The sequence below is a fragment of the Erinaceus europaeus genome, chromosome 1, assembly GCF_950295315.1.
Source record: "Erinaceus europaeus chromosome 1, mEriEur2.1, whole genome shotgun sequence".
Classification (NCBI taxonomy): Eukaryota; Metazoa; Chordata; class Mammalia; order Eulipotyphla; family Erinaceidae; genus Erinaceus; species Erinaceus europaeus.
The window spans coordinates 158,465,483-159,497,378 of NC_080162.1; the positions used below are offsets into that span (position 1 = coordinate 158,465,483).

At 39.0% G+C, this 1,031,896-nt stretch overlaps 2 protein-coding genes, 1 long non-coding RNA gene and 1 other non-coding gene across 4 annotated transcripts in view; 3 read left to right on the forward strand and 1 right to left on the reverse strand.

The window, feature by feature from the left end:
• Positions 1-10,932, forward strand: part of RP1 (RP1 axonemal microtubule associated) — a 180,182-nt gene extending 169,250 nt beyond the window's left edge. The window contains exons 22-23 of the mRNA XM_060198887.1: positions 8,842-8,900; positions 9,202-10,932. Coding sequence (XP_060054870.1) covers positions 8,842-8,900; positions 9,202-9,401 — 259 coding nt within the window. The 3' untranslated portion in view covers positions 9,402-10,932. The remainder of the gene's footprint in view (positions 1-8,841; positions 8,901-9,201) is intronic.
• A 423,790-nt stretch (positions 10,933-434,722) lies between these two features.
• On the forward strand, positions 434,723-939,864 carry XKR4 (XK related 4). The gene is made up of 3 exons (XM_060198888.1): positions 434,723-435,589; positions 729,627-729,826; positions 938,439-939,864. Exons 1-3 carry the CDS (start codon positions 434,772-434,774, stop codon positions 939,383-939,385), a joined length of 1,965 nt encoding a protein of 654 aa, XP_060054871.1. The 5' UTR covers positions 434,723-434,771; the 3' UTR covers positions 939,386-939,864.
• Positions 937,674-937,780, reverse strand: LOC132542724 (U6 spliceosomal RNA). The gene has a single exon (XR_009553698.1). It is a non-coding gene; the product is annotated as a U6 spliceosomal RNA (small nuclear RNA).
• Positions 939,865-939,970: 106 nt separating the features above from the next.
• Positions 939,971-956,896, forward strand: LOC132540594 (uncharacterized). The gene is made up of 2 exons (XR_009551790.1): positions 939,971-940,581; positions 950,791-956,896. It is a non-coding gene; the product is annotated as an uncharacterized LOC132540594 (long non-coding RNA).
• Positions 956,897-1,031,896: the final 75,000 nt, after the last annotated feature.

The window sequence follows — 1,031,896 nt, forward strand, 5'->3', positions numbered from 1 at the left end:
TAGTGATGTAATATTGATTTACAGAATTACATATCAACATGGGTATAATACCATACTATTCCCACCACCAGAGTTCTGAATTCTCAATTCCTCCCTTGCAAACCACCACAGTTCTCCAAAGGTTGCAGACATGGGTTAACTGCCATCTCTAAAACCATCTGTCTACATTTGTACATAATTGCCCCCAGATCTTGTCCTCTTTTCCCCTCTAAGCCACACATAACCTTAGTACTATGTCCAAGTGTCCCTCCCTTTTTCCTCCTTTCTCTGTAGGTCCTGATGGAGCTGGAATTCAGAGTCCTTTTATCCTCTTCCTCCTATCACTTCTCCCCCACTGGGAGTATGGATCAAAATTGTTTTGGGGGTATAGAAAGTAGGACTTCTGGTTTCTGTAACTGCTTCTCTGCTAGATGTGGGCATTGGAAATAATAAGGAAATATTCCTGTTTGCTCTTTCTGTTTTCTATGACTGTCATAACAAATTATCACAAACTTGGTAATTTGGAGACCAGGGACTCAAACCCAGATCTTTGCACATTGTAACATGTGTGCTCAACCAGGTATGTCATCACCCAGCCCTTAAAAGGGTTCATTTCAAAATAAGGTCACATTCTGAGATTATGAATGGATATAAATTTTAGGAGAACACTTTAATCTGGCATATCTGAGTGAATCTCACAGAGTACCATACTGTAGAGTTTATTTACGTTAAGTATTTCTAGGTTTCTCTGAATGTTAATAAACTTGGTGCAATATTGTGTACATGTGTGTATGTGTTCAGAGCCTTATATTAATAATTCAATAACTAAAAGGATGTTACTATCTACCTCTTGTAGAGAGGTATATACTTATATTTTCACTTTCAGCCCCTACCATGGGCCTGAAAATTCAAGAAAATCTCCTTGGCAGAAGTGACACACCTTTTGCTAATTCATCATGAAACACCCCAAGGAAACCTCTTAACTCTGGGTGCTAAGGAGGATCAGGAGTTAGGGCACTTAAATGGGTTGGCCCTAGTTACAGAGATGAAACTGAAGGTTAGGCTGGAGTAGAGAAGAACCATGGCTGTCAGACTACCAGCCCGACCTGACCGGGGTCAGTGTGTGGCCAAGATCAACTAGAGATTTTCATGGAATCCATACCAATGGTGTGAGGAATACTATCTTAACTTCCTCTACTCAATACTATCTTAGATTCCCTGTCTCACCTGCCTATAGGGTTCATGATTATTTCAGTAGAGTAATAACCACTCTTTTCAACAATCTGTAAGAACACACTGAGGGACTGCCTGCTTTGTTGGGCTCATGACTTAGGTTAGACAGCCTGCCTCCATACCCCAGTCTCCAGTCTCCTCTGTACTTGAAACAGTCAACCCTTTGCAAAAATAAATAAATAAATAAATAAATAAATAAATAAATAGCATTGAGCATTATGAGATGTTAATCATGGATCTAGAAATGATGTGATAGTCCACATGCAAAAAGTATCCAGGAGTTCCTGGTGGTAAATCCTATTTTATCCATAGTAGAAACTTTTTTCTACCAATTTTGCATAAATAACCTCATCTTTTCTTTAAAAATAATAGATAGTAAAGAATTCTGACAAGAATTGTGGTTGGAATACTGCAAAAGCATTAGCTGCACTAGCAACTCTAGGGAGCAAAAGGCACCAACATCCTGTCCTTACACCTTAAGAGTGATAACCTTCAGGTAATGCCACCTATCTGACCACAATTCAGTTTTGAGAGGACAAAACTGTTCATGCTGCTCTGCCTTGACATGTCAAGTTAGGTAGTTCTGAAAAAAAATACCACCTATTTGTATTTAACTTTTCAGTTTCTGCATCCATAAATTTCCCTCTATTTTGAACTGACCTGTACAGGACCTTTGTTCCAAATAACCTGCTCCCTCAAGCTCATGTCAATGTCATTTCCCAAACATGTCAGCAATAATGAAAGGTAACAATGAGCCTCTTGCCTTACTTGTCTTCAGGCTGAAGAACTTTGCTATTAGATATCTGGAAATCAAGGCTCTACTATATCATGTGTGCCAGCAAACACATTCATAAATGACTTTGTCTCTACAAGAGGTAGATACTTATAATACTTAATTCTTATAGTTAACACAGGAGTTAAATGATTATTTTATCCCTAGTATAGATTATTTTAAAAAGGATTTATTCAGAGAGAGAGAGAACACAAGCGAGATTAGAGCACTGTTAAGCTTTGGCATTATGTGGTGTGAGGAACTGAGCTTGGGATCTCCTGCATGCAAATCCTATGCACTGATGTGGTTCTAGATCTCTAGCTTCTGCCTCTGGTATAGATTCATAAACAAATATGGTTTACTAGTTTCAGGATATTGCTATCTTGAGAAAGTGAAATGACTGGTTGATCAACCAAACAGGGAGTTCTTTGCTTTTATAGTCTGACAGAGATGAGTTTTTCTATGGCTCCATCTCTGTGGCCTCAAGAGGTCCTTAAACAGAAGCAAGTCTACTAGTCCCTTTCCACTCTCACATCATTACTCACAAAGCATTTTCCTTGCTTAACTGCTTTATGCCAGCTCTGGTGGTTATTCTAAGACAATTACACATAAAGACCTATACTTTTAGGAAGTTATAATCAAAGACCTCCAGTGTCTATAAGACAAACCTCTAGCTGATACTCAGAAAGTGTGTATTAGACGGCTAGATTTGGGAATTAATTACAAACTAAGTCATGTACAGAGCAGTCTTGAGAATACCATTTGTGGAAAAGGTTAGAAAAAAACCCAAACAAACCAGGAGCAGCCTAAGATAAACAGCATTCTTTATTGTATCATAGCAGTTGACAAGGGAATTTCACACTGAGGCCCCCTGTCTGTGACTGTCTTAATTTACGGTGCCCAGTTTTTAAGGGAACCTACCCTTCTTGCTTTACCATCAACTTTTCAAGGCTTCTCTTCCAATTCTTCCTAGTAGGGTACATTTTGCTCCCTTCCAGAGAGAGACATACTGTTGTCCCTCAAAGGTTTTTTCCTTATTTTTTTAAAGTAGTGATTTAATAATGTTTAAAAGTTTATAAAAATAACTGGAGTGGGAGCCAGGCGGTAGTGTAGTGGGTTAAGCACACGTTGCGCAAAGCGCAAGGACTGATATGAGGATCCCGGTTTGAGCCCCTGGCTCCCCACCTGTAAGGGAGTCGCTTCACAGGTGGTGAAGCAGGTCTGCAGGTGTCTGTCTTTCTCTTCCCCTCTCTGTCTTCCCCTCCCCTCTCCATTTCTCTCTGTCCTATCCAACAATGATGACATCATCACCAACAATAATAACTACAACAACAGTAAAAAAAAGACAACAAGGGCAACAAAAGGGAAAATAATAACTGGAGTATAGTTCCATAGCACACCCACAATCGAAGTTCTGCGTACCATGGTGGAGGAAGACTTCATTTGGTATGGGCGTGGTGCACAGACACCTATCACAGGGAGCTAAGAAATTGTACTCATGGCCAACAACTGTCTTGCAAATCATTAACCCCCAGTATAGTGATTGAAAAATAAATAAATAGATAAATAATGAATTTTTTGGTGTTGAGGTTTAGACATAGCTCATCCAGTAGAGCACACACTTTACGGTCTATGAGGACCTGGCTTTGAGCCTACAGGCTTGAGCCTTAGCTACCATGTGGGAGCACCATGCCCAAGGGCTTCTCACAGCTTCTCAAGTGAAGTGATGTATTATGGTCTCTCTATTTCTGCCTCTCTCTCTCTCTCTCTCTCTCTCTTATTTTCTATCTGGAAAAAAGAAAATGTTCACAGGGAGTGGTAGAATTACCTAGACATGAGGTCCCAGAGAAACCATGGTGGTAAAGATTTATACATACATGCAATTTTCCAGTGATTTTCTTAGAACTATATGCAGTACCACATAATGTCACCCACTGTCATTACTTTTTAATGTGCTTGTCTCATGCACTATATATTCTTGAAGTTAGGGTCTCATACATTTCAATAAAAATGAAAATTCATTTGTTTTTTTAAAATTTTTGTTTAAACATTTATTTATTCCCTTTTGTTGCCATTGTTGTTTTATTGTTGTAGTCATTGTTGGATAGGACAGAGAGAAATGGAGAGAGGAGGGGATGACAGAGAGCGGGAGAGAAAGACAGACACCTGAAGACCTGCTTCACCGCCTGTGAAGCGACTCCCCTGCAGGTGGGGAGCCGGAGCCTTGAACCAGGACCCTTAGCCTGGTTTTTGTGCTTTGTGCCATGTGCGCTTAACACGCTGTGCTACTGCCCAACTCCCAAATTCATTTGTTTTAATGTCCAAAATAATTTATGTATCAAATACGGATTTGGAAAGAAAGAGAGAAAGGGGACTAATGAAACACAATGGAATTTCAAGTATAAAGAAAACTTAGCAATCATATGATCTTAACATGAATTCTTCTATAACATTTTATACATATCACTGAAATTATCGATGTATTTATTTATTTTCAAAGTAACTCAGTCTATGTACAAATGCTCTTTATTTCTTTTTCTGGGAAGTAAGTGGATGATAAACAATAAAGGTAACTAATAATATTACAATTTTGATAAAATGCAGACATTTTAAATGCTATTTTTATAGGGAAGAGGATAATAAAAATTATCATGAGACAATGAGCAATCGTTTAACTTTACTGATTTTTTTTTCCTGAAAGAGGCCAGTATTAATCATATCTTACTATTCTGAGCATGTATTTGTACTGCTGCAGATTTCTGTGCTCTTCTTTGTCAGTTTGAGCCATTCCTTGGTACAAAAGTGACAAGTAGTGATGGTGGAAAAACTGACAGAATGAGGCTCAAGCATGAGTCTCACTCTTTTTTTTTCAGGGTGAGGGTGGAGATGCAGAATCTTATTACAAGCATTTAGTATTTATTCTGCCATTTTCCATGTGAATGAGTAGTTGCCATTTACAAAATGAATCTCAGACAAAATTCATAACCTTTTACTGTATTTTCCACACCAAAACAAAACAAACAAAAACAACCCATATGCTTTAGGGAAAGATCACTCAAGCACAATCTAGTTTTAAAAGACTTAAAAAAAACTAGTTGTCTTTGTATTTGTGTTTTCTAACTAGTTCAGTGTAAAGGAAACTTTGTCATCTGGGGATAGCTATACATGCATTGCTGGTTGTTGCAGTTGTAAAGGGGTTCTTGGGAAGACAAGTCCTTCACGCTTCTTTTTTCTATTCCATTACTTTATTTATTTATTTATTTTAATATTTATTTATTTATATTATTGGATAGAGACAGAGAGAAACTGAGAGGGGGAGTAGATGGAGAGGGAGATAGAGAGATACCTGCAGCCCTGTTTCATCATTCATGAAGCTTTCTCCCTGTAGGTGGAGACTGAGGGCTTGAACCCAGGTCCTTGTGCACTTTAGTATGAGCACTTAACCAGGTACACCACTGCATGGCCTCCTCTATTCCATTACTTTAATGTCATCATATTCCTTTCATTCCCCCAGAGCATTGGTCGTCTCTGGCTTAGGGTGGTGCAGGGGATTGAACCTGGAACTTTGCAGCCTATGGCATGAGAGTCTCTTTGTATAACATTATGCTATCTACCCCACCATCATATTCCTTTCAACACATACTGCAATGTTTCCATGTGTTCACTGAATTTGGGAGAATTTCTGTGTCCTAATGAAAAAGTTTGGTTCAGAATCCTTCATGAGTAGATTTGGCTAGTTTTCAGGATTTTTTGTAGCACATTCTGGGACAGAAATTCAGGGCCAGTTGTGGACACACGCCTAGACAGGTGAAAGTATGCATGTGTTACAAATAAATCTTATTCAGAGCAAATAAAATCTATCTGATTAAATACAAAGGGTCTGTGAGTAAATATCTAATGATAATATAAATTTGTCTTTAAAGATTTCCAAATAAATTATGCCCACTAAAGGAATTAATATATAAGTGTTTAAGAAATAATAACCTAGTAATATATAGAGGAATTTATTTTCATTTTCTTTCTTTCTTTTTTTTTTTGCCTTCAGGGTTGTTGCTGGAGCTCGGTGCCTGCACTACAAATCCACTGCTCCTAGAGGCCATTTTTCCCATTTTGTTGTCCTTGTTGTTGCACTTGATGTAGTTGCTATTGTTGTCGTAGCTGTTGTTGTTGTTGGATAGGACAGAGAGAAATCGAGAGAGGAGGGGAAGACGAGGAGAGAATAGACACCTGCAGACCTGCTTCACTGCTTGTGAGGCAACCCCCATGCAGGTGGGGAGCCAGGAGCTTGAACCAGGATCCTTATGCTGGTCCTTCCTTGTGCTTTGCGCCATGTGCGCTTAGCGCCATGTGCACTTAACCTGCTGCGCTAAGGAATTTATTTTCAGTTTATCCAGTCTTAGAAAAGTTCTGTGGCTTTTAGAGCCAGAACGTTACTTCAGTATAGTATCTTCTGAGAAAAAAATAATTCATAGCAAAAAATTTTCTATAGATGGAACAAACATGAAATAAAAAACAGAGACCTAAGAAGTCCTGTTAGCTCTATGTGCTTATATCCTGTATCTTGGCATCTAGTGACTTCAAGACCAGTATGGTTGAGTTAGCCCTACAACTTGCCTCCACATCCCTCGGCATACTCAGGCCCAGTGACCACCCCCAGTGTTATTCCTGTGTGGGGCCCAGTCGCTTACATGTTTTATCCAGAAATCTATCCTTCAGCCATACGAAGCCTCATTTCTCAGACTCTTGCCAAAGCTATTCTCTCTCCCTATTATGCCCTTCCTCACCACTAATTTGCCTATCAGACATCTTTTTTACCACTCAAGTACCACTGCTTTGTTGAAGTTTGTTCTTCACTCCTTTGTACACCCCCATTATTGACACTCACATTTGCTCAGTATTCTTTTCTGCACACGTAATGCCAGTATTTCTCATACCACTACCAGTGCTTTGTACAGTCATAGTTTAATTTGCTGCTTTTCACACTGAAATCTCCTTCACCTCAGGTTCCTTTTCTGTATTATTGTCCTTGTATCCCCAGCATTTAGCAGAGTGCCTGTATACAGAGTGTACTTTGTAAGTGTTTCTTGAATGGATGGATAGATGGAAAGAATATAGGATAATAATGTTTGTGGCTATGGTATTTTTTTATTGTCATTGATCACTGGGGCATCACTACTATGGGCCAATATATATATATACATATACATATACGTATACGTATACATATATATATATATATATATATATATATATATATATATATATATATATATTTAAATGGGAGAGGGAGAAAGAGACAGAAAGAAATAGACAGAGAAAGAGACCACAGCACTGACATTTCCCCCCAATGCCTTAGTACTTCCAGATGTTATACCTAGGGCCCCAGCCTTGGTTGTGTGCATGGTAGGGCAGGCATCCCCCCAGGTGGGCTATCTTGCTGACCTTTATTCTGGTATTAGAATAACATTTGTGTACCATTTAGTAATATCAATATATAAAACATTTTTACATAATTACTCATTTCAGCTTCACAACAGCTCTGTGAGGCAGATAATTAAATCAAAGAAACTTAACTTCAAGAGTGTAATGTCACAGAACCAGTGGAGTAATAAAATTGGTTTAAGTTCAGCTTGATCTTTTCTGCAACCAAGATCTTCTAATATCGTAGTTTGGTTCAAAAGGAAGCTTGCCAGATACTATTACTCTTTTAGGCACATTTTCCACAGTGTGTGTTTGTTTGTGTGCCTGTATATATAGTGAAGGTAATGTGATTCTTTTTTTAAATTTTTTAAGTTTTATTTTTATTTATTTATTCCCTTTTGTTGCCCTTGTTGTTTTATTGTTGTAGTTATTATTGTTGTTGTTATTGACGTCGATATTGTTGGATAGGACAGAGAGAAATGGAGAGAGGAGGGGAAGACAGAGAAGGGGAGAGAAAGACAGACACCTGCAGACCTGCTTCACTGCCTGTGAAGTGACTCCCCTGCAGGTGGGGAACCCGGGGCTTGAACCAGTTCCTTAAGCTGGTCCTTGGGCTTTGCGCCACTTGCGCTTAACCCGCTGTGCTACCGCCCGACTCCTGGTAACGTTATTCTTTTTGGAGACAATGAGGGAAAGATTACTACAGAATGCAAAGCCCAAGGACTGGCATAAGGATACCGGTTCGAGTCCCCGACTCCCCACCTGCGGGGGAGTCGCTTCACAGGTGTTGAAGCAGGTCTGCAGGTGTCTGTCTTTCTCTCCTCTTCTCTGTCTTCCCCTCCTCTCCATTTCTGTCTGTCCTATCCAACAACGACGACATCAACAACAATAACTACAACAAGGACAACAAAAGGGAATAAATAAATAAACATAAAAAAGAAAAGAAAAAAAACTATAGAAAAGCAAGATACCCCCCTGTCCTGCCTTCATTGAGGACAAAATGGCAAACCTTGTTTCTCTGTGTCAAATTCTCCTAAAACTAATGAGCAGGTCACATTTTTTTTAAGCCTAAATAGGCATCAGACCCTCAGTCTTAGATCTGCCCATGCCTTTTTTTTTTTTCCCACAACTCAGTAAGGAAAATGCTCTGCTGGCATCCCAGTTGCTTTTATATAGATGTTAGTGATCAAGGATAGATAAACCTGGAGAGGTAGAAAATTCCCAGGTTCGGCATGTTACAGGTTCTGATGTTATTACTCTTTCAACTACAGTTACAGTGTCATTGCTATCACATTGATGAGTGCACAGTAGACTAGAATGTGCTTGACCTTCCAAATGGCTGTTTTTTTATAGCTATCTTCTAAAATCAAACTTATTGTAAAAATTATAAAAAACCCAAATTTATTTTTTTTCTCTCTTTTCTTTCTTTTCCTCAGATGGCTTCCCTTTATGTCCCAGGGAATAATACATTCAGAGATTGAACTTTATCCTCAAGGTGAGGATTACTGAAACCTTCAGTAGAAGAAAATGCATGATGATTTTGATACATATGGAAGTCATGGAACATTCTCCAGATGTCCCTTTTGACAACTTATCCTTCACACTATATAGTTATTTTTCACAGTGAAAATCAAAACATTTGTGGATGTATCTTGATAATGTTATATACCCTCCTGTAAGTTAAAAACCAACCTAAAGATTTGCTGTTAAAAAGTTAAATTTGCACTTCTTGTTTCTCCCGCTTGTAATGTCATCAGACAGATCTATTAACTGTGCTTCACTTTTATTTTTTGCAGAAATGCAAATAAATCATCAACTTAAAACACAAGAAGAAGCAAATGGTAAATTGTTGCCACTTTTTTTTTCTTTTAATCATCTGAAATATTTTTTTCTGTCCCAAGATTACTTTTCTTATACAATTTATAGTATGTTCTTGCTGAGTTTAAACAATGATATAAAAATATTTAAAATTACTATAGGAACAGGTATTTGCTAGTAGGACTTATAAAAACATTTCCATAAGCAACTTTCGTCTCAAGTACTTTTAAATGCTTTTTTCCTTAAATAAAGATTTGTGAGAAGGGGCCAGATGGTGGCACGCCTGGTTAAACACTAACATTACAGTGTGCAAGGACACAGATTCAAGCTCCTGATCCCCACCTGCAGGCGGAAAGCTTCATGAGTGGTGAAGTAGGCTGCAGCTCTCTCTTAGTCTCTCCCCCTCTCAATCTATCCATCCTCTCTCAATTTCTCTCTGTCTCTATCCAATAATTGAATAAATTAAAAATATATAAAAATTGTGAGACAGAATAATTTTCCCAGTGATTATTTTTGTTAATTATGCCTTTCAACAGCTAGTTATGCACATTGTTTTTGTTTTCAGTTTTCCATTTAAATCTTTTGAGATTTAAAACCTTTCCTATTAGATCTTCAAATCAGCCTGCAATTGTGTTGTTAATACATTTTTAAAGCTGATCTAAATGACACGGTTAGATACAAAATACTAACATGCCTGCCAGTGAACAGATCTTTATTTTTAAAACTGTTTTACTCACTAGGGAAAGATAGAAACAGGTTTGCTGGTATGGATCAATCTGCCAACGCCCATGTCCAGCAAAGAAGCAATTACAGAAACCAGAATTTCCACCTTCAGCATCCCATAAATTTTTTTTTGTCTATATTGGGAGAGGGGGAAATGTTAGGTGAAAATGACCAGAAGGTTCTGAACTCTAATTCCATCAGTAAACATTGATAGATAGTTATAGAAATAATAGTCAACCCATCTCTGTGGCCTTGGGAGAACCACTGCAGTTTTTCCAGTGGAGGGAATGGGGATACAGAACTCTGGTGGTGGGAAAGGTGTGGAATTATACCACTGTTATCTTATAATTTTGTAAGCCATTAAGTCGCTAATAAAAAAAAGGAAAAAAGTCTTACTGTGTGTAGTGATTTTAAAGTAGACAAGGGTTAATGCTGACACTATTATTTTTAGAAAATCCTTGGTCAACTAGAATATTATCCACTGAAACAGAAATATATCCACTATGCCAATTAGGTTAATCTAGTTTTTATACTTACTAATGTCAGAAATTGTATCTTGGCTTTCATTTTATATTTTATCGTTGATTAAGAGAGGAAACACCGTGCGTGTGTAAAACTGTTGCATTAGCGTGATTTTGCTTATGTTCCACAATCTTAGTAATTTGAAGAGCTTCAAAAATCTCTGTGTCTTGCAGCATGCCCATAAGTAATAAAGCTGGCAGTGACATCATAAGCAGAAAAATAATCCATTAATTTCAGAACTTGGTGGGAGGAGATATAAATAATTTAGGTTAATAGTTTAAAATGAAGAGCATAATTAAAGATAAAAGTTGGAACATCCTCTGTTAATACTAAACTTGTAATCAACATCAGTGATGATAATGAATACAATGAAGTTGAGTCATATAGCAGAGATGTTTATGTAGAAGTTTATTGGATATCTTTTATGAGTGTGATTTTAGTTAAAATAAAATATTTTAACATGTCTTCTTGTAGTTAATTATTTCTGTTGTTTTAGTTCATGCTATGACCTCATTAAAATGTATTCATTTTTTTATTTATAAAAAGGAAACATTGACTAAACCATAGGATAAGAGGGGTACAACTCCACACAATTCCCACCACCAGAACTCCGTATCCCATCCCCTCCCCTGATAGCTTTAACTCTCTGGGAGTATGGACCCAGGGTCATTGTGGGATGCAGAAGATGGAAGGTCTGGCTTCTGTAATTGCTTCCCCGCTGAACATGGACATTGACAGGTCGATCCATACTCCCAGCCTGTCTCTCTCTTTCCCAAGTGGGGCAGGGCTCTGGGAAAGCAGAGCTCCAGGACACATTGGTAGAGTCGTCTGTCCAGGGAAGTCTGGTTGGCATCATGCTAGCATCTGGAACCTGGTGGCTGAAAAGAGAGTTAACATACAAAGCCAAATGAATTGTTGACCAATCATGAACCTAAAGGCTGGAATAGTGCAAATGAAGAGTTGGGGGGTCCTCTATTTTGTAGATAGCTAGTAGGCATATTTTAGTTATATTCCAAAGGGCCTGTGGCTATACTAGTTTTAATTAATATGAGAGGGGAAAATTGATTGCATGTCTCAAACTTTTAAAAAAAATTTTAAATTTTTTTATTTAAGAAAGGATAAATTAACAAATCCATAAGGTAGGAGGGGTACAACTTTTTATTTAAGAAAGGATAAATTAACAAATCCATAGGGTAGGAGGGGTACAACTTTTTATTTAAGAAAGGATAAATTAACAAATCCATAGGGTAGGAGGGGTACAACTTTTTATTTAAGAAAGGATAAATTAACAAATCCATAGGGTAGGAGGGGTACAACTTTTTATTTAAGAAAGGATAAATTAACAAATCCATAGGGTAGGAGGGGTACAACTTTTTATTTAAGAAAGGATAAATTAACAAATCCATAGGGTAGGAGGGGTACAACTTTTTATTTAAGAAAGGATAAATTAACAAATACATAGGGTAGGAGGGGTACAACTTTTTATTTAAGAAAGGATAAATTAACAAATCCATAGGGTAGGAGGGGTACAACTCCTACCCTATGGATTTGTTAATTTATCCTTTCTTAAATAAAAAATTAAAAAAATTAAAAAATAAATTTTGAGACATGCAATCAATTTTCCCCTCTCATATTAATTAAAACTAGTATAGCCACAGGCCCTTTGGAATATAACTAAAATATGCCTACTAGCTATCTACAAAATAGAGGACCCCCCAACTCTTCATCTGCACTATTCCAGCCTTTAGGTTCATGATTGGTCAACAATTCGTTTGGCTTTGTATGTTAACTCTCTTTTCAGCCACCAAGTTCCAGATGCTAGAATAGACTGAGTCTTTTTAATACATAGGCTGAGTCTTTGATATGTTGACTCTCTTAAAAGCTTAGACCAGGCAGAATAGAAGCAACCGGTTGCACAGCTATATACCAGTAATGTCAAAGGACATAAATTATGGTGATGTTGTGTATGATACAGCAAATCCGAACAAAGGGATATTTCTTTTTCTTTCTTTCTTTCTTTCTTTTTTTTTTTACAAAGGGATATTTCAAAGTTAACTCAATTGCCAAATAATGTGATTAAAGCAATAACTATCTATTGTCGTCTTAAACTCTAAGAAAGTAGGAACCTCCCGTTCCTCTCTAGAGCCTATATTTCCCCCAGTCCTGGAACCTCTAGGATGGGGCTCACTTTCCTGCTTGCTTCTCTCAATGTCTTCAATTTTTATAGTACTACTGTGACTTAATCACAGACTATTTAATTAGTTCATGAGCCACTGTCACTATTATCACTACCACTACTTATAGTGGTCCTTTTATTTCATTTTGAGTTCTGGAAGATGAAATTTAATAAAATTTCTCATGATACTTATTGAATTATCTATGAGGCAGCTATATCATATGTGAATAATGAATGACACATCTTCCTTGTCCTAAAATGCTACCTAATGCCTTGATACACTATGAATTACAAGCAGCAGTGAAGACGACATTAGTAATAAAACACTTAGGATTTGCAATGTAAACTGATTATTTTCCATATAACAATATTTAATTCTCATAATAATCCACGAGTTAGGTGATATTATGAGTTAGGACAAGGTATTTTTTTCCCAATATATAAAAATATTTTATTTAGGGGTCTGGGTGGTAGTGCACCTGGTTGAGTGCACATGTCATAATGTGCAAGGACCTGGGAATTCCCCAGTCCCCATCTACAGGGAGAAATCTTTGCTAGTGGTAAAGCAGTATTGCAGGTGTCTCTGTGTCTCTATCCTTATCATCCCCTTCCCTCTCTATTTTTGATTTCTCTGTCCAATAAATAAATAAATAAATATAACACAAAGAAATTTAGAAAGCATTCAAAACTATTTATTTATTTTTGATAGAGACAGAGAGAAATTGAGAGGGAAATTGTAGATAGAGAGGGAAAGACACCTACAGCAGTGCTCCATTACTTGTGAATTTCTCCACTTGCAGTGCACCATTGGCACTGCTCAGTTCTGGCTTATAGTGGTGCTGGGGATTAAAACTGTTTTTTTTTCTTTTTAAATTTTTTATTTAAGAACCTCAGATGTGATTTTTATTGTGTGTGTAATCATTATACTATCTCCTCAGTCCCAATAATTTTTGTTTTGTTTTGGTTTTTTTCCCCTGTTTTTAAAATGAATTATTTATATTATGAGAGAGGGAAAAATCCTAGCAACATTTCATTTGAGCATATACTGTGCTGGACATGAAACCTGGGACCTCAGCCTTGCAAATCCTGTGCTTTAAGGCATGTCAGTTCTCTCCTCAGACTTAAGATACAGAAGTTGTTATTGTTGTTTTTTTAAAGATTAAAAAAATTTTTTTTAAATATTTATTTTATTTATTTATTCCCTTTTGTTGCCCTTGTTGTAGCTATTATTGTTGTTGTCATTGTTGGACAGGACAGAGAGAAATGGAGAGAGGAGGGGAAGACAGAGAGGTGGAGAGAAAGATAGACACCTGCAGACCTGCTTCACCGCCTGTAAAGCGACTCCCCTGCAGGTGGGGAGCCGGGGTTTGAACCGGGATCCTTATGCCGGTCCTTGTGCTTTGCGCCACCTGCGCTTAACCCGCTGCGCTACAGCCCGACTCCTGTTGTTGTTGTTTTTAACTTGCCTAAAGTCAAACAGATGGCAAAAAAAATGCATATTTAGAGCTTGAATTTAAGTGGTTTGACTCCAAGGTCTATACTGTTTTTGCTTTAAGTGATTCTTTTTTCCGATTGTTCCAGTCAGTAACACTGTCTGTATTCATGTGTGCATACATTATCTATGTCTTTGAATTAATTTAGATCTTTAGCTTTCAACCTGATTCCATACTCAAGGGAAAGATACTTTTTTAAAAAAAGTTCTAGTGTTTATTTATTCATTAATTTTTTATTATTCTTTTTTTCTTATTTATTTGCTATTTATAAAATTATAAGATAACAGAGGTATAACTCCACACTGTTCCTACCAACAGTGTTCTGTGTTCTCATTCCTTCCACTGGAAACTACAGTAGTTTTCCAAATGTCACAGATACGGGTTAACTATTATTTCTATAACTGTATTTGTATATACTTGCCTATTTTTCTACGGTCTTGCCTTCTCTTTCTTTCTAAGTCATACCCGCGTATTGCTGCTTCCAAGTGTCCATCCTTTCCCCCTCTTCTCTCTCACGGTCTTGATGGAAATGAAGTTGAGAGTCTTCTGATTATCTTCCTCTAATATTTCTTTCCCTCTCTGGGAGTATGGACCAGAATTCTTTTGGGGAGTGCAGAAGGTTGGCAGTTCTGGCTTCTGTAATTCCTTCTCCACTGGACATGGGCATTGGCAGGTTGATCTATACATACCCCCTGCCTGCTTCTATAGGAAAGACTTTTAAACAGAAGAGGTAACTATTTTTGTTGTCCTTATTAATCTTTTTTTTTTTTTTTTTTTTTTACCTATAACCTTTGTGGAGAACTTTGGCTTATTACTATCATTAATATCACTATTATTGTTTTACATTAGGTCATTTTTCTTCCTTGAAAATGAAATACTATACAAAAGGCTCATATAGTTTTTTTTTTTTTTTCAGTTTATCCAAATTCTTGTGATGGCATGGTGAGAGCTTTAAAAAATATTCAATGAAGGGCCAGGGGTGGTGGTGCATCTGGTTGAGCGCACATGTTACAATGCGCAAGAACCTGGGTTTGACCCCTGTCTCTTCACCTACAGGGGGAGGCTTGGAGGGTGGTGAAGCAGTGCTGCAAGTGTCTCTCTGTTTTTCTCCCTCATTATCACCCCTTCCTCTTGATTTCTGGCTGCCTCTATCCAATAAATGAATAACGTAATTAAAAATATTCAAGGAAACTGTCAAAAAAGTATCAAAAAAACTTGTCTTAAATCAAGAAATTAGCAAATAAAAGAACTGGTGTTGGAATTTAGATCTTAAACATTATACGAAACCATTTTAAATAACAGCTTCCTACATGTTCTCAAGGGTTTTTGACTTGAGACACTAAAATTCTTAGAGCCCTTACTTGTTTATTTAGAGATAATGCCAAGTCTTTGCAGGATGATTATTAGCAACTTAGTGAATCATCTGTGGTAACGATTATTGTAAAATATTTTCTTGATTCTCCTCTGTACATGCTCACTGGTGTCATTACCTATATAGTATTTGCTTGAGAAAAGAAACTAAAATGTAACTATTAGCCCTAGAGCTATATAATTAAGAGCCCAAACTACTCTGTAAGATCACTGTACATTCTAAACAAAATGTAGATGTTCTTTTTTAAAGGCTTTATTTATTTATTAATGAGAAAGATAGGAGGAGAGAGAGAAAGAACCAGACATCACTCTGGTACATGTGCTGCTGGGGATTGAACTCAGGACTTCATGCTTGAGAGTCTGATGCTTTATCCACGGCACCACCTCTTGGACCACAAAATTTTAATTTGGGGGGGGGGTAAGTAAGCACTGCTCTGCTCTGACTTATGGCAATGTGGGGGATTGAACCTGGGACTTGAGAGCCTCAGGCATGAAAGTCTCTTTGCATAACTATTATGCTATACCCCCACCCTGTAGATGGTTTTGACTACTCTGTGGTCTATTGTGTATAGCATGAGTTTCTTGTAATTGTATGTAAACGAAGTGATCGTTTGACCTTTCTGTAACGTCAGTCTCATTTCTTCTCATTTGCTGGAGAAGAAAACATACTGTGGATCTTTGGGAATCTGGGAAGATCTGAGGGCTTATTGTCTAAGAGCCCATCATGTGTGTAGCTGGGATATCCACCAAAGAAATCTGTTTCAGAATTGTTGCATTTTCCAAACACACATATCCTGAAACTGGGTTAACAAATTCCAGTGGGACTAAACAGGAGGAGAGAAGTCAGTGTGTGAACAAGTTTGGAACTAAAAGGAGGACAATGGGCATAAAGGAATTATTTCTAGCAGAGAGCAGGTATTAGCTGTGACTTGCTGTTTGGTGACCAGAATCTTCTATGTGGATCTGCCAAGAAGGGTTAAATGAGAAGCCAGGGAGATGATATAATGCTTCCTAAACCCTCTACTTGATGTTTATTTTTTTTCAAAGTATTTATTTAGGTAATAATTTCAACTACGTTAATCCTAGAATACTTGTTCACATCCTTCTCAGACTGAGACCTAATGCCCCTATCCAACATGATAGCTGGAGTGGATTTGATTCTAGGACAGTTAACACTACGATTTGAATATCTTCAGAACGTTTAGTAGGTATGCAGAACACTGGTCACAAGAAACCTAACTCTCAGCAACTTTGTATTTAGAGATAAAGCAGCCCACTACAGTTTGGGGTGTGGTGGTGAAATGGAACTAATCAAGTTTCTCTTACTTAATTTGAGGCAAAGTTTACAAACTTGAAATAATTGATAGTTTATACTGGATAGTTGTGGGCAGTTGTCAGGTACATTATAGGATCTTAAGTATAGTCTGGTTTCTATGCACTAATGTTAACAATATCTCCTCTCCCGATGGTCATCATAAACCATATCTGCAGTTATCACCAAATGCCCCCTAGATACAAAATTACCCCCAGTTGATAATCACTGAACTGAAAAATAGTGGTAGAAATGTTAGAAATGTTGAAATGGGCACATCTGAAAAGGCTTATTTGTCAGATTGTAGTTGCTAAGAATATCTATCGGGCCTGCAAAATAACTCACCTCACCTAGATAGTGCTCTTGCTTTGCCATCTATGCAACCGGGTTCCAACTCAGTCCACAATACTTTGGAGAAAGCTTTGGAGCTAAGGAGCCTCCCCACCCCTCTTTTATATTTGGAAACAATACTTTTTAATTTTATTATTATTTTATTAGTGACTTTATATTGATTTGCAAAAATTATAAGATAATATGGGTATAATTACATCATGTTCCTAGCACCTGAGTTCTGAGTTCTCATCCTCCTTCACTGGAAACTGCAGTCATTTGATTTTGTATCTATACCCACATCTGCATCTATGTATCTTTCTATTTTTTTGGCTATTTTTTCTAAGTATTGTCTTCACTTCCTTTCTAAGTCACACCTACACCTATCACTACGTTTGAGTGTCCTTCCTTTTCCTCCTCTGGAATAAGACAAACAGTACCAGGCTTCCTCTAGTGTCTTCCAGATTTGCTTCCCTTTCTATGACGGTCTAAAAACAAAATTCTTGGTGACAAAGGCTTCGGGTCCTGGTGGAATTGGGATTAAGAATCCTTTGGTCTTCTTTCCCTATCTTTTATCCCTCTGGGAGTATGGACCAGAATTCTTTTTGGGGAGCAAAAGGTGGAAGGTCTGGCTTCTGTAACTGCTTCTCCACTGGACATAGACTTTGGCAGGTCAATCCACACTCATAACCTGTTTCTGTCTTTCCCTAGTGGGGTAGGGTTCTGTAGATGTGAGGTTCCAGGACACATTGGTAAGGTCAACTGCCCAAGGAGGTTACGATCTGCAACTTGATGGCTGAAAGTCAAGAAGATTTTAAACAAAATGCTTAATAGTAACCAAAAAGTAGGGGTGGAGGAGATAAGAATAGGGACTTGAGGGTGGTAAGAAGCTATAAAGAATGTTCGTAGGGGCCCATGATTTTAGTAAACTTTTCTTTGAGCTTGATAACATGGAGGTGGACTAGTAATGTTATCTGGGGAGATGGATTCAGAGTTGAGAATAGAACTAGAAAGCTAGATCGGGGGCAGAGATTAGCTCCCAAACTTGAAGAAAATATATAAATACAATTAACAGTTTACCACATCAGTCTGATCCAGGGCCCATATTTATTCATATTTAGTGCAGGGGCTTTCTGACCTCTGAATCCCTGTCAACTGAGTTCACAGTCTATAGCTGCAGCTAGGAACATTCTAGGCTGCACTCATTTCAGGACTAATCTATGAGTAGCAGAGTAGGGTGGCCTTCAGAGAGTGGGGAAGTCACTACCATTGATAGTTTATGCTGAGCATAAGGTCCTAGAGAGACCTACTAAAGGATTTATGTTGGCAGTCCTGATGGAAATGACCAGTGATAGTACGGACCTTTTCTTTTTATCTGCAAAAGTGTTTTCAGAGCAGTGAAGCCCCAGCAGCAGCAGCAGCAGCAGCAGCAGCAGCAGCAGCAGCAGCAGCAGCAGCAGCAGCAGCAGCAGCAGCAGCAGCAGCAACAACAACAGCAACAAAAACAACAAAAATGTCTGCCAGTGTGGCAGTAGTCTCTGCAGCTAGCTCTTCTCTGCCAACTTCTGTAAACTGAGGTGACCTTTACCATGTCACACAACAATAAGTAATAAAATCATAAAATGGTAGGAGAGTCTCCCTAAACCATAATCAATAAAAAACAGATTCATTTTTGTTAGTCCTTTATGATTTTTTTCTGTGCTTTAAGTATGAGAAAATTGAGCATTGTTTGAAACCATTTTATTCTAGAAAGCAAACTGCTTCTACTTTTGCTCAAATTTATCCTAACTCCTGCAGTCAGCAGAACTTAATTCCATTGTGCTTTACATGTATAATAGGATTAATGATATTTGTCTCTTGGAAGAATAGAAATACTTGCAAAGGGCTTAAATTGTTTTTTTTTAAATCTCATGATCATCTTATGAGGTTATATCTTGAAGTGCTTGTGAGTGCACATACCTACAATTGTTTGCAGATAAAATTATCAGAATTGGAATAAAGTGATAATTTGTCTTGTTTACAGTGTCCTTATCAAATCTCAGTAAAATGTATTTGCATGCCCTTCAAAATAATGTGGGTGACACAAGGTCAGTATTGTTTCTGTTATCTTTGTACTAATGGCAAGACCAATTATGACACAAATAACAATGCCCTTGTCTTTAAAAAAAATAAAAGGCACTAATGGTACCTCATCAGAAAGATTTGTTCTTTGCTAATTAAGATATAGTTATATTTTGTACTGAAATATCCTTCTTAGTACTTTGCATATTCTTTCTCACACATGTTATCATTATTTTTCAAAATATTTAATACATTTTTCAGAAACTACTATGTAGGCATTAGATAAATTTAAGGGTAAGACTTGTCTTTCAAAGGACTTACAACCTGGGTAAGTAAATAGGAGGCACAGAGAGAAGGCAATAATTTATGAATTTATGCATAGAAGTGTACCCAGCAACCAGTAGGGGTGTGGATATAGCGGTTTATTCTAGTTGTAGGGAAGAGTGCCTGAAAATGTTTCTTGGAGGGTGACTTTTGAGCAAAGCCTGGGCATATAGGTATTCATATGGAAAGAGAAGAGGTAAGGAAAGAGAAAGAGGAGGGGAGAAAAGGGGGTGGGGGAGGACTGAAGAGTGAGAAGGATAGAACCTTTAGCAGAGGAATTTTTGGCAAAGTCCTAGAAGTGAGAATGAGTCTATAAGGACAGCTTAAGGATGGTGCAAAGGAGATTGACTGTGTAATGAAATCCCCAGGAACTAGAGGCTACTTTGCGCTGCGGGAGGGAGTAGACATCAGTATTATAAACCGAGTAGAATTTAGCACTTTGCAGGCATGCCAAACTATGCTTTAAAACATCACCATGAATGTAAAGATGGAGAGGTTTCACTTTTCCTGACCTCCTCAAGGGATGCAGGGGCTATAGATGGAATTCGTCCTTCCTTCCTTCCTTCCTTCCTTCCTTCCTTCCTTCCTTCCTTCCTTCCTTCCTTCCTTCCTTCCTTCCTTCCTCCTTCCTTCCTTCCTTCCTTCCTCCTTCCTTCCTTCCTTCCTCCCTCCCTCCCTCCCTCCCTTCCTTCCTTCCTTATATTATTATTTTTTGATAGGACAGGGACAAATTCAGAGGGGAGAGGAAGATAGAGAGGGAGAGAGAAAGATAGACACCTGCAGACCTGCGTCACCGCTTATGAAGCCGGGATCCTTGCGCAAGTCCTTGAGCTTTATACTATATGTTTAACCCTGTGTACCACCGCCTAGCCCTTCTGGTGGGAGGAATTCTTAGACTTACCACCTAGATTCTTGGGGACTCTCAGAGAGCTCCAAGAGGTGGGTGTATCGGCTTAGTAGGACTTTTTTTTTCCCCCTCCTAAGTTGGCTACAGTTCTTTTCCATATTTCCCTTCCACTGTGTTCTACCTGTGCTAATAAGAATAGAATAAACTTTCCATGTTGACCTTCATAAGCTGCCTCAGCCTTCCCTTGATGGTATTTAGGGCAGTAGGAGGTTGTAGTTTGCAATGGCACAATGGGGCTGCTCATTGTTGCTGCACCTTACTGTCCCTTGCTCTGTTTTAAGTGTCACAGAAATAAACCTGCCTTGGGAGTCGGACGGTGGTGCAGCGGGCTAAGTGCACATGGTGCAAAGCACAAGGACCGACCTAAGGATCCCGGTTCGAGTCCCTGGCTCCCCACCTGCAGGGAAGTCGCTTCACAGGCAGTAAAGCAGGTCTGCAGGTGTCTTTCTCTCCCCCTCTCTGTCCTTTCTCCATGTCTCTCTGTCCTGTCCAACAACGACACCATCAATAACCACAACGTTAAACAACAAGGGCAGCAAAAGGGAAAGTAAATAAATATAAAAAAATTTTAATAAAATAAAAAAAAAGAAATAAACCTGCCTTCCTCACAGTTTTGACTTGGCATTGTGGTGACTTAAGACAAGTAGATTTAAGGAGTCTTTTCCTTAGTATTCTGAACTAACAATTACATGATAAAAGCATAATTTACATGCATCCTTCCTGCATTTCTTAAGGAGTATTCAGTGAGTAGTTGCCAAGTAACTGAAATTCTGTCTAGATACAAATGTGTTTCTATATTCAACATTGGGGTCAATTTTCTGAGCTACAGAGTCACAAAAGCCTGTAACCCCTGTAATAAAACCTATGGAACTAAGTAAAGAAAATATTAAGATCTTAAAGAGGGGCTTATTGAACTTTACTAGCTAAATGAATTGAGTTGCCTGAAAAGACTTACTCTTGCCTTACTGGAAATAAGCTTCCAATTAATAAGAAGACTTTGGTAAGGAAAAGGTTAACAGCGGGCCTGCCTGCAATCTGTTTTTCCCCTCTACCTGGAAAATAAAAGGGATGCTTTAGTCAAATCCCTCTGCATTCTTGCTAATAATCAGACCTCCTGGTAAAAACACTAATGGTATTTATAAGTCAAAAGATAATAGAGAGCTCTTCTAGGTGAAATGCTTTCAGCAGCTGCTCCAGTTTTCTGTTGCTGCACAAGAAACAACTTAGTTACTCAAAACAATAAAGTGGTATTATCCTTCATCTTTCAGTGAGCTGATGTGGCTCAGCTAGGTGATTTTCCCCCTCTTTTTTCATTAGTGATTTAGAAATGGTTTACAAGATTATAAGATTACAGGGATATAGTTCCACATCAAATTCACCACCAAAATTCTGTGCCCTCCTACCCTCCCACAAACAAAGAAAACCACCTTATTCAAAGTTTTAGATACTGTTTTATTGCGTTTTGTTCTCTCTTTGTTTTTGCAAGTTCTTATGTTTCAATTCTCTGTATTTCCCATGTGAGTGAAACCATCTCATAGTTGCCTTTTGCCTTTTTACTTATTTCACTAAGTGTAATCCCCTGCAGATCCATCCTTTTTCCCACCAAAAGACACTATATCATCTTTATAAATTGCAGAGTAGTATTCCATTGAATATATATCCCATAGCTCTTTATCCAGTTAACGGTTGTTGTGTATTAAGGTTGCTTTCACTCTTTGGCTAGTGTGAATAATGCAGCTGTGAACATAGTGGTGAATATGTCTTAACCTGATGGTTTATTTTTGTAATGTTTTATGCGATTTTATTCAGATAGTAATGCAATTACAGGCATTTGGATATATAGCTGGTCTGATCTCTAGGGTGGCTCAGTCATACTGCCAGCTGATTAAGCTGGATCCCAGCTGTGGGATAAATAATAAAATCTTATTTTATTATATTTTTAAAGATTTATTTGTTTATTTATTTATCTGCAAGAGGACTCTCCATGTGCCTTGAGTTTTCACAGCAGACTCCTGGGGCTCAACTCACAAGAGTCAACAGACACAGATCAAAGTTGACTTCAAAGAAGCTGAATGATACTTTGCTATAATGGATTATCCAAGAGCAACCCACACTCAAAGTGAGGGAAAATAGTTACCATTCCTTCACAGAAGCAGCAAAATGGTCACATTTTCAAAAAAGTAGGCTGGGAGATATAAAAGAAGCCCTCTTTCTGAAATGTAGCCTTATGCAGCAGAACATGTCCAGCTTGTCTAGGTTGCACAGTAAATAAGCCTGGTATTTATGGGTTTTGGGGGGCATGATTGATGACTGCTATGTAAACTAAGAAGTTAGTGGGGTTTATTAGCTCTGCATGCATGGTTTAAATATGAACCAGCACAAATTATAATGCAGGCTTGAAGGGATGATTTTTAAATTATATTGGTCATATAGGTTAGGGGCACCAGCAAACTTTTTGGGCAAAGGTAAGACTACAGAAAAAAAAAACTTATAAAGGGGTTGAGACAGGCGGTAGCGCACAGGGTTAAGTGCAGAGTGCAAAGTGCAAGGACTGGTGTAAGGATCCAGGAGGGCTGTTTTTCAAGCAGTGAAGCAGGTCTGCAGGTGTCTATCTTTCTCCCCCACTCTGTCTTCCCCTCATCTCTCAATTTCTCTCTGTCCTATCCAGGAGCAGTAACAACAACAACAACAACAATGGAAAAGAGATGACACTAGGAGCAGTGGATTCCTAGTGCAGGCACTGAGCCCCAGCAATAACTGTAGAGGCATGATAATAATGATAATAATATAATAAAAAACTTATAATGATTATATGCATAGTAAGCATTATAAAACTGTAAACATTTTTTAACTCTGATAAAAATAAACAATTCCTAAGGACCGTGGAACTTTTAATTTAAATATAGATACAGAATGTTCCTCTACTTTATTTCCTACAACTATGTAAATTATTTTGTGTTTTAGGTAGTGAGGTATTCTTTTTTAAGATTTTATTTATTTATGAGAAAGATAGGGGAGAGGGAGAAAGAACCAGACATCACTCTGGTACATGTGCTGCTAGGGATTGAACTCAGGACCTCATGCTTGAGAGTCTAGTGCCTTAGCCACTGCGCCACCTCCTGGACCATGGTAGTGAGGTATTCTTAAGTGATTATATTTTAAGGGTACACTAAAGAAAACAGTGGACAATACTTACTTGTTTTCTACTTTGACAAAATTATTCCCAGGGGAACCGGACAAACCAGCAAAGATAATTAGCAGAAATTTTGCTTGTAACTTGACTGTTAGAGTTCCTGTGATAACATGCTAATTCCAAATGGGAAGTACACAAAAAGTCTCATGTAAAACATTGGATCATTTTTCTCTATTTTAGTAATTAGCTGTCAAAGCCCATGTACAAATTTATCCATGTCTCTCTCTCTTGCTTATAGCATGATACAGTAATTACAGGGCAAACTCAGTTTCCAGTAGCAGAAGGCTAGAGTTGACATCAGAAAGAAGATTTTAAATAATATTTATTTATTTACTTATTTATTTATTTTAATGAGAGACACAGATTAAGATCAGAGCACTACTCAACTCTCATGGTGGTACTCGGAATTGAGTTTGGGGCCTTAGAGTCTCATGCATGAGAGTCTTTTGCATAACCATTATGCTGTCTTCCCAGCCCCAAGAAAATTTTATTGTATTATTTTTTTTTCAAGATTTATTTATTTATTTTAGAAGAGGTGATGGATAATGTATGAATGAAGGAAATAATGTATGAAAGATGGGAAAGTTCAAAGATATTAACTATTTTAACAAATACAAGTTTCTATTGCCGTCACTGTTATACTATCTTCTTACTATGCCCTTTCCTCTTAATTTTTAAAAAAAAATTTCTTTATTGGGGGATTAATGTTTTAAAGTTGACAGTTCGTACATGCATAACATTTCCCAGTTTTCCACATAACAATACAACCCCCACTAGGTCCTCTGCCATTGTGTTCCAGAAAATTTTATTTTTAAAGGGAGACTTTTAAACTCTTTAACTTACGGAATTGTGCATCAGAGCACATGTGGAAATATTCCTGTACGAATTAATATAGTGAGGGGACTAGGTGGTGGTGCACCCAGTAAAATGCATATGTTACTATGTGCAAGGACCCAGTTCCAAGTCCTTGTTCTCCCTCCACCAGGGGGCAAAGCTTCATGAGAGGTGAAGTGGTATTGTGGGTTTCTATCTTTCCTTCTGTACCCCTATTTCCTCTATGTTTCTCTAAATAAATGACTGCCAAGAGTGACAGATTCTCCCTGGATGGCAATAAAAATAATAGCGAAATAAATAAAGAATTAATCTAGTTATAGGATTGTCAATGGGACTATAGCTAGAAATTTGCATGCTTCATATTGTCCCATGTGGAATGAAATTCTGTAGCTAATTGGCTACAGGGTAGAAGTAGCAGAGAGCTCCCGTTTCAGTGCTGCTCCTTTGGCATTTTCATGTTGAAGCTTGAGTTCCATCCTTTTTCTGTCCTCATTTTAAAATATAGCTCTATGCAAAATTTACTTAATGAAAAAATTGTTAAATTGGACAGGAAATGTCAAATTATGTAGTATCATGTATTAAAACAAAGATGATGTATCTGTGGAGGAGTTACTGAGAATTTCGCTGCCCAGAAAAGTGGTTGGTCTTAATCACATTTTCATTATGGGAAAAGACTCACAAATCTGTTTGTGCTTTGGAGAGTTTGAAAGCAACAATAAAAACATTTTCAAATGCTCCAGTCATTCCGGGATGACCTGTGATGGACTGTACATAAGGTTCTCATGGACACAAGTTTATCCTGTGCTGTACTTATGATGTGGTGTGGGCTCACTCTGAGAAGGGTTTACTGCTTGCAGGCTTGATCGTGTCATTGGCAAAGTGCAGAAAATGATAAAATCAACACTCTCAATTTTCTTTCCCAACTAAATCAATCATAAAGCAACTCATAGATTGTTTTAAAAGATGCTTCCTGTCATGCTCTGCTTGTTTCAGCCTCCTCATGCTCCCCAAATCGGCAGGAAATACAGTGATCTGCTCTGCTTTCAAGACACATAGTCTTTCTCTATTTCAGATGCATTTTTTCCCCTTTGCCCTTTTGCTAAGCAAATCCTAAAAAATCTATTCTTTGACTCCTTATTTGTTGGTTCATTCTAATCTTTAGGGAATTTTAACCAATTTAGCTTGTGCTTTTTTTTTTTTTCCTGCATTCTTTTTTTTTTTTTAAATATTTTATTTTATTTATTCCCTTTTGTTGCCCTTGTTGTTTTATTGTTGTAGTTATTATTGTTGTTGTCATTGTTGGATAGGACAGAGAGAAATGGAGAGAGGAGGGGAAGACAGAGAGGAGGAGAGAAAGATAGACACCTGCAGACCTGCTTCACCTCCTGTGAAGCGACTCCCCTGCAGGTTGGGGAGCCGGGAGCCTTATGACGATCCTTGTGCTTTGCGCCACCTGCGCTTAACCCGCTGCGCTACAGCCCGACTCCCCTTTTCCTGCATTCTTACTGTAATTCTGTTAAGCCTCACCAAACCGTGTTACTGGTCCCAGTTTGACAAGACTTCTAGTTAGCAATATGTCTGCCATTGCTTCCCATTCAAACATTTGATAGTGATGTCTAAATAAATTCCTCAGTACCTCAATTCAGCATTTTGACCCCAATATTTACTGACCTGAATAGCCTTATCATGTATTTTCTTTGTAACTAAAATGTTGCATTTCCAAAACTTTTCCCAAACGAAATCCATATTAAGCAATTACTTCATGATTTCACAAATTATTCATTTCAGGGTGAGATCTACCCAATAGGTTATTTAGTAAAATCGCTCACTTCCTGTTATTGATGTTTTCTCCTACAAATTCATATTGCTTTCTTTTTTCCTTTGCAGAGGGAGATTGGAAGGTGATTGTTGTCACTGGGGATTATGAAAATGCTGGCACTTCTGCAATAGTTTCCCTTTTTGTCTATGGAGAAACGAGATGTTCAGGTCCAATTATTTTGGGATCTGGAAAACACCAGCTGTTTAACCCCAACAGTGCAGATATATTCAAGGTACATCAGTTGACATCTGTAAGTTGCTTGCTGAGCTATATTACAGTATAGATTGCCTAAGATGGCACAGATATATTTGTTGCTTGTTTTGGTAAAGCATCTGTATTACATTTTCTTGGTAAACATGAAATATCATATCCCAAAGGAGTTATGGAGCAGGAATAAGAGTAGGAATAAAAGATTTTTGTTTCTTCCTTACTTCTTAGTTGTATAAAAACAACAAATGAGGGAGTCGGGCTGTAGTGCAGCGGGCTAAGCGCAGGTGGCGCAAAGCACAAGGACCGGCATAAGGATCCCGGTTCGAACCCCAGCTCCCTACCTGCAGGGGAGTCGCTTCACAGGTGGTGAAGCAGGTCTGCAAGTGTCTATCTTTCTCTCCTCCTCTCTGTCTTCCCCTCCCTCTCTCCATTTCTCTCTGTCCTATCCAACAACGACAACAACAATAATAACCACAACAATAAAACAACAAGGGCAACAAAAGGGAATAAATAAATAAAATAAATATATAGAAAAAACAACAAATGAAATGAATTTTAAAATCTCTAACAATTAGAGTGGAAAAACTCCTTATCCTGCCATACAGTCAAATATTTCCATTTTGAATCTTTTTCTAGTCCTTATCCAAAGGATATGATGGAAAGATACCTTTTGGGAAAAATGGATAGAACTGGAGGTGATTATGTTTAGTAAGATAAGTAATGAGGTGAAAGATAATTATCATGTGGTTTTGCTTAAAGTTCAATTATAGATAATTAAATCACAGAAATAAGCAAGGAAAAAAATGTAACCAACTTGTCTCACAGATTCTGTGAGAACTATGGTGGTTATCTGAGGTTGGGAGCCCAGAATTTTGGTGGTAAGTATTGTGTGGAATTATATCCCTGTTATCATATAATCTTGTAAACCACTATTGGATCACAAGTTAAAAAAAAAGTAATGTAGAGAAGAGTTAGTGTGGGACTAATAGATAACATAATGGTTATGCAAAAGGATTTTGCTTGTGTGAAGCTCTGAAGTCATAGGTTCAATCTGAGGCACCAGTATAAGTCACAGCTTAACAATGCTCTGGTAGAAGAGAAGGGCAAAGAAGAGAAGAGATAGTGTAACTTAAGAGTTCAGACATGGTCTAAGCAGTCAGATGCAAATAAAATATACAAATAGAAATATTGGCTTTGCCATTTTCTACCTGGGTGACCTGGACAAGTCTCTTACTCACTGTATAACTCAATAAACCTAAGATTCAACTTTAAGAATTTTCATGAGTATTAAATGAATTAGTCATTGTAGGATGCGGTAGAGTGCTTGAATACTCGGTGACTGTTATTAATGTTATAATGCATAAACAATTTAGTATTTTATTTATTGCAGGACTATATATTGTTAACTTATAGTTTTTATAATAATGTATTATATTGATTACATATTGAGTATATAAAATTTGTCATGGGCAGATAAAGCACTTCCTTATTGTTTGACATTTAAATGACTTATGGAGCTTTACTATTACACAGAATGTTATAATGAACATATATTTTTTTTTACCTTTGTTTCTTTTAATTTTTCTAACCAAAGCTTATTTCTTAACAACAAATTCTGAGAAATAGGGTTACTCTTGACCCATTTTGACAAAGTACTTTGTAAAAGTGTCTGATATATAGCATAGTGCCCAGATAAATGTTAATTGTCATCAAATCATTACTGCACACCCCCAAGTCACAGTATGTATTTCTGCCATGCACAGTCACTCATATCTGTTTTTTCATTTATGGAACCAGAACCTTGTACTTGCACGGATTCATGATTCCTTGCAGAATGGTTTTCCATTCAGGTAGTGAGACATATCAAGAGACAGAGAGGCAGAGAAAGACAACTCAACATCAGGTTTTTTTTTTTTTTAATTGTCTTAAATTTCCCATGTGATGAGAGGACTCATGTATGGCAATGTAGGCATGTTACCAGTGAATTCTTTCTCTAGCCCCAACAGTGTTTAATATCTTTTATTTATTTATTGGCCATCACCAAGGCTTCATGACTCTGGGACTGACTTTTTCAGACAGAAAGAGAGCACACCAAAGTTTCCCCTAGTGTGGTGAGGGCAATCTCAAACCTGGGTTACGTGCATGACAGAACATTCCACCTCCTAGATGAACTATCTAGCTCATTTTTTTTTTTTCTGGCTCACGTTTCAATTTAAATTCTTTACTCCCTATTTACAGGTTGCATCATTGCTAGAAATTACCACAACTTCTTACTTTTCTGTTAAAGACAGATTCATGTAATTCACACAACAACCACTCATTGGGAGTGTAGAATTCATAGTGCAGTATTTGATATACTCTAACTTTAGAACATTTTCATTACCCCAGAAAGAAAGTCTATATTCAGCCACATTATCTCTCCCATCCCTGAGACTTTAGATCAACCTGGCTGCAAACTAGCCATTTCCTCTCTTTTCCACAGCTGGAAACATACCACAAACTCCAACACAGCTAAATAACACAGCACAGAAATGACCCAGAAGCCCACACAGCCTCATCTTGCCCTCAGGGCTCTTTCCCACCCTCCAGCTAGCCCCTTACCCCATCTCAGAATCATCTGGGGTTGGTTCAGGTCACCCTGCTCAGCCTGTACCTTCCTACAGCTCACTGGGTTCCAGCTGGAGCCTTGCTGCTGGATTCAACCTACTTTCCTGCATTAGTGCACTTTGTGTACCGATTGCTCAATTCCAGCTCTCCCCCTTGTCTTTGTAGCTGTAATCTGGTTCAAGTTAGAGGCTTACCACCCACTGCCCCAGCAATTTTGGTGGAGAATCGATCATAATGGGAAGAGCACAGTTCACCTATAGTAGTGGAATAAGACAATATCTCAAAAACAACTCCAAACTCAGCAGAATTATCTAAACCTCCTCGTGAAGACTTTAGTGCTATAGGCTTAGAGATGCTCACCAAAGTGAGAAGAAATATGGAGGACCAAAACAAATTCAGAGACATAATGAGAAACAATACACAGAAGAATGAAGAGTGAAGTGACAATGTATCACCATAGAACACCTGGAAGAAGACAGAAACTACAGACCAAAGTTGAGAATAAGAAGTTAAGGTAATGTAAGTAACTCAAAAAAGGAAAAAACAAACCAACAAACAAACACTAAAACACATGAAGATAATATAAGAATTCTGAGACAGCTTTAAGAAGAACAGCATTTGTGTAACTGGAGAAAAAGGAGCAGAGAAAGTAAAAGGGACAGAATTTATATTTGAAGAAATTCTAGCTGAGAATTTTCCCAAATTAAAGAAATTGGTTAATCCCTAGATTTAGGAGACTCAAAGGTACACAGTAAAAATAAACCAAGTTTACCAAGGCACACAGTAGTTAAAATGACAAGAGCAAATACACAGATTATTGTGAAGACTGCCATGCCAAAGAGAAGCAAAAAGTCACTTACAAAGGAAACCTTGTGAAACAAGCAGCAGATTTCTCAACAGAAAAACTAAAAGCAAGAAAGCACTGGTATGATATATTCAAAGTTCTGGATGAAAAAGACCTTCACCCAAGAATACTTTATCCTTTTAAGTTATCCATAAGGAGACACAAAGTACTTTTCAGATAAACAACAGCTGGAAGAATTCATCACCTCTAAACTAGAACTACAATGTAGATACAAAAAAAAGTTTCACATGATTTTCTGTATTTCTTTGGTGTCAGTTGTGATACCTCCTCTATCTATAGGCATCTCTCTCTCTTTTTCTATCTTCTTTTCCTCTCAATTTCTTTGTGTCTACCCAATATATAAATAAATATTAGGTAAAGAAACACTGATGATCTCATTAGTATCAGACTGGTGATGATTTTCCTTTAGTATAAGTGACTAATATTGTATGTGACAATGTGGAACAACTAAAATGTTCTCCTGACCAACTCACAAATTTATGTTAGTTAGTTTGTTTATTTTTTTATTACCGGAGTAATTTTACACTCTGGCTTATGGTGGTGCTGGGGAGTAAACCTGGCACTTTGGAGCCTCAGTCAGGTATGAGAATCTTTTGTATAGCCGTTATGCTATCTCCCCAGATCCTCAGAGTACTTGAAGAAAAGTTTCACTGTAGGATGGTTAAAAATAGTAGGGGAGGATTCTAACTTCCAATGAGTGCTCACAAAATTATAGTAGGATTTGTAGTAATTTTGATAGCTAAACTTTAAAGTGAACTCAATAGGAGAAACTGAAATATTTCTGAACATTAAACTGAAGGAAATTTTTTTCCTCAGGAAAAAAATAAAAAAAAAATGTTTAAAAAAAATCAAAGCAAAGAGTTTATTACAGCAAGTAGTTTGAAGCAGGCAAGAGTTGATTTTAAACCACAGGGATCAGACCTCATTCAGCAGCCAACTCTTGAATTTTACCTAATTGACTGACATAGATCAGAATATCATGAATATCTATTGAAAGCATGAAAGTTTAATGAAAATGACTTTGGTAGGCGAGTGCTCTGCCCCTCCATACTCCCAGAGGGTTAAAGAATAGGAAAGCTCTCAAGGGAGGGGATGGGATACAGAGTTCTGGTGGTGGTAACTGTGTGGAGTTATACCCCTCTTATCCTATGGGTTAGTCAGTGTTTCTTTTTAATAAATAAAAATTTTAAAAAGAAAAAAAAGAAAAAAATAAGAAAATGACTTTGATGAAATTTGCTTAATATTTGCTGATTTCTCTTAGAGCATGCATTGTTGAATTTCCCTTGTGAGCATTCCTACCTTAAGGGCATCATGTATCTTATATGGTTATTATTTACGTATAAGCTTGGCCAGAGATTTAGCCAAGATTTTTATTGCATTTTTTTACAAATTGAAATACTAAATAGTACTCTATTCTGTTTGGGAAAATTTAGTGGTTGAGCCATTCACTATTAAGAAAGTAATTTCCTTGCAGGGGTAGATAACATAATGGTTATACAAAGAGACTGTCATGCCTGAGACTCCAAAGTCCCAGGTTCAATTCCCTGCACCACCATAAGCCAGAGCTGAGTAGTACTCTGGTTAAAAACAAAATAAAAAAAAATAAAAATAAAAATAAATAAAGTGGTTTCCTGCTTCTACATTACTATGGTACAAAGTCAATTAATTTTGTAGATAAATAGGTTTAATATTTATTATGAGTTCACACGGCATTTGCAAAGTCATTTCAGTACCCCTTATATCCCTAGGATAGAATGCATAATGTGGGAGTCAGGCGGTAGCGCAGCGGGTTAAGCGCAAGGACCAGAATAAGGATCTCGGTTCGAGCCTCCGACTCCCCACCTGCAGGGGAGTCACTTCACAGGTGGTGAGCAGGTCTGCAGGTGTCTTTCTTTCTCTACCCCTCTCTGTCTTCCCCTCCTCTCTCCATTTCTCTCTGTCCTATCCAACAATGACGACAACAATAAAACAACAAGGGCAACAAAAGGGAATAAATAAATAATAAAAAAGAATACTGTAAAAAAAAAGAATGCATAATGTATTTTTGACTTTAAAAAAACAATTTATATCAGCAGTGTCAGGAAATTGTGAGGGTGTGGTTGAGCAAGGCAGGGCTCACAAAGCACCCTGCATTCCTGATACTATGGCCTATCTACATAATCATTGCTTTGCCTGAAAGGTCCCCACCCTTTCCATTCCTTTGATCTATCTTTCTACCCTCAAGGCCTTCCCTGCCTCCAGGGTATTAATGAATCCGACCAGTTAAAACCCTCACAACAGTTGCTAAGGAAGTTCCTACCTTTCCAGCTCCGTTTTGCCTTTCTCTGCCCCTTTCCTAGCCATTTTCTGTTTCTGACTTGCCACTTTTGGGTCAGACCTTTAAAAGCTTTAGCTCTCTGATCAATAAAGACATTGCATTGCCTCGCCATGAGCTTGGTTCCTGAGTCATCTCCCTCATGTTGCTGAGTAGCATCCCAGGCTGGCTCCAGTCAGGTTCTCTTCAACACAGAGAACACGCGCCCGGGAAGAGGCATTCCCACGCTAGCCCAGCAAGCAGAAATTATAAGGCCTATATTTGAATTCCAATTCTGATCTGTACTCTCTGTTAAGGAGATATAGATAGACCACTTAACATTTCTATTTTATAAATTATTTTTATTAGTGATTAACAAGATTTGAAAGTAGGGGTATAGTTCTTTTTAAAATTTTTTATTTATAAAAAAGAAACACTGACAAAAAATGTAGGATAAGAGGGATAAAACTCCACACAATTCCCACCACCAGAACGCCGTATCCCATCCCATTCCATCCCTTCCCCAGATAGCTTTCCTATTTTTTTTTATTAATGTCATGGAAATATGTTTCTTATTTTATATTTTATTTTATTTATAAAAAAGAAACACGGAACCATAGGATAGGAGGGGTATAAATCCACACAATTCCACCACCAGAACTCTGTATCCCATCCAATCTCTTTCCAATTTTTTAACCCTCTGGGAGTATGGAATGAAGATCATTGTGGGGTGCAGAAGGTGGAAGGTCTGGCTTCTGTAATTGTTTCCCCACTGAACACAGGCATTGACAGGTCGATCCATACTCCCAGCCTGACTCTTTCTTTCACTAGTGGGGCAGAGTTCTGGGGAATTAGAGCCCCAGGACACATTGGTGGGGTTGTCTGTCCAGGGAAGTCTGGTCTGCATCATGTTAGCATCTGGAACCTAGTGGCTGAAAAGAGAGTTACATATAAAGCCAAACAAATTGTTGACTAATCATGGACCTAAAGGCTGGAATAGTGCAGCTGAAGAGTTGAGGGGGGGTTCTCAGTTTTGTAGATAGTTAGTAGGCATATTTTAGTTATATTCCAAAGGGCCTATACTAGTCCCCCCTCCCCTGCCCTGCCTGAGCCTGAAATCTGATATGCAGGTGGATCCAAGTTATTGTCTGGGGAGATGATGTCATGGCTGGGAAAATGATCAGAATGCTGGATCTGGGAATAGAGTAGCTCCCAAATATGGGAAGCTTTCCTATTCTCTCTCTTTCCTCTTCCTCCTTGTCCTACTCCTCTTTCTTCTTGTATTTATAAAACTCAAATGAGTGATTTTCAGTCTGTTGTTAAAAGCCATTTTTTGCCTCTTACTTTAAGTATTCCTCATAAGTTTTTTTTTTTTCAGATAATTTAAACTTTTAAACAGGAAAATAAAAATTCATGGATCATTCAGGCAAAGATATAAGGCTCCATTTAGAGCTTATGCTTATTTTTTTAAATTTACTTCTAAGACCTTGTCTCTCTCTTTCCCTATTGGGGTGGTGCTCTGGGGAAGTGGGGCTCCAGGACACATTGGTGGGGTTTTCTGCCCAGGGAAGTCTGGCTGGCATCTGGAACCTGGTGGCTGAAAAAGAGTTAAGATATAGAGCAGAACAAATTGTTGACTAATGATGAACCTAAAGGCTGGAATATTGTAGATGAAGATTTGGGGTCTCCATTTTGGAAAAAGATAGTAGGTCTATTTTAGGTATATTACAATGGGCCCATAACTTTATTAGTTTTTCCTGAGCCTGATATCTGATATGCAGTTGGACCCAAGTTATTGTCTGGGGAGATGATGTCATCGCTGGAAAAAGGGCTAGAAAGCTGGATCAGGGTAGAGAATTGCTCCCAAATATGGGAAAGGTGTATAAATATTGTTGACTGTAAAACACATCGGTTTTATCTGGGGTTTACATTCATGTTCAGCATAGCCTATGCATCCCTGTAGCTCTAAGCTCCCATTCTGTGATCACGAGAAGGGACATTTCAGGTTGCACCACTTTCAGGACCCATCCTCCTCAGGTGGTAGGTAGAGTATGTTATCCAATCTCCCTTCGGAGAATGGAATGAATAGTTTCTTCCATTTTTGATCCACATTGATGGCAAGGTCCTATGGGGGTAACTATAATTTCTACAATTATCTGTCTATATTTGTCACTTTCCCCCCTATGCTCCTATCTTCTCTTTCTTTTCAAGTCACACATACACCTGTTACTACATCCAAATGTCCCTCCCTTTATCCTCTCCTCTTTCTAGATCTTGATGGAGTCAGAGTTCAGAGCCCTCTGGTCATCTTGCCCTAACATTTCTCCCCCACTGGAAGTATGGACCAAAATTCTTTTACGGGTACAGAAGGTAGGAGTTCTGTTCTGTAATTACTTCTCCACTGGACATGGGCAGGTCGATCCATACCCTCAGCCTTATTCTATCTTTTCCACTATGGGGCCAGGCTGTAGAAAGATAAGGTTCTGGGACACATTAGTTAGGTCATCCAGAAGAAACATTTGTCTTAGAACTTTTCAGTGTTTAAAGGTCATATGTCTGTGCAGATCTAAAAATTATTAACTATTAGCTATAGCGATGCCAGGAGGTTATTTTGATTTTGATGCAACTCTGTATGACTTTCTTCTTAACATATATATATACATATATAAGTATATATGTATATATATACATATATATTTCATTTAAATCCTCCTTCTCTCTACCCCTCTTTATCTGGTTTGCTTTTCCCTGGCAATTAGTTAATACGCTTGACTCCATCTTTCCTTTTATGAACTGTTGCACCAGGCAGTGTTCTGCAGACACATCTGACTTTCCTTGGATATCAGGTTCTTAGAAGAAATTTAACTAGATATTTTTTCTTAGTTACAGAGGTTGCAGCAGTTTCAAATAGCATCTGCATTTTGGGCTACTGCATTTTCACTTATGAATTCTTATAAAGAAAAGTCAGTAGAGTTGTTCTATTTAAATACAGAATAAGCAGCAGAAGCCACAAGCCTAATGCAGAATACATTATAGAAAGCAGATAATCACTTTTCAGGAAAACTAGATTTTATCAGAAGGGTTAAAATTAAATACAAAATAATGTTGGAATCAGAGGGAAAGGTATAAGTACCAAAGCTTCCTGCAATGCAGTGGGGCCAGGCTCAAACCTCGGTAGCTCATGGCAAAGTAGGCACACTGAACAATTTACTATCTTGCCTGCACAAAATTTTATTTATCTGAGAGAGAGAGAGAGAGAGATAAAGAGAGAGAGAGAGAGGGAGAATGAGAGAGAGGAGACGAGATGAGAGAGAGAAAGAGAGAGAGAGAGAGAGGAGACACTAGAGCAATGCTCAGCTCTGGCTTATGGTGGTACCTGGGATTGAATCTGAGGCCTTAGGGCTTCAAGCATGACATTCTAGTCACCACTGTGAAATCTCCCCAAGCTTGTTTGTTTTTTTAAAAAACTTTTCTGTTACTGAAAAAAAAAAACAACAAACCTGTGGATTTTTCCATTACCTAATTGGTGATACTTTTGCTACAGCAGCCTTAGAAAACTAAATAGTAGTCAAGAGTCAGATGCCTTATAGGAAGAAATAAAACAAAACAAAAAAAATGAGACTGACAGATTTGCCAGTAAGGAAGATATTGGTTTTTTCATGTGAGCTCTTTTACTAATCTTACTAAGAGAGGTTATAGGGAAGTAACCAAAATTTCATAATATGAAGAAAAATTGGTGGCTCTAAATGTGGAGCCAATTTCCCCTTAAGTGTTTTAGTTGAAGAGAGAAACAAGTGATTACACAGAGGACAAACCAAGTAAAATGTAAAAGGTAGGATGCTTTAAAATCAAACTAAGTGTCCAGTTTTGAATAGGAAGGAGAAGATGGCAATGGGAGCACATTTTTTTTCCTCTCAAAGTAGCATTATTTATTTGTAAATAGAATATTTTTCATAGTTGGAACACAGAAAACCTGTTTATGACCTTTTTAAAAAAGTTTTTTATTTATAAAAAGGAAACATTGACTAAGCCATAGGATAAGAGGGGTACAACTTCACACAATTCCCAACAGAACTCTGTATCCCATCCCCTCCTATTCTTTAAAGATTTCCTATTCTTTAACCCCCTGGGAGTGTGGACCCAAGGTCATTGTGGGATGCAGAAGGTGGAAGGTCTGGCTTCTGTAATTGCTTCCCTGCTGAATATGGGTGTTGACAGGTCGATCCATACTCCCAGCCTGTCTTTCTATTTCCCTAGTGGGGAAGGGCTCTGGGGAAGCAGAGCTCTAGGACACATTGGTGGGGTTGTCTCTCCAGGGAAGTCTGGTTGGCATTATGCTAGCATCTGGAACCTGGTGGTTGACAAGAGAGTTAACACACAAAGCCAAACAAATTGTTGACTAATCATGTACCTAAAGGTTGGAACAGTGTAGGTGAAGAGTTTGGGGTAGGGTCTCCGTTTTGTAGATAGCTAGTAGGCATATTTTAGTTATATTCCAAAGGGCCTATGGCTATACCAGTGTTTTCTTTCTTTCTTTCTTTCTTTCTTTCTTTCTTTCTTTCTTTCTTTCTTTCTTTCTTTCTTTTTTTGCCTGAGCCTTAAATCTGATATGCAGGTGGATCCAAGTTACTGTCTGGCGAGATGATGTCATGGCTGGCAGAAGGACCAGAAAGCTGGATCAGGGAAGAGAGTAGCTCCCAAATATGGGAAAGGTATATAAATATTGTTGATTGTAAACTCCATCGATTTGATGTGATCTGGGGCCCATATTCAGCTTATGAGCCTATGTGACCTCTGCATCCCTGTAGATATGAGCTCACATTCTGAGGTCATAAGTAGGAACTTTCCAAGCTGCCCCAATATTCCTGAGGTGAAGCATAGAGTATATTGTCCAGCCTCCCTTTGGAGTATGAAAGGGAACACATTTTTACATATAAAATTTCCAGAACTGTGGCTTTTTTTTAAATCAAAAGTTAGATAATTTCTGACTTATTTCACTCAACATGATTTTTTCAAGGTCCATCCAAGATCGGCTGAAAACGGTGAAGTCACCATTTTTTACAGCTGAGTAGTATTCCATTGTGTATATATACCACAACTTGCTCAGCCACTCATCTGTTGTTGGACACCTGGGTTGAAATAAGTCAGAAACAGAAGGATGAATATGGGATGATCTCACTCTCAGGCAGAAGTTGAAAAACAAGATCAGAAAAGAAAACACAAGTAGAACCTGAAATGGAATTGGCATATTGCACCCAAGTAAAAGACTCTGGGGTGGGTGGGTGGGGAGAATACAGGTCCATGAAGGATGATAAATGACATAGTGGGGGTTGTATTGTTAATGGGAAACTGGGGAATGTTATGCATGTCCAAACTATTGTATTTACTGTTGAATGTAAAACATTAATTCCCCAATAAAGAAATAAATTAAAAAAAAGTTAGATAATTTAAGAGAAAAAAAATATCTATTTATTCCCTTTTGTTGCCCTTTTTATTGTTGTAGTCATTGTTGGATAGGACACAAAGAAATGGAGAGAGGAGGGGAAGACAGAGAGGAGGAGAGAAAGATAGACACCTGCAGACCTGCTTCACTGCCTGTGAAGCAACTCCCCTGCAGGTAGGGAGCTGGGGCTCGAACCAGGATCCTTATGCCTGTCCTTGCGCTTTGTGCCATGTGCGCTTAACCCTCTGCGCTACCGCCCAACTCCCAGAAAATGTTTTTAATGAGGGTTTATTTATAATTTTTTTCTTAATGATTTAATATTGACATACAAAATAATGAGCTAACAGGGGTATAACTCCATACTGTTCACACCACCAGAGTTCTGTGTCCCCATCCTCTCTGTTGGAAGCTGCAGTAGTTCTATCAAGGTCAAAGATGTGGGTTGACTATTATTTCTATAACTATCTGTCTATATTTTCATATATTGTTCCAGGTTTTTTTATTATTATTTCTTGGATAGAGACAGGCAGAAATAGAGAAGGAAGGGGGCAACAGAGAGGGAAAGAGACAGACACCTGCAGCCCTGGTTCACCACTTGTGAAGCTTTCCCCCTGCAGGTGGGGGAAGGGGGCCTGAACCTGGGTCCTCTTGCACTGTAACATGTGCACTCAGCCAGGTGCGCCACCACCCAGCCCCATTATTCCAGTTTTTTATGGTCCTACCTTCTCTTCCTTTCTATGTCACAGCTACACCTATTACTACTTCTGAATGTCTCTCCTATTCTCCTTTTCTCTCTCTGGGTCCTGATGGAATTGGAGTTCACTGCCCTCTGGTCATCCTCCTATCACTTCTCCCCTTCTGAGGGTATGGGCCAAAATTCTTTATGGGATACAGATGATAACAACTACTGTCACTAATATAATTGGAAGAATAGATTTTATAAAGAAGAAGTATTTATTTATTTTTTTTACCATAGCATTACTCAGCGCTGGCTTCCTGTGGTGCAGGGAATTAAACCTGGGAATTTGGAGCCTCAAGTATTAGAGTCTCTTTGTATAATCATTATGCTATCTACCCCTGCCCTAGGAGGGCATCTTTGTATAATATTTGAAACTATAAATTAGGATAAGGGATAACATGTACTAATACATGTGAAAGTAGAAATGAGAAGTTGAACACAAGGGCCAAAGTTTCCTTCATTGTGGCAGGAACTGGTGTGAACCTGGGTTGTGCACTGGCAAAGCAGTGTGCCCTGCATTCAAGCTGTTTAGCTGGCCCTATTGATATACATTTTATCCACAAGAAGCACTAGGTATGTGAAGAAATTTCTTTTTTTAATATTTATTTTCTCTTTTGTTACCCTTGTTTTATTGTAGTTATTGTTGTTATTGATGTTGTCGTTGTTGGATAGGACAGAGAGAAATGGAGAGAGGAGGGGAAGACAAAGAGAGGGAGAGAAAGATAGACACCTGCAGACCTGCTTCACTGCTTGTGAAACGACTCCCCTGCAGGTAGGGAGGCAGGGACTTGAACCAGAATCCTTAAACTGTTCCTTGCTCTTTGCGCCACGTGCGCATAACCCGCTTTTCTACTGCCCCACTCCCGTGAAGAAATTTCTATCCAACTGAAACAGATGCACAGGACTATAGAAAACACACACAAACACTACCCCCCTCCCTGCCTTATACACATCTAGAGTTTAAACTTTGGTTCCAGTTTCAGATAGTCCTTTTCCCAGTACTTGACAATAATTTACAAGTTACTGTTCTTTCCACACATACTTTTTGTTTTTTTTTGGGGGGGTCTTTTCAAAGTTCTTATATATTTCTTTTAAAAATAATTTTTATTAATGATTTAATAATGATAGACAAGGATAAGAGGGGTACAATTTCCACCATCAGAGTTCTATAGGCCCTCCCCTCTACTGGAAGATTCCCTATTATTTTTTTTCTTTTTTTAAAAAAAATTTATTTATAAAAAGCAAACACTGACAAAAAATAGGATGAAGGGCTACAATTACCACCACCAGAACTCCACATCTCCTCCCCTCCCCTCCCCTGATAGCTTTCCTATTCTTTAACCCTCTGGGAGTATGGACCCAAGGTCATTGTGGGATGCAGAAGGTGGAAGGTCTGGCTCCTGTAACTGCTTCCCTGCTGAACATAGGCTTTGACATGTCAATCCATACTCCCAGCCTGTCTCTCTCTTTTCTTAGTGAGGCAGAGCTCTGGGGAAGCAGGGCTCCAAGACACATTGGTGGAGTTGTCTGCCCAGGGAAGTCCGGTTGGCATCATACTAGCATCTGGAACCTGGTGGCTTAGAAAAGACTTTACATATAAAGCCAAACAAATTGTTGACTAATGATGAACCTAAAGGCTGGAATATTCTAGATGAAGATTTGGGGTTTCCGTTTTGGAAATAGCTAGTAGGTCTATTTCAGGTATATTCCAAAGGGCCCATGACTGCACTAGTTTTTGCCTGATCTGACATCTGATGTGCAGGTGGACCCAAGTTATTGTCTGGGGAGATGGTATCATGGCTGGAAAAGGGGCTAGAAAGCTGGATCAGGGAAGAGAGTAGCTCCCAAATATGAGGAAAGTGAACAAATATTGTTGACTGTAAACCCTATCGATTTGACTTGTGGCCCATATTCAGCGTAGGAGCCTATATAACCTCTGCATCCCTGTAGGTCCGAACTCACATTCTGTGGTCATGAGTAGGAACATTCCAAGTTGCACTAATTTCAGGACCCATCTTCCTCAGATGGTAGATAAGAGTATGTTATCCAACCCCCCTTCAGAGGATGGAACATTCTCTACCATTGTTGATCTTCCTATTCTTTATCCCTCTGGGAGCACGGACCAAAGATCTTTATGGGTGCAGAAGGTGGGAGGTCTAGATATTGTAGTTTCTTTTCCGCTGGACATGGGCATTGGCAGGTCTTTCCATACTCTCAGCCTGTTTCTTTCTTTCCCTAGTAGGGCAGGGCTCTGTAGAGGTGTGGTTCTAGGGCACACCTAGAGGTCAATTGCCCAGGGAAGTCAGATTGGCGTCATGGTAGCATCTGCAATTTGGTGGCTGAAAAGCATTAAGATATAAAGCAGAACTAGTTGTTTAATAACCAAAAACCTAAAAGTAAAAGAATAACATATGAAATTTGGGGTCTTCATGTTGGAAGGAGCCAAGAAGTCTATTTTAGGTATATTCTGAAGGACCCGTGACTTGACTAATTTTTGCCTGAGCCCAAAACTAACATGCAGGTGTGCTAGTTCTTATATATATATCGTAACCACCCACATGCAAAAAGAACTTGCTGCCATTTTGATTAGGTTCTTATAAAAAAAAAACTATCACTGACAAATTTATTGAGTGTTGCTTCCCAGTATTGTTCTTCCCACAAACCTCATGTATTTTATTGTATGACTCTTTGTGTGTGATTGTTAGGAAGGCAGGTATTGCATTATACAACTAGCTATTCATGCAAAACTTCTTCCTTGCTGATCTGATTTCAAAAGCATGAGAAGGACCAGTATTTTCTACCAGTGAAATTCAATTTGCCCAAAGTGGTCAGAAAAGAATATAAAAGATTACAAAGCATATTCAGATGCCAGTTATACCTTTAAAAAAAAAGGATAAAAAGAAATGAAGCTCTTGCAATGTGTTCATTCTATGTTCTATTTATTCCCTGGAATTTAATTATCAAACATAGTCAAAGATTATATTATGTAGATTAGACCAAGTAGTAAATTGAGCTTATAGTTAAAAGTGACTTTAAAAAAATTCATTTACTTTAATGATAAACAGAAAGAAGCCAGACCACTGTTCAGCTGAGGTTTATGATCACGTTAGGGGATTGACCTTGGGACCACCAGGCCAGGCATGTAAGTCTCTTGGTATAACTGCTCTCTTTCCAGACCTTTAAGAGACATTTAGATATAAGAAAAAAAGGGAAGCAAAATTACTATGCTTGCATGATTTATTTGCCTGATAGCATAGTTGAGTTGGATCAATTTCAGGACAATTTTTTTCTAGAAAAATTTAATTTATCACAATGTATTCAGAAAATACTCATCTTTTTGGTTGTCATTCAAGGAAGTAAAAGGGAAAGGAAGCTTTAAATTTGTTCATGGCCTGGTTTCACAATGTCACATAAACTTGGATATCTTCATTAGTTCTTATTTCACATCTTCTATTAGCAGATGAGATATTGGAATATATGATAGTTTGTATATTTATTTTTTATAGACTGACAATAACAAGATTTATCATTATTGTTATTTTGATATCAGGGTTATTTATGGGATTTTTTTCTCTGCATAATTCCACTGTCCCCTGAAGGTTCCTTTTATTCTCATTTTTATTATATTATTTTAGAGAGAGGGTGAGAGAGACAAGGAGAAAAGAAGAGATACCACAGCACTGGTCCACTGCTTATGAAACTTCCTCTTTGTGTGGTACTCTATGTAAAGGCTAAATTGTGCATAGTGAAATGTGTACTTTTCAGCCTCCAAAAGTTCTTTATTTTTTAGATATAATTATTGTATTTAGTATTTTTAAATTGTTTTTTTTAACTATACTAGCCTATACATAATAGGTTCATAGGAATAAATATCCCTATACATTTTGAGATTAAGTAGAAAATAATTTTTAATGAGTTAAAAAACTTGATTTTGTTATTTGATACTATAATATAAAAGTAAAATTATAAAGAATAGAAAGTCATGAGATGTTGAATTTTAATTCTATATAAACTTGGCGATATTTTCTGATTTTAATTAAAAGTGAAATAAATCTCACATTATCCCTAGATGAACTTTTTCAAAAACATTTCAGACACTATTTTCCAGACACTATACCGACATTTTAAAAGTTTTTTAAAAAAAAATCTCAGAGATATATATCTAGATCATTACAACTAAAGTGGGTCTGTCAAATAAATATTACAGTTATAGTGTAATCTTGCTTTTTTTTTTGTTGCTGTTGTTCTATTTGGGAATTCTTGTCATTTGACTATGTTTAGACCATTCATATATAGAATGACTATTTAATTTTGTGAAATTAAATATACCATCTTCCTAGTTTTTTTCTATTCCGCTTATTAATTCTTCCCCTTTTATCTTTGTTTTCCTGGAATTTAATTCACTTGGGCAATATAAACTTGGTTTACTAATTGGCCTGATATACATGATATAATCTGTGATTGTTTGGTAATTAAATTCAGGGAACAAATGAATCATTTCTTTATGTCATACTTGAGTCTAGTCTTCATTACTGCTTAGTCTGTTCAGATTAGGAGTTTCTTGCTTTTTCTCATTTCTGGTAATTTTTCCTTGGAATCTGGGTATGTTGACTAGGACAGCAGTATTCACTCAGGTGAATACTGCTCAACATTTGATGTAGAAGTCTGTGTTAATATAATTGTAAAATCTGGACTAGGATTAAAGTCTGTTGCTTTTAGTGTTATCCTCAATGTTTGAGAGTCTTCATAGTTCTTTATTTACATTTCATGTTTGGACACAGACTGTTACATCAGAGACGTTGTCTCCATTGTTGTTTGCTCTCTAGTGGGCTTGAATTTCCCTATTTGGGTCTGACTGTCCAGTCTATTACAGCTCTCCTAGCTGAATTTCGCTGTCTCTGATTAACCTTTTCTTAACTTGGTACTATGCTCTTGGGTTTGCAGGTGTGGTCTTTACAAGTACCCCAGCCCATCTTCAGGTAGAGTGGGGATAACATATATTTCCCTCCTCCTCCCAGATCAAGTACTTCCTTCTTTCTTTCCTTCCTTCCTTCTTTCTTTCTTTCTTTCTTTCTTTCTTTCTTTCTTTCTTTCTTTCTTTTTTCTCTTTCTTTCTTTCTTTCTTTCTTTCTATCTTCCTTTCTTTCATCTTTCTCTTTTTTCTTTCCTTTCTTCTCCTTCCTCCCTTCTCTCATTTATTTTGTAAAGATGCAGAAAGAATTTCAGAGAGAAGTGGGAGATAGAGAGGAGGGAGAAAGAGAAAGACACATATAACACTGCTTCATCACCAATGAAGCTTGCCCCATGCAGGTGGGGATCGGGGGCTTGAACCTGGTTATGCATGCACTGTAATTTGTGCACTCAACCAAGTATGCCATCACCCAGCCCTGAGTCAGCTTTTTCTGTTCTTATTTTTTCATATTTCTCTGCCTTAACTGCATTTGGCATCTACCAGTCAATCCATACTCCCAGCCTGCCTCTCTCTTTCCCTAGTACGGTGGGGTTCTAGGGAAGTGGAGATTCAGGACACATTGGTCTGTCCGGTTTTGGCTGGCATCATGCTGGCATCTGGAACCTGGTGGCTGAAAAGAGAGTTAACATACAAAGCCAAACAAATTGTTGGACAATCATGGACATAAAGGCTGGAATAGTGCAGATGAAGTGTTGGGGGGTACTCACTGCAGACTCTTGTGTACTTCTGCTTTCAGGTATATATTTTCCCCTCGTTTATGAACACATGTGAACATATGCTCTATCTCAGGGTACCTGGTCTATATGTAGGTTTTGGGACTTTGTTAGGGAGTGAACTGCCTGGAACGGAGTTAGAGAATACTATGAAAGGAAAGGTCTCACCCGAGTAATGAAGCTGAAGGGTTGTCATTCCACACCTGAAGTCTCTGGACACAGTTTGAAGTGAAGCATGCTGAGGTGGTACTCATTGCGTTGATTAGGCTGGGATCGGAAAATGTAATATTATTTGGTATGAATTAAGAGAAGGATGCAGGAAAGTGTGCCCCACCCTAAGGTTCCAGGACTGGAGGAATATAAGCTTTATTGTGAAAATACGAGGTTCCTGCTGTCTTAGGGTTCAAGAAGACAATAGATACTTATTGTTATAATCATAGTATTTGGTAATTGGATTAACTTTGAAAAGTTCCTTTGTTAGGATTTGCTGTATAATACCCAACATCACCATAATTTATGTCCTTTGACATTATTTGTATATAGCTGTGCCACTGGTTGCTTCTGTTCTCCCTGGTCTAGTCTTTTGAAAGAGTCAACATATTAGACACAGCCTATGTATTAAAAAGACTCAGTCTGTGCTTTAAAAAGTTTGAGGCATACAATCAGTTTTTCCCTTCTCATATTAATTAGAGATTTAGACGACTACAAATTAATAGGAATGTACATAAACACCATTCCCACCACCAAAAGACTGTGTCCCATTCCACCCTTCTACCTCCTCTCCTCCCCCTACTGCCCCAGGAAGTGGAATATCCACCCTCACCCTCACCCCAGGCTTTTTACTTTGGTGCCCTACTCCAAATTTAGTCAAATACTGCTTTTAGTTTCCCTTTCTGTTCTTCTTTCTCAACTTCTGTTGATGAGTGGGATCATTCCATATTCATCTTTATCTTTCTGACTTAGCTCACTTAACATAATTCCTTCTAGCTCTGTCCAAGATGGGTCAGAGAAGGTGGGTTCACTGCTCTTAATAGCTGCATAGTATTCCATTGTGTATATATACCACAGCTTTCTCAGCCACTATCTGTTGTTGGGCACCTGGGTTGCTTCCAGGTTTTAGCTATTATGAATTGTGCCACCAGTTGCTTCTGTTCTCCCTGGTCTAGGCTTTTGAGAAAGTTAACATATCAAAGACTCAGCCTATGTATTAAAAAGCCTCAGTCTGTGCTTTAAAAAGTTTGATATTTGTACATAGGTGTACAAATATCTTTTTGACTGGGTGTTATGGAGTCCTTGGTGTATATCCCCAAGAGCGGAATTACTGGGTCATATGGTAGGTCCATGTCTAGACTTGTGAGAGTTCTCTAGACTGCTCTCCACAGAGGCTGGACCAGTTTACTCTCCCACCAACAGTGCAGAAGTGTTCCTCTGTCTCCACAGCCTCTCCAGCATTTGTTGCTGCTGTCCTTTTTGATGTATGCCATTCTCACAGGGGTGAGGTGGTGTCTCAGTGTTGTCTTTATTTGTATTTCTCTGACAATCTGTGACCCGGAGCAATTTTTCATGTGTTTGTTAGCCTTTTGGATCTCCTCTATAGTGCTAAAACTTTTATTCCAAAGCAGGAGCTAGAGAAATAGGTCTGAGGGTCTGGTGGATGGTACAAGTAAGTTGACAACATATGTTACTGTGAGCATAAACCTTACTCCATTCCCCACCTGCAGGGGAGAAGCTTCATAAGTGATGAGCAGTGCTACTGGTGTCCCACTCTATCTCCCATTCTCCTATCAGTTTCTCTCTGCATCTATAAAATAATACATAAATAAATTGAAAAAGAGAGAAGTAGTTCTAGGCAGAGTTTTTAGCACTGCTTGCTATTCTTCCCCCTAGCCAGCCGTGGAGGGAATCTTTAGTGCTCTCTCACCTCCCTACAGTGCCTGCTGTGGCTTCTGCTAGAAAAGTCTGCAAGGAGTTGCAGACTCTAAAGCTTACTTTTTTTTTTTTTAGAATTTTAAAAAATATTTATTTATTTATTCCCTTTTTTGTCCTTGTTGTTTTATTGTTGTAATTATTATTGATGTCATTGTTGTTGGATAGGACAGAGAGAAGTGGAGAGAGGAGGGGAAGACAGAAAGGGGGAGAGACAGACAGACAACTGCAGAACTTCTTCACCACCTGTGAAGCGACTCCCCTGCAGGTGGAGAGCCAGGGGCTTGAACCGGGATCTTTAAGCCGGTCCTTGCGCTTTGCACCATGTGCACTTAACCTGCTGCGCTACCACCTGACTCCCTAAAGCTTACTTTGAGCCTTTAGCAATTTGTTGAAAATTTCTAAGTGAATTATTTCATTGACTTACAGGACATCTGTTGGCATCTTTCTCAAATAAGCAAATTTGGTTCCTCTTCCTTCATACAGAAATATCACCTTTCAGATGTTGGGTTCATTTTTATCCTGGGTCCTACTTCTTAAGAAAATCATTTATTTAGGAACACAACAAGACAAGACTCTGAATACTTTGGGGGACCCACTAGGTCATGGATGAGTGCACACACTTGTGGCTCATAGATAGAAAGGGGCCTAAGGAGAGATTCCTGGGGCTGAAAGAAGGTACCTACTGGGGACTGCTGACAGTCCCACAGTTTTCCAGCTGAGGCACCACCTCTGGTCTGAGTTTTATTAACAAATAAACTGCTGACAGGAGGAGAAGATCCCCTAAGGCTCACCAAATGCAACTGTGAATCTCCATTGCTACTGTCCCTGGAGGCTAGAGCAGCAGCTGGAAGGCTTGCATAAGCAACCTGAATGGGGACCTGAATGGGGAACTCAGAAGAAGACTCAGTGGTCTGGAAGTGGGGCTGTATAATGGCAGCCTTTACACATTGCTCTCCTAAAACTTTTGGAGACACAATAATTGCCTTAGAACCCATGGAGTATAAACAGGATTTGTTTAGAAACTCACAGGGCCAAGGACTGCTGCCTTTTTTGCTCTTAACTGCTGTCAGAGAAGCTGAATTGTGCCTGGGGCTTTGGGCCCTTGGGGCATGGGAATTTCTTTGCATAGAAACTGTGCTATTTCTCCCCCACCCTGTTATATCTCTAGGTTAGGAGTGAGTGATTAAGTTAAAAAAAATCTACATATAGTTAAAAGTCCACAGGCTCCCATAGCCTATAGGGAAGCTAAAGAAAAAAAAGAGGGTTTAAAAGCCATCATGCTTCACTTCAAGGGTTGAGACAGCATTGAAACAACTGTTAATTTCCATAACTATGAGCTATTTAAGTACCTTATTTAGACACAAGTCAATCCAGGCAAGTTTGATTAGTGGGTTGAATAGTACTGAGAGAGTGGTCTCATAACACACCATATACAATGGTTAAACCAAGAGGAAACATTGGAGAAATAAACCAAGAAAAAATTTCAGATTACCACCCCCCACCACACCCCAAAGGTAGAAGCACATAAGAATGAGGACAAAGTTCAAACACAACTGAGGTATTAGTCATAGGAGTGAGGAAAGAGTTTGGAAGTATTATCAGAAATAGAGAAACAGCAAAGGAGACTCTGCAAAAAAACACTATCTCTATCTGGAGATAATTAGAGAGCCGAAAGTGGAAATAGGTGAGCTAAGAGCACAACTAGCTGAACAAGCTAATATAGTATTGCAACAGGGTAACAAAATAGCTGAGCTACAGAAAACAGAGTGGAGAGAGACTAGAATAAGTGAGACAGAAAACAGAATTAGTAAGATTGAGGATGAATTACAGAAAACTAAGAAAGAAGTAAGAGATTAAAAGATACTGAAAGCAACAACAGAGACATATGGGATGACTTCAAAAGAAGTAATACATTATTGGCTTGCCAGAGGAGGAAAGAAAGGGAGGGGAAGAAAACATTCTACAGAACATAATGGATGAGAACTTCTCTAGTCTAGACAACACAGAAGATAGAAGACATAAAGGTTCAAGAAGCTCAGAGGGTCCTAAACATAATTAACCCAGATTTAAAGACACCAAGACATGTCATATTTAGAATGAAAAGGAATAAGGATAAAGAAAGGTTCTTGACTGTAAACCATTAATTCCCCAGTAAAGAAATTAAAAAAAGAAAGAAAATCATTATTTTAGATTTTCCAAATTTTTCTTGGTTGGTAAACTGAGTGTAAATTTTCTTCCAACTCTCTACAGATTTAAATTTAAATTCAAGCTAAGAATATCTATGTAAGCAAATTTATTTCCTTTTTGATATATATTTCCTCACAATTCTAGTCACCAGAGCCCTAAAGATCATATATAAAATTTAAAATGTAAAATATTCAATAACCAATTGAACAAATAATATGTTACTCGGGAAAATAAGCTCACAATACCTCATTTTTTTCTAAGAAGAGAAAAATGACAGAGTGAAGCAAGATATATTAAAGTCAGGAAAGAACTTCTAAATAACAGAGATAAAAATATCTTGGGAAAATATATTACATTTTCTTTTCTCTGACAATATTAGACAGAATTGGGACATTTTCAGTATCTCCTGATTTAGGTAAATCTATAAATAAGAGAATAGGCCTATAAAAAACTGACTAATGATAGCTTTCTTATAATTCATTCATTCATTCATTGCTAGGGATTTCTTCCTCAGATTTACTGTTTTCAAATAGAAAGAGAGAGGAGGAGACAGGGAGACAGAGAGACTTCACTGCTCTGAAGCTTCCTCATTGCTGAAGTGCTTCCCTGTAGCATACTAGTGCCTCCACCCTAGGTCATGCTATGGCAAGGCTAGCACTATCCTAGGTGAGCTATCTCACCAGCCTGATTAGGATTCTAATGTATGTTGTTCTAGAAGCTTAAGAGTGTATATTGTTAGTGAGAAAAAATAATGAAAAGTACCTGCTTATAGTAAAGAGAGCAGAAAACCCCTATCAAAGTTCTTAGGGAGGATAGAATAACATTTCAATCAAATGTTTCATTCAGTTTTTTATAAAAGCATTTTCACAAACACTAATTTTTTCTTTTCTTGCAAACACAGGGTCTTCAAATGGTGTCTTTCCTTTTCTTTTTTAAAACATTTTATTTTTCATTGGATAGAGACAGACAGAAATTCACAGGAAAAAGAGGAAATAAAGGGAGAAAGAGAGACATCTGCATCTCTACTTCACTGCTTTTGAATCTTCTCCCCTGTAGGTGGGGACTAGGGGCTAGAACCCGGCTCCTTGCACCTTGTAACATGTGTACTCTAACAGGTGTGCCAACACCTGGCTCATTCTTTGTGTTTCTTGAATATACTATTAACACCTCCTCAACAGTAGTAATTATGCCTTTGATGAATATATACTACATACTCATAAACCTATCAGCCACCAAGACTACAAAATATTATTTTAAAATAATTTCACTGAAAACCGTGTTTTATATTTTGTTATAGTCAGAGTTGAAATTTATAGTTAGTTTTCATGACCACTTTGGACCTCTGTGTGATACATGTGCTGGGGCTCTGTGACTAAGCTCCTCTTGTGGCAAAGTTAAAACAGATACATGGACAAAATTTGAAACTACTGATAAGACAGTTGACATCATAAATGAAAAGATACCAGGGTATCCTAAAGATCAAGAAAAGTGTCTTGATTCTAGGAACAGTTAATGAATTAGGTGTAACTGAGGACTTGTCTAAGAAAATAAAGATACAAAACTATGTGTCAAATAGTAAAATATCATGTGTGAGTTTATTTTATTTAAGAGCTCAAAACAGGGGAGTCGGGTGGTAGTGTAATGGGTTAAGTGCATGTGGCCCGAAGTGCAAGGGCCATAAGGATCCCAGTTCAAGCCTCTGGCTTTTCACCTGCAGGGAAGTCACTTCACAGGTGGTGAAGCAGGTCTGCAGGTGTCTCTCTCTCCCCTTCTGTCTTCCCCTCCTCTCTCCATTTCTCTTTGCCCTATCTAATAATGACATCAATAACAACAACAGTAATAACTACAACAATAATAAAAAGGGCAACAAAATGGAAAATTAAATAAATAAAACAAGCAAATAAACAAAAATAGTTTATTTGGTGATATTTTTAAAAAATAACATTCAGTATTAGGGCTGGAGAGCTTGCACAGTGACAGTACACAGGACAGCCCTGACACTGCATAATATCAGGGCTGAGTGGTACTCTGGTCTTTTCTCACAAATACATACATAAATCCTTTTAGAAGTTGAATATATTAGATATCACAGGAACTTAAGAAATGGCTTGTATATTTCCTTCTTGAACTTTTGTTAAGAAATTCTTTTAAAATTTGTTGCAAGTAATGGGTGAGAATGAACGTCCCTTGAGGACAGAGGGATAGTTCTAGGCCCAAGACAAAAGATTATCATTATGGCTACTGGATGCTGACACTTTGAGGTTTAGAGTAAGCCAGAATTCCCTAAGTCAAGCTAGCCCTGTGTTTAAAATATGATTTTTGTCCCAGAGCTAGATTTTTGAGACGAAGATGAACAAAATAAGCAGATTTTTGGTGGTAAACATTTCTCTCTCTCTCTTTTGCAAAGAAGTGTCAAAATTAATACTTATTGACACCTGCAGAGGGTCAGGTTTGTTGACTTTCACATATGGCATCTAATTAAAATTTCCCCTGTGTTCTGTGATGTGGGCCACAAAAGGGCAGGTGACTTGGAGGGAGCAATGAGCATACCATTTGGGGATCCAAATCTCTGGAGCTGTGTTAGTTTTTCATTATGAGATAATGCCCATTCTGGTTAGATACAAAAGGTACTCTAACAAGTCTCCAAAAACCAGGGCAGGGTGGTAAGTGGCTCTTTAAAAAGCAAAATATGTTGGACTAGGAATGACGTTTTTCTGGTTTTAGTCAATAGTAACCGCATTCATAGGTGGAGATGAAGAAATAAAGAAGGGAAATATAGGCTAAAACTCAACTAGATACAGTCTATTGCAGCAGGTCCAAGAACTCTAAAGGAGGGAGGTGATGTAAAGTGACCTAGAAAACACTAATTATACTTAACTACAAAGTTGTAGACTTACCTTCCTAAAATGTGCCACATCCCAGGCCATCATTTTACTAAGTCTATTGATCATTTGAGTATATATGTACTATAAAATAGCTGAGGCATTAGATGTGTCTGATTCCGGTGTCTGTATCTGAGCTTGCCCCAAAACTTCGATAAATGTCTGGGTGTAGTGCATTTGAATTAGGGTTCTTTAAAGAAACACATTAACACGAATATTGGTAAAGTCTATAGGTTAGAGCTATAAGAAAGACGATGTTGCATTCTGGGGCTGTCTGTTGGCAGAACTTTCTTGCTCTGGGAAGGCCAAACTTTTTATTCTTGTTGCTCAGATCTTCAGCTGATTGGTTCACACCTATACATATTATGGAGTACACTCTGCCATACTCAGAGCACAATAATTAAAAAATTAATTTCATCTCCCAAAATGCTTTCTCTCATATATGCCCAGAGTAATGTTTGGCCAAGTGTCTAGGCACCATGGCCCCCTGAGTTAACACATTTCAAATAGCTTTGAAACTACTTCAACAGTCAAGTAGAGAGGGTCTAATTGGCTATAGAGTTTATTGAGATAGGATAAAATTCTTTTTTTTAATCCAGAATCAGTAGTGGAATGCTGACAAGTTTATAATTCCTCAAGGAGCCTTTGCCCACAGTAAACTAGAGTCAACTGGGAGTCGGGCTGTAGCACAGCGCAGCGGATTAAGCACAGGTGGCGCAAAGCACAAGGACCGGCATAAGGATCCCAGTTCGAGCCCCGGCTCCCCAACTGCAGGGGAGTTGCTTCACAGGTGGTGAAGCAGGTTTGCAGGTGTCTATCTTTCTTTCCTCCTCTCTGTCTTCCCCTCCTCTCTCCATTTCTCTCTGTCCTATCCAACAATGACAACAACAATAATAACTACAACAATAAAACAACAAGGGCAACAAAGGGAATAAATTTAAAAAAACACTAGAATCAACTGTTCAAGGTTTACTAGCATTTCATTAACTGGACTGACTTGCTCATAGATCTATACAATCCACACTCAGCATGCCTATTGGACACAGACAATGATATTATTATTATTGTTATTATTACCTCCAGGGTTATTGATGGGGCTCGGTGTCTGTACTAGGAATCCATTGATCATGGAAGCCATTTTTCCCCTCATTTTTGTTGTCCTTGTTGCTGTTATTACTATTGTTTCTATTCCTGCTTTTGTTGTTGTTGTTGGATAGGACAGAGAGAAGACAGTGGGAGGGAAAAAAAGGCACCTGCACCTGCTTCACAGCTTGTGAAGTGAATCCCTGCAGATGAGGAGCCAGAGTCTTGAACCAGGATCCTTAAGCTGGTCCTTGTGCTTTGTGCACATGGATTTAACCTGCTGTTTTACTGCGCGGCCCCTGAAGATACTACTTTATTTTTTTTAAATTTTTTATTTAAGAAAGGATTAGTGAACAAAAGCATAAGGTAGGAGGGATACAACTCCACACAATTCCCACCACCCAATCCCCATAACCCACCCCCTCCCATGGTAGCTTTCCCATTCTCTATCCCTCTGGGAGCATAGACCCAGGGTCGTTGAGGGTTGCAGAAGGTAGAAGGTCTGGCTTCTGTAATTGCTTCCCCGCTGAACATGGGCATTGACTGGTCGGTCCATACCCCCAGTCTGCCTCTCTCTTTCCCTAGTAGGGTGTGTCTCTGGGGAAGCTGAGCTCCAGGACACATTGGTGGGGTCTTCAATCCAGGGAAGCCTAGCCAACATCCTGGTGGCATCTGGAACCTGGTGATTGAAAAGAGAGTTAACATATGAAGCCAAACAATTTGTTGAGCAATCATGGATCCCAAGCTTGGAATAGTGGAGAGGAAGTGTTAGGGAGGTACTCACTGCAAACTCTAGTGTACTTCTGCTTTCAGGTATATATTTTGCAGTAGTTTATGGGTACGTGTGCACATAAGCTCTCTCTCACAGAAACTGGTGTATATCTAGGTTATGGGACTTTGTTAGAAAGTGAACTACCTGAGATGAAATTAGAGTGTACTATTAAAGGAAAGGTCTCACCCGAGTAATGAAGCTGAAGGGTTGTCATTCCACACGTGAAGTCTCTGGATACATTCTGAGGTAAAGCATGTTGAGGTAGCAATCGTTGCTTTGGTTAGGTTGTAATCGGCAGATGCAATGTTATTTGGTTTGGATTGGGAGATGCGTACGGGAAAGTGGGCCCTATCCAAGGGTTCCAGGACTGGGGGAAGTAGGGGCTCTATAGTGAAGATGTGAGGTTCCTGCTGTCTTAGGGTTCAAAAAGACAACCGATAGTTAATATTATCATCACATTATTTGTTAATTGGGTTAACTTTGAAAAGTCCCTTTGTTATGGTTTGCTGGACAGTACCCAGCATCTTGTATATAGCTGTGCTAGTGGAAGCTTCTAATCTACTTGGTCTAGGCTTTTGAGAGAGTCCGCATATCAAATACATAGCCTATATATTAAAAAGATTCAGTTTGTCTTTTGAGAAACTTTGAGACATACAATTGATTTCCCCCTCTCATATTAATTAGCTACTGATTTATATGTCTACATTTTGCTAGGAGTGTACATAAACACCATTCCCACCACCAAAGGACTGTGACGCATCCCTCCCGCCCACTCCCACCCCCCACTGGCCCAGGAAGCTACATGCCTACCCCTCACCACTGGGTTTTTACTTTGGTGCCCTACTTACAATTTGATCAGGTCCTGCTTTTAGTTTCCCTTTCAGATCTTCTTAGTCAGCTTCTGTTGATGAGTGGGATCATCCCATACTCATCTTTATCTTTCTGACTTAGTTCACTTAACATAATTCCTTCTAGCTCTGTCCAAGATGGGTCAGAGAAGGTGGGTTCATTGTTCTTGATAGCTGCATAGTATTCCATTGTGTATATATACCACAGCTTTCTCAGCCACTCATCTGGTGTTGGGCACCTGGGTTGCTTCCAGGTTTTAGCTATTATGAATTGTGCTGCTATGAACATAGGAGTACACACCTCTTTTTGGTTGGGTGTTATGGAGTCCTTGGGGTATAACCCCAGGAGAGGAATTATTGGGTCATATGGAAGGTCCATGTCTAGCCTTGTGAGAGTTTTCCAGACTGCTCTCCACAGAGGCTGTACCAATTTACATTCCCACCAGCAATGTAAAAGGGTTCCTCTGTCCCCACATCCTCTCCAGCATTTGTTTCTGCTGTCCTTTTTGATGTATGCCATTCTTACAGGAGTGAGGTGGTATCTTAGTGTTGTCTTAATTTGCATTTCTCTGACAATCAGTGACCTAGAGCAGTTTTTCATATGTTTGTTAGCCTTTTGGATCTCCTCTGTGGTGAATGTTTTGTTCATTTCCTCTGCCCATTTTTGGATGGGGTCATTTGCTTTTTTGCGGCTAAGTTTGCTGAGCTCTTTATATATTTTGGTGATTAGTTTCTTGTCTGATGTCTGGCATGTGAAGATCTTCTCCCATTCTGTGAGGGGTCTCTCTGTTTGTTTAATAGTTTCTTTGGATGTGCAGAAGCTTTTCAATTTGATGTAGTCCCATTGGTTTGTTTCTGCTTTGGTCTTCCTTGCAATTGGGTTTGATTCATCAAAGATGTCCTTGAGGTGTAGGTGGGAAAGTGTTTTACCAATGTTTTCCTCTAAGTATTTGACTGTTTATGGTCTGACATCTAGGTCTTTGATCCATTTGGAGTTGATTTTTGTTTCTGGTGAGATAAAGTGGTTCAATTTCATTCTTCTGCATGTTTCAACCCAGTTTTCCCAGCACCATTTATTGAAGAGAGCCTCCTTTTTCCATTTAATCCTTTGGGCCCCCTTATCAAAGATTAGATGCCCATAGGTGTTGGGATTTACTTCTGGGCTTTCAATTCTGTTCCACTGGTCTGTGTGCCTATTTTTGTTCCAGTACCATGCTGTTTTGATGATGATGGCTTTATAATATAGTTTAAGGTCTGGGAGTGTGATGCTTCCATTTCTGTTTCTTTTCCTTAAGATGGTTTTGGCAATTCTAGGTGTTTTAAGGTTCCAGATAAATGATTGTAGTGTTTGTTCTATTCTCTTAAAGAAGCCTGGTGGAACTTTGATGGGTATTGCATTAAATTTGTATATGGCTCTGGGGAGAATATTCATTTTGATGATATTTATTCTTCCAATCCATGAGCATGGGATATCTTTCCATTTCTTGGTATCAGTTTCTATCTCCTTGAGTAGCGACTCATAGTTTTCAGTATACAAGTCTTTCACTTCTTTGGTCAACTTTATTCCTAGGTATTTGACTGATTTTGCTGAAACAGTAAATGGGAGTGATTTCTGGATGTCTTCTTCTTCAGATTTAGTGTTTGCATAAAGAAATGCCACTGATTTTTGTACATTGATTTTGTAGCCTGATACCTTGCTATATTGCCTAACAACTTCCAGTAATTTTCTAGTGGATTCTTTAGGTCTTTCTATGTATACTATCATATCATCTGCAAATAGTGAGAGCTTGACTTCTTCCCTTCCAGTCTGTATCCCTTTGATTTCTTTCTCTTGCCTGATTGCTATGGCAAGAACTTCCAATACTATGTTGAAGAGTAACGGTGACAGTGGACAGCCCTGTCTAGTCCCCGATCTGAGGGGGAATGCTTTCAGCTTCTGTCCATTGAGTATGATGTTGGCAGTAGGTTTGCTATATATAGACTCCACTATCTTGAGGAATTTCCCATCTATTCCCATTTTTTGTAGAGTTTTGAGCATGAATGGGTGTTGGATTTTGTCAAAGGCTTTCTCTACATCTATTGAGATATCATGTGGTTTTTGGCTTTGCTTTTATTGATGTGATGAATGACATTGATTGATTTACGGATGTTGAACCAGCCTTGCATTCTGGGATGAATCCCACTTGGTCATGATGAACAATCTTTTTGATGTGTTGCTGTATCCGGTTGGCCAAGATCTTGTTTAATATTTTGGCATCTATGTTCATCAGAGATATTGGTCTGTAGTTTTCCTTTTTTGTTCTGTCCCTATCAGCTTTTGGTATCAGGGTGATGTTGGCTTCATAAAAGGTGGAAGGGAGTATTCCTGTTTCTTCAATCTTATGGAATAGCTTAAGAAGTATGGGTATTAACTGTTTCCTGAAAGTTTTGTAGAATTCGTTTTTGAAGCCATCTGGTCCAGGACTTTTGTTGATGGGGAGATTCTTAATAACGGTTTCAATTTCTTTGTCTGTGATTGGTGCATTTAGATTTTGTAGTTCTTTTTGGTTCATTTTTGGAAGGGCATAGGTTTCTAGGAATTGTTCCATTTCTTCCAGATTCTCTAGGTTGGTGGCATATAGTTCTTTATAGAAGTTTCGCAGGATTCTCTGGATTTCTGTGGTGTCAGTTGTGATATCTCCTGCATCGTTTACAATTCTATTAATTTGAGTCTTCTCTCTTTTTTGTTTGGTGAGTCTGGCTAGGGGTTTGTCAATTTTGTTTAATCTTTCAAAGAACCAACATTTGGCTTCATTGATCTTTTGTATGGTTCTTTTATTTTCGATGTTGTTTATTTCTGCTCTAACTTTAGTGATTTCTGTCCTTCTGGTTGCTTTAGAGTTCCTTTGTTCCTCTTCCTCTGAGTCCTTGAGGTGTGTAGTAAGGTCGTTCATTTGGGCTTCTTCTTGGTGTTTAATATATGATTGTATGGCTATAAGTTTCCCTCTCAGTACTGCTTTCGCTGTGTCCCAAATATTTTGATAGGTTGTGTCTTCATTTTCATTATTTTCCAGGATCATTTGAATTTCCTGTTTGAGTGTGTCTCTGACCCAGTGGTTCTTAAGGAGCATGTTGTTTAGTTTCCAAATTCTATGTCTTTTAATAATTTTCCGTTTGTTGTTAAAAGTTAGTTTTACTCCACTGTGGTCTGAGAAGATACTTGGGATGATTTCAATGCTCTTGAATTTATTGATGCTGTCTTTGTGGCCTAACATGTGGTCTATCCTTGAGTATGTGTTATGTGGATTTGAAAAGAAGGTGTATTCCAGTTTTTTGGGGTGGAGGAGTCTGAAAATGTCCAAGAGGTCTAGTCTGTCAATCTCTTCATTCAATTCTCTTGTATCTTTATTGGTTCTCTGCTTTGTTGATCTGTCTAAGTGTGAGAGTGGGGTATTGAAGTCTCCCACTATTATTGTATTACTATTGATGTATTTTTGAAATTCTTTCAGTCTGTGCTTGATGTATTTAGATGGTCCCTCATTGGGTGCATAGATGTTAATGATTGTTAAGTCTTCTTGGCTGATTGATCCTCTAATCATTATGTAATGTCCTTGCCTATCTTTTATTACTTTATTTAATTCAAAATCTATCCTGTCTGAGATGAGAATGGCTGTTCCTGCCCTTTTTTGTGGACCGTTAGCCTGTATGATAGTTTTCCATCCTTTCACGTTAAGTCTGTGTTTATCTTGTTGTGATAGATGGGATTCTTGCAAGCAGCATTTGGTTGGATTATGTTTTCTGATCCATCCCCCAACTCTGTGCCTTTTGATGGGTAAGTTTAAGCCATTAACATTTATTGATATTATGGATTTAATGTATTGTAGTGCTATTGTTGAAAAAAAATTTTTTTTGTTTGCTCTGATATACTGCCAGTATTATAGTGATGTTCTTGTTTATAAGAGGTCTTTTAGAACCTCTTTCAGGGCCGGTTTGGTGATGGTTGCCTCCTTTAACTGTTGTTTGTCTAAGAAGGTTTTGATCCCTCCATCTAGCTTGAATGAAAGTCTAGCAGGATATATTATCCTTGTTTAAAACCCTTTTTAATTCAGGGCTCAATAGATATCTTGCCATTCTCTTCTGGCTTTTAGAGTTTGAGTAGAGAAATCTGCAGATAATCTTATGAGTTTTTCCTTGTATGTGACTTTTTGTTTCTCTCTTGCAGCCTTTAGGATCCTTTCTTTATCCTTACTTCTTCTCATTGTGACTATGATGTGTCTTGGTGTCTTCAGGTCTGGGTTGATTCTGTTTGGTACTCTCTGGGCCTCTTGAATCTTGATGTCCTTTCTGTTATTCAGGTCTGGGAAGTTTTCTTGTATTATTTCCTCTAGAATGTTTGCTTCCCCTTCCTCTCTTTCTTCCTCTGGTAGGCCAATTATACGAATGTTACTTCTTTTGAGATCATCCCATATGTCTCTGTTGTTGTTTTCAGTGTCTCTCAATCTCTTTTTAAGCTCTTTCACCTCTTTCTTAGTTTTCTCTAACTCATCCTCTGTCTGACTAATTCTGTTTTCTGCTTCTGTTAGTCTGCTTTCCCTTGCCTCAGCTTCTTTCTTGATTAGAACTATTTCAGCTTTCAGTTCTCTAATTGCCTCAAGATAATCAGTATTTTCCTTGGGGGTCTCAACTGTTGTTTCCCTAATACTGCCATTCCTTTCTTCCAATGTTGTTTTCATTTCTGTGATTAATAAGTTTATTATTGCTTGCATACTTTTCTTATCTATGGTTACTTCTGACTGATTTGTGGTTTCTTCTGGGCTCTTGTCTTCATTCCTTGGGGTAGCAGTTTTATTTGTTTTTAATCTACCCATTTTTTTTTATTTATGTGTTTCTCTCTTTTTTTTTATGCTCTGTTGTTCCTCAGTTGTTGTGTTTTGAGCACAAGTAACACTGTACTAAATACCTTTATGACAATTGGACTCACCAACCTCCGGAATTACAGTAGCAACTGAAGTAAGTATTGAAGGAGTTTAATCGTTACCAGTTAGCCAAACAATTTCTCCAGTCGTTGCCGACGATGCGATCAGAGCACTCGCTGTTAGCGACTTCTCAGTCCGCCATCTTCCTAACTCCCCCGATACTACTTTTTAGTTCCTTCACCAGCATTGCTTAACTACCAAGAGAGTGAACACACCACAGATGTGCCACCTTCCTAAGCATTGAATGGTTCTGATTTAATACTAAAGCCTGTCACTTGTAGGTGAATACTAGTCCTAATCTTTGGAAAACTGCATGGATTGAAACATCTATTTAGTAGTAACAAATCATAATTCCATCATTATAATCTTTAAGAAATAACCAAGATGTGTTAAAGTTTTTCTTTTCCTAGCCCTGTTCAGTTGGGATCATCTGCTTACTTTTTCTTTCTTACATAGATACAAAACACTCTAGAATTTAGGCTGGTCTGATGTATGAACATCAGTTGTTTAATTTTATTTCTTTTCTAGTTGAACAGTGTTGTGTTATCTGAATGTTGTCATGGCCATACCCCATTCAGCCTAGGTTACCTTTGAAGAATCTATTGAATTCTATAATTTCTTTTGATCTGCCAATATTTCTTGTGCTGCAGTAGAAATAATTAATAAATGTAGTTTTATGATGTGAATGTAGAAGATGAGGTATGTATGAATATGAAAGCTCTAATTCTAGCAAATATTCAGAATTTAAAGTTTATCCAAAGAATTTTACTTGGCACTTAAATTTTATTAATTAAATAGACTACCTATGTCTTTCTAAAGTCAGGGCAATTGTATTTAGTTCCTTCATTACTTCTTCATTGCATGTTCCTAGAAGGGAATGTGGTTCAGTATTAGAGATATTTCTCAAGTTCAGATGTATATCCATACAACTTATTAGGACCATCTCATGTTCTCATATATTAGCAACTTAAATCCTTACACATATATTCTTTTTCTTTATTCCATAATGTAAAACTTGGATCTAGATTTGTGAGAGTTATATGTATGCTTCTGAAAGAGAACTAATTGTCACAGGACATCAGAATAGCTTGATGAGTTAGTATCAGCAATAGGAATTCAGTGAAAGAAATGGGCGAGTCTTCTACTGACATTTGATTTAAGTAAAAGACAAATCTGTGTAGTGTGTAAGTGGTAGGAGACAGTGCTATTCACAAAAGCTTAAAATTCAAACTTTTCTTTGTATTTATTTCATCCTTATTCCAGAAAGACATGTTGTATGTAAAGATGACTGTTTCTTTCACTGCCGTTGTACTGTAAAAGAAATAAAAATCCATTTAGTTTGGTGATCTTGATGGGAAAGAAATAGAAAATTGTGCAATATACCTTGATACTGAGAACTTTATGCACGGCATTTGCAGTGGTTAGGTCAATGCTAAAAATTAAGTAGCAACTTCAGCTGTATTACTCAAGGTGGGAATAAGAAAGTCATTTGTAATTCAGTGTGATAGTGAGAGCATTTTCTTCCAAAATGCAGTGTTAAAGAGAAAGTTGAAAAATGTTTGACAGTATTCCAGTTGGCAAATGGTAGCATATTAAGTCAATACTGCTGAGAGCAATGTGAAAGCTTATCTAAAAGTTAAATAAATTGATGAAAACCCAGACCAATTAGAGCAGTCACAGTTCTAAATAGAGTTTACCTATATGTTTAGATCACATGTGTGAATAACCTTTTAAAATAATTCACACATTTGACCATATGTTCTAGTGAATGGCGTTCAAATCACTGCCATGGTTTTCTGAAAGAAATAAACATAATTTGTATTTGGCACCAGCATGAACTTATAATTATCTTGGAATAAAAAAGACACTAAGCAATATCTTAAAATGACTTGTACACTTGTCTGCTTCTCAGAAGGCAATTAGTGAGAAGAGATAGGGACTATGGTTATTGCTTTGACTTTATTATTTTTTTTAATCTAAGATTTTTAGAAAGTGCATTTCTAAAAACTTGTAACACTTAATTATGCTCTTTGGAGAGTTATTGCTTTACTTACATTAGCTTATCAATTTTTATTTATGATTAATAGTGGGTTACAAGATTGTAAGATTACAGGGTATAGTTCTACACCAAATACACTATCAGGGTTTTATATCCTCATCCTCCTACATCCCAAAGATAACAGATAACCACCATAGTTCCCACAAAGTCTTAGAAACAGTTTCCTTCTCTCTTTCTTCCCTTCCTTCCTTTCTTACTTCCTTCCTTCTGTAAATTCATGTGTAATTAATGACTACAGTTTTCTAGATTCCACATATGAATGAAACTATCTGATAGTCGTCTTCTCTTTGTTTTGATAAGCATAATCATTTCTAGTTCCACCCATTTTGTCCCAAAGGACATAGTATCATGTTTATTTGAGTAGTATTACATGGAATATATATCATAAATTTTTTTTGCCTCCAGGGTTATTGCTGGGGCTTAGTGCCTGCACTATGAATCTACTGCTCCTGGAGGCCATTTTTTCCCTTTTGTTGCCCTTGTTGTTTATCGGTGTTGTTGTTGTTGTTGGATAGGACAGAGAGAAATGGAGAGAGGAGGGGAAGACAGAGAGGGGGAGAGAAAGATAGACACCTGCAGACCTGCTTCACTGCCCGTGAAGCGACTCCCCTGCAGGTGGAGAGCCTGCTGCTTGAACCGGGATTCCTTCCTCTGGTCCCTGTGCTTTGTGCCACATGCGCTGAATCCGCTGTGCTACTGCCTGGCCCCCATACTATTACTTCTTTTGCCAGTTATCTCTTGATGGATATTTTGGCAGCTTTTTATACACTTTGGCTATTGTGAATAATGCAGTTATGAAACAGGGATGCATTTCTCCCTTTCAGTTAGTGATTGCTTGTCTTTTGGATAAATGCCTCTAAGAGTGATATTTCTGGGTCATAAGGTAACTATGTTTTTATTTGTTTGAGGACTCTCCATACAGTCTTCCAAAGGGGCTGCACCAGTTTACGTTTCCACCAGATTATCTCTTTTAAAAATTATTTTAAAAGCTCCACCATTCTCTCTTTTGCTTTTATTAGCATCTTCTTCTTATTATTATTAAATTTGATTGTCAGTTTCTGGATGGTTTCTCTCATATATGGAATCTAGAGATTGGATGCATATGAACTTGAATAATAATAACAACAATAATAAAAGCAAACAAACTGTTTCTAAGACTTGTGAGCATTTAGGTGTTTATCTGGGAGGTTGGAGAGTGGGGATACAGAACTTTGGTGTTGGGTGTGGTATGGAATTATACATTATAATCTTATAATCTTAGACTATACTGTTAATAACAAAAAAATGATTGTCAATGTGTTCCAAGAAAATGTTCAAGTCTCCTTTGCAGACACCAGTCTCTTAAAACTGAATATACATAGACTTAAATTTCTTTCCATTGGAAAACAGCTGGAAGTAAATCTACACTTAACTATGGCTCTTAAGTAAATCCCACAAAAATCTCTGTGTTCTTTTTTATAGAAAAATAAATTTCACATTATTGCAACAAATGAAACCTAATGCTTGCACTGCTCCTATGGAAAAATCCCCATTCAAACCTTGTATTTGATCTGTCTAATGTTTCTTCTAGAGAAAAGAGAGCTATCTATGCAACATGATGTGGAAGATTCACAATTACATATCACAGATACTGATCATAGAAGTGTGTGGAGGCTGGCACTGTGGCTTTGAAACAAAACCTATTAGCAGGCTAATTCTTGTTTCTGTCCCTCCAAATTGTAACAGATTCAAATGTGTGCAAATGCACAAAAAAGAAACAAAACATACATGAACTGGTTGAAACACAAAACAGAGAGTGATTGTCTTAATCCGTTCAGGTTATTTTCATAAGCTACTCTGGACTGGGTGATTACAAACAATTATATCTTCCCGTCAGTCTGGAGCCTAGAATTTCAGGATGAAGATGCTAGGACACTCACATACTGGCCCTCTTCTACACTGCAGATTGCCGGCTTTTGGGGGTTTGTTTTCTTTTTTGATTTTTTTTTAAATTACTTGTTATTGGATAGAGACAAAGAGAAATTGAGGGGGGAGGAGAAGGTAGAGTGGGAGAGAGACAGAGAAACACCTGCAGCCCTGCTTCACCACTCGTGAAGGATCAGGGGCTTGAACTTGGGTCGTTGTGAACTGTATTGGGAGTGCTTAACCAGTTTTTTGTTTGTTTGTTTTCATGGTGGGAGGAGGAAGAGAGAGTCTCTGGGGTCTGCTTAACAGGGACACTAATCCTATTCATGAGGTCTTCACCCCCATGACATTTCCTGAAGGTCTCACCTTCTAGCACTATTATTTTGCAGAATTAGAATGTCAACATTGGTATCAATCTTTGAATGCCACTGTATGTATGGGTTTTTTTTTGTATCAAGAATAAATATCTAATAGAAATAAACCCTTGTTTTCATGGGGGGAGGTGGAAGAGAGAGTCTCTAGGGTCTGCTTAACAGGGACACTAGTCCTGGGTGACTCATGAAGACCTCATGAAGACTCATGAGGTCTTCACCCCCATGAAATTTCTAAAAGGTCTTTCATTTTTCTTATTTCAAAAGAACCAAGACAAGACCTAGCTTAGAGAAGTGAGAAACCCTCAGATATTGACAAGCATGTAATAGTTGTTTCTATTCATTTTGCTTTGCTGTGATGTACAGTTGTGCAGCCTTCTTTGTAATGGTTATAGCTTCCTACCTAATTCAGACATGGCCTTCTCAAGTCTTCACTTATGTAGAATTCTTACTAGAAGACCTTCCTGCTAGTCTTTTTTCTATAATTGTTTATTTCCGAAACCCAATTTCAGCCTAACTCCACCAATATTATTTGTAATTTCAATCATAAAATGTGATGTTTTAACCATAAAATGTGACATCATAGATTAGTTTAAATCAACGTTTTCTCTACCTTCTCTTTGTAGCACTAATTGCATCTGTAACTATACTTTTTTTTCCTTTGTCTCCAGGGTTATTGCTCGGTGCCTGCACTATGAATCCACTGCTCCTGGAGGCTATTTTCTCCCATTTTGTTGCCCCTGTTGTTGTTGTCATTATTGTTATTGTTGCCATTGATGTTGTTGTTGTTGTTGGATAGGACAGAGAGAAATTGAGAGAGGAGGGGAAGACAGAAAAGGGGAGGGAAAGATAGACACCTGCAGACCTGCTTCGCTGTTTGTTCAGTGACTCACTCCCCTGCAGGTGGGGAGCCGGGGGCTTGAACCAGGATCCTTACGCTGGTCCTTGCGCTTTGCACCACCTGCACTTAACCCGCTGTGCTACTGCCCGACTCCCTGTAACTATACATTTAAAATTTTGTTTGTTGGATAGACACAGAGAAGACGAGTAGGGAGGGTGGCGTAGATAGAGAGATAGAGAGACAGAGAGACACCCACATCACTGCCTCACTGCCTGTGAAACTTATCTTCAGTAGGTGGGGACTGTGGGTTTGAACCCAGGTCCTTGCATTTGGTAACAGGTGTGTTCAACTAGGTGTGCCACCACCTGCCCTCTGTAGCTATAATTATAAGACCTGATGGATGTTTGAGCTACATCTAGCTTTCTAAGTACACATGACTGGTCTCAAATACCACTGACGGAGGGGTAAATTTGAGAGTAATAGTAAGATTTATTTACTTACTTACCTATTACCAGACCACTGCTCAGTTCTGGTTTATGGTGCTTCCAGGAATTGAATCTGGGTCCTTAGAGCCTCAGTCATGAAAATCTATTGTGTAGTTGCATTATTATCTCTTTAAAACCTGGTAGTGAGTTCTTAATGCGTATTTGAAAGTTTAGATATTCCTTAACATTTTCTTAGCTGATAGAATCCAGGCATTTGAATGGCTGAGATAGGGAGTGCTATAAATTTTCCAGATTCCAGTTAATCCAAGTTTATAGTTTGATTCTGATGGTTTTCATTGACCTCACAGTTGATTGCAAATAGAAAGATCACTATGATCTTTTTCTTCTCATCAAAGTACTCGGCAAGGCTGGAGTTTGGATGCTCCCCATCAGAGGTTTGAACTGGAGTCTTGGAGAGAGGGAGTTAGATTTGATTTGAAAACAATCTCTGTGGAGTCAATTTCAAGAAGATTTTATCTAAAATGAGTCTGTAAATTACAGAATGGGCACAAGTGTATTATATCAAGATTAAGAGAATAACTAACAGGTGTCATCAACCCTAAAAAATATATATATTTGCCAGATATTTATCATAAAAAGGCATGTCTTCTGCTAGTTTCTAATCATATTAATAATCTGATTAGCACGAAGGTGTCTCATGCATAGTTTCATAATCATTCTTTGAAATATCTGTAAGTTTATTTAATGTTAAGTGTTCATTTCTAGTTTCCCTTGTCTTCTGAGTATATGTCAATTTTGTACTTCAAAAGAAGCACAAGTGAATTCTCATTTACATGACTCTAGATATTTATATCATCTTGTCCTTAATATATATCATTTATTTATTTATTTATTTAATTTGTTGAATTAGAAAGTATAAGAAGTAAGGATGGTATTCTCAATAACCTTTGAAAGATTCAAGTTAATATTTAAGTTTATTCCTTCTTTCCTTCCTTCCTTCCTTCCTCCCTTCCTTCCTTCCTTCCTTCCTTCCCTCCTTTCTCTCTTCTATAATATCTCCCCAGGTGTACTGTTTATTTTTAATTTAATATATGGGGAGACAGAAAGGGAGAGAGACACAGAGAAGGAGAGGCATCACCACATCTGTCATGCTCAGTGCTCCAATGTGGCAGTGAGTACTGGGTTCTGGGGCTCTAACCTAGGTCCTCACACACGGTATAATGGGAGATTTTTTTACTGCCTCCTATTTGCCATCTTAAAAACTTGTGGTGATATACATAGATAGAAGTTCAGAAATAAGGATAGAAAGGGGAAACATAAAGTAGCACTTAGACTGGGTTTGGCCTATTGCACCAAAGCAAAGGAGTCTGGGGAGGAGAGGTGGCTTTCAGGTCATTGCATGATGGTAGAGGAGGACCTAGCCGGGGGGTGAGAGTGTTTTGCAGAAAACTGAGAAGTTTTGCCCATGTATAAACAACTGTATTTACCGTAAGCCATTAATTCCGCCCCCCCCTCCAAAAAAAAGCCTGTGGTGACTCATTTTGACTCATCTATCTGGCTGGCAGACTTGACTAGTATCAGTGCTTCTGGCTCACAAGTTATGTTTGAGTTCTTGTTTGCTCTGAGAATCTTAATTTTGGTAATGGTGGAGACTGGGGTGCTAAGGGGAAACCCAGTTCAACTTTTAGACCAGGAGCATGAGTCACAGTTCAAGCATAGAAATGAAACTTCAGGTGTTGGACTCTAATTACAACTAAATTGTCTCCAGCAGTTTCCCATGTTTAGTAACAGTAAGCAACCCAATCAATATGTACATGGTTCCCATGGAATCTTTCTCACTCTCTTGTGGCTGGAGTCAGTAACTAAGTTAATTGATATCAACCTAAGCTGCTAAGAAAAGAAGTTCAGACCTTGGTTTAGTCACACTGTCTTGGGTGTGGGGTGGGATGGGGGTGGCATTGGCATCTTTGTGAACAACCTACCCAGGAAGCTGGGAGCTGCCTCTGCTCAATGATGATCTGAATCCTTAAGTCTATAGACTTATGTTTTCCTCCCCAGGACACTCTGGCTGAAGACAGTTCTGCTTCAGCCAGTAAATCTGTGTTTTGTGTAATCATGCCAATGCTTTACAGTTTAAGTGTGCCATAGTATAGCGTCGTGAAAGCATCTAGAAATAGAGTGCCAGGGAGACTCCAGGCCACTGTCTAAAGAAGCAGGAGTGGCAGAATAGTTATGGTCAGCCCACTTTAACTTAGAACAAAACACAAAAAACCTTCCTACTCAGCAGACACACAGGACATTTTAATTTAATTTGTTTTTATATTGCTTAATCATTTGCTCTTGCAAATGAAATATTATTTACTACAGAAGATGTGTGTGCTAGTTCACATGCATGCATAATCATATACACACTATTTATACACATTCATTTGGTAAACTTGGGCTGTGTCTACACAGGGTGATGAGGTAGTGAGTGAAGGGATAGGAAGGGAGGGGAAATCTTTATTTGACTTGTACATGTAAAACAACAGGGATATTTGTTGTTTCTGTTTTGTCTTATGGACAGGGTTCACAAGATTTACCTCTCAGGAGAGAGTTGTCTAAATGTTTTAGTGTGATGAGGGGTGGAAAAGACAAGCACTGTGAAGTATAGTCATCTTGAATTAAAATCCTTCTTGCACTGAAACTTAAGAGAACACAGGCTTTGGGGAAACGACAACCTCTTTGGAAGTCGGTGTGAAAGGAAGAAGACTTGCTGGTATTTCGCAGGATTTTTATAGCATGTAAAGAGGTTGGCTGAGAGCCTCCTTTCTTCAACAAACAGTAATCTTCATTCTTGTTAATTAGGCTAACTTTGCGTCCTGAATTTTGAGTTGGTTTTGGTTGTAAGACTGGATTTATTTTAACCAGAAAACTCCAGGTTATTGTAATTCTGAAAATGAATAGATTCAACCAAGTCTCTAAAGAGCTCATTGAGTACCAGTCATGAAGAGGGCCTTAAAATCCTGTTACCCTAGAATGAATGGACACTAAAATAACTAAAAAAGGAAACTAGAAGACTCAGTATAATTGCACTGTCCTTGGATACATTTCAGTCCCTAGCACCATGTGACATGGGATAGGTTGTAAGTTTTCTGTTAAGAAATAGGCATAAAGCATGGAACATCATTTGGACAGATAAAGGCTAGTGAAGTTTTTCAGAGTTCACGCAGTAAATTCTATAAGGAATAAACCATGGAATACTGTATGTTGGCAAGAGGCTTGGACAAAAGCTTAGCTTTCCCATTTTTGTTCCATGATGTAAAAAACTAGGTTTTTGTGTTTTCAAAGCCCTTCCCCCGCCCCCATGTGCTAGATACTTAAAAATCTTCCATTTGGTAGACACTTAGCTTTGCTAAGCTGACATTTGCTGCTTCTTGAATTCTGTCAGTTGTTTTTGTTCCTCTCTTTAGAGGGTTTCCTGTTGATCACAAAATGATAGTCCCCCTGGGTACCTTGAAAACAGTGGAAAAATTTCCCCTAAAATACCTCAGCATATGGTCTAGCATTTCTTTTGTTGTTTAGATGATTTAACAGATACAAACAGTTCCCCCCTCCTCCAGATTCACCACCATGAGACTCCAGCCTGAATTATTCTTTGATAAACCAGATGATCTATGGCAGAGCTATCTTTAAAATAGTTGATGGCAAAGGCGGCAAAACAGCTCTTTGGATAATGTGCCTGGTTTGCCATACATGTTGCCCAGATTTGAGCATTGCTCTCAGCACATTGGTGGAATATTTGATACTATTGAAAAAGTTATCCTGGGTAGTGAAGTCTGAGAGAGACAGAGAGAGAGAGAGAGAGAGAAGAAAGGCATATATGTTGAATGATCCCTAGGACTTAGAAAAGCTTGCTTTTAAGGTCCCAAGTAAAATCAGATCTTTTGAGTAGACATTTACTTTTATTTTTAAGTATCATATACTAATGAGAGAGAGAGGGGAGAGATAACTAGGGCATCACTCTCATGTATGTGTTGCCAGGGATCAAACTCAAGACTTCATGGTTGAGGTCTAATACTTGATCCACTGTACCACCCCTCAGACCATACATAGCATAATTTTTATTAATTATCTCTTAAAATTAAGCACTTTCTTATTATTTTTTAAAAAATATTTCATTTATTTATTTTCCTTTTTGTTGCCCTTGTTGTTTTTATCATTGTTGTGGGTATTATTATTGTTGTTATTGATGTCATTGTTGCTTGATACGACAGAGAGAAATGGAGACAGGAGGGGAAGACAGAGAGGGGGAGAGAAAGACAGACACCTGCAGACCTGCTTCACTGCTTGTGAAGCGACCCCTCTGCAGGTGGGGAGCTGGGAGGCTCGAACCCGGATCCTTAATTCGGTCCTTGTGCTTTGCGCCATGTGCGCTTAACCCAGTGCGCTATCACCCGACCCTCCACTTTCTTATTATTCACTGGATGTAATTCCTAATTAATCTTTGCTAATTAAAATTTGCTCTCAGACTGGGAGTATGGGCCGACCAGTCAACGCCCATGTTCAGCGGGGAAGCAATTACAGAAGCCAGACCTTCTACCTTCTGCAACTCTCAACGACCCTGGGTCCATGCTCCCAGAGGGCTAGAGAATGGGAAAGCTATCATGGGAGGGGGGGGATTATGGGGATTGGGTGGTGGGAATTGTGTGGAGTTGTACCCCTTCTACCTTATGTTTTTGTTCACTAATCCTTTCTTAAATAAAAAATTTTAAAAAAATTTGCTCTCTTTCTTTTTCTCTCTTTTAAAGGGCAGAGAAGCAGAAAGGCAGAGAGTGAAAGAGGCTGCAGTATCAAAGCTTACTTCAGTGTGATGGGGCACGGCTTGCACCTGGGTTGGGCACATGACAAAGTAGCACATTACCCAAGTGAGCTGTTTTGACAGTTGAAAAACATGTTCTTGATTGCATTATATGCTCAAGACATAAGGTTTTCTACTATTTAATCTTTTTTTTTTAAATTTTTTATTTAAGAAAGGATTAGTGAACAAAAGCATAAGGTAGGAGGGATACAACTCCACACAATTCCCAACACCCAATCCCCATAACCCACCCCCTCCCATGGTAGCTTTCCCATTCTCTATCCCTCTGGGAGCATGGACCCAGGGTTGTTGAGGGTTGCAGAAGGTAGAAGGTCTGGCTTCTGTAATTGCTTCCCCGCTGAACATGGGCGTTGACTGGTCGGTCCATACCCCCAGTCTGCCTCTCTCTTTCCCTAGTAGGGTGTGTCTCTGGGGAAGCTGAGCTCCAGGACACATTGGTGGGGTCTTCAATCCAGGGAAGCCTAGCCAGCATCCTGGTGGCATCTGGAACCTGGTGATTAAAAAGAGAGTTAACATATGAAGCCAAACAATTTGTTGAGCAATCATGGATCCCAAGCTTGGAATAGTGGAGAGGAAGTGTTAGGGAGGTACTCACTGCAAACTCTACTGTAATCCTGCTTTCAGGTATATATTTTGCACTTGTTTATGGATACGTGTGCACATAAGCTCTCTCTCACAGAAACTGGTATATATCTAGGTTATGGGACTTTGTTAGAAAGTGAACTACCTGAGATGAAATTAGAGTGTACTATTAAAGGAAAGGTCTCACCCGAGTAATGAAGCTGAAGGGTTGTCATTCCACACGTGAAGTCTCTGGATACATTCTGAGGTGAAGCATGTTGAGGTAGCAATCGTAGCTTTGGTTAGGTTGTGGTCGGCGGATGCAATGTTATTTGGTTTGGATTGGGAGATGCATATGGGAAAGTGGGCCCTATCCAAGGGTTCCAGGACTGGGGGAAATAGGGGCTCTATAGTGAAGATGTGAGGTTCCTGCTGTCTTAGGGTTCAAAAAGACACTCAATAGTTAATATTATCATCACATTATTTGTTAATTGGGTTAACTTTGAAAAGTCCCTTTGTTATGGTTTGCTGGACAGTACCCAGTATCTTGTATATAGCTGTGCTATTGGAAGCTTCTAATCTACTTGGTCTAGGCTTTTGAGAGAGTCCGCATATCAAATACATAGCCTATATATTAAAAAGATTCAGTTTGTCTTTTGAGAAACTTTGAGACATACAATTGATTTCCCCCTCTCATATTAATTAACTACTGATTTATATGTCTACATTTTGCTAGGAGTGTACATAAACAACATTCCCACCACCAAAGGACTGTGACCCATCCCTCCCACCCACTCCCACCCCCCACTGGCCCAGAAAGCTACATGTCTACCCCTCACCACTGGGTTTTTACTTTGGTGCCCTACTTACAATTTGATCAGGTCCTGCTTTTAGTTTCCCTTTCAGATCTTCTTAGTCAGCTTCTGTTGATGAGTGGGATCATCCCATACTCATCTTTATCTTTCTGACTTAGTTCACTTAACATAATTCCTTCTAGCTCTGTCCAAGATGGGTCAGAGAAGGTGGGTTCATTGTTCTTGATAGCTGCATAGTATTCCATTGTGTATATATACCACAGAAAAGATTGTTCATCATGACCAAGTGGGATTCATCCCAGGAATGCAAGGCTGGTTCAACATCCGTAAATCAATCAATGTCATTCATCACATCAATAAAAGCAAAGCCAAAAACCACATGATTATCTCAATAGATGCAGAGAAAGCCTTTGACAAAATCCAACACCCATTCATGCTCAAAACTCTACAAAAAATGGGAATAGATGGGAAATTCCTCAAGACAGTGGAGTCTATATATAGCAAACCTACAGCCAACATCATACTCAATGGAGAGAAGCTGAAAGCATTCCCCCTCAGATCGGGGACTAGACAGGGCTGTCCACTGTCACCGTTACTCTTCAACATAGTATTGGAAGTTCTTGCCATAGCAATCAGGCAAGAGAAAGAAATCGAAGGGATACAGATTGGAAGGGAAGAAGTCAAGCTCTCACTATTTAATCTTTTAATATAAAACCTCTTATGTACTCACTTCTGGACTTTTTACTTACTTGGACAGTATAAAGATTGATTTTCAAATATTTTGTTGTTTGTGTACCCCTGTTATAAGATTATCAGGTAGAGAGACTGGACACACCAAGGTTTTAATGCATGAAGCAGTGATTTATTTATTTATTTATTTATTTATAAAATGGAGATATTGACAAGACCATAGGATAAGGGGGATATAATTCCATACAGTTCCCACTACCAGAACTCATTATCCCATTCCTGTAAAAAATAAATAAATAAATAAATAAATAAATACATAAATAAATAAAAGCTTTACTATTTTTGTCCCTCTGGGAGTATGAACCCAGGGTCATTATGGGGTACAGAAGGTGGAAGGTACGGCTTCTGTAATTGCTTCCCTGCTGCACATGGGCATTGACAGGTTTATCCATACTCCTAGTCTGTCTCTCTCTTTCCCTAGTGGAAGCAGCTTTTATAGAGTTATTACCTTTCCCATAGTAACTAATGGCAACAAGAAATTATTATTTTTTCTTTCTACGTGAAGGGAGCATACTTGTTTGGGTTACTAGCAGACTCTTTTTAAATTTTTTTTATTTATAAAAAGGAAATACTGACAAAACCATAGGATAAGAGGGGTACAACTCCACAAAATTCCCACCACCAGAACTCCATATCCCATCCTCTCCCCTGATAGCTTTCCTATCCCTCTGGAAGTATGGACTCAGGGTCATTATGGGATGCAGAAGGTATAAGGTCTGGCTTCTGTAATTGCTTCCCCACTGAACATGGGCATTGTCAGGTCGATCCTGCCTCCCAGTCTACATAGTGGAGTGGGGCTCTGGGGAAGCAGGGCTCCAGGACACATTGGTGGGCTGTCTGTCCAGGGAAGTCTGGTTGGCATCATGCTAGCATCTGGAACCTGGTGGCTGAAAAGAGAGTTAACATATAAAGTGAAACAAATTGTTGACTAATCATGAACCTAAAGGCTGGAATAGTGCAGATGAAGAGTTGCGGGAATCTCTGTTTTATAGATAGCTAGCAGACTTATTTTTAGTTCTATTCCAAAGGGCCTGTGACTATACTAGTTTTCTTTTTCTTTTTTTGCCTGAGCTTGAAATATGATATGCAGGTGTATCCAAGTTATTATCTGGGGAGATGATGTCATGGCTGGAAAAAGGGCCAGAAAGCTGGATCAAGGGAAGAGAGTAGCTCCCAAATATGGGGAAAATGTACAAATATTGTTGACAGAAAACCCCATCGATCTGATGTGATCTGAGTCCCATATTCAGCTTAGGAGTCTATGTGGCCTCTGCATCCTTGTATATCTGAGCTTATATTCTGTGGTCATCAATAGGAACTTCCCAAGCTGCCCCAATTTAAGGACCCATCTTCCTCGGGTGGAGCATAGAATGTGTTGTCCATCCTCCCTTTAGAGGATGGAATGTTCTCTACCGTTGTTGATCCAAGTTGAGGGCAAGTCCTATGGGGACCCACAAAGGAGTCTATTGTGTTGTTCCCGATAGAGATGACTGGTAATATTGGGGAGAGGGATGTATTTGAGGTCTAGGCCCATCATGTCTGTTTGGGAAACTCAGGACTCCTGACTAGGGCCCAGATCAGCAGACTCTTGGGCAGAAGCAGCATCACTGTTAGGGCCTAGTTTTTGTGGACACAAGCATGGCAGGGTATGCCTGTATAATAAACTCTGCTTCCTGCCTTTAAACCTTGGAAGCAGTTTCCGAGGCTACTGACCAAGGCCACTTTGATTACAGCACTAGAAAGCCCTGTGTAGCTGAGTGGAGCGGGAAGATTGTGCCCAATAGTATTTTTCTTTTTTTTTTTCTTTTTATTCTTTATTTTTTTACTCTATTTGTTGGATAGAGACAGGCAGAAATCAAGAGGGTAGGAAGAGATAGAGAGGGAGAGAGACACTTGTAGCACTGCTTCACCACTCACAAAGATTTCACCCTGCAGATGGGGACTAGGGGCTTGACCTGGGTCCTTGCGCATTGTAACATGTGTGTTCAACCAGGCTAGGTGCCACCTGGCCCCCATTTTCTTACTCAAATTGGTAAGTTAACACTTAGTTTCTCTCTTGAGAAGTTAACCCTTGCTTGCCTTACCCCTTGAACTTTTCAGTTTTCCTTTGTTCTTTTCTCGTCTGCAATTCTAGTGATATGATATATTTCCATATAAAGCTCTTGGATAAGCAGAAAGTAAACCTGAATGGACAATCACATTAGATTCCTAAGTTTTTTCTCCAATACCATATGTTTTAGTCATTTTCACTAACTTTTTATTTGCTGATCTATGTCTTATTTTTTATTAGTGATTTAATAATGGTTAAAATCAAATCTTAAAACTCTCTTTGCAGCTGTATGTTAACTCTCTTTTCAGCCACCAGGTGCCAGATGCCATCAGGATGCCAGCCAGGCTCCCTTGGACTTAAGACCCCACCAATGTGTCCTGGAGCTCTGCTTCCTCAGAGACCCACCCTACTAGGGAAAGAGAGAGAGAGAGGCAGACTGGGAGTATGGACTGACCAGCCAACGTCCATGTTCAGCGGGGAAGCAATTACAGAAGCCAGACCTTCCTACCTTCTGCAACCCACAATGACCCTGGGTCCATGCTCCCAGAGGAATAGAGAATGGGAAAGCTATCAGGGGAGGGGATGGGATATGGGGATTGGGTGGTGGGAATTGTGTGGAGTTATACCCCTCCTACCCTATGGTTTTGTTAATTTATCCTTTCTTAAATAAAAAATAAATTTAAAAAAAATTAAAAAATTCACTTCACAAGCGGTGAAGCAGGTCTGCAGGTGTCTATCTTTCTCTCCTTATCTCTGTCTTCCCCTCCTCTCTCATTTCTCTCTGTCCTATCCAACAATGATGATATCAACAACAACAATAATAATAACTACAACAATAAAACAAGGGCAACAAAAGGGAATAAATAAATATTTAAAAAAATTAAAAACTTGACTCTTTAGTTATAAACAATTCCAAAGAGAGAAAGGGGAGCAACACTTGATAAAGTCATTGTGACCTTAGAGAGACTCCTTTGATGGACTAAACTTCTGGAAAGTGGTGTTCTAAAATGTGTAAAGGAGGAAAGTTTAGAACACAAAAATAGCAGGAACTTTCACAAGAGATCTCCATAAGGCTAAATAAAACCGTACACAATGAAAAATAAATAGGAATTACTAATGGGCATTAAAAGTAAATAAAAAGGGGTGGGGTAAATAGTATAATGATGATGCAAATAAACTCTCATGCCTGAGGCTCCAAAGTCTTAGGTTCCACCCCCTGAATCACCATATGCCAGAGCTGAGCAGTGCTCTGGAAAGGAAAACAAACAAACAAACAAACAACAACAACAACAACAAAAAAACAAATAAAAAGGGTTGGAGGAGTGGTGTCCAAACTTACATCAAATAGATAATGTGAACAAAAACCAGAAGAAGAGTTTTGACTACAAAAGTCTCATAGACTTCAATGAGAATAACCTCTAACCTGTACATTTAAAAGCCAATAAGGTAAAACTTCATCTAAAGCAATGAAGGATATGGTTAGATAAAATATATGGTACAGAGTGTACCAGCACATATGATTGTAACCTTCCTCTTTTGTTTCATTTCTGTTTCCAGCACTTTGTCAAGGGCATTAAAGCTATCTCGCCCAGATTAATATGCCGGTCTATTAAATAGTCTCCTTGTTTTCATGTACCCTTTTATAATCTATTGCATACCAATCAGGTAAATCTTTTTTAAAACATAACACAGATTGTACTCTCTCACTTACAATTCCATTCTTGATAGTCAGGTCATGTCTATCTCGTCCTTCACCCATTCTATATTTCTCCTTGGTTACCATAGTCCAGGGAACTTCCTCCTACTTCAGGTTCAAAAAATCCAAATCATTCCCACATTAGGGCTGTAAAAAGGTCATGGTATCTGTGTCTCTGCTGTCTCCTCTAGTGCCCATTGACTGAGTGTCTCTTTGACATTCAGATCTCAGCCTGAACATCTCCTCAGAGAGGCCTTTCCTGAACACTCATTCTAGAATAGTCATCCATGTAGTCTGCATAGAGGACTGTCTACATCATTATTTTCCTTCTTATTTGTCTTTATTATCCCTTTAGCCCCATTATATTCCAGCAGGGGAGATAATGTAGATTTATACAAAAGATTTATCCATGCTTATGGTTCTGAGGACCCAGGTTCTTTTTTTTTTTTTTTTTTTTTTGACTTTTAAAAAAAATGTTATTTATTTTCCTTTTTCTGGCTCTTGTTTTTTTTAATTTATAAAAAGGAAACTGACAAAACCATAGGATAAGAGGGGTACAACTCCACAAAATTCCCACCACCAGAACTCTGTATCCCATCCCCTCCCCTGATAGCTTTTCTATTCTTTAACCCTCTGGGAATATGGACCCAAAGTCATTGTGGGATGCAGAAGGTGGAAGGTCTGGCTTCTGTAATGGCATCCCTGCTGAACATGGACATTAACAGGTCGATCCATACTCCCAGCCTGTATCTCTTTTTCCCTAGTAGGGCGGGGTGCTGGGGAAGCAGAGCTCCAGGACACATTGGTGGGGTTGTCTGTCCAGGGAAGTCTGGTCAGCATCATAGCATCTGGAACCTGAAAAAAAAGTTAACATATAAAGCCAAAAAAATTGTTGACTAATCATGAACCTAAAGGCTGGAATAGTGCAGATGACAGTGTCTGCTATATGATAAATTTTCAATTAAAGTTTTTGGATGACTGGCTGAATGAACAAATAAATGATTAAGAACTGAGAGGGATTCAAAGACAAAGGAGAGAAAGGCAAGTTGGGGCTGGTGTCTTTGGGGATGGTTTCGGGAGAGAAGGAATATGGCTGGAACTTTATTTAGGATATGAAAAAAAAAATGGAGGTAAGAATGGGCACACCCTGTGGGCCAGGAAACTGGTAGAGGAGAAGACATTGATGTCCAAGGCCCATTCCCTTTCGGAGCCTGCTTAAAAGAAAACATGTGTGACAGGACGTGATGAGGGATGAGAGTGAACAGTATGGGGTCTAATTCATGGCAGGAACATTGGAAAGCTAGGCAGGAAAAGTTAATAACTGAGCAAAATAGAGTATATTGTGTATGTAAAGTAGAACTGTCTTTAATATTGAGGAAAATAGCATAGCTTTCTAAACAATTTCCTCATTTTTATAGCAATTTTTTTTCCTTAAAGAACTCTAGAACATCTTATTATTTTGTCTGTTAATTCTACTGATGTTGGCATATTTGTGAAGTAAAATGTCTTTGTCTAGGAATAGTAAGAATTCTATTTTAGGATAGAATTCTAAAATTCTTCATTTTAGTTTATTAGATTTGGGTTGTTCTGTTATAACATTCTTCTTAACAGAAAAACATCATTGAAATATAATCTATTTTATTTTATTTACACACACACGCACAGGCACACGCACACGCACGTGTACCCCTATGAAGTTCATTTGTAATTGAGAAGTGAGATGTTTCCTCACAGAATTTTGTCATTATTATATACCTTCATCAGCCTAATTGCTCATACCCAGAATTTTTCTAGAAAATAAGGAGAAACAAAAATGCTCACTCATTTTTAATACTACAAAGATTCAACATGTTAATAAAAATTGCTTAAGCAGTTTTTCATGCCAAGGTCATTTTAAGCTGCTGTGGTTAAGAATGAATGTGATTGACAGTTTTGAGCCAAATGTGCACTGGAAGCCTGCCTCTGTAATTTGAATGCTTCCCATGCAACCTTGGACTAGCTACTTTAGCTCAATTTCTTCAACTGTGAAATGGATTCAATAAACAGTGTCTTTGCAAAAATGCAAAGTGTAGCTGAAATAAGCCTTATGCTAATGATTGCTTGTTCTGACAGGAGATTTCCTGTCCTCTCACTTCTATCAGCCAGAGGAAATGCTATTTTATTTTTTTAAAAAATCTGATTTATTTAGGTCGAAACTTTTTGTTCAGAATAACATCTGCCTGTAAACATGAAGAGTCAGTAACTGAAAAAGCTCAACTTGAGAACTAAGTTTAAGGACAGAACCATTGGTGTAGAACGACTTCTAAGAGAAACTGAGAGGCATACAGACTCAGCTTGACTGAAGGAAACACAGTGTCCCTGCATGGACTCTTTCTCTCAGAACCAAAATGTCTGCCTAACATATTGATAACAAAAACACCTACTATTTCTAATAATGAAATCTTTCTTGCTGTATCTTAAAGGACTCATATTAATGAGGATAAGCCAAAATGAGATGGATGCATACCAGATAATCTCACTTATAGGTGGAGATAAAGAAATTAAGAAACAAACAAAGAAAGAAAAGCACAAGGTCAAACTTAATCTAGCTGTGGACTATTGTAGCAGAGCCAAGGACTCCAGGAGAGGAAGACAGTGCAGGGGTGGAGGTGTGTAAATGGGCTTTGGGGATCCAGTACATGATAATAGAGTGGTGTGTGGACACCTATTGCAGAAAAGAAATTGTACTCATGTGTCAGCAACTGTCTTGTAAATCACTATCTCATTTAAATAATTCAGAAATGAAAAACAGAAACAAACAACATGTCAGCAACCTAGTTGGCAAAATAGCTCACCTGGATAGTGCACCTGCTTTGACATATATGTGATCCAGATTCAAGTTCAATTCCCATGGAGGAAACTTCTGTATCATGGTGTCTTTACCTCTTTCTGGACATAGTTCGAATTGAAGCATGCTGAGGTGGTACGCATTGCATTATTAGGTTGGGTTCAGCAGATGCAGTATCAGTTGGTATGAATTGAGAGAAGCATGTAGGAAAGTGAGCCCCACCATAGAAGTTCCAGGACTGGGGGAAATTTGGGCTTTATAGAGGAAGTGGGAGGCTCCTGTTGTCTTAGGGTTTAAGAAAGCAATAGATAATTATTGCTATAATCAAATTATTTGGCAACTGGGTTGATTATGAAAATCCTGTTGTCAGGATTTGCTATCTCATACATGACCTCACTGTAATTTTTAAAAATTATTTATAAAAAGGAAACATTGACCCAAAACCTAGATATACACCAGTTTCTGTGAGAGAGAGAGCATATGTTCACATGTATCTGTAAACTACTGCAAAATATATACCTGAAAGCAGAAGTACACTAGAGTTTGCAGTGAGTACCCCCCTAACACTTCCTCCCCACTATTCCAAGCTTTGGGTCCATGATTGCTCAACAATTTGTTTGGCTTCGTATGTTAACTCTCTTTTCAGTCACCAGGTTCCAGATGTCATCAGGATGCCGGCCAGGCTTCCCTAGACTGAAGACCCCACCAATATGTCCTGGAGCTCCGCTTCCCCAGAGACCAACCCTACTAGGGAAAGAGAGAGGCAGACTGGGAGTATGGACCGACCAGTCAACGCCCATGTTCAGTGGGGAAGCAATTACAGAAGCCAGACCTTCTGCAACCCTCAATGACCCTGGGTCCATGCTCCCAGAGGGATAGAGAATGGGAAAGCTATTATGGGAGGGGGTGGGATATGGAGATTGGGTGGTGGGAATTGTGTGGAATTGTACCCCTCCAACCCTATGGTTTTGTTAATTAATCCTTTCTTAAATAAAAAAAAGGAAACATTGACAAAAACCATGGAATAAGAGGGGTACAGCTCCACACAATTCCCACCATCAGAACTCCATATCCCATCCCCTCCTTTCATAGCTTCCCCATTTATTCCTCTGGGAATATGGACGCAGGGTCATTATGGGGTGCAGAAAGTCTGACTTCTGTAGTTGCTTCCCTGCTGAACATGGACGTTGACAGCCTGTCTCTCTCTTTCCCTAGTGGGGTGGGGCTCTGGGGAAACAGGGCTCCAGGACATATTGGTGGGGTTGTCTGTCCAGGGAAGTCCAGTAGGCCTCATATTAGTATCTGGAACCTGGTGTTTGAAAAAAGAGTTAACATATAAAGCCAAACAAGTTGTTGACTAATGATAAACCTAAAGGCTGGAATAGTTCAGATGAAGAGTTGGAAGGGGTCTCCATTTTGTAGATAGATAGTAGTCCTATTTTAGCTATATTCCAAAGAGCCCATGACTATTCTAGTTTTTTTTTTTTTCCTGAGCATGATATCTGATATGCAGGTGGATCCAAGTTATTGTCTGGGGAGATGATGTCATGGCTGGAAAAAGGAAGACAGTAGCTCCCAAATATGGGAAGGTGTACAACTATTGTTGACTGTAACCCCCATCAATTCGATCTGATCTGGGGTGCATATTCAGCCTATGTGACGTCTGCATCCCTATAGATATGAGCTCACATTCTGTGGTCATGAGTAGGAACGTCCCAAGCTGCCCCAATTTCAGGACTCATCTTCCTCAGGTGGAAGACAGAGTATGTTGTCCATCCTCCCTTTGGAGGAAGGAACATTCTCTACTGTTGTTGATCCACGTTGGGAGCAAGGTCCTATGGGGGCCCCCTAAGGAGTCTATTGTGTTGTTCCTGATAGAGATGACCAGTAACAGTGGAGAGAGGGGTATATTTGAACCTCACCATAATTCGTCCTTTGGTGATATATATGTTATAAAGTAATGCCACCAGTTGCTTCTGTTCTCCCTGGTCTAAGCTTTTAGGAGAGTCAACATTTCAAAGACTCAGCCTATGGTCTGTGCATTAAAAAGTTTGAGACATTCAATCAATTTTCCCCTCTCACATTAATTAAATAGTGATTTATATGACTGAAAGTTAATAGGAATGTACATAAACACCATTCCCTATCTCTTTCTTACAGTCAGTTCAAAGTGGCAAAGCCCAGGTGATGGAAAAATCATTTTTTTAAATCAGCTACCTGTCTTAACTACTATGGAGCTAGCTTGAGAGGTGAATTAATATTTTCTCAGACTTTTTCTTCAAGAAAGAGATTCTTTCTGCAAGGATCTTAGAAAACAAGACACAGAAGTCAAAATCCCAGGAACCACAGAACAAAGTAATGGGAAGAAATTGGCAGTGTCAGAGTGCATTCTGTGGTGGTGTCATTAGGATTGAAGCTTACAAGGTAGGGCAGAGAGAAAGAGAGAACCTGAGACCCATGACTGCTTATTGCATGCAGACCTCTCAGAGAAGGTGTGTGTGTGTGTGTGTGTGTGTGTGTGTGTGTGTGTGTGTATGTGGGGGTGTGTGTTAGAGTGGGGGAGGACCATGGAGAGGTGGAAGGCAACACTGCATACTGTCTTCCAGGAATACGATTAGATGATTGGTACCCTCAAAAGAGAAAATGAAGCCAGTCTCCAGGAATCCATAAGAATATGGATTCTGCACAAACCAGTGGGAAGAGACCCATATCCAGATACCCTTTGGCTGCTTTTTGGAGTGCTAAGGATAATTTTACAAATGCCTGGTAATAATAATAATGACAATAGAGGGCTATCAAACCATAAAATAATTTACATGAACATATTTAGATAGATCTTCATTGTTGAAAGACTTCTAGTAATCATGGGTTTGATGACATATTCTTTTTAAAAATTTATTTATTGGGAGATTAATGTTTTACAGTTGACAGTAAAATACAATAGTTTATATATGTATAACATTTTGATATAATAATATAACTCCTACTAGGTCCTCCTCTGCCATCATGTTTTGATGTCATATTCTGTCATAATCTAATAGATACCAGCTCAGTACTTTCCAAAATTCTACCTTCTGTTCTGTAGAAAGGCGAGGAAATATTTAGCTCTTTGGTTATTTAAAGCATCAGAATAGTTGCCTTAACAGTTGAAGAAATTGACATGCTATGAAATATAGAGAGAGCAACTTTATCCCTTAGAATGGAAAAACTAGGGCTTGGACTGTAGCATACTCTGTTGAGTGCAAGTGTTAACATCTACAAGGCCCAGGTTCAAGTCCCCATCCCCACCTGTGTGTGTGGGGGCCTCAGAGGTTGTGAAGCAGGGATGCAGGTGACTCTCACTCCTCCTTTCTCAGTCTATCTATTCCTTCCATTTCAGTTTCTTGCAATCCTATCAAATAAATATAAATATTAAAAAATGGGAAAACTGGTGTAAATTCATGACCTTAGAAAGATGTGTGTGTTCTCATCTGTCACCACCAAATTGTCCCAATAGCAGCATTTCTATCCAGCGCCAACTCTGATGTATCATCTAAGGCCCATCAATGGTTGATAGTTTATTTACTTTACTAAAAAAGAACCAGAGAGGTACTGGCTGGGAGACCAAATTCATATCTTCTAGAAAAATAAGTAAGTGTTGAGGAAGAGATAGCTCACCAGGTGCATTCCTTGTCATGTGTATTGCCCAGACGTAAGTCCCAGCACCACATGGGAGGTGCTATGACATTTAGGGGAAGATTGAGCACTGTGGTTTCTCTCTCTCTCTCAATGAAAATGTAGCCTAGGTGTAGTGAAAATACACATGTGCAAGACCTGACTCTGCAGGGAAAAAAATATCAAGGTCAGTGTTGAAGGACAGAAAAAGCAAATTTAAAGGGATTTACCCTGGCTAGTCTCTAAGATCCATCTTCATAAGAGACATATAATTATCATAGGAGGTAATTGAAGTAAATGAATACTTTAAAAAGGCATGAATTAGTAATTGCATTCAAAAGAGAGAAGTGAATATAAAAACACACAAAATGTAGTTGTAATATTGAGGATACATATATATTAGTATACCTTTATTTATTGGTTTTAATAAATAAATGGTTGTTAATAAGTGAAATTCTTGTAAAGTTCTGTGCCATTAGAAATTTTAATAAATACATCTCTATAAAAGATGCAAACAATTTGCAAAATGCAACAGAAAAAATTACCCAGGGACTAACATATTTGAATTCAGGAATCTTATCTGTTAAAGTGCCCACCATAATTTCTCTGCCATTCAATATTGTATAGACTTTATTACCTAGAATGTAAAAGAAAGAAGTTAGAAAAAATGAGTAATAGTTTAATTTTAATGATGGTTAAATTTCATCTCTCCTATATTTTGCAAACTTAGTAACTTATATAGATGCAAATGTATTAGAGTCTAAGCAATCTATTTATTTTATGGGTATCTTGAATATATGAGTATTTTGTTTCTTAGTTATGTATCTGTTTGTAAGTACAAAAATGCAGTTATTTATGTTCATGTGGGAAAAAAATGCAGACTTGTGAGTAGTGAAAATAATCCAGAAAAAGTTAGGTGTTGTTTTAGGTTAAAGGAAAACCTTCTGGGCCCCTGGACATCACAAAAGTAAGAGGGCAGGTCACTATACACCCTTAACTAGTGAGCAAGCCAACTGTCTAGAAGAGAACAAAATAATACAGATAAAAAGCTCTCATCTCCTTGGAGATGTGACCTCTAGATGCCCTTGCTAATTATAACAAAATGCTGAGAAGAACATCTTAAACAACTTTTTACTAAGAAAAAAAATAATAGATACATAGGAAATTGCAAAAAATACTACAGAGTGATTCTATCTACACTTCTCTCAACTTACTTCAGTGACTTCATCTTCCATTAATTACAATTCGGTAAAAACCAAGTCTTTGACATTTCACAATCTATCTTTATGTATATATAAGTGTGTATGTATATGTATAATTTTATCAGGTTTATAGATTCACGCAACCCTACCACAATCAGAACAGAGCACTCTGGATTTTCCCTCCCCACCCTCCAAAGGGTAGAGATTTTTCTTAGATTATTTGTTTTTTAATTTTATTAGTATTTTAATAATGATTAACAAGATTGTGGGATAAAAGGGGTACAATTCCTTATAATTCCCACCATCAGAGTTCTGTGTCCCATCCCCTCCATTGGAAACTTCCTTATTCTTTATCCCTTTGGGAATATGGACCAAAGATTTTTATGGTTCACAAAAGGTGGGAGATCTGGCTTCTTTGATTGCTCCACTGGATCTGGGCATTGATGGTTCAGCCCATACCCCCAGCCTGTTTCTATCTTCCCCTAGTGGGTAGTGCTCCAGGGAAGTGGGGTTCCAGGACACATTGCTAAGGTTTTCTACCCAGAGAAGTCAAGAAGTCAAGGTGGTGTCATGGTAACATCTGCAACTTGGTGGCTGAAAAGCATCAAGGCATAAAACAGAAGAAATTGTTTAATAATCAGGAACCTAAAGGTAAGAGTATAGCAAATGAGATGATATTTGGGATCTTTATGTTGGAAGAAGCTATGAAGTTTATTTTAACCATGACTTTGCTCATTTTTGCCTGGGCTGGAGAGTTAACAGGCTAAAAATATTATATGGGAGGATGGTGTCAGAGTTGGGAATAGGACAAGAAAGCTGAACCAGTACAGAGAATAGCTCCCAAATACGGGGAAAGTATATAAATACCACTAACTGAAAACCCCATCAATCTTACCTGGGCCCATATCTATTTGTATTTTGCAGAGGATGTTGTGTGACCTTTGTATCCTTGTTGGTCTGAGCTCACATCACATGGTCATAGCTAGGAACATTCTAAACTGCACTAATTTTAGGACCAGTTTTCCTCAAGTGGCAGAATGTGTTGACTAGGCCTCCCTTTAGAATATGTTGATTAAGCCTGCTCCAGAGAGTGGAGCAATTTCTTCTTATTTTTTATTTTCATTTATAGAATGGAAATATTTACAAGACCATAGGATAAGAGGGGTAAAATTCAACACAGCTCTCACCACCAGAACTCCCTATTCCCTACCCCCCTCACCCTGAAAGCTATCCTGTTCTTTATTCCTCTGGGAGTATGGACCAAGATTATTGTGGGGTGCAGCAGGTGGAAAGTTTGGCTTCTGTAATTGCTTCTATGCTGAACATGGGCATTGACAGGTCAATCCATACTCCCAGCCTGTCCCTCTTTCCCTAGTGGAGCAGGAGCCTGGGGAGGTGGGGCTCCAGGACCTGCTCAGGGAAGTCTGGTTGGCATCATGGTAGCATCTGGAACCTGGTGGCTGAAAAAGAGTTAAGATGTAAAGCAGAACACATTATGAACCCAAAGGCAAGAATATTGAAGATGAGGATTTGGGGTCTCTATTTTGGAAAAAGCTAGTAGGTATATTTTATATTTTAGGTATATTGCAAGGGGAGTGGGGCAATGCATACCACTGTTGTTGTACATTGAGGGTAAGGTCCTGTAGAGGCCCACAAGGGGGCTTATGATGTTGTTCCTGATGGAAATGACCAATGATGGTGGAGAAGGGGATCTGTTAGAGCTCTAGGATCATTATATCTGTGGGGGAATCATAGGATTCCCTAACTAGGGCTCTGGATGATGGGGTGCCTGATAGTGACCAAGAGAGCCATCATTAAAGTGTGCCAGTTTCTTGCCCTTATCCAGCTTTTGTAGCCTTTACTTTATCAGACTAGGGTGACTGAAGGAAATGAATTAGGAAGTAGATTATGAGGGTATCTAGGTTTAAGTAGATAATATTTGATTAAGTACTTTATAGTGCCCTTTTTATAAGGAGACATTAACAAAACCATAGGATAAGAGGGGTACAGTTCCACACAATTCCCACCAGTCGATCTCCATATCCCATCCCCTCCCCTGATAGCTTTCCCATTCTGTATCCCTCTGGGAGTATGGACCCAGGGTCCTTGTGGATTGCAGAAGGTGGAAGGTCTGGCTTCTGTAATTGCTTTCCCACTGAACATGGGTGTTGACTGGTCGATCTATATACCCAGTCTGCCTCTCTCTTTCCCTAGTAGGGTGAGTGGGGAAGTGGAGCTCCAGGACACATTGGTGGGGTCGTCTGTCCAGGGACGTCTGGTCGGCATCGTGCTGGCATCCAGAACCTGGTGGCTGAAAAGAGAGTTAACATACAAAGCCAAACAAATTATTGAACAACCATGGACCTAAAGACTGGAATAGTGCAGATGAAGTGTTGGGGGGTATTCCCTGCAGGCTCTTGTGTACTTCAGCTTTAAGGTATATATTTTCCCCTAGTTTATGGGCACGTGTGAACATATGCTCTGTCTCAGGGGACCTGGACTATATCTAGGTTTGGGGACTTTATTGGCGAGTGGACCACCTGGAATGGAATTAGAGAATACTATGAAAGGAATGGTCTCACCGGAGTGATGAAGCTGAAGGGTTGTCATTCCACACCTGAAGTGTCTGGACACAGTCTGAAGTGAAGCATGGTGGGTGGCACTCGTTGCGCTGATTGGGTTGCGATCTGCAGATGCAATATTATTTGATTTGAATTGAGAGAAGCATGCAGGAAAGTGGGCCCTACCCTAAGGTTCCAGGACTGGGGGAAATATAGGCTTTATAGTGGAAATGTGAGGTTCCTGCTGTCTTAGGGTTCAAGAAGACAATGGATAGTTATTGTTATAGTGCCCTTTTTAGGTCTTTCTACTTGCTTGCTGTACTTCTCGAGTCACTGTAGAATAATGCACATTTTTACTTTAAGGTATTTATTTTCCCTGTAAGTTATGGACACATGTGCACATGTGCCTTATTTCATGGTCCCTGGTCTATATTTAGGTTCTAGGTATAGCTCACACTACTCTCTTCACAGATTCCAGCTCCAGATTCTGGAGAGATGATGATAATGGGAGGTGAGAATTGGATCCACAGTACTGGAAAATGAGATATTTGATTTTAGTTTTTGGCAAGAGCTTAGGAAGATTGCTTAGTCTTCAAATCAAGAAATACATTTTTGAAAATGCTTAAGAGTGTCTGTATTGAGAAATGTGTCTGCTTCAAAGTGTTTGAATTTATCAGACTTTTTTCTTTTTCTTTATTTTTTTTTTTCTAAAATAACTACTGGAAACAGATAGCTAATTTTGGATATAAAAATCTAGGCTAGGATAAGTTAAAAATAAACATTTAGGGTGTTGAGCAGTGGCACACCAGTAGAGTGCACATGTTACAATATTCAGAGGCTCAGATCAAGCCTCTGGTCTCCACGTGTAGCGGGGGATCTTCATGGGTTTCTTTGTTTGGGTGATGGTATCTTTTGTTATGCAGAAGCTTTTCAATTTGATGTAGTCCCATTGGTTTATTTTTGTCTTTGTCTTTCTTGCAGTTGGGTCTGTATCATCAAAAATACCCTTGAGATTTAGATGGAAAAGTGTTCCACCAATATTATCCTCTAAGTATTTGATAGGTTCTTGTCTAACATCCAGGCCCTTGATTCATTTGGAGTTCACTTTTGTTTTTGGTGAGATAAAGTGGTTCAGCTTTATTCTTCAGCACATTTCAACACATTTTCCCCAGTATCATTTACTGAAGAGACCTTCCTTTCTTCATTTAATAGTTTGGGCTGAAAGAAAAACCACACCAAATCAAAATCCCCCCCCAAAATAAATCACAGACAAATACAAGTGAATAGAACAATACCAGCAGCAAAAGGAAAGATTGTTCAAATCAAGCTCCTCCCACAACAGAGAGCACAACCAATCACCATTCAATACAACAACAACAAAAGCAAATCTTAGTTAATCTAGAGAGACGGGAAGACAAACCAAAAACCCTAATAAAACAGAGTAAACTATACCAAATCAATTGCACAAAATCCCTCCCCCCACCCAAACAAACAATTATAGAAAGAGTCCAGGAGTCGGGCGGTAGCGCAGAGGGTTAAGCGCAGGTGGCTCAAAGCTTAAGGACAAGCAAGGATCCTGGTTAGAGCTCCGGGCTCTCCACCTGCAGGAGAGTCTCTTCACAGGTGGTGAAGCAGGTCTGCAGGTGTCTGTCTTTCTCTTCCCCTCTCTGTCTTCCCCTCCTCTCTCCATTTCTCTCTGTCCTATCCAACAACAACAACAACAACATTAATAATAACTACAACAATAAAACAAGGGCAACAAAAGGGAATAAATATTAAAAAAAAAAAAAAAGTTCTCTTTGTCCCTTCCTCTCCTGCTTCTCTCCCAGAAGTCCTCTGGAAATCCTGGAAATTCTCTCCTGCTGGCCTGGAAATCCTGCTCTCAATAGAAACTCCCAGGTTTAAAGTGACGTTTTTGAGGAGAGTATGTCAGGTGTTCTCAAGCCGCCATCTTGACACTGCTCCCTCCTAGATTGTTTTAGTTACAGCTGCATCTCCATCTTGCCTGCTGACAATCACTACTTATTTATTATGTTGTTATTTTAGGTGTACAACCTGATGATTTGATTTTTGTATGTACTGCAAGATGGCCATCTTAATAAGTTAACATTCACTACCTTACACAGTTTAAACAGTGATAACTTGTGATAAATGTGATATCATTTTCTTGTGATAACTGTCAAGATACACTCTGAGGACCAAGAAGATAGCACATACTACCATTCTTGAAGTCCAAGAGATCCTAGGTTCAATCCGAGACCACCATAAGTCAGAATATTTTTTTTTCTCTTTCTCTCCCATGACTATAATTAATTTGGGGGGATAGAGTAATAGCTCACCATAAAGGGTATGTGCTTCACTATGTGCACACCCCAGTTTTGAGCCCTGGAACCACCTAAAAATAGGCATGGGGTGGGGGAGGGGACACCTCTAGTGCTATGGTGTTTTCTCCTTTCTCTTTCTAAATGAAAAAATTGACCTAGGAGTGATGAAATCATATATCCTGAAGATACCAACTACGTAGAGGGAAAAGATGTATTCTATTATTATTCTATTAATAACTTTCAGGGAAGCAATACAGTGTAGCAACTATAGTCACGTGTTAGAATTATAACCCCCTGTGTAATGTATCTTATATCTAAAAACTATACCTTTTGATCTCTTTCTTCATTTCTTTCTGGCATCCACCTTTCTGCTCTTTGATTCTATACATTTGATACTCTTAAATATTTTTTAAAAAGTATTTGTCTTTTTCTGTAAGACCCTCTTATCCCCATCCTAGGTACTCCTCCACCATTGTTCACCAGGACTTAAAAATACTACTACCCCAGAATATTTTTTAAAATTTTTTTACTATATTTATTGAATAGATACAGCCAGAAATTGAGAGGGAAGGGGGAGATAGAGAGGGAGAGAGACAGAGAGACACCTACAACCTTACTTCACCATTTTCAAAGCTTCCCTCCTGCAGGTGAGAACCAGGGGCTCAAACCAGGGTCCTTGCACAGTGTAACATGTATGCTGAACCAGGTACACTACCACCTGTCTACCTCTCTACCCCAGAGTCTTTAGCTTTGTTGCAACACACCCTATCTTTTGACTAATTTAAACAATACTACAATAAATGTGAAAAGTATTTGCCTTTTCCAGGCACTAATTTGGGGTGATAGAGACAGAAAGAGAGAGGAAGATGCCAAAGCACTGCTCCGCCATCCATGGTATGTCCATGGTGCTATTCATGGCGTTCCCATGTGGTGTTGGGGATTGAGCTGAGACTTTCGTCGTGCATGGTAAGAAATGTACTTTATTTGTTGAGTCACCTTATGGCCCTACATTATTATTTAATCACTTTCCTTCAAAAATAATAGGGCAGCTTCAACTATTTAGCTCATCTCTGTTGAACTCTGTATATATGCGCCCTGACCAAAGGGAATTTTAGTCCAGAGGACAGAATTTAATCAGGACAATAATCACCAGTCCAGCAACTGAAAATTAATCAGCAGCTTAAATATTAGAAATAAGTGACAAACTCTGCATAAGCTTTAACAAAGCAACTTCTTATGGCCATTTGAATGTTTATGAAATAACAAAGAAGTTGTGGGGACGGTGGCAAAATACCAAGCTACCTGGTCAACCCTGGTTTAAATCCAGAAATGTGTGTGGTTTCTTGCCCTCAGAGTCCCAATTTAATGAGATAAATCCAATCTAATATAGATATCAGAAAATTAAATGATTGTGTTCTTCCATCCTAGCTGATGAATAGTGTGCATCAGTAATTACAATAAGACTTTTATGTTGCAAGAGAATTATAATGAGTTGCAAGAAAAAAGTAAAGAAAACTAATTGAATTTAGTCAAGTTGTTTGTCCATAGTGAGTGGACTCATTGGATATTACAGCATTTCATGATCTTACAGGTAAAGTTCTAATGGAAACTAGTAAGAAGTCCATGAGGAGGAAAAGTTGATGTTCTGAAAAAAATGAATAAGAAATTTTCATTTTGAAAAAAAAGACTAATTGAGGGATTTTTTAAAAAAAATTTTTATTTAAGAAAGGATTAATGAACAAAAACATAAGGTAGGAGGGGTACAACTCCACACAATTCCCACCACCCAATCTCCATAACCCACCCCCTCCCCTGATAGCTTTCCCATTCTCTAGCCCTCTGGGAGCATGGACCCAGGGTCGTTGAGGGTTGCAGAAGGTAGAAGGTCTGGCTTCTGTAATTGCTTCCCCGCTGAACCTGGGCGTTGACTGGTCGGTCCATACTCCCAGTCTGCCTCTCTCTTTCCCTAGTAAGGTGTGTCTCTGGGGAAGCTCAGCTCCAGGACACATTGGTGGGGTCTTCAATCCAGGGAAGCCTGGCCAGCATCCTGGTGGCATCTGGAACTTGGTGATTGAAAAGAGAGTTAACATACGTAACTCTAACAATTTGTTGAGCAATCATGGATCCCAAGCTTGGAATAGTGGAGAGGAAGTGTTAGGGAGGTACTCACTGCAAACTCTAGTGTACTACTGCTTTCAGGTATATATTTTGCACTTGTTTATGGATACGTGTGCACATAAACTCTCTCTCACAGAAACTGGTGTATATCTAGGTTATGGGACTTTGTTAGAAAGTGAACCACCTGAGATGGAATTAGAGTGTACTATAAAAGGAAACGTCTCACCCGAGTAATGAAGCTGAAGGGTTGTCATTCCACACGTGAAGTCTCTGGACACAGTCTGAGGTGAAGCATGTTGAGGTGGCAATCGTTGCGTTGGTTAGGTTGTGATCGGCGGATGCAATATTATTTGGTTTGGATTGGGAGATGCATACGGGAAAGTGGGCCCTATCCAAGGGTTCCAGGACTGGGGGAAGTAGGGGCTCTATAGTGGAGATGTGAGGTTCCTGCTGTCTTAGGGTTCAAAAAGACAATCGATAGTTAATGTTATCATCACATTATTTGTTAATTGGGTTAACTTTGAAAAGTCCTTTTGTTATGGTTTGCTGTACAGTATCCAGTATCTAGCTGTGCTATTGGATGCTTCTAATCTACTTGGTCTAGGCTTTTGAGAGAGTCCGCGTATCAAATACACAGCCTATATATTAAAAGGATTCAGTTTGTGTTTTGAGAAACTTTGAGACATACAATTGATTTTCCCCCTCTCATATTAATTAACTACTGATTTATATGTCTACATTTTGCTAGGAGTGTACATAAACACCATTCCCACCACCAAAGGACTGTGACCCATCCCTCCCGCCCACTCCCACCCCCCACTGGCCCAGGAAGCTACATGTCTACCCCTCACCACTGGGTTTTTACTTTGGTGCCCTACTTACAATTTGATCAGGTCCTGCTTTTAGTTTCCCTTTCAGATCTTCTTAATCAACTTCTGTTGATGAGTGGGATCATCCCATACTCATCTTTATCTTTCTGATACCAAGAAATGGAAAGATATCCCATGCTCATGGATTGGAAGAATAAATATCATCAAAATGAATATTCTCCCCTGAGCCATATACAAATTTAATGCAATACCCATCAAAGTTCCACCAAGCTTCTTTAAGAGAATAGAACAAACACTACAATCATTTATCTGGAACCTGAAAACACCTAGAATTGCCAAAACCATCTTAAGGAAAAGAAACAGAAATGGAGGCATCACACTCCCAGACCTTAAACTATATTATAAAGCATCATCATCAAAACAGCATGGTACTGGAACAAAAATAGGCACACAGACCAGTGGAACAGAATTGAAAGCCCAGAAGTAAATCCCAACACCTATGGGCATATAATCTTTGATAAGGGGGCCCAAAGGATTAAATGGAAAAAGGAGGCTCTCTTCAATAAATGGTGCTGGGAAAACTGGGTTGAAACATGCAGAAGAATGAAATTGAACCACTTTATCTCACCAGAAACAAAAATCAACTCCAAATGGATCAAAGACCTAGATGTCAGACCAGAAACAATCAAATACTTAGAGGAAAACATTGGTAAAACACTTTCCCACCTACACCTCAAGGACATCTTTGATGAATCAAACCCAATTGCAAGGAAGACTAAAGCAGAAACAAACCAATGGGACTACATCAAATTGAAAAGCTTCTGTACATCCAAAGAAACTATTAAACAAACAGAGAGACCCCTCACAGAATGGGAGAAGATCTTCACATGCCAGACATCAGACAAGAAACTAATCACCAAAATATATAAAGAGCTCAGCAGACTTAGCACCAAAAAAGCAAATGACCCCATCCAAAAATGGGCAGAGGATATGAACAAAACATTCACCTCAGAGGAGATCCAGAAGGCTAACAAACATATGAAAAACTGCTCTAGGTCACTGATTGTCAGAGAAATGCAAATTAAGACAACACTGAGATACCACCTCACTCCTGTAAGAATGGCATACATCAAAAAGGACAGCAGAAACAAATGCTGGAGAGGATGTGGGGACAGAGGAACCCTTTTACATTGCTTGTGGGAATGTAAATTGGTCCAGCCTCTGTGGAGAGCAGTCTGGAAAACTCTCAGAAGGCTAGACATGGACCTTCCATATGATCCAGTAATTCCTCTCCTGGGGTTATACCCCAAGGACTCCATAACACCCAACCAAAAAGAGGTGTGTACTCCTATGTTCATAGCAGCACAATTCATAGCAGCTAAAACCTGGAAGCAACCCAGGTGCCCAACACCAGATGAGTGGCTGAGAAAGCTGTGGTATATATATACACAATGGAATACTATGCAGCTATCAAGAACAAAGAACCCACCTTCTCTGACCCATCTTGGACAGAGCTAGAAGGAATTATGTTAAGTGTACTTGAGGGATTTTAATTTCCCCTTTTCCTACTGTATTACAGATTAATCTTCAAGATATTGGTGAAATCTATAAGAGACGTATTGGACATGACAACAATGGAAAGGATCCTAGGTGGTATCTGGAGGAAATTAGACTTGAAAATATAGATACATCTGAGTTGTTTTGTTTACCTGTTGATTCTTGGATAGCTGAGAATGAAAATGATGGTGATATATGGATAGAACTCCCCATCCTGAGAACTAATAAAGCTGCCTAGCCAGGTATGTACTTTCATTTCCTTTGTGGTCGTTAGTAAAAAATTAAGAGAGTTGAGATATTTTAACACAGAGATACACAATTCCTTTCTGAAATGGACCAAACACTGAGAATATTTTGCTTTGTGGGTCATGAAGTCCCTTATATGGCAAAAAAATATCTGGTCTAATTTGTATGGTCCACCTATGTTTATTATATGGAATTTATGACTGACACTTGTATGACTTGTCAAAACTAAGATGGGAGATTTTTAAGCTTTTGAGATTTCAACCTTTAAGGATTTTGACCTTTGAGATTCTGATGTTCAGGATTGTATTGTTCAGAATTAAAACCCATTCTTGATAAGAAACAGTTCCAATGTTATATAATTGCTTTGAGTACATGTGATAATATACTTAGTCTTACAATTTAGTTCCTAACACCTAATATGAATAATCACCATCATTAATATTAAATATCTCTCCAGCTCTGACCTCCATCGCATGACATCACTCTAATATATACTCTACTTCTTTCTCAACACTCGCCTCCATATCCATCACTGACTGCACTTGACAATGTCTTGCACAGATCATGTCCTCCTTTGAGTATAGGTCTAAGAGCATGATCCACCTCTGCCACTGTCCTATATCATTAATTCTGCATGGGAGAATAACACCTCTTTATTTTCAATCCTATTCGTCTTGTTGCCAGGAATCCCAGTACCTAATAGGCAATTCACAACCTCACCATCTTCAATATCCACTCTCATAGTTTACTTTTGCAACCATTCCATATAAATAAAGGTAAACACATGTGTACCACAAGGCATTTCCATGCCTTGTATAAGAAGTGAGGAAGATATGAAGATGATGCAGATGGAACTCTTGCTGTCAAAAAGCTGCCCCCTACTTATGACTTCTACTAGCACCTTCAGTGTAATGGCTCCTCTCTGCCCTCTTTACTTTCTTCTTTTCAGCTTTCCCCAGAAGGTTTCTCTCTGGAGCTCTTTAGTGTTTTGAGCTCATCACATCACAAACTAATGCTGCCACACCTTACCCATCAAAACCTGCATGAACAGTCTGTTTCATACTAATTATCTTATCTCTCAGCAGGGGATCCATTCTACACTTCTCAATTCCTGTTCTGATACAGGGCACCAAACATATGGGCTGTGTACTATAGAAATACTTGCTGGGGGCTGGGTGGTTTCTCATCAGGTAGAGTGCACATACCTCCTAATGCTTCAGTTTCCAAGTTCAAGCCACTGGTTTTCACCTGCAGGGGTGAGGGGTGGAGCAGTAAGGCAGTGCTGCAAGTTACTTTCTTTCTTTCTTTCTTTCTTTCTTTCTTTCTTTCTTTCTTTCTTTCTTCCTTCCTTCCTTCCTTCCTTCCTTCCTTCCTTCCTTCCTTCCTTCCTTTCTTTTTTACCAGAGCACTGCTCAGCTCTGGTTTATGGTGGTGCAGGGGATTGAACCTGGGACTTTGGAGCCTCAGGCATGAGAGTCTCTTTGCATAACCATTATGCTATCTACCCCTGCCAGTCTTTCCTTATTTCTGCCTGCCCTCCCAGTCTATTTCTCATTCTTTATGCAAAAAAAAAAAAAAAGGTCACTGGAAAGAGTTGGGTTATGTAGACACTGAACCCCAGTGACAACCCTAATGGCGAAAACAAAAAGAAATATTTGTTGATTAATACAAATATGGCAAGAAAAACTAAAGATGAAAAGGAAAATATTTATGAAAAGAAAAACATTGAATAAAACCAGGTGATTATATTTATATGTATTTTGACAGACTGCAAAAGCCTTTTCTCATATTGGATATCATTTTCAAATTAAACTCCAAAGTTTAACATTTTAAATTTTCTTACCTTCACAATAAATGTCAATGGTCAGCTCTGCATAGAAAACACTAAGATGAAAAGGGAAAATTCTAAGAGGGGCCAGGATATCCCTTACCCAGATGAGCACATCCCTTACCATGCTCTAGGTTCTGGAGTCTAGCCCTGGCACCATATGGGAGCATCATAGACATTACCAGGGAAAGCTTCATGGATGGTGGCATAGTGCTATTGGTGCCTTTTCTCTTTTCCCTTCTCTAAATGAAAAATGAAAAAAGAGCATGGAATATTGCTCGGTGGTATTGTACATGTGCAAAACCCTCAGTTCATTGTTTAGCACTACATAAAAAATAATGGGCCTTAAGATTTTTTACTTTGTTGCAGGACAGATAGCTCAGCATGTTAGAGCCTTAACATGCCTTGAGGCCCAGGAAGTCTCACGATCAAATTCTTGTACTACCTTATGCCAGATCTGAGCAGTGTTTAAACATTCCTTTCTCTCTCTCAATCCTTATTCTTTTCATTAGTCAGCCAATCAAATTTTTAAAGAATAATGTCCACTCTGAATGTTCCAGAGTATTTTTTCATCAAATTTTGACTTTATGTAAAAAATCCATTCTGCCTTTTAAAAACAATAGAATTTTGTAATCTATGATATCAGTAAGAAGCAAAGGAAATTTAAGTTATTTCTTAACTTGTAGTGCTTTGGATGGTTGCATATTTCAAAGTGAACTTTATTTACACTCAATTAGATTGATGCTTTGTATTTCTTTCAATAGTCTCCTACCTGATATATATACAGTTTGTTTCTTGTGAAAAAAACAATGTGGAAGGCAGTTGCATGGGTTTTAAAAAATCTAAGATACAATAGAAACTCCATTGTACTTTAAATGAACTATTGATTTTTGGGTTCATTTAACTTGAGCAGCAGTAAAGACTCAGCATGTGTCTCCTATATCTCTCTGTTCATCCTTTTCCTGAACTAGCTAATGAAACTTTACCCATTAGCATTTCCTGCTTAAAAGGATAATTTCCAAGCTGAAGCACACCAACCATTTCTTAAGGCATTTTCTCTTTCAGGGTACATAAGCTGAACTGATCCAATCTCATTTTCCTACATTTTGATAAATCAATTTAGCTGCCCCTTTCTCAGAGTAGGTATTTGCTCATATAGAGGTAAATGATTAAAATAACAAAATAAAAACAATGATACCTTAATGTTCAGGATATAACTAGAAATTAAAACCTACCAGTGAGCAAGGACCAGTAAGCCTACTAAGTATCACTCTTGAAAGGCAAATCTTGGTCCCACCATGAGATTCCCATTCTATTACTGTGATAGCAAGGGAAGTCACAGCATATCCAAACTATTGATTGATTTGTGGTTTGGGATTGAAAATCAGAGCAAGAAAAGGCTGGTTAAAAAAATTGGGATCACCTACTCATCTGTCAAGACATTCTAGAGCCAGTCAGAGAACACACACACACACACACACACACACACACACACACACACACACACACACACGATGTGGAGGAGCTTTTAAAAATTAAGTTAAGATATCCCAGGAGGTGGCATAGTAGCTATAGCATTACATTTAAAGACATGAGGTCCAGAGTTTGGTCCCCAGCATCACATATGCCAGAGTGTGCTATGGTTCTCTCTTTCCTCCCCTCATGTTAATAAATCTTAAAACAATTAATTAAGTTACTTATGCTTAGGGTTTCCAGACTAGATGTAGTCCTGGGGACACATTTGAAGGTGGTGTGAGTGTATTAATTTAGCAGTGTAGTTGATACTTATATTTTATACTCGGAACCAATTAATTCTGTGACTTTACTTCTTATTTTTAAAAGATTGTTGGAATGTTTTCAAGAGAATGAGGGTTTGAAACTATTAGTCTATAAATCATCACTCTTCAGGGGCTGAGCTAAATTACTGGTGGGATCAGTGATCTCCTCCTAGGAACTAGCAGTCCCAAGCAGATCTTGTATGCACACACACAAACACAGTTTCATACCTTCCTATGATTTGCCCACCAAGCAGCCTGTTTGTGGATAAGGGCATCTTTTCCTGCTCTCCTTTGTCCTTAAGAATCACTAGTTAAGGGGGTGCCAGCGATATCCAGGGTTGATAAGAATACCATCTCAGCTCATACTTCACAGATTCTAGCTCCAGGTTCTGGAGAGATGATGATAATGGGAGGCAAGGTTTGGACCCACAGCACTGGAAAAAGATATTTGATTCTAGTTTTTGGCAAGGGCATAGGAAGACTATTTAGTGGTCTCCTTCAAATCAAGAAACACATTTTTGAAAATGCCTAAGAGTGCCACTATTAAGAAATGTGTCTGCTTCAAAGTGTTTGAATTTTTCAGACTTTCTTTTTTGCTTTTTAAATCAGAGCACTGCTTATGGTGCTTATGGATCTTTGGCTTATGGTGGTGCATGGCAACTGAACCTGGGACTTTGGAGCCTTAGGCATGTGCGTATCTTTGCATAACCATTATGCTATCTACCCCTGAATTTATCAGACTTTAGTGAAAAAACAAGTGTCTTTCTAAAAATAACTACTGAAAACCTATAGCTAATTTTGGATAATAAAATCTAGGCTAGAATAAGTTAAAAAAAAACTTTTAGGGTGCTGGGCAGTGGCACACCAGTAGAGTGCACATGTTACAATACTCAGAGGCTCAGAACAAGCCTCTGGTCTCCACCTTTGGGGGTGAGGGGATCTTCATGAGCAGTGAGGGAGTGCTGCAGGTATCTATCTTTCTCTCTCTCCCCTCTATCTTCCCCTTCTCTCTTAATTTTTCCCTGTCTTTATTTGGTAAATAAAATACTAAAAAAAAATCCCCAAATGCTTCTGCCTTTATCAAATATCCACATTTGAGGTGGGATATGCAGTCTTTTTTTATTTATTTATAATGAAAGAAAATAAAAGGGAAGATAGCACAGCTCAGCTCTAACAAAAGGTGGAAATGGGGATCAAATCTGCAGCTTCATGGGCCTCAGGCATGCAAGTTCAGTGCTCTAATAGGCTGACCTGTCTCATCAGCTGAGACAGATTCTCTGATTAAGACAACTGAAGGCAGAGTTGAAGCTCAATTTAAGTCTCAGTAACTGACATTGTGCTGTGAATTGGGGTTTTACACAGACTTTCTGAGTCTCAGTTCCCGAGATAAGATAACATGACAACTATGATCACCATATAACCCACCAGCCAAATGAGAATTCTTCTGAGAGAAAAGAGACTTTCTTAATACTTAAGATAGTAGACACCTTCCTAAGCAGAAAAGAGATGTGGGCATCCCAGGAGGAGTATATGGAGGATGTGATACAGTGCTACCTTCTTTGGCTTGTCATCCCCTCCTACTTCTTTCACAGATGAAAAACAGTAAACATTTCAGCATTAGAACAGTTCTTCCCCCCCCATCTCTCTCATCACTAGGGCTTTATTGCTCAGGGCTGACTTTTTCAGACAGATACAGAGAGAGTCAAAGGGGGAGAGAGAGAGAGAGGAAGCAAACACAGCACTGAAGCTTCCTCTAATGCAGTAGGGGACAGGCTTCAGCCTGAGTGGTTCATATGGCAAAGTAGGCATATCATCCAAGTAGGCTATCATGCCAGGCTGGGCATGCTTTTCTCAGTCTTAAATATCATATTTTGGCTTTATTTTGCTTGTAATTTTCTAGGGATTTTGCAGCTTACTATGTGTAAAATTCAAAGTCGTTACAGTGTCATACAAGGGCTGCTCAGTCCTCACCCCACTTCAGCCTTTGTGCTCTCAGATAGTGATGGTGCCAGGAAGACTGGTGCTTCCACACTTTGTCCTTCTGTCACCTTTGCTGTCCTGTCTTCTGCCTCCCCTAGACTCCTCCATAGCCAATCTCTCGCTTTTGTTTAGGAAGAACCCAACCTCTAAGTTGGCTTCTCAGTGGTGCTTCCCTAGTGGCCTATGGAGTTCCAAGAAATTCCACTTTATTTTTCATTCCAACTGGCTCTTCTTTTCTTTCTAGAGCTCATAAGTATATCTTGCAGAAATAAGAGGAGTATTTTAAACTAAGAGATGCAAGAATATGCAACCCCAGTGTAAATGGTCCTGGGCCTCAAACCATAGTGCAGACTGAGGTATGTACACATGCTTAACACTGAATTTCATTTACCATCTGTTTCTAAGATCAGATTTCTCTGGGCAGTTTGTAGCATCAGTATCACACCACACTAGCATGCTGAGAAAGCTTGATTCCTGGTGACCTGAGAGGAAGCACTAAAACAGTTCATTAATTAAGTCACATTAAAGATTCAGCCTAGGAGGTTTTCTTAGGGAGCTTCAGCTGTGCTGCCTGTGGAGCTCCGCAGGTACCAGAGCAGGGACAGATCCTCCAGAAGTGATTGCAGCAGCCCTTGGTGCTCTCCACCATTGTGAAAACCCAGTACAGGGAGGGGCAGGCTCACTGAGTGGATCACCAGCACATTTGCCATGGCAAAGCTGTTCAGTGGTACTTAGAAACATTCAAACATCATGACCAAAAATGGTAGTAGGGATGATCCCCAAACATAAAACAATATATATATATATGTATATATATGTGTATATACATATATTTATATTTCTGACTGGACAGTGTGCAGAATACAATAACAGACTATGGTCACTGGAAAGATTAGTGCATTTTATCAGGGAAATAAAACTAGTATAGCCACAAGCCCTTTGGAATATAACTAAAATATGCCTACTAGCTATCTACAATACGGAGACCCCTCCCCCCATAACTCTTCATCTGCAATATTCCAGCCTTTAGTTTCATGATTAGTCAACAATTTGTTTGGCTTTATATGTTAACTCTCTTTTCAACCATCAGGTTCCAGATGCTAGCATGATGCCAACCAGACTTCCCTGGACAGACAACCCCACCAATATGTCCTGGAGCCCTGCTTCCCTGGAGCTCTGCCCCACTAGGGAAAGAGAGAGAGAGAGAGACAGGCTGGGATTGACCTGTCAACACCCATGTTCAGCAGGGTAGCAATTACAGAAGCCAGACCTTCTACCTTTTGCATCCCACAATGGCCTTACTCCCAGAGGGATAAAGAATAGGAAAGCTATCAGGGGAAGGGATAGGATATGGAGTTCTGATGGTGGGAATTGTACCCCTCTTATCCTATGGTTTTGTCAATGTTTCCTTTTTATAAATAAAAATTTAAAAAAAAAGAAAAAAAAGATTTAAGGACTGTGGTCTGGGAGGTGGCGCAGTGGATAAAACATTGGATTCTCAACCATGAGGTCCCGAGTTCCATCTCTGGCAGCACATATATCAGAGTGATGTCTGGTTCATTCTCTTTTCCTATCTTTCTCATGAATAAATAAATAAATTCTTTAAAAACAGTTTAAAGAACCCATGAGTTTCACTGGGCTGCCAGTGTATTTGTTTCACAACTTAAGACATGGAGGTGTATTTGTATGTGTGTGCATATGTGCGTGTGTTAGGAACACACGATTCATTATGCCTGTTAAAGCCAATAAACAAAGAGGAAGATGGGGCCATATTGCATAATTAGCAGACATAATTCTAGCATTAGCATATGACACAACAGTGTAGGATAATACAAGATTAGAAAGCTACTTAAGAAGTGACTTGAGAATGCTTAGCTCCTTGGGGAAGCTGCTGTCACTTGGAAGGTGTGCACTTGGCAACTGAGTGCTGGAGTATGGACAATTAAAGACTTATGATAGGAGCTGACTGATGCCACATGGATGCTGTTAGGCCTTTTTCTCTTTCACCTATTCTAAGTGTAACATAGATTTATTTATTGTCCATAAGATTTGAATGTAAAACTGCTGCTGTGGGTTCCAGGAACCCCACAAAACTTTTTTTTACTATATCCAAACCACTGGTGTCTCTCCCTTACTCAACAATTAAATAAATAAATGTTTATTTAAAGGTTTGATCAATTCTACTGTGTAAAGAGAGAAGAAGGCATTTACAAAGGGATCACCTAAAAATGAGATTATCTGGTATTAATCTTTCTCCTGGTTTATTTCATATATATACACTATTTCATATATATATCACTAACATATGTATATATGATTTACAATATTACAGTATAATAGGGGTATAGTTCTACATTATTCCCACCACCAAACTTCTGTGCCCTCACACCCTCAGTGCTAGCTACCATAGTTTTCCCAAGGTCTTAGATATGGTTTGATTATATTTTTTCAAGTTCATATCTTACAATCCTCTATATTCCACATATGAAGTAAATCATTGAGTAGTTGTTCTTTACTTCCTTACTTACCTCACTAACTTAATCATCTCCAGTTCCATTCATTTTATCCCAAAGGACACAATGCTGTCTTTTTAAATTACTGAGTAGTACTTCATTGAGTATATGTCCCATAATTTCTTTATCCAGTAATCATTTGATGGGCACTTAGTTGTTTCCATACTTTGGCTACTGTGAATAGTACAGCTATAAACACAGAGATGCATTTTGCCCTTTGAATTAGTGTTTTCATATCTTTGGTGTAAATCCCTAGGAATGGTATTATTGAAGCATAAGGTATTTCAACTTGATCCTTTTATTTTAAGTTAGAAAAGAATTTCATATTGTCTCAAGGGTCAAGAAAAATACAGAGTTAGAATATATTGTTATAAATTTAACGTTTTAAAAGGCTCTACATGCTTTTGTTGCAGAACTATGGAGATGTTTTGAGAATCATGTTATGTAATACAGTTAAATTTGAGAGCAGTTCTAGCAAAATATCTATTTCTGTTAGTGGATTCAAATATTTTATTTTAATTTTCAGTTTAAAGTATGACTCCTTTTCATTTGATTTAACAAAATGTGTAGGGCTTAAATATAATAGCTATTTCTATTTAAATATATTGTATATTTGCCTCTATACCTTTGAATTTTAGATGGCAAGTCAGTCTTTCCCCCAGTAGGCATATAATTAATCTTGATTTATAGCATCTTATGGATAGAGTGTTGAAAATTATCTGAAGCATATGCAGGTAGTATCAATTTATTAATAATGTACAAATAGTTGAATATTGTACTAAAACTGAAAAACTGAATACCTTACTTCAAAATTTAAAGATCAGCCTCTGCTTAGTGTGTATTGCTTCCATACCATCAAAAAGCTAAAAATCTATAAAACAATTCACTGTACAATGGAGAGCTTCTATAAAGTAGTTGAAGGAAATAGTGTGTTGTTTGTCCTGAATGTATAGACTCTTTATAAATAATTTTAGTATGTACTATAAGAAAAACATAATCACATATTTATTACCTTTACTTTATATGAGTTTTAATGTCCTCATTAAAAAAATTGTGGGGAGTTGGGCGGTAGCACAGTGGGTTAAGCACACATGGTGCAAAGCACAAGGACCGGTTAGCGTCCTGGTTCAAGCCCTGGCTCCCCACCTGCAGGGGAATAACTTCACAGGCAGTAAAGCAGGTCTGCAGGTGTCTCTCTGTCTCTCTTCCTCTCTATCTCCCTCTTCTCTCAATTTCTCTCTGTCTATATCCAATAACAAATAAATAAATAAATAAATAAATTGCGATCAAGTTCACTCTGTCAGAAATCAAGAAGCAATTTTCAGTAAACGAAAAGTTTACTCTGAAAAGAATTTTTTTTTAAATTTTATTTTATTTATTTATTCCCTTTTGTTGCCCTTGTTGTTTTATTGTTGTAGTTATTATTGTTGTTGGATAGGACAGAGAGAAATGGAGAGAGGAGGGGAAGACAGAGAGGAGGAGAGAAAGCTAGACAACTGCAGACCTGCTTCACCGCCTGTGAAGCGACTCCCCTGCAGGTGGGGAGCCGGGGTTCGAACCGGGATCCTTATGCCGGTCCTTGTGCTTTGCGCCACCTGTGCTTAACCCGCTGCGCTACAGCCCGACTCCCTCTGAAAAGAATTTTAATCATGCTTGTCTCCATAATTGTTTTTATGAAAAACTGACCTCAGTTCAGTTACACAGGTTGTAAGACCAGATATTCTGTATAAACTGTATAAGCTTCTTTTGGTTGTCTTGAATTTATGAGAAGTGTTCTAATTTTCTGCTTAAATTTTGTTGAGTTTCACTCTGGGGTATTTTAGAATATGTAAGACTACCCAAAGAAACTGATTTATCTTCTCTGCTTACACCGGTTCCCAATACACCACATTTGTCTTTTGAAAGGTCAGGCATGATGGAAACAGGCAATATTTCTCACTTACCTGTTTTCTTACTTGTTGGAGTTTTGTGTTTGAGTTCTTTGGATATATGTTAATGTGGACTTCTATAAATGCAACTGCTCAATTCACAGAGTATGATTTATAAAGAGTTTCAGAATCTTGGACTGAAAATGATTTGTTATTTCCAAGATATTATTTATATTTATAGTATTAGTAAGAGCATTCTCTTTTCTAATTAATGAGTTCTCCCAGTGTCTCAGAAACTGCCTTATTTTCAGGTCAAATATATTTGGTTATAATTTGATGGTACATCACTGGGATATTTAAAAAATTATATTTAAATTTGCATTTCTCTTAAATATTTATATTTTTTTCACTCTTGAGAGGGCTGTTAAAATCTCCTTTATTGAAATAATAATCCCTATGAAGAAGTAGTATGAGTGACCAGCTGTGATTAGACCAGCTAAACTTCAAAGATGGGAATGGCCACTTTCATCTAATTAAGAGAGAAGAGAGGTTCTCTTTCTTTAAAAAAAATTTTTATATAACTTCTCATAATAACCACGAAAGTGTCATGGTTAATGAAAGTGTATAATTTCTAACAATAATTATTTTGAAACAGTGGTTCTGGGAATAGCCCAAAGTCTACCTAAATGAAGTAAACATGAAATTGCTGAGAGTGTGTTTGAATAGAGGTGCACAGAAGGAAAAGGGCTGAGGCCAAGTACTACAGAATATCTCACATCAATTCGATGAAAGAACATTCTGATTCCCTTTCCAGACAGTCTGAGTAAATTTAAAGAGGAAATAAAAATAAGAACAATAATATCATATTTCTGACATTTCAGTGGTGATTTATGAGATCTACCTACACACTGGCAGGAGACCCGGTGCAGAGACGGAGGCAAATGTGTTTATCAACCTCACTGGCACCAGAGGAGACTCAGGGAATCGAAGGCTACATCAATCCAAAAACCACAAAGTCAAGTTTCAGCGTGGTCAGGTAATAGACAGATGCTTACTGATTTGCATTCCACCATTCCTCCAGGTTTTGTAACTCAAAAGATGCATAAGCAGAAAGCTTCCACTTCCAAGATTCTCTTTCCTTTTTTAAATTAATTGAGGGGGGGAAGTAATGGTTTACAGTTGATAGATGAGTAAAACTTCTCATCTCATCCCCAGCCTAGGCTGCTTTCCACCATCTTGTACTAGGACCCCAAAGCCACTCCCCACAATCCCAACCCCCTCTCTTTCTTTCCTGCCCAGAGTCCTTTGCTTTGGTGCAATCCACCAAACCCAGTCCAAGTTATACTTAGTATTTTCTTTTTCTGTTCTTGTCTCTCAAGGCCTTTCCATGAATGAGATCATTCCATAATTATCCTCTTTTTGGCTTATCTTACTGAACATGGTTCCTTTAAGCTTCATCCAAGATGAAGTGAAGAAGGTAACTTCACCATTCTTTATGAATGGTATTCAGTTGAATGGTATTCCTTGATGTCAATAAGGAAGTACAGGGGACATGTGGCCACTTCTGGGCCTGTATCTTAGTGGGACTTCACCAGGAATAAGTTTCAATTTACTTTTCTACTAAAAAACAAACAGTAGTGAAAGTAACCAAGATTTTATTTCCAGCTAAGGCAATCTACTGAGTAGCTTGTAACAAAATAGTTGTTAAACTGACAACTGGAAATATTTGATAGACTGGTAACGAAGTTGGGAGGGATCCTACATTCTATCCACTGAGCCTCCTCCCCAGTCAATTATAATGACACATTGAAGGAAACAAATTCCTTAATGCTTAAAAAGGTAGGTCGGAAGGAATGTTTGATAAACACTTTTTAAGATTGGTTTTAAAAGCATTTGAGAGATGACAGAATAGATAGGATTTGAGGGCTCCAAATCCTGGAGGTGCTTTGGTAAATACCATAATGTCTATGCAAAAGACTTTCATGCCTGAGACTCTGAAGTTCCAGGTTCAGTCCACAGCACCATCATAAGCCAGAGCAGAGCAGTGCTTTAGAAAAAAAAACAAATTCTAGGGAGAAAAATATGCATCAAGGAATCTGATATTCAACATAACACCCTGCCTTTTATAAAAAGAAACTTATAAGCAAGAAGCTAATCATGAAATGGCAGCCTGAGCTATTGGGTAGAAATTTAGAAACTTTCATGGGCCTGAGATGCAATCAGACACAGACCCTCATAAACTCCCTTCTGAAAAATAGGACCTTAGTATGATTCCTTCCAGAGCCCAGCCTGGGCAGTCCTGCAGATTGTTAATGGAGCAGGAGAGGAGATTCAGTAGAAGCACAGAGAAGAAATGTAGCATTGGAGATAAGCAAAAAGGAAGAACTGAGAGATTACTCAAAGGAATTGTTGAAACACTCAGTAAAGAGAGTGTTTGCCATGTGCATGACTCAAGCTGGACTCTCAGCACTACATGGGAAACCCCAAATCACTGGAGGAAGCTTCAGTGCTGCGTGCTTCTCTCTCTCTCTCTCTCTTTCTCTCTCTCTATCTGAATGAGAAAAGTGACCAGAGCAGTGAAATTCTAACTCTGAGAAGAATGAAGGGTGAAATGGGAGAGAGGGATGGGGCAGAGGAAGAGAAGGAGAAGAGGTAGAACAAAGAAGAGAAGGAAGAGAAGGAGAAGAGTAGCAGCAAAGAGAGATGAACACTGTATGCCTTCTGGAGGCCACTTTTCACACAAAGGGTTCTGGGTTTCTGAAGTATCTCCGGTAACAGAATGGGCACCATTAGCAATGGAGGCTAAAATAGACTTGGGAGAGAAGAATGTCCCAGATAGGTACATAGATAGCCTCCACCTATGCCATGTAAGCCATCATTCAGCAACAGCAAGACCTCCATGTGAAAAATTACACAACATTACTGGAAAACTTAACAAAAGCAAAATTGATAAAGTATATAATAGTCCTGGATTAAAAGATTCAATATCATAAAATTCCCACTTCTTTCCTACTTGATCAGCATTAATGCATGCCATGCAATGCAAATCATATGCCTAGAAATAACTTTTATGGAAATTAGCAATCTAATTAGAAATATTTTTAATAAAATAAAAAATTATATGGAAATGTAGAGAGTCAAATCTATACCAAATAACCATGAAGATTATTAATCTTGAGAAAAACAGAGTTGGAGGATTTATAAAAACATATATCAATATCTACATCAAAGTTAAGGTAGCAGTAATTGGTCTGAGGCAAGAAAAATCGAACAAAGAAACAGAATAAAGTCAGAAAATGATCCACATATCCTGCTGTGAAGCTTCAGGGAAAAGACAGTCTTTTCAATATCCTCTGAGAATAAATTGAGCATCATTATCAGAAAAATGCAAAAAGAGAAGTATAATAAACTCTTATTTTATACTAAACCCCAAAAATCAATTTTACAAAAATATAGGTCTTATATGATTGGTAAAAATAAATTAACATCCTTAGAAAGATATTGTAAGAAAACATCTTTATGGATTTGGCTTAGGCTAGAATTTAAATAGATTTTAATTATGATGAAATATAGATAAAATGAAATTTTGCATCTTAACCATCATAAGTGTAGGATTCAGAGACACTGAATATATTCACAATGTTGTACCATCATCATCACTATCTAACCCCTAATTTTTTACTTTATAGAACTGAAATTCTGTACCTGTTAAATAATGAACATCTGTTCACTAGGCAAGGGGTCTCTGCCTTCTCCTCAGTGCTAGCCCTGACAGCCATGTTTCTGTTGTCTGTCTATGATTCTGACTCTTATATGTCTCAGCTAAGTGAAATCATGCAGTGTTTGGTTTTTGTTTGTTTGTTTTGGTGATTGGCCTATTTCATTTAACATAATGCCTTCAATGTTTACTCATCTTGTAGCATATGACATGATTTCCTTATTTTAAAAGCCTGAATAAAATTCCATTGTGGGGACTTCTGGGAAGCGTGGCCATGGAATAACTAGGATTAAATCACCTCTCCTCCCAAAACAAATAAATACAACAAGAGACCCAACTGAAGTCATAATTTATAGTTAAAAGTTTTGCAGCCTCGAGTGGGTGCTTGCGTGCGGTTGGAATGAAAAGGGGTGCAGGTGTGAGCTGAAGAATAGCAAAGTCAAATTAGAGCTCTGGGTGGCATGGGCACTGAGCTGTGTCATTTTGGCAATTTCACTTTAAACACAGCAAGCAAGTGATATTGTTCCTGAGACAGGGGCTTAAAACCTCTCAGTCTTTGACTCAGGGGGGCTTTAGTCTTCTGGATTCAAGGCAAGGGAACAACATAAAACAGGGCATTTGTAACCAAAAGACAGCCCAAAGCAACCCCCCAACCCTGGCCCATACACCACAGATCATACAAACAAGAAAAATCTAGAGATCACAATAGTACCACCTGCTGGCCATCAATAACCAGCACAAAAAATGCACAAGCAGAGAAACAGAACTAAACAGCCAGTTATGCCCTATTAGCCAGCCATAAATGAAACAGAGGAAATCCAAGGAATTACAGACTTAGAGAAATTCTCAGAGACAGACTACACAGAGCTCATTATGAGGACTCTCCAAGAAATTAAGCAAGAATTAAAAGAGCATGTTACTATGGAATTAAAACACATAAGAGAGGAACTTATAACAGAGATCACTAAGAATCTTCAAATTTTGGAAGAAGAACTTCAGTCAGAACTCCATGGAGTAAAAGACACCCTAACTGCAATCCATGCCCAGGTAGAAGGTTTAGGAAGTAGATCCACACATTCAGAAGAAATAATCTCCAATCTAGAAGATATGGCCAGCCCACTCTTTCAATTCAAAGATGAGGGAGAGGAATGGTTTAGAAAGACTGAAGCAACTCTCTGTGAAATTGCAGACTCCATGAAAAGATCGAATATAAGAGTGATAGGTATATCTGAAGAGGAGGACAAGGCCAAAGGCCCAGAATCCACTTTCAGTGCAATTTTAGCTGAGAATTTCTCTCACTTAGGAAACTATCAGAACATTCTCATCCAAGAGGCAGAACCTAGATTTATAAATACAAAAAAGACCAACACCAAAGCACATTATTGTAAAACTGTCAAAGTTCAAAGACAAGGAAAAAATTTAGCTGGCTCCTAGGGAAAGGAAAGAAGTTACATACAAAGACAGAACTATAAGGCTTTCATCAGATTTCTCTTTTAAAACTCTAGAGGCAAAAAGAGAGTGGAATGACATATTCAAAGTTCTAAAGTAGAGGGAATTCCAGCCACGAATACTGTATCACACAAAATTATCCTTCAAATATGAGAAGAAATAAAGGTTTTTTTTTTTCAAATATTCAAGAACTAAAGGAATTTGCTACAATCAATCCCACCTTACAAAAACACTGAACTGAGTCCCACAAGAAAGGAGGAGGCAAATACACATCCCAAACACCAAGTTGCAGATGCTACCATGATGTCAACCTGACTTGCCCAGACAGATGACCTCACTAATGTACCCTGGAACCCCACCTCTCCAGAGCCCTGCCCAATTAGGGAAAGAGAGAGACAGGCTGGGAATATAGATCAACTTGTCAATGCCCATGTCCATCAGAGAAGCAATTACGGAAACGAGATCTCCCATCTTCTGCACCCCATAATGACCCTGGGTCCATGATCCCAGAGAGATAAAGAATAGGAAAGCTTCCAATGGAAGGGATGGGATATGGAACTCTGGTGGTGGGAAATGTATGGAATTTCACCCCTCTTATTCTATGGTTATTTATTTTATGGTTATTTCATATAGAAGCAGAGTATTATTTTCTATTTTACAAATAAATTAAACTAAAAAAAGATAAAATTCCGTTGTGTGTCTATGCCAGATTTTGTGTATCCAATTTCCCACTAGTGGAAAAATGCTGTTTGGGCTGCTTCTGTCTTTTGGTTATACCAATAAATACTTCTGTGAACTTGAATGGTAAAATATAGCTTAACATTTATGAAAGTTAACATTAACCCTGTGAAAGTTCTCTGCAGAACACTCTCACCTATGACTTAGGTCCTTTTACACCATTATACACAAGGAACCCAAGATTCTCTTCAGCCCCACCTTCCTTCTATTTCCCTAGAGTCCAGCTTCACTTTGTGTTCTACATTGTCCCTATTTAAGTCCCACCTACAAGTGATATCATTCGGAATTTGTCCTTTTATTTTTGACTCATCTCACTTAATATAAAGTCTTCAAGTTACACGCAAACGAAGCAAAGGAAATGATTTAATTTTAAATATATATATATATATATCACAATTTTAAATATATATATATCACAATTTTCTAGCCACTTATCTGTTATTGGACATCTATTTTGCTTCCAAGTTGTGGCTATTACAAATTGTGCAGTTATGAACTTAGGTGTACATAGATCTTTTCTGGAAGGTACTTTTGATTTTATTGGGTAAATCCCCAGGAGAGAAATTACTGGGTCGTAGGGTAGGCCCATTTATAGTGTTCTGAGAAATCTGATAGTTTTCCACAGGGTTTGGCCAATTTACATTTCCATCAGTAATACAATGCCCCTTCTCCCTGTCCCCACATCCTCTCCAACATTTGTTGTTACTGTCTTTTCTAATGTATGATACTCACACTAATGTAAAGAGGTATCTCATTGGTGTCTTTATTTGCATTTCTTTGATACTCAGTGACTTTGAGTATTTTTTCATATGAAATGACATTATTTTAATACTAAAGACTTTTGTTTCCAGAGTGCCCATTAGGAAAGTAGAAAAGTAAGTCACAAAGTGGGGAAATACATTGTAAAATATATAGTGGCAAGGACTGTGTTTCCAGACCACACCCTGCACACCTACACATCAAGTAGCAAAATGTTGTGGAAGTAACATGAGTGTATCTCACAAAGGCTAATAGATCAAACCAGGCAGAAAAAGAACATACACACTATGAATTTGGTTTATGATCCAAGACCTGGAAAAACTAATTAAAAGTGATAAAAGTTAAGATACTGGTTATCATTGGAAGAGATAATGATTGGAAAGAAAAAGGTCTTGGAGTATTATTTACTGTGGGTGTATGTATAAAGTGTGTTGAACATTTGTAATTTGCAGTTTTTATCTAGTAGTTTATTTTAAAACTTTATATATATATATATATTCACTCATGTACATACTTCAGTTCACATTTCATTTAGAAACAAAAGCTACTGAAAGACAACCTACAATGGTGGCAAGGATGCCACTTAACAGATGTTAAACTTAGTTCTGTAATTTTACTCTGTCTCTCTTATTTCCTTCAAATATAAAATTAAGAAATATGTCATATCTAACTCATGGATTTCTATCAGGATTAAATGAGTTAATACATAAAAAATATTACAAGAGTTTGTACCATGGTGAGGACTGAGGACTTGACTATGCATGCTATTGTTTTCACTAATAATGATAGACTGCAAATAAATGTTGTGATTTAGTATGTAAATTAATTTTTATAAACTCCAGATTGAGTTGGACAATATTTACATATACATAATTGTGTAGAACATTGTACACAAAATAGTAAGTGGTAATTTTTTTGTTTATTTTTATTATTGGATAGAGACAAAGAGGAATTGAGAAAGGAGGAGGAAATAGGGAGAGGGAAAGAGACAGAGAGACACCTGCTGCCCTGCTTCACCACTCTTCCCCTCTGCAGGTGGGGACCAAGGGCTTGAACCCAGTACTTGCACACTGTAATAGAGGCACTTAACCAGTTAAGTAACCACCTGGACCCCATAAGTGGTAATTTTTATAGTAGTAGTAGTAAGATGATAGTATGTAGCAATGTGGTAATATACTACTCATAGAAATGCTGTTTTATATTATTTCTAGAGAAAAATTTCCTAGTGGTCACTTAGTTTATTTATTTCTTATGTAGGTTGATGTTTTTTCCATTGAGGCAGTGTGTCTTGGGGAACTGAAGAAAGTTCTGGTCAGTCATGACGGATCAGGTCCAGGTAAGATTTGCTTTCATGGGGAGATACTTGTTTAGCAAATTTATTTTAACAAATGCATAAAATAAAAGACCAATGTATAGGTCATACAAAATTGAGATAAAATAAATTTAATGATTATAGTTACATTATGTTTTGGTGGTGAATATAATCTTAAAAACTTGCTGATATATTGTTTTGGAGAAAAGTTTCTGCTAAGTATATGAACTCATTCACCTCAGAAAATCAACAGCTTGGGGATCATCCTTGATACTCCTTTTCTCTTGTCTTCCTCCCCCCCTTGGAACTGTTAACTAAGTCTTGTCAACTCTACTTTATTAATATCTTATTACTTCCTTAGGGTTATTAAGTTCAAAGTTTTGTTTGACTCTAGAGTCTCCCCCCACCCTCTACAGGCTCCATCCCTCTAGAGTTTACATCTGTGTGGTTCCTCTGATCCCAGTAGACTTTTTTTTTTCTCCTTTTCATTTCAGATAGAGATACAGAAGGAGAAAGAGAAAGAGGGAGATACAAAAAGGAGAGATAACCAAACACCACTCCACCATGCATAAATTATTAGTTTGCATTTTTTACTGATACAACAGTGCATGATTTAACTCACATTATAGTACCTAAAAATTTACTATGTTTATTTCTATAATATATTTTTACTTTTATTAGATTTTCTTACTTTTAATTCTGACATTATACACTATTCATGTTTATTTTCCCCATGCCTAGTTGAGTGCTTAAATAGTGTAGAAATTTAATTAATGGTAATTTATTGAATGAATTAATTCAATTTCAGTGAAATGAGTTAATGTTGAGTTATGTAAGAGCAAGGCAGATAACTTACGTGGCTTTTTACCAGAAATAAGCACATGTATTTGGGATACAAAGTAAAGAAGATAAGGAAATTAACAAGGTATAGAAAAAAGGTAAACTCATGATAAAATGTGTTGAGGAGCTTATCGAGGAAGCCTTTAGAGGGATACAGAAAGAAAGAATTGCACAGAGGGAAGGAATATAGAATGTGTTGCTCTCTAATCGTGGTGTCATTGTAGCTTGACATGACTGTACTGTTTTTGTGATAGATACTTACAGTGAGATTCCCTGCCCCCTGCTTCTATTGCCCAAGCATACTGCAAAAAGTACATGGATTTGCACAAGATGAATCTTAAGACCAGACTCTGACACAGATCAGAACAGAGGAGTGAGAAATCTTCGGCTTAACGGTCTTTATGGTATATTATTATTATTATTATTATTACTATTATTATTTATTGGATAGAGACAGAGAAAAAGAGAGAGAGAGAGAGAGAGAGATCTGTGCCCTGCTCATGAAGCTTTCTACTGCAGGTGGGGACCAGGGGTTTGAATCTGGGTCCTTGCACTTTGCAACAAATTGTGCCACCACCTAGCCCACAGACTTTAGTTCTTAGGATTATTTGTAGACATATCTTTGTGAAAAGGGAAACAATGCTAGATAATCTGACCCCAAATACTGAAAAGAGCTAATGCTGAGGAAATGTGAACTGTAACAACAGAGCAGTCATTTGAGGGTTACTTGATAGGGCACAGTGGACATTTGAAGGGTAAGATGCTAATTTTTATTACTAAGATATAAATAATAGAAATAACAGAAAGAAAGCTGGCATAATGGCGTCTAACCCCCCCTGTATTAGAGGAAAATTCAGAGATGTGGTATCTTCCCTACTCTCCTAGTGCTTCTGATTCTCTCTCTTTCTGGTTGCAGAAGTTAGTTCAAAGCAGAGAATATCCAGAAATGACAAAAAAAAAAAAAAAAAAAAGGCAAAAGTAGTGACCCAAGAAGTAGTACATTGGCTAGTGTGTTGGACTTAAAAGTATGAGGTCCCAAGTTTGAGTCTTTGGTGTTGCATGTGTCACAGTGATGGCCTGGTTATCTCTCTTTCTCAAATAAATAAATAAACCCTTTAAACTAGGACAGAAGGCAACATGACAGAGTGTGGTAATTTTAAACTACAATTTAAAATGTGTTTTAAAATATGTTACATGGAACTTAAATGTATTTGAAGAATCAAATTACACATATAGGAGAGATTTCAGAGGGAGAAAACAACAAACTTCTAAATGCTGTTTTTTTTCAATAAAATATTGATTAACAAAACATATGAAGGTATGGGAAAGACTTCAGCTAAACTCTCAAAGAATATTTTTTATTTACTTTTTTTTGAGAAGCTACTGGCAACATTTTCCCTTTAAATTGAACACAGTCATATCTGTGGGTGTCGAACCTCAAACAGAATAAATAGAAATCCTCAGTAGAGTCCTACATTTACAGACAACTTGGTAAAACAGAACATTTAGGATTCACCAGAGTATATTAAAACAAACAAGTAAGACTCCTAGGTCCACTTCAGAGATTCTGATTCACTAGTTATTGAGTCATCAGGAATAATGCCTTTTTAAAAAATACAACTAAATTGGGAGGTTCTGATTCATGTGGTCCTCAAACCAGTGATTAAAATAAGAACAAGGAGTTGGGTGGTAGCGCAGTGGATTAAGCGCATGTAGTGCAAAGCGCAAGGACTGGCATCAGGATCCCAGTTCAAGCCCCTGGCTCCCTACTTGCTGGGGAGTCGCTTCACAGGTGGTGAAGCAGGTCTGCGGGTGTCTATCTTTCTCTCCCCCTCTCTGTCTTCCTCTCCTTTCTCCACTTCTCTCTGTCCTATCCAACAAAGACAACAACAACAATAACAATAACTACAACAATAAAACAAGGACAACTAAAGGGAATAAATAAATAAATATTTTAAAATAAAACAATATAAAAAACCCAAACAACAACAAAAAAACTCTTTGATGTTTTCTGACCTAAGAGATCCTTGCAGAGGGTCTGTTGTGCTGCACACACATTGGTTTATAATGAGTAAACAGGCTGGGGGTAAGGATCAACCTGCCAATTTGCATGCCCAGTGGAGAAGCAGTTATAGAAGCCAGAACTCTCACTTTCTGCTCTCCATGAGTTTTGGTCTGTACTCCTATAGTTGGAGAAATGTAAGGGGATGATGATGACCAGAGGACTCTGAGCTCCAGTTCCATCAGTACTTGGCAAGAGAAGGGAAAAAAAGGAAGGACATTTAGAAGCAGAAGCAGGTGTAGGTGTGACTAAGGAAGAGAAGGCAGGGTTGGGCAGTGACTCAGTGGGTTAAATGAATTTAGTGCAAATCACAAGGACCTGTGCAAGGATCTCTGTTCAAGGCCCTGGCTCCCCCCTGCAGGGCTCCCCATCACTTCTCAACTGGTAAAGCTAATCTGCTGGTGTCTATCTTTTTCTCTCTTTTTCTCTATCTTCCCCTCCCCTCTCAATTTCTCTCTGTCCTATCAAAAAAACGGTCACAGGAGCAGTGGACTCATATTGCAGCACTGATTCCCAGTGATAACAATGGAGGAGGGAAAAGGAAGAGAAGATAAGATCATAGAAAAAATGGGCAAGCATATATAAATATAGTTATATAAATATTAGTCAACCCATGTCTATGACTTTGGGAGAACTGCAGTAGTTTCCTATGGAGGGAATGGGGAAACAGAACTCTGGTGGTTGGAACAGTGTGGGATTGTACCCCTGTCATCACATCATTTAAAAAACTATTTATTTATTTACTTATTTACTATTGAGTAGAGACAGAGAAATTGAGAAGGTGGTGGGGGACAGCGAGGCAAAGAGACAGAGAGACACCAGCAGCCCTACCTCACTATTTATTCATTTACTTATTTACTATTGAGTAGAGACACAGAAATTGAGAAGGGGGTGGGGGACAGAGAGGCAAAGAGACAGAGAGACACCAGCAGCCCAACTTCACCACTCATAAAGCTTTTCCACTGCAGGTGGGGACTAGGGTCTTGAACCAGGGTCCCTGTGCACTGTAATGTGTGCATTTAACCAGGTACACCACTGCCTGCCCCTTCTCATAATTTTGTAAATAAATATTTAATTCATTAATAAAATTAAGAAAAAGAAAATTAAAAATAATAAACAAACAAAAAACAGAAACTGGAGCCAGAAGATAGTTCGCCTAGTTGAGTACAAACCTTGCTATTCACATAGGTTAGGTTCAAGCCCCAGCACCACATGGAGGTATCATAACACCAGAGGAAGATGTGGTTCAGTGTTAGGTCTCTCTCTCTCTCTTAAATAAGAAAAATAAAAAATCCAGCTCAGAAGTCTATGTGTATGCACATCTATATATTCATAGAACCAAAATGGGCCAATGTAGTGGATCTTCTCCACTATCAGAGTTTGTTGCTGCAGCTTCACTGGTTTTCTGTTACATAGTTCGTACACAGAGAGCTAAGCATATAGTTATGTTGGTTCTTTGTCTCTCAGTGACAAATCCCTGTGCTACATTGTAAAGTTGTATACATCACAGATGAAAGCATATCAGAGACATAAACAATAATACTGGGAGTGAAGTTCAAATGAAAGAGAACTGAAATCGTAGAAGAAATACCTACCAATGAGAATGTCAATACTGCCACTGTGTGAGGGTTGTCAGGTAAATACACAGAGAGATGTAGTGAAGGGACTGATGACCATAAATGAGGAAGTCTGCTGTTAGACAAAGGATGAACATATCCCAGAGGAGGTGATGCTGGGAAAAGCTACTCATTAAAGAAGCTCTCACAGATATTTTAAGACATTGAAATCTCAGAGGACACAGTGTTGGAGTCTGATGAAATCTCAGAAGCTTGACCATTTGTCTGGATCTAGACAAGAGACTTGCTTTCTACTATAAACTACATGGCAACTACAAGGCAAGAAACTACATTACACTTTTAGAACTCATTCTGATGAGTTTTAAAATTTTTTTTTAATTTAACTCATTCTAATCAGTTTTTTTTTAATTAGTGGCAACTACATGGCAAGAAACTACATGAGAATTTTAGAACTCATTCTGATCAGTTTTTTTAATTAGAAATAGATATTTTAATCTTTTAATTTTCATTGTTTCTAAACCTTTCAAATTATAGCAAGTTAAATATTATTTATTTTATTATATATTTTTTGTTAAAAAAAAAAGCTTAGCATTCTCCTCTGATTATTAAGATTGCTAAGCACGGTTTAAGTTCTGCAGTTCTGTACAGAGCAAAGACTTTCTGTATATATATTTCTTTCCTCCAGGGTTATTGCTGGGCTCGGTGCCTGCACCATGAATCCACCGCTCCTGGAGGCCATTTTTCCCCCCTTTGTTGCCCTTGTTGTTGTAGCCTCGCTGTGGTCATCATTATTGCCATTGTTGATGTCGTTTGTTGTTGGATAGGACAGAGAGAAATGGAGGGGAAGACAGAGGGGGAGAGAAAGACAGACACCTGCAGACTGCTTCACCGCCCATGGAGCGACTCCCCTACAGGTGGGGAACTAGGGGCTCGAAACGGGATCCTTACGCTGGTCCATGCGCCTTGCGCCACATGCGCTTAACCCACTGCCCCACAGCCCGACCCCCGACTTTCTGTTTTAAGTCAGTGCAGTAATGCTTTTCAGTCATCTAGGGGATAAACCACCCAGTATAGCATTTACCTTATTTTGTGTGTAGTCTTTGGTTTGAACCCTGGCACCATGTGGGAACACTGTGGCACCAAGGGAAACTCTACAGATGGAAGAGCTGTGCAGTGGTCTTTCTCCCTCTTTCTGTCTCTACTGAGATAAAAAGAATGTAAAATCTGTCCCAGATTGAAGGAATTACTTGTACGTAGGTCCCCAGCATCCTGCTGTCCACTCCCCCCCCCAACAAATATATATGCCAAGTCAAAGAGCAGACAGCATAGCCTGAGTTCAATTCCTAGCACCACACATGGAAGCATGATACACTAGTTTGTTCTCTCTCTCTCTCTGTCAATGAGGGGATTTTTTTTTTTTTTTTTTTTTTTGCCTCCAGGGGCTCAGTGCCAGAATTACCAATCCACTGCTCCTAGTGGCCAGTTTTTTCCTGTTTTATTGGATAGGACAGAGAGAAATTGAGAGAGGAGGGGGGATAGAGAGGGAGAAAAAGACACCTGCAAACCTGCTTCACTGTTTCTGAAGCTTTCCTGTCGGCATGTGGGGACCTGGGGCTCGAACCCGGATCCTTGTGTAGGTCTTTGCACTTTGTACTATGTATGCTTAATCAGGTGCACCACTGCCAGGCCTGCATGAGGAAATCTTTAAAGAATGTACTTCAGTTATATGTTCTGTTTTATATATATTCCATCCATAGGACAATTTACCTATGGCAATACCAATTCTGTATTGTCTTGATTGGTATAGATTTGTAATGCTCTTTTATAACTAGTAGGACAAATTTTTGTAGCCATTCAAGACTGTAACATATATATTGACTTATGTATCTCTTTTTTCTGACCAAGAGAAATATAACTGATTTTTGATATTTATTATAATTTATCCACCCATTTTTCTTCATTTCTCTTAATTCTCTTACTTTATATACTTATTTTTAATTTAGTCACTTTACATATGAATAATTATAGTTCTTTTCTAACACATTATTTTTAAGCAATTGATTGATTAAATACAGGGAAGAGAGAGGAGAGAGAGAGCAAGAGAGAGAGGGGGAGAGGGAGAGAGAGGAGAGAGAGAGCACATTGCTCGGGTTTGGTTTACAGTGGTGCTGGGGATCAAACCAGGAATCTCAGAGCCTCAGGAATGAAAGTCTTTTGCTTAAATATTATACTATCTCCTCAGCCCCACATTATTTTTTAATTATTTTCCCATCCTCCTTCCTTCCTTCATACTCTACCTCTTTTTTCTATTAATTTGCACTAGTTCATAATGTTCTATTAATTTGCACTAGTTCATAAATGTTCATCAGTGATGACTACTGTGGTTTACATGATTAAAGTATCAGCTATCTCTATATAGTACACTGAAAATGCATTATGTGAATTTGCTTCTTTATCCTTGATACGTGAGTGATTATTAAAGGATGTAACAGCAAGTTGTGTCCTTGATCTAAAAACTTCTCTTTTCCTCTCCTTCTACTACTCTGAGTAATTAGGTTTTTCAGTTGTGCTTTCATCTCTCCACTGGTGTAATTTAGATGTGCATATCTTTCTACTCAAATTGCCTGGCAAGGGTACTTAAAAAAGAACATTTGACAAGTCTGAATAAAATCAAAATACTAGTATATTTTATGCTAAAGAGTCAAAGTGATCTCCTTTGTCAATTTGCACAGGTAATGGATGGTTTCTTGAGAGTATTGTAGTTAAGTCTGAAGAGGAGGATGACAATCAAGAGGTGCTGTTTCCATGCAGCAGGTGTGCTGTTAAATGATGCTACATTATGTAAAATTATGCTGCCCTTTGTCCAGTTCACTCCAGCTCCCTCATCTACCCACTCCTTCCATCTGATTATATCATTCTCTACTTTAAAAAATCGGAGCAGAAGGACCTTCTCTCCTAAGGAAACTGTTCAACACTCGTGTCACTCTTTCTTGATTTGTGATCTTTGTTTTGCCTTTTCTCTTCTGGGATAAGCATTGTGAATTGGAAGGAACTGAGTGGACTCAGAAAATTTGTTCTTATTGTCACTTACTAGTTCTGTGAACATCAATACTATTGTCAGTTTCATTGAAGTTCATTTTCTTTCTGTATAAACTGGAAAAAAATACCTTGTTCTTCCTAGTTCTTTTGAAGCCTTTAAAATCAAATTAAGGGGGTTAACCCGTACAGTGGTGCACCCTGTTGAATGCACATGTTATAATAAGCAAGAACCTAGTTTCAAGCCTCCAGTGCCCACCTGCAGGGAGAAGCTTTATGAGTGGGGAAGTAGTGCTACAGATGGCTCTTTTTCCCCCTCTTTATCTCCCCTTCCTTTCTCAATTACTTTCTGTCTTATCAAATTAATAAGTAAATTAAAATTTAAAATTTTTCAAAAGAGAGGGAAAACCAAATCAAACTAGGTTATATGTCTAAACATTGAATTCTAAACCATTCCTCGAATATGGTGTGGATTTAATATAAAGTAAGAGAATTACATTACAATGGCTGATCTATAGACCATTGTTCATCTGTGGGTGTCTCACATTTCAAAATCTTATGTGAGTGATTAAATTAGATCTAACAACTTTGTAGGAGTACCATGAATAGCATATACCTTGAAACAAGGTATACAGAAAATTATATAGAAATTATGGAATTAACTTCTTTTCATTGCTAATTAACTTGTAGACTATGCTGATTCATTACGCAATTGAAGTAGAGTAGGCAGTTGGCTGCACTGACAAGGAGATACAATCCTTTCCTGCAAGAAGTTAGTGGTTTCCCACCTGAGAATAAACATTAAGGTTCTTGATGTCATGGCAGAGACCTATGTGTGAGCTCAGGCAAGCTCATGTGACTGTAGGTTCCCTGAATTGAAAGAACTCATGCACTATTATTATTCATGCAGAAGCTTTGCACTTCACCTAGGTATCTGGAACATGCCAATTTCTGGATGTGTAGTGATAAAATATAAAGATAGTGAGGAAGGACACAGTACTAAATGGAATGAGGGAGTTCAGTATCCAGATATTATTGTCTTCTAAAGATTGCACTCTCAGACTGATAAGATAGCTCACCCGGAGAGGGTTCCTGATTGGTCTTGCACATGATCCAGGAAGCTTGGCCCCAACACACTGGAGGAAATTTAGTGCTATCATACCTCTGTCTCTGTCTCTCTCTCCCTCTCCTCTCTGTCTCTCTCTTTCTCCCTCCCCCCCAACCCCCCCCCCCCCCCGAAAAAGGTGACCTGAGAAGGTGAATCCCTGGCAGCAACATTAAAAGACTTCACTCTCAGACATGTCAAGAAGCATATGGCTTGACTAAGGGAACTTTAACTTATGGTAGTTTTGAAATACATTCTTTTGAAACTTAGTAATAAGTTATAGTCTGTCTGAACTGCAGTGTAACACTTCCCCCCCCCCCCGATTTTCTTAATACACATTAATTTAAAATGTGCATTATAATACTCATTGCTGCTTTATAATGTTCTGGCTCTGAGACCTTATTTAATTTTTTAAAGTTTTTATGCGAGTTCTTTATTAATGAGGAGTAAAAAGAGAAAGTCTCAAGTTTTTCAGGACTGAATTTGAATTACAAGCTCTGGAGGTCTTACTTTATTCTTTTGTCAAGGAGTGAAAAATACACCTATTTTACAGTATGGTTTGTGAAGTCCTCAAACCATACTGCAAAATAGATGTCATTTCTTTCTGCATATCTACGTTGTTTTTTTGTTTTAAGGAGAGGCAGAGGAAAATAAGAGAGAGAGGGATGGAGAGAGAAAGAGACAGAGAGAGAGAGATGGAAAGAGACCAGAACACTGTTTAGCTCTGGCTATAGTGGTGCAGGGGATTGAACTTGGGGCAACAGAGCCCCAAATATGGAAGTCATTTGCATACTATCTCTCCAACCCATTACAAGAGCTTTCTGTAGTCCTGTTACTGCAGAACTACCCTCTTTTCACATTTCTTTTTTGGGCTAAATGAGGAAAGTTATCATCATCTTAGAATTTCTCAGTAGTGAGCTTTCATAACTAGAGTCATATGCTTTATTTGTCTTGATTAGAAAAGTCTGTTAAGTTCTGATGAAAAGATACCCATGGTGATAGGGTAACAGGAGTAATGCTAACAGTAGTATGATGGCGTAGGTAAAAATAAGCCTTTTTGTTATTGTTCCCAGAATGTACATAAAGGTTATTTTACTAAAAATTGAAAGGTTTCATAGGCAGGGAAAGGGCAAGATAAAGGAAAAGGGCACTATTTCAGGTTTAAATATCCTGCCTATTGGGAATAGGAAAACTTCTCCTGGTTGATTATCCTTCGGGGAATGGGAAAGATGACCTCACTAGCACTAGCCAGAAAATTCCATACTGGTCAGAGAAAATTATATTGTGGGAAGGTCAAAGTCATAGAGGGCTTGAAACTGGATGCAGTTAGGTGAGGTAATGCTTCTTACTGGATTTAGTGCAAGTGCTTCCATATGAGATCCTTCATTTTCATTTTAATATATGTCAAAGAGATCATCTTATTAATGTATTAGGAATAAATTATTAAAATTAATATGTTAAATATCTGTCCCTACTTTCAAAAATAATTTTCTACTAAAATGTAATTGTATGTATTTTTTGTTTTGTGTATTTAGGACTTGTCTTATGTTTCTCTTAAAAAGTGCTACTCTGGGAGTTGGGCAGTGGCACAGTAGGTTAAACGCATGTGGCGCCAAGTGCAAGGACCAGCATAAGGATCCCAGTTCGAGTCCTTGGCTCCCCACCTGCAGGGGAGTCGCTTCACAGGCGGTGAAGCAGGTCTGCAGGTGTCTATCTCTCTCTCCCCCTCTCTGTTTTCCCCTCCTCTCTCCATTTCTGTCTTATCCAACAACAACGACATCAACAATAATAACCACAACTATAAACCAACAAGGGCAACGAAAGGGGAATATTTTTTAAAAAGTGCTGTTCGGGAATCTTAAGTTTTAACTGTTGTAAACACCTGCCCGCTACATGAAGGGATAGAAAAAAGGTATTCATTGAGGAAAATTGTGTATATGTACCACAGCTTGCTCAGCCACTCATCTGTTGTTGGAAACCTTCATTGCTGAAAGCCTTTTGATTCCTTTACATATATTATTTTCCAGTCTAAGTAATAGGTCTTCTGTCAATACTCTCACAGGCTGATGTGGAGGCCCACCAACATAGCACCTGCTCTGCATGCATGAGGCCCTGGGTTTGATGCCTTCTCAGGTATATACAAGAAAGATAAAAATAAGCATAACATTACAAATGACACAGCAGAGACTTGCTCTTTCTCTCTTGTAATATAACAAAGTAAATTTCAATAGCAAAAAAAGAAGAAGAAAGAAAAGAAAAGAATATTGTCTCCCATTAATTACCTTCCTCTTTCCATGGCAGATGGCTAGATGAGTACCAAGATGATGGCAAGACTGAAAGGGAACTGTTCCCAGAGAAGAACCATGGCTGTAACACCCCAGGATAGTCTAGATCTGTGGCCACCTGAATGGATCAGCTTGGATCTGTTGCTCCACTGTGACTTCAAAAGGCTTTGTTCTGACTGTAATGATGTTTCCTTCCCTTTCCTTGTACTGGAGCACATCTGGGGAGGGCTAATTTGTCCTGGACATATTCATTGTGTTGACAACTTTAAAAGTAGTCTCAAACATCAACCAAAAACTTATTATGTTCTCTTCTAAATGCATTAATAAGAGTCTGTACCTAACTAAAGTGTTGGAGTGGTCTATATATTAGATAAAAATTGTCTTTTAAGCATTCAGTGGTTTCAGACACATACTGGTTACCCTTCCATTTTAGTGATTCATACTAATTACTAAATAATATTTCAAGAAACAGAAGATTTTTTTGTAGGTTACCTTTTAAGAACCCAAGGCAGAGGACTATTCAAGTTCTTAAAGAGAATATACTTAACATCTGAGTTTGGGGCTAGTGAGGAAGGTCACATGGGAAGGCATCTGGTCTGCTGTGCACACAATTCAAGTTCCAACCCTGTTCCAACTTCGCTGAAGTTTCAGTGTTGCAGTCTCTCTCTCTCTCTCTCTCTCTCTCTCTCTCTCTCTCTCTCTCTCCCTCCCTCCCTCCCTTCCTTCTTTCCTACTTTCCTTCCTTTTTTTCTTTTATTTTTTACTAGTGATTCAATAATGATTTACAAAATTGTAAGATAATAGGAGTATAATTCCATACAACTCCCACCACCAGAGTTCTGTGTCCCATCCGCTCTATTGGAAGCTTCCCCATTCTTTTTTTTTTGTTTTTTCTCCAGGGTTATTGCTGGGGCATGGTGCCTGCACTATGAATTCACTGCTTCTGGAGGCTGGTTTTTTATCCCATTTTGTTGCCCTTGTTGTTGTTATTGTTGCCATTGTTTTTGTTATTGTTGAATAGGACAGAGAGAAATCGAAAGAGGAGGGGAGACAGAGAGGGAGAGAGAAAGATAGACACCTGCAGATCTATTTCACCGCTTGCAAAACGATGCCCCTACAGGTGGGGAGCCTACGGCTGGAACCTGAATCCTTACACTGGTCCTTGCACTTTGCTGCTGCACTACCGCCTAACTCCCAAAGCTCCCTTATCCTTTATGCCTCTGGGAATATGGACAAAAATTATTTTTAGGGTGGAGAAGGTGGGAGTTCTGGTGTCTCTAATTGCTTCTCCACTGGATATGGGCATTGGCAGGGTGATCTATACTCCCAGTCTTTTTCTAGGGTAGGGCTCTAGAGAGGTGAAACCAGGACACATTGGTAAGGTCTTCTGCTTAAGCAATTCAGGATGGAAGCATAGTAGCATCTGTGACTTGGTAGCTGAAAGGCAGTAAGATATAAAGCAGGAAAAATTGTTTAATAAATAGGAACCAAAAAGTAGGGATAGAGCAGGTGAAATTAGGGGATTTATATGAAAAAATACTTCAAGTCATTGGTTTTCAGAGACATGTAATCATGTTTTCAGAAATGCTTTAACAATTTAAGCCCTGTGTCAGAATTCAATCAGTTTACAAATCTGAAAGTCTTAGACTAAAGGAATTGTCAGAACTTTCAGAACTGAAATCTAGACATTTAAAGAACTTGAGACATTCAATCTAATTTTCCCCTGGCATCATGATTATTTTAGTAGACATACCTATAAGCCTGTTAGCTTGCTTGGGACTGTCTGTAGCTCAGATCTAGCCAGTGACGGTCACATGGATACCCGCTACATTCTGAGAGAAGGTTCACCCTTGGACTCTTGCTTGATTAGTATGACTCCATGTGGGGCTTCTTTGTCTTTGACTCTTCCTGTTTCCCAAATAAACCACCTCTGGTCTGGGAGATGGGTTTGGGGGTGCAATGGATAGAAGATTCACTACTTAGTTCTCCTTTGTCTTTTTCAACAGCCTTTTTCCAATTTATAGATGGGTTATAATTTTTTATCGTGACTTCTCTTTGTCTCCTCCCCTGTAGTTTCTCTCCTCTTATCCTGGAAACCCTGCTTCCATTTAGAAGTGCCAGGATCTGATGACATTGTTTGAAGAAAGTCAACGTAGGTGCTATCTTTATGCAGCCATCTTGACTCTATCCCTGTCTCTCTTTCTTTCTTTTTAAATTTTTTGTTTATAAAAAAGAAACATTGACAAAAACCACAGGATAAGAGGGGTACAACTCCACACAATTCCCTCCATCAGAACTCTGTATCCCCTCCCCTCCCCTAACAGCTTTCCTATTCTTTAATGCTCTGGGAGTATGGACCCAAGGTCATTGTGGGGTGCAGAAGGTGGAAGGTCTGGCTTCTGTAATTGCTTCCCCGCTGAACATGGACATTGGCAGGTTGATCCACACTCACAGCCTGTCTCTCTCTTTCCCTAAAAGGACAGGGCTCTGGGGAAGCGGGGCTCTAGGACACATTGGTGGGGTCATCTGCCCAGGGAAATCTAGTTGGCATCTTGTTAGCATTTGTAACCTGGTGGCTGAAATGGAGTTAATATATAAAGCCACAGAAATTGTTGACTAATCATGAACATAAAGCCTGGAATATTACAGATGAAGATTTGGGGTCTCTGTTTTGGAAAAAGCTAGTAGGCCTATTTTAGTTATATTCCATAGGACCTATGACTATACTAGTTTTTTCCTGAGCCTGACATATGATATGCAGGTGGACCCAAGGTATTGTCTGGGGAGATGATGTCATGGCTGGAAAAGGGGCTAGAAAGCTGGATCAGTGAGGAGAGTAGCTCCCTAATATGAGATAGGGGTATATATATTGCTGACTGTAAACCCCATCGATTTGATATGATCTGGGGCCCATATTCACCTTAGCAACCTATCTAACCTCTATATTCCTGTAGGTCTGAGGTCACATTCTGTGGTCATGAGTAGGAACATTCCAGCCTGCCCCAATTTCAGGACCCACCTTCCCCAGGTGTCTCTCTTTCTGCCTGAAAAAAGTCAACCCAGAACAGTGAAGCCTCTGTGATGGAAAAAAAAGATATTTTCTTTAACATCTGAGTCTGAAAACATATAAAGGAGGGCTGACTCAGTAGAACACACACATTACCATTCTCAAGGATATAGAATGGTAAGATGGTGCCCAACGTGCAGGGGGAAGCTTTACCAGCAGTGGAGCACTGCTGTTAGTCTCTCTTCTCTGTCTTTTCCTCTGTTTCTCTTCTCCTCTCTATCTTCTTTTTGTGTTTTATTTTTTAAATATATTTATTTATTTTTCCTTTTGTTGCCCTTGTCATTTTTTTCATTTGTTGTTATGATTATTATTGTTGTTGATGTCATTTGTTGTTGGATAGGACAGAGAGAAATGGAGAGAGGAGGGGAAGACAGAGAAGGGGAGAGAAAGATAGATACCTGCAGACCTGCTTCACCGCCTGTGAAGCGACTCCCCTGCAGGTGGGGAGCTGGGGGTTCGAACCAGGATCCTTACTCCAGTCCTTGGCGCTTTGTTCTTAACCCACTGCGCTACCACCCGACTCCCCTCCTCTCTATCTTTACCCTATATCAAAAAGTATCATTGAGACCTGTGGAGTTGTGCACAAAAATCAACTTTCAGAGACAAGTGTGATGACAGAAAAAGAAGGAAAGGAAGAAAAGAAAAAGAGAAGACAAAAAACTTAAAAGCCAGTTAAGATCAAATCTTTGATTTAAAGTTTTAATAGTTGTTCTAAAACAACCAGTAGGATAATACAGGGGTCAGAATAATCTGTGCATTACAGGCAGACTGTGGCAAAGCCTAGAAAACCACCTTATCCTGGGAAGATGCTTCCAGATGATATCCAGTGTAAAGCAGAAATTGAGGCTCCCTCTTATTAAGAGAATGCTTGTTAAGCATTTCCTGTGTACCAGACCCAAGGAGGCACTCGGGATCCACTGGCAAATCCTGCAGCCATTTTTTTTTTCTGCTCTCAGAGGGACTGATGGCCTGGTGGGGACTGGAGTGAATCCACATTCATGCTGTTCAGCTGCTAAATGATATGCTCTTTGTAGAGATCATCATGTGCTCTTCTTTGCGTGTTTCTTTTTTGGCTTGCTACGTGACTCAGTAAGTGCTCTGTACCTATTAGATGCATCCATGTCTTCCAATATAATACATATTTTAAAATGATTTGAGTATTAAATTGTACCTGGTTCAGCTTGTATTTGTATGGGAAGTGTATTCACTAATAATTGCACTCAGTTCTTCTATTTTTACCAATTTTCTTACAATGTGTTTCAGTTCTGACTATAATCTTGCCCCTCTGCCACTTCCACACAGACTGAAACTGGATGTTTCTTCATTCTATCCATCTGTGTGTTTACAGTCTTTTTTCCTGAGGAGGCAGTAAATCATGATTGTTTTGTGTGGACTTTCCTTTACTTCATTACTCTAGTTTTTTTTTTTTTTTGGGGGGGTGGGGTGGGGGAAGAGCCTGATTCTGGGACTAGTGTAGCCTGACTCCTTTATTTAATGGCTATATTCTTTTATTTATTTATTTATTTCCTTTTTGTTGCCCTTTTTATTGTTGTTGTAGTTATTGTTGTCGATGTCGTTGTTGGATAGGACAGATAGAAATGGAGAGAGGAGGGGAAGACAGAGAGGGGGAGAGAAAGACAGACACCTGCAGACCTGCTTCACCGCCTGTGAAGTGACTCCCCTGCAGGTGGGGAGCTGGGGGGCTCAAACTGGGATCTTTAGGCTGGTCCCTGTGCTTGGCGCCACATGCGCTTAACCCGCTGTGCTACAACCCGACTCCCCCTATGGCTTTATTCTTAAACATGGAGGAAGCAAGAGTGAAAAGACATAGCTGTTCCTGGGTTTACTGAAAACTCAAACATTGTTAGCAAGATTGCATAGTACAAAGAAAGCAAACAAATTCTTTTAAAATTTTTCTTGATGAAATTCTTTATGTTATTTTTCATCCTTTATTGAGGATTAATGGTTTATAGTACAGATGTTGACACATAGGCACAACCTCTCATCTCCCCATGATAGCTATCTACAAGACACTTGCTTTCCCAACCTATTTCCTTTTGAACTATCATGCAGAAGGACTCCAGAGCCCCTCCATTCCTTCTCTACCCCTCCTTCCCCAGAGTCCTTTGCTTTAGTGAATCACATCAGCAGATGGATTCTTAAGGTAAAGACTATTTGGGAAAACATTTCTATTTTCCTCTATTTTTAATTGATGGGATTAATGTTTTATAGTACAGTCATTGACACATGCATACATTTTCAATATGTACCAGGCCACCAAAGTTTTCTTCTCTTCTCTCCCCCTCTACCCGGAGTCTTTTGTTTTAGTGCCATAGAGCATGCCCGGTCCATATCTCACTTGGTGCTACCCCTCCCCATTTCTTTTCAAGCATGCATGCAGCTTATTTTTATCCCATGAAGTCACAGAATCCTACAGACCTATGTCCTATTTGAGAAAGCATGGTGATCTATATGCTCATTTGGGTGAGCCCTCTCTCTCCTTCCCGTTGTCTGTGGTTAGTCACAGTTTGTGCAGTCCTATCATGGCTACCCACCTTCCCCTGTGCAGGCTAGCTTAGTTTCGTGAGTTCTTGGTTCTGCTCAGATAAAAGTGGTAGCACTTCTGACATTTTATGCCTTTCTCTAAGTTGGCTTTGTCTTGTGACATGTCACAGGTTCCCAGATGATCTTACATGTTGTGGGGGTACACCTCATCCCACCTTCTGCATCCTGTCTTCCTCTGTGGTTACCCTTAGAATCCCACTATTCCAAAGCTCGCAATCATATTTTTAGTTTGGTAAAGAAATCATCTTATTTTTGGAGTCCTAATTCATGATGGTAGAAAGGGACCTAGGTTGAGGGAGAGAGTGTCTTGCAGACACCTAATCATGTAGAGAGAGACAAGAGGCTGTACTTATGTGTCAGCAACTGTACTGTAAATCATTAACAGCCCAAGTAAGTGGGAAAAATTTAAAAAAGAAATTATCTTCTTAACCTGTGCCTGCCCCTCTCCCTGTCTTCTACTTAATCACAATTCTTTTGAATAATTTGGCTTTCCATAGAAGACTGGACCTTGTTCCTAGCATGGACAAAACAATGCCAGTTAAAATAATAATTTGGGGGCTGGGCAGTGGCAGCACCAGGTAAGCACATATATCACCATTCACAGGGACCCAGGTTTCAACCCCCACTCCCCACCTGCAACAAGGAAGCTTTGTGAGTGCTGAAGCAGGTCTGCAGGTGTTTCTTTATTGGGAGATAGAGAGAGAGAAAGAGAGATGCCTGCAGCACTGCTTCTCAGCTCATAAAGCTTCTCCCCGCTACAGGTGAGGTCTGGGGGTTTGAACCCTGGTTCTTGTGCATCATAACATATATAATCTACCCGGTGTGCCACCACTCAGTCCTGCATGAGGCTTAAGAATTGGTAGGTAAGGGCTGAAGAGATAACTCACTAGATAGTGTACATATGTTGCGATGAATGCAGCCTAGATTTTCATCCTGACACCACATGGGAGTACCATGGCACTTCTGTGTCTTGACATTTGGCTGTAAGAGTCAGCCTGGAGGAGTCAGGCGGTAGTGCAGCAGGTTAAGCACATGTGGTGCAAAGCACAAGGATCAGCTTAAGGATCCCAGTTCAAGCCCCTGGCTCCCCACCTACAGGGGAGTCGCTTCACAGGCGGAGGCGGAGAAGCAGGTCTGCAGGTGTCTGTCTTTCTCTCCCCCTCTCTGTCTTTCCCTCCTCTCTCCATTTCTCTCTGTCCTATCCAACAACAACAACATCAATAATGACTACAACAATAAAACAATAAGGACAACAAAAGGGAATAAATAAATAAATTTAAAAAAAAATTTTAAAAAGAGTCAGCCTAGGAGTAGTGAAGTTGCATTGTACAAGACTCTAAGTACTTAAAAAAAAGGCAGCTCTATGTCTATGTGAGATCTTATATGAGACATTTAGTTAACACAGTATTTTTGTAAAGATTTCTTGCGATTACACACATATTAGTAACACACACAAATTACCCTATTGAGACAAGACAGGGTGAACACATCAAATTTCAATCTTTGTTTTCAATCTTCTGGCTCAACTATTCTTTTTTTATTATTAGTGATTTCATAATGCAAGATAAGTTGTTGTAGGATAAGGGGTGTAATTCCACACAAGCCCCACCACCAGAGTTCCCTATACTCTCCCCTCCATTGGAAGCTTCCCTATTCTTTGTCCCTCTGGGAGTATGGACTGAAGATCTTTATGAGGTGCACAAGGTGGAAGGTCTGGATTCTGTAATTGCTTCTCCACTGGACATGGGTGTTAGCAAGTCAGTCCATACTCCCAGACTGTTTTTATCTTTCCCTAGTGGGGTAGGATTCTGGGGAGGTGGGTTTCCAGGACACATTGGCTAGATCATCTGCCCAGGGAAGTCAGGTTGGCATCATGGTAGTATCTGCAACTTGGTGGAGGTAAAGCATTAAGATATAAAGCAGAACAAACTGTTTAGTAATCAGGAACCTAACGGTAAGAATATAGCATATGAGATTTGGGGTCTTCATGTTGGAAAAAGCTACGGAATATATTTTAGGTATATTCCAAGAGGCCCATGACTTTACTAGTTTTTCTGGCTCAACTATTATCACCAGTCATTCTATTGCCATAACTTTTGCTGTAACATAAAATTAAAAGGCTTTTGGCAGGTTGACAATGCTAGTAACCTCCCCCCCCCCCCGTCCCAGATTTAGGACTTTGACCAGGGCAAAAACTAGTAGCCAACTTCTGAATATCATAAGATAAGGCTTCCATACCTAGCAATTGAATAGGACAGAGAATTTCCCCTGACACCAATGTGGCTACCTATACATCCCTTCCCCCTACTTTCCAACAGACCCAGTTTTCATTGAAATGGATATAACCAGCATACTCCTGCCTCAAAGAAGGCTGTGAGCTCTCTCCTTGTGTACAGGCTCACCTTTAAGGCAGATGGTCCTTTATACTGTCCAGCTTTCTCTTTATGACTATTTATTTTCTAAAATTTTTATTAGTGGTTTAATACTGACTTACAAAAATGTAAGACAAAGAGGTGTAATTCCACACCTTTTCCATCACCAGAGTTCTGCCCCCATTCCTTCCACTGGAAACTGCTGTAGTTCTCTCAAGATCATAGATATGGATTGACTATTATTTCTATAACTGCCTGTCTGTCTATCTATCCATCTATCTATCTATCTTCCCATTTTTATATGGTGTTTTTTTAATATGTATTTTTTCCTTTTGTTGCCCTTGTTGTTTTATTGTTGTAGTTATTATTGTTGTTGTTGGATAGGACAGAGAGAAATGGAGAGAGGTGGGGAAAACAGAAAGGGGGAGAGAAAGACACCTGCAGACCTGCTTCACCGCCTGTGAAGGAAGAACACTGCAGGTGGGGAGCCGGGGCTCAAACCAGGATCCTTATGCTGGTCCTTGTGCTTTGTGCCATGTGCACTTAACCCACTGCGCAACCACCCAACTCTCTATATGGTGTTTATGTACACTCCTATTAAAGTGTAGTCATGTAAACCACTATTTAATTAGTATGAGAGGGAAAAAATTGATCATACGTCTCAAACTTTTTAAAACACAGACTGAGTCTTTTTAATACATAGGCTGAGTCTTTGATATGTTGACTCTCTCAAAAGTCTAGACCAGGTAGAACAGAAGCAAGCGGTGGCACAGCTATATACAGGATGCTGGATATTATACAGCAAACCCTAACAAAGGGACTTTTCAAAGTTAATCCAATTACCAAATAATGTGATGATAATAATAACTATCTATTGTCTTCTTGAACCCTAAGACAGCAGGAACCTCACATTTCTACATTAGAGCCTATATTTTCCCCAGTCCTGGAACCTTAGGGTGGGGCCCACTTTCCTGCATGCTTCTCTCAATTCATATCAAATAATATTGCATCCGCCTATCACAACCTAATCAACGCAACGAGTGCCACCCCAGCATGCTTCACTTCAAACTGTGTCCAGAGACTTCAGGTGTGGAATGACAACCCTTCAGCTTCATCACGCAGGTGAGACCTTTCCTTTCATAGTACTCTCTAATTCCATTCCAGGTGGTCCACTCCCCAATAAAGTCCCCAAACCTAGATATAGACCAGGTCCCCTGAGATATAGCATATGTTCACATGTGTTCATAAACCAGGGAAAAATATATACCTGAAAATAGAAGTACACAAGAGTCTGCAGTGAGTACCCCCCAACACTTCATCTGCACTATTCCAGTCTTTAGGTCCATGATTGTTCAGTAATTTGTGTGGCTTTGTATGTTAACTCTCTTTTCAGCCACCAAGTTCCAGATGCCAGCATGATGCCAACCAGGCTTCCCTGGACTGACGACTGCACCAATGCATCCTAGAGCTCCGCTTCCCCAGAGACTCACCCTACTAGGGAAAGAGAGAGGCAGACTGGGAGTACAGATCGACCAGTCAATGCCCATGTTCAGCGGGCAAGCAATTACAGAAGCCTTCTACCTTCTGCAACCCAAAAGACCCTGGGTCCATACTCCTAGAGGGATAGAGAATGGGAAAGCTATAAGGGGAGGGGATGGGATATGGGAATCAGGTGGTGGGAATTGTGTGGAGTTGTATCCCTCCTATCCTACAGTTTTGTTAATGTCTCCTTTCTTAAATACATTTTTTAAAAAAACTTCTTGTAACCCCTCTTCCTATCAAGCTTAGCTGTGGAACTAAAAATAATATGCTAGATGAGTTAAATTCTCAGAGCCTTCATTAATTTTGTCTATATTTCCACTGTATGTCAACTATTTTCCCTTTATAACAACACCCTACTTAAAAAAAATTCTTTCGAGGTTCCCGGAAGATGGCAGACTGAGAAGCTGCTAGTGGCTTGAGCTCTGACCACATCTTCTGGATGGTAGGATTTTATGCCTTTAGTAGGCCAGTCAATAAGGGGTCCTAGTGGTGACACCAAGGAGGTGATTATAACTTAATTTGGGTTAAGAAATAGAGTAGAAAAAAAGGGGGAAAAATTCTTTCCTTTTAATTATTAAGCACCCCCCCCCCCCCATAATCAGTCCCTGGGGACCAGCTCCTAGCAGCCTCCCCTGCTAGGAACCTCTTTCTTTACCAAATTCCTGTCCCACCAGGGAGTATCATTCATTCTAAGTCTATACCCTTATGAAACCTCTGGTCTTTTTTCTTTCTAAGTAGCCAACCCCCCCACCTCACCCCGCATAGCTAATTAAATAATTAAAAATAAATAAATAAATAAACTCTTTCCTTTCACTGCTCTTTTATGACTGTTCTTTTTATTATCTTTTTCTTTTTTCTCTCTCTCTTTCTTTTTTTTTTCTTTTTCTCATTCTTGTCATCCTTTCTTCCTTAATCCTATAGCTTCCAAAGCCACAGGCCCCAGCCCCCACACCACCAAACAGTGTGCTTTTTTGAATTCACCGATACACATTTGGGAATTATTTTGGGGAAGAATTCTGACTCAGTGTGGACTCTCACTGTGAGTGTCTCTGCTCAACTTCCCTTCCTCCTTTAGCCACCCCTAGAATATACAGTGGATAGTAGATTTGCATAACTGTCTATTTCAGCCATCCTTGTCTAGTCCTGAGGTTTTTTTTTTTTTTCTCATTCTTAACAATCAGCTGCCTCTGATCACGAGATTTGAGGTAATCTGGGGCAGGTTTTTTTTTTTTTTACCCTGCTCTATTTTATTATTAATATTATATAAAGGCATATATCTTCCGCCCTTTAGGTTGATCAGAATTAACTCTTAGGGTATCTTTCATTGCTAGGGTAGTGGGCATCTTATCTATTGTGGGAGGAACTTGTCTCCTTACTCCTACCTCCTCTACAGACTCTCCCCTCCCTTCTCCTCCTAGCTAATTAAAAAAATTAAATTAAATTAAAAATAAAGTAATAAAAAAACCCATTCCTTTCACTGCTCTTTAATTACAGCTCTTTTTCTTATCTTTTCCCTTTTCTCTCATTTGTCTCTTTTTTCTTTTTCTTTTTTTTTATCTTGTCATACACTTCTTCCTTCCTTCTTCTTTGCCTTTCTGAATTTGTGAATTATTTTGGGGAAGATATCTGACTCAGAGTGAACTCTTTATGTGTGTATCTCTGCTCTAGTTCCCTTTCCCCTCTTGTTACACTTAGAATATACAGTGGATAGTAGATTTGCCTAACTGTATATTCTTGCTATCCCTTCTTTCTTTTCTCTTTCTTCTTCACTGGGATTTGGTTACTATTTTTTCATGGACTGGAGACATTGTTTGGCTAACTGGTAGTGAGTAAACTGCTTCAATACTTGCTTCAGTTGCTACTGTCATTCATGAGGTTGGTGAGTGCAATTGTCATAAAGGTATTTAGTACAGTGTTGCTTGTGCTCAAGACACAACAACTGAGGAACAACACAGCATAAAAAAAGAAACACATAAATAAAAAAAATGGGTAGATCAAAAACAAATAAAACTGCTACTCCAATGAATGAAGACAAAAGCCCAGAATAAAATACAAGTCAGCCAGAAGTAACCATAGATAAGAAAAGTATGCAAGCAATAATAAACTTATTAATCACAGAAATGAAAACAACATTGGAGGAAAGGAATGGCAGTATTAGGGAAACAACAGTTGAGACACCCAAGGAAAATACTGATTATCTTGAGGCAATTAGAGAACTGAAAGCTGAAATAGCTGTAATGAAGAAAGAAGCTGAGGCAAGGGAAAGCAGACCAACAGAAGCAGAAAACAGAATTAGTCAGACAGAGGATGAGTTAGAGAAAACTAAGAAAGAGGTGAAAGAGCTTAAAAAGAGATTGAGAGACACTGAAAACAACAACAGAGACATATGGGATGATCTCAAAAGAAGTAACATTCGTATAATTGGCCTACCAGAGGAAGAAAGAGAGGAAGGGGAAGCAAACATTCTAGAGGAAATAATACAAGAAAACTTCCCAGACCTGAATAACAGAAAGGACATCAAGATTCAAGAGGCCCAGAGAGTACCAAACAGAATCAACCCAGACCTGAAGACACCAAGACACATCATAGTCACAATGAGAAGAAGTAAGGATAAAGAAAGGATCCTAAAGGCTGCAAGAGAGAAACAAAAAGTGACATACAAGGAAAAACTCATAAGATTATCTGCAGATTTCTCTACTCAAACTCTAAAAGCCAGAAGAGAATGGCAAGATATCTATTGAGCCCTGAATTAAAAAGGGTTTTAAACAAGGATAATATATCCTGCTAGACTTTCATTCAAGCTAGATGGAGGGATCAAAACCTTCTTAGACAAACAACAGTTAAAGGAGGCAACCATCACCAAACCGGCCCTGAAAGAGGTTCTAAAAGACCTCTTATAAACAAGAACATCACTATAATACTGGCAGTATATCAGAGCAAACAAAAAAAATTTTTTTTTCAACAATAGCACTACAATACATTAAATCCATAATATCAATAAATGTTAATGGCTTAAACTTACCCATCAAAAGGCACAGAGTTGGGGGATGGATCAGAAAACATAATCCAACCAAATGCTGCTTGCAAGAATCCCATCTATCACAACAAGATAAACACAGACTTAACGTGAAAGGATGGAAAACTATCATACAGGCTAACGGTCCACAAAAAAGGGCAGGAACAGCCATTCTCATCTCAGACAGGATAGATTTTGAATTAAATAAAGTAATAAAAGATAGGCAAGGACATTACATAATGATTAGAGGATCAATCAGCCAAGAAGACTTAACAATCATTAACATCTATGCACCCAATGAGGGACCATCTAAATACATCAAGCACAGACTGAAAGAATTTCAAAAATACATCAATAGTAATACAATAATAGTGGGAGACTTCAATACCCCACTCTCACACTTAGACAGATCAACAAAGCAGAGAACCAACAAAGATAGAAGATAATTGAATGAAGAGATTGACAGACTAGACCTCTTGGACATTTTCAGAGTCCTTCACCCCCCAAAACTGGAATACACCTTCTTTTAAAACCCACATAACACATACTCAAGGATAGACCACATGTTAAGCCACAAAAACAACACCAATAAATTCAAGAACACTGAAATCATCCGTATCTTCTCAGACCTCAGTGGAGTAAAACTAACTTTTAACAACAAACAGAAAATTATCAAAAGACACAGAATTTGGAAACTAAACAACATACTCCTTAAGAACCACTGGGTCAGAGATTCACTCAAGCAGGAAATTCAAATGTTCCTGGAAACAAATGAAAATGAAAACACAACCTATCAAAATATTTGGGACACAGCGAAAGCAGTACTGAGAGGGAAACTTATAGCCATACAATCACATATTAAACACCAAGAAGAAGATCAAATGAAAAACTTTACTGCACACCTCAAGGATTTAGATGAAGAGGAACAAAGGAACCCTAAAGCATCCAGAAGGACAGAAATCACTAAAGTTAGAGCAGAAATAAACAACATCGAAAATAAAAGAACCATACAAAAGATCAATGAAGCCAAATGTTGGTTCTTCGAAAGATTAAACAAAATTGACAAACCCCTAGCCAGACTCATCAAAAAAAAAAGAGGACTCAAATTAATAGAATTGTAAATGATGGAGGGGATATCATAACTGACACCACAGAAATCCAGAGAATCCTGCGAAACTTCTATAAAGAACTATACGCCACCAAGCTAGAGAACCTGGAAGAAATAGAACAATTCCTAGAAGCATATGCCCTTACAAAACTGAACCAAGAAGAACTACAAAATTTAAATGCACCAATCACAGACAAAGAAATTGAAATCGTTATTAAGAACCTCTCCAACAACAAAAGTCCTGGACCACATGGCTTCACAAACGAATTCTACAAAACTTTCAGGAAACAGTTAGTAGCCATACTTCTTAAGCTATTCCATAAGACTGAAGAAACAGGAATATTCCCTTCCACCTTCTATGAAGCCAACATCACCCTGATACCAAAAGCTGATAGGGACAGAACAAAAAAGGAAAACTACAGACCAATATCTCTGATGAACATAGATACCAAAATATTAAACAAGATCTTGGCCAACCAGATACAGCAACATATCAAAAAGATTGTTCATCACGACCAAGTGGGATTCATCCCTGGAATGCAAGCCTGGTTCAAAATCCATAAGTCAATAAATGTCATTCACCACATCAAAAAAAGCAAAGCCAAAACCCACATGATTATCTCAATAGATGCAGAGAAAGCCTTTGACAAAATCCAACACCCATTCATGCTCAAAACTCTACAAAAAATGGGAATAGATGGAAAATTCCTCAAGATAGTGGAGTCCATATATAGCAAACCTACAGCCAACATCATAGTCAATGGACAGAAGCTTAAAGCATTCCCCCTCAGATCAGGGACTAGACAGGGCTGTCCACTGTACTCTTACTCTTCAACATAGTATTAGAAGTTCTTTACATAGCAATCAGGCAAGAGAAAGGGATCAAAGGAATACAGATTGGAAGGGAAAAAGTCAAGTTTTCACTATTTGCAGATGATATGATAGTATACATAGAAAAACCTAAAGAATCGAGCAGAAAACTACTGGAAGTTATTAGGCAATATAGCAAGGTATCAGGCTACAAAATCAATGTACAAAAATCAGTGGCATTTCTTTAGGCAAACACCAAATCGGAAGACGAAGACTTCCAGAAATCACTCCGCTTTACTGTTTCAGCAAAATCAATCAAATACCTAGGAATAAAGTTGACCAAAGAAGTGAAAGACTTGTATGCTGAAAACTATGAGTCGCTACTCAAGGAAATAGAAACTGATACCAAGAAATGGAAAGATATCCCATGCTCATGGATTGGAAGAATAAATATCATCAAAATGAATATTCTCCCCAGAGCCATATACAAATTTAATGCAATACCCATCAAAGTTCCATCAAGCTTCTTTAAGAGAATAGAACAAACACTACAATCATAAATCTGGAACCTGAAAACACTTAGAATTGCCAAAACCATCTTGCGGAAAAGAAACAGAAATGGAGGCATCACACTCCCAGACCTTAAACTATATTATAAATCCATCATCATCAAAAACAGCATGGTACTGGAACAAAAATAGGCACACATACCAGTGGAACAGAATTGAAAGTCCAGAAATAAATCCCCACACCTATGGACATCTAATCTTTGATAAGGGGGCCCAAAGGATTAAATGGGAAAAGGAGGCTCTCTTCAATAAATGGTGCTGGGAAAACTGGGTTGTAACATGCAGAAGAATGAAATTGAACCATTTTATCTCACCAGAAACAAAAATCAACTCCAAATGGATCAAAGACCTAGATGTCAGACCAGAAACAGTCAAATACTTAGAGGAAAACATTGGTAAAACACTTTCCCACCTACACCTCAAGGACATCTTTGATGAATCAAATCCAATTACAAGGAAGACTAAAGCAGAAACAAACCAATGGGACTACATCAAATTGAAAAGCTTCTGCACATCCAAAGAAACTATTAAACAAACAAAGAGACCCCTCACAGAATGGGAAAAGATCTTCACATGCCATACATCAGACAAGAAACTAATCACCAAAATATATAAAGAGCTCAGCAAACTTAGCACCAAAAAACCAAATGACCCCATCCAAAAATGGGCAGAGGATATGAACAAAACATTCACCTCAGAGGAGATCCAAAAGGCTAACAAACATATGAAAAACTGCTCTAGGTCACTGATTGTCAGAGAAATGAAAATTAGGACAACACTAAGATACCACCTCCCTCCTGTAAGAATGGCATACATCAAAAAGGACAGCAGAAACAAATGCTGGAGAGGTTGTGGGGACAGAGGAACCCTTTTACATTGCTGGTGGGAATGTAAATTGATAGAGCCTCTGTGGAGAGCAGTCTGGAAAACTCTCAGAAGGCTAGATATGGACCTTACATATGATCCAGTAATTCCTCTCCTGGGGTTATACCCCAAGGACTCCATAACACCAACCAAAAAGAGGTGTGTACTCCTATGTTCATAGCAGCACAATTCATAATAGCTAAAACCTGGAAGCAACCCAGGTGCCCAACAACAGATGAGTGGCTGAGAAAGCTGTGGTATATATACACAATGGAATACTATGCAGCTATCAAGAACAATGAACCTACCTTCTCTGACCCATCTTGGACAGAGCTAGAAGGAATTATGTTAAGTGAGCTAAGTCAGAAAGATAAAGATGAGTATGGAATGATCCCACGCATCAACAGAAGTTGAGTAAGAAGATCTGAAAGGGAAACTAAAAGCAGGACCTGACCAAATTGTAAGTAGGGCACCAAAGTAAAAACCCTGTGGTGAGGTGTAGACATGCAGCTTCCTGGGACAGTGGGGGGTGGGAGGTGGTGGGAGGGATGGGTCACAGTCTTTTGGTGGTGGGAATGGTGTTTATATACACTCCTAGTAAAATGTAGTCATATAAATCACTAGTTAATTAATATGAGAGGGGGAAAATTAATTGTATGTCTCAAAGTTTTTCAAAACACAAACTGAATCTTTTTAATATATAGGCTGTGTAATTGATATGCAGACTATCTCAAAAGCCTAGACCAAGTAGATCAGAAGCAACCAATAGCACAGCTATATACAAGATACTGGGTATTTTACAGCAAATCCTAACAAAAGGACTTTTCAAAGTTAACCCAATTACCAAATAATGTGATGATAACATTAACTATTGATTGTCTTTTTGAACCCTAAGACAGCAGGAACCTCACATCTCCACTATAGGGCCTCTACTTTCCCCAGTCCTGGAACCATTGGATAGGGCCCACTTTCCCACATGCCTCTCCCAATCCATATCAATTAATATTGCATCTGCCGATCACAACCTAACCAACACAACGATTGCCACCTCAACATGCTTCAGTTCAGACTGTGTCCAGAGACTTCACGTGTGGAATGACAACCCTTCAGCTTCATTACTCGGGTGAGACCTTTCCTTTCACAGTATACTCTAATTCCATCCCAGATGGTTCACTTTCTAACAAAGTCCCAAAACCTAGATATACACCAGTTTCTGTGAGAGAGAGCATATGTTCACATGTATCCGTAAACTATTGCAAAATATATACCTGAAAGCAGAAGTACACTAGAGTTTGCAGTGAGTATCCCCCTAACACTTCCTCTCCACTATTCCAAGCTTTGGGTCCATGACTGCTCAACAATTTGTTTGGCTTCGTATGTTAACTCTCTTTTCAGTCTCCAGGTTCCAGATATCATCAGGATGCTGGCCAGGCTTCCCTAGACTGAAGACCCCGCCAATGTGTCCTGGAGCTCTGCTTCCCCAGGGACCCACCCTACTAGGGAAAGAGAGAGGCAGACTGGGAGTCTGGACCGACCAGTCAATGTCCATGTTCAGCGGGGAAGCAATTATAGAAGCCAGACCTTCTACCTTCTGCAACCCACAATGACCCTGGGTCCATGCTCCCAGAAGGATAGAGAATGGGAAAGCTATCAGGGGAGGGTGTGGGAAATGGAGATTGGGTGATGGGAATTGTGTGGAATTGTACCCCTCCTACCCTATGGTTTTGTTAATTAATCCTTTCTTAAATAAAAAATAAAAAAATGAAAAAATAAATAAGTAAATTCTAAAAAAAAAAATCTTTCTTAACTATGAGCTCTGTTTTCCCTAATCCTCTTCCTCCTCACCATTGAAGACAGGCTTGTAACCCAAACAAGGCAAATACTTTAACTTTGAGTCATGAATGGCAATGAGACCTAAAACAGGCATTTAAGCACAAGCCAACAAAGGTTTCCCACCATACATTTGTTGATAAGATTTCTTCACTTGTGTAAAGAAGGATTCCTGGGTACTTCACCTGGAGGTATAGGCTGGCTTCCAACCAGAAGCTGGTCCTGCACATATCTTCCCACAAACCCTAAGTTATCAAGGATCAGTGCCATTTCCCTGCAGCTGAATGGTTCTTATTCTCACATTTCACTCAACCAACTCTATCCTACCTCCCTTTCAGATTTATTTGTTTCATGATCAGTGTATCACTCTGGCATATGCAATGCCAGGGATTGAACTCAGGACTTCCTGTTTGCTAGCCCATAATTCCACCACTATGCAACCTCCCACTCAATTCTTCTTCTTCCTTGACTTCTTTTCTGCATGGAGCTCTTCTCTCACAGACCTCCTTCTATTCCCCTTCCCTGAACTTCTGCCTCCAATGTGTATGCAGGCATAGACTGCTTTAGAATGGGAGCTTTTCAACAGTAAGATTGGGTAGTGGCTACTTGCTTGTTCTTTTACATGACTTGATGATGTACATGACCTGGACTTAAACAAAGACCATACCGATGAAAAAAATAAAGATTGTTTATTCAGGGCTTGCATATCTCTGATATCTGATTACTGTAAAAAATGGCGATTAATCCCTAGCACTGCAAAAACGGTATCATATGTTTTCCATCTACACCATGCCTCAGCCTCGTGTGAGCTTAATGTGCAGCTTGACGATACGAGAATCCGGCATGAAGCCCAGCCAGTCTATCTTGGCGTTACTCTCGATCACACTCTGTCATTTCACGAACATCTCATAAAAACTGCAGCAAAGGTGGGTGCGAGTAATAACATCATTGCAAGACTGGCCAGCTCCTCATGGGGCGCGAGCGCTTCCACACTGTGATCATCATCTCTGGCATTATGCTATTCCACTGCAGAATACTGTGCCCCAGCATGGTTCCGTAGCCCCCATGTCCACTTGGTCGATTCCAAATTATATTCCTCCAGGAGGATAATTTCTGTAACTATCCGTTCCACCCCGGTTCCATGGCTGCCAGTTCTTAGCAACATCGCCCTGCCAGATATTCGTCGGGATGCGGCATCATCTAAGTTCATTTCCCACTTCTACGTTTGACCGGACCTGCCAATATACGCGGATATCTTCACCCACCCTGTCCAACGCTTGACGTCTCATCACCCAATCTGGTCCCCTACTCCTACACTGAACTTCTCTGTTCCAGACTCTTGGAAACAGAGTTGGCAGTCAGCTGAGGTAACGAACAAACACCTCATCACAGACCCCTGCAAGCGTCAACCCGGCTTTGACCTAGCACGTTATGATTGGGCCCTCCTCAATCGCTATCGAACAGGCCATGGCCGGTGTGCCACTATGTTCCAGCTATGTTCCATCGCTGGGGAGCCAGAGACGACCCAAACTGCCCCTGCGGCTACAGACAGACTATAGACACGTAGTCAACGACTGCCACCTCTCCAGATTCAAAGGAGGTCTCGAAACTTTACATCAGGCTCAACCTGACGCTGTTGACTGGCTACGGAAGAAGGGCAAACGCTAGAAGAAGAAGAAGTAGCAAGAGTCAGTGTCCCTCTTTCGCTTTTGGCAACAGATGTAACCAGCACCACTATGGAAGAAGAAGAAGGTTCCCTGTGCATCTTGATGGAGGCTGTGGGTCTAGGGAGCAGTAGGTAAGCTGAACAAATGGCAGCATTATCTGTGATTAACTATGGGTGTGCATTTTGCCTTTTTCCCTGCTCAAGTTGATCCTCAGTTGCAAGGAGGGACAAAATTAGACAAGTTGGCAACTATCCATCATGTCTGGGGCAATTTGCAGTCATTATTATGAAAGGAGGATATGATTTGGCTTCTTATGCCAGTTGCTGGTAGGTTGTGGCTCCATTATGCTGTCATATAGAGGGTTTCTGTTGTCTCTGTTATCAGTCTCACAGCACTCTAGTTTGTGGTATAGATTTTATTTATGTTTAAGATCCTTCCTCTTTTATTCTTAAGTCTTTTATTTCTATTGGAATGCTAAGCAAAAGAAATTCTAAAAGAATATAATCCTTTGTCCAAAGTCATCTATTGAAACCCAGAGGTTTTAGTTTGCAATTTCTTTCTTTCTTTCTTTCTTTCTTTCTTTCTTTCTTTCTTTCTTTCTTTCTTTCTCTCTCTCTCTCTCTCTCTCTCTTTTTCTCTCTCTCTTTCTTTCTTTTTTTCTTTCTTACCAGAGCACTGCTCAGCTCTGGCTTATGGTGATGTGGGAGATTGAACCTGGGAATTGATGGAGCCTCAGGTATGAGAGTCTGTTTGCATAACCATTAGGCTATTTACCCCTACCCAAGTTTGCAATTTCATATCATCATCATTGTTATAGTCATCATCTTCATCATTGAAACCAGGATTATGGGAGTCGGGTGGTGGCGCAGCAGGTTAAGCGCACATGGCACAAAGCACAGGGACCGGCGTAAGGATCCCAGTTCGAGCCCCCAGCTCCCCACCTGCAGGGGAGTCACTTCACAGGTGGTGAAGCAGGTCTGCAGGTATCTATCTTTCTCTCCCCTTCTCTGTCTTCCCCTCCTCTCTCCATTTCTCTCTGTCCTATCCAACAACAATGACATCAACAACCACAAGGGCAGCAAAAGGGAAAATAAATAATTTTTTTTAAAAAAAAAAAAGAAAGAAACATTTTTTTAAAAAAAAAGAAATAAGGATTACTACTGGGGCTCAGTGGCTGCAGGAAGACTCCACCATTCCCAGAAGTCATTTCCTTTCCTAGAGGGTGAGACAGAGATAGATAGAAAGGAAGAGAGGGAGAGAGATAAAAGTAGAGACACACCTGCAGCACTGCTTCACCACTTCTGATACTTCTTCCCTGGTGGTGAGAAAGGTAAACTTTAAAAAAAATTATATTTGCATTTCTTTTCTTTAAATTCTTTATTATCTTTATGTATTGACTAGAGAACGCCAGAAATCAAGAGGGAAGGGGATGATAGACAGAGACAGCTGCAACCCTGCTTTATCACTTGTGAAGCTGTTCCCCCTGTAGATGGGGGCTAGGGGTTTCAAACCCAGGTTCTTGCACATTGTAACCTGCGCTCAACCAAGTGTGCTACCACCTTGTCCCCAGGAAAGGGGCTTCCAGCTATGGAAGAGCATGGCTAACCTCCCCCACCCCGCTTACCTTTTGGGCTTACCTTCGAGTAGAAACATCTGACTCCAGGGATTGGATCACAGGCCTCTAGCTTCACATCCAGCGACTTAAACCTCTCAACCACAGCCGTCAACCATGCTGGGGGAAGGTTTCTTTCTTTTTTTTTTTTTAATTTCTTTATTGGGTAATTAATGTTTTACATTCAACAGTAAATACAATAGTTTGTACATGCATAACATTTCCCCAGTTTCCCATATAACAGTACAACCCCCACTAGGTCCTCTGTCATCCTTCTTGAACCTGAGAAGGTTTCTAGTAATCTTAGCTTCTATCCATAATCGTGAAAACGTGCAAGGACTCACTTCCTGTTTCCACTCACACCTTTCAGATGTTTTCCATTCTCCATCTCACTCTTGCCCTCTTTTTTCCCTTTCCATGCCATATCTCCACAAAGACCAAACCATCCCTATGTACTCCACTTTTTCAAAACATCCCTACATACACCATCATTTCTCCTCTTTTTTCTTATTAGTGCTTTTGCTATTTTTGCTTTTTAAAAGGGATGCTAAGAAGCTGACCTCTTCCATAGCTTCCAAGAGCATATGGAAGCATTGATATATTGAGTGGGCCCTCCCCTGCAGTTCTGTGGGTTAGTCACAATGGCATAATGGAGATCCACCCCTTGTGGGTGACCAAGTTAATATGGTACTTCTTCACCAAGATACCCCTTAGTGTCCTCAGGAGAAGCGAGATGCATGGCCAAGCAGGCATCTGGTTATACTTGGTTCTGACCAGGACCCCACCATTTGTGACATCATTACAGGGAGGGACACACAGGGAGGGACAACTTTGATTCCTCAGAATCAAAGTCAACTGTACTTAATTGGATTATCAACTATTTCAAAGGGGCTTACTACAATAATTGTTTACATGTTTGTGTGTTTGTTTTGCTTAATCACTGAAGTCTGGCTCGATTGTCTAAAAGTGTAATTTTAAGAGTTGAAACCATCTGCCTTGCAAAAGATGAAAGATTTAACTTTGAAGCTACACTCTTATCAGGCAGAGCTGAACACAGGAAAGAAAAAAAAAAAAGTAGTGTAGCCAGAGAATTCAAACTGGCAGCAGCTAAGTAGGCCAGCTGCCGTTTATCACAGTTTTTTTCAGTGACTCTCCCTCTACTGACAGGGGATGGCCTAAAGAGGGGCATTCCAGATCTGCTGGGTCTCCTGAGTATCTGAGGTACTGAAAAAGATCAGTTTCCCTATAGATTCATGGTTAGTATTTGCCATGTGTCCTATACCCTAGATTTAGTTTTTCCAGGGTAAGTAGGGACAGGATAGGATCTTGGTGGCCTGTTCTTCACCAGCAGGTGGCAAAAGCAAGAAAGTAGAACAAGGAGCTGCTTTCCCTGGTGATATAGGCTGGCACCAGGTATACTAGAAGAGGGCCCAAATTTGTAAATCGGAAGTAAAGTGTTTGGGAATCTTGACAGCAAGAGGACACTAATCCTTGAGCACAGAGAAGTGAAAGAGTAGAGAGTTTCTGGATGCTACTAGGTTCTGTCCAGGACAACCCTCAGCCTCGGGCAATAGCCCTGCAGGCCTTGGCTTGGGGTGGGCCCTTTTGTTTCTCCTTAAATGCGTGGCTGTCCCTCTCACCATCTCATCTCCTCTCCCTATTCCTCTCCTGGGGATATCATTAGAAACCAAACACACCTATCCAAAAAGATTTGTGTACACCTATGTTCATAGCAGCACAATTTGTAATAGCCAAAACCTGGAAGCAACCCAGATGTCCAACAACAGATGAGTGGCTGAGTATGTTGTGGTATACTCAGATTAAAAATTAAAAATGGTGGATTCACCTTCTTTACCTCCTCTTGGATAGAGCTTAAAGGAACCATGTTATGTAAATCAGAAAGAGAAGAATGAATATGGGATGGTCTTACTTATAGACAAAAGTTGAAAAATAAGAACAGGAGGGAAAACACAAAGCAGAATTTGTACTGGATTGGCATATTGCACCAAAGTCAAAGACTAGAAGTTAATCCCTGGCACCATTATAAGTCAAAGCTGAGCAGTACTCTGGTAAAGATAAAGTATATTCACTTATAATTCTTTCATATTAAAAAAAGGCTTTGAAAATTGTAAGTGGAGTTTTAAACTGAAAAGTTAACTTGGAGTCATTTAAATTACAAGTATGTTCTTTCTTACCAATATTTTTCAACTTTGTGAACCCTCTTGAAATAGAAGGATGATAAATCATTATACCTGGAAGCTATTGATGTTGCAAAGCATTCACCATTTTACCTGTCAAGCTGAGATGGATTATATAAACGAAGACAGTTGAAGATAAGAGAACCTCAAAAACATAAGAGAATGCAAGCTGTTTATGGTTCAAGAGGAGGAAGTTAAGACCTTCCCTTTAACCATGCAACCCGAAAGAAAAATCTTCCAAGAGTTAACAGAGAATTCCTTGGTTGTCACTAAGAGACAGTCTTTGTAGACGGTGGAAATCCAAGAGCAAGAAAGTGATTATTTGTTAGAAGGGATCTGGCATGCTTTGGATTCAGGCATTTTGTGTGCCATCTGTGTATTTTAAAATTACAATCAGCATTGTCTGTGTGTGCTTGAGTGTGTATGTTAGCTTGGCAGCATATGTGGTTGGTTATGTTACAGAGCAGATGGTCAGAACCATTGCATAGATTAACCCTGCTTTGAGATCACTGAATCATCCATTGGGGGCTACATGGTAGATCTCCCCAAGGCTGCCATCTTCTCCCTCACCAGATATCATTCCTAGTGTCACCAGCATACAAAGGGCATTGTGGGACAGTTTCAGTCCTCTGCTTTCTCCCATGTTCTGCTTTAGATAACTTCTTTTTTTCTTTTTTTACCCCTCCCTTTTATTTTTTTCCTTAGGTTAATGGATTGTTACTGAGGTTAAATTTTTTTTTTTTTTTACTGAGGATTAATGGTTTACAGTACAGTTGTTGGCACATGGATCAATTTCTCATCTCACCAAGAGAGGTCTGCAAAATACTCTCATCTGTTGTTGAGGTGGTCTGGTGTCGGGCTGCACCGCGGAGAAGAGAGCGGACGTCCAGAGCAAAGGGGTACACAGATCTTTATTATAGGATGGGGGGGGGAGGTTTGGTTCAGACCATGTGGAGCCAGCCAGCAATGTCCGACCACGGGGGGAGAGCAGGGAGCAAGACCTCCGAGAGGGAGAGCCGAGAGCCCAGAGAGAGAGAGGGGAGGGGTGAGGGGGCTTTTTATTGGGCGACAACCAGGGGTGCCGTGTAGGGCCAGGATTGGTTGAAAGGGGGCACTCTAGGATTTAGCGAGGCATAGAAAAACCTGGGGGCGGAGCCAGGATTGGTTGAAAGGGGGCACTCTAGGATTTAGCGAGGCATAGAAAAACCTGGGGGTGGAGCCAGGATTGGTTGAAAGGGGGCACTCTAGGATTTAGCGGGGCATAGAAAAACCTGGGGGCGGAGACTGCATCAGAATAAGTCCTCAGCAACAGTGGGACAGTTTCAGTCCTCTGCTTTCTCCCATGTTCTGCTTTAGATAACTTCTTTTTTTCTTTTTTTACCCCTCCTTTTTATTTTTTTCCTTAGGTTAATGGATTGTTACTGAGGTTAAATTTTTTTTTTTTTTACTGAGGATTAATGGTTTACAGTACAGTTGTTGGCACATGGATCAATTTCTCATCTCACCAAGAGAGGTCTGCAAAATACTCTCATCTCCAAATTAGGTTCATCATCATGTACCAGGACCTGAAAGTTCCTCCTCCTCCACCTCTCTCCCTGTCCTCCTCTCCTAGAGTACTTTGCTTTGCTGCAATACACCAAACCAGTCCACATTTTACTTTATGCTTTCCTTTTTTGTTCTAGTGTTAAGTTTTGTCCATGAATGAGTTCGCCCCATATTCCTCCTTCCCTTTCTGGCTTATCTTACTTAATATAATTCCTTAAAGTTCCATCCAAAATGAAGTGATGAAGGTGGCTTCATTATTCTTAATAGCTGAGTAGTGTTCCATTGTGTATATATACCACAATTTTCTTAGCCACTCATATGTTGTGGGACACCTAGGTTGATTCATAGTTTGAACTAATAATACAAATTGTGCTGCTATGAACCTACCTATAAACAGATCTCCCTTGTTTGCCTTCCCTGTCTCTATCCTAAATAATGAAGTAAAACGAGAAATTTAAAAAATTGGGAAACATTTTCCTTTTCCCACTTATTTTCTTCATCTTTCCCCTTTAACTTCATTGGTTAAGTAAATGAAACATCAGACAAATAAGAGAAAAGTATAAAATTAATTCTGTACATATGAGAATTCTGCACCTATGTGATTATAAACTAAATGGAACTAAAGGAGGGTTTAAAATTATTTATTTATTTTTTAATAGGGTAGGAACTTGTAACATGCCTTCAAGACATGAGGAGGGAAGTTTATATGACAAAATTCAGATGCTGTATAACCATATGATTGCCTTGTCATATTAATAGATTTCTTTAAGGGAAAGGTTATTCTTGGAGATAATGCCAAACCTTGGCAACATCCTTAGTCTTTATTCTTTACGTCATTAGGGGGAGTAATAATAGTTTCTCTTGAAGCCTGAAGAGTCTAATTTATCATTAGCTCAAAATCATCCATATACCAAAGGGATACATCTTGGGGAGGCCTGCCCTGGGCCTCTTGGGGCATCCTGTCATTTCGAGAATTGAGTAATAGATGAGTGATTAGAGCTAATCAAACCAGATTGCTCTTCTTTCCAACTAGGGTATCTTTAAATTGTGAATATCTTTAAACTGAGATTAATATTTTGTCAAAAAAAGAGGAAGAGAAGAAGAAGAACATGAAGAAGGAAAGAACAAAAATTTATCCTGAACTCGAAGTATAAAACAGCAAACACTGGTCGGACTATCCTCCTGAAACTGCCTCTCTCTGCTACCATGGTTGACTCTCAGTCCTCGGTGAACTAGAAGATCAAGTGTAAATGACAGGACCTTCTCTCAAAGGTTTTGAACTTCAGTCTCTTCTGTTGTGGCCAGAGAAGGTTCTCTTCTTTCAGAATGCATACATACAGTTAGCAGTTAACCCTCTCTGAAGTGGCATTGACTTATAATGGTGAACTCACTAAAACCTTCCCTTGTCTAGTTGTAAATCCAAACTGTATTGTCTTAGCACCACCTCCATTTAGACCCTAGAGCGTTACTTGCAAGTAGGACAAGTTCCTCCCTTTGGTTACTGATACTCCCATAAGTGGCTGTGGGTCATCTCATAGTCTGTCATATAAAATGTATGAAGCCTAAGAGTCTGATGAAAAAGAATAGATGACAAACATGATTAGATTTAGTCAGCCTCGTGGCTCTCAAATCATAAATACTTTCTTCAGTTTTCTACCACTAAATCATGCTTCAGGAGAAGACAGCTCAGCAAACTGTGATCTTTTATTTTGCTTTTGATTTTGTGGTATAGTATTTTTGTCCACATTTGTTTTTGGACAGGTAACTCAAGAGGCCAATTAGAAATATAATGCCACACTACTCCTTAGCCAAAATCTGCAAGAAATGGAAAATATTTTTCACTATTATCAGTACATGATCTTGCCTGAGTATTAGCATCCACAGATTGATCATTGTTTTTTATTTAAATCTTCACTTTCTGAAAGAATTGTGATGACTTATCATTTTGAGATACTATACAGTAATCTGAACAGCAGGGTACAACATTAGCAAGTTGATATTTCATGGAAACTGGCCTAATTAGCAAGAATTCAGTACATATGGTACAGTTTTTGCTAGTCATTTTTGCTATCTTTATCAATAAAGATTTTATGAGAATGAGAACATTCATTTTTGAAGGAAACTGGGAGCACTCTGCATATGATGGCATGGGGAATTGAACTTGGAACCTGGGAGCCTCAGGCATGAGAGTGTGTTTGAATAATTATTATTATATCTCCTCTACCCTGCATATGACGGTTTTTTAAAAAAATATTTTATTTATTTATTTATTTATTCCCTTTTGTTGCCCTTGTTTTATTATTGTAGTTATTATTGTTGTTGTCATCATTGTTGGATAGGACAGAGAGAAATGGAGAGAGGAGGGGAAGACAGAGAGGAGGAAAGAAAGACAGACACCTACAGACCTGCTTCACCGCCTGTGAAGCGACTCCCCTGCAGGTGGGGAGCCGGGGTTCGAACTGGGATCCTTATGCCAGTCCTTGTGCTTTGAGCCACCTGCGCTTAACCCGCTGCGCTACAGCCCGACTCCCCATATGATGGTTTTTATCTGGGGGATGATGCTGATGTTATAAGGAACAGACTGGGATCAACTCAAATGGGGAGTAAATCCTTAACATGGTAAGAACCTAACAGAGTAAAGGTCTGAAGAAGTGTTAGATCAGGGGAAAAATTGGAAACTTAATTATGAAAAAAAGAAAAGTTTGATATATTCTGAGTGAAAAGAAGGAAATATGTGATGAAGTTATGGAGATTAACAAATTGCCAGAGGGCAAACCTCTGATGAATTTAACTAAAACAGTAAACCATTAAAAACCTGTTTATCCAAGAGCATCTTAAAATTAATGAGTAGGAGGGAAATTTTGTTGCAAATGTGCCTCTGCTGCATATGTATGCTATTAAGATTGCCAAGTAGAAGCCATGACTTTGGGAATTAAAATAAAAAAACGTCATTTTGATGAAAATTCAAATTATAGACTAGAGAGAGATATTCTTTATGTCCTAAATGTGTTGTTTTCAAATTCATTTATCTCAAAAAAGGGAGAACAGGTGCTGTTCAACTTCTGGCACATGGCAGTGCTGAGGATTGACTTTAAGGCCACAATCATGCAAATCCGAGGCTCTAACACTGTGCTGGTTCCCTGACCTTTATTTTTTTTAATGACTTCTAGGTGTTTTCTAATGATTGTATTCATGGTATATGACTAGTTTATTCTGCAAAAGAGAGGAAACTGTATTCACAAAGATATTGTTCAAAATTGCTTTTATTAGTAAGAACTGAAGTTGAAGAATGATTGTTAGCTTGCAAGATGTTCTCTCCCACGAGTGGGCTAATTTTCAAGAATCATTATCTTCCCCAACTAAGAGATCTAAAGTTTTTTTTTTCTTTCTGAAAGATCTAGTGTGACATAAAGTTATAGGCTGAGAACTGAATCTAACAGTATGAAAGATACGGATTTTAATGTTTATGTCAAAGTCACGCTAATTAAATCAGAGAAAGAATGAATGGTTTTCTTTTTTTTTTTTAAATTTTTTATTTAAGAAAGGATTAGTGAACAAAAGCATAAGGTATGTCTTAAAGTAAGAACCTGGTCATGGAGGCAAAGGGTGAGTGAAATAACTCATTGCAGAGGGTGAGTAAAATAACTCTTGGGTAGTGCACCGCTTTGCTATGATTGGGACCCAGTGTAGAGCTCCGCCTCCACCATATTGGAGGAAGTTTCAGGGCTGTGGTCTCATTCACTCACTCTCTCTCTCTCTGCTTCTGTTTCAGTCTCTCTCTGTCTGAAAAAGTCATCCCAGTGCTATGAAATTTCTATGATAAGAGGAGGAGGAGGGGGAAGGGACAGGGGAGAGGGAGGGAGATGAGGAAGAGGAAGAGAAGGCGGAAGAAGAGGAGGAGGAGAATGATGCTGGGCATCCACTCTGAAAATCCTCCCTGTCTACATTACTCCATTTATACTTTCAAGAGAGAAGGAGAAAAATACCCCACCCCCTCGAGGTTCTTCTAGGCTGACAAGTCATCAAATTAATTCAGATAGATTGACAAGGAAAACAAAAACTAATAAAAGAAGTTTAAAAGTAGCAAAGGTATCAAGGGAGGGGATTGGATACAGAGTTCTGGGGGGGATGGTAATTGTGTAGAAATGCACCCCTCTTATCCTATAATCTTGTCAATATTTCCATTTCACAAATAAGAATTAAAAATATCAATTTTTCTATTTCTGAAAAAAAAATTGGGAGATCCTTATAAAACTGGGTAACTCCACCAAATGACTTGTCACCTCTTATTTATTTATTTATTTATTTTTTCCTCCAGGGTTATTGATGGGTATTGGTGCTAGCACTACAAATCCACTGCTCCTGGAGGCCATTTTTCCTATTTTGTTGCCCTTGTTATTGTTATTGTTGCCATTACTGTTGTTGTTGTCATTGGATAGGACAGAGAGAAATCAAGAGAGGAGGGGAAGATGGAGAGGAGGAGAGAAAGATAGACAAATGCAGACCTGCTTCACTACAGGTGAAGTGGCCTCCCTGCAAGTGGGGAACCAGGAGCTGGAACCAGGATCCTTACATGGGTCCTTGTGGTTGTGCCATGTGCACTAAACCTGCTGTGCTACCACCCAGACCACACTTGTCACCTCTTTAAAGAACTTTCTTTAAGACAAAGAATGAGATAAGCCATGGAGGTGACCTGGGAAAGCACAAACAATAAGAGCATGGCAATTAACAGACTTAAGCTTTTTCCATTGCTAGCAGCTAAAGAGATTAAGTCTGCAATGGGGGAAGGAATCTTCATAGGTGTTGCTTGGAAAAAGGGTAAACTCCTTCCAGCTTTCATGGTCTCCACCTCCACCCCTCCTATAAAATAATTCTTATGCTGAAGAGATTTTGTTAGGTTAGCAGGCTTTGTTCCCCTGCCCACCTTTTTCTCTTTGCAGTCTGTTTATAAAAGTCACTTTGTTATTTTTCTTTAAAATTCAAAAACTCTTTTTAGGATTTTATGTAATGAAACTTACATTAACAATTTGCACAACCTCTAATTAGAGAAGAAAAAGAAGAAGAATGAGAATAAGTAGGAGAAGAAAAGAAGAAGGAGGAGGAGGAGGAGGAAGTGGAGAAGGAGGAGAAGGAGAAGAAGGAGAAGGAGAAGGAGGGAGAGAAGGAGAAGAAGAAGAAGGAGAAGGAGGAGGAGGAGGAGGAGGAGGAGGAAGAGGAGGAGGAGAAGAAGAAGAAGAAGAAGAAGGAGAAGAAGAAGAAGAAGGAGGAGGAGGAGGAGGAGGAGGAGGAGGAGGAGGAGGAGGAGGAAACCTATTGAGTTCCCAGTTAGAATTCTCACACATTATCTGATATTCAGTAATCCTGTTTCAGTATGTGTTGGTTAAGTTTTCTTTACAGTCACAAGTAAACTTAGGCAATGAAGACTTACCAAAGAGCAGGAGGGGTAGTTATGCAACCGATATACAAAAGCCTTTTGTGCTTGAGCCTCCAAGGTCCAAGGTTCAATCCCTTGCACCACCATAAACCAGAACTGAGCAGTGGTCTGCTGAAACAAGCAAACAAACAACTCCAGCCCATTCCTTGTCTGGAAGTTATTCTTCCTATAACCTACCAAGGTCATGGTAAAACATTTACTGTTCTGATCTCAGCTCTATAATGTGATGTCCAACTTGCCTTGTAAAGTCATTTTCCCTCTCCAAGATTGGTATTTTTCTCTAGAAAATGTGAATAATATTGTCTAGCCACTGAACTTTTGGAAAGAGCAAAGTGAGAGAATGCATGTGAAATTGTCCTCACATATGAAAATGTAAATAATGATTGGTACTAGTCATAATAGAGTCCATTTTATTATTTTGAATCTGAGTACAGACACATCTCTTGCCGGGCACAACTAATAATACTGGTGGCAAAAGTCAAAAGTCTCCTAATTCCTTCCCCTTTTGAACACAAATGACCAACATTTGTGTGGCATTCAGTTTTACTCTTGATTGCAAACAAGAGTAAGGGTTCATACTGGATAGTCTAAATTAAACTGCTTTATTGAGATGGGAATTCTGAAAGCAAACTATCTAAAGATGTATCACCACTGCCAAATTGCAGCCATGTAAAATTGTTGTCAGGATGGAGTAAAATGAAGCTCCCTGCATCCTAGAGAGGCCAAGCTCTTCTTTTCTTCATATTTACTTTTTTTTTCTTAAATAGAAGGTAAATTATGTGGCACCTATAAACATTTAATTTATCACTTCCACCTCCTGAACCCCATAAAAATTTTGGTCCATACTTCTAGAGAGGGAGAAATTTAAGGGGAAGTGACCAGAGGGAGGGTGCTCAACCCTAATTCCATCAGGACCCAGAGAGAGGAGTTGAAAAATGGAAGGACTTTCAGAAGTAGTAATAGGTGTAGGTGTGACTTCGAAAGGAAGAGAAGGTAAGGCCATAGGAAGAAAAGGGCAAATATATATGAACATAGTTAGATACAGAAATAGTAGTCAACCCATATCTGTGACCTTGGGGGAACTACTATAGTTTCCAATGAGGGGAGGGGGATGCAGAGCTCTTGTGGTGGGACTGGTGGGGTATTATACCCCTGCTGTTTTATAATTTTGTAAGTCAATATTAAATCATGAATAAAAAATAAATATATTTAATTGATTACAGTGGTATGATTATAGCAGCCTGTTAATAATTCAATATATGGATTATTAGCAAAATTATAAAGGTAGAGTCTAAAGTATTTAAGTTTTTTTATACAAGAGTGAAGATTAAAACCCTAAAAGTAGTCCCTGATGATGTGACCAAATTTCTTTTTTTAATTAACTTTATTTATTGATTAGATAGAGAAAGCCAGAAATTGAGAGGGAAGAGGGAGATAGAGAGAGAAAGAGAGACAGAGGGACACCTGCAGCACTTCTTCACCATTTACAAAGCTTTCCCCCTGCGGGTGGGCACCAGGGGCTTGAACCCAGGTCCTTGTGCATTGTAGTGTGTGCGCTTAACCAGATGTGCTACCACCTGGTTCTGATACAACCAGATTTCTAGCAATGAAACTGAAAGATTGTTAGAATATATCTCACATGTCACTCCAAGTCTATGTGATCAAAGATTTATTAAAGACAGCATTTTTACTGGAGCTCATTGTTGTTGTTATGAAAATTTGTCCAGGACTGGAAAAATAATACATACATAGTATGATGCTTTGCTATGAATGTGACCCATGTTTGAGACCAACTCCCACCTTATTTGTGGGTTACTTTAGGTCCCCTGTCTCCCTGGCCACTGGCGATGGCAGTTGAAGCAGCCCCTGGGAGGTCCAAGGAGAAGACTTGAGGGACGGGGATGAGCATATGAAGGAAGAGAGACCACACATTTGGGAGATATTTCAGGGAACAACTCATTTTATTTGGGGGTACAAGCAGGCAGATATACTCAAGGGTTAGGTTTAAGATAATCATCAAGCCACACACAAAACACAGGGTTAAGTCTTGACCTATCAGGTGAAGTTACCATATAAGGTCTGGTCATGAGCTCACCATGCACACACAGGCTTCTCTCTAAAGGTAAATCATGAGCACCTTGGGGCAGGGGGGAAAGGGGAAGTTGAGCAAGACCAGGTTATTTGAGGTGGGTTTCAGTTGGCCATATATGACCATATATGGCCTTTGTTCAGAAGGGAATGAGGAAGCATGTGCAAGAAAGTCCCTGGCCTGGAAAATTCCATCACCAGCCATGGTTGTCAAATGGGGACCTGTCTAATGACCCTCCTGTGAGGAGGAGGCTCGGGGTTAACCCTCTCAGACTCTCATGGAGATAATGACCTGGATTTCCCAGACAGTGGGCCTTTCCCCACACTTATTATTATTGTTTTTTATTTTTATTAGTTACTTAATATTGATTTACAAAATTATGAGATAACAGGTATAATTACACACTGTACCTACTGCCAGAGTTCTGTGTACTCCTTCCCTCCATTGGAAATTGCAGTAATTCTCCCAAGGTCACAGATATAGTACACTATTTCGGTAACTATCTATATATATACTTGTCCATTTATTTTCTATGTTCTTCACTTCTATTCCTTTCTAAGTCACACCTACAACTATTTATACTTCCAAATATCCCTTCTTTTCCCCTCTTCTCTCTCCGGGTCCTGATGGACTTGGAGTTCAGAGTCCTCTGGTCATCTTCCCCTTCTTCTTCTCCCCCTCTAGGGATATAGACCAAAATTGTTTATGAAGAGTCCCACCCTGATAAAGGAAGCATTGGTGCTGTGGTATCTCTCACTTTTTCTTTGTCTCTGTCTCAAAAACTTGTCCATAGACCAAGAGATAGTTCAATAAGTAGGGTACATGTCTTGCCATGCACACTGCTAAGATTTAAGAACCAGAACCACATGGGCATGACATGTACTGAGGGAAGCTCTGGTACTGTGACATATCTCCTTATCTCTGTCTCTTATATGAACAAAAATGTCATCCCAGAAGCAGTGAAACTGGGCATACAAGAGGTGCAAGCTCCACAAACAAACAAAACATCCAGTCTTTAACTTCATCATCAGATCATTAAAAATAAACATATAAAACATCCAGAGACAATTTATCATCGTGGCAGAGAGGCTGATAGTGAGCCCTAGGCAAGTAGAACCATAATAATTCAGAGACTTTGGAGTCTTATCCTCCAGGGGCACTGGACGAAACTGAAATACATATAAAGTTTGTGAATCTCCTGGAAGTCATTCCATAGTTTTTCACCACCCAGGACTGAATGGAAGCATGTAAAGAAACAGAGAAAGTCATTCATGTTAAATTTCCACTCAATACAAGTGTTCAACTTGTGTCTGAAGACCTGCTCTGTCTTTAAGTTCAACCATGCTTTGTTTTTGTTTCAACAAATGTTTTGGTGTCCAGATGGTATGCTGCACTGATAAGAAATATAAATCTTGTGAACCACTTAACACTCAACAAATTGACTTTCTCAGAGCTTTTAATTAAAGGAAAAGCCCTTAATTGGACCAAAAAAAAAAAAATACATCTCTTCAACGAGTTTCCGCAATCTATCAACAGAAGACAATGGTAACAACAATAATCACCATCACCACAAAGGAAAATTGCCATAATATGCTCAACTTCTTATAAGCAGCACATGAACCAATCATGGTTAGAGACTAAATAAAAGAGAGAGAGAGAAAAAAAATAAATAAAACTTGGCTGTTTTTCCCATCAGCATAATGCAAAGACCTCACTCAGTCAACTTCTGAGTGGTTGTCTCCATGGAAACCAGACAAACAATCTCTGTATTTACTTTGCCATCAGGGTTATCTCTAGGGTTTAGTGTCTATACAATTCCACCACTCCCAGTGGCCACCTGTTTTATTTTGACACAGAGAAAGATAGGGTGATAGAAAGAAAGAGGTGTGTCACCTTAGCACTGTTCCACCACCCATGAAGCTTCCCACTGCATGTGGGGGTGGGTGCTTAATCCTGGTTGTTGCACATAAAGATGTGTGAGTTCTACTGGGTGAGTCACTAATTGGTCTCACCAGTTTGATTGAAATGGCTCATTGCCTTTATTCTTATTACTCTTTCATGGATTCTGAGGCATGTGGACATTTTGGGAGGGGGGTGAGTCATCTTTTTAAAATTTGTTTACTTAACTGTTTTATTGAGTAAATGTTCTCCTATGAGACCATATCTGTCTCAAGAGCACATCTCCCCAAAATATATGTTAGCATACTGCTCAGCACCCAAGGTCATCTCTGTCCATCATTGGACATTGAGCTTCCTATGGCCTTGTAACCCTCTTCCCCTTTAGTACTCTCACTTCTAGACACATAAACTAAGGGCTTGGTTTATTTTACTCTGTCTTTACCTTTGTTTTGTTCCTTATCTTGAAATTAAATCTGAAAGAGAATCCATGTATATATTCTTTATAACACACAACTGGTGGTAAGGAAAAGAAAAGTAGAAGTATTTTAAATAGAAAAAGAGAAAGACACTGGCCAACGAGGGGAAAGGAAATAAAATTCTTAAGTCTTTTTCACCCCTCTTCTTGCCTTCTTTAATTAGTTTTTCTCCTCTTGTCTAAGTATATGACTGCCAGTTTTCACATGTAAAAAGGTAAAGCCAGGTGTTTTCTTCCAAGAGTTATTCAAAAGGTACTGAACACCCATACATATTTGAACTATAGCAAGTACCCATATATATTCACACTTCAATAAACACCAGTAGATATTTGGACTAGAATTATTTCTCCCCACTCACGTTAACAAATGTGAATTAAAATCTATTTCTTAAGACCAAATTTTCCTTCGTAACAATATAGATGTTAACTAGTTTTCCTCTCCCCATGTTCCAATATCCCATGTATGAATTAGATAGTCTGGTATTTGTCTTTTTCCTTCTGGCTTATTTCACTTACCTACTTCCTACAGTTCCCCTCATATTGTAGCAAACGTTGAGGTTTCATCTTTTATCAGGGCTGAGTAGTATTCCATAGTGTCTATAAATCACAACTTCTTTAGCTACTCATCTGCGGCTGGGCACCTAAGTTGTTTCCAAACCTTAGCTACTGTGACTATTACAGCAGTGAATGTAAGTGTGCACAAATCCCTTTGGACTAGTGTTTTGGTATTCTTTAGATAGATACCTAGGAGAAGCCTTACTTGATCATATGATAGAGTTATTTTGTTCAATTACTGACAACTCTCCATACTATTTACACAGGGGCTGGTTCAATTTATATTACTACCAGTGGTGTAAACACGCTCTCTATAACCTCAAATTTATTGACAAAAACATGATGTGACTAATTCAAACATTATAGACTAATATTACATAGTTCAAACATGACTATTTAGCTTCACAAATACTAGGTTGATTACATTGGCAGCTAGTAGTACTTCTAACAGAAGCTGATCGTAGTGTATCACATGGCTAGTCTTCTCCATATGCAAAACAGTCACAACTACTTGAAAATATGACATTTTCTAGTGTTAATTTTAGTGTCATATTCTAATTCCATTTTCATGTAGTTTCAACAGTGTAAGGTCCTATACACAATCTTCACATTAAAAGATGGCACATAGTTCAGTATTCAAAAGCATAAGTCATCATTAAAACTTTATGTTTAATGCTTTGAGGACTGGGCTGATGATATAAATGTGATTATTATAAACCAGTGATGAGTTGTTTTATTATCGGGGTTATTTAAACAATACTTCACATGGTCTTGTTTCCAAAATACATTAGACATACTCAACTGTCTGTCTAAACTTGTGATAAATTTTTGAACAAAGCTAAAAGAAAAAGAATAATGAAAGAACTTACACTCTTCTGCAGTATAGACAGAATTATTATTATTTTGTTACATTTATTTATTTATTTATTTATTTATTTATATTTAACCAGAGCACTGTTCAGCTCTGGCTTATGGTGGTGCAGGGGATTGAACCTGTGACTTTAGAGCCTCAGGCATGAGAGTCTCTTTGCATAACCATTATGCTATCTACTCCTGCCCTTATTTATTCATTAACAAGAGAGAGGGGGAGAAAGAATCAGGCTATCATTCTGGCATATGTGATTCTGGGGGTTGAACACAGGAACCTCATTTTCTCGAGTCAGATGTTCTACTCACAGTGCCACCTGTTGGATAGAATCTTTAAAATATATTAAAAGGGGCCAGGTAGAAAACAATTCTTGCATTTTCAAGACATTGTATTCAGTCCTCAGACTGAATAAAATGGCAGAGCTGTGCTATGGTCTCCCTCTCTTTGCCTCTCACAATCAAGGAAAAGAAATATTAAAAATATATTAAGAAGTTAAGATATCACTAGGTCTATTTTTTTTTCCCTCAACATCAAATTAAACTATACATGGCTGAACTGGACAATGGTAAAAAAAAAAAAAAAAAAGAGAGAGAGAGGAAAATTGACTTCTGTTCTTTTAATTAAGGAATCCCACTTGACATCTGTTGTTTTTCAGCTTATACCTTTCATCATGCTCATTTTTTCCAAATGGCAACTACATTTATTTCAGTCAAGGATGTCAAAAATTCTGTTTCATTTTGTAATTTTAATTATTTTTATAGTAAAATGCTTTCCTTTTGAGTATTCATTTCAAATTTACAAAACATCTTGCATGTATTAACGTTTCTGAGGTATGAAAATAACTGAGCATTAGGCATTAGATTAAGTTAATGTAAGACAAACCTTAATATCTAAGTGGGTTAAGACCTGTGAAAGATCACATAGTATGTAAAAGCTTGAGCTGAGAGTGAAATTATGAATTCTTAATTATCAGTTAAGAATTTTAGTGTCCTGGTGGTGGCACACCTAGTTGAGTGCACGTGTTACAATGCATAAAGGCCCAGGTACGAGAGCCTGGTCCCCACTTTCAGGGGGAAAGCTTTGTGAATGGTGAAGCAGTGCTGCAGGTGTCTGTTTGTCTCTCTCCCAGTTGATCTCTCCCTTCCTTCTCAATTTCTGGTGATCTTTATCCAATAAATAAATAGATTATACAAATTTAAAAAAAAAATTTAAGTTGCACATTTGTAGTTGTTGCTGGGGCTTCACTGCTCCAGGCTGACCTTTTTTTTTTTTTTTTTTTTTAATTAGACAGAGAGAAAGAAAAGGAGATAAATCACAGTTCCAAAGCCTCCTTCAGTGTCAAAGTACTCCTATGTGGTAGTTGGGATCTCAAGCCTAGGTAGTATGAATAACAAAGCAGGCACCCTCTCATATGAGCTGTCTCACTAGACTCTAATATGGATGATTTTACCTCACATTAATCAGAAACTGACAAAACATTTATGATGATAATCTGTCCTCCTTTCTCCAAATATCTATCTCTTCTAATTAAAAAATCCCCTCCCCCTCCAGGTGTCCTCTCCCTCTTCTACTGCTGCTGCCTTCATCTTCAGCTCCTGGTGCTGCTTGTGTGCTGGTTTACTGCGGGTCTTGTACCTCTTCTATGAACCGGCTACTGAGGAGACCCCAGCATTCACCATGGCTGACCAAAAGCTCAAGGAAGAAGTCAAGACTGAGAACAACAACCTTATTAATCTGGAGGTAGCAGGTCCAGATAGTTCATGTCACAGTTTAAGAGTAAGAGGCATACATCACTGAGTCAACTAATTAGAGCCTATTGTGAACGGCAAGGATTATCAGTGAGGCAGATCAGATTCCAATTTGATGGGCTGCCAGTCAATGAAACAGATACACCTGAACAGTTGGAAATGGAGGATGAAGTTACAACTGATGTGCTCCAGGAGCACACAGGTGGTTGTCTACTAAAAAGAAAACCTGCTACTTCCCTCCAGAACTCTGTTCCTCCAGACCAAGAAGACATTCTCAGTTAGAAGACTGCAATTAAGTTCCACCACACCCTGACTACTACAGTATAGATTTTTTCTATTCTTTCATTTTACCCTTCCCCAAACCTTTATTGTACATAAATTAACTGGTGTATGTGCATAAGCTATTACTTTTTTTTAAAAAAAGAAAAAACTAAGTGGCCAATGGTATGTTTCGATTGACATGAAATGAAGATGGTATGGGGAAAAATATTGGTTCTGTGAAAATACCCCCTTTCTCTATTAGTGACATGCCCATTCAGCTCTTATCTTTATATTCCAATAAGTTATTTTGCTCTCAACATTTACAAAAAGAACAACATAAAAATTCTTGTATACCTTGTTTGATTAGAGAATAGAAATGTTTTTTATTTTTCATTGTAAAATGAAGGTCAGTTTTCTTCTGATCTTGTTTTTCAACTTCTACCTGAGAGTGAGATCATCCCATATCCATCCTTCTGTTTCTGACTTATTTTACTTAACATGATTTCTTCAAGCTCCATCCAAGATGGGCTGAAAATGGTGAAGTCACCATTTTTTATAGCTGAATAGTATTCCACTGTGTATATATACCACAACTTGCTCAACATATTTGTTTATAAGAAAAAAAATGAAAATATCCACAAAACCATAGGATAAGAGGGGTAAAAATCCACATATTTCCCATGACTGGAATTCCATATATAATCCCCTCCCTTGGAATATTTCCTGTCCTTTATCTCTCTCGAAGTATGAACCCAGGATGATTATAGGGTGTGGAGGTGGAAGGTCTGGCTTCTGTAATGGCTTCTCCACTGAACATGGGCTTTGGCAGGTCGACCATGCTTCCAGCCTATTCCTATATTTTCTTAGTAGGGTAGGCCGAGCCATCTACGCCAGATCGTGTCTTGCGGACGTTTATCATACGGCCTCTTCGACCTTCTACGACTCCATTACTATTGGAACTATTCAGCTCGTCAACGTATATAAGCCTCCCAGTGCCTCATGGGATAATGAGGTCCTGCCTAGCCCCAATCACCCAGCCGTTTACGTTGGAGACTTTAATAGTCATCACCAAGACTGGGGATATTCCTCCACTCATGCTGACGGCTCTATCTTAGCCAACTGGGCTTCAGCGAATGACCTCTGCCTATTATACGATCCCAAACAGCCAGGCTCTTTTCACAGTGCTAGATGGAATAAAGATTCGTCACCCGACCTGTGCTGGATTAGCACAGTCAACGGCCAAGCCTTTCCCGCTACGAGACAAGTTCTCAAGATCTTCCCACACAGTCATCACTGCCCAGCTATCATCCACATTGGTCTTCCAGCTCCCACTGATTCTGTGCTCGGCGAAACTAAGATGGAACTTTAAGAAAGCAAACTGGCGTCTGTTCAGTGATCTTACCAACAAATCTATTCCTGCAATTCCAATTAACTCTATCCCCTCTGAAGATTCCTACAGGCGCTTCTGCCAAGCCATCTTCAAAGCAGCTTCCCAAGCCATTCCTCATGGGAGATGTGCTAACTATATGCCTTGTCTTGATGCTGAATGCGAGCAACTACTAAAGCAGTATGATGAGTCGGGCGATCCAGATGTGACTGACCATCTCATTGTCTCCCTGGATGCAGCACGCCAAGCCCGCTGGCAACAACTCACGGAAAGTCTGAACTTCACCCACTCAAGTAGGAAGGCCTGGAAGCTTCTTCACAGACTGGGTGCCGGTAGCCAACCGCCTCCCATCTCCCATCCTCCCGTATCTCCAAACTCAGTGGCCAGTCACCTAACTCAAGTTGGACATGCTAAGATCGACCCAGTCTGGAAAAGAGAAATTTCCCATGAGTGGTCATCCCACTTCCGGTGATCTTGTCCATCTCCAAAACTCTCTCCCTTTACACTGTCTGAACTGGAAGACGCTTTGAAGAGGGTTAAACCAGGAACACCTGCTGGCTATGATAACATCACCCCAGAACTCATTCTTAACCTGGGTCCCACAGCAAAGAAGTGGCTTGCTTCATTCCTGTCCCACATCTTGGAATCTGAGTCTATGCCCAAAGTTTGGCGTCGTGTGAAGATTATAGCGGTATTGAAACCAAAGAAAGACCCAACACTGGCCGCCAGCTATAGACCAATTTCTGTCCTCTCCGTGTGTTACAAACTCCTCGAGAGGCTGCTTCTGTCACGTATTTCTCATCTTACAGAGAAACTCCTATCACCTGCCCCAGCTGGTTTCCGCCCAAGAAAATCTACCTGCGAACAAGCCCTGGCCCTCTCAACTTACATTGAGAATGGATTCCAGAAGAATTTAAAGATGGGTGCTGTCTTTGTTGATCTCACAGCAGCCTATAACACGGTCTGGCATCGTGGTCTCCTAGTCAAGATCTCAAGATGCCTGCCTCCATGGGTGGCCAACACTATATCGTTTCTTCTCCAAAACAGAAGATTCTGGGTGCATCTGGGTGACAAGTCTAGCAGATGGAGACTTGTCTCAAGTGGCCTCCCCCAGGGCTCTGTTCTGGCTCCTACGCTATTCAGTATTTACATCAATGACCTCCCAGAAACTTCTTCAAGGAAGTTCATCTACGCTGATGACATCTGCTGTGCAACTCAGGCATCAAGGTTCGACATCCTTGAGGAAACACTTACGAAAGACATGTCTCTGATATCTGATTACTGTAAAAAATGGCGACTAATCCCTAGCACTGCAAAAACGGTATCATCTGTTTTCCATCTACACCATGCCTCGGCCTCACGTGAGCTTAATGTGCAGCCTGGCGATACGAGAATCCGGCATGAAGCCCAGCCAGTCTATCTTGGCGTTACTCTCGATCACACTCTGTCATTTCACAAACATCTCATAAAAACTGCAGCAAAGGTGGGCGCGAGGAATAACATCATTGCAAGACTGGCCAGCTCCTCATGGGGCGCGAGTGCTTCTACACTGAGATCATCATCTCTGACATTATGCTATCCCACTGCAGAATACTGTGCCCCAGTATGGTTCCATAGCCCCCATGTCCACTTGGTCGATTCCAAATTATATTCATCCAGGAGGATAATTTCTGGAACCATCGGTTCCACCCCGGTTCCATGGCTGGCAGTTCTTAGCAACATTGCCCTGCCAGATATTCGTCGGGATGTGGCATCATCTAAGTTCATTTCCCACGTCTACGCTCAACCAGATCTTCCATTATAAGTGGATATCTTCGCCCACCCTGTCCAACGCTTGACGTCTCATCATCCAATCTGGTCCCCTATGCCTACACTGAACTTTTCTGTTCCAGACTCTTGGAAACAGAGTTGGCAGTCAGCTGAGGTAAAGAACAAACACCTCATCACAGACCCCTGCAAGCGTCAACCCGGCTTTGACCTAGCACTTTATGATTGGGCCCTCCTCAATCGCTATTGAACAGGCCATGGCCGGTGTGCCACTATGTTCCACCGCTGGGGAGCCAGAGACGACCTGAACTGCCCCTGCGGCTACAGACAGACTATGACCCACATAGTCAACGACTGCCACCTCTCCAGATTCAAAGGAGGTCTCGAAACTTTACATCAGGCTCAACCTGATGCTGTTGACTGGCTACAGAAGAAGGGCAAATGCTAGAAGAAGAAGATGTGGGGTAGGATTCTGGGGAGGTGGGGTTCCTGGATACATTCATCTGCCCAGGAAATTCAGGTTGGCATCATGGTAGAATCTGCAACTTGGGGTCTGAAAAAGCACTAAGATATAAAGAAGAGGAATCTGGAGGTGGGGCTATGGAGCAGCAGCAGCTGTGTTTCTCGCCAGTCCTCTCTCAGGTCAACTAGTAATACCAAAGGAGACCACCTTGGACCACCACAACAAGAAAGGACTAGAATAACTTCAGGAAACTACCAAATCACCAGTGAGAGCAAATAGCTGTGACTCATGGACAGACAGGAGCCTAGGGAGAGATTAAGTGGTTGGTAACAGTATGGAAGTTTACCAGTTGAGACAAAACCTCCAGTATGTTTCACCAACACAAAGATGGCTGAAGGGAGGAGAGGATTACCTTACTCACCAAATTCAACTGTGAGTCTCCATTGCTACTGCCCTCAGAGGCTGAAGCAGCAGGGGGGAGGCCCACTGACACCAGTGGAAAGAGAACTAACTAGGAAAATCAGGAGGAGATCTATACCTCTGTGGTCTAGAGGTGAGGCTGTGAGTCTCTTTGCATAACCACTGGATTATCTCTGCCCCACCCTGCTTTATCTCTTGGTCAGGAGTCAGTGATTAATTTAAGAAGCCTACTTAGAGTTTAGAAGCCCTCAGGCTCCCATAGCCCACAGGGAAGAAGAAGAAGAACAAAAGAGGCTTTTAAGCCACTGAGTTCTAACTCAGGGATTAAAAAAAATATTGAAACAATTGTCAATTTCCACAACTGTGAACCCTTTAATTACTTTAGTTAGACACAAGTCAATCCAGGCAAGAGTGATCAGCAATTTGAAAAGTACTGAGAGATGGACCTCAGAACATACTATATAAAATGGTTAAACCAACAAGAAGAAATATTGGAGAAATGAACCAGGACAAGAGTCCAGCTAAAAGACCCTCAAACACTGAAGCACAGAATAATGAGGTCAACATCAAAGCATTAGTTAAGGAAATAATCACAGGAATGAGTAAAGAGTTTAAAAGAATTGTCATCTGAAATGCAGAAACAACAAATGAGACTCTGGAAGAAAACAATAATTATCTCAAGGTTATTAGAGAGCTGAAAGCTGAAACAGCTGAACTAAGAACACAACTAGCTGAACAAGCTAAAACAGTATCAGAACAGGGTAACAAAATAGATGAACACCAGAAAACAGGAGAGGGGAGAGAGAATAGAATAAATGAGGCTGAAGACAGAATTAGCAATATCAAGGATGAATTAGAGACAACTGAAAAAGAAGTAAGAGTTCTCAAAAAGAGATTAAGAGATACTGAAAACAACAACAGAGACCTATGGGATGACTTCAAAAGAAATAATATATGCATTATTGGCTTACCAGAGAATGAAAGAAAGGGAGGGAAAGAAAGCATTCTTCAGGCCATAATGGCTGAGAACTTCTCTAGTCTAGACAACATCAAAGATATAAAGGTTCAAGAAGCCCAGAGGATCCCAAACAGAATTAACCCAGACTTAAAGACACCACGACACATCCTATTTAGAATGGAAAGGAATAAGGATAAAGAAAGGATCCTGAAGACTTCAAGAGAAAAACAAAGAGTCACCTACAGAGGAAAACCTATAAGATTAGCAGCAGATTTCTCCACACAAACACTACAGGACAGAAGAGAATGGCATGATATCTATTGAATGCTCAATGAGAAAGGCTTTCAACCAAGACTACTGTATGCTGCAAGACTGTCATTCAGACTAGATGGAGGCATAAAACCCTTCTCAGACAAGCAACAGTTGAAAGAATCAACCATCACCAAGCCTGCCCTGAAAGAAGTTCTGAAAGATCTCCTATAAACAGTCAGACCACCATAAAGAGGCCATCTATCAGAACCCTCTAAAACTCTACAATTATGGAGTTGAAAAATCTTCATTTTTTGATATCAATAAATGTCAATGGCCTGAATTTACCTATTTAACATCACAGAGTAGGAAGATAGATCAGAAAACACAACCCAACAATATGTTGTCTACAGGAAACACATCTAACTCAACAAGACAAACACAGACTCAAAGTGAAAGGATAGAAAACTGTCATACAAGCCAATGACCCACAGAAAAGGACAGAAATAGGTCTTCTCATATCTGACATGACAGCCTTTAAAATAAATACATTTTAAAAAGATAGGGATGAACATTTAATGCTGAGAGAATCAGTTAACAATCAAGAGAACTTAACAATTATTAACATCTATGCACCCAATAAAAATCCATCTAAATACATCAAACATCTACTGAAAGAGCTACAGCAATATATTATCAGCAACACAGTCATAGCAGGGGACTTCAACACCCCACTCTCTCAACTTGACAGATCATCCAGGAAGAAAATCAATAAAGATATGAGGGAGCTAAATGAGGAGATAGATAAACTAGAACTAGTGGAAATTTTCAGAGTCATTCATCCCAAGAAACTGGAATACACATTTCATTCAAATCCACATGGGTCATTCTCAAGGACAGACCATATGTTAGGCCACAAAGACAGCATCAGCAAATTCAAGAGCATTGAAATCACCCCAAGCATCTTCTCAAACCACGGTGGAAGTAAACTAACACTTAACAATCAACAAAAGATTAGTAATAGTCCCCAAATTTGGAAGCTCAACAGTACACTCCTTAACAACTACTGGGTCAAAGAGGAAATCAAGTAAGAAATCAAATGTTTTGAGAGTTCCATGAAAATGAAGACACAAGCTATCAAAATATTTGGGACACAGCTATGGCAGCACTGAGAGAGAAGTTCATAGCCATACAAGCACACATTAGGAAACAAGAAGAAGCACAAATAAATAGCCTGATTGCACATCTTAAAGACCTAGAAGAAGAAGAGCAAAGGAATCTTAAAGCAACCAGAAGGACATAAATCACTAAAGTTAGGGCAGAAATAAATAACATTGAAAAATAAGAAAAACATACAAAACATCTACAGTAAATGTTTGTTCTTCAAAAGAGTGAACAAAATCGACAGACCTTTAGCCAGACTCACAAAACAAAAAAGGAGAAGACCCAAATAAATCAGATCATAAATGAAAGAGGAACTATCACAACAGACACCGTATAAATTCAGCATATCATACGAGACTTCCAGGAACAACTATATGCCACCAAGCTAGAGAACAAGGAAAAAATGGATGATTTCCTAGATACCTATGAACTTCCAGAATTTAGTAAAGAGTAACTAGATAACATGAACAGGCCCATCACAGCTAATGAAATTGTAACACTAATCAAAAACCTTCCCAAAAATAAAAGTCCTGGACCAGATGGTTTTACAAATGAATTTACAAAACCTTCAAAGAAGAACTAATACCTCTACTTTTAAATGTCTTCTAGAAGACTGAAGACACTGGAATACTCCCTTCCAGCTTCTATGAAGCCAACATCCCTTTGATACCAAAAGCAGACAGGGACACAATCAAAAAATAAAACTACAGACCAATATCTCTGATGAACATAGATGCTAAAATATTGAACAAAATTCTTGCCAACCGGATACAGCAGTATATTAAAAAGATTGCTCATCATGACCAACTGTGGTTTATCCTAGGCATGCAAGGTTGCTTTCATAGATTGTTCATTATGTCTAAGTGGGGTTTATCCCAGGCATGCAAGGTTGGTTTAATATACGTAAATCAATCAATGTGATTGACCACATCAATAAAAGCAAGACCAAAAACTACATGGTCATATCAATAGATACAAAGAAAGCCTTTGACAAAGTACAACGGATGTTTTGTAATCAAAACACTACAAAAATGGGAATAGATGGAAAATTTCGGAAGATACTGGATTCTATATATAGCAAACCCACAGCCAACATCATACTCAATGGTGAAAAACTGGAAGCATTTCCCCTCAGATGAAGTACTAGGCAGAGCTGCCCACTATCACCATTATTATTCAACATTGTGTTGGAAGTTCTTGCCATAGCAATTAGGTAGGAGCAAGGAAATCAAGGCATACAGATTGGAAGAGAAGAAGCCAAAATATCCCTATTTGCAGTTGACATGATATTATACAGCAAGAAGCTTTTGGAAATCATCAGGCAATACAGTAAGGTGTCAGGCTACAAAATTAACATACAAACGTCAATAGCATTCCTTTATGCAAACACTTAGAAGAAGTTGAAATCCAGAAATCAATTCCTTTTACTACAGTAAAAAAAAAAAAAACCAATAAAATATCTAGGAACAAACCTAACCAAAGAAGTGAAAGACTTGTAAACTGAAAGAAATGAGTCACTACTCAATGAAATTGAAAAAGACACAAATAAGAGGAAAGAAATTCCATGTCCATGGGTTGGAAGAGTTAACAGCTTCAAAATGAATATATTACCCAGAGCCATATACAAATTTATTGCTATCCCCATCAAGATCCCAGGCACATTTTTTAGGAGAATAGAACAAATGCTACAAATGTTTATCTGGAACCAGAAAATACCTAGAATTGCCAAAACAATCTTGAGAAGAAAGAACAGAACTGGAGGTTTCACACTCCCAGATCTCAAATTATATTATAGGGACATTGTCATCAAAACTGCTTGGTAATAGAACATGAATAGACACACTCACCAGTGAAATAGAATTAAGAGCCCAGAAGTAAGCCCCATACCTATGGGCATCTAATCTTTAATAAAGGTGCCCAGAATTAAATGGGTCAGGGGAGTCTCTTCAACAAATGGTGTTGGAAAAAATGGGTTGAAACATGCAGAACAATAAAACTGAAACACTCTATTTCACCAAATACAAAAGTAAATTCGAAGTGGATCAAGGACTTGGATGTTAGACCAGAAACTAACAGATACATAGAGGAAAATATTGGCAGAAATCTTTTCCATATAAATTTTAAAGACATCTCCAATGAAACAAATCTAACTACAAAGAAGACTAAGACAAGCATAAACCTATGGGACTACATCAACCTAAAAAGCTTCTGCACAGAAAAAGAAACCAATACCCAAATCAAGAGACCCCTCACAGAATGTGAAAAGATCATTACATGCCATACATCAGACAAAAGTTTAATAACAAAACATATAAATAGCTTGCCAAACTCAACAACAAGAAAACAAGTAACCCCATCCAAAATTGTGGGGATGACATGGACAGAATATTCACCACAGAAGAGATCCAGAAGGCTGAGAAACACATGAAAACAAGCTCCAAGTCTCTGATTGTCAGAGAAATGCAAATAAAGACAGCAATGAGATACCACCTCCCTCCTTTGAGAATGTCATACACCAGAAAAGCAACAAATGCTGGAGAGGCTGTGTGTTCAAAGGAACCCTGCTGCACTGCTGGTGGGAATGTAAATTGGTCCAACCTCTGTGGAGAACAGACTGGAGAACTCTCAGAAGGCTAGAAATGGACCTACCCTATGATCTTGCAATTCCTCTCCTGGGGATATATCTAAAGACCCCAACACACCCAAAAAATCTGTGTACACATATGTTCTTAGCAGCACAATTTGTAATAGCCAAAACCTGGAAGCAACCCAGGTGTAAAACAACAGATGAGTGGCTGAGCAAGTTGTGGTGTATATATACACAATGGAATACTACTCAGCTATAAAAAATGTGACTTCACCGTTTTCAGCCAATCTTGTTTGGACCTTGAAAAATTCATGCTAAGTGAAATAAGTCAGAAACAGCAGGATGAATATGGGATGATCTCACTCTCAGGTAGAAGTTGAAAAACAAGATCAGAAGAGAAAACACAAGTAGAACCTGAACTGGAGTTGGTGTATTAAACAGACGTAGAACCTGAACTGGAATTGGCATGTTGCACTAAAGTAAAAGACTCTGGGATGGGTGGGGGTGGGGGAGAATACAGTTCCATTAAGGATGGCGGAGGAGCTAGTGGGGGTTGTATTGTTATATGGAAAACTGGGAAATGTGTGCATGTACAAACTATTGGATTTACTGTCAAATGTAAAACATTATTTCCCTAATAAAGAAATTTTAAAAAGATATAAAGAAGTATTAATTTTTTAATAATCTGGGATCCAAAGGCAACACTATAGCAGATGAGATTTGTGATTTCCATTTTGGAAAATGCTAGTAAGTGTACTGTACATATATTCCAAGGGACCCTTGAATTTACTAATTTTTGCCTGAGCCTGACAATTAACATGCAGGTGGGACAAATGTTAATTGGGGAGTTAAATGTTATCTGTGGAGATGGTGTCAGGCTCAGAAATAGGATTAGAAAGTCAAAACCCTAGACCAGGGAGAACAGAAGCAACCAGTAGCACAGCTATATAGAAGATGCTGGGTATTATACCCCAAACCTTAACAAAGGGACTTTCCAAAGTTAACCCTATCACCAAATAATGTGACGATAACAATAACTATCCATTGTCTTCTTGAACCCTAAGACAACAGGAACCTCACATTTCCATTATAGAGCCTATATTTCCCCCAGTCCTGGAACCTTAGGATAGGGCCCACTTTCACGCATGCCTCTCCCAATCCATATCAAATAATATTGCATCCGCAGATCACAACCTAATCAACACAATGAGTGCCACCCCAACATGCTTCACTTCAGACTGTGACCAGAGACGTTAGGTGTGGAATGACAACCCTTCAGCTTCATCACTCGGGTGAGACCTTTCCTTTCATAGTGTTCTATAATTCCATTCCAGGTGGTCCACTCCCCAATAAAGTCCCCAAACCTAGATATAGTCCAGGTCCCCTGAGATAGAGCATAGGTTCACCCGTGCCCATAAACTATGGGAAAAATATATACCTGAAAGCAGAAGTACACAAGAGCCTGCAGGGAATACCCCCCAACGCTTCATCTGCACTATTCCAGTCTTTAGGTCCATAATTGTTCAACAATTTGTTTGGCTTTGTATGTTAACTCTCTTTTTAGCCACCAGGTTCCGGATGCCAGCAAGATGCTGACCAGACTTCCCTGGACAGACGACCCTATCAATGTGTAGTGGAGCTCTGCTTCCTCAGAGCCCCACCCTACTAGGGAAAGAGAGAGGCAGCCCATGTTCAGCGGGAAAGCGATTACAGAAGCCAGACCTTCCACCTTCTGCAACCCACAACGACCCTGGACTCATACTCCCAGAGAGATATAGAATGGGAAGGCTATTAGGTGAGGGGATGGGATATGGAGATCGGGTTATGGGAATTGTGCGGAATTGTACCCCTCTTATTCTATGGTTTTGTTAATGTCTCCTTTCTTAAAAAAAAAAGTTAAAAAAAACCTGACAATTTCATAGCAAAAAATAATATATATATATATGAAATAGGATTAGAAAGCTGGATCATGGAAGAGAGTAGCTCCCAAATCTGGGTCAAGTATATACATATCATTAACTTTAAACACTATCAATTTGATTGAGGGCTATATACAGTGCAGGAGCTTGCATAACCTCTGTGTTTATATAGGTCTGAGCTTGAATTCTATGGTTATAACTAGGAACATTCTAGGCTTCACCCATTGTCAGACCCATCTTCCTCGAGTGGGAGGATTTTGGCCCAACCTTCCTTTCGAGAATGGGGCAGTCCCTACCATTGTTGATCCACGTTGAGGTCAAGGTTCTGTAGGGGCCAACATATGGGTCCATTATGTTATTCCTGATGGAGATAACCAGTGGCAGTGAACAGAGGGTTTAGGCCTATCATGTTTGTGTGAACCCAAGGATTCCCTGATTAGGGCCCTGGGAGATGAGGTGGCCTAGTAGTAAGCAAAAGAGCCATCTGTTGTTTCACTTTTAATTGTCCTATAGTTCTAGGCTTTTCTGTTCTGTGTTTTTCATTATCTTATCTCTTCTTTTTGAGAAGTTTCTATTGATATATATTCAAGCTCATAGATTATTTCTTCAATACCTTCTTTTTTACTAATAGATTCATTAATACTAATTATTAATAATTCATTAATGATTCATTAATAATAGTGTTCATTTTTGCTATACTGCTTGTTTCTTTTTTAAAAAAAGTTGTTGTCTTTATTTATTTGATAGAGATAGTCAGAAGTCTAGAGGGAAGGGAGAGATAAAGATGGGGAGAGGAGAAAGACACCTGCAACCCTACTTCACCACTTGTGAAGCTTTCCCCCTGCAGGTGGGAAGCAGAGGCTCAAACCTGGGTCTTTGTGCATTGTAATGTGTGCGCTCAATCAGGTGGGCCACCACCCAGCCCCCATAATGCTCATTTCTAGAGCTTCCGTTTTATCATTTCTTAGAATTTTCATCTCAGTTTACATTACATCTGTGTTTTTATGTAGTCTATTTTTTCCATTAAAATCCTTTGCATTTTAACCAAGGATTTATTTGTTTGTTTATTTATTTATTTATTTATTTCCAGAGCATTGCTAGCCACAGCATTTAGCAGTGCTGGGAGCTAAACCTGGCAACTCAGAGGCTCAGGCATGAAAGTCTATTATGTGACTATTTTGCTATTGCTTCAGCTTGTCACAGATATTAAAACAATTTTTCTTTAAATTCTCATCTGACAATTTCAGCATTCTTCCACACCTGACTCTGTTCTGATGGTTCACCTTTACACTGTGTCTTCTGCTTTAAGCACCCTTTGTGATTTCTTGCTGAAAAGGTGAATATAATGTTCTGGCTAAATAGAACTTTTGCAGACATGCCTTTAGTAGCATAATGTGATGGAGAAGTGTTTAAGAGGAGAAGTGTTCTATAATCTCAAGATTTTATTTTTTTTGGAGACTGTAATCTTGCATTGAATTATAAACTTCATTAGTGCTTTTAAGTTTTCTCTTTCTTATGTGAGACAGGATGACTGGAGTGGGATATTTACCTTCTCTGAGTTGAAGATTGCCAGGCTAGCTTCACAGGCGGTAGAGAAAGACGACCAGGGACTCATGGCTGAGTGGTACGCAGTTCAGTCTTTATTCATTTGGAATGCAGCACAATCTAAGCTATCTCTAATCACAATCTTGTCCTTATATATCCTGAGGCAGAAGAGTCAGGTCCTAAGAGGATGTACGTAGGATGGGGGTAGGGAGAAGGAAAACAACGAGGATTAAACCAATGCCCTGGAGGCAGGGTAGTGCTTAGTTAACAGTGGTTATGTAAATAGAATACAGTGTTAAGCAGGGGGGATTAAACCAATGAAACAGAAGGGGTCTTAGAAGCAGAATGTAGGACCCCATTAATGTGTACTGGAGCTCTGCTTCCTCAGAGCCCCACCAATGTGGATGATAGCTGGGCAGTGATGACTGTGTGGGAAGATCTTGAGAACTTGTCTCATAGCGGGAAAGGCTTGGCCGTTGACTGTGCTAATCCAGCACAGGTCGGGTGACGAATCTTTATTCCATCTAGCACTGTGAAAAGAGCCTGGCTGTTTGGGATCGTATAATAGGGAGAGGTCATTCGCTGAAGCCCAGTTGGCTAAGATAGAGCCGTCAGCACGAGTGGAGGAATATCCCCAGTCTTGGTGATGACTATTAAAGTCTTCAACGTAAACGGCTGGGTGATTGGGGCTAGGCAGGACCTCATTATCCCATGAGGCACTGGGAGGCTTATGTACGTTGACGAGCTGAATAGTTCCAATAGTAATGGAGTCGTAGAAGGTCGAAGAGGCCGTATGATAAACGTCCGCAAGACACGATCTGGCGTAGATGGCTCGGCTGTGTTTAGGATGGAGATTATAGCATATTAAATCGAATCCACTGATGGTGAATCGAGCAGCTTCATCAACTGCTATATGTGTTTCTTGTAGGCAGATAACATCTGCCTGATGCTGTATCGCCAGTTGACCAATAAGAATGTGTTTGGCAAAGGACAGCCCCTCAACATTAAGTTGGAGCACTCGAAGAGCAAGACCAACAGCTTGAAAGCTGTCAGGAGCTGCTTGTTGCTGGCTTTGAAAGTGACTGGGATCCATGTGGATTCAGTCAGCTAGGAAGGATCTTCAGTTTCCCCAATGAATGGGTACTCATGGGATGCACCACAGGAAGGTCGATCCAATGCAACCCACATCCAATCATCCACATTGGTCTCCAGCTCCCACTGATTCTATGCTCGGAGAAACTAAGATGGAACTTTCGGAAAGCAAACTGGCGTCTGTTCAGTGATCTTACCAACAAATCTATTCCTGCAATTCCAATTAACTCTATCCCCTCTGAAGATTCCTACAGGGGCTTCCGCCAAGCCATCTTCAAAGCAGCTTCCCAAGCCATTCCTCGTGGGAGACGTGCTAACTATATGCCTTGTCTTGATGCTGAATGCGAGCAACTACTAAAGCAGTATGATGACTCAGGCGACCCAGATGTGGCTGACCATCTCATTGCCTCCCTGGATGCAGCACGCCAAGCCCGCTGGCAGCAACTCACGGAAAGTCTGAACTTCACCCACTCAAGTAGGAAGGCCTGGAAGCTTCTTCACAGACTGGGTGCCCGTAGCCAACCCCCTCCCGTCTCCCATCCTCCCGTATCTCCAAACTCAGTGGCCAGTCACCTAACTCAAGTTGGACATGCTAAGATCGACCCAGTCTGGAAAAGAGAAATTTCCCATGAGTGGTCATCCCACTTCTGGTTATCTTGTCCATCTTCAAAACTCTCTCCCTTTACACTGTTTGAACTGGAAGACCCTTTGAAGAGGGTTAAACCAGGAACAGCTGCTGGCTATGATAACATCATGCCAGAACTCATTCCTAACCTGGGTCCCGTGGCAAAGAAGTGGCTCGCTTCATTCCTGTCCCACATCTTGGAATCTGAGTCTATGCCCAAAGTTTGGCATCGTGCAAAGATTATAGCGGTTTTGAAACCAAAGAAAGACCCAACACTGGCCGCCAGCTATAGACCAATTTCTCTCCTTTCCATGTGTTACAAACTCCTCGAGAGGCTGCTTCTGTCACGTATTTCTCATCTTACAGAGAAATTCCTATCACCTGCCCCAGCTGGTTTCCGCCCAGGAAAATCTACCTGCGAACAAGCCCTGGCCCTCTCAACTTACATTGAGAATGGATTCCAGAAGAATTTAAAGACGGGTGCTGTCTTTGTTGATCTCACAGCAGCCTATAACACGTCTGGCACCGTGGTCTCCTAGTCAAGATCTCAAGATGCCTGCCTCCATGGGTGGCCAACACTATATCGTTTCTTCTCCAAAACAGAAGATTCTGGGTGCATCTGGGTGACAAGTCTAGCAGATGGAGACTTGTCTCAAGTGGCCTCCCCCAGGGCTCTGTTCTGGCTCCTACGCTATTCAGTATTTACATCAATGACCTCCCAGAAACTTCTTCAAGGAAGTTCATCTACGCCGATGACATCTGCTGTGCAACTCAGGCATCCAAGTTCCACATCCTCGAGGAAACACTCACGAAAGACATGTCTCTGATATCTGATTACTGTAAAAAATGGCGACTAATCCCTAACACTGCAAAAATGGTATCATCTGTTTTCCATCTACACCATGCCTCGGCCTCGCGTGAGCTTAATGTGCAGCCTGGCGATACGAGAATCCGGCATGAAGCCCAGCCAGTCTATCTTGGCGTTACTCTCGATCACACTCTGTCATTTCACAAACATCTCATAAAAACTGCAGCAAAGGTGGGCGCGAGGAATAACATCATTGCAAGACTGGCCAGCTCCTCATGGGGCGCGAGAGCTTCCACACTACGATCATCATCTCTGGCATTATGCTATTCCACTGCAGAATACTGTGCCCCAGTATGGTTCTGTAGCCCCCATGTCCACTTGGTCGATTCCAAATTATATTCCTCCAGGAGGATAATTTCTGGAACCATCAGTTCCACCCCGGTTCCATGGCTGGCAGTTCTTAGCAACATTGCCCTGCCAGATATTCGTCGGGATGCGGCATCATCTAAGTTCATTTCCCACGTCTACACTCGACCGGACCTGCCAATATACGCGGATATCTTCACCCACCCTGTCCAACGCTTGACGTCTCATCACCCAATCTGGTCCCCTATGCCTACACTGAACTTTTCTGTTCCAGTCTCTTGGAAAGAGAGTTGGCAGTCAGCTGAGGTAAAGAACAAACACCTCATCACAGACCCCTGCAAGCGTCAACCTGGCTTTGACCTAGCACGTTATGATTGGGCCCTCCTCAATCGCTATCAAACTTATAAGCTTATAGGCCATGGCCAGTGAGCCGCTATGTTCCATCAACGACCCGAATTGCCCCTGCGGCTACAGACAGACTATGACCCACATAGTCAATGACTGCCACCTCTTCAGATTCAAAGGAGGTCTCGAAACTTTGCATCAGGCTCAACCTGACGCTGTTGACTGGCTACGGAAGAAGGGCAAACTCTAGAAGAAGAAGAGTCCCACCCTACTAGGGAAAGAGAGAGGCAGGCTGGGTGTATGGATTGACCAGTCAACGCCCATGTTCAGCGGGGAAGCAATTACAGAAGCCAGACCTTCCACCCTCTGCAAGCCACAACGACCCTGGATCCATACTCCCAGAGAGATAGAGAATGGGAAGGCTATCAGGGGAGGGGGCAGAATGTGGAGATTGGGTTATGGGAATTGTGCAGAATTGTACCCCTCTTATTCTTTTTTTTTTTAATTTTAATTATTTTATTTATTTATTCCCTTTTGTTGCCCTTGTTGTTTTTTTATTGTTGTAGTAGTTATTATTGTTGTTGTCATTGTTGGATAGGACAGAGAGAAATGGAGAGAGGAGGGGAAGACAGAGAGGAGGAGAGAAAGATAGACACCTGCAGACCTGCTTCACCGCCTGTAAAGCGACTCCCCTGCAGGTGGGGAACCGGGGTTCGAACCGGGATCCTTATGCCGGTCCTTGTGCTTTGCGCCACCTGCGCTTAACCCGCTGTGCTACAGCCCGACTCCCATACCCCTCTTATTCTATGGTTTTGTTAATGTCTCCTTTCTTAAATTAAAAAAAAAAACCTTAAAAAACATAAAAAAAAAGAAGCAGAATTTAGAAGTAGACCAACAGAAGATAATTGAGGTCTCTGTGTTTTGAACACTTAATCAGTTCATACTCTTCAAGCTGTTAGGAGTCCTTGTCTTTCTAATTCCCAAACCCTCTCTTATTCACCCCCCCCACTTTCTTCTTCTTCTTCTTTTTTTTAAAGCAATTTGTTGATTCTTAAGATGTCAAACCAGTAGTTTTTAAGGTAGAATGTATAATCATGAGATAATTATTGTAAGCCTTGGATTATAGTTTGGTGGAGAAAGAAAGCTCTGGAAGAGACTTAGGATTTTTTTTTTTAACATCTCTGTACTAGTATTTTGTGGGAGAAGGAGTTGTGTTAAGGATGATGGCCCTACATTTCTTGGAGGGGTTATAAAATATTTATTTTTGCGAAATCAAACTTTTATGCTAAGAGAACAAGCTGTATAAAAGTTATTAATGACAATTTATCACAAGCACGAAGAGTCCCTAAGTGAAATGGCAGGCTTTACCCCCTCCTTTTTTGTTTTCTAATAGATCATTTTGGGAGGTTAATTTTAAGAATAACTAATGCCCTTTAGCAAGTTTTTTTTTCTTTTTTAAGAAGAATTACACTTGGCAACAAGATAAAACCATCTTGGAAAGTTTAAACATATCCAAGAAGACTCAAGTATTAAATCATTTTTCAATAGATGCAGTACAAATATGAAAGGGTGATCTGGATAAACTATTGTCATAAATTCACACAACCTGTGAATACTATGTCCTTTAGATTTTCTAGTGCTCATATTTTGGGTTATGAATTGGACACCGAGCAAATAAAGCATAGACTGCTGAATCTTTTATGGATCTTGGATCAAAAAGAGATACCCCTGCATCTCTTATAGGACATGTAGTACAAACCACACAGTGCAGCCTTTGCTTATTTACTGGATGGCTATCACCTATGAATGCTTTAGGACTCTCCTGACTCATGGAAACATAACTTCCAGATTTTATCACCTTGTTGAGTAATACTAACTAATAATACTTAGCCTTACATCTCTCCCAAACTATATGTGTGTGTGTATGTATACACATATGCCTTAAAGTATCTTTACCCTAAAGAAGATATCTCCATGATTCCAAATAAATGTGTTCCATCACATTTTTCTCTCAAAGGAGTCCTTAACACCTGGAAAAGACTTCTGTAAAAGAGCACTACCTTATAAGAGTCAGTCCATATCTATGATCTTGGTAAAACTAATGCAGCTTCCAATGGAGGGAATGAGATCATAGAACTCTAGTGATGGGAAAAGTGTGGAATTATATCTTATAATTTTGTAAATCAATACTAAATCACTAATAAAAGAGGAGCACTACCTCCATAGAGCTAGGTCTGAAACCCAGAACCCATTGGATGAGATGTTTCACTACATTTCTCTCTGTTCATAGTCATTAAGGAAAAAGTGCATTTTAAAGTTGATTAATTTCTTAGAAACAGAATTATTGGCTGTAATGGGAAATAAATGATAGGAAAAAATTTTTCTAGGTTTATAATCTTGTGCTAGTCTTTTCCTGTTTACAAACTGGAGTTTATCACTGACTTTTTCATTGCTGTTGCCAGGGACAGCATTCATCTCTCTGTGCCTACATTTTCAGATTGAAAAATTAATGATAGATATATAGATAGATAGATGATAGATAGATAGAGAGATAATAGATAGATACTTGGCACCAGCATCTGTCACCCACATGGAAAAGCAGGCACCCTCCTAGGTGAGCTACCAAGGATCACTTTTATTTTACTCTCTCCCTTTTTATCTTCCTTTCCCTCTCAATTTATCTCTGTCATATCAAATTAAAAAATAATAAGTAAATAGATTTTTTAAATATTATAGTACTCCTGGGAGCATGCTTGCTTTGCCATGAACGCAAGGCAGGTTTGAACTAGACCCCACCACCGGGGGGAGTTTTGGTTATGTGGTATCTTTCCCTCTTTTCCTCTGTCTCTTGCTCCCTTTTTTTCCTTTCATAATTTTTAAATTTATTATTGAGAGAGAGACAGAGATAGACACAGAACTAGACTGCTACTCTAGCATGTGTGTTGTCAAGGATCAAACTCAGGACCTCATTTGAGTATATTATGGACAGATGTTCTTTTCTTTTCTTATGTTTTTTTAAAGATTCAATTAATTAATTAATTAATTAATTAATTAATGAGAAACATAGGAGGAGAGAGAAAGAGCCAGACATCACTCTGGTACATGTGCTGCCAGGAATTGAACTCAGGACCTCATGCTTGAGTCTGATGTTTTATCCACTGTGCCACTTCCTGGACCACCAGATATTCTTTCCTAATCATTATAAAAGGTAGCATTTTTTCCCCTTTTGCTGTTTCTTGGGATTCATGGCTCTGAGTTCACTTTTTTATATTGATTTAATAATGACTGACAAGACTGTAGGATAAGACATGTACAATTCCATTCAATTCCCACCATCAGAGTTCCATATCCTATCCCCTCTGTTGCAAGCTTTCCTATTCTTTGTTCCTCTGGGAGTATGGACCTAGCTTCATTATGGGGTGCAGAAGGTGCAAGGTCTGACTTCTGTAATTGCTTCTCTGCTGGACATGGGCATTGGCAGGTCGATCCATATTCCCAGCCTATTTCAATCTTTTCCTAATGGGTAGGGCTCTGGGGATGTGGGGTTCCAGGACACACTGGTGTGATCATCTGCGTAGGAAAGTCAGGTTGGCATCATGGTTGCCGATCTAGCTTCATGGGTGGGAGACAGATGACCAGGGACTCATGGCTGAGCTGGGAAGCAGTATCTTGTTTATTAATCAGATACATCACCTTTTATGCGTCTCTTCACCGGAAGTAACAAGGGAAAGGAAATGACTAGGAGAGGGGGTGGAGCAAAAAAAAGAGTGAACATAACATAGAAAGCTTCCATCTAACCAGTGGGGATTAAACCAATACCCTGCAGGCAGGGTGGGACCCAGGTAAAACAGTGATTATATAAATAGACCACATTGTAAATAATACAAGTGAACCTAATGTGATGATCAAAACAGAAGGTCTTATAAGCAGAATTTAGAAGCATACCAACACATGGTAGCATCTGCAACTTGGTGGCTGAAAAGCACTAAAATATAAAGCAGAACACATTGTTCAATGATCAGGAACCTAAAGGTAAAAGTATAGCAAATGAGATTTGAGGTCTCCATTTTAGAAAAAGCTAGGCAGTCTATTTTAGGTATACCCAAAGGGGCCCATAACTTTACTAATTTTGCTTGAGACTGACAGCTAACATGCAGGTGAGCTAAAGGTATTGTCTGGGTAAATGGTGTCAGAGTTGGAAACAGGACTGGAAAGCTGGGTCAGGACAGAGAATAGTTCCAAGATATGATAAAAATATATAAATACCATAAACTGTAAATCTGATTGGTGCCCATGTCTGTTCATATTCACCACAAGGTCCTATGTAACCTCTGCATCCCTATAGGTCTGAGCTTGTATTCCATCATCTTAGTTAGGAACATTCTAAGCTACATTTATTTCAGGACCTATCTTCCTTGAATGACAGAATGTGTTGATCAAGCTTCCCTTGGAGAGTGGGCAAGACCCTACCATTGTTGTTCTACATTGAGGGAAAGGCTCTGTAGAGGCCCATAAGAGGATTTATGATGCTATTCCTGATGGAGATGACCAGTGATGGTGGAGAGAGGAATCAGTTAGAGGTCTAGGCCTATCACATCTATTTGTGAATTCCATATGTGAATTCCTTGACTAGGGTCCCAGATGAGGGGGTGGCCAGGTAGTGACCAAAAGGGCCATCATTAAAGTGTGCTGGTCTCTTGCCCTTATCCAGGTTTTATAGTCTTTCCTTTATCTGAGTTGGTTGGACTTAGAGTGATTGAAGGAAGTCTCTCTCTCTTTCTACCTAAAAATCATCATCATCACAATAAATTGACCAATAGTTGTGAAACCCCAGTTAGCACAGAAACAAGAGATTTCAATGGGTTTTATTAGCTATATTACATAAATATCACCATGGACACTTGTCAAAATACAAACTACTTATCCTACTAACTGAAATCTATATTTACTAAAGAATATTACTATACTACTTCTGTTTTTGTCATTATTGTTGTCATTTTGTCAGAGCACTGTTTAATTCCTCTTGAAACAACAGAGACACAAGAGTCTGTTATTTAAAACACAGTATTGTTTCCCCAGCCAGAGCAAATACAACATTTATGAAATCTTATTCTTGGAACTACTAGGCTTGTTTTGAGATTCAAATCTCAGGGGTTCATTTCTTTTTGTAAATAATGCTTTTTTAACAACATTTGAAAATATGTTAACTACTTTTGAAATATTCATTAACTTCATATACATTCTTCATTGTTAATTTAATTCAAACATCTCCAGATCAATTATATTTTCACAGAACATGAATTCATGAAGCCAATAAGAAATTACTGTATTGCTTCTCTCAGAGATTTACAGTGATTTTAGAGATATTGTATTAATTGTTAAATTTCAAGTTTCTGGAGTGTAGTGAAATGAACTTATTACAGTCTGCTGTCTACATTTTTATTTCCTTGATCAGTGACTTTTTATTAAATCGGAACCAATAGAAATGAGACTGATGAATCTTATGTAATTAAGACAACCATAATATACTCCCAGCTATTGTCAGATGGTTCACTAAATAAGGTATGACTTTTTTATATTGCTTCTGAGACTCATTTCCTGGGAGTGGATTAGGTGGGAGGAAGATGTTAGGTCCATGTTCTCTGGTAATTCTTTGGTAAAATGTTGTTGTTTGTTTCCCACCACAGTTATTGCTGAGTTTTGCTGCCTCCTGCATGACTTCAGCTCTCCCTTCAGCTGTCATGTGTTTATTTATTATTTTAGATAGCTGGTGAGAGATAGAGAGATAATGTGAGAGAGGAAGAGAGAGTGTGTGAGCATTGGAGAGATAAGGAGAGACCCTGTAGCACTGCTGCAATACACTGCTTGTGACACTTCCCCACTCTGACACTATGTGGTATCCAGGGCCTCCTACTCTGGATCCATGAACATGTTTTGTGTGTGCTCTACCAGGTGAGCCACCTCCCAATGCAGAGAACTTTTCCTGTCTTGGTTGTTAAATAGAAATATTTAGAGCTGGGCAGTGTCCTAGTTGAGTGCACATGTTACCATGTGGTAGAATATGGGTTCAAGTCACTGGTATCCACTTGTAGGAGGGAAAGTTTCTCTGGCAGTGAAGCAGTGCTACAGATACCTCTATTTCTCTCTCTCTCTCTCCCTATCTCTTCTTTATATCTCTTATTTCTCTTTGTTTCTATCCAATAAAATAATAGACTCCTAAGCTGACTATGGGCTCCAGATCACATCAGATCAGTGGGGCTTACAGTCATCAAAATCTACACACCTTTCCCTTATTTGGGAACTACTTTCTTCCCTGATCCAACTTTCTGGTTCTTTTTCCAGCCAAGACATTATCTCCCCAGATAATAACTTGGATCCACTTGCATATCAGATTTCAGGCTCAGGGGGAAAAAAAAAACTCGTATAGCCACAGGCCCTTTGGAATATAACTAAAATATGCCTACTAGCTATCTACAAAACAGACACCCATCCACCCCCACCCCCGCAACTCTTCATCTGTGCTATTCCAGCCCTTAGGTTCATGATTAGTCAACAACTTGTTTGGCTTTATATGTTAACTCTCTTTTCAGCTACCAGGTTCCAGATGCTAGCACGATGCCAACCAGACTTCCCTGGATAGACAACCCCACCAATGTGTCCTGGAGCTCTGATTCCCCAGATCCCCACCCCACTAGGGAAAGAGAGAGGCAGGCTGGGAGTATGGATTGACCTGTCAATGCCCATGTTCAGCAGGGAAGCAATTACAGAAGTCAGACCTTCCACCTTCTGCATCCCACAATGACCTTGGGTCCATACTCCCAGAGTGTTAAGGTATAGGAAATTTATCAAGGAAGGGGATGGGATATGGAGTTCTAGTGGTGGGAATTTTGTGGCGTTGTACCCCTCTTATCCTATGGGTTTGTCAGTGTTTCCTATTTATAAATAAAATTAAAAAATAAACAAAATATTAGAAGAAATGTATCCTGTAGTCTGTTATGATATAGTCAGAGTACCAGGGGGAAAATCTAGATCCTACATAGTCACTTCATAGGTTCTTAACCTGAATATAAAGCAGACAGTCCATGTTGTGTCTTGAGCCAAAACCACTAACTTGCCTAACTTCCTGAAAAAGAAAAACAAAAAACCTGAAATGTTTTTCCAGTTGGAAAATGTTATCATGGAAACTGTCTTTGCTTTTATTTAAGAACATATATTTTTAATTTTTATTTATAAAATGGAAACACTGACAAGACCATAGGATAAGAGGGGTACAATTCCATATAGTTTATACCCAGAACTCCATTTCCTATTCCCTCCCTGTTAGCTTTCCAAAAGACCCAGGGTCACTATGGGGTGCAGAAAGTGGAGGGTCTGACTTTTGTAATTGCTTCCTCACTGAACCTGGGCATTGGCAGGTAGACCCATACTCCCAGCCTGTCTCTTTTCCTAGTTGAGCAGAGCTCTGGGAAAGTGGGGCTCCAGGACTCATTGGTGGTGTCATCTGATCTGGGGAGTCTGGTTGACATCATGGTAGTATCTGGACCTGGTGGCTGAAAAAGAGCAAAATTATAAATCAGAACAAATCGTTGACTACTGATGAATCTAAGGGCTGTAATATTGCGAATAAAGATTTGGGGTCTCCGTTTTGAAAAAACTAGTAGGTCTATTTTAGGTATATTTTAAAGGGCCTATGACCCAACTAGTTTTTTGTCTGCCTCTGACATCTAATATACAGGTGATTTAAGTTATTGTCTGGGTGGGGGATATGGTGTCATAGTTGGAAAAAGGACTAGAAAGCTGGATCAGGGGAGAGAGTAGCTCCCAAATATGGGAAAAGTATATAAACATGATGGGCTTAGACCTCTAACAGATCCCTTTCACTATCACTGGTCATATCCCTCAGAAACAACATAATGGACCTCTCTGTGGGCCTCTATAGGACCTGGTCCTCAATGTGGACCAGTAAGGGTGGGGAATGTTTCATTCTCTGAAGGGAGGTTGGATAGCATCCTCTGCCCATCACCTGAGGATGATGGGTCCTGAAACTGGCTCAGCCTGGAATGTTCCTAGCCATGACCATGGAATGTGAGCTCAGACCTACAGGGATACAGAGGTTACATAGGCTCCTGTACTGACTATGGGCCCCAGATCCAATCTATGGTATTTGCAGTCAATAAAATTTATATATTTAAGAATCTTAGAAGTTGTTTTAGTATCTGTGATCTGTAGGGTTAGGAGATGTCTCACTTGGTAGAACCTACATTGTACCAGGCATGCAAGCTTGAGGACCCATGTTTGAGCATCTGGTCACCACATGGGATCACCTGCATTGGGAAGCTTCAGGAGGGGTAGAGCAATGTTGCTATGTTTCTTCTTCTACCTTCTACCCTCTGGGGGGAAAAGAGTCCTTTGGAGTGGATGAATCATTCAGATGTGGAGTCCTAGAGGTAATCCTGGTGGCATATAAATATGTATATAATTTATTTTAGGTAAGTGAGTGAAGCCTATGATTTCCATAATGTGGAGACAGAGGATACTGGGATCCTATTTATGAATTTATGTTGTAGTAATAGCAGTTCAAGGAATATTCACCAGAGCTTTTTGGCTACTCAAAAACAGATAAACAACAATACTGAGCCCTTTATTTTCTTTATCCTCTCAAGGAGGAATAATCAATATGCCTCAAGTAGCTGCAAATTTTTTCAATGCCCATCCCTGACTGAAATTGAAGGTGGACCTGGAGGACTTCATTGCCATTCACTGGGAGATCTGGGAAGCTCACAGACCCCTTTGGAGAAGTCTACACCTCTAGAAAAGTGAGTATAGGAGCTGGGGAGATGGTATAATAATTTTGTGACAGAATTTCATGCCTAAGGTTTTGAGGTTCCAGGTTCAATAGTTAGCATCACTATAAATCAGAGCTCTACAATGCTCTAGTCTTTCTCTCTCTGTATTTCTCCCATTAGGGTAAAATATATTTATATTTGCATTTATATGTATGTGCTCGAGAAGAAGTTGGACATGAAAGGACCTGGCGTCCTGAACCCAGCTTGCTAGGTAACTGTGCTATTTCACATGTTTGTATGCGAGATCATAAGCCACAAAGAAACAGAGACTAACACATACCTGAAAGAACAAAAATGACACATGTGAGTGAAATTTAATTGCTTTCTAAAGCCATCTACAGTTGATCCTTGAACAGTACAGGTTTGAACTGTGCAAGTCCACGTAGACACAGATTCATTCAGTCAATGTGCTATAGTGCTGCCCATGTATTTTCTATTTCTTTTGATTTTCTTTTCTAGAGTTTACTTGATTGTAAATATACTGTATTCAGCACAGAGAACACGCATTATGTTAATTCTTAAGTTTTTTAAATCAATAGTAGACTGTGAGGGGTTAACTTTGGAGTAGGCAAAAGTAATCTGTGAAATTTGAACAGGTGTCAGGATACCAATCTTCGCATTGATCAAATATTAGTTTAGTAAGACTTATAAAGAGTATAACTTTAGTTTTCTACTCAGAAAATAGCTGTCAATGCCTCTGTATTGGATTAGTGTTTTTTTAATGCTGTATTAATAGGCATAACTAATAACACATATAATGGTTGTACCTATTCATGTAAAAAGCTATAAAATAATGTTTTCTAGTTACACTGAAATGTTGTCTTCCCTTTCATTGCTCTGTTCACTTTATAATGCATAAAAATTCAGAACATTCTATTTTCCTTATAGCTGTGTATTCTTCTAGGCACTACCCCTCTTCATTAAGTGTATTAATTCTAGATTTAACCTCCTCTCCCATTAGGGATTAACTTTTTATTTTAACTTTGTCAAGATTATGCAAAATTGCTTCTTTTCATTAGCATTATATTCTTTTTGGCATTTTAGAACTATTTGAAATGAGTGCATAAGATGTCATAATATTTGGAATTGAGCCCTTCCATTATATCATTCACTATGAAAAGCTTATGAACAGAATGGCAAAGAGATATTTAAAAATAAATAGCTTGCAGACATATACCTTATCATCTATCAACCAAAATAATTGGCATATATTGTTTTGTCCTTAGCTCCTTACCCCCATCCCCAATTGATTTAGACTAACTTCCCTAGTCCATTCTCTCACAAATTTTTCACACATCCAATTAAAGGCATGTTTTGTTTTAAACCTTTAGTTTGAGTGAGTTAATTAAAAATCACCTTGTGATCTCTATTAAACTAAGATCTCCTGGAAGGCTGGGACTGGGGGGCATTTTATGAATTAGATACATGGTCACAAAATTTAAATAACTTTCTTTTAAAGTACTAGATTATAGCCAGACTCTAAGCCCACAATAGCTTTGCCACTGTATATTCAATAGTGAATTGTCACTTTTTTCTCTTCCCTAAAAATTCCTTCTAGGTGGGAAGATGACTGTGTGCACTGCTCCAGAAAACAGAATCACCTCAGGGCAGAGAAAACAAGACCCGTCTCTCAATCTATTTTCTTGTTCTTGTTCTGAATGTTGTGGCGACTTTGAAGAGTAGCAAACTATCAGTGGTAGCATTCCACAGTACTAGCTCCAAATCATTAGATCAAGTATTTCTAAATCACACACTTAAGAAGAGCTGTTGAAGTAGATAGAACTATGAAACATAGTTCCAGTTTCTGTGTAGGGAGGTGCTCCCTTTGACTGTTCTCCTAAAGGTAGATACTCTGAACTTCTTCAGGAAATGCCTATTGACAAAAGCTAATCTTTACTCAAAATACAAAAGAGAAGGTAGCTCACCAGCATAGTGTGCTTGCTTTGTCATACAAATGATCCAGGTCTGACTTCAGTTCCCATACAGCTCAGGGCTCAAGGGTAGTGGGGAGGAACTCTGGTGCTTTGGTGTCTCTCTCTCTATTTCTCCTTTTTATTTTTAAATGTTTTTATTAGTGATTTAATATTGATTTACAAGATAGTAAGGGGTATAAATGTAAGAGTGGTGTAATTCCACAAAGTTCCCACTACCAGAGTTCTGTGTCTCTTCCCCTCCATTAGAAACTTCCCTACTGTTTATCCATTTGGGAGGATGGACCTAAATTCTTTTCTGGGGGTGCAGAAGGTGGGAGTTCTAGCTACTGTAATCGCTTCTATGCTGGGCTTGTATATTATCAGGTTGACCCATGCTCCCATCCTGTTTCTTTCCCTGGTGGGCTAGGACTCTGGAGAGGTGAATTTTCAGGAAGCATTGGTGAGGTCATTTGCTCAGGGAAGTCAGGATGAAATCATAGGAGCATCTGGAACTTAGTAGGTGAAATGCAATAAGATGAAAAGCAGGACAAAATGTTCAATAAGCAGGAACCATAATGTAGGAATAGAGCAGATCAAAGTAGAGCACGTAGGGTAGAAAGAAGCTAGGAAGTCTATTTTAGGAATGTTCCTAGGAACCTGTTTTAATAATCTTTGCTTGAGCTTAATAGCTAACATGGAGGTAGACCATAAATATTGCCTGGGAAGATGGTGTCAGAGCTGAGACTAGCACTAGGAAATAGGATTAGGAAATAGCACTAGGGCAGAGAGTTGCCTGAAAACTTGAAGAAGATATATAAATGCGATTAGCTGTTTACCATAATGATATAATCCAGGGCCCATACTCATTTATATTTATCACAGGAGCACGTACAACTTCTGAGTCCCTCTCAGACTGAGCTCACAGTTTATAGTTACGGTTGGAAATATTCTAGGCTGAACCCATTTTAGAGCTAGTCTTCCTTGAATGGCAGAGTAGGATGACCCAGACTCCCTCCAGAGAGGGGGGCTATCCTTACCATTGTTATTTCATAGTGAGGGTGTGGTCCTAAAGAAGGCTACAAAAGCTCTTATAATGATGTTCCCAGTGACTGTGACCAGTGCTTGTAGAGAGAGGGATCTATTAGCAGTCTAGGCCTATATTACCTATGGTTTAATGTAAGGATTCTGTCTAGGACCCTAGGTGATATCTCCATCTATTACTCTGTTTTTCTATATTAAAAGATCTGCTTAGAGCAGTGAGGAACCAGCAATGACCAAAAGAGCAACAACAAACAAGACAAACCAAACAAAAAGACTTCAAAAGAATTAGTTTATTATTCTGAAGTCTTTATAAATCTTAAGTTACTCACACTTCTCTCTAAGAGGGATCTGAGTTGTCCCTATAGAAAGTGAACTGAGTAACTTCTAGTACATTCTTACTCTGCCTGCCCTCCTTCATCACCTAGTTGTGGCATGGTGGGTATTGGAGCAATGTAGTTAATGGTTTCAAGGCGAAATTCCCCTGGAATAATCAAGCCACTTTCTTAACAAACCACAAACATTTAATATCCAAAATAAATTGCTTTAAACATTTATTTATTTATTTATTCCCTTTTGTTGCCCTTGTTGTTTTATTGTTGTAGTTATTGATGTCGTCATTGTTGGATAGGACAGAGAGAAATGGAGAGAGGAGGGGGAGACAGAGAAGGGGAGAGAAAGATAGATACCTGTAGACCTTCTTCACTGCTTGTGAAGTGACTCCTCTGCAGGTGGGGAGCCAGGGGCTTGAACTGGGATCCTTATGCCGGTCCTTATGCTTTGTACCACCTGCACTTAACCCACTGTGCTACCACCCAACTCACAATTGTTTCTATTTCTAATAGACACACACACACAACACACACACACACACACACACACACACACACACACACACACACACACACACACAAATGCATATACACAGAGGGAGCCTTTTATGGTTTTGGAGATTTTTACAGTTTATTTTTCTGTTAAAACTGGATCTCTATAAATGTTCAAGCCTTTCTTCTTGGCTTCAGCTCACTTATGAGTCAGCTAGACTTACATACTCACTGCACAGCCACTGCCAGCTGCTAGTTTAAATGCATTATCTTACTATCATTGTAAACTACTAAATCTTTTGCTATACCTCTAAACTTCAGTTTTTATTTCCATCATTTAGATGCATGCCATAACACTCTGGAAAATACTTCTTGGATGTTAGCAAAATAGTTCACTTGGATAGTACACTGCTTTGCCATGTAGTTGAGCCAGTATTGAACCCAGAATCCACTGAATTAAAGAAAACTTTGATGCTGAGGTATCTTTCCTTCTCTATCTCTCTGTCTATCTGAAGAAGTCAGTCTGGAGCAGTGATGGCTCAGAGATGACAAAAAAAAAAAATAATGACGATGATTATAATAATAGTAATGGTAATAATAATAACAATAATAATAACTACTCCTTTTGACTTAAAAACTTGAGAAGACTCATCCTGAAAAGGAACCTATCAGCTCAAAGAAGACATCTCACCAGACCAGGATCATAGATGGTCTTATGTTACTGAATGAACATGTTTATAAGCTAAGGTTTCAGAAAGAGAATGAAAAGACCTGGATATTTATAGTTTTGTTGCTGCTCTTCTCTTCCTTAGTTATAAAATGAGCCGGGGATTTTGAGACTGTGAAGTGCCAGGATTCTTTAAACATCCTTGGAAACACAAGATCTAGACCAAATTCTGATGTGCAAAGAGAGAAGAAATGAAATATTTAGACCCACAAGACATGGCTGTATAATGCTTTTCTTTTCTTTTTCTGATGAAAACTTACCTGCTGCATTTAGACAGGGGTAGTAAAGTCAACAATTGATTTTTGATTAGAAGAGGTATTTTTCTGCTTTGTTTTATGTGTGCTGCCTAGAAGACAGGAACATGATTAGTTCTAAAAGATTAAATATGAATACTAGAGAGCTAAAAAGATATGTGCCTTCTTTAATACCTATCAAGCAATGTGATACCAGAATTCAGAGGAAACCTGGGTCTGATTCATTAAATGTTCTTTGATCTTAGTGCTTATTATATAAATTATAAAATAGCATAGTCACTCCAATTAAAACAAGAGGCTTTAAAATGACTTATAAAACAAACATCCCCCCAAAGTTTAAGGCATTTGCTACTCATAAAATTGTAACTCTGTTGTTCATTAATGATCAGCATGATGGTCTAAGTACCGATAATTTTCTAACTGCATCTAATAAGCATTGTTATTTTTCCTGAGCCCAATATGCAAACAAACTAAACAGAAAAAAATAAGTATGCTCTCTTTAAAAAGTAAAAACATAATCTTTTAATATAATAGACCATTAATTTTTATCTCAAGTGTCATTTTTGTGTTAAAATGAACTTTTAGTACAATTTCCAATCTTGGATCTCAACTAATGCCCCATAAAGTTGTCACTTTGTACCCATGACAAGTTGATGAATTTAACACTTTTTTTTTACCCCATCTCTTTGTTTTGAGGAACTTAATTTTATTGTATGAACCCAGTCCTCAGACAAGGAATCTCATCATGTAGATCTTAGGGTCTCATATTGATTTTTTCTCTTCAAGGAAGCTGTCTGGTTGATTCCAGCTCCTTCAGTGTCCCTGAAGCTGAGCCTGATAACTCTGTAGACACTTCTGGTCAGCCTGTACTCTTGGCCCATTACATTATCATCAAAGAACAGGAGACATTACAGGTACACACTGACAACAAGCCCTTTTCTGGGTTTTTATTATAGCTTTTAATCCTTACTGGCTAAGGCTGCCTCACCACAATCTGTTTTATGGTTATTTGAGTGGAAGATCTAGTCTTGTTCCCAGTTAAAATAGAATAGCCTTCCCATTCTTCTTTGCCTGTTGTCAGCAGGCCTCTGGGATTTCTCAAATATATTATAGGGGGACTTACTATGATAAATTTCAGATTATATTTTCCTATTGACCAAGGAAGGAATGAATGTATAATTAGATGCATGAGCAGAGAAAATGATAGCTGATTGTATAGCTTGCTGTATGAACCCTTTAAAATAATTTATTTGAGGTTCCATGTGCTACATGGTTTTATAAATATATGAACTTCAATGGAAACTATACTCAGTAGCTGGTATTGGAGTTTCTTAGAAGTCTTCATTTCTATCCCAAACTACTATTGTCAAGACCATTCAATTAATATGTATTATTAGAAATTTTTTTAGTTCTGGTGTAATTTAATTTATATATTTTTAGTTTAGAATAACATTATAAATAACAGCATAAATAATATTTATTTGGTTGTATAACTGGGGCTTTGTGCATGCATGATTTCACCTCTCAAGTTACTTTTTTTTTTTTTTTCATTTGGAGAACGTGCATGGCAGTGACCTCTGGCCCATCATAAAACAAACAAACAAAAAATTTTGTGTTTTATATGTGCATATTTAAGAAATAGCAGAGTTCCATAAGTGTTTTGTTGTTGTTCTTATTATTTGGCTTAGGCTTTCATAGAAATCAATGCCTGAGCCCAGTTTGAGTAACAGTGAAATCTGCAGGCTAGGAGGTGGGCTCAATTGTTTTGGCATCCTAGATGCCAAACAGGGTCTCTGTCATTTATGTTTGCAGCTATTCTTACATGAGTTGATGAGTAGTGTTGGAAAGACCATTGGATTAGAACATCCCGAGTCCTGGGCTAGCTGTATTGCTGCCGAGCTATATGCTTAGCTCTCCAGCTCCCATACAGAGCAAGGGAAATTCCTCCTCCACCCCTGCCACCACTTATTGTCTTCAGTTAAATATAATTTGTATAAGACTAGGGAGATAACTTGGTCTGTTAGAGCATGGAATTGGCATGCCTAAGACTTTGGTAGTTTCAGTGTCAATCACAGGTGCCACTTTATGCTAGAGTTGAGAAATGTTCTGACCTCTCTGTCTTCCTCCTTAATATCTCTGTCTCTCATAAAATAAAAATAAATATATTTTTAAAATGCATGTAATCTGTAAAACACCTTGAAAATATTTGAATCATCACTTTCTCAGAGCTTTTGTAAAGGCATTGTTTATTAGCGACAATGAAGTATTTGGGGGGATGGAGCAGGGACCTAAAGTATGGAATATATATATATATGTGTGTGTGTGTATGTGTGTGTGTGTGTGTGTTTTAAAAATAATTTTCATTAGTGATTTACAAGATTAAAGATAATAGGGGTATAATTCTACATCACTCCCACCACCAAAGATCTGTGCCCCTATCTCCTTCCAACAATAACCACCATAGTTCTCCCAAGGTCATAGATGGGGGTTGACTTTATACATATATTTTTTTCTCTTTCCAAGTTCATGTGTTTCAATTCTCTATGTTTTACATATGAGTAAAATCATCCCATAGTTGTTTTTCACTTCCTTCACTGGACATTATCATCACCAGTTCAATTATTTTTTTCCCAAAGGACATGATAAAGTCTTTTTTTTTAAATTTCAGAGTCCTATTCCATTGAGTGTATATTCCATGACCTCATTTTTTTCATTTTTATGAGATGAAAATGAATGATTATTTTATTTCATTGTTAAAGCCTCCCCCAACTCTATCTAAGCATTCCTCATAGGCTTTCTCCCCCAATATTTTAAACTTTCAACCAGGAGAATGAAAAGGCATGCACCAGACAAATGCATGGGCCATTTGAGCAAAGATGGAAGATAACCCTGTGTGGAAGTGGATGCCTGCTTTTATTTACTTCTAAGGCTCTGTTTTCACTTCTTTTTAAACCATACAACTTGCAGTTGTCCTTCCTTTTTACTCTTCCCTTTCTGGTAAGGGAAATGGCCTGATTCCCCAGGAGTTCTCTAAATTCTCTTCTCCATCAGTGATGGGGCAAAAACAAAGGTTCTTGGTCACTAGAGTTCCAGGTTCCAGTGGATCTAAGGTTCAGAACTCTCTGGTCATCTTCCCCTAACATTTCCTTCTCAGGCATATAGACCAAAATTCTTTCTAGGGTACAGAAGGAATGACCATCATAAGTGAACCAGTCTCTTGTCCTTTTCCAGTTTTTGTAGTCCCTTCTTTGTCTAACAAAGAATTTTCTGCCAGTTATTAAGGCCTTAAAGACCATTTGTTATATCCAAGCCAGTGTTATATTTTGAGTCCAGCCTTGAGTTAGGGAGGACATAGATCTACATTTCTAGTGGGGTCAAAGTTAACCTTGATTTTCTTGCACTTATTTGTTTGATAGTTATAATAAATGCCGACTAAGGGATAATTGTCTTCTACTCAATGTATATTATTTTGCCAGAAATCTCTTGGCAAATTGTATACAGTGTCCCTTCTAAAGATAGGCAAGTAGTGACAATAATGTTGATGCCCTGCCAGATTAGATTAAATGATGGGAGAGTGAACATTTTATACTATTTCTTGTATAGTTAGTTGAATAGCTAGAGTGTATGAGATTCATTAAATAGAGGATAGAAGAGGAAGATGTCTAGGATCAAGTAAAAAGTACTTAATTGAAGAATTTATGATTCTGACAGGACCAAATGATTTTGCTACATCTGGCCTAAGGTTGTAGGTAACTTCAGAATTTTAGAAAAAAAAATAGTTGCAGCTTCTTAAACAGTTTTGGCCCTTCCAGGGACCTTGCTGTCTCCATAAAGCAGCGATGATAGGGGCTGCCCTGCCTCTCAATGAAGACTGGTTCTGAAATGACCACAGCTGGGAACATTGCTGGCTGCACTCTCCAAATGCATCTTTGATGTTAAGATTCTGAAGGGTTTCACTATATGTTCTATGTATTTTATGGTTTTATGTCTAATATCTGGCTCTTTGATAAATTTTGAGCTAATTTCACTGCATAGTGTTAAATTTAAGTGTAAAACTGGGAATTGTGATGCCTCTATTTTTCTTCTTTTTCCTCAGGAGTACTTTTGCTATTTTTTAAATGCTTCTACATGGACTTTTAGATAAGTTGTTCAATTTCCTTGAAATACAGCATTGGAATTTTGATAGGGATTGTATTAATCTATAGACTGCTTTTGGAAGGAAGGACCAACATTTTAATAGTATTTAATCTTTTAAAAAATTATTATCTTTATTTATTTATTAGATAGAGACAGCCAGAAATTGAGAGGGAAGAGGTTGATAGAGAGAGAGACACACACCTGCAGCCCTACTTCACCACTCACAAAACTTTCCCCCTGCAGGTGGGAACCTGAGCTTAAACCCTGATCCTTGAGCACTGTAATGTGTGTGCTCAACCAGGTGTATCACCACCTGGAACCTTTACTCTTCCAATCCACGAACAAGAAATATTCTTCCATTTTGTGTGTGTGTATGTGTGTGTCTGTGATCATTTATTTCTTTTAACAATGTCCCATAGTTTTCATTGAAAAGGCTCTTTTGTTATATTTATTCCCAGCTATTTTATCTTTTTCGGTTCACAAAGGGTGAAGTAGCATGCAGGTATGTCTCTCTCTCTCTCTTTCTCATTCCCTCTCCCTTCTCTCCTCCCCTCCTTCCCTCTCTTCCAGCTCTAGTTCTCTCTGTCTCTATCCAAAAATAAATTTAAAAATTCAAAAAAATAGAAGGAAGGATAATTAATGCAGCTCCAAGGAAGACACTGAACATTGCAAGAAGATAAAAGTCAACATTGCAGATTTGTATAGATCCAGCTGATAATATTTAACAGATAGCTATTTCAACCAAATGCCAAGGGACATTAAATTCATAAGTACTAATGGTGTTGTTACATTATGTTTCCTGAAAATGTTGAAACTCTAAAAAGCAGACAGGTGTATTTTTGTAATTTGGCTGGAAGCCTTTGGCCATAGTCAATATAGAGACCCAGTTATCTGTAGATAATTAATAGCAATATGCTTTGGAATATAATAGTATCCCAAAGTTCTGGTTTTCTAATGTCATATTCTTGGTTATCTATTTATTTATTTATCTATCTATCTATCTATTTATTTATTTTTGCCTCCAGGGTTATCATCTGCACTACTAATCCACTGTTCCTGCAGGCTTCTTTTCTTTTTCTTTTTATGCCCCCCCACCTCATTTTATTGGATAGGACAGAGAGAAATTGAGAGAGGAGGGGAAAGCAGAGAGGGAGAGAGAAAGATAGACACCTGTAGACCTGCTTCACCACTCATCAAGTGTCTTGGCTGCGGGTGGAGAGCGTGGTCTTGAACCCAGATCCATCCTCTGGTCCTTCTGCTTTGTACCATGTGCATATAACTTGGTGCACCACTGCCTGGGCCCCTCTTCATTTATCTTTGTATCTATGTGCAGACTGTAGCGAAGGTGACTTTCCATCTTACAATGATACTTATACATTTGTATTAGAAAATCAAGGTACTTAGCTCTATCAGCACACTGAAGTTTATCAGTATATATACCATGAGTTGGGCAATGCACCATCACTTGAGAAGTCATTGACAAGTAAAACTGTCATTCCTACCTTAGAAAGAGTTCAAAGAAAGCAAACTATAGGATGAAACTTAAACTTGCTGTGGTCTGTGACAGCAGAGACAAGGATTCTAAAAAGTGAGGGAAGGAGGGATAGGTGGTAGTGCACCTGGTTTAGCAGACATATTACCAAACACAAGGACCTAGGTTCAAGTCTTTGCCCCTCACTTGCAGAAGGAATGCTTCATAAGCACTGAAACAGGTCTACAGGTGTTTATCTTTGTTTCTCTCTCTCCATCTTTTCCTCTCCTCTCTATTTCCCTTTGTCCTATCCAATAACAAAATAGAAAAAAATGAATAAAAAAAGGCATATGGAAGTTGTGGTAGGTGTAGATGTGTCTCAGACAGGAAATGAAGGGCACAGAAGTGAATAAAAATGAGTGTGTGTGCATACATACACACACACACACACACACACACACACACACTCTTAGGGATAGAAACTAGAAGTGTAATTGTAAAATCATTCAGTTATAGTAACCAGGGAGATTAAGTAATGTCTCCACTTTTTTTTTTTTTTTTTTTTTTACTAGAGCACTGATCAACTCTGGTTTATGGTGGTGCAGGGAACTGAACCTGGGACTTTGGAGCCTAAGGCATCAAAGTCTCTTTGCATAGCCATTATGCTGTCTGTCCCTGCCTGACATATCCATTCACACATACATCAGATACTTGGGAACCAAAGGAACACTGGGCACAGGTGAGTGCCTGTAGCTTGGCATTGTACCTTGTTTCAGGGGACTGGTTTGGTGGTGACAGGAGAAAAGCAAACCCATGAGGTACTTCTTGCATCAGCTTGCCCATTGACTGACCTCACCCACTGGGCTAAGCCTCTCCCATCTAGCTTAAAGTCGTAAAATGCAGATGAATTCAGATTTGTGTACCAGGAAAGAGTGGCTAAGAGTAATCCCTTCAGGGTCTGCCTCAGGACCCCTGGACCCACTACAAAAATCAGATGACTTGAAAAAAAGACTAAGTAGAATTAGAAGAAATAAAATATACTCTGTGAAATGTGGGCAGTACTTACAGAACCTACAGCTGAAGATATGAGAACACACTCCCTTAGCAAATGTAATCAAATTTACAATCAAATGCAAAACCAAAAATAAACAAAGAGTAAACTTGATACTTCTGTACAGGGGCAAATATCTGCTACCCCCCCAAATATGTCTATATCTAAAGGGTTAATTTCACAAGGTCTCCCTGAGGCAGAATACAGATTAGCTCTGAAGTGAAGGTTTCTTTTTCTTTCTTTCTTTCTTTTTCTTTTTTCCCTTTTTTTTTTTTTTTTTTTGCCTCCAGGGTTATTGCTGGGACTCAGTGCCTGCATCATGAATCCACTGCTCCTTGAGGCCATTTTTCCCTCTTTTGTTGCCCTTGTTGTAGTTATTATTATTGTTGTTGATGTCGTTCATTGTTGCATAGGACAGAGAGAAATAAAGAGAGGAGGGGAAGACGGGGGAGAGAAAGATGGATACCTGCATGTTGTTTTTGCCGGGCTATGTTGTTTTCGCCGGGCTGGCTTCACGGGCAGGTAACAGATGATCAGGGACTCATGGTTGAGCTGTAGGCAGTATCTCTTTATTCATGCAGGACGCAGCACAATCTAAGCTGAGCTAAGCTAAACTAACAACTAAAACGAACAATGTTGTCTTATATATACTTCCCAAGAAGGGTGTGAGCAGGATGTGACATAGAGAGGGTGGAGAGAAAAGTGACTGGTGAAAATCAGAGTGTGACAAGGAGAGGGGGCGGAGCAAAAACATATCATGAACCAGTGGGGATTGAACCAATGCCCTGCAGTGGTTATGTAAATAGAATACAGTAGTTATGTAAATAGAATACAGTGTTAAGCAGGGGGTATTAAACTAATGAAACAGAAGGGGTTTTTAGAAGCATACCAACACCTGCAGACCTGCTTCACCTCCTGTGAAGTGACTCCCCTGCATGTGGGGAGCCTGGGGCTTGGGGATCCTTAGCTGGTCCTTGCACTTTGTGCCACTTGTGCTTAATCCGCTGCACTCCCGCCCGACTCCCTTTTTTACTTTCTTTCTTTCTTTCTTCCTTTTTTTTTTTTTTTTTTTAAGATTTTTAAATTTATTTATGAGAAAGACAGGAGAGAGTGAAAGAACCAGACATCACCCTGGTACATGTGCTGCCGGATATTGAACTCAGGTCCAATGTTTTACCCACTGTGCCTCCTCCTGGGCCACAACCCCCCCTTGATTTTTCCCAACTGAAATGCTTTCTTCCCCCTTGTGGGGGTGGTGGTTTCGGATTGCAGAGCTGGCCAAAAACAAGCTGGATCTAGGAATCTGTTCTCCGCCAGGTACAGACAGGCTGCACTGAGTTAGAAGAAGCCCTCACCTTCCCGCAGCGCCAGGACGCTGAAGTGAAGGTTTCTAAGGAGAATGTGGTCTGTGTTGATTGCTCTGCATCACCACCCTGTAGCGTTGCTGAATCCAAGTCATCTGAGACAATTTGGAGACATTTCTTGCCCTGGTGCTGCCTTAGTTTTCACTGATGAAGTCCCTTCAACTTCCTAGAGAAGGTGGGTCAGAGCCTGGGAACACACCAGGAGCTTTTCAAGAAAGTATAGGACTCTCCAAACATGTGCAGGAGGTAAATGTGTTGTTAATAAATTTATCTTTAATTTTCTCTTGTTGGTATTCATTATTTATTTTTGCCCAATTTTGAAGAACCCAAAGGGATATATATTTTTTCTTCTCCAATTATTAATAAAAACATACATAAATAATTTTAGGGACCCCTCAAAGCAATGAGAATTACAAATTATTAAGAACTGAACAATAAAAAATTACTATATATACACATATATTGAAATATTTTAGATGCCAAAGAATTTTTTAAAGGAAATTTTCTTAAGTGTATATTCAAAAGGGATAAGATAAATAGTATATGCTCTCCTCATTAAGAAAAGAAGGTTGGATGTGAGGGCGATCTGGCTGTGACATGTCACCCCATTGACCGCCAGGGGTCCAGGGGGTGATTCAGCATATCTGGCTGACTAGGCAGGTGTCCCCTTCCTCCCTCACCGCTCCATGTGCATCCCCCGGAAGCTGCCCACTCAGTCAAAGAGGACCGCCTTCCCTGAACAGAGACTGACAGGGTCTTAGGTGGAGGGTATAGGAGTAGCGCTCCCCTGCTAGAACCTCCAAACAAGCTCTCAAGAAAAGAAGGCAAAAACATAAAACAAACCCAAAGAAAGGTGAAGGAAGGAAATAGTCAAGAAAAATCAGGAAATGATTTTTAAAATCTAACAACTAATAAACAGCACTCATAAAGCAAAAAGCTAGTTCTGTAAAGGAATCATAAAAACAGATAAATTTTTCTGCACCTAGCAGAAAAATAAATAAGAATATTAAATATATATATCTTCTTTAACACAGAGGCATCTTGTGGAGGACACATTAAAACCTACACATTAAAGTGCTCAAGAACCTGGGTTCAAGACCCTAGTCTCCACTTGTAGGGGGGGAGTTTCATGAGTGGTGAAACAGTGTTGCAGATTTCTCTCTCTCTCTCTCCCTTCTTTTCTTCTCTTTTCTCTCATCTCAATTTCTCTATCTCTGTTCAAAATAAATAAAAAATATTACATATATATATATAGTATGTACTTTACATATGTGTGTAAGCTTGAGTGGAAATTATAAATATAATATTTAACATTCAGTGATGATGACCTTAATGTGCAACAAGATTAGTTCTGTTCCAGAAACCGTGAGAGACTGAATACTAGAAAAGCGTGCTGAATTCATTGCTGCACTACCTGAAAGATTTCTTAGGTGTCTGTAAGACCAGAAGATGCTGCCAAAAGATGCAGTACTTCCAGGCCAGATCCTTTCTTACTACTTACTGATCTCTGCCCCTTTGAGTTCCTATTTTTTTCCTCTGTTTTTGAGGGTAGAGGAAAAGGGAATTAATTTTGTGGTATCATTTGGGGATTATTTGACAAGAGAAGGATATATGTTTTAGCAAAATCTACTAGAGATTCCTCACTCCTGAAAGTTCATTTATCTAGGAAGAGGGAGTCAGAGAATTTCCATTTTAAAGAGAATAGTTAGTGCTTCACTTTATATTGGTTTTTTGAAGTCCTGTATCCTCTCTCCCAACATAAGAAGTCTTAGTGAGGTAGGAATAAAGCTAATAGTGTTTAATTTTACCCTTTATTTAATCCAAGACAATTCAGTTGAACTGATGTATTGAAACCTACGAAGCAGGGCTGGGTGGGAAACAGCTCATACTCTACCATAAATCAGGATCTGGGTGACCATATGGGGAGCACTTGCTCTGAGAAGCTCCACAAACAATGGTGTGTGTGTGTATGTGTGTGTGTGTGATGAGGTAAGACACAATGGTGTATGTGTATGTGAGATGAGATAAGACTATGTAAAACTCAGTAAATCTATTCCACTTATGTACTGACTTCTAAGTTTATAAAACCAAGGAATACAATAATGAGAAATAATTATTCTATTTTTATTATTTATTACTGGATATAGACAGAGAAATTGAGAAGGGAGAGCAATAGAGGAAGAGAGATACCTGCAGCCCTGCTTCACCACTCATGATGCCTTCCCCCTGCAGGTGGGAATCAGGGGCTTGAACCTGGGTCCTTGCACACTGTAATATGTGAGTTTAACCAGGTGTGCCACCATCTGACTCTAGAAATGATTATTCTATTTGCCTCAAGAATAGTGGAACATGAGCCTCTCTGCTGGAATAAAATGGACTATGATTGTAATTCTGCATCCCTCATCCTAGGATTAGTGGGTCTTCACATATTTTCTTATCTCTCTAAACTGCTTGATTAATAAATGATATCTTCCTGTCTTTCTGTTCTGCTGCTTCTCAAAAATGTATCTCCAGGATGAAATTACTTTTCTTCTCTCTCATATATCCTGCCTCTGATAATAAGATTACATGGTTATCTAAGTTTTTCTTCTCTTCTATATCCGTTGCTTGCTTGTTACCTGCTGTGAAGACTTAAAATCAATTCTAAATCATTCTACTTGCCCCTATGAGCTCATGCATGCTGAATGCAGAGTATTTAGAGGCTGTGATAATTGATGGGGCCTCCAGCTCTCCTTAAAGATCCACTGCCTGTCTTCCTCCACAAGCAGTCATGTGTCATCTCAGTTATATGTGTCGCAACAGCTGACAAGCAATGATATGCTTAGTGGAACTTTAAACAGAGCATGGGAGCTTCTGAAAACACCATATATCATTGACAGTGACAGTGCTTAAAATTCTTCAGTACCTCTCACAGTACTGGATTTGAGAAAAACAGAGTGAGGCTCAGGGTACCTAAGTTCCAGTTATCTTTTTTTAGATTTATTTATTTATAAAATGGAAACACTGACAAGACCATAGGATAAGAGGGGTACAGTTCCCACTACCATAGCTTCATATCCCATCCCTTCTCCTGATAGTTTTCCTATTCTTTAACACCATGGGAGTATGGACCCAAGGTCATTATGTGGTGCAGAAGTTAGAAGGTCTGGCTTCTGCAATTGCTTCTTTGCTGAACATGGGCGTTGACAGGTCAATCCATACTCCCAGGCTGTCTCTCTCTTTCCTTAGTGGGGCAGTGTCTGGGGAGGTGAAGCTCTAGGACACATTGGTGAAGTCATCTGTCTAGGGAAGTCCGGTTGGCATCATGCTAGCATCTGGATCCTGGTGGCCCAGGCAAGACCGAGTTCCTCCCTAAGTTCCATTTCTGACTTGCTTCTAAACATGTGTACCCAAGGACAGCTCATGGAGAGTCTTGTGCTTAAGTTTCTTCATCAATAGAAAGATTCCTAAAAGGCTGAAAAATAATTGGATTATGCAAACTGTATGAATGCTGCATTTTTACATCAAGGAAATCAACACAGGATAATGGTATGCAAAGATATATGTGAAGTACCCCCCACCAATGGAGAGGGAAACATGCTCTTTATGCTCATCAACTGGTGTACTATAATGGGATACTTCTCTTTTAGTGTTTTCAATGTCCATTTCTTTAATTATAGTGAAGGCCTTCTTTACTGGAACAGTGTACTCTGGGAAGCTGAAGCAGGTTATGCCATGTCCCAGCATTTTGAAAAGGAGAATGTATTTTTGAAATAGAAAGTAATTTAGACAGACTACAATGTTTTCCACAAATTTAGGTATATGGGGACAACTAATTTTAACCACCTTCATTATTTTTAGATGAATTCCACATCGTTATTAAGTTATGACATATGCAATCATTTTCAAGGCAGAAATTTATCATTCTCATCTCAAGTGAAACAGAGTATAATAATATAGAACTGTACTGATCACTATAATTTGACCTCTGTCTAGTTACTTTTATTGTTGTTGATCTCATAAGAAACTTTAGTGTCCTTCTTTTTCTGGGTTTATTTATTTTTATTTTTGATAGAAAGACAGAATGAAAGAGACCACAACACCAAAGCTTCCTTCAATGTCCCTGGGACCAAACTTGAATCTGTGTTGTACACATGACAAAGCAGCACACGATATAAGTGAGCTATTTCATTGTGCCTTGCTAGGTTTATCAGCAAAGTTTTATGTGATATTATTTAGACTACAATAGCCCTTTGTTTTCTAAAGCAAGTGGGGGAGAAGGAGGAAAATTCCAAGACATCACATAGATTGCAGGGATCATATGTTAGGAGGTTGGGTTATACTTTAAATTGATGATAGATTTCTAATTCTCATAGCCTTTAAAAATAAATCTTCTTTAAAAATGGTTTCCTTTATTTTTATATTTGATATGACAAAGAGAAGTCAAGAGAGAAAGGGAGATAGAAAGGGAAAAAGAAAGAAAGACACTTTCAGTACTGTCTTACCACTCTTGAGGTTTCTTCCATATAGGTGGGGACCAGAGACATGCACCTGAGTCCTTGCACATGATGATGTGTATGCTCAAGCAGGTGCCCTGCCACCTAAACCCTTGCTAGCCTTTTTTTCATATGAAAATTTCAGTGTCCACTGAAGAAAAGAGTAGTGGATTTTCTTTCTGAGTAACAAACCAGATGGGGGGAAATCATGGCGAAAACAGCTGAGATTTTCAAACTGTTTGCCAGACTTTTTTGTACCCAAGACTGCCTGCATTTTAAATTTTGATTTAATAAAGAATAAACCCTCAAGGAAGATGTTATTTATGTCTACTTGTTTTTTAATTTCAATCTATAAATTGTTTAGATTACTAAAACTGGAGTCCAGATGTAGACTGGTTCATGACCTCACACATGCTGTGGCAGGAAGACATTTATTCTGTGTTATTTTTAAGGTGCATTTTTGCCTTATGCTGCTCAATTATTATAAAGCAGAAATCAGAATATTTTTAAGTGTAATTAGTAGTATTGAGAGGAATTTCCAACTATCTATAATTAAAATTTAATATTGAATTCAAATGCTAATGCTTGAAAAAGATAGATGCACGAGAAAATTGAGTTGATTTTTCAAGTTATTTTTCTTAAATATGGTATTCTGAAATTTCTAACAGTGACATTTGGATTAAGGAGCTAGAGTAGTCATGACACAACAGCAAAATTGAATATATATATTCAATATAAATATATATACATATATATTTAATCACACAGTGAAATGGAATATAGCATAAGCAAGAAACATACTTTGAATTTTCCCACAGTGTCCTGATTCTACTTAACCCTGAAAAAATGTGTTGTGTGAACCAATAGCCCCCTGCTATTTTATTATGCATGTTAACCTGCATCAAATTGTGAGGCATATGTGGGAAACAGATTATCACTTTCATGAGAATTACTTTTCAGTGGCCTCCCATATAAAAGTCAAATGAAACACTAAGTAGGAATTTTTGCAGATGACATAGACTAAGTCCTCCCCCAGCCCTTATGTAACTCTTATCTTCAGTACAGAGTTCTGATTTGATCCTGGATTGCGTATGATAGATCAATAGAAGAAGGTGGTTTGATAAAGGACTGACTTAATAGAAAGGTCTTGAGAGATATTCTATTAATGCAAAGGCCCAGGGACTGCTAAGAGGGAAACATTATATGAGCAGAGATCAGCAGTGTCACTTCAATTATAATCCAAGTGCACCTTTTGGTCAGTTTCTGTCGACAGCATACAATAAGTCTGTTTGTATAGATCTATTTCTGGGAGAGGGTGAGTGCTATCCCTCCTCAGTATAATCATACCACATATCAACAAGATGTACCATCGTTAATCCCTGGATTAACTGAAATATTGAGATGACAATGCCTCTTTGGTTTTAATTTCCAGCTTTGTATTTCAAATACTCTGTGTGGCTCTTGGCTTTGGTCATACAGTCATGCTCCTAGAAACCGCAAACATTAAGGGGGTACCATGAGTAGTTTTCCGAGGTGTGATTAATTTTGAGACTTGTACATTTATTTTTGCCAGCATTTTTTTTCTCATCTAGCTCTTGGCATTCATCTCCAGAACTTTGGTAGATAAATGTTATTTTTGTACCGAAGAAAGTGTTATCTCTTTTTTATGGCCATGCATATTTTGAAAATAAAGAACTTAATTGTTTACCACCTCCAATAAAGAACCATTTTCCTTATTAGAAGCCCCATAAATCAAAGACTGCAATGAATACTGACAGTTAGTGGTAGATTTGACACTAAGGTAACCAAATGGAATTTTTAACAAAATTTTTAACAAAACTGTAAAATATGACTGTTACATGTTTTCAATTTATGATTGTTTTTCTTTTGTCTGATTTATTTAAAATTTAGCACAATGCAGATTTTTGAGATATGGTACTGTATTTTATTTCAAAAAGCAGACCAGGGGCTGGCAAAATAACTGATATAGATGGTGTGTCCACTTTGTCCTGTGCTGGGTTTGAACCCAGCCCCATTATACTGGTGGAAGATTTGATGCTGTGGTATCTTTCTCCACCCTCTCTCTCTAAGAAAAAGCCACCTCAGAACATGTTAAATTCTGGTATTGACAAATAAATAAATAAATATGTGATAAATAAATGGAAAGGCTTTAAAATCATGCTTTTAGTTTTTGTTTCCCATTTTATCTTCCTGATTACTTCCTAATGTAGTAATGTATGCAGCTTGCCTGATGTGTGAGTTCAGCATGCTGATTGGGAAAGGAATAAAGCAGTTGTGAGCATGTGCAAATAGTTGGAAGCTCACATTTACAAGTTTTCATGCAGACAAAGGGTGAAGAGAGAAAGAGACAACACACTCCCAGAATCATGACATCTCCCATATGATTTCAGAGTTTGACCCTGGTCACATGCATAACAAAAGGCTTGCTCTACCTGGTGAGCCTATGAAATATTGACTGACTTGGTGGCATCTGTATATATAAATAAACAGCTTACGCCCAAATTACAGAGACCAGCAAAAAATACAAAGAATCACAACAGTTTAGACTTGGTAATCAAGCACTGAAACTTGCAAAGCCACCTGTATGAAGGAAGGGCAAGCTCAACTTTAAGTGAGAAATTACTAGAGGCTCTAAGAGGACTAGTCAGAAAGTTGAACACTATAAAAGGAGATATCTAGGAAAGAGTTCAGCTGGGAGAGCACAGGACTTGCATGTCTGAGGCTCCTGGTTTGACTCTAAGCATTGCATGTGACAGAGTGGTGCTCTAGCTTCTCCCCATCCCCAACAACCGTGAGACTTTATCTCATGAAATAAACCCAAGAACTCTGGTGGTGGGAATGGTGCATAATTACATCTCAGTCATTTATAACAGTTTTTTAAATCAAAATTAAATCATTAATAAACTTTTTTGTCATATTAGTAAACTGAAAATTATTGAGAAAATAATTTTTGAGCTTGAGGATTTATCAATAGAAACTTCCCAAAGTGAAAAATCAAAGGCTAAGTAAAACAAAATGCAATATTATTTTCCTCCTCCTTTAAGAGCTTCTTCTAACGTTTCTTGTAAGGCAATTCTACTGATGACAATTCCTTCAATTTTTTAAGTGCTTTAATTTTTTTTCTTTTCTTCATTATTTGATAAGACAGTGACAAATTCAGAGGGGAGTCAGAAATAAAGAGGAAGGAGAGATAGAGAGAAGCCTGCAGACCTGCTTCACCACTCATGAATTTGTCAGTCTTATCAAATAAAGAAGAAAAGAAAAAAAAATTAAAGCACTTAAAAAATTGAAGCTCTTGATGTAGGAGGAAAATAATATACATGAGGAATTTGTATCTTCATGAAGATACAACGGACATTGAATGTATTTGAAAGTAAAGCAAAAACATTCCTCTTGTTCTTAATTAATCTAACAGATTATAGCTTGTTCAAAATAATAACAGCAGTGTATTTAATTATAATGTCATAGGTAACATAATAATCCTATTAGCAATGCTTTCATTGAGGAAATGGGAAATGGCAATCATATAGTAGACAGAAGGAAAGGACACAGATCACTTCATTATAAAGGGCTCATAATGTTATTTGAAAATGAACTTAGATTAGTTGTAAATACACATTTCAAACTTTATATTTATATATAAAATCCTTAAAATTACATATAGCAGATATTAGGGAAAATAAAATAAAATCCTATAAAATTTTTAAATAAAAACCACAGAAAGCAGCACAAGAGCAGAAGATAAAACCATAAACAAAGAACTGAGGCAAATAAGGGTTAATTTCTCAAGGTGAATATAAGTCATTCATTTAATAACATACATTCTTCCTCAACGTATATGAAATCTTCATCAATATAGAACACATTCTTGACCATAAAATTCATTTTAACAAATCTAAAAGAAAAGAAACCATGTACTGTCTGCCCACAGACCACAATGTAACTAAACTAGAATTCAATAACAGATCAATAATGGGAAAAAATCCAAAAATACTTGGGAAGTGAAACAGATTACTAAGTAACTGAAATTAAAGAACAAATATCAAGATAACGGGGGCCAGGTGGTGGCACACCTGGTTGAGCGCACATGTCGCAACGTGCAAGGGCCTGGGTTCAAGCCCCTGGTCCCCATCTGCAGGGGAAAATCTTTGAATGGTGAAGCAGTGCTGCAGCTCTCTTTCTCCCTATCAACCCCTTCCACCTCAGTTTCTGGCTGTCTCTGTCCAATAAATAAATAAAAATAACAAAAAAAAAACTTCAGCAAAAAAAGAAATATCAAGATAATTAAAATTGAAGAAAAACAAAAGCTCTGCTTATCAAAATTTAGGGAATGAAGTGGTAATACTGTTTAAAGACAAACCGATAGCACTACATGTACGTTAGAAAAGAAGGAAGAACTTAAACAAATAATGTAAGCTTTCACCTTATGATATCTTCTAAAAGAACAAATTCAATGTAAAGTAAGTAAAAACTAGAACAAAGGGGCTGGGTGGTGGCGCATCCGATTGAACATACATCACAATGTGCAAGGACCCATGTTCGAGTCCCCAACTTCAGGGGGAATGTTTCATGAGTGGTGAAGCAGGTCTCTGACTCTTTCCCTCTTTATCTTCCCCATCCATCTCAATTTCTGACTGTCTCTGTCTAATAAAGATTGTAAAAAAACAAAAACAAAACTAGAACAAAATTAATAGAATTGAAGTTGGACATCAGTATGTGAAAATCAATAAAACCAAAAACTGTTTCTTATAAATAATAAATAATAAATATAAATAAAATAGATTTAAATTAATGATACCAGAGAAGAGAGGACTTCACACAAAAAATAATAATCTGGAGATCCACTTCCCTAGAGCCCTGCCCCATTAGGGAAAGAGAGAGGCAAGCTGGGAGTATGGATCAACCTGCCAACACTCATGTTCAGCGGGGAAGCAATTACAGAAGCCAGGCCTTCCACCTTCTGCACCACATAATGACCCTGGGTCCATACTTGTATGAGGTTAAAGAATAGGAAAGCTCTCAGGGGAGGGGAGGGGATATGGAGCTCTGGTGGTATGAATGGTACCCCCCTTTAAAAATTATTTATTCCCTTTTGTTGCCCTTGTATTATTGTTTTAGTTATTATTGTTGTTGTCACTGTTGGATAGGACAGAGAGAAATGGAGAGAGGAGAGGAAGACAGAGAGGAGAGAGAGACAAACACCTGCAGACCTGCTTGACTGCTTGTGAAGTGACTCCCCTGCAGGTGGGGAGCCAGGGGCTTGAAGCAGGATCCTTATGCAGGTCCTTGTGCTTTGTCACCTGTGCTTAACCCTCTGCGCTATAGCCTGACTCCCGAAGTGTACCCCTCTTATCCTATGGTCTTATCAGTGTTTCCATTTTATAAATAAATGCATTTAAAAAATCTCAAAGATATTAAATAAATTATGGTTAATAATCATCTAAAGACTAGTTTTAGTTCAACGCCAACCATACAACTGTATCTTTTCACTCAGCTTATCCATCCTACTTCATTTTACATTCTGGAAATCTAGATTGTGTTCTTATAGCCTAAGAGAGGTTATTATTATTATTATTATTATTATTATTATTCATACTTTTGTTTTCATTCTTTATCACATATAAATAAAATAATATTGTGCTCATCTTTTTCTTTCGATCTTATTTCACTAATCATAATACCTTCTAGATTAATCCATGTTGTTGCTACTAGCAGAACTTTTTCTTTTTCCCCATATAACTGAGTTGTATTCCACCATATTTGTACTTATTTGGGAAGATGCTAAAGTAAATATAATTGTTTTTAGCTTAAAATTCCACTTCTGGGAAGGGAGGAAGATGGCGGACTGAGAAGCTGCTAACAGCGAGTGCTCTGATCACATGGTCGGCAACGGTAGGATTTTCTGCTTTTAGCAGGCCAATCAATAAGGGGTGACACCAAAGAGGTGATTATAATTTAATTTGGGTTAAGAATTAGAGTAAAGGTGACACGGACTAGCGGGGCTCCAGACTTCCCAGGCGGCGCTGGGCAAGGCGAGTGCGCCGGGCATTGTCCTCCGCCCGGGAAGGCGGCTCCTCTGCCTGTTACAGAGCATGGCGCGTGGTGGGCAGAGGACCCGGAGAGAGCACTTTAGCTCGGGGGCTTTCTCTTGGGAGTCTCCAGGGTCCACCGCGACCCTGAGGGCGGATCCAAAGACTTCTTGAATATAGCTCTCATTGGATCAAAGGACTTGGAGCTAGTTTCCATTTTCGAGAAATCCTTTAAAAAAGTCTGGAGGGGGGGATTTCCCGGAAGCTGCTAGCCTCTGAGCTCTGCAAGCACTCCCCTGAGACAATAGGATTTTCTGCCTTTAGCAGGCCAGCCAATAAGTTGTCCTTAGACACCAAGGAGGCGATTATAACTTAATTTGGGTTAAGAATTAGAGTAGGGAAAAAAGTTCTTTTTTCTTCCTTTTAATTTTCAAGCATACATCCTTCCCACCGCCCCTCCCCCCCATAAGCAGTCCCTGGGACCAGCTACTAGCAGGATACCCCATACCACCAAACAGGGTATTTTTTTTTTAACTCACTGATACGCATTCGGGAAGTTCCTTACACTGCTCTTTAATTACAACTCTTCTTCTTATCTTCTCCCTTTTCTCTCCTTATCTCTCTCTTCTTTTTTTTTTAATCTTGTCATACACTTCTTTCTTCTCTGCCTTTCTGAATTTGTGAATTACTTTGGGGAAGAAATCTGACTCAGAGTGGACTCTCTATGTGTGTATCTCTGCTCTAGTTCCCTTTCCCCTCTTGTTACCCCTAGAATATACACTGGATAGTAGATTTGCAAAACTGTCTATTCTTGCTAGCCTCTCTTTTTTTTCTCTTTCTTCTCTGGGATTTGGTTACTATTTTTTCACGGACTGGAGAAATTGTTTGGCTAACTGGTAACGATTAAACTACTTCAATACTTACTTCAGTTGCTACTGTAATTCTGGAGGTTGGTGAGTGCAATTGTCATAAAGGTATTTAGTACAGTGTTACTTGTACTCAAGACATAACAACTGAGGAACAACAGAGCATAAAAAAAAGAGAAACACATAAATAAAAAAATGGGTAGATTAAAAACAAATAAAACTGCTACTCCAATGAATGAAGACAAGAGCCCAGAAGAAACCACAAATCAGTCAGAAGTAAGCATAGATAAGAAAAGTATGCAAGCAATAATAAACTTATTAATCACAGAAATGAAAACAACATTGGAGGAAAGGAATGGCAGTATTAGGGAAACAACAGTTGAGACCCCCAAGGAAAATACTGATTATCTTGAGGCAATTAGAGAACTGAAAGCTGAAATAGCTGTAATGAAGAAAGAAGCTGAGGCAAGGGAAAGCAGACCAACAGAAGCAGAAAACAGAATTAGTCAGACAGAGGATGAGTTAGAGAAAACTAAGAAAGAGGTGAAAGAGCTTAAAAAGAGATTGAGAGACACTGAAAACAACAACAGAGACATATGGGATGATCTCAAAAGAAGTAACATTCATATAATTGGCCTGCCAGAGGAAGAAAGAGAGGAAGGGGAAGCAAATATTCTAGAGGAAATAATACAAGAAAACTTCCCAGACCTGAATAACAGAAAGGACATCAAGATTCAAGAGGCCCAGAGAGTACCAAACAGAATCCACCCAGACCTGAAGACACCAAGACACATCATAGTCACAATGAGAAGAAGTAAGGATAAAGAAAGGGTCCTAAAGGCTGCAAGAGAGAAACAAAAAGTCACATACAAGGGAAAACCCATAAGACTATCTGCAGATTTCTCCACTCAAACTCTAAAAGCCATAAGGGAGTGGCAAGATATCTATCGAGCCCTGAATGAAAAAGGGTTTCAACCAAGGATAATATATCCTGCTAGACTTTCATTCAAGCTAGATGGAGGGATCAAAACCTTCTTAGACAAACAACAGTTAAAGGAGGCAACCATCACCAAGCTGGCCCTGAAAGAGGTACTAAAAGACCTCTTATAAATAAGAACATCACTATAATACTTGCAATATATCAGAGTAAACAAATTGTTTTTTAGAACAATGGCACTACAATACATTAAATCCATAATATCAATAAAAGTCAATGGCTTAAACTCACCCATCAAAAGGCACAGGGTGGGGGGATGGATCAGAAAACATAACCCAACCATATGCTGCTTGCAAGAATCCCATCTGTCACAACAAGATAAACACAGACTTAAAGTGAAAGGATGGAAAACTATCATACAGGCTAACGGTACACAAAAAAGGGCAGGAACAGCCATTCTCATCTCAGACACGATAGATTTTAAATTAAATAAAGTAATAAAAGATAGGCAAGGACATTACATAATGATTAGAGGATCAATCAGTCAAGAACACTTAACAATTATTAACATCTATGCACCCAACGAGGGACCATCTAAATACATTAAGCATCTACTGAAAGAATTTCAAAAATACATCAATAGTAATACAATAATAGTGGGAGACTTCAATACCCCACTCTCACACTTAGACAGATCAACAAAGCAGAGAACCAATAAAGATACAAGAGAATTGAATGAAGAGATTGACAGACTAGACCTCTTGGACATTTTCAGACTCCTCCACCTCAAAAAACTGGAATACACCTTCTTTTCAAACCCACATAACACATACTCAAGGATAGACCACATGTTAGGCCACAAAGACAGCATCAAAAAATTCAAGAGCATTGAAATCATCCCAAGTATCTTCTTAGACCACAGTGGAGTAAAACTAACATTTAACAACAAACGGAAAATTATTAAAAGACATAGAATTTGGAAACTAAACAACATGCTCCTTAAGAACCACTGTGTCAGAGACTCACTCAAACAGGAAATTCAAATGTTCCTGGAAACTAATGAAAATGAAGACACAACCTATCAAAATATTTGGGACACAGTGAAAGCAGTACTGAGAGGGAAACTTATAGCCATACAATCACATATTAAACACCAAGAAGAAGCCCAAATGAACGACCTTACTGTACACCTCAAGGACTTAGAGGAAGAGGAACAAAGGAACCCTAAAGCAACCAGAAGGACAGAAATCACTAAAGTTAGATCAGAAATAAACAACATCGAAAATAAAAGAACCATACAAAAGATCAATGAAGCCAAATGTTGGTTCTTCGAAAGATTAAACAAAATTGACAAACCCCTAGCCAGACTCACCAAACAAAAAAGAGAGAAGACTCAAATTAAGAGAATTGTAAATGATGCAGGAGATATCACAACTGACACCACAGAAATCCAGAGAATCCTGTGAAACTTCTATAAAGAACTATATGCCACCAAGCTAGAGAATCTGGAAGAAATGGAACAATTCCTAGAAACCTATGCACTTCCAAAAATGAACCAAGAAGAACTACAAAATCTAAATGCACCAATCACAGACAAAGAAATTGAAACCATTATTAAGAATCTCCCCAACAACAAAAGTCCTGGACCAGATGGCTTCACAAACGAATTCTACAAAACTTTCAGGAAACAGTTAATACCCATACTTTTTAAGCTATTCCATAAGACTGAAGAAACAGGAATACTCCCTTCCACCTTTTATGAAGCCAACATCACCCTGATACCAAAAGCTGATAGGGACAGAACAAAAAAGGAAAACTACAGACCAATATCTCTGATGAACATAGATGCCAAAATATTAAACAAGATCTTGGCCAACCGGATACAGCAACACATCAAAAAGATTGTTCATCATGACCAAGTGGGATTCATCCCAGGAATGCAAGGCTGGTTCAATATGCGTAAGTCAATCAATATCATTCACCACATCAATAAAAGCAAAGCCAAAAACCACATGATTATCTCAATAGATGCAGAGAAAGCCTTTGACAAAATCGAACACCCATTCATGCTCAAAACTCTACAAAAAATGGGAATAGATGGGAAATTCCTCAAGATAGTGGAGTCTATATATAGCAAACCTATAGCCAACATCATACTCAATGGACAGAAGCTGAAAGCATTCCCCCTCAGATCGGGGACTAGACACGGCTGTCCACTGTCACCGCTACTCTTCAACATAGTATTGGAAGTTCTTGCCATAGCAATCAGGCAAGAGAAAGAAATCAAAGGGATACAGATTGGAAGAGAAGAAGTCAAACTCTCACTATTTGCAGATGATATGATAGTATACATAGAAAGACCTAAAGAATCCAGTAGAAAATTACTGGAAGTTATTAGGCAATATAGCAAGGTATCAGGCTACAAAATCAATGTACAAAAATCAGTGGCATTTCTTTATGCAAACACTAAATCTGAAGAAGACATCCAGAAATCACTCCCATTTACTGTTTCAGCAAAATCAATCAAATACCTAGGAATAAAGTTGACCAAAGAAGTGAAAGACTTGTATACTGAAAACTATGAGTCGCTACTCAAGGAGATAGAAACTGATACCAAGAAATGGAAAGATATCCCATGCTCATGGATTGGAAGAATAAATATCATCAAAATGAATATTCTCCCCAGAGCCATATACAAATTTAATGCAATACCCATCAAAGATCCACCAAGCTTCTTTAAGAGAATAGAACAAACACTACAATCATTTATCTGGAACCTTAAAACACCTAGAATTGCCAAAACCATCTTAAGGAAAAGAAACAGAAATGGAGGCATCACACTCCCAGACCTTAAACTATATTATAAAGCCATCATCATCAAAACAGCATGGTACTGGAACAAAAGTAGGCACACAGACCAGTGGAACAGAATTGAAAGCCCAGAAGTAAATCCCAACACCTATGGGCATCTAATCTTTGATAAGGGGGCCCAAAGGATTAAATGGGAAAAGGAGGCTCTCTTCAATAAATGGTGCTGGGAAAACTGGGTTGAAACATTCAGAAGAATGAAATTGAACCACTTTATCTCACCAGAAACAAAAATCAACTCCAAATGGATCAAAGACCTAGATGTCGGACCAGAAACCATCAAATACTTAGAGGAAAACGTTGGTAAAACACTTTCCCACATACACCTCAAGGACATCTTTGATGAATCAAACCCAATTGCAAGGAAGACTAAAGCAGAAACAAACCAATGGGACTACATCAAATTGAAAAGCTTCTGCACATCCAAAGTAACTATTAAACAAACAGAGAGACCCCTCACAGAATGGGAGAAGATCTTCACATGCCAGACATCAGACAAGAAACTAATCACCAAAATATATAAAGAGCTCAGCAAACTTAGCACCAAAAAAGCAAATGACCCCATCCAAAAATGGGCAGAGGAAATGAACAAAACATTCACCACAGAGGAGATCCAAAAGGCTAACAAACATATGAAAAACTGCTCTAGGTCACTGATCGTCAGAGAAATGCAAATTAAGACAACACTAAGATACCACCTCACTCCTGTAAGAATGGCATACATCAAAAAGGACAGCAGCAACAAATGCTGGAGAGGATGTGGGGACAGAGGAACCCTTTGACATTGTTGGTGGGAATGTAAATTGGTCCAGCATCTGTGGAGAGCAGTCTGGAAAACTCTCAGAAGGCTAGACATGGGCCTTCCATATGACCCAATAATTCCTCTCCTGGGGTTATACCCCAAGGACTCCATAACAGCCAACCAAAAAGAGGTGTGTACTCCTATGTTCATAGCAGCACAATTCATAGTAGCTAAAACCTGGAAGCAACCCAGGTGCCCAACAACAGATGAGTGGCTGAGAAAGCTGTGGTATATATACACAATGGAATACTATGCAGCTATCAAGAACAATGAACCCACCTTCTCTGACCCATCTTGGACAGAGCTAGAAGGAATTATGTTAAGTGAACTAAGTCAGAAAGATAAAGATGATCCCACTCATCAGCAGAAGCTGACTAAGAAGATCTGAAAGGGAAACTAAAAGCAGGACCTGATCAAATTGTAAGTAGGGCACCAAAGTAAAAACCCAGTGGTGAGGGGTAGACATGTAGCTTCCTGGGCCAGTGGGGGGTGGGAGTGGGCGGGAGGGATGGGTCACAGCCCTTTGGTGGTGGGAATGGTGTTTATGTACACTCCTAGCAAAATGTAGACATATAAATCAGTAGTTAATTAATATGAGAGGGGGAAATCAATTGTATGTCTCAAAGTTTCTCAAAACACAAACTGAATCTTTTTAATATCTAGGCTGTGTATTTGATATGCGGACTCTCTCAAAAGAAAGCCTAGACCAAGTAGATTAGAAGCATCCAATAGCACAGCTATATACAAGATACTGGGTACTGTACAGCAAACCATAACAAAGGGACTTTTCAAAGTTAACCCAATTAACAAATAAAGTGATGATAATATTAACTATCGATTGTCTTTTTGAACCCTAAGACAGCAGGAACCTCACATCTTTACTATAGAGCCCTTACTTCCCCCAGTCCTGGAACCCTTGGATAGGGCCCACTTTCCTGTATGCATCTCCCAATCCAAACCAAATAATATTGCATCCGCCTATCACAACCTAACCAAAGCAACGATTGCCACCTCAATATGCTTCACCTCAGACTGTATCTAGAGACTTCACGTGTGGAATGACAACCCTTCAGCTTCATTACTCGGGTGAGACCTTTCCTTTAATAGTACACTCTAATTTCATCTCAGGTAGTTCACTTTCTAACAAAGTCCCATAACCTAGATATACACCAGTTTCTGTGAGAGAGAGCTTATGTGCACACGTACCCATAAACTACTGCAAAATATATACCTGAAAGCAGAAGTACACTAGAGTTTGCAGTGAGTACCTCCCTAACACTTCCTCTCCACTATTCCAAGCTTGGGATCCATGATTGCTCAACAAATTGTTTGGCCTCATATGTTAACTCTCTTTTCAATCACCAGGTTCCAGATGCCACCAGGATGCTGGCTAGGCTTCCCTGGTTTGAAGACCCCACCAATGTGTCCTGGAGCTCAGCATCCCCAGAGACACACCTTACTAGGGAAAGAGAGAGGCAGACTGGGAGTATGGACCAACCAGTCAACGCCCATGTTCAGTGGGGAAGCAATTACAGAAGCCAGACCTTCTACCTTCTGTAACCCTCAACGACCCTGGGTCCATGCTCCCAGAGGGCTAGAGAATGGGAAAGCTACCATGGGAGGGGGGGGATTATGGGGATTGGGTGGTGGGAATTGTGTGGAGTTGTACCCCTTCTACCTTATGTTTTTGTTCACTAATCCTTTCTTAAATAAAAAATTAAAAAAAAAGGATTAAAAAAAAATTCCACTTCTTGTGGTAACTATGGTGGCTCTTGTGGAGGGCAGGTGGGCCGGGGAGGGGCAGTGCCGTAAGACTTTGCAGGTGGAACTTTAACATTCTATTCTGATAAGAAACTATTATTAAATCATTCATACAAATTTTAAAACTAAATAAAATTCCACTTGCTCATTGATAATTTATGAGGAAATATTGCCTTTTATATATTAACCTAGTATTCTGCAGCTTTGCTTTGATCACTCACTAGAACAAACTGGAAAGAACTCAAAGAAAACACCACACCAAGACTCCATTGTAATGTAAACTAGAGACCTTGTGTGATAATGAAGTGTTAGTACAGTGGCATCTTTTGTAGCAAATGTGCCTTCTTTGGGGGGACATTCACAAAGGGGGAGGCTGTGTGCGTGGAAGAGGCAGGGTGCATGTAGGAATCTATCTATTCCTTCTCCTCAATTTTACTGTGAACCTAAAATTTCTTTTTAAAAAGAAGGCTTTTAAGAAATCTAATATCACTTTATTTGGGAAATACTGATTTAAAGGATTTTTGTTGTCACAAAAGTACATTTCTACAGTTATCTAAATCAAGTCTGAAGAAATGACCCCTAGGACTAGGAATGTCGCTCAGAGTATAAAGCAAATACTTTCCATGTGTGAGGTCTTGGGTTCCATTCTCTGCATCACAGGAGAGTACTTAGGACAGAGACAAACTCTCTGCTCCATGAATGGTAAAATAGTGCTTTGATCTCTTTCCACCTCAGCCCCACTCCCCTAAATAATGCACCATAGAAATACTGAACTGGTAGAGGTAGGAGGGTGGTGGTGCATCTGGTTGAGCACACACATTACAATTTGCAAGGACTCAGGTTCGAGCCTCTGGTCTCCACCTGCAGGGGTAAAGCTTTTCAAGTGGTGAAGTAGTACTGCAGATTTCTCTCTCTTTTTCTCTCCCTCTCTATCTCCCCTTACCTTTTTGATTTCTGGTTGTCTTTATCCTATAGATAAAGATAATACAAAAATTTGAAAAATGTTTGAAAAAAAAAAAAGTTGAGTTGCAGTGAATCAGTAGTGAAGCACATGCAAGAAATCTTAAATTTGTTGCCCAACATTGAAGTTTTTTTCAATGATTCATATATAGTCCTTTTTTAAAAGTAGGTTTAATTTGAATATCTTATCTTTTTTTTTTTTAATATGCCACCTGGGTGGCTAGGTTCCTGCGCAACAAATCCACTCCTCCTTGTAGCATTTTTCCTTCCCTCCCCTTTCCTCTCCTTTCCTGTCCTTTCCTCTCCTTTCCTCTCCTCTCCTCTCCTCTCCTCTCCTCTCCTCTCCTCTCCTCTCCTCTCCTTTTCTTTTTATGGAGACAAAAAGAAATTGAGAAGGAAGGGAGGATAGACAGAGAAAGAGAAAGACACCTGTAGCACTACTTCATCCTTGTGAAGCTTCCCTCCCTTGCAAGTAGGTGCCAAAGACTTAAAACTGGGTCACTGTGTGTGATAACATGTGTGCTTTGCCTGGTGTGCCACTGACCAGCCCCTCCTCATGATAATTTTTAAAGAGAATTTGAAAGGACAGACTGAAAAAGAGTAAGGAAACATGACATCATACCTCTCCCCAACATTGTGTGACTTGCTCTAACCAAGGCAGATCAAGAATATAACATAATCAGGATTGTATTTGGAATTCTCAGAGATTTGGGTATGTAACAAAACAAACAGACAGACAAACAAAAAAACCTCAGAATTGTCTAAGAAGATTTATTTTGTAACAATAATGCCAAATCCCAAACACCAGGGACTCTTAACAGACTCCTTAATAATTTGGTCTAGCTGCTCTAAATCATTTTCCAGAAACTAGGCTCTGTGATGTTACATGCAACATTGTTGAAAGGAGGCAAATTGCTCAGCTACCATTCTATTGTAGATAAATGCCAAATTCTACTTTGGAAAGACTCTTGTTCACAATGCTTTTCCATTTGATTTGCAGTTCGTACTGTTGTTATTGTCATTTCACAGTTGTAAGCTGAAGGCATAGCACTGTAATTAAAATTTCTTTCCTATTACTTGACTTACATTTGAAGAGAAAAATTAAGGTAGTCAGGGCATTATTCACTATTACATATTAATTTTTAACTTAAGTGGACAACAGGAGGATATTGCTAATAGATACATTTCAGTTTTTCATAATGTTTAATTAATTAATTAATTAACAATTGCTACCAGGATTATTGTTGGGGCTTAGTGCTAGCACTTTGAAAGACTACTCCTAGTAGTCATTTGTTTCCTTATTTATTTGATAGGCTATAGTAAAACTGAGTGGATGTTGGAGGTAGAGTGGGAGAGAGAGATAGAGGGAGAGAGAGAGAGGAAGACCTGCAAGCCTGCTTCACTAACTCATGAAGCTTTTCCCATGAAGGTGGGGAGCAGGGGATCAAACAGGGAGTGTGTATGGTAAACTGTGTACTCAACCAGGTATGCCACCTCGTGAGTGTTAGTACTGATAATGAAATTAAGGTATTTTCTATAGTCAATGCAACATTTCTTCTTGTAGAAGGAACTCACTTCCCTATCTCATAGACAAGGTGATAAAGATCTAAATAATGTAGTACTTTGCAATTTCCATATTAGAATAAGATCTTTTACAATCTGATTTAGAAATTTTCCAAGATAGCTCAATTTTCACCATGTGAAATTGAGTTCTATTTTTTTCTCAAGAAAAATAAAAGAAAATTGTGTGTTCCCTACTCTAAAGTGATTTAATTCATGTAGTAAAATAGCTAAAGAGGGCCCAGGTGGTGGCTCCTCTGGTTGAGGGCACATGTTATAATGCTCAAGAACCCGGTTCAATCCTCCAGTCTCCACCAGCAGGGGGAACGTTTTGCAAGTGGTAAAGCAGTGCTGCAGATGTCTCTCTGTCTCTCCCTCTCTATTCCTACTCTCTCCTCAATTTCTATCTGTCTCTATCCAATAAATAAATAAAGATAATAAAATTTTTTTAAAAGAAAAAAATTTTAAAAATAGTTCAAGAAAAGTCAGGCTAGACATGGACAAGGGAATGCCATTGCTTTATATGGAAAGGTATGCAGACATGTGTAACAGGATATGTAAACATAATAGCCAACTGCTTCTGTACTGCCGTCTTGCTTGCTATGCTATGCACCAATGGGATGGTGCCAAGTGACTTAGAGACCTGGGGCTATAGATATAAATGTCCTATAGAACAGAGGCTGGGGGTTGGTGTCTCTGGGGCAGACCTGACACCAAGCCTGCTATTGTTAATGCAGTTTCTCCTTTTCCAAACTTTTCCTTCTCTGGTCTCATTTGCCTTTCACTACCAGGAGTGAACCCCTGTGAAACTAGCATGTACTTTCCTCAAGCACTATTTTTAGATAAAGAAATTTGGTTTCCTTTGAGAATAGTAGATTTCATTTGAGGCAATAAAAAAGGACTGGGGTAGAAAGCATAATGGTTATGCAAAGAGTCTTCCATGCCTGAGGCTCCAAAGTCCCAGGTTTAATCCTCCACACCACCATAAACCAGAGCTGAGTGGTTCTCTGGTAAAAATAAAATAAAATAAAATAAATCCATAAATATCTTATTGTTGCAGGTAAGCACCAGCAGTTAATAAAATGTCTAGAAGGGATGGGGTGCAGGGGGTTATGCAAAAGATTTTCATGCCTGAGGCTCCCAATAACCAGTTTAATTCCTGGAAACACCATAAACCACAGGTAAGTAATAAACTGTTTAAAAAAAGGGGGGGGGAAGAATGTGTAAGGTAATGCTGAAATATAAAAAGCCATATTTAAACTGAAACCACTGAACAAGGTGTAAACATTTGTACACTGGTAAGAAAAAAAATTATCATTAGTTTTAACAACTTATGTCCGTGTTTATGAAAAACTGTATATTCATAATGATATTGAAACAGAATTTTGAAAATAAAGTATGTAAGAGCTACTTTTATGCAATTGAAGATATTATCAGAGGGCTTATTTCTATGACCTTCAGCTGAGTGTGTGTGTATTGATGCATGTGAGAATCTGATTTTTTCTGTCAAGTGTATATCTGTTTCTAAAATATTGAAATGTATTATTTTTTTCCTCTGTGAAGAGAGATGCTGAGACACTGGAAAATTTGAAGAAGTGGAATAGTTCTAGAAAAAGAGGGGGTTGTTCTAAGCATAAACAAATAACAGGGAGCCAGGCGGTAGTGCAGTGGGTTAAGCGCACATGGCACAAAGTCCAAGGACCTGTGCAAGGATTCAGGTTCCAGCTTCTGGTTCCCCACCTGTGGTGCCCCATCACGAACGCCAGGGAGCCTGACAGAGTCATCTCCTCTGGACCTGCATTCAGACTCCGAGGAAGCTGGGCAGAAAGGATGAGAATGCATTCTCCCCCCATTATTGTTACAAATAATTATACTGTCACAATTGATTAATAACACTTTGGCAGTGCCTGGTGGGAATGGAGAGTCAGAAGAACCCCCTCTCCTTTACACAGGGGCATATTTGAAAGTTACATTATGAAAGTGGGGAAGGTGGGTAAACATAGACGGACAGAACAAGTCATGTTATGACCTGAAAGAATGCAGAGATTGAGGCCTCCCAGGTACAAGTTGATGTATTGAAACAAAGAAAGATTAACAGTTAAACTGTACCAGACCTAGATGAGCAGTGGTCCACAACTAGGCAAAGATCCGTATGCCCCCCCATAGAAGATTAATGATAGAAAGAGCCCTCTGCAAAAGTCAAAAACAATTCTGGGTATGACCTCCCCTGAGAACAGGGTGATACTAAGTATTGTGCCATTCTTTACAATAATAGGGGAGTAGCATGTATCCTACCAAAGCCACAAGACTATGATACTTATTGCTACTTCCTTATGAGCTAGTTGTTTAGGCAACCTGAATGTAACCTGAAAAAAATATAAAAGCTAATGCAGTTTCACTATTAAAATGAGTCCAGATTCACCCTCCAATAGAGTGTGGTGTCTATCAGTTCTCCCTTGTGCCAACTCCTGACCCACCGGGGAGGTTGCCTTTGAGACCCCTGACCCTCCTGCTGCTCATCCACTGTGGTGGTCCGCAGCACCCACCTGCAGGGGGGTTGCCTCATAACTGGTGAAGCAGGTCTGCTTTCTCTTCCCCTCTCTGTCTTCCCTTCCTTTCTCGATTTCTCTCTGACCTACCCAACAACAACAACAATAAAAAAAAAAAAGGCAACAAAAGGGAAAAGACAGCCTCCAGGATTGGTGGATTCATAGTGCAGGCATTGAGCCCCAGAGCTAACCCTGGAGACAAAAAAAAAAAAAAGAAAAGAAAGGAAAAAAGAAGAAAAGAAAAGAAATAATAACAAATGATCACTAGAACTTCGAAAGGGTAGAAAGGGCACCACTATGAGGGGTGAACTGATTTGATAATCACATTGTTGAGGGACAACTGCAGGACATAGGGGGTTGTGGGTCTGCACACATGGAACTGGGATGCACACTATAACTTTTCTGTTTCTACTGTTTGCACTTTTTTGTTTTAACTGAGATGCACATTGGTGTTGGTCTTTCTCAGTGTACTATATGAAGCAGGAGGCACTTACTCCAGCGGGCTGAGGAAAAGTGGGCCCTGGTATGACTTAAGGATTATAAAGGAGTGGGTCTTGTACAGAGAGGGGGATTTTGGCTTTGGTGTTTTGGGCTTTTGCTATATTGATTAGGACCCTCTGCAAATCTATCTCCAGAGCCTTATTATTCTAACTTTACTTTTGCACGACTAATAGAGCACAAATTTAGAAACCATGCGTGTCCTTTAAAATTCATTCCCAGTGAAGCTGTGTCAAAGCCAACAGAAAAAATTGTTTCTCCGCCAAAACCCTTCAACAACCTGTCCAGACAAGAAACTACAGGGCTAGAAAAATAGTTCACTTGGATAGTGTGCTGCTTTGCCATGGGCTCCACCAACCTGTACATTGAAAGAAGCTTCAGTACTGTGCTGTCTTTAACTCTCTTTCTCTGATTTTCTACTTATCTCTATCTGAAAAGGATTGAAGGAAGGAAGGAAAAAAGGAAGGAGAAGGGGGAAAGGGAAGGGGAGAAATAGAGAGAGACAGAGACAGAGAAAGAGAGAAGGGAAAGAGAAGGGGACAGGAGGTGGCACATCAGGTTAGCACATATAGTACAAAGCACAAGTACAACTGTAAAGCTGGTCTGCAGGTGACTGTTTTTATCTCTCCTTTTCTATCTCTTCTAGAATAATAGTACTATTGTAAGAGATGGTTAGGTCTTCAAAGGAATATTAATAGAACAATTGATAGAACATTATTTTTCAAAATTTTATTTATAACTACCTGTGCTCACTAGTTTTGAATTCTTTAGGTTCAGATAATATTTATTTGCAGAACTTGCTAATCCTTCAACAGAGCCCCTCAGATTTTCTTCCTTTCCTTGTTTAAGCAACAGGGAGACTGATCTTTGAAGCCCAGCCAGAGTGGAGAAAACAGGTCTGAGTCAGGTATAAGAGAAAGGAGAAGGGGGTGGGGGGTGCACTGCCTCTTGACTGCCACTGCTGGCTACACATCCTTTTGCAAAAGAATAAACACCTTGCTTCAACTCCTTATCTTTTGCCTTGACAATTAATTTTAACTGGATGTTATTTACAACACTAGTTATAATAAAATACTAATACAATATACATACATTGCAAAGCTGCTAAAAGTTTAAGGTCAGGAAATACAAAGGGTAGGAGCCTGGGCAGGAATTTCCAAAGTTCCATGGAAGTAACAAAGGAAATTTGTGCATAAAATGAGAATACACCAAGAAAACCAGAATTAAGACAGAGAACATGCAAATGCAAGTTGACTGTTAAGGCTGCAGCAAACCGTGGAAGGTACATAGACAATGTAGCCCTGAGTTCCATAGGAATAAATGAAACTTAAAAATAAGCCAATAAACAGAATGTTGTAGCTAATTCCACCGAGGCAATGCTGTATGGAGATGGTAGGGGCCACCATCATGTGGCTCTGTAACTCTCCACTGCACCCCAGGTCCCTTCTTGTCTTTTTAGACTATAAAGGAGTTAGTCAGTCTGCAGAATAGAAAACGCTAGCATTTCTTTTTTTTTTCCTTTTTGTTGCCATTATTATTGCTTGTCATTGTTGTTGGATAGGACAGAGAGAAATGGAGAGAGGAGAGGAAGATAGAGAGGAGGAGAGAAAGAGAGACACCTGCAGACCTGCTTCACAGCCTGAGAAGCGACTCCCCTTCAGGTAGGGAGCCAGGGGCTCAAACCGGGATCCTTATGCCAGTGCTTGTGCTTTGCACCATGTGCTCTTAACCAGCTATGCTACCCTAACCCCCAAAAGCTAGCATTTCCCTCCTCCACACCTGGAAAGCAATAGAAGATAATCATGAGATGAACTAGCGTAAGCCTGGGAACTGGTGCAACCAATTCCCCCAGGGCCCTGGGAAAAACAACAGGTGGTTCATTTGAGAAGAGCCTTATGGCAAGTCCCTTTGAGTTGGACACCTGCAAAAAAAAAAAAAAAAAAAGAAAGAAAAGTGTTGGTATGCTTTTAAAAACCCCTTCTGTTTCATTTGGTTTAAATCCCCCCTGCTTAACACTATTCTATTTACATAACCACTTCATTCTATTTACATAACCGCTGTTAACAAGCACCACCCTCCCTCCAGGGCATTGGTTCAGTCCCCACTGTTTCATGATATGTCACATCCTGTTCACATCCTACTTGGGAAGTATATATAAAGACAACATTGTTCGTTTTAGCAGAGTTTAGCTTAGCTCGGCTTAGATTGTGCTGTGTCCTGCATGAATAAAGAGATACTGCCTACAGTTCAACCATGAGTCCCTGGTCGTCTGTTACCCGCCCCTGAAGCCAGCCCGGCAAAAACAACATAGCCCGGCGAAAACAACATATGGCGCCCAACGTGGGGCACGAACCCACGACCCTGAGATTAAGAGTCTCATGCTCTACCGACTGAGCCCCCTGCTTAACACTGTATTCTATTTACATAACTACTGTATTCTATTTACATAACCACTGCAGGGCATTGGTTCAATCCCCACTGGTTCATGATATGTTTTTGCTCCGCCCCCTCTCCTTGTCACACTCTGATTTTCACCAGTCACTTTTCTCTCCACCCTCTCTATGTCACATCCTGTTCACACCCTACTTGGGAAGTATATATAAGACAACATCGTCCGTTTTAGTTGTTAGTTTAGCTCAACCATGAGTCCCTGGTCGTCTGTTACCTGCCCGTGAAGCCAGCCCGGCAAAAACAACATAGCCCAGGGAAAACAACAGAAAAGAAAAGAAATGAACAAACAAAAAAATCAAAGAACTCACAGGCTTGTAAATGGACAGGTGAAAGAAAGAATTAAAGGACTTCTGCCTTAGGTGGATGGCCCAGAGCTCCCAACTCCAACCTCCACATTTGGAAACAATGAAACATCATTTACATGGAATGGACTTGCCTGACTGCAAGGCTGAATATTGTAAAAGGGATCTGGAAAACTTTAAGAGGGTAAAGAAGGTCACTGTGTATGCTTATGTGAGAAAGGGTGATACCCTTGCCCCACATTCATTGTACAATATCCTTTTTTATGCTTGCCCCCCTTCTCTCTTTAGTAAATATTTTTTCTAGCACAAATGAGGGTATAGAGTTCTTACAGGCAAAAGGCAGGCAAAGTCGGAAATGACTATCATTTTGGTTTTATTACTGATGTTGTTGTTGTTGGACAGGACAGAGAGAAATGGAGAGAGGATGGTAAGACAGAGAGGGGAAGAGAAAGATACCTGCAGACCTGCTTCACCGCCTGTGAAGTGACTCCCCTGCAGGTGGGGAGCCAGGGGTTTGAACTAGGATCCCTACGCTGGTCCTTGCACTTTGCTCCACGTGAACTTAACCCGCTGCGCTACTGCCCAACTCCCTCTCTTTCCTTTTTCTTAACCAGAGTACTGTTCTGCTCTGGTTTATGGTGGTGCTGCAGATTGAAGATCTCAGAGCCCTAGGCATAAAGTTGTTTGCATAACCATTATGCTGTCTCCTCAGCTCCCTATTTAGGTTTCTAACAGGACAGGAATCTTAAAACTATTTTGAAATTTGGAAGAACAGTTCTCCTTGTGTCTGGAGGGGTTACCACTCCAACCTTGTAGATTTCTGACCTCTCCAGAGGTAAGAGCCGAGGACCATGGAATTTGGATTTATAAGCCACAGTTGAATGCCATTTCCACTACTTTTGTAGGCTATCAATTTGTTGTCTTGTTACTACCAGATGGTTTCACTCATATATAGAATTTAGAGATTTGATTTATGTGAACTTTCCATCCCCCCACCCAAAAAAAAAAAAAAAAAACAGAAGCAAGCAAACTATTTGTAAGACTTTTGAGAACTATGGTGGTTATCTTTGGGAGGTGGGAGGGAGGCGATGCATAATTTTGGTGATGGGTGTGGTGTGAAACTATAAATTGTAATCTTACAATCTTGTAACAAACTATGAATAACAAAAAATTGTCTTGGAGACTTTACTGGTGAAATGGGTCTGTGTATACATTTTCTAAGATAATTAAATGACTAGGGAGAGAATATGCATGAGTTTCCAGCATTCTTGAAGAGGCAGTAGAATTTAATGTCCTCGGGAGACAGGCGGTAGCTCAGCAGGTTAAGCGCACATGGCACAAAGTGCAAGAACCAACATAAGTATCCCAGTTCAAGCCCCCGGCTCCCCACCTACAGGGGAGTCACTTCACAGGCGGTGAAGCAGGTCTGCAGGTGTCTATCTTTCTATCCATTTCTCTCTGTCCTATCTAACAACAATGACATCAATAACAACAACAATAAGAAAAACAACAAGGGCAACAAAAGGGAAAATAAATAAATAAATTATTTTTTAAAAATCTAATGTCCTCATCTCTTTATGCTAGTTTTGCTATAACTAGCACCTGGAAAGACCTAGCCCATATTTCACTCAGAACTGATACTGACAATTCAGTCTCCTGTCTTCCCATTGTCTAGATTTTTGTCTAGTTTCTTTTATTCTCCTCTGACTTCTCAGTACCCAACCATATTATTAGAGAGTTAGGGATATTACTTCTAATACCACCACTAATACATATTGCCATTCATTTATCAAGTATCTATCACATTCCAGAAAGTCAGAGGTTTCACAAATGTTGTTTCATTTCAGTCTCACAACTCTGAGAAGGTCATTATGTTTATTGTTACCTTACCGATGGGGTCAGTGAGAGAGGATACCTCTGGTAGGGCTTCTGGCAATTTAAAGGTTATGTAATGCCAAGAGCTGAGAGTCTGCTCTTTGTTTTGTTTGCTCATTTGTTTTGCTTTAAATAAAAGGGCTGTGCAATGACCAACCTGGGTTTCTGATAACACTCATGTTCCAAAACACTTATTTTTGCTATTCTATTATACAGTTTCCCTCCAAGTGATCACAGTGTGCAGTGATTGAAGTCTGTTTAAAACTTAGGTTAAAGTGCAAGGACCAGCGTAAGGATCCTGGTTTGAGCCCCCATGCTCCCCACCTGCAGGGAAATCACTTCATAGGCTGTGAAGCTGGCCTGCAGGTGTCTGTCTTTCTCTCCCCCTTCTGTCTTCCCTTCCCCTCTTCATTTCTCTCTGTCCTCTCCAACAACAATGACATCAATTACAACAATAATAGTTACAACAATAATAAAAACAAGGGCAACAAAAAGGAAAATAAATAAATATAAAAAATTGGGTTAAAATTGCTTCAGTGGCATGAAATAATAACATTAGAGTTCATCACACAATATTACTTTATAAGGATTTTGTTTGCATGTGTGTGTTAAAGAGAATAAGATAGCAGTCTAAAACAGATTCTCATTATTGTCTGAATGAAAACTGCTGTGAAATCTTTGCTATAGTACATGTCAATTTTACCATTTACTATCCTAAGATTATACATATTGGCAAGGGATGGGACTAGATCCAGTGAGCTGTAAGAAGAGACTCTAAGGGATGTGTGTGTGTGTGTGTGTGTGTGTGTGTGTGTGTGTGTGATGTAAGATGTGCTTTGCAATTTGACCTAGTGAATGTGAAAATTGAAATAAAACAAATTGATTTATCATCAACTTTAAACTAAATAAATATCTGTGAATGGGACAGGCACTCCAAAAAGAAGAATCCTACAAAGAATCCATTAACTAGAGGTGAAATAACAATGTCAGGCAATGAGAAGCAGCTATATTGCCTCTCTACACCTGCTGTTTGTTGGCTATATTATAGGGAATAAATGAAAAGAATTTGAAAGAAGTTATGCAAAAGCACAAGTTAGACAGACTATAAGCTAAACTATCAAGAAAAATTTGAAATTTTAGTCTGCACTCACTATCCTTAATAATGTTTGTTAATGTATATATTGTACCTTCTGGTGTTAGTTAAAAAAAAAAGTAGTATTAAATTATGTCAGCAAAATGTACAAGGAAAGCCAGAAAAATATCTCACTTGGATAGTGCCCTGATTAGGCACATGTACAACCCAGGTACAAGTCCACCCCACAGCACATGGAAGAAAGCTTCAGTGCTGTGGTTTCTGTCTCTGTTTCTCTCTCTCTTTCTCTCTGTCTCTCTCCCTCCCTCCCTCTCTCTCTCTCTCTCTCTCTGCCTCTATCTAAAAAAAAGACAAAACAAACAGAAAGTACATGACACTTAAAACACTAGGAAGTAGATTAGGAAAAAACTTAATATTTTCACCAAACTGAAATTATTTGGTAAACAAATCCACCTCTTATAAAACTTCACCAAGCTTTATGATAAGGTTTAAAAGTTCATCTTGAGGTTTTTAGTAGCAGTGGAAGATGAAAAGCCACATACTTTTGAAGAGACATGTTTTTATTATAGCCATTAAAGTAGCTGTAGTAACAAATGGAAAACAACATAAAGAAGATACATTAGAGTGTTTTATTCTGGACAAATATTTATATTATTGGATATACAGAAAATATCACTTAAGTCAAAAAGCACCTTAGAAATAATTGGACAATTTTTGGCACTTGGGGTGGGTGGGTAATCTAACACAACAACAACAAAACAAGAAAAAACATCTTTTGTGAATCAAAAAGGAAAGGGCTTCCCTAGAGAAAGCACATGAAGTGAATTATGTTTTAATAAAAATATATTTTGTGAAATAATCTGTAAACATAATGAAGCAGTTGCTTTGACTAGGATAGAGAAGAATATCAGAATAAGGTAATAGAGGTAGGGCCTCACAATATTTAGTCAATAAATTATTCATAAGCAAGTTATTGTGGACAAGTAGCTGAAGTCAGGAATGTACAAGATTCCACAAGATACATCTATACTGATATAGTTAGAGCATTCAACATGATCCTTAAATATTTAGGCTATTCTATAATAAAAAAGGAATGATTGTTAGATATTTTTGACACAATTCACTTATGGCAAAACAGACAAAAATTAGTAAAGTAAAATATGTTTTCTTAAATAAAAAATTGCCATATATAGACATTTTCTACAGTGTCATTGATCAGTGTTATGTTACCAAATACAAATTTTTAAAAAAATCAAATGCATATGATCACTCTTGAATTTAAATTTATTTTAAAATAAAAATATATTACATTTTCAATTTTTTTAAAATCCATATTCTAAAAAGAGATTCTTAGACATGACTGAAAATAGTTGCTGAAAATAACAATACACATTATTTGTGAAAAATATGTGAATATAAAATTAAAAAAACCTTTTTTTCTATTTATTTATTATTCCCTTTACTTGCCCTTGTTGTTTTATTGTTGTAGTTATTATTGTTGTTGTTATTTATGTTGTCGTTGTTGGATAGGACAAAGAGAAATGAGAGAGATGAGGAAGGCAGAGAGGGGGAGAGAAAGATAGACACTTGCAGACCTGCTTCACTGCTTGTGAAGTGACTCCCCTGCAGGTGGGGAGCCAGGGACTCAAATTGGTATCCTTACACTGGTCCTTGAATATAAATTTTAAATTAGTAAATCATTTTCTGACTTCTGTAAAAACTTCAGATGAATATCTTTGATGGATATTAACTCTCTTGACAATATAGATGGAACACCATCCCTGTCAGTTTTCTAAAAGAACTGATTGACATAGTTGAATTTCAACAACAACGTAAAAGTCTTTGAAGTGGGTGGAAGAAACTGGAAAATTAGTATCAAAATCTGGTTAGCACAAACAATGATGCACTAGCTCCCTTTGGGTTTATGTGTGATATAATGAAATATCCTCCCTAACAATGATGACTATGACATCCAGATATCAAAACAAATCCAGTGAAAAATCAAAATGCTATTATAAGTATTGAGCTGAGAATATCATTTAAAATAACTCTAATTGCAGTTTTACATTATTCAAACAAAGTGACCTTTTAACAGTGTTTTCCAATCCAGCACAGAAGTCCTGGGAGAATAAGTAACTTTCTTTTTTTCTGTTTGGCCACCAGGGTTATTGCTGGGGTTTGGTGCCAGAACTATGAATCCATTGCTCCCAGTGGCCAGTTTTTCATTTTTCCCCCCTTTTCCTTTCTATTATCATTGATAGGACAGAGATAAATTGAGAGGGGAGGAGAGTTAGAGAAGGAAAGAGAAAGATAGATACCTGCAGACCTGCTTTGCCACTCATGAATCATCCTCTCTGAAAGTAAGTAGTAGGAGTAATGGGTAACTTTATTCCATCCTGCAATTGAAGGAATCTCATTCCTCCATTCCCTGACTCCATTTTTTTTCTTAGATTTCACATCATATGCTGTAAACTGGTAAAAACATGAAATGTAATTAGGAAAAAAGTTTTTAAAAACTTCACACTAGAAGTGCTTCTGGATAAACAGGTTACTCATATGTTTAAAATTTCTTTTATTTTTATTTGAGGGAGAGACAGAAACAGAAAAGAGATATCAGAGCAGTATTCAGTTCTGATTCATAGTGCTGTTGGAAATTAAACTGGGACGTGTCTTGGAACCTCGCCTTTCCAGAGCTTTACCCCACTAGGGAAAGATAGAAACAGGTTAGGGGTATGAATTGACCTACCATTGTCCATGTCCAGCAGAGAAGCAATTACAGAAACCAGAACTCCTACCTTTTGCATCCACAAAACAACCTTGATCCATACTCCCAGTAGGGGAGAAGTATAGGAGGAAGAAGATAAGAGAGCTCTGAACTCCAACTCCATCAGCACCCAGAGAGAGAGGAGGAAAAAAAGAGGGACATATGGAGGTAGTAATGGTGTTATGAGTAACTTGGAGGGGAAGAGAGTATTGGATCTGGAGGAAAAAAAGGGCAATTTCATAAAAATGTAGACAGATAGTTGTAGAGATGGTAGTTGGCCCATGTGTACAACCTTAGTGGAAGTGCTGTAGCTTGTAGTTGGGAAACAGAAGATTCAGAGCTGTGCTAGTGAGAATGGTGTGGAACTATACCCTTGTTGACATGTAATTTTGTAAATCAATATTAAATCACTAATAAAAATTAAAACAAATTAAACTGCAACCTCCTGGCCTCAGGTATAAAATTCTAGTGCATAACCACTTACCTATCTCCTGGTAGCACAGTGGGCTAATCATCTCTACAACTGTCTGTCCACATTTATACATAGTTGCCCCTTCTTTTTCTTCAATACTCTCTTCCACTCTAAACCACTCATAGCATTGTAGCTACCTCCATATGTCCCTCTATTTTTCCTTCTCTCTCTCTGGATGCTAATGGAGCTAGAGTGCAGAGTCCTCTTATCTTCATCCTATCACTTCTCCCATGCTGGGAGTATGGATCAAGGTTGTTCATGGGGATCGGAAGGTAGGAGTTCTGACTTCTGTAGCTGCTTCTCCACTGAGCATGGGCATTGACAAGTCGATCCATACCCTCGGCCTGTTTCTATCTTTCCCTAGTGGACCAGAGCACTGGTGATGCGAGGGTCCAGGACACATTGGTGAAGCCGTCTGCCCAGAGAAATCAGGGTGAAGTCATGGTAGCATCTGTAACTTGGTGTCTGGAAGATGGCATGACCTAAGATGAGACAAAGAGGTTAATGAACAGGAACCAAAAAGTAGGATCAGAGAAGATGACATTAGGGATTCTGGTGTAGAAGAAAGTTAGGAAAACCTTTTTAGGTGGGTTCCTGTGGGCATACAACTATAGTAGTTTTGCTTGAGTTTGGTAGGTATCCTGAGGCTGGATGAGAATACTGTCTGAGAGAATGGTGTCAGAGTGGAGAGAAGGGCTAGAAAGTTGGATTAAGGCAGGGTGTAGCTTCCATTCTTATATACAAAAAAAAAAAAATCTGTGGCTAAAATGAACTATTTACCTCCATCCACCTGCTCTAGGGCCCATATGTAAAGATATATTTATATTTAGTGCCAGAGCCTGTGGAATCTATAAGTCCCTATTAGTCTGAGCTTATAGCTCATGGTCACATCTGAGGAACATTGCAGGCTGTAATCATTTCAGAACCAGTCTTTTTCAAGTAGCAGGGCAGGATATCTCCGGCCTCTCTTCGGAGACTGGGGCTATCCCTACCATCATTGCTTTATAGTAGAGCCAAGGTCCTGAGAGGGCCCACAAGATGCTGTTCCTTATGGAAATGACCAGTGGTATTAGAGAGAGGGACACTTTAGGGGTCAAGGCCCATCATATGTTTAAGGAAATCCAAGGTTTCTCTAACTAGGGCCTCAGATGATCAGATGGTGTAGTGTTGACCAAACAGGTCATTATTAAGTGGGCAAGTCTCTTGCCCTTACCCAACTTTTGTAGTCCTTTTTTTCTCTGATTATCTTAGATTTTCTCTCAGTTGTTTAGGTTTTGAGTATCATTTGTTGAGCCCAACTAGAGTTAGGTTTGGGGGATCTGTCTTTTTTAGGCCTTTCTGCTAGTCTGTCCTGCTAATTTGGTCTAAATCGAATCAATTACAGAATTTATGATGCCTTCCTTAGGCACTTCAACCATTATCAAGCACTTTGACTTTGAGTTATATGATTGTCCCTTGTTCATTTTTGATAGATACACCTGTATCCATTACCCTAAACCCTAGCCTAATCTGGTATCTGTTACTTAGTTAAATGGTGTGCCATCTAACTTGGATGTAGGTAGTCCTATGTGTTAGGAAAGGTCTCAGCAGATTTGAAGAGTTGTGAGGTTGACTTCTTAGGCTGGGATCTCTGGTTACAGCCCACAAAAGGAATTCAATAGCAGCATAATATGGGGTGGCAGCACCAGTAGCGATTTGGTTGAAGTCGACAAAGTTGGTGTGGCGGTAAGGAATCATAGAGAAGGAATTTCAACAAGTATGGGCATAGCCTAGAGGTCTAGTGTCTTTTTCTTGCTTCACTTCTACTCCCTCTCAATTTCTCTGTCTCTCTAAAAAGAGATCATTCCAAAAAGAAGTCAATTCATTGTCTTGTTACCTGTCATTAGTGTTCGGGGCTCCAGCAGGCCGGGATAGCTTCACAGCGGTAAACAGAGACTTGAGGACACACGGCTGGGCAGGGAAGCTGTATTTCTTTACTCACGAACAATGATTCATAAACTAACCCAAACTAATCACCACACTCTCCTACATCCTTCTCCTCCAGCGGTTCCGCCAGAACTCCCGCACTACGTAGCATAGGGGGTGGGGAGAAAAAGAGGCGTGAAACTAGCAAGGGCCGAACCAAATCTCTCAGAGGCGGGGGTGGGGGGGAGACCAAACCAATGTGAAGCATACAACAATTCCCCCTTTTCTTTTTAACTAAATGACTATAGTATCAGGGGTGTGGGGTGAACTTCTTATATCATACAGGCATTTTCAAAAAAGAAACTGGCACAAACACGAAGGAACATGTAAGCAAGCAACAAGAAACAGTGTGCTGCCAAGGGAAGGCCTGAGGGGTACCTTTTTTTGCCTCTGTGGGGCGTTACTTGCCTTGATGGGCATTTTTTAGCATGGGGGCGGGGAATGGCCTAGAGTCCCAAGGCATTTGGCTGCTTTCAGTCTTTGAGAAACCCAGCAGCATAAAGGGAAGCTGCAAAGTGTCCAAGAGGTGTACCAGTGAGTCCGATAGAAATGCCAGTCCAAAGCAGATGTCCACGGAAGAATGCCAGGGAGTGGAACATTGTATGAGGAAGGTCAGCTGCTGGAATTCCGCTTTTCTGTAGAGAACTTGACAGCTGCAATTTACTTGTTATGAAACAAAACTTGTAGCAGGTTAGAAGTTTATCACAATTGATAACTCTATTACAATCATTAGCATAACCATAGCGCAATCTATTTAATCTAATTACGTTTTTAATTGAGAAGGAATTTGAGAATTTTACATATCAATAAGTCTATTTAACCTTTTGTTACACCCATTCAAGATGGAGACGCAACATAGGTGTGCGCAGGTTTTTTTTTTTAAACTACTTAGTTAAAATATATTGATTTTTAACTAATTTTTAACTCAGACTTTAAATGTAAGTTAATTTTTGTGAGAACTACGTTGAAAACCTTTTTCATTTAACTCTGTCTGGTAAGAATATAGCCTTAAAGTTACATTTTTAATCTTAAAGTTAATATTTACCAAACTTTAAACACACACGTAAACATGGTCTTTAATACACAAGGAGAGAAACCTTTGTTACGAAGACATGTCATTTTAAACACGAATTTAGATCTATACTGTCTTAGTTGTTGGGGGAGTGCGTTGTCCAGCGGTGGCCTCTTGAGCAACTTCAGCTTCAGGAATTTTAGGTAGCTATCTCTGGACGAATCTCTGCATATTCTAGCTCGTCTGCCTTCAGAGCCAAGCTGGAGATCTCGGCCAGGGGGCCCAGTTTTGGCAGGAAGCCTGCGGTCTCCAGGTGGTCTGGGATCTGCCCAGAATTCATAGCAGGAAGGTGGGCGGGCTAGCCATGCAGAAGGTGCGGGCCGAGGTGCCCCAGGGTGGTGGCCATGAGAGGCCTTGCCCGCCATGTCTGCTGCCCTGCTCTCAGCGGCCGAGCAGAGTGGGAGGAGCCCACGCCCAATGCCCCGCGCCACACAGCGGAAAGCCGGCTCATGCGGGCTGGCATTGGGCTCCTGCGGGTTGGTATTGGGCAGAAACCACAGAGTGGTCCAGAGATAAATGTTCCAGAAACAGCGAAACAGTCTCGTGAAGAAAGGGCAGAGGCCTTTGGAGATCTCTTCACAAGAAGAAGAGAAGGCCATAGTGCATAGGTAGCCAAATTGTCTTCACTTATCTGAGAGATGCGCAGGTCAGGTCCACGTGGGCACCATTTGTTGTTAAAATTCGGGGCTCCAGCAGGCCGGACTAGATTTGTGGCGGCAGACAGAGACTCAGGGACACACAGCTGGGTCGGGAAGCTGTATTTGTTTATTCACGAACAACGATTCATAAACTAACCCAAAACTAATCACCACACAGATCTGTCCTGCATCCTTCTCCTCCAGCGGCCGTGCCAAGAACTCTGGAACTCTAGCATAGGGGGAGAAAAGAGGCAGAGGAAACTAGCAAGGGCCAAACCAAATCTCTCAGAGGTGGGGGTGGGGGGAGACCAAACCAATGTGAAGCATACAACAGTTACCCCACTGATAATTGCATTTATGCCTGATTGTAATAAAATAATTTTTTATTGGGGTGATTAATGGTTTATTGTCAACATAGTTGTTGATACATGTGTATAACTTCACAGTTTTCTGCAACACATTCTCACCCTCAGCTTAGATCTTTCTCCACCATCATGCAAGTGGACCTGAAAGCTCCCCCCACTCCCCAGAGTCCTTTGCTTTGATGCAATACACCAAATCTAGTCTAAGTTCTACTTTGTGTTTCCCCATTCTGTTCTTATTTCTTAACTTCTGTCCATGAGTGAGATCATCTATATTCATCCTTATCTTTCTGGCTTATCTCATCTCACTTGATTCCTTCAAGTTCCATACAAGATATGGTGAGGAATGCAAATTAACCGTTCTAATAGCTGCGTAGTATTCCATTGTGTATATATACTACAACTTACTCAACCATTCTTCTTTTGCTGGACACCTAGATTTCTTCCAGCTTTTGGCTATTATAAATTGTGTTGCAATGAACATAGGTATACATAGACCTCTTTGGATGAAAATGTGTGATATTTTAGGATATATCCTTGGGAGAGCAATTGCAGGATCATAAAGTAAGTCTATTTCTTACCTTTTGAAAGTTTCCCAGATTGATCTCCACAGGGATGGACCAATTTACATTCCCACCAGCAGTGCAAGAGGGTTCCTTTAAATGCAGAATCCAACATTTGTTGTTACTATTTTTTCTGATGTATGATATTATCACAGGAGTTAAGTGTTAATTTATTGTCTTAATTTGCACTTCTCTGTCAATCAGTGACATGGAACATTTTTTTTATATGTCTATTGGTGTATCTGTCATATTGTCTGAAAACAGTGACAGTTTAACTTCTTGTCTTCTAATCTATATCCTTTTATTTCTGAATTTTATTAGTGATGTAATGATGATTGACAAGATTGTGGGATAAAAGGGGTACGATTACATACAATTCCCACCACCAGAGTTCCATATACTCTCCCCTTCACTGTAAGGGTTCCTAGACTTTATCCCTCTGGGAGTATGGACTAAAGATTTTTATGGGGTGCAGAAGGTTGGAGGTTTGGCTTCTGTAATTGCTTCTCTGCTGGACATGGGCATTGACAGGTTGATCTATACCCCTAACTTTTTCTATTTTTCCCAACTTTGTCTAATTGCTATTGCAAGAACTTCCAACACTATGTTGAATAGTAACTGTGATAGTGGACAGCTCTGATATCTAAGTGAGAATACTTTCAGTTTCTTATCATTGAGTATAATGTCCACTTTACATTTGCTGTATATATGGACCTCACTAGATTGAGAAAATCTTCATCTATTTCCATGTTTTGTAATGTTTTGATCATGAAAGGAAATAGGATTTTGTCAAAGACTTTCTCTGCATTTATTTAAATAATCATGTAGCTTTTGGTTTTTCTTTTATTGATGTGGTGAATCACATTTATTGATTTATGTATATTGAAGCAACCTTACATTCTTGGGATAAATCCCTCTTGGTTGTAATGTGCAATCTTTTTAATATACTGCTGTATCCTGCTGACTATAATTGTGTAGAGTATCTATTTTCATTAAAGATATTAGTCTTTAATTTTCTTTTTCATCATTGTGTTTATGTCTGTTTTTGGTTTCAGGGTGATGTTGGCTTCATAGAAGGTGAAGTGTAGTATTTCTGTGTCTTCAATATTTTGGAAGAGCTGAAAATATGCATATTAGTTCTTCCATGAAGTTTTGGTAGAATTAATTTGTAAAACCATCTAGGCCTGGACTTTTTTTGTTGGGAAGGTTCTTGATGATTGTCTCAACTTCTTTGGCTGTGATTGGCCTATTCATGTTTTCTAGTTATTATTGGTTCAGTTTTGGAAGATTATATGTTTTGAGGAACTTCTCTGTTTCTTTCAGATTCTCTAACTTGGTAGCACATATTTGTTCATAGAAGCCTTGTATGACATTTTGCTTTCAGTTGTGATATTTCCTCTTTCATTTATAGCCCTGCTTATCTGAGTATTATCCATGGTTGCAATAACAAAATTAAATTTTTATAAAATTAAAAGATATTAAAATAAATGGCAAATTTGGAAAATTATTTTTATTCTTTATTGGGGGATAAGTGGTCCATAGTCAACAGCAAAATACAGTAGTCTGTACATGTGCAACATTTCTCAGTTTTTCATATAACAATTCAATCCCCACTAAGTCCTCCTTTGCCACAGTATTACAGGACCTGAACCCTCCCCCACCCCTGAGTCTTTAGTTTTGGTGCAATATACCAAGTTCTGCTTTGTATTCACCATTCTTTTCTTATTTTTTACCTTCTGTCTATGAGTGAGATCATCCCACATTCACCCTTTTCTTTCTGACTTATCTCACTTAAAATGATTCCTTCAAGCTCCATCCAAGATGAGGTGAAGAAGGTGAATTCACCATTTAGATATTTTTTAAAAAAATGTTTTATGAGGAATATTTTGATGTAATTTCAAAATTGATGTCTGATTATATATAATTAAAATTATTATGCTAATGTGACATTTTGGGTATGAAAAAAGTATCATGTCCATTATAGAGAAATGTTAGATGATAAACACTTAAATATGTATGTCTGTAACTTATGTACTCATGTGTACACATGTATCTAAGCATTCATCCATCTATCTATCTCTACAGAGAAAGATAAAATGAATGTTGAAAATGTTGCATTTGGTGAATCTATACACAATGTGTAGAGGTGTTCACTGTAGTCAGTTCTTCAATTTTTTTGAATTTTTTCAGAATAAAACAGGCTCAGAAAAACAGCCCATCTGATTAGTGCACTTGTTTTGTCAAGTCATTTCCACAATCCAGGTTCAAGCTTGGTCCCCACTGAAAGAAGCTCTGGTATCTTCTCTCCTCTCTCCACCTCTCTTTCTCCCTATCTCTTATTGTTTGAAACCCTCCCCCCAAAAAGAATTATAACAAGAAGAAGAAAGAATGAATGAAAAAAAGAAAAAACATCCAAATAGTCCAGTCTTAAGGAAAAGCATTAATAGCATAATTGTTACTGTAGATCATTACTTGCTTGATACATTGATGACACATCATTACTACTGGCCTTCAGAAAATACAAAGTCACACTTGTAATTACAGCTAAAAATTCTGTTTACATACATGAATTAATTTAAAAGATTTTTAGCACACTTCATCATACCACTAGTTTGGAGATTAAGGATTTCCATTTTCTTGGTTCTGTTTTAGAGAAATAGAATTTTTAATTAAACACCTTAAATATAAGTAGGCACATTTTTTTCACCATAAATCTCTCTTGTTTAATGGTTTTTGTTATTGTTCCCAGGGCTTTACTGCTCTAGACTGATTTATTCAGAAATAGAGAGAGAAAAAAAAGAGAAACACAGAGGGAGGTAGAAAGTTAATACAACACTGAAACTTCCTCCAGTGCAATGTTAGCCTGACTCAAACAGAGGCTGTGTGCATGGTAAAGCAGAAGACTATGCAAGTTAGCTGTTTCATTATTTATTTTATAGTTCAGTGCCCAACCTTCACCCCAACAAATCAGGAGAAGACATGTTTAGTACAAATGGAGGACATTTTGAACAGTTATTTTTGTACTGCTTTTTCATTTGTGACCATCTATGTACAATTCCAGTTCGCACACAGAAGACACAAAGGCATTTTTGTGGCCCTTAGAAAAACTGCTTCTGTATGTTCACTTGGGAGAATCCTGGTCCATGGTGCTGCACAGAGCTGGCTGGCCAACTTGCTTCAGAGCCAAAACATGGTGAGATGTTATCATGGCAGTTAATTCTACAAAAGAGCTCCTGCAAGCCTTGCTAAAACAGTTCTGACAAGCTGCCCAAGGAGTGGGTGCTGTCTAACTAGATCTTGTCATGTAGAAAACATAGAAATGATTATTACTGTCCAAGTGAAAAATATTAATGTATTATGATGGGAAGGTGGCAGCCCCTTTCTCAGACCACTTTAATTGGAGATGGCAGTGATTACCTCCTGGAGTGCCCAGGCTAAATGCCTCTAATTTAGAAGAAAGAACAGAACTTCTTCATGGTGAATTTTCATTCATAAAGTTCTAGAGGAGGTGAGTGAACAACAATTAGCCAAAGCAAGGGAATATTTTATACTTTCAATACTATTAATATTCTAAGTTGGGCCTTGGGAAACATCTGATAAATGGTAGGATAAAAACTCATAAAAGAATACTGAATGTGATATTTCAGTCTATAAATCTTCTCAGTAAAAACTTTAACATTTATGTAGAAGTTTTAGGGGGAAGCAAATATGATGATCTCATACTTCAAGGGGAAATGATTTTTTACAAAATAATTTCTGTTATGAATTCTGAATCCAGGAGTTAGTATGTACCCCTTAAGAAACTTTGTTTGTTAGCATTTGTGTTAGTCATGGCAATAAGACTGTTTCTCTTTCAGTATTTTTCTGTGGTTTACTTGCTCACTGCCCAAACACAGGTAAAGCTACATCTGGAACAAAGGGATCACTATTGCCTATTTGAGTAACATTATCTTTCCTGTAAAATAAAATTTAAATATTGCAGCACAAATACACATTCTGGAAAAGAGGAGGTTAGTAGAAACCCCAGAAGGTAGTTACTGTGAATGCAAATGAGAAATGTAAATCATGATTCTGCCTACCTAGCATTTGCTTATTTCCTTAGCAAAGACACTTAAAAATAAATTTACTTGAAATTATATTTTAACATGTGCAAGAGAAAAATTTGACAATGAGTCTTTGGAAATGTTAATATTTTAAGCAAGGGAAAATTCAAAAACTGGTAGGAGTCTTTCTCTTTCTCATTTTTGTTGCTGTTTTCTAGTTAGTGATATTTAGACTGATGCTGCAATGAGGATGCAGTATCAAATCTTGAAAAATTAAAGGATGTATGAAGTACCTATGTAAACACAGAAAATTCATTTTGAACAATGAAATCAAATTCTGGCTGAAAATAGCAAAGACACTAAAATCACAAGGCAGTATACAATTCTCAATGGGAGAAGTCAAAACAAAGTGGTTTGCTGATAAGAAAGTAAACCCAGGAATTCCTTAAAAAAGATATATATCAAGTAGGAAATGAAGAAAGGTAGAAAGAAAGAAAAAAGAAAGGAAGAAAGGAGGAAAGAAGGAAGGAAAGAATGAAGAGAGGAAGGAAGGAAAGGAAGGAAGTGAGTGGAGGAAAGAAGGAAAGGAGGGGAGGACGATAAGAAGGAAGAAAGGAAGGTAAGAAGGGAAAATATGGCTGCTGGGAGCTATTTAGTTGTGCAGGCATTAAGCCTCAGCAATAAGCCTAGTGCCAAAAAAAAATCAATAATACAAAATATAACTGGTAACATTCAGAAAAATATTTAAGAAAAATTATAATCAACACTAATATGATACAATTTATGCTATCATCTTGTAGAGTTACTTTGCTTCTTTTCTAACAATCTGATTCTCAGATCATTCCTTATTTTTTCCTTTTAGATTGTGTAATACTCATTTCATGACTTCCACTTTTCTTTCTTTTTTTTTGTAGGTATAGATCTCTCTTTTTAAATTTTTTTTATTTATAAAAAGGAAACATTGGCTAAACCATAGGCTAAGAGGGGTACAACTCCACACAATTCCCACCACCAGAACTCTATATCCTACCCCCTCCTCTGATAGATTTCCTATTCTTTAATTCTCTGGGAGTATAGACACAGGTCATTGTGGGATGCAGAAGGTGGAAGGTCTGGCTTCTGTAATTGCTTCCCTGCTGAACATGGGCATTGACAGGTTGATGCATACTCCCAGCCTGTCTTTCTCTTTTCCTAGTGGGGAAGGGCTCTGGGGAAGCAGAGCTCCAGGACACATTGGTGGGGTTGTGTGTCCAGGGAAGTCTGGTTGGCATCATGCTAGAAACTGGAACCTGAGAGAACAAGAGAGTTAACATACAAAGCCAAACAAATTATTGACCAATCAAGAACCTAAAGGCTAGAATAGTGCAGATGAAGAGTTGGGGGGGGGGTTCTCCATTTTGTAGATAGCTAGTAGGCATATTTTAGTTATATTTCAAAGGGCCTGTAGCTATAATAATTTTTTTTTCTCTGAGCCTGAAATCTGATATGCAGGTGGATCCAAGTTATTGTCTGGGGGAGGTGATGTCATGGCTGGAAAAGGGACAGAAAGCTGGATCCAGAAAGAGAATAGCTCCCTCACATGGGAAAGGGGTATAAACATTGTTGACTGTAAACCCCATAGAGTTGATATCGTCTGTGCCCCATATTCAGCTTAAGAGCCTGTGTGACCTCTGCATCCCTGTAGATCTGTGCTCACATTCTGTAGTCATGAGTAGGAACATTCAAAGCTGCCCCAATATCCACCCATCTTCCTCAGGTGTAGCATAGAGTATGTTGTCCATCCTCCCTTCAGAGGATGGAACATTCTCTACCATTGTTGATCCAAGTTGAAGGCAAGGTCCTATGGGGGCTCACAAACGGGTCTGTTGCGTTGTTCCTGATAGAAATGACCAGTACCAATGGAGAAAGGAGTTTATTCGAGGTCTAGGCCATCATGTCTGTTTGAGAATCTCAGGACTCTCCAAATAGGTCCCCAGCTGATGCTTTGGCCTGATAGTGACTAAAGAGTCATCATAAAAGTAAGCCAGTCTCTTGCCTTTATTCAGCTTTTGCAGTCCTTGCTTTGATAAGGTTAGCTTTGATGTGAGTGAGAGAACTGTAATAGGAAATAGGCGAGGAGGTTATCTAAGTCTAAGTAGACACTATTTCATTATGAACTTTATACTGACTTACTACAGACTATTGTGTATTTTTGCTTTCAGTTATATATTTTGCCCTAATTTATGGATACATGCTAACATGTGCTCTATCTCACGGGTTCTGGTCTATATCTAGGTTTTGGGACTTTGTTAAGAAGTGAACCACCTGAAATGGAATTAGAGAATACTATGAAAGGAAAGGTCTCCCCTGAGTAATGAGGCCAAAGGGTTAACATTGCATGCCTGATGTCTCTGTACACAGTCTAAAGTGAAGCATGCTGAGGTGGTACTCGTTGTATTGATTAGGTTGGGATCAGCAGATGTAATATCATTTAGTATGACTTGAGAGAAGCTTGCAGGAAAGTGAGCCCCACCCTAGAGGTTCCAGGACTGGGGGAAATACAGGATCTATAGAGGAAGCAGGAAGTTCCTGCTGTCTTAGGGTTTAAGAAGACAATAGATAGTTATTGCTATAATCACATTATTAGGCAATTGGGTTAACTTTGAAAAATCCTTTTGTTAGGATTTGCTGCATCATACACAACATCACCATAATTTATGTTCTTTGACATTATTTGTATATAGCTATGCCACCGGTTCCTTCTGTTGCTTCTGAGTCTTTTTAATACATAAGCTGAGTCTTTGATATATTGACTCTCTTAAAAAGTTAGTCCAGGGAGAACAAACTTCCACTTTTCAAGGGGGAAAGAAGATGTAAAAATTAGTATCAGAGTACAAATATTCTTTTTAGGTAGAGAGGCAGAAAGAGAATGAGAGAGACCATAGCACTGAAGCTTAACCTTATTATCGTGGAGGGTTCAAAACTGGTTGGCACACATAACAAAGCAGCTTACTATCCATGTGAGCCATTTTACTGGCTCACAAGTAAGTTTTATGGAATTATTTAAAAATCTGCTTTTAGTCTCCAGGATAAGGTGGGGAATCTATGAATTTTACTTTTCTTAGGACTAGTTATTGGAAATTCATATGCTAATTCATATCATTTAGGTTAAAATGCTGCTTTTTAAAAAAGGGAGATTTAGTAGAATGTGTCATAATTGAGATTTTCTTTTTTTTAATTTATTTTTGAAATTCATTCACTTATTATGAAAGAAATCATGAGGAGAGGTGGACCAGAGGACTGCTCAGCTCTGGAATAAGATGGTACTGGTCACTGAACCCATGATTCCTAGGGTCTCAGGCATGTACTTAGTGCCCTCATAGCACTGGTTGCCTCCCTGGCTCTTGATTAATACTCTTGATCAAGACAATGAAAATCAAAATTGGTTCTTTTGGCAAGTTTTAAATAATTAATCATCTAAACTGTTTAACTAAAATATATAACTTGCAAACAGAACAACATCTAGCAATGTACAACACTAAAAAAAATATGACAGTCTCCTGAATAACTTGCCATGAAGATCTGATAGAAATCTACTACCTATATAGGTTCCAACAGAGCAGATGAATGTCTATAGATCAATAACTACTATTACTTTCATTTATGAACAATTGCACTTAAGTTGCATTTTAATATTACCATTGATTTTTAAAGTACATTAGCATAGCATGTAAAGAGAGAAAATAATAGAATTGATATTTTAATTTCACTGCTTTTGGTGTGGGTACCCTGAAATACAGGCCTCAGGATGGTCTGAAGTTCAAGGTAATTTACAAAGGAGAGAACAAAAGAAGGTAACGAAAGTCTTAAGACTACAATGCCTGAAAGAAAGAAGAAAAGAAGAGTCAGTTAATAACTTAAACTCTATGTAGAAGAGGCACAAGAAAGATTACAGCAGATCATTATGGAAGAGTAGAGCAAGCCAGAACAGAATATCTTGCTATATTCCTCAGAACTTCCTATCCACTATATTCCTCAGAACTTCCTATCCCACCATTCCCATTCATAACTGAGAATAGTTAACAGAAAGTGTTGCCTAAGTGCTCACTGTGGTGGACCCAGAGGGTCACAGCAGGAACCATCAGAAAACTCTGTTTTCTGCAGAAGGAGAACTGCGTTTTTTTGTGTCCACCACATTTGATTCCTCCATTCAGGTTTGGGAGCAGATTCTCCACAAAAACCCTAACTTAGATTTCCTTAGACCTTCTTTCTCTTTGTCATCCTTCTAAATTTTTTTCTTTCTTTTTATTCCTTCCTCTTTCTTTCTTTCTTTCTTTCTTTCTTTCTTTCTTTCTTTCTTTCTTTCCTTTCTTTCCTTTCGTCCTTTTTTCCTTCTTTATTTTTGTCCACTTGACCATGAGTAGGAGTCCAAAATAACTTAATAATATACATAACTTGTAATTCAGAAGGATCCTTGTAATGCCACTTATAATGTATGTGTCTTCAGGTTCATGATTAGTCAACAATTTGTTTGGCTTTATATGTTAACTCTTTACCAGCCACCAGGATCCAGATGCTACCATGATGCCAACCAGACTTTCCTGGGCAGATGACCCCACCAATATGACCTGGAGCCCTGCTTCCCCAGATCCCTGCCTGACTAGGGAAAGAGAGATAGGCTGGAGGTATGGATCAATCTGCCAATGTCCATGTTCAGTGGGGAAGCAATTACAGAAGCCAGACCATCCTGTAGGGCAGCCCCACCCCCTGCTCTGCTCCATCCTCCATTGCTGATACTATGATCTACTTACATAATCATTGTTTTGCCTGAGACCCACCCTGCCTGCAGGGTATTAATTAATCCCACTGGTTAAAACCTTTGCAACAGTTGCTATGGAAGCTTTCTACCTTCCTTCTCTCTCTTTTCTCCACCTCCTTTCCCAGCCATCTCCGTTCAGACTTGCCACTTCCGGTTTTTACCCTATAAAGCCCACTTCTGTTCCTGTTTTTGTTTTCTCTTTCTTTCTCTCCAGCATCCCGACCTGGAGAAGGACTGGCATGCAGAGCGGGAAGCAGCTGTTGCAGTTTGGCGTCACATGGCTTAACCTGCTGTGCTCACACCCGACTCTGGGATGTCCACCTGAATAAAGAATTGTATTGCCACACTGCCACAAGTTCCTGGTCTCTTACCCGCGAAGCTAGCCTGGCACCTTCCAACTTAGCACCCACAATGACGCTGGGTCCATACTTCCAAAGGGCTAGAAAATAGGAAAGCTATCATGGGAGGGGATGGGATACAGAGTTCTGGTGGTGGGAGTTGTGTGTTGTACCCCTCTTATCCTATGGTTTTGTCAGTGTTTCCTTTTTATAAATAAAAATTAAAAGAAAAAAGAAAGTATGTGTCACCTTTTTTCCAGAATATTTTGAACAGAATTATGGGAATCTGAAGATTTAAATTAAATGATGGGTCATTGGGAAATATGGGAGAGCCATACATTACTCCTATTGCAAAATAAGTACATGGAGATTTTTGATTTAATATATCTATCACACTTTGAAAAATATTCCCCTCCCACTAACACTAACGCAAAAGTTTTACCTTTGACCAGTCATTTAGCTCCTTTAGAAAACTGTTCTATTGCTCTATGATATTCACTGCTTTCAGTATGAGATATGAGCAGTGGTTAAAGGTCATAGGTACAGACTCCTCACTTATTTGCTGTGAAATGGGTCCTCTAAAGTGTGCTATATTATTTTGGTGTCTGTGCTATTGAATCTAGCCTCATGCTAGCCCTGTACCATGGTGATGACTGAAGATCAGCTTGTAAGAAATCCAAATGTATGGCCTATTTTGGTCTATGTGATCATTTTTTTACCCTTTAGGGACAGAAAAAGCCCAATGTAGGTAATTTGTCCAGGTAGCAAATTGTTCTTCTTGAGCAAATATTCATTACCGAAACTCAGCACTGATATCTACCGCTGAGAGACATTCAGAGCTTGCAGTAGCTACACCAGCCTTGGTAAGTTGGAGTCCAAGCTGTCAGACCCATGCTTGGCCTTCCTTTCTGACACCATGACCACCATGTGTTCCCTATGTGTCCATTGTACTAGCTCTGCTGGTTCCAAGGTGTCACTGACAATGACTGACTTTAGCTAATGAGTTACACTATTTTTTCTATGTGGCTATTGGGTGACTCCACTGGTGGATGTTTTCTGGAGGTAAAGATGTAATGTGGAGGTCTTCACTCTTAATTTCCCCTCTTCTATGCCTGTATGCCTCTCTCCTCTCTTTGTCTCCAATCTTCAATTCTCTTTCCTTTTTCTGGTAAACCAGATCACTATTCACTGGATATGACTTTTTTCTTGAATTACTTATCTTTCCACTCAAACTAACTGGTTAGGACCCCTTTTTGTGATTCTGCTAATTAAGACGTACTTTTCTCTTTCTGTTGTCTTATAAAGATTCTATTGTAACGAAATCTCCATTCTGGGGAAAACAGTGTAATCATTTATGCAACAGATTTTTATGCCTGTAGTATCAGAGATCCCAGCTTCTGTCCCTTTTATCTCCATAAGCCAGTGATGAGCAATGCTCCATTTAAAAGAAATGTAGAGAAAGAGAGAGGAAGAGAAATCTCCATTACTTTAAATTTACCCCCCCATGTCCTCAGAAGACCTATTTTTAAAACAAACTTGGTATTTTCTCCTTCTGTATTTCTCCTTTGGGGACTCTCCCACCTATATGACCATAGGCATGAACTAGATAAGGTACTGAAAACCTATTAAAAGTGACATGGTGTGTGGAAGCTTATATATGCTCTTTCATTCTGCTCAGACTCAATCCTAAATGTTCCATATTCACCATATGACAATGGGGTGCTTCTGGGTATAAAGTGACTTTATGATATTGTGGGGTTCACAGAATTTTGTTCTGACAAGTCAGTGCTGTATATTAGTCATTTTATATTTCATGTTCCAGAGTTTCATCCTTGGCAGGATACAGAAATACTTCAGATTCTCAAAACCTATGATTCTCTTGTGCTCTGTTTTTTTTCCAGAATCCCAGAGAACTGAATTATGACTTTCACACCAGTATCTGTTTTTCACTCTGTACCTCACCTTTCCCACTACCAACATGGACCCAGTCACAGGGATATTTTGCTAGTACTGACTTCATGTGGACTTTTTCTGTCTTATAGAGTCACATAAAAGGTGGCAGCATTGGCTGGAACACTATTCTCAAGTGTAGAGAATGCTGTGTTATCAGAATTGTCAAAGGGAACACATTCTGTGTGTGTGGTGTGTGTGTGTGTGTGTGTGTGTGTGTGTGTGTGTGTGTGTGTGTGTGTGTGATTAGAAGTTAAATGCAACAACTTGTTAAATTATATTTGATGGGAGATTACACAGTAACAAAGGCCCAGGGGGTTAAAATATGATATCACTGAATTATCAGGTGCCTTCATCTTTACCTGCTCACTAAAGTAGACATGATTTACCAAAGTATCTAGAGTATAGGGCTGTACTTTGACAGAGGGCAGGAGAACTGATATAGCCTGTAAATGATGTGTCAATTCATGTCAATGTGAACAATTTATGACCCTTTTTATTAGCTGGACTAGAAAAGAATCCACATGCCAAACCACTGCCAATATTCTACATGTGATCCTTTAAAAATTTAATCTAGTAATGACACTGTGACCAGCACAGCAATTATAATCAAGGCTGCAGCCTGGGTGAGCTGATAGTAGTCATCATTCATCCTCTAAGATCCGTCAGATACCTCTGGGCATCAGATTGATGGATTATACTTAGGTACAATTGAGATCCCCTATAGTAGTTCCTTGAGGTTGCTGTAACATTTAATAGAAAACTTGGGGTGTTAAAACAATATAACTATTTTCCCTAACATACTTGTATTCCAGATGTCCAAAATTAAGGTGTCAACTGAGCACACTGCTTCTGAAGACACTAGTGGAAAGTTCATTATCTCTTCCAGATTGTGGTAGTTGTTTACTTAGTTGCAAGATGTGTGACCACATTTATCTGCTTTGTTTTCAAATTGCCTTCTCCACCTTTGAATTTTCTCTTCTTTATTTTATAAGGATATGTGTCAAAGAATTTAGGGCCCACCTGGATAGTCCATATGCTCTCAACCCAAGATGCTAAACTTTATTATATCTGTAAAGAACTATTTCTCCAAACAATATTATAGTTATAAAGTTTAGGTATTTAAATGTGACCCTATTGGGGGAGGGGTGTTTCAGGATTACACTACAATAATACACACTCCATTCTACAGCTTTGTCTCCAGTATATTATTTATCTCTCATCCCTTATATAGTACCATACTGCCTTTGATTTACTATCTTGATCAGAAACTTGGAAGGATGGTTTTTAAAAATTTTTATTAGATTTATTTTTTTATTTGCTAGAGACATCCAGAAATCAATAGGGAAGGGGGTGATACAGAGGGAGAGACAGGGACTGGGTGGTGGCACACTTGGTTGAGCTCACATGTTACATTGCACAAGGACCCAGGTTTAAGCCCATAGTCCCTACCTGCAGGGGGAAAGCTTTACAAGTGGTAAAGCAGGGCTGCAGGTCTCTCTGTATCTCTCCCTCTCTATCTATGCCTTCCCTTTTGATTTCTGGTGGTCTCTAGCCAAGAAATAAATAAAGATAATTAAAAAGAGAGGGAGAGAAACGGAGAGACACCTGCAAGACTGCTTCAATACTTGCAAAGCTTTCCCCCTGCAGGTAGGGACAGGAGTTTGAACCTGGGTCCTTGCACATTGTAACATGTGTGCTCAACCTGGTGTGCCACCACCCAGCCCCTGGAAGGAAGTTTTTAGAAGATTCTGCTTGGTCTTTCCCACTTACTTTAAAGACCTGAGACTCAATGTGAGGATTTCTCTAACTGCCAATTATATTGATTTTAATTGTACATTTGGAAGCTGAGAGAAATATCACCAGGATTGTGTGGGTTCAGTTTTATTAAGCACCCCAATAAAGTCTTGAATTCAACAAAAGATTTTAACTTTGCGCCTGTTTGTGTTGTAAATGCCAAGCAGCACCCTATTTTACTTCTAGGCATATCAATCTGTATTAACCTCTACAACTCCCTGGAAGTCAAGCCTCCCTGGGTACTCCTCTGCCCATGCTGCTAGTAGCCAATTGCTATAACAAGACTTTATGATTTGAGGGAATAATCATAACAGTCCAGTCTGGGAATGCCTTTGCTGTCAGTGGACCTCACATCTTAGCGATGCTGGTGTCCTTCCCAGTGTGACCCCCATGGGCTTGATCAAAGACATATCTTTTGAACTCTCCTGTGGAATATAATTTCCGGATAGGTCTTCTGACTGCAAAGATTTCACTAGTAAGATATGAACTGACCTATATTTTTGAAGTTCTTTAATAGCAACATGTTGTAAAAACTGCAACCTACCTCTCATAACTTGCAGAAAGATGTTCAGTTGAAGCAATGCTTTAGTGATAGATGAGCAATTTATTCTGTAGATATTAAACTTATACTTAACCAACAACATTGTCTGCAGTCCTTTGATGTAAGTAATATTTTATATTAAATGAGTACATATATGTGTATTTTTCATACATAGTATGAGGGTAAAAGGACCATTTCTCTCCACCAGTTTTTTTTTCCTTTGATGAGTGAATGTTGCATACTGTACATACACAGAATTAAACTGCCATGTGGTCTGACATTGCAAAGATTCCCTCATATGTCAATATGTAGAAGAATTAATATTTATATACTTGGAACCATGTGAAGTAATTTATTTATATTTGCCTCCAGGGTTATTGCTGGGGCTCAGTGCCTGAGCTATGAATCCACTGCTCCTGAAAGCTTTTTTTTCCTTTTTGTTGTCCTTTTGTTTATCATTGCTGTTATTGTTATTATTGTTGTTGTTGAATAGGACAGAGAGAAATTGAGAGAGGACAGGAATGCCAAGAAAGGGAAAGAAAATTAGACACCTGCAGACCTGCTTCATCACCTGTGAAGCGACTCCCCTGCAGGTGGGGACACGGAGGCTCAGCTGAGATCCTTACGCTGTTTCTTGTGCTTTGCACCATGTGCACTTAACCCACTGCATTATTGCCTAGACCCTGTGAAGAAATTTATATAAGCCATCACATTTTATACTCGCCATAGTGTTATAAATACTATTATTTAAAAATTATTAGTGACTTTATGTTGATTTACAAAATTATGAGACAACAGGAGTATAATTCCACACCTTTCCCACCACCAGATTTCTGTGTCCCTATTCCCTCCATTGGAAACTGTAGTAGTTCTCTCAAGGTCACAGATATGGGTTGACTATTATTTCTATAACTATCTAAATTCATATATCTATTTGCCCACTTTTTTTTACTGGCCCTGCCTTCCCTTCCTTCCTAAGTCACACCTATACTCATTGCTCATATACTCATATACTCCCAAATGTCCTTTCTTTTTTCCTCTTTTATCTCTAGGTCTTGGGGTCTTGATGCAACTGGAATTCAGAGCCCTTTTGTCATCTTCCCCTAAGATTGCCGCCTCCCCCACCCTACCTTTTCCATATCTTGGGGATATAGACCAGCATTCTTTTGGGGGAGCAGCAGGTTGGAGTTCTGGCTTCTGTAATAGCTTCTCTACTGGACATGGCATTGGGAGGTTGATCCATATTCCCAGACTGTAGGCTTATGGAGAGGTGAGGTTCTGGGATTCATTGGTGAGGTTGTCTGCCCAAGGAAGTCAGGATGGGATCATAGTAGCTTTTGCAACTTAGTGGCTGAAAGGTGGCAAAATACAAAGAAAAAAAAAAACAATAAAACTGAACGATAGAATTGAGCAGATAAGAATAGAGATCTTAGTATGGAGAGAAGCTAGGAAGTCTATTTTAGGTATGTTCCTAAGGGACCATGACTTAGTAACTTTTGTTTGAGCTTGATAGCTAACATGTAAGTGGACTACAAACATTGTCTGGGTAAGATGGATGGGGTTTACGACTAACGTTATTTATGTACTTTTCGCATATTTGGGAGCTACTCTTTGCCCTCACCCAGTTTTCTGGCTCTGCTCCCAACTCTGACACAATCAACTCAGATAATATATCTAGTCCGCCTGCACACTATCAGGCTCAGGCAAAAATTAGTAAAGCCATGGACCATTTGGAATATACCTAAAGTAGATTTCCTAGCTTCTCCCAATATGAAAACCCCAAGTCTCATCTGCTATATTCTTTTTTTAATTTAATTTATTTATGAGAAAGATAGGAGGAGAGAGAAAGAACCAGACATCACTCTGACACATGTGCTGTCAAACTCGGGACCTCATGCTTGAGAGTCCAAAGCTTTACCACTGTGCCACCTCCCAGACCACTCATCTGCTATATTCTTATCTTTCAGTTCCTGAATATTAAAAAAAATTGCTTTATTTTTTAATGCTTTTCTATCACCAAGTTGCAGAAGCTACCATGATGCTAACCTGATTTCCCTGGGCAGCCGATCTTACAAATGAGTCCTGGAATCCCACCTCTGCAGAGTCCTACCTCACTAGGGAAAGATAGAAGCAGGCTGGGGGTATGGATCAATCTGTCAATGCCCATGTCAAGTGGAGGAGCACTTACAGAAACCAGACCTTCCACCTTCTGCACTGCATAAAGATCTTTGGTCCATACTCCCAGAGGGATAAATAATAGGGAAGCTTCCAATGGAAGAGGCGGGATGTAGAACTCTAGTGGTAGGAATTGCAGGGAATTATACCCCTTTTATCCTATAATTTTGTCAATCTTTTACTAAATCACTAATAAAATTAAAAAAAAACATATGATCAATTTCCCCCTCTCATATGAATTACATAGTGGTTTATATGACTACACTTTAATAGGAGTGTAAATAAACACCATTCCCACCACCAAAAGACTGTGTCCCACCCCACCCACCCACTTTTTTTAAAAAAACATTATCTGGGAAGAGTTGAGAATAAGTCTAGAAAGCTGGATTAGGTTAGAAAGTAGCTCCCAAACTTGAAGAATGGAATACTATTCACTATTCCAGCCTTTAGGTCCATGATTGGTGAACAATTTGTTTGGCTTTGTATGTTAACTCTGTTTTCAACCACCAGGTTCCAGACACTAACATGATGCCAACCAGACTTCCTTGGACATACAACCCTACCAATATGTCCTGGAGTTCTGCTTCCCTAGAGCCCTTCCCCACTAGGGAAAGAGAGAGACAGGCTGGTAGTATAGAACGACCTGTCAACGCCCATGTTCAGCAGGGAAGTAATTAAGGAAGCCAGACCTTCTACCTTCTGCATGTCACAATGACCTTGGGTCCATACTCTCAGAGGTTTAAAGAATAGGAAAGCTATCAGGGGAGGGGATGAGATACAAAGTTCTGGTGTTGGGAATTGTGTGAAGTTATACTCCTCTTATCCTATGGTTTAGTCAATATTTTCTTTTTATAAATAAAAAAACTAGTAATGAAAAAAAAGCTTAGACCAGGGTGAACAGAAGCAACTGGCAGCACAGCTATATACAAATAGTATCAAAGGACATAAATTATGTTCATGTTGTGTATGATACAGCAAGTCCTAACAAAGGGATTTTTCAAAGTTAACCTAATTGCCATATAATATGATTATAGCAATAACTATCTATTGCCTTCTTAAACCCTAACAGTAGGAATCTCCTGCTTCCTTAATAGAGTCTATATGTCCCCCAGTCCTAGAACTTCTAGAGTCGGGCTCACTTTCCTTCATGCTTTCTCAATTCATACCAAATGATATAGCATCTGCTGATCCCAACCTAATCAATGCAACATGTTAAGTAAGATAGGTCAGAAAGAGAAGGAAGAATATGGGATGATTTCACTCATAAAAAGAAGTTGAAAAAGAAGAACAGAAGAGAAAGCACAAAGCAGAACTTGGACTCTGGGGTGGGTGGGGGGAAGGGCTCAGGTCCTGGAACATGGTGGCAGAGGAAGACTTAGTGGGGGTTGAATTGTTATGTGGAAAACTGATAAATGTTACACATGTACAAAGTATTATATTTTTCTGTCAACTGTAAACTATTTTTCTTCCAACAACAAATTTTTAAAAAGTTCCTGTAGCACATCTACTGCACGGTGAAATGCAATACACACACTGAGCATGAATTGTCATCTTTTCTTTCTTTTTTTTCACCTTTTCCATGATCAGAAAAATCACTTAATTCTGAACCACTCTGCCACTCATGATTAAAAGATGAATATTCTCAAAAAGTCAAAAGCAGAAACTTCATATGAATGTATCACCTTTCTTCTGTGCATTTACCCCAAGAACACAAAAACACTAATTTGAAGAAGTGTATGTTTCCTCATGTTAGTTGTAGCACTATACAAAAGAGTCAAGAACTGGAGACAGTCTGTGACTGTCAACAAATAGTTGAATAAAGGTGACTGAATCAGGGAAAGATTTTGTATGAGTGCACAGTAGCTGTAAATAATAATAATAATAATATATATATGATGCCCTGCTATTTGCGACAGCTGGAATGAAGCTATAAGAGGATGTGTAGTGAAATAAGTCAGACAGAGCAATGCAATGTATTATTTCACTCCTATGTGGTAGATGAGGAAACAAAACTTATGAGCAAAGCCCATTCTTATACTATAATAACAAAACAACAATCACAAGAAGGAAAAGGGTGGTTAGTTCTGGTAAGAGCAGTCATTAATGGCAAAGGATGCAAATGGCACCTTTTGGTGGTAAAAAATGTACAGATGCTGATTTGTAGCACTGCATGTCTCAAACCTACATGATATTATGAACTGGTGGTACCTCAATAATGTTTATTTTTTAATCTTATGACTTTGAATATAATGTCTTTTCCCTAGTTCTGTAGTACAGCAAAGAATATACAAAATATTGCTAATTGGGTGGGGGAGATAGCATAATTGTTATGCAGACTCTTATGCCTGAGACTCTAAAGTCCCAGGTTCAATCCCCGCATCACCATAAACCAGAGCTGAGCAGTGCTCTGGTGTTTCTCTCTGTGTCTCTCTCTCTGCATCTTTCTCAAAAATAAAATAAATAAAATATTTAAAAAATATTGTTAATTGACTTTACATTACCTATAAGGCCAATCAATGACAGACTAGTAGTAATTAAGTTTAGGGAAAAGTCAGGGGTTATATGTATATGTTCAAATCATTTTTATTAGGGTAGCTTAATGGTTAACATGGAAGTCATTGACACATGAATTCAATTTCTCCCTGTGAAAGTTCTCTGCAGAATGCTGTCAGCTACAACCTAGGCTGTTGGATAGTATGCCAGCTCCCCCTGGCTTAAACACCAGTATGTCTATATGAGATTAGTTTGATCCCACTCAAAGCTACGGTCTATTTACATAAATCACTTTTACATTTACATAAAGCACCACCTTCCCTCCAGGGCATTGGTGGTTCAGTGGTAGAATTCTCACCTGCTCCGCCCCCTCTCCTTGTCACACCCTGATCTTCCACCAGTCACTTTTCACTCCACCCTCTCTATGTCACATCCTGTTTCCACCCTACTTGGAGAGTATAAATACAGCTGCTCTTCTGATTAAAGACACTTGGAAATTGCTTTCTGGCTCCGAGAGTTCCAGAGTGTATCTCCTGCGAAGATAGTGCGGCATGAGTTCCTGATCCCTCTCCCACGCAGCAGCCTAGATGGGCTCCAGTTGAGTTCTCTCCAACCCAGAGAGCACTAGCTCAGGAAGAAGCACCCTCAGGCTATCCCAGCACTAGGCCTTTTATAGCATTATGCACCAGAACTGCAACGTGCTCATTCCCTCTCCTTCCCTCTGCTTCCCCCTCCTTCCCCAAAGTCCTTTGCTTTGGAACAATATGCAGTATGGGGCCAACAAAATAGATCACTTGAATACTGTGCTAATTTGCCATGTGATCAATCCAGATTTGAACCTGGTCTCCACCACATTGGAGAAAGTTTTAGTGTTATAGTCTCTTTTACACTCTCTCTGTCTCTATTAAATAAATAAATAAGCGATAAAAGGCTATCCTACGTAGAGTTAATGCCCACAGGTCAGATCCAGACCAATAGAAAGGAGTCCTTGTGTCCTTCATCGCCATACACAGTGTGTTGGTCACTGGACATGGAGCTGCCACAGAAAAGCTATAAGCAGCAACATTAGGATATGTCCAAGTTATATTGGATTGTTGGGAAAGTCATGATGTATTTTTCTATGTTTTTTCTATACAAAAATGCATCGTGACTTCTTAACATGCCAGGGTTGTGTTTGCCTCAGGTTTGCACAACCCAGGGCCTAAATACTCTGCAGGGGTGACAATTTCTGTAACTTCTCTGATGTTAACTGGTGTCTGTGGCGGCCAAAGCTTCATACCAGAGTATCTCACAACAGCATGGAAGGCATCTGAGGTGAACGAGGAGGTAATAACTTGTTGGCCCTTGCAACCATGTATCTGTTAAAATTCTATTAGGAGTAATTGTTAGAAGCAACCTTGAAATATTGTGTGTTGGGACTTGATGTTTTTGCTGTTTGTTATCTCTGCAGCAGCTCTTCCACAGATGTCCCTTCTCCATTTTGTTGTCCACTGTTAATGAATTAGTATGCTTTTTGATGGTCTAAGCTATTTTAGAATTCCTTTCATGCATCCTGTAAGTAACTCATAAAAAGCAGAGGAGCCTGTTAGTTGCTGTCATACCATTTGCTATCTTCCTAAAGGACAGCAAGTATGTGAGCCAAATCAGGGCCACAAAGTCCAGATTCAAGTTTTTTGGTAGTTATTTGTTTTCATGAATCCCTATGTGGAGATTTAAAATGAGGATAGTGAACAAATGAACACTGCTAACACATCTGTTAGCCGAAATGGCAGAAACGAGATTTCTATCTGACCTCTGTTTCACCGAACTCATGAGGGGGTATCTGGTTCATCAGATTTGAATCTCATTTGGAGTCTTAGCTTGACAGAAGTCTGAAATGGGGAGCCTTTTGGTTTCCTGTCACAGCAACATGGGGAAGCAGCTAGACGCATTGCAGGTAGGTTCAATATGCCACCTCTATCAGGAACCACTTAGAGGGAATACTAAGACATTTGTGTATTTATTCACAGAATCAAAGGCACTAAGGAATGTGAGAGAGACAAGGGAGCTGATAAGATGGAAATATAACTATTTCATTATTACTGGTACTAGAAAATAGATTTAAAAAACAGTGGTCTTTTGCCTTTGCAGTGCAGAAGGTGGTATAGTAGATAAAGTGTTGAACTCAAAAGTATGAGTTAAAGAAGCTTCTTTTGGATTCATATAACAGGGTATAGTTCTCATTGTTAATTTTTATCACAATCATAATTTTAAGTTCTCAAGGTATTTATTTTATATGTGTTTCACATTTGTAAAGATATGTATAGATATTCACTGGAGCAGTGGCAAGAATTTGGAGTCAATTTAATTGCTCATCAAACATGGTACTCATATTGTAAGTTATGATACATAAATACAGTGGACTAATGTACAGAAGTTAGAAGTATAAAACATGGGGACTGGTATATATCTAGCCCTGTAAAGAACACACTTTACCACCCATGAAGTTCTGGGTTAGAAACTTGGCATCACATTGTAGGCATCACAGTGTGGAAGCTCAATAAATGGTGGAGTATTGTCATGGTGGCTATTTCTCTGCCTGTCTCTCTTTCCCTGTCCCCTATATACCTGAAATTAAAGATTAAAAAGTTGGGTAGGAGCAGGGGAATAGTACATGTATCAGGCCCCAGAGCCACAAAATAAATAAGTAAATAAAAATAAATATATAAAAGTGCTTTCCTCTCCTTCTTTTCCCTCTCCTTCACTCCACCTATCCCTTCTCCTCCTCCTCTTTCTCTCCTCCTCTTCCTCCTTCTCCTCCTCCTCTTCCTTCTTCTTCTTGTACTTTTTGCCACTAGGGTTGTCACTGGGGATCATTGTCTTTTAGAACTGCAACATTCTCAGCTGCCATTCTTTCCTTTTTTTTCTTTCTCTTGATAAAAGGTTAGAGACAGATAAAGATAGAGAGAGAGACAAATAGAGAGAGAGAAAGAGAGAGAGAGAGAGAGAGAGGGAGGAAGCACTTCTCTACCCCTCCTGAAGCTCTCCTCTTTCAGGTGATAATTGAGGAAGTGAACTCAGGTCTTTTTGCTCATGGTAACATGTACTTTACCAGTATGCTACTGGTGGCCCTTATACATGGTGTTTTTTCTCCCAAACCTTGTCCAGGGTAAGTGACTAGGAAAATGGTAGTGTCTAGATTTTCTAGGGACTGTTGTTACTGACTTTAAAGAATTTTTATGCCTAGTCCCCCAAATATAGTAGAAATAGATATATTGGTAATCAACAACACTAAGCATTGGTTCTCAGAGCCACTGAGTGAAGGTAAGCGAAGAGCCAAACTGAAGTGGCCTCTAGTTCCCAAACAACAAACCAAAGACAATACTAAGGCAGCTGTGGAGTTTTTGCTGCCATCAACACATTGAAAGTCACAGGAGTAGTTATTCCTGCCATATCTCCATTTAATTTGCCTTTTTGACAAAACTAAGGCAGATGGATGCTAGGGAAAGAGTCTATACTACTGAAAACCTTATCAAGTGATGATGCAATCACATCTGTAGTTCCAGATGTTACCTTTTTATTACAGGAATAAACATAACCCTCGACACCTATTTGCTGTCAAAAGCTGTGCTTTCCCCAATCCTATCAGCATAGGTAATCAGAAGCAGTGTGTCTTCTTCTGGCAAAGAGTAATGTAAAAGCATTTACATCAAAGTAAATGCCTCCTTAACTCCTCTTCTCTTTGTCATAATACAGCTCTGGCCTCAGGTGACTAATTCAATAGCCACTAGTTACACACAACTTTTGACAATATTAATATGACTGGAAAAATAGTACAGATATTCTGTGAGAATAAATTATACACCATATGGTCAAGATAGTGTGAAAATATCATTACTATATATATTTATTGCATATTAAAATTGTAATACTTTGAATGCATTTGTCTAAATAAAATGCATCATTTAGTTTATGTTTCCTTTTACTCTTTACTGTAGGTACAAAGAAACCCTACTTTTTAAATATGTTTCACTTATTTTAATGACAGAGACATACATAGAGAAATATACAGAAAGAGAAAGAGAGAGACCAGAACACTGCCTAGCTCTGGTTTATGGTGGTGCTCGGTATTGATCCTGGGACCTCAGTACCTCAGGCTTGAAAGTATTTTTCATAACCATTATGCTATCTCCCTAGCCCTAGGAAAATCTACTTCATTTATTCCATCCTTTAGCAAGATGATAGGACCTCACATATGAGTGGTATATCATGTCAGAGTCAACTTTTTCATCATTTTTAATTCTGTTAAATAAACCACAACACCACACCACCATTCATGGAGCTTCCTCCAGTGCAGTGGTATTTCTATGTGGTGTTAGGACTTAAGTAGTAAGGTACATGCCCCTTCTAATAAACTATCTCCACCTTCCTATTTTTATTTATTTATTTAAGAAAGGAGACATTAACAAAACCATAGGATAGGAGGGGTACAACTCCACACAACTCCCACCACCCGATCTCCATATCCCATCCTCTCCCCTGATAGCTTTCCCATTCTCTATTCCTCTGGGAGCATGGACCCAGGGTCATTGTGGGTTGTAGAACGTGGAAGGTCTGGCTTCTGTAATTGCTTTCCCACTGAACAAAAGAAAGGTCTCACCTGAGTAATGAAGCTGAAGCATTGACAAAACTTTAAATTATAAAGTTTAGGTGGAGACTTATCTCAGAGGTTATTTCAAATAGAATGTACTAGATCAGACCTTACTGAAGGGAGATGACTTGAATGGGGCTCTTAATAAAGTAGAAAACTACAGAAATAATTATTGCCTTCTTAAACCCTAAGACAGCAGGGACTTTCCGCTTCCTCTATAAAGGCTATATTTTCCCAGTCCTGGAACATCTAGAGTCGAGCTCACTTTCCTGCATGCTTCTCTCAATTCATACCAAATGATATTGTATCTGCTGATCTCAACCTAATCAACGCAATGAGTACCACCTCGGCATGCTTCACTTCAGACTGCATACAGAGATGTCAGGCATGGAATGTCAATGCTTCAGCTTCATTACTCAGGTGAGACCTTTCTTTTCATAGTATTCTCTAGTTTCATTTCAGGTGTTTCACTTCCTAACAAAGTCCCAAAACCTAGATGTAGACCAGGTCCCATGAGATAGAGCATATGTTCACATGTATCCATAAATTAGGGCAAAATATATACCTAAAAGCAAAAGTGCACAAAAGTCTGCAGTGAGTAAGTATATGCAACAAGCAAGTAGAAAGACCTAAAAAGACACCATAAAGTTCCTAATGAAATAGTGTCTACTTAGACTTAGATATCCTCTTCACCTATTTCCTATTATACTTTCCTCACTCACTCCAAAGCTAATCTTATTAAAGTAAGGGCTGCAAAAGCTGAATAAGAGCAAAAGACTGGCTTACTTTAACGATGACTCTTTAGTCACTATCAGACCACCCCATCAGCTGGGGCCCTATTCTGGGAGTCCTGAGATTCCCAAACAGACATGATGGGCCTAGACCTCGAATAAACCCCTTTCTCCATTTTTACTGGTCACCTCTATCAGGAACAACACAACAGACCCCTTTGTGGGCCCTCATAGGACCTTGCCCTCAACGTGGATCAACAATGATAGAGAATGTTCCATTCTCTGAGGGGAGGCTGTACAACATATTCTATGTTCCACCTGAGGAAGTTGGGTCCTGAAATTGGGGCAGCTTGGAATGTTCCTACTCATGACCACAGAATGTAAGCTCAGATCTACAAGGATGTAGAGGTCACATAGGCTCCTAAGCTGAATATGGGCCCCAGATCAGATCTAATTGATGAGGTTTACAGTCAACAATGTATATACCCCTTTCCCATATTTGGGAGCTACTGTCTTCCTGGATCCAGCTTTTTGGCCCTTTTTCCAGCCATGACATCATCTCCCTAGACAGTAACTTGGATCCACCTGCATATCAGACATCAGGCTCAGGAAAAAACAAAAACTAAAAAACGACTAGTATAGCCACAGGCCCTTTGGTATATAACTAAAATAGGCCTAAATCTATCTACAAAATGGAAAACCCCAACTCTTCATGTGAACTATTCCAGCCTTAGGTTCATTATTAGTCCACAATTTTTTGGCTTTATATGTTAACTCTTCTTTGAACCACCAGGTTCCAGATGCTACTATGATGCCAGCTGGACTTCCCCGAACAGAAAAGCCCACCAATATGTCCTGGAGCCCCACTTTCACAGAGCCCTGCCCCACTAGGGAAAAAGGGAGAAAGGCTGGGAGTATGAATCAACCTGTCAATGCCCATGTTCATCAGGGAATGAATTATAGAAGCCAGACCTTCCACCTTCTGCACCTCATAATGACCCTGGCTCCATACTCCCAGAGGGTTAAAGAATAGGAAAGCTAGGGGTCAGGCAGTAGCACAGCAGGTTAAGTGCATGTGGTGCAAAGAGCAAGGACAGGCATAAGGATCCCGGTTCCAGCACCCAGCTCCCCATCTGCAGAGAAGTCTCTTTACAGGCAGTGAAACATGTCTGTAGGTGCCTGTCTTTCTCTCCCCTGTCTCTCCATTTCTCTCTGTCCTATCCAACAATGAACAATATCAACAACAACAATAATAACCACGACAGGCTACAACAACAAGGGCAACAAAAGGGGGGAAAAAAGGCCTCCAGGAGCAGTGGATTCATGGTGTAGGCACCGAGCCCCAGCAGTAACTCTGGAGGCAAAAAAAAAAAAAAAAAAAAAAAGGAAAGCTATCAGAGGAGGGATGGGATATGGAGTTCTGGTGGTGGGAATTGTGTGGAGTTGTACCCTTCTTCTTATCCTGTGGTTTTTGTTAGTGTTTCCTTTTTATAAATAAATAAAATAAAACGGAAAACAGTTCCAAAGATGCTATAGGAAAGACTACCTAGGCAAAGTGAAAGTGAATCCTTTCAGAATGGGAGATCTCCACATGCCATAAATCATACAAAAGAATAATAACTGAAATTCAAAACTCAGTGAGAAAGGCAAGGTAGTATCTGCCACAAATTACCAGTTAAGCCTCTTGTACTAAACAACCAAGTTGGGAAAGGATGAGAAAAGACTTTGCAGGAAGTTGAAAATGTTAATCTATAGTGAGCCAACAAACACACAAATGATAAGAAAGTGAAATGACCTTACTTCTGATAAGGAAAAAAGTTTGTGTTATCTGGAACTAAGATCCCAACCACAATATTGCCTTAACAAAACCAAAACCTAACCCAGACTAAGGCCATTACTCTCTCCATTCTTTGGAGACCAAGAGAAAGAAGTCAAAGAAGAAAAGTTTGATGTTAGTAGAAGTTGGCTAGTGAGGTTGAAAAAAGCCACTGCCGCGCAAAGCACAAGGACCAGCATAAGGATCCTGGTTCGAGCCCCGGCTCCCCACCTGCAGGGGAGTCGCTTCACAGGCGGTGAAGCAGGTCTGCAGGTGTCTGTCTTTCTCTCCTCCTCTCTGTCTTCCCCTCCTCTCTCCATTTCTCTCTGTCTTATCCAACAACGACGACAACAACAATAATAACTACAACAATAAAACAACAAGGGCAACAAAAGGGAATAAATAAAATAAAATAAAAAATTAAAAAAAAGACACTTAAAAAAAAAAAAGAAAGAAAAAAGCCACTGCCATTATATAAAAGTGTCAAAGGAAGCACTGAGTACTGATGCCGAAGCTGGAGCAAGTTGTCCAGTAGATGTAACTAAGGCCACTGATGAAAATGGAAACATAGGGGCCAGGTGGTGGTGCACCTGGTTGAGTGTACATGTTACAGTGCTCAAAGATCCGGGTTTAAGCCCTTGGTCCCCACCTGCAAGGGGAAAGCTTTGTGAGTGGTAAAGTGGGGCTGCAGTTTTCTCTGTTTCTCTTACTATAACCCCCTTCTCTCTCAAATTCTGGCTGTCTCTAGCCAATAAATGAATAAAGATAAAAAACATTTAAAAAATAAAAAGAAATTTAAAAAAAGAACATGGAAACATAAAACACCATGTTGCTAATGTAAACAAGACACCTTTACATGCCAGGTAGTATTTCATAGCTCGGTTTAAGAAAAGTCAGTGCCTGCCTTCAAAGGCCAGTCTACCTCCTTTGATAAGGGATGAAGCAACTGGTGAGTTTAAGTTAAAGCTAGTGCTCATTCACCATACAAAAAAATCCTAGGGATTTTTTTCCCAAGAAAGATATAAAATATAAAAACAGAGAGGGAGAGAGGGAGATAGAGACAGAGAGACAGAGAGAGACAGAGGGAGAGGAAGAGGAAAAGAAGGAGCACGTGAGAGATCTCTTGAAGATTTCTTCAGTGTGATAGTTGTGGAGTTTGAACATGGGTGATGCAGGTGGCAAAACAGTGCACTATCCAAGTGAACTATTTTGGTGCACCAAACTTAGGGCCTTTAAAAAGTATGCCAAATTTATTCTGCTTGTACTCTACATATGGAACAAATTCAGCCTGATGCTACTTTTGTTTACAACATGAATATTTTAATCTCACTATTGAGATTTGCTGCTTAGGAAAAAAAATTCTTTCAAAATATTACTGCCTGTTGACAACACACCTTGTCACTCAAGAGCTCTGATGGACACATACAAGGAGATTACTGGTGTTTTCATGCCTGCTAACACAACAGCCATTCTGCAAGACATAAATCAAAGAGTAGTTTCAGTCTTAGATTTTACTATTTAAGAAATGAAAGGGACTTGGGAGGTGGCAGAGTAAGTAGGGTGCTGGATTTGGAAGCATGTGGTCCTGAGTTCCATTCAAAGCACTTCATTTGCCAGAGTGATTCATTCTCTCTCCCCTCTCTTTCCTCTTTATCTTGTCTAGTAACTAACTAACTAAATATTGAGGGGGGGGCTTGTTGGTGGCACACTTGGTTGAATGTATTTTACAGTGTGTCAGGCAGCCCCCCTGCTCCATGCTCCATTGCTGATACTGTGGCCTATTTACATAATCATTATTTTGCCTAAAAGATCCCCACCTTTGATCTATCTTCTTTCTTTTTTTTAATTTATTTTTTATTTAAGAAAGGATAAATTAACAAAACCATAGAGTAGGAGGGGTACAATTCCACACAATTCCCACCACCCAATCTCCATATCCCACCCCCTCCCCTGATAGCTTTCCCATTCTCTGTCCCTTTGGGAGCTTGGACCCAGGGTCATTGTAGGTTGCAGAAGGTAGAAGGTCCGACTTCTGTAATTGCTTCCCTGTTGAACATGGACATTGTCCATACTCCCAGTCTGCCTCTCCCTTTCCCTGCTAGGGTGGGGCTCTGGGGAAGCAGAGCTCCAGGACACATTGGTGGGGTCTTCAGTCTAGGGAAGCCTGGCTGGCATCCTGATGACATCTGGAACCTGGTGGCTGAAAAGAGAGTTAACACACAAACAAACAAATTGTTGAGCAATCATGGACCCAAAGGTTGGAATAGTGGAGAGGAAGTATTAGGGGGGTACTCACTGCAAACTCTAGTGTACTTCTGCTTTCAAGTATATATTTTGCACTAGTTTATGGATACGTGTGAACATACGCTCTCTCTCACAGAACCTGGGCCATATCTAGGTTTTGGGACTTTGTTAGAAAGTGAACCACCTGCTAGAAAACCCTAGCAGCGGTTGCTACAGAAACTTTTTACCTTCCCATATTTCCTTTTCTCCACCCCCTTTCCTAGCCATTTCTTTTTCTGACTTGCCACTTTGGGTTCGAAATATATAAAAGCGTAGTCTCTGATCAGTAAAGAAGCATTGTGTTCCCGCTCTGCCATGAGTTCCTGGTCTCTCTCCTGCATTGCTGAGTAATAAGCAGCCCAGGCTGGCTCTGGTCTAGTTGTCTCCAACCCAGAGAGCAGGAGCCTGGGAAGAAACACCCTCACGCTAGCCCAGTAACAATGTGCAAAGACTTTTGCTCAAGCCCCCAAAGCTTGAACATATGGTAGGGAATGCTTCACTAGCAGAAAATCAGGCTTGCAGGACTCTCTCTCTCTCTCTCTCTCTTTCTCTCTCTCTCTGTCTCTCTTAATTTCAACCTGTCCTATCAAATTAAGTTGAATGGAAAAATGAAATGAAAAAAATGTCCACTTGGTGTGGTGGATGCATAGTGCTACACTGAGCCCCAACAGTAAATAATGAACAATTCTGAAATTTGAGTGGATAGAGAAGATGTGCCATATAAACACATATAATACAATATAGTTACAAAAAGATGAAGCATTATTTGCAACAGCATGGATTGATCTCTAGAATCTGTGTGAAATGAGATTAATCAAAGATAAATTCTGTTTAATTTCATGCACATATGATACATAAACAAGCAACACAAATGAATTAATTAAAAAAGAAATAATAAGATTTTATATTAAAAAAAACTTAGTCATTACCAGAAGGGAAAAGTGGTAAGTAAATTGAATCCATGGAGTCAACTCTATGGTGAAGAATTAGAAGAGCACTTTTGGTGGTTAGCATCATGTCTTATATACCCAGATGCTAATTTATAATGTTGACTGCCTGAGACATATAGGGTTTAATGAAAGCAATGTTACTTCAAAACTACATATAAAAATTGAAATGCTTCTTCCTAGACTAATGAAATCCTCCACATTCTAAAAAGTCTGGCTCCAGGAATAATGGAAACTCCCCTATGGAATACACAACAGAAGAATATTAGGAGTTCCCTTTCAACATGTTGAGGAGTGTAGTTCTAGGACTGAACCAGAAAAATCATTGCTATGATATATTGGGGATTTGTGAAGTTAAATTGTTGAGTATGAAATTTAGTAAGCCCAACAACAAAAAAATAAAGTTGAAGAAATTAACTGTAGACAAGATGGAAAGATTTCCCCCAAACCTACAGTACAGATTGCATCAAGAGCTGTCCACTGGCTGAATTGTGCTCCACTCAGAATTCATATGTTGAATCTCTAAGCTCTAAAAATCCACTATGTGATTGTATTTCTAAACAAAGCCTTAGATGAAATAACTTTTTAAACTTTTTTATTTATAAAAAGGGAGCACTGACAAAGCCATAGGATAAGAGAGGTACAACTCCACACAATTCCCACCACCAGAACTCCGTATCCCATCCCCTCCCCTGATAACTTTCCTATTCTTTAACCCTCTGGGAGTATGGACCCAAGGTCATTGTGGGATGCAGAAGGTGGAAGGTCTGGCTTCTGTAATTGCTTTCCAGATGAAATAACTTTACAAACAACTATACGCTACCAAACTAGAGAATCTGGGAAAAAGGGAAAAATTCCTAAAAACATATAAACTCCCAAAACTGAATCAGGAGGAAGTACAAAACATAAAAAGACCAATCATAGCCAAAGAATAGAAACAGTTATCTAGAACCTTTCCAACAATAAAAGTTCAGACCAGATGGTTTTACAAATGAATTCTACAAAGCCTTCCAGGAAGAGTTAATTCTTCTACTTTTAAAGCTCTTCCAAAAGATTGAGGACACAGGAATACTCCTTTTCACCTTCTATGAAGCCGACATCACCCTGATACCAAAATCAGACAGGGACATAACATAAAAAGAAATCTATAGACCAATATCTCAAATGAATATTGATGCTGAAGAACTGAAAAAAATCCTAACCAACTTGATACAACGGTATATTAAAAATATTGCTAGATCACAACCAAGAATAATTTGTCCCAAGGACAAGACTGGTTCAATATACATAAATCAATCAATGTGATCTACCACATCAATATAAGCAAAACCAAAATCTGCATGATAATTTCAGTTGAGGCAGAGAAAGCCTTCAATAAAATGGAACATCCATTCATGATCAAAACACTAAAAAAATAGGAATAAGTGGAAAATTTCTCAGAACAGTGGAGTTCATATACAGCAAACCTGCAGCCAGCATCATATTTATTGGGGAGAAACTGAAAGCATTGCCTCTCAGATTAGGGACTAGACAGGGCTGCTCACTATCATCATTACTCGTCAACATGGTGTTGAGAGTTCTTGCCCTAGCAATTAGGCAAGAAAGGAATCAAAGGAGAGTCAGCGGTAGCGCAGTGCATTAAGTGCACATGGCACCAAGCACAAGGACTTGGAGTAAGGATCCTAGTTCGAGCCCCCCGGATCCCTACCTGCAGGGGAGTTGCTTCACAGGCAGTGAAGCAGGTGTGCAGGTGTCTGTCTTTCTCTCCTCCTTTCTGTCTTCCCCTCCTCTTTCCATCCCTTTCTGTCCTATCCAACAATGATGACATCAATAACAACAACAATAACTACAACAACAATAATAAAATACAACAAGGGCAACAAAAGGGAAACTAAATACATAATAAAAATTTTTTAAAAAGGGAAAGGAATCAAAGGAATACAGATTGGAAGGGAAGAAGTCAAAATCTCACTTTTTGCAGATGATATGATAGTATACATAGAAAAACTTTCATAGAAAAAAATTCAGGGAAAACTTCTGGAAATTATTAGGCAATATAGTAAGGGTCTGGCTACAAAAATCAGTGACATTCCTTGATGCAAATACTAAGTCAGAAGAAGAAGATAATCCAGAAATCATTCCCATTCACTGTTGCAGCAAAATCAATAAAATATCTAGAAATAAACCTAAGCAAAGAAGTGAAAAACTTGTATACTGAAAACTATGAGTAAGTATTCAAATGTGTGAACTTACTGAATTCTGACACAGGACTTAAATTGTTAATGCATCCCTAACAATAAATTTTTTTGAAACATTAAATCACCTATAATCTCAGACCAGGAAAATTCAGAAACAACTGGTTCTGTCAGTATCTAAGATACAGTTACTTGTAAATAGCATTAAGTGATGTAAGTCATGGTAAGCTCTTCTACGGTACAGTAAATTTTGGTTTATTTTAAAAGTAAACTAAGCTGCCAAATAACTTGATTATAATAATAATTATATATTATCTTTTTAAACCTCTGGCTGGGGCTTTGCTTGTTGTTCTTCATGCTTCTCTTGATCCACACCATTTGATATTGCATACGCTGATCTCAGACAAATCGATGCAACCAAGCTGCCTCACTATGTTTCACTTAAGACTGTCCAGAGATACCAGACCTGGGATGTCACCCTCAAGCTCCAATACCGTAGTGAGATCTTTCCTAACTGATGGGACTCCCTAGTTTCATTTCAAATGGCACACTTCTTTTTTTTAAAAAAAATTATTGAGTTAATAAAGACAGACAAGACCATAGGACAAGAGGGGGTACAATTCCCTACAATCCCCACCACCGGAGTTCCATATCCCTTTCCCTCCATTGGAACCTTTCCTATTCTTTATACCTCTGGAAGCATGGACCCATGATCATTATGAAGTGCAGAAAGTTAAAAGTCTGGCTTCTGTAATTGCTTCTCCCCATGACATGGGTGTTGTTAGGTTGATCCATACTCCCCGCCTGTCTCTCTCTTTCCCTAATGGGGCAGGGCTCTGGAGAGGTGGGGTTCCCGGGTGCATTAGTGAGGTCATCTGCCCAGGGCAGTTGGGTTGGTGTCATGGTAGCGTCTGCAACTTGGTGGCCAAAAAACATTAGGATGTAAAGCAGAACAAATTGTTTCATAATCAGGAACCCAAAGATAAGAACAAACAGATGAGATTTGGAGTCTCCATATTGGAAAAGCTATTAGGTCTATTTAAGGTATAGTCTAAGGTGGCAATAACTTTACTAATTTTTGCCTGATCTGGAGAGCTAACATGCAGGTAGGCTAAAGGCATTGGGGAGATGATGTCAGAGGCGGAAATAGGACTAGAAAGCTGAATCTGGGCAGAGAGTAGCTTCCAATCTGGGAAAAGTAAATAAATATTATGAACTGTAAATCCCATCAATCTGATCTGTGGCCTATTTTCAGCACAGGGTCTTGTGTAACCTCTGTTATCCCTGTAGGTCTGAACTCCGATTCTGTAATCACAGCTAAAAACATTCTAGGCTGCATTCATTGCAGGACCTGTCTTCCTTGAGTGACAAAGAATTGTTGAAACAACCTGCCTTCAGAGGGTGGAGCAGTCGCTACCAATGTTGACCCATCTCGTGGGCAAGGTCCTATGGAGGCCCATAGAGGGTCTACTATGTTGTTCTTGATAGAGATGAGCAGTAACAGTGGAGAGAGGGATCTGTTAGAGGTCTAGGCCCATCATGTCTGTGTGGGAATCCCAGGATTCCCTAATTAGTGCCCTGGATGATAGGATGAGCTAGTAGTGACCAAAAGAACCATCATTAAAGTATGCTATCTCTTACCCTTATGCAACTTTTGTAGTCCTTACCTTGTCTGACAAGGTTAGACTTGGAGTGATTGAGGGAAGTGAAATAGGCTGTAGGTGAGGAGGGTATCTAGGTCTAAGTAGAAACTATTTAAGTATTTTAATTAATAAAAATAAAAATATAAGTGACTTTTTTAGGTCTTTCTACTTGCTGCACTAATTGAGTCACTGTGAATTATCATGCACTTTTACATGACGGTACATATTTTCTTCTCACTTATGGATACATGTGCACATGTGCTCTATCTCATAGACCCTGGTCTATATCTAGGCTCTGTGGTTTTGTTAGGAAGTGCACTACCCAAAATGAAACTGAGGAGTCAGTCCTATGAGCTAGGTACAGTCTCATCAGAGTACTGGAACTAAAGGGTTGACATTACATGCCTGATGTCTCTGGATACAATCTAAAGTGAAATGTGTCAAGGTGGTACTGGTTGCATTGATTTGGTTGAGCTCAGCAGATCCAGTATCAAATGGTATGGCTAAAGGAAGTGTGCAGGAAGACAAGCCATGCCCCAGAAGTTCCAGGACTGGGATAAATATGGCTTCTGTAGAGAGTGGGGAAGGTTCCAGCTGTCTTAGAGTTTAAGAAGGCAGTAGATGTTATTATTGTAACCAAGTTATTTGGGAATTTGGTTTGCCTTGAAAATCGCATGGTTAGGATTTGTTGTATAATGTAAGACTTCACTATGATTTATGTCATTTAATGCTATTTACATATAGCTGTATCTTATATAGTGACACAACCAGTTGCTTCTGGTCTAAGATTACAGGTGATTTAATATTTCAAAGAAATAGTCATTGTTAGAAACATGTTAAAACTTTAAGCCCACTGTTAAAATTTCAGTCAGGTTACCAATCTGAAACCCTAAGTACTTAGTTTGAAGGAAAATATACTCAGAACTGGGGTCTATGCATCAAAAAGTTTGAGACATTCAATGTATTTTCCACTCTCATATTGATTAAATAGTGATTTATAATACAATAAGTTAATAAGAGTGTATATTAGCACCATTATTGCCACCAAAGGTCTGTGTCCCAACCCCCACCCTCCTATAGTGAAGGTAAAAGTCTACCCTCATGCTCCACCCAGAATTTTTTACTTTGGTCAAATAGCACACTTAACAAAGTTATAGAACCATGTGATTATAACAGTAACTATCCATTGCCTTCTTAAATCCTAAAACAGTAGGAACTTCCCTCTTCCTCTATAGAGTCTATATTTCCCCCAGTCCTGGAACCTCTAGAGTGGGGCTCACTTTCCTGCAAGCTTCTCTCAATTCATACTAAATGATATTGCATCCGCCAATCCCAACCTAATCAACGCAACGAGTACCACTTTAACATCCTTCACTTCAGACTGTGTCCGGAGATGTCAGGCATGGAATATCAACCCTTCACCCTCATTACTTGGGTCAGTCCTTTCCTTTTATAGGATTCTCTAATTCTATTTCAGGTATGTCACCTCCTGATAAAGTCCCAAGACCTAGATATAGACCAGGTCCTGTGAGGTAGAGCATAGGTTCACATGTATCCATAAATTAGGGCAAAATATATACCTTAAAGCAAAAGTACATAATAGTCTGCAGTGAGTTAGTATAAAGATCCTAATGAAATAGTGTCTACTTAGACTTAGATACCTTCCTCACTTATTTCCTGTTTTACTTCCCTCTCTCACTCCAAAGCTACCCTTATCAAAGCAAGGACTGCAAAAGCTGAATAAGGGCAAGAGACTGGTTTACTTTAACTATGACTCTTTAGTCACCATCAGGCCACCCCATCAGCTGGAGCCCTATTCGGGGAGTCCTGAGATTCCCAAATATACATGGTGGGCCTAGACCTCAAATAAATCTCTCTCTCCTTTGTTACCAGTCATCTCTATCAGGAACAACAAAACAGACCCCTTTGTGGGCCCCCCATAGGACCTTGCCCTCAATTTGGATCAACAGTTGTAGAAAATGTTCGATCCTCTGAAGGGAGGCTGGACAACATACTCTATGCTACAGAGTTTCTACTGATGACCGCAGACTGTGAGGTCAGATCTATAGGGATGCATAGGCTCCTAAGCCCCAGACGGTCCCCAGATCAGATCAAATCCATGTGGTTTAGAGTCAACAATACTCATACACTTTCCCCATATTTGGGAGCTACTCTCTCTCAGATCCATATTTCTGGTCTTTTTTCTAGCCATGACATCATCTTCCTAGACAGTAACTAGGCTCCACCTGCATATCAGATTTCAAGCTCAGGGAAAAAACAAACAAATAAAAACAAAACTATTAGTATAGCCACAGGCCCTTTAGATTATATTTAAAATATGCCTACTATCTATCTACAGAATGGAAACCCCTCCCAACTCTTTACCTGCACTACTCCAGCCTTTAGGTTCATGATTAGTCAAAAACTTGCTTGGCTTTATATGTTAACTCTCTTTTCAGCCACCAGGTTCCAGATGCTACCATTACGCCAACCAGACTTCCCTGGACAGTCAACCCCACCAATATGTCCTGGAGTTCTGATTCCCCAAAGCCCGGCTCCACTAGGGAAAGAGAGAGGCAGGTTGGGAGTATGGATCGACCTATTAATGGCCATGTTCAGCAGGGAAGCAACTACAGAAGCCAGACATTCCACCTTCTGCATCCCACAATGACCTTGGGTTCATACTCCCAGAGGGTTAAAGAATAGGAATGTTATGAAAGGAGGGGATGGGATATGGAGTTCTAGTGGTGGGAATCCTGTGGAGTTGTACCACTCTTATCCTATGGTATTGTCGGTGTCTCCTTTTTATAAATAAATAAATAAATAAATAAATAAATCGCCCTCTTTGAAATGAAAAAAAAGTAAAATAGCACAATAGTCTGCAATGAGTAGATTTAGACCCAATAACTGCAGCAAGCAAGTAGAAAGACCTAAAAGAAAGGACAACATAGAGAAAATATAAAATATTTTAAAAAGTAATGTTAAACTTCAATTTATTAACATTTTAGAAGACATTTAATAAGCTTGGTTGACTATCTTATTTCTCCAGTATAAAGTCAATCTTATAAACTTGCTGATAGTCTTCAAATGTCATTTAAATTTTTATCATAATTCCAAACAATATCCAAAAGCAACTCTTAAAATGGGGAGATCAGTGAGTCGATGACCAGTCCTTCGCTGTGCAAATATTTGTTGTTTGTTTTTACCAGAGCACTGCTCAACTCATATTTATAGTGGGTGAGAGATTGAACCTGGGGCCTGGGAGCCTCAGGAATGAAAGTCTGTTTTCATAACCACTGTACTATCTCCTCCACCCTAGAAAGTGTCTTTTCTTAAAAGATATCAACTTCTCTGCTTCTCTGTCTCTTATATTAATAAAATAACAATAGTAATTATTATTGTTGTTGTTGCCATTTTTAAAATATTGTCAGCTGAGCAACAGAGAGATGAAGGCAGACTATGATAGTTGTTCCATTCAACTAGTCCAAATAGACAAAAAAGCTTTGGACATGTAAAACTGCAACTGAAGGGTGGAACAGAATGATTCCATATATACCTTTAAATTCATATTGTCTAAGTACTCAATTATTTTATTTTACTTTATTTTTTATTTGTTGTTAGCAGTTTGTTGTAAGATTGTAAGATTACAATGTATATTTCCACACTACACTCACCATCAACATCCTGTATTTCCATTCTCCCAACTCACAAAGATAACCACCATAGTTTTAATAAATATTATGAATAGTTTGATGCTTCTTGATTGTTTGTATTTTTTCTTTTGGCAAGTTCATGTGAATCAGATCTCTAGATTCCACATATGAGTGAAACCTATGCCTTTCATATCTTGACTTATTTCACTAAGCATACTCACCTCCAGTTCCATCCATTTTGTCCCAAAGGACACACTATCATCTTTCTTGATTATAGAGTAGTATTTGATGGAATATATATCCCATAACTTCTTTAGCCAGTCATCTCTTGATGGACATTTAGGCTGCTTCTACTCTTTGGCTACTGTGAATAATGCAGCTATGAACATAGGGATGCATATGTACCCTTCAAATTATTGCTTGAGTGCCCACTGGATAAATGCCCTAGAGTGACATTGCTGGATCATAAGGTAATTCCATTTTTTCTTTTTTAAGATATCTCCACATAGTCTTGCAAAGGGGCTATACCAGTTTGCATTCCCATCAGCAACAAAGCAGAGTAGCCTTTGATCCACAGCCTCTCCAACTCTTGTCCTTTCCTTATTTGCTGATGTAAAGTCCTTTGCTCAAGTATGAGATGATATCTTAGCAAGTAAGTGAAGTGGAGCATTTCTTCATGTGTCTGAAAGCCATTTATATCGCTTCTTTAGAAAACTATCTGTTTGCTTCTTTGGCTCATCTTTTTATTGGATTATTTTTGCTTCTTTTGTAGACCTATTTACAAGAGACTTTTTCAAGCTGACCTTGGTTCACCAATATTAGACTATACCACTCTATTTTGTATGTGACTTTCTTCTTTCCCTGGAAGCTTGCACTATTTTTTCCTTGTAGTTAGTTTTTGATAGTTTTATAATAATGTGTCTTGGTTTGTATTATTTTGGATTGAGAAATTTAGGTATGTGTTCACATTCTTGGATTTCTATATTCCTCTTATCAGAGGTATCATGTAGTATAAGGAGGTAAGGACTGGGGAAGAATCAGTAAGAAACATAAGGTAGACCAGTCAGACAATCTAAATATTAGAGTTATTTCAAAAGTAAAGAAATGATTTCTGTGTGTCACTGTCTGGTCGTTTCCTTTAAAATATTTGCTCACCAACAGACTCATTCCTTTAATACCAGCAATTTCCTTAAGGAAAACATCTTTTTTATTCACCCACATAAAATACTAGGTTTTGGGAAACAACAGTAGAAAACACAAAGCCACAACAAGTAGTTTCAAAGGCATCAGTTGAAATGTTCCGTCAAATTACCTTGTCAAGTTCTTCAACTGATCTGTCTTTGAAATAGCAAAACTTAAATACTTGGTTCACTTTGAAATGGAAACAAAACCATAATTCTTTGCATTCTTGTATCTGGTGAATACATGTAGAACTACTGTATTGCAAAACACACTCCAAACTCTTTCCATGAGACATTTTGATTATTTTTTGGTTATCTCATTCAGAGAAACAAGTAAAAGTAAGTTATCACCAACTCTGGTCTGGCTCCTAAAGGAGCACGGTGACTGAAGTCTACTTGTCTACGGAATGGGTAGGACACCTGTTTTCCAACTTGGTTATGCAGCATGTGTGAGCTTGGACAACTTACTTAACCACCTTGAACTTCATTTTCTGTGACATAGTGATGAAAATATCTAGGCTTATGTATGACCACATTAGAAAAAGTGTAGGTAAACATTACAACTATATTTTTGGATGGGTTTAAGGAAGTGGGAAGCACAGAAATGAGAACAGAACAGACTGAGTCCCATCTGATAAAAGGTACAGAAAATCATAACAATTACTATGGATTTATTTAATATATTTTTAGGTTTTGTTTTAATTTATCTCATCATTAGCAGAGGTGGGGAAACTTTTCTTTAAATACCGTTCATGGACCATATGTAAACTTAATCTTGTTATGAAAAAAGCTCCTAGATTTAGTGAATTTCCAGTCCCACCTGCAGTTGCCTTTGCAGGACCAGACTAGTGATTTTAATGATCCTACACTATGACAAACATTGATGGAACTGTAATATACAATGGTCCCAAAACACAGCTATATTTTTAGCACTATGTCTTAAGAGAATTTTCATGTCACTACTTATCTTACATTCTTTATATAGGTCAAAATATATATTTTTTAATTTTTAAATTTTTAAATATTTATTTGTTTATTTATTTATTCCCTTTTGTTGCCCTTGGTCAAAATATTTTAATTGAACTGTTTATCTTACTTATTTTTGTCTGCCATAGCTTCATATTTGTGGAATTTCACAGCCCCTACTGGATTTTTTTTTATACTAAGGGGGGATTAGTGGTTTATAGTAAGTACAGTTGTTGATACATGTGTAAAATTTCTTAATTTTGAGCAAAACATTCTTGCCCCAACCTAGGTTCTCCTTCACCATCATATACCAGGTCTTTTATGCCCACCTCCCATCCAGTACTTTATTTTGGCACAATATAAACCTAGTCCAAGCTCTACTTTGTGTTTCCTTATCTGTTCTAATTTCCCAAATTCTGTTCGTAAGTGAGATCATCCCATATTAACACTTCTCTTTCTGGCTTATCTCACTCGACATGATTCCTTCAAGTTCCATGCAGATGAAGTGAAGAAGGAGGATTCATTATTCTTAATAGCGGAGTAATATATACATCACAACTTTCTTAGTCATTCATTCTTTGTTAAACACCTAGATTGCTTCCAGGTTTTGACTATTACAAATTGTGCTGCTATAAACATAGATATACAGATATCTTTTTGGATGAGTGTGTTTGATTCCTTAGAATATACCCTAAGGAGAAGAATTGCCAACTCATAGGGGAAGTCCATTTCTAGCCTTCTGAGAGTTCTCTAGACTGCTCTCCACATTCCCACCAGAAGGGCAGGAGGGTTCCTTCACTCCAGAAACCTCCCTAGCATTTGTGTTACTATCCTTTCTGATGTCTGACATTCTCACAGGGGCGAAATAGAATGTCATTGTTGTCTTTATTTATATTTCTTTGACAACCAATGGCATGAAACACTTTTTTATGTTGTTGACCTTTTGGATCTCTTCATTATTATTATTATTATTATTTAAGAAAGGATTAATTAACAAAACCATAAGGTAGGAGGGGTACAACACCACACAATTCCCACCACCCAATCTCCACAACCCACCCCCTCCCCTGATAGCTTTCCCATTCTCTATCCTTCTGGGAGCATGGACCCAGGGTCATTGAGGGTTGCAGAAGGTAGAAGGTCTGGCTTCTGTAATTGCTTCCCCGCTTCTTCTTCTTCTAGCGTTTGCCCTTCTTCCATAGCCAGTCAACAGTGTCAGGTTGAGCCTGATGTAAAGTTTTGAGACCTCCTTTGAATCTGGAGAGGTGGCAGTCATTGACTATGTGGGTCATAGTCTGTCTGTAGCCGCAGGGGCAGTTCGGGTCGTCTCTGGCTCCCCAGTGATGGAACATAGTGGCGCACCGGCCATGGCCTGTTCGATAGCAATTGAGGAGAGCCCAGTCATAACGTGCTAGGTCAAAGCCGGGTTGACGCTTGCAGGGGTCTGTGATGAAGTGTTTGTTCTTTACCTCAGCTGACTGCCAACTCTGTTTCCAAGAGTCTGGAACAGAGAAGTTCAGTGTAGGCGTAGGGGACCAGATTGGGTGATGAGACGTCAAGCGTTGGACAGATATCCACATATATTGGCAGGTCCGGTCGAGCGTAGACGTGGGAAATGAACTTAGATGATGCCACATCCCAACGAATATCTGGCGGGGCGATGTTGCTAAGAACTGGCAGCCATGGAACCGGGGTGGAACGGATGGTTCCAGAAATTATCCTCATGGAGGAATATAATTTGGAATCGACCAAGTGGGCATGGGGGCTACGGAACCATCCTGGGGCACAGTATTCTGCAGTGGAATAGCATAATGCCAGAGATGATGATCGTAGTGTGGAAGCGCTCGCGCCCCATGAGGAGCTGGCCAGTCTTGCAATGATGTTATTCCTCGCGCCCACCTTTGCTGCAATTTTTATGAGATGTTTGTGAAATGAGGCTGCTTCTGTCACGTATTTCTCATCTTACAGAGAAATTCCTATCACCCGCCCAAGCTGGTTTCCGCCCAGGAAGATCTACCTGCGAACAAGCCCTGGCCCTCTCAACTTACACTGAAAATGGATTCCAGAAGAATTTAAAGATGGGTGCTGTCTTTGTTGATCTCACAGCAGCCTATGACACGGTCTGGCACCGTGGTCTCCTAGTCAAGATCTCAAGATGCCTGCCTCCATGGGTGGCCAACACTATATCGTTTCTTCTCCAAAACAGAAGATTCCGGGTGCATCTGGGTGACAAGTCTAGCAGATGGAGACCTGTCTCAAGTGGCCTCCCCCAGGCCTCTGTTCTGGCTCCTACGCTATTTAATATTTACATCAATGACCTCCCAGAAACTTCTTCAAGGAAGTTCATCTATGCCGATGACATCTGCTGTGCAACTCAGGCATCCAAGTTCGACATCCTCGAGGAAACACTCACGAAAGACATGTCTCTGATATCTGATTACTGTAAAAAATGGCGACTAATCCCTAGCACTGCAAAAACGGTATCATCTGTTTTCCATCTACACCATGCCTCGGCCTCGCGTGAGCTTAATGTGCAGCTTGGCGATATGAGAATCCGGCATGAAGCCGAGCCAGTCTACCTTGGCGTTACTCTCAATCGCTTCCCCGCTGAACATGGGCGTTGACCGGTCGGTCCATATTCCCATTCTGCCTCTCTCTTTCCCTAATAGGGTGTGTCTCTGGGGAAGCTGAACTCCAGGACACATTGGTGGGGTCTTCAATCCAGGGAAGCCTGGCCAGCATCCTGATGACATCTGGAACCTGGTGATTGAAAAGAGAGTTAACATACGAAGCCAAACAAATTGTTGAGCAATCATGGACCCAAAGCTTGGAATAGTGGAGAGGAAGTGTTAGGGGGCTACTCACTGCAAACTCTAGTGTATTTCTGCTTTCAGGTATATATTTTGCAGTAGTTTATGGATACGTGTGAACATAAGCTCTCTCTCACAGAAACTGGATCTCTTCTATGGTGAATATACTTAGCATACCCTTTTCCCCAATTTTGAATGGGATCATTTGTGTTTTTATTGCTGAGTTGGTGGATTCTTTATATATTTTAGATATTGGTCTTTTGTCTGATGTATGGCATGTAAAGATCTCCAACTCTAAAAGGAATCTTTTGGTTTGGATGGCAGTTTATTTTGCTGTGCACAAGCTTTTCAATTTGATGTAGTCCCATTGATTTAGTTTTGTTTTTATCTTCTTTGCAATTGGGATTGTATTATTGAAGGTGCCTATAAAATGTAGATGGAACACAGTACTGCCAATATTTTCCTTTAAGTATTTGACAGTTTCTGGTCTAGCATCCAAGTCCTTGATTCATCTGGAATTTACTTTCATGTGAGGTGGAATGTATTGGTTCACATCTATGGACATTTAAATATTGACAAGGGGTTCCAAACCTGTTGGACTTTTTTAATTCCTTTAAAAAAACTGAGATAGAAACAGAGGAAGAGAGAATGGGAGAGAGAGAGAGAGAGACCACCACAGCACCACTGCATCATGGAGTTTTCCTGATGCTTTATGTTCATTTTTAATTTAGTCCTTATGCTTTCATGTGATGACAGGAACTCAAACCTAAGTCTTCATTGCTCTGCAAGAGTTGTGCTTTCCTGGGAAAGCCGGCATCCAGCTCCTGGACTATACAATTTGTTTTTTGCACATAATACTCAATGAATATTTTGATTTCTTTATGATATGCCTAAGCAAGTTATATATGAAAGTATATGATTTTTTCTCTTTAATTTTTTTATTACCTTTATTTATTTATTGTATAGACACAGCCAGAAATCAAGAAGGAAGGGAGACAAAGAGGGAGAGAGACAGAGCTGCTTCACCACTCTCAAAGCTTTCTTCTTGCAGGTGGAGACCAGGAGCTCTAACCTTGGTCCTTGCACATTGTGACGTGGTTTACCACCATCTGACCCCACATCTCTAGTTATCTTTAAGAAACTCATGCCTTTTACTTATGACAGTCTGCTTTTACTCTAGTATGTGAAGATACTGTCTGAAAAACATGGCAGTCAAAGAACCTAGAAGAGAGCAAAAACTTAAATACATGCAGTTACAAATAATAACAGTTATAGGGTCCGGGTAGTGGCACAGTTGTTTGAGCATACTTGTTACAATGCTGAAGGATGCAGTTTTAAGCCCCTGGTCCCAATTGCAGGTGAAAGCTTTGCGAGTGGGGAAGCAGTGCTGAAGGTGTCTTTCTGTCTTTCTCCTTCTATCACCCCTTTCCCACTTGATTTTTAGCTGTCTCTATCAAATAAATAAAAAGTTAATAAAAAACTAAAAAACAAAAGACAAGTTGTGCTAGGATGGATACTGCATTAAAATTATGTGGCAAAATTCATCACATTATTCATGAGAAGTGCAAGATTTACACTTTACAGCCTTCACCTGCATTCTGTATTATAATAGTCACATATGATGTTGAGCGCTTGAGTTTAAACTAGTCCACATTCAAATGTACTGTCAGTGTAAAACACCACAGATTTCAAACACTCATCATGACAAAAACATAAATGCAAAATCACTCATTGATAGTATTATGTTGATTAACCCCAATGATAATATTTTAGAACAGTGCCACTATATTGTTAAAATTAACTTGTATTGTTAAAATTAACTTCATGGTTTTCATGTGTTTTTCAATGAGTCCACTGTAAAATACAAAATTGCAAATGTGGGGTATATTCTATTTCAGTTGAAAACCATTGTTCTGTATCATTTTAGAGCATTGCCAGAGACAGATACAATAATCTTGTAACATCATGTTCTTCCAGGTACTCTCTCTTTATTTATTTATTTATTTATTTATTATTGGATAAAGACAAGGAAAAGGTGAGAGGGAGGGGGAGATGTAGAAGAAAAGATACAGATAGACAACTGCAGCTTTTCTTTTTTTTTAAGTTTTTATTTATAAAATGGAAATACTGACAAGACTATAGGATAAGAGGAGTACAGTTCTACACAATTCTCACCACCGGAACTCCATATCTCATTCCCTCCCCTGATACCTTTCCTATTCCTTTTTTTTTTTTTTTTTTAGCTTTCCTATTCTTTTTTTAAAAAATTATTTATTTAAGAAAGGAGACATTAACAAAACTGTAGGATAGGAGGGGTACAACTCCACACAATTCCCACCACCCAATCTCCATATCCCATCCCCTCCCCTGATAGCTTTCCTGTTCTCTATCCCTCTGGAAGTATGGACCCAGGGTCATTGTGGGTTGCAAAAGGTGGAAGGTCTGGCTTCTGTAATTGCTTCCCCGCTGAACATGGGCATTGACTGGTCAATGCATACTCTCAGTCTGCCTCTCTCTTTCCCTAGTAAGGTGGGTCTCTGGGGAAGCGGGGCTCCAGGACACATTGGTGAGGTCATCAGTCCAGGGAAGTCTGGTCGGCATCCTGCTGGCCTCTGGAACCTGGTGGCTGAAAAGAGAGTTAACATACAAAGCCAAACAAATTGCTGAACAGTTATGGACATAAAGACTGGAATAATGCAGATGAAGTGTTGGGGGGTACTCACTGCAGACTCTTGTCTGCTTCTGCTTTCAGGTATATATTTTACCCTAGTTTATGGATACATGTGAACATATGTTCTATCTCAGGGGACCTGGTCTATATCCAGGTTTTGGGACTTTGCTAGGAAGTGAACAACCTGGAATGGGATTAGAGAATATTATGAAAGGAAAGGTCTCACCCGAGTGATGAAGCTGAAGGGTTGTCATTCCATACCTGAAGTCTCTGGACACAGTCTGAAGTGAAGCATGGTGGGGTGGCACTAGTTGTGTTGATTAGGCTGTGATCAGCAGGTGCAATATTATTTGATATGCATTGAGAGAAGCATGCAGGAAAGTGGGCCCCACCCTAAGTTTCCAGGACTGGGGGAAATACATGCTCTATAGTGGAAATATGAGGTTCCTGCTGTCTTAGGGTTCAAGAAGACAATGTATAGTTATTGTTATCACATTATTTGGTAATTGGGTTAATTTTGAAAAGTCCCTTTGTTAGGGTTTGCTGTATGATACCCAGCATCTTGTATATAGCTGTGCCACCAGTTGCTTCTGTTCTACTTGGTCTAGACTTTTGAGAGAGTCAACATATCAAAGACTCAGCCTATGTATTAATAAGACTCAGTCTGTGTTTTAAAAAGTTCGAGACATACAATCATTTTTTCCCCTCTCATATTAATTAGTGATTTATGTGACTACACTTCACCATTCGTGAAGCTTTCCCCCTACAGGTGGGGACCATGGGCTTGTACCTTGGCCCTTGTACACTGTAGTGTGTGCTTTTAACCAGGTTCGCCAATGCCTGGCATCTCCAGGCAGTCTCTAAAGAATGATTGCAACAACTTGAAAGTAGAGGTTAAGTTTATCTTCATAATTTTTAGAAAATGGAGAGTCTATAGCCAAGGTTACAGATGTAAGAAGTTTACTGTGTTTTGTTTGGGGACAAACAAGAAGTTAGGAAATGATTATGGAAACTAATGATGTTCCTGACAAAGTTTGAACCCTCAAATGCCCTTTGTAGTTTTCTATAAGCAGTGTTTTTATGTGATAGTGTTAATTACAGATGGTTCCCTTTGGAGAGCACAGGTGTTCAAGAAAGCAGTCCAGAAGATGGGAATGTGGGCACCATAAACAGAGGTTCTGCACATCAGAGAAGCTGAGTGGAGAGAGTTGCCCTGGCCGTCAACATAAAAAAAATTGGGTGGCGGGTCTGGGAGGTGGCACACCTAGTAGAGTGTGCAGTTATAGTACACAAGGACCTGGATTCAAGTCCCCAGCCCCCATCTGCAGGGGGAAGTTTTACAAGCAGTGAATACTGTAGGTCTCTCTCTCTCTTTTTCTCTCTATCTCTCCCACTCTTCTCAATTTCCTCTCTGTTTCTATATAAAAATAACTATTAAAAAGTAAAAGAAAAAATGGGTGGTGACTCACCTCATTGAGTGCGCTAGTTATAATTCAGAAGGACTCAGGTTCAAGTCCACAGTTCCCACACAAAAGGGGGAATCTTTACTAATAGTAAAGCAGCATTATTACCACCACCACTCCTTTCTCTCTCTCTTTCCCTCTCTATCTTCCATTCTCTTCTCAATTTCTCTCTGTCCTATCAAATAATTTAAAAAATTAAAGTTAAAAAAGAAAATAAACAGAATTAAAAAATAAAGACTCAGTATTATTTGACTGGTTCTTTCACAATAGTATTAGTGGCAAGCATTACCACATCAGGGTCTCAATCATAAAAATATCTTAGCTACAAAGTCACTACACAAAAGATGGAATATGTGATGAGAAAATATGCATGCCTATTTTTATTATAAGAGCTGCGTATTGAAAAATTATTTCCAATTAGGAAAGGCTGCAGGTGGGTTGTCTGTAAAAATTAAGTATTGGCCAGGTTGGGAGCATACATCGACCTACCAATTCCCATGTTCATCAGTGAAGCAATTACAGAAGCCAGATCTCCCACCTTATGCACCCCATAGTGACCCTGGGTCCATATTCCCAGGAGGATAAAGAATAAGAAAGCTATCAGGAGAGGGGATGGGATACGGAGTTCTGGTGGTGGAATTCCCACCAATTTGTGTGACGTCATACCCCTCTTATACTGTGGTATATCAGTGATTCTTTTTTTATAAATAAAAATTAAAATATTAAGTCTCAGGAGGTGTGGCTATGGAGTAGGGGCTGTTTCAGATCATGCTTCTGATAAATTAGAAAAAAAATGACAAAAATATCACCTGAAAACTCAACAAGATACAACCAGGATCTTTTCAGGAACTCTCCAAATCACAGCCACCAAGTTACAGATGCTACTATGATTTTATTTTTAACTCCCTGGCCAGATGACCTCACCAGTGAGTTCTGGGACCTCACCTCTCTAGATTCCTAGCCCATTAGAGAAGGATACAAACAGGTTGGGGGTATGGATTGACCTGCTAATGTCCAAGCCCAGCAGAGAGGCAATTACAGAAACCAGACCTCCCACCTTTTGCATCCTATAAGGAATTTTGTTCTATACTCCCAGAGGTTTAAATGTTAGAGGAAGATGACCAGAGTACTCTGAACTCAAATTCCATCAGGACCCAGAGAGAGAAGACGGAGAAAAAGAAGGAGGAAGAGGAGGACACACAGAAGGAGAAGTAGATATGCATTAGAAAGGAAGAGAAGACATGACCATGGGAAAAAGTAAAAAGGGCAAATATATGTAAACATAGATGGACAGTTATAAAAATAATAGTCAACCCATATCTGTGAACTTCGGAGAACTACTGCAGTTTCCAATGGATTGAATGGGAACACAGAACTCTAATAATGGGAATGGTGGGGAATTATACCCCTGTTATCCTGTAATTATGTAAATAAACATTAAATCACTAATAAAATTTTTTAAGGCCTCAGAATCGTCCCCCCATCAATCCATTTTCTCTTTTGTGAGCATACACAAGATTATTACCATAATTCCAAACTGGCGGTTATATGTTCTGACACAGAATCCCAAAGAGACAATAAACTGGAAATGCCTTTTGACAAAAAATGTCTGCCACTTTTGTTGATGGGCTAAATATGAAATGAATAGTTTGTGTCTGAGATGCTGAAGGTAATCCTCTGATCACAGCAAAATTGCTGTGCGGGTTCTGCAATAGTAAACAGATTATATCCTAATCCATTTACCCTGACAATAAAGCAAAAGAGGAAGGAAAAACCTCTCCTTGAAAGGCTTACCAGCTTGTACCTAAGAAAATCTTGTTGTTTTCACTTTGTAAAATAGAAAGAAAACCTCTTTATCATTTAAGTGCAGAAATGTTAGCAGGATGAAACAAATAGCAAACAGTAGCCTACAGCCCAACTTGCCAATACCACCTTCATCTCCAGCAAGAGACCCTCATGCCAGGTCCTCTGGCAAATTTGAAAGTAGTTTTAAGGGCTGCTCTCACTAGCTGATGGGTCATAATAGGAGACAGATATGCAGGGCTAGAACTTGGTAATTAATTGCTGGCACAGGACCCGTAGTGAAAGACAGGGGTGATTCAAAGCCAGATTCAAAAGAAGTGAGCTTCTCGAGTAATAATAATAATTCAACCTGAAGGTCTTCACAGCTGGCATGGAAATTTGGCATTGCCTTGAACTACTGAGCATGTCAAATATTCCCGTGACAAAAACAGAGGGGAGGGTCTCACTGCATGGAGTGTTCAGGTCTGAAGAGCTTAATGATAATCATAGTCATTGGGGTCTCTGTCAACCACAAAGGAACAATTAGCTAATTGACCAGAAAACTCTTTGCAATGAATAAGCTCAGATTCAGAATCCCAACATGCGGGCATCCATTTGATGTAGTGTTGTGAATATTCAAGATCAGCCTAACTATACAAGGCATAGAATGATGTCATTTATGAATGCATTGTACTTTTAGGTATAATATAATTCCTTCAAACTCACAAGAGATTTTTATTTGTTTGTTTGTTTCATTGTTTTCTGTCAGACTTAACTCCTCACTCAATTTATCATAAAGGACAATTGTTTTCAAAATACTGCTAGCAGTATTTGATTATTTTAAATTAAATTTATGTTTTCCTTTAGTCATTTTATTTGGGGGTTTGTTCTGTGACCCAGCAATTCTTTTCCTAGTGATATATTCAAAAGAGATAAATACACTCTTCCAAAAAGATCAATGTATACTTATGTTCATAGCAGCACAATTTGTTAATCCCAAACCTGGCAGCAACCTAGGTGTCCAGTGACAGATGAGTGGCTTTGATTTCTTTTTTAAATATATACTTGCTGACTTTATTTTCCTTTGATATTAAAAGGCATAATTGCTATACAAAAGATTTTCATGCCTCAGGCTCTGAAATTCCAAGTTCAACCTCTAGCATCATCACAATGGTAGTCTTCTGGCATCTATCTGTCTGTCTGTCTGTCTGTCTATCTATCTACCTACCTACCTATCTACCATATACCTATCTTTCTATTTCTCTCTGTAGCTATCTCATTAAAATAAATACAATGTTTTATACCAGGCAATTCTTCTTCTAGCATTTGCCCTTCTTCCGTAGCCAGTTAAATGGCTTTGAAAGTGACTGGGATCCATGTGGATTCAGTCGGCTAGGAAGGATTGTCAGTTTCCCCAATGAATGGGTACTCATGGGATGCACCATGAGAAGGTCGATCCAATGCATCCCTACCAGGCAATGAGATACTCTAGATGGGGTGTGGAGATGTGGAGGCATTCGCTCAGTTCTACTCAGTTGAGAAGTTGTGCTGGAGGGTTGGCAATGGTATTTCCCAATTCCCAATCTAGTGTACATCTCACTTTGTAATTAAGCTACAGTGAAAATGAAACAAGCACACCTTAACTGAGGTCTATTATCAGTAAGTCCACAAAGAGGGCATTATGAATCCACTATTGCAGTTATTACCTGGTCCACTAGTGACTTCCAGCCTTTCTGGGGACCACATCCTAACAGTTTGTGTTGCCCCCATGACATTCTAGACTGGAGGATATGCTCAGTGTTGCTTTAGCTACACAGTTTCATTGCTTCCAAAATAGAATATGCCCATCTGGGAGCACCTGATGTTATGAAGAACAGAGGAACAAGCACAGAATAATAACAAAGCCACATAATTCTTGCCAGAGGCAGACCAGTGCTTCAAGGTCTACCATTTGGACACTCATAAAGGCCTTATTTTTATCTTAGTCATTTAGCAACTAGTACATTATCTTGTTCAGCCTTGGTTTTGTTTTTCAGAACAAAGACTTTGTAATTGAAACTGGATTTTTTGCCATAGTTCTGGGTTCACCATTTGGATACCAGATGTTATACAGACTTATTATCTTTTCCTCTCCAAGGGAATGGATTCCCAGAGTGTGAATAGCAGTGGTGGAAGAGTGACTAGTGATGTTGAGAATAAAACTAGGGAAGCCAGTCACAATGGTGGAAGACTTGAGTGGGTGGTAGGAGTGATGTACTTCCAACATTGTGTTGAACAATAGTGATGAAAGTGGGCATCTTGCAGCCAGGTGGTGACAAACCTGGTTAAATGCACACATTACAGTGCACAAGGACACAGGTTCATGCCCCTGGTCCCCACCTACAGGTGGAAAGCTTCATGAGTGCTGCTGCCGAGCTGCAGGTCTCTCTCTCTCTCTGTCTACCACCCTATCTTCCCATCTTCTCTCAAATTCTCTCTGTCTCTCTCCAATAACAAACAAAAATATTTTTTAAAAAGAAAGTGGGCATCTTTGTCTTCTGCCTAATCCTGAAAAAATAACTTTCAGTTTTTCAATACTGATAATGATATTAACTATAGAATTTTCACATTAGACCTTCAGGAAGTTGAGGTAACTCTCACTATCCTTATTTTGGTGAGAGGTTATTATGGTTATTACAAGTGAGCACTGGATCTTGTCAAAGACCCTGCATTCACCATATGATCATGATCCTTATCTTTCCTTTTGTTGATGTGCTGTATGGCACTAATAGATTTGCTTCCTTTGAATCATCCTTGCATTCCCAGAGTAAATCATACTTGGTTCTTCTTCTAGCGTTTGCCCTTCTTCCATAGCCAGTCAACAGGTCAGGTTGAAAGCTGTCAGGAGCTGCTTGTTGCTGGCTTTGAAAGTGACTGGGATCCATGTGAATTCAGTCGGCTAGGAAGGATCGTCAGTTTTCCCAATGAATGGGTACTCACGGCATGCACCAGGAGAAGGTCGATCCAATGCATCCCATCATACTTGGTTGTGATACATAATACCTTTAATGTATTGCTGAAATTAGTTCACTAAGATTTTGTTGAGGATCTTTGTGTCTATGTTCATTAAATATAGTGGTATGTGCTGCTTTTTGTGTGGTATTTCTGTTTGCTTTAGGTATCAGGACTGTTGGCCTCAAAATATTCTTACAAAAACTTCTCTCTCTCTCTCCTTCCTTCTTTCTCTCTTTCTTCTGAGTTTGTGAAGAATAAGTAATAAGTCATCTTTGAAGGCTTTTTTAAAACTTTTTTTATTATCTTTATTTATTTATTGGATAGAGACAGCCAGAACTTTAGAGGGAAGGAGGTGATAGAGAGGGAGAGAGACAGAGAGACACCTGTAGCACTACTTTAATACTTGTGAAGCTTTCCCCCTGCAGGTGGGGACTAGGGGTTCTAACCTGGGTACTTGCATGCTATAACATGGGTACTCAGCTAGGTGCACCCCCCTACTCAACCCCCTTAAGATTGGTTAACACCTAATAATAAAAACATTTTATACTGGGCTTTTGTTATTGAAGGAGACTTTTGATTACTTTTTCAATTTTCTTGCTTGTAAATGGGCTAATAAGATTTGCTGTGTCCTCCTGATTCAGTCTTGGGAGAGTCTGTGCTTGTAAGAACTTGTCTACAAATTGTTCTACAACTTAGGGGTATAAAATTTTTCATAGCAATCCCTTTGAGCCTTTGAGTTTATATGGTATGTCCATTTTTTTTGATTGATGAATTAAGGACATCTGTGTTTAGTCATGTTTTTGATATCAAATAATTTATTGCCATTTTATGAAGTTGATACTACTGACTGCACTGTCTCCAATTATAGAAGTCCCTCTACTGTTTTTTTCAGGAATTCCCCAAATCATAACCAACTTGAGATGGATCCCACAAATTACTGTCCTCCTTCGCTGTCCCAAAGCCTGCCAGACTCTTCCCCCACATCATGACTAACTGGTACTGACCAACTCTCCCAGTTTCGGGAGGTATGTGGGAGTGCTTGCTAGTTGTGAATGTGCAGTTAAATTGATAGCAGTTAGCTGTGCACTGGCCAGTCCAAGACTGTTTTTCTCCAGCAAGCTTAGCTTTTAGTTGGAGGATGGTGAAGCACTAATAGAAGATTCCCATACCCCCAATCCGTGACTATGAAAACTGAAATCCAATATGGCTCCCAGCATCTACTCCCAAAATGGTTATAGAAGTAAGACAAAATGGCATCTATTAGTGACTTGCATTACATTTGTACCCTATAATTCCTGCCTCCAGTTCAGTGTCTTAAGTATAGAACTGTAGGGTTGGAAGGTTTCCAGGGTTTAGTGAAAATCTCATGCTTGTTCCTCTAAGAAGGAAAGTTATGTATCTTGGCAATATCTTCCAGATTTCTGCTCACTCCTTTGTGATGTTTTTATTTTTCCTGGTGCAGACATCTCTCTCTTCTCTGCCTGGAGGCTCTCTCTTCATCACTTGCTGTGGGAACTCTGTGCACAAAAGTGTCAGAATAATTTCTGTGTGAATCATTCCCAGCTTTGGTTTAGTTTTACTGTGTCCACCAGAGTAGGTAAACACATGTTCTCCACAATCCATCATTTGAACACCACCTGTATGGCATCTTTTAGCTTTAAGAATTGATTATAATCTTGGCCTAGTAAGTCAAATTTCTGCTTTCCAGGGAAAGTTTTTGTCCATTTTTTTTTTTTCCTGTGAATGAGTCATCCTTTCTTGCTTAATTTCAAGCTTCATTGTTTGGGGATTAAAAGTTAACTATTTTGAATACTATAACATGATAGTTTTAGAATTTAAATACTTTATCTCTCCAGGGTTAGTTTTCACTGTGTGCTTTAGGCTGAAAATGTTTTATTAATAAGATTTATAAAATATTTTGATGTAATAGCCCCTTAATAACACTTCATAGGTTTTAGGTTTACAACTTCTACCTTAGTATCTATGTAGATTTTGGCATCTACACTACATCACACCGCCTACCAAATAGCTAGGCATAGATAGTGTGATCCACTGGAAACTAATGTGATATCTCTATGAACAGGTTATTTAGTGATGTATTTTCTCCTTCAAATCATCTCAGGTGGTTCACTTTCTAACAAAGTCCCAAAACCTAGATATAGACCAGGTTCTGTGAGAGAGAGCATATGTTCACACGTATCCATAAACTACTGCAAAATATATACCTGAAAGTAGAAGTACACTAGAGTTTGCAGTGAGTACCCCCCTAACACTTCCTCTCCACTATTCCAAGCTTTGGGTCCATGATTGCTCAACAATTTGTTTGGCTTCGTATGTTAACTCTCTTTTCAGTCACCAGGTTCCAGATGTCATCAGGATGCCGGCCAGGCTTCCCTAGACTGAAGACCCCACCAATGTGTCCTGGAACTCTGCTTCCCCAGAGCCCCACCCTACTAGGGAAAGAGAGAGGCAGACTGGGAGTATGGACCGACCAGTCAACGCCCATGTTCAGCGGGGAAGCAATTACAGAAGCCAGACCTTCTACCTTCTGCAACCCACAATGACCCTGGGTCCATGCTCCCAGGGGGATAGAGAATGGGAAAGCTATCAGGGGAGGGGATGGGATATGGAGATTGGGTGGTGGGAATTGTGTGGAGTTGTACCCCTCCTACCCTATGGTTTTGCTAATTAATCTTTTCTTAAATAAAAAATTAAAAATTAAAAAATCCCAAATATTCTTTTTTTTTTTTTTAAATCCTGATCTTGTTGGACCACCATTCTTTGAGAAGAAGCTGTTGTAAATTAAGATTTAATGTTCTATTGATCAGGTCTTAGTGCCACCCACAAGGAACTGCACTTCTGGTAGAATGTAATTACCAAGGAACCCAACTAATTCATGAGACCAATAGACCTGGCATATTAGCCAACAGGTTCTAAAGCTATGTGATCAGTCCAATGATGGTGATTATATTAAACCTGACATCTATAAATTAATTAATATGAAAAGCAAAAACAAGTGCTTTGAGATAAGGCACACATATCATTTGTCCTCTTAACAAAAATGTTAAATTTATGTATGGCTGATGTGTGAGAAATAATAGAACTGACAACCACTATATAGAACCAAAACTAACATAAAATTCAAGATCTGTTCTGTCATTCTTGATATACGTATCAAAAGAAAGCTAGTTTTTGTTGCTTACAAAATTATTTTCTCAAAACCTGTCTCCTAGTGCAGGCATAATAGTGAACTTGGGCAGTGCTCTTGCCTTGTCTTGAGTGATACATGTTCAAGCCTGCCCCCCACTACACTGGGAGAAGCTTCAATACTGTGGCTTCTCTCTCTCTCTCTCTCTCTCTCTCTCTCTCTCTCTTTCTCTTTTGTTTCTCCATCTCTTTCTTTCTTTTCTCTTCCATTCTTTCAAAAAGAGTGACCCCAGAGTAGCAAAATTCTAGTGACAACAACAAAACCCTGTATATCTATGCATTCACACTTACAGTGGCAACATTTTTTAGAAATATTTTTATATATTTATTTACTTATTTCATTTTGTTACCCTTATTATTTTATTGTTGTAGTCATTGTTGATAGGACAGAGAGAAATTGAGAGAGGAGGGGAAGACAGAGAGGGGGAGAGAAAGATAGACACCTGCAGACCTGCTTCACCGCCTGTGAAGCAACTCCCCTACAGATGTGGAGCTGGAGATCAAACTGGGATCCTTATGCCAGTCCTTGTGCTTTGCACCACGTGCGCTTAACCCGCTGTGCTACCACCCGACTCCCACAGTGGCAAAATTTTTAAGCCATGCCTACTCACTTTGTTATTCATCTTGACTGCTCACTGAAACTTATCCTGCTAAACCAGTCATGGTTCTTTCATGTCAGAACTGTAAAAGGAATGTGAGAGAGAGCCAGAATTGTCTATCATATAATTGTTCCTATTGTATTTTTATATTTCCAAGGAAACTTAAAGTTTTCTTCTCCTTGGGTTCTTAAGAGTGAAAGGCGGGCCAGTGAAAACATTACCACCCCCAAAATTTCATTACAATGCCAGATTACGCCCAAAGAAATATGTTCTCATTTTTCTTGAGCCATGGCAACAGCTCTCCAAGAAATGTGCTTTTATTCCTACTATCTCAGTGGAGGAGAACAATCTATAGACAAAGCTTATCAACCATAGAGGTTATTTTCTTAACTTTGATTTTACTTTAATCTTAAAATAATGTAGTGGTCTGAGTAGTATATAGCTGCTTGTTACTTAGGATAGCATATATACCAGTGTAGCTAATTGCTATGGATACTTATTTTCCATCTGATCTACTTAGATATAAGTGATTCTACTTAGAAGGAAAGGGAAAGGAAAGGACGGGAAGAAGGGAAGGGAAGGAAAGGGAAGGAAAGAGAAGGGAAGGAAAGGGAAGGGAAGGGAAGGGAAGGGGAGGGGAGGGGAGGGAAGGGGGGAAGGGAAGGGGAAGGGAAGGGAGGGGAAGAGAAGGGAAGGGGGGAAGGTAAGGGGAAAGGAGGGGAGGGGAAGGGAAGGGGAAGGGAGTGGAGGGGAGGGGAGGGGAAGGGGAAGGGGAAGGGAGGGGAGGGGAGTGGAGGGGAAGGAAGGGAAGGGGAAGAAAGGGAAAATAAAGGGAGGAGAGAAAAGGACAGTAAGGGAAGGTAAGGGGAGAGGGAAGGGAAGGGAACCTAGGATTCATTTTTCTGAAGCTCTTTACACAGTAGAAATATATACAGTAACAGGCTCAGTTCCTACCACCTGCCATTCTTCTTCATCATATTTGCAATGTGTTGGAGACAAAAGACTGAAAGATCAAACAGTAGTTTTCATGATAATATTTTGAATTTCATAAAAGGATATCTGTCATCCAGTGACCTAGTGAGCTCTTACTTTGGTGTGTTTTGCTCCTATCAGAACTTTTACATCAGCATGGAATACAGATACTGTACTTGTGGGATATGGGATCTTTCTAGATCTTTGCTTCATTACCCATAAAACAAATAAGTTGGACAACCAATTTATAAATTATAGTTTCAAAATTCTTTTTTAAAATAGCTTCTTATTTTTATTTTTTTAATTTTAATCTGTTATCTTTATTTTTATTGGATATAGACAGCCAGAAATTGAGAGGAATGGGGAGATAGATAGATTGACTGATTGATGGAGAGAGAGATGCCTGCAGCACTGCTTCACCACTAGTGACGCTTTCCCTCTGCAGGTGGGGACAAGGGGTTTAAACCTGGGTCCTTGAGAACTGGAACATATATGCTCAACCAGGTGTGCCACCACCCAGTCCTAATTGCAAAATTCTTTTTTTGTATTTATTTATTTTCCCTTTTGTTGCCTTTGTTGTTTTTTATTGTTGCTGTAGTTATTATTGTTGTTGTTATTAATGTCATAGTTGTTGGATAGGACAGAGAGAAATGGAGAGAGGAGGGGAAGGCAGAAAGAGGGAGAGAAAAAGAGACACCTGCAGACATGCTTCACCGCCTGTGATGCTACCACCCTGCAGGTAGGGAGCCAGGGGCTCGAACCAGGATGATCATGCCGGCCCTTGCACTTCGCCAAGTGCGCTCAACCCGCTGCACTACCACATGACTCCCTAATTGCAAAATTCTTAAGTTTACCTTACAACACCCAAAAATTTCCTTGGTGAAGGCAACAGCTATGTATGTATATGTGTATTACTTACTGGCTATTTATAGATAGAACCTTAGTGGGATGACAGAAACCACACATTCCAACAGTATACTGAATGGAATGGAGTACATCATGGAACAGGTTTTAATTTGCTAAATGCCTACTCATTAAAATAATAAAAATGAACCCTCAATTGCTTTCATTATTTCTCTCCAAATACCTTGAAAGCGTTCTCTTTTTAATTTAAAAATATTCTATTTGTTTATTTTATTGCCAGAAAAAATAAATTTTATTGGAGTTCAGTGTCTACACAACAGACCATGCATGGTGGCTATTCCCCCTTTCCTTCCTTCCTTCCTTCCTTCCTTCCTTCCTTCCTTCCTTCCTTCCTTCCTTCCACTCTTCTTTCTTTCTCTCTTTCTTTCTTTCTTTCTTTCTTTCCTTCTTTCTCTCTTTTAGTAGATAGGATAGAGAGGAATTGAGAGGGGAGGGGGGTTAGAGAGGGAGTCAGAGAGAGAGATAACCTGCAGCACTGTTTCACCACTTATAAGCTTCCCCCATGCAGGTAGTGTTTTATTTTTTATTATTTTCTTTTTTTTCCATTTCTTTTTTTTATTTAAGAAAGGAGACATTAACAAAACCATAGAATAAGAGGGGTACAATTCCGCACAATTCCCATAACCCGATCTCCACATCAGGCCCCCTCCCCTGATAGCCTTCCCATTCTCTATCTCTCTGGGAGTATGGATCCAGGGTCGTTGTGGGTTGCAGAGGGTGGAAGGTCTGGCTTCTGTAATTGCTTCCCCACTGAACATGGGTGTTGACTGGTTGATCCATACTCCCAGTCTGTCTCTTGCTTTCCCTAGTAGGATGGGGCTCTGAGGAAGTGGAGCTCCAGTACACGTTGATGGGGTCGTTTGTCCAGGGAAGTCTGGTCAGCATCTCGCTGGCATCTGGAACCTGGTGGCTGAAAAGAGAGTTAACATACAAAGCCAAACAAATTGTTGAACAATCATGGACCTAAAGACTGGAATAGTGCAGATATTTTATTATTTTCTTAATGAGAGATACACACAAAGAGAAAGTTACAGAGGAGAAATAAGAGCATTGTTCAGCTCTGTCTTATTGTAATGCTGGGAATTGAATCTGGGACCTCAGAGCTCCAGGCATAAAAATCTTTTTGCATAGCTAGTATGTTGTCTCCCCCCACCCCAGAAGTTTAGATTACTCATGCCACCTGGACATAAATACTTAAGTGTGTTCTAGAGGTGAACAACAGGAAATGAAGCTTTGCCAACTCGTCTGCTATAGGAGTTCTGTGGTTATGGGAAATTGTCTGACTTTTGTAGGTCACTGATTTTACATGCTGTTATAAGTGAACATCAAAATAGTTTGATTCTCAGACAGCTTAAATAGATTATTTGGATAGTGTGCTGCTTTGGCATGTGCACAACCCAGGTTTGAGCCCAGTCCCTGAAGCCCTGAAGGAAGCTTCAATGCTGTGGTCATTCTCTCTCTCTCTCTCTCTCTCTCTCTCTCTCTCTCCCTCTCCCTTAAAAAAAAAGTCTATTCTCAAATTGCCAATAGCATAAGAACTCCAGTCTGAAACTACAATTATGTCCATAGTCTTTAATTTACATATTAGTGGATTAATTTTACTCTTACAAAGTTTCCTGGTGCCTGAAAAGTAGAAGAATGCAATGCAGTCAACAGTGTTACAAGGAGAAAGAATAAAGAAAACAGGTCAGTATTTCCACAGATGAGTAGCCTTTTAAATGAATTATTAATCTATTCATTTCAATAGAATGAAATTGTATGTGTACAGACGGTCCCTGAATTACTCTATTTTGACTCAGCATCATTTTTTACTTTGGTGTGGTGTGGACACAACAAATTGAAACTGTACTTGACATTTTGAATTTTGGTCTCTTCCCTGATTAGTGATTTGTCCTCCGTTACATGCTTTGCATGCTGGGCAGAGGCTGGGAGCTGTTCCAGGTCACAAGGGGAGAAAAACAATACTTCACCGACTGTTTTTCACTTCCAGTACAGTATTCAATAAATTTCATAGTGTTCAGCATGTTACTATAAATAGGCGTTGTGTTAGGGTCCTTTCACTCAACTGCAGGTATATTACAAATGTTGAGAAAATTAAAGGTAGACTAAACAATGATGTATAAGTGGGTTAGCTGTATTAAATGCATTTTCAATTTATATTTTAAGTTTTTCACATGCTTATCAGGAGATAATCTCATCATAAATCAATGAATATCTGCACTTATATACATTCAATTACTTTAAACTTGATACTGTTTTGTTTTGTTTTGTTTTGTTTGTTTGCTTGTGTGTGTTTTTAAGATAGAGATAGAATGAATAAGTGAAAAAGATCACAGCATCAAGTCTTACTTCATTCAATACCTTGAAGAAGGGGTTAGAATTGACTTGATACCCCCCTCACTCTACATATATATATTCACCAGGAACAGTGGAGTCAGGAAGGTGCCAAGCCCTGGTGGCTCTGGTGGCAGAAAAGAAAGAATTGTAGAAATATGGAAAGGAAGGAAAGAAGGACAGAAGGAAGGAAGATAAAGAAGAAAGAAAGAAGGCAAGAAAAAAGCAAGAAAGAAACAAAGACTTTTAAAAATAAAAAGGAAGCTGATGGAAACTTTCTCTGTTTGTCTGCTTGGAGCTATTTTATGTGCTTGAGCTGCACCTGCATACATTCCTTTCACCTTTAAAAGGCAAATGAATTCTTTAAAACTGTTGTCACATCCTTTAAGTCATATCTCATTGCTCAACGATCACAATAAAATGCCACTGACCTAAATGGGATAAAACCCCTTTAAAGCACAGGTGTCTTCCTCCTTGAAACTGAGGAGATTTGAAAATTATCAGACTTTCTCGAAACACATCAAAGTTCCAGAAGGATATGTTTCCTTGGGTTAGATAGTCACTTTGCTGTGAGGCTCTCTGAATTTCTCTCTTAGAGATAATATTGTGTGGCTGTGATATTAGTCAACTAGTAGAACAGGGGCCTTGCCTGCCTGAAGGTCCCAGTTCTATCCATGATACCACATGTACCAGAATTGCATCTTGTTTCCTCTCTCTTTCTCTCATGTGAAATAAGCAAAATACATATTTACAAGAAGAAAATGTGTTGCCTCTGAGGATACTAGTCTCAATATCTTAGCATTGTTTCCTTCCTGGCATGTTCTGAATGATTAGAATTCACTGATATCAAGGGCAGCTAAGGAATACACTGTGACCAACTGATGGCAATTTATTAGCTGAAACAAATATCATTTTCTCCCCCCTTTCCTATCTGAGAGATGCCTTTATCTTCCTCCTGAGAAGCACTATAGTTTATTCTAGAAGTCCTGGCTCCAGCCTGGAAAGCTCAGAGGTAGATAATAAGTACAAGTTAATCTCAGACTTTAAGAGGTTAATCTAGAAGGCAGGTCCAGAACCTGGAGGGCCAGTTCATTGTCAGGATAGTGGCCAAGGATAGTCGAAGCAGGAATATTTCCATGGCATCTCTCTCTGTGTCTATTTTTTTGTGTGTGTTTGCCTGTGTCTATGTAGCTTTGAATTTAAGAGGAGCTGTTTAATGACTGAAAAATAGCCAGTGTAAGGTTGTTGACCCTTGATTTCTTACTTTTAGAAACATTAAACCTCAGGAGCCTGCAATGCCCAAGGATGTCTTTCAAATCCCTGTTCCATCAGACATGTCAATCTGAGTGGCTGTTTCTGAGGAAAGACACCACTGATATTTGTAGACAGGTTTTAGTTTGAAACTTGTATTTCAGGATGAGGTAAACCAGACAAGCCCTTGCTTTGCAAGATATCTGAGATGATGAGGCTTTGAAATGTCACTTCCTGTCTTTTAAGTATAATCTCCTGCCTTGGAACTAGAATCTTTTTATACTCCCTGGACCACTCCTGTGTAAATTAGTGCCTTCCCAAGGGAAAGGAAAACCTCTGAGCAAGCTCTGGCAGTGGGAGGGACTTACCCTGGGGTGCTCTGGTCTAAAGCTCTAAATAATAAAGCTCTAAATGAGCTGGGCAGGAGCAGGTGGGAAGTTGTGGAAAAACTGGTCACTCTTTCTCTTCAGTCACCAGCAGGATTTCAAAAAGGATTTGTACCAATTTAATGTGGACTGGTCAAAGGATTGTCAGATTTACATTTGAGAGAAATAAAGCAAATTTTACTGAATTCTTATGTGATAGGTAGTAGTTTAAGCAATTATCTATAGTAAGAATTTAATCTGGTGGCACAGTGGGTTAAGCACATGTGGCATGAAGCACAAGGACTGGCTAAGAATCCTGGTTTGAGTCCTTGGCTCCCCACCTGTAGGGGGGGTCGCTTCACAGGTGGTGAAACAGGTCTGCAGGTGTCTAAAAAAAAGAATCTAATCTGTGTTTTTCTAGGTAGCTCAGTAGATAAAGTATTGGGCTTTCAAGCATGGGGTCCTGGGTTCAATCCCCAGCAACACAGGTACCAGAGTAATGTTTTGTTCTCTTTCTCTCCTAGTTCTTTCATTAATAAATTTAAAAAAGTATATATTAAAAAATAATTTAATCTATAAAATAATACATAATTCAAACATTATTGATATAGATAAGAAAAACCAGGTACAATTAAGTTACATATCCAATTATTAGGAATAAAATATAGCTGCAAGGCAAAAACAAACAAATCAAAAGAAAGCTCAAGGTTGTGGTCCAGGAGGTGGTACAGTGGCTAAAACACTGGATTCTCAAGCATGAGATCCTGACTTCAATCTCTGGCAGCACATGTACCAGAGTGATATCTGGTTCTTTCTCTCCCTTCTCTTATCTTTGTCATGAACAAATAAAATCTTTTTAAAAAAAGAAAGAAAGAAAGCTCAAGGTTTGAACTCTAGCATTAAATCTAACCTTAACTGTATTTCTAACTCTAAATCTAACTTAACCTGACTCTTATTCTAATCATAGCACTAATTATAACCACTGTCTCCAGAAACTACACTCAATCAATCATATACTCTCTATATTTTCTTTTCTCCTTAAAATATATTTGATCATCTTCAGGGATTCATCACATTGGACTGACTTTTTCAGATAAAGCAAGACAGAGAGACAGAGGAGCAAGGGAAAGAGACCATAACACACTGTACCTAGTGGGGGTTGTATTGTTATGTGGAAAACTGGGAAATGTTAGGCATGTACAAACTATTTTATTTACTGTTGACTGTAGAACATTAATCTCCAATAAAGTAATTTTAACTAAAAAAAAAGATACTATAACACTGATGTTTCCTTTAATGTAGTGGAGTGTGGACTTGAACTTAGGTCACACACATGGCAAAGTAGTGTTCTATCCAAGTACTATCTTGCTGGTCCCCAAGGCCCCACTATGTATTTGTATATTTACTTATCTATTTATCTATTTATTTATTTATTTTATTGCCATCAGTATTTTTACTGTAGCTCAGTACCAACTCTATGAATCCACCATTCCCAGTGGCCTTTTTTTTTCTCTTTGTGTTCTACCTATTTTATTGGATGAGAGAGGAGAGAGAGATTGAGAGGAGAGGGGGTGATAAAGGAGACAGAAAGACAGACACATGTTTCATTGCTCCTGAAGCATCCTTCCTGCAGGTGGGGAGTAGGGACTTGAACCTTGGTCCTTGAGCATGGTAATGCATGCACTCATTTGGGTGCACCGCCACCCAGTCCCCCCAAAATCTCACTTTTAATGATAGATAGAATGATCTAGTTTTAAAGCTATGGGTTAGTGAATTGAAAATACATTTGAAGATTTATTTGTCATTCATATCTGAGTTCTCCCTAGTTTTCAAGTAAAAAATAAATTCCAATAGGACTATAAAGAAAAGTATTTTGCAAGGGTAACAAAAGTAGGATTTTCATTTTAAAGTTGTACTGTAATTCTAAGAAGTGTTCTTTTATCTTGTAAGACTTTTTATTTGTCTGCATGATGTTAGTGACCAATAATTATATTTTACTATTGAAACAAAGCTCTGCCAAAGCATTAAGTTAGTTATATAACAATCTGGCTAGTGAGAACAAAATATTAGGTGTTCTACATCCCAAAGATTGGTAAGGTGAAAAGCAGAATGAAAAACATCAGCATTCAAATGAATTGGCCATGAACTGAGAATTCATTATAAAAATGATAGATTCTTCTCCCTTGTGAGCTAAACACCAGCTGTAGGGTCAATGCAAATTAAATTTTGCATTCAGTTTTGTATTCAAAGACAGTAACAACAGAAATCAAATTTAGGATCCACAAATAGGTAAAGTGAAAAAAAGGAAAGTGGTAGCAAATTATATTTCTCTCACACTACCCACCCCTGGAATTTTCCCGTAGTAACCTCTGCAACAGATCTGAAGGTATCAACATAGGAGATTAAATACTTATTTGTTGATTAAATATAGGAAATAAATCATCATAGCAGATTTGCATGTTTGAATATAATGAGGGATAGAAACAGTTTAAAATATTGACAAAAAACATATATGATTTTAATCAGTATCATCTTTGATGACTATAGTGGGAAGATTATATACTGTTTATATGCTTTCTCAACTGACAAACCAACTGCTTCAACTGGTTACCTAAAAATCATTCTTTGATAAAAGTGTTCCCTCCTAAATAAAATGTATGTATAAATAGTTATCTTTGATAGCTATCCATCTATATAGATTGACCAGATTATTTAAATTGATTATTTTAAGTGGAAACTGTGAAAAATAATGTAGCAAGTTGTGGTGACACATATACCGGTGACCATGGATGGAAGTCCCAACACAGTGCTGACGTCAGCCTTGACAACAGAGTAAGCAGTGATCTGTGCAGGAGCATGGTGGACTGTGGGTGGATCCTGTCTGCTGGTGTACAAAGCATTGCTGGTGGGCTGGATAGACTTAAAAGTAAAACCAGCCAGAAGTAGCGCTCTCCTTCTTTGGCTGCTGCTTCTTCTCCTGGTCAGAAGCATCTCGGAGGAGGTGTGTCATGGCTACTTCTCCTGGGTACTGAATATGTGTGACTCTGTTAGCTGGAAAAGTTTTAGACCCCTCTACAGCCATGAGCAACCTTTATCAGAGCTGATAATTGTTCATCTTATGGGACTAAACTTTTGATAACTATATTCAGACTTTATGGACCTAGTGTACTCTTACCCCTTGATGATAAATGCTTATTTTGCCTTTTACCTGTTTCACCCTAATAAACCTTGTATTGTTTAAACCAGTTCCCAGCTCCCTGCTGTGAGTCCTTTTATGGGCAGCAGCCCCCAAAAGCTCTTTTAACTTAAATAACTATAGCAAGTTATAGCCTCTTTTAGTGTTTACTCCCTTATAATCACAGAGGATCTCTGTGGAGCATATCATCTATGTGTCCTTAAGGAGCTAACTCAGATCAATCACCCTTACTCTCAGATTTTTCCATAGGCTGAGCACTAAGTTCTATGGTATGTCTAGATTCTAACTCATTTAGCACATTATGCCTTGTATTTACCTTTTTTATTGGTTTCTTTCATCCTCAGAATAAAAGCATAAACTCTTTTTTTTGTTCTTATTGATTTAAGATAACAGGGGTACAATTCCACACAATTCCCACTACCAGAATTCCATATCCTCTCCCCTCCGTTGGGAGTTTCCTTATTATTCATTCCTCTGGGAATATAGACCAAAGATCTTTATGGGGAGCAGAAGATGGAAGGTCTGGCCTTAGCAATTGTTTCTCCACTGGACATGGTGTTGATAGGTCAATCCATACCCCCAGCCTGTTTCTGTCTTTCCCTAGTGGGGCAGGGCTCTGGATATGTGGGGTTGCTGGACTCATTGGTGAGGTCCAGGGAAGTCAAGTTGTCATCATGGTAGTATCTGCAACTTGGTGGCTGAAAAATATTAAAATATAAAGCAGAACAAATTGTTTAATACTCAAATTGTTTAATACCTAAAGGTAAGAATACAGCAGATGAGACTTGGGGTCTCTATCTTGGAAAAAGCTAGGAAGTCTATTTTAGTTTATTATAAGTTTATTCCAAGGGGCCCTGACTTTACTAATTTTTGCCTGAGCCTGACAGCTAACATGCAGGTGGGCTAAAGGTATTGTCTGGGGAGATGGTGCCAAGGTTGGAAATAGGACAAGAAAGTTGGATCAGGGAAGAGAGTAGCTCCCAAATATGGGGTGGGAGGGGGGAGCTTAAATTCTTGCTAGTGTTAGCTGAAACCAGGTATGAATGCTTTTCTAACTAACTGAGGAATCATTTTTTGTTCATTTCCTTCCTTCTTGAGAATTAATATTTCATCAATATATTTTTTTTGCTGATATAGATCCTTTTTCTTTTTCATTTTTCACCATTTATAACCGTATAGCTATTTCTTTTTAAAAAATTTTATTTGTATATATTATTGATTGATTGGATAGGGATTGGCTGGATAGAAAAAAGTTGATAGGAAAAAGGAAGATAGAGATAGAGGGAGAAAAATAGACGCATGCAACACTTCTTAACCACTCATGAAGCTTCTCCCCTACAGGTGGGTGACATGGATTTGAACCTGGGTCTTTGTACATTATGACATGCATACTCCACCAGGGAAACCACTAATTATCTATTTTTTTTCTTTTTTATTTATTGGGGAATTAATGTTTTACATTCAACAGTAAGTACAATAGTTTGTATATGCGTAACATTCCCCAGTTTCCCATATAACAATACAACCCCCACTAGGTCCTCTGAATCCTTCTTGGACCTGTATTCTCCACACCCACCCACCCCTGAGTCTTTTACTTTGGTGCAATATGCCAATTCCATTTCAGGTTCTACTTGTGTTTTCTTTTCTGATCTTGTTTTTCAACTTCGGCCTGAGAGTGAGATCATCCCATATTCATCCTTCTATTTCTGACTTATTTCACTCAACATGATTTTTTCAAGGTTGATCCAAGATCAGCTGAAAATGGTGAAGTCACCATTTTTAACAGCTGAGTAGTATTCCATTGTGTGTATATACCACAACTTGCTCAGCCACTCATCTGTTGTTGGATACCTGGGTTGCTTCCAGGTTTTGGCTATTACAAATTGTGCTGCCAAGAACATATGTGTACATAGATCTTTTTGGATGAGTGTGTTGGGTTCCTTAGGATATATCCCCAGGAGAAGAATTTCAGGATCATAGGATAGGTCCATTTCTAGGCTTCTGAGAGTTCTCCAGACTGTTCTCCACAGAGGCAGGACCAATTTACATTCCCACCAGCAGTGAAGGAGGGTTCCTTTGACCCCACACCCTCTGCAGCATTTGCTGCTGTAAGACATTCTCACAGCAGTGAAGTGGTATCTCATTGTTGTCTTTATTTGCATTTCTCTGACAATCAGAGACTTGGAAAATTTTTTCATGTGTTTCTCGGCCTTTTGGATCTCTTCTGTGGTGAATATTCTGTCCATGTTCTTGCCCTTTTTAGTGGGCTATTGGCTTGTATGATAATTTTCCATCCTTTCACTTTAAGTCTGGGTTTGTCTTGTTGAGTTAGGAGGGTTTCCTGTAGACAGCATATTGTTGGGTTGTATTTTCTGATCCATCTTCCTACCCTTTGCCTTTTAATAGGTGAATTCAGGCTATTGACATTTATTGATAGCAAAGATTGAAGATATTTTAACGCCATTCTTGTAGAGTTTTAGAGTGTTCTGATATATGTCCTATTTATGATGGTCTGACTGTTTGTAGAAGACCTTTCAGAACTTCTTTCAGGGCAGGCTTAGTGATAGTTGATTCCTTCAACTGTTGCTTATCTGAGAAGGTTTTGATGCCTCCATCTAGTCTGAATGACAGTCTAGTAGGATATAGTATTCTTAGTTGAAAGCCTTTCTCATTGAGTACTCAATAGGTATCTTGCCATTCTCCTCTGACCTGTAGTGTTTGTGTGGAGGAGTCTGCTGCTACTCTTATGGATTTTCCTGTGTAGGTGACTCTTTGTTTTTCTCTTGTAGCCTTCAGGATCCTTTCTTTATCCTTATTCCTTTCCATTCTAAATATGATGTGTCTTAGTGTCTTTAAATCTGGGTTAGTTCTGCTTGGGACCCTCTGGGCTTCTTGAATCTTTATGTCTTTGATGTTGTCTAGACTAGAGAAGTTTTCAGCTATTATGGCCTGAAGAATACTTTCTTCCTCTTCCTCTTGTTCTTCCTCTGGTAAGCCAATAATGCATATATTGTTTCTTTTAAAGTCATCCCATAGGTCTCTGTTGTTGTTTTCAGCATCTCTTAAACTCTTTTTGAGATCTATTACTTCTTTTTTAGTTGTCTCTAATTCATCCTTGATCTTGCTACTTCTGTCTTCAGCTTCATTTATTCTATTCTCTCTGCCCTCTACTGTTTTCTGGAGTTAATCTATTTTGTCGCCCTGTTCTGATACTGTTTTAGTTCAGCTAGCTAATTATCTATTTTTAACCTATCAATTGCCTTGATTCCCATTTGATCTAAACCATCTAAAACCACCTTGTCCCATCAACTTCTTTTTCTTTTTTTTTTTTGTCTTGAAGGTTATTGCTAGGGCTTGGTGTCAGCACTACACATCCACTGCTCTTGGCGGCCATTTTTCCCATTTTCTTTTTTAAATTGTTATTATTGGATAAGACAGAAAGAAGTTGAGAGAGGAGGGGAAGATAGAAAGGGAGAGAGAGGGAGTCGGGCTGTAGCGCAGAGGGTTAAGCGCAGGTGGCGCAAAGCACAAGGACCGGCATAAGGATCCCGGTTCGAACCCCGGCTCCCCACCTGCAGGGGAGTTGCTTCACAAGCGGTGAAGCAGGTCTGCAGGTGTCTATCTTTCTCTCCTCCTCTCTGTCTTCCCCTCCTCTCTCCATTTCTCTCTGTCCTATCCAACAACGACAACAACAATAATAACTATAACAATAAAACAACAAGGGCAACGAAAGGGAATGAATAAATAAATAAAATAAATATTAAAAAAAATTAAAAAAAAAAAAGAAAGGGAGAGAGGAAGACACCTATTGATCTGATTCACCGCTTGTGAAGTGACTCTTCTGCAGGTAAGGAAGGGGGGCAGGGGCCAGGGCTCAACCGAGATCCTTGCACTGGTTCTTGCCCTTCTTAGCACTATTTGGCTTAACCCAATGCCTCACTGCCCAGACCCCCCATCAATTTTGTTATATCCATGCAGGATTAGTTCTGCCCAAAACCTTCTCCAAAAGCCAAGCTCTGATTGATCATTACTTTTAACTATTATTATATTGATAATTCAGTAAGAGAATTTTCCACAGGTGATATTCATCCTTTTATGTCATGTTCTGGTTTATTTCCTTGGGGTAATTTTTTCATTCATTTCACATATCTTCACAGGTATTGGGGGAAGAGAAGGTGACCAACACAGAATCTGTCTGGCCAGACCAAAGGAAGAAAACTCTATGTACTCTTGGAGATGTAGTTAAGCAATAAAAGAAGAAAAATAATAACCTCAAATTGGTAAGGCAAGAATCTGTAAAATCTAATTTGGAGAAAACTTCAAAATCTAAATGAGAGGCTGTTGGTCCTGTGCAAGCTTGCCATTCAGTCAGTGTTTGATGAAGGTCTACTTTCTGCCAGACACTGTTAATGGTGCTGAATGTAAAGAGATGGGTAAGTTCCCAGGGAGTATCAGGACTAAAATGGAGAGTGCCAAGCCCTCTCTTGGGAGCCATGAGGATATTCTCTGAGTAAGCAAGCATTTCAAACTCAGACTGTGTCTCACTTCACTGGAGATGCCACTCCTGGGGCCACAGAGGCCTGGACCATAATCAGCCCATTCTTTTTTCACACCTGCCATAGTTGTTTCACATCTGCCCTTTGATGGCATTGCTCACAGTCTCACTGTCTACCTGAAAGCATTCATTTGCAGTTGGAATCTTCAGGGTAGGAATATATATATATGTATGTATTTAAAGGGTAGAAATCTAATGCGGTATTCTTTAGCATTAAAATCTGGATACTGTTGGGACAGTAGGCACAGTGGAATGATGGTTCAGATTCTCTGAGTATTCACTGAAGTCACCAAATCTGACTTTGGAGGTGCCAGTGGGTACCAGACTGGGGATGAACAAGCCCTTCCTACAAACTGAGAATACCAGGGCTTGGACTCCCACTCCTGGACTCCTATGTGAACCATGCCTCAGGGAAGGGCTCTCACTGGAGTAAGGGACAAGGGGGCCAGGGGACAGCTGATCCAGTAGAGATCATGCTTTATCATGTGTGAGTACCCACGTTCAAGACTTCCAGTCACTGTGCAGGAGTACCATCAAAGGGAAAGTTTCACAAGTGATAAAGCAGTGCTCTGGTTTCTTCTCTCTCTCTCTCTCTCTGTCTCTGTCTCTCCCTCCCTCCCTCCCTCCCGATCTCTCTCTCATCTCACACTAGAACAGAGGAAAATGAAATGGAATGGCTGGGCAGTGGTGTATCTGGTTGACTGCCTATGTTACCATGCACTAGGACTGGGGTTCAAGCCCCCAGTCCTCACCTACAGGATAGAAGCTTCAGGAGAAGAAAGCAGTACTACAGATGTCTCTTTCTCTCTCCCTTCTCTGTCTTTTCCTTCTCTCAACTTCTCTCTTTGTCTTATCAAATTAAATAAATAAATATTTTTAAAAGAAAAAAATAACTCCCCTCCAAAAAAAAAAAAAAAGAATCACTCATGTGCAAAGCACCAGAAAGAAAACTCTGATGCAGAACAAGAGAAAAGAAATGAATTTTTCTTTGGTATGCCATTCAGAGGGGCTAGTTCTGAAGTCAGTTAATCTGCTTTACATGAACAGTTTATGACTCCAGAGTCAAACTGTTCCTTTTATGATCCAATATACTGCTTGTTCTTCCAGGATACTTCATATCAATGAGTTCTCTCAAACTTCAAGTTGTTACTCATTACTCTGGAAATGAGAAGGAACATATGTTAAAATTGCACTTAAAGGACTTTTAATCACTATAACCATTGTAAAGGATTGTCATCTTGGCTGTTTCTAAATTTGAGTATCATATAGTACATAGAACTTTGGGAGGAGGAGATAACTCACCTGCTGGAGTGCATGCTTTACTGTGGAGGAGGACCCAGGTGACCACGTCCCAGCACCATGGAATGGACAAACTTCAAGAGAGGTGGAACAGGCTATGTTGCCTCTCCTCTCTCTGTCTCTAATATTATATCTTTAAAAAAAAAGTCTTTTGGAAGTGGTGGCATGAAGGCATGAAGTCTCAGTGATAACTGTCAGATTTTTTTTTTTTCTTGACTAGGAATTTTGCTGTAGTATGTCACTTTCTCCTTTGAGTTGTGGCTTTGGAGATAAAAATCCTTGCCCCTCCCCTCTTTATCTAATCTGTATTTTTCCCCTCAGAATATAAGTATTTTGAGGTATCACAGGTTATTTCCATGTATATCATACCTACTTAAGAGTTACTAAAATAATAATTCTAAAGCATCATTCTTTATCTGTCCCCATCTCCATAAAAACTTATAATATTTTTAAAAACTTTAACACAACATCAATATTATAATGCAACAAATACTCTCTTAAATATAAGTGAAAACAGTCCATCTCTTTTCTCACACTTGAGAAGAATAGATTAAAATGTGTCCTTTCTCCTTCAAAAAATAATGGCACAGGAACATTTATTTTCCTTTGCTCCTCAGATTTGTCTTTTAGTAGTTGAGAGAAGATGAAATCTTTTATCACTATATTTAGACATCAACCAGGCAGGTCGATGCCATGGCAACAGCTGCACGAAGAAATGTTAGCAAGGGAGGCTCATGCTAGTTCCAAGGAGGTGCTTACTTAGTGCCACTCCTGTGAGAAGAAAGATGCTGCCCAGCCAGGTCTACATGCCCAGCTGCTCTCATGTCCCTGCAACAGGGGAAGAAAGCCCATGTGAGTGAAGTTCAAGAACTAGAAATGATTGAAGAATATATGTAAAGAAAACCTCTCTCATGTAAACACTTCTGGTTCCAGGCTGCTCTGTGATTCCCAGCAGCACTGTCTGTATAAAAATCCTGCTCATCTTGAGCCCCAGGATTATTCAAGGTGACTGCTTTATATTGGCCTGTCTGAAAAGCCATAAAGTATTTTTCTGTTTTCCTATACAAAAATGTGTCATGACTTTTCTGACAATCTAATAATAAGATGTAGCTAAAAGAAGTTTATTCAATTACATCTGCATGCCATGTCCTTCCTGTGCCCAGTCTTGTGCTGATAATTGTGTGAACTCTTACCATTGATCCATCACTGAGTTTTCATGTTGTGTTTTTTTTATGGGAAATAAATCAAATATTTATTTTATTAACTATAGGCAACAAATATCAGTAATATAATAAGGACCTGTGATCCAGAAAACACAAGCTTTATTCACAATGAACTATTGATATGGAGATTTTGACCTAGCATTTGCATTCATCACTGCTTCAAATATGTAGCGGTTATTAGATCTGCCAGTAGACAGTATATTTCAAAATCATGATGCACTGTATAACTATAACACAAATTTACTATTTTGGTAATTTGATTTCAATGTGATTGGTTTCCTATACAGCTCTTGTCATTGAGATTTTCCACTGCTTCAGTGGTAGCTAGCTGGGCTCAAAGCTGGGTATCACATATAACAAAACAGGCATACTATCCAGGTGAGCTATTTTGCTGACTGTACACACACACACAGTTGTTGCTATTACTGTTATTTTTACCAGAGCAGTGCTCATATCTAGCTTACGGTGATGATAGAGATTGAACCTGAGAACTTGGGATCTCAGGCATGAAAATCTTTTGCACAATCACTATGGTATCTTCCTGTGTTCTAGACATACATTTATTATTATTAATATCATTAGCATCATCATCTTCTTCATCATCTTTAGCATTATTGCCACTAGTGTTGTCTCTGGGGCTTGATTCCTGCACTATGAATACTATGAACCCACCATTTATGGTAGCCATTGTTTTCTCTCCTCCTTTCTTTCTTTCTTCCTTTCTTTTTTAAATTTCTATTTTACAAATAAAACAGGGAAACTGAAAGGGGAGATATAGAAGCAGAAAGAAAGACACCTGAAGACCTGCTGCACCACTCATACTCATCCCCCCTGCAAGTGGGGAGTGGGGCTGGTACTTCAGTCCTGTGCATGGTAATGTGTGTGCTTAACCAGTGTGCCATCACTAGCCCCCCAACACACATTTTTAAAAGCTTTGCTTTTAAGTAAAGTAAAGACTATCCAGTGAGACAGTTTTCAAATACTGGGACTAAGCTGGTGGAAGGAGTAGTCAGGGAAGGTTATATTGAAAGACCTAATACTTGAGTTGTGATCTGAATGGCAGGCAGACTAGCCATCCATGAAACAGAGAACACATTGCCAGAAGAGCAGCACAGCAAAGGCTCTTGGGAGAGAACAGCCCTGCCACATCTCAGAGGCAAATATAAGTCTAATGAGGTGTGAGAGTTGTAAGGGTCAGGCAAGTTCCAAATCAAGTCTTTCTAATCTATCATGTGCATGCTCTTTAGAAATCTTCCAGCACCCCGTGAATGGTCTTGGGATCCCCAGGAAGCAATCTTCCATGAAAGCTAAAGTTAATAGAGCATGTCTAGCACCAAAATGCACCATCTTCATTCTTCCTTGAGAGTGCCTGCTCATTGCTGCTGGGCAGGGTCCCGGAGAGACACTTCTGCCCTCAGTGTCTGTCAAAGACGCTGTCAGAGATGCAGCAGGAATCACTGTGTATCCTGCTTAGTGACCAGGAGGTACTGTTTGATGGAGAATTCATTCAGTTCCACAGCCTCCCTTCTTACAATATGACAGCATCTAGCTCACAAACACCAGATTTGCTCTTTATTGCTGGGTATACCATTTGCAACTCTTATATAACAATGCAAGAGTTCTAACAACAAAGTCTTTCATTTGTATCATCGCTGCCTGGGAATCTTCCTTCCCTAGGACAATGTCACAGAATTTGATGATTATAGCCAGAGACATGCTGCACAGTAAAATGCCTGCCTGGCTTAACATCTTCCTTCCCTTCCCATGATCCTTAGCTTCCAACAACTTCCCCTTCCTTTTGAGTATCTTAAGTCTTTTCTTTTTGTAGAAGGTTTTTGTAGTTTCTCCTCTGATGAAACCTCACTAATCTTTAAAGGTACAGATAATTCTAAAGTTAACAATGAGGCCAACTTGAGTTCATATAGCCTTTTTTGTTGTTGTTGATAATCTCATTTACTTTTTATTTCCATTGTTTATTGGATAAAGACAGAAATAAATCAAGAAAAAATGGAAGATAGAGAGGAAGAAAGAGAGGAAGGAAGACACACACACACACACACACACACACACACACACTGAGAGAGAGAGAGACAGAGAGAGAGAGAGAGAGAGAGACTGCAGCACTGCTTGACTCCTGATCACTCACTCATGAAGCTTTCTCTCTGCAGACCAGGGGCTTGAACTTGGGTCCTTATGCACTTTAACATGTGCATCATCATCCAGCCTCCTCAACTTGATATTTTATCCAAGAGTATTTAAAGGGCCCAGGATGTGCTCAGCCATAAATAAGTCTCATGCCTTACCACCTGTGATACCCTTGGGTCAATATCTGGCACCACTTGGGAATACCAAAGGCCATGCCAGTATAACTTCATACATAGATGGTGGTACAGTATTTTGGTACTTCCTCCTAACTGCTTGATCTCTTCTTCCTATTCTGCCCAGGGAATATCTCTTCTCACTAGTACTCAGAAATGCTCAAAATGCAGGTGGACTATAGGAAGTAAGCCACAGAATTCCATTCTACTTCTTCAAGGGCATAGAAAGTCACTGTTTTTCCTTTCCTGAACGTGTGGATATTCTCCTTTTGTTTGATTCCAGAAGGCTTGATAGTGATTTGGGGAGATATAAATTCTCACTCTTTATCATCAGATTTAGGAAGAATAAATATCTCAGGAGGAACCCAGTGGTGGTGCAGCTGATTGAGCACACATATTACATAGGATGCTTAGAACCAGTTTCAAACCCCTGGTCCCCACCAGGAGAGAGGGAGCTTCACAAGTTGTGAAGCATATTTCAGGTGTCTCTCTTTCTATATCTCCCAATCTTCTCAATGTCTCTCTGTCATATCAACAAATAAAAATAAAATAAAAATAGGAGAAAATAAAGGAGAAAAATGCATGCATGATAGTGCAGTCACCGTGACACAACAATAGTACTAATAGCAATTTCAAAAAAAAGTCTCAGAAAATAGTTTTTACTGATAAAAATATTACTGTCCCTTCAGTTAATTTCTACCTAATTAGTTTTCCTTCAAGATTATATATATATATATATATATATATATGTGTGTGTATATATATATATATATATATATATATATATATATGGGTTGGGCAGTAGTTCATCAGATTAAGAGCACATGGCGTGAAGTGCAAGGATGGACATAAGCTTCAGGGTTCAAGCCCCTGGCTACAACACCTGCAGCAGAGTTGCTTCAAAGGTGGTGAAACAGCTCTGCAGATGTCTCTCTTTCTCTCCCCCTCTCTGTCTTCCTCTCCTCTCTCCATTTCTTTTTTTTTTTTAATTTCTTTATTGGGGAATTAGTGTTTTACATTCAATAGTAAATACAATACTTTGAACATGCATAACATTTCCTAGTTTTCCATATAACAATAGAACCCCACTAGGTCCTCTGTCATCCTTCTTGGATCTGTATTCTCCCCACCTACCGACTCCAGAGTCTTTTACTTTGGTGTAATACGCCAATTCTAGTTCAGGATCTACTTGTCTTTTCTGATCTTGTTTTTCAGCTTCTGCCTGAGAGTGAGATCATCCCATAATCATCCTTCTGTTTCTGACTTATTTCACTTAACATGAATTTTTCAAGGTCCAGCCAAGATCGGCCAAAAACTGTGAAGTCACCATTTTTATAGCTGAGTAGTATTCCACTATATATATAGCACACTTGCTCAGCCACTCATCTGTTGTTGGACACCTGGGTTGCATCCAGGTTTTGGCTATTACAAATTGTGCTGCCAAGAACATATGTGTACACAGATCTTTTTGGATAAGTTTGTTGGGTTCCTTAGGATATATCCCCAGGAGAAGAATTTCAGGATCATAGGGTAGGCCCATTTCTAGGCTTCTGAGAGTTCTCCAGACTGTTCTCCACAGAGGCAGGATCGATTTACATTCCCGCCAGCAGTGTAGGAGGGTTCCTTTGACTCCACAACCTCTCCAGCATTTGTTGCTGTTACCTTTTCTGATGTATGACATTCTCGCAGGAGTGAAGCGGTATCTCATTGTTGTCTTTATCTGAGTTTATCTGACAATCAGAGACTTGGAACATTTTTTCATGTGTTTCTCTGCCTTTTGGATCTCTTCTGTGGTGAATATTCTGTCCACGCCCTGTCCCCACTTTTGGATGGGGTTATTTGTTTTCTTGTTGTTAAGATTTGCAAGTTCTTTATGTATTTTGGTTATTATACTCTTGTCTGATGTATGGCATGTAAAGATCTTCTCCCATTCTGTGAGGGGTCTCTTGGTTTGGGTAGTAGCTTCTTTAGCTGTGCAGAAGCTTTTTAATTTGATGTAGTCCCATAGGTTTATACTTGCCTTAGTCTTCTTTGTAATTGGATTCATTTCATTGAAGATGTCTTTAAAATTATGTGGAAAAGAGTTCTGCCAATATTTTCTTCTAAGTATCTGATAGTTTGTGGTTTAACATCCAAGTCCTTGATCCACTTGGAATTTACTTTTATGTTTGGTGAAATATAGTGGTTCAGTTTCATTCTTCTGCATGTTTCAACCCATTGTTTCCAACACCATTTGTTGAAGAGACTCTGGTTTCCCCATTTAATAGTCTGAGCCCTTTTATCAAAGATTAGATGTTCATAGGTGTGGGGACTCATTTCTGGGCTCTAATTCTATTACACTGGTCAGTGTGTCTATTCATGATCCAGTACCAAGAAGTTTTGATGACAATGGCCCTATAATACAATTTGCGATCTGGGAGTGTGGTGCCTCCAGTTCTGTTCTTTTTTCTCAAGATTGTTTTGGCAATTCTAGGTCTTTTCTGGTTCCAGATAAACATTTGTAGCATTTGTTCTATTCTCCTAAAAATGTGCTTGGGATGTTGATGGGATTAGCATTAAATTTGTATATGGATCTGGGTAGTATATTCATTTTGATGATGTTAATTCTGATCACCTATGAATATGGAATATCTTTTCACTTCTTTGTGTCTTTTTCAATTTACTTGAGTAATGACTCATAATTTTCAGTATACAAGTCTTTTCCATCCTTGGTTAGGTTTATTCCTAGATATTTTATTGTTTTGTTGCTATAGTAAAAATAATTGATTTCTGGATTTTAACTTCTTCTAACTTAGTGTTTGAATAGAGGAATGCCACTGACTTTTGAATGTTAATTCTGTAGCCTGACAGTTTACTGTATTGCCTGATGAAATCCAAAAGGTTCTTGCTGGATTCCTTAGGTTTTTCTATGTATATTATCATGTCATCTGCAAATAAGGAAAGTATTACTTCTTCTCTTCCAATCTGTATGTCTTGAATTCCTTGCTCCTGCCTGATTGCTATGGCAAGAACTTCCAACACTATGTTGAATAATAATGGTGATAGTGGGCATCTCTGTCTAGTACCTGATCTGAGGGGAAATGCTTCCAGTTTTCACCATTGAGTATGATGTTGGCTGTAGGTATACTATATATAGACTCCACAATCTTCAGGAATTTTCCATCTATTCCCATTTTTTGTAGTGTTTTGATCATAAAGGGATGTTTTTTATCAAAGGCTTTCTCTGCATCTATTGATATGACTATGTGGTTTTTTGCCTTGCTTTTGTTGATGTGGTAGATCACGTTGATTGATTTATGTATATTAAACCAACCTTGCATGCCTGGGATAAACCACACTTGGTCATGATGAACAAACTTTTTAATATATTGCTGTATCTGGTTGGCTAGAATTTTGTTCAATATTTTAGCATCTAGGTTCATCAGAGATATTGGTCTGTAGTTTTATTTTTTGGTTGTGTCCCTGCCTGCTTTTGGTATCAAAGTGATGTTGGCTTCATAGAAGCTGGCAGGGAGTATTCCAGTGTCTTCAATCTTCTGGAAGACTTTTAAAAGTTGACGTATGAGAGAGATATGTCACTCCTATTTATAGTAACCTATGATTAAGTACTAAAGCTTTTGACTTAATGTTTTGCTATCATATGCTCACCCTCTTCCTGGCTTTTGTGAAACAATCTATCACCAACGATTTTTTTCTTTTTTCCCACCTGCAGTAGGGAAAGCTTTTTGAGAAGTAAAGCAGAGCTGCAAATACTTTTCTATCTCCCTCTCTATCACTCCCCTTTCCTCTCAATTTCTGGCTGCTTCTGTTCAATAAATAAATAAATAAAGATAACACCAAAAAAAATAAATAAGGGACAGTCAGAGAGACACAGTCCCTATTTTCATGATAATCATAATCTTTCTCATGGGTAAGCAGTTACCACAGTCAGGAGATGAGTTATGGTGAGGTTATGAAGATAGGTTAGAATTGAGTGTAGAAGAAAAATAGGGGAGGAAGTGTTAGGGGGGTACTCACTGCAAACTCTAGTGTACTGCTTTCAGGTATATATTTTGCAGTAGTTTATGGATACGTGTGAACATATGCTCTCTCTCACAGAAACTGGTGTATATCTAGGTTTTGGGACTTTGTTAGAAAGTGAACCACCTGAGATAGAATTAGAGTATACTATGAAAGGAAAGGTCTCACCCGAGTAATGAAGCTGAAGGGTTGTCATTCCACACGTGAAGTCTCTGGACACAGTCTGAAGTGAAGCATGTTGAGGTGGCAGTCGTTGTGTTGGTTAGGTTGTGATCAGCAGACGCAATATTATGTGATATCGATTGGGAGAGGCATACGGAAAAGTGGGCCCTATCCAATGGTTCCAGGACTGGGGAAATAGAGGCTCTATAGTGGAGATGTGAGGTTCCTGCTGTAATTTGGTCAGGTCTTTCCTCTCCACTATTCCAAGCTTTGGGTCCATGATTGCTCAACAATTTGTTTGGCTTCGTATGTTAACTCTCTTTTCAGTCACCAGGTTCCAGATGTCATCAGGATGCCGGCCAGGCTTTGCTGGACTGAAGACCCCACCAATGTGTCCTGGATCTCTGCTTCCCCAGAGACCCACCCTACTAGGGAAAGAGAGAGGCAGAGTGGGAGTATGGACCGACCAGTCAACGCCCATGTTCAGCGGGGAAGCAATTACAGAAGCCAGACCTTCTACCTTCTGCAACCCACAATGACCCTGGTTCCATGCTCCCAGAGGGATAGAGAATGGGAAAGCTATCAGGGGAGGGGGTGGGATATGGAGATTGGGTGGTGGGAAATGTGTGGAATTGTACCCCTCCTACCCTATGTTTTTGTTAATTTGTTTATTTCTTAAATAAAAAATAAAAAAAAAAGAAAAATAGGGAACAGAATCTATCAAAAAGGAAATCTGAGGAAAAGTATTTTAAGTTTTTTGATTCTGAAGGGGTACATCACCAGCATAATATATTACATCTGGAAGTGACCGTTGAAAATAAACTTATGATACTATAGAATCACTTTCAGAAATATGCAAGGATAGACATTCCAGGAGACAGAGGTCTTTGGGGGACATCTCAGAAGTTGTTTTGTTGAAATAAGATTGTATCAAATGATAATGCAATGTCTATATGACAACTATTAATAAAACACTTTGAATCATCAAAAAAAGCATAGAAGTATTAGTTCTTCTTTGAATATTTTGTAGAATTCATTTGTAAAACCATCTGGCCCAAGACTTTTATTTTTGGGAAGATTTTTAATAACTGTTTCAATTTCATTAGCTGTGATGGGCCTGCTCATGTTATCTACTTGCTCTTTATTTAGCTTTGGAATTTGCTAGGTACCTAGGAAATCATCCATTTCTTCCAGGTTTTCTAGCTTAGTGACATATTATTGTTCATAGATGCCTCACATGATATTTTGAATTTCTGCAGTGTCTGTTGTGATATCTCCTCTTTAACTTACCATCCAATTTATCTGGGTCTTCTCCCTTTTTTGTTTTGTGAGTTTGGCTAAAGGTTTGTCAATTTTGTTCACTCTTTCAAAGATCCAACATTTACTTTCATTGATCTTTTGTATGGTTTTCTTATTTTCAATGTTATTGATTTCTTCCCTAACTATAATTATTTCTGTCCTTCTGGTTTCTTTAGAGTTCCTTTGTTCTTCTTTTTCTAGATGTCTTTAAAATGTGCAATCAGGCTGTTTATTTGTGCTTTTTCTTGTTTCCCAATGTGTGCTTGTATGGCTATGAACTTCCCTCTCAGTACTGCCTTAGCAGTGTTCCAAATATTTTGATAGCTTGTGTCTTCATTTTCATTGAACTCTCAAAACATTTTGATTTATTCCTTGATTTTCTCTTTGACCCAGAGGTTGTTAAGAAGTGTATTGTTGAGCTTCCACATTTTGGGACTATTACTAATTTTTTGTTGATTGTTAAGTGTTAGTTTACTTCCACTGTGGTCAGAGAAGATGCTGGGGATGATTTCAATGCTCTTGAATTTGCTGATGCTGTCTTTGTGGCCTAACATATGGACTATCCTTAAAAGTGACCCATGTGGACTTGAGTAAAATGTGTATCCAAGTTTCTTGTGATGAATAACTCTGAAAATGTACAATAGTTCTAATTTATCTATCTCCTCATTTAACTCCCTCATATCTTTACTGATTTTCTGCCTGGATGATCTGTCCAGTTGAGAGAGTGGGGTGCTGAAATCCCATACTGTTACTGTGTTGCTGTTAATATATTTCTTAGCTCTTTTAGCAGATGTTTGATTTATTTAGATGGCTTCTCGTTGTGTGCATAGATGTTAATAATTGTTAAGTCCTCTTGATTGACTGATCTTCTGAGCATTAAGTAGTGTCCATTTCTATCTTTTTTAATCTTATCAATTTTAAAGTCTATAATGTCAGATATGACAATAGCTCTTCCTGCCCTTTCTTGTGGGCCATTGGTCTGCATGATAGTTTTTCATCCTTTCACTTTAGGTCCGTGTTTGTCTTGTTGAGTTAGGTGGGTTTCCTGTAGACAGCCTATTGTTGTGTTGTGTTTTCTGATCCACCTTCCTACTCTTTGCCTTTTAATAGGTGAATTCAGGCCATTGGCATTCATGGATATCAAATATTGAAGATATATTAATGCCATTCTTGTAGAGTTTTAGAGTGTTCTGATATATGGCCTATTTATGGTGGTCTGACTATTTATAGGAGACCTTTCAGAACTTCTTTCAGGGCAGGCTTGGTGATAGTTGATTCCTTCAACTGTTACTTGTCTGAAAAGGTTTTTATGCCTCCATGTAGGCTGAGTGACAGTCTAGCAGGATACAGTATTCTTGGTTGAAAGACTTTCTCATTGAGTACTCAATAGGTATCTTGCCATTCTCCTGGCCTTTAGTGTTTGTGTGGAGAAATCTACTGCTAATATTATGGGTTTTCCTCTGTAGGCGATTGTTTGTTTTTCGCTAGCAGCCTTCAGGATCCTTTCTTTATCCCTATTCCTTTCCATTCTAAATAGAATGTGTCTTGGTGTCTTTAAGTCTAGATTAATTCTGTTTGGGACCCTCTGGGCTTATCGAACTTTTATGTCTTTGATGCTGTCTAGACTAGAGAAGTTTTCAGCTATTATGGCCTGAAGAATACTTTCTTCCTCTTCCTCTTTTTCTTCCTCTGGTAAGCCAATAATGTGTATATTCTTTCTTTTGAAGTCATCCCATAGGTCTCTGTTGTTGTTTTCAGCATCTCTTAATCTCTTTTTGAGATCTCTTACTTCTTTTTTAGTTGTCTTTAATTCGTCCTTGATCTTGCTACTTCTGTCTTCAGCCTCATTTATTCTAGTCTCTCTTCCCTCTACTGTTTTCTGGAGTTCATCTATTTTGTTACCCTGCTCTGATACTGTTTTAGCTTGTTCAGCTAGTTGTGTTCTTTGCTCAGCTATTTCAGCTTTCAGCTCTCTAATAACCTTGAGATAGTGTTTTCTTCTAAAGTCTCATTTATTGTTTCTGTATTTCTGATACAATTCTTTCAAACTCTACTCACTCCTGTGATTATTTCCTTAACTAGTGTTTGGATGTTGACCCCATTATTTTGTGCTTCAGTGTTTGGGGGGCTTTTAGTTGGACTCTTGTCCTAGTTCATTTCTCCAATATTTCTTTTTGGTTTAGCCATTTTATATATTATGTTATGAGTTCCCTCTCTCAGTACTTTTCAAATTACTGATCACTCTTACCTGTATTGACTTGTGTCTAAGTAAGGTAATTAAAGGGTTCACATTTGTGGAAGTTAACAGTTGTTGCAATAATATTTTAATCCCTGATTTGTAGTTCAGTGGCTTAAAAGCCTCTTTTCTGGTTTTTCTTCCCTATAGGCTATGGGAGCCTGAGAGCTTTTAAACTATAAGTGGGCTTCTTAGCTTAATCACTGACTCCTAACCAAGAGATAAAGCAGCATATGGCAGAGATAATCCAGTGGTTATGCAAAGAGACTTTCACAGCCCCACTGCTATGCCTCAGAGGTATAGGTCTTCTCCTGAGTTTCCTGGTTAGTTCTCTTTCCCCTGCTATCAGCCCAGGGCCTACCTGCTGCTGCTCCAGATTCAGTGATTTGGGGGGTTCCTGAAGTTATTCTAGTCCTGTCTTGTTTCGGTCCCAGGTAGTCTCCTTTGGTATTCACAGTTGATCCGGGAGAACTCTCTCGATTTCTGTCTTTCCTATCCAACAACAATGACATCAACAACAATAATAACTACAAAACAGCAAAACAAACAAACAAAAAACCAACAAGGACAACAAAAGGGAAAATAAATAATTATATATAAAATAATCATATATAAATGAGAGAATGGATACCAGGCATCACTCTGGAATGTGCAATATTGAGGATAAACTGCTGATGAAACTCTTCATGATATTTTGCAGGTAAATCAGAAACTCTACCTGCTGCCATCTTCCTAATTCAAGGAAATAATACAGAATGTAGAGGAATGTGGAAGATGGTGATAAGGACAAGCATTTCTTCAGTCATGCTGCTATTTTCTCACTGTCCACATGAGGCGTATCCAAAGAGGTGAAAGGCATAGTGACTTCACACAAGTGGAATTTCAGTTGTAGACATCCAGTTTTCAGGCTAAAATTGATATTTTCTTCTGTCTCAGATAAGTCTGTTATTAAAATTTGCATATGGTAAATACCTCTTTGAGATGCTAACCCTTAAAATTGAAAATTTATTTTTCTCACTTTGATAGGAAAGTGCAGTGAGTCATGATATTTAGCAACAACTCAAGAAATATCATGATATATCTCCCAAGCAGAAGACACTGTGCTAGTACTTTGGGTTGGTTGAGTTCAAGCAAGGGTAGAGTACTATTGCTCCTCCACTTTCTCAATGTACACTGACTGAGTGCTACTGAGTTCTGCTAGCTTATAGCTGTATAAATAACACTTTCCCTGGGTTTTCTTGTGAGAAGTAAATAAAATAAACTTTTCCAACAATAAGAGGATAGGCAAATATTTATTTTCCTGGCCTTTTAGTACTTTCAAGATAAAGTAACAAATGCAATGATGTTTAAGACTTTCAAAAATAAAGACTCACAAACATCTAGCCAGTCCTATTTCTGTCTAGGATACCATATTTAACATTAGAGTATTAATGTGCTAGGGCTTCCAGAACAAAGCACCACAGACTGGTGACTTAAATAGCAGCAATATGCTAGCACATAGTTCTACAGGCTAGACTTACCAAATCAAGTTATTAGCCAGTTTGGTGTCTTCTAAAAGCAGCAAGGAAAGGTATTTGCTCAAATCCTCTCTCCTTGGCTTATGGAAGTCTGATCTGTCTTCACAGTGGCATGACATTTCCATGTACATACATTTATGCTCATATTTCCAAGTTTTATACTAGCATTGCTCATACTGAACTGGGATCTCTACAGTGATCTCATTGTATTTTAATTAATTTCTAATACTGCTATTTCATTAAAAAAATTATTAGTTATTTAACAGTGGTTTATAAGATTACAAGTCTACAGCATTACAGTGTCGCACTACACTCACTAAAGAGTTATCTGCCTTACCACCCAATCAGTTCTTCTTCTTCTAGCGTTTTCCCTTCTTCCGTAGCCAGTCAACAGCGTCAGGTTGAGCCTGATGTAAAGTTTCGAGACCTCCTTTGAATCTGGAGGGGTGGCAGTCGTTGACTATGTGGGTCATAGTCTGTCTGTAGCCACAGGGGCAGTTCGGGTCGTCTCTGGCTCCCCAGCGATGGAACATAGCGGCGCACCGGCCATGGCCTGTTCGATAGCGATTGAGGAGGGCCCAATCATAACGTGCTAGGTCAAAGCCGGGTTGACATTTGCAGGGGTCTGTGATGAGGTGTTTGTTCTTTACCTCAGCTGACTGCCAACTCTGTTTCCAAGAGTCTGGAACAGAGAAGTTCAGTGTAGGCATAGGGGACCAGATTGGATGACAAGACGTCAAGCGTTGGACAGGGTGGGTGAAGATATCTGCGTATATTGGCAGGTCCGGTAGAGCGTAGATGTGGGAAATGAACTTAGATGATGCTGTATCCCGACGAATATCTGGCGGGGCGTTGTTGCTAAGAACTGGCAGCCATGGAACCGGGGTGGAACGGATGGTTCCAGAAATTTTTCTCAATTATCCCAATCAATGATAACTGCCATAGTTCTTACATAGTCTCAAAGTTTTAGGGATAACCTGGCTATTTTTCAATAGGATAGTTATAAATTTAGAGGAAGAGGGAGGTAGAGAGGGAGAGAATGTGAAAGAGAGGGAGAAAGAGAGAGAGAGAGAGAGAGAGAGAGAGAAAGAGCGCTACAGATCTGCCTTACTGCTAGTGAAACTTCACCCCCTGCAGGTGGGGAGCAGGGGTTGAACCCAGGTCATTGCATATGGTAATGTGTTTGGCCACCTTTTCTTCCCCCCAAATTTATGTGCTTCAATTCTTTATATTCCACATGTAAATGAAAATGCTAATAAATGTCTTTCCTTACTTACTTCATTATGCATAATCACTCTGGTTCCATCCATTTTTGTCCTGAAGAACACAATATAATTATTTTTTCAATTGCAGAGTAGTAGTTCATTGAATGTATGTCCCAAAACTTTTTTTTTTTAATCTGGTCATCTATTGATGGCCATTTAGGCTGCTTTTGAGTTCTTGGCTATTTTGAGTAATGCAGCTATAAACATAGGGTGTACATATCCCTTTGGATTGGTTTTTGTATGTCCTTTAGATAAATGCCCAAGAGTAGTATTGCAAGATCATGAAATATTTCCATTTATATTTCTTTGAAGACTCTCCATACTGTTTTCCAGAGTGGTTGCACAAGTTTACATTCTCACAACATAAATAAACTCACATCCTAAGGCTCAAAGATTAGAACTTTAACATATGTTTATAGGAGAAACAGAAGAAGTGGAGACAATTCATCCCATCATAAGTGGCATTGTTGTACTTGCTTTATCAGAATATGCCTTATTCTTCTCTACCTTCTTGTTCTTTATACTTTTATAAAACTGCTTCTTACTGAAATCTCTTTTACACATTGAGTCTAACTCAATGCTTAATTCCTTGATTAAGTAATTTTCTGTTTTCTTTACCTATAATTAACTTATTCTCTATGTAAATGCAGCTATTTTACTTTTTAAAAATAATTTTATTTATTTAGTAATTATTTTATTGAATTTAACATGTAACACTGGATAATAAATGTTTTGAAGGAATGAAGATGTTTTATTTTAAATAGATTCTTAAAAAATCTCAAAATACAAAATCATATTTACATTTTTTAAACAATTGTGTTTTTTAATGTAGAAACTTGTAAGTAAAGTAGACAAACAAAGAAAATGCTCAAATGGGTCAGAGCAAGTTCATCTAGGAAATTCTTTGAATCAAGAGAACCCCAAAAGGTGACATTTTCCTGGCAGACTTTGATAAATACAGCAGATAACTCTTCACCTGGTTAGTTTTGAAAACTAACTACACAGTGAAGGAACAGTGGCTTCATCTTGAACAAAAAACACATGAATGAGCTTAATGGATAAAATTAGATCATTGATTTATTATTTCACAGTGAGAAATGAATTGTTGTAAAACACTGAAGAGAAATGTCACCTGGCTAATCCTTAGTGGAATGCCAGATATAATCAGCAGTTTGCTGGATGAACATGAAGTTAGGTCAAGAGAAAAATCAATAAATGATTTTAAAATTTAGTGACAACAGAATAAGAAAGTCTGATGCACTGATTTCCATAATTGTGAGTATTTTTGTCAATAGAATAAAATTTTGAGTCAATTGTCTAAACTCATGTCTAAATTAACAATGTTTGGATTTTGAGCTATTCTTACCTCAGTGTGTAAACTGGTTATGCTGTTTTAATATCTTCTAGACTTATACATTTCTTTTAATATCCAAATAAAATGCTTTATTATTCCCTTATGGTGCTTCTGAGAATTTCCTATCCTGGATATCATTTATTATCGCTCATCTGCAACTACTGCTGTTAGGACTTATTTCTCAGTCATTTCTTGCCTTCTCACTATACTCTTTATCTGTTGTTCTATGTCTCACCAATCTACTTAATCCCAAAAACTACATATATGCTTCTCCTTATCCCTCAGACAAAGAGAATCACATGATTATACTGGTTAACTGTCTGGAAATTTAATCATAAGGTAGTTTCAAACTAAAGGGGGAAATGATGAGATATGGTTCCAAAAGATTACTGGCTCAGGTCTATCACAGATCATCTATTAGTGGTATTTTCTCTCCACTTACATGTTCCTAAACCTTCTATTCTACCCTATCCTTTATCTTTTCTCTTGTTCACACCAGGCCCAAAACTACTTTTTTGCTTTCCCACTTAAAAAAAATTATATCAAAATTCTTTATTTTCAAAAGCCGTAGTGTTATTTGGTTTGATTATACCATAATCTTCAGAAAATTATTCAATGTCTACTATGTGTCAAACAAACATGACCTATATTCTCAAATGCTAATTAAAATAATAATATAAATGAGCCTCTAATTATGCAGTGAGATTAGTCCTCTGAAGAAAAGGAAAGAAGATACTTGGGAGGGTTAGCTAATGGCATCTAGACAGTGTAGGCATCAGAGCTAAGAGTTTTGTCAGAAAGTCGTTAACACTGATCAGTGGACAAGTAATATGAGAAACACAGCCAGAAGGGGAGGATAGAGAGAAGCAGGCTTCCAAGCAGGAAAACATTATACAGAAATGTGCTCTGATTGGAAATCATGGAGGGCAGGAAAGAGTGGTATGCTGAGACTGGAGAGAAAGGGGAGAAACCAGACCATGCAGAAACACACAGGCTCAACTATGAGTTTTCAGAGATGAGTCATTCTGTCTGCAGTATGAAGAATCAACTAAAGGTAAACTGGAGTCTACACATGACAATAATTCAATCTGAAGATGATGCATATTAGAACTAAGAACAATTCTCAGCTGAAGTGGAAGAGAGAAAGAATTTGAGACTCATTACAGGGAAAATATCAGTAAGCATTGCTGGTATGTTGGATATTGACAATGAAAACTAGAACAAAAACTACAATCATTTATCTGAAACCAGAAAACACCTAGAATTGCCAAAACCACTGTGATGAAAAGAAACAGAAATGGAAGCATTACACTCCCAGATCTCAAGCTATATTATAAAGCCATCATCACAAAAACAGCACGGTACTGGAACAAAAATAGGCACATAGACCAGTGGAACAGAATTGAAAGCCCAGAACTAAATCCCCACACCTATGGACATCTAATCTTTGATAAGGGGACCCAAAGTATTAAATGGAAGAAGGAAGTTCTCTTTAATAAATGGTGCTGGGAAAACTGGGTTGAAACATTCAGAAGAATGAAATTGAACCACTGTATCTCACCAGAAACAAAAATCAACTCCAAATGGATCAATGACCTGGATGTTAGACCAGAAAAAATCAAATACTCAGAGGAAAACATTGGTAAAACACTTTCCCACCTAAACCTCAAGGACATCTTTGATGAAACAAACCCAATTGCAAGGAAGACTAAAGCAAAAACAAACCAATGGATCTACATCAAATTGAAAAGCTTCTACACAGCCAAAGAAAAGAAAAAAAAAAGAAAGAAGAAAGGCAAAACAGTGTTTAGAAAGGCTCTGTGATAAAGAAAAAAAAATATTATTTAAATGCTTTTGTAATGAATTTAAATCCAGATAGACACTATAAGTCTGGTAGTGTGGATGACTGTAATAGAAAGAGTGCATAACTATAATTTCTGGTTCTTTGGGATCAAAACACTGTTATAGGGAATAACTTTGGATCAGGGAGGAATACTTCACAATTTAAGAAGGGTGGAAGATTTGAGATTTAAAGGATATTTCAAATGATGATAACTTTCACTTTTTTGTTGTTTTCTGCTAAGTGGAAGGCTTTAATATCTTTTTTCTTGGTGAGAAGCTGGTTGGGTGGAAGGGAAACAATTTTTAAAGTAATCATTGGAGACAGATATGCTAAAAATACTGTTTAGGAGAAAAATAAAAACATTTATATAATAGAGGAATATGAACTCAACTTTGGGTAAAAAAGATTCAAATGAAGCATTAGAAACAGCCAGGAGATTGAGAAACTAGAGAATTAGTCTTAGAAGGTATAACCCTGTACATTGGGGACCAATGACAACAGCAGGTAATAAGAAAAAAAATGTAGGAAGAATTTAAGACATTGAGTAGTGAATTGATTTCAAGTGGTGACAAGTTGCTGTGTGATTTAGAGAGTGTATGACTAAAGTGAAGAGAAGAAAAAATTTTCAAAAGGAAGAAGTCCAGGAGCTGAGATGTTGGGAAATTGTGCAGATGTGGTTGAACATTGGCAGGGCCCACAAACCACTATATTTCCATGCAAGTATTATTTACAAATCCCCACCACGTTATCCCCTCAGGGTATTGCTAATTCAGTGAAAACCATTGCAACAGTTGCTAAGGATGCTTCCACCTTCCCAGCATGCCTTTTGCCTCTCTCCACCCTCTTTCCTAGTCAATTCAGTCCCAACTTGTCACTTCCAGAATTCTCCTATAAAAGTCACTCCTGTTTCCGCTTTCTCTCTTTCTTTCTCTTCCACATTCCAACCTGGAGAAGACCTGGAGAAGGGCTGCCGGGCATAGTGGGAGGTGGCCACTTTGCTATCTCCATGTGGCCTACACCCACTGTTTTTGTACCCAACTCTGGGGCTCCTGTATCAATAAAGAATTATTTTACCACACTGCCATGAGTTCCTGGTCTCTTCTCTCTCTTCGGGGTTGCACCCAGACATTGAGACACCCAGATGTCTGGATTAATCATAGCTCACTTAGTAGGGTTCTAATCTAAAAGCTCCACAAAAATGTTTGCCCAATGAAAAGGAAATCATCGTCAACTCTTATTTCTATCCTTAGTAATTTTCCTCTGCTACTACATATGTAGTTACATTTTCCAACACCAATTCTCAGATAACTGTGTAGACTAAATTCTTGTATATTACCTCAAATCGTTTGTTAAAGCCCTGATCCCTCTATAACTGTCACTGGAGCAGATATTTAACTAGGGCTATCCTTGGTCATTAAATGTTGATACACTCAGATTAGTAACCTTGTATTCAGAAGAGACACCAGAATTTTTGCTTTCTGTCTCCACCCCCTTTCTCTGCACACACGAACGGAAGAGAGACCATGAGATGTGATAGGAAGAGAAGAATTATCTGCTAGTCATGAAGCTTGTTCCTAACCAAGAGTGATCAGCCTGGTACTTTGATCATAGGGTTCCAGAACTATAAGAAAATACATGTTCAGCCAGTCTATAATATTTTGTTGTAACATTCCAGGCAGACTAATGTATGTAGTCAGTGCTGACCTTGTATGCTAAGATTAGTCCCTCAAGATTGCTTTTGTGTTGGAAGCTAGTTGCAAGTCCCAGGTTCCCCAAGTCACTGTACGTCATGCAGAGTTGGTGACGAATTTGGGAATTCCCATGACACCCTACTATTTTGGTAATTTATTAGAGTGACTCACAGAAATCAATGAGACATCTTAATTTGTAGGATAGAACTCAGGAATTGGCAAATGGAAGAGTTGTTAAGGACAAGGTATTCGTGGGGGTGGTGGGGGGAAGAGCTTCCACTTACTCTAGATATGCCATCTTCCTCATTTCTTGCTATGTTCAGTAACCTGCAAGTCTTCAAACCTGTTGTTTAAGGATTTTTTAAAATTATTATTCTGGAGGTTTCACTATAGATACATATTGACTAAATCACTGCTTATTGGTGATTTACTTCAATTTTCAGCTCCTCTCTACTCCCCAGATGTCACCTGGGCAATGTGGGGTGAAGGACTAGAGTTCTAATCATGCCTTACTCTTTCCAGAAACTAGTCCTGCTCTGAAACTATCTAGGAGCCCTCAGGAGTTCCCCTTCTTGGTGTTGGGCGATGGCACACTTGGTTAACACATGTTACAGTGAATAGACTTGGGTTCCTATCTGCTGAAGGAAGTTTCACAAACTGAAACAGTAGTACATTGATCTTTTCTTATCTCTTCCTCTTTATCTCTGCCTCGCCCCCTCCAATATCTCTCTATCCTATCAAATATAAGGCAAAGAAAATAAAGTAGTAAAAATAAATAAAAGATCCAACTCAAGCCCTTGGCTCCCCATCTGCTAGGGGAATGTTCAAGTGGTGAAGCAAGACTGCTGTCTACATTTCTCTCTCCCTATACCCTCATTCTCTCTCAATTTCTCTCTGTCCTGTCCAATGAAAAGGAAAAAAAAAACAAAAAAACAAAAAGGTTGCCAGGAGCAGTGGATTCATAATGCCAGAACTGAGCCCCAGCGATAACCCTGGAGGTAGAAAAAATAGAAAATAAAAAATAAGTATGGTTGGAAGAAATCTCTGAGGAATAATAGATAATGCACCTACGACTCAGAAAATTCCAGGACTTTTATATATTATGAGCCAACAGAACTGTGGTGGTGGGTATGATATGGAACTATATCCCCTGTAATCTTATGATCATGAAAACCATTATTAAATCACTAATAAAGGTAAATTTTTAATAAGTTATATGCCAAGAACTAAGGGGAAGACCAAACACACACAAGAGTACATACATACATACAAACGTACATATATATGTAAATGATTACATTTTCTCTAACTTTTAAAAACTGATTGTAACTTTCATTACTGTTTATACAGTGCTTAGAAGTAAGTTGAATTTTGTGCATACATGATAACTTTGTGCAGCTTCTCTGACCCATTTTATAAAAAAAAATTCTATATTCTATTTTATTTCATTTTTCAGAGAAAGAAAAAGGGAGGGAAGCACAAAGAGAGGAGAGATATTACAGCACTGTGCCATTCTTCATGGTGCTCCCATGCTGTTCCAGGACTTGAACACACATCTGTACACATGGGTGTCTGCTCTACGAGGTGAACTATCTCCTGACTACTTCTAATGCTTTTTAAATTGTTCTGTATTTTGTAAAAACAACAACAACACAAATCCCCACTATCTATGTTTTAAATGAATAAAGATTATTAACTTTTGTTTTATGTTGTTTAAATAAGCGTATGTAATAGCAACACCTAAAGACACATCTATTTGACTTTTGCCTTTTATTTTTATTTCTTTGTTTTCTGTGCTCAGAGGAAAACTGTATTTAGATCTGATTGTCGTCAAAATAACCCTTGTTTCATGTAACAGCAATATCCGAGCATGCAGACAAGCACCTTGGGATGATAGAAACCACTCAGTGACTAACAATCTTAAAATTCTTTCAAAGAAATGACAATTCATCAGAACAAATATGTTTTCAATTGATAAAGTATCTTTGTATTTCTTGTCTAATGCTTTTCAGAATGTAAGTTGATAGTCCTAACTAGGCTTACATTTTTCACTTGGTTTTATGAAAACTGACATACATTTAAAAAAATCCTAATGCTGAACAAAGGTAACCAAAGTAGAAGGGGACACAGGAGCATAAGAGTGGAGGAAATCTAATAGGCTTTAATGGAGGAATATTTGTACTTTAGTGGCAGATGTTCATAGTGACATACAGCATGAAGAGGCATAAAATTCTTTTTTTGAATTTTTTATTTATAAAAAGGAAACATTGACAAAACCATAGGATAAGAGGGATACAACTTTGCACAATTCCCACCATCAGGCCACCGTATACTAACCCCTCCACTGATAGCTTTCCTACTCTTTAACCCTCTGGGGAGTATGGACCTAAGATCCTTGTGGGATGCAGAAGGTTGAAGGTCCGTCTTCTGTAATTGCTTCCCCGCTGAACATGGGCATTGACAGGTCGATTCATACTCCCAGCCTGTCTTTCTCTTTCCCTAGTGGGGAAGGGCTCTGTGGAAGCAGAGCTCCAAGGCACATTGCAGGGGTTGTCTGTTGTCTGTCCAGGGAAGTCTGTTCTCATCCTGCTGGTACCTGTAACCTGGTGGCTAAAAAGAGAGTTAATATACAAAATTGCTGAACAGTCATGGACCTAAAGGTGGGGATTAGTGCAGATGAAGTGTTGGGGGGGTCCATTTTGTAGATAGCTAGTAGGCCTATTTTAGTTATTTTTCAAAGGGCCTGTAGCTATACTAGTGCTTCTTCTTCTTTTTTTTTTTTTTTCCTGAGCCTGAAATCTAATATGCAGGTGAATCCTAATTATTGGCTGGGGAGATGATGTCATGGCTGGGAAAAGGACCAGAAAGCTGGATCAGGGAAGAGAATAACTCACTAATATGTGAAAGGGTTATAAATATTGTTGACTGTAAACCACATCTATTTGATGTGATCTGAGGCCCATAATTACCTTAAGAGTCTGTGTGACCTCTACATCCTGCTAGATCTAAGCTTAGATTCTGTGGTAAGGAGTAGGGACATTCCATGCTGCCCCAAAATGACCCATCTTCCTCAGGTGCAGCATAGAGTATGTTGTCCATCCTCCCACTGGAAGATGGAACATTCTCTACCTTTGTTGATCCAGGTTGAGGGCAAGGTCCTACCCAGTATCTTGTATATAGCTATGCCACCAGTTGCTTCTGATCTACTTGGTCTAGGCTTTTGAGAGAGTCCGCATATCAATTACACAGCCTATATATTAAAAAGATTCAGTCTGTGTTTTAAAAACTTCAAGACATACAATCAATTTTCCCCCTCTCATATTAATTAAATAGTAATTTATATGACTACACTTTAATAGGAGTGTACATAAACACCATTCCCACCACCAAAAGACTGTGTCCCACTCCACCCTCTCAACCCCACCTGACGACCCAGGAATCCGCATGTCTACCCTCCCACTCACCACAGGGTTTTTACTTTGGTGCCCTACTTTCAATTTAGTCAAATCCTGCTTTTAGTTTCCCTTTCTGATCTTCTTTCTCAACTTCTGTTGATGAGTGGGATCATCCCATATTCATCTTTATCTGTCTGACTTAGCTCACTTAACATAATTCCTTCTATCTCTGCCCAAAATGGGTCAGAGAAGGTGGGTTCATTGTTCTTAATGGCTGCATAATATTCCATTGTGTATATATACCACAGCTTTCTCAGCCACTCATCTGTTGTTGGGCACCTGGGTTGCTTCCAGGTTTTAGCTATTATGAATTGTGCTGCTATGAACATAGGAGTACACACCTCTTTTTGGTTGGGGGTTATGGAGTCCTTGGGGTATATCCCCAAGAGAGGAATTACTGGATCTTATGTGAGGTCCATGTCTAGCCTTGTGAGAGTTCCCCAGACTGCTCTCCACAGAGGCTGGACCAATTTACATTCCTACCAGCAATGCAAAAGAGTTCCTCTGTCCCCACAGCCTTTCCAGCATTAGTTGCTGCTGTCCTTTTTGATATATGCCATTCTTACAGGAGTGAGGTGGTATCTCAATGTTGTCTTTATTTGCATTTCTCTGACAATCAGTGACCTGGAGCAGTTTTTCATATGTTTGTTAGCCTTTAGGATCTCCTCTGAGGTGAATGTTTTGTTCACATCCTCTGCCCATTTTTGGATGGGGTCATTTGCTTTTTTGGTGCTAAGTTTGCTGAGCTCTTTGTATATTATGGTGATTTGTCTCCTGTCTGATGTATGGCATGTGAAGATATCCCATTCTGTGAGGGTTCTCTTTGTTTGTTTGATAGTTTCTTTGGCTGTGCAGAAGCTTTTCAATTTGATGTAGATCCTTCGGTTTGTTTCTGCTTTAGTTTTCCTTGCAAATGGGTTTGTTTCATCAAAGATGTCCTTGAGGTTTAGGTGGGAAAGTGTTTTACCAATGTTTTCCTCTGAGTATTTGATTTTTTCTGGTCTAACATCCAGGTTGTTGATCCATTTGGAGTTGATTTTTGTTTCTGGTGAGATAAGGTGGTTCAGTTTCATTCTTCTGAATGTTACAACCCAGTTTTCCCAGCACCATTTATTGAAGAGAGCCTCCTTCATCCATTTAATACTTTGGGTCCCCTTATCAAAGATTAGATGTCCGTAGGTGTGGGGGTTTAGTTCTGGGCTTTCAATTCTGTTCCACTGGTCTGTGTACCTATTTTTGTTCCAGTACCAGACTGTATTGATGATGATGGCCTTATAATATAGTTTAAGATCTGGGAATGTGATGCTTGCATTTCTATTTCTTTTCCTCAGATTGTTTTGGCAATTCTCACTGTTTTCTGGTTCCAGATAAATGACCGTAGTTTTTGTTCTATTCTCTGATAGAGGCTTGGTGAAACTTTGATGGGTATTGCACTAAATTTGTATATGGCTCAGGGGAGAATATTCATTTTGACGATATTACTCTTCCAATCCATGAGCATGGGATGTTTGTCCATTTCTTGTTATCATTTTCTATTTCCTTGAATAGTGACTCATAGTTGTCATTATACAATTCTTTCCCTTGTTTGGTCAGCTTTATTTCTAGGTATTTTATTTATTTTGCTGCTACAGTGAATGGGAGTGATTTCTGGATGTCTTTTTCTTCAGATTTAGTGTTTGCATAGAGAAATGCCACTGATTTTTGTACATTGATTTTGTAGCCTCACACCTTGCTATATTGCTTAATAACTTCCAGTAGTTTCCTGCTGGATTCTTTAGGTTTTTCTCTGTATACTATGATATCATCTGCAAATAGTGAGAGCTTGACTTCTTCCCTTCCAATCTGTAGTCCTTTGATTTCTTTCTCTTGCCTGCTTGCTATGGCAAGAACTTCCAATTCTATGTTGAAGAGTAATGGTAATAGTGCACAGCCCTGTCTAGTCCCTGATCTGAGGGGGAATGCTTTTAGCTTCTGTCCACTGAGTATGATGTTGGCTATAGGTTTACTATATATGGACTGCAATTCTTGAGGAAATTCCCATCTATTCCCATTTTTTGTAGTTTTGAGCATGAATGGGTGTTGGATTTTGTCAAAGGCTTTCTTTGCATCTATTGAGACAATCATGTGGTTTTTGGCTTTGCGTTCATTGATGTGGTGAATGACATTGATTGACTTACGGATGTTGAACCAGCCTTGCATTCCTGGGATAAAACCCACTTGGTTGTGATGAACAATCCTTTTGATATACTTCTGTATCTGGTTGGGCATGATCTGGTTTTATATTTTGGCATCTATATTCATCAGAGATATTGGTCTGTAATTTTCCTTTTTTGTTGTGTCCCTATCTGCTTTTGGTATCAGGGTGATGCTGGCTTCATAGAAGGTGGGAGGGAGTGTTCCTGTTTCTTCTATCTTGTGGGAAAGTTTTATAAGTATAGGTATTAACTGTTTCCTGAAAATTTTGTAGAATTTGTTGTGAAGCCATCTGGTACAGGACTTTTGCTGTTGGGGATATTCTTAATAGCTATTTTGATTTCTTTTTCTGTGATTGGTGCATTTAGGTTTTGTAGTTCTTCTTGGTCAGTTTTGGAAGGGCATATGTTTCTAGGAATTCTTCCCTTTCTTCCAGATTCTCTAGCTTGGTGTTGTATAGTTCTTCATAGAAGTTTCATATGATTTTCTGGATTTCTGTGGTGTCAGTTGTGATATCTCCTCTATGACTTACAATTATATAAATTTGAGTCTTCCCTTTTTTTTTTAGTGAGCCTGGCTAGGGGTTTGTCAACTTTGTTTAATTTTTTAGAGAACCAAACATTTGGCTTCATTGATCTTTTTTTTATGGTTCTTTTATTTCCGATGTTGCTTATTTCTGCTCTATTTTTAGTGATTTCTGTCCTTCTGGTTGCTTTAGGGTTCCTTTGCTCCTCTTCCTCTAAGTCCTTAAGGTGTGTTGTAAGTTCATTTACTTGAGATTTTTCTTGTTCTTTAATATGTGACTCTATGGCTATGAGTTTCCCTCTCAGTACTGTTTTAGCTGTGTCTTGGTGTCATCAGGTCTAGGTTGATTCTGTTTGGGACTCTCTGGGCCTATTGAATCTTAATGTCCTTTCTGTTGTTTAGGTCTGGGAAGTTTTCTTTTATTATTTCCTCTAGAGTGTTTCCTTCCCCTTTCTCTCTTTCCTCCTCTGGTGGGCCAATGATACAAATGCTGATTCTTTTGAGATCATCCCATATGTCTCTGTTGTTGTTTTCAGTGTCTCTCAATCTCTTCTTGAGCTCTTTTACCTCTTTCTTAGTTTTCTCTACATCATCCTCTGTCTGGCTAATTCTGTTTTCTGCTTCTGTTAGTCTGTTTTTCCTTCCCTCAGCTTCTTTCTTTAGTTCAGTTATAGTATTAGTTTATTCTGCTAATTAGCCTTTTAGCTCACCTATTTCAATTTTCAGTTCTCTAATCACCTCGAGGTAGCTAGTATTTTCCTTGAGTGTCTCATCTGTTGTTTCCCTACTTCTGATAGCCCTTTCCTTCATAGTTGTCTTCATTTATGTGATTAGGTTTGCTATTGCTTGCATACTTTTCTTATCTATGGTTACTTCTGACTGATATGGAGTTTCTTCTGGGCTCCGATCTTGATTCATTGTGGTTGTAGTTTTATTTGCTCTTCATTTAACCATTTTTTTTATTGATGTGATTTTTATTTTTCTGTTCTGTTATCCTTTAGGTGTTGTGTTTAGAGTACAAGCCACACTATGCTAAACATGTTTATGACAAATTCAGTCACAAACCTCAGAAATTACAACAATAGTAACTGTAGCAAGGATTGATGCAGTTTAACCAATACCAGTTAGCCAAACCACACCTCCAGTCCAAGAAATAATAGCAACCAAATCCAAGTGAATGAGAAAGGGAAAGGAAAAAAGGAAAGGCAAGAATAGACAATTATGCAAATCTACTGTCCACTGTAAATTCTAGGGATAACAAAAGAAGGAAGGGAAGTAGAGAACAGAGACACACACAGAGAGTTCATTCTGAGTCAGATTTCTTCCCCCAAATATTCACAAGCAAGTATCAGTGAATTCAGGAAGCAGAAGGAGGAAGAGGGAAGAAAAGAAGTTAATATCAATATGAAGAAAAAAAAAAGCAGTGAAAGGATAGAGTTTTTTTTTTTTAATTAGCTAGGAGGAAGAAAAAATGGGAGAGTGGATGGAAGAGGTAGAATGAAACAAGTTCCTCTCACAATGGATAGGACATCCAGTCACCTAGAAATGGAAAAAACAATAACAATTAATTTTGGTCAACCTGAAGGAGGGGGAAATGAACACACGTGTGTATATAATAGTAATAATAAAATAAGATAGAGTAGAAACATCTAACAGTCAGTCTGTAGCTTGGCAGGCTCAGGATTAGCTCAGGCAGCCTGAGAAAAGACAGCCAATTGTAAAAAAAAAAAAAAAAAAAAAAAAGTAAAAAAAATAAAATAAACCTCCAGGTAGTCTTTCCCAGGAAGGGGTGAGGCTCTGATTGGTCAGATATTTTGTTGCTCACTTAGATAAAAGAGAGAGAGAGAGAGAGCGAGAGAGAGAGAGAAGGAAATCCAATAGGAAAAGAATTGAAATGACACCCCTGTTGAGCCAGGAATCTTGGTAAAGAAAAAAGCTCAGTTGGGAGCCTGCTAGTAGTCCCTGGGTTCTGGTTATGGGGGGTGGGGGGAGCAGTGCACTTCAGAAATAATCAGATTTCCTTTCTTTTTCCTCAGTTTTCTAACCCAAGATTGAGGTATAGTCACCTCCTTGGCGTCACACTTAGGACCCCTTATTCACCGTCCTGCCGACAATCCAATATTCTATCCTATCCAGCCACTGTTGTTGGAGTTCACACCAGCAGCTGCCTCCAAGTCACCATCTTGGCTCCACCGCCCCCTCCTGAGGCATAAAATTCTATCCTAAGACATATAGCATGGTAAACAGACATTACCCAAATAAAAATATCTTATTTAAGAAAAAGTGTCAGTAAATGTTGGTATGCATGAGACCCCTTCTGTTTCATTTGGTTTAAATCCCCCCTGCTTAACACTATTCTATTTACATAACCACTTCATTCTATTTACATAACCACTGTTAACAAGTTCCACCCTCCCTCCAGGGCATTTGTGGTTCAGTGATAGGATTCTCGCCTAATCTGCCCCCTCCTTGTCACACTCTGATTTTCGCCAGTCACTTTTCTCTCCACCCTCTCTATGTCACATCCTGTTTCCACCCTACTTGGGAAGTATATATAAAGACAGCATTGTGAGTTTTAGAGTACTGTACCTTGAGTTTAGCTGAGCTCATCTTAGATTGTGCTGCGTCCTGCATGAAGAGATACTGCCTACAGCTCAACCATGAGTCCCTGGTCATCTGTTACCTGCCCGTGAAGCTAGCCCGGTGAAAACAACATAACCCGTCGAAAACAACAAGTAAATGAGTTTTGTAATTATTTAATATTATTTTTATAATGATATACAGAGTGAAAACTAAAAGAAAGAGAGAGAGAGATCAGAATACTGCTCAGTCCTGGGAGAGACACCAGAATACTGCTCAATCCTGGCTTATGGTGGTGGCTGGGATTGAATTTGAGCCTCAGTGCTTCAGGAACAAAAGTCTTTTGCAAGACTATTATGCTGTCTCCTCAGCCCTAAAAAAAAAAAAAAAATGTTTTAAAACTATTTTCTTAAGGCACCGTAAAATTTAGAAATAACTGTAAATTTTGGATAAGTGACAAATCTATTGAGGAATTTTAAGATTGGTATATGTTATATATTTCAGAGTGAAACTTACTGTAAATGTACATAATAGTTACTTTATTAGTTATTAGAATAAACTTAGTTTTTTTTTTAATCTTGGGGAAGTCTTCACTTAACTAAGCATTGTTTTATAAATGAGATTGTTTTATAAATGAGATTGCTAGTGTTGAGCTCAGGTTAGGCTACTTCAAAGCTACCACTTGGCTCGCTTCAGAATTATAGCAAACTTTGAAGTAATTTATCAACACAAAAACATGACTACACACATCCATATCCAGAATTCCTATATCCACCTTATAATTTGTGGGTAAACTATTCAGAAGTATTTTTACTTTTTAAGTACTAATTCTTTACTTTAATATTTTTACAAGAGAAAGCAATACTCAGCTCTTAGTATATATGGTCTCCTTGATGGAACCTGGGACCTCTGATATGCAAGTCCTGCTCTGTGCAGCAGAGTTTTCTACTTAAACCCTAGGATACTTTATAATATGTGATGTGTGTGCCACGTGGTGGTATACTAGGTTAAGTGTACACATTACAGTGTAGTGTGCAAGGACCTAGGATCAAATCCCTGGTCTCCACCTGCAGGGAGAAAGCTTTTAAAGTGGCAAAGCAGGGCTGCAGGTGTCTCTCTTTTTCTCTATCTTCCCACTCTCAATTTCTGCTTCTATCCTGTAATGAATAAATAAATGGTCATTTTTAAAAACAAGTAAAATAGGTGCTGTGAGACTTTAAAATTAAGTCAAACTATTCTCAAATAGCTCAAAATTTCTATATTTGATAATGATTATTTGCTGCTGGGTCATAGTGTCAAGCAGTAGACTTTAAAGCTGTGCAAATAGGAAGCAGTGAAGTCTGTGGGACAATAATGAACTTTAAGGCAGGTGGGTCTTCCTTTGGAGTTCTGGCCTCGTAGCCACATGGCACAGAGGAATCACAGTTCTCTGAGGCATAGCATGTCAAATGAAAAGCCCGTTGGTTACGCAAAAAGACTTAAGTGCTTGAGACTCTGAAGTTCGAGATTCAAGTGTCCAGCACCACCATAAACCAGAACTGATCATTGCTCAGGCATCACTCTCTCTCTTTCTCTCTCATAAATAAAAAATCAAAAGAAAATAAAAACAATACAATGCTTTTGTATTTTTTTTCTTTTAAAAAAAATCTTTTCATTCATTTATTATTGAACAGAGACAGAAATTGAAAGGGGAGGAGCGGATGAGAGAAAGAAAGAGACAGACACCTGCAAGTCTCTTTTAACACTCATGAAACTTTTGCCCTGCAGGTGGGCACCAGGGGCTTGAGCCTTGGGTCCTAGCACATTGTGATGTGTGTGCTTAACCACATGTGCTACCGTCTGGCCTCTGCTTTTGTATTTTATAAGACCTAAGTGCAGAATGTCTAATATTGGTAGTGGATGTATAATAATGAAGAACTTTCAGGGTTCTTTCTATATTAAAGGTGTCATTTGTCAGACTTATGAATGGAGCAAACTACTTAATTTCATTGAGTCTATGTACCATTGTTAGCAAAAACAGAAAATAATGTCAACCTCATATGACTGTCATAAAGTTTAATGTTATAAAAGTATGTCTAGCAACTATCCTTGTTCATGTTTCTTACCCCTTTTCTCTCCTGTCAATAAATTATACTGGTTAATCTAAACTATCAAAACTTTCAGATTAAAATTTATAGATTGGAGAAATTTGGATAGTGAGAGTGTTTGTGTCACTTTTAGGGATCAAGTCATTTGCTCCCTAAAGTAGAAAAAACACTGTAATGACAATGACGAGTATTTTTTTTTTTGTTTTTTTTTTAATCTCCAAAGTACTTCTTTCAAGGAATTTCTGAGAGATTCTTACATCACAGAAACTCTAATTCAGGGGAGTCAGTCAAGCATGTCCCCCTTGGGAAGACTGAAGGATCCAGTAGTCCTTAAAAGGATTTAGCACAAGCTAGTTCATCTCACAAAGAGAAGCTTGTGCTTATTTCTTGGCTCCAGAGTCACCTGTTTCCTTTGAATGGAAATTCTGTCATGCTTCTCTCAAGGTGCAGATGAGGATTTCATCCTTGCTAAGTGTGAACCTCTGTCAGCTAGAAATGTTCCAAGTGAAAGTAGTTGTCTTTGTTCTTCTGAAAACATTGAATGTGAAAAGAGGGCAGGGCCTAGACTGCATTTGGAAATGACTGTGAGGGAGACTTCCTGGAGGAATGTAAAGGCACTGTTCTTCTAGCTCATACCAACTGAGAAACAGGGCAGAATATTCACTGATGGTACTTAAAACCACAGGTGATACCATTTTCCTTCTATTAAAAAAATGTATCCTCACAGCAATCATTATTTTGTTCACAGTTTTCTAAGGTGTATTTGATAGAAAAGTGCTATGACCAAGTGTTTTGTGGTAACTATAAGAGACCATCATAACTGTTCCCATTTTGTAACAAGAGTAAGAGCTAGGGCTAGACTCAACATAACAGATAAAGCTGGAGTCAGCAGAACTGGACATGACTTCCAATTTTGGAGTTCACTTCTTATATGAGCTGAAAAAAAAAGACAATGCTTTCACTCTAGCAATAACAAAACATGGATTCTCTGAGGTGTAGCAACTGAGGATGGTGCTGTTTAATTGAATGATCTGTGCATGTGAAACCTAGCACTAGACCCAGCATCACACACAGAACAAATCTGACCTGCCTCTTCCTTGTTTAATTAGGAAACACAATCGGAAGCTAAAGTCTGGGGATCTATTAGATTATTTAATGCTGCTCTTGAAAGGTCCCAGTGTGATCCAATTGCAAGCAGCAAAGTGCCTTACATCTTGTGGATTGTATGATTTATTTACGTTGTAAGAAAAAACATATTTTGAAGTTGAAACAGTGTTATTTCCACAAGGCAATGATATGACCAGCTATAGTTACTTCTATGAGTATATTATGTAATTTTAATGATATTGTCTTAATTATATTACATTTTTTTAAGGAAGTATTCTCACTGGCATCTGTTCATGGAAAGTTAAGTTGCAGACAATATGCTTTTAAAAACCTTGAAAAAGTCTTGATGGCTTAATAAATAATTAGTCAAATCAATAGTTATTGCAAGCTCTGTGGGAAGTATGTTTTAAAGAGATTTATATACTCCATGGACTATTACTCTGCAATCAAAAAGATGACGTCTTTTGGGACAAAATGGATTAAACTGGAGGTAATAATGCTTACTGAGATAATTACAGAGGTGAAAGACAACTACTGCAGGGCTTCACTCATAAGTGGAATTTAGAGAACTGAAGTGCATAGATTTGCAAAACAAACAACAACAACAAAAAGATCCAGACAACTAATAAAATTGTCTTTAAGACTTTGTGATTACTATGGCAATCTTTTGTTGTTGTTGTTGTAGTTATTGTTGTTATTGATGTTGTTGTTAAATAGTACAGAGAGAAATGGAGAGAGGAGGGGATGACAGAGAGGGGGAGAGAAAGATAGACACCTGCAGACCTGCTTCACTGCCTGTGAAGTGACCCACCCTGCAAATGGGGAGCCAGGGGCTTGAACCGGGATCCTTACACTGATCATTGAGCTTTGCGCCACGTGCACTTAACCCACTGCACTACCACCCGAATCCCAACTATGACAATCTTTGAGAGGGTGAGGGTAAAGAACTTTGGTGTAGAACTATACTCTATCATCTTATCATATTGTAAATCACTATTAATCACAAATAAAATAGCTTAGAATTTTAAAATATTAAATATATTTATTACACTTGAGAAAGAGATATTTTCAAATGAATCAGAGAAATAACAACAGGGTTCAAGCTGACCAGGCAAGTTTGATGCTCTGGCAGTTGAAGTATCTCCCCAGAAGCTGGTATGATGTGCTTCCTGAACTTGAAGAACCCAAGGAGCTTTCACTGGCCCTATCATAAAACCACACAGAGAAAATCACATTTTATTGTACAGTTGTATCTTGTTGTGATTTAAGTAATTAATTTGGTATTAGAAGTATCTGATTAATTCAGACACATGTAAGCCATTGACAGCAGTAATTATGTAAATGAAGCATAAATAATTAAAAATGAGGAATAGTGTCTAGAGCTACATAATATTGTGTGTGTTCTAGAACCAACTTGTTATGCAGTGCAGTCTTGAGGAGAGTAAAGTTAAGTAGAAAATCACATGGTAGCCTCCTCAGTTTAATCTTAATCTAAATGGTACTCAACTGCATAACCACAAATGAATATACATGCTCATTTATCGTCTAGATACTGTTTGGCCAAAACATTAATTGGATTTCAATCTCCTTTTCAATTAAGAAATCCAGGAAAGCAGAAATGTAAAAGCTTGCCATTGAAACACCACTGTTGGAAATCTAATGCTTTATCTGCTATGGATACCAACATTGTGCCAGCCAGGTCTGATCTGGTTTACATGCTAGCTGTTAATATTTACATGAGAATGAACTTTTGCAGGACAGCCATTTTTTATTTACTTCATACAGCTCAAAAGTAGAGCTATGCTTAGAGTTTATTTCCCAATCAAAACACACAGTTTTTATTTATTAAAGTAAGTTATTTTGGTCCTCATATTACTCTCTTGTAAAAGTTTGATCCGAAAGGAAACATGAAATTTCTAAAACAGCTCAGTGACCATAAAAGTCCGCTTTAAAATAGAAGTGATATAAGTAAAGAAAAAAAAAAACTTTGTTGAGTGCTGTGTTGTACAGATAAAATACTTGAGTTGAAATAAGATGAAACATATATTTCCTTTTCTTAAAAAAATTTTGTGACTACAGTTTTTTTTGTAATTAGAAAAGTACCTTTCATTTTGAAATTTTTAATGTATTTTAACCACAAACTTCCTGGAATATTGTCGGGCTGGTTAAGCCATGTGGCACAAACTTCAATGGTCTCACATATCCCAGATGGAATAAGAAAGCTGGCAAATTGGAAATGGCCGTGTATACAGACTAAATAATTAAATTAAATTTTTGGTTTCAACAGTCAAGTAACCATGGAAGGAGCAATCTAGAGTAATAGAATTTTTTAAAAAGACTATTTTTCTCTAGTTATTATCACAAAAATAAAAAAGTGACTTTGCCATCTATATCACCAAAGACTGTGCAGGGAGCCTAGATTTCTACTCTCAGGCTATCATAAGATACCCCAACCTCCTGAACCAACAAGACGGAGTAAGAAGTTAAAATATTTATTCCCGGTTGATGGTAGAGCAGTGCTGTAGTCTCTCTTTTTCTCTCTTGCTCTTATTCTAAGAAGAAATAAGACATCATAATCACACCTAGGAAAAATGAAAACAAAGTAAAACAGTTTGGAAGCTGTCAGAGAGAGAGAGAGAGAGAGAGAGAGAGAGAGAGAGAGAGAATCTTAACTTTGAAAGAAAGACAGTTTGAATGACAGTGAATTTTTTATCAGAAACCTTGGAGACTAGAAGGAAGTGGCACAATATTCTCAAGCGCTGAAATTGAAGTGTCAATTAGAATTCTATATCCAGAAAAAATGGCTGAACAGACCCATATCGTGGGTACTCAATACAAAGGAATGTAAATAAATAAATCAATACAGAATATAAATGGAGCAACGTGGGGAAAAAATCCAAGATGAAAACAACAACAATAACACTGTGTTGTTTCCCATTTAATTCAGTTTGCACAACATTTTCAAAATATCAAAATTATAGAAGTGAAAAAAAAAAGTAATGTAGGAGGATAGGGATGGTGAGGACTAGGGAGATAAGAGTGATGAGAATGGCTACGAGAGGTCAGGACACAGAAATTTTGTGGTTATGGGATTGCTGTATATCTTGATTGCATGGGTGATCACAGAGACCCATATGTGCAGCAACATCACAGAACCATTCCCATGCTTTATACTACTGTCACTTTCCCTGTTTTGATCTTGATGCATAACCAGCAGATGGAAACTGGGTGAAAGACTACAGATGCCTTCTGTCCTTTCTTTGCAATATTTACTATACTTCTTTCAAAACAAGCTTCAAAGAAGAACCTTAATTTGGTTCTACTACTCTACAGAATTCACCATCTATATGATACCTTGTATTGCTGAAACAAGAAGACATTTAAAAAAAACATATAATTTTCTAATCAAAGCCTGGACTGGAGTTGGTATATTGAACAAAAGGAAAAGACTCTGGGTTGGGTGGGTGGAAGGAGAGTATATGTCCTGGAAAAGGATGACAGAGAATCTAGTGGGGGTTGTATTGTTATGTGGAAAACTGAGAAATGCTGTGTATGTACAGACTGTTGTATTTACTGTCAACTATAAAACATTAATCCCCAATAAAAAAAAGCCTGTGATTTTTTTTACCTTTTTAATTTCTTGTTTTTAATTAGTGATTTAATAATGATTGACAAGATTGTGGGATAAGAGTGGTACAATTCCATACAGTTCCTAACACCAGAGTTCCAAGTGCCATCCCCTCCATTATTTAGTTATTTTTTTTCTTTTCTTGTGAGCTTGTCCAATCAAATGACAAACTGGATCACTACCTTCTATGTTCTTATCCCTTGGACTTACTTCTGAGTAATGAAGTGATCACTCCTTGCACTGAAGAGTTTGGAAGGAACATCTGTTTCTTCATCATTTTAAAATGAAGACTAAGGCAACACGGGATACTCCTAGTCATTCTATAAATAAAACACTTCCTCTTTCTTTTAATGGAGACTGATGGATTGAGTCCCTGCTGAGTGGCCATTAAGGGAAGTGCTGTCTGGTAGGTATATATCTAGTTGAGTGGAAGATGATAAATGGTTTGGAGCTAATATCATTTAATAGACATTTTGCTCAAAGTAGTACATTTCTTATGCATTTAAAAGTTCCTGGAAAGCCATCTATTAAGCCTTGATTTAACTCTAATTAAACTGGAATTCATTAGTTTCTGTTTCAGAACCAGAATAGCTATAGCAAGTTTACTTTTTCACATAGCAAGATTTTTGTATAGTCCATAACTAAATGTTACTTAGTAAATCACCCTAGTTTCATCTCCTTTCATATCCTTTGGTGCTACTTCTGATGCCAGAGTGGCCCAAATTATAGCATTCTAAAGGTTCTTAGACACCATCTGGTCTAGAAGGCTCAAATTTTCAGCCAATAAATTCTCTGTTAATTTAAAAAAAAGTTTTAATGGAATTTGAATGACTTAGGTTGGTATGAAATATCCCCTTTACTGCAGTCCAAACCAACCTCTCTTGGTCACCTTCACTGCTTTTCCACAATCTACTCCTCACTTGGAATGTGAGTGTGAAACTCCTCTCTCATGGTTAGTACTCTGATCAGCGAAACAACACTAGCCATAGGATGTTAAGTTATCTCATTAAAGTGACACAGATAATTCATTGCAAAACTGTGTCTACACCAAAGTTCAGACTATTCATTTCCTACTTAGTTCAAGGTCGTGTATAACAGAGCAAGTGTTTAGAAAAAGAAAAAAGTCAACACCTGGGGAAAGACACAGAAAATCCTCATGTGCAGAAGAATCTCCTGTGTATCCAAAACAAACAAACAAAAAAACAACTCGAAGGACAGCCCAACAGGAGCCCCAGAATTCAGGATGAGCCCTCTACAAAATGTGGATCAGATTCTACTCTAAGCAATAGCCCACATCTCTGCCAGCTCTCTCTCATTCCCACCCTATCCAAATTGATTTTATGCTTCCTGTTTTTTTGTGCTTGACAAAGAAAGCAAAAGTAACATGCTGTCAGTGGAGAGCTGCCAAAAAAGCAGAGTGGCCTTAAAAAAAAAATCACTTGCTTCAAGTTTGCAACAGTGGTTCAAATTTGCCCTCTAAGCAGATACTACATTATGCTAATAATATGCTAAATCATTAAGGTCTCTTTGTTTGTCTATTGATTGTTTAAGTAGAATATTATGACAGGGAAGTATTGGTGCTAGGAGTATCGACCCAACTTCAGTGTGTTCTTAACCAGCAACTCTGGCATCTACATTGCACTAACTCTGATATATTGCATGTCAAAAGCCATTTTATCATGACCCTTGATGCTGCTCTGAGACAGCACTTTGGGAACTTATAGCATTCTAGAAAAATTGAGAAATATAGCCATATAATATTAATATTAGTAACCACTTATTATTTATTGAGTGTATTCCCAGAGCCAGAAACAGCACTAGTAATTTTTAGCAATATCCTTTCTAATATAGCAACACTACCAAGAGAGATCACAGCCTTTCTTGTAACACTTTATGAAAATAAAGCAAAGAATTTGCAATCATTCCTCAGAACTCATGGCTGATGATGGCTACTATAAGAATTTGATTCCACTGAGTTGAAGTTCAGGTCCTCAAAAACGTCTGGATGTTGCATTAAGATTTATTCAAATTTAATTGCTTTCTCCTCTCCCTCTCTCTTTGATCTTTGTGATAGACAAAGAGCAATTATGGGGATTCAACTTTTAGTGAGGCCAGTGCTCACATTGTGATAAAGGGAAGCATGTTAAGGGCAAAGAAGGGCAGTCTTTAGCAGTGCCACTTTCTCTGTGAAGAAGTAATGAACACAGATAATGTAGACACATATTTGGCAACTCCCACTGTCCAGTACACACCCACTGGTGGTCTGAGTATCCGGTATTAACTGCAGAATGGGTTGCAAGCTGATGTCAACAAACCTCCCAAGAGGAGGCTGAAGAAAGACTCAGGCTGTAGAAGCGAGGAAACTGACATTGCCTCACTTGGAGTCCCATTTGGCTTCCAGAACAGCAATATCTGTTGGTCCTTATGCATTACAGATAAGGTAGAGTCATTGTCCTTTCTAGAGAGTGCCTGAACCATAGTACACTATTTTATTTGTTTATTTATTTTGCCTCCAGGGTTATTGCTGGGGCTCATTGCCTGCACCATGAATCCACTGCTCTGGGAGGCCATTTTTCCCCCTTTTGTTGCCCTTGTTGTTGTTATTATTGTTATTGTTTATGTCATTCATTGTTGAATAGGACAGAAAGAAATGGAGAGAGGAGGGGAAGACAGAGAGGGGAGAGAATGAGAAACACCTGCAGACCCGCTTCAGCCCCTGTGAAGTGACTCCCCTGCAGGTAGAAAGCTAGGGGCTTGAACTGGGATCCTTATGCTGGTCCTTGTGCTTTGCACCATGTGTGCTTAACCTACTGCTACCACCCGACCCCGCATAGTACACTGTTTATAAGAGGTCTTTTAGAACCTCTTTTAGGTCAGGTTTGGTGCTGGTTGCCTCGTTTAACTGTTGTCTGTCTGAGAAGGTTTTGATCCCTCCATCTAGTTTGAATGAAAGTCTAGCAGGATATAGTATCCTTGGTTGAAACCCTTTTTCATTCAGGGCTTGATAGATATCTTGCCATTCTCTTCTGTCTTTTAGAGTTTGACTGGAGAAGTCTGATGAGTCTTATGGGTTTTCCCCTGTATGTGACTTTTTGTTTTTCTCTTACAGCCTTTAGGATCCTTTCTTTATCCTTGCTTCTTTTCATTGTAACTGTGATATGTCTTGGTGTCTTCAGGTCTGGGTTGCTTCTGTTTGGGACTCTCTGGGCCTCTTGAATCTTAATGTCCTTTCTGTTGTTTAGGTCTGTGAAGTTTTCTTTTATTATTTCCTCTATAATTTTTTTACTTCCCCTTCCTCTCTTTCTTCTTCTGATAGGCCAATTATAAGAATGTTGCTTCTTTTGAGATCATCCCATATGTCAAAACAAATTGTTGACTAATTATGAACCTAAAGGCTGGAATAGTGCAGATGGAGATTTGGGCATCTCCGTTTTGTAGATGGTTAGTAGGCCTATTTTCCTTATCTCATTGTTGGTTTTTTTTATTTGTTTTTATTTCTTTAGTATCATTTATTAAATTTTTTGTGGGGATTAATGATTTATAGTAAATAGTAAATTAAGTTGTTGGTATATGTGTAAAATTTCTCAGTTTTTTATAAAATATTCTAAACACTCCTCCACCATTGTGCACCAGACCTAAAAGCCCCCTTTCCTTCATAGCCCTTTACTTTGGTGCAATACACCAACTCCAAATGGATTATGCACCTGGATGTTAGACTAGGAAATATTAAATACTTAGAGAAAATTTGGCAGAAGTCTTTTCCATCTAAATTTTACAGGCATCTTTAGTGATACAAAGCCAACTGTAAGGATGACAAAACCAAAAATAAACCAGTGGGACTACATCAAATTGAAAAGCTTCTGCATAGCAAAAGAAACCTAGTCCCAAATAAAGAGACTCCTTATAGAATGGGTGATATTTACATGCCATGAATCAGACAAAAGGCTGATAACCCAAAAATATAAACACTTCACCAAAGTCATAAACAAAACAAAACAAAAGGTGAACCTATACTAAAAATGGGGAGAAGATATAAACAGAATTTTCACCAAAGAAGAGGTCTAAAAGGCCTACAAACATGAAAATATGTTCCAAGCCATTGATTGTTAGAGAAATGCAAATAAAGACAACAATTTTATATCAATTCTTTTATGTGAGAGTCTCATAGATCAGAAGGGACAGTAACAACAAATGCTGCAGAGGTTGATGGGGCAAAGGAACCCCTCTGCACAGCTGCTGAAAATGTAAATTGGCTCATCACCTGTAAAGAGCAGTCTGGAGAAATCTTCGAAGGTTAGAAATTTATCTACCCTATGGCCCAGCAATTTACCTTTCTGGAGATATATTCTAAGGAACAAAACAGATCCATCCAAAAAGATCTGTGTATACCTATGTTCATAGCAGCACAATTTGTAATAACCAGAACCTGGAAGCAATGTAGGTGTCCAACAAAAGTGGCTGAGGAAGTTGTGGTATATATACACAATGGGACACTATTCAGCTATTAAGAATAATTAATTCACCTTCTTCACCTCATCTTGGATGGAACTTGAATGAATGATGTGAAATAAAACAAGCCAGGGAGATAAGGATGAATATGAGGTGATTTCACTCATAGACAGAAGTTGAGTAATAAGAACAGAATAGGTAACAGAAATCATAACTTGGGCTAGATTTGGTGTATCATTTAAGTATCATTTTCTTAACCAGATCTCCCTCTATTTATTCCTAAGAACATGGTTCATGCTTTCTGTTTGTAAAATTCATCTTTTCCCTGACCCTACGCCAAACTATTTTTACTACACCCTGAATTCTGTTCAGTCTTTTAAAAATATCAGCTTTCTCTTCTTTCCTGGTAAAACAATATACTTAATGCATTTAGAAATGAAATTTCAAGTCTATTTCCCAGAAGTGACTCTCGTCAGCTATTTTCCTTAGGGAAGAAGAATGCTCCATCAAAATTAGATAGAAGATTCTAATACTGATTTAATTTCAGTTAAAGAAACTTTTGTTGCATGCCTCCTACTTACTAACTCATGTGCATGGTACATAGACTCATAGGACTCAAATAAACAACTCTGGCCAGGAACCTTTTAGATGGGCCTTTTACAAGATGTTCTCTATAATCTTAATTTGGACATCTTACTCCACGTGGACACAGAAATCTCCATTGCCTACATTAAAAAAACAAAACACACAAATAAAGTGAAATAACACATCTCATTCCCAACCTTACCCAAACCCAGATATAAGTGATGCCCTCAGCTTCCAATCAGCCTTTAAAAATGGTAAGTTGGGGGCTCAGCAGTAGTGCAGGGGGTTAAGCACACATGGCACAAAGCACAAGGACTGCTGGCTCCCCACCTTCGGGGGGTCGCTTCACAGGCGGTGAAGCAGGTGTCTATCTTTCTCTCCCCCATCTTCCCCTCCTCTCTCAGTTTATCTCTGTTCTGTCCAACAACAACAATGGCAACAATAAAACAACAACAAGGGCAACAAAATGGGAAAAATAGCCTCCAGGAGCAGTGGATTCCCAGTGTAGGCACCCAGCCCCAGCAATAACCCTGGAGGTAAAGCAAAACAAAACAAAATTGATAAGTTGCATTTCCTATCTCCATTCTTTCTACTGCTAGTCAATGTTCTTGCCCATTGCATTATAATATAATAATTATTATAATTATAATAATCTGTTATTCGATTCCTTCTTTAATATATATGTGCTTATATATACACATACCTACCACTTATTATTTATCCCATTTATATATTAAGGTAGAACTACAGTGATTAGTATGGTGACAGGTGAACTACCTTTCAATGGCTAGGAACATTGAATAAATATATAATATATACTATATATTTTTTTCATACATCCAAATTTTTATTCTTATTACTTTCCATTCTCTTTCAGGTATCTGCTTATCTCTGCATTCTGCTTCACTAGTCTGAGTACAGGAGGACATAAGTTATATTTACCTACTAGGCCAAACATGTAAATTTGCTGCTTAAATTTCTATTAACTGTCTTTAACTTAAAAGTAACAGTGAGTCTAATCTACTCTCTGTCTATATTCTTAGTCCCACTTCCAGGGGTTGACAGAAAGTTTATGCTCAATAAATACAAAAGAACTGAATTAATCTTTAAATTATTCCCACATAAAGGAATTGTTGATGGTGGCATAAGTGTTCCAATTGACAATTATTTGCAAAATGCATCTTCTGTTAAGTATATTGTTCTAAAAAACTTGAATCTAATTATTTTTTTATTGGCAGGAAGAGTTATCTATATGAAGAATATAATATACTATAAATTTTTTAATGCTTAGGTATTCAGGCCATAAGATAATTCAATCAGTAGAGAATGTGCAATATCATGCACAAGATCTTAGGTTTGAGCCCTGTCACCATGTGACAACCACCACTGCAATAACAGGGAATGGCCACAGATACTTTACAAAGGCAGAGCTGTGATTTTTCCTTCTTTTCTCTTGGTTGCTCTCTCGTTATCTAAAATTGAAAGAGGACATATGATTTGCCATGTGCAGATAAGAGAGAGAGCAAAAGAGGGAGAGATAGATGGGAGAGAGAGAGAGAGAGAAATTACTGCTCAGCTCTGACTTATGATGGTTTTGGGAATTGAACCTGGGACCTCACAGCCTCAGGCATGAAAGTCTTTTTGCATAACCATTATGCTGTCTCCCCATTCCAAGCTTATTTTTGTATGTGATGATATGTAGTAGTCCAATTATGTTCTTCTGCACATTTCAACCCAAATTTACCAGCACTATTTGTTGAATAGCTTCTTTCCATTTAATATTTTTGGCATCTTTGCCAAAAACTAGATGCCCCTAGGTATGGCAGTTTGTGCCTGGATTTTCAATTCTATTTCATTGATCAGTATGTCTATTATTTTGCTTCTAGTACTAGGAAGTTTTGATTATGGTAGCCCTATAGTATGCTTTAAGGCTGGGTATCATGCTGAGTGAGATAATCCAGAAAGAAGGACAAATACCAAATAATGTTACTCACAGGTGAAATCTAAGAAGCAAGAGCAGTAATGGAAAACATAAAGGGAAACTTGGACTGGGTACAGTGTATTACACCAGAACAAACAACTCTAGTGAAGGAGGGAAAATATTGGAATAGGGAAACTCTGGAGCCTTGCTGTATAATGTGTCAAAAGGACTTGGGTTTAGGGAGCATGTGACTTACAGACTGCAAGATGCCTATCATGGGAAGATAAGAATATCTATGTGAGAACAATCACAGTGCAAGTCATTAATTCTCCATCAAAGTGTGTGTGAGGGGTGGAGGGATGAAGAAGAGTTAACTCCTATACTAAGTTTTGTTACAGGTTCCAGAAGGACTTATCATATTCTGGAAGCCATGGTTCAAGAGGCTAGAAGACCTGAGAGCCTGTACTCCTCCTTTTTGCCTCCAAAACCACATACTGGCTCTTTTTTAAAATTTTTATCATAAAAAGGAAACACAAAAAAATAAGGATAAGAGGGGTATAATTGTACACAATTCCCAACACCAGAAATCCATATTCCATCCTCTCCCCTCATAGCTTTCCTATTCTTTATCCTTCTGGGAGTATGGACCCAGGATCATTATGGGGTGCAGAAGGTGCAAGGACTGGCTTCTGTAATTGCTTTCCCACTGAACATGGGCGTTGGCAGGTCAATCCATACATCCAGCCTGCATCTCTTCTTCCCTAGTAGGGTGGAGTTCTGGGGAAGCAAGGTTCCAGGACATATTGGTGGGGTTGTCTGCTCAGGGAAGTTCAGCTGGCGTATTGTTAGCATCTGGAACCTGGTGGCTGAAAAAAGAGTTAACATATAGAGCCAAAGAAATTGTTGAACATGCCCATGTTCAGTGGGGAAGCAATTACAGAAGCAAGACCTTCAACCTTCTGCATCCCACAATGATCTTAGGTCCATATTCCCAGAGGGTAAAAGAATAGGAAAGCTATCAGGGGAGGGTATGGGATACTGAGGTCTGGTGGTGGGAATTGTGCAAAGTTGTATCCCTCTTATCCTATGGTTTTGTCAATGTTTCCTTTTTATAAATAAAAAAAATTAAAAAAGAAAGAAATTGTTGAACAATCATTAACCTCAAGGCTAGAATAGTTCATATGAAGAGTTGGGGGGTCCTCTGTTTTGCAGATAGTTAGTAGTCCTAATTTAGTTATATTCCAAAGATCCCATAACTATACTAGTTTTTTCTCCCCCAGAGCCTGACATCTGATATGCAGGTGGATCTAAAGTATTGTCTAGGGAGATAATGTCATAGGTGGAAAAAGGACCAGAAAGCTACATCAGAGAAGAGTAACTCTCAAATATGGAAAAGGTATATAAATATTGTTTACTGTAAACCCCATGGATTTGATCTGATCTGGCGCCCATCTAGGGCTTAGGAGCCTATGTGACCTCTGCATCCCTGTAGATCTGAGCTCGCATTCTGTGGTCATCAGTAGGAACATTCCAACCTCCCCCAATTTCAGAACCCATCTCCTCAGATGGAAGATAGAGTATGTAGTCCAGCCTCCATTCAGAGAATGGAACATTCTCTACCATTGTTGATCCACATTGAGGGCAAGGTCCTTTGGGGGCCCACACAGGGGTCTATTGTGTTGTTCCTGATAGCAATGACCAGTAACAATGGAGAGAGGAATCTATTTGAGGTCTAGGCCCACCATGTCTGTTTGGAAATCTCAGGAATCCCCAACTAAGAGCCCAGCTGATGGGGAGGCCTGATAGTAACTGAAGAGTCTTTGTTAAAGTATACCAGTCTCTTGCCCTTATTCAGCTTTTCCAGTCCTTGCTTTGATAAGTTTAGCTTTGGAATGAGTGAGGGAAGTATAATAGGAAGTAGGTGAGGAGAGTATCCAAGTCTAAGTAGACACTACGTCATTACAAACTTTATGGTGTCTTTTTAGATCTTTTACTTTTTTGGTGCATATACTGACTCACTGAAAACTAGCGTGTACTTTTACTTTCAGCTATATATTTTACCCTAATTCATGGATACATGTGAACATATGCCCTATCTCATGGGACCTGGTCTATATCTAGATTTTGGGAATTTGTTAGGAAGTGAACCACCCAAAATGGAATTAGCGAATCCTATGAAAGGAAAGGTCTGTTCTGAGTGAAGGGTAGATAATACATGTCTGATGTCTCTGGACATAGACTGAAGTGAAGCTTGCTGAGATGGTACTCCTTGGGTTGATTAGGTTGGGATAGGCAGATGTAATATCATTTGGTATGAATTGAGAGAAGCATGCAGGAAAGTGAGCCTCACCCTAGAGGTTCCAGGACTGGGGGAAATACAGGCTCTATAGAGTAAGCAGGAGGTTCCTGCTGTCTTAGGGTTTAAGAAGGCAATAGTTACTACTGGGTCATATGGAAGGTCCATGTCTACCTTGTGAGAGTTTTCCAGACTTCTCTCCACAGAGGTTGGACCAATTTACAGCCTCTCCAGCATTTGTTTCCACTGTTCTTTTTGACGTATGCCATTCTCACAGGGTAAGGTAGTATATCACTGCTATTTTATTTGCATTTCTATGACAATAAGTGACCTGGAGCAATTTTTTTATGTGCCTGTTAGCATTTTGGATCTCTTCTGTAGTGAATGTGCTATTCATATCCTCTGCCCATTTTTGGATTTGGTCATTTGTTTTTTTGTTGCTAAGTTTGCTGAGCTCTTTGTATATTTTGGTTATTAGTCTCTTGTCTGATGTATGACATGTGAAGATCTTCTCCCATTTTGTGAGGGATCTGTTTGTTTGATAGTTTCTTTGGCTGTGCAGAAGCTTTTCAATTTGATGTAGTCCTATTGATTTGTTTCTGTCTTAGTCTTTCTTGAAACTGGGTTTGTATCATCAAAAATGTCCTTGAGGTTTAGGTGGGAAAGTGCTCCACCAGTGTTTTCCTCTAAGTATGTGATAGTTTCTGGTCTAACATCCAAGTCATTGATCCTTTTGGAGTTGATTTTTGTTTCTGGTGAGATAACGTGGTTCAGTTTCATTCTTCTGCATTTTTCAATCCTTTTTTCCCAGCACTATTTATTGAAGAGAGCCTCCTTTCTCCATTTAATACTTTGGGCCCCCTTATCAAAGATCAGATGTCCATAGGTGTGGGGGGTTAGTTATGGGTTTTCAATTCTGTTCCACTGGTCTGTGTCCCTATTTTTTTTTCCTGTACCAGGCTGTTTTGATGATGTCCTTAAATATTGTTTGAGATCTGGGAGTGTGATGCCTCTATTTCTGCTTCTTTTCCTCAAGATTGTTCTGGTGATTCTAGGTGTTTTCTGGTTCCAGATAACTGTAGTTTATGTTCTATTCTCTTAAAGAAGCTTGGTGGAACTTTGATGGGTATTGTGTTACATTTGTATATGTTTCTGTAGAGAATATTCATTTTGATGATATTAATTCTTCCAATCCATGAGCATGGGATGTCTTTGCATTTCTTTGTATCATTTTCTGTTTCCTTGAATAATGACTCATATTTTCAGGATAGAAGTCCTTCACTTCTTTCATAGTTCTCTGCAAAAGTTTCACATGATTTTCTGGATTTCTGTGGTGTCAGTTGTGATATCTCCTCTATCTTTTACAATTCTATTTATTTGAGTCTTCTCCCTTTTTTGAGTATGTCTGGCTAGGGGTTTGTCAATCTTGGTTAAATTTTCAAAGAACTAACATTTGGCTTCATTGATCTTTTGTATGGTTCTCTTATTTTCAATGCTATTTATTTCTGCTCTAATTTTACTGATTTCCCTCCTACTGGTTGTTTTAGGGTTCCCTTGTTCCTCTACCTCTAATCCTTACAGCATGCAGTAATGTCATTTATTTGAGCTTTTTTTTTTTTTATTCTCTAATGTGTGTTTGTATGGCTATGAGTTTCCCTCTCAATACTGCTTTAGCTGTGTCCCAAATATTTTGATAGCTTGTTTCTTAATTTTCATTTGTTTCTAGGAACATTTGAATTTTTTTCTTGAGTGTCTCTCTAACCCAGCAGTTCTTAAGCAGTGTGTTGTTTAGTTTCCAAATTCTGTGTCTTTTAGTAATTTTCTGTTGTTGATTATTAGCTTTACTGTGGTCTGAAAAGATACTTGGGATGATTTCAATGCTCTTGAATTTTTTGATGCTGTCTTTGTGGCCTAACATGTGGTCTATCCTTGAGGATGTGCTGTGTGGATTTGAAAAGAATGTGTATTCCAGTTTTGGGGGGTGAAGAACTTTGAAAATGTCCAGGAGGTCTAATATGTCCATCTCTTCATTTAATTCTTTTGTTTCTTTGTTGGTTGTCTGCTTAGCTGATCTGTCTAAGTGTGACAGTGTGGTGTTGAAATTTCCCACTATGATGGTATTATTATTGGTGTATTTTTGTAGTTCTTTCAGTAGGTGTTTGATGTATTTATAAGGTCCCTCGTTGGGTGCATAGATGTTAATAATTGTTAAATTTTCTTGGTTTATTGATACTTTAATCATTATTTAATGGCCTTGCCTATCTTTTATTACTTTATTTAATTTAATGTCTATTGTGTCAGAGATGAGAATGCTGTTCCTGACTTTTTTGTTGTCTCTTAGCCTGTATGATAATTTTCTGTCCTTTCCCTTTAAGTCTGTGTTTGTCTTGTTGAGTCAGGTGGGATTCTTGCAAGCATCATATGGTTGGGTTGTGTTTTCTGATCCATCCTCTTACTCTGTGTCTTTTAATGAGTGAGTTTAAGCCATTGACATTTATTGATATTATGGATTTATGGTATTGCAATGTCATTTTTAAACAATGTTTCATTCTCTCTGATATATGGCAAGTATTATGGTGATGTTCTTGTTTATAGGAGGTTATTTAGACCCTCTTTCAGGGAAGGCTTGGTGACTTGTTGCTTCCCTTAACTGTTGCCTCTCTGAGAAGGTTTTGACCCCTCCATCTAGACTTTGAATGAAACTCTAGCAGGATATATTATCCTTGGTTGAAACCCTTTTTCATTGAGTGCTTGATAGATATCTTTACATTCTCTTCTGACTTTTAGAGTTTGAGTGGAGAAATCTTCTGATAGTCTTATGGGTTTTCCCCTGTATGTGACTTTTTGTTTCTCTCTTGCAGCCTTTAGGATCCTTTCTTTGTCCTTACTTCTTCTCATTGTGACTATGATGTGTCTTGGTGTCTTCAGGTCTGCGTTGCTTCTGTTTGGGACTCTCTGAGCCTCTTGAATCTTAAAGTCTGTTCTGTTGTTTAGCTCTGGAAAGTTTTCTTCTATTATTTCCTTTAGTATGTTTACTCTCCCTTCCACTCTTGTTTCCACTGGTAGACCAGTTATATGAATGTTACTTCTTTTGAGATCATCCCATGTGTCTCTGTTGTTTTCAATGTCTCTCAATCTTTTTTAACTCTTTTACCTCTTTATTAGTTTTCTCTAACTCATCTTCTGTCTGGTTAATTCTGTTTTCTGCTTATGTTAATCTGCTTTCTCTTCCCTCAGCTTCTTTCTTCAGTTCAGTTATAATATTAGCTTGTTCTGCTAACAGACCTTTTATCTCAGCTATTTCAGCTTTCATTTCTCTAATTACCTCGAGGTAGCTACTATTTTCTTTGATTGTCTCATCTGTTGTTTCTCTATTTCTGATAGCTCTTTCCTCCATAGTTGTCTTCATTTATGTGATTATTAGGTTTATTATTGCTTGTATACTTTTCTTATCTATAGTTACTTTTGACTGATTTGGAGTTTCTTCTGGGTTCCTGTCCTGACTTATTGTGGTAGCAGTTTTATTTGTTCTTGATTTATCCATTTTTTAATTGATGTTGTTTTTATTTTTCTATTCTGTCATTCTTCAGTTGCTGTGCTTTGAGTACAAGCCACACTAGTCTTTTCAGAAATGTAGCCACAAACCTCAGAAATTACAATAGCAACTGAAGCAAGGATTGATGAAATTCAACCAATATCAGTTAGCCAAACAACACCTCTAGTCCAAGAAAGGAAACAAAAATACTAGAAAAATAAGATAAGGGAAAAAAAGCAAAGCAAGAGTAGATAATTATGCAAATGTACTGTCCACTATAAATTCTAAGGATAGCAAGAGGAGAAAGGAAAGTAGAAAAGACACACACACACACATACACACACACACACACACACACACACACACACACACACCACTCTGAGTCAGATTTCTTTCACAAAATAATTCACAAACTAGTGTCAGTGTATTCAGAAAGCAAAAGAAGGAAGAAGAAGAAAAAGAAAAGAACAGTGAAAAGAAAGAGATTTTTTAAATCTTTTAATTAGCTAGAAGGATAGAAAAAGGAGGATGGAGGGAAAATGGATAAACAAGTTTGTTCCACAATGGATAGGACATGCTGTCCCCTATCATTGGAAAAAGCAACAACAGGTAATTTTGGTCAACCTGAAGAGGAGGGAAAAGGGACACACGTATATAATGATAGTAATAATAAAATGAAACAGAGTTAAAAAACCCTACCAGTCAATCTTTAGCTTGGACCACTCCAGAATGGCTGCACGCAGCCTGGCACCCTTCCTAAATGAAGCAAAGTGAACCAATTATAAGAAGTATCAAAAAGAAGAAGAAGAAGAAGAAGGAGAAAACCAAAAAACCTCCAGCTAGTCTTTCCCAGCCAGGGCTAAGGCCCTGATTGGTCAGGTATTCTGTCACTCAAATAGAGCTCCAGCCCCCTTCATAAATAAAAGGAAAAGCAAAAGAAAAAGGCTTGGAATTATTATACCCCTTCTGAGCCAGTAATCTTGGTAAAGAAAATAGTTCCACAGGAAGCCTGCTAGGAGTGCCTTGCTAGCCCATGGGGGCTAGTTCTAGGGTGGAGGGGTAAGGATGAGTTCAGAAATAATCAAGTCATAAATCTTCCTTTCTTTGTACTTTTGGCCTGTTTGCCAGCCCAAGAATGGGTTATAGGACTCTTTTTTGGTGACACTCTGACCGTCCACCCCACCCCTTAGTCACCCTTTCATGGAAGGTCCAGATATCCTGCCCACTCCAGAGAATCCCAGGTTATAAGCTGCCTTTTTTGGAGTTCACATCAGGTGTTGTCTCCAAGTCGCCATTTTGGCTTTGCCCCACCATGTGGTAAACTTCTAACCTGCTACAAGTTTCGTTTCATAAGTAAGTGAATTACAGCTGTCAAGTATTCACATGAAAAAGCATCTGCTCAAATGAAATCCCCAGAAATCCATTTGGACCCCTGTTCTCTGACATCGCCCACAAGATGGCATGACAACAATGCACCCCCGGAAACCAGTGATGTGACCTGGCACGACCTGAAGAAAAAGATTCACAGACTCCAAAGCTCACTATCTACAGAAAAGCGGAATTCTGGTGGCTGACATTCCCCATCGAGACAGATGTGCAGTGTTTCATCTCCTGGCATTTCTTAAGTGGTCATCTACTTTGGACTGACACTTCCATCAGACTTACTGGTACACCTCTTGGACAACAGTTTCCTTTTATGCTGCTGAGTTTCTCAAAGACTGACAGCAGCAGTCCATAGACTTTGAAGCCAGAGTCTTGGGACTCTATAGGCCATGCTCCCTCGCCTGCAAGCTCTGTCTTCAGAAGTAGGAATCACCCCTTCTTACTAGGTCATGCCCACAAAGGTAGGAAATTCCCTTTGAGGCAAGAGATGCCTACAGAGGCAGGAAACACCCTTTGAGGCAATAGATGCCCCCAGAGACAAGAAATGCCCTTTCGCCTGCTAGGCCTTGTCCTTTGAGGCAGGAAACACCCCTCTTTCAGGACTCCCCTTGGCATCACACTGGTTCTTGCTGCTCCCCTATTTTGTTCCTCCATGTCTTATGCCAGTTCTTTTGAAAACACCTGTATGATATAGGTTTCTGTTCACCTCACACTCCTGATACTATGGCCATTAGTTAAAAAGAAAGGGGGGTATTGTTGGTATGCTTCTAAGACCCCTTCTGTTTCATTGGTTTAATCCCCCCTGCTTAACACTGTATTCTATTTACATAACCACTGTTAACTAAGCACTACCCTGCCTGCAGGGCATTGGTTTAATACCCACTGGTTCATGATGTGTTTTTTCTCCACCCCCACTTATAGTACACCCTGATTTGCACCAGTCACTTTTCGTTCCACCCTCTCTATGTCACATCCTGTTCCCACCCTACTTGGCTAGTATATATAAGGACAGGATTGTGATTAATTTTTAGTTAGTTTAGATGGCTTAGACTGTGCTGCATTCCTCATGAATAAAGAGATACTGCATACAGCTCAGCCATGAGTCCCTGGTCATCTGTCTCCCACCCGCGAAGCTAGCCCAGCACCCCCACATACTGGCTTTATGTACATGCATCATTCTTACCTCTGCTGTGGATTTCAGTGAAAGCAAATGAGTATTTCTTTTTTGGGGCAAATATTGATGTAACAGTATTTTATTTTTTCCAAATTAATAATAATGATAATAATAATTATTATCTTATGCTATCCCAAAGTTATTGCTGTGTCTTATTACCAGCACTTCAAATTTTCAAATCTATTGCTTACAGCATACATATATATATATATATATATTTCCCCCCTTATATATTACTTGATAGAGCAGAAGGAAACTGAGAGGAGGGATATAGAGGGAGAGAAAAATGCCAGACACCTACAGACCTGTTTCACTGCTCATGAAGAGTAAATAAATAAAATATATTTAGAAATAAATTCCAAATAGATCAAAGATTTGGATATTAGGTAATGTAAGCTTTCAATTTTTATTATTTTGAAGGGACAAAGGAACATGAATAGCTTAGACTATGTAAGTCCCTGTTCAATTGTTATTTATTTTCAAAATTCATCTTTAGCACATTAACTATGCTAAAGTTGCTATCTTCCTCCTGTTCCATTTAGTAAACTTAGGTCACTTTCTCCTACTAAGACCATATGGGCCTCTCCATCCTTCTGAACAGACAGATATTCCTCTTCCTGTTGGTTTCATGCCATGCTGGTTTCTCAGCCAAATACAAGAAGCTGGTGCAGTTTAAAAGGATCACAAGTGGTTTCTTGCCATGGTTTAGTCCAATCCCACTTTAAAATGCCTCTAGTGAGGTCAACTTTTCTTCTGCCTTTCATTCTCCCTAGGAAATGCATTTCATTTTTTCTTTGCTTTTAAATTAATAACATCTCCCCAACTTTCTACTACATGATTTAATCACCATCCTAGATGTTCTTGTTGAAAGTCCTTTTTTTTTTTTTTTTTGTCTTGTGGGCTGATAAACTAAGAAAGTCATATCACATGGACAGCTACTTTATATTATTTATAATATAATTCTGGAATTTAGAAGCATTAAAAAATGTATCCAAAACAGATTTCTGGACATCTGAGCATTCTTCAGTTCAGACATGGAAATCATCATCCAGACATGAAGACCAGTGTCTGCTCTAGAGATTGCACTCCTGCTTCCCCAGCCTCCCAAATACTGTAGTAGTATGATGGGAGTGATCCACACTATTGTGTACCTCAGTAGCAGGAAACACACACTGGGCAGGAAAGAGAAACCTGTTCTCTCTTTATTGGACTTTGAAAAGAAAATGAAGTGACATGAGAAAAGTGGGACTGGAGAGTCAGAAATCACTTAAGTTGAATCTGGTTCTATAATCCATGGACCGGTGCTTACTGGGATGTTGGGAATCAGCCCATGCAGTGATTCAGTGACTTGGCTCCACACTTTGAATTTTATGTCTATCACTTAGCAGTCTTGCAATCTAGGGAAAGGTGTCCAGCTTTCACTGATACCTCTATCAAATGGTAATAATTAAGTGCACTTTTATGGTAATGAGATTAGTCATAATAATGTCTAATTATTAGTTGATGTTTGAGGAAGTGTGAACTAGTCATAATTTACAAGCAGCTATTGATCGTGCTATGATGGCCTGGAAACACAGAGTAATATTCCCTTAAATTCAGCAGTCGAAGACATCTAGATCTACTTAGCAAGTAAATGCAGATTTAACTGTACTCCTTTCTGTGATTTAGATATTGAAGCAATACATCTGGAGGGAACTTACAGAACAGTGCTCATTTATGTTTTTGAATTGAATAAATAAGTCTGATCCTTAAAGCTCACCAGACAATCTGTTGTGTAGGAGCTTGGGGGAACTTGAAGCAAATGTTCCGACTTCTAACTCTCACCCATATGTGAGAAAGGCAAGCTGCCTTCTATAGGGTCAAATGCTTTCAGAAGTCTCATCAGGCAAATTCACTTGCTACAGAGACTGCCTAAAAAATGGGCATAGAAAATAATAAGATTTTCATGTTTTAATATTTATTTATTTCTATTAGATCAAGAATGGCAGAGAAAGACCTTAACATGTCTCTGCTATATTCAGTGATAGAGATCACATCTGGAGTCCTTACCTTGCAAATCCTATACATTGACACAGTGCTATCTCCATGGTTCAGAGACTAAGATTCTCTTGGATGACCTCAATTATAGGTGGGGCCTAAGAAGCAAAGAAAGAAAAAAGACATGGTGAAACATAGAGTAGCTGTGGGCTACTGCAGCTGAGCCAAGGACTCTAAAGGGGTAAGGCAGGTGGGAATATTATGGGTGTTGAGAACCCAGTATACTGTGGTAGAGGAAGATGTCAGTTAGTGGTGGATGTGGTATGCTGACACCCATCATGAGAAATGAAAAAACATACATAATTTGGGGAGATAACTTACCCAGTAGGTAGTTCATTTTACCATGGACAATAATCCAGGTCAGGCCCCCAGCTGCCACATAGGAATACCATGCAAATTGGAAACTTCATAAGCAGTACTGTGGTGGTGTTTCTCCTTATCTCTGTATCTCTCTGTCCCTTTCTGTCCTTCACCCTCTATCTGAAACATAAAAAAACAATTCATTGGGAGGATTAGGATTGCGCATGCATGAGCCAAGGTGGTAAAAAATAATCTCTGACAATCGGTGTATTGCACCAAAGTATGGGGGGGGTAGTGTGGGGGAGAGTTCAGGTCCTGGAACATGATGACTAAGGAAGACCTAGTGGGGGTTGTATTATTATCTGGAAATGTTATACAGTACAAAGTATTGTATTTTACTGTGGACTGTAAACCATTAATCCCCCAATAAAGAAATTAAAAAAAAACTGTGACAGGAAGGAAGGGAGAGAGAAATAAACTGCAGATATGACAATGAATGTCTTGCAAATCATTATTTCCCAGTAAAGTAATTTAAGAAAAAATACTAAAGACTCCAAAATATGACTGTTTCCCTTAGTCCCTACAATTGCTTTTGCAGGGCACATTGTTGGGTAGTTGCCATCTCCCCTGGCTTCTTCTTATCCATATGGCTATATAGGGATTTACTGATCCAAAGGTTTGGTCTACTTACATAAATCACTTTTACATAAAGCACTCCAGGGCATTGGTGGTTCAGTTATAGGATTCTCGCCTGTTCCGCCCCCTCCTTGTCACACTCTGATTTTCACCAGTCACTTTTCTCTCCACCCTCTCTATATCACATCCTGTTTCCACCCTACTTGGAGAGTATAAAAACAGCTGCTCTTCTGATTAAAGACACTTGGAAATTGCTTTCCGGCTCCGAGAGTTCCAGAGTGTATCTCCTGCGGAAGTTGGTGCAGCACGCGTTCCTGATCCCTCTCCCACACAGCAGCCTAGATCAGCTCCAGTTGAGTTCTCTCCAACCCAGAGAGCACCGGCTCGGGAAGAAGTACCCTCAGGCTATCCCGGCATCTGGCGCCCAGAACAGGGACCCGTAAGCAGCAGATTTACAAGAAGACATCTTAGATAAGTACACACCTTTTGGGTATCTGCAATATTGTGTTAAGGCACTGTGATTTTTTTTTTCTTTTTTATTGTTTTCCGGAGATCTTTCCACCATGGAAAATCTTTTCCAAATCCTGCATTCTTTTTCCAGTATACAATTTTTATATATCTGGGACATTTTTCTCGGGGCTTCACCTTATATCCTGTTGATCATCATAGCAGCTTTTAAGGGATATATAGGGCAACCTCTCAAAAGGCTTAAGAAACTAGAGGCTGAGGTCCAAGAGATAAAGGAAGTAATCATAGAACTTAACCAGCACCTTAAAAACAAGAAGAAGCAAAGGCCTGTCGTGATCTTGACCCACCCTAATTCCTCTGCATCTTGCCCTGAGGCCCCTATTTTGGCATCTTGCCCTGAGGCCCCTATTTTGGCAGACACGTGTCCGAATTCTCCTTTGGACTCCACAGCCACTTCTTCGGGAGCGATTAACACCACCCATGGGAGCAGCCTCAGCCCCCATTCTCTCCCTGCAACAAGAACCTGATGAATCCCTCGCTAAATTCATTGCCAGGGTCCAGTCGAGTTTGGAAAGGAAGATTTATAATCCTGACGCTCGTTTTCTCCTACTGCGATCCATAGTCTGGGATGGAATGCTTCCGCATTTTCGACAGGCCTGTATCACTCTTAAAAATGAACACCCAGATACTTGGATTCTAGCTACACAGGATCTCAGATCAAGCTCTTTTCAAGGACATATGTTACAGGCCTATGCAGCTACCTTACATAAGCAAAAAGGAGCTTGCTTTCAGTGCAGTCGCCAAGGACATTGGCGTAACCAATGTCCAGAAAATAGACCGCGACCCCGCCTCCAGTCAGGGCGACCCCACCTCCAGTCAGGGCGACCCCACCTCCAATCAGGGCAATCCCGCCTCCAGACAGGGAATCAGAGACCACGAATGCCTTGTCCCAGATGCCAGAAAGGATTTCACTGGAGGAGAGATTGTTGGTCAAGGTTCCATAGGAACGGCACGCCTCTGCCAAATGTAAACAGGGATTTAAACTAGGTATGGGGCTTCCCTTAGCCCCGCCCCCAAGAGGGAAGGAAGCAGGTCGCCCGCTTGGTGCTGTGCCCTTCTTCCACAAACAGAAGCCCAGCTTGGGACCCAATCCGTCGCTATACCCACCATGCCAAGTAACAATAACAGAGGGTGAGCAGAAGGAGGAACCCGTGGTATGTGGGAACTTCCAGCATAGAAATAACCGGCTGGAGCAAGAGAACAGCTCGAATTCAGAGCCTGAGATTTTATGGACCACCCCTGTTTTAGAAAGGGGTCACCCAACTATGACAGTAAAGATTGGTAATATTCCTTTTAAGTGTTTGATTGACACGGGAGCAGATAAGACAATATTAAGACAAGCAGAGGTTCCCCAGAGTTGGGAACTCCTCCCAGGACCACGCTTACATGGTGTTGGAGGATTGACTCAGGCATTCCGCACACGAGATTCCCTTGTGTGGGAAGATCCAGAAGGGACTACCGGACGCTTTCAGCCTTTAATAGCTGATATAAGCACCAATTTATTGGGAAGAGACTTGCTGGAATCTTTAGATGTAGTGATATCCTCAGACACCTCTGCAGGACACCACACTCACTCCTGTGAGACTGCTAGACCCAACCAGCACCCCCAATACTAACTGCCACTGTTCGTAACAGAACTCCCCGCTTAGATTGGCTTTCTAATGAGCCTGTCTGGGTGGAACAGTGGCCTTTGCCTAGGGAGAAGCTAGAAATTTTAAAAAAACTCGTCCAAGAGCAGTTATCGTTGGGACACATTCGTCATTCTCGGAGCCCATGGAATACTCCAGTCTTTGTAATTAAAAAGCGCTCAGGAAAATGGCGCCTCCTCCAAGATCTTCGTGCAGTTAATAAAACCATGCAGGTTTGGGGCTCCCCCCAAAGGGGTTTGCCTCTTGCTTCCGCAATTCCCACAGGAATTCCAATCATAGCTATTGATATACAGGATTGTTTTTTCTCTATTCCCTTACACCCACAAGATTGTAAACGTTTTGCTTTCTCTGTTCCTTCTATTAATAATGCCAGCCCTGCCGATAGATTTGAATGGGTGGTACTGCCCCAGGGCATGGCTAATAGTCCTACTATTTGTCAAGAGGTTGTTAAATCTGCCCTTTTTCCATATATTCATAAGGGCCTTAAGGTTTTTCATTATATGGATGACGTGTTAATATGGGGAGAATTAGATACAGATCTCTCCGCCCTACGTGATTTTCTAATCCCTGCCTTAAAGAGAAGTGGACTTAATGTAGCTCCTGAGAAGATACAACTAATCCCTCCAATATCTTTCTTAGGCTCAGAGATTTCCCTAACGCAGATTCGTCCTTTAAAACCTTGTGTTACTTTTCCTTCTAATCTCACTCTTGCTTCTTTACAAAGTTTTCTTGGAAATTTGAATTGGCTTAGGCAGTATCTTTATCTGCCTACGAGCTGCCTGCAACCACTGTTCGATCTGTTAAAAGGAAACAAACAGCCCTCCTCAAAGCGTATGTTAACCCCCGAAGCATCGTTGGCTCTGGAAAAAGTTAACCAGGCTCTCCAGGACATGCACCTCGTTCGATTCTCCCCCTCCTCTCCAGTAAATCTTCTAATCTTTAACTCCACCCCCACGGTAGTGGGGGCATTGTGGCAGAAACATGGCGTTCTCGAATGGCTTCATACGCCAGTAGGCGGAGCTCCAAGACTCCTTACCGAGATTGATGCCTTAGCATTTATGGTTCGCCAAGGAAGAAACAGATCGGTTCAGGTCTTAGGAAGGGAACCAGATTCAATCATTCTTCCCTTTTCTCTCACTGATACAGAATGGCTCATATGCCACCATTCTCGTTTTGCCATAAGTTTAATGGGTTTTCCAGGACAATTAGATAATCATTTTCCCTCTAATAATTTGATAGCTTCTTTACCTCTGTTGCCTCTACTAGTACCTAAACTTTTCTCTCGAGATCCCATCCCCTCTGCTCCTACAGTGTTCACTGATGGTGGAAAAAGGGAGCTGCTGCCCTTATATATTATCCAGACCAGCAATACCCCAAACCTCTCTTTACTGAACTTCCTGATAATTCCCCTCAGTACAAAGAACTTTATGCTGTTTTCCTTGCATTAAAAGCTGTACCAGAATCCTTCAACCTTTTTTCTGACAGTGTGTATACTGTTAACTTACTTCCATGGCTTGCTCGATCTTATGTAAGAATTGATGACAACCCACTTTCTCCTCTTTTAATTCAAATTGCCTCTATGCTCTGTTCTCGAACCCATCCACTGTATGTTCAGCACCTACGTTCCCACAGCCCTCTTCCTGGTCCCCTGTCCGAAGGGAATGCTGCAGCTGACCGCCTTGCCTCCACAGGAATTCTCCTAGCCTCTGTCTCTAATCCTGCTGACTTTCATTCCCTAACCCATGTTAATCTTAAAGGTCTTCGAGCTCGATTTCCTGATATTCCTCTGCCACAGTTAAAACGTATTCTTGCTACATGTTCCTCCTGTGCAGGTCTAATCAAAACACCTGCTATTCAGACTCTGGGGGTTAATCCTCGAGGTTTAAAAGCCAACGCTCTTTGGCAAATTGATGTTACCCACATACCTAACTTTGGCAAACAAAAATATGTGTTCGTCTCAATTGATACCTTCTCTAAGTTTATGTGGGCTACAGCTCAGACTGGAGAAAACTCAAAAAAGCTTATAAGCCATATGCTCTCCTGTTTTGCTGTAAAGGGCTTACATCTTCAACTTAAAACGGATAATGGACCTGCTTTTACCAGCAAACAATTTAAAGATTTTTGTTCCCTCTGGAACATTACTCATACTACAGGCATTCCGTATAATCCACAGGGACAAGGCATTGTTGAGAGGGCCCATCAAACTCTTAAGGCTCAATTAAATAAAGAAAAAGGGGAAATGTACCCCCCTAATATCCAGCTGGCAAAAGCCTTAACTACATTAAATCTCTTTAATATTTACAAAAACTCCGACCAACCTCCTATAATTCTTCATTGGCAAACACCACCCACCCTCCCAGCTATTAAAGTCAAATGGAAAGACCCACTTGATAAAATTTGGAAAGGACCTGACCCCCTGTTGACTATGGGGAGGGGTTTCGCATGTATTTTTCCACAAAATTACTCCAAGCCTGTTTGGGTTCCTGCCCGCCATGTCCGGCAATACCCACATGATGGTGCTGATATCCCTGAAGAACAAGAAACACTGCAAGAAGACTGGCTGCAAGAGGACTGGCTACAGGATGCACCCCAGGATCCATAATACAGCATGGCAGAATCAAAAAAAAAAAAAAATCTGATTCACAGAACTCTCCCCCCCCCCCCCGAATGAATGTCTTATGCTATGACTGGCCAGTTGTGTTTTTTGAGTGAGTGAGTGAAAAAAAAAAAAATTGAGTGAGTTGAGTGACCAAAATTTTTGTATGACCCATTGTGCTCAGAGTACTCTGAAAGTTAACTGACTTTATATCAAATGGCTGGACGCAGCCATGGTTTCTGGAGACATCCAGAAACAGTCCAAAAATTGTTCATTCCCCCTTTTGATTTCTTTTTTAAGTCTTGATATCAATATGAAATGTTTAGTCTTAAACTGTGTGAGTAAAGATGGTTCAACTATGACAGTAGTTCTAAATTCACATTTGAAATGATATATCTTATTTACAAGTTTTTCTCCTCCTGTGTGTTATAAACTATATGTTTAATATGCGTGTTTCAAATTTGGTAAACATTAACTTGACAGTTAAATCGTAACTTCGAAGTTACATTTTTACGAGAAGAGGTAAAATCAATTCATTTAAGTAACTGAGTGTTTAAGGTAAAACTCTAAATATTCAATGTGACAATTCATCATCTCCTAAGTTAAAATACAAATTCTCTATACAGGACATTTTTGGAGGGCCCCCAAAAATTTCCTGTAAGCTATCTTGTGGAAATTAATCCACAACAAATTTGGCATCAATCTGATATTGTAAATGTACCAAAAAAAAAAAATTGTCACTAAAATGTGTTAACTCTAGTAACCTGAGTTTGCTTAAAAACCCAATGTAAAAATAGTCAAGAATCAATATATGTAACTTAAACTCGGTATGAAAACTTTGCTATATAAAGACTGCTACATGAGGTCACGTAAGATGACCTTTACACAAAATTATAAAGATACCTAAACCAGTTATAATCATTGAGTTATCAATTGTAGTAAACTTCTAATTTGTTACAAAGTTTTTTCATAAGTAATTGACTACAGCTATGACAAGCCTTCGCATAAAGAAGCATCTGCTCATATAGAATCCCCAGAAATCCATCTTGGACCCCTGACCTCTGACATCACCCACAATTACAGCCATCCCCAGAAACCCATGATGTGACCTGACACGATCTGGAGAACCTGATTCACAGACTCCGAAGGACAAGACTTTCCTACTGCCTTTCTCTCAACCATCGGTGTCTGCTCTTCCTGCTTCTGTTTCGCCCATCATGTTTTGGCGGTTCCAGGTCACTCTCTACAGAGAAGAAAAGTTCCGGTGGCCGTCCTCCTCCATCAAGATAGACGTGTGGCATTTATTTCCTGGCCGTTGACATTGGACTGATGCTTCTATAGAACTTGCTGGACACTCCTTTTATACTCCTGGACTTCTTGAAGAATGACTGTAGCAGGATGACTCGGGATTTTGCAATGCCAGATCACCCCTCTAGCCCCTCGGCTTATCAGGCCCCCACTCCTCCACCCATCAGGCTCACTCTGTCTCTTGCTACTCTTACTTATCCCTCCGTCTTGTGCTAGTTCTTTTTAAAGACACTTACACACTATCATTCTGCTTTCTTCCCAACAGGTTTCCGTTCACCCCTACACTGCTATTCCCCTGACAGAGATGAAGCCTTTTACAGACATTGACCCAGTTATATATGGCCATTAAGTAAGAGGAAGATGTTGGGGAATTGTGAGGATATGGTTGAGCTTGGAAGGGCTTGAGCCTGAGGGGTGTGTCAATCCTGTTAGTCTCTCTCTCCACGGAGAGGTTGAGCAAGGAGGGACAGTAGAACCCCAAAAAAAGGTGTGCCTCTTATCAGTCTCCCTGCCTCACAAAGTGCCCCACACTCCTGATACTATGGCAAAAAGTTAAAAAGAAAGGGGGAGATGTTGGGTAGTTGCCATCTCCCCCTGGCTTCTTCTTATCCATATGGCTATATAGGGATTTACTGATCCAAAGGTTTGGTCTACTTACATAAATCACTTTTACATAAAGCACTCCAGGGCATTGGTGGTTCAGTTATAGGATTCTCGCCTGTTCCGCCCCCTCCTTGTCACACTCTGATTTTCACCAGTCACTTTTCTCTCCACCCTCTCTATATCACATCCTGTTTCCACCCTACTTGGAGAGTATAAAAACAGCTGCTCTTCTGATTAAAGACACTTGGAAATTGCTTTCCGGCTCCGAGAGTTCCAGAGTGTATCTCCTGCGGAAGTTGGTGCAGCACGCGTTCCTGATCCCTCTCCCACACAGCAGCCTAGATCAGCTCCAGTTGAGTTCTCTCCAACCCAGAGAGCACCGGCTCGGGAAGAAGTACCCTCAGGCTATCCCGGCAGCACATTATTGGGGCACAGGTAGAAGTTTCCACAATGACATTCCCCATAAAATTTTCTCTATGTATAAGGGAAAAAACTGAAGTTTTATTCTTACACGTTGACATAGAAAACCAGTTACTGGTGGGAATGGTGTTTATGTACATTCCTACTAAGGTGTAAACATATAAACCACTATTTAATTAATATGAGAGGGGAAACTTGATCATATGTCTAGAACTTCTTAAAACACAGACTGAGTCTTTTTAATATATAGGCTGTGTCTTTGATACGTTGACTCTCTCAAAAGCCTAGACCAGGGAGAACAGAAGAAACTGGTAGCACAGCTATATACAAGTTGCTAGTTATTATACCTCTAACCGTAGCAAAGGGACTTTTCAAAGTTAACCCAATCACCAAATAATGTGATGATAACAATAACTATCCATTGTCTTCTTGAAGCCTAAGACAGCAGGAACCTCACATTTCCACTACAGAGTCTATGTTTCCCCCAGTCCTGGAACCTTAGGGTGGGGCCCACTTTCCTGCATGCTTCTCTCAATCCAAACCAAATAATATTGTATCCTCGGATTGAAACCTAATCAACGCAACGAGTGCCACCCCAGCATGCTTCACTTCAGGCTGTGACCAGAGACTTCAGGAGTGGAATGACAACCTGTCAGCTTCATCACTCCCTTGAGACCTTTCTTTTCATAGTATTCTCTAATTCCATTCCAGATGGAGTGTTGTATGCTTCACATTGGTTTTGGTCTCACCACCCACCCCCGCCTCTGGGAGATTGTGGTTTAGCCCCTGCTAGTTTCATGCCTCTCCTTCTCCCCTTCCCCTACCCTACCTACTTCCTGAGTTCCTGCCCCAGCAGCTGGAGGAGAAGGATGCAGGACAGATCTGTGTGGTGATTAGTTTGGGAGTCCCTCTCTGCCACGGGAGGAGAAAGATGGAGGAGCACATGTTTGCCCGCTCGTGAATAAAGATTAAACTGCGTTCTCAGCTCAGCCATGTGTCTCTGGTCGTCTCTGTTACCCGCCCGTGAAGCCAGCCTGGTAAAAACAACATATGGAGCCTATAACGTGGGACGTGACCTGCCCATCCCCCAGATAAGTGACAATTTGGCTACGTATGCACTATGGCCTTCTCTTCTACTAGTGAAGAGATCTCCAAAGGCCTCTGCCCTTTCTTCATGAGACTGTTTTGCTGTTTCTGGAAGATTTATCTCTGGACCACTCTGTGGTTTCCTCCCAAAACCAGCCCTCATGAGCCAGCTTTCCGCCGTGTGGCGCGGGGCATTGGTCGTAGGCTCCCCCCATGCTGCTCGGCCGCAGAGAGCAGGGCAGCAGGCATGGCTGGCAGGGCTGCAGCCCATCCTGGCCACCACCCCGGGGCACCTCGGCCCACGCCTTCTGCAAGGCCGGCCTGCCCACCCTCCTGCAGGGAAGTCTGGGCAGCATCTTGCTGGCATCCAGAACCTGGTGGTAGAAAAGAGAGTTAACATACAAAGCCAAACAAATTGTTGAACAATCATGGACCTAAAGACTGGAATAGTGCAGATGAGGTGTTGGGGGGTATTCCCTGCATGCTCTTGTGTACTTCAGCTTTTAGGTATATATTTTTCCCTAGTTTATGGGTACATGTGAACCTATGCTCTATCTCAGGGGACCTGGACTATATCTAGGTTTGGGGACTTTATTGGGGAGTGGACCACCTGGAATGGAGTTAGAGAATACTATGAAAGGAAAGGTCTCACCCGAGTGATGAAGCTGAAGGGTTGTTATTCCACACCTGAAGTCTCTGGTCACAGTCTGAAGTGAAGCATGTTGGGGTGGCACTCATTGTGTTGATTAGGTTGTGATCCGCAGATGCAATATTATTTTATTTGAATTGAGAGCAGCATGCAGGAAAGTGGGCCCCACCCTAAGGTTCCAGGACTGGGGGAAATATAGGCTCTATAGTGGAAATGTGAGGTTCCTGCTGTTTTAGGCTTCAAGAAGACAATGGATATTTATTGTTATCATCACATTATTTGGTAATTGGGTTAACTTTGGAAAGTCCCTTTGTTAGGGTTGGGGGTATAATACCCAGCATCTTGTATATAGCTGTGACACCGATTGCTTCTGTTTTCCCTGGTCTAAGCTTTTGAGAGAGTCAACATATCAAAGACTCAGCCTATGTATTAAAAAGACTCAGTCTGTGCTTTAAAAAGTTTGAGGCATACAATCAGCTTTTCCCCTCTCACATTGATTAAATAGAGATTTATACGACTACAAATTAATAGGAGTGTATATAAACACCATTCCCACCACCAAAACACTGTGTGACATTCCACCCTCCCACACCCCCACCTCCCCCTGCCTCCCAGAGAACCCGAATATCCACCCTCACCCCAGGGTTTTTACTTTGGTGCCCTACTCCAGATTTAGTCAAATCCTGCTTTTAGTTTCCCTTTCTGTTCTTCTTTCTCAACTTCTGTTGATAAATGGGGACATCCCATACTTATCTTTATCTTTCTGGCTTAGCTGACTTAACAATATATACCTAAAAGCAGAATTACACAAGAGTCTGCAGTGAGTACCCCTCAACACTTCATCTGCACTATTCTAGTCTTTAGGTCCATGGTTGTTCAACAATTTATTTGGTTTTGTATGTTAACTCTTTTTTCAGCCACCAGGTTCCAGATGCCAGCACGATGCCAACCAGACTTCCCTGGACAGACGACCCCACCAATGTGTCCTGGAGCTCCACTTCCCCAGAGACCCACCCTACTAGGGAAAGTGAGAGGCAAGCTGGGAGTATGGACCGACCAGTCAACGCCCATGTTCAGCGGGGAAGCAATTACAGAAGCCAGACCTTCCACCCTCTGCAACCCACAATGACCCTGGATCCATACTCCCAGAGAGATAGAGAATGGGAAGGCTATCAGGGGAGGGGATGGGATATGGAGATCGGGTTATGGAAATTTTTCGGAACTGTACCCCTCTTATTCTATGGTTTTGTTAATGTCTCCTTTATTAAATAAAAAAGAAGAAAAAAAAAGAAAACCAGCTACTATCATAAAGATCAATTCTGGAGGTTGGGATCCACAGGGCCTATTTTTTACATTGCTCACGGAAGAGCAATGCCGTCATCCTTAAGCAAGAGTCACCTTGTGTTGGGTGACAGGCAACAGGCAACCATCAGCAACACCTGGATCTGATCAGGAAGGAGTGACTAGCGTAAGGGGAAACATGGTTTTTGTGGCAAAATAAGTTGTATAAGCAGGGCTTTTCTGGTCTTGAGGTTTGTTGTGTTTTACTGACTTTCTCTGTATGATCCAAACCCATAGAGAGGCTGAATGCTTTGCTTAAACTCATTAGAGCTGGAACTGTGTAGCACTTGCAGCCCTGCTTAACCACTCATGGAGTTTTCTCCCGGCAGATGACAACCAGGGGCTTTAACTCAGGTCCTTGTGCACTGTAATGTGTGCACTTAACCAGGTGCATCACTGTCTGGTCCCAAGTATAGAATTCTTAAGAAGAAGAAACAAAATGAAGAAGAAGAAGAAGAAAAGAAATAAAAGAAAAATAAATTAATATTATGCAAGACTTGGGCTCCAGATCATACTGCAATCTTTTCCTGTGATGAATAGTACTGGATCAAAGGATGAACTTAAGTCTCCTTATTTGAAGTCATGTTTTCCTAATCCTAGCCTTATCTCTGATTCACCATGGAAAGGTAAAGCCACCTGGCCCTTAGTGTGAGGGTTACATGGATAAATCCTAAATCACCTCTGGTTGGGAGGTAAACTACAAAAGGAGGGGAAAAAAATCCATAATGGAAATGTGGAATCTAAACAAGACAAGAGAAAATTGGTATTTTACAACCAGAATTTCCATACAAAAGCAAGGACTGAATTTTTTAACTTAAAATCTCTTTTTTTTTTATTTAAGAAAGGATTAATTAACAAAACAATAGGGTAGGAGGGGTACAACTCCACACAATTCCCACTACCCAATCTCCATATCCCACCCCCTCCCCTGATAGCTTTCCCATTCTCTATCCCTCTGGGAGCATGGACCCAGGGTCATTGTGGGTTGCAGAAGGTAGAAGGCCTGGCTTCTGTAATTGCTTCCCCGCTGAACATCGGTGTTGACTGGTTGGTTCATACTCCCAGTCTGCCTCTCTCTTTCCCTAGTAGGGTGTGTCTCTGGGGAAGCTGAGCTCCAGGACACATTGGTGGGGTCTTCAATCCAGGGAAGCCTGGCCAGCATCCTGATGGCATCTGGAACCTGGTGACTGAAAAGAGAGTTAACATACAAAGCCAAAAAAATTGTTGAGCAATCATGGACCCAAAGCTTGGAATAGTGGAGAGGAAGTGTTAGGGAGGTACTCACTGCAAACTCTAGTGTACTTCTGCTTTCAGGTATATATTTTGAAGTAGTTTACGGATACGTGTGAACATATGCTCTCTCTCACAGAAACTGGTGTATGTCTAGGTTTTGGGACTTTCTAACCAAAAATCTACCCAATAGTCATTTTATATCTTGTACAAGGCCAGAAAAATACCCTCAACTCTATAATTTGACCTGATCAACTATGCCAACCATCAGTCTGCAAGGTTACTTTAAATAATGGGAATTGGATTTTAAGACTAAGCTTAAAAATAAAGTAATGGAGACCATGAATTGCACAAAATTTCCATCAACTTACTTCTTATTTAGCCATACTCATGAATTCATTCTTCGAGGCCCTCTGAGCAACTTAGAGACACCAAAATTAAAAGATATACAGAAAAAGCCTTTCCTCTCACATTCTCCTTTTGCTCAGCCCTGGCCAATGGATCCAGTGGATCTCATTCTATGTTCTAGTAAGAAACAGGATCTCTGGCTCAGGTCAGCTGCTGTTGGAATTAATACAGTTTCTTCAAAGATGAATAAATCATTGCAAACACTATGACCTTTCTGCTATTTCATTTTTTGGAGCTATGTGAATGTTCAGTGGCCTGCAATCACCACTGTGATTCTAAAAACCATAAAACACAAGTGATTTGAGCCTGATGGCTCCTCTGTAGTAGCCGGCATTTACTCTGCATGTAAGAACCTTTCGTAGAAATGTATAAGGGGGCTGTTCCTAGAATCATAATTATGCTCCCTCTTCAACCCATTTTCCATTTCTACCTGTATAGGAAAATAGAGAAGTGCTGAAGAAAGAAAAAATTTATAAAAGAAGAGAGAGAGAGAAGGCATTTTACTTTATGTTTATAGCAATTATTGAGGCTCTTCCACCATTGGATTAAAATGCATGAGGGAGTGGGATGAAGAAAGATAACGTACTTGGGGAAATGTGTGCTTTGCTATATATGTGACCCAGCTAAAAGTCTAAACCCCACTACACTGGTGGGAGCCTTGGTGCTGTGGTTTCTTTACCTCTGTATCTCCATCTCTAGCTACTATCTATCTATCTATCTATCTATCTATCTATCTATCTATCTATATCTGTATCTATATCTACATCTATATCTATCATCTATCTATCTTCATCTATAATCTATCTATCTAACTGAAAAAGTCATCCAGTGGTAATGAATCACCAATAACAACAACAAAATTTTAAATTTATTTGGATTAAGATTCCATAAATAGTTGAACAGCAAAAATATTCCCCAGCTATGCAGACTGCTTCTGGTTGAGAAAATGTCTTTAGAAACACTATTTTCTCTCCCTTCCTTCCTTCCTTCCTTCCTTCCTTTCTTTTTTCTTATTTATCTATTTATTGCCAACAGGGTTATTGCTGGGCTTGATGCCAGCACTATGAATCTACCTCTCCAGATGGCTGTTTTTTTCTCCTGTTCTTTTTTTATTTTTCATTGTGAAATTGAAAAGCGGGGAGCATGCAGTGGTGTACCTGGTTAGGGACACACATTACAGTGCACAATGGCCAAGGTTCAAGCTCCTGGTCCCTACCTGCTGGGAGAAAGCTCTACGAGTGGTGAAGCAACGCTGTGAGTGTCTGTCTGTCTTTCTCCGTTTCTACCTACCCCTTCTTCTAAATTTTTGACTCTCTTTATCCAATAAATAAAGATAATTAAAAGATTTTTTTTCAAAAGAGAAATTGAAAAGGGAGGGGGAGGTAGAGAGGGAGAAACATAGACACCTGCAGAACTGCTTCACTGCTGGTGAAGATTTATCCCTGCAGGTCAGGAGTGGGGGTTGAATACAGGTCCTTGCACATGGTAGTATGTGCACTTTAACTAGTGCACCACTGCTGAGCCCCAGAAACACTATTTTTTTCTAACTAAACTTTAGAAACTTTAAATGCAGACATCACTAGCCCTCAGGCCTTCCCCAAGGCCTTCTTGTTTCCTTTAGCATCCTTAGTAAATATTTCAGGAACATTTTTATACCTTTCTTTTTAGCTTCTCCATCTCTAGTAGGTTAATCTTGTATTGAAAAAGACTTGTAGTTTTGGAGAATCTTTCTCCCCATGAACATTTGCAACAGACAATCTTTGAACTAAACCTATGACCCTGCATTTCCCAGGGGAGGATTGAGAGAAGGACAAGTGCTTCCAAAAGACTCAACTGAAGTCTCCCCTTAGAATCTCTGCCTCTAACCAAGAATTTTCAGTTTGGGCATGATAATTATTTTCACTGGGAAATTTTTGAAAACAAAAATACTGGATTAGCAAAATAGCTCACTTGAATATTATGCTGTTTTTCCATGTATATAACCCAGGTTGAGCCCAGCCTTCACCACATTGGAGGAAACATTGGTGGCTCCCTTCCTCTCTCTCTCTCTCTCTCTCTCTCTCTCTCTCTCTTCTCCTCCTCTATCTAAAAGAAATGAAGTACCCCCCAAAAAAAGAACAAATTTCTTCCAACAGTCCCAACAGTCCTACATTATCATTGTACCTAGATGACAAATAACATTTTTTTCTGGCACAATTCACCCCAGCACTGAGAGAACATCACTTTCATTGACAACCATCATTTTCCTCATCTTCTGAGTAAAGAGAAATATCTGGAACACTTGATATTAAATACTTCAAGAAATAGAGCAGTGACTGCTGACATATCCAGTTGAGTTTAGGTAAAAGAGTAAATAGAGTAGAGCATGCCAGAAGTTTACTGCTGAGTTAAGAGCTTAGTAGCTTTGGGTGAATGTTTATTCCTTAGAGTTATATCCCAAAGTCTCACTTTGCTCTTACTCTACAGCCATGTTTTCCCCTTCATTCTTGACTGAGACCTACACAGGATTCTGGGGCTGAGTCCCCACCCCCCTCCTGCCCACAATGTATTGGCAATCAGTTCCAAATCCTTCAGACTCTTCTCTAGTGAGAAATGTTTACCTTGACAACCACATTTAAAGATGTTATCTCCTGACGTAGTTTTATGAAGAAGACTGAAATATGAAGACTAGTGACAAGGTTCTTTTAGTAGTAGTAGTAGTAGTATTTATTTAGTATTGATTTACAAAACTGTAATATAACAGAGGTATAATCCTATACTGTTCCTATCCATAGATAATCCTATTATATATCTCCATTACCTCCATTAGAAACTGCAGTAGTTCTCCTAACATCCTAGATTTGGTTATCTGTCTACATTTATATATACTTGCCAGACTCCATTTTTTTCCCTGTGGTTCTTGCCTTCTCTTACTTTCTAAGTCACATCTACACTTATAACTATTTATGAATTTCTTTCTTTTTTTCTTCTTCTCTCTCTGAGTCTTGGCAGATTTGGTGTTCAGAGCCTTCTGGTCACCTTCTCCTCTGGGGACATTCTTTATGGAGTACAAAAGGTGGAAGTTCTGGCTTCTATAATTGCTTTTCTGCTGATCATGGATGTTAGCAGGTCGATCCATACCCCGAGCCTATTCCTATCTTTCCCTAGTGGGGTAAGGTTCTGGAGAGGCGAGGTTCCAAGAAGCATTGGTAAATTTGTCTGCCCAGGGAGGCCAGGATGGAATCATAGTAGCATCTGGAACTTGGTGGCTGAAGGGTAGAAAGATATAAAGCAGAACAAAGTGTCAAATAAATAGGAACCAAAAAGTAGGAATAGAGAAGATGGGAATGGGGATTTTAGGATGGAAAGAAGCTAGGAAGTCTACTTTAGGTATATTCTTAGGGATCTAGGACCATAGCATTTTTTTCTTGAGCTTGATAGCTAACATGGAGGTGGATTAAAAATATTGTCTGAGAACATCGTGCCAGAGTTGACAATAGGACTAGAAAGCTAGATTAGGGCCTAGAGTAGCTCCCAAACTTAGAGAAAATATATCATTATAATTAACTAGTCATTTATTGATCGGAGCCAGGGCCCATGGATATTCATTTATTGAAAATATATTATTATAAAATATTATTAGAAATTATTAGAATAAATTATTAGAAAATATATAATTACAATTAACTAGTCATTTATTGATCAGAGCCAGGGCCCATGGATATTCATCTTTAGCACAGGAGCCCTGAGTCCCTTAGTGACAGGCTTCTGACCCTACTTGTAAACATTTCCAAATGCCCAAATACCAGTGGCAGGCTGGAGAGAGCTCACTGACTTGTACACATGCTTGGTCATGAGCCTGACCTAAAGTAAAACCCTAGCACCACATAAGAGTTGCCATGATATTGGAATAGTCCCAGACAGCCTGGTATCTGACTCTCTGCTTGAATGAAAGCATGGCCTGGAGCAATGAAGCTATATATTCACAAGTCTAGGGCTCTGGAACAAAAATCAAAAACAAGAACATCAAAAAAATTTACCTGTGCACAAACTGACAGGGATTTCAAGAGGATGTATAGAAATCATGGAGACTGCAGGAGGACGGCTAGGATGAGGATTTGACATGGGGGGGGCAGGTCTGGGCAGTAGTGCGCTGGGTTAAGTGCATATTGTACTAAGCACAAGAACCTGTGCAATGATCCAGGTTTAAGCCCATGTTCCCCACCTGCAGGGAGGACTCTTCATGAGCAGTGAAGCAGGTCTACAGGTGTCTGTCTTTCTCTAGCCTCTCTATGTTCCCTTCCCCCTCTCAATTTCTCTCTGTCCTGCTCAATAAAATGGAAAAAGAAAGGCCTCTAGGAGCAGTGGATTTATAGTGCCAGCACTAAGACCCAGTGGTAACCCCTGAGTCAAAAACAGAAAGGACTTGACGTCCAACTGGGAGACCTGAGATTCCCATTCTGAAGTAGTCTTGCAGGTGCCAAAACTTCGTTGTAGTCAACTGCCTGTAGAGTCAGACTTCATTCTTTTGTCTGTATTTTTACAGTACTTTATTTTTTATAGAGACAGAAATGGAAAGGAAGGGGGGTGATAGAGAAGAAGAGATAAAAAAGAGACACCTGTAGCACTGCTTCATTGTTTATTAAGCTTCCCTCCCTCCTGGTAGGGTTGGTGACTGAGGTACTTAAATCTGGGTCTTCATCTAGGATAACATCTGTGCTTAACCATGCATGTATGCCACTGCTTGTTCCATATAGTACTCTAGAAGAAAAACTGGAGTGTGAATTTTATCACCATAGTTTCATGAGCAGATAAGAAATAAACTTGCGTTTTCAAATTAAAGGGGAGCAGGGCCAGCTTGAGAGACATGGTAAATTTTGCAGAACTTATTCTACATTGCTCTTTCCTATCATTAATCTCCTTATGTTTAAGGGGACCAATCAAAAAAAGTAAATTATCTGTGCACTGAACATTTTTCTTTAACTACAGTTTTAGCCATTCCACTTTCCTGCCTGAAGGCTTCAGACCCAAAAATGAATTCCTTTCATATAGAGACCAACCTTCTCTTCTAGTGTTTTTCTGTTGAGTCTGAACTAACTTTAATGTTTCCCAAGTCAACCTGTTTCCCCACCCCTATCCCCTCCCCTGCAGTTCCCATCAAGTGATTTGAAAAGCTTTGTCTGACAAAATATTATTAATTCTTTAAGAGTCATCTCCAAGTCACCTCATGTTTTCTTAATGAAAAACTCAAACTGTCACTTTAGTGTGTGTGTACATGTGTTCATTCTGTCCAATATTATAAATTATCTGTGCAGTAATGAGCCTGTCTCAATTCAAACACCTTCTTCATGATAGAGAGGTAGGTGTCTTCATTATGTGGTGCTCTGCACAAACCCTAAAAATGCAGGCTGTGCACCTTTGATAGCACTACATGCCTGATTGCTGAGACTATCTGTCAAGTCATAATGGAACGGAGACCACATTCTCTATATACCTCACTTCAAAGTTAAGAACTGTCAGTTAATAACTTGTAAAGTATATTATTCATCTTTTAAAAAATATTTTTATTATTTGATAAAGACAGAGAAATTGAGAGGGAAAAGGGAGATTAATAGGGATAGAGACAGAGAGTTAACTGCAGCACTGCTTCATCACTAGCAAAGCTTCCCCCCTATAGGTGGGGCCAGGGGCTTGAAATCAAGTCCTTGCACACTGTAATGTGCTTAATCAAGTGTGCCACCATCTAGCCCGACATTCCTCATCTTTAAAGACAGGGCTATTCATTGAACAAAAGTTCACACAAAAGCACCCTGTAAACCCACCAGTTGGTACAGTCTCAGCCCTGAGCCAACAAATGTCTCAAGTTTCAGTGCTCTTCACATTTCTATATTTTAATAACTCCCATCTATTTCTATTTGAAATGGTGTGACATTCTGTATTAAAATAAGGAATCTGGGGCAACTAGCAAGAATGGAATTGGGGTGTCCTGGAAAAGGACTCAGTATTTTCTCCTTAAGGAAAACTGAACTTAATTTAGAGTTATCTAAGATTATTTATCAGTGTTGTTTCATAGCCAAAGATAGCCCCTCTGACTATGTTGTTAAATATGTGCATGAAGAAGGCTGAAAAGACCAATGTGACCAGCTGTCCTTGCTGCAATGCATTTGAATGAAGGCTGTTTTCTTTGCAGCAGCTGTAGATTCTGTTTGCTGAGCTTGTTGCTATTTTTGATTTCTCCTTCAAAAAGAAAAAGATCTTAAAGGAAAAGTTATCATCTCTGATACTCCCCACCCCCAATATCCTGTAGTGTTACTGCTCTATTTGCCTTCTTAATATTTGGGATCCTGGGTGGGGGTAGATAGCATAATGATTATGCAAAGAGATTCTTATGCCTGAGTGTCCAAAGTCCCAGGTTTACCTTATGGTGGTAAGCCAGAGCTGAGCAGCGCTCTGGAAAAAAAGAAGAAAAAAGGAAAGATAAAAAGACTGGCATTCTAAATCAGCATAGACTTCCATATTTTCTGTTACTCACTTGCTGTTCATTTTATTGCAATTGTTACTGACTCCATGGTGGGACATTTGCAATTGTTACTCACTGAATCCACAGTCATACATTAGCTTAACATCTGGAGCAGTGAGAGAACTTTCACTGGCTACATTCCAAGGCTTCAGTTATTTTGCAATGTACCAGTTTATTAATAAACTGAGTGACACTACTTAAACCATCCAGAACAATGAATGTGAAGTCTGAAGTGAATTCAGGCTTTCCAGTCTCAAGGCTTTAAATCCATTGTTCATTCTGCATTTAAACTTTCAGCAGCCTGAAGCCCCACTTTTCCCATCAGTCTCTCTGCGGGTATGTCAGCCATATTGACTGGTGTAATTTTATCTGTTTATGAGATATCTTGTTCCCCTTCACTTCCACATCCTACCCCAGCAGAGTGTAATACTACATCCAGATCTTAGCTGATATAAATCCTTAGTTTTGTAACACCTACTTCCATTAAACTTAACTCTCTGTCTTTCTGTGACTGACCAACAGAGCACCATTTCTTACATAATCCTCCAGGCTCTAGATAGTTATGTCACTGGCCTCTATTCACTGATACTTATTAAAGAACATACATTCCTACCCACCAGGGTCCTTCTCCTCTGTCCCTAAAATATTTTTTTTCATCTGAGTCCATTATTCCTAGCCAAGCAGTTCAAATATTTTGTTCTGTGATCTCTCCACATGATCCCAAAATCTTACTCATCTAATCTCTAACATCCCAGAGAGAAGAGGACCCTCTAATTTTCATTCTAAACTGTATTCAGTGGAAGTCATTCTAAAATATTCATACTTTTAGAGCAATTCACTGTCTTTTAATATATTTATTTTAATGAGGAAGAGAAATACAGATAGAAAGACACAGAGAAAGAACTATCAGAACAAAGCTTAGCTCTGGTTTATAGCGGTGCAGGCAGTTGAACTTGTGACCTCAGAGTCTCAAGCATGAAAATCTTTTGTATAACCATTATGCTATCTCCACAGCCCATTCATACACAATTTACAAACTTCTCATTGTCCAAGTGATAGAAACCCACAAGATACTGCATGGTCAATTGTAGAACTCCTAGCAGTTGGCACTGTGGTGTCAAGGTCAAGGGAAACCTGTTGCTACAGATGGGTGACCTGGATTCATCATTAGACCTTTACACTTGTGAGCCTCTGTCCTTTGAAAACAATTTACTTTCTCTCTCTCTTACATTATCTAATGAATTAGCATCTATAAAATAGGGTTGCTATGAGAAATAACTTTCTATATGTTCAAATTGAATCAATAAAGATTAATTACTTAAGCTATTGAAAATACTCATCCATGGTTGCCTGGAAGATGGTTCATCTGATAGGTAAAATACACACTTCATCAAGTGAGTCCAACTAGGTTCCAGTCACCCCAACTAACCACCACATAGGACATCATACAAAAAGAAAGCTTCACAGTGATGGGACAATGCTGTGGTTTCTCTCCTCTCTCTGTCTTTCACCACCTAACTAGGGGAAAAAAATTCATAAAGAAGAGTAGAATTGGGAAGCTCTGGGACAAAAGGGTGATTGGAAGGTGATGGACTTAGTTGATTCCATATGTTATCAAGCAGAAAGACCCAGATTCAAGTCCCTGGTCCCCACCAGTATGGTGAAGCCTCATAAGTGGTAAGGCAGTGCTGCAGGTATCTCTTACTCTATCCCTTTCTAGCTCCCTCTCCCCTCTCAAGTATTCTCTGTTGAATCACATGAAATGAGAGAGAAAAAGACATGGTGGAGGAATAAAGTAAAGAAAAATAGGGAAATGAAAATAAAATAAAAGAAAAAGAAATAGAGGAAAAAAAGAGAAAAATTCCACAAAATAATTTTGTGGGCCGCATATAAAAATCTAAGAAAATTACCAAATTAGTAGTAGCTCAGATTATGTTAACTGATCAGGGTAATGCCAGTAACTGTAAAAGAGCTTCCTCAACAGCATAAAGATCACAGGAAAATAAATAAAATATTTAGGCATCCCCTTCTACCCATGAAGTGAAAGTATAAGAAGCCAATTGTCTGGCTGTCTTTGTGCAGGTTGTCTGCAGCCAATCAAGGAATTCAAGTTTTAGACTGACTGTTAGGGGCTTTCTACTTTATTTTATTTTATTTTATTTTATTTTATTTTATTTTATTTTATTTTATTTTATTTTATTACTATTATCACTATGTACACGTATCCCTATTGTTTAACTTTTAAACAACCTTAAAATCATACTAAAAAAGACTTCCAATTGTAATAGAGTTATCAATTGTGGCAAACTTCTAACCTGCTACAAGTTTTGTTTCATAAGTAAGCGAATTGCAGCTGTCAAGTTCTATACGGAAAAGTGGAATTCCAGCAACTGACCTTCCTCATACAATGTTCCACCCCCTGGCATTCTTCCGTGGACATCTGCTTTGGACTGACACATCTGTCGGACTCACTGGTACACCTCTTGGACACTTTGCAGAAAACTAGCAGCTTCCCTTTATGCTGCTGGGTTTCTCAAAGACTGACTGCAGCCAGCTGCCTTGGAACTCTAGGCCACACACCCCCATGCTAGGTAATGCCCACAGAGGTAGGAAAATGCCCGTCGAGGCAAGTAACGCCCCCCAGAGGCAAGAAAAGCCCACAGAGACAGAAAATGTTCTTTAGCTGATAAGCCTTGTCCACAGAGGCAAAAAATGCCCCCTCAGGCCTTCCCTTGGCAGCACACTGATTCTTGTTGCTCGCTTACATGTTCCTCCATGTTTGTGCCAGTTTCTTTTTTTTGAAAATGCCTGTACGATATAGGTAGGTTTCTGTTCACCCCACACTCCTGATACTATGGTCAATTAGTTAAAAAGAAAAGGGGGAATTGTTGGTATGCTTCACATTGGTTTGGTCTCACTCCCCCGCCTCCGGGAGATTGCAGTTTAGTCTTTGCCTTTTCACACTTCTCCCTTCTCCTTGCCCCCTATGCTACGTACTTCCGGAGTTCCACTCTGCCACTGGAGGAGAAAGATGGAGGAACACATTGCCTGCTCGTGAATAAATATTAAACCGCGTTCTCAGCTCAGCCGTGTGTCTCTGGTCGTCTCTGTTACCGGCCCATAAAGCCAGCCACGGTAGAAAACAACATATCCCTTTTCCATCCACCTTCTTCAAATTGACCAAAATTAACCATTATTTTTTCCATTGCTAGGCAACTGGGTGTCCTATCCATTGTATGAGGAATTTGTTTCTCTCTACCTCTTCTGTCTACTCTACTTTTTCCTTCCATCTAGCTAATTAAAAAAAAAAAACCTCTTTCCTTTCACTGCTCTTCCTTTTTTCTTCTTTCTTTCTTTCTTCCTTCCTTTTTTTTTCTTCCTTCCTCCTTTAGTTTTCTGAATTTATTGACACTCACTTATGAATTATTTAGGGGAAGAGATCTGACTTGGAGTGGACTCTATGAATGGGGGTCTTCTCTACTTCCCTTTCTCCCCTTTCCATCCGTAGAATTTATAATGGACAGTAGAATTGCATAATTTTCTATTCTTGCTCCCCCCTTTTTCCAGTCTATTTCTTTTTCTTTTGTTTTTTTGCTGTTTCTTATTGGACTGGAGGTGTTGTTTGGCTAAATGGTATTGGTTGAACTGCCTCAATCCTTGCCTTAGTTACTATTGCTGAAATTTCTGAGGTTGGTGAATACACTTGTCATAAAGGTCTTTATTACAGCATGGCTTGTACTCAAAACACAACAACTGAAGAACGACAGAACAGAAAAATAAAAACCACATCAATTAAATAAAATGGTTAAATCAAGAACAAATAAAACTGCTGTCACAATGAATCTGGACTGGAGCCCAGAAGAAACTCCAAATCAGTCAGACGTAACCATAGATAAGAAAAGCATGCAAGCAATAATAAACCTAATAATAACATAAATGAAGACTACTATGCAGGAAAGGGCTATCAGAATTGGGTAAACAACAGAGGATAACCTCAAAGAAAATACAAGCTACCTAGAGGTAATTAGAGAACTGAAAACTGAAATAGCTAAACTAAAAGGCCAACTAGCAGAAAAATTTAATACTATAATACAACTGAAGAAAGAAGCTGAGGGAAGTGAAATCAGATTAACAGAATCAGAAAATAGAATTAACCAGACAGAGGATGAGCTAGAGAAAACTAAGAAAGAGGTAAAAGAGCTCAAAAAGAGACTGAGAGACAGTGAAAACAACAACAGAGGCATATGGGATGATCTCAAAAGAAGCAACATTTGTATAATTGGCCTACCAGAGGAAGAAAGAGAGGAAGGGGAAGTAAATATTCTAGAGAAAATAATAAAAGAAAACTTCCAAGACCTAAACAAAAGAAAAGACATTAAGTTACAAGAGGCCCAGAGAGTCCCAAACACAAGCAACCCAGACCCGAAGACACCAAGTCACATCATAGTTACAATGAAAAGAAGCAAGGATAAAGAAAGGATCCTAAAGGCTGCAAGAGAAAAAAAAAGTCACATACAGAGGAAAACCCATAAGACTATCAGAAGATTTCTCCACTCAAACTCTAAAAGCCAGAAGAGAATAGCAAGATATATATTGAGCCCTGAATGAAAATGGGTTTCAACCAAGGATACTATATCCTGCTAGACTTTCATTCAAACTAGATAGAGGGATCAAAACCTTCTCAGACAGACAACAGTTGAAGGATGCAACCAGCACCAAGCCTGCCCTGAAAGAGGTACTAAAAGACTTCCTATAAATTAGAAAATCACTATAATACTTGTAATATATAAGAGCAAATGAAAAATTGTTGAATAATGGCATTGCAATACCATAAATCCATAATATCAATAAATGTTGATGCCTTAACTCACCCATTAAAAGGCACAGAGTAGGAGGATGGATCATAAAATGCAACCCAACCATCTGCTGCTTGTAAGAATCCCACCTGACCCAACAAGACAAACACAGACTTAAAGTGAAAGGATATAAAACTATCCTACATGGTAATGGATCACAAAAAAAAAAAGTCAGGAACAGCCATTCTCATCTCTGTCACAATAGATGTTAAATTAAATAAAGTAATAAAAGATAGGCAAGGCCATTACATAAAGATAAAAGGATCAATCAACCAAGAAGATATAACAATTATTAACACCTATGCACCCAATGAAGAACCATGTAAATACATCAGGCACCTACTGAAAGAACTACAAAAATACATCAATAGTAATACAATAATAGTGGGAGACTTCAACACCCCACTCTCACACTTAGATCAACGAAGCAGAGAATAAACAAAGAAACAAGAGAATTAAAAGAAGAGATGGACAGATTAGACCTCCTGGACATTTTCAGAGTCCTTCACCCCCAAAAACTGGAATACACATTCTTTACAAATCCACATAGCACATCCTCGAGGATATACCACATGTTAGGCCACAAAGACAGTATCAACACATTCAAGATCATTTAAATAATCCCAATTGTCTTCTCACCACAGTGGAGTAAAGCTAACATTCAACAACAAACAGAAAATTATTAAAATTCACAGAATCTGGAAACTCAACAATATACTGCTTAAGAAACGCTGGGTCAGAAAGACACTCAAGCAATAAATTTAAACATTCCTGAAAACAAATGAAAATGAAGACACAAGCTATTGAAATATCTGGAACACCGCTAAAGCAACACTGAGCGGGAAACTCATAGCCATAGAGCCACATATTAAAGAACAAGAAAAAGCTAAAATAAGTGACCTTACTCCATACCTTAAGGACTTAGAGGAAGAGGAACAAAGGAACCCTAAAGCAACCAGAAGGACAGAATTCACTAAAATTAGAGCAGAAATAAACAACATAGGAAATAAGAGAACCATACAAAAGATCAATGAAGCCAAATGTTGGTTCTTTGAAAAATTAAACAAAATTGACAAACCCCTAGCCAAAGTCACTTAAAAAAAGGGGAAAAGACTCAAATTAATAGAATTGTAAATGATAGAGGAGATATCACAACTAACTCCACAGATATACAGAAAATCATGTGAAAAATCTATGAACTATACACCACCAAGCTAGAGAATCTGGAAAATATGGAAGAATTCCTAGAAATATATGCCCTTCCAAAACTGAACCAAGAACTACAAAACCTAAATGCATCAATCACAGACAAAGAAATCAAAATAGTTAATAATCTCCCCAGCAACAAAAGTCCTTAACCAGATGGTTTTATAAACAAATTCTACAAAACCTTCAGAAAACACTTAATACCTATACTTCTAAAGCTTTACCACAAGATCGAAGAAACAGGAACACTCCCTTCCACCTTCTATGAAGCCAACATCACCCTGATACCAAAAGCAGAGAGGGAAATAAAAAAAAAAAAAGGAAAACTACAGACCAATATCTCTGATGAACATAGATGCCAAAATATTAAACAAGATTCTGGCCAACTGGATACAGCAGTATATCAAAAAGATTGTTCATTACAACCATGTGGGATTTACCCCAGGAATGCAAGACTGGTTCAACATATGTAAGTCAATCAATGTCATTCATGATATCAATAAAAGCAAAACCAAACATCACATGATTATCTCAATAGATGCAGAGAAAGCCATGGACAAAATCAACACCCATTCATGCTCAAAACACTACAAAAAAACGGGAATAGGTGGGAAAATTCTCAAGATAGTAGAGTCCATATATAGCAAACCTACAACCAGTATTATACACAATGGACAGAAGCTGAAAGCATTCCCCTTCAGATCAGGGACAAGACAGGGATGTCCACTATCACCATTACTCTTAAGCAGAGTATTGGAAGTTCTTGCCATAGCAATCATGCAAGAGAAAGAAATCAAAGGAATACAGATTGGAAGGGAAGAAGTCATGCTCTCACTCTTTGCAGATGATATGATAGTATACATAGAAAAACCTAAAGAATCCAGCAGAAAACTACTGGGAGTTATCAGGTAATATAACATTGTCAGGCTACAAAATCAATGTACAAAAATCATTGGCATTCCTTTATAGAAACACTAAATCTGAAGAAGAAGACATCCAGAAATCACTCCCATTCATTGTTGAAGCAAAATCAATAAAATACCTAGGAATAATGCTGACCAAAGAGGTGAAAGACTTGTATATGGAAAAGTATGAGTCATTATTCAAGAAAATAGAAAATGATACCAAGAAATGGAAAGACATCCCATGCTCATGGATTGGAAGAATAAATATCATCAAAATGAATATTCTCCCCAGAGCCATATACAAATTTAATGCAGTACCCATCTAAGTTCCACCAAGCTTCTTTAAGAGAATAGAACAAAAACTACAGTCATTTATCTGGAACCAGAAAACACCAAAAATTGCCAAAACAATTTTGAGGAAAAGAAACAGAAATGGAGGCATCACACTCCCAGATCTCAAACAATATTATAAGACCATCATAATCAAAACAGACTGGTACTGAAACAAAAATAGGCACACAGACCAGTGGAACAGAATTGAAAGCCCAGAACTAATCCCCCACACCTATGTACATCTAATCTTTCATAAGGGGGCCTAAAGTATTAAATAGAGGAAGGAGGCTCTCTTCAATAAACGGTGCTGAGAAAACTGGGTTGAAACATGAAGAAGAAAGAAACTGAACCACCTTATCTCACCAGAAACCAAAATCAACTCCAAATGGATCAAGGACCTGGATGTTATACCAGAAACCATCAAATACTTAGAGGAAAATGTTGGTGGAACAGTTTCCCACCTAAACCTCAAGGGCATCTTTCATGAAACAAACCCAACTGCAAGGAAGACTAAAGCAGAAACAAACCAGTATGACTATATCAAATTGAAAAGCTTCTGTATAGCCAAAGAAACTATCACACAAACAAGGAGACCCCTCACAGAATTGGAGATCTTCACATGCTATACATCAGACAAGAGACTAATAATCAAAACATACAAACAGCTCAGCAAACTTAGCAACAAAAAGCAAATGATCCCATCCAAAAATGAGCAGTGGATATAAACAGAACATTCACTACAGAAGAGATCCAAAAGGCTAACAAACACATGAAAAATTGCTCCAAGTCGTTGATTGTCAGGGAAAGGCAAATCAAAACAACACTGAGATACCATCTCACCCCTGTGAGAATGGCATACATCAAAAAGGACAGCAGGAACAAATGCTGGAGAGGCTGTGGGGACAGAGGAACCCTTCTGCACTGCTAATGGGAATGTAAATTGGTCCATCCTCTCTGGAGAGCAGTCTGGACAACTCTTAAAAGGCTAGACATGGACATTCCATATGACCCAGTAATTCCTCTCTTGGGGATATACCCCAAGAACTCCATAACATCCAACCAAAAAGATATGTGTACATCTATGTTCATAGCAGAACAATTCATAATAGCTAAAACCTGGAAGGAACCTAGGTGCCCAACAGCAGATGAGTGGCTGAGAAAGCTGTGGTATATATACACAATGGAATACTATGCAGCTATTAAGAACAATGAACCCACCTTCTCTGACTCATCTTGGATGGAGCTAGAAGGAATTATGTTAAGTGAGCTAAGTCAGAAAGATAAAGATGAGTATGGGATGATGGCACTCATCAACAGAAGTTGAGAAAGAAGAACATAAAGGGAAACTAAAAGCAGGATTTGTCTAAATCTGGAGTAGGGCACCAAAGTAAAAACCCTGGGGTGAGGGTGAGGGTGATGGTGGATATTCGGCTTACCTGGGAGGCAGGGAGAGGTGGGGGTGTGGGGGGTGGGATGTCACACAGTGTTTTGGTGGTGGGAATGGTGTTTATGTACACTCCTATTAATTTGTAGTCATATAAATCTCTATTTAATCAATATGATCGGGAAAAACATTGTATTCCTCAAACTTTTTAAAGCACAGACTGAATCTTTTTAATACATAGGCTGAGTCTTTGATATGTTGACTCTCTCAAAAGATAAGACCAGGGAGAACAAAAGCAATTGGTGACACAGCTATATACAAATTATGTCAAAAGACATATATTATGGTAATATTGGGTAGTATTACAGCAAATCCTAACAAAGGGATTTTTCAAAGTTAACCCAATTTTCAAACAATGTGATTATAACAATAACTATCTATTGTCTTCTTGAACCCTAAGACAGCAGAAACCTCACATTTCCACTATAGAGCCTATATTTCCCCCAGTCCTGGAACCTTAGGGTGGGGTGCACTTTCCTGCATCCTTCTCTTAATTCATACCAAATAATATTGCATCCGCCGATCCCAACCTAATCCATGCAACGTGTGCCACTTTAGCATGCTTCACTTCAGACTGTGACCAGAGACTTCAGGTGTGGAATGAAAACTCTTCAGTTTCATTAATTGGGTGAGACCTTTCCTTTGAAAGTATTCTCTAATTCCATTTCGGGTGGTTCACTTCCTAACAAAGTCCCAAAACCTAGATACAGACTGGTCCCGTGAGATAAAGTCTATGTTCACATGTATCCATAAACTAGGGCAAAATATATACCTGAAAACAAAAGTACACAATAGTCTGCAGTGAGTACCCCTCAACACTTCATCTGCACTATTCCAGCCTTTAGGTTCATGATTGTTCAAAAGTTTGTTTGGCTTTGTATGTTAATTCTCTTTTCAGCCACCAGGTTCCAGATGCCTGCATGATGCCGACCAGACTTCCCTGGACAGACGACCTCACCAGTCTGTCCTGGAGCTCCACTATCCCAGAGACCCACCTTATTAGGGAAAGAGAGAGGCAGGCTGTGAGTACGGATCGACCTGTCAATGCCCATGTTCATCAGGGAAGCAATTACAGAAGCCAGACCTTCCACCTTCTGCATCCCACAATGACCTTGGGTCCATAGTCCCAGAGTTATAAAGAATACAACCTATCAGGGGAGGGGATGGGATATGGTGATCTGGTGGTGGGAATTGTGTGGAGTTGTACCACTCTTGTCCTATGGTTTTGTTAATGTCTCCTTTTTAAATAAATAAATAAAGAAAGAACATAGTGAGAAATCAAAAAAAAAAAAAAAAAGAAGAAGCCGATTCTCTAATTTGGCAACAACGTTCTGTACATACTAATGTCTTTACAGAAATATTACTATGCAGGATATCATCTATAATAGCAGCACCATAGATTTCAATTAAATTTTAGTAAGCATTTGTAAATGTACTTACCTATGCATGAATGTACTATTTACATCATGTGTTTTGTCATAAATCAAATCACAAAATTAATGCCTCAGCATTTCTCCTTGCGGCAGTGATGGTAGGAAAATTCTTTTCTTAGGTTTAGTAAACACCAATCAACTAGACGGCCATGATCATTTTAGGCTACGAAAACAATCATTCACGTTTATTACATGCTTGGAATAGTTAAAATGTTAATGAAGAATGAGAGAATGAGGTTTTGTTTTGTTTTTACCAGAGCATTACCCAACGCTTTCTTATGGTGGTGCTGAAGTTTGAATTTAGGACTTCCAGTGCCTCAGTCATGAAAGTTTGTAATGTTACAGATGATGCTATTTCCTCAGTACAATTTTACACTATTCTTTGGGATTAGTATTGACATATGTATTAGTAGGAAATCACAGTTTTGACAAATTCTAACTATCATAATTTTAAAAATGAAGTAACTAAACTTGAAAGAGGTGAAACTCACAGAGCTAAACAAATTAGCTGACCTCAGTGCTTTGTCTCTGTGAACAAAGTAACCCTCAGATAGAAAATACAGCTGTTTTTTAAGGGTTCGATGTGGATATCTGGAATTATTATGTACTTACCAAACATCTTAATTATATTAGATGAATAAATGCAGTTCAAAGCCCAAGGTGATGATGTAATTTCTCTAAGTTTGGTCTTCTCAGAAGTCTTTTTTTCCTTTGAAAAACAAAACCTCCCATGACTGCCTATCTTTCTGGCCAAAAATCACAAGATTTACATCATTAGGCACTGGCAACATCCCTTTATACAATTTCACAGTAAGATGAAAAGCCACAATTGAAATGTAAAAATTTGTCTTACATGTCTTATGTTATTAATCTGATGTGATTCACTGAGCCATCTTAAAACATATACTTTAAAAGAGATTAGTTGTATAGTCAAAGGATAAAACTAGAACTCTAAGGTATGAATGTGAAAAATTGGATCAGTTTTCAGAACACAGGTGTCAGAGAAGATACATGCTCAAATACCAGCTCTGACAACTCAGCAATATTGTGACTCCTTACTTTTATTAAGTCAATTTCTTTCTCACTGGATTATTATAAGTATTTAGTGAAATACTATATGTAAAAAATATGCCATAATCAAGAGACCTGCGTACTTAAAAATATATTATCTTTATTTATTGTATAAAGACAGCCAGGTATCAAGAGGGAAGGGGGTGATAGGAAGAGAGACAGATACCTATAATACTGCTTCACCACTGGCAAAGCTTTCCCCCTGCAAGTAGGGACCAGGGGCTTGAAAGAGGGTCTTTGCACATTGTAACATGTGTGCTCAATCAAGTGTGCCATCAAAGGGCCCCAGAGACCTGCATACTTTAATGATAACTCCTTTGGTTACTACCAAGCCACCCCATAACTTAGGGCCCTAGTCAGGGAATCATGGAATTCTCACATAGACATGATGAGCCTAGACATATAACAGATCTTCTCTCCACTGTCACTGGTCATCTCCATCAGGAACAACATAATGGACCCCTTGGTGGGCCCCTATATGACCATGCCCCCTATAAGGATCAACAATAGTAGGGACAGCCCCATATTCTGAAGGGAGGTTGGGGCAACATACTCTACCACTCTAGGAAGATGGGTCCTGAAATTAGTGTAGCCTAGAATATTCCCAGCTATGACTACACAATGCAAGCTTAGACCAACAGGGATGCAGAGGTTACACAGGCTCCTACAATGAATATGGGCCCCAGAACAAATCAACAGGATTTACAGTTAACAATATTTATATACTATTTCCATACTTGGGAGCTACTCTCTCCCCTGATCCAGCTTTCTAGTCTCATTCCCAACTCTGACTCTATCTCCCCCAGATAATACCTCTGGTTCACCTGCATGTTAATTGTTGTGCTCAGGCAAAAATTAGTAAAGTCATGAGCCCCTTGGAATATACCTAAAGTAGATCTACTAGCTTTTTCTAAAATGGAGACCCCCAAATCTCACCTGCTATATTCTTTCTTTAAGGTTCTTGATTATTTAACAATTTATCCTACTTTATATCTTTTTATTTATTTTTTTTCCTTTTGTTGCCCTTGTTTTTTTATTTCTTTATTGGGTAATTAATGTTTTGCATTCAACAGTAAATACAATAGTTTGCACATGCATAACATTTCCCTGTTTTCCATATAACAATACAACCCCCACTAGGTCCTCTGTCATCCTTCTTGGATCTGTATTCTCCCCACCCACTCACTCCAGTCTTTTACTTTGGTGCAATATGCCAATTCCAGTTCAGGTTATACTTGTGTTTTCTTTTCTGATTTTGTTTTTCAATTCTGCCTGAGAGTGAGATCATCTCATATTCATCCTTCTGTTTCTGACTTATTTCACTTAACATGAATTTTTCAAGGTCCATCCAAGATCGGCTGAAAACAGTGAAGTCACCATTTTTTATAGCTGTGTTGCTTCCAGGTTTTGGCTATTACAAATTGTGCTGCCAAGAACATATGTGTACACAGATCTTTTTGAATGGGTTCCTTAGGATATATCCCCAGGAGAGGAATTGCAGGATCATAGGGTAGGTCCATTTCTAGCCTTCTGAGAGTTCTCCAGACAGTTCTCCACAGAAGTTGGACAAATTTACATTCCCACCAGCAGTGCAGGAGGGTTCCTTTGACCCCACAACCTCTCCAGCATTTGCTGATGTTACCTTTTCTGCTTTTCTCACAGGAGTGAAGTGGGATCTTATTGTTGTCTTTATTTGCACTTCTCTAATAATCAAAGACTTGGAGCATTTTTTTCATGTGTTTCTCAGCCTTTTGGATCTCTTCTGTGATGAATATTCTGTCCATGTCCTATCCCCATTTTTGTATGGGGTTATTTGTTGTCTTGTTGTTGAGATTTGCAAGTTCTTTATATATTTTAGTTATTAGCCTCTTGTCTGATGTATGGCACGTAAAGATTTTCTCCTATACTGTCAGGGGTCTCTTGGTTTGGATAGTAGTTTCTTTAGCTGTGCAGAAGACTTTTAATTTGATGTAGTCCCATAGGTTTATGTTTGACTTAGTCTTCTCTGTAACTGGATTCGTCTCATTGAAGATGTCTTTAAAATTTATGCAGAAAAGAGTTCTGCCAATATTTTCCTCTAAGTATCTCATAGTTTGTGGTCTAACATCCAAGTCTTTGATCCACTTGGAATTTACTTTTGTATTTTTTGAAATATAGTGGTTCAGTTTCATTCTTCTGCATGTTTCAACCCATTTTTTCCAACACAATTTGTTGAAGAGACTCTGCTTTCCCCACTTAATAGTCTGGGCACCTTTGTCAAAGATTAGATGTCTGTAGGTGTGGGGGGCTCTGCTTTATATCTTAATGCCTTTTCAGCCACCAAGTTGCAGATGCTACTATCATGATGCCAACCTGACTTCCCTGGGCAGATGACCTCACCAATGTACCCTGAAACCCCACTTCCCCAGAGCTCTGCCCTAATATGGAAAGAGAGAGACAGGTTGGGAATGAATTGAACTGCCAATGCTCAAGTCTAGCAGAGAAGCAATTACAGAAGCCAGACCTTCCACTTTCTGCATTCTATAATGATCCTGGGGCCATACTCTGAGAGCAATAAAGAATAGGAAAGTTTTCAAGGGAGGGGATGGATGATGGGACACAGAGCTCTAGTGGTGGAAATTGTGTGGAAATGTACCCTTCTTATCCTATAATCTTGTCAACATTTCCATTTTATAAATAAATTTTGAAAATATAATACCATAATGTGATGTCAGATAAACTTTTAATAAGTAGTCCCCATGGTTTTCAAGAATGTCATAATTATTATTATTATTATTATTATTTTATTACTGCTTCAGGTTGACTTTATCAGATATGCATGTGGAGAGAGAGAAACACCATAGCACTGAAACTTTCTTCAATATGGCAATGTGGTTTAGGCTAGACTCAAGCCTGAGTTATCTGCTTGGCAAAACAGGCACACTATTTAAATGAGCTATTTCATTGGCCCTATTTCTATTGTATTTCCCCGCAGTTGTTTTTCAAGTTGAGAATAAAGTGTGATAATTTAGGATGTCAGAACCCTCTTAAATTAAAAGGCCAATGTTACAAAGACATATATACTGTCATGTATATGCATAAACATCTCTTACACAAGAACTCTGTATTCTCTTATGTAGTCTTCAAAGCCTGCATTGAATTAGATGTCATTAATATCCAGTTTTCGGGTAAGGAAGATGAACACTCAGTGGGACTATGATTTTATTGGGTCTCATAGCCAGTAAGTCGTAGAGACAAAACATAGATTTTCTCATAAAAAGGCTGTTACCTCTTAATTATACCACACTGTAAAGACCTATTTTTCTAAGAGCCCAGCATGTACTAAATATATCCTTGCTAATCAGATAACAAAAGGTTTGAGAATAGTGGCCTGAGAAGACCCTTAGACTTTTCACTAGGTCATCATGGTTTTAAACATTTTTACCAGGAATTGTCTCAGAAGGTGATGAGAGCTGGCAAGCTGTGAACTGTTTGAGAGCAAAGAGAAGGGCAGTCAAGTAAGAAGAAGGGAGAGAAGCTGGGTGAAGGAAGAAAAGGATGAAGATGAAAGTCTGCCTTATTAGAACTACTAGGAGGCTAAAGTTATTTTTTTAAACTTACTTCATATTTGGTAAAAGAAAGCAGGTTATCCTTACTTGATAAGATTCAACAGTTATTTGCTATCAAAGTTAAGAAAGGAGAAAAATAAATGCTATGGACCATTTTTAGAAAAGATTATTTCCTCTTTAAATCCTTTATAGTGTACGTTGAGAAAGGTAAATTTTAAGGGTTTCTGTAGATAGGAATTTATATTTTTATTATTTTCAGTTTACTTTATTCTGCTCACACAAAATGCCTGAATTTTTACTTATATCCCATTATCAAAATGTTACCATATAAACCCCTATCCAGTATAGATCTAATGAAGTAGGATTTAATTATTGCTCTAAACCTGATTTTCAACTTTCATCAGTTTTATCCAATATTTCTATGTCTTTTAGGAGTCTTGAAGTTCTCTGGAAGAGCAGCAGACATAGGTATGGAATAGTCAACACATAGTTGAGCTTGGGCACAGGTAAAAGTTACCAAGAGATGGCTCTAAGCCAATAGCTTTCCCCCGCCACAATTTGTTTATTGAATCATTTATTTATACCACTTTGGATTCAAATATATATTTTATATTATTTTCATGTAGTGCTATGTTACTTAAAGTCTTCTTTTATCTTGTCTTCTGTGTTCTTTGTTTTTCCAATTCCAGCATCACCTTATTGAGGAAATGTTGATTTACAGGATTCCTGTTGTCCCAAGGGATAATTTCCACATTTCTCCAAGATAAGTATCAATACATTTCACCTTCAACCAAATTATATTATTTCACTATAAAGATTTAAACCCATGACTTCCCTTTGGTAACCTCCTTTCCTCTTTCTGAATGTCCAAATCTGCTGCAATATAATTCATTGAAGATTCACCACGTACTGTCCTTTGCTTTGTTTCTTTCTTTTCAATTTATTTTTATTGGAAGATTAATGATTTACAGTTGATAGTAAATACAATAGTTTGTATATGCATAATATTTCCCTATTTTCCATATAACAATACAACCCCCACTAGGTCAAAGCCAACAGCTTTTATGTATGAGACCATAAATTCTATCCCTGACCACAGGTGAGCACTGTGGACAGTAAAAAGGAGGCTCCATACAGTTTCTCCCTCTCTCTTGCTCCCTCTCTCTCTCTCTCTCTCGTGCAATAAAAATTGGTTGGGAAGACGAGTTAGCTGGAGTGTATATGGAGTCCTTCATTCACTCCCCAGCACTGAGTAAAGAAGAAGGAGGAGGAGGAAGAGAAAGAAGAAAAAAATATAACAACACAACCATGAAGGGTTAGGTAGTGGTGTACCTGGTTAAACGTACACATTATGATATGCAAGGTCCTGGGTTCAAGACTTTGGTCCCCTCCTGCAGAAGGCAAGCCTCATGAGTGTGAAGCAGGGTTGCTGGTGTCTCTCTGTCTCCTTCCCTACTTATCTCCCTTCCCTCTCTCAATATCTCTCACTGTCTCTATCCAATAATAAATTTAAAATATATGTATAGAACAAAATCATGAGATGAAATCACAACCCTATAGTACGAACTTTTTATTTGTATTTATTTAAATTCAGTTGTATCTTCTGACTGTCAGTGATTCTCTTCCTTACATATGCATGCAATAGTTGAAAGATATAAATGTCTAAACAGAAGGAAGGTTGTAAATGGGTGTGGCCCATTTACACTCAGTAGTTGCACATGTTATAATGCTCAAAGAGACCTGTGTTCAAACTCAGTAGTTTGAACTACTGAGTGGTCGTAGTGGCCACTCAGTAGTGTGCACATGTTATAATGCTCAGATACCTGTGTTCAAACACCTAGTCCCTGTCTGAAGGGTGGAAGTTTTACAAGTGGTAAAACTATGCTGCAAGTGTCTCTCTTTCCCTCTCCCTCTTTATCATCCCTTCCCTCTCAATTTCTTTCTGTCTTTATCCATGAATAAAATTAAATTATATATATATATAAATATATATATCAGTCATTTTTTCAATCAAGCAATATTGTACTCAGAAGATAAACAATATGATAGGCATATATAATCTCCAGATAGATCAATTCACTCTAGTAAGGGAAAGGAGGTATTGGCATGCAAATTTTATTGTTTTATTGATTTAATAATCATTGACAAGACTGTAGGATAAGGGATACAATTACACAATTCTCACTACTAGAGTTCCATATCCCACTCTCTCCATTGGAAACTTTCCTATTCTTTATCCCTCTGGGAGCATGGACCCAGAGTCATTATGGAGTACAGAAGGTGGAAAGTCTGGCTTCTCTAATTGCTTCTCCACTGAACTTGGGCATTGGCAGGCCAATTCATATCCCCAGCCCACTACTATCTTTCCCTAATGGAGCAGGGCTCTGGAGAGGTAGGGTTTCAGGGTACATTAGTGAGGTCATCTGCCCAGGGAAGTCAGGTTGGCATTATGGTAGTAGCATCTGCAACTTGGTGGCTGAAAAGGCATTGAGATATAAATCAGGACAAATTGTTAAATAATCAAGAACCTTAAAGAAAGAATATAGCAGATGAGATTTGGGGGTCTCCATTTTTGAAAAAGCTAGTAGATCTACTTTAGGTATATTCCAAGGGGCTCATGACTTTACTAATTTTTGCCTGAGCACAACAGTTAACATGCAGGTGAACCAAAGGTATTGTCTTGGGAGATAGAGTCAGAGTTGGGAATGGGACTAGAAAGCTGGATCAGGGGAGAGAGTAGCTCCCAAGTATGGGGAAAGTATATAAATATTGTTAGCTGTAAATGACATCAATTTGATCTGGGGTCCATATTCATTGTAGGAGCCCGTGTAACCTCTGCATCCCTGTTGGTCTGAGCTTGCATTCTGTAGTCATAGCTAGGAACACTGTAGGCTACACTAATTACATGACCTGCCTTCCTTGAGTGACAGAGCATGTTGACCCAACCTCTCTTTAGAGTATAGGACAGTCTCTACCACATTGAGGGCAAGGTCCTGTAGGGACTCACAAAAGATTACATTATGTTGTTCCTGATGGAGATGACCAGTGACAGTGGAGAAAGGAATCTGTTATAGGTCTAAGCTCATCATGTCTATGTGGAAATTCCAGGATTGCCTGACTAGAAACCCAGATGAAGGGGTGGCCTTGTAGTGACCAAAAGGGCCATCATTAAAGTATGCCGGTCTCTTGCCTTTATCCAACTTTTCTCTGGCAAGTTTAGCCTTGAGTGATTGAGGGAAGCAAAGTAGGCTATGAGTAGGGTATTTAGGTCTAAGTAGAAACTATTTGATTAGGTACTTTCTGGTGTCTTTTTTTAGGTCTTGTTTGCTGCACTTATTGAGTCACTGCAAACTAGTGTGAACTTTTACTTTAATCTATATTATCTTTCCCTAACTAATGGGTGCATGTGCACATGTGCTCTATCTCATAGACTCTGATCTATATCTAGGTTCTGTAGGAAGCATACCACCTGAAATGAAATTAAGGAGTCCCATGAGCTAGGAACAGTCTCAAAAGAGTAATGGAGCTGAAGGGTTGACATTGCACACCTGGCGTCTCTGGACACAATCAGAAGTGAAACATGTCGAGGTGGTACTGGTTGTATTGATATGGCTGAGATCAGCAGATGAAGTATCAGATTGTGTGGACTGAGTGAAGTGTGCAGGAAAATGAGCCCACCCCAGAGGTTCTAACAATAACCTGCTGTTGGCCTGCAGGTGGCACTGGGTTATGTTTTTTTCTTTTTCTTTTCTTTTCTTTTTGTGAATTGCAGGCAATGGGGAGGAGCTCTAGGAAAAATGAGACAACACCTCAGGAGACACTTCTTTCTGCATTAGAATAGCAAATATCAGAATTATAGGGGTCTCAGAAGGAGAGGCGAGAAAGGGAGCGGAAACTACATAAACTATATCCAAAAATATAACAGCACACATTTTTCTAATATGGTATTTGGTTAGGATGTAGAAGTTCAGGAAGCAGAGAGAACTTCCAAATTGATAAACCCAAATAGGTCTACACCAAGACACATCATTGTGAAATCAAAGGCAAAGAAAAAAAATATATGATGCCAGAGGAAAGAAGAAAGTAACTTATAAAGGCTGTATAGTCAGACTTGTGTCAGATTTTTATTCCAGAACTATGGAAGCCAGATAGAATGGAGTGGTATATTTAAAAGACAACCGCCAGATATACCTACTTTATCCTGCAAAAATATCATTCAAATATGAAGGAGCAATCAAAACAGTACCAGACATACAAAAACTAAAGGAGTTTGCCATTATCATACCTGCCTTGTAAGAGTTACTAAAAGGAGTGCCACAGAGAAAGAAATAAAGAATATTTAAAATTCAACAAAGTGATACTGAGTAAAGCAGACCCAGAAATTCAAGTCATAGAAATATAGGACAAATTTAAAGTATGAAAAGAAAGGGAAAAAAGACTTTAAAATTTTTTGTTTATTATCTTTCTTTATTTGATAGAAACAGCCAGAAATCAAGAGGGCAGGAGGAGATAGAGAGGGAGAGAGAAAGAGAGACACCTGCAGTACTACTTCACCACTCTAGAAGCTTTCCCCCTGCAGATGGGGACCAGAGGACTTGAACCTGGGTCCTTGTGCATTATGACATGTGCACTCAACCAGGTATGCCGCCATCCGGCCCCAAGAAAGATTTTCTTAGATGTGTTTATATATAATATGTTTATATATAAATTATATGTATAATGCCTTTGTATATAACACATTTACATGCATACAATCCTCTTTGGAGAACACTTAGTGTTCTCATTTTCTCTTTAGTGATTTCTAATCTTTATTACATCCGTTTTTTATAAATATATATATATTTATTTATTTTCCCTTTTTGTTGCCCTTGTTTTATAGTTGTAGCTATTGTTGTTGTTATTGATGTCATCATTGTTAGATAGGACAGAGATAGGATAGGAGAGAGGAGGGGAAGACAGAGAGGGGGAGAGAAAGATAGATGCCTGCAGACCTGCTTCACCACCTGTGAAGTGACTACCCTGCAGGTGGGGAGCTGGGGGCTCTAACTGGGGTCCTTACGCTGGTCCTTGCGCTTTGTGCCACAGGTGCTTAACCCACTGCACTACTGCCCGACTACTTATTACATCTGTTTTATACTTTTCTCATTCTTTCCATCATATAATACCTTAAGGTTCTTAATTTAGTGTTTGAGTCCAAGGACTCTTGTTGCTATAGTTTACATCTGTTACCAAATGACCTACTTTTTTTCTGAAAGTCAAGTACTAGATACTTTCATCCATATGTGCAATATAAAGAACTAAAACACATAAACTTTTTTTGTAATGTCAAACTGTCACTGAGTGTGAAAATTATGGTATTTATTCTTCAGGTAAGGGACACATAGAACTATGGTGGTGAGTACAATGTGGAACTATATACCTGTAATCTCATGATCTTGTAAATCATTATTAACTCACTAATAAAAAAAAAACATTTGAGACAGTGAAAACAACAACAAAATGAACAAACAACCAAAAACTGAGTTGGAATTTTGTCATCAGGATGACTCTGATCTTATCAAATAAACTGGAAATTGTTTCCTGTATTTTTGGAAGGAGCTTCAGAAGTATTGGTGTTAGCCCATTGTTTACACCTGTAAGATATCAAGTCTTGGACTTTTTTTAAAAAAATGTATTTTTTGTTCAATCTGCTTACTTCTTAAAAGCCAGTAGCTTGTGGATTTCTAGGAATTCGTCCATTAAATGTCTCTTCCATCCAAATAGCAATAGAAAAACTGAACTAAAATCATAGGGTCAAGTATTGCCCCACATATTCCAGAGACCCAAGCTCACTAAAAGTCTTCTTTTGAAGGAAACACAGAGGTCTTAGGAAAACCCATAAGGAAAATAATCTCCAATGCTACAAAACAACTCTGTCAGATTCATCATGGACCATATCCTTGCTCCCCCCTCTCTGACTGTCCTCTAACCTGATATTCCATTTCCTCCAGTTAACCCTTTATGCCCTCCTCCTACAAGGAGGAGGATATGAGTCCCACTCAAAGCTTTTGTGTTGGGAGATGCTTCCCCACAAATACAGGGAGTTCAGTGTTTCTCCATTCATACCTTTCCTCAAGTGTACCTATCAGAGACTCCCTCCTCAAAGACCTAAGTAAAACAGTACACACCCCATTCCTATCTTTATTATGCTGTTTTTAATCCCCTCAATGAATTTATCTATACTCCAACTTGTATACATGTATAGATGATCTTAATAAGCATTTGGAAGATGGGAGGTAGGGAGTCTTGTGTTCAAATTGAAGAGACAAGTGGATGATTGGAACAGCAAGATGGCGCCTTCTTATGCTGAGTACAGCTTCTATAGCTTTGACAGGTCCCCCCCTCACAACTTTTCAATCCACTGGTTACACTTGCCTGTGTTGACTTGTGTGTAAGAATTCACAGTTGCAAATCTCAACAGTTGTTATTGTTTTATCTCAGTTCCTAAGGTGAAGCACACTAGCTGTTAAGCCCTTGCTATGTTGTTGGTGACTTATATGTTATTTATCTTCCCTGCAGGCTATGAGAACCTGAGAGGATTTTTTAACTATAAGTACATTTTTTAAGCTTAATTACTCACTGGTGACCAAGAGATAAAAAGGGCACAGGGTAGATAACACAATGGCTATGCAAAGAGACTTTCATGCCCAATGGTCCAAAGGTCTACCCCCAATCTCCTGCTCCACCACCAGCCAGAGCTGAGCAGTGCTCTGTGTCCCAATGAGTATCTGAATAAATACTGGTTGTATTTGGTGAGTTTTGAGGGAATTCTTTGCAGTTTTTCCTAGTTTATCAGGAGAATGATGTGAAAAGACTCCCACTCCATAGCCATACCTCTGGACCATGAGGAGGCTATATTCTACCTGAGTTACCTGGCCAGCTCTGTGCCCCCAATATCAATAGAAGGTTTTCTGATGCTGTTACAGCCTCTGAAGGGCAACAGCAGTGGAAACCCACAGTTGTACATTAGTGAGTTTTAGGTGATTTTCTCCTCCCCTTATCAATATTTTTATTGCTACAACTCAAACCGGAAGTGGCATTAGCTCCTGAAAACAGCATTTTAGCCCCAGAAATCTCTCCTTCTGTCCTCTTCTGTTCAGGATCCACACATGTTTGCACTCACCCATGGCTTGGTGGTTTTTTTGAAGAAGTCCTAGTCTTATCCTGTGGAGTTCTCAGGTAATCTTCAGAGCTTTTCCTAGTTGATCTGCGAGAGGAAAATTTAGCTGTTGTTACTACATAGCCACACCTCCAAAATTTTCCATTCTCTTCTTTCTGAGTGAGTTTACATTTTTCTCCTTCTTCCAACTGACATCTAATTTACTTTTCCTATATGACATTGAAGATCTATAAATCAATGGCAGGTGACCAGTGTAGCTCTGCAAATGATTGTGTTCAAGTGATTATCTCCATCTTCTACTCTCTACTCTGTTTCTTAGTTCAGGGACATTATATATCCACCCAGTCAGAGTTTTTGCTTGTTTTTTTGATTCCTAGTTCTGAGGTCATTGTCAGGTATGAAGAAGTGGTGGAAAGGGTTGCATGAAAAGATGAATATGTGACAAGAAGGCAAGAAACAGCATTTCCCTTATTTAGAGCACGACGAAGAAGGCAGGAGAAGTAGGTTGTAAAGTAATTTGGGATTAGATTGTGGACATTGTTTTTTTTTTAATATTTATTTTATTTATTTTTTCCCTTTTGTTGCCCTTGCTGTTTTATTGTTGTAGTTATTATTGTTGTTGTTGTTGTTGGATAGGACAGAGAGAAATGGAGAGAGGGAGGGGAAGACAGAGAGGAGGAGAGAAAGATAGACACCTGCAGACCTGCTTCACCGCCTGTGAAGCGACTCCCCTGCAGGTGGGGAGCTGGGGTTCGAACCGGGATTCTTATGCCGGTCTTTGTGCTTTGCGCCACCTGCACTTAGCCCGCTGAACTACATACAGCCCGACTCCCGATTGTGGACATTCTTAACATGCAGTTAAGGACTGTGGATCTAATGAATCTCATGCAACTGGTAGTCGTGCATTTCCAATTTGATAGAAGAGCTTTTAGGTCTGATTTTCTATTACTAAAATATCTAGAAATATATAGGCTGCAATAATCTGCTTGAGTTGCTATAACAAAATACTGTGGCTGGATAATTTAAATAGAAATTTGTTTTTTACAGGTCTATAGACTGAGAAGTCAAAAACTGAGGTGCCAGTTAACACTCTTTGAGTGCTCACTTCCTGATAGGGAGATAAATGCCTTCTTTTTGTGGTCTCATGTGGTCTTTTTTCAGTGTGTGTGCACAGAAAGAGTAAGAGAAAAAGAAAGAGAGAGAGAAGGAAAAGGAGAAGGAGAAGGAGAAAGACAGTGCTCTTGTGCTTGATTTTATGATGAAAATAATTCCATCATACAAGGACTCCACCACCACAACTCACCTAACCAATATTATCAATACCTTTCAAGACCATATCAGATCATATTGAGGAGTCTAGGATCAATAAAAAAAAAAAAAGATTTCAAGGTGATATAAACATTGGGCCCATCATATAGTCCAACCCAAGTACAATTGAGGTAAACATAACTTTATATCAGTCATCTATCTGATAAATATCTGTTTGTTGTATGCAATGTGACTTACAGAGGGGATTATGTTGTTGTTATTTAACTTAAAAAGGAGTTTTGGAGGCTGCTGCAGCACGTAGAAGGATTCACAGCGGGGGGCTAGGGACTGGTTTAAATAATACAAGGTTTATTAGGGTAAAACAGGTAAAGGGCAAAATAAGCAATTATTATCAAGGGTTAAGAGTGTGCTAAGTCCATAAAGTCTTAGTATAGTTATCAAAAGTTTAGTCCTATAAGATAAACAATTATCAGCTCTGGTAAAGGTTGCTAATGGTTGTAGAGGGGTCTAAAAGTTTACCGGCTAGCAGAGTCACACATGTTCAGTTCCCAGGAGAAGTAGCCATGGCAGATACCTGGAGCACCTCTGTTGAGATGCTTCTGACCAGGAGAAGAAGCAGCAGCCAAAGAGAGTGACCTGCTCAAAGTCTAGTGTTTTTATACATTCCCTTCTCTGTCCCACCTCACGGTGAAGTCATTCATATGCTAACAGTCCCAAACTCCTGTTGGGGTCACAACAGACTAGAACCCAACATGACAGAGTTGGAAAATTTAAGTAAGAATCCAACATTGACAGGCATTCTGTGTAGTCATGTCCAATTTAAATTTTCCCAGTATTTTCTTCAATTAATGCAAAATATGAACAGTACTGTTCTTACCTGAAATGTTCCTCTTAAGCTATTCTCCTGACTCCAATGTGGCCTTCACATCTTTATGGATTGCCTCTTCTTACTGCCTCTTGAAATGTGTATAAATCAGAAAGGACACTTACAGCTCAAGGACTGTTGCATTTATAGGGAGTATAAAGTGAAAATTTTCTCTTATTGTGAAATATCTAAATAATCTGCACCTCTCCCAAAAGAAATACCAAATCTCACAGTGTCTTGCTTTGCTTTCTTCAGTCTTACTTCTCAATTGTCTCATCTTTGTGCAACTAGTGTAAAATCAGAAAATAATCCATGTCTGAACGAAATACAAAAGGAAAAAAGAGAATGAGAATTTTCTGAACACCTTTATGACAGATATCACTATATATATGTTGCCAGAGCACTGCTCAGCTCTGGGTTTTGTTGGTACTAGGGACTGAATCTGGGACTTTGGAACCTTAAGGATGAAAGTGTCTTTGCATAACCATTATATTATTCTTCCAGAATATTTTATATGTATTTCATTTAAAACTGACAAAAAGGAAACCTGCAAAGAATATTTTAACCTCTTCTCTGTACAGATGATGAAATAGGCTCAGAAAGTCTTGTTTGCCTAAACTTACTCACTAGTAAGTTCACTAGCCTAGGAGCCAGTTGATCATCCAATTGTTTCACAAACTGTTGTTGATGGTTTTTATCCTGATCCCCTTAAATAACTGCAGCACTCACACCTAAAGGTTTGTGCTTATTTAAAACAGGCTGACGTCTCTTAACAAGCCCCAGCCTAGCTTTATAATTCTTTCTAGGTGAGAAATCCAAAAAACACTGCTTATTAATTCTCTAACTCACCTAAAGGTGGAATGAGATTGCTATGGGAGGCTTTTCAGGTCACTGTTTCAATCATGTTTTATCATGGAGGTCTGCTTCTAAATTCTGCTTCTAAGACCCCTTCTGTTGCATTGCCTGATGTTGTAGTCTATCTACATAATCATTGTTTTCATTGGTTTAATCCCCACTGGTTCCCGTGCTATTTTCCTTCTCCCCACCCCCTATCCTTTGTACTTCCTCTTCCTGACACTTCTGCCTCAGGAGATATAAAAGACAGGGCTTTCTAATGTAGGCAGATTAGAAGAGATTAGATTGTTGAACTGCATCCCCACTTGTCAATAAAGATTGAACTGCATTCCCAGCTCAGACATGAGTCCCTGGTCATCTGTCTTCTGCCCACAAAGCTAGCCCTACAGAGGTATTTTCAGTACTCAAGAGGGCATTTTAGCTCCTCCAGGGGTCCAAAAGTTCTTCAGTGCAGAGGGGGGCAGAGCACACAATTACCATCCACAATTACCTTGGTTCAATCCCCTAGTCAGGGATTTCCCCTGGAAGGCGAAATCGTGTGTGTGTGTGTGTGTGTGTGTGTGTGTGTGTGTGTGATTAATAGTAGGTTACAAGATTGTAAGATTACAATGTTTAGTTCCATACCACATGTACCAACAAAGTTCTATATCCCCTCCCTCTCATTTCCTAAGGTCCTCACAAGTCTTAGAAACAGTTTGCTTGCTTCTGTTTTTTTTTCCATGTTCATGTGTATCAGACCTCTAGATTTAACATATGAATGAAACTATTTGGCAGTTGTCATTCATCTCTTATTTCACGAAGCATAATCACCTCCAATTTCATCTATTTTGTCCCAAATTATATAATATTATTTTTTAATTTTATTTTTATTTTATTGGGGGGATTAATAGTTTACAGTCAACAGTAAAATACAGCAGTTTGTACATGTAACATTTCTGTTTTCCACATAACAATTCAATCCCCTCCAGGTCCTCTTCTACCGTCATGTTCCAGGACTTGAACCCTACCCCTAACCACAGAGTCTTTTTACTTTGGTGCAACAATATCATTTTTATATGCAGAGTAGTATTCTATGGGATTTATATCCAATAACTTCTTTATCCAGGCCTATGTCAGTGTGCATTTAGGCTGCTCCCAATCTTTACCTATTGTGAATAAACACCTATGAACATAGAGGGGCATGTGCTGCAGGGGGGAAATCTTTCCTAAGTGGTGAAGCAGTGCTGAAATTTTCTGTCTTTCTCTCCTTTCTCAATCTCTATTTGACTTGGTGCTTCTGCAGATGAATTTGGCACTCTGGCTTTGACTCTTTTTCTCATTATTTCAAACTACATTTTCAATGCAAGTTACATACGCCCCTGAATTTACAAAAGTATCCCTATATCCTTTAGTGAATAACTGCCATTAGCCTACATAACAAGCCCAACTGATATGTTCAAGGAGCCAGGCATTTATTCCAGCTGCAGAAGTTTATGCCAAACAAATGCTACTTGAAAATACAATACAATACAATGAAGTTCTTCAGCAGAGTCCCAAATATTTCCTTTCTATCTCCTTGGGGCATCTAATAAAACTGAGAGCCAAAGGAGGTTTTCAATGGGTAGATATTACATGTGTCATTTGGGGGTGGTGTCAGGTGGAAAGTGGCTATTTTTTTTTTCTTCTGTGTGGAGGTTGAAATACTAGAAATAACAATTTAGTCCATCTTCAGGGCATAAGCAGGATGAATTTTTGGTTTCTGGTGAAGTGTGCATTAGTCCTCACAATTAGTAAACATATTCTTTCACTGTCGTACGGTTTCGTATAGATAGGTATGTTTCCTTTCCCCTGCTTAAAACAGGAGAATATGAGAGCAGTGAACTCCATGTGACAAAGCTTTACTAGTAACTTTGCTTTTATTTTTTACCCAGTATTCATTATCCATGTACTTCTCTTTCTTTCAAGCAAATGCTAATGCTGTTTCCAGACTTCATCCTATAAAATTATAAGGGTACCATAATTATTTATGAAAGATGTCAAAACAATGCATTAATAACACTGTAGAGTTTAAAGTTTTTAAATATGTAATCCATTCACAGGCAATACTAAGCACTTTGCTGGAATGATATGTAAATAAACAGCAAATGAAGATACATTGTACATTTGTTGCCTCAATATATGTTTTACATATTCAATCTGGCTCCTCTTTAATTCATTGAACTAAGCCATTGACTTTTGTTGAACATGGATTGTTCATCAAATGTTAATGAAATGCCATGAGAGGAAAATGATCTCACAAGGGTGTAGATTTTTTTCAAAAATATTTCATTTATGGGAGTGGGGCGGTAGCACAGCCGGTTAAGCGTATAGGCTCGAAGCAAAAGGACCGCATAAGGATCCCAGTTCAAGTTCCTGGATCCTCATCTGCAGAAGGAGTCGCTTCATGGGCGGTGAAGCTGGTCTGCAGGTGTCTTTCGTTTTCTGCCCTCTCTGTCTTCCCCTCCTCTCTCCATTTCTCTCTGTCCTAACAATGACGACGTCAGTAACAACAACAATAACTACAACAACAATAAAAAACATGGGCAACAAAAGGGAAAAATAAATAAATATAAAAAGAAAAAAATTAAGAAAGATTTCATTTATTTATTTATTTGAACAAGAAAGAGGGGGGAGGGCAATAGTGCACCAAATAGAGCACATATGTTATTATTTCAAGGACCCAGTTTCAAGCACTGCATGGCTCCAGAAATCTTCATAAGCAGTGAAACGGTTCTGTAAATGTCTCTCTTTCTCCCTCTCTCTCTCTCTCTCTTACCCCCCTTCCCTTTCTTTTTCTTTCTGTCTCTATACAAATTAAGATTTTTAAAAATGATCACCAGCAGTGGTGGATTTGTCGTGCAAGCACTAAGTACTACTGATAACCCTAGTGGCAACAGCAAAATAGGGTGAGGGTGGTACAGGGAGGGAGATAATCAGAGCATCAGTTTGGTATAATTAGTGTTGGTGATCAAACTCAGGACCTCATACTTGGGAGTACAATGCTTTGGTCACTGTGCCACCTACAGGGCCACTTTTCTTCAACCTTTTCTAGGTCTCTGTGGAGAAACATAACAATGCATTCCATTTATAGCAATGCACAGTGGAATTGGACATTTGTCAAAATACCTTGCTTCCTTCTCTTGCCATAAACTCCCAGTTGTGCTGTTTGAGTGAGACTGCCCTCATGCCCCACTGAAGGAGTGAGCCTGAGTTACTTCAGTCTCTGTGCTCCATCCCACTGGAGGGTGTTAGTGAAGCTATATGGCTTGCTATACTTACTGAAGGGTCTCTGGGAAAAAAGAAGCCTTTTTTTCCTTTTTAATACTCTTGAAGATTACAAAGAAAATTAAAAAGGAGTGCAGGGATTTGTTCCTGCTCTCCTGGAAATTCCTAGTTTCTTAACGCAGAGTCCCCTGGCCTTTCATTACACTCTATTGTATCCTCACTTTGTCACTAACTTTTGTAATAATGATGGTGCCATTATTTTTCTCAAAATTTAATTATTAAGCCACTTTGGTCTTTAAAACTGGAAGCAGAAAGCTAGCAAAAGTCAACTTCCCTACAAATTTTCTAGCTCTTTCTATTTTCAGACAAGCTAGAAATACCCTGTGAACAGCCTTTCTCAGAAGATTTGGCAGCTGCCTCTTGCTATGATCAGAAGTAAAAAGTGCAGAAATTGGAGAAAGTTAACCAGAAAAATATACCTAAAAATTCTTAGTTCTGTAAACACACGGGGACTTCCAGATACCAGCCTAGACCCTGGAGGGAGGTGTATTGAAAGGTTTCCTTTCTGTTTCAATTCATTGATTCCTGAGACAGTGCAATTAGATAAATGATATCATAATATTAGTTCTTCAGAGACACAGTGTTCTTTTTGTGCTACTGAAATAGGGTCTGGAATGAATTTTAACTCTAATCCCAGGAGTATATTCTGGTTTCATAGTATCAGTAGTTGTAGTAAGCCACTTAGTTGTGACAAACAGTGCCCTACCTCATTAAAGAGCCTTTCATTAATTGTGTGCACTATCAATTCTCTTCTTTTAAAAAAGTTTTTATTTATAAAAAGGAAACATTGACAAAAACCATAGGAAAAGAGGGGTAAAGCTTTGCACAATCCCCACCACTAGAACTCTGTATCCCATCGAGGGCCCTCCCCTGATAGCTTTCCTATTCTTTTTATTTTTTAATTTTTTAATTTATTTTTTTAAAAGGAGACATTAACAAAACCACAGGATAACTCCACACACTTCCAACTACCAGATCATATCTCTGTATCCCTTGATTTCCATGTGTACACAAGCTCTGCTTAGTCTGTTTGTTTTCAATTACTGATAAAGTGATTCTTCCAGTGACTCTTGTTTCTTTGGTTGAGGGAACTAGCCTTTAACTGATCAATGTGTTCATTCATAAAGGACTGACAACATGGGAAATGTATTCTGACCTTAAAACACACTCAAAACGCATAGGGTTATATTTCGATCAAGAAAGAAAGTAGTCAGTTTTCCTCTCTAATGTGAGAGATTGTCCTAGGGGATTATTATAGTTCCTGGATTTTAAGTGAAGAGAGTAGCTTCCAATTTGCCCACATGAATGGATTGCTAAGAAGAAACAACTGAATGAATGACTAAAAGGGTTTTATTTAAAAAAAAATAATAAAGAGCATATAAAATACAGTGATACCTAATTTTAATGCAGAAAATACCATTTTTAAGTGTTTTCTGAGATTTATAACATGTATTTAATATAGGAGATTATGGATAAATTAAAAGTTAGATGATACATGTGTACATATATATTTAATTTAAAAGCATTGTTAATAAAAAATAGTTGTGAAAAAACTTCTATGGAAGGAAAAAAATAATAGAAAGATTTTTAAATCCATTGGATTAAAAGGTTTTTGAAGGAATAAAAATCTATCTTTACACTGGCAAGTATTTATTGATTTAATTCTAATTTATTTGGTCCTGTACCATTTGACCATTTTACTCTAAAAAAGGCAAACGCTAGAAGAAGAACTCTAAAAAAATGTTAACATTCTTGTTTATAACATTTACATGTTGGATAGGTTGTCACAAGGAAATTATTTTTGTTGAATTTTTCTCCAACAATATACACTTGAATGCATCCTCTTTGAATTTATTACAGTTATTACTGATACAGTAAGAAAGTGAATACTATTCAGTATTTCCTGGTGGTGAGACTTTGCTAATAGTTTGTTCAGTGAGGGGGCACTCACTGATTCCTGTAGACCTTTCAGTACAAAAACTAATGCGTACATCTGAGTTTTTCTCTGTATGTTTAAATCTTCAAAACACATATTCATTTCATGCATTTTCTCAACTAGTTACTTATTTGAAAAAAAAACCACAATCATATCAAATACTAATTTAAGAGTTGACATAGACTCTCATTTGTGGCCCAGAGCAATACATTCTGCCTTGAAACCCCAGGGGATTCTAATTAAACAGCAGAACACATGATAATTGATCAAGCAGACACTGGGTTGAAGGTCATCATCCTCTTTTCCACATTCCTCATCTCCTTACATGTCTCTATATCATATTTTCAAGAGTTGGAAACAAGTATCCTCGGAAATGACTTGGTAAATGTCATATGGCAGGTCAAGCAGGGCCCTGATCATTTCTCTGAGACTGGTAGTTCACACAAAAAGCCTTCCTGCCCCTCATCCCTCTCCCCTGCCATAGTGTCCAGAGTGGTCACTCTGCACACTCACCCCCACCATGGCCTGTTCTCTTTCTCCCCTATGAAATCTCTCTAGGCCAACAGACTCGTGGGCATGGGGTTGTCAAGACAGGCCATCCAGAGCTTGCCCCACAGGTAAATGCATCTTGCTGCAAACAGGTGTCTCCAGAATATTCAGCTAATTCTACTTATCAACAGTTTGACTTACAGGATTAAAGATTATCACCAAATTTAAGGGTCTAGAGATTATGTCTGTTTCCTCTAGTGATCCTAGGCCCCTAGTATTGGCAGGTCCTGATTTACCTTACCTGCCAGGAGCCATTTCTCTGCTTGATAAGCTTTGAAACAATGGAAGCCCTCAAGACAAGTTTTCATTTTCCCCATGGGCAGACCATTTCTCCTTAGGTAGATGATTTATCAGAAATCAAGTGACACAACACATAGTTGTGGTAACAATCATGGTTTCGGCCATTGTATGTTGCAAGGAACATTCCACTTTGATGACTGCTCCCCCTCCTCCTCCTCCTCCAGCACTTCCCCCTTCCCCAAAGCCTTATAATGCCTGTGAACACAATAAAATTTTGCAGCTTGATCAGAATCCTGTCTTGCTGTCATTCTTTCATGTCTCTTGTCCCTGTAATTCCAGGTTCCGAGGTTCCTAGCCCCTGTTCACCGCCCCACTGGCCAGGGCATCTGGCGCCTGAACGTGGGGCGAAGAAGCCTTCTGGACCTAGGAACACCGCTGATTGAGAGGATAGGCCTATCCGAATTCACAGAGCCACTGTGGCCGAAGGAGTAACGCAAAGGCTCGCATAGATCGCCACGGAACTGCCCCGCCGTGAGTCACATCTGGAGGAGTGTCGCAGTGATGAGGTAAGCACTACCATGGGACAGGAATTTAGTAAACAAAATCTGTTTATTAAAGGACTCAAGGACCCCCTCAAGACACGAGGAGTAAGGGTTAAGAAAAAAGATCTCAAAAAGATCTCAAGAAGTTTTTTTTTTAATTTTGTGAGTGATGTTTGTCCATGTTTTCCCTTAGAGGGGACTATTGATGAAAAAAGATAGGCTAGAGTAGGAAACTGTTTGAGAGATTTTTATGAGACCTTTGGTCCAGAAAAGATTCCAATCCAGGCTTTTTCTTATTGGAATTTAGTAAATGATATACTCAAAGTCTATAAACATTGTCCTGATGTACAGTGAGTCATGAGAGAGGGAGAAAAAGTCTTACAGGGACACTCCCGGCCACCTTCTGTTTGTGAGTCTGTCTCTATTCCCATGCCTGATTCAGGAGACCCCGCCCCTGAGGCCACCTGCTAAGTGCCCTCGGGTTAAGATTTACCTCTCTTTGACAACCTTAAGACCCCCGCAACTAGCACAAAAAACAGCTTCCCTTAGAAAACTAGTAGAAAAAAAAAATGAGAGCATTTACAATTAGTTAAAGAACTGTGGGCTCTTGATTTGGCATTATCTTAAAATTATCCAGCCCAAAAAATCCAGCTTTTTCCCCTCTACTCTCAGAAAGCATTAAACCAGTTCTGAGTGAGATCTTATCTGGCTATCAAGTTATTCTTTAGAAAAAGAATGAAATCAATCAAACAAGATGTTCTTTTTAACTTAAAAGCTATTAATCAGAGAACCAGTACACACTTTTGATAGAAATTTAATGATTTGTTTGTTTAAAACTGTAAAATGTACCTTAGCCCAGAAAAAGAACTTTCAAAGATTTTTCTCCGAGCTTTTCCATGCGTGTTGGTAAACTAAGTCCTCCTGTTCCATCCATGCAGCCAATCACGGCACAGAGCTCCTGCTCCACAGATTGGCAAAGACTTCAATCATTCTTAGTCACAAACGCCCCTCCTGGGAGGCTGTGAGTTAGAAATACAAAAGCCGCTTTTCAAAAGGAAAATTTTTCTTTTCACCAAGAATGTCTGTTTTAAGTCTATGTGTTAACCTTGTTTTCATTAATGTGTGTTAACCCCTAAGTAACTAAAGTTTGTTTTAAGTTTTAAATAAGATTTAGTTAAGCTAAATGTGGTTTTAAACATCCCGACTCATAGAGTTGGCACACCTTTACCAAAGTAAAATATAAGACAGTTTTGTCCTTCTGATAGCTAATATCAGCATCAATTCATTAGTTAAAAGATTTTCTGAGATCTCTAGGCGTGGTAAAATGCCTCTGCAGTCTCTCTCACTCTTGTAAAAATACTAAATATTACCAGCACCCCAATACCAACTGCCTCTGTTTGTTAATTTGTTAATTCCATGTTTGAATTGGCTTTCTAATAACCCAGTCAGTGTAGAGCAGTGGCCTTGCCAGGAAAAAAAGGGTAAAACATGATATTCCTGGCCTGATAAAAAATTTTTATTCAACAGATGTGATTCAACAAAATTATTTAGTGTAAAATGGTCATCTAAAAGAAATGTTAACAGTAAAAATTTATTTTAAACATTTCAGCTATAAGGTTTATTTTAGCTTTTTAAATGACCTATCCAAATCAAAGTGAAAGATCAATTAAGTTGTGTACCCACCCTTGTTCATAGCTGCCCTAAGGGTGTGATAGCTTTGTGATAAACAAAGATCCTAACAAACAAAGTTTAACATTTTACTTAAAATTGTTTAAGACTGGCTTGGGTTAGTAAAAGATAACACAGTGGTTATGTTAATTATTTACATGCCAGAGGATTTTGCTCTGGTTTTCCTCTTTATATCTTTCTGCTTTTAAAAATTATCTGGTTTGTTTTAAGACGCTGTCAGAGATTTATTCTTGGCAAATGGTGTTTTTGGTCTGATAGAAGATTTGTTTTTGGCAAATCCTGATTCAACAAATTATTATTTTAAACATTTAAGCTATGAGATTTTATTTTAGCCTTTTAAGTTGCCATATTAGAGTTCTAAGGAGCAAAATCTATTAAGAGTTTTATATCTATGCTTACTCATGATAGCCTTGTGATGAGTAAAGATCTTAGTAAAATGAAGTTATAATAGTGTGCTTAAACTGTCTAATCAGTTTAAAATAATGCTAAAAATGGTAAACATTTTATCATGTCAGCACATTAGGTATTGACTTTCTATAACATATTGGTATATTTTAATAAAGAGCCTTCTAAAATCATAAAACTCAAGCCAATTCTAACCATTAGATCATCAATTAAGTTGGTACAAGTTTTCTCCCTAAGTAAATAATTATAGGTACATCTGCACATGAAGAACTGACTGCTCATATGGTAAGATTTAAAACTAAACATTTTTCGTTTTTTATTTATGGGTGTATGATGACTCCTAAAGTCACTCATATCCTAAAATTTTTCTCATTTTTTTACAAGCCTCTTAAAATTTTAACGCTTGACCTGCCATAGTGAGAGCACTTTACTGGCTCCTGTATTGTTTAACTAAGATCCTGCTATTCAGACTTTTAAGATTAATCTCCATTGATAAAAGCCAATGCTCTCTGACAGATTGATGTAATTCACCTGCCCATGTTTAGTAAACAAAAACATTTTATTTTCTCAGTTGGTATTTTTTCTAAATTTATGTGGGCTACAGCTCAAACAAGAAAAACTAAAACCCTTAAGCTCAATTAATAAAAAAAGAAGGGGAATGCACGCCCCATTATTCAGTTGGCTAAAGTGTCAATGAAGTAACTATACTAAGCTGTCGTATGCTTTACATTGGTTTGTTCTAGCCCTCCCCCGCCAAGAGAATTGGATCAGTCCAGTTAATTTCGCGGGCCCGCTTGGCCCCGCCCCAAGGAACCCCGGGAGAGGGTTCCTGAGTTCGAGAGTGCGAGAGTTTGAGAGGGTTCCCCAGTATGAGAGTTCCAGAGTTCCAGAGTTGGAGAGTTCCCGAGTTATAGAGTAAGAGGGAGTGCTTGTGCCGCCACAAAGAGACAGCAGAGTTCTGTTTGGTGATTAGTTTGTCTTAGTTTGTGAATCATTGTTCCTGAATAAAGAAATACAGCTTCCCTGCCCAGCCGTTGTCTCCGCGTCTCTGTTCACCACCGCGAAGCCAACCCGGCCGGCAAGAGCCTCCGGAATTTTAACAATAAATGGCACCCACGTGGACCTGACCTGCGCATCTCTCAGATAAGTAAAGACAATTTGGCTACCTATGCACTATGGCCTTCTCTTCTGCTTGTGAAGAGATATCCAAAGGCCTCTGCTCTTTCTTCACAAGACTGTTTTGCTGTTTCTGGAACATTTATCTCTGGACCACTCTGTGGTTTCCACTCGCTCGGGCGAACTCAGAACAGCCAGTGGGAATAGCCAGCAGGCGGGAGGTGAGGCGTGGAGCTGCTGTTTCCACCTGGTTAAACAGCCAGCCAGCCGGCTGCACCCAGACAACCCCGTGCACCGTGTCCGCAGCCCCGCAGCCCCGCAGCCCGCAGGAGGCCGACGCCAGCACACAAGAGCCCCTGGAGCCCGAGGCCAACATGCAAGAGCCACAGGAGCCAGCTCTCCACCGCATGGTGCAGGGCACTGGATGCGTGATCCCTCCACGCTGCTCGGCCACTGCGAATGGGGCAGCAGACATGGCAGGGCCATGGGGCAGGGCCGTGGTGGCCTATCATGGCTGCCACCCCTGGGCACCTAGGCCCACGCCTTCTACAAAACTGGCCTGCCTGCCCTCTTGCTATAAATTCTGGAACCATCCCGGGCCTCCCGGAACCCCGGGCTCCCTGCCAAAACTGGGCACAGGAGATCTCCAGCCGCCGGTCCGGTCTGAAGGCAGACAAGCTGGAGTATGCAGAGATTCATGCAGAGATCGCAACCTGCAATTCCTAGAAGTAAAGCTGCGCAGGAAGCCACCTCCGGATGGTGAACCCCTCCAACAACTAAGACAGTCCAGATTTAAATTCGTGTTCAAAATGACATGTCTTCGTAACAAAGGTTTCTCTCTTTGTGTATTAATGACCATGTTTATGTGTATGTTTAAAGTTTGGTAAACAGTAACTTTAAGGCCAAATTCTTACTAGACAAAGTTAAATGAAAAAGGTTTTCAACGTAATTCTCATAAAGATAAAATTAACTTACATTTAAAGTCTGAGGTAAAAATTTGTTAACAATCAATATATTTTAACTAAGTTGGTCTAAACAAAAGGTTAAATAGACTTGTTGATATGTAAAACTCTCCACTACCTTCTCTATTAGAAATGGTAGATCGCACAATGGCTATGCTAATTATTCTCATGCCTGAGGTTTCCTCTCCTGCCCACACCTAGGGTGTGTCTCCATCTTGAATGGGTGTAACAAAAGGTTAAAAGACGTTGTTGATATGTAAAAGTCTCAAATTCCTTCTCTATTAGAAACGTTGGATCGTGCAGTAGATATGCTAATAACAAGTTTTGTTTCATAGTAAGTAAATTGCAGCCAGCTGCCTTTGGGACTCTAGGCCGTTCCCCGCCCCCATGCAAATGCCCGTCGAGGCAAGTAGCCCCCCAGAGGCAAGAAATGTTTTTTTTTTAAGCTGATAAAGTTTAGCCCACAGAGGCAGATATGGCCCCCTCAGGCTTTCCCTTAGCAGCACACTGGTTCTTGTCGCTTGCATGTTTCTCCATGTTTGTGCCAGTTTCTTTTTATAAAAATGCCTGTATGATATATGTTTCTGTTCACCCCACACCCTTGATACTATAGTCATTTAGTTAAAAAGAAAAGGGGGAATTGTCGTATGCTTTACATTGGTTTGTTCTAGCCCTCCCCTGTCAAGAGAATTGGATCAGTCCAGTTAATTTCGTGGGCCCGCTTGGCCCCGCCCCAAGGAACCCCGGGAGAGGGTTCCTGAGTTTGAGAGTGCGAGAGTTTGAGAGGGTTCCCCAGTACGAGAGTTCCAGAGTTCCAGAGTTGGAGAGTTCCCGAGTTACAGAGTAAGAGGGAGTGCTTGTGCCTCCACAAAGAGACAGCAGAGTTCTGTTTGGTGATTAGTTTGTCTTAGTTTGTGAATCTTTGTTCCTGAATAAAGAAATACAGCTTCCCTGCCCAGCCATTGTCTCCACGTCTCTGTTCACCACCGCGAAGCCAACCCGGCCGGCAAGAGCCTCCGGAATTTTAACAACACTAAGCCTTTTTAATATTTACAAAAATTCAAATTGTCCATTTATTATATCTCATTGACAAAGCCACCCACTTTTCCAGTCAGAGAGACATATATTTTTTACTTTTTCTCTTTTTCAACACTGGATGTCCATGTTTGTTTTCCTTTTATTATGGTGGATGACATTATTGCTCTTGCAAAATCCACAGAGTCCCTGTTGGCAAGTCCTTACCACAAAGGACGCCATGGCAGTATATACTCCAGCTAACCGCACCAGCCTATCCAAGTCTTCTCTTTCTGCTGACCTACCACTGCTGACTTCATCTTTGCATGTTTATTGTCTGCTCACTTTTCTCAAAATATTCCTCATGTTCAAGGAACCTCACCTAATGTGTATGCACCTCCTCTGTGTTTTGGTACAACACCATCATATATTTTCATGTCAATTCTTCTCTACCAAGTCCTTGCCTCCTAGTTTTGCTTGTTCCACAGCTGACCCTCTACGAAGAAGAAAAATTTCATCAGTTGGTGCTGACAACCACCAGAGGACCAGACGTGCTGTGTTTCTTCCCCTGGACATCACATCCACTGACTGCTTCCTTTAGACTTGGTGGTGGCATGCTAGGACACTCTATATATTCCTCCCATGACTTTTCTAACAAATTATAACAAGTCATAGATTCCACCACAAACAGTCTAAAGTCACTACAGAGACAGATCACATCCCTGGCAAAGGTTACCTTACAGAACAGACGAGCCCTTGATCTTCTTACAGCAGAAAAGGGAGGAACCTGCTTAGATTTACAAGAAGAATGTTGTTTTTACATTAATGAATCAGGAATTATAGAAGAAAATGTTAAAAACCTACAAACACTTAGTCGAGATTTGAGAAATAGACATGACCCTTCCTCTGCACAATCATGGATGAATTCCCACTTTGATGATTGCTCCCTCTCCTCCTCCTCCTCCAGCACTTCCCCCTTCCCCAAAGCCTTATAATGCCTGTGAACACAATAAAATTTTGCAGCTTGATCAGAATCCTGTCTTGCTGTCATTCTTTCATGTCTCTTGTCCTTGTCATTCCAGGTTCCGAGGTTCCTAGCCCCTGTTCACCGCCCCGCTGGCCGGGGCACTTAGTTTAGTCAGATCTTCTTAATGACACTTCATGAAATATCTCTAGTACGTATATCATCTATGAGAAGGAAAACAACCCTATTATAGATTTCTCATTTTCTTGATGCATAAAAGAACAGTTATTGATAATTTTCCCAAGCTTTGAGTGTAGAAAACTTAGCCTTATCTTTGGAAGAATAATATACTTACTGTTATTTCTTGGATTCAATGGCACTCATAACTCAGAACAAAAGCTCTATGAATGAAGCATATGGCAATGCTGGTTAGAACTTGCCCATTAAAAAAATATGCTTTGTTGATTACATGATGTGGCATTTGCTCAGAGATTAAATTCATACACTTTCAAGTTCTTTTTTTAAATTTTATTACTGATTTAATAATTATTGACAACATTATAGGATAAGAGGGGTGCAATTCCATACAATTCCCAACACCAGAGTTTTGTATCCCATCCCCTCCATTGGAAACATCCCTATTCTTTATCCTTCTGGGAGTACTGAACCAAAGATCTTTATGGGGTGCAGAATGTGGAAGGTCTGGCTTCTGTAACTGTTTCTCCACTGGACATGAATGTTAACAGGTTGATCCAGACCCACAGCCTGTTCCATATTTCCCTAGTGTGGCATGATTCTGGGGAGGTGTAGTTGCAGGACACATTGGTGCGGTAGTCTGCCCAGGGAAGTTAGGTTTTTAAGAAAGTAATATGGGGTTTGGTGATGGTGTACCTGGCTGAGAGCACTTATTATAATATGCAACAACCAGGGCTTAAGTTCCTGATCCTCACTTACAAGGGGGAAGCTTCACAAGCACTGAAGTAGTATTGCAGATAATCTCTCTCTCATTCTCTCTGTCTCTATCCAGTAAATAAATACATAAACAAACCAACAAAAAGATCAGAAGGTGATAATGGGTGGACAATCCCTAGCACATCCATTATGTATCCTTCTCTGATTGATTTAAATGAACATTTTCATTTTATGGGACTCTATTTTATGGGAGTTATTTCATAAGAGACTGTGTTTCTCTTTGTTCTTATCCCTATGTGAAGCATAAAAATAGACATAATCTTTGTAGATTTAGAAAATAAAACTGTGTTTAAGTATAAATATTATTTTCTGAATTTTTACTGCTATTTACTGTAATTATTTGCATTAATCCACTGTACATTTCAAATATATTTATGCAACTCCCAAACACTGCCCCATTACTCCAAATAATATATATATATTTTGGTGTATTGTTTGCTACCTATTGCCTATTTATTTTCACCTTAGAAAATGTGTCATGGGGGGGTTCCCAGAAGATGGTGGACTGAGAAACTGCTAGTGGCTTGAGCTCTGACCACATCTCCTGGAAATGGTAGGATTTTCTGCCTTTAGTAGGCCAGTCAATAAGAGGTCCTAGTGATAACACCAAAGAGGTGACTATAACTTAATTTGGGTTAAGAATTAGAGTAGGAAAAAAGGGGAAAAATTTTTTTCCTTTAATTTTTAAGAATACCTCCTCCCCTTTGCCCCCCCCCCCATTACCAGTCCCTAGGGACCAGCTCCTAGCAGGCTCCCCTGCTAGGAGCCTCTTTCTTTACCAAATTCCTGTCCCACCAGGGAGTATCATTCATTCTAAGTATATACCCTTCTGAAACCTCTGGCCTTTTTTCTTTCTAAGTAGCCAACCCCCCCACCTTACCCCACATAGCTAATTAAATAATTAAAAATAAATAAATTTTTTCAAAAAACCTTTCCTTTCACTGCTCTTTTAAGACTGTTCTTTTTCTTATCTTTTTCTTTTCTCTCTCTCTTTTTTTCATTTTCTCATTCTTGTCATCCTTTCTTCCCTAATCCTACAGCTTCCAAAGCCACAGCCCCCAGCCCCCACACCACCAAACAGTGTGCTTTTTTGAATTCACTGATACACATATGGGAATTATTTTGGGGAAGAATTCTGACTCGGTGTGGACTCTCACTGCAAGTGTCTCTGCTCAACTTCCCTTCCTCCTTTAACCACCCCTAGAATATACAGTGGATAGTAGATTTGCATAACTGTCTATTTCAGCTATCCTTGTCTAGTCCTGAGGTTTTTTGGTTTTTTTTCTCATTCTTAACAATCAGCTGCCTCTGATCACAAGGTTTGAGGTAATCTGGGACAGGGTTTTTATTTTATTTTATTTTATTTTTACCCTGCTCTATTTTACTATTAATATTATATAAAGGCATATATCTCCCCCCCCCCCCCCCTTTAGGTTGACCAGAATTAACTCTTAGCATATATTTCAGTACTAGGGTAGTGGGCATCTTATCTATTGTGGGAGGAACTTGTCTCCTTAATCCTACCTCCTCTACAGACTCTCCCCTCCCTCCCCCTCCCTCCCCCTCCTAGCTAATAAAAAAATAAATTAAATTAAATTAAAAATAAAGTAATAATAAAAAAACCTTTCCTTTCACTGCTCTTTAAGTACAGCTCTTTTTCTTATCTTTTCCCTTTTCTCTCTCTTGTCCCTTCTTCCTTTTTTTTTTTTATCTTGTCATACACTTCTTCCTTCCTTCTTCTTTGCCTTTCTGTATTTGTGAATTATTTTGGGGAAGAAATCTGACTCAGAGTGGACTCTCTATGTGTGTATCTCTGCTCTAGTTCCCTTTCCCCTCTTGTTACCCCTAGAATATACAGTGGATAGTAGATTTACCAAACTGTCTATTCTTGCTATCCCTTCTTTCTTTTCTCTTTCTTATTTACTGGGATTTGGTTACTATTTTTTCATGGACTGGAGAAATTGTTTGGCTAACTGATAACGATTAAACTGCTTCAATACTTGCTTCAGTTGCTACTGTAATTCCTGAGGTTGGTGAGTACAATTGTCATAAAGGTATTTATTACAGTGTTGCTTGTACTCAAGACACAACAACTGAGGAACAACAGAGCATATAAAACAAAAAGAAACAAATAAATAAAAAATGGGTAGATCAAAAACAAATAAAACTGCTACTCCAATGAATGAAGACAAGAGTCCAGATGAAACTACAAATCAGCCAGAAGTAACCATAGATAAGAAAAGTATGCAAAAAAATAATAAACTTATTAATCACAGAAATGAAAACAACATTGGAAGAAAGGAATGGCAGTATTAGGGAAAAAACAGATGAGACCCACAAGAGGAACAAAGGAACCCTAAAGCAACCAGAACAACAGAAATCACTAAAGTTAGAGCAGAAATAAACAACATTGAAAATAAAAGAACCATATAAAAGATCAATGAAGCCAAATGTTGGTTCTTTGAAAGATTAAACAAAATTGACAAACCCCTAGCCAGACTCACCAAACAAAAAAGTGAGAAGACTCAAATTAATAGAATTGTAAACAATGCAGGAGATATCACAACTGACACCACAGAAATCCAGAGAATCCTGCGAAGCTTCTATAAAGAACTATATGCCACCAAGCTAGAGAATCTGGAAGAAATGGAACAATTCCTAGAAGCATATGCTCTTCCAAAACTGAACCAAGAAGAACTACAAAATCTAAATGCACCAATCACAGACAAAAAAATTGAAACCATTATTAAGAATCTCCCCAACAACAAAAGTCCTGGACCAGATGGCTTCACAAATGAATTCTACAAAACTTTCAGGAAACAGTTAGTACCCATACCTCTTAAGCTTTCCCATAAGATTGAAGAAACAGGAATACTCCCTTCCACCTTCTATGAAGCCAACATCACCCTGATACCAAAAGCTGATAAGGACAGAACAAAAAAGGAAAACCACAGACCAATATCGCTGATGAACATAGATGCCAAAATATTAAACAAGATCTTGGCCAACCGGATACAACAACATATCAAAAAGACTGTTCATCACGACCAAGTGGGATTCATCCCAGGAATGCAGGCTGGTTCAACATCCAGAAGTCAATCAATGTCATTCACCACATCAATAAAAGCAAAGCCAAAAACCACATGATTATCTCAATAGATGCAGAGAAAGCCTTTGACAAAATCCAACACCCATTCATGCTCAAAACTCCACAAAAATGGGAATAGAAGGGAAATTCCACAAGATAGTGGAATCTATATATAGCAAACCTACAGCCAACATCATACTCAATGGACAGAAGCTGAAAGCATTCCCCCTCAGATCAGGGACTAGACAGGGCTGTCCACTGTCACCATTACTCTTCAACATAGTATTAGAACTTCTTGCCATAGCAATCAGGCAAGAGAAAGGAATCAAAGGACTACAGATTGGAAGGGAAGAAGTCAAGCTCTCACTATTTGCAGATGATATGATAGTATACATAGAGAGACCTAAAGAATCCAGCAGAAAACTACTGGAAGTTATTAGGCAATATAGCAAGGTATCAGGCTACAAAATCAATGTACAAAAAACAGTGGCATTTCTTTATGCAAACACTAAATCTGAAGAAGAAGACATCCAGAAATCACTCCAATTTACTGTTTCAGCAAAATCAATCAAATACCTAGGAATAAAGTTGACCAAAGAAGTGAAAGACTTGTATGCTGAAAACTATGAGTCGCTACTCAAGGAAATAGAAACTGATACCAAGAAATGGAAAGATATCCCATGCTCATGGATTGGAAGAATAAATATCATCAAAATGAATATTCTCCCCAGAGCCATATACAAATTTAATGCAATACCCATCAAAGTTCCACCAAGCTTTTTTAAGAGAATAGAACAAACACTAAAATCATTTATCTGTAACCTGAAAACACCTAGAAATGCCAAAACCATCTCACGGAAAATTAACAGAAATGGAGGCATCACACTCCCAGACCTTAAACTATATTATAAAGCCATCATCACAAAAACAGCATGGTACTGGAACAAAAATAGGCACACAGACCAGTGGAACAGAATTGAAAGCCCAGAAATAAATCCCCACACCTATGGACATCTACTCTTTGATAAGGGGGCCCAAAGGATTAAATGGAAAAAGGAGGCTCTCTTCAATAAATGGTGCTGGGAAAACTGGGTTGTAACATGCAGAAGAATGAAATTGAACCACTTTATCTCACCAGAAACAAAAAATCAACTCCAAATGGATCAAAGACCTAGATGTCAGACCAGAAACAATCAAATACTTAGAGGAAAACATTGGTAAAACACTTTCCCACCTACTCCTCAGGATATCTTTGATGAATCAAACCCAATTGCAAGGAAGACTAAAGCAGAAACAAACCAATGGCACTACATCAAATTGAAAAGCTTCTGTGCATCCAAAGAAACTATTAAACAAACAAAGAGAACCCTCACAGAATGGGAGAAGATCTTCACATGCCATACATCAGACAAGAGACTAATCTCCAAAATATATAAAGAGCTCAGCAAACTTAGCACCAAAAAAGCAAATGACCCCATCCAAAAATGGGCAGAGGATATGAACAAACATTCACCTTAGAGGAGATCCAAAAGGCTAACAAACATATGAAAAACTGCTCTAGGTCACTGATTGTCAGAGAAATGCAAATTAAGACAACACTAATATACCAACTCACTCCTGTAAGAATGGCATACATCAAAAAGGACAGCAGCAACAAATGCTAGAGAGGTTGTGGGGACAGAGGAACCCTTTTACATTGTTGGTGGGACTGTAAATTGGTCCAGCCTCTGTGGAGAGCAGTCTGGAAAACTCTCAGAAGGCTAGACATGGACCTTCCATATGATGCAGTAATTCCTCTCCTGGGGTTATACCCCAAGGACTCCATAACACCCAACCAAAAAGAGTTGTGTACTCCTATGTTCATAGCAGCACAATTCATAATAAGTAAAACCTGTAAGCAACCCAGGTGCCCAACACCAGATGAGTGGCTGAGAAAGCTGTGGTATATATACACAATGGAATACTATGCAGCTATCAAGAACAATAAACCCACCTTCTCTCACCCATCTTGGACAGAGCTAGAAGGAATTATGTTAAGTGAGCTAAGTCAGAAAGATAAAGATGAGTATGGGACGATCCCACTCATCAACAGAAGTTGACTAAGAAGATCTGAAAGGGAAACTAAAAACAGGACTTGACCAAATTGTAAGTAGGGCACCAAAGTAAAAACCCTGTGGTGAGGGGTAGACATGCAGCTTTCTGGGCCAGTGGGGGGTGGGAGTGGGTGGGAGGGATGGGTCACAGTCTTTTGGTGGTGGGAATGGTGTTTATGTACACTCATAGCAAAATGTAGACATATAAATCACTAGTTAATTAATTTGAGAGGGGGAAAATCAATGGTATGTCTCAAAGTTTTTCAAAACACAAACTGAATCTTTTTAATATATAGGCTGTGTATTTGATATGCGGACTCTCTCAAAAGCCTAGACCAAGCAGATTAGAAGCATCCAATAGCACAGCTATATACAAGATACTGGGTACTATACAGCAAACCATAACAAAAGGACTTTTCAAAGTTAACCCAATTAACAAATAATGTGATGATAACATTAACTATCTATTGTCTTTTTGAACGCTAAGACAGCAGGAACCTCACATCTCCACTATAGAGCCCCTACCTCCCCCAGTCCTGGAACCATTGGATAGGGCCCACTTTCCCGTATGCCTCTCCCAATCCATATCAAATAGTATTGCATCCGCCGATCACAACCTAAACAATGCAACGATTGCCACCTCAACATGCTTCACTTCAGACTGTGTCCATAGACTTCACATGTGGAATGACAACCCTTCAGCTTCATTACTCGGGTGAGACCTTTCCTTTCATAGTATACTCTAATTTCATCTCAGGTGGTTCACTTTCTAACAAAGTCCCAAAACCTAGATATACACCAGTTTCTGTGAGAGAGAGCATATGTTCACACGTATCCGTAAACTACTGCAAAATATATACCTGAAAGCAGAAGTGCACTGGAGTTTGCAGTGAGTACCTCCCTAACACTTCCTGTCCACTATTCCAAGCTTTGGGTCCATGACTGCTCAACAATTTGTTTGGCTTCGTATGTTAACTCTCTTTTCAGTCACCAGGTTCCAGATGCCACCAGGATGCTGGCCAGGCTTCCCTGGATTGAAGACCCCACCAATGTGTCCTGGAGCTCAGCTTCCCCAGAGACACACCCTACTAGGGAAAGAGAGAGGCAGAGTGGGAGTATGGACCGACCAGTCAACGCCCATGTTCAGCGGGGAAGCAATTACAGAAGCCAGACCTTCTACCTTCTGCAACCCACAATGACCCTGGTTCCAGGCTCCCAGAGGGATGGAGAATGGGAAAGCTATCAGGGGAGGGGATAGGATATGGAGATTGGGTGGTGGGAATTATGTGGAGGTTGTACCCCTCCTACCCTATGGTTTTGTTAATTAATCCTTTCTTAAATAAAAAAAAAAAAAAAGAAAATGTGTCATGATTCAATTTAATTCAAATTCTCCTGAGATTATATATGTTAAAGCCTATCACATCTTTATGCTTTCTGAAAAGTGGTTCATTATATTTCTAAGGTTTATCTGTAAAATACACTAGCACATTCTGGAAGCAGCAGAAACATTAAACATTAACTATCTATTATAATTCTGGTAGGAGTTAATGGTATTTTTTATTTGTTTGGTTGGTTTGCTTTTGACTTTTTTGTTGATGTTGTTTGAAACTGTAGTATAGATTTCAATATGAGGGATAAGAGAATTATTCCAGCTTTACCCATATGTTTTATCATATTTTATCAGAATAATTAAAACAATTAAATGTATATCTAAATTATGAAGAAGGGAAGTTGAAATATAATACCTCTAGGATTTTCAATTACATCAACTTTTATTAGACAAACAATAGGGAGTTTCCATTTCCACTACCTTCTACACACTCATATTTTCTGAGGCATGCATGAATCACCTCAGTTAGCCATAATACTTTTTCTCAAGGAACTTGGAAACTTAATTAAGAAAAAGAAGTTTAGCATTTGCTGGAAGAGGGCTCAGTTTCCTCTTGAACTTCAAAGGGAGCTCCTGTTTCATTAGGTGATTTACAAGGAGGTGCACAAGTGGAGCAGGAGGTCACTAGGAAACTTAGGATCTATGTGGTTTACCTGCTTTGAACAAAAGATTCAAGGAGTCAACTAGGGAAAAAAAATAAATGGTGGAGATGGAGTGCTGTGGAACAGTTTCCTTGTGTCAGTATTAGAAACATTTCGATTGTGGGGATCTCGGGCTTTTTTGTTAAATTTGTATTTCTCTTGTATCATTGGGGTTATTTCACAGAAAGGCAGAGATAAAGAGAGGGAAAGACACTATAGTACCACTATTCCACCACCACTGAGCTTCCCCTGTGCTGTGGTATTCCCATATGGTGCCAGGGTTTGGGTCAGGTCCCCAGGCACGATAAAGCATACTAGTTCTACTGACTGAACTATTTGCCACCATGTCCTAGCGCCTTGAATTGATTTCATTTATATTCATGATACCAAAAATCCTCTGTATACTTCCATTTACTTTATAAATCTGAATCTCCTATAGGTCAGTAGGTAAGCCATATTATTTTTCATTTTTTTTTTTTACAGATTAGACTTGCCCTTCATGGAATACACTTTTCCACTCTATTTGCCTAATTAAGTTCTACTAAATTTTTGAAACTTTCATGAGACACCGTCTTCTCTGTAAATCCATCCCTTATTCCAGAGGGTTAGTTGCATAAGACTTTGATTCCTTATTCTATCTTATTTGTATTGCTAATATGCTTATGTACATTATTAGTACTTATGTTGGTTGGCCATATTGGATAAAAATAATTTTTTATCTTTTTCCTTAGGCTTCTCTCTATCATGTTTATTGCATGTGTTTTTATGTATACATGCACATGTACATATATATAATATACACATATGTATTTTTGATTATTGCTAATATTGTGTCTGATTTTTGTAGCAGTTTGAAAGCCATCATACAAAGAAGATATACTGTCAACATTCTCATGGATAAATATGCAGAATTTCAGTCCAGAATGAAGTCATAGTTTGTTAAAGCCCTAAAGTCCAAGCTCACATCATTACCCTGCTTAACTTAACCACTTAAAAAAGTGTGGAAAAGGAGCAAAGTAATGATACACCTGGTTGAGTATACATGTTACTTAATACACAGGAATTGGATTCAAGCCCCTGATCCCCCCTGAAGGGGAAAGCTTCACTAGCAGTAAAATAGTGTTATAAGTGTCTTCTTCCCTCCCTCTCCAACTCCCACTCTCCTTTCTCAGTTTCTCTCTATCTCTACCCAAAATAAATTGAGAAAAATAAAAATAATAAGAATGGCTACTGGCAATGGTGAATTCATCTTGCAGACACTGAGCCTCAGTGATAACCCTGATGGCAATAAAAAGTAGAAGTGTGCCAAGGGCCAGTAGGATTGTTCATGTTATAGTGTACCTGTTTCATCATACACCCACACAAAGTTTGAGTCCACACTGGAGGAAGCTTCAGCACTGTGCTGTCTTCCCCTCTCTATCTGTTTTTGTGTCTCTCTGAAAAAAATTGATGGAGCAGAGAGTCCAGGAGGAGGAAGAAGAGGAGAAGATAAGGAAGAAGAAGAGAAAGAGGAGGAAAGGGAAGAAGGGAAATAGGAGGGAGGAAGAGAGAACAGGAAGGGCAAGGATGATGGCAATGAGGAGGAGTGCTTTCTATGATTGTGTAAGGAAGGAATTGATTACCAAGGTTCTAACCACCATTAGCACCACTGGTGGTCTGCACTGTGGGCATGATGATCAGTTCAGAATCAACAGGAGAGATGTCTGATTGGCTGGGCTTCTGCAACCTCCTGTTTCTCCAGGAAGCACTTCTCCAGTAGTTGCTGCATGAGTCCTGGGTCCAGAGCACTGACTGTCCCTCCCTGTGCCCACAGAACATGTAAGACCCACAGGGTCAGAGAGAGTGTGTCTCAAGTCAACCAACCAGTTAACAAGTGGCAGAGAGGGACCGGCAAGAGAGAGCTGAGATCAGAACTGCTGATGATCTGGGTTTTGTGAGAAAGTTTTATAAAGTGGAGTCAACAAATACTTCATTTAGTGCTTATTCCCTCTATTTTATTCTGAATCATTAGGTTCAGTTTCCCCCCTTCTGTTTCTGCATTTTAGTCTTTATTTATTTATTTTTTTTACCAGAGCACTGCTCAGTGCTGCCTTATAACGCTGGGTTTGAACACAAAACATGTGAGCCTCAAGCATGACAGTTTCTTTGCATAACCAATATGCTATCTCCCCCACCCTGTATTTTAGTGTTTATTAAACAAAACCAACCACTAATATAGCCTGTACCCCCTTTATATGTTTGGGCTTTTTTGACACTTTGACTCTGACGCTAAATATGGGTGGACAAGGAACAAGATATCTGATGTAATACCCTATTTCTTCTGCCTCAATAGGTTCTTGCTTTGTGTAAAAGAAAGCCTGCATCCATTGCAAACATTTCTACTCTCTGGGCATAGAACGATAACTTCCCCACCAGATGAATATGAGGAAGGATAGGATATAGCTCAATTGGCAGAGTGTACACACTTCACCATGCACAAGTACCCTGTTTTGAGCCCCCTACCACCACATAGGAGCACCAGTATAAGGGAAAATTAACAACTGCTGGAGCAGTGCTGTGGCATCTCTCCTTCTCTCCCTGTCTCTCCCTCTCTTTCTTTTTCTAAAAAAAAAAAGTGTTCACCAGGAGGGGAGGAATTATGCAGATATGGAATCCTAGAATGTAATCCTAGTAATATAACAAAGACATGAGATGAGACTTCCAAAGCAAATTTAGTTGTACAGGTTATAAAGGCAGTTTTTCCTGACAGTTTTCTGGTTACTGGTTATGGGATGAGAATTGTAGTGATGGAAGGTCATTGCTAGGTTACTGCAGGGAGGATCAAGAAAGGACATATCACAATGAAAAGTGCATGTTGTGGTGAATGAAAATATTTCTGGCATGTAAACTTTGACTGCAGTATTTACTTGAGTGAAACTGGAGACCATGAAAAGAGTGTTCTAAGAGGTAAAGACTGTAATGGATTTAGGTGTAGGCTCCTTTGCCTTGTATCCTTTGACCTTTCTTCTGAGAAACTGCAGCTGGAAGTCCTGCTCCAGCTGGGAATCACTGCTCTCAAGGTCAATATCTTTGGTCTTGGACTAAATTGTGTATTCATGGGCAAGTAAATGTTTGGCTTAGCAAATAGCCACTGCACTACTTGGTTAGAGGAACGGGCGAGAGTCATACTATGTGCTGGTATGGAACAGTTCTTTGTTTGCTACCCCTGTATATTCTGCTCCCCAAGTTCATGAAACAGATACTTTCCCCTGGATGAATACCTGTGGGGATACTCTATAAGGAAATTCTGATAAACCTCATGTCTACCTATCTCTGCTGCTCCTCTGGGAGCTTTCTTCAGTATCACTTCTCATTATCGCCAAGCCCTTAAGAATCTGGGTTTGTGGTGCTATATGTTCAGATAATGATGGTTTAAACACAGTCATATTGTAAAAATATCTGATTATGTCACCCATGTATTTCTCTATTAACCAGGATTCAAAATGCCATCATCACAAAAAGGGGTGGTGGTAGGGATTTGGGTATACACAGAGTTTAGAACAGTTTCCTGGTTCTCTGGTCAGGAGTAGGAAACCTTGGATACAAATCAAGGTGGAAGATACGTGAGAGAGACCTTTATCTTAAAAACATGTGACAGAAAAAAAAATTTTCATTTCTCTGGGATAAATGCCCAGGACTATAATTACTAGGCCATATGGTTGTTCCATGCCTTATTATCTTTCTAATGTCTGTAGAATTTGAAGTGTTATTCCATCCTTTTACATCTGATATTTTTTATATCATAATTTTGGTTTTGACTGCATTTTAACATTTTATCAATCTTACCAAGATACCAAGGTAAAATTTCATCACTTTTAAACAGACTTAATTTCTGAATAGTTTAAGGTAACAGAAACCCCACAAAACATCAGTGAGCTTTCCATTTTATACCTCTCACTCAATTCCCCCTGTTGCTGACAACTGACATTATTATATTTCTCACAGCTAAGAAACTAGTAATGATACATTACTTAATCAAACACTGGAATTTCTTTGCATTGCATCAGCTTATCCAGTGATGTGGATCTTATTTGGAATGATGCATTATACGCAGGAGCCATGTCTGTGATTTGTAAATGACTATGGCAGTTTCTTAGACAGTTTTCATTCTTGTTGCCCTTCCTGCTTTTGAGGATTACTGGTTGAGTGTTCTGTAGACTATCCCTCAACTGAGAGCTCTTTGATAATCTTCTAACATTTAGACTAGAATTTCAGGTATTTGGGAACCAGTCTACAGAGCAGTATCCTAAATCCATTTTATCAGGGTTACCTGCTATTGAGAGGGCTTATCATGCTTTTATTTTGTTTTGTTTTACCATCAGGGTTATTGCTGAGGTTTAGTGCCTGCAAGAGAAATTCGCAGCTCCCAGCAGCCAGTCCCCCTCTCTTTATTTCTTTCTCTCTTCCTTCTTTCCTTCCTCCCTTCCTCTTTCTCTTTCTTCCTCCCTTTTTCCCTCCCTGTTTCCTTCCCTCCCTTCCTTCCTACAGCCCTCCCTCCCTCCCTTCCTCCTTTCCTTTCTTCTTTTTGTGTTTTGGATAGGACAGAAAGAAATGGAGAGAGGAGGGGAAGACAGAGAGGGGGAGAGAAAGATAGACACCTGCAGACCTGCTTCATGGCCTGTGAAGCAACTCACCTGCAGGTGGGGATCCAGGGGCTCTAACTGGGATCCTTATGCTGGTCCTTGTGCTTTTCGTCACCTGCTGTGCTACCACTGGACTTCCTCTAACTTCTTTTCTTTAGAGAAGACAGAAAGAAATTAAAAGTATAGGACTAGATACAGGGATATCTGTAGACTTGCTTCATTGCTCTGCTCATGAAGCTTCTTATCTGCAGGTGAGGACCAGAGGCTTGAACCTGGGTCCTTGTTCATATTGACATGTGTGCTCAACTGATTGTGCCACCATTCAGCCCCTGGATTATCATGTTGGTGTTTGCCAACAGCATGTAGCCAAGGAAGTGTCACTCTACTGAGAAGCTAACCCTTCCCTTCCCACAGTATATTCATTGGCATCAAGATAAGATGTGCATGACCTATTGAAGATGGACAAAAATATCTTCCTTTTTCTCAGGGGCTCAGTTACTTCTTAACTCTCTGACTTGCTTCTCAAGTATCAGAGTCTAATATAATTGCAGCTTTTTAATTCAATACTACAGTATTTTAAAGTGTGTCCAGGTGCTAGAATAGAAGTGATACTCTCTGCTTTTTCATGGCAATTGCACATTTCAGCGATGACAGGGTTAAATGGATTTTTAATTACCTGGATTGGGGACTTAACCACCATTTATCATTTTTTCTTGATAGGAAAATGTGTTTTAAGAGAAAAAGGACTCTAACACACTTCAGAAACACAACACACGTACCAGTGAGAGATCATTATAATGTACAGAAAGAAACCCAGGGCTGTCTCTTTCTGCATCAAATCCAAACTTGTGTTCCCAGCTTTTGAGGCACTTCTTTTTAGGGCCTAGATTGTATTCCATTGTATTTTGTTGTACTCAGCTTGTGTTGCTATGCCAATTTAGAAATCAAAACGCTGGAAGAAATCAACTGTCTGGATTCCTTTATGATCATTCTTTTTTTTTATTTTTTATTTATTTATTTTTTTATTTTATTTTATTTATTTATTCCCTTTTGTTGCCCTTGTTGTTTTATTGTTGTAGTTATTATTGTTGTTGTCATTGTTGGATAGGACAGAGAGAAATGGAGAGAGGAGGGGAAGACAGAGAGGGGGAGAGAAAGATAGACACCTGCAGACCTGCTTCACCGCCTGTGAAGCGACTCCCCTGCAGGTGGGGAGCCGGGGTTCGAACCGGGATCCTTATGCCGGTCCTTGTGCTTTATGATCATTCTTGGTGCTTATATCTCTTAGCACTAATCTGCTCTCCCCCCAAGTTACTTCTAAACTTCGTCTCCCTTAGTGTTGCTCTAAATCTTGTTTAAAAGGTATTTTGGTTGGCTTTTTAAAGCATTTTCTGAAGTGTATATGCTGCTGGAAGTTAAATATTTTTTTGAAATTCCTGGTAATAGTTGGAATGGTTCTCAGAATGCTTACTAGATGCCTATTACTGATGCAGACATTGTGTTTTATTCTGGGAAAAAGTATGCAGGGAAGACTGGTGGAACATCATCATCAGGTATATAGGGTCTTACACAAGATCTGCCTTTCACTCTTTACTCTGCTGCCAGAATGGCCACTCAAAAGGCAAATCTAGTCATGGTTTTATTTTAAAAGCTCTACTGGATCTCTAGAGTTTTGGGGGGAAATTACAGATTCTTAATGTAAGAATTGTGAGACCAGGTAATCTTTCAGACTTTCAGAGTCTCATATGATTTTCTCTTTAAAGGATGCCTTTTTTTAAAGTCATGGTAAGTTAGTAGTTAATCATATTTAAAAGCATATAACTCAGAATAATTTTATTTCCTTTGGATGCAACCTTTTTATGGAATGCTTTAAAAATTAAAGACTATCAGTGTTATGAAGACAACATAATGATTATGCCAAAGCTTTCATGCCTGAGGCTCCAAGGTCCCAGGCTCAATCCTCAACAGCAACATAAGACAGAACTGAGCAGTGCTCTGGCAAAAACAACAACAAAATTAAAGTCTGTGTACCATTTCTTAATTAAAATGGAAGCCTGAGCAATGGATAGGAATTAATTCTAAAAATAGATCTTGGGTGGGTAAAGCAAAAAAGAATATGGTTCAGATATCTTGAGAAGATTGGAAATCTCCCTGTGTTTGGGACCACTGGCTGAAAGGTGCCATCATTCATTGAAAGAGTCATGTTTACTAAAGCTTAGAACAATCTCAGAAGTTTGTTCTGCACTAATTTAGAGTAACTAGGGTGAGGCTAAGTGTAAGCGCTCTGCAGAATGGGGCAGCTAGCCTGCTAACCTATTATACTCAACACAAAATCAGGTAGAAAACTAGATGGTAAATCAGAACGGCAAGGGTGCTTACCCTAAAATAACACACTTAACCTAGATACAGTAAGGACTAAGTGTATGAGTGAAGAATGGATATCTTCTTAAAATAAGGATAATTATGCTAGAGACAAAGGGTCCCACAAAGAGGGACCAAACCTTTCATGCACCAAACCTCAGATTTGATTTTGGAATATTCCAGAGCAGTGTTATGGTCTTTCTCTTTTGTATAAAACAAACACATATTTGGAAAATAAAGGAGATCCCATGGAAGAGGATTTGAAGTAATCAGAATAAAATATATGGATACTTGGAAAAGTACATCCCAGAAAGAAGGAATAGCACACTCAAAGACCCTGGGCAGGTGTCTTTCTTTTTTAATGATCAATAAGATTGGGGGATAGGAGCAGTACAATTCCAGACAATTCCTACCACCAGCACAGTTCCATATCCCTTCTCCTCCACTGGAAATTTCTCTGTTCTTTATCCCTCTGTGGGTATGGATCTTTATGGAATGACTAAAATGGGAGGTCTGGCTTTTGTATTTGCTTCTCTGCTGGATATGGAAGTTGATATATCCTAGCAGCAGGCATCTTCTTGGTATGCTTGGGAAGAAAAAAAAAAAAGAATAGAGTAGATGGAAAGGAGGGAGGTTACATGGGCAACAGGATCCACCAAAAGTTTCTCTGAGGTCAGTTGATAAGGGACAGTACATACCCTATAATATATTGGTAAAAATCAAGGTGAGAAGATGTTGAGTATAAGTCAGGAACGGCATGATGAGAATATCACCAGAACGATAGCAAAGCGTTCCTTTATGGGGCTAGGAGGTGGCACACCCAGTTAAAAACACACATTACAGTGCACAAGGACCTAGATTCAAGCCCCTGGTCCCCACCTGCAGGGGGAAAGCTTCACAAGTGGTGAAGCAGAGCTGCAGGTGTTTCTCTGTCTCTTTTCCTTTCTACCTCCTCCTCTCTCAATTTCTCTGTCTCTATCCAATAATAAATTTAAAAAGGAGATATGGGTTCCATCAGAAGGGCTTCATGCTTTAATGCTCTGCAGTTGCGGCTTTTTAATCTTTGAAGGTACACTTGTAGGTAAAGCCTTGTGGGAGAGGAGGAGAGCGAAACATAGGCCAGGGTCTTTGAGTAGTACTATTATACTTGTGGCCTCCTGCCTCCCTAGGGTAGGTATTCAGATACTCCCTCCTTCCTTTTTTTTTTTTCTTTGACTCTTATTTAGGCACAGAGATTGGAGTGTTGGGGGTCAGGCACATTCCCGTGGCATTTCAGGTGAGTCAAGGTGTGATCCTCCACTCTGTGGACTGGCAGTGAAGGTGCATTCAGCAGGGAGTTCTGGCCCAGTGAAGATCCAGTGACTAAGCATGACCCAGCATGAAGTCTGCTTAGAGAATTCCTGTTTACTAGGGTAAACAGTATAACTGGAAGAGGGATTGAAATTCCTCCATTTTAATTTTGTACTGTACCCCCCCATGGGCTATGTAGCCAGCACTGACATGAGCAGATGAATATCTTGAGTTGCTTTGCTTTTTCACAGGTGCACTTTGATTATTGGAAGAGTAAACAAGAGAATAGGAATAGGTGCAGGTAATCAAATTAGAGTGGTGCATACCATGCTATCACATAGTTCAGGGCACCACCCAGCATGAGAAGATGTTGAGTATAAGTCAGCAAGGACAAGATGAGTATATGACCAGAGCGATTTCAAAGGGGAAGGCTGGTGCTATGGTGTCTCTCCTTCTCTCTTTCTTCTTTTTTAAAATTTTTTGTTTTACTTTAAGAGAGAGAAAGAGAGAGAGACAGAGAGAGAAAGAGAGAGAGACAGAGAGAGAAAGAGAGAGAGACAGAGAGAGAAAGAGAGAGAGAGAAAGAGAGAGAAGATAGTGAGAGAGACCAGAGTACTGCTCAGCTTTGATTTATAGTGGTGCTGGGGATTGAACCTGGAAACTTAGGGTCTCAGGTGTAGAAGTATTTTGCATAACCATTGTTCCCCAGCATCTCCTGCTCTCTCTGTCTCTCTCTCTCTCTGTGTGTCTCTCTCTCTCCATATATATATATATATATATATATATATATATATATATATCAGCAGCCTAGGAGTATGAAATTGTGCATATATAAGTACCTGCTCTGCAAAAATAAATACATGATTAAGAAATCAAATTGGAGAGATATAGCAGGAAAAAAAGATGAACAATGGCCAAATAGAAACACATTTTTTATAAACAGAGTCAAAAAGATTATCTGGCAAATTAGATATGGGGTATAAGAGAAAGAAGTAATCAAGATACACCACTTTATTATTATTATTATTATTATTATTAATTGTTATTATTGTCTCAAGAAATAAGGACAAAGGGCAAGGCTGGTTAAGTGCACACATTACAGTGTTCAAGGATCTGGGTTCAAGCCACTAGTCTCTACCTTCATGAGGAAAGATTTGCAAGTGGTGAAGCAGGATTGCAGGTATCTCTCTGTCTCTTTCCCTTGCTCTGTCTCCTCTACCTCTCTCAGTTTCTCTCTGACTCTATCTAATAATACATAAATGTGAAAAAAAGAACTAATGACAGAATTGTTTACTAAAATGAGGGAGAAGGTGTAGGCGTAAAGTTCAGATTTAGATATTTAAATTTAAGATGTCTAATAGGCATTGAAATGCAGGTATTGAGAAAGTAATTGGAAATATTCTGTGGTTCACAGGACATATCCATGTAGGAGAAATAAATATGGGTGTCATCACTATATAAGCAGAATTTTGATATTTTAAAAGAAAAATATTTCATGAAATTATAAAGGCAACAGGAACACAAAGAGGAAGGCGTAAAGACTGAGACAATTTAAATATAATGAAAATGGGAAAAAATTTATGAAAAAAAAACAAAAATTAGCAAAGAAGTAGGCTCTGAGCCAGAACAAGAACCATGTATCTATGGAGTAGTGACAGTCAAATGAAGAAAAAAAACCAAAACTCAATTGACAGGGTAAATGCTGCTTAAGAGATTAAATAAAATGAAAACTAAAATGTTTAGTAAAGTGGGAATAGATGGTACTAGACTTGAAATGAGCAGTTTCAGTGGATCAGTCATTGGTTTAAATGCACTGAAGAGGAATAGAAATTGATGAAGTACTGGAGGAAGAGGAATTGAAGAAAACTGGGTTAAAGAACTTTAGTGGAAGTTTTCTGTAAAAAGTTTCAGAGAAATGCAGTGGTGGCTGAAAGGGAATTGGAATAAAAATGTCTATTTTTTTTAATTTCTTCTTTGTTTTTGAACTACTGGATAAACAGAAGAGTGTTCATATGCAGAAGAAGAAGGAAAACTGATGATAATAGAAAGTAGTGTTGAATTGTGCTCTTAAGCAGTGAGAGAAGATGAGAGATAATGAGCAAATGGCAAGTGGCGGGCTTCTCTTACAGAGGCAAGAGGTGGTATGTGGTTACAAAATCTGGCATTCATTGATTTTTCTCAGAGAAATGGGAAACATTTAGCAGAGTAATTGTATCTTTCAGTAGATGAAGTTAGGGAAAAAGATGTTTAGAGGGTTTTTTTTTTTTGAGAGTTTTCTTTTTTATATTTATTTATTTGATAGAGACAGCAAGAAACTGAGATGGAAGAGTGAGAAAGACCAACTGCACTGTTCACCACTTGTGAAGCTTCCTCCCTGTAGGTGGGGACCAGGGGCTTGAACCTGGGTCCTTGCACATGATAACATATGTGCTCAATCAGGTGCATCACCACCTGGCTCTGACGTGTTTAAAATTTGAGGATGGAAAGTAAGAAATAACATAATCATATTTTAAAAGGTAAAAAAAGAGTAAACAGATAAAGAATATATGATGTAGTTGTAAGTCAGCCTGAGGCTGCATTTCAGGTTTAAGGTCATGGAAATATAGGAGTGCAGTCAGCAGGGTTCTGCTCTTACATCAGTCAAAGCCCTTACACAGGTTTGGATCTGAAGCTGGTGGAGAGTAGCTTTTAATAGGTGTTGGTGTTTTATCAAGTAAGAGGGACAACAGAGATGAAGATGTGTTGGTGAAAGTGATATAATGGTCAACCATACAAGTCAACCTATCTGAATAGCAGGATAGATGAGAACATGAAGGGGTGAAGGGATTTGACAGTGTAGTCCTGTTAAGTGCTAGGGACCTATGTGGTTATAAACTCTGGTATTCATTGGAAGGGAATAAGAGGGCAAAATATTTGAAGCTGAGATCAGGAAACTTTTCAGTAATGATATAGTTTACTATCTGGCAATGGGAATGAATCCCTGAAATTGGATGAAAGAAAAGATCACAGTAATAAAAGGCAAATTAGGACATTCTATATTTAAAAACAACAACAATCAGTTCTAATACATGGACTTTAAAGACTGTTTTGAGGCACATTCACTCTAGGGAGAGTTGCCTAGCTAAACACGAAAGTTTAAAGCTCTTTTTGTATTTCATTATTTATATTTCATTTATTTTATTTTATTTTATTTTAATGAGAAAGAGAGAGAGAGATTCACAGAGATAAATACCAGAGAACTGCTCATCTCTGGTTAATGAAAGTTCTGGGGACTGAACCTGGGACCTTTGGTACCTCAGACATGAAAGTCTTTTTGCATAACCATTATGCTACTTCTCTAATACTTACACAATTTTCTTTTTCTTTTTTTTTAAATTAATTTTTTCATTTTTGAGAGAAATGCAGAGAGAGACAAATGCAGAGAGAGAAACATCAGAGCACTGCTCAGCTCTGGCTTATGGTGGTGTGGGAGATTGAACCTGGGACTTAGGAGCCTTAGGCATGAGAATCTGTTTATATAACCATTATGCTGTCTCCCCAGCCCCACTTACAAAATTTTAATGAAGAAATAAAGAGACAGAGATACCAAATCACTGCTCAGCTCTGGCTTAAGGTGGTTGTGGGAACCTCAGAGTCTTAGGCATAACATTCTTTTACATAACCATTATGCTGTCTCAGAGTCTTAGGCATAACATTCTTTTACATAACCATTATGCTGTCTCCCTGACCCTATGTCAACAGTTTCTATACATCATTTTATTTATTTCTGGCAGCAACACTGAATTGTTACAATCTTTATAGTACAATTGATGAATGTGAGAGGGAGAGAGCTTAAATAAGATGACAAGGATCCTTCTGTTTGAGTCTAAATATTGACCCCCTAAATATTATGTCTGTCTACCTTGATAAATACAGTGATTATTACAGAACATGAGACATTCAAATCTATATACACCTTGAGATGTAAATAATAGACTGACAAGATTAGAGACTCTTATAACAATACTGTCTACAAAGCCCAGCAATATGCATTATCTCATCCAGTTCTCATACTAAAGTTATATTAAGATTATGGGACCAGTAATAGAAGAGGCTGGAACAGTCACATGTTCACTTTCTCACCTCCTACTTATATAGAGCTTTCACTATATTGATTTTTTAAACTTATTTATTTTAATTTTTATTTATATAAAGGAAACACTGACAATATTTATACACCTTTCACATATTTTGGATTTTTTTTAATGTGACTAGTGTATCACAAATACATTGCTCCTGGACCCATGTTTTCATTCTTTATTCTAGGTAAGGGGAGAGAAAAGTAAGAGAAGGGCAGATCCAGAGGAAAGGAGAGATACCACAGTACAATTCTCGCATCCATGCAGCTTCTTCTATATTGTGTATTCTCATAAGGTGTGGTGCCAGAGATCGAACCCAGAGCCTTGTCTTCAAAGTAAGCTGCTGCTCTACCTAGTGAGACATCTTCCCAGCCCTTCCACCTTCTATTGCTTTCCAGAGAGACTTCATACAGAACTTTAGAAAGAGAATAAATAGCACTGGATGACAAAAGAAACAGTTTTGACTATATGTATTAATAAAGACACCATTACTAGTTATTTCTGTTTTAGAACCTTGTAGACAAAAATCTCATCATTCTTAAGTTTCCATGGAAACATTAGCACAGAATGTAGATTTCTTTCTGTTGTAGAATGGTCTTTCTATAAATCTATGTATTCATTCAACTTTCACTGAACAGTTTGTGTTAGAGCTGTGCTGTGTATAAGAAACTTTGCCTCTCCAAGGGCAGCTCATTCAGCCCAAGACTTTCTGAATCCTGCTCTGCAAGGCCTTCTACATCTGCTTCAATCCAAGGCCTTGCATTTGACCTAGAATACACTCCATCCCTCCCTCAGGACCCAGTTACCTAAGAGACCCTTCCTTTCCCCAGAGGTACAACATAAAGATCAGTTGGAGTACCCTGGAGATGAGATCTTAAACTTGAATCTTAAACTTGAAGCAGAAAAGGGTACCTTCCAAAAAATAATTGTTTTTTATTCCAAAAGGGCTATATTTTAAATTGTGCTTCTCAAAAACTGAAGTCTTTTAAACCAACCTAATTTCAATAAAGAAAAAAATGATTTAAAAATACTGCTCTGCTGGCATTCCAACTCACTGAGTAGAACCACAGTAATGCTTATTCACCACGTTGACATGCTTTGTGCTAAATCAACTGGATTTGAACATGCTGTACTACTGTTTGTGGGCCCTTTGACCCAACACCCTCTTGTCAGACTGTCAGGCAAAGGAAATAGCAGGTCAGTGCTGAAGACAATTCTTTCAAAGTGGGGGGAGGGGAGGAGAAAAAGAAAAGGATGATGTACGGGGGGGGGGGTAGACTCTGCCCTGTCCAGTTTGGTGCTAACGTGGTGGATCAACTGTAACACATCTGGTCAACCTATTTCTACATGCAGAGGAGTTGGTGCAATTGGACTTGGTATTACTATCAGCTAAGAATGACACAGAAACTAGCTCAGACTGAGTCTGCAGTCTACAATAGGCAGGAGGGTATCATGGTTTGTCTCCAGATTTAGAAGACCACAAATGGAGCTCCTAGTGGCTGCATTGTAAGTGTTGCCTCACTTCCTTCTAGATCTTCAAAGATGTGAGTCACCGTAAAATTTAAGAATTACACTCCCTCTCTCTTACATTTGCAAAAGTTAAGTGAAACAAAACAAATATTAAGTTTTTATGTTTTTTTTAAGAGGGTGGTCCTAATTGCATTGAGTTTTCAGGAATGTTTGCAAAGCGCACAGTGTTCTATACTTGTCTAATTTGGTCAAGCACTCAATCACAGATGTAATATGGTTGAGTCATTGCTGGAATAGTGGGACTACAAAAGTCTGCAACTTCTATTGCTTTAAGAGAAGACAGTTCTTGTTTTTGGAGTAGGGCAGATAGTCCAAGCTCCTAGCTCCAGGATCTTCTGCTGCCTGGAGTATTTTGTTTCTGGCCGCCACTACCAGCTCCACCCTGCAGCCCTGCTGCGCTCCCAGCGGCAGTCCTGTGAGCTGCGTTTCCCACCTGCTACCACTAAGGTGTAGTCGCTGGGCATGCCTGCCACTTGCTCCTCCCGGGGCAGCCGTTTCCCGACCTCCAAAAGAGCTTGAGGGGGTGTTGGCTGGGCAATCGTGGGCTTTAGCATCGCCACCTTATCTCCCAGAGCCTAGGCGACCCCCGGCCTAGCCCATGAACCAAGAACCCTAGAGCAGCCAGTTTCTCCCTCCAGGGTGCGGGCTCTGGACTCCCAGCGGACCCGCCCACTGTACCTGGGCTACCAGCGCGTCCTGGGGCTGAGCCTCCCTAGCTCCCCAAGGCCCGGCACACCCACTGCCGCTGCCAGTAGGATGGGGCTCTGGTGCCCGAGTTAAATAAACCAGACTTCCAACCTTTGCCAGCTCCCATTGCACGCCCATTCCTTTCCTAGCTACCTACAGCTCAGAATGGAATACAAAGGGGCCCTCCTCGCTGCCACACCCGCCGCAGCCCACTCCCCCTCGACCTCGGTGAAGGTTGGACAAGGGACCCCTGTTGTCTTGCCCTCCCCCCAGTGTCAGTCCAAAGCACCCAGCTTCCCAGGAAAAGCCCAGAGCTGAGGCTCTACACCGTGAGCCACCATCCTCTTGGCCATTCCTCCGGACCCCTGGGACCGGCCGCCCCTCGCCTCAGCCTCGCATCCCTCGGCCCTTCCTCCGGGGCCCTCCTCCTCCCTCCCGCGCCCCTCCCAGGTTGGGGTGGGAGCGGCGGCAGCAGCTGGAAGAGAAGGGATGAGGTCATCCTCTCCCTCGGAGTCAGCTGGTGGAGGAGAGGAAGCAGGAGGAGGGGGAGCGCGCGAGGGGTGGAGAGGAATGTGCTGGTCCGAGGAGCGCCGCTGCGGCCGCTGCTGCTCCTGCTGCAGGCGGTGGCGGCAGCTAGGGCAGCAGCTGCAGGGCCGGGACGGCAAGGAGCGCGGGCGGCGGGCAGGGGCGCGCGCCGGGCGCCGCGAGCAGCTTGGCTCCGCGCAGGCAGCCAGGCGGCGCTCCTGCCGGCCCCAGGCTCGCGGCTAGTCCAGCCCAGCGCCCAGCCCGGCGGGCGGTAGGCGGCGGGCGGCGGCGGGCGGCGGGCGAGCCAGCGCAGGAACAGGAGGGGGAGCCGCGCCGCCAGGGAGGGAAGCCAGCCGGGGCGAGGCGAGGAGGTGGCGGGAGGCGGAGACGGCGGCGGCGGGTGAAGGTGTGAGATAAAGGAGAGCTCTCCTCCGATTTGGAGGCATCATGGCCGCTAAGTCAGACGGGAGGCTGAAAATGAAGAAGAGCAGCGACGTGGCGTTCACCCCGCTGCAGAACTCGGACCACTCGGGCTCCGTGCAGGGACTGGCTCCGGGCTTGCCGTCGGGGTCGGGAGCCGAGGACGAGGTGACGGCGGGAGGCGGCTGCTGCCCGGACGGCGGCGGCTGCTCGCGCTGCTGCTGCTGCTGCGCAGGGAGCGGGGGCTCGGGCGGCGGCTCGGGGGGCTCCAGCGGCCCGGGCGGCGGCATAGGCGGCCCGGGCGGCGGCGGGGCAGGCTCGGCGGCGCTGTGCCTGCGCCTGGGCAGAGAGCAGCGGCACTACTCGCTATGGGACTGCCTCTGGATCCTGGCCGCCGTGGCCGTGTACTTTGCGGACGTGGGCACGGACATCTGGCTCTCCGTCGACTACTACTTGCGCGGCCAGCGCTGGTGGTTCGGGCTCACGCTCTTCTTCGTGGTGCTCGGCTCGCTGTCGGTGCAAGTGTTCAGCTTCCGCTGGTTCGTGCACGATTTCAGCACCGAGGACAGCGCCGCGGCCGCCTCCAGCTGCCCGCAGACCGGAACCGACTGCAAGACCTTGGTCAGTGGCGGGTCTGCAGCCGGGGAAGGAGGGGAGGCTCGTCCTTCCACGCCGCAAAGACAGGCTTCCAACGCCAGCAAGAGCAACATCGCTGCAGCCAACAGTGGCAGCAACAGCAGCGGGGCCACCCCGGCCAGCGGCAAACACAGGTCTGCGTCCTGTTCCTTCTGCATCTGGCTCCTGCAGTCACTCATCCACATCTTGCAGCTCGGGCAGATCTGGAGGTACCGTATCAGGGGTGGGGGACGTGGGAGATTTGCTGCTACTACATCCTCACTGCTTTGCTTTTGCACGAGAATCGTTTAGGGTTGCTGTGGTGGTAGCCCTAGTCACACTCTTCCTTTTTTTTTTTTTTAACTGACTTTTGCAATTGTAATATTTGAAATCACAGCTGAGGGTGGGAGGGAAGTGAGAAAAAAGGGGGAAAGACACACAGTCGTTCTGGTTACTTCATCCCTTCTCTCTTGTCACTGCTTCACTACTAGCTTTCTTCTTTTTATATGACACCCCCTCCCCATGTACTAGTGATACTGTGTCAGTGAGTAACAGAGGTTTCCTGTCAAATGTACTACAGACTTCTTTTTTATGCTGGATGTGAGGTCCGTGATGCAATTGAGATGGCTTCTTTTGTTTCCTAAAAAACAAAAACAAAAACAAAAAACCTGCAAATTCTAGTTAGATGGGAGTTGTTGTTCAAAAGTGCCTTTTAATGACCACAGGTAGAGAAAGATGCACTCCTAGTCAAGAGCTTCATCAGGACATAGTTTGCCTTCTTGGGGGAAATATTATATAATTAAAAAAAAGAGTAAGTATACTTCCTGGGACCATCGCTATGTTTATGCTGCACTTTCTGATTTTCTCTTGCAATATCACCATATCTGATATCCTGTCTAACTAAGAATTCTTGGAAAAGGGGTGGTATGTTTTGTAAACTTTAATCCTACCTGGCATCTTCATTGGTCGTTTTGTTACTGTCATCTGATCTGATAAATCTATTTACACAGATACCACATCCATTTTCAAACTGGAGTACAAGGCTAAACTTGTTGGGCAGAGGGACACATTATGCACATAATCACATAATTCCTGGGTTTAGGAATATAATCAAACAGCAATATGTTTTTGGATTTTAATGTGTTTTAATAACCTTATGAAACAGTATTTTACAACTATAAAGTTTTATGTACAGTAACATATACAGTTGGAATATATATGTTAGAAGTTTTGGTTCTGAAATGACTTAGGAAGTAGTTATATAAGTAAAATCAGGATATTTCCTAGCAAGCTCACAGATACGGGACTTTATTCTACTGTATTAGCATCCTCTTCAACTTCATCATAGTAGTTCTCTTTTTGACAAAATATCTAAGCCATACTGTGATATCCTTTTGAAAACTACTCAGAAACTTGACAGAATAGAACAATAATTTTCTTCTTGTTTGAAGTGAGTAATAAGATTTTCAACTGAGAACAGCAAGTATGATTATTTTTGCAAGTTTTCTTGGCAAGTTGCTTTTAAAGCATGATATCACTTGCCACAGACAGTGACAAGTTAGACTGGGAAACTTTTTTTCTCAAGTAGATTATGTTGAACAGAAATTTTGCGGAAACATCATAGTACTAAACGGTTCAAAGCTCAGAGGTCATTATTCATGTTTTAACATACTACTTTTGAAGATCAATTAAATAGATTTTATCTAGGTAGTTCATTACCAACTGTTCGTTACTGGAAATAGTAGGTGCTATGCAATCAGACAAACTTATGTTGAAGACCTATATTTTGAACTCAAAGGACTCTGAAATGTCAGTTAAATTTGATACCTAAATTTTGCATGGGTAACTTATTGTGGAGCGGTACAACTTGATGCTCTTCTTTAAATGTTTTCTTTTTCTTCTCTTTTTTCCTTGTTCTTATTTATTTATTTATTGCCAGAAAGGTCATGTGACTTAATACTCTGAAGCATTATAAACTCAGTCTATTTTTCTACATGTAGAATATGTGACTGGAGGGGAGTCAGGCAGAAGCGCAGCGGGTTAAGCGCAGATGGTGCAAAGCACAAGTACTGGTGTAAGGGTACCATTTCCAGTCTCTGACTTCCCACCTACAGGGGAGTCGCCTCACAGGCAGTCAAGCAGGTCTGCAGGTGTCTATCTTTCTCTTCCTCTCTCTGTCTTCCCCTCCCCTCTCCATTTCTCTCTGTCCTATCCAACAGTGACTACATCAATAACAACAACAATAATAAATACAGCAATAAAACAAGGGCAATAAAAGGAAATAAATAAATAGTTAAAATATACAAAAAAAAGAATATGTGACTGGAATTGTGGCATTACTTAGCTCTGCTTATAGTGGTATCAAGGATTGAACCTGAGACCTCAGAACCTCTGGCATGCAAGTCATTTTGCATAAACATTGTGCTAGTTCCTGAGGCCCCTCTTCTTTAAGCTTGAATTTTATCTCAAAAGTTTGATTTAATTGATGGAATTATTTTCCAGGCTGCATAAATTGGCTTTTTTAACATGTTATTGTGGTCAATGGAGCTTCACACTCTCTTAACTAACTTTTGCAAACTTTAGGAGATATTTGAAAATATCTTATTTTCAATCACTTTGTAAATTTCTAGATTTATGTAATACAAGCACTTCTCAGCTCTACTGAGTAAAGCACTATCCCTGTTACATGAGAAATCTAATATCAGATTTTGTGTACTACAGAAGTCATTTTAATTATATTTGTCTTTAATCTATTTTACAAGCCAAATATTTTCCTTATTAAAGTGATGCTTGTCTTAGGACATGAGATACAGAAAGCAAGAAATAATTATGAAGAGAAAAATACCTCGACTTATCTCAGTGAGACCACAGCCACTAGGCACTAGATCATCTGGTCCTTCAGAAGAGCTATCAGGAGAAGAGGATGGGAGGTTAAAGATGAATGCAGAAAGAAAACTAGAGGCTGTCAGACAAAAGGATTAGCCAACCCAGCCCTTAGAAAGGCTATGGTTACACATGTTCCATTTTGTTAAGTATTTCTCATTGCTTTTTTTTTTTTTTAATTTGAAATTTGTTGTTAACCCATATGGTTGTCTGGGAGGAAATATTTATGGAAATATTTTAAGATATTTAACTACATTTCCAGAATAATGGATTTAAAATCTAAGTCTGAATTATCTAACTGTTCTTGGTTTCTAGTTGAGATATTTAGGTGGAGGGAGCAATGGGATAACTTGGGGGAAGCATGATCTAAGTAAAGATCCCTTCTCATTTTCTCTTTATAAAGAATGTTTAAATTTTTTTAGATATTTAACCTAATGTAGGAAATTGGAAAGGGGTTAGAAAGACCATGTTATTTAATAGTCTGAAGCATTCTAAACTTTGCCGATTTCTCTATATGCAGAATATGTGACTATAATTGTGCAGAGATAGATGCATCTTTGATAGTAAACTGAACAGATAGAATTTGTCTCAGATGATGTATTAGATCATTATCTGAGACCACTATGATTTCTTACCTTAGGAACATCCCTCTGCCTCTTATAGCTTCCTATGTATTGAACAGAAATTTTGCAGAACTATCAGAGTACTAAATGGTTCAAAGCTCAGAGGTCATTATTCATGTTTTAACATGCTACTTTTGAAGATCAATTAAATAGATTTTAGCTGGGTTGGTAACTGTTGGTTGTATTTCCATGAATTATTTTAGGTAAGGGCCAGAGTCTAAAAGCTTCTGTAGATAATAATTCTTTGACATAGTTTAATTGCTCTGGAATAGCCATTTAAAATAGGATTTGAATAAATGTATTTATGCATTTATTACAAATGCAGCTGCTGAAAGCAAAGTTACATATTAATTTTAATTAAAATTTACTAATGGGAGATTAATGGCACCTTTTAAAGTTGCTGGGGTTGTTACTGTGAAAGCATTTTGAATAATGAAGTAAACTTCTGCTATCATATGAAAAGAGAAATTATGACTTAAAGATTCTATGCCTGAGAATGAATAAGAAGCTGCTTTTCTTTCTTGATGATTTCATATGATTTACGGCAGTTACTAAGAGTACAGTTCAGCAAATAAGAATCACAAATACCCTGTCAGAACAATTTTTGTCTTTACATTTATAATCAACTATACTAGATGTCTTATTCTTTCAAATTTTATGCTTGCTCTTCTTATTCTGAAATTTTTGTTTGTGTATATGTACATAATTCCTTTTTGTTTTCAGCAAAAAGATTTATTGTAAACTGTAAGTCAAAGTTTTTAAGTGGAATTTTGTTTATTGGGTCTTTTGTTTTAGATTATTCACTATGAAAGTCATGTAGGGAAGACCTGGTCAAAGAACAGATCTATTTTTTTTTTCTATAGTTGATTTACAGTTTTCTTTCTTTCATTTTATTCTCAGTAGGACTTCATCTAGCCAGATTCACTTGTTACAGATAGATAAGTAGATAGATAGATAATAGATAGATGATAGATAGATAGATAGATAGATAGATAGATAGATAGATAGACAGACAAACAGGGAGATAGAGAAAGATACCACAGCACCACTGAAGATTCCTCTAGTGGAGTGGAAAGTAGACCAAACCTAGTTCATGTATATGACAAAGTAGTTCCACTATCCACATGAGCTATTTTGCCCACCTCATATGTGATATTATACAAGGTATTAATTAACATGCATACTATATTTAAATCTATTGAGGGGAAATGTCAGTTTAAACAGATCACTCCACAACAAAACTCTAAGTCTTCAATAAGTTAATGTGCAGCTGTCAGTAAGTTTCTAGAGGCACCTTTAGAATGAATACTCACATTACAGTATGGTACACAGAGTACTTTGGCAAACTCTGTTCTATGTTATTTTTTTATTTTCAACTATTTTATTGGGGAAGTTATGGTTTATAGTGAAGTTATGATTGATATGTGAATGTGGCATCTTATTTCTCTTGATAGACATCTGCACACCACTCTCACCACCAACTCAAGTGTCTCTTTACCATAATGTCCTGGGTATCCTATGCATGCCCCATCTTTCCCTCCCTCTAGTCCACAATCTTTTGGTTTTCTGCAATATGTTTCACCTGGTCTTAAACCGGACCAAACCTAACTGAAGCAAGAATAGCAGAAATAACTTTAAATGGCACTTGGAAAAAAATTGACACATGCTTTTATACTTCTCTTTTTATAGTAGATTTTTTTTTCTTCTTTTGACTTTATTTATTTTATCTGATAGAGCAGAGAAAAACTGAAAGGGAAGGGGAAGTCAAGAGGGAGAGAGACAGAGACACCTGCAGCACTGCTTCACCACTCATGAAGCTTTCCCCCTGCAGGTGGGGACTGGGGGCTTGAACCTCAGCCCTAGTGCATGTAATAATCTAATTTGTAATAATCTAAGAGGAAATCACTAGTATTTCTATGTGTAAGAAAAAAGGCATAGGAGATTATATAACTGACACAAAATTACCCAATTATTGTGTAATGGGTAGCTAGGAGTCAAAACCAAGCTTGGCATACTCTAAAGTCTAAAATCTTTCTGGCTTAATACCTTGCCTCCCAGTACTAGCTTCGATAATAAGGGCAATGATATATAAAATGGCAGCTCACCTTAATGAAGGTTAGCAAAGTAGGAGAAGGAACTATAGTTTAGAAAGGGATGGAAGTATTTTCAATATCACAACATTGGGTACCAGAAGGGAACTTCAGCTTCACTTTTCTGACTCTAATGTTCTGTGTTCTTCATACTACACCTTTGGGACATAATGGTATGTTTGCATTCAATCCCAGCTGAGTAACATGATCTTATAGTGGCATTAATGATTAATTGGACTAATGTATGTGGGCATGTGGAAAGTGCTTTGGAAATAATAAGAGGTTTTAAAGATAAGGAATGAGTAGAAAACAAAGAGTGTATAAATTACATTGTCTACTATTGAAAAAGTACATTACTCTGAGTTACTTCTGAATAGGTCGGACAAGGATGATGCCCTTTTGCTGAGTTTAGTACATGCTTATTATTTTGTATACTTATATTCTCTCTTTTACTACATAATAGTTTAACTATTTGATGTCTGTGGAGCACTTACTCTATGTAAGGTACAGTACCAGTTACTAAGTATCCCAAGATGACTGAAACACATATATTCTTTCAAGGAATCTACTGTCAGAAGAAGACAACAGGAAATAAGCATAGTAGAAATAGGAAACTTAAATTACCAAAGTGTTTCAGGTAAAGGCTCTAGAGCAAAGGCTGTCTGAGCAAAGGTTGGAATGAGAAAACACAGCATCTGGATAAAGTGTAATATTGGTTGTAAAACTCTGGATATGTAGAGCTATGTATAAAGGCCGAGAGACAAGAAAGAGACAGGGTTGGTGTGTATGTCAAAGAGGGAATGAATGAGAATCGGTATCTATGTGAATGGAACATTCCATGGACTAGACAGTGAAAAACACTTCTAGTTTTTGTATTAAAATATTAAGGAACTGAAGGATTATAAGGGGGTTGTAGTAGAAGTTTTGGTAATAAAAATGTCAGAACATTATGAATGGCAAAATGTTTAGTAGAATTTGTTACCTATTCCTCTCTTACCTTAGTCTTGTCTATTTCATTCACAAAGCATTACTTTTTGTCTTTATTTATTTTAAAGATTGCTTTTTATATTTCAATGTCATCTTTATTTATTTTTAAAATCATTTTGGGGGGTGGTTAATGGTTACAGTACAGTTATTGACACATGAATACAATTTCTCATCTCCTCATGATAAATGTCTGCAAAACTTTCAACCCTAACTTAGGTTCTTCGCTACCATCACACAACAGGTCCCTAGCACCCTCTCCACCCCCTCCGTTCCCCTCTTTTGATTTGCTGTAATACACCACACCAAGTCTTAAGTGCCATCTATAAATGAGATCATCTGGTATTGTCCTCTTTTTGGCTTATCTCACTTAACATGATCCCTTCAAATTCCATCCAAGGTGAGGCAAAGGAAATGACTTCATTTTTAACAATAGCAGCAACACACACAGACACACACACAGACACACACACACACACACACACACACACACACACACACACACAACCTTAGCCACTTATCTGTTGTTGCACATCTAGGTTGCTTCCAAGTTTGAGCTAGTATGAATTGCCTTGCTATTAACATAATTGTACAGAGATCTCTTTGGATAGTTGCTTTTGTTTCTTTTTGATAAATCTTCAGAAGAGAAATTGCTGAATCACAGGGTAGGTACATTAATAGTGTTCTGAGGAATCCCCAAACTTCTCTACATGAACTGGATCTATTTACATCCCCACTAGCAATGTAGAAGAGTTCCTCCTTGCCACCCCCGCCCCCATCCTCAACATTTATTGTTTCTATCCTTTCAACTGTATGACATTTTCACAAGTGAAAAGCATGGATTTTTTAAAGATTGAATTTGGATTTAATTGAAGTATATAAAAAAGTGACTGCAATTTTGAATTGCACTAAAATGTAGTCTTTTTTTTTTTTGTCATCACTGGGGCTTTACTGCTCTGGCATGACTTTCAGATGGAGACTGAGACAAAGCAGTGCGGGGGTAGTGAAAGAGAGGGAGAGAGGGAGAGAGGGAGAGGGAGAGAGAGGAAGAGAGAGGGAGAGAGGGAAAGAGAGAGAGAGAGAGAGAGAGAGAGAGAGATTGAACAAAGAGCACACAACACTAGTACTTCCTTCAATGCTGTGAGTACCATATTTAAACCTGAATTGCTCCAGTGGCAATGTAGCCCTCTATCCAAATGGACTATCTCACCAACCCCTTGTGTTACTTTTAAAGAGAATTTTCTTAGCAACTGTCAACTTAATGCCATTGAAATTTCTTGACCCTCAGGAACTTTTTTCTCATATTTTCATTACCCTTTTCATTTTTTCCAGAGGTATTCTTTTTATATTTTCTTTCCTGTTTGGTTCCCATGTAGGTTACACTTATATTTTGCATTAGGTGGACATTGTGACAGAGAATTGTGAATAGTTGCTTTAGGTCACATAGACCTGTGGAGATTGTAGCATGGAATTTAATACTGATATAAAAGGAGAAAAAGACACATGAAAAATTATTTCAAAGGTTAAATAGAAGAGAAACCTGCCAACTGTCTGCTATATAGGAAAGGATTGTCATAGGGAAGAGATAGAGGACATTTGCATAGTTTACCTGGAACATAATAGATGTTCAGAGACCTGCAGAAAGATTTTGAATTAATGTAAGAAAAATGTCTCTGAGTAGTCAAGAGAGACAAAGATCAACTGGGATCATTAGAAATAGTGATTCTTCATCACTGGATGTTGGGGAGATTCTAGGCCAAGTTGTGGTAACAGACAGACTTTATGTCTCATACAGAGATTTGAATTGATCATCTTGCAGCCCTGAGATTTTATCATAATCTCCACCATTACATGCTGCTACAGGAACAATGTATTAACCTTTTCGCTCTGTGTCTCGATCTCTCTCTCTTTGTAAGAAAGAAGTAGGAGTTTTCTTGAAATACTACAGCTGTGTCACATTGAAATCTATTCGTTGGTTTATGGACCCAGTATGTTCCCTGGAGTATCACAAATCCATGCAACCTCCTTGAGTGCTAGGCTTGGTATTTAAATCTCTGAGTTAACTAACAGATATAAATTCACACACAATCATACAGTCCTCTGTGTATTTTCTTGGGTTCCAATATGAATTGGAATAATTTATGGATAGGCCTGTTGCAGTATATAGCAATGTTTAATATAAAAGTTGCATTTTTTTCACTCAAATTTCAGTTTGCTTCACATGAATGGGAAAAAATATTTGCACTTTCTACACCTTGACAAAATTGCAAGCTATCCTCTCAGAGTAGTTGCAAGTAGTACCTATACAATTACATGCTATGATTCTTAAATGTTATCCACAAATCAGAAGCATTGAATGTCTTTTGCAAAAAAATTCTCTGACAATGTGGTTCACTTTCAAATATGTTGATTAAACATGTCTTTAGGGACCAGGTGGTGGCACACCTGGTTGAGCGCACATGCTACAAGTGCACAAGGACCCGGGTTAGAGCCCCCAGTCCCCACCTGCAGAAGGAAAGCTTTGCAAGTGGTGAAGCAGGGCTGCAGACGTCTCTCTTTCTATCTCCTTCTCTACCTCCCCTACCCTCTCAATTTCTGACTGTCTCTATCCAATAAATAAAGATAATAAAAAAATGTCTTCACATTGCAGTTTTAATGAAAAAGTCTTCCTGTTATGCACCAGTCACTAACATAAATATTCCTTTATTTGATTTTTTTTTGTCTGATTTGACCAGTGCATGTATATAACTTTATTTAGAAAGTTGAATGGCAAAGTAAATAAATATTTTAGGGAATAAGCAGTGGTACACCCACTAGAGCATGCATGTTTTTGTATACAGAGACCTGGGTTCAAGCTCCCACTCTCCACTTGCAGGGGGAAAGCTTCATGAACAGTGAAGCAGTACTATAGGCATCTCTCTCTGTGTATCTCCCTTTTTCCTCTGAGTTTCTTTCTGTCTTTACCCAAAAGAAAGAAAGAAAGAAAGAAAGAAAGAAAGAAAGAAAGAAAGAAAGGAAGGAAGAAAGAAAGAAAGAAAGAAAGAAAGAAAGAAAGAAAGAAAGGAAAAGTAGAATTTGATGGCATATTAACTTGGCCTATGAAGGCCAGGGTAGATATTAGATTTTTTTTTTTTTACATTATCAGATGTGAGGCATAGTGTAGTGCTTGTCAAGAAAAAATATTCAGCCATTGTTATAAAGTAGTTGTAGTGTGTCAACCAATTTCAAGAGAAACTCCATTGTAAAATTTTTAACAGGAAATATTCACTTAAATGGTGGCATGGACTTCTGGCCACCAAACCAAGGAACTTTTTTGCAGCCACACAAAGGTGCTGTTGCTTTTCAACTAATGCCAAGGCTGTTGGGAAGTATTATCTTAGAAAGTTGTCATGAAACTGCTATAGAGGCTGTGAAACTTACATGCATAAGGACACATGCTCTGTGAGTCTTTACTGATCTTTGAGTGAAGTCTAGGCAATATCACCTTTTTTTAAAAATGAAAATGTAATTGAACTTGCTATTTGGTTGCTTCTCAAGTCTCTATTGGTACAGTGAATCACAAAATGTATATTTTTTATCTGGAAGAGTTGCCACAAATCACCCTAGCTCTTTTTATGATTTCTAGTGTTAGGGAAGTGTGGTTAATTTTCACAAAACAGTAGTTATGCTCTGAGAAAGATGCATCTAGAAGATCACTTTTTAAATTCTTGTTGCTGGGAATGTCAGGCTGGGGAAAAATACACACACACACACATTAATTTTCTTTTGGGGGGGCTTAATGGTTTCCCATCCAAGTACTAACCAGACCAGACCCTGCTTAGAGGGGGGATTAATGTTTTACAGTTGACAGCAAAGCACAATAGTTTTTGCATGCATAACATTTCTCAGTTTTCTACATGACAATTCAACGCCCCCCCCCCCCCCACTAGGTCCTCTTCTGCCATCATGTTCCAGGACCTGAGCCTTACCCTCTAACCTCAGAGTCTTTTACTTTAGTGCAGTACACTAACTGCAGTCCAAGTTCTGCTTTGTGTTTTTCCTTCTGTTCTTGTTTTTCAACTTCTGCTTACAAGTTAGATTGGGATAGATCTTTTTTAACTCAATTCTTGCCTATATTTATTTGTCTGAGAACACTGATTACAGTATATACTGAAGGTGGGATAACATAAAAATAAATAAATAAATAAGCCCATCAATTCTGTAGGGACAAGAGGATCTATATGACTTCACTAGATCTCTCCCCGACCCCCCTGCCCCCGAAATGCAAGGAGAAGATGACAACTAGAAATACCAAAGCTGGTATTTAGAGAGGCAGCTATTCTGTGGGGAAATGGACTAAATAGAAGTCAGAAAAGTTGTATGGCTGCTTAACCCAGATATTAGGCAAGCCATGAATCTGCTTTGTGGGTTGTGTGTAACAGCATATGTAGATGATACAGTATAGGCCTGTGGAAGGCCAAAAAGTTTCAGGATTTTTTGTTTTGTTTACCCTGTCTGGGTTTTAGTTTTCTGTGTGATTAGTTTTCTATGCATAACCAATCAACCAGTAATATCCAAGCTTCTTGTCCATGTGAAAAGCAGTCTTCTTACAGATAAAAGTCATCAATAAAAGTTTGAGTTTGGGGAAGAATTCTTTACTTTGGGACTTTCTCTTTTTTTTTTTTTTTCCAGTATCAGACAGACAATAATCAAAACAAAAGTAATCAGTGTAGCAAATGGTTTCACTTAACAAGTTCCTCAAATCCAGTATCTGCTCCTAATAGTTGTTGCTTGAACAGTCTGGAATATAGACACCAGGAAGTCTGTGTGTGTTTGCTCTTCTGAAGCCATCTTTACTATGCTTATGGAAGTAGTAGAAGCTTTAGAAAGGTTTTTGTTAGACTCGATCAAACTAGTGTTTGAATCCTACAGACTGGTATTATCCATATATGAATAGTGACTTTTTAAAATTTTTTATTATATTTATTCATTTATTAGATAGAGATAGACAGAAATTGAGAGGGTAGGGAGAGATAGAGAAGGAGAGAGACAAAGAGATACCCGCAGCCCTACTTCAATATTCGCAAAACTTTCTCCCTGTATTCAGGGATGGGGATTCCAACCTGAGTCCTTGAGCACTGTGACATGTGACATGTGCATGTGCACTCAACTAGGTGCACCACCAGCAGCCCCCCTGAAGAGTGACTTTAAAGCTTATTTACATAGTGAAACTTACCTTGTCTGATATCCAGATATTAGTTATAATCTAAGAAACTCCTTTTTAAATGGCATGTCTCATTATTTGAAGTTGATGTTTATTTGAAGCTGATGTTAAAAGTGTTCTATTCCACCAAGTGTCTGTTGTATGTTATATAGACTTGGGAAGTCAAAACTGCCATCTACATTTTATGCTACAATGCATGCACAGCTGGAGCAGTGTGATTAACAAATAGGAGCAAGCTGGAAAAGAACAATCCATTCTATCAAGGAGAAGGCTGTTGTCAGAACTAGATTTACTTTTAAATTAAAAGCTTGTCTTGGGTTCTACTGACACTGATTTAATATACTAGAAATTGAATTTAAACTCTACACCAAGATACTGTATCCAGATCTGTACTTGTTCAAGAGTAGGGTTGTATTATATTCTGCTAGGAGAAGAGTAGCAACCTTTTCCAGGATGTCTAAGATGTCTAAGATCTTCATGACACTGAGAAAATGTCCCATGTGGACATTTCAGATTTTCAAATATTAAAAAAAAAAACTAAAAAAAAACCTAAGGTCTGTTTTCTCCTCTTCATGATTCACAGGTAGGCTGTTTGAGTCAGTACCGTTTCTTTTGTATTTAGTCACTTGCCCTGCTTTCTTGTCAGGGTAATCCTTTTATATAAACAGAGCAGTGAGCAGTTTGTGGGGTGGGTGAGGATTAGTCTGGTAGAAAATCATCAAGCAGATAGAGAAAAAAGTAGGCTCTACAGTGATAGGAGTCGAAGAAGACTTGAGATGGCATTAATTTGCCATCTCAAGTGCGCTCTAAGACAGTTACCTTTCTGAACAACAAATCTGGGAGATTTCATTCCTGTAGTTATGTCTGACTTCCTCTTTCTGCAACTCAGATCATGAATAAAGATATCAATTACAGGATGGATTCTTTACTTTGGGTGTCTTCTTTCAGTGTCAGAGTCAATAATCAAAACAAAGGAAGCTGCTAAAGGAAATGGTTTCACTTAACTTCCACCCTTAGTTCAAGGCATAATCACAGTACCATTGTAATGGTAACAATGAAGAAATGACCCTTCCAAGAAAGCAGTGGAAAATTTTTTTAAAAGCTTCTTTTATTTTGGTAGACTTTCAGCTCATTGACAAATTTCATGTTTTACAAAAGAGAAATTAGTAACAGTCACTTTCTTTAAAATGTAGGTCAATTCCAGCAGATTCTCTACAGCAGTTTACAATGCTTGGGTCTGTTATTCTAAGATAAATTAGAAAGCCTATCCCATGGGCTTTGATATTTCCAGGGGTTGTACTATGATTTAGAATAGCAACTACAGATACCTTATGAAATTAAAAAATAAAAACTATTTTCTGATGATCAAGTTTGAAAATTGAGCTATAGAAGACTCTTACTGCACTCATTTTATGCATGAAAGAGCAATACCCATCAGGATACCAGCTAGTCATATGAAGCATCTGGTATTGAAACCAGGGAATCATGCAGACAACCAATATGATATACCACTTGAGACACCTCCCTGCCTATGTGAATTATGTCCAAGACAAGAACAGGTAAGGTGACTACATCTTAACAGAAGTATAAATATTAGATGGGTTTCCTACTTCTGTAAAATAATCAATAGTTACAATTGTTTATAGATAGAACACTCAACTGTTTTGTTGCCAAAGTTGGCAATGAAAGAATCAGGAGGAGGAAACTTGAAGGACTTTATCAAGGAGACATATTCAGATTCTCTGGAAACTTTCAGGGAATCCCACTATTTGAATTACTAGTATAAAATGAGAGTACTCTAGGTTAGGTATATATCTGGCATGAATTGGCCATGTCATGGTGCATCTGGTAAAGCACATACTTCACCATTCTCAGGAACCTGGTTTTGAGGCCCCTGTGTCCTCCTGCAGTGGGAAACTTCCTAAGTGGTGAAGCAGTGTTGCAGGTGTCTTTCTTTTTCTTTCCATTCCCCCCTCTCCCTCCTGTCTCAATATCTCTCTGTCTTATCAAATAAGAGAAAAAAAACAGAAAAAAGAAAAGAGGAAAATATTAACCACTAGGAGTGGTGCATTTGTTGTGAAGGCACCAACCAAGCCCCATTGATATAACCCTGGTGGTAAGAGAGAAAGAAAAAAAAGAAAGAAAGAAAGAAAGAAAGAAAGGAAGGGAGAAAGGAAGGAAGGGAGAAAGAAAGAAGGGGAAAGAAAGAGAGGAAGGAAGAAAGAAAAAAACAAGGAAGAGAGTAAGAAAGGAAGAAAGTAAGGAAGAAAGAAACAAAAGGGGGGAAAGAAAGGAAGAAAGGAATTTTCCTCCATAATCAGTGAATGAATTTTGGCTCATGACAATATAAGAAGGAAAAATGTACTTTGCCCCACAGTGAAACATCACACAAAGCTTGCAGAGGCCTTTAGCAGCCAGACTTAGCATCCATCAGATAAGCTTATCCTAAGGGTAAAGAAGACAGCACTTAAGCTGTGACAAAAGTTAGGTTTATGATAATGAGGGTATCAGTGGGTCTAAAGTACTATTTTGCAAATCAGAAGTAGTCAAAAGTCACCTGCCAGAGGTACAAGGCTAAGGTACATTAACACAAATGGTAATGCCTCAAACACCTGGGACTTAAAGCAAGGATAAGAAACAAACATGCTAATAATAAAGTTATGTGAGAATCTGAAATCATGGGCAGCATGAAAGTGAACCAAAACACTTGCGCTTCAAAATATAAAGGTAAGGGGAATGTACCTTCTGTGGGGTGAGCTACTGAGTGTAAAGTCTGATACTGGAGATTTGACTGCTCTGACTGATACTGATGGAGAGCCAATAGTTGGCAAATGTAGGCAGATTCTCACTCAGTCATAGTTGGTAGATGTAAGTTTATTAGCAACCCATTGACTGAAATACTTAACAATGCCCGCGGCCCCCCCATCCCCCCTGCAGTGGTGCACCTGGTTGCGTGCATACATTGCCATGCGATGCTCAAGAACACAGTTTAGAGCCCCTGTTCTACACCTGCAGGGGGCACATTTCACAAGTGGGAAAACAGATTTACACATCTCTCTCTCTTTCTGTATGTCTCTCCCTCCCCTCTCAATTTTCCTCTGTCCTGTCACTAAAAAAAAAATAGAAGGGGGTTGGGAGCAGACTGTAGCTCACCGGCTTAAGTGCACATGGCGCAAAGTACAAGGACCTGCTCAAGGATCCCAGTTCGAGCCCCCGGCTCTCCACTGCAGGTGTCTTTCTTTCTCTCCCCCTTTATGTCTTTCCCTCCTCTCTCAGTTTCTCTTTGTCCTATCCAACAACAGTGATAATAACAATAACAATAACAAGGGCAACAAAAATGGACTCCAGGAGTAGTGGATTTGTAATGCAGGCACCCAGCCCCAGCAATAACCCTGGAGGAAAAAAAAAGAAAAGAAAAGAAAAGAAAAGAAAGAAAGAAAGAAAGAAAGAAAGAAAGAAGAAGAAAGAAAGAAAGAAAGAAAGGAAAAAATGGCCACTGGAAACAATGAATTCTTAGTGCTGGCATCAACCCCCATCAATAACCTTGGTGGCAAAAAAAAAAAGCCACTAACAATGCCTAATGATATTATGTAAATAAACTGATTGGTCACTTACAGACCTAAATTGGAAAAACAAAAGTAAACGGCAGGGGCCAGGTGGCGCACCTGGTTGAGCACACATGTTGCAATGTGCAAGGGCCCAGGTACAAGCCCCCAGTCCCCACCTGCATGGGGGAAGGTTCACAAGTGGTGAAGCAGTGCTGCAGGTATCTCTCTGTCTCTCTCCTCTATCTCCCTCTTCCCTCTCAATTTCGGGCTGTCTCTATCCAGTAAATAAAGATAATTAAAAAAAGTAAATGGCCAGTGATTAATATTGCAATCACAGCTTCTACTTAAAGTCATAGCAAAGAAAATACGTTTAAAATGATGGGATTTCAGAAGTTGTATGTCTAGGAAAGGAGACAAATCATGTCTGTAGCCCCCAAGCTGTTTGTGATGACCTACTAAGAAGGGCATCAGTTCGCTGCAACTTGAGGTGTGGTCTGTAGTTTGCAGTATCGGGCTCCCTTGAAGCTTTTCACAGAAGCAGAATCTCAGGCTCACCTCAGACCAGTGAATTACAACACACACACTTGAAATAGATTCACAGGGGCTTACTTTACTTATAAAATTTTTGAGAAGCAAAATATCATGTTGTCAGCATGCCAGTATTATGGAGGGCTAATGTGAGGTGGGCATGAATGGAGGAAGTGGTTTCTCACCAATATTAACTCTCCTAGTGAGTTCATTGGAGCTGAGCTAACTCAGTATGCTATTGAACATTTGTGCTTAGAAGCTGTGAAAGATAAAAATCACACTAAGGGGGCCTGGGTGGTGGTGCACTCGGTGAGAGCACACATTACCATGGACTTGGATTCAAGTCCTCAGTCCCGACCCACAGAGGGAAGCTTCATGAGCAGTGAAGCAGGGCTGCGGGTGTCTCTCTTTCTCTTTCCCTCTCTTTATACTCCTCTCTCAATTGCTCTCTGTCCTATCAAATAAAAGAAAGGAAAAAAATAGAATGACGGAACATCCCACCCAACACACATACACACAGGAAACTCCTTATAGACAATACTTGACATAAACATTTGATATCTTCCATCGACAAAGGAAGTGAGGGTGTCAGTAAAATCACCCTTAGATTACATTACTTTACGATTTTATTTTTCACAGCTGGTCTCTAGGAAAACATTGCAGCACTTTGCCTTGCAAGTCTCTTAGTTTTACACTGTACTCAGATATTGTGCCATTTTTGGTACTTTGGGATGAATTGTAAGAGTGGGCAAAGAGTAGTGGGAGAAAGACTGGGCCTTTCCAGAGAGTCCAGATACTGATAAGAGAACATGAAAGCAGGACTGATGAGAGGAACATGGAGGTTATAGCCCTTACCAAAACATAGATTTTGCTGTCTTTGCTCAAAAAAGGGCAGAGCCAACCATGATGGCTTTGGCTTTTCTGCAAAAGAATCTCTAAAAGGGAATAAAGGTCATTTCACCACTGGATTTTGGGGATGGCGGAAAAGATCAAATTGCAGAAACCTCTTAACCTCAGCTTTTGGAGCAGAAGACCAAGGAGTCTCTTTGTTGATAGGGAGAAAGAGGAGCTAAGGATGGAACATAAAAGACTTAAACCTAAGTAACCAGATGTTGAACAGGGCTGAGTAGGTTTTTTTTTTTTTTTTTTAATAGTATAAAAAGAGCCTTGATTTTCAAGTTATTTTTGTAGTTCAGTTCCTCATAGTCATTGATAAGACCCACAAGATATACCATGGGAAGAAGCCTGATTTGATAATTTCCTTTTATCCCACCTTCATATTTTTCTTTTCTTTTGGTACTGGAGCTTTTCACCCATACACTTCCACAACTCCCAGGGGCTTCATTTTTTTCCTTAAGAAAAATTCAAGATGAAGAGTTGGAAACAGAGAAAATTAGTCATTCTATTATACCTGTCATGAATGACACTCTCATGTAGAGCCAGGGACTCAAACTCAGGTCCTCACAAAAGTTAAAGTGTGCACTTGACAGAGTGAACTGGCCACAATTCATCTTCATAAATTAGGAATTTAACACTCAACAGTATGGCAGAATTTATCAGTGTCTGTATTATGAAACAACATGATGATGAGAGTAGGCCCTTATTAAATGTACATTCTATAGCTGTAGCATTAGTTTCATTAATTTCCTTACTTGCAGTAAACATGAGGAAATGATGCCCCTCATAGAAATTCTATTTTCAAAGTCATAGCTTTGTAAATTTTCCCTTTAGTACAACAGCTGGTGTTGCTAGACTGTCCTTTTGTTGCTAAGGTTCCTTCCCCCATTTTTGTGCTGGGATGTGACTGTCTGACCTACTGTTTTTCAGTGTTTCTACAGAGAGATACTAAGCTAGTTTTTCTCTGTCTGTTTTATCAGTTGACGTCCCCTTGCCTCCCTGCTCCCAAATTTTGGGATCTGAATGATCATATGGGAGGATTTGGTAATTGCTGGCAATATGTGGTAGCTGAGCATTTGGAAACTGGCTGTGCCCACTGAGATTTATTAAGTGTCAAATCCCCCCAACTTCAGGGATTTTTGAGGACAGTATTAAAATTGGTAAATGATAATTTGTTTGCTAAGTACATATATATATATATATTGCAGTTTTTATTTTTATTGGGGAATTAATGTTTTACATTCAATAGTAAATACAATAGTTTGTACATGCATAAGATTTCCCAGTTTTCCATATAACAATACAACCCACACTAGGTCCTCTGTCACCCTTTTTGGACCTGTATTCTCCCCCCACCCACCCACCCCAGAGTCTTTTACTTTGGTGCAATACGCCAATTTGCAGTTCAGGTTCAACTTGTCCTTTCTCTTCTGATCTTGTTTTTCAACTTCTGCCCGAGAGTGAGATCCTCCCATATTCATCCTTCTGTTTCTGACTTATCTCACTTAACATGAATTTTTCAAGGTCCATCCAAGATCAGCTGAAAATGGTGAAGTCACCATTTTTTATAGCTGAGTAGTATTCCATTGTGTATATATACCACAACTTGCTCAGACACTCATCTGTTGTTGGACGCCTGAGTTGCTTGCAGGTTTGGGCTATTACAAATTGTGCTGCTAAGAACATATGTGTACACGGATCTTTTTGGATGGATGTGTTGGGTTCCTTAGGGTATATTCCCAGGAGAGGAATTTCAGGATCATAGGGTAGGTCCATTTCTAGCCTTCTGAGAGTTCTGCACTGTTCTCCACAGAGGCTGGACCAACTGACATTCCCACCAGCAGTGTAGGAGGGTTCCTTTGACCCCACAACCTCTCCAGCATTTGCTGCTGTTACTTTTTCTGATGTATAACATTCTTACAGGAGTGATGTGGTATCTCATTGTTGTGTTTATTTGCATTTCTCTGGCAATCAAAAACTTGGAGCATTTTTTCATGTGTTTCTCAGCCTTTTGGATCTCTTCTGTGGTGAATATTCTGTCCATGTCCTATCCCCAATTTTGAATGGGGTTATTTGTTGTCTTGTTGTTGAGTTTGGCAAGCTCTTTATGTATTTTGGGTATTAAACTCTTGTTTTAATCTTTTATATTTATTTATTAATTTTCTCTTTTGTTGCCCTTGTTTTTTATTGTTGCAGTTATTATTGCTGTTGTTGTCATCGTTGTTGGATTATGCAGAGAGAAATGGAGAGAGAAGGGGAAGACGAGGGGGAGAGAAATACAGACGCCTACAGACCTGCTTCACCGCTTGTGAAGTGACTCCCCTGCAGGTGGAGAGCCAGGGCTCGAACCAGAATCCTTAAGCCAGCCCTTGAGCTTCGTGCCATGTGCGCTTAACCCACTGCGCTACCGCCCGACTCCCTATTAAACTCTTGTATGATATATGGCATGTAAAGATGTTCTCCCATTCTATGAGGGATCTCTTGGTTTGGGGAGTGGTTTATTTTGCTGTGAAGAAGCTTTTCAATTTGATGTAGTCCCATAGATTTATGCTTGCCTTAGTCTTCTCTGTAACTGCATTCGTTTCATTGAAGATGTCTTTAAAATTTAAGCAGAAAAGAGTTCTGCCAATAGTTTTCTCTAAGTATCTGATAGTTTGTGGTCTAACATTCAAGTCCTTGATCTACTAGGAATTTACTTTTGTATTTGGTGAAATAGAGTGTTTCAGTTTCATTCTTCTGCATGTTTCAACCCATTTTTTCCAACACCGTGTGTTGAAGAGACTCTGCTTTCCCCCTTTTAATAGTCTGGGCACCTTTGTCAAAGATTAGATGTCCATAGGTGTTGGGGGCTTACTTCTGGGCTCTCAATTCTATTCCACTGGTCAGTGTGTCTATTTATATTCCAGTACCAAGCAGTTTTGATAACAATTGCCCTATAATACAATTTGAGATCTGAGAGTATGATGCTTCCAGTTCTATTCTTTCTTCTCAGGATTATTTGGGCAATTCTAGGTCTTTTCTGGTTCCAGATAAACATTTGTAGCATTTGCTCTATTCTCCTAAAAAATGTGCTTGGGATCTTGATGGGGATAGCATTCAATTTGTATATGGCTCTGGGTAATATATTCATTTTGAAGCTATTAATTCTGCCAATCCATGAACATGAAATATCTTTCCATTTCTTTGTCTTTTTCAATTTCCTTGAGTAGTGACACATAATTTTCAGTATACAAGTCTTTCACTTCTTTGGTTAGGTTTATTCCTAGATATTTTATTTTGTTGTTGTTGTTGTTGCTATAGTGAAAGGAATTGATTTCTGCATTTCATGTTCTTCTAACTTACTGTTTGCGTAGAGGAATGCTACTGATGTATGATTGTTAATTTTGTAGCCTGACACCTTACTGTATTGGCTGGTGATTTCCAAAAGCTTCTTGCTGGATTCCTTAGGTTTTTCTATGTATACTATCATGTCATCTGCAAATAGGGAGAGTTTAACTTGTTCTCTTCCAATCTGTATACTTTGAATTCCTTGCTCCTGCCTGATTGCTATGGCAAGAACGTCCAACACTATATTGAATAATACTGGTGATAGTGGGCAGCCCTGTCTAGTACCTGATCTTTGGGAAATGCTTTCAGTTTTTCAATACTGAGTATAATGTTGGCTGTAGGTTTGCTATATATAGACTCCACTATCTTCAGGAATTTTCATCTATTCCCATTTTTTGTAGTGTTTTGATCATCAAGGGATGTTGTATTTTTTTCAAAGGCTTTCTCTGCATCTATTGATATGACTATGTGGTTTTTGGTCTTGCTTTTGCTGATGTGGTGAATCACATTGATTGATTTGCATATATTAAACTAACTTTGCATCCCTGGGATAAACCCCACTTGGTCCTGATGAACAAGCTTTTAATATATTGCTGTATTTGGTTGGCTAGAATTTTGTTCAATATTTTATCATCTGTGTTCATCAGAGATATTGGTCTGTAGTTTTCTTTTTTACTTGTGTCCTTGTTTGCTTTTGGTATCAAAGTGATGTTGGCTTCATAGAAGCTGGAAGGGAGTATTCCAGTGTCTTCAATCTTCTGGAAGACTTTTAAAAGTAGAGATATTAACTCTTCCTTGAAGGTTTTGTAGAATTAATTTGTAAAACCATCTGGTCCAGGACTTTTATTTTTGGGAAGGTTTTTGATAACTGTTTCAATTTCACTAGCTGTGATGGGCCTGTTCATGTTATCTAGTTTCTCTTTACTTAATTTTGGAAGTTGATAAGTATCTAGGAAATCGTCCATTTCTTCCAGGTCCTCTAGCTTAGTGGCATATAGTTGTTCATAGAAGTCTCGCATGATATGCAGAATTTCTGTGGTGTCTGTTGTGATATATCCTCTTTCATTTACTGTCCGATTTATTTGGGTCTTCTCCCTTTTTTGTTTTGTGAGTCTGGCTAAAGGTTTGTTGATTTGTTCACTCTTTCGAAGAACCAACATTTGCTTTCGTTGATCTTTTGTATAATTTTCTTATTTTCATTTTTGCCTTAACTTTAGTGATTTCTGTCCTTCTAATTGCTTTATGGTTCCTTTCTTCTTCTTCTTCTAGGTCTTTAAGATGTGCAATCAAGCTGTTTATTTGTGTTTTTTCTTGTTTCCTAATGTGTGCTTGTATGGCTATGAACTTCCCTCTCAGTACTGCCATAGCTGTGTCCCAAATTTTTTGATAGCTTGTGTCATCATTTTCATTGATCTCTCACAACATTTTGATTTCTTCCTTTATTTCCTCTGTGACCCAGTAGTTGTTAAGAAGTGTACTGTTGAGCTTCCACATTTTGGGACTATTACTAATCTCTTGTTGATTGTTAAGTGTTAGTTTAATTCCACTGTGGTCTGAGAAGATGCTTGGGATATTTTCCATGCTCTTGAATTTGCTGATACTGACTTTGTGACCTAACATATGCTCTGTCCTTGAGAATGACCCATGTGGACTGGAGTAAAATATGTATTCCAGTTTCTTGGGATGAATGACTCTGAAAATGTCTAATAGTTCTAGTTTACCTATCTCTTCTTTTTTTCTAATAGAGACAGAGTTAGAGAAACTTGTAGTATGTGATGTTTCCTCCCTGCAGGTAGATGCTTGAAGCTTGACCTTGCGTCCTCAAGCATAGTAATGTGTACTCTCTATTGGGTATACTACTACCTGTTCCTAAACCATTTGGTTTTATTATGATCATCTTGGAATAGGTATTATCATTGTTTCCATTTAAAGGTAAACTGAGGCTCAGGTATGGCAGAAGACTTGTTTAAGTGCACAGAGTTACTTAGCAGTAAGTACTCATGTTCATGACTTCAGCTTTCAAATCTTACTTTCCCAACAATATCTTTTGTCCATTTTTAAATTTTTTGTCAATACTAGCTTAACATTGGTGTATAAATAGTAAGATTCTAGGTGTCTAGTTTTACACACACACACACACACACACACACACACACACACACACACCACACACACACGTGTGTGTGTGTGTGTGTGGTGTGTGTGTGTGTGTGTGTGTGTGTGTGTGTGTGCAAAGTTCCTGTTCTGCCTCCCTCTATCATAAACATAATTTTCTTAGGGTCCCACTCTACCCTATCATTCAAAAATTAATCCAAGAAAATAACTTGGAGAAACATTTCTTGATGTTTCCAACTGGCAACTGTGTTGATATTTGCACTGAGTTCAATTTTATGGTGCTATAAATGTGCTGTAGTTCAGAATTTTTGAATTTTTCTTTGACTCTAAGAAGGGAGATCTTGACTTTATATAAGTTTCTCAACCACTGTAAAATGGTAGGTAGAATCTTTCTCAGTTTTTGCAATCCCTTCTAGCTCTATGGAAGTTGGCTCCTAAACAAAATGTATCAATTCTTTTTGTACACTTCACCACATATCTACACACAAGAGCATAATACACATGTATTAACCTGGGCTGGGTGTTCTTTTCTTTCTTCCCCCATTTTATTTTATTTTATTTTATTTTATTTTATTTTATTTTATTTTATTGCCTCCAGGGTTATTGCTGGGGCTCGGTGCCAGCACTACGAATCCATTGTTCCTAGAGGCCATTTTTTCCCATTCTGTTGCCCTTGTTGTGGTTATTATTATTGTTGTTATAGTCGTTGTTGGATAGGACAGAGAGAAATTGAGAGAGGAGGGGAAGATATACAAGAGGAGAGAAAGACCTGCTTCACCAATTGGAAAGAGACCCACCTCCCTAGAGGTGGGGAGCCGGGGACTCAAACCAGGATCCTTACACAGATCCTTGTGCTTTGTGCCATGTGTGCTTAACCTGCTGCAGTACCGCCCCCCAATTGCTTTATTGGGGAATTAATGGTTTACAGTTGAAAGTAAAATACAATAGTTTGTGCATGTGTAACATTTCCTATTTTTCCACATAACAATTCAACCTCCATTAAGTCCTCCTCTGCCACCATGTTCCAAGACCTGAACCCTCCCTCCCACCCCCCACTCCAGAGTCATTTACTTTGGTGCAATACACTAAGGATTTTCTTTTCTTATAAACTATTTCTATGATTGATATTTCACACCAAATTTCCAACACAGAGACTTTGGATCAATTTTATCTGTAATGTGTCACTTTCATTTGCTGCTAACTGTTAAAATATGTATTATTTCCATTGGGAAATGCTTGGCACTCAGGAATACTGAGCAGGCTCCAGTCCCATGTGAATCCTATATAATTAACCTGTGTTTAAATCCTCATTTGCACGCACCCGTGCTTTTCATATATTAGCATTCTGCCCCACAGATGTTCATGAGTCACCAATTGCACTGCAAGCATGCAAGGCAAAGCCCTTCTGTCACTCACATCTCTTTCTCTGAAGCCTGCAGAGTTTATATGCATGTGACATAACTTCAGACTCCATTCTTAAGATCTAATCTCAGAGGACCCACTTTTTAATGGTCCAGCAAATGCACATACTGGGAAATGCATTCTCCAAGGCACACAGATCAAAAATTTTTTTCAGAATCAGACCAGCTAAGCTTATCTTTGTAAAGGTAATTTGAAGTGTTCATTTCTAAAAATTAAAAGTATTCCTTTGTGCCTACTTAAATGATACCTATCCCAAAAGTGTTATGATTTGCCAACCACAATCTGTTCTTATTATAATTTGGGGTAGGGGCTACCCTATCTTTTAAAAAATGCAGTGGCATGTTTTTTTTTTAGTTCAATGTCATTTTTGCATCATACAGTTTTTTTTTTTTTTTTTTTGCAGAAAGGTGGGGTAATTTCTAAACATTGAAATGATGTTAAATAGATTCTTACTGATTTTTATCCCAAGTTTATGTTCTAAGAAGCATATGTATGTGTATCACTGTCACTTTTCTCTTTTTCTTTGTCTATACCCATGTGCTTATATGCATATTAAGATATGCTGGAAATAAATTAATTGAGTAAACTCAGTCTGAAGAAGATGCCTTTATTTATCCATCTAATAAATATTTATCAAATATTCACTTTGTAGTCTGGGAGAAAGTTCAGCAGTAGTACATTGGACTTGCATGTCTGAGGTACCAGATGCCCCAGATTCAATCCCTTGCACCACCATTTTTGTCAGCTGAGCAGTGTTCTGACCCCTCTTTCTCTCTTCCTGTCTCTCCCCCCATAAGAATAAATGAATCTTAAAATAAAATTCTTTATGAAGACATTTATTGTGTAGGCTCTGGATACACCAAGATTAATGAAATACATACCCTGTCCTGCTAAGAATGTCTCATTTAAATGCTTATACCTCTTAGTAAGCTTTAGTCCTTTAGTCACAAGAATGGCAGACTTAGAGATGTTTTTATTATTTATTTATTTGTTTATTTATTTATTTTAATGGCCTTTATTTATTTATTAGATAGAGACAGCCAGGAATTGAGAGGGAAGGGGGTGATAGAGAGGGAGAGAGACACCAGCAGCCCTGCTTCACCACTTGTGAAGCTTTCCCCTTGCAGGTGGGGATCAGGGACTTGAACCTGGGTCCTTGTGCACTTAACCAGGTCACCACCACCTGGCCCCTTTATTATTTTTTATTATTATTTATTGGATAGTTAAGACACAGCTCTAGAGAGAAGGAGCTAGAGAAGGAGAGAGAGAAAGAAAGAAACATGCAGTATTGCTTCACCAGTCCTGTAACTTTCCCCCAGTGGAGATCACAGGCTAAAGATAGGTAGATAGATAGATAGATAGATAGATAGATAGACAGACAGACAGACAGACAAATGACAGTATTATCAAAGAGCATTTATCAGCTATGCTTTCATTTTGTTTATTGATTTATTTAATTGTTTTATTCTTATTAGAGCATTGCTGAGCTCTAGTTATGATGATGCTGGGAATTGAACGTGGTTGGGAGCCTCAGGCATATGAGTATCTTTGCATAACTATTATGTTGCTTCCCCCCTGCCAGGAGAGAACTGAGGAGGGATGGGGTGCTTCTGTTTGGAAGGTTCCACAGAGAGAATTATTTACATGGATCCTATTCTGAGACAAAAGCAAAGAAGGGATGAAGACATTTTATACTAAATTCTGTAAAGGATTGAAAGGTTTGAGGGAGAATGTTGACTGATAAATCATTTGTTTGGGGTCTCACTAACTACTGCTTTCCTAAGGAATCTAGACTTAGTTTTTTGGGGGAATATAGTCTCAGAGGATAGAGTTCAGTGAGAGAGACTGAAGAGTGGACTAGAAATACTGGAGAAGCAAGTATTGTGCACATCTCGGAGTCTGAGAAAGGGAAATGTGGGTAAGGGGTGGACTTGAAAATGTTCTACCATGAGTGAGCTAATGAAAATGCTTGAGTAGGCTTGGTTGGCTCTCACTAAAGCTTCTGATAATACTCCTTAAGACCTATATTTAAGGAGCTATTGGAAAAAGCATAAAAGTAAACAAAGTTGGGAGCTTGTTAAATCAGGACACTCTGTAAATGTAGCTTGTGTAATTAAGAAAGATTTACCACAGTAGAGCTAAATACAGTCTGGTGGATAATTAACGGGCCTATGACAACTCAGTACCAACTATCCTGAACTTTTACAATGGTGCTTTAACATATGTGCACAGAAGGAGGGTTTGCTTTGCTAGTCAACCCCAGTTAGCTGGAGAGATCCCCCACAGAAGTTAATTAGGGATTCCTGGCAATGGAGCCAAAATGGGCAGGCTACTCTTCCATCAGGAGTTTCTTGTTGAGTCTAAAAAGAGCTGAGTCATAAATCCAATTTTTCCTTCCCTTCCCTTCCCTTCCCTTCCCTTCCCTTCCCTTCCCTTCCCTTCCCTTCCCTTCCCTTCCCTTCCCTTCCCTTCCCTTCCCTTCCCTTCCCTTCCCTTCCCTTCCCTTCCCTTCCCTTCCCTTCCCTCCCCTCCCCTCCCCTCCCCTCCCCCTCCCCCTCCCCTCCCCCCTCCCCTCCCCTCCCCTCCTATCCCCTCCCCTCTTCTCCTCTCCCTTTCCATTTCCTTTCAGTTCTTTTCTTACTTAGGGATGAACTTCTGTTCACTCTGTCTGTAGTTGAACTCTGATCTGGAAAAGCCTTCTATAGACAAGGCTAGGGCATGAGTGGGCTGGACCAAGCAAGGCCCTAGGATATGGGGAATGCTGGAGCTTTGATACTCCCAGAAGAAAACTCAATGACGATATCTCAGAGGAAAACATTTTTGAGATCCAACTCATCTCTTTTATTTCAGTGTATCTTTGCTGAACACTTTATACAAACTTCAATTAATTTTTTTTCAGCCAACAGAATTTTTTAATTGTTTTTATTTGTGTTTGTCTTACTTTGTTTTCTACCCAGAGAGCTTCTCAGCTCTGGCTTATGGTGGTTCTGGGGACTGAATCTGGGACCTTGGAGCTTAAGGTACAAAAGGTTTTTTTTCTTTCTTTTAAAGAATCTATTTATTTATTCATGAGAAAGATAAGAGGAGAGAAAGAACCAGACATAACTCTGGTACATGTGCTGCCTGGAATTGAACTCAGGACCTGATGCTTGAGAATCCAATGCTTTATCCACTGTTCCACCTCCTGGACCACTGTTTGTTTTTTTTTAAATCATCATGTTGTCTCCCTCTGTCTTCCTTCCTTCCTTCCTTCCTTCCTTCCTTCCTTCCTTCCTTCCATCCTTCCTTCCTTCCATGCTAATTCTTCTTCTCCTTCTCCTTCTCCTTCTCCTTCTCCTTCTCCTTCTCCTTCTCCTTCTCCTTCTCCTTCTCCTTCTCCTTCTCCTTCTCCTTCTCCTTCTCCTTCTCCTTCTCCTTCTTCTTCTTCTTCTTCTTCTTCTTCTTCTTCTCCTCCTCCTTCTCCTCCTCCTCCTTTTTCTTCTTTTTTTAATCATTATGTTGTCTCCTCATTTCTTTCTTATTCACCTCCTCCTCCTCCTCCTCCTCCTCCTCCTCCTCCTCCTCCTCCTCCTCCTCCTCCTCCTCCTCCTCCTCCTTTTTCTTCTTTTTCTTTTTGTGCTGGTTTGGCTTTCCATAAAAATTGAATGGAAAGTACAGAATCCCCATATACTCTTTTCCTACTTCCAGATTCTCGTCTTTTTATTATTTTCTTTTTTCAAGAGCACTGCTCAGCTCTGGCTTATGGTGGTGTGGGGGACTGAACCTGGGACTATGGAGCCTAAGGCATGAGAATCTGTTTGAATAACCGTTATACTATCTACCTCTGTTCCTATTATTATTATTTTTTAAGTTAATGATAGATGAGAGAAAGAGGGAGAACCACATCACCTCTCTGGCACATATAATCAGTGGTAGAGATGCAACTCAGGACCTTATGCTTGTAAGTCCAATATTCTAACCCACTGTACCACCTCCTGGGTCATCAGTTTCTTCATCTTATTTTATTGTGGTACTTTCAGTACATATATTGGATCAATGTCATCAGTACATCATCATCATTAATTTTTGTCCATAGTGTACATAAAAATTCATTATTTGTGTAGCAATTTGGCAAATATGTAATATCTACCTGCCATTCCAGTGTAATATAGAATAATTTTGTTACCCCAGAGTCCTTGTTCTGTACTTAACATATTTATTCCCTTCTTAGTCCCTGTCAACTATTAAACTTTTTTTCCTTTTCCAGAATATTATGTAGTTGGAATAATCCAGTAAGTTTTTACCCAGTTTTTTGTTTTACCCAGAGCAATGCTCTTCTCTGGCTTATAGTGGTGTTGAGGACTAAACCTGGGACCTGGTAGCCTCAGGAATAAGAGATTTTCACATAACCATTATTTTATCTCCTGGATGCCTAGTAGTATCCTTTTCAACTGACTTGTTACACCCAGCAATATGTGTTTTTGTGACTTGAGAGCTGATTGCTTTTTAGCACTGAGTAATAGTTCAGTGTACCCACAATTTGTCCATCCAACTGCTGAAAGTGATCTTGTTTTCTTCCAGGATGACATTGACAGGGGGCCAGACGGTTGTGCACGTGGTTAAGTGCACACACTATAGTATGTAAAGACCAGGGTTCACGCCCCTGGCCCCCACCTGCATGGGGAGATCTTCATGAGCAGTGAAGCAGGGCTGAAGGTGTCTCTCTGTCTCTTTCCCTCTCTAAGTTCCACTTCACTCTATCCAATAATAAATAAATAAATAAATAATTTTTTATCTCTCTTTTTTTTAAAAATTTTTTTAAATATTTATTTTATTTATTTATTCCCTTTTGTTGCCCTTGTTGTTTTATTGTTGTAGTTATTATTGTTGTTGTCGTTGTTGGATAGGACAGAGAGAAATGGAGAGAGGAGGGGAAGACAGAGAGGAGGAGAGAAAGACAGACACCTGCAGACCTGCTTCACCGCCTGTGAAGCGACTCCCCTGCAGGCGGGGAGCCGGGGTTCAAACCGGGATCCTTATGCCGAAAAAAATTTTAAAAAGAGTTTTTTTTCAAAATGACATTGACAGTTGTGAATAAAGTTTCTGTAAACATCTGTGTACAAGTTTATGTAGATGTTTTCAGCTCATTTGGGTAAATGTCAAGGAGAAAAATTGTGCATCTTATAGGAAAAGTAGATTTACTTCTTAAGAAACAGTCAAATCGTCTTCAAAATAGCTGTGGCGTTTAGCACTTCTGCATGTAACAACTTTAAAGTACTCACCATGTTGCACTAAATGCCATTCATTTAAGAGGCAATTTTAGTGAACCAGGGCACATACACCCTTTCCAGGAAGAATTAAGAGGTGGTAGACTTCTTCAAGTTACAGATAAATTATAATTTTGCATTGATCAGAAGCTATGCTTTGTAGCAGAGCTATTCTTAGATAACATCAAAATGGTTAAAATAGATTTTAAAATGTATTTAAAAGTGAGAATACAATTTATCTAGTGATCTGTATACATAGCTTTGTGAAATTAATTTGCTAAACATTATCCTTGGTACCAAGTCTCCATTTTCTATTTTATTTTATTTTATTTTATTTTATTTTATTTTATTTTATTTATTTTTTGCCTCCAAGGTTATTGCTGGGGCTCAGTGCTTGCACCATGAAGCCACTGCTCCTGGAGGCCATTTCCCCCCCCTTTTGTTGCCCTTGTTATTGTAGCCTTGTTGTGGTTATTATTGTTGTTGTTGATGTCTTTCGTTGTTGGCTAGGACAGAGAGAAATGGAGAGAGGAGGGGAAGACAGAGAGGGAGAGAGAAAGATAGACACCTGCTGACCTACTTTACCTCTTGTGAAGCGACTCCCCTGCAGGTGGGGAGCCGGGGGCTCGAATCGGGGTCCTTACGGCCAGTCCTTGTGCTTTGTGCTACTTGCGCTTAACCCATTGCACTACCGCCTGATGGCCAAGTCTCCATTTTCTTATAGGTGAAATAGAGCATTTGGAACAGGATTTGTATTTTTTATATATAACCTTTGCGGTTAGAGATTTCCATGGATAAATTAGTTGCTCTATAATTATTCCTTTGAAAGTGTAATCAGGAGGTCAATACTTTGCTTTTCAGGAAACTTTTATTACACACAGAGATACCTATGTATGCACATGGGAGTTCTGCCAAAGATTTGAACAGTTGTCCTGAGGTGGCACAGTCTTACTCCTTGGTTGTGCTCAGCCTGAGCTCTGCTTCTAATGGACTTGCATGGAAATTGTACACAAGCAAATGATTTAAAAAAAAAAAAAAAAAAAAAAAAGGTTTCTGTGCCTCCTAAATGGCCCTGTCAGGATTTTTTTTTTTTTTTTGAACTTTTAGGGTATTAGCTAGCATAGAACTGAATTACTTTTTTTTTCTAACATGTAAAAACAGACGGTGACTAAAATTTGTGTTCTCTGTTCAACTAGAGTCACAAATAGAAAAGCTTATTAATCCTGTTTAGCCAAAATCATATGATCAGACGATTGTCTTGTTAGTTTATAAACACGATTTGATTATTATTGTCAAACATCTTTACATTCCACATAAATATTCATTCCAATCCACATCTCTAAATGTGTCTCTCCAAGATTGCATTTTTGTTGGTTTTGAATATTCTCTTTTTCCATATCTTGGATGGAACCATTTTAATTGAAATAAGGCTATGAGGAGAAGGACAAATATAGGATTATTTCACTTATAGTTGGTAAATAAGAAGCAAGGCAAAAACAGAAAACACAGGGTGAAACTTGGACTGGATGAAGTATCTTGCAGCAAAGCAAAAGACTCTGGACTATGGAGAGATGGAACTGGAGAAGGCTTCAGGTACCCTGAGCCTGGTGTTACAGAGAGACTGGGGTTTGTAATGGTGGTGATGTTTAGAAGATAAAATACTGTGTTCCTGTCAACACCTGTCCTATAAATCAATATTTTCCCCAAAACATGATTTGAAAAAGAAATAAAATTTATACAAAGATTTGTGAAACTGAAAATTTTTCTGCAGGTGTAAAGATTTTTTTTTCTTTTTTAAAGTATCGATTGAGAGATGAGAAGGTGGCACATCTGATATAATGTATGTATTATAGTGCTCAAGAACCCAGGTTCAAGTCTCCAGTCCCCACCTGTAGTGGGAAAGTTTCATGAATGGTGAAGTGGTGCTACAGGTATCTCTCTTTCTCTCCCCCTCTCTATCTCTCCCCTTTCTCCCAGTTTCTCTGTCTCAAATAAATATTTTTAAAAATAGAATGGGGACTGGATGGTAGTACAGAGGCTTATGCATACATGGCGCCAAGCTCAAGGACCAGCATAAGGATCACGGTCACTTCAGAAGTGGTGAAGCAGGTATGCAGGTGTCTTTTTCTCCCCTTTCTGTCTTCCCCTCCTCTCTCAATTTCTCTGTCCTACCCAACAACAATGACAGCAATAACAATGATAATAACAACAACAACAATAGTAAACAAGGGCAACAAAAGTGAAAAAATGGCTTCCGGGAGCAATAGATTCATAGTGCAAGCACCAAGCCCCAGCAGTAACCCAACCCTGGAGGCAAAATAAAAATAGAAAAAGAAATATTTTAAAATTGATTAGCATTGTATTATGATATTATGTAAGTGTTAGGTGTGCTTCAATATTACTTTAATATTAATATTGCTGACTGAAATAAACATTAAACTTTTTTCTAATTTCAGTCAGTAGGATTGGTTATTCTGTCTAGTTGAGGCCTTTTGTCTTTGAAAGGATTTGGGACATCCAATTCTCTGTCAAGAGTGCAAATACTAAGTCTGTGGGAATGTGACTAACTTACCAAGAAGGAACACATATTTAATTTTTTGGCATATTTGGCACTTCACAGAGGAATGACAGTTACTTTTTCCATGGGCTTGAAATATAAAGTTTTACCTGATTTAGACATCTATGCTCTGACAAATCCACCAAATGAAAATGGATGGGCAAGGATCAGAAAAAGAAATCAAATTCACTTGCACTCTAGTCTAAATATTGTCACTTGCAGAAAAGTGGTCTCTGTCTTTGAAAAATAACTGTGGTCACATGGGGTCTCCTGAAACAGGAGGAGAAGGAAGGGTTCTGGGACATGTAGGAGAGGAGAGGGAAGCAGACAGTGATCCCAAGTTTGGAAAATACCTTGGTAAAATTCACTTGGGTTTGATATTTACATATTGGCTTCTACTACTTCGATGACGTCTCTTAGGTTGGAAATATGTTTATTGTCTCAGAGTGACCTCACTCTAGTCAGTTTCATTTCTATATCCTGGGTTTTTCTGGAACGTGTGTTTCTTCATAGCTGGGCCTTAGAATTTGCTCATTGAAGTGTCCAACATGCAGGATGGTATCTTAAAGACTTCTGATTCCAGCTCTGGGTTCAGGCTCTGATGCAAATCTGGGTTTGCTTTGTTCTGAAAATATTGGTTCTTAGGACCAGAAGAAGTACTAGGAATCTGAGCAGTTAGTGCTTATCTACTAAGATTAGGTTTATCAGGCCCTGCAGCCAAATTAGAAAATTGAAATTGGAAAGTTCCTCAGAGTTGTTTTTATAGAAGTGCTGGTGTCAGGCAGAACATTTGGGGCACCATGAATCTGACTGATTTAAACTGGTATCCTGCTCTTAGGGGAAAAGTTGTCTAGCTACTCCTATTTCAGAATAGCCTACCAGATTATCCCCATCATTCTGTCTCAGAATAGTTGCATGGGAGTTAAGCTCTACCTAGGAGTTCCTATACACTCACATCAGTGGTGACTACCCACTGAGAAAACTGTGTGCCTGCCATTGCAGACTCAGGATGGGCCTGGCTCTTACAAATCCAGAGCAGATGCAACATGGGCCTGGCTCATACAAAGCCACAGCTTTGGTACTGCTGGGTGTGCTGCTTTTCAAAGAAGCAGCCCCAGACACCTATCATAGCATAATAGGCTCTTACCTTCTGTCCCTCAGAGAAGATACCCTGCCCACTTCCTGGTGATAATGAATTTTGTTTTTTAATTGCCACCAGGGTTATCACTGGAGGCTTGATTCCTGCAGAATGAATCCACTTTCCCTTCCCTTCCCTTCCCTTCCCTTCCCTTCCCTTCCCTTCCCTTCCCTTCCCTTCCCTTCCCTTCCCTTCCCTTCCCTTCTCTCCCCTCCCTCCCCTCCCCTCCCCTTCCCTTCTCTCCCCTCCCTCCCCTCCCCTCCCCTTCCCTTCTCTCCCCTCCCCTCCCCTCCCCTTCCCTTCTCTCCCCTCCCCTCCCCTCCCCTTCCCTTCTCTCCCCTCCCCTCCCCTTCCCTTCTCTCCCCTCCCCTCCCCTCCCCTCCCCTCCCCTTCTCTCCCCTCCCCTCCCCTCCCCTCCCCTCCCCTTCTCTCCCCTCCCCTCCCCTTCCCTTCTCTCCCCTCCCTCCCCTCCCCTCCCCTTCCTTTCCCCTCCCTCCCCTCCACTTCCTTTCCCCTCCCCTTCCTTTCCCCTCCCCCCTCCACTTCCTTTCCCTTCCCCTTTCTTTTCCTTTCCTTTCCCTTTCCTTTCCTTTCCTTTCCTTTCCTTTCCTTTCCTTTCCTTTCCTTTCCTTTCCTTTCCTTTCCTTTCCTTTCCTTTCCTTCCCTTCCCTTCCCTTCCCTTCCCTTCCCTTCCCTTCCCTTCCCTTCCCTTCCCTTCCCTTCCCTTCCCTTCCCTTCCCTTTCCTTTCCTTTCCTTTTTTTCTCTCTTCTTTTCTTTTTTCTTTCTTTCTTCTAATCAGTTAATTTTTGAGTTACCACTAGGATTATTGCTAGGATTACTGGTGCCTGCACAATGAATCTACTGCTCAAGCAGCCCCTACCCTCCTTCTCCTTCTTCTTCCTCCTCCTCTTTTCCTTCTCCTTCTTCTTTCTTTCTCCTTTCCTTCTTCTTCTCCTTCTTCCTCTTCCATTCTTCTTCTTCTTCTTCTTCTTCTTCTTCTTCTTCTTCTTCTTCTTCTTCTTCTTCTTCTTCTCTTTTTATTTGATAGGACAGAGAAAAATTCAGAGGGGAGGAGAAGATAGAGGCGAGAGAGAAAGAGAGTCACCTGCAGCACTACTTTACCACTCATAAGCATCCACTTCGAATGTGGGGAGCTGGGGCTTGAAACTAAGTCCTTGCACGTGGCAATTTGTATGCTCTGCCAGTTGCAAGACAGGACAAGAGGTGCTGATTTTCCTTATCCCAGAATTCCTTTCAGTTTGTTCTGGAACCATGGCAGGACTGCTATAAGATCTAAAGCCATTCATGTTCATGGCGTTAGTGATGTTGATAGTGGTGAGATGCTTCACATTCCATTGATTTTGCCTTTACATTGTTCCAGAGCCTCATCACAGAATTAAAACTAATTATACATTTATTGCCATTTATACTCTATAATCAAAGTAAGGGCTGTATTTCAGAAGAGTTTTCAGCATTTAGATAATAGAAGTGTAACTCTGGCTATACTGTTTTCTTCTGAGACTCAGAGATGCCATCCAAACCATTTTGAATATCCTTATTTTTTTATTTATAAAATGGAAGTATTGACAAGACTATAGGATATGAGGCGTACAATTCCATATAATTTCCACCATCAGAACTCCTTATCCAATCCCCTTCTTTGAAAGCTTTCCTATTCTTTGTCCCTCTGGGAGTATGGACCCAGGATCATTATGTGGTGCAGAAGGTGGGAGGTCTGGCTTCTGTAATTTCTTTCCCACTGAACATGGGCATTGATAGGTGGATCCATACTCCCAGCCTGTCTCTCTTTCTCTAGTTGGGTAGGGATATGGGGAGGTGGGGTTCCAGGACACATTGGTGGGGTCATCTGCCCAGGGAAGTCAGGTTGGCATCAAGATAGTATCTGGAACTTGGTGACTAACAAGAGTTAAGATATAAGGCAGAACAAATTGTTGACTAATCATGAACCTAAAGGCTGGAATATTACAGATGAAGATTTGCGGTCTCCATTTTGGAAAAGGCTAGTAGGTCTATGTTAATTATATTCCAAGGGGCCATGACCTTACTAGTTTTTGTCTGAGCTTGACATCTAAGATGCAGGTGACCTAAGTTATTGTCTGGGGAGATGGTGTCATAGTTGGAGAAAAGGGCTAGAAAGTTGGATCAGGGAAGAGAATAGCTCCCAGATATGGGGAAAGTATATAAATATTGTTAACTGTAAACTCCATAGATTTGATCTGGGGACCATAGTCATCACAGGAGTATATGTAACCTCTGCGTCCCTGTGAGTCTGAGTTGGCATCCTGTGGTCATGACTAGGTACATTCCAGGCTGCGCTAATTTCAGAACCCATCATCCTCGAGTGATAGGTAGAGTATATTATCCACCCTCCCTTCGGTGAATGGAACATTCCCCACCCTTGTTGATCCACATTGAGGGCAAGGTCCTATAGGGGCCCACAAAGGGGTCCATTATGTTGTTCCTTATGGAGATGAGCAGTGAGTAACCTTATTTTTCAATGAAAATACTATTCTTCTTCTGAGACTCAGACACCATCCAAACCATTTTGAATATCCTTATTTTTAAATGAAAATACTATTTTCATCTCTGGTAAATTGCAGTGGTAAAAGGAGCACTTTAAGGTAAGGGTTGTACATGAGGCAATGTTCTCTTGGGAAAGTGTGAGCTTTTAATGTCCTGTCCTACAGTCTTAAATGCTGAGCAACAGATGGTAGGTAGGTACAGCATAGCTGCTGGAAGTGAGTGGGGTCTAGTAAGCCACTGTCCAGCTGCATTGTTCCTGCCTAGGAAATATCCAGACTTGGTTCCTTGAGAACCCCCCAGAAACTCTTCAAATTGACTATTACAATATAACAAGAACTTCTTTACTTAAACTGGGTGGGGAGCATTCAACAGATATTTCAAAAGGAAAATTGTGTTTTAGTAATCTACAATTGTGTTTTGGTAAACTACAATTACAGAAGTACCTTGGTTTATAGATATGTATTTTTCCTTAAAACATAAACTCACATAATAATTTGTTGTTTTCAAAAAATCTTTGAAATTTTTATTTATTTTAATAAGAGATAGAGAAAGACAGAGAGATAAGAGCACTTCTTAGGGGAGGGGTAAAGAGCATAATGGTTATGCAAAAAGACTGTCATGCCAGAGGTTCCAAAGTCCCAGTTCAATTCCCCACATCACTATCAGCCAGAACTGTGCAGTGTTCTGGTAAAAAATTAAATTAAATTGAAGTAAATTAAAAAATGAAGTGCACTAGTGAGTGAGACTGATTTAGAACATTTAACATTTAACACAATGAAAAAGATAATACTGAAGATACCAGCCCTATAGGCTTTTTTGGTTGATAGTTCATCAGAAATATAGTGATCCTTGACATTCCTGCTTATCCTTTTAATCCAGAGTACTGCTCAGCTTCTGGGGGTGCCTTGGGCATGAAAATCTTTTACATAAACACTACACTGCTTCCCTGGCACGAGCATTCCTACTCTTCAAACCTGACCTGTGAACCAAATAGATTTTCAGTGTATCAATCTAAAGAAATCATCTGGGAAATACGGCCTCAAAATGAATGGTGCAGGCCATCAAAGTGCAGTTGACATCATGGAAAAGTCCTACTGTAGCTATTACTTAGGGTGTAGAAGACAGGGCTTGTAGAAACACAGTGGGGTTATGGGGGAAATGAGGCAAAAACAAGACCTCCATATTGTATGGTTCACCACATTAGCTCAACAAAGGATAAGGGACAAGACCACCATTTCAGGTATTTTATTTAAAAAAAAATAATTTAACATTCATTTATTGGATAATGAGAGAGACATTGAGAATGAGGAAGATTAGAGAAGTAGAGAGAAACAGAGACACCTGCAGCACTGCTTTACCCTTGCAGGTGAGAACCAATGGCTTGAACTCGGGTCCTCAGGCACTATAATGTATACCCTTGATCAGGTGCAACACCATGTGGCCCTGGTTTCATACATTTTAAACTTTTATTCATGAAAAGTGAAAATGTTCATAGAGAGGTGTATAGGCAAAATATGAGAGATTGAGGATGCTACTGGGCTCTTCTAAGCACATCTAGGACCCTACTTTCACTTCCTTTCTAAGCCATACCTATTACCTATCTCAACTTACAGGTGCACTTCCTTTATCTGAACAAAGGACCTACCTTCCTCTGGTGTTTTCCAAGTTCTCGTCCCTCTCAGTGAGTGAACAAAGGTCACTAAAGTTCTGAGTCCTGATGAAATTCAGGGCTTTCTGGTCCTAACCTTTTTTTTTTAACAGGTTGAGGACTAGAACTTGGGGATAATATACATCAGAGTTTTATTTCTAGGATCATCATTGGTGAATGGTGATAGGGTCTAAACTCCTCATCAATAACAAACCCAAGTGAACTACAATCTTTTATAAATGTTTGTATATTCTAACTACACTCAGGAGCTTTTAAGTCACAAAGAGAGAAATACCGATGTTATAGTAAGATAAATATTTTCTAGCCAAATTCCTGGAAGGTAGTGTCTGCTGGGCTCCGGAAAAATTAAGGGATAGTTTAAAAAGCTGAGTTTTAAAAGATTAATTGTTTTTTAAATGTATAAGGCTGATTACCTATACTATATTTTGAGAGTGAATATTCTGTCTGAGTCAAGAGAAGAAATTTCCAAGGTAAAAAAAAGTGTTGCCCTCAAGGGACTTCTCTCCTCTGGGCAAATTAAAAAAAAAAATGCATTTCTTTCTAACACTCTTTTACAAGTCTGATGCCAGGAGGCAAAACTGCCTTGTACCATGTTGTTCCTTCATTTCTCTCTCTGTGTGAATTGAAGTGGGGCTAAAGGAAGATTTCACCTTTATAAACTGTTTTATTCACTGATTATAGCAGTTTAATCTTAACTAAGTGGATCTTATCTCATTACTTGACTACAAGATGTTCCTTGGAAGTAGTAGTGTGGTGTTTAATCATTGGTCACACCTGCAGGAGCGTTTTGTTGAGTTTGGAGGGCAGAATTAGATTTGCAAGGGGCAAAGGGGCAGGAGGTGGAGGTAAGTCACCTATAGAGAAGTTGGGGGATGGACTCCTAAGATTGGACAACTTTAAAAATGTGATGCCACGAAGAGAAACTGGACAGAAATAAAGGTCCAGGAAGGAACACACATTAGGTTTTTATTTTCTGCTCTTTTCTTTTATGCCCTCATGAAATCTTGTTATGTTTAAAATGGCAGAGGTTAAAGCATGGAAAATGTAGCTGAGAAAGAACCAAAGCAGAGTAAGAAAGAGGTATTGTCATCTCAGAATGAAGGAAAATTGGCTGAAGCACATTATAAGCATTTATTTGGGGCTTATTAGGACCACAGCCCCAGGAACCATATATTCAAAGAGTCCCTAAATAGGTTGCCTGGATAGCCTGAGGGTACTTCTTCCCGAGCTAGTGCTCTCTGGGTTGGAGATCACTCAACTGGAGCTGATCTAGGCTGCTGTGTGGGAGAGGGATCAGGAACTCGTGCTGCACCAACTTCCGCAGGAGATACACTCTGGAACTCTCGGAGCCGGAAAGCAATTTCCAAGTGTCTTTAATCAGAAGAGCAGCTGTTTTTATACTCTCCAAGTAGGGTGGAAACAGGATGTGATATAGAGAGGGTGGAGAGAAAAGTGACTGGTGAAAATCAGAGTGTGACAAAGAAGGGATCAGTGTGTGACAAGGAGGGGGTGGAGCAGGAGAGAATCCTATCATAGAACCACCAATGCCCTGGAGTGCTTTATGTAAAAGTGATTTATGTAAATAGACCAAAGCTTTGGATCAGTAAAATCCCTATATAGGCATATGGTTAAGCAGAAGCCAGGGGGAGATGGCAACTACCCAACAATAGGTCAGGACTTTTACATACTTATAGAAAAGGAAGGATAATTCTCATTAAAGTTAAATTAGGACTACAAGTGACAAACTCTAGAAGAAGAAGAAGGACTACAAGTCTATCACATTCTGATTGGTAACTGATTTTGTGAAGTAGGCAAGATAGTCTAGTTCTGATTAGTGTAATAGCTTATGTCTCTAGGGTGAAAAGTTAGTTGAGCAAGGATTGGTTGAGTGTCAGCCCTGGTGGTCTGTGACTGCTGCCTTTGTTCCAGCTCTTTCCATACATGACTGTGTCTGATCAAGTCTGAGCATGTTGTTCTTGCCTGGATATGCCTGAATCAGACCTTCACCAACAGTCAGACTTTGTTATATTTACCCAGACTCAATTGCCTCCAAAATGTGGCCTAGTACTGATGCTGGGTGAGAGACCTGGTTCAATTTCACGTCAGATTTGAAATATTTTTTTTTTAACTCTCACAGAGGCTTCATTGCTTCAGGATGACAGAATGAGAGAGAGAGAGAGAGAGAGAGAGAAATTAAGAGAGAATAGCACAGAAGCTTCCTTCAAAGTGGTGAAGGCTGGGTTTAAACTGACCTTGGGTCCATACTCCCAGAGAGTTAAAGAACAGGAAAGCTATCAAGGCAGGGGATGTGATACAGAATTCTGGTGGTGGGAATTGTGTGGAGTTATAACCCTCTTATCCTATGGTTTTGTCAGTTTTTCCTTTTTATAAATAAAATAAAACCAGGATAACGCACATGGCAAAGCCATGCAATATTCAAGTGAGCCATTTCACTGGCCAAACATGCGAGATTTCTAAGAAACAGGGAATGGAGCTGAGAACTCAGAAAGAAATGTTTTCCTTTGGTGGAAGTGTGGTGAGAGGAGAGAGACCAGGTCTAGATTCAGACCTTGTAGGACCCACTTTGGACTGAACCCTGCAATATCTGAACACATTGCTTCCGGTATTGCCTGCATGAATGATGTGTCTAGACTGCAGTATCCTGGGTATGAATGAGCAGATGATTGGGTCAACCAATTTTTTAGCTGTGTAAGTGTGTGAATAGACAGAAACAGGATTCCCTGGTAAAGGTGAATGAAAGTTAGTCCCTGATAGTCTGGAGGTGACTGACTGACCTGGAGTTGAATTTATATTACACTAAAGTCACACAGGGGTGGCCTTAATACTCAAAGTGGGGCCCTGAAGTGTGTGTTAGCAATGCACACCACATTTGTTGGATCAGCAGAAGAATTTGCATTGAATCAGGGTCCCCCAGGTAATTTGTGTATATTTTAAATTTGAGGATCCCTGCTTTAGAGGCTTGTACCAGACAAACAAAAACCTAGCCTAACCAAAGAACCTGAACAATTTTATTCCTTCTATTTATAATCCCTTTTTTTTTATGAGACCCTTCTTGTTTCAAGTACATTCACAGGCCTTTTCTACCTTCTTTGAACAAAGTACAAACATTTGTGTAATTAATTTCTTATCAAGTGGACTACATAATAATCTAATTAATTCTATAAAGGGGAAATCATTCCTGTTTCACTTTACCTTCTCTTTTAAGATCCAGATTCCTTTGTCTTTCTAGATAAAGATTCTCTCCCTGAAACCTAGCCATGTCAACTACATCAGAGGTCTCTATTTAGTTTCTCCTAAACTTAGTAAGAATAGCTCATACTCCATGATTAATGTATTTATTTTCTTGTACATTGTAATATGTGTGCTCAATGAGGTACACCACTACTGCCCCCCCCATTAATGTACTCTTTGAAAAGAATATTTGTGAAGATTTTCTAACATCTTCTATGTGATTTCAGTGTGAATGCTTCTCATGTTTTCCTATGTACATGTCTTCATGAAAGTCATTCTGGGGCTGCATAAATAGTATAATGGTTATGCAAAAAGATCCTCATGCCTGAGGCACCAAAGGCCCGAGATTCATAATCAATCACCACATAGCTCTGGGAAAAAAAAAAAAAATTCTGGGGAGAAAATGATTGTGTCTCTGCTCTGTAGAATAGTTTTAAAGATTTATTTGTTTCTTTACTTTTTATTGTTATTTATTTTTTTATATTTTAATGAGAGAGTGATACTGGGGATTGAACTTGAGACCTCATAGCTAAAGTCCTTTGCATATTCATTATGCTGTCTCCCTAAGCCTTTTTATTTATTTTAGAAATAAGGCCAATGAGAGCTAAGCATTGATCAGCTCTGGCACATGTAATAATGTAGATTACACCTGGGTTTTCATGCATGTGTGTCCTGTGCATTAGTGCTGAGCTAACTCCTTGGCCTCCAGCAGAATAATTTTATTCAGTAGTTAAAGCACATGGCTCATGGGGTATAGCACAGCCATGTTATCAGTCAAGACATAGGAAGTATGAATTGTCCAAGCAACTGAACCTCCTCACAGATGTGCAGAGCAAGATGGCAGGACTAGAGACAATGGCTTCAGTGTATTGAGTTCCTTCCTTCCTCCCTTCCTTCCTTCCTTCCTTCCTTCCTCCCTTCCTCTCTTTCTTTTCTTTTCTTTTCTTTTCTTTTCTTTTCTTTTCTTTTCTTTTCTTTTCTTTTCTTCTCTTTCTCTCTTTCTCTCTTTCTCTCTTTCTTCCTTTCTTTCAGTTTTTTTAATGAGAGCACTGCCCAGCTCTGGCTTATGGTGGTGCCAGGGAATGAACTTGGGACCTCAGAGCCTCAGACACAAGAAACTATTAACATAATCATTATGCTATCTTACATAGTCCTACAATGATGTTATAAAGAGTGGGGTGGGGGGTCATCTTTAGCTACCTAACTCTCTTCTCTTTGCCTGCTCCACCTGTGGTTATTGGCAAGTAGGCTTCATTCCCTATCAATAAGCCAACTGATATTTTGTTTGGGGGCTTTAGCCTTCCTGAGTTATGATAGGTAGGAGACAAGTTAGTTGTCCCTGGCAGCATACATTCGACTATGATTTCTGTCTCCTCACATTTTATTCTGGGTGGTTTAACACTTTTCAGTTGGTCTGCACTGCAACTAGCTGCATTTTGCTCTTTGTTAAGATGGGTTTGGAACTCTATCCCCACCCCAATTTCCACTGAAGAAAGCAATAATTTTCCTAACTGTTAGCCTACTGCAAAATAAGGATGTACTTGCTGCCATTCTGTTTACCCAGGACATCACATGCAGCTATTAAAAAACAAAAATTATAGGGGGCCGGTAGGTGGTGGCTCACCTGGTTGAGTGCACACATTACCATGTGCAAGGATCCAGGTTCAAGTCCCCAGTCCCCACCTGTAGGGAGGAACCTTCACAAGCAGTGAAGCTGTGCTCTTGGTGTCTCTCTTTCTCTCTCCCTTATTTCCCCCTTACACCTCAGGTTCTCTAACTCTATCCAGTAAATAAGTAAATTAAAAAAGATAATTTCAGAAATAATAAATAAATACAAAAACTAGAAGGCAGGGAGTTGGGCTGTAGTGCAGCGGGTTAAGCGCAGGTGGCGCAAAGCGCAAGGACCGAAGGAAGGATCCTCGTTCGAGCCTCTGGCTCCTCACCTGCAGGGGGGTCACTTCACAGGCGGTGAAGTAGGTCTGCAGGTGTCTATCTTTCTCTCCCCCTCTCTGTCTTCCTCTCCTCTCTCCATTTCTCTCTGTCCTATCCAACAATGACGACAGGAATAACAACAACAACAACAACAACAAACAAGGGCAACAAAAGGGAATAAATAAAATAAAATAAATATTTTTTAAAATCCTGAAAAAAAACTAGAAGGCATACGAAAAGACAAGAAGAAAGAAAACACAACCTGAGGGACTGAGAGATAGCTCACCTGGTAGGGTGTGTAGCCTAGGGTCAAAGCCCAGTACTACACACAAAGTGCTATGCAATAGAGCTGTACCTCTCTCTCTCTCTCTCTCTCTCTCTCTCTCTCTCTCTCTCTCTCTGCTCTCCTCTCCTCTCCTCTCCTCTCCTCTCCTCTCCTCTCCTCTCCTCTCCTCTCCTCTCCTCTCTTCTCCTCTCTCTCTCTCTCTGCATCTAACTATCTGAAAAAAATCCATCCAACACTATTCATGGAGTGAGGTCCTGACACTGGCAAAGAAAAAGCATTTCAAACCCAAATTGAAAAAGGAGCAGTGCTTTCCCTGCACAGTGCAGCCATGACTCAGTGTCCCAGGATATACCTGAAACTCATGGCTGCTCCATAGCATTGGATGCTGGATATATTCCCTGGGGTGTTTGCTCCTAGTCCCTCTATGAGACCCCACAAGCTGAGAGAGTGCCTCCCTCTCATTATTTATTTAATTATTTGTTTACTTATTATTTTCAACATTCCCATCACCAAAGGTCTGTGTCCCCATCCCCACACTGCTCATTAGACACTGTTTTGCCTTCGTGATCCCATTTGATTATAATGAGCCTGACCTTATTTGCTTGCTTTGCAAAAAGAAAAGTTTAATGGCTTGCTCAAGATCAGATAATTAGCAGGCAAAACTAATCTTCAAATCCAAGTACACCTGATTTTCCAGGGACATATTAATCCCTATACTAGAACCACTTGTCAGGAATGAGGTGTCAGACCTTCAGTTTCCAGTAGGAGTGGCTATCATAAGGGACAGAGAACCTCCCTACCTACTGCTTGAGGAATCTTTGAGTGAGGAAACTCACATTTATGGTGGGAGTTGTGCAACCAAGGTTTATTAGTAAAGACTTGCAGAAAAAGGCAGGTGTTAGGTGATTCTAACTAAGTTGCTCAGATACTGCCCAACTCTGTGTGACAGACAGGATAAGATGTCACTGACGACTGAAGAAAATGTGTGATATTTGACAGTCAGTCAGCTTGGTCTTTGCTGAATGAGATTAGACCTGTAGGTGAAGTGACTTAACCAAAGGAGGACCTAGAGGGGGTTGAGTTTTTATGTGGAAAACTGAGAAATGTTACACACGTACAAACTACTATATATATATATATATTTTAGTTTTTTTTATTTATTTAAGAAAGGATTAATTAACAAAGCCATAGGGTAGGAGGGGTACAACTCCACACAATGCCCACCACCCAATCTCCATAACCCACCCCCTCCCATGATAGCTTTCCCATTCTCTATCTCTCTGGGAGCATGGACCCAGGGTCATTGAGGGTTGCAGAAGGTAGAAGGTCTGGCTTCTGTAATTGCTTCCCCACTGAACATGGGCGTTGACTGGTCGGTCCATACTCCCAGTCTGCCTCTCTCTTTCCCTAGTAGGGTGTGTCTCTGGGGAAGCTGAGCACCAGGACACAGTGGTGGGGTCTTCAATCCAGGGAAGCCTGGCCAGCATCCTGTTGGCATCTGGAACCTGGTGATTGAAAAGAGAGTTAACATACGAAGCCAAATAAACTGTTGAGCAATCATGGACCCAAAGCTTGGAATAGTGGAGTGTTAGGGAGGTACTCACTGCAAACTCTAGTGTACTTCTGCTTTCAGGTATATATTTTGCAGTAGTTTATGGATACGTGTGAACATAAGCTCTGTCTCACAAAAACTGGTGTATAGCTAGGTTATGGGACTTTGTTAGAAAGTGAACCACCTGAGATGAAATTAGAGTGTACTATAAAAGGAAAGGTCTCACCCGAGTAATGAAGCTGAAGTGTTGTCATTCCACATGTGAAGTCTCTGGACACAGTCTGAGGTGAAGCATGTTAAGGTGGCAATCGTTGCGTTGGTTAGGTTGTGGTTGGCGGATGCAATATTATTTGGTATGGATTGAGAGAGGCTATATATTTTACTGTTGACTGTAACCCATTAATCTCCTTGGATAATGAACAAATAAATAAAGAAAAGAAAAAGATCCCAAAAATTAAATTAAAAAAAGATAGAAATAAATGAAAAAAGAAAGGGAGAAAAGTAATCAAACAACTAAGCTTTAGACACTTTTGGAAGGTTGAGGTAGGATGAAAAAAGAGTGCATTTTTGCCTGAGCAAAGAAAAAGGACTTTGCTTGTCTTATTCCTTCCATCTGACTAGGCATATATTTATAAAAATGGGAATGATCACTAGAAAAAAAACATAAATTAATGAGAATAGATATCATGAAATGGTTAAGAGATAAGTAAAAGAATATCTACTGTGAAGATTAACTACATTGGTAAAAATACTGCTGACTAAATGACTGGTTGAATTGTTATGCTAAAACCTGAAAATGGTAAAATGTGTTTGTTTGTTTTTTTTTTTTTGCTTAGAAAATTGAATAAACAAGTTTCAACACGTAAGTCATAGAGGTCTTACCAGCACACACATGTACACACATGCACGCACACAAGCACACACTTCCCATCAAGCTCAACAAGTTCAGTTCCATTGGAAATGAACATGTTATCTGATTTAGTTCAGTGGCTGGTATAATGGATTAGGTGGAAGGGAAATTTGCAAAAAGCAGATGAGAACTGAAATATCTCATGTCTGAATAAGAAGAGGGTGTTGAATTCTTGTAGCTGTTGACACTGAAGGTAACTGAATAAATACCTTAACACTGCAGGACACAGGAAAACAGAGAGTGTATTTATTAGCCAACATTGTTAAAGTTTTAAACTAGGTAGTTTGATACATAATGGGCGATGTTTGCTCCTTTAAGTAAGTGCCATCAATTAAAAAGAAGAGATGGATGAATATGGAGAATTATGTTGCACTTAATTTAGTCTGAATATTTAATCACAAATAATGGAGGTGAGGATTTATAAGAGACATTTTGATATTCTGGGGTATGTTGCAAAGTTAATAGTGTTGGAATCTTTTGAGTTATGACTTGCTGAGAAAGCGAGGAAGTCCATACATAGCAGCTAAACAGTGTAAATCACAGCCTTGATTCATTAATTCTACCTTTTCTTTTAGATACTTTAGAAAAGAGTACCTGTTAGAGATATTTTTTTCTCTCTAAAATCAGTTTTTTAGGTCCCTTCAATTACTTAATTTGAAAAGAAGTAAAATATTTATAGAGACTGATTAGAGAAAAAATATTCCCCTTCCATGCTGTAAATATTATATACAAAGATTTTTTTTAATGCTATGCATAAAGATTTTTCTCCCAAATGGGAACTGCCTGAATCAGTCGAAACACATTCTGGAAGAGATAGTAGGTGAGCATTAGGTTGGTAGGTGTTATTTAGAATAAAATATTTATCTCCTTTCAGAATTAGTCAGACTTATCTCAAAATATTTCTGTGATTATGGGATGCCGTTGTGTACATTTATGCAGATGCCAGTAGGTAGCACGTATGATATGAAGAAAAAGAAAAGCAAAAAATTTGAAAGAAAAGATCTGTGCATTCACATGCAAATATTGCTTGCACTTAATTCTTATTAGGACAAAGAGGGAGACAGACATTTTGTTTGTTCATTTACTCTATTGTCTTCTGTCTACCCCTCCCATTATGTTAGATGTCCTTAGTTTCAGGGACATCTATTTATTTATTTATTATTATTATTATTTTTTAATTTCTTTATTGGGGAATTAATGTTTTGCATTCAACGGTAAATACAATAGTTTGTACATGCATAACATTTCCCAGTTTTCCATGTAACAATACAACCCCCACTAGGTCCTCTGTCATCCTTCTTGGACCTGTATTCCCCCCCCCCAACCCAGAGTCTTTTACTTTGGTGCAATAAGCCAATTCCAGTTCAGGTTCTACTTGTATTTTCTCTTCTGATCTTGTTTTTCAACTTCTGCCTGAGAGTGGGATCATCCCATATTCATCCTGCTGTTTCTGACTTAACATGAATTTCACTTAACATGAATTTTTCAAGGTCTGTCCAAAATCGGCTGAAAAAGGTGAAATCATGATTTTTAATAGCTGAGTAGTATTCCATTGTGTATATATACCACAACTTGCTCAGCCACTCATCTGTTGTTGGACACCTGGGTTGCTTCCAGGTTTTGGCTATTACAAATGGTGCTGCTTAGAACAGATGTGTACACAGATCTTTTCGGATAGATGTGTTGGGTTCCTTAGGATGCAGGGACATCTATTTAATGGAGTTTCAGGAGATCTGGTTTGTGTTTTCACAACTCCATGTATTCCTTGCATGACTTGGAGAAAGTTCCAGCTCTAAACTGTAGTTTCTTCATTTGTAAGTGTGGTAATACTATTCATAATTCTGCCTTGGCAGATTCTTTTAGCAAATAAGCAAATTTTGTGGGACTATGTCATACCTTTTGTTAAAGTAATATAGATGTGTGTGCCACATTGAGTACTTTTTTGTGACTTATTTCATGTAACCCAATCTAAGCCCTAATTTCAAGACAAAGAGTATTATGTACAGAGAACTTCAAAGGGCTGAGCTAATAGGTGGAAAAACTGGTATTTGAAACCTCGTGTCAGCAATTTAATTTAATAGTTTTTTTTTAACATTTTTGTTTGTTTTTCAAGATCTATAGCAAGATAAAATTTGAAATGGAGAATTAGTACAGATAGACATGATAAATACACATATGTGTGTATACATATACATCCGTATTATACGTACATGAATGCACATACACATGCATAGACATTTGACTGAATGAACTACCCATAGAGTATCTTTTCTGTTCCACTACTGCTTTGAAGATTTCTTTAAATATATGCATGTAAAATAGACTTGATTTTTCTTATTCATACTAGCGAAGTGTTCTGTGTAGGAGAATTTTTCTGTAAATGGTAGTATGTGATGTGATAATATATTTAACATGTATAATATATATATTTCCAAAAATATTCTAAAAGCCTCTGCTGATTGTGTTATCAAAAAGGCTACCCAGCAATCCAAGAACAATAAATGGAGTAATTCATATTTATAGCTCTTGATAATTTTTGCTCCTTGATATTAAATAAATTGCAAGGTTTTTTTTCACTGTGGATGAATCATTTTAACAAATGGATTATATTATGTTGCCTTAATTAGTGATAGGGACTTTAAAATGGTAGTTACACAAAGGAACAAGAATATGTTAAGTCACTTTAGCTTGAGTTTAAACAATTTTAGCTCCTAAAATACCTTTTTAAAATACCCCTGGGCTTTCCCTATGCATTATTATTTCACTTTTGCAAGAACTGATATTTCCAGGAAGGAATTTATATATTCAACAAGTACTCATTTTTGAGGAATAGAGAAATAATTCTAATAATAGTAAGAAAAAGATCAGTTATCTTCACTGAGGGGAGAACTGGAATCTCTCACTTTAGCCACAGAAGAAAATATAATATCCTAATTTATCACAAGAACAACATGAAAAGGCTCTTACTATATATCCACACTTCCTGACAACTGGGAGTGTAGATTTTTCTCCTGAATCACCTGGTCAACACTCTGCACCCCCATGTCAGTAAAGGGCTTCCTTGCTGCTGTTCCAGCCCCTGAGGGGCAATAGCAGTGGAGACCCACAGCTGTAAATTGTTGAGGCTTAAGTTTTCCTCCCTTTAGCCGTCTTTGGTGATAAAACTCAGATTGGAGGTAGTGTTTCAACCGGCAGACTACCCAACTGGTACCAGCTGCTTCTGAGTTGGTACGGACTTTTAGCTCCAGAAATCTCTCCTGAAGTTCCTTTGTCCATGAACCACACGTATTTGCACTCACTTGTGGCTTGGGTGGTTCCTGGCGTGATCCTAGTCTTATCTTACTGAGTTCTCAGGTGATCCTCTTAGCCATTCCTAGAGTCCGAAGAGCAAAATGCAGCAGCTGCTACTCTTTTGCCACACTTCTGGATGTCTTAAAAAGGTAATATTAAACATTTTCTGAGAACAAATGTTAGGTCCTTGAGTTAAACGTACAATGTGAGTATTTTATGTTTAGTAATCTTGAAGACTAGACCTTTAAGTCAATTGCCTGGGAAGATATCTAGAGAATTTGCTAGAACTAAAAAAAAAAAAAAGAAAAGAAAGGGGCTATAAAGTGTCAAAAGAAAAATGGTATGTGTGTGTGTCTTGAAGGGCTGAACAGGAAGAATAAGAACAAAGATAGAGATGATTTCTAAAATTCCTTTCAGGCCTCATGAGCTCTGCCTGGAGATTTTAACATTTACTATTAAGATAATTACTTCAGTTGACCATTTCCTCTCCTTCCTCCTACCCTTCTCCCTCTCCATCATTGCTTATCTGGTGCTTACATCACAAATTCAGAGCTCCAGCTGGCCTTTTCTTTTATCTTTTCTACAGAGACAGAGAGAAATTGGAGGCGGGGTGGGGTATAGAAAAGAAAATATGTGTGCTCAACTGAGTGTTTCACCTCCTAGCCTCTAGAAATAAATCTTAAAGGAAGTCCTAGAAGAGAGGGGGAGGGAGTGAGATCAAAAAACATGTTATAGAGTGTTCTTCCTCATGTAATGAGGCATCTCTAGCTGAAATCTCTAAATATTGAACTTATTCTGTATAAAGTAGGAAGAGAAAGTATGTCTGAGTGCATAACTCTTTTGGTAAATTCAAATCCCCACTCAGTTGTATGACTTTAAACTGTGATCCATCCTTTGTGAAAAAAATAAAGTAATATCTATCCTCTTTCTGTCCTAAGAAGCTTCTATGTGTTGAGAAGAAAGAACCTGCAGTAAAGAAAAGTAAGTGTGATATAAGTACTGCTCTCCTGAGACAGTGTTCTACCAAAACAGGTCATATAGAGAAAAATATGCTCAAGGGGCCAGGCAGTGGCACACCTGGTTAAAAACACACAGTATAGCGCTCTAGGACCCAGGTTCAAGCCCCTGGTTCCCACCTGCGAAGGGAAAGCTTCACAAGTGGTGAAGGAGTACTGCAGTGTCTCTCTATCTCTCTCTCCTTCTCTATCTTCCTTGCCTCTCTCAATTTCTCTCTGTCTCTATCCGATAATGAATATTTCTCTAAGAGAGAAAATAATATGCCCCATACTAGTGCTTTGTTTCCTAGGGAAGAGCTTAGAAAACACAAATCTGACATTAAAGAGAGAGTAATGTTTTAGTGTCTTTAGTGCCTAAAAAAATTACTAAATGAGTACATCTAATTTTTCATGTTCAGAATGGGGATAGCAGTTACTATCTTAAAAAGGTATGTGTGAACATCTATTGAGCTAATATATTTAAAGTGTGTGGCATAGAATGAGTACTCAGTAATGGTTACCTAGTATTCTTATCATCCAAATCAATAAAAAACAATAATAAACCTTTAACTTAATTGAATATGTACACCATTAAACACATGTCTGTAATTTACCAAATTATGTGTAATTAAAGCTAATGTATTTACAAATCATTGATTCTTTTCCACTTCAATGAACTAACAGCCAATTTTTAAGCTAGCAAAAGCTGAGAAAAGCTTGTGAAAATTTTTATATCCTCATTTATGAATTAATTTATGAAAACATTACATTTTAGATCATTTTCCCCCCACAGTGGAGGTCTAGTGCATATATTATGCCATCCTGGGCTGTTAACTTTTCCTGGCTTCTTCTTTTTTTACTTCCGGGGTTATCAATGGGGCTCAGTGCCTGCACTATGATTCTACTGCTCCTGGACAGAGAGACATTGAGAAAGGAGAGGAAGAGAGAAAGACAGACATTTGCAGACTTGCTTCACTGTTTTAAAGCTTCCCCCTGCAGGTGACTAGGTGTGTGTGTGGTGTGTGTGTGTGTGTGTGTGTGTGTGTGTGTGTGTGTGTGTGTGTGTGTGTGTGTTGGAGGAGAAAGATCATCGTACTGTTACACTCTTTGTAGTTTTAGGATACACTGGTGAGGTCATCTGCCCAGAGAAGTCAAGAGGGAATCAAGGTTTTTCCTGGAACTCAAGAGCCTCCTTTTTTCTATCATTGGTATCAGGTGCATGATGGAACCCTTGCAAACTGGTGTGGAGATTTTATTACAATGCCTGTGGTGAAAGGGGTGGGGGTGGGGGGCTCTGGGTCCGAGAGGGAGGCCTAAGGGCCAGTCCCTCTTCTAGGGATTGCTGTTTTGTTCATGGATATCATTCCAGAAGAATCACTAAAGACTCTGAATCAGGTGAGAAACTCTAGTTCAAACTTTATTTCAAAGCAGAGGTAGCAAGCACTCAGAAACAGATTTGAAAGTGCAGATATCTCTAGCATAGTCACATGAAGGCCATGGAGAGTCTGGCATCTCCCTGAATTCTTTTTGCCTAATTTATCCCTACCTTAATCCCACCTGGAGCTAATTTTTTCCAGGTGTACACGGGTCTCTTTGGGTGGGATATTTGCTTCCATTGGGTAGGTCCCTAGGAGAATAGCCGGTTAGGTGATAGGTCCATTTCTAGCATTCTTAGAAATCTTCAGATTCTTTTCCACTGGGCCACTTGCCTCAACCCCCTCCCCTATTAAAATTATTTTTTTTAATTGGAGCATTGAAATTATATATATGCAAGGCCCTGTCTCTGCCAGAGAAACAAACAAACAACCCCCACTCCCATCCCAAAAATGAGGTATGGATAGTTTGGGTAACTGACTGACATTGAGCAGAAGAGAGAATGTCAACACTCATGTTGTCCCTCTACTGTGACAGCCATCTGTGTTAGTGGGGAGAGTTATTTCTGGTCACATTAGACTCCCTTCTGCAACAGCAGATGTTGCAATTTAGAGACAAGTTTTCTATAGAAGGAAAAACCACACTATGCCTAATAATACAAAATGCTGTTATTGAAAGTAAGTGAGCACTTAATAATATTAAAGGCAATATGATTTTGTAGATCAGAGTATGAAACCCAATTCTGCTCATCCTTAACGTGATTCTTGGAGATATTTACAGTCAAGCAACCATATATATATTTTTCTTTTTCTTTTTCAGTGCATGTGTTCTAGTAAGTACCAGGTACCAGTGTGTAAGAGAATAAGCTTATATCTGATTCATTTTATTTTTTTTAATTTTAATTTTTTTTAAAAAATTATTTTATTTTTATTGTTTTTGTAGTTATTACTGTTGTGGTTATTGATGTCGCCATTCTTTGGACAGAAAGAAATGGAGAGAGGAGGGAAGACAGAGATGAGAAGAGATAGATAGACACCTGCAGACCTGCTTCATCACCTGTGAAGCGGCTTCCTTGCAGGCGGGGAGCCGGGGCCTCAAACCAGAATCCTTACTCTGGTCCTTGCACTTTGCACCACCTGCACTTAACCCACTGTGCTACCACCCGACTCCCTATTTTTAATTTTTTATCTTATTTATTTATTGGATAAAGACAGCCAGAAATTGAGTGGGAGGGGGTAAAAGAGAGGGAGAGAGATACCTGCAGCCCTGCTTCACCACTCACAAAACTTTTCCCTTCAGGTGGAGACTGGAGATTTGAACCTGGGTCTTGTGCATTATAAAATTTGTGCTAAACCAGGTGTGCCACCACCCAGCCCCACCTGATTCATTTTACATCATACAACTTCAGTTAATGTTGACTTTAATTCAAAAAGGAGAGACTGAAGCTTGATATAGAAAAATATTGATCATGGAATAAACGGTAGAGTGACCTGGGAAGTAGCACAGTGGCTTCAGAGCTTGGAAAAGACCTGAGGAAGTTAGTTAGACCAGCCTTGGGAATGATCTCAGCACACTGCAAGACAGAATTATTCTATTTTTAAAGATCTGTAAAGAAGAGATCTAATGACCTCATTTGTCTTACAATTGTGAGGAACATCCTATTTTATGCCAAACCACATGATCCAGATTCTAATTTACATACTTTGCAGGTTCTCTAAGCTTTTTTTCTGTCATCACTAGGGCTTCACCATTCCAGAGTGACATTTTTAAACAGATGTTAGATAGGTAGGTAGATAGACAGATAGATAGGCAGACAAAGAGGCTCAAACCTGGGTTATACAAATAGCATAGGAGCACACCATCCAAGTGAGATATGTTATCAACCCTCTTCAAACTCTCAAATGACAAGCAAAATTATTTGCATTACACCAAAAAACAAGAAATGTGGTGTGCTCAAGTCCTGGATGTAGTGGTTTAACCAAGTATACCACTACTTACCAACTTAGCGGTTTTTCAACATTATTCCCTTTGTCCATATTTCATGAGGGAGGGAACTGTCATATTATTAGAAAACAGCCTCAGAAAACACAGGAAACTGGAGAAATAGCAGGAAAGCTGGAGAATGGATGAAAGTACTGGCACAGAGCATTTGAAAAGCCCAACACAGGAAAAGGAGGATGAGATAAAGGAAGAAATGAGTCTGAATAGGGTGTTGAAAAATCATTGGAGCTGAAAACAGTTTCAACTTAGATATCACCTAATGTTCCCAGAATTTTGTAGTAACATGGGGATATGTATTTTTTTCTTGGACAGCAGAATGAATGCTCATTTTAATTATCATGGTCACCAACTGAAAAATATCTTTTGGAAGATGCCACTAACACTGCCATTTGGAATATTTATAGATGGGCTAAAACTGTAGCTGAGCAGTGATGAGTGGACTAGAATTAGAATCAGGAAAACACAAGTAGCTGGATTTAAGCCTAGGTCTTTGCAGTTCATGGCAGAATCAGGCTGTCCTGTACTTAAATTCCTGAGCACATTTGAATAACTGGTAGTGAGGTCTATGGAAGTTTGTCTTTAAAACCCATCCTGGTAACTTGGCTATTTTTTAGTGATCAAATCCATACAATAGGAAACTATATTGACCCACCATTTATCTTGAAAGTGCCTGTATTTCAATGATAACACCACAGTGCAGTAGGAAAAACATGTACTGTCAACCCTGAAATTTAAGAACCACTGCTAGTTATTCTAATTCTAGTTACACAGTCAACTAATCAGTTACACAGTCAACTTTTAGTCAGCATCAAGCTACAGCTTATAAATCTATAAAATGCAAAAGAATATGACAGAAATTATCCTTTTAACTTTTAAAGATGACACACAACACACCATTTCATGGATTACTCACTAACGTTGTCAGGATTTATGTGACTGAGTCTTGAAATTAAGCAAGGCTATAGTTTCACCACAAAGCACTTTTTATAACTTTACACCAACACTTTGGGGAGCTATAATTGTTAACTGCATTTTCCTGTCTTGGTCTTTTTGTTTTGGCTCTGCAGATTTATTGCGGACGGATATTGGTGTGCTTTATTATACTGTATCAATTGCAGTAAAAAGAAGTTGGAGGGAGAAAGTTGCTAGTATAGATTTGGATTGCAGACTATGTAGATAAAATATAAGTGGATTGTGCAACAATTTGGGGATGATCGTTGTATATACTGCTCTTGATTAGGAAAGCATAGTTCGTCTTCCTCTGCTCCACGATCCAACTCACATTACTCCTGCCAGTGTGCCCTCAGCCATAGCTCCCCATGGTGATCATTGTTTCATTAGCATGACACATACCTTTATACCTCTGAGCCCTAAATTCTGCTTACTCTGCCTGGAAAGCACTCTTTCCTACTTCCGCTTGTCAGCCTAGCAAATTCTTCTTCAATATTCATAACCCAGTGCAGATTTTACCAGACAATTGTTTTTCAGATTGCTCATCACAGTTTTGTGTGTTTTCATTCTAATGAACTGTGAGTTCCACAAGAAGAAGGTCTCTTCATAGAACGAACCCTCTGCAATGTCTGGTGGCAGTAGTGTAGTAGATGTCTAAAAGCATTGTTTCAAAGAATAAAGAAAAAAAAGGGTGCTTACTGGTCACTTCCATAAGGAATGTCATCTTATGGGCTCTCCCAGAACCATGTCCTCACCATAAAGCAATGATAGTAGGGATAGCCCCAGTCTCCAAAGGGAAACTGGAGATATACTGCCCTGCCACTCCAGAAAGACTGGTCTTGAAATAAGTGCAGCCTGCAATGTTTCCAGTTGTGACCATGAGCTGTAAGCTCAGACCAATAGGGACATAGAGGTTATACAGGCTTTGGTGCTAAATGTGAGTATATATATATATATATATATATATATATATATATATATATATATATATTCCCTGGAGCAGGTGGATGGAGGTAAATAGTTAATTATAGACACAGAGGGTTTTTTTTTTTCAAGAGGAGGAACTACTCTCTACCCTAATCCAACATTCTAACCCTTTTCCTCTACTTTGACATCATTCTCTCAGACAATATTCTTATACAATTCAAGCTAGTTAAAAAACTCAAGCAAAACTACCATAGTTGTGTGCCCTCAGAAACATGCCTAAAATAGATTTCCTATTTCTCTTCTACCCTAAAATCCCTAATCTCATCTGTTCTGATCCTACTTTTTGATTCCTGCTCATTAACCATTTTGTCTCAACCTTCCAGACACCAAGTTACAGATGCTACCATGATTCTACCCTGACTTCTCTGGGCAGATGACCTCAACAATGTATCCTGGACCCTTACATCTCCAGAGCTCTGGGTCACTAGGAAAAGATAGAAATAGGCTGGGGGTATGGATTGAGCTATCAATGCCCTTGTTTTGTGGAGAAGCAATTACAGAAGTCAGAACCCCTACCTTTTGCACCCCCAAGACAACCTTGATCCATACTCCTAGCAGGAGAAACGTGACAGGATGAAGATAAGAGGGCTCTGAATGTCAGCACTTAGAGAGGGAGAAGGAAAAGGAGAGGGGCATATGGAGGTAGTTATGTTGCCATGAGTGGCTGGAGGGGAAGAGAGGATTGAATTGGGGAAAAAAAGTGTTCAATTATGTATATATGTGGGCAGATAATTGTAGAAATGATGATTGGCCCATGTCTACAACCTTAGGGGAACTGTGGTGGATTGCAGTGGGCAGACTGAAGATTCAGAACTCTGGTGGTGGGAATGGTGTGGATTTAAATCCCTGTTGACATGTAATTCTGTAATATAAAAAGATAAATAAAAAATAAATAAATTGAAGAAAGGGAAAAGGGTGGTGGTGCATCTGGTAGAGTGTATTCATTACCATGTACATGGACCTGGGTTCAAGGCTCTGGTCCCCACCTGCAAGGGGGAAACATTATTAATGGTGAAGCAGTGCTATAGGTGTCTCTCTCTTCTCTCTTAATTTCTCTGTCTCTATAAAAAAGCAGAAAAGTTTTTAAAAAGAGTATGAAGGGATGAAGAAAAGGATGAAGCATTGAGTGGATGCATTTTTCTAAGTTTATATCAGTAAATGAGATCAGTCATATTTTCCTCCCCATGCAATCAATATTGACTCTTCAGGGAACAAATGCTTTATCCAAGGCAGAGTTGATTGAAAATAAAAGTGTTTGTACCAGAGTCATTGCACATGGTAACATGTATGCTCCACCAGGAATACTGTCTCCTGACCCCTGCATTCAATATTTAAAACAAGTTTAGTAATAGTAAAGTCTTGTTACTTTTGTCAGCATGCACTGTTTTTTTTTTCTCATTATCTCTCAGATTTCAGGAGGCACAGACCAGCTCAGATTGCTTGTCAGCACCTTCTTATTTGGCAGTGTTCTGATATTTAACGATCCAAATAGTATTGTTATGTTATATCTAGATTTTATACCTACATTTCAGGCTTTCAAAGTCACATTAACAATTGTGTTGAAAAAATGTCTGACCTTAGAAATGTTCTGGTCTAATATCCAGTATGACAGTAAAAGAAGTGCTGAGACTGAAGGGAAAGTGACAGGAATGCAAGGTGAATTTCTGTCATCCATTTCATCTGATGCAAAAGACGTGCTGACAATCAGACCACAAACTTGTGTCTTTCCTTGTCATTTGATATATGGCAAAACCATAAAATGATCAGTGACTCACACATAAAAATTCAGGCTTTTTGCTGTCTTTTCTAGTAGAGAGATATACAGCTAGGTGAAAAAAAAAAATAGATAATTATCAAGGTACACTAAATAATTGAGACATCATTTTTTCCTAAGGATGAAAATAATAGATATTTATTTTAAAAATTGGAAAAGTATGAAAAAAGTTAAATCACTCTATGCCTTCCACTTACTATCAATATTTTTGATGATTTAGTTGAAATGCAAAGACAAAAATAGTGATCTGTAGTTATAGTTACCAGCAAGATGTTTATACTCCTAGTTTACTTAATATTTTATTATGAACATGTCTTTATCTCATCAAATAATTCTCAAAATCATGGCCTTAATACCTATACATATTCAAATAAGCAAGTTTATCATTAGTTATTTCACGTTTTCTGAATGTCCTCACAATGAAGACTCTTATAATTCTTCATGTGTCTTTATTTCTTTCAGTCCCCAGAACTGTAATTGCTAGGTCAAAATATGAAGATATTTAAGGGTATGATGAGAAATTTTTCCATCTATATTATACAAATCTGAATGTCCTCAGAGCCTCCTTAAATTAAAATAACTTCCACCCTTAAACTGAAAAAAAAGTATTTGAATTAACCCTAGCTAGAAAACTTTCTAAGACAAGAGAATATTAAGAGAATAAGATGTTGTTAATGTAATCTGTAATTATGAAAGGGGACCTAGATCTTAGTTTCAACAGAGGTTAATGAGATGGTAGCTTTGACAGTTTTGCTATATTTTGTATCTCCACATTCTGTTTAGTCTAGATGATAGTTATTATGCAATTTCAAGGGACTCTTCACAGAATTTTAAGACCTGTTCTGAAATACAATAATATGACTATTATGAGCCATTTATCTTTGCTTCAATAAAAAATGACAGGTTTTATGCAGATACTTTGATGAGACAAAAACTAAGAAAATATACAGGTTGGAAAGGCTCTAAGTTTTTTAAGAGTAACAAATAGATTGTCTATCATTTTTAATATTTAGAGAGTATGAAGCTTTGCTTTTCCAACTGAGGATGGAAGTTGGAGTGGGTGGCTTGAAACCAAGACTTTACACCTGTGAAACCACCACTGAGTGGGATGACTTTTAAAATTATTTATTTAATAATGATTGACAAGTCCATTGGATAAGAGGCTTACAATTCCATGCAATTACCACTACCAGAGTTCCACATCCCATCCCTTCCACTGGAATCTTTCCTATTTTTATCCCTCTGGGAACTTGGACCCAGGATCAGTACGGGTTGCAGAAGGAGGGAGGTCTGGCTTCTATAGTTGCTTCACCACTGGACATGGGCATTGGCAGGTCAATTCATACTCCCAGTGAGCAGGATGATTTTTTTTTCATTTTTTATTAATGAGGGACAGAGAGAGAGGACAGAGGGAGACATAGATCAAAGAAAGAGAAAAATGTAATAATTCTGCTCCACCACCTATAGATTTTCCTCTTGGTGCTATTTATGGTGCTCACAAAATTCTAGGGCCTCAAGTTTGATAAAGTGCATACTTTGCCTAGTTCCAGTGAGGAACAATTTTTAATTGATTCTGGCTAACGTTGTGTAAGTTAAATTATGTATTAGGGACAGAGGCTAAGATATTAACACCCCCAGTAGAATGCACATTTTACCATGAGCATTTACCATCAAGTTTGAACCCCCTGCCAACATATGGGGGCATCACACAACTAGAAAACTTCATGAACATTCAAGCAGTGCTATGGTGTCTCTCCTCCTTCTCTCTGTTTCTCTCCCTCTTTTTCTTTTATCCTCTGACAAAATAAGTGAGTCTGCCTAGAGCTGTGGAATTTTGCAGGCATGAAGCCCCAGAAAAACCTTGACATCCTAAAAAAACAATTAAATAAATTTATATACTAAAATTGGCAGTGATATTCATCCAAACGAAAATTTAAAAAGGTACTAATATTGATGATTCTTGAAGTTGGCAACAACTAGACAGTTGTTTATAAAGTGAAGGGGTAAAGTCAACTAATTTGTTTGATTGTACTGGCCACAGTACGGTAGTTGGTTTCATATGAGAACTATATTTATCAGAGAACTTAAAAAGTCTGTATAACTCTGTGGACTGAGACATTAAGATTCAATTTCTACTGTCTCTTAACTAGGTTTCACATTAGGCAAGTAACTTTACCATTGCAAACCTCAGTTACCTCTGTAGTGTGAGAATTAAATGATGCAATGTAGCCAGAAAGCCTGATTTGAAATATAGTTTGTAGTCTTTTTAGATATGATCCAAAAGGCTTTGGTATTGAAATGGTTCTGGGGATAACTTTCAACCATTATTTTTTGGTGCCATCTTGGGAGAATTTAGACATACTCTAGGTTAAGCACTGTACTTCCTTGGTTTGGAATAACCATAACATAATGATCTACACTATAGTTACTATTTGTCTTAATTTCCATCCAAATCATTAGCATAAAATTGGCCATTCAGAGGACTCCCAGTTTTAAAGGGAAGATAGAAGTTGGGCTATTTGTGTTTCATACAATTCTTGGTCCAACTAAGCTATAGAAAAACATTTAATGGAATAAATATTTTAAAAATTATACTGTTATTTCAACATTTACCTTCTAGTTTTTCCAACAAGGGGAGATATAAGGGAGAAAGAATATGTTTTCAAAGCACTGTATCTTGGTTATATGTGCACTTAATGGAGTGTGCCATCACCTAGCCTCAACACTGGATCTTTAATGGGAGAAAATGTTCAAAGACTAGCAGTGGGCAGTGATGCTTCAGATTAAGCTCACATAGTACTAAGTGCAAGAATTCACTCAAAGATCTGCTTTGAGCCCCTGGCTTCCCATCTTCAGGGGACATGCCTCACAAGGAATGAAGTAGGTCTGCAGGTGTCTTTCTCTCTTCCTCTTTATTTCCCTTCCCCTCTCAATGTCTTTCCATTCTATCCAATAAAATGGAAAAATAGCTGCCAGGAGCAGTGGATTTGTAATGTGGGTACCAACTCCCAGGGATAACCCTGAAAGCAAAGAGAAAAAAAAAAGTTCAATGACTAGACTATAACCTGTGGACCATTAAAGAACAAGTACATACTGCATTTGTCCAGAGAGAAGATATGAGTTTTGATTAGCATAGCTGTTGCTAAAAGAATTATCTTTGAAATGGGAAAAAATAATATGGTTTGTGGCGGACCTCCACTCTCAAATTCCTGTAGGCTGAGAGGAAGCTGCCCTGTTTGTGGTGGGTTTACACTTCCACAGTCCCTTGACTGTTCCTACCCTACACAAGTTTAAAGTTCCTACAGCTTCCACTTCTGCCCAATCCTCTTGCACTACAACTATTGAATGTCATGCCCCCTTTTTCAGAGGTAATAAATAACTTGAATCATCCTGATGGCTAATTCAGACTCCTAAGAGCTTACTGAACCCAATGAGTAACAAAACATAAATCCTTGCCCTGCACGTGATTCTGTCTCACTTTTGGTCCAATCGGAACCACAACACCTTCACAGAAATGTATCTGCTTTAATTATAAGTAAACCATATGAGATGTGGATCAGGTTGAACTACCTGTTTCTTCATACTTTATTATATACAGTAAACCTGGATAACATGCCATCAGTACTAATACAAAGTCAACATGCTCATATTACTAATTGGCCAAGAATTCTTTAAAAGGGTTTGTTTTGTTGATAAAGCATAACTAACTGTCGTGTCAAAAAAGAGATTAAGTTCTTTGTGCACATGGATCAAATATTTCAAATGTTTCATCTGACACTGATAAGTTCAGTGTGGTATTGATTCTATGCATCTGCATGTGGAAAAAAGAAAGTTGGATTGTTAATTCTTGAAGATATTGGACATCCAGACTAATCAAAGATACTGTGGAAGTGACAAAGCATGTTGGCTCTGAGTACACTTTTAATGAGAGTGTATTCCAGGTAGGGTAAACACATTCATAAACCTGTTGCCTTTGATCATCCAACATAGTTTATATTGACATTTCTAACAGCTCCTCGCCCAGATTAGAGAGCATATGGCCCATTGATTGCATCCAGGGTCTTTAATAACAAAGAAGATCGTATTCTTCTTCCTGTATAACCAGGGGAAGTTAGTAGCTTGTCTGTTCTGGCCTTAGCACATTTTTGCATTTTCAATTCTGTGTTCACCTTCTGTTATTTACTCAGTATTATTCCAAGAGAATTGTTTTGTCATCATTAAAATTTTAGCATTATTTCAAGAATGGCAATTCAAGACCTCATGTTCAAATCTCTATTCAAATTAAATTTTTCAAAAGTCACATGAAAAATGTTTTTGTCACTCTTATGATGTTTTTCATGTGTACTATTATTCCTGTGTATTGAAATCATAACATCCAGCAAAAGGTGATGTTTCTAAATATTTAGAGAACAATATTATATTTGTGTTTTAATTCCACCAGGGTTATCACCACGTCTTGGCGCTTGAGTGATGAATCTGCCACTTTTCGTGGCTATTTTCTCCTTTATTTCTTTCAGTGGACAAAGAGAAATTGAGAGGAGAGATAGAATGCAGAGAGGGGGGGGAGGGAGAGAAAGAGAGAACTTCAGCAATGCTTCATGGGGCTCCCTCCTAGTCCAAGTATGGACTAGGGGCTCAAACCCAGATCCTTGTGCATGGTAACTATAGACTCAACTGGCTGTGTCACTGCCAAGCCCCTGGGAACTTCATTTAAAAATTATTATTATTCTTTGCTTCCAGGGTTATTGTTAAGTATCAGTGCCTACATGACTTCACTACCTTCATAGGCCATTTGTTTTTCTTTTTGATGGAGGATTAAAGATAGGGAGAGAGAGACAGATATGAGAGACACTGCAGCACCACTCTACCTTTTATGAAGCTTCTGCTCTGCAGGCATTCCTGTATGGTGTCCTGGAAGTTGAACCTGGGTCCCATGTACTCATTCTACTGGGTGTACTCATTCTACTGCTGCTCCCTCAAATATTCTTAAGAAAAACATAGATAATGTTAGTGATATCAGAAATTAGATTTTACCAAAGCTTATAGATTGTTTTAGAGGAACTAGTTAACCTATTCCCCTTTCCTTATCTTAGACTTCAGACCTCTCTTTGACATTCATGGTTCTAGACAAAATCCTCTGAAAAGCTTTTACTGAGATATACTGGGGCCAAAGACCTATTCATTAAGATACTGCACTTTAATAGAGATAAGAAACTCATTTCTATCATTAAGTTATTAGGAACAGCAAATAAACTAAACTCACTTAAAACACTTTAATAGTTATAATTAATTAAAGATACCTTATTTATTGAGAAAGGAAATAGGCTAGTTAAATGGAGATTTGAGGGCATTATTGACCAAGATGGATCACTGAAAAATTTATTAGCACACAACCCAGAGAACATTGCTGGTATATAAAGCAGGGACCAAGCAAGAAGACTTCCTTACTAAGTGTCATATTAGACACAAGAATGTCCAGATACCTTCACAGAGTATCCTCCTCTGTCCCTTGCAAACTGGTGACTTTCCCTCTTCATCTTTTGTAAAGATTAGAAATTGATTATCATGTTAAGTGAGATAAGTCAGAAACAGAAGGATGGAATATGGCATGATCTCACTCATAGGCAGAAGTTGAAAAGCAAGATCAGAAGGGAAAACACTAAGCAGAACTTGGACTGACGTTGATGTACTGCACCAAAGTAAAAGACTCTGGGGTAGGTTGGGGGTGGGTTTCAGGTTCTGGAGCAGGATGGCAGAAGAGGACCTAGTAGGGGTTGTATTGTTATGTGGGAAACTGGGAAATGTTATGCATGTACAAACTATTGTATATTATGGTTGACTGAAAATCATTAATCCCCTAATAAAAAAAATTTTTAATTGATTCTTTAGGGAAATTTATCCAGAGTGCCTCAACTTGTGCTGGTGGGTTCAGGGAAGAGTAAAATTTGAGGTGTAAGGTCCAGAGATGGGATGTGATACTGTGATGTGATCTACCAGTTCTCTAGTCCCCACCCTTGTGACTTTCAGAAAGCCTACTACTAGTTGTACACTCCTTAGTACTTGCCTCAGAATGAAGGTTAACAGCTTAGAAGTTAAAAAAAATTTTACAAAATCATCTTAAATGTGAAAAACAAGGAAAATCATCAACCATTAGAACAACATTCATATTTTGAAAAACTGAGATAAAACAAAACAAAGAACAAAGAATTCATAGAGGAAACACAATAAGAGCAGAAGAAAAATGTCAAGAATATAGCAGTTTTGAAAGACAAGATATTATATATGATATAACATAAGAGGATATTGTAATGATAGGAGAACCAGGGAATACTAAAGAACTCTTTGAACTTAGAAAGTAAAAATGTTTCTCTCCCATTTTTACCCTCAATCTAGAAAAAAACAAAAAGGTCTACAGGAAGTGATGAAATCATGCAGGGGTGAAGCCTCAGTGGCAAAAATAAAGATTTGTGATGATGATTCAAGAGGATGCTGGATTACCTTGATATATATATATTTTTTTGAGAAGCCTTTCCCATTCTTCTGGTTCCCAACAGAATCAGAATTAAAACTATTCCGATCATGTTCATGTTGACCACTCTATCACTGATCATCTATCCCAAACACTTCTCTAGGTATCAGTGTCTTTACCTAAGGCCTCTATAGCAGCTTTCCATGACCCTATAGCCCTGTGGAAATCATTATTCTTAAGATTATTCTATAAGAATAATCTATAATTTATTCTATAAATCATTATTCTATAAGAACAGATCATTATTCTTATTGTGTGACTTACAAGAAGTGATGAATTTTAGTCCTTTTTAACAGTCTATTAACCATGCATTAATCCTTATCCTACATTTCATACTGATATATTTGTGCATATATTTAAGCATAGAAGTAGTATAGGCTTACAAGTGGAACTTCTGTAGTCACTGAAGTTGGAATAACAAAGTAAAAGAATATGAACCAGATGAAAAAAAGAAGCTAATAGGAACTTTCAGTACTTCTTCCTTTTGCTTATTTGAGATTTATATTTTTCAGAGAACTCTGGCTTGGCATGTGGGCTTATCAACTCATAATTGAGGTCCTTTTATTATTTTCAAATTTATTTTTTATTTAAGAAAGGATAAATTAACAAAACCATAGGGTAGAAGGGGTACAACTCCATACAATTCCCACCACCCAATCTCCATATCCCATCCCCTCCCCTGATAGCTTTCCCATTCTCTATCCCTCTGGGAGCATGGACCCAGGGTCTTTGTGGGTTGCAGAAGGTGGAAGGTCTGGCTTCTGTAATTGCTTCCCCGCTGAACATGGGCGTTGACTGGTCAGTCCATACTCCCAGTCTGCCTCTCTTTCTCCCTAGTAGGGTGGGTCTCTGGAGAAGTGGAGCTCCAGGACACATTGGTGGGGTCTTCAGTCCAGGGAAGCCTGGCCGGCATCCTGATGGCATCTGGCACCTGGTGGCTGAAAAGAGAGTTAACATAGGAGGCCAAACAAATTGTTGAGCAATCATGCACCCAAAGGTTGGAATAGTGGAGAGGAAGTGTTAGGGGGGTACTCACTGCAAACTCTAGTGTACTTCTGCTTTCAGGTATATATTTTGCACTTGTTTATGGATACATGTGAACATATGCTCTATCTCCTGGAACCTGGTGTATATCTAGGTTTTGAGACTTTGTTAGAAAGTGAATCACCTGGGATGGAATTAGAGTATACTATGAAAGGAAAGGTCTCACCTGAATAATGAAGCTGAAGGGTTTTTATTCCACACGTGAAGTCTCTGGACACAGTCTGAGCTGAAGCATGTTGAGGTGGCAATTGTTGCGTTGATTAGGTTGTGATCGGCAGATGCAATATTATTTGATATGGATTGGGAGAGGCATGTGGGAAAGTGGGCCCTATCCTAAGGTTCCAGGACTAGGGAAAATATAGGCTCTATAGTGGAGATGTGAGGCTCCTGCTGTCTTAGGGTTCAAAAAGAAAATGGATAGTTAATGTTATCATCACATTATTTGGTAATTGGGTTAACTTTGAAAAGTCCTTTTGTTAGGGTTTGCTGTACAGTACCCAGTATCTTGTATATAGCTGTGCTATTGGTTGCTTCTGATCTACTTGGTCTAGGCTTTTGAGAGAGTCCACATATCAAATACACAGCCTATATATTAAGAAGACTCAGTCTGTGTTTTAAAAACTTCAAGACATACAATCAATTTTTCCCCTCATACTAATTAACTAGTGATTTATATGACTACACTTTACTAGGAGTGTACATAAACACCATTCTCACCACCAAAAGACTGTGTCCCATCCCACCCATGCACACTCACCCCTCACCGGCCCAGGAAGCTGCATGTCTACCCCTCACCACAGGGTTTTTACTTTGGTGCCCTACTTTCAATTTAGTCAGATCCTGCTTTTAGTTTCCCTTTCAGATCTTCTTTCTCAACTTATGTTGATGAGTGGGATCATCCCATACTCATCTTTATCTTTCTGACTTAACATAATTTATCTAGCTCACTTAACATAATTCCTTCTAGCTCTGTCCAAGTTGGGTCAGAGAAGGTGGGTTCATTGTTCTTGATAGCTGTATAGTATTCCATTGCTGGAGAGGCTGTGGGGACAGAGGAACCTTTTTGCATTGCTGGTGGGAATGTAAATTGGTACAGCCTCTGTGGAGAGCAGTCTGGAAAACTCTCAGAAGGCTAGACATGGACCTTCCATATGATGCAGTAATTCCTCTCCTGGGGTTATACCCCAAGGACTCCATAACACCCAACCAAAAAGAGGTGTGTACTCCTATGTTCATAGCAGCACAATTCATAATAGCTAAAACCTGGAAGCAACCCAGGTGCCCAACAACAGATGAGTGGCTGAGAAAGCTGTGGTATATATACACAGAGGTCCTTTTATTTTTTATGCTCCCTATTAGCCATGAGGATATCTACAGCTTTTGAATTTGATACCATCTGATATTGTGTCAAAGTTTCCTAGCTAGAAACCCAGTGGCCATAACTTAGTATGGACATTATAAAGGCTCAGACTACTAAGAGAGGGACTTAGAGTCCCCACAGATGGAACTCATACATTGGACTCTGAGATAGGAGGTTATCAAAAATTTAAAATTATTCCTTTTATGATACATATTGTAATAAATTTCTGAGTAAAGTTAAAATAAAATTTAAACACCTCGTCTAGTCAACTTCTCTTTTTTTGTACACTTTATATGATTCTGATTCTACTGTCTACATAACTTTCCTCCTTCAATTCTTATTTACTATAATCTGTTTCCTTAATTTTATGAGGTCCTTAGAAAAATATTTTAATGGCTGATAAATATGCAACTGTGTTTGATTTTTATCACTTGAATAACCAATCATATGGAACATTTTTGGTCAGTATTGCTAACTAGAGCATCTTGACTTTAGATGTTTAAACTAACTCTTGTAATTGAGTTTCCTGACTTGATTTATGTAGTTCTACAATTGCTTCTTAGAAATGTTTATAAATAAGACATGGTGTTAAATATTAAGATAAATGTTTTCTAGAGAGAACAAAATGAGAAGTGGCCTGTTTTAGTAACTTCGAACATTAGTTCAGCTTTTAATAGTTTGCATATTCCCCTAAAAATATGATAAACATTAAAAGCAATTTGAGTATAAAATTAAACATCAAAAAGAAAACTTTGTCAAGTTTATTTCTATTTGTTTAAGAAGAGAAAAATTATAGCTGATAGGAAATATTTCAGGAAAGAAGTGAATGTATAGTTTTGGAGAAGAGATACAGAACACAAACAGGAGAAATAGCCTGAGATTTAGGCGGGTTTAGGCCACTCATGGCACCAGTCTGTATACTATTGCCAACAGATTCAGGCAGAGAAGTGGAAGGTGAATTGGTGTCATGTTCTTCATCTCTCATTACTTTTTGTTGTTGATGTTGTTAAGGATTTACCACTCTGGCCTGACATTTTCAGATAGAATAAGATAGACAGGGGGTCGGGCGGTGGCGCAATGGGTTAAGCGCATGTGGCGCAAAGCACAGGGACCCGCGTAAGTATCCCGGTTCGAGCCCCCGGCTCCCCACCTGCAGGGGAGTCGCTTCACAGGCGGTGAAGCAGGTCTGCAGGTGTCTGTCTTTCTCTCCCCCTCTCTGTCTTCCCCTCCTCTCTCCATTTCTCTCTGTCCTATCCAACAACGAACAACATCAACAATGGCAATAATAATAACAACAACAAGACTACAACAACAAGGGCAACAAAAGGGGGACAAAATGGCCTCCAGGAGCGGTGGATTCATGGTGCAGGCACCGAGCCCAGTAATAACCCTGGAGGGAAAAAAAAAAAAAAAAGAATAAGAGAGACAGAGAAAGTCAGAGCTAGAGAGCAAATGAAGTTTGCCCCTATGCATTGGGGACTCAACTAACACCCAGGTCAGATGCATGGTAAAGCAAGTACACAATCCACGGCATCTGTGTTTTTCCAGTACTATCATCAAATCTTTAAATTGGTCATGAGTTAAAGAATAAAGCTGGAGAGAGGTGCTGTATACTTCAGCAAACTATAGGAATTGTATAATAGTCATCTAGGATCATAATGGGAGAATTCTGGTATTGTCTAGAAGCAATAGAAGAATGGCCCTGATGCAATGCAAGCTCGGACTGACAGGGATGCAGAGTTTGCAGAGGCTTCTGTGCTAAATATGAATAGAAATGGACCCTAGGTCAGATAGATGGGGTTTACAGTTAATGGTATTTATATATTTTTCCCATATTTGGGAGCTACTCTCTGCCCTTATCCAGCTTTCTAGTCCTATCCCCAACTCTGACACCACCTTCCCAGACAATACTCCTAGTCCACCAGCACGTTAGCTGTTGGGCTCAGTCAAAACATAGTAAAGTCATGGGCCCCTTGGACTATACCTAAAATAGACTTCCTTTAGCTCTTTTCAACATGAAAACCCCAAATTTCAACTGCTATTACTTTTACATTTAGTTTCCTGTTTATTAAGCAATTTGTTCTACTTTATATCTTAATGTGTTTCAGCCACCTAGTTGCAGATGCTACCATGATGCCAACCTGACTTCCCTGGGCAGATGACCTCTCCAATGTGTCCAGGAACCCTACCTCCTCAGAGCCCTACCCCACTAGGGAAATATAGAAAACAATTACTCTATGGATCGACCTGTCAACGCCCATGTTCAGTGGAGAAGAAATTACAGAAGTCAGACCTTCCACCTTCTGTTCCCCATAAAGATACAATTTTAGCTATACCTAAATGTATTAGGCTGTCAGAAAAGTCATAATATATTTCCTATGCAAAAATACTTCATGACTTTTTTTTTATTTAAGAAAGGATAAATTAACAAACCCACAGGGTAGGAGGGGTACAACTCCACACAATTCCCACCACCCAATCTCCATATCCCACCCCCTCTTCTGATAGCTTTCCCATTCTCTATCCCTCTGGGAGGATGGACCCAGGGTCATTGTGGGTTACAGAAGGTGGAAGGTCTGGCTTCTGTAATTGCTTCCCCTCTGAACATGGGCGTTGACTGGTCGGTCCATACTCCCAGTCTGCCTCCCTCTTTCCCTAGTAGGGTGGGTCTCTGGGGAAGCTGAGCTCCAGGACACATTGGTGGGGTCTTCAATCCAGGGAAGCCTGGCCAGCATCCTGATGGCATCTGGAACCTGGTGACTGAAAAGAGAGTTAACGTATGAAGCCAAACAAATTGTTGAGCAATCATGGACCCAAAGCTTGGAATAGTGGAGAGGAAGTGTTAGGGAGGTACTCACTGCAAACTCTAGTGTACTTCTGCTTTCAGGTATATATTTTGCAGTAGTTTATGGATACATGTGAACATATGCTCTCTCTCACAAAAACTGGTATATATCTAGGTTTTGGGACTTTGTTAGAAAGTGAACCACCTGAGATGAAATTAGAGTATACTATGAAAGGAAAGGTCTCACCCGAGTAATGAAGCTGAAGGGTTGTCATTCCACACCTGAAGTCTCTGGACACAGTCTGAGCTGAAGCATGTTGAGGTGGCAATCGTTGCGTTGGTTAGGTTGTGATCGGCGGATGCAATATTATTTGATATGGATTGGGAGAGGCATACGGGAAAGTGGGCCCTATCCAAGGGTGCCAGGACTGGGGGAAGTAGGGGCTCTATAGTGGAGATGTGAGGTTCCTGCTGTAATTTGATCAGGTCCTGCTTTTAGTTTCCCTTTCAGATCTTCTTACTCAACTTCTGTTGATGACTGGGATCATCCCATACTCATCTTTATCTTTCTGACTGTCCAAGATGGGTCAGAGAAGGTGGGTTCATTGTTCTTGATAGCTGCATAGTATTCCATTGTGTATATATACCACAGCTTTCTCAGCCACTCATCTGTTGTTGGGCACCTGGGTTGCTTCCAGGTTTTAGCTATTATGAATTGTGCTGCTATGAACATAGGAGTACACACCTCTTTTTGGTTGGGTGTTATGGAGTCCTTGGGGTATAACCCCAGGAGAGGAATTACTGGATCATATGGAAGGTCCATGTCTAGCCTTCTGAGAGTTTTCCAGACTGCTCTCCACAGAGGCTGGACCAATTTACATTCCCACCAGCAATGTAAAAGGGTTCCTCTGTCCCCACAACCTCTCCAGTATTTGTTGCTGCTGTCCTTTTTGATGTATGCCATTCTTACAGGAGTGAGGTGGTATCTTAGTGTTGTCTTAATTTGCATTTCTCTGACAATCAGTGACCTAGAGCAGTTTTTCATATGTTTGTTAGCCTTTTGGATCTCCTCTGAGCTGAATGTTTTGTTCATATCCTCTGCCCATTTTTGGATGGGGTCATTTGCTTTTTTGGTGCTAAGTTTGCTGAGTTCTTTATATATTTTGGTGATTAGCTTCTTGTCTGATGTCTGGCATGTGAAGATCTTCTCCCATTCTGTGAGGGGTCTCTCTGTTTGTTTAATAGTTTCTTTGGATCTGCAGAAGCTTTTCAATTTGATGTAGTCCCATTGGTTTGTTTCTGCTTTAGTCTTCCTTGCAATTGGGTTTGATTCATCAAAGATGTCCTTGAGGTGTAGGTGGGAAAGTGTTTTACCAATGTTTTCCTCTAAGTATTTGATTGTTTCTGGTCTGACATCTAGGTCTTTGATCCATTTGGAGTTGATTTTTGTTTCTGGTGAGATAAAGTGGTTCAATTTCATTCTTCTGCATGTTTCAACCCAGTTTTCCCAGCACCATTTATTGAAGAGAGCCTCCTTTTTACATTTCATCCTTTGGGCCCCCATATCAAAGATTAGATGCCCATAGGTGTTGAGATTTACTTCTGGGCTTTCAATTCTGTTCCACTGGTCTGTGTGCCTATTTTTGTTCCAGTACCATGCTGTTTTGATGATGATGGTTTTATAATATAGTTTAAGGTCTGGGAGTGTGATGCCTCCATTTCTGTTTCTTTTCTGCAAGATGGTTTTGGCAATTCTAGGTGTTTTCATGTTCCAGATAAATGATTGTAGTGTTTGTTCTATTCTCTTAAAGAAGCCTAGTGGAACTTTGATGGGTATTGCATTAAATTTGTATATAGCTCTGGGGAGAATATTCATTTTGATGATATTTATTCTTCCAATCCATGATCATGGGATATCTTTCCATTTCTTGGTATCAGTTTCTATTTCCTTGAGTAGCGACTCATAGTTTTCAGCATACAAGTCTTTCACTTCTTTGGTCAACTTTATTCCTAGGTATTTGATTGATTTTGCTGAAACAGTAAATGGGAGTGATTTCTGGATGTCTTCTTCTTCTTCAGATTTAGTGTTTGCATAAAGAAATATCACTGATTTTTGTACACCGATTTTGTAGCCTGATACCTTGCTATATTGCCTAATAACTTCCAGTAATTTTCTACTGGATTCTTTAGGTTTTTCTATGTATACTATCATATCATCTGCAAATAGTGAGAGCTTGACTTCCTCCCTTCCAATCTGTATTCCGTTGATTTCTTTCTCTTGCCTGATTGCTATGGCAAGAACTTCCAATACTATGTTGAAGAGTAACAGTGACAGTGGACAGCCCTGTCTAGTCTCCGATCTGAGGGGGAATGCTTACTTCATGACTTTTCTAACAAATTGACAATTTGTCAGAAAAACCAATGATTACTTTTTCCATGTAGTGGAGTTGTTTCATTTCCCTATTTACATCATGGTGCACATTCTAAATCCTGAGTTATCCTTAAGGCGCTGGTGTCCCCAGCACCTGTTATGATCTGGGCAGTGACCAGTGATCTGGGCCTGTCTTTTTCTTTTCCTTTTTTTTTTCTTCTTCCATTTTGATATTTGACAGAAGTGGTGAGGGAGAGAGGAGGAGGTGAGAGAGTAAAAGTGTCCACAGTACCAGAGCTTCCTTCAATGTAATTGATCTGGGTTAGAACCTGGATAGTGCACATTGAATACAGTGAGCTATTTGACATCCCAGGCCTCTGCTTGAGAGGCAGGAAAGTCAGCATAAACAATACTCAAGCTTCCCTCTTTCTGTCTTCATGGGATAAGTACGCATAACATTTTGTAATGCTGCTGTGAAGGTCAAGGGCTTACTACCTAGACAGTGTTCAGTCACCTAACACATCCCTCTTGAGCAATTGCTGTAGACAGGTATCTCCTACTGCTTTGTGTACATCAATCATATTAATTAATTAACCATTGCTTGATGCTATTTCCTTTTTATACGGACAAAAACTGGTAGCAAAGATAAGAATTTGGGGTATTTATTCATATATATATATATATATATATATATATATATATATATATATATATAGTGTCTTCTAGGTTTAAGGGCTCTGGGAATTTCAGAGCAAATGAGAAAGGAGAGAGAGACTGAGACCAGAGCACTTCAACTGCCTTCAGGGCAGTGAGGGCCAGGTCTGAACCTAGGCCACATGCAGGGCAAAACAGGTACACTCTCTAGGTGAGCTGTTTTCCCGACTGAGATATCTGAGTTCTTAAAAAAAATGCACTTGGGGTCAGGCAGTGGCACATACAAGGACCACGGTTCAAGCCTCTGGTCCCACCAGAAGGTGGGAAGCATCGCTAGTCGTGAAACAGTGCTGGAGTTGTCTCTCCTTCCTTCTCCCTTTCTATTTCCCTCTTCCCTTTATATTTCTCTCTCTATCCAAAATAAATTAAATTAAAAAATAAAATATATAAAAAACAATATATTCACATCAGTTCTTAAAATCCTCTGTGGTATGTAATAGTTTTCAGGTGAATTCTTTGGCGATTTGTCCCCCACATTCCTTCCCCATCACCTTCTGTGCTTCTATCCACTTTAGTACTTTAATATGATAGAAGAGTCAACAACTCCAGGCTTTTAGGATGTTGTTTTTATGCCACTGTTCTATTTTCTATAGGTTGTCTTATTCAGATAATTACCACTCACTCATTTCAGATTATTTTAGGTACTGCCTCCTCCATGAAGCCCTCTTTGACCTAACAGAATCTTCCTGTGAACATTCTTCTCTAGGCCTTAAGGACTCTGTGTATTGTTTTCTCAAGACAATCATCGCAATGCTTGCAAGGATTGCTGAGAATACTTCCATGATTCTTTGACCACTGAATGATTCTGAGTTGGGTCAAAATGTGAGGGTTAGATTTTTTGTGGGTCCCATTCAATCACAGAATGTTAGAACTTGACCCCAGTGTGGGGCAGGGCCACCAGCTCCTGCACTGTAAGCTTAATTGGAGGGGAGTGTTGGCAGTGGACTGTGATCCCACATTCTTTGGGAATGCCTGCTGGGAGCTCCTTAGAAAGCTAAGATGGGTATGTCAGGGCTAAGAGTGGAGGGTCTCTGAGGCTGTCTTTGCTGTGGGCCAGCTCTTACTCTGCTTGAATGTGGAGTCATTTACTGCTGCTTAAGGGGACAGCCTGGCTGAAGAGAAGACATTTACAAGATGGCATTGCAATCTCCTGTGGTTGTAGGAGTGCACATCCAGGAGCCTGGATCAGACTATGAGTCACATCTCATTTTTATTACTTTATACACAACCCGCAGACAGTGAGCACTCTTTGTGGAGCCTGAAGTACCTTTGGAAATGAGAGTGGTTGTAGTGAAGGCTGTATTCTTTGACATCAGGCAAACCTCAGTAGGATTATCACCTCCATTCAGCAGCTGAGTAAACTGTGTTTCTTAAATTCTTCATGTCATGACTTCTTTTCAAAAACATTTTCCATTCTTTATTTGATTTTACATTTATTATTATTTTTACCATTATTTTTTCAGAGTACTCCTCAGCTCAAGTGTATAGTGATGCTGAGGACTGAACCTAGGGCTTTGGAGTCTCAGGCATGAAAGTCTTTTGCACAGGGACTAGGGAAATAGCATGAAGGTTATAAGCCAGAGCTTAGCAGTGCTCTGGTCTCTCTCTGTCTTCCTCTCTTTCATTAAAATAAAATGAATAACATATTTAAAAGGGAAAGGTTTTATTTTCAAAACCATTATGCAATCTCCTTAACCCCTTATCACAACATCTTAACCTATATGATCAGTGTAGTAGAAATATTGTCAGGGGGAGTAGGGCGGTAGCGCAGCGGGTTAAGCGCAAGGACTGCCTTAAAGATCCCGGTTTGAGCCCCGGCTCCCCACCTGCAGGGGAGTCGCTTCACAGGCGGTGAAGCAGGTCTGCAGGTGTCTATCTTTCTCTCCCCTTCTCTGTCTTCCCCTCCTCTCTCCATTTCTCTCTGTCCTATCTAACAACGACAACATAAATAACAATAATAACTACAACAACAATGAAAAACAACAAGGACAACAAAAGAGAAAATAAATAAATAAAATATATTTTAAAAAAGAAATATTGTCAGGATTAAATAAGACAATATATTTCAATGCTTTAATCAAAGTTTGATGTGCACTCACTGGGAACTAGAGATACTATTATGGGGGCCAGGTGGTGCTACACCCAGTTAAGTGAACATAATACTATGCACAAGGACCTGGGTTGGAGCCCCTGCTCCCTGCTTGCAGTAGGGACACTTCACAAGCAGTGAAACAGGTCTGCAGGTGTCTTATCTTTCTCTCTCCTTCTCCCCCTTCCTCTCTCAATTTCTCTCTGTCCTATGAATAAAATGGAAGAGGAAAAGAGAGACAGAGAGAGATGCTATTGCTCTGATCATTATTTTTATAATATGGATTCAAACTGATTCTAGAATTGCTGCTCTTTCCAAAATCTAACTGTAAGTCCCTCCATAAAAACAAGTACCCAGAAAGCACATTTATCAATTAAGGTATTAGAGTAATACCCTATAATTTAGGACATTACTAGGCAAAACCGGACTGCTTGTATCCTTTTCATATTACAGTGATTCAGTTAGGAATATCTGAAACCTACTGAAGAATTTCCCTTCTAGTAAGAATACTGTGTTATATCTGTCCATATGAAATGGTTTTATTTTGAGCTAAACTCTGCAGAATATCTGAACTAAGTAGTATGTGTTTCTGAACACACAAATGAAAATAAATTTATGTACATATATATAGACCCAATTTATTATAAATCATATTTTGTATAAATACATAATCATGTGTGATGCTTTACATTTACTTCTAATGTTAAAATTTTATAGAATGGCTAGAATTCATGTATATTTCTAGTCATGGCCATATTTGTCTCCAAAAAGAACATTTATCTTAATTTTGTCTGTGTGGGACTTTTTCTTCCTTAAAACAGACACATCCATCCCCAATGCACGTACAGACCTCCTGGAATATATCAAAGCTCATTCTTTCAACTTAGACTCTGATCTCTGTTAACATGCAAATAATACTGAATAGAGAAGACAATGCCTTTCATTAGCCATTTGCATTTAAGCATGAGAGACTACCAAATCCCTCCATTAAAATAGGTTGTGTTTATCAGGTTCTCAGGAATGGCTCACCTGGTAGAATGCCCACTTTACTATGCACAAGGGCCTTCTACCATGAATGATAGATCAGTGTTGTGGTATCTCTTTCTCTGTCTCTCTCCCTCTATCTGGACAGCAACAACAATAACAAATAGAAGAATAACACTGGAGTTAAACCCAGAAAAGATCCCTCCAGGCCCCTCAATACATTCCACAGAATTTGTGACCCACATTTCTTTCTTTTTTTAAAAAAAATTAGACTTTATTTATTTATTAATGAGAAGGATGGGAGGAGAGAGAGAAAACAAAAACAAGCATCACTCTGGGTACGTGTGCTGCCAGGGATTGAACTTGGGGCCTCATGCTTGAGAGTTCAATGCTTTATCCTCTGTACCATCTCCTGGACCACTGTGACCCACATTACTTTCTCTGTCTCACTTTCCTGTTACACTCTTGAGCAATCTGGGAAGGTAAGATGCTGTCAGACATTACTACTAGGTGGGAGAAATACCCCTGGAATAGAAAAACTCGCACAGGCTCAGAGATCCAGCTAATATTCACATGGTATGCGTTAGAACTCTAAAAAAGTAAAAGGAAGGGGTGGGTGGTGACTTACTCAGTAGAGCACGTATATCAATATGTATGAGGACATGGGTTCTAGCCCTGGTCCTTACATATAGGAGGAGAGGCTTCAGAAGCAATGGCACAGTGCTGCAGTTGTCTCTTTCTCCCTATTTCTCTCTCTATTTCTCTGTATTAGAGGGAAAAATAATGAACACTGGGGGTTGTAGAGACACCATTGTGTAAGCACTGATATCCAGAAATAATCCTAGTAGTAAAATAGAATAAAACAAAATTCAAATATTTTGATGACTTCTGAAAAAGGAGGGAACAGAAATACAGATAATTTTCAACACATACTTTTGTTTAAAGATAACAGAGCAGGAGAATAAAACTGAGTCAAATATGATCTATATATACATGAGTTGTATATATAGATCTGCCAAAGGCCATTTGGATATTATAAAATCATTGATAGCCCATACAAAATTATCAACTTAAAAATTACTATTTAATAATGCTATGAAAAAAGTTCCTAGATTTATTGTATTTTGAGTCCCACCAATCCTCATTACTATGGGTGAAAATATGTCTTTCACACCCAAAGTGGCATGTTGTACTTCCTAGTTTTCCAGAGAGGATTCTTGACCTCTGACTTCTGTCCCTATCCCCGGTGTCCTTTCTGCCTGGTGTTCAGAAATCAGTTATTTGAATTCACAGGGAGGCAAGGTGCTCATTTCCTGTCTAAAAGCAAAACCTGTGATATTATGGTCTAGAGCCATGGAGGAAGTAGGATGACCCGGGCAAGTAGGATGGTCAAATTCCATATAAGGTGAGATAATGAAATATCACTGTGCTTGTTTCTCCTAATACTTTCTTTTTTTGGATGAAGATACAAAGTTACTTAACTGGTCTTTATTTGAAATTAGTGTGCTGATTTGTAAGAACCTCTCAGTGTGAGACTAATGACATGTTAGAGGTATATTAATGAATCCACGTACAAGAAGACAAAAGAAGAATCAGGGCTAATCAAAAGTGCTAGATATTTTAAGATCTTTCTTTGACCATATAACCTTCAGACACACTTTGCACTATTAGTATTCATGGCAATGATATATTTTTAATTTTCTCAATGTTACAAAACATTAATCATAAGTACTGGCAAATAAGATATTTTTGCCTGAGTAGTTTATATAAAATTTTGGCAGAACTAAACTTGTGATCATCATTAAATGTGTTTAAAAAAATTCAAACTGAAAATAAACTACAAAGTACTCATTAGATTCTAGATGTTGACAATTGTTTTTGGTGTATCAGTATATATTATCTAAGAGATACTTCAAGATCAAAGTGACCTAAATCTTTTCTGTTTGTAAGAAAGGCCCTAAAGCATGGTAGTTGAAAGACAAAGAGATTTCTAAAAGAATAGGGTACCAGTAGGTATATGAGTTGAGAGAAAGTAACTACATAAGTATAGTTGAAATGAATCAAAATATTTCCTACCTTTATTCTTTGTATATTATTTTTTTTTCTGGATCTGAAAGGAGCAAGGGGGGAGGAGATTCACCAGGAAGATACATAATTGCAATGAATATTTCTAACAGTTACTTGTGGTAGATGACTAAACAACAAAGCTATAAACCTCTAAACTTGGATACCACTCTATAGCTAATGTGCCATGTATCATGTACTCAATAGATGAAGCAAATCAGCTCTGAGGAATCTGAGACTATAATGAATTCTAAAGAGAGCAAATTTAGAAGTGTCTATAATGAATTCTAAAGAGAGCAAATTTAGAAGTGTCTTGTATGATATTACTTGCCGTAGGATATTGGTGTCCGAATATCCATTCCACATATCTATTTAAGCACAGATCTTAGTGATAGCTGAAAATTTTTTTAAGGTCCCTCTTCTTTCTCCACTGCACTGCAGATCAAAAGTATGAAACCGAGTAGTAGTAAATTATAGTAGAAAGAAATGAGAGAAGACATTCCAAGTCAGAGCCGGAGCCTCTAACCAGGAGACGCAGCAGACTCTGATGCAGTAGACACAACTAACGCCAACAGGTTCACTGCAATCTCTCTGTCAGGTGATAACAGAGGCGTCTAGACATGGGCTCTCTTATTTATTGATGATTTAATATTTATTTACAAATGTATAGAATATCATGTAATTCCACACTGCTCCCACCACCAGAGTCCTATGTCCCCATTCCCTCCATTGAAAACTGCAGTGGGTGGAGGGGGGGGGAGGTTGAGTGGTAGTGCAGCGGGTTAAGCGCACATGGTGCAAAACTCAAGGACCTGCACAAGGATCCCAGATCAAGCCACCGGCTCCCCACCTGCAGGGGGTCACTTCGCAAGCACTGAAGCAGGTCTGCAGTTGTCTATCTTTCTCTCCCCTTCTCTGTCTTCCCCTCCTCTCTCCATTTCTTTCTGTCCTATTTTCAACTCAGGATCAAGTATAGTGTATCTGCAAGGCACCTTTGCTCATTGCTACATAGCGAATACTCCACCAGCTTAATGTATTCAGAATAACATTTAATATTACACTGAAGGAAATTGATGAGTAGCAGGGGAAATACAGATACCAAAGTCTGAAGATCTGGTTGCCTCTTTTAAAAATAGAGAGGAAGTATGGTGCTAGTGCTGCCCAAACTGTAGCCTAATAAACTTTTTCTTTCTTTCTTTCTTTTCTTTCTCTTTCTTTCTTTCTTTCTTTCTTTCTTTCTTTCTTTCTTTCTTTCTTTCTTTCTTTCTCTTCTTTCTCTTCTTTCTCTCTTTCTTCTTTGCCTCCAGGGTTATTGCTAGGGCTTGATGCTGGCACTACAAATCCACTGCTCCTGGAGTACCTTTTTTTTTTTTTTTTTTTTGCATTTTATTGGATAGGACAGGAGAAATTGAGAGGGGAGGGGAAAATAAAGAAGGGGAGAGAAAAACAGACATCTGTAGACTTGCTTCACTGCTTGTGAAGTGACCCCTCTGCAGGTGGGGAGCCAGGGGCGAAAACCAGGATCCTTGTGCTTCTTACTATGTATACTTAAGCTGGTGATCTTATCACCTTATCCCCTGGCCTAATACACTTTGTTTTGCAGTAAATAATCAGCCAATCTCAATCTTTATGTTATGCTTGGCTGTAGACAGAATCTTCTTTTCTTTTGCCATGACACATAATACTATGATCATACTTAGGAATTACTGAACCTCAAATCTAGTCTTAGCACTTCAGTCTATAGATGCAGGTTGAGACTGATGCAAGATCAGGCACTTAGACTGAGTCTTAAAGAGAAACTTTTAATTTCATGTTTAAAAAATAATTTACTTATTTATTTGTTTACTCATTTATATATTTTTATAAGTGAAAGATACAGAGAGAAAGAGGAGAGCAGAACACTGCACAGCTCTGGCTTATAATGGTGCTGGCTTATAATGGTTGAACCTGGGACCTCAGAATCTCAGGTGTGAGCAGCCAGTCCTCATTTCTTAATTTAACCAATATGTCTTATGCATATAGTGTGGACCAAACACTATTCCATCTCTGGATACAGCAATGAAATCAAACTGACAGCCCCTTCCCCCCCCAAAAAAGAATGGCTGCCTTATGCAACTCACGTATTAGAGGAAGGAAACACAACTGAGTAAGCAAGAAAAACACTCAATATGTAAGATGATAAGTACTCTGCAGGAAAAGTAAAGCACAGAATGTGTGTGCGGGGTTCTGGGTGAAGGAGGGGGTAATGATTCAAGTCATCCTGATAAGATGATACTTAGACAACTCTAGTGACATCAGGAAAGAGATTCAGGTGTAGTAATAAGAGAGAAGCTATATCACATGTTAAAAAATCAGTAAGAGGGCCAACACATTTGAATTGGAGTGAGCTGAGGGCACAGGAATCAGGAAGACCTTGAACCTGGTATCATCTGGTGGATAAGACCAGTCATTTCCTTTTTCTTTTTTCTCTAATTTTTGTTTGTGGTTAATAGGTTACAATATTGTAAGATTACAGGGTACAATTCCATGGCACAACACACCCACAACCAAAGTTCAGTGTTCCCACCCTATCACCTCCCAAAGATAATCACCATAGTTTTCATAAATACTTAGAAACAATTATTTGCTTCTAATCTTTTTTTAATTATTTATTTAAGAAAGGATTAATGAAAAAAAACATAAGGTAGGAGGGGTACAACTCCACACAATTCCCACCACCCATTCTCCATAACCCACCCCCTCCCATGATAGCTTTCCCATTCTCTAGCCCTCTGGGAGCATGGACCCAGGGTCGTTGAGGGTTGCAGAAGGTAGAGGTCTGGCTTCAGTAATTGCTTCCCCACTGAACATGGGCGTTGACTTGTCGGTCCATACTCCCAGTCTGCCTCTCTCTTTCCCTAGTAAGGTGTGTCTCTGGGGAAGCTGAGCTCCAGGACACATAGGTGGGGTCTTCAATCCAGGGAAGCCTGGCCAGCATCCTGTTGGCATCTGGAACCTGGTGATTGAAAAGAGAGTTAACATACGAAGCCAAACAATTTGTTGAGCAATCATGGATCCCAAGCTTGGAATAGTGGAGAGGAAGTGTTAGGGAGGTACTCACTGCAAACTCTAGTGTACTTCTGCTTTCAGGTATATATTTTGCAGTAGTTTATGGATACGTGTGAACATAAGCTCTCTCTCACAGAAACTGGTGTATATCTAGGTTATGGGACTTTGTTAGAAAGTGAACTACCTGAGATGAAATTAGAGTGTACTATAAAAGGAAAGGTCTCACCCGAGTAATGAAGCTGAAGGGTTGTCATTCCACACGTGAAGTCTCTGGACACAGTCTGAGGTGAAGCATGTTGAGGTGGCAATGGTTGCGTTGGTTAGGTTGTGATCGGCGGATGCAATATTATTTGGTTTGGATTGGGAGATGCATACAGGAAAGTGGGCTGTATCCAAGGGTTCCAGGACTGGGGGAAGTAGGGGCTCTATAGTGGAGATGTGAGGTTCCTGCTGTCTTAGGGTTCAAAAAGACAATCGATAGTTAATGTTATCATCACGTTATTTGTTAATTGGGTTAACTTTGAAAAGTCCTTTTGTTATGGTTTGCTGTACAGTATCCAGTATCTTGTATATAGCTGTGCTATTGGATGCTTCTAATCTACTTGGTCTAGGCTTTTGAGAGAGTCCGCATATCAAATACACAGTCTATATATTAAAAAGGTTCAGTTTGTGTTTTGAGAAACTTTGAGACATACAATTGATTTCCCCCTCTCATATTAATTAACTACTGATTTATATGTCTACATTTTGCTAGGGGTGTACATAAACACCATTCCTACCACCAAAAGACTGTGACCCATCCCTCCCGCCCACTCCCACCCTCCACTGGCCCAGGAAGCTGCGTGTCTACCCTTCACCACTGGGTTTTTACTTTGGTGCCCTACTTACAATTTGATCAGGTCCCGCTTTTAGTTTCCCTTTCAGATCTTCTTAGTCAACTTCTGTTGATGAGTGGGATCATCTGATACTCATCTTTATCTTTCTGACTTAGTTCACTTAACATAATTCCTTCTAGCTCTGTCCAAGATGGGTCAGAGAAGGTGGGTTCATTGTTCTTGATAGCTGCATAGTATTCCATTGTGTATATATACCACAGCTTTCTCAGCCACTCATCTGTTGTTGGGCACCTGGGTTGCTTCCAGGTTTTAGCTATTATGAATTGTGCTGCTATGAACATAGGAGTACACACCTCTTTTTGGTTGGGTGTTATAGAGTCCTTGGGGTATAACCCCAGGAGAGGAATTACTGCATCATATGGAAGGTCCATGTCTAGCCTTCTGAGAGTTTTCCAGACTGCTCTCCACAGAGGCTGGACCAATTTACATTCCCACCAGCAATATAAAACGGTTCTTCTGTCCCCACATCCTCTCCAGCATTTGTTGCTGCTGTCCTTTTTGATGTATGCCATTCTTACAGGAGTGAGGTGGTATCTTAGTGTTGTCCTAATTTACATTTCTCTGACAATCAGTGACCTAGAGCAGTTTTTCATATGTTTGTTAGCCTTTTGGATCTCCTCTGTAGTGAATGTTTGTTCATATCCTCTGCCCATTTTTGGATGGGGTCATTTGCTTTTTTGGTGCTAAGTTTGCTGAGCTCTTTATATATTTTGGTGATTAGTTTCTTGTCTGATGTCTGGCATGTGAAGATCTTCTCCCATTCTGTGAGGGGTCCCTCTGTTTGTTTAATAGTTTCTTTGGATGCGCAGAAGCTTTTCAATTTGATGTAGTCCCATTGGTTTGTTTCTGCTTTAGTCTTCCTTGCAATTGGGTTTGATTCATCAAAGATGTCCTTGAGGTGTAGGTGGGAAAGTGTTTTACCAATGTTTTCCTCTAAGTATTTGATTGTTTCAGGTCTGACATCTAGGTCTTTGATCCATTTGGAGTTGATTTTTGTTTTTGGTGAGATAAAGTGGTTCAATTTCATTCTTCTGCATGTTTCAACCCAGTTTTCCCAGCACCATTTATTGAAAAGAGCCTCCTTTTTACATTTCATCCTTTGGGCCCCCTTATCAAAGATTAGATGCCCATAGGTGTTGAGATTTACTTCTGGGCTTTCAATTCTGTTCCACTGGTCTGTGTGCCCATTTTTGTTCCAGTACCATGCTGTTTTGATGATGATGGCTTTATAAAATAGTTTAAGGTCTGGGAGTGTGATGCCTCCATTTCTGTTTCTTTTCTGCAAGATGGTTTTGGCAATTCTAGGTGTTTTCACGTTCCAGATAAATGATTGTAGTGTTTGTTCTATTCTCTTAAAGAAGCTTGGTGGAACTTTGATGGGTATTGCATTAAATTTGTATATAGCTCTGGGGAGAATATTCATTTTGATGATATTTATTCTTCCAATCCATGATCATGGGATATCTTTCCATTTCTTGGTATCAGTTTCTATTTCCTTGAGTAGCGACTCATAGTTTTCAGCATACAAGTCTTTCACTTCTTTGGTCAACTTTATTCCTAGGTATTTGATTGATTTTGCTTAAACAGTAAATGGGAGTGATTTCTGGATGTCTTCTTCTTCTTCAGATTTAGTGTTTGCATAAAGAAATGCCACTGATTTTTGTACACTGATTTTGTAGCCTGATACCTTGCTATATTGCCTAATAACTTCCAGTAATTTTCTGCTGGATTCTTTAGGTCTTTCTATGTATACTATCATATCATCTGCAAATAGTGAGAGCTTGACTTCCTCCCTTCCAATCTGTATTCCGTTGATTTCTTTCTCTTGCCTGATTGCTATGGCAAGAACTTCCAATACTATGTTGAAGAGTAACGGTGACAATGGGCAGCCCTGTCTAGTCCCCGATCTGAGGGGGAATGCTTTCAACTTCTGTCCATTGAGTATGATGTTGGCTGTAGGTTTGCTATATATAGACTCCACTATCTTGAGGAATTTCCCATCTATTCCCATTTTTTGTAGAGTTTTAAGCATGAATGGGTGTTGGATTTTGTTAAAGGCTTTCTTTGCATCTATTGAGATAATCATGTGGTTTTTGGCTTTGCTTTTATTGATGTGGTGAATGACATTGATTCACTTACGGATGTTGAACCAGCCTTGCATTCCTGGGATGAATCCCACTTGGTTATGATGAACAATGTTTTTGATGTGTTGCTGTATCCAGTTGGCCAAGATCTTGTTTAATATTTTGGCATCTATGTTCATCAGAGATATTGGTCTGTAGTTTTCCTTTTTTGTTCTGTCCCTATCAGCTTTTGGTATCAGGGTGGTGTTGGCTTCATAAAAGATGGAAGGCAGTATTCCTGTTTCTTCAATCTTATGGAATAGCTTAAGAAGTATGGGTATTAACTGTTTCCTGAAAGTTTTGTAGAATTCATTTGTGAAGCCATCTGGTCCAGGACTTTTGTTGTTGGGCAGATTCTTAATAACGGTTTCAATTTCTTTGTCTGTGATTGGTGCATTTAGATTTTGTAGTTCTTCTTGGTTCAGTTTTGGAAGTGCATAGGTTTCTAGGAATTGTTCCATTTCTTCCAGATTCTCTAGCTTGGTGGCATATAGTTCTTTATAGAAGTTTCGCAGGATTCTCTGGATTTCTGTGGTGTCAGTTGTGATATCTCCTGCATCGTTTACAATTCTATTAATTTGAGTCTTCTCTCTTTTTTGTTTGGTGAGTCTGGCTAGGGGTTTGTCAATTTTGTTTAATCTTTCGAAGAACCAACATTTGGCTTCATTGATCTTTTGTATGGTTCTTTTATTTTCGATGTTGTTCATTTCTGCTCTAACTTTAGTGATTTCTGTCCTTCTGGTTGCTTTAGGGTTCCTTTGTTCCTCTTCCTCTAAGTCCTTGAGGTGTGCAGTAAGGTCGTTCATTTGGGCTTCTTCTTGGTGTTTAATATGTGATTGTATGGCTATAATTTTCCCTCTCAGTACTGCTTTAGCTGTGTCCCAAATATTTTGATAGGTTGTGTCTTCATTTTCATTAGTTTCCAGGAACATTTGAATTTCCTGTTTGAGTGAGTCTCTGACCCAGTGGTTCTTAAGGAGCATGTTGTTTAGTTTCCAAATTCTATGTCTTTTAATAATTTTCCATTTGTTGTTAAATGTTATTTTTACTCCACTGTGGTCTGAGAAGATACTTGGGATGATTTCAATGCTCTTGAATTTATTGATGCTGTCTTTGTGGCCTAACATGTGGTCTATCCTTGAGTATGTGTTATGTGGATTTGAAAAGAAGGTGTATTCCAGTTTTTTGGGGTGGAGGAGTCTGAAAATGTCCAAGAGGTCTAGTCTGTCGATCTCTTCATTCAATTCTCTTGTATCTTTATTGGTTCTCTGCTTTGTTGATCTGTCTAAGTGTGAGTGGGGTATTGAAGTCTCCCACTATTATTGTATTACTATTGATGTACTTTTGAAATTCTTTCAGTAGATGCTTAATGTATTTAGATGGTCCCTTGTTGGGTGCATAGATGTTAATAATTGTTAAGTCTTCTTGGCTGATTGATCCTCTAATCATTATGTAATGTCCTTGCCTATCTTTTATTACTTTATTTAATTTAAAATCTATCGTGTCTGAGATGAGAATGGCTGTTCCTGCCCTTTTTTGTGGTCCGTTAGCCTGTATGATAGTTTTCCATCCTTTCACTTTAAGTCTGTGTTTAATCTTGTTGTGACAGATGGGATTCTTGCAAGCAGCATATGGTTGGGTTATGTTTTCTGATCCATCCCCCCACCCTGTGCCTTTTGATGGGTGAGTTTAAGCCATTGACATTTATTGATATTATGGATTTAATGTTTTGTAGTGCCATTGTTCTAAAAAAGAATTTGTTTGCTCTGATATATTGCAAGTATTATATTGATGTTCTTGTTTATAAGAGGTCTTTTAGTACCTCTTTCAGGGCCGGCTTGGTGATGGTTGCCTCCTTTAACTTTTTTATCTAAGAATGTTTTGATCCCTCCATCTAGTTTGAATGAAAGTCTAGCAGGATATATTATCCTTGGTTGAAACCCTTTTTCATTCAGGGCTCGATAGATATCTTGCCACTCCCTTCTGGCTCTTAGAGTTTGAGTGGAGAAGTCTGCAGATAATCTTATGGGTTTTCCCTTGTATGTGACTTTTTGTTTCTCTCTTGCAGCCTTTAGGACCCTTTCTTTATCCTTACTTCTTCTCATTGTGACTATGATGTGTCTTGGTGTCTTCAGGTCTGGGTTGATTCTGTTTGGTACTCTCTGGGCCTCTTGAACCTTGATGTCCTTTCTGTTATTCAGGTCTGAGAAGTTTTCTTGTATGATTTCCTCTAGAATGTTTGCTTCCCCTTCCTCTCTTTCTTCCTCCAATTATATGAATGTTACTTCTTTTGAGATGATCCCATATGTCTCTGTTTTTGTTTTCAGTGTTTCTCAATCTCTTTTTAAGCTCTTTCACCTCTTTCTTTGTTTTCTCTAACTCATCCTCTGTCTGACTAATTCTGTTTTCTGCTTCTGTTAGTCTGTTTTCCCTTGCCTCAGCTTCTTTCATTACAGCTATTTCAGCTTTCAGTTCTCTAATTGCCTCAAGATAATCAGTATTTTCCTTGGGTGTCTCAACTGTTGTTTCCCTAATACTGCCATTCCTTTCCTCCAATGTTGATTTCATTTCTGTGATTAATAAGTTTATTATTGCTTGCATACTTTTCTTATCTATGGTTACTTCTGACTGATTTGTAGTTTCTTCTGGGATCTTGTCTTCATTCATTGGAGTAACAGTTTTATTTGGTTTTGATCTACCCATTTTTTTATTTATGTGTTTCTTTTTTTTTTTATGCTATGTTGTTCCTCAGTTGTTGTGTCTTGAGTACAATTAACACTGTACTAAATACCTTTATGAAAATTGCACTCACCAACCTCCGGAATTACAGTAGCAACTGAAGTAAGTATTGAAGTAGTTTAATCGTTACCAGTTAGCTAAACAATTTCTCCAGTCCATGAAAAAATATTAACCAAATCCCAGTGAGGAAAGAGAAAAGAGAGGATAGCAAGAATAGACAGTTTGGCAAATCTACTATCCACTGTATATTCTAGTGGTAACAAGAGGGGAAAGGGAACTAGAGCAGAGATACACACATAGAGAGTCCACTCTGAGTCTGATTTCTTCCCCACAATAATTCACAAATTCAGAAAGGCAAAGAAGAAGGAAGAAGTGTATGACAAGATTAAAAAAAAGAGAGAGAGAGAGAGAAGAGGGAGAAGATAAGAAAAAGAGTTGTAATTAAAGAGCAGTGCAAGGAACTTCCCAAATGTTTATCAGTGAATTCAAAAAAGCACCCTGTTTGGTGGTGTGGGGTATCCTGCTAGGAGCTGGTCCCCAGGGACTGCTTATGGGGGGGGAAGTACGTATGCTTGAAAATTAAAAGAAAAAAGAATTTTTTTTCCCCTACTCTAATTCTTAACCCAAATTAAGTTATAGTCACCTCCTTGGTGTCCCCACAAGGACCCCTTATTGGCTGGCCTGCTAAAGGCAGAAAATTCTACTGTTTCCAGGAGATGTGTTCGGAGCTCAGCGGCTAGCAGTTTCTCAGTCCGCCATCTTCCGGGAAACCCCCTTTGCTTCTAATCTTTCACCCTTCCTCCACTCCTTCTGTCCTTTCTTCCTTCCTTTTTTTTTTTTTTGAAAGTTCATGTGTATCAGTTCTTTAGATTTCACATTGAGTGAAACCATCTGTAGTTGTTCTTTATCTCTTATTTTGTTAAGAATAATCATCTCTACTTCCATCCATTTTGTCCTAAAAACACACTATCATCTCTTTTTATATTAGAGTATTTTCCATTGAATATATATATCCTATAACTTCATCTAGTCATCTCAATGAACACATAGCTACTTCTACTCATTGGCCATTGAATCATGCAGGTATGAAGATGTGGGTGAATATGTCCCTTCAATAGTGTATTCTTGTCCTTTAGATAAATGCCTAGGAGTGGTATTGCTAGATATTAATTCCATATTTATTTTAATTTATGTTAATACTGTTATTATTTTTATTTATTTGACAGAGACAGCCATAAATTGAGAGAAAGGGAGAGACAGAGAAACACCTGCAGCACTGATTCACCACTTATGAAGCTTTCCCACTGCAGGTGGGGACCAGAGGATGGAACCTGCGTCCTTGTGCATTGTAACATGCACCGCCACCCTGCCCCCCTAGTTCCATTTTTATTTTTATTTATTTTTATATTTTTATTCATTTATTAATGAGGAAGATAGGAGGAGAGAGAAAGATAGAACCAGATACCACTCTGGTACATGTGCTGCTGGGGATTGAACTTGGGTCCTCATGCTTGAGAATCCAATGCTTTATTCATTGTGCCACCTCCCAGACCACCCATTTTTATTTTTTTAAGGTCTCTTTATACAGTCTCCCAAAGGTGTTGCACCATTTGTTTTTCCTCCAGTAGTGTAGCAGACCCCTTTTATCTCCGTAATCTTGCTGATTCCTGTTTTGTTGATATAGCTCATTCTCACAGGTGTGAAATGGAATCTCAGTACAGTTATAATTTGAGTTTCTCTAATGATAAGTAAAATGGAGCATTTTTCATATGTCTGTGGACCATGTGTATCTTTTCTTTAGAAACAGTTTAGGTTTCTTTGCCCACTTTTTTATTATGTTATTTTATTTCTTACTCCTTTAATTGAATGGCACCAGTTATTTTAGATGTTTGCTATCAGTCCCTTAACAGATGTGTGATGTGCAAATATCTTCTCCCATTTACTAGGCTACTTAAGCCAACCTTTCCTTTTTAGTGAGACATAGAGTCATTGAAAGACTGCAGAGAATGATGATTGGAATTACATATCATTAATTCATTCTGATCTTATTTAGAAATTCTGTTAGTGTAACACTGCATTATAACATGTTTCCAGTGTGCTTCATTATAAATCATTGTTTCAGTATCCTACATTAGGCTCACTACCAGAAGCTCAGTTCTGTCTTTCTCCATGTAATTAACCCTTTTGGCCTGATTTATCCACCACCGTTTTTCTGGCATCCAGTAATTTTATTTCACGGTCTTAAATTTTATTTAGTTCGGGTGGAGGGTAGATAACATAATGGTTACGCAAACAGACTCTCATGCTTGAGGCTCCAAAGTCCCAGGTTCAATCCCCCGCACCACCATAAGCCAGAGCTGAACAGTGCTCTGGTTAAAAAAATATATTTAGTTCATTCATTTTATTTCATAATACCACATGTAAAAGAAGCCATACAGTGTTTGTGTTTACCCCCTGACTTCTGTTGCTAAGCATAATGCATTCTTGCTACATCCATGCTTTGTACAAGGCAGGGCATCATCTTTCCTTAGAGCTGAGTAGTGTTTCGCTGTATATATTTATTACTTACTCGCCATCCATTTATCAGTTGTCAGGTACTTAGTACTTTGTTGTTTCCAGTTGTTATCGATTGTAAGTAGTATTGCAATATAAATAGAAGTCTCAGTGTTTTGAGTCTTTCCATCTTTGCCTAATGTCTTTTTGTCTCTATCTGGAAAAGTCAGCCAGGTGGTGGGAAGCCCCAGAGACAACCATAATATCAGAAATTCATAGTAGATAACACTCAGGTCATTCTAATAAGTTGGGAACCTTTTACTTTCTCTGTTTTTCTCTGCTGGTATGCTGTCTTCCTTTATATGGACATTATATGCCAGAACTTCTGGCCTTTATTTTACAGACAAGGACATGGCAATTAAATTTAAAATATATATACAGTAGATACTCATAGTTAACCATTCTGTCTGTATCCAATCAATTAACTGTGACCTGTGGAACAGACCCTATGAACTGTAGGTTTATGGAAAATCCAGTTAACATTTAAACAGTCCTTTTCTTCATGAGCACCCCAGATATGAGTATTTTTAAATTCTGTTCCTTAAAAATATGCTTGATCTGGGAGTCGGGCTGTAGCGCAGTGGGTTAAGTGCAGGTGGCGCAAAGCACAAGGACCGGCATAAGGATCCCGGTTTGAACCCGGGCTCCCCACCTGCAGGGGAGTCGCTTCACAGGCGGTGAAGCAGGTCTGCAGGTGTCTTTCTCTCCTCCTCTGTGTCTTCCCCTCTTCTCTCCATTTCTCTCTGTCCTATCCAACAACGACAACAACAATAATAACTACAACAATAAAACAACAAGGGCAACAAAAGGGAATAAATAAATAAAATAAATATTTTAAAAAATATATGCTTGATCTGGTTTATATTCTTTTAGGAGGTAGGTTGCATACTAAATTATGAAGAATTAAGCTTCCAGTTTTTAACCACATGCTTTTTGAAATATTGATGCTAAATTATTATATGTATTGTCATTTACTAATGTTTTACAGATATAATTCAAAATATAAAACTCACCTTAAACCATAACCTCAGTGTCAGGTAGGGGTCAATGGCTCTTTAAACTTCTTCTTGCCATTAGTGGTTACTAACCATTTTCTTTTGACTAAATCTGCCAGGAGGAAGTGAGGAAAGCAGGTGAAATGGCAATAATATCCATCAGTGGTTTCATCCTTTCATAAGGATTGAATTTGGACAATAAATGCCAAAGCCAATATGAAAATCATCAATTCAGGGTTATAGAAGGGCACTGCTTTGTCACTTTCTCAAGGTTAGATGTGCTTTATGTCCAACATACTGCCAAGTAGACAAGAAATCTAGCATCAGGGTTCTTTCTTTCATAAAGCAATCATTTCTGAGTGTTCATAATGACAGTATCAGAAGATTTGTCATTGTGAACACTCAGAAGAAACACTAATATGCTAGAGCTATTTATTTTTCTCTATGTTTCATCCAAGTCAACTCTATGGATTCTAGGCTGGGTGATTAAACTACTTCTTCCAATTAAATAAAAACAAGTTCCAGAGCTAAAATGGAAATATCTGCTCTTCAGAAGTTAAATTTCAGTCTTGGATAAGGATATTTCTATAGTCCAGAAAACCCAAATGAAAAGGACTCAATCATTGAATGTAAGGAGTTTCTATTTGCCTCTTAAACCATATTGATTCTTATAAAAATAGTAAGTGAACCAACACCCTCTGTACCTCCATTTAACTTTTATTGATGTTGCATGGATCTTGAGTTATGAAAATAACTTATTCTCTTAAACTCTAGTGAAATAGACACTAGTTGTCCTTACTTATAAATGCTATATATTCTTCATAAATGTATTCTTCATGTTTTTTACATTATATTCCAAACTTGCCACTCTCAGATCACACACCAAGAGCTTTTCAAGCATGTAAGATGTGGGTCAGTCCAAATAATAATCCCTCAAAACTGTCCACATCCTATTCTCTGGAACTTGTGAATATATTAGGCTACAAAGCAAAAGGTATTCACAGAATTTGTGTACTCAGGATTAACTTAAAGAGTACCTTTAGGCAGTTCATTCCCTGGCACTATAAAAATATATTAGGTCTACCATTTATTTATTTATAAAATGGAAGTACTGACAAGACTATAGGATAAGAGGGGTACATTTCTACATGTTGCCCATACCCAGAGCTTCATATCCAATTCCTTCCTTTGATAGCTTCCCTATTCATTATCCCTCTGGAGTATGGACCCAGAATTATTGTGGGGTGCAGAAGGTGGAAGGTCTGGTTTCTGTAATTGCTATTCCACTGAACATGGGCATTGGTAGTTCAATCCATACTCCCAGCCTTTCTCTTTCCCTAGTGGGGCAGGAATCTGGGGAGGTGGGGATCCAAGACACATGGTGGGTTCCTCTGCCTAAGGAAGTCAAGTTGGCATCACGGTATCATCTGGAACCTAGTGACTGAAAAAGACCTTTTTAAAATTTTTTTTTTTTTTACAGTGCTAGGGAGTGAACTTAAGGCAGAACACATGTGAGATACCTTTGCTAAATGGCCTTTCCTGACCTGATTTTTGCTCTTTATTTTAGAGGCAGTGGAAAGGAGAAGGGGAAAGAGAGAGAAAGGAAAGGTACCTAGCATGATTCCACCATCCACGGAGTTTTCTTGGTATTGTTTCTGGTACTCCCATGTAGTTCTGGGGCTCAAGCTTAGAGCTTTATGCACAGCAAGACATGCCTTACTGGGTGAGCTATCTCTTGCTTCCTACTTGTTTGTTTATTTATTTGTTTGTTTATTATTTTTGCCTCCAGGGTTATCGCTGGGGCTCTGTGTCTTCACTATGATTCCACTGCTCCTGACTGCCATTCTTTTCCATTGTATTAGATAGGACAGAGAAAATTTGAGAGACGGTGGGGGGGGGATAGAGAGGGAAAGAGAAAGATAGGCACCTGCAGACCTGCTTCACAGTTTGTGAAGTAACACCTCTGCAGGTGGGGAGTAGGGGCTCGAACTGGGATCCTTGCACTGGTCTTTTCTCTTCATACTATGTGTGCTTAACCCAGTGTACCACTATCTGACACCCATCCTCACCTACTCTTTAGGTTATCCCTGTCATGTATCTTTGGATAATTGCTTAATATGACTAAATTCTTCATCTGGACATTGTACTTTTTCTCTTGTCCTTTAACATTACTATCCATTCACTTTTCAGTGACAGAGGCAGGAATTATCTTACATTCTTTCTTCACAAGTTCTGTGAATGTCATCTTCTTCTATCTCTGAGCATTATTCCCTTTTCTTCAACCATTCTTTTGATTTCAGAACCTCACTATTCCTTATCTTAACTGTTTGTTGTCTTTGTTCCCTGGCTGGCCTTCTTGTCTCCATTCTCATCCTTGCTAGTCCATCAAGCCTCGATCCCTGCATGGATTATTGTAGCATACACATGTCCACTCATTAAACTATTATAACAGTTCCATTCACTTACCAGATAAGGATCTTGGAGCCAGCAAGATAGCTTCCATAGGCAGTATGCCTAGGTTGTCTCAAGCCTACTAACTTCTGTGCTGTGCTGTCTTTCCTGCTTTTCCCATTCTTGATCTTCCTCTGTCTGTAAATACTGACCCTGAATGGTGAAGCCCCAGTGATAACAAAACGAAAAAGAACAAAATCAATGCAAGGCCCTTAGGCTTTTACTAGCCTCATCTAAAATAATATGATGCACAATAGTATGCCACTTTGGGGCTTTTTGATTTTATTTTTATATGGAGAGTGTCTTTCCACGGTTAAAACTATTTAACGAGGCTAGGGATGTAACTCAGTGGTCAATCCTGTGTGTTGTATGTATGAGAACCTGCATTATTTTCCTTGCACATCAAACAAAAGAGAAAAAAAAAGGAAAAGAAAAAGAAAACCTCAAAAATCATGTGAGTGTGAAAACTATAGTTTTGACATGCTCCCTTCCCAAACAGATGTTCCTCTTTAGCAAATAGGTAGCAATTTGTAATGTTTTTGTATGCATTCAGAATTTTGTTATGCAAAAATTGAAATACACAAATGAACACACATATGTGCATATATACATTTTAAATTCCTCCTAAGGAGATACTAAAGTCAAAAACATTTAGCAAAGAGAGAAACAAAGAATATGCAGAAGTATAGCAGAGTGCTGAGGGAGGGGGCTCCCCACATTTAAGATAAAACAGATATTCAGAAAACCTACAACATTGCCATATCTATAAAGTTTACAGCTTGTCTAATCGTAAAGCTTAAAGGTGAACATATCCACAAAATCTGTGACACATTTTTTTCTCAGTAATGGAAAAACCTGGGATAAAATAGCTGTCTTTTAGAGGCATCATCAGCATTGATGAAAATGCTTGTGATTTAATCTATTTTATCAACTTGAGATAGTTTAGTTCATCCAGTTATACAAGGGGTTTTGTTAGGATTGGTGGGTCAGTTAGGTTGGTGCCGGGGAAGATGGGCATATGGGGATTGGCAAAATGCCTGCCTGCAATAGGAAGGGTCCAATGGTAAGTCCCCAACTTCCCCAAAGTGGAGATACCCACAAAATGTCCTTAGAATTCCTCAAAGGGGAGATACTACCAGATTTAAGCAATTTCTCTGAAGAAGGAGGTGTCCCCAGAATATCCCCAGAATGAAACAATTTCCCTGAAGGGGAGAGCAGACCCAGAATCAACAACTTTTGGCTTTACACACAAGCGAGAACCTGGAATTCTCTCAACAACAAGGAGAGAATTAAAGAGATAACACTAAAACCAGCCAGGGCTCTTGTCTGATGTGAACCTTCTGCTTTTAGACTGTTCTAGCCAATGTCATTTGCAATTATGTTTTGTCTGTGTCCCCCATCTTTTTATTTAATAAAAAAATTAGTTTATCTGTATATTAACACAAAAGATAAAAAGAGAGACAGCAAAGCATTACTCAGTCACATGGGATACTGGAGATCAAACTCAGGACCTTATGTTTCCACATTCAGTGCCCTACTCACTGCCTTATCTCCCTAGTCCTTTCCCTATTCTTAAAAAAAATTAGGGAGTCAGGTGGTAGTGCAGTGGGTTAAGCGCACGTGGCACCAAGCACAAGAACCAGTGTAAGGATCCCGGTGAGAGCCCCCAGCTCCCCACCTGCAGGGGGGTCGCTTCACAAGCGGTGAAGCAGGTCTGCAGGTGACTATCTTTCTCTCCCCCACTCTGTCTTCCCCTCCTCTCTCCATTTCTCTCTGTCCTATCCAACAACGACGACATCAATAACTACAACAATAAAACAAGTGCAACAAAAGGGAATATTTTTTAAAAAAATAGCACAAGTTATCTCCGGGGCTTCCTGACAGCATGACCAGCATGACATATACACTGATACAGATAGTATATATATAATATATATATATATATGTGTGTGTGTGTGTGTGTGTTATATAATATATATATATTAAAGAGTGAAATTTTGTAGGAAGAGAGAGAGAGAGAGAGAGAGAGTCATTTGCAGCTTTGCTTCCATGCTTGAGAAATTTTTTCCCCTACAGGTGGGAATTGGAGGCTTGAACCTGAGTCCTTATGCACGGTTCTCCCCTTTCCTTTTGATCTGTGGTCTGTGATTGCTTGACTAAATTCACTCCTTCAAGAAGACAGAGAACCAATATCCCAGTAACAGTTTGCGATTGGTTGGTTACTACTTGTAATGTAGCTGTTTGCTTCTCTTTAACTTTGAATGATGAACACATTTATTCAGAAAGCATCAGAGAAAGATGCTCCTTTTCCTTTCATACAGTTTTGCAGTGGGTGCAAACACTTTTGTTACTTGGGCTGTGGTGGGTATTCACTTCTGAACCTCTGCTGAGCAGGCTTTTTGTTGCTGCAGATGCATCCCCTCTGCCCTCAACTGCTAGCCTTCCTCCTTACACTGTATGGGCTATTAGATGGGTTACTGCCTGCATGCTAAGATCACACAGGCTCTATAGATGTGTGTTATGACTGTTATGATATAAATATGACCCCACTCCTCCTCCTTGCTTCTCCAACTTAATCATTAATCATTCTCCTTGCTCTATTGTCTTTTTTATTTAATTATTTATTTATTTTTCCTTTTGTTGTCCTTGTCTTTTTTTATTGTTGTTGTAGTTGTTGTTGTTATTGATGTCGTCGTTGTTAGATAGGACAGAGAGAAATGGAGAGAGGAGGGGAAGACAGAGAGGGGGAAAGAAAAACAGATACCTGCAGACATGCTTGACCGCCTGTGAATCGACTCCCCTGCAGGTGGGGAGTCAGGGGCTCAAATCGGGATCCTAACGCTGGTCCTTGCACTTTGTACTACGTGTGCTTAACCTACTGTGGTACCACCCGACTCCCTGTTCTATTGTCTTGTACTTCATGCCTTGTCAATACAAGCATTTGTGAAGTAGTAGGACATGTGACATTCTTTCATGCTTGCTACATTTTTGTAAGAGATTTATTTTCTTTGCAAGAGAAAGGGAAGCCAGACATCTATTCTGGCATGTGCAGTGCTAGGGATAGAACCCAGGGCTTCAGATATGCAAATTCTACACTCTACCCATAGAACCACCTCCTCAGCTTTATACCATTATTGTGCTGTCCTCTCTTTTTGTGTTGTCCTTCTCCATTGCTCTTCCAAAATGTTTTCTAGTCTTCTCACAGAAGGGCCAACAGTTGTTCTTATAGTTTTCCTCAGCTCTGCAGTACATTGCTTTTTCACAGAGCAAGGCACATTACACAAAATGTTTGTTGAACAAATATTTGGTTATAGTGCTTGTATTTTGCAAACAAACTTGACTTGTAATCAAAGGTTTAATCCATTGGAATTTACTTTTTATTATGCCAAAATGTCTGAAATAATGTCTTTTATATATCACACATAAACATCATTCTGGACAGCTGGCCTTTACAGGTCAGTATTTATTTATAATGAATGTATTAGTACAAGTGGATTGTCCCAACTATCTGTAAGAAGGACAGTACAAATTTCTTTGCATCTTGCATTTAATTATTTCCAAAGAATTAAAGGAAAGGTATTTTCCTGCTTTTGCAATAAAGCAGAAGAGTTGAAGACCCATCTTCTGTGTCTTTGCATTTTCAGTCCCTTGCATGGTGCTTGTCATGCAATATTCAAGAATGCCTAATTGAACATTTCCTTCATAAAATAATAAATCAACCATGCTGTGGTTCTTAGATTTATTGCTCCTCCAGGTATAGCTGAATGCTTCTTTTTTCACTTTATTGGCGTAGGGTGGAGTTAATGGCTTATACTACAGTTGTGGAAACATGGGGACAATTTCTCATCTCCTCATGCTAAGTGTAAGTAAATTATTTTTTCTCCAACTTAGGTCCTTTTCTACCATTACACACCAGTACCCTAAACCCTGCACTCCTTCCTCAATGTCCATTGCTTTGGTGCAATACAAGAACCCAGGCCAAGTTTTACTTTGTGTTTTCCCATTCTATCTTTGTTTCTTAAGCTTCACATATGAATGATATCATCAGTTATTCATGCTTCTCTTTTTGGCTTATCTCAAATAAAATTATTCCTTCAAGTTCTATCCATGATGTGGTAGAGGGGATGACTTTATTATTCTTTACAACTGAGTAATATTCCATTCTGTATATATATACAACTTTCTTAGTAACTCATCTGCCATTGAACACCTGGGTTGCTTCCAAATTTGTTCTTTGTCCTGAGGTGTTGGGTATATTTGTTACACACAAGATGGGTAGATTTGAAATTGACCTCTTTCAAGTCTGTATCAGGTTGTTGGAGTAGTAACTGTCACTAGTCTTTCCCAATTGACAGAATATTTGTAAACCATTTTAAGATTGGTCAGGGATGGTTTATTACTTAAGATGTATAAGATGGGATTCAGTGAGCAGTGCTAGAAATATTTTCCACAGAGTACCCTGTGACAAGGTGTCTCCACCATCAATGCCACTGAATTTCCTATAGTTTTAGGCTACTTTTTAGGGTCTTACCAGTAATCTTAGGTTCTTTCCCATATGGAAAAAAAGTCAAAAGTGAATGGTCTAAGGCAATGCATTTGGGAAAAATTATTTCACTAAGTAGGCTACAGAATTATATAAATGAGTTAATTTGTCACAAATTAATGTTAAATGAGATAATTAAAGATCAGTCATAAGTGCCATACCATTTGGTTCAGAGTACAAGTAAAGACAGCACTTTTAACATGTTATTACCTCGCTGATATTTGCCAGGAAAACCCAGGATATGGTAGCACTCTCCTATGAATAATGAGAGACTTAAAAACCAAAATTTTGCTTAGTGATTGAAGAGGCTTTTAAGAGTTACTTTTTTATGAGAAGCTTAGTTTTTGTAAATCAAAACAGTAATAGAAATTGGCTTTGTCAGAAAGCAGATTTATAGCCAATATTTTGGTTGCTATGGAGTCAGTTTGAGCAAATGATGGATGACAGAACAATAATATAAGCTCTAGCTTCCAAAGGTTTGCAGCCATGGTTAGGAGATTCAGCTACTGGATCAGTGAACATTGACTCATTAATTAAATGTACAGTTTTGTAATTAAAATTTCTGCTGAAATAATTGACATTTATGCTTGGTCATTCAATGACTAGAGTTTTTTTTTTTTTTTTTTACACTCTTTTCTACTTAATTCTGAAACCGTGTCAGTATACTAAGTTCAAGATAAAAGTATTCTACTCAGAGTTTTAGCTTCCATGATGGCTACACCTTCCTTGAGAAAACAGTTGTGCCAAAGAACTTTAGCATTGTTAGGTTTGAAAAAAAAAATTATCTTTGACTCAACTTCTTTTTTCCATTATGTTTATAAAAAACCTTTTGCCTTTGAGTCATTTGTAGGTAAGAATGAATATACAAGTGTATACAAATATTTAGAACAAATAGGAAGTTAATAAAATAAGAGCCAATCATTTGAGTGATTCTTATGTTTTAAGGAGAACTGGCATTGAGATATATGTGGGAATCAGGCCCCTTACTGCTACAGTGATTGCAATTTGGGGAAACGGGTTTAAATTACTTGAGTCACTATACTCTCTGGAAAGAATTTCTTAATAACTATAAAAATGTGAGACTTTTTCCTCTCTGTTTGTATTCCACAGATAGGGAGTTGAGGCTCTTCTTTGAAGCTTGAGATAAGCACACATCCTCTTCCTGAATTACCTAATACAGTAAATCATGGAGATGCAGGAGGCCTATGACAAAACACAGATCCGTATTGGCAGGATGAGAGAACAAATTGTACATAGCCACTAGCATTTATCTCTGGCATATAGAACTTATATTGCATCATTTTTCAAGAAGCTCAGAACTCTATATTCTATAAATATATACCCTACATTGGGGACTAACCCTGTGACATAGACAGATTAGTCCCCTTCAGACCTGCGAGGGCTCACAATAGAACCAGCTCTATAGCTTCCATTCAGCCTTTCTGCCATATCCTTAAAAATAGACCTGTTTAAATGTAAGGTAGCCTTACATTTAAATGCTCTCTTGCCTTCTAGGGGCTTCTACTTACAGGTTGGGGGCCCCTTTGTGAGACCTTCTATGCATGCATACAGAGGGAGCCTTCCCAGTTAATTCTTATTGTTGAGTTTGAGAAGTACTGCATGAAATCATTGTTTCCAAAAGAAATGCATTTGATTTTATGTCAGGAACTGCACATTCATAAGATTTGTCTCTCTAGACTTGGGTCAATGTTTAAGTTCTCAACTATGGGGGCCTTGTGACTATTTCTATTGAGGATTGTGTGTTTCTAGTCATATAAGCTATGGCACTGCATACTGTATTTTTCACATTTATTGAAATTGGCTCCCTCTGAATGACCATTTGTTTCTCCCTCTCCCCTGCCCCCTTGTAAGTAAATTAATCTGATGATTTGTGGACTTCAGGAACAAAGGAGGATAGTAACAGACTGAGCTGTGGAAGTGTTGATTAGTTATCTCATTTGCTGGCTAGCTCGCTGTTACATACCAACATCAATCTATTGTGCTTAGGCAAATTACAGAATAACAGATATAATTGCCCAGTAATTTTCATGTAACATCGAGCAGAAATATAAAATCCATAAATGTCAATGGTATACTCTTTCTAACTATAAGACAACAAAAATGAACAAGAGCCACCATACTCATTTCAGACACAATAGGTTTTCAAATTATCAAGGTAATAAGACAGGAATGAGCATTTCTTAATGCTTACAGAGTCAATCAACCAAGAGGAAATAACAATAATCACCATACAGCAAATGAAGGGGCAGCAAAGCGTGTAAAACAGCTATTGAGAGTACTGAGAAAATACACTGAAAGCAACATACATTGAAATTTGGACACTCCATTTTCCCAGATAGACCAACCAGACAGAGCTGAATGAAGATCAGTTAGACCTACTGGACATCTTTAGAGCTCTTCACCCCAAGGAAGCAGAACCCACTTTCTTCTCAAGTCCACATAGAATGTTTTCAGACATTGACTACATACTAGGCCAGAAAGACATCATCCATCACTTTAAAACTGTATAAATCATTCCAAGCATCCTTTCTAACTACATTGGAATTAACTAAAATTAAGCAATAAACAGGAAGCTAGAGAAAATATGGAAATTCAACAGTGCTCTACTTTAACAACTACTAGGCCAAAGAATAAATTAAATAGGATATTAGAATGTTCCTGGAAATAAATTTAAATGAAGATATGAGTTACCAGAATATTTGGGGCATTGCTAAAGCAGTATTGAGAAGGACAGTTAGAACTATAGAGGGAGAGGGGAGAGATATATTATAGCAGTGAGGCTTCCTTTAATGTGATGGGGTCAGGGCTTGAACCTGGGTCAGAAACATGACAAAACAGTGCACTATTTACGTAAGCTATCTTTCTGGCCTTGTTCTTACGTACAAACAGTTATCTATTGGGTTCCCATCCAGAAGCATTTTTAAGCACAGTGAATTTTGCTAGCAGAACCTGAGTTTGAGGCCATAAGAAGACCAGGAAAACTATCTGTGATAGTCCCTTTGAGTCTCCAGATTTCTAGGCATATTCTCCTAAAGCTAATTCATATAAGAATATTACTATTACTGTTATTATTATTATTCAAGACAGAGAATGAAAGAAGCTACAGCACCAAGGCTTCTTTCAATGCAGTGAAGGTCTGGCTTGATATTGGTTCACGCATACATGAAGTACCATGCTATCAAAGTGAATTATTTTCACTGGACCTCCTGGGGATAATCTCCAACATTTAAGTTAGCTCTGTGGGTCACAGAGCAGGCAGCCCCTTGGGCTCTAAGAGATGCCCTCCTCTTGGAAAAGAGACATCTTCTTTGTCATTCCTTGTAGTGTTCACAGACACCAGCTGAAGAAATATCCTTGTTATGGGAATGTTGAATGTCACATTGCTTCTTTCATAGAGGATTTGATTTTAGAGCATAGCAGTTGTAGGCTTTGAGATGGTTTTGATTGGTTTTGCATTTCTCATTACTGGTCTTCTTTCCTTTAAAATATTTTTTAATTATCTTTAATTTTTTATTGGATAGAAACAGCCAGAAATCAAGAGGAAAGGGGGTGATAGAGATACAGAGAGACATAGAGACACCTACAACAGTGCATCACTACTTGCAAAGCTTTCCCCCTGCAGGTGGGGACCAGGGGCTCAAACCTGGGTCCTTGTGCATCGCAACATGTGTGCTCAACCAGGTGTGCCACCACCCAGCCCCCAAAGTATTTTTTTTAAAGGCTAGTGTCCATAGCTTTCCTCCTGAAGTCCAGTTCCCTCACTTTAAGGCCTACTAGTTAGAGCTACCCAGGAAACCAGAAATCAGTGCTTTGTCTGGATCAGCCTTAATTCCACTGGGAATACCCATTACTCTGTTGTGACTCTCCAGAATTTTTCTAGCAGAGGGGAAGACATGACCCAAATAACAACCAAAAAAAAAAAAAAAAAAAAAGTCACTGTCTTTAAATTTTGCCTTGGTATTTACTTTTATCATAGTTATGTCTTTGTGGGGAGAGCGAGGAAGAATGGGGGAAATGAATATTATGGTAAGAGGCATTGGAGACCTAGATAAGTTGCTTTTATGTACAGTGGAAGACAAGAGTTGTATAGACCATCAGAAAAACCATGTTTCAGTCCCAGGTGGACATTAACTTGTCTTGTAACCTTGGTAAATTAATCCAATTTGTATTGACCTTAATTTCCTTATATATAACATGAAGGCTAGGAAATAGAAAAATTGTAGAAAACTCTATCACCTATAATATTTCTGGACTACAACTATATACCCTCTCTACTTCAAATTATTGTTACCATAATCCTAGTTGCCTACATTTCCCCTGAAGACTTCTCTAGTCCTACACTTCTAAGGAGCAAAGAAATCAGAAAATCAGAATGCTCCCTCTCCTTTTTTTCCCCTTCTTGTTAGTGGAATATGGTGAGGTGAAGTGTATTTATCTGAACATTGGGAAAATATAAGTGGTAGTGAGAATGTATTGTTTGTTTTCCCTGAAAAATTTAAACAAAAAGAAGTTACTTAATGGCAATGGAGTGAGTTCAAAAGCATAGAATCAGAGACTGGTACAGAATAATAATAAGGGGGAGTACATGTGTATAGAAAAAAGTCTTGACAAATGTGACTGAATTCAATTCACAAATATCTGGAATATTTAAAAAAGAAAATTAAAAATAATATATGCTAGTTTTTCTGAATTCATTTTTATACAGTTCTGTCTAATGGCTAGAGCTTGAAGACATTCCAATTCATTAACTGGCTTGTTCCACAGCGTATGATCCTAAAAAAAAAAAAACCCTTTCTGTGTGACAATGTTGATTGACAAGATTTCTCCAAATCCTGTTTGGTCCTGAAATTCTTGTTTCATAATAGCCATACTATTTGGCCTTATCCCAAGTAGAAAATAGCTTTCATTTTTGGATTAGTATCTATCTGTGTATCTTTACCAATTAATTGCTCCTATCATATGCTGCTGATAATTAGAAAATAGCCTAAAATTGGTTAGCTTTTAAAATCTTCTTCATTAATAAGCTCTGTAAAGTTGGAGAGAATATCAGCTATGCATTTGGATCAGCAGGAATCAAAGGCACTGTTAGTTTGAGATAGAGTATTTATTTCCTACATTTTTTCACCTGAATATCAGTAAGTCTGTTATGTTGCTTTGGTAGTAATATAACTTTGCTTCTTCCTGGATGTACAGCAATTGTACAGAATGGATTATAACAAATCACAAAGTGGTTGGTGTGATGGATTTTATAGGAAGATTTTTAGCTTTTCCTTATGTGTTTTTTGTTCTCTCCCCATTAATACACTGAAATATAAATTACTAGCAGCTTGAAATTCTTATATTTTCTTTTTAATGAAAATTGAAACTTTCTGAGAGGCCTTTATGTAATAATTTCTTCTTTGAAGGAACTAGAATTATCCAGTCTTCTGCTAGAAAGCCTTGGTTACAGTCATTCTTTTTGTGCAGTGGCATTTAAACACACTATTATATAGTTATGTGCAGCATGAACTATATATATTTTAATATCAACACATGGATTATAAGCCTTTTGTGTGTATTAAATATTAGTTTAAGAGAACTAAGTTCTAGATTGGATAGCTGAGAAGACTGAGTAATCTTAAATGGAACTAAATAGTTCAGTACTTCTCATATTTATCAGAGATTTGTATAGGTGCAACTGCAGGGTGAGGGTGTGTGAATATACCTGTATATGAATGAGCATGAATTGGATAGGTATATGGCAGGTAGAAGTCCTTGGCAAAGAAAATGAATTATTAGGCTACCAGCTTTATTTAAAAGATAATGCTTTTATCTGTGCATCTTTGATACTGTTGTAGCTCAAGGGAGTCAGTCTGACCAAATTTTTATTAGTGTGAGTGTATATCATCTTCCCATAATTGTTTCTCCTTCTGTAGACCTTTGTCTACTAAAGAGAGATTCATTTTACTCTCAAAGAATGAGAAACTACCTGACACAAATCATAAGCCTAAGAACAAATAGTATTGATGACTGATGCTATTGTCTGATGGTATCAATGCAAACTGACTGATGAAATCATTGAATAAAAAAGTTCTGCTGCACTTGCATCCTATTGGCAGGTCTTCTATGATAGGGCCAAGTTTCCACAGTGTTTCAAAGAATAAATGCTCAGTTCTAATAAAATATCCTGGGACTTATTTGTCATCCCTACTTTGGTTTCTGACACTGTTCTTCTAATTCTCAGAATCAATTGTTAAATAATCCTCTATATTCCTCAGATCACTCTTTCTGAAATGTAATTAATTAGTTGGCTTTAAAAGTCTTGCTTCTCTGTGTCAGTCTCATCTGACCCTAAACATTTCAATGTCATTTCTTGGAATCCCACATGAACCCTAGACATGGCTCACTCTGATGACTATTTCATTAGTCTTTAGAACCTCCATCCTTTGTGTGTCTGCTATTTCACACTTTAGTCTTTCTTCCCCTCAGTCCCAGCAACTCCTCTCCCATTGTTTTGTTGTTGTTATTTCGTTGCTCTCTTTTCTCATTCTATACAGAACATATAGCAAGAATTTTGATGACACATTTTAAGCAAGCTGTGTGAACACTATATCATATGTATTCAGAATCTGATAAACATTTATGGAATGGATAATTCATATATGTTTTAGTTTGGCAGTATTATAAAGGATCAGAGGTAGGTGAGTCTATTAGGAATCTGCTGTGCTGTGTAGCAGATGTGGAGGCCAGCAACACTGGGACTGAAGGGGAGTTAGAAAGATGAAAGAAGGTGAGACCTGTCCTTTCACAGTATTCTCTAATTCCATTCTAGGCAGTTCACTTCCTTGCAAAGTCCCAAAACCTAGATATAGACCAGGTCTCATAAGATAGAGCACATGTTCACATGAACCCATAAAATAGGGCAAAATATATACTTAAAAGCAAAAATACACAATAGTCTGCAGTGAGTCAGTATAAAGTTCCTAATGCAATAGTGTCTACTTAGACTTAGATTCCCTCCTCACCTACTTTCTATCACAGTTTTCTCACTCACTCCAAAGATAACCTTAGCAAAGCAAGGACTGCAAAAGCTGAATAAGGGCAAGAGACTAGCATACTTGAACGATGACTCTTTAGCTATCAGGCCACTCCATCAGCTAGAGCCCTATTCAGGGAGTCCTGAGATTCCCAAAACAGAGATGATGGGCCTAGACAAAATAAATCCCTCTCTCCATTGTTAAAGGTCATCTCTATCAGGAACAACAAAAAATACCCCTTTGTGGACCCCCCATAGGACCTTTCCCTCAACTTGGACCAACAATGGTAGAGAATGTTCCATCCTCTCTTCTCAAATTCTATGCTACACCTGAGGAAGATGGGTCAATATTGGGCAGCTTGGAATGTTCCTACTCATGACCACAGAATGTGAGCTCAGATCTTCAGGGATACAGGGGTCACATAGGCTCCTAAGCTGAATATGGGCCCCAGATGACATCAAATCGATGGGGTTTACAGTTGACAATATTTATACCCCTTTCCCATTTTAGGGAGCTACTCTCTTCTCTGATCCAGCTTTCTGTCCCTTTTCTAGCCATGACATCATCTCACCAGACAATAACTTGCATCTACCTGCATATCAGATTTCAGGCTCAGAGGAAAAAAAAACTAGCATAGCTACAGGCCCTTTGAAATATAACTAAAATATGCCTACTAGCTATCTACAAAATGGAGGAACCCCAACTCTTCATCTGCACTATTCCAGCCTTTAGGTCCATGATTAGTCAACAATTTGTTTGGCTTTGTGTGTTAACGCTCTTTTCAGCCACCTGGTTCCAGATGTTAGCATGATGTCAACCAGACATCCCTGGACAGATGACTCCGCCATTGTGTCCTTGAGCTCTGCTTCCCCAGAGCCCTACACTACTAGGGAAAGAGAGAGGCAGGCTGGGAGTATGGATCAACCTGTCAATGCCCATGTGCAGGGAAGCAATTACAGAAGCCAGACCTTTCACCTTCTGCATTCCACAATGACCTTGGGTCCATACTCCCAGAGGGAAAAAGAATAGAATAGTTATCAGGGGAGGGGATAGGATATGGAGGTCTGGTGGTGGGAATTGTGTGGAGCTGTACCCCTCTTATCCTATGGTTTTGTTAATGTCTCCTTTTTTAAATAAGTAAAAAAATTAAAAAATAAAAAGAAACCAGAGATGAAATATTAATTTAACCCTAAATCATGCAGAAAAAATGTATTGGAGCAAAAATCAACAAAATTTAAAGTAGAAAAATAAAAAGCCTATAAAACCAAAAGTTAGTCCCTAGAAAAAGATGAATAAAATTCTGACTAGACTTAACAAGAAAAAACATACAAATTACTATTGACAGTAGAAGATAGAATATCAGTATTGCACCCCACAAATATTGAAAAGGTAATGGATGGGTATTATGAACATCTTTATATTCAAATTTGGCAACTTCCATGAAATAAATTAAGTCCTAGATTATACAAACTATTAAAAGTTATATAAGAAGAAACACACTACAAATAGTCTTCTGTTAAAGAAAGGGAATTGTTCCCCACCTGCAGGGGAGTCGCTTCACAAGTGGTGAAGCAGGTCTGCAGGTGTCTATCTTTCTCTCCCCTCTCTGTCTTCTCCTCCTCTCTCCATTTCTCTCTGTCCTATCCAACAACGACAACAACAATAATAACTACAATAATAAAACAACAAAGGCAACAAAAGGGAATAAATAAATATAAAAAAAAATTTAATAAAAAAAAAAAGAAAGGGAATTGTAAGGGTCAGAAGATGTCTCACTGGGTAGATTGCACATTTCATCATGTACAAGGTCCTGAGTTCAAGTCTTGGACAACTACATGGAAGCCTCCGCAGGAGGAAAGCTTCATGATTATTGCTGTGGGGTTGTCTCTCCCTCTCTGTATCTCTTCACATCTCTCTCTCTCCCTCTCTGTCTCTGAGGAAATAAATCCACTGGAAGCAGAGGAATTTTATAGGCATGGAGACCATCTGTCAGTAAAACAAGAAGGAAAGAAAATTATAGTTTAAAATCTTCCATAAAAGAATTAGCTTCAGGTGACTTCACTGGTGTAGAACTAATCATTGAATTTAACAAGGTGGTAGGATTTGAGGTGCATATGTGAATGCAAGTTTAACTCCTAAATGCCATCAATGGTCAATTGGAATTAAAAAATACTTAAAAATGCACAATAGCAATTGGTGTCCTTTACTTTCCAGTTTTCAGAAATCTACCAAAAGCATGAGATATAAAAATGAGTGAAAGAGAGAGGCAGGCTGAGAGTTGGATCTACCTGTCAACACCTATGTTCAGCGGGGAAGCAATTACAGAAGCCAGACCTTCCACCTTCTGCATTCCATAATGACCTTGGGTCCATACTCCCAGAGGGTTAAAGAATAGGAAAGCTATCAAGGGAGGAGATGGGATACGGAGTTCTGGTGGTGGGAATTGTGTGGAGTTGTACCCCCCTCCCTTATCCTATGGGTTTTTCAGTGTTTGCTTTTTATGAATAAAAAAAAAAAAAGAAAAAAAATGAATGAATGGAACTTATAAAAATTAAAAATTTTTCCTGTAAAACAAGATGTTAAGAGCTTTAAGAAATAATTCACAGAATAGAAAAACTATTTGCAAATGGCATGTTCTTTCCAACAACTGTAAATGAGTCTTGAACTTTAACAATAAGAAATAAAATAACTTCATTAAAAAAACAGGCAAAAAACAAACAAACAAAAAAACAGGCAAAAAGTTCTGAAGTAAACATTCCACTGAAAAAGTATTATAGACAGCAAGTAAACACATAAAATACTCAACATCATTGGACTTAGCGTCCAAAGCTTCTTATGTTTTTTAAAATGTTCTTTTTAAATATGGCAATGGAGACATTGCACATTTCTTCATGACAAGACACTATCTGAATATAAATTCTTTTTTTATTTAATCTTTGTTTGCTGGATAGAGACAGTCAGAAATTAAGAGGGAAGGGGTTGATAGAGAGACCCATCTTCCTCAGGTGTAGCATAGAGTATATTGTCCATCCTCCCTTCGGAGGATGGAACATTCTCTACCATTGCTGATCCAAGTTGAGGGCAATGTCCTATGGGGGATCCACAGAGGGGTCTTTTTTGTTGTTCCTGATAGATATGACCTTTAACAATGGAGAGAGGGATTTATTTTAGGTCTAGGCCCATCATGTCTGTTTGGGAATCTCAGGACTCCCTGCATAGGGCCCTAGTTGATGGGGTGGCCTGATAGTGACTAAAGAGTCATTGTTAAAATATGCCGTCTCTTGCCCTTATTCAGCTTTTGCAGTCCTTGCTTTACTAAGGTTATCTTTGGAGTGAGTGAGAGAACTGTAAAGGAAGAAGGTGAGGAGGGTATCTAAGTCTAATTAGATACTGTTTCATTAGGAACTTTATACTGACTCACTCCAGACTATTGTGTACTTTTGCTTTTAGGTATATATTTTGCCCTAGTTTATGGATACATGTGAACATGTGCTCTATCTCATGGGACCTGGTCTATATGTAGGTTTGGGGGCTTTGTCAGGAAGTGAACCACCTGGAATGGAATTAGAGAATACTATGAAAGGAAAGGTCTCACTTGAGAAATGAAGCTGAAGGGTTGTCATAAGTCTCTGGACACAGTCTGAAGTGAAGCATGCTGAGGTGGTCCTCATTGTGTTGCATCTCTGGTTTCTTCTGATCGAATCTTAGATTAATGATTTGCAATCTTACCTTTTTATTGTAAACAGTAATACCACAAATTCACCTGATGATTGCTACTTTAGCTTTGCTCCACAAATTTTTATGTGTTGTAATTCAATTTGATTCAAATCAGAGTATTTTTCTTCACATTGCCTCTTTTAGAGTTAAACAAGTATGCTATTTAATTTCCAACTGCCTGGCTTTCCATATGCCCTTTTGTTATTAATTTAGAGTTTGATCCTATTATGGTTGGAGAATATTCTTTGTGTGATTTCTGATCCTCTACATTTGTCAAGGTTTATTTTATAATTGAAGATATCCTGCATTGTGGTGAATACTTCATAAGTTCTTGAGTAGTATGTCTATCACACAGTTGGGTAGGATGCTTTAGAAATGCCAAGCTGATAGATAATATTGCTGAGGGAGTCCATATCCCTACTTCCTTTCTGCACACTTGTTCTATCAATTCCTGGGAGAAGAGTACTGTGAAGTTTATAGGTACACTTATGGGTTGATTTCTCTTTTCCTTCTTTTAAAAAAATATTTATTTCTTTATTTATTTTCCTTTTTTGTTGCCCTTGTTTTACTGTTGAAGTTATTATTGTTATTGTTGGTGTCATCATTGTTGGATAGGACAGAGAGAAATGGAGAGAGGAGAGGAAGACAGAGAGGTGGAGAGAAAAAAAATAGCTTTTCAGCCAACAGGTTCCAGATGCTAGCAAGATGTGACCAGACTTCTTTAGACAGACAATCCCACCAATGTGCCTTGGAGCTCCACTTCCCCAGAGCCCTTCCCCTCTAGGGAAAGAGAGACAGGCTGGGAGTATGGATCCACCTGGCAATGCCTATGTTCAGTGGGGAAGCCATTACAGAAGCCGGACCTTCAACCTTCTGCCTCCCACGATGATCTTGGGTCCATACTCCCAGAAGGGTTAAAGAATTGGAAAGCTATCAGGAAAGGGGATGGGATGTGGAGGTCTGGTGGTGGGAATTGTGCAGCATTGTACCCCCCCTTATCCTATGGTTTTTTTTTCTATTTCTCCTTTTTATAAATAAAAAATAAAATAAAAAGTCATCTGCAGACCTGCTTCACCACTTGTAAGGTGAACCCCCTGCTGGTGGGGAGCTGGGGCTGCAACCTGGATCCTTATGCCAGCCCTTGTGCTTTGTGCCATGTGCACTTAACTCACTGCACTACCACCAGACTCCCTGATTTCTCTTTTCACTTCACTAGTTTTTTCTTCCTGTATCTGGCATCTCTGTTAGGTATGTACTCATTTAGGGTGACCACTATTTCCCCTCCCTCAGTCAGCTCCATCAGAGAAGTTTCTTGGGATTCTCATAAACTTCATGAAGTGTTGTAACTTAACTTAAAAGGAGCTTAGGGCTGTGAGCATAAAAGGATTCACAGAGGGGAGATGTGAATGGGTTTAAACAATAGAGGCTTTATTTGGGCGGCTATCTAGGTGCTGCAAAATAGGTGGCTCCATTTAAGGTTAAGCAAAAAAAGAGGTTTATTCAATACAATTACTGAAAATAAAGGGGGAGGGGAGTCTAGCTAAGAAAATAGGCAAAAGTTCAAAGTCCGCAAACTAGGTTACCCAAGATCACCACTTGAAAAGACTGGGATCAATCCGGAGTCACAGCAAATGGAGAGTGCATGGTAGAGGTAGCAGGTTCAAGAGTCCTAGGTGGAGGTCATAGGATCAAGGGTGAGCTGCTCTAAGTCCTTGCTTTTATACATTCCCTTGTGAGTCCCTGCCTCAGGCTAAAGTCATTCGTATGCTAATTTTACCAAGCTCCTGATGGAGTCACAACAATGAAGAAGAACTACAACAGAGTCAGAATACTATTTCATATCCAAAGGGCTTCAACCTTCTGGATAGTTTACAATTAGCCTTTAGCCAAGCAGAAAAATATTTTAGCCTAACTCCTTGGGAGGTAGCATAGTGGCTAGAGCTTTGGATTTAGGATCATAAAGTCCCAAATTCACTCTCTCTATTTTACTAATAAATAAATGCATAAATGAAATAAAATGTTTCTTTAAATACATTTATTTTGTATTGCCACACCTAGGTTATCACTGAGTTTTAATGCCTGAACAATAAATTCACCACTTCTGGAGATCATTCCTCCCATCTTTTTATATGATAGGACAGAAAGAAGTTAAGAAGTGCAAGGCAGATAGAGAGGGAGAGAGAAAAAGACAACTACAGACCAACTTCACTGCTCCTGAAGCTACCCACTGCCCCCACTGCAGGTAGAGAATGAAACTTAAACTAAAGTCCTTGCACTTAGTAACATGTGTGCTCAACCTGGTGTGCCACTGCCCGGCTCCCCAAATGAAATATTTTAACTGAAGGGCCAGAAAAATTCTATAATGGTTATGGGAAAAGACTTGCATGCCTGAGGCTTCCAAGTCACAGGTTCAATTCCCAGCACTATTTTAAGCCTGAGCAGAGCAGTGCTCTGGTTGGGAAAAAAAAAAAAGAAAAAAAAAAAAAGCTGAATCTTCTTACCAGTTTACATGGAGTCCTGCAGTGTTCGCCCCAGATGAACAAATGCTTAGTCTCTGCTACATATGCCTGAGTTCTGCTGCTCCCTACACACATATACATGCCTTTCTATCTTCAGATGGCATCTTGACTGTCTATTCTCCAACCATAGTTTTCTCAGGGTTTAAGAAAAGTTACTAATTCCTATTTATTTAAATGTTAACGTGTTGTTAAAAGGGTATGGATGGTCACCACATCTCTAAACTGAAATCTGAGGCCTCACAGGTATTTTCAAAACTTGAAAATCTCTGGTTTTTGCTATTGCTAACACCTCAGTCCTGTCTGTGCTACATTTTCCTTTTGATGGCTTGCTTGCTCATTTATCTGTTTATTTTTATAAACAGTGTGATCCCCTGAAACTCTTTTTGGCAGAACATTACTTGCATTTTTTCTGGACATTTTAAAGCAACAAAAAAGGATAGATTGTCTAATTTTAAAGATAGTATCACTCGTAAGCATGCAAGCATTTTTTTCTCTCACTCAGTAGAATTTTCTGTGCTCAGTGAAATTACTACTGATTTTCAAAAACTTGTAACAAGAGCGATGCCTCGTCAAATACCCCTAGCATGATGTAAAGAGACAGTTATTTTAAAAAGTATGAGCTTGGAGCAGGAACTCCTATTAATTACAATTCTTTATCATAATGTTTAGAAAACTTACCTAGGTTCACCAGGGTACTTTTTATTTTTACAGATCTAGGTCCCTGACCTGCTATGAATGCATGAATAAGAATATCTGATTGATGGGCCTCTGAATTTATTTTTTATGGAGAACTCCACTAATTCTTACTATAACTTAATTTTAGGAGACAATATTGTCACAAAGACTTAGATAAAAATAAAAAATTTTGCTTGTGGAAAATAATGGTAATTTTTGAAAAACATGATATTTGATGTGCTGGACAGGAGCCTTCAAATAGTTTTACAGAAAACTGTGTTATTGAAGCAACAGCAAAAAAAACCAAAAAAGCCAGGATCTCAGTTATTTTGCTTTATGGAAATGTATCTGTAATCTGTAGTGTTGACAAATTGGAGTATTATGCTTTTTAAGAAAATGGAAGTACAACTCCTCAAATCATTGATGTAATTACCAGACTAACCCTTTCCCTTCTCTCTGCCTGCTCTTCCTCTTTTTGAAGCTATACTATACTTACTATTAATATCAATCATTTTTATGTGTCAACAAGAAGCTTACGCTGTTTACTGAAATTGGAAAAATAGGACATTGGAACCAAAATTAGCTCTTATTTAAATACTGATGCTTAAGAAGTGCCTTAGAACTAAACTGAGGGGGGCCTTGGTACTTCCTAAGACTTGTAATGGAATTTTTGCAGTCAGTGGCTCTGTAGAAAAACTATTTTCTGCCCTGTCCTCAAAGAATTCATAGGAACAATGATATAGAAAAGAAGGGGATGATTGGCTTGGAAAATAACTCAAACAGGGAAGCCTGATGGTAAACTTCGAAGAAGTGGCAGATTCTGTCTTTGTATAGAGTACAATTAAGGTAAATTCATCTTCTATATATACTTAGTGGTTTTCCAGGAAAAAATTATGTGTATTTATGAAGGGGAAGAATAGACACATACAGTTGAGGAGCATTAAGACAGTGAAGGAAAGAATGTTATCAGGGGAAGGATTTTTACTATGGCAATGAGGGAAAAGGTGATCAAAGTTCTTGGTGAACTCCCACTGATCAGACTCCACTACCCCATTCATTCCAGCCAAGGATTTGGGGTCCTTATAGGCATAAAAATATTTGTTAATTTTTATAAAAATTGTATTGTCTTTATTTACTTATTAGATAGAGACATCCAGAAATTGAGAGGCAAAGGGATGATAGAGGAGAGAGACAGACACCTGCAGCCCTCCTTCATAACTTGGGAAGTTTTCCCCCTGCAGGTGGGGAGTGGCCACTGGAACCTGGGTCCTTACACATTGTAACATGTGTGCTCAACCAGGTGTGCCACCACCCAGCCCTGCTATTTGTAAGCTTTGTTTCAATTTAGTTAAAGCCAAAAAATGTAACTATCTTCTCTCAAGAAGGGGTGGTCACACCTATTAAATCACAAGCCTTCAGTTAGTTTGATTTTTCCCTGATTTCTCTTGTGAAAATGCTTATCTTAAATAATTTAAACAAATTGAGAGGGAGTGGGAGAGAGAGATTGGGGGGGAGTGAGAGAGAAAATAAAAACCCTCACCATCCCACGGACTACACTTAAACAACAGTGACTGGGGATGAGAGGTCTGAGATTGTGCTCCCCTCCTACCTCCTGTTTTCTTCCTTCTTTCCTTACTTTCTCCCCCTCCCTCCTTTGCTCCCTCTCCCTCCTTCCAGCCTCCATCCCCCTCCTTCCTTCCTTCCTTCCTTCCTTCCTTCCTTCCTTCCTTCCTTCCTTCCTTCCGTTTCCTCTAGCCTTCTTTTTATTTAGTTGTTTGTTTCCTTAGATAGAGACAGAGAAGGCAAAGAATTAGTGACCTCAACACTGAAGCCTTTTTCAATGAGGTAGAGGCGGGGAGAGCCAGGTTTGAACCTTGACACGCACATGACAAAGCAGTGTACTATCCAAGTGAGGTATTTTGTAGGCCATCCTCCCTTCATAGGTCCCTGCCTTGACTATCACCTGGCAGTGAGTCCCAGGTCCTAGAGCTTCTTGCATAGCTAGCTCCCTGCCTTCTGCTCTTTGTCCTGGATATCCGGCAAGTTCACCTGTCCTCAGGTAGGATGGAACTCACCTGTGCTTCAGTGGGAAGCTGCCCTCTTTCACAGTAGCTAATTTGCTAATGCCACATTGAATTTCCTATAGTCTGAGAAAGAATAATACCTTAAGAACCATTGGATGAAGTAGCTGTCCTGTGGACTGGTAGTTTTATGCCCTCAGCTACTACCAAAATGTCATGACATTTGGCCCCCAGATGTTTTCTACCCTGTTTTCTTTTTATTATTATTATCTTTTTATTTATTGGATAGAGATAGTCAGAAATGGATGGGGGGGGGAAGATAGAGACACCTGCAATCCTGCTTCACCACTCCTGAAGCTTTCCCCTTACGGATGAGGACCAGGGGCTCAAACTGGGTTCCTTATGCATTATAACGTGCACTCAACCAGGTACACCACCACCCAGCTCCCTTTTACCCTGTTTTTCATGCATTCTTACTATGAAGTAACAATACATTCTCTGGATTCTTCAAAGAATTACACTAAGGGTTGAGCGGTGGTGCACTGGATTAAGTGTACATAGCACAAAAAAATTACCATCTCCACAGAGTTTCAAACTGACTCACTTGGCCTCACATGCCAAGTAAGGAAGGCAGGAAAGTGTTACTTCCTTCCAGTGGGTTTAAGCTTGGGGTGCTTTGGGCCTACACACCAGCAGTGTATGGTTTTATTCTTTCCCAGGCTACTCTCTGTCTTGAATTTGTTAGGGAGAGACTTAGCATGCTTTAAGAAATCCTTCTTTATAATGGTATAAATATACCTTTGGAGAAATGTGCTGACTTTCATCTGAGTATTAGCACTCAGAGCTTTCAGGTCACCACTAGCCTCTACATTGTCTTAAAGATAATCTGCACAGCTTCCCTTTCTCCTAGCCCTTTTATATTCTACCTCAATCAAAGAAAGACATTCTCACATGGATACCTAATAGGATTTATACCCCTCAGGCTTAAACACCTCCCAGGCGTCAAAAGGATAATCCCAAAGCTGTTGTTAAAAGAATTCAATGATATTCATGAATGGTTAAAAATCACAGCTAGAAAATTCACTTATAAGCTAGTTTCTAATTCTTTGCTTTTAACAAAATTGAAGAGAACCTAAGGAAACCTTCAGATGATAAAAATTTGTTCATGACAGATGTTTTTTGTAATTTGGAACACGTAATGTGGAAGCAGTACATTAAATGTACTTGGTACCAGTACTAGTTCAGTTACTCATTTCAGCACTTCACTCTGAAGTGTCTCCTCCTTTGGGGCACCTCAGTCTATCTATCAGGCCAGGAAGGGGACTCTGAAACTTACAGAGGCACTTGCTTCCCATTTCTTGGTGGAGTGGCGGGTTGGGGTTCCTGAGAGGAGCTTCAGTGTTGATGCTTCAGTGTCTAGTCTATCTTGGGTATCTGAGTCATGGCACAAAATGGTGAGTCTTTTCTGATCTGGTAGTACTCTGCAAAATATGGAAGAGACTGGAGCTCTGGAGCTGTAGGTGAGTGAAGGTTTGAAAGGAGCCTTTATTATGCAGGCCACCCTGGGAATACTCAGTACCTAGAAAGGCTAGGGGCTCAGATAATACCTTTAGACAAGGTGGGGGTTGAAGCAAGCTAAGGGTACACAAAGCAGATATGCGATTAGTGGTATAGCTTTGGGTACTTTCCTGGTAACAGGGTAATGGGGCCAACTTCTTATCTTTGGGGTTCACCATTGATAGCATATTTCATTTTAAGACTATATTCCTAACGTTTTATAAGCACACTTAATAAACACACTTATAGTAATTATATAACTTTAGCAAAGACCTTAAACTTAATCATCTTATAAGTGTTCTTAATCTTAAAAGACACTCTGAGTCAGCATACTCTAAGTAACACACTGATCTTCTCAAACTTTGAACTATAGCCTACTAAAACTCTTACTAAATGCTGAGTTATTGGCAATTCCCTCTCATCCTCTCCATTCCAGAATAATTTTCACAAGCCAGGATCTAAACCAGCTGAAAAATAGCATTATTCTTTTTTTTTTTTTTAAATTTTTTATTTAAGAAAGGATTAGTAACACAAAAGCATAAGGTAGGAGGGGTACAACTCCACACAATTCCCACCACCCAATCCCCATAACCCACCCCCTCCCATGTTAGCTTTCCCATTCTCTATCCCTCTGGGAGGGAGGGTTGCAGAAGGTAGAAGGTCTGGCTTCTGTAATTGCTTCCCCGCTGAACATGGGCGTTGACTGGTCGGTCCATACTCCCAGTCTGCCTCTCTCTTTCCCTAGTAGGGTGGGTCTCTGGGGAAGCTGAGCTCCAAGACACATTGGTGGGGTCTTCAATCCAGGGAAGCCTAGCCAGCATCCTGGTGGCATCTGGAACCTGGTGATTGAAAAGAGAGTGAACATATGAAGCCAAACAATTTGTTGAGCAATCATGGATCCCAAGCTTGGAATAGTGGAGAGGAAGTGTTAGGGAGGTACTCACTGCAAACTCTAGTGTAATCCTGCTTTCAGGTATATATTTTGCAGTAGTTTATGGATACGTGTGCACATAAGCTCTCTCTCACAGAAACTGGTGTATATCTAGGTTATAGGACTTTGTTAGAAAGTGAACTACCTGAGATGAAATTAGAGTGTACTATTAAAGGAAAGGTCTCACCCGAGTAATGAAGCTGAAGGGTTGTCATTCCACACGTGAAGTCTCTGGATACAGTCTGAGGTGAAGCATGTTGAGATGGCAATCGTTGCTTTGGTTAGGTTGTGATCGGCGGATGCAATATTATTTGGTTTGGATTGGGAGATGCATACGGGAAAGTGGGCCCTATCCAAGGGTGCCAGGACTGGGGGAAGTAGGGGCTCTATAGTGAAGATGTGAGGTTCCTGCTGTCTTAGGGTTCAAAAAGACAATCAATATTTAATATTATTATCACATTATTTGTTAATTGGGTTAACTTTGAAAAGTCCCTTTGTTATGGTTTGCTGTATAGTACCCAGTATCTTGTATATAGCTGTGCTATTGGAAGCTTCTAATCTACTTGGTCTAGGCTTTTGAGAGAGTCCGCATATCAAATACGTAGCCTATATATTAAAAAGATTCAGTTTGTCTTTTGAGAAACTTTGAGACATACAATTGATTTCCCCCTCTCATATTAATTAACTACTGATTTATATGTCTACATTTTGCTAGGAGTGTACATAAACACCATTCCCACCACCAAAGGACTGTGACCCATCCCTCCCGCCCACTCCCACCCTCCACTGGCCCAGGAAGCTACATGTCTACCTCTCACCACTGGGTTTTTACTTTGGTGCCCTACTTACAATTTGATCAGGTCCTGATTTTAGTTTCCCTTTCAGATCTTCTAAGTCAGCTTCTGTTGATGAGTGGGATCATCCCATACTCATCTTTATCTTTCTGACTTAGTTCACTTAACATAATTCCTTCTAGCTCTGTCCAAGATGGGTCAGAGAAGGTGGGTTCATTGTTCTTGATAGCTGCATAGTATTCCATTGTGTATATATACCACAGCTTTCTCAGCCACTCATCTGGTGTTGGGCACCTGGGTTGCTTCCAGGTTTTAGCTATTATGAATTGTGCTGCTATGAACATAGGAGTACACACCTCTTTTTGGTTTGGTGTTATGGAGTCCTTGGGGTATAACCCCAGGAGAGGAATTATTGGGTCATATGGAAGGTCCATGTCTAGCCTTCTGAGAGTTTTCCAGACTGCTCTCCACAGAGGCTGTACCAATTTACATTCCCACCAGCAATGTAAAAGGGTTCCTCTGTCCCCACATCCTCTCCAGCATTTGTTGCTGCTGTCCTTTTTGATGTATGCCATTCTTACAGGAGTGAGGTGGTATTGGAAGTTCTTGCCATAGCAATCAGGCAAGAGAAAGAAATCAAAGGGATACAGATTGGAAGGGAAGAAGTCAAGCTCTCACTATTTGCAGATGATATGATAGTATACATAGAAAGACCTAAAGAATCCAGCAGAAAATTACTGGAAGTTGTTAAGCAATATAGCAAGGTATTAGGCTACAAAATCAATGTACAAAAATCAGTGGCATTTCTTTATGCAAACACTAAATCTGAAGAAGAAGACATCCAGAAATCACTCCCATTTACTGTTTCAGCAAAATCAATCAAATACCTAGGAATAAAGTTGACCAAAGAAGTGAAAGACTTGTATGCTGAAAACTATGAGTCGCTACTCAAGGAGATAGAAACTGATACCAAGAAATGGAAAGATATCCCATGCTCATGGATTGGAAGAATAAATATCATCAAAATGAATATTCTCCCCAGAGCCATATACAAATTTAATGCAATACCCATCAAAGTTCCACTAGGCTTCTTTAAGAGAATAGAACAAACACTACAATCATTTATCTGGAACCTGAAAACACCTAGAATTGCCAAAACCATCTTGCAGAAAAGAAACAGAAATGGAGGCATCACACTCCCTGACCTTAAACTATATTATAAAGCCATCATCATCAAAACAGCATGGTACTGGAACAAAAATAGGCACACAGACCAGTGGAACAGAATTGAAAGCCCAGAAGTAAATCCCAACACCTATGGGCATCTAATCTTTGATAAGGGGGCCCAAAGGATTAAATGGAAAAAGGAGGCTCTCTTCAATAAATGGTGCTGGGAAAACTGGGTTGAAACATGCAGAAGAATGAAATTGAACCACTTTATCTCACCAGAAACAAAAATCAACTCCAAATGGATCAAAGACCTAGATGTCAGACCAGAAACAATCAAATACTTAGAGGAAAACATTGGTAAAACACTTTCCCACATACACCTCAAGGACATCTTTGATGAATCAAACCCAATTGCAAGGAAGACCAAAGCAGAAACAAACCAATGGGACTACATCAAATTGAAAAGCTTCTGCACATCCAAAGAAACTATTAAACAAACAGAGAGACCCCTCACAGAATGGGAGAAGATCTTCACATGCCAGACATCAGACAAGAAACTAATCACCAAAATATATAAAGAGCTCAGCAAACTTAGCACCAAAAAAGCAAATGACCCCATCCAAAAATGGGCAGAGGAAATGAACAAAACATTCACTACAGAGGAGATCCAAAAGGCTAACAAACATATGAAAAACTGCTCTAGGTCACTGATTGTCAGAGAAAAGCATTATTCTTATTTAATGTAATTACAGCCAGATGTGACTCAATGCTAATATTTATCGAAACTATAATATGCAGGCTTTCACCAATTGTATACTAATAATACGATAGAAACAAAATTTTTATTTATTCATTTGATAGAACAGAAAGAAATTGAGAAGAGAGAGAGAGAGAGAGACTATAGCACTGCTTCACCATTGTGAAGCTTCCCTCCTGCAGGTGGGGACTGGGAGCTTAACTTGAGTCCTTGAGGACTATAATGTGTGTGCTCAACTATGTCTGCCACCCTCCAGCCAGCCCCTAAAAACTTATTTTTAACACTGTAGAGATTTTTAGTAACATCAAGTTTTTTCATTTCATATTTATGCATTTTTGTTTCAGAAAAGTCTAGTCTCACAATCAAATAAGTTTTCAAAATAAATATATATAGCCCTAAAATATAGTAAAGAGAATAGAAATTAAAATCCAAGTAGCAATAAGTCTAGAATACACTTATGTGTTTAGAATATGTTCATGTAGGTTTGATTCTTTTAAAACATCTTTTTATGTTTATTTACTTATGAGTAATAAATACAGAAACCAGAGTTCCACTCACTTCTGGCATATGGTGGTGCCAGGTATTGAACTTGGGCTCTTAGCCAATTCTTTAGTTATCTCCCTTACTCTGCGTGTCTAATTTTGAAAAGGACAATTTCAGTTAACAAGATGGCCAGACATATTAGATCCCACTAAAAACATTAAAAGGGATCATATAACAGTTAAGTTTTTAATTATGGTATCACTTAAATTTTAGAAGGAAAAAATTTATTATATTTCCACAGTTAAATGTCAGAGAAGGTATCTAGCTTTTGTTAGCATATTATTTGACATTGTTTTACAAATTATAAGATTTCAGGGGTTATAATTTAAATTCAAGCCTAGAGTGTAGAAATAATTTTATCTTCTACCAAATATCTGTGTTATTTGTTATTTTTAATTTTTTTCTGAGGAAGAGAGAAGGAAAGAAACCACATTTCAGAAGCTTCCTTCAATGTGGAGAGGCCCCAATTTAAACCTGGGTTATGCCCATGGCAAACCAGCACACAATCCAAGTGAGCTATTTTGCCAGTCTGATATTTATTATTCTTAATCAGAGCACTGCTCTGCTGTCTGATAAAGCTGTCCAGAATTGAACCTGGGACCTCTGAATCTCAGACAGCAAAGTCTGATGTGTAAATTGTTGTGCTATTTCCCTAGCGCTAGTTTTCTAATTTTGTTTCAATATACAAGCAGATGTGTGAGGATGGCCCTTCAGGGCAGTGACCATGATTTCTCAAGGAAACCACACATCTAAAGGCACTCTGAAATGTTCTTACATTTTGCATATATGAGACTCCAGCCATACCCTTGCCCCTGCCAAGTCAGAATCTCTCCTCTTCTGATTTGGAAATCTCTGGCTTCATAAATCTCTTAGGTGAGTCAGCATCTGCTCCCACATGACACAAGGGACATAGCCAATCCTGTCCACGTTTATTACAGAAATTCTCTTCTCCAGATCCCAGAGATGAGAACATTGTGTTCATACTGCTGTGTGAGATGCCAAGGGAGTAAGGATGAGGAAAAGGAAGCAGCCACCAGGTCTGGAAATATCTGTGCTTGCACAGACCTCTAGCATTTGCTGACTGGGCAACCTCCCTTTTCCCCAAATTCTAGGTTAGGTCCCTAAAGCCCTTCTTAGACTGTGCAGAGACACTGCAGTACCTGCACTCTTCCCACCATAAATAACCCCTACATGAGTATGTGACTGGATTTTCTTTAGAAATATTTTCAAAATCTCTTTTATTATTTTTATTTAATAAGACAGAAAGAAACTGAGAGGCGAAGGGGCGAAGAAGAGGGAGAGAAAGAGAAACAACCATAGTACTACTTCACAGCTTGTGAAGCTTGCCCCTTGCAGGTGAGGACTGGGGACTGGGGGCTTGAACCCAGGTCCTTTTGCAGGGTAATGTGTGTGCTCAGCCATGTGCATCACCACTTGGCCCTGCAACTGTTTTTTTGTTTGTTTGTTTTACCAGAGATTTATAAGGTGTTTTTAAGATCCATAAAAATCTTTTTAAAGCACTTCAATATTCAAGGTTTTAGCTCAGTCTCCACCCCATTGGAGGAAGCTTTGTTGCTGTGATCTTGTTATCTAACTTAAAAAAAAAAAAAAAAACCAGTCCAGAGCAGTGAAGACTTGGTGACAACAAACACTTCCAATATTTTCTTAGAGCATTGAAAAACTTAACCAGATTATAATTTTGTAAGAAATAATGTCATATGAAATCAAAACAGATTCACTAAAGTCAATAGTTTAAGTGATACAGAATTTAAGAAATGATTAGATTTGTTGAAAAAAAGAAGTAATTGGGGACAGTTCATTGGGCATGTACCTACCTTGACATGCATACATTCTCTTTAATTTTTTCTCTAAGTATTGCTCAGTTTCGGCTTTAGGTGGTACTGGGAATTGAACCTGAGACTTTGGAGCCTCAAGTATGAAAGTCTTTTGTATAATCACTGTCTCCCCACCCCTGCCCTTTCATATTAGGCCATAAATTGCTTATATTTTAAGAACATTTGGAAGATGTATCTTTAGTATTAGCAATTCTAAATAAACTGCTTGCAAAAGTCATATTTGTGTTCCTTTATGTACAAAAGATACTCATATTGTAGGTAATGATTGTAGTTAAATGAATGGATGAAGTAAGCTCCTTATGAGTTTTATATTGAAACTTCAAAGTGGAATCTAACACTAAACAAGTTTTTTTAAAAGACTTGTTTATTAGTTTATTTGATAAGACAGAGAGAAATTGAGAGGGGAAAGGGAGACAGAGAAAGAGACACACCTACAATAGTGCTTTACCACTCCTGAAGCTTTCCCCCTATGGTTGGAGGCTAGTAGCTTGAACCCAGGACCTTGTACATGGTAAAATGTGTACTGAGCCAGGTTTGCCACCACCTAGACCCAAGTATTTTTTAAAGCCAGTTTTTACAATTTATAATTAATTGTGGTTTACAGGATTATAAGACTACAAGGTATAGTTCCACACTATACCTATACCCATCACCAAATCTCGGTGCCCCCACCCACCCTCCCAATGATAACCATTATAGTTCTCTCAATAAGCTCCAGGTTTGGTTAGTAAGGTTTTATGACTAAGCTGTCTGGTTAAAAAGAAGAGTGAGAAATTTTCTCTAAGACTGTGTGTGTCTGACTGTATGGTGATCCTAAGAATCCTGAGACTGTCAGAAGAAACCAAAACTTAAAATAATTGTAATGACCAAGTGAAGTGTTTTTTTTCCTCCTGAAATTAAAGGTCTTGCTGTTGACAATATAAGGTTTTTGTACTACTTATATGCATCTTATTTATTTATTTATTTATTATTGCTTATTGGATAGGATAGAGAGAAATTGAGGGAGGATGGGAAGACAGAGACGGGGAGAGAAAGACAGATACTTGCAGACCTGTTTCTTATATGTTTTTCATGAAATATTGGGACCTGTCTACTGTAACTACCATTGATTCCACCACCGCCATGTGCGTTTAACCTGCTGCGCCACTGCCTGGCTCCCAACTACCATTGATTCCAATGTCAGTGACAAAAAAGCAAAGAGGAAAAATTTTGCTGACAACATCTTTACATTTAACTTCCTAGGCAAAGTAAATATATTACTTTAGAAATGCCTAAAACTTCTACTAAAGATTATTACTTCAATATTTGTAATAATTATTCTGGATACCTCTATCTCTGTCTCTTATTGGAATAGGGTACAGGCTTATTAATGTATTATTGTCTAACTGATCTGAACTGATATAGTAAAGAAGTTAATAGTTGAGAGATGGAATTAATTATATGTTTGAGACAAGGTCCTACAACTTGCCGGCTATGTGACCTAGGGCAAGTAACTTGACCTATGTGTCTCAGTTTCATCATCTGAAAAAGTGGAAACAATTACAGCCTTGACTTCAAAAGAACACTAAGAGGATTAAAAAATCAAAGCAGATAATGTTCTTAGTACAATACTTGTGGTAGCTGATGAACACTATATATAATAATTATACACACATTTTATATATGGTACAACATTAATTCAGCCACTGGTAGTTAAAGGAGTTCTTGTTGTCTATTTTCTATGATGGTAGATAGTGTTACATAACTATTATCAGGAAGATTGGCATAATGTAAAGGCCATTCAGTTAAGAGTCCAGAGACTTTGGTTACTGGTTCTATAAACTATTGATTCTGAAACCATGTACAGGCCACTACAGGTGCCGAATCTTTGTTCTCGTACCTGCACAATGGGACATTTTAGAAATGAAATAAAATAGTCAGATGCTTAGTGCATACCATGAATTAGCACCCAGGAGAGTACTCATGTTACCATGTGGAGGGATCTGGGTTCAAGCCTCTGCTCCCTACCTGTATGGGGAAAGCTTCATGAGCAGTGAAGCAGTGCTGCAAGTATCGATCTTTCTCCTTCTCCCCTTCCCCAATTTTTCTCTGTCTCTATAAAAAAAAAAAATAGAGAAAAAAATGGTTACTAGTAGCAGTGGATTTGTTTTGTAGGCACCAAATCCCAGCAATAACCCTAGTGACAGAATGGCAATATGATTTTTACTAATAAAAGATAAATCTTTGCCTATGAAAGTTGTAGGGAACACAAGTTGTTAGCAGAGTAATTAAATTCTATACCAGATTCCATACCACCTTGACTTTTAGGGATATTTCAGTAAAAACAAGAATGATTTTAATGTATTAATAGTGACTAAACAGACTAAACATAAGGCAATAAAACAAGACAAATTAACAATTAGTCTTAAATGGATCAGTATGAATCATAGTTAACATTGCACCAACTGAATCTAACTCAAATATACTTTCAGTGTATATTAACTAATAATAAGGTAGTACTTGATTGAACAGCATTTCCTTTCTTTGGACCATCAGATGAATCTTTTGGGATCTGACTGTTGTTGTTCTTTTAAGGATTGGTTCTGGCTCTGGATCAGATTAATGAAGCTAAAGCAAATCAAGTTAATAAAGCTGACTTTCTCCCAGTTGACAATCCTGAAGAAATCAAGATTAATCTGTACTTTGTCTTTTCAATGCATAGTTGTAGAACTAGGACAATGCAGGGACTCAGAAATACTTGTGGTGGTGGTTGAATTGAGAAGAAAATGCGTCTGAAAACTTGTCACATCATTGTAACATTTCCATGCCAACAATTGGTTTGGTGACAGAACCCATGCTGCTATAATGCAAACGTAGTTTAACCTGAACAGTAAGGAGAATACTATGTTACATTTATATAGCCCTGTCCTCTCTGGACTGCAGAGTAATTTAAAATCTGTCATTTTCCTCCTAGCATTTCTGGGAAAATTGAGACCTAGAGAAATTTTGTGATACAGTAGGGAGTACACAACTGCTGTGCATTGGGTAACTTCCTCCTTCCTCTGACATCACCACTTACCCTGTCAGTAGGAAAGCTTGCAAGAAGAACTACTGGGGAACATTGTAATTGGAGATAGACGGGTTGCTGCTTTAGACTGATCCTGGGATTTTCCAGTGTTTTGTAAAGTAAAGAATGGCTGTATGGCCACATTGAAAGTCACCATTCTGGTGGTGCTGATACTAGAATCACTGCTGGTTCGCTAGTTTCCCACTGAGATGGCACAATCTACTGTTGCCTATAGAGTTGAGAATTAATAGGAAGAGATAGCTTAGTTGCCCAAATTGGTTTTTGGCTTAGTTTGTCTGGGAAATGTGATTTTAGGTCAGATATGCTCTTAACATTAAACAGGAGCATCTTTTCTTGGCTGTTAAAACTTTGACGTGACTATTTACAAAATGGAGAGTTTGCTGCGAGTCATGCTCATTATCATTTGCATGACAGGATAGCAACCGCTCTGGAGTTTTTCTTGCTCAGGCAAATAGTATAAGGAGGGCAGAACAGGTGCCAACAGCCATTCAGATTTTAATAAGGATGAAATCCTAACAAGGGAATTGGTTCTGAATCTGAAGGGTATTCAATAGCTTGGAGTTCCCTTTTAAAAGCTAGTGAATATACTATCAGCCACGGGCAGTGGGGACTTGAAGTTCGATATGTCATTACAGTGAATTGGCTAGAAGCCTTACGAGAAGTGAAATGATTTATGGAAGTGGAGTGGGATGTGGTGAGCTAGGAAGTTGAGAGTTGCCCTGAGTTTATAGGAAAGAGCTAAACAATGTGCTTTCCAGACTGGAACAATATAGAAAGGATGCCCTTCCAAGGGACCTCTTTCCAAAATTTGAATTCGTTTCTGGACTTCTCTGTGATAGCTTTGTGCTTCCCTGGCACATTGTGCTCACTATTCAGTATTTGACTCACCACCAAGTCTCTCTTTCTCTCTCTCTCTCTCTCTGTCTGTCTGTCTTTCTCTCTCTTTTAATTTTTTATTAGCGATTTAGTATTGATTGGAAAAAAATGTAAGATGATACGTGTATAATTCCATGCAGTTCCTATCACCAAAGTTCTGTGTACCCATACCCTCTATTGGAAAATACAGTAGTCCTCACAAAGTCCTGTGTGTGTGTTTGTATGTGTGTGTGTGTGTGTGTGTGTGTGTGTGTGTGTGTGTTTTCTTTCATTTTTTCAATGGCCCTGCTTTCACTTTCTTTCTAAGTCACCTGTTCTCACTTCCAGCTGTCTTTCTTTTTCTCCTCTTCTCTCCCAGATAAGAGAAATAGTGTCTGGCTTCCTCTAATGTTTTTTAGATTTTCACTAATGATGTAAACAAGATTCTTGGTGACAAATGCTTTAGGTTCTGGTGGAATAGGGGTACAGAGTACTCTGGTTTATTTCCTCTATCATTTATCTTCCTAGAAGTATGGACCAAAATTCTTTTGGAGGTGAAAAAGTGGAAGTTGCTCCTCTGCTGGACATGGGCGCTAGCAAGTAGATTCATACCCCCAGCCTGTTTTTCTTTCCCTGTTTTTCAGGTTCTGGAAAGATGAGATTCCAGGAAGCATTGGAAAGATCATCTGCCTAAGGAAATCAGAATGGAATGATAGTAACATCTGAAACTTTGTGGCAGAAAGAAAGTAAGATGGAAAGCAGGAACCATAAAGTAAGAATAGAGCAGATGAACATAGAGACCTTAGGGTGGAAGGAAACTAGGAAGTCTATTGTAGGCATGCTCCTGGGAACTTATGTCTTAGTAATCTTGCTTGAGCTTGATAGCTAATATTCACCAAAATTCTTTTTTTTTTAATAAGTAATTTAATAAGGACAAGATTGTGGTATAAAAGAGGTACAATTACATACAATTCCCACCAGATTTTCATATCCCTTCCCCTCCATTGGATTTTCCTAATTCCATATTTCCTCTGGGAGTATGGAACAAAAATCTCTATGGGGTGCAGAAGGCAGAAGGTCTGGTTTTTGTAATTGCTTCTCCACTGGACATGGACGTTGACAGGTCAATCAATATCCCCAGCCTATTTCTATCTTTCCCTGGTAGGGCAGGGCTCTGGGGAGTTGGGGTTCCAGGACACATTGGTGAGGTCATCTACCTAGGGGAGTCAGGTTGGCGTCATGGTAGCATCTGCAACTTGGTGGCAGAAAAGCATTAAGATATAAAGCAAAGCAAATTCTTTAATAATCAGGAAACTAAAGGTAAGAGTACAGCAGATGAAATTTGGGGTTTTCATGTTGGAAGGAGCTAAAGGAAGTCTATTTTAGGTATAGTCCTAGACTTTGCCCATTACATTGCTAATTTTTGCCAAGGGCTAACCTGCAGTTGGGATAGGAATATTGTCTGGGGAGATAGTGTCAGAGTTGAGGGTAGGACTAGAAAGCTGGATAAGGGCAGAGAGAAGTTCCCAAATATTGGAAAAGTATATAAACAACATTAACTGTAAACCCCATTGATCTGACCTAAGGCCCATGTCTATTCATATTTAGCACAGGAGCCTGTATAACCTCTGCATTATTGACAGTCTGAGTTTGCATTCCATGGTCATAGCTAGGAAAATTCTAGGTTGCACTCATTTCAGGACCTGTCTAGTGGCAGAGTATATTGACCTAGCCTCCCTCTAGACAGTGGGGCAATTTCTACCACTGTTGTTGTACATTGAGGGCATTCTCCTGTAGAGACCCACAAGAGGATTTATGATGTTGTTCCTGATGGAGATGACCAGTGATGGTAGAGAGAGGGACCTGTTAAAGGTCTAGGCCCACCATACCTATATGGGTATCCAAGGATTCCTGAGTAGGGCCCCTGTAGATGGGGTGAACTGGTAGTGACCAAAGGGCCATCATTAAAGTGTGCCAGTCTCTTGCTCTTATCTAACCTTTGTAGTCCTTACTTTATTTGACACAATTTGACTAAGAGTGATTAAGAGAAGTTGAATAGAAAGTAGATGAAGAAGGTGTCTAGCTCTAAGTAGAAAATATTTGATTAAGTACCTTATGTCGTCTTATTTATGTCTTTCTACTTGCTTGCTGCACTTATTGAGTCACTGAAGACTATTTCACACTTTAAGGTATATATTTCCCCCCAGCTTACTCACCAAGATTCTTTAGACATCCCAGCATTTCCTCATCACAGGTGAGGTATATATAGCTAGAAGTGAGGACTGGATTCCGCTGATCTGGGGTCTCCTCAAGTTCTAAGGCCCTTTAGTGACCTCAGAGGAATGTTTTTGCATGAACCTTTTCCAGGTTTGGGTAAGATTTTAATTCTGTTTCAAACCAAGGGACCATCTGAGATATATAAGTAGTGAAGATCTGGAGGGAAAAAGTGATACAATTTCTAAAATTAAATGAAAATTATATATGGCAAGGCCTCAGAGAGTAGTTGTTAGAGAAGACAATTTCTGAAGTCCTTATTGTATTTGCAGGCATATTTTGCCAGCTTCCACACATGACTTTTAGGGAGAGCTTTTGAAGCTGGTCACTGCTAGGTATTCACCCCAAAGTTGCAGGTATATTGAAGTGCCTGTGAAGGTCACTTCACTGAATGTTGGTTCCATGCTCAAACAATTCCTGGCATTGTGCAATGTAAGATAAGGTGATTGATCAAATGACAGGCATGCCATGTGCACGTCACAGTTGACACCAGCTGGGACCCGTTTTCTGGAATAATAATGCAGATGTGGATGACTGCCAACCATTGTCCCTGCTTCCAAGTGCTATAATGTTGCTCTGGATGATTATGCCACTCCACTCTCCCTCTCCCTGCTGCTCCTGCTGTCCAAATTACATCTTGGCACACCTCATATCTGCATTCACTGGGAAAGGGAACTTGATGAAAATAATTTGCCACTATTGAATATGTGTTGGCAATGTGCACCTCATTACTTGTGAGAAGTAGCAGTGAGCTATTTTCTATGCCTCTCCCAATTCCTTGATGAAGAAAATTACTGGAGACACAGGGAGTTAGCTCAGTAAGTAAAGCACAGGAATGCACATTTGACAGGGAAATTAAAAAATGCTACCACTTCCTATAGTTACTTAGAAAAGGTGGGAACCAAGTATCTGAGAAATTGCTTTCCAGTCTAGAAGTTGATTGATCATTGCAGGGTAAGAGCCTAAGTTTCATCCCTGGCACTATGTGTGCTACAACTGAGAAGTGCTGTGATTTCTCTCACATAAGCATAAATAAAGAACTTAATTAATTAATTAGTAATCTTTTTTTTTCAGATCAAGAGAGAGAGAAGAGTGAAAGCAAACACAGCACCAAAGCTTTCTTCAAGGTGGTGGGGACCAGGGCTCAAACCTGGGTTACACACATTACAAAGTAACACATAATCTAAGTGAACTATTTCATCGACCCAGTAATTAATTTTTTCTTAAAAGAAAATTACTGCGGGAAAATGATTAGTACACTTATAGGTAGATATTTAGTTTAGACCTACTGAATGAAATGAGTAGAATATGGTTAGTAATCTAATTTATAAGCTCCTGCTGGGGTTGGGCAGTGGCGAACCTGCTTGAGAGTACATGTTATTTTGTGCAAAAACCCCGGTTCAAGCCCTCCATCCCCACCTGCAGGGGAAAAGCTTCAGAGTGGTGAAGCAGCATTGCAAGTCTCTCTCTCTCTCTCTCTCTCTCTCTCTCCCCTTTCCTTCCCAATTTCTGGCTTCTCTATCCAATAAATAAGCTTCTTCCATTCTTCACAGCAGTCTCTGAAGAAGTATGGGAACAGGGACAATGATGTTCAAACATGAATGGAAAGAGGAAAACAGGGGAACTAGAAAAACTCCTGTGTCAAGTTGTCCCTGGATAACTTAACTCATGGTCTTGATGAGAGAATGCCAGGATCACTATCTGTCAGTCTCCCCTTGGGTAGCTCAAATATGTGGCAGGATGGGGAAGCACTGAATCAGAGAGAACAACTCAGAAAAGTCTTGTGATTACCAGGAAAATCTATGTCCTAACAAATACGCCTTTGATATGTCTGTATAGAGCCCACCACTTGGCACTGTGAAGGTGTAGTCCTTGTTGTGCCAGGATGGATACATACGTGAAATAAATTCAAAGTTCTTAAATAATAAAACATATTCTGGGGTGGTATTAAAAGCTGAATGATATTTGAAGGTACAGGGAAGTTAGATCTGAATTTGGAGTAGGTAGAGAGGGAGTGGGTAGATAGCTCCTGGAAAGTCTGTTTTGAGCTGGAATTTCAAATGTATAACTTCTCATTCCTGGGAAAACTCTAATGGCACCCAAGATGATATAAATGGAAGAAAATTAGGATGTGAAAGTGATTCATTTTAATATTTCCAAAGATAACTAAAAATCAGAGACATTCCGTATAAGATTACTTAGGAGATGAGCTGGATTAAAAGTTGGAGGGGGGGATGCTGGGTGCTGGGTAAGCATTTACTGGTATCACCTGTGTGACAGCTTTTCCCAAATGCCACTCTACAGGGGCAGGGACACAGGTCTCTTAAATGGATTAATGGCAGCATGGCTGAGAGAGTGAAGAACTTCCATTCATTTACCAAAACATAAATAACAAAAGCAAATCCAAACCCCAAAACATTTTAAACAAACAAATGGTTTATTTTATTGGAGTAAGGAAACAACTAGTAGGCCATCCTTTGTTGTTATGAGTATTTTATTTTTCATTGCTGGGGCCTCTCCTGTGATTTCACTGCTCCTAGAGTTCTTTCTCACTCAGAGATAAAGAGATAGGATAAATAAAGAGATGTCATAGCAACAGAGCTTCTCCTGGTGTAATAGCTTCTCCCATGGGATGTAGGATGGTCTATCTCCTAGGCCTTTATTATTATTGTTGTTTGTTAGTTTGTTTTAAGGAATAACAAAACTTCCCTGTGGAATTAATCATAATGAAAAATGTTCATGTCTTACAACATACCCATTGCACTTTCAAGTGTTTGGCTTTGTTTCAAGCTTAGATTGTTTGGCAATAACTCATTATACAATTAGACTCAAACTCAGAAAGTTAAGAAATGTGTATTGTAGGTTGATGCTGAAAGGTTTAATAAAGACATGTGGAATAAATGAACCAGTGTGATTTAGGGTTTCAGCAACCTGACAGAAAAAGCAGCACAAGGCTATTTCCTTGAGGTTAATGGCCAAAGAATACATGCCTAAAATATATTGATGCCTAAAAAATTAATTAGTAGTCTAATTTAGAGAAGTCAGCTGTTTAATTTCCATTTTTCTTCTGTACAGTTATTCAGTAAATTCAACGAAAAGGTAAATCCATAATTTAAAAAAAGACCTTATATTTGAGAAAACATCTATTTCAAAAGTTCAAGCAGGTGATATGTTTCTGTACAGCTCATTTTCAGAGGTTCTGATTTGCCTTGTCAACTTTCTAGAATATTGTTACCTTTATCTCTGCCTAATAGCAGATGCTTGGTAAATACACAGGATCTGAAACCCTGAGTTGGTGCTACATGTTGTGGACAAGAATCTCAGGTGGCATGTTCTCCTGTGGACAAACTAATGCTTAAGTGTGTGAGATTCCCATTGTAGATATTGTTATATCTACTTTTTATATTACCAAGTAGATATTGTTATATCTACTTTTTTACAGTTATCAAATTTACTATTTATAATTGAACATCTAGAATAAGGGTTCCAGGATATGAGGCTGGTCAACCCTGCCAGCATGAGTCTCCTCTCTTTCAAGATGCTGGATAAATGCGTTATTTGTGGCCTCTGAGCCTTTCCTCAATCATCTCCTTAGCCCTATTTACCTCATGAACTCTATTCTATTCTCTTAAATTAAATTTTATCATTTTTTCATGGGTCTTCATTTTATGTAAGATGATTCTATCAAATACCAATACAATACACTTTGAATTCTACCATAGAAGGTATCTTTATTGCTACCTTGTTGTTACCCCTGTTTTTATTGCTTCCTAAATTATTTCTCAAAACATAATGAAGTCAACCCCAATCCAAGTCACAATCTCTCTCTCCCTCTCCCTTTCCTTCCCCCCTTTCTCTCTCTCTCTCTCCCTCTCCTTCTCCCTTTCTCTCTCTCTCTCTCTCTCTCTCTCTCTCTCTCTCTCTCTCTCTCACACACACACACACACACACAGAGTTTCTTGCCTCTTTGTATAAATCTCTAATGATTTTTTGGTAAAGTATATCAGACTACTCAAGGAAAAGTAAGGAAACTAGATAAAGGAGGAGAAAGTGGGAAAAAGTAAATCAATTTCACATTAGCAATATGATTAGGGCTAAATAAACTGGAGAGGTCAACATTAATTTCTAGGCCCCATCTGTACCCTCATTCTGCTCAGACTTCATGTTCCTCTGGGCCTCTATTCTTCCTGGCTTTCCCTTATCTGAACTGATATGGGATAAGAGTTCTTAAATATTTTGTAGAATGATGGAATCCTATGTGATACTAACTGATGGGTTTTTTTTTAAGCTGAATAAACTAATATTCAAAGGAGCAGATTTTCTTATTCTTTGATGCATGTAGTCATAGACAGATGATGGAAATTCCTCACATTCATGTTTCTTTTTCAGTACAACTCTTAACCATTTTTTAAGCTAATGGAGAGAAGGTCTAATTATGTTATTTGTAACTATGTGATTAAGTGGAAGTGAAGCTGCTTGTTGCTATGGTTTGTTCTCTTTTGTGAAAGAAACTTTAAAATCCTATGGTGTGGGGATCCCTCACTTAATCTTCCCACAAATCTGGTCTGTGCTGATATATATATGCATGCACTCTTTTATCTGTTTCCTGACATTAAGTAACATGACCTTTCCAGTGGGTGAATTGCCGGACTAGCTTTGAGGGCAGGAGACTCATGGCTGAGTGGTACGCAGTTCAGTCTTTATTCATGTGGAATGGAGCACAATCTAAACTAAGCTATCTCTAATCACAATCCTGTCCTTATATATACTCACCAAGTAGGGTGGAAACAGGATGTGACTTAGAGAGGGTGGAGCGAAAAAAGCCTGGTAGAAATCAGGGTGTACTAGGAGAGGGGGTGGAGCAAAAAGACATCATGAACCAGTGGGGATTAAGCCAATGCCCTGCAGGCAGGGTGGTGCTTAGTTAACAGTGGCTATGTAAATAGAATACAGTGTTAAGCAGGGGGGATTAAACCAATGAAACAGAAGGGGTTTTAGAAGCAGAATTTAGAAGCATACCAACAGTGAATGATATATTGTTTCTAAAATTATCAAGGCAATAACACTCTCTTAATATCATAATTTTCACATTGTTGATATGATGGGTTATATTTACTTACATTTACTAAACAAAAGTCTATTACAAGGAATAGTTTATATATCATATGTAAAAATTAACTCAAAACCTTGTCTACAGTGTCTAATACATGTAGATAAAGGATACATAACTGAATGAAAAGATGCACATAAATGCATAAACATCACCAAAATATACTTTGATGTGTGTATTTTTTCCATTTTGAAATACCATGTTATCACATAACTAAAGACTTCAATCTTATTAAAATAGAGATTTACCATGTCTCTAATAAACATGGTAGCCTGTAGTATAATTTTCAGGTCTGGTGAGCAGAAACTCAGTTGCTTTGAACTGACCCCAAGATTTCCTACCTTTACGTAGATGACTGAATAGAGCAAGAGTACTAGGAAAACTACCTCCCACTTCACTTTGCACAGGAGATCCATGCTTGCACAGGAGATCCAAAACAACATTGATTGGATAAGCTCTCTATCTCAAAATAAGAGTGGATCTTGGTTTATAAAGTGCATATGTTTTTTCTTTTAAAATATTTTTATTACTGATTCAATATTGGTTTACAAAATTACAGGATAACAGAGGAACAATTCCACACTGTTCCCACCACCAGAGTTCTGTATCTCCATTCCTTTTTCATTGGAAACTAAAGTGGTTCTCCCAGGATCACAATATGGGTTGACTAATATATATATATATATATATATAAAATAATATATATATATTCCATTTTCTCTATGGCCCTGCCTTCTTTTACTTTCTAAATCACACTTACACCTATTACTACTTTTGAATATCTTTCTATTTGTTTCTCTTTTCTCTCTGGATCCTGATGTTGAAGTTCAGAACCCTCTAGTCATCTTCTCCTAACATATCTCCCCCTTTGGGAGTATGGACAAAAATTATTTTGGTGGTACAGAAGGTAAGAGTTCTGGTTTCTGTAATTGCTTCTCTGCTAGACATGGGTGTTGGCAGATTGATCCATACCCCTACCCTGTTTCTTTCCCTAGTGGGATAGGGCTCTGGAAAGGTGAGGTTCTAGGACACATTGCTGAGGTCCTCTGTCCAGGGAAGTCAGGATAGAACCATAGTAGCATCTGCAACTTGGTGGCTGAAAGGAGGTAAGACATCAAGCAGGACAAAATACTCAATAACAAGAAGCAGGAAGTAAGAATAGAACAGATGAGAATAAGGGTATTTGTTTTAATTATTACTCTAGGTAATTTTCTTTTAAAAGTATATGACAGTGAATATCTGTCAGTTGATATTTACTGTCCTGTTAATTAAGATGTTAATTCTAACATCTTAATCCTATGCCTCTTGAATGGACTCTGCAAAAAAAAGGATCATTCCCTCTTCTCTATGTAGAATAATTACTTGGATTATTAATAAACTGTTAGCATTCTACAAAAATTGTTTTCATATCCAAGTCTTGTAGGAGACCAGACAATTCTAGGACAGCCATGTTCTGAAAGATATTAAAAATCTTGAAGACAGGGCAATACACATAGTAAAATGTTAAACCCTTACATCAAATTCTAGATTGTAGTCCTTTCTTATTTACTTTGAACAGACTCCTTTGTTTTGGCATGGACCTTGCAAAAATCAGACTCTGAACTGGTAAGCCATTTCTCAAACAGTTGGGTACTTTGTTCCCATCCTTTATAAGTAACTGTAGGAAATGGCAGCAATCATTAAAGTACCTGTCAAGTGCATTGTGTTTGTAAAATGTCAATGATAGTTTATTCATGCCTCTCTATAGCTATGTGTTCCTTTCTCATTCAGAATCAGCTTTTTCCCACTCCATTCTGAATGCCTGCAGTCATATTAAGTGTAGCAATTGATTCCTGGCAAAGGCTTTCCAGTGGCTTGGACTACACAGTTCCTATAACAGCTCTGCCATGAACACATCAGGTTGCGTGGAGTGGTGGAAGTTCATCCTGGTTTTCAGTCTATCCTAGCCTTCTTTATATCACTGTGCTTTTTACTAGGGACTTTAAAAACAAAAAAAAGCGGAGTCGGGCAGTAGTACAGCGGGTTAAGCGCATATGATGCAAAGCACAAAGACCAGCCTAAGGATCCCAGTTCGAGCCCCAGCTCCTCACCTGCAGGGGGTCTCTTCATCAGTGGTGAAGCAGGTCTGCGAGTGTCTATCATTCTCTCCCCTCTAATGTTCGGTGCTTGCATAATGAATTCACTGCCCCTAATGTATGTATTTATGTATGTATTTATTTACAGAGGGTAAAAGACAGAAGTAGAGGGGAAGAGAAAGATGGAAAAAGAGATAGAAAATACTTGCAGCACTGTTCTACCACTCATGATGCTTACCCTCTGCAGGTGAGGACCTGGGATTTGATTCTGGGCCCCTGCACATGATAACATGTGCACTCTACTAGGTACATCACTACCTGGCCTCTACAACTCTTTTCTTCATGAGCTAAGATCTATGTTCTTTACTCTCAGTTTCTGACTATAGCTTTGTCACTTACTAATGACTTGGTCTTGAGTTAATTACTTGATCTCAGTTTTAATCTTTGAATCATAATCTTTAAAACAGGGATGCTAATTTGTAGTACTAGTAGGAGGACTAGATGTAAAATACAAAAGGTTCTGATTTACTGTGGGATTTAACCAAGGATTATTTAACCTAACAATGGTGCTACAGTGATGCATGTTTAGTGGAAATTGTACTTCAGATTTTTAAATTAGGACATTCTGTTTTTAATTTCTAGTGTAGTATTAGATAAATTAAACAAGATAGTCTATACTTTATTCTGAAATGGAATTTGTGTTAGATGGTTTTGACCAATGACAGACTAATAGAAGTGCTCTTGTCAGTGAGCATGTCAGGTAGGTTACATAAACTATGATGCTGGTAAGCTATGTATTATCAAGTGTGTTTGTGATTTCTGTATTTCCAATTCTTGATGGGCTTATCAAGATGCAACCCATCATAAATTGAGAACGTTTTGTACTTACAATTCAGTGTTATGCATAAAACTACAAATTAGAGAGAAATCTTATTAGCCTTACCAGTGTAATATAAGAAGACCTTGCTTTTCTCATAACACATCTTCAACTATAACCTCTGCTAATATGAACCTAGTGTTCCTCCTACCCCCCTCACTGGTTCAGATATGTTGGGTGTATTTGTCTAGCAACAATAATTTTGAGTTGGTCATAAAACACTAAGATTTCTAAAGTCGACTAATCAATATGAAGCCCATCCTTACTGTTTGCAACTTTCAGTGTTTTCTTAATTCCTTTGTCTTTCAAACTTTGAAGAAAATACCACAAAAACTACACTAGGACTGTGGAGATAGCATGATGTTATGCAAAATGACTTTAATGGCTGGGACTCCAGGGACTCAGGTTCAATTTCTAGCACCACTATAAATTAGAATTGAGCAACGCTCTGGTGTAAAACAAACAAAACTGTCAGGCTAGCAATGTGACATCTGATATGCAGGATCCAAGTTATTGTCTGGGGATGATGATGTCATGGCTGGAAAAAGGGCTAGAAAGCTGGATCAGGGAAGAGAGTGGCTCCCAAATATGGGAAAGGTGTATAAATATTGTTGATGGTAAACCCCTTTGATTTGATCTGATCTGGGCTCATATTCAGCTTATGAGCCTAAGTAACCTCTGCATCCCTGTAGATCTGAGCTCATAGTCTGTGGTCATGGGTAGGAACTTCCAAATTGCGCCAATTTCAGGACCCATCTTCCTCATGTGGAAGATAGAGTATGTTGTCCAGCCTCCTTTGGGAGGATGGAATATTCTCTATTGTTGTTGATCCAAGTTGAGGCCAAGGACCTATGGGGGCCCACAAAGGGGTCTATTTTGTTGTTCCTGATAGAGATGACCAGTAATAATGTAGAGAGGGATCTATTTGAGGTCTAGGCCCCAGCTGATGGGGTGGCCTGATATTGACTAAAGAGTCATCATTAAAGTATGACAGTCTCTTGTCCTTACTCAGTTTTTGCAGTATTTATTTATTTATTTGTTTATTTATTTATTTATGTTGCTTTTTGTTGCCCTTGTTTTTTATTGTTGTTGTAGTTATTGGTATTGTCATCGTTGTTAGATAGAACAGAGAGAAATGGAGAGAGGAGGCAAAGACAGAGGGGGAGAGAAAGACACCAGCAAACCTGTTTCACCACCTGTGAAGTGACTTCCCTGCAGGTAGGGAGCTCGGCCTCAAACTAGGATCCTTACACAAGTCCTTGAGCTTTGTGCCACATGTGTTTAACCTGCTGTGCTACTGCCCATCTCCCCAGTCCTTACTTTGATAAGGTTAACTTTAAAGTTACTGAGGGAAGTATAATAGGAAGTAGATGAGGAGGGTATCATAGTCTAAGTAGACACTATTTTATTAGGAACTTTATGGTGTCCTTTTAGGTCTTTCTACTTGCTTGCTGCATATACTCACTCACTGCAGACTATTATGCACTTTTGCTTTCAAGTATATATTTTGCTCTAATGTATAGATACATGTGAAGATATGCCCTATATCATGGGACCTGGTCTATATCTAGGTTTTGGGAGTTTGTTAGGAAGTGAACCACCTGAAATGGAATTAGAGAATCCTATGAAAGGAAAGGTCTCACCTGAGTAATGAGGCTGAAGGGTGACATAGCATGCCTGACATTTCTGGACACAGTCTGAAGTGAAGCATGCTGAGGTGGTACTCGCTGCATTGAATAGGTTTGGATCCGCAGATGCAATATCATTTGGTATGAATTGAGAGAAGCATGCAGGAAATTGAACCCCAACTGAGAGGTTCCAGGACTGGGAAATATAGGCTGTATAGAGGAAGCTGGAGTTTCTTTATGCCTAAGGGTTTGAGAAGGCAATAGGTAGCTATTGCTGTAATCAAATTGTTTGGCAACTGGGTTAACTCTTAAAATCCCTTTGTTAGTATTTGCTGTATCATATAAAACATCACCATAATTTATGTCCTTTGACATTATTTATATTTATCTGTGTCTTATAGAGTAACGCCACCAGTTGCTTCTGTTCTCCCTGGTCTAAGCTTTTAGGAGAGTCAACATTTCAAAGACTCAGCCTATGGTCTGTGCATTAAAAAGTTTGAGACATTCAATCAATTTTTCTCCTCTCATATTAATTAAATAGTGATTTATATGACAACAAATTAATAGGAGTGTACATAAATACCCTTCCCATCACCAAAAGACTGTGTCCCATTCCGTTCCCCTACACCCTAGTGTCGCTGAGCATCCACCCTCACCCTCCAGACAATAACTTGGATCCAGCTGCAGAACAGATTGCAGGCTTGGGGAAAAAAAAAACAACTAGTATAGTTATGAGCCCTTTGGAATATAACTAAAATGTGCCTACTACCTATCTACAAAATGGAGGACCCCCCCCAACTCTTCATCTGCACTATTCCAGCCTTTAGGTTCATGATTAGTCAACAATTTGCTTGGCTTTGTATGTTTCCTATGGTTTTGTCAATTTCTCCTTTTTATAAATAAATAAATAAATAAAAAGAATAAACTTATTAGATAAAGATAAATCATACAACTTTCTTGCAAAAGTTTATAGTCCAAATGGGACTTACATGCTAAGAAATAACAAAACACTTTATTAAATTTTGTATAATTCTGTATTATATAATATTGTATAATTATAGTATTGCATTAAAATTACAGTGGCTATGTTTCTTCTATTCTGCACTTAGAAACAGTTAAAATTCCCCCATACATTTATAGAAAGTATTTGAAAATTCTCTAAGTTCCCTAAAGTAGTTGCAATGAAAAGTATGGTTGTTTACCTTTACTCTGAATATCCTTGAGCAGTTACATGAGTTGTTACTTCATTTAATATAGGGATGAAGGAGAGCAAGACATTTGAGTGAAGGCTAAATTTCTTTTGTGAGCACTTGAACAGGCATGGTTACCTTTCACTGGAGAGTAAGTGCTTTTGTAGTGAGGAGAGATGGCTTGGTGTGGGAAAGGTAAGACTAGGCTGTCTGTTCTTCTACTGAGTTTCTCATGCTCCTTGTACAAGAGGTAAATGACTGCTATTAAAAAATAAGTAAATAAAATAACACAGAGAGAAAGCTCAAGAAGAAACTGTTGAACTTACAGAATAATGTTTTAAGTAAATTACTTTTAGTGAGCTGAAAAGAGTAATGTACCAAATTAAGAGTGATGATCTAGCTTCTCTCTTTCTTTCTCTTTCTCTCTTTCTCACTTACCCTTCCATTAAATCATGTGGAACTATGTCATACGTATACATAAGATAAACCCTTTTAGAAAACTGTGTACTTCTAAAATCAGTTCTCATTGGCTGAGTCTTATCTAACAAAACTTAGAATGAGGAATATGTATACTTCTCACATGAAGAATGTAATTATATGTGCATCTTGAAAGTAAGCTTATCTTTTTGCATGAAAATATATAGAATTTTCAGTGTCAGTTCTTGAATATAATCACTTGTGTAAATGACAGAATTACCTTAATGATTTTATCACAGGACTTTATTCTCAACTGTGTTCTTTACTTTTTATTATTCTTGACTTTTCACAATTAAGCTAGAATATAAAGTTCTAAAATACAACTTCCCTAACTATGCTATAGAGATAGGCTGTAATTTTGTGAGAATGCAATGTTCACTACACTGTTAGAGTAGAGGTAATAGACTAGAAATTTATAGGACTTTTTTTTTTTGGATAAGACATAGATAAATCGAGAGAGAGGGGGGGATATAGAGGGGGAGAGAACGATAGACACCTGCCGACCTGCTTCACTGCCTGTGAAGCGACTCCTCTGCAGGTGAGGAGCTGGGGCCTGGAACCTTTATTCTTATGCGGGTTCTTGTGCTTGGCGCCATGTGTGCTTAACCTGCTGCACCACTGCCCCCCCCCCCCGGATTTACATCATATGCAAGTTTCATTTTTTAAGGATTTTTGAGAGCCAACAAAATAGGTATTAGTGTGCTGCGCTTTCCAAACTTATTTAACCACACATTCATTTCTTTTCCCTTCTGGAGAATCATATAGGTTTATTATTCCGTGGTAAGTGTTTTGGAAAATGTTAGATTAGATTACCTACATATTGCTTTGTGATATTTTCATTTTGCAGAAACATCAGTTTCAAGTATTGCTATTTACTGTATAAGCTTCAGAAGCACAGGAGAGACTATAAATTCACTTTTAAAATAATAAGAAATAGTTTTTCTGATACTGAGCTATCATTTATGATGTTGCGATATAGACACATCTAGGGTTTTCCACTAGTGATGTAAATAAAATTATTTCACGATTTTTTTTTTTTGGTCATCGCTGGGACTTCAGTACTCTGAGCTTACCCCCCCCCCCCAAAAAAAAATAGAGAGTGGCAGAAGGAAAGGTATTATAGCACCTATGTGCTTCTCCCAGTACAATGGGAGCCAGACTTGAACCTGGCTCATTTGTATGACAAAGCAGGCACACTACCAAAGCAGCTATCTCCCTGGCCCAAATAGAATAATTTTAAAACTTATAAGCAATACAAAGTTAAAATTTACTAGTACATCATTTATATAAACTAAAGTATGGTATAAAACTTACTATGCCATTCTTTCTCCATTCTTTCTCCATTCTTTCTCAAAGTACATTTGTCTCTTTTAGTATTTATGCCACATAAAGTCATGCTGTGTGACTGAATATTCCAGATTTCAGAGGCTTAGCTGACTCTTTCACTTCTTCATTAGGCTATTTTTTTTTGGTAAGGTATAACATTTCAATTCATAGATTTCAATTTTTTAAGAAATGGTAAAGACTACCTCTGCAAGTTAAACAGCCATCTACCCACAAGCATTTGTATAGTGTAGGATAATCACAATACCTACAAATTATACTTTAGATGCCATAGACTATGCAATGTGCTGTACTGTGTTCTCTGCCTATTAGCCTTTTTGCATTTTCTACAGCCTAAATGGACTATGTAATAGGATCATTGACCCCATCATGGCACACTGCAACAAATGGCCTTACTAATGACATCCTGTGCCTGGAAAGGTCAATGGGACCATTCTCTTTCTATGGAAACAGATGGCAGGCTTAGCAGTGACCCATAGTTCTAGTTCCTAAACTCACGTTTTCATTTTTGTCATAATCTTCCAAATCCAAAGTTAGAGCTATGCATGAAGTCATCACAGCCTTAGCAAATGTCCACTCTTAATGTGTGCATATCAAGCTCATTCCAGCTCAGTGACTGCTGTTTTGAATAAGTGACATTACATTCATGGTTCAGACAATTATTATTCTTTTCTAAAGAACATTAGAAATAGTGAGTGCCGCTAGATACTCCTGCATCGAAGATGTTGTTATAATGTTTAAGTCTTTCCATTGACTATTCATTTATTTATTTGTAATGAGATTTGTTTTATTTTGGAAGAGGTGAGACAATACAGGAAGTACTGAATGGCCAAAATTGGCATGAATGGGGTGGCCATATCTTAGGACCCAATTCTCTGTATGACTAGGTTGTAGTGCTGCCTACATGCCATGGCTACCCACTCTTCACTCACCTGCAACCGTGAATCACATGGATCCTTGGCTCAAAACAATGAATTCTGTCCATTTCTTTGGCATTTCTGCTGCCAAATGAATCATACAGGGTCACTTGCCCTACTTGCAAAATAATCTCCCAACTCTCCTTTCCATTGTTATCAATTTCTTTGAATTTGCTCATGCCCTCATCATTCTTGCCTAGACTACTAAAGTCACCTCCTAATATATCTTATTTTCCCATTTTTCTTTCAGTACATCCTCCTAGAAAATTTGTGGCAGAGTGGTTTTTCACATGAATTGGATTATGTTGTTTTGTTACTTAGAGTCTTCTATTGGTCACTGTCTCTTTCAAGCAAAAAGGGGATGAGCAATATATGGGAGAGGCTTTATTAATTTGCCCCTTCTATCTTACCACTTCATAAAAAAAAAACCCTCACCCTTTCTCCACTCATACTATCTTTGTATGTCATCCAACATCATATCATTAAGATCTCTGGAACCATCTGGCACCTTTAGTCCTCCTTGTGTATAGCAGAACTTTCTGCCACTGCCAGAGCACCCTGTACTAACTTGGCCATGACATGTATCACATTCATCATGACTGTTTTCTTATCTATGTCATTCCTTTGGTCATGAGGTACTCTCCTGCCTTATTATCATCATTCTCATCACTGTATTATCTCACTATGCTAAACATTTTCACTTGTTCAACATGTGCAGTTCCCAGATTATGATTTTATTCAGTAAATAACAACTGAGAGATGAAGCATCAACTCTTATTTTCTGACTTCACTTCACAATAAAGCTATGTACTCAAGAGTTCTCGTTCCTCTTTCAAATGAATAAAAGTCGACCCTTTCTCTGGTCTGGAGACCCAGAGTCAATCAGTGTACCCAACAGGTGTATCTGAGCCCAAATCAATATTCTCTCCACTTTGGAACAGTTAATCAATCCCTCTTCTTTCAAATAAAGGAATAAGACTAGTAGCTGGAGTCAGTGGTCTGCAGGTGTCTCTCTTTTTCTCCCCCTCTGTCTTCTTCTCTTCTCTCCATTTCTCTCTGTCCTATCCAGCAACAATGACATCAATAACAACAACAATAATAACTACAACAATAAAACAAGGGCAACAAAAGGGAATAAATAAATATTTTTTAAAAATTTTAAAAAAGAAGAACCACATTACAAAATAGAATCTCTTTATCTAAATACTACAAATTCACAGGAAATGGCAACTTTTATGGAAAATCCATTTTTATTAGTGATTTAATATTGATTTACAAAATTAGAAGATAGCAAGGGTATACCCACACTATTCCCAGGACCAGAGTTCTGTGTCCCTATTCTCTTCATTAGAAACTGAAGCAATTCTCCCAAGACCACAGATATCCATTTTTTCTGTGGCCCTGCCTTCTCTTGCTTTCTCAGTTACACCTACACCTAATTATTAGTTTCAAGTGTTCTTCCTTTGGAAAGCCAATTTTTAATGGCAAGGATGTCTGAGATTATATTTTACTTGTTACATATTATTTATTTGGTTGATTCCATTGCTCTCATTTCTCAGAAGTCCTTCTTCTTCTTCTAGCGTTTGCCCTTCTTCCGTAGCCAGTCAACAGCAAAGCTGTCAGGAGCTGCTTGTTGCTGGCTTTGAAAGTGACTGGGATCCATGTGGATTCAGTCGGCTAGGAAGGATCATCAGTTTCCCAAATGAATGGGTACTCAAGGGATGCAAAACGAGAAGGTCGATCCAATGCAACCCCTCAGAAGTCAAGCACGTGTGTCAAATATAAATGAGATATTTAAATTCCACAGTTAAAATCCCCACCAAGAAAGAAAGTGCTGTGTAATGTTATTGTTTAGGAGTTAATTGAAGAAATAATTTAAAATATGGAGCAACATAAAAAAAAAGACTTCATGTACAAAACAAAGAGAATGCATCTAATTTAGTAAGCTTCCCCCTGCTATTCTTTATATAGCAGCAACATATTCCTGCTCTTTCTCCCCCCCACACACCCCATTGCTACTACTACTCCTTCTTTTTTAAAATTTTATTTACCAAAGCACTGATCAGTTCTGGCTTCTGGTGGTACAGGAAATTGAACCTGGGACTTTGGAGCCTCAGGCATGAGAGTCTCTCTGCATAACCATTATGCTATCTACTCCACCCTCATATTTCTATTCTTCACAGTTTGCCAAGTTGTAATTTTTTATTTTGTGTGTTTTACTAAATATATGTTGATAGTGAATCTATGCATACATGAATGTGTGTAAATATGTGTTTCTATATAGGTATGTGTATGTGTACACACATATATGTACACATTTATGTTTTTGTTTCTAAAGCCTGATTGTGGTAGTTGGATATAGCTCATCCAGATAGAACATCTATTGTACCATGCATAAAGTCCTCGATTCAAGCCCCAATATCATATGGGAATATCATAGCACATGGGGAAGCTCCATGAGTAGTGGAATGGTACCATGATATCCCTTTCTCTTTAAAATGAAAAGATTGAAAAAGTTGACCTGGGAATTTTAGAAACACATGCACAAGACCCCAGCCCCTTACATGCAAAAAAAAAAAAAAATTAAACGATGAGAATCAAACAAAACCCCAATTTTGGACCCAGAAATGCATTAAAAGAAAACAACCTGATTTTGAGGCTCCCTTACACTTGACAGGTACTTAGTAAAAAGGTGAATGACCTCATTTCTAAAAGAAAGGACACTATCCTGCCATTAAAGCATTTTCTTCTACAGGAATGAATAAAACCTTCCCAAAGGGGCAGAGCCATAGCTACCATTCCCAGACTGGCTGGGTACCATAAGTGAACTACCTGTACAGGATAAGTATCTTTTTAAAAAATTTTTTTCTATTTATTATTATCTTTATTTATTGGATAGAGACAGCCAGAAATCAAGAGGGAGGAGGTGATAGAGAGGGAGAGAGATAGAGAGACACCTGCAGCCCTGATTCACTACTTGTAAAGCTTTCCCCCTGCAGGTGGGGACCGGGGGCTTGAACCCGGGTCCTTGCGCATTGTAACACATGCGCTCAACCAGGTGCGCCACCACCCAGCCCCTATGATAAGTATCTTAATGATCACTGTTTAAATCTCTCCTTCCTGTAGCTTAAGCAACAATAGAAGTCCCTACACTCTAAAAGAACTGACAGCATTTGTTACCCACATAATGCTGATTTTCATTCAAAATTCTAAGAAATTATACACTTTCTGTGTATTCTATTCTGGAATTCCTTTGTAATTCTTTTCAGTGGGACTGCTCTTAGTAATTCTTGCAAGGTAGGTTAAATAGTGACAAATTCCTTAAGTTTCTGAATGTTTGAAAAGATCTTTACTTCTCTCTAATATTTGAAGGATAATTTAGCAGGATACAGAATTTTTGGCTGGCAATTCTTATCTTTAATATTTTGATTATGACATTCCACTGTGTTCTTGCCTCTAGGATTTATGATGAGAAATATAATGAAAGCCTGATGGCTCTGCCTTTATATGTGACTTTCTTCCTTTCCTTAGCAGACTGCAATATTTATTCCTTGCCCCTGGTTTTGAATAGTTTACAATGATGTGTCTTGGTGTGTGTTGTTTGGGATTTAAAAATTCAGATGTGCTTTTAGCTTCTTGTATATCTGAACATTTCTCAGCTATGGAAACTTTTCTGCTAAAATTTCTTTGAATAGTTTCTCTACTTCCTCTCCCTCTCTTCCTCAGGGATTCCAGTAACTTTGATATTCATCTTTTTTATGGGGTCTGCTATTTTGTAGAGAAGTGGTTCATTTTTCCTAAACTTTTCCTCTCCAAGAGTTTTAAATTTAGTGTGTGGTGCTTGTATCTTATAATGTTGACAGTATCTCCTTCACCTGATTGAGTCTGTTTCCAAGGCATCTTACCTCAATCTGAACTGCATTCAAAATGTCCTTTAGGCCCTGCAGTTCTGTATGGATATTTTTTCCCCTGTACTTTGTAGTTCTTCCATAACATAATCACTGAGTTGTTGAATCTTAAGTTTAATTTCTTGAATAGATCTCATGATGAGTTTTCTGAACTCTATCTTCATCATTTTTTTCTAGATCTGTGCCTGTCTGGCCATTTGGGGTTTCTGTTATTGCTGTTTGTGTATTTCTCAGTTTCTGCATTTAGTGTGGCTTTCCTTGTTGTGCCAGCAGGAGGTCCTGTGGCTAAGGTGTTTTTCCACCCTGTTTTGGTGGTGTGTGGGGGCGGGGTAAAGATTTTTTTCCTGAATCACTAGGCTGAATCAGTATTCTTGATGTCAATATGGATCTCCCTGTTGCTCTTCCAGCCTCTGGGGCAACAACATTGGAAGCTCAAGAAGTCACAGTTGTAAATTAATGAGTTTTTACATGATTTTTTTTTACTTTATAACAGTTCTTTTTTGCTTAAATTTGGACCCAAAAGTGGTGTGCCTTAGCCACCAATCTCCCAATTTGGTGCCAGCAGTCCTTAAGCATTGTTTTTTAGTCTTGGGAATTGCTCCCTCACTCGCTTTCAGTTCACAATCCATACTTGTCTGTGCTCACCTGTGATTTAGGTGATCTTTCTTTCTTTCTTTCTTTCTTTCTTTCTTTCTTTCTTTCTTTCTTTTTTTCTTTCTGTCTTTCTTCCTTTCTCTTTTTCTTTCTTTTGAACAGTTCCTTCTAACTCAGATCAAGAAGTGGTGCACCCACTTTAGCACCAGCCCACCTTAAGTAAGGCCTTTTAGTTCCAGAAATCTCTCCTTCACCCCCTTTTTTGTCTATGAGTCACATATGTCTGTTCCCACCCTTGCCTTGGTGAGTTTCCGATGAATTACTGGGTGTATTTTGTTGAGTACTCAGGTGATTTTCATTGCTTTTCCTAATTGACTGGGGAAAGCAAAGCAATCTGCTGCTGCTCTACAGTCATACTCTTCTCTCCTGAAAAAAGATACATAACTTTCTTCAGTCCTTAATGAGTCTATTTCTCCATTATTGTGACTACATGTTTTATGGATTTTCCTTGTCTCTCAAAAAAATCTTAATCTTGCATTGATTGATCCCAATTGGACATTCCTCCATTATGCACTTACAAACCCTTGAACTATATGTAGCTATTGTGAATTAATTGGCTCTTTCCCCTTCTAAGTTTTCCAGGTCCCTATGTAAATCATTCTTTTGGGGTGACTATACTTGAAACCCCCTAGCTATCTTTGCCTCTTGTCTTGTCTTTACTATAGTCTCTTTGTTTTAACTTTTACTTGCCCTCTGCCATCTCATTCCCCACTCTCTATGCTGACTGAGTTGCAGTTGTTTTCTAAGCAGGATTCCTGACTCCATTTTCTTCCCACTAAAGTTGATACTATCCACTGAAGAACAATTAATTTTCCCAAATTACTTCTCTGCTCATGTTATACTCTGATTTAAAAATCTCTAGTGACTCATTATGGCTTAAGGCAGTGGTTTCCCAGAATTTTAGATATGATAGAGCAGTAAATAAAACAATTAGAAAAAAATTAAAACTACAAAAAATTAGAGAGGGTAATCAATTCTTTAATTTCTGCTAGTACAGATGTTTTAAAAACACCATTTATGATTAACACTGTTAAAATTTAGAGAAAGACAATTTAATAGTTAAAAATAAAAATGAGTGCCTCAGGATGAAATACAATCTTTTATTCATTTATTTCTTTTAAATTTTACTAGTGATTTAATAATGGTTTATAAGATTACAGGGGCATAGGAGCTAGGCTGTGCATAGACACCCAGATTTAACCCCTAGTACCCACCTGCTGAGGTGGAGCAGTGTGGGGGTAAACTTCTCTTTCTTTCTCCCTATCTTTCCCTCCCCTCTCATTTTTTTCTGTCATATCAATTAAAAAGAGAAAAAAAGGCCACTGAAAACAGTAGATTCATCATACAAATGTTGAACCTCAATGATAACCTTGGTGGCAATTAAAACAAAAAATGACAGGGATATAGTTCACACCACACCCATCACCAAAGTTCTGTGTTCCCCTCCCCTAGTGACAATCACCATATTTCTTAGTATCTTCTAGATAGGTTAGCTTCTTCCTTCCTCCCCCCACCCCCACGTTTTGCAAGTTCATCATGTCAAATTTCTATATTTCATATATGAAGGAAAACCATCTGCTACTTTGGAAGTAGTACTATTGGGGAAACTTCAATATGTGGATGAGAGTGTCCCTGTGGCAGGATGGATGTGCTGTCCTGCCCAGTGGAACCTGCAGGAATTCATGTCACTCCATTGTTCAGCTTGCTCCCAATGGCAGTTCCCTGCTGTGATCACACCTGATCCAGGGTGACTGTACTTAAGAGACATCTGACACATTGCCTGACTTCTTCTGGCCTCAGTTTACTTCTCTGTGGGATTAGAAGTGAAGGAATGCAAGCTTGTTTCCAGTCCTACAGTCCAAATTGTGGCTTATACTTTCCTCAAATCAAAGGCTATCACTATAATATTTTAAGCCTGGTTTCCTGTTTCATAAACTCAAAAGACAATATTAAGGGTTATAGGCAAAGAATTTCCCATTGATGATCAGGAATAAATCAAAGTATGAAATTGAAGCTATTTTTCATTTATACCTGGTTAGCTTGACATCTGAAATTGGGAAGCAGGGAAGATCATGAATAAAGTGGGACAGGAGGATGAAACTACTCATAACATATCCATCATTTAATGTATATAAGGTAAACAAAACTATCATTGATATTATATGATCTACCACCACTTTGTTTAGCTTTGAAAGGACAATTGGCTTGACTTACACTATTTTAGTCTTGATTTTTGCTTATTTTTTAACTTCCACCCTACACCTTTCTTCATATTGCACTTAAAGTAGAGTTCAAACTGAGGTCACCAGGACAAAATAAAGAAGATATTATCAGTCAAATTCATTCTTTTTTTTTTTGGCAAAGAAATTATGAGGCCTGTGACCCTTAATATTAGCAGAATGCAAACTTCTGAATCCATTTTGTAGACATCCAGTGCCATCTGGGGAAAACAAAGAGTGAGTGGAAGATGAGTGCAAAAGAACTTGGACAGGGCAGTGGAAACAGCAGAATGGTTATGCAAAAAGGCCTCCACATATAGGGCTCTGGTATCCCAGGTTCAATTCCCTATGTCCTTGTAAGCCGGAGCTATGTGCTGATATAGGAAAAAAAAGATGGACATGGGTTCTACAATAGGAATATCATATGCCATTTAGGATCACTTATAAACCCTATACATCCCATGGCAATTGATCTAATTTGCTTGCCCTGTGCATATGAGAAATAATGAGATCTCTTTTTCTTTCTTTTAGTCTCATGTGAAACTCTCATTTATGTGAAAATAAATACAAATAAATAAATAAATAAAATGACCAGAGAAATAATGCAACGGGTAGGTAGCACATTAGAACTTGCATGTCTGAGCTTTCTACTTCAGTTCTAATATCAACGGAATCAGAGTTGTATGCTGGTTTCTTTCTTTCTTTTTTTTTTTTTTTGTAGAGAGCTTTCTTTCTTTTTTTTTTTTTTTATTTAAGAAAGTATTAATTAACAAACCCATAGGGTAGGAGGGGTACAATTCCACACAATTCCCATCACCCAATCTCCATTTCCCACCCCCTCCCCTAATAGCTTTCCCATTCTCTATCCCTCTGGGAGCATGGACCCAGGGTCATTGTGGGTTGCAGAAGGTAGAAGGTCTGGCTTCTGTAATTGCTTCCCTGCTGAACATGGGTGTTGACTGGTCGGTCCATACTCCCAGTCTGCCTCTCTCTTTCCCTAGTAGGGTGGGTCTCTGGGGAAGCAGAGCTCCAGGACACATTGGTGGGGTCTTCAGTCCAGGGAAGCCAGGCCGGCATCCTGATGACATCTGGAACCTGGTGACTGAAAAGAGAGTTAACATACGAAGCCAAACAAGTTGTTGAGCAATCATGGACCCAAAGCTTGGAATAGTGGAGAGGAAGTGTTAGGGGGATACTCACTGTAAATTCTAGTGTACTTCTGCTTTCAGGTATATATTTTGCAGTAGTTTACGGATATGTGTGAACATATGCAGGTGCCCAACAACAGATGAGTGGCTGAGAAAGCTGTGGTATATATACACAATGGAATACTATGCAGCTATCAAGAACAATGAACCCACCTTCTCTGACCCATCTTGGACAGAGCTAGAAGGTGTTATGTTAAGTGAGCTAAGTCAGAAAGATAAAGATGAGTATGGGATGATCCCACTCATCAACAGAAGTTGAGTAAGAAGATCTGAAAGGGAAACTAAAAGCAGGACCTGACCAAATTGTAAGTAGGGCACCAAAGCACTAACCCTGAGGTGAGGAGTAGACATGCAGCTTCCTGGGACAGTGGGGGGGGGGGTGGGTGTGGGTGGGAGGGATGGGTCACAGGCTTTTGGTGGTGGGAATGGTATTTATGTGCACTCCTAGTAAAGTGTAGTCATATACATCACTAGTTAATTAATATGAGAGGGGGAAAATTAATTGTATGTCTCGAAGTTTTCAAAACATAAACTGAATCTTTTCTCAATATATGCAGTATAACTGATATGCAGACTCTCTCAAAAGCCTAGACCAAGTATATCAGAAGCAACCAATAGCACAGCTATATACAAGATACTGGGTACTGTACAGCAAACACTAACAAAAGGACTTTTCAAAGTTAACCCAATTACTAAATAATGTGATGATAACATTAACTATCGAGTGTCTTTTTGAACCCTAAGACAGCAGGAACCTCACATCTCCACTATAGAGCCTCTACTTCCCCCAGTCCTGGAACCCTTGGATAGGGCCCACTTGCCCGTATGCCTCTCCCAATCCATATCAAATAATATTGCATCTGCCGATCACAACCTGTTGTTGAGCGCGGGCCGCGGAGATGAGAGAGGGGATCCGGAGCGAAGAGGAAACACAAATCTGTATTCGCACTGGCACCTCAGAGTTGGGTGTTAGAGAAGCAGGTTGGGCCACGTGGAGGTAGAGAAAATGGCCGCCTCACGCAGTAACCTTTCCTGTGTCTGAACACCAGAGTGGAGCGCCGGCAAGAGAGCAAGGTGCAGAAAACGAAGGGTTTTTATAGGAGTAGCTTTCGCGAGAATGGGAAGGGGGAGGAGTAACCATAGCACTCCAGGATAGGATGATAACTCTCGTGAGAATGGGAGGGGGGAGGAGTAACCAGAGCACTCCAGATATCGAGGGGATATAGACAATGTCCTGAGGGCACAACATGGCTGAACAGGCACTCTGAGAATGTCCCAACTCTCCAGGGAACTAGCAGTAGCCTGAGGGGACAACATGGCAGATGTGACTGCATTGCACAATTTCCCAGCATCTCCCCCCTTTCCTTTTATCTAATGCCCAGGGCAACAGTGTGTAAAGTCTATGAACTACTCAGGGTCAGTCTATGAAAAACCAGTAACGTGAAGGGAAGGAAGCTGCTGTAAAATTGTCTAAAGTGTCCAAAGGGTATACCAGCAAGTCCGATAGAAGTCTAAGTCCAAAGTAGGCAACTAGGGGGAGAAATGGCAGGGGATGAAATGCTGCATGAGGAGGGTCAGCCTCTGGAATTCTGCTTTTCTGTAGATTGTGAGCTGTAACCGCCAAAATGTGACAGGTCAAAGCAAAAGCAGGAAAGGCAGACAGGCAGTAAAAAGGTTCTGTCCTTGGAGTCTGCGAATCAGATTCTTCAGATCACGTCAGGTGACATCTAGGGTTTCGGGGGGTGTGCCACTGTAGTCGTGCCATCTAGTGGGTGATGTCAGGGTGTTCAGGGTTCCAGATGTTTTTTTTCTGGGATTCCTGTGGAAGAAACATAAACAATCTGCTTCTCGTGGTTAGCAGGGCATCTGATTTGAATGCTTTATAGAAAAAGAGGTTTGGTGCCTTGACCAACTGAGTATTGGGGGATGTATCTTTCCTATTCATTTATGATTATATTTTATATTATTTATCATGGTAGTCAGCCGTTTATCTGGAAGGTCCTGGGTGATTCATGGGGAAGAAGACCTTATCTTTTAACAAAGACTCTAAGGTGTAGGGAAGCGAGAACTATCTTATCCCTTTTTTTTTTTGTATCTTGCCTTTTGTTGCCCTAGTTTTTCTTGTTGTAATTATATTGTTGTTATTGCTGATATTGTGGTTGTTGGATAGAACAGAGATAAATGGAGAGAGGAGGGAAAGATAGAGGGAGAGAAAGATACCCGTAGACCTGCTTCACCGCCTGTGAAGTGATTCCCCTGCAGGTGAGGAGCCGGGGACTCAAACTGGGATCCTCAAGCCAGTTCTTGCGCTTAGCGCCACCTGCGCTAAACCCGCTGCGCCACCGCCCAATTCCCAGGAACTATCTTTTAACATAAACTCTATGGCCATGCCATAGAGTTTATGTTAAAACCTTGAGGGCACATGTGGCTCCCCACATGTCCCCCTGCCTTATATCATGTTTTGATGTTTGGCGGACTTTGTTTTGTGGCAGGATGGACTGTGCCTGTCTTAGGTTGGGGATCAGCCTTTCGTCTTACCCGTCATTGGAACACCTGGTCATTTTTGCCCAGTAGTACCGGATGCCCTGTCTTAGGTTGACTGGATAGTGCTAGTTTCCTCTTACCAATCATTGGCTAGCCAGCCCTCTACATGGTGGATGTTCTGATGGAGGGGGGCAAATCCTCCACAGCAACTCAATATTCTGCCATGTCCAGCCTATGATAGTGAGTTTGTATAGGTTGCATCTTTATGGCATCAATCTGTTGCTGCAAAAGGCCATGAGCTTGTTAAGAATTATAGGACTGTGGTCCGGGAGGTGGTGCAGTGACTAAAGCCTTGGACTCTTAAGCATGAAGTCCTGAGTTCGATCCCTGGCAGCACATGTACCAGAGTGAGTCTGGTTATTTCTCTCTTTCTCATTAATAAATAAATTTAAAATGTTGAAAAAAAAGAATTATAGGACCTATTGTGAGCAGAAGAAGTAAAACAAGCTAGGGTCCCACAACTAAGGGTATACAGGTAAGGAAGGGGGAATGTATCTATTGATATGAAGAGGTAGGATCATATCTCAAGTCTAAGGGAAGCAGTCAGTGGATGTGATGTCCAGGGGAACAGCCATTTGTCTTTGGGGGTAGTAAAGGATGTCCGTGGCATGGGTGATGTTATAAAGGGAAACATCTTTAAATTGTTGGCTGACAAAGGCAGGCCTATGGTGGCAAGACAAGATACACCAGTTAAGTTTACAAGAATATGTGAATGTTGCTAATTCACATAGGTTGGTTATGGAGGAACTTCTTACAGTTTAATACCTTACCATATGAACAGATGATTCCTCATATGAAGGTTTGATAGCTGTAATTACTTACTTGTGAAAAACAATAAAACTTGTAACAAGTTAGAGGTTTACTATAATTGACTTTGGACTATAAGCAGACTCAGGTTACTTAGAGAGTTAATGCATGTTAGTAACAATGGTTTTAACATTTAGAATACTTCTGAGCAGATGGGTCATACAAAAATTTTTGGTCATTCAGCACACTCACTCACAAAACACAACTGGCCATTCATAACATAAGACATTCAGGGAAGGGGTAGGAGAGAGGGCTCTGTGAGCCAACTTTTGTAGGTTCTGCCATGTCATATTGTGGATCCTGGGATGTATCCTGCATCTAGTCCTCTTGTGTTTCTTATTCTTCAGGGATAACAGTGCCATCATGAGGGTATTGTCGGACATGGTGGGCAGGAACCCAGACAGGTTTAGAGTAATTATGAGGGAAAATGCATGCAAAACCTCTTCCCATGGTCAATAGAGGGTCAGGCCCTTTCCAAATTTTATCAAGTGGGTCTTTCCATTTGACCTTAATAGATGGGAGAGTAGATGGTGTTTGCCAGTGAAGAATAATAGGAGGTAAGTCCTAGTTATTGTAAATATTAAAGAGATTTAACGTAGTTAAGGCTTTTGCTAGTTGGATATTGGGGGGATACATTCCTCCTTTATCTTTATTCAATTGAGCCTTAAGAGTTTGATGGGCCCTCTCTACAATGCCTTGTCCCTGTGGATTATAGGGAATGTCTGTGGTATGAGTAATGTTCCAGAGGGAACAAAAATCTTTAAATTGTTTGCTGGTAAACGCTGGTCCATGGTCGGTTTTCACTTAAAGAGGTAAGGCCATCACAGCAAAACAGGAGAGCATGTGGATTATAAGCTTTTTAGAGCTTTCTCCTGTCTGAGCTGTTGCCCACATAAATTTAGAAAAGGTATCAATTGAGACAAACACATATTTTTGTTTGCCAAAGTTTGGTATGTGGGTGACATCAATTTGCCAAATAGCATTAGCTTTTAAGCCTCAGGGGTTAACACCAAGAGTCTGAATAGCAGGTGTTTTTATGAGACTTGCACAGGAAGAGCATGTAGCTAGGATATGTTTTTATTGTGGTAACGTAACATCAGGAAATCGAGCTCGAAGGCCTTTAAGATTAACATGGGTTAGAGAATGGAAATCAGCAGGATCAGAGACAGAGACTAGGAGAGCACCTGTGGAGGCAAGGCGGTCAGCTGCAGCATTCCCTTCAGACAGGGAACCAGGAAGAGGGCTGTGGGAACGAAGGTGCTGAATATATAGTGTTTGGGTTCGAGAAGAGAGCATAGAGGCGATTTGAATCAAGAGAGGGGAAAGTGGGTTGGCATCAATTTTCACATAAGAACGAGCAAGCCATGGAAGTAAGTTAACAGTATACACACTGTCAGAAAAAAGGTTGAAGGATTCTGGTACAGCTTTTAATGCAAGGAAAACAGCATAAAGTTCTTTGTACTGAGGGGAATTCTCAGGAAGCTCAGTAAAGAGAGGTTTAGGAGATTGTTTGGCTGGGTAATATATAAGGGCAGCAGCTCCCTTTTTTCCACCATCAGTGAAGACTGTAGGAGCAGAAGGAATGGGATCTCGAGAGAAAAAGTTTAGGTGCTAGTAGAGGCAGAAGAGGTAAAGAAGCTATCAATTTATTGGAAGGAAAATGGTTATCTATTTGTCCTGGAAACCCAGGAAGCTTATGGCAAAGCGGGAATGATGGCATATAAGCCACTCTGTATCTGTGAGAGAAAAGGGCAGAATAATTAAATCCGGTTCTTTCCCTAAGACCTGCACAGACCTATTTCTACCTTGGGGAACCATGAATGCTAACGCGTCTATCTCAGTGAGGAGTCTTGGAGTTCCTCCTACTGGCGTGTGAAGCCACTCAAGAACCCCATGGTCTTGCCACAATGCCCCTATTACTGTGGGGGTGGAGTTGAAGATTAGAAGGTTTACCGGAGAGGAGGGAGAGAATCTAACAAGGTGCATATCCTCGAGTGCCTGGTTAACCCTTTCCAGTGCCAAGGAGGCCTCGGGAGTTAACTTCCATTTTGAGGAGGGCTGTTTGTTTCCTTTTAACAGGTCAAACGGTGGTTGGAGGCAGCTTGTAGGCAGATAGAGATACTGCCTAAGCCAATTTAAATTTCCTAGAAAACTTTTCTTTTAATTTTTTATTTAAGAAAGGATTAATGAACAAAAACATAAACTAGGAGGGGTACAACTCCACACAGTTCCCACAACCCAATCTCCATAACACACCCCCTCCCATGATAGCTTTCCCATTTTTTAGCCCTCTGGGAGCATGGACCCAGGGTCGTTGAGGGTTGCAGAAGGTAGAAGGTCTGGCTTCTATAATTGCTTCCCCACTGAACATGGCATTGACTGGTCGGTCCATACTCCCAGTCTGCCTCTCTCTTTCCCTGGTAAGGTGGATCTCTGGGGAAGCAGAGCTCCAGGACATATTGGTGGGGTCTTCAATCCAGGGAAGCCTGGCCAGCATCCTGGTGGCATCTGGAACCTGGTGATTGAAAAGAGAGTTAACATACGAAGCCAAACAAATTGTTGAGAAATCATGGATCCCAAGCTTGGAATAGTGGAGAGGAAGTGTTAGGGAGGTACTCACTGCAAACTCTAGTGTACTTCTGCTTTCAGGTATATATTTTGCAATAGTTTATGGATACGTGTGCACATAAGCTCTCTCTCACAGAAACTGGTGTATATCTAGGTTATGGGACTTTGTTAGAAAGTGAACTACCTGAGATGAAATTAGAGTGTACTATAAAAGGAGAGGTCTCACATGAGTAATGAAGCTGAAGGGTTGTCATTCAACATTTGAAGTCTCTGGACACAGTCTGAGGTGAAGCATGCTGAGGTGGCAATCGTTGCGTTGGTTAGGTTGTGATCGGCGGATGCAATATTATTTGGTTTGGATTGGGAGATGCATACAGGAAAGTGGGCTGTATCCAAGGGTTCCAGGACTGGGGGAAGTAGGGGCTCTATAGTGGAGATGTGAGGTTCCTGCTGCCTTAGGGTTCAAAAAGACAATTGATAGTTAATGTTATCATCACATTATTTAACTGGGTTAACTTTGAAAAGTCCCTTTGTTATGGTTTGCTGTACAGTATCCAGTATCTTATATATAGCTGTGCTATTGGATGCTTCCAATCTACTTGGTCTAGGCTTTTGAGAGAATCCGCATATCAAATACACAGCCTATATATTAAAAAGATTCAGTTTGTGTTTTGAGAAACTTTGAGACATACAATTGATTCTCCCCCTCTCATATTAATTAACTACTGATTTATATGTCTACATTTTGCTAGGAGTGTACATAAACACCATTCCCACACCAAAGGACTGTGACCCATCCCTCCCACCCACTCCCACCCCCCACTGCACCAGGAAGCTGCATGTCTACCCCTCACCACTGGGTTTTTACTTTGGTGCCCTACTTACAATTTGATCAGGTCCTGATTTTAGTTTCCCTTTCAGATGTTCTTAGTCAGCTTCTGTTGATGAGTGAGATCATCCCATACTCATCTTTATCTTTCTGACTTAGTTCACTTAACATAATTCCTTCTAGCTCTGTCCAGGATGGGTCAGAGAAGGTGGGTTCATTGTTCTTGATAGCTGCATAGTATTCCATTGTGTATATATACCACAGCTTTCTCAGCCACTCATCTGTTGTTGGGCACCTGGGTTGCTTCCTGGTTTTAGCTATTATGAATTGTGCTGCTATGAACATAGGAGTACACACCTCTTTTTGGTTGGGTGTTATGGAGTCCTTGGGGTATAACCCCAGGAGAGGAATTACTGGATCATATGGAAGGTCCATGTCTAACCTTCTGAGAGTTTTCCAGACTGCTCTCCACAGAGGCTGGACCAATTTACATTTCCACCAGCAATGTAAAAGGGTTCCTCTGTCCCCGCATCCTCTCCAGCATTTGTTGCCGTTGTCCTTTTTGATGTATGCCATTCTTACAGGAGTGAGGTGGTATCTTAGTGTTGTCTTAATTTGCATTTCTCTGACAATCAGTGACCTAGAGCAGTTTTTCATATGTTTGTTAGCCTTTTGGATCTCCTCTGAGCTGAATGTTTTGTTCATATCCTCTGCCCATTTTTGGATGGGGTCATTTGCTTTTTTGGTGCTAAGTTTGCTGAGCTCTTTATATATTTTGGTAATTAGCTTCTTGTCTGATGTCTGGCATGTGAAGATCTTCTCCCATTCTGTGAGGGGTCTCTTTGTTTGTTTAATAGTTTCTTTGGATCTGCAGAAGCTTTTCAATTGGATGTAGTCCCATTGGTTTGTTTCTGCTTTAGTCTTCCTTGCAATTGGGTTTGATTCATCAAAGATGTCCTTGAGGGGTATGTGGGAAAGTGTTTTACCAATGATTTCCTCTAAGTATTTGATTGTTTCTGGTCTGACATCTAGGTCTTTGATCCATTTGGAGTTGATTTTTGTTTCTGGTGAGATAAAGTGGTTCAATTTCATTCTTCTGCATGTTACAACCCAGTTTTCCCAGCACCATTTATTGAAGAGAGCCTCCTTTTTACATTTCATCCTTTGGGCCCCCTTATCAAAGATTAGATGCCCATAGGTGTTAAGATTTACTTCTGGGCTTTCAATTCTGTTCCACTGGTCTGTGTGCCTATTTTTGTTCCAGTACCATGCTGTTTTGATGATGATGGCTTTATAATATAGTTTAAGGTCTGGGAGTGTGATGCCTCCATTTCTGTTTCTTTTCTGCAAGATGGTTTTGGCAATTCTAGGTGTTTTCAGGTTCCAGATAAATGATTGTAGTGTTTGTTCTATTCTCTTAAAGAAGCTTGGTGGAACTTTGATGGGTATTGCATTAAATTTGTATATGCCTCTGGGGAGAATATTCATTTTGATGATATTTATTCTTCCAATCCATGAGCATGGGATATCTTTCCATTTCTTGGTATCAGTTTCTATTTCCTTGAGTAGCGACTAATAGTTTTCAGCATACAAGTCTTTCACTTCTTTGGTCAACTTTATTCCTAGGTATTTGATTGATTTTGCTGAAACAGTAAATGGGATGTCTTCTTCTTCAGATTTAGTGTTTGCATAAAGAAATGTCACTGATTTTTGTACACTGATTTTGTAGCCTGATACCTTGCTATATTGCCTAATAACTTCCAGTAATTTTCTGCTGGATTCTTTAGGTCTTTCTATGTATACTATCATATCATCTGCAAATCGTGAGAGCTTGACTTCTTCCCTTCCAGTCTGTATTCCTTTGATTTCTTTCTCTTGCCTGATTGCTATGGCAAGAACTTCCAATACTATGTTGAAGAGTAACGGTGACAGTGGACAGCCCTGTCTAGTCCCTGATCTGAGGGGGAACGCTTTCAGCTTCTGTCCATTGAGTATGATGTTGGCTGTAGGTTTGCTATATATAGACTCCACTATCTTGAGGAATTTCCCATCTATTCCCATTTTTTGTAGAGTTTTAAGCATGAATGGGTGTTGGATTTTGTCAAAGGCTTTCTGTGCATCTATTGAGATAATCATGTAGTTTTTGGCTTTGCTTCTATTGATGTGGTGAATGACATTGATTGACTTACGGATGTTGAACCAGCCTTGCATTCCTGGGATGAATCCCACTTGGTCATGATGAACAATCTTTTTGATGTGTTGCTGTATCTGGTTGGCCAAGATCTTGTTTAATATTTTGGCATCTCTGTTCATCAGAGATATTAGTCTATAGTTTTCCTTTTTTGTTCTGTCCCTATCAGCTTTTGGTATCAGAGTGGTGTTGGCTTCATAAAAGGTGGAAGGGAGTATTCCTGTTTCTTCAATCTTATGGAATAGCTTAAGAAGTATGGGTATTAACTGTTTCCTGAAAGTTTTGTAGAATTCATTTGTGAAGCCATCTGGTCCAGGACTTTTGTTGTTGGGGAGATTCTTAATAACGGTTTCAATTTCTTTGTCTGTGATTGGTGCATTTAGATTTTGTAGTTCTTCTTGGTTCAGTTTTGGAAGGGCATAGGTTTCGAGGAATTGTTCGATTTCTTCCAGATTTTCTAGCTTGGTGGCATATAGTTCTTTATAGAAGTTTCGCAGGATTCTCTGGATTTCTGTGGTGTCAGTTGTGATATCTTCTCCATTGTTTACAAATCTATTAATTTGAGTCTTCTCTCTTTTTTGTTTGGTGAGTCTGGCTAGGGGTTTGTCAATTTTGTTTAATCTTTCAAAGAACCAACATTTGGCTTCATTGATCTTTTGTATGGTTCTTTTATTTTCGATGTTGTTTATTTCTGCTCTAACTTTAGTGATTTCTGTCCTTCTGGTTGCTTTAGGGTTCATTTGTTCCTCTTCCTCTAAGTCCTTGAGGTGTGCAGGAAGGTCGTTCATTTGAGTTTCTTCTTGGTGTTTAATATGTGATTGTATGGCTATAAGTTTCCCTCTCAGTACTGCTTTCGCTGTGTCCCAAATATTTTGATAGGTTGTGTCTTCATTTTCATTAGTTTCCAGGAACATTTGAATTTCCTGCTTGAGTGAGTCTCTGACCCAGTGGTTCCTAATGAGCATGTTGTTTAGTTTCCTAATTCTGTGTCTTTTAATAATTTTCCGTTTGTTGTTAAATGTTAGTTTTACCACACTGTGGTCTAAGAAGATACTTGGGATGATTTCAATGCTCTTGAATTTATTGATGCTGTCTTTGTGGCCTAACATGTGGTCTATCCTTGAGTATGTGTTATGTGGATTTGAAAAGAAGGTCTATTCCATTTTTTTGGGGTGGAGGAGTCTGAAAATGTCCAAGAGGTCTCGTCTGTCGATCTCTTCATTCAAGTCTCTTGTATCTTTATTGGTTCTTGCTTTGTTGATCTGTCTAAGTGTGAGAGTGGGGTATTGAAGTCTTCCACTATTATTGTATTACTATTGATGTATTTTTGAAATTCTTTCAGTAGATGCTTAATGTATTTAGATGGTCCCTCGTTGGGTGCATAGATGTTAATAATTGTTAAGTCTTCTTGGCTGATTGATCCTCTAATCATTATGTAATGTCCTTGTCTATATTTTCTTACTTTATTTAATTTAAAATCTATTGTGTCTGAGATGAGAATGGCTGTTCCTGCCCTTTTTTGTGGTCCGTTAGCCTGTATGATAGTTTTCCATCCTTTCACTTTAAGTCTGTGTTTATCTTGTTGTGACAGATGGGATTCTTGCAAGCAGCATATGGTTGAGTTATGTTTTCTGATCCATCCCCCCACCCTGTGCCTTTTGATGGGTGAGTTTAAGCCATTGACATTTATTGATATTATGGATTTAATGTATTGTAGTGCCATTGTTCTAAAAAAGAATTTGCTTGCTCTGATATATTGCAAGTATTATAGTGATGTTCTTGTTTATAAGAGGTCTTTTAGTACCTCTTTCAGGGCCGGCTTGGTGATGGTTGCCTCCTTTAACTGTTGTTTGTCTAAGAAGGTTTTGATCCCTCCATCTAGTTTGAATGAAAGTCTAGCAGGATATATTATCCTTGGTTGAAACCCTTTTTCTCTCAGGGCTTGATAGATATCTTGACACTCCCTTCTGGCTTTTAGAGTTTGAGTGGAGAAATCTGCAGATAATCTTATGGGTTTTCCCTTGTATGTGACTTTTTGTTTCTCTCTTGCAGCCTTTAGGACCCTTTCTTTATCCTTACTTCTTCTCATTGTGACTATGATGTGTCTTGGTGTCTTCAGGTCTGGGTTGATTCTGTTTGGTACTCTATGGGCCTCTTGAATCTTGACCTCCTTTCTGTTATTCAGGTCTGAGAAGTTTTCTTGTATGATTTCCTCTAGAATGTTTGCTTCCCCTTCCTCTCTTTCTTCCTCCAATTATATGAATGTTACTTCTTTTGAGATCATCCCATATGTCTCTGTTGTTGTTTTCAGTGTCTCTCAATCTCTTTTTAAGCTCTTTCACCTCTTTCTTTATTTTCTCTAACTCATCCTCTGTCTGACTAATTCTGTTTTCTGCTTCTGTTAGTCTGCTTTCCCTTGCCTCAGCTTCTTTCTTCATTACAGCTCTTTCAGCTTTCCGTTCTCTAATTGCCTCAAGATAATCAGTATTTTCCTTGGGGGTCTCAACTGTTGTTTCCCTAATACTGCCATTCCTTTCCTCCAATGTTGTTTTCACTTCTGTGATTAATAAGTTTATTATTGCTTGCATACTTTTCTTATCTATGGTTACTTCTGGCTGATTTGTATTTTCTTCTGGGCTTTTGTCTTCATTCATTGGAGTAGCAGTTTTATTTGTTTTTGATCTACCCATTTTTTATTTATGTGTTTATTTTTTTTATGCTCTGTTGTTCCTCAGTTGTTGTGTCTTGAGTACAAGTAACACTGTACTAAATACCTTTATGACAATTGCACTCACCAACCTCCGGAATTACAGTAGCAACTGAAGTAAGTATTGAAGTAGTTTAATTGTTACCAGTTAGCCAAACAATTTCTCCAGTCCATGAAAAAATAGTAACCAAATCCCAGTGAAGAAAGAGAAAAGAAAGAGAGGATAGAAAGAATATACAGTTATGCAAATCTACTATCCACTGTATATTCTAGGGATAACAAGAGGGGAAAGGGAACTAGAGCAGAGATACACACATAGAGATTCCACTCTGAGTCAGATTTCTTCCCCACAATAATTCACAAATTCAGAAAGGCATAGAAGAAGGAAGAAGTGTATGACAAGGTTAAAAAAAAAGAGAGAGAGAGAGAGAAGAGAGAAAAAAGGGAGAAGTTAAGAAAAAGAGTTGTAATTAAAGAGCAGTGCAAGGAACTTCCCAAATGTGTATCAGTGAATTCAAAAACGCACCCTGTTTGGTGGTCTGGGGTATCCTGCTAGGAGCTGGTCCCCAGGGACTGTTTATGGGTGGGGGAGGTATGCTTGAAAAGTAAAAGGAATAAAAAAGAATTTTTTTCCCCTACTCTAATTCTTAACCCAAATTAAGTTATAGTCACCTCCTTGTCACCACTATGACCCCTTATTGGCTGGCCTGCTAAAGGCAGAAAATCCTACTGTTCCAGGAGATGTGTTTGGAGCTCAGCGGCTAGCAGCTTCTCAGTCCGCCATCTTCCGTGAAATCCCCCCCTCCTAGAAGACTTTGTAAAGAAGCAAAAGTTAGGTTAGAAGGAAAGGTGACATTAGGTTTTAAGGGACGAATTTGCATTAAAGAAATCTCTGAACCTAAGAAAGATATTGGAGGAATTATCTGTATCTTCTCAGGAGCTACATTAAGGCCGCTTTTCTTTAATGCAGGAATGAGAAAATCACGTAAGGCATAGAGATCTGTATCTGATTTTCCCTATATTAAAATATCATCTGTATAATGAAAAATATTAAGGCCCTTATGAATATATGGGACAAGGGCAGATTTAACAGCCTCCTGACAAATAGTAGGACTATTGGCCATACCCTGGGGCAGCACCACCCATTCAAATCTGTCAGCAGGGCTGGTGTTATTAATAGAAGGAACAGAGAAAGAAGGCAAAACATTTACAATCTTGTGGATGCAAGGGAATAGAGAAAAAACAATCTTGTATATCAATAGCTAGGATTGAAATTCCTGTGGGAATTACAGAATCAAGAGGCAAACCCCTTTGGGGGGAACCCCAGACCTGCATGGTTTTATTTACTGCACGGAGATCTTGAAGTAGGCGCCATTTTCCTGAGCGCTTTTTAATCACAAAGACAGGAGTATTCCATGGGCTTCGAGAATGGCGAATGTGTCCTAAGAACAACTGATCTCGGACGAGCTCTTTTAAAATTTCTAGTTTATCCCTAGGTAAAGGCCACTGTTCCACCCAGACAGGCTCATTAGAAAGCCAGCTTAAACAAGGTGTTTGGCTACGAACAGTGGCATTTAGTATTGGGGGTGCTGATTAGACCTGGTCTCGCGGGAATGGGTGTTACACTCTGCAGAGGCATCTGTGGATATCCTAACATCAAGACATTGTAGAAGATCCCTGCCCAATAGGTTGGTGCTAATATTAGCTACCAAAGGGCGGAAGTGTCCAGTAGAATCTTCCGGGTCTTCCCACATAAGCGAGTCTTGTGTGCGAAATGATTGGGTCACCCCTCCTACTCCATGTATACTGGGTCCAGGGATGAGTTCCCAATCTTGGGGAACCTCTTCTTGCCTTAAAATTGTCTTTGCTGCCCCCGTGTCAATCAAAAATTTAAAAGGAATATTGCCAATCTTTACTGTCATAGAAGGGTTACCTTGTTCTAGAACAGGAGTGGTCCACAAAATCTCAGGCCCTGAATTTGTACCATTCAGGGGCGAACCATCTTTATGAAATTGGGACCAACAATCTCTCTTCCAATGAAACCCCTTACGACATCTTGGACAAACAGTACGTGGCCTCTGGCTCCGTGACTGAAAGCGGGGTTGCTCTGACTGGAGGCGTGGTCGCTCTAACTGGAGGTGGGGTTTCCCTGACTGGAGGCGTGGTCTCAGCTTATCAGGACATTGGTTACGCCAATGTCCTTGGCGACCGCACTGAAAGCAGGCCCCATTGTGATTACGTGGGGTAACTGCATAAACCTGCGTCATAGCGGATGCCCCATAATTGCCTGATGTAAGTTCCTGTGTCGCTAAAATCCAATTATCTGGGTGTAGGTGTTTAAGATTAAGGCATGCCTGACGGAATTGTGGTATCATGCCTTCCCAGACAATAGAGCGCAGGAGTAGTGAGCGGATGTCAGGATTATAAACCTTTCTCTCTAAGCTTGTCTTCACCCTTGAGATGAAGCTCGCTAATGATTCATCAGTGCCTTGGCGAATAGAGTTAATGGGAACTGACGAATCTACATTGGGTGGGGTCACCCTTTCCCATGCTTGTGTTGCACAGATGTGTACCTGTTCAAAATAACTGGTTGGAAACCGGGCTTCTGCCTGCTGAGCTCCAGATTCATAAGCTCCTTCTCCAAACAAAGCATCAGAATCCCATTCTACCTGTTGGTTACTATTTTCCTGCGACTGTCTAGAGCACTCATCGCGGAAGTATGCCTTCCACTGTAGGTAGAGGGGGTCTGGGAGTGCAGCATGAGCCAGATCTTTCCAATCTTGGGGCATGTTAAGATGGTGGTAAAAACTCCTTAAAACGGACTTGGTCCATGGAGCGTGCATCCCATCATCCCTGACTTCTTGTCTGAGTGTTTCGAAGTCTTTAGCGGAGTATGGCTGCCACGGCTGAGGGTTTTGTTTAGACAGGGCCACGTTTACCGGGAAGGTGTGGATTTGGTTCGATGACACTGAGGAGAGATCTACAGAAGTGGAAGGTGCCGTGGAAACTGCTGTAGTGGCTGCAGGGGGAAACTGAACACGTATCTACAGGGATGGAGCTCTTGGGGTGGACTGCAAATGGTTTAAGGTCCTTAAATGCTGAAAAAATATCCTTTAACTGTCGTATCTCAGCCACAAGGTCTCTTAATGATGACGTATCAGCAGGGGGTGGGGTCAGAGAAGCAGAAGCCTCAGGGGAAGCCAAAACCGGGGCGCTAGGAGGAGGGGCTAGAGAACTGGAAGCCTCAGGGGGAAACAGGGGGCGGGGCCAGAGAAGCAGAATGAACTGAACATGTGTCTGTGGGTGAAGGGGTCATGGAAGCCGCAGAAGGGACTGAGCACATGTCTGCAGGGACAGAAGTTTGGGTGCTGACTGCAAATCGCTTAGGGCGTTTAGGTTGTCAGCACATATCTCTTAACTCTTGTATCTCAGGAGAAGCTGAACCCTGAGTGGCAGGGGGCGGGGTCGGAGGAGGAGCTTCCGAACACGTGTATGTGTCTGTGGGAACGGAAGTTCTGGGTCTATCTGCTGATTGCTGAAGGCGTCTTAAGCACATGTGCTTTAACTCTCGTATCTCAGCCTCAAGGTCACTTATCCTCATGGCAGACCACGTTGTACATATTTTGTAAGTGGCGACCACAGTTATAAAAATCCAAGGGATAGCGAAAATTAAACCATCTGTGACAGCGTGAATCTGTCCCAGGGAAGAAGGAGATAATAACTGGGACACCTCCTCATAAAACGAAAAAATTCTCATGATGGAGCGAGACGCGGGGCCACAGAGGCGGGCGGATGCCACTTACCTGTGTCTGGGCGGCTTTTCTTGACCTCAGGCTTGGCGTGAGTGCGGGACACGTTGGGCACCAGATGTTGTAGAGCCAGATGTTGTAGTGCGCGGGCCGCAGAGAAGAGAGAGAGAGGGGGTCCAGAGCGAAGGGGAAACACAAATCTTTATTCGCGCTGGCACCTCAGAGTTGGGTGTTAGAGAAGCAGGTTGGGCCATGTGGAGGTAGAGAAAATGGCCGCCTCACGCAGTAACCTTTCCTGTGTCTGAACACCAGAGTGGAGCGCCGGCAAGAGAGCAAGGTGCAGAAAACAAAGGGTTTTTATAGGAGTAGCTTTCGCGAGAATGGGAAGGGGGAGGAGTAACCATAGCACTCCAGGATAGGATGATAACTCTCGTGAGAATGGGAGGGGGGAGGAGTAACCAGAGCACTCCAGATATCGAGGGGATATAGACAATGTCCTGAGGGCACAGACATGGCTGAACAGGCACTCCGAGAATGTCCCAATTCTTCAGGGAACTAGCAGTAGCCTGAGGGGACAACATGGCAGATGTGACTGCATTGGCACAATTTCCCAGCAACAACCTAACCAACACAATGATTGCCACCTCAACATGCTTCACTTCAGACTGTGTCCAGAGACTACACGTATGGAATGACAACCCTTCAGCTTCATTACTCGGGTGAGACCTTTCCTTTCATAGTATACTCTAATTCCATCTCAGGTGGTTCACTTTCTAACAAAGTCCCAAAACCTAGATATACACCAGTTTCTGTGAGAGAGAGCATATTTTCATTTCTTTCTAACACCCCACCCTACCCCATCCCACCTCATCCCTCCCACTCTCACATGTGCTACTCTCTCTCTCTCTCTCTCTTCCTGCCTTTCTCTCTCCCTTTCATAATAAATTCAACATTTAGGAGAAAAAAAGAGAGATCACAATACACCTAACTGCAATATATTTATGTATCCATTGTATTCCTTTCCAATCCTGATGGCCACTTATATTTCAGATTCACTTAATGTTACTTAGAGATTTACAAATACATTTTTGATATTGACATTAGTATCAAACTGATATATATGTGCTTATGAAAGAAAGACATTTTGTCCTCTCCAGCTTTGTGTTTCCCTAGCAAGTTATTTTTGTTTCAGAATTGAATCCTGTCATAATCTTGTCATTCCCAATCACAGATCACATCTCACTGCTCAAAGTCATTTCCTATTAGGTGGTGTCTCCAAGTCCCCTGGCTCTTGTGACCAAGGAAGTGATGTCTAGGGAGCTCTTTTCAAATATCAGAGTAGAATGCTCACTTTTGCTATAAGCAGACAACTGGCTGGTCATTAGTAATGCTTGACCAGGTGCCAGGAAGAGCCCATTAGTTGGGTGCACTGCTGAGAAGAGCCCATTAGCACCCAGCTGCCAGGCATGGTTTGGAATGTGGAGCATATTCTATGCTCACAGCCTGAAAATTGTGCTTCTCTCAGTATCCTGCAGATGGTTTGGAAAGCACACAAGAATGACTCATGCTTCACAATCATTTTAATATGTTATCCCTAAAAAAAAAAAAAAAAGAAAGAAAGAAAGAAAGAAAAGAAAATTCTACCTAGTCCCAGTCTCTCATATGTTTATTATGTATCAAGCTTGCTTTGGAACTTTACATCATGAATACTCATTTTTTTTCTCTTTAATGGCTAATAGATGTACACTGTCTGAACAGCCTGAATATTTTTGTATTGGGATTATTTCCCTTAAATACAAAGCCAAAGTTAAAAAAAAAAAAGACAGCAACACAGGACAGCACTTATTTGTGAAGTCCCACGTTCAATCTTAATCATCTATCCCAGAACTGAACAGTGCTCTGTTCATTCTCATAATATTAAAAATAAACAAATCTTTTAGGGGGAAAAAGGAATGTAAATATTATAAAAATACTGATCATTTTAAAAAGATAAGAACATAGCACTTTACCAAAATTTTAGGTTGGTTCATCACTGTGTTATTAAGAAAGCAGTTGTCTTGTCCTCATTGACACCTCTCTCATTTGTGGGCATTTTCAATGAGGAAATATTGGACTGTATTCATCAAGGTGTTCCATCAAGGGTTCAGTGAAACAGAACTAGTAGTTTTCCAGAGGGTAACACAGTGGTGAAACATAGGTCCAGCATGTGTGAAGATTATTGGAGTTCAATCCTCAATGTCACATATGCTAGAATGATACTGTGCCCATTACATATCACCAGGACCAGGGGCTTGAACATAGGTCCTTGTGCACTGTAGTGTGTACACTTAACCAGGTGCGCCTCCACCTGGCCCCCACCTGCAGGGGGAAAGCTTCTTGAGTGGCAAAGCAGGGCTGCAGGTGTCTCTCTCCTGCTGTTTATTCCTCTCCCTTCTCAATTTCTCTGCCTCTGTCCAATAATAAATAAATAAATAAATAAATAAATAAATAAATACAAAGTAAAAAATAGACAGATCAATGAATCACTAATTCTTTCAAAATGAAAGTATTTTTAAAAAGAGACAGACCTTGGTCAAAAGATAACTCACCCAGTAGATGTTATACTTGACTATACACAGGGGTCTGGATTCGAGGCACCCAGTCATCACATGGGAGCACATGCAAAGGAGAAGCTTCTAACACAGTGGAACAGTGCTATATTTGCTCTCTCACCTCTCTCGAAAAAAGGAAATTATCTAATGGGACAGTAGAATTTAAATTTTTTTTAAATTATCTTTTATTTATTTATTGAATAGAGACAGTCAGAAATTGAGAAGGAAGGAGAGATGGAGAGGAAGAGAGACAGAGATACCTAAAGCCCTGCTTCAAAACTTGTGAAGCTTTCTCCCTGCAGGTGGAGACCAGGGGCTCAAACCTGGGTCCTTTTGCATTGTAACACGTGCGTTCAACCAGGTTCACCACCACCTGCCCCCCCTTTTTAAAAATTTTTGGGACAGTAGAATTTTATAGGCTGTAAAGCCCTGGTAAACAATGAGAGAAAGATAGCAAATACAGAAAAAAGCTTACGAGAAATAATTATTGAAATTATTGAATTATTGAAATAATCTCTGGTACGTTAAGATGTTATGATCTCTAAAACTGAAGCCCCCCCCAAAATCCAGAAGTGTAGGTTTGTTGTGATCTGAAGTCTTCCATTTTATTTAAAAAACAAAAAAAGAAGAAGAAAAGAAAGAAAATAAAAAGAAAAATTACAAGAGTATAAATCCCAGTTCAGTTGTAGGAATACCCTAAAAGGTTAGCAAGGAAAGATATGGAGAGGGAGAGGAAGAGAGAGAAATCCCTTTCTTCCACCTCTTGTTCCATTCAAGTCCTCAGCAAATTAGAAGATACACACCCACATTGAGGAAGGCAAATCAAATAATTGAGTTCATTGATTCAAATGACAATCTTCTCCAAAGCATTCGTTTTTAAAATTTTTTATTTATAACAAGTAAACATTGACAAAACCATAGGATAAGAGGGGTACAACTCCCACCATCAGAACTTCTTATCCCATCCCCTCCCCTGATGGCTTTCCTATTCTTTAACCCTCTGGGAGTATGGACCCAATCATTATGGGGTGCAGAAGGTGGAAGGTCTGGCTTCTGTAATTGCTTCCCCACTGAACATGGGTGTTGACAGGTCGATCCATACTCCTAGCCTGTTTCTCTTTTTCCCTAGTTGTGAAGGGCTCTGGGGAAGTGGGGCTCCACGACACATTGGTGGAGCTGTCTGACCAGGGAAGTCTGGTTGGCATCATGGTAGCATTTGGAAGCTGGTGGCTGAAAAAAGAATTAACATATAAAGCCAAACAAGTTGTTGACTAATCATGAACCTGAGGGCTGGAATAGTGCAGATGAAGAGTTGGGGGAGTCTCCATTTTGTAGATATCTAGTAGGCCTATTTCAGTTATATTCCAAAGGGCCCATGACTATACTAGTTTTTTGTTTTTTCCCCTGAGCTTGAAATCTGATATGCAGGTGAATCCTAGTTATTGTCTGATGATGTCATGGCTGGAAAAAGGACCAGAAAGCTGGATCAGGGAAGAGAGTAGCTCCCAAATATGGGAAAGGTATATAAATATTGTTGACTGTAAACCCCATTGATTTGATCTGATCTGATCTGGGGCCCATATTTAGCTTAGGAGTCTATGTGATCTCTGCAGCCCTGTAGGTCTGAGCTCACATTCTGTGGTCATGAGTAGGAATGTTCCTTATAAACACACTCAAATGATATTTAATCTGGACTCAAGTAGCCCGTGCAATTTTCATAGCCTGATTGACCTTCCTGCACCTGGTTCTCTCTGCTTTTCCTCTTGAGCTCAGCTATTATTTGCATACTGGTTCTCTGGTTCTTTGTCATTCAGAGTCTTCTCTGTGCCTGAGCCCTTTGGGGCATGGAAATAGAAAAAGCATAGCTCCTCAATGGAGGGGAAATGGTTATGTGGAGAGCTAGGAAGCCTGGTTTAGAAGGAAAACACTGTTCATGGATTACTTTTCACTCTTGTTTTGACTCAGGCACCTGATTGCAATTTAAATTCACTCACCTGAAAAAGGAAATTAATTATAGATGCCTCATAAGCATCCAAGGAATGCTGTAACACCTGTGGTCTTCGAAAGGGCAGGAAGCAAAACACGTTCATTGAGCTCAGCGTCAATAGGCTATGGAATTTCACTCCAGTGTTCTACCCTGAATGAAACTGAGCTGTCTTTTTTCATGTCTATTTCTTCCTGTCCTGCTACTAACCTGTCCAGTCTCTTATGCTATCTGAATTCTCCACAGGAGAATTTGATTTAGAATTTTGATTCTTTGCATCCCAAGTCAAAGTTAGCAGTAGCCAGGCTATTCTGTTCCCTTTCAGGTTGGGGATGGCACTTAGTATAACCAACCATTTAGTATAACACTTTGTATGTGTGTTTTCATGCCTGCATTCCCTCCAACTACTTTGGGAGGAAATAGATCTTTGAAAAGATGTAAGGCCATGTGTACATAGTGCATCTAATTATATAGCCAAATCAATGACACCTACTGACAATGTACCTGTAATAGGGTTGGGGGTGGTGGTGATCCAAAGGTTACAAATTCCTGAACTGTGCTTCCAAGAGAAACTTGCTAGGGGCCAGGGTGATGGGGCAGTTGGTTGAGTGCTCATTACCATGCTCAAAGACTCAGGTTTGAGCCCCCACTCTCTACCTGCAGGGGAAGTTTCATGAACAGTGAAGCAGATGTCAATCTTTCTCCCTCTCTAACTCCCCCTGACCATTCAATTTCTCTCTGTCCTATCAAATAAAAAAGGAAAAATAAATACGAAGGAAAAGAATGGCTGCTGGGAAGAGTAGATTCAGCCCCAGCAATAACCCTGGTGACAAATAAATAGAGAGAAATCTGCAAAATTGTGCAGTCTGACACATATTCCACACATTTGCTTTAGCTACTTGTCTCTCTAACTTCATTGAAATAGTTTATTTTCATGATAGGTCAAGAAAATGTTAAACATAAATCTGTTATAAATATACTGAATAGACTCCCACAAATGATATAGGAGCACAAGGTCACATTTCAGAAGCTGTGAATATTATCTGTATGATCTTAGAGATGAAAGACAAAAGATAGATATGAGGGCCTGGTTAGTGGTGCAGCTGGTTGAGCATACATGTTACAGTGCACAAGGACCTAGGTTCAAGCCCACAGTACCTAACTACAGAAGGAAAGCTTTGTGAGAGGTCAAATAGTGCTTTCTGTGTTTCTCCCTGCCTGTCTTTCCCCTTCTTCTTGATTTCTGGCTGTCTCTACCCAATATATAAGTAAACATAATAGAATTTTTTAAAAAAAGATAGAAATGAAAAATAACCCTAAACCGGAAAAACAGAAAATGTTATAGTAGAACCAGAAGTTTCTATGGGTAAGAATCAGAGTCAGTGTCATTATCAGTGCTCTGAAGTGAAAGTCACATAGGAGTTAGGACTCTTTGGTCAAGAGAGATTGCAGCAAAATGTAATTCTCTGGAATGAGGAATGGAGATGCTTTCTCTGCCCTCATAAATGCAGCAGCTTTCAATTTCACACTGGTGTAATTTTAACAGCCCAGTGCTTTCAGAATCTGAAACAGCTGTCAGACTGGTACCTGACCAATAGATTTGGGTATTTCTATTGTATTTAAAGCAATTCAAAGTTGCATTTTTGGGAAAAAAAATAATACTTTACTTTCCATCATTGTTCATTTCTAACTAATCTTAAAAATGTTTTTAAAGCCTGAGTTTTGAATAAAATGTTTAATAAAAACAAAAGGGGCATAGATATTTATATCACCTTAAGTTAAATGCTTTTGGGGACTAAGTCTGAAGGCTGATCTGAACTTAAATGATTTCAGTCTAGACCAGGCGTTTCTAAACGATTTCTGCTAAAATCATTACACATTCCACATATCACAAAATCTTATTACTTTCCAAATTCAAATTCCTGTTAAAATTTGTATCACTCTAGTAGTTTTATATCAGCAGGAACACTGGCAATGTTGAGTGATTTTAAGGTAATTGGAGTATATTTATTTTAATAGGCATTGTAATCTAGCAGGCAGCGAAGCAAACACAGGAATATCGTAGCAAATGTGGATAGTGGATGGTTTCTCACCAAGAGAACAATATTCAGCTGCATTAAAGGCAACAAAAACTAGGTTTTATGGCTCCAGGGAAAATCTCAAACTTCCTTGGCTATGGGGAGAGTGAAACAATAATTAGGTCACAGATTCTGGACCCAGACCACTTGACTCCATACTTGTAGCCTGCAACTCCTTGAACAAGGGCTTCATTTGTTGTATTTGTTTCCTCTGGTTGTTGTAACAAAGTTTTCCCACCTAGTCAATATAAATATATTAGAACAGTAGTTATGATACTCTTCTCAGGAGACCAGAAGTTTGAAGTCAAGGTGTCAGCATGCTGCATTTTTCACAGAGACTTTGAGTTTCCATCCAAGCCTCTTTTCTAGATGCTGGTGGTCAGTAGTCCTTAGTGTGCACCAGCCTATAGAGACATCAATATGTTCTCTCCTTCTGTCTCCACATGACTTCTCTGTGTCTCTGTGTACATCTCCTCTTGCTAAAGCCCATCTCAATTCAGTATGTTCTCATTCTGATCTCTAATATAACTAATCAGCAAGATTCTATTTCCAAATAAGGCTGTCTTCTGAGATTAGTGGTGGAAATGAACTTGGGGGTTGGGGGTCAGTAGGCAACTCACTGCAGTTACCTCACCTCTGAAATGTGAATGTTAAACAAAAAAATGCAGGTGCAAAATAGCTCGCTTAGTGGACTGGACTGTTTTGCCTTGCACAGGGGCCTATGTTAAGCACCTGAACCAGCAATTAAAGAAATCTAAGGCAAGGGTAGGTAGCATAATAATTATGCAAAAGAGACTCTCATGCCCAGGCTCCAAAGTCCCAGGCTAAATCCTCTTCTCTGCATCACCATAAACCAGAGCTGAGCAGTGCTCTGACCAAAAAAGAAGAAAGAAGAAGAAGGAGAAGGAGAAGGAAAAGGAGAAGGAGAAGCAGCAGCTTCATTGCTGTGCTGCTGTGGTCTCTTTCATACCTTCTCACTGCCTCTATTTAAAAAAAGCATTTGTATTACAGATTACTGTAATTTGTCAGTTAATGGTGATAGGGTGCTTCCATTATGTTATATATAGTAAGTACATGACAAGTTTATGTGTCAGCTATTCATTTTTGTAATAAGTGAAGAGACTGCAAGTACTGAATAAACATAAATTCATTTTTACTAGGTTGGAAAAGCTCACTAAGGAGAATGTGCACCTTATCATATAAGCAGTCCAGGTTCGAACCCTTGGGAGAGGTTGTTCTTTTCTCTCAAAGTGTTTTTGTTTTACAAAAAGAACCTGAAGTCAAGCTTGTGCTCAAAGTGTTCCCATAGTAATTGAAAAAGGGAAAAGAAAACCATACCAGTCTACACCCAGCTCTTGGGTGATAGAGGATAAAGAATCTATCAAAATTGCTTGTGGCTGTTGGTTGCCAAGTCACAAATTGGCAAGCCTTGTTGGACCTGGATAACCAACTCACTTTAATTAAACTGCCTCTGATTGAGTTCCAGGCTATGATTTTTATGTTAAGTCTGACTCTGCAGTGAGCTGGCTTGGACCTCCAAGCATAAAATTGTAGTCTCTGGACTACATTTCAGACCCTAAAGCTTAACACTTTCCAGGTCCCTGTGACCAGTGTAGGTAGGCAACATACCCAGTTAGTAGGATCATAAAATGTAGTTGTTTCAAGTATAGTATAGGTCCAGGTGGCCTGGGCAGGGCACAATGAGTGGAGATTGCAGAGGGACATAAATACCAGCTTACATCTACAGAAGTGGGAGAAGGATGAAAGGGGAGATACTTGGGACTGGGTAGTGGTGTACCCAATAGAGTGCACATATTACCATGTGCAAAGACCCAAGTTCAAGACCCTGGTCCCCACATGTAATGGAGAAGTTTCATGAATGGTAAAATAGTACTGCAACTGTCTCTCTTACTGTCTCCCTCCCTATTTCTTCCACCTCTCTCAATTTTTCTCTATCCTTCCAAAAGAAAACAAAATTACTTCTGGGGATGGTGGATTCCTTGTGTAAGTACAGAGTCTCCAAGGAAATCCTGGTGGCAGTAAAAAAAAAAGTCATTAAAAAATAAAAGGGGAGGGGAGGGGTAGATAGCATAATGGTTGTGTCAGACAGAAACTCAGGACTGAGACTCCAAAGTCCCAGGTTTAATCCCCTGCATCACCATAAGCCAGAGTTGAGCAATTGCTCTGGTAAAAAAAAAAAAAATTACAAAAACAATAGGGAATACATTCAAGTTAAACAGAGCAGGGAATACAGTGTTTTGTTATCTTCCTGTTCTCCTTTCCTATTGGTTGGATATGGCCCTAGAGGCTTGGGGGCTGCCTACTGTCCAGTAGGGGTCTGAATGAACATTTGTTCCTGAACTTGTGTCTCTTGGTCCCTGTGAATACGCATCAATAGAAATAAATACCTATGACTAGGAGTTGAGCAGTAGTGCAGCAGGTTAAGCGCACATGCCACAAAGCTCAAAGACCAACAGGCTCAAGGATCCAGGCTGAGCTCTCGGCTCCCTTCTACTGGGGTTGGGGTGGGGGGTGCTTCACAAGCGGTGAAGCAGATCTGCAAATGTCTATCTTTCTCTTCCCCTCTCTGTCTTCCCCTCCTCTCTCGATTTATCTCTATCCTATCCAGTGGCAAGGGCAACAAAATGGGGAAAAAAATGGCCTCCAGGAGCAGTGCAGGCACGGAGCCCCAGTGATAACCCTGGAGGCAAAAAGAAAAAGAAAATAATAAGAATAAAAAAAGAAATACCTATGATTTATTCAACTGGACACCAGTGCAGTCCAGATGAGGTATTTCCAAATGTGAAAGGCATTGCCTGCTTCTTCTGAGGGAAGATAACTGAGTGGGCCTTGTGGGACCAGTCCTTAGGAGCACTCCCTGCAACACGTGCTACACAATGGATGAATCTTGTCCTCATGCTGTGGATATTCAGAACCCAGTAACTAAAATCAGTGCAATACCTGATCAGATCTGTCCACACCTCCCTCCTCTCTAGTCTTTCTCCCTGTCCTTTCTCCTGTTTAGCCCCATAATGCCCAGACTGCTTCTCCTCATGATCACTGTGTCTGACTGTCCTGTCCCAGTCCCCACCTGAACATTCTCTAGAGCTGAAAGAAATAATGACTTCTTTTGTAATTTTTTTTCTTTTTTTTTTTGCCTTCAAGATTATTGCTGGGGCTCAATGCCTGCACTACAAATCTACTGCTCCTGAAAGCCATTTTCCCCATTTTTGTTGCACTTGTTGTTATTGTTATTGTTGTTGTTGGATAGGACAGAGAGAGGAGGGGAAGACAGAGAGTGGTAGAAAGATGGACACCTGTAGACCTGTTTCACCGATTGTGAAGCAATTTCCCTGCAGGTGGAAAATGGGGGCCTGAACCAGGATCCTTGCATAGGCCCTTGTGCTTCATACTATGTGCACTTAGCCTTCTGTGCTGCTGCCTGGCCCTCTATTTTGTAAATCTTGACCCTATTTATGTAACTAAGCCCCTCATATTTCTGGGCTGTTGGAAAATTAGCCTGCTTCACTACAGTCCTTCATTTGCAACTCTTCCCACTCAGAGCCGAGATCAAGCTCTTTGGTGTTACCAAAATACCGGGGTATGGCACCCATGGGCCTCTGGCTCTGGGTAATTGTTTAACATAAGATTTCACTTGTTTCCAGATGATACTTCAGTAGGAAAGATGCACATCTTACTGCATGGAAGCATGGGTTAGATCTCTAGCACTCTACATAGGAGGACCTATGTAGACAAAGTCAAGGGGGTTCCAGTGTGATGGAGTAGTGCTTTGGTGACTTTTTCTTCTCTCTCTCTCTCTCTCTCTCTCTCTCCTTCCCTCCCTCCCTCCCTCTCTCCCTCCAAGTCTCTTTCAGTTAACCATATTAACAATAAGAATCTGTGAAACTTCCCTTTCCATTGTCTAAAATGTCCTTCCATGTACATTACTGCTTATAACCACATTCAGGATATTAAATTTTTGCAGTGGTGTAGGCTTGTTGTCCTCTTCTATGTGGTCTTATTTCCTGCCCAGAAGATGAAAAGTAAACCAGAGCCTAATGCAATGATCTTGACTTTTCATTCTTCTCTTACAAGCCTAGAAAAAACATTCTTAGTCTTAGCTGAGAGTGGAGAAAGTGAACCGAGAAACTTCCTCTTCTGCTGTTTTTTTTTTTTCCAGATCCTTTTTTCTCCCTCTACTTTAAAATTATTTTCTGTTATTTGTCTTTCCTCCAACAGCCCTTCAAGTTCTAAGTAATTCAGATTTTTGCAAAAGGAAAGAAATTTATGATTTTGGTCAGTTTTTCTTCTGAAGCAGTAATGCTATGAAGTAATATGGCTTGTAGAAGCAAAGATGAAAGTGGGAAGTAAGTGGTAGGCAAATATATCCTCAAATACAGTACTCTCTCTTTTCATGTCATAAGGCAACCTAGAAGTAGATAGATTACCCATCTGGGCAATCAGTTGTGCACCAGTGATTAGTTAATAGTACCATCCTCAATCTAGTGGCTTTCACTTTTGGGGCCATGGCTCCAGGTTTGACTTCACTATTCCTCAGTCATCAGGGAATCAAAGAGAGAATTCAGGACTCGTATGACTTAGTTGACAACTTTGACCTGTACCCACTCCCTCTGCTCATTCCTCTTGCTTAAATCCTGCTATGACCACACCTACTAATTGCTAGGTAGGAAAGATCTGATAAGAAATCAGTAACCATGAGCCCACGTAAAACACTAGTGACAGGGTTAGTTCTATTACTGAGAGGAAAGATCATTAAGAAGAGCTTGCCAGAATGAACCTTGGACCATGCTCCCAGAGGGATAAAGAATAGGAAAGCTATCAGGGGAGGGGAGGGGCTACAGAGTTCTGGTGGTGGGAATTGTGTGGAGTTGTACCCCTCTTATCCTGTGGTTTTTGTCAGTGTTTCCTTTTTATAAATAAAAATTATTTTTAAAAAGAGCTTACTCAGTAGTCTGCTATATGGATAGAAAAACTGTGTAAATTAAAACACCAAATTGGGAACTGGGAGTCAGGCAGTAGCACAGCGGGTTAAGCGCACGTGGCGCAAAGCGCAAGGATCGGTGTAAGGATCCCGGTCAGAGCTCCCAGTTCCCCACCTGCAGGGGAGTTGCTTCACAGGTGGAGAAACAGGTCTGAAGATGTCTATCTTTCTCTCCCCCTCTCTGTCTTCCCCTCTTCTCTCCATTTTTCTGTCCTATCCAACAACAACAACAATAATACTAATAACTACTACAAGGGCAACAAAAGGGAATAAATAATAAAAATAAATAAATAAAACTATTAAAAAACACCAAATATTGTCCAGCTGTGTTGTCAGAAAAGCTATTCTGACTCCATTTTAAGGACTGAATAAATGAAGTTCAGAGAACATGAACCCTAGATTTATAGAGACAAAAAAATCTTAGTGAATTAAGTAAGGAAATACGAAACACCTACCAAACGATAGTTGTGGAATATAAGGAACTGAAACACATAAACTTTAAAAAAAAAAAAAAGACCAAATTATCTCAAAGACTTTGTGAGAACAACTGTAGTTGTTGTGGGGAAGAGCAGACAGGGAGGAGTCTCACCAAATTTTGGTTGTAAGTGCAGTGTGGAACTATCTCACTGTAATCTTATAATCTTGTAAACCATTATTTAATCACCAATTTTAAATATTAAGTAAACAAAATACATAAAAAGTAAGAACTTTATTAAAACACACACATATATATCCAACCCTAAGTTTATGTGAATCACAAGTAAATAACTGTTGGTATTAAGACTTGATTCCAAATCTAACTTCAGTATCTAACTATCTCCCCTTTTACTTTACTAATTATTCTTGCACTTGACTGAATGTAAGAATATCAATATCTTTGAGCATCCATTGTTCACCAGCACATTATCTGAAATGAAAAAAATATAGTAGTTTGGGCGTGGTTTTCTTTATAATTACACATCGTTACAGTGATATTTGAGCTATCAGTAGATTCTTAGGTTATTTGGAAATCAAAAAAGCAGCATTAGCTTTCCTGCTCTGGGTTAGGTAGAGATGTCATGAAGTCATGTCACTTTCTACATGAGGTATCTTGTTATTTGGTCATGGGTGAGAGACCAAATTGTGTTCAGACAGAGAAGGAAAGCAACAGATCAATATCAATAAGCTCTGTGCTGTACCATAGGGTGCATTTTTAGATGCAAAAGGCATACTGTCTGAAGCCCAGAGCAATTTAGAAATGCAGCTCTCATTGAAAACCGAGTCTCATACTTACACTGACTTCCAGCCCCAAGAATTGGAGCATGTTTCTATACACTTGACTTCCAGAAATGCCCTTGGCTTCTGTGCAACTTTACTTTGCTTCTCCTGTTTTCAACATTCGAACTCAGGACTTTCTGCTGTCTCTTCTCTTTCAGAAACCCATTTATTTCCTTTTTATAAATAAAAAATCTTATAAAGTTACCATATTTCTTTTTTTTTCTTTTTCTTATCATTATTTACTGGATAGAGACAGTCAGAAATCATGGTGTGAGGGAGAGAGAGACAGACAGACAGACAGACAGACCTGCAACCCTGCTTTACCACTTGCAAAGCTTTCCCCCTGCAAGTGGGGACCAGGGGCTTGAACTCAGGTCCTTGCACACTGTCATGTGAGTGCTTAACCAAGTGTACCACCACCTGACCCCTAAAGAGAAATTTTCTTTCTTTTCTTTTCTCTCTCTCTTTTTTCATCTATGCCAGAGCACTATGCCTGCTCAGCTCTGGCTTATAGTGGTACAGGGGATTGAATTTGGGACTTTGGAGCCTCAGGCATGAAAGTCTCTTTGCATAACCATTATGCCATCTACAACCACCCCAGATTGCTATTTCTGGCCATGACCCCTCTTAGTATATTACAATAATTCCACCTACATCTCAGGTTCCATTCCATCCCATGTCTTTTCTTCTCCTCTCCTCTCCTCTCCTCTCCTCTCCTCTCCTCTCCTCTCCTCTCCTCTCCTCTCCTCTCCTCTCCTCTCCTCTCCTCTCCCCTCCCCTCCCCTCCCCTCCCCTCCCTTCTCCTCTCCTCTCCTTTCCTCTCCTTTCCTTTCCTTTCTTTTTCTTCTCTTCCCCACCCTCTCTGAGAGAGAAGATGGATATAGAGCCACTCCACTATCTATGATTTTCCATTTGTCTGTGTCTTTCTTGTTATTGTGCAGTTCCAGGGAAAAGAAGGATACACAGATAGTGATGAACATAGAAAATATCAGGTCAAGGGAGAGAAGAGCCCCAGGAAGAATCTTTCCTTCCTTCTTCTCATTTATCCATCTATATACCCATATGCTCTCCCTTCACCTAATTGTTGAAATCACTAAGGAAAGATTATGCTCCTGTGCCTACATTTTAGCACATGGTCTCTTGTGCTCAAAACTTTGAGCAGAATTAAACAGATTCTTTTCTCCCAGTGGTTTCACATGAGTCAGCCATGTAGACTCTTTGTAGATTCTTAGAAAAGCTAACATGCTCTCATGCAGTACAGCAATTGTACTCTTTATTTTGCACTCTTTTTATTTCCAAAGAAATAAAAATTTATGTTCACATAAACATTCACAGCATTTTATATGTAACTATCAAAACTTCTAAGTAATTAAGACGTATTTCAGTAGGTGATTGTAAAGGGTGTCATATTTACCCTTTAAAAACTGTGAGATAGAATGGAACTTGTAGGTGGAGTTGTTGTAATAGAATATTATTTGGCTAGCCATGAAGATACGGAAAAAACTCAAATGCATATTAGATAATGAAAGAAGCTGGTCTAAAGTCTATGATTTCAACTAGATGCTATTCTGGAGAGAGAGAGAAAAAAGATAAATCTGCAGTGATAGTAGAAAGATAAGAATTTAATGGGGGAAGGGTAGATGGATAGGCAGAGGTCAGAGGAATTTTTTAAATTTTATTTATTGGGGGATTAATGGTTTAAAGTTGACAGTAAAATATAATAGTTTATACTTGTATAATATTTCCCAGTTTTTTTACATAACAATTCAACCCCTGCTAGGGTTCAAAGGAATTTTAAGACAGTCAAAATACTATGTATGATACAGTAATATAGTTCAAACTCATAAACAGTGAAGCCATAGACAATGCTAAAATTCAACTCTGAAAACTACAGACTATAGGTAATGATAAACCAAAATGATAGAAAGGAAGAAAAAAAAAACACGGCTCAAGCACTGTAGAAGTTAAGTGAAGGCTATTGGACACTAAAACTAAAATTCAAATACTAAGCAACCAACATTCTTAGATGCATAAAAATCAATTTAAATACATGTAGTTCAAGGTTTCCTCCTTATTTAAATGAATATAAAGATAGTTGAAAAAACACTCCAAGAAATGTCTGAACCTGGCATCATAGAGGGAAAATTTCAAAGAAGTTAGAAGTTTCTTGAATTGGGTCTTTAAAGGTTGATAAAAGCAAACTTAGAGAAAGATAATTCAACATTACTGTTAAGGAACCAGTGAGGCCAAGACATAGGTGATCGTGTGCCTTGCCATGCATGCAATGCCAGTTCAAACCTCGGCACCACGTGGAAGTGTCATGTCTCTGGTACCGTGGGAATTTCTCTATGTGTGTCTCTGTCTGTGTGAATTAAAGATGAAAGACTGGGAACATTGAAATTGCACATGCATGAGGCCTTGACAATGCATGCAAATATGTGTACACACACACACACATGCATAAGCAAGAGATAACACATTAAATGAAATGGATGACTAAAACTGTGGGTAACTGGAAAGTGTTTGATTAAGAATATGAGTGATAGGTGGAAAATAAATAAGAATATGAGTGATAGGTGGAAAATTTTTCCCATGAGAAAACAGAACCAATCAGATAAATTGGTAAATTCCAGGAGGAAAAAGAAAAATCTTTTTACAAATAGCCATTTCACAAGGTCACTTTCTAACTTTAATCATGCTATTCCCAAAATTCACAAGACACAAAAACAAAAGTGATGATTGAATAACCCATGGCGAATCAAGTAATCCCAATTTGGGGGACTGTTCTGGTTTCCAGTGTTATTCTCTGGTTCCAGGGCAGGTTAGGAACTCTAAACACCCAAAGATGAGAGGGTCGCCTTATCTTATAATGAGTGATTTCATTGCTAATCATCCAGTTGTTATCCAACAGAGATCAAGCATTTAGCCCATTCAAAATGTTTTATTTTTTTAATGAGAGAGATACAGAAAATACACACATATGGAGAGAGAGAGAGAGAGAGAGAGAGAGAGAGAGAGAGGGAACAGAGGGGAGGATAGGAGGAGAAGGGAGGGGAGGGGAAGAGAGAGGGAAAGGGAGGGGAGGGGAAGGGAAAGGGAGAGGAGGGGGAGGGGAGGAGAAGGGAAGGGAAGGGAAGGGAAGAGGGGAAGGGAAGGGAAGGGAAGAGGGGAAGGGAAGAGGGGAAGGGAAGGGAAGGGAAGGGAAGGGAAGAGAAGAGAAGAGAAGGGAAGGGAAGGGAAGGGAAGGGAAGGGAAGGGAAGGGAAGGGAAGGGAAGGGAAGGGAAGAGAAGAGAAGAGAAGAGAAGAGAAGAGAAGAGAAGAGAAGAGAAGAGAAGAGAAGAGAAGAGAAGTGAAGAGAAGAGGAGAAGAGAAGAAGAGAAGAAGGGAAGAGAAGAGAAGAGGGGAAGGGAAGAGAAGGGAAGGGAAGGGAAGGGAAGGGAAGGGAAGGGAGGGGAGGGGAGGGGAGGGGAGGGGAGGGGAGGGGAGGGGAGGGGAGGGGAGGGGAGGGGAGGGGTGGGGAAGGGTGGGGAAGGGGAGAGGAGAGGAGAGGAGAGGAGAGGAGAGGAGAGGAGAGGAGAGGAGAGGAGAGGAGAGGAGAGGAGAGGAGAGGAGAGAAGCGAAGCGAAGCGAAGCGAAGAGGAGGAAAGAGAGAGATCAGAGCAGTGCTCAATTCTGGCATATGGTGGTGATGGTCATTGAAGTGGGGACCTCATCCCAGGCATGAAAATCTTTTGCAGAATCATTGTGCTATCTCAATAGTCCATTTCATTTTAAGAAAAAGGACCTCTAACTTTCTAGTCTTACTTCTTTAGTCATGTGCCACTTAATGAAAGAGATACTGTCTGGGAAACATGTCATTAAGTCGTTTTGTCATTGTGGAAATATTTTAGAGTATAATTGCCCAAATCTAGGTGGTATCGCCTATTATACATGTAGGCTACATGATCTAGTTTGTTGGAATTACTAATGTATATGTAGCACCAGAGCTCATTGAAACATCTTTAAGTGATGTGTGACTTTACTTAAAGGAAAGAAATTTCCTCAAGAACAGTATGATCAACTTTGGTTTGACAGCAGATAATAAGTGTAAAAGGAATTTTAAGTGAATGGCAATTTTTTTCTTAGTCTATCATATTTTGGTTATTATAACTCTCAAGTCATTTGTCCCATTGCTCAGTCATGCTTTTAACAATTTATTGAGCACTTTGTCTATTTTTGTTTATATGTCTTTCTATATTATGCGACTTATTGTTTATATATTCACAGAGTCCCTGCAGTTATGCACCTGCATAACAGGCTCTTTTCCCTTCCTGAGAATCTTTAAACTGAGTCTGAGTTTTTCATCCTTTTTTTTTTTTTTTTTTTTTTTTTTTTACCAGAGCACTGCTCAGCTCTGGCTTATCGTGATGCAGGAGACTGAACCTGGAACTTTGGAGCCTCAGACATGAGAGTCTTTTTGCATAACCACTAAGCTATCTACCCTGCCCTAAGTTCTGAGAGTTGTACACACTGCTGCTTTTCCTGCCCTGTAACAGCCTTTATTGTCCTTGCATGGTTGATGTTCTTACATGTCTAAAAGCTGCACAAACCCTTTAGTCATGGGTGAATAGAGTTCTCTTTTAAGCCCTAGTCTTTCAACAGAGTGCCTCTTTTGCCTTGTGTGCAGCTCAGGTTGATGTTCAGTTCCCACTGAACTGGAGGAAGATTCACTGCTGTGACAACTGTTCCCTCTTTCTCTTATCTCTGTCTCTTTCTATCTGAAAAAGCCAGCCCAGGGCAGTGAAGCTCAGGTGGACGTTCCTTCTTTGCATTCCCTTCAGCTTAGAATCACAGTTCCTATTAGGACTGGCCTGAAGTTGCCAAATCAGCTTGATGTTCCTGGATGTTATTTTCTGCCTAAAAGGAGAAACTACGTCCTTTGTTTAGATTGGTTTTATTTTTCTCTTATTTCCAAAATCTACACAAGTTTCCTTTGTCATTTTTTTATATTTGGCTTAAAGACCTTGATGCAAATACTTTCCTCTTTTTTGCTCTCTTTGATACTTAAGAGTCCCAGAGCTGGATTTTAATCAGAGATAATGTTTATAAATTGCTTAATGTCTGACTTGTACTCAAATGATAACTATTATAGATAATATGTAATTATATAATTATTATGACTAGTGTGTGGCAAACTCTAGAAGAAGAATGACTAGTGTGAAAACTAGACTCTAAATTTGATTCTTTCTCCCTAGCTATGTATAGCAACAGTAGCAATGAGGACAAAAATAGTATAGAAGGATGGCTATGAATGTGTTTACAAGTCTGTATATTTTAAAGTATTACTTATCTTTTCTTGAATTGTTTTGAAAGACAAAACAGTCTGTATCCTAAAAGATTTACTGCCATATTTAAGCTATATAAAGTGAATGTAGCTAATGTTAAGTCATTTATTCACTTACTAAATCCTTATTTTATTCAATTTGACCTTTGTTCTTCTCCTGATAGGGATGCCTGTCTTCAGAGACTATGATTAAAAGCAGAGGTCAGATTTGGCACCCTACTGGTACTCTTACTTTACATTGTGTAAGGTTATGTGTATAAAGGCTCTGGTGGTCTTGACCAAGGCCATTCCTGCAGCAGGAGCACCAGTCAAGCTTCTAAATACCAGAAGGAAATAATCCAGATCCTAAGACTTGTTGACTGAGGCAGTTATGAGACAATTACAAAAAGACGTATACAAAGGAGGAAGTTAAGTAAAATGTCTAATCACTTGGACTGTTCAAGACGAAATACAATTTTATTATATTACTTAATATTCCCAGGAGTGCTGATTCTTTCATATGTGTACAGATTTTAAAAAAAATTCCTCTGTTCCAATAATTGATCCATTCCTCTCCAGAGCTGATAACCACATGCCTCTTTATAATAGTTTTGTCTTTTCAAGCACAACATATTGTCAGAATCATACAGTATGTAGCCTTTTCTGCTTGACTTCTTTCTCTAATTGCTATGCATTTACATTTCTTCCATGTCTTTTCATTGATTGCTTCCAAGTTTGGGCAATTATGAAAAGAGCTGCTATAGAGATCTGTGTGCAAGTTTTTGCATAGACCTAAGTCCTCAATTCATTTGGATGAATACCAAGGAGCTTGATTGCTAGATTGTATGATAAGAATATATTTATCTTTGTAAGACAACAGAATTGTCTCCTAAAGTGGCTGCATCACTTTGCAAGCTTACCAGTGGCGGATGAGAGTTCTGGTTGCACATTCTAATATCAATTATGTAAGGTTTGAGAGTGGAGTATACAAAAATCCAGACCCCAGAATCCCATCACAGCTCTGCATTGGGGACAGCTCTAGAAGGAAGCTGACTGTAGGACATCTAAAACATAGTGGTGAGGGGAGTCGGGCTGTAGTGCAGTGGGTTAAGCGCAGGTGGCGCAAAGCACTAGGACCAGCATAAGGATCCCGGTTCGAACCCCGGCTCCCCACCTGCAGGGGAGTCGCTTCACAGGCGGTGAAGCAGGTCTGCAGGTATCTGTCTTTCTCTCCTTCTCTCTGTCTTCCCCTCCTCTCTACATTTCTCTCTTCCTATCCAACAACAACAACAATAATAACTACAACAATAAAAACAACAAGGGCAACAAAAGGGAATAAATAAAATAAATATTAAAAAAAAACATAGCGGTGAGGAGAAAGTTCAACAATGCGTGTCATTGCATACAGAGTACCTCCCACACACATGGGAAACACTCAGAAAACATTATCCCATTAATCTGATGGGTGCCTGCCTGTTCATAGGTGGAACGTAAGAAGCAAGGACATAAGGGAATTGCAAAGTAAAACTTGGACTGGGTTTGGTGTATTGTATTAAAGCAAAGGGATACTGGGGGACAAAACGGAAGCTTCAAGCATGCAAAACCAAGTACTACCACTGAGCCCAAGCAACTATTTTGTATATAAAATTATTACAGTTTGGTGCAGCAACTTCAAATACACCATCAAAAGTTTCCGAGCTAGTTGTCTTGGTTCTTGATTGCTTTTGCCTCACTGATTTCACCTTTCAGTGTTTTCTGTTTGTTTTGTTTTGTGTTGTTGTTTTATAATTTCTGGTTTATCATCTGTCCTGTTTTTGAAGTACTGCTGATTTACAAGACTGCATATATTTTAGGTAAACCATTTCACCTCTCTTCAAGTGGTGTGTCTTCACACCAGATCTACCATGAATGTGTCAGTTCAAAATCTTTCCCTGGTTTGTAAGGCCTTACAAGATCTTCCCAGCCCACCAACCCTCTAAGCAGCTAGTTCTCTGACATCTCCTTCACAAGGCCTTACAAGATCTTCCCAGCCCACCAAACCTCTAAGCAGCTAGTTCTCTGACATCTCCTTTACTTGGACCTGCCTTCTCTGTTTTCCAGCCTTTTTGTCTACTAATTGTTCTTTAATAGCATGACTGTTCTTGGTAATCAGGAATTTTACTTTTGCTACTTCTGCAGGTAAATCACTATTAGGTCAATGATCACATGGATTTCTACTTCACTTTCTCTAGGGTTTACTCACTCTCTTCTTTCCTGATCATTCTATATAAATTAGCAGCACTGTGAACTCACTGTTAGACACACACACACACACACACGTCAATTCCTATTCATTTCCTTATCCTTTGATGACCTTTATCTTTTTTATTTTTAGAGAGTGTGCCTACCTAGTCACTGTGGTATGTCTAGCACCAAACAATATCCCGAGTGCATATTTGATTTAAAGGATTGGATGTTGACCTAAAAGGGGGCTCAGAGAAAGGTTGGTATTTATATAAATTTCTGCTGATTAATACATCATTAGCAATGGGCATACTCTGTGACAGGTCACTAGAGAAAGCAAGTAGTGGAAGAACAGGAAAAGAGTTGATCACAAGAGAACATGGGTGGGATTTCCCCAGCGTATCAGCAGTCAGAACATAATTTGGGGAAAGAAATAAAAGAATATTCTTGTACCACCTATTTGCAGACATTTGCACCTACAAAAAAATTGATTGGTCATCTGTGGACTTCTTGGCTTATGGGACAAATATTTCCTTATTCTAATGCCCTGAAAATATTTCTTTCTCACGCCTAGCATATAATTAGTGCTGCATGTGTAAATTTCCATTTGTTCTTTAGTCTGGAAATTAACAGTGAATTATTCCCGAAACCATTGAGAAGAATGAGAATTCTAGGAAGATTCTAGGTCCCAAGACAAAAATATCTCCAACGATTTTGATTTCAGATAAAGATTTGGATTCCATTTCCAGCTTCATCAATGACTCAGAATGATTCTTCCAATCAATCACTCAACCTCTTAACCCATAATCTTTTCACTTTTATCCTGAGAAAAATAACTGACCATAGCCACCTCTTAGAGGGCCTTAGAGATTCCATTTTGTTCATGGAGTCCTGAATTTCTGAGAGGAGAATCCCAAGGAGTGAACTAACAGCAGGACTTAGAGGGAGAGACAAGACATCTTGAGGTCTGGAGAAGCATCAAATAAAATCCAAGCCAGGAGAATTAAGAAAGACATGACAATTCCGTGAGAGAACTGCTTTCTTTACTTCCTTCTCCCACTCTGACATCAAACCACATATGCTTAAGCAAAAGAGGAGAAAGTGGGTTAGTATTAATAGCAGGAGAACTTCTGATTGTGAACATTGGCCTCCAAGTGGCAAATGAAGTTTTAGATTTAGTGTTATGAGTGGGAAGATCAAGGGGGCCATGAGCTAGAAAATGTCCTAAATTAGTTTGGGAGGCTGACCCCTTTTCCTTCCACTTAAACCACTTCCCCATTCTGTCTGACCCCAAGCTTGCCCTCACTCCACTAGGGACTTTTTTTTTTTTTTTGAAATGATACATTTTATATAACACCAATTCTGAAATTACTTTTATAAGCACTAAAGCTTTAAAAACTATACATGCCTTTAGAAGCTCCCTGGATGCTCACAATTCCTTATTTAGGGCCAAAGCCATTATTGGCATTATTTTGCTGATGAAGAAACTGAGTCTCTGAAGAATTAAATGTCTTCCTTAGGCCCATATGGACAATAAAAGGTATGGTTGGGTGGAAACCTGAACCTTCCAACTGTAAATTCCTAATTCTCTTAACAGATAAATGCTTCTGAAAGCTTAGTGAGTTGGGTTTGAAATGTCCTGGTCACCTTTATCCCTTCATTCCCTTTCTTTGTATTTTATGCCAGACTAACTAGAGATCTATCTGGTCCCTTCTCTGGCTAGTTCACATTTGTGAGCACAGTACTTTCCCCATTCTGTTATGGACCACACAGCTTTATTATTTACATTATTTATTATTATTATTTGTTCCTATTAAAGATATAATGAAGAGACTCTGTTCTTGGAATATTTACCACTCTCTGCATTAAACCTACTTTTCTTTCTTTAAAGATTTATTTGTTACATATGAGATAGAGTTTGTTACATATGAGATAGAGTTTTGTTTGTTACATGTGAGATAGAGTAATTTAGTTATTTATTTAAATTATCTTTATTTATTTATTGAATAGAGACAGTCAGAAATTGAGAGGGGAGGGGAGGTCAAGATGGAGAGAGACAGAGAGAGACACCTGCTTCACCACTCTCCTCTCAAAGCCAATGCAGGTGGAGACCAGGGGCTCAAACCCAGGTCCTTGCACATTGTGACGTGTGTGATCAACCAGATGCACCACCACCCAATCCTGAGATAGAATATTTTATATGAGGAAGAGATAGGGAAAAAGAAACACCAGACCATCATACCAGAATACTTAGTGCTGGGGACTTAATCAAGAACCTTAGGCATGCAACACTGTTGCTTTACCAGTTGAGCTGTTTCCCCAAACACAAACTTAGTTTTCAATAATTTCACTAATTTTAAAAAACATGAAACATCACATATGCTTTCTCAACACCTAATTCCTCCCTGTGTAAGAACTCTGTAATTTAATTTGTTATTTGACATTCATACAGGAGATTGTTTCTGTTAATATCACAGTTTAGAATTAGCAGATATACCAGCCAAGTTTGAAAGTGGAATTGCACTACTCACAGCCTTTCCCTCCTTGTCTCTCATTCAGTGATGAATATTTCATTACATATCAAAATAATACATAACAGTAATAGTGACTTGTGTTTGTAGAGAATCTTTCTTTCTCTCAAAATACTCATCTATTCACTCAGCCTCATTTATTCTCCAAGTATATGTATATTTTTGGCATGTTTCACATGGGTACCTGCATATAAATAATTTAATGTTCTTGTGCAAGTCAATATATAAATCAGCATTATTTGGAAACTTCAATATTTCTTTTCTTATGTACATAAGTCAAACTTTCTTTTTTCTCTTGTCCCTATTATATTTTGTTTATTTGTTTCCTTGTTTAAGGATCTGAGCGTACACTTATGCAGTTTCACATTTTAGGTTTGTTATTTTTTCCCCATTCAGCTGGAAAAGCAGAGAGACAGGCAGTAGTCTGAGACATAGCACAGTGGCTAAATGGCTGAGCTTAAAAGCAAGAGGTCCTGAGAAAGATAGGCAGAGAGAGGAAGAGGCACCACAGCACTGTGATTTCTTTCTATATTGTAGCAGCTCCCATGTGATGCCAGGCCTCAGACCTGGGCTAGCCTCACCACACAGTCTACTTGGTGAGCTTTTTTAGGCTCTGTCTCTATTTTATTTCTTTATTTATGTTTATTTATTATTGGATAGAGACAGAGAGAAATTGAGAGGGAAAGGGGAGACAGGAGGAAACAGCAACAACAAAACTGCAGCCCTGCTTCCCCATTCCTGAGGATTTTTCCCTGCAGGTGGGGACCAGGGGCTTGAATTTGAGTTCTTACACACTGACTGTATATGTACACTTAACTAGGTGCACAACCACCTAGCCCCCATCCCCATCTCTATTTATTTTAACAATTGGAAGTGCTACTATGACCAAAGCAGGTAGGCTGAATTCTGAAACCCATTAGCCAAATGTGACCTCATACTGACTTTTGGGCTATTCCATTCTCTAGTCCACTTTGCTGCCATTTCTCAGTGGGTACAAAAAGACATACCTTCTGCAACCTATAGCCAGGAAAAGGAAATGGAATTTATTTTTTGCCTCCAGGGTTATTGTTGAGCATTGGTGTACTTTAAATCCACTGCTCCTGGAGGCCATTTTCCCCCATTTCTGTTGAACTTGTTATTATTGTTATTGTTGTTATTGCTGTTGCTGGATAGGACAGAGAGAAATCTAGAGAGGAGGGGAAGACAGAGGTGGAGGGAAAGGCACCAGCAGACCTACTTTATTGCTTGTGAAGTGACCTGCCTGCAGGTGAGAAGCTGGGGGCTCGAACAGGGATCCATAGGCCAGTCTTTGTGCTTCACACCATATGTGCTTAGCCCACTGTGCTACCACCCGGCCCCCAGAAATGGGATATTTTTTTACATCTCTTTATTGGGGAATCATTGTTTTATATTCAACAGTAAATATGATAGTTTGTACATGCATAACATTTGCCAGAAATGGGATTTTTAAGGCATGGTTAAGCACTGAGACATAACAAGAAAGTGACCTGCTTTATTTCTTGAGTCTGTTGAAAGGATGTTGGGGACTTGATACACAAGATGGTGTCAGATGATAGTGGATGTGGTGCAGGCACCACTCACAGGGGACTATATAATGGCAATTGTCTCCTAAAGATATTTTTAAAATGTAAACTGACATTACTGTTTTTGTAATATATATTTTCTTTATTGGGGGATTAATGATTTACAGTCAACAGTAAAATACAGTAATTTGTACGTGTGTAATATTTCTGTTTTCCACATAATACATTTTTTTTATCAGAGCATTGCTAAGCTCTGACATATGGTATGTAGGACTGAACCTGGAAGTTTAGAACTTCATGCATGAAAGCCATTGTTTGCATAAGTATTATACTAGCTCTCCTGACCTAAATTTACATTTTTTGAAATAAATATAAATCTCTGAACCATGAAGGGTATCTATTATCCTTTGTATTACTTTTAATACAGTATCCTAGGAGGATCAGGATGAGCATAAAAATCATTGTTTTAATATTTTACCCCTTATACATCCTGTCAAATATATTAATTAGGATTACATTTATTTTCCCTCGTTGGCTTGGGAAACCAGTAAGAAAACCTGTCAACATAGTTTAATCAACTTCTTAAACAAATGCATGTACTTTCCATACCTAAGCATGGTGGTCTCCGATGTTTGATCAATTTCTAGATTGTGTGTTTGCTATTTCTCATTATTAGTCAGGACAGTCACATTTTCATAGCTCTTCTTACTAACTGGCAGTCCCAGAAGTATAAGAGGCTTTATAGATGGAAAATCCACAGTTGTCCCACACCAAGTTGGAATGAGAATGCTTTGTAAACATGCAGTTCCTTTTCCAGCAGCTTTAAATTGTGTGCATTAAGAGAAGATATTCTCAACTAGATTCAGTATGCCCCAGGGGTTTAAAAAGAGAACCATTCAGATGGGTAGACACCATAATGGTTCTGTAGAAGACTTTTGTACCTGAAGATCCAAGGTCCCAGGTTAGTCCCCAGCATTGCCATAAGCTAGAGCTGAAACAGTGCTCTATTAAAAATAAGTGAATAAACAAATAAGAACAATTGAGAGCAGCAGCAGTTCTTGACATTTTTTTTAGTTAGATTTTCAATGTCAAGTTAGGGGAGGCTACTCAGATTTCTTATTTAATATAGCTGATACAGAGTTATATTAGCTGTTTGCCTTTGCTTTTCTTGTTTTTCCCAAACTGAAGGATCTCAATCATGTCCCCTAAGAGGAAGAGACTATTTTTGTTTTATTGCTGTTTTGACTGCCTAAGCTTGGACCAAGACAGTCATTTCAGTGTTTGCTGAATATATGAGCTACTGGCTAGAGAGGAGGGTTACAGCATGAAAGACTGCTCAAAGTGGATTTATTTGTCACAGCTAGAAAAATGAGAAGTTGCTCCAAATAATCATCTTATATATCTAAGATTTGTCAGACCAGAGTGTTTTGCACAAACTATTGAGGTCTGCCTCTATCAGGATGGGCCATTCCCAAGACAGGATATCTCCAGGCTATATACAAGTAAGGATATACTTTGTTAATGCTGGAAATGGATTTGGTTATTGTTTATAGATCTTTAACACTTTCTTGAAAGGAAGAGAACTCTCTCAGAGTCTCTGGGGTAATACAAAAGGCAAGAAGTTGAGGGGCGGGCGGTGGCATACTTGGTTTAATGCACATGTTTCCATATGCAAGGACCTGGGTTCAAGTCCCCAGTCCCTACCATGGAAGGAAGCTTCGGGTGTAGTGAAACAGTGCTGCAGGTATCTTACTTTGTCTCTCTCTCCCTCCCTTCCTATCTCTCTCTCTCTCTGCCTCTCTCTTTCTGTCTCTATGAAAAGAAAAATGAAAGGAAACGAGATAAAGACAAACCAAGGATATGAAACTTACATTTGTTCCCAGCATAGGATCTGAGGCAGTAGACTTTGTGAAAGCAAACAGTGAATCAAAATCAGAATCAGCAGAAATGAAAGGAGACAAAGAAGTGTTTCCTGTAGCTCAGAGCTCCCAGCCTTCTCTGTATTCCCTATATTCAGCAGAAAAGCAGAGAGGAGAGAATGTATTTGGTTTCCGTATTTCCTAAAACCATTGCAAAGAGAATGTGATACAAGAAAGCTTTGGGGAGAGGCAGAAATACATGTCAAATGATTCTGTCTGATTTGTACTACTTTGCTGGTTTTGGTTATTAGTCTCTTGTCTGATGTATAGCATGTGAAGAACTTCTCCCATTCTGTGAGGGGTCTCTTTGTTTGTGTGATAGTTTATTTGGCTGTGCAGAAGCTTTTCAATTTGATGTAGTCCCATTGGTTTGTTTCTGCTTTAGTCTTCCTTGCAATTGGGTTTGTTTCATCAAAGATGTCCTTGAGGTTTAGGTGGGAAAGTGTTCCACCAAAACTTTCCTCTAAGTATTTGATAGTTTCTGGTCTAACATCCATGTCCTTGATCCACTTGGAGTTAACTTTTGTTTCTGGTGAAATAAAATGGTTCAGTTTCATTCTTCTGCATGTTTCAACTCAGTTTTCCCTGGTTTTATTTTTATAGCAACAATTAAAATACCACTAAAATATTCAGCCTCATAGATTTTTTTTCAGAATTACCATTATGAGAAATTGTTGTATGCTTTACATTGGGTTGTTGTAGCTCTCCCCCTGCCAAGAAAATTGGTTCAGTCCTGCTAGTTTCCACGGGCCCACTGGTCCCCACCCCAAGGAACCCCGAGAGAGTTCCAGAGTTGCAGAGTTCGAGAGTGCTTGGCGCTGCCGCAGGGGAAAGAGGCAACAGAGTTCTGTTTGGTGATTAGTTTGGGTTAGTTTATAAATTGTTGTTTCTTGAATAAAGAAATACAGCTTCCCTGCCCAGCCGTATGTCTCTGGTCGTCTCTGTTACCCGCCCGTGAAGCTAGCCCGGCCAGCTGAAGCTCCGAATTTTAACAACAAGAAATAAAAATCAGACACAATTCTCTAACATTTGCTGTCCTGACTGCAAGAATCCTCAGTGAAGGGTTTATGATAAATGCTTCTACATGTGGACTGGAGACGATAGCATAATGTTTATGCAAGACTTCCAAACCTGAGACTCCAGTGTCCCAAGTTCAAACCCTAGCACCACCTTGAGCCAGAGCTGAGCAAGGCTCCAGTTAAAATAAAATGAATGGGGAAGTCAGGCGGCAGCACAGTGGGTTAAGTGCAGGTGGCACTAAGTGCAAGGACCAGCATAAGGATCCCGGTTCGAGCCACCGGCTCCCCACCTGCAGGGGAATTGCTTCACAGGCAGTGAAGCAGGTCTGCAGGTGTCTGTCTTTCTCTCCCCCTCTCTGTCTTCCCCTCCTCTCTCTATTTCTCTCTGTCCTATCCAACAGCAAGGACATCGATCATAATACAACAATAAAACAACAAGGACAGCAAGAGGGAATAAGTAATAAATAAATATTAAAAAATAAAAAATAATAAAGTGAATGCTTATGCAGGTAACAAACCACCTTTTACTGAGAAAAGATAAGAACCAGGGGGAGAGAAGTCATTGTCTTTTTGATATAGCATTGTTCTTGGTAGCAGCTTCTCAAAGGTCATCTTGTGTTCTCTTGTACATCTCATCTTTCCCCTCCAATTTTGCTTTGTTGATTTTTCTCTCAGCAAGTGAAAGTGCTGTCAGTAGTGAAGCTCTTGAATGGATTAAAATTTTCACTCTAATCTTCTTGCCTGTGTTATGAGAAAAAAAAGGAAAGAGATAAAGTATGTTCTCTGTTCTCAAAGCCTTTTTCTCCCTTTCCAAATAGGAACATTTATTATTCACTTGCATGCTACCTATGACAGTGACCCTGAACAAATTTTAAATGTACTGGAACTGTTTGTTCCAGCCAAAGCATCAATGTAGGTAATCCTGCCATAATGAGTACACTCTTTTCCATTACATATGATAGTCATGGATTGGATTTTCAGCAATACAATGAGTGCAGATTAAAGTACAAACATTAACTTCTTTTCTTTTTCCAGGCCAAATCTATAAACGGTCCTTTATCATTGCATTGACGATTAAGCTCACGGAATTGGCTATCCTTTTTCAAATAGAAAGCAATATTCATGCTCTAATAAAGGTAGTATCACCACCCCATCAACTGGGGCCCTAGTTGGGGAGTCCTGAGATTCCCAAACAGACATGATGGGCCTAGACCTGGAATAAATCCCTCTCTCCATTGTTACTGGTCATTTATATCAGAAAGAACACAATAGACTCCTTTGTGAAGCCCCATAGTACCTTGCCCTCAACCTGGATCAACAATGGTAGAAAATGTTCCATCCTCTGAAGGGAGGCTGGACAATATACTCTATGCTACACCTGAGGAAGATGGGTCCTGATACTGGGGCAGCTTGGAATGTTCCTACTAATGACCACAGAATGTGAGCTCAGATCTACAGGGATGCTGAGATCACATAGGCTCCAAAGCTGAATATGGGTCCCAGATGACATCAAATCGATGGGATTTACAGTCAACAGTATTTATACCCCTTTCCCATATTAGGAAGCTACTCTTTCAACTCACCTAGCTTTCTGGTCCTTCTGCCAGCCATGACATCATCTCCACAGACAATAATTAGGATCCATCTGCATATCAGATTTCAGGCTCAGGCAAAAAACAAAAAACACTAGTATAGCCACAGGCACTTTGGAATATAACTAAAATATGCCTACTAGCCATCTACAAAACAGAGACCCCCCCCCCCAACTCTTCATTTACACTATTCCAGCCTTTAGGTCCATGATTGGTCAACTATTTGTTTGGCTTTGTATGTTAGCATGATGCCAACCAGACTTCCCTGGACAGATGACCCCACTAGTGTGTCCTGGAACTCCACTTCCCCAGAGCCCTGACCTACTAGGGAAAGAGAGAGACAGGCTGGGAATATAGATTGACCTGTCAATGCCCATGTTCAGCGAGGAAGCAATTACAGAAGCCAGAGCTTCCACCTTCTGCATCCCACAGTGACCTTGGGTCCATACTCCCAGAGGGATAAAGAATAGGATAACTATCAGGGGATGGGATGGGATACAGAGATATGGTGGTGGGAATTAAGTGGTGTTGTAACCCTCTTATCCTATGGTTTTATCAGTGTTTCCTTTGTATAAATAAAAAATTTTTTAAAAAAAAGGTAGTATCAGTCCCAGGGGCCAGGCAGTTGGCAGCAAGGATCCGGGTTAGAAACTCCAATTCTACAAATGCAGGTGTAGGGGAGATCACTTCACAAGTGGTGGAGCAGGTCTGCAGGTATCTTTCTTCTCTCTCTTTATCTACCTCTTCTCTCTCAATTTATCTCTGCCCTATCCAATAAAAATGGCCACCAAGGAGCAGTGTATTCATAGTGCAGGCATCAAGCCCCAGCAATAACCCTAAAGGGGATCAGGAAATAATAGGCAGCATCTGCCCCCACCCCACCCCCCAAAAAGAAAAACCTAAATAACCTTGTTCTTGATGCTGGGAAGGCATACAGTAGGATCTTAGGCTGTACTAAAGGTAGAAGAGGGAGTTGGCCAAACTTGTTCCAAGGAATCTGGAGAATCACAGGTTGTCTAAATTTAGCCTGTCACTTCATATCATGTATCCCCATCAATGCCCAGGCCTGATCGGGGTCTGTACTTCCACCCCTTGCTATTTCTTACTTACTAGTTAATCAAATTCCGATCAAAGCCTCCTCTTAGTACTTCCCATAGACACCTGTTAGGGGACAATTTTAAGCACATATTGTTTTTCTTTTTCTTTCCTTTTGCCTTTCTTTCTTTCTTTTCTTTTTCCTTTCTTTTTCTGAAAGATAGAGACAGAGAGATAGAAAGGCAGAAAGAGACAGATACAGAGAGAGTACAGAACCAAAGCTTCTTTCAGTGTGATGGAGGCTGGACTCAAACCCAGGTCATTTACATGGCAATGCAGCACATTATCCAAGAGAACTATTTCACTGACTCAACAGATTGTTTTCCTAAACTACTCTGCAGAACTTTCTTGAAGAAAAAAAAAAAAAAAAGCCCAGAGAACTTCTCAGTTCTAATATATAGTGGTACTAGGGATTGTGCCTGTGTGCTTGGGACTTACGGGACCTCTAGGGTGAAAATCAGATTCACAGCAACACATCCCTGTTCCTTTTACATGTTTCTACCTGTATGACTATAGGAAAGTCAATCTGCATCTCAAAGTGTACTGTAAGAACTGAAGAGAAAGTACATCTGCTGTATCTGTCACATTCTGAACTTTCAAGGATTGTAGCGTTTTATCCAATTTTTTAGCATCATCATTTCCTCAAGATTTGCCAGCATATATCCTCACATTCTCACAACTTCTAGTTTTTCCACGTGTGTGTGGTGTTTTTCATGCTATTCCAGGGGATGAATCCGGGGTCTTTTGTATGTGCTCCACCACTAAGAAGCCTTCTCCACAATGAAATTTTCTGTTTTGTCTTTGAGAGACAAAGTGTAGAGAGCAAAAGAGATAGAGAGAATGAGGAGAAACACTCCCACACTGCTGTATCATTCATGAAACGTTTCAGAGACCTGGTTCTATTCATGGTGCTGCTACATAGTGCTGGGGCTTAAACCCAGGGACTCACCCAGATAAGGCACATAGTCTACTGGGTAAACTATCTCCCAATCCCTAGTTGTTTTTTTTTTAAATGTGTCATGAGAGCCGAGATTAGATTAATGCTGGCAATTACTGGTTGTGTGACTTTAGAAAGGCATTGGATTTCTCCAGAACCAGGTTTACTGCCCTGAAAAAAAATGAGCAAATCAGACCAGGTTATCTCAAAGGTCTGACACTTTAGGTTCAGTTAGATTTAAGTTTAACCATAAGTAGGTCAAACCAGCTCTGAAATACTGTGATTCTAGATAACTTAAGATGTGTTTTCTAGGACTGGGAAGATACCTTAGGTGCTGTGGTCTCTCTCTGTCTCTCTCTCTCTTTCTTTCTGTGTGTGTGTGTGTGTGTGTGTGTGTGTGTGTGTGTGTGTGTGTGTGTGTAAAGTTTACCAGGAGTGAAGAAGCCCTGATGATAACAAACAAAAACTATTATTTATGTTTTCTAATGTCAGGGAAACTTATAGGTTTTACTCCTTTATATAATATAAAATGAATTATTTTTGCTTTCACAGATGTAAATATTGCTCCAATAAGACTGCAGTTAAAGATTTACTTTGAGTGCCTTTGCACCTAAACCAAACCTTCATTTTCTGCAGAGCTATAGAAACAAAAGTGTCAGGATTTTCAAAATTTATGGAAAGTGGCCTTTGGCAACCTTTTATATTTGTTCTCTAAGATCACGGAGAACATGCAAAAAAGCTCCAAGATTTCTTTGGAAAAGTAGAACTAGTTTGAAATAAAGGAGATTTAGAAAACACAGCTGAATGTGCTTCTGAAAATACCTTCTCAACTCTCCATGGGGCATGGAAATACAAGGAATTTAAAAATAAGTTTTGGTTATTAATATGCTAACAAGTTACTCCTCTGGAGCCAGGTGCTGTACTGAAAATATCAATGTCCTTCCCTCTGAAAACTAGAACGCTGACTTTAAGATAGTATACTCATAAAAGGTATCTCCTTTCAGTTTATAATCAATACTTTATTCATGTCCTACAAAAGAGTTATTAGTTTTAATAAAGCAAGAGTTCATAAGAGCATGAGGCTGGGGAACTATGATGTACAAAGTCAAAATCAGATGTCATCTGAAAACAGAAATAGATAAATAGTGAAATGAGTTTGACTAGGCATAGCATGGTGGGAAATATTTATGGACCTTGAAAAACAGGCAGGGTTTTGATAAATAAGTTAATTTACTAGCAAAACATTTTGAGTAGAACGGAACTGACACTTATTAAATACCTTCTCTGAATAAGTCTTTTATGTAAATTGCTGAAATGAATCTATGCAATAAATATCTGAGGGAGATACTATTTCTTCCATTAAACTCATGGGGAAGCAAATTTAGAAAGGCAGGGAAATTGCTTAAGACTAAAGAGTAAACTAGTGGCTATTAAGGTCTGAGAATTTGTATTCACCCCCAATTCACATATAGGCACCTATCACACAGTTTGATAGTACTATAACATCTTTTGGGAGGTAAATAGATTTAAATGAAATCAAGAGGGTGGTGATCTTATAAGAGTATTTGCAGGACCATATATAGCTCACCAGGTAGGGTGCCTGTCTTGCCTGTGCACAGCCCAGGTGCAAGTGTGGCATCATATGGGAAGTGTTCTAGTACTGGAGGAATCTCTAGTGGTATTGGAGCTCTTTGTATCTATCTGAAAGTGTCCTGGAGCATTGAAATCATGCAAGTGCTAGTTTCAAGTCCCATCAAAAAAAAATGTTTTTTATTTAATTAGAGGAAGAAAAGTCAGAGCTTTCTTTTTCAGTACACACTGACAAACAAAGGCCATATGAACACACAGAAAAAAAAAAAGGCAACTATCCCCAAGATAGAGAGTCTGGGGCCAGGTGATGGTACACCTACTTGAATGACTCATTACTGTGCACCCTGATCTCCACCTGTGAGGGGAAGCTTCACAAGTGGTGAAGCAGTGCTACAGGTGCTTCTCTCACTTTTCTTCCATCTCCCCTTTCCCTCTCAATTTCTCTCCTATCAAATTAAAATAAATATAAAGAAAGAAGGATGTAGTCCGGGAGGCTGCGCAGTGGATGAAGCGTTGGATTTTCAAGCATGAGGTGCTGAGTTCAATCCCCAGCAGCACATGTACCAGAGTGATGTCTGGTTCTTTCTTTCTCTCTCTTTCTCTCTCTCTCTCTCTCTCTCTCACACATCTTCATGAATAAATAAAATATTTTTTTTAAAAAAAGAAGGAAGGGAAGAAAGAAAAGAGAGAGAGAAAGGAAGGAAGGAAGGAAGGAAGGAAGGAAGGAAGGAAGGAAGGAAGAAAGGAAGAAAGGAAGGAAGGGCCCTACCAGGAGGTGAATTTCCTGGCAGCTTCCTCCTGAATGTCTCAGCCTTCATAAGAATGAGAAAGAAACACTTGCTATTTAACCAGCCCATAGCATTTGTTATAGCAGCCAGAGCTGAAACAGTTGAACTCAGCTCTGTTAAACTTCTAAACCCATGCTTATGAAGATGTGGTGAAAGGAAGCATTGTGAGCAAAAAGATACTTCATGGGCTAGGCATGGCAAAGGATTTGGATCACCAGTCCACAGAATCAGAGCCTGTGGAGATTAACTCCTTTCTCACCAAAGTAAGACTACTTCCTAGATTTCTCTTTTTCACAATTGCCAGCAGATAATCTGTCACTAAGTCCTTAACTATGTTTCAAGTCTGTGTCTTCTCACCATCCCTTTCCTTTCTGTTTCAGTTTACCACCATTCCCCACTGACACTCCTGCCTTATTTCTGACTCCTCCATTCACTTTGGCTCTGGATTGATCTCTTTAAAATTATTTTTTAAATTGTTTACATATTTATGTTTTGATGGGAGAGAGAGAGAGAGAGAGAGAGAGAGAGAGAGAACAAGAGTTTCACTCTGGCACATGTAATACCTGGGATTAAATATAAGACCTCATGCTTGAGAATCCAGTGCTTTATTGTGTACCACTGACTGGGCTGCAAAACTAAAGCTTCCATTGTCTATTTCATTGCTATATTGTCTTTATAAATAAAAGGATGGAAGCACCCAAAATTCAGTGAGAATCAAGTAATATAAAACAGGTCTATGTCCCTTCTCCAAATGCAGAATTCTATAGTATTGAATTACGCTTGTAAGGTTGTTACCTCTAATTATTGTACATAACCAATGTACATATTAAGTCAAGAAACAGTTTCATTACTGATTTTTACTTTATTTATTTATTGACTAAAAAGAGAAAGAAATCAAGAGGTAAGAGAGGAAGAGAGACAGAAAAACACCTTCAGCCTTGCTTCACTGCGTTCAAAGCTTTCTCCAGCAAATGGGAACCAGAGTCTTGAATTGAGGTCCTTGTGCGCTGTAATATATGCTCTCATACAGATTGCCACCACCTGGTCCCACAGAAAAATCAGTTAGTTACCTTTCACCTCTTTACATAATCACTTAAGATAATCACCTTCTGCCCTTATCCAGCTTTTGTAGTCCTTACTTTGTCTGACAAGGTTAGTCTTGGAATGATTGAGGGAAGTGAACTAGGAAGTAGGTGAGGAGGGTATCTTGGTATAAGTAGAAGCTATTTTATGGTACTTTATGATGTCTTTTTGAGGTCTTTCTACTTACTTACTGTACTTATTGAGTCACTGCAAGCTATTGTGCACTTTTGCTTTAAGGTATATATTTTCCCCTAACTTATGGAGATAGATATATATGCCCTACCTCATGGGCCCTGGTGTATATCCAGGTTCTTAGGCATTCTTAGGAAGTGAATCACCTGAAATGGAATTAAGGAGTCCTATGTGCTAGGAAAAGTCTCATCAAAGTAATTACACTGGAAGGTTGACATCCCACCCACTCCTGGCCAGCATACTTTAATGATGGCTCTTTTGGTAACTACCAGGCCACCCCATCAATGGGGGCCCTAGTCAGGGGGTCCTGGGATTCCCACACAGACATGATGGGTCTAGACCTCTAACAGATCCCTGTCTCTACTGTTGTTGGTCATCTCCATCAGGAACAACATAATAGACCCCTTTGGGGGCTCCTCTAGGACCTTGTCCCTTATGAGGATCAACAATGGTTGGGACAGCACAGCCCCATTCTCCAAAGGGAGGTTGGGCCAACATACTCTACCACTCTAGGAAGATGGGTCCTGAAATGACTGTAGCCTAGAATATTCCTAACGATGACCACACAATGTAAGCTCAGACTTACAGGGATAAAGCAGTTACACAGGCTCCTTTGAGAAATATGGGCCCCAGATCAAATGGATGGGGTTTATAGTTAACTTAATATTTAAATATTTTTTCCCATATTTTGGAACTACTCTCTTCCCTGATCCAGCTTTCTAGTCTTATTTTATTTTCTAGTCCTATTTATTTTTTATTATTATTTTATTTTTTTATTTAAGAAAGGATTAATTAACAAAACCATAGGGTAGGAGGGGTACAATTCCACACAATTCCCACCACCCAATCTCCATTTCCATCCCCTCCCCTGATAGCTTTCCCATTCTCTGTCCCTCTGGGAGCATGGACCCAGGGTCATTGTGGGTTGCAAAAGGTAGAAGGTCTGGCTTCTGTAATTGCTTCCCCGCTGAATATGGGCGTTGACTTGTCGGTCCATACTCCCAGTCTGCCTCTCTCTTTCCCTAGTAGGGTGTATTTCTGGGGAAGCGGAGCTCCAGGACACATTGGTGGGGTCTTCAGTCTAAGGAAGCCTGATGACATCTGGAACCTGGTGACTGAAAAGAGAGTTGACAAACAAAGCCAAACAAATTGTTGAGCAATCATGGACCCAAAGCTTGGAATAGTGGAGAGGAAGTGTTAGAGGGGTACTCACTACAAACTCTAGTGTACTTCTGCTTTTAGGCATATATTTTGCAGTAGTTTACGGATACGTATGAACAAATACTCTCTCTCACAGAAACTGGCGTATATATAAGTTTTGGGACTTTGTTAGAAAGTGAACCACCTGAGATGAAATTAGAGTATACTGTGAAAGGAAAGGTCTCACCCGAGTAATGAAGTTGACGGGATGTCATTCCACATGTGAAGTCTCTGGACACAGTCTGAAGTGAAGCATGTTGAGGTGGCAATCATTGTGTTGGTTAGGTTGTGATCAGCAGATGCAATATAATTTGATATGGATTGGGAGAGGCATACAGGAAAGTGGGCCCTATCCAAGGGTTCCAGGACTGGGGGAAGTAGAGGCTCCATAGTGGAGATGTGAGGTTCCTCCTGTCTTAGGGTTCAAAAAGACAATCGATAGTTAACGTTAGCATCACGTTATTTGGTAATTGGGTTAACTTTGAAAAGGCCTTTTGTTAGGGTTTGCTGTACAGTATCCAGTATCTTGTATATAGCTGTGCAATTAGTTGATTCTGATCTACTTGGTCTAGGCTTTTGAGAGAGTCTGCATATCAATTACACAGCCTATATATTAAAAAGATTCAGTTTGTTTTGAAAAACTTCGAGACATACAATTAATCTTCCCCCTCTCATATTAATTAACTAGTGATTTATATGACTACATTTTGCTAGGAGTGTACATAAACACCATTCCTACCACCAAAAGACTGTGACCCATCCCTCCCACCCACTCCTACCCCGCACTGTCCCAGGAAGCTGCATGTCTACTCCTCACCACAGGGTTTTTACTTTGGTGCCCTACTTACAATTTGATCAGGTCCTGCTTTTAGTTTCCCTTTCAGATCTTCTTAGTCAACTTCTGTTGATGACTGGGATCATCCCATACTCATCTTTATCTCTCTAACTTAGCTCACATAACATAATTCCTTCTAGCTCTGTCCAAGATGGGTCAGAGAAGGTGGGTTCATTGTTCTTGATAGCTGCATAGTATTCCATTGTGTATATATACCACAGCTTTCTCAGCCACTCATCTGTTGTTGGGCACCTGGGTTGCTTCCAGGTTTTAGCTATTATGAATTGTGCTGCTGTAAACATAGGAGTACACACCTCCTTTTGGTTGGGTGTTATGGAGTCCTTGGGGTATAACCCCAGGAGATGAATTACTGGATCATATGGAAGGTCCATGTCTAGCCTTCTGAGAGTTTTCCAGACTGCTCTCCACAGAGGCTGGACCAATTTACATTCCCACCAGCAATGTAAAAGGGTTCCTCTGTCCCCACAACCTCTCCAGTATTTGTTGCTGCTGTCCTTTTTGATGTATGCCATTCTTACAGGAGTGAGGTGGTATCTTAGTGTTGTCTTAATTTGCATTTCTCTGACAATCAGTGACCTAGAGCAGTTTTTCATATGTTTGTTAGCCTTTTGGATCTCCTCTGAGGTGAATGTTTTGTTCATATCCTCTGCCCATTTTTGGATGGGGTCGTTTGCTTTTTTGGTGCTAAGTTTGCTGAGCTCTTTATATATTTTGGTGATTAGTTTCTTATCTGATGTATGGCATGTGAAGATCTTCTCCCATTCTGTGAGGGGTCTCTCTGTTTGTTTAATAGATTCTTTGGATGTGCAGAAGCTTTTCAATTTGATGCAGTCCTATTGGTTAGTTTCTGCTTTAGTCTTCCTTGTAATTGGGTTTGATTCATCAAAGATATCCTTGAGGTGTAGGTGAGAAACTGTTTTACCAATGTTTTCCTCTAAGTATTTGATTGTTTCTGGTCTGACATCTAGGTCTTTGATCCATTTGGAGTTGATTTTTGTTTCTGGTGAGATAAAGTGGTTCAATTTCATTCTTCTGCATGTTTCAACCCAGTTTTCCCAGCACCATTTATTGAAGAGAGCCTCCTTTTTCCATTTAATCCTTTGGGCCCCCTTATCAAAGATTAGATGTCCATAGGTGTGGGGATTTATTTCTGGGCTTTCAATTCTGTTCCACTGGTCTGTGTGTCTATTTTTGTTCCAGTACCATGCTGTTTTGATGATGATGGCTTTATAATATAGTATAAGATGTGGGAGTGTGATGCCTCCATTACTGTTTCTTTTCCTTAAGATGGTCTTGGCAATTCTAGGTGTTTTCATGTTCCAGATAAATGATTCTAGTGTTGTTCTATTCTCTTAAAGAAGCTTGGTGGAACTTTGATGGGTATTGCATTAAATTTGTATATGCCTCTGGGGAGAATATTCATTTTGATGATATTTATTCTTCCAATCCATGAGCATGGGATATCTTTCCATTTCTTGGTATCAGTTTCTATTTCCTTGAGTAGCGACTCATAGTTTTCAGTATACAAGTCTTTCACTTCTTTGGTCAACTTTATTCCTAGGTATTTGATTGATTTTGCTGAAAAAGTAAATGGGAGTGATTTCTGGATGTCTTCTATTTCAGATTTAGTGTTTGCATAAAGAAATGCCACTGATTTTTGTACATTGATTTTGTAGCCTGATACCTTGATATATTGCCTAATAACTTCCAGTAATTTTCTACTGGATTCTTTAGGTCTTTCTATGTATACTATCATATCATCTGCAAATAGTGAGAGCTTGACTTCTTCCCTTCCAGTCTGTATTCCTTTGATTCCTTTCTCTTGCCTGATTGCTATGGCAAGAACTTCCAATACTATGTTGAAGAGTAACGGTGACAGTGGACAGCCCTGTCTAGTCTCCGATCTGAGGGGGAATGCTTTCAGCTTCTGTCCATTGAGTATGATGTTGGCTGTAGGTTTGCTATATATAGACTCCACTATCTTGAGGAATTTCCCATCTATTCCCATTTTCTGTAGAGTTTTGAGCATGAATGGGTGTTGGATTTTGTCAAAGGCTTTCTCTGCATCTATTGAGATAATCATGTGGTTTTTGGCTTTGCTTTTATTGATGTGGTGAATGACATTGATTGACTTACGGATGTTGCACCAGCCTTGCATTCCTGGGATGAATCCCACTTGGTTGTGATGGACAATCTTTTTTATATGTTGCTGTATCCGGTTGGCCAAGATCTTGTTTAATATTTTGGCGTCTATGTTCATCAGAGATATTGGTCTGTAGTTTTCCTTTTTTGCTCTGTCCCTATCAACTTTTGGTATCAGGGTGATGTTGGCTTCATAGAAGGTGGAAGGGAGTATTCCTGTTTCTTTATTCTTATGGAAAAGCTTAAGAAGTATGGGTACTAACTGTTTCCTGAAAGTTTTCTAGAATTCATTTGTGAAGCCATCTGGTCCAGGACTTTTATTGTTGGGGAGATTCTTAATAACGGTTTCAATTTCTTTGTCTGTGATTGGTGCATTTAGATTTTGTAGTTATTCTTGGTTCAGTTTTGGAAGGGCATATGCTTCTAGGAATTGTTCGATTTCTTCCAGATTCTCTAGCTTAGTGGCATATAGTTCTTTATAGAAGTTTTGCAGGATTCTCTGGATTTCTGTGGTGTCAGTTGTGATATCTCCTGCATCATTTACAATTCTATTAATTTGAGTCTTCTCTCTTTTTTGTTTGGTAAGTCTGGCTAGGGGTTTGTCAATTTTGTTTAATCTTTCAAAGAACCAACATTTGGCTTCATTGATCTTTTGTATGGTTCTTTTATTTTTGATGTTGTTTATTTCTGCTCTAACTTTAGTTATTTCTGTCATTATGGATGCTTTAGGGTTCCTTTGTTCCTCTTCCTCTAAGTCCTTGAGGTGTGCATTAAGGATGTTCATATGAGCTTCTTCTTGGTGTTTAATATGTGATTGTATGGCTATAAGTTTCCCTCTCAGTACTGCTTTAGCTGTGTCCCAAATATTTTGATAGGTTGTGTCTTCATTTTCATTTGTTTCCAGGAACATTTGAATTTCCTGCTTGAGTGAATCTCTGACCCAGTGGTTCTTAAGGAGTATGTTGTTTAGTTTCCAAATTCTGTGACTTTTAATAATTGTCTGTTTGTTGTTAAATGTTAGTTTTACTCCACTGTGGTCTGAGAAGATACTTGGGATGATTTCAATGTTCTTGAATTTATTGATGTTGTCTTTGTGACCTAACATGTGGTCTATCCTTGAGTATGTGTTATGTGGATTTGAAAAGAAGGTGTATTCCAGTTTTTTGGGGTGAAGTACTCTGAAAATGTTGAAGAGGTCTAGTCTGGCAATCACTTCATTCAATTCTCTTGTATCTTTGTTGGTTCTCTGCTTTGTTGATCTGTCTAAGTGTGAGAGTTGGGTATTGAAATCTCCCACTATTATTGTAATACTATTGATGTATTTTTGAAATTCTTTCAGTAAGTGCTTGACGTATTTAGATGGTCCCTCATTGGGTGCATTAATGATTGTTAAGTCTTCTTGGCTGATTGATCCTCTAATCATTATGTAATATCCTTGCCTATCTTTTATTACTTTATTTAATTTAGAATCTATCATGTCTGAGATGAGAATGGCTGTTCCTGCCCTTTTTTGTGGTCCATTAGCCTGTATGATAGTTTTTCATTCTTTCACTTTAAGTCTGTGTTTATCTTGTTGTGACAGATGGGATTCTTGCAAGCAGCATATGGTTGGATTATGTTTTCTGATCCATCCCCCCACTCTGTGCCTTTTGATGGGTGAATTTAAGCCATTGACATTTATTGATATTATGGATTTAATGTATTGTAGTGCCATTGTTAAAAAAATTGTTTGCTCTGATATATTGCCTGTATTAAAGTGATGTTCTTGTTTATAAGAGGTCTTTTAGAACCTCTTTCAGGGCCGGCTTGGTGATGGTTGCCTCCTTTAACTGTTGTTTGTCTAAGAATGTTTTGATCCCTCCATCTAGTTTGAATGAAAGTCTAGCAGGATATATTATCCTTGGTTGAAACCCTTTTTCATTCAGGGCTCGATAGATATCTTGCTATTCTCTTCTAGCTTTTAGAGTTTGATTGGAGAAGTCTGCAGATAATCTTATGGGTTTTCCCTTGTGTGTGACTTTTTGTTTCTCTCTTGCAGCGTTTAGGATCCTTTCTTTATCCTTACTTCTTCTCATTCTGACTATGATGTGTCTTGGTGTCTTCAGGTCTGGGTTGATTCTGTTTGGTACTCTCTGGGCCTCTTGAATCTTGATGTCCATTCTGTTATTCAGGTCTGGGAAGTTTTCTTCTATTATTTCCTCTAGAATGTTTGCTTCCCCTTCCTCTCTTTCTTCCTCTGGCAGGCCAATTATGCGAATGTTACTTTTTTTGAGATCATCCCATATGTCTCTGTTGTTGTTTTCAGTGTCTCTCAATCTCTTTTTAAGCTCTTTCACCTCTTTCTTTGTTTTCTCTAACTCATCCTCTGTCTGACTAATTCTGTTTTCTGCTTTTGTTAGTCTTCTTTCTGTTGCCTCAGCTTCTTTCTTCATTACAGCTATTTCAGCTTTCTGTTCTCTAATTGCCTCAAGAAAATCAGTATTTTCCTTGGGGGTCTCAACTGTTGTTTCCCTAATACTGCCATTCCTTTCCTCCAATGTTGTTTTCATTTCTGTGATTAATAAGTTTATTATTGCTTGCATGCTTTTCTTATCTATGGTTACTCCTGGCTGATTTGTAGTTTCTTCTGGGCTATTGTCTTCATTCATTGGAGTAGCAGTTTCATTTGTTTTTGATCTACCCATTTTTTTGATTTATGTGTTTCTTTTTTTATGCTCTGTTTTTCCTCAGTTGTTGTGTCTTGATCACAAGCAACACTGTACTAAATACCTTTATGACAATTGCACTCACCAACCTCCGGAATTACAGTAGCAACTGAAGCAAGTATTGAAGCAGTTTAATCACTACCAGTTAGCCAAACAATTTCTCCAGTCCGTGAAAAAATAGTAACCAAATCCCAGTGAAGAAGAAAGAGAAAAGAAAGAAGGGATAGCAAGAATAGACAGTTATGCAAATCTACTATCCATTGTATATTCTAGGGGTAACAAGAGGGGAAAGGGGATTAGAGCAGAGATAAACACATAGAGAGTACACTCTGAGTCAGATTTCTTCCCCAAAATAATTGACAAATTCAGAAAGGCAAAGAAGAAGGAAGGAAGGAGTGTATGACAAGATAAAAAAAAAGAAAGAAAAAAAAAGACAAGTGAGAAAAATGGGAAAAGATAAGAAAAAGAGCTGTAATTAAAGAGCAGTGAAAAGAAAAAAAACCCTCAGGACTACACAAGGATGGCTGAAATAGACACTTATGCAAATCTACTGTCCACTGTATATTCTAGGGGTGGCTAAAGGAGGAAGGGAAGTTGAGCAGAGACACTCACAGTGAGAGTCCACACTGAGTCAGAATTCTTTCCCCAAATAATTCCCAAATGTGTATCAGTGAATTCAAAAAAGCACACTGGTGGTGTGGGGGCTGGGGCCTGTGGCTTTGGAAGCTGTAAGATTAAGGAAGAAAGGATGACAAGAATGAGAAAAAGAAAAAAAAGAAAGAGAGAATAAGAAAAAGATAAGAAAAAGAACAGTCATAAAAGAGTGGAGAAAGGAAAGATTTATTTTTACTTTTTACGTATTTAATTAGCTATGTGGGGTGAGGTGGCGGGGGTTGGCTACTTAGAAAGAAAATAAAGGCCAGAGGTTTCAGAAGGGTATAGACTTAGAATGAATGATACTCCCTGGTGGGACAGGAATTTGGTAAAGAAAGAAAGAGGCTCAGCAGGGGAGCCGGCTAGGAGCTGGTCCCCAGGGACTGGTTATGGGGGGGTGTGGAGCGGGAGGAGGTGTGCTTTATAATTAAACAGAAAAAAAATATTTTTCCCCCTTTTTTTCTACTCTATTTCTTAACCCAAATTAAGTTATCGTCACCTGCTTGGTGTCACTGCTAGGACCCCTTATTGACTGGCCAACTAAAGGCAGAAAATCCTACCGTTTCCAGAAGATGTGGTCAGAGATCAAGCCACTAGCAGCTTCTCAGTCTGCCATCTTCCGGAACCTCTAGTCCTATTTCTAAATCTGACACTATCTCCCTTAGGTCCACCTGCATGTTAGCTGTTGGCTCAGGCAAATATTAATAAAGTCTTGGGCCCCTCGGAATATACTTAAAATGGACCTACTAGCTTTTTCCAAAATGGAGACCCCAAATATCATCTGCTATATTCTTACCTTTAGGTTCCTGATTATTAAACATTTTGTCCTTCTTTATATCTCAATGCTTTTTCAGCCACCAAGTTGCACATGCTACCATGATTCCAACCTGACTTCCCTGGGCAGATGACCTTACCAATATGTCATGGAACCCCACCTCCACAGGGCCCTACCCCACTAAGGAAAGAGACAGGCTGGAACTATGGATCAACCTGCCAATGCCTATGTTCAGCAGGGAAGAAATTACAGAAGCCACACCTTCCACCTTCTGCACCCCATAATGATCCTGGGTCCATGCTCACAGAGGGATAAAAAATAGGGAAACTTTCAAGGGAAGGGAAAGGATATGGAGCTCTGGTGGTGGAAACTGTGTAATTGTACCCTTCTTAGTCTATGGTCTTGTCAATATTTCTACCTTATAAATAAATTTAAAAAAACAAAAACAACTGAGAAAAGACACAATTTTCCTGGAACAGTCCTTACCGAGGAGCAAGAGAAAGCTAAAGTAAATTTATTTCTCGTGGGAAACTGAATTAATATAAATTTTTAAAAAATCACAAAAAAAGATAAATCACCTCCAGTTCTAGCAATTTAATTCTGAAGGACACTATCTCATCTTTTTGAATGGCAGAATAGTATTCTATTGTATATTCCATATTTTCCTTTTTTAAATTTTTTATATTTATTTATTAATTTTCCCTTTTGTTGCCCTTGTTTTTTTATTGTTGTTATAGTTATTATTGTTGTTGTTGATGATGTCGTCATTGTTAGATAGGACAGAGAGAAAAAGAGAGAGAAGGGGAAGACAGAGAGGGGGAGAGAAAGACACCTGTAGACCTGCTTCACCTCCTGTGAAGTGACTCCCCTGCAGGTGGAGAGCTGGGGGCTCGAACTGGAATCCTTGTGAAGGTACTTGCGCTTTGCACCACGTGTTCTTAATCCGCTGAGCTACAGCCCGACTCCCTCCATAATTTCTTAATCCAGTCATCTGTTGATGGATATTTAGGCTGCTTCCATATTTTGGCTGGTGAGAATAATGGTGCTATGAACATAGAAGTGCATATGTACTGCAAAGTGTTGTTTTCATTTTCTTTGAATATATGCATATGAGTAGTATTGTGGAGCCTTAAGGTATGTCTACTTTTTCTCGTATGATAAAGTAAAAAATGACTTAAGTTACTTTGCTTCTCTAAATTATTCATTGTACAAGATACAATGTGGATGTGTGAGAGTGTCCCACTGTAGGTGAATACAAGAGGCTATACCCATCACACAGGTGGCACTAAGGTTTGTGCTTATGCTCTGTCCCACCTGCTGCCTTTCTCAGTCTCTCCTCTGATCTTCCCTTTCACTTCAGCAAGGTCCAGAGTGTAGGTTGGCTTTTTTAGGAATAAGGCAGAAATAAGTATGAAAATAGATCACTAAGATTTTGAAATGGAAATTGTATGCAAATATATAATGCATACTTAAGGCAATCACAGTAATGCTATTTATATAATACCTTTTCACTCAAAGCTGGCAAAGCAGTTTATATATACTCTGTCTGTCTTCCTTGCAACTGTTTAAAAGCTGTGCCATAAATGCTATTTTTTCTTTTCCGTAGCTGTATTTTTTAAATTGGTAGATTAATGCTTTATAGTAAGTATACTTGTTGACACATGTGTAAAGTTTCTCAAGTTTCTGCAAAACATTCTCACCCCCAGCTTCTTTAATTGCTTCTCTGTTCGATGTTATCCTTAGCAGGTTTATTCTTACTCTCAACCTGATTCTATCTTTCCCTAGTAGGGTAGGGTTCCCCTCCAAGTCCTCTTTTGTTTGTTGTTGTCTTCTTTCTACACTATAAACTTCATGAGACCAGGAACTTGTCCACTTTTTTCACAGTTTTGTCCCCTAGTGCCTTGATCTGTGCCTCAAACATAGAAGCTCTCAACAAATACTTGATAAACACACAAATAAGTAAATAAACAAATGGTCTCTAATATTTGTGGGATAATTAAAGATGATTTGAATATTTGCAACCGTGTTTCAATGACTGTTCCTAACATATTTCTACAAATCAGGGATTTAGACACATTTAGTAACATAGTATATGAAGCTATTTTTTTTAAATTTCTTTATTGGTGAATTAATGGTTTATAGTCAACAGTAAAATACAATAGTTTGTACATACATGACATTTCCACATAACAGTACAACCCCCACTAGGTCCTCCTCTGTATGAAGTTATTTTTCAATCTCCATGAGATTTGTAATTTATGCTAGAAATCCTTTGATAGGATGATATACTCATGATCTGTAAATTGTCATCAATGAAGCAGGTCTGCAGGTGTCTTTATCTCCCCCTCTCTGTCTTCCCCTTCTCTCTCCATTTCTCTCTGTCCTATCCAACAACAACAACATCAGTAATAACTACAACAAGGGCAACAAAAGGGAATGAATAAATAAAGAAATATTTTTAAGAAATTATATATATATATATTCTTTCCTCAAAAAAAATATCCTCTTCTGCCTGTTTCTAGGTTATCTTATCTGTTGGGGTCATTTCCCAGTGTTCCACAAACAATCTGCATTATCTTATATTAAGATGTTTAAGCATTTATTTTGACCACTGTGTTTACACTGCCTTAGGATATCAGCTTGAACATCATACTGTTAGTTTCTGCTTTTACTCTGTAAAGCAAAAGGTACTATGACAAATTGGATTGTGGTACTTGGAGATATAATATCCATGTCATCTATCTATCTATCTATCTATCTATCATCTATCTATAATATTATCTATCTATAATATTATTATGTACTATATTCCAGAACCTCAAGTCTGGTTACAGCCAGTCTTGTAGCTCCTTAGAGAAACAACTATTCTGAGTGTAAAAATGCATCATCATACAGCCTGCTGGCAGACTATCATGTCTGCTGAATATTTTCCAACTTGCCAGGAGACAAGGACTAGCAAATAAGTTTCACCTGTAATCTACAATTGCTGGGACACATGCATCAGAAAATATGCCTGCTTTGAGACACTTCTTGGCTTTACTTTGATGTTCTTGGGAGGTGGCTCTGAATGATCCCAGGATTCCAGTTTCCCACACATAGCCACAAGGATGACCTGCGAGCTCATCCTTCTGGGCAGTTGGGAGATTCTAAAGGCTGAAGTTAAGGTGGAAGGATGGATGGGCTATTCAGAAATGGAAAAGAGTTAGAAGGGTTGTAAAAACCACACCCAAGCTCAGCATAAGAAATGGAAAGTAATGGGTCTGATGGTGGTTCTTATGCATCAACCTAGAAGGCAGTGGCAAAGCCAAACTAACCAGCAGCTTGTGTCTGGGAGTTGAGGTTGAAAGGGAAGAGAAACCTTTGTTTTTGCATCATCCCATGTCTCTGAGGTGCCTCTTTGTTCATAAGTTCATCACAGGGCCCTGGACAGCTTGACTTAAAGGTCTACAGATTTCATCCACGAGTAGGATAATAGAGCAGAAGGACAGACCCAGACCGTGGCATTTACTAATGACAGCTCACTCAGAAAGGAGGTGTGTTCAGGCCTCTCAAAAGAAGATAGAAATTCAATACACCCTTGAAAAAGTTGAAGACTGGGGTCAGTTTCAACCAGCATCAAATTCAGGATCTACATAGAGAGAGAAAAGCAATTTACTCAAATACAATGTGAGAAATGAAAAGTTTTGTGACTTTCTGGATGGTACAGTCATGTAGACCTATTAGAGGGTCAGAAAACTGAGATTTGAGATTCTCTAGCAGAGCAATCATTTTAACAACCATTTATTCCCACTCAGGACCCTAGTTCCCTGCCCTACACACACACACACACACACACAAACACACACACACACACACACACACACACACACACACACAAACACACACACACACATACACAAACACAAACACTGCCTCCAGGCGTATTTGATCTCCTTTTTTAAAAATTTTATTTTATTTACAAAAAGAATCTTCTTGGGTAACACAGCAGGTTAAGCGCACGTGGCGCAAAGGAGGAGGTCAGAAAGGTATATGGACTGAAGGGGGAGAAACCAATTTGGAGACAGACAAATATATATATACATATATATATATATGTATATATATATTTGACTATATATATATAGTCATCAGGCATATTGCTAGGGCTTGGTGCCTATATGAAGAAACCACTGCTCCTAGTGGCCATATTGCTCTTTTATTTATCTCCTTTCTTTTTTGGATTGAGACAGAGAGAACTGAGGGGGAAGGGGGAGACAGAGAGGTAGAAAAAGAGAGACACCTGAAGAACTGTTTCACCGCTTGTGAAGCTTCCACTCTGCAGGTGACAACTGGGAGCTTGAACGCAGGTCCATGGTAATGTGTACAGTCAACCAGGTGTGACAAAAATTATAATTAGGATTATCTGAAGTATGGGATAAAAATATGCTAGATTTGTTTGTTTGTAGAGGCAGAGAGAGAGAAGAGAGAGAAAGTGAAAAAGATCACAGCACTGAAACTTTCTTCAAAGTTTTGGGGGTTGGACTTGAACACTGCCAACAGGGCAAAGAAGTACATTATCTGAATGAGCTATTTCTCCAGCACAAACTTGTATGTTATTACATAGCATCCATTTTGTTATTTTTTAATTTAAGTTACTAAAGTAACTTAAATTTATGTGACTGTAAATTTTACAAAGCACTTCTACATATAAAGTAAACTCCCCCCACCCCAACAGTTCTGTACACTAGATGTGGTTTTATCATATAGACAGCTGAAAATGTGAGATCCCAAAGTACTTGAATAAAGTGCCTGTAGCACATAGAACCTATGTCAGTTAAGGTCTTAAAAACAAGCTGCTGAAACAAACAAGTTCCGAAGTGAAATGTCTTAATACACAGAAACATGTTTCTTTTGTTGATGGAAACATGTGACAGATAAATATAACCAGCTACAGTATAGCTAAGACATTTCAGACATTAAATTGTCACTAGTATACAAACAAGGGCTGTGGTAGTGTGATGATCTCCCTCTGTCTCTCTCCGATTTTTCTATTTGGGGAATTATTTTTATAGTGTCCATAGCAATTATTTTGTAGAACTTCATGATCTCTTCATTACATTTTCCATATCAATCCCACATCAGATGTGCAGTGTGCAGATATCTTTTCCAAATTATTAGATCCCCTTTTAATTTTTTATTAGGGAATTAATTATTTTACAATCATTGACATATAGGTACAACCCCTCACTGACCCATGATAGATGTCAAGGTGTCTGAGAGACATTCACTCTCCCAGCCCATTGTCCTCTTCCCCATAATACATAGGAGTCCAATGTCCCTTCAGCTACTCCCTTTTTTTTCCCCAGAGTACCTTATTTAGTGCAATGAATCATACTCAGTCCTAGTATCATCTTGTGTTTTCCCTTACTGTCTGTTTTCCTTATGTTCCACCTACAATAAAACATTCAGCATCAGTCCTTCTCTTTCTGGCTCATCTCACTCAATATGACACCTTAAAGTTCTGAGAAAGATACTGCAAAGGAGATGACCTCATAAAAAATTTTTAACAGTGGTATCACATTCCATTGTGTATATATACCACAACTTTCTTAGCTATTCAGCTTTGGCTATTAAAAACAGTGTTGCTATGAAATATTAGCAATTTTATAGTGGCCCAAAGATGGTCCTTACACCACTCTTGGTCTTGAGAGGGTAGTGAAATTTTGTAAAATGTCATCTCAGTCGAGGATCAGCCACAAACATGATCCTGTTAGCTTCAGACATCAGACAAGATCAGGTGCATTATGGGTATGGCCATAAAACATTTACTGTATTGGTGTAATTATTTTTTAAATTAAATTAAATGTATTTATTTTATAGGACAGAAAGAAGTAGAGAAGGATGAGGAAGTAGAGAAGTAGAGGGGGAGAAAAAGAGAGACACCTACAGCCCTTTTTTGCCACTAGTGAAGCTTTCACCTGCTGGTGGGGGCTAGGGGATTCAGCTCTGGGCCCTTGCATATTGTGATGTGTGTGCTCAACTGGTTGCAGCACTGCCAAGCCCTGCCTGGTGTACTTGTTATCACTAGCTCTGCATAAATAAAGATAGTCTCATTTCTCTTTCAAAATGTTAATTTAGAAAAATAGTCCAGACTGGGGGTCCGGCGGTAGCGCAGTGGGTTAAGAGCACGTGGCAGAAAGTGCAAGGATCTGCATAAGGATTCTGGTTTAAGCTCCAGGCTCCCCACCTGCAAGGGAATCACTTCACAGGAGGTGAAGCAGGTCTGTGGTTGTCTATCTTTCTCTCCCTTTCTCTGTCTTCCCCTCCTTTCTCGATTTCTCTCTGTCCTGTCCAACAACGAGCAACATCAACTACAACAATAATAACCACAACAGGGCTATAACAGCAAGGGCAACAAAAGGGGTAAAAATGGCCTCCAGGAGCAGTGGATTCATGGTGTAGGCACTGAGCCCCAGCAATAACCCTGGAGGCAAATAAATAAATAAATAAATAAATAAATAATAAAAATTCAAAAAAAAATTTAAAAGGAAGTAGTCCAGACTGAGGAGGTAAAGGAGAAATATGCAAAAGAGAAAATAGGTAGAAAAGGGAAAAAAAGCAATGTGGTTGGATTCTCCCTTATAGTAGGTGTTCATGACAACTAATGGATAAAATATAATTATGAAAAGATAGTGCTGAAACAGTACACGAATCTATTGATTTTACCATCATGTGTACATTATACTCCTGCCTTTGTGAGATTAAAATGAATGGACAGAGTAACAGAGACTCCATAAATTAGAGTCATTCATTTTCATTTTGAAAGAGGAAAGGATGTCACATTTTCATTTCTTTAAATGGAGATTTAGCAGATGCGAGCTTTATAAAATGATGATTTTTTTAAATAGGTCCTTATCTATATCTTAACAGTAATTAGATGGAATGCCAGAAATGGTCGCCTCAAGGTAAAATGTCTAAGAGAATTTGGCCCATAAGGACAATCTGTGACTGATGATGATGTTTTAAACTGTGTTCCCCTATCACTAACATTATACGTTGTATGTAAAAGTACTCTATCATATTATCAGGCTTTTTTATTCTGTGGATGTGTATTGCATACCAGTAGTATAAGCAGTATAGTTAATACACATGTTTCCTGCCTTCCAAAAATAAGATGATCTAATCAGGTAATCCTCACACATGCAACACTCAGTGAAAATAACACCAACAACAGCAGCCTTTGTGGAGCACTGACAGTATACATAGCACTATTCTGTTTGTGTCGTTGGCATTAAATAATCAGATCTACCAAAAAATCTGTCCTGTGCTGTATCCCAATGTCATTGTTTAGGTGAAGAAATGGAAGCTCAAAAAGTTGACCCAGCTTCATCAGAGACAAGTCATTCTCCATAGACGAATGTCTAGATAAATGAGGAAACATTAAAAGCTCCAACATTTGTTTTGATCATTTTTTGTGTAGACCTGTGCACAGATGTGGCACACATTCTGCAAGCACACAAGAATTCTCAGGATCCATCTTTGATGACCTGAGGCATAAGGGGTGCACCTCAGGGGTTTCATTTTGTTTTAGGTTGAGTTTTTTAGGTGTTACATCCCCTGAGTACTGTCCAAATGACAGAGCCAAAATATTTAGTTCTATGTAAAGACTCATAGGGGGCTGGGTGGTGGCATGTCTGATTGAGCACATACATTGCAGTGTGCAAAAAGCAGGGTTTTAGCCCCCAGTTCCCACCTACTGGGACGGGGCTTCACAAGAGGTGAAGCAGTGCTGCAGATATCTCCTCCTCCCTTTCCCCTCTCTTATCTCCCACTCCCTCTCAGTTTCCCTGTGTGCTATTAAAAATGAAGTAATATAAAAAAAAACACAATAAAGAATTCTTGACATTCAGATGAACATTTTTTTCCAAATAGTAATTGAATGAATTGTATGTATCATGACTGTTCTTTTTTTTTTTAATTTAAATTTTTTTTTAATTTTTTATTTAAGAAAGGATTAATGAACAAAAACATAAGGTAGGAGGGGTACAACTCCACACAATTCCCACCACCCAATCTCCATAACCTACCCCCTCCCATGGTAGCTTTCCCATTCTCTAGCCCTCTGGGAGCATGGACCCAGGGTCGTTGAGGGTTGCAGAAGGTAGAAGGTCTGGCTTCTGTAATTGCTTCCCCGCTGAACATGGGCGTTGACTGGTCGGTCCATACTCCCAGTCTGCCTCTCTCTTTCCCTAGTAAGGTGTGTCTTTGAGGAAGCTGAGCTCCAGGACACATTGGTGGGGTCTTCAATCCAGGGAAGCCTGGCCAGCATCCTGGTGGCATCTGGAACCTGGTGATTGAAAAGAGAGTTAACATACGAAGCCAAACAATTTGTTGAGCAATCATGGATCCCAAGCTTGGAATAGTGGAGAAGAAGTGTTAGGGAGGTACTCACTGCAAACTCTAGTGTACTACTGCTTTCAGGTATATATTTTGTAGTAGTTTATGGATACGTGTGCACATAAGCTCTCTCTCACAGAAACTGGTGTATATCTAGGTTATGGGACTTTGTTAGAAAGTGAACTACCTGAGATGAAATTAGAGTGTACTATAAAAGGAAAGGTCTCACCGAGTAATGAAGCTGAAGGGTTGTCATTCCACATGTTTTTTTGGTGTTTCTTCTGATTTTAAGGTGAATTTTGACTGGCTATTTTGTGGCATAAAAAGCTGTTATAGGAGCTGGGTGGTGTCATACCTTGTTAAGCACACGTTACAGTATTACAGCATCCGTGTTCTAGCCCCTGGTCCCCACCTGCAGGGGGAAAGCTTTGCAAGTAGTGAAGCAGTGTTGCAGGTGTCTCTCTCCCTTTTTATCACCTCCTTCCCTCTCAATTTCTGGCTATATCTATGCAATAAATAAATCAAAATAATAAATTTTAAAAAGCTGTTATATATGTTGCATTTAAAGAAAATGTTCTACTTTTTTATACTTATGATCACTGCATCTGTGACATAACTATGAGATTATGCAACCTGCAGTTGTTGCAAAAAGCAAGTTGACCTTTCTTATAAAGGCAATTACATCTCAGAGCTGCCACTGGCCTTCAAGATTCTAGCCTCTGCATTCATTCCCCATCCCCTTACAGCTGCCTCTAAGCATAGTGAATTTACAAACACCCAAAGGATTTCAAGAATTTGAAACCCAGATACTCTGTCTATAGTAGGTTTTTTTTTTTTCATGAGATTAATAGTACTTCCAGTCCTTAAGTAGGTACATAAATGAATAAGCCTAGCTACCCATTTGTGTAATGTCAATATGGAAGTACTGAAGCATCAGACAAGAAAGAAGTTTACTTTGATAAAAGTTGTGCTGAGTTTGGGGATGTGTACTTTTGAAATAATTGACATTGCTGTCTTTATCTTTCCTTTTTATTTATGCCAATCAACCCAACATGTATTCCTTAGGCTTCCTGTCTAATTAAAGATAAATATGGTGTTATTTTAATTATACTGTCCTAAAAAGGCATGACTCAAACTAACCTTAGTACTTTATATTAGTGACCACAAGTTAAACTGCCTTGACAAGAAGTCTCATTCTTGTTCTTAGTGTCCAGGTGTGGATCATCAGGTAACAGAGGATAGCAGATGCCAGATTAAATGTTCTTTTCTGCTAATGGCTCTTTACATAAGGCCATCATACTTTCTTCAACACATAGCTTCCATTTCATTCTGTGCATCCCACCCAAAAAGAAAGTAGGAGGGGGGAGAAGAACTTGGCCTTAAAGATGCTGGTCTAGAGTGGCCCACAGCAAGCACTTCTGTTAAATTTCATTGTCAAGAGCATCACATGTTGGCCATACCTAAATGTAATGGAGGCTGTGACATAGTACTGTTTGTGTGCTCAAGATTACTAAGCATGCATTTTGGGAGACAACTAGCATTCTCTGCTATAATGCCCTTTATTAGAACTCAGAATTAATTCTTGTTAACATTAAGCTAACAGAATGAAAGTATTGGAAAACAGAATGTCAGTAGCTTCTATAAAGTACTTTCTCCCATCCAAGTACTAACCAGACATGACCCTACTTAGCTTTTGGGATCAGACAAGATCGAGTGTGTTCAGGGTGGTATGATCATAGATGAAAGGTACTTTTTTACCCTAATGGAAAAGAATATCATGATAAAGGCTAAGTATACATATCTTTGATTACTTTTTGTTTTAAAGGTTCAAAAGAAAACAATAATGAAACAAGGCAAAGAAGGAAAGTCTTTAGAGATAATTGAATATGAGCTAAATGAGAAAACTATAGACTTTATTTTGAGTTTACTGTGACAAAGAGGTCAGTCACATTATTTACATTGAGGCAGAGACTCCAGAGTGCACAGAGGATTGAAACAGGGAGCTCAGTTATATATGCTTTGATTTGGAGGTTGTTGACCTGGGCTAACAGGTGTAGGTGGGCTGTAAAAGAGAATATTCTGGTGCTTTTCTCTAGTGCCTATTTGTCTTCCTCTGATATATCTTGAGTTGGGTACAGGAACAAAAACTAGTGAAGCTATCAGTCATTAACCAAGTGTTGGCTATGTGGGGATGAACAGAAAAGTTGTTGCTTAGCTTCCTGGATTGTGGCTAGAAATAACAGCCTGGTTTTCTGAAGTCTCACTTATAAAAGACTATCTTCCTGGATGTTTTGTTATTGATAAAGGGTTGGTCTTCTGGGCAGCTTGCTGTAGGTTTTGACTCAAGGTTTTATGTTTCATACATTATTTGGCGCCTGTCTGGTTGTTAAATTCCTCAAGACAGAGATGTGAAGTTAGCATTTGTTGTTTTGTGAAAAATTGGTAGTAGCAGGGAATGAAAGAAAGAATTAGTTTCACAAGTATTTTGATAAAGTTGAACTATAAGAAAACAATTACTATCACCAAGAAACAAGAAGTAATGCCACCCTCTATAAGACAAAGATCTTCTAAAGTTACTAGGACATCTTTATACAAGGATAGGTCAAATACTGTCACTATTAGAATAAATGTGGGGTAGAAGACATCTGATCTTAAAAAGTTAGTAATCCAAGATTGGAAAGCAATTAGATACTAAGTACAGTTTTGAACTATGTACACAGTGCATTAAAAATGCTGGCAGAAGTTACCGCATGAAGTATTAGTCCAATAAACATAGAGGTAACATAAAGGGGATCTTTCTTTTTTTATTCGTAAAAAGGAAACATTGACAAAACCATAGTATAAGAGGTGTTGTTTTCGACGGGCTGGCTTCATGAGAGGAGACAGACGACCCAGGACTCATGGCTGGGTTGTACGCAGTATCTCTTTATTCATGCAGGATGCAGCGCAATCTATACCAAGCTAAGCTAAACTAAAAACTACAATCTTGTCCTTATAAATATACTAGCCCAGTAGGGTGGGAACATGATGCGACGCAGAGAGGGTGGAGAGAAAAGTGACTGGTGAAAATCAGGGTATGACAAGGAGAGGGGGTGGAGCAGGTGAGAATTCTACCACTAAACCACCAATGCCCTGGAGGGAGGGTGGTGCTTGTTAACAGTGGTTATGTAAATAGAATGAAGTGGTTATGTAAATAGAATGCAATGTTAAGCAGGGGGGATTTAAACCAAATGAAACAGAGGGGGGTTTTAAAAGCAGAATTAGAAGATACCAACAATTCCCCCTTTCTTTTTAACTAATGGCCATAGTATCGGGATTGCGGGGCACTTTGTGAGGCAGCTGAGACTGATAAGAGGCACACCTTTTGGGGTTCTACTGTCCCTCCTTGCTCAACCTCTCCGTGGAGAGAGAGACTAACAGGATTGACACACCCCTCAAGCTCAAGCCCTTCCAAGCTCAACCACATCCTCACAATTCCCCAACATCTCTCTCTTACTTTATGGCCATATATAACTGGGTCAATGTCTGTAAAAGGCTTCATCTCTGTCAGGGGAATAGCCGTGTAGGGGTGAACAGAAACCTATATCAGACAGGCATTTTCAAAAGAACTGGCATAAGACATGGAAAACAAAATAGGCGAGCAGCAATAACCAGTGTGATGCCAAGGGGAGGCCTGAGGGGGCGTTTTCTGTTCTCCCCACACCCCTGATACTGTAGTCATTTAGTTAAAAAGAAAAGGGGGAATATGTTGGTATTCTTCATAGTGATTTGGTCCTCTTCCCCCCCATCTCTAGTTGATTGTGGTTTAGTCCTGCTAGTTTGGCGGGCCCGCTTGTCCCCACCCCAAGAAGGAACCCCGACAGAGTTCCAGAGTGACAGAGTTCGAGAGTTCTTGGCGCTGCCACGGGGGAAGGAGGCAGGAGAATTCTGTTTGGTGATTAGTTTGGGTTAGTTTATGAATCCTTGTTCCTGAATAAAGAAATACAGCTTCCCTGCCCAGCTGTGTGTCCTCGAGTCTCTGTTACCCGCCCATGAAGCCAGCCCGTCGAAAACAAGAGGAGTACAACTCCACATAATTCCCACCATCAGAATTCCTTATCCCATCCCCTTCCCTGATAGCTTCCCTATTCTTTAACCCTCTGAGAGTATAGACCCAAGGTCATTGTGGGATGCAGAAGGTGGAAGGTCTGGCTTCCGTAATTGCTTCCCCACTGAACATGGGTGCTGACAGGTCCATTCATACTCCCAGCCTGCCTCTCTCTTTCCCTAGTAGGGTGGAGCTCTGGGGAAGCGCAGCTCCAAGACACATTGGTGGGGTTGTCTGTCCAGGGAAATCTGATTGGCATCCTGCTAGCATCTGGAACCTGGAGGTTGAAAAGAGAGTTAACATACAAAGCCAAACAAATTATTGAACAATCATGAACTTAAAGGCTGGAATAGTGCAGATGAAGAGTTGGGGATCCTCAATTTTGTAGATAGCTAGTAGGCATATTTTAGTTATAATCCAAAAGGGCCTGTGGATATACTAGCTGTTTTTTTTTTTGTTGTTGTTTGTTTGTTTGTTTTTTAGCCTGAGCCTTAAATCGAATATACAGGTGGATCCAAGTTATTGTCTGGGGAGGTGATGTCATGGCTGGAAAAGGACCAGGAAGCTGGATCAGGGAAGAGAGTATCTCCCTAATATGGAAAAGGGGTATAAATATTGTTGACTGTAAACCCCATCTATTTGATTTGGTCTGGGAACCATATTCAGCTTAGGAGCCTATGTGACCACTGCATCCCTGTAGATCTGAGCTCACCTTCTGTGGTCATGAGTAGGAACATTCCAAGCTGTCCCAATATCAGGACCCATCTTCCTCAGGTGTAGCATAGAGTATGTTGTACATCCTCCCCTCTCATGATGGGACATTCTCTACCATTGTTGATCCAATTCAAAACAAGGACTGCAAAAGCTGAATAAGGGCACGAGAAAGGGGATCTTAGTACAGCAGAACCTGTGGGGGCCTCCTGTTCCCATGAAGCACATCAGGTCCATAAACCATTATTAAATCACAAATAAAAATAAACTTAAATAGAAAGACAGGGGTGGGGAAATATGTGTGTTTTCTAGGTTACAGCTTTAGTAGTTCTATGACATGATTTGAGCATTTTCTAGCAGATTTTTACTCATTGTATATCTGCGAGCAGCTTTTCTCCCAGGGTTTCTCTCTGATTCTGTTTTTTGTCCCTGCAGAACACATGTCAACTTGCTTGTCTCTGCTACCCCTAAGTCATGCTAAATCTGCAAACACCAGTGTAGTGTTATATTTAAACATGCTCATTCCTTTAAAGTTTGCTGCAGGTGACATTTCGGTGCTTAGCTACCATTAATGCTGAAGTTAATTACCTTTTTCTGTCCTTTAAAAAAGAGTTCCAAGAATTATGTTGTAAAGTTTAATTAGCTGTAGAATGACTTACTTTTTTCAATTAGTCAGTCATGTCTGGAGATATCTAAACTACTGAGCATAAATTCCTCTGATAAATACCACTGTCCACTTTGGGCCAGTTAACTGAATTTCAACAAAAATTCTAAAATGGCATAGCTTGTCTCTAAAGGGAGTAACAAGGTGCTATAATTATAATAAGTAGGAGCAGACATTTTACTATTTGCTCAGAACTTCTCACAAGTGTAATAAGAGAGTAGAATGAAGTCAGTTTAGTTCTGGAAAGTGTGTGTGTGTGTGTGTGTGTGTGTGTGTGTGTGTGTGTGTGTACACTGATATGTCTTCACTGACTAATTATTCCTTGTTTAATAGATTTATTATCAGTCAGTACCATCTATTAAAGCTAAAAAAAAAAAAAGTCGTTCTGTACAAAGTTCTCTAATTCTGAATCTTTGCCACTAAAATGAAGAATACACAAGTGAAGCTTGGATGCCTGGAGTAATGTCTTTTACTATATTCATGCATAAACATTTCATCAAGATGAAATGAGGGCACTGAACAAGTTCAGGACGTGCCCCAAGATAAAGATGGTAATGATGGGAATCATTAATCCAGAAATGTGAAAAACAAAATAATATCAGTGTCACTATCACTCATATGTCCAGTGTTGTATTAGTTGGCTAGCAGTTCCAAAACAAAATACTGTAGACTGGTTATTTATATTTATTTATTTTCCTACAATTCTGGAGGGGGGTAAATCTAAATCTCAGGTGTCGTCATAAGTAGTTCTTTCTGAGATTTCTTTTCCTAATTTGTAGAGGATTATCTTTATATGTTCTTCCCTTGGGTGTATCTTTAGTCTGTTTCCTAATCTCAACCATCTGCCTTATTTTGTTTTGTTGTCTCGGTCTTGTGCTTGCATGATTCCACTATTCCTAGAAAACATTTTCTCCTTCTTTATGTATTTAAAGAAATATAACCAGAGTATCATTCTGGCTTATGTGATACTGAAGATTGAATTTAGGAATTTCGTTTGAAAGTACAGTGCATTGTGCACCTTGTGACCTCTTGGGCTGCTTTATCTTCCCCTTTCACTTTCAATTAGAAAGAAACACAGAGAAGAAGAGAGATGACAGCATCACTCTACCATTCATCATGTGCCCTTGCTTCTGGGGGGCTCAAACCCAGATCCTACAGCATTACAAAGTATATAATTTACCAAAGGAACTATCTTATGAACCTTAATTTACTCTTTTTATAAAGACTCTGGGAGTATTGGAGTACTGCCCACCTTAAAGACCTCATTTGAAGTTAAATACTTATTTAAAGATTCCACCTTCTGGTACTGTCACATTCTAAGATATTAGGGATTAGACCCTCAACTTCTACCCATAACAAGAGCCTATTGCAGTAAATATAGGTCCTTTATTATGTGTTTAGAATGAAAAATAGAATTTTTATTTAAACAAATTAAGACTTCTATATTGAAACTAGCCTGGAATTACATCTTACTTCCCAGGGAAGTAACAGAAAACCAGATTTATAAAGCCTTATTATAGTGGGGTGGGCTGTGGCACACCTTGTTGAATGTACATTTTACCACATGCAAGGACCTAATTCAAATTCCAGCTTCCCACCTGCAAGAGGAAACCTCACAAGTGGTGAAGTAGACCTGCAGGTCTCTCTCACTCACTCGTTCTCTCTCCCTCCTCCCCCTCTCTTTCTCTCTCTTATTACTCTCTCAATTTCTCTCTGTCATATCTAATAAAAAAAGAAAGAGAAAGAGAGATAGAGAGAAACAAAAAAAGAAAAATTTCCACCAAGAGCAGTCGATTCATAATGTAGGCACTAAGTCCCAGAGATAACCCTGGTAGCAAATAAAAATAATATTAAAGTCTTATTTCAAAGTTGATAAGAAATGTATGTGTTGGGAGTCAGGAGGTAGCACAGAGGGTTAAGCGCATATGGTGCAAAGCACAAGAGCCTGCGTAAGGATCCTGGTTCGAGCCTGGGGCTCCCCACCTGCAGGGGAGTCTCTTCACAGGCGGTGAAGCAGGTCTGCAAGTGTCTATCTTTCTCTCGCCCTCTCTTCTGTCTTCTCCTCCTCTCTCCATTTCTCTCTGTCCTATCCAACAACTACGACATCAATAAAACCAATAATTACAATAATACAAAAAGAAAAAAATGTATGTGTTCTGAAGAAAAGTTCTTATATAAAATGAAACATCTATACAAAATATTTGTGAGATAGATATGTTTCAGTTTTAAGGAAAATCATTTCAGGAACTGGAAGACAGCTTAAACGGCAATGAACATGTGTGAATCCCTGGGTTTGAGTCCTGGCCCTGTGTGAGAGTTTTGTGGGTGGCAGTGAAAGAACTCTATGGTTGTTGGTACAAAATCTACATATCTCTCCTCTCTCTTAATATCCCACTTTCTCCTCTGTGTCTCCTTTGCTTTCACATAAAATTAAAGAACAGAAAACCAAAGTAAGGGGACTAATCAGCAGTATTATATATCATAAGACCTGGACTCATTTTCTGACAGTATGTAATAAAGTCAGCAAATCATATGAATGCTGAAAGTATAATTCATCATTTTATAGTACTACTTTAATATTTAGAATAAAATATCTAAAATAGTTTTTAAAACACACAATACTAAAATATAATGGCATAAGTTTTTCTTGCATGATGTTATAAAGGTGATATGTATAGATATCACAGGAATAAATGTAAATAAATCATTTTAAATATTAAAATATGATAATGAAATCTGTTTTTTAATTGTATAGGAAAGTATATTTTAATGATACGGATATCTTTGAGTTCTTCAACATAGTGATTTTAGTAACCTAATAGTCCAGCCAAATGGTCTTCCTTTGTAACTGGATCATCCTAAGAGGAAAAACATAGGATTTTAATATGCATCATTGATATTCTATCATAAAATGCTTTTCAGTATTTCTGTAAATATTCCTTATAGTTTTCATGGGTTGTATTTCTTGAGCAATTGGTTTAGCAGAGAAAATTTCACAGGTATCTGCTAATTCACTGACCATATACCAAGTAAATCTAGCTTATATTAATTAGTCTGAGTCATATAGTCTATAGAATTGGTCCTAAGTAAACTTTCAAATGCTTTTTCTTTGCTGAATTCCCTTCAAAGCACCTCTTCCTCATTGGAAAACCATTATCCAGAAACCATCCACACTGGGTCTGCCTTTCTAAGATGTTCTCCTCCAAATTCTACTTCATTCTGTTTTAATGTGAAAAATTGTTGACATTAACATTTTATGGCTCATTAACATATTAATTCTTCCAAACCTCTCTTACCAGGACTTCTAATTGCAGAATTTTTAAGACATCTGGCAAACTGGCAAAGACAGACTTCTCAACTAAAATGTTCAAAAATCACTGCATCCAGTTCACCTTTAATGCATTTCACAGGACAGTTAAAATGTGACTATATTCTTAGATCTTTAAGATTTTGCTTAACAGCATTTTCTTAGTTTTTAGTTTCTTTGAACACATTTACCTTGGTGATAAGCACTGGAGCACAGACTAGGTACTTTTACCTGTAAAACCAGGCTTCACAATAAATGAACTCTTCTCTCCCCGAAAAGAAGATTTGAACAAAATTGTTCTGGTGATCTCACAAAAAAAAAAAAAAAAAAAAAAAAGGTTGCTGGTCTTTTGAAATCCCTTCATTCAATTAGACATATCACAGATAACAAATATAACTTTAGTAATAAACAGTAAGTAGCATTATAAAGAAAGGAATAATCACTCCTCATTTCTACCTTTCTCAATTGATAGTTTGAAAACCAAGAAACCATAGTGCAACACTTCACAGTAATTTTCAGACAGAGTTGCAAAGATAGCATCTAAAGTAATGTTTATTTCTTCTTAATTCTTAACAACCCTGCAATTTCTGTGAGTCCTACTGGGAAACAGTTAACAATTTATTCTGTTTTCCAAGTAAGAGATTAGATATTAGGTAGTCAGAAAAATCATGATGCATTTTTGCATAGAAAAAAAATGTCATGACTCTTCCTACAACCCCATAAATTTGATTTGCATCAATTTCAGTAACTATTAGACATGTAAATTGCTGATTTCAAAATGCCAACACAGTCATCGACTGTTACTCCATTTTACAATATTTTTAAAGGCTATCTTATGTTTCTTTCAGTCTGAATTGGAATAATCAAAATAAACTCAGTTGAACAATTAAAAAACAGCATTTTGGACAAAACTATCTAAACTACAGTTTTTATTTGAATCCTGTTATTTTTAACTGTGTATTAAGGATTTAAGCTAGTGGTCTAGACTTCATTGGCTTCCTCTGTACAGCTGAAGGCAATTAAAAGCCATGTTGGATTATTGAACTGTGCTTGATAGAGTGACTGTCTCCAAGGATTTATGTCCGGATACTGCCCTTGAGAACATTCACTCAGCTTCATGGAGGCCAATATGATCTATGGACACATGATTCTCCAAATGATTATTATTCAATTATGTGCATCTCCCGGATAGCACCATGTGTTTACTATACATCATTTATAAACTCATAATGCTAAGGTGCTACTAATGGAATAGAGCAATACATCTACTAATCTACTATTTAATAGCAGGTAAAGTTATTTTGTGAAGTGATGGACATGCCTGCACCAGCATCCTGAAACATTTCTGTGATATGAGATGAAAATGCAGATGAGGGCCCACATAGCACAGGTAAATATTAAGTCAGAAATCATCCTTACAACCAGTTAGATGACATATTTTCCATTCTGTCCATCCTTGATAAATACACCTTTAAACTTAAAAAAAAAAAGACATATTGTTTAGACTTTTTATATAATTGAAAGTCAGCAAAATATACAGGATGACTAAGCTTAATTATGAATGTGTAAGTCTAAGCATTAGTAGGCTATGGATAAGCAGCCTTTGCTAGGTAATAAAATGAAATGTATGTAGGGCCAGCAGATAATTCATCTGAATGGATAACTACTTTTCTATGTACTTTACCTAATTTGAGCTCACAACCCCAGGACACTGAGAGTAGCCTCAGTACTCTGCTGCCTCTCTGTCTCTCTCTTTCTTGTAGAAACAAGTTGGCCAAAAGCAATGAAACCCTAATGTTGACAAAAGAAGAGAGAAAGAGAAGTAAAGTAAATAAATAAATTATGATTTAATTAAGTGAAACACATTTAATTTTCAAATTATTTTATATTTTCCACCAGATCATTCCTATTATCATTTTAACAATATCACAGAGTATGCTCTAATCAGTATTTCCACAAAATTTTTTTTCTAAAGATAGTAATGTCAAATTGGGCATTTCTTTTGGGTCATTGTAGTTTCCTAATTTTTTTTTTAAATCATTGTGGAGAAACTGTTCTAATTAGGTAGTAGCAACTGGAAACATTGACAAGATTTTTCTAGGAACACCAACATTCAGAAATCATGTTCATACTCCAGTAAGACAATGGGTGCCATGTATGAGAAACTGATATTGTTTTGTAAAATATTGTAAAACAGTTGGAATTTCACTATGTAAATCACCATCATAGAATGTTATTTTTTCCTACCTCTGAAAACAATGGCTTGATCTATATAGCTAAGAATCACTCTGACATTCCAGTCATATTATAGTTGCATCTACATATATTCACATTTCATTGTCTGATCTGCTTAATATTTCAAAATGCTTTTCAGATTCCACCTGCAACTCTTGAGATATTGTGATGCCAACGAATGCTTAGCTAAAGAACTACAAGTTAAAACAGAAAGAGGAATCAAAACATGAGATAATCCTTCTGTAGTGACTGGAGATACTTTCCTGTTATTAAAGAGTTATGTCCGTACCTCCCAAGATGAAAGACTGAAAACTTTTTTTTTATATTATTTTTTATTTAAGAAAGGATTAATTAACAAAACCATAGGGTAGGAGGGGTACAACTCCACACAATTCCCACCACCCAATCTCCATATCCCACCCCCTCCCCCGATAGCTTTCCCACTCTCTATCCCTCTGGGAGCATGGACCCAGGGTCATTGTGGGTTGCAGAAGGTAGAAGGTCTGGCTTCTGTAATTGCTTCCCCGCTGAACATGGGCGTTGACTGGTCGGTCCATACTCCCAGCCTGTCTCTCTCTCTCCCTAGTAGGGTGGGTCTCTGGGGAAGCTGAGCTCCAGGACACATTGGTGGGGTCTTCAATCCAGGGAAGTCTGGCCGGCATCCTGATGACACCTGGAACCTGGTGACTAAAAAGAGAGTTAACATACAAAGCCAAACAAATTGTTGAACAATCATGGACCCAAAGCTTGGAAAAGTGGAGAGGAAGTATTAGGGAGGTACTCACTGCAAACTCTAGTGTACTTCTGCTTTCTTACTTTGGTGCCATACTCCAAACTCAGTCAATTTCTGCTTTGCATTTCTACTTCTTTTTTTTTTTTTTTACATGCATAACATTCCCCAGATTCCCATTTAACAATACAACCCCCACTATTTCATTCATCATTTTTCATGGATCTGTATTCTCCCCACCCACCCACCCACTCACCCCAGAGTCTTTTACTTTGGTGTAATACTCCAATTCCATTTCAGGTTCGACTTGTGTTTTCTTTTCTGATCTTGTTTTTCAACTTCGGCCTGAGAGTGAGATCATCCCGTATTCATCTTTCTGTTTCTGACTTATTTCACTCAACATGATTTGAAAACTTTTTTTATTTGCCTTTTGTTCTCACCTAAACACTTCCACATCCCCCACCCCACATAGACACACTAAAAGACTCAACAGTGACACAAAGCATGAAGCCTCTCAGCAATGACCTTCTTTTATCTAGAGAACAGGAGCAAGCCATGTAGAAGGCACCTCTCTGAAGTTTGAAAATGACGTCTATGAGTGTGTTCATGGAACATTGAGCCTAGGATGCACTCACTCATATTTCTCACTGCTACAATGTTCTAAAGTAGTGTCTCTGCACCACTGACCTTTGCACATTGTGGGCCTATAAATTCATAAGCACTGCTCAGGTGAGACCATTTTCCATGTTTCTACTGTCAGCCCACCAGAACACACTTCAGTTGCTTTCACAACGATGCTCCTTTTTTCTCACTATATATTTTTTTTTATCATTTTATGGCAGGGAGGCTAATGGTTACAGTATAGTTATTGACACATTGGCACAATTTATCATCTCAGCATGATGCAAAACACTCACTCCCACCTTGAATCCTTTTTATCCAGCATGCACCAAGACCCCAATGCTCTCTTCCCAAACCCCACCGTGTCCTCTTCTCCAGAGTCCTTTGCTTTGGTACAATGCACCAAACCCATTCCAAGTTTTACTTTGTCTTTCCCTTTCTGACCTTGTTTCTTTTTTAATATTTATTTATTTATTCCCTTTTGTTGCCCTTGTTGTTTTTATTGTTGTAGTTATTGTTCTTATTATTGATGTTGTCCTGTCGGATAGGACAGAGAGAAATGGAAAGAGGAAGGGAAGACAGAGGGGGAGAGAGAAAGATAGACACCAGCAGACCTGCTTCACCGCTTGTGAAGTGACTTCCCAGCAGGTGGGGAGCCAGGGGTTAGAACCAGGATCCTTATGCTGCAGGTCCTTGCACTTTGCACCATGTGTGCTTAACCCGCTGTGCTACCGCCTGACTCCCTCTGTCCTTGATTCTTAATTTCCCCCTATAAGTGAAATCATCTGGTATTTATCCTTCTCTTTTTGGTTTATCTCACTTAGCATGATCCCTTCAAGCTCCACCCAAGATGAGACAAAGGAGATGACTTCATCATTCTTAGCAGCTGAGTAGTATTCTGTTATATACTGCAACTGTCTTAGCTCATTTCTAAATGTGCTAGCTGCTGTTGAATTGAAACTGTTACACTCTCTCTAACATCTGGAAGTAGCAATAGTGTTAAGGGCGACAATTTACACAGACACACACACACACACACACACACACACACACATATATGTGTGTGTGTGTGTGTAAGTAGACCTAATACAGTCCCAGTCTAACTGTGCTGTTCTGCTAGTTTGAAAACTGCCATTGCCTGGAAGAATTTATTTCTGATTAGATCACCTTTTCAGATGCTAAGAGAGTGTGATCCTGGGTGGGGTGCTTGGGGCAGTACCTTCTCTCAGTCTCATCAAGCACTGTGACAAGTCTTCTCCCAAAAGGGATATACATTTCCTTTAAAGTGCTGCCATTGTTTGTGACATTCTTCCTGAGAGACTCCTTATTTGAAAGTCAGAGAACTCATAAGAGTAGAATAGATGCAACCATAGTGCTTTGTGTGTGTAGGGTGATGGTTGTTGTGGGGATGAGGGTTGACACATCTGTGTGATTCCACAACTCCTTGTGGGTTTTCTGTTTGTTTGTTTGTTTGAATTTAAAATAGAGGGGAGAGATAGAGCCAGATAAAGGAGAAATACCACAGCTCACACGTAGTGGGCAAAAGCTCTAACCTAAGACATAGTAAAGTATGCACTGTCCCCAAAAAAGCAATCTCCTGGCCTCAGCAAAAGTAAAGGTATACATCATCATCACTATCGTCATCATCATCATCATCATCATCTGTGCTGGCACTACAAATCTACTGCTCCTGGCAGCCAGGTTTCTTTTCTTTTCTTTTTTTCATTTTATTGAATAGGACAGTGAGAAATTGAGAGGGGGGAGTAGATAGGTAGAGGGAAAGACTTGTGAAGCATACACTCTGAAGGTGAGGAGGGGTGGGGATAAAGGAGCTCATACCTGGATCCCTGCACTGCCTACTATGTGCTTAATGGAGTGTGCCACTGCCTGGCCTCCAAGGTACACATTATTTTTTACTCAAGTGTGAGCCAACAGTAAGGAGAGCATAGGGTAAAAAAAAAAAAAAAGTTGCAAAGCTATTGTCTTTTGTAGGAGATGCACCAGATTTCTAAAAGGACCATTTATTAGAAGATTATTAGTAATAGCCCAGTCATTTCTCTGTGACTTTGCAATATATTGTCTTGTTTGATTTAAATGCAGAATACCTACTTGGAACATTGTCTACTTTAGAAATAAAAATAAGATCATTTTATTAAGATCTGTGTCAAGAGAGTATGGAAAACTTTTCAAAAATATCCAACAGTGTATTTGAGCCTAAATAAGAATTAACCAGTGTGGTTATGACTATAAAAAGTATTGTTTTTCTTTCCAGTTAATTTAAAAGAGAGTGAAAGTACTGTCTTGAATTTTAAAAATGTGGAAATGACAACACCCCCTAGATAACTTACATTAACTCAGGCTGCTCTTTACTTAAAGACAAACATTTGGTTTTTCACATCCTGCTGTAATCAGCTTGAAGAAACCACATGATTTCAAAACTGGAAGGCTTTTTTTTTTCTATAGGCTTCAAGTTGTATGTGTTATCTAAGACCCTTCCCTTTTCCGTAATATTGGAAATGAGACCATCTAATTGAGGCATACAGTGAGAACTTTAACCACAGTTCATTCATAGAACAAAGTATCATTTTATTCCTTTAATGATGATGACCACTTGTGCTAGTATTCATGCCTGACATGATGCTTTATTTTTTCTCTTTTTTGTTTATTTATTTATTTTTTATTTTTTTATTTATAAAAAGGAAGCATTGACAAAACCATAAGATAAAAGGGGCACACCTCCACACAGTTCCCTCAACCAGATCTCCATATCCCATCCCCTCCCCTGATAGCTTTCCCATTCTCTATCCCTCTGGGAGTATGGACCCAAGGTCATTGTGGGATGCAGAAGGTGGAAGGTCTAGCTTCTGTAATTGCTTCCCCACTGAAAATGGGCATTGACAGGTCAATCCTTACTCCCGGCCTGCCTCTCTCTTTTGCTAGTGGGGCAGGGCTCTGGAGAATCAGAGCTCCAGGTCACATTGGTGGGTTCATCTGTCCAAGGATGTCTGACCGGCATCATGCTAGCATCTGTAACCTGGTGGCTGAAAAGAGAGTTAACATACAAAGCCAAACAAATTGCTAAACAATCATGAACCTAAAGGCTGGAATAGTACAGATGAAGAGTTTCTTTGACAGGACAGAGAGAAGTTGAGAGGGGATGGAGAGATAGAAAGAGAGATACCTGCTTAACTGCTTATGAAGCCCCGCTCACCCACCCCCTGCCACACTTGCAGATGGAGATCAGAGGTTTGAAGGCAGGTTTTTGCACTTGGTAATGTGTGCACTCTATGGGTTGTGCCTTTCTCTAGCCCACAGTCCTTAATTTTTAATGACAATGGGATGACTTGAAGAAATAATGAAGGAATAGTGCACTGAGAGTTATAAAACCCCACTGCTTACCAGTTGTGTCACTGCTTTCTTTGTGACTCAAGGTAGTTCCAAAAGTTCCTGAGATTCAGATTTTGTCTGTCAACTTTACACATCAATACTTCCCTTAAAGGCTTGATGTAGATCAGGAATCTCTGAGTGTGTGTGAAAGCACATTATAAACTCTGTTTTTCCATGAGGCAGATGTGGCTTTGAATAAAAGAATTCTGAAAATGAAGACTAGCATAGAAATTACTATCCTGATAGCCAGGGATATTTTTGAAGAGGAGAAAGCTGGATATGTTTTCCTTAGTCTAAAAAAGCATTCCAGAATCATCTTTACAAATCAATAGGCAGTGTTAACTTTTAAATAGAATTATAATTAGCAAAGTATTTATAAGTTCCAAATGCACATGTCCCATTCTACTAAAAAGAAAGATCACTTCATCAGATGCTTTTTTTTGAAGTCTGTATAGATCTCACCCCTAATCCTCCTCAGAGCAGATGTTAGGCACTTAGCCCAAGCTCTCATGGAAAGATCACCAAGAAAGACAATGAACCTTCAGCCTTGAACATGCAGATGCTTTGCCTACCCCAGTCTAATACTAACCAAGGTTATGGACATATAGAGGTAATTGCTCTGAACATTTTTCTTACTACCTCCTCTATGCTTGATGCTAGCCTTTCTCTCTCTCTCTCTCTTTCTCTCTCTCTCTCCCTCTTTCTCTCCCCCACTCTTTCCCTTCTTCCTTTACCTTCTCTCTCTTCCACTCTCTATATCTTCTCTCTTTCTTTCTTCCTAACATCCCTCCCTCCTTTTTGATGGAGATACATAGGAGTGACTAAATCAGCCTTTCATAGCTCTCTTACCTTACTCCATGCAGTAAAATGAGATATGGCCTTATCTGGGACAATAAGAACCTTCATGTTGGTCTTTATGTTCTAACAGAAACAAGAAGGGGCAGGGGGGTCTGATAGAAAATATGCAGACATTATTGACTATTCACCCAATAGTTATTCTATGTTTTTGAGGAGGCTGCACAGAAATCAGCAGTACTAACTTGAGAACAGCAATGACATTTATTTCCCAGGAGAGGAAAGAATTGTCATAGGTAGTATCTAATAGTCTCTACAAAGGTTTTCATCCCCTTGGTGATTATTTTGAAGTTAGTACCCTTGGAAATAAAAATTACAGAGAAAGAAAAAGAAGTCATACCATAGAGAGATTCTCTAAGAAAGTCAGACTTGGATTTTATTTATTTACTTAAAGGTGAAAAGAGAGAGAGCTCAGCACCAAAGCTTCCTTCAATGTGATGAGGGATGTGACAAAACAGAACATTATCAGAGTGAGTTATTTTTTTTTCTAAATAGTATTTTTTTTAGATTTTATTTACTTATTAATGTGAAAGATAGGAGGAGAGAGAAAGAACCAGACGTCACTGTGGTACATGTGCTTACAGGGACTGAACTCAGGACCTCATATTTGAGAGTTCAATCCACTTTATCCACTGTAACACCTCCTTAACCACAATGGCATTTCTTTTTTAAATTTTATTTATTTATTGGGTAGACAGAGAAAGGGGAAGGGGATATAGAGGGAGGAGAGTGACGGAGCCACCTGAAGCTATTCATTCATCTTTTGAGAAGTAGATTCTTTTTAAATATATGTACTTACAGAGTTTGGAAATTTCTTTAAAACTCCATATCATAGCCCTTTGTTAGATTTTCAATTTAAAAATTCCTCTCATGTATTCTTAACTAACAATGGTTAGGGTATTCTAATTCTTTTCCGTATAACTTTTAGAATGCTCTTTTTTTTATTGTTGTAGTTATTATTGTTGTTGTTGTTGGATAGGACAGAGAGAAATGGAGAGAGAGGGGAAGACAGAGACAGGGAGAGAAAGATAGACACCTGCAGACCTGCTGTACCACCTGTGAAGTAACGCCCCTGCAGGTGGGGAGCCAGGGACTCTTGAATGCTCTTTTACATCTGTAAAATCTTTGAGGGGGGCAGGTTGTGGTGCATCTGGTTCAATGCACATGTTACAATGCACAAGGACCCAGAGTAGAGTCCCCAGACCCCACCTGCAGGGGGAAAAGCTTCACAAATGGTGTTTCTCTGTCTCTCTTCCTCTCTATACTCCTTTTCCTTTCCATTTCCGGTTGTCTCTATCCAATAAATAAAGATAAGACTTTAAAAAATAAACAATAATAATAATAACCTTTGATAGTGTTTTATATATAATTTGTTAAATCCCCTAGTTATATAGCATAGTTTTCTCTTACTTTATTCAGATCTTTGATTTCTCTCATCAGCATTTTCTTATTTTCAGACTACAGTTCTATACATGGTATAAAATTTATATGGGTCCACATGTCCATGTTTTTTTTCTGAACTCTCTATATACTTTCTATGCCTCAATTTTATGTATTTTGACCACCATTGTTCATAACACTAGTCAATAGTCTGTTTCATAACTCACTGATTCTGCTTAGATGGCTTCCTTTTAAAATAATTTTTTGTGACTTAGTCATGAATTACAAGTTTATATGATAATAGTGATACAACTCTACACCACTCCCACCACCAATGATTTGTGCCCCCACTTTCAACAGTAACTACTAGTTTTCCCAACATCATATATATGCACTGAAATACATATATATATATATATATATATATATACATATATATATATATATATATTCTCTTTTCAAGTTTACGTGTTCCAAATATCCATTTTTCACATGAGTAAAATAATCCCATAATTTTCCTTCACTTCCTTCAGTGAGTATAATAATTGCCAGTTCTATTCATTTTGTCCTGAAGAAGATACCTTGTCTGTATCTTTCCCTAGTAGAATAAACTCTAGAAAGGTAATGTTCTGGGACATGTTGGTGAGATCATCTACCCAGAAAGGTCAGGATGAGTATGTAGTGGCATCTGGAACATGGTGGCTGGAAGGCAGTAAGGTATAAAGTCAGACAAATGATTAATAAAAAACAGGGACCAAGAAATAGGAACAGATCCAAGGAGAGCAGGGACACTAGGATGGAAAGAGCCTGAATAACTTCACAGTCCATGGTCATAGCTGGGAACATTCTGGGATGCACATATTATAGGACCAGTCCTCTTCAAGTGGCATAGTAGGATGAAGTTTATTTCCTTTTCTAGAATTCCTCCCAGATCTTTGCTGCTGTCTTTATAGAGATTTAATATAAAATCTATCTTCCTTAATAGTATATATCAAACTAACTCTTTTTATATTGCTCACCTGCATAGTTTTCCCTCTGCCATCCTCTCTCTAAAGTATTGGTGTCCCTGCTCCCTCCCTCACATACACACTATCTTGATTTGTGAAGGGTGGTCTTCCCAGCACTAGTTAGACAGTATGAGGGTAGGAGAAGACTATGAGAAATCTTGGACATAAGAAAATGAATGGGCAACACCAGGTGCTTGCTAAACATCCATAGGTGAAATCAAGCAGGCCAATTCATGATTACCTTCACCCCCACAACTTCCCTGTGCAGTTTTCTTTTTTTTAAATTTTTTTATTTAAGAAAGGATTAATGAACAAAAACATAATGTAGGAGGGGTACAACTCCACACAATTCCCACCACCCAATCCCCATAACCCACCCCCTCCTATGATAGCTTTCCCTGTGTAGTTTTCATTGGTTCCCTTACTTGCCTTATCCCCAGACTTGTCCAATCTATCTTCCTCTTATCTCAGAATTTATCAGATTTGTTCTTCTAATATTCCTTAACTTTTTTCTGTCATGTGGATCACTTGTGTTAATTTCTTAATAAGTGAGTATTTGCTATCACTGTTCCTTCTCCTGTCTTAATAGAATGGGGAAAAGATGAAGCCCTCAGTATACAACTGAGGAAGCATATATAAAATTGGTTGAAAATGTTGAAAAAAATGATTCCATAATGAACCTCATTTAATCAAATAAACTTTGATCCTCAGAAGGTCAATATGGAATTCTAAATTTAATAATGTCTCTCATTTTTGTTAGTTGCTCTCCTATCATAGCTAATCAACAAAGTCACGAGTTAATTCATGATAGTGTATGTCTCCTACCATGTATTCATTTATGTGTTAGTACTGCTATATTTGCATTAATATATGAGCTAATACTGAGTTTCAAAAATATGTTAGCCATAGAAGGAAGAGAGATCATTGTGGCATAGGCTAAGCCCTACCATCATGTTCATACTGCATAGAGGAGGAAAGAAACAGTGATAGAAGTGGTGATGCATGATATGAAAGACACAGAAAGGCTATTTGTAGAAGTCAGAGAAAGAGGAGATCTCTTCCAACCAAGAAGATCAGGCAACATTTCTTGGAGAAGATTAATCTTAATATATTTACTTTAGACTTGATAAAATCAAATTACTTGGAAATGGGGTACCAATATTCCACAATGAGGATATGGTCAACCTTTTTTTTTCATGCAGATAAAGAGCCTACTATGTAGTAGTAGCACTGACAAAGAAACAATAAAATATGGTAAGGAATTCTTACCTCAAATAAGTCAATTTAGCAACTTGTTAGGTAGTTAACCTTGTTAGGTAGTTCATGCTTTGCAGTCCAAGTTCAAGGCCCCAGTACATCATATAAGAGTACTATGGAATTGAGGAATAGTTTCAGTACTCTGGTGGTTCTTGCCTTCTCTCTATCTTAAATAATTTGCCTGAGTGAGGAAGCCCTGGTCATAACAAAATAACAACAGTGAAAATAGTGATTTGGTTTAACTGAAACAAAGGAAATAAGAGTGAAAGATAAGTTTGTGTAAAATTAGATTGCAGTGTTTAAAATAAGATACTAATTTCCAAGGTAGCTTTGCTGGACTCTCAGTGGATTTCAAATTTCTTTTTGGTTAGAATTTTGAATTCTAAACTTATTGCTAGAGAAAAAAAGATAATGCAAATCATTAACAGAGTATAAATGCAAATTATTTTTTGGTCCTTGATAGCTAACAAACTGGGTATTGGTCACATGTATTCATTTTATGTCCAGGTGGTTTTAGTTAATAGTTTGCTCCATCTCTATTTTATACTCCACAAATCTATTACGATATTAACTGAATAGCTCTAAATGAAGATTGCACTACACAGACTAGGAGTTTGCCATCTGTAACAGAGAAATTCAAAGTAATGGAGACACAAGAAGTCTATTTTTCATACAAAAGAAAGATAAACTGCTCAGTGCATTGAGGCTGGACTATCATCAGAGACTCAGACTCATTATATCTGGTTGTACTGGCATCCTTGTCACATACCCTGTTTGTCATGATGTCTACTGCCAGCCTATTTTATTCACCACAGAGGAAAGAGAGAACATGAGAGGATATTCTTTTTCTTTTTCTTTAAGAGAGTCAACTAGACCCTACACATAGTGACATAGTAATTCTCAGCTGCTGCTACTGGAGTGACGAGAGCATTAAATCTTTAGCTAGATGACCATATAACTAGTTAAAAACTTGGCATCCATTTCAAAGGGAAAAGTGTGGGTAATTGAAGTAATTGAAGGATCCTGTAGGACCTTTTATTGGTGAAGACCTCTTACTTCCATATTTACCTACCCCCTTAGATATTAGTCCTTTCTTTTTTTTCCTGGTGGAGGAAAAAATGCAGATACTAAACAGAAACTTATGATTGGAATCTCAGCCTGTTGAAAACTGAGAATTAATGAATAATCATGAACCAACCAACTGTGCATACATAAAAGTTCATGGCTGAGCTCTTGTTGAAAGCAAAATATAGAAATAATTATTTTAAATATAAAAAAATTGCAGGAGTTTTTGACTGGGAGAAATTAGGATATGTATGTATAAGGTCTTTAGTCTGATCTAGATATACCAGGGTGATATGATATAATTCTTTTTGTCTCTCATTAATAAATATATATATATTTCTTAAGTCACAAACTTTAGCAACCAAGGTATTAATTCAGCAGTAAAGTGTAAAATTTCTATTGTGAGGATTTTGTAGAATTTTCATTTTAAATTCAGTCCCTAATGCTACATATAACAGAGCTGTGATTTGCCTCACTCTTCATTCGTGTGTGTGTGTTTGTGTGTGTCTGTGTGTGTGTGTGTGTGTGTCTGTGTGTGTGTGTGTCTGTGTGTGTGTATATAACACATTGCTAAAGAACAGGATCAAAGGAGACTTTAATGTTGGTGAAGTCAAATAAGACTGGTTTGATAAAATCTGCAAGTTTCATACACAGTATAGCTTTTGTTTTAGAACAACATATTTGTATGCTTAGTCATGTAGTCAAAAGAATAAATAGTTATATTATGAAAGAACAAAGGCAGGGGTACATAGCATAATGGTTATGCAAAGAGACTCTCATGCCTGAGGCTGGCAGATCCGGAGGTTCAATTCCCTACCCCCCATAAGCCAGAGCTGAGCAGTGCTCTAGTAAAACAAACAAATGAAAAAAAAAAAGCAGCTAGTAATAAACATACTGGGGTTTCATCTTACTTCTGTATGTAGATATTAAGTTATATGACTTTGAAAAAGAAATTTAGCTATCCACTGTCCCTCTCCTTACATCTTAAGTTGAGACGGCAAAGCAGATATCTAACATTTCAACAACAGAAAAGATCCTTCAGAAACCTATTTTGACCCACAAAGTACTCTGGGCACGTGAGTGAAGAGGCTATCGTTTCCTGGGTTGGACCAGGGAATAGGGTGATACAAACTAACAAACATCCACTGCAATTTATTCTGGTAAGTGCAGTGACAGAATAGGGCTCAGGTATTCAGAGAACTAGATTCTATATGGTACCAAATTCGGTCTCGAACCATCAGATCCTTTGTTTTCAAATTATAAATAGTTTGTGAATAATTTTCTCCATGGAGAATATAACTAAACTTCTTAGGCAGGTGGGCAGTATATGAACAAAGATGTCCCTAAAGAAGAGTGCATATGGAGGTCAGGCAGTAGCTCAGCGGGTTAAGCACACGTGTTGTGAAGCTCAAGGACCAGCATAAGGATTCCGATTCAAGCCCCCGGCTCCCCACTTGCAGGGGAGTCGCTTCACAGGCGGTGAAGTAGGTCTGTAGGTGTCTTTCTCTCTCCCTGTCTTCCCTCCTCTCTCCATTTCTCTCCGATCTATCCAACAATGACATCAATAACTATAACAACAATTTAAAAAAAGGCCAACAAAAGGGAAAACAAATAAATAAGTACAAAAGAAGAAGGGAGTTGGGAGGTAGCTCAGCGGTTAAGTGCATGTAGCACAAAGCATAAGGATTCCGGTTTGAGCCCCCAGCTCCCCACCTGTAGGGGAGTTGCTTTACAGGCAGTGAAGCAGATCTGTTAATGTCAAACAAACAAAAAAAAAAACATAAAAAAGAAGAAGACTGCATATGTTGTAATCCTAGGTCTCAGCAGCTGAGGCTATGTATGGAGAGATGGAAACTGATCCTTTTCTGTTCTTTGTTAAGGCAACTTTGATTTGTTGGTAATTTTATTAACCAACTTACACATAGTAATTTTATGGTTAGAAAAATAGGCTACATGAATAAAATTAAATCATATAAAATTTAATTAATCTCATCATTTAATGATCAGGCTATTTTGTATATACTCAGGATGTATGTGTGGTGTGTGTGTGTGTGTGTGTGTGTGTATTATTGCTGGAACTTCACCAGTCTTGGATCACCTGGTCAAAGAGAAAGACAGAGAGACTGAGATCACAGTACTGAGGCTTCTTCCAGTGTAGCAAGGGTTGGATTCACACCTTGGTTATGTACATGGCAAAGCAGGTGTACCATACACGTGAGCTATTTTGTCAGCTCAATTTTTTTCTTTCCTTTGTTTTTAAATAACTTTTTAAAAATATATTTTTATTATCTTTATTTATTTATTGTATGGAGACAGATAAAAATCAAGAGGGAAAAGGGGAGATAGAGAAACACCTGCAGCCCTACTTCACCACTTTCAAAGCTTCCCCTTTGCAGGTAGGAACTGGGGACTTGAACCTGGATCCTTGCACACTGTAACATGTGCGCCCAACCAAGTGCACCACCACTTGGCCCCAATTTTTTTCTTAATATTGCATATTATTAGTTACACTTAGTTAATAGCTATACTTAGTTATTAGTTAATTTGTCTGGTTGTTACCAATCTTTAAAATAAAATATTTTGTACTGTTAAAAAATTCCATCACATTTTGATTTTTGGTCTTCCTAACTGAAATTGTGACAAGAGCAGAAACTTTCACATTTTCCCAGTAACACTGACAAACTGGAAGTCAAAATTCTTACTTATTTCGAACTGTTAAACCCCAGATCTGCCATATATCAGGTGTATGGCCTTTGCCAAGATTACAATCATTTCTAAACTTCAATTTTCTCATCTATAGTACAGGAACAAATGATAATTTCTTATACTGTCCACCACAAAAGAGTCCAATAAATATTAGTGCTTATGAGTGTTATTTATTTTTAAACTAGTGTCAATAATATGTTCTGATTATTTTTTATAAAGGAATCTTCTAAAGCAATAGAATATAAGACAATTTAGTGGAAGGTATGTTATAAGACTTTTTCTGTCATTGTATCATTGAGTAACTTTGGACATTTCACACCCTCTATCAGCCTGAATTCATAAAATAAAAAGGTTTTATAATTTGAAATGATTTGTGTTAATAGCAGAGATTCAGGGATATTAATTTATTGAACAAACATTTACCAGGTTTGAGTTGTTGACTGGTTAAGTTGCCCAATGGCCGACTCCAACCAAGGGATTCTTATTCTAGAATATCCAGGAAAAAAAAAAAATTGATGCTGGTGTACAGAAGGGAAGGGACAGAGAAGAGACATTCAAGCAAAAATACAAATCAGGTAGTTTAACGTCAGTCTGGAAGGAGCTACAGAAACAATGTAAATCATTCCCAGCATCCTCTTAACCAAGGGTCAATAAACTAGGATATTTGTACTTCCATACCAGTTGGTCATTACTTAAGGTAGTACTTTCCCAAACACTACTTGCTCTGTGCTTGAATGAGCAAAGCAAGTTCTTCAGGTTGCCTCAGGGAAGCTCTCTGGCAAAAAAAAAAAAAATAAAAATAAATAAATAAATAAATAAATAAATAAATATAAAGTAATTAACTGATTAAATTCCAGTGTGGGTTTTTAGATGGATGAAAAAATGTGCCTGAAATTTGAAAGAGGATTCCAAGGAAGAGAGTATTGACAACATCTGCAATGTAGAAACCCCCAACACACACACACACACACACACACACACACACACACACACACACACACACACGTATCAGGGGAAAGTGACAAATAATCACACCAGAAGGGAAAAGATAAATATAACAGACCTAAGAACAAAGAAGAGATGGGGTATGGTCTTTTTTTCTTTTCTCTACTTCACTGGGGGGTTAATGGTTTATAGTATAGTCATTGACATATAGCTACAACCCCTCATCTCTTCATGATAGATGTCTGAAAGATGATGTCATCTCCTTTGTCACATTTTGGAGGAGATGGTCTTAATTCTGCCTTAGGAGGAGAGGGTTAAGGAGATCTAACAGAAGTAATGAAGGAAAAGGAGGAATTAGCCAAGAAAACTAGGGAGATGATGAGAAGGGAAGCATAGCATAGCCAATTAAAGGGACCATTTTATGCAAACAATTAATATGAGCCTACTCTAGGCAGATAGAAGGAGAAAGGAATGGCTGAAGAGAAGGATGAGGCTGGAAAGTGACAGCAGCTGAGCTTGAAGTGAATCACATAAGTTAATCTTAGGGATTTGAGGTTTTACAAATTTGAGAAGACAAAAATCACCTGCCAAGATGATCCAATTTATGTTTTAATTTGCAATGAAAGGATACTGTGAACTGGATCTCATTTTCTCATTAACATCCTCAGGTTATAAACAAGTTATTGGTATATTTAAACTTTTTTTTAAAGTTGAGACTTAATAGACTAAAATTTAGTTTACATGTCTTCTATACTGGAAGGTAAATAGAAAATTAGGGAGAATCCAAGGTGACAAAAAAATCATCACTGTAATGTAGCTTTAAAAAAGGAAGCATTTCCATGGTTGATTATGTTAATAATGTTATTGATTTTCCTCATATTGTGGTTCAGACTAGACTATCATCTACTAAATTAAATCTGTAGATTCTCGTTTAGGTTTGCTCTCAAACAGTCTGTTCTAGCACAATTTAATTTCATGCTCAAAGGAGGGTAATTTTTCCATAAAGCTTTCAACCATGAGTCTCATGTGATTTTTAGTTTCAAATGTAGCCACTTCAAAAACTATTCTGTGATATCCAGGTATGGTTACAACAAAGTTCTTGCTCACTCTGAATCCACTTCTCCCCTTGGAAAAATCAGAGTGTCTGTCTGAAGGCAGGAGACCACCTTTGGAGATTTCTGCTGATACAGAGTATTAACCTATTTATGCAATTTAGCCAAAGGTCATAATAAAAATGTCTAGCTTGAGGCCTGAGATAGTACACCATGTATGGCACTTGCCCTGTCATGTGTACAGCTGAGGTTCATTGGAGCACCAGCAGCACAGAGAGTGCAACAGCATTGGGGAAAGCTCTTATGCTGTGGTGTCTCTCCCTTCCTTTCTCTTTCTATCTGAATAAAGGGAAATGCCTGGTCCTGAGTAGTAAAACTGTGCATTCACAAGGTTCCAGAAAAAAATATATATATATAGTCAACTCATAGTAAAGCCCTTTTTCTTTTTCAAGGTTCAAGATTTTAAGTAATAAACCTGGTGTTTATTACACTTATTTATGTGACCAACTACAATAGCATTATAATTATTCCCTGTACTTATTTATTATTGTTTTACTTATCTGTTTTATCAGAAAACTGTCAAGTTCTGACATATGTTGATGCCAAGAATTGAATCTGGGACCTGGGAGCCTTAGGAATGAAAGGTTTTATGCTATCTCCATGACCTACTTTGCATATTTAACAAGTAGGTACAAACTCTCTCTGGTTATATCTATCACCTCAGAGATCCCACCTGTGGTTAACAATTTGACACATAGTGTGAGATTGAAAGAATAAGTCAATAATAAGTACTCAAAATTGCAAACAGTTTAGGAAATGGTCAATAGAATTTGATATGAATACTATTGTTTCTTAGAAAAAAATTGATTTATTATCATAGAAGAGGAGGAGAGATAATAAATCAGAGTGTCACTCTTGTATATGTGATGCTGAGGACTGAACTCTGAAACTCATGCTTGAGAATTTAACTCTTTACCTATTTCACTGCCTCCTGGACCACAGTACCAATGTTTCTTATATTGGGGTATTGGCAGACCAATAGTCCATCTTCACTGTGGTTAATATCCATTGGGATCTTGTTTAGAACTATTCTCTTTTCTTTTTTATTTATTTATAAAAATACTAGTATCAACAAGACCACAGGACAAGAGGGGTATAACTCCACATAATTTTCAAATTCCATGAGTCTTACAATAAAATAAAAAATGCATATCTACTCTTTGGAGATTAGTTTAAATCATTTCAATAAATGTCTTTAATACAAAATACAAAAGTCAATTGTGTTCTCCTGGTTTAACTAGGAATAGCAAAGAGTATCACCTGAGGACTCAATAAGATAAGACTAGGATCACTCCAGGAACCCACTAAGCCACAGGTGAGTGCAAACACATGTGGCTCATGGGCAGAGGTACATATGAAGAAATTCCTAAGTCTAAAAGTCTGTACCTGCTCAGGAGTGGCTGGTACCAGTCCGACAATCTGATAGTTGAAACAACACCTCCAGTCTGAGGTTTTTTTTTTTCTTTTTTTTCAATGTTTAACTTTTTTTATTTTTATATTTTTTTAATTTTTGTATTCCCTTTTGTTGCCCTTGTTGTTTTATTGTTGTTGTTGGATAAGACAGAGAGAAATGGAGAGAGGAGGGGAAGACAGAGAGGGGGAGAGAAAGACAGACACTTGCAGACCTGCTTCACCACTTGTGAAGTGACTCCCCTGCTGGTGGGGAGCCGGGGGCTCGAACCGGGATCCTTACGCAGGTCCTAACACTCTGTGCCACATGCGCTTACCCTCTTTTTACCTTTAAAAAACTACACTCTAAGCGGTCAAGAGGTGTGGCTATATAGTAGGAGCCTTTTCACATTGTTTTTGTGACAAGTTAGGAAAAGTGTGAATAATTCTCTCGGAAATCAGGATTTATTCAGAAACACAGGGCCATAGAGGACAGCTTGGCTCAGCTCCATTGAGGCAGAGATTAGGCCCAGGACTGCAGCCCCTCAGGCAATGGGAGTCACATTGCATGATCACTCTGCTATTTATCCACAACCATGTCTTATCTCAAGTCACAAGTGAATGAGTGAGTAAGTGAATAAAATAAACAATCTACTTACAGTTAAAAAAGCTTTAGGCTTCCATAGGCTGCAAGGACAATAAAGAAGATAAGAGGGTTTAACAGCCACTGTGCTTCATCTCAGGGATTAAGATTATATTAAAACAACTATTAATGTCCAAACCTATGAATTTGTACTACCTTACTTAGACATAAGTAAATCCAGGCAAGTGATATTAGTGATTGAAAAGTACTGAGAGTGGAACATCATATCACACCAAATGAAATGGTTAAATCAAGAAGAAACATTGGAGAAATGAACCAGGACAAAAGTCCAGATGAAATCCCCCAAAAGATAGAAGTACATAAGGATGAAGACAACATTCGAATACTAATTGATGCAATAACTATAGGAGTGAGGAAAGCTTTTACAAATAATGTAATCAGACATAGGGAAACAACAAATGAGACTCTGAAATAAAATACTAATTATCTTGAGGTAGTCAGAACTGAAAGCTTACATAGCTGAGCTAAGAGCACAACTATCTGAATAAGCTAATACAGTATCAGAACAGGGTAACAAAATAGCTGAGCTACAGAAAACAGCAGAGGAGAGAAAGAATAAGTGAGGCAGAAAACAGAGTTAGCAAGATTGAGGTTGTATTAGAGAAAACTAAGAAAGAAATAAGAGCTCTAAAAAAAAAAAGATTAAAATATATTGAAAACGACAATAGAGACATATGGGATGACTTCAAAAGAAGTAGCATACGCATTATTGGTTTACCAGAGGGGAGGAAAGCATCCTATAGGCATAATAGCTGAGACCTTCCCTACTTTAGACAACATCAAAGACAGAAAGTCAATTATAGTCTTAGAACTCTCCTGTCATCTTTATCCTATGGGAGACTTGGAGGGGAACATCAAGACTGGGAGAAGAGAATAGATCTACACTACTTCTGATTTTTAGACAGGATATTTTTATCTTGTCCCTTAGTATGGTTTTGTATTTAGATTCTTTAAACAAATCACAGCATTTGGTTAGTTTTTTTCTTAAATAACTTCATACCACACATTTGTAGGGTTACATTATTCTCCTTCCTTTCTCTGGGTTTATAAAATTTTAATTGTTGTTTTAATTTGTGCTTTATATAAAGCACATACATAATTCCCTTGGCATATAGAACACATGGAAGTAAAAAGTGTTATTATTATAACATTTCCCAGTCTGTTAGTGCTTTGATAGATTCCCTAATTCACTCTTTGGAAGTAAAATTGCTATAAACATTGTATTCTTTTTACAACAGTAATATCATGTGTAGGAAGTATATTTTAGGATAGGATAAATAGTAATTGACAAGAAGCTATAACATTGATTTGTACAAGCTTAGTGTCAATTTGTTTTGAGGAATCTATGAGAATAATGGGTTAAATTAAAGGAGTACTAATTTGTAAAAAAAAATTACTTAGTGAAAGGATCAACATGCTTAGGAGACCAATACCTTCAGCAATTTTTTGAACACTTTCTGGCTCTAATAGATGTACGTACTCATGCAACATAGCAGTTGCTGATATTTGGACAGAAAAGATCCCCCAAGATGCTAAGAGAGAGCAATGTGTAATTGAAACCACAAGATGTATATATGTGTGTGTGTGTGGGGGGGATTCTACTTACTCAGTCTGGTCAAATATCCCAGAAATCACCTGGCATGAAAGAAATAAAGGTTAACGTGAAGATAAATACCAGGCTTCTCAATGCCATTTCTCTACAGAAGGAGAAATGTGCTGAATATCAAAAGGCTTTTAAAGCTACTTCAACCACCCACTACTCTCAGTGATCTGATGAAGGGTAGATCTTCATTCATTTCTTTGGATACTTAAAACTCCTGATTAAGAACATTATTCCTCTTGGTAACCAATTGGTACAAGCCAATTAAAATAAATGTGAAGCATTTTGCTTCTTTTTTTTCCCTGAAAGTTATGGGTCATCCTTTCCTAATCATTGAAAACTGGGTCCCTTCAGTTTTATTGCCAATGAGATTCTTTGTCAGTCACAAACACCAAGAATGATTTTAACTTGTGATTTGTAGGAGAGCTCTACTAGGCTATCAGAAAATCATGACTCGTTCTTGCATAGAAAAATACATCACGATTTTTTTCTCACAATCCAATAAATCTGGTTATAATCCAAAAAGAAGAAACAATATACAAGAAGAAGAGTACAAATATTCAGGAAAAAGAAGGAGTAGCAGCAGCAGCAGCAGCAATAATTCCAGAATTCAATGATCTGCATTCTTTGGTAGCAATTTTTCTAAGACTAAGACTGACTGGTGAACTTGGCAGACCCAATTAGTATAGCAACTAAGAATTTTAAATGTTAGCCCAAATATGAGCCAGTCTTGTGCCAAAAGCTAGCAAATTATCGGAATTTAGGCTAGAGAGGTCATTCCCTTTACCAGAAGTAATTTGATTCCGTCCCAGTCCCAGTCCATCCCAGTCCCAGTCCCATGGCATGCTTTCCTTAAGGCCTCATTTCTAGATATGTGACCTGGAGAATAGCAGATGGACACCATAACTGAAGATCCAACTCCTGAGAACACTACCATGATGACATAAATGTCTTATATAACCAAATTTGCCTCTGATTTGTTTATTACAAAACTCATCAGTTGCTTATATTTATAAGATCTTGCAATGGAAATAATTTATTTTTTATTTTTTATTTTATTTTTTCTTTTATTTTTTTAATTTTTTATTTAAGAAAGGATTAATGAACAAAAACATAAGGTAGGAGGGGTACAACTCCACACAATTCCCATCACCCAATCTCCATAACCCACCCCCTCCCATGATAGCTTTCCCATTCTCTAGCCCTCAGGGAGCATGGACCCAGGGTCGTTGAGGGTTGCAGAAGGTAGAAGGTCTGGCTTCTGTAATTGCTTCCCCGCTGAACATGGGCGTTGACTGGTAGGTCCATACTCCCAGTCTGCCTCTCTCTTTCCCTAGTAAGGTGTGTCTCTGGGGAAGCTGAGCTCCAGGACACATTGGTGGGGTCTTCAATCCAGGGAAGCCTGGCCAGCATCCTGGTGGCATCTGGAACCTGGTGATTGAAAAGAGAGTCAACATACGAAGCCAAACAATTTGTTGAGCAATCATGGATCCCAAGCTTGGAATAGTGGAGAGGAAGTGTTAGGGAGGTACTCACTGCAAACTCTAGTGTACTTCTGCTTTCAGGTATATATTTTGCAGTAGTTTATGGATACGTGTGCACATAAGCTGGTGGGAATGTAAATTGGTACAGCCTCTGTGGAGAGCAGTCTGGAAAACTCTCAGAAGGCTAGACATGGACCTTCCATATGATCCAGTAATTCCTCTCCTGGGGTTATACCCCAAGGACTCCATAACAACCAACCAAAAAGAGGTGTGTACTCCTATGTTCATAGCAGCACAATTCATAATAGCTAAAACCTGGAAGCAACCCAGGTGCCCAACAACGGAAATAATGTTTAAGAATATTTTATTTAATTTTAATGACATGAAAGGCAAGGAAAGAAAGATACAGCTAGAAAAACTGGTGTACTGGTCAAATCTGGCTTATAGTAATGCTAGGGATTAAACCTAGGACTTCAATGTCTAAGGGAGTCTTTTGCCCCAAAACACCTATTTTTAAAGAGAAGAAAATGTTTATCGTTTTTTTACTTTAAACATTAACTTTTCTTCCTCTTAAAGTGATACTATACTAATAATTACAGTTGTGATTATTGTTGTCATTGTTTGATTACCATAAGCTTGGAAGAAGAGTGCATGGAGTCATATCTTTCCACATAAATATATTTAAGAAAAGTGTTTTCATATGGAGGAAAGTACATAGTCAGGATGGTACTTATAAAGTGATGATAAAACAGTTAAAAATAAAATGAACAATTTAAGCTAATGTGCTTTCTATCAATATAGATCAAGTCAGATTATTCTCATATTGCTTATGACTATGGAGACAAATAAAATAGATACCTTGCAAGGTTTTCCTTTTTATTAATTCTTACATGCCTTTTTTATTCTCCAACCAGAAAATATATAGAGAGAACACACTGGGTAACAACCTGTCAATGTCTGGAAACTAATTCCTTCTCCCATTGTCTCACTCTTGAGAGAGTCATCTAACATCCTGAGCATCATTTTTCCCATGCAGACAATGGCAAAGGTATGCTAAGTCAGTGAAAGAAGACACGTGTGTCTCCATTGATAGGTCAGGATGGAAGAGGTTACGTAGTCAAAAAAGTTCACATAGAAAGACTAGCCTAGTGGGCCAGCAATGGTGATAACAGAACTAAAAAAGACAGAGAGAACAAAAGTGTTATACACTGGCCATTACTGAATTATATGCTTGGTTTTATGGCATCATTTTTACTGCTAACAATTTTTGAGACAAAAAAATACCTTCTTTGTTTCTAGTGAAAGAGCAATTCCAAGTTAGGGCAATGTGCCAACTTTCCACCTGAATGAGAGTAAAAATCTCTATTTTTTTGATACTGGAGATTTCTCTGCTGGGCCACCTCCCTGGTCACAATGTACATTCATACATTTAATTAATTAATTAATTTTTGTTATTAGTGTGTTTCACTGACCCCAGGCTGACTTTTTAAGATAGAAAAAGAGAGACAGAGGTAGAGAAGTAAGAACACCAGTGTCTCCTCTGCCCCACAGTTCAGTAAGGGCTGTTTTCATGTGGGAACAGGTGCCTTGCCAGGTGAGCTCTCTTGTTGCTGCACCATTCTTTTATGAGAAATTGAGATACAGAGTTCAAAGCATCATACCACCATTCATGGAGTTGTATTCCTTTTGTCTTTGTTTCTCTCTCATATGTTCACAGCAAGTGCTCTCCCACTTCACCATCTCCCCAGCCCTAAGGAACCCCAGTTTAAATGGCAGTCATAAATTACTTTAGCAGCCAGTTTTAGCACTCATCCCTGCACCAATGGCCAATTATCCAGAATTAAGTTGGGCTCCAAGAGCACAAAGATGAAAAAGTCAGGTCAGGTGCTAAATGGCATAAGTTTATATCCTATTTGAGTTTTTTTGAAATGCACTAAATGGTTGACCTTCTATCTTGAGTTAGTCCATGTGAGCACAGATTATCTTCTGGATAATGTAAAGAGGGGTTTTGCAAAGATTGTAACCTCCTCTTCTAGGGGTATCTTACTACTTCTTGTGGCCATATCTTTGGGATCATTCCCATGAGAGATCCACAGATCATTCAAATCAGGAGAACTCTCTATTCTACAATAGGTTTCTACTTTATGTAGGTCTGGTCTAAAATAACAACAATAATATCATATGCTAGCCTTTTACGGCTTTTAAAGCATGTTCACAAGTATATTATCACATTGTTGGGAAAATGTTGAAGGAAGTTCCCCACCCAAATATTAGATCTTTCCTTCCTTGCTTGGGTCAAGAGGTCTAGATCTTCAGACTGGGAAGATTGGAATAACTACTTGTAAACTCTGACTTCACTCTGATCCATCCTACAACAGAAGGTCCACAATTCCTGTTAGGCAGTAGTGCTGAGACTTTTTCATTCAGAACTAAAGCTATAACTTGTCTAATTAAACCACTTCTTCATAGTTGACTGTGGCACACATCAGTTTCAAATTGAAGTTCTGCTAAGGAAAGTTTTTTTTATTTAATAACATTAAGTTATTTAATAACATTGAAAGAAAACTATGTTGATTTCATTCAGAAAGAGGGTTTAAAGAACTCAACCACCTGAAGTAGCAGCTTTCTGTCCTGAGTATTTCAGTCATCTTTTCCTTTGCCCTTTCCTCTGTTTTTGTTTGTTTGTTTGTTTTTACCTAACCCCTGTGCTACAGCTAACCCATGTGAATCTCACTTTCTCATTCTTCCCTTCCTTCCTTCTTCCAGACCATTTCAACCCCAAAGAACACTTAGTATAGTTGATATGGCTCAGAGACACAGTGGCTTGTTCTAAACTAAAAGAATGGAAGCAGAAAGGAATTCTTACACTCTTTCTTTGTGTCTAATGAATTTCTCTGGTGCAAATTCGACAGTAAATGCAGATTGCAGAGAAAATGGTTCTTAAGGGAATAGCAGAAGGATATCTGATCTTAAGGGGACTGCTAATTGAAAGGAATTGCTGGCTGTGAGGCTTTTAATAAACATTTATTTTCTGTGGCTTTAAGGCTGCCAGGGGGAGAGCCTGGAAGTGTAGCAATGACTCTTGTAGCCTTTGTTAAAAATAGCCCAAGATTGAGTAGGTTTGCCTCTAATAGTTAATGGCTTTTCTTTCCTGAGTGTAGAGAGACACATGCTCAATTAAATATGTAACTAGTATCTCTGATGAAATGAATGTTTCAGGAAGAGTGGAACTGATGGTAACTGCTACTTTATACAGAGCTTGTTGGAGTTCTCCACAAATTTGTTTTATTGAAAGTACCTGTTAGTTACACTTAAAGTATCATCCACTTTGTCACCATCTATTACTATATTAAGTATCACTGAATAAGTGACCAACTGTATAACTACAATAATATCTAATGCTTTTAGAACCTATCCTTGGTTGAATCAATTTGTTTTCCTCTTTCATTTCTAGCCTTTCTTTTCTGTTTCATTTTCCCCTAAAACAAATGGTTCTTGGATTTTGATTCAATGAGTCTGTCCTGAACAGAGGTCAGAAGAGTAAACATCTCATTTACTAAGAGTACAGTGTTTTGTAGACAAATATTCACACAATCCCTAAATATCAATCAATATAAATATATGTGTATGAGTGACTAAATACTATGGTAAGTGGAACATCTATATGAAGTTGCAGAGAACTGAGCCCTAGTTCTTGTGTGACTTGCCCTCACTTCATGTGCAAAGTAAGATGGTTGCCTTGCCAACTTGCTAAGGTTGTCCTTGGAAAAATATTTGTAGTAATAGTGTTCCATGTTCACCTACCCTAAAATAGCTGTTACCTTATATTAGCTAGGATACATTAATACAATACCTGAAGCAAATATAAACAACTTAGTTCATTGTATAAATATTACTGTTTTCTTTTTTTCTTCCAGATCCCCCTTTACCCACCCATATGCAGTCCCACCACTCCTAATATCCTCAACCCTGTAAGTGAAAAAAAAATCTCTTAATATGCCAGGCTATAGAAAGACATCTATTCTGAAAAGTTTCAAAGTAGGAAAAAAAAAAAGCAAAATTGAGATAGATCATCTTTAACTTGCTCATTTCTGAAAGATTTTATAGTCAGTCATTTCAAATGTTTATCTAAATTACTTGGCATACACTATCACAGAGGATGAGTAGCCAAAGCAACTCTTATATAAAGTCACATGGAATTATTCTGTTTTTCATCTGTTTCTGAAAGATGATTCACAGATAAAGAAGTTAAAACACCAACCTTCTCCACAGTTAACTCCTTTTTTAACCTAAGACTTTTCTTTTATTCTTGTGTCTGGGGTTTCAGTCTAAGGTCTTTGAGAAAAGATTTGGAATAAATATAATATCCACCATCTTTTTGTTGTTGTTAGAAAAAAATCCATACCACATTCAAGAAAGCAGAATGCATGTTATATTTAATGTTTCCATTGTTACTGTGAGCACTAGCTTTAATGGTTCTGGAAAATGGCACTGTGAAGTTTCCAGTGCAGAGTTCATTGAAAATCAGGTTTCTCTTCTAGCCTGTTATCATGACAATCCTAGATTTCATCCATGTGGGGTCCAAGCAGCAAAAGAAAACACTGTATCATGTCATTCCAGTGCAGTAGGTGACAGAATTCTCTGAGGACCACCTGGGTAGCTGGTGACCAAGAAAAACATGAAAATCACAGAGTAGTACAAATCAGTCTGGTAGAAAAGAAATCCATAAGAAATAACAGGTTCCTGGCCATATGGACTGAGAGTAAGAATGGAATTTGAACTCAAAAGCTATCCTTTAGATGTGTCCAGAGATGGATGGGGAGATAATGACTTAGCAATAGAACACAAGACTGACAAGACTAAGGCCTCAGGTACATGTGGCCTCCATCCCCAGAACTGCATAGTTTTTATTCCTGCTTCTCTCTCTCTCTCTCTCTCTCTCTCTCTCTCTCTCTTTCTCTCCCTCCCTCCTTCCCTCCCTCCCTTTATGCCTCCTTTAGTCATACCCTATCATTCCCTTATGAATAAATAAATAAAACAAGTAAAAGGAAAGAGTAAGAAAGAGAGAGAGCAGACTCCTAAAAATATAGTCTCGGGATGTAATTTCTCATAGGTACTAAATAACAATCCCATTTATTAGAATCAATGAACAAGGTCTGATGAAAAAGAGTACAAAGCTGGCTTGATACTGAGTTGACTCAACTGTTGGCTTGGGCTTATGTCTCTGCTGATATTGGATCATTTTATGTTTGGAGCTAGAAGCCAGGCTGATGGATCTTTTATTCTGCAGACATATCCCTTAAAAATTACCCTGCCCAACTTGAGTCATTGGTGCATCTCTTTCATCTTATTTGAATCATGCCAAATAGGTTCAGAAAGGACAGCTAATCCTGAGACGGGTGAATTCAAAAGTAATATTAGAAATATTATGATCATCAATGGAGAGTTGTTCTCCAGCAAATCAAAATACAAAGATTTTCTTTGAAAAAGTAGATCAACAAGTGTTCATTGAGCACCTGCTAGCACCTAAGAAAAACATAGGAGGCTTCATTAACATAAATAAATAACTTAATTTACTTGTTTTCTTTAATAGTATGTTTTAATTTCATACTGAAACCAAGAATTTCCCCCCATGCTCCAGATAGGGAATAGGTGAAGTATAGTTTTGTCTTTTTGTATGAAGAGATATCTCAGAATAGGTGGATCTTAAAAAACAAAGAGAAAAATATATAAGGTGAAGCTTTAATTAACTGTGGTTAGCAGACCCAGGAGATCTAACTGGGAAAATGGGAAGGGAATGAAAGGAACTGGGAACAACTCTCTTTTGGAGGAGAAAAATGATAAGCTGGTGGAGGGTATTCTGTGCTGACATCTATCATAGAAACATTTAAAAAAACATAAATATAAACCTGTGACAACAGTTTTATAAACCATCATCCCCCCAAAAAAATGATTTTTAAAAATCTCAGCACTGTGGGTTCATAGTTGCCATGTAAATGAACCACCTATAGGATCCCAGCCCTGTACTGGCCTCGCAGATACCAAGAGGAATGGAAAAATAGAATTACAGAAAATACCTTACATTCTGAGAGAACATACTTGTTTCCAACTAGGAGTGGATGCATCTCTTCCATTAGACATTTATCCTCAATATGACCATTGCATATAAGAAAGTACTCACATTCTGTGGTCATGAGTAGGAACATTCCAAGCTGACCCTATTTCAGAACCCATCTTCCTCAGGTGGAACATAAAGTATGTTGTCCACCCTCCCTTGGGAGGATGGAAGATTTTCTACTGTTGTTGATCCACTTTGAGGGCAAGGTCCTATGGGGTCCCACAAAGGCGTCTGTTTTGTTGTTCCTGATAGAGATGACTGGTAACAATGGAAAGGGATTTATTCGTGGTCTAGGCACATCATGCTTGTTTGGGAATCTCAGGACTCCCTGTCATGTTAGTGACTAAAGAGTCATCATTGAAGTATGCCAGTTTCTTGTCCTTATTCAGCTTATGTAGTCCATACTTTGATAAGGTTAGCTTTGGAGTGAGTGAGGGAAGTATGATAGGAAGTAGGTGAGTAATCTAAGTCTCAGTAGACACTATTTCATTAGGAACTTTATGGTGTCTTTTTAGGTCTTTCTACTTACTTGCTCCATATACTGACTCACTGCAGAGTATTGTGCACTTTTGCTTTCAAGTATATATTTTGCCCTAATTTGTGGATACATGTGAACATATGACATATCTCATGGGACCTGGTCTATATATAGGTTTTGGGACTTTGTTAGGAAGTGAACCACCTGAAGTGGAATTAGACTCCTATGAAAGGAAAGGTCTCACCTGAGTAATGAGGCTGAAAGGTTGAAATTCCATGCTTGACGCCTCTGGACAGAGTCTGAATTTCAGCTCAGATCTACTGGGATGCAGAGTTCACATAGGTTCCTAAGCTGAATATGGGCCCCAGATCAGATCAAATTGATGGGCTTTACAATCAACAATATTTATACACCATTCCTTTATTTGGGAGTTACTCTCTTCCCTGATCCATCTTTCTGGTCCTTTTTCTAGCCATTACATCATCTCCCTGGACAATAACTAAGATCTACCTGCATGTCATATGTTAGACTCAGAAAAAAAAAAAAGAAAGAAAGAAAAACTAGTATAGTCATGGGCCCTTTGGAATATAACTAAATTAAGTCTACTACCTATCTACAAAATAGACACCACCCCCCCAACCCTTCATCTGCACTATTCCAGCCTTTAAGTTCATGATTGTTCAACAATTTGTTTGGCTTTGTATGTTAACTATCTTTTCAGCCATCAGATTCCATATGTTAGCAGGATGCCAAGTAGACTGACCTGGACAGACAACTCCACCAATGTGTCCTGGAGCTCCACTTCCTCAGAGCCCTTCCCCACTAGGGAAAGAGAGAGGCAGGCTGGGAGTATGGATCAGCCTGCCAACACCCATGTTCAGTGGGGAAGCAATTATAGAAGCCAGACCTTTCACCTTCTGCACCCCATAATGACCCTGGGTCCATACTCCCAGAGGGTTAAAGAGTAGGAAATCTATCAAGGGAAGGGAGGGGATACAAAGTTCTGATGGTGGTATTTATGTAGAGTTGTACCTCTCATATCCTATGGTTTTTGCCAGTGTTTTCTTTTTATAAATAAAAATTTAAAATAAATAAATAAATAAATGAATAAATAAGGGGACCAGGTGGTAACACAGTGGGGTAAGCGCACATAGCTCCAAGTGCAAGGACAGGAGTAAGAAGTGGTTCTAGCCCAGGCCTCTGCACCTGCAAGGGGAGGGGGTCGTTTCAAAAGCTGGTCTTCTGGTGTTTATCTTTCTCTCCCTCTCCATCTTTCCCTCCTCTCTCAATTTCTCTCTGTCCTATCCAACAACAACAACAGCAATAACAACAATAACAACAAAATGGAAAAAATGGCCTCTAGGAGCAGTGGACTTGTAGTGCAGATACTGAATCCCAGTGACAACCCCGGAGAAAAAAATGTTTCTTAACTAAAAAATAATTTCACTACCTCCAAAAAAAAGAAAGTTCTTCCAACTTTGCAGGCAGAGAGTTCCACAAATTTCTCTATTATGATATGTGATAAGTTAACAGATAGGACAACGTGGAATCACAGCAGAAAAGAGCATTTGGAGACTAAGAAATTGGTTTCAATATTAAATTGCAGGATTAAAATGTTCTAGCACAGTACGTATTATGAAAACAGAAGAACAGAGCCTCCCAAGAAACTGTAAATTGTCCGAATTTTGTTCATTTTTTTCTTCTTCTTTTTTTTTGTGACAGCTTGCTCTCTCTGCATCTAATTTTTCCACAGAAAAAAATTAAGGTCATTGTAACCTCCTACATGACAGAGTGAGAGAGAAAAAGAAAAATACACTGGGAAAAATTTATAATCAAGTCAGATCAAAGGGTGAACCCTTGCTTTATTTTTTTATGTGATTTTTTTCTAAGAAATTTTCTTTTTTTTCTTTTCTTTTTATTTATTTAAAAAAGGAGACATTATCAAAACCATAGGATAAGAGGGGTACAACTCCACACAATTCCCACCACCAGATCTTCATATCCCATCCCCTCCCCTGATAGCTTTCCTATTCTTTATCCCTCTGGAAGTATGGAACCAAGGTCATTGTGGGATGCAGAAGGTGAAAGGTCTGGCTTCTGTAATTGCTTCCCCGCTAAGAAATTTTCAAAAAAAAATGTTAAACCTGGAAATGTAAGTTTTTACTTGATATTAAGAAGTAGAATACATTTTATAATTTGTGATAGAGGATGAATTTTAAAGAGTTTTTCTATTAAAAATTGTAGTTACATAACTATTAGCATAAGATATCATGGAATATATGTATCTAAATTCATCACTTCTTGTGCGTGTAGTGCTGAACAACAAAAGCCTAGCAATCTGGAGTTATTTACCATGTCTCCAAAGGTTAGTCTGTTCTAAAGACATGAAAATAATTATTATCCAATGTATATGTCCATGTACGTATCAACAAAGATGGATTAGTTATTCTCCTTTTTTATTATTGCTGTAGTTATTAGTGTTTTTATTGATGTCATCGTTGTTAGGATAGAGAGAAATGGAGAGAGGAGGGGAAGACAGAGAGGGGGAGAGAAAGACAGACACCTGCAGACCTGCTTCACCACCTGTGAAGCGACCCCATGCAGGTGGGGAGCCAGCGGCTTGAACCAGGATGGTTAAGGCAGGTCCTTGCATTTTGCACCACGTGCGCTTAACCCACTGTGCTACTGCGGGACTCCCATTCTCCCTTCTTATAAGGGTCATCTACTGGAGGAGTTAGCATAGACACATTGCACTGTGAAACTAAAGGCATATCATGCTAAATGTTACAATATGCATTACACATAATATAAGATCCAGGAGGGACCTGCATGAGGCTAATACCATTTTTACCTTTGATCTTACTGGAAAGCATGTGGTTATATTTATTATTTATTTATTTATTTATTTATAAAAAAGAAACATTGACAAAACCATAGGATAAGAGGGGTACAACTCCACACAATTCCCACCACCAGAACTCCATATCCCATCCCCTTCCCTGATAGCTTTCCTATTCTTTACCTGGGAGTATGGACCCAGGGACATTATAGGGTGCAGTAGGTGGAAGGTCTGGCTTCTATAATTGCTTCCCCACTGAACATGGGCATTGGCAGGTCCATCCATACTCCCAGCCTGTCTCTCTCTTCCCTAGTAGGGCGGGACTCTGGGGAAGCAGATCTCCAGGACATATTGGTGGGGTTGTCTATTCCAGGGAATTCTGGTCGGCATCCTGCTAGCATCTGGAATCTGGTGGCTGAAAAGATAGTTAAGATACAAAGCCAAACAAATTGTTGATCAATCATGAATTTAAAGGCTGGAATTGTACAGATGAAGAGTTGGGGGGTACTCTATTTTGTAGATAGCTAGTAGGCATATTTTAGCTATTTTCATCTGACAGTGGATAGATGTCAAAAATCGATAAGGAGGTCACACAGCTCTGATGGGGAGATAGCATAATGGCTATACAAATAATTTATGATTCCTGGAGTTCTGAGGTCACAGGTTCAATCCCCATCACCATCATAAGCCAGAGATGAGCAGTGCTCTGGTCTTTCTGTCTGTATCTCTCTCATTAAAATAAATAGAATATATATATATATATATATAGAGAGAGAGAGAGGGAGAGAGAGAGAGAGAGAGAGAAGTGTTTTGTTTGTTTTCTTCATTTGGGAGGATTAATGATTTATTGTCAACAATAAAGTACAGTTGTCTGTATGCGTGTAACATTTCTCAGTTTCCCATATAACAATCCAATCCCCATGGTAATAAAATATATTTTAAAAAACAAATCACACAGCTCAACAGCAAAGAAACAAATAATCCAGTAAATAAATGAACAAAAGGCCTAAATAACACTCAGAAGAAGATGTATTTATGTTAGAAATCAAGAAAATCTAATTGAGAAAGATGGAATACTATTTCTCTGGTTTTCCCAGACAGTTTGTGGCGGAAAAAATTCCAATCTGTAATGTTTGCTCCATGCATAACAAATAATTTTCAGCCAAGCAGTGTGGTCAAGAAGATATAGCATTGATTGAAGAGGTAAAAGAAGATGAGTCTTAACGTCAGTGATTATAGTTCTCCCCTCCTCTCCCCTCAAGTTCTTTCTGGAAAGGTGAAACTGACTTTTCTCGCTGTACTTTCTCATTTCTGCACATAATCTCCTTGTGCCATCTCTTGCAGAACACAAGGGCTTAAGCACCTAGCAACCAGTGTTTTGCAATGGGTTAGATCAGGTTAGGCTGGCTGGAAGCAGTTATTACATATCGATCTGTAAAATGGTCATTGGAAATGAATGCTTTAGTGGTGCAAAGCAATAGAAGTAACAATGGGTTCAATTGATAAATATTTTTAATGAGAAAAAAATAAACCAAACTATTTCCTTGAATACTATATAAACTAAATACCTGACCCTTTGGGCTCAAATATTGTTTTTTGGTTTTTTTTCAAGAGAGTTTATTAGTGATTAATGGTGGCTTACAATTATTGGATATAGTTCCACAGCATACCCACCATCAAAGTTCTGTAGCCCACCCTTCCAATAATAATCATCAGTGGTATTACAAAGTCTTAAGGCTAGGCAGTGGTACACCTGGCTGAGAACACATTACAATGCTCAGGACATGGGTACAAGCCCCCTCCTTGGCACCCCCACCTGCAGGTGGAAAGCGCCATAAATGGTGAAGCATTGCTATAGGTGTAGCTTGTTCTCCTTTTCTACCCTCCCTTTCCCACTTAATCTTTTTCACTACTAAATAAGTAAATATAGATAAATAAGTAGATAGAGCGTATTTACTTCTGTTTGTTTGTTTTCAAGCTCATATGTTCCAGTTCTCTAGATTCCACATATAAGTGAAACCATGTGGCAGCTCTCTTTCACCTCTATATTTATTTTTCCAAGCATAATCACCTGAAATTCCATCCATTTTTTCCCAAGGGCTGTGCAAAGATTCCAGGCCCATAATTCACTGTCCAAAATGATGGAAGTAATTTGATTTTAATGTAATAACAGGTTATTCATTGCAATATCAGCAAAAAGCCATTTGATAGTTAAATAATGTGCTAGTTTAGGTTCAAGACAACAATGAGATACCACTTCACTCCTTTGAGAATGTCATACATCAGAAAAGGTAGCAGCAGCAAATGCTGGAGAGGCTGTGGGGACAAAGGAAATCTCCTAAGCTGCTGGTGGGAATGTAAATTAGTCCAACCCCTGTGGAGAGCAGTCTGGAGAACTCTTCAGAAGGCTAGAAGTGGACCTACCCTAGAACCATGCAATTCCCTGGGGATATATCCTAAGGAACCAAACATACCCATCCAAAAAGATCTGTGTATATCTATGGTCATAGAAGCAAAATTTGTAGTAGCTAAAACCTGGAAGCAACCCAGGTAATCAATAACAGGTAAATGGTTGAGTAAATTGTGGTATACATACACAATGGAATACTTCTCAGCTATTAAAAATGGTGAATCTACCTTCTTCACCCCACCTTGGATGGAGCTTGAAGGTCACGTTAAGTTGGGAGTCGAGCGGCAGCACAGCGGGTTAAGCGCACTTGGCGCAAAGCACAAGGACCAGCATAAGGAATCATTGTTAAGTAACATAAGTCAGAAACAGAAGGATAAATATGGGATGATTCCACTCACAGGCAGAAGTTGAAAAACAAGACCAGAAGGGAAAACACAAAGCAGAACTTGGACTGGAGTTGGTGCATTGCACCAAGTAAAAGACTGGGGTTATGGTTCAGGTCCTGGAACATGATGGCAGAGGAGTACCTTGTGGGGATTGAATTGTTATGTGGAAAACTAGGAAATGTTATATGCATGTACAATCTATTGTACGTTACTGTTGACTGTAAACTCCCAATAAAGAATTAATCCCCCTGTAAATAAATTTTAAAATGTTTAACAATGAAGACACATCTGAAGTGATACGATTGCATTAAAAATGAAAAAAAAAGTGCTGTATCATATATGTAGCACAGCTTTGAGTCAGACACCATGTGGTACTCAGGTACTGTGACATCTCTCCTTTCTTTGCTTCTCTGTCTTTGTGTGTCTCTATCTAAGTGAAAAATCAGCCTGCAAGTGATGAAACTACACATGATTGAAGTCTAGGCTTGGGGGTGGGAGGGAAGGGGAAGTTAGTTGTTTTGGAAAAGAGTATGGAAGGTGGCATGTTTCTGCTTTTTGCAAAAATACTATGGAAACTCACAGTGGGAGGGGTGGCAGTAGCTTAATGGCTATGTAAAATGATTCATACCTCAGGTTCAATCCAGAGATGAACAGTGTCCTGGAAAGAGAGAGGGTTGGGAGTGGGAAGGTAAGGACAGAAGGAAGAGTAATAGGGAAAGGAAAGGAGAGAGAGAAAAAGAAAGACTAAGGTTCAAGGTTGAATCCCCTGTACCAGTATGAGTCAGAGCTGAGCACTACTCTGGTGACTCTCTCTCATTAAAAACAAATATAATGTTTATTTTTAAATATTTACTTATTTCATTTGATAGAACAGAGAGAAACTAAGAGGGGGGAGATAGAGTGAAAGAGAGACACTTGCAACACAACTTCACAGCTCATGAAGTCTCTCCCCTGCAGGTGACGTGCACACTCAACTGGGTGTGTAACAACCCAGCTATCAGAACAAATAAAATATTTTTTAAAAGAAAGAATCAAAAAGGAAAAGCTTGCCGTAGCTAGATTTCTTTTCATGAAACAATTTTTTCATTTAGTTTTTATTACTGTTGCTGTTGTTTATTATTATTATTATTATTATACCAGAGCAGTGCTCAGCTTTGGCTTCTGGTGGTGCTGGTGACTGAACTTGGGACCTTGGGCACCTTGGACATGAAAGTATTTTTGCATAACGATGATGCCACCTCTCCCATTTTGGTTTTAAATTAAGAGTATTCTACTTGGAAGTGTACCGTTTTTCAGGAACTGGGGCATATAACATTTTCCCCCTCTTCTCCCTGACTCTTGCTTGACTCTACCATGCCATGTTCTGCCCTGTAACCATTGTTACACCATTCATCATTGCTCAACCTGATCATAAACTGCAATGTCAGGTAGAATTCCCTCACCTGAATGGACCATGTTCTTCTTTGTGCCTTCCATACCACTCTAGTTTCAGAGTTGTTGATTGTAATGTCTTGAATTATAAGCTAGCCACAACTGCCTTGAGTGAAGAATCAGTTGATCTTTCTACGTCCTCACTCCTCTAAATAATCTTACTGGGGTTCTGAAATTGTATATATATTCTCTATCTTAATTATTCAATATTTTGTTGTTGTTGTTTTGTCTCCAAGGTTATTGCTGGGGCTGGGTGCTGGCACTATGAGTCCAGTACTCATGTGGCCATTTCTTTCTTTCTTTCTTTCTTTCTTTCTTTCTTTCTTTCTTTCTTCCTTCCTTCCTTCCTTCCTTCCTTCCTTCCTTCCTTTCTTTCCCTTCCTTCCTTCCTTCCTTCCTTCCTTTCTTCTTTCTTCCTTTCTTTCTCTTTCTTTCTTTCTTTCTTTCTTTTTCCTTCCTTCCTTCCTTCCTTCCTTCCTTCCTTCCTTCTTTCTTTCCTTTCTTTTTTTTCTATCTTACTGGATAGGACAAATAAATTGAAAGAGGAGGGGGAGATAGAGAGGGGGAGAGAAAGATACACAACAGACTTGCTTCACTGCTTGTGAAGAGACACACCCCCTCCACCCCACCCCCTTAGGTGAGGAGAGGAGGCTTGAACCAGGATTTTTAGGCGGGTCCTTGTGCTTCATACTATGTTCACTTAACCCCGTGCAACACTGCCTGACCCCAAATATTTCAATATTTTACCATTTGATGTGGTGTTTTCTAGCAGGATTTTGTCCATCCCATACATTAGGGCTAAGAACTTTCAGGGCCAGGTGGTGCTACAATAGGTAGAGCAAACTTATTATAATATATAACAATCCAGATTTAAGTCCCCAGTCTCTACCTGTGGAGAGAGGAAGTTCCATAAGTGGTGAAGCTGTGCTACAGGTGTCTCTCAGTTCCTCTCTATATACCCCTTAGCTCTTGATTTCTCTGTCTCCAACCAAAATAAATTAAATAAATAAATAATGTATAAAGCGCACATGGCATGAAGCACATGGACAGGCCATAAGGATCCCAGTTGGAGCCTCCCGCTCCCCAACTTCAGAGGGTTCGCATCATAAGCGGTGGAGCAGGTCTGCAGGTGTCTATTTTTCTCTCTCCTTCTCTGTCTTCCCCTCCTCTCTCCATTTCTCTCCATCCTATCCAACAAAGACAACAAAGGGAAAAATAGCCTCCAGGATCAGGATTCATAGTGCAGGTACCAAGTCCCTGTGATAACCTTGGAGACAAAAGAGAGAAAGAGAGAACCCAGAACCCTGCTCAGCTCTGGTTTATGACAGATCTGGGGATTGGATTTGGGACCTCAGAGCCTCCGGCATGAATTTCTTTTGCATAATTGTTATGATTTTTTTCCCATCCCTAAAACTGGAATTTATGTCATTGTCTTAGACTGTTAGACATTGTTTCACACATTCTTGATACTGTATTCATTTTTATCCTGCCTTTTTATGTCTTTGTTTTCCAAATAGAATCATTTCTGTTTATTTCAAAAATACTGAATTTTTTTAAAAATAGAATTGCTGTTCTACTATTAAACCTAGTCTATGTATTTTTTAAATTTTAGACATTTTGCTTTGCAGTTATAATATTTCTTTTTAATTAATTTTTATATTTTATGTTACTAGTGAAATGTCTACATTTTCATTTTTGCTGGGTATTTACCTTTATATTTTATTTTACTTTTTAATTATGTTTTTATTCATTTTTAAATTTTAGATGCTTTTCTTTTTTAATTTTTTTCTGTTATCTTTATTTATTTGATAGCAACAGCCAGATATCGAGAGGGAAGGAAGAGAGATAGAGAGACACCTGCAGACCTGCCTCACCACTCATGAGGCTTTCCCCCTGCAGGTGGGGACCAGGGGTTTGAACCCGGGTCCTTAAGCAGTGTAACATGTACACTCAACCTGGTGTGCCACCACCTGACCCCTGTTTTCTTTTTATCTTTTATTATGAAAATAGTGCTTTATAAGATGGTTGTTGTCACATTAGTACAATTTCTCATCTTTTCATCTCTTTTGTCTTATCTTGGATTGAACCTGAAGAGGTTATGCTAATTGAGGTCTGCCAGAAAAAGAAGGATAGATGCCTGATGATCTTATTTACAGGTGAAATTTAATAAATAAAGAAATAGAGGACCAGGCAGTGGTACATGCATCGAAGCACACATTACCATGTGCAGGGACCCAGGTTTAAGCCCCGTCTGTCTTGTCCTATCAGAGGCATAACAGAAAGGGGGGTAGGGGAGGCTGCTGGGAGCAATGGGCTTGTGCCAGTACTGACCCCAGCTATAACTCTGGAGGCAAAAAAAAAGAAAGAAAAAAAAAGAAGGAAGGAAGGAAGATAAAGCCAAGAACTGGGAGTGGGGGAGGGAGAAATTGAATGAGTTTTGGGAGTCTAGTGCATAACTGTGGAGAAGGACCTAGATGGTGGTGTGCAAACACCTATCACCACTTAATTTATTTTTATATTACTAGTGACATGTCTACTTTTGCATTTATTGAATTATACTTACCTTTACAGAGTAGTTATTATAGCTGTTTTAATATTTCTTGAGACTTTCAACATTTAGTTTCTCTTAAGAGTTGATAGTCCTTGGTTATCATTATCCTAAAGAATTGGTCACATACCTCTGGTTCTCTTACGTCACGTAATTTTGAATTATGTCCTGAACACTGTTTTATTGTAAACTGGACCCTATCATTATTCTCTGATGGTTATCAATATTTGATTTTTACTCTGAAAGGAAATTACTCCAGTCTGATCCAGACCCAAGTTTGTATCTTAGTACCTTAGGGTTCTAATTATAGTTCGACTTTCAAAGTCTCTAGTTTGGTGCTTTGTATCTTTCCTGTGCTGGTGAGACTCAGAGGTTAGCCTGAGATTTGGTTGTTGATTTAAATATTATTTCAGTCTTCAAAACCTCCAATATATGCTTGACACCTATTCTTGAATGTATCAGATCTTCCTCAGCTTCTGACTAGTGACATCTCAGTAAACCCATCATAAGCTGAAAATCTCATGAAATCTTCCCTTACCATATCAGATTTCAAAATTTTCTAATCTAATCTTCTAATCAATCAAATATCTTACTATATTTCTTAGCCTGTGATCCTATACAAACACTGACTGATATATGCTATCACTTGATAAGAACTAGTAAGAATCAAAACTAAATTCTCTACTTTTTTAATTTATCCCTCCAAATACGTTCCACATGCCTTATACACCGCAAAACAGATGCCAAATAAAAGCAAATTACAGAAACTTGTAAAAAACTAAATAAGACCCTAATCAAAGGACAAGATATAGGTATAATTTAGCTGTTTTCTTTGTTTATTTTTGGGCTAACAGCCACACAGAATAATCTATTTAGAAGCTATTGGTGTTTCTATGCCATAGTTATAAAATAATGAAAACAATGAAGAACATGTTCTCAGTAACCCTCCTATACATCTCCCTGTACATTTACTTTAATTTTTATGCAGTAGGTTTAACTACACACACTGGGCTAAACTTTGAAATTTGCTTCTTGACTACAGAAATTCCTTGTATTAATTTAGAGTATGTAGACATTAAGGTAAAAATCTGGTTTTAATCCTAAATCTGCCGTAGATTTACCATGTAGGCATGAGTGACAATTGTACTCAGCTGTGCTTCAGCTTGTTTTAAAAAAAATTAATAATAATAATAACCCTATTTTGAATTTGAATATAAATAAGATGTGTTTAAACCTAAGGAGCTTTAAAAGAAAAGCTCTATGTAAACTATCTCTTTTATCACTTTAAATATTATTTTTTTCTAATTAATTTTGGAAGTATTCAGAAAGAAATGACAAAATACAAAAGCATTAGCTACTAAAATATTGTTCATATAATTACATGTCTTCCTGGACTACAATTCTTGTCACAGTCACAACCATTTTTTAAAAAGATGTTCTATGTAAGAGAAACTATAAAAAGACATTCTGTGGAGAGTTTTGTTCAAAAGAATGAGACATTCTAATTCCTCTCTAATAAATCCATATGTACTTGGAGGAGATAAGACTTATTAAGAGGAAATAATATCTGTTCTACATAGTGTCGTGTGGTCATTTTCAAATCAGAAGCATATATGTGCCAAAGGTTAGAGATAAGCATGGAGTATGGATTTTATAGCATGTGATTTTCAGTGCTAAACCAAAAATTTAGGGCTTGACCCCTGTAGTTGACAGAAGTCACTAAATACATATGAGTTGCTGAATGACTTGATGCAAATGATGTTTTAGAATATAAATATAGAGGGAAGAACAATGGAGGCAGGCAGACCTGGTGGGCTATACTGAAACTGTGTAGGCAGGAGACTATATACACTTGGCTGGGGATACTGGTGACAATAATGACCATAATTTGCTTAATAATACCTACTATTCCAGGTCTTACCTTGGCTGCTTCCTTCTAAGGCATTCCTTCCAAGTCTCACAGTAACCAAGCTAGAACTGTATTATTATGTTCATCTTACAGATGAAGAAAAAGTTCACAGTGATTGTATGGCTTTTAAATAGTATTATAAGTCAAGTCTCTCTAAGTCTGTGATATGCTTCAAAATGTTTCTTCAACTAGTCTTAGAAATTGCAAGAGTTAGGTACATTTTGGGTAGGGACATAGGGTGCAAAATTATATTTGAGCTTCTAAAGCTAATGGAATTGAATTTACAGGGGCAAGAAAGGTCTGGAATTTTCTGCCTGATGAGTCTTGAAAATTAATCCAGCCAACAATCAATTGTGAGATATATAACATGGTTTCAGGAACAATGAGTTTCTCCTCACTTGATTCTTTAAACATGGCATTGTTTTTTTTAAAAAGGCAAGACCTCAAACTGCAGCAACCCTGGGATGAAAAACAAAAACAAATAAATAAGAAAAACATTCTGTTAAGTTCACTCCAAGGCATATATGAAATATACCCAGTCCTTTCCAGACAATAGGAGTTGACTAACTTGTCCAGAAATCAAAGCACTTCTCAGTGGGATTATAAAGGAGGAGGAATAGCAGGGCAGTATCAGAAGCCTGACCTTCTCCATACTTTGGCTCCAAGTGGCCCTTATGTCACTTTTGCTGCAGCTGCTAAATTTTGTTGTATTTAGATAGACACAATATCAACCACAAATGCTCAGAATTCATGTCTTGTTCCCATAGAGATTTTTTGTTTGTTTTGTTGTTGTTCTTGTTGCTGGGGTTTCACCACACTGGAATGACTTTGTCAGATAGAAAGAGACAGAGACAAAGAGGCAAAGATAAAGAGAGCAAAAGACTACAGCACTAGAGTTTTCTCCAATGTGGTGGGGGCCAGGCTTATCCAAGAGCTCTTTTATGCAGCCTCCTACTCAAAATAATGAAGGTGTATAAACATGTGTAAACTACACAAACAGTTCTAGGACTGTGTTTAAGGCAACTCCTCTTTAATTTCTGACAAAAAAAAATATTATCGATTTATTGCTGAGGCTAGCACAGATGTCAAGCTAGAGTTCGGTCAAGCCTACTGCATGATAACTAAGGTTATGGTATACTGATTAAAATTGTTTTCAGGGTGGACATGGCTGAAGACATTCAATAGTACCTGTCTCTTTTAATAAATATAAATGTAGCACAGTATCTTTTCAAGATTGCCTCAAACTTCATTAGCATTCTTTAGTCATAAAGAACCATATTTGACACAGAACTCAGCAAAATATCAGGGTAAAAACAAATGTTCCCTATAATAACTTTGACTTTTGTGACATTTTAAATGCAGAAAAATAAATCTGCCTGACCTTTTAGCCAGAACAAATAAGACACCAATTGCCAGATTCACAAGGGTAGCTCTAAGCAGCAGAAAAATGAGAGACAGCTTTGCAATCAGAATGCTAGTAGAATAGGGTAGTGGTGTCAACCAAGTATAAGAAAAGTTTGCATTCCTATTTCTTTTTTTTTAAATTTTTTATTTAAGAAAGGATTAGTGAACAAAAACATAAGATAGGAGGGGTACAACTCCACACAATTCCCACCACCCAATCCCCATAACCCACCCCCTCCTATGGTAGCTTTCCCATTCTCTAGCCCTCTGGGAGCATGGACCCAGGGTCGTTGAGGGTTGCAGAAGGTAGAAGGTCTGGCTTCTGTAATTGCTTCCCCGCTGAACATGGGCGTTGACTGGTCGCTCCATACTCCCAGTCTGCCTCTCTCTTTCCCTAGTAAGGTGTGTCTCTGGGGAAGCTGAGCTCCAGGACACATTGGTGGGGTCTTCAATCCAGGGAAGCCTAGCCAGCATCCTGGTGGCATCTGGAACCTGGTGATTGAAAAGAGAGTTAACATATGAAGCCAAACAATGTGAGCAATCATGGATCCCAAGCTTGGAATAGTGGAGAGGAAGTGTTAGGGAGGTACTCACTGCAAACTCTAGTATACTTCTGCTTTAAGGTATATATTTTGCAGTAGTTTATGGATATGTGTGCACATAAGCTCTCTCTCACAGAAACTGGTGTATATCCAGATTATGGGACTTTGTTAGAAAGTGAACTACCTGAGATGAAATTAGAGTGTACTATAAAAGGAAAGGTCTCACCCGAGTAATGAAGTTGAAGGGTTGTCATTTCACACGTGAAGTCTCTGGATACAGTCTGAGGTGAAGCATGTTGAGGTGGCAATCATTGCTTTGGTTAGGTTGTGATCAACGGATGCAAAATTATTTGGTTTGGATTGGGAGATGCATACGGGAAAGTGGGCCCTATCCAAGGGTTCCAGGACTGGGGGAAGCAGGGGCTCTATAGTGAAGATGTGAGGTTCCTGCTGTCTTAGGGTTCAAAAAGACAATCAATAGTTAATATTATCATCACATTATTTGTTAATTGGGTTAACTTTGAAAAGTCCCTTTGTTATGGTTTGCTGTACAGTACCCAGTAACTTGTATATAGCTGTGCTATTGGATGCTTCTAATCTACTTGGTCTAGGCTTTTGAGAGAGTCCGCATATCAAATACATAGCCTATATATTAAAAAGATTCAGTTTGTCTTTTGAGAAACTTTGAGACATACAATTGATTTCCCCCTCTCATATTAATTAACTACTGATTTATATGTCTACATTTTACTAGGAGTGTACATAAACACCATTCCTATTTCTTAGGGACTAGATTTTCAGTGGGTAGTTTTCAAAGGAGAGATTCACCATGTTACTGGCTCACTGGGTAAGGGGAGGATCCACCCTTCTTCTAGTGTCTTGTTTTCTCCAGAATGTTTTATCAGTGTCCCAGAGCACATCCTACAATAGCATGGTAGTAGTGTCTTAGGTTTTCTGAATTGCCTTGAAGATGGGATTCATCCTTTCTCCTTACTAGTCCTTTGAAAAGAGCCATCAATTTGGCCTCTAGAACAGGTCTCTCACCCCTCCACTTTCTCACTGCCCTCCACAGCCACACTAGCCCAGCTTCTTGTTCTTTTTTTTTTAATAAATGAATTTATTGATTTAATATCGGGCTAAAATGTTATAAGATTTTAGGGGTATAATTTCACATCTGAATATATATTATCACTGTAACCACCACTAAAGTTCATTGTCATCATACTAAAGTGTAACACTCTACTTATCCCTCCCAAAAGAGTACGTGGAGTATATGCTTTTCAGAGATAAAATCATTTGTTTAATATTTAGGGATTCTAATGTTTATGTGTAACATTAAGACTTCAACATAAGAGTATAGTATTTTCATACCAGAGGCCCAGTGTCAATTCCTGACACTGTCATATGCCAGAACTGAGCAGTGCTCTGGTCATATAGATTCTCTGTCTCTCTCTCTCCTCTTTATAATTTTAAGTGTGTATTATTATGAGTAAAAGATTCTTGTCTGGAGAGTTCAAAAGCCTCAGTTGCCACACCCTACAACATAATCTCTATACAACAATGCTTATGTGGGTTTCACACTACACATCGAGCAAAAGCCAGACACCCACTTCTGCTACTCAGTCTTGCCTGGCCTGACTCTGCTCCCTCATCTAACCTCATCTGTTATCACTCTTGGCCAGCCTACAACATAGCCTTCTTCCTTCTCTTTTAACATGCCAAGCCCATCCCAACTTTGGAGCCTCAGAGTTCCTTCTGCTGCCTGTAGTTCTCTTCCCTAAGTCTTACCAGAGATATCACTGCTATTTCATTCAGATTTTAGCTCCACTGTTCACTCCTAAAAGCACTCTCTACTGATCACTCAGTCATAGCACATTGGATTTAAAAGCACAAGGTCACATACACCAGGTTAAGAACACACATTATACCATGTTCAAGGATTCCAGTTTAAGCCCCTGCTCCCCATTTGTAGTGGGAAACCCTTTAGGAGCAATGCAGCAGGTCTGCAGGTGTCTTTCTCTTTCTCTCTATCCCTCCCTCCCCTGGCCTACTTAATAAAAATAGAAAGGAAAACAAAACAAAAAAGGAAAAATGGCTACTAGAAGTGGTGGACCTCAGTGATAACCCTGGTGGCAATAAAAAAAAACTGGAGTAGGGCACCAAAATAAAAACCCTGGGGTGAGGGTGAGGATGAGGGTAGATGTTTGGCTTCCCAGGGCAGCAGGAGTGGGGTGGGTGTGGGTGGGATGGGACATAGTCTTTTGGTGGTGGGAATGGTGTTTATGTACACTCCTATTAATTTGTAGTCATATGAATCACTATTTAATTAATATAAAAAGCATGAGGTCCTGTTTGATTCTTGACATTCTGTGTGCTATACTGATGTTTTGCTCCCCCCATCTTAATAAATAAATCTTTAAAAACATTATCCACAGCCACCATTATATGCACTCACATTGTTGTATTTTTTCATATATAGAAATAAATACTGTCTAAAATTATCTTATTCATGTATTTGTGGTCTCACCTCCATGCTCTTACTAGCCCAGATTATGAAGAATTTCCTATCTCAGTGATAATTTTCTTTGTTTAGGTTTTTTTATATATTTATTTATTTTCCCTTTTGTTGCCCTTGCTTTTTATTGTTGTTGTAGTTATTATTGTTGTTGTAATTGATGTTGTCGTTTTTGGATAGGACAGAGAGAAATGGAGAGAGGAGAGGAAGACAGAGGGGGAGAGAAAGATAGACACCTGCAGATTTGTTTCACCAACTATGAAGCGACTCCCCTGCAGGTGGGGGAGCTGGGGGCTCCAAACAGGATCCTTGCACTTCTCACCATGTGCGCTTAACCCGCCTGACTCCCTCTCAGTGATGATTTTTTTTTTTAAAGCTAGACAATTTGGCATTGAAAATGGCATGTGACTTAGATATACACTAAGCCAAAGACATACAAATGATGAATAAACACATGAAAGGCAAGTCCCTCTCCCATGCTTTTTTTTTTATTTAAGAAAGGAAACATTAACAAAACTGTAGGATAGGAGGGGTACAACTCCACAAAATTCCCACCATCAGATCTCCATATCCCATCCCCTCCCCTGACAGCTTTCCCATTCTCTATCCCTCTGGGAGCATGGACCCAGCATACTTGTGAGTTGCAGAAGTTGGAAGGTCTGGCTTCTGTAATTGCTTCCCTGCTGAACATGGGCGTTGACTGGTTGATCCATACTCCCAGTCTGCCTCTCTCTTTCCCTAGTAGGGTGGGTCTCTGGGGAAGTGGAGCTCCAGGACATATTGGTGGGGTCATCAGTCCAGGGAAATCTGGTCGGCATCATGCTGGCATCTGGAACCGGTGGCTGAAAAGAGAGTTAACATACAAAACCAAACAAATTGTTGAACTATCATGGACCTAAAGGCTGGAATAATGCAGATGAAGTGTTGGGGGAGTACTCTCTGCAGACTCTTGTGTACTTCTGCTTTCAGGTATATATTTTTCCCCGGTTTATGGACACATATGAACATATGCTCTATCTCAGGGGACCTGGTCTATATCTAGGTTTGAGGAATTTATTGGGGAGTGGACCACCTGGATTGGAATTAGAGAATACTATGAAAGGAGAGGTCTTACCTGAGTGATGAAGCTGAAGGTTTGTCATTCCACACCTGAAGTCAAATGATGAATAAATACATGAAAGGCAAGTCCCTCTCCCATTCTTTGCATGCTGACTCCATGTTGGAAGTCACTGCTCAGAGGCCTTCATTATTCAGCTCTACGGAAAGGCCCAAATTCTTCTCAGGATTTTTCTAGGGATGTATCTTCTAGGGTGTGTGTGTGTGTGTGTGTGTGTGTGTGTGTGTGTGTGTGTGTGTAGGTGTATGTAGGTGTATTTCTCTCCCCTCCTCTCTCCATTTCTCTCTGTCCTATCCAACAACAAGGACATTAATAACAATAATAATACTAACCACAATAATGATAAAAAAAAAAAAAAAGGTCGACAAAAGGAGAAAAAAGTAGCCTCCAGGAGCAGTGAATTCATGGTGAAGGCATCAAGCCCCAGCAATAACCCTGGAGACAAAAAAAATCAATTTGGGGCCCATAGATATTTTTTGTGGACATTTTGCCCATGGCAATACTCTTTCTGAATTACTTTTCACTGTATCTGCATCTCTCAGCCACAGACTTGAGATCAGTGGATCTCAAGATGAGCTGTCTTGAGCTTGGTAACAACCTACATGAAGAGCTGAATCTGTAGAGCTAGTTCATGCTTGAGAGGTCAGCTCTGCCTCTGTGAACTCTGGAAAGTCCATAGATGACGTGAGAGCTCAGCTGTGAACTTTATTTGAGCTAATGTACACAGCTGCTAATAATATCTGACCATGTTTTCATTTATTATGTAAAACAAAAAACAAACACAGCATTGGTCTACATCCTACATTAAGAAAAGCCACTAGTGAAAATCTACATTTTTAGAATATATATATATATATATATATATATATATATATATATATATATTTCCAAAGAATCATGTGCATTATAAAATAACTAATTATGTAGTTCTATGAAGTTTCAATAGTATACAGTAGTTAAAAGAATCTGGGGGCTGGGTGGTGGTGCACCTATTTGAATGTACATGTTATACACAGGGACCCAGGTTTAAGGCCCCATTCACCACCTTCAGGGGGAAAGCTTAGCCAGTGGTGAAGCAGGGCTACAGGTGTCACTCTTTCTCGCTCCCTCTCTAGCTCCCCCTTCCCTCTTGGTTTCTGGCTGTCTCTACAGTAAATGAATAAATATAATATTTTTAAATAATCTGTATGTAAACTAAATAAACAGTAATACCTATGGATCCTAAAATCTTGGTACTAGGTGAATAAATAAAATGTTTTTAACATAATGTCATTTTAAAAAGTAATGATTGCAAACAACACAAATTTAAGAACAAAGATCAGAGGCTTAAATGTTACACATGTGACCAGCATTTCCACTTATTTTGGTTTACTGTGGACAAAGGAAATTCATTATTATATAAAGGGATAATGATGGTAGCTCAGAAACATACGAAGCCATATTAGTGCATTAACATTGTTTTTAAAATGATGAGATTCCAGAAGTCAGTCCTTCCTTTTTTCCTTCTTTCATTTCCTCCTTTTTTCCTTCCCTCCCTTCCTCCCTTCCTTCCTTCCTTCCTTCCTTCCTTCCTTCCTTCCTTCCTTCCTTCTTTCCTTCCTTCCTCCCTTCCTTCCTCCCTCCCTTCCTTCCTTCCTTCCTCCCTCCCTCCCTCCCTCCCTCCCTTCCTTCCTTACTTCCTTCCTTTCTTCCTTTTTCTTTCCAGCAGGATTATCACTGGAGCTTGGTGCCTGAACAACAGACTCACTAGTCCCAGGGGCCATTTTTTCCCTTTCTTTTGTTAATAGGGATAGAGAAAAATAGAAAGGAAAAGGGTAGTGGCGCAAAAGAGAGACAGAAACACCTACACCACTGCTTTAGTACTCATGAGTTTCCTTCCTGCTGGTGAGAACTGAAGGGCCTGAACTCTGTCCTTGCACAGGGTTCTACCAAGATTTTCACAGCCTGGACTCCACTTCAGGAGTATTTTTGTAACTACACACGATGTATGTAAATCACTATACTCTCCACTGCCTCATCCCCTGTAACATTCTTACTTCTCATATTGAACACGCATCAGTAATTGTCCTCCACCTCTTATTTCACTCAGTATAATCACCTCCAATTCCATCCATTTTGTTCCAAATGATATAATATCATCTTTTTTGATTGCAAAGTGATGTCCCATTATATAAATATCCCACAACTTCCTTATCCAGTCATTTGTGGTTGAACACCTAGGTTGTTCTCATACTTTAGCTATTGTAAATAGTATAGCTATAGGGCAATGCAGTGGCAACACCTTGTTAAGCATACATGTTGCAATGTGCAAAGACCAAGGTTCATGACCCTGGTCCCCACCTGCAGACAGGCAGCTTTTTGATCAGTGCAATCGTGTTGCAGGTTTCTCCCTCTCACCCACTCTACACCTCCCCTTTCCCTCTTGATTTTTCTTGGCCTTTATATAATAAATAAACAAATAAATATGTTTTTTGGGCTAGGGAGAGAGCATAATGGTTATGCAAAATGACTCTCAAGTCTGAGGCTCCTGAGGTCCCCAGTTCAATACCCAGGATCACTGTAAGCCAGAGCTGAGTACTGCTCTAGTCATCGTATCTTTCTCTCTGGAATTATCTCATGAAATACATAACAGTTTTAATGAATGATAGAACTAAATAATGTAGCTATAAACAAATTATATTTTCTTTCTTTTTTTTAAAGTTTCTTTTAAAAAATTTTTTCATATTTATTTATTTTCCCTTTGCTGTCCTCGTTGTGGTTATTGAGGTCAGTTTCGTTGGATAGAACAGAGAGAAATGGAGAGAGGAAGGGAAGACAGAGAAGGAGAGAGAAAGATAGACACCTGCAGACCTGCTTCACTGCCTGTGAATTGACTCCCCTGCAGGTGGGGAGCTGGGGGATCAAACTGGGTTCCTTACGCCGGTCCTTGTGCTTTGCACCACATGCACTTAACCCGCTGCGCCGCCGCCCAACTCCCACAAGTTATATTTTCTTACTCCTGCCAGTCTTGTCTGGAAAAAAAATGAGAACACCTAGGCAGGGCACATCATATTAATGTTGGGGTCGCAAAAAAATGCTACTTATTGATGGGGGATGAGGGGAAAAAATGTATTGTTGGAAGGGCAGTTGTAAAAACAAATGCTAGTTTGAATTAATAGAACATTGTAAAAGGGGTAACTCTGAAAAGCTCAAATGATCTGAAACAGCACTGAAATCTCTTGGATTAAGTTTTTCTACCGGTAGACCTTTTGCTAGCTTTGCTCAAACAGAATCCTGTGGTCTTTCCAAGAATAGGCAAAGTGCTGTCCTTGTTCTTGACTGAAAAGGCAGAGTATTTTCCTAGCTGTGTTATAAGAAATTCAAATAAGTGATGTTTGATTACCCTGCAGCCATCTTCAATCTAAAGTGTCTTCTTTTTGCTATGAGCAGCATGCCTTGTGTATTGTCTCTACCTGAGCTGACTGGAAACAAAAACTTATTACAGAAATAAGATGTTCTGGCATGCCCTGTATGACAAAGTTATCTGAGCTGAGTTATCTGATAAAAAATTTGAGAATTTTTTCAAGGGTCATGAAAATAGAGTATCATATGAATTTTAAAAAGATATGCTTTTAAAATTAAAATTAAAAAAAGATGGTTTAAAAAATGCTAATTGCAGGAGTCGGGAGGCAGTGCAGCGGGTTAAGTGCACATGGCGCAAAGCACAAGGACCAGCTCAATGATCCTGGTTGGAGTCCCCAGCTCCCCACCTGCAGGGGAGTTGCTTCATAGGCAGTGAAACAGGTCTGCAGGTGTCTATCTTTCTCTCCCCCTCTATGTCTTCCCCTCCTCTCTCCATTTCTCTCTGACCTATTCAACAACAATGACATCAATAACAACAACAATAAAAACAATGGCAATAAAAAATAAATAAATATTTTAAAATGCTAATTGCACTCCCAGATATGTATCTTGAAGCTAGGCAGTAGTATACCCAGTAGAGTCCTCATGCTACAAAGCACAAGGATCTGGGTTCAAGCCTCTGGTCCTCACCTTCAGGGGGGAAACTTCATGAACAGTGAAGCAGAGCTGGAGGTCTCTCTCTCTCTCTCTTTCTCTCTCCCTTTCTCTCTCTCTCTCTCTCTCTCTCTTTCTCTCTCTCTCTTCCTCTCTCTCTTCTCTCTCAATTTCTCTTTGCTTCTATCCAATAAATAAATAATAAATAGATAAATATTTTAATTGTATCTGTAATTTGGGTGACTGCCTCTTACTTAGTCTCTCCTCCTATACAATTGCTGATGAGAAAAACAGAGCTCTAGATCTATTTGAGGTAAAAGTCTTAGATTGGGGGCCATGTGATGATGCACCTGGTAGAGCACACATGTTGGCAAGCTCAGAGATCTTGACTCAAACCCCCAGGTGTTACCTGTAGAGAGAAAACTTCATGAGTGGTAAAACAGTGCTGCAGCTATCTTTCCATTTTTCTCTTCCTCTCTATCTCTCTGATCATCTTCTATCAGTCAGGACAGAAAAAAAATGGATTGAAGGAACATAGAAAGAAGGAAAGAGTAAGAGAAGGAAAAAAAAGAAATAAGAAAGAAAGACAAAAGAAAAAAAAAAGAAAGAGAAGAAGGCAAGAAGAAATGGAGAAAGAAAGAAACCAGGACACAGTCATGGAGTTATGCAGACATTGATCCCCAATAATAGTTTTACTGGAAAAAATATTAACTTGGATCTTCTAGCAAACAGAACCTGATATAAAAGCTAGAGGGCTGTGGTTTATTTGGGGGAGATGGTCCAAGGGTTCAGGAGTATAAGATATGAGGAAGAGCCATCAGAAAGTGTTATCTGTTAACCTGCATCTCAGTGGGCAACTGGAACTGAATATTTGGGCAAAGGAAGAGGAGAGGTGTTTCCAGTAACACCTCTGATACTTCCTAATCAAGTAGTGTGATCTCAAGAATAAAAAGATCAGGGCCAAAGACCTTGACTCCAGCACAGCACTTGTGAGGCACCCCGATGTGAAGTCAGTGATGACAGCAATGACTAGGGAAAAGTTCTAGTAAGGGATAGAATACAGTAAGAGGTGTTCACTAGAAATCTGGGCATTATTCAGCCAAGTCAAACTCTGAGGCTTGAGTCTGAATGTTTTTGTTTTATACAGATAATAAAAATGCGCTCAAAAAAAAAGATCCATTTTTGTTTATAGAGCTAGTAAGGCAGCAAAGCACAGAGAATGAGACCTCAGCACAGAAGCTTCTTCAGTGCAATAGGGGTTAGACTCAAGCCTGGATTGCATACATGGCAAAGCAGCACGCTACCCAAGTGAGCTATTTTGCTAGCCCAAAAGCCATGTTTTTTTTTTAATGACAAAGTTAATCAGAAAAAAACACAAATAAATGTCTCCTGCAGCTTGTGAAAAGCTCTTGACTTGATTAATCAGTAACCAAACAAAAGGTTGAAGTTTGCTTGATATTTGGCCCTGTGATAGGAATTCCATATTACCTTCCAGAAACTCACACTATAAAAGCTGCTCTGAACACACAGTGTATGAGGTTCAACTCTCTATGAAATGAATTTGATCATTCTGACCCAAAGGACAATTAACATAATACTGACTGGCTATAGGTCCAGTGACACAATAGATTAATGTAGAGTACTCACAAAACCAAGCAGGAACTTAGTCATAGTTGAATGACTATTTTCCAAAACTGGTAACCTGCTGTTGGCTAGTAACTTAGGATCTTGAAGAGTAGCTGGAGGGAACCTTATTTTCTGCCAAGGGTCAGTTGCATATTTATAATATTATTTAAAGGTCATCCAAAATTATCAACATAAAAATTTTGCCCTTGGGGTTGGGTGGTGGCACACCTAGTTAAGCGCATGTATTACAATGTGCAAGGACCCGGGTCAAGCCCCTGGTCCCCACTTGCAGGGGGAAAGCTTTATGAGTTGTGAAACAGGGCTGCAGGTGATTCTCTCCCTCTCTCCCTCTCTATCACCTCCTCTTCCCTCTTGATTTCTGGCTGTCTCTATCCAATAAATAAAGATAATAATAAAAAAAACGTAAGCCCTTACAGATGACCTCACCAATATGTTCTGGAACCTCACCTTTTCAGAGCCCTACCCCACTAAGGAAAGGTAGATAGAAACAGACTGGGGATATGGATTGACCTGCCAACACACATGTGCAGCAGAGTAGCAATTACAGATGCCATTCCTACTTTTGAACCCCCAAAATAATGTTGGTCCGCACTCCCAGAGGGGTAAATGTTAGAGGAAGATGACAAGAGCCCTCTGAACTGCATTTCCACCAGAACTTAGAAAAAGAAGGATTTTTAAAAAGTAGGGGGAGGGGACACCAAGTAGGAGTTGGTATGACTTAGCAAGGAAAAGAAAGCAAAACCATAGAAAAATGGCAAATATATATATATATATATATATGTATATATATATTTATAGAAATAATAGTCAACCTATATCTGTGATCTTGGGAGAACTACTGCAGTTTCCAGTGGAGGGAATGAGGACAGAGTACTCTGGTGATGGGGAAGGTATGGAAATATACTTCTGTTATCTTATAATTTTGCAAACCAATATTAATTAATAAAAAATTTTAAAAAACTAGTGAGCCTTTACTATTATTTTAAAAAAATCTCCTAGAGTAGGCTGGGTGGTGGTGCACCTGGTTAAGTGCACAGGTTACCATGTGCAAGGACCAGGGTTCGAGCCCCTGGTCCCCAGACCTGCAGGGGGATGCCTCACAATGATGAAGCAAATACTGCAAGTGTCTCTCTCTGTGTGTGTGTCTCTCTATCACCTTCTCTCCTCTCAACTTCTCTGTCTTATCAAATAAAGAAAAAGAAAAAAAAAAGAAAAAGACCACTGATGTTGTAGATCCATTATGCAGGCACTGAGACCCAGTAATAACCCTGGTGACAATCTAAAACAAATTTAAATCAAGTAATAATAATTTTAAAAGCTTCTGGGATTATAGGATTTCTAGTCCTAAAATTCGTTTGTTTTTGGTCATGGCTGGTTCTTCTAGTCTGAGTTTTTCAAAGAGAAAGAGAACAACAAAAGGAGAGAGGAAATACAAAATAGCACCAAAGTTTTTCCCAGTATGGTGGGTGGTAGGGGACTAGCTCAAACCCATGATAAGCAGGCAGTCTCCAAGTGAGCTATCCTGCTAGCAAGGCCTAAGTGTCTTATGACAAAGATAAAAAGGCAAAAAGGTATTAATAGCCTTAATTAAATGTCATCCTAAAGTGTCCAAGAAGACAGACTAAATAAAAAGTAGATAAAACATTTTACCTAGTCCCTATGCATTTTAATAATGGCGTGAATTCATCTTGCCTAATTATGTAATTATTCCAAATGGCTAAATGGCAGGAGACCTTGGAATTGCATTTATTGCACATTAAGTGTTCCTCTATCAGCAAACTTCTGTGTACTCTTCCTAAGCCATCCCTCAAAGCCAAGATGAAAGTTTGAGTCTGAGTGGTATAACACCTTTTAGTTTTGTTTGTTGCTTTTTTAAAAATTTCTACAAGTTTAATTTTAATTCTGGGCTGTGGTAAAGCAACACAAATATGTATGTAGGCAGCTTCTTTGCTATTTATACAACATGCCCAAAAGTAGGCAATAGATACTAAGAAATGATACATTATAAATTCAATGAAATCTTATATTGATTTAAATATATAATACACTGCCATGAATTACATTTCTATAAGTCACAATAAAAGTTCAGAAACATCTATAAAAGCAAGATACAATTTTTCTAGTATTATTTTTCCTTAGCTAAAATGGTCTTCTTCATCTTTTTTTTTTAAATTTATAAAAACATTGACAAAACCATAGGGTAAGAGGGGTACAACTCCACACAATTCCCACCAGGACTCCGTATCTTATCCCCTCCCCTTATAGCTTTCCTATTCTTTAACCCTCTGGGAATATGGACCCAAGGTCATTGTGGGATGCAGAAAGTGGAAAGTCTTCCTTCCACCGATTCCCCTCTGAACATGGGCATTGACAGGACGATCCATACTCCCAGACTGCCTTTCTCTTTCCTTGGTAGGGTGGGGCTCTGGGGAAGCAGAGCTCCAAGACACATTGGTGGGGTTGTCTGTCCACGGAAGTCTGGTCGGCATCCTGCTGGCATCTAGAACCTGCTGGCTGAAAAAAGAGTTATCATACAAGGCCAAACAAATTATTGATCAGTCATGAACTTAAAGGCTGGAATAGTGCAGATGAAGAGTTGGGGGGTACTCCATTTTGTAGATAGCTAATAGGCATAACTAAAATGGTCTTCTAAGGTATGAAATAAAGTAGATTGTCCTCTGTGATATAAAACATGGGAAGCGGGGCTATGGAGCAGCAGCACCTGTGTTTCTCTCCACTCCTCTTCCTTCATAGCCATACAAGCACACATTAGGAAACAAGGAAAAGCACAAACAAACAATATGATTGCACACCTTAAAGATATAGAAGAACAAAGGAACCCTAAAGCAACCAGAAGGACATAAATAACTAAAGTTAGGGCAGAAATTAATAACATTGAAAATAAGAAAACTATACAAAAGATCAATGAAAATAAATGTTTGTTCTTCAAAAGAGTGAACAAAATTGACAAACCTTTAGCCAGACTCACAAAACAAAAAAGGAGAAGATCCAAATAAATCAGACTAAATGAAAGAAGAGATATTACAACAGACACTGCAGAAATTCAACATATCATGTGAGGCTTCTATGAACAACTATATGCCACCAAGATAGAGAACCTGGAAGAAATGGATGATTTCCTAGATACCTACCAACTTCCAGAATTAAATAAAGAGGAACTATATAATATGAATAGGCCTATCACAGGCAATGAAATTGAAACAGTTATCAAAAACCTTCCCAAGAATAAAAGTCCTGGACCAGATAGTTTTACAAATGGATTATACAAAACCTTCAAAGAAGAACTAATACCTCTACTTTTAAAAGTCTTCCAGAAGATTGAAGACTCAGGAATACTCCCTTCCAGTTTCTATGAAGCCAACATCACTTTGATACCAAAAGCAGACAGGGACACAACCAAAAAAAGAAAACTACAAACCAATATCTCTGATGAACATAGATGCTAAAATATTGAACAAAATTCGAGCCAACCAAATGCAGCAGTATATTAAAAAGATTGTTCATCATGACCAAATGGGGTTTTTCCCAGGAAGGCAAGTTGGTTTAATATATGTAAATCAATCAACGTGATCCACCACATCAGTAAAAGCAAGACCTCATACTTGCAAGTTCAACACTTTATCCACTGTGTCACCTCCTAGACTATTTCTTTTTTCTTTGTACACAATGGACAAGCTAAGCATTTCTGGTTACTTTTTTTAACAAATACTTTCTGGAAATAACTGTGTCAGCGCCAGCATAATCATTGAAAAAAAGTAACCAAAGTTGTGTCTTGATCTAGACAACTTGAAGGCTTTACCATCATATTAATTTCAAAGTCGTACGAGTCAATGCTTTCCTAAGAGTTTTTAATTCCTTTCTATACTGCCTTTGTACTGCCCAGGTAATTCCTGTAAGTAGCCTTCTTTTGTTAATATAGCCCTTGGGAATGAAGGGACCTTCTAAGGATTCAGTTTCCCTCAGAGAATATGAATTTTTGCCTCTGGAGACACCTGATGCATTTAAGTGCCTTTGAAGTGCCAGGAATTAAATTTGAGATTTTATATTTGCAAGTCCAGAGCTTCACTACTGCATCACTTCTGCAGTTAGTGTCCTTTGAAGTAATATTTCTCTCTGATCTGCATCTAACCTGTACCCAATGAATAAACACACCAAGTTTATTTAGGTTGGTACAACTTTAGGAAGTAAGGATGCATTCATGGCTTCTGATGTTAAGTAATTTAGTACCTCCCAAATCATCTTTTAGGCTGGATTTGAGTTCCATTCTCATACCCACTGGCCTATAGCCCTCTCAAGATTTCCCTCTAGTATTTAAGAAACATTTTAAAGCTAACATATTTGAAGCTCACAATTATTTGTTAATCTGCTTGTCTCTATTTCATCTCAGCAAATAGCAACTCCATTGTTCTAGTAGCTCAAGGCAAACAGATAGGAATCAATATTGCCTCTGCTTTCTTTTACACCCACATCTGAGCTGGAGCAAATTCCATTGATCATAACTTCCAAAGAAATACTCAGAATCTGTATAGCTCTCCAGCATTGCTATCCAGATTCAAATGGTCATCATCACTTGCCAAGTTTAGAATAACAGCCTCCCTGATTCAACACTTGGTTTTATTCATTCTATTCTCAGTGAAGTTGCCAAACGATTCATGTGAATTGTTGCCTGTGAAATAGCAATGCTGACACAATCATACACCTCACCTATGTAACCCCTCAAATGACTTCTTCTGTCACTGCTACAGTTTCTACAGAAACTCAACAAGGTGTTCACAATCAAACAGGGTGTTCACAATCAGATTCTCCCACTTCCTCTTTGATCTCATCTCTCATTTCTCCTCCCTTGTTCAGATATACCATCTACCTGATGCTCCTAGAAGGGACTACAAACACATGTATCTCAGTACCTTGTTCTGTTCTTTTTACTTGGAATGCTCTTCCTCTGACTTTAAGTGAAACATAATTTCTTCCTATCTTTTCTTTGACTCTTGACCATGCTTTATTTTTCCTCTGAATTTCTCTGGCTATAGATCAAAACTGACAAGCATCCTAACACTTGTATCCTCCCTTTGGGCTTATTTTGTCCTTGGCACTTAAAAAAAATATATATAGAAGTCTTAAGGACTACTTGTTTGTCTGTGTATTGCCTGTTTTTTCCTGCAGAGTGTAAGTGCATATTTCATTGACAACTATATTCCCAGAGTTGAGAGGAAGTTCTTAATAAACACCTCCTTAATGAATGAATGAGTAAAGTCATTGCCATTGGCGAAGAGAACTCTTTTGCAAATATTGAACTCTTTGTTTTTAGGCACAGTTCTTAGGGAATATTCTCTACAGCTTCTAGCTTGGTGGGTGATAATAGCAGCTTTGACTTTACATGCTGTTAGAGTATTTGAATGTTAGACTTGTTCTCCTGCTTCACTCTATAGGGGTGGTAAGAAATCATCCTGTACTCCTTAGGGTTCTTGTAAGATTGGACAAATAACCACTCAATCATAAGGCAGATTGATCATCAAAACAACAGTCAGTCATTAATTAATTAATTAATTAAGTTTAGTAATACATGTTACTCCTGAATACATAAGGGAAGACAGAAGACCTGTTTAACTCACAGCATGGATTCACCGGTGCAAAGAACTTTGGGAAGAAGAGAGATAGTGTGAAAGATGGCTTGAAAAAGTCCATGCTAAAAAAAAAAAAAAAAAAGAGGTCACGACTTATGTCACACATACTCCACAGGCCAGATCCTCCCTAGGAAAAAGTTTTATCTGAAATGTGGTCTTCATTCTCTCTCCAGGCCCCCTCCTATGAAACTAACCTTTTTGCCAAAGGCAAGTACTGGGTGCAGCAGGTATTTGTCCCCCTACAGCATATTGTTTGTTCATGTGCTATCAGTTAGATGTTTACAGCCAACTATGTTATAATAATTCCTTCTAGAGTATTTGTTCCTTTTTTCTCTTTTCTTTCTCTTTAAATTAAAAAAAAAAATTTTCTTTTTTTACTTTATTTTTTTATTAGTGAATTAATACTAGTTTATAAGATCAGATTACAGAAGTACAGTTCCACACCTTATCCACCACTACAATTATGTACCTCCTGCCCCCCTACCCCTCCCATAACCATCATAATTTTCACAAAGTCTTAGCAACTGTTTGGCTACTTTTCTTTTTCTTCTTTTTAATAAGTTCATGTGACAGGCGGGGGAGATAGCATAATGATTATGCAAACAAACTCTCTTGCCTGAGACTCCTAAGTACCAGGTTCAATCTCCCGCACCATCATAAGCCAGAGCTGAGCAGTGCTCTGGTGTTTTTCTCTGTCTCTCTCTCTCCCTCTCTGCACTGCACTCAAAAATAAAATAAATAAAACATTTTTTAAAAAAAGTTCATGGGATTCAACTATCTATATTGCACATATGTGCAACACCATTTTCTTGCTATCTTTTAGAGAAATGTAAGTCATTTGGTAACATATAAACTATAACAATAAAATAAAATATAACAATAAAATAAAAGTTCTTGAACATAATTAAAGAATAGCATTCCTTGACTTTACATCTCCTCTTCTGCTTCAAATTTTTTAATGCAAGAGCCAGGGGTTGGTGAAAGGTAGCATAATCATTATGCAAAAGACTTCCATGCCTGAGGCTCCAGGGTTTCAGGTCTAATCATAGGCATCACTATAAACCAGAACTGAAAAGCTCTCCAGTGGGAAAAAAAAAAAAGCAAAAAAGAGAAGAAAATGAAAAAGAGAGGAAAGACAAGATAATCAGGATGAGCTCAAGTTCTTTTATATACAGGATACTACTGATATGTCTTATAGGTCCAATTTCCCCTAGAGTATTAAAAAAAAAAGTCAATAGCATAAGTTGATGAACAAACAGGATAAGGAAATAATTATGTCTACAAGAATGGGGGATAGGTCTCTACCTTCCCTGTACTCATGCTACTGAGCTTCTCTGCCCTGGGTTTTATATTTCTTATTCCCACCCCCCCATTCCTGTCTGGATAAGGAGTAGCTGGCAGCTCAGGTAGCAGACAGCACTGAAGCTTTGCTCCTGCTGGAATAATAGCCTCCCAAACACCTGCCGGCAGAGACTGTCTGCTCTCTTCATTCTTGGAAATTAAGTGCTTGAGGTGAAACTGTGATAAACTCTAGACTAAACCAGTCAATGTAGACACAGAGCAGACAAAACAAGTGTCCACTTAACCTTGCTACACAAGGCACAGTTAATGGTCTTGGAGGAAAAACAAAGCCCTTGGGCCCCTGGTCTAGAGGGAGGGTGACTACTGCTCATGATAAAGCTCTTATGTTTCCCAACACTGAAAAATGTCTTAGACACCATCCATCCAGATTTCCACTACTACACTGTACCTGATGTCAAATTCTGCCCCAATTTCGGAGACACAACTTGCATCTTCTTCCCCCTGTAGTTGATGAACAAATGAACTGATACTAAAATAAGGCAATCATATGAATGGCAAGAAAGCAACATTTTAATTTTTGAAGATTTACTTATTTTACAAGAGATATGAATGAGAGAGAGACTTCCTTTGCCACAAAAATGTCTTAAAGAAAATGCAAGATAATTACATTTGGCTCTGAACGTCTCTAGGAGTTCTAAGTGACATTGACCCCTGTACTATCTATTTACTTAGTGGCATTCAGGAACACAGCATCATACCTAGAGCTGTGATGAGGTTAATGGGTTCACTTAGCACCCAATGGAGGTGACTAATAATATGCTCCAGGTCTATGGATTTTTTTAGTTAACTTTTAAAATTGTAAATGCCCTAGGTCAGGAAGATAGTACATCAGCATTATATCAAACTTGCATGCCTGAGGAGACAGAGGTCCCAGACTCAATCCCCAATACCACCATATTCAGTGTTCTGATCTTTTCCTCTTCTCTCTCAAATAAATAACTATTCTCTCAAATAAATAACTATTTAAAAATAAACTAGGAATAAAGACATTCATAAATCTGCTAAAATCAAGGACTATAATACAGCAAAGCAATGTCTTGTCTTTTTAAAAGACTAAAACACCCTATCTATACACATGGAACTTCCTTTGTCATAAAAATCAATCCAACATAGTTAAGGATAAAAATTTTGATTCTCTCACAATCACTGTTACTAGTAAGAACAACTATTCTGCTAGTCTTTTTTTCAAATATGATTAATAATTTCTGCCAGCAGTTTCTTAATTATTTGAAGACTGGTTAAAGTTAAATTATGTCAGAACTGTGTCAAATATGACATAGTCTACCATCATTTGTCCAAACTCCTGTTGTCCATGTTAGCATATATCTTACTAGTAAAATAACAGCATATAAAATTCTAAAGGAAAGAATAATTTGGGAAATAATCATTCCCGTCGTTCTGTCAGGTTAATTACCAGTTGCTATGAGGTTAGAAGTGATAAGAGAATATTCTTTTCAAGTTAAGCAATGTTATCACAATTTTTCCCCTCACTTAAAGTGATTTGCTTCATAACATCACTTTCCAGTATGCATCATTAAAAATTAATATGTAGGTATACATTAATTTCACAATGAAAAGCCATTTCCACCCTTTATGATGCAATCTACCCACCTTATTCCCACTTTCTTTTTAGACAACCACTAATTGTTCTCATAGTATGAATTATTTTTCTTCTGTGAATTCCATTCTTTTTGTTGTTGTTGTTGGTTTTATCATACACCATCTATGACTGAGATCATACAATGTTTGTCTTTGTCTGGATTATTCCACAAAGCATAATAGTAATTTCACCTGATCCGTCTGAATTTACCAAATGCCCAGTAGGTCCTGATTACACAGCCTATTACAAGGGAATTTATTTTTTTCAGATTTCTTTAGATTCATTTGTTTTTAATGTGAGAAAGACCAAAGCACCATTCAGTTCTGCCATGAATGGTACCAGGAATCAAACCTGAGACCTCAGGCATGCAAGTACTGAGTCCCACCTGACTCTATAAGGAAATTTACTTAACAGAGAAAAGCTTCTGTTATTTTTCTGCTGTCTAGGAGGTGGCACAGGGGATAAAGCATTGGACTGCCAGAAATAAGATCCTGAGTTTGATCCCTAGCATCTTATGTGCCAGAGTGATGCTTTGGCTCTTACTTTCTCCCTTCATCTGATAAATAAATATTTTTGAAACTCAATTATTTCTACTCAGTTTTTGAGGCAATACATGAAATTACCTACCTATGAAACAGGTATCTCTATAATAAGTATGCATGAAAGTTAAAATAACTGTATCCCATAGATGAATTTTATTTTCACAGAACCAGGAGCTATGTCATCCAGTAGAAATTCTGGGTTTGAGCCAAGGGAAAACACTAGGGAAATCTCTATGGGTGGCTGGGTGGTACTGTGGACTTCTTCTCCTCTTTCTATCCATCCTTTCCTCTTTTCCTCTCTCTTGCTTCAATAAAGAATGAAAAAAAGGGCCAGGTATTGGCACACCTGGCTGGGCGTACATGTTACAGTGCACAGGGGCCCAGGTTCAACCCCCCACTCCCCACCTGTAGAGGGAAAGCTTTGTGAGTAGTGAAGCAGTGCTTCAGATGTCTCTCTGTCTCCCTTCCTCTTTATCTCCCTCTCTTTCTCAATTTCTGACTGTTTATCCAATAAATAAATAAATACGTACATACATTAAAATCATAAAAATATTTACAAAAAAATATTTTTAAATCACTGGAGGAGGCAGCTCAGTAGGAGACCCTGGTTTCATTTCCTATTGTGGAAAAAAAAAACAAAGTAAAAAGAAGAGATCAAAATGGAGATAAAGAGGAAATCAACAAGAAATGGTTATGAAACCAAGATCCTAGCTAAGTGTGATTTTACTAGATAGAAGCTTAGGATGTTGTGTACCCTGATATGTAACCACAAGATACTATTCTCTGAGTGTCCAAATTAAATCTAATTATCTTCACACCAGAGAGAGGTGACAAATACACAAGATATGGTTCAAATATATACTGAAAAAACAAATCTTATTAGCTTGAGATGAAATGTTTCTGGGGGTGTGAGAAGGGCACATTACATGTAATAAATTAGGAAAAGACATTGAAGTTCTTCCACTGAGGAGTTTCCTGGGAGAGTCTAAACATATTCTCCCATCTCTCTTTTCTAGTCTTGTGCCAAAGTTAATTTTTATTAACACAAGGAAGAGAACAAGATCTTCACTCTGGCATAGGTAGTGTCAGTACTTCAACTGGGGACCTCTTTCACGCAAATTCTATGCACTACCTACTACTGGTTTTTCTAGCTCTTCTTATTGTGCCTATTTAGAACAGGCATTGGAGAAGCATGGTGACAGTTACTGGTTTTGGAGCATTTGAATTCCTGGTGAGAGATGGTAGATCCAGGAGACTATGACAACAGAGCATGAGGCATCATGAGGAGATGGATGTATGTGATGATGACAGTCATTCTGCTGCTCAAGTGCACCTCTTTCCACTGATAGTTGTGACTCCCTTATGTCTGTGTCAGATATAAGACTATGTGATTCATTTTTCCTCCTTAACAAGTATTTCTACCCCAACCTACCACATGTGGCTGATTAATGGGAAAAGAGATTCTAATTTTAAAGCAATCTTCATTAGGCAGCCACATGAGTAGCTTAGCAAGGAGAGTACCGGACTTTTGCATGTGTAAGCTCTCAGACATGATCCCTGATGCTCCATATACTGAGAGAAGTGCTCTAGTCTATCTCTTTTAAAATAAATAATTATTTAAGGGAAAAGAAGCGCCTGTTAGGGAATTTTTCTTTTTAAAATATATTTAGTTATTTATTATTGGATACAGAGAGAAATTGAGAAGGGGAGATGGAGAGAGGGAGAGAGAGAGAGAGACAGAGAGACATCTTCAGCCCTGCCTCACCACTCATGAAGCTTCTCCCCTGCAGGTGGGAGCTAGAGGCTTAAACTTGGGTCGTTGTGCACTGTAATGTGTGCGATTAGCCCAGTGTGCCACCGCCTGGCCCCTTATTAGGGAATTCTTCCACCACAAAAATGCATGCCAGAACTTAAAGACATTTTTACTATCATTCAGTATAAACAGAGACAGTAGAAACCTGATGCTGTGGTCTTACAACAAGGTATTATATTGCTATTGCTTAACATAATCAATAAAAGAACTTCCATAGAGGAATCACTCAGTTTTGTTAATAGTACATATTGACAGGGGGCAGGTAGTGGCACACCTGGTTGAATGGCACACCTGGTTGGCACACCAGGATTCAAGTCCCAGTCCCCAACTGCACAGGGGAAGCTTGACAAATGGTGAAACAGTGCAGCAGGTCCCTCTCTCTCTCTCTCTCTCTCTCTCTCTCTCCTTTCTCTCTGTCTCCCCCTCTTAATTTTCTCTGTCCTGTAAATATAAACAAATTATAAAATTAAGAAAAATAGTGAATACTGTTGAAGACACACAGACAGAATTCATTTATATAGCTTTGTACCCAGGAAACAGAAGACAAGGCCATTTGTTGAAATCACCAATAATCATGAAATTATTAATATTTCTTTATGACACTGCTGAACAAATTTTACTCTTCTTATTTCAGATTGCAAAAATAACAGTTGCTCACAGTTAAACTGTTCAATGTACTGTATGATAGAAAAGGAAAACTATGCAGGTATCATATTCTCACAGCAATTAATGATCTATGATGAAACTTGATCAGATATATAAAGACTAAAGTATTTATTATATGTAGGGACTATCAAATTTGTACACATTTAATTACCTTGCAGGTAATGCGAAGATGATCTGTCACATTAAATTCTAGATTGTGCCTATAACTAGTCTGATATACCAAATGTATGGGATGCCTCTCTCCCAAGTTTGTTGCTTTTATCTTATCATGTTTAGGTTTCAAGTTGTTCATGTGGGAGGCTGTACTTTAAGGTTTCTTTTTGCACCTGGAAAAGAAGGAAATGAGAATTTAGATGAAATTTAAATCTTTCAGAAAGTTTCTGGACTTGAGAGTGTGTGTGTGTGTCTCTGTGTGTGTGTGCGTGTGCATGTGCGTGTGTGTGTGTAGGGGGTGTGTTACCTGTTGGTATCTGCGTGTATACCATAATAAGGAGCTATGCAGGTGGATTGATGTACAAAATTTCCACAATACTGAGAAAATTTCAAAAGCTGCTGAATTTTAAAACAAGCTGCTGGATTGAGATTACATCAATGTAATTGGTACAGAATTCCTGGTACCACTTGTGATGTCAGGAAAATTCTGTCTTCCATCAGTGTACTACCCAATATAGTAAATAATAAGAGCAATCCTATTAGAAAATTAATCAGTCATCCACAAGGAAAAAAATCTTGTGACTGTGTTTCAAAGGAGAAGAGGGAACTCATTGACATTTGAGAACAAAAGCATTACCTATTAGCACTAATGAGAGTTGTGTATTTTATGCCACCACTCTCTCATGCCCTGGACATGTTTCATCATCAGTAGCAAAGCTTTCAACCTTTTTTCTTTTTCATCTTAAGTGATACTCTTTGGTAATTATGCTAACTTTTAACTGTAAATAAGAGTTCCTTTGAATCCTTTCTGCCATCTGTATGGATATCTAAAAGAATAGAGGATTGGTATTACTGTGAATTTTCTTACTCTTCTTCAGAAGTCTTTTCTTTTTTTTTTCTTTTTTTTTTTAAATTTTTTATTTAAGAAAGGATTAGTGAACAAAAGCATAAGGTAGGAGGGGTACAACTCCACACAATTCCCACCACCCAATCCCCATAACCCACCCTCTCCCATGATAGCCTTCCCATTCTCTAGCCCTCTGGGAGCATGGACCCAGGGTCGTTGAGGGTTGCAGAAGGTAGAGGGTCTGGCTTCTGTAATTGCTTCCCCGCTGAACATGGGCGTTGACTGGTCGGTCCATACTCCCAGTCTGCCTCTCTCTTTCCCTAGTAAGGTGTGTCTCTGGGGAAGCTGAGCTCCAGGACACATTGGTGGGGTCTTCAATCCAGGGAAGCCTAGCCAGCATCCTGGTGGCATCTGGAACCTGGTGATTGAAAAGAGAGTTAACATACAAAGCCAAACAATTTGTTGAGCAATCATGGATCCCAAGTTTGGAATAGTGGAGAGGAAGTGTTAGGGAGGTACTCACTGCAAACTCTAGTGTAATCCTGCTTTCAGGTATATATTTTGCAGTAGTTTATGGATACGTGTGCACATACACTCTCTCTCACAGAAACTGGTGTATGTCTAGGTTATGGGACTTTGTTAGAAAGTGAACTACCTGAGATGAAATTAGAGTGTACTATAAAAGGAAAGGTCTCACCCGAGTAATGAAGCTGAAGGGTTGTCATTCCACACGTGAAGTCTCTGGATACACTCTGAGGTGAAGCATGTTGAGATGGCAATCGTTGCTTTGGTTAGGTTGTGATCGGCGGATGCAATATTATTTGGTATGGATTGGGAGATGCATACGGGAAAGTGGGCCCTATCCAAGGGTTCCAGGACTGGGGGAAGTAGGGGCTCTATAGTGAAGATGTGAGGTTCCTGCTGTCTTAGGGTTCAAAAAGACAATCAATAGTTAATATTATCATCACATTATTTGTTAATTGGGTTAACTTTGAAAAGTCCCTTTGTTATGGTTTGCTGTACAGTACCCAGTAACTTGTATATAGCTGTGCTGTTGGAAGCTTCTAATCTACTTGGTCTAGGCTTTTGAGAGAGTCCGCATATCAAATACGTAGCCTATCTATTAAAAAGATTCAGTTTGTCTTTTGAGAACCTTTGAGACATACAATTGATTTCCCCCTCTCATATTAATTAACTACTGATTTATATGTCTACATTTTGCTAGGAGTGTACATAAACACCATTCCCATCACCAAAGGACCGTGACCCATCCCTCCCGCCCATTCCCACCCCCCACTGGCCCAGGAAGCTACATGTCTACCCCTCACCACTGGGTTTTTACTTTGGTGCCCTACTTACAATTTGATCAGGTCCTGCTTTTAGTTTCCCTTTCAGATCTTCTAAGTCAGCTTCTGTTGATGAGTGGGATCATCCCATACTCATCTTTAACTTTCTGACTTAGTTCACAGAAGTCTTTTCACTAGTATAGTAAAATAGAATGCTAACAAGAAAAGCCCTAGTGAATGCCCCCACTCCCAACCTCAGTCCTATCCTGAAGTCTTTTCATTCTCAGGAAGTCTGGTAGTTATTTTGTTTCTCAGTAGAGTTATGCTAATTTTAGATATAATTAAAGTCCCGAGTGTTCTGAAGTAGAAATTAAAACATGTTCAGAGAGTGCTTAAGAGAGCTGGGATGTTTGGGATGTCACAGAAAGAATGTCTGTCTACCTCAAAAAGATAAATACTGCACAATTCAATTCATATAAGGTGCCTAGGATAAGACATTTATAGAGAAAGGAAATGGAAGAATGGTTGCCTGGGTCCAGAGAGCAAGGGGAGAAAAGAATGGGATGCTGTTTTGTAATGGGTGCAGTGTTTCGTTTTTGCAAAATGAAGAGTTTTAAAGATGGGTGGTGATGACTGCAGAATGTGAATATATTTAATGCTACTGAAGTGTCCACTATAAGAGGTTTTAAAAGGTGCATTTTATATGATGTGTACTTATTTCTATTCAAAGAATCAAAACCTACTCACTGACCTACTGCTATCTAGATCCTGGAAATGGGTTTTCTAACATCCTTGACTTAGAGGTGACTTAGGGGAGAAGTAGTGGAGGCTCAAAGTTAGTTTAGATAGCCTTACATATTTATATTTTCATTGTTTAAGTTTAGTGTTTATCTTTTGAAAAGTTAGGAAATGCTGAGATGTTTAGGATAAGAGACATTAGATTTAATCTATAAATCTAAGAGCTATGGCAAGCTCCATTACAGAGTTCAAAGCTGATTAAAGTAACATCTGCCATTTACTGAATATCTACTTTTTACCAGACTCCACACAAAATTCTCTGCTTTGTTTAATTTAATTTTTCAGATGAACCTCTGTGTTTGGCACTATCCTCTTCCCTGTTTAAAGATGGGATTGTTAAAATAGAAAAATGTTAAGCCTAAGGTCATACTGTGGTGGAATTTGAAACCAAAAGGAATCTCAGAGCATCAGATTTTACAAAAGGGGAAGAGAGAGGGAAAGAGAGAAAGAGAGAAAGAGAGAGAGAGAGAGAGAATGCCAGAGCACCGTTCTTGTTTGTGCAATGCCAGCAATGAAACTCAGCACCTCATGTTTACAAGTCAGGTGTTTTAGCCACTGTACAACTGTCCAGGCTACAGGAAAATATACTAAGGAAAAAAAAATGCAGAACCTAATATATTCTTAATTGTAAGGAATTAGAGAAGGGGAGGAGCTTGACATGCCCCCTGTGCTTCTAGTTCATGATTTACGGATAGTGATGTGGATTACTAAGAAGGAAGATAGAACAAATTTAGAAGGAAAGTTATTAAGGTGTTTTTGAATGTTTATTTTCACATGCCAGTGGGAAATCTGGAAAGCATGCCTGCATATGGTTCAGCAGATGGGCAGGCAACTTTGGACCTCAGGTGAGGGTTGGAGTAGGAGATGCAGCTCCATAATAATTCCCCAAAGAGGAGGAGTCATCGGGTAAACATTATAACATGTTATTACTGTTTGGACTGTGCCCCTCAAGAAAAGTGAAGTCATAGTATCTTGTGTCATAACTGCGACCTTATTTGAAAACAGAATTAGGTATTTGTAAATTATCAAGTTAGGATGAAATCATTAGTGTGGGCCCTAATTTAATAAAACTGTGTCCTTGCAAATAAATAAATAAGAGATTGCACATGTTACCATGTGCATGAACCTGGGTTCAAACTCCTGATCCCCACCTGTAGGGGAGAAGTTTCAGGAGTAGTGAAATTTGTCTGTAGGTATCTCTCTTTTTTGTCACCCTCACTTTCTCCCCATCTCAATTTATCTCTATCCTGTCAAATAAAAGAACAAAGAAATAATGTCTACCAGGAGTGGTGGATTCATCATGCAGGGACCAAACCCCACTGATAACTGTTTCCAATAAAAAATGGAGAAGTTTATACATAGAAGTAGATGTACAAATGTGAAAAATGGCATGTTAAAGATGCAAGTTTATATGAGTGATGCATCTCCAATTCAGGTAATGAATAAGAATTCAGGTAACAATAAGAAACCACAAGCAGGGGAGAGGTATGAAATACTGTCTTCTGCACAGACTTCAGAAGGAACATATGCTGCAACACCATGATCTTGAATTTCATAGCCTCTAGAACTGAAAGATAATAAATTTCTTTTTCTTAGGTAGAGATCAAAGCAGAGTAGGAGAGAGAGGGAGAGAGAGAGAGAGAGAGAGAGAGAGAGGACAACACACACTGGCACTTCCTTCAATACAGTGAGGATTGGCCTCAAATCTGGGTTACATGCATGGCCTAGCTGCATATTATCCAAGTGAGCTATTTTGCCAACCCAATTATTTCTATTGTCAAACTACCAGTTTGTGTCACTTTGAAAAACAACATAGGAAACTAATGTAAAAAGGTAACTGCATGAAAGAGTGAGTGAACCTAGGTGATGATTGAATAGAAACTATCAGATCAAAACTTCCAGGCAAAGAAGGATAATCTATGCCAAGAAAAGAATGGGCTTGCAGAAAAGCATAGAGGTTTAAAGACATATCAGCTAGAAGAAGAAGTAGTTTGTGTAGGGCTGCAACTGTAGAATGGTATTATAGTGGTGGTGAAAGTCCCTGTAAAATGCATTGTAGCAAACTGCATTGTAAAAATGACAAGCTAGCAATCAAAAGTCCAATGGAGTGATTATATCTGGTTTGTGTTTGAAAAACTCCCTTGTTCTGTAAACATAGTGTCATTAGCAGCAAAGTTTTTGAATCTAGAAAATCCCATTCAACCAGGAAGATTAAAACTGAAAATTATGGACAAAACCTGTAATACAACTCCATGCCAAGATACCTCAAAATTATCTGGGGACACAGTAAAGGCAGCTTATAAGAGTCAGGTGTCATCAGTGGCTATGTAGGAAGAGGCAGAAGAGAAAGCCTTAAGAGAACCTATAAATGCCAGCAAGTGCTCATGGGAAAATATACTGGATCAACTTTGGAGGTGCCAGACTGGAGTGATGCTTTCAATGATTCAATGTAGCAGTGTAGCCAAGGAGCAGTAATGGCTGATGCTATAGGGAGTCCCTCACTAACAAAACTCAAGTCCCTTCCAAGACACAGCTCCATACAGAGTAGAATCTACTGGGAATAGATGTCACATTGGGGAAAAACAAGAACTATATAAAAGTAAAGTGAAGGTTTAAATTATTGTTTATGTTGTTGTTTTATTTTAGCTCCAGGGTTCTCACCAGGGTTCTGTGCCTGTACAACAAACCCATTGCTCCCAGTAGCCATAACCCCACCCGACCCCCCTTTTATAAAGACACAGAGAAATGGAAAGAAAAGAGGGAGATAGGGAGAAAGAGAAACACCTGAAACACTGCTTCAACACTCATGAAGTTTTCCCACTGCTGGTGGAGACTAAACTGCTTGAACCCTGATCCTTTCACACAGTAACATGTGTTCTCTACCAGATGTGCCACCATTTGTTCCCCAGAGGTTCAAATTAAAGAGAATGGATACAAAAGCAGCTGATTTCAGAAAGTTGACAAGTGATATTATTTTGATCCTGCACAAAAAAGAAAACAAACAAAAAAATAAAAACAAAATGAGCTCTGGAGCTATGAAACCAGCAGAGTCACTCACCCTCCTAAGAATATGTAAAAACTAAATTAACTAGTTGTAAATATGAGCAACAAAGAAAAGATAAAAATCATTACTGGGGAAAGGAAATAAGGAAAATAACAATATTTCTAGAGATACAAACCATAGAGACACTAACATAAGCCAGGAGAAATATTTTAGCCAATAAAAAAGAAGGTAACAAACTCAGGATATCACAATTTTACAACTTCTAAAGAATAAGCAGATCTAGGAAATGATTATTAGTGGATGACAACTTAAAAAAGAATACTAACCAACATGGATTATTTGTACTCAATACCACTGCTTTAAAAAATTAGATATCAAAATTCTATCATTATCCAACTGTAAAAGGCACAAAGTACAGATATGTTAATAGCACCACACAAATATAGTAATCAAAACAATGAAAAAAAATCACAAAATATGATTATGTAAAAGCAGATCACAATTTAAAATATCATACATATCAAATAAAGATCACATGTGGACTGTATTTGAATTATATTTTAAATTAAAAAAATTATAATAACCAGAAAATATGATAATTCAGTATTTGTACTTAAATTGAAAAAATTCTACTTCCATGTAAATGTAATAATGATAGTGCATTATGTCTATAAATCATCTTTAATAAAATGTTAATAGATGAAATAATATGCCTGGGACTTCTTTCTGATTAATCCAATAGCAAAAGTATAAATGAGAATGCATTAATAGTTGCATAATTTGGGAAAAGGGTTTACCCAGATTCAGTACACAATGGATTCCATACACATTTTTTTTACCTTCTATAGATATGTGAAATTTTGGGTAATAAAAAGTTTATGAAAAGACATCAGAGGTTTACAAGTAAATATATTCTATTACTTGACCCATAATCTTGTACAACAAACAATCCATCCATTCAATACCACTGAGCACATAGAGAAATTGACAAGAAAGCTTTATGCATTCTTTCAAAGTAACAACCCCCTTATATACCTTAGTTTCTAACATATTTCACCTCATTTTGCACTGCATCAACCTAATGCCTCTAATGAATATTGCAATTACAGTGGCATCTCAGAGTAAACATATAAGAATAAAGGTCTTTTAAATGGTCAAATTGGTGCTTTATTTTTTTTTCATTGTTGTAGTTATTATTGTTGATATCGTCGTTGTTAGATTGGACAGAGAGAAATGGAGAGAGGAGGGGAAGACAGAGAGGGGGAGAGAAAGATGGACATCAGCAGACCTGCTGCACCTCCTGTGAAGCGACTCCCCTGCAGGTGGGGAGCCGGGGGCTTGAACCGGGATCCTTAAGCCAGTCATTGCTCTTTGTGCCACCTGTGCTTGAGCCGCTGCGCTCCCACCTGACTCCCCGGTGCTTTGAAAATTTTTTTTTATTTATTTAAGAAAGGATAAATTAACAAAACCATAGGGTAGGAGGGGTACAACTCCACACAATTCCCACCACCCAATCTCCATATCCCACCCCCTCCCCTGATAGCTTTCCCATTCTCTATCCCTCTGGGAGGATGGACCCAGGGTCATTGTGGGTTGTAGAATGTGGAAGGTCTGGCTTCTGTAATTGCTTCCCCACTGAACATGGGCATTGACTGGTCATTCCATACTCCCAGTCTGCCCCTCTCTTTCCCTAGTAGGGTGGGTCTCTCGGGAAGCTGAGCTCCAGGACATATTGGTGGGGTCTTCAGTCCAGGGAAGCCTGGCCGGCATCCTGATGACATCTGGAACCTGGTGACTGAAAAGAGAGTTAACATACAAAGCCAAACAAATTGTTGATCAATCATGGACCCAAAGTTTGGAATAGTGGAGAGGAAGTGTTGGGGGGATACTCATTGCAAACTCTAGTGTACTTCTGCTTTCAGGTATATATTTTGCAGTAGTTTATGGATATGTGTGAACATATGCTCTCTCTCACAGAAACTGGTGTATATCTAGGTTTTGGGACTTTGTTAGAAAGTGAACCACCTGAGATGGAATTAGAGTACACTATGAAAGGAAAGGTCTCACCTTTCTCTCAGTAATGAAGCTGAAGGGTTGTCATTCCACATGTGAAGTCTCTGGACACAGTCTGAAGTGAAGCATGTTGAGGTGGCCATCGTTGCATTGATTAGGTTGTGATTGGCAGATGCAATATTATTTTATATGGATTGGGAGAGGCATATGGGAGAGTGGGCCCTATCCAAGGGTTCCAGGACTGGGAGAAGTAGAGGCTCTATAGTGGAGATGTGAGGTTCCTGCCCAATGAAGTCATTTGTTTTTGGCCTGTGTGCTTGCTTATTGTGATTTGCAGAAAGGCAAATCAATTCTCGTGTTTGAATTATAAATCATCACTCATCTCTTTCTTATTCTCCATGTTCTCTTTCCAGATATTTCCACACCATATACTTAGGTATTCGAAGTCGACAGAGTGGGGAGAATGACAGATGGAGGTTTTACTGGAAAATGGTGTATGAGTATGCAGATGTGAGTATGCTGCATTTGCTAGCCACCTTTCTGGAAAGTGCTCCCCAGCTGGTACTGCAGCTCTGCATTATCGTACAGACTCATAGGATTCAGGCCCTCCAAGGTAAGGGCTTGCAATTTGGTTTCTAAATTTGGGGAAGATTGACTGGCTGCTTTTGTCACAATCCAGGCCTTTGAAACAGGCCACTGTTGATATCAAACGGAGGTCCCTCTTGCATGTCTGCTATTTGGCATATGAATTTATGAATGATACACTTCTGTCCTTCAATATCATGTGTTATGATGACATAGAGAAAGACAGTTGTTTTGCCCTACTATTGCCTTTGACTATTTGATCAGTATAGAAGTAAAGTTAGTTGAGGATTTCTGACTAATATGAGGGAGTAATTTCCAAAAATTGGTAAACAATGCATAGTTAATTTTATTTCTAATGTTTTGTGTGTAGTATCATATATACAAATAGATGTAATTCAAATATTAGTATACTTCTGTCATTTCCTTTTGACACTAAGAAATATAAAATAAAAGTGAATTATATGAGTTAACTAATTAAAAATAAAGATTTAGAAAAATGACAATACTTAACAATATGTTTTAATGTTCTATTAAGTTTTATAATGCAAATATTATCTTCCAATTAATATTTTTGTGTTTTATCATCTTGTTGCTAATCTCTTCAGTAAGGCCATTTCATTTACAACTGAGCATTATGGTTCCAGAGGGCATGCTATTTAAATCTTTCCTGGAAGCAAAAAGAGTAGACTGGCTGGTGGAAAGAGTAGATAAATAAATGTGTGCATGAATAATGGCTAGGTCGACAAATTTTAAGGAAAGAGTTTCCTGATAACTTGTCAATCCTACAGCTAAATAGATTTGTCAAATGTCTAGCATATGGTAATGTTCTGGTTTGTTTCAATCTCAGTAGAGTCCTCCTGTGACTTTTTCATTGTATACACTCCTTTCTGTCATATTCTAGAACTTGCTTTAATTTGTGACTTGAAATGGATGGTTGGGGAATCTCTGTAAAACCCTAACATTTTGTAGAGGAGAGCATTGTAGCTTACTCAAACTGCTTTACTTAGAGAAAAGACGGGTTATTACAGGAAAAGAAGTACAGCTTTTGAATGTGTATACAGTGATCCTTTAAATTTATAGATTTCTGGTCTAACCTTAGATTCATGTTACAATCACTTTGATCCAAGAAAAATGGAGATAAATAATGAAAGAAATCAAAGGAATTTGATTTTCAAGTGCTCTAAAGAAAATTGGAAAAAATAGAAAAAAATATTTGATCAGAAACAGAAAAGCCTGGAAAAGTCAAAGTATTGACTTCCTCTGTGTTTAACAGAGGAAGACCACAAGTGTAGCACAGAGAGGTTTTGCTTGTTTATTTCATTACTTTTCTTTGTGACCTTGTGCAAGTCTATTAATTTATCTAAAACTCACTGGTGACAAATTTAACTACTGGATCCCTTAATCCCTTGACAACTCAGTTCCATCTTTGCATTAACACATGCCAAGGAAGCTTCTGGAGTCCAGCATAAGCTATAGGAGATAATCTGTAGATGTGTACATATGACATGGAAGAGTAAAGTCAATCTTAACTCTCTGTCACAGAATCCAGTATTCATCTCTAGAACAGGTTGGCACCTACTTAGTGTAACTTAGAATAGAGAATTCTCTAAAAGATGAAAATTCAAGCATAATCTAGAGGGTAGTCATCTGCCTCTCTATAACCCAGTACTACTGAGTGCTTCTACTAGTTTGCTAAAAGATTTTAAAAAGTCGGACAGAAGGGTGGTTTGTCTTTTTTTTTTTTTTATCTTAAGGATAATGAAGATGGAGAGGAGGAGAGAATTTAAGGACAAGGAGTCACTATTTCAGTTTGATAATATTATTTAAATTTTTGTAGGGGGAGAGACAGGGGGAAATCCTTATTCTTTATAATATTATTCAGACACAGAAATTAAAATTTGTATTTCTTGAATTATGTTTTTTACCTGATACCACTATCCTCAATGTACCCTTTTAGACTACATAGGTCTACATCAGGCTTGCTATAAACTTAGGGAAACAGAAGTTATCCTTGGCCAAGGAGACTCAATTGTCAAAATCAGCATGCTGTTAGGAAAATATTTTCTGTATCACAGTCAGAACTCAGAGTGATACAAAGATTAATAGAATCCATGCAAGGCTATTAGGTTCATGATAAGAGATCAGCCTACTTCAGTTGATCTTACTGTTTTGTTTTTGTTTTAACAAGGAAATTAGACAGAAGGTTGTGTTAAAAGACCAGAGAGTGATAACACCTTCAGCAAATAAGAACTAAACTTCTAGTAAAAAAAAGTCAATGCAGGCAACACTATCTAAATCTTTTGGTGTTTGGAAAAGAAACCTACCCATAGAGCTGGTCTCTAGATATAACCCTCTACAGATAAATGGTCCCTCTTTCCAAGGAACCAGCTTATACATTAAATCATTGTGACCTGCAAAAGTAGAGATCCTCCCCTCTGTGGAAAGAAAAATGACTGTATGAAAGAATCTAGTGCAGCATATATTTTCAAACAGCTTAATAAGAAGCAAGTATTGGTAACTATATGAAAGAAAAGGAGTTTCTGCTATGACTACAGACCATCAGTGGACATAAAACCGTGCAGTATTTGCAAATAGCTCTGAATATAGAACCTTCTGATGCTTTGTTTAGCAGGGAGTGTCCCTAAGTCTGCAAGGCATTTCCATACGTGATTATGCCTGAAATTAATATTTTTAGGATAGAAAGAAAATTGCTTTTCAAACTCAATTGCAGTCATCTACAACTCTCTGAAGGATAGTCTATTTTTTAAATACATCAGGGAACTCAAACAAGCAATATGACATTTTGAAACAGATGCTACATAATGTCCTTTTTCCTTTTAGAAACTGGTGTAGCTCTAAAACTCTGTTAACTGTGAAAATCCTACCTCAGCACTCCTTTCTTATTAAATAATTAAGCCACGGATGCTTCATTGTGTTGGAAGCTAACTGGCTCAGTGCAGACCTTTTTTTTTTTTAAAGTATAATTATTTCCCACTTTGTGCTGCTCACAAAAGGACAGTATGAGTCCTGTTCTGAGACCAGGAAACCAGGCTAGAACAAGATCTGGAACATAAGCGTGCAGTTATTTAGCCATAACTGCTATTCTTTATTGGATATGGAATTTTTCTTGAAATATCTGCCTTTGAAGTATAAGAAATATCCAAGGAGGCCTAACAGTATATCCACAGCTGAAGTGGCATATAGTACACATAACACATAGGACAACACTTAGTACTGTATGCAACACTTGAGAATTTGAAGTTGATATCATGTAGTGGATTTCCAAACCAAATTCATATACCCACTAGGAGAGAGATAGAGGAAAGGGGTGGGAATAGAAGAAGAAATACTATAAACTGAGATAGATGACAGTATACCCATTAGCCTCTGAGGATACTTCCTGCAGTACCAAAGATGTTCAGGAAGATATTGTCCAAGACCTGCTAGTATTTTCAATAACTGAATTAAGCAATAGCTTAAACCTACCCAGGACCTTTGATTCTATCCAAATGGTGCAAGCAAAGGTAGAAGGCTAACTATCTTCTTTAGACCTCAGTCACTCCTCATGACTTTTTAGAAAGGCCTGAGAACCTGTCAAATGAGCAGATGGGGCTAGTGGGTCCATAAAGTTATTGTGAGTTTTGTGGTTGGGATTCTCTGAACCCTGGTTTTGGATTGCATGACTCAGTTTCCCATGGTTGGAAGTGAAGATCCAAACTCCCATACCAATAGTTGTCTGCAGACCTTCCCCAGGAGCAGTGTGGCTCAGTGCCATGCTTCATGTGTTTGAAGGGTCATTCTCTGGGACATGCACAACGAATGCTGTGCAGAACCACACAAACCATATGGCATCAATAATGAAGCTGTGCCAACTACAATTCAGACTGTAGTCACCTGGATCTGACAATAGATATCTGACCCACACTATGTAGTTATAATATAGCAGTAACACCTCCTTGTAAGGAACAGTATAGGGCACACACTCATGCACACAAAATCATACAACCGGGTGTCAGTCTACCAACTCATACCTCTCCACTTTTTCCATCTGAATTTACTTCTACATTTTCAGTTTCACTTTCACTTGGCTTTACTGGAAGACCCCATTCTGCCCTCTCAGTTTATTTAGACATGATGTTCAGAGTGAGTTATGATCTAGTGCCTTTGCATAATCACTTTCCCAGGAAAGCTTTGCTAAACAAGAGATTTAAAACAAGAAACAGTATACCTATACCTGCTTCAATTCTGATTCCTTCAGATCCCAAAACCCTGTAGGTTGTTCCACTGACACACCACATTTTGTAAAAGGAAGAAAGATGCTGTTCCACTGACACACCACATTTTGTAGAAGGAAGAAAGATGCTGGGCTAGCTTCACCGGAGAGAGAGAGGACCCAGGAACTCATGGTGGAGCGGGAATGCAATGCAATGCCTTTATTGACCAGAGACAGTGCCTTTATATATATCTTTAACCAGAAGTGGCAAGTGGGAAAAGGAAATGGCTAGGAGAGGGGGGTGGAGAATAGCACGAAGGTAGAAAGCTTCCATAGCAGCTGTTGTGAAGGTTCTAACCAGTGAGATTAACCAATACCCTGCAGGCAGGGTGGGTCTCAGGCAAAACAATGATTACGTAAATAGACTGTAGTATCAGCGATGTAGGGGAGCTGGCATAATGCCCAACAGAAAGGAAATGGGACAAGATAATGTTTCAAGTTATTATTCCAAAGTTTCTAGCCTTGTATCCCAGAAGATGCTGTCCTCACTCCCCTAAAGTTACTAATACATCCCTGTCTAATAAAAGACACATCACATTTTGATGACGGCTTTTCTGATGTAATAGCTTCAGTGAATTTCACATTAAAAAGATTAAGTGACCTAGAAAGTAGCACATCAGTAGATCTCTGGAATCACAAGCATGGGGTCTGGAGTTCAATTCCTGCCTTTGCATATGTCAGAGTGTTGTTCTACATTGTTGAAGAAGAAATGCAGTGACTTATCATCATAAATCTTCCTTTCTCTGTGTGATGCCTGGCTCCTCCTCCTCTGCAGGGGAGGAAAAAAAGCAGGCGGGAGTGCCAGCCCATGAGTGGGACTGTATCCTGGGGCCCTTTGGATCTGTCTGCTTTGGAGATGCTATTTTTGTTCATTAATCAACACATTTATTGACTTTCTATTGTGTGCATGATGGTGTGTGAAGCTCTGCAAGATGTGTCCTTAAAAAAAAAGTTCACTTTTCATGGAAAAGTTTATGGTGTAGCATTATAAGCAATGTGACAAAGCATAATGAGAGACAGTGCATTCATCAGTAGCCTTTCTGAACAGGAGGTTGTATTTTCTAGAAGGTGGGTAGTAAATTGTGAGGAACCCTTAGGCTCCCTAACCCCCATCAAGTTCCATCATATTTCTGGTTGAACTGCCTACACTTCACTATGGGTTGGTTCTGAAGGAATCACTGACTCCTTCCCCAGGGGCCAGAAAGGACATCTAACCCACAATCTACCTGACGCTCTAATCTCTGCCTACTCCCACCATCCCTCACCACCTGGAGCTATGTAGGATGTTTGTTCACTGAACTGCACAGCTGGCTCCTCAAGTTGACTTTTTCAACTAAATAATCACCATTATGCAGCAATTCAAATAATTTTAATTTATCTTTAAAGATCTTGTTTTCTTTATGTTTTGGGTAGAGACAGAAAGAAATTGAGAGGGAAGAGAAAAACAGAGATGGAGAGAGATACCTGCAGAACTTCTTCACTGTTCATGAAGCTCTCTCCCCAAGCAAGTAGGCACTGGTGTCTTGAACCCGAGACCTTGTGCGTGTTAATGCCAGTCCTCTACCAGAATGCCACTGCTCAGTGATGGGGAACATTTATATCAGGTGTTCATAATTTCAGGCTTTTATATCTAACCCAATACCTGAAAGATTCTGTTTCCAGTAAGCTACTGCATATTCCTCAACTATAGTTGTGCTACTGAGAAAAAAACTCAAGGACAATGACAGCTCCTGGACATAAAGCCTTGACCTTGTATACGTAAGGGAACTATCAGTAAACGGCTGATAAGCAGCAGCTATTCATACATTAAATTTAAATCTATCAGGCCATGTTATGGCAAACCTGGTTGAGTGCACATGTAACAATGTGCAGGGACCCAGGTTTGAGCCCCCAGTCCCCACCTGCAGGGGGAATGCTTTGCAAGTGGTAAAGTAGAGCTGCAGGTATCTCTCTGTCTCTCCTCCTCTCCATCACTCCCTTCCTTCTCAATTTCTGGCTGTCTCTATCAATAAATAAATAAAGAAAATAAAAACACTAAAAAATTAAATCTATTATTTATATATTCAGTTATCACACCCAGCATTTAAAGCTGTTCAATCATTTGCCACGTTTGTTTTCTTTCTGCCTGAATCTACCCCTTTGTATCTGGAATTCCTGATGTTTTGTAAACCTTATTAATAAAAGGATTCAGGACATGAAGAAAAGGCTTTTACTGGGTCATGCCAACCCCCATTGTGTCCAGGGGGGTCACCTTCGGGCTCCCAGTCAGACCTAGAACTTGTCTTTCTGAATACTCTATAATCCTGTGTCCCCAGACTGACAATGTGAAAGTACATTTCCTCTTCTCCATGACTTGTCTCTTAACCACCAAGTGGCAGGACTCAAAGCCCTTGGAATGTAGTGGAAAAGATAGCTTGTGGCTTGAACTGAACTAGAATTATATATCCATATTTTTTTAAGAGATTAATTTTATGCGAGAGACCAGAGCACCTAGCACTCAGTGCTAAGGATAAAATCTAGGATTTCAGACATGTAAGTCCTCTACTCTACTATTGAGTTTTATCTTCTTTACCAAAAAGGCTGTATGTGGCATCTAGTTTGTTCACATAAAGGAGAAAACTCACTGGTATATTCACATTCCAATGTGTGGTTTAGATTCAATTTTCCCTAAAGCAATTGTATGAAGACATGAATACTTTGTAAAAAGCAACAACAACAACAACAACAAAAATTCAGTGCATTACCATGGAGAAGGGGCTGCAGGGTGCTTGTATTGAAGGGAGATATGCCTGTCAGAGGTATTTTATTTTATTTTATTTTATTTTATTTTATTTTATTTTATTTTATTTTATTTTTGCCTCCAGGGTTATTGCTAGGGCTCAGTGCCTGCCTACAAATCCACTCCTCCTGGAGGCCATTTTTTCCCATTTTGTTGCCCTTGTTGTTGCCATTGGTGTTGTTATTGTTGGAAAGAATGGAGAGAAATCGAGAGAAGACAGAAACTGGGAGAGAAAGATAGACACTGCAGACCTGCTTCACTGCTTGTGAAGACACCCCTGTAGGTGGGGAACCTGGGGCTGAAACCGGGATCCTTATGCTGGTCCTTGCGCTTTGCGCCACGTGCGCTTAACCCACTGCGCTACTGCCCGACCCCCAGAGGTGCATATTTTAAAACCAAATTCATTGCAAGCAACCTCATATTTGGCATTGAAACTTTTAACACTTTCTATAGTCTAATCGATTAAGAATATATTTGGTGGAATATTTTCCCAGTAAAACTCTTAATACGATTAAATTAAAGTAGCAATATCTTCCAAAAGACTATGTTGAGCAGGTATAAAAGTATATTCATCATTGTGTAATGAGTGAAAGAGTTGCTGACACATTGTTGACAGGAGTTTAGACCCAGTTTCCTATCAAACTTTGGTTACGGGTAGTAAAGAGAAGCATCATCTTCACAGCTTTTTCTCATGGACAGATTAGAGAATACAAGGGGAACAGAAGAAGCCCTCATCAGCAGAGGCAGGCTGATAGTCCAGCAACAGAGCTTTTTACCTATTGTTCCGGAGGCCTAGGATAAAGCCCGCAGGCGAGGAAAGTGACTTGTAACATTGTGAACACTTCAAACAAATGTATAAACTTAATGACAAATTAAAAATACAAACTTACAACCATACTGGACATGTTTTTTTTTTTTTATTTTATTTATTCCCTTTTGTTGCCCTTGCTGTTTTTTTTTTATTGTTGTAGTTAGTATTGTTGTTGTCGTTGTTGAATAGGACAGAGAGAAATGGAGAGAGGAGGGGATGACAGAGAGGAGGAGAGAAAGACAGACACCTGCAGACCTGCTTCACCGCCTATGAAGCGACTCCCCTGCCGGTGGGGAGCCGGGGTTCGAACCGGGATCTTTATGCCGATCCTTCTGCTTTGCGCCACCTGCGCTTAACCCGCTGTGCTACAGCCCGACTCCCCTGGACATGTTTTAAACCAACACCGCTGCAAATATTGAGTATGTATTTAGTGTTGAAACTTCCAAACATTGAGAATAAATTTGTAGAACAGTTTTCCAGGTAAAATGTCCACACATAATTAAGTTAAAGAGGGACTGTCTTTCTAAAAGTACTTATGTGTGTCAAGCAAGGTATAAATACATATTGGGCTGTGTGGTCTGAGAATAAAGAGCTGCTTTCACATTGTCTTCACGGGGTATTAGATCCTAGCTTGCTCTAATAAATATTTTAAGTGCAGTGAAGAGAAACATTACCTCCACTGCTTTCTCTCACCTATCAGAGAACATTAGGTGATAGCCTAGTGGTAGAACATAGGGTTGGAAAACCTGAAGTTCTAGGTTTGAATACCATCCTCCCCAGTGTGATTGTGTTTGAGCCTGGGTCCAAGAATGCTGATAAAAGAAGTAGTAGAACAAGAGAATGTGGTAAATGTTCATACAGAGTTTCAAAATTACAGATATTTTGAAAATAGACTCTTCTTTTTTTTTAAATATCTTTATATTTATTTACTTACTTATTCCCTTTGGTTGCCCTTGATGTTTTATTGTTGTAGTTATTATTGTTGTTATTGATGTCGCTGTTGGATAGGACAGAGTGAAATGGAGAGAAGAGGGGAAGACAGAGAGGGAGAGAGAAAGACAGACACCTGCAGATCTGCTTCACTGCCTGTGAAGTAACTCCCCTGCAGGTGGGGAGTCAGGGGGTCAAGATCCTTACGCTGGCCCAATCAGGATCCTTACGCTGGCCCTTGTGCTTTGTGCTTAACCCGTTGCTCTACCACCCGACTCCCGAAAATATACAGCTCTTTAGCTCTTTTCTTTCTTCTTTACTTCCTATGTCAAGAATGCCAATATCCATCTCTCTTCTTTCTAACTTCATTGAACTAAAGTAGGATTGACGCATAATTCTATTTTAGTTTCATATGTGTATCATGCTGATTTGACCTTGTGTACATGGAAAGGTGGTTATTATAGTACATGTATCATCCTTTCTTAGCAATTTTCAGTCTTACAATATCATGTGACTATAGTCCCTATGCTATACATTGTATAGCCTTGGCTTATTTTTCAACCTGTGTATGTTCTCCCATCCAAGTACTAACCAGGCCTGACCCTGTTAGCTTCCAATATCAGACGACATCAGGTGTGTTCAGGGTGGTATGGCCGTAGACACACCTGTGTATTTTCTATTTGATTAAGGTAGACAGAACAAAATCTCACCTTTGCCGCCCACCCACACACACCTACAAATGCCAGTCCCATATGGTTTTACCTTCCTTTTTTTTTTTCCACGTCTTAATGCTTACCAATCTAATGCTTAACACAGACACAAAGCATAAATGAGTAAATAGTACTGGTGTCTGGGTAGCAATGTCACCCTTGAGCGGCTTTTTTATTTTTTATTTTATTAGTATAGTTAGGCTACATCCCTTTGTTCAAGGCAGGCTTGAGGAAAAAGTGTATTAATCACTGCAAAATGTGGGCATCTGATTATTCTCTAGCATTCTTGCTTTAAAGATAAGGGGTGGTAGAGCACATTGTATACCTTAAAAATTCACGGGGGCTAGGTAGTAGCATAGTGGGTTAAGCGCACATGGCTTGAAGCACAAGGATTCGTGCAATGATCCCTGTTTGAGGCCCTTGCACCCCCTGCAGAGTGGGGAAGGTCACTTCAAGGGCAGTAAGGCAGGTCTGCAGGTGTCTATCTTTTTCTCACCTCTCTCTGTCTTCCCATCCTCTCTAGACTTCTCTCTGTTCTATCCAACAACAACAATGGCAACAATAACAACAGCAACAACAACAAGGAAAATAAGGGCAACAAAATGGGAAAATGGCTTACAGGAGCAATAAATTCATAGTACAAACAATGAGCCGCAGTGATAACCCTGGAGGCAAAAAAAAAACATTAATTTTGTGGCCAGATCTCATATGTGTGTCAACGAAGTGAGCCTTAAGTCTTATTGTTTTTTCTTCTCAGAGCATCTTTTTATGAATGAAGAGTAAGTGCTTCCTGGTAAGGCAGTTAGTTCTCCACTATTGTGTTTTTTCTTCCAGCAACCTAAATAAGGCAACCGGAAGTATTAGTCCTCATATGTTGAGGTTTTCAGGCTATAGTCTATCACACTGTCACAACTTTGCATAAGTAACTTTTGACCTCTGTAGCATTTTCTATGCACAAAGCTATTTGTTTCCACTGTAAGTTGAGGACTGAACAAGAATCATTTGTATTTGAAGGAGTGAAGGAGGTTTGATTGTAACTGTCTTGGTATTGTGATCATGTATTTTAATTAGGTAGGATGTAAACTGATCAAAGGTGGATGTAAAAAGCACATTGTTTCTGTGAAATCTATGCTGGCAACTTTAGAAGTCGTGACTAGGACCAGAGCAAGGCAGTGCTTCACTAGATGCCTGACAGTGAAGCATCTGAATCTCTTTACTGCCCGACTGTGTAGTCCTGGGTGAGGATTTGTGCTCCTTAGCACCACTGCAGTGCAGCTTGTGAGCCCACCACTGGTTCTTCATTGCATGAAGCTTGCCAGGTCTGTAGGGGACTTCCAGTGTCCCCCAAATGCTCTGGCTTGTGTTCTATCTCTGACAACTAGCTGGTGTTTGTTGTGGTGATGTGTTGTTTTAGAGTACCACCTCTAACCAAAAAAGCAGAATATAGGAGTTGCTTCCAAAAGCACACACATTACAGTGCACAAGGACCTGGATTTAAGCCTCTGGCCCCCACCTGCAGGGGAAAAGCTTTGTGAGTGGTGAAGCAGGGCTGCAGGTTGTCAGTTTGTCTCTTTCCCTCTCTACCTCCCCCTCCCTTCTCACTTTCTCTCTGTCTCTATCCAATAATAAAATAAAAATAAGTAAATAAATAAACTAATAAAATATATTTTTTAAAAAGAATAGCTTCCATGGTGACTGTTCATTTTGAGCCACAACTGTAAGAAAGGCAAAGAAGTTCCTCAGTCTCTATGACCAAAAAAAATAAATAAAATTCTTAAGCAATAGCCACTACATAGGAAAGTTGTGGGGGTTTTTTGGTTTTGTTTTTAAAACACTTATCTTTCTTTTTTTATATTTTATTTATTTTGTTATTTTAATGTGAAAGTGTAGCTACACAGAGAGAGAGAGAGAGAGAGAGAGAGACCAGAACACTGCTCAGTTCTGGCTTATGGTGGGGCTGGGGATTAAACCTGGGTCCTTAGAGCCTTAGGCTTGAAAAGTTTTTGCATAACCATTATGCTGTCTTCCCATCCCAGGAAAGTTGTGGTTTTATTTGGTACAAATATGTAAATGTATTCAGTAGCAAACTTTGTGGAAAGCTCTGCAATTGATATTGGAATGGCGGTGTATTCCCCCCTCACATGTGCTGATAAATTCTATAGAGGCTGCAAAACCTGGGTGATACTAGTGATGACGCCAGCACTCACAGACCACACTGCACTGTCCTCAGAACACCTAGTACATAGGATGCGATCAGTGGTTATTTGTTGAGTAAATGAAAACTTGCATTCCTCCTACATGACAAATCCCTATGCTAGGTATAATGGAAACAAAAACAAATGGCATCATATACATAACCCTTGATATCAAAAGGTTAATAGAAAAGAAATACCAAGAAATTATTATCAGTATGCTGTATATAAGTGCTGAGCATGTTAAGATTCTTTGGTGACACAGAGTGATTATATGTAGAAAATGCTCCAGATGAATTAAAAATGCCTTCAGAATAGTAGGATGTCAGGAATTGTTAGAGGTATCAGGAATATTTTCATGAGAAAAGTCGTCTCCTAGCTGGGTCACAAAATAGACCTAACATAGTGTTACTTCCTGTGATGAAAATAGAGTAACTAATAAAATCTGAAGGGGTGGGTACTGATTTACTCTCTTCCTATGTCTGCTCAACAGTGCTCATGATGGTGGCCTCTTCAAAGAAATGGAATTGTTGGTGTTATTTATTTCACATAGTTAGATATATTCCTTACACCTGAAAGACCTGTCTAGCATCAGGTTGGCTCTTTGCATACACACACACAAACACACACATTTAAAAAAAAAGAAAAAGAAAAAGAACAACCTATTTGGATATTCTTCCTACTTTTCAGGTTTTGTTTGTTTGTTTGTTTTGTTCTGTTTTGTTTTTTTTTTTTTGCCTCCAGGGTTACAGCTGGAGGTTTGGTGCCTGTACTACAAATCCACTCCTGGCATTTTGGCAGTTGTTGTTGTTGTTTGTTTGTTTGTTTGTTTGGGGGGTAGGAAAGAGAGGAATTGAGAAGGGAGAAGAAGATGGGGGGGGGGGATAGACAACTGCATACTTGTTTCACTGCTTGTGAAGTGACGCCCCTGCAGCCAGAGGCTCAAATCAAGATCTTGCATGGGTCCTTGAGCTTAGTACTATGTGCACTTAACCTAGCTTAACCCACCATTGCCCGGCCATCTTTTTTATATCTACTTATTATCTTTCAGTGAAAAAGAGATACAGGGAGAGAGAGAGAGAGAGAAAGCGAGCGAAGGTCTGGTTTATGGAGCTGCTGGAAGTTGAACAGAGTACAGCAGATCCTAGGGCATGAAAGTATTTTGCATAACCATTATGCTATCTCTCCTGCCCAGTCTTTTCTTTTTCTTTTCTTTTTCTTTTTTTTGGCATGGATAAGTACTTTGATAATCAACAAATAAATCAATAAAATAATAAACCACTAGTCTGCTTAATCAATATGTATATAGAACTGAGTTTTAAATACTCAACACCATGAACAGCTTTGTAAGGTGAGATTTAACAAAACAGACATGGCACCTTGGCCACTTCAGTCCACTTTAGTGAAGTATTGGTTCTACCAATATTTTATTCTATAAACAATGAGTGTCATTGGGAGCAATGATATTACTGATCTGTTTATTGCACATTTTGTAGTCTCTAAGTCATGGTGCCACCCCAAGATATACTCAGAATAGCAAAGAAAAGTTTCATTTGCTTATCATTGACTCAAGTGCTGGAAATCAACTCTGGATGGTAGATCAGCCTTCTGCACAGCTGTGAATAGTTTTGAATCTGAATCAATTTGATCATAATATGAAATAAAAGGTCTGCCTATTTTTAGGTTCTACTTAATTATCTCTGATAATCAAGTCCAAATATTGGTATTTTTCCACATTCCTTTTCTGCCCCCACCCTACCCTCCCCCTCCACCTTTCTCTCTGAGATATGAGGGAATGTGTGGAAGTTCAACCAAATGTTGATAAACTGGTGCCACGAGTGGGTGAACAGATTGTGTGATTAATGGCATGGTGTGTCTGTGGAGAGAAAAGAACTGATGGAAAGGTATAGTGTGGCTGGCAAAACTGGAGCAGAGAAGCCCAGTACAATTAACAGTATCACTTTGGCTTTCTCATGCTTTTTTTTGCTGTTGTTTGTGTCCCTTGCCAACCTCTAATCTCCCTGAATTTTGAATTTCAGTAGCCTTTTAACTCTTCACATACCAAGGAACCAAAAATCCATATTTGTTTTTAATTTACCTGACCTTTACCTTCTTGACAGAATCCCAGCACACTATAATTATTATTTCTAGGCACTTAAAATAACTACTGTGAGTTGAAAACAAAAACATGGCTGAGCATAGGCAAGGAGAGACAGCTGAAGTCAATGTAATAAAATAAGATGCAAAAGTGGCTTAGAGTGGTATTTCCCAAATAGTTCCCCCTCCCTCCTGGAAGCCACAACCAGTTGTATTTTGAGGATTTTATATCCTCATTCTGACTGAGTAGGTGAATTAGGCAGTTCCCACAACCACTAAAGGAGTTTTCACTGTAAAACCGGTCCTCGATAGACAACCTTTTGCTCTCATAAATTATATATTCCAGCCTAGGAATATATTTTGCATCTACTTGGCAAAGGAGACAGAGTTTTCAAGTATTCCTTACACACATGTAAGCCAATATTTCCTTAATGACTCAGCAGGAATAAAGAACTGGCATCATTTCCCGTTGAATATTTAAAAGGGATATATATATATATATATATATATATATATATATATATATATATATATTTTTTTTTTTAATGTACTGCTCATGCATGGGAGTGTGTGTGCAGTGGGGAGAAAGCCAGATCCACGCACACAGTCAGAGACAGATGCAAGCAAGAAGAGAAAAAAGTAGCTGACTCCATTGGTATGTAAACATTCCTTAGTCTAAAACTGCACAGAAATCCACTCTCCAGAGTGCACAATGAGCTACTGATTGCAAGGGGATAGGACCCACTGGCTGAAGTTTTGTCAGCACTTTCGTTGTCAGCCTAGAATTCCACAGCGTTCCACTCAGCTATGGGGAAAGTGTGAGGGACTTCAGATTGACTAGGCCCAAAAATGTTTTAAACATTTATAATTTCACCAATTAAAATACTGGGACAGGGCCAGAAAAGTAGTTCACTCGGATAGTGCTTTGCTTTGTCATAAGCACAACCCAGGTTTGAACCTGGCCTCCCATTTCACTGAAGAAAGATTTGGTGCTGTGGTCTTTTTCACTCTTTCTCTCTGCTCTATCAAAAACAATAAATAAGCAATCTATAGGGTATACACTTCTCCACTGAAAGGATTGAAGTGTAGATGTTTTCACTGCTGAGGTGTCTGTGAATTGGAACTTCCACATTTTTGTTAGCTGAAACATGGAATTAAAATTCAGAATGAAAAGAAGACATCTAGAACATAGCCCTTGTAACATAAGTAGGAACAAAGATTTTATTTCTTTTAAAGCATGAACATTTTTAAAATATTTTATTTTATTTCAGTGAAAAAGAGCTATAGAGGAAAGTATAGAAAGACCATAGCACTGCTCAGCTCTGGTTTATGGTAGTGTGAGGAATGAACCTAGGACCTGGGAGCCTCAGGCATGATAGTCTGTCTGCACAGACATTATGCTATCTCGGGGATCGGGCTGTAGCATGGGTTAAGCGCACATGGTGTGAAGCACAAGGATGTGCATAAGCATCCTGGTTTGAGCCCCCTGCTCCCCACCTGCAGCAGTGCTGATTCACAGTCGGTGAAGCAGGTCTGAAGGTCTCTATCTTTCTCTTCCCCATTTTGCCTTACCCTCCAATTTATTTTTTCTTTTTTAGAATTTATTTATTTGTTAATGAGAAAGATAGGAGGAGGGAGAAAGAACCAGACATCACTCTGGTACATGTGCTGCCGGGGGTTGAACTCATGACCCCATGCTGAGAATGCAATGCTTTACCACTGTGCTCCAATTTCTCTCTGTCCTATCCAACAACAGCAGCAATAATAGTAACAATGGGAAAAAAATGGCCTCCAGGAGCAGTGGATTGTAGTGCAGGCACTGAGGCCCAGCAGTAACCCTGGAGACAAAAACAAACAAACAAAAAACAAACCATCAATGCTATCTCTCCAGCCTGACTGAGTAAACAAGTACAGATCTTTTGAATAATAGGTTTAAAAATTAACTTGGGAGTGTGAGGGAGATAGCATAATGGTTATACAGAAAGACTTTTATGCCTGAGACACCAAGAGGTCCCAGATTCAATTAACAGCACCAACAGAAGCCAGAGGTGAGTAACACTCTGGGGGGGGGGGGGGGGGAATCAATGTAGCAAAGTGAAGCACATTCAGTAATGACGATGTAAAGATCGTTTTTTTTTTAATGTCAGCAACAAAAAAGGGCATATTTATTTCAGTGAGAGAATGGTACAAAAGGAAAAAAGAAGAGCCAGGTGGTGGCGCACCTGATCAAGTGCACACATTATAGTGCTCAAGGACCCAGGTTCAAGCCCCTGGTCCCACCCTTCAGGGGGAAAACTTCATGAGTGGTGAAGCAGGGCTGCAGATGTCTCCCTGTCTCTTTCCTTCTCTATCTCCCCCTCCGCTCTCAATTTTTCTCTGTCTCTATCCAATAATAAATAAATGAAAATATTTTTAAAAATAAAATTTATATTAAATTTGAAAATAATAAGGACTGTTATGAAAAGGGGCGCTTGATCCTTAAAGAGTGAGTGAGGGAGTCGGGCTATTGCACAGCGGATTAAGTGCATGTGGCGCAAAGCGCAAGGACCAGCATAAGGATCCCGGTTCAAGCCCCTGGCTCCCTACCTGCAGGAGAGTTGCTTCACAGGCAGTGAAAGAGTTCTGCAGGTGTCTTTCTCTCCACCTCTCTGTCTTCCTCTCCTCTCTCCATTTCTCTCTGTCCTATCCAACAACAATGACATGAATAACAATAATAACCACAACAATAAAACAAGGGCAACAAAAGGGAATAAATAAATAAATATTTAAAAAACAAAAAGAGTGAGTGAAATGATTTTGAATGTAGAAGTACCTAGGCATTAAATTGGCTGGGCCCTGATGGAAAAGTCAGAAAACAAGGAATAGTTATTGTAACAATTCCAAGACCAGGAAATAGCAAGGAAGTAACATAATCTTAAAGCTCAAAGATCCTGAAAATTGCTCTCCATTATTAAGGTCCAACAACACATCTTCCAGTGACATGCTCATAGTCTTTATTAGGACCTGAAGGAAATCTTCATTAGTTATTAATATCAATTTATTGGGCATACATTGAGTACTCATTCATGACAGACACTGAATTGGACACTAGAAAAATGAGTGTGACTTATATGTTTTATCCTAAAGGACTTCCAGTATAATAATGATGAACAGCATGTGAATGACAAACTCATAGATTATTGAGAGTTGTACTAGGAGTGGATAGCCCAAAAAGTAAACACCTAAAAAAAACAACAACAAAAAGGAAGTGACCCACTCTCCCATTCTATCTGGAGAGGATGGGAAGGACTTCATAAGCCCTGTTTCTTAAACAAATATGAAAGCTGAATCAGGAAAAGTAGAAGAGATCATTTAAAATGATTCAATAAAGGAGGAAATGGTGAAGGACAGAATCCTGGGGCCACCACCAACTCTTAAAGATCAGGGGTAGAAGGGAAGTCAATGAAATAAAAGGGAGTAAGAAAGGCATGGGGAGATCTGAAGAGCACCACATTGTAGAAGTCAAGGAAATAATGTCCCATAAGATGCTAGTAAGGGAGCAGTCAAGAGAACCAAAAACAGATTTGACAACTATGATATCACTGTGACATTTGCCAGAATACATTAGGAAATCTAGGAAAGAAATATTGTATGGACATCAAAGAAGAATTGGTAGTAGAAAAGGTCTTAGAATAGAAAGAGAATTAAACTAGGGATGTGTCTAAGAATCCAAAGTTCAGAATCAAAACAAAAATATAAGGTATAAGAACCCTTAAAATATAGACATAAAAAGCAGAACAAAAAGTCTTTCTAATCCACATCTTGTTTGCGTATCCCAGTAGTCATCACAAGTGAGTGTGAATTAGTAAAGGTTAGGCACATCAGTATTAGGTAGAATTGAATCAAACCCTGTCTCTGGATAAAGTGTTGAGGGAGATACAGAGTAATTTCATCTTACACATTTTCACTCAGCTTGTAACCTGAAATGTGTCACTTAACCACACTGAGCTTTAGTTTCTCTGACTAGAAAATAGTTCAATGGTCTGAGTTACAGTGTTGTGTCAGAATCAATAAACAATGTGAAGAACTGAACCATCCTGTCTGGCACCTGAGGAAGCTAAGTGGTGAGTCAGTGCCTTCTTCTTACTTCCTTTTTCCCTATCTCAGGTAGGGAAAAAGCTTCCTCAGGTAAAGTGACTAAGGAATGAGGTTTTCTAATTCACACTTTATTTCCCTTTTACATAATTTGAACTCATTTTACCTACCTTTGAAGCTGAGTGTTAACTTGCTCTCTTCCCTGACAGCACTTGGTTACTCATGCCTTTGAGAGTCATTGCCAGCTAGATATGCTGAGCCCTGTCTCCTACACTAAGAGTAGGTCCAGAGGGAGTTGGAACTTCTGAAATCTTCCTGTAAATGTCACTTAGGTTTTGTTCTGTCCACTGACCTATATTTTAGCATCAAGTACATTTCATCATGATATTTTGAAAGTGTACATTTATAGGAAAGATAATGTCATGCATTTTCCTTAAAGACTCAAAGACTGTCATCTTTGCTCTATGGGACATCAAAAATAATCTTTTCCCCATAAGCTCATTATCATTCATATCGTTAAGTATTCCTAGGAAAGCATACTATTCCTAGAATTGTAAGTTATGTTTTCTTCATTTTCTTTCTGAAATTGATTTTATGTTTTAGAATACTTTCAGGTTCACAGCAAAATTGAGTGGGCAGGACAAAGAATTTAGTTATACTCCCTTCCCCGACACATGTCAATAGGAACCACCTCCATTACCAACAACTTTGACCAGATAGTACATTTGCTATGGTTGATACACTGTTACCAAATTCCATGATTTACATTAAGGTTCACTTTTGGTGATGCACATTCTAAAGTTTTGGACTAATTTATAATGACAGGTAACCACCATTATCATTACACACAGGGTAGTTTTTACTGCACCCTAATAATCCATACTTCTGTTCACACCCCCAATGCCAGATAACCACTCCTTTTGTACTCTCCACAGTTTTTACTTTTTCCAGAATGTCATCTCATTAGAATCAAAGATCATGTAGCTATTGCTGTTTGCATACTCACTTAGTAATACAGATTTATGTTTCTTCCATATCTTCTAATAACTTGATATCTTATTTCTTGTTAGTACTAAGTAGAAGTATATTATATGAGTATCAATAGTTTATCCATTAATGTATAAATGAATATAAAAGCATCATCTTGGGAGCTGGGCGGTAGCGCCACAGGTTAAGCACACATGGTGCAAAGTGCAAGGATGGGCTTAAGGATCCCGGTTCTAGCCCTTAACTTCCCACCCACAGGGAGGTCACTTCACAGGCAGTGAAGCAGGTCTGTAGGTGTCCATCTTTCTCTCCTCCTCTGTCTTCCCCTCCTCTCTTGATTTCTCTTTGTCCTATTCAACAACAACAATAGCTATGACAACAATCACAATAACAACTACAACAAGTGCAACAACAAGGGCAACAAAATGGGAAAAGTGGTCTCCAGGAGCAATGGATTCATAGTGCAGGCACCAAGCCCCAGTGATAACCCTGGAGAAACAAAAAAAAAAAAAGCACCATCTTAGTTGCTTCCAAGTTTGCTTGATTATAAATAAAACTGCTATCAATATTCATGTGCAAGTTTTTGTGTGAACATATGTTTTAATTCCTCTATTTAAATATCAAGATATTCATTTGTTGGATCATATGTTAAGAGTGTGTTTAGTTTTGGAAGAAACCACGTCTGCTTTCCAAATTAACTATACCATTTGCATTCCCACTATCAATAAATGAAAAATGCTCACCAACATTTGATGTCATTGTTTTGAATTTGGATTTTGGTCATTCCAATAAGTTTGTGCTTATATCTTGTTTTAGTTGCATTTCTCTAAGAACATATGTTATGAACCATCTTTTCATGTGCTTATTATTTGCTATCTGTAGTTTTTGGTTTTTCTTTTTTTGTGTGAAATGTCTATTAAAATTCATTCATTGTTTGAATTTGGTCACTTAACTTCTTATAATTGAATTTTTACTTCATTTTATTTCATTATTTTTTTTTATTTTACCAAAGCATTGTTCTGCTCTGGTTTATCGTGATGTGGGGTATTGAACCTAGAACCTTGTACCTCGGTCCTTGCTCATAGTACTGTGTGCTTAACCTGTTGCGCACCACCCAGCTCCCTATCATTGAGTTTTGGTGCATCTCTTGCAAATATTTTCTTCTTGTCTTTCTTCTTAACATAAATATTATATATTTCATATAAGAAAGGTGTTTCACATGATACAGAAGCAGAACAACAACTCTGGTACATATGGCACTAAGAATAAGAGCAGGAATCTCTGACATGAAAATCCTGAACTCTACTAGTTAAGGTATTATCCTGAAGCTGCTGAACCATTTTTTTTTCTTGTACCATACCTTTAATGTTGTATCTGGTTTTTTATTATTATTATCATTATCATTGTTGTTGTTATTATTATTGCTATTGATGTCATTGTTGTTGGATAGAACAGAGAGAAATGGAGAGAGGAGGTGAAGAGACAGATAGACACCTGCAGACCTGCTTCAACACCTGTGAAGCAATTCCCCTGCAGGTGGGGAGCAGGAGGCTCGAACCGGGATCCTTACTCTGATCCTTGAGCTTTGCGCCACTTGCACTTAATCTGCTGCACTACCACCTGACCCCCCTCTATTATTATTTTTTAACCAGAGTATTTCTTATCTCTGGTTTATAGAAGTGCTGGGAATTGAACCCAGGACCTAGGAGCCTCATGCATGACAATTTTTTGTGTAATTATTAGGCTATCTCCACAGTTCTTAGTGTTATATCTAAGAAGTCATGAGGCTCAAGGTTCTTTATAATTTTTCCTAAGTTATCTTTCAGGAGTCTTGCAGTTTTTCATTTTACAGTTGAGTGTATGATCTATCTTGAGTTTATTTTTGTGATGAGTATATTTTTGCTAATACCATTCAGTCTTGATTACTATAGACTATAGTGTTCCTCAAAATTGGAAAGTTTCAGTCTTCCAACTTGTTCTCAACCTTTGATATTATATATGCTATTCTGGCTGTTTTAATTCCTTATATAAACTTTTGAATCAGTTTGTCTATATTCACAATGCTACTTACAAGAATTTTGATTGGGATTGCATTGAATCTACAAATTGAATTGGAAAGGACGTGTACCTTGACAATATTGAGACTTCATAATCACAAATGTGAATAATCACATTTTCCAAGTATCTGGTGCTTTCATATGTCACAGTTAAATTTTATTTTGCTTATTTTTATAGAAGGAGAGATGAGAGCACCACTCCATCATTTGGTTCAGTGCTGGTGATTAAACCCTGAGGTTCAGATGTTGAACCACCTCCCCTGCATCTTAAATTTTCAATTTCTTTGATCAGAATGTTTATTTCCTTATAGTCTTGTACATGTTTTGTTAGATTTTTATATAAGGACTTTATTTGAGGGGATGCTAATTCAAATGATATTGTAATTTTAATTTCCAGTTCTAGGAGCTCAGGAAGGTGACTCAACCTGTAGAGCATAGGACTTGTGTGCATGAAGCTCCAAATTTGATTTTAAGCAAATTCCCATGTCATGCCGATGGTAGAACCCTGGGCCCTGTGCATAGTAAAGTATACACTCTACCTGGTTTTATCTACTGGTTTTATCTACTGGTTTTCTATTGTTTATTAGATTTAGTAGGATTTTTCCTCAATTCCTTCAGTTTTCATATGGATGATCATGCTATCTGTGGAAAAAAATAGTTTCATTTCTTTCTCAATCAGTATACGTTTTATTTCCTTTCCTGACAAACATTGTAGCTGCTGCTATTATTATTATCATTATTATTATTATTATTATTATAGTATTATCACTACTACTACTAAAGCAGTATTCAGTTCTGCTTATGATGGTGGTGGGGACTGAACCTGGGACCTCAGAGCCTCAGGTCTGAAAGCTGTTTGCATAACCATTGTGCTAGCTTCCTGACCCCTGACAGGTTTTGATGATGCCAGAAGCAGTCCAAATCAGTGAATAACATTAATCCTATTAATTATTATCAGTGATTATATTTCCTTGCATTTCCTCATCTTTTCATCCTTCCCTCCTCTTTCTCATACACACCTAGGGTTACATGTACACTACATCTCAAACTGTAACTTTCAACTTTCAAAAATCCTCATTTCTAATGAAAATCACACTTGCCCCATCCCTAATTCCACCAACCCCTGCTTGAGGGACACCATGGAGAGACTGTTTATAGTCAAAGTACCTTGTGACCTTGATTCTACACTTAATAACTTTGGCCTTTGGCACACTTTTTCTGCCTCTGTGCATGTGTCTCCTCAGTGCACTTGAAAATCATTTCAGGCATTTTTAAATATGCTAGTGAGTGCTTTTTTTTTTTTCTCAAGGGAAGGAGACAGGAAAGGAGAAGAAAGGAAGGAAGGGAAGGAAGGAGGGGAGGATAGAAGGAGGGAGGGAGGGAGGAAGGAGGACACAACAACCTGAAAATATATAAGAAGTCAATGAAATGTGCCTAGAGTCCAAGAGTTAATTGTATCTGCATGTCCTGGTGTTACTTTAATTCTTAATTCTAGCCAAGACGTCTACATGCTACACCTGCAGCTCATAGATGGGAGGGAGGAGAGGAAAAGAAACAGTAATCTGATATCATCAAACCCTAGAAAAGCACTTCTGTAAATAATAATTAGATTTTCCTTAGTCTTTTTTTTTTTAATTTAGTGAGTTCTAAGAGAGGATCACACCTCTTCTAACACTTATAAAGAGAATTTGTGAGCAAGGTTGTGTGTGAGTAATACCTATCTGATGCTTGAGGCAACATGTTGCCATGGTACCAATCCAATTTTGTCTTCATCAGGGAATAGAAATTAAAACTGACAACAGTGGAATATTATTGTTCTTGTCTGTCCCCGTAAGCAATATTTGTGCCTGGAAAGGGAGGAGATCTGGTATTGCTGTTGTTGTTTCCTGCCTTTGATACACTAGCAGATAAAAATGAGTAAGACAGAAGAGAATGTAATGAATTTAGAGAAACAAAGAATCCCCCAAAGGAGCTCATTATTCTCATAAATATACATTGCCAAAATATGTGGAAGTGCCAAAAAGCAAGTTGTTAAATGGTCAGAGGGAGGTGTCATCTCAGAGCCAGAGAATGAGTGAGTGGGTGACTAATGGAGTGCGAGTACAAGATTGATCTGGAAGCCTAATTGGCTATTTTTATGGTTTTAAAATTCTGATCTTATATTAGAGTCATAAAATATCCATTGTGCTTCAGGGAACATCTGTGCATTTGGCTCTCATATAGAAATACTGCAGATCAAGAGAGTAGCCTGCTATGGAGGAAAACAAGAGATGATTAACTAGAATTCAGGGAAGTGGAGGCCCACAGGGAGGAGGCAGAGGAAGGAAGAGGCTTCATAAGCATTGTTAACATTTATGTTTTTTAAAGATTTTATTTATTTATTAATGATAAAGATAGTAGGAGAGAGAGCAAAAGCAGACATCACTCTGGTGCATGTGTTGCCAGGGACTGAACTCCTAACCTCATGCTTGAGAATCCAATACTTTATCCACTCTATCACTTCCTGGACCACTCTATTTTTCTTTTTTTATTGCACAGAGACAGAGGGAAATTAAAAGGGGAGGAGGAGATAGAGAGCAATAGAGACAGAGAGACACCTGCAGCCAAGCTTCACTACTTGTGAAGCTTTCTCCCTGCAAGTGGGGATCAGGGGCTTGAACCTGGGTCCTTGCACATTGTAATGTGTACACTTAACCAGGTACACTGCCACTTGGCCCCTTAACACTTAATTTATTATGTTGAGGGTAATATTATTCTCTTGAAATTCCACATAGATACTGTATACTCTCAAGTCTTAACCAGACTACCAACTAACTAAAAAGATTGGTGGACCATCTTGGTAGAGACTTAGTTTTCTCACATGAAAATACAGCTTGTTAATGATCACTGTTCTCTCTTATAGCTTGCTTCATATTTATTACCTAGACTGTGACATTGCTGATTCATCATATTGGGGAAATATTTTCATGCAAAAAATCACAGGTATTAATCTTTCAGTTACCGTGTGTAATATGAAGTGTGAATCTCAAGAGTGCTGACTTCTGTCCTGAAGTGTGCAGGTTTGATTTTTATAACTTAAACCATTTGCATCTAATTATAATACAATTTTGTTGAAGGATGTCCAAATTGCAAAAATATAAGCTTGCAGTTGGATTAGTAGTAAAGGGTTGGGGGCAGGCAGGGTATGAGACATGTAAGATTGAGATATGGATATCAGGCTAGCTGCAATAGCAGTGGAGGTCTAGAAATTTTTTTTTTAATTTTATATGTTTATTTACTTACTGGATATACACAGCCAGAAATTGAGAGGGAAGGGAGTTATAGAGTGGGATAGATTCGGAGAGACACCTGCAGCCCCACTTCACCACTTGTGAAGCTTTCTCTCTACAGGTGGGGACCAAGGGCTCAAACCTGGGTCTTTGCATACTGTGACATGTGCACACTCAACTAGGTGTGCGACCAACCACCCAGCCCCAGTATCTAGAAATTTCTTCATGGCTCTCTGTTCACAGAGGGGCAGTTTTCCTGTGAGGATTCCCAGAAGTTCTCCTAGAAAAGGTCTGAGGGCCACAGGTGTTGTTTTCCAGAAGGCATCTCAAATCTGGTCTAGTCAATGCCCTAGAGTTGTGTTATCAGAATTACCTTTTAGTTTTAATCCAGGCTGAGCTGCTCTCTGTGGGGAAAGGCCCAGTGTCTAGGAAATCAAGGCTATTATCTCCATGAGAGTCTGAGAGGGCTGACCCTGAACCCCCTCCTCACAGGAGAGGCGGTAGGCATGTCCCCATTCTACCCCATGAGTGATGATGGAGTTTTCCAGACCAGGAGCCTTCCTGCACATACTTCCTCATTTCTTTTAAACAAAGGCCATAAATTACCATATATGGCCAACTGAAACCCACCAGAAATATCCTGGTTTTGCTTAACTACCCCCTCGCCCCCTGCCCTGAGGTGCTCATGATTCATCTTTAGAGAGAAGTCTACCTATGCATGGTGAGCTGGTGACCAGACCTTATATAGTTAACTTCCCAGTAATGACCTGATAGGTCATTACTGGGAGGTCAAGACTTAACCCTGTATTGTGTGTGGGTTGATGATTGATTTCCTTAACCTTATCCTAACCCTTGAGTATATCTACTTGCTTGTATACCCAAATAAACGAGATGTCTCTCTGAAGCTTCTTCCAGAGGTTGTGATTTCTCTCCGAGCACTCGCCCTCATCAGCAAGTGTCCCTAGGACCCTTGGGGTGGCCCATATCTTCCCATGCACAGATGAGAACCAGCCCCCACAGCTCTCACCACCACATTTTTATCTGTCTTTCACACACTTGCTTATAAACACCATCTGTTCTCTGCAGTGCCACCCCTGTAGCATCAGTGGAGTACCACTCCATTTCAGTGTTCCCCACAACTCCATCAGCCAGCCACTGCAATGTGGCATCTAGCTCTGTCAGGGTCAATACAGTACAGATATGGGTAACATTATTTTTTTTATTTACTACTAGGGTAAGTTATTATTTTATCCCAGGTGAGCTGCTATTAGTAATCTCACTATTCCCTGAACAGAATTTTAGATCCTTTTAAGGCAAGATGTGATAAGTCATTTATGGGGCTTGCAGCGTGGGAGTCTCTCTGTGATGCCAATATTATGCCTTCTCTGCTTCAGCTCAACTCACTCAGCTTCTCTGAATATACATATGGAAGTATATACTGAATTCAAGTGACATCTAATCATTTCATTTGCATCAAAAGTTGTTAGATACTTTCTGTTTTCTCCCAAATTACCAGAAATGTAGCTATGCTCTTCAGGACTAAGCTAGACACCACACTAGTCAGACACAGAATCAAGAGGTCAGACACATTCTTTTCGCTCATTCCTGTTGTCGGTTTTTATATAGTGCCTAATGTGAGACAAGTCCCAAGCAGGCTGCAGGTTACGACTTTATTTCTCAAAGCACAAATAGGAGATATGATTATTACAAATATGTGTTACAGCCTAGGAGCAAATTTCCCAGGCCATGGTGTTGACTTACACTCACTTGCTTTCATGTGTTCAGTGTTAATAGATAGATCTGGGCTGCTGTCTTTATTTTGTGGTTTCCTTGTAGGAACACTAGTATCACCTGAGTCAAGAGGTGAGACACTTCTCATTGACTTCACTATGAGAACATGCCATCAGCATCCTTGCAATATAGGTCCTCGGGCTACAGAGATCCCACCCCTAGGACTCTGAAGTTGAGTGCCAAATTCTGAAAACTCAGACAAACTGTCTGAACTCTTGGAGGTTTGTTTTATTCCCTCCACAATGAAGAATATATTTAGGTTTTAGAAAAGAGTACAATGAACACTCATTATAGTATAATGCTTCCTCTTCCTCTGCTAACCAGTAATTAGATACACAACCATGTCTCAGAGAAAGAGCTTCTGTCCTGAGGAAGACTACTGCCTGCTGCTTTCCTGCTCCAGTAGTTCTTATGAGGGCTACTAGCAGCAGCTGATTCTCTCAATATAGGATTCCAGGCACCCTTAAAGAATAATCAAATGTCAGCCCACACTGAAATTATAGGGAGCAATATTAGACATCAGATGTGCTGTGGCATCCTGGAAATCAAAACTAAAAGACTGATGTCATTCGAAGGAACTGCAAAAATGATTTCCTTATTTCCCATGCTGTAAGCCCTTTCAGTAAGAGTTTGGTGCAAAGGTTTATAAGGAAAATTGGCAAAATGTCTAATGGGACATGGGAAAGGGTATAAGCCTTTTCTGTGAGGATCTAAGTTACAGAGCTAAGATGTCCTGGTGCATGATGGTGGAAAAGGACCTAAGTTGTGGGTGGGAATGTGCTACTGACACCAGTCATAGGGAGGTAAGAAATTGGATGCATGTCAGCAACTATACTATAAACCACTCACCCCCCCCCCATTTTAAGGCATACTTATTGTAAACATTGAAAGAAAACAGGCAACACCCTCAAGAAATTAACCCAGAATTCTGTAGCATTATTCTGCTCATGCAAATATCCAGAAAGTAACAAACATAAAATTTAGGTAATCTTTTAGTTGCTGGGTGTTTCTCATTTCTCTCACTTCATTATTTTAGTATTTTCGTCATATTCAGAGTACTAATAAGTGATCTCTGCTGGGACACTGTAGGGGTCCCTGGTGGGGTGATCTCCAGGGGAAAGGTAACGGATTGGTTCTTTCTCACTCGCGCAAGAGATGACACGAAATAAAGACACCGGGGAGAGTTGCAGCTTGCTCAGATCTCAGATCTCAAGTCTCAGGTCTCAGGTCTCCTTTATTTTTTTTATTTTATTTTTTATTTTTTTATTTTTTTTATTTAAGAAAGTATTAATTAACAAAACCATAGGGTAGGAGGGGTACAATTCCACACAATTCCCACCACCCAATCTCCATATCCCACCCCGTCCCCTGATAGCTTTCCCACTCTCTATCCCTCTGGGAGCATGGACCCAGGGTCATTGTGGGTTGCAGAAGGTAGAAGGTCTGGCTTCTGTAATTGCTTCCCCGCTGAACATGGGCATTGACTGGTAGGTCCATACTCCCAGTCTGCCTCTCTCTTTCCCTAGTAGGGTGGGTCTCTGGGGAAGCTGAGCTCCAGGACACATTGGTGGGGTCTTCAGTCCAGGGAAGCCAGGCCGGCATCCTGATGACATCTGGAACCTGGTGACTGAAAAGAGAGTTAACATACGAAGCCAAACAAGTTGTTGAGCAATCATGGATCCCAAGCTTGGAATAGTGGAGAGGAAGTATTAGGGGGTACTCACTGCAAACTCTAGTGTACTTCTGCTTTCAGGTATATATTTTGCAGTAGTTTATGGATACGTATGAACATATGCTCTCTCTCACAGAAACTGGTGTATATCTAGGTTTTGGGACTTTGTTAGAAAGTGGACCACCTGAGATGGAATTAGAGTATACTATAAAAGGAAAGGTCTCACCCGAGCAATGAAGCTGAAGGATTGTCATTCCACACGTGAAGTCTTTGGACACAGTCTGAAGTGAAGCATGTTGAGGTGGCAATCGTTGTGTTGGTTAGGTTGTGATCTGCAGAAGCAATATTATTTTATATGGATTGGGAGAGGCATATGGGAAAGTGGGCCCTATCCAAGGGTTCCAGGACTGGGGGAAGTAGAGGCTCTATAGTGGAGATGTGAGGTTCCTGCTGTCTTAGGGTTCAAAAAGACAATGGATAGTTAATGTTATCATCACATTATTTGGTAATTGGGTTAACTTTGAAAAGTCCTTTTGTTAGGGTTTACTGTACAATACCCAGTATCTTGTATATAGCTGTGCTATTGGTTGCTTCTGATCTACTTGGTCTAGGCTTTTGAGAAAGTCTGCATATCAATTACACTGCATATATTGAGAAAAGATTCAGTTTGTGTTTTGAAAAACTTTGAGACATATAAGTAATTTTCCCCCTCTCATATTAACTAGTGATGTATATGTCTACATTTTACTAGGAGTGTACATAAACACCATTCTCACTACCAAAAGACTGTGACCCATCCCTCCCACCCACTCCCACCCCCCACTGGCCCAGGAAGCTGCAAGTCTACCCCTCACCTCAGGGTTATTACTTTGGTGCCCTACTTACAATTTGGTCAGGTCCTGCTTTTAGTTTCCCTTTGAGATCTTCTTCCTCAACTTCTGTTCATGAGTGGGATCATCCCATACTCATCTTTATTTTCTGACTTAGCTCACTTAACATAATTCCTTCTAGCTCCGTCCAAGATGGGTCAGAGAAGGTGGGTTCATTGTTCTTGATAACTGTATAGTATTCCATTGTGTATATATACCACAGCTTTCTCAGCCACTCATCTGTTGTTGGGCACCTGGGTTGCTTCCAGGTTTTAGCTATTATGAATTGTGCTGCTATGAACATAGGAGTACACACCTCTTTTTGGTTGGGTGTTATGGAGTCCTTGGGGTATAACCCCAGGAGAGGAATTACTGGATCATATGGAAGGTCCATGTCTAGCCTTCTGAGAGTTTTCCAGACTGCTCTCCACAGAGGCTGTACCAATTTACATTCCCACCAGCAATGTAAAAGGGTTCCTCTGTCCCCACAACCTCTCTAGCATTTGTTGCTGCTGTCCTTTTTGATGTATGCCATTCTTACAGGAGTGAGGTGGTATCTTAGTGTTGTCTTAATTTGCATTTCTCTGACAATCAGTGACCTAGAGCAGTTTTTCATATGTTTGTTAGCCTTTTGGATCTCCTCTGAGGTGAATGTTTTGTTCATATCCTCTTCCCATTTTTGGATGGGGTCATTTGCTTTTTTGGTGCTAAGTTTGCTGAGCTCTTTATATATTTTGGTGATTAGTTTCTTGTCTGATGTCTGGCATGTGAAGATCCTCTCCCATTCTGTGAGGGGTCTCTTTGTTTGTGTGATAGTTTCTTTGGATGTGCAGAAGCTTTTCAATTTGATATAGTCCCATTGGTTTGTTTCTGCTTTAGTCTTCCTTGCAATTGGGTTTGATTCATCAAAGATGTCCTTGCGGTGTAGGTGGGAAACTGTTTACCAATGTTTTCCTCTAAGTATTTGATTGTTTCTGGTCTGACATCTAGATGATCCATTTGGAGTTGATTTTTGTTTCTGGTGAGATAAAGTGGTTCAATTTCATTCTTCTGCATGTTACAACCCAGTTTTCCCAGCATCATTTATTGAAGAGAGCCTCTTTCTTCCATTTAATTCTTTGGGCCCCCTTATCAAAGATTAGATGTCCATAGGTGTGGTCAGGTCACCTTTATTAGCAGGTGGACATGAGTTAAATAGAAAACCAAATGAAGGTAATTATTGAAATATGTAAGAAATCACAGGTTTCTTAAAGATCAGCTTGCCCTTATGGTAGGGGACTGATATGACAGGAATTGATGAGATACAAGACAGTTATTCTCCATGATGCCAGCAATTTAATTATCCAAAGGTATTTGAGAGAAGCATAGGGGTTAAACCAGTAGGGTGAGACAGAGAGAAGATGGATATCAAAAGCCCATATAGTTTGGAATTTCTCTTGTCTGGGGTCTGAGGTGTATGATGGAGTGTATGATAAGGTGTGTTCTTCTGTGATCAGAAGGTAAGGTGACTTTGAGTAAGTGAATCTTAAAGTAGGTTGCCATGTGGCCTGCAGTTAATGAGGAGAAGTATTGGGGTTTCTGTGGGCCTGAGAGTCAAGAATTAAAGAACTAAGTCTGAGTTTCTCCCCTTTTGCTCACCTCGGTTGAGAGAGACTAAACAAGAGGGTATCTTCTCAGACCTCCATCCAAGGATGGTAATAGTTCTCCCTAAGCTCTATCAAGCTTACACATAGTCCCAACAGGACACTAGGTAGGAGTCAAACAGAGAAACTGAGCTCTTTCCACTAAGTCACCAACCCAATAAAACCCCTCAGCACACCCCTCTTCTGATTTCACAGATTCACCCATGGTATTGCAGCAACTGTGCTATGATTATTTACTCACCTACTAGATCATCAACAGAATATGATAGGAGGGATTTAAGCATTTGATAAGGGAACCAAACTAGGTCATTTTTAGTTCTAAGACTCAAAATAAGTAATCCATGTTTATTTCAGTCATTTCAACTGTTTTCTAATACTCTGTTCATCTTTTTTGGTTGACCTGATGTTGTTATAACAATTAGCCTTTAAAACTATCTCACAGATTAGCCAGAAAGAGAAAGAACATACTGAATGATTTTACTTAGAAACTTAAGGGTGGAGGAGAGAGCATAATGGTTATGCAAAAAAGACTCTCATGCCTAAGTCTCAAGTTCAATCCTACTGTACCACCATAAGTCAGATCTGAGCAATACTCTGGTGGTGGTGGTGGTGGTGGTGGTGGTGGTAGTAGTAGTAGTAGTATGATGATGATGATTATGTGGAGTCTAAGAATAAAGGACAATGAGGGAAAACATAAGGTGAAACTTGGACTGAGTATGGTGCCGAAGCAAAGGATTCTGGGGAAGAGAGAAAAGGATAGAATGAAGGTATATTAGGGCCCTGGTGTGTCTCCTAGACAAAAATCAAGAGGAGATGAGAGGCTGTGTCTGTGTTAAAGATTATACTGTAAACCACTAACCCACCCCCAATAAAATTTAAAAAAACCTCTCAAACCCCAAAATAATATTGCTGTATTAAATAGTCCATAGAAGAGATTTGATAATAAAGCAATACACACAGAAATAACATCAAATATGTAAAAATCCAAATTTAATAAACATGTTGAATAAAGTGTTTTATTTCAAGAAGTTAAACATTACTTTGAATGTAGTGTATTGGACTACAGAAAAAGGCATGCCATATTTTTCTGTATTTCTAGGCAAAAATGTAACATAACTTTTCTGACAACCCAGTATTTTAGATCTCAGTATTCTTTTTTTACATTTTATCATTGAAGTCAAATATTTGTTTTACTTATTTTTTAAAGATTTTTTTTTTATAAATGAGAGAAAGAGGAGAGGAGAGGGGAAAAAAATCAGACTTGACTCTGGTGCCTATGCTGCTGGGAATTTAACTCAGGATTTCATGCTTCAGAGTCCAATACTTGAGAGTCCACAGTGCCACCTCCCAGACACTATTCTTTACTTCTTAACTGAGAAACAATTATTATTTCCAAGACAGAGAAAAATAATTTAGAATCAGTGTCTTACATTGTATTTTTTAAATATATTTTATTTATTTATTGGATAGAGACAGAGAGAAATCAAGAGGTAAGTGGGAAGTAGAGAGGAAGAGAGACATAAAGACACCTGTGGCATTGTTCCATTGCTTGTGAAGGTTCCCCCTTGTAGGTGGGAGCCACAGACTTGAACCCAGGCCGTTGTGTTGTATCATGATCTCTGCACTCAACCAAGTGAACCACTATTCAGTCCCAATTTTAAGTACTTCTACTAAAGGGTTAGGGTTACATTCTTAAATCTTTATGGCTTATGATTGAAGATGATTTTACTAACTTTCTTATCTTTAATGATCCAGAAAGGCCAGGATGGTGCTGAGGTTCTGTACGTTAGTAGAGGATCTCAAAGTACAACTTGCATTTTTAACTCTGTTCCAACAAGAATACACAGTAATAAATGGAGTGGTCAGTGACCTGGAACAAGATCACTTTGAACTTGATCCTCTTACACAAAGTGGTAGCATTTATTTTCAGATAACCACTTTATAAAAGCAATTGTGAATATATTCCAAAGTGTAAAATGCCAGCTACTAGATTTTGAGAATCCTAATAAAATGAGATACTTAGTAACTGAGGAGTGATATATTTTGGCTGGTATGGCTGAGGTGGTTTCTTTTAAGAGTTATAGCAATAAAAGTAATCAGGTGATTCTTAATGTTGCTAAGAGTGCTGCAGTGGAACCATTAAAGAAAGGAGAAAGGGAGGGAATGTGGAAGGTCAAATTTTTAATTCTGGAAAACTTTAGTGAGGTATTGATCCCATTGACACTTAAATAGCATCCCAAAAGTGGAAAATTAGTTTGTAAAAATTTAAAAAATTGCATAGTTGCAGAGGATTGGGTGGGTATTTATCTAATACTAGGCTTTATCAACTTGTTTTCTGGAAGTTTCATTTATTGATGTTTGAAGCTTTTCTAGTGTCTCTTTAATTTAATCACAGAGGACAGTAAGTACTTAGTCTAATGAATTCCCCAAACATTTTAGTAAGGTAAGTTTAATAGTTGAGAGAAACAAATGTGCAGTTATATATACTTCAACCCAAGGTAAATGTTGGCTAGATAAATGAAAAAGCAAATGTTCAAACCTAAGCAAACCTAAAGAGCAATTGCATTCACCCATCTATGAGTGGCCTAATAACATCTCTGACCTGAGAGTCTTTTAAAGATATCAAGTCCTTGGCAAATTTTTGATCCTGAGTACACACAGCAAGGAGCCACAGGAACTGCTTATATACCTCGGGGAGACAAGGACAGTAAATTATTTAATCAAGTGTAAAAGGAACTGCTGAGACACTGTTGGTTAGACATTCTGAGCTTTTTATTTAATATTTTAAATTATTTCACTCTTTAATTTATTTCTATTCATGATTCAATAATGGTTTACAAGATCATAAGACTACTTCAGTAAAGTTCTAAGCTACATCTCCCCCTGGGAGCCCGCTCCTCACAGAGGATAGCTTCCATGGTTTTCCCAAAGTCTTAGTTTGACATTCTTTTAAAACAATTTTATGTTTCAGTTATTTATATTGCACATAGGAGTAAAACTACTCAGTAGCTGTCTTTCAGGGAAATGTAGGTCATCTATGTAGTTTATATAGGTATAAACTATAGCAATATGAATCCTTGCACACAAACACCAAAGTAAAGATCCTCATAATATTATATATTATAAGAAGGATGAAAAAAACAAAACATTATGTAAGAAAAATTAAAAAGTACCAGAGGGAAAATAACATCATTTAACAAAATATAGAGGACTGTATGTGTGTAAATATGTGATACATAAAAACATTACAGTATACATATAATTTATATGTAATCATATTATATAAATATATCTAAGAAAGTTTTTCATAAACACTTCTTGTGTCACCACTCATTACTTGAATATGCTCTATTTACTTCTTCCTCCCCTTTCATACTTTAAAATTGTCTCATATTTATATGACTTGTGTTTCTGGGTCTGCTTTATTATATACCGCCTTACTGAGAATTAAATGTTCCTTTTTCTTTCTCTGTAGCACTCTTTTCTCTAACTCTTTCAAGGCAGGTCTGATAATGGCAAACTCCTTTAGTTTTTGTATGTCTGATACTATTTTTTTTATTCCTTTATATTTGAATAATACTTTTGCAAGGTAAAGTTGTATGGTTGGCAGTTGTCTTTCTAAACCTTGATTATACCACTCTGTCTTTTCCAGGCCTCCATGGTTCCTGTACAAAATTCTGATGAAAGTCAGACTACAGTGCCTGTATAAGTAATTTTCTTCTTTTCCCTGTCAGCTTATGTCTGGAAGTTGTGAGGATGTGGTTGAGCTTGGCAGGGCTTGACTTGAGGGGCATCCACCCTCTCGTCTTATCAGATTCCCTGCCTTACAAAGCAACCTGCATTCCTGATACTATGGTCTGCTCCCTTATTATATACATAATCATTGTTTTGCCTGAAAGATCCCCTCCCATTCCATTCTTTTATTCTATCTTCTTTCTACCCTCAACACCCTCCCTGCCTTCAGAGTATTATTATTAATCCTACCAGTTAAAATCCTTGAAATAGTTGCTAAGGAAGTTCCTACCTTTCCAGCTCCTTTTGTCTTTCTTTGCCCCTTTCCTAGCCATTTCCATTTTTGCCACTTCCAGGTCCGACCTTTAAAAGCCTTGGCTCTCTGATCAATGAAAAATCAAATTGAGACCACCATGAGTCTGTTCCTAAGTCATCTCTCTCATATCACTGAGTGAGTAGCAGCCCAGGCTGGCTATGGTCGTATTCTCTCCAACCCAGAGAGTACATGCCCAGGAAGAGGCACCCCCACGCTAGCCTGGCAAGCTTATAAAATTTTCTCTTTCACTTTAGATATGTCATAATGATGTTTCTTGCTATAGACCTATTTGCATTTAGAAATTTGGGAGTTTTCTCTGCTTCCTGAGCATCTACAGCTTCACCAAATTCCAGATTTAGGGGGAAAATGCTATTATTTATTTGAATATGGTTTCTGTTCCCTCCTTTGCTACTGAGGACCCATTAATTCTTATATTTACTTTCTAATGATGTCTTCAGTATCTTGAAGAGTTGCTTCATTTTTCCTAAGTTTTTCTTCTCTGTCTACTTTGGAGTCAAAGAATGTGGCTAGTTTGGTTTATATTTCTGATGTTCTCTTTTTTTATATAAGTAAGTCTACTTCCTTAGCTTGCTATTTGAGACTTGAATAAACTCAAAATGTACTATATAGCCTTTAGCTTTATTTTCATTTTCCTATTCAATGACTCTTAAAGATTATGGATTTATTTCTCAGCCCATTTCTTTATATTAAGAGTTTTGTATTTCTTCAACTTTACCGACAATGAAATTCATAAATTCTTTCTCTTCTGAATCTGCATCAATTAAATTCCTGGCCATCTTGATTTCCCAGTGTGGGGAACTTCCTGGTTTTATGCATCTGTTTTAGTTTCTGTTGTTGGTTTTCAGGTGGCATTGGGTTCTATTTTGTGAGCAAGTTGTAGGTGGAGGGGTGGAGTTTTGGCTAAGTGTTATAGTATGATGGCAAAATAGAACATTAATTAGGGAAGAGGAGGCAAGAGGATCTCAGATCTCCCTCATCCCTTCTCAGGCAATTTCCTGAAAGTAGAAAGTCTGCTATGAAGTTCGAGTTCCTTTCCCAACTGCTGGGCAATTTGACCTTGATCACCAGAGTCATTATGGTAGTGAGGCATCTTGGAGTTTGGTTTTCCATTCTGGGCTTTTAAAATAATGGTCTTCTTTCTTTCTTTCTTTCTTTCTTTCTTTCTTTCTTTCTTTCTTTCTTTCTTTCTTTCTCTCTTTCTTTTTCTGTATGTCTTACTTTTATGTGGGGTAGTCTAGGTGACTTTGGATTTTAGTAAAACAAAAAACAACAAATCATGAACATATCTGAGCTGAATTTTATATCCTAATAATTAGAACAGGGTTTTAATTGCTAGTGTGTACATTTCAGCTAATCCCCCCCAGTGGCCTTTAAAGTTCTATCATTATTCCAATTTATGTATATGAATGGGCTGAGAAGATTAGGTCAGTGTTTTATTATCTTAGTGTCTTGCGAAAGGAAACAGAAGATAAGAAAAATAACTTGCCTGAGGTCATAGAAAGAAAAAATAAAAAATGAACAGAGCTAGGAATCCTATTTTTGCAGCCTGGATCCAAGGCCTACCCATACCTGCTACACTGTACTATAAACCCCACTCAGCCATAAACTGCCTTAATTGGTGTTTGCATTGTCTGTATTATTAGTAAGAAAAGTTAAGTGAGAATTCTGAGCCCTAATCCAAAAGTCTTTCTTGAAAATCATTTCTGACACTATCACATCTTTTTTAGTGATATCCAACTTTTTTAGTGATATCCAGTCAGATGAAAGTTGGAAAATGTAATAACTGGGAGAACAAGCACTCAGCAAAGCACAGGACCTAACATAATACTTCAAGAATACCCAATTGTTCTGTGTGCCTGGAGATGACCATGGGATCAATAGTGGGTAGTTGAGACCTAAGTTTGGAAGATCTAGTTGGAGTCAGGTTTGTCTTCAGGCAGAAAAGAACATGAGCAAAACTATTTAGTGGAAGTATTTTTCCACTTTGCTGGAAGGAAGGAAATGAAGAGGAAAATGTCAATATTAAGTGGGTTTACAAATATCATTTGACCTCCTCAGATCATGGTTATTTATAGGAATGGCTACAGGGCTGGAACAAAAATAAAGTTCTAGAAGTAAAAACTTTAGAACTAGTAATAGGTGTAGTTGTGACTTAAAAAGGAAGCAAAGGCAGGACCATAGGAAAAACTTGGTAAATATGTAAAAATATAGATATAGAAACAATAATCAACCCATACCTATGACTTTAGGAGAAATATCACAGTTTACATTGGAGGCTATGTAGACAAAAAACCCTGGTGATAGGGATGATGTGGAATTATACCCCTGTTATCTCATATTTTTTTCTCTTCCTTTCTAAGTCACACCTACACCTCTTACTATCCTGAATGTCTTTTTTTTTTTCCCTTTTTCTCTCACTGGGTCTTGATGGAATTGGAGTTCAGAGGCCTCTAGTCATCTTTCCTTAACATTTCACCCCCTCTGGCAGTATGGACCAAAATTCTTATGGGGTGCAGAAGGTGGGAGTTCTATCTTTTGTAATTGCTTCTCCACTGGACATGGGCATTAGCAGATCATTCCAAACCCCCAGCCTGTCCTAGAGAGGTAGGACGCTGGGTAGGTGAGGTCTCAAGGCACATTGGTGAGGTTGTCTGCCCAGGGAAAGTCAAGATGGGGTCATAGTAGCATCTGATCTATTCAAATTGTGCAGCTAAGATCTTTTTGCATGGGCAAGTTTGGTTCCTCAGGATCCCAAGGAGAGGTATTTCAAGGTCATAGGGTAGGTCTAATTCTATAATTCTGAGAGTTCTCCAGACTGTTCTCCACAGAGGTTGGATCTATTCACATTCCCACCAGCAGTGCAGGAAGGTTCCTTTGTCCCCAGAACCTCTCCAGCATTTGTTGTTGCTGTCATTTCAGGAGTGAATTGGTATCTCATTGTTGTCTTTATTTGCATTTCTCTGACAAACAATGACTTGGAACATCTGTAGCTTTTGTTCTATTTTTCTTTTAAAAAATTGGTTGGAACCTTGATAGGGATTACATTAAATTTGTATATGGCTCTGGATGGAATACTCATTTTGATGATGTTAGTTTCTTCAGTCTTTGAACATGGAATATCTTTCCACTTCTTTGTATCATTTTACAGTTTTCTTGAATAGTAACTCAGAATTAATAGTGTACAAGTCTTTCAATTCTAAAGTTTATTCTTAGCTATTTTATTGATATATATTTATTTTTGTTGCTATAGTGAATATGGCTGATTTCTGGACTTCTTCTTCTGACTTAATGTTTACATAAAGGAATGCCACAGAATTTTGTATGTTAATTTTGTAGCCAAACACCTTACTACATTGCCTAATAATTTCCAGGAGCTACCTGTTGTGTTCTTTAGGTTTTTCTATGTATACTATCATTTCATCTGCAAATAGTGAGAGTTTGACTTCTCTTCTGATCTGTACCCTTGCTCGTGCCTGATTGATATAGTAAGAGCTTCCAACACTATTTTGAATATTAATATGATAGTGAGCAGCCTTGTCTATTATCTGAGAGGAAATGCTTCCAGTTTTCCACCATACTATATGGCATTGGCTGTAGGTTTGCTGTACATGGAATCCACTAGATTAAGGAATTTTCTATCTATTCCCATTTCTTGTAGTGTATGATCATGAAAGGATTTTGTCAAAGGCTTTTCCTGCATGTATTGAGATAACCATGTGGTATTTTGTTTTTCTTTTTTTTTAATTATATTTATTTATTGGATAGAGACAGCCAGAAATCAAGAGGGAAGGGGGTGGTAGAGAGGTAGAGAGACAGAGAGACACCTGCAGCCCTGTTTCACCATTCAGAAAGCTTTTCCCCTGCAGGTGAGGACTGGGGGCTCGAACCTGGGTCCTTGCACATTGTAATACATGCACTTAACCAGGTGCACCACCACCCAGCCCCTTTGTTTTTCTTTTATTGGTGTGATCACATTGGTTGATTTACATTTTCTGAACCATCCTTGCATCTTTGGGATAAATCCCACTTGGTCATGATATACAATCTTTAATTTCCTGCTGCATGCAGTTAGCTAGGATTTTGTTCAATATTATAGCATCTATGTTCATCAGAGATATTGGTCTATAGTTTATTTTTTTATGTTCTGTCCTTTTCTCTTTTTGTTATCAGAATGATCTTGGCTTCATAGAAGGTGGAAGAGGATATTGCTGTGTGCTTGATATTTTGGAAGAGCTTTAAAAGATTATGTACTAGCTCTTCCTTGTAAGTTTTGTAGAATTCATTTTTAACACTATATGGCCTAGGAATTTCATTGCCTAGATGATCTATGTTAGGGAGTTGGGTGTTGAAGTCTCCTACAATTACTGTGTTGTTGTTGATATATTTTATAGCTTTTTCAGATGTTTGATATATTTAGATTATTCCCTCACTGGGAGCATAAATATTATAATATGTTAAGTCCTCTTGGTTGATTGATCCTCTAATAATTTTGTAATGTCATCCCTATCTTTTATTATTTTATTTTAAAATCTATTGTTTCAGATATGAGAATAGCTGTTCTATCCCTGTTTTGTGGTCCATAAGCTTCTATGATAGTTTCCTATCCTTTTACTTTGAATCCATATTTGTTCTGTTGAGTTAGATGGGATTATTGCAGACAATATTTGGTTTTGTTGTTTTATGATCCATCTTCCTACTCTGTGCCTTTTAATGTGTGAATTCGGGCCATTGACATTTATTGATGATGTGTATTTAGGAAAATTAAATCTCATTATTCTAAACTTTTCTGAGTGTTATTGGTGATGTTGTGGTTGTTTATAGGAGACCTTTTAAAATTTCTTGCAGTGCAGGTTTGGTGATAGTTGATTCCTTCAACTGTTGCTTGCTGAAAAGGTTTTTATTCCTCCATCTAGTCTGCAAAGCAGTCTAGCAGGATACTATAGTCTAGGTGGAAAGCCTTTTTCATTGAGCACTCAATATATATCTTGCCATTTTCTTCTGGGTATAAGAATTTGTGTGGAGAAATCTGCTGATAATATTATGGGGTTTCCTCTGTATATGACTTTTTGTTCTTCTTTTGCAACCTTCAGAATCCTTTATCATTATTCCTTACCATTTTAACTCTGATGTGTCTTGGTGTCTTTATGTCTGGAACCATTCTGTTTGGGACTCTCTGGGCTTCTTGAATCTTTATGTCCTTTCTGTTGTTTAAGCTGGGGAAGTTTCCTTCTATTATCTTCTATAGTATGCTTTCTTCCCCTCCCTCTCTTCTTCTGGCAAGCCATAAATCTGTGTAATACTTTTTAGTTTTCTCTGATTGATCCTTGATCTTGCTAATTCTGTTTTCTGCCTCAGTTATTCTGCTATCACTTCCCTCCATGGTTTTCTTTAGTTCAGCTATTTTGTTACTCTCTTCAGTTACTGTGTTAGCTTGTTCAGCTAGTTGAACTCTTAACTCACCTATTTTAGATTTTAGCTCTCGGATTACCTGGAGATAATTGGTGTTTTCTTTTAGAGTTCCTTTTGATGTTTCCCCATTCCTGATAAAATTACTATCAAAAGCTTTCCTCACTCCTGTGATTATTCCATCAATGAGTGTTTGGATGCTTTCAGTATATTTATTTGCTTCTGGCTTATTGGAATTTTTTTCTGGGCTTCTGTTATGGTTCATTTCTGTAATGTTTCTCTTTGTTTTGATCATTATATATGGTATCTTTTGAAATTTTTGTCCTGGGTGTTGCTGTTCACATATGGTGACAGCTAGGTCTGATCAATTGATTCTTAGACCACTAAAACCAGTTACCTTTGGTGTGTCTCAGGAGTGGGTGAAGTTGTTATTCTAATGGTGACACCATTGCCTTTGGAAGATGAGAGGTAGGATCTCTTGCAATCAAATTGAAAAGAGAAATAGAGAACAGTAATAGCAAAATGCTGCCTGCTCAGGCTGAGCACAGCTTCATAAACCTTGGAGTATACCTCCCTCACACCTTTTCAATCCCCAGATAATGCTGGCCTAGAATCATTTGTGGCTAATTGAATTACATAAGATGTATGTCAAAGTCGTATATTTTAAGAGTATCATTTATTGGTTAATTGCAGGTGGCACAAAGCATAAGGACCAGCAGTAAGAATATTATTTGCTTATTTATTTATTTTGATTTAACTCAATCCCTTATGTGAAGCAAGGTAGTTGATAATCTCCTTTTTTGCTGCTGGGATGTTGGTTAGGAGCTATTTTTCTAACTGGTCTTGGGGGCTTAAACAAATAGCTAGAGATTTAATTTAATCACTCCCTAATGAGTAGGAGAGAAAACAGGTAAGAAATTAAAGATAAGATTGAAAAATAAGATGGATGATACAGATAACAGAGATAAGGGCAAAAAACATCTTCTGTTCCCCATAAAGATCTTTGGTCCATACTCCCAGAATAAAGAATAGGGAAACTTCCAGTGGAAGGGAAAGGGTATGGAACTCTGGTGGTGGGAATTGTATGGAATTATACCCTTCTTATATCACAGTATTGTCAATCATTATTAAATCACTAATAAAACATTTTTTAAAAATAGAGACTGATAAAGGGATATAATTTGGTCATAAAATAAGCATATGATAGCTTGGGGATGGACCCCAAATTTTCTTCCCTGTTGTGTGGTAGGTAAATCTAGATTCTACCCAGCACTGGACTGACATCCAGTGGTCTTGGGGAGTTGAGTTCCAATGATGAACCAGAATATTACCCTTGTCTTCTCTGCCTGTGGGAATGCCACATCACTCCTGGTTCAGAGACAGCCATCATTAGGTTTGGCTTTTTGAGTTCTGAAGATCCCTTCCTCACCTTTTTTTAATTCTGTGGCCACACTATGGCTTAGTGAGTTTCTGAAGAAATCCTAGTTGTATTTTGTTGAATTTTCAGGTGAGTTTTTCATCATGTTTCCTAGTTTCATAGGAGAGTGGTCTGAAAAGACTCATATACCTCTTTCTTTGACAGTAGTGTTAATTTGATAAGATCAAAAGAAACAGAATTACTTCTGGTGAATAAGGTTACCCTAAAATTTGAATATGTCAACTGATAATTATTACTAGAATGATAGAAGTGTTATAGACTGGGTACCTTTCTTTAAAAAAACACAAATTTGTTTATTTATTAATTATTGAAAAGAACCAGAACATCACTCTTGCACATGTGACACTAGGGGCCAAACTTGGGACATCAACTTTCTGTTTACTGAGCTACCTCGCAGGATGCAAGAATGCACTCCTATCCAAAGTGCTTCCTGCTATCTGGCCAAGATTTTATATATTTCTCACTGCACTTTACCTGAGAAACTCAGCCTTTTTGACCAATGGGTTTTAACACTCCAGGACAAAGTCAGTTTGCACTGATTATTTATTCACTAGACCTCAGCCCAAACACCTTTCTTTATAGCCTGGCAAAATCTTTCCCTTTCAAAGTTTGTTCAGCTATCAAACTATCATCTCCTTGCTGTAAAGTTTTCTCTAAGCCTGAGCCTCAGTAGAATCTTGGAATACAAAGCCATTTGCATATAATATACTTTTCTTTTCCTCACAGATATAGTATGTGTGCATGTGTGTGTGCATGTGCATGTGTGTTTTAATGCCACTAGAACTTGGTATCTATATGATGAATTCACTGCTTCTAGTAGCCATCCTTCCTCTCCCTCACCCTCCTTTTTTTTTTATTTGATTAAAAAAAGCAATTAAAAGAGGACAGGGAGAAAGAATGGGGAAAGGAAAGAGAGGCACCTGCAATGCTGCTTCACCATTCATGAAGTTTCTCCCCTGAAAGCGGGAACTGAGAGTTTTAACCTAGATCCTTATACTTGATAACATGTGAACTCAACTGAGTGTGCCACTACCAGGCCCTACAAATGTATGTCTTTTTGCATAAAGAATCATGTCTTGCTTGTGTTTGTTATCTGTGATTTCTACTGAGAGTGCCTAGCACTTAATAAGTACTCAGTAAATATTTACTGAATAAGTAAGTGAAGTGAACCAGTTCTAACACATATTAAGCAAAGTAGCATCACACAGAAGAGGTGGAAGAGTCTTCTGAGAAATTTGCTTTGAAATTTAAGTAAATCCAGCTTTAGCATGTACATTGTGTTATAGTTGCTAAAATGTTAGTTCATCTCTAGTCTCAGCTTTTGGAAAATACAGAACTTTGTTCATGTATATATTATGCCTAACTCATTAGAACTGGTGAAAAATGTGATAGGTACAAAAATGTAAGCTATGCCTCAAATTTTGCATGTTGCCTTTATTTCTCTCCATTAATTACTTAGCTATTTCATATGCATACTTTAGAAAATTATTTTTTAATATTTTTGTCCAAAGTATATTTAAAGAGACTCTGGGAGGAAAAAAAAGCATCTGCTGTCTTTCTAATGAAATGTCAAGACAAACAAATGCTTATTTATTTTTATATGACTAGGAGAAAGCAAATAGTTATCAGCATGAACATAAATTTGTCTGTGGTGACAAATTTAGCAGATTTAGCCCCATAGGAACCCTGCCATGGATCCTGGGATGTATTACGTCACTCCTTATTGCCACTCCACTGGGACTCCTCTGAGCCTACCCCAGAAGGCCCACTCCTTGTATAACATTCACATATGATGTTCCGAAGCTGACAGTCCCTGTAAAGGGACTCCTGGCTCTGGCCTCCCATTGTGGCTGCTTGTCTCCAGTAGCCAATTAGTACACCTCACAAAGCACTGATTAAAACCTTTTGCTAAAAATCCCACTTAATGGTCTGGACAGAGCTGAACCAAAAAGGCATTCACTCAAATAATGGCCAGGCAAATTGACATTTTTGCAATATGTACCCGCACACTTTTAATTGCTGCTTCAATAGGAAGTTTCTGTGCTGTTGAAATCTTGCCCATTACTGCCAAAATGGAAATGAAGGTGATTTCCTCTGCAATTTAATTTTAATATGCCACGAATGTAGTAGCAAAGAAGAGATAAATATGCAACTGGATAAATAGGAAAACCTCTGGATCCCTATATCTCATGATAGAAGATGGAAATACAAGCTAGTGGAATTAATGCACCTCATTTTAAATTGATTGGGTTCTCTCTCCTAACACGTCAAATTCATTTTGCTTTAATTTCTTTTCAAATATGATGGCAGAGGAAGACCTAGGTGGGGGCTTAGAGTGTTATGTGAAAAACTTAGAAATGCTACACACGTACCAATTACTGCATTTTATAATTGACTATAAACCATCCCCCAATAAAAGGAATTTTTTCAACTCTCTTATAGAAAAAAAAACAAAACTTCATTATTGTATGTAATATATTTTCTACTCTCTTCTTTAAAAAAAAAATCCTAGATTTAAATAGATAGGAAGTAAGCATCAGATTGCTCGCCTAAGAGGGTGCAAGCCTTATCATGAATAATGCCTTAGGCTTGAGTCATGGACACTATATGGAGTCATCATGAACAGCCTGGGGTAGGGGCTGCTTCACAGATGGTGGAATGGTTCTGTGATTTCTCTTTTCTCTCCCTCTCTCTCTCTCACTCACTCTCTCAATGTGTCTCTCCTCTCTCTACAATAAGAAATAATAAAAATTGTAAATCCAAACCTAACATGTACTATTTAGTAACCATCTTATTAACAGTAGACACCATATGAGGTCATAAAGACTTAGTTCTTGGTCTTTGGCAACTTGAATGGTATTATTTGGCTTCCTTTTCTTTGATGCCTTGATCTTCCTACTGAACTTCCTTCTACCTGTCTTTCTTAACATCACACCTGGTGATTAGCCTTCACTAATTATTAACTAATTCTATATTGTTTTGAGAACACCCAGTGTCATGAATTACCTCCACAGTATGGTCCTATTAAACTTGTACCCCTTTGTAATAGAAAAGCATGGCCAGTTTTTTGCTTTGTTTTGCTCTGTTTGGCTTTACAGAGTGTTAATGGATTGTAGTACAGTTGTGGGCACTTGGGTTCAATTTCTCATATCCCTGTGAGAGGTATCTGCAAAACACTTTCAACCCCATATTGGGTCCTTTTTCACCATCATGCATCAGGATCATGAAGTCCACCCCCTCAACACATAGCCCCTGCTTTCCCTTCTTCCCCAGAGTCCCCTGCTTTGGTGCAGTACTTCAGATCCAGTCAAAGTTTTACTTTCTTTCTTTTTAATTTTTTTCTAATCTGTTTATTTATTTGATAGATGTTAGCGAGCATAAATCAAACCACCATCCACTGTAAGGAAGCAAAGATGTTTATTGACGAATTGCAATCCGGGCCGAGATGGTGACTGGTGTTAGTCTACCAAGCTCGACCCCGAACAGGGCTCAAACCATACAATTTATAGGAATTCAGACTACACTCAGGGAGGGGGAGCACATCACCTTATCAACCTACATCCAATAACAGGCTATAGCAAACACAAGATCCAATCATTTCAAACTTAGCAAAAGCATGATCCATTCAAAGCAAAGCGCGGGCTAGTTTCAAATATAGTAAGATCACACAACCAATAGAATTCAACCAGGCAGGGTCGTCACATCCTCCTGCCATTGGCTATGACCACCCATCCGGTAGGCAGCACACCACAAAGTCTGTTCAAAGGTCCTGATAAGGCTTGTCCCCATGTAGGGTCCTTCGAACAATGGGTGGCCTTCGCTGATTAGGTCCTGTTTATTCAAGGGGGAAGGGGCAAGGAATTTTTCTACTTCACTCAGCAAGACATACTAAAAGCACTTAACAAACAACTGCATAAAAAGGGAATTTCAAGGCTACTGCCTTTTACATTCCCCACTTGTCTTATCCGAGAATCAAATCTTTGATTCATCTTCATCTTTTTTTTCTCTTGGGTCAGTGGGATCAGCAACTGTCCTCTTCAAAGGAGTGTGATGAATCTAGTGCCACTTTCCGGCAACCTTTGCAGCAGTTGGTGTACTCAGGATCACAATATAAGGTCTTTCTCACTGGGTGTGCCTTGTGGAGCAGGCAGCAGGTGACAGGGTCCTTCCCAAAGGCTTGTAGCACAGCATTCTAATTGTCCTGCAATATAGGCTGGAGATCTGTAAGAACTTGGTAACAGTTGTGGAATGGATCAGAGACAAGAGCATCACAGATCATGACAGCAGCAGTCTGCCAAAAACCATTTCAAAGGGAGACAGTTTGTTTACAATGGGAAACAGTGTACTCTCAGAAGGGCCTGAGCCAGGAGCGATACCCATCCCCTGCCAGTTTCAAGGGTTAATTTAGTTAAAGTCTCCTTTAAGGTCTAATTTATCTCTCTCCCTGCCCAGGGATATGGGGCTCGTTAGCATAATGAAATTTCCAATTTGTTCCCATTTCTCGGGTCACTAACTGAGACACAAAAACAGTGAATGTCTGCTTACCAGAACCAATGGTGAGAGGGAACTCTCCACCTGGGCACTGTTTTATCTAAAATTTTCTTGCTCACCATCTATGCCCCCTCAGACTTTATTGGTTAAACCTCTACCCAACTTGAAAATGTGTCTATAAATATCAGCAAGTACTTATACCCAAAAGTCTCTGATTTTACTTCTGTAAAATCTATTTAGTCTCTAGTCCTAATCTCTTGCCCATCTTATTTCTCCTTACTGTATCCAGGATCCTTTGGAAGCAGGGAGCCTAATAGAATCAATGTCAAGGCTGGCTCTGCTTGTTGTGTAGCTGTACAAGTGGCTTCATCTGCCCTCTAGTTTCTTTTCTGATGTCCGGAACAATGGGTCACGGCTGCTTCTTGCAGGGTCCATGCAGCCTCCAGTAGGTTCTTTGCTGGATCATCTTCCCGGTGGGAGTCAGGAATCTTCTCTCCCCACATGCTCCGTGCACACACCATGTAGCAAAGGCATACCTCTTGGCAGTCATGCTTTTGTAGGGAGCCTCAGGATCCATCTCCAACATCAGGGTGGCAGGGTTCAGGCCGGTGGCAGCACTGAATTTCACTCATGGCTGGTCTAGGAACAGAACTTGGTAGCAGGTTAGGTGGGCATTGGACTTGCCCCGGTGATGGCTTGTCTGCTTTCCTTACCAGCTGTGCCACAGGTGCTATTGTCTTCAGGCATTTTGTCCATCCAGCAGCTACAGGGTCTAATATTTGACAAATAGGCAACGGGTCTGTGCCATGGCCCAAGTTTTTGGGTCAGCACTCCCCGGCTTATGTCTTTAAGTTCATCAACCAGCAGTCTAAATGGCTTGTTGATAAAACAGCCTTTCTTCCAGTGTCCTTTTTCTTTGCAGTAACATCACTGATCTTTCTCTACCCTTAGCCCCTATTTTCTGACTTTCCTTTTCCCTCTGGGCACTGTCCCAACTTTCTCTTTCTTTCTTTCTTTCTTTCTTCCTTTCTTTCTTTCCAAAGTCTAATGTCAAAACATTTACCAACTTCTTAAAAACCCTCTGAGCAATCTCTCAGCTTTTCTTTAAAATCTTTCTGTCTTCTGTAACTTTTTTCTAACACCTGGGGCAGATTTGAGCAACAAAAGGCCAAATTTAGTGTCATTCTATTTACCTTAGAGAAATTTGTGGGCCATTTTACTGCCTCTTGGAGACCCCCTAAGAGAACCTGGCAGTATGATTGAAGGGGTATCACTGCCGTACTCTTACATTTGTAACCAGTGAGACATACACAAAACCAGATTAAGAGCTTACCAAAACTGACAATCTAATGACCAGAATTTGCCTATACATCTCTATGTAATTTTAGAAGGTCTTTTTAACAAACAGATATACCAGTATAGTATATAAAGTCAATATCTAATGTGTTGACATAATAAAATGATCACCATTTTTTAGCATTATTTTAAACTGCTTGGACAATTTAAGCACAATATCAAAACAGTTTTTATTAAGATCTTTACTCATCACAAAGCTATCATGAATAAGTGTAGATATAAAACTCTTAATAGATTTTACCTCTTAGAACTCTAATATGGCAACTTAAAAGGCTAAAATAAACCTCATAACTTAAATATTCAAAATAATAATTTTGTTAAATCAGGATTTGCCAAAACAAATCTTCTATCAGACCAAAAATACCATTTGTCAAGAATAAATCTCTGACAGTGTCTTAAAACAAACCAGATAATTTTTAAAAGCAGAAAGATATAAAGAGGAAAACCAGAGCAAAAGCCTCAGGCTAGAAAATCATTAATATAACCACTGTGTTATTTTTCACTCACCTAAGCCAGTTCTACTTCTTTAGTTGAGAAGGTATTTTAAAACGTTTACATGTCAATAACCTTTCTGTCATTTTTCACACAAGAGATAGAGACACATCTTCAGTGTGTGATACCTAACTTGAGAGACTCTGTTTGAATTTTAAAGAGCATACATTTAAAAGTTATTTTTTTAACCTCCTGTAGCAATTTCCATAACCAGGATCTCTAAACCAAATTCAGTTTAACTAAATTTTTCTTTAAACTTTAAACAAACTATAATTACTTAGAGAGTTAACACATACTAGTGACTTCTCAAAGCATTTTCAATGTCAGACAAATGCCAAATTTGCTGTGGACCAATATCTATAAAATAGATAATTTGCATATCAATTTGGAGAAGATGAATTGTCACATTAAATACTTTAGACTTTAAATCTTTAGCTGTCTTAGCAAATGAATTTTTACCCTTATATTACCACATAAGAACTGTATTGAGAACTCTTTTTTTAAAGAACTTTGATAAGAATGCAGCTTTAAAGTTACTTACACTTTTAACCTTAAGATTAACATTTTTAGGCCACTAAAACAAACCTAAAACACACATATAAACATGTAAGACATCTCATAGCCACCTTTTTATCATTTATATATCTGGGCTGATTGCTTAGGGGAAAAGAGCAGCTTTTAACCAGTACAGACACATCTTAGCAACATACCTGGTCAAACACAAATTTAGATCTGCACTCACACAATTTTTCAAGATGAAACATCTCACATTTATATACTAAGATTTTTCTTTTATCCAATAGCTCCTAGGACAACCTTAACTAGTCCTAAAAAAAAACAAGGAGGAAGAAACAAATTCTTTCAGCTTCTCTCCACGAGGAGCCCAAGAGGACCAAGGGCAGTTTCAGACAGCTCCAGTCAGCTCTGGGGGGCATGGGTAAAGCCACACACATGCTAGCACTATCACCCATCTGCACCCATGGGCCCGTCCCAGGTCACAGCCACACCGAGGCAGGGCGGGGTGTCTGTCGCCCCTGCACTAGAGCTGCTGCCTGGCCCGGCTCCAGGCCCCTGCTGTGACCAGCTAGCCTGACTCCTGTGAGGGCAGGGTGGCACCCTCAGGGTCCTGCCTGGACTAGCCTGAGGACATGATTCTGCTACTCAGGCTTAAAAGAGAGACAAAGACAAGGCAAAATTCAGCTGGCAACTTCAGGCCGGAACCAAATCTGGTCCCGTCGCTCTGAGATGATTTCTTAATGTTGACCAAAAAGACACAGGGACAAAAAAAAAAAAAACACAGAAACACATCTTACATCAAAGGTGAGCCTCTCTGAGGAACAAAAAGTCATGAGTTTATATTTATGCACTCCTACCCCCAAACTATGAGTAACCAGGTCCAGTGGGGTAGATGCTGCCTGGCCCATTCCTGCAAAGTGAAAGTAAGTGAACACGAAACACAGACTGACAAACAGACAAGACACACACAGACAGACAAGCGCGCTTAACAAATGTCCAGACAATACCTAACACCCCAGATTTCACGGGTTCTTTTTATACTTTTTCTTACAGCCAGCTGGCACACCGTTTTCTCATTCTCACACACTTTTTCCCTATCAACCCAAAGGGTGTCCACTTGGGACCTTCTTCCCTTTTTGGGCTGCAAGAAGTTTTTATTAATGGAGACTCCAGTTTTTCTAAAATTTTTTAATCTTTAACCTCCTGTGGTACCGTAACACAAAATAAGGTAAGGAGACAAACAAAAAGACAAACCGCAAATGCTGCGAGACCAACAAGGCAGATTGTAAGTGGGGAAAAGGAACTGACATCTGACGGATGTCAGGCACACAACAATGCTCGCCTGGCCGGGCCCCTCGCGGGACCTTAAGGGGTCTTAGCTTAGGGGTGACCGTATGATCCCCGGTCTAGGTCTCAACTACATTGAGAACCCCCACTTAGCTGAAACGACTCCACGGACACGCAGGTTAGAGCCCACTCAAGCCCCGTAGCTTTTCAGGCCGTGAGGCACATAGCGCAGCAGACCATCCATTCAGTCAAGATTGGGCAATTACCATTCCGGCCACCGCTACTAAGGAATATTGCCAGTTAGGCCTTCGGGAATCACCAAAGAGTAGCTCTGGCCAGACCCCTCAGTTGCACTATCAAGCTCAGCCTTTTCGCGAATTGCCAAAGGGTGAGAGAAAGAAAAAGGACAGACAGAGAGTGGCCACAAAAGACAAATCGCGGTCAGGGCGCGAACTATCTCTCAAGTCCTATTACCACCCTGCCTACCCGGGGCTGTCGGATCTTCTTCCAGATCCCTAGGGTGTCGATCCTCTTTCAGATTCGTCACCAGTCTGACCCGCCCCAACGGCCTGGAAGTCGTCACTTCTCAGCACCGCGGTCTGGGATTTTTTCCGCGGCGTCCCGCAATCCACAGACCCTCAGGCCCCGCGGGGATGTGCACCAAAAATCAGGCCTGACCTACCAGTCCTCCGGAGGCACAAAACTGAAAACGGTACCGCAAAAAATTTAGGCCTAACTTACCGGCGCCGGGCAGGGCTTCCAAGGCCTCTGAGGGTCCGGACCCGGGATGGGGTGTCCTCAGGAATTCCCATCTGAGGGATCTCGCTGGGGCCTCCAAATGTTAGCGAGCATAAATCAAACCACCATCCACTGTAAGGAAGCAAAGATGTTTATTGACGAATTGCAATCCGGGCCGAGATGGTGACTGGTGTTAGTCTACCAAGCTCGACCCCGAACAGGGCTCAAACCATACAATTTATAGGAATTCAGACTACACTCAGGGAGGGGGAGCACATCACCTTATCAACCTACATCCAATAACAGGCTATAGCAAACACAAGATCCAATCATTTCAAACTTAGCAAAAGCATGATCCATTCAAAGCAAAGCGCAGGCTAGTTTCAAATATAGTAAGATCACACAACCAATAGAATTCAACCAGGCAGGGTCGCCACATCCTCCTGCCATTGGCTATGACCACCCATCCGGTAGGCAGCACACCACAAAGTCTGTTCAAAGGTCCTGATAAGGCTTGTCCCCATGTAGGGTCCTTCGAACAATGGGTGGCCTTCACTGATTAGGTCCTGTTTATTCAAGGGGGAAGGGGCAAGGAATTTTTCTACTTCACTCAGCAAGACATACTAAAAGCACTTAACAAACAACTGCATAAAAAGGGAATTTCAAGGCTACTGCCTTTTACAATAGAGAGAGCCAGAAATCAAGAGGTAATGGAGAGATAAAGAGGGACAGGGAGGCAGAGAAACACCTGCAGCCCTGCTTTACCATTTGCAAAGCTTTCCCCATACATGTAGGGGTTGGCGGCTCCAACCCTGCTCCTTGTACATTATAACATGTGCACTCAACTAGATGTGCCACCACCCAGTCCCATCCCAGTTTTACTTTCTTGATTTACTGCTTCTCCATTTCATATATTCCCTTAGATCAATTTTCAAAATCTTGAGGTAGAATGATCTTTCCATAGCATCTTCAGAGAAGTCCTGACCCTGCTAGCACCAATCTTAACTTGTGGCTTCAATAACTATAATTAAACATTAAGTTATTGTTGTTTAAGCCACTTGATTTATTGTGCCTTTTTACCCAGTCCTAACCTGATGGAAGATGATTCTTTGCTAAACAGGCTTAGTCAATGTCACCATATGCTAGTGCTAAGCTGTGTTTTCTTCTATCATAACATCATTTTTTAAAATGAAGTTAAAAATACAAAATAAAGATTACATAGCAACTAATGGTACTGTTTATTTCATGGAGCCCATCAGAAAATAAATTTGAATAAGTGAATATTCTAATTCAGAATTTTAAGAGAATATGGACTAAATCAATGGGTAAGTAGTAAAGATGCAACTATACATAGCTATACACTATACATCGGTGGTGGCAGCAGGTAGAGGGGTCAGTACTGGAGCTTGTCTTCTATACAACCAACTCCAGTGTTTTATAACCATTCTCTCACTTAACAAATATTTACTGAGTGCCTCCAAGAGTACTAGGCTCTTCCAATACCTACTAACTATATGTTGAAATAAAGTGAAGTTTTATGCTTATCTTTAAGTCCTGGCAACCCACTTTCAACTTTGCTTAATCAGTGATATTACCAGTTATTTGGAAACATATTAATGTACCTGGGATACTACCGCCTGTTAGAAACCTATTATTCCTCTTTCCATATGCCTGACCAAGGTGCAAAGTCAAAGTCCCTGCCCAGGGCTGATTTCTATGTTCTGTTTGTTGGGTGCAACTTGTACAGAGACCTCTGCAATGACCCTTGACCCCAGGGAAAAATGCTAAGAGACAGAACCAAATTTTGATAAATGGAAACTGGACTATGGGTTTCAATAAGTTTGACCATTGGCTGAGATACAAATTTAACAGCACATTTGGGAACATGTGGAAATTTTTGGCTGAGGTATATTTAAACAGAAAATAGAAAATGTTTTAGTTTAAGCTGTGAATTATAACCTCCCCAAAGCTGAGAAAGTTAAATGTCATCTCTTAGCTTGTTATCACTTCTCAATTTCAATTTCAATTTTTTTGCATATATGTCCATTAAGAGGTATAGAAGAAATGACAATCCAACTACAGTTAGCACACCAAGAACCCTGACTGTCAAGTCTAAGTGCCACTTCCTACTAAATGAGACTCCATGGCCTGAGAAAATAACTCACCTGAATGGTGCATAGCTTCACCATGTGTGAGACCCAAGTATGAGCCTAGCCCCCACCACATTGAAGAAAGCATTGGTGCTATAGCCTCTCTCTCTCTCTCTCTCTCTCTCTCTCTCTCTCCTCCTTCCCTCCCTCCTTGCCTCCCTCCTTTGTCTGTTCCTGTCTCTGTTTCTATCTAAAAGAAAAAAGGGGGGGACAGAAAGGAATCCCTTAGAAAGGGGCTGGATATTAATTAGTTCAGGAGAGCAAATATACTGGATAAGCTGGAATGCTTTGTTATTCCAGAAAGCAAATAGGTTATCAAAGACTCATAAAAAAACATTAAAAGGAAGTAAAAGCCAACATCAGAGAATTTCCATTGGCAAAAGATGAAACCATTTTAATTAAAATAACAATGTGGTTGGTTATAATGCATTAATGTTGATTGTAATGCATTAATGTATTTTAAAATATGTTTGAATTGCTACTGACAGATGCAAGGAAAAATTTCAAGAGGAAAATAAAATTTATGAAACACTGAAAAAAGACAAAAAAGGATGGTAATTTCTTCCTCTAAATCTTGTTAATTAAATTAAAAAACTGGATTATCTCATAGGTGTAACTTAAAAAAACAAGGACAGAGGGAGTCAGGCTGTAGTGCTGTGGGTTAAGCACAGGTGGCACAAAGCACAAGGACCAGAGTAAGGATCCTGGTTCAAGCCCCGGCTTCCCACCTACAGGGGAGTCGCTTCACAAGCGGTGAAGCAGGTCTGCAGGTGTCTGTCTTTCTCTCCCCATATCTGTCTTCCCCCTCCTCTCTCCATTTCTCTCTGTCCTATCCAACAACAACTACAACAATAAAACAACAAGGGCAACAAAAGGAAATAAATAAAATAAATTTAAAAAAACACAATGTAAAACTTGGGCTGGGTTTGGTGTATTGCACCAAAGCAAGAGATTCTGGGGCAGAGTAGGGAGGAGACAGGAGGGGAGGGGCTTTGGGGTCCTGTTGCATGATGGTGGAAAAGGACCAAAACTGAAAGGAGAGAGTGTTTTGTAGATAGGTCACAGGGAGATGAGAAATTGTACCCATGTGTCTACAACTGTATACTAAGCTATTAACCTCTTAGTAAAATAATTTTAAAAGAATAATAAGAACTGGGGTCAAAGTACAGCTCACCTTGTAGGACACCTGTCTTGCTGTAGAAGACAGACAAATTCAAGACCTGACACACCATATGGGGAGTGCCATGATGTCAAGGAAGATGTGGCGCTGTAATCTCTCTCTCTCTCTCTCTCTCTCTCTCTCTCTCTCTCTCTGTCTGTCTGTCTCTCTCCCTCTCTGCATTAATCTCTTTAGTTCTAAATGAACAAAAGGCAGCCTGGAACAGTGAAATCACACATGTATGACACCCTGTGACACAATTCATTAATTGTTTAAATAAAGCTAACCATTTATATGTAACTATTCCTAAAAGAGCTACATTTCATATAATCAGCTTCCCCCAATTGATAAGAGGAATAAATGTCTTACTCAAAAGAATTTCAGTTGAAAACCCTGGAAAGAACAATAGAGGTAATCGCTATGCAAAATACTTTCATACCTGGGGCACTAGAGGTCCCAGAGGCAACACTATAAACCAAAACAGAGCAGTGCTCTGGTCTCCCTCTGTGTATCTTTCTGTATCTCTCTCACTAAAATAAAATTTAGGGGCTGGCTGGTGGTGGTGCACCTAGTTAATTGCACATATTATCATGCACAATAAACTGGGTTCAAGCCTCTGACCCCCACCTACAGAGGGAAATCTTCACAAATGGTAAAGCAGGTGTCTCTCTGTCTCTCCTTTTTATTTATTTATTTATTTATTTATTTATTTATTTATTTATTTTCTCTTTTGTTGCCCTTGTTTTATTGTTGTAGTTATTAATGTTGTTATTGATGTCGTAGTTGTTAGATAAGACAGAGAGAAATGGAGAGAGGAGAGGAAGACAGAGAGGGAGAGAAAAATAGACACCTGCAGACCTGCTTCACCACCTGTGAAGCAACTCCCTGTGCAGGTGGGGACCCAGGGCTCAAACCAGACTCCTTATGCCTGTCCTTGCACTATGTTCCATGTGTGCTTAACTCACTGTGCTATCGCTCAGCTCCCTCTATCTCTCCTTTCTATCTTCCCCTCCCACTAAATTTCTCTCTGTTCTATCAAATCAAGTAAATAAATTTTAATTTTAAGATGTATATTAAAAATAAAATTTTAGAAATTTTTAAAAGAAAATAAATGCTCGCTTTTGATATCTAGGGTCTCACACATGCAATAATATACTGCTCTTGGCTTCTTATTTGTACAAGTAGAGAGTCAGAGAAAAATGAATAAATCAGGGGGCATTCCACAGCACAGAAGCTGCCTTTCTTGCCATAGCATCTCCCTGTGGGCCTGGGACTCAAACTTGGGTCCCAAAAATGGCAGTACGGGTTTCCTATCAGCTGAGCTATCTCTGTGGCTCTTTCCTAAGAAGAGTAGTAAGTATATCCTGTAAAGAAAGGAAGAAAGAGAGAAACAAGAGAGAAGAAAGGAAGGAAGACAGATAAAGGGTTAAAGCGTTATGTGGAAAACTGAGAAATGTTACACATGTATCAACTACTATACTTTATTGTCGACTGTAAACCATTAATCCCCCCAATAAAGAAAAAAAAAGAAAAGAAAGAAAGACAATGGGAAGAAAATGTAGCAAAGCAGTAATAGCTGAGGGCATGTGATGGACATAGGAAAATTTATTATACTATCTACTATTGTTTTGAGACTTCCTTTAACTGAAAATTCATATTTTATTATTACTTTTTTTTTTTACTTTAGGTGCATAGAAACTTCAGGGAATGATGAACTCACATATGTACAGAGCCCTTACACTGCAAAAAAGAAATAAAACCAAACACCATAAAGTACTTTTTTTTCCATTTTATTTAACAGGTCAAAGAGAATTTAACAGAGAAGGGGGACACAGAGGGAGAAAGAGAGAGAGACAGAGAGAGAGAGAGAGACATGCAGACCTGCCTCGCCACTCATGAAGCGTCCCCTCCCCCCAATGCAGGTAGGGAGTCTGAGCTCAAACCAGGATACTTTTGAGAATCCTTGTGCATAATACTATATGCACTTAACTGGGTGTGCTACTGTCACGCTCCCAAATACATTTGTTCTTTATTGTATTTAACAAGACATAGCTATAAAGCAGCATAATGTAATGCCTTTGACTTCCTGCCTGACTCTCTTAGCAGCCTCATAAAGAGAATTATTTAAAAAGTAAACAAACACAAGTGTCACCAGCTTCCTCGTTAAGCAGCTCCTAATCAGTTTTCTTCAAATCCTTCTCTCTATTATCACACCATTAATTATCATTTTTTTATTTTCCTGCTTTAATTATCTATTCTTTGTTGGCTGGTCTTCATTTATCATTCTCATGACTTAGAGCTCCCCAGCATCAGCTTTGTCAATCCCATGCAGTGGTGCCTTTTCATTTTCATTTTATAATCACTGTCAATTGAATTGGCATACCTAAATCATCAAGACTGACCAAGAGATAACACAAAATTAGATGCTAATATTAATCAGAGAGGCATGATTAAGGAAGCAACTGCCTATAAGCAGTAGATTCATTAATACAACTGGGTTTTTGGAAAAGTTGTGACAGTTTTTACATAGAAAAACAAAAATAAAGGTTTGGGAAAACAGCATAATGGTTATGCAAAAGACTTTCATGCCTGAGGCTCTAAGGTCCCAGGTTCAACCCCCAGCACCAACATAAAACTACAGAACTCTGATCTCTCCTCTCTTTCTCTCCCTATCTCTCTCTCTCACTGAAAATAAAATAAATAAAAATTTTTAAACATTACAAAAAAAAGACAGAGTCTGGCAGTAGCGCAGTGGGTTAAGCGCAGGTGGCGCTAAGCGCATGGCATGGCATAAGGATCCGAGTTCGAGCCTCCGGCTCCCCACCTGCAGGGGAGTCGCTTCACAAGCAGTAAAGCAGGTCTGCAGGTGTCTGTCTTTCTCTCCCCCTCTCTGACTTCCTCTCCTCTCTCCATTTCTCTTTGTCCTATCCAACAACGACATCATCAATAACAACAACAATAACTACAACAATAATAAAAAAAAGGGCAACAAAATGGAAAATAAATAATGTTTTTAAAAAATTACAAAAAAGAAAAACAAGAATATATCATGATTTTTCCTACAACCCAATATTTTGCTTTTTTTATGAAGCAGTATAATCGTAATGACTTGGGTAGCTGCACTCAGGGAAGGAATTCTCCCACCCAAATCAAAGCAGTAGAGTGCAACGTCTCCACCTGGATATCTACCACATCATATGAGGAGCTTCACCAAGTGGCATGTGGTACAGAAAGGAAGTGAGAAAACATTAAGAACATGCTTCAAATAATTATGACAACCAACCCTTTCCCTGAAGAATCAGCAAGGACGAGGATAATCTGTGCTATGAGACATTCACATTTCCTACATAAAGGCTCATGCTGGGTTTCCTTGGAGGAAGGAGTAGGTGAACTGAGTCTGTGGATAGGAATTTGAGAATTTGCAGAGTGAAGAGATAGGTGGTCCAGGCTGAGGAAGGTCACAGCCACTGACTAGGTAAATGCATATTATTGAGAAAGGAGAAACTGTATGATGTCTTGAGAACTTAAGATTCATGTTGAGGTGTTGGCAAACAAGAGAACTAAAAAGAGGATAAGCCCAGCCTGTGGATGCCTAGACTTACAGAACAAGAGTTTGGGATTCCTTTAGTAGGTAATGTGGAACCAGTGAAAATGTCTGATGGGGCAAATAGCCTGACTCTTAGTGTGAGATGTTGGGTAAATGGGCTGAAGAAGTGAGAGATGAGGATAAAACTCAAGTCAAGAGGGTTTCTAAATAATTGGGCCCATTCTGTCTATGCTTGGTCTAGGTAGAAAACAGTGTGTACTCCTAAGCTAATTATGGGCCCCAGAACACATCAAATTAATGGGGTTTACAGTCAACAATATTTATATCCCTTTCCCATAATAGAGAGCTACTCTCTTCCCTGATCCAGCTTTCTGGTCCTTTTCCCAGCCATGACATCATCTCCCCAGACAATAACTTAGATCCACCTGCATATCAGACTTCAGGCTCAGGCAAAAAAAAACAAGAAACAAACAAACAAAAAAAAACTAGTATAGTCACAGGTCCTTTGAAATACAACTAAAATATGCCTACTATGAAATGAAGGAACCCCAACACTTCATCTGCACTATTCCAGCCTTTAGGTCCATGATTGTTCAACAATTTGTTTGGCTTTGTATGTTAGCTCTCTTTTTAGCCACCAGGTTCCAGATGCTAGCAGGATGCCACCAGACTTCCCTGGACAGACAACCCCACCAATGTGCCTTGGATCTCTGCTTCCCCAGAGCCCATCCCCACTAGGGAAAGAGAGAGACAGGCTGGGAGTATGGATCGACCTGTCAACACCCATGTTCAGAGGGGAAGCAATTACAGAAGCCAAACCTTCCACCTTCTGTATCCCACAATGATCTTGGGTCCATACTCCCACAGGGTTAAAGAATAGGAAAGCTATCAGGTGAGTAGATGGGATACAGAGGTCTGGTGGTGGGAACTGTAGGAAGCTGTACCCCTCTTATCCTATGGTTTTGTCAATGTTTCCTTTTTATAAATAAAATTTTTTTTAAAGAAATCAAAAAAAAAAAAGAAAACAGGATGTAATGCAGTCACATTGTGACTTAAGGGACACAGAAGAAACTGCGGTTCATAAAATATATTCACTCTGACAGTGATGCAGTGTTGCCAGTTCTATTTATTTATTTATTTAGGATGGAGACTGAGAGAAATTGAAAAGGTAGGGGGAGAGGAGGAGAGAGAGGTGGAGGGAAAGATCTGTAGTACTGTATCACAGCTCCTTGTGAAGCAACCCCCCACCCCAGAAGGGGACCAGAGGTTTGAACCTAGATCTTTGTGCACTGTAATATGTGTGCTCAACCAGGTGCCACCACCCAGCCCCAGTGTCCCCAGTTCTTATAGGAATTGTGACTTCTTTGAAATGTGTGTCCTGCTTGTCTAGGGGAAAATCCACAGCAGCAAATCTCTACCTTGTTTTCTTTGGTTTATTACTTAGGCTCAGCAGAAATGCATGGAGAGACTGGCAAAATAACTCACTCATGTAGTGGATGTGCTTTCCTACACTCACAACCCAGGTTCAAGTCTGATCCACTCTGCACAAAAGGATGTTTCGGAGCTGTGGCATCACCCTCTTTCTTTTTCCATCTATCTCTCTTTATCTATCTAGCTAGCTAGCTAGCTATCATCTAAAAAAAGTCAGCCCAGAATGGTCAAGCCTAGTTGAGACAAACTAAATAAAGTTTGTGTTAGACTAAAGTTTTATTTTAAACGATGAAGTTAATGTTGTAAGAAGTTATGGCAGATCATGTCATTTGAAAGCAGCAGGTGACTTAAGGGAAGAAAGTCACAGTCCCAAAAGACAAAAGAGTGGGAGAGAAAGAGTCAGGGCAGTAGCACAGTGGGTTAAGTGTAAGGACCGGCATAAGGATCCCGGTTCGAGTCCTCGGCTCCCCACCTACAGGGGAGTCTCTTCACAAGTGGTGAAGCAGTTCTGCAGGTGTCTATCTTTCTCTCCGCCCCCACCCCCGTCTTCCCCTCCTCTCTCCATTTCTCTCTGTTCTATCCAACAACAACGACATCAACAAAAACAGCAACGATAACTACAACAACAATTAAAAAAAGAGTGTGAGAGAGCAAGGATGGCTTGTGAGACTCTATTCAGTTTTAACCAGGTCAGCAGCTCAACCGTGAATTTCCTTTCACTTCTCACCTTAGAAATTATCCTTCAGGAAGGAAGAAGTCTTGGCAGCACAATTTGTAATATCCAAAACCTGGAAGCAACCCAGGTGTCCAACAACAGATGAGTGGCTGAACAGTCGTGGTCTATATACACAATGGAATACTACTCAGCTATCAAAAATAGTGACTTCACCATTTTCAGCCGATCTTGGATGGACCTTGAAAAATTCATCTTAAGTGAAATAAGTCAGAAACAGAAGGATGACTATGGGATGATCTCACTCTCAGGCAGAAGTTGAAAAACAAGATCAGAAGAGAAAACACACGTAGAACCTGAACTGGAATTGGCATGTTGCACCAAAATAAAAAACTCTGGGGTGGGTGGGTGGGGGGAAGAATACAGGTCCAAGAAGGATGACAGAGGACCTAGTGGGGGTTGTCTTGTTATATGGAAAACTGAGAAATGTTATGCATGTACAAACTATTGTATTTATTGTTGAATGTAAAACATTAATTTCTCATAAAGAAATTTTTAAAAAGAAAGAAATTAGCCTTCAGGATGGCGAGGAAAGCAGAAATGAACATGTCTTGCTGCAACTTCTTTGAAGAATGCATTCTTAATACACATGTCTGTGTTCAGCTCCCCATTATAGTCATGATTTTTTAATAAATTGATTTTCCATACTTCAGTAACTATAATTATGCTCTGAAGAGATTCTATATATTCACTTTTGGATTGCCCAACTGTTGTAATAGGCTAGGCTGTATTTTTTGTCATTTATAAATGGACAAAAAAGGGTATTGAAAATAAATATCTGAATAGATTTCCAACATCTGACAGTAGTCATCATCTCTCTTTCATTTTCTTATTTTTAAATATCAGTAAGTTTACTACTAACAATGTGAAACAAATTATATCTGAAGGGGCATAAAGGATGCAACAAACATAAAATAATATCAGTAACATATTGTTTCATGAAGTCTTGCTCAGTAAGTGACAAATGTGACCAAATATTTCAATATTTGCATGAAACAACACAAAATATTATTAGTGGGAGAGCTGTGTAGTTTCCCTGCCTATAATCTTTTCTATCTTATTTCTAAAACTTTTGGTACATTATGTATTTCCTTTTCCATCAGTTAATATCACATTTGCTCTACTATAATCCCTTAACTATCCATTAATTATATTTTCCTAAAGTGTATAATATACTTGTCTCTTATACCAATTTAATGTGTTCCTACCAAGGACAATAATTTCTTTCTTTTTCAGAGAGCAGTACGCATGTTGCCAATACAAGGCAGTGTAAAATAAAGTCAATCTAGGTTACTTTGTAAATTCTTTCTGTTTAATTGATATTTCCACTTAATGATACAGGTCCAAAGCCTTGGTGCAAAAGGCCAAACAAACAAAAACAATTCACGATAGTAACTGGCACCAGGCATTGAATGAGAAGCCTCAGGAATGCAAGTCCTGCTCTCTGTTGCCTATTGGTTGAGGTCTTTTGTCAATTACTCTATTGCATTTTTTTTTTTTTTTGCACCAGGGATTTGGGCTTGCATCACATGACTCACTGTTTCCAGCAGAGTTGTTCTACATTTTAGATAGAGACTGAAAGAAAAAGAGAAACAGAAAAACAGAGAGAGAAAGAAGGAAAGAGAGAAGGAAGTGCCCACAGAATCACTCTGCCACTCATAGAGCTTCCACCGGTGTGCTTTGTACTGCTTCCGTGTGATTCCATTGGCTGAACCCTGGGTCCTCAAAATTATTCACTCTGCCAATTGAGCTATCTCCCTGACTGCTGAATTAAGATTTTTTTAAGTGAAGTGTGACACATTGTATATACTTGCACACACCTTGATTTAAATTCTTCACACATCTATCAATGATGTCAGTCTTACTTGTACTTCCTCTTGCCATAGTCTGCTTTCCTCTGATGTGTAATCTCAAAGGAAAATCTCTCAGTAAACAATACATGGAAAGCCAGAGGCTTCTTCATGGATATACTTAAAAGATTGCCAGCTCCTGTCTGAGTGGTCCTCTGAAGCTAACACAAGCATCTGTCTGAAGCAGGTTGGTTTCGGTTTGGAAACTTGGTGACCTGAAAATAAGAGGTGGCTGAGGGGCATAGTCAGAACAACAGTGATCACAGTTAGCAGGGTATGATACTGTCATTGTCAGAGCTATATTACTAGTGAAGCATAGCTGTCTTATAGCACTTCTATTCTCTCTCTCTCTCTCTCTCTCACACACACACACACACACACACACACATTTGTGTACACATGAATTTACACACATATATGCAAAAGGACATGTGTGTACATTACAACGTGTGAATGAATACACATACATGCAAGATAAGTGTGCACACAGAGAAACTGATGCACACCCATAAGCAGCAAGGTACATTTACACTTGTTTAGACACAGTGGGGCACATTCCCCAGCCTAGTTGTGCATTTTCAGTTCATTATCAGCCAGCTAGTTCTCAGTTAAGGTCCTAATTAATCAGTGGATGCCAAGCCTTTCTGCACATTAAAAGTCTCTAATGCTTCAGCCCAGCCCTAGATGTTTTGATACAATTTAGTTCGTTCTGCAATGAATCCATCTTGGTTACTTCTGTTTTTCTCTTTCTGAGGCAGAGAGAGAGAGAGAGAATGAAAGAGACCATAGCATCAAAGCTTCCTTCAGTGCAGAGAGGACTGGGCTTGAACCTATGTCTCAATGGCAAACAGCACATTATCCAAGTTAACTATTTCACAAGGCCTCAACTCAGATAATTCTGTGTAGGATTGATTAGTGGGTCCTATATTAGAAGCCTTGCTGGTACTCTGAAGTGTCATCCTAGTGGCTTGAAATCCCTCCCAGATCTGTAAATCCCCTGACAGAATAAAATGAATCTCCAAGAACATGAGTTACTGAGGGGCTTCTGTATAACTATTGTGCTAGTGGTATTAAGGGAGAAGCCCTCTTTGGGAACTCATATTTTGCTGGCGCAGTGTTATTTGAAATCAATTCAATGAAAACTTACATAGTTTTGTCTAAGTAAAATTACAATGGATAAATGACTAGTTTTTATAAGCAGAAAGACCTTTTATAGTCTATCACTGTAGGATATAAAGGAGTAAAACTTTCTCTTCTTGAAATCTTCCTTTTTCTTTCTAAAGGGGGTTTCTCTGAGTTGAAAAAAATCCCCCAATTTAATACAGGCTCCACCCCTGCTGCAGAGGCTGTCAGTCACATCATACCAGTGGGACTGTATGGATCGACGTACCGACGTCCATGTTCAGCAGGCAGGCAATTAAAGAAGCCAGGCCTTCCACCTTCTGCACCCCATAATGATCCTGGGTCCAGACTCCCAGAGGGATAAAGAATAGGAAAGCTTTCAAGGAGGGGGCTTGGACATGGAGTTCTGGTAATGGGAATTGTGTGGAATTATACCTCTCATATCCTATGATCTTGTCAATATTTCCATGTCATAAATAAAAATCAAAAAAATAAAAAAGGAAGTATCTGTGGCTCCCATCGGCCACCACACCCAATGCCTACCCCCACCCAGCCAGATCAGTGAGCAAATGAAAGCCTATTTTAGGGAACAAATAACATTGTATATGTATTGTTTAAATTTGGCCCAGCACTGCCATCCTACCAATATTGTTTTATGTCTGTATATCAGTCTAACATAACATACTATGTAAAAATATGCAGACTAGATTTGGCTGAGTTTAAAAATTAATGCAAGGCAGCCCCATTCAGTAAAAAGATACAGGTAGCTAAGGTGTCCATCTTTGACTCTGATCTTAGACAAATGACTTTACCTTTCTGGATATTCATTGTTGAAATGAAGACAGTAGGGGCTGGGTAGTGGAACACCAGGTTGAGTGCGTGCATTGCCATGTTCATGGACCAGGGTTTGAACCTCGCTCCCCATCTGTAGAAAGAATGCTTCCCGAGTGATGAAGCAGGTGCCTCTCTTTCTCTACTCCCCCCCCCTTTATTTCTCTCTTCTTATCTAGTAAAAATAGAAATAAAGGAAAAAATGGTCACTGGGAGTAGTGGATTTGTAATGCTGGCACAAAACCTCAGCAATAATCTTGGTGGAAATTAAAAAATAAATAAATAAATAAAGGAAGGAAGAAAAAAAAGAGATAAAGAAAAAAAAATAATCCCGCATCAGATTTTGTCCTTGTCATCATCAGGGCTTTAAAGCTTTGGAATGAATTTTCCATTTTACTTTACTTTATTTTATTTTATTTTATGACTTATGATGGTATGGGGCATTGAACCTGGGACCTGAGAGTGTCAGGGTTGAGAGTCTGTTTGTATAACCACTATGCTATCTCCCCTACCCTAGGATGAATTATCATGATAGAGACAGAGAAGAGAGAGGGAGAGAGGCAAATCACAACAGTGCCTAAGCCTTGCCCAGTGTAGAAGGAGCTGGGCTTGAATTCAGGTCTCTTGCAAGACAAAGAAAACGCACTACTGGGGGTCAGGAGTAACACAGCGAGTTAAGCTCACATGGCCCAAAGCGCAAGGACCAGTGTAAGGATTCCAGATAGAGCCCCAGGCTCCCCTTCTGCAGGCGGGTCGCTTCACAAGTAGGGAAGCAGGTCTGCAGGTGTCTATCTCTCCCCCTCTCTGTCTTCCCCTCATCTTTTGATTTCTCTCTGTCCTATCCAGGATATCAATATGTCCTATCCTATGACATCAATAGCAATAATAATAACCACAACAACAATTTTTTTTAAAAAAAAAGGCAACAAAAGGGAAAAAATGGCCTCCAGAAGCAGTGGATTCATGGTGCAGGCACCAAGCCCTAGCAATAACCCTGGAGGCAAAAAAAAAAAAAAAAAAAAAAAAGAGAGAGAGAGAGAGAGAGAGAGAAAAGAAAAGAAAACACACTACCTTGGTGAGCTATTTTGCATCCCCAGCATCAGACTCCTTTATATTATTATTATTATTATTGTTTTATTTTCATTTGGTAGGACAGAGATAAATTTTGCTAGAAGAGGAGATAAGGAGAGAAAGCAAAAGAGAGAGAGGCCTGCAGCATTACTTCATCACTCATGAATCTTCCTCCCTGCAGGTAGGGATAAAGGGCTTGAACCTGGGTCCTTGCTCATAGTAACATGTATGCTCAACCAGGTGTGCCACTGTCCAGTTTCTTGCATTAGATTCTTAACCTTGAGTAGAAGACAAGAAGGAATAAGCCATGAGTGAAAAGACATGGCTTTAAAGAAACAGAACTTGCAAGCAAAAGTGTTTCCACTGTGGATCATCACACATACCTGTCCCTTATGGTTGATGCCCATTGTTTGACAGCTGTTCGTAGATGAATAGATAATGGAACACTTTGAAGAGGGAATGTTTCTGGAGGTGTAGGAACAGAGACCCAAAATAATTTCTCATACACTTGCTGCCTTTCTCACACTAACTATAAGGCAGAGTTTTGACTTACCTGCAAGCTGGCATCAGCTCGCACTCATGATTAATTAGACTTAGTTGGGCAGACTTTTCCGAAATAAGGTCTTGCAACAAGGAACCCGGATGTAATGCTGTACAGAATGTACAGTTAAAAGTCCTGTACATTTGTTATCAAATTATAAAAGCATTAAATGGCCATAATTATGATGCCAACAGTTGCTCTGTGTTAAGTTTGACTATGTAGTCTTGTGACACTTCAAAGATGATAAAAGTACAGGTTACTGAGACCTTGGCTGAGTTCAGCCAGCAAAATAGAAAAATCTAATAAAGTTGCAATATGTTCTAAAAAAAATAGAACTTGATGGCTATCAGAGAAAATTTGTATTTACAATTTTAAAGCCAAACAAAATGTGTCAATTTCAAAGGGACTGTTCCACAAGAGCATTTTTAAGTTTCTAATTACCTTTTACCTGAAATACAATGTTTTGGTGTATTAGAGACTTGACAGAAATGGTGGCAATTTTCTACAAGAGTTTAAGTGGCTGTTAAATTTTAAAATATCTCATATTCAGTACTTCATTGTGTATCATCTCGGCATTTTAGTAAACAAAGAAGTGTATTTTCCATGCTCTAACACCAACAAAGACTTTTTTAGAATTAGCAATTTACTGAGCTGTGTGCTTGATTTACCTAAAAGGGGAAAGACTGACTCAGTAAGACTGGAGTCTATCTTCTGTCCACAAATCAGAGCAGGAGGCTCAGGCTTCCCGCAGCACATATCTTCACAATCACCCCAAGCTCTCCTGGCTTTACCTTTTCTTCCCTTGTTATTGTACACATATAAGAAAGATAGATGTTTGACATGAGAGAAATAAGCCAAAGGAAAAAAGATATAATTCAGCCTCAAGTATAATAGGCATTTACCACTACTCTTCCGGGAACCAGCCAGTAGTGAAACAATTGGCAGTTCTCCCCTATGACAGCTCCTAAGTTACAGGTTCACAGGAGTCGGGCTGTAGTGCAGCAGGTTAAGCGCACGTGGAGCAAAGCACAAGGACCAGATAAGGATCCAGGTTTGAGCCCCGGCTCCCCACCTGCAGGGGAGTCGCTTCACAGGTGATGAAGCAGGTCTGCAGTTCTCTATCTTTCTCTCCCCCCTCTCTGTTTTTCCCCTCCTCTCTCCATTTCTCTCTGTTCTATGCAACAACAATGACAACAATAAAAAAAGGGGCAACAAAAGGGAATAAATAAATAAATATTTTAAAAGTTACAGGTTCACTTTGTGAACAGAATGGTCCTGGTAATCTTCATTCTTCACCTGATTTTTTACTAAATCTCTGTGACAAAAAGCGGGGGCAGTTTCTGCTCTCATTCCCATCCAATAAACAATCTGCTACATCACACTGTGATAAAAAAAAGTCTACACCTTAAATTAAGAGATGAAGTAAAACAATACAATTCACAATAGTATGTGTACACTAAGAACTTTGTGAGTTTAAAATAAGAGAGGAGGGACTGGGGAGACAGCTTAATGGTTATGCAAAAGACTTTCATACCTGAGCCTCCAAGATCCTAGTGCCAAAATAAGACAGGAATGAGCAGTGCTCTACTCTTCCTCACTGTGTCAAAATAAAATAAAATAAAATAAAACATGTTAATTAAAAAAAAGAATGAGGGAATAGGCTAGAGTCCTGACCACTTAGAGAGGAAAGACAGTCCAGTCACTGGAGAGAACAGAATTTGGCTGCTTGTCAATAAAAGATTGGAAAGGCAAAATGGAGACTTTTGCCAGGGGAGAAGACTGGCAAGAAGAGGGAAGATGGCTGAGGAGAGAGCATAATAGCTTGAAAAAGACTTTCATGTCTTATGATCTGAGTTCCCAGGTTCAATCCCCAGCACAACCATAAACCAGAGCTGAGCAGTACTTCTTTCTATCTATCTATCTATCTATCTATCTATCTATCTATCTATCTATCTATCTATCTATCTGTACCACAGCTGAGCAGTGCTTCTATCTATCTGTCTGTCTGTCTGTCTATCTATCTATCTATACCAGAGCTGAGCAGTGCTTCTATCTATCTATCATCTATCATCTATGTTTCTTTATATTTCTCATTAAAATAAATAAATAAAACATCCTTAAAAGAATGGGGGTGTGGAGCACAGTACAGTGCCATGCAAGGCAAGGCTGTGAGGATTAGAGGACAAAATTATCCAAAACAGGGGCCTCACTTTCTAAGAAAGTTACAAAACCTAGATATACACCAGTTTCTGTGAGAGAGAGCATATGTTCACACGTACCCATAAACTACTGCAAAATATATACCTGAAAGCAGAAATACACTAGAGTTTGCAGTGAGTATCTCCCTAACACTTCCTCTCCAATATTCCAAGTTTTGGGTCCATGATCGCTGAACAATTTGTTTGGCTTTGTATGTTAACTCTCTTTTCAGTCACCAGGTTCCAGATGTCATCAGGATGCCAGCCAGGCTTCCCTAGACTGAAGACCCCACCAATGTGTCCTGGAGCTCTGCTTCCCCAGAGACTCACCCTACTAGGGAAAGAGAGAGGCAGACTGGGAGTATGAATCAACCAGTCAACGCCCATGTTCAGCGGGGAAGCAATTACAGAAGCCAGACCTTCCACCTTCTACAACCCACAATGACCCTGGGTCCATGCTCCCAGAGGGATAGAGAATGGGAAAGCTATCAGGGGAGGGGGTGGGTTATGGAGATTGGGTGGTGGGAATTGTGTGGAATTGTACCCCTCCTACCCTATGGGTTTGTTAATTTATCCTTTCTTAAATAAAGAAAAAAAAGACAGGGGCCTCCAGCAGCATGGGTATTCGGAAGAGGGTTTCAAGAGTCTATAGTTCACTTCTGCCTTATTGGGGCACCACCTGAAGAATAAAAGAATATCACCACATGAAAGTCAGCTTTACAAATTATAGATTTTAAAGCCCGAGGGAACTGAGGGGAGCATAAAAGAACTGTTCTAAACCCTAAAGCTTCTAGTTGGTGACAATCTGCTTCAAATCTCTCTCCCACTCCTTAGACTCAGCTACTTCTTTTTTTTTTTAATTTCTTTATTGGGGAATTAATGTTTTACATTTGACAGTAAATACAATTGTTTGTACAATCATAACATTTCCCAGTTTTCCATATAACAATACAACTCTCACTAGGTCCTCTGTCATCCTTTTTGGACCTGTACTTTCCCCATACCCAGCCCAGAGTCTTTTACTTTGGTGCAATATGCCAGTTCCAGTTCAGGTTCTACCTGTGTTTTCTCTTCTGATCTTGTTTTTCAACTTCTGCCTGAGAGTGATATCATCCCATATTCATTCTTCTGCTTCTGACTTATTTCACTTAAGATGAATTTTTCAAGGTGCATCCAAGATCGGCTGAAAACGGTGAAGTCACCAAGACTCAGCTACTTCTATCTTACTTCCCATCTACATACATATTGTCTCTGAGGAGTACTCAAAATGGATTTAGTTCAGGACCTGCAAAATAACTCACCTGGGTTGTGTGATTGATTTGCCATGCAGAGAAACTTCAGTATTATGATATCTCTCCTTCTCTCTTTCTTTCTCATTTGAAAATGGCAGCTCAGAGCTGAGAAGCCCAAGTGCTGACAATAGTAATAATAATAATAATAAATTTAGTTCAAAGCAAGATTCTGTACTCCTCCTCTGTTCCATTTCTAGTGTCTTATTTACAATATTTTTAGTAGTTTATAACTTAGTTGCAAGCTACAGCACCCTAAAAACTGCTTCTTTCTAGCACTACACATTTAGATACAGTTCTAGAATCTTCTCAGAAGGCCCCACTCATAGGCTTTGTTGAGTCTATTTATAACATTTCCTCTAAGTCACAGTCATAGCATGGACAGTATGCAGTAGCCACACTGCAGTGATTTTAACACTTGGGCTACGGATGAATCTTCTTGAGGCCTTATAAATATGCAGCTTCTTCCTCAAGGCCCTACCCTAATCTTTCTGACACTGTGTGTCTGAAGAAGATCGTGAGATACCAATAATCATTCACCCACATTTGCAGGAAAAAAAAATTCCTTGATGATGTAGGAACCACAAGATACATGAAGTCCTTGTGGGATTTTTTTTTTTCTCTTTTAAATCTGGGGACAAGATGAAGCCCTACTAGATGGTACTAGAGGGTTTGAGCTGGATGGAGGCTGGTGGGAAGGCTGCATGAGAATTTACATCTCTGTGTAGCAAACCCAGAGATTTGAAACAAATCCCAATAGCAAAAGGGTTTCATTTCAACAGTGAAGGGAACAGTCTCCAGTTCTGCAATAGTTTTCTGAGTGGCATGGTCTTGGAAATTTTATTTCTAGATTAATTTTATTGAGAGGGAAGAAAGAGAGAGAGAGATGGGGGGGAGAGAGAGATACATACAAGAACAGTTCAAGTCCAGAGCTCCACTATAGGAGCACTTCCAGCTCACAAGACTTTGACATATTGCTTTCTAAATTGGAGTCATTGTGATCATTTCCAGTTCGCAAACTTGCCTGCACATGGATTATTTTCTTTTGTGAGACCCTCTCTCCAAGATAAGTAGTGAAAGTCTGAAAACCATATGGAAATACCCAGAGACAGACCTTAAAATCATACCCTAAAAAAAGTGGGGGGGGGGCAGCAAAATAGCTTGACTTGGATTGGATAGTGAGCTGCTTTGCCATGTGTGCAACCCAGATTTGAGACCACCCCCCACAGCACTGAAGGAAGATTCAATGCTGTGGTCTCTTTCACTCTCTGATTCTCTATTTCACTATTAAAATGGGCAGCCAGGAAGTGTCAGATCTGGTTGAGTGCACACATTACCAAACTCAAAGTCCCCAGTCCCAGCCCCTGATACCCACCTGTTGGGGAAGCTTCAGAAGTAGTGAAGCAGTGCTACAGGTGTCTCTCTCCCCACTCCTCTCTCCCTCTCTTCTCAATTTCTCTCTGTCCTATCACATGGAAGGAAGGAAGGAAGGAAGGAAGGAAGGAAGGAAGGAAGGAAGGAAGGAAGAAAGGGAGGGAGGGAGGAAGGGAAGAAGGAAAATGAATGGAAGGGAGAAAGGAAGGAAGTGAGGGAGGGAGGAAGGCAGAATTTATTTTTTATGAGAAAAAGAGACAGAGAGAGACTATAGATCACTTAACTCTGGCATATGTCATGCTGAAGATCTAGCCTTCAGCCTCAAGCAGCAAGTCCTGTGCTCTCTGTCTCTGACCTGTCTGCTCATAAGCTGAGATCATAAGCTAAAAATTGCAGATAATGAAAGGAAGACGTGGGAGATGCATCCATCATCTCCTACTTGTAGCTCCCGCCTGGCAGGTTCATGATGGGGCATGCTGCTTCATACACACCATGCTTGGCTTACGCTTAGCTCTGCTACCTGCCCTAGAGAAAGCATAGCATGTGTGCCAAGCAGAAAGTGTCACCTGTGTGTCAATTCCACATTTTTATTGCCAGAGCTCCAGAACAAGAGATTATTAGTCCACTTGCTCCACCTGTAGCTAGAGAAAGCACAACAGCTGAGCTGGTGCTTATCAAGGTCATCCTGAGGGTGGCTTCCTTTGTGAGTGAAATGGTCCATCTCCTGCCATCTGGTACCCCAAAGCACACTGTTAGTAGGAGGGATTTTAATTATCATGACTCTTCAGGAGAGGAGAGGAAAATCCACACAAGTGAATCAGGTCCTTGAAGTTTACTGGGTTGGGAACTAGGAGGAGGGCACTAGGCACAGCTGCTGCCGCAGAGTCATCAGCAGACCCCACACCCAAAGGGCCTGGGCCTGCTACAGCTCCCTACACTGTCTGCAGGTCACACCAGAAACTAAGAGCAAAGATCACAAAGCTCAAGTGCAGAGAAAGTAGGAAACTTGCCCAAATTCTGATGCTTAACAGTCAGTTTGGATTTAATTGGGGTCTTTTTGACTCCACAGTCCATGTAATTCCCACTAGGGAGGTGACTTTTGTGCTTTTAGAGATTAGGACAGTGGAAATTCCTTTTCTTTTTCTGCTAGGGTCAATACTGGGCTCAGTGGCTGAACTTTTCTTCCTTTCTTCCTTTTCATCAGTATTTTTTTTTCCTATGGGGGGATTAATGGTTTACAGTCAACACTAAAATATAGTAGTTGGTACATGTATAACATTTCTCAGTTTTCCACATGACACTCTAACCCCCACCTGGTTCTTCCTCTACCATCCTATACTAAGACCCAAACACTCCCCCTCAACCCAAGAGTTCTTTACTTTGCTGCAATACACCACCTCCAGTCCAAGTTCTGCTTTGTGTTTTCCCTTCAATTCTTGTTATTCAACTTCTGTCTGAGTGGGATCATCCCATATCCATCCTTCTCTTTCTGGCTTATCTCACTTAACATGATTTCTTCAAGCTCTACCTAAAATGAGGTGAAGTCACCATTTCTAATAGCTGAGTAGTATTCCATTGTGTATATATACCACAACTTACTCAGTGGCTCCACTTTTCAATGGAACATGAGAGACAGAAAGGAGGAGAGACACCTGCTGCACCTGTGAAGCTTTCCCTCTGCAGATGAAGACTGGGAGCTTGAACCCAGACCCTTGTGCTTAATAACATGTGCACTCTATCAAGTGAGCCATCACTGAGCCCAGGGTCCACTTTGCATTGTTTTTGTTCTCTCTCTCTTTAAAGGTAAAAGCAGGGGGAGAGAGAGAGAGAAGTATTGAGAGAGAGAGACCACAATACCAAAGCTACCTTCAGTACTGGGGGCTAAGCTTAAAATTGGATGGCACACAAGGCAAAGCACAGCACCCTATCTACATGAGCTATTTCAGCAGCCCTCACTTTTCATTATCAAAAATTATTCATGCCCATTCTCACCCCCCCAAAAAAAACTTTGCGTTGGTTACATATGCACATTTACTGAATTAGAAATTTAAACTAAGGGAAAAAATAAATATGTGTTTAGTTGACACTAATAAAATTAACCAGCTAGTGAGTATATCTGACCTTATGACCTTACTGTTCAAAGCTAACAAATTAATGAGAACAACACTATTTGACCATGTTTTAGCTCTTTGAAATGTCTAGCCAAGAAAAGATTCTTAAAGCTTCAGGTTTCAGCCAACTGCAATATCACTCAGATAGCTCCACGAAAACTTCAACTGGCCAGTACATGAATAAAGTCAAACATGTCTTAATACAAAGGTTTTATAAAAATCATTGTTTCCATGTCAAGGAATCAGGGAGCTCAGGGTTCTCCAGACCACATGTTGAGGATGACTGCTGTATAGAGCATGCCCCAGTGTGAGTGGAGGTTGACGTGTGCCCTGTGTGAGTCCTCTGGCTATTCCCTCTGAAACCCTTTTTCCTCATGCTATCACTTAGGCCACAAACTTTTTTGCCAGTAAGTCATAAAAGTATGACTTTAAGGACCTCAGGGTTGAGGCTTTCTCTAAAGAGAGCCATCATTAATGACCAAAGTGAGTACAAAAGAGTAACCTAACCTTGACACCTCTGTTGTTGTTGTTGTTGTTGTTATATTTGGTAGGACAGGCAGAAATTGAGAGGAGAGGAGAGAGGGAAAAAGAAAGAGATAAGTCTGCAGCACTGATTCATTGCTCATGAAGCTTCCCCTGCAGGTGGGGAACAAGGCCTTGAACCTATGATTTTGTACAAGGTGCTCAACCAAGTGTGTCAGACTCTTAATCTTGTTACTCTTACAGTGCCCACAAGCCTATGATTTTTAGAAAGCAGAGTGTTCACAGGGTGTTGTTACCACAGGTCTGTCCTAGCCATAACCCCATCTTCTGAGAATTAATTTCTAGAGCTCATATTCAGCATGACTAGAGGCACTTACCACAAAGTACTGCTTTCATTTGTCACTGAAGAAACATGAATGTTCATGCATAAAGCCAGACAGTGGGCACTGCTCATTGCAGAGCTGAAAGACAGTCAGGGATACACTCAGAAGAACAAGCACCAAACTGAAGCTTCAAGCCTGGGCAGCTGATAGCAACCAGGGTCAAGTGTGCAAGCAAAAGCCAGGTGAGTGGACATGAAAACTCAGCAGGGAAAAGACCTCAAACCAAAGTCAGGCTTCGATGGTCAGGAAAGCTGCCCTGCCCTCCTGCCAGTTAGGTTTAAGGTCATGAACAACACAAATTATAATTAGGGACAAGGGCTGGCCTTGGCCTTTGCTTCCGTTTATAAAGCACTGTTGGGGCTGGGAGTATGAATCGACATGTCAACGCCCATGTTCAGCGGGGATGCAATTACAGAAGCCAGATCTTCCACCTTCTGCATCCCACAATGACCTTAGGTCCATACTCCCAGAGGGTTAAAGAATAGGAAAGCTATCAGTGGAGGGGATGGATACGGAGCTCTGGTGGTGGGAACTGAGTTGAATTATACCCCTCTTATCCTATGGTTTTGTCAATGTTTCCTTTTTATAAAAAATTAAATTAAATTTAAAAAAACACTTGGCAGTGAAAATCTTCAGATATGCTGTGGTCTAGTTTGCTGCTTGTTCCACCTGATGTCCATAGGGTATCCCAACAGAACACAGCTAACATCCATTCTATGATAGGACAGTCTGTGGACATTCCTGAAACTTTTATCAGTACTAAAATTTTGTTAACTTCTCAAGGTAGCACACACCATCTTTGAGCACCTGAAGATCTCTGTGAACATCTCTTAACTACAGTTTCCATACAATGCAAACTTTGACTTCAGTCCTCCAGATGACCTCTTATCTGTGGCTTGAGTTCGTTGAAGTTATTTGTTTTACTTTCTTAAAAAGCATTTTTCTCACTTTAGCCAGAATACTAGGAATGTCGTATGTCTATAGCTTAAGAAATATAAATAGACCAGACACAACTCCCAGTAAAAGACAAATTAAACATTAATGAACTTTTATCTTTAGAAAAATGTCCTCTTGGTGCAGACAAGCATTAGCCTTTTTGGCAGTCAATGCTCCCTTTATAATCAGCAATTAGCTAAATAAAAGGTTGCATTTCCTTCTGTCTCATTACCAGGTCTTAATCAGACAAGTCTGTGTTGAGTATTCATTCAAGTGAAACCGGAGAAAGCCAGTTTTGTTGTTGTTGTTGTTGTTGTTGTTGTTGTTACTGTTGAGACATTTTAACATTGCCAGTATTTTCAAGGCTCTTAGAAACTCTCTCTCTCAATTCCACCATATATTTTATTACCAGTTTCCTTCTTTTTCTTTTTTTAATGTTCTTATTATCTTTATTTATTTATTAGATATAGACAGCCAGAAATTGAGAGGGAAGGAGATGACTGAGATGGAGAGAGAAAGACACTAGCAACACGGCTTCACCACTTGCAAAGCTTTCCCCCTGTAGGTGGGGACCAGAGGCTCAAACCCAGATGCTTGTACATTGTAACATGTTTACTCAACCAGGTGTACCACCACCCAGCTCCTTTCTCTTTTTTCTTATGTCTCTCTCACTCATCCATACAATGAAAATTAGTAGAATCTTCATGTAGTTAGGAGCTCTTGTTTTTCCTCATCTTTATCATTATGATGGTCACTGCAAGTATAACTTCTCAGAAATTCACAGACTGCCAAAGCACACCTGGCTGCATTTCTTCTAGCTTGACATCAGCATTACCCTTTGATACTCAGTTTTTGGGATCCCCTTAACCATCTGACCAGAAAGCCACAGAAAGAGAATAGCAAAAACCAATAGTAGTAATTCCTGAAAATATCTATTTATGAAAAAACAACTTTACTCTTCAAAAGAAATAGGGATAACATATACATAATGACTTATTACTCAGTTTTTTGTATCCTTTTACCATTTCAAAGTATTAACATTTCCTCATTCCTTCTTCTTTCTTTTTTTCCTTTCTTTCTTTTGATAGAGCAGAGAGAAATTGAGAGAGGAGGAAGAGAGAGAACAAGATAGAGAGACACTTGTAGCATGTGTTTATCATTTGTGAAGCTTTCCCCCCTGCTGGTGGAGATCTTGAAACCTAAGGGCTTGAGTCTGGGTCCTTGCACATGGCTACTGCTTGGTCCCCAATACTAACACTTTCCACTCATATCTGTTAACATTAAAATAATCCAATGATAGGAAGCCAGATGGTGGCACTCTTGGCTGAGCTCATATGTAAACATGCACAAGGACATGGGTTCAAGTCCCTGCTCCCCAGCTACAGAGGGGAAGCTTCACAAGTGAAGTACGTCTGTCTCTCTCCTTCTCTACCTCTCCATTCCTTCTCATTTTCTCTGTCTCTCTTCCATCAAATGAAGGAAGAAAAAGAAAAGAAAAGATTAAAAGGTAAGAAAAGGATAAAATGGCTGCCAAGAGCAATGGATTTGCTATGTAGACAATAGACAATGAGCCCCATTGATAAGTGGGAATATGATAGAGAGCTAGATAAGCAAATGATAGATATTTAGAGTGAAGTCCCTTTGTTCCATGATTAGGGACAAGAAAATTTAACCCTACATCATGTTTATCAATGATTACCAATAGTAAACTTTGTTGTTCTATGTCCTAGTGTTTGGCAGGACTGAATTATTTTCTAATTATATCTTATCTGGATAAAGATCAAGTAAACAAACCTCTGTTCCCATGCTAACCATGAAAATGCCCTAATGCCCACTTATCTTCCTCATCCAATCATTATTCTAATATTTGTGTTCTATATAAGAACATTTAACAATTAGCATGCCTGAACTGCCCTAACCAAGAGCATCCCACTTCTAGTAAGACTTTGACCAAAGCTCAATGAACACACCTACAAATTCCTGCCCATTTTTCTGGCTGCTATATAGATGAGAAAAAAAGAGGCAGAGAGATGACAGTAACTTTCAGAAGGCATTCACCTGTCCATCATGGCAGACACATAAACTGTGTTTGGATCCACTTCAGTCAAAGGGTATATCAATATCTACTTGCCTTCCTGCCTCTCAGACACAAGTACAGATTACATCTTTGATTCTGTGTTGTGCTGCACCTTCATGCGATTTGACATCTTCACAAAATCTCTGTCTTTCCACAACGAAAAAAATGTCTGTTACAATTTGTGCAAGAATTTGATGCCTTAATACACTGGGCGATTTAGACATTTCTTTTAAAAGCATTTTCTGCTTCGTGAGAAAGAAGTGCTGTTTGCATGAAACACCAGTGACACCCTCGCTTTTCTAATAATACTCTTTGGACTAGTGGAGAAACCTTCTTATCCTCTTCTGAAGTCAAGCTGTCAGCATTGTAATGGTCAGATTATACTGTATAGCCAAGAATTAGACCTGACAGCCTGGATGGGCAAGCTGAGGGAGGGTCAGGGAAAGGACAAGAAAATCTAATAACAGTCGACAGTAAAGTTGCTACCTACCTTGAGATTTGCTCCCTGCAAAAGACTTAAATTACAGTTGTAACAGTAACAGTCATCAGGAAAACATGCCAGATGGTTCTATTCTTTGCCTCCTGAAAACTTCAAAAACCCTAATCACTTATTCTGTGGTGAGACCAACTGAGATACCAGCATGTCATCACCTCTTTAGCTTCCAAAATCCTATTGCTCATAGACAGGCAGGTTAAGGTAGAAAACTATCTAGTAGCATACGATCTGATGAGAGGTGAAGTGCCCCTAAAACACATAGTCCTATAAACCAATGCCAATTCAAAAGAAAGAAACAAAGGATGAATGTCTTTTTAGTGCTTGACTTCTATCTCAAAAAGTCAGTCTAGAGCAGTGAATTTCCAGAAAAAAACAATAATAATAACAATAATAGTCATTACCATCTATGGGCAGTACCTGTATAGTCACAGGATATTATATATATCCTATTTAGAGAGGCCCAGATCAGCTTGATGCAGAAGCCAAGGCCTTACCTTACTGCTTTCTTGCCAAGGAATCTTTCTTAGCATTAATGCTCAGACACACTTTATCTCAGCATTATCTTTTATGAAAAATGTGCTGGCACAAACTGTTTAATAACTCTAAAGATAATTTTCTCCACCTCTAACTGGGAACTACAACAGGTACCCATTGTTGAAAAGGTGAAATGGAGACCATCTAATATGGCATCTGATACATGGGAGTCATTCAATGTGTAGTGCAGGAATAAATGAAAAAAAATGTGATTGTGATTTTCCGCATTCCACCAGAAAACCTCTAGTTGAGAAGACTTTTGGTATCACCTGAAGACTCCATTACTGTCAGCTGTCAGTCTGCTGGCATGGATCTTATGTGCTCACATAGTTCTGCTGCACTGAAAGGTAGCATTAGAGAGTAAAACAGACTGAACTTTTGAATCAAAGGTGCCTGGGTTCAAAACCCAGTTCTGCCTATGTCACTGGGAAGTTCCCTATATCTCTCAAAAACTATATTTCCTTTTTAGCAAAATATATTTTGAAGTGCCTTCTTCCAGGACTTGTATATGGACTAAGATAACACACACCAGTGTCAGCAGGTACTAGAGAAATACTTAAGAAGACTCTAAGGAGACCAAACACACTGTACAGGCCACTGCTTCTTATTAAGTAGCACAACTACAAGGTCTCATCATTAAGGATAGTATCCCTAATGAAGCTTTCTCTACTAAGGCCTCATAAAGAAGTATCATCGTGTCTGTTCTTTTAGGAAACACAACATGTAGGTTAAGAAAGGCTTTAAACTGAATAAGGGCAAGAGACTGGCATACTTTAACAATGACTCTTTGGTCACTATCAGGCCACCCCATCAGCTGGGGCCCATGTCTTGAGATTTCCAAACAGACATGATGGGCCTGGACCTTGAATAAATCCCTCTCTCCATTGTTACTAGTCATCTATATAAGGAACAACGAAACAGACCCCTTTGTGGACCACCATAGGCCCTTGCCCTCAACTTGGATCAACAATGGTAGAGAATGTTCCATCCTCTAAACGGAGGCTGGACAACATACTCTATGTTACACCTGAGGAAGATGGGTCCTGATATTGGGGCAGCTTGGAATATTTCTACCAATGACCACAGAATATGAGGTCAGATCTACATGGATGCAGAGGTCACATAAGCTCCTAAACTGAATATGGGCCCCAGATCAGATCAAATTGATGGGGTTTACAGTCAACAATATTTAGACACCTTTATCATATTTAGGAGCTACTCTCTTCCCAGATGCAGCTCTCTGGTCCTTTTTCCAACCATGACATCATCTCTCCAGACAACAACTTGGATCCACCTGCATATCAGATTTCAGGCTCAGGGGAAAAAAAAAACTAGTATAGTCACAGGCCCTTTGGAATATAACTAAAATATTCTTATTAGCTATCTACAGAACCCTCCCCCCAACTCTTCATCTGCACTACTCCAGCCTTTAAGTTCATGATTAGCCAACAACTTGTTTGGCTTTATGTGTTAACTCTCTTTTCAGTCACCATGTTCCAGATGCTAGCATGATGCCAACCAGACTTCCCTGGGCAGATGACCCCCACCAGTGTGTCCTGGAGCTCTGATTCCCCGGAACCCCACCCCACTAGGGAAAGAGAGAGAGAGACAGACTGGGAGTATGTATTGACCTGTCAATGCCCATGTTCAGCGGGGAAGCAATTACAGAAGCCAGACCTTCCACCTTCTGCATCCCACAATGACCTTGGGTCCATACTCCCAGAGGGTTAAAGAATAGGAAAGCTATAAAGGGAGGGGATGGGATACGGAGTTCTGGTGATGGGAATTGTGTGGAGTTGTACCCCTCTTATCCTATGGTTTTGTCAGTGTTTCCTTTTTATAAACAAATAAAAAACAAAAAGAAAAAGAAAGGCTCTAAAGGGGGTGGCAAAGCAGTTTGCAGGGGATGACACATGCCTTATTTAAGCCTCAGCAATGCTAGGGAATGCCATAGCACTGGTGGTAGTATGGATGTCTCTCCCTCTATCTCTATCTCTCTCTAAATGCAAAAGAAAAAGTGAGTCCCATGAACAGTAAAATGTTACATGCATGAGGTCCCAGCTTTGCAAAAGAAAAAAAAAAAAGGTAGAATATTATGATTTCAAGGGCACCACCCAGTTCTGAGTAAGAGTTCATTAAGTCCCACGAATCAAAGACAGATACTGAAATGTGATTTGTCTAGAGACATCAGTGGAGCATGAAAGAATAGTTCAGTTGTTTTAAATGCTTGGCACATGGTATTTAATTTTACAAAGACTTTTAACTCTGATTTTTCCTCCACTATAAATTGGGAATAAAGAAGTAAGTTTGCCAGCTTGGTAGAGTAATTTAAATTAAATAAAACACTCTTATGCTGAGATGGTATACATAATATAAATGCTGAAAAAAATCAATTTTGATATCTCTCTTAGAAACAAAAACTAGGGGAGAAAAAAATAGCTTTTAATCAATTCCAACAGCCAGAAAGAACAGAGGGTAAGGAGATTCTGATTGCTTAGAAGTAGAGAAGGCACAGCTGCAAAAGAAACTAAAACTTAAATACTTTTGCTGCAGTAGTGGTTCTGCCTTTAATCTCCATAATTGACTTCTCCTGGCTACACTGAAATACATCTTCATCTGTTTGAAATAAATTGTGCTGAACACTCTGAGTGGAGCCGGGAGATGATGGAGAATTGCTTTATTTCTGTTTGCCATGGCTAGCTGGTTCCTATCACTTGCCTTTAAAAGTAAAAGAAGGACTTTTGAAATGGAGTTGGTAAAAGTTCTGTCTTCAAGGCCACTTCTTTCCTGTCTCTTTGTATCTTATTATTTTAAATCATTGTTGCGGACATAATAATTTACAGGTCTGTTGCTATCACAGGTATATAGTTATTTATATCCCTATAGTAGGTGTCAGCACACCACATCCTCCACCAACTTGTCATCTTCCTCCATGCAGTGCACTGGGTTCCTACCTCCCCTTTTTACTGCTTTGTTGTGGGATTAATAGGTGGAGCAAGGAATAAGGCATTCGACTCACAGCATTTAGTTCTGACTTCAATCCCTGGAAGTGCATGCATTGGAGTGATACTCTTGTTCTCAGTCTCTCTCGTTGGCCTATAAATAAACTTCAAAAATATTTATTAAAAACAGAAAAATCACTTAACATATTGTTAAAATTCTTCCAAGGGAAAAAAAAAAGTTAAAATCCAGGGACTTGACGTCATATGCAAACAATCTAAGAATGGTTTATTCTGGAAACATGAATAGTCTCTGCTAGTTCTCAGTAGGTTGATCTCTAGCCTAATTTAATGCTGAAGCCCAAAAACTTGAAATGAAAGAGCAGACCAGAAATGGAAGACCTAGTCCCCTTGGCTTTGTGGGAATTAGGTCAAGCTCATGAAATAGGTCATCATTCCCCTCCCTTTCTCTAACTGTGTCTGTCTTCAAGCCAAGTGAAATGAGATTCAGCAAAGAGTCCTGCCAGCCCATCAGCAGAATAGTGCAATGGCTCAGGTGCAGTAGTGACCAGTCACAGTGGGCATCCAGTTCCAGTACCAGAACAGTCTGATGGCCCTCAGGCTGCACTCAGCCATGAAGGGCAGTCACAGGACATGCTGTCAGCTCAACAACCCCAGAGACACTTTCTGGAAAACCCTGCTTCCCTAGAAGAAGCTTATCTTCAGAGAGTCACATATAGTCTCCCAGAACCTGTACAGGAAAACTGACCAGGGAAGCATGGCATTACATCCTAGGCTCTGAAGCAGTGAAGAAATTCTGTAGGGTTCTTCTGACTCTGAAGCCAGCAATTAGAACTGGTAGTAGGGGAGATACTCCCCTGGAGTCTTTCATAACGTTATTTATTTATTTATTTATTTATTTATAGTTATGATAGAGTCAGAGAGAAATAAGGAGAGAGATGGAGAGAGAAACTTGCAGCCTTCCCCACAGTTTGTGCTGCTCCCTCCTCTACAGATGGAGACTGGAAGTTTGAACCCAAGTCCTTGTGCATGGTAACTTGTCCTCTCTACTGCTTGCAACACCACCCAGTCCTTCCTGCAGAGTCATGCCTATACCAGTCACTGAGAAGGGACAGAAAAACAGAAGCAAGCATTTGCTGGTTTGCAGACTGAATCTTGAAGTAGCTCTCTGTCTAGTGCAGACTTTTACAAATCAGCCTTCAAAAAATGAGGATCTGTTTCTTTATAAATTTGGAATGGGAAAGAACACAACGACATGATTTCCAAATTCCTCTTTGACTCTAAATTTTAATTCTATAAACAGCAATCTTAGTCCATGATTTTCAGATAAGGAGAAAATAAGAACCTCTTTTACTCAACAACCAAAGGACAATACTAGAGCTTATAACAGCAGAAGCAGGGCATGCAGTGGTGCACCTGGTTGAGCACAAATATTACAAAACGCAAGATCCTGAATTCAAACCCCCAGTTCCCACCTGCAGAGGGGAAGCTTCATGAATGGTGAGGCAGTGCTGTAGTGCTCTCTCCCTCCACCCCCTCTGTCTCCCCTTTCCTTCTAAATTTATCTCTGTCTCCATCCACACTATGTATTCTTAACCTGGTGCACCACTGCCTGCCCCCTCTCTGTCTTCATCTAATAGATGAAATTAATGAATAAATAGATAAAATATTGAAAGGAAACAGCAGAGGCACAATTAACATTGAGGACTCCAAGTCCTAGTCTAATTTTTATTTACTTAGAAAATTTGCACCAGGTCCCTTTGCTTCACTCAAGGTACATTGCCCCCCTTTCTCTATTAGGAAACCCCTTGACATATATGAAATTGAGAGATCATAAGCATGCAAAAAAATTTTATAAAAATATATTTCAAGCAGAGACTCAGAAAACTCAGTAACATGTCTTTACTTACTCATGAACCCTGGGTTCAACTCTTAGCACCACATGGCAGTGCCATGGACAACACCCAGGGATGTCCATGGATAATATAGCAGTGTATAACTATCTCTTCATGCTCTCTCTCTTTCTCTTCCTCTAAAATATAAAACAAAGATGACCTGGGAAGGCAGCACAGTAGTATCAAGCATGTGTAATCCTAAGTTTGTTCTTTGTTACTTCAAAATAATTTTGAAAGATTTTTTAAAAAGAAATTATACTTTCTGGTCAGCTGATCTGATCTGAACCTCAGAATCTCAGGAAGAACCAGTTGTACAGAATTATGGACATAAACAGGCTCAGGAAACTACCCAGTATTTCTATGTCCATGGTATACACACAGATCCTGAAAAGCCTTCCTAAAGCTGACTAAACCAAATGATTTCCTGCCATTTCAGATGAACAGCTGAGAGACAGGAATCATTTGTCCTTTCAGGTGTCCTAGGAGGCAAAGAAAAAAATCTAAAACTGTCCAATATGGCTTTGATAAGAAAGTAATTAAAGTCACTAGTAAAGCCACCCTCCTGTTTAAAGTTCCAGTAACAAAGTCATTGAGAGAGATGGGCTCTGGTGAAGGGCAGGAATGAAAAAACAAATGAAATCAGGTAGATCCTGGGGGATATCATTGACATTAGCAGCTCCTTTAGCTGGTAATACTTAGCCCAAAGTCATATATCTGTCTGTGTATTATTGGCTGTTTCCTCTTCATGTGAAAAGAAATAAAGAAACAAAAATTTGTTGTTAGTAGTAATCCTATACCAGTGACATTGCTTCACATTCCTTTAGCAAACTCTCTATATAAAGTTTTGTTCCTTTATTTCTGCCTTTTTCAATGGCAGTAAGAGAGCACAAGTTCAATATTCACTTGAGAGAGAGAGAAATTAGAGAATTACTTCAGTACGTACAGTGCTAGGACTCAGACTGGGATCAGACATTCGTATTCTGTGCTCTACCCACTGAGCTATTTCCTCATTCATTTAAAATATTTTGAATGTAAATATTTTATATACATATATGTGTGTGTGTGTGTGTATTTAGAAAGAGTGAGAGATGCAGAACATCACTCTGGCATATGAGGTGCCATCAATCAAACTCAAGACATTGCATGCAAATTCTATATGCAACTAAGGTGTCTTGTGGGTCAAAATGTAAGTATTTTATTATCTTTATTAAGAAAAATATTTTATTTACTTATTTATTAGCTAAAATACAGACAAGAATTAAGAGGGAATGTGGAAACAGAGAGGGAGAGAGAGAGAGAGAGAGACACCTGCAGCACTGCTTTACCACTTGTGAAGCTTTACCCCATCGTGAAACTGGGGATTTGAGCCTGGGTCCTTGCACATACTATCATGTGTGCTCTGTCAGGGGCACCACCGCTGGCCCCACATTTGTTCTTTTAAATTTGTGTGGTTACGTCCTTCAAGATTTGGCCTGATTCCTGTCACAGTAAACAAGTGTGGAGCCAGGCAACAGCACACCTGGTAAAGTGCATGTGTTACCATGCACAAGGACCTAGGTTCAAGCCCCGACTCCTATCTGAATGTAAGGCGCAAGCATCACGAACAGTGCAGCAGTTCTGTAGGTGTCCCTTTGCCTCTTTCTCTCTTTCTCCATCCCCTCTTCCTCTCAATTTCTCTTTGTCCTATCAAATAAACTAAATAAAGCTTAAAAAAAAAGAAGAAAGAAAAAAGAAAAGCCATAACAGCCAGTATGACAAGTTTGTTGCACAAATTGTGGTATCATATTTCAGGCCACAGTTTGTACTTTTCCAAGTTGGTTCCAGTGACCCTCCTTTAAATTCTGGATTATACATGTTACTTTTTTTTTCAGTACACTGCTCAGCTGTGGTTTATGGTGGTATGCGGGATTGAACCCGAAACTTCGCAGCCTCAGGCATGAGAATCTCTTTGCATAAACATTATACTATCTACCTCTGCTCCCTCCTCTACTTTCTGTGTCAGTTATATTTTTTTGTAAAAATAACAACAAAAAAAGAGCAGAATTTTAATGGGAAATATTGTTTTGCTGCTTGCTAGTCATAATTTTGTGTACTGCTGATGAAGAGACATTCATTTTCTGTCTACTTTCAAATGGTTACTCATTTTCACACTAACCATGTCCCTTTGATGATAGAAATACAAGTTGTGATTTGATTTATGATTGCATGTATAATTTTTCCACATCATAAATAAGAGTCACATTTTTCACTTATATGCCTTCAATAGTATAAAGAGAAACCTCATGAGAGACTGCTTTGAAGCCAGGTAATACATTATAATGTGTGAAGAATTAATGAAATTATTATCAGGTCAAATAGAATTCTTGCCTACCAAAGATTACCTGGCTACCCCTTGGCCTTTAACTCAAAATAGACTTATTTATTTATATCATATTTATTGATTTATCTTGCCACTAGAATTACCATTAGGACCTGGTGCCTGCACGACTCCACCATTTTCAGGGGTGAAAATGTTTTCCTTTTTCTTTCTTTTTATAAAAGGTGAGAGACAGAGAGAGATAGAAAGGAAGAGACAAGGAGAGACTCCTACAATACTGTTCACTGATGCTGAATTACCCCTTGCAGGTGGGAGCTAATGATTTGAACCTTGCTCATGGCAATGTGTATCTTCTACCAGGTGAGCTCTATTCAGCACCCTTGCCCACGTATTTATTAATAAGGTATTTATTCAGCTCTTAGTATGAGCAAAGCTCATTTCTGGAATCTTGAGAAGTTCAAATAACAGTAACTGTGAGTGTCTGTTCTTTAGATGTATACAGACAAACAGGCAACAAATGTCATTTTCCTTGAATCTGAGTTAAAAAGTGGTCAATACCACAGAAAATAAATGTGTTAGTTTTTTTTTTTCACCAAGAATAGAAGACAGAGAACACATTGGAAGTTTAGCAGAGAGATTTCTACAAGTTTAATGTTATCTTTTTTATTTTTTTTGTATTATCATAATTTTTATTGGAGACAGTCAGAAATTGAGAGGGAAGGTTGAGAGAGAGAGAGAGAGAGAAAGGGAGAGAGAGATCTGCAACATTGCTTCACCACTTGCAAAGCTTTCTCTCTGTGGGTGGGATATGGGGGCTCAAACCCAGGTCCTTTCACATTGTAACTTGTATGCTCAACCAAGTGCATCACCACCTGGCTCCATGTTGTCTTGACTTTCTATTGCTGTTCAATAAATTAGCCCCAAACTTAGAGGCTTAGAACAACCACCATTTCTTATCTTGAAGTTAGTATATAAGTTAGTATATAAGTGGTATATCAGAATCTGAATATGACTCCATGAGTTTATCTGTCTCACCATTTCTCAGGAAATGCTTAAATAAGAAGTGGGTGATTTGAGGAGGGGTGTATGTGCTTCCAAGTTCTCTAATGTGGTTTCTGGCCTGCTTCAGTCTCTTGCCCTGTGGTCCTTTCCATAGGACAGCCTCATCCGCAGCTGCCCTTCCACTGCAAATTGGCTCAGAAACAACACCCAAGATGGAAACCAGTTTTTTACAACTTAGTCTCAGGAGTGCTATATTCTATCCATTAAATTCAGCCCACATTCAAGGAGAGGGCATTACAAGTGCATTCAGGCCAGAGAGTGGAGAGTAAGGATCACATTTTAGCAACTGCCTGCCACAAATACACTGCCTTTCCAATGTCAGTGCTAACACAGGGCAGCAGATACATTCACTGATGTATTTAGACTTGTCTAAACACTGTTCCAATCCCATTTCATACCCAAAGTCTAATACGAATGCTGGGGAGGTAAACAAGCTGTGTGCTTCTTCCTCTGCTTTTGCTATATTATTAAGGAATCCTAATATTTATTTTCCCCATCTCCAGGAAAGTGCTAGAAAGTAATGTGGTGCTTGAGTGCCTGCAGGACAGGAGCCCTGCTTGTGCAAGACAGCTTCAGGCATCTCTTCTCCTTGTTTTTTGCTTAGAGTGTTTAGTCCTGTCAAAATAGGCAGAGTACATCTTACACCACTAACAACAGGCTGTGATCACGCAGAAGAAAGAGCCAAGATCTCAAAGACAGCTTAACAAAGAAATGCCAGACAACAATATGTACCGCCTTTTCAAAGTCATGGTTTTACCTCAGATCGGAGATGGGGGGGGGGGAGTTTTACCCCTCAGAATTTCTGCTTGCTCTGTTATGTTCCTGTGAGGCAGGCAGAGAGGGAATACTGTAATTGCCCAGGGAGTTTAGGCTCACAGATAGCAAGGGGAGGGGGTGTAGATTGAGGAAGAGAGTTTATTAATTAGTCAGGAAAACCACAGTTGTAGAAAGTCAGAAATACATCAGAAGCTAAATGCTTAACAGCTGAGTTACCATCACGTAATGTGACACTATAATTACACCCTGGAGACCTTACCTTATATCCAGCAAGCATCCGTTGAGTTCCTACAGGAACTAGGTGCTGAATCCATGGATGTAGAAAAAAAAACTTAACATATGTCATCAATTTATTGTGACAGGAAACCAGTCTCCTCCTTGGTATTTGGGAATAATTCTATTATTTCAAAGGCTGTTAATAGAAGAATTTTCAACCAGGATCACTTTTATTTTCTAATTTTTAAATTATTAAAAACTCATTAGGGGATTCTGGCTATAGCGCAGTGGGTTAAGCGCACATGGCGCAAAGTGCAGGGACCCGTGTAAGGATCCATATTGGAGTCCCCCGCTCCCCACCTGCAGGGGAGTCGCTTCACAAGCTGTGAGGCCAGTCTGCAGGTGTCTTTTTTCCCCCTCTCTGTTTTCCCCTCCTCTCTCTATTTCTATCCTCTCTATTTCTCTCTGTCCTAGCCAACAACCTAACCAACAATGACGACATCAATAACAATAACAATAATAACTACAACAATAAAACAACAAGGGGTAGCAAAAGGGAATAAATAAATATTAAAAATAAAAACTCATTAGAGGGGCTGGAGAGATAGATCAGTTAGCAGGATGTCTGCTTTGCCAGGTACATGGCTCACGTCTAAATTCCTGTCACACCACAGGAGAGTCGATAGCACTGGGCAGAAGCTTCAGTGCTGTGATGTCTCTTTGCATCTGAAAAAGTTGGCCTAGAGCAGAGAAATCACATGTAAGAGGTCCTAACAGTTCTCACAAATAAGTAAGTAAATAAATAAAAATTTTAATAATAAAAAAACAGGGTGCTGGAGATGACCTGTACGGTAGAATATACACTTTTTCATGCATGAGAACCCAGATTCAAATCCCCAGTTACCATATGGGAACACATGCATGGTGAAGCTTCACCTGAAGTAGAGCAGTCACAGTCTCTCTATCTCATTCTCCCTCACTACCAGTCACGATCTATTTAAGAAAAACATGAGCCCAGTGGGAGCAGAGAAATCACACAGGTGTGGAATCAAAACAATAAGCCTGAGGAAGAAAAATAAAATAATAGTTTAAAAATCCTTGGAAAAATATTTTAAATAGCAAATGATTATGCAGAGAAAACTCACATGTTCTTGGGTTGAGAGATGTAAGATTGCCCATGGCTCAAGAGGCTGAAAACTATGACCTCAAGTATAAGTCTCACAGTCATAGAGTAATTTAGAGAATTAAATTGTATTGTTCTTGAAAAGTTTATAACATGGGACTTGGGATAGAGTAGTGATATAGCAAATGAAAGTCATCCTGATTATTAATAATAGTTCCATCAATGAAACATACTTGTAGTCTCTTGTCTTAGAGTTAAATAGAACTGAAACTAACAAACAAAAAGAAAATGACTGCCTTTTGGAGAAAGAACAACACTCAGCAACATGGGGTTATTATATTTCCAAGCCCACCATAATTTTAAAAATTGTAATTAAGGCCTAGTCTGGAACCCTGCAAGTTAAATAAATGTGTGGAACTAGGAGAGCTCTCTAGAGGAATGGGCCAAAAGTGATTAAGGGGCTAGAAAATTGGGCCAGTAAGAAAAACACATTAGAACTGAAGCTACAGAACACAGAAGGGAAAAAAATCTGTGGATTCTAATTTGGCATAGGTAATGATAGCTGTTATTCACCTTTTTAGATTATATCACAGAATCTTCCAGACTTCTAGAATCATTTTATTGGGGGAAGTAATTATTTTCAATGAGTATAATATCTGCTGATGACAGGTGTGTAAGCACCACTCGCAGCACCAATTGAAGTCTTCCTCCATTATCTTGTACAAGATCCAAATATTTTTTACTCTTCTCCCATTTATAGTCCTTGATTCTTCTACAATGAATCGTGACTAGTCTAAAAAACTGAATAGAGGGGCCGGGTCATGGCGCACATGGTTGAATGCACATGTTACAGTGCACAAGGACCCAGGTTCGAGCCCCTGGTCCCACCTACAAGGGGAAAGCTTCACAAGTGGTGAAGCAGGGCTGCAGGTGTCTCTGTCTCTCTCCGTCTCTGTCACCCCCATCCCTCTCCATTTCTGGCTGTCTCTAATAAATGAAAAGTTAAAAAAAGAAAGAAAAGATAAAATTAAAAAAGCTATAAAAAACTGAATAGGAAGCTTCCAAACTGTTTTAAGTTGTCAGTTCAAATTTCAAACCCACTTCATACTTATTTGGCTAATATAGTTTTTACATTCTGGTCTTTAATGGGGCTTAGCCATTCTTGGCTGACTTTTTTAGATATATATATGATTGATAGAAAGCTGGATGATAGATAGATAGATAGATAGATAGATAGATAGATAGATAGATAGATAGATAGATAGATAGATAGTTGACAGATAGGGAGTGAGCAGTGGAAAGACACCCCAGCACTGAAACTTTCTCCAGTACTTGGGTTGGGTTAAAATATGGGTCACTCATGTGGTAAAGCAGGCACACAGCCCGTGAGCTATTTTGCCAGCCCTAGCTAGTTTCCTCTTTAAAAATAATGTATTTATTTATGTCCTTATTTATTTTAATGAGAGCAGTACAAGAGGAAGAAAGAGAAAGACTAGAGCACTGCTCAGCTCTGGTTTACGGTGTTTCTGAGAAGTGAACCTGGGACCTCAGAACCTCATGTATGAAAATCTTTTTGCATAACCATTGTGCTACCACCCCATACTATCGCTGATTTCTGAATCTGGATGAACTATAATTTTACAGTCTGATTTACTGGAGCATAGTAAGTATGGAGTTATCAAGGATCCAACTGGAAATTTATTTGACTGATTATCAATGTTGTTGATAGAAAGTTGACCGATATTAAGTTGATTAAAATGATTGGAGACAGATTACAGCAGAAAGAACTTGCTTTACTCCAGAAGGTTCCATGGCTGGAGGACAGTGAGCAAAGTGACCAGAAGAGGATGATGTGTGGGAACAGTGGTTAGATGATAGCAGATTTCCAATACCTGCTTTTAGCCATTTGTTTACCTTGACAAAAATATGTTTTACCTAGGTGATAAGGCAGAGATTTTCAATTGGTTCTTCACAGTAGAATCACCTGGGGGAGTTTTTAAATTTAAAATATACCCAGAAAATACTCTAAACCATCTTCATCACGATATTTTGAGGTGGAGCTTGGGCACTGGAAATTTTAAAGCTCCCCAAGCAATTCAACACAGAGGTTGAAGATCACTGCTATTATGAGTAGGAGAGAGGCTTAACTGGAAGAACCAACCCTATGAAGATAATAGGTGGTGGACACTCAATAAACTTCTGTCTGTCTCTATCCAATAATAAATAAATAAAAATTTAAAAAAGGACATAGTCAAATCTGTTATGGTGCAATGTAGACAAACAATTGCTTATCATTACCTCAATTTTTCTCTTTTCAAATTTGGGGAGGACTGAAGAACAAAACTGGATTAGAAACCAGCAAAAAAACCAATGAATTACAACCTGATTTTTATAGTAACAGATTGATAACACTCAAAATTCCAAGAAGCAAATCTACCAGATAGTATGATTTCACACCATATAGATGTGAATCAAAGAAGACAAAGTCATATCTGCACTGAACTTAAAAGCACTTAGGGCCACCACACTTATGAACAGTTAATTTTGACGAGGGGGCCCAAACTACAAATGGAGAAAGAAGAGTCTCTTCAATAAATGTTATTGAGAAATTTGGGTTGAGACGTGCATTCCCACCAGCTTTTACTTATTTATTTTTTAATCCCTGCAACCTCTCCAGCATTTGTTCCTATCCTTTCTGATGTATGACATTCTCAGAGGAGTGAAGTGGTATCTCATTGTTGTCTTTATTTGCATTTCTCTGACAATCAATGACTTAGAGCATTTTTTCATATATCCATTGGGCTTTAGACATCTTCTTTTGTGAATATTTTGTTCATATCCTCTTCCTACTTTGGATTTATCCTTTTTTTGTTTTTCTAGTTTGTTTTTGTTGTTGTTGCTGAATTTGGTGAGCTCTTTATATATTTAACTTATTAGCCTTTTACCTGACATAGGGTATGAAAACATCTTCTACCATTCTTTAAGGAGTTTCTTCGGGTCGTGGTTTCTTTTCCTGTCCAGAAGCTTTTCAATTTGATGTAGTTTTGTTGTTTTATTGTTATTTTTAGTCTTCCTTGCAGTTGGAGTTGGGTCATTGAGATACCTATAAAACTTAGATGGAAACGATCCTTCCAATATTTTTCCTCTAAGCATTTGGTAGTTTTTGGTCTTACATCCATAGTTCACTATAGTTTATTGTTATTATATTATGTTTATTATTATAGTTTATTGTTGTGTGTGGTGAAATGAAGTCCTGGTTCCCACTTGCAGGGAGGAAGCATTATGAGCAGTGAAGTAAAGTTGCAGTGTGTGTCTCTGCGTCTCTCCTCCTCTATCTGGGCCTGCTCCCATCCTCAGGGTTATAGCAGCTGCTGTTTCTTCTGCCTGGATGGTCCTTCCCCAAATCCCATAAATAGTTCCATGCCTCTTGAGACATTTACTCTAAAGTCACTCATCAATGGGTTTTTGGGCATACTATTTCAGATAGGAGGAGCAGATTCCCACTCTCTCAGGAAAGCCCCAATGGACTACTGAGTGCCAGAGGAAAGCAGGTATCCAGGTCCAATCGAGTATTATAGTTCAGGAAAACCCCAATAGGCTTCCCACTGCTGGGTCTGTCATGGTAGAATCATTAGAACTTTGTGAGTCAGGAGAATGATCCTTCTTCACAAATAAGAAAGTAGGAGAGATGCACAGTGAGCCCAACTTCCCAAACCAAGTACTTAATATACTTCTTGTTGGTGGTGTATCTAAAGGGGAAGGGATCATATCTTCTGTTATTAGTCCTTGCAGTGAGCCATCATTAATTGGTCACTCCAGAATGGTTCATTTGCATAGAAACCTAACATAGTTCATCCCACAATAGTTGTTTTTCTTCTGAATAGGATGAGAACATTCTGCTCAGGAGACCTTTTCCCAGGGCCTCCATCTGACCTTAACCTGCCCTTAACAATTCCTTCCTTAGATACTCACCTCTCCAGTCCTTCTTGTCCTTGTGCTTTCTTCTCACTGTTATGTATTTCAATCATCCAGTAGATAATTGTTCTCTTTTTAAAATGTTTTGTTTTTTATTAGTGACTTAATATTGATTTATAAGATTGTAACATGTGCACTCAACTAGGTGGACCACTACCCAGCTTTGATTTATAAGATTTTAAGGGGTATAATTGTATTAGGAGTATAATTGCACACAACCAGAGTTCTGTGTCCCATCCCCTCATTGGAAACTCCCCTATTGTTTATCCCTGTGGAAGTATGGACCCAAATTCTATTTGGGATGCAGAAGGTGAGAGTTCTGATTTCTGTAATTGTTTCTCTGCTGGACATGAGCATTAGCGGGTCGATTCATACCCTCAGTCTGTTTCAGTCTTTCCCTAATGGGATAGAGCTGGAGAGGTAACATTCCAGGAAGCATCAGTGAGGTCATTTGCCCAGGGAAGTCAGGATAGAATCATAGTAGCAACTGGAAGTTGGTGGCTGAAATGTAATAAGACGGAAAACAGGACAAAAACATGTTTAATAAACAGGAACTATAAAATAAAAATAGAGCAGATAAGAATAGGGAACTTAGGGTATAAGGAAGCTAGGAAGTCTATTTTAGGAATATTCCTAGGAGCCTATGTCTTAACAATCTTTGCTTGAGCTTGATAGTTAACATGGGATAAAAAAGAAATATTGTCTGGAAAGATGATTATCAGAATTCAGATTAGAACTGGGAAGCAGGATTAGAACAGAAAGTTGCTCACAAAATTGAAGAAGATATATAAATGCAACTAACTGTTTACCACAATGATCTAACCTGGGAAGCATTATATTTAGCACTAGAGCCTGTACAACCTCTTAGTCCCTGTCAGTCAGCTCACAATCCATAGTCATAACTGGGGATACTCTAGGTTGTGCTCATTTCAGAGCTAGTCTTCCTTGTGTAGGCTAACCAGCATTCCTTTGAAGAGTAGGGCAGTCCCTACCATTGCTGTTTCATAGTGAGGGTATAGTCCTGGAGAAAAATGCAAAAGGGTTTATAATGATATTCCCAATAGGTGTGATTATTGATGTTAGAGAGAGGGTAGAGGCTTAGGCCCATATTATCTATGGGGGAATCCAAGGATTCCTTGTCTAGGACACTGTATGATGGGTTGGCCTAATAGTGGCAAAAAGGCCATTGTTAAATGAGCCAGTCTCTTCCCCTTATCCAACTTTTGTAGTAATGTCTTTATCTGATGTGGCTCCCAGCACTGTTTGTTAAAGAGACCTTGTCTTCCCTATTGGGCAGTTTTGGCCTCTTTGTTATATATAAGCTGTCTATACATGTGTTGGTTTAGTTCTGGGCTCTCTATCCTATTCCATTGGCTCATATGTCCATTTTTGTTCTAGTAATATATTATTTTTTAAATTTCTCTATTGTGGGATTAGTGTTTTACTGTTGACAGTAAATACAGTAGTTTGTACATGCATAACATTTCCCAGTTTTCCACATAACAGAACCAGGTCCCCTAGAACCACTAGATCCTCTGCCATCATGTTCTGAACCCTCCCTCCCACCCACCTCAGAGTCTTTTACTTTGGTGCAATACACCAACTGCAGTCCAAGTTCTGCCTAGTGTTTTTCTCTTCTGATCTTATTTCTCAACTTCTTCCTATAAGTAAGATGATCCCATATTCATCCTTCTGTTTCTGACTTATCTTACTTAACATGATTCCTTCAAGCTCCAAGATGAGGTGAAGAAGGTGAATTCTCCATTTTCAATAGCTGAGAAGCATTCCACTGTGTATATATACCACAACTTATTCAGCCACTTATCTGTTGTTAGGCACCTGGGTTGCTTCCAGGTTTTGTGCTGCTATGAATATAGGTATACACTAATCTTTTTGGATGAGTGTGTTTAGTTCCTTAGGATATATTTCCAGGAGAGGATTTGCAGAGTCCTAGGGTAGGTCCATTTCTAGCCTTCTGAGAGTTCTCCAGACTGCTCTCTACAGAGGTTGGACAAATTTACATTCCCACCAACAGTGCAGGAGGGTTCCTCTGACCCCACAAGCTCTCCAGCATTTGTTGCTGCTACCTTTTCTGGTGTGTGACATTCTAACAGGAGTGAAGTGGTATCTCATTATCTTTATTTGCATTTCCTTGACAAGCAATGACTTGGAGCATTTTTTCTTATGTTAGCTGGCCTTTTGAATTTCTTCTATGGAGAATATTCTGTTCATATCCTCTCCCCATTTTTTGGATGGGGTCATCTGTTTTCTTGTTGCTAAATTTGGTGAGCTGTTTATATATTTTGTAATAGTATCTTGTCTGATATATGGCATGTGAAGATCTCCCATTCTGTGGGAGGTCTCATTGTTTGGGTAGTGGTTTCTTTCTGTTTTTAAAATTTCTATTTATAAAATGGAACACTGACAGAGCTATAGAGTAATAGGAGTACATTTCCACACAGTGTCCATCCCCAGAGCTCCATCTCATCCCCTCCCCTGATAGCTTTCCTATTCTTTATCTTTCTGGGAGTATGGACTCATGGTCATTACGGGTTACAGAAGGTGGAAGGTGTGGCTTCTGTAATTGCTTCCCTGCTAAATATGGACCATACTCCCAACCTGTCTCTCTCTTTCCCTAGTAGGGCAAGTGCTCTAGGAAGTCAGGTTGGCATCATGGTATTATCTGGGACCTGATGGCCAAGATTCCCAGGTTGAAAACAGCTTCCTTACAGAACTCACACCAGGTGTTGTCTCTAAGCCGCCATTTTGGCTCTGCTTCCCAGGTAGTGGTTTCTTTTGCTGTGCAGAAGCTTTTTAATTTTTTGTAGTCCCATTGGTTTATTTTTTATTTAGTCTTCTTTGTAACTGGATTCATATAATTGAAGATGCCTTTAAAATTTAGACAGAAAAGCTCTGCCAATATTTTCCTGTAAGTATTTGATAGTTTCTCATTTAACATCCAAGTCTTTGACCCATTTGGAACTTACTTCTGTGTTTGGTGTAATATAGTAGTTCAGTTTCATTCTTCTGCATGTTTCAACTCAATTTTTTCCAACACCATTTGTTGAAGAGACATCCCTTCCCCTCATTTAATAGTCTGGACACCTTTATCAAAGATTACATGTCCATAGGTGTGGGGGCTAAAGAACACATGTTTAAAATTATTTATTTATTCCCTTTTGTTACCCTTGTTGTTTTATTGTTGTAGTTATTATTGTTATTGATGCCGTCGTTGTTGGACAGGACAGAGAGAAATGGAGAGAGGAGGGGAAGACAGAGGGGGAGAGAAAGACAGACACCTGCAGACCTCTTTCACTGCCTGTGAAGCAACTCTCCTGCAGGTGGGGAGCCGGGGGCTCTAACCAGGATCCTCACACTGGTCCTTGTGCTTTGCTTCACGTGTGCTTAACCCACTTCACTAACTCCAGACTCCCTAAAGAACACATTTTAAAGATACTGTGAGTAGGGGTGATGGGCATTAATACACTGGGATAAGGGCACATAATACTAAGCACAAGGACCTATGTTGGGGGGGGAGGGGGTCTCCTTGCAAGTGGTGAAGCAGGTCTTCAGGTGTCTGTCTTTCTCTCTTCTCTGTCTTCCCCTCCTTTCTCAATTTCTCTCTGTCCTATCAAAAAACAAAAACAAAAAAATTGCGAATAGCTAAGTTGAGAGGCACTTTATTCAATTCTGTAGTGTAATATGCACTTGCTCCTACTTTTCTTGATGCCTTGATTATCTTTCTTGCTTGACATATTCTGTTACTCAATGTTCAATGTCAGTTTTCACACTGCTGTGTTGGGGAAGCCATGACTTTTCCCTCAAGCTAAGTGCTCTTTTTCTGTGGTATATACCAGGAGCCTCAATTAATGCTTTCCCCCCCCCTCAATAGATTGACTTCTTCATTTGATGTTAAACTTAACAGAGGATGGAAAGATATCCCATGCTCATGGATTGGAAGAATAAATATCATCAAAATGAACATTCTCCCCAGAGCCATATACAAATTTAATGCAATACCCATCAAAGTTCCACCAAGCTTCTTTAAGAGAATAGAACAAACACTACAATCATTTATCTGGAACCTGAAAACACCTAGAATTGCCAAAACCATCTTGAGGAAAAGAAACAGAAATGGAGGCATCACACTCCCAGACCTTAAACTATATTATAAAGCCATCATCATCAAAACAGCATGGTACTGGAACAAAAATAGGCACACAGACCAGTGGAACAGAATTGAAAGCCCAGAAGTAAATCCCAACACCTATGGGCATCTAATCTTTGATAAGGGGGCCCAAAGGATTAAATGGAAGAAGGAGGCTCTCTTCAATAAATGGTGCTGGGAAAACTGGGTTGAAACATGCAGAAGAATGAAATTGAACCACTTTATCTCACCAGAAACAAAAATCAACTCCAAATGGATCAAAGACCTAGATGTCAGACCAGAAACAATCAAATACTTAGAGGAAAACATTGGTAAAACACTTTCCCATCTACACCTCAAGGATATCTTTGATGAATCAAACCCAATTGCAAGGAAGACCAAAGTAGAAACAAACCAATGGGACTACATCAAATTGAAAAGCTTCTGCACATCCAAAGAAACAATTAAACAAACAGAGAGACCCCTCACAGAATGGGAGAAGATCTTCACATGCCAGACATCAGACAAGAAACTAATCACCAAAATATATAAAGAGCTCAGCAAACTTAGCCGCAAAAAAGCAAATGACCCCATCCAAAAATGGGCAGAGGAAATGAACAAAACACTCACCACAGAGGAGATCCAAAAGGCTAACAAACATATGAAAAACTGCTCTAGGTCACTGATTGTCAGAGAAATGCAAATTAAGACAACACTAAGATACCACCTCACTCCTGTAAGAATGGCATACATCAAAAAGGACAGCAGCAACAAATGCTGGAGAGGATGTGGGGACAGAGGAACCCTTTTACATTGCTGGTGGGAATGTAAATTGGTACAGCCTCTGTGGAGAGCAGTCTGGAAAACCCTCAGAAGGCTAGACATGGACCTTCCATATGACCCAATAATTCCTCTCCTGGGGTTATACCCCAAGGACTCCATAACACCCAACCAAAAAGAGGTGTGTACTCCTATGTTCATAGCAGCACAATTCATAATAGCTAAAACCTGGAAGCAACCCAGGTGCCCAACAACAGATGAATGGCTGAGAAAGCTGTGGTATATATACACAATGGAATACTATGCAGCTATCAAGAACAATGAACCCACCTTCTCTGACCCATCTTGGACAGAGCTAGAAGGAATTATGTTAAGTGAACTGAGTCAGAAAGTTAAAGATGAGTATGGGATGATCCCACTCATCAACAGAAGCTGACTTAGAAGATCTGAAAGGGAAACTAAAAGCAGGACCTGATCAAATTGTAAGTAGGGCACCAAAGAAAAAACCCAGTGGTGAGGGGTAGACATGTAGCTTTCTGGGCCAGTGGGGGGTGGGAATGGGCGGGAGGGATGGGTCACGGTCCTTTGGTGATGGGAATGGTGTTTATGTACACTCCTAGCAAAATGTAGACATATAAATCAGTAGTTAATTAATATGAGAGGGGGAAATCAATTGTATGTCTCAAAGGTTCTCAGGAGACAAACTGAATCTTTTTAATAGATAGGCTACGTATTTGATATGCGGACTCTCTCAAAAGCCTAGACCAAGTAGATTGGAGGCTTCCAATAGAACAGCTATATACAAGATACTGGGTACTGTACAGCAAACCATAACAAAGGGACTTTTCAAAGTTAACCCAATTAACAAATAATGTGATGATAATATTAACTATTGATTGTCTTTTTGAACCCTAAGACAGCAGGAACCTCACATCTTCACTATAGAGCCCCTACTTCCCCCAGTCCTGGCACCCATGGATAGGGCTCACTTTCCCGTATGCTTCTCCCAATCCATACCAAATAATATTGCATCCGCCGATCACAACCTAACCAAAGCAACGATTGCCATCTCAACATGCTTCACCTCAGAGTGTATCCAGAGACTTCACGTGTGGAATGACAACCCTTCAGCTTCATTACTCGGGTGAGACCTTTCCTTTTATAGTACACTCTAATTTCATCTCAGGTAGTTCACTTTCTAACAAAGTCCCATAACCTAGACATACACCAGTTTCTGTGAGAGAGAGCGTATGCGCACACGTATCTATAAACTACTGCAAAATATATACCTGAAAGCAGGATTACACTAGAGTTTGCAGTGAGTACCTCCCCAACACTTCCTCTCCACTATTCCAATCTTGGGATCCATGTTTGCTCAACAAATTGTTTGGCTTTGTATGTTAACTCTCTTTTCAATCACCAGGTTCCAGATGCCACCAGGATGCTGGCTAGGCTTCCCTGGATTGAAGACCCCACCAATGTGTCCTGGAGCTCAGCTTCCCCAGAGACACACCTTACTAGGGAAAGAGAGAGGCAGACTGGGAGTATGGACCGACCAGTCAACGCCCATGTTCAGCGGGGAAGCAATTACAGAAGCCAGACCCTCTACCTTCTGCAACCCTCAACGACCCTGGGTCCATGCTCCCAGAGGGCTAGAGAATGGGAAGGCTATCATGGGAGAGGGTGGGTTATGGGGATTGGGTGGTGGGAATTGTGTGGAGTTGTACCCCTCCTACCTTATGCTTTTGTTCACTAATCCTTTCTTAAATTAAAAATTTAAATAAAAAAAAAAAAAAACTTAACAGAGGTTGGAAATGCATCCATTTTGTTCTCATATTTAGCACTCAACTCATTACCTGACTCATAGAAAATGCTTAGTTAGTGTTCACTGAAGTCATAACTGTTTTATGTTGCATCAGAAGCTCTTTGATATGCATAATCTTGTCAGGCTCAATAGAACTCACAGGATCTATAACTTGATGTCAGCTATACTCCTTTGGATTTCTTGTGAATTGGTTCACTTGAAAAATAAGAGTTGTCAATTGGTTGTGACACGAGTGAACCTTTCCCTGAGCAGCTCCATCATCAAGAGCAACCTTACAAACCCTGCAGAATGCAAATACACATCTGTGCCCACCCTCCCAGGAGCTCACTTTAAGAGATCTTCTTTATGCATATGCAACTGATTGGTAATTAATTTGCTTTTGCTCCCAAAGCTCTTGCTTATGATTACCTCAATGCATTGCCCTGTACAACATGACTAAATTTCCTTTTCTTTTATCTTTATTTTTGATAGAGACAGAGGCAGAGAGAGTGAAAAAGACCATAGTACTGAAGCTTCCTTCAATGCAGTGGGGGCTAGGTTGGAACCTGGGTCATGCACATAGCAAAGTGCCACACTATCCTTGTGAGCTTTTTCACTGGTTTCCATAATTCAATTCCGTTTTCAATTATTTTTAAAATTATCTTTATTTTTTTTAATAAAAACAGCCAGAAATCAAGAGGAAAGGGGGTGATAAAGAGGGAGAGAGACACCTACAACACTGCTTTATCACTTGCAAAGCTTTCTTCCTGTAGATGGGGACTGGGGGTTCGAACCCAGGTACTTGAGCATTGTAACATATGCGCTCAACCAGGTGCTCCACCACCCAGCCCCAGCAATGCAATTCCTTTAAAGGACAGTTATCAAAATGTAGGGTTGCCATTCAAATAGGTTATCATCCAAGCAAGTCACATTATTATTGTTATATTATTATATTATATATTTCTTCTAGATATATGGGCATATCATCACTATCACAGCTAACTTCTAGTCAACATGATCCAGATTATGAGCATAGCATTTTATAGACAGTATCTCACTTTATCCTCACAGTAATTCTAGATGTTCATACTGTTACTGTGCACAATGACAGGCAAGAAAGCACAAGTGAAGGAAATCCAAGAGCCTTTTCTGTGGTCTATTTCTAAGAATTTCAGAGCTAAATATATGGCATCAAATAAGTAACAGAGCTAAATATGAACCCATGCAACACCAGCAGCCAAGTGCTGGCCTAGTTTTCCCACCATAGATACTAGTATTTGTTTCAGCCACATGTTAGTATCATAAAAGGAATAACCACAGGCCAAAAAAAAAAAAAAAAAAAAGGGTTTTTTCCTAATAACTAATCCATTTTTCATGATATTTTTTGCTCTTTTTGGTTTTTTTTTTTTTTTAATCACTGCATTACTCGAACACACCTATGTTAGGTACCAAATCAGGGTCCTCAGATGAACAGTGCTCCCTGTGAATGAGAATTTACAGCTTCTAGTATCTATGTAATGTTCTCTATCACCTCACCTAAGTTATCCATTGCAGAGAGCACAAAGTAGTGAACCACAGGCATCTTCATTTCTCCCTTAGTCCCTGCATAGAGACTTCAACCCTAGTTATGTGTATTTCACTGCCAACACTAAGAAATTATAATATTTTATATGGAAATATGGGGTTTTTTCTCTTTTTTAAATTGCCACCAGGGTTATTGGTAGAGCTCTGTGTCTGTGACAAATCCACTGCTTCCAGAGGCCATTTTTCCTTCCTTTTTTTCTTCTTTATTTTATTTTATTTTATTTTATTTTATTTTATAAGACATTGAGAAATTGAGAAGAAAGGAGAGAGAGAGAGAGAGAAATGAAGACACATGCAGCACTGCTGCTTCACTGCATGTGAAGCTTCCTCCCAGCGGGTGGGGACTAGGGTTTGAACCCAGATTCTTGCACATGGTAACATGTACACTCAGCTGGGTATGCCACTGCCCAGTCTCAGGAAATCTAGAATGCTATTTTATTTTATTGTATTTACTAGGTAGAGATAGACAGAAAGAAATAGATAGAGAAGAGGGAGATAGAGAAGACAGAGAAATGAAGATAACTTGCAGCACTGTTACAGTGGTCCTGAGGTTTTCCCTCTGCAGGTGGGAGCTGAGAGTTTGAAGAAATCTGAATTTCTTTATGCTTATGAATCCTAAAAAGCAAAGTCAATACCAATTCTGGAATGCATAATTTCACCTAAAGCCCAAGTGAGAAACATCCAGTCAATGAAATCATTTAGTCTAATCTTGCCAAGACAACTGGAGTTTTTTTCATACCAACATTAAGTACTGATTATTAAGTTGATAATTTTATATGACCCAAGAATGATGTTATAAATAACCAAATGGCCTTTTTCACAAATAAGAGACCCCACTGTTGACCTAGAGGTCATCTGCCCAACCACCATGCCAATCACTTCTTTTTTAAGAAAGAAATTAATATTATTTTATCTCATTGAAAAAGTAGTAGAAACCACTATCTATGTTAAAATTATGAAGTCATACATAAACAAGCATAGAATTACAAAATCATATTAAGAGAAAAACAGATATCTATTGCCATAGTCAGCTAGCATGTGTACTAGGTATAAAGAACTTATGTGATAAATTTTGTTTTATGAAATGGAAATATATCTTAGCAATGCATAGAATCAAAGAAGTATATAGAAGGAAATAATTGAATGAATGAAATTCAAACATATTTTAGCAAGGCACAGAACTAAAAAAACAAGCGTGTAGGAGGAAATGCACACAAAAAAATGTTAGTGTATTTGTACTAGTATGGTGGAATTATGAGAGACACTTTGTCTTTGTGAGGACTTCACTACTCTAGGCTAACAGTTTTAGAGAGAAAGAGACTGAGAATGAAAAGCACTGAAGCTCCCTTCAGTGTGGTGGGACTGCATGGCATGGCATGCCATTCTTTTCTTCTTCTCTGGGCCTCTGGAGCAATCTTGCTTATTAACTCCTAACTACCCTGTGACTCATAGCTATGAGATGGAGATTTCTCGTTCAGCTGCTTCTCCTGGGTTTCTGGCTGCATGTGCTATTGCTTTCACATAGCCACTTGTCATGGAGACACCTCCAGTTCAGTCTTCCAAACCTGAAAGTGTATTTTAATCTGTAATCTCCTTTGATGCGTCATGGGAGACATTAGAGTGATTAAACTAAAAATTAAATGTGAATGGGTACACCCAGCTGCTGCTTCTTTTTCTCCTGCTTTCTTAGCAGAGACTCCCAGTCTTCAGTTCTCTTAACTCCTATACTGTCTCCAGACTGAATTCCTACCACATTTTACTTCCCTCTTGGTTTTTCAATAGCAGCAAACATCTTCGAGTACCTTGGGGAAATAATAAATGAATGACTGGTTCTATGTCTAGAGTGCTATAACAAGTAGGCAGAGAGTTTTGTAGCTAAGACATTTGTACACAAACATACCAATGGATATCTGTTGTTTAGTTGAAAAGAACTTGAACTTTCAAAGCTAGATGTGGACAAATATCAAGTTTATTTTGCTTTGGGTATACTGTAATAATTCTGCCTGCCCAAATTGATTCCTTTTCTTCACTCCATCTTCACCTGACTAATTTTTGAGTCTGCTTAGTTAACTTTTCAAAGAAGTCTTTCAACAAGCTTGGAAGCCTCCCATATTCCAAACACAAGTGTGTGTGTGTGTGTGTGTGTGTGTGTGTGTGTGTGTGTGTGTGTGTGTGTGTGTGTGTCTGTGTGTGTGTGTCTGTGTGTGTGTGTGTGTGTATAAGAGAGAAAGAGAGAAAGTACAGAGGTTTGTCCCCTTAATGTGAATTCCCCTAAAAGTCAGTTCACATGTTTACCAAGAACATAATGAATCATATTTTAGTTATAGTTTTACATTGATAACTCCCTTACTAAGCCTCCACAAACTTAAAAGCAAAAACAATGTGTTATTCCCAAGCACAAAGTAGTTCAAAACTATTAAGTGGATGAACAAATGGGCATACAAATGACTGCAGCAGAAAATTTAAATGTATATCAAACACACAAAAAAAAATCTGATATTTAGGATTAATCAAACTGGAAGCAATTCAAAGCACCATCAGGTGACATTTTTACAACTCATAATCATGAAACCAAACTGTTAACAAAAACGAGCAGATGGATGTATTTTCTTTTTATCCAAATGTCTTAGTATCTGTAGACAAAGAAATGCTGCCCCTTCTATCATGGAAGTAAATTGATTTTTTAATATTGACTGACTTTCTGTAAATTCACAGATGATGTAATAGCATTTATGAAAAAAAAAAGACTTCCTAACATTGCCTATCTTTGCCATTTATAGCAAGATACTTACCAGAAGTTCCAAGTAGTAAAAGTAAATTAGATCAGTGCTACACATAAAATATAGTAATTGTCACCAACAGTCTTTTAGATTATTACTGTGGTACTATTTAGTGTTCGTATAACTATATATTTGGATGATAGCAGCATCGTTGCATTTGCTGCTCAGCAGTTACTTTAGTAATAAATAATTTTTCAGTGTATATAGACTAGACATCCAAGAAGCAGATGAGAGATGCACAAAAACAGTATAGTAAACAATTATTACAAAAGGGTGTGCTAACTCTAAAGAACCTATAATTGGGTATAAGCAAGAGTATTAAAATGTATGTATATTTGATATTATCAATACTATAAGTTCCTGACTAGAAGTTAAAATTGTGGTTATAGACAAGTAGCTAACACAAGGGAAAACTCTCAAGGAAAAACTCTCAACATCTCTCTATAAAAAGAGAACAACAGCCCCCAGCAATAACCCTGAAAGCAAAAAAAAAAAGGGGGGGGGAAGTTAAAAAAAATAGAACATGGGGAATTGGGTGGTAGCACAGCGGGTTAAGTGCAGGTGGCACAAAGTGCAAGGACCTGCTTAAGGATCCCGGTTCAAGGCCCCAGCTCCCCACCTTCAGGGGAGTCGTTTAACAAGCGATGAAGCAGGTCTGCAAGTGTCTATCTTTCTCTCCCCCTCTCTGTCTTCCACTCCTCTCTCCATTTCTCTCTGTCCTATCCAGCAACAACGACATCAATAACAACAACAATAACTACAACAATAAAAAAAAACAAGGAAAGGCAACAAAAGGGAATAAATAAAATAAAATAAAGAAAATTTTTTTAAAAAACTAAAAAAAAATGAACATGATAGAAAAGTCATTTTCATTGTTTTTTTATACTTGGAATAATAAAAATCTCTCTGAAATTGTCCAGATTTGGTTTTAAAAGCATACTTATCCAAAATTAAATAATAACTTTTCCTGAACAAATGTTCTTGCACAACTGTCTTACTTCCAACAAATGTCTTACTTACTACCTACTTAATGGCAACATCAACCAGATGGTATTTGTTTATTCTACCAGCAAATGTTTATTGATCCCTTAGTATGTGTTCCAGGGCCATAATGGTGGAAAAGAGACACAATGCGTTTGCATGGAGCTGAGAATTTTTATTCCACTTCTGCAGATAAGCTAATGGAGAGATCAGTACTCATAATAGAGTTGCAATAGGGAGTCTCTAATAATAGATTTTCATTTATGTGAAGTTTAATAGAGAATTGCTGTGTAATTTTTTTCAGTTTTTGAAAACTGAATGTGGACTGTGTAACTTACTATACTTAAATATATTTGTAAGAATCCCTGTTCGAGCCCCCAGCTCCCCACCTACAGGAGAGTCGCTTCACAGATAGTGAAGCAGGTCTGCAGGTGTCTGTCTTTCTTCCCCCACTCTGTCTTCTCCTCCTCTCTCCATTTCTCTCTGTCCTGTCTAACAATGACAACAATAATAACTACTACAACAATAATACAAGGGCAACAAAAGGGAAAATAAATAAATAATTTTAAAAAAACAGAAACAAAAACAAAAACAAAAAAAGTCTAGCCTTTTAGCTCGTGTACCACCTCCTTGGATAGGACTAATATTTAGAAAAAAAAAGATCTCTCACAGCTCAACAACAACAAAGCAAGTACACCAACTAAGATAGGAGCAAAAGGGCTGAAGTCATAAAAAATATTTTACTAAGGAAGGTATAAATGGCAAAAAATGCATATGGATTTATAATTTTCAAAATGAAAACTTTAATTAATAAAATATGCACATAGGTGGTTGATTTAGGTCTAAGTCAAATGCAGTAGAAGTAGTTGGACCTTGATTAAGAAGAGATATAATTACATTGCTCACAATGAAGTTTAGTCTTCTTCCCTGAAATAAATCAAAACATTATTATAAGAAAAAAAAAAGCATCTAAGTGTTTACATTTATTTCATATATAGAGAGAAGCTTTTTATGATTTTAATTGACAGAACTTCTTTAATCCTCAAAACATCATTAGGCAGTACAATTCTGTATATGGGTTGAATATGAGATCACTTCAAGTTAAAAGAAGCTCATAATCTAAGTTCAAAATGCTCTTAAATTTTAGTATTTAATAATAAGACTAAGTACATCTAAAGATCAATTACCTGGACCAACTGAGATTTCTGAAATGTACTATTTTTTTGAGCCTGAGAACTCATGTTATTAATATCTTGAGCCTAAACTGTGCATACCCGTTTCTACTGATAGACTGTTAGAATTTACCAGAAACATTTCATATGTAAATTGTGTGTACAATTTCTCAACCATATGAATGTTTTTGAGTTCTCTCACCACATACAGTGACCTAAAATTGTACAGTTCAGTCTCTGCCATAAACACTTTTTGCATTAAATCTCCATCATTGTATAAAGTTTTCTGTATTTTTTCCCTGAAGTATATTCTTAGAGTAGCTGGCAAATTACTCAAGATGAACTTAGTGTCAGTAAATAAGACGCATTTCTTGATGTTCAATTAAGCTATCCTGACATCTGATTATTTTGCTTCAAGAACTTAATCAATCTCACTGGTGATTAATCAAATCAAGCCCACATAATATTATGCATTATAACACTGAAAAGCTTTATAACTTAAAATGCTACTTTTCTTTTTTTTAAAATTTTTTATTAAGAAAGGATTAATGAACAAAAACATAAGGTAGGAGGGGTACAACTCCACAAAATTCCCACCACCCAATCCCCATAACCCACCCCCTCCCATGATAGCTTTCCCATTCTCTAGCCCTCTGGGAGCATGGACCCAGGGTCGTTGAGGGTTGCAAAAGGTAGAAGGTCTGGCTTCTGTAATTGCTTCCCCGCTGAACATGGGCGTTGACTGGTTGGTCCATACTCCCAGTCTGCCTCTCTCTTTCCCTAGTAAGGTGTGCCTCTGGGGAAGCTGAGCTCCAGGACACATTGGTGGGGTCTTCAATCCAGGGAAGCCTGGCCAGCATCCTGGTAGCATCTGGAACCTGGTGATTGAAAAGAGAGTTAACATATGAAGCCAAACAATTTGTTGAGCAATCATGGATCCCAAGCTTGGAATAGTGGAGAGGAAGTGTTAGGGAGGTACTCACTACGAACTCTAGTGTACTTCTGCTTTCAGGTATATATTTTGCAGTAGTTTATGGATACGTGTGCACATAAGCTCTCTCTCACAGAAACTGGTGTATATCTAGGTTATGGGACTTTGTTAGAAAGTGAACTACCTGAGATGAAATTAGAGTGTACTATAAAAGGAAAGGTCTCACCCGAGTAATGAAGCTGAAGGGTTGTCATTCCACACGTGAAGTCTCTGGATACAGTCTAAGGTGAAGCACGTTGAGGTGGCAATCGTTGCGTTGGTTAGGTTGTGATCGGCGGATGCAATATTATTTGGTTTGGATTGGGAGATGCATACGGGAAAGTGGGCCCTATCCAAGGGTTCCAGGACTGGGGGAAGTAGGGGCTCTATAGTGGAGATGTGAGGTTCCTGCTGTCTTAGGGTTCAAAAAGACAATCAATAGTTAATGTTATTATCACATTATTTGTTAATTGGGTTAACTTTGAAAAGTCCCTTTGTTATGGTTTGCTGTACAGTATCCAGTATCTTGTATATAGCTGTGCTATTGGATGCTTCTAATCTACTTGGTCTAGGCTTTTGAGAGAGTCCGTATATCAAATACACAGCCTATATATTAAAAAGATTCAGTTTGTCTTTTGAGAAACTTTGAGACATACAATCGATTTTCCCCCTCTCATATTAATTAACTACTGATTTATATGTCTACATTTTGCTAGGAGTGTACATAAACACCATTCCCACCACCAAAGGACTGTGACCCATCCCTCCCACCCACTCCCACCCCCCACTGGCCCAGGAAGCTGCATGTCTACCCTTCACCACTGGGTTTTTACTTTGGTGCCCTACTTACAATTTGGTCAGGTCCTGCTTTTAGTTTCCCTTTCAGATCTTCTTAGTCAGCTTCTGTTGATGAGTGGGATCATCCCATACTCATCTTTATCTTTCTGACTTAGTTCACTTAACATAATTCCTTCTAGCTCTGTCCAAGATGGGTCAGAGAAGGTGGGTTCACTGTTTTTGATAGCTGCATAGTATTCCATTGTGTATATATACCACAGCTTTCTCAGCCACTCATCTGTTGTTGGGCACCTGGGTTGCTTCCAGGTTTTAGCTATTATGAATTGTGCTGCTATGAACTTAGGAGTACACACCTCTTTTTGGTTGGGTGTTATGGAGTCCTTAGGGTATAACCCCAGGAGAGGAATTACTGGATCATATGGAAGGTCCATGTCTAGCCTTCTGAGAGTTTTCCAGACTGCTCTCCACAGAGGCTGTACCAATTTACATTCCCACCAGCAATGTAAACGGGTTCCTCTGTCCCCACATCCTCTCCAGCATTTGTTGCTGCTGTCCTTTTTGATATATGCCATTCTTACAGGAGTGAGGTGGTATCTTAGTGTTGTCTTAATTTGCATTTCTCTGACAATCAGTGACCTAGAGCAGTTTTTCATATGTTTGTTAGCCTTTTGGATCTCCTCTGTGGTGAATGTTTTGTTCATTTCCTCTGCCCATTTTTGGATGGGGTCATTTGCTTTTTTGCGGCTAAGTTTGCTGAGCTCTTTGTATATTTTGGTGATTAGTTTCTTGTCTGATGTCTGGCATGTGAAGATCTTCTCCCATTCTGTGAGGGGTCTCTCTGTTTGTTTAATAGATTCTTTGGATGTGCAGAAGCTTTTCAATTTGATGTAGTCCCATTGGTTTGTTTCTGCTTTGGTCTTCCTTGCAATTGGGTTTGATTCATCAAAGATGTCCTTGAGGTGTAGGTGGGAAAGTGTTCCACCAATGTTTTCCTCTAAGTATTTGATTGTTTCTGGTCTGACATCTAGGTCTTTGATCCATTTGGAGTTGATTTTTGTTTCTGGTGAGATAAAGTGGTTCAATTTCATTCTTCTGCATGTTTCAACCCAGTTTTCCCAGCACCATTTATTGAAGAGAGCCTTCTTTTTCCATTTAATCCTTTGGGCCCCCTTATCAAAGATTAGATGCCCATAGGTGTTGGGATTTACTTCTGGGATTTCAATTCTGTTCCACTGGTCTGTGTGCCTATTTTTGTTTCAGTACCATGCTGTTTTGATGACGATGGCTTTATTATATAGTTTAAGGTCTGGGAGTGTGATGCCTCCATTTCTGTTTCTTTTCTGCAAGATGGTTTTGGCAATTCTAGGTGTTTTCAGGTTCCAGATAAATGATTGTAGTGTTTGTTCTATTCTCTTAAAGAAGCTTGGTGGAACTTTGATGGGTATTGCATTAAATTTGTATATGGCTCTGGGGAGAATATTCATTTTGATGATATTTATTCTTCCAATCCATGAGCATGGGATATCTTTCCATTTCTTGGTATCAGTTTCTATCTCCTTGAGTAGCGACTCATAGTTTTCAGCATACAAGTCTTTCACTTCTTTGGTCAACTTTATTCCTAGATATTTGATTGATTTTGCTTAAACAGTAAATGGGAGTGATTTCTGGATGTCTTCTTCTTCAGATTTAGTGTTTGCATAAAGAAATGCCACTGATTTTTGTACATTGATTTTGTACCTGATACCTTGCTATATTGCCTAATAACTTCCAGTAATTTTCTACTGGATTCTTTAGGTCTTTCTATGTATACTATCATATCATCTGCAACTAGTGAGAGCTTGACTTCTTCCCTTCCAATCTGTATCCCTTTGATTTCTTTCTCTTGCCTGATTGCTATGGCAAGAACTTCCAATACTATGTTGAAGAGTAACGGTGACAGTGGACAGCCCTGTCTAGTCCCCGATCTGAGGGGGAATGCTTTCAGCTTCTGTCCATTGAGTATGATGTTGGCTGTAGGTTTGCTATATATAGACTCCACTATCTTGAGGAATTTCCCATCTCTTCCCATTTTTTGTAGAGTTTTGAGCATGAATGGGTGTTGGATTTTGTCAAAGGCTTTCTCTGCATCTATTGAGATAATCATGTGGTTTTTGGTTTTGCTTTTATTGATGTGGTGAATGACATTGATTGACTTATGGATGAGAACCAGCCTTGCATTCCTGGGATGAATCCCACTTGGTCATGATGAACAATCTTTTTGATATGTTGCTGTATCCGGTTGGCCAAGATCTTGTTTAATATTTTGGCATCTATGTTCATCAGAGATATTGGTCTGTAGTTTTCCTTTTTTGCTCTGTCCCCATCAACTTTTGGTATCAGGGTGATGTTGGCTTCATAAAAGGTGGAAGGGAGTATTCCTGTTTCTTCAATCTTATGGAATAGCTTAAGAAGTATGGGTATTAACTGTTTCCTGAAAGTTATGTAGAATTCATTTGTGAAGCCGTCTGGTCCAGGACTTTTGTTGTTGGGGAGATTCTTAATAATGGTTTCAATTTCTTTGTCTGTGATTGGTGCATTTAGATTTTGTAGTTCTTCTTGGTTCAGTTTTGGAAGGGCATAGGTTTCTAGGAATTGTTCCATTTCTTCCAGATTCTCTAGCTTGGTGGCATATAGTTCTTTATAGAAGTTTCGCAGGATTCTCTGGATTTCTGTGGTGTCAGTTGTGATATCTCCTGCATCGTTTACAATTCTATCAATTTGAGTCTTCTCTCTTTTTTGTTTGGTGAGTCTGGCTAGGGGTTTGTCAATTTTGTTTAATCTTTCAAAGAACCAACATTTGGCTTCATTGATCTTTTGTATGGTTCTTTTATTTTCGATGTTGTTTATTTCTGCTCTAACTTTAGTGATTTCTGTCCTTCTGGTTGCTTTAGAGTTCCTTTGTTCCTCTTCCTCTAAGTCCTTGAGGTGTGCAGTAAGGTCGTTCATTTGAGCTTCTTCTTGGTGTTTAATATGTGATTGTATGGCTATAAGTTTCCCTCTCAGTACTGCTTTAGCTGTGTCCCAAATATTTTGATAGGTTGTGTCTTCATTTTCATTAGTTTCCAAAAATGCTACTTCTATAGTTACAAGGACATACTTCTATCCAGTAAGAAGTTCATTTGCAAAGAAAACTTGGATTCATTGGGGTGATGAATTCTAGAAGAAAATTTTCTCTGCAAAGTGTGCAGTTTCAGAGGAATAACTCTGGAGCCCAGCTCTGTGAGTTGGTCTCCTGGTTCCACTTTTTCTTTGATATATGATTTAGGGCAATTTTTTTTTTAAATCTTTAGACCTTTTTTATTAGTTACTTACAAAATAACAGGTACAATTCTACACCAGTGTTCTGTGTTCTCATTCCCTCCATTGGAAACTGCACCAGTTCTCTAAAGGTCATAAATATGGGTTGACTATTATTTCTTTTTTTATTTTTATTTATAACATGTAAATATTGGCAAGACCATAGGATAGGATAAGTGGGGTACAATTCCACACAATTTCCATAACCAGAACACCATATCCAGCCCCCTGATTTGATAGCTTCCCTATTCTTTATCTCTCTGGAAGCATGGACCCAGGGTCACTATTGGGTGCAGAAGGTGGAAGGTCTGGCTTCTGTAATTGCTTCCCTGCTAAATATGGGCATTAACAAGTCGATCCATACTCCCAGCCTGACTCTCCCTTTCTCTAGTGGGGACGGGCTCTGGGGAGGCAGGATTCCAGGACACATTGGTGGAGTCATCAGCCCAGGGAAGCCAGGTTGGCGTCATGGTAGCATCTGGAACCTGATGGACAGCTCAGCTCAGGATCTGGTATGTGTGTTGTCCTTTCTGTAGCCCATTCCAGCCTATATGTGATCTGTGGCTTTCCTCCGTGGTTCCACTTTTACTCTTCCTACATGCTTCCTCAACCACTGGCCTGGAAATCCAGCCCTCGTTCTAAATTCCCAGGATTTAAGCTCATGGCAACTGTTTTAACCTCTGCACCTAAGGTCCCTCATTTTTAAAATGAGGAAAATTATCTTACCTAACTTCTAGAATTTTAGTGAAAATTAAATACAGTACCTAGCACAAAACAAGCACTAAGTACACATTATTTCCCCCTTGAGTTTGTGTAAACTACCTACTTATTAACTATCCCAACATCAGTCTTGAGCCGTTTCCAACTGCAAAAAGGGTGTGTGTGTGTGTGTGTGTGTGTGTGTGTGTGTGTGTGTGTGCGCGCGCGCACGTGTGCGTGGGGTTGGAAAGAGGTTGGGAAGTCTGGGGAAGAAGCAGTATAAAAGTTTCATTGAGAGCAATATTTACATAAACTAAATATAAGTAATTTGTAACTATAGAAAAGTAGCATTTTAAGTTATAAAACTTTTCAGTGTTATAATGCATAATATTATGCGGGCATGATTTGATTAATCATCAGTGAGATTGATTAAGTTCTTGAAGCAAAAGAATTAGATGAATCCTATACACCTTTCAAATGCAAAAGTGTTTGATGAGGCAAATCTGAAATTCTCAGAAAATTTTATTTATCAGAGAAATTGTGTTAATTACATCCTGACTTTTCCCTTTACTTCTAAAGAAGTTTATCTGCCTCCCTTGACCTTATTTCAACAGCTTTTCTAAGAATAAGCCATCCTTATTACCTTTAGGTTGAACATCTAAGTTCTATCTGGTCTTGATCATTCCCCTTCCTAATATGAGAGAAAGGCAAAGAAAAGGAAGATCGTGATCACATGATTCAATATGAGTTTTTCTGTGGTTCACCAAAGGCTTCTCTCATTAAGATAGCAGATAGACTATTCATTCATTTCCCCTCCTTCCTGGTCAATGTCAATTTTCCATTCATTTCTTGCTTTCTGTATCCCAACCTCAGGGAGGAAAAAAATGGACTTTCAAATAAGCACCACTTCTTAATTTAATTAAATGTATTCTAAAATTTCAAATTAAATTGCATTTTCATAATTCATATGATACTTTTACCATAGTAGAAGCATCTCCTTTTCTAACTGAAGAATTATTTCTCCAATTCAAAATATTGAGACAAAAATACATCACGGAGCAAGAAAGCTAAAATCTATAAATGCAATTGGTTTATAATTTCTTAGTTGTTAGTTAAACAAATGTTTCCTTGGAATTAAAAGGCACTATGGAGAGATTTTTTTATTATTAATGATATATATTAATAGTGAGTCTATGTAGAATTCTTTAAATTATGACATTTTATTTATCTTCCTACAGAAACCAGCTGTTTCTTTTAACTGTGACTGACCAGGATTTTTATTGTAATAGAAAATAATAACAAATAATTAATTCAACTATAATTAATTTTTTTTAATTTTCTTTTGTTTTCTGTAGCACCTGAGCCTTACAAGTATAATTCCATTATTCCCAAGTCAGGTAGACTGACAGACAGACAGAGTGAGGGACACCACAACATTGTTCTACCACCCATGAAATTTCCCTCAATGCTATTGCCATGGTGTTCCTGTACCATGATGCCTTCATCAGGGCTTGAACCCAGAGATTTTGAGACTGGAAAAGTGTTGTAACTTAACTTAAAAAGGAGTTTTGGGCACGTATAAGGATTCACAGCAGGGAGTTGGGAACGAGTTTAAACAATACAAGGTTTATTAGGGTGAAACAGGTAAAAGGCAAAATAAGCAATTATCAAGGTTTAAGAGTACGCTAGGCCCATAAAGTCTTAGTATAGTTATCAAAAGTTTAGTCCCATAAAATAAACAATTATCAGCTCTGGTAAAGGTTGCTTATGGTTGTAGAGGGGTCTAAAAGTTTACCAGCTAGCAGAGTCACACGTGTTCAGTTCTTAAGAGAAGTAGCCATGGCAGTTACCTGGAGCACCTCTACTGAGATGCTTCTGACCAGAAGAAGCAGCAGCAGCCAAAGAGAGTGACCTGCTCCAAGTCCATACCTTTTATACATTCCCTTCTCTGTGTGTCCTGCCTCAGGCATTCGTGTGCTAATAGTCCTGAACTTCTGTTGGGGACACGACATTAAAGCATATGCCCAACAGGGTGAGCTCTCTCCTGGCTCTTCATTTTCTTTGTATAGTCTTGTTTATAAGATTACTGATTTAAATGTGTCCCTTCACATGGAGCTACTGATAATCATTTTAAATGAAGACAAGTTGAATTACTATCAGTCTGAAATACAACTATGAGTTATGTTCTCTCCGGGGGGGGGGGGGGCATTCCGTAAACACATAAAACCCTCTAGAGAAAACACTAAGCAGAACCTAAACTGGGTGGGGTTGCTGTATTGGACCAAAGTAAGACTCAGGTAGTTGCGAGGAGGGGGAGAGTACAGGTCCTGGAAAAGGATGACAGAGTGGGGGTTGTATTATTATACAGAAAACTGAGAAATGTTATGCATGTACAAACTATTGTATTTACTGGTGACTGTAAAACAGTAATCCCCCAATAAAGGAAAAAAATTTTAAAAAATAAACCCTCTGGAAAACAAGCACAATCAAAACGCTTAAGAGGAGAGGCTGTCTGATAGTTATTTGTAAAGTGAAGATTGGAAAAAAGAGGATACAGAACATGTGTCCAGGGTTTGCTTGTTTGTTTGTTTTAGGAGACAGTCTCTGGTACCTGTGATTTCACTGCATCCGGGTTGATTTATATTATCTTACTTGATCTTATCTTATTGATTAACAGAGCACTGCTCAGCTCTGGATTATGATGGTACTGGAGACTGAATCTGGAACCTTTGGTGCCTCAAATATGAATGGCTTTTTGCATAGCCGCTATGCTACCCCTCCCAGCAGTCCTCCCAGTTTGACTTTTTCATTTAGATAGAGAGAGGGAGAGACATCACCACAACAGAGGTTTTCCTGGTACCAAGACACTTCTATATGGTGCCAGGATTCAAATCTGAGTCGATGGCAAGGTACCAACCCCATGCAGTGTGCTATCTCTCCAGTCTCTAGAGGTCAGTTCTTAAATTCATTTTTTTATTCTTTTTTTTTTTTGTCTCCAGGGTTATTACTGGGGCTTGGTGCATGCACTACAAATCCACTGCTCCCGGAGGCTATCTTTTTCCCTTTTGTTGTCCATCATTGTTGTTGTTATTATTGTTGTTGTTTTTGTTATCATTTTTGGATAGGACAGAGAGAAATTGAGAGAAGAGGGAAAACAGAGATGGGGAGAGAAAGATAAATACCTGCAGACCTGCTCACTGCCTGTTAAGCAACCCCCCTCCAGGTGGGGAGCTGGGGCTTGAACCGGGATCCTTAACACCAGTCCTTGCTAGAGGTCAGTTCTTTAAGTAATTAGCTACCACCAGAGAAAAGTAGTTCAACATTGTGTGCTTCTTTTTTATGTAAAATAGATTTTTAATTTGTATATATATATATTAGAAAAAATTACATATGTATCAACTTATATATATAGTAGATTACTTTAAACAGTGAACTACAGTACAAATCCACAGACCATTTTCTCTCTATAAATGCAGCTTTGAAAATATATCATTAAAAGGACTTAATGCAAATTTGAAAACCTTCATTTTGATTGTTTTTGCTCTGTGCTAAATTTCTGCTCTACAATTGCATACATATAAGTAAGTGGCATTCAAAACTATTTACATATATATGCAGAGTTAGAAATGAAAATATTCTAATTGTATACTATCATTGTGTTTTATGTGACTAGTGTATATCCCATTCTACAAACCAGATTGAAAGTGAAATTCCATCATGATGATGTAAAAACACAAGCTGAACCTAATTAACATGCATAAAACAAACAGCTCTGTGATTTTAGTTTCATCATTGTTATTCATCATACAATGTTTGCAGTCTCCCAAGGCTATGTTGGGCTTAGGTGTGTAAGTCATTTTTGGTGATGGGATTTTTACCTATTCAGTGCTAGGAAGAAGAGCTCCATGGTGATTATACTTAGCTATTTATTTATTTATGTGTTTGTGTATTTATTTATTTATTTGCTCAGTGGAAAGTTTAATTAAAAATGTTACGCAGCTGCACTATACCTGCTTACTTAATTTCCAACCCTGTCTTTGTCTGGTGTGAAATACTATATGGCACACATGGCTAGCTGTACCTTCCCTGGCATACAACATGGGATTTACCCTGCAATTCATCATTCAAGGGTCCGTATAAATCAATGAATTTATTCATATATGCACACACCCAAGCATGCTGACAGATACTTCTAAAAGTCTTGGGGATGTTCATGCCTTTGGATACAGGATCACTCAACACACACACACACACACACACACACACACACACACGCTCGTATGCACGCACGCATACATGTATATTATGGGGTTACCAGAAATCTTACCCTGTCAGAGCATGCCTTATCTATCATTATCCCCACCAATCCCTGTATTAGTGTCCCTTCCTCTAGGCTTGCAAAAGCACATGAGTTTTTTCCAGCTTAAAGCATCCAGGACACTTGTAGGGTTGATATGTTGGTGTGATGACACATAACTGGATTAGTTTGAAGTATTGTCTGATCATTACCCATGGTAATATAGACAGAAGAGCAATCTCCTATCTTAAAACAGAATAAAATAAATAAAAACATCCCTGAAGAGAGAAAAGGAGACTTTTTTTTTCTATTGTTGCTGGGACTTCATCACTCTGGGCTTTTTTCAGACAGAAAAAGAAGAGACCGGCAGAGAGTAGGAACTTGACTCATGCACATTACAAAGTAGATGCATTCTCAGGTGAACTCTTTTATTGGCCTATTAGAAATATTTGAAGCTTGAGGTATTTCTTGGACTCTCTGAGTTCCAGAGAGAGAAATAGAGGTGTAGGGGGGGGGGGGTAGACTCTGGCTAGTGAATGAAATAGAAGGAAAGGAATGACCACAAAAAATGTACAAATTTGTGTCATTTCCATAGTTTTGCCTACAGCCAGACCTAATAGGTCAACTCTGAAGCCATTTAAAATACACACTTGAAGAAAAGGTAACTGCTCCTTTCCACTAGTCTCCAATAGATTCCTCTTTGAGAACAGAAATATGTAACTCTCCAAATGTTTTGCATACGGGGTTGCCCAAAACAAGCTGCTCTGTTCAAATCACATTCCATCAGCATGTTTACAAATTTATTCAATACACTCTTTTCCTTATATACACAAAGCTGTTTGCTCTGAATAAATATTTGATATTGAATCATTTTATGGATGGGGTTTAGGAGGAAAGGAGAGACCCCACAACACTAGGAGAAGAGGAAAGACACCACAGCACTTGTCCACTGTTTGTAAAGCTTCCTCTGATGCCAGGCATCGCTCTCCCATATGGCACTAGGCGCTTGAACTCACTCACATCCTTGTGCATGGTATTTTGACCAGGTGAGCTATCTTCTGGCCCCAGCACATTCATGATTCCCACAGAATGTCCAGGTGTTTAACTTTGTATTGCTTCCTTTTTCCATGACATTGTTGTGTTGATCAGAATTTAACCCTTGCAAGTCTTCCTGTCGTTGCTGCAGTCAATTAAGTAGTGAGTGTGTCACTGATGTTACAGCTCTGCTAAGAATAGCCCGCAGATGTGCTTTTAAGTAAAGAAGGATTTAAAAATAAATGTATTTGACAAGTTGCTGATCAGACACCTATATTTATCACAACCAAATTAGAATGGTGTTGTACAGAAGTTGAAGCTTATCCTGGAAAATTCCTGACGTGTTCGGATTTGACCTCAGAGGTCTTTTCCAATTGTTTTCAAAAGGCATTTTGGGTTCTTCAGGTCAAACTTTTCCTGGTAACTCAAAGAGCACTCTTCTTGCTAAGATCTTTTGACCTCTGAACTCACTGCCAAGGACATGTAATTAGAAATGATTCAGTCCTTAACATTATTCATATTCTTACCTACCATTGCTGTAGATGATATAGTGAAAACTTTATTCTAAAAGGCAAGTAGAAAACTCTACCTTGCCATGAAATACAAATATTTTATTCAAGTAAAATTAACTAATAAGGTGTAGCACATTTAAAGTTGCATGTAACTTTTATGGGTGAGGGCCAGTTGTCGGCTTTCTGGAGGTGTGATCTCCAGCAGGAAGGCAAGTGACCGGTTCTCTTTCACTCACTCAAGGGACAAAAATGAAACAAAGACACCAGGGAGACTGAAGCGTGCTCAGATCTCATTTATTAGCAGGTGGGCAAGAGTTTAAATAGAAAACCAAACAAAGAACAAATTTCAAACATGTCAGGAATTACAGGTTTCTTAAAGGTCAGCTTGCCCCTATGGTAGGGGGCTGGTATGACAGGAATTGATGAGATACATAAAGGTCAAGACAATTATTCTCCATGATGCAAGCAACTTAATTATCCAAAGGTATTTGAGAGAAACATAGGGGTTAAATCAGCAGGGTGAGATAGGGTAAAGATAAACAGAGCATGGTAGGTATCAAACCTATAAGGAAATAAAGTTTGGTGCTTCACTGACTGTTGTCAGAGAGGTGTTTGATGGAGTATGCTTTCTCTAGTGATCAGAAGTGGTGTGGTTGTGTGAACTCTGGATGACTACGTAAACTCTGAATGAACCGTAAGGCAGGCAGGCCACCATGTGGCCTGCCGTTAATGGAGAGAGGCACTGAGGTCTCCATGGGCTTGGGAGTCAGGAAGGGAAGAACTTAGTCTGAGAGACAGTTTCTCCCCTTTGCTCACCTCGGTTGAGAGAGACTAACCAAGAGGGTATCTTCTCAGACCTCCATCCAAGGATGGGGGACTTCTCCCTAAGCTCTATCAAGGTTACACAGAGCCCCAACAGCCAGTTACATCTGTTTTCGATTACAGCTGTTATTTTGGATCTCTGTAGCTGTTAAACTATTAAAACTCCTTCATTGAGCAAAAGGCCATGTTAAGAGTTAGCATGAGAGAAAAGCCCTTGTTTTCAGACTGCACTGAGATTCTTCCTGAACTTTATCAACCACAGAACCCTGGAAGCATACTTTTTAACAAATAGTTATTCATGATCACCTAATTAGAAAGTTAGCCAAAGGGAACCAGGTGTTGGCACACCTGGCAGAGCAGACATATTTCAGTGTGCAAGGACCAGGGTTCAAATCCCCAGCACCTACCTGCAAGGGAGAAACTTCACGAAATATTAAGCAGTGCTGCAGATGTCACTCCTCCTCTATCTCTGTCTCCCCTTCCCTTTCAATTTCCCTCTGTCCTATCAAATTTAAAAATAATAAGTAAATAGTTTTTAAAAGAAGAAGAACATCCATGGGGCTAGGAGGTAGCACATCTGATTAAGTGCACATATTATAGTACACAAAGACTTGAATTCAAGCCCCTAATCCCCACCTACATCATGCCTCTGTGACAATATACAGAGTTCGAGTTACCATCCTGCAAATCACTTTACTTCTCTGAACTGCCTTTTCCTCTTTTGCAAAGACAAGGTATTATATTGTGTTGAAGAAGTTTTCTGAACTCAGACCTCCTGATACTTGTTATTAGAAATTACGGTTATTACCTTTGCATCTATGTTTGCAAAATAATTTATTATGCAAGGTACATTCCTTTGGCCAATTTACCATGAGACCTATATTTCAGGCTCTGTGCTATTATCACAAAATCCTGCTCGAAGGCAAAATCTGGATATTTCAGAGATTCTTGCCCACAGGCAGTAGAGCAATTGGATTGCCACAGTGATAACCCATAAATCTGAATGTCTGGCTGCTTCCCTAAGGGTCTGGAGATTATGCATGGGACAACTGGAATAAACTATATATATATATATATATATATATATACATATATATATATATATTTAATATTTATTTATGTATTCCCTTTTGTTTCCCTTGTTTTTATTGTTGTAGTTATTATTGTTGTTGTTACTGATGTTGTCGTTGTTGGATAGGACAGAAAGAAATGGAGAGAGGAGGGGAAGACAGAGAGGGGGAGAAAAAGATAGACACCTGCAGACCTGCTTCACTGTTTATGAAGCGACTCCCCGGCAAGTGGAGAGCTGGGGGCTTGAACCGGGATTCTTACACCAGTCCTTGTGCTTTGTGCCATGTGCGCTTAACCCGCTGCACTACCACGGACTCCCAAACTCAGTATCTTATAGCATCAAAAGAATATACCTGACATTATGACATTTGGATAATGATAATTTTAAACGCCCAAACCCTGATGTTTTTTTCCCTTAGAAATGTATTCTAATCTTTGTCTGTGTAAGGTATAACCACCTGTTGCTTTGTCTGAACAGTGAAACTTGGGGTGGGGGTACACACTTGACACTGTCTTATCTATGGATTTCATGTATGTGTGTGTGTTCCCACCTGACTTTTTCAGATCAACTATATGGCAACTGGCTGTGGTTACTTTCTCTCCACCCTAGGACATGTCTAATCTCAGGACCCTAGTAGCTGACTAAGGTTCTCTCCACTCCATGCTCCCCCCCCCCATAGATTTGAATGATTCTAGGTACCTTCCCCATGTCAAGTGTTAGTTGATTCCTATACTATAATAAGTTCCATTGCTATCAATATATCTGAGCACAGAATTTGTGCATTCTGAGAACACTTACATATGTCTGTGCTCAGCATTTTTCACAACTTGCATTGTTATTTCTCCCCTACCACATCACATAAGCAAGGAAAGGAATTCTGTGTTACAAAAATTATGGGATTGTGGTCCAGAGGGTTGTGCAGCAGATAAAGCATTGGACTTTCAAATATAAGCTCCTGAATTCAATCCCTTGCATCCTATGTGTCAGAGATGTATTTGGTTTTCCTTCTTTGTAGCCATATCCTTTTCTTTCTTTCACAAATGAACTTTTTTTGTAAGGATTTTCTGCTCCTGCTCAGAAATCAACACAAAGCTTGAAGACTGAATCTTTCTTTCCTTATAAAAATAAACTTTTTTTTTTTTTTTGGTAAAAGAAGTCAGTCTTGCAGGATCAAAAAGTGATTAACCAGAAGTATAGAATTTGCATATGAGAGATCCCACATTCAGTCTTTAACACTGCATGTATATGCTTTTCTCCTTCTCTTTATTTTTCAACAAATAATTTTTTAAAAAAAGAGTTGAGTTTAACAAACAACTTATATTAACTAGGGAGTCTTATACACTATTTCCTATTTTTAAATTTACATGTGGCTTTTCAATCAGGGTTAAATATCAATGCAGCTGATGGATTAAGGATTCTGATATAATTTCCAAGATTTGCAATATAAATACAAGTTTCATTATTGTATTAGGTTCCCAGTTACCTACACAGTGATTTTAGAATTTTTTTTAAATCAGTTAATCTATTATTATGGGATAGAGGCAGAGAAAAATTGAGAGGAGAGAGGGAAATAGGAGGGAAAGAGACAGAGAAACACCTACAGACCTGCTTAACCACTTGTGAAGCTTCCTCTCTGCATGTGGAGACCAGGAGCTTGAACCTGGGTCCTTGCACACTATAATGTGTGCACTTAACCAAGAGTACTACCACCTGGCCCCAGTTTTAGAGTTTGTAAACAAGTCTGCCAGGCACCCCCAAAATTGTATAGATCTGAGAATCTGAATCACATAAAGAGGAAGAATATGGGGGCTGGGCCATAGCACACCAGGTTAAATGCACATAGTACAAAGTGCAAGGATCCTGATTCAAGCCCCAGCTGCCCACCTGTAGTGGAGTTGCCTCACAAGCAGTGAAGCAGGTCTGCAAGTATTGATTTTTCTCTCCCCTTCTCTTTCTTCCCCTCCTTTCAATTTCTCTCGGTCCTATTAAAAAAAAAATGTCTCCAGGAGCATGGATTCTTAGTGCCAGCACCCAGCCTCATTGATAATCCTGGTAATCCTGGAGGCAAACAAACAAACAAAAAAAACTTGGTGAGTGCCTATTATGTGACAATAATAAAGTCAGTTTCTGCATATGTGCTGGTTTATTCAAATGGGGTAGAAGAAGGTTTTCAAACTGGTTAAATATATGGGCTCTAGAATCAGACTGTCTAGGTCCATATAAGTTATTCCATAACACTAAACCAAAAGCATATCAGTTCATCTGTCTGTGCTGCAACTTCCTCGTCTATACATAACAGTAATATTCCATTTACTTATTTACTATATTGTTATTGAAGTGATACTGCATATGTTACAGCTTTTCACACTTAAAAATCAGTATCTGCACACATTCCATTAAGTTCACTATTATAAATTCAATTTTATCACTCACTAATTGAACCAATTTTCCCCATCCCCATTTCCTTTACCTTTCTGAGAAACACCATTATGATCTACTAGTTTAAATATTTATTTTTGCTTTATTTAATACATTTCTTTGTTTGTTTTCTCAATACACCACATATGTGAGAAATTATTCAGTGTTTTGTTTATCTCTGTCTGGCTTACTTTACTAAGCATAAAATCATCTAGGTTCATCTCTGTGATTTTAAAATTTCATGTTACTTTATCTATAGTGCTTTTTCTTTTCCATAGCAAAGCTCATCTCTGGCTTATGGTGGTATTGGGGATTGAATGTGAGACTTTCTGCATGAGAGTCTTTTTGCATAAACATGCTGTCTTTCCACCCATCTGTAATTTTAAAAGATTTATTTATTCACTTTTTCAAGGGAAAAACCAGAGTGCTACTCAGCTTTGGCATATGATGGTGCCAGGGATCTGTCTCTTCACCTCTGTCCATGAAATTTAAAACAATGCCTGATTCTTCAGGTATTTGTGAAGGTTAAATGAAATAACATAATGGAGTGATTCACATTCCTGACATATACAACATATCCAAATGGAGTTAGCAAATAATAGACTTGTGCTTATTAAATTGGCAACTGAGTAAGAATTGTTTTGTGGGTGACTTACAGATAGGAACAACTAATGATTTGTATATGTGAACAACATTTATACACTTGTTCATGAGAAATGTTTTAAAAGAATACTGGGAAATAGCATAACGGTTATGCAAACAGACTCTCATGCCTGAGGCTCCCAGGTTCAGTTCCCCATGCCACCATAAGTCAGAACTAAGCAGTAAATGCCCTCATTAAAGAAGGGGGAGGAGTAAGAGAAGTAGAAAAAGAGAAGAATTTTTTTCCTTTTTTTTTTATTTAAGAAAGGATAAATTAACAAAACAATAGGGTAGGAGGGGTACAACTCCACACAATTCCCACCACCCAATCTCCATATCCCACCCCCTCCCCTGATAGCTTTCCCATTCTCTATCCCTCTGGGAGCATGGACCCAGGGTCATTGTGGGTTGCAGAAGGTGGAAGGTCTGGCTTCTGTAATTGCTTCCCCGCTGAACATGGGCATTGACTGGTCAGTCCATACTCCCAGCCTGCCTCTCGAAGAAGAAATTTTTAAAAGAGAATGTTAAATGAGCTGCAAAGAAGCAGATGTGTGAAAGATTATGGGACCTCCTTTAAAAAAAATTAGGAAGAGGCAGAGATGAAATGAATAGATTAAAACTAGAAAGATCTTGTGAGTAATCATGAGAGATGTGATTACTGGCCTGGGTAAAGAGTGATAGAGCTTGGATCCAGAATAATTCAGTGTGTGGAACATCAAGGACACGTTACCAAATGGTAGGGGAAAATAAAAGTAACCTAGTCTAAACTTAATTCTAATAGAAATACCTAAAGAGATGTGCTAACATACCTTTAAGCCACCAAGTTGCAGACACTATCATGATTCCATCCTGATACAAGTTTGAGAAAGACTACAAACAGGAGAACATAACAATATCTTCTCATAAATGGTGGCAGGAAGTTCTATTTAAAAAAAATACTTCATCTTTTTATTATTTCACTGGGAAATAAAGACCAGAGCACTGCTTAGCTCTGGCCTATGCTGGGAACTGAATCTAGAAGCTCAAAGCCTCAGACATGAAAGTATTTTGCATAAACATTATGTTGTCTCTCCAGTTATAAATTCAAGTTTTCATGAGACTAAGGAGTGAGGAAGGTCAATCAGAGATCCCCAGATCCCCACATAAACACAGAACTTCAAAGTGTGTGTGTGTGTGTGTGTGTGTGTGTGTGTGTGTGTGTGTGTAGGGGGGGAATAGAAAGGAGGAGGGAAATAGAGGCAGCAATCTAGACTACAAGGCTTAGTCTAGATTCTGAGCAGAGAAGCAAGTGAGATTAAGCTGTCTTCTATAAGGATGCCTAACCACAGACTCACTCTGCTATGGACATGTGTTCTAAATGTGGTCTACAGCTTTGAAAGTCTCCAGCTAAAAATGTAATTGGAAGTGCCATGGATTGATTTTCCCCAGAGCACTTGTCAGAAATAAACACAAGTGCACTTCAAATCCATGCTTTAAATAAATCCACATAAAATCCTAAGGAAGATAGGCTTCCTCCCAGCTAAAATCATCTCAGCACACAAAAAAGAAAGGAACTTTGAGTGAGAACCAGAATATTTCACAAATAGACCCATCAAGTCATTAGATAGCAAAATAATCAGTGAAAATACAAAATAAGTATTTTTGATATTTTCAAGGTGATGAAAGAATTATGCAGAAATAAGAAGTAATCATGTGCCACAGGAACAGATAGTGTATTTATAAGTGAAGCACTAAAATTAGTTAAGGGACCAAGAGATCGTCATGCACAGGGTGGTGTTGACAAGCAGCGGAGCAATGAAATGGTGCTTCCTCTTCCTTTTTGTCTTTCTCTGGCAATAAAAGGAGAAAATTAAAGAGTCACTGGGATTGATGAAGTCACATGGAAGCAAGAAAATAATGATAACAGTAAAACAAAATTAGTGAAGTAGAAGAGGTAACTTTTTAATTTTTATTAGTGATTTAATACTGATTTATAATATTATGATACAGCAGGGATATAATTCCACACCTTTGCCACCACCAGAGTTCTGTGCCCCCATTCTCTTCATTGGAAACTGCATTAGTTCTCCCAAGATCACAGATATGGGTTGACTATTATTTCTATAACTGTCTATCTATATTTATATATATATGCCTGTTTTTCTATGGTCTTACTTTCTCATTCTATGCACACCAGCCCTTCTCCAGGTCTTCTCCAGGTCGGGACATGGAAGAGAAAGAGAGCAAAACCAGGAACAGCAGTGGGCTTTATAGGGTAAAAACAGAAGTGGCAAGTCGGGAAAGGGATTGGCTAGTAAAAAAGGTGGAGAAAACAAGGCACTTTGGGAAGGTGGAAGTCTGGCGGTATTTATGTACCCTGCAGGCATGGGTGGGGATCTTTCAGGCAAAACAGTGATTATGTAAATAGGCCATAGTATCAAGCAATGCAGGGGAGCTGGCATAATGCCCAGCATCTCCCCCTTTCTTTTTATCTAATGGCCATAATATCAGGAATGTGGGGCACTTTGTGAGGCAGGGAGTCTGATAGGATGAGGCACACCTTTGGGGTTACTACTGTCCATCCTTGCTCAACCTCTCAGTAGAGAGAGACTAACAGGATTGACACACTCCTCAGGTTCAAGCCCTGCCAAGCTCAACCACATCCTCACAATTTCCCGACATTTCCCTCTTATTATTTACCTAATGGCCATAGTTAAATGGGTCAATGTCTGTAAAAGACTCCATCTCTGACAGAGGAATAGTAGCATAGGGGTGAACAGAAACCTGTTGGGCAGAAACCTAAATGATATCGTGCAGGCATTTTCAAAAAGAACTAGCACAGACAGGGAGGGACACTTCAGAGAGCAGCACGAACCAGTGTGATGTCAAGGGGAGGCCTGGAGGGCAAAAAGGGGAGTTTCTTGCCTCAAAGGGCATTTCCTGCCTCTGGGGGAAGGGTTTTCAGGTGAGGGGGATGTTTTCTGCCTCTGAGGGCAGGGCCGGCAGGCGGGAGGCATGGCCTGCCAATCGAGAAGGGGCTATTCAGCACTGTATAGTCCCAAGACAGCTGGCTGCAAAGTCCATGGACTGGTGCAGGTCAGTCTTTGCAAAACCCAGCAGCATAAAGGGAAGCTGCTGTAAAGTTGTGTAAAGTGTCTAAGAGGTGTACCAGTAAGTCTAATAGAAGCGTCAGTCCAATGCCAAAGACCAGGGGAATAAATGCCAGGGGATGAAATGCTGCATGTCTATCTCGATGGAGAGGGTCAGCCACCGGAATTTTGCTTCTCTGTAGAGAGTGAGCTGGAACCGCCAAAACATGACAGGTGAAGCAGAAGCAGGAAGCAATGAGTGAGAGAAAGGCAGTAAGAAAGTTCTGTCCTTGGAGTCTGTGAATAGGTTCTTCAGATTGTGTCAGGTCACATAATTGCTTTCAGGGGAGTGCTGTAGTTGTGCCATCTAGTGGGTGATATCAGAGTATGCAGGGGTCCAGATGATTTTCCGGGGGTTCCTCCCACTATGCACGCTAGCCCTTCTCCAGGTCTTCTCAGATTGGGATGCAGAAAAGAAAGAGAGTGAAACCAGGAACAGCAGTGGGCTTTATAGGGTAAAAACAGAAGTGGCAAGTTGGGAATGGGATTGGCTAGGAAAGGGGGTGGAGAAAGCAAGGCACTCTGGGAAGGTAGAAGGCTGACAGGATTTATGTACCCTGCAGGCATAGGTGGGGATCTTTTAGGCAAAACAATAATTATGTAAATAGGCCATAGTATCAAGCAATTCAGGGGAGCTGGTGTAATGGCCAACACATGTCCTGATGAAATTAGAGTTCAGAGCTCTCTGATCATCTTCTTCTATCATATCTCTCCTTTTGGGAGTATGAACCAAAGTTCTTTATGGGGTGCAGAAGGTGGGAGTTCTGGCTTCTGTAACTGCTTCTCTACTGGACATGGTGTTGGCAAGTTGATCTATACCCCCACAGTTCCCATCACCAGAGTTCAATATCCCATCCCCTCTATTGGAAGCTTTCCTATGCCTTATCCCTCTGGGAGCATGGACCCAGGATCATTATGGGGTACAGAAGGTAGAAGTTCTGGCTTCTATAATTGCTGCTAATTTCAACAATCAGTAATGATAAAAGAAAACATTGCACAGCAAAAATTTTTCAGCCAAGAGGAAAAGTCTCCCAGACTCAGTTTCTCCTTGTTAGTCTCTCAAGCTCACAGAATTCCTACTGCCTCTCATACTTAATTCATTCTCCTGCTAGCAGACTAAGTGGCTGCTTGCTTCAAAGTTCGTTCAAAGTTCACACATTCACTATAACTTCACCTTTGATCATATAGGAGAACACACTCTATCCTACACCCCTGCCAGTACTCTGGCAGTGAGACCCCACATTCTATTTCCTTGTGTTCTTTGATATCTGTGATTTACATCAAGCTTTGTTTTTCTCCTTCTCTACCTCACCTTACTGGTTTAACCCCTATCCTTTTCTCAAATACCTTTGAATAATTAACTTGCCTGCATCATGGAAACTAATTATCTTGACCTTTATGTATCTCATCAATTCTTGTCATACCAACCCCCTACCATGGGGACAAGCTGACCTTTAAGAAACCTGTAATTTATGACATTTGTGAAAAATGTTCTTTGTTTAACTCAATATAAAAGCCTGTACTCATCTCCAAATAAACGGATGTTCGTATCAGGATATATCTTGCTGTCTCTTTCTATATCACACAGTCACTAGAACTGGTGAGGGGGGTCAGAGGCTTATCCCCCCGGTTGGATCCACCTCACTTGAGTGCCAGCAATCACAGTATGACCTGACATGAATACTAATAGAAAAATCCAAGGGCAGGCAAACTAATTCACCTGAAACAGTGCCTGCTTTGCCATGCACAGAGACCCAAACTCAAGACTGACAGAAGTTGTGATAGTGTTATCAGTCTGTCTGTTTATCTGTCTGCATATCTATCTACCTATCTACCTACCTACCTATCTGAAAAAGTTCACCTGGAGTGTTGAAGTCCCAGAAACTACATAAAGGAAAAAAGGAAGGAAGGAAGGAGGAAAGGAGGAGGGGGAAAAAGGAAGGAAAAAAGGAGGGAAGGATAGGAGGAAAGGAAGAAGGGAGGACATATATGATGATATTCATTTTAAAAAATTGTAAAAAAAATACATTCATGAATTCATTGTATGCCCAATGAGTTTTCCCAATAAAGTTGTGAAATAGTTTTGCATATCAAACAAACAAATACTACTTCAGTGATAACCAGGCCTGTTACCAGGCAATACCTTCTGGAAGAGATTTCTCTAACTCACTAAGGAAATGGTCTCATTTATTTTAATTCTTTTTCCATGTAAAAAGGTACTTGGGTTTTTGCTTACTACATTTTAATGACATTTAAAATATACTTTATTAAAAGGGGGAATGCTAGGATTTTGTACATATGCAATTTCACTGCTCCTGGTGTATTTTTTTTCTCATGGGTACAGAGACAGAAAGATCACAATACTGAAATAGGTCTGAGCACACATGTTACCAAGTGCAAGGACCCTAGTTCAAACCCCTGGTCCCCACCTGCAAGGGGGAAGCTTTATGAGTGGCGAGGCAGTGCTGCAGATCTCTCTCTCTTTCCCATCTCCACCTTCCCTCTCAATTTCTCTCTGCCCTATCAAAGAAAGGGGAAAAGAAGAAAAAAAATTGTCTTTGGGAATAATGGATTTGTCCTGTAGTCACTGAGCTCTAGTGATAAGCCAGGTGGCAATAAAAAAAAAATAAATTAAATGCTGGGAGTTGGGCGGTAGTGCAGTGGGTTAAATGCAGGTGGCACAAAGCACATGGACTAGCATAAGGATCCCGGTTTGAGCCCCCAGATCCCCACCTACAGGGGAGTTGCTTCACAAGTGGTGAAGCAGGTCTGCAAATGTCTGTCTTTCTTCCCCCCCCTTCTTCCCCTCCTCTCTCCATTTCTCTCTGTCCTATCTAACAACAGTGACATCATCAACAACAATAAAACAACAAGGACAACAAAAAAGGGGATAAATAAATAAATAAATATAAAAAAGAAAAAATAAAACGCTAATAAACTAGCTACCTATAAATAATAAAACTGAAATTTAAAAAATAAAAAATAAATAGCTACACAGTGAAAGCCAAATCTATGCTTCATTCCAAGGTTGAAATTTGAAAACATTAAAGATATATGGTGTACTCATAGACCATTGTGTTTTGAATCAGTATACTGGCCAACCATAGCACCTAGATGATGTCATCCCTGGGGACAGAGCATACAGTGATCTGCACAAATGCACAATGGTCTATGGGTGGATCCAGTCTGTGCAAATGCATAAAGCATTGTGGGTGAACCAGACTTAAAAGCACAGCCAGTCAGAAGTCTACTTTATCTTTGAGTCTGCTTCTTCTTGGTCAGATGCATCTTTGGCTTCTTGCATCATGGTCAGATACATCTCTGCTGAGGTATCTGTCACAGCTACCATTCCTGGGAACTGAACATGTGTAATTAAGCTAGCCAGCAAACTCTAAGACTCCTCTACATCCATGAGTAACCTACACCTCGACTGATAATTATTTATCTCATGGTACTGGACTTTTGATAACTACTCAGACTTTATATTCTTAATCTCTGATGATAACTGCTTGTTTTGCAGTACCTAAAACAATGTCCGACACCTCTGTACTGCCCTAATAAAAACCTTGATTCCTTTAAACCTACTCCTAACCATCCCTCAACCGAATCCATTACACACCACAGCCAAAACTCCTTTTAATTTTTAGTTACAACACCAATGCTTTTGTTATGTAGTGTGGAATAGTTTTCCAAGGAGACCAGACAAGGAAAAAAAGAAAATGGAACAAGCATTATAGCAGAGGTGGACAAGTCTTTTGACACTTTTACTGTCACCTTAGTATCTCTATCTAACATTATCTTGTTCATTCATTGAGAGTTTGCTGAGTGCTATAAAATGGCAATTGTCATATATTATCTAAAAGCAGATTAATGGGACTTCTTTCACACAAAAGATATTATTCTGCAGTTTTTAATAAAATTCAAGCAAGATTCTTTTTTCCTTAGATCTTTTCTAGCCTGGAGAGTTTTAAAGAATAGCTAATAAACTCCTCAGATTTCTTTCTTTTTAAAATTTTATTTATTTATTTATTTATGTACTAGTCCTTTTTTATTTTTTATTTTATTTTCCCTTTTTGTTACCTTTATCATTGTTGTTGTTTTTATTACTGTTGTTGTTGTTGCTGTCATTGTTGTTGGATAGGACAGAGAGAAATGGAGAGAGGAGGGGAAGACAGAGAGGGGGAGAGAAAGACAGACACCTGCAGACCTGCTTCACTGCCTGTGAAATGACGTCCCTGCAGGTGGGGAGCCGGGGGCTTGAACCAGGATCCTTATGACAATCCTTGTACTTCACACCATGTGCACTAAACTTGCTGCACCATCGCCGGGCTCCCAGATTTATTTATTTTTATATTACAGAATTACATGTTGACAAGGGTTTGAATCCACACCATTCTCACCACCAGAGTTCTGAATCTTCACTCTCCCCACTGCAATCCACCACAGTTCCCCTAAGGCTGTAGACATCATCTCTACAACTATCTGTCCACATTTATACATAGTTGACACCTTCCATTCTAATTCAATCTTTTCTTCCACTCCAAGCCACTTATGACAACATAACTACCTCCATATGTTCTTCTCCTTTTCCTTCTCTCTCTCTCTGGGTGCTGGTGGAGCTGGAGTGCAGAGCCTTCTTATCTTCATTCTGTCACTTCTCCCTCGCTGGAAGTATGGATCAAGGTTGATTTGGGGAGGAGAAGGTAGGAGTTCTGGCTTCTGTAATTGCTTCTCCACTGAGCATGGGCTTTGACAGGTTGATCCATACCCCCAGCCTGTTTCTATCTCTCCCTAATGGACCATACCTCTGGAGATGCGAGTTGAGATTAAATGGTTAGTGAACAAGAACCAAAGAGTAGAATTAAAGCAGATGAGATTAGGGAATTTAGGGTAGAAGAAAGCTAGAAGAACCATTTTAGGCATGTTCCTGGGGGAATACAACTATGGTAGTTTTGCTTGAGTTTGGTAGCTAGCCCAAGGTTGGATAAGAATATTGTCCGAGGGAGTCAGGTGGTGGCAATGGGTTAAGCGCACGTGGCACAAAGTGCAAGGACTAGCATAAGGACAAGCCGTAAAGCAGATCTGCAGGTGTCTGTCTTTCTCTCCCCCTCTCTGTCTTCCCCTCCTCTCTCCGTTTCTCTCTGTCCTACCCAACAACGATGACATCAATAATAACTACAACAATAAAACAACAAGGGCAACAAAAGGGAGGGAATAAGTAAATAAATAAATAAATAAATATTTTTTAAAAAGAAGAAGAAGAATATTGCTCGAAAGAATGGTGTCAGGTAGAGAAAAGGGCTAGAAAGTCGGATTCAGGCAGGGAGTAGCTCCCATTCTTATAAGAAAAAAAAATTCTGTGGCTAAAATTAACTATTTACCTCCATCCACCTGCTCCAGGACCCATATGTAAATGCATGTTTAAATTTAGAGCCAGAGCCTGTATAACCTCTAAATCCCTATCAGTCTGAGTTTATAGCTCATAGTCACATCTAAGGAACATTGCAGGCTACAGTGCTCCTCAGATTACCATCTGTGTTTTCTTTCTAGCAGGAGAATTAGGCATCTGAGATAGAGGAATTTGAGACTTCCTAAACTGCTTTTTGACGCTTGATTTATCATTTTGAAGGAGGGTAGCATTAATCCTATACAATAAATGCTACTTGTCCATCAAATACTCCTCAGTGTCAGTCACCATTAAGTCATCACCCTCAGTCTTGGGATTGATTCAACTTTGGGTTGAGCTGCCTGTCCATTTTGCTAAAAAGAATAGTTAACGTGGGAAAATCCAAGTTTGTAAAATTTTGAAATTTTCCTCTTCTTTTTTTCTCAGTGTATATATAGGTTGCAGGAATCAGTTTCCTTTTGTGTACTTTATAGCATACATTCCTATTCATAAATCGACACTTGGCGCAGGCGCCACCATGCGAGCTGCTTGACACGGTACCAGCTTCGCAGGAAGTTCAGCATGGCTGGACTCTCAAGGCCAAACTGAAACCATCTCACCTTTTGCCATGATTAAACTCTATGTAGTCTTACTAATATTTACCTATGGCCAGGCTCAGAGCCTGACCAAATAACAAAAATAGTGACAAAACCTGCACTGCACTCTATAAGATTGAACATAATGGAACAAGCAATATCAGTAATGCAGAATTTTTCAGGAGGCCCCATAGGAAAAAATGTTTTCCCCTTTATCTACACTACTTCCTTTAGTATTCCCTCTAAAATATAGAAAAAGATTGGTGGTTCCCACAGTGGAGGGCCACCTTACATAATATAAATAATTAATAGAAAGTTATGGTACCTGCCTAGATACAATGGGCCTTTTAATCTACCATCCACCACTGTGCTCCCACTTCCTTATGCAGCAATAGTACACAAGAACCTAGGTCACATAGTGAGCATACACAGAAGATGGATTCTAGCTAGAGAGTTTAACTTGGAACAAAACAAAACTCCTTGATCAAACAATGGAACAGATTTTGTGAAAAATGGGCTGCTCGATTTGTTTAAGGTCCCTAGAAACATAACAAGCTTGAACTTTCTATAAACCATTGTCTTCTGATGCATAGGGCCAAGAGAATGGCATAAAAGGTAGGATACTAATCTTAATCAATAGGACATTTGCCTAGCACACAGGTACAGGAAAAACAAAATACACAGAAGCTGTGATGTGATCTCTAGGGAGAAAAGTGCCCCTGGAATGTGAATGTTCCACAAAGCAGGAGGTGTTCCCTGCCTGTGCTGTTCTTACTTGGTGATTTTTGTTTCAATAATCAAAGCCTTGGTGATTTTTGTTTTAATAATCAATACCTTGGTGATTTTTATTTGAATGATTTAAGCCTTATGAGACTATAAAAATAAAGTTCTGCTTAGGTAAGACAGAGATGTCTGCTTGAGGTTGATTCAACATCAACTCACTCGTCTCTCATTCTTCATTCTTCGTCGACGCCCCTCCTCCTTCAGGCTAACCCTAATAACCTGCTGGGGCTAGCCCCCGGCAAACACTATCATGTGACTTATTAAATTTTATTTTATTCATATAAAATTGTCACTCTTCTGGGAAAATAGTGACTCCATAAAGTGTTCACTTGACTCTACACCTGGATTTCTAGCCAGACAAGATACAGTGTATGTTATGAACAAGTAATGATACAAGATCTTTTCATGCAAAATAAAATTGAGTCTTGAATATATATATATATATATATATATATTTAATTTTTAATTAAAATTTAATTTTAATTTTCATTTATAAAATGGAAACACTGACAAGACCATAGGATAAGAGGGGTGCAATTCCCACCACCAGAGCTCTGTATTCCATCCCCTCCCATGAGAGCTTTCCTATTCTTTAACCCTCTGAGAGTATGGACCCAGGGACATTAAGAGGTGCTAAGGTGGAAGGTCTGGCTTCTGTAATTGCTTCCTTGCTGAACATGGACATTGACAGGTTGATCCACACTCCCAGCCTGTCTCTCTCTTTCCCTAGTGGGGATAGACTCTGGGGAAGCAGAACTCCAAGGCATATTGGTGGGGTTGTCTGTCCAGGGAAGTCTGGTGGCATCCTGCTAGCATCTGGGAACCTGGTAGCTGAAATAAGAGTTAACATATAAAGCCATAAAAATTGTTGACTAATAATGAACCTAAAGGCTGGAATATTGCAGGTGAAGGTTTGGGGTCTCCATTTTGGAAATAGCTAGTATGTCTATTTTAGTTATATTCCAAAGGGCCCGTGACTTTACTAGTTTTGTCCTGAGCCTGACATCTGATATTCAGGTGGACCTAAGTTATTGTTTGGGGAGATGATGTCATGGCTGGAAAAAAAAGGGCTAGAAAGCTAGATAAGGGCAGAGAGTAGCTCCCAAATATGGGGAAAGTGTACAAATGTTGTTTACTGTAAACCCCATCGATTTGATCTGGAGCCCATATTCAGCATAGGAGCCTATGTAACTTCTGCATCCCAGGTTCAGGTTCTTATTCTGTGGTCATGAGTAGGAACAGAACGTTCCAAGTTGCACCAATTTCAGGACCCATCTTCCTCAGGTGGTAAATAGAGTATGTTATCCATCCTCCAAAGGGGATGGAACATCCTTCAGAGGATGGAACATTCTCTACCATTGTTGACTTGTCAGAATTTAGTGGTATATTAGACATGAATGAATTAAATGGGTAGATCTTAATTTTCCCCCTTCTACATTAAAAATACATGTGTCTTACCCTTCAGCTTCATTACTCGGGTGAGACCTTTCCTTTCATAGTATACTCTAATTCCATCCCAGGTGGTTCACTTTCTAACAAAGTCCCAAAACCTGGATGTGGACCAGGTTCTGTGAGAGAGAGCATATGTTCACACGTATCCATAAACTACTGCAAAATATATACCTGAAAGCAGAAGTACACTAGAATATGCAGTGAGTATCCCCCTAACACTTCCTCTCCACTATTCCAAGTTTTGGGTCCATGATTGCTCAACAATTTGTTTGGCTTTGTATGTTAACTCTCTTTTCAGTCACCAGGTTCCAGATGTCATCAGGATGTCGGCCAGGCTTCCCTGGACTGAAGACACCACCAATGTGGCCTGGAGCTCCGCTTCCCCAGAGACTCACCCTACTAGGGAAAGAGAGAGGCAGACTGGGAGTATGGACTGACCAGTCAACGCCCATGTTCAGCGGGGAAGCAATTACAGAAGCCAGACCTTCCACCTTCTACAGCCCACAATGGCCCTGGGTCCATGCTCCCAGAGGGATGGAGGGTGGGAAAGCTATCAGGGGAGGGGGTGGGATGAGGAGATTGGGTGGTGGGAATTGTGTGGAGTTGTGCCCCTCCTACCCTATGGTTTTGTTGATTAATCCTTTCTTAAATAAAAGAAAAAAAATACATGTGTCTTTAAAGGCTGTGGTGTATGTAGATTTAGATGCAATTCTTCACATGTCAGCTATATTTCCTATTCGAATGAAACTTTGACTAGATCATATATGTTCTATTAAAAAATTAATCAGTATTGCTACATTTAATTATTAGTACATGCAACTTGCCAAACAGGGTACATACAGTCTTGGAGAGTGCACTATGAGGACGGTTCAGGTGTGAGGGCTGATTCTTTTTCCCAGTCGTGCAGCAAAGGAACCAGTGAAAAGGGAGGAGAAATGGACAGAGAAGTAATAAAATCTTTTCAAAAGGGCGTGAGGAATACTTCCACAGAAAAGCCTGTAAGATTAGACTTTGGACTTTATTCTTTGGCAGTCATTGTTGACTTCTTTCAAAATCATTTCTAAAAGACAGCTGGAACAATTTGTTTCAGCTAAGAAGACTAACAAAGGAAAAGTAGGAGATGTGCTGGAGATAGCATTGGTTGATTTAAACTTTTCACTGTCCTTTATTACAAGAAGCAACTCTTTATAATTGTATACCTTTTACCCTTAAGTTCTGGCATAATATGTCATAAAAGGGCGAGGGTGTTATAAATAAAATTATCTGGAGGGCCAGGCAGTGGCATATCTGATTAGCTGCACATAGTACAAAGCACTAAGACTCACACAAAGCTGCCCCTCTGAGCTCCCCACCCTTCACAAATAGTGAAGCAGATCTGCAGATATCTTTCTCCCTCTTTATTTCCCCCCCCCATTTCAATTTCTCTCTGTCCCATCCAATAAGTGAGGGGGGGAAATGCCCTCTAGGAGCAGTGGATTCTTAGTCCAGGCACCAAGCCCCAGTGATAAACCTGGAGGCAAAACAATAAATAAATAAATAAATAAATAAATAAAATTATTCCACACTATGATACTGACCCGTTGATCCTCAACAGGATTTGAGTTAGCCATAATCCTCTTGTTACCTGGAATAGGTTTCTTTCTAGATGATTCTACTAGTCCTTCAGTCTTGCTCAGTCAGCCCCATGTACCTTATTGACACGTCTCTATTTTCCTACTAAACAGTGCTTAAGTTTTAAAGCTGGGACCTTCTCTACCAAAATGCCATTTGTAGTGTTCCATACAATGATCCTGGCCAAAAGTAATCCTTATAGCAGTCCTATGAAGTAGGCAGAAAATAGTATTGAACTTATTTTACAGGTAAAAGTTGAAGTACTGTGACTTGGTGAATATTTCTTCCTACTAAGTTAGAAAGGAATAACTCTGTTTTATTTATGTGATTAATGTATTCATTCCATATTTTCTCATGAAGGATTCTAGATAGGAACATCTGAGAAATAATGAGTAGAATGTCAAAACTGGAAGTTAAAAGAAGACAGATATTCAGCTGTTAAATCTCCACATAATTGGCATAGTTGAGCTTTAAATTTAGCTCTAAATTTTCTGGAAGTCACCCAAAAAGGCTGACTCCCCAAACAACTCAGTTTCTAACTTCAAAAAGAAATAAGTATAACAGTTTCCCACACCAAAGTATACACTTGCCTAAGTTCTATGGGAAACTTCATTCCACATGAGGCTATTTCTTTTCTTTTCTTATTTTTATTAGTGATTTACAAGATTATAAAACAATAGGAGTGAAATTCCATACCACTCACACCTCCAAAGTCATAGAGGATATTTTTTTTATTATTTATAAAAAGGAAACATTGACAAAACCATAGGATAATAGGGGCACAACTCCAAACAATTCCCACCATCAGAACTCCGCATCTCATCCCCTACCCTAATAGCTTTCCTATTCTTTATCCCTCTGGAAGTATGGACCCAGGGACATTATGGGATTCAGAAGGTGGAGGGTCTGGCTTCTGAAATTGCTTCCCCCGCTGATCATGGGCACTGACAGGGCGATCCATACTCTTAACCTGTCTCTCTCTTTCCCTAGTGGAGAAGGGCTCTGGGGAATCAGAGCTCCAGGACACATTGGTGGCTTTGTCTGTCCAGGGAAGCCTGGTTGGCAACATGCTAGCATCTGGAACCTGGTGGCTGAAAGAGAATTAACATATAAAGTCAAACAAATTGTTGGCTAATCATGAACCTAAAGGCTGGAATAGTGCTGATGAAGAGTTAGGGGTCTCCATTTTCTAGATAGCTATAGGCCTACTTTAGTTATATTCCAAAGGGCCTGTGACTATACTAGTTGTTTGTTTGTTTGTCTGTTTTTTCCCCTGAGGCTGAAATATGGTATGCAGGTGGATCCAAGTTATTGTCTGGGGAAATGATGTCACGGCTGGAAAAAAAGACAAGAAAGCTGGATCAGGGAAGAGAGTAGCTCCCAAATATGGGAAAGGTATTTAAATATTGTTGACCATTAATATGATCTAATTGGGGCCCATATTCAGCTTAGGAGCCTATGTGACCTCTGCATCCCTGTAGATCTGAGCTCACATTCTGTGATAATGAGTAGGAACATTCCAAGCTGCCCCAATTTCAGGACCCATCTTCCTCAGGTGGAACATAGAGTAAGTTGTCCATCCCCCCTTTGGAGGATGGAACATTCTCTACTATTGTTTGTCCACTTTGAGGCCAAGGTTCTATGGGGGCCCACAAAGGGGTCAATTGTGTTGTTTCTGATAGAGATGACTGGTAACAATGGAGAGAGGGATCTATTTGAGGTCTAGGCCATCATGTCTGTTAGGGAATCTGAGGACTCCAGAATAGGGCCCCAGCTGATGGGTGGCCTGATAGTGACTAAAGAGTCATAGTTAAAGTATGCCAGTCTCTTTTCCTTATTCAGCTTTTGCAGTCCCTGCTTTGATAAGGTTAGCTTTGGAGTGAGTAAGGAATGTGTAATAGAAAGTAAGTGAAGAGAGAAGAGATCCAAAAGGCCGAGAAACACATGAAAAAATGCTACAAGTGTTTGTCAGAGAAATGCAAATAAAGACAACAATGAGATACCACTTCACTCCTATAAAAATGTCACATATCAGAAAAGATAGCAGCAACAAATGCTGGAGAGTTGTGGGTCAAAGGAACCCTCCTGCACTGCTGGTGGGAATGTCAGTTGGTCCAACCCCGATGGAGAGCAGTTTGGAGAACTCTCCAAAGGCTAGAAATGGACCTACCCTATTACACTGCAATTCCTTTCCTGGGGATATATCCTACGGAACCCAACACACCCATCCAATAAGATCCGTGTACACATATGTGCTTAGCAACACAATTTGTAATATCCAAAACCTGGAAGCAACTCAGGTGTCCAACAACAGATGAGTGGTTGAGCAAGTTGTGGTATATATACACAATGGAATATTACTCAGCTATTAAAAATGGTGACTTCACCGTTTTCAAATGATCTTGGATAGAACTTGAGAAAAAAATCATGTTAAGTGAAATAAGTCAGAAACAGAAGGATGAATATGGGATGATCTCACTCTCAGGCAGAAGTTGAAAAACAAGATCAGAAGAGAAAACAGAAGTAGAACCTGAACTGGAATTGGTGTATTACACCAAAGTGAAAGACTCTAGGATGAGTGGAGAGGAGAATACAGGTCCCAGAAGGATGACAGAGGACCTAGTGTGGGTTGTATTGTCATATGGAAAACTGGGAAATATTATGCATATACAAACTGTTGTATTTACTGTCAGATGTAAAACATTAATTCCCCAGTAAAGAAATTTTAAAAATAAATAAATACATAAATAAATAAATAAAGGAAAATGAAAAAAAAGTATGTAGGGAATGTATATAAGTCTAAGTGGACACTATTTAATTATAAACTTTATACTGACTCACTGCAGACTATTGTGTACTTTTGGTTTCAGGTATATATTTTTCCCTAATTTATGAATACATGTGAACATAGGCTCTATCTCACAGGACCTGGTCTGTATCTAGGTTTTGAGACTTTGAATGGAACTAGAGGATTCTATGAATGGAAAGGTCTCAAATGAGTAATGAGGCTGAAGGGCTGACATTCCATGCCTGATGTCTCTGGACACAGTCTGAAGTGAAGCATGCTGAAGTGGTACTCGTTGTGTTGATTAGGTTGGGATTGGAGCATGCAGTATCATTTGGTATGAATTGAAAGAAGCATGCAGGAAAGTGAGCCCTACCCTAGAGGTTCCAGAACTGGGGAAAATATAGGCTCTATAGAGAAAGAAAGAGATTCCTGCTGTCTTTGGGTTTAAGAAGGTAATAGATAGTTATTGCTATAATCATATTATTTGGCAATTGAGTTAACTTTGACATATCCCTTTGTTAGGATTTGCTGTATCGTATACATCATCATCATAATTTATGTCATTTAACATTATTTGTATATAGCTGTGCCACCAGTTGCTTCTGTTCTCCCTTGTCTAAACTTTTAAGAGAGTCAACATATCAAAGACTCAGCCTATGGTCTGTGCATTAAAATGTTTCAGACATTCAATTAATTTTTCCTGTCTCATATTAATTAAACAGTGATTTATATGACTACAAAGGATATTTCTATAGACAAGTGTTGTGAATTTTTTCATATGGAAGTTTGTAATCATTTCCCTCAATGAAATATTTAAATCTTTAAGTTAAAAACCAACTTTAAAAAAATAAATAAAACCTTTCCTGCCAGGAGATTGTGTAGTGGCTATGCAGAAAAACTTTCGTGCCTGAAGCTCTAAAGTTCCCTGCTCAACCCCTTCCGCTACAACCATAAATTAGAGCTGAGAAGAGCTGTTGTCTTTTTATGGCTGTTTGTCTTTCTCATTAAAATAAAATATCTCCAACTTTTCAACACAAGTATTTGTGCTATTATACAGATCACTGGTAGGCAGTTATCACAAGGATAAAACATCTTACATCTTGGAACGGTTTTCAGTTTTCACAGTTGTGGCTGAATGCTATTAGTGGAGTATCTTCTTTTCATTGGAGCTAAAAGTTGAGTAGCCTTTTAAGTGTTACCACTCTTGTATGCATGCTTCCTTCCTCCCATCTTGATAAGGAGAAAAAGCATATAAAGTTCTTTTTAGAATTAAGAACTTAAAGTGTTTTTGGAATGCTAGTAGCCTTAAATGAATGGAGGCAAATTGGGGGCATTTATATTATAATTGCAGTAGATACTGAATAATCATCTCTCCTGATCTTGGGCACTGAGGATTACCAACATTTTTAATTAATCACAAATCCCTCTTGAGTAATAATAAGACAATACCAAAATGCTTCCTTCCCTCCCACTCATGATGTTACTTGGGCCATGCATCTTATCTATTCAACCTTTATTTTAGCAGGCAAATGAATCATGGACTTCAGTCACTGAGTTATCACAGTGTTCCCAGGGCATACTTGTCTCTTAAGACCGAATATGTGTATGCAGAAAACCAGTCTGTTAAGATGCACTTAATGAACACCTTCAGGGCTGGTGCAGTGACACGCCTGGTTGAGAGTATGTTACCATGCACAAGAACCAAAGTTTGAGCTCCCGGTCCCCACCTGCAAGAGGAAAGCAGTGAAGCAGTGAAGTAGTGTTGCAGGTATCTCTGTCTCTCTCCCCCTCTATCTCCTCTACCCTCTCAATTTCTGACTGCCACTATCCAAGAAATAAATATAATTAAAAAAAAATTAATGAACACCTTCTGGCTTCAGAGTACCGAGCAAGGCATGAGGGCAGAATTTAAATTTTATTAAATTTATTATTAGAGCCATTCTCTGCCTTCAATGGGATTAGATTTTTGGTTAGGAAGAGAAAACATACACACAATAAACCTGCAGAGGAGACAGCATAATGATTATGCAGAGACTTCCATGTGGGAGATTCTGAAGTCCCTAACTCCACCCCACACATACATCACCCTAAACCAGAGCTCAGGAGTGCTGTAGTAAAAACAGTAATAACAATAATAAATAAATAAAATAGCAAATAAATAAAAATAATAAACGCATTTAAAGCAATGCAGTATGTAATCACTGATACTAAACAGTCTACAGATATCAAGACAGAATAGTGACAAGATCTAGGAGAATGAGTGAAAGAGTGACTTCTATCCACACCAAATAATCCAAGTGATAAGAAAGTCAGAGAACAATTTAACATAGTGTCATAGCTACTCTATATCAAATGTCCCTGGACTTTGGACAGGTGAGCTGAGTGTTGTTATGTACAATGACTCGGTGGTGCATGTAGGACTGTGGTACTGGGCTTGATCCTCAGTATTACATGTGCTGAAGTGATTCTTTGGTATATTCTCTCTCTCTCTCTCTCTCTCTCTCTCTCTCTGCTATATACACAGAAATTCCATTCTGCTATATATACAGAAATTCCATCCTCCATCCAGTGCCTATGGATTGCCTTTTTTGCACTAATGATTTATAAATTTTAATGAGCTCTGGCTTCATTTAGACTTCTTTTTACTTAAAGAGAGAGATTTTTAATTAATTTATTTTTGTGAGACAAACTGGCCAAAGCACTAATCAGTTCTGGCATCTGCTGGTGCTATTAGTTGAATCTGGGCCCTGAGGCATGAAAGTCCTGTTCTCTAGCTCCCTGAGTTATGCCCCTCCTCAACTCTAAAATAAAATACATATCATAAAGCAGATTTCAGGAAGACTCTGATCTTCTGAATCTATGACTTTTGGTTAGAGAAACTGCATTTCCACCAGTATCCCAAGGATAGAATATTTCCGGGAGTCCCACTGTCAGACCAACCACTTGAGTTGCTTAGATCAACTCAGGGAAAGTTAGTAAGAACACTCAGAGTTCTCAACTATTATTAATTAGTAGTATATAGGAAGGGATAAGAATTCTAGAATGATCCTTACAAAGGTCAAAATGCCACCCCAGGCAAGAAGCACAGAAGATTCTACTGATAAAATTTTATGCTAGAAGGGTGAGGGAGATAGCATAATGGTTATGCAAACATACTCTTATGCCTGAGGCTCCTAAATGCCAGGTTCAGTCCCCACACCACCATAAGCCAGAGCTGAGCAATGCTCTGGTGTTTCTCTCTGTCCCTCTCTGTGTCTCTCTCTCTCTCTTCTTCTTCTAGCGTTTGCCCTTCTTCCGTAGCCAGTCAACAGCATCAGGTTGAGCCTGATGTAAAGTTTCGAGACCTCCTTTGAATCTGGAGAGGTGGCAGTTGTTGACTATGTGGGTCATAGTCTGTCTGTAGCCGCAGGGGCAGTTCGGGTCATCTCTGGCTCCCCAGCGATGGAACATAGCGGCGCACCGGCCATGGCCTGTTCGATAGCGATTGAGGAGGGCCCAATCATAACGTGCTAGGTCAAAGCCGGGTTGACGCTTGCACGGGTCTGTGATGAGGTGTTTGTTCTTTACCTCAGCTGACTGCCAACTCTGTTTCCAAGAGTCTGGAACAGAGAAGTTCAGTGTAGGCGTAGGGGACCAGATTGGGTGACGAGACGTCAAGCGTTGGACAGGGTGGGCAAAGATATCCGTGTATATTGGCAAGTCCGGTCGAGCGTAGACGCGGGAACTGAACTTAGATGATGCCGCATCCCGAGGAATATCTGGCGGGGCGATGTTGCTAAGAACTGGCAGCCATGGAACCGGGGTGGAACGGATGGTTCCAGAAATTATCCTCATGGAGGAATATAATTTGGAATAGACCAAGTGGACATGGGGGCTACGGAACCATACTGGGGCACAGTATTCTGCAGTGGAATAGCATAATGCCAGAGATGATGATCGCAGTGTGGAAGCGCTCGCGCCCCATGAGGAGCTGGCCAGTCTTGCAATGATGTTATTCCTCGCGCCCACCTTTGCTGCAGTTTTTATGAGATGTTCGTTAAATGACAGAGTGCGATCGAGAGTAAAGCCAAGATAGACTGGCTGGGCTTCATGCCGGATTCTCGTATCGCCAAGCTGCACATTAAGCTCACGCGAGGCCGAGGCATGATGTAGATGGAAAACAGATGATACCGTTTTTTGCAATGCTAGGGATTAGTCGCCATTTTTTACAGTAATCAGATATCAGAGACATGTCTTTCGTGAGTGTTTCCTCGAGGATGTCGAACTTGGATGCCTGATTAGTCGCCATTTTTTACAGTAATCAGATATCAGAGACATGTCTTTCGTGAGTGTTTCCTCGAGGATGTCGAACTTGGATGCCTGAGTTGCACAGCAGATGTCATCGGCGTAGATGAACTTCCTTGAAGAAGTTTCTGGGAGGTCATTGATGTAAATAGCGTAGGAGCCAGAATAGAGCCCTGGGGGAGGCCACTTGAGACAAGTCTCCATCTGCTAGACTTGTCACCCAGATGCACCCGGAATCTTCTGTTTTGGAGAAGAAACGATATAGTGTTGGCCACCCATGGAGGCAGACATCTTGAGATCTTGACTAGTAGACCAAGGTGCCAGACCGTGTCATAGGCTGCTGTGAGATCAACAAAGACAGCACCCGTCTTTAAATTCTTCTGGAATCCATTCTCAATGTAAGTTGAGAGGGCCAGGGCTTGTTCGCAGGTAGAAACCAGCTTGGGCGGGTGATAGGAATTTCTCTGTAAGAGGAGAAATATGTGACAGAAGCAGCCTCTCAATGAGTTTGTAACACACGGAGAGGAGAGAAATTGGTCTATAGCTGGCGGCCAGTGTTGGTTCTTTCTTTGGTTTCAAAACCACTATTATCTTCACACGACGCCAAACTTTGGGCATAGACTCAGATTCCAAGATGTGGGACAGGAATGAAGCGAGCCACTTCTTTGCCGTGGGGCCCAGGTTAAGAATGAGTTCTGGGGTGATGTTATCATAGCCAGCAGCTGTTCCCGGTTTAACCCTCTTCAAAGCATCTTCCAGTTCAGACAGTGTAAAGGGAGAGAGTTTTGGAGATGGACAAGATAACCGGAAGTGGGATGACTATTCATGGGAAATTTCTCTTTTCCAGACTGGGTCGATCTTAGCACATCCAACTTGAGTTAGGTGACTGGCCACTGAGTTTGGAGATACAGGAGGATGGGAGACTGGAGGGGGTTGGCTACCGGCACCCAGACTGTGAAGAAGCTTCCAGGCCTTCCTACTTGAGTGGGTGAAGTTCAGACTTTCTGTGAGTTGTTGCCAGCGGGCTTGGCGTGCTGCATCCAGGGAGGCAATGAGATGGTCAGCCACATCTGGGTCGCCCGAATCATCATACTGCTTTAGTAGTTGCTCTCTCTCTCTCTCTCTCTCTCTCTGTCTCTATCTCTGCATTTCTCTTAAAAAATAAAATAAAATAAATTTATGTTAGAAGTTAAAAACACATGCAAAAAAACTGCATAGGAAAGTATTATTCTCTGATTCATTTACTAATGGGGAAATTTTACTAGATGATTATATGTTAGGTTTTATAAAAAATTCGTTTAATTAAACTCTGAACTTAGAATGGAGCACAATACAAATTCAAAGGGTTACAATAAAAGAGGATTGTTTACATTAAATCTGCTACCTAATAATTTTCATTGAATGTATTTTGGGTTTCCAAGATTGTTTTTATTCCTTATTATTTAATGGGCCTCAATTATATGTATTTGTTCTTCACATTAAATACTGTAATGATATTCTATGCAACTTCATGCCATGCTGCTATTATATTAAAAAAGGAGCCTTTTCGGATATGAGGTCCTCTTACCCTAGACATTCTGCAATGAATAATTATTAGCCCTGTTCAAAAGAAATTAAAAAACACTAGAATTTGACTCAAATTCTCAGAGCAAAAGCATATGAATGGTATGGTTTTCTGTATTGTTTGAGGGAGTTGGGTATGTGGTTAGGAACTTGAGCTCTGGACATTAATTTTATATTCTTTGTAATTTCTATCTACTTCCACAGAATTATCATTTCTTATATATTTTCATAATTTCAACATTTTTTTTCTAAAAATAAATTGTCATTTTTTGGGTGAAAGAGATGACATCATTCTTTGCAGATATCTATCATAGGGAGATGAGAAGTTGTATCCATGTGTTAACAACTGCTGTAAACCATTAAACAAAGAAATCAGCAAGACCAGATGCAGATTACTGAATAGTGTTAACTTGATTAGGTCACAATATTTGAAAGTTGAATCAAGATTATAGAAGGGAAAAAGAGTAGACGGCAAGTTAATCCCAAGCTTTTGAAAAGGGAGCAGTTTAGTGTAATAAGGAGGTCATTGTTTAGTGTTTGTTACTGGGGAATGGAGATTCATCCCAAAAGATACAATATCATCTGTTTTTCAGTGCAAAATTGTACTCCATTCAGTGTACATCCCATAACTTCTTTATCCAATCTTTGACAAAGTATAGAACTGTGCCCCTATAATCTTGTAAACTATTATTTAATCATCAATAAAAATATGTTTTTTAAATAATGATAAATGGGCTGGAAAGATAGCTCATATGGGAGGGGGCCTACTTTGTCATCACCATGACCCATGTTCAGTGCTAGCATGCATAACACTAGGGGACTCTTCAGTGTTGCCTCTTCCTCTGTCTGTCATTACTTAGTGGCACACAGGAAGGAGTGAGAACTCTAGAATGACCCTTCCAAAAGTCAAAATGCCACCCAGAGTAAAAATCAGATAACATTTTTACAGATAAATTTCTTCTGTTTCTCCATCTTTCTCTTTCAATCTGAAAAATTTGGCTTGAAATGGTGAAGCCCTGGTGTAACCAATCAACCAATCAATAAATAACCAAATTAAGGATTCTTGTCAGAGGATCTAAGTTTCCAGTGTTAATACCTAGTACTTCTCAGGTGTTAGGGAAGAGACATTTGCTCTGGGAATTAACTGTAGTTAGGGAAGAGACATTTGCTCTGGGAATTAACTGTAGTATCTCCTTCCCTTTCATCTCTAAGTATGCGTTTTTAGTTGATCCAAGCCAGGAGTGTGTGTGTGTGTGTGTGTGTGTGTGTGTCCCTTCATTAACTGTCTGAGTCCCAGGCAAACACCTACCCAGTGGCACACTTGGTTGAGCACACATGTTACAATGGGCAAGAACAGTCCCCACCTATAGGGTGAAAGCTTTGTGAGTGGTGTAGTAGTGCTGCAGCTCTCCCTCTCTATCACCCCCTTCCCTCTTGATTTCTGGCTGTCTCTGACCAATAAAGAAAGATAATATTTTTTAAAAAATTATTAAAAAAACAAAAACCGGGAGTCGGGCAGTAGTGCAGGTTAAGTGTGCGTGGCACAAAGCTTAAGGACCAGCATAAGGATCCCAGATCGATCCCCCAGCTCTCCACCTGCAGAGAGGTCACTTCACAGACGGTGAAGCAGGTCTGAAGGTGTCTTTCTCTACCCTTCTCTGTCTTTCACTCCTTTCCCCATTTCTCTCTGTCCTATCCAACAACAACAACATCAATAACAACAACAATAATAACTACAATAAAACAACAAGAGCAACAAAAGGAAATAAGTATTTTTTTTTAAAAATATTTTAAAAAAAAGAAAAAAGAAAAGAAAAGAAAAGAAAAGAAAAGAAAAGAAAAGAAAAGAAAAGAAAAGAAAAACCACCCAGAAACTTCACAATACAAAGTGTGGTCTACCACATGGTATGTATATGTTCTCTGCTATTGGTTCTCTACTTGCAGTTTTAGGCAGAAAGCAAACCTAAAGCTCTTAGATCCTACAGAGGGTTTTTTGCTAGCTTGTCACAGCTGTATTTTCTCCTCTTTGAGGTATAAAACCTCTTGTCAGTCCAGCAGACTTTGAGTCAGGACCATCCAAGAGCTTTGGGAATTCAAATTAAGCCATTTCCCTCTCACCTACCTTCTTAGAACTTAAAAAAGAAAAAAAAAAAATCAGATTTCTCAGACCCTATTTGGGAACCCAAAGTCAAGAAACTACTAATGTAAAGCAAATCCTCTCCCTCATGAACAGTGCCTATAGAAAGCTTTTGCTTTGTGGATGGAAGAGAGCAAGAAATTGGTCCCAGCATGCCCAGCAAATAACAGCTCTTTCCTGCTTCTGGGCCTTGTTACTTTAGAAGAGACCATTAATGGCATTGTGAGAAAGTCTCTGAGGAAGACAATTACTTGCACTGCAGGGTCCTTAGGAGGAATTAAGCATCTGTCCAGGCTTATGAATCTAGGGAAGAAGGTAAGGAAAGGACAATACAGATAAATAAGCCAGGCCCATTCTCCTAAGTTCAATGTACTATATGACCTTTGGAAATTCAAAGGGGGTTTCTCTGACCTAAATGCCCACCAACAGATGACTGGATAAAGAAGTTATAATTCATATGCTCAATGGAGTACTACTCAGTAATTTAAAAAAGACAATATTATGCCCTTTGGGACAAAATGGTGGAGCTGCAGGTGATTATGCTTCACAAAGTAAGTAAGGAAGTAAAGACAACTGCTAGATGGTTTCACTCATATGTGTAATAAAAAGAACTGAAACATATGAACCTGAGGAAAAAAGTAGTCAACCAATCTCTAAGACCTTAGTACAACTACAATACAATTATAATGGTTATCTTTTTTTTTTTTGGTAAAATAGAAAATTGGTGGTGGGAATGGTTTGGAATTAAATCCTTATTATCTTATAATCTCGTAAACCACTATTAAAGCAGTAATTAAAAGATTTTAAAAATCAAAAAATAAGTAAAATATTAGACAAGCCTGCCCTGAAATAGGTTCTAAAAGACCTCTTATAAACAAGAATACCACCATAATTCTTGCCATATATCAGAGCAAATAAAAAATTGTTGAATAATGACACTACAATACATTAAATCCATAATATCAATAAATGTCAGTGGCTTAAACTCACCCATTAAAAGGCATAGAGTGGGAGGATGGATCAGAAAACACAACCCAACCATATACTGCTTGCTAGAATCCCACCTGACCCAACAAGACAAACACAGACCTGAAGTGAAGGGATGGAAAACTGTAATACAGGCTAATGGACCACAAAAAAAAAAAAAAAAAAAAAAGACAGGAACAACCATTCTCATCTCTGACACAACAGACTTTAAATTAAATAAAGTATTAAAAATAGGCAAGGCCATTACATAATGACTAGAGGATCAGTCAACCAAGAAGATTTAACAGTTATTAACATCTATGCACCCAATGAGAGACAATCTAAAAACATCAAACACCTACTGAAAGAACTACAAAAATACATCAATAGTAATACAATAATAGTGAAAGTCTTCAACACCCCTCTCTAACACTTAGATCAACGAAGCAGAGAATTAACAAAGAAACAAGAGAATCAAATGAAGAAATGGACAGACTAGACCTCCTAGACATTTTAAGAATTCTTCACCCACAAAAAAAAGGAATACACATTCTTTTCAAATCCACACAAAACATCCTCAAGGATAGACCACATGTTAGGCAACAAAGACAGTATCAACAAATTCAAGAGCATTAAAATCATCCCAAGTTCTTCTGAGACCACGATAGAGTAAAGCTAACATTCAACAACAAACAGAAAATTACTAAAATTCACAGAATTTGGAAACTCAGCAGCATGCTACTTTAGAACCACTGGGTCAGAGAGCCACTCAAGAAAGAAGTCCAAATGTTACCAGAAACAAATAAAAATAAAGAAACAAGCTATCAAAATATTTGGGACACAGCTAAAGCAGTGCTGAGAGGGAAACTCATAGCCATACAATCACACATTAGAGAACAAGAAAAAGCTCAAATAAAAAACCTTATTGCATGCCTTAATAACTTAGAGGAAGAGGAACAAAAGAACCCTAAAACAGCCAAAAGGACATAAATCACTAAAATTAGAGCAGAAATAAACAACATCGAAAAAAGAGAACCATACAAAAGATCAATGAAACCATTTGTTGGTTCTTTGAAAAATTAAACAAGACTGACAAAACCCTAGCCACTCACTGGAAAAAAAAAAAAAAGGGAGAACATTCAAATTAATAGAATCGTAAACGATAGAGGGATATCACAACTGACACCACAGAAATCCAGAAAACCATGCGAACTATACGCCACCAAACTAGAAAATCTTGAAGAAATGTAAGAATTCCTAGAAACATATGCCCTTCCAAAACTGAACCAAGAATAACTACAAAACCTAAATGCACCAATCACAAACAAAGAAATCAATTATTAAGAATCTCCCCAACAACAAAAGTCCTGAACCAGATGGCTTAACAAACGAATTCTACAAAAACCTTCAGGACAAAATTAATACCCATACTTCAAAAGCCTTTCCACAAGAATGGAGAAACAGGAACGGATGAAGCCAACATCATCCTGATATCAAAAGCAGATACACAGCAAAAAGGGAAAACTACAGACCAATATCTCTGATGAACATAGATGCCAAAATACTAAACAGGATCTTGGCCAACTGGATACAGCAGTATATCAAAAAGATTTTTCATCACAACCAAGTGGGATTTATCCCAGGAATGCAAGGCTGGTTCAACATACATAAGTCAATCAGTGTCATTCACCACATCAATTAAAGCAAAGCCAAAAACCACATGATTATCTCAATAGATGCAGAGAAAGCCTTTGACAAAATCCAACACCCATTTATGCTCAAAACACTACAAAAAATGGGAATAGATGGGAAATTCCTCAAGACAATGGAATCCATATATAGCAAACCTACAGCCAACATCATACTCAATGGACAGAAGCTGAAAGCATTTCCCCTCAAATTGGGGGCTAGACAGGGCTGTCCATTAACACCATTACTCTTCAACATAGTATTGGAAGTTCTTGCCATAGCAATCAAGCAAGAGGAAGAAATCAAAAGAATACAGATTGGAAGGGAAGAAGTCAAGCTCTCACTATTTGCAGATGATATGAAGTATACATAGAAAAACCAAAAGAATCTAGCAGAAAACTACTGGAAGATATTAGGCAATAGAGCAAGGTGTCAGGCTACAAAATCAGGCATTTCTTTATGCAAACATTAAATCTGAAGAAGAGGATATCCAGAAATCACTCCCATTCACTGTTGCAGCAAAATCAACAAAATACCTAGGAGTAAAGTTGACCAAAGAAGTGAAAGACTTGTATACTGAAAATATGAATCACTACTCAAGGAAATAGAAACTGATACCAAGAAATGGAAAGACAACCCATGCTCATGGATTGGAAGAATTAATATCAAAACCATTATTCTCTCCAGAGCCATCTACAAATTTAGTATGATACCCATCAAAGTTCCACCAAGCTACTTTAAGAGAATAGAACAAAAACCACAATCATTTATCTGGAACTAGAAAACGCCTAGAATTGCCAAAACCATCTTGAGGAAATGAAACAGAAATGGAGGCATCACATTCCCAGATCTCAAACTATATTATAAGAGCATTGTGATCAAAACAACCTGGTACTGGAACAAAACTAGGCACACACACCAGTGGAACAGAATTGAAAGCCCAGAAATAAAACCCCATACCTATGGACATCTAATCTTTGATAAGGGGGTCCAAAGTATTAAGTGGAGAGGGGAAGCTCTCTTCAATAAATGGTGTTGAGAAAACTGGGTTGAAACACACAGAGGAATGAAACTGAACCATTTTATCTCATCAGAAACAAAAATCAACTCCAAATGCATCAAGGACCTGGATTTAGACCAGAAACAATCAAATATTTAGAGGAAAACATGGGTGGAACACTTTCCCACCTAAACCTCAAGGACATCTTTGATGAAACAAACCCTACGCAAGGAAGACTAAAGCAGAAACAAACCAATGGGACTACATCAAATTGAAAAGCTTCTGCACAACCAAAGAAACTATCACACAAACAAAGAGACCCCTCACAGAATGGGAGAAGATCTTCATATGCCATACATCAGACAAGAGACTAATAACCAAAATATACAAAGAGCTCAGCAAACATAGCACCAAAAAAGCAAATGACCCCATCCAAAAAGGGGCAGAGGATATGAACAGAATATTCATTACAGAAGAGATCCAAAAGGCTAAGAAACACATGAAAAACTGCTCCGGGTTGCTAATTGTCAGAGAAATGCAAATAAAGACAACATTGAGATACCACCTCACCCGTGATAATGGCTTACATCAAAAAGGACAGCAGCAACAAATGATAGAGAGGCTGTGGGGACAGAGGAACCCTTCGCACTGCTGGTGGGAATGTAAATTAGTCTAGCCTCTGTAAAGAGCAGTCTGGAGAACTCTCACAAGGCTAGACATGGACCTTCCATATGACCCAATAATTCCTCTCCTAGGGATATACTACAAGGCCTCCATAACACCCAACCAAAAAGATATGTGTACACCTATGTTCATAGCAGAACAATTTGTAATAGCTAAAACCTGGAAGCAACTCAGGCACCCAACAACAGATGAGTGGCTGAGAAAGCTGTGGTATATATACACAATGGAATACTATGCAGCTATTAAGAACAATGAACCCACCTTCTGTGACCCATCTTGGATAGAACTAGAAGGAATTATGTTAAGTGAGCTATGTCAAAAAGATAAAGATGAGTATGGGATGATCCCTCAAATAAACAGAAACTGAGAAAGAGGAACAGAAAGGGAAACTCAAAGCAGGAATTGACTGAATTTGGAGTAGGGCACCAAAGTAAAAACCCTAACTTGAGGGTGAGGATGGATGTTCGGCTTCACGGGGGTTGGGGGGAAGAGGGAGGCAGGAGGATGGGATGGGACACAGTATTTTGGTGGTGGGAATGGTGTTTATGTACACTCCTATTAATTTGTAGTCATATAAATCACTATTTAATTAATATGAGAGGGGAAAAATTGATTGAATGTCTCCAACTTTTTAATGCATAGACCATAGGCTGAGTCTTTGATATGTTGATTCTCTTAAAAGCTTAGACAAGGGAGAAGAGAAGCAATCTGTGGTACAGCTATATAAAAATAATAGAACATAAATTATGGTGATGTTGTATATGATACAGCAAATCCTAACAAAGGGATATTTCAAAGTTAACCCACTTGCCAAATAATGTGATTATAGCAATACTTATCTATTGCCTTCTTACACCCTAAGACAGCAAAAAGCTCCCACTTACTCTATAGAGCCTATATTTCCCTCAGTCCTGGAACCTGTAGGGCAGGTATCACTTTCCTGCATGCTTCTCTCAAGTCATACCAAATGATATTGCATCCTCCAATCCCAACCTAATCAACACGAGTACCACCTCAGCATGCTTTACTTTAGACTGTGTCCAGAGACATCAGGCATCGAATGCAAACCTTCAGCCTCATTACTCCTGTGATACTTTTCCTTTCATAGTATTCTCTAATTCCATTCCAGGCGGTTCACTTCCTAACAAAGTCCCAAAACCTAGATACAGACCAGGTCCCATGAGATAGAGCCTGTGTTCACATGTATCCATAAATTAGGGCAAAATATATACCTGAAAGCAAAAGTACACAATAGTCTGCAGTGAGTCAGTATAAAGCTCATAATGAAATAGTGTCTACTTAGTGTTAAATACCCTCCTCACTTACTTCCTATTACACTTCCCTCACTCACTCTAAAGATAACCTTATCAAAGCAAGGACTGCAAAAGCTGAATAAAGGCAAGAGACTGACATACTTTAACTATGACTCTTTAGTCACTATCAGGCCACCCCATCAGCTGGGGCCCTAATCGGGGAGTCCTGAGATTCCCAAACAGAAATGATGGGCCTAGACCTTGAATAAATCCCTCTTTCCATTGTTACCAGTCATCTCTATCAGAAACAACACAATTGACCCCTTTGTCCTCCATAGAACCTTGCTGTCAACTTGGATGAACAACGGTAGAAAATTTTCCATCCTCTGAATGGAGGCTAGACAACATAGTCTGTGTTACACTTGAGGAAGATGGGTCCTGAAATTGGGGCAGCTTGGAACGTTCCTACTCATGACAACAGAATGTGAGCTCAGATCTGCAGGGATGCAGAGGTCACATAGGCTCCTATGCTAAACATGGGCTCCAGATCATATCAAATCAATGGGGTTTACAGTCAACAGTATTTATACACCTTTCCCATATTTGGGAGCTACTTTCTTCCCTGATCCAGTTTTCTGGTCTTTTTCCAGCCATGACATCATCTCCCCAGACAATAACTTGGATTCACCTGCATATCATATTTCAGCTTCAGGGGAAAAACAAACAAACAAACAAACAACAAAAAAAACTAGTATAGCCACAGGCCCTTTGGAATATAACTAAAATAGGCCTACTAGCTATCTACAAAATGGAGACCCCCCAACTCTTCATTTGCACTATTACAGCCTTTAGGTTCATGATTAGTCAACAATTTGTTTGGCTTTATATGCTACCTCTCTTTTCAGCCACCAGGTTCCAGATGAGCATGATGCTAACCGGACTTCCCTGGACAGATGACCCCACCAATGTGTCCTGGAGTTCTGATTCCCCAGAACCACTCCCCACTAGGGAAAGAGAGAAGCAGGCTGGGAGTATGGATCGACCTGTCAACGCCCATGTTCAGCGGGGAAGCAATTACAGAAGCCAGACCTTCCACCTTCTGCAACCCACAATGACCTTGGGTCCATACTCCCAGAGGGTTAAAGAATAGGAAAGCTATAGGGGAGGGGATGGGATATGGAGTTCTGGTGGTGGGAGTTGTGTGGAGTTGTACCCCTCTTATCCTATGGTTTTGTCAGTGTTTCCTTTTTATAAATATTTTTTTAAAAGGAAAATAAAATTTAAAAATAGGGCTTCTTACAGGCATACAGATGAAATTCAAATCCAGAAAATGATTAACTGTATTACTTTCAAAACTGTGTCCTTAATGCCAAAGGCATGGCCTGTGAAAGAAATAACTGATAAACTGGACTTTATCAAACACTTTTTAAAAAATCTCTGTGAAAATTAATTCTAACTTGAAGACAAGCCATACATTGAAAGAAGTTATTTGTAAGATACATATCTGGGAAATGATTTATCCAAAAGGCTTCAAGAATAATTCAAAGACAACAGTAAGAGAGAAAAAAAAAGAAAGAAAGAAAGAAAGAAAGAAAGAAAGAAAGAAAGAAAGGAAGAAAGAAAGAAAAGAAACAAAGACCACAACACAGTTAAATCCAAGTAAGAGACTTTAAGAGATATCTCAACAAAGAAGATGCACAGACGACAAATAAGTTTATGAAGATATTCAGCAGTACATGTATCAGGAAGTGAGAATTAAAAGCACAATGAACTATTTTTGGATACCCGTGAGGATGGCCAAAACCCAGACTGACAGTGTCAAATGCTGGCAAGAATGTAATACAACAGGCACTACATTCATCACTGAAGGGCTTGCAAAATCACTTTGGAAGGCAGTTTGGCAGGTTATCACAAAGCCAGTCTCACTCTTAGAATGCAGTTCAATAACTGCTACTTGATAATTTACCCAATGGAACTAAAAACTTACAGTCACCCTAGGAAACCTGCACGTAAATGTTTATTGAAGTTTTGTTCATAATTGCTAAAACTTGAAAGAAGCCAAGTTGTCTTTCAATAGAATGGAAGAATGGATATGCATACTGTGATACAACCAGGCAATGGAATACTGTTTGACACTAAAAAGAAATGAGCTATCAAGCCACAAAGTGATATAGGAGACACTCGAAGTATCTGAAGTGCATGAAGTCAATCTGCAAGGGCTGCATGATTTTCCATGTAATATTCTGTAAAGACAAAACCAGAGAGGAAAGAGAGAGAAAGAGAGAGAGAGAGAAGAGGGAGATCATTTTTTGCAAGGAAAATGAATCAATGGTGAATGAATCAATGGTGCACAGAGGATTTTTAGGTCAGTGAGTGAAACTATTTTATTTGATGCCACAGCAATGAATATGTGACATTATACATTGTACAAATCCATAGGATGTACAACACTAACAGTGAACACTGGGGTTTTTTTTTGCTAACAATGATGAGTCAGTTAGGCATGTAAGTATACCAACTGTAAATACTACACAGTATGGGAGATGCCAATGGAGAAGGAGACTGTACAAGTGTGTATGGGAAATAGTTGTACCTTTGTCTAAGTTTGACTTTAAAACTAAAAAGTCTGAAAAATAATGTTTATTAGGACCGGAGAGTTACATGGCTTGCAGTTAGGGTGCCTGCCTTTCCATCGGTGTACCAAGTTCAAGTCTCAGTACCATATGGAAGGTGCCTAGCACCAGAGGAAGTTCTAGTGCTGTGGGCTCACTCAGTCTCCATCCCTCTCTCAAAAATGGTAAAATTGCACCTGTGCAATGATAAATAAATAATAAATGAATCCATTTAAAATGAGACTGTTTTCCTCAATTATCACCTATATAGGTGAATGCACCATTGCCTATTCAGCTGCCTCAGACACATCAGTATAATTAATTTATGTGTCTCATACCCCTAACAATATATTCATCAGCAGGGACATCACTTCATTTTCATTATCTCTGGAATCAATCGCCTTTTCTCTTTCTGCCTTCATTCCAATTTAAGCTTCTCTTCCCTGTATTACTGGGCCATCTTCTTAAATGTTCTTACTCCACTTTAATCTACTCACCATAGTCAGTCTTTCCATGGCAACATCATCATACCATAGCTCTAAAGTCCTTCAATGTCTTCCATGCTACTTAGAGGCAAAGTAGCATAATCATCTGCACTCCATGAATTATTTGCACTCCATTAATGGCCCTGTGCTCCTCAGCTTTAGTCTCTCTTCCGTGATTTTGCAACTGGCCACAGTGAATCTCTTTACTTAAGACTCTTTCCTAAAGATTAATTTATATATTGAATGAAAGAGAGGTTGAGAGAAGCCAGAACAAAGTTGGATATATATAGTGCAGAGATCAAGCTTAGTGCTTCATGCATTGTAAGTCCTGCACTCTACCTACTGAGTCTCCTCCCTAGAACTCTTTCCCACAAACCTCTTCCCTTTTCCCAGTATATTCTTGCAGGATTCTCCTTCTTGCATACATATCTCTCTCACCCTTTAGAATATCAATCGGTCATTTCTCTCTCCAAGAAATTTTCCCTAAATTATTCCCATTTCCTGCTGGGGCCTGAGCCACTACTACTCTTCTTGTGTTTGAGCACCGCTTCCTCCCACAGAAACAATTGACACTTTTCATTGTCAATTTACCCCTTGTTCCTTCCCACTAGCTGGTAAACTCTGTGGAGGCAAGACATCACTCTTGTACACTGTTAGTGCCTAACACACTGCCTTGCCTAAAGTAGAAATAAATGGCTGGATCAGCAAATGAACAGAAGATTCTGAATGAAGGAATTGAATAAAGATACTTTTCCCACTATGATGAAGAGGAGAGGAAAGACAAAGAGAACTGACACCCAGCTGGATTAGCAGGCATTGGAGTGAGAATAGAACAAGGGTGCTAGGAAGGGTGAGAAGAATGAGTAAGGTGACTTGCTCATTAAGTGCAAATAACGATGTGACTGCAAGGATTAGCATAAACAAATGGCTTAGTTAGCATTAAGGAAATAAGTTCAAAATGATCACTAGGTGGGGCTGAAATGGTGTCCACTGAAGAGGAACCTTTGCCTCTGAGGTCCTTGGGAGGAGGGGGCTACTCTGAACAGACTCATTAGACCTTTTCCAGGTGTGGGGGCACAGTCATGCGCAGTAGCTAGGAAGAGAATCTGAACAAAGCTGAGTAATTTCAACAGAAAGCAAAATTAAGGAGAGGATTTGGATATAATTGGTTACATTTTGTGAGGTGAAACAAGATCTCCAGGGTGTTTACAATTTATTAGTTAAAGCTGCCCCCCCCCCCGCAATTGGCTATTGGACTGGCCTCTGTATTCTCAGTGTTTCTCTCCATGTAAATGGGCGGCCAGCTCTTGGGTCTGCCAGGCAGGGCCACCCGCTGCCATGAGTATCAAAGCTGAGCAGCAGAGCCAGGGAAGGAAAAACAAACCACTCTGTGCTACTCTATGTATAAGACTTAGTGGAGGCTTATTTCACTCTGTCCCTCCCAGTTCTTGTAATATTGTCATCACACATTTACTCCTATGTTAGAAACCCCACAATATATTGTATTAATCTTTATGTTTTGCATTAGCAGTTATATTTTAACTCTATTTTGTAAATAATTTATATTTTCCCAGATATATACCACTTCTGCCACTCTCCCTTGCTTTCCAGAGACCCAAGTTTGCATCTGCTATCATTTCCCTACAAGCTATATTTCCTGTAGCATTTCTTACAGTGTCTATCTATTGATGACACTATCTACTCACTTGCCTCTTATTTGTGTGAAATCTCTTCATTTTGCCTTCATTTGGAAGAACAGTTTCTCTAGACATTGAATTCTAGTTTTTCTGTCTTTCCCCCTTCCCTCTTTCTTGACCAGTGATTGTTGACTGGATACTATGAATCTGGATTTCCATGTCTTCATTTAAATATTGTTCAATATGTGCTGACAGCAATTAATTTACCTTTGAAAAAGTCTGATGCTTTCAGGGCACACTTTTTTTCTCTTACTTTATTGGAAGATCAATGGTTTACAGTACAGTGGTTGAACCAGGGATACAACCTCACATCTCCCTGTGATAGGTTATTTACAAAACTCTCTTAATCTAGGTCCTTTTCTGCCATCATGCACCAGGACCTTAGAATCCCTCCATCCTATCCAGTCCCCTCCTTTCCCAGAGTCCTTTGTGTTGGTGCAGTACATCATATCCAGTTCAGGACACATCTTAAACAATGTTATATTAAGTCTGGAGCTCCTTAATCTGTAAGATTAATTGCTTTTTAAAAAATATTTATTCCTTTTTGTTTCCCTTGTTTTTATTGTTGTAGTTGTTATTGTTATCGATGTTGTCATTGTTGGATAGGACAGAGAGAGGAGGGGAAGACAGATAGGAGGAGAGAAAGGCACCTGCAGACCAGATTCACCACTTGTGAATCAACTCCCCTGCAGGTGGGGAGCCAGGGGCTCAAACCAGGATCCGAACGCCGGTCCTTGAACTTTGCACCACCTGCGCCTAACCCACTGCACTACCACCCGACTCCCTGTTTTTTTGTTGTTGTTGTTTTAAGGTATGATCCTTCTACAGTCTTTTCTGAATGTCCACATATTTACTTGGGTCTCTTATTTCTGGCTAGTCATTTTTTTAAAAAATATTTATTTGTGAGAGAAAGAACAAAAGCATCACTCTGGCACATGTGATGCCTGGGATCAAACTTGGGACCCCATGCTTGAGAGACCAATATTTTATCCACTAGGCCATCTCCTGGACCACTGGCTAGTCAGAATTTAGTCACCTTCTAAGCCTCATGTAAGCTCAGAATTGTTGATTTTATAGCTACCCGTGGTAGATTGTTGCTTTGTTTATGCACGTGTGCTTTTGCACTCAGAAAAAAAAAAAATCAAGGAGGAGCTGATGCAGATATCTGGAGTTATTTCTCTTCATCATCTCTTCAGTGTTCTTTACAAGTCCCAGCTTTCTCAGTTTTCCTAAATATTTATAACTATTTTTCAGAGTGGTGCTCTACTTGAATTTTCCTTCCTAAAACTTATTGGGTTGTCAGAAAAGTCATGAATTGTGTGTGTGCGTGTGCGTGTGCGTGTGCGTGTGCGTGTGTGTGTGTATAGAAAAATGCATCTGACTTCACTGGCAACCAGTAGTTAGAAAGCGCCTCCAGGCAAAAAGCCAGGATAATTGTTAGCTTCACCTGATTCTTAATGTTTTCCTATTTAGGATACCAGTCTGTTCTTCAATGTCTGAAAACTAGTTGTCTGACATGGAGTTCAGGCTTCTGGTTGTTTGTGGCAAGGAAGTAAATTCAGTACTGTCAAAAACTTTATTAAATTTAAATTATAACATTATTATCATTATAATAGGATTTTCTTAAAAACTAGAAGTACATTAATTATCAAATATGTAAGTATCTAAGCAGGGACTGTTCTTGACCCCAATACCAAGATTTTACTTCTCTTTTCCATTCTTCTTAATTTATCATGAAGGAGTCTTGCCCATTAAGGATGGCAATTGTCATTCCAGTTAACTGAACATATAACAACACTGTATTCTTGGCAATGCAGAGAAGGCTTGCTGAGTTCAGCATCAGTGAAGCCAAAACTCAAAAGAAGTGCTAGTAGGCCCACATTCCTAGATTCCTGATAGATGTGCTACCTAATTCTTCAGTCTATTCTGAGATCCAGTTCCCATGTGTATCAATCAATAAATGAAATCATGCATTTTCTTCCATAAGATTCACACACACACACACACATACACACACACTAGGAATGCAAGCACAGAATCAGATATTTAAGCATGCATATAATATGTATACCATTAAATGCCTTTCAGTCCTATAGAATTGTGAATTTTTTCAGTCTTTTTTTCCCCAAATCATTTTATCAGAAAATAACTGTCTACAGGACAGCTTTTGACATGTGAGTACTATTTCTTTTTTTTTTTTTAAGAAAGGATTAACAAAACCATAGGGTAGGAGGGGTACAATTCCACACAATTCCCACCACCCAATCTCCATTTCCCACCCCCTCACCTGATAGCTTTCCATTCTCTATCCCTCTGGGAGCATGGACCCAGGGTCTTCACGTGAGTACTATTTCTATCTCCCTGTGATAGGTAACTCCAAACCATTCCACCACCAAGCTAAATATCCCTTTACCATTGTATCCTGGATACCTTATGCTCTCTCTACCACCTCCTTATCTACCCCTAGTCCAGAATTCTTTGTTTTGCTTCAATACACTTCACCTAGTTCAAAGTTTTGTCCTGTGTTTCCTTTTTCTTACCTTGCTTCTTTTTTGAAAAATATTTGTTTATTGGAAAGAGAGAGAGATCAAGAGTGTAGGTGAAATAAGGAGAGAGAGAGACAGCTACAGCACTGCTTCACTGCTCATAAAGCTTTCCCTCTACAGACAGGGCTTTAGGAGATTGAATCTGGTTCATTGTGCATTGTAGTATGTGTGCTCTACCAGGTACGCCACCACCCAGCCCCTGGCCTTGCTTCTTAAATAACAACTGAAGACACACTGATAATCAGTTGTGGTTTCAGATGATTCATATTGCTTTGTCAAAATTGCAACTCTGGTATCTGAATTAATTCTGTTGCCATAGGGGCCCTGTGAATCTGTGAACACTGTGTCAGTTCAGTCATTACAGACAGGGCACCTGGGATCCTCAGTACAGGGTACCATTGAAAATGCCAACAAGGAACAACAAAACAGACCCCTGTGTGGGCCCCCATAGGACCTTGCCCTGAGCTTGGATCAACAATGGTACAGAATGTTCCATCCTCCAGAGAGAGGATGGACAATATACTCTATGCTACACATAAAGAAGATGGGTCGATACTGGGGCAGCATGGAATGTTCCTACTGTTGACCACAGAATGTGAGCTCAGATCTAGAGGAATGCAGAGGTCAAACAGGCTCCTAAGCTAATTATGGGCCCTAGATCACATCAAGTCGATGGGGTTTACAGTCAACAATATTTACACCCCTTTCCCATATTGAGGAGCTAATCTCTTCCCTGATCCAGCTTTCTGGTCCTTCTGGCAGCCATGACATCATCTCCCCAGACAATAACTTGGATCTACCTGAGTATCAGATTTCTGGCTCAGGCAAAAAAAAAAAAAAAAAAAACACTAGTATAGCTACGGGCCCTTTGAAATATAATTAAAATACAGAAGGATGAATATGGGATGATCTCACTCTCAGGCAGAAGTTGAAAAACAAGATCAGAAGAAAAAAAAAAAACACAAGTAGAACCTGAAATGGAATTGGCATATGGCACCAAAATAAGACTCTGGGGTGGGGGTGGGTGGGTGGGAAGAATATAGGTCCAAGAAGGATGACAGAGGACCTAGTGGGGGTTGTATTGTTATATGGGAAACTGGAATGTTATGCATGTACAAACTATTGTATTTACTGTTGAATGTAAAACATTAATTCCACAATAAAGAAATAAAAAAATAAAAAGTAAAATAAAATAAAAAACAAAAAATATAATTAAAATATGCCTACTAGCTATCTACAAAATGGAGGACCCCCCAACACTTCATCTGCACTATTCCAGCCTTTAGGTCCATGATTGTTCAACAATTTGGCTTTGAATGTTAACTCTCTTTTCAGCCACCAGGTTCCAGATGCTAGCAGGATGCCGACCAGACTTCCCTGGACAGACAACCCCACCATTGTGTGTCCTGGAGCTCTGCTTCCCCAGAGCCCTTCCCCACTAGGGAAAGAGAGAGACAGGCTGGGAGTATGGATCAACCTGTCAATGCCCATGTTCAGTGGGGAAGCAATTACAGAAGCCAAACCTTCCACTTTCTGAATGCTACAATGATCTTGGGTCCATACTCCCAGAGGGTTAAAGAATAGAAAAGCTATCAGGGGAGGGGATGGGATACAGAGGTCTGGTGGTGGGAATTGTGTGAAGTTGTACTCCTCTTGTCCTATGGTTTTGTCAATGTTTCCTTTTTATAAATAAAAATTTTTTAGAAAAAGAATAGATCAAATAGCTAAAACAAACACACACAAAAAAATGCCAACAGCAGCTCTTTGAGACTAGCAAAAATATTCTCCATCAGCATTCAGGCTGTAAGAAAAGGATTCAGGAACATAAATATAATATTTGTTCATTTGGGGAAAATATTGACCTCTTTAGATATCTCAAACAAGTTATTTACTATATTGGATGGTTAATGGATTATAGTACAGTTGTTGACAGATGGGTATAAATTTTCATCTCCTTGTGATAGGTGTCTGCAAAACACTCTTACCCCCAGTTTGGGTCCTTTTCCACAATCATGTGTTGGGAAATTGTGAGGAGCCACACAAAGCACTCTGCATTCCTGATACTATGGCCTATCTACATAATCATTGTTTTGTCTGAAAGATCCACACCCATTCCATTCCTTTGATCTATCTTCTTTCTACCCTCAACACCCTCCCTGCTTGCAGGGTAATATTAATCCTACCAGTTAAAACCCTCACAACAGTTGCTAAGGAAGTTTCTACTTTCCAGCCCCTTTTGCCTTTCTCCACCCCTTTCCTAGTCACTTGCATTTCCAACTTGCGACTTCTGTGTCTGCCTTTTAAAAGTCTTGGCTCCCTGATCATTAAAGATATTGCATTGTCTCACCACCACGTGTCTGTTCCTGAGTCGTCTCCCTCATGTCGTTGAGTGAGTAGCAACCCAGAGAGCACACGCCCGGGAAGAGGCACCCCCACGCTAGCCTAGCAATCAGGCACCCTTCTCTTGCCCTCCTTCCCCAGAGTGCTTTGCAATACAACAAACCAATCCAAGTTTTGCTTTGTTTTCCCTTTATAAGAAAATTACTTAAGTTAAGGAATAAACAGTACCTTCAGGGCTGAAAGAAAAATTGAGAAAGATGGTGTCCCTGGAGATCAGAGCCATCAGAAAGCCATACCATTCTGGAAGCACTTTACACTCCTCTGAGCACATGCTCCTCTGCCTGAATACAACATTCAGACTTGGAAGGTGTGAGTTTTCTAATCTGTTACTTTTGTAGACATCCATGTTTGTCTTCTCGTGGTAGTAGGCCTTGCTATAACTGTTTCAATATATCCCTCAGCATAACCAGAAGCAGAGAAATTTCTATTTCTCCCCCACATTTTGTAATTAGTCATCTAACAGTGTTTTACAAAATTATCTGATTTCGGTTATATTTTTATACCTACATGTGTAAGTCACCACACCACCCACCAAGATTCTGATCCCCTCCCCATTGTGTAGGATATAGATGACTAAAGCAAATGGGCTTAGGTAAAAAGAAAAATGGATAAACAGACTGTACAGCATGAGAACAAAGATGGTTCCCACACCCCAACCTCTCATTTAATTATAGGAGTATCTCTCACTGCTTCCCATGAACCCCAGTTAAGCAGAGACGTTGGGAAATAAACATTTCAGGTTTCCAGTCATAGTGATCTAAGAGAGAGCATTTAAAAGGTATAGACTGTGTCAGCAATTGGCACAGTCTATTAGGCCAACTACATCAGCAACTAAAACTCAGTTTTCGTCACCTAGAAAATAGTAATGGGGAAGGGCTATGTGGTGGCACACCTGGTTGAGAGCACACACACACACACACACACACAAATATTACCATGTCCAAGGATCCATGTTGTTTTATTGTTGTTGTTTGCTTTTTTACCAGAGCAGTGCTCAGCTATGACTTTGGTGGTGTGTGAGATTGAACCTGGGACTTTGAAGCCTCAGGAACGAGAGACTCTTTGCATATCCATTATGCTACCTACCCCTGCCTAGGATCCAGGTTTAAGCCCCTGGTTCCCACCTACAATGGGGAAGCTTCACAAATGGTTAAACAGTGCTGCCAGGGTCTCTAGTTCTTTCTCCCTGACTATCTCCCCCTTTCTTCTAAAGTTTTCTGTCTCTATCAGCAACAATAGTAATGGTAATAGTAACTACCTAGTAGAGTTACTGAAAGAATTAAAGAACATAGTTTATTTTTTAGTTGTTTTGAAAAATTTATTATCTTTATTTATTGGATAGAGACAGTCAGAAATCAAGAGGGAAGGGGGCAATAGAGAGGGAGACAGAAAGACACCTGCAACACTGCTTCACCACTTGCAAAACGTAAAGGAACATAGTTTATAAAGCACTTAGAAAAGTGTCTGCCTCATAAGAAACACAGTTAGATCAATATTGCTTTTGTTATTATTAATAAAAAGTAGAACAGAATGTTCACCCTAATTTATATACAAACACACGCATATATGCATATACACATGCACACACATATGTAGGATGATAGCTTATTTTAGTTTGTTTAGAAGAGTCAGGGCTTTGTGCATGTGCACTTTTACTGCTCTCAGACCTTTTTTCAGAGAGACAGAAAAAGGGACAAATGCCACAGTACCAGAGCTTCCCCATCACTTCCCAGATAGTTCCGTAGCTCAAACCTAGGCAGCATGTATGGCAAGGTGTGTACTTCACCTTGTGAGCTCTTTCTCTGTTATCTGGACTGATACTGTACTACCTGTCTACACAGTCCTCCTTCACTCACTCAAGGAGGCCTGAAACAAAGATTGCATTCATTTCCTGCTCCCCATGGTAGTAATCGCTTGTAGTACCCAAACACTATGTAAGCTAACACCCTGTGCATCTGTCCATTCACAATAGAACAGGTTCTCCCCAAATGCACCTCAAACCTTCGTACAACTCAGAAGCACCACATGAGAAACATTTTGGAAAGCTGCCTCTGACACAGCATCTAGGTCACATTAGCTTGAAAATACAAGCCGAACAATATATGCTTATAAATTAATTTAGTCTCTCAACCAAGACTCCTCTCTTGCTCTCAGGATAGTTGGGTAGTCCTGGGAGAGTTTTATGATGTATTCTGTAAGGAATCTGGGGCAGCAAGCAAGCATTTAGTATATGTTAAATAACAGTAAGGAGGACAATAAGAACTGGGGCTGCTGAGTGGATGTAGGTGAACAAGCCTTCTTTAAGCTCTGTTGTCTAATGAATGGAGATTAAGACTCTGATAGCTTTATCTCTAGCCAAGAGCAGAATAGCTCTTTTAGTAGTATCACAGGCAGTACCTGGGTGAAGGGCTGAGAGCATGAGTATCTTTTTAAGTAACTACAAAAACAAACAGAAATGTTGTGATTAAAAGAAAAAACAGCAGCCTTCAAACCAGCTGGAGATCTGGGTTTAAAATTCTGGCTGTGGCTGGAAGTATGGATCGACCAGTCAACGCCCATGTTCAGCGGGGAAGCAATTACAGGTGCCAGACCTTCCACCTTCTGCATCCCACAATGACCGTGGGTTTATACTCTCAGAAAGATAAAGAATAGGAAAGCTATCAGGGGAGGGGATGGGGTACAGAAATCTGGTGGTGGGAATTGTGTGGAGTTGTACCTCTCTTATCTTATGTTATCCTTTTCATAAATAAAATTTTAAAAAATAATAAAAATAAAATTCTGGCTCTGAGAAAGGTTGGACCTCTAGGGCAGTTAGTGTTCTGAAGTTTAGAGCATTCATCTAAAACTTGGGAGCACTGATAATAAGGTTGACAGTAGTCAATATGTAAAGCAAGTAGTAGATACATTTATTGTAAAGCCTACCAGAAATTACAAGCAACTCTGGATCAATTGCTCTCTTTAAAAACTTAAATGGTAAGGCTGGGGAGATAGCATAATGGTTATGCAAGATTACTTTCATGCCTAAGGCACTAAAAGATCCCAGGTTCAATCTAGCACTACTATAAACCAGTGGGAAAAGAGAGAAAAAAATACAATAAAAAAGAGACAAGAAAGTTATGCTAGGCTATGAAAAGCCTTTATTTGGCTTTTAAATGTGATTTTGCCTTTGAATATTTATAGATCACATGTCTGACAAAAATACCTCAAAGAAAATACTAAGTATCTAATTCTGGAAGAAGTAAGTTATTACTATTCTGAGTTTAATACTTGCTCAAATGTTTGAAATATTTCCATAAATTATAGTCCTATCATAATAATCTAGCATTTGATTCATGAGGATTTATTCAATAGGTTTAAGTTGGAAAGGGGGGAAATTAAGTTAAATATTTATGTAGGCCTGCCCTGAAAAATTAGACCTACAAAAGTTTATCAAGAAACTTCCCGAATCCCATACCTAAATGTAAGATAGTGCTTTCATCCTATATGCATTAGGATAAATAAACTGATATCTAAATGCATTTCAACTGTGAATGTGTCTCCCTTATTCTTCAGGAACAGTCAAGAAAATACTCTGAGCTCCAAAATGGGCATTTTATGCAGTTTTTCCCAGATGGCCATTCAGCAAATTGACATTTACCTTTCATTTTTAGTACTTAGTGTGAATACTGAAAGTCAAATGCAAGACTATGAATGTAATTGTTAAACCTTGCTTCTGACCGTACCCATTACAAACTGAGGCTGACACAGGAAATGAATGAAGTTGAGGTATTTATTCATACAAACGTATACAAAAATTAACTCACACAAACACACACACACACACACACAGAGAAGGGGCTCAGCTGAGGGGCCTGCAAGCCAGAATGACACAGAAACACCGTTGTTTGTGAACCGTTTAGCTCTATAATTAGGATCTCTTATAACCCCTGGGATGGGGGCGTTCATTTTTTTTTTTTTTTATAAAAAGGAAACATTGACAAAGCCATAGGATAAGAGGGGTACAACTTCACACAATTCCCACCATCAGATCTCCGTATACTATCCCCTCCCCTAATAGTTTTCCTATTCTTTATCCCTCTGGGAGTATGGACCCAGGGTCATTGTGGGTTGCAGAAGGTGGAAGGTCTGGCTTCTGCAATTGCTTCCTCACTGAACATGGGCATTGACTGGTGGATCCATACTCCCAGCCTGCCTCTCTCTTTCCCTAGTAGGTTGGGGCTCTGGGGAGTTGGGGAATCGGAGCTCCAGGACACATTGGTGGGGTCCTCTGTCCAGGGAAGTCTGGTTGGCATCATGGTAGCATCTGGAACCTGGTGGCTGAAAGGAGAGTTAACATACAAAGCCAAACATTCTTATCTAAGGGGGTCTGTGGTTAACCAGACAGTGTCCCCTCTTGCATGGGTAAACATTCACATCCTGTATATATAGGCTAAACAAAAGGGTCGTAGTAATCTCTGGAATGTTCACCTTTTCACAAGCAGTGTAAACCCTTACTTTAGCAGCCCATGGCTCCTTCCTGGGTTTAAACAAACACTCTTGTAAGCTTAACAAGACTTATCTAAACTCCCCCGGCAGCCCTGGGGTTAAGCAGAGAAGGAGGAGGGGCTTTCTTAACTGTCCCTTTGTTACAGAGGCTTGGCTCTGAAATGGACAACTTCAAAGAAATGGAATTTGTTCAAGAAACTCACTCTCTCATAGTAATATAGTAATTATAAATGTGACTATACTTAAAAAAAAAAAAGAAAAAAGAACCCTCTGGGGCTGCTGAGATAAATCACCTGGGAAGGAACCTGCATTGTCAGGCACACAGCTTGGCTTTGAGCCTAGACAGCACCACACTGGGAGAGGACTCGGTGCTACAGTGTCTTCTCTCTTTCCTTCCTTTCCTTTGTCTCTCTTTCTTTTTACCTGAAAATGTTGGACCAAAGCAGTGAAGACCTGGAGATGACAAAACACACACACACACACACACACACACACACACACACACCTCTGAAAAAATTCTACAAATTTCTGGGATGGGGCTAGAGATTACTTCATTGAGGTATGATTGATAGATATTATTATATTAGTTTCTGGTGTACAGCATTTTAAATTGATATTTGTATATGTTGTAAAATTACCAAACTAAGTCTAGCTAGTATATATCACTATACAAATGTTATAGAAATGATCCCCAAAGCACAAGACTAGAGCTGATTCTTGGTGAAAGAGAGGAGTTTTATTACAGTGGTGTATAGGAGACTTCTGATCTCTCTGGAAAGTTCCTCTCTCCACCCCTTGGAAAAGCCCACAGTTTTATTGTGGTCCCCCTCCCCAAAGGGGTTGAGGGGGCAAGTTTATTTCGCTATTACAAAGTAGGCAGAAACATACAAAGGCAATCTTTCACGTAATTGCTATACATGCTTCTTATCTGTGGCCTTGGTATGGGCAAAGAAAGGGGAGGCCTAGTGCCTGGTATCTATCAGTACTGAGACAGCTGAATTTCTCCCTAGTCATCTTTACCTTTAAGCACCCTTGTCTTGGGCCTATTAGCTTACAAATGTGGAGGGGGAAGGGGAAAGCAACTACAGCCACTGTTTTGCCTAGAGAGGAAACACAAAGGAAATGCTGTCTTTCACAGAGGAAAGACAATTCTCCACCAGGCACATAGATTAAAATATCCACATAGGGTAAATCAGGAGAGTGTGAACTCCGTATTCATCTATTTCCATAACACAAACTTAAAAATTGCTCTTGTGATAAATACTTTGAAAATTTCACCTCCCAACTATTGGGCAGGGGTAGATAGCCTAATGGTTATGCAAAGAGACTCTCATGCCTGAGGCTAATGTTAGCGAGCATAAATCAAACCACCATCCACTGTAAGGAAGCAAAGATGTTTATTGACGAATTGCAATCCGGGCCAAGATGGTGACTGGTGTTAGTCTACCAAGCTCGGCCCCGAACAGGGCTCAAACAATACAATTTATAGGAATTCAGACTACACTCAGGGAGGGGGAGCACACCACCTTATCAACCTACATCCAATAACAGGCTATAGCAAACACAAGATCCAATCATTTCAAACTTAGCAAAAGCATGATCCATTCAAAGCAAAGCGCGGGCTAGTTTCAAATATAGTAAGATCACACAACCAATAGAATTCAACCAGGCAGGGTCGCCACATCCCCCTGCCATCTGCTATGACCACCCATCCGGTGGGCTGCATACCACAAAGTCAGTTCAAAGGTCCTGATAAGGCTTATCCCCATGTAGGGTCCTTTGAACTATGGGTGGCCTTAACTGATTAGGTCCTGCTTATTCAAGGGGGAAGGGGCAAGGAATTTTACACCTCATACTACAAGCAACTCATACTAAAAGCACTTAACAAACAACTGCATAAAAAGGGAATTTCAAGGCTACTGCCTTTTACATTCCCCACTTGTCTTAGCCGAGAATCAAATCTTTGATTCATCTTCATCTTTTTTTTCTTTTGGGTCAGTGGGATCAGCAACTGTCCTCTTCAAATGAATGTGATGAATCTAGTGGCACTTTCTGGCAACCTTTGCAGCAGTTGGTGTACTCAGGATCACAATATAAGGTCTTTCTCACTGGGTGTGCCTTGTGGAGCAGGCAGCAGGTGACAGGGTCCTTCCCAAAGGCTTGTAGCACAGCATTCTAATTGTCCTGCAATATAGGCTGGATATCTGTAAGAACTTGGTAACAGTTGTGGGATAGATCAGAGACAAGAGCATCACAGATCATGACAGCAGCAGTCTGCCAAAAACCATTTCAAAGGGAGACAGTTTGTTTACAATGGGAAACAGTGTACTCTCAGAAGGGCCTGAGCCAGGAGCGATACCCATCCCCTGCCAGTTTCAAGGGTTAATTTAGTTAAAGTCTCCTTTAAGGTCTAATTTATCTCTCTACCTGCCCAGGGATATGGGACTCGTTAGCATAATGAAATTTCCAATTTGTTCCCATTTCTCTGGCCACTAACCGAGACATATCAGCAAGTACTTATACCCAAAAGTCTCTGATTTTACTTCTGTAAAATCTATTTAGTCTCTAGTCCTAATCTCTTGCCCATCTTATTTCTCCTTACTGTATCCAGGGTCCTTTGGAAGCAGGGAGCCTAGTAGAATCAATGTCAAGGCTGGCTCTGCTTGTTGTGTAGCTGCACAAGTGGCTTCATCTGCCCTCTAGTTTCTTTTCTGATGTCCGGAACAATGGGTCACGGCTGCTTCTTGCAGGGTCCATGCGGCCTCCAGTAGGTTCTTTTGCTGGATCATCTTCCCGGTGGGAGTCAGGAATCTTCTCTCCCCACATGCTCCATGCACACGCCATGTAGCAAAGGCATACCTCTTGGCAGTCATGCATTTGTAGGGAGCCTCAGGATCCGTCTCCAACATCAGGGTGGCAGGGTTCAGGCCAGTGGCAGCACTGAATTTCACTCATGGCTGGTCTAGGAACAGAACTTGGTAGCAGGTTAGGTGGGCATTGGACTTGCCCCAGTGATGGCTTGTCTGCTTTCCTTACCAGCTGTGCCACAGGTGCTACTGTCCTCAGGCATTTTGTCCATCCAGCAGCTACAGGGTCCAATATTTGACAAATAGGCAACGGGTCTGTGCCATGGCCCAAGGTTTTGGGTCAGCACTTCCCGGCTTATGCCTTTAAGTTCATCCACCAGCAGTCTAAATGGCTTGTTGATAAAACAGCCTTTCTTCCAGTGTCCTTTTTCTTTGCAGCAACATCACTGATCTTTCTCTTCCCTTAGCCCCAATTTTCTGACTTTCCTTTTCCCTCTGGGCACTGCCCCAACTTTCTCTTTCTTTTTTTCTTCCTTCCTTCCTTTCTTTCTTTCTTTCCAAAGTCTAATGTCAAAACATTTACCAACTTCTTAAAAACCCTCTGAGCAATCTCTCAGCTTTTCTTTAAAATCTTTCTGTCTTCTGTAACTTTTTTCTAACACCTGGGGCAGATTTGAGCAACAAAACGCCAAATTTAGTGTCATTCTATTTACCTTAGAGAAATTTGTGGGCCATTTTACTGCCTCTTGGAGACCCCCTAAGAGAACCTGGCAGTATGATTGAAGGGGTATCACTGCTGTACTTGTACATTTGTAACCAGTAAGACATACACAAAAACAGATTAAGAGCTTACCAAAACTGACAATCTAATGACCAGAATTTGCCTATACATCTCTATGTAATTTTAGAAGGTCTTTTTAACAAACAGATATACCAGTATAGTATATAAAGTCAATATCTAATGTGTTGACATAATAAAATGATCACCATTTTTTAGCATTATTTTAAACTGCTTGGGCAATTTAAGCACAATATCAAAACAGTTTTTGTTAAGATCTTTACTCATCACAAAGCTATCATGAATAAGTGTAGATATAAAACTCTTAATAGATTTTACCCCTTAGAACTCTAATATGGCAACTTAAAAGGCTAAAATAAACCTCATAACTTAAATATTCAAAATAATAATTTTGTTAAATCAGGATTTGCCAAAACAAATCTTCTATCAGACCAAAAATACCATTTGTTAAGAATAAATCTCTGACAGTGTCTTAAAACAAACCAGATAATTTCTAAAAGCAGAAAGATATAAAGAGGAAAACCAGAGCAAAAGCTTCAGGCTAGAAAATAATTAATATAACCACTGTGTTATTTTTCACTCACCTAAGCCAGTTCTACTTCTCTAGTTGAGAAGGTATTTTAAAACGTTTACATGTCAATAACCTTCCTGCCATTTTTCACACAAGAGATAGAGACACATCTTCAGCGTGTGATACCTAACTTGAGAGACTGTTTGAATTTTAAAGAGCATACATTTAAAAGTTATTTTTTTAACCTCCTGTAGCAATTTCCATAACCAGGATCTCTAAACCAAATTCAGTTTAACTAAATTTTTCTTTAAACTTTAAACAAACTCTAATTACTTAGAGAGTTAACACATACTAGAGACTTCTCAAAGCATTTTCAATGTCAGACAAATGCCAAATTTGCTGTGGACCAATATCTATAAAATAGATACTTTGCATATCAATTTGGAGAAGATGAATTGTCACATTAAATACTTTAGACTTTAAATCTTTAGCTGTCTTAGCAAATGAATTTTTACCCTTATATTACCACATAAGAACTGTATTGAAAACTCTTTTTTTAAGAACTTTGATAAGAATGCAGCTTTAAAGTTACTTACACTTTTAACCTTAAGATTAACATTTTTAGGCCACTAAAACAAACCTAAAACACACATATAAACATGTAAGACATCTCATAGCCACCTTTTTATCATTTATATATCTGGGCTGATTGCTTAGGGGAAAAGAGCAGCTTTTAACCAGTACAGACACATCTTAGCAACATACCTGGTCAAACACAAATTTAGATCTGCACTCACACAATTTTTCAAGATGAAACATCTCACATTTATATACTAAGATTTTTCTTTTATCCAATAGCTCCTAGGACAACCTTAACTAGTCCTAAAAAAAACAAGGAGGAAGAAACAAATTCTTTCAGCTTCTCTCCACGAGGAGCCCAAGAGGACCAAGGGCAGTTTCAGACAGCTCCAGTCAGCTCTGGGGGGCATGGGTAAAGCCACACACATGCTAGCACTATCACCCATCTGCACCCATGGGCCCGTCCCAGGTCACAGCCACACCGAGGCAGGGCGGGGTGTCTGTCGCCCCTGCACTAGAGCTGCTGCCTGGCCCGGCTCCAGGCCCCTGCTGTGACCAGCCAGCCTGACTCCTGTGAGGGCGGGGTGGCACCCTCAGGGTCCTGCCTGGACTAGCCTGAGGACATGATTCTGCTACTCAGGCTTAAAAGAGAGACAAAGACAAGGCAAAATTCAGCTGGCAACTTCAGGCCGGAACCAAATCTGGTCCCGTCGCTCTGAGATGATTTCTTAATGTTGACCAAAAAGACACAGGGACACAAAATAGCACAGAAACACATCTTACATCGAAGGTGAGCCTCTCTGAGGAACAAAAAGTCGTGAGTTTATATTTATGCACTCCTACCCCCAAACTATGAGTAACCAGGTCCAGTGGGGTAGATGCCACCTGGCCCATTCCTGCAAAGTGAAAGTAAGTGAACACGAAACACAGACTGACAAACAGACAAGACACACACAGACAGACAAGTGCGCTTAACAAATGTCCAGACAATACCTAACACCCCAGATTTCACGGGTTCTTTTTATACTTTTCTTACAGCCAGCTGGCACACTGTTTTCTCATTCTCACACAGTTTTTCCCTATCAACCCAAAGGGTGTCCACTTGGGACCTTCTTCCCTTTTTAGGTTGCAAGAAGTTTTTATTAATGGAGACTCCAGTTTTTCTAAATTTTTAACCTTTAACCTCCTGTGGTACCATAACACAAAATAAGGGAAGGAGACAAACGAAGAGACAACCAGCTAAGACTACAAGGCCGACAAGACTGATAGTGGGGAAAATGGAACTGACATCCGAAGGACATCAGACACTCAACTGTGCCCGCCTGGCCGGGCCCCTCGCGGGACCTTAAGGAGTCTTAGCTTTAAGGGTAGCCGTATAATCCCCGGCCCTGGTCTCAACTAAGTTGAGAATCCCCGTTTAGCTGAAACGACTCCACGGACACGCAGGTTAGGGCCCACTCAAGCCCCGTAGCTTTTCAGGCCGTGAGGCACATAACATTCACACACACGCAGCAGACCATGCATTCAGTCAAGATTGGGCAATTACCATTCCGGCCGCTGCTACTAAGGAATGTTGCCAGTTAGGCCTTCAGGAGTCACCGGAGAGTAGCTCCGGCCAGACCCCCTCAATTGCACTAATAGGCTCAGCCTTTTCGCGAATTGCCAAAGTGAGGAGAGTAAAGGAGACAAACACAGAGTGGCCACGAGAGACAGTTCGGAAGTGGACCCTTTTCCAGATCCTTAGGGGACCCTGTTTCAGGTCCCGGGTGGACCCTGTCTCAGGTCCCGGGTGGACCCTGTCTCAGGTCCTGGGGCGAACCCTGTTCCAGATCCTTACCCCAGCAGCCTGGGAGTCGTCACTCCCCAGCGCTGCGGTCTGGGATTTTTAACGCGGCGTCCCGCAATCCACAGACCCCCCAGGCCCCGCGGGGACTTACACAAAAATCAAGCTTGACTCACTTATCCTCCGGAGGTGCAGAGCTGGAAAAGAAATGGTACCATGCAAAATTCAGGCCTGACTTACCGGCGCCGGGCAGGACTTCCAAGGCCTCCGAGGGTCCGGACCCAGGATGGGGTGTCCTCAGGAATACCCGTCTGAGGGATCTCGCTGGGGCCTCCAAATGTTAGCGAGCATAAATCAAACCACCATCCACTGTAAGGAAGCAAAGATGTTTATTGACGAATTGCAATCCGGGCCAAGATGGTGACTGGTGTTAGTCTACCAAGCTCGGCCCCGAACAGGGCTCAAACAATACAATTTATAGGAATTCAGACTACACTCAGGGAGGGGGAGCACACCACCTTATCAACCTACATCCAATAACAGGCTATAGCAAACACAAGATCCAATCATTTCAAACTTAGCAAAAGCATGATCCATTCAAAGCAAAGCGCGGGCTAGTTTCAAATATAGTAAGATCACACAACCAATAGAATTCAACCAGGCAGGGTCGCCACATCCCCCTGCCATCTGCTATGACCACCCATCCGGTGGGCTGCATACCACAAAGTCAGTTCAAAGGTCCTGATAAGGCTTATCCCCATGTAGGGTCCTTTGAACTATGGGTGGCCTTAACTGATTAGGTCCTGCTTATTCAAGGGGGAAGGGGCAAGGAATTTTACACCTCATACTACAAGCAACTCATACTAAAAGCACTTAACAAACAACTGCATAAAAAGGGAATTTCAAGGCTACTGCCTTTTACAGCTAAGTCTCAGATTCAATCCTCCCACACCACCTTAAACCAGAGCTGAGCAGTGCTCTAGTAAAACCCTCCAGTAGAATATTAATTATATTCACCATGTTGTGCATTGTATTTCTATGTTTTATTTACTTCATGTCATTTCACCACTTTGCCTATTTCACAAATACCTTCTACTTTGGCCTCTAGCCACCACCAGTTTTTTGCCATATAGAGCCCAACAATGGTGCACCCAGGTGAGCATAAATGTTAACCTTACATAAGGACCTGTGCTCAAGCCCCTAGCCCCCCACCTGCACGGAGGAAGCTTCCAGAACAATGAAGCAGTGTGAAAGACATCTCTCTTTCACCTTCTTTGTCTATCTCTTTCTTCCCTCTAATTTTTTAAAAATATACTAGTGATTTAATAGTGGTTTACAAGATTATAAAATAATAAGGGTATAATTATAGACCACTCCTACCATCAAAATTATGTGCCCCATGCCTCTCCAGCAGTAATTGCAATAGTTCTCCAAGGTCATAGATATGGGTTGAATATATGTAATTTTTTGGCCTGTTTTTAATCAGTTCTACAGCTCCATCTTCACTTCATCTCTCTCCTCCTATCTTTCTGATAAATAAATGAAATCTAAAAAAAAAAAAAAAAAAGAACAGAAATAACTCCAGAAAATGCATAAAACTACCAAAGAGCAAGACTAAGACCATTGAGAATAGGGACCCTAGGGTAGAAAGAAGCTAGGGTGTCTATTTTAGGTATGTACCCAGAAACCCAGGACTTCAGTATTCTTTGCCTGAGCTTGACAGCTAACATGGAGATGAACTAGAAATATGGTCTGGGAGGATGGTGTCAGAGTGGAGAACAACACTTGAAAGCTGGGTCAGGGCAGAGAGTGGCTCCCAGACTTGAAAAAAATAGGTAGATAGATAGACAGACAGACAGACAGACAGACAGACAGACAGACAAAATTAACTGCTTACCACATAGATCTGACCCGAGGCACAAGTATATTCATATTTAGTACAGGAGCCTGTACTACCTCCAATTCCCTGTCAGTCTGAACTCACAGTTCATGGTCACAGTTGGGAACGTTCTAGGCTGCACTCATTTCAGCACCAGTCTCCTTCAAGTGGCAGAGTAGGGTGACCCAGCATCCTTTCAGAAAGTGGGGCAGTCCTCATTATTGCTACTTTATAATGCCTCTCCCTTCTAATTTCTTCACTGCCGCTATCAAATGAAAGAAAGGACAAAAGGAAAGAAGAAAGGAGAAAAAGAGAGAGATGAAGGAAGGAAATATGGCCGCAAAGAGCAGCATTTTCTAATTTTTTTTATGTTTCATTTTTATTTTATTATTTATTGGATAGAGACAGAGAGAAATTGAAAGGGGATGGGGAGGCGGGATAAGAGAGAAAGAAAAGCATCTGCAGCACTGCTTCACCACTCATGAAAGCTTTCCCACTACAGGTGTGGACGGGGGGGCTTGAACCCGGGTTCTTGTGCACTGTAATATGTGCACTTAACCAGGTGCACCACCACCCAGCCCCTGCATCAAATTTTTCATGCAAGTACTGAACTCCAGTGATGACCCTGGTGGAAAAAAAATTCCATGTAAATTAGATCATATACCCTTTGTCTTTCCATATCTGACTTCCCTCAAAGTCTGTGTTGTCATAAATGACAGGGTTTTATTCTTCTTCAATGGAAAGATAGCACAGCGGTTTACACAGCAGCTTATCATGCCTGAAGCACGAGGAGTTACAGGTTCAATCCACAGTAACACCATAAGCCAGAGATGAGCAGTCAGCGGCTAATAATAATAATAATAATAAATATCAACATTTTGTGACTGTATAATATGTGTGTATCACAAGTTCTTTATTCAGTCATCATTAATGGGCACTTAGGCTGTTCTCATGTCTTGGATGCTATAATAGTGCACTAAACATTGAAGTGCCTGTGTCTTTTCTGAGACAGTGATTTTGTTTCCTTTAGATAAATACCAGAAGTAGGACTCGATCTCATGGAAATTTTATTTTAAAAATTTTAGGACCTCCATACTCTTTTACATCAGGCCTGTGCTATGTACATTCTCACGAACAGTGCATAATTGCCATTCTGACAGACGTAAAGTGATACCGCAGTGTGACTGATTTATATCTCACTGAAAACTAGTAATGTTCACTGGTTTTTCATGAACCCAGTCACCATCTGTATATCTTCTTCAGAAACATGACTATTTAGATCTTCTGATAATTCAGACTTTTCATTTGCAATTAAGTTGTATGAGTTCTTAATACAGTTTGTATATTAATAAAACTATCAGTTACAGGATTTGCAAACATTTTCTTCCATTCAGTAGGTTACAGTTTTCATTTTGTTGATTTCCTTTATTGCTCAGGAACTTTTCTAGTTGGATGACACTCCAACTTGCTCATTTTATTTGTATTGCTTTTGAGTCTGGTGTCAACCCCCCCCAAAAAAAAATCATCGCCATCTTGTATATGTAGAAGCTGAGGATCTGTATCTTTCTGTAGGAGTAGTGGTTTCACATCTTGCATTCAAGCTTTTCTAAAATATTTATTTATTCTCTTTTTTGTTGCTTTTTAAAAACTATTATACTATTATTGTTGTAGTTATTGATGTTTTTGTTGTTGGATAGGACAGGGAGAAATGAAGAGAGGAAGGGAAGACAGAGAGGGGGAGAGAATGAAAAACACCTGCAGACCTGCTTCACTGCCTGTGAAGTGATTCCCCTGCAGGTGGGGAGCCAGGAGTTCCAACCTGGATCCTTACACTGGTCCTGGGGATTTGCGCCAACTGCACTTAACCCAATGTGCTACTGCCCAACCCCCGCATTCAAGCTTTTCATCCTTCATTTTCGTTCATCTCTTTATATATTGTTAGATAGGGGCCTTGTTTCAATGTTTTACATATGGCTGTTCAGTTTCCCTGGTAGCATTTATTGAAGAGACTATGTTTTCCACATTGTATATTCTTAATCGTTGTACATGAATTAACCAGTTTGTCTTTATTTTAATGTTTTAAATAGACCATAGTGACAAACTGACAGATTATTTATTCTAGTTGTTTTTAAATGCCCTCTAGCTTTGGAGGAAAAAGATAACTAGTTATTTATTGACTGTAATTACATGTCATTGTACTAAAATTACTTTATTGACTTTCCCTCAAAACAATAGAGTAAAACCTATTATCATATTTATTTTCATTCTAAGAAGATGCCATTTCAGAAAACATGAGGTCATGATTTTTTTTTTTTATTATTAAAGATAGAGCTAGAGAAGCACTGAAAGTGAGGCCATAGCACCAAACGCAATGGGGTTTGGGCTCCAACCTGGGTTGTGCACATGGCAAAACAGCACACTATCCAAGTGAGCTATTTCACTAACCCAAAAAACATAAAGTCTGTCCTTCCTGTTCAAAGCAAGAAATTAGCATCAGTCTTGATTAATCTCAGTCATGCCAGCCCCATATCCAGTTTATTAGCAAATTGCAAATTTGTAATGTTTACATTTCCATTGCTTTCTCCTATTCTTTTTTTTATTTTTTATTTAAGAAAGAATTAATTAACAAAACCATAGTGTAGGAGGGGTACAATTCCACACAATTCCCACCACCCAATCTCCATATCCCACCCCCTCCCCTGATAGCTTTCCCATTCTCTATCCCTCTGGGAGCATGGACCCAGGGTCATTGTGGGTTGCAGAAGGTAGAAGGTCTGGCTTCTGTAATTGCTTCTCTGCTGAACATGGGCGTTGACTGATGGGTCCATACTCCCAGACTGCCTCTCTCTTTCCCTATTAGGGTGGGTCTCTGGGGAAGCTGAGCTCCAGGACACATTGGTGGGGTCTTCAGTCCAGGGAGCCTGGCCGGCATCCTGATGATATCTGGAACCTGGTGACTGAAAAGAGAGTTAACATACGAAGCCAAACAAATGGCTGAGCAATCATGGACCCAAAGGTTGGAATAGTGGAGAGGAAGTGTTGGGGGGGGGGGTACTCACTGCAAACTCTAGTGCACTTCTGCTTTCAGGTATATATTTTGCAGTAGTTTATGGATACGTGTGAACATATGCTCTCTCTCACAACAACTGGTGTATATCTAGGTTTTGGGACATTGTTAGAAAGTGAATCACCTGAGATGGAATTAGAGTATACTATGAAAGGAAAGGTCTCACCCGAGTAATGAAGCTGAAGGGTTGTCATTCCACACGTGAAGTCTCTGGACACAGTCTGAAGTGAAGCATGTTGAGGTGGCAATTGTTGTGTTGGTTAGCTTGTGATCGGCAGATGCAATATTATTTGATATGGATTGGGAGATGCATACGGGAAAGTGGGCCCTATCCAAGGGTTCCAGGACTGGGGGAAGTAGAGGCTCTATAGTGGAGATGTGAGGTTCCTGCTGTCTTAGGGTTCAAAAAAACAATGGATAGTTAATGTTATCATCACATTATTTGGTAATTGGGTTAACTTTGAAAAGTCCTTTTGTTAGGGTTTGCTGTACAGTACCCAGTATCTTGTATATAGCTGTGCTATTGGTTGCTTCTGATCTACTTGGTCTAGGCTTTTGAGAGAGTCTGCATGTCAATTACACAGCCTATATATTGAAAAGATTCAGTTTGTGTTTTGAAAAACTTTGAGACATACAATTAATTTTCCCCCTCTCGTATTAATTAACTAGTGATTTATATGACTACATTTTACTCGGAGTGTACATAAACACCATTCCCACCACCAAAAGACTGTGACCCATCCCTCCCACCCACTCCCACCCCCCACTGGCTCAGGAAGCTGCACGTCTACCCCTCACCACAGGGTTTATACTTTGATGCCCTACTTACAATTTAGTCAGGTCCTGCTTTTAGTTTCCCTTTCAGATCTTCTTACTCAATTTCTGTTGATGAGTGGGATCATACCATACTCATCTTTATCTTTCTGACTTAGTTCACTTAACATAATTCCTTCTAGCTCCGTCCAAGATGGGTCAGAGAAGGTGGGTTCATTGTTCTTGATAGCTGCATAGTATTCCATTGTGTATATATACTACAGCTTTCTCAGCCACACTCATCTGTTGTTGGGCACCTGGGTTGCTTCCAGGTTTTAGCTATTATGAATTGTGCTGCTATGAACATAGGAGTACACACCTCTTTTTGGTTGGGTGTTATGGAGTCCTTAGGGTATAACCCCAGGAGAGGAATTACTGGATCATATGGAAGGTCCATGTCTAGCCTTCTGAGAGTTTTCCAGACTGCTCTCCACAGAGGCTGTACCAATTTACATTCCCACCAGCAATGTAAATGGGTTCCTCTGTCCCCACAACCACACCAGCATTTGTTGCTGCTGTCCTTTTGATGTATGCCATTCTTACAGAAGTGAGGTGGTATCTTAGTGTTGTCTTAATTTGCATTTCTCTGACAATCAGTGACCTAGAGCAGTTTTTCATATGTTTGTTAGCCTTTTGGATCTCCTCTGAGGTGAATTTTTTGTTCATATCCTCTGCCTATTTTTGGATGGGGTCATTTGCTTTTTTGGTGTTAAGTTTGCTGAGCTCTTTATATATTTTGGTGATTAGTTTCTTGTCTGATGTATGGCATGTGAAGGTCTTCTCCCATTCTGTGAGGGGTCTCTTTGTTTGTATGATAGTTTCTTTGGATATGCAGAAGCTTTTCAATTGGATGTAGTCCCATTGGTTTGTTTCTGCTTTAGTCTTCCTTGCAATAGGGTTTGATTCATCAAAGATGTCCTTGAGGTGTAGGTGGGAAACTGTGTTACTAATGTTTTCCTCTAAGTATTTGATTGTTTCTGGTCTGACATCTACATCTTTGATCCATTTGGAGTTGATTTTTGTTTCTGGTGAGATAAGGTGGTTCAATTTCATTCTTCTGCATGTTTCAACCCAGTTTTCCCAGCACCATTTATTGAAGAGAGCCTCCTTTTTCCATTTAATCCTTTGGGCCCCCTTATCAAAGATTAGATGTCCATAGGTGTGGGGATTTATTTCTGGGCTTTCAGTTCTGTTCCACTGGTCTGTGTGCCTATTTTTGTTTCAGTACCATGCTGTTTTGATGATGATGGCTTTATTATATAGTTTAAGGTCTGGGAGTGTGATGCCTCCATTTCTGTTTCTTTTCCTTAAGATGGTTTTGGCAATTCTAGGTGTTTTCAGGTTCCAGATAAATGATTGTAGTGTTTGTTCTATTCTCTTAAAGAAGCTTGGTGGAACTTTGATAGGTATCACATTAAATTTGTATAAGGCTCTGGGGAGAATATTCATTTTGATGATATTTATTCTTCCAATTCATGAGCATGGGATATCTTTCCTTTTCTTGGTATCAGTTTCTATTTCCTTGAGTAGTGACTCATAGTTTTCAGTATATAAATCTTTCACTTCTTTGGTCAACTGTATTCCTAGGTATTTGATTGATTTTGCTGAAACAGTAAATGGGAGTGATTTCTGGATGTCTTCTTCTTCAGATTCAGTGTTTGCATAAAGAAATGCCACTGATTTTTGTACATTGATCTTGTAGCCTGACACCTTGCTATATTGCCTAATAACTTCCAGTAGTTTTCTGCTGGATTCTTTAGGTTTTTCTATGTATACTATCATATCATTGGCAAATAGTGAGAGCTTGACTTCTTCCCTTCCAATCTGTATTCCTTTGATTTCTTTCTCTTGCCTGATTGCTATGGCAAGAACTTCTAATACTATGTTGAAGAGTAACAGTGACAGTGGAGGCAAACGTTAGAAGAAGAAGTGACAGTGCACAGCCCTGTCTAGTCCCCGATCTGAGGGGGAATGCTTTCAGCTTCTGTCCATTGAGTATGATGTTGGCTGTAGGTTTGCTATATATAGACTCCACTATCTTGAGGAATTTCCCATCTATTCCCATTTTTTGTAGTGTTTTGAGCATGAATGGGTGTTGGATTTTGTTGAAGGCTTTCTCTGCATCTATTGAGATAATCATGTGGTTTTTGCCTTTGCTTTTATTGATGTAGTGAATGACATTGATTGACTTATGGATGTTGAACCAGCCTTGCATTCCTGGGATGAATCCCACTTGGTGGGATTCACTTGAAAAACAATCTCTTTGATATGTTGCTGTATCCGGTTGGCCAAGATCTTGTTTAATATTTTGGCGTCTGTGTTCATCAGAGATATTGGTCTGTAGTTTTACTTTTTTGTTCTGTCCCTATCAGCTTTTAGTATAAGGGTGATGTTGGCTTCATAGAAGGTGGAAGGGAGTATTCCTGTTTCTTCACTCTTATGGAAAAACTTAAGAAGTATGGGTACTAACTGTTTCCTGAAAGTTCTGTAGAATTCATTTATGAAGCCATCTGATCCAGGACTTTTGTTGTTGGGGAGGTTCTTAATAATGGTTTCAATTTCTTTGTCTGTGATTGGTGCATTTAGATTTTGTAGTTCTTCTTGGTTCAGTTTTGGAAGGGCATATGCTTCTAGGAATTGTTCCATTTCTTCCAGATTCTCTAGCTTGGTGTCATATAGTTCTTTATAGAAGTTTCGCAGGATTCTCTGGATTTCTGTGGTGTCAGTTGTGATATCTCCTCCATCTTTTACAATTCTATTAATTCTCTCTTTTTTGTTTGGTGAGCTGGCTAGGGGGTTGTCAATTTTGTTTAATCTTTCAAAGAACCAACATTTGGCTTCATTGATCTTTTGTATGGTTCTTCTATTTTCGATGTTGTTTATTTCTGCTCTAACTTTAGTGATTTCTGTCCTTCTGGATGCTTTAGGGTTCCTTTGTTCCTCTTTAAGTCCTTGAGGTGTGCAGTAAGGTCATTCATTTGAGCTTCTCCTTGGTGTTTATTATGTGATTGTATGGCTATAAGTTTCCCTCTCAGTACTGCTTTAGCTGTGTCCCAAATATTTTGATAGGTTTTGTCTTCATTTTCATTTGTTTCCAGGAACATTTGAATTTCCTGCTTGAGTGAATCTCTGACCCAGTGGTCTTAAGGAGTATGTTGTTTAGTTTCTAAATTCTGTGACTTTTAATAATTGTCTGTTTGTTGTTAAATGTTAGTTTTACTCCACTGTGGTCTGAGAAGATACTTGGGATGATTTCAATGCTCTTGAATTTATTGATGCTGTCTTTGTGGCCTTACATGTGGTCTATCCTTGAGTATGTGTTATGTGAATTTGAAAAGAAGGTGTATTCCAGTTTTTTGGGGTGAAGGACTCTGAAAATGTCTAAGAGGTCTAGTCTGTCAATCTCTTCATTCAATTCTCTTGTATCTTTGTTGGTTCTCTGCTTTGTTGATCTGTCTAAGTGTGAGAGTGGGGTATTGAAGTCTCCCACTATTATTGTATTACTATTGTTGTATTTTTGAAATTCTTTTAGTAAGTGCTTGACGTATTTAGATGGTCCCTCATTGGGTGCATAGATGTTAATGATTGTTAAGTCTTCTTGGCTGATTGATCCTCTAATAATTATGTAATGTCCTTGCCTATCTTTTATTACTTTACTTAATTTAAAATCTATCGTGTCTGATTGAGAATGGCTGTTCCTGCCCTTTTTTGTGGTCCGTTAGCCTGTATGATAGTTTTCCATCCTTTCACTTTAAGTCTGTGTTTATCTTGTTGTGACAGATGGGATTCTTGCAAGCAGCATATGGTTGGATTATGTTTTCTGATCCATCCCCCCCACTCTGTGCCTTTTGATGGGTGAGTTTAAGCCACTGACATTTATTGATATTATGGATTTAATGTATTGTAGTGCCATTGTTCAAAAAAAAATTTTTTTTGTTTGCTCTGATATATTGCAAGTATTATAGTGATGTTCTTGTTTATAAGAGGTCTTTTAGAACCTCTTTCAGGGCCAGTTTGGTGATGGTTGCCTCCTTTAACTGTTGTTTGTCTAAGAAGGTTTTGATCCCTCCATCTAGTTTGAATGAAAGTCTAGCAGGATATATTATCCTTGGTTGAAACCCTTTTTCATTCAGGGCTCGATAAATATCTTGTCATTCCCTTCCGGCTTTTAGAGTTTGAGTGCAGAACTCTGCAGATAATCTTATGGGTTTTCCCTTGTATGTGACTTTTTGTTTCTCTCTTGCAGCCTTTAGGATCCTTTCTTTATCCTTACTTCTTCTCATTGTGACTATGATGTGTCTTGGTGTCTTCAGGTCTGGGTTGATTCTGTTTGGTACTCTCTGGGCCTCTTGAATCTTGATGTCCTTTCTGTTATTCAGGTCTGGGAAATTTTCTTCTATTATTTCCTCTAGAATGTTTGCTTCCCCTTCCTCTCTTTCTTCCTCTGGCAGGCCAATTATGCAAATGTTACTACTTTTGAGATCATCCCATATGTCTCTGTTGCTGTTTTCAGTGTCTCTCAATCTCTTTTTAAGCTCTTTCACCTCTTTCTTAGTTTTCTCTAACTCATCCTCTGTCTGGATAATTCTGTTTTCTGCTTCTGTTAGTCTGCTTTCCCTTGCCTCAGCTTCTTTCTTCATTACAGCTATTTCAGCTTTCAGTTCTCTAATTGCCTCAAGATAATCAGTATTTTCCTTGGGGGTCTCAACTGTTGTTTCCCTAATACTGCCATTCCTTTCCTCCAATGTTGTTGTCATTTCTATGATTAATAAATTTATTATTGCTTGCATACTTTTCTTATCTATGGTTACTTCTGGCTCATTTGTAGTTTCTTCTGGGCTATTGTCTTCATTCATTGGAGTAGCAGTTTTATGTTTTTGATCTACCCATTTTTTTTTTATTTATGTGTTTCTTTTTTTATGCTCTGTTGTTCCTCAGTTGTGTGTCTTGAGCACAAGCAACACTGTACTAAATACCTTTATGACAACTGCACTCACCAACCTCAGGAATTACAGTAGCAACTGAAGCAAGTATTGAAGCAGTTTAATCACTACCAGTTAGTCAAACAATTTCTCCAGCCTGTGAAAAATAGTAACCAAATCCCAGTGAAGAAGAAAGAGAAAAGAAAGAAGGGATAGCAAGAATAGACAGTTATGCAAATCTACTATCCACTGTATATTCTAGGGGTAACAAGAGAGGAAAGGGAACTAGAGCAGAGAGATTCACATAGAGAGTCCACTCTGAGTCAGATTTCTTCCTCAAAATAATTCACAAATTCAGAAAGGCAAAGAAGAAGGAATGAAGAAGTGTATGACAAGATAAAAAAAGAAAAAAAGAGACAAGTGAGAGAAAAGGGAAAAGATAAGAAAAAGAGCTGTAATTAAAGAGCAGTGAAAGTTTTTTTATTACTTTTTTAAATTTAATTTAATTTAATTTTTTTAATTAGCTATGAAGAGGAGGGAGGGGAGAGTCTGTAGAGGAGGTAGGAGTAAGGAGACAAGTTCCTCCCACAATAGATAAGATGCCCACTACCCTAGGAATGAAAGATACCCTAAGAGGTAATTCTGATCAACCTAAAGGGGGGGAAGATATATGCCTTTATATAATATTAATAATAAAATAGAGCAGGGTTAAAAAAAAAAACCCCGTCTCAGATTGTTGTATGCTTTACATTGGGTTCTAGTTCTCCTCCGCCAAGAGAATTAGATCAGTTCAGTTAATTTCGCGGGCCCGTTTGGCCCCGCCCCTAGGGACCCCGCCAGAGTTCGGGAGTGCGAGAGTTGGAGAGTTCCTGAGTGCCAGAGTTCCAGAGTTTCAGAGTTCCAGAGTTGAAGACTTGCAGAGTTCGAGAGTAAGAGAGAGTTCCTGAGTTCCAGAGTTCCAGAGTAAGAGAGAGTGCTGGTGCTGCCGCAAAGAGACAGCAGAGTTCTGTTTGGTGATTAGTTTGTCTTAGTTTATGAATCGTTGTTCCTGAATAAAGAAATACAGCTGCCCTGCCCAGCCATTGTCTCCGCGTCTCTGTTACCCATCCGTGAAGCTATCCCGCCCGGCTAGAGCTAACGAAAATTTAACAACAAATGGCACCCACATGGACCTGACCTGCGCATCTCTCAGATAAGTAAAGACAATTTGGCTACCTATGCTCTATGGCCTTCTCTTCTTCTTGTGAAGAGATCTCCAAAGGCCTCTGCTCTTTCTTCACGAGACTGTTTTGCTGTTTCTGGAACATTTATGTCTGGACCACTCTGTGGTTTCCACTCGCTCGGGCGAACTCAGAACAGCCAGCGGGAAGAGCCAGCGGGCGGGAGGCGAGGCACAGAGCTGCCGTTTCCACCTGGTTAAACATCCAGCCAGCCGCTGTGCCCAGACAACCCCGCACACTGCGCCCACAGCCCCGCAGCCCCACAGCCCACAGGAGGCCGACGCCAGCACACAAGAGCCCCGCAGCCCGCAGGAGGCTGACGCCAACATGCTGGAGCCCGAGGCCAACACGCAAGAGCCCGAGGCCAGCCCACAGGAGCCGGCTCTCCACCGCGTGGCGCAGGGCACTGGACGTGTGATCCCTCCACACTGCTCGGCCACTGCGAGCAGGGCAGCAGACATGGCAGGACCATGGGGCAGGGCCGCAGCGGCCTATCATGGCCGCCACCCCTGGGCACCTAGGCCTACGCCTTCTACAAAACTGGCCTGCCTGCCCTCTTGCTATAAATTCTGGAACCATCCCAGGCCTCCCGGACCCCCTGGCTCCCTGCCAAAACTGGGCACACGAGATCTCCAGCTGCCGGTCCGGTCTGAAGGCAGACAAGCTGGAGTACGCAGAGATTTGTGCAGAGATCACAACCTGCAATTCCTAAAAGTGAAGCTGCGTGGGAAGCCACCTCCGATAGTGAACCCCCCCCCAACAACTAAGACAGTACAGATTTAAATTCGTGTTTAAAATGACATGTCTTCGTAACAAAGGTTTCTCTCCTTGTGTATTAATGACCATGTTTATGTGTGTGTTTAAAGTTTGTTAAACAGTAACTTTAAGGCTAAATTCTTACTAGACAAAGTTAAATGAAAAAGGTTTTCAACGTAATTCTCATAAAGATAAAATTAACTTACATTTAAAGTCTGAGGTAAAAATTAGTTAACAATCAATATATTTTAACTAAGTTGGTCTAAACAAAAGGTTAAATAGACTTGTTGATATGTAAAACTCTCCATTACCTTCTCTATTAGAAATGGTAGATCACACAATGGCTATGCTAATTATTCTCATGCCTGAGGTTTCCTCTCTGGCCCACACCTAGGGTGTGTCTCCATCTTGAATGGGTGTAACAAAAGGTTAAAGACGTTGTTGATATGTAAAAGTCTCAAATTCCTTCTCTATTAGAAACGTTGGATCGTGCAGTAGATATGCTAATAACAAGTTTTGTTTCATAGTAAGTAAATTGCAGCCAGATGCCTTTGGGACTCTAGGACATTCCCCGCCCCCATGCAAATGCCTGTTGAGGCAAGTAACCCCGCAGAGGCAAGAAATGTTTTTTTTAAGCTGATAAAGTTTAGCCCACAGAGGCAGATATGGCCCCCTCAGGCCTGGTTCTTGTTGTTTACATGTTTCTCCATGTTTGTGCCAGTTTCTTTTTTAAAAATGCCTGTATGATATATGTTTCTGTTCACCCCACACCCTTGATACTATAGTCATTTAGTTAAAAAGAAAAGGGGGAATTGTTGTATGCTTTACATTGGGTTCTAGTTCTCCCCTGCCAAGAGAATTAGATCAGTCCAGTTAATTTCGCGGCCCGCTTGGCCCCGCCCCTAGGGACCCCGCCAGAGTTTGGGAGTGCGAGAGTTGGAGAGTTCCTGAGTGCCAGAGTTCCAGAGTTTCAGAGTTCCAGAGTTGAAGAGTTGCAGAGTTCGAGAGTAAGAGAGAGTTCCTGAGTTCCCAAATGTGTATCAGTGAATTCAAAAAAGCATACTGTTTGGTGGTGTGGGGGCTGTGGCTTTGGAAGCTGTAGGATTAAGGAAGAATGGATGACAAGAATGAGAAAAAGAAAAAAAAAGAAAGAGAGAAAAATGAAAAAGATAAGAAAAAGAACAGTAATAAATGAGCAGTGAAAGGAAAGTTTTATTTATTTATTTATTTATAATTATTTAATTAGCTATGTGGGGTGAGGTGGGTGGGGTGGCTACTTAGAAAGAAAAAAGGCCAGAGGTTTCAGAAGGGTATAGACTTATATATATATATATATATATCCCCTGGTGGGATAGGAATTTGGTAAAGAAAGATAGAGGCTCAGCAGGGGAGCCTGCTAGGAGCTGGTCCCCAGGGACTGGGTATGGGGAGGGGGGGAAGGGGGAGGAGGTGTGCTTAATAATTAAAAGGAAAAAAAATTTTCCCTTTTTTTCTACTCTTTCTTAACCCAAATTAAGTTATAGTCACCTCCTTGGTGTAACCGCTAGGACCCCTTATTGACTGGCCTACTAAAGGCAGAAAATCCTACCGTTTCCAGAAGATGTGGTCAGAGCTCAAGCCACTAGCAGCTTCTCAGTCCGCCATCTTCCGGGAACCCCCTGCTTTCTCCTATTCTACGTGGACTAGATTACTCCAATGGCTCTCTCCTCAGTGATCTCCTTGCTTTCATCCTTATCCCTTGCAACCTCAGACAACGCAGCAGTCAGTGTTGTATTTAAAATACAATTTCTGAGGCTGGGCTTCGGAGGTAGCATAATGATTATGTAAATGGATTTCATGCCTCAGGCTCTGAGATCCCAGGTTCAATCCCAAAACCACTACAAACTCTGCTTCCCCTGGGCTAAGCAGTATCACACTGGCTTAAGCGCACACAGCAGCATAAGGATCTTGTTTCCAGTATCCTGGTTGGAGGATCCCAGTTCGAGGATCCCAGTTTGAAGCCCTGGCTACCCACCTTCAGGGGGGCCATTTCACAAGTGGTGAAGTAGATCTACAGTTGTCTATCTTTCTCTCACCCTCTCTGTCTTCCTCACCTCTCTTGATTTCTCTCTGTCCTATCCAGCAGTAACAATAACAGGGGCAACAACAATGGGGAAAGATGGCCTTCTGGAGCAGTGGATTTGTCAGCAGTGGATTTGCAGTGCAGACCCTGAGCCCCAGCAATAACCCCGGAGGGGAAAAAAAAAACAAAACCTGCTTCGCCACCTCTTATCCTCTTTCGTTTTCTCTCTGTATCTTTCTCATTTAGTTAAATAGAGTGCATACTTCAGCATGCCCAGGACCTCTGGCACCACACCATGCACAAGGCACCATGGTACAAGGAGAAGCTTCAAATGTGGTGGAATGGTGCTATGGGAACTCTCTTCTCTTTGTCTATGTTTGTGCTTTTATCTGTAATTGGGTAGACTCCCAAAGTCCTGACAACTTCAAAACAAACAAACAAACAAACAAAAAGGCCCCCAATCCTTTTACCTACACTACAATACAAACAACATAAATAAATAAAATAAGTGCCCATCTGCATGAGGCCCTCTGGGGCCTTCCCTCCTCACATAAACTAATGTCAGACAAAGATTTTCTGTGCTTCAAGCCCTCAGATCCCCTGGCTAGGGTATCAATTCCCACAGCTCTGCATGAGGGTGGTGACAGCCCAAGAGAAGGAAAATGGAACTTCTCCCAACCTTACCACCCTACCCACCCCCAGACCCAACCTTACCCCACCTGCTTGTTTCATTCTAACCCCAGAGCTTATGTCACTACTCTTGCTGTGCCCACCTGACATACCTCAGGACTTAGCAATGACCTCTCTCAAGACTACAAGCTCTCTCCAGATCCCACAGGATTCATGCTGAATTATTCTCAGGGTCCCCTAAAGACCATCACCTTAAAGACTTCCCATACACAGATAGAACTAGCCCCTACATGCATCAGTTTTTATCCCTTTTCCATGTTTAGAACATGTTCTCTCCTGGAACATTTGCTTGTTTTTTCCCTCCACTAAAATGTAGGTTCTAGCAAAGCAAGAGGCTTTGGGGATTTTCTCACTGCTATATACCTAGCATTGGACTGTAGAGATATAGACTGGGGAACTCCATGCAAATTTGCTGAGTGATTCAACCCCTGTTTTTTAGATGAGGAAACAGGGGTTCAGAGATGTGAAGTGATGGGCCTGGCAGTGGTACAACTAGTTAAGTACACATATAACCTAGTGCAAGGACCCAGGTTCAAGCCCCCACTCCCCACCTATAAAGAGGACACTTCATGAACAGTGAGGCAGGTCAGTAGGTGTCTGTCTTTCTCCCCACCCCACCCCACCTCCATCTCCCAGTCCTCTCTCAATTTCTCTCTGTCCTATCTAATAAAAAACTTAGGATAAAAAAAAAACAAAACAGGAAAAAATAGCTGCTGAGAACCATAAATTCATGTGCTGGCACAGAGCTCCAGTGATAATCTTGGTTATATAAAAAAAATTGAAATTACTTACTTAATGTCACAGTAACAGAACCCACAGCCCAAGTGTGCAAAGTGTGCCATGCTGAACTTCAATAAGTACAGGAATATCTGAATTTCTGTCCAGGAAGCAGTGTTCAGAGTAAGAAAGAAGTCTTGTCTGCCCACAAATAAAGGTTCCATCAATTTCTGCACCGCTACTTGAATCAAACATAGGATAATGTTTCCTTTTTATAAATAAAATAAAAAAGAGAAGAGAGAGAAAGAAAGACACCTGCAGCACTGCTTCACCACTTCTAAAGCTTTCCCTCCTGCAGGGGCTCAAACATGGGTGCTCGTGCACTGTAACAGGTGCACCATCACCCTGTCCCGTTTCTCATCTGTCCATGGTAGTTGTCTATAGAACATCGTCACCCCAACTTAAGATCTTTTCTCCATCACTGCACATCAATATGTGCTATGGCACTCTTCATTTTCTCATGTATATTTACTAACTTATTTATAAACAAAAAATGAGTGTTCAGAGCACTACTTTTAGCTCTCAGTCACACGCAGTTTCAGGAATAGAACCTGGATTGATTAATCTACTTAAAAAAATAAGCAAAAATGGTGTATTGCACCAAAGTAAAAGACTCCAGGGTCAAGGGGAGTGTTTAGGCCCTGGAACATGATGGTGGAGGAGCATCTAGGTAGGGCTTTAGATTGTTATGGAGAAAACTAAGGTCACAAGTTCGATCCCCAGCAGCACATATACCAGAGTGATGTCTGGTTCTTTCTCTCCTCCTATGTCTCTCATGAATAAATGAATAAATTCTTTAAAATAAACATAAGATAAAATGCCATCTCCTTTTGTTTGGTCATTTCCACCTGCTTAGATGAAGAAACTTTAGCTAATATCTTCATGGAGTCCAGCTGGGGTGTTTAATGACTTCCAGATGATAATTTTATGACAGCCATAGGCTCTAAAATTGAACATTAAATGTAAAAAAAAAAAAATCAAAATCCCAGTCTGTACTAATATGCTTGCAAACAGTATTAAACTCCTTGAGATCAAAGAGTCATTATCATTATTTTAAATATCTGGAGTATAGAATTCCATTGCAGAAATGGGTTATTAGTATGTTCCTTAAATATATTGTTCTTCTTGATGTTAAAAAATGTGCCCCTCCTACCATGTGACACACAGCACCTGTTCCTTGAGATACTAAGGACAGAGATACTCAGATCCTGAGGGCTTCATCTTTGAAAAATAAAGACTGGCAAGATATATTTTCTGGTATTCTTGGTGCAAATTTACAATTTAAGAACCAAAACATGCTGCCAAAGTAGGGTTTTTCGCCTAATCAGCAGAGAGAATTCTGACTCAGTCTGAAGAGGAAAAACCCCTGGGAGCTCTCAAGCCATAGAACTGAAACTTGCAAGAATGATGAGAAGAATTCAAAGCAACTGATTACAGCAGTTTGACAGAAAGAGCCATCATGCACTAATAATACTAATTTGGTCTCTAATTATGTATTTACACAGTGGTAGGCTAACTATCCAGCTGTTGATGCTCCCTCTCGAGTTCACAGTTCTCCTTTTTCATGATGTTTTGTTGTGTTTGCACTACAATTGGAAGGCAGAATTGAGCCTGGGCTTCAAGCCTAGGATTTTCCTCTCATTTGTAAATTTACCAAGCCCTAGATGTGCCTTCCTCATCTGTCTATGAAACAGAACATGTATTTGTCTTGAAAATGACAGGGATAGAAAATGACAGCCAATAAGACAATTGTATAGCCTCTCCTCTCCTCTTCTTTCCTCTTCTTTCTCTTCTCTCCTCTTCTCTTCTTTTGCCACCAGGGCTATTGTTGGGACTCAGTGCCTACATGATGAATCCTGCTCCTGGAATCTATTTTATTCCTTTTAAAACATTTTGACGGGACAGAAAGAAGAGGAGGAGACTGAAAGGGAGATTGAGAGGCACCTGCACTCCTGCCTCAGTGCTAGTGAAGCTTCCCCAATGCAGGTGGGGCCGGGGCGTTGGTGGGGGGCCAGGAGATTAACCCAACACCTTGCACTCTGTAACATGTGCACTCAACCAGGTATGCAACTGCCCAGTGTTGTTTTCGCCGGGCTGGCTTCATGGGCGGGTAACAGATGACCAGGGACTCATGGTTGAGCTGTAGGCAGTATCTCTTTATTCATGCAGGACGCAGCACAATCTAAGACGAGCTAAGTTAAACTCAAGGTAAAGTACCCTCAAACTCACAATGCTGTCTTTATATATACTTGCCAAGTAAGGTGGAAACAGGATGTGACATAGAGAGGGTGGAGAGAAAAGTGACTGGTGAAAATCAGAGTGGGACATAGAGGGGGCAGATTAGGTGAGAATCCTATCACTGAACCACAAATGCCCTGGAGGGAGGGTGGAACTTGTTAACAGTGGTTATGTAAATAGAATGAAGTGGTCATGTAAATAGAATAGTGTTAAGCAGGGGGGATTTAAACCAAATGAAACAGAAGGCGTCTCATGCATACCAACAGCCCAGTCCACTAACATTCTTTTCTTTTGTCACATCTTCTCTAGAGTTTGGGGGTAAGGTGGAAGGAAATGTTACAAGTGCCCAAAGTGCATCCCCTAGAGTGCTCTGTGCAGTGGGGAAGAACAACGGATTGAGTATTAAGTGGGTCAGAAATTCTGGGGAAAACATCTGTTCATACAGTTGGGCAAACACACTTTACAAAAATGAGAACATTGAAGCAAGAAGGGAGAAGTGAATAATAAACTCACAATTCAGACCTCTTTTTTTTTTCTAGTTCTACTTTTCCTGCATATTTCTATAGTCTGAGAGTTATCATCTTTACCAGGTTAGGAAGCCATTCCCAAGGATACAAGTCACCTTTTTATTTTCTCCCTGAGATTTTCATCAAAATTGAGTGGATGCCATGGTCTGGGATGTGGTACAGTGAATAAAGCATTAGAGTCTCAACAAAGAGGTCCTGAATTCTGTCCCTGGCAATACAGGTACCAGAGTGATGTCTAGTTCTTTCTCTCTCTCCTCCTATCTTTCTCATAAGTAAATAAATAAATAAATCTTAAAATAAATAAATAAGCCTTTAATTAAAAAAAACTATTAGCGCCAGTAAAACAGCTCACTCGGATAGTGTACTGCTTTGCCATGTGCGTTATCTTGGTTCAATCCCAATCCCCACCATACTGTTTCAGAACTATTTCAGTTCTGTGGTCTTTCGACTCTCTCTATCTCTCTGCCTTCTGTGTCTCTATCTCTCTATAAAAAGCTAAGCGGATGCCATTTTAATGTTATGTTTTTTACCATGTAGATGAAATGCAAACATTATTCTCTAAGCATTTAATAAACAGCACATCAGACCCAGGGATAAAAGACAAAGACACTAAGATAACTGACCTGGGAAGGTACCTACTTTGCCCAGAGTGCAACCTAGGTTTGAGTCCAGCCCTTATAGCACTGGAGGAAACTTTGATGCTGTGGCATTTTGCCCTTGTCTCTGTCCCTATCTCTCCTTTTTTATCTCAAAAATTGGCCTGGAATAGTGAAGCCCTGGTGATGACCAAAAGAACCAAATGAGAGACCAGATGACAGCTAGTCTTTGTCATTTAGGGTCTTACTGTTTAAGTTACCACAGGACATCCTTACAAAACTGTCAAACCTTCCTTTTATTCTCTCTCCACTAATCTGTGTAGTAACATTTCACCACCACCAGCACAGCTCTCACAAAAGAAAAAAAGCCAAAAAAAAAAAAAAAGATACAGAAGTGTTGATAGGAATATATAGAAATGGGAATATACTGTGTTGTTGATGAGAATATTAAATGGTTAGTAACTAGGTCCCTAGCAACATTAATATTGTTTTAAACTCACATTCTCTGCAAGTCAGAGGAATTTTTATATACACACCAGGGTACTACTTACATGTGATTTACATTTCTTCTTCTAACTCAGAACTAAAAAAAAAAAAAAATAGACTTTTATAATCAGATTTTAGTTTCCTCATAGCCTTTATTTTGTCCCATTTCTGAGAAGAAATTTCTACTGAATAGACCTATTATGTACATGAAGTCACTTAGGTTTTTCATGTTTATAATGAAAACAGTAAACTATTTTTCCTATAAAAGTGCAGTAAGATGCCAGTTCATTACTTTTAGAATTCTAAAAGATTAATACTACTTGCCTTAATTCAATACCAACAATCATTTAATTCACTAATTTATTTATTTATTCATTTATTTATTGGTACTTTTTGACAATTTGTACTTTCAAATCATGTATTTAAGTTGTTATTTTAAAATTATCTGTCTCAAATGATCATGCAGATGTCCTGGACATTGGTCCATTAATATATCAATATCTCCAAATTTTACTGTTCTTTATATTATATTGTCTAGTGTTCCTGTATCCAATTCTAATGCAAGAGTATGTAGTATGTGTATGTGTGTGAGAGAGAGAGAAAGAGAGAGAGAGAGAGCCCAATATGTTTGCATGTGGCTAAACAGAAGCACTGACATGGCACAAATCATTCATTATAGTAAGAAGCCAAATCCTGGCCTGTGGTCCCAAGAGATGCAACAAGCACCAGGAAATCCTTGGAATCCAGAGTATGTGAGCTATGACCTCTGGATGTGCAGAAGTCTAGCAGGTAGGCTAGAGAAAAGGGACACAGAATCCCTGGCAAGACCAGGCAGGGCATCCAAGAGCCAGAAATGGAGGAAAGAAGGGATTGGAAATGGCCAGTTCTGGAGGTTTGGTACCTTATTTATTCTGATGGACCTTAAAAGGCTAAGAAAGTGTTCAGAAGAAGAGAGATCTGACCAGCAGTCTGTTCTTGACCTTGTGCTTGAACCACAGAGTTGAGAAGAATTTGCAGCTGGGAGAAAAATGTTGTGCCCTAATGGGTCTGGGCTCAGAGAGGAGCAGAAGAGTTTGCACTAACTCATTCTGTCCAAAGCCTTGCAGGGCACTGATTCACACAACCCCACTTCCTTCTAATTCCTGGCAATCTGCTGCTTCTCTCAGAAAAAGGAAAGCTATTCCCTCTTACAAAGGCAAACCTCCTCATTATGGGAGATGCTTTCACAACCTTTCTTCCTTGGGAAGAAATCACCTTTCTCTTCTCAGAAGCACAGTGTTTCCCACAAACAGTCATCCTATTAAGGGGAATTAGAGTCACCCCCAGTCCCATAGAAGTGGGGGGACAGGTTCCAGTGAAAGGGAAATGGAAGGAGGGGTGACTGAGATATTGAGTTTGACTCCCTGTCTTTGTGCCACTTAGGAACTCATCCAGGTCCTCATGGGGTTGACTTTCTCTGAGCCAGTCCAACCATCAGCACCGATAATGCTACAAATCTGCATTCTCTAAGTACTGAGACACTCCCCCCCCCCCCTCCACACACACACACTTGTCTTTCTTTTTTAAAATTACCTACAATGGCATTGCCTGACTGGAAAGCACAATTTATTGCTTGAGTATTATGTGGTCCCAGCAGCCAGCCACATTCTTTTTTTATTGACAATGAAAATAAGGCAACCCAAAGAGCAAGATGCTAGAAAATTGGACAGAAGCTGGTGGTGGGAGCAGCTTTACCCCAGAAAAAAAAAAAAAGGCATGTGGGGGGAGTCTTCTTCCTCTCTTAAACCTTGCAAGCCAGGAAAATGATTATACATGGGGATCCTTAGAGGAAGGCTCATTGTGTCAAAAGCAAGGCCCTTTTAAAAGACCACCATTTCTCCCAGAAACTGTTTTAGAAATGAAAGCTGAAAAATAAGTGATCAAGGAGACAGGGAGATAGCTAATCTGGCAAATCTCACATTCTACCACACCTGAGGGCCCAGGGTTGAGTCCCTGACTGCCATATTGGAGCACCTGCACAGCAGTAGCTTCACCAGCAGAGGAGCAGTACTAAAGTGTCTCTCCTCCCTTTATCACCTTCTATCTGAGTAGGGGATGGGAAGGGAAAAGTCCAATGGGAGTGGTGGCATCATATAAATACCACATTCTAGGAATAAGCCTGGAAATAAAAATGAAGGGGAAAAAAAAGTAGAAAGTAGGAAGAATCAGAAGACATAAGTGAAATATTAGCTGTCCTTCCAACCAACCAATCCCCATCACTTCCTGCTCTTAGCTATTTCCTCTACAACTGTTTGGAGGGGGCACTTCTTTAGTGTCCAGAAATTCTGGAGTTCAAGGAGCCTATTATCTCTACACACACACACACACACACACACACACACACACACACCCTGAAGACTCCTTCCTTTGTTGTAGACAAGTCAGCAAATCTTTTAGAAAGACATGCACCATGTCCGTTGGCCTTTCCCAAGGCAAGGCTACTCAAACCAAAAAGTCTCTCAGATGTGTCTTCTTCCCTTCCAACAGAGTGTTCTCTGTTTTATCAGTCTTTAATCCAGCTAAAAAGAAGCACTCACTCCACCTAAGTGAATAGCCAATTTCTCTTACTCTAAAGTGTTGTTTGGACATATTTATCCTATCCAAAGAATCCCTTATGAGGAAAAATAATTCATTTACTCTGTAGATTATAATTCCTATTTTAATCAATCTTTTTTATTTATAAAAAGGAAAAACTGACAAAGCCATAGGATAAGAGGGATATAACTCCACACAATTCCCACCACCAGAACTCCATATCCCATCCCCTCCCTTAAGAGTTTTTCCTCTGGGAGTATGGACTCAAGGTCATTGTGGGATGCAGAAGGTGGAAGGTCTGGTTTCTGTAACTGCTTCCCAGCTGAACATGGGTATTAACAGGTCAATCCATACTCCCAGCCTGCCTCTCTCTTTCCCTAGTTGGGTGGGGTTCTGGGGAATCAAAACTCCAGGACACATTGGTGGAGTTATCTGTCCAGGGAAGTTTGGTCTGCATCCTGCTAGCATCTGGAACCTGGTGGCTGAAAAGAGAGTTAACATATAAAGCCAAACAAATTGTTGACTAATCATGAACCTTAAGGCTGGAATAGTGCAGAGAAAGAGTTGGGGGGGGGGGGAGGTTTCCATTTTGTAGATAGCTAGTAGGCATATTTTAGTTATATTCCAACTTTCTTTCTTATTTTTCCCGCTGAGCCTGAAATCTGATACACAGGTGGATCCAAGTTATTGTCTGGGGAAATGATGTCATGGCTGGAAAAAGGACCAGAAAGCTGAATCAGGGAAGAGAGTAACTCCCAAATATGGGAAAGGTATATAAATATTGTTGACTCTAAATTGCATCATTTGATGTGATCTGTTCTTTATCCTATAATTCTATTAAAAGCTGTCTCCTCTGGTAAAAAGAAAAAAATCCTTTCATTTCCAAGTATAAAATAATTCCTGTGCCCCACCCCTTCAGCTGATAACCACCATAGTTCTCACAAAGTTTTACAGTTTGGCTACCCAGCTTCTCTATCTCCTTCTCCTTCCTCATAAATTGTTTCAATTATATATTCCAAATATGGGTGAAACTAGTTTAGTAGTTGTCCTTTACCTCCTTATTTTAATTTAATTTAATTTAATTCTATTTTATTTTTGCCCCCAGGGTTATTGCTGGGGTTCAGTGCCTGCACCATGAATCCACTGCTCCTGGAGGCTATTTTTTCCCTTTTGTTACCCTTATTGTTTTATCTTTGTTGTGGTTATTATCATTGTTGTTATTGATGTCACCATAGTTGGATAGGACAGAGAGAATTGGAGAGAGGAGGGGAAGACAGAGAGGGAGAGAGAAAGACAGACACCTGTAGACCTGCTTCACTGGTTGTGAAGCGACCCCCTGCAAGTGGGGAGCCAAAGGCTTGAACCGGGATCCTTATGCCAGTCCTTGCACTTTACTGCACTACTGCCTGACCTCCCCTTTACCTCCCTATTTCACTAAATAATTACCTCCAATTCCACCCATTTTGTCCTGAAGGACATAGTAGCATCTTTCTTAATTACAGAGAGCTCTTCCATTGAGTATGTGTATCCTATAACTTCTTATCTAGCCATCAACCAATGGGCATTTAGGCTTCTTTTATTCCTCCTAATTATATTTATAGAAACCATGTTCTCATTACAAAATGCTTTAGTGGGAATGACCTTACAGATCCTCTTCAAATCCATAAAGAATTGCTAGAATCAAATCACTTTCCCAGGTTTACATACTAATAAGTAAAAATGTCCCCTCCAGCCTCACTGTCTCCCTGGGTATATTACAAAATCTGCATCCCCACTGCCTGGAGCATTTCCCCCCTTCTCTAGCTAATTCTACCACCCACGGGACTGAACATACCTTGGTATGAACATACATTAGCATGAGTGACTATGTGTTATAGATATGTGTCTATACGTGTGTATATGTTGTTGTTGTGGTCAGGTGTCGGCCTGCACCGCAGAGAAGAGAGTGGACATCCGGAGCAAGGGGGCACACAAATCTTTATTATAGGATGGGGGAGGGTGGCTCAGGCCACGTGGAGTCAGCCGACAATGGCCATCCCTACTACCTGACCACCGGGCGAGAGAAGGGAGAGAGATCAGAGAGAGAGCCTAAGGAGCTGAAAGAGAGAGGGGGGGGAGCCGAGAGCCCAGAGAGAGAACGGGGGGAGGGTGAGGGGGCTTTTATTGGGTGACAACCAGTGGTGCCGTGTGGGCCCAGGATTGGTTGAAAGGGCACTGCTAGGATTTCGCAGGGGGTGGTAAAACCTGGGGGCGGAGACTGCATCAGAATAATTCCTCAGCGTCATGTATAGATGCAATATATCCTGTCTTTGCTCAAACTGTCCCTTCTTCCTCAGGTATTCACACTCAAGTTTCAGCAGAACTTACAAGTTTGGGCATGTTCCCATATTTCCTGGACTGTTCCCCTCCTAGATAGAGACTCTGTGCACAGGTCTTTCTTTTCATTCAGCTCACCAGGATATGAATAAGTGTATTACAACTAGATTTCTGTGTCTCATGCTGATTTTCAGATCCTCTGGGCAATAGCATTTATTTTCTTCAATGCCTGGCACTTAACAGGTGTTCAGTAGATAAATGTAAGAGGAGAGACTTGAAGGAGAGATAGAAGGGAAAAAAGAAGGAAGGGAGATCCTAAGTCTGAGTCTTCTCTATTCAAACCCTTTCTCTTGGGATGACCCATCTCCTTGAGGAGGCATGACTAGTAGTCTCCCAGTCTCTTCTTTGGAAATTAAAGGGCCCCATAGACATTCTTTCCATTTCTTTCCTCCTCCTTCTCCTCCTCCTCCTCCTCCTCCACCTCCTCCTCCTCCTCCACCTCCTCCTCTTCCTCCTCCTCCTCCTCTTCCTCTCCCTCCTCTTCATCTCCCTCCTCTTCCTTCTCTTTCTCTCTCTCTCTCTCTATCTCTCTCTCTCTCTCGGAGGCAACTCACAATTTAAGCAGATGATCTCAAACAAGAAAAGAGCTTTCACTTTCCATGTCCAATGTGCAAAATATTTATGCCACTCTGTCTCATCATGAGCCCCATGTGTCAACACCATCTGACAGATCCCTGGCTCTACTTCAACCCTGTGCCACCTACCCCAACACCTGCTGCCCACACCTGTTTTGGTTTTCTGGGTTGTATTTACCCTGGTCACAGTTGGTGAGACAAGCTTTGTGTCACCATTCCTCATCTTCTGGGCACCCATCCAAGCCCCAGCATGAATAATTGAATGTGGGTGACTAGACAGTAGTTGTCAGTAGATTTAACACTTGGCTACCAACCTGGGGACCCAGACTCTCACTTTTCCACACATGCCAGAATTCACAAATCCTGTCAAATGGGTTGGTCACTGTCAATAGTACAGACACAAATAAACAATTTGTCCCTTGTGGCTGTCATATTCCACATGAGGAAGATTTTAAAAGCACACTGAAGACATCAAGGAAAACAAGAAAAGAACCTGCTAGAATGCTTCAACTGGTGTGATCACAAGCCATGCCAGGTATAGGAACTAGTTTTCCAAAGGCAAATTCAGAACAATGTAAACCAGAACCATGGAGACTAGATGGATCCAATGTGGCTCCATCTTAACCTACCACTTTGCAAATGCCTCCCTGCATTCCTTGAGAGGAGCATGCAGATTACTGAGGTGTGGCATCTGTGCTCTTCAGTACATAACTTTAGGTAGAAAGATTAAACCCACAACAGTTATCATTCCCAAAATTCATCCTATAGATGAGGCACACAGACAACACATTTTCGGGGGGAGGTGTTGTTGTTTGATTGTTTGTTTGTTTTTGTTTTATTTTGGGGGTTGGTGGGTGTGTTGTAGAAAAAAAAATCCCTGGGTTTTAATTCAGGGTGTCATTACATTCACCCACCTAAAAAGTGTTCCCTAAACTACCAGGTTTCATGACATGCCCAAAATGTTTAAATGGCAAAGGACTTTAAAAATCAGAAAAAGATAGAAATTCTAATTATGGGGCAGAAGAGATAATGTAGTGGCTATGCAAAAAAGACTTCAGTGCATAAGTTTCAAAGTCCCAGGTTCAATCCTTTGCACCACCATATGCCTGGGTTTGCTCGCTTTCATATTAAAATATTATTTTTAAAAAAGAAATCCTAATTCTGCTACTTTTAAAAAATGTGTCCATGGATTATACAAAGGTTCAAGCTTATACTCTCTGAATCTAAAGGAGAAAAAAAAGCTCAGGAAAAAAAAAAAAGTGTGATTAAAAGAAATGAGGGGGAAAGCAAACTTATTCTAAAGGAAATCTGAATTCTCTTGTGTGTTTCAGCTTACCTATTTTATGGATTTTTTCCATTATGGTTTCTATCATTATTTTATTTTAAGGTAAATTTAACCATGTCATTTGTAAAGTTATGCAAAGAGCAGAGACAGCTTGCTTTCTCTTCATCATTCAGCAGTAATACATAGTTGTTTCTTTTTCTTTTTCTTCTGCTTCTTTTTTCTTCTTGCCTAGAGAGAGATTTATTTATTTCCAAATTCCTAAAAATTGGGAACTTTTAAATAAAAGGTTTTAAAGTAAATAATTAAAAAGTGAGGCCACCCTACTAGGGTGGAACCCCACCCTACTAGGGAAAGATAGAAACAGGCTGGGGGTGTGGATCGACCTGACTTATCAACAGGCAAGTTCAGTGGAGAAGCAATCACAGGAGTCAGACCTTCCACTTTCTGCACCCCATAAAGAACTTTGGTCCATACTCCCAGAGAAATAAAGAATAGATAACCTTTCTTTTATTTATTTGTTTGTTTGTTTGTTTTTAAAAAGGAGACATTAACAAAACTGTAGGATAGGAGGGGTACAAATCCACACAATTCCCACCAACAGATCTCTATATCCCACCCCTCCACTGATAGCTTTCCCATTCTTTTTTTTTAATACAAGAAAGGAGACATTAACAAAACCATAGAATAAGAGGGGTACAGTTCCCACCACTCGATCTCCATATCCCATCCCCTCCCCTGATAGCTTTCCCATTCTTTATCGCTCTGGGAGTATGGATCCAAGGTCACTGTGGGTTGCAGAAGGTGGAAGGTCTGGCTTCTGTAATTGCTTCCCTGCTGAACATGGGCACTGACTGGTAGAGACATACTCCCAGCCTACCTCTCTGTTTCCCTAGTAGGGTGGGTCTCTGGGGAAGCAGAGCTCGAGGACACATTGGTGAGGTCATCTGTCTAAGGAAGTCTGGTCAGCATCCTGCTAGCATTGGAACCTGGTGGCTGAAAAGAGAGTTAACATACAAAGCCAAACAAATTGTTGAACCATTATGGACCTAAAGGCTGGAATAGTGCAGATGAAGTGTTGGGGGGTACTCACTGCAGACTATTGTGTACTTTTGCTTTCAGGTATATATTTTGCCCTAGTTTATGGATACGTGTGAACATACGCTCTCACGGGACCTGGTCTATATCTAGGTTTTGGGACTTTGTTAGGAAGTGAACCACCTGGAATGGAATTAGAGAATACTATGAAAGGAGAGGTCTCACCCAAATAATGAAGCTGAAGGGTTGTCATTCCACACCTGAAGTCTCTGGACACAGTCTGAAGTGAAGCATGCTGAGGTGGCACTCGTTGCGCTGATTAGGTTGTGATAGGCTGATGCAATATTATTTGATATGAATTGAGAGAAGCATGCAGGAAAGTGCGCCCCACCCTAGGGTTCCAGAACTGGGGGAAATATAGTGGAAATATGAGGTTCCTGCTGTCTTAGGGTTCAAGAAGACAGTGGATAGTTATTGTTATCATTACATTATTTGGTAATTGGGTTAACTTCAAAAAGTCCCTTTGTTAGGATTTGCTGTATAATACCCAGCATCTTCTATATAGCTATACCACCAGTTGCTTCTGTTCTCCCTGGTCTAGGCTTTTGAGAGTCAACATATCAAAGACTTAGCCTACATTTTAAAAAGACTCAGTCTGTGCTTTAAAAAGTTCGAGACATACAATCAATTTTTCCCCTCTCATATTAATTAGTGATTTATATGAGTACACTTTACTAGGAGTGTACATAAACACCATTCCCACCACCAAAAGACCCATCCCACACACACAACCCCTCCCCCTCCACCACCCCAGGAAGCCAAATGTCCACCCTCCCCCTCACCATAGGGTTTTTACTTTGGTGCCCTACTCTAGATTTAGTTGGATCCTACTTTTAGTTTCCCTTTCTATTCTTCTTTCTCAACTTCTGTTGATGAGTGGGATCATCCTATACTCATCTTTATCATTCTGATATACCTCGCTTAACACAGCTCCTTCTAGCTTCATCCAAGATGGGTCAGAGAAGGTGGGTTCATTGTTATTAACAGCTGCGTAGTATTCCATTATGTATATATAGCAAAGCTTTCTTAGCCAATCATCTGTTGTTGGGCACCTGAGTTGCTTCCAGGTTTCAGCTATTATGAATTGTGCTGCTATGAACATAGGTGTACACATATCTTTTTGGTTGGGCATTATGAAATCCTTTGGGTATATCCCCAAGAGAGGAATTAATGGGTCATATGGAAGGTCCATGTCTATCCTTGTGAGAGTTATCTAGACTAGTCTCCAGAGAGGCTGGACCAATTTACATTCCCACCAGCAGTTCATAAGGGTTCCTCTGTCCCCACAGCTTCTCCAGCATTTGTTGCTGCTGTCCTTTTTGATGTATGCCATTCTCACAGGGGTGAGGTGGTATCCCAATGTTGTCTTTATTTGCATTTATCTGACAGTCAATAACCTGGAGCAATTTTTCATGTGTTTGTTAGCCTTTTGGATCTCTTCTGTAATGAATATCCTGTTCATATCCTCTGCCCCTTTTTGGATGGGGTCATTTGCTCTTTTGCTGCTATGTTTGCTGAGCTCTTTGTATATTTTGGTGATTAGTCTCTTGTCTGATGTTTGGCATGTGAAGATCTTCTCCCATTCTGTGAGGGGTCTCTTTGTTTGTGTGATAGTTTCTTTCGCTGTGCAGAAGCTTTTCAATTTGACGTAGTCCCATTGGTTTGTTTCTGCTATAGTCTTCCTTGCAGTTGGGTTTGTTTCATCAAAGATGTCCTTGAGGTGTAGGTGGGAAAGTGTTCCACCAATGTTTTCTTCTAAGTATTTGATAGTTTTCTGGTCTATCATACAGGTCCTTGATCCATTTGGAGCTGATTTTTGTTTCTGGTGATAAAAGTGGTTCAGCTTCATTCTTCTGCATGTTTCACCCCAGTTTTCCCAGCACCATTTATTGAAGAGAGCCTCCTTCTTCCATTTAATACTTTGGGCCCCCTTATCAAAGACTAGATGTCCATATGTGTGGGGATTTAGTTCTGGGCTTTCAGTTCTGTTCCACTGGTCTGTGTGCCTATTTTTGTTTCAGTACCAGGCTGTTTTGATGATGATGGCTTTATAATATAGTTTGAGATCTGGGAGTGTGATACCTACATTCCTGTTTCTTTTCCTAAAGATGGTTTTGGCAATTCTAGGTGTTTTCTGGTTCCAGATAAATGATTGCTGTTTTTGTTCTATTCTCTTAAAGAAGTTTGGTGGAACTTTGATGGGTATCGCATTAAATTTGTATACAGCTTTGGGGAGAATATTCATTTTTATAATATTTATTCTTCCAATCCATGGGCATGGGTTGTCTTTCCATTTCTTGGTATAAATTTCTATTTTCTTGAGTAGTGACTCATAGTTTTCAATATACAAATCTTCCATTTCTTTGGTCAGCTTTATTCCTATGTATTTTATTGATTTTTGCTGCAACAGCGAATGGTAGTGATTTCTGGATGTCTTCTTGTTCAGATTTAGTGTTTGCATAAAGAAGTGCCAGTGATTTTTGTACACTGATTTTGTAGCCTGACACCTCGCTATATTGCCTAATATCTTCCAGTAGTTTTCTGCTAGATTCTTTTGGTTTTTCTATGTATACTATCATATCATCTGCAAATAGTGAGAGCTTGACTTCTTCCCTTCCAATCTGTATTCCTTTGATTTCTTTCTCTTGCCTGATAGGTATGGCAAGAACTTCCAAATATGTTGAAGAGTAATGGTGTTAATGGACACCCCTGTCTAGCCCCTGATCTGAGGGGGAATGCTTTCAGCTTCTGTCCTTTGAGTATGATTTTGGCTGTGGGTTTGCTATATATATGGAATCCACTGTCTTGAGGAATTTCCCATCTATTCCCATTTTTTGTAGTGTTTTGAGCATGAATGGGTGTTGGATTTTGTCAAAGGTTTTCTCTGCATCTATTGAAATAATCATGTGGTTTTTGGCTTTGCTTTAATTGATGTGGTGAATGACATTGATTGACTTACGTATGTTGAACCGGCCTTGCATTTCTGGGATAAATCCTACTCGGTTGTGATGAACAATCTTTTTGATATACTGTTGTATCTGGTTGGCCAAGATCTTGTTTAGTATTTTGGCATCTGTGTTCATCAGAGATATTAGTCTGTAGTTTTCTTTTTTTGTTGTGTCCCTATCTGCTTTTGGTATTAGGGTGATGTTGGCTTCATAGTAGGTGGAAGGGAGTGTTACTGTTTCTTAGATATTATGGAAAATCTTTAGAAGTATGAGTACTGTTTCCTGAAGGTTTTGTAGAATTCGTTTGTGAAGCCGTCTGGTTCAGGACTTTTGTTGTTGGGGAGATTCGTAATAACAGTTTCAATTTCTTTGTCTGTGATTGGTGCATTTAGGTTTTGTAGTTCTTCTTGGTTCAGTTTTGGAAGGGCATATGCTTCTAGGAATTCTTTCATTTCTTCCGGATTTTCTAGTTTGGTGGCGTATAGTTCACATGATTTTCTGGATTCCTGTGGTGTCAGTTGTGATATCCCTCTATCATTTATGACTGTATTAATTTGAGTGTTCTCCCTTTTTTTTTTTTTTTTAGTGAGTCTGGCTAAGGTTTGTCAATCTTGTTTAATTTTTCAAAGAACCAACATTTGGCTTCATTGATCTTTTGTATGGTTCTCTTATTTTCTATGTTGTTTATTTCTGCTCTAATTTTAGTGATTTCTGTCCTTGTTGCCTTAGGGTTCTTTTGTTCTTCTTCCTCTGAGTCCTTAAGATGTGCAGTAAGGTTATTTGAGCTTTCAGTATCTCTCAATCTCTTTTTGAGTTCTTTTACCTATTTCTTGTTTTTTCTAGCTCATCCTCTGTCTGACTAATTCTGTTTTCTTCTTCCCCTTCCCTCTGCATCTTTCTTCAGTTCAGCTATTTCAGCTTTCAGTTCTCTAATTACTTCGAGGTAGCTAGTATTTTCCTTGAGGGTTTCATCTGTTGTTTCTCTAATTCTGCTAGCCTTTTCCTCTATAGTTGTCTTCATTTCTGTGATTATTAAGTTTACTATTTCTTGCATATTTTTCTTATCTATGGTTACTTCTGACTGATTTGTAGTTTCTTCTGGGCTCCTGTCTTCATTCATTGTAATAGCAGTTTTATTTGCTCTTGGTGTAACCATTTTTTTTATTGATGTGCTTTTTATTTTTATTCAGTTGTGTTTTAAGTACAAGCCATGCTATATTAAATACTTTTATGACAACTGCAGTCACCAACCTCGGAAATTACAATAGTAACTGAAGCAAGGATTGAAGCAGTTTAACCAATACTAATTAGCCAGACAGTGCCTCCAGTTCAAGAAAAAATAGCAACCAAATCCAAATGAAAAAGAAAGAGACAGGAAAAAAGGGATAGCAAGAATAGACAATTATGCGAATCTACTGTCCACTGTAAATTCTAGGGGTAGCAAGAGGAGAAAGGGAAGTAGAGAAGAGACACACATAAAGAGAGTCCACTCTGAGTGAGATTTCTTCCCCAAAATAATTCACAAATGAGTATCAGTGAATTCAGAAATAAGAAGAAGGAGGAAGGAAGAAAAGAAGACAGACATGAGAAAAAAAAAGAAAGAAATAGCAGTGTAAGGAAAAAGCTTTCTTTCTTTTTTTTTTTTTTAGTTAGCTAGGAGGAGGGAGAAGGGGGAGAGTAGATAGAGGAGGTAGGTAGAGTGATACAAGTTCCTCTCACAATGGATGATAAGACATCCAGTCACCTAGCAATGAAAATACACTAAAAGTTAATTTTGGTCAACCTGAAGGAGGGGGGAAGGGACATGTGTATATATAATAGTAATAATACAATAGAACAGAGTAAAAACCCTAACAGTTAGTCTGCAGCTTGGACAGCTCCTGATTGGCTCAGGCAGCCTGAGCAAAGCCAGCCAATTGTTAAAAAACAAACAAACAAAAAACCCTCCAGGTAGTCTTTTTTCACTCCAATTGAGTTTGAGCCACTAGAAAGCAAAAAAAAAAAAAAAAAAGGAGTAAAGGGAATCAGAAAGGAAAAGGAATCACACCCCTGATGAGCCAGAAATCTTGGTAAAGAAAAAAGCTCAGTGGGGAGCTTGCTAGTATCAGCTCTCTAGCTCCTGGGGTTTGGTTATAGGGTGGAGGAGAGGGGTGCGCTTCAGAAATAATAAAAAAATTCCTTTCTTTTTTCCTCTGTTTTCTAACCCAAATTGAGCTATAGTCACCTCCTTGGTGTCATACTTAGGACCCCTTATTCACTGTCCTGCTGACCACCAGGTATCCTACCCTTTCCAGCAATTGTTGTCAGAGCTCACACCAGCAGCAAGGTCCTCTGGGTCTAATATGTTCTAATTTAATCTTCTTGCCTTGAAACCATTCTACCTTATTTTAAACTTTGTAATAATTCTGATTAAAATATTAAAATGCTTTAATATGTTTAGCTTTGGTAGGGATATGCATTCTCTTTGCAGTTCATTCTGAGGATTTCAAATTCTTTGCAAGCCAAATTTTAAGGCTGCTGAGGCATTGATAAGGGAAACACTGAATTGAAATAAAAAGTGTTTCAATATGAAAGCAATTGAAGAACTTGTTGGGAGAATCAAAGTATCTCCCTCCTTGTCAAGAACATATTTATTAGTGAATTAATAAAGTTTTATGCAATTGTAAGATTATAGGCGTATCGTGTCATGTTGCTCCTCCCATTCGAGTTCTGAACCTAGGACACCCATGCCCACTCCTTCCAGGCATCATAGTTCTCTGTTAGTCTGATAGTTTGATTACTTTTGTTGCTGTTGTTACAAGTTTGTATGCTTTAATTATCTATACTCCACATATTTATATTAAACCCTATACCTGTGAGAAGGAACTATGCTAACATTAACATTAAATGATAAATATTGGTGAGAATGTGGAGAAAAAAACTCTGTTGCACTGTTGGTGGGAATGCAAATTGGTTCAGCCCCTGTAGAAAACAGCTTGGAGAATCCTCAAACAAATACAAGTGCAAATATTTTACGATCCAGCCATAGCCCTCCAAGGCATATATCCAGACATGAAAACACTAATTGGAAGGGATATATGCAAAGTGTCTCCTTTCTTAATAAATGTGAAACATCCAGTGAGATGATGAGATAGTTCACACAGTAAGGCACCTGTTTTGCTATGTGTGTGACCCAGGTTTCAGCCTGGTATACCACATGGGAGTACTAGTAGTAAGGAGCGTAACTTTGGTGCTGTGGTATCTCCCTACACCCTCACCTTCATTTTTTTTGGAAAAATCTAGCCCAGAGCAGTGAAACCCTAGTAGAAAAAAAAAAGGATTTATAAGGAGATCTTGTAATTTTATGCTGTTTATTTACTATTTTAGAAAGAGATAGAGAAAGTAGAGAGAGACCACAGCAAAGAGGCTTCCTTCAGTGTGGCAGGAGTTGGGCTTGAACCTGGGTTGCACACATGACAAAGCAACACACTGAACAAGTGAGCCCTACCGTTGGTCCTCACTCCATTTTTTTTTTATTGGGGGAAGATTAATGATTTACAGTCAACAGTAAAACCTACTAGTTTGTAAATGTGTAACATTTCTCAGTTTTCCACATAACAATTTAACCCTCTGTAGGTCTTCCACTGTCATCATGTTCCAGGACCTTCCCTTCCCTTCCTCCCAGTGTCTTTTATGTTGGTGCTATACAACAAACCAAGTCCAAGTTCTTACTTTGTATTTTCTTATTTTTCAACTTCTTTTTTTTATTTGTGATTTAATAATGATCAACAAGATTGTGTGAAAGGGGGAAGCAGTTTCATACAATTCCCACAACCAGACTGCCATATCCCATCCCTGTTGAAAGGTTATCTATGGAGCCAAGATGACGACTAGGAGGTAGCTGCTGGTGTGAGCTCTGACAACAATTGCTGGAAAGGGTAGGATACCTGGTGGTCAGCAGGACAGTGAATAAGGGGTCCTAAGTATGACACCAAGGAGGTGACTATAGCTCAATTTGGGTTATAAAACAGAGGAAAAAAGAAAGGAATTTTTTTAATTATTTCTGAAGCGCACCCCTCTCCTCCACCCTATAACCAAACCCCAGGGGCTAGAGAGCTGATACTAGCAAGCTCCCCACTGAGCTTTTTTCTTTACCAAGATTTCTGGCTCATCAGGGGTGTGATTCCTTTTCCTTTCTGATTCCCTTTACTTCCCTTACCTTCATAGCACTCAGCTGTATAGTTTTCAATTATTACAGTCTTTTCAACCAAGTGTATTCTACATAGTTCCAGTCAAGTGAGCCTACTGATTTTATATCTGTAACTAAGAAGCAAACTCTAAACATGATGAAGAAACAGAAGAACTTTGTGGCTCTGGATATTTGTTTTGTGAACTGTTTCTTAGGTCACATAATTCAGCACAAATAAAGTAACAATTTTCTCAAATCCAGGGCAACTAAGAGGACTCCTAGCTTTGAAAATGTAGAAGAATAGCCATGTTTTTCCTTCTAAATGTTTATTTCTAACCATTCTATGAAGATAATCCAGAAGGTAATCCCTGGTCTAGCTACAAATATAGCTGCTCTAGGCCTAAAGGGATTCAGATGGCAGAAGATATTTACAGGACCTCCAGGGTCATGTTGTTATACTGTAAGTTTGGATTGTGGGAGTTTTGAGAACTCTCTCTGCTTGTCTGAGTCTCATACCTTTCACTGTTTGTTTATAGCCATCTTAGTCTATTTTCATAGTGAGAAAAGTGTGCCATCTGTAAAGTCTAGTGTCTATTTTCCATGTTAGTTACATGAGCTTGGGCAAGATCTCTGGGTCTCTGTTCCCCTGTGTTCAAAATTTTATTTTACTATAAAATATAAACTAGATCTCACAATACAGGGTGGGGGAGATAGCATAATGATTATACTAAAAACCACTCATGCCTGTGGCTCCAAGGTCCCACATGCAATCCCCTGTACCACCATTAGACAGAGCTGAGCAGTTCTCTGGTAAAAAATATAATACCCCTCTTTTACGGTAGTGGAAATTGTGTGGAATTGTACCACTGTTATCCTATAGTCTTGTCAATATTTTTATTTTATAAGTAAATTAAAAAGGAAAATATCATAATGGAATGCTAAGAGTTGGAGATTTTTCTGAAAAAAATATATATAATACCTTTACTTCATGACTAAGGAGGGTTGTGTTGTGAATCATCTATTCCTGATCTATTGATGAGAAAATACTTGAGATTTTCCTAAGTCTAAAATATTTTCACCTTATGATAAAGAAATGGGATTTAAAAGGATACACTGCTTCACCACTTGTGAAGTTTCCCCTTTGTAGGCAGAAACCTGGCGTTTAAATTCAGGTTCTTGCACACATGTGGGCTCTACCAGGTGCACTAACATATGACCTTTCCCAAAATCTTATTATCTTGTAAAACATTATTAAATCAATGATAAAAAAAATATTAACAACAACAACCAAAAAAGATACAACAGCTACCCCCACTACAGTGTAAGCTGGTTTTGAACCTGGGTCACATATATGGCACCTTCCCAAGTATGCAATCTTGTTGTCTTAAAGGATAGGAAGTAAGGGAAGGCAAAATTTGTCAGAGTAGCAGACTGCATGTGGATAAGGTATCACAAGACATATTGGCAAGGATTCTCTATAGGTTCCTTTTCCTGTTATAAGAAAAAGCAAACTTCCTTTTGCAAGTGAATTACATTTATTCTTGTCTAGAAGTAGAAAACTAAACCAGATAGCCACTCAAGCTTTCTGTGATTACTTGCCCCATTCAATCACAGTGTCTCAAAGATGACAGGGAGCCATGGCAATCAGCTACTTTATAAATAAAGACACCAGTTTAGATGATTGCCCAAAGTCATACCGGTAACAGGTAGTAATGCTGAAGCCACAATTTAGTCTGTCAACCTCCAGTTCATTATTTTCAACCTAGACATCATTTATTTGGTCCTTGGAAGGGCCACAAGTTAGCTTAGCAGTAGAGTATAGATTTAATCTCCAGCCATAGGTTCAGTCTCCAGCACTGTACATGCCAGAGTTAAGTGGTGCTCTTCTTTATGTCTTTCACATGAAAAAAACAAAACAAACAAACAAAAAAAAACCTGGTGCCTGGGCTGTGGTGCCTGGGCTGTGGCATATCTGACAGAGCATGCACATTACCATATAAGTACCGGGCACTAACCAATTGCTCCACTGGAGCTCCAAAGCATACACATTACCATGTTCAAGGTCCCAGGCTCAAGCTCTCAGACCCCATCTACAGGTAGGAAGCTTCATGATTAGTGAAACAGTACTGCAAGTATACCTGTTTCTCTCCTCCTCTCGAGCTACTCTTACCCTCTCAATGTCTCTCTGTCTTACCAAGTAAAAATAATAAAATTTAATATAACAATTAAAAATAGCACCAGGAGTGGTGAATGTGTTGTGCAGGCACAAAACTCCATTGATACTGGTGGCAACAGACTAAGTAGATCAGTAGGTAAATGAATCTAAAAAGGAGAGAACTGCCTTGTAAAAAAATTTTTGAAAAAATGTGGAATGCTTCACGAACTTGCATGTCATACTTATGCAGGGGCCATGCTAATTTTCTCTGTATCACTCCAATTTTAGTATGTGTGCTGCTGAAGATAGCACTAAAATGTTTTACTTAATTATTTATTTATTGTTATTATATTTATTTATTTATTTATTGGATAGAGGCGGCCAGAAATTGAGAGGAAAGGGGAGATAGAGAGAGAAACAGACAAATAGACACCTGCAGCACTGCTTCATCACTTGTGAAACTTTTCCCCTGCATATGGGGACTGGGGACTTGAATCCGAGTCCTTGCACATTGTAACGGGGCGGCACCAACCGGCCCCTTTTTTATTTTATTTTTTTCAGAGCACTGAGCCGCTCTGGTTTATGGTGGTGCAGTGGACTGAATCTGGGACTTAGGAGCCTCAGGCTTGAGAGTCTCTTTGCATAACCATTATGTTATCGATCCCTTCCTGAGAACTACCTTTTAGCCAACTTATGTAAAATATTCTGAAGGCTAAATATGGGAGCTAAGTTCCATCTCCCATAGCCCAATGAAAGTTTTGGGGACCATTCCCATTAGTGTCATAAATTCTCTATGTATTGGGGGACCTTATAGGTTACAGATGCTAAGATCCTCATTTGAGTATTTAGTTCACTTGTTGGACAGAGAGTGGGGGGAGGGAGAGATTTTTCTGCAGTCAAAGCTAGCCTATTGCAAGCCCTCAGCTCCCTATCAATCTTGGCAAAACTGTCTTCTTATTTGCTTCTGTAGGTTTCACAGCGGCTGCCTCCCTGGTGTCACTGGCCTGGGCCTTGGCTTCTTACCAGAAGGCCCTCCGGGACTCCCGAGATGACAAGAAGCCCATCAGCTACATGGCTGTCATCATCCAGTTCTGCTGGCACTTCTTCACTATTGCTGCAAGAGTCATCACCTTCGCCCTCTTTGCCTCGGTTTTCCAGCTGTACTTTGGGATCTTCATTGTCCTCCACTGGTGCATCATGACCTTCTGGATCGTCCACTGTGAGACAGAATTCTGCATCACCAAATGGGAAGAGATTGTGTTTGACATGGTCGTGGGGATCATCTACATCTTCAGCTGGTTCAACGTCAAGGAAGGCAGGACACGCTGCCGGCTCTTCATCTACTATTTTGTGATCCTTTTAGAAAATACAGCCTTGAGTGCCCTCTGGTACCTCTACAAGGCACCCCAGATGGCAGACGCCTTTGCCATCCCCGCCCTGTGCGTGGTGTTCAGCAGCTTCTTAACTGGTGTGGTTTTTATGCTCATGTATTATGCCTTCTTTCATCCCAATGGACCCAGATTTGGGCAGTCCCCGAGCTGTGCTTGTGAGGACCCTGTCGCTGCCTTCACTCTGCCCCCAGAAGTGGCCACCAGCACCCTCCGGTCCATCTCCAACAACCGCAGCATGGTCAGTGAGCGGGACCAGAAATTTGCAGAGCGGGATGGGTGTGTGCCTGTGTTTCAGGTGAGACCCACCGCCCCATCCACCCCCTCGTCTCGCCCACCACGGATTGAAGAGTCCATCATTAAAATTGACCTGTTCAGGAATAGGTACCCAGCATGGGAGAGACACGTGTTGGACCGAAGCTTACGAAAGGCCATTTTAGCCTTTGAATGTTCCCCATCTCCTCCAAGGCTGCAGTACAAAGATGACGCCCTGATCCAGGAGCGCTTGGAGTATGAAACTACCTTATAAAAACCCCGAAAAGACCGTGGAGGAATCACCAGCCCTCTAGATGAATGGGTGACAGCAGCGCTGTGGCAATAATGAATCTTCATTATAGAGTAGGGCAGTGAGATGTAATATCTTTAGTCTGACCATTGTCATGATATTGTTTGACTGCTTGCTGCTGGTCTCTTTTCAAAATAGCAGCCCAAGAGTTCCCCTCCCCCCAAACTCCACCTGAAAGGAACATGTCAGTTTTGTAGGATTCCTCCTACACATCTTTCAGCTAATTCATTGGAGGTTACTATTATCTTGGAAAATGTTGTCTCCACACAGTAGGGTGTTTTGCTGGAGTTAACTAATCTTTGCATCAAAAATATATTCAGTAAGATACACACACACACAACACCAGTCCTTTGACAAAATAGTTTATGTGATTTTTTTTCTTGATGCAAAGCTCTAATTCCCACAGGAAAATACAAAGAGAGAGAAAATACCTCCCTCAAGACTCCAGGAAAAAAAGTATATATATATATATATATATATATATATATATATATATATATACTGCTTAGAAAATAATTCATAAATCACTTTCTCATTTGGAAACCCATACCATGTGTGCAGATGAACAGCAAACTCAAGTGTGTTTACATGTGTATCAGAATTAATGAAATGGTTTGTTCTCAGCACATTTCAGGATTTGTTATAGTTTTCTTCTTTTTTTACATCATAATTTGAGACAGAAATCCTTTATGACAGAAATCTTATGCAGCACTTGTATGGCTTTTGGCAAGACCAAGGAGCTCAATAACTTAGAGACATACATTAAATAGTAATTATGATCCAGTATTCAACTGCAAACTTGTAGTCAGTACACAAAGAGGAAGAAGTGGGGAAAAAGAAATCTGTGCGTCTCGCATTGGAACCTAAGGGCAGAGGTGGGAGAGAGCTATAACTGGACATCTGAAGACACTGAGTGATTGGTGACTGTGATGGCAGGCAGGCACAATTGGGAAACACGCCATGCCATGCCTTTCTAGTGCCAAACACCTTCCAACCACAACACTGACAGAGAAGTCCCAAACAGTGGAGCAAGAATGGTGTGAGTCCCACAAAGCAGGTGCAAAAACGAACAATCAAGTTTTCTGCTGTGTACAGACTTTCCCCCTCCCTAATCCAAGGTCAAAGTGATGAGTTTTGAAAGGCTTTGGGGACACTTTTTAGTAAGTATGACCAGGCAAATGCATTGGGAGATATTGAGAAAATCCTGCTGAACTGATTGAGGGCTTTTCACTAGATCCAGCTAAGATTTGTATTTGAAATAATTTGTAAAGTCACACTCTTACAACAAACTTCTGGGTTTTAAATACCTCCGTACAAAAGTAAACGTCCCTGCTTTCTGTTTCCAGTGTCCTCAGTCATGGTGCTTTTTGTTGCATTAAAAGTGCCGGTCAAACTTTGATAGTATTTTTTTATAGTTGGTGCAGAGTGGAATAACTCATGGATTATTTCAATATTTTTGTAATAAAATATATAGGGTGTACATATAGGCATCATCCATATTTTTATTGACCTGGAATCATTGGAAAATATTTTAAGCATTATAATTACTTTGCATGTCAGAACCTAGTCCACAAACTCCATCAGCCTGCCTAGGCAGATTGAGAACATATGTGTCTTGCAAGATCACCCCTACCTTGCAATGTTGGTGCCCCCAGAAACCCGGCCAGGGGTGCTATCAGAATATCAGGTGATAAGAGAATCGCTTAACTAGAAAGGGCTTGTCAAGACTGGCCAATGTTTCCCAGGAAATATAAGTTGTAAATGATTATGTTCATCCATTCACTATGACAAACCTGACCACAGTGGAAGCTGTCTTAAACTTCTTCCCCTGATTTTATAATAACTCAACTAATACATTAATGTTAGTTAAGTCACTAAAGAAAAGAGGAAAAGTCAGTTTAACTTTATATTTCAACTATTAGGACTGTACAGTTCTTTTAAAGTCAAGTTGTATAGCTGCCAGTTGTAAGGAGTGTGTCACACAGAGAATGCTGTCCCCTTTATCATATGTGGGGCTCAGTCTAAGACTCCTTACAGTACAAAGCCCCAAAACTGTGTTTAAAAAAAATAGATGATTTTATCAGTAGAGCATAGCTTCTTAGCACCCCATGATATGATCCTCCAAGCAATATTTCCACTAAAAGACAATAATCTTTTGTTTGGATGTGAAAAGATTACCTGGCCACTAGTAAACGCCCAGAAAGACATTTCATGTTGGCCCTTGGTGAGAACAGTCCACCCCCACTGCAGAAGGAAGAATGATTACATGGGCAAATTCTTCACTTTTGTGCAGAACCATGCTATTAGCTTCATTTTTTCTAAGACAATGTTAATTGATGATGTTTGGAAATTGAATGGCTCAGGTGAACCATAGCTTGGATTCCATGAGTCAATGATAATCAATACCAACTACAGGACCCATCACTCTTCAGTCATGAAAATGCTAAATTATTTCTGAATTTAAAACAAGTGCTATGTGAATAGGAAAAAATTACTGTGTTTTTTCTTGGAAATGAGAATGCAGGAATGGGGGAAGTAAAAGAAGTTTCAATTTTTTTAATGATTTCCCAAATACTATAAATACTCTGTTATCCAACATTCTTGAAGAGTATGTTTTAGACACAAATTTTGCTAAAGAAATGATATTCAATGTTATAAATTATAAGATTCTCGAGATCATGAAAACAAAATGACTTACTCCAAGGTTATTCATGACTATAATCTTGCTTCCATGAATCAGCACTTTCCTGCAATCAGGCCATGAATTACAACTTTTTGTAGTTTCTAGATAAACAGATAACAGAGAGTTTAAAGTATTCAAATTTAAAGAGACATTGTCAATATAGAAAGGAATAAAGTTTGTCCTAGGATTACATTTTCAATTTGCCCTTAAACCTTCCACAGAGACTAATTAGAGAATCCAAGATCATCAAACTATGTTTAGCATACTTATTAGAAATGCTGAATTCTCTTTCTGTGGATTCCAACTTCCTGGGCCTGAATCTACTTGGATTCCTTTGATGAGGAGGAGGGGAGGCCTTTTCACATAAGACTATAAAATTTTCTAACAGATAATATTACCATTTTTTAAATTTTCAAAATAGCACTTAATGAAATTATTACTGTAACTTAACCAGGCTGAAACTTTGAATTGTTTCTATGTAAATCAAAGTTTTATCCATCCCCACCCCTCAAATGACAATGTTCTTTAAATTCTTTATTTAAAATCATCTATTTTACAATGTCCTGTTTATCTGTTGTATGTCTAGTTCAGTAAAATACCCTTAGCACTCAGTCACTGCATCAGAAAGAGAATTTATTTCACCTATTGTTATGAGTTCAATAGGTGAAATAAATTCTCTTTCTGATGCAGTCAAAATATGCAATTTATGTATCAGCAGAAGATAAAACAATAATGAAATATTAACACCTAATTTCTAAATGCCTAAATTGTTTTGTTTGGTGAATAAAAGAGTTGATAGGGATGATTAATTAAAAATGGATGGGAATGGTTGAAATTTCAGTGACTTTAAAAATAATTTGTGTGTGTACATTATATGTGGCACACACATGAGCATACATGCATATATACAACTAAAGTAATAGATGAAAAAGATAAAGTACATACTAAACTTTCATGCACATAAATCACTATGTTATTGAAACATGAACCTTTAGATAAAGAGCTTTTTTCATCTCTTTTTCCATCACGAGTCCAAGTTTACAGTTCATATTTGTAAGACATCAATACATTTGTGAACTTCAGTTGGAAATCCCTAATTTTAATTTAGCATTTATATTGTGAGTAAGCATTATCCCTTCTAAAAGATGTCACCTCTTAAGTCATTGAAAAGACTATTTTGAGTCATTCTAAACTTTCTTCCTCTGAACTATTTGAATGAAGCAAAATTCTCTGATGTCCTTACCAAGATTCTATAAGGTTACACATTTGCCTGTAAGAGTATGAAAAACCTTTGAGTGGAAACAAGTCCTGACACAATGTTTAGACAGAAATCCAGAGATTTCTTTTTTATAATGAGCCATTTCCTAGACTAAATTTATGCTCCCCTGCATTCTCATGTACCTTTGCCATTAACCATTACTGTTTCTATATAAAGCTTATACGAGATGCCTGCATTTTTATGTTCCTAAGGAGAATTTTTTAAATCTTTTTTGGAGGAAATTCCACTGTCTTTCAGGGGTAGAGTTCAGAGAGTGATTGAAGGTGAAAACACAGGAGGACTGGCCTGATTATTTCTACCATGGCAGTGATAGATGCAGATCAGCTCTGTTCATTTCTCTTCTGTAATACACTGTCACATTAGGAAACAGTCAACATGATTACTTCTGTTAGCTTGTGACTCAAAACACTCTTCTCTTCCATAGTGCAAGCATTTCAAGATGGCAAAGATGACATTTCTCTTTCTGCCACATCCTGACCCTCACTCCATCGCCATGTCTCTGGTCCTGACTGCATTAGACTGAAATATTCAAAATATTTTTTAATTTATTCTTGTTGTTGTTAATTTTGGGTAGAGAAAGAGAGAAATTTAGAGGAAAGGGAGAGACAGGGAGAGAAAGAGAGAGACACCTACAGCACTGCTTTACTGATTGTGAAGCTTACCCCAGCAAGTGGGGACTAAGGGCTTGAACCAGGGCCCTTGTGTAATGTAACATGTGTGCTCTGCAAAATGTACCACTTACAGGTCCCTCCTATTAAAGCATTTTCACTCCATCCTCCCTTTTTCCCCAGAATGGGCTGCATTGCTCACTGCAGACCTCTCTGTTAGACATATACCTTATCCAGTTGCCATCCTAAAAGTGTGCAAATGGGAAGAATCAATATGTGCTGTTATCAAGAACTTTGGCATATTCAGAAGTAGAATTCTTCTGGGGGAGTCTGGCGGTGGCGCAGCGGGTTAAGCGCATGTGGCGCAAAGCACAAGGACTGAAGTAAGGATCCTGGTTGGAGCCTCCGGCTCCCCACCTGCAGGGGAGTCACTTCACAGTGGTGAAGCAGGTCTGCAGGTGTCTGTCTTTCTCTCCCCCTCTTTATCTTTCTCTTTTCTTTCCATTTCTCTCTGTCCTATCCAACAACAACGACATCAATAACCACAACAATGTTAAACAACAAGAGCAACAAAAGGGAAAATAAATAAATAATTTTAAAAAAAAAAAGAACTCTTCAGGATGTGGGTAAAACTATATAAATGCACAATGATCCATTTAACTCTATTAAGTTTAGCAATTACTAACTCATAAGCAGCCTGCTCTCATAGCAGAAAGTCCGGTATGATTTGCCCACAGAAATGAGGGGTTCAGAAACTCTCCATGAGCATTTGACATTTCATGTTATTTCACTATCTCTTTGAAACATTCTCCATATTTCACATATACACAGAGAGAGAGACACACACAATCAGGCTTTTGTCAGATTGTGCGCTCTAGCTCAGAAATGTCAAGTTTGAGCCCACCATTGGTGGCCTAGGTTCTGCTCAATGAGGGATAGGCGGGTCTCTGAAATGTCTGATTCTTTTTGCTAAAGATTTTTTATAGTTTAAGTTAGAAACACTGATGATGTCACATTTTTTGTTTGGTCCTTGTCTCCCCTTAGATTTTCTTGAAGTTCAGATTCTCATATTAGTAGTAATGTGCCTTGATTGAGAACTGAGAGTGAGCTCAGTGCTTGCTACAGAATTTTCTCCATGCATCCTCACTCACTCTTCACTATTTCTGTGAGTTACATACTATTTACAGATAACAGCACTTCAGATCAAGGGTATTAAGCAATTTTCCAGAGTTCCCACAGCTAGAAAACCAGGTTTCTGAGAGTTAAACAGACTTTTACTAGCTTCTGACAATCACAAATTCTTCTAGAAAACCAAGGACTACTTCCCCACCAAGATCTATTCCTGCTTTGACACAATCTCAGAAGAAATACAATTATGGGGGTGATGGTCACATTTTTCAAAGGAGGTTTTTATGTAAAAGTTAAAGACATCTTTCAAAATGAAACAATATTTTAAAAAACAGTGAGAAATGGAAATCTCCATCACCTCTTACTACTCTCTTTCGTAGTAGGTAGATATATGCTCTCCTTTCCTCCTAGATAATTCTCCCCTTCTGTGGCCCTACTCTTTTTTTTTTTAAGTTTTCTTTCTTTTTTTTTGTTTTATTTATTTATTTATTGGATAGAGACAGACATAAATGGAGATTGAAGGGGGTGATAGAGAGGGAGAGAGACAGTGAGTCACCTACAACCCTGCTTCACTACTCGCAAACCTTTCCTCTTGCAGGTGGGGACTGGGGACTTGAACCTGGGTCCTTTTGAGTTGTAGCATGTGTGCTCAACCAGGTGTGCCACCACCCAGCCCCTCTGTGGCCCTACTTTGCACTGAAATGATCAATATAAATTAGCCCAATGACTCATCTCTGTATATTCTACATAGTGTGCTATTGTCCTTCAGTTTAGCAACATAATAAACCATAATAAAACCTCACTACTTGAACAAAAACAGAAAGAGAGAAGGGGAAAACAAGAAAGATGAGTCTAGTAAGTCTTTGAAGTTACATTATACTATTTCATGATTTTTTCCAAAATTATACTTAATGTCTTGCTGGATTAATAAAACTTGACGTTTAGAGGAATGTTATACCATAAATTTAACCCATCATATAAATCTAGGAGCCTTATCATGAGTTAAAAAATTAGATACAAATAATATAGCACATATTTACTGTTTGTTGAATTGATTATAACAACAATTAATGTGTCATTTCCCTCCTCAACTTAGTTGTAATATGTTCCAGTCTAAAGGTTTGAATCCAAAATAATAATAATAATAACATAATAATAATAACCAGTAGTGCACCAAAAACTTTCTCAATCTTTCTTTATTTAAAATATATAATTATATATAGGGGTCAATGTTAACTTCTTAAAAGTAACCATCTCTTTTCCTATTTTTTATATAATTTAACCATATATATATATATGAAATATGTTAAATATCATGTGTTTTATAAAATCTAAAGGCGATCGAAGTGTCACTTCAGTATGCTTGTTCTATAAATGAAACCAGAGGAAGCCAGTGAGGTCAGGTAAATGTTTTTTGTTTTTTTTTTAATTTTTTTTAAATATTTTATTTTATTTACTTATTCCCTTTTGTTGCCCTTGTTGTTTTATTGTTGTAGTTATTATTGTTGTTGTCGTTGTTGGATAGGACAGAGAGAAATGGAGAGAGGAGGGGAAAACAGAGAGGAGGAGAGAAAGATAGACACCTGCAGACCAGCTTCACCACCTATGAAGCGACTCCTCTGCTGGTGGGGAGCCGGGGTTCAAACCGGGATCCTTATTCCGGTCCTTGTGCTTTGCGCCACCTGCGCTTAACCCGCTGCGCTACAGCCCGACTCCCAGGTAAATGTTATAATCGGCATTCCTTGCTCCTTTGCTTGGCAAGCATGACCTCATGAGTAGCTATGCTAGGCAATCCACAAGCAAGTGCTAAAGGAGCCCCACACTCCAGAAGCTTACACTTGGGTTATTGTAACAAGATAAGAAATTTCTGATTTCAGTTCTGACATTTTTTAATGTCTAAAATTCCATATCAAAACAATAAAGAAATATAATATTTTTCAAGACTGTTACGTAAGCCTCACAATAAGCAATTAGCATACCCAATGGCTATGAAAACACATGGTAATTATATAAGTATAAAAACAAAGCAATATGGATGATTGCTTATAAAGAGAGCAAGTAATTTCATGATTTGTTTTTAATGCCTTTCCCATTCTAGATATTTTAAATCAAGGTCATAGGGAAGAAAGAAAGAAAGAAAGAAAGAAAGAAAGAAAGAAAGAAAGAAAGAAAGAAAGAAAGGAAGAAAGAAAGAAAGGGAAAGAAAGAAAGGAAGGAAGAAAGGGAAAGAAAGAAAGAAAGAGAGAAAGAAAGAAAGAAAGAAAGAAAGAAAGAAAGAAAGAAAGAAAGAGAGGGAGGGAGGAAGGAAGGAAGAAAGAGAGAGAGAGGAAGGAAGGAAGGAAGGAAGGAAGGAAAGAAGGAAGAAAAGGAAGGAAGAAAGAAAAGGAAGGAAGGAAGACTGGGTGGCGTGTGCAGTTATGCACCCTGTTGAGTGCACGTTACAATGCACAAGGATCCCAGTTCAAGTCCCCACCTGAATGGGGGAAAGCTTCACAAGCAGTGAAGTAGAGCTGCAGGTGTCTCTTTCTCTCCCCCTTTCTCTTCCTACGCCTTCCCTCTCAAGTTATTTTTCTCTCCACACAAGTAATTAATTAGTTAACTAATTATTAGTTGACTAATTTTAAAAAAGGAGAGTGAGAAAGGTAATACTCTGTTTCACACAGTATATGACTCAAAACAGCCATCTCTATTAACTGAAGAGATATTTGTGAAAATACTTTAAGAGGCGTGAAATTATGATGTCTCTCAAATGTCTGAGGACTTTTCTAATAAGTTATTCTCTGATCTTAAGAAACTTCCCCAGTTAGTGCATGCCACATGTCTCTAGGCTACTAGCTGTGTAAGGGTAACGAATCCCTAGATACACATCTCAAAAAATGCAAGGAATTTTTCTGAGAGTAGTACTGTATTGCATTCTTCTTTTTTTTTTCCTCCTTCTTTCTTCATCGTTTTTTTTTTTTTCTCCTTCTTTCTTCATCGTTTATTTTTTTTTTTTCCCTCCAGGGTTATTGCTGGGCTCAATGCCTGCACCATGATTCCACCGCTCCTGGAGGCCATTTTTTCCCCCTTTTGTTGCTCTTGTTGTTGTAGCCTCCTTGTGGTTATTATTATTGCCATTGTTGATGTCGATCGTTGTTGGATAGGACAGAGAGAAACGGAGAGAGGAGGGGAAGACAGACAGGGTGAGAGAAAGACAGACACCTGCAGACCTGCTCCACGGCCTGTGAAGCGACGCCCCTGCAGGTGGGGAGCCGAGGGCTCCAACCGGGATCCTTATGCTGGTCCCTGCGCTTTGCGCCACATGCGCTCAACCCACTGCGCCACCCCCCGACCACCTCTTCATCATTTATTTTATTTGAATGAAAGAGGCACAGAAAAGAGACCATAACACTGCTCAGCTCTGATTTGTGGTGGTGCCAGGGATTGAAGACAGGACCTCAGGCATGAAAGTCTTTTACATAATTATTATGCCGTCACCTTAGTGGGGTTTTTGTTGTTGTTTTGTTTTGTTTTGTTTTGTTTTTGCTTTGTTTTGTTTTTTTCCTCCAGGGTTATAGCTGGGGCAAGGTCCCTATACTACGAATCCACTGCTCCAGATAGCCATTTTTTCCATTTTTGTTGTTGTTGCTTTAGGATAGGATAGAGAGAAATTGAAGATAGAAGGAAGATAGAGAGGGAGAGAGACCTACTTCACCACTTGTAAAGCTATCCCCCTGCAGGTGGGGAGCCAGGGACTCCGATGGATCCCTCCTAGCACCAGTCCTTGTGCTTTGCACCATGTGCACTTAACTGGGTGCACCACCGCCCATTCTCTCACCTTAGTATTTCTTCAGCAATAAGGACCAAAAAACTCACAAAGTGTGGATACTAAAGCCACTACTAGAGAGAGTTCTCCCCACTACCCTACTTGTTCTTTTGGAGGCCTAATAATTGACACAAAGCCAATTAACAGGAGAAAGATCTTAGGGTCATACACATGGAGGCCCATTACCTATAGGACCTGTCATCAAGACAAACACTAAATTTAAAAAAGTTTTGGACAAAGAAATAATACATTTGTGAAAAACTGATCAAAGACATTAGGTCCAGATATTGATATGTTCAGGCTCACAGGACCCTTAACTCCATGTCTCTGGGAGTGAGGATGTCATTTTTGGTCCTGTACAGGGAGGGAAACTTTCACATGGGAAATTTATTTCCTACTTTCAGGGAGTCAGACAGGAGCAGGGTGTCATTCTGCACTGATTGTTTCTCAAGTAACTTTAACTCAAAATAACCAATAAATCTCTTGGCATATTTAAGGGTGACTTATTGTGAGCCCCATTATGTCCAATACAAGTCTTGCAAACTAGTCAGTAGTATTCAGCTTCCCACAAATATAAGAAGCATTGCTTAAAGACAATTTACATGACAAAATTTTTATAAGTGAAACAATTCTGGCAAGGAAATGTATAAACTCATAGTCAGTCCTCTATGGAATAAAAGGAGTGAGAGAAGAAAGCCTAGTAATTCTCATGGATGCAGAATGGTTCAAAGAATTACTTGGTAAGTCCTATTAAGTATAAATTTAAAAGTTGAGGTAATAACATTACTGCATCCAAAGGATGGTTTCTAGGTTCATGCCATCATTAGTAGCTCAGTTACTTTGATTACTACTGTTTTTGTTATCACACCAAATAGAATATAGTGACATTTGCAGAGCAAAGATCATGTTTAACAAAATAGATCAACATCAAAACCATCTAATCATGTGGATAAGTAAGTATGACCAGTATAACATCAACACAAATTTTCCTCTTGTGCTATTGTTTTGAAGCCTGCCACCTACTCTGTTACTAGAATTTCAGAAAAACAAAGTTTCTTGTTGTGGTACTTCTACCAACTTAAGTTGGTGGTCCTTTCTTTACTGCTTGATTTGCATTAGAATAGAGCTAATCAAATTCCTGCTTCATTTAAGCGCTGCAAATGTGAACAATGAGGATGTTGTGTTTAAAGTAATTGAATTTCACTGTTTTAGTGGCATGGAGTTGTATCAAATCAAGTCTTAATTATTTCAAATTAATTCATTTATAAGTTATAAAACACTCCTCAATATGTTGAGACTATATTTTATATTTCTATCATTATAAGAAATTCCCATTTTGATCACAAACTAGGAGTATATATTTTAAACACCAGGATTTCAGTCTATTGTGATTGTGGGCAATGATTACTTGCATTTGGGTGTGTTGGGGACTAAATTAACCCTCCACCTGTGACTTTTTCTCTGGCATTTTGTGAGTTCTTACCTTATTTATATTAATCACACTAGTATACTGCCCTGTAACTGAAGGTGATCTGACAGTTGTCAAAGAACTATCACTTTATAGTGTCCTTTAAAATAACAAAAATATTCACTGGCCCTTATGAACCTTTCTAATGTGCATTAAAAGTGATATGCTTTACTGAAGTGTGTTTTGAAAGCCTTGGGTGAAATATTTTCCTTGGTGTGAATCAGAAACTTGGTCTTCTATGAAAAGAAAGAACTCTTACCTGCCTTGTGGGGAGAAAGGTAGGGAGTGGTGGCTATCCAGTCACACTCAGAAATGTGAGCCTAGGTTGTCACTAATCTGTGTGTTGCTGATGCTATCGATTCCCTTTTTCTTCTTCTTCTTTTTTTTTTTTTTTACAGAAACATCTTGGAACTTGTCAAGCTTTACTGGAGGTGATTTGCATTAATTAATTCAACAGACCCTTTAATCTCACAAATCTTTGACTTGTAATATGGTAGCCAAGCTACTGCAAGGGGCAATTAAGCAGTTAGTAGAAAGGAGTACTCGTTCAGTGTTGTGCCCAGGCCAGAAGAAAGAGACCTCTATGAAGTAGAGCATTGATGAAATTGTACTACCTTCTTCCTCCTCATTCATGTTGTGGAAAGCCATCTGCTTCATTTGGTTTTGCCAGTATGCACTGCTTTAAAAAAAGTGGGGAAAGGGAGGTCTGTGGATTCTTGAGGGGTTGCATAGCTCAGAGTATGGGTATCTGGTCATGGAAACTCACTTTAAATGGATACGATCTAATTGTGTTTGGAAATGGAAAAAAAAAGTCATTGTCACTTGTTTAATTACTGATCTGACAGAGTACAGTGACTGCTATTAACTTTATTTTGTGAGAGTATATTATCAACATCGTAATAAGTTGTTTTGTAAAAATTGAATTTACAATTCAATTTCACAAGTATAACCTGCATTATTCAGCTACTGAATAATTTGATCCCTGCATTCTTTGGTGGTTTCATTGATGCGTTCAAACTAAGATAACATTTATATGTGCAATTAACTGTCCTGTTACTCCTCAGACTCCGGAAAATGTTGGTTTCAAGTTCTAGAAGCACCACTTTTATGTTCTTAATCCCTAAATATTCACTCCAAAGTAAATAAGTGGCCTCATTATTCTTCCTGGCTTCTTTGTTTTGAAAGAAAGATTTGAGCTGCAAGGTTAGAATGAAATGTAGTTCGCTATACTTAAATACACAATGTCAGAGTTTGCAAGTATATCTACAACCACATGTTCTTGTAAAGTTTCCCGTCTAGGGTTTTGACATAACAGTCTTAGTCAACCCGAGGTGAATGAGTAAAAGTAACCAGATGTACTCAATAAACAGTCTAACAGGAAAAGAAGAAGAAACAGGGAATGCTATTCCTGTATCAAAAGATATTTTCTCCTTAGTGGTCATCTTGGTGATTCTCTCCCAGGTGTAGTAAGAACTACTGAGTGATAGTGATCATGCTCTTGTCATAAACACTGTAATTTAATGGTTAAAAGAATACCCTACCACCATGCAACTTATTTTCTATGGCAAGGCAAGGAGAAAGAACCAGGTGGAAGGAATTCCAAAGTCAGAACAGACACAAAGATTCACCGTTATGTATGAGTCAGTTGACTATAAGGACAAAAGTGCAATAAACAGTCCTCTGAAAAAGGCTCAGGGGTGAGAGTCCAAGTGAGAGAATTATAAGTGTAGTGAGTGAAGAGGAAAACTACCAGTGTCTGCTCAGAAATGTTTGCTTTGTTACAGAACAGAGGTTTCCAGGTAGCTCCTGCATTCCTTAGCCATAATAATAAGAGATCTACTTTCAAAAAATCATGTAGTGAGACAAAGTAGGAAAAAAGAGATGTCAGTGACTTGATGGCTCAGTCAGTACTTAAGAAAACATGCCACTTGTGATTCTGTTTCTTGGTCATTGGCCCCTATGCTGCTATCTAACCTTCATACTAAGAGCTTCTGATGGATTATAAATGAGTTGTTTTTAAGGTATTTTAAATATTCCTTCTTGAAGAACATGTTCCTTTGAACTTCTCTCATTTTGATAGCAATGAGATTCAGGGTTACCATGGCCTTACTCATAATCCCATTGTAAATAAATCATGACATCACAAAAGCCTCTGTGTTCAGATTCACTGAACAGGTTTAAGCTTAATCTTTTAAATGCAACTTTAATCTTTTAAATCTAGATCCCACCAGTCACTTGGTCTATGTATCTATCCCTTAATTGGAGAAAAACAGTTGTTGTTCAAATGATTTGCTGACAAATGGAAATAAAAAGTAATGGACTACATTTTTCAATACACACACACACACACACACACACACACTACTGTGACACAGACAGCCCTAAAGTTTAAATTTTTCCTCATGACTAAGTTTCTTCTCATTCAGGGGCATTTAACATCTGAATTTTCCAAATGATTTGCTGAACCATCTTCACTAAATGGACACTAAAGAAGTTACCGAGAAGTAATGATTATCCACATGGATGTGTATATCCCCCCCAAAAGGTAAAGGAGTAGATTTGATCTTTGTGATGTCAAACATCAGGATATCTGGGAAAGCCCACATGTTTGAATCATAGAGTTTTTCCTGTTGTCTGGACTGTCCAGAGAGACAGAAAATGCTCAGGTGTAGGTAATGCAGTTTAATTTTCATTTGTAGTACTCGATTAGTGATGATATTTTGCTGTCAGAAATCTCCTTGTTGTGCAAAGAGAGACAGAGAAAATACTATTTAAATTTTGTTTACTTTGAGGAAACATATGAATGGAAGGGCATTGGGAAAACTGCTCTGTGTGTACTCAGATTTGATTGCAATGCAGACCTTGAGAGGGTCAGTTCTGTTGGTCAGCCACTTGGTGATTCCCAAGCAAGAAAACATTTTATTCAGAACTTTTCCATCTCTGATAATTTTATAACTTCCTATCAACCCTTTACAAAACCTTAGTAATTCCCATGGTCAATTTGATTTAATTTTTCAAAATAAATACAAGTGTTTGATAGTTTTTTGCTTAAGTGCAAAGTTTTGATTTTTAAGACCTAAATCATTTAAGTATATAATTTGATCTGCTTGGTGGGATTATTTTATGATTGAATTTTATGATATCCATAGATGGAAAAGCTACTTTTCTCAAATTAAACTATATGTTTGGTTTGTTAATGTTATTCTGATTGCTAAGGTCTAACTGGTTGTGACATACTGGAATATTTGTGTTTTCTTTGCAATCATAGGAAAAAAAAAAAAGGAAAGGATAGCCTTAAATGGAAATTCACTTTCCAACATTTGTATTTATGACTATTTGTCTACATTTTTTCTTATGTCTTCTGGTTTGGCTCCAGATTGGTGAAAGAGTGTCGTTTTTCTCATTGTGTGTTTACCTCATTTACTGTTCTGATGCCGGGCAGAAAAATAGACAAACTCTTCAGACCAATGTTCTTTTTCAAGTGCTCTTGTGTTGCATAACTTGTTGGAGGCACTGGCCATAAACAGACTCACAGGGCACTGGAAAATAAGTCAGCTATGCAAAGACTATTTAATCTAACTGGTTTGTAGCATCTTGGCTTATGTTCTGGTTATGTCAAATTCTACATTTAGTGCCAAATCCAAGGATAGAAAGCTCCCTTCCTTTCTGAGTCTTTCTCTTCAGATGCTAAAGTTTCCCCTAAATTAAATGAATACCCCACCTTGAATAACAAGACACTGTTGTCATTGGTCTGTGCCAATTGTCATCCATGATGGCTCCTTTGGAGGCCAGATCTTGTTTGCTTGCTCATACACCTGCTAAAGTCTCCAAGAACATAAAGCAAGTCCTTCCAGACACTGATGTTCATACCCATTCATTTTAGCTTCACTTTTCTTCTTCCTGAGATTTTTCACTTCACCAGATCTCTTTACTCTCATGATATTAACAGAATATTTGGGTTTATTGACAACCAAGAGGCAACCAATTAGCAAAAATCATTAGATATTTTTCAATTATCTTTTTTTTTACTTGACAATTGAATGAAAATTACACTTTAGTAGAAAACCTCCCTGTGTTGAGTATAAGGACTATTTTAAATATGCTTAACTATACTCAGTGAAACAATATCTTTCTACATTATGAATTGCATTCCTTTCTGGAGACAAGGATGTGAAGGTGGGGTCTAGTGATGGGAACACAGGGTCTGATCATCTGGAACCCCTCAGAGTCCTCATTATTGATGGCCACATCAGTCTCAGAAATTCACTCTCAGCCTCATCTTCCCACATTTAAAAGAGATAATACTTATATACCTACCTCATAGTGGTATTGTGAAGGTTACTTAGACTCTGTAAGTGCTTTGACACTTGACAACTAGTATTAGCACAAAGGAGAACCATGTGTGGCCCAGAAGTCAGCTGTCATTGAGGATAGAGATGCCTCAGTAGCACAACAGCAATAACTCACCAAGCAAAGAATATGATTTTTCTTGGTCACCTAACAAAAGGGAAATTTTCTCCTTCAAAGGTCGAAATTTTCTCCTTCAAAGGTCTATGTAGAGCTTTTTAATTCTCGCTTTTTAATAGGAAGATTCCTTTCATACAAATGTTGAGAAGCTTCATATAGATGACAACTTCCTCATAGTCAAACTGAATTCTACTATTTATCAGCTGTATCCTAAAACAGGGCTTCTTCTGATGCCTAAGAAATTTGCATGCCTGGTTCCAAATTACATATTCCAGAGTGCATGCATGACACTCAAGTCACTACTAACAACTGCCAATGGGGTGTTCTTAAATCTACTACTAAAATAGGAAAGATTCAATAGGCATTACCTGGATCATATTATTAAATATTTAATTTATTTAGTTTTATTTTAATGCGAAGATAAATATATACAGAGAGAAAGACACCCAAAGCAAGACCAGAACACTGGCTGGTGGTCATGCGGCTGAATCTGGAATATTAGAGCTTCAGGTGTAAAATTCTTTTTCATAATCATTGTGCTGTCTTCACAGACCACTGGAATCATATTTTGTGTTATTCACAATGAAATATTTTTCACCCCTAAAAGGATACACCTCTCCTGTTACTACCTAGTCAATGAATGCAATGCCTTATTTCTGCCTGAAATTCCTTCGTTTTTCAGAAGATAAATATATTTTAAATATTCCAGAAAAGTATTTGCAAAAGGACTTCTTCTACACATTTACACACACATATATACTAGGCACTGCTAAAGGACCAAGGAAATAATGGGAAAGCAATCTATGTGATTTTCCCTAGAAGTAGCAAATTTTCTCTTACCAGAATATCAAGCCCCTATAATAACTAGCCCTAAATAACATGATTTAATTTTTACATATTTACCCTATTCTAACCATGGAGACAATATAAGAGTACACCAGTGAAACTATACTAATGAAGTAGATAATGTTATCATGAGGTGATTTAATGAGGCAAAGCTGCATATATAAATATTGTCATTGTGCCCTTATTTAATAATTACATTGCTAAAGAAAAAAAATCCATTCATTTAAAAATGTGAAAAAGGGTTTCAGAAAGTTTATCTTGTTAAATGAGTTTAAAACCATATGACACCTGGTACTGATGTGATGTACACAGTCAGCATAGCCTCTCCCAGTTTCTAATATTCAATATAGCAGTGGCGTATCAAAATCTGAATATTTCAAATTTGGTAAAAATTTCTAATAAAAAGTATTAAACTTTCAGAAGCATTAATTTATCATGGGAAAACATCTGATCCATTTAATAGATGTACGTTACCACATCAGATTTAAGATGATAAGTATTTGTATAAGTTCTCTATAGAGTACTGTATGTGAGTCAAAATAGCTTGGACTTCCCTGACTTTTTCTCCCAGCACCTAGTATCAGAACTTTTCCAACCAAAAGTACAGCAGAATATTCACGTTGTGATAAAGGGAAATAGTCACATAGCCCTTTGGTTTTTGCACAAGAAAACTGTGGCTGACTAGACTCAATGTAGGGGATCAAGAAGAGTGAAGCCAGTTTTCAGTTGAGTTAGTTAAACTCAGAGGAGGGTGATGGGAAGAAGATGTCATTGAGAGATTTTACCTGTTAGTTAGAAAACTAAATCTAAAAGTGTTGAAACAAGAGAAGACTTTGCACTGTTAGAATACATATCCTTTACCAAATATAAAAACAAGTGGAGAAAACATTGTGTTATATTGTAAACTATGTGTCCAGTTACTGAGGAAGAGAAGTTTTGAAACATTCATGTGCTTTATTATTTCTAAAAACTTTTCAGTTCATGTGAAACTCTCTAAAATCCTCCACAGAAATGAGTCTATTAAAAAAAGAAAAAACTAGTTTATAGCAAAGACATTGTGATTACCCTGCTATGGACCAATCATGTAATCATCATATGGGACACTGTGTAAATCTAATTGTTCACTTTCACAGCTACTTCCAATTAACATTCTATTTCATAAACAAATGGTGAAAGAAAGAAAGGAAGGAAGGAAGGAAGAAAATCCTATTTTTCTCTAAGGGAGTATCTCCCAACTTAATTTATATCCATTATTTTCCCTAGATTATTTAAGCCCTAATATGTAGATGTCCTGAATTAACTAAAAAAATGAAGTTCTTTGTTCAGTTGCTTATTCTAGTTCCCACTTGAAACCTCTCTAAAGGATAAAGGACAGGAAGGAAGATAGCCTTGGGTAAAAATTTTGCCTCTATGAAACTGTTTCTGCCTTTCTTCTGTTACCAGACATATCAGCAGCCGAGAGAGAGAGAGAGAGAGAGAGAGAGAGAGAGAGAGAGAGAGAGGGAGAGGGAGAGGGAGAGGGAGAGGGAGAGGGAGAGAGAGAGAGAGAGATTATAAATTAGTTTTTCCATAGTCAGAACACAGAAAGCAACCAATGACCAGAGATTGCCACTCCCTTTAAGACCAAATAATATATTGAGTTTAGGGCAAAGATATCCTAAAAGAATGATACCATCTTTCCTATTGATTCTTTTCTCAATTTTCACTAAATTTATTTCACATCTTTCTTCCTTTCTTTCTTTCACCATTTGTTTATGAAATAGAATGTTAAATAAATGTTTGGGTTGAAAATTTCTTGTAACTGCTATTTTATGTTATAACTTCAATGCAGAAATGGTGAAAGCATGAATTAAACCAACTTGCTGGGGAAAGCAGCCTCTGTCTACAGTGACATCCTACCCAGCAAATGCAAATAAGCACTACTACCACTAACATTTTGGTTTAATTCATTTCACCTACTAGGAAAATAGAAGCATTTTGCTCAGCATTAAAGTATTGCATGATATAAGTCTGCTTCCAAATTGCAAGCGATTTTGCTGTTAACACTTTTTTTTCATTCTCACATTATATTAAGTAATTAAGTTTCACATCTAACTACCTCAGCTACTGTTTTTTTTTTTATTTAGAAACATGAAATCATGCAATTTTTAATCAACACATTTTTCATCTAGAATTTCAAAAGAAGACTTGGTGCAAAGCAATTTTCAAAAATTTGTATATGACATCAGCAACCCAACCTCAGGAGGTTGTATTTAATTCTGTTTGTTTGTTTCTAAATTCAATTTAGGGTAAAATCCTCATTTCCACTACATACCAAGAAAAGCTGCTTGATATTTGTTTAATTTGCCTTAAACATGTTGTGCTCCTTATCCAGTTCAACCTTTTCTCTTTTTTTTGAAGTCTTATTACTGAAAAAGAAAATGTAACAGGTGGCAGCTGAACAGCAAACTGAAGAGAATGGACCAATCATTTCTCAGTGCCCTGTTGTTTCAACTCTGCATGACATTCTGATTGTGCAAAATTGTCATTCCTGTGCTTCTCTCTTTCATGACCTTCTCAGAAATGTCTGAGAAACCCATGTGTGTGTTTAGGGACACTTTAGACACCCCCCCAGCCCCCAGCACAAGCACAGTGCCTGAACCCAAATGATAAACTTGGCAGTTTTCGTGCTTTTACTTTGTAAACATTGTACAAATGTATTTCGGCTTTTCTTTAAAGTTAAGAACATTAATTCTTAATTTTTTTCCTTCCTGTAAATATATATATATATATGTATATGTGTGTATGTATGTGTACATATTCAAATTCCATGTATCCAAACATTCCTTTAGTGTTCAAATTGTAAGAGTGTCTTTATTGGCTGGAAGCCATGCTCTGTGGGCCACGACCCATGTGCTCTAGTGGAAAGCACAGTGTGTGGAGTATTTGATGTGCTGCAGTACCATAGTCATTTCTTGTCTGTTAAGTAAGTTGCAATTTGTGATGAAATGAAGTGTAAAGTTAGTGCTTCATAATGAACAAACTTCCTTGGTTACATGATTTTTTTCTTGTAAAACTTTAAGAAAAAAAGACTTGAAATTTTATATATTTGGAATTTGTAGATTTTTTTTTTTATTTTATTGCAACACAAGGTACCAAAATCATTAAATAAAGTACACTGTGGTCATTTTGAATGTGTGTGGGTTCCTGATTCTTTCTGTGCCTAGGAAAAGAGCAGGACATTGAGAACTAAAATCGGGCAGGTAGGAATAGACAGGCACTACTCAAACACATAGTCTCAGGACAACAAAATGTAACAAAGAAAAACAAAAGCAAGGCTCTTTTTGTCAAATTTAAAATTAAATTAAAAGTTACATTAATTTCTGTTATGGGTCACTTAGTTATGTCTTCAAAGTGCAAATGAATGTTTCTTTTGAACAACTATAAGAGTACAGAGATATTTCAGATCATAAAGATTCTAAAAATCTAATTCATTTAAACATTAATAAATGTCACTGAGCAAAAGTTTATTTTAAAAGCTGATGTGTCTAAGTATCTGTTTTTTTCTTTTATAGAAGTAGGGTTTAGGCTTCATAGGTTTATTTTCTTTAAAATGTTCTAATTTGGGACAGGGTTAATAATATAATGGTTATGCAAATGAATTTCATACCTAAGACTCCAAAGTCCTAGATTCATTCCCCAACACCACCATAAGACAGAACTGAGCAGTACTCTGGTAAAAAAAGAAAGGAGAGAGGGGGAGAGAGAGAGAGAGAGGAAAAAGTTTCAAAGAAACTTTCTATGGGAACTAGAGAAATAGTTCAGCCTTGGGTTCACATGCCTGAGGTTACTGGCTGAGGTTATTGGCTCTATTTTTAGCACTACGTGTGCCAGAATATAGTCTGTCTTCTTCCTCTCCTCTCTCTGCCTCATATGAAGCCCTCTCTCTCATACACAGTCAATTAAATAAATATTGAAAAAGGGAAGAACCTAAACACCTTCCTACCATACCCCTTACTTCACTTCCCTCAATCACACTATCTGCTCAACTAACTATATAAAAGGAAGTAAGAAATATTCTTCCATGTTTTTAAATTTCTTCTGACAGAGCATCATCATTATTGTTAAGCTTCAGAAGGAACACTATACAACTGGCCAGAGTTATACTGGCAAAAAATTACATATCAAGTACAGGGCAATTATTATCTCTATGATAACCTTTGTTAGAATCATCTAACAAGTAAATGCAGAAAAACTTGAGGCTAACAGACCCCACTAGAATTCTGGGTCTATTTCCTCCGTAACTTGAGGCCAGATCCCATAAATCCAATTCTGGTTTGGATACAACACAGGATACTCAACACTTTAACAACTGGGAGAAAGCCTAAGCTTGTCAAATAAAGAAGGGACTATAAAAACTGGACAGGAGCAAGAGATTGGCTCAATTAATGATGGCATCTTTGTCTATTACCAGGCCACCCCATCACCCAGGGTCTTAGACAGGGAACCCTTGGGTTTCCCCAAGAGACCTCTGATAGATCCCTTTCTCTACCATCACTAGTCAAACCCACTGAGAATGTCATTATAAGCCCTTTTGTTGGCTTCTTCAGGATTATACCCTCATTATGAGATGGCATTGGTAGGGACTGCTCCACTCTCTGAAGGGAGGCTGCATCATCCTACTTTGCCACTTGAGGAAGACTAGCTCTGAAATAAGCACAGCCTAGAATGTTCCCAGCTGTGACTATGGACTGTGAGCTGTCTTACAGAGACTCAGAGGTTGTATAGGTCCCTATACAACTAAATATAAATGGGTTTGGGTCCAAGGTTTACCCAAATCATTGTGGTTAACAGTTAATTGCATTTCTTCTTCAAGTTTTTAAGCAACTCTCTGCTCTAGTCCTGCTTCCTACGTCTACTCTCAACTCTGACACCATCTTCCCAGACAATATTTCTGGTCCACCCCCATGTTAGCTATCAAACTCAAAAAAGTAGTATTAAGACATAGGCTCCTAGGAATATTCTTAAAATAGAATTCCTAGCTTCTTTCTGCCTTAAGGTCCTTACTTTAATCTGCTCTATTCCTACATAAGGATTCCTATTTATGAAACATTTTATCCTGATTACTATCTTACCGTTTTTAAGCCACTAAGTTCTAGATGTTACTATTTCATCCTCACTCTCCTGGGCAGGTGACCTCACCAATGCTTCCTGGAACTTCACCTCTCCAGAATCCTACCCCACTAAGGAAAGATAGAAATGGGCTGAGGGTATGGATCAAATTGCCAATGCCTATGTCCAGCAGAGAAGTTCTCCCACTTTCTGCACTCCAAAAAGAATTTTGGTCAATATCCCTAGAGGGATAAACAATAGGGAAGTTTCCAATGGGGAGATGGGACACAGAACTCTGGTGGTGGGAACTGTATGAAATTACATCCCTAGTATAATTTTACTTACAACCTTGTAAATCAATATTAAATCACTAATAAAAAATAAAACATTACAAAGAAAAAAATGTTCTATATTCTGTGCAATTAATTAGAGTTCTTCAGGTTGCAAGTTACTTCATTTAAATGTTAAAAGTAATGTAAAGCTGTAGTATAAGCTCTGACTATATGTAGAGAAAGTCTTATTGATAAAAACCAAAAATATATCAAGGGAAATGAACACTTTTTTCCAATAATTTGCTTATTTCTCTTTTAAAGTAATTTTTTGGTTTTCCTTTTTCCTGACTGTAGTAATAAGATATGTTAAATGTAAAAATACTTGAAATCTCCAAGTTAATAAAATTCCTTCCACTTTTTTTCCCCACCTGCAGGGGGAAAGCTTTGCAAGTGGTGAATCAACGTTGTGGGTGTCTCTTTGTGGGTGTCTCCCTCTTCATCACTCCCTTCCCTCTCAGTTCTGGCTGTCTCTATCCTATAAACAAATGAAGATTTAAAAAAAAAATTAAGAATATTGTCTGATAGAATGATGTCAGAGTAGAGAAAAGGGCTAGAAAGTTGAATTTGGGCAGGGAGTAGACCCCATTCTTTAAAAAAAAATTCTGTGGCTAAAATTATCTATTTACCTCCATCCACCTGTTCCAGGGTCTATATATGTGTGTGTATACCTATTCATATTTAGCACTAGAGCCTGTGTAACTTCTAAATCCCTATTGGTCTGAGCTTATAGCTCATGGTCACATCGAGGAACAATGCTGGCTGCACTCATTTCAGGACCAGTCTTTTGTGAGTGGCAGGGCAGGATACCTCTAGCCTCGCTTCAGAGACTGGGGCTATTCCTATCCCCACCATCATTGCTTTATGGTAAAGCCAAGGTCCTAGGAGGGCCCACAGATGCAGTTTCTTATGGAAGCACCCAGTGGTAGTGGAGAGAGGGACCCTTTAGAGGTCTAGGCCCATCATATGTATATGGAAATCCAAGGATTTCCTAACTAGGGCCCCAGATGATCAGGTGATGTGACATTGACCAAACGGGCCATTATTAAGTGGGTCAGTCTCTTGTCCTTATCCAACTTTTGTAGTCCTCTCTTTATCTGATATGGAAGAGCAAAAGCACTAGAATATCCAAGTCTTTTGCTTTTACATAGTTTCAAGGATGGAGTTTTGCCATTCCAATCTATGAGAAATTACAATGAATGTAAGGGTGCACTATGAGCACAAGAATCTATTAAAGGTTCCAGAAACAGAATCAGCACATACTGCAACATATTAACTTTAATACATGACCATTTAAAGATCAACAGAAAAAGAATGGACTATCAATAATTGGCCTTAGGATACCCAGCTCACCAGTAGGGATATTTCTTATTCCAAAATAAGGTTATATGGCTCAAAGCTAGAACTATGAAAATGCACAACTAAAAAAGGAATACACTAGTATCATCTAAGATGAGAAATTTTCCTGAGGTTTATTCATTGATAAAGAAACACAAGTGTCCAAAAACCAACTAAAAAAAAAAAACTAGTGGACATATTTAAACTGAAAAGATAAACATATCCTAGACTAAGATGTCTGTAACAGGGAACATTTTAACTAAAGAATAAAATAATAGAAATAAAATAACCTGCATATATCTGTATAATAAAATATCATGCAGCAATTTAAAATAGTATGCAATTTGAAAAAAAAAAAAGTTAACTAGGCCAGAAAGATCTGTCACAGTATAAGATTTATGCCTGAGTTTCCAGAGGGCCAGGTTCGATACATAAGTGCTCTGATTTATCTCCTGTCCCATTAAAAAATAAAACTTTCAAATAATAAATAGGGCTGGCAAAATGCCTTACATGGAAACTGAGCTGCTTTGCCATGTGCATAATCCAGGTTCCAGTCTGACCCTCCACTGGTTAAAAAGAAACTTCTCTGTAGTAATATATATACCCTATGTTTCTATCTGTCTTAAAAAGTTAACTTGATGCTGTGAAGCCCAGGAGAAGATCAAAAATAAATGAATAAGTAAATAAATAATCAAATAAAACACATTGCATTAAGTAACAATATTGTTAAAAGTTCCTATGAAAATAAAAGACTAAGAAACAAGAGTCAGGTGAAACCATAAATAAAAATTCAGTAATAATAAGACCAACAAAACTGTTCAGTCCCCACCTGTAGAAGCTTCACAAGCAGTCTAGCAGTGTTGCAGATATCTCTCTTTCTCTCTTCCTCTCATCCCTTCTCCTCTCAATTTCTCTCTGTCTTCTCAGAAAAATAGGTATTTTAAAAATAAATATTAAAAGGGAATGGCAAGCAAGTGAAAACGTAATGAGAAAATTATCTTGAAAGGAAAGAACTATCTCTAGCTGAATATACTGTCCTGTTGGATACACCAATTGATCAGTGAGAATGAAATTCACAACTCTGCTAGGTGTGAATTGAATTTATTTGACAGATTTTTGAAAAAACCGTAACTAGATAGGGGAGCAATTCAAACTTTCTCAGGATATGTACCTAGAGCTGGTTTACATAAAGTGACTGGGTTTGGAAAATCTACAGGAAAAAGCTAAGTTTTCAGAGTAATTGTCGAAAGGAGGATAATGTTCAGCCGGGAAGTAGTGCACAAAGCTGACATCACACAGTACCATGAGCCAGGATATGGGTTCAAGCCCTTACTCCCCACCTGTAAGGGGGAAGTCTCATGAGCAGTAAAGCAGGTCTGCTGGTGTTTGTCTCTTTCTCTCTCCCTCTCTAGCCCCCCCTCCCCTCTCAATTTCTCTCTATCCTATCACATAACAAACAGAAATGGCTACTTCTCAGAAGTGCTGGCTCTGTGCCCCAGCTGTAAACCTGATGGAAAAAGAAAAAGATAGAAAGAGAAACAAAAAGAGGGCTATTAACTACAATGAACTTCTATGCATGGACCAGGGATGCTGAAGGAGTCTTACTAAAGCAATGGCCTACTGCTGATATTCAATCAATTCTCTCCCCATTTTACTCTATCTGGACACGTCTGCCAAGGTTCTTCTTATAACAGATACCCTTTCTAACAAACAGACAAACTAACACACAAACACTGGCCCTATTCCCCCAAATCAAAATCTACCTGTGACTTCCAGAGGTGGGGATACAGAGCAGCAGCTGTGTTTCTCTCCTCTTCTCTCCCAGGTCAACTAGGAATACTAAAGGAGATCACCTGGGACCACAACAAGACAGGACAAGAATATCAGGAATCCACCAAATCACCAGTAAGTGCAAACACATGTGGCTCATGGACAGAGAGGAGCCTAAAGAGAGATTGAGCAGCTAACAGTGGGCAGTTTACCATTGAGACACCACCTCTACTCTGTTTTTACCAACAAAAAGACTGCTGAAGGAAGGAGAGGACTTCCCTAAGACTCACCAAGTGCAACCGTGAGTCTCCATTACTACTGCCCTCAGAGGCTGGAGCAGCAGGGGAAAAGCTCTGTGCTAATATTGGGGACAAAGATGTCCAGAAATGAACTGACCAGGAAACTCAGGAGAAGATGTATGCCCTGGTGCCCTAGAGGTGGGGCTATGTAGTGGGAGCCTTTTCACATTGTTCTCCTGATGGGAACATGGTGAATAATTATTGCCTTAGAACCTACAGACTATAAACAGAAATTGTTTAGAAATTCACAAGGCCCAGCAGTGCTGTCCAGCTTTGAAGAGAAGCTGAATTGAGCCCAGAGCTTTAGATGTTTGGGGTGTGAGAGTCTCTTGGCCTAACCACTGTGTTATCTCTCCCCGACCCTGCTTTATCTCTTGGTCAGGAGTAAGGGATTAAGCTAAGAAGTCTACTTATAGTTTAAAAGCCCTCAGGCTCCCATAGCCTACAGGAAAGAAAAAGAACAAAATAGGCTTTTAAACCACTGTGTTCCAACTCAGGGATTAAAATAATACTGAAACAACTCTCAGTTTCCACAACTGTGAACTCTTTAATTACTTTACTTAGACACAAGTCAATCCAGGCAAGAAGGATCAGTAATTTGTACTGAGAGAGGGACTTCATAACATACTATAGAGAATGGTTAAACCAACAAGAAGAAATATTGGAGAAATGAACCAGGATAGAAGTCTAGCTAAAAGTCGCCCAAAGGTTGAAGCACAGAATAATGAGGTCAATATCCAAACACTAGTTAAGGAAATAGTCACAGGAGTTTGAAAGAATAGTCATCAGAAATGCATAAACAACAAATGAGACTCTGGAAGAAAACACTAATTATCTCAAGGTTATTAGAGAACTGAAAGATGAAATAGCTGAGCTAAGAACACAACTAGCTTAACAAGATAAAACAGTTTCAGAACAGGGTAACAAAACAGATTAACTGGGGACAGAGCCAAGATAGTGACTTGGAAGCAGCCACTGGCATGAGCTCTAACAAGCAGCAGCTTGTGACCTGGAATTCTCTGGATAGGGTAGGATGAATAAGGAGGAAGGTGGATAAGGGGTCCTCAGGGTGACAACAAGGAGCAATCCTGTAACTCATTCTTGGGTTGGAAAATGGAGGCCAGGGGGACAAAGAAAGGAAATTTTTTATTATTTCTCAGCTCACCCTTCCACCCCACCCCAGAACCAGCCCCCAGGGGCTGGACAGCTGCTCCTAGCAGGCTTCCTGCTGAGCTATTTTCTTTACCAAAATTCCTGGCTTACCAGAGGTGTCATTACAAGCCTTTCCCTTTTTGTTTTCCTTTTTTTTTTTTTAAGTGGCTGGAGCTCTATTTGAGTGACAAAATACCTGACCAATCAGAGCCTCATTTCTGCCTGGGAAAGAATACCTGGAGGTTTGGTTTTTTGTTTGTTTGTTTGTTTGGATACTTCTTACAATTGGCTGTCTTTGCTTACTCAGGCTGCCTGCAGCCAATTCTGAGTGGTCAAAGTGCAGAGTGACTGTTAGGGTTTTTTACGCTATTATTACTGTTGTTATATACAAGGGTCCCTTTTCCCCCCTCCTTCTTCAGGTTGACTAAAATTAACTGTTATTGTTTTTTCCATTCCTAGGTCATTGAGTGTCCTATCCATTGTGAGAGGAACTTGTTTCTCTCTACCTCTTCCCTCCACTCTTTTATCCCCTCCTCCTGGCTAATTCAAAGAAAAAGAAAAATCTTTCCTTTCACTGCTCTTTTTTTTAAATCTTTTCTTCTTTTGATTTCTGAATTCACTAATATTCATTTGAGAATTATTTTAGGGAAGAAATCTGACTCAGAGTGGACACTCTCTGTGTTTGTGTCTGTCTTCTCTTCTGTCCATATCTAGCAAACCTACAGCCAACATCATACTCAATGGACAGAAGCTGAGAGCATTCCCCCTCAGATTGGGAACTAGACAGGCCTGTCCATTAAGACCATTACTATTCAACATAGTATTGGAAGTTCTTTCCATAGCAAGAGAAAGAAATCAAAGGAATACAGATAGGAAGTAAAGAAGTCAAACTCTCACTATTTGCAGATGATATGATAGTATAAATAGAAAAACCTAAAGAATCCAGAAGAAAACTATTTGAAGTTTTTAGGCAATATAGCAAAGTGTCAGGATACAAAATCAATGTACAAAAATCAGTGGCATTTCTTGGGAAGGTTTTTGATAACTGTTTCAATTTCATTAGATGTGATGGACCTATTAATATTATCTACATCCTCTTTATTTAATTTTGGAGGTTCATATGTATCTAGGAAATCATCCGTTTCTTCCAGGTTCTCTAGCTTGGTGGCATACAGTTGTTCATAGAAGCCTCACATGAGATGTTAAATTTCTGTGGTGTCTGTTGTGATATCTCCTCTTTCATTTATTTATTTGGGTCCTCTCTCTTTTTTGTTTTGTGAGCCTGTCTAAAGGTTTGTAGGTTTTGTTCAATCTTTCAAAGAACCAACATTTACTTTTGTTGATCTTTTGTATGGTTTTCTTATTTTCAAGTTATTTATTTCTGCCCTAACTTTAGTGATTTCTGTCCTTCTGGTTTCTTTAGATTTCCTTTGTTCTTCTTCTTCTAGGTCTTTAAGATGTGCAATCAGGCTGTTTATTTGTGCTTTTTCTTGTTTCCTAGTGTGTGCTTCTATAGGTATAAACTTCTCTTTCAGTACTGCCTTAGCTGTGTCCCAAATATTTTGATAGCTTGTGTCTTCATTTTCATTGAACTCTCAAAACATTTTGATTTCTTTCTTTGACCCAGTAGTTGTTGAGTGGTTTAGTGTTGAGCTTCCAGGGTTCGGGACTATTACTAATCTTTTGTTGATTGTTAAGTGTTAGTTTAATTCCACTGTGGTCTGAGAAGATGCTTGGGATGATTTCAATGCTCTTGAATTTTCTGATGCTGTCTTTGTGGCCTAACATATGGTCTATCCTTGAGAATGATCCATGTGTTCTCAAGTAGAATGTGTATTCCAGTTTCTTGGGATGAATGACTCTGAAAATGTCCAATAGTTCTAGTTTATCTATCTCCTCATTTGGCTCCCTTATGTCTTTACTGATTTTCTGCTTGGATGATATGTCAAGAGAGTGGAGTGTTGAAGTCCACTACTATGACTGTGTTGCTATTAATATATTGCTGTAGCACTTTCAGTAGATGTTTGATGTATTTAGATGACTTCTCATTGGGTGTATAGAAGTTAAAAATTAAGTTATTTTGATTGACTGATTCTCTGAGCATTAAGTAATGTCCATCCCTACCTTTTTAAATTTTATTTATTTTATTTTAAAGACTATCATGTCAGATAGGAGAATAGCTGTTCCTGCCCTTTTTTGTGGGCCATTGGCTTCTATGATAGTTTCCCATCCTTTCACTTTGAGGCTGTGTTTGTCTTGTTAAGTTATATGGGTTTCCTGTAGACAGCATATTGTTCAGTTGTGTTTTCTGATCCATCTTCCTACTCTGTGCCTTTTAGTAGGTAAACTCAGGCCATTGACATTTACTGATATCAAAGACTGAAGATATTTGAACGCCATTCTTGTAGATTTTTAGAGTGATCTGTTATATGGCATATTTATGGTCATCTTACTTTTTATAGGGGTAGGAGACCTTTCAGCTTTCAGGACAGGCTTGATGATAGTTGTTCTTTCAAAGCATTTCTTTATGCAAACACTAAATCTAAATAAAAAGACATCCAGAAATTTTACCATACTGTTGCAGCAAAATCAATAAAATACCTAGGAATAAACCTGACCAAAGAAGTGAAAGACTGTATACTGAAAACTATGCATCACTATTCAAGGAAATAGAAGCTAATACCAAGAAATAGAAAGACATCCCATGCTCATGGATTGGAAGAATAAATATCATAAAAATTAATATTCTCTAAAGATCCATATACAAATTTAATGTGATACCCATCAAAGTTCCACCAAGCTTCTTTAAGAGAATAGAACATATACTGTTATCATTTCTCTGGAACCAGAAAACACCTAGAATTGCCAAAACAATCTTGAGGAAAAGAAACAGAAATAGAGGCATCACACTCCCAGATCTCACACTATATTATAAGACCATCATCATCAAAACAGCCTGGTACTGAAACAAAAATAGGCACAGAGACCAGTGAACAGAATTGAAAGCCTAGAACTAAACCCGCACACCTATGGACATCTAATATTAGATAAAGGGGCCCAAAGTATTATATGGAGGAAGGAGGCTCTCTTCAATAAATGGTACTGGGAAAACAGGGTTGAAACATGCAGAAGAATGAAACTGAGTCATCTTATCTCACCAGAAACAAAAATCAACTCCAAATTGATCAAGGACCTGGATATTAGACCAGAAACTATAAAATACTTAGAGGAAAACATGGGTGGAACACTTTCCCACCTAAACCTCAAGGACATCTTTGATGATACAAACACAATTGAAAGGAAGACTAAAGAAGAAACAAATTAATGGGACAACATCAAATTGAAAAGCTTCTGCACAGCCAAAGAAAATATCACACAAGCAAGGAGATCCCTCACAGAATGGGAGAAGATCTTCACATGCCATACATCAGACAAGAGACTAATAACCAAAATATACAAAGAGCTCAGCAAACTTAGCACCAAAAAAGCAAATGACCCCACCCAAAAATGGGCAGAGGATACTAACAGGACATTCATTACAGAAGAGATCCAAAAGGCTAACAAACACATGAAAAATTGCTCCAGGTCACTGATTGTCAGAGAAATGCAAATTAAGACAACACTGAGTTACCACCTCACCCCTGTGAGAATGGCTTACATCGAAAAGGACAACAGCAATAAATGCTGGAGAAGCTGTGGGGACAGAAGAACCCTTCTGCAATGCTGGTGGAAATGTAAATTAGTCCAATCTCTGTGAAGAGCAGTCTGAAGAACTCTCACAAGGCTAGACATGGACCTTCCATATGACCCACTAATTCCTCTTTTGGGGATATACTCCAAGGCCTCCATAACACCCAACCAAAAAGATATGTGTACACCTATGTTCATAGCAGCACAATTCATAATAGCTAAAACCTAGAAGCAACCCAGGTGCCCAACAACAGATGAGTGGCTGAGAAAGCTGTGGTATATATACACAATGGAATACTATGCAGCTATCAAGAACAATGAACCCACCTTTGACCCATCTTGGATGGAGCTAGAAGGAATTATGTTAAGTAAGCTAAGTCAGAAAGATGAAGATGAGTATGGGATAATCCCACTCATCAACAGAAGTTGAGAAAGAAGAACAGAGAAATTCAAAGCAGAATTTGACTAAATCTGGAGCATGGCACCAAAGTAAAATCCCTGGGGTAAGGGTAAGGGTGAGGATGGATATTTGGTTACCCAGGGCAGTGGGGGTGGGGGGGCTTGATGGGTCACAGTCTTTTAGTGGTGGGAATGGTGTTTATGTATACTCCCATTAATTTGTAGTCATATAAATCACTATTTAATTAATATGAGAGGGGAAAATTGACTGTATGTCTCGAATTTTTTAAAGCACAGACTGAGTCTTTTTAATACATGGGCTAAGTCTTTGATATGTTGATTCTCTCAAAAGCCTAGACCAAAGAGAATGGAAGCAGCTGGTGGCACAGCTATATACAAATAATGTCAAAGGACATAAATTATGGTGATGTTGGGTATTATACAGCAAATCCTAAAAAAAGGATTTTCAAAGTTAACCCAATTACCAAATAATGTGATTATAACAATAAGTATCTATTGTCTTCTTGAACTCTAAGAAAGCAGGAACCTCACATTTCCACTATAGAGCCTGCATTTCCCCCAGTCCTGGAACCTTAGCATGGGGCCCACTTTCCTGCATACTTCTCTCAATTCATACCAAATAATATTGTATCTGCCAATCCCAACCTAATCAACACAAGTACCACCTCAGTAGGCTTCACTTCAGATTGTGTCCAGAGACCAGGTATGGAATGACAACCCTTCAGCTTCAGTAGTCGGGTAAGACCTTTTCCTTTCATAGTATTCTCTAATTGCAATCCAGGCAGTTCACTTTCTAACAAAGTCCCAAAACCTAGATATAGACCAGGCCCCATGAGATAGAGCATATGTTCAAACGTAACCATAAACTAGGGCAAAATATATACCTGAAAGCAAAAGTACACAATAACCTGCAGTGAGTCAGTATAAAGTTCCTAATGAAATAGTATCTAATTAGACTTAGATAACCTCCTCATCTACTTCCTATTATAGTTCTTTCACTCACTCCAAAGTTAACCTTAGCAAAGCAAGGACTGCAAAAGCTGAATAAGGCAAGAGACTGGCATACTTTAATGATGACTCTTTAGTCACTCTCAGGCCACCCCATCAGCTGAGGCCCTATTCGGGGAGTCCTCAGATTCTCAAACAGACATGATGGGCCTAGACCTCAAATAAATTCCTCTCTCCATTGTTACCAGTCATCTCTGTCAGTAACAACAAAAAAGACCCCTTTGTGACCCCCCCCCATAGGACCTTGCCCTCAACTTGGATCAACAGCAATAGAATATGTCCCATCCTCCGAAGGCAGGATGGACAACATACTCTGTGCTACACCTGAGGAAGATGGGTTGATATTGGGGCAGCTTGGAATATTCCTATTCATGATCACAGAATGTGAGCTCAATTCTACAGGGATGCAGAGGTCACATAGGCTCCTATGCTAAATATGGGCCCCAGATCACATCAAGTTGATGGGGTTTACAGTCATCAATATTTATACCCCTTTCCCATATTAGGGATCTACTCTTTTCCCTGATCCAGCTTTCTATCCCTTTTCCAGCCATGACATCACCTCCCCAGACAATAACTTGGATCCACCTGCATATCAGATTTCAGGCTCAGAGAAAAAAACAAAAAAACTAGTATAGCTACAGGCCCTCTGAAATATAACTAAAATATGCCTACTAGCTATCTACAAAATGGAGGACCTCCAACACTTCATCTGCACTATTCAAGTCTTTAGGTCCATGATTGTTCAACAATTTGTTTGGCTTTGTATGTTAACTATCTTTTCAGCCACTAGGTTCCAGATGCCAGCATGATGCAACCAGACTTCCCTAGACAGACAACCCCACTAATGTGTCCTGGAGCTCCACTTCCCCAGAGCCCTTCCCCACTAGGGAAAGAGAAAGGCAGGCTGGGAGTATGGATCAACCTGTCAACACCCATGTTCAGTGGCGAAGCAATTACAGAAGCCAGACCTTCGACCTTCTGCACCCCATAATGACACTGGGTCCGTACTCCCAGAGAGCTAAAGAATAGGAAAGTTATCAGGGGATGGGATGGGATATGGAGATCTGGTGGTGGGAATTGTGTGGAGTTGTACCCCTCTTATCCTATAATTTTGTTAATGTCTCCTTTTTCAAATAAATAAAAATAAAATTAATAAAAGAGTGTAAGGTAAGAATATTTTTTCCAAGTGTCAACAACTGTACTCTAAACCATTAAATGCCCTCCATAAAATGATTAAAAAGAGAAAACAGGAAAAAAGAAAAGAAGAAAAAATAATAAAGATAACAACTATTGATGAATGTGGTATTGAAAATGGTATTAAATGGAACAATGACTTATTGCTTGAGAAGCAGAAAAATGAAAAAATACAAAAAGAAAGGGTTTTCTAAAAAACTTGGAAAAAATGATTGTCCACTGAACAATTTCTATGTTTTCCTTTTCCTTTTAGTTGCATTTCCCCCTCTTTCTCTATTTAAATGTGATTCTTCTTTCTCTGAGGACTCTCTTCAGTATATATCTATGTACACACACATATATATGCATTTATTTAAAGAAAAAAATAAGTGTTACCTTACTACTCTCAAATTTTCCTTCTCTTCCTCCCAATATTCAGTCTGTCACCAACACCCATTTATTCTAGAATTATAATATCCCCAATTTAGCTCAACTCTCCTACTAAGAACAAAGACATCAATAACAACAAAAATAACTACAACAATGAAAAACAACAAGGGCAACAAAAGGGAAAATAAATCTTAATAAAAAAAAGACACATGGAATGCATGCCTTTGAGTACAAAGGTAGAGCCACACTTAATGGATAGAGCTGAGAGGGCTGAAACAGATGGATCTCCTGACAGTCAAGCTGGAAGAGGAACAAAGGAACCATAAAGGAAGCACACAGGGACTTAAGGGTTAAAGGGTGAGAAAGGGGATTCTCTACCAAGTTCATCACTAAGGAAACAGAGAAGTGGGACTCAGGTGAGCTTTACTATACTGGAAACAATAACTGATTCCTTCTATTTGCAGTTTCTCTCTGAGTCATCCATTCCAGTGTTAAGAGAACAGAGAGGAATGATTCTGCTAGTTGAGGGTTTCTTCAGATTTCTCTGAGCAAACACTATTACTGCTTCGAAAAAGTCAAAAGGAATCACATCAATTTTTAGTCCTCCCTAGGGTCTAAACAAGAGAATTGGTAGATCAGTTGTCTGAACAAGACTTCTTGGGTTTTTGTGTGTGTGTGTTTTTTTTGAAAATATTTATTTACTCCCTTTTGTTGCCCTTGTTTTTTTATTATTATTATTGTTGTTGTTATTAATGCCGTCGTTGGACAGGACAGAGAGAAATGGAGAGAGGAGGGGAAGACAGAGAGGGGGAGGGAAAGAATGACACTTACAGACCTGCTTCACCACCTGTAAAGCAACTCCCCTGCAGGTGGGGAGCCAGGGGCTCTAATGGTATCCTCATGGTCCTTATGCTTTGTGTCACGTGAGCTTAACCCTAAGCGTGTGCCACGTGCACTTAACCCTAAGTGCTACCGCCTTACTCCCAGGACTTCTTTTTGTATTCTCAATGCAATTCAAGGCAAAAAGGAAGAAGGGGCTTTTGACATGTAAATATCTGCTAGGGTGGGTCACTCCAGATCCTGCATAACTGTGTTGAAATGACAGAAGTGAAGACCTGTCAAGAACTGGCAAAATAGCTTACCTGGGAGAGTGCCTGCTTTGCCAAACTCATATCCCTGGTTCAAGATAGACCTCCTGGAGGGAGCTTCAGTGTTGTGGTGTCTCTGTATCTATCATCTAGCTAGCTAGCTAGCTAGCTAGCTCTGCCTCTCTATGTTTCTATTTGAAAAAGAAAAAAAAATTTGTGAGAGCCCTTATATCCCCAGAGATTAAATAAAATCTTCCTTCTGCCTCAAGCTCATCTGAAACAAATGAAATATATATATAAGAAACATTCTGATTCCACAGGTTTCCTGTTCTAGAGGTCTATCTCTGCAGATTGGAAACATAATTGGGGTTTTTCTTACATCATTCCATACCAGTTCTATAGTAGACATTAAATTGGCAACTATGTATTTTCTTTTTTTTTTTTAATTTCTTTATTGGGGAATTAATGTTCTACATTCAACAGTAAATACAATGGTATGTGCATGCATAACATTCCCCAGTTTCCCATTTAACAATACAACCCCCACTATGTCATTTATCATCCTTCATGGACTGCTGGCGGAAATGTAAGTTGGTTCAACCTCTGTGGACAACAGTCTGGAGAACTCTCAGAAGGCTAGAAATGGACCTACCCTATGACCCTGCAATTCCTCTCCTGGGGATATATCCTAATGAACCCAACATATCCATCCAAAAAGATCTGTGTACACATATATTCTATTCCCATAACCTCTCCAGCATTTGCTGCTGTTACCTTTTCTGATGTATGACATTCTCACAGGAGTGAAGTAGTATCTCGTTGTTGTCTTCATTTGCATTTCTCTGACAATCAGGGACTTGGAGCATTTTTTCATATGTTTCTCGGTCTTTTGAATCTCTTCTGTGGTGAATATTCTGTCCAAGTCCTCCCCCCATTTTTGGATGGGGTTATTTGTTGTCTTGTTGTTGAGTCTGGCAAGCTCTTTATATATGTTGGTTATTAAACTCTTATCTGATGTATGGCATGTAAAGATCTTCTCCCATTCTTTGAGGGGTCTCTTGATTTGGGTAGTGGTTTATTTTGCTGTGAAGAAGCTTTTTAATTTGATGTAGTCCCATAGGTTTATACTTGCCTTAGTCTTCTTTGTAATTGGATTTGTTTCATTGAAAATGTCTTTGAAATTTATGCGGAAAAGAGTTCTGCCAATATTTTCTTCTAAGTATCTGATAGTTTCTGTTCTAACATCCAAGTCCTTGATCCACTTGGAATTTACATTTGAGTTTGGTGAAATACAGTGATTCAGTTTCATTCTTCTGCATGTTTCAACCCATTGTTTCCAACACCATTTGTTGAAGAGACTCTGCTTTCCCCATTTAATAGTCTGGGCCCCTTTGTCAAAGATTAGATGTCCATACGTGTGGGTCCTCATTTCTGGGCTCTCAGTTCTATTCCACTGGTCAGTGTGTCTATTCATGTTCCAGTACCAAGCAGTTTTGATGACAATGGCCCTATAATACAGTTTGAGATCTGGAAGTGTGATGCCTCCAGTTCTGTTCTTTTTTCTCAAGATTGTTTTGGCAATTCTAGGTCTTTTCTGGTTCCAGATAAACATTTGTAGCATTTTTTTCTATTCTCCTAAAAAATATGCTTGGGATCTTGATGGGGATAGCATTAAATTTGTAGATGGCTCTGGGTAATATATTCATTTTGATGATGTTAATTCTTCCAACCCATGAACATGGAATATCTTTCCACTTCTTTGTGTCTTTTTCAATTTCTTTGAGCAGTGACTCATAATTTTCAGTATACAAGTCTTTCACTTCTTTGGTTAGGTTTACTCCTAGATATTTGATTGTTTTTGTTGCTATAGAAAGAGGAACTGATTTCTGGATTTCATCTTCTTCTAACTTAGTGTTTGCATAGAGGAATGCCACTGACTTTTGGATGTTAATTTTATAGCCTGACACCTTACTGTATTGCCTGATGATTTCCAAAAGCTTCTTGCTGGATTCCTTAGGTTTTTTCATGTATACCATCATGTCATCTGCAAATAAGGAGAGTTTGACTTCTTCTCTTCCAATCTGCATCCCTTGAATTCCTTACTCCTGCCGGATTGCTATGGCAAGAACTTCCAACACTATGTTGAATAGTAATGGTGATAGTGGGCATCCTGTCTAGTACCTGATCTGAGTGGAAAGGCTTCCAGTTTTTCACCATTGAGTATGATGTTGGCTGTAGGTTTGCTATATATAGATTCCACTATCTTGAGGAATTTTCCATCTATTCCCATTTTTTGTAGTGTTTTGATCATAAAGGGATGTTGTATTTTGTCAAAGGCTTTCTCTGCATCTATTGATATGACCCTGTGGTTTTTGGTCTTGCTTTTGTTGATGTGGTGGATCACATTGATTGATTTACGTATATTAAACCAACCTTGCATGCCTGGGATAAACCCCACTTGATCATGATGAACAATCTTTTTGATATACTGCTGTATCCGGTTGGCTAGAATTTTGTTCAATATTTTCGCATCTATGTTCATCAGAGATATTGGTCTGTAGTTTTCTTTTTGGTTGTGTCCCTGTCTGCTTTTGGTATCAGGGTGATGTTGGCTTCATAGAAACTGGCAGGGAGTATTCCAGTGTCTTCAATCTTCTGGAAGACTTTAAAAAGTAGAGGTATTAGTTCTTCTTTGAAGGTTTTGTAGAATTCATTTGTAAAACCATCTGGTCCAGGACTTTTATTTTTGGGGAGATTTTTGATAACTGTTTCAATTTCATTAGCTGTGATGGGCCTGTTCATGTTATCCACTTCCTCTTTACTTAGTTTTGGAAGTTGGTAGGTATCTAGGAAATCATCCATTTCTTCCAGGTTCTCTAGCTTGGTGGCATATAGTTGTTCATAGAAGCCTCACATGATATGTTGAATTTCTGCGGTGTCTGTTGTGATATATCCTCTTTCATTTACTATCCGATTTATTTGGGTCTTCTCCCTTTTTTGTTTTGTAAGTCTGGCTATAGGTTTGTCGATTTTGTTCACTCTTTCGAAGAACCAACATTTACTTTCGTTGATCTTTTGTTGCTCTTTCTTATTCTCAATGTGATTTATTTCTGCCCTAACTTTAGTGATTTCTGTCCTTCTCGTTGCTTTAGGGTTCCTTTGTTGTTCTTCTTCTAGGTCTTTAAGATGTACAATCAGGCTGTTTATTTGTGCTTTTTCTTGTTTCCTAATGTGTGCTTGTATAGCTATGAACTTCCCTCTTAGGACTGCTTTAGTTGTGTCCCAAATGTTTTGATAGCTTGTGTCTTCATTTTCATTGAACTCTCAAAACATTTTCATTTCTTCCTTGATTTCCTCTTTGATCCAGAAGTTGTTAAGTAGTCTACTGTTGAACTTCCACATTTTGGGACTGTTACTAATATTTTGTTGATTGTTAAGTGTTAGTTTAATTCCACTGTGGTCTGAGAAGATGCTTGGGATGATTTCAATGCTCTTGAATTGGCTGATGCTGTCTTTGTGGCCTTATATATGGTCTATCCTTGAGAATGACCCATGTGGATTTGAGTAAAATGTGTATTCCAGTTTCTTGGGATAAATCACTCTGAAAATGTCCAATAGTTCCAGTTTATCTATCTCTTCATTGAGCTCCCTTATATCTTTATTGATTTTCTGCTTGTATGATCTGTCAAGTTGAGAGAGTGGGGTGTTGAAGTCCCCTACTATGATTGTGTTGCTGTTAATATATTGCTGTGGCTCTTTCAGTAGAAGTTTGATGTATTTAGATGGCTTCTCATTGGGTGCATAGATGTTAATCATTGTTAAGTCCTCTTGATTGACTGATCCTCTGAGCATTAAGTAGTGTCCATTCCTATATTTTTTAATCTTATTTATTTTAAAGTGTATCATGTCAGATACAAGAATAGTTGTTTCTGCCCTTTTTTGTTAGCCATTGGCTTGTATGATAGTTTTTCATTCTTTCACTTTAAGTCTGTGTTTGTCTTGTTGAGTTAGGTGGGTTTCCTGTAGACAGCATATTGTTGGGTTGTGTTTTCTGATCCATCTTCCTACTCTGTGTCTTTTAATAGGTGAATTCAGGCCATTGACATTTATTGATATCAAAGATCAAAGATATCTTAATGCCATTCTTGTAGAGTTTTAGAGTGTTTTGATATATGTCCTATTTGTGGTGGTCTAATTATTTATAGGAGACCTTTCAGAACTTCTTTAAGGGCAGGCTTGATGATAGTTGATTCCTTCCACTGTTGCTTGTCTGAGAAGGTTTTGATGCCTCCATCTAGTCTGAATGACAGTCTAGCAGGATATAGTATTCTTGGCTGAAAGCCTTTCTCATTGAGCTCTCGATAGATATCTTGCCATTCTCTTCTGGCCTGTAGTGTTTGTATGGAGAAGTCTGCTGCTAATCTTATGGGTTTTCCTTTGTAGGTGACTCTTTGTTTTTCTCTTGCAGCCTTCAGGATCCTTTCTTTATCCTTATTCCTTTCCATTCTAAGTATGATATGTCTTGGTGTCTTAAGGTCTGGGTTAGTTCTGTTTGGGACCCTCTGGGCTTCTTGAATCTTTATGTCTTTGATGTTGTATAGACTAGAGAAGTTTTCATCTATTATGGCCTGGAAAATGCTTTCTTCCTCTCCTTCTCTTTCTTCCTCTGGTATGCCAATAGTGCATATATTGTTTCTTTTGAAGTCATCCCATAGGACTCTGTTGTTGTTTTCAGCATCTCTTAATCTCTTTTTGAGATCTATTAATTCTTTTTTAGTTGTCTCTAATTCATCCTCAATCTTGCTAATTCTGTCTTCAGCCTCATTGATTCTATTCTGTCTGCTAGTTGCATTCTTAGCTCAGCAATTTCAGCTTTCAGCTCTCTAATAACCATGAGATAATTAGTATTTTCTTCCATAGTCTCATTTGTTGTTCCTATATTTCTGATTACAATTTTTTCAAATTCTTTACTCACTCCTGTTATTATTTCCTTAGCTAATGTTTGGATGTTGAACTCGTTATTTTGTGCTTCACTCTCTGGAGGACATTTAGCTGGACTCTTGCCCTGGTTCAATTCTCCAATATTTCTTCTTGTTGTTTTAACCATTTTATATATTATTTTATGAGTTCCCTTTATCAGTACTTTTCAAATTACTGATTGCTATTGCTTGGAATGACTTGTGTCTAAGTAAGTTAATTAAAGGGTTCACAGTGGTGGAAGTTAACAGTTTTTTCAATCCCTGAGTTGGAGCTCAGTGGTTTAAAAGCCTCTTTTTTTTTTTTTCTTCCCTGTAGGCTATGGGAGCCTGAGGGCTTTTAAACTATCAATAGGCTTCTTAGCTTAATCACTGACTCCTGACCAAGAGATAAAGCAGGGTGTGGCAGAGATAATCCAGTGGTTATGCAAAGAGACTTTCACAGCCCCTCAGCTATGCCACCGAGGTATAGGTCTTCTGAGTTTCCTGGTTAGATCTCTGTCCCCTGATGTCTCTCCCTGTTGCTGCTCCAGATTCTGAGGGTAGTAGCAATGGAGACTCAGAGTTGCACTTGGTGAGTCTCTGGGGAGTCCTCTCCCTGCTCTTTTAAGTCTTTTATCCTAGCTGTTTGTTCTCAGCTTCTCTGCACACTCCTCCTAGGCATTCCTGGAGCTTCCTCCACCTTCAGAAAATTTAAATTAGCACTAGTTATTTTTCCAATAAGTGTATAGTGTGGATTCTTTTTAACTGACACCAGGGTTATCACTGGGCTTGGTGCTTGCTTTGACAACAAATCCAGTGCTCCTGGTAGTCATTTCTTCCATTTCTTCCTTCTTTCTTTCTTTCTCCTTCTTTCTTTCTTTCCTTCTTTCTTCCTCTATTTCTTTCCATTATACTTGATAAGACAGAGAGAAATTGGGAGAGAAGAGAGGAAGAGATAGAAACATTTGCAGCACTGCTTCACTACTTATGAAGCTTCCTTCAAGCAGGTGGGTAGTGGGGGCTTGAACCCAGGTCCTTAAGCATAGTAATGTGTTTGCTCCTCCAGGTGTGTCACAGGTGTGGATCTTGTTGAGCATTGTATATCTAGTGTCTCACCAAAGCCAGATACAAAGCACATGAAGAAATTGTGATGCCAAGTTGGTAATTCATGTTTTGATCTTTACCTTGCTTGGGAGATACTATTGAGATCATGACAGCACAGGAAAGATCTTCAGAAAATAACTTTGAGCTAATAAAGAAAAGCCAGCTTCATGCATAGAGCTAATTATTTCCCTGCCTTGAAGTACAGAACACCTAGAACTTGGACCAGGGAGATTAGCCAGTGGTTGTGCTCCAGATTTTCACACCTGAGGCTAAGAAGGCCCAGGTTCAGTCCCCAGCACCACCATAAACCAGAACCAATAAGTATTTGGCCCTTTTATTTTCTATTTCCTTTTCTTTCTTTATTGGGGGATTAATAGTTTACAGTCAACAGTAAAGTACAATAGTTTGTACATGCATAACATTTCTACATAACAATACAACCCCATCTAGATCCTCCTCTGACTTTGTCCTTTTTCACTAAAACAAAATAAAAAGTTAAACAAGAAAACGTGTAACTGTGGAATGCACTCAAATGCAATCAATATGTATGAACACTTTTGTTTTCATCAGTTCTGGCTGCAATAATAAAAAGCTATATACTGTTTGGCTTAAACACCAGTTAATTTCTCATAGTGCTAGAAACTGGAAGGTCTAGGATCAATCTGCCAGAAAAAAATGCAAATCCTAGTGAGAAACTACTTTCTGACTCATATAGAGGCACTTCTCACTGTGTGCTCACATAGCCTCTCCTCTATCAGAGAGAGAAAGAAAAGATTCAGCTCTCTGGTAGCTCCTCAGAAGTGCACAAGTCCCATAGTAAGGGTTGTACCCTCATGATCTCATCTAAGTCCTATCACCTCACCAAGACCTTTTTCCACCAAATTGGCAAATTAAGGGTCTGGGCTTTTATATATATATATGGTTTAGGGGGTGGCATGTTTCTATCTCTTCCTCCCTTCCCTCCCAATTTCTCTCTGTCCTATCAAGTAGAATGGAAAGAAAGAGAGAAAGAAAGAAAGAGAAAGGAAGGAAAGAAGGAAGGAAGGAAGGAAGGAAGGAAGGAAGGAAGGAAGGAAGGAAGGGAGAAAGGGAAGAAATGGCTACAAGGAGCACTGGATTTGTTGTCAAAGAAAGCACCAAGAACAGTAATAACCCTGGTGTCAGTTAAAAAGAATCCACACTATACACTTACTGGACAGATAAGAATTAAGTAATTAGTGCTATACATCCTATAGCAACTTGCAACAGCACTCCATCCCCCAAATATGAAATTTTATTCTATTAATTGAATCCAACAACTTTACAGATTTTTTATGAATAATTCCTTAGAAGTACTGCAGTGATGGTCAGTTGCAAAAAAAAAAATCTTTGTCAATTTCTGAAACTAAGATAATGAACCCAATTGTTAAACTTATCATTAACAAGAAAAAGAATTTGGAGCAATTAAGTAGTAAAGAAGTATCTGCCAAAAGCAGTAATTGACTTGAACCAAACACACACACACACACACACACACACAGATAAAATAATATACTAGAAGTGCCTTCGCAGGTATAGGCACTATATTTGGAGCTGCTGATCCCAAAATGTTTCAAATAGGACTCGTGTAATGTTTTTGGTTTTTCCCCATTTCTAGAGCATGTGTGTTTTCTTATGTAATCAATGTAATGCAACTGCACTTGGCAGACAGAAGCTTCTTTGCTCTATTTATAAACTGAATTTCAAGATAATTTTAGACAGTCATTGATATTCTGTAAAATGTATTCAAATTAGGGCCAATGTGATAACATAAAGAAAGGCATTCATGCCCATGTCATCAAAGGTCCCAGGTTCAGTACCTCAGCACTATCATAAGCCAGAGCTGAACACTGCTCTGGTGAGAGAAAGAAAGAATGAAAGAAAGAAAGTGAGAGAGAGAGAGAGAGAGAGAGAAGAGAGAAGAAAGAAAGAAAAGTAAAATAAAGAATAAAAATATATATAAGGGCCTCAGGTCTTTGTAGCCTTTTTGACAGAAAGGGTAGACCAGATGGTCAATTGCTCAACACCAAAAGCACAAGTACAAGTATAGAGATTGTATCTTTGAAGTTACAGAAATCCACAGTCAATGGAGGATGCTGGTTCAGTTCCTCAAGTTTATTTACCTTCCAATGTAAAGATTCAACATCTTTGTACTATCAATTCAGTGGACTGGTTTGTCTTCTCTTGACTGACTGGCATACCTAGTAAAGCCTATACATACATTACCACGTGCAAGGCCCCAGGTTCAAGCCTCCAACTCCCACTTGCAGGGGGCAGCTTCAGAAACAGTAAAGCAGTGCTGCAGGTGTTTCTCCCTCTCTATCTCCCCCATCCTGTCAATTTCTATCAACAAATAAATGGGGAAAATGGCTGCAGAAAGTGGTGGATTCATCATGTAAAAACTGAGCCCCAGAGATAACCCTGGAAACAACATACATGTTATAGAAAACAAATGTGGTATTATCATTTTCCACATATAGGAAAATCAAGAAAAGTACCAGTGAGGTAGAGAGCAGGAATAGGGAAAGTAGCTGAATTTCAGTGGGGTGCTGTGTTTTGCTGTGGTCTACAGTCAATAATATAACTCTCTTCCCTGAACCAGATTTCATATTCTTTTTCCAGCCATGACATCACCTCCCCAGACAATAACTTGGGTCCACCTGCATGTTAGATGTCAGGCTCAGGCAAAAACAAGTATAGTCATGAGACCTTTGGAATATACCTACTAGCTATATTCAAAACAGAGACCCCAAATCCTCATTTGTAATATTCCAGCCTTTAGGTTCATGATCAGTCAACAATTTGTTTGGCTTTATATGTTAACCCTTTTTTTCAGCCACCAGGTTCCAGATGCTAACTTGATGCCAACCGGACCTCCCTGGGCAGATGACTCCACAAATGTGTCCTGGAGCTCCTCTTCCCCAGAGCCCAGCCTCACTAGGGAAAGAGAGAGACAGGCTGGGAGTATGGATTGACCTGTCAATGCCCATGTTCAGTAGGGAAGCAATTACAGAAGCCAGACCTTCCACCTTCTGCACCTCATAATGGCCCTGGGTCCATACTCCCAGAGGGATAAAAAGTAGGAAAGCCATCAGGGGAGGGGATGGGATACAGAGTTCTGGTGGTGGGAATTGTGTGGAACTGTACCCCTCTTATCCTATGGTTTTTGTTGGTGTTTACTTTTTATAAATAATAAAAAAGAAACAATAATAAATAAAGAAATTCAAAAAATAAGCAGAGAAAACATTCAGAATTAAACCACCCCAGAATTTCATGGAAGGCATTCCATGATGCTATTACAACATCTTTGTGTTGATGCCTGGTTTCTATAATAATAAAACAACTACCAGATTCCTCCTTATCCTTCCAAGTTTCCTCATTTTGAGCTTGGAAAAGTCTGGTTGACTGATTCCTAAATTCAGCCTAAAACTCTCTGCTTCCCAGGAACTTTGTTTGTTTGTTTGTTTTATAAAAAGGAAACACTTGACAAAACCATAGTATAAAAGAGGTACAACTCCACACAGTTCCCACCATCAGAACTCTGTATTCCATTCCCTCCCCCTGATAGCTTTCCTATTCTTTTTCCCTCTAGGAATATGGACCCAGGGTCACTATGGCGTGCAGAAGGTGGAAGGTAATTGCTCCCCACTGAACATGGGTATTGACAGGTCAATCCATACTCCCAGCCTGTCTCTCTCTTTCCCTAGTGGGGCAGGGGTCTGGGTAAGCAGGGCTCCAGGACACATTGTTGAGGTTGGCATAATGGTAGCATCTGGAACCTGGTGGATGAAAAGAGAGTTAACATATAAAGCCAAACAAGTTGTTGACTAATCATGAACCTAAAGGCTGGAATAGTGCAGATGAAAATTTGGGGAGGTCTCTGTTTTGTAGATAGCTGCCAGTCTCTTGCCCTTATTCAACTTTTGCAGTCCTTGCTTTGATAAGATTAGCTTTGGAGTGAGTGAGGGAAGTGTAATAGGAAGTAAGTGAGGAGGGTATCTAAGTCTAAGTAGATACTATTTCATTATGTATTTCACTGCAGACTATTGTGTAGTTTTGCTTTCCAGTATATATTTTGCCCTAATTTATGAATACATGTGAATATATGCTCTATCTCATGGGACCTGGTCTATATCTAGGTTTGGGGACTTTATTAGGAAGTGAACCATCTCGGGAACTTTTGTGCTGAGTGTCTCCAGGTACCAACTATTAAGTAGAGTGAGAGGTAGTGTAGACATGTTTAAGGGACCACTGTAACAGGACTGGAGGGGGGCAACATAAGAAATACACAAAATAACCTAACCAGCATCTATATCAACCCTATCTCTTTCCTTCTTCTTACCCCAAAGCCCCCACTGCCAACTCTGCTTCATGTGCATGTATTATAGACTCAACTACTACACCTCCTCACTAATGTTGAAGCCTTAACCTTTAGTATCTTAAAATATGATTGTTTTGATTGTTATGATTGTTTTGATCAAATTAAAATGAGGTCACTAGGATGGATCTTAATTTAACATAAGAGAAAATTTTGAGGCCAGGCAATGGCACACCCACTTAAATGCATATATTCCCAAGAACAAGGACCCAGGTTTGAGTCTCCACTTCCCACCTGTGAAGCACAAGCAGTGAAGCAGTTCTGCAGGTCTCTCTCTCCCTCTCTCTCTCTCTCTCTCTCTCAAGAAAAAAAAAAGATGATGGGAAAATAGAAAGGAAGATGATAATCTAATAGTTGAGGAGGGAAGGCTTGAAAGAAACTAAATCCTCCTTTTTCTCCTCCTTCTTATTATTCTTATTGTCCTCCTTCCTCTCCTCCCACTACTACTATTTCTTCTCTTCAACTTTTTATATTTCAATTATCTAAATGTCACATATGAGTAAAACCATCTGGTAGTTGTCTTTCACTTCCTTGCCTATTCCACTAATCATAATCACCTCCAGTTCCACCCATTTTGTCCCAGAAGAACACGATATCATCTTTTTTAATTGTAGAATAATATTCCATGGAGTATATATCCCGTAACTTCTGTGACCAGTCATCTGTTGAAGGACATTTTGACAGCTTCCAATTATTGGCTATTGTGAATATGACCCTTCAAGTCAGTGATTGTGTTTCTTTTAGATAAATACCTAAGAGTAGCATTGCTGGGTCAGAAGAAATTTTCGTTTTTATTTATTTAAGGACTTTCCATATAGTCTTCCAAAAGAGCTGCATCAGTCTGCATTCTCACCAGCAGTGTAGCAGAGTCCCTTTTTCTGCACAACCAACACCTGTCATTTCTGATTGCATTGATGTAGGACATTCTCATTGGTATGAGATGGAATCTCAGTATAGTTTTGCATTTGATAAATGAAGTGGAGCATTTCTTCATATGTCTGTAGATGATGTCTATCTTTTCTTTAGAAAACTGTCTATTTAGTTCATTGTCCCACATTTTTATATTGGAATATTATTTTTTCCTTTGTTGATCTAAACTCATTGGCCCATATTTTTATTGAATATTATTTTTTCCTTTGTTGATCTAAACTAATTCTGTACAGATGTTTGATATCAGCCACTTGTTAAATGTGTGATGTGCAAATATCTTCTCCCATTTACTGGGCTGCCTGGTTATCCTTGTGTAGTTTGCTTTCAATGTATAGAAGCATTATAGTTTGATGTAGTCTTATTTATTCACTTTTGTTTTCATTTCCCACACCCATGGGTTTTAGTCTCCAAATACACCTATTTTTCTAATGTATTATTCTGGGGCTAGGCAGTGGTGTACCTAGTTAAGCACACACATTACAGTCAACAAGGACCTTGGTTCAAGCCCCTGGTCCCCCCTGCAGAAGGAAAGCTTCATGAGTGGTGAAGCAGGGCTGCAAGTGTCTCTGTCTCTTTCCCTTTCTCTATCTCCCCCTCCCCTCTCAATTTTTCTGTGTCTTTAACAATAAAAAACTAAATAAAATATATAAAATGAATGCAATAAATCATCAATATTTTAAAAGTATTTATTCCTATTTATTTATTTTATTGTACAGAGACAGGCAAATCAAGGACAGGAGAGGTAGAGAGGGAGAAAGAAAGAGAATCATCTGCAGCTCTACCTCACCACTTGTGAAGCTTCTCCCTGCAAGTGGCAACTGGGAACTTGAAGCCAGATTCTTGTGCATGGTAATGTGTGCTTGTAACTAGGTGTGCCATCACCCAGCACCTTCCAAATACATCTTTGATGTGAAGATCTTGAAATATTTCACCCATGTTGTCTTTTATAAATTTTAGAGTTTCAGGTCTAGCATCCATGCCGTTGTTCACTTTGATTTGATTTTGATGCATGGTGCTAAGTGGTTACTTAGTATCATTTTTCTACATGTAGCTGTCCAATTTCTGAGCATCATTTGTTGAAAACTTCATTACCCTACTGAGTCATTTTGGTCCCTTTCTCATATATGATGTATCATTCTGATCCAGGAACAAGAAATCAATGTCTTATAGTTCTTCCTGTAGAGGCCCTTCATTTCCTCCGTGAGATTCACCCCAAGATATTTTATCTTTTTGGATTTGATTTGTAAATGGGATTGAGTCTTTTATTCTCTTTTCTCCTAACTCCTTATTTGTATACAGAAATGCCACAGAAAGGGTCAGGTGGTGGCACACCAGGTTGAGCACACATTACCAGAATGACACAAATTTAGTTGTAATGATTTTTATTCAGCTACTTTACTGACTTTATTGATTATTCCCAGAAGTATTTTTGGTGGAATCTTTGGGATTCTTTTGGGATACTGTCATGTTAGCAGCAAATCATGTCTTCCTTCCCAATAAATATACCATGTGTTAGAATGGCCAAGTGGCCTAAGGCATCAGATCCAATATGTGCATCACTAATATCTCTTTCTTGTCTGATTACAGTGGTGTATACCTCAAGGACTATGTTGAGTAATAGTTGTGATAGTGGACATCCTTGTCTGGTTCCAGATTTTAGAGGGAAAGATGTTAGCTGTGGGTTTGTAACAAATAGTTGTTGTTATGTTGAGATGTGTCCATCTATTCCCAATATCTGAAGTATCTTTATCATAAATGGATGTTGGATCTAGTCAGATGCCTGTTCAGCAACAACTGATATGAATAAATGATTCCTATCTTTATTGTTGTTGGTATGGTGGATTACACTGATTGACTTGTGGATATTAAAACATTCCTATTTCCCAAGGATGAATTCTACTTGGTCTTGGTAAATTATTCTCTTGATATATTGTTGGATTCAATTTGTCAAGATTTTGTTCAAAATATATATATTAATCTTCATCATGACTAGAGGCCTACAGTTATGTTTATTGGTATTTTCCCACTTTAGGTATCAGAGTGAGATTAGTTTCATAGAACATGTTTAAAAGTGACCCTGTCTTCAATTTTCTGGAAGAGTTTGAGGTGAATCAATGTTAGTTCTTCATTGAAAGTTTTATAGAATTTATTAGTAAAACTGTCTGGATCTGCACTTTTATTCTTGGAAAGATTTTTGATGACCAATTCAATTTCTGTGCTAGTGATTAGCTCCTAGCTGGTTTGTGAGGGGCTGAGCAGACCTTAGGGCTTTAGTTCTCAACCAGGTTTTATCTTAAATACTGGTGAGTTCCTGTGGACTGTTCAATATCCTGTTGGCCCTGAGTTCACAGGTTAAGCAACTAACCCACCTTCCTGCCACTGACAATGTGTTCTGCTGTGTAACTCCAAATAGCACCAGATGCCACTAAGCACAGCAACTTAAGTCTTGTCAATCTTTCCCTCACCGTTTTTTCATCCACTTACTCCATACAACTGCATTCATCTGTGGCTAAGTAATTTCTTTAAAAAATATATCTCAATTATAGATTAATGAATTTTCAAGTGATTTTTCATTGCTTTAACTAGGGGAACAGTAAGATGCAGCTCCTTCTTCATGGCCACAGTTATAGATATTTAGATATCTAGATATTTGTGATAACCAGGTAACGTGTTTTTTTTTTTTTTTTTTTTTTTCTGTTTGGGAACTATTCTCTGCCCTAGTTCAGCTTTCTTGTCCTATTCTCAACTCTGACAGCATCTTCCCAGACAATACTTTTAGGTCACCTCCATGTTAGCTATCAAGCTCCAGCAAAAATTACTAAAGCATTGGACCCCAAGGGACATATCTAAAATAGATGTCCACCTTCTCTCCATGCTAAGATCCTGATTCTCATCTGCTCCATTCCTAATTTTTGGTTCTTGTTTATTAAACAGTTTTCCTGCTTTTTATCTTACTGCCTTTCAACCTTGAAGTTGCAGATGCTGTTATGATTCCATCCTGGACTCCCTAGGCAGAAAACCTCACCAATATGTCTCAGAACCTCACCTCTCCAGAGCCCTACCCAACTAGAGAAAGATAGAAATAGATTGGGGGTATGGATCAACATGTCAATGCTCATGTCCAGTGGAATAGCAGTTACAGAAGCCACACCTTCCACCTTCTGCAACCCAAAAAGAATTTTGGTCCATACTCCTGGTGGTGGTGGGGAATACTAGGGGGAATATTTCCAGAGGGCTTTGAACCCCAATTCCATCAGGACAAGAGATAATAGGGAAAAGAAGGAAGACATTTGGAAATAGTAACAGGTGTAGGTGTGATTTAGAAAGGAAGAGAAGGCAGGACCACAGAAAAAAATGGATATATATAGTTATGGGGCCGTACTGAGTTAAGCAAACATAGTACTAAGTGCAAGGACTTGCGCAAGGATGGCAGTTCAAGCTCCAGCTCCCTACCTGCATGGGGGTTGCTTCATAAGTGTTGAAGCAGATCTGCAGGTGTCTATCTTCCTCCCCCTCTCATTTTTTGTTCTATTCTCAATTTCTCTCTGTCCTATAAAAAAAAAAAAAATTGAAAAAATGGCTGCCAGGAGCAGTGGATTTGTAGTGCCAGCAACAAGCACCAGCAATAGCCCTGGAGGCAAAAAAAAAAAAAAAAAAGAGTTACAGAAATAATAGTCAATCCATATCTGTGACCTTGAGAGAACTACTGCAGTTTCCAATGGAGGAATGGGGACGCAGAGGTATGGTGGTAGGAATGGTGTGGAAGGATACCCCTCTTGTCTCATAATTTTATACAATTATAATAAATAAAATTTCAGAAATGTTATCAAACATATAAAGCTCACAATAGTTATATTTCTCTCATAAATCACTCAACTTATGTAAGCTAAAATAAAGAAGGATCTTTGGTGTTTGAATTTAACTCTATAAATTGAAATGCACCAAATTATGTCACCCCCAAACATACATCCTTGGCAGATTGACTATTTTGAGGTAAAGATTACTGAGAACTAATTGACACTGAAGAAGTTCTCTATTCTGTTTCATTCATCTCTATGTCTTTGAATTTGTACAATAATCTTCATTGCTTTAACTTCATATGTTTTAAAAGTAGAAAGTGTATGTCCTCTAATTTACTCTTCTTTTTCAAAATTGTTTTGTTTACTTCAGGTCTTTCATTAACCCATACAAATTTTAGGTTTGTTCATTCTAAAGCTGAAAAGAAATACAATAAGGGTTTTTGATATGCATTTTATTGGATGTGTGGGATGCTGTAGGTAGTAAGGATATCTTATCAATAACATGTAACAGCTTATTAACACAAGGTACCTTTCTCTTTGTGTCTTCCCTAATTACTTTTAGCACTGTTTTGTTGATTTCAGTGTTCATCGTTAACTCATTGGCTGAGTTCATTCCTTAAGAATTTTATTTTTCTTTTTAGTATTACTTTATTGTTATTTTATTTTTTGTTGTTGGTTTGTGTTGTTAAAATTCCGGACGGCTCCAGCTGGCAGAGCTAGCTTCACGGGCGGGTAACAGAGACGCGGAGACAACGGCTGGGCAGGGAAGCTGTATTTCTTTATTCAGGAACAACGATTCATAAACTAAGACAAACTAATCACCAAACAGAACTCTGCTGTCTCTTTGGGGCAGCGCAAGCACTCTCTCTTACTCTCGAACTCAGGAACCCTCTTTACTCTCAAACTCTGCAACTCTCTCACTCTGGAACTCTGGCGGGGTCCCTAGGGGCGGGGCCAAGCGGGCCGTGAAATTAACTGGACTGATCTAATTCTCTTGGCGGGGGAGAACTAGAACCCAATGTAAAGCATACAACAGGTTTGTTTTGAAGTTATTGTTGCTGGGACTTCACCACTCCAGGCAGACTTTAAAGATAGAAAGAAACAAAGAGACAGGAAGAAAGAAAGATCTTAAGACTGAAGCTTGCCCTTGTACTGTGGGGCCACACTTGAACCCAGGTCACATGCATAACAGAGCGGACACACTCCCAGGAGAAGTATCTTGCCTGTCCTTCCATGCTATTTAAGTAGAGTTATTCTTTAACTTTCCTTTTCATGTTGCTTATTGTTAGTATATGTAATACTAGTAATAATAATAAAAAGCACTGTGTGTGTGTTTGTGAGTGTATGCATTGACTTTGTATCCTGTAACTTTACTGAATTCATCCATTAGATCTTTGGCATGTATAAGCACTATCCTTAAAATTTTCTAAATGTATGATCATGATATCTACTAATATAGGTATATTACTTCCTTTCCAGTTTGGATGTGTCTTATTTCCTTAAATGCTTAATATATATATATATATCATTTAATATATATTAAATATATATGTGTGTGTATGTATGTATGAATGTATGCATGCCTGCATTTAGAGAGATAAGAGCACATTCAACATGTGTGTGTGTCTGTGTGTGAATGTATGAATGTATGCATGCCTGCATTTAGAGAGATAAGAGCACATGCAACATGTGTGTGTGTGTGTGTGTGTGTGTGTGTGTCTGTGTCTGTGTCTGTGTGTGAATGTATGAATGTATGCATGCCTGCATTTAGAGAGAGAGGTAAGAGCACATTCAACTCTGGTTTATAGTAGTTCTGGGGATTGAACCTGAGAACTCAGAACCCAGACAGAAAAGTTTTTTGCATAACATTATGCTGTCGTTTCATCCTTGATATGTAACTTTCCTGGCTAGGACTTAGTACCTTGTTGAAATGGAGTCCAAAAAATTTTATATTTTACATCACAATGTTAGGGACAAACACAGGGATAGGAGGTCTGGAACCTTCAATAGCCTGAGATTTGAAGGTAGTTACACATGGGAAGCTGTAGAAAGACAGGTGAACCCAGTGAATCAATAAGAACCTAGCTCCAGGTGGGACTAAGATAAAATTAATTAATTTTAATTAATTTTAATTAATTAATGGAGACAGGAGCAGGGCTAAGCCATCCTTTTTTTCTGTTCAAGATCCTTGCTATGGTATCCCTACAAGCTGTCTCTGCACTTTAAATATCACTTCTGCACAAGTCTACATACTTATAACAAAAATAAGTTTGCACACCTGATGGTGGAAGTCTTGAATTCTATTCAAGAAAGGCCGGCTACCAGATCTTTCCAAGAGTAGACTAAGACTCTGCTGGAATGTCGGCCTGCAACAACAATGTATCTATTATGGTCTGAATGTTTGCTTCTTCCTAAAGCCAAAGGTGTTAGGAAGCTGGGAAGTGGAAAGGTTGTGAGGGTGAAGCCCACATTAATGAGACTTCTAAGACCTGCATACACAAAACTTGAGAAATCTCTCTTGTCCTTTTTTTCCCTGTGAGGATACAGGGAAAAGATGGCTGTGTGTCAGCAAGAGAGAGATTTTTCACCAGGCGGTCCTGAACTGTGATCAAGAAATGTTTGTTGTTTACAAGCCACTTAGTTTATGGTATTTTTGTTACAGTACCCCAAACAGGCTAAGACAACATTAATAATTGCTTTCATATGAAAATATTATCTCCTCTGCCAAAACTTCAGACATAATTGATACAGGAGAATGAGACACTACATTTATTTCCTGGCTTAATATTCCCTCTAGTGGTAGGCTGAAGGTAGCCAGCTCCAACCAGCTCATGAATTTTGATTAGAAAATCTCTGGGAATGTTATAAGCCTATTGCTAAAAACCACTCGCATCTTGAAATTGATCCTGCTGTGAGTATTTATTGGATATTGGCAGAAACAACAAACAGGGCTACCCCTTGTAAGACATTCATAAGCATACTACTGCCCTCCTAAGCCTGACATGCTTCTACAGATGAAAGAAGCCTCACAGTAGATGGAGAATCATCTGTCAAAATCCTCTCCACTTTTCACCACTTCAAAAAAAACTCACATTAATTTGTCCATTTATTCTTGAGATTCTACCCTAATCAGTAACTCTTACTTGTTCCTTCTTCCCTATACATAAGCATATTTAAGCCTTTTCTCATTAACAAGAAAAAAAAATTCCTTCAATGCAGTTATTTCTTCAAGAAAGGAATGAGGAAGTAAATTAAATATTGAGTTGTTGGAAAAGTTATGATGTATTTTCCTTTGCAAAAAAATGCATCATGACTTCACCAGCAACCCAACAGATACCACTAGACCCTAAAAGCAAAACAAAGACACCAGTGAATGGTCTGAGGACTCAAACATGTTCTATATTATTGAGTTACCAAAACAAATTTTTTTAAAGTACAAATGAAGATTTCAAAATTATGTATTTCTATACTGTTAAATCATCAGAGACAAATCAATAGAGAAGAATTAATATTTTACTTGCTATTTAAAATGTATGTTAGTTGTACTACAGTACTTTAAATATAATAATTATTTCCCAAGTTATAAATATCTTATTTGATTTCTAATAATATGTTAAAAAAAAAAACATGCCCTGAATAGCAGTAGTCTTTTCTTTCTCAGTGACCTTTCTTTTCCATTTTCTCAGCTGCTAAGTAACCCAAATGAACAATTTCTCATGAATGGTACCAAATGTTTTCTGTTGTTTAATTATGCTGTTGTGAAACTTATTTTCAAACCCAATAATATTTCAGTGATTCTTCCAATGTCAATACATAGTAGGGATTGAGTACTCTCTTTAAAAGTTGTTTATTATGTCTCCTCCCCCAGGTCAACTAGGAATACCAAAGAAGACCACATGGGACCACAACAAGACAGGAATAGAATGACTTCAGGAATCCACCAAATCACCGGTGAGTGCTAACATGTGTGGCTCATGGACGGAGAGGAGCCTAGAGAGAGATTAAGTGGTTGGTAACAGTCCAGCAGTTTACTAGCTGGGACACCACCTCCAATCTGTTTCACCAACAAGGGGATGGCTGAAGGGAGGAGAGAACTCCCCTGAGACTCACCAAAAGCAACTGTGAGTCTCCATTGCTACTGCCCTCAGAATCTGGAGCAGCAGCAGGGAGGCCCTATTCTGACACCAGGGGACAGAGAACTAACCAGGAAACTCAGGAGAAGATCTATACCTCAGTGGCCTAGCAGTGGGGATGTGAAAGCCTCTTTGCATAACTACTGGTTTAGCTCGTTTCCACCCTACTTTATCTCTTGGTCAGGAGTCAGTGATTAAGCTAAAAAGCCCACTTACAGTTTAAAAGCCCTCAGGCTCCCATAGCCTATAGGGAAGAAAAAAGAACAAAAGAGGTTTTTAAGCCACTGAGCTCCAACTCAGAGATTAAAATACTATTGAAGCAACTGTCAATTTCCACAACTGTGAACACTTCAATTCAGGCAAGAGGGATCAGTAATTTGAAAAGTACTGAGAGGAACCTCAAAGCATACTATATAAAATGGTTAAACCAACAAGAAGAAATATTGGAGAAATGAACCAGGACAAGAGTCCAGCTAAAAGCCCCCCAAAGGTTGAACCACAAAATAATGAGGTCAACATCCAAACACTAGTTAAGGAAATAATCACAGGAGTGAGTAAAGAATTTGAAAGAATTGTCATCAGAAATGCAGAAACAACAAATGAGACTTTGGAAGAAAACACTAATTATCTCAAGGTTATTAGAGAGCTGAAAGCTAAAATAGCTGAGCTAAGAACACAACTAGCTGAACAAGCTAAAACAGTATCAGAAAAGAGCAACAAAATAGATGAACTCCAGAAAAGAGTAGAGGGGAGAGATAATAGAATAAATAGGCTGAAGATAGAATTAGCAAGATCGAGGATGAATTAGAGACAAATAAAAAAGAAGTAAGGGATCTCAAAAAGAGATTAAGAGACATTGAAAACAACAACAGAGACATAGGGATGACTTCAAAAGAAATAATATATGCATTATTGGCTTACCAGAGGAAGAAAGAGAGGGAGGGGAAGAAAGCATTCTTCAGGACATAATAGCTGATAACTTCTCTAGTCTAGACAACATAAAAGACATAAAAGCTCAAGAAGCCCAGAGGGTCCCAAACAGAATTAACCCAGACTTAAAACACCAAGACACATCATATTTAGAATGAACAGGAATAAGGATAAAGAAAGGATCCTGAAGGCTACAAGAGAAAAACAGTCACCTACAGAGGAAAACCCATAAGATTAGCAGCAGACTTCTCCACACAAACACTACAGGCCAGAAGAGAATGGCAAGATATTGAGTGCTCAATGAGAAAGGCTTTCAACCAAGACTACTGTATCCTGCTAGACTGTCATTCAGACTAGATGGAGGCATAAAAACCTTCTCAAACAAGCAACATTTGAAAGAATCAACTATCACCAAGCCTGCCCTGAAAGAAGTTCTGAAAGGTCTCCTATAAACAGTCAGACCACCATAAATAGGCCATATATCAGAACACTCTAAAACTCTACAAGAATGGCATTAAAATACCTTCAATCTTTGATATCAATAAATGTCAATGGCCTAAATTCACCTATTAAAAGGCACAGAGTAGGAAGATGGATCAATAAACACAAATCAACAATATGCTATCTACAAGAAACCCACCTAACTCAACAAGACAAACACAGACTCAAAATAAAAGGATGGAAAACTATCATACAAGCCAATGGCCCACAAAAAAGGGCAGGAACAGCTGTTCTCGTATCTGACATGATACACTTTAAAATAAATAAAATTTTTAAAGATAGGGATGGACACTGCTTAATGCTCAGAGGATCAGTCAATCAAGAGAACTTAACAATGATTAACATCTATGCACCCAATGAGAAGCCATGTAAATACATCAAACTTCTACTGAAAGAGCTACAGCAGTATATTAACAGCAACACTGTCATAGTAGTGGACTTTAACACTCCACTCCTTCAACTAGACAGATCATCCAGTCATAAAATCAATAAAGACATGAGGGAGCTAAATGAGGAGATAGATAAACTAGAACTGTTGGACATTTTCAGAGTCATTTATCCCAAGAAACTGGAATACACATTCTACTCAAGTCCACAAAGGTCATTCTCAAAGATAGACCATATGTTAGGCCACAAACACAGCATCAGCAAATTCAAGAGCATTGAAATCATCCCAAGCATCTTCTTAGACCACAGTGAAATTAAACTGACACTTAAAAATCAACAAAATATTAGTAATAGTACCAAACTGTGGACTAATTACTAATAGTCCCATTTTAACTGTAGGTTTTCTAGGTCAGAAGTCCTCAGTTTGTAATATTACATGAGAGTGAGAGAGTAGTTTCAGTCAGATAACTTGACCAAACTGAGTATTACCTTTCCTCCTTATTAATATGGAAAATAGACTCAAAATTTTAAAAATCAAGTTATGCAATGACCTACTTTTTTAATTGACTTAGTAATGATCAACAGCATCCTTGGATAAGAAGGGTACAATTTCACACAATTCCCACCACCAGAGTTCCATATCCCATCTCCTCCATTGGAAGCTTTCCTGTTCTTTATCCCTCTGGGAGCGTAGACCAAGGATCACTATAGGGTGCAGAAGTTGGAAGGTCTGGCTTACTTCTGTAACTGATTCTCCACTGGACATGGACAATGGCAGATAGATCTGTACTCCCAACTGTTTCTATCTGTCCCTAGTGGGGCAAGGCTCTCGAGACAGGGGGGGGGGGGGCTCCAAGACACATTGGTGAGGTCATCTGTCCAGTGAAGTCAGGTTGGCATCATGATAGCATCTGCAACTTGGTAGCTGAATAATCATTAAGATATCAGGAATCTAAGGTAAGAATAGAGCAGATGAGATTTAGGATCTCCATTTAGGAAAAGGCTAGTAGATCTATTTTGCCTGAACCTGACAGCTAACATGCAGGTGGGCTAAAGGTACTGTCTGGGGAGATGGTGTCAGAGTTAGGAATAGGACTATAAAGCTGTCAGGGAAGGGAGTAGCTCCCAAATATGGGAAAATTATATAAATATTGTTAACTATAAACCCCATCATTTTAATCTGGGGCCCATATTCAGCACAGGGGCCAATGTAACCTCTGCATCCCTGTAGGTCTGAGCTTATATTCTGTAGTCATAGCTAGGAACATTATAGGCTGTATTCATTTCAGAACCCGTCTTCCTTGAGTGACTGAGTATTTTGGCCCAACCTCCCTTCAGAGAAAGGGACAGTCCCTAACAGTGTTGGCCCCATATAGAGGCAAGTTACTGTAGAGGCCCACAAGAGGTTCCACTAAGTTGTTCCTGATGAAAATGACCAGTGACAGTGGAGAGAGGGATTTGTTTGAGGTGATGACCTATGTTTCATACCTATTCTATGTTAAAAACAAATCAAGGGGATCCCCTCTCACCATTCCTTTACAACATCTCTCCAGAAGCCCTAGTTAATGTAACACAATAAAATAATAATAGTAAATATTATGAGTGGAGAGCTGATGAGAGTATTTTCCAATGTTGTGGATTGTTACCTTCTCATTGTATTCTCAAATGACTGAAAGAGGGTTACACATCTCTTTCTGTAACTAGTGTAAGGGAATTAATTTCATTCATGAGACCATCACCCTTGTAACTTAGTTACCTCCCTCTACACCTCCTATCCTACTACTATTACCTGGGAAATTGGGGTTTCAACATATGAGTTGAGGGAGAAGACATGTTAAACTAAGAAGAGGTGAGATTTGTTTTGTGTGTGCAGTGTTGGTGGAAATATAAAGTAGTCCAGTTACTATGGAAAATAGAATAGAAATTCCTTAAAAAACTAAAATTAGAACTACCATATGAAAAGTTAATCCCCAAATTAACTACCACATAATGCAGTATATATCCAAAGGAATGGAAAACAAATATAAAAGTATCAAGCCAACATGTTGCATATTTCTTACCCATACAATGACATAAGTTAGTTCTGAAAATGTATATATATATATATATATATATGTGTGTGTGTGTGTGTGTGTGTGTGTGTGTGTGTGTGTGTGTGTTTATTTAAATAAGAAGAAGAGAGAGAAAGAGAGATTCTCTCCTGAACATTAGAAAAAAAAATAGGAGTCGGGCTGTAGTGCAGCAAGTTAAGCACACGTGGCACAAAGCACAAGGACCAGCGTAAGGATCCCAGTTCGAACCCCCACCTCCCCACCTGCAGGGGAGTGGCTTCACAGGCAGTGAAGCAGGTCTGCAGGTTTCTATCTTTCTCTCTCCTTCTCTGTCTTCCCCTCTTCTCTCCAATTCTCTCTGTCCTATCTAACAACAACGACATCAATAACAACAACAATAATAACTACAACAACAATAAAACAACAAGGGCAACAAAAGAGGAAATAAATATTAAAATTTTAATTAAAAAAATTTAATTAATAAATAAATACAATTATCTCTATCTCCCTCCAATAGAGGGAAAGTGTCTTTAAAATAATTTCCTAGGAAGAAGATTTATGCAGCTTACGCTTACATTCAGTCTATATTTGCAGATGATACAATGAAAGCCATGCAGAACAATCCCCCCAGCTGCAAATCAGAGTGACAACAGCATAATTACAGAATTCAGTTTCTCAGCTGGCCTTCTCTTTTTGAAGGCATTCCTTAAAACACTACTAAATTAATAAGTCATCCTAGGTTCCTACCCTATAGGTCAAAGCCTGTTATCTCTCAAATCTGACCTTTATCAAAAAAGAAGAAAGATGACAAAGTATAAGCACTCCACCTGTCTTTGCTGCCCCTGCTGTGGACTTACTAGACAATTTCAAGTCATTTTAATAAGATTTACAGATCTTCCTACCCCAAGTAAACCTCAGCCTCCAAAATTGTTTATGGCACATACTATGTTTGTTGAGTGAACAAATTGGAGAACAGATGAAAATTGAGGGATAGTTGAGAAGATAAATACTAATTTGCATAGCTGAGCGTCTCCCAGACTTCATGTTAGATGAACTCTGATTATGAGAAGGTTCACAATGCTTAAGAGGAAGATTTGCAGCAGATCCCTCCAGCTGAGTTTCAAATGATTTTTGAAATCATTTTAGGATGGAGTCTTAAACTTAGAATGGAGTAGGATGGAGTCTTAAACTTAGCACTTTCAAAAAAAAAATTTTATCATATAAATTAACTCAGAGGAAAAAGAGCCTTAGGAAAGTCATACTAACTAAATATAGAAAAAAAAAGTCAAAGTAGAGCAGAAAAATGAATCATCTCACAGTGATTTCCTATAAAAATTAGGTTGGCTCTACCCCTGCCCCTACACGTGCTCTCTTCTGTTAAGACTACAATGAACTCAATGCTGTACAACTATACTTCATTCTGCGATGCCAGATAGAGGAAAGATACAGGGTTCCAGAGTCAGAGCAATCAGACTGCACTCTACATTATTCAAACTGGAACTTGCATCTCTGACACTGATTGTCAAGCAATGAAGGGGGAGGTTTCTGGCAGTTAGCCTCTGAGGTAAGATTCAAAGTTTATGCAGAAGCAGAGAAATGGGGCTGGAAGAAAGTTCCAGGCTCAAGCCTGGGGACCATATAGGAGTTTCAGGGTAACACTAGAGGATCTCCGTAGATAACGGAGTGGTGTTATGGTGTGTCTCTCTCTCCTCTCTTCACCCCTCCTTCTTTCCCTCTAGAAAATAAATAAATAGGGGGCAGGTGGTGGTGCACTTGGTTAAGTGCACACATTACAGTGCTCTAGGATCCAGGTTCAAGCCCCTGGTCCTCACCAGCAGGGGAAAAGCTTCACAAGTAGGGAAGCAGGGCTGCAGCTGTCTCTCTGTCTCCCCTATCAATTTCTCTCTGTCTCTATATAATAATAAATAAATAATATTTTTTAAAAAGAAAGAAAATAAACAAATAAATAAATTAATATGTTGAAAGTTGAATCAGAAAAATCACTCAGTATTATACAAGTGTGAGAATTTGGGTTGATTCCTCCCATGTGGCGAACAAAGCAAAGCAGAAAGGACAGGATTCTCTCAATGTTGAATCTCCACCAATAGTAAATTCCAAAAATAACACATCTGTTCCTTGTTAAATAACCTGGCTATGTCAGGAAATAAAATGGTGTTTAATGGTAAGAGGTCTGGCTACCGAATGAACAAGGGACAAACAGGCATTTGGAAAGAGAAATAATAGGTTTTAAAAACTGGGGAAAGCTTAATGGTTTAGAATACAGTTGTTGGCACATAGGTACGACTGCTCATCTCACCCAGATAGGAGTTTGCAAAACCCCAAATTAGATCCATCATTGTGTACCAGTACCTAAAAACCAAAACAAACAAAAACATTGTCCATGTGCTCCTTTCCAAGTCCCTTGCTTTGGTGCACTACATCAAACCCTTTCCACCATCATGCACCAAGAACCCAACTCCTCTGAACCTCCTCTCCCTGCTTTCTCCAAAGTCCGACTTCCCAAGTAGTTTCTTATTTCCCTATAATAGGTGTTTGCACTCCACTCCCACCACCAACTAAGTCTTTCATCATCATGAACTGAATGCCCACAGAGTCACAGGTAGGCTTTCATTGGCTCTAGAATGTCATGTTTGCAGGGCAATTAGGTTCCTGGGGGACAGCCCTGACCATGGAAGCTGAGACTCAACACACTGGTGGCTTTCTAGGACTGGGACATTAACCCACAAAGGCAGGGGCCTTCTGGCTTGTAAGATGCTTGTAAGACAGCCGCTTATGTCATGAAACTGCCCGCTGAGCCCCTAATAGCTCCCTATCTAAGCTAGTCTGCAGTGATTTCTGAGACTCACTCACAAGAAGATCTATTAATATATCAAGTTTTGAATTTATAAACCAAAAGGCTAGAATTATAGATTTAGAGTGGCAATAAAGCCAGTAAGATATATAGTTTTCTGAATAATTTCTATTTTCTGCTCTAGGGAAAATATTTCTCTCTAAGTCACCTGGAACTGCACTGTACTCAAGATATATTGAAAAAATCTTAGCCTTCCTTATTTCTTTTCCAATATCCATGAAGAATATCACCTTCCTGTCTTGACAATAATAAATGTCATCATTAATTAGACCAAGTTTATTAAATTACGTTCCTATGACCTCCTTGAGAATTTTTTTATGTGATTTAGAATATTTTTTCCCTAGTCTCATCAGTAACAAATTATCTCTGGAGGTAGCTTTCCTAGTTCCATTTCACCATTAAATCCCGAGGGTACACCCTATTTTGTGGTTTATATCACTCTTGTATAAACTATAGATTCTGCTAAAATTTCATCTGTAGAAATTTGAAATTGGAAAGCCTGAATTCACCATAGTTCATTCCTTCAGGGACAACTGCTTGAATCAAAAAGGAAAATATTATTTTGAAACCATTGTAAATGTGTACTTACAATGTTAAGTGGCAGGTTCCACAGTGAACCAGGGAAATTTATTTCAGTTCACTATCCAAGGAAAGGGCATTACTGACTTTTCCCACCATTTTTTAATTTTGATTAATAATGGGTTACAAGATCATAAGATTACAGTGTATAGTTCCACACCCACCACTGACTATTTGAAAATTGCATTTGCATTGCTTACCTACACTCTTAAAATCTTTATTTTATTTTATCTATTTACTGGATAGAGATAGACATAAAAAATAAATAGGAGGGAGTCAGACGGTAGCACCACGGGTTAAGCGCAGGTAGCTCAAAGCAGCATAAGGATCCCGGTTCGAGCCCCCGGCTCCCCACCTTCAGGGGAGTCACTTCACAAGTGATGAAGCAAGTCTGCAGGTGTCTATCTTTTTCTCCCCCTCTCTTTCTTCCCCTCCTCTCTCCATTTCTCTCTGTCCTATCCAACAACAACAATAAAACAACAAGGGCAACAAAAGGTAACAAATAAAATAAAATAAATAAATAAATAGGGAAGGGGAGATAGAGAAGGAGAGAGAAAGAAAGATTCTTGCAGGACTGCTTCACTGCTCATGAAGTATACACTCCTATAGGTGGGGACGGGGGCTTGAACCTCAGCACTTGCACATGTGCTCTACCATGTATGCCACCTCTTGGCTCCTTGACTCCTTAAAAATATTTTCTAAAAGTATTTATTTATTTATTTACTTATTTATTTATTCATTTGTGATAAAAAAGGAGGAAAAGAGAGTGAATGAGGAGGAAACAGTACTGCTCAGCTTTGGCATAAGGTAGTGCCAGGGAATTGAACTTGGAACCTCAGGTATACAAGTTGGTCTCTGATAAGCTGAGCTGACTTCTCATCCTTTATCTTCTTTCTGAATATGAATTTCTAAACCATTGAAGTTAACACAATTCCCTTTAAATTTATAAGGGAGTGTAGTATAGCTTACTTTGGCTGGGCCCTTCTGGGCATATGCTAGTAACAATAGAGGGGAGACTAGGGAACAAAGGAGGAGGGTACTTCTTTCATATAGTCTCCTGGTACCTAAGGTTTGATACTAAAATAAGAAGAAAATAATGCCACAGGTTCATCAAATTAATAAACTATCTCCAACAAATGTGATGTCTCTATTTTTAAGATGAATGAAATTTGTGAATAGCAGGGAAAACAACAGATGTTCTCATTTGGAAGTTCATTAGTGTATCAAATGTAACAAATTTTAACTAGCAGAATTGTGACATTAATTAATGATATGATCAATCACAGAAAGATACTCAAATGACCATGGTTGTAACACCTGAGCAACTGGATAACTCACTAATTTAGAGGGAAAAAATATAGTGCTTCTCAATATGCTATTTCTTGGTTTGTTCAAGTTTTCACTATAGAATGTTCCTATCACCTACTTCATAATCACTCTCAAATGTTCACTGGCTCATTATGCCTGTGTTCTCTTCCCACCCAGTTAGACAACTTCATCAACTAACTCAGACTTTTCCCTTGTGTTTCATCTGTGCTCTGCTTATCAAGAGTGGTTAACAAGGAGCTAAGCAAGTCCAAATTTCCTTTAGAGAGAAGACCTGTCTCTGGCTGCTCTAATAAAATGCTGGGCAACAGTAGACATTTGAAGGTGGACAGTCACACACTCAGTAGAGAGTACACATTACCATGTGCAAGGACCTGGGTTCAAGTGGTCCCCATCTACAAGTGAGGAAGCTTCAAAAGTGGTGATTGAAGTACTGCAGTGTTCTCTCTCTCTCTCTCTCATTACCCCCTCTCAGTTTTTCTCTGTCTCTATTAACAGAAAAAAGAATACAGAAATGATTCCCAGGAACAGTGGATTCATCCTGCAGGTATCAAGTCTCTGCAATAGCCTTCACTAGAAAAAAAAAATTTTAAGTAGACATTTATTTATTTCTCAGCTTCAGAAACTGAAAAACTGAAGATCAAGATTGATTCCATCACTAGTGGGAGACCACTTCAAGTTTATGGACAGTCTCCTCATTGAAACTCTCTTCCTCTTCAAATAAATACACTAATCCCATCATGGAACGCTACACTCATGACATCATTTAACCCCAATTACCTTTACACTTCCTAAATCCCCACATCCTAATATGATCACATTGGGATTCAAACAACAACATGGTCATCTCCAACAGGAACAACATCATAAACCCTCTTGTGGGCCTCTACAGGACCTTGCCCTCAATGTAAAATAACAATGGTAGAAATTGTCCCACTCTCCGAAGGAAGGCTGAGTCAGGATACTCTGCCACTCGAGGAAGACTGGTGCTGAAATGAGTGTAGCTTAGAATGAACATGGAATGTGCGCTATGGAATGTGAGCTCAGACCTACAGGGATGCAGAGGTTACATAGGCTCCTGTGCTAAATACGAATAGACATGGGCCCTGTATCAGATGGATGGGCTTTATAGTTAACAGTATTTATATACTTTTCCCATATTTGTGAGCCACTCTCTGCCTGACCCAGCTTTCTGGTCATATTCCCAACTCTGACACAATCCTTCTAGACAATACTTTTAGCCTACCTGCATGTTACCTGTCCAACCCAGGTGAAGTCACGGGCCCATCAGAATATACCTAAAATAGATTTCCAGCTTCTTCCAACATGAAAATCCCAAATCTCATTTGCTACTAGTATTGCCTTTAGATTCCTGATTATTAAACCATTTGTTCTGTTTTATATCTTAATGCTTTTCAGCCACTGGTTGCACCATGACACCAACACTGGATAGACGACCTCACTGGAGCCACACCTCCCGAGTCCTACCTGCCCCACTAGAGAGAGCTAGAAACAGGCTGGGAGTATAGATTGACCTTCCAACACCCATGTCCAGTGGAGAAACAATTACAGAAACCAGACTTCCTATCTTCTGCACCCCATAATGATCCTGGGTTCATGTTCCCAGACGGATAAAGAATAAGGAATCTTCCAATGAAGGGGATGTGATATGGGAATTGTATGGAATTGTACCCCTCTTATCCCACAGTCTTTATATTACAATATAAAAATTATTGTGTTCCCTTTATACCTAAACAGTACTTTTTTTCTCATTGTGGTTCCTGATTTTTTTAAAAAATTACTATCTTTATTTATTTATTCGGTAAAGACAGCTAGAAATCAAGAGGAAGGGGAAGATAGAGAGGAAAAGAAACAGAGAGGCACCTGCAGCTCTGCTCCACCACTTGTGATGCTTTTCCCCTGCAGGTGGGGACCAGAGGCTTGAACCTGAGTTCTTGCACACTGTAATGTGTGCACTTAGCCAGGTGCACCATGGTCTGGTCCTCTTGTTTGTCTGTTTTTTTTTTTTTTCCAGTTGTATCTATAGATTATTTTCTCAGAAAAATGATCAATGTCATTTTTCTCTTGATAGAAAAGTACAGAGTGGAGCCTCTAAAATAGCTCTCTTGGATAGTGTGCTACTTTGCTATATGCATGACCCAGGTTCAAGTCCAACTCCCACTGTACTGAAGAAAGTTTTAGTGCTATGGTTGATCTCTTTTACTGTCTGTTTAACTCTGTCTCTATCAAAAAAAAAAAAAAAAGGCACAAAGTGGATAAGTAGGTGAGTGCATTCCATGTCAGTAAACTTAAATTTTAAGCTACATTTTCTTATTTTGTGTTTAATATTTTTGCATATTTTACATATAGGTAACTTTACTCTAGGCTTAAGGAATTCACTAAGATCCTAAAACTGTTTATTTTTTTTTCTTGGACCAGAGAAATAACTCACTTGGATAAGATATTGCTTTGCCATGTCCATGACCCAGGATCAAACCCAGCCCCCATGGCAGTGAAGGAAACTTTGGTGCTATTCTCTCTCTCTCTCCTTCTCTATTTATTAAATATATTTTACCTATTTTTAATTAAATAGATAAAAAGAGAACACTTCTCAGATCTAGCTGATGGAGTGCTGGGGATTGAACATAAGAACTCAGAGCCTCAGGCATAAACGACTTTTGTATAACCATTATGTCATCTCCGCATTAGAGAACCAACTAAGCACCCAAAACCTGCTTGATGAGGTCATGGATCTGGAAACAAAGAGGTGTTCTGGGCCTTGGCTTCTCTAGGACTTGGTGTTGCCATTTGCCTCACATGCGAAGCAGTCAGTTATGTCTTTAACTGAAAATAGGGTCATTCAAAACAACAAAGAAGCAACTTGGAACTAATAGTCTTGTTGCAAAATACACGTTACTTTCTCTAAGTCAAGGCCCAAGACAGCCTAATTAGCTATAAGAGACACTGCTTCATCTAAAGAGTCCAGCCCCCTTTCTTTCCACAGGAGAGGAGCTAGGGTCCTATTATGGGTAGGGTTTAGGTGGGGAAACTTGGGTCCTAACATTATTATTCTCCTCCTAACGTCAAAAGAAGCCATTACTGGGAAAGAGCTCACAACCTTAACTGCACAGTAAAGTAGAATTTTCCCTCATTCCAAAGACTAGGTGCAATGTTTGGCTTTTCTGAGGCACTGGGCAACTGGCAAATATATTTATCATCCTGTTTCATCAGTAACAAGACATGAATTTGATTACTTTTTATTTCCAGAGGTCAAAAATCAGATATGGATATTGTAATTATTATTATTGATTTGAATGGACACAAGGAAATTGAGAGGGGAAGGGAAGTCAGAGATGGAGAGAGTAAGAGACACACCTATAACACTGCTTCACCTCTCTTAAAGCGTCCCCCACTGCAGGAAGGACTAGGGGCTTGAACACAATGTCCTTGTGCATGGTAACATGTGTGTTCAACTGGGCGCACCATTGCCCAAGCCCCCTTGATATGGGTCTTAAAAGGAGAAAGTGGAAGGGAAAAAAAAAATGAAGTCTTGGCTCTTTTTGTAGGCTCCAGGGAGAGAATCTTTTCCTAGTCTCTTCCAGTTTCTGGACATGCCTACACTCTTTGACTCATGGTCTGCTTTGTATCATTCCAACCTCTTCTTCCTACCCACTGTGGGTCCATCTGATAACACACAGTAACCTCCCTCTCTCAAAATCCTCAGTTTATTCCTTCTTGCCATACAGGATAGCATATTCACAAGTTTCAGGGATTAGAATAAGAGCATCTTTAAGTGACCATTTATCAGTGTATCCGAGAGCTGTTTCTTATGCAGTCATGTATCAACACAACTAAATTGAACCAATCATTGTTGTCCAACCACATAAGCATAGGGAAATAAAAACCAGCCTGAGGACTTCTTATTCTTAATAATCAACCCACCCTATGCGCATTCATGTGATGAAAAGTTTGTGCAAATGTGTTGCCCTTTCACTTCTAAATACAGTTGGTGGAACAATTTCAAAAGCGTTCTTGAATCAAAATGAGGGAAAATGTGGGAGGTAGAGCTTACAGATCTACATAAAGCCTAGAGTTTGAACAGACCTCCTGAGGTCGTCTGACTTACACAGACTTAGAAGAATGAGCATGTGATCAACAATGATTCAAAATGATGAATCTATTTCAAGGCCCCTAAATCCCTTGAATGGGTTCAGTTGTACCTGAGCTTCACTGGTAGCTGTCATGCTAGATATTTTTACTGTCTCTGGAAACAAAACAGACAGAAGCATTAAATCTAAATAAGACTTTTGTCCTGTGATTTATACAATGACTTTTGTCATCTCAACTTCTCCAAATGGATAGAAGCATTGCCTTAAATGCCTTTGATGATTATGGGCACCAGTTTCATTTTCATTATGTTGAATAGTTTCTCAGCTATCCTAGCCAGTAGGGAATAGTATGCCTTCTAAGAATCCAGGAAAATAACTATTTATTTAAGATTTCCTCTCTACAAATCTCCAGACCTGGACAGGTGCAGCAGTGAATATAAAAGTGAATGAGAACCCTCCAGAGGCTCAGAGACTTGTGGAAAAGATTTGTTTACACACATGAATAATTCTAATGCAAGGTTTGCTGAAAAGTAGCATAGTGCAGATACAAACAAATGTAACATAAGGACTGAGAAGGAAAAAAAGTTATGGTAACTGGGGGACCAGGGATATGCCATTGGAAGAGATATGTTTTGTGTAAGGCCTTAGGGGTACAAATAGTTGTAAAAGAAGAGTACAATTTTAACAGAAGAAATTGCTTTAGAGAGATCACCAAGGCTTTAAATTGTTAAAGTAAAAAAAAAAAAAAAAAGCTTATACTTAGTAGCATTAACACTGTTATAGTATTGCCCAGTAGTTTTCTTTTTTTAATTATTTATTTTTATTTATTTTCCTTTTTGTTGCCTTGTTTTATTGTTGTAATTATTGTTGTTATTGATGTCGTTGTTAAATAGGACAGAGAGAAATGGAGAGTAAAGGGGAAGACAGGGGGGAGAGAAAGATAGACACCTGCAGACCTGCTTTACAGCTTGTGAAGCGACTCCCCTACAGGTGGGGAGCTGGGGGCTTGAACTGGAATCCTTATGCCAGTCCTTGAGCTTTGCGCCACCTGCACTTAACCCACTGCGCTACCGAAAGGTACTATTTTTTAAATTTTTATTTATAAAAATTTCATGAGCAGTGAAGCAGTCCTGCAAGAATCTCTCTTTCTCTCTCCTTCTCTGTCTCCCCTTCCCTATTTATTTATTTATTTATTTATTTTATTACCTTTTGTTGCCCTTGTTGTTTTATTGTTGTTGGATAGGACAGAGAGAAATGGAGAGAGGAGGGGAAGACTGAGAGGGAGGGAGAAAGATAGACACCTGTAGACCTGCTTCACCGCCTGTGAAGCAACACCCCTGCATGTGGGGAGCAGAGGGCTTGAACCGGGATCCTTATGCTAGCCTTTGATTTGAGCCACATGCGCTTAACCCGCTGTGCTACCACCTGACTCCCTGCCCAGTAGTTTTCTATCTACAAAGCAGGATAACTTCCCTTTCAAAAAATTCCACTGGCTTAATTGCCAGTAATGTCCTTGTTAATGAACTTAGGCTAATTTTTATAAAAACTTTTTAATCTATTATTTTGGACAGAGAGAGAAGGGGAAGATGGAGAGGCAAAAAGAAGGAAAGTTACCTGCAGCAGTGGTTCATCATTTCTCCCATTCAGTAGGGAGAAATGGGGAATAGGATCTTGAACCTGGGTCCTTTTATATTGTAATATATGTGCTTCATCAGGTGTGCTACTGCTTGACTCCTGTTTAAAAATATGTATTAGTGATTTAATAGTGATTAACAAAATTGTAAGCTATCAGGGGTACAATTCCATACAGTGCCCACCACCAGAGTTCCATATCCCATCTCCTCCATTGGAAGCTTCCCTGATTATCTCTTTGGGAGTTTGGACCCAGGATCATTATGGGACACAGAAGGTAGAAGGTCTAGCTTCTGTAATTACTTCTTCTCTGGATATGAACATTGGCAGGTTGATCCATACCCCACAGCCTGTTTCTGTCTTTCCCTAGTGGAGTAAGACTCTAGAGAGGTGAGGTTCCAGGACACATTAGTGAAGTACCCGGTTAATTTATTTTTAGATTTATTTATTTATTTTTTGTGAAACTATACCATGTTATCTTATAATCTTATAAACCAATATGAAATCACTATTAAAAATGTTAACCAAAAATTATTTGCTTGTTTACTTATTTACTTACTTATGAAAGAGAATTTGAGCATCATTATGACTTAAATAGTGGCTTTGTTTTTTTCTTTTCTTTCTTTCTTTATTTGTTTATTTATTTATCTACTTATTTTGTTGTTGTTATACCAGAACACTGCCCAGTTCTGACTTGAAGTGTAGTAAGAGGTAGAGCCTGGCATAAATCCTGGCTTAACGGGGAGTCAGGTGGCAGCCAGCGGGTTAAGTGCACGGACCTGCATAAGTATCCCAGTTTGAGCCCGCAACTCCCCACCTTCAGGGGAGTCTCTTCACAAGCAGTGAAGCAGGTCTGCAGGTGTCTATCTTTCTCTCCCCCTCTTTGTCTTCCCCTCCCATTTCTCTCTGTCCTATCCAATAATGACAACATCAACAATAATAACTACAACAATAAAAAACAATAAGGGCAACAAAAGGGAAAATAAATAAATTATTTTTAAAAACTGGTTTAACACCTCAGGTATAAAGTGCTTGGATTACTACTGTGATATCTCCCTGACCCTCATTTTAAAAAATAGTTACAAAAAGTAATCTAATCAGATGTTAAAACCCCAATGTGAAACAGTAAAGTCCTGGGGCTGAGTTGTGGTGCACCTGGTTGAGTGCACACATTACAGTGCAAAAGGACTCAGGTTCAAGACCCTGTGTCCTCACCAGTAGGGGGGAAGCTTCACAAGTGGTGAAACAGTACTACAGAAGTCTCTCTCTCTCTTCCTCTAGCTCTCTCTCTTCCCTCTCAATTTCTGTCTGTATCGTGTGTGTGTGTGTGTGTGTGTGTGTGTGTGTGTGTGTGTGTGTGTGTGTGTGTGTTTAAGAAAAAGATACAGTAAAGTCCTTTTCCCATACCCTGACTTTCTACTATAGCTCTGTAAGGGCTCCACTCAGAACCATTTCAAAAACCACAAAATAAAGATTTACTAGTTAGATGATCAGATACAAACTGTTTTAGCTGAAGATATACATACTCCCCCAAAGCATGTACCCTAATGTGTTTCTAAAAACAGAATGTGTCACAGAAGGTGGCAAAGTGGTGATGTCACTTGTGTCAGCAGAGAGGAGCTCTTTCTTGAAAGTGCATCTTGCGTTCTGAGCAAGAGTTCTTTGCTTGTGGGGCTGAACTCAGATAATTAGGGTCATGGAGCTTTTTCCCTACCATATGGATCTGCTGAAGTCAACTACTATGGCAGCAATCCCTTGAAGGTTGTCTTATCAGAACAAAGGCCCTGGTTAGTTTTGACAATGGAATTGTTGAAAGTGAAACTCGGGTAGAAATGAGCTAATGATTATGTGGAAAACTGGGAAACATTATACATGTACAAACTATTGTATTTACTGTCAACTGTAAAACATTAATCCCCCAATAAAAATATCTTTTAAAAAAATGAGCTAATGCCAGCCATTATAAGGAAGTGGATAATGAATGCTTTCAAATTCCCCTGATAGAATTAGAGGCATTTCCAAAGAAGATACAAGGCTCTGGTTCTTGCCTACAAAGACACTCACCTTAGCATGGGGGGTGGGGGGGTTGAGGTGCACAAAGGCTGCCTCCTCAATCATGTAAAGTAAGAAGCAGGTGGTCCAGGAGGTGGCACAATGGATAAAGCATTGGATTCTCAAGTATGAGGTCCTGTGTTCAATCCCCAGGAGTTTATGTACCAGAGTGACATCTGGTGTTCTCTCTCTCTCTCTCTCTCTCCATATCTCTCTCTGCCTGTCTGTGTGTGTGTGTGTCTCTCTCTCTCCTCCTGTCTTTCTCATTAATAAATAAATAAAATATTTTTTTAAAAAATAAAAGAAAGAAGCAGAAGCCTAGAAAAATGCAAACCCAACCCTTCCAGGTGCCCAAACCATTGCACCTAGAGTCCTTTGTATCAATGTCAAAGCTCATTTCTCTTCTTTCTCATCTAAAACTGTTTTACTTCATAGAGAAGGGGGTAAATGTGCCTTTTACCCCTCTAGTTTCTGTGGCTGGTCTAATAATTAAATGACCTAAAATCAGATAACAGATGGGCAGATAGGACAGCATAACAATTAGGCAAATGGACTCTCAAGCCAAAGCCATCTATGGTCCCAGGTTCAATCCCCAGTACCATCTTATGCCAGAGCAGAGTAGTGCTCTGGAGGAAAAATGCATATGCATGGGGATACTTCAAGTCAAGGAACTCCTAGATAATCAGTCAGTAGAGACTACATGCTATCCTGAGCAAGAGAGAAGTGGACTGGAGTCTTAAAACTACAAAAGGGTAGAAGACAATTTATAAGAGCAAATGTTTGTTGGGCTGTGCAGAAAGGGGGGGGGCCTCTGAGAGGAATTTTGACACAGGCCTACCTTACCACACCCCCTTCCTCCAGTCAACCATCTTCAGATTTTTTTTTTTTTTTTGTCCTTAAGGATAGTTCCCTTTCTAGAACTGAAACTTTATTTAATTACCTCAGGCTCTTTAGGGAAGTAAAGAGAAGGCTCCCCAAGTCTCCTGGACCTTAATTGTCTTTGACCCAAGATAAGTCACTTGCCAAAGTAGCATCTTTGATAGTAACATATTTTCTAAGTTCCAACACTTCACATTTACTGAAAATTTACTGTGCATGTGCATCCCTTTAGCCTTTAATTAATCCTTCTGTCATATTCATTTCTACCAGGTTTCCCCCATCATTTGGCCCTTACACCATTCTGTAAAGTAGTCACAACAATACCTGGTTAATTAGAAAGTACACCAATAGCTAATTTTCTGCTTTGGGCATGACTCTGATTTAAAACATTTTATTCATCTATTTCAAGAGTCTAGGAATCCCTTGAGGAGATAACTGAAAGCACCCAGATAGATCCCCACTCTAGAAAGAATTAAAGCTTAACTGAAAGACAATGCCCTGGAACCAGACTTGCAACAATGTCCATAATATCATTTTCAATGTATCCCCACTAGTTGTGACCAAGTTTAAGAACTTGTCGCAGTCTGGCTCTAGTCAGCCTTAGCAATGGTCCTTGTGCACAAATTCTCTTCTGGAGGACCCTGTCTGAATCTGACCATCTTCTACACTTAGACTGGTGATTTTGCTCAAGTTGTTCACCTCTTGGAAGACCCTCTACTCCTCAACCAACTTCCTTAAAGACAATCTTTCAGACTCATTCTACTTAGATGTTAGCCCAGCCTTTTCATGCCAAAGCATCACTCACTCTGCCAATTCCAAATAACTTGTTGACATAGCTCATGGCACTTACATACACGTGACTCCATCTCACCAGGCAGCCTGGGAACACTCACCAGTATTTGAACAGTTTGATGATCACACAAGACTTAACCCACTCTAATCAAACATTTCACTCTGCATTTGTGTTTGGGGTAAATTTTTTATCACAACCCTAATTTCATTTGTTGTCAAACATAAGACTGTCACATCAACTCATCAATTTTATATTCTAATCTTTTGTGCCAAAAACTTATTTCTTTTCTCCCCCTTCCCCCTCTAATAAAAGTATCTACTTTTTTTTATGAAGAGAACCAATACACCTGAGGCTATTTTATCACTGAGGACACCATTTTGGTAATATAACAAATATATCTTCTCTTCTGTAGTAGCTCCTCCACAGCAGGTATTTGTCCATAAAATTCTTCATAGAAAGAACTGTGCTGTCATTTCTAACTAATCAACTGCAATTGTTCTTAAGTGTTCACAAGCTATATTTACAAGTTTGCAGCTGCAGCAAAACCTGCATGCTTTGGGATTTTTCAGATTGCTTCCCACACTTAATTATTGTGCAAGATATAATAGCTGCACCTGGTTATATAATTGTAAATGCTTTGGTGGATGTGATGTTTAGGAACCAGGGGAAAATATATTTGGGCTTAATGGAAGTTTCTGGAAGATATGAATACAGTAGCTTATATAAAACTGTCCTTGGTACAGGCCACATAAATCTCGAGGGTTAGATCTTTCAAAGTCATCTGTGCTGGGGAAATGTTTCTGCACCATTCTTCAGTACCATCTCCCCATAAAGACAAATGTGGACAAAGATAGAACAAAGGATGTTGGTGGCCTTTCAGATTTTTTTTTTTTGGCTCCTGCCTTCAGCAAGAACTGCCTGATTTAGACAAACAAATTTATCTGTCTCATATCTCTCCTAATCTAATAATAAGCATAACTTGCTGATCCTTAAGCTTGTGCTCCTATTCCTGTTGGTTCAGGAGCTAGCACAGGTCTTGTACAAATGACATAGCAGTTGAACACTGACATCAGATCCATCAGAGGTGAGTGCAATTATGGTCTCTTCTCTCTCTCTTATAAAGTAAAATAGGTATCGCCTTGCTTTTTTATTATTTAAAGATTTATTTATTAATCTTTATTCACCTGTTGGATAGAGATAGCCAGAAATCAAGAGGGATGAGTAGATAGAGAGGGAGACAGACAGAGAGACACCTGCAGCACTGCTTCACCACTTACAAAGCTTTCCCCCTGCAGGTGGGGCCTGGGGGCTTGAGCCTGGGTCTTTGCACATTGTGACATGTGTGCTCAACCAGGTGTGCCACCATCCAGCCCCTCTCCTCACTTTTTCTTTCCCCAAAAATTAAATCTTTCTTTTAAAGATTTATGTAATGATAAAGAGAAAGGAAACCAGAAAATCACTCTGACATGTGAGAAGCTAGGGATCAAACTCAGGACCCATGCTTGAGAATTCATTACTTACCCACTGTACCAGATCCTGGGTCCCTAAACAAGACTTACCTCTACTAAGAGATACCAAGTTTTCATCCAGAGTTATAAAGCAATCACTGACAGCAATGAGAGAGGTGATAACTTGCTTTCTATACTTTTGTCAATAAAATTGAGGCATGTGTTACTTTGACTTTACTCAGCTTTATTTCAAAAATGTGATTTTTTAAAAAATTTTATTTATGAAAAGTAAACACTGACAAAAGCCACAGGATAAGAGGGGTACAATTCCACACAATTTCCACCACCAGAACTCCATATCCCATTCCCTCCCCTGATAGCTTTCCTATTCTTTATCCTTCTGTGAGTATGAACCTAAGGTCATTATGGGGTGCAGAAGGTGGAAGATCTGGCTTCTGTAATTACTTCCCTGCTGATCATGGGTATTGGCAGGTCAATCCATACTCCCAGCCTGTCTCTGTCTTTCCCTAGTGGGGCGGGATTCTAGGGAAGCTAGGCTCCAGGATGCATTGGTGGAGTTGTTTGTCCAGGGAAGTCTAGTTGGCATCATGTTATCATTTGGAACCTGGTGGCTGAAAAAAGAGTTAACATGTAGAAACAAACAAATTGCTGACTAATCATGAACCTAAAGGCTGGAATAGTTCAGATGAAGAGTTGGGGGGTCTCCGTTTTGTAGATAGTAAAAAATGTGATTCTTAATGAGGAGATGAAACATCTGTCATTGACAACTTCCCCATAGAATGGATCTACATTTTATTGAATAATCTTGTACCTAATTATCAAAGTTGGGAGCTAGGTTCTAATACCTCTATAAATAAATTTGTACTTATTCATTGAGAGATTTGAAATTTCTGACTGAGGAAGCATGCATTTTTATATAAAGAAACTTTCACTGTCCCTACACAAAATTATGCATGGTTTGTTGTTGTTCATCTGTTTGTTTGTTTTTTATCTTGTTTCAGTCACAACTTTTAAACCGAGGTTTTATTTTGAACCTTATTTCAGATGGGAGAATGGCTTGCCTTGACTCTTCCTATAGAAGTTTCATTGTCATGTAAAGACTCACTCAGCTAACAAACAGTGGACAGGATAATTTTATAATCACTGGTCTCAACAGGTCATTTTCCCTGCAGAATTACTAAGGAAGTAAGGCCAGCTATTTTTGTCACTAAATGTGTTAAAGTTATAATTAAGAAGGGAATTAAGAGGCTTGCTGTGGCATTTGGTGGGGTGGAAGGATGACCAGTAATGATGAATCTATTGGTTTTCAATACAGAAAAATTACTCCCTGACAGACATTCAACTCCACTTTGGTTGTGTTACTGAATTTCCTTGGGAAATTTTCTCCAGATTATAGAACAACTTTAGGACTGCTTCTACCACTTAAATAATAGAATACAAAAAGTGTGTATGTGTGTGTGTGTGTGTGTGTGTGTGTGTGTGTGTGTGTGTGTGTGAAGCATAGTCAAGGATTCTTAGTGAAAATTTTTAAGATTAAAATGACTTTTTCCTATGCTTAAAGATATCATCAGGGGAGTCAGGTGGTAGCTCAGTGGGTTAAGCGCACGTGGCGCAAAGCACAAGGACCCGCGTAAGGATCCCAATTCAAGTCCTCTGCTCCCCACCTGCAGAGGAGTCATTTCACAGGTGGTGAAGCAAGTCTGCAGGTGTCTATATCTTTTTCTCCCCCCTCTGTCTTCCCCTCCTCTCTTCATTTCTCTCTGTCTTATTCAACAACAATAATAACTACAACAACAATAAAACAACAAGGGCTACAAAAGGGAATAAATAAATAAATATTTTTAAAAGATATCAGTCATTTCATTCCATGCATTAATGAAAATCACACCAAAATTAAGTTGTGAAGTTTAATCTCAGAATTCAGAGAAGTCAATGTCTACAGAACATAACTATGAAAAAAAAGAGAGAGAAACCAACCCATTTAGTGTTTTAATCTGGCCCCTCTCATCTCCAGAACTATGAAAAATTAAATCTCTGTTGTTTATGATGTGCAGTATTTTGTTATGATAGCCCAAGTAAATATGCACCAGTGCTAATAAGGGTTCGTGAGTTTCATGATTTTTGTTTGTGGGATTTGTTCTTTATACTTTGCACATATGTGTTCCAAATCTATCATAAAGGTGGGTTTGAACTCTACTAAGTAAGAGAGAGCTCACCTGGGAAGGTATTTGCGTTAGCATTTTAGTACCCTGGTACTGGTGGAAGCTACAGTGCTATTCTGTCTATCTGCTTCACCTTTCTTTCTTTTTTTCTTTCTCTTTTACATTTTTTTCACTATGGTTATCACTTGAGCTCTACAACTGAATGATGATTTCAAAACTCTACCACTCCTGGTGGCCATTTTTTAATGATAGGGATAAAGGAAAATAGGGGGGAGAGAGAGACACATGCAGCAGTGTTCATGAAGCTTTCCACACCCTCACCCCCCATAGGTGAGGACCAGGGGCTTGCACATGGTAACATATGTGATTTACTGGGTACAACATTGCCTTACTCCCTCTAGCTTTCTCTTTCTCTTTCTGTTTCTATCTGAAAAGGCCTATGCGAAATGTTGACTTGTCATGTATTATACATGTCATTGGCCAGCTCTGACTTTCATTTTCTATATCCACACAATGCATTTTGTCTTCACTAAGAAAATATCTGCTCACTGAACATCAGTGACTTTAAAATTATTCAGTTTGAGTACAGAAGCTACTATTAAGGAGTGTGACTTGGTATCAGCAGCAAGCACTTAGTCTTGAGCTAGAAATGTCAGAAAATATGATGGGTCTCAGGACCTCCCAGGGAGAAGTCCCTGGAACTCCAAGAAAGCTACTGTGCATCCTAAGACTTGGGGGAGACATAGAGCAAACGTACTGTTATGCCAAAAGAGGAGCAAGAGCAAAGCCTAAAACTTGGGGGTGGATAGAGTAGATGGAATTTCACTAGACAATTACTGACTGATATCAAATATTAAGAAAGGGAAAAGAACTTGAAAATTAATTTCAGAGCCTTAACTCCAGAAAAGAAGGGCATAGATTATGTGACAAGAGAATGTGGAGAACAGACGCCAAAAATAGAGCATTTTATAAATAGCCATGTGCAGTTCACAGACTGCTAATATGTAATATAGTTGACTAAGGCCACGTTTCTCCTTTTCTCCCTGGAATAAGAGATGCATTACTAGAAACAGGCAACCCTGTCAGTAGGAGAAGATATTTGAACATCATGCATCTGACAAACAATTGATATTAAAAAATGTGTGGAAAACTATAAAGAACTCAATAACAAAAATGAGTAAACCAGTTAAAAAGTGGGCAAAAGATAAGTTAGAAAGTTTTCTAAAGAAAAGATACACATGGTCCTCAGACATATGAGGAGATGCTCTACTTCACTTGTCATCAGAGAAATGCAAATTAAAGCCACTTTGAGTGTCCACTTTACAACAGTGAGAATGGCCTACATCAACAAAACATGAAATGATAAATGTTGATGAGGATGTGGAGAGAAAGATTCTGTTGCACTGCTGGTAGGAATAAAAATTGGTGTAGTCCCTATGGAAAACAGTATGGAGAGTCCTTACCTAAAAATGCAAATACCTCATGATCCAGAATACTTGGATCATGAGTATGTAAGGCATTTTTTCAAAAGACCTGAAAGCACTAATTGAAAGAGATATTCACCCCCATGTCCACACCTGCACTCTTCATAATAACAAAAATATGGAAGCAACCTAAATATTAATTTACAAATGACTGGATAAAAAAATCACAGAATATATCTCCCAGAGAGCATTAATTTACAATTAAAGAAGATGGTAGTGTATCTTTCAGGACAAAATGGAAGTTGAGGTAATTATGCTCAGTGAAGTGAGTTGGAAGATGGAAGAAAACTATCTGATGGTTTTGCTTATATGTGGAATATAGAGAACTGAAAGATATGAAGCAAAGAAAAAAAAGCAGTTAGTTTGTCGATAAGACTTTGAGAAAACTGTGGAGGTTATCATTTTAAGGGTGGGGCACAGAACTCTAGTGGTATGTGTGGTGTGGAATTGTATTATTATCTTATAATCTATTATCTTATAATCTTGTACAATACTATTAACTCACAAGTAAAAATATGTACACACAGAGAAAGAGAAAATTGAGCATAAAAGTGGCTTAAGTGAAGGAAAAATGTGTATGTCTGGTTTACATTTTAGCAAATCTTCAAACTCCTTTCTTAAGAACAAAATCAATTAATACAGATAAATATCTTCAAGTAGTAACTGTGAAAAGGCAGAGATAATTTTTCTCCTTCAAGTGTAGTCCTTGTAAAACAAATGTGAACTGTGAATGACACATTCAGTTACTCTGTCAGTTTTAATTTAGAAGATACCTGTCTTCTCTTATCTGTCTGAAAATATCATTCAATTTTTGTCTATAAAATGAGAATACATTGGGAGAAACAGCTTTCCAAGCAAATTCTTAGAAGAGTCTACTTAAAAACTTGTTCTTTACTACTACAGAAGACACACACACACACATACACACACACACATTGAAGTTATCTCTTATACCTGCCATTGGTCAGGAAAAAGAGTTTTTCCAGAGACCCTTGTGTTCTCCTCCCTGCATTATCCAAAACATAATTGTTTCTGAATGGAAATGAAGCTCTCATCTCTCCAGATGGTTAAGGACATTTTAACAGTGAAAAAATAAATAAATAAATATACATAAAGCAGAAGTAAAGGTGTGAGCAAATCATACAACGTGTGTGGGTAAAGGGAAACAATACAAAACAGAATAGAAACCACTCAGGATAAGTCCCCTGTTCTCTGTTTTATTTTTTTAAGAGTTATTGCTGAATGGACTACACTTTTGCACTACTCCACCCCTCCATACAGCCTCTTCTTTTCCTCTTTTCTTTTTTTTTTAGACAAGATGCTGAGAGACAAAGAGGAAGGAAGAGAAAGATAGAAAAAGAGGAGAGAGAGGGAGTGCAGAACTGCTTCACTCTTCATGAAGCTTCTCCTACTGAAGGTGCTCCCATGCTGTGGCCTGGGGATCAAACCTAGATTCTAGTCCTTGGCAGCGTATGTGCTGTACTGTGTAAGCCACCTCTCACCACCTTCAAGTCTTGTTTATACTTTAATACTTGCTAACTTCCATAGTCCATTTTAGTTATTCGTTAATGAGAAAGATAGGAGGAGAAAGAGAAAAAAAAAAACAGACATCACTCTGTACATTTGCTACCTGGGATTGAACACAGGACCTCCTACTTGAAAGTCCAATGCTTTATCCACTGCACCATCTCCAAGACCACCCATAGTCCATTTTAAATGAAGAAGAAATTTAAGTTTCCAGATCTGATCTGTGTGTGTGTGTGTGTGTGTGTGTGTGTGTGTGTGTGTGTGTGTTGTGTTTTGTTTGTGGAATCAGAATCTCATGTTTAAACAATTTCAGCAATTTGGACTACATCTTTCTTTTTTTTATTTTTTATACTTATTTATTTCCCCTTTTGTTGTCCTTGTTGTTTTTTATTGTTGTAGTAGTTATTCTTGTTGTTGTTACTGATGTCATCTGTGTTAGATAGGACAGGGAGAAATGGAGAGAAGAGGGGAAGGCAGAGAGGGGGAGAGAAAGATAGACACCTGCAGACCTGTTTCACTGCTTGTGAAGCGACTCTCCTGCAGGTGAGGAGCTGGGGGCTCAAATCAGGATCCTTACAGCCATCTTTGCACTTTGTGCCACATGCACTTAACCAGCTGTGCTACAGCCCAACTCCCTGGACTACATCTTTTTTTTTCTTCTTCTTCCTTTATTCCTTTCTTTCTTTTCTTTTCTTTTCTTTTCTTTTGTCTTCTTTTCCTTTCTTTTCTCCAGGACTAATACACTGCTCCTGTGGCCATTTTTTTTTTCATTTTATTGGATAGGATAGAGAGAAATTGAGAAGGGAGGGGAGGATAAAGGGAAAGAAAGAAAGAGAGAAAGATAGACACCTACAGATTTGCTTTGCTGCTTGCAAAGTGATCCCTCTACAGGTGTGGAGCCAGAGTCTCAAACCCAGACTCTTGTGAAGATCCTTGCACTTAGTACTATGTGCACTTAACCAGTTGCACCACCACCTGGCCTCCTGAACCACTTTTTTCATTGCAATAGCTAAAAGGGCACTCTACCCAGTGAAATATCTCTCTTGTCCTACAATTTCTTTTAATGTCTACCTCTTAAGAAATATTTAAAGGAAGGGACAAAGAATAACTGAAGTCTCTCACATTTTTATCTCAAAAACAAAAAGCCTCTGATAAGAATTCTAGAAAAAAAAGGTGAATTGTACAACAGAAAGAAGATACTCAACTGAAAGATAGATACAAGGGTTCTCATCCTATACCCTAATTAATCATATAATCTTAACCAACTCATTTGGACCCCTCTCCCCAAACCCAGTATTTCATCTCCCAGGTGAGAAGATACTCTCTTTTTCAACTCTGATATTTTTTATTCTTGGGCAAATATAGACAACAGTCTTCCATCATCTACCAAGGAATACATCCTAAGACCCCAATGCATGCCCTAAGCCACTGTTAATACTGAAGTCTATACACACTTTCTTTTCTCATCATGCAGACCTATAATGAAATTTAATTTCTAAAGTCAACAGAGTAAGAGGGTAGCAACAGTGGCTAATAACAAAAATAGATGTTATAAAAAATACACTGTAATAAAAGTTATGTGAATATAAAGTATATTGCAAAATATCTCATGTAATATTTTCAGGCACCTTTTAATTTATTTTTATTAGTGATTTAATAATGATCAACAAGATTATAGGATAAGAGGGGTACAGTCCCCTACAATTCCCACCACCAGAGTTCCATATGCCCTCCTTTCCATTGGAAGCTTCACTATACTTCATCCTTCTTGGAGTATGGACCAAAATCCTTTATGGGGTGCAGAAGGTGGGAGGTCTGGCTTCTGTAATTGTTTCTCCACTGGACATGGGCATTGGCAGATTAATCAATACCCCTAGCCTGTTCCTATCTTTCCCAACTAGGGTAGGACTATGGTGAGGTGGAGTTCCAGGTTAATTTAGAATAACTTTAAGCATTCAGATGAAACTGGGTAGAGAAATAAATCCAAGTTAGGAACAAATCCAAGTTAGGATACAAAATAGACATCTCTGTCAACAAGTAGCTATTAGGGAGAAAAGAAATTGAATATCCAGCTCCCACTTTACACTACAGTGCACTCCAGATGTCTGAAAAATTTCAGTGCTGTTGTAAAATGAAACCTCCATAAGAGGATTAAAGAAACTTAAATACTGCTTTATTATCACAAAATGGAAAAGGTCTTTCTAGTGATGTCTCAAAATCCAGAAGCCATTTTAACAAAGAAGGAATTTGACTGCAATGAATTCCTCTCAAAGATCTATATTGGGGGGAAATATGAAGTGTTTTGATCCTTGGAGACATTTCTAAGTTTAAAAAAATTACTCTCACCCCAAGTAAGACAAAAGCGATCTTGTTTTATGATAGTATTGGGGTTACTGGAATTTACTGCAAGATCCCTTGGTCTCTGGTGGGTGTGTGAATTCTGAGTAACTGTCTGAGCCTCATCTTTTCATCTGTAAAATGGGTGACAATGGTATTTTCTTCAGAGGCTGTTATTGGGGTTACATGCAATAATAATACATGGCATGGGATTGTACAGTGACTAGTTAGCCCTGACTAGTCACAGGTTGTTCTTACTCCACCTGACAGTATTATTCTCACACAAAGAGAAGGGTTCTAAGAATAGAGAAAAGGGAGAAATCGTGTCCATCTGGGGTATTGAAAAAGGCTCCTGGAGTTGGCTGGGAGAATGTGGGCATTCTCAGTGGAAAAGTGAAACTAGTAAATTGGGGCCAAGGGGCACAGCTTACACCATGTGGGATCAGCTATCAGGACAGTCCCTAGATTCAGCTTTTAGGCACACAAACACAGGCATGTCTCCATTTGTAAATGGAAATTTTTTTGCCCTTCCCATCTATATTTGGGTTTTAAATTGTGCAAAATGTAGGCTCATCATAGTAATATCTGTGCCAACCAGATGCCAGCTATGCAATTAGTTATGTTTCTATAATCCCAGGATATAAGAGCTGGAACAATAATGAGTAATCACCACCATTTATTTGGCACCTACACACTGAAGACACTGCACCTTGTATTCTGCAACTATATTCAATCAAATCTCCATAAGTGTCCCAGTGACCCATTGGAGTCACAGGTGCTAGGGAAAATTGTCCCTAATACTGTCCCTGATTTTTTAGCAGTCAGAGCCAGAGAGGAACAGCCAACTGTAATCTCATGTGGAAAGTGTTCAGAAGGGTATAGACAGAGAGCAGCTAGCCATACTCGATGCTCAGCAAACACTTCCAAAAGGAGATAGTCTATGTTTAAGGCTGAAGGAAGAAGAGGACAAAAAGTAGACAAGGTGACCTCAGTAGGTGGATGCTACCTAAAAGTGAACAGAAGGCTCAAAAAATCAAAAAAGCCGTGTTTTGTTTTGTTTGTTTTGTTGTCTCCAGGGTTATTACTGGGGCTCGGTGCCTGCTCTATGAAGCCACTGCTCCTGTGGCCATTTTTTTATTTTTACAGGACAGAGAAATTTTGAGAGGACAGGGAAAGAGAGGAGATATTTTGAGAGAGAGAGGATGATAGACATCTGTAGACCTGCTTCAATACTTGTGAAGTGATTCTCCTGTAGGTGGGGAGCCGGTGTCTTCATATGGAATCCCAGCTCCCTAAAAAAGCCATGTTCTAAAGAACTTGAAGGCAGTTTTTCACAAGGGTTGAATCAATTTACATTCCCACCAACAGTGTAGAAGTGTTCCTCTTCCCCCACGTCCTTGACAGCTATGCATAAGAATCAGGGGAAGTTCTATCAGGAACAACACAGTAGACCCCTTTGTGGGCCCCCATATGACCTTGCCCTCAATGTGGATTAACAACTGTAGAGAATGTTCTATCTTCCTAAGGGAAACTGGACAACATACTCTGTGTTCCACCTGAGGAAGATGGGCTCTGAAATTGGAGCAGCTTGGAACGTTCCTACTCATGGCTACAGAATGTGAGCTCAGATCTATAGGGATGCAGAGGTCACGTGGGCTCCTAAGCTGAATATGGGCCCTGTATCAGATCAAATCAATGGGGTTTACAGTCAACAATATTTATACCCCTTTTCCATATTTGGGAGCTACTTTATTCCCTGATCCAGATTTCTGGTCCTTTTTCCATCCATGACATCATCTCCCCAAACAATAGCTTAGATCCACCTGCATATCAGATGTCAGGCTCAGGAAAAAAAAAAAAACTAGTATAGTCATGGGATCTTTGGAATATAACTAAAATAGGGCTATAAACTATCTACAGAACAAAGCCCCCCCCCCCAACTCTTCATATGAACTTTTCCAGCCTTTAGATTCATGATTAGTCAACAACTTTTTTTGGCTCTATATGTTAACTCTTTTTCTAGTCCCCAGGTTCCAGATGCTAACATGATGCCAACTGGACTTCCCTGGGCAAGGACCCCACCAGTGTTTCCTGGAGCCCCACTTCCCCGGAACCCCGACCCACTAGAAAATAAGAGAGACAGGCTGGGAGTATGGATTAACGTGTCAATGCCCATGATCAGTGGGAAAGCAATTACAGAAGTTAGACTTTCCACCTTCTGCACCCCATAATAACTCTGGATCCATACTCCCAGAAGGATAAAGATTAGGAAAGCTATCAGGGGAGGGGATGGAATACGGAGTTCTGGTGGTGGGAATTGTGTGGAGTTGTACTCCTCTTATCCTGTGGGGTTTTTCAGTGTTTCCTTTTTATGAATAAAATTAAAAAAAAAAAAAGAATCAGGAGAAGAAAAAGGAAACAGTGATGTGGTGTATGTTGAAATATAGTAAAGAACTCTGGACTAGGGCAGGAGGTGGAAGAAGGTCATTGAGTACCTAGTGCATAATTGTCAAGAGAGACTTGGGTTGGTGATGGGAGTGGTATACAGATACCCACTGTGCAGAGGTAAGAGTCTACACCCATAAGTCCACAACTGTCCTGTGAATCATTATTTCCTCAATAAAATGGTGTTAAAAATGAAAAAAAAGAAAAAATCCAGCAGAGGAAATAGAACAATGATTAGAACAATTATTACCTTCATGAGCAAGGTTCCAAAGTCCCAGATTTAATCTCCAACACTATGACTAACCATAGTTGAGCAGTGCTCTGATGAAATGAAGAGATAGAAAAGAGATGGGAGGGAAGGAGGGGAAGGAAGAGAGAGAGAGAGAGAGACTACACACAAAACCTTGGTCTGGCCATGCTCTCAGGGTGGAGAGGGAAGAAATCAGGCTGGAAAGGACATGAAATCTTAGGGCATCTTAGGCTCCATCTTTAGAATAGTGGGAAGCTACCAAAATATTGTAAGACCATATCCAGCAGCAAAGTACATAATGAATAGGAGGAAGGCAGCATGAGGAGTCCTGGGGTTAGAGAGAAGTATCCTTGAGACAGGTAAAGATAGAATTAGGCATTAGAAAGATTTGTGAGGAAGATAGGAGAAACCATGACCTGAAGCTTGAGCATTTAGCTAGATAACAATATAGAAACCACAGGGGGGTGGGGGGTCTCTGGACAGCTCACAGGGCAGGGCCATACTTGCTCAGTCTGAGTTACAGTCATGGCATCATATACTACAGGGAAAGCTCCAGTGCAGTGGTCTTTTCCTCTCAATCTCTCTTTTTCTCTGTTTGAATGAAAGTTGCATATAAATGGGAGACAAAAGTCAGAACTCAGATGGTCTGATTCTGTGAAGAAGCTGCACCTCATAGCTCCAGACTCTATGAGAGCAGGGGCACAATAACCTGAGATAAAACATTCATCAGGTATCAAGGACAAATAGTGAGAAGCACTGGTCCATAAAGCCTAATCTGCAGGTCCATGATGCCAGATTCCCAATTCCCAAAAGACAAGAGTCAGCAGATTTGATAAAAATTTAAAAGTGATGTGATCTATTTATCTCAACATATAGGACACAAGGATAGGAGAAATGTTTTTTCTCCTCCATTTTTAATTTATGATTAGTAGTGGGTTACAAGACTGTAAGGTTACAGTGTATAGTTCTATACCACATTTACTACCAAATACTGTGTCTCTGCTCTACCTTCCCATGGCCCAAAAAACCACCATAATTATCACGAATCTTATAAACAGTGTGCTTACTTCTTTTGCTGTTGATGATGTTGTTTTTGCAAGTCCATGACTACCAGTTCTCTAGATTCCACATATGAGTGAAACCAGATGGTAGTTATCTTTCATCTACTTGCTTATTCCAATAAGCCTAATCACGTCTAATTCCATACATTTTGTCACAAAGAACACAATATTACATTTTCTGATTGTTGAACACTTAGGCTGCTTCCAGCCTTTGGCTACTGTGAATAATGCAACTTTGAAAATAAGGGTGCATTTGTTCCTTTAAATTAGTGTCTGAGTGTCCTTTGGATAAATGCCAAAGGGTGACATTGCTTGGTTATAAGGCAATTCCATTTTTATTTGTTTCAGGATGTTCCATACAGTCTTCCAAGTCTTCTAGGAGACATATTGTCTGACTCACTCTACTTTGTAGGAATTCTAAAATACTTATTGTTCATATTGGGCAGCAGTGCACCTGGTTGAGTGCACATGTTAAAATGTTCAGGGACCCAGGTTCAAGCTCCCTATTCCCATATGCAGGAGGGAAGCTTCATGAGCAGTGAAACAGTGCTGCAGGTGTTTCTCTCTTTATCTATCCCTCTTTATCAGCCACTCCCCTCTCAATTTCTCTCTGTTCTATCAGAACAAAGATAGAAAGAATAAAAAGTATCTACTGTAACCTCTTCTCACACATATGCACAGTATATAAAATCGATATGGCAGGACCTAATCTTGGGGCCTGTTCTCTCAGAGAAATCTGAGGACACTGTTCCAGGTTTAAGTCCCTCTTGGACTTTAGTCTTCAGTTAATTCTTCAATAAACTCACCTAGAATCTAAGTTTGTCCATTTTCCACCTAACACTTTCAGGTTGGAAATCAATCTTTGATCTTGACAACATTTTTCTACCAAATGGTATAGAGGACCTCTCACTGTGTTAAATTAGCATTATCTGGGGCTTTTTCATTTCTCACAAAGCATGCTGGATATAGCTTCACTCATCAGCCAGCAGCTGTGCAGAGCAGGCAGGCATCAGGGGGCCAAGATTCTCATTCCAGCTCTGTTCCTAACAGATGCCAACTTATTTCACCTTTCTAGGCCTTGATTTAACCATCTTTGAAGTTAGGTGTGTGAAGTAAAAATGCTCTGTTATATCAGTATAAGCATTTTCCTTAAAGACATGATCACAAAGACAAGCAAGGCCATACATTCCTAGCACACAATAGGAGCATCACATAAGCTTACTAAATAACCAAGCATATCTCAATGTGTTGATTAAATTAATGGGACACAGAGAAATAGAATGATTTATCCAAGATCAAGGACCTCTTCAGTACCAAGGTGTGATGAAAATTCATTATCTTATATCTTGTTTTATATTTATCCCTATTTCTAACTCACCAGTTCATTAATCTAAAGTCCATAGCCAGAAGAAAATGGAAAACAGGACAGTGAGTTGCCTTTAACATAGATGGTTCTATTATCTCTAAGCATTGTCTAATTATGTTTCCATAATGTTCCTGGAGAACATTAACTTTTTGTTCTGAAGTAGATCTTAATTGTCTCTGCCCTTTTGATAAAACAAATGTAAAGGAGCCTTTTCCTAATCTATTATTTCTTTATCATCTGAGGTAAACCTTTGAAAATCACTTTGGGGAAGACATGCTATCTTTTATCTATATTGAGCTCAATGATTTGAGAGTTCATTGAGACATTTTTTGAAATATTCTGTTTTCCACCGCTTCCCTCTCTGCTCTGGATAATTCAGAACTGTCTCAGACCTCCTTTACAAATCTGTTGTCATTTGTAAGCATCCCATGCATATCCAAAGTAGTTTTTCACTTCTATTCTTCACCAGATGGAGCTCTACAGTTGCTTTTTTCTTTTTTCTTTTTTCTTTTTTCTTTTATTAGGGAGATTAGAAGTTTACAGTTGCCAGCAAAATACAGCAGTTGGTACATGTGTAACATTTCTCGGTTTTCTGCATAATACTCTAACCACCAACAACAACAACTGTGCTGCCCCGTCATGAACGCCAGGGATCCTGACAGGGTCATCTCCTCTGGGCCTGCATTCAGACTTCAAGGAAGCTGGGCAGAAAGGACGAGAATGGGTTGATGCATTCTCCCCCCATTATTGCTATAAATAATTATACTGTCATAATTGATTAATAATACTTTGGCAGTGCCTGGTGGGAATGGAATAGTCAGAAGCACCCCCTCTCCCTTACACAGGGGCATATTTGAAAGTTACATTATGAAAGTGGGGAAGGTGGGTCAACATAGACGGACAAAAGAAGTCATGTTATGACCTGCCCCTCAAAGAAAGAATGCAGAGATTGAGGCCTCCCTGGTACAAGTTGACGTATTGAAACAAAGAAAGATTAATAGTTAAACTGTACCAGACCTAGATGAGCAGTGGTCCACGACTAGGCAAAGATCTGTATGCCCCCCCCCATAGAAGATTAATGATAGAAAAAGCCCTCAGCAAAAGTCAAAAACAAGTCTGGGTATGACCTCCCCTGAGAACAGGGCGATACTAAGTATTGTACCATTCTTTACAGTAAAAGGGGAGTAACATATATCCTGCCAAAGCCACAAGACTTTAATGCTTATTGCTACTTCCTTATGAGCTGATTGTTTAGGCAACCTGAATGTAACCTGAAAAAAGTATAAAAGCTAATGCAGTTTCACTAATAAAATGAGTTCAGATTCACCCTCCAATAGAGTGTGGTGTCTATCTGTTCTCCCTCACACCGACTCCTGACCCACCGGGGAGGTTGCCTTTGAGACCCCTGACCCTCCTGCTGCTCATCCACTGTGGTGGTCCATGGAAAACAACCCCACCCCTACCCAGGTCCTTTTCCACCATCATCCAGGACCTGAACACAAACCCCACCCCCACTGCAGAGTCCTTTACTTTGGTGTAAGACATCGTCTACAGTTCTTTATACTGTGTCCTTAACACTATTGGTTTTATTTCTCTATTTGCAGCCTCTCTAATTCTTTTTATGTTAGACAGATGTGCTTTTCCTTTGTTGCCCGAAAATAATAAATGAAATGGACCCCACAAGATGATATTTTCATAACAAGGCAACTCAACTTTTTCTTGGGATTAGTTTGGAAAACCAGGAATAGAGAACATGAAACAATAAGAAATAAATTGAAGAAACTTCACCACTGTGGCACTTTCTTCCTTTTCTTCATATTTATTCTCAATTCCAAAGGGTTAAAAAATGAGGTAGTCCAAAATTAAGATTCAAAAGTCAGTGACATTCCTCTATGCAAACACTAAGTTAGAAGAAGATGAAATCCAGAAATCAATTCCTTTTACTATAGCAACAAAACAATAAAATATTTAGGAATAAACCTAACCAAAGAAGTAAAAGACTTGTATACCAAAAATTATGAGTCACTACTCAAGGAAATTGAAAAAGGCATAAAGAAGTGGGAAGATATTCCATGTTCATGCATTGGAAGAATTAACATCATTAAAATGAATATACTACCCAGAGCCATATACAAATTTAATGCTATCCCCATCAAGATAACAACCACATTTTTTAGGAAAATAGAACAAATGCTACAAATGTTTATCTGAAACCAAAAAAGACCTAGAATTGCCAAAACAATCTTGAGAAGAAAGAACAGAACTGGAGGCTTCACACTCCCAGATCTCAAATTGTATTACAGATCCATTGTCATGAAAACTGGTACTGGAAAAAGAATAGACACACTGACCAGTGGAATAGAATTGAGAGCCCAGAAGTAAGCCCCCACATCTATGGAAATCTAATCTTTGACAAAGGTGCCCATACTATTAATTGGGGAAAACAGAATCCTTTCAACAAATGGTGTTGGAGAAAAATGGGTTCAAACATGCAGAAGAATGAAACTGAAACACTATAGTTAACCAAACACAAAAGTAAATTCCAAGTGAATCAAGGACTTGGATGTTAGACCAGAAAATATCAGATACTTAGTGGAAAATATCAGCAGAACTCTTTTCCACATAAATTTTAAAGACATCTTCAATGAAACAAAACCAACTACCAAGAAGACTAAGTCTATGAGACTACATCAAATTTAAAAGCTTCTGCACAGCAAAAGAAACCACTATCCAAACCAAGAGACCCCTCTCAGAATGGGAGATCTTTACATTGCCATACATCAGACAAGAGTATAATAACCAAAATATATAAAGAACTTGCCAAACTCAACAACAAGAAAACAAATGCCCCCATCCAAAAATAGGGAGAGGACATGGACAGAATGTTCAACACAGAAGAGATCCAAAAGGCTGAGAAACACATGAAAAAATGCTCCAAGTCTTTGGCTGTCAGAGAAATGCAAATAAAGACAGCAATGAGATACCATTTCACTCCTGAGAGAATGTCATACATCAGAAAAGCTAACAGCAACAAGCAACGAGTGCTGGAGAGGTTGTGGGGTCAAAGGAACCCTCCTGCACTGCTGGTGGGAATGTCAATTAGTCCAACCCCTATGGAGAGCAGTTTAAAGAACTCTCGAAAGGCTAGAAATGGACCTACCCTATGATCCTGCAATTCCTCTCCTGGGGATATATCCTAAGGGACCCAACACACCTATCCAAAAAAATCTGTGTACACATATGTTCTTAGCAGCACAATTTGTAATATTCAAAACCTGGAAGCAACTCAGGTGTCCAACAACAGATGACTGGCTGAGCAAGTTGTGGTATATATACACAATGGAATACTACTCAGCTATTAAAAATGGTGACTTCACCATTTTCAGCTTATCTTGGATGGAGCTTGAAGAAATCATATGAAGTAAGATAAGTTAGAAACAGAAGGATGAATATGGGATGATCTCATTCTCAGAAGTTGAAAAGCAATATCAAAAGAGAAAACATAAGTAGAACCAGAACTGGAGTTGGTATATTGCACCAAAGTAAAAGACTTTACTTTGGGGGGGGGGGGGAGTACAGGTCCAAGAAGGATGGCAGAGGTCCTAATGGGGGTTGTATTGTTATGTGGAAAATTGAGAAATGTCATGCATGTACAAACTATTGTATTTACTGTCAAATGTAAAGCATTAGTCCCCTAATAAAGAAATTAAAAAAATACTAAAAACTTAAAAAAGGAAGTAGTCTCTTTAACCATTTTTTAAAAAGCATCTTTTATAATAATGCTAGTAATTCTAAGTTATTTGGGGGGTTAAAAGTCATTATAAAATTTACTTCTGTTAACTTAGCCTTTTACTTTAATAAAATAAGCAATGAATGGTGAAAAAATGAGGTAGTCACATACTACTGAAATTTAAATGTTTTTCTGATAACACCAGATTCTTTTTCATTGAGCTATTTTGTTCGAATCCTTAGGATTGTTGTCAAAATAAACTGACTAAAAGCAAAACATATTTCTTTGGACCTTGGATGTAGGTAAGGACACAATGATAAAGTCTTAGCCTTTCAAATATGAAATCGCTACTTCAATACTTAGTGCCTCATGTGCCAGTGTAGAGCTCTGGTTCTCTCTAACCAATAAATCTTGCAGACTGGGAGTATGGACCAACCATTCAACATCCATGTTTAGTGGGGAAGCAATTACAGAAGCCAGACCTTCCACCTTCTGCAACCCACAATGACCCTGGGTCCATGCTCCCAGAGGGATAGAGAATGGGAAAACTATCAGGGGAGGGGATGGGATATGGAGATTGAGTGGTGGAAATTGTGTGGCGTTGTACCCCTCCTATCCTATGGTTTTGTTAATGTATCCTTTATTAATTAAAAAATAATAAATAAATAAATAAATCTTAAGCAAGAGAACAAAAAACAAGTAGGGTCCATGAGATAGCTCATTTGGCTAATGCACTAATTTACCACATACACTATCCAAGTTTAAGCACGGCCCTGCCACATTGAAGGAAGCTTTGATATTGAAGTTTCATTCATTCTCTCTGTGTCTCTCTACTTTCTCTGTCTCTATCAAAAAACAAACAAACAAGAACAAAACAGTTAGGGCTGGGGGCGATTGGATAATGGTTATGCAAAAGATTTTCATGAGGCCCTGGGTTCAATCCCTGGCACCACCATAAACCAGAGTTAAGCAGTGCTCTAGGCTTATCTGTCTGGCTTTCTTTTTTCCTTTATATATCTCTCATTCAAATAAATAAATAATACAGGTCATGATGTATGACCCTTGTAATTGTAAATATTGAACAAGACAATCCAGTGGCCCCCACACCCCACCTACTATCTTCTTATTAAGATACAATGCTCCACGTGAAAATGATAGCTACAAGCAGGCCTTTACTGATGTGATGTGGTGGGGTAGGGTAAGTAAGGGCTCTGTAGTAATTTGTTTAGATAGGTCTCATTCTTTTAGTTAAGAGCTTCCATCTCTAGACTATGAACTTCAATTATGTTGCTTAGGCTTTGCTTATGTAGGACTGATGGTTAAAGTGGGATGCAACTGGGCATTTCTTTCCCTCCCAGTCATATAGGTTCTCACAATAACAATCAGGTTAGGCTCTAGTTAACTAATTTATCCTAGTGAGGGTCAGGCCTTGATAAGAATTTAGTGCTCTGTTACGAGGGGATTGTTCTTGGCTACTTACAGTGGGAATCTGGTGTAGCATTTGGAGGTCAACCTCACAATACTGTGGGTGTCCTATTACTAGATCACCCTGGAGTTTTGTTTGGTTGGTTGGTTTGGTTTGGATTTTTTTCTATTTTTGGTTTTGCTTTTGTTTTTTGTTCCCTGGAGTACTGTTCAGTTCTGGCTTATGGTGGGGTAAGGGATTAAACCTGAGACTTTGGAGCCCCAGACATGAGATTCTCCTTGCATAACCATTATGCTATCTCCTCCAATCCACCCTAGAGTTTTTCTGCATCTGTTTCTGCTTTTACTGCATCTGCTTAGGTGATCATATGGTATTTCTCTTTCATTCTGTTAATATAATAATGTTGATTGTTTTTTTTCTACAAGGGTTATAACCGGAACTCAGTAACTGCAGGACTCCACTGTTCCTAGTGGCCATTTTCGTATAGAGACAGAGAGAAAGAAAGATAGGGGAAGAGAGATGGAGAGAAGGACACCTGCAACACTGCTACACTTGTCATGAATCTTCCTTGCTGTAGGTAAGAGCAAGATGCTTGAACCTAGACACTCAAGTGTGTGCTCTAAAGGGACAGTCACCACCTGATCCCTGTGTTTGAATTTTGAATCACCTCTGCATTCCTATTATAAACCTTGCTTCATGATGTAGTATCATATGTATATATTTCTAGAATTAAGTTATCAAAATTTTATAAAGCATTTTTCATCAAAGTTCAAGGAGACTATCAGTTAATAATTTTCTTTTCAGGTCTTGTTATTAGGGTTATTATAGACCTTTAAAGTGAGGTAGGATGTGTTTCTCTGTTATCTGAAAAAACGCTTTTATGACAGTGGTTTCTTAATAGTTGTGTAATTTATCAGTTAAAAGCCCAGAACTTGACTTAGTGGGAAAATTTGTGACAATGAGTTCAATTTGCTTAACAAGTACAGAATTAGTTAGAACTTTATTTTCTTCTTGAATGAGCTCTAATTTTATTCTTAAGGAAATTAATTCATTTTGTGTTATTAATTCTATTATCATGATTTATAGCTTTATGAATATATCATATAATTTATAACTTTATGATTTATCTGAGAATATTTTCTATGCGGTTGTTTCATTACCCATGAGTTGTTTAGAAATGTGCTTTCATGGGCAGAATTTGAGAAATAAAAACAGAAAAGGGAAACACAAAGTAGACTTGGACTGGGTTTGGTGTATTGCACCAAAGCAAAGTACCCTGGGGGGAGGGGAGGGAAGGACTTTCAGGCCCTGGTGCATGATAGTGGATGAAGACCTAGACTCAGGGTAAGAGTGTTCTGAAGAAAATTGATAAATTTTACACATATGTATCAACAACTATATTTTCTGTAAACCAGTAATCCCTCCCAATAAAAAGTATATTTAGTTTAACTTTCAAATATTTACTTTCTAATTACTTTATTGTTATTGCCTTCTAATACAATTCTGTTATAGTCAGAAATTTTATTCTGCAAATTTTCAATATTGTAAGATTTGCTTTATATTATAAAGTACAGATTACCAGTATCTCTTGTCACTGCACTCAAGTCTTGACAGAAACTCAACGTCCATACAAGGAATTCTGGACTATATATGGTTTGTCTGTATTGTGCCACATCAGGATGAAATAACCAGGTCTTTGATACCCTACCTCAATCAGTAACTGGAGGTGAACCACACCAGAAAAGGCATGT

Excerpts from the sequence above, each read along its gene's own strand:
- XKR4 (XM_060198888.1), top strand. The coding sequence starts at position 434,772 with ATGGCCGCTAAGTCAGACGGGAGGCTGAAAATGAAGAAGAGCAGCGAC. Across the intron at positions 435,590-729,626 it reads CAGCTCGGGCAGATCTGGAG|ATATTTCCACACCATATACT; the intron begins GTACCGTATCAG and ends TTCTCTTTCCAG. Across the intron at positions 729,827-938,438 it reads TAGGATTCAGGCCCTCCAAG|GTTTCACAGCGGCTGCCTCC; the intron begins GTAAGGGCTTGC and ends TTGCTTCTGTAG.